Source organism: Canis lupus, chromosome 22 (genome assembly GCF_003254725.2).
Source record: "Canis lupus dingo isolate Sandy chromosome 22, ASM325472v2, whole genome shotgun sequence".
NCBI lineage: Eukaryota > Metazoa > Chordata > Mammalia > Carnivora > Canidae > Canis > Canis lupus.
In genome coordinates, this window is record NC_064264.1 from 21278340 (window position 1) to 22431772 (window position 1153433).

A 1153433-nucleotide genomic window follows, 5' to 3' on the forward strand; every position below is an offset into this window, starting at 1 on the left:
CTGAGTGAGTGAGTGAGTGAGTGAGTGAGTGTGCACGCGCATGCGCGTGTTGTGGGAAGAGGTCCAAGGTAGACTTAAGATATCTGAGACTTCAGGCAGAAAGATCAGTATCAGGCTGCATATAGTTGCAGGGAACAGATCTGCACATCTGCAGCTGTTCTATAAACCTTTACAGTATCTAGACTTCACTTGGCTTCAGCTAATATAACATTATGGTTGATCTTTAGGAGTAAAGTTATTTCTTAAGAAATGAGAAGAAAAGTGGCGAGAGATAAGAGTTTAATCCCATACTTTAATATATGTAACAAGTGGTGCATTCATAGGCAAGTCTGTGGCATGTATATTTTCAAAAAACTAAAATTTTCTTCCTCTGCAAAAACTTTTTGTACTCAACAAACAGCTTGACACGCTTTAATAACTGCCTGGAAGCAGTCATGTGTTTCAGCAAAGAATACTTGAATCAGTTTATTGTTTTAAATTTTCAAAAGGTATTCATTTTAAGCGCATATGAAAAGTGTTTGGAAAGGGCAAAGTCAACTGGTATCCATCAAAATCAGGTCGTGGGACAATTTATATATTTAACTGCACAGAAACGGTAAGTGTTTCATAAAATAGATCATCTGAGAATTCAACTGTTGAATGACCCAAGATTGTAGTTATGTCTTTCTCAAAGCTAGAAAGATGGTTGCCAATGACATAGGGTGGGAATAAAGGAGAACGGGAAGGTCCACTTCCTCTTCAAGATTTCAAAAATTTCAGTAGTGGATCAGGAAGTTCAATTAATGGTAATGGCCAGTATTTTGCTTTAAATAAAATGAAACATCGTAAAATATAACAAAAAAATAGCAAATAGAGTACATCACATGTAGTACATCATGAAACTTTTATTTCAGTTGTGTATTTGGATATATGTACCAAATCACAATGTAATATGTATTTCTTATTGTGGGTTGGAGTAAAAAAAAAAAGTTCAATATTACCTGGTCTAGAAATGGAAATAGGGAAGAAATGGTCCTAACCTTTTCTTTATATTCTCCTTCAGGCTGTATCTTAAGATATTTTCCTTTATTCAGGTGTTTTATGAATGTTGCTTTTTATCTGATTTCACCTGCATAAAAAGTTGGGAGAGAAATATGAGAAACAATAATTTTTTTTTAAATATGTGCACCCCCCTGGGGATGATTCTGCCAAATAAAATATCATTCCAAGGACATCTTCTAACATTCCAACTTTTCGCATTATTCAAAAAGTTAAAACCTAATGAAAATGTTGATATTACCAACCAGCATTCATGTTTTTGGTTTTCAGTTAATCATGCCACTAAGCCTTAAAACTCCTGACACATACAAACACCTCATCATTACAATTTTAAAACAGCTTTAAAAGAACGCAAATGAGTCAGACTTTTTTTTTTTCTTTATCTGCTTGAGGCAATGAAAGAATTTGCTGTGTCTCAATACGACATTTGAAATTTCCCTCATTTAAATTGTCCCAACTTCAAAGCATTTAAAATACAAATCCATCTTCTTTTGGCAGTCTCAATGTCAAAAAGTTATCAAGGGAACAAAGCCCACCTTCAGCTTAACAAAATGATACTTTTTATGAAAGACATTTCCATTATCTACAGCTAAACTAAATTCTATAAACAATCACCACAATACTGAATTCAAATTACCCTATTTATTTTTTTTAAATGTCAGAAAATAAGGAATGTTAAAAACTCCAAAGAGACATAAAATCAGAAGAATCAACTCGTACTTAATAATGCAGCCCACAGCACTGCCATACGAAACCACAGAAGCAGTTGGAAAAATAGAAGAGAAATTGACAATTCTGGCTTCTGTTCTCCCTTCCATGGAATGAAAGTATCATTGCACTTATGTTACTCATTTTGGATCTTGGTTTCCTGCTTAGAAAAAGTAACTTTGAAAATTCACATCATGTCTACTTGCAATCTGGATAAAGCAATCCCCTGAATAAAAACAAATATATTTAATTCTAGATTAAATTTAATCATTGACTTAAATTTAGTAAATAATTTTATTTTCCTGAACCAGGCTGTTGGATTCACAATCTGATGGTTGTGTGATTGTTGGACAAATAATTTCAATTCTCTCAGCCTCTCCTTTCTTATCTATAAAATGGGATAATAGCTCTGCTTCACAACATTGCCATGACAATTCAATAAATTAGTAGACATAAACCATGTAACAATGTCTGAAAGATAGGGAATGCTCAGTAATTACTTGATATTATTACTTGCTTAAATTTTCCATCTTTACTTCCTGACTCCCCATTGAAATTGTGAGGATAAAAGGAGATAACACATTTGAATATCAGGTAGAAGGTGTCATGTAAACACTGGAATCCATGAGGGCATGGATCACACTTTTGCTACATTTATAAATACTCTTATAGACAAACAATAAAATAATATTTATGATAATAACATTTATCATCATAATCATAATAAATAAAATCTAATAACATTAAATAACTCATAATTCTAAAAATTAAACTCATTTGTGGATGTTCTGATTTGTAGGAACTTTGAGGGCACATATACCCCATAAAAGTTTCCCCTGTATTGCTTTCTTTCTATGCCTTTTGAATTTTACTTTAAAACCACAAACACAATGACACAAAGGCGTTCCTAAGAACAACCACTTGTTTCCCTGACAGACTGGACACAAGTGAAACATACAATAGCTGGCTGCTTGCTATATTGAGAAGAGGGAGCTCTTCAACCTTCACCATGTCAACCAAACCCTCAACCAGACACACTTGTCTCTTTTGTCCACCTCATCCTATTCTATTCTTCCTCTCTGGCAGAAACTATGAAGTTCCTGTGGAAAACAGGCAACATAGAATGTCCAGGTACTGTAATCACAAACAGTCAAAAGAATCCCAAGAAGAGTGTGGTCTAGTGAAAAGAACACACTGTAGGTGACAGGAATCTTAAAATCTTACCAGTTTTGAGCCTGAGTAAGGACCTTGTCTAGAATGTTTAAAGAGTTCCTCCAAATCTGAAATTTTGTGAAATGCTTATAGATGAAATATTTATAGATCCATGATTGCATAAAATTTACAACACCTTTAAATGTTTTTGTTCCCATTTAATACATCAGAAACCCCATAAGATGGACTTTCTTTACGGCAGAGGTACATAAATATAAACAGAGGTTCTGGAAGGCTGAATAACCTCATGAATGGTAGCATGTTGGAGCTCAGATGCATTTCTCCCAAAATCAGAGCCTGTGCTTTCCTCATCTATCACACTACTTTATATATGATCATTCACTGAATGTTAAATGTATTATATTTCTCCACTGATAACCAGTACACTTTTGCTGATGGCATTTCTCTTTAGTAATTAGGAGAGCTAAGTAAACTTTATGAATTTAACAAATGTTAACTGAGTGACAATATGGCAGGCATTGCATAATATGTCAGGGTACAAAAGTAAATATGATGAATCTGCTATCCAGCTTTCTGGAATTTCTGGTCAAAGAAGCAACACAAAATTTATAAGACATATAAATAGGTGTCCAATTGTTTCTTTGTCCATTTTTTTGTAAGCTACCAGTGTCACTGTGTACCAAATATTGTTACTGGATGCTCCTTTTTATTATTTCATTTAATCTCTATCTGTGATTTAAGTATTTGTTTCCTTATTCTACATAACTAGTATAAGCTTGTGACAATTTACTCCCCTTCCAGCAATGGATAAAATGGCTGCTTTCATTATATCTCTCCAAAACTGGGCAGTGTCCTTTAAAAAATGCTAATTTGATAGACTAAAGAATTGTATCTCATTTTTATTTCTAATGAGGCTGGGAATTTGTTGGTATATCAGGAAAGATGTGTTAAGCATCTACCAATCAAGTACTACATGTGGTACGGTAGCTAGAAAGACAAAATATTGCTTTTAAAAGATTAGGGAGATTAAAAGAAAAAAAAAAAGGTTTGTGCGTATCAGAGCTGTAAAGAAACAGACACATTTTCTTCAAGGTCTAGTACTACCCACTTGGTCATAGGGGCATGGCTGATCAATCTCAACCAAGAGGGTAAAGGACAATTCTGAATCATTGCTTATTGTTGTTATTTTTGCAAAGATTCTGGCTTAATAAAGTTACCTATGATTTTACTATTTTTACATGGGTTTTCTGCTCAGTTTTTACTATTCCTATATGGGTTTTTGCTCTACTATACTAAGATTATCTAAAATTTAATTAGGCCCCAACTGAAAGGCAAAGAATGGCTTTCGCAGTGTTGATCCTATCTGTAGATTTAATGGCTATAATTCATCTGAATAAGGAATTGCTAATTTTAATATAATGTTTGTTTGTTTGTGTGTGTGTGTGTGTTTATTTTAAGTAAGCTCCACACTGTGTGGAGCCAGCACACAGCTTGAACTTACAACTCTGAGATCAAGACTTGACTGACATCAAGAGTCCATTGCTTAGCTGACTTGAGTCACCCAGGTGCCTCAGATATCAAGTTTTTTTTTTAATGTACTTTCAGAATATGTCTTTTGTGTTTGCTAATAGAGGTTAATTGTCTTGTATTTGTAATGCTGCTTAAAACCCATTAGTTACTCTTAAAAAATCAGATTAGAACCAGTACCTTGTTTCTGGGTGTCTTAGCTTTTATTTCATCTTCTTTCAGCCAGATCATACTGACTTCCTAACCTCTCACTGGACAGCCAATGAAATTGTCCTAGGCTAGAATTATCACAGTATGAGAATCAGATATAATGATAAAGGCACCTAACATTGATTGCATCCTTATGACATATTCATTTTTTCACAGAGCTCCCTCTTTGGTTTGGAAAAGTGCCTATTTTATTCTCTCCCATTTGTTTTGCTTATTTCTTTTTAAATTGTACAAGCTGTCAGAGTTGAAGCTACATCCATTTGTAGATGAGATCAAGCTACATCGAAGTTACATCTGTGAAGTGATTTGTCTGTGTGAGTTGCTTTCTTAAAAAAATATGTATGTATGTATGTATGTATGTATGTATTTAAAAGATAGAGGGAGAGAGAGTGAGCACGCCTGAGTTGGGGGAGGGGCAGAGGAAGGAAGAGAGAGAATCCCAATCAGGCACCCGGCTGAGTGCAAAACCTGAGGTAGGGCTTGATCCCAGGATGCTGAGATCCTGACCTGAGCCAAAATCAAATCGACTGCATACCTAACTGAACCACTTAGGCACCTGAGAGATGCTTTTTGTAATTAATCACGAGCTTATGTGACAGTGGCTTAAACCATTGAGTGTTGATTGTTCACTTGTTAGGAAGTCTCAAGGTTGGGGATTGCTGGGTTAGTACACATTCACTCCCGTCCTCATCATAACGAGACAGCTACATCAATCAAGACATCTTTTTTATTAAAGAAAAAAAACAAAAACAAAATAACTGTCCCAAAGGTTTCCCAGAAGAATGTCCTTTCTGTGTCATTGGCTAGAAATTTGTTATATATTCACTCCTATACCAGAGACCAATCTTACCTTCAGTGAGATTTTTAAAAAAACCTTTCTATTGCTGAACAAAATTAGGTTTGTGGCAATAAAGAAGTTAGGAAATAACTTTCATATAAAAATCCTAAAGCATCTAAGAAAAAATATATTAAAAGCACAGTGATTGATCAAATCTTATCAGTTCTTAAATCACTTTAAAAACAGAAGAGGAAAACATAAACTCATTATAATTGAATTTGGTTCAGAGCCAAAAATTATAAAATTTTACTATGTAAGCCTATTGCAAATAACACACATTGGGTACATATCCTATGTACAAATATGTACAAGGTACAAATCCAAAGAAGACTTTCTTATTGAACCATATTTTATATAAATTTCAATTTAATTTTATTAATATAATATAGAATTATATCTTGATCCCGTTGTGCAGCAAAGAATTCAAAATTTATTGACCTTGTTCAGCCTCAGTAATAAAAAAACATCTATGCAGTCAATTTAACACAAATATCGTAACATTTCTCTAACAAAAGAGAAGTTTTTATATCTGGAATTGTCAGAAAGATATTTTGAACTTAGACCAGTAAGATTTAACTTTGTTGAAGGTATAAAAAAAGTCAACCTTTAGAAAATTGGACATAAGGTACCTATAAACATGTCATGCACTGAAAAAAATACAAGCAAGGTGGCATCTTTTGAAAATTTATAATCACCTGCTATGTTTAGCAACATCTTCTGGATAGAAATAATATAATAATTTAGAACAAAAGAGAACAAATAGACTGAAAACTCTGATTTTTTTTGGTTTCCATTTTTAAGGAAACATTAAAAAAAGTCAACATTTAAAATCAGTAAGTCAAAGAATATTTTACTCATGTAGGGTAATTTCCTTAAATTTAATTCAAGTGACTATGATATATGAAATCTGAGAGAACTGCTATAATGTGGAATTATACTCAGCTGCTTGTATAGGTAATATGATTAAATAGGCAACTCTACTCTTTGTATTACTGAACATTTTGTTTAAGTAAATTCACCTTAAGTTTATCGCCTCCTATTCTTTTATATTCTGGATAATTGAATTCATGAGGTTGCCAGTAACTATAGAGGATCTTTCCAATATTTCATACATAGCTACACATAAAAGATAAGATTATATTTAAAAGGAATGGGTGTGGTATAGGTTTCTAGAAACATCAATTTCAATGAACTTTAAAATAATCAATATGACAGAGATAAGACATAGTATTAATTTTCTCAAGAAAATAAATTGCACAAGCCAAAGTCAATGACTGTATATTTGGTTGGTGTACCAAAAGCAAAATAAGTTTTCTAATAAAAAAAGTGGAAATTACAGTTGAAGAAAAGTGTGATTAATCAATTAAAATTGTTGGGAAAAGATTTTTCACCTCAGCAAGTGTAAAGCAAGCATTAAGAACAGTGTTCTGATAAATATTACTTGCTGAAAGGGAAAAGCTAAGTCTGTTGTGTAAGTGGGAACTGTATCAAGTCATCCTCCCAAGAATAGTTTCTTAGACTTTTCTAGCATCTGAACTAATGCTTGGAACTTGCTTTCTTTACTACCTTTTCATTCATTCCCTTCCGATGGCTGCAGCCTAACATTGCCCCACTACCCACCCCATCTCTACCTTTCATTGTGACCCAGGGTGAGTGGCTTTTCTGCTTTTCCTCATGAGGGTACTGGCTTGACAGGTTAGCCCCAGCCTGACAGCCCTAAATCCCTGGTCTTTTGAATTGTCAAGGAAGACCTGGATCATCTGAAGATTCTGCTCTCAGGGTACAAAATTCCACCAGTGGTTACTCACTGTAATTTTATACTTTTCTACAATGATGAGGTTAAAAAAAAAAAAAAAAAAAAAAAAGGAGGGGGAGGGAAGACCTGTATCATGATGGAAGTGAGTTAAAAGAAAGGTTCTTTTTTTTTTTTTTTTTTTTTTTTTTTTTAAAGAAAGGTTCTTATTCTGTCAATAGCATTAATTTCAAAATTGGTTTACAATTTAGACTGTATTCAGACCCCAGTTGGTTCAATAGGCTTTGTATGGAAGCAGGAGACTATGTCCATAGTAATGTGTTACCCAAGGATTGTGGATTATAGCAAAAAAAAATTAATAAGGCAAAGAGGCTTTTGAGGAACCTAGCTGTCCTATAAAATTATCACTCCCTCCTTGAGAAAAATGATCCAGATTTCTAACATTCAATAATAGCCAAGCAAATTTTTGGAGTGTAACCTATTTAGGGGTGCAAGAATGCTTATTTATATAAATTGTTAACTGAAGCAGTTTCAATGAACAAAGCGATTTCTCTTCCCATAATACCAACTAATAGATTCCAAGCCCCCATTCCTATTTGATTAGAGAGAATATGTGTCTTTGCATAGATTCACCTTCCCTTGTTATTTCCGAGGATTCCCAAGAAGTGTTTCTCTAGTACCACAAACTGATACTGGTTTCCTTTTGCCATGTCTTCATACAGTGTCATTTCAGGATTCTTTTTTTCCCCCTCTAGTCTTTCAATTGCTTCTCCAAATGCTGCCACTTCGGAGACAAGCAAGTGGTTCTACACCATTCCTGCACAGTGCAGTTCACACCAGTTTGTAGGATTTCATACAACCTTGCCGAAGTTTGATTATAACCGTAAGAACTATGGTGCTGGAAGGGACACCTTAAAAATGGGTATCAGATAACATAGACTTAGCATGTAGCCATCGTCACTTCTAGGACCTTCTATTTGGTTGAATCATTTTGCTGAGGGTCAGCTTCTGTCTTCATACTTGAAGTCAAATTCTTGCCGCCTCTCTTTGTGTATGTGTTGGGGGTGGGGGGTGGGGAGAAGATGAATAGACATTAATCTCCTTCAGCTCTAAGTGAGCCCTTAATGACATCGCAACAACTCCATCTAATCGTCTTCATTTAGAGTTCATCACTGTTAAAGATTGTAGCTCGCATTGGCATGAGTCACTGTTGCTCTCAAGGTGACCTGACCAGAATACAGGGAAAGTGGTTTCCAAGCACAGTACCAATGTCCAATCTAAAATTCAGAATCTACTTATAAATACCATATTTGCCATTTCATCAGCTTCAATAATTTAAAAACCCAGATTCCACTTGGAGCAATAGAAGAAACTCTTGGTAAATTTAAAACAGCAGTTTATCTCCACTGCATAAGCATTACTGCTTCTATATACTGGAGCATTGAGTAAGTGCAAATTACTGTCTCTTATGGAATATCTTTTAGTATTTCAAATAAAATGCACCTTTTAAGAATGACTGATAACTCATAATTCAGTATTTAATGCATAAAACTTTGAACAACTGTATTTGAGTGTAGCTTTTTCCACATCCACAGCCCAACCATTTTATTTTATAGTGCCATTTAGCAATTGCAGCATAATTCCTGAGTAGTTCATATTTGAATTTGAAAATTTGAAATGTTTTTGAATTATTTATACTATAATACAAAGTTGAAGAAGGAGAAATCAAAAAAGAACTTTGAACAGAAGATTTTTTTAACTTCAGAACTAGTCTATTGTCTGCTTATTAGCATGTTAAAAAAATTCCAATAAAATAATTACAAGAAACAGACTTAACTTCGGGTCTCAATTTTCTGCTTTGGTTTATGGATCCCTATTTCCCAATCTTATATTTTCCTAATACTGCTCCATAAATATATCCTATTTATCATGCTACAAAGTGTTATAGAACATTAAGTTGGAAGAAAGGATACTTAAAAGCCATTTAATCAAACCCATATCTGATGTATACCTTTTAAAAATTCTGACAACTTGTTGTCATATTTATAGCAAGTTTAGTTTGCTACTTCTCCAGGCAGAGGAGTTTTATTACATATTTCATACAATGCATTCATTAAATGCCTACATATTATAAATTCTGGATGAGATACGTAGTCCACAGGAGTAACCAGTCTTCAAATAGTTCCCAGCTAGGAGGAGCTGCAGCAAATAAACTGACAATTACAACCTAATGGGATCATATTAAATAAAAGGGAAAACCTGAAACACTAACATATCAAAGGAGACGAAAGCAGAACAGTTCTAAATTGGTTTACTAATACCGTTAATACCTTTATAATACCTGTAATACCTCTATCACAATCACTCGGATTGTCTTCGAGGTTCTCTGAGTAATTCCATTGTGCACTTGCAAGAACTCAAAACACTTCACCAGGTGTAGAACCCTACAATTATATTACGGTTGTGAATCGATTCTGCAAATATTACTGAACTCTCACTGTGTCAAAGACTCAGTGAACACAATGATGAATAATAGAGATGGAATATTTATTCTCTAGGAGTTTAGAGTCAAATGAGGGATACTGGCAAGTAAATGAACAATTAGAATAGAGTGCAATGCTATGAGGGGGCAATAGCACCTGGTTCCCTGGGAACAGTCAGAAAAGCCTTTCTAAAAGAAGTCCTCTTTTAAGCTCTGATCTAAAGAGTAAGGAATTAGCTACTCTAGAGAAGAGAACAAAGGGAAGGAATGTACCAGCAGAGTGAAGAACATTCACAAAGGCCCAGAAGCACAAAAGAGCATGTGTGGTCTTTTCAAGGAACTTAAAAGGGTTCGATTTATGCTGGATCACCAAGTAATCCATGTTTTGGGGTAGACAGTGAAGAGGTTGGTCAAGTAATCAGAGGTCTGAGTTGCCAGAGTCTGTGGGCTATTTTAAGACATATGGACTTTTGGACTGAGAGTAATAGAGGAACACCAAACAGTTTTAACCCAGAATGATATGATCAGATTTCATTTTAGACCAAATACACCAGCTACCTGTGGAGGATAGGTTTAGAAGCAGATAAGTATATGTTAGAGCTTACTACCCCCACTGACGTGCCTGTATCAGATCCAATTTAAACAATGCCCCAAATTTGCTCAGCACCAAATTTGAACTTTGAGGCCCTTGGTGGCTTAAGTAGTTTAGTGGCTTTATGGCTTCCAGTGATTTAATGGAAAGGGCTGTTTCACTACCCCTTATGTCTTAGCATAGTCTCCTATCTTGGCCTTCCCCTGAGAGGCTTGTTCTCATATACCACCATCCTAGTGGCTCACAGGAGCTGGCTCTTGTTCTTTCTTTACTTCTATATTCATATATAGTCTGGAAACATGTGATCTGACTTCTCTAGAAGCTGCATGGAGACACTGAATGGAATTGAGTTGAAGGCATTTCTGGGATATTTTATTGGTCAGTTGTTCTCATGGATCTGGTGTGAAGGAGAAAAAGCTGGACTATATATAAATGTACATTTGGGGCACTTGTAATTGAAACATCGGAGTGAGGGAGATGCTCTTAGAATATACAGTGTGGGAGAAGGCAAAACCTTGGGGAAAGCTAACAGTTAAAACTTGGAAAATGAAGTAGTTTTGTACAGGATATTAAGAAGACATTTGATATTGCTTATACAATTCCAGAAGTCTAGGCAAAGAAGTTCATCTAGTACATCTAGTAATTGAGGATACAAAAGGAAATCCATCAGAAGTCCTTGTTTTAAAACCTAAGGGAGTAGAATACTCTAAGAAGATGAGATATGCTACTAAAAGACTGGGTGAGATAAAGTCTGAGAGGTGGCCTTTTGGTTTAGGAATAAATTTGGGCAAGATCTTTTGGAGAATTTAGCAAGAGACATCTTGTCGGGAGTGGTTAGAGGCAGAAATAGATGGTGGTGTGTTGATAGACCTTTTTCAAGAAGATTATGAAACACAAAGACAGGTCTGACAATAGATGAAGTGAGTGAAGGAAGGCTTTCTACTTGTTTGTTATTCTGTGTTTGTTTTAAATTAGAGAGGCTCAAGCATTTAAAAATGCTCATGAAAAAGTATAAGCTTATGAGCAAGTAAAATAAAAAAAAATGGTTGAGTTTACAGAAAATGGAAGAGAGAACTACTGACCTGGGCCAGAATTGTTTTAAGCCCATAATATATTCTAGAGAGATATTTCCCATGACACTATGGATTTAGGCTTCCCTTGAAAGTTTGTAAGATTTTTTTTTCTTAAAGATTTTATTTATTTATGCATGAGACACACACACACACACACACACACAGAGAGAGACAGAGAGAGAGAGGCAGAGACACAGGCAGAGGGAGAAGCGGACTCCATGCAGGGAGCGTGATGTGGGACTCAATCCCTGGACTCCAGGATCACTCCCTGGGCCAAAGGCAGGCGCTAAACCGCTGAGCCACCCAGGGATTCCCCAAAAGTTTGTAATATTTGACAAGTAGGACCCACTGTGTAAGAAGTGTCTATGGAGGCTAAACAGACTCCATTATCTTTCTCAAAGGCTTCTGGAAGTGTTTGAATTTGTGCAGGCTGAACTATAGAATAACAATAGGATAATTATAGAATAAACCTGAAAGAACCAAAAGATGTGGAATCAGAAAAGCTGAAGAATTTAAACAATAGTGAAGAGAGAAAAAAAGAAAGGGGATACAGCCAAGTTTCTACCTATTTTTGGTAAAAAGTGGGGAGAATTCTTGACTAACAGCATAGCTCTCTGGAGTGAATAGCAGGTAAAATCTTCTCTGAGAATAGAGGAACTTAGTGGGAATCCTGGTTTAACTCTTAGTATGTAGGAGCAGCATTAGAGGAAAATGTGTTTGTAATATTCTGAAGAATTAATATATTTTAAATGTTTTGTGATTAGAAAAGGCTTTGAATAAGCTATTACCATTACTCACAAAAATAATTAAATAAAATGCATGTATGAAGCACTTATGGTATTCCGGGCACCATTCTAAGCTCTGTAAATGAATCAACCCATTCAATCTTCACAATAAGCCTATGGAAGTGGGTATTACTCTCCCAATTTTCCTTCATTAAAAAGTGATTGTGTCAATTATATAAAATGCCAGATTTTATACTGCAAAATGGAAATTTCTCAAGTTGATGAGATTCAGGATCATTATCTCCTTTAAATTTTTCTATCTAAGTAGGATTTATAAGCTAAATCTCTTTATCCTCATTCCATTATTAATTTTAATAAATATTGAAATATTATAAAGAACTTTACTACCACTAAATATTGCTAAAGGCATCAACCATGAACTAAATAGTTAAGTATTTCATTTTATACAATGTAAGTTTAAATTAATTCATGAGCCCCTAGAATGCATAACCAAAGCTCTTCTCTGGTGATTTTTTCACCTGCCCTAGGTATTTTAAATGTTATCCCACTGGGAAATTGGTATTTGTACTAGATGAACTTCTTTGCCTAGACTTCTGGAATTGTATAAGCAATATCAAAATAACACAAAAAATAACCATATAAGTCATTGGTAATAAATGCTAAAAATAACATATAACAGTCTATATAAATATATATCTATATAACTATATATTTTATATCTCTAACTACAAATGATAAAACATGCAAAAGTTCCATGTTCACATTTTTAAAAGAAACACCGATATGCGTTTTCTTTCTCAAGAAGTTTAATATTGTTGGTTTTCTCATACTGATTACTATTTGTGGATAGAAAGACAGATATTTAGTATGCACCTGATGTTGAATTATTTACATCAGCAAGCATGCCATGGCAAATAAAGATCAGAGTATAAAAGAAGAATGAAGTTATCCTATACAAATGGCTTCATGGAGTAATGGCTTATTGAATGATACTGTGATATTACTAAACTCCTATTAATTGAATATTTATATTTAATACTTCCTGTTTTTTGTTATCATTCCCTGTTACAGAAAAGTGCCCTGTAAGATTGTGAACTATAGGGAACTGTCATTTAAAATCTAGGGGTGCCTGGGTGATGTAGTCAGACTCTTAGTTTCAGCTCAGGTCATGATCTCCTCATCGTGGGATAGAGCCCTGTGTCAGGCTCTATGCTCAGCACAGGGTCTGCTTGAGATTCTCTCTCCCTCTCCCTCTGTTCCTCCTACTCATGCCTTCTCTCTCAAATTAATAAATATTTTTAAAAAATAAAATAAAATACATGGTCAGCCTTTCCTGGGGGGAAGACTGATGAAGTACTGCTATATGGCATGACCTTTGCATTGTAATTAATTTCATATCTGTAATCTGGGAGTCTTGTTTGTCAGATTAAGAGGTACATCTCCATTTGGAAAATAACTGTGAATGTAAGAAGAGTTGATTAAAATTGGTGATGCAGTAAGAAAGGGCACTTATGCTTTGAAGCTTAACATACGCATAGCTTTCTCCATGATGCTCGGGGAGTCCATTTTCTTCTCCATGTGAGCACGAAGCTCCCCTTGATGTCTCTGGGAGCTGCACTTCCGTGACCAGAAGAAAATAGGCTGGTTAAAGTTAATTATCAGGCTGATTTGGGTCTCATTTTAATGCCCTGTTTATTGGCAATGGAAGCCTGGTCTGTAGCTCACTTCATTCCTCACCTGATTTTTCAGGGAACAGAAGGCAAGTGTTACATTTAAAAAGGTATGAACTGTGAACAGATAGACATAGGGCATGTAAAAGGAATTGGGCACTTTTATTCAGCAGCAAGGACTTTAGCTACATTTCCTAGTAACACGGCTATATTCACTCTGAACTTGTGTGCCATTTTTCTAGGATTTTGTCCAAAGGCTAAATAGCACAAATTATTACACATTAAATAAATAAGACATTTACACCAACATATGACTATGTCATCCATGGGGTAAACCCGCCTCTAAGTGGAAGGGGGATAGTTATTGTGGAATAAATTAATAAATCATTTTATTGCTCTTATTTATTTTGTAATTTTTTTATTTAAATTCAATTAGCCAACATATAGTACATTATTACTTTCAGATATAGAGATCAGCAATTCATCAGTTGCATATATTGCTGTTATTTAAAAAAAAAAATAAGAAGAAGAAGAAGAAAAGGCAATTTATCAGTCAGTCCCAGAACCAAAGAGTGCTTGAATCTTTCAAAAGGAGGGAATATTGCATAGTGGTTAAGCCCCAGGGCTCTACAATCAGACATGCAGAATGACACCCCTGCTTGCTTGCTTGGTCTACGATCTAGACTCGATTCATTTAAACTCTCTGTATCTCAGTTGCGTCATCTATAGACTGTGAGACAAACAGCACACATCTTTCAAAAAAAAGTACTTGAGAAAATTAAATGTTAACACATGTAAATCCTTAGAATTGTGCTGAGCACAGAGTAAGTCCTCTACAAACGCCTTTGTAATCAAGGACAAATTCATCAGACAAAGCATCCTGGAAGGATGTTTACATGCTTCAGAAAAACAAAGGATAGCAAATAAGTTTCCCACATATTTGAGTTTTAGTCTGACAATTGTGCAGATAGGTTTCCCAGGAAATTATACTCTGTCTTGTGATGTGTGTCAGGCCTCTCTTGACAGTTACTCTGAAGATCTCTGAGCCCTGATTCAAGCCCCCACTGCTGTGCAGGATAATTCCAACCAAAGGTAAATAAGACCCTGATTAAAAAAAAAAAAAAAAAAAAAGACTACATCGGTTGTCATATTATGAAACAACTAAAGGCCTTCTGACGCATAAGCACCAAGCAGTAAGGATTTTAAGTCTCCTGTAACCTTTGTCATATCCAAGGACGGTGGACCTTTAGTTAGATCCCAAACACAATTTTATTAGGGATGCTTTAACCAAAGGTAGGGGGAATGAGAACGCTTGACCATATGTCTTGTTTTACAAGGATTACAGTCCTCCTGGCTATCACAGCCAAGGAAATTATTTCCTCCTTTTGAAACTCTAGGCTTTCCTAAGGGAAGCTCCCCTTCCCGTAATGCAGGGAAGAGAATTAGATAGTGACAGGAAGCTCGGTGACATGAGTGGTCTGGACCAGCTCGGTGACATGAGTGGTCTGGACCAGCAGAGTTGCCATTATTATATCTTCCAAAGGGTGGAACTTGCAAGCAAGATTACTTAGGTGATGTACAACTGAACATTTAAAAAATATTATAAGTGAAGTAAAAAAATATTTATATAGAATCTTACGTAGTTATATTGTGATGTTCACAATTTATACAAAGTATTACTTAAAACGTGCTCCACTTTGGAAAAAAATGTGTCTATTTAAAAATATTGTTTCTAATGGTCATTTGTTATCAGATTTTGAAGAAAATCACAAAGATAGAATATGGTCTGCTGAAATTTAAAAGCCCATTTTACTTATTTTACTGATAAATGGTGTGCTTTTGTTCATTTGTTTTGCTTTGGCTCCCAATAACTTCAGAGACAAATATATGGCCAATTCCTGGAAGGTATGCAGAATTGGTAACATGAATTTATTAATACACACACACACATATAGTAGACAGACACACACATTCTCTTTGACTCAATTTCCTGTATTTCCTGGGGGGGTAATTTTTCTGTTATTTTTATTTTCCTCTGATATATGGGGTTTTTTTGGGGGGGAAGCAATCTAAAACTTGTTTTTGGTAGAAATATAATGTGGTTTATTTTTTTTATTATTTTTTTTAATTATTTTTATTTATTTATGATAGTCACACAGAGAGAGAGAGAGAGAGGCAGAGACACAGACAGAGGGAGAAGCAGGCTCCATGCACTGGGAGCCTGATGTGGGATTCGATCCCGGGTCTCCAGGATCGCGCCCTGGGCCAAAGGCAGGCGCCAAACTGCTGCGCCACCCAGGGATCCCTATAATGTGGTTTAAAAATGATAGCTGTGACCATCTTAGTTTTGTCCATAAGGCTGATGGCAACAGATAGCATCTCCTTAGTGGGGGTGGACAGCACTGTGGGGAGGATGTACAGAGAATGCCCTAGAGGGTAAGGGAGGCTGGTATTAGAACCTCAAGTCATGAAGCATCAGGGAGGACAAATAACCTATAAAAACATTGATCACGCTCACCAGCCATTGGAGTGTGCAGACTTCAAGGAGTACAGAAGGGAAAATAGATTCCATGAAGAAAAATTGTTGGGTAAAAGGGAAATTACTTGCTCTATATGTAGTTTCTTCCATACCATCAAATTCCTAGAAATATAATAATTTTTTACTTGAAAGTTACTGAAACAAAGTCTAGAGTCCCCGTAAGAAAAAAAAATAGACAAATTCAATGAGTAGATAGAAAGATATAGGAAAAATGTGGAGAATGGAGTGTTTCAATTTTTTACAAATAATGCATTTTGTTATAATTTCCTAATCACATAACCCCAAAGTCTCCTAGTTTAAATTTCTTATGGACCTTGTTATCCTTGTGAAAACTGGGATGTTGATCAAGTAAGATCAGTTTCTCCCTATCATATGTATAAAACCTGTAGAAATGGAAAGGCTGAGAGATGGGGTGGTAGTTCATTCATTCGTTTGTTCACTCATCAATTATAAACGGAGCATATGCATGGTTCCTAGAACTATTCTCAGAGTGGTAGATACATCAATGAACAAGAGTTCAAAATATTTGCCCCTGTGGAGTTTATCTTCTAGTGAGGGGAGACAGAAAATGAACAATAAGCATTGAAAATAAGTAAATTGTAGCTTAGAGATGGAAGGTGCTCAGTGCCATGGATGTGGGAAAGTAGAGCAGGTTGTAAGTAGGATTGAGAATGCTGAGGGAGGTATTTCAATTTTAAAATGGGAATAGTCAGATATGTTAAGCCACAAAACAAGTCTCAATAAATTTTAGAAGTTTGAAATTATAAAATGATCTTTTCTTTTCTTTTTTAAAAAGATATTGAGAAAGATAAAGAGAGCAGGCATGAACTGAGGAGAGGGGTAGAGGGAGAGGGAGAAGCAGACTCTCCACTGAGCAGGGAGCCCAATGTGGAGCTCTATCCCAGGATCCTGGGATCATGACCTGAGCCAAAGGCAGATACTTAACTGGCACCCAGATGCCCTAAAACAATCTTTTTCTGACTACACTGGGATGAAGCTGAAAATCAATAATAGAAGAACATCTGGAAAACTCATAAATATGTGGGCATTAAACAATACACTCTTAAACAACCAATGCTTCAAAGAAGAAATCATCAGGATAACTAGAAAATACTTATGTTTGAATAAAAATGAAAATACCACATACCAAACTGATGTGATGAAGTAAAGGCAGTGCTGAAAGGGAAACTTATAGTTGTAAACAAGCATGTCTAAAAAGAATAAAGATCTGAGAAAGTATGGCCAGTGAGGTAAGAAGAAATCAAGAGGTTGTAGTATCTAGGAAACTGGGAGAAGAAAATGTTTCCAGAAGGTGGAAGTGTTCCATTATGTGTCTATCAGTAAGAGGTTTGGTGCCCTGTCGCTGAGACCAAACTGTTATATTGATATTGAAATATTTTGGGGAATGTATGGATTTAATGGCGAATGAATATATGGGACCTTAAATCTTTTCATGACATTTTTCTTCAACAAAGCAAAAACACTTCATCTAAAAAATAATATGGACCACAAATGCTTATGTGAATAGTTCCTTAAAAGAATATACAGGCGATGTCGTGAAATATAAAAACACTGTAGTTTAACTAAGAATCACCTAATAATGTATCACAGTACACCTTAATTGTATTAGAGTTCAAGGTGAAGGTTTTTTTTTTATTATAATCGAGTATCATTATTCAGGATGATGTCAATGATTCCATAACTAATGATGAATTTGAAAGTAAAATAAACTCTAGTTAGAAGAGAAGAACCACAAAGATAATGTACAGCATGGTGACTAAAGTTAACAATACTGTATTGCATAATTAAAAGTTGCTAAGAGAGAAAATCTTAAAAGTTCCTGTCTCAAGAAAAACATTAGAATTATGGACAGTGCGGAATGTTAACTAAATTTTTTATGGTGATCATTTTGCAATATATACAAATAGCGAATCATGTTGTTTACCTGAAACTAATGTAATATTATATGTCAGTTATACTTCAATAAAAAAATTTTAAGAACAACAAAAATCCAGAAAAGACAGAGTTTGATTTTTTTTTCAGAGTTTGAATTTAAGTGCTACTGTAATGTTATCTGAAAAATCACTGTGGTTGGACATATTTGCAAATATATGAGTTCTATAATAACTGGCATTGAATAAGTCCAATAATAATTGTGTTGTATATATGCTAAAATTATACAATGATAGGACTTTAAAAAGGAAATCTAAGGATAAAAAATGCAAGACTAGTTCAAAAGAGATTTTTACTATAAACCTTCAAGAAAACTGTCATACATTAAGATAACAAAAACATGGACAGAACTCACTTCCGTGTGTGGGACACTAAGACTTTCAAGACATAACAAAATAAAATGCCTTGATAGAAGTTGAAAATATAGTCCTTATTTCATGTTTTAAAACAGACAATGGTAGCATCAACACAACAAAAAATTGATATTTTTGGATACTCAATTTATACTTTGAGTGACCTAAAGGTGAATGAAATATTATCATGATAGTCATGTTTTAACAGTATTTATCTTACAAAGATATTTCAAAACTAAGAGGATAAATTTACATTTTCTCAACAGTGCAGAGCCTGGTTGATATTTATTAAAATTTAGAGCAGTAGTTGTGAACAGGAAGGAGGAGTACATAGAGAATTCATTATGTGATCTGTGCCTTTAAGAACATAGGGGGAATCTAAAAGCAATCTCTCCCAAAAGAACCAATGAAGGAGCTTCCTTCAGGGAGAGAAAATCAGCTCTGTTTAAAACAAAGCAGAACAATGAAGCATTTTTAAACTGGCAGCACCACTCCTCCTTCTCATAGTTTGGTTTGCCCTCTTGCAAAGCAACACCCTGGCATCCACATTAGAATTGAAACCGACAAGGCATCCCTTTCATCCCTGGCTGCCAAAACTCCTCACTAATAATAATTAGCCATCCCTGGCTTCCAGCCAAGAGAGTTTAATAAATACTAGAAGGGCTTTGGGGCCTCAGCTGCATTTCTAGTGTTTAGCTAAGGAATGATAGGGGGGAGGAAACACGGCTTTGTGCTGAATGAAATCTGCTGAATAGCATCAGTGCAGCAAAAGGACCACTCAGTTGTCTGTTAATGAATGGCCATTGTTTAAATATATATTTTATGTTGGAGTCCATGTAGAAATGCTCATTCAAATAGGTCATATTCAGCTTTATAAAGTTTGTTTCTATGCCTGCCCTAAAAATGTTAATATATAGCATCATAACATTTGATAATCACTCTAAAAGTCATTATCTTTATACCTTTCACATAGGTGTGCTTTTCTAGGAAATATAAATGGCTTGAATTTCCACATAAATAATGATTCAAATATTCAGTGTTTACACAATTTAATAATGTGGGTAATACTGAAGGAAGAGTCCTTATGAATGTACTATTTTAAGTACTGGATAAATTCTTCATTTTGGTTTGTGAGATCATCAACCCGAAAATTTCACAGAGCATATAACTGAAAGCCTCAAAAAGAATAGATACTGTAAAAAAGAAAAAAAAAAAAAAAAAGAAGAAAGGAAGGAAGGAAGAAAGAAAGAACAGATACTGTTATAGTGTATTTATTCAAAGAAATATGGTATGGAATGGATGGGGAGCTTCTTCCCCATAATTCTAGTTAGTAATCTTTTTTATTTTCTTAATTTTTTTTATTTGAGTATAGTTCTACTCCATGTGTGGAGGAAAAATATAAGAGAAATTATTTTAATTTCTCTCACCTTTCACTCTGAAAGGCAGTGAGGAATGACTTATCTGATTGGCAAAACCTGAAGAAAGACACCGCTTGCATGAATTTTCTTTTACCTTTTCCAGAATGGCCTGTCTTTAAGACTCATTCATTCTCTGTGTTGTGGGGCTGCACCCCTGCAAAGAAAGGCCAGGGTGCTGTGGGTGTGCCTCAGATAAATGGGTAAGTATGGTTTACTCAGAGGTGAAGGGTTATGGTGCAAGCAAGTATCTTTATCTCCACGTCTCTAACTCCAGAGTCTTCCCATCACTTCAGAAAGCTCTGGAGGAAGTCAGGCCTGCTGCCCTACTCTAAGACCCTAACATGAGTGAAAATTGATCCAGGTGTTTTCTGGAGAATACAAACACATAGCATATGTGTGAGCATGTCTTATTATCCTTGATAGCTTTCTGTACCTATTTTCCTAATCTGAAATGAATATAGATGGAGTTTTAGCCCTTGTTTCAAGGCCTTAGAATAGTCCTCTTCTGCCTTGGCCAACAATAAAATATATGAGAGCTTGTTTCATGCAATTTTACTAAGGAGACTGAAGTCAAGCAGGTAACCTCACTCTAATGCTACCTGCCAGCCTTCTGACTCGGGATTTCACTTTGATGAAACTTGCATGCATCAGGACTAGAAAGTGCACCGGCTTTCTCCATGCATTTCCCTAGAAAATGATTTCATAGGCCATTAGGGGGTTTAACTCTAACTTGAAACCATATTTTCAGGACACAGGTATTAAACTCCTAATAAGTCTGCCTTGATTTCTAATTGGGAGCTGTTTTATCAACATATATTTATCCAACAATTAGAGTAGAAATCATCACTTTGGATGTTGACCAAGAATTAAGACACTACAATCAGGAATTCAGAACATTTATTGCAAGAGCTGAATAATTGTAAATAACGTAGAACTGGCAAAGCGGTAACAAGGATAATTGTTTAGATATTTATTCTGTCAAAGTCATCAAACACCCCTCACAAACCGACAAAAATGTACTGCAATAAGCAATGCACCCCTACCCATTATTTTCCATTATACTGTGGAAAAATGTGAATCGCTATTTACAAAGTAATTTTATTTTTGGTAAGAACAAATTAACTATCAGATTAGCAAACCTTTTTTTTTATTTTTTATTTTATTTTTTTTCTTTTAAACTGATGTTGAACCGTGGCATTAAGATAACTTTCACTTCTTTCAATAAAGACATTTTGTTGCATGCTATTTATTTGTTTAAATCATCTGTCATGCCTTAACAAAAACCTCCTAAGAATGTTCGAATTTGGATTTGTTTGCACGTGCAACTGAGATCTTATTAACATTAGTTGTCACTCTGTTGGTTTGACCTAAGTGACAAGATGCTGGTACCTGCCAGGCATTGACCGACTATGATAACAAACAGTTAAACAGCAATAATTAGAGATTTATCCCTTTATTTCCCCCAACTAGCCTACCTGGAGAATGTTCTGTTACATCATGAAGGCACAACACATTAAATATTTTGTGGCTATGGTCTAACACTTGTGTTACGACAACATTATCGTATATGAGGATCAACACAAACTCTGCCATTTCAACAAAGTTGTAGACACACATTTGCCCAGTTGAAACTATTTTTGAATAGTAATTTTTCTTCAATATATGCTAATTTTGATACATTAGTTTTGTATGAGTGACAAGTACAGGATATTATATTACTTTCTGAAGGATAACACTTTCCCATTACTCTCGCACTTAATGCTACTAATTAAGTGATTTTACTTTCGCCTACTTTGAAAACAAGGATGTCAAGAAAATCGGTTCTGAATTTCCAAGCTTCTGCAGAAGTACTGTTTTTATATAAAGTTTTTGTTTTAGCTTTATTTTTTACAGAATCCTAGCGCCATAAGATGTCACAAAAGAAGCAAGATTCCAGAACCTTTTTTTAAACACAAGTGTTTGAGATCCTTTGAACAACGTGTGTCAAGACAGACTACTAACGCAGAAACACCTCACTAAAAGAAACAACAAAAATAACGACAAAGAGGCAAAGGGGCAAATTAAGAAAAAGGGAAGAAGCAACCAGAAAACACAGAATTATGCTACAACATTTTTTAGGTGAACGTTGTAAGTACACAAAAGTTGTTAATAATAACTTGCTTCTATTTACAAATACTTTAACACTGATTGACTTACAAGTATCCACTAACGTTGTTAACAGCACGATAGGTTTAATGCTTATCTTTTTTAAGTTTCGCTTGAAGTATAATGTCAAGTATAGCAGTCCCAGCACAAATCAAAGACAAAAAGAGCACAAGTTTCTAACTGGATATGTTTGTCAGTCACTCTAATCCATGGAACTTTCTTACTCTCCAAATGCATATTCTATTGTTCATAGCAGCAGTCCAGGGTCAAAAGAAAAATTCAATTAAAAAAAAAAAAAAGGATATTTGCACAATGGAGTGATCTCTGGAGAGTTTAATCAATTCTAGTAAACAAGATCACATGGCTAGTAGAACTATTTTCTCTTTTATGTCATAAAATATTGTATCCTCCATGGTGCTAACACAAAGTTATGGATATCCCTGCTATAAAGGGGCATAGTTATAGAGATCTATTGAATACATAAAGCTTTGACACACACGGTATTAGCATGTCTATTTAGATTAAAGTTATTAGGTCCCAGATAGCCTTTTTTTTTTCTTTGTTTTTTTTTTTAGAGTTGGTGCTCCTTCGGACTCTCAATGGTACCTCCTGCTTGCTTATAAGACTTCAGATTTGCCAGAGGAATGTCTGTCATGTGGCTGCCATTGTTGAAATGGCCTTCATTGGAGCCATACTGCTTACGGTCATTGAACTGGTTCCTGTTGCTATCTTCTTTCCAGGCTCTGGTAAGGGTGTGCCCATTCACAAGCTTGTCCTTCTTGACCCATTCTTTCTGGGGTGCAAAGGTTGAGAGAGGAGATTTAGGGTGTTGATATGGACCCAAGCCAGGAGGCATCCAGCAATTATCAGAGTGACCCAAAACCAAGCACTCTTGAGTGCACATCTCTGTAGCTTCAGCTAATCCTCGGGGACCCAAAGGCCCATCTACAGAGGGCAAGAGACAGAGAGAATAAGAGAAGAAAGTGGTTAGAATTTTAATGTAAAATTGTCTCCTTAGAGAAAATGTGCATTGGTGAAAAGTATAAGTTAAGCAACTCAAAGAATTCAAATTCTTTTAAGAATAACAGAAGGAATCAAATTCTTCATTGAAGAATTCTCTCTTTCCTTATGCCTTCGTATACACCTAGAAACAGACACGAGTAAACAGATATACCATACCCACTTTGTATCATTTCTGATCACTCTTTGTATGGCATATGTATAGTTCCAATTTATCTTCTAATCTTCGATAAAAAGCTCTTATTTATGAGAAATTATGAAAAATAGAAAGAATTTATTCTTTATGTGATGTTGAAAAAGGTGTAAATGTACAACTCCATAAAAAACAAAATGCAAAAGTATTACTTGAAATATAATATTAAAAATAAGTACTCTAAATGGTCATATAAAATATCATTTTCCACATAAACATTAATTTTATATGAAATTACCTGGAAATAATTGGGCAATATTTTTAAAAATCAAAAATAATTTAAGGAATATTTTAATTAGCTTGTATGTCACTAAAAGAACACCTGGTCTGCTGTAAGCATTCTGAAATCCAAGTAAATAGACAGTCATTTGCATCCAAAGACAGCATTTGGTTCCTTCCAAGCTTAGACCATTTTCTATATGTCTAAGTGTATTAAATAACCCAGATTTCACTAGAGTGAAAGTCTAGGTAAGTTGTAAATTGGATCTCATGGAATCTAATATTCAGGGGGAAAAAAGTCATCATAGACATATATCTATTAACTGGAGTTTTTTTTTTTTAGTTTGTTTATACTAGCAGGCCATCTAGAACATATATTTTAACCAGGAGTTCAAAAGTTAACCCTTTTCTGATTATATAAAAAAGGAAATTAGCCTTTTACTGAAAAACAACAGCCAGATGATTTGGGAAAAAATTGTTTTGTTTAGTTCTTTTCTCCTTGATTCAACAATCAAGCCATAAGTGATAGGCTGGAAATTAGGAATTGATTTTACAAATGAGGTTAAGTGGATAGGCAAGAATGGCTGAGGTGTAGAACATTTTAAAAATAGAGAGTGATCAGGGTAAAATGTAGAAGAAAATAAGAAAACATATCTGTAGGTTTGCCTCATCAAGGCTAAAATACCAAACAACTGGAATGTGTGTCTTTGCTAAAACCCAAGTTAGCACTACTCACATTTTTAAGGGCCCAATAATCATGGTATTTTAACATGAACATCTATTCATCTTACTAATTGTCCAGTTATTCTTTGCATATGGAAAAACACGTATCAAAATAGGTAAAAGTTGAAGGTAAATGCCTGAGACTCCAAAACACAAGCAACATCTCAATGGACACCAGATGTAAAAGCAATGTGGCTAAAATGTACTGTTTCCCACAAACTCAAATTTTCGTCATTTTAAAAATCTAAACTCTTCTTGTTAGAATAACCTCAAAATTCCTTCTCATGTGACCTGTATTCACATCCTCTCAAAAGCAAATAGTTTTATTTTGTTTAAACACACGTTCATTATTCAATACTATTTCTCTCACAAATCTCCAATGATTACTACCTTCCTAGTATATTTAATTTGTATTTCTCTATAAGCCTTTCTTTGCCCTTCGAATTCTGCCCATGTTTCAAAAGTTCAAACTAATTTCTCCCTTTTAGGTTCACCTTGGTGTACTCCCTGACTCCGTGGCCACTAACACATTTCGCTTAAACCAATCCATGCTCTACATTGAGATCACAGGTAGATGTTTTTTGCCTCTCCTGTTTTCATTTAATTTATTCTTTCAAAGTCAGCTTGCTTCCCAAGTACCACAGCTAACTTCCATAACTATACCAGTTCATAGCTCATATGTACCTTAAAGATTTCTACAGATCTCCTTTCATTGATGAATGACAAATTTCCTAACAGAGCTCCTTCAAATCTTGCCTTAACGATACTTTTGTCCTTTGAGTAAGGTTTTGTACATTCATGAGGATCATCTTATTTTTGTTTTATCCCAACTATATTTAAAATCCATTAATGGAAAAAAATGATTTCTCAAGTCTTCTGATTCCTCATAGTGCTAAGCAATAGTGATGATCTATGAACAATGTTAATTGTTAATTAAAAATTTATGAGGTTGAAAATGTTCTGAGGAATAATTAAAAATATCCTCTGCTTAAAGGCAGACCCTAAGTAATTATAATAGAAGATGCTGATTTCACAAACATCACACCAAAAGCTTCAATAACACATCTTTTTGTCTAGCAATACTTTGTGACAGATAATAAATGAATTATTTAACTTCTCTGTTAAGTATATTCACTCCTTTCAAGACATCAATGGAGATAAAGTAATTGCCAATCTGATGTGTAATCTAGCTGAGGCTTTTTCACCCTTTTATTTATACTTTTCTAGAACCATTAAGTTTTTTTGTTGTTGTTGTTGATACCTCCAAAGGAAAACAAATAATCGGCTACCTTAAAAATATCAATAGAAGCAAGTTTTTATTGAATACATAAAGAAGGGGCGGCCCCGGTGGTACAGTGGTGTATCAAGTCCTACGTCAGGCTCCTGCATGGAGCCTGCTTCTCCCTCTGCCTGTGTCTCTGCCTCTCTCTCTCTCTCTGTCTCTCATGAATAAATAAATAAAAATCTTTAAAAAGAAAAAAAGAATACATAAAGAAGGGATAATATGCTAGATTATTTTTTTATTTTGTTTTAGATTTTGTTTATTCATGAGAGACACAGAGAGAGAGAGGCAGAGACATAGGCAGAGGGAGAAGCAGGCTCCTCTCGGGGAGCTTGATGGGGTACTCAATACCAGACCCCAGGATCATGCCCTGAACGGAAGGTAGAGGCTCAACCACTGAGCCACCCAGGCTTCCCTGCAAGATTATTTTAAAAATAACTTTATTCAACATTCATTGCCCTCTCATCAAATTAAGAATATTATCCAGAGATTAAGAAAGTGTGTGTGTGTGTGTGTGTGTGTGTGTTGTGTGTGAGTATACATGAACCCTAAGTCTTCATCAATGAGTGACACATTTTAACAAATAGTGTATGTAGTTTTTTCAGAACTGGTAACATTTATTTATTCCATAAATATTTACTGAACATGTACTATATGCTGACACTGTACCAGCAGTGAACAAAATTCATGTCAACATGTTCTCATATAGTTTTCAGCTTATGTTGGGAAACAATTATTTTAAAAGCAGTGAACAAAGAAGAAAGAAAAAAGTGGCCTTAGGAATGAATAGGTGTCATTACCAGTTAACTGATTTAGGAAGGCTTGTCTCTTTACAAGGTGAGATGGACTTTGTTCCCTGTTTTATCATTTTTACCTTTTTCTGAAAGTTCCTCTTACAGATAATTGACAATTGAAGACATTTACAGTCAAAATTTATGTGTACTCTATAAAATCTTTGACTAGTAAAAAAAAAAGTTTCTTTCCATTGAATATTTATCGCTCTTCGAGAATTGTACTTATGATTTATTCTTATAAATAAATTTGAAGGCTTTAGATAAAATGTATAAATAGATTCATAGACATTTTGTTGATTCTTAGGTAAGTCTTTCAGTACCTGATTGTTGTTTAAGATTTAAAGATCCACCACTGAGTGAAACACAATACAACATTCAGATGAAAGACTAAAGTTTTTGTTATTTATAGCTCTAAACGGGTTTATGTGTGGCAAATAGGGTGGGATGTATTAGTTTCCTGGTTCTCCATGGACTGACTAATTTGAGTAATTTCTCAAATTCTAATGCATCAAGGCTGTCCCAGGTAATCTGGTACCTGACCCCAGGGGCAATTAGAGAGAGTGCATGATGACCTAGGAGTGTGAGAACTCTAGAGGGGAAGTAGTGTGTGGTTTCGGTTTATTCAAGAAGTGGAGCTGATCAAGTTCTGGCCACTGCCTCAGAACTGAGTGAAGACAGCATTAAAGAAAAAACAAACAAAACAAAACTATATTGTATCAGTTTCCTTGTGTGCTTGAACTGCACTGTTGGAAAATATAATTTGCTTTATGCTTTGTTAAGTTTTTATTTTAGGGCATGACATCAAATGGGAAATTTTTTTCTTTTCTTTCTTTTTTCTTTTTTTTTTCTTTTCTTTTTTTTTTTTTTTTTTTTTTTAATTTGGGCCCTTATATAATCACCAGCAGTTGCCCTGATAGGAAAAAACAAAAACCAAAAACAACAACAAAAAAAACATGAGTTTTATTTGGAGAAATAGCAATGCTTCCAAGTTGTCATGAAATGATAAGAAAGAAAAAAAGCAAACACTTTATTTTAAAAAGTCCTGACAGTCCCTGTTCTTTAGAAGTTTATAATAGGAAGCATGCTAAACACGGAAGAGTTTCTAATTCATTTCCTTCATTTTTAGAAACAATGACTGAAATGTTTTATACTTTTTGAAAGGAGAAAAATCTTCTTTATTAAGCACTGATATTGAATATTATCATTTTCTTTCTTTTTTTAAGATTTTTTTTTTAGATTTTATTTATTTATTCATAGACACACACACACAGAGAGAGAGAGAGAGAGAGAGAGAGATGCAGAGACACAGGCAGAGGGAGAAGCAGGCTCCATGCAGGAGCCTAACGTGGGACTCGACCCCGAGTCTCCGGGATCATGCCCTGGACTGAAGGCAGCGCTAAACCGCTGAGCCACCCAAGTTGCCCCTGAATATTATCATTTTCTATAATACAATTAAAAATAATTTATAATTCTCCATCAAATATATAGCATTTAAAATATTAGGAAATTTTTGCTAATATAGCAAAAAGTATATTCACTAAAATATCGCTCTTTATCTTTGACCATGATTATTTTTAATATTATCACTATAAGTAATTATCTTAATTGCTGACATTAATTATATTTATTTTTCATTCATAAGTTCCCTAAAATAATGTTTACTGACTATCATATAGCACATGTTTTAGACACTGTGCTGGATTCCTAATAAATGCCTTAAGATTTTTACATGTGTGTGTCTGTGCACGAACATGTTTTCTCTGTTTCTCCATATTTTTATTTATTTTCTTGTTTTACTTGTGCTACATTATATAATATCTATTTTGGACTCAAGTCAGGATTCCAAACTGCTTATTACTACTTTGTACAATTTTGGCATTACGCAATGTGCTTCCTTTCTCTTCAAAATAATTAAAATCTACCATCATGGTTTTTCTAATACTGAAACATTTATTGACTTTAAAAAAAGAACCTAAATTATTTGTTCCCTTTCAAAATCTTCAATCCACGAGTTTGGTTATCATTCCAGGTTTTTAAATGTATAAAGACACAAAGGCTGATAAAACCGTACAAGCCATCTGTCTCTACATTTAAATGTTGAAAGCAAATACAAAAGCACATAGCCAAAAGCTTGAAGGTTGTCTCAGTTAATATTTATATCAGGTGTCAATGTATTTCCCTCTCCACCTTTGTACAGCTCACCTTCTCACTCAAAATCCAACAAAATACTTTTTCTATGGTTAGGCGTCAACAGCTGTCAGAGAGCTGTTTGAATTGCTGACTTTTAAAGACGTGAGTTTAAAATGTGAAACTATCCAAGTTAATGGATCTCCAGCTATACTTAAATGGTAGGATAGTTGAATGGGTCTTGATCTCATTTTATTATAGCCAGAAGCAGAACTGTTACTTCATTGATTAACTCACTGCTGTAATTAGCAAGTACCTTATGGCCTGTCTTCCCTGTACTTTTCAACCTGATGACTTGAAACTTTTTAATTCCAAAGCTTGAAACTGATATTTAAAAAAAAAAAATCACGAGACCTTTCATATTTCTGGTTAGGTTTCATGCTATATGAAGATTTGGCCTTTTATGTGAAAGAATTTTCTTTAGAATTTTTACTGTTGGGTAAAATAGGATTAAACAGACTGCCAGAATTGAATTGCAAAAGAGATAAGTCATTTTTATATCATTTGGGATCAAACTCATCCCATCTCACTCAATTTTTCATTTTGTTCAATTTTTATTATAGAAAAATACCTCTTCCATGCAGAACACATTTGATTTTCATGTTATAATGGCCTTTTTTTGTGGTAAGAACATATATCACTATTTTTATGCAAAACATTTGTTCTTAAGTTCCAATTTTGCTGATTTCCCCAAGATTTTACAAAAGCAGGAATGTAGTATTCAGAGTCCTGCATCACTAAACACCTTATTGTGAAGGACGCATCCACAGATTTGGATTTGCTGAAGCAGTTATCCAGATCTCTAGGCACAGTGATGATATTTCTTTACTTGTTTTAAAGGAATTTCCATTTTATGTAAGCTCCTATAATTTTGCTTTGCACTTGCTGTTATTAATATACTGAGAAAAATCTTACTTTTCATACCTGCTCCTTGCCTTAATTTTCCCGTAATAAAATTTCAGGGCAACAAATATTCTCATCCAACCACATTTGAAGTTAATTTTAGCATCTCTAAGAGAAGACCAATACAAAAATATTAGTATTTTTTACAAGCTCATTTTCACCATATTTCTATTCTTTTTTTTTTTTTTTTTTTTTTTTTTGAGGCAAAGTGTAACAGCCTAACAATTTCCTATCATTCTTGTGGCTTACTTTGAGTGGAAAGCTAAAGCTAAATGCTTATGTAAATATGGAGGGACCTGAAGAAATGTCAGATAAATTAATTTGCTAGGCACCTCTCCTATCTATTATTCCATCATCACTTACTATATTCATTGAAGAGCTGCTGTTAAAAAATCAATTAATTTGGTTCCAATCTAAATATGGTAATAGTTAATTTCAAATGTGAAAGCTGGCATGACAAAACAGAGGAAATTGTTCAGCATTGCCCACATTCCCTTTTGATACTTCTACTTCAGATCACATTACACAATGCCAAATCAAATTTTTAACTCAATGTCATGTGGGAATAAATATCAGTTATTACTCTGCTCTTATACAGAAAAACAATCAAACGGTATAATAAATTCCATTACCATGAACTGAGGTTGGTATATGACATAGTACTGGCATAGTTATGTGGGCAATCTAAAGCCAAAAACAGATCTGGCAAATTTGAGTATACTTATGGGAAAAATATTTTTCATTCATCCACTCAACAGGTTTTGTTTGCTCTCATGTTGGTTTCAAAAGACGGAATATCTAAAATCAGAACCAGTTTGGAAATCTCAGGTCACATGCTCATCATCAATAGCTAAGTTAAACAGAAACAGATTTGAAACCACAGTAAAACAGTGAATTAATATGGATGTTGTGAAAGTAATTTTAGATTCTTAAGAGATTTTAGCTCCTAGTTTCTCATCTATAAATTGAAAGTAGGAGACTAGATTTTGATGAATGATCTCTACCATTTTCATATTCCCTTATCAAAAACCACTGTGGTTTGCCATAGATAATCGAACTTTTCAGTGTTATTTTCATTTTAATATGAAGCCCCAGATTAGAGCAAAGGAATTGTAAATCAATTTTTTCTATAGATTATTGTATTATTTAGGTCATATTTAGGTTTTTGAACATAAAATTGTATTTAGAACAAATATTTAGATTTCTAAAACTAAGTAAAAACCTAATGATTTAGGCAGAGCTTTAACTTATAGTTCAGATTTAAACCCTACATTATGAATGCACCTACAGTCACCTTGACAAGCAAATGCAAAAAACCCACACCAGCAGGATTTGACAAAACCTTTGGTTAACAAGTAAACAAGGATTAAATGTTTTACACATTCCTCATACAGATTTTTTTCCTTGGTCACAGATGAAAAGTCAACATTTGCAGATGGAGACAGTCCAAATACAATAACACATGGCCAGCCCAAGCAGCAGATTCTCTGCGGGAGAGGATATTGCTATTTGGACAGACTTTATAGCTCACAAAGAATGGAAAGCACTCTCTATAAATCTTTAGCTTTCTTCTGCATGAAATAAATATCAGCTGCCTTTTTCTCACCTGCAAAAGCTAACTGCTGAAAAGAAAATTATCTTTGATAATTTTACTTATTAGCCATTATTAGTATTTGATGTTGCAATCAGTTGAATCAGTAAACGTCTAAGGTTATTGATTATTTAAATTAACTACCAAATTTTGACCAAGCTGCATGATATGAAACACCTTATTTACATTACTACAGATCATACTTTCTTTATAGTTTACCATTTCTTTTGATTATATTTAATATCTTTTATTAAGTACTCATTCACATATCGAAATTTCCTGATTTATTCTCCATTACTTGTGATTTGCATTGTGTCTCAAAAGAACGTAGTAAATCTTATTTGATGTGCAACACATTTTAAGGAGCCAATCTAAAGTGTTAAGAAATGAAGTATTTACAGATTAATTTCAGGCTGAGATCCAATTTAAAAATGAAGAAGCAATCTATGTAATCTTCTGTCCTCTTCAAAGAGTTCTCAGTTGCTTATGTAAAACTAGGCCGGTAGTACAAAATATTGTGTGGTAATTTGCCTTTACACAATCTCCACTGGTTTTCATATTTCAGAATGAGGATGGGGAAAAAGAACTTTAATTTGCACAGTGGACTCTGTGATGACCTTCATCTTGGACACTGATAACTGCAGGCTTGTTCCTCCCCTAGTCTGAGCTAGAGATTTTTCTCCTGGTCTTCAAAGGGCATAGACTGGTCCCATTTAAGCATTCAGAAATTTGGACGAAATCTATGTTAAGTTATTAAGAATTTAAAGACTTTATATATTGTAAAACATGTCTGAGATATTATTTTACTACTTTTATTTTTCTTTTTAAAAGTTTATTATTATTTATTTATTTATTTATTTATTTATTCATTTGAGAGAGAGAGAGTGAGTGCGTGCGATCGCACAACAGTGGGGAGCAGCAGAGGGAGAGGGAGAAGCAGACTCCACAACGAGCAAGAAGCCCAATGTGGGGCTCCATCCCAGGACCCTGAGCTGACAACCTGAGCCCAAAGGCAAACACTTAACCAACTGAACCACCCAGGCACACCTGAAAGATTATTTTTAAATGAAATAAAACATCCATTATATGGTGTATGTGATCTGTAGGTGTGTGGTGTGTGTGTGTGTGTGTGAGTGTGTGTGTGTCTGTTTGCACCTGATTGTCTTTTTATAACTTTGAAATCATGTAGCACTGATCAGTGCTTCTCAAATGTTACTGTGCATATGAACCACCTGTAGAAATCATTAAAATGAGAACTCTTAAAAAAATTTAAAAAATGAGAACTCTTGCTCAGTAAATCTGGGGTCTTCTGTCCCCTAATTTCTAGCAACCTCACAAAGAATGCTGCTGTAGTCAAGGACCTCACTTCGAGATGCAAGGACACTGAGGACTTACCTATCTCCATTCTGTCCTGGTCCAGAGATCTAAACAACTAAAGCTCTCAAACTCTTACATGTATCAGAGTGAGCTGGAGGGCTTTTTAATGCATATATTGCTTGACCCCATCCAGGAATTCTGATTTGGTAGGTTTGGGGAGAAGCTCCCAAATTTTCAATTTTAACAAATTCCCTGGTGCTGTCACTTTTTCCTGATTTCTCTAGTCCATCACTAGTCTCTCTGTTTCAGTTCCCTTGGATGGCATCTCATCCTTTTCCAGATCTCTAAATGTTGGCATTGCTCAGTACTCTTCATCTTGACTCTCTCCAGGTGATCTCCCATAATTATGTACTGGTGGTTCTCCAATTTATATTCCCAGCCCCATATTGTTCTCCTGGGGCCATGTCAGTATATCTGACTGCTCCTCAGCATCATTTGAATTTCTAATTGGCAGTTCCAAGTAATGTCATTCTTCCTATTTTTCCTTTTTCCAAACCTGTTATTCTCCTTACATTTACCATTCTTGTATATGGCACATTTCTTGATCAATTCAGACAAAAAAGAAAATAAAAAGGAGTAAGTCTTGGCACCTGTTAGATATCTAAAATGTCTCTCTCCTCAGTGTGCTCTAACCTAGTTCCTGGGATCACGAATATGCTAAGATATCACACAAGTGATTGTGTTAAATTATATGGCTACTATGTACTAAAGGTTTCTGTCCTCCCCCAGTTCATATACTGAACCCCTGACACTTGGTGTGGTAGTATTTAGGAGTGAGAACTTTAGGATTAGATGAGGCATACTGGTGGAAAACTCAATGATGGGATTAGTCTCCTTATAAAGAAGAGACAAGAAAGCTAGCTCCCTCAATCACAATTGCCCTCCTTCTTTCCTCCCCTCTTCTCAGCCATGTGAGGATATAGCAATAAGGGTGTTGTCTAAACCAGGAAGAGGGATTTCAAGCAGACATCAATATTGCTGGCACCTTGGGCTTGGACCTCCCAGCCTCCAGAACTGTGAGAAATAAATGTTTATAGGTTAAGCCACTCAGACTACAGTATTCTCTCATAGCAGCCCAAATTGACTAAGACAATGACAAAATATTCCAGACATAATAAAGTCATCATCAACTAATAAAGTTGATTTTTAGTTAAATAAAAGAGAAACTATTGGATAGGCCTAATATCATCCGTGAAATCCCTTGAAAAATAGGGAGATTTCTCTAGCAGAAGGCAGAAGGAAGTTCATATTCAAAGCACAAGAACAATGTACCATTGGTGGCTTTTAAAATAAAAAAGAACACACACAAGGGATCTGAGAGCATTGCCTCGAATGGTGGAGAGAAACTCCAACTGGGCAGCCAGCACGGACCACAAGGATCTCCGTCCCACAACCATAAAGGACAGGATTCTGCTAATAATCAAAATTAGCTAAAAAATGGATTCTTCCTCAAAGCCTCCAGAAAAGAGTTCAGGCCAGCTGATACCTTGATTTCAGCCTTGTGAGACCCTAGGCATGTTAAACCTACTTGGACTCATGATATAATACATGCAAGGAAGCTGCGACAATATATTTGTATTGCTATAATCAGCTAAACCGTGGTAATTTGTTACTCAGTAATAGAAAACTTATATAACATCTATCATTTATTCAAGACACATAGTCAATCAGTAAGTTATTTAGTCTACCTACTTCTCTGAAAACCTACCAGCTCAAGCCACTATTGCTTCCTAACAGGACACCCTTCTACTTTTTTCTAAAGCTCAATCCTCAACATGGTGCTTCAACTCATAAATCCAAGATCAAGAATCTCATGCTCTACTGACTGAACCGTCTTCCACTCTTTCAACATTCCAGTCTCTAACTAGAGGCATCTATTATCTATCTATCTATCTATCTATCTATCTATCTATTATCTATCTATCCATCTATTTCAATCAATTGATTTAGATAGATATATAGTTGACCCTTGAACAACATGGAGGTTAGGAGCACTGATTCCCATTCAGTTGAAAATCTGCACATAACTTCTGATTCGTCCCAAACTTAACTACTAATATCCTGCTGTTGACCACAAGTCTTACTGATAACATAAATAGTTGATGAATGCGTATTTTGTATGTTGTAGGTATTATATGCTGTGTTCTTGCAATAACGTGAACTAGAGAAAAAATATTATTAAGAAAATCATAAAGAAAAAAAAGAAAATCATAAAGAAGAGAAAATAATTTGTAGTACTCTACTGTATCTACAAAAAAAATATCATATCTAAGTGGACCCATGCAGTTCAAACCCGTGTTGTTCAAGGGTCAACTGGAATTATAAGTATATGACTAGTATTCTTATATTAGTTTCCTATTGCTGCGGTAACAAATTACCACAGGTTCAGTGGCTTAAAACAACATAAGTTTATTCTCTTAGAGTCCTAGAGGTCAAAAGTCTGAAATCAATTTCATTAAACTAAAGTCAGCATGTCAATGGCACTGTTTCCTTCTGGAAACTCTGTGCAAGAATCCATCCTCTTTCCTTCTTTCAGTTTCTAGAGGCCATCCATGTTCCTTGACTTCAAAATACATCTCTCCAATCTCCACTTCTTTTATCACATCATCTCTTCAAACTCCTCCTGAATTCCTCTTATGAAAACTGCTGTGATTACATAATGCCAGGTGGATAATCCAGGATAATCTCATCTCAAAATCCTAAATTTAATCACATCTGCAAAGACTCTTTTGCCATGGAAGATAACATTGTCACATGTTCTGGGGACTAGGACATAGATACATTTGGGGGCTACAAAACCTAACACAATAGTTAAAGCAGAATGCCTTTGCCTCCTTTGCCTCGCATCAGATCAGAGTAAAAGACATGCTCCTTTCCATGTCCCAAAATTCTCACATGATCTGGCTCCTGCCCAACTCTCTGAACTCATCTCCCCCACTGTCCCACCTGCTCTCCTGCACCCAACCTTTCTCAGCTCCATTTAACTTCTGTTCCTCAAATACACCAAGATTCTTGAGGTCTCAGGGCCTTCAGATTTGCTTATTTCTGTCTGTATGGTCTTCTCATTTGCCCTAGAGAAATGCATTCACTCATTGCATTTTCAATCATAGAGACATTTCCTGAACACTTTATAAAAACAAAATATCCTCTACCCAGTCACTCTATTTCTTACCCAGCTTAATTTTTCCTGATAGCACTCATTGCTACCTGTCACAATATATTTATTTGTTAATGACCTAGCTCTCACAGTAGAATGTAAGCACCACAAAGTCAGGTAATTTGCTTTTTGATAACTGCATGAGTTACCATGGCCTGGAACATTGTAGATAATTACCGGATATATTTCTAAACAATTGAATAAATAAAGTTTGTTCTGAGCCCTCAAATCAGTGAGCGAGCATAAAAACTGTACATAAAACATTATGTGACAAGTAATTTACATTTAGAAAATAGTAATCAAACAGTTTTTATCCACACATAAGAAATATTGCTAAGAGTTCATGGCATAAAATTTCAAGAAGATAATATTTGTAATGTCTAAATGGTATTAATAAATGTAAAACAGCTGCATTCAAAAGCACTTATGCACTATCCTACTTTGGAGTTGAAGCAAGTGGAATGCCCCAAAGTAAAACATAATTAGGTTGCTTCCTATGTCCTATCAAACTATTTGATCATGTCAGAAAGTTCATAAATCCTTTAACCATCAGAACTCTTTAGATATCTTCAGAAGTCCAGACTCACAGGATACATAACAAAATAATTCTTTAAAGCCTGAAGACACCAAAGTAATTAGCAATTATTCTAAAGCAGAGCCCTAATGAGATGCAATAGTTGTATAGGATTTAGCTCTTTGGTACAGGTATGTTCAAGTGAATGGGAAGATATTTAGAAAAAATTAAGTGGATTAGGGACTATATTAAAAACTTAAATGTGGTTTAGACCCTGTAAATATACTGGTTTAGAACTTTAAAGGATGAAATTATTTTTCACAAATTTTAGGGAAAAAGGTGATTTTAAAAGAAGCTAATATGTCACATTAGATTACACATGGAATATCATGGTAAAATTCATTGCTTAAATTCAGTTGCACATAAAGAAAACTACTCTAAAAAATGAGAAGTTTAATGTTGTATTTTGAAAGAATCTCCTGAGGGAACTGTTGAAAATGGCATTACTTCATTATTGAAAATGGCCTGTATAATAGACTATTGTGGAGAAAAATCTTGCCCTCTCAGGGTGATGCACAGAATTACCCATTCCAATCTAAAATGTATGTTTATCTCTGAATGCACCTTGCAAATCCAGAGAAATTACTTCATTAATATTGGTCTTTGAAAGATAAATTTCTCTCTTAAAATAATAAGTATTACATGGGAATTTTATAACATCTATACAAATTCAGCTGAGATTCCCTGCATTATATTCTGCTCAGCCTATTGCCAATCAGAGACCATAGTTTTCTGACATGAGAAAACATCTCTTTAATATTTTGATGTTACTGGTAGTTGACCCTAAGTCCCAACTATTCAACAGATATATTTTGCCATATTTATCACCAAAAACTCATCATTATGATTTTATGAAACGTAAGTCATTATCATTTTTCTGAGATAGGAAAAATTTGTTGCAACATCGATGTACTTTACTATCTAAATAAAAATATTTACAAATTTCTCAAGATTAAGATAATGTTTACATGCAAAATTTTAGGGAAACTAGCATTACTCTCAGAATGAAGTTTCATAGTTAATGTAATAAAACAAAATAAGGGGGAAGGACTGCCAGGAGAAGAAATCTTCATAAGCAAAATTTGACCTTATATCCTGAGAGGTCCTTTATTTTTTCTTCCTCTGAGTTATTTCAACAATTTCTTTGGAAGAGTTATAACTAATCACATATGCTTCCTATCTAGGTCTGCTGTCCCTTTGCAATTAAATACGTTTTTATTATCTTCCAATATGTCTCATCAAAATGACCTGTCTCCTGGGCATAATTGGTGGTTGGCTACTCTGACAAACTCATTAATCTTATAATGTTATTGACTAAAATGCTAAGTGTTATCCTTTGGAAAAATATCTACACCTCAGTAAGAGCCATATAAAGCCGTTTCAATTCACACACATGAAAGCTTGAGGCATGATGGCAGATGAATGGGATTTTGAGATAGAGAAGGCTTTGAGGCATCCATCAAATCTCAATGTGAAAATATGCCTCTCCATGAGCTGGCATTGTTAGGGTATCTTTCAATGTCCTGGCATGGAAGAGATAGACTTCAAAAGTACTAATAAAAATAGCTTAATGAAGGAACTCTTTGTGGAGTGTGGGCTGGGGCAAGTGAACTAATAAAAAGTAGAGAGGGAGGCAAGGACCTGGAAAAGTATGAAATTATAACCTCTCCTATACCTAAAAGGGTAAGGACTAGGGAGGGTGAGACAAGGTTGAAATCTAGAAAGAACTTTGGAAGATTTGGAAGAATGTATTCAGGAAACCAGAGAATGAAGAGACGAGAAAAATTATTGTATGAAAAACAAGAGCAAATGTGGGAAAGTCTTTGTTTTTGTTTTGTTTTGTTTTGTTGGTAAATCACTAGATCCAAAGCCAATGAACATCCTTCCAACTGAAATCCAAACTGCAAAGGCTGACTGGTCTAAATGCAATTTCAAAATCCTTTATGATCATCCACCACAAATCCAAGTGTGATCAGTTTGGAAATAATGCTTTCTATTAAGTATGTATATAATTTATAAGCCAATAATAAGGATAATAACTCAGAATAAATATTTTTAAAAATTCAGAGTAGTCATGTGAGTTGATACAAAGAGATGTAGTAAGAATGAGTGAAATATTCCCTGATATTTTTAATATTTAGTAAAAATCCTTGGAATGTTGCACATCATATACTCACCAAAAATCACATTCATTGTACAGATGGATCATAACAAAAATAACTATAACCTAGCATATCTTCATTGAAAGTAAAAATTATCAGTAAATTCTTAAGTCATAGTTTCTTTTTAGACTCTGAGTCATAGATTCTTTTTAACTTTATGGAGTAAAGTATAGTTAGAGCACTTGAATCTTGTTTTGACTTCTTGAGTTGGCTTATGTGCCTCAGTCTACCACATCAATAAAATCACAAGACAGTTGGCTCTTGCCAAACATTATCAATACTGCTAAGGATGTCAGTTAGTTTCTCTCTAATAGAAGTGACCTGCACAGTGAACCTTGACTTTTTAATCTAGATGACAGTCAAAAGTTCTTAGATCTGTGAACCTTCGGCAAGATTTATAAAGTCAAGTTGTCGTCTAGAACAATTGGTATGGCTTTGGTTCAAAATCAATCACTAAGAGTGGCTGAAATGCCCCAGAATTTTCTTTCTGTCAGCATGGAATGTAAATAGAACAAAAAAAAAACATATATTGCAACCATGGTAAAAACTAATAAATTACTCAGAGATACTATATATATATATATATATATATTCTACATATGCATATGCGTGTGTGTGTATATATATATCCATCTATTCATCCATAACTTGCTATCTTCGAATTACCAAGTTGATAGTAGCATTAATTTTGCTTACATAACTATATTATATATATTATTATATATAACTTAATTATATTCTCCAAGCCTATTTTGCTAAAAGATGACACAGATGAGAGAAGACAAAACAATATTACTGGATTAAATAGACTATTTAAGATTCCATATAGCTTGAGCATCCTCCCTTTAAGCAATACAACTGAACAAAATTTCTTTCTCTTTTGGAGTTTCTCACGGAATCAAAAGCATTGCTTCTTGGTAATTATTCTCACGGCCACCAAAATGTATCTCCTCTCAGGTGAATACCCTACAAAAACCTTATGCAGAGCTAAAGAAGTATACTTTGTGTTTCTTTTTTTTTATTTATTTATTTATTTACTTATGATAGTCACACAGAGAGAGAGAGAGGCAGAGACACAGGCAGAGGGAGAAGCAGGCTCCATGCACCGGGAGCCTGATATGGGATTCGATCCCGGGTCTCCAGGATCGCGCCCTGGGCCAAAGGCAGGCGCCAAACGGCTGCGCCACCCAGGGATCCCCCATACTTTGTGTTTCTAAAGGATCATGCCTGACTGGGCTCCTGAAGTAGACTATGAATATATGCCGATGGTTACAAATTGTCCTTTAATTCTTTGGCATAAAGTTGAAGAAAGCCAAAGTCATGAACCAAGAGACACTAAAGATCTTCCTCATATGCATGGTGTTAATTTGCCATTAGATGTTTTTTTCCTTCTGATAAAATAAAGATTCAATGACTTTTTAAAGATATGTTTGTTTGCAGGAGATGAGGAGCTGATACCTAATTTTACAAAGAGAATTAGAAATGACAACTATAAACCATATTTTCCCTATGCAGAGAGTCATCTTGAAAGTTGGTGTCCAGGTGAATGAGTAGTGGTGAAGGTCAAGGTAACACTGAGGACTTATTTATATTTATATTAATTATTTCTGGTTAATGGTCATCACTAATATTTTAGGAGTTAATGCTGTTTGAAGTGTGTTAATTTGGTTGTCTGCCCATCCCAAAGCCCTTTGAATCCCTAAGATGGTCAGGTCTATAATGAAATTTTCAAAACCGTTTTCATTTGTTTAATTAAAATGCTCATTACAAATGAGCAGATTGTGTTTGTAAACATATACAATTTAAAAAAAATATGACAAGATAAGCAATCTCTAAGAGTGTCTTCTGAACTCCTTTATAAGACCTGAAGTTACTATTTAGTGTTTTCTCCTTCTGGGCTGCTCAAAGTTTCTTCACGGTCTTTCATTGTAGTTCACTTTTCTTTCTCGTGATTCTTTGTTTCTTCACTACCTCAAGACCTATATCTTTAGTACCTAGCTACAGTGCCAGTGTATTAGAGCAATCCAGGCCTGTGATGTTACTGCCTCACCAGCTATTACTAAATATAAATTATTAGTGAGACTGACAAAATGTCCAAATTACATTAACAGGCCAATTATGTGATTATTATTGTTATTTGGAATTGATGTTAAATTATTGTCATGTTATTTTTGCTGTGATGTGCTGGATTTGATTTTTTTTTTTCTTTCCATAAGAACATATTCCTGGATCACAGTATTTGAGTACCTTACAAAATGTACCAAATGAATGGAGAGAAGCCAAGCCATTCCATTCTCTCTAGTTATCTCAATGACAGATGTATATTAACCTATGATCATTTTTGGCTGAGACGATCAGTATCGATTGTGAAAATGGCCACAACTCAGTTTGTGACATATAGATACTGCCTAAGTGTCTAAAGGCATGAATCAAAATTCTGACACGGTTAAGTTCAACTTGAGTGACAGCACTTAGTGAACTGTAGGGACTGGAAAAAAAGGCTGCATCTGAGGTGAGCTAGAAATCTATTCCTGTTTATGATATACCACCGTGTACTGACACATCTTTTCTCAAGCCATCTGCTTCCTTCATATCATTAGAGAACAAGGCACAGGCCACATTTCCTGTTTATTTAACAGCATACTTGTTAGTGAATGCATGTGTATCATCCTTATTAATTCAAGAACTAGTATTTTGAGATAGGAAAGTGTGCTGTGTGGATGTTGGAAATTATAGACTCTAGGAACCAGTAAGATTAAGTTTTCTGAAGTAGATCCAATGATTTCATAATTAGCATTTAGTGGACATTTTAGTTTCATTTGCATATGCACATATGCTCATTCTTAAGCTTTGCTAAGAAAACTCGATGTATGAAAAATCCCTGTATACTTCACATCCAAATGGATTACAAAAATGATGGGCTGGTAAAGCTCTCTAGCTATTTTTCTTTCTTCTTTTTTGAAATCATCCAATCAAACTTAACAAGAGAATTTCTTCACTATGAATTGTGATATGAGTTTCTCTTTTTTTAAAGCAAACTATAGTTTTAACAGAACTTCTAAGTGAGAACAGGAGTAAAAGAATTACTGCATTCCCAAGCATTAACATATTCAGTGTTTCCCTTTCTTGACAAGAGTAGTAGTGTAGATGTTAATTATGCTCTAGAGGAATGGCCCTCAACACACCTAAAATCCTTGGTCCTTGTGCCCTCTGCTCCTCTGTTGGGCTTGATGACTGGTTTCTGTAGGAAAATAAGGAAATGGACCCTTAACACTTCATGTTAAATGAGATTTTCTTCTCCCCTCCAAATACATCTCTAGAACATCTGGCTTAACCTCAAAAGTTGGAATGATTATAAAATTTTCTCGGGACATCTGGGTAGCTCAGTGGTTGAGTGATCCTGGGTCTGGGGATGGAGTCCCACATCAGGATCCCTGCAGGAAGCCTGCTTTTCCCTCTGTATCTCTGCCTCTCTCTGCGAGTCTCTCATGAGTAAATAAATAAAATCTTTTTTTTTTTTTCCTCTGAGGGAGTCTGCAGTTGCACTTTACCCATCTACTTACCCTTCCACCTGGTGGATTCAATTATCAAGAAACAATTCTAGCACAGGAAGTTGTTTAGAGGCAATAGCTGTTAAGAGTGTGTGTGTGTACGTGTGTGTTTATGTGTGTGTGTTATGAGAAATCCCAAATAATAAAAATTAAAAAATAATAAGTATAATAAAATTTTTAAAAATCAAAGAGATGGTTGATTTCATTTTTAAGGAGTTAAAGAATTTATTTTTGTTGCTTTTCTCTTATAATTTGACTCACTGCTTCTAAAGCACAGATCTTTATGGGCAGTATGGAGATTCTTTTATGATAAGCTGATTTGTATTTTAAATTTTGTTTTTATTGGTTTTGTTTTGCTTTGGCACTTAATATATTTGGAACCTACGCCAGCATCACATGATAAGTAGGTTTTAAAGTGAGCACTCAAGGCAAAATTCAGGGGGAGTCAGGAATACCCTTGAAGCCCACTCAGCATGTCGAGTTGCTTGAATTATAAGGAACATGAGGTCATGGAGGACCAAGAATTCATGTCACCCACAGCAGTTGACTCTCCTGGGAAGAATGACTAGTGGAAATACCAGGACTATTTTAACTATGTCTCTCTCCTTGCTGCTTCTCCATCTTGGTCCACCAAGTGTAGCTGAGATTGTATCGCTGAAATGCACCTGCATACACAGGACGGGATACTACTCTCTCAAACAGTGGTGACCTTTTGGTTGCAGTTCTTTCCTAGCTCCTCCCTCCTTTCTTTTTGTTTTTCCTACAGAAGGTCCATAAAGGAGGAAGAAAGTGAGGCTAGCTAGTATTCCCTTTATGCATCTTAGAGAATACCTCTGGGGCGATGACACACACCATCTCGCTCCACTCTCCTGCCATGTTCTTGCCTTCACAAGATGGAAAAAGGCAGAAACATTGGTGAATATTGTAAGTAAGATTAGATGTTTTAGAATTGTTGGAGAGAGACAGTAGAGGGCATTTCCCTCAGCCCCATCATCTTCATTATGTAAGATGGGTTCAGAGAGGTACAGTGACTTTCCAGAAGTCACATAGTTCTTTAGAATGAGGTGGTGATTTAGAGCTTCTAATTCCAAGAAATGGTACTCATGCTGCTGCTTCTCTGTTGTTGACAGAGGACATCAATTTTAAATTAGTAATGGTATTTAAAATGAACATAATAAAATAAAACTGTATATGTCAATTCGAATAGTCTAAAGTGCAGATGCAGCCATAAGACATTCTATGGAATGGAAGCACTTGAGCAAGTAGAATAATAGCCAATGCAAAGATGACACAGAAAAATTAACTGCAAGGTGAAGTATTACAAAAAGTCAAATTTCCTAAGCAAATAGAACATGGTAACTTCCTAAGCACAGAAATATGCTGCCTATAGACTGGAATTATTCAGAACACTCAGATTAATATAATTCACCAAGCAACGGGAAGTGACAGGTTCACCACCTGTCACTTATGTTTCTGGATTGGTCCTCAGAAACTGGAAAATTTCCTTGTGCTGCAAATAAGTAAATTTGAACACATACACAAATTTAGAGCATCTCTTATATTTCACTCCCATTCTGGGAAACTAGATGTCAAGACCTCCACTTGGATGAAGTCTCAATATTGTGACTTAGTACAGCTCATAAAAAAATCATCCATTGACATGATAGAAACAATACCTTTCACTGGAAATCTACGTTACTCAAATTCTGGAAGAGAAAATGGATAGGAAAACCATAGTGCAAACTTCATGGTTATTTTCATAACGTGCCTAGTTACTTTTATTTCTGTAGAAGAAACATTGCCATTCCATTCCAGAGTTGGAATTTGTGGCCTTTGCTAAGAGAGAATCATTATTCAGAAAAGTAACCTATAAAGATTAGAAGGGTAAGTGTTGATCCTCAGATTTGTGACAGAGTGCTTCTGTCTTCTAAGGGTTAAGGTTTAAATGCACTTATGATGTCTCTGGGACTTGTGACGAGTTGTTTTTACCGAGGAAATTGAAAAAAAAGTTTCCAGAAGGCCAGAAAAATGTTAAGGACAGAGATAACATTCGTGTCAAGTTAAACTATGTCAGTTTATCGGGCAATTAGAGCTGACAAGTTTAAATTTCTGATTTTCTTTTACTGAATAGGCCGGCATTCAGAGAAATACAAGACTGTTTCCCTTTTTTTCCCATTCCAGAATTTACTTAGAGAAGTGGTACTTAAGAATAATCCTTGTGCACCTGTATTTACATACTGTATGCATTTTCTGTAGGGTCACTGTTCCTGTTACATATATTTAATTCAAGAATACATCTGTGGGAAGTCACCCTTATTTTATTCACCACTGTTAAATCTAATGCTTTTGGTTCCTAGTAATGAATACATGTCTTTTTGGAAGATACTGAGGAAAAAAGTCACGGAATTAGATTAAGCATGTGATCTTGTGTCCATGGAGTTGGACTGAATTAGAATGAAACAGCTCTGAAACAGAGGTTCATTACAATCATCATGAAGCAAAATTGGCAGATCATTCCCACCTCTTCTTTAGAAATCTGACAGGAACTGTGGCTTACATTTCCCTTGTAATACATCTCAGCTGCATTACTCCTCTCATTACTCTATCAAACTTCTGTCCAGTGGCTGCTTGTCTCACATTCCTAAAACCCTAATAAGCCTTGTTTTCACCAGTCTCCTGCTTCTGGCATTGTTGGCTAGTCTTTTCTAAATACCATGACAACAAAATTATATTCCTCCTGTATGACCTTCATTACATCTTCTTATGGTTTTAACCAGGGCATAGATGGATTAGGAACTAAAACACATAATTATTGAACCTTTCCTACTTACATGTATGTAACACTCTTGGCTATCTATCCTGTCTTTCATATTTCCAAATTAGAAGTATTTTGGCCTTAAGAGCCATGTCTTTAACTTTATTTTATAATGTTATATAGATACCAGAGCAATTCCATATCTACCCATAGATACCAGAGCAATTCCATAGCCACATAATGCATTTTAACTCATGATCATTATATTCCTGTGGGTGAAATTACTGACAATGACATCACGAAATTTTATTCAATTTTAAACTTTATAGATAAAAATACATGTATTGAGGGGCATGTGGGTGGCTCAGTGGGCTAAACCTCTGACTTAAGCTCAGGTCAAGCTTTGAGAATTAAAAGAAATATTTTGTCCTAAAATATTCTTCACAAGTCTTCCATTTTTCCTAAAGGTATGATGTTAGTCATTTTAAAAATATTAACCCAGGAGTAACAAAAAAATGCAGCAAGTAAATATGTAAAACATACTCTCCTGATAGATAGAATAGTGTAGGCGAAAGAGCTCTGGGCTCCATTTTGAGCACCAAGGTTCAAATACCTGTGTCATCATAGGTAGTGGACACTGGGGCCTTATCTAATGTCTCTGTACCTTAAATTCACCTCTAAAATTATAGCCTATAACACCTGATCCATTAGGAGGTTACTGTGAGCACCAAAATCAATTGGATAAATATATTTGGTGACATTGGTGCACAATCACAATAAAAATAAGATGAAAGACAAATAGGCAATGAATCCAAAGTCTTGTACTCTATCTTTCTGAAGTATGAAGCCTAGAATTAATTTTGTTTATTCCTGCTGGTGTCTTTAATCTCTCTGAAACTATATCTGTACTTTTCCACAATCCTTGGAGCTGATTTGGCATCATGTAACATCTAATTAATAAGCCTTTAGTTACTCATTAAAGATCAATGTTGAAAACATAAATAAAATATCACTGACCCTTCAAAGATCCCATTAGGTATCAAAAATGAATCTAGGATACTTGACAATTACCTCTTGCACGAAATTCATCAGCCAGTTTTTAATCTTCCCAGGTTGACTTTTATCAAGACCAGAGATATTTTCTCTCTCCAAAATATTTTTGAGTCACCGAACAAAATGCTTTACCAAATTACTATCATTTATTACCTTTATCCTCTGGTTTTGTAATTACAGAAACCTTATTAAGTATATTTTTCAGACCTAAATAATATTGGCCCAGGTCTGTTTGTGATTCAGTGGGCACACGCCATTTAAACTCACGAGCTCCCTGGCAGGATCCAAAGAAAAACACTATGAAAGTGGGAAGTACCTTAGAAGTATGCTGCTGTTGTCATTTACAGTAATGAGGCTATAGTTAAGGTAGACCATTAATATATTATTTCCAATTACTTTTTCTTTTCATACAAATTTCATGCAAATTTACACCATGGCATTACAATCGAATCTCCATGTGTGTCAGGAGCCCTTCTAGGCCGCTCGCCATTCCTACCGAGCCTCAAATAACCTGTGTGAGAGTTGACGTCTATATGTCTTAAGGGCAGTGGAGTGGTTTATATTCTTTCCAATTGATCCATGTTAACTGAGAATGGGTTTTCTGCCTGGATTGAGGACAGTCACCGAGTGTGACGAGTATGATTGACAGCAGCACAAGTAAGCACTTTAGTGTTTCAATATGATTTCTACAGTCAAGATGTGATTTTTTTCCCCCTTAGACAAAGATATTGAATTGAACTTCAAAGAAATATCAAAGCATATTTTCTTGGAGACTGGCCCTAAAAGTTTGAATGTTCTTTTCTAAAGCAGAACATAACTTAAGGAATTCTTAAACCTCGCTTTAAAAGATGAGTTATGATTCTAATTTGTGAGCTTTCAATTAATCATTCAAAGATGTCATTTTCTAGCCACACTTCCTCTTACTATTTTCTTTCTTCATTTTTGAGAAAGCAAGCTTACAAATAGTTCCCTTTTGGAGATCATTCTGTATTTCTGCTTTATTTTACATTAACGGTAGGAATTCAGGAAATGTGTAAAGTGATAGCAGAAGAAGATCGAGAAGAGTGAGTAAGCCACGCTGGGAGGCATATATCATTTAATCAAGATAGGTTTTCTATAGACTGAATCTCTATAATTTCAGTACTTTTATACCTGTAACTTGGAGTCAGAGCCCTCTGGCATATCTGCCCTGTGTGACTGTGTGACTGGTGGATTCTGAGTGCTTCACAATTATTCTGATTGGTACTGCAGTGTACAGAAGCTGGATTAAACAGTTTGGAAAAAAGAAAAGTTACACCTCTACTGATTCTGGGAGCTGCTCAGTCACTGAATGTGAAGATTCAATTCAAGTATGTAATTTCAACTTCTTTTTTTAAAAATATTATATTTATTCATGAGAGACACACACAGGCAGAGACACAGGCAGAGGGAGAAGCAGGTTCTCCACAGAGAGCCCCATTCAGGACTCGATCCCAGGACCCCAGGATCACGCGCTGAGCCAAAGGCAGGTGCTCAACTGCTGAGCCACCCGGGTGTCCCATAATTTCAACCACTTATCCCACTTCCCCTCATCACTCGCCATCTCTTAGCAGTGCTGCCCAAAGGAATCTATGTTCAATGTTTTCCTGGCAACTTTTTTGCTTGAGAGGAAGTCACACTCTAAGTAGGATGTCTCCAGTTGATGAAGGACACCATGATTCATGATGCTCTCCAACGTCTTTCCCTGAGGCTGATACATCATATGGGCTTTTAATAAAATGTCCAGGGATCCCTTGTTAACCCTCGTCAACCAAAGGAAGCTTTGCTCTTGCTCAGATCTTAATTGAGGAGTGCACTCGTGTGTGTGGGGTGTGTGTGTGTGTGTGTGTGTGTGGAATGTGTGTAAATGTAGGGATACACAGTCTGAAATGAAGAGTATAAAAATAAGGATCTTTCTGGAATGACAAAGGCAACACCAAACATGTGAATTTTCTTTTTTCAGTCACCATTTATTGAAGAAAAACAGGTATTTCTTATTTTAGGAAAGTACCGAATTTCTAGAAGAAAACCATGCATAACTTCACATCTACAATGAAAAACATCTGTTAGCTGTTCTGAATGTAAAACGTTTTATTAAACACTTAAATTGCATCTTTTCAGTGCTAATTAAATGAATTTAACCCAATTAGAGGATTAAAAACACTTTGTAAGTGCTTGATAGCAGGACTGCCTGAGAAACATTACACTCCATCACTTCTTCCCCTTACACGCCACTTGCACATGGCATGAATCATATGGAAGTCTGTTCAATGCTTATTCTGATGGTTTCTTCCTGTTTTTCTTTGCTCTTTAAAATCCTCTTGTCCAACCTCTTGGCACTGGTTGCTTATTCAGGATGCTTGCTAATTCACCACGTAATTACTCATAGGGACCCATTTTCAGAATTGAAAAATAGAAGTGGGGAGATCTTCTGTTTCCTGCTGATATAGTGACATATTTAGAAGCAGTTGTCTATACAAGTGTCTGCCTCAGCATGTCCTGCGGCAAAATTCAGCACCAGAAGCACTTGCCCATGCTGCATATTTACCATGTTTCAGATGCTCATCCACTCTGCCAACACCTACTGTGCTTCAACTATTGTCCACTGGACAGATTTGTTGCCAGTGTTCGGTTTCTTTTTCCACACTTTTTTCTTGTAAGGCAAGAGGAGGGAAATGTGATAAACAAAACTATTACTTAGAAGAATAGATCGGGAACAAAATAAATAACTTCTGGAAAAAGTTCTTTAGGATTCTTCTGGTATAATATAGGTAGAGTATGAATCTTGAAGGCTTTTTAGCCTTATTTTTCATCTGGCAGGGGTTGGGGGTGGGAAAACCCTGCACATAAGCATATAATTCTATATAAAACAAATGCCTTCAGTATCTTATACGTTCAAGTACAAATGGCCTATATTCATCACATGCAGTCTTAGCATAGACAGTTCCTGAACTGACTATTGCATTTTGAGCAAAGAGGATACTGTTTAGAAAAACCTAGGCTCTGTAACTTTTTGAGAATAAACGTGTGTTGTGGGATATTTTCTTTATGTGTGAGATAATGACTCCCAAAAGCACTTCTCCATTTATTTTTAAATGTATAACTGGAAAGATCCTGATTAGAAATTGGTTGAATCAGGGGATCCTTGGGTGGCTCAGAAGTTTAGCGCCTCCTTTGGCCCAGGGTGCGATCCTGGAGTCCCGGGATCGAGTCCCGCGTCGGGCTCCAGGCGTGGAGCCTGCTTCTCCCTCTGCCTGTGTCTCTGCCTCTCTCTCTATGTCTATCATAAATAAATAAATAAATAAATAAATAAATAAATAATTAATTAATTAATTAAATAAATAATTAAATAAATAAATCTTAAAGGTTTATTTAAAAAAAAGAAAAAAGAAATTGGTTGAATCAGTGCCAGAAAATCATAGACAAAAACTTTAAACTCTGCTCAGAAGAGGCAGTTTGCGTGTCTGCGCGTGTCTGCATGGGTGTATGTTTCTTGGAACATACTCAGTTATTCAAACAAGCATATAGACTGCATGCTAAATATAAGGTAAACAAGTCCTCATGATTTCCAGACAACTCGGGAGATCTTCTGAATTAAAGTCAAGTCATACCCGACTGTCACTGGGAAGAGTTGAATCTCGGCAAATCCATTTACGAGAGAGACGAAGTTTAACCAACGCATATTGAAATACTATTATGAGAGCACTCTGGCTCCGAACTACATGAGTGCCAGAGCTATCATAAATCTGTTTATTTGGTTTGATGTTTGGTGGCATTTATCACTAGGCATCTCTTAGTGAACAAAGGGACAATCATGTAAGTGGCCCCAAATTCCCTGCAGATTTGATGAAGTAAATTTTAAAAGTAGCAAAAAATGGTATAAAACATTTCATGACTTAGTGAGCAACTTATTTAAACTGGTGACCAAGGCAAATGAGTTGGCAGCAAGCCTAGTGGTTTCAGACTCTGCTAGGTAGAGAGGACACAGCTACAGCAAGAAGGCTTATCCCTATCCAGACAGCCATTTAGTAGCACTAAAGGGGTAAACAAGCCAGACTTTCACTGGATGAGAACTCAGGAGCAGCAAGATGCTTGGCAAGCAAGCCCGGTGTTTCTCACCTGAGGAACAGTGTATTTATTTCGCTTCTGTGTTTTACTTGGGGGGTAAGCTTTAGAGTGGTGAAGCAAAAACGGAGAGGAGATGCAGAAGATGGATTCTGTATTGCCTTTTTGGCACTGCAGTGAAATAACCAAACACTTAGAAATAATTACAGATGGTGATAAATGCTGAAGGGTGGGCAGTGAGAGAGAATAATAGAGAATCAAAGTTGCCAGCAGGTGTTTTCTAAAAAGCAAAGAGAAGGCTGCTCTCTGTGGTCCCACTAAGAAGAGGATTCAAAGAACTCTCTACGCCTCCTTGGCTCACCTAGGAGAGAAGTGCCTTCCAAATTGCTGAGGCATTCAGGAGTGCTAAGTAACTCTCCATTATGAGGTGATACCGCTGTGCCCGTTCAGGGGAGCTGGAGGGGATTTGAAGCAAAGAGAACAAAGTTGTATGAGAGGCAGAGTGCACCATGTTAGAAAGAGGCCCTTTAATCAACTCTTGATAAGCCATGGCTTATTCATGACTATCTCTGTTTCATCAAAAGAATGTGGCCAAGACCTTTTAAAAATTTATTTATTTATTTATTTATTTATTTATTTATTTATTTATTTATGAGAGGGCATGGTGGGGGGGTGCAGAGAGAGAGAGGAAGTAACAGATCCCTTGTTGAACAGGAAGCCCTACATGGGGCTCCATCCCAGGACCCTGAGATCATGACCTGAGCTGAAAGCAGCTGCTTGGCCAACTGAGCCACCCAGGCACACACACATCCCCCCCATCCAGACCCTTTTATTAACACAATCTTCACAGCTCTATCATAATTCTTGAAACAACAGAACTCACCAGTTGTGTACTGATGTATTACTTTATGTTAATTCATCCACTCAACAAATACTAATTGTGCAGACCTCAGTGCTAGGAAAACAAAGAAGTTCAAGGACATCATATTCTTGTGTGTAAGACACACAAGTAAACAGGTAAGGTGGCAAATACAATGACAAATGCATGCTACAGAGCACTGAGGTCTGGCCTTTCACCTTTTCAGAGGTGGTCAGGGAAAGCTTCCAGGGAGAGCTGGGTCCTGCAGTCAGTTCCTTGGAAAGGGTATTTTGGGGAAGGGGTGCCAGAGTAGAAGGGGACCAAGCAACATGACCCGTAAAGTCACATGTGCTTCTTGGCACAACTCTAAGGAAAGGTATATATAATATATGCCACTATCTGAGAAAATATATGTACTTATTAACTCTGCTCTTTTACAGAACTAAACAGGGATTTGTTTGTCAGTGCTCATTGAGATGACAAGCTCATTTCAATGCAGTTAGAGTTTTACTCTCCTAGCATTTATGGCATTATTTGCTCTCTTACATTGATGCTGACAGATGCTTGGTTTATATTTAACCTAAAGGTGGCATTTACAACTGCAAAGACTCTTAATTATGATAGAATTGAAAACATACAGGATTCCCATTACAGGGAAGACTTTCTTACCAGAACACGTTTCCATTTAAAACACCAACTACAAGGTAAACTAAAGATGAAAAGAATCGGGAACCATTTTCTTCGGTAAGAGAAATAAGCATACAGTGTGTATAGATTTTTCAGGAACCAAATAGTGTAATGGTCTCAGAATATTTGTCAAAGAATAAGATGGAGATTTTATTTTTAACCTGGTCCCAGACATTAACTGCAGGAGACATCAGAAACCTGCAATGCTCTTTGTACACAAATATAGCACTAAGGTAAAAATGATGGACTAGACACCCCCCATGAAGGCCAGACCAGCAGGGGTGCCGTGTTCTTCACAACACAGCCATGAGCAGTTTGTCCCCTTGCAATGCTCTTTCTCCTCTGTCTTGAAGTAAACAGTGGGGTCCCTGAGGACCTGATAGCTCTGTGAAGGAAAAAAATTATGCTGGATGGAAATTTTTAAATGGGATGACCTCAGAACAAAAATCTTTACTTCTGATTCTATTTCTTTTGTTGTTGTTGTTGTTTTATAAATTACAGATTTTAAAGTCAGAAGCAAAAACAAAAAAAAATTCAGAAATAGATTTTGAGGGGTACCTAGGTGGCTCAGTGGTTGGGCACCTGTCTTTGGCTCAGGTCGTGACCCCAGGGTCCTAGGATCAAGTCTTGCATCAGGCTCCCTTCAGGGAGCCTGCTTCTCCCTCTGCCTCTGTCTCTGCCTCTCTCTCCGTATCTCTCATGAATAAATAAATAAAATCTTTAAAAAAAAGAAATAGATTTTGAAGGATTATTTTGTTGTATGATTGCTGCTGGTGTTTGGAGTATTAATAATAACATAAAATCAGTCAATAACAAAATAATTTAAATTCAATTCTGAGAGATGCCTGGGTGGCTCAATCAGTTAAGCATCTGCCTTTGGCTCAGGCAGTGATCCCGAGTTCTTGGGATCGAGCCCACATGGGGCTTCCTGCTCAGCAGGGAGTCCACTTCTCCCTCTACCTCTGCCTTTCCCTCACCTCAACCCCACTCATGCTATATCTCTCTTTTTTTCCCTCTCAAATAAATTTAATAAATAAATAAATAAATAAATAAATAAATAAATAAATAAATAAACTCTTTATAAAAATTCAGTTCTGAAAGAGAAATGGATACAACCCTGTGGTAGTTAATTTTATTTATCAGTTTGGTTCGGTCACAATACCCAGATATTTGGACAAACACTAGTCTAGATGTCACTGTGAAACTATTTTTTTTTAATTTTTATTTATTTATGATAGTCACAGAGAAAGAGAGAGAGAGAGAGAGAAAGAGAGGCAGAGACATAGGCAGAGGGAGAAGCAGGCTCCATGCACTGAGAGCCTGATGTGGGATTCGATCCCGGATCTCCAAGATCATGCCCTGGGCCAAAGGCAGGCGCCAAACCGCTGCACCACCCAGGGATCCCTATTTTTTAAGGTAACAATAACACTTAAACCAGTGAAAGGGGCACAAACTCATACCCTGTTGAGTCATACTTTATAAAGATAGTGGCATCACCCTTCCTATTTTAACCTGAAGTTAAATACTCAAAGGATGTCCCTATAATCCTAGCAACTCCCCCAAATAAAAGTGTAATTTTTACAGCACATTTATATTCACTGATTTCATAATATTGAGTTTCTCTCCCTCTCTCTTTCCCACACATACATTCTAAAATGTAGATATTTTTACATTTATCTAATATATGATAAATGAAGATGAGTGTTGCCCAAATCTTTACCATATAAGTGAAAAAAGAAAAGGAGAAAAGTCATTTTCTGAGCATGTGTCCTATACCAGACACAAGAATTGGAGCCAAGAGTCATACTCAGGGAGCACATCCCAGCATCCTAAACTTACAACACGCGGCAGAGTTAGGAATGAAATTCACCTTTGTTTGCCATCACAGCACAATTGCCTAAATCAAAAGCAGGCCCTATGGCAATCCTAACTATCTGCTTCACGCTGCTTTTACGTTAGTCCAGTAGGAACACATAAAAGAAAGCATTAGGTGGACATGTCACCTCTGCTTACTTCAGAGCATTAGATTCCTGGATCTCAATTGCTTCCTCCTCATTTTATATTTGAGAATTTTTGCATCTCTTACTTACCTCTTTTTAACACAGAGCCCGCTCTGACCTTTTTGTATGAGCTTGATCCATTTAATATTCATGTATTTCCTAGCTTGTTAGCTTGTTAAATAATAACATTAACAATAATAACCAACACCAACATAAACAAAATTAAATAAAGAAAAAAAAGTTAACATTGTTGGGTATTTATATACCAGGCACCAGGTCAAGTATCTGATTTGCATTTTTTTTTAAAATTCCTAATAACTTTGTGATGCAGGCCTTTTTATTTTTATTTTGACAAAGAAGAAACACAAAGGCAGAGACATTAACTAGCACAAAAGAGCTGAGCTCATAAGTGGCCAAACCAGAATTTAAACCAAGGGCTGTCTGATTATAAAACATACTTTTGGCCACAGTGGTAGATAGGATGAAATGTTCTTTTATTGTGAAATGTGGTTTAACCTTACAACCTTTCTTCTTGACAGTTTTTAATGGTTTTTAACAATAAATAAGAAAGGATGACTTCTCTCCTTGTAAGCCAGTAAAACATTAGTAAGAACTACAAGGGGGCTTCTACTGAATTTGAAAGCACAGCTTCTTGATGCCTACTTTTTCACTGTTAGATAAGGTTTGCTGCATAAAAGCCATGCAGCAATGACCGGCCTTTGGCCGAGCACACACTGGAAAATCCTATGAGAATAGATTGTTCAACTATATCCCCCAACATTCTCTGCACTGCAGCCTGTTCTAAAGACGAGCGATCATGAATGGTAATGCACATGAGGAATACACCACCACAGATTGCGCCTCTTTGGCATGTGGATTATTTCGACCTGAAGACCATGGGGGCCCTGCAGACAGGAAAAACCTCTTACCTCCCGCAGAACAACCTAAAAGAATTTAGATGGGGGCCTGTACCAGGAAGAAAGCCATTCCCAGAAACAACTTTTTATATCACAAAGACTTATCTGCATGTCCTGGCAAACATTAGTTTACCCAATCTCCCTCCCCTCCTTCCCCTTTGCAGCCCCATACCCCACTCCCTTCCCCCTAGCTCAGGTTAGTACATAGGCTTCAGTTACCTGACACCCAAGGAGTCTCATATGTTTATGAAGCTCCATACATGAAATCTGTTTTTGTCCTGTGAATCTGTCTTATGCCAAAGTAACTATTAGACTGGCCAAGGAACCTAGAAGGGAAGAAGGGAAAAGTTGTCCACCCGTCCAGGCACAGAAGACAAAGAGAATTCTCCCAAACACAAGCAGAAATGAAAGGCCCCAGCTAAAGGTGGGGATAGGAATCTACTCCCTACTAACAGGAGTAGGAGCACTACTTGAGACCTTGTTGACATTATCATTTAGAAGTGTCATTTAGGGGCAGGCGCGCCTGGGTGGCTCAGTTGGTTGAGGGTCTGCCTTCGGCTCAGGTCATGATCTCAGGATCCTGGGATCAAACCCAGTGTTGGGCTCCCTGCTCAGCGGGGAGTCTGCTTCTCCCTCTCCCTGCTTGTCCTCTCTATCAAAAAAAATTACAAAAATTTTAAAAAACATAGTTTTATGTGTATATATGAAACAATTCATTGATCCTATACTCTAGCACACCACCCAAAGGCTTCAAGTTGCAGGGTGTTTGATTAAAAAATCCACAGTACTGTTCCAACTGAGAACACATGTTTGGACTGTCACCAGTGGGATGAGATTTGGTGTGCAAGTGCAAAATCACAGTCTAGACCTGATATGGTCTACGTTACTCACTTCAGATCTTGTCAGGGATGTTAGGGGATGATGTAACACTCTGGAAAATGCAAAGCTATCTCAATTATTTTAACAATAGACATCACTGAATAAAAATAGTTTAATATAAATTAATAAAATACGAGAAATATGCTAACATAAAATAGCCTATAGGTGCTTTTAAAAATGCAGAATAACCTTTGATGGGAACTAAAAGGAGAAAAATAGTTTAATGTTCTTCTAGCCTTATGTAAAAGGAAAATTATTATTTGCACACAAGTTGGCTGAAGTGAAATTTTAAAATGTATACATTTTCTAAGTTGCAAATATAAAATGCATGTTGGCAGTTTGTGCCTCTTCGACGTCATTTTTTTTTATTTTTGTCCTAATGGAGTAAGTCAGTATAAATTCTATTTTTAAATTGTTGTGTCAACCTTAGCCCAGGATACTGTTGTTTGCATCTCATCAGAATCAGTTTCTTCCTAATTCCAAATGCTCCAGGTCTCTTAGCAACTAAATATAGGCAGTTTTGATTAAATAAATTATATTATATGCAAATGATCTAAAATTAAAAAATAAAATTAACAAATTATAAATAATAAAATTCTCCTCTGCAACAATAGGAGATACTGTGCAATGATTTGACAATTTTATTCTTATAGGGTTTTTTTCCTTAGGCAATAAGAAAAAATTAAGCTTGAAGACCATTTGAATATAAATCAACATAAAATACTTAACAGGGGGTAATGACACATATACAAAATCACAGAATGTAATAACAATAAGGTAACATTTGGTGTCTCTCAATATCCAATTTAAAAGTACTTTATAAAAATACTGAATATGATATGAGGTCAAAATAAGGTGCAATAATTACACTTTTCTTTCAATATGCATAGGTTTTGAAACTTAAGATTGTTCTGAAAATTATTTCCTGATATTTGATTTGGCCTCTGGAAAGAAATGCAACTACAAAAAAAGATGAACTAATCTGGGAAAAACAAGGGGATTTCATTAAAGGGACCAGTATTGATTTGCCTAAAGTTCCTGAAGTTAAGAATTTTCCATTCCAGAAGGCCCTTGGCGACTGAGGTATGAGGCTGGCATATGTGGCTTTATAACGGTTGCATCTCTCTTAAAATCTGGTGTATCCCACACTAAGATTGCAGTTTGGTATTTCCAACTGTCCCTATTGGATATAAATTCACTTGGGGGGTACTTGTGAAAAAACAAAAAAAAACAAAAAGTCAGACTAATGATAATGACTTGAATTTCTGATCTAAGCCAAGGACTGCTCAAGTCACTTAGGGACATTTTAAATTTTGAGGTCACCCACCTCAAAAGCTTTCTTAATCTTTCATAAGTTTAATAAACCCCATAACTGTTGGCTAATAAACTGAAGTCATATATCCAACCACAACATATAATAGCACACATTACACTATGTATAACTGTACAAAGTTAATAAAAGGGCACTGGATCTCTATTTGAGCAACATTTATTTAAAATGAAAAGCAATTTAATTAAAAAAAACCCATGGAATAACCTTGGGAGGGTAATCTTGTGCTCCTGGTTTTAGAATCAACATGCTGTTACAAACATGGCATGAGAATTTTGCATGTAGGGGCACCTGGGTGGCTCGTCAGTTAAGTGACTGACTTTTGATTTCAGCTCCGGTTGTGATCACAGGGTGGTGAGACAGAGTCCTGCCTTGGGGCTCTGGGCTGGGCGTGGAGACTGCTTGGGATTCTCCCTCTCACCAACTCCCCCCACCACACACACCCCACCCTGGCTCATGGGCATGTGCTCTCTCACTCTCAAAAAAATATATGTATAATATATTTATATTATATATATAATTACATATATATATATATATATATATAATCCATGATGAAGGTGAATAGAGAAATATGAATAGAGAAAATGCCTACAATCAGTGAACAATTTTTCTCTTTTGCATTGGATTCAGAGACACCTGTCTTCAGACAAGCTACATATTCTGTGTGAGCATCGTGACTTTGGGTAAACTAATTAGGCAGCCAGAACTCAGTTTTCAATTTTGTAAAGTCTGAGATGGTAATGCCTACCTCTGAATATCATTGTGAAGTTTGTTAAAACACATAAATAAAATCATATAGTATAATATGCAGAACACAATAGGTGCCCAATTAATACGCTTCTGCTCTTTCGCCTTCTTTTCTGCCTCTATGACGTTTATCCTCTTGTGTCATGGAGTTGAAGGACAAAAATATCCTCTCTGAATTGTAAAAATGTGAACATACACTTGACATATTAAAAATGTTATTTAGCATAAATGTTATCTAGTATCACTAGTGAATATTAACATTTTTTTAAAAACTAATATTCAGAATGAGGGGTTTTACTAACTTTAACATGGTAAGAAAGGGATGCCTGAGCATCAAAGTTGTATTCTGGATATGACATTCAATCAATCTATCTGGACACTCTTTCTAATACTTGGTTTCATCCTGAGCTTATTTAGAATATTTCGTGAACTTAATAGCAGTTGTTCTTAAATAGGAGAATGCCTTTTTAAAGACATTATATTCACTGGTAGGTGAGTGCTTTCTCTTCTCAGCATAATTTGCTGTGAAAGATGTGGGGGGATTCTCTGTAGAAATTCTATCTGCCCTCTAGCTAAGTTTGCTTCAGTGGAAATGAGATCCTGACCACTGGGCTGATGGATGTACACATAACTGACTTGTTCAATTCTAATTTAATTCTGGAAATCTATCTCCTTTATGACTTTAATTTTTCTGACGTGAAAACATTCTATCTTTTTAGGCTTCCATTGTTTCTGCAGAACACAAGTATTCTCTTGGTGGAAGGAGAAAAAAAAGTAGTAAAGAAGCAGCAATAAACAATCCCGCAAAACCAATTTTCACATTGGCAGAAAAACACAAGAACTCCAAATAGCCATAACTTGAAACAGTGGCAGATCCTTGGCAGCGTATGATTTGAAATTATTAATGAAAACTTTCACCGCAAACATGCACATCTCTTAGTTTCAGGGGACTTGAGCTTTTCACATAAGCAAGAGTCTAAAAGTGAACTAGACCAGAAGACAGAAAAGACAACTTCAACTCAGCCCAGCTGCCGTTCCAGCCTTTATGACCACAGCTGAAACAGACCCGGGAAGGTGTTCATTTCAATTTTCTAGACATACAGTAACGAGAAAAACAATAACAAAAACCACAAGGATGATTCTTAGAGAACTCTTCCTGCATGTCTTCACTTATTCTAAGTCTTTGAGATGACCTCAGTCTCCAGCTTTCCGACTGCATTAGTCATTAGGTTTTTTTTAAGAGAGATTTTTATTTGCCTCTTACACCACAGATATTTTATTTAAAATTATTGAGATAATACCTAAGGTACTGTGAGATATTCATAATAAGGGTGCTCAGCAAATGCACCATTTCATGATTATATATATATTTTTTGCTGTGAAGTGTATGCATTGCTTCATTTCCAAACATTAGGGAGTAAGCCAAACACATGTATTAATTTTCCTCTATTTCTATTTTTTTGACCATTCAGTTGTGTTTGACTTAAATAGCAGAATGAGAAAAGAGAGCTCTAGCCACACTTTGGAGGTACTTTTTCCAAAGGGCAATATTACAGCAACTTGTAACTTCTTCTGGTTCACTTTTCTGCTTTTCTTCAACCCTTCCACCATATCAAAAATGCTCTTTATTCATTTTTTTGTTTCTCTTGGCACATAATTTTCATTCTCTTTGAAGCAGACTCTCTCACTACCTCTTAAAAATCTATTGTTCCTTAGGCTCAGTAACCTATTGACGTAAGCTTCCTCCTTTACAGTTTCTGTGCAACTCTCCTTGAGGGAAAAGATGAAGAGAGAGAAACTCATTTAGACCAAAGCTTACTCAGTGTGATTTCCTCAATTAAAAACTCCAGGGTCTAGGATCCCTGGGTGGCGCAGCGGTTTGGCGCCTGCCTTTGGCCCAGGGCGCGATCCTGGAGACCCGGAATCGAATCCCACATCGGGCTCCCGGTGCATGGAGCCTGCTTCTCCCTCTGCCTGTGTCTCTGCCTCTCTCTCTGTGTGTGACTATCATAAAAAATAAATAAATAAAAAATAAAATAAAGTTTTAATGACAAACCAAGTGGTTCCTTCCACATTTTAGCTATGCCCATAGAATAGTAATTCCACAGTGAGAGCTAAACTTTCCCTTAAGGATGGATAGTCCTCAATTAGGATCTGCAAATACATACCTTTTCATATGTGCTGAATGTCTTGAAAAAGGTTTATTCCTTTAATTTGGGAATTTTTCCTAAGTTATTTACATAGTTAATTCATTTTATTCCTGCATTAAAACCCTAGCCACAGGTCCAACTATATCCCTCCGTTACCCAAAGATTGTGTGGCCTGCTCAAGACCACTTGCCATAAGTAGTGCAAAGGTAATCCGACATTTCCTCTTTCCCAAAATCTGAATTACCAGAAATTGTTTATGCTAGGTTTTTTGCATGTCTTAATGCTAAAGTCCAAATACCAAATTCCTGCGGGATTTATACTTTTACTTCAAGGGAAATTATTTAAGTTTACACATAGAAGCCTTTCTCGTGATTACAGTTGTCCTTACTAAGAGCAGATACCAAATCTATGTTCTTATAGAAAAATGTAAGTACTTTGCAGTGATTAAGAATCAGAGTTCATATTCAAAGATATTGGCACTTATTCATAAAGGTGACAATGATGTGCTTCAAAAGAACATAATTACTAAGTTTAAATGGTGCTCGAAATTCTTGCTACGTGAAGTGCGTTCCCAGGAGCAATAGCAGAGTCATCCCCCTGAAGGCTGTCAGAAAGGGTGACTCAAGTCCCACTTCAGATCACCTGAATCTGAATCTGCATTTTAGCAAACCCACCAGAGATTCCGATGCGCTCTGGAGCTTGAGAAACACTGATTTAATTAATGACTCTGTTGATTTTGGGTTGTACAAGTGACCCAAAGAGAAAACAAACATCTTATATCCATGTGCATCCTGGGGTACAAGGTGTACGCTTGCACTGAACTGGTTTGCTAGAATGACTCCTGCACTAACAGGCACAGGGCTTTTGTGTAGCGATGGTCGTAAATCTCCAGAATGAGGGCATGGTCAGGGCAGAACAGAGGCAGAATGGAGGAGAACTGGTGGCCCCACTGCACTCAGGGGAGACATAAATCTGCACACTGGAAGTGTGTGTTTACATATGCTTTGCTAGCAGCTGCACAGGCTGCAAGTGCCCACCTCAGTGAGATCGGAGTCTCAATGAAACTGAAAAAATAATAATAATAAAAAGGACTCTTGCTGCTCCTGGGCTGGGCTGGGCTGGGTGGGGACGGTGGGCTCATTACTGATGTCTTCTTCCTAAGTTCAAAGGAAGAAACTTGACATCATTATTTCTGAAAAGGAAAGAACTTTTCTTAAAATGGTTAACCTGTAACTCCCTGGGATTAATATTAATCTGAACACACAGAGTTTTAAATATCCATCTTATAGAGTAAGTCTCGCATCAAGGTTGACTCAATACCATTTAAGAGCATGTTTCAATTTCAGAAGAAATATAATTCCGTTTCAAAATGTTAAGCTCAAGGACTGCTACTACTATATTTGAAACATGCTAGAAAATTAATAAAACATGATGATTCCTATTTTAAATTAAAAGCTCCTACTGAAATAGCTAAATGCACTTTTTTACAACTACAAAGATGGACAATTGTAATAATCATTAAATCATCTCTGCATAACAGGACTGGCATTATTATTATTCTCTATAGATTAAAAAAAAAAAACATGGAGGCACAGAGAGGTTAAGTAACTTGCTTGAGGTCACAAAGCTAGCAAGTGATTGAGTAAGAATTCAAGCCCTTTCAGTCCATCTCCAGAGTCCATTTAATCAAATATCACACTCTCTTATCTTTCACTTTGGCATGTTTTTGGTGATCAGAAGGCACTCTTCATTCTCCCCAGATAAGCAAGGAAGCAAGCAATAAACAACAACACCACTAGTATCTGTAATTGGTATAGCTGGTACCTAGTACTTAATTCCACAAGGAAAACCAATGGTTAAACTGTGTATATTCCTGGGAAGGGTAAAATTCTGAAAGAACACCAGAGGACAAGTGTGTTAATATTATATTGCTCATGTAACAAACTACCCCACATAATGGCTTAACAAAATCCATTTGTCATCCTGCAGTTCTATAGGTCAGAAGTCTGGGTACAGATGACTGGGGTAGGCCCTCTGCAAAATACAAGTATGGGCAGCATCTCAGTTCCCTCTGGGGCTTCTGGGGATGAATCCGCTTCCCGGCTTGTTTGTCTTGTTGGCCAGCTCCAGTTTCCTGTGGTTGTTGTGTGGAGGACACTGCTTCCTTGATGGCTGTGGGCTGGGAGCCATCCTAAGGTCCCCTTCATCTCTTACTCCATCTCTCCCTCTCATCTTTAAATCAGCAGCAGCATCTAAATCCTTCTTCTACTTTCAATCCCTCTATGTTCTCCTTTGACCTTATGTCTTTGGGCTCTGGCCAGAGAGTTACATGCTTTTCAGGCTTCATGTGGTTAGATTGGGTTTACCTAGGTAACCAGGGAAAATCTCCATATATTAAGGTCCTTAGTTGAAGTAACATGCACAGAGTCCCTTTTGCAATATAGAGAAACATATTTCCAGGGCCTAGGGGTTAGGATGTGAACATTTTAGGGGAGGAGACATTCTGCTATGACAGGAGGTTTGGAAAAAGTGAAAGGGAGCCCAGGTCGCCTAACTAGGGACCAAAAATAAACTTTGCAATCACCTACTTTCGTCTAATACAATGCTCACTTTTCACACGTAATCTGTGATTATTTGCTTTATAAGACAATGTCTTCATACCAAATATTCACTGAAAAGGGAATCGTAAAAAATTAAGTTGTCCATGTAATTTAAGTAAAAAATATGACACAAAGTGTCAGTTTCCTCATTAACTTTTGTCCAAAAAATTAAGAACTGGATGGGAAAATAAAATCTTCTAAGTTTTAACCTCATGGTGGTTCAAGAAAATATCTACATTTTATTAACACAACCAAGTGGATGCAAATATAAGTAATGCTAGTAAAGTCTGGTGAGGAAATACAAATCTTATCACATCAAAATAAAAAGAGCGTGCTACTCAAGTCTCAAGCTAACTAGTGTGGTATGTTTCACTTTGGCATAAATGTAAAATCCATTACAGGGGGCAAAATGAATTTTGGAGTCTTGCCCTTAAGCTCTATGATAGCTTTATTTTTATGATGTCTTTATTCTTTGAGATACTAAATATTGTCATTACTGATTCTCTAAACACAGCGGGCTTGTTACTGTGGTTATTAATGTTTTTAACGGTCCCATCTGTAAATAGCGTGCAGCCTAAACCAAAACACACATGCACGTCTCCAGAGCAGAAGACTGACACAGGACTGCTGACACATGAATGGGATGCTTTGTCTAACTAACACAAAATGCAAATGAATTGCAGAGAAAGAAAACTAAAGAATTCAAAGGCTTTCTTGATTGCCTTCTTTAAAATGCCAAGAACTTAAGCTGGCCTTTCTTATCTTCCACTACATGCATGTGACACTTTAGGAGGTCTTTCTTATTGTACTATAATTCAGGGATTGTTCCAGCTCCGTGCTCCATGCCTTTTTCCAAAGGGCAGCCTGAGATGTATAATTCGGGTAATGAACAGCTGCATAATTTAAGGGTCGAGCTAGTAGGGCACTGTTCCTTATTTGTGTTGCTTTAGCAGTTGCCAAGATGTTCCAGGCCTATTTAGGAATACAATTTTTTGACTGCTTTATTTCTCTCCGATGATATATGCTGGGATTTGGTTGTGTTCCAGAAAGTGAATTTTATCAGCAGAAGTACCAGAGCAAGCTTTTCTCTCATTTTACTCCAAAGGGCAACAGCACTGAGCTATAATGAGGTAATTTTTTTTCCAGCCATGCACACTCTGTGTTCTATCAGGCAGGGTTGTTTAAACCTAGTCCTGTCCCTTTCCAAAGCATGATAGACTCAATCACTGAGCTATCAAAGGCATTTCCACACTACATCCCTCTCACGCGAGCCCAATCTCCTGAACGTTGAAAAGGGCCTGGCAGCGAGGCCCTTCAAGATGAAGGCTGCATGCTGATTAATCAGTTGCTTTTTTATTCCATCTTGGCAAGTGGTCCCTGTTTGTAAATAAAAGGTTTACCCTGAATTTCCTGTAAACTCAGAAACATAAGGCTGGTTAGGGCCTCAGTCACAGAGCAAGAACGATGCCTGCTGTCCAATCCACAGACATGTGCTATGTCCACTGCTGTAAATACTCCTTAAGGTCTCAAAGCGTATCCCAAGTATGAGCTAAGCTAAAAACAATCATCATTTCAGATGATAAAGCAGAACGGCAGATTCAATTTTTTTTTCCATCTCTTTAACACTCCCTGTTTGGGGGAGAGACCCCACTGAGCATTTGCAAAGGTAACGGAGTTTACACCACACAATAAGCTTGTCCGGGGCAGGAGTGGGGGAGTGGTGGGGGGTGGGGAGTTGGGTGGGAGGGGACATCAGTAAAACAGAATATCTCTTTTTCAAGAAATAAATTAGTGTGCTCTTTCACTCGTCAGATGGTAAATAGCTAATGGAAAAGAAATGTGACAGACCACAAGGACTAGGAATTGTCTGCAAACTGGCAGGCGCTGTGATTTGCAGATGACCCAAATTATTTTCAGGCAGTTTGGCACATCTCTATTTGTCACACTTACACTATCGAGCCAAGTGCATTCAATTAATATGGAGTATTTTCCTGTTCTTGAAGTAGGAACAAAGCAGCATGCCTTTCTTGATGGCTCTCAAACACCCCCAAACAGCAAGAATTATAAGCCCCTTGTCATCATTCACCTTAGGTGATCTTCCATGATGAGCACGTGACCACTCAGAAATTCATTCTGGACAAGGGATTGTTGTGCCTGCAGACGCACGTCTACTGTATGCACTGAGTGTGAGAACTCCAAGAGCTTAAAAAATGTGATTCTTGAAATACCCTTTTGCGATTAAAAACAAAAAAAATTGGCATTTTCCTCCTCAGTTTTGAAAGCAAGGTGAAGAAGTTTATTTTGTGAGAGGTGAAACCTTCTGAATCAATACCGGGGGTTGACACTGCTATATAAACCCATCCATCATGAGGCGGCGGTTATAGCAATGTCTCACAACATGGTTTGTGCGGTCGGTGGGGCAGCCAGGGTACTTAGGGAAATGCTGGCATGAGAGTTTTATTTCTAAAATCCTTTCCTCAATAAGACAGAATGCATGAGCTATATAGTTCAGAAAACACTGGCTAGGGGCCCCCGCTTCCAGTCCTGGCTCTTTCCCCATCTGGCTACCTGTCAGGTAACCCATGTTGGGAGAGCTTAACACACCCTCAAAATGAGGAATTAATGCAGACAGATGCAAATGGCACCTCCCAGCTCTAGATCTCCATGAATCACAAACACCCATAGAAGTGTTTTTTATTAATTCTAAATGAATGCGGAGAAGTCAGAAAGGCTCATAACAAAAGCAAGCGACAATAGGCAAAATGCTTTATTTCCCCCAAACAGAGTCATTTCATTATATTAAATCTAGGATTATGGGGGCACATTAACTCTTTCAGGCCTTGAGGGGGTTTGTGTCAAAACAACACATCTTTACCACTAAAAATGCACTATGTATTACAATTATAAGTTACAGCTAGCTATATAAATTTTATACACTCATATAAAATGTACCTGGCACAGGAAATTTAAGAATGTCTCTAAAGAAAAATATATTAAAGTTTCCGTTCAATTGCATACCAAGTGTATTTTAATGTATTCATGTTTCTGAACATATGTAATACACAAATAGAATGCAATAGTATTTTGCATTTACATCTTGAATTTTAATAGTTTTAGTGAGTCGCTCTGTTTAGAGGGGGGGAAAGAAAGATCCTTAACAGTTACAATTCCCTTATCATTCAGTGTATGTAAAATGTGTAAGTGTTCCAGGCCTTAGGCTATGGTTGAGACGGCAAATTAGAAACCAAAACAAATGGCAAAAGAGGTAAAAATGATTGTGCCACTCATTAGTGCACCACTCCCCCAAACCTTGACTGCAGAAATGATCTGCACACAAAATCCATCTCGTCTTCTTTCTTGTGCCTACTAAATGTATTTTTCATCCTGATTGAGACCTATGGTACTCGGTGCACTTTCTGCTCCATGTTCATTAACTCCTTTTGGGCCTCACCTGCCCTCCTGCTCAGCCTTTTCCTGCCAAGGACAGAGATTGCAGATGCTCCTGCAAGGACCTTATGAAACCTCGCTCTACTGACCCTCAGTTCCGCCTTCCTTGCTGACTCTTCACCCTGCCAAAGCCCCCTCGACTGCTTTCTTTGCTTCTCTCCTGAATGGCCGGCTATTGCAAGAGCAGCCCCCAGACTGGTGTTGACAGGCTCTTCTACAAATCTGTGCTGTTCAACCTGTGCTTTGACCCTCCCTGGTGTTCAACGATTCCCGTAATGATCCCTTATTGACTCACGGGAGAATTCAGCATGGGAGCTTTTCAGTTCAGGCCTAAACACTTCACTCTTGGCAAATGACACCATCTGTTATTTCACTGAGACTACTGAAGCCCTCATTTTCTTTATCTCTCCACCTTAACACTCATTCCTTTTCTTCATTAGTCTCTCAGAGAAAGAACCTCTCCCCTGCTTTACCCCTAATCTTTCACCTGTTTTCTTTTATCTTTCGCTGTCACATTCCAGGGGGCTTGTTGGTTGGCAAGCACACCACTGGATCTTGATCTGTAAATCTTCACCCTCTACCCTGACTATATAAGACACGGTTCTATTCAATTTCCCCCGTCTGCAGACTCCTTCCATTGTAGAAATAACAGCCCCACTGCCAAACAACAAGAAACAAAATTCAACAACAAAAACCACTTTCCCCTAACCTTGCTGCTCTATCTCAAGTGCTTCTGGGGTTGCAATTTACCTTTCTTTTTGCTACCAGGTTCTCTAATGATTAATAGCCTAAGGCCTAATAGATCTCACTTCCACATCACCTTTCAAGTCCTTGCAATCAGTACCCTCCCCCAACTAAAATTATGTTTTTCAAGGTCACATTTGACTTCCACGTCAACCAATTATATTTTATTTCCTGACACCCATCTCCTTTTCCCTATCCCTAGCACTCAAACAGCTCATCACACCTGTAAGCTTCCTCCTTCCTTGTGCATTAGGAGTTTCAGCCTAGGATTCAAAGACTGTGTACATGTATGATTCAGATATAAATGGAATGCCAAAACAGTGATGACCAAACATATGTACACATCAAACCAAAGTAGAAAATAGAATCCTGGGCTCACACCAGACCTCCTGAATCAGAAGCTGCAGTGAGGTGACTGCGAAGTACTGAGAGTTTGTCAAGCATAGATTCAGAGATCTACCTGGATGAGGTAGTGACATGAGGAAAACACCTTCTCATTTGATAACCAGCAGGCAGCGTTTGCTGGAAGAAGGATGCTGGTGCATCCTGGGCTCTCAGTAAAGGTTTGCTGAAGAAAGAAATTTATGAATGACTGCCTTGGCTGTCAAAGAGAAGCAATGATTTAAAGTACAATCCTGTGTTTTTCACTCTTTTTGTTTTCTGCTCAGTTCCCATTGTCTCATGGATGACAAGTTATTGCTATTTGATATTTAGGACCCAAAGCAGAAATTATTGTGATCAACGCAGAAAATGTGAGAAAAGATTTCCTCCTTCTTTGCATCACAGTGTGGCACTATGCTTTGGAGGAGACAGAAAATGTGTCATAGCTTTGGCACATCTAGAACTCTTTGCACAGCAGCAGGGCCTACAGCCCTGGCAGGTCTCCTAGTATCTGACGTGCCAGGGTCACCAAGTGCCAACATCTTCAACAGCAGCTGATGAGAGTACCAGGGGCTTTGGAGCAATAGGAGACAGCATTACCAATCATCATCCCCACAGCAGTGCTGCTATGTTTACCTGGCCTACTGGGTGCTGGACGCTTTGCCAACTGGATAAACAGAAGAGGGCTAAAGAAGGAAAATGTTGAATGCCAGTTACAAGCTGAAAGAATGGAGCCCATGGAAGCTGCATGTCTTACAAGGTCAGAAGGATTAATGCTAAGGAAGCATGAATTCTACTACCAACCCAATTATTTTTTTAGCTATAGATGTGTATGTGTCCAAAGAAATCCTTGACTTGAAAAATATCACACAGGCCTAGTCTTGTTGATTTTGCTCTTACTGACCTACTCCTCTTTTAAATCTTTTTTTTTTTTCATCACATCCTTAAATGTTAGGCATTCCCAGGATACTTCCTTTGGTCACTTCACACTCTACATGCTCACTGATATCTAATCCCATAGCTTCAACATAATCTCTACTCATATGATACATGACCTATAACTTTAACTTCCAGACCTGACTCAGCTCTCACCTGACCTTCAGATTCATATTTTAGTTAAACATATCTGACTTGATATCTCACCCATACTATGCATCAACTCATCCTGAAGTAAATTCATTGGTGTACATCCCCAAACTTCTTCTTTCTAACCCCCAATGCATATTAAAAGCAACATAATCTTCCCAATTATAGAGGTATGAAATCTCCAAGTAATTCCATCCCTCTTCACCATGGCACTGAGTGCAGGTAATCAGTTCCTCTTTCCCCAAATACTGTATTTGCTTCATTTGGCTTCCAACAAACACTTGCTTGGGAGTTCTCTTGACATCACTGCCCACGACTCCTCCAATGTTGTGTGACAACTCCGAAGTGCTGGTGTATTACAGGGTGCAGTCCTTAGTCCTCAGACCTCTTCTCTTCTCTAATGGCAGTCATGGCAGATGGAAACTCATCTCGTCTCAGTTTTCTTTTATCTATCTCTCAATGAAAACTCAATTCCCCTAGTGTCTCAAGACCAATATCTTAGAGTTACTTCATACAACTATCTTTCCTTCACCCCATGTTTGATGCACAGTCATATTCTGTGGATCTTCATAAGCAATCCAGAATCTGCCACTTCTTGCCACATCTAGCACCCTTGTCCAAATCGCCATCATTTCCTGTCTCAATGTTACAGTAACCACCTAGCAAGTCTTCCTACTTCTTATTTCTCATGTATTTTTCAAACAGAATTAGAGTGAATCTCTTGATATTGATATCAGATTGTGTCATTTTTCTCTTCACAACTCTTCTGTAGCTTCCATCTCACTTTAAGCACTGGATCATTGGCCAGGGTCTATGCTACTTAATAGCTTTTGAATAATATTGTAGACCAAAATGCTACTTGCCTTCTTACCCAACATCATGGCGAATCTTTTCTCATTTACACTATTCCAAAGTATACATGACCAATTGTACATAACCAAGAAGATGGACTATGTAGCTAATAGGAAAACATTATAATGTTAATAATCATAGACATTAAAAAGAATTGGGATGCTGAATGGCTCAGTCGGTTAGGCCTCTGATGCTTGATTTCAGCTCAGGTCATGATCTCAGGGTCCTGGAATCGAGCCCCAAGTCAGGCTCCCTTTCCAGTGGAGAGTCTGCTTAAAGATTCTTATTCTCTTTGCCCCTCTGCATCTTGGGCTGTGCTCTCTCTTTCCCTCTAAAATAAATAAGTCTTTAAAAAATAATTATATCAGCAATAATCATTTGCAAAGAACCTACTCAAGACCAGACATAATACTAAACACTTCACATGTATTCTCTCATTTAATCCTCTCTACAATTCCATAACTTAGTTATTAAAATTACCCTTCTCTGGCAGAGTAGCCAAGTTTTGATGGATGAGCCGAGCTTGGCCAGCCAAATCTTAAGCTAGTTCATTTAAAGTGTACTAGAAGATAATGGGCTTATGATAGTAACTAATAATGAAAGCCTAATTTGAACCACATTATATCTTCATGCCAGGAGTCTCCTACTGCTAACAATACCAAAAGCTACCAGTAATGACACTACTTCTGTTCTAAGAAGTTGGTTGTATTTTGTGTATTTAAAGTAGGGAGGTGGTGGAGCACCAGGGTGGCTCAGTAGGTTGACTTTTGATTTCAGCTCAGGCCATGATCTCTGGGTCCTGGGATCGAGCCCCACGTCAGGCTGGCTGTTCAGGGGGGAGTTTGCTTCAAGATTCTCCCTCTCCCTCTACCCCTCTCTCATCACTGGCTTGCTCTCTCACTCTCTTAAATAAATAATTGCTTCTTTAAAAAAATTAAGTAGGAAAGTGGTAAAAGAAAAAAAAAATGTATGTTTGATTTATAGCTATCTTAAAGGAAAAACAAAATTACAGTTGACCCCTGAATAATGCAGGGGTTGGGACACTGGCTCCTGTAAAATTGAAAAGCCATGTATAACTTTTGACTCCCTAAAATTTCACTAAGAGCCTACTGTTGACCAGGGAGGCTTACTGATAGCACAAACAGTTGATTACCACATATTTTGTATATGTGTTATATGTTGTATTCTTATAGCAATGAAAGCTAGAGAAGAGGAAATGTTATTTTTAAAAATCATAAGGAAGAGAAAATAGATTTATACTCCTGTACTGTTTCTACTGGAAAAAATCCATGTGTAAGTATAACTGCTCATGTAATTCAAAATCATGTTGTTCAAGGGCCAGCTGTATTTTCTTTAATTAAGATCAATGCTAATGAAATAATGGAAAATGGGAACAGCATTTCAAATCCTCAAACATATTTGAGTGCTATTAGGTACCACACATTGAGCTCAGTTATTTCATATTACCTCATTTAATCTTCACACTAACCACGCAGGCTATTAACTAGATATTACACTTGAAGGAACCACATTTGAAAGAGATTAGCTGACATGCCCAGGACTGTAAAGCACAAGGTGGACTGAATCTATATATTCCAAGGTATATCATCTTAATTTTGATCCAGTTTATTTTCTCACTGACAGGAAGTAAAAAACAAACTGGCTTCACCCTATACATTCATTTCTTATGCTGCCTTCTTTCCCTCAGTTATAGTTGGTGATATAGTTGGAAACATTCTCAAGAGAGTTTTTAAACTTTAATCATAAATAAAGAGATAGCAACCAAAGATACTTACTTTGGGCCTTTATTTGTTAAGTCACCTAATTCAGGGGTTTCTTTGAAATTATCCATGCTTATCATGCATGTTCTTATTCTTTTTTATGTCCTATTTTACAGTATTAGTCTGCTTGGGCTGCCATAACAAAACACCACAGGCTGGGGCACTGAAACCCACAATTTATTTCTCAGTTGTGGAGATGGCAAAGTCCAAAATGAAGGCACCAGCAAGGTAAGTTTCATTCTGAGGACTCTTCTCAGGGCTAATGGGTGCCAATCATCTCTCTGTGCACTCACAATACCTCTTCTTTGTGTTCTCATGGAAAGAGAGAGCAAAAGCATGAGCTCTCCAGTGTCTCATCTTCTAAGGACACTAATCCTATCAATCAGTGCCTCATGCTTATGTTCTCAGTTAACAGGAATTACTTCTTTAGACACCCCTTTCCAAGTACAGCCACACCAGGGTCTGGGCTTCACATATGATTTTGGAGGGGCACAAATATGCAGTGTATAACAATAATCCATCTTGTCACTGGTCATGTACACATGTTTTATAAACAATAGCTGAAAGTGTTTCCAGAAGGTCACTATTCCAAAATAAAACTGCTCATTGACACAGAGTGTCATAAACACCCGGCAACTTGCAGATGGATCACAAGGCTGTGGAACACTTAAACAGATTCTTCCATTCTGATCTATCCATTAAATGATAACCATGACCTAATGCACAGTCATGATCGATACATATATACGCCGTGGCTGTAAAACAGCCTCTCTAACCAGGGAGGGTAATCCTCCATTTTACAGATTTGAAGAGCCAATCAATTAAACACTGGATAAGGTCAAATACTATTGATTCAAGATTCAATGAAATCCCTTCCTTTACCTTCCCCTCTTTTGATTTTTCTTGTGATCTAAGTATGGTTTCTTTAAAATACATTTTTATAGCAGCTGCACTTCCATAACGGTAGAACGTGAATGGTCCTCAAAAAACATAATGATTCACTGGCACCAAAATCAATAGTGTTATCAAACCTTGAAGGCATGAAAAGGTGGAAAAATAAAAATATTAATGCCTAAACTTCAAGAGCATACTTAAGAAGTGGAATTTAAGAGATGCCCATTGCTAGGGGGAGGTAGATAGTTCATAAATCAATTTAGATGAACAATTCCCTCCAGTGTATCTGTGAGCACAACATAAGGATACTGTTAATAATGTGTTTAAGTATCACTCTTCATTCAACTCTGATTTTTTACACAATTTCAGATTATTTCTTGAAAGTCCTCTGGGTACTGACCCGGCAAATTTGGTATACATAGTACTCTTTGCTCTGTACAACTTTTGGTTTTTACTGACACCTCTTTATGCTGCAGATAACCTTTGCAGGTTGTAGGTGTCATATCTAAAGGCACGGCTTCTATGATTACTTAATATAATGATGTTTTCATCTTCATAAACAAGTAATAAAATGGTTTTTTGTAAGTGGAACAAATGCATTTCAGAGCTCCGTCTGCATTTGAGTCTCAGATACTTAAGTATATCCCTCTATCTGGAGTTAGAACTATTTGCTGCTATATTTTTATCTAACTGTCTCCAGGAACTAGTAAACAGAGAATTGTAAATATTGCATGCTTGGAAAAATTCCACCTGGCACAAATCAGTCACTAGGTGGCTGAATATTGTGAATGGAAACAACTGGCAAGAAGGAAAATCCTCTTGTTAGAAGACAGCAGGGCACAGTGTTCTGCGTTTTGGAAACAAAAATTTGCTTTGAGGAGCTTCGATGATGTTTTAATGGAAACAACACTCCTTTCCCTATTTACTCCTCTCTTTTGCTTTCTTGGTAACCTCATAAATTCTGAACTTGGTTTGAGTGGGTTTTCCTTTTTTTTTTTTTTTTTTTTTTTAATGCTACCCAAAGAGAAGCTGGAAGGGATATATATATATATATATATATATATATATCATTAAATATCAGATTCCCTCTTGCCTCTGATTTTCCAGATTTATTCTGTACTTGGAAGTCTCTTTGACATATTATTTTTAAGAGGAAGGATATCTTTTGGGGGGCACCTGGGTGGCTCAGTCGGTTAAATGTCTGCCTTTGGCTTGCATCATGAACTCAGAATTCTGGGATGGAGTCCACTCTGCCCCCAGCAAGGAGCTCCTTGCTCAGTGGAGAGCCTACAAGCCTTCTTTTCCCTCTCCCTCTGCCTGCCACTCCCCCTGCTTGTGCTCTCTCTCTCTTTCTGTCAAAAAAATAAATAAATAATATTTTTAAAAAGATATCCTTTTAATCAATTCAAAAAAGCAGAAATAAAATAAGACAGTATTTAACAGTACGGCAATCCATTAAACTCTCATGTGGCTCTCTCTTGTTTTTTTTTTTAATTAATTTATTTATTTACTTTTTCACTCTTGCTTTTAAGATGAAAGCACGTTATTTCTATTTGGTTGTTTTCATTTGTTTTTAATGAGAAAAAATATATAGGCAAAGAGCTCGAGAATGGCATTTTAAAAATCAAATTTCCTGTCTGTTGCAAAACTTCTGCTTAGAAAAAATTGACACACTTTTTTTTTAATGTAATTAAAGTGAAAGTAGAAAGTGACACTTTAGAAGAGAAATAAAAGTAAGAAGAAAGTGGAAAGAGCTGTTAGCTGCTTAAAAAATGGAGTTTAAGAACATCATACTTATTAAACAAGACCAAAAGTGGAAAGGCTTTCATTTTGACAAAAGTGATTTAGCTAAGAAAAAAAAAAAAAAAAAAAAAAAAGCCCCTCTTTCTTTCTACAAACACTGGGGCCCTCTGCTTCCACTTCTATTTCCTACAGCAAGTACCAGCTACCTAGACTTTTTATGGAAACTAGCCTCATTCCATTCTATGACTCATACTTTTCAAACTTCAAAATGCATATAAATTGCTATGATACATGTTCTTCTTCAGTAAATCTGGAGTGAGGCCTGAAAGTCTGCATTTTCAACAAGTTCTTAGGTGATGTCTCTGCTGCTTGGTCATGGCAACACTGGAGTAACAAGGCCAAGGTACAAGCTGAAGATAGTCTAACAGCACATCTACAGATGAGTCATCGCTTGATTGTGCATGGTGGTTTCTCACTCTAGTAACAACGTAAACCAAGTGAATACTGTTTTTTCTTTTCTCCACCTGATTAAGAAGCAAGAACAATCTTCCTTATTCATTCACATTCTCTATTTACAAATTTTCTTACTTGCTAACAATGTATTTGTAATCACAGAAACCAATGACCATGCTTTTGTAGTCAGTAATAGACATGGACAGAGCAGTGGGAAATTTGAGTTGCCTGATGTCCACATTCATAGCTGAAAGCCAACAAGATGAGTTTCTGCTTTCTTGTTTCGATTCTTACATTGTAGTGAAATGTCCTTTTTGAGGTCTACTTACTGCCACACTTTGTTGGATTTTTGTGGTTTTTTTTTTTTTCTTTTTTCGGTTATTTCACTGCTTAAAATGACCTCAAGCATAAGGCAGCAGTGCTGTCTACAGTTCTTAAGCTCAAGAAAGCTGTGATGTGCCTTTTGGAAAAAGTGCACGTGTTAGATAAGCTTTGTTCAGGCATGAGTTATGGTGCTGTTGGCCATGAGTTCAATGTTAATGAATCAACAATATATAGTAAATAAAGTGTCTTTAAATAGAAACATGAATAAAACAAGTTTATATATTGATTTTTTGATGAAAATATTGTGACCAGATGCTCAGAGGAACCTAACCCTGTACTTCCCCAAAGAGCAATGATTCTGCGTTGGCTAATTTAGTGTTCATGGTGATTTTATAGAACAAAACTACTGCAAATAACAAGAATTGACTATGCCTTCTGTACTATTCTCAGGAGAAAACTTCAATGGGAACATAGACTCCAAATTGTTGTCCCCTTTGACGATAATATTCCTTTTTGGGTGTCCACTCTGACTCTCAAGCCAGATATTTCTGTACTATTTTAAGCAGTAAAAAATAGTTTATTAAGTGAAAGATTAAGCTTTTACAGAATCGCTGAAGCTTTACAGAAGCTTTGCATTTTAAAGGTTAGCTTGAAAACCACTCTTTTGAAAGAATCTTCCGGTTTAGGCATTTGACAAGGTCATCAAGTTTTACAATATACTTCCTCTTCCAACTCCTGTCTTTGCTAAGCCAAAATCTGTTTTCTTCAAATCTCTTCTACAAACCTCTGAACAGGTTCGTAGCTCTTGTTCTACAATTATAATGGTCTATATTTATCTTTCTCACCAATATTTTCTTTTTTGGTCAGCCCATTTTGCTCCAAAAGAAAAAAAAAGAGGCTTAAAATTCATTACTGTATGAAAAACAATAATGTAACTTCTTTAATAAAGGCAACTGAGACAAAGCACAAAAGCGAAGATGATATGTCAGAAGCCTAACACTGACTGTATCCAGTTCAGATAGTTAACTAAAGATTATTACTTAGGAACAAAGGGAAATCCTAGAGTGTGAACCAGATCACTTAACCACTGAGCAAATATATTTCAGCACCTACTAAGTGAGACAAAATTTCACGCATAAATTAAGTTATCTTATTTAATTCTTACAACACTCCTTTGGTGACAGGGTTATCATATGAAGAGATGATACATAATGTATAGGTAATTTGCCCAGTCAGAATTAGTATGGCAGGAGTGGAAAGCAAACCTGGCAATGAACTCCAAAGCCCCACCTTTCCACTTTGGCCTCATGAGCAGGAAAAAAAAAATCAGAAAGATAAGAGAAGTATATTCCCTTCACTATGGAACTTGTAGTTTCTTAGAAAAGAGAAAAGGAGTAAAGAGTATCACAAGTCAAATATGATCAAGGTTTGAGATGAATCATACTGGACAAATGAATTCAGAGAACCCACTCAAACCATCATAAAGAAGTTTGCATCAAGATGAGCTTTGGTGAGCAGGCAAGATTTGGATGAGTAAAGAGAAACGTAGAGAACATTTCTATCAAGAGGAGTGGAGACGATTACAACATACAAATAGAAAAGTAGAATGTTTGAACGAGGCCATTGGTGAAATCAGATTTTCTGAATCAGAGGATTTTTCTTCAGGGCAATGTTTGGGAGACAAACCTTGAAGGGCAAGTTATTAGGGAAATGGAATGTTTTCCAGATGGAAGGTAGGGGGTATATTGTATACTCTAACAAAGATGAGCCACAGATGCCCAAATGAATGACACTGTTTATCAATTAATTCTTTGAGTAATTTAAACCAGCAGGCTCCCAAATTCTTTCAGCCAACTTCAGACTCTTCAGGGAGCAAGGTAGATAGATCATCAACATAGGTGTGGATTTGACAACACATGTTAAAACTCCTGGTTGCTAAATTGCATGCAAAGATTCAACTTCACATGATTGCTTTCCCTCAGATATCTATTCCTTACTCTGTAAGACCACATATGATAGGAATAATCTCATGACCAAAGCTTATTAGATCACTGAGGTATACTTGAATTAAAACTCATCTGTGTGCTCTCACAACAATCTCCCCACATACAAGAAAACAAAATGTAGTTAACTATACACAATACCCACATTGGACACACACTTTTTGTTATGAGCACAAATGCCCTTCAAATATAATCTATATCGTACACTTTTCGATTCTTTCCTGAGATTATTCAGTAAATTTATCAATGCAGATGGCTCACAAGGTTTTTTATTTTATTGTCACAGTAACTAGAATAAATGTATTGCTTCCATAACTAGCATAGAAATATTCATCAGTGATATACTCTGAGCAATGCAATATGACTTGTCATTCTAATTAAAATTAAATTTGATACAATGTAAGGAATATAATTAAGTTGCTTACCAAAATAAGTTTAAATTGATTATGTAATGATGATACTTTGATAGAATTTTACAATCTCCCTCATATAACAAACAGTAAATTATTAATCATTTTAACTTAAGCAAAACTACTAATTAAAGGAAAATACCAATTTTTATAAAATGTTAATAACATGGTCATTTCTAGATCAGTAGGATACCTTTGGCAGGAGTTTAATTATTTTCAGCATTTTTATTAGCCTTTGTCCAGAATTAAAGTATTTAAAATGTTAGAATGAATTTATCAGATTACATATAGTTATTATTACATTAAAAAGACAAAATTCTTATTATGTTAATATATATTATTTATACAAGGTCCTAAAATTTAAAAATGATTTTCAAAGTAGTTAAACTCATTTTTCTAGAATGAACAATTACAAAATCTCATTTAATAAAGTAATCAATATATATGGAATTTTTCTTTAGGATGCCCATCGTTTTGTTTTGTTTTTTTCTTTAATGTTTACTTGGATCGAATTTGTGTTTTTATAGACTATTACAAAACAGTTAGTTGGCAATTGGCTTTCAACATTAGTATAAAACTTGATTATGCAAGAGCTTAAGACAGAATATCTCTCTCTTCTAGAACAAAATAAGTATATGGTACATTATGGTCTACCTCTAGCTCTTTAGTTTCAGCATATTTCTTTGTTTGCCTGTGCCTTTTTTCATGGGGACAACTGACCTCTTGCAAGGTGATTTACAAATAGAGGTCTGTAAAATGTTAATATACAAAATACCACATTTATTTTTAGTTTCATTTTAAGTGTTGCGAATTTTGTTTTTGTTTTCTCTCCCCATGACTGGTAAATAATTTTTCTCTGAAGTCATGTAAATTAATTTTAATTTCAGGCAAAAGACAATCGCCAATGGTGATTTCATACTACATTGGCTTCTTGGGCCTCTTTTGGGATACTTTCAACTATAATCAAGCCTGATGGATATTACACAAATAAAATAAAACATTTAAAGTAACACAGTTGACATTGAATGATATAATTTCACAGTTTCTTCATAAGGCTGACTACATTTCAGATGCCGTAAGTTTTAATTCAGTACCTAAAAGCACAAGTATCACCTCCCTTATTGTATCATTTTTCGTCTGAAAGACATTTGAGCCATCCTGAAGGTTTTTTTTTTTTTTTTTAGTTTGAAGGAATGTCAGCATTCCACAAAGACTGTTGATATTCTTCATTAGCTATAACATAGTTAAAATCTAGCACCTGCAATAAATCAAAGTATTGGAAGATTGCATTAAAACTTATGACAGTTACAGAGTTTGGTGGGTGTTGGTTGTTTTTTTCCTCCCCAGTATTCCAGGGTCATCACTCATAATAGTGAAAAGTATAGCATAAAGGGGAAAAAAATTCAGAATGTTCCTAAAAATAAAATAGAAAGCCCTCAGGAGCCCTTTCAGAACAACAATAAAAAGTATTGCTAGCTGTAAAATTTGTAAGCAGGTTCCATCCTGTCGGCACAGAAACAATGAAGATGAATTACATTCTAGGAGAAACACTGAGACTGGTAACATAGTGGCAAATCTACTACCGTGAGGACAAAGCACAACTATTTCTTCTGTGTCTTAAGTTGAAGGTTGTTGGAACAAGGGGTAGGAATTAAACGGTAACAAAGGACCGTCTTTAGAAATTCTCTCTTTAACCATTCAATTCATTCATCTGGCCATTATTTGGGCTACTGGGTCTTCAGGATTTCTGTGCTACCTCTGAGCTCATAAAGACCACGTGTATAATTACACGTGTTAACAGCATTAAGTATGCGTGCTTTTAAAATCTAAGAGCTGAATATTAGGTAGGGTGATGATAGCTATTTATATCTCTTTCAAATATCGTTAGGTGTGATGAGAAAACAAGTTTGAGGTTTGTTTGGCTAGCTCTAAAAAAAAGGTGCTTTTGTCTCTGGTAAAAGGACATTTGAGCTACGTGGGAGATGTTGGCAGTTGGTAGGAAATGTTGGGGAGGATCCCACAGAGTTCTGCCGAGCAAACCTACTACAGAGAGACTCATCTGTACAGGAACTAAGAATCTTGTTTTGCATATGTCCTTGTTTGATGCCCTGGATATTCCTGTGGCAGCTGCAAAGACATGTTGCTAAATAGGGAAAAAGTGGATAGGGGTTGCTTTGCAAAATCTGATGCCCACCTTGATGGCAGGTTGTAAGTTTAATAGCAAACTTTCTGTATCCTGAACCAAGGTCAGCATATGCAAAATGAAACTCACACCACAGCAGAAATGGGGAGAGTGTTTATTAAACCTTTACTGTGATTCTCAAAGGATGTTTTGGTGTGCAATATGCCTACCCTCTACTAAAACAGCTTGACTTTTAATGTAAATTTAAAATTCAGAGGTTTTCTTTCTTCTGTGTTTATGAATGTTAATTAAAAGAGACATTGGCTAGTTGGAGCAACTATTTAAAGTCTTCATGTGACAATATTTGAAAGTTGCTTTCCTTTTATGTTGTTATTCAAATTTGCTACCTGTATGTAATGAATGTGGCTTGAGTCAATTGTACATTAAAAATTGAAAGTAATATTAGGTTCTCTGAAAATCACTGAAAATTGCCATAATTCATGTTCCAGAGTCTTGATGATTGATTGCATTAAAGCAGTGATAAAATTCAAGGTGAACTGAAATAAATGTTAAATGAAGGTTCTTTTTAACCTCATCAATACCTTTCTAATACATCAAGATTTCTGAGTTTGGGGTATAATAGTAACCACATCTCCAGCAATTGCCTAGCATTAGATACGGTATTTGCATGAGTACCTAATAATCTCCTAAACCTATCCTTCTCCCAGTGGAGCTAATTTTTGATGGAACACCATTGAGAACAATAGGTCACTCAGAGCAAATGAAGTGGGGCTGCCACTGTGTGTCCTCAAGTGCTCTTGTATAGCCCAGGGTTGGATGGCTGATGAGGTAATCTGCATAATAACATGGCCCTGGTGTGCTTCTATTAAGTCAATGAAGCACTGACTATATACTAAAGTGCCACTGGTATCTATTAAGTGGACTGGATCCACAGGCCCACAATGCCTTTACTCATCTGACAGGAAGAACTATGTGCTAAGCTCATAATTACACCTCTTTACTCCTCCACTCAGTTCAAATTTTGCCTGTCGGCAGTGAAATAAGTATAATTCCAAGTACAATTCTAATTAAATGAGTTAAAATACATTGCTCTAATTATTTGTGTATGTGTGCTCTGTGGACTAAATGTGTGTAAATAATTACTAATTCAAATTAATGAATTTTTTAATGCAAATATATAAAAAATAAAACAGTAGTACTCATGGAGTTAGAAAGAGGTGAAAATGTGATTTGTTTAGAAAGCAATAAATACATCAGTCTTTCATGTCACTAATTTTTCTTGTCGAAATAGCATTCTCCTTTTTAAGATGTCATTCATTTGGTATTTCCAGTGTCAGCAAAATCATAGTAAAAATGATATTTCAAAATTGAGATCTGAGAATGATTTTAAAGCATAAATTTAAAGCATATGCATAAAGATGTTTGTTCTGCACAAAAAAATAAGTGGAAAACAAATGCATACCACATAAATTCAATTTGTTTTATCTATTGATCATCAGAATATATATTTTAAGGTAAGAAAAAGTTTGATCTATAAATGGCTCAAAGTACTGGATTTTTTTTTTAATTTGAGAGAGAAAAAGAGAGCACAAGTGGGGGGATGGTGGTAGGGAGAGGCAGAGGGAGAGGAACAAGCGGATTCCCACATTCCCCCCAATGTTGGGCTCAATCCCAAGACTCTGAAATCAAGACATGAGCCCATGTCAGATGCTTAACCAACTGAGCCACTCAGTTGCCCCAAATACTGGATTTTTTTAAAAGTTATATGCTGTAGGACAAGCTTATTAAGAAATGTGAAGGCTTATGTGTAGTGTTAACCACTGGCTCCATTAGTGTTTGAGCAGATACTCAAAATCTGTCTTTAGCTGCATAATGTGATATCATTTATTGGCTTATGTTTAAGTTAAGACTTTTAAATTTATAAGAAAAAATCTCTTAATTTTGTAATGTCAGATTCTTAAATTGATAACATTTTGATTAAATTAGGCAGAGTTCTATTTTTTTTAAGGTTTTATTTTTATTTTTTTATTTTTTTCATTTATTTATGATAGTCACACAGAGAGAGAGAGAGAGAGAGAGAGGCAGAGACATAGGCAGAGGGAGAAGCAGGCTCCATGCACCGGGAGCCTGACGTGGGATTTGATCCCAGGTCTCCAGGATCGCGCCCTGGGCCAAAGGCAGGCGCTAAACCGCTGCGCCACCCAGGGATCCCCAAGGCAGAGTTCTATTTTAAATTCCTGGTCAAGATATTGGACTTACCTTCTTAGTCTGACATCATTCTGGAGATTTAAACTGACCTCCATTAGACTTGCTATGAAGTACTGGCTGTCCTTAGAATGCACTCTAAATATGATCTGCATTTCCCCTGTTATTTTTCAATAAAATCCATCAATAACATTTTAAAATGGATAGAGTACCTACTTGTTTAAATAATAATTTAAAATCTTTCATGAGAAGTTAAAACTCAGTCTATCAACTTAAAAGAAAGTAATTTCCCAATGTTATGTAAACATAATGGAAATCTTTTAGTCAAATTTCTGTTTCATACAGTACTCCTGCATGAGAGCTACTACATTTAGAGAATATCTAAGTTAAGCATTAGCAAAATTTTGGTCCCTTGCATTAGGGAGTTATTATCAAAGTCATTACCACAGGATGATCTCAACATTGAATGGATCCAACTGGGATTCCAAGAGTGAAACCTTGTATCCATTGTGAGAAGACTCTATCCATAAACATGTCCTTCCTACATTTTTTTTGTATTAAATAAAGTTATTACAATACTATAAGTCCCTAGAGATGGTGGATGTACATATGCATGTTTCTCGGCCTCTCTATCTCTCTGTTTCTCTATCTCTATCTCTCTTTTTGTGGATTTGGTCATGAATGTGGCTGAGGGGTAAGTACATGTGTGTGTACACGTGTGTGCATATGCATGAATGTGTGGAATCTTGTAACATGTCAAGACCGACCAATAGAGGCATATCACATTCTAAGAAAAGGACAACCATATCACATTCTAATTGTAGCTCTTGTGCTCTGAGCAATGTCTTAAACAACTTATATATTTTATATAGCTTATCTCTCCCTTTGTCTATAAAAAGAGATGATTATGTAAAGATCCTTATTTTTTTTGTAATTCTTAGTGTGACTAAACAAACCGAATGTCCTTTAGATTGATTTTACTTATCAAATCTTATCAGATCTTTTGATTTTTCTCCCTTGGTTAAATTAAAAATACAATATATTTTCATGTTTCCTTTAAATCCTTTTGCAAAAAAGAAGAGGATCAAGATTAAGACTGTCTACTAGAATATCCAGCTTAAGTATTAGCCAGAAATCAGTTGAGAACTATACATATCATTTTTGATGGAAATAAAAAGATAAAGCATGAAATTAGAATAATGAAAATTATAAAATAGAAGTCTGGTATTGGAATAATACCTTTGGGAGTTCATTCCAAAAGATAGACCCTTAAAATTTGAGAGAGAATTATGAACATCATTCCAACACCTCCTTGCTTATTTTATATATTCAAGACAGACTCCATAGTAAATTCTATAACCAAAATATGTAAAATCCAGATGGCAGAGTTCAATTTTTACTGACTTTCATGAGAAAATGTACTTAAATATGAGCAACTATATTGGTACATGTGAACATATTCTCTTCATGCATTATGCATTTTTTTCCGCATGTCAGTGTGTACATATTTCCATGAACACACGTTGAGGCTTGGAATAATGATGTTGGGCCTACTACTTTTGCAGTTTCTGAAGAAACAAAGTTTATTTTCTCACTTCTTTTTTACTTTGTGTTTATTTTATTTAAACACATATTCATACAGTGGAGCAGGTTTGGTAAACTATCCTTGACTTGATTGTCTACAAAATACACAGATACCTCTAGTCATGTAGCTAGAGGGAGGTGGAGGCCCTAATTCTTCCATCATGGGTGACAATTTGATTAGTCTAAATCTTCTGCAAGTCCTCCATTATTGGAAGTGTAATATTGATTTTAAATGGTAAACATTTAAGATGTCTATACTGAAAAGAAAATGATTTCATTCCAACAGCTGTCTAAAGCGTGATCTTACGCAGCAGTAAGTTTATTTTTTTAAAGTCTTCTTGCAGAACTAATATACTTAGGATATACAGGGAAATTATTAGGAATATCTTCTTTCTACCCACTGCATTAAATTGCCTAATTTTCTGACAGCTAGAAATACATTACCAGAGTACACAGAAAATGGAATGAAATAGAGAGTGAAACCCCATGCAGATTAAGGAAAGAAAAAATTATCTCTATATAAGAAAGAAAACCTTGGAGAGAGGAAATAGCTAGATACTGCTACATCCCTCAAATATGTGAGTCAAAGATTGATTTTCTTGCATTCTGCAAAGTAGATGCAAAGATTATGCTGAAAACAGGAGAGAACATAATTGTACAACTGCCAATGTGAATTGAGGATTCAAGGAGAATAGAAACTCTGATGCTAACAAATTCAAAACTAGGGAAAGGCTCAGGAGGTATTTCTCACCAACTCTTCCAACCCTTTAATTCTGTAGCTCTGCATTTCAGAAAGGACAAGTGCAACCTCAGACACAGTTTTTATCATGACTGCCCTTTCTGAAAGATTGGCCCTTCCTTTATCATAAAAGGGAGGGACACAGATGAACTTATTAGTTTCTTTCATTTTAGAGTACATGGAGTTGGAGTAAAAATACACCTCCCTCCTACAGTTGTTCCATACCTTCCTCTACTCTGTTTTCTGGCTCATCACATTGCAAGAGTGAAGCCCGTATAGCAGGCAGGGAGCAGAACGACAAGGTTCCCTCCTGGAGAAATGTCATCTAATGGCTCTTGTAGTCCAAGTGATGTGCCACCTCTGGAGAACACGGCTGTCTGACAGTTATTTCTGAGTCATCTTGGTGTATTTGAAACACTTGATTCTCTTCCTTAGACACTTGTCAACATGTGCAGATGATGTTTTAACTGGCACATTGTCACCAGCTACATGAAATCAGGAAAATCTGAGTAGCTGTGAAAACTGTGACTTCCAACTCAAGTAAGAATTAGAGTGCTAGAAACAGAAAGAGACCTCTTCAGAGGAGGCATTATTTTTATTCCTTTGACTATGTGACTTTGCGTTAACAAATAATCAGTTAGGTTTAAGTCTTCATTTCCTTTTTCTTGCACTCCAGCAGAGATGAAGGAGAACATGGGACTTATTAAATTACAAAATAGAGAAAAATGATGAAGTCCTAGTTTTTGGTTATTGTTTGGTATGTGGATGTCCCATACAAATTGCTTAGATTCCATCTCAACTGGCCTGTGATTTTTCTCTTCACAGTAACAAATTTTGTTCATCTGAATAGCCAGTGCCTAGTAAAACTTTTGATATATTACAAGGGCCTAATAACTGTTTATTGAATAGAGTGATAGAATTAATTATTTAAAACAAATCATATAGTTCATATATATTACTCACATAATCACATAGGAGTAATCCAAGGTTAGTATAAAACTATTTTTGCAAATTTTAAAAGTATCACTTTGCATTTGCACTCTCAAAATAACTTACAAGGTATGTGTAGTAAAATTTTCTATTAAGGTATATTCATATTAGGATTCACTAAATCAAAATAAGGAAAGAAGGAAATAAAACAACAGCAAAGAGAATCCATTATTTCTTCCTTGGACTTCAGATTCAATGTGAGTGATTTACAATGTTCTTTTAAATTCCCTAAGTTCATGTTAAAAATATATTTCTCCTACCCAGCTACTGTTTTTGTTATCACAAAATGGACCTCTACAGATTCAGAAAGTTTATTTACTGATTATAATCATTCTTTAACTCTTTATGTATCACCTAATGCCAACAGATTATATCCATGAAATAAGCATGTTTACTTAAATTTATTGATTGAAATAATCTTTTCTCAACAACCATTAGTATGTTTCTCTTCCATTACAGTATCTTTCAATTCATTCTAACCCAGACCCAGATCTTTTTGTGAAATGATACCAATATTGGTGTCTCTGTCTTTTAAAACCTCCTTTTAATCGCATTTACTGTTTTTAAAATTAATCATGAGTTATAAGATTTCTATTAACATCTTGAGTATTTTTTAAACTTTAATGTGTAAGTATATTATTTATCTAATTAAATTGCATGTTCATAGAGGGAAGTGAAGGTGTCATACTTTTATACTTTCTCATATAAGATTGCATAGTCCCTAGATTAATGTGTACAAAACTCCTAGATACATACTAAGTATCTAAAGAAATATTAGCTGATAAAAATACCAGAATCCCAGTAAATAACTGATTTCATTACGATCTAACATCCCTGGATAGAGTAGATAATAATAATTAAGTTGGCCTAGTTCATCCTAAGTTCTTTTAAAAGTATATGATAAAAGCAATATGATTCTTAACTGTCCATCAGTATAACTGACCTCAACTATTACAAGCACATTTAAAATCTCATAAACTGGGCAGCCCCGGTGGCCCAGCGGTTTAGCGCCACCTTCAGCCCAGGGCCTGATCCTGGAGACCCAGGATTGAGTCCCACACCAGGCTCCCTGCATGGAGCCTGCTTCTCCTTCTGCCTGTGTCTCTGCCTCTCTCTCTGTGTCTCTCATGAATAAATACATTTTAAAAAATCTTAGAAAAATAAATAAAATCTCATAAACTGTGGTTATGTTCAACAGGATTCAACGTTAATCATGATATTATTTTTGTATTCGTGATATCACACATAATGTATATGTGTTATTTTGTATTTTTGATATCACAGATAATGTACAACAGAACTTACTGTCATTTCTTTTGTGCTTTATAAGCAACGTTTATTTTTTCAGTATCATACATATGTCTACCCAAACCAACATTAAACAAATATGATGTAGCTCAAACATCCATTTTATTCTGCTTCCACCAATTATGTTTTTCTATTGTGTATTCATTCATTTCAAAAAAAAATCACAAATAACTAATAGATTTATTTTAAGAAAAATTATATGTAAGGAAAAAACCAAACATGTTTACAGTGGTGAATGAAATAGAGCCTATGTACAGGATAGAGGGTACACTATACAAACAGATGAATGCATGTTAGAAAATAGTGATAACTAAGTGAGATTTGCAGTCTGGTTAAATGGTAATGTGTCAGTGTCAGTTTCCTGGTTCCATATTTTACTGCAGTTATATTACATGTCACCATTGGGGGGAAGTTCAAGGAAAGGTACAGAGGATATTCTGTACTATTCTTGCAACTTCTTCTGAGTCTATAATTGTTTCAAAATAAGAAGTTTGTGAAGGCAAAATATAAGACATTTAGTATTTTTCAAAGAAGAAAGCATAATTTAAAATAAATACATATTTAACTACCTTTCCTTGTCAACCAAAACAGGGCTTCAATTCTCAATATTGTGTTGGCATTGTCCTTATAGGCTAAATCTTAAAATTCAAATGTTACATTCCAAGGAAGCCCTTTTACTTATTTATTTTCAAGACTTATTTATTTATTTTAGAGAGAGAGATAGAGTGGGGGGAAGGGCAGAGGGAAAGAGAATCCTGGAGCAGACTCCCTGGTGAGCCAGGAAACCAACACAGCGTCACACAGGGCTTGATCCCAGGATTCTGGGATCATGACCTAAGCAGAAATCAAGAGTTGGCAGCTTAACCATGTGAGCCACCCATGCATCTCTCAAGGAAGAGCTTTTGAAAAAGTATTCTTTAACAGGTTAATTGCAATTTAACATCAAGATTGGAAAATGATGGGTTCAAAGGTGACCAGTGAAAAGAAGTTTCATGTACCCTGTAGAAAGAAAATGGCAAGCATGAGGAACTGCAGAGCAGAGTCCCAGATGTCGGAGGGTGACAGAGAGGATATAGAGAATGGGGCAAGTGAAACAAAGGGTTATCCATGAAGTATTTTATACCTTGCTCAGGCATTTGAACTTTATTGTGATGCTGAGAAGTAACCATTAAAATATTTTTGAAAACATAATGAAATTTGTTTTAGAAGGGTAACTCCAGGAACACTGTAATACCTATAACCCAAGAAACAAACTTCTGTACAACTTAGATGCAATCCTTACAAGTTATATTAAATCTCTACATCTCTTAAAGTGTAATCAAGATGCCAGGATGTAAATATATTTTTGAAATACAGACAGAATATTTAAATTAAGAAATTTAAGTGACAAATATCTGAAGTAAAAATGAATGAAGTAAAAACAAAATTTTGTTTAAAAAAAGAAAGAAAAAACAACGGACTCCACTGTAAGGAGAACAATTAAATTTGACATTATCAGAACAGATAATGAATCCTTTTGGATGTCTTTGTTAACATGACTAAAGAGTTAAAATGTTACTGCAAAAATGAATTTGAAAGCATCCTTTCACTGAAGGATGGATATACTCAGTATTATTTTCTAGTATTTTCAAGATTAAATAAAACACATGCCTAAATTACTGAATATATTCAAAATTTTGAGGTAATCTTTCTTTACTTCCATAGGCATTTGTTAGTTCCTTATAGTGTTCAAATATTGATTTATACTGGATTTACTGAAATCAGTGATACCTCTAATTTTATATTACTCATGACATATGACATAAATCTTCCTGTTAAGTTTCAGAAACTGTGTCTGGGATAAAAAAAAAATTAAATATTATGAATTTAAGTTCAACACATCCTGTAAAATATACATGGCTGGAGAGCAAATGTTACATTATTAAACGGCCACATTTGTATGAATAGGATTCTTGTTTTGATTTTCTTGTTAAAATAAAACCAAGAAAGTTCAAAAAGATTTTCCTTTGGTTTGGGTGTGTTTACAAGAGTACTTGGTAGTCTTTAGAAACGGCTGCATCTGCAGAGCATAAATGTGTCTTAATTACAGGTTTTTTTAGGGTGAACATCTGTGCCCTTTTCTGCAACTATGTAGATACTTTGATAGTTATCTGAGAAGAATATGTGGTTAAATTTGTACACTGCACTTACTTGCTAATTCACTTTATTTAGTATAAATCAGGAATATTTAAAGGTTTATGTGTACAACTTTGACATGCCACTTTACACTTAACACTATCCTGTTTTCTTTTTTTTTTTTTTTTTAACAATTTTTTTTTAATTTTTTTTTTTATTTTTTATGATAGTCACAGAGAAAGAGAGAGAGGCAGAGACATAGGCAGAGGGAGAAGCAGGCTCCAAGCACCGGGAGCCCGACATGGGATTCGATCCCGGGTCTCCAGGATCACGCCCTGGGCCAAAGGCAGGCGCCAAACCGCTGCGCCACCCAGGGATCCCAACACTATCCTGTTTTCTATAATTAGTTTACAAGATAAAATTAGTATCAGATAATTTTTCTAATTGGGATTTTGAGTTGGTGAGAAGAAAACTTAAGATCTGCTCCATTTCTCTTTTCTTTCATAAAATGCTAATTTTTTGAGGTAGAGAACAGAGTTCCCTTCTTTCTTGCACTATTGATAATCACTTTGGCTTTAAAAGAACATGTTGTGCAGGAAAGCACAATGCCATTTATTTTTGAAAAAGAAAGTTAATTTTATTTTACTTTTCTTAGTATTTAAATAATTCTAACATGGATGAAAAAATATAGGGAAACTCTTTACTTACAGAATATGAATTTAGGCACTTAGAAATAACAGTAGTTCTTCCTGAATTAACAAATCAGGAAGTGTGGTATACGGTGAGGGTGGATTGAGGATGACCCAGTAAGAAATAATTTTGATAGAAAGACTATCAAACAATACCAGAAAGACTGATAATTGGAAACTGTTGACAGAAAGCCTAAAAATTACCTATTTCTACTCCTTTAGGTATGACATCTCATTTGTCGAAAGTACTGGAAATTAACTTCCCCCAGAGAGCAGTGTACTACCTCCTTTGGGAAGAATTCTTGTCACATATTGGGTCAGAATCACTCCAGTGAGAAGTGTAACAAAGAACAAATTCAAAAATGTTGCTAAGGGGACACCTGGGTGGCTCAGCAGTTGAGCATCTGCCTTCAGCTCAGGGCATGATCCTGGAATTCCTCGATGGAGTCCTACATCAGGCTCCCTGCTTGGGGCCTACTTCTCCCTCAGCCTGGATCTCTGCCTCTCTCTGTGTCTCTCATGAATAAGTAAATAAAACCTTAATTTTTTTTTTTTTTTTTTTTTTTTGCTACGTAGTTAAAAACTCCTAAAAAGGAAATACCTACTGTAAACAATAAAGGTCAGAACATTTCCTCAGTTTTTGTTTTGTTTTGTTTTTTTATTCATGAGAGACACAGAGAGAAAGAGAGAGGCAGAAACACAGGCAGAGAGAGAAGCAGGCCCCAGGCAGGGAGCCCAATGTGGAACTTGATCCCAGGTCTCCAGGACCACACCCTGAGCTGATGGTAGTGTTAAACCACTGAGCCACCTGGGCTGCCCTATTTCCTCAGTTTAATTCAGCTTTAGAAAGATTTCTTCCTGACTTTAGTTCCCTGATCTTTTTTCTTAAAGCATTTACTCTAGAAAAGTTGCAATGGCAAACTCTTTCTCTACCCCTTTGAGATAGAAATCTTCTACAATCCAGGAATGTCTTTCTCCAAGACCTAGAAGCCATCCCTTTGAAATCTTATCATCAAGAAAAATATCAGATCCCTACTTCCCAATTCCTGTAGGACCCCTGGATAAGGGGACAATAAGAAACACAACGACTTAATCATTTAGACCAACCTCTTCCTTAAAGTACTTTTCCATTAGCTCACCTCTCTTTTGTTTCAGCAAAATGAGCTCAACTTTCTCCCCTTATTGCAGTAGTCTTGAATAAAATCTCCCTTGCTATTTTTCACAAGTATCTGGTAATTTTTTTTTTTTAAACCACTGTCACTATTTCTTTGGATTTGTGAATTAGAGCCATATCATTCAGTTATATCTTTGAAACTTCTGGTCATGGGTAAATCCATAAAATAATATTTTGCTGCATTTATAAGAAATACATGGAAGTGATAATGACACAGACTTAGTTAATTATAGCTTAATGAGGTTTGGGAAAATTATAAATGTTCTCTTTTAATTAAAAGACCATCATTGCTGATGATACAAGATGATTTTTAAAGTAATATTATGAGTTCAAAAATGTTACAAAGGTGGAAAAATTGTTCTCTACATTTGAGAAAGATGAATCATATTTATCCATTTTTTCTAAATTAATTATAAAGAAGCATTTCCCACGAAGTCAGTCAACATGAGGAACATGAGGAAATTAGTTCAGTGACTTTTCAGTTAACTTGTCATTATGTCCCAATATTGAGATTTTATTGGATATTTGAGGATCACATATTCTTTTTTTAAAAAAGATTTTTGGGATCCCTGGGTGGCGCAGCAGTTTGGCGCCTGCCTTTGGCCCAGGGCGCGATCCTGGAGATCCGGGATCAAATCCCACGTCAGGCTCCCGGTGTATGGAGCCTGCTTCTCCCTCTGCCTGTGTCTCTGCCTCTCTCTCTCTCACTGTGTGCCTATCATGAATAAATAAAAATTAAAAAAAAAATAAAAATAAAAAAGATTTTTATTTATTTGAGAGAGAATGAAAGAGAGTGTGCATGCGAGCAGGAGTTGGGGGAGGGGCAGAGGGAGAGAATCTTCAAGTAGAATCCCTGATAAGCAGCAAGCCTGATGCAGGACCCAATCCCAGGACTCTGGGATCATGACCAAAGGCAGCCACTTAACCAGGTGAACCACTCAGGCACCCGGGAATCACACATTGTTATTATTCAATCATCCCTACAATTTAACAGAATAGTACTTGACTTTCCATATATTCTGCCTATGTGGAAAAAAAAGTTCGTCTATATATCAAAATAAATATTTTTGTTTCTTAGTTAAAGTTGCATTTCATAGGAGGGATGGGTACTAAGATGTATTTTATGATTTTCTCAGGCAAAATTTAAATGTGTTCAAAATGATATCTTTTGTGCATGTTTAGCTACAATAAAACTCTTTAAAATATTTTTTGCTTTAATATTTGAGTATTCTTGAAATTAAATGGAGCTAGAACTTGAAGCATCTAACACATTAAAGTGACTGTTCAATTAATCTTAAATTGAGCTAGTTTTTAGCATCTAGCCTAATATACCCCCCAAAATAATAAATAATTTAAGAAAACAGGAAGTTAACTATTAAATAAAATACTCCTTCTCATTGACTAGCAAAATCCTACTGGCACTGCTTACACTTTTTCCTCAAACACATATTTCAGAAACCAAACTTTTTGGTTTTTGTTTGTTTCCTCAAATACCTCCTCAATGCTCAGAAAAGTTATAAGTAGTTTGCTTTAAAAGATCTGTGGTTGTAGGCTCATATGCCAGGGATGTTTGAATACATTTCTCCTTGCTTCCTCCCAGTAAATATGAAGTTTTCACCAACTTTAAAAGTCTGAGAAAACTGTGTCTGTCCCATTTCACAATACTTAATTTATTTGTTAATTTTTCTTCCCTCAAAACATATGTATTGATTGTTAATTATGTGCAAAGTACTCCTTTTGTACTGGAGAAGATAAAAAGATGAAAACACACATACACACACACACACACACACGATATCTGCCCTCAAGCTGCTTGGAAGCTAAAACTTGTATGAAATTTAAGGTACATAAATAACTACTGTACAAGAAAGAAAGTGATACATGCCAAAGAATAACAACCGATAAGGTGTTATCAGGGTCCTGGATTTGGGGAGGCTATATAAAACCGTGAAATCTGGGATGGTTTCAGAATTTTAGCTGAGTTTAAAGGACACGAAGCATTTGGATAAGAAGCAGAGTAAGTATGTTTAAAACATTCCAGGTGGTGAACAGCATATAAACAGGCAAAATCGGAAAGTAGAAAGTGTAGAAAATATGTCTGTAAGTAATTCAACCTGGCTAGAACATAGGCTTGGGAGAGGGAAATAGTGGAAGCTGGATTGGAAAAGAAGTTGAAATTATAGCAAATCTTGATCCCCAGACTAAGCAGTTTTGATTTTATATAGTAGTCAATGAATAGAGACACATTTAAATATCAACCAAAGGAAGGGCAGTATTAGAGCTCTAATATAAAAATGCTTATTTGGCAGGAGTTTAAAGATATACTGCAGGGAGAAAATGGCCATTGGCAAGACAAGTCCCTAAGGACATAATTATAATTATCTGGGTATGAGGTAATTTGGTCTGTAAACATGGAAGCATCAGGATATGCTGAAGAAGTATAATCTGTAAAACATGACCATTGATTGGATGTGAAGAATAAAGCACAGAGCAGACAAAAAGTCCTAGATTATTCTAATTTAGCCTGGTTCCTAGGAGGTCTTCTACTATTGACGTCTAGGACAACTGCTATGGAAAACAGTATGGTGGTTCTCCCAAAAATAAAAATTAGAATTGCCATGTAATCTAGCAATATTACTTCCAAATATATATCCCAAAGAATTGAAAGAATGATCTCACAGAGAGTTGTGCACTCATATTCATAGCAATATTATTTCAATAGCCAAAAGGTGAAAATGACCTGAATATCCATTGATGGGTGAGTGGAAACAAAATGTAGCATATATATACAATAGAAAATTATTCAGTCATAAAAATGAAGAAAATTCTGACACATGGTACAATGTGGACAAACCTTAAGGGCACGATGCTAAGTGAAACAAACCAGTTACAAAAAGGCACATACTATATAATTTCACTTATATAAGGTATTGAGAGTGGTCAACCTTGTTACGTTTGAAAGTAGAAGAGTAGCCGCCAGGTGCTTGGGGGAAAGAGAGATGGGGAGTTGTTTAATAGATACAGAGTTCCAGTCTTGCAAGATGAGAAAGTTCTGAAGATGGGTTGTACCACAGTGTGAATATGCTTAACATTACTGAACTGTACAGATACAGATCTTTATTATGATGGTAATTTTTTTACATCTGCATTTTATCTTAATCAAAATTTTAAAAATTAAAAAAAAAAAACTACGAGAAAGAAAAAGAAAAGAAAAAAAAGAATAGGAAAAAGGACCAAAAAAGGGAAAAGAAACAGACAGCCATATATGTACACATATAGTTAATCCGAATTACTTCTTCAATACAGTGCATAGTGAAAAGAGGATGTCAAACAGAAACAGCCTTTAAACTTCACCTTTAAATAGCCTTTAAATAGTTACCTATTTAAGAGCAATGTGAACAAGGCAGATACACTTGGTCTATGTAAGGGTAGCTGGTACTACTATTGTAACAGGTGGATGAAATTAATTATTGGAACCTGTCAAAGAAGGGTTTTCAGGGGATCCCTGGGTGGCGCAGCGGTTTGGCGCCTGCCTTTGGCCCAGGGCGCCATCCTGGAGACCCGGGATCGAATCTCACATCGGGCTCCCGGTGCATGGAGCCTGCCTGTGTCTCTGCCTCTCTCTCTCTCTCTCTCTCTCTCTCTCTCTGTGACTATCATAAATAAATAAAAATAAAAATAAAATTAAAAAAAAAAAGAAAGGTTTTCAAAGAGTCCCCACTGTGTAAGTATGAGGATAATATAACAGGAGGCCTAACTTCCAGTCCTAGCTTCTGACACTTTCTATTTATAAGACCTTGGAAAAGTTACTTCTTAATGACTCAATTAAAACAAACAATTCATAAATAATAATATCTGCTTATCTCATGGGATTATTGTGAGATTCAAATAATACATTTATTAGTGCTTGGTATACAAGAAAGGCAAATGTTATTATTATCTGTTGACCTCCTTGATGGGCTTTGTATAAACAATGATAGCAATTTCTAGGTTAATTGCTGTAAAGAGTATTGCCAGACTGTCAAGGGCAGGCCGAGACCATTATTAGCTAGGAACATCACAGGGCATTGAGGTCAGTGCTGAGAACAAACTAGATCATTTAGACTCAAAAGTTTGGACTCATTTACCAGGTCTTTACATTTACATTAATATGATTTACTTAAATCAATTCACTCCTTCCCTCCTTGCTTTATTCTGTTAGTAAGTGTAGGTCTTTCAGGTAAATTCCCTACGTTGCAGTAGAGAGGAATGGATGGAAAGGGAACAGGGAGCCTCTGTGAATTTGACAGAATATGAGAAGGCAAGAGGAAAAACGAGCATCATGGAGGGACTAAAAGTGATGGAATAATACTACTTTTAGAAATTTGATTAGGGAATTCTCATTCATTTAGATTGCAACAGACAGGAAGCTAGGGAGAGAGGGAACAGCAGTTTCCACCACTGAGCTCAGCACTTTACACATTTTATTATATTCAATTTTCACAACAATTCTAGAAGATAGACTTTTATCCTCATTTTTTAGATGGGGACACTGTAAGTACTTTGCCCCAAAGCACACAAGTAGTAAATGGCTGGTGAGTTTCTAGTCAATTCTCTCTAGCACCTGTGCACAGGCATTTTTCTATACCACCATTTGACCGAACTTCCACTTCTCAAAATGCACTCACGTGGGTTTGCCAGAAAGATCACAGCCTCTATGGCATTTCATCTTCTAAATCTGAACCGTCTCTAACTGGAGGGCATATGTCTATAAAACAGAGTACATTCCTTTGGTGAACAACAAAATATATTTCTTCCATGATAACAGACAGGTCAGAGTAGTTTAGAGCTGAAAGAATGCTCAGAGATCACCACAGCTAATAATCTCATCGAGGACAATTAGACCCGGAGAAAGGAAGGAATGTTCAAGTGCACTCAACCAGTTGATGATATTCTTCCCATATATTATGCCACTGCTTCACAAAACACTGCCAATTTCAGGCAAACAGATTTAAGTTGCTAAGTATTACTTATCAATATTCTAAAGCCATTCAGGGATTAATAGAGTACTGTCTGATATGTGATTAACTCCATTAAAAACACTGAACTTGTTACTAAAAGATAACAGAAATTTCATTGCCAATGGCATAGTTACTTTATCAAAAGTTGTCAGTATTTGCCAGATGGAGTTAGGCTACTTTTTCGGTAATTGCATGTTATGACTCAGGTGCCTACTAATAAGCAATATCCTTTCTGAACTCGATCACCAAAATTCTTGGAAGTAACTCTATACTATTCCCTGTAATCACTAAAAGCTGGATTTGCCTAGCAACACCGGCACTTGTGCGTTCCCACCCTTGCAATGAAACAGCTGTTTTCCTATTATCATTGCTCCCTATTAGTTTTATCCTCTTTGTATTAGTACCTAATACTAAGCTGTGGCTTTGTTTTAGTCTATATGACAGGAAAAAATAGGCAGTATATTTGCCCTTTCATTCTCTTTCATTACAGGGAACACCTATTTTCATACAATTATAATATGAAACATCAGGACAAGTAATAGAACTGGGCTTCTTCAACACTTCGTGTGACTTACAGGACTTTAAATGTTCATCTTGCATTGTTCCTTACAGACTTGTAAGTGAATATAGCCATGCTAGAGAACACTTATTAGCCTGCAATGTAATATTAAGAAAATGCAGGTAATAAATTGAGAATAGCTGGTAAGAGTGGAGCTATTACTTACTATGATATATGATTTGATTAACTGTAGTATGTTAGCACTTAAAATCATTATTTCTAGACCCAGAAATACACCTCACCACCACTACCACTAAATACTATTTGAATATCCCATGGAATAAATTGAGTCTTCTTTAGCGTCAAAGTCCTGCATGAGATATTTGAAAAAAAACAACAAAAAAACCCCCCACAAAAGCAACCGTGATCACTTCTATTTTGTGAGTGCCGGGCATCTAATGAGAAACAAATGTTCAATTTACACACTACCAAAAAACAAAGTGAGTACATCCTCATAACTGACTTCCCATGGAGTTAGACTGCTTAAAATTTCCTAAAGATTAGAATCACACATGCACAAATGCAGGAAAAAAAGAGAAAATCAATACCTTTAAATTTACCATCGCCTAAAATAGAAAAAAATAAAATATGGTTGAATCAGAGAACCTAGCACATTAGCCTATATTCTAATACAGTAGAGGACTTTAGCCAACTCACCTGTTAAAGGACCTCTGTTGTCTCAAAACTAATGATGGGAGATCCCTCATGCACTGGCTACTCTGGTTCACAGGCTTCTGTATTTTACCTCGCACCCACTGGGCTGCCTGCTTTCCAAAAGTTACTGTGGATTGTTCTCAGATTTTATCTTAATATTTTATTTTTTAATAATCTTTTTTTAAAGATTTATTTATGATAGACATAGAGAGAGAGAGAGAGAGAGAGAGAGAGGCAGAGACACAGGAGTAGGGAGAAGCAGACTCCATGCCAGGAGCCCGACGTGGGACTCAATCCCGGGACTCCAGGTTGGTGCCCTGGGCCAAAGGCAGGTGCTAAACCGCTGAGCCACCCAGGGATCCCTGTTTTTAATAATCTAATTTAATTAACATGGTCTTTTTAACTGCACTCTTTTTTTATCAATATGTAAGCTTAATTAAATATTTTATGTATCATTACAATTTAAGTGTCAAATGGTATTTTTTGGTCATGAAAACTATGGTGATCTCTCTTGAAAGGCAAAATGAAAAAGTTATCCAAACAAAATCAAAACAAAGTTCTGAATTATATATGGGTAAAATGTGTGAAAGGTGGGAGGGAAATGTCATAAACATCTAGAAATGTTCTATATCAAAAGTCTTTCTTTTCTTTCTTTTTTTTTAAGATTTATTTATTTATTTCAGAGAGAGCATATGTGAGTGGGGGTGGGGAGATGGAGAGAGAATCTCCAGCATACTCCACACCAAGCGCTAATCTTGACGTGGGCTCAATCCCAGGACCTGGAGATCATGACCTGAACTGAAACCAAGAGTTGGTTGCTTAACTGACTGAGCCACCCAGGTGCCCCTCTTTACTTGTATTTTAAATTTTAGAGAATTTTGTACTTAAATATTATAAAAATGGATGAATTATACTATGAGTTAAAAAAAAACACAGTGACAAGCTCCTGAAGGAGACTAACCAAAATATAGCCCTGGCCATAAAAATGGTTATACAATTATAGGTTTTAAATCAAAATGTTTTTGTTATTCCTACTTTCATTAACTCATTTAAATAATCAACAAACTACCTAGGCCAATAGCATAAGTATCATATATATATATGATATATATATATATATATATATATAATTATGAAAAGTAGAAAAATAATTTTAAAAAATAGTTGTGCTGAAAACAATACTAGCAAACAGTTTAATCAGCAAGGCATATACATAGTTTAATATATAAGTTAACCAATTGGTTGTCCACTGATGCATCCCAGAGTTGGCTATATCATGCATCCCAAGATATAAATTATTTTAAAGGAATAAGCAAGAAAATATCTTTCCCAAGAGTAAAGTAGGATAATGAGCACTTGTAGGAACAAATAAATGTGCTAAGAAATATTTTGAGGGGCAGCCCGGGTGGCTCAGCGGTTTAGCGCCTCCTTTGGCCCAGGGTGTGGTCCTGGAGACCCGGGACCAAGTCCCATGTCAGGCTCCCTGCATGGAGCCTGCTTCTCCCTCTGCCTGTGTCTTTGCCGTTCTCACTCTCTCTCTCTCTTTCTCTCTGTGTCTCTAATGAATAAATAAATAAAATCTTTTTTTTTTTTAAAGAAATACTTTGAAAGGCTGATAAAATTATATGTCCCTTTTTCTTAAAATCTGACTGCAATTTAGAGAGAACTGAGAAGATACTTACTATCTCTCTTTTCATATCTATATCCCTATCTTTCCTTCATCTTACCTTTTCTGCCCAATATTCTTCCTTTCTCTTCCCAATGTTCCTTTCTGTCACTAGGTCTACAGTTAGGTGTAATTACTATCACAAATGAGGTTTTTAAAGTCAATATTTCAGCAATAGCTCCAAGTGTGTCACAAGCTGATCTTAAGGATACAATTCTGTTCGTCAGTATAATAGATTAAAATCTATTTAGAAAACATTTTTCGAAGAAATTTAAATTGTGGAGAAAAAAGAAACATTCATTCAAAGAGAGACTCTAGGTTACATTTTCTTTTCCTCTTTAAAGGATTGATTATACAAATAACTTTGCTAAAAAACCCCAAGGATGAAGAGAAGTACAAACTGTGTGGCTAAATGAAAATAGATCTAATCACATAAACTGTGCCGGAATTATTTTCGTTCAACATTTCAAAGACGTAAGATTTTTTTTTTTTATATCACTTTGCCTGAGCTCTGGTTTTTGTGAGAAGTAATCCATCCTGAGTTCATTTTACAGTTACTAAAACCATACATTTTCACACTGACTCCATCAAAAAGTGTCATTAAGCCAGGGGTTTGGGGGGCACATTTTTTCAAAGCTAAATGAGAAACCTGAAAATAATAGGAGGCTCTGTTCTTAAGGGCCACACTAAAGAATCTGAATCGAACTACCTTTTGCTATACAAGGGATGTGTGCTTTTTATATAGAACTGCTTTTATATGCTCCAGGAACAAAATGGGCATATGAACATTACTTCTATGTATATACAGAAAGTAAGTGAGAATGGTCACAGCTTTAGGCTTCTAAACAGACACAGTAAAAAACCTAAATTTCGGTATTACATTTATTAAATAAAAAATAGTATAAAATAAAACTGGATTTTCAATAGAATATTAAGTAAATGCCGTGTATTTCTAATGTGATCACTGAATGCAATTACAGTATGACATTAAAACCTAATTCATTTTGAATTCCATGCTATCCAAAAGACAAAAATATCAAAATGCACAGGATTCCCCTAAAGCACCATATTTGACAAGTGTAATATTATAGTTCTGTCTTTCACAGATAAGTCAAAACATATCCGCTACCACCTATCCTACCCCCAAGCACAGTATCCACTTCAAAGCTGTGGGTTTTCATTTCTTCAACTAGACTTGAGACCTCTTGAGGTTAAGAAACGTATTTTATATCCTTCTTTTCGTCATTGTTCCAAAATATGTATTCATTCACTATTAATGAAAAAAATCTAAGGAGACTACTGTTTTGGTAGCTCTTAGAACTTGCTATAACTTCTTATTTCCTAGGGGTGGTAGAAGGGGAGGAGGGCGGGGGGTGGGAGTGAATGGGTGACGGGCACTGGGGGTTATTCTGTATGTTAGTAAATTGAACACCAATAAAAAATAAATTAAAAAAAAAGAAAAAAAAAACTTATTTCCTAACCAGTTGAATGTTTACACATAAGAGGACGGGACTTAGGCTTTATGCTCTCATAAAGGCTACTATGTACCATTAGGCATTTTAGTGGCCTTAAGATAAAAAGATTTTTAGGTCATTCAGTTCTGTGAACCCGCAGTTTGCTGCTGAATTAGGAAGATGACAAAAGTTCACCAAGCAAGTCACCTTCAAGCTGTCAATAGATGGCCTTTGCCTCTCACGGGAAACCATGCAGAAACAGACACTTGGAATTTTTTCACTGTATAGGCAATCCCTACCTAATTGTTTTGCAGCAAGGATCCCAACAATCTGTACAGCAGATGTGACTACCTCACTTAACACTATCATAGGAAGAAATTAAGGGCAGAAGAGTCATATGCTAATAGTAAAGATGCACAGAGAAACTGCTGCACGAGCACAGATAACACACCTCTCTCTGGCCATCTGTCCTGCCATGTGTGCTGCACATCACAAGAGGGTGTGAGGAGAGTGGACAGCTGAGCACAACTTACAGAGAAGTTTCTCAGGGTGGCGAAGGATGGCTTCCTAAAGCACGGTGACACTAGAGCATAAGAGTTTTTATTAACATGGCAAGGAATGTGCTACTGGTGTTACTTCAAGGACTCAGACCCAAGGCTTTAAGCATTACATATTTTTAAAAAATTATTTGAGAGAGAGAGAGAATGAGCACGAGCAGGGGAAGTGGCAGGAAGAGTGAGAGGGAGAAGCAGACTCCCTCCTGAGCAGGGAGCCCCATACGGGGCTTGATCCCAGGACCCTGATCATGACCTGAGCTGAAGGCAGATACCTAACTGACTGAGCCATCCAGGCACCCCGAACATTACGTATTTTTAAAAAATTAATTAGTGTCATGTTATCCTTTTCTCTTCATCACTGCATTCTGATCTTCTTTTCTTGAGTGGCAGGGAAAGATGCACAGCCAGAGCTGTGATGCAGGAATTGCACATGGCAATTTTCTCCTGTATGACACCCCTATGGATGATATAAAGGTTCAGAGGGACTGCTGCAGGGTATCATGGACCAAATTAATGTCAATGAAGTTCCAAACCCAAGAAGTATGGTATCTATACCTCTGGATTACCCTGGTATTAGTGTTGACATCAGGTCAGAACTCAGCATAATATTTTAGCACAGTGCAGCTATTAGATAAACTAATCTTCACTTTCAAAACCTAAGTGTAGAAGAGAAATTGTGCTCCTGGAACACATAGCTGGATGAATAAATCTTTGTTGAATGATTACAATAATATCTTCTCATTCGTGTACATTTGGTGGCACGCATAGGCAGGCTTAGGGTGGGTGACAGGCGTGACTGGGGTGCACTGCCATAGTTCTTGGTGAACTGAGATTCTTGCCTGGGGCTGAAGGGGCTGTGTATTAGTATAGGGAACAAACTTTGCTGTGTGCCCTGGTAACCTTGCTGAAGAAGAGGAGGAAGAGAAGGAGGAGGAATAAGAAAAAGAAGAGGACAAGGGAAAGGAGAAAGGAGGAGAAGAAGAAAAAAAGGGGGAAGAAAAGGAAAAGCAGGAGAGGAAAACCTACAAGGAAAAATGGAACTCAAATTGTGCATTATATTTGTGCATGCATGTATAGAGCTGCTGAAGGCAATGCGCTTTCTTTCCTTTCTTTCTTTCCTTTTAAAGAAATAACTGGCTATTTGATAAGGGGCTCAGAATGGCCTGTGCCTTAAAAACTGAACAAAACACAAAGATTAGGTTATTGTTTCCCAGGTAGAGAAAAAAAAGATCAGTGGAGAGGGATTACACTTAGAATATATATGGTCCTAGTGAAGTTAAAAGTCATCCAAACACACAGTTGAGATCAAGGATTTATTTATATGGAGCATAGAGGAAAAAGTACTAAATTCTTTAGAAATTGGCTCTTTAGTCACAAACAATTTAAATGAAGCTATAAAGATTTTAATCCTGAGGAATACATTGGAGTTCATGAATTAATGGTCCTATATGATACAGCTTCCTAATACTGAAATCATAAGAGTCACACTCGATAAAATGATAGCTCTATCTTTGGAAGTTCAAGACAAAACCTTCAAAACTCTTCTCCATTCCAATATCCTCTGAAGATATTTCATATTACTTTCCTATTTCAGGGATTTCATTAAACCATGCACTGAAACAACTGTAAGCAAGCTCAGAAACTTGGGAAGTGATAAGACATAAGCAATACAAACCTCCATAGCGAATTGACATTGTAATAAGTACAGTAGATGACACATATTACTGGGGAGAAAAAGATAGTGAAGGGATTGTGGTTATTTTAAGGGAGAAAATCACATTTTCCTCCATGGTCTATAAAACATGATATTATCTGTTTTCTTTTTTTGGGACCCAGAAGTGTAACTCTGATTCAAGTTGAAGAAAAAATATTCATGGCAACCATCGGTATGAGAAACACAATGAAGGGTTTCTAACAGTGTACACAGTGCTTACAACACTATATACATGTAAAAAAAAAGCCATTTTATTTCTTTGAAGAATGAAATTTGAAACTATATTTTTAAAATAGCAGTTAAAATATTTCTCCTTCCAAAGACCATTACCTTGGCAATAGCCTCTCTCTTAGGGATAGTGTTTTCATTCCTTAACTCAGGTCTTTCACTTTCTATTTTTCAGGAGACAAACTTACATCTCATAATTTATAAAGGATTAGAATTCATTATGGGAATTTATAAAGGATTAGAATTCATTTGGGAAATTCATTATGGGAAGAGCTTTGGCATGCGACAGTAAAGAAAACATACAGGAAAAGTGTTTGGAGCACCTATTTCTTTGTTTTACAGTGACAAAATATTTGATTAAAGTATTATAAGAGAAACAATAAGAGGAAACTTGGGCATATAAAAATTATATATATATGAGGTAATTTTTAAGTGAGTTAAAAATAACTGAAGATGATTTTCCTCTTGCCAGAATTTGTAAGTCTTAGTACCAAATTAAAGTTTTTATGATTTGGGATGCCTGGGTGGCTCAGTGGTTGACCATTTGCCTTCGGCTCAGGTCGTGATCCTGGGGTCCTGGGATCGAGTCCCGCATCGGGCTACCCTCATGGAGCCGGCTTCTCCCTATGCCTATGTCTCTGCCTCTCTCTGTGTCTCTCATAAATAAATAAATAAATAAATAAATAAATAAATAAATAAATAATAAAATCTTTAAAAAAAATAAGTTTTTATGATCTAAAGCAGTTTTCTCTGAAAAAAAAAAAAACAAACATCAAGAAAGTCCTAAATCAGAAATATTGGCTAAAAGTTCTTCAAAGACCACCTTAGGGAAGATTAACAGAAACAATCAATGAAGCTACTACATTCTAAGGCAGAAGTAAAGGAGTTAAAATTTTAACCTAGATCTGGTCATGTGACTTTAATATGAAAAAATCTCTTGTATTCTTTCATTTCTCCTTGAAAAATAATTTGAACTATACAAACCTCCCTGTAAGCATGTTATCTATTAGTAGTTTTAAAACTTTCAAACTCTTATCCAGACTCTACTTTAGAACTGCAGTAAATTAGACAGGAGTTTTTAAGTTGTCTCTAAATGGCTATAATTAAACCCTCACTTAGAGCTTTGCCATCTACACCAAGGGCAAATTCAATGTGATAAGGGGTGCATAAGAGCTGAATTATTAAAAGGAAAAAAGGGAAAAAGAAAGAAAATCTGTGACTTGGCATCGATGGCTGTGTAAAGAGTGCAGGTTAGGCGCTCCAATAATTTATTCTAAAAAGAAGCTATATGAAGATCAGAAAGGGTAGGTGAATAGAGGAAAAATATTACAACCTTTCTTTTAAAGCTATGCTTAAAAATGAACTCTTACCCGGGAAATCTACTAATTGTTAAACTTTTCATCTTCTAAATACACTGTGAAAACAAATGTATTTCTTTAAAATGACCCTAATTCAAATTCAAGGGTATTGACAGGCCAAATTCTTTGAAGTGAATCTAATTAGCAAGAATAGGCTACCTAGCCCATGGGCAAGGAAAGCTATCTGATGAGATCCAGAAATGGGTTTGATATTAATGTCAAGAATGTCAGAATTGGTGGCTACAGACACAATACAATTGCTAAGTTGAGTGAAAAACACAAAACAACCCCCCTCCAAAAAAAACTCAGAAAGCTGTACCCTTTGAGACGACTGCTCTTTCTCTAGCTCCTAAAATGCTTAAAATACAAGCAAACACCTGACGTTTCTGCTGTTTCAATTATGACAGTGTTACAATAATTTCTTGTGAATTTACTTGGTCATTTAATCAACTGCTTTTTGTTTGTTTGTTTGTTTTAGGAAGATAGCTGTCTAGAGAAAACCTGAACACTTATGAAAAGCTGCTGTCCAAGGATGGGAGTTGTGATTTTGCTAACCCTAAGAGACAGTCTGCAACTATGATACAAGGGTAATAAAATATCTTTAATTATTTCCTATATGAAGGAAAATGCACCTTATCTTTACAAAGCATAATATTGTTCACATTAAATGCTATCAGGCAAAAAAATAAAACAAATGTTATCAGGCATTAATTTCTGCTGATCAACGAGGCTGTCACAAAAGAAAGGTTACAATATGAGCCTTTATCTGATGAGGCCAAGTAGACTCAAAGAACACAAAAGAGGGGTCTGTTTCTGTATCAGTACTTCATCACAATATACACATAAGGATCTTTTGACTCTTCGTTCATTGCTTTGCATCCACACTCACAAGGGTGGTTAAAAACACTGTATCCCACTGCCTCCCTTCTAAAAAAATGTGAGTTCTTGGTGTTCATGTTTCATTTGAAATGCTCAGGAATACCGTATCTCTTCAGGGGAAAATGCACTGCTATTGTCAAGGATGGTGCACATCAAAGTCAATTTGCTAATCGGTTTTAGTTGTTTTCCAAGAACAATGAATATTACCTAGTTATTCCAGCAGCAATTCTAAGGCAAGCAAGACTGATCAATTGGCATCCAGATTTCAGCAAAAATAACAAAAATACAGTGTCATCATGATCTCCCATATGAAGAGGCCCTTGCTTGTGCCACTCTTCCATTTATGACCTAATATTGATTGGTCTTTCACTTTCTGGGAATTTCCAACAACCACTCTTATTTTCCAAACTTTCATTTCCCCCATATGCAACCCTATGTGAAAATCAATACAAATAATGTAAAAAGTTTCTAACTAAAAATAATTGAAACAAAATTTCCTTAGCAAGATGATCTTCTAACAAAGGAGTAATAACAATTCAAAGATATAATATTTCTACTGAAATTTATTTATTTATTATTTATATTATTGTTTATGGGTGATTAGTAACCATTATTAAAATATATTGCTCTCTTTTCTTTAACTATCCTTATGTCTTTCAGGACTTAGATTTCAAACACAGAATCTAAACCAAATCACTTTTTCAGTAAAAAATACCTCTGATCAGAGTATCCATGATAATTTTGACAACACGAAACTTACAGGAATAATTAACATATAAATGAACACTTTTCTACACGTGCACTACAGCTGTACATATTATGAATATTTGATCTTTAGTTTTAACGAATTCATATCTTTACTTTGATTACTAGTTAAGCATCCTGACAAAGTTTGTAAAATCTAATGTTATCTGTGTATATCTGTTGATGCTGCAAAGAGAGTTGAGACATTTTTAAGTAAGAAAACATGAAGAATATTTACACCAGTTTTCAGGAAAGGTAAAAAGTAAATAAAATATAATGTTTTCTCATGCCTAACTCCACCCTGGCCCATCACCTCCTCTCCTGCCCTCAATAACTGTGCTTCAAAACCACTAATCCAACTGTTGACTTGGCATAGGAATGTTCCTTTATCTTATTCCAATCCTACAAATTAACCAGAAGGATCTCAGGTCATCTAAATAAGGTATTAATGATGTCATGGAGGTGATTAATCAGACATAAGATGATATGATCAACAGATTCTCAGAGCTTCTGTCTTCTTTCTCATTATCTTTATTTATAACTTAAATGTATAGCTTATAGTAAATGGTTTTGGATTTTTGGAGGATTTGAACAGGAAGATTATAAGAGGGCAGTCAGCTATCATTGTAATAAGAGTTAAGTGGGTTCAGTTACATTTTAATTCAAACAGTGGTTTCAGATATTACCCATCTGGTAGGGTTTAATAGAAAAAAATTCACTTCAGAACTCTGGGGAATAATATGTCAATCTTGAGAGAAAGCATGAGATGTGAAAGTCTTTGGTGGACAGGCACTTAAATGTGTTTAATGTAGCAAATGAAAGACTGTTACAACTGTATTTTCTATTTTGTTCTAAGAAACATGTCTGACAAGGAAAGAGAAGAAAAGGTATCTTTAACTAGAGTCAAAAATGTTGGTAATAAATCAGTTTAATGGCCCATAAGATTCTTCTCTTATATGTATACAAATTATATATATTTTGCAACAATGCTGCACATTACTCCAAAACAGAGGTGTATCTGCCCTGTTCAAGGAATAATACTACACCATTATACATGTTTCTCATAATATTATTAACTTACTACTATTTTATGAAAATGACATTAAATCTTCCTTCTCAATAGAAAAATTTTTGAAATGTATTCCCTTCTCCACTACCAAAGTTTGGTTTTTTGTCTTCGTTTTTTGAAAGTCAGATACTGTATCTTTAACCTCTTTGTATTCCTGATACACTCCATCCCCTGAAGCCCCTGAAGCCCCTGATGTACATACCATGATTATCCCTCAGCTTTGGGGGTGAAATGATGTATTTTTAGTTGGATAAATGGTTTATCTACCAAAGAATAAAGGAAGTACTTACCAAATGTAACTTGAAGCATTATGATTTATTTCATTGTACTCACATAGCAAGCCTTACTAATAGCAGTAAGATTATTTTTAATTATTTATTGGTCAGTTTAATCTGTTATAAATTAATTAGACTATAGCCTCTACCTTGCAAATGAGTTCCAGAAATCATGGTGTCATAGAAATATGCTAGTAGTGATTGACAGAAATGGAAATCTACTTAATTCTGAATTAATGACAAATTTGAATAGTTTCCGACACTAGCATGCACGTGTTACATGGCAACATGATCTATTAATATTAACATTAATTTATTGAGACCAAAACACCAGACAGAGAGATCTGTCAAATAGGTCAAGTTATTAAACTATATCACTGAACATCAGCTTTGCTACACAATGTCACAGTTTCTCTGTTCTTTAACTGATACAGTAATGGTAAGAAAGTTATATTTGCATTTTTAATAATTTCTGAATGTTTTACTTTCTACAAGAAAATCATAACTTGTCAATTTAATGGTCCCCTGAGACACAAAAATCAACTCTGTAATTAATATACAGTATTGAAATTACCATTTATCATTCTGCACCCCAAAGATAACACATTATTTTGGAGAAATGGTCTCATGGATAGACTCCTTTTAAAAAACAGACAAATAAACAAGCAGAAACTCCTCAGAAACAAAGCATTATTTTACCTTTTTTTTTTTTTTCTTTTCCTCCTGGCTGTACACTATTACCAATTATAAGACTTTCTTCTCCAGCCAACCAATTAAGCAATGAAAGTCCCCACCTTTTGATTGATTTCTACTCATCCTTCAAATGTATCTCAAAAGTTATTTCTAGTGTGAAATTTCCCATAAAATTACAAAGAGCTTGCTGCTTCCTCCTCTGAGCTCCCTGGATAGGTTTACTGACAAAACCTCCTTTTCTGCAATTATTACTCTCTGCAATTTTCACTGGAAGTTTCTCAAATGCAGCCTTCAGCTCCATTTATGTCTGTCTCCAGAGCCTACTATGTGTGTGGTGCATGGCTGTACCAATCTTTTGATGAATACATAATTAAATGAATTAAAAAGAGAAAAATAGGGTTCTTTCCCCTAAGCTAGTATTGGTCAGTTTTTAAAAGTCAGTTTGCTATTATCTAGATACCAGTCAAATCCCCTGGAATAGGTATCTAAGGAGAAGGTGATGATTGTAAACATATTTTCAAAGAGCCTTCTATCAGAGAATATCATTAATTTATAGTGTCTCAATTTTTATCCATGACCACTCAATGTAAAGATATATTCCCTTTAAATGATTGTGCATGCCAACAGAATGAACTCTTCTAGACTAAAAGGAATGGTAGATATATCATTTATATTTATGAAACTATAAGATGTATGACTATATTTACACTCATAAGAATTATACTCCCTACTCACTGGAAATGGAATTAGTCTATGCTGAATAATGATTTCACCTTCAGCAAACTGATTTTAGCTTTTTCATTAATGGATTGATATAGATTTCACAGGGGCTGTTACCAAGGTTCAAAGATAGTCAATGTGTTATTTATGATCTTATCAAGTTTTTTTCCTTCTATTCTCCACTACAATCACTTTATAGGATTCTCGGTCATGTTTAATTGGTCATATGTGAAGGTTTTGAAGATTTGAAGGCTTTATTGTTTACTGGGAAATTTACATCGCTGTGAGCCATTTTTTTTAGGAATTAAAAGAAAAACGTTCATGCCTTTTATCCAAGTCCTGCGATTTACTATTTACAAAAATAAATTTAAAATAATTTTAATGTTCACTGTCATCTGTGGGCAGAAAATTGCATTTTATATGATACTGTTATTGATACTATTGAATATCACAAACACTTGTTTCAAAATCCTGCTAACCAATAGATATTTTCACAAGCATGTGATCATGCAAGTGTCTTGGAAAAAAACAGCCAATCTTCATAAAAATGTAATGAGGCAGCTTCTCAGAGAGTAAAGCCTACATGTACATTCAGGTCCTATTTCTAAGAAACAAAATTAGTAACAACCGATATAACTATGTGAATTAGACTTATTTTATTATGTTTTATGCTATTCTGAAGTAGATTGCAATGCTCAATATTCCTTTAAATTGTGTGTTCAGTCTCATTTTGTCTGTCCCTGTGTTTTCATCATGTTTCTTCAGACTCTTACAACATGAATTTGTAAAGTAATTATAGTAACAGAAAATCATGCAAGAAGGAAACTCTCAGCCCAGGTGGATCAGCGGTTTAGCACTCCCTTCGGCCCAGGGCGTGATCCTTGAGACCCGGGATCGAGTCCCACGTCGGGCTCCCTGCATGGAGCCTGCTTCTCCCTCTGTCTGTGTCTCTGCCTCTCTCTCTCTCTCTCTGTCTCTCATGAATAAATAAATAAATAAATAAATAAATAAATAAATAAATAAATCTTTAAAAAAAATAAGGAAACTCTCCTTAGTTCATGAATAAAATCATTGGGTTAAGAAGTTAACCACTTCAAATTTTAGCATCTAACCTTTATCTGTATAATGTGTTTTCGGGTACCACATCCCCAGGCTCATTTACCATCTTCTCTCCCCAACATTTAGCTTCCTCCCATCTCAAACTCTGTCTCAAAATGGTTTAATCCAATGTGAAAGATCGTTAAAGGAATGCGACCTTTTTCTTTATATTGGATGCACACACGAATTGGTTCATGACAAATGATTTCTAAAAACACAAGAACCAATATGTTCCGCCATTACACATAAATCAAGCTCTGAGTCAAAGATTAAGGATGACCATTCGAACTTACAACAGTTCTCAAAAAATTGTTTAATTTTCTAGGACCTTCAAAGATAGGATTTGTACCAAATGGCTTTGAGATTTAAACATAAATTCTAATGGTAGTTAGAGTGGTAATTTAAGCATAAATTCATTTCAAGATCATCTCTCCCTATCTATGCAAACAGTGTCCAAAAGAGTAAAAGCTTGATGTTTGTCTGGGCTCTCAGGTGGCTCAAAGTTAGCTGGTAAAGAGATTTCAAATCCCTTGAATGGTTAAAGGGGGCTAAGTGTAGTATCAGATAAGCAGAGCCATATTGATTTGCTTTTGCCTCTTAGAAGCTAATCTTCCAGTTTCATGCAGATTCAAAAATGTAGTCAATGACTTTAGTCATGATTGTTCTTGCCAGATAGTGATCTTTACCTCAACTAAACAAAGTTATATTAAAAGGCTTGCATAGCATTTTATACAGACATATATGTCTATTTTAATTAAAATGCTACATCTTAATGTTGTATTTGCTGGAAGAAAATGCTGACATACACACACACAAATATTTTCTTTTCATAGTCATGTATTTTTCATAATCAGAGAGAGAGACACGGAGAGATATAAACAGGGACAAAGAGATAGATAACATCCAGGCATATGGCCACAACTAATAAGATTGTTTAGATAATTTTTCCGTTGAAAAAAGCTTGGTTGATAAACATTGTCTAAAATGCACTTATCTAGGTTTCAAAATGCTGATTCAAAAGAGAATGCATTTCCCCAGTGATACGAGTTAATGCTCTCTCCTCTTAAACTGTGGATAAGTGGCAAACATAGTAGACTAAATCTATGTTTTTGCTGACATGAGAAATCAATTGTGGCCATGGATCTTACAACCCTCCATCTTTTTTTCACTCTGACCCAAAAACATAAGTCACCCCGTGACCTTATGATTAAATCACATCCTCTAGCAGATCTCCCGAGTGAATAATAATTCCTCAGAGAGAACAGCCGGAAACCAAATGGGAGACCTGGTCATTGTCTAAAAATCTGAGCAAGACCATTCCACCCACAACATTGCTTTCTATGCTATGACTTTTATCTTTTATTTTTTTTAATTTTTATTTTTTTTAATTTTTATTTACTTATGATAGGCACACAGTGAGAGAGAGAGGCAGAGACACAGGCAGAGAGAGAAGCAGGCTCCATGCACCGGGAGCCCGACGTGGGATTCGATCCCGAATCTTCAGGATCGCGCCCTGGGCCAAAGGCATGCGTCAAACCGCTGCGCCACCCAGGGATCCCTGACTTTTATCTTTTAGATCCCACTGTCACATGCTAGGAAGTGGATGGAATGTATGTGATGAGAAACTGTTATCATGGAGAAATGGGACTAGTGTCCAAGATTATCAAACTTTCACAGCTCCATTTATATTATACCTTGAGCTGCCTTTTCTTTGTTTTTCCTCTCAAAGCTTCTCATACTATGACTTAAAACTAGTATTCATCTCTATTAAGTGGAGAGTAAAGAACACCAGGGTATTTTTCCTAACTCTCTGTCCTTTATCCCAATCCAGCATACTATTATGGGGATAATATCAAATGAGAAAACAACCACAGTTTTTGGTTTGGAGTTCTTTGAGAAAATTAACTCAAATGACATCTTTGTTTTACTTACACAGTCATTGTAAGACAGTGTATAATATGTAAAATTACCAGTATCATCCATTATTTTAACAGTGATCCATAAGTCATTAATTATTTTTTGTCTTATTTAAGTAGAATGCTATAATATAAAATAAACTGTCATCAGTAAAATGTCAAAAAAAAAAATAACATCCAATAACAACCAACAATTTTATGGGCAAGAATTGCTCTACAGTAAGTGATCAGAACCTATTTAAGATTTTAGGTCCTGCATATGTACATTCTGCTGACAAGCCATGCAATTATAAAGATATTCTTCATGTCAATGTCTTGAAAGTTCCTAATGAAAGTTGTACAATGTAAGTAGGAGGCTCTGAATACTGTTAAACTCTACAAATGCTCTGTCTGTTTTATCATTTTCTTCAGTGAACAGGTACATTTTTAAGGCACCCAAGTGTCAACAAGTGTATCTAATAGAGCCTTGAGCTTCAGTGATTTCATAAAAGAGGAACTTGCCAATGAATTTAGGAAACTCACATTATATATTCAGGTTAGATTCACAAATTCAATGTTGCATGGCAAGAAGTCTATGCTCATTTCTTGGTATCATGAATTGCAATTTTTCCCCCAATTCAGAGAACCAAACCTAAACCTTCATAAATGAATGAACAACTTAAAAGTAGCTCATACTGTAGGAGTCTTAGAGAAGGAATTTATCATGTATTCAGTTTAAAGCGTTCAGTTTATGACAGCAATGAAAACGATCTACATCCAATCTATCCTGATATGGAATCAAGTTGCTCAAAATAAATCTGATGTACAATTCACAGTAAAAATACACCTAAACTCTTTATATATACATACATATATACACACACATACACTCACACACATATAAACATATTTTTTTCTTTTTACTTTACATGATAATTTCTGTTAGAAGAAAACAATATATTAAGTGACACACTTGCAACCTTCTCAAAACCTACTGCTATATAAAACTAGGAATTAGAGACAAATTTTGAATCATTGAGAACAGGGAATTTTGCCTTGCTAGTTTGCATAAACTCAGAACTACACGACATATGGTATCAAATATAAATTTGTCAAATGCAAAAACAAATAAATTTGTCACATGGAAAAATTAAGTAAATAAATAAATTTGTCAAATGAAACTGAATTGAGATATTAAGATTAGGAAGTCACTGGAGAAAACATTTATGGTTTTCCAAGGCTAACAAAATTATTTCAGCTAATGATTTGCAGAAATAATTTACTAAGCCAATTAAGACATATATCTATGATAGGAGTACTAAATATATATGTTTTAGCAACAGATGAGAAAGTTACAACACCAAAGAATTATAATTCATGGTAGTTTCAAAAATTACTCAGGTATCCCATCATCTTAAGAATATTTATTAAATTAACTTTGGAAATTTTTATATGGTTGGACATGCAATTCAGGTCAGATATTTTTAATAAGTCCCAAACACATTCTAGCACTAACTAAATGAAAAAGCAAGACATCACGCATTATTAGTAAGAATATCATGCATTGTCTACTCTCACAACAAATCCTTTATTCCGTAAACTGTTCCTCTCAGTCTGCTTGGCAGTGCGATTCTCTGTTATTCTTTACATGTAAAACAGAGTTGTTTGCCTTTGGAATTGTAAACTTCAAAGTCTGCAGAACACAAAGTGAAGGGGAGATGGGTCAGTGGGTTAAACATATTTTACTTGGCCATCTACACTTGTGGGTTTGAGCTGCATACTTTCATATCTTATGGAGATAAAATTAGCCAACAGTACTTCAGGTTAAGCTGTGTAAAAAAATGCAATGAAAGTCACATTTCTACTTTAGAATTGCCCCACTATGACAGAGCTAGAAGAAACTTTCCTATCTCTACAGGCAACATATTACTCTTCTTTTCAAAAGAGCAGAGTAGGGGAAAAATATGGGCATTGCTTTTTTCCTAAAGTAGGACTTTAAAAACCCACTGGACAAGGAGTAATTGATTTATTTCTTCTGTATAACATTGATACCTTATTTAAATCTTGGGCATTTTTAGATGCAAATGAAAGCACTGCTCTATACTTTCACTTTTATTGTTTTCTGTATATTTCATCTGACTTGTTGCATGACCTTGAGCTTGAGCTTTTCGGTTTGATTGTTCCAAGTATAAATGTCCTTCCAGTCTTAAAATCATATAATTCTCATTTGTTGATATTTAAGGTCCTAGATCTAAAATTTTCTCCTTCTAAAAAATATCTGCACACTGACAATAGAAAAGTCAAAATGTAGATGACACTTCATGTTTGCAAATAGCCACAAGGCAACTCTGACAAGACAAGTAATGATTTATGTTATAAGAATGGGGGAGGGATCCCTGGGTGGTACAGCGGTTTAGCGCCTGCCTTTGGCCCAGGGCTTGATCCCGGAGACCCGGGATCGAGTCCCACGTTGGGCTCCCGGTGCATGGAGCCTGCCTCTGCCTATGTCTCTGCCTCTCTCTCTCTCTCTCTCTGTGTGACTATCATAAATAAATTTAAATAAATTAAAAAAAAAAGAATGGGGGAAAAGAAGACTTGTGAATACAAACATGGACACAGCACCACTGCTAACTCCTTTTATGCAAAGAGCTGAGTTGGCACAGTGTCTTCAGAACTCTGTAGGGAGAGGAGCTGTCACTGTGGAAGGGGAAGCTGATGTCTGTCTGGGGAACAGAAATTCAGTAACATCAAAAATAGTGCAAAAAAAAAAAAAAAGAAAATAGTGTAGCAAAATATGGACACGTTGATAGGCATGAGAGATTCGTGCCATTGGGAAAGGACAGCAGGAATCCAAAGTAGCTTTTGGCAATGACCAGTCACTTACACATAATTAATGTTGAATAAATATGTATTAAATGAGTGAATAGCTTTAAAGGTATGTCATGCATAAGTCACACGAATAAGTAAAACAAGTATGCATAAATTATTATAGAACTAGAAAACTGTGGGTAGTTGTTACGGAGAAGCGTCCAGGTTAACTGAAGATAAGATGTGTTTTCAGAGGTGACTCTTGAGTTTACCTCTTAACTTTATTTTTTTTTTTTTAAGATTTTATTTATTTATTCATGATAGTCACAGAGAGAGAGAGAGAGAGAGGCAGAGACACAGGCAGAGGGAGAAGCAGGCTCCATGCACCGGGAGCCCGATGTGGGATTCGATCCCGGGTCTCCGGGATCGGCCCTGGGCCAAAGGCAGGCGCCAAACCACTGCGCCACCCAGGGATCCCTTGAGTTTACCTCTTAAATGAGGAGTACACTGAGTTACTGAAGGCAGGACTGAGGTTCATTTATCCATTTGTCTACTGGATAGTAAGGAAATATTAGCCGAATAAGAGAAAAGTGAGAGGGTGAGGCAAGAGACAAATCTATGAAGTTTGTTAGGGGATAACGGGTACAATGCTAAGGCATTTGATATTATACTGTGGCTGATAGGAGAACTAAATGGATATGAAGCTGAGAAATAAAACATTTTCACTTTTCATCTGGTAGAAAGGTGGAAGGTGACTCAGTGGGCTGGGAGTCTAGTAAGAAAACTACTGTGATAATCCAGACAGGAGGATGGCGATCTGATAACTGATTGCAGTGGAAAATTCTCCTAGATTTTTATGGGTCATTGGCCTCAATGATAAACTGTGAAGTTTACCTTCTATAGCACTGCAGTGAAACAAATCTTTTTTGGTGATATATATAGGAAGTTACCTTACTTTAAGAAATATCAGCACCCAGATTTCCTTCCATTAGAATTTACACCTCCTATTGCTTCCAGAAAGGAGTTAGTGTGTATTTGTATGAATCTTACTTATATAGGTCTACCTATTTACTTGGCGATGGGGAGGAAAAGAAAACCTGACTTGAAGATTGGGATTAATAAATATTTCCATGTTTTATGGTCTTTTCCTGAATGGCCAGCCATAATCAATTACGTAAAAACCTACAACAACATAACTATTTGCCCATAGCAGAATTAAATATGCTTATTTATTGGTGGCCTGGGCATATTTGCATTCACATTTTCTTTACAAACTATATAAAAGGACTGAGAATTTTTAAACTTCCATCTCATTTAAAATACATTAAGGGCCATCATCTTTGCAATGTCAACTGCCCTCTTTCTAATTTGATGTTTGATTTAAATACAAAATGTTCTAATTAATATACGAGTTTGAGAAATGGAGCAGAAAAAGGAGTGGAATAGATGATGATGTTTCTTTAATGAACACATACTATTTTTTGAATGAATAAAAAGGACAATTACATATAATAGAGGACATAGCACAGTTACTTTTAAATAAATGTAGCTGACAACTAGAACATAAAAGGAGCCTGAATATTCTACTGAATAAAATACACTGAATAAAGTTAAATTACCACAATGTATGTCAGTGACCAGAGCATGGGCATTAAGTAACTCTGCTGATCTCTTAGTAAGAGGGGAATTCCAAAAGTGGCAGGGTTCAAGACAATTGCATCAACATGCAAAAACAATGTTGGTAAACTCTATTAAAAAATAAATTTATAGAAAGTTTGAACTTATACAGCGTCCAGAGAACGTATTTATATAATGAGAAAACTATTCTGTATTAGCAAAATACTCTCCTTCAAAAAATCATTAGGCACTTGATAATTATGGGGTTAAATATGAGGTAAAAATGTGTACACTAAAAAAAATGCTCTTATGTTATCTTGTCTATGATATACCTATATTAACTCTAAAGTCTCATTCTCATGACACTATCAGCTATTTATATATCAAACATTTTTAAATTTTTCTACCAAGTCAATTGCATTCCTGTCATAGAGTTTGACTCAAGTATACATTGTAGACAGAGGACAGAAAATAAATAGAATATATTTTCTCAAAGATTTAAATATATTGAGAAAGCAATATATAAGTAAAAATATTTGAAGGAAGTATGGATAGAAGGGCTGGGTTGTGTATAGTACGCATCTAACATGTTTAAGGGTTTAAAACTAGTATAATGGAGAGGAGAGGTTAAGGACAGGGATATTAAGAATCAGAATCACCCTGAGAACTTGAGCAAAGACACACACCAAGCACTTTCAGTCTCTCATGGAATATCACAATATTAGAGGAGCCATCCAGGGGAGATGGGCAATAATTCTGATTGTCATAGACTTTCTCTCAACTCTTCTTTCACAGATAACCATATTAGCAAAATGTATGCTCACACTTCTTGAATCATAAACATAATTTGAATTTAGGAGATGCCTTGACTCCAAGAAGATATCAGGGGTTGATACCATGTAATCACTGATTGAAGTGTACTAAAGGAGTATTCAATTCTGTTTCTAAACACAGGAATAGCAAAGCATAAACAGATTTTATTAATTTTTTAAAAATATCTTTGTGAAACTGTGCTTTATATGCTTCCTTGTTATTCTTGATTGGCTAAACAATTCTGTGCTAATTACTGAACTAATCTTCCTTTTCTAAGCATCTTCTTTTATTCTCCATGCAAGAGGAAGGTAGTGACTCCAAGCTTCTCCCTCTGAATGCCTCCAACCAAAATTTATTGTTGTGAAATGACTGCTATTGCTTACAGCAAGCTTTCTATAGTTAATAAATTTGTGAAATAATCAGGTTTTTTTAGAAAGGAAAAATGAGATAAACTCAAGTTATAGAATTAATAATAGCAACATATATTTCATATTGTACAATCCCAGTTATTCAAAACTGGAAAATACTCTGAGATTCATTTTATAAAACAGAACACTGAGATTTCAAAAGGTCATATGATTTGCCCAACGTTATATAATACATGATATGCAGAATTAAGATTGAAAAAAAGGGGGCTACCACATACTATAGCCTGTTTTAAATCAAAATCTGGAGTGAGGAGTATAGTAGTAAAAAAGTAACTTTGTAAGATTAGATGAAATGTATAAATTAAAGGTAAATTCTCAGTAGAAAGAATGTTTTTGGTTGATATTTCTTGAATTATTGTAACTTCATTCAATAAATATACTTGCAAATTCTACTGCTGGAATGATTATGACTTCTTTTATAAATAATGGATTCTTCTTGGGTTTAGGTTTATACAAGTGAAGAGCACAAAAGACTTAAAGGTATTCTAATTTATTTAGGACTTGATTTGTCTATTATAAAAATCTATATCTGTATTAGATTTTCCTTTCTCTCTTGCTGATTCTCACAAATATTTTTTTAAAGATTTTATTTATTTATTCATGAGAGACACAGAGAGGGAGAGAGGCAGAGACACAGGCAGAGGGAGAAGCAGGCTCCATGCAGGGAGCCCGATGTGGGACTCGTTCCTGGGGCTCCAGGATCATGCCCTGGGCTGAAGGTGGCACTAAACCACCACTGAGCTACCCAGGCTGCCTTCTCACAAATATTTAAAGTTGATATATCCTCACTGAATGTGAAAGAAGAAAACAGAAAGTTTATATATCACATTTAATTCAATCTTAGATTGACTTCTGGTTACATAAATATTTAAATATATAAGAAAATAACATTTTAGGGTCTACTAAGAAAGTTGAAAAACTAAGACCAACGCATTATCTATGTCAATCACTAAACCATAGTTAATATTTATTAAAATCTTTGAGAATAATTTTTATCACAAATTAAAGTGTGATTTTTATCCACTAAACACAACAAACTTACAAAAAAAGAAGACAAATAACAAAAGTGACATGTAGTTCCTAGATACCATGCACCTGGACAAAATAATTTTTAATTGCATGCTGTGAGATTTGTTGATTATGCTGCCAAGGGATAAGACAGTACTCATCTCACCATTCATTAAGATAGCAGTTTTTTACTGAGCTATGCAGTGGGAAAAACTTGGAATTAGGCACACCTGTAACTGAATTCTGGTACTACCACATGCAAATGAGGGACCCCGGACAAGTTATTAGGCTACTCAGAGCCTCACTTTCTTTTTCCATTTATAAATAGTGAAGATCATAACCCCTATCCAGTAGAGCTATAGTGGAGTATAAGTGAACATGCACTTGAAGGCTCCTAGAATAGAGCCTGACACCATGTGTGTTCAACTATTTTTCTCTCCTGAATAATCATCCTGGGTTTCTGCCTATGGTCTTCCACTGCTCTGAGCTGGGCAGAACCATAAACTCATCCAAGGTGAGATTATTCCATTTTCGGTGCTAGAAAGAAACTTCTGAAAGGTGTGTATTACACTAGAGTAGGTCTGCATCTTTCTCTCGCCAGCAGCTTATTTTTGATGTTCAAATGGTTTAGACAGGAGCAAAGATTTTCCCCCCTTTTCTTTTGGTAAAATAGGAAGCTGCAAAAAGAGATTTGGTGCTATTACTGATATTTCTTTGGAATCAGGATGGGGGGATCAATGTACATAAATATGAAAACACATTTGATTATCATATACACAGATTTCTTTAATTTGTTTAAATGAAAAAAGTGAGGATCAGACTCTAGGTTATAGTTTACTGTCTTCTATTTTTTTATTTTTTTAATTTTCTGACTAGCCATTCGATTTCAGAGAAAAAAAGCTGGGGTTCATTAAGCAAAGTTATTCGCAGTGCAGTCCAACATCACCATTAATCCTCTAACAGCTCAAGGGCCTTCATACTCACTCACACCCTGTAACCACTTCAGGCCAATGCAGCCTGTTCCTATCCTATCACTGGAAGAAATACCCACTGCCATAGGTCCTCTAAACAAACACTGGATTTAGAAAAAGTATTATCCTATCTTCCTGTGTTGCCATGCAGTCTATTCACTTTATTTTTAATAATCAGCTAAAAATACATGTCTCTCAAGGTATAGCTTTGTTTGCCAATGCAGGGGTGCATCCTCTTGATACATGCAATAAGCATCAGTCCTAGGCAAGGAATCACTATTAATCAAAAGGTAAACAAATATATATATTTTGAAATCTTTACAAGTAAATCATAAAGGCAATGCATAAATAATAGATCACTTCTATATAATACGTTTCCTCAGGGCAAAAATATATAGCCATCACTTGTTCATAGTTAGTCGTTGTTATCCAATTATAGCTGTCCTTATTGAGAAGAGTCATCCTATATCCAGATAACTTATAAATTTGTATTTGCAATAATGACTGGCAAGAGCAATAGAAACAGCCCAGGCACAATTATTGGGTTCCCACATGCCCTGTAAGCAAACACATGGAATATCTATTCTCCAGGCAAAACCATAATCAAATGGGACTATAAAGTTGCTGAAGAACTTGGCAAATAACTAACTGAACAATTTGTGTGGAAAAAGCAGAGTCTTAACAGTCATTATATAGCAAATACCTTAAAAAGTAGGTGTCTGATTTCAACTTCTCAACTTGAGAGTATAATATTAGAAGAAAAACAAAACGAAAACCCCAAGCCAATGGGTCCCAAGTCTCTTTGTTCAGTGATTTCAATTCTTTTGTGCTTTAGCCCTTAAGAAGACCTCACAAGGGACTGCTAATGTAATCCTACAGAATGCAATAAGGAATTCCAGTGGAGGACTAACAGGAAAAAAAAAAAAAAAAGACATGGCACTTCATGGATCTAGTGCAGTGCTATGACGATGTGGACACCCCCCATACTGGTTTAATCCTAGCAAGGCTGGTGTCTTGAAACACACCCATGCAAGGGTGAGCTAAAATGTATAGTAACTGCCTTCTAACAAATACATTTTGTACAATGAAAAGCTGGTCTTCCTTATTGAAATCATTTCAGATTTTTCATACCACTTAAGGCCTTGGATATCTTTCCATTTGCCTTTCCACATGACTTTACCTGGCCAACTCTTACTGTGCCTTCTAGATTTGGATCACTGAGTCCACCCTTCCAGTGTGCCTCCCCCCCCTACGACATAGGGCTTCCTGACCCTCTGGGTTTCTGAGCATCTTGTGAATATCCTTGTTTTTATCACTTATCAATTGTGGCAAAAGCTGTTAGTTTCTTATTCAAAGGAATCACCCCCTCCATTTCTAATAAAACTAGTATGTTTCTCAGAATGTTAATGTGCCCAGCCTAGAAAGTGACTGAGAGATATATATCAATTATTCAAATCTTAGTTTCCACCTGATATTTATTTTCCAACCTTTGCTTGCCCTAGGGGATGGCCATATGCCACTATCCTAGAGAGGAACACATTAGGAAAAGTCTCTGGGAGGGCTTCTGAGAAAATCTAGTCTTCATATTTTAAAAATTAATTAATAAGTCATCTCTTTCACACATACTACTTTCTGCCTTAAAAGACAGAGTCTACTGTGTGAAATTTGAATCTAGTACAGCCATATTGAAAGCAACAAAAGGAATAAAAGGTGACACAGTAGAAGAATAGGAAAGACTCAGCCTTTGATGACATCATTAAACTGCCGTTAAACCAATTCTAAAACGGAGTATAACCAGAGGTTTTATTAAGTAAACAAGAAATGTCTTCATGGTTCAGAGAAATCTGATTTATTTATTTGCATATATTTCTTTAATAAGAGAAACACTGAATTTAAAAACTTACGTAAAAACTTGTTCATTAACATGCCCAATATCTATGTTATTATTATTATATTATTACTGGCTACATAAAGTAAATGCCAATATAGTTTAGATTAAAGATTTATATCCATCCTCCTAATTTAAAACTTTGAAACCATAATGATCACAATCTGATTGTTGATTGACCTGGATCCTTGATTTATTAAATCATCTTAATGGATGCAGCAGAGATGTCACTATTAATTTTGTTATAAATTCAAATTCTTATTAATGCTGACATGCCATTTAAATGTGTATTATTTAAAGTTACCTCTGCTGAAAATCTCTGTTTCTCAGCATTTTAAACTGAAATAATGTCGACTCTTAACTTAGTCATGCAAAATGTACTCAATAGTAAACAAGGAAAAACAAAAGTTATTTATCACATGGATATGATAATGACAGATAATAAGCAAAAGTTAATTGACATTATGCCCTTATGTGTTTTAAATCATCTTTCCAAGTGCCAGTTATTTATTTTTATCAAAAGGTGATGACAGCCGACTAAAATCACTACTAATGAAATAAATATGAATGTCTCTTTTTCTAAATAAATAAATAACAAATAAAGCACGCTGCCCTCAGGCGAAAAGCCTTTTTAGAGAATGAGGAAAAATGCTGGAGAAAAACGGGAAACTCTTAAGAGAAACTAGAAAGGGCTGCCAAAACCACTTCAGCTTAAGGTGTCTGGTCAGACTTCAGCCAAGTATGAGAAATAAGCAAAATGTATTTGCACCTTTACACAAATTACATATATTTTACTGTTTTCATTCTGACTTGGTAAATCACTACCCCTGACTGAACAGAGCAGCAGTTCTCCAATCAGGTCTCAGGAGCTCTGTATACTTTTAAAGGGTACTGAGGATTCTAACGAGCTTCAGTTTGTGTGAGATATAACGATCAGTGTTTGCCATATGAGGAATTAAACAGAAACATTCGAAACGCACGGATACCAAGAGCACACCCCATTCATGATCAGAGTGATAAAGCCATCACACTTGATATACAGTCTTTGGCAAACTCCTTGTCATGTGAGAGGATGATAGTAGAAAAAGCAGACTTAGTATTACTGACAAAACGGTGTGATCTTTCAGAAACCTGGGAGTCCCCAGCCCTTACTCTGATAACCACTGGCCTACAGTAATGGGAAGAAAAGTTGAAGCAAAATGAATAGACCAAAGTTGCTGGGAGGTACATTGTTCTTCGGGCAAGTATTCAAAAAGAACAATTGATTGAAGGAAAAAAAGATAAAGGTAGATACTCACTGAAAAGCCTGCAACATGGAAAATGCTTTTTCTAATTCAGTTTGTAGCTGGCAGTGCTTATGGGTACATTAACTATCATGAAAACTGCTAGACGGTTCCACTATCTAAAAGTAGAATATCTGATAAAATTTAAGACTTGCCTTGAAGTCAATTTTATCTCACGGAAAGTAGAAATAAATAGAGGCACTGCTTCCTCCTGGCTTAATTCGGATAAATAAGGAAAAACTGGTGCTTGTTTATGTGTAAGTGGTAGGAATCCTCAGAAGACATGAACTGCTCATATTTTAAATAATAAAGAAAAGAAACTATAGTGAGGCAGGAATTTTAGATGAGCAGAGTCCAATACTTCTACGAAAAGACACTTAGGATTTTATTGCCAGAGTTTCTGAAAAGTAGGACTAATAAGAAGGGGGGAACGGGATCCTAAAAATGGAAATGTAGCAGTATAACTATATAGAAAACTAGTAAAGAAGAAGTGGGAGTGAAAGTCTTCTAAGGAAATCAGGTTCAAAAAGAAATGGATTATCTCAGAACTGTGAATAAATAAAAGGAAATGAATGAATGAAGCAGGCAAAAAAAAGAATAGAGGATAGAAAAAGAGAGTATATGGAATTACAAGTCAGGACAAGAATCATTCAAGTTAAATAGGTCACTGAAATTCACGGCTTTATAATTGGCCTCTGCTGTTTTAATAAGGATTTTTTTCGGCGGGGGGGGGGCATCAAAGAATTTTTAAATATTTTTACTTGTATGTCCCTCTTCAGTGACCTTTCCCTGACTTTCTACTTTGAGTTTCTATCAGATTAAGATATATTATGTCAATTATGAGTTTTATGTAAATTTTAAGGTAAATTGTTGCAATGTTCCTGCTTATAGCTACAGTAACTGTAAAACCAGATTTATAGTCAATTCTCTTTCCTTTTATTTATAGCTTGCTTGCTATCTAAATGTGAATAATAAAAATATTATTTTAAAAGACATCACCTATCCCCAATATCACAGATACCTGGTAAAGATGGACAACCAATTTTGGCAAATTCACTGATTATAAACAGATCCTAAAACTCAGTAAAATCTGAGGGAAATCATAATAACTATATTATGTCTCATTTCTATTTGCTCCATTTTCTTTCCTTTCTTTCTCCCCCACCCGTGGGTTCAATCACCTACGGAACACTCTGCTTATCTCCACATTTCTCTTCATTATTTCTTTATAAAAGATTTAACCTAGCAGTCAATTTCCAAGATGTCAGTTGCAATAAGAAACCGCCTCAAATAACTAGTGTTTGCTGTGATAGCAAAATTTGCATTAGACTTTATAAATACCTCTTCCTTTGCAGAGATACTTAGCTTTGATTCAACAAACCATTTTACACAGCACATTTCCTCCCAAATACATTGGGTGTGTATTTGGGCACTGACCAAAAGACTTGCAGGGAAAAGAAAAAAAAGAAGTGTTTTTATCCAAAGATCCCTTGAACAGAAAAGAGATTATTTAAATGTTGTAAGAGGGTGCCAGTTACTCATCTCCCCTCGGTCTAAAGAAGCAAGAAAGGTGGAAATTACTATCACCCAGCTATAGCAGGTGGCTGAGCACCGGCTGAGCTGCGGTAATAGTGTAGTGACTTTACTCTGGCCTTGCAGGGGAAATGCTTATGTGTCCACTTAGCAGGGCAAAGAATATTTCTCCTTTTTTATGCGCAGTATTTTTCTAATCTGACAGAAAATCTAAACCTTGGACTCTTGTAAACAGAATGACCGTACACTTGGTTTCTTCAGGATGGAGCTGGTTTACAACTGCTAACCCAGAATAATTACCATTACTGCCCCTTTTTACTTCCCCAAATGTCCAAGTTTGGGAGATAAGTTGTATGGAGACCCTATATATGAGGGCACAGATCTGGAACGGAATAAGTTAGGAAAGAAGTGATTCTAGAGAAAGATTATTTTCATGGTGGATGGCTAAAATCTGCTCTAAGGTTATGTAGTCAGAGTGCAGTTTGTATGAGGAGATTTGCTGACTCTTTTGCTGCTTTCAGAATATAGGCTTGGGGATAGGGAAAGGTATTTGTTTCTCTCCCAAACAGGAAGAAAGAGAAGAATGGCTGCTCCAACCAGTGGGAACTTCGGATTAAGGAGCAGATCAATGCAAAAGAAAATACATGGGCTTTGGCATTAGATGAACGTGGTTCAAGTCTTTGTTCAAAGTAGCAGCAATGAGACTTGGACGACTCTTCCTTGACTCTTGCCTTAAGCCCCAGATTCTTCAGCTATAAAACAGAATATATGCCTTGTAAGATGGCTGCAAAGTTTGCAGACAATATCTGTGACCCACACAGCCAATGGACAAACTGCTATTATTATTAGAACCTTAGCACATATCAAACACTACTGGTAACTAATATTTATTATATATTTCTGGGAAGTTGGGGCATAGCTTAGGCTCCTCACTATAATTATGTACATAAACCCCCCAAAAGGGGATTATTATTTGTTATTTACCCATAAGCACATTGTGACTCACAGAATTTCAAACACATTTCCATCTTCACAGGGTTAATAATCAGCAAAGTTAGGATCACAGTTTAAGTCTGTTCAAATCCAACGTTATATCCTTAATCTTTGAATTACTTAGAATTTACGTCCTATAAGGACAATGTGGTTTTATTCACCACTGTATCATCAGTGTCTGGCATAGCGCAAAAACAAAACCAAAACCGAACCAACAAATAAAAAACAACCACATAAGCATTAATGATAGAAAAATACATGGATGTGATATCTATAAATGCCACAACGTTGTAGATTCTTACATTTTTCATCTAAGATTACCAATTTTCAGTTTAAAACATACATGGGATTGTTAGCTACAGAGAAATTTCTATTTTCCATGATTCAGCAAAACCATATACAGTGGTTTAGTAAGAAGCACCCAAGAGGTGACTGAAGAAAAGCCATGCCTTTCCAAAACAGAGTTTATATGCTTCTCTCAGAAACAAGGCACAGATCTCACTTAGAGCCCAGAAGACCCACTTAAAAAGCATTCGATGGTAAACCTTTCCCCTGGAGCAATGTCCTCCCTATTAAATGACTGACATCATTTCTCCTCAGAGATGGGGAACTTCTCAAGGTTTAAAGCGCTTGTAATACTAACAAAGCAATGGAAAAAGTAGTAATAAATATGCTTCAGCGTAAATATATCTGAGAGGGAAAGTCAACAAAGGAAACAGCTTAGGATTTCTGCCCGACAAAATCTCTTTCTTCTAATCTATATTCTTTCTCGCATGCTAAACACTGTGTTCAGTAAAGAACACGGGTTTGGACTCACTAATGGACAGACATGCTTTATCACTCCAAATGTATTCTGACTTGGTACAGAGGGGTGCCGTGGCCTGCCCTCGGGCAGCATTTATCTAACTGAAACCATGGGGAGATTTTTTTTTTAATGTTTCTGCTTTAAGTGGGCTTTCTGTGTAGCAAAACATAATTTAGAACATTTTAACAAGTCACATCTTAAATATCTCACTGTAGCACCTACAACATTCATGGGAAAATTGTTTTCATTTGATCTTACTCTGAAATATTAGAAATACAACTCATGGTCAACACGAATTTTTAACATTAAAGCTTAATATGTCCCAAGCATTTAACATAAAGAACTGTGGGGCACCTGGGTGGCTCAGTGGTTGAGTGTCTTGTCTGCCTTTGGCTCAGGTCATGATCCTGGGATCCCTGGATCAAGTCGTGCATCGGGCTCCCTGCAGGGAGCCTGCTTCTCCCTCTGCCTATATCTCTACCTCTCTTTCTGTGTCTCTCATAAATAAAGAAATAAAATCTTAAAAAAAAATTACATGAAGAACTGTAATCCATCAGTTTAAGCATTCTGGAGATTCTTGACTGTTTAAAATGAAACATCAACAATTTGTAGTCACTGAAACAAAAGTCATTTAGATGGCCCTTTAAGGCTCTTTAATTTGATGTTCCTTTTTTTTTTATAGATTTTATTTATTTATTCATGAAAGACACAGAGAGAGAGAGAGACAGAGATACAGGCAGAGGGAGAAGCAGGCTCCCCGCAGGAAGCCCGATGTGGGACTGGATCCCAAGACCCTGGGATCACACCCGGAGCTGAAGGCAGATGCTCAACCACTGAGCCACCCAGGCGTCCCAAATTTGATGTACTTATTGAATGAAATTATATCTAAGTCGTCTATCCTATTTCAGTACTTTAAACATTATTAAATAAAATAGTCAGGTTCACTACACCACAGCAGATTATATAATTGAAAGAAAGACAATTCAGACTTGAAACAAGGTTCAAGAGAAAATGTCCAGAACTGAAATGGATCCTCTATTGGCAAGGTCACTTTTGAAGGGCAGAGAACCAGCAAGAACCAGGAAACAGCTAATTGTGAATCGTCTGCATTTACCATTTTCTTGACAGGGACTACAGAATTTTAAACGTTGGTAAGTATAACAAAAAGAACCTTTTTTTTTTTTTTTTTGTTCTGGATATATGTTACCAGATATGGGGTAAGTAAGAAAATAACAGGAAAACACATGGATAGAGTTTTAGCTTTGTTCTTTAAAACTCTGGAAAGAGAAAAGCATAATAGTGAACTCTGGTTTTAATTTTTTACTTTCGCTAAATAGTAGAACCTACTTCAAATATTTGGCTATGTCCTTGTGAATGTCTACTTGCTCCGAGTCCTGAATAGCCACATACAAATGCATACATTTTTCTTCTGCTTTCCCTCCTCCCTTCCCACCTCATTCTTTTTCCCTCCTCCTTTTCTTCTTACTTTTCTCTGGTTTTCAAATAGCAATTACGGAGGTCATGCACACTAAATCATTGAATAGGTTTAGGTTAAATGGCATTAAGTAGCAAACATTTTCCTGCTTCAACATGACTATTTCTGTTTCAGTTGATAAATTTTAGCCTTTGAGGTTTTCTGGGGGGAAAATATGTACTGACACGTAAGGAAGAAAATCTCCCTACTTCGAAATTTATAGAAACATATTTAAGATATTCTGTGAAGTAAAGCAGACAGTATAGAAATTCTTTATATGTAAGGATTAGGTAATATAATGGAAGAAAGACAGGAATAGGATGGGAGGCGAGGAAGAGAGGGGAAGAGATTAAAATGAGGATGAGCACATGTGGGACCAGAGAGATTTAATGCTTGAATACCACACAGACTTTGATAAATGAAGGAAAGAAGCCAGGAGGCCAAGAAAATACCATAAATATGAGAAAATAAATACAGAGGTTATAATCATTTTTTATATATTTTGGCAGAAAACATCTTTAACGTTATGTTGCCTTCCTATGAATTCCATGGGCTTTTAAAATATGATTCAGTATTTGCTGCATTTCAAAATCTAGCTTCATATATCAGATTTAAGAATTTAGTTAGGTATTGCATTAATTATTTCCACCTCTTCTTTTCTATTAAAGTATATTTTGAATGACAAACTCTGTAATGCCAGGAATTCTATTCCACAGTTGGGCATACTCTGAACACTAAAGTTTCCAATATTTTCCACATTTGAACATCATGACAAATTCTTTGGCTCCAGAATTTCTGTTTTTTCATCGATGTTCCTTTAATTTGTAGCCAGCACCAAAGCTAGTTTTCTTTAACCTAAGCATCCTGAAAATTGCCATCCAATAGATTAAGCAATCCAGGTATTATAATAACATTGAAGTCTAGACCTGGGTTCCCAGGTGATCTATATATTCAAGATGATTCTATTTTTATTGCTGAATCATGAATGTGAGATGGGAAGCAGGACATGGTTGTGACATCTGTGCTCCCATCTATGGCATTCAGCAGCGTCAGTTTCTAGTAAGTGAGTTAGTCCCACTGGTCTAAGTACAACCTACCCTGCCCCAAGTCCCTGGTAGACACATATGCCTACTCCATATTCTGAAAAGTTAAACCTGGCAATCCTATTTTAAGGTTCCCAGTAGTCATCTAACAGCAGTGAGAAGCAGCAGCAGGAAAGAATGAGCTTTGTCTGCCTTTCCCCTCTCCTAAGCAGATGGTTGGCTAAAACTCACTTCACATGGGAAATCAATTTTAGATTTTTAACTTGGATATCAAGTAATAAACTACAACTGCCAAGTATGAGAAAAGTAGCCTCTGCATTTATTTGTATCTATAATGATAATAATGGAAATATGAAAAATAAAATTGTGTTTCTGAAATCATTTATTCTTTAAAAACAAAGAAAATAGCTCAGTAGCATTAAGAGAATGACATTTTCAGGAAGGCTACAATGTAGAAATGTATTCTCCACACGAGGTTTAGCATTTAACATAGTTTTACAATGCTCAAACCATAGCATGGTCATACCTTTGCGAACAGTGTAGAATAGGAAATTAGAAATAATCTCATAAGTAATGCTGAATATTCCTGAGTGGCCACTGGAAACTACTTGTGCCAATGTCACTTTCTGATTCTTCTGCTTAGTTATGGCCACTTTCAGGGCCAGATGTTACTGTTCAAAATGAATGACTTCTGGTGTTCCAGGAAAGTGGAAGACTAGAAATTTGGAAACTTGCCAGACATTGCAGTTGTATCTACACCTCTTGGTAAGAAGTTTTGCTCCTTAGGACAGAATGTTGCTGAGCATGGGGAGGTAAGGATGTGTGTGAGAAGCTGAGCATCACTCATTGAATGGTACCTTCTGACTAGATTATGACTTTTTTTTAAGATTTTATTTATTTATTCATGAGAGACACAGAGAGAGAGAGAGGCAAAGACACAGGCAGAGGGAGAAGCAGGCTCCATGCAGGGAGCCCAAATTGGGACTTGATCCCAGGTCTCCAGGATCATGCCCTGGGCAGTGCTAAACCGCTGAGCCACCTGGGCTGCCCTAGATTATGACTTTGAATCATACAATTCTTTCTGGCCCACAAATTTAGAATCAATTGCCTTAAATGGAAGACAAGATATTAATTTTTCTTCCTAAGCAAGACAAAAAAATTTAGTAATTTATTTTTTTCCTGCTTCTCTGTTGCCAAAGATCTATACAAACTTTTGACTAATAACAGGCTATATGAATACTAAGATAGTCTAAAAACCACAAGTTTCCCCCCAAAATAATGAGAAACCTGACTTCTGACAGAGTTCTTCAAATAAATTCAAGGCTTGCATCTGTTAGTCCCTGGACTGGTAATAAATAAACTTAAAAGAAATAATATTCATCAGTAGTTTAACTCCCTTTTGGTTTGTTTTTTTTTTTTAAATGCCCCCAAATTACATTATTACTTATATGATTGGTATTCTTTAGTCATGTAACTGGGAAGAAATATTTTGACCTTCTTAATGACAAAAGAGTACTTTTACACAAAGGCTGACATCCATATCAGTTGAAATCTTTCCTTAAACTGGATGAATTGGATAATCATTTCCTGGTGCAGTGATTTAAAGAAATATCACTTATCTTTCCCTAAAATGTAACAGAAAAATTCCTGAAATGCTATTACAACTTTGAAAATCTGGCTAGCTACATGCTTGACTTTGATCAGTGAAGATAGTAGATAGGTAGGTAGGTAGACCAATAGATGATAGAGAGATAGATACACAGGTAGATATCCTAAAATAAACACTCTGGAGACAGTGAGGAAGAGAAATTCACTCTGTGCACATATACGAGATGGATTCTCTTCTGAAATATGTACTTTTACTCATGTAAAGTCAATCTTTTCCAAATGGTTTTATTTCAATATCCATCTAGACAGATAACGATGTAGCAGTGGACACCGAAATACAGTATCATTCACTAAAATAGTGGGCTGCTCCCAGATAAACAGAAGTATCATCCTGAAGATATTTGCAAATAATGCTCCTCATTTAAAAACAACAAATAAATCCCACAAACTACATAGGGACCACAATAACATATATCAAAGAATTCTCTGCTGTTGGCTTTTCCCGGGAGAACTTACCTACAGAACTCTCAAGACCCATCTGATGGCAGATATGAATGGTTGGGACCCTGTTCAAATTATATACCAACTCAGAGTTATAGTCTGATCAGAGGAATGTCATTAACAGGCCCTTTGCTTATTAGCATAAATGTAGGCCAGGCAAGGTAGAAGGATTCTTCTATAATGCACCATTCTTTGGAGAGAAGATTTCATTGGTTTTGTTACTACATTTGTTATACAACTCTTATAGCTATTCTTTATTTGTGTATAAATTAAATAATCTCTTCTGCAATCTTAAGCATTATCTTTTGTTCCTTCAGTAGAGATAGATAATCTGGTATCCTGAAAATAATCTGGTATCTGACAGTTACTGTCAGATAACTGAACAACACTATTAACTTACTTTTTTTTCCCTTCAGGCTAACAGCCGGTCCATACCAGTTCTGGTGTCCGAACTTGTACTTGCTTTTTTGTATTTTAGTTGCTTCCCTTTGGCCCCTGCCCAATTTTTGTCCTTCTGTCAATTGAGTAAAAATAATCTGGCATGATGTTGAGCAAATTGAAGGCGGAATGTGGTAAACTGCCCTAGATACCTTAAATGTTTTATAGGGAAAGATGAAGGCACCGCTTGAGCTAAACAAAGGCATGCAGGGAATGTGTTCATTATTAGCTACACCTATGCACGAAAGGATACTTTCAGTAGAGTCTGCGAGATTTAGATTAAGAAGCCTTGTTACTGTTAACAAGCATCATGTACCTAATTCCAAATACATCGTTCTCTAAGTGGACATCTACATGTTTGAATAAAGCTGTCACAAGACAAGGAATCTTACTGGGAAAACATGTAAGTGCTTATAACTCATTCCCTATCTCTTCATATCTCACCATCTTTCTGGATGCCCATTTACTTATGGTATCCAGGATATGATTCCTGACTTTTAAATATTTAAATTGTACTTAAAGGAACTCTAAAATCATTGGCACTTTAATAGGTTCATAATTATTTAGTGATATATATTCTACGAACACCCAAGTACCTATATGCCACAAATTTTACATATAAGTAACTGAAAGAATACAGATATTCCTTTGCAATTGAATGATCTTTCCAAGAGTTCTCAGACTTCTGACTATTTTTATTTAAAAGAATCTTTGTTCAGATTGAGCTGTGATAAACTGAGGGGGAAAAACTGCAATTTGTATTTGCTAACTGATTACTGATCTGTGATCTGGGGCACACTAATGAAAGACAGATGTCCCTCTAAATATTACCAAAGTATCTCCTAATGTAGCTTCATATACTGAGTTTCAGGTTTTGAAATTGTCCCTTGGGCATCTAATGTTAAAATGTGCTTTTTTTTCCCCTTTTGTATATAAAATTCTCATTTCAATTAATAGAAAAGGGTCCTTTCTTCAAACACTCAAAAATTGAAAGAAAAAATTACATTTTTATCTTGAAAGATTAAAAAGAAGACCACATTTTAAAAATCCAAAGACTAAACATGTATTTTATGCAGTTCATTTATTTTCATCTCTTTCCTAACACTTTAAATTTCACTCTGCAATTTGGAACAGATTTGATCAACTTGCTTTCGTGTGTCAGTGTTTTTCAACTGCAATGAAAATAAACAAATGGGCTTGGTTTTCGACAAACTTGCGGAGATGCTGACTTAGCTACAACAGTTATGACTTTGGCATATGTTACATTGGACAGCTCTTACAAAATAAAGCAGGGCTTTGGTTATGCAAAGTTTGCTCGAAACTCTTGAGCTAGCCTCAGGTTCCTTACATCATTAAAGCCCCTTTTGGATAGAAAGGAGAGTTCTCCACAACTGTTCCCTTCCTGAATAGAGAACACCTGGCATGCCAAAAGCTCCCAGGGGGTATGGATTATATCCTTATCCTGAGGAAGATCTTCTTGTTTCAACTTCATGGAAACATAAATGTATTTGCTTGGTGTACTTGAGCTCTGAATGGTCTTTGACAGGGGTTAATAAAGTACAGGAGTTAAAGAAGTTTAAAAGCTTGGAGTTTTTGCAGGATGCCACTAAATATTGCTGAAAATGTAGAACATATGTTATTTCTGAGAGATCAGACTTGCCCATGTGATCAAATTACTAGTACAATCCTCTCACTATAATTTGTCGCCAGCTTTGGAAGTGTACTATTTCAACATGAAAACTATTATGTCATACTTTTTTAGTTTTCCCCCCAGAGAATAAACAGATTTGAATTTCAAAATGGTAAAAATGTTATGGATGCACAAACAAAACCAAATGCATATCCGCTTTCCTCTGTGAAAGGATAGATGTATGAAAATGGGCCAAATATGATTTCTGAAAGCATAAAAATACTACACTGCTAAAAGAACTCGCATCACTCAGAGAACGATGCTCAGAACTTCTTAGCCACCCCTATGGTATTAATAGATGAAAATTCTGATGCTAAAAATGTGAATGAGAGAAATTGATGAGATTGGGTAGAGCCAAATGCAGTATCTGGGATTAAGTTTTTAAAATAAATAAGCTGAATTAATTTTGTCAGTTGATTTTTTTAAAAAAGAATGTGATTAAAGACATCCTTAATATCAAGCAAAACTTATCTCTCCCTCCAACGTTATTATTACCTTCCACCTCTCACCCCTTATCCCATTATTATGCCTTTCTTATTCAAATGGAAATAGCTGTGCTATGAAGTAGAAGTTCAGGAGAGTGTTTATAATGCAAACAGTATCCACCAGAATGCCTCACCCAAACCCATCTGTTCCAGAAAACATTTCAGATTCATTGACCACTTACTCTACATTGCAAATCCACTGCGTATCATTTTCCACCACCCACAAATAAGGTCTACTATAACTGGCTAGGTGGTATCCAATGTATAACAACTGTCAGATTGTTTTGCTACAGAAGGCTCTACCATTTGCTGACTACTGCTATCTTGCATTCCCTTATCCTGCTCTGTCTTCTGGAAGCCACTTCCCAGTTCCCTTCCACCCTCATTCAACTTCAAAGAATGAAAGACATTATCATCTCAAAGGGAGGTAGATAAGAATGCTAAGGAAAAAAAAATAGACACATGAAAAATAAAAGAGATACAAGATAATAGGGAAAACTAAGAGAAGTGACAGAAGCATCAGTCTTACACCTTACTTTTTGATTCCAAATAAATAATGTAAAAGTAGTATAAATGCAATTGTTGTCTTAATGTACAAGCAGGCTGTAAAGTGATTCATGTGGAATCACGTAGGACTTCACTTTAAAAAATCGTAAATATTACAACAGTGGACTTTTAAAGTGTAATTGTTTCAGGATATTTCCTGATTACTGTCAGGAATTTTTATTAGTTTCCCTTCAAAATTTAGTCTATAGCAAAAAATGTTAACAGATGTGAAGCCAGAGGAATGCCTCATTACTAAATTCTAAGTGTTGTTGCTTCAGTGAATTCCAAGCTGTTTTAATAGATATTGCTATTTTGTTGGGGTGGAGGGAAGCAATTTTTTTTTTAAATGAATGACAATGGCATATGGAATACAACCTTTTGTATATTTTGTTTATCTGTTTTTCTGGGCACTCTGAAAGCAATATGACCTGAGAATTTTGAAACCATCTTCTTTTTCAATGGCATAAGTCAAAGTTTAAAGGAGATAGCATTTAGTTACTGTTGGCAGTTTATGGGCCCCTGGCAGACAGTGCACATTACCAGCCCAAAGAAAACAGTTTGAAAAAAAGAAATCATAAGAATTTCTAAAAACTCCTTCAGATCGTATCCAAGACTCCAACAGTCTACCAGTTGGGTAATAGATTCTCAAGCTGTGATTTTATCCCTACCTTCCTCCAAATATCTAATTAAATATTTTTCTAAAGTTAGAGTAGTAACCAATGCCCTAAGATAGGATGGCATTTTCAGAAGTTACAGTTACACTGCTCATTGCCCTGAATCTGTAATAGCTTATCATATTTGGCAAGCAGAACTTTGCAGCAGGGAGTTCTCATGAGTGTGCCCTCAGTATAGATCCAGGCATTCAGGAAGTCTTAATAGGAATATGGCCTGGGTGGCAGAGGCAACAAGCCTTAACAAAGTTGTAAGGCTTCACTCTTAGAATTTTATCTATAGCAATGAAGTTGATAGTCTTCTCCTCTGCACTGGTCAGGGACACTAGGATTACTGTGCTCAGCTCTGAGTGAGAAGGGAAAAACAGAGAAAACAATCTGTATGGCAAAGGAACTTAGACCAATGTCAAAGATGTGCATCGTAAGAAAGGAAACGTCATCAAATATTTCAAGTGTTATAATGTGGATGAAATAGATCTTTTGTATGATGTGAGTAGGATAAGTATGTGATGATGATAAGATGAATTTTTATTTCATTTTTGAGAAAACAAAACTTTTAATCTGAGCAAACCTAAAAAGATTGAGTTTCTTTAGAGGAAAGATGAGTTCCTTTTCCCAGAGATATACAAACACATTGTATGGAAGACCATTTGGAAGTCGTATGGGAAGAATCTAAGCTTCAGGAAACCTGTATAGATAGTTTCTTCCGATTCTGAGACTCTGTCATTTATAATGTCCACAGACCAGGAAACTTAAATCTGAAATGAATTTAGTACCACTGGATGGCCATGCTGTTTATTTCCCAGTCTGCATACAAGTGTTCACAACCATTCTGAAGAAATCCTATTATACATTCCTTGTACACTGCCCAAAAGTTTATACTACCAAAACAAACATATATCTATATTTTAAAAATTAAGAAGAAAAAAAAGGGAAAGAAAAAGATAATCAGATTATTAGATTCATCAATTTATTTAATTTTCCTTTGATTAAAGATGTCTGGAGTTTGTAGGTTAAGAGGCACTAGGCTAAATCTCCTTATACTCTTCCACAAGATTTTAGCAATACCTGGAATTATATTTGTCAATCTTGATTACTTTTAATTACTATATTAAAAAGTAAAGAAATAGTTACCTGGAAACTTCATCAATGATACTTGCAATTATATCTAAAAGCAATACATACAATCTCAGTCTATTTGCTAAAAAAAAATGTTTTTGCACCAGGATGGTCAAACCATAACAAATGTAATGCTGATATTTTAGTGCATAACAACTGTTTTTGCATAATTTGAATGAAAAATCCAAAATCTAAAGTTCTATTACATTCATCATTTTATGGTATTTGCTGTTAGACACAAAAGAATAATGACTATTGTACTACATATCTTGTTTGAATATTTTCCACCATTAAACCAATAGCACTTCATCTCTCTTCCTGCCTAAAGAGCTTTGTGAAAAACATTACAGATAAAGACCATTAAAGTTTGACAATTTTGGTCACAGAGAATTTTTTATTTCCGATGCCTTCTGAAGTTATAAAATTTAATGGTGCAATAGACATAAAATTTAGGCAATCTCAGTGACTTCCTATCTCACTAAGTGTATAACTCAGTTTCCCATGGTTTGTCAATAATAAAAGCAAGAATCCAACAGAAACACAGCTAATACATTTCAGGTTTATTTTTTAAATTTTCCTGTCTCATCAAAGGCTTTTTTGTCCATTTATTTGGGAAGACGATCCATCCCAATGGCTGCAGAGTTTATGCTGTTTTCAGAAAATAGGAAAAAAAAAAAAAAAAGATGCATCTTTGCTTTTACAAGAGTGCTCTTAAAAAATTCCCCAAAAGCATAAATTATGTCTTAGGAATGGAGGAAGGAGCTGTGTATGTTTGTTCAGGTCACCAAGATTATCTAACATAGCACTTCACTTGCATATGTACAGGCCAAACCTGTGGGGAAGTAGTTTTATACAAAATCCTTCTAGGGATGCCTGGGTGGCTCAGTGGTTTAGTGTCTGCCTTTAGTTTAGATTGTGATTCTGGGGTCCTGGGTTCAAGTCCTGCATTAGTCTCCCACAGGGAGCCTGCTTCTCCCTCTGCCTATGTCTCTGCCTCTCTCTCTCTCTGTTTCTCTCATGAATAAATAAATAAAATCTTTAAAAAAAAGCCTTCTGGTTAGAATAATTAGTGTTTATCATAAATTAGATGAATTTGGGCATCTGTGGATGGTTACCAATGAAAAAAAGTATCATAATAAAAGTTTGGTGAAGACACTCTTGGTTGAACAGATAAGGGTGACATCTGAAGTTCATTAATAATTCTAATCCCCATCAAATCTCATAAGCAGCAAGAAATGAAGACATCCATCCAAAATGTAATTAATGAAAGCTAAGTTATAGTCTAATTAATTATAAACATATCCATCATAACATAATGGTGTAATGATAGAAGCTGATCAGAACTGATAGCCATGATAGAAAACAGAGAGGTGGGAATAAAATATTTTTTGGTTTGTACTAAATACTGGTAATAGAAGAAAGTGATCAAATCGGCCATATGGACATGCTAGTGTATTTGGTAAGTAGCAGGGTAATGATTCTTTCTTTCTATTCAACTCATTGTATTAATGAAACAAGAAAAAATATTCCTTGCTAGAACCAGAAATTGAGATTCTGTACATTAATGAAATTTAATGAGAAGAGTAGATACCATAGTTCTATATATCTTTTCTTAACCACAGAATATCCAATAGAATATATGAACCATTAATACATTCTCTGAACTTAAAGCAGATCTATAGTGAAAACCTCCATTTAATTGGTTAATATTTTAAATAGTCCTGCAATTTATTGGAGCATCTATTTTTCTACATTATATTTTCCAGACTACCACCTAGCCTTTGAACAATACAAACTTAGGTTTCCTTTGATACTATTGGTAAACATGGGTAAAAGTACACTATGTAATGTTAAAAGCTTATTCACAGAAGTCAGTATTGATTGTTATTATGATGATGATTATGAAAAAACAGGTGGAAAATAAACATAATGAGTTTCTAATTCCATGGAAATTCATGATCCCAACTTAAAAAAAAGACTAATTAGTTGAGTGGAAGTTATCTGGAAATCATTAAAAGCCAATACCCTATCGAGTAACATTCTATTTTTTTTTTTAATTTTTATTTATTTATGATAGTCACACACAGAGAGAGAGAGAGAGGCGCAGAGACATAGGCAGAGGGAGAAGCAGGCTCCATGCACCAGGAGCCCGATATGGGATTCGATCCTGGGTCTCCAGGATCGCGCCCTGGGCCAAAGGCAGGCGCTAAACCGCTGCGCCACCCAGGGATCCCTCGAGTAACATTCTAATTTTTTTTCCATCTTCTTAATAAAATTTTACCACATTTAAAGAAACTATGTATATTTTACTATAATCCACCCCTTCAAAAGTTATGTAGATGGATATCCTTCTTTCTCATAATAAACATACTAGTGGAGTTCCAAATTAAAAACCATTCTTTTTTTTTTTTTTTTAAAACCATTCTTGAACATGACTTATAATTAGAGCATTTTTGTCACAGAATCTTATACAGAATAGTTACTGTGTAATTTTATTTTGAAGTTCTGATTTTATGTATTGAAAATGAAATCAGTGAGCTAGGTGCTGTCATTTTTATGGCATGCAAACATATGGAAAAAGGAAAAAGGAAATAGGTTTTAGTAACAGTGCCAACATCAGAAAATTTGACACTGCTCTTTTGAAAAGGTTAACAAAATGTTTTTTTTTTTTTTTTGTGAATAAAATAAAACTCAAAATCTCTAAAGGTACTAATTTTCTAAATTACTAATGTATGTTGTGAATCTGTGGGAAATGATTGTTTAATATATATGGTAAATACTTCTGATTACAAAGCTGCATTACTACCATAACAGTTAAATCCTAATTATATGATCCTTGATTAGCTGTAGTACATCTTACCTGCACATTCACTGGCAAAATGAAGCCTGTTTAGTTACTTGACTTACTTGATGTCCTATCTCTCCATTTTTTCCCATTGTTTGCATTTATTCTTCTATGAATGAACGTCTTTTCTAATCCATTTAATCTCATGTGTGGGAAACTAGCAGCTCACTGGTTTGCTTAGATTCATGTTTTGCATCAATTCCAGATACGAAAGTTTGTTCTTGTCAGAATTGTAAACTGGAAGTCAGGAGCCCAGGAATAAAATCTGGGCAACTGCCCCATTTCCATTTGAATTGCAACCTCACAGAATGGCTTCCTTAATCTACTGAAAATTTTCAGCACATAAAATACAACTTTTCCAGCCACTAGTCTTATGAAGAAGCCCGTCAATCAAGTTTGGGAGTCTTTAGCATCAAGTATTCTAACTCACATAGGTTTTTCATAGTAAGCTCAGTCATCACCAAGGGTAGCTATTCTCAGTAAATGTTTCATGTTGATTATGATGAAGAAAATTAACCAAGCTCAATAAAAATGTCAATAGATATAAAAAACATAACTGAAGAACCAGCATTCTATATTTTGAGGTAATTAAATATTATTAAGTAAGTTTGTTTTTTATTTTTATTTTTTTATTTTTTTTTTTTAATTTTTATTTATTTATGATAGTCACAGAGAGAGAGAGAGAGAGAGGCAGAGACATAGGCAGAGGGAGAAGCAGTCTCCATGCACCGGGAGCCCGACGTGGGATTCGATCCCGGGTCTCCAGGATCGCGCCCTGGGCCAAAGGCAGGTGCCAAACCGCTGCGCCACCCAGGGATCCCTATTAAGTAAGTTTGAAAGCTAAAGCTTTGATACTTGTCTCTCTTCTTTATTATAAAAACATTTTATTTAAAAAATATATATTTGGCTCTAAGCAGTAACATTTTGCCTATCTTGTTTCTGCTATTTTAAAAAGTTCAATGGAAGTTATGCACAACATCTCCATACTAGATGGTGGATCAAGTTTCTCTACAATCTTTTTTAAACATCCTGATTTCATTCTGTATAACCCAATGCATAAAGGATAGGGGGAAAAAATCACAACTAATGAATCCATAAGTGTCAGAAAAACTTACCTTAGATTAATAAAGACCTTATTGTATATATTAACAAAGGTCTTAAAAACAGTATGTGTTCTTGCACAAACTTTATGCAAAGAATGCTGAATTTTTTACTGTAAGCTTGACTTCTAGCCCAATGAAACTAGATAAAGGTTCTGGCAAGGGATTGTACAGAATGCTTGTAAAACTGTAGCACTCTGAACTCCCTCAGGACAGGCCTTGGAACTGTGTCATCTTTTTATTGACAAATATTGGTCGGCAAATGTAGTGAAATGTAAAAGACAAAAGAGTGCTAATACACACTTCAGGCAAGTCGATCTTTCTGTCCATAACTGCCTCAGCAGCAAAACAGAGAAAAATATATCTATTACTATAGAGTTATTATAAAGATTGAATTTTAAATTTATATATCTCAACTGGATAGATACTGAGTGACTGAATGATTGTATGAGATATCTAGGGTTAATGGGCTTGAATCATTCCCAGATATTCGTTCTTCCTTTTTTATAAATTGGATTATTAAATTCAGCTCTTGGTTTGTCAGTCATTTCAATCAACAAAAAATGGAGTATTAGCTCAGACCTGACAGTAATTAACATATCAATCTTTTTAGGATATGCCTCAACATTAAAAAACATAAATTTGCTAAAAATAATATAAATTTATGCATAACCAAACAACTAAATATTTGGTGGATTAATAGCCATATTTTCATAGTATACAATAGGATCTTAGTCTAAAATAAAGAGCTGAAGAGAGGGAAAATATTTTTATTTTTATTGTAGCATGCATGGGATTAAATTACTTTAAAACTGCACATGCAGTTTTACAATACTGACCTGAAATAAGAAAGAATGCACACTGTGTCCTATTTGCTTTGTGGCAAAATATGTTTATACAGTAAAATTTACTCTTATATGACTGCAATTTACCAAAATATACGATTACACTCAGATTACAGATAAATAAAGCATTTAAGGAATGACATGTCTGAAAAAAGCAAAAGGGATTAATAAGAATGTACACAGAAGAATTCAGAAAACCAAGCCGATGTCATTTCCTGAAGAAGAAGCAATATAAATAGGAGTAGAAATGGGAGAAATTATATAATATGCATTGATGAGTATGTGAACCACACAAATCTCCTGGTGCGACTGGATTTTTTTTTTCCTTTTTCATTTCCTTTTTACTTTTTGTTTTGTTTTGTTTTGCACTCAGAGTAGGTAAGAAAAACGTATACCAAAAAAAACTTTCCTAATACAGAACACTTTTGCCAGAATAAATATGTTACAAAGGAGGTTTGGAGGATACAAAACATTGAGCCTGAAGAGTGCAAACTGAAGAGCTCCCTCAGAGGGATCTGAGCTTGGTCTATAAATATCTTCAAGGTAACCTGTGACTAAGGGAAGGACATCATTCATATGTCAAAAGATAGACACAGAACAATGGCCTATAGCTAAAGAGAAGGAAAAAAAAAAAACTTTTTCTGGTTATTTTAAAAGTTCTTAAGGCTGAGGTCAACTGGTTTGATCACTAGCAGACAAGCACACAGCAATGATTGCTGTTGATAGTCAAGGACGTTTGGTCAAAGGTATTAGCACCAATGGTGAAGTTAGCATGTTAGAATCCACATCATCCTTGACATTACAGGACTTATTAAGGGCAATGAAATTGCTAGTGAGAAAAAGCAAATATACTTTCATCAACTCATCCCTTTCACCATGAGGTAAGTGTCTAAGGGGGCAAATAAAGTTCCTAGAAACCATACTTTAAGTAGCCAAACGGCCCTTTTGTTTATAGATGGGCACGCATGCAGACCCTTTGACCATTTTACATCCTGTTTCTAGTCCAAGTTACTTCTTTGTTTTTAAAATAACTTACTTTTTTCTTATTTATAAAAGTAATACATGCTTACTTACAAACATTGAGAGAAATAAAGATTCCTCTGAATTCAACCACACAATGACAGCCAAACTCACACATTTTAAAAAAATGGGATCATGCTACACATCTCATTTTTAACCTAATTCTTTTACTTAATATATCAAGGGCATATTTCCACATCAATAAATACAACAAATGTGGGTCAGAATAAGAATAGGCTAAGCTAAAAGTAGAGGAGGAATGAGAAACTAGTCCTCTATTTTTCTTGCAGCTGCAAAATCTTGGCTCCACATAGTCTTCTGTTCAAGGGAGAGTGGAGGATTGTTGAATCCTTCCAGGGAGGCAATAACATAGTGTATTCATTTATTCACTCGGCAAACGTACCCGAGTGGAAACCAGACACTGGCCATGTGTTAGTAGCTAGGCAACACCAACATGGTGACAGGGTCCTGCCATCAAGGGTTTCTCCCTTACCCTGCAACTGCCTCTGGGAGAGCAGCAAACATCTTTGACTCATTTTATCACTAGCACATAGCAGAGTCTTGGAACATTGCTAAGTGAACTGAAGGGAGCTATACATGTAAACAGTTTTTTAAAAGCGGTATGGTAAGTACTGCAATGAGGGCCAACTTCAAAGTGCAGCATAGGCATAAAAGGTCTGGGAATGTAGGCATAAAAAAAAAAACCTTCACTCAAAGTTGGAGAGCAATTTGAACTGTTAATTCCCAAATCATAGGAGACTGGATGCACCAATTCATAAATTCACAAATAATCTCGCAAATCTACAATTTAGCTATAAGGCATACCTTGGATAACATCAGCTGGAACACTGTGTTTAAATAAAACTGCAATATATGTGCATCATACCAATGACTCTTTCTCAAGAAATTTGGTGATACTGTATGTATATAGGTCTAAGGAAATGGGAAGAATAATTTTCCATTCAGCTTAAATCTGTGTCTATAATAGTTCATCAAGTCCTATTACCACACATTCTTATTCAAGGGAGCAAATTTGGAGTTTATTCTTGATTCATTAACAAGACAAATTAAAATGTATTTAGTGCCTTTGATATGTAAGGAACCATACAAAATACTCTCTCCATATTAACTTTATTAGTACATCAATGCTATAAGTATTAATATCTAAATTTTATAAAATGGGAAACTAATACACAAACAGGCTAAACAAGTTGATCAAGTCATAAGTTTAGCAAATGGTAGAAGTGAGACCAAAACTCAAAGAATCTGTTTTTATTCCACAATGCATGATTTATCAACAATACAATTTGTTAGAATTGTTAAGTCCATAAAGGATGTACATCATATTGAATATTAATAGATCTTCTTAAGAATCTTACTATATTGCTAATCAAAGATTAGTTTTCTCCTGTATAACATGAACATACAAAGGTTTAGCAATACATGCTGACTAAATCTTCATCAAAATCAAAGTGTATTTCAGTTCAATATCATATTTTGAAACCAAGATACTTAATAAGCACACTGATTATTTAAAAACCACTGGTGATATGGAAAAAGGCTTTAAAAAGAAAAGCTTACAAAAACATGGGCGATTGCATTTTAATGACTTCTGAGATTTATTAGGGTTTGTGTCTCATCATTCTCTCTGGTATGATTTTCATAGACTATGGAAACAAGACAAGTGAATAATAAGCCAATTCAGTCAATGGGCAGATTTCTAACATTGTTCGTTTTAATTATTAATAACACTACTTGTATTATTCAATTAGTATTTCCAAAGAGTTCCCGGGAATATACTTCCAATGGCAAGATTGTTTTCGCTTTGTGTGTTTGTAACGATATTGGTGGTACAAATTTTTCTTCTGTGTAAAATTTCTTTTATACATAAGTAAAAATGACTTATTTAAGCAAGTTCTTTTTACTTACTTGTTACAGCATAAGAAAACATTAGGAAATAAAGTAGATTATATTTATTATCCAAATGTTTATATTTAGGTAAACCTCAGTTACAGAGAAGTCTTGAGTCAAATGGAATATTATGGCATTGCCCAGGCTAAAAGGCCCAATGCGCATAACAACCTAACAGGCCCAAAAGAATAAGAGATGAGAAGGCTGCTTAAAGCTGCCTCCAGGAATTGATGACAGCATGATACCTGAGGCTTGAGATAACTGACTTGAGGCAAGTGGAGCCTGGGAATTTTCAAAGCAATAGTAGTCAATTCTCCACAATTTTTTACTATAATAACATTCTTGATATCCCTAAGTAATATCCACCTTTCATGAAACCTATTGTTTAGAATTTTAAAATATGTAATATTTAGTGAAATTTTAGAGGACTTAATGTCTTCCACAAAAGGTAAGCTGGACAGAGACCTCTTTAAAGTACCAGGGTGCACCAGGAAGAAAGATGCAGGCCACATAGGAAAAAAAGAGAACCTAATGGATGTGATAGGAAAACTAATTTTTCATCAGTCTTTACAGAAAACCAGAGAGGAGGGAAAGATGTCATACAGAGGAATGTAAAGTTGGAGGAGATGAAAAGATACAGGAGAAATTCTTAGACTGGATCTTGCCCTTCCCACCTGGCAGGATCCCCACCACGAGCACTCTCTGGCCCACTACCTGTTCTGATCACGGGTTACCACCAAACTGAAGACATGAGAGAAAGCAAGGAGGCAGGATTGTAGACAGTGATTAGAAAATAAAAATGATAGGTTTAGAATGAGGAAGAAATGGTGAATACCATCTAGTCTCACTAGTTATTTACTAAATAGCACCCCACTGGCCTGTACGAGTTCACACAGCTCCCAATGTGCTTCAATTACTCCCAGGGCATAGATTGTGCACACCAGGAAAATATGGCTCAATGCCCTTAGGAAGTTGCCTAATTTACTACAAGGTAGTAAATTCTGTACTGGGAAAATCCTTTGTAGTATAAATCATATAAATAACAGTCTTGGGGCCAGAGGAATATTAAAATTCCATTGTTCTTATTAATCTGTGAAATGAAAGGGATGCTTAAGCAGGTAATTGTCATTTGAAATGGAAGACAAAACAACATATATTTTAATCAACACACTTATTAAATGTCAATTATAATTTTAATCAACTAAATTATAGCACACTAACTTGCAATAGCAAGTTTGCCAAATGTTAATTAAAAGAATAAATGTTAACTATTAGTTTAATTTTAGTGCCTTTGGAGTTTTCACATTTTTATATTTATGATTACTAAGCAATTAATCTTCTGTCACTTTCATCGTTTTTTTAAAACCTAACTTAACATACAAAAATGCTCTCATAAAAATTATCTTAATTAACATGTAATTGAAAATTAATGAAAACCTTATTTTTCAAGCTATTTATCTATTTCATAAACAAATCTAGATATCAGAGAATAATGCATGCGTGCTAATAGGAACAATTCATATGCTACAGAAGTGAATTCTTGACATGCATTTAAACACATGTATGTATTCATAATAACGTGTATTTCTTAATTGGCTTATAGGAGTTAGGACCTGAGCTACAATAGCTTGTAATGTTTTATCATAATACTTATCACCTCAAAGTATCACACTTTATGTATTAATATGCCAACTATTTAAAATATTATTTATTTATTTATTTTTATTTTTATTTTTATTTTTTTAATTTTTATTTATTTATGATAGTCACACAGAGAGAGAGAGAGGCAGAGACATAGGCAGAGGGAGAAGCAGGCTCCATGCACCGGGAGCCCGATGTGGGATTCGATCCCAGGTCTCCAGGATCGAGCCCTGGGCCAAAGACAGGCGCTAAACCACTGCGCCACCCAGGGATCCCTAAAATATTATTTAAATAGTGGTTCCATTCGAGTGTCTTCATATTTAAGTTAGGTAAAGTGTATTTTGTTGTTTTTATGTACTCAAAAATTAGAAGTCTCTTTTTGTAAATGCAATATTAAACAACAGAGCAAATCAGGTAAGCATTTTTCTGGGTAAAAATTGAAGAAAGAGTGTTAATTAGATTTTCACAATTGTATCTTTATTTCAATGATGTTAACTGATTTTTTTGTTTGGATAATCTTGCTTGAAACCAACAGCATGGTCAGATAGGTATTATCTTTGGTCAAGAGGCAATAATTATTTTTTTTAGACCCAAGGGTTAAATACAGTAATGTTGATAGAGTTGGATTCAGTGCCACTTTAATTTAATGTATAAACGAAAAGCACAAATACATAAAATACAAAATTTTCAAGATAGTCTGTGAAAATGGCTGGAAATTTAGAGAAATGTATCAAAATCTGTAATGAGGTCATTCTGATCCTACATGACACCAATTCATTTTTATGATGTGGTCTTCACATGAATCCTTCCAATTTCTTTAAACTGACAAACAAATACCTGGGTCATTCTAACATCTATAAGCATTCTGGATTTTACATAAAAAACACAACATAACTGATCATTCTTGTTCTTATTCTCAGTCGAATTTCAGTATTTAGAAGGTAAGTTCAAATGAACTGTCCTTTAAACTTAATCAAAGGAGCTGTGCATTTCTTGGGTTGATATTATATGTCACATATTCATTTGTTTGTGTTCTGCTTTCCCTGACTCTAAAGCAAGGTACATTAAAGTGGAAAATTTCTGTTTTGTTCACTGTTGCATCATTAGTAGAATTCAGTGTGTAGCATAAGATGGATGATCAATGCTTGTCAACTAGATAAAAAGATGAATAAGGCCAAGAACATTGGAATACAGTAGTAAAAATTGTTAGCATTTTTTTAAAAGTCTGATAAATTTAGAATACACGTAGGTTTTAAAATAGCATAGATATAAACTGAAGATAATGTTCAAACATTTTAACTTCTTTTGTAAGCTATTTTCTAAAGCTAAACTAATAACGTTCATTCATTCATTCATTCATTCATCCATTCATAAAAACATCATTTCTGAATTTTCTATGGTATGCCAGCCATTATACTAGGAGTCTATCAATCATATTCTGAGTCTATTAAAAGGATAATGATATATAAAAATAATTCAATAATAATGTAAAACATGCTATAACAGAGTATGAAAAAAACTGTGCTAGGAGAGCTCCAAAAAGGAAATGTCTGACTTCCTAGACGCCAGTATAGGGTTGCATTAAAAGTGCAAGTTTGACTAAGACTGAAAGGAGAAATCAGAGTGTGGAAATCACAAGTCAAGAAGGTCATTCTGGGAAGATGACAAAAGTGCAAAGGGATTCATTATATGGGCTGGGAAACTGCTCTTTTTTTTTTTTTTTTTTTCAATAAGTTGTAGTACAGGATATGTTGGAGGGAAATGACAGCAAGTAAGTCTAGAAAAGTAGCTGGTAAAATTAATCATTTGTGATTGAAAAATTAAGTAAAATGGTAAATTACTGTGCCTTTGGCAAGTAATTCTTTCTATATCCAGTTCCTTTTAAGTGGAAATGCATTTGTAAAAAGGAAAACAGGATCTATAATTCCCTAAATATCATGTCTACAGTGGGTGTTAGTACATTATCTAGAGTGTATAAATCAATTATTAAATGGAAACTACCAGGGTTTTATCAAAGCCGGTAATTCAACATAAAACTCTTATCATAATATTTGTATTGGTAGTATGATAATTGCTTTCTTATCATATGAGCCAATTTGGAGTATGGAAGTCACTAATATGTTAAAGCAATGATAATACTTTAAGATGTATTAATAACTTTACTAAGCTTAACTCATTTCATGTTCACTCACAGGCTAAGGCTTTAATATTATATATAGCAAAGTACTTTCACATAATATTCATTAAAATTGAATTCATTAAGACAAAGCAGAGACTAGAGATGTTACATATTGCTTGAGAATAACGGATGAAATACAAGATGTTTCTGTTTTAATCTACCACAGATATTCACAAAAAGCTGAACAGCTAAGAAAGGAAATCCTGTATTAGGAACCCATGGTTGAAGGCACTGCAGGCTGGAAGATTCTAATGGAACCAGGTCCCAGGATAGGAAATGGTTTTTGCCAGTGCTCTAACTTTTAGTATTAACCTAGGACCCTAGATATCAGATATCCGTGATTCACTCTTCATTCAAATGGTTCATCTATTTGGCAATATTAGGATTGTCAGAAAACCAATGGCCTTATTTTTCAAAATCAATTGGTACACACAAAATCAATGGTACCACAATAATAAGCCTAATTTTGCTAAATTGTCTTTTATTTGTTCTATGGCTTAGTATTATTTTAACTTAAATATGAGGAGAGTCACCATAATCTCAGTAGTGTTAGGAAACTGCTAGAGGTTCTCATCCATCTTTGGATGAGATTTATTTCCAAAATAAACTTTAGCTTTGCTTCTGGATTGCTCAATTCTACTTCTACATCCTGAACTCTCTTTTGAAACGCAGCATGGTATACTTTACCTCTGAGGTCATTCCTTCATATTGAGTTGAATATGGAAACCTAAACTGTGCCTTAATTTCAATTAAATTGTCATAATTCTTTTTTAAGAAAAGATTTACTTATTTATTTAAGAAAGAGAGGGTGTGTGCACATGCACGTGTGTGAGCAGGGGAGGGGCAGAAGGAGAGGGAGAGGAGAAGCAGATATCATGCTGAGCACAGAGCCCAATGCAGGGCTCCATCTCAGGACCCCAAGATCATTACCTGAGCTGAAACCAGGAGTCTGATGCTTAACTGACTGAACCCCCTAGGTGTCGCTAAATTGTTATAACTCTTGACATAAAGATACTACAGGCTTAAGCTCTATATCTTTAAATTGCTTAAATTAATATATAACATATGATTGTAATACTTTTGGAAGTAAAAAAGAAATTAGAAGAGAGAAAGTTTATGAGCAATTTCCATTCCAGAGTGTGCTAGATTTTTCTTACTGATTTCTTCAAAATGAACATTGTTTTCAGAAACTAAAAATTTTATGATGGCAAAACAGTCATAATAAAGCATTTTCCTGCCAAGTTCAAGTGAGAATAGACAATAGGTGACTCTCTTTGTTGTACAGTAAAGGAATTCTGCTCAAATGTACTACATATCTGTTTTCACTTTACTCCATGATGAGAAAACGACAATGCGGATTTCACCCTATGGATAATTCCTTCACGCTTGTTTTGTTGATAACAAGGGGGGAAAAACAAAGGCGACTTCTAAATTTTCAAGTTATAATTTGAAATGAAACAGAAAAAAAAACATATAGGAGTGGGATTCTCATCACATAAATCAGAAATCTGTGACTGAAAAGATGCTTAATAACATTAACCATTGAGGACATATGAATAAAATGGCAATGAAATAGTTGATATGCCAACAGAATGGCTAAAATGAAAGAGACATAAAATACCAACTAGGAGAGAATGCAGCACACTCAAAAGTCTCATGCATGTGGGTGGGAATGTAAATTGGCATAACAACTTTGGAATACTGCTTGGCTTGGCAGTATGTGCTAACACTGAAAAAAAAAAAAAACATGTCTTATGCCCCATAATTCCATTCCTATGTCTATACCTAAAATAATTCCACACATATGTTCACCACAAGACATGTACTAAAAGGGAATTGGAAGAGACCCCCTAAAAGGAATTCTGGATTTAGGTTATGTTCTGTTTCTTGATCTGGGCACTTCTTACACGGTTGTTTTTGGTTTGGGCAAGTACCCTTATATGTAGTTTTATTTAACTATATTGTGTTTTAACAAAAAAGTTTATTTATTAAAAACAAAAGCATCCTGGCCACTCCTTGACATCAGAAGAAAATTATTTTATCTGAAAAAATAGTCCATCCCTACCATGTATCCTATACATTCAGGTGCTTGTAAGGGAAGGCATGCTAAATAATTGTTGCTAGCTCTTTTCAATCAGTAAACAGTTCTAGGGCAAAATGACAGGCTGGTTAATTATTTACAAAACTATTCCTCTTTTTCACCTGTGCATTCATCAAGAAAATATTTCCTATTCCTTCTGTTGGTGGATGGCAGATATGTGACAGATGACCAATACAATGTGCGCATGGACGTTATTCATCACCTGCAGGCCCAACCCGTAAAACCCCACACAATTCTCTTCCATATAGCTGTACTTGTCTAAAAGATTTCAAGGCTTGAGAGAGGAGTCTAAGACATAGCCGATTGTGTAACAACACAAAACCTTATCTCAGACACACTCTGGTCAGTGATATAATAATAAATAAAAGGTATTGTGTTTAATCATTAAGATTTGGGGTTATTGGGATGCCTGGGTGGTTCAGCGATTGAGCGTCTGCCTTCAGCCCAGGGCATGATCCTGGAGTTCCGGGATCGAGTCCCACATTGGGCTTCCCGCAAGGAGCTTGTTTTTCCCTCTGCCTATGTCTCTGCTGCTCTCTCTCTGTGTCTCTCATGAATAAATAAATAAAATCTTTAAAAAATTGGGGTTATTAAAACAGTAAGTGTACCTTAATACTAGAACTGAAACCAACTCAGTAGAGAGAGGTAGCTAGGAATAGTCAAGTAGACTGAGAAATGATAGTTTTCAATACTGAAACATTTGGTCCAATATACCCCATTATGCTTGTAATCTGGACAGTCTGATCCTAAACAAAAGTGAGTCTGGTTGAAATCCAAGATCAAGAAGAAATACTTATACAGAAAATTCTGTACAAACGTGTGACTCAGCATAGGATGAGACACCCTTTCCTTCTTCAATTTTGAGTATGTAGTTGCTGCTTTCCTTAGGAACATTCCTATTGCTCATTCCTGGCCCAACCTTGTATCTTCAAACCAGGACTTGCTTTAATTCATTTTCCATAGTTCACCTGAGTTTTATATGAACTTGGGATGAAATTTAATGTATATAAATATCACTTATCTCATATTGAAATGTGGTTAATAACATAATAGTTTCTTTGTTTAGTTAATTAAATAATAAATACATGTAAGATATGCTGTTTCTCATGCAGTGGGCAGACAATAAATGTGGCTGCTATAGCCATTACTGTTGCTTGTTTGTTTTTAATTGAGAGATCCTAGTTAGTGTTTATCCTACAAAATAGAGTTTGTTGGGAAGCCTGAGAGTGGCTCAGTCGGTTAAGTGTCCAACTCTTGGTTACTGCTTAAGTCATGATCTCCTGAGTCATAGGATCAAGCCTGGTGCCAAGCCAGTGTCTGGCTCCTCACTCAATGGGGAGTCTGCTTTAAGATTCTCTCCTTCTGCTTCAAAATAGCTACCACAGCTCTATTGTGTTAAAGGAATTAATAAAGGGTTAGAAAAAAATTTATTTCTGAATTCAACTCTACAACCCATTATAGTCCGTAAGTAAGTTTATACTTTATCCTTAATTTCTCAAGTATACATTTGTTGAGTAAATTAAAGTTTACCCTGAGGTAAACAAACATCTACACAAGGTAATAACGCCTCATCATATTGACAAAAAAAAAAAAAAAAAAAAAAACACAGTAAGAATTCTTAAATATATGGCATAAATGATAAATAGTTCTTTACAATGAATGAATTTCTCTTCACATAATGTGAGTTATTCCATCAAACAGTTGGCATATGCGTATACTTACATGAGCTGTAAGCAGGCCAACTTAAGCCAATGCAGTGACAACTGTACCAGTAAATTTTGCAGTTTGCCCATAAAAGAATATCTCAGAATTTCCCTCATGCATTTATTTATTTTTTGATCCATGAGGCAGGTATGCCAATGCTGATGTCACTTGCCACTTTGATTTACAGGAGAAACTGCCTAAACCATTGCTAAAAGAAATTAGGCCATTGCTTCATTTACTATCAACTTGTGTTTGATGTCTAGAAATAATTTTTAAATTTTGGCAGAAATTCAAGAGTTAAATCAGTTTCTGTAATGAATATTACATTTACAAATACAGTCTAATAAAGATATATTGAAATACGCTAATTTTACAATGTATACAATGCTTTTATATTCTTTGCAATATGATACATGTAGAACAGATATCATTAGCTCCAATTTATAGATGAGAAAATAAATTCAGAAAGGTGTGAAGTTAAGTCTAAAGTCACACAGGTAACAAATGGAATGAGTAGAGAGGGACCTAGACAAGGTCTTCTACGTCCTGGGTAATAAACTCTGTTGCATTTCTTTCTTTCACTAATGTAAATGTGGGACAAATGTATCTAACAGAACATTATTTTCAAACTTCCTTTTTCGTAAAGAAACTCTCATATTCTTATTCTTATTTTCTGTGCCCTTTTTTATTTTCCTCCATGCCATCATGTTCCTCCATGCATCCAACATAGAGATACGATATGGTTTCATGGAAACCTACAGATTTTACATCACATATATCAGCCACACAGCCACAAGATCAACTGCAAGCATAATTAACTTTAAAATGATTCAACTTTCTTCAGCCATGATCACTCTGTCTTTATTGAATTTTAATGTCTTTTATTTTAATCAAACAATATCCCTTCACAGGATATACACTAAGAAATGAGTTTTCCTAAATGAAATTGCTTTTTTATTGCCATTCCACCGTACACTCCATTTACATCTCTAGAACATTAAAACCACTCTTTGGATGTGACTTCACCAGCAAGTGAAGTGTGTTATTTGTATGCACTCTGGCGGATGGAGAGCTTCCTGTACGGGTATGGGCAGACAAGCTACATTAACAAGTCTGAATATCGCCAATGTTTTCACAAGTATTTATCGCAAAGCTAGAGATAAATTTTGTATTCTCAAACCAATGAAAACGTAAGATATTGGGATGGGGTTTTTGCTTTCGATTTTTTTGTGTCTTGAAGAAAGGGAGATAAATTATCAGGACAACCACCTAAAAATAAATCGAGGCAAAATTTATTTTAAATTTTAGAATGTACTTCACAAAGCAAGATAAGTATTAAATAAATTCTTTCACTTTAACAAAATTATTTCTCTTAAATAATTGTTAAAAAGTTTTTTAAAAAAAATATAAGCATAGGTTGTTTAAACCTCAGGGGTTTTGAAATTCCTAAATGTAGGGACAGAGTTTCCAAAGCCAATAAACTATTTTTACAATAATGATCTTCAGAATAAAAACTGCCATTAGGCTGGCTCTTTCATATTTTATTACTTTATATTTTTATTAAATTCATTAGGGTTTTTATTTCAATGAATTAAAGAAGAAAAAGAGTAATCACTGGTGAATAATGAAAAACACAAAAAGTATCTTTAAAAAAAGGGAAGAAACAGTACATATTTTAAAAATGACTTCTCAGTCCTACATTTCTTTTCTACTATACAGTTTCAAGGTTCCTATATTATAAATCTTAAAACCAATTATTTATGTACCCTTAATTATCCCTGCCCTAGTGGTCAGGTTATGTATGCAAATAGCAAATTTGAAAGAGGGGCAGCCTGGGAGGCTCAGCGGTTTAGCATCGCCTTCAGTCCAGGGCATGATCTCGGAGACCTGGTATCAAGTCCCACGTCAGGCTCCCTGCGTGGAGCCTGCTTCTCCCTCTGCCTATGTCTCTGCCTCTCTCTCTCTCTCTCTGTCAGTCTCTGTCTCTATGAATAGATAAATAAAATATTAAAAAAAATGAAAAAAAGAAAAAAGTATAAAGAAATAATTATATTAATTAATATACAAATTAATCGGCCAGGGGATAATCTCTTCTGAAGGATGGAAAACACTGTTAAATGTATAAAATACCTAATTATTCAAGTAAGTAAATTCTAGATTTCCGACTAGTAAGAACTACTCTAATTGCCTAAAAGAATACATTCACCTTTAGTTCATTGTTTCTTAGTCTTATCTGATCTGAATCATTTTGTCATGAGCTTTGAAGGTATTATTAGCATAAAATATTAGTTTAGTAATAAATGATTCAGTTTTGAAATTGTTTGGACTCCCATATCACATAGTAGCATCTTTGCTCACCATAATATCATTTCTCTTTAGGTTTTTGCAATTTAACCACTGACAAAAAAATAAATAAATAAATATACGTAATTTACCTTCATGATTAACTTTATTAAGTTAGCCAAATGTGTAAATGGTAGCTCCTAATTCCAGGCACAGCTACATGATATTTCCTTTTTCAGTTTACACAGCTGCAGAAATTAACACATTTCACAGGGCACGCCAAAAATACATGGCACAAGTGCCAATTCAACCTTCTGACTCTTTCTGAATGCCAAAACAAGAGCAAAGCAAGGGCCTAACTACACACACCAGAAAACTAAAACAAGAAATGTATAAAGTAACATGGAAGGTCAGAGTAGCCAAGAACTAATTTAGAAAATACTGGCTTGGCTTTATCTTATCTTCCATAAAACAAATGGATTTAAGACAAAGCCACATACTTAATGAGCATTTCAAAACAAACTTATCCATCCCTTGGCCAACAGGCTGAAAAATTTTTCAGTTGGCATTGATAATGGATTTTAATTGGTCGAAGAATGTACAGCTTTCTAATTCGGACACAATCATAAAAACTGTGACATTATTCAAGGCTATCAGTTTCCACTGGTCTGAATGAATTAGTTCCCATGTTGCTATCAATCTTGAGCTTCTATATACTCATTAGAATACCAACAAACCAGCAAGACAAGTAGTTTTAGAATGCTCATGATTAATAGTGACAAAATGCTAATATAATTAATAGTCCTCATTTTCTTTTTTTTTTTTTTTTTTTTTTAGTCTTGGAATATAAACTGAAAGTTGGGGAAACACTTATGATTTTGTCACAACTTTACATGACATGAGTTTGCATGATGATTCTTTTAATTAAGAGCTTGTTTTCAGTTCTTGGCAGTATTTATTATGTCAAGTCTGATTACATAATTTTTGAATTTTATTTTATTTTGGGTTTGCATTTTTAATGAGTTAAGCCTACTTACATAACATGAGACCTACTACTTTAACCATTTTTTTAAGTGTGCAATATAATATGGTAAATATCTAGATAAAGATATGTAAAAAAGGTCCCTAAGAACATTGTGCCTCTCGGTACATTTAGTCATCATCCTCCATATCATCTCATATCTATACTTATGCAAAGAAAGAGAACAATTGTTCAGTGTTATCATCTGATTTCTTGGAAATTACCATAAATATTATTTTAAAAATTTCTAATTTTTTGCTCATTCTGTTTTTCTTGTTCAAATTCAATTTGACAAGGCAATGACTTGGTTAAGTCAGCTTTAGAAATTATTTTCCTCCTCTACAAATTCACCTGTTTATCTCTAATCCCTGGGTAGTGCAAGGCTGATCCTATAATCTGTTAATATCTGATTTACCAAGAGCCAGTTGTGCCCCATAGAGACTAAGCCATTCTTGCTCTCCAGCACATTAAGAATTAATATTTACCCTTACTGGACCTTTCAGCCTCCACAAGAAACTTTAACAAAAGCTGTGCAAATCCCTATCCAACATATACTAGGAGGATTAATAATAATTCCTTTTGATCAGAATTACTTGGTTGGCCAGCAGTGGTTTCCATGGTAATCAGGTGGTAGACAGGGCTGAAACTGATTTCATCAGTTGTAAGACATCATTAGAATTATCCTACATGTCTAATTATAACTTACCAGGAGTGACTTCTACATAGTGTAGCTTAGAGGCAGAGGAAATGAAGTTATGAGTTTTAACAGAAAGCTTCCACAAGGAAAGATATTATTTTGCTTTCTCCTAATAAGACTTTTTTTTTTCTCCAGCCGGGAATATTATGCATTAGAGAGATGATATTTTGAAAAGAATTTTCATAAGAAATGGAGCCAAGAGTCGTATACCTATAATAAGAATTTCACTGAAAGTTTGTTGTGCTAATAGAAAAATAATTTGTAATCTTAGAGAGCTTATATTTTAGAAAATGTTAGCATATTAGATACCATACTCCAAACTAATAGATATTTAAAAAGCTCAGAGTTTGTGTGTGTGTTGTCTATTATGGAAATATGTTTCTCTGTGTTTGTTGCAGGTTAAAACATCTGCATCCTTTTATATTTGAAACAGGAAGCCCATTAGCAGGGTTTTATCCCAGTGTCCAGCTGGTAACCCTAGAAAAAGAGTAGCAAACATTTGATAAGCTTGCTAGCTCAGCACTTAATTCTTATACTGAAGTCAAAAACAAGAGGACAGTTTAAAATGGCAATGTAGCAAGACCCTGAATTCACCTCTTCCAGAGATACAAGAGATCTACAACTACATATAAAATAATTCTTTCTGAAAAAGAGTTGAATACTAGCTGAACAACCCTACCACAACAAAGGATAAAAAAGCCACATCAAGATGCATAGGAGAGGCAGAGACAGAGTCTAGTCAAATCACACTCCCCCCACCATGTGGTGACCCACAAGCAGGAGAGATCTCATAACTATGGAGCAAAGCCCTGAGAAACAAGGGGTTTGAGCCCACATGAGGCATCTTTAGTCCCTGGGATCTGCACTGGAGACATGAGCACTCAAAACATCTGGTTTTGAAAACCAAAGGGACTAGTGTTTAGGAGACCACAAGGGCAGTAGGACACTAAGACTCTCTTCTTAAAAGGCTCACACAGAGCCTCATTCTCCTAGGGACCCAGCACAAAAGCTGCAGGTTAAAGAGTGCTTAGACCCTATGTGAGGGAGATCATTGGCTAGCCTTAGTCTCTGCTTGAGGAGTAAAGGTCTATTGGGATTCTTTCTGGGGATGGAGGTGCTGGCAGACACTACTTTTGCATTCTCATTTTATCTTGAGAGCACTGATTGCTCTGCCTCTGTGCTCTCCTGCAGCTTTGCCCCACTAATCCAGGCAGGTGGACTTGCCTGGACTAATACTCTCCTTCAGCCTCACTATGCTAAAAGCAGCACTCTCATGTTGCTCTGTCCAACTAAACCTGTCAGGTTTATTTACCTCAGCCTGGTGCTCCTACATAGTCCCACTAAAGAAAGAGAGTGCACACACTTCTCACAGGAGACACTCCTTGAAGCCTGCCTCTAATGGCCAAGAGGACTTATTTTTCTGGGTTCTACGAGATTGAAACAATCAAATAGACAATTCTTGGCAGGCTACCACCTCCAGGGCACTTCACAGACAGCAGACTGAAACATCCCTGGTCTTCCTGTGAAGATTGGGAGAGATAGCTGTTTCAACTAACTCAGAGAAACAAACACAGAGAGTCAAGCAAAATGAGGAAACAGAGGAATATGCACCAAATGAACTAATAAGATAAAATACCAGAAGAGAAGCCATAATGAAACAGAGATAAATAATTTACCTGAGGAAATTTTCAAAGTATGGTCATAAAGATATTCACCAGCCTCAGGAAAAGAATGGATAAACTCAGAAAGAACTTCAATAGAGAGATAGAAAACATAAGCAAATACCAAACAGAAGTCACAGAGCTGAAGAATACAATAACTGAACTGAAAAATACACTAGAGCAGTTCAAAATCAAAGTAGATGAAGCAGAAGAAAGGATTGGTGACCTGGAAGACAGGGTAGTGGAACTCACTCAAACAGAACAGCAAAAAGAAAAAAAAATAATAACTTAAAAAAAGTAAGATAGCTTAAGGGATTATGATAAAACATCTAACAAAACAACATTCATATAATAGGAGTCCCAGGAAGAGAAGAGAGAGAAAGGAAGGAACAGAAAATTTATTTGAAGAAATGATGACTGAAAATTTCCCTAACCTAGAAAAGGAAACAGACATCGAGATCCAAAGAGCCCAAAAAGTTCCAAAAAAAGATAAATCCAATGAAATTCACAACAAGACACATTATAATTAAATGTCAAAAGTTAAAGATGGAATCTTAAAAGCAGCAAGAGGAAAAAAAAAATGTTCCATACAAGGTAACTCCCATAAGACTGAGCAAACTTTTCAGCAGAAATTTGGAGGCTGAAAAAAAATGGCATGACTTACTCAAAGTGCTGACAGCATAAAACTTCCAACTAAGAATATTCTGTTTACCAAGGTTATCATTCAGAATTGAAGGAGAGAGAGAATTTTCCAATTAAGCAAAGACTAAAAAAGTTCACCACTATGAAACTGGCCTTATAGAAAATATTAAAGGAACTTCTTTAAGCTGAAAAGAAAGGGCACTGATTAGTAACCAGAAAGCATATGAAAGTAAAAAATCTCACTGGTAAAGGTAGTGAACTAATCACTAATAAAGTTAGCATGAAGGTTAAATGACAATGGTAATAAAAATAATGATAACTATAATAATTAGGTAAGGATGCAAAAAATAAAAAGATGTAAAATGTGACATCAAAGACATAAAATGTTAGGAGGGGATGGAGAGTTTTAGAATGCATTCAAGCTTAATTTGCTATCAACTTAAAATAGAATGGCATATATATAGGCTAACATATGTAAGTCTCAAGTTAACTTCAACTCAAAACCTAAAGTATATACACAAAAGATAATAGAATGGAATCTAAAATGAAACAATAAATAAAGTCTTCAAATCACAAAAGAAGAGATCAAGAGAAGAAGTTTGAAAAAGAACTACAAAAGATCCAGAATACAACAAAATGGCAATAACTGCATACATATCTATAATTACTTTAAATGTAAATGGACTAAATTCCCCAATCAAAAGACAGAGTGGCTAGGTGAATGTATTAAAACAAAGCAAAATAAAACAATACCCATCTATATACTGCCTATAAGATCTTCACCTCAGATACAAGAACATACATAGATTGAAGGTGAAGTGATGGAAAAAGATGTTTTATGAAAATGGAAACCAAAAGAAATCCTAGGTAGCTTTCCTTATATCAGACAAAATAAACCTTAAAATGAAGACTGTAATAAAAGACAAAGACAAGCATTTAGTGAAAAAGGTGTCAATCCAGCAAGGAGATATAACATTTGTAAATATTTATGCATCCAACATAGAAGTACCTAACATATACAAAGCCCATATTAACAGAACTAAAGGGTGATAATAATATAATATAATAGTAAAAAACTGATGTTTTATGAAAATGGAAACCAAAAGAAATCCTAGGTAGCTTTCCTTATATCAGACAAAATAAACCTTAAAATGAAGACTGTAATAAAAGACAAAGACAAGCATTTAGTGAAAAAGGTGTCAATCCAGCAAGGAGATATAACATTTGTAAATATTTATGCATCCAACATAGAAGTACCTAACATATACAAAGCCCATATTAACAGAACTAAAGGGTGATAATAATATAATATAATAGTAAAAAACTTTAATATCCCTATTACATCAATGAATAAATCATCCAGACATAAAATCAGTAAGGAAACAGTAGGCTTAAATGACATTATACCAGATGGACTTAATAGATTTATACAGAATCTTCTATATAGAAGTAGTAGAATACTCACTTTTCTCAAATGTGTATAGAATATTCTTTTTTAAAGATTTTATTTATTTATTTGAGAGAGAGAGAGCAGAGAGAGAGAGCACAAGCGAGGGTAGCAGCAGAAGGAGATGGAGAAGCAGACTCCGTGATGAGTAGCCCAGGAGGGGGCTCGATCCCAGGACTCTGGGATCATGACCTGAGTCAAAGGCAGACACTTTACCACCTGAGCCACCCAGACACCTGTGCATGGAAAATTCTCCAGCAAGATCATATGTTAGGTCACAGGACAAGTCTCAATATATTTAAGAAGACTGAAAGTTTATTAAGCACCGTTTCATACCCCAATGGTATGAAACTGGAAACCAATCATAAAAAGAAAACTGGAAAAAAAATCACAAATATGTGGAAACATGCCACTAAAACATACTACTAAACAACAAATGGATCAATGAATAGATTAAAGAAGAAATTTTTTAAAAACCTTGAAACAAATTAAAATGAAAATACAGCTACCAAAATCTACAGGATGCAGCAAAAACATCAAAAAAATCTCAAATAAACAAATCTAACTGTACACATAAAGCAACAAAAAAGAGGAATAAACCAATCCTTAAATTAGAAGGAAGGAAATAATATGGATCAGAGCAGAAATAAATGAAATCATTGACTATATGCCAACAAATTGGAAAATCTAGATGACATGGATAAATTCTTACAGACATACAGTCTTCCAGGACCTCATCAACAAGAAATAGAAAATATGAATAGACTGATTACTAGCAAGGAGATTGAATCAGTAATCAAAAACCTCCCGACAATCTAAAGTATAGGGTAAGATGTCTTTACTGGTAAATTCTAGCAAACACTCAAAGAAAATTTAATACCTATCCTCTTAAACTTTTCCAAAAAGTTGAAGAGAAGGGAATGCTTCCAAACTCATTTTATGAGTCGAGTGTTATCCTAATACCAGAATTAGACAAAAAACACCTCAATAAAAGGTAATCCCTGATGAGCATAGATGCAAGATTCTTCAACAAAATGTTTGCAACCTGAATTAACACTTTGAAAGGATCATACACCATGATCAAGGAGGATTTATTCCAGGGATGAAAGGATGGTTCAATATCTCCAAATTTCAATCAATATGATACTTCAAACTGAAGGATAAAAATCATATGACCATCTCAATAGATACAGAGAAAACACTTGACAAAATTCAACATCTATTTATAATAAAAACACTCAACAAAGTGGATAGACAGAATGTTTCTCAACCTAGTAAAAGCCATATATGACAAGCCTAACAGCTAGTATCATTCTGAATGGTGAAAACCTGAAAGCTTTTCTTCTAAGATCAGGTATGATAAGACAAGGATGCCCACTGTTAGCACATTTATTCAACATAGTATTGAAAGTCCAAGGCAAAACAACTAGGCAAGAAAGAGAAATGTAATACATCCAAATTGGAAAGGAAAAAGTAAAACTGCCATTTTTTGTAAAAATAACATAATTTTGTATATAGAACACCCTAAGGACTACATTAAAAACTGTTGTATTGGGATCCCTGGGTGGCGCAGCGGTTTGGCGCCTGCCTTTGGCCCAGGGCGCGATCCTGGAGACCCAGGATCGAATCCCACGTCAGGCTCCCGGTGCATGGAGCCTGCTTCTCCCTCTGCCTGTGTCTCTGCCTCTCTCTCTCTCTCTCTCTGTGTGTGACTATCATAAATAAAAAAAAAAAAAAAAAAAAAAAAACTCTTGTATCTAATTTAAAATTTTAATAAAATTGCAGGATACAAAATCAACATATAAAAATCTGTTGTGTTTTTGTAGACTAATAAATCTACCAGAAAGAGAAATTAAGAAAATAATCCCATTTCTAATGTCTTTGAAAGCAGTAAAATATCTAGGAATAAATTTAAACAAGGAAGTGAAACACCTGTACACTGAAAACTACAGAAGGCTGATAAGAGAAACTGAAGAAGATACAAAAAGAGGAAAGATATTCTCTGCTTATGTATTGGAATAATATTGTTAAAAATATCCATATTAGAAAAAACAGCCTATGGATTTGATGCAATCCTCATCAAAATGCCAATGGCATTTTCCACAGAATAGTAGAATCAATCAACCTTCAGATTTTATGGAACCGCAAATGACTTCAAGTAGTGAAAGCACTCTTGAGAAAGGAAAACAATGTTAGCAACATCACATTTCCTGATTTCAAGCTATACTACCCACATGTGGTAATGAAAACTATATGGTCTTGTCATAAAAGCACTCACATAGAACAATGTACTAGAATAGAGATCCCAGAAATGGACCCATGCAATATACAGCCAGTTCACGACAAAGGATCCAAGCCCATACAATGGGGAAAGGATAATCTCTTCAATAAAGAATGTGGGAAAATGGAACAGCCACATGTGAAAGAATGAAACTGGACTACTATCCTATATCATATACAAATTAACTCAAAATGGATTAAAGATGAATGTAAAGACCAGAAACCATAAGCCTCCAAGTAGAAAACATATGTGGTAAACTTGACATTGCACTTACAGATAGTTTTTTTTGGATTCAACCCCAAAGGTAATGGCCACAAAAACAAAAATAAACAAATGGGACTATATCAAACTACAAAATTTCTGTACAGTGAAAGAAATCATCAGCAAGATAAAAAGGCAACATACTGAATGAAAGAGGATATTTGCAAATCATGTATCCAACAAGAGATTAATACACAAAATACATAAAGAACTTACAACTCAATACAACAAAAATCCAATTTAAAATGGGCAGAAGACTTGAATAGATATTTTTCCAAAGACATACAGATGGTCAATAAGCACATAAAAAAATGCTCAACATCACTAATTATAAAGGAAATGCAAATCAAAATCACAATGGGGTATCACCTCACATTTATCATACTGGCTATTATCAAAAAGATAAGTAGTAAGTTTTGGCAATGATGTTGAGGTAAGGGAACCCTCCTGCACTGTTGGTGGGAATGTAAATGGGTGCAGCCACTATGGAAAACAGTATGGATATTCCTCAAAAAAAACTAAAAATAGGTGAACCGTATAATCTAGCAATTCTACTTCCTTCTAAGTAGTATCTGAAGAAAGTAAAAAAACTAATTTGAAAAGATATTTGCACCCCTATATTCACCTGTAGCATTATTCATTTAGTCAGGGTATGGAAACAACCAAAGTGGCTATCAATGAATGAATAGAAAAAGAAGACGTGAATCGAATACTATTCAGCCATAAAAAATAATAAGATCTTGCCATTTGCAACAACATGGCTGGGCATAGAGAGTATAATGCTAGGTGAAATCATTCAGACAGAGAAAGAAAGAACCACTTAATTTCTCTTATATGCTCACTCTAAAAAACAAAACGAAATGAAACTCACAGATAGAGGAAACAAACTGGTGGTTGTCACAGTTGGTGGTGGGCTTGGGGGAAATGTGAGAAGGGAGTTAAGAGGCACAAACTTCTAATAATAAAATAAAGAAGTCAATGGGATGTAATGTACAGCTCGGTGACTATAGTCAATAATATTATATTGCATATTATATAACTTCATATGGTGATGACAGAAACTAGACTTCTTATAATGAATGATTAATTCACAGTGTATACAAATATCCAATCACTATGTTGTACACCTGAAACTGGCATAATGTTATACCACAATAAAAAAAAATTGCTAAAGACATTACTGATGACTACTTATACTGTTACAAGGGAATGTTTCAAACTTTCCATATCACTAACCCATTTTGTTGCTAAGAATTAAGCATATGAACATGAACTTATAGATAAGAGGCATTTATAAAAATGCTAAGAAATAGTAAAATCAGCACCTGTAAATAAAAATAACAAAAGAAGACAGCTGGAGATTACAATATCAAATAAGCACCACGGATTAGCTACTCAGTTAAAAATAGTTTTATTGGAATTTCTGAAGAGTGGGTAGGAAAAAGTGGACCCCAAATGCGATTTACCTGAAAGAAACTAGAATTATCAAAAGTTTTTATAAAGACTTATACAGAATATTAAAATAGCCATGCTACATACGTAAAGAATGTTGCTAGTTTTCTGTTCTGTAGAGTAATGTACATTTTATCCTTAAGATGAAGCAGGTGAATGCAAATTTCATTTTGGTTTCCTTGAGCAATGACTAACGATCAAGAAATAGTATGTTCATATTAAATGAACGGATGTTTATGTTGTCTATCGTAGTCAGAAATCTTAAAATTGTTAAACCTGTTAAATGTAGGATCTAGTGAAAATGAAGTTATGGAATCTAAAAAAGAAATCTGTCTTTCTCACATATAATTATTTTTTAAATAAATAAATACATAAAAATGCATTTATGGATAAATAGCATATTTTATTAATAAATAGGTGGGGATAAACAAAACAAAAGATTCCCTAAAATATAACTAGGGATTTGGGCTCTAAATTACAAGGTTAACATTTTCCTTCTAAACATTTAGCTTGTTTGTAAGTTTAGGGGCATAGAAATGATCATGAAATTTTCTTTTCTGATCATGCAATTTTTAAAGCATTTTTTTCTTTACTCTGATAGCAAGATTTTTCAACAAATACAGGAATGCAAACTTTATACTCATCATCTATTTACAATCATATTTTTAATGAAATCTCTGAGGTGTTACTTTTCTGGGCTCTATAAAAGTTGTTGAAAAGGCTACAATATAGTTTTTAGGTTGCAAAATAGATTTCATTTATCAATTAAACCTTCATTAAGTAATATTTCCAACACAATTCAGCTTGAGCATGTGTATTCAGAGTTAACATAACTAATAGCCTGGGAGATTTGAGTCTAATATTAGGCTTATAAATTGCACTGTGTTCATAATAAACTGCTAATGCTTAAGGAATATAACTGGGAATAATTACCACATATTATGAGTCTATGTCAGAGGAATCTGCCCATACTAATGCAGCTTTTCCCAAGAAATTTACTTGTGACTTTTTTTCTTCCTGCAAAAAAAATCATTTCACATTCCTTTCTACTTAATGTTTTAATATTTCTGTACCAAATTAAATCTCTATGAGGTAATCAGAACCCAGTTCCTTCATCTCTGTTTGTCACTAATTGCCATTCTTTAAAAATGCGCGGTACTTAAGGGTTACAAAACTTAATAAAATAAAAACAGATAACATGATTATCTGGGATAGAGCTAATCTGTTATTAGAATCACTTGAAAAAAACATGATTGAGTAAAAGGTGTCTTATAATTTTTAAAAGCTGAGTATTTAACAAATTCTGTTTGATGTTGCACGGACAACATAGAACATGATTAGATCCTGATCTTGCATCTTTACCAAATTGCTAATTCAACTCAACACTCGAGTACTGAAAAAGTACTGTGATGACATTGTATCTGATTATTTTCCATTAGGTTAGAGAACTACAAAAATTCTACCTCTTTCTCATTATATGAACTTTACTGTAGTCATTTATGTCTTAATCATTTAGTTATCACACTGTAATTAGGTCCTAATATTTGGCTGACTTGGTTCCTTTCTTTTCTCTTGTTAGCCAGTAAAAAAAGACAAAAAGTTAGTGGAAAAATTTAGTTATTGGCTCTTTAGAAAGGGATTTCTCAGACCAAAGTAGGCACAAATTCAAGTCCAAGAAAATGGTGGATTTGAGATGTGAAAATCTATGTCATGTAGTATTTATGGATGACCTAATGCCAGAAATTCACATAGTTTTGTGAGAAGCGGCTACAGAAGTATATTTTTGATGGCTCAGACCCACAGAACTCCAATTACATCCCCAGAGACATCGCTGTACATTGTGTGCAGTGAATGTGTATGCACAGTCCACGTGTATGTGTGAGATAAACTGAGTGAAGGCTGCATTTCACATTGTAAGGGTCAGGCCCTAATTGGAGTCCTGTGTTAGTTCTTTTCACTATATAGCAAAAAGACATTGCAACACTTTAAAGAAAAGATTCCCAGAATTGTAGCTAGGTTAATCCTAGGATTAAAGAGACTGAGTTATGAGGACAGGTTAAAAATCTTAGTGTGAAAAGAAAATGTTTGAAATTCCCTGTACTGACCTATCTTGGTGGTATGTATAAGACCACATGCAGTTTTGATAATACTACATCAAAGAAACTGGGACAGAAATTTAATTGTAGGCTAACAAAGGTAAATTAGACCATATGTTAAAAAGCACCATATTAACGAAAGGAAAATACTTGGAAAAACAGCTGAGAGGACCATCTATTGGTTTATAATGGAAAGAACGGAGACATTGGCTACCCACTATTTTTGATTTTCAAATAATTTTTCCAGCCATATAATCAAGTTTGTAGATTTGTTTCAAGGAAATTAAGTTATGCTGCGATCTTCTTTGAAACATGAAATAATTCCAGCTGAAAATCTTTTCTATCACGGAAACTTATCAGCCACATTTTGATGCTTTTGGCCCTTTTAGCTGTCTAATTCTTCTTAGTTTCAATCAACCTTTCAGCCCCCAGCAGAGGTGATACGCCTTTGATATAAAGAAATTTAATAGTGCAGACAGTCCTCTTAATGCAGCTCAGCAAGAGACAAAAGGATAAAATCATCTGCTCCTCCTAGTGAGCTTATACAATCTTCTATGAAACACTGACTGGAGTGAAAAAAAGAAGAAAAAAAAACCCTATATCTTAAGGTACTTTAATATTAAACACCCAATTAGCCACTAGTATTTAAACATATAACCAGGAAAAGGCCTTCAGAATGCTTCAGACAAATAGGAAAATTAACAAGAATAAAATTTAATATCATTTCATGCTTAAGTATGCCATGCAATGACAAGATAAAACTTCGAAGTGATTATTTCATCTTCTTTTTATTTCTCATTATTATGTCTTCCTGTCTGCCCTCTTCCCTTCTGTTTCTTCTACTGTATTTAGTTTAGACTGCAGGATTTTGTTTTTGTTTTTGTTTTCAGAGAAAGCAGTGATCTGGACTTGATATTTTGTTCCTCCACTCTTAGCTTTGGCACTACAGGCTTGTCACCTGCTCTTTATCATCTTCCACTGTGTTATGGGTATAATGGAGACATTAATATTGCCATGAACACCTCACATGAGTGTTAAGAAAATCATATATTACAAATAAAATGACTAAATAAATACCAAGATCTTTTTTGCAGGGTTTTCAAAAGGAGTGAAATCATCAAAATATGTATTTAAATCTATGCATAATACTTTTCTAGAATTTTATCAAACATCTATACCCCAATTTTACTTTGTTGTACACAGATAACTTACAATGTTGCTTTAGCAAAAATGATTACCATGCATCCATACAGGATTCTTTTTAAGGGTTAGAAAAAGTTTTCCTACATGTACTGTTACATTAATTGTACATAAGCAACATTTGCACCTTCAAAAACATAAACCAGTTGAAAATTCCATCACCTTCATGAGACTAACCTTCTCTACATAATAGGCAAGAATACTGCTTTGAAAACTGCCATCGTAAAATACAAAGAAGGAAGTAGAAGTTTAGGCTTTAATATTTCCAATTATTCACTTCGAAGTTTATTTTTTTCAAAGAATGAAAAATAGTGATGACCAAATTTGATCCAAGAAAATTTCAGGAGCCATCTGTTGATTTTATTCATACTATTTCAAAGTTGTACAAAATCTGGATTGTGTGCAACTAGCTAATAACACCACACCATAAGCAAGTTGTCATTTTGCAACAATTTAACAAAACATAGTTAATAAATCCCTATTATATATAACACATAGGCCATTACACAATATAGGATTCAGAGATCATCAACAAAGAGTCTCTGCCTTTCATTCCTACAAATACGAGAACAGAAGAGACTAAATAATGATAATGAATGATAGAATAGAGTATTTCCCAGGGAATTCTGACTAACGGGCAAAGATGAGTCAGAGGCGGGAAAGTACTTTCCTGTTGGCTGGAAGACTGCAGAGGCTTTGAAAGAAGATTGAGCATTTAGAAAGACGTAAAAAGATTTGTCATATTTCCATTGGAGATACTGGGAAGTGGTAGAGAGGAAGAATAAGCAAGATTTTGGACATAGAAGAGCACGTCTGAATAATACTAATGACCAATAATGTTTTCAGAGTTGTGACATTGCTAATGTTATCAAATTGTAATCTATTTTTTATGTATTTTTTTATGCCAAAATTATTGATAGCTTAGCAAAGTAATGGGAATTAAAATTCACTAAAAAACTATACTTCTAAAGTCAGGGCTATTCTGCACAAAATGAATGAAGGAAAATACTTTTGCAGAATAAAATTTAGAAAATCTATAAAACTAATTCATACAACTATCTATTCCTGATATTCCACAGACTTTACTCTATTTTGCAGACTGTGTTTTGATATAGTTTACCTAGCCTGGCTTTGCAAAATAATAAGTAGGCTCCATTCTTTCAAATTATAATGTCCTAAGCATGTGCTACAGTGACATTTTAATGTGAACCTGAGCATAAGAAAAACTTTGATGAATTTCAGCATAGCTTTATCTACAAAATTATTATTTTTTAATTTTTGCAAAGCTATTATTAGTTTAATGAAATAAACTTTTAAATAATATTTACAGAAAATAATGCTAGCAATTGTTTGTACTCTGCATTTTACGTTCAATATTTATGTACATTCACAAAACTGTTTACAAGTAAGAAATCTAAGATTTAGAAAGACCACATCAATTCTTAGAAGTCATAAAATTAACACGTGAGATTTCCACAGCTAAAAATCAAGCATTTTGGGATCTAGCTGTCTAGTAAATGTTCTATTAAAAATGAATACATAAAAATCCAAAGTACACTATTAGTATGTAGAAAATCATCTAGAGTCATAAATTGGAGATCCTGTGATGTTCTCTTTTCATTAGAATATTTAAGAACTTAGAATAAATTTACATACTATTAGAGTTCAAAGATAATAATGGCAATTACTATCTTTTGCAAAAATTTTGATAATGTTGGCAAGATTTCCTTCAGTGTCTCTGTTTGGTTGTTTTTAAGCTTAAGCAAAGGCCTTGCCTGTCATGGGGCCCCTAAATTCTCAAATATTCTTTTGAGGCTTGAAGACTCTTATGTCTTCAATAATCCTCTGAAGGATGATGAACATATCACTATAATGGCTGACAACTTTATCAGCTAATATCCAAAAGAAAATCTCTTGATATTGTATCTGACAGGAGTGCAAAATTGCTACATATAGGTTTCACTGGGAGAAAGTCATGCTTACTGGGGAGGAGGAAAGGGCATCTTAATTATTCTAATACTGTGGCTATAACTGTTTTTTGTAATTACTCTTAGGTTTTATTAGTTAAAACGAATTGTATTATGCTTGACAGGTTCAAAGCATAGCTTATTAGCCATCTACCTCAAGTAAACTATCTTTTGCCAAGTTTTCAATTCTGTCAATATTTTATCATTTTCCCAATAGCCAAATTCAAAATTTTGGATGGATTTCTTACTGCTCCCTCTTCATCATCCTCATTTATAACATATATGCGTTTCTTGGGAATCCTATCTTTGGACTGTTCTAGGACTTGGCTGAACTGCTATATTCTCACCACTACTCTTCTGGTCCATGACTCCATCGCTCCATGCCTAGATTACTGCAATATACTCCTGGTCTCATCTTTCAGTCCACTCAAATTGCTACTTTCATGATGCCACTCTCTTAAGAGTTCTCAGCAACTTTCTCAAAATTGGCCAGGTGCAGAATCACATTAGTGGCCTCTCAGAAGTGCCATATATAGGTTTCACCTTGTCTACACAACCAAATATATTACCTTACCTAAACATACAGTGTTTCAGATGGATATTTCCCTCACTATTATCACTCCCTAGGTATCCTTTCTTATGTGATTTTGACCAAGTCAATCCTTTCAGTTTAAATATATCCGTCCATTCATCTATCCATCCATCCATCCATCCATCCATCCATCCATCCACCCATCTATCTTACCCCGGTCATCTGTCTGTCCAGCCAGCCAGCAGTCAAATAGCCCACATTTTAGAGGTCCCCACTAATATCTAGAGGTGCTAGATATAAGAAATACAGACTAAAACACTGGCCTGTCCTCAGGATGTCCCTACTCAAGTTGAGAGACTAATATTTCCTATTACATAGCAGTATATACTACAAATAAGACATATATTATGGAAGAATTTGAAAGGGCCTTTAACTCAGCTTGCAACAATGGGGAAAAGAAGGTGAAGCCTAAAGAAAATCTTAGAATTTTCTAAGAATTTAGAATCTAAGAATTTTCTACCCATATAAAATCCTGCCTTAAAAAAAATATGACTTCACTTCTTTCAATGAAAATCTCAAGTCTAACTTCCTACATAAAGCTGTCCTCAACAAAGTGAGCTGACCTAGAAAGCTACTCTTCCCACTAGCTGTCAAACGCACTTTCAACATAGTGAGATTCTATATCATATTGTTCTCTAATATTTCCTTTTTGCAAGTCCCAGAACTATAATCTATCCACAGGAAATCACTAGCTTCATCAAAGGCAGACTGGTTCTCCTTTTTTGTTCCTCCAGTGCCTATTATAATGATGAATTACTTTTAACTGTGCTAACATAAACACTCTTGAAGTTAATTAAATCAGTTCTTCTTCCCAGTAATCCTCTAGCCACTGTGGACACCCATGGGGACATCTGTGGAAATGTCATTTTGGAGGCAACCAGTAGCCGTATTTCCGTGGTGGTAGAGAGCTAAATCAGATTTCTTCTGAGAATTTGAAATTAGGACATCAGTGGCTTCTACATTGGTCAAAGCTGTTTTTCTTTTTTTAATTCCTGAATTATTAAGAATATTCCTGAATTATTTATTTTTGAATTATTACTAATATATGCTCATACCACATTAGTGGTATGTACATAATGTGGTATGTGCATATATTAGTAATAATTCAGGAATAAAAATAAACAAAATAAATCTTTCCATCCTAACTCACTTCATTGTCAACAATCAATCCAGGAAGCACCCATAACACTTTTTAATTAGAGGGAAATAAGATATTTGCCTTTGGAATAATAACTGAATTTTTTAATAGCACAATGGCTTTTTTTTACATATAAATGTATAGTTCTAGAACTAAAAACTTTACAAGTTTTTTGCAACTTTTTTTTTGTCATTTCTAATAAGCATATATTGTAATTGCAGTCCAAACTAAAATAGTCTGGGGGAAAAAGTCTCCAAACAAAGACTTATTTCATTAAAGGAATGCATTTTCTTTCTAAAAATAGTATGCAGTTTATAGGGTAGTTTAAAAAAAAACATTATTCTTACAGCCACATAAAAGTTCATATCCGAGCAAATAAAACATGAGCTACAATGTAGAGGAAAAAAATAGCAAACTTGAATTTCCTATTAGATTTTTAATTATCACCTATAATATTTAAGAACGTTCATAGATGTACTAAATTTACAAATCATAGAACAAGAATGAAAAAGGTCATAGGGATCTCTTCCTTGTCCATCTATCCTACACAGGTGAAATTTGATCTCCCCAATGACATATAATGGGCAAAAGGAAGCAGTGCTGAGATAGGAACCATTCCCTCCTTCCTGTTCAATGGGAATGTGTATTAAAGACACATATGGAAAGCTGTGCTCTTTATCCCTTAATGATGAATTACCTAAAGTCACAGTGGACTTGAAGAAAAGAGACCCAGACTATCTCTTCTCCTGTAGAAGGAGTGGAAAAAAAAAAAAAAAAGATTAGGGGATTACTGGTAAAGTTTTCTTTCTTCCTGAAAAACACAATCTTTGCATATCATTTCTTGGCAAAATGTAGGGAAAGTGAATTTTGAGATATAAGTTTGCCCCAAGAGTTTATTACTTGATCCTCTTGAATGTATGATTACCAAGTTTGTATCTTAATATGAGGAAATCCTTTTGAGGAACAATGAGAATTCTTTTTTCTAATTAGGTAAGTATTTTAGAATAGCTATTATTTGTGTTAATTTTCTCTGATATGGTTAAGTCTTTTAGAAATGCTTGACAATTTTCTTTTCACATATTTCTATAGTTTTACAAAAAGATCAAGGTAAGATCATCACCTACCTAATTCAATTATGGGTTTAATGATTTAATTATAAAATGAACTATTATAATTTTTTCGGTTTATATTTATTCATTTTAATTCTGTTAATAACCCCAGCCTATGGGGATATCAGTGTCTTGTGTTGACACTGATCAACATTGACCATATATTCCTTGCCATTTTATTCATATATTTCCATATTTTAAAACCTAAAATGTTACATAATTTAGAATTGTTTTCTGCACAAATTTTCCCCTCACATAAAAGTATTCATTTTTTCCCACTCATAACATTTTCACAATAGTTTCTAATATTTTTGGAATAAAAACACAAAATTCTATTAAAATATTCTTTGATGTTCCCATAATATACCAGATTCCAAAAGCAAACTATAATGCTTTTGTCATGGCCCAAAATGAGGCGTTAATTAGATTCCAAATAAATGTTTTAAGATGAGAGTATTAAAAAAATAAATGAATAAATTCTGGTTAATTTTAATTGGACAATTCTTTCAATTTAGACTTCTATTTTAAATTGCTCAGTGTGACCATTCATATTTACCATATTTGTATTCTTAGAGCAGAAGTATGCATGCGATGCTAAAGGATAGTCTCTCTTCATCTATAATATTCAATTTCTTATCCTGTTTCACTATAAAAAAAGAATATCACGGGGCAGCCCAGGTGGCTCAGCGGTTTAGCTCTGCCTTCAGCCCAGGGTGTGATCCTGGAGACCCAGGATCGAGTCCCACATCGGGCTCCCTGCGTGGAGCCTGCTTCTCCCTCTGCCTGTGTCTCTGCATCTCTGTGTGTGTGTGTGTGTCTCTCATGAATAAATAAAATCTTTTTAAAAAAAAGAATATCATAAGCTTGAAAAGTATGCTCTTTTAAATGTATTTGTTTTTGACAAAAAAGTATATATATTTAAGGTATACACTGTGATGTTTTGATTTATGTATACATTGCGAAAAAAATTGCCACAAACTCATTAACATATCCACTACTTCCCATAGAGATCCTTTGTGCATATGTGGTGAGAATAGTTCAGATAGTTCAATAGTTCAATCTTATCAAATTGCAACTATACAATACATTATTACTATTAATTATAGTCACCATGCTTTACATTAGGTCTCCATAACGGGTTAAAATGGAAGGTCTTTAACCTTTGATCATATTTTCCCTTTTCTCCATCTTCAAACTATAGTAACCATAATTCTACTGCCTGTTACTAAGAATTTGAAATATTTCTTCTTAATTACATATGTAAGTGAAATAATGTGATATTTGTGTTTGTGTATCTGACTTGTTTCACTTACCATAATGTACTCTAAGTTCATCATGTTGTCATTAATGGCAGGATTTCCCTCCTTTCAAAGGTTCAATAGTATTCTACTATGTGTGTGTATGAATGAATAAAGAAAACATGATCTATATCATTCATCTATGGATAGATACTTAGGCTGTTTCCATTTCTTGGCCATTGTGAAAAATGCTGCAAATAAACATGGGAGTACAGACATCTCTTTGAGATAGTGGGTATATGCCCAGAAATGGAATTTCTGGATGGTTGGTAGTTCTATTTTTAATTTCTCAAGGAACCTCCATACTGTTTTCCATAGTAGCTGTACTAGTTTACATTACCACCAACAGTGTACAAGGGTTTCCTTTTCTTCATATTCATACCAAAAACCGGTATCTTCTGATTTTTTTATAATACCTATTCCTACAGGTGTGAAGTGATATCTCATTGTGGTCTTGATTTGCATTTCCTTGATGATGAGTAATGTTGAGCACATTTTCCTATCCTTATTGTCTATCTGTATATCTTCTTCAGTAAAATGTCTGTTTAGGTCCTTTGCCCATTTTTTAATTGAACTATTTGGAGGTTTTTGCTTTTGACTTTTATGAGATCCTTATATATTTTGGATATTAACCCTTTATCAGATAGATGCTCTGTAAATATCTTCTAACATTCCATGGGTTGCCTCTTCCTTTTGCCAATTGCTTCCTTTGCCATCCAGAAGTATTGTAGATTGATGCAGCTGCTTATTTACCATTGTTTTTGTTGCCTATGCTTTCAGCAACAATTCCAAAAACTCCTTGCCAAAGCCAATGTCAAGGAGATAGTCTCCTCTTTCTTCTCGGAGTTTCACTGCTTTCAGGTCTTATGTTTAAGTCTTTAATCGTTTTTGAGTTGAGTTTTGTATACAATGAAAGATAAGGTTCAATTTCATTCTTTTGCATGCATCTGTCCAGTTTTCCCAGCACCATCTATTAAACTTATGGAAACGTGCATTACCATTAATTTTGCCTAATCTTATAATTTTGCTGTATTTGATTGGGATATTACTTAAAAATTAAAGATAATAAACGTTTACCCCTTCATCATTCTAATTCTTCCCACATTTCCTAGAAGTAATCACTATCTTAAATTTAGTGAATGTTATGCCTATTCATGTATTTTATGCTTATTACATGCTCATAAACAAAAGCAATTATTTTACATCTTTTTATACTTTATATGAATGTTATGGTACTATGTGAATGCTTTTGGAGTTTCCCCTCTCCAAAAACATTTATTATTTTGATATTTATCCTCGTTAATATGTAAGGTTTCAATATGTTCATTTTTAACCCTATATAGAATTTCACTAAATGCATCTGTCAGCTGTTCACAACCCAAGTAACAAGAATTGCTTTTTGAATCCAAGTAGTTCAAGAGCCTGTCTTATTTTAAAATAAAGATATATTAACATTTAAATACAACAAAGAAAAGCTATAAATACAAAAAGTTATTGCCTATTAAAGAAAGTAAAAAGCTTCTCCGGTATATTTTATATTTTAGAGGGTATCACATTCATGCCAGTGATTCTCAAACATAGCTGTACATTAAAATAGGAAGTTTTTGAAAATCCCAATGCCTAGCACATACCCCATACTAATCAAATCAGAGTGTCTGAAAGTGAAAGCCAAGCATTAATATTTTTAAAAGATTCCCAGGTAATTGCAAAATACAGCAAAGTTGGCAAACACTAAGTTATGTTGAGCTATTTTTTATTTAAAGTATTGAGGTTTCAATACTTTCCTATAGCCCCAAGCACACTGACTAACTCCCACCACCTTTCTTTACTCTAGGAAATCTTCCATGAGAAAGGGTCAATTTTTTTTTTTTTGGCTCAATTTCTGTATACATGTTACCCCTAAAACTACCTGCTGTAGTCCCTGAACAATATACCTTAAATTAACATAGTTCATCTTGCTCTCAGATTCACTCTCTGCTGTTTTTAAGTCTTTTACATACATTTATATTATTATCAATTGCACATCTTGAAGTCCTAAGGATTTGGAAACAAGTGAGTGAATTAGCTCTGTATAGTACCTAACAAACTGGTACATGCTGAGAAATAAATTGCGCTTTTTCTGATAATGATTTTCTTATACGAAATAAAAATTATAACTCTAAAATCATGTACCAAGTCTCTTAAATCATACATAATCCCTGAGCTCTTGTACTGTAGACTTTGTTTTTATTCAACTTTACCCATTATATGCAGTCACAAATAGTTTAAATCGTTTCAGTAGTTTTTTACTTAGCTTCCTTCAGATCATAATTTTATTCATATTTACTTAAATATAAGCACATCTGAATTAAATAGAAACTATATAGTACATTTAGAACCAACAATGTATGCTCCAAAAATATTCTATTTATTTTTAACAGAGAGAATTATCTTCAGTACAAAGGAATTTATGTATTGAATTCAACCTAAACTTAGGAAGGCGTACACGCCCAGCTGAAGCAGGGACAAAGAGAATCTTTTTTCTGTTGTCCTACACTTTGCTGATTACTATTGCTTTCCTCACTTTCCCAATCTCTCTCCATATTTCCCCATCACTTCCAATGGTAATATATGCTTTTTCACTTATCTATACTCAACATAGTTGGAAGTGGTGGAATGTAATCAAGTTAACATGCATAACCAGGAAAATCAGAAAACTGCCTTGATCTTACACAAAATCTTATTTAAGATAGTTTGAATTATCTACTGAGAGGACACATGGTCACATGCAAAGACTATAAACCTGCTGTGCATTATAATCACTACTGCCCAAATTTTCCCATGAGAAAAGACTACTATAACACGTCAGGTGTAGCCATTTACTTTAAATATTAACTAACTCTAATTCAAATTATTGTCAGTTGTTGGTTACTCTCCACTAAGATGACATTCTGCAGGAAGTAGTAATGCTTAGGTGGTAGGAAAATCCAAAACTAATGCCAGATATATCATGGCTATTAAATGATATTGAAGCAGTGTGTTTTTTTGGAGGGTAGAGGTAGGGGTATTTAACTCTGAAATGGACCCACATATGCTGTTTCTGGCTCTTGAAAATAATAACTTGTGATTCAGTGTTGTCTATTTTCAGTTGAAACTATAGGAAATATTACTTTCAGGGGCCTGATGTTCCAGGTGGAAAATATTAAGCCTGCGGTAAGTTGTTGCCTGTGGAGAGGGTGACCCAGAGGAAAAGAATATAACCAGCTGAGTCACAGAAGCATGTGTATTTATGGTGTTCAGGGTTGTTTACGGTGTTAGAGGGGCCAGTTCCTAACCATGGCTGTCACCTATTGCAATAATATAGAGAAATAGAGATTTGATAGCATTTATGACACTGGTATCATGTCGCATTGAAAAATAGGAAGATATTTATATCTGCCTTCCATGTGGATGATATTGATTGACATGACATGAGGTTTTACTTCCGAAATAAAAAAAATCCCCTTTTGGATTTTAACAGCTTTTGAGTTTGAGTTAATATATCGAAGGTATATTCATTGATGTAAATTTCTGGAGGGCCTAAAAATATAAAACCATAAAATAGATGAAAACTACAAAAACTAGTAATAGAAAAAGATAGTTTGTTCTTAAAGGAGTAGAAGAAAGGCAGTTAGATAGCCGCTTCAGCATCCAACTGCTTTGGTGCCAGTTTACCTCGTATTCCTAATGAACTTGAAGACAAAACGCATTATCATGCTTAAAGCTATGAATTAATGTTTAATGTTATAGCATCTAATAAATATCTGCATATCAAATTGGATTTTAGATTCAAAGTTAGCTCTGGGCTTGCTTTTGAATCCTTTAACATTTATACAAATTATGTAAATCATACACAGCACACGAAAATATGGTGAGGAGGTGTGCAACTGTTTTGCTCATGCAGAATAACATTATCTAAACCCCACCTCCAGTTTATAGCTACAGCTTGTTTAGTTAAAGAGCATCTGTATTCTAGATAAAAGAAGTGAGGAACAACACCAACAAAACTGACATAATGTTTGACCTGTTCCATTTGTCAAATCAATTGTGCTATTTTAGTATCTTTATATTGTATACTATTTCATTTTTTCAGACTTTGTGACAGGTACTGACTTACATCCAGAGTTATAAAATATAAATATTGTTTATATTGTTTAAAGCATACAATTCAAATGAGCATGACAGAAAATCAATGACACTATCAAGTAAAATATACTGAATTACAGACTTAAATAATAGGAGAGATAAGAAAAACAGGAAAGCAATTATAATTTAGAAATGTAATATAAATATTTAAATGTAGAACTGCTACGTCTCCTAATTTGAAGAGCTTTATCAGCTCGAAGCTACTTTAACAAATAGGAAACCATGGGAGGAATGAACTCTACGGTGGCCCAGTATGGCTTACTTACCAAGAATTTTCTATATCTAAGGTGACAGTAGGGTGTCAATAATTGTGGTGAGAAATGGTGGATATTCAGAAACTCTGCCAAGCAAGGGGAAATTCCAATTTCAAAAGTAAGAACATAACTAACAGAAAACAAAAAATTATAAAAAGCCTTGGCTTTTTCTCACAAGGACTGCAAAGCATTGAATAGATGTTGTACCAATACTACTATGAGATGGTTAAATTTAAACCAACTCACTGTTTTAGAGACATCAGAATAAAGATACCCGGGGTTTTAAGCGACTTTCTCCAAGGTCACATAGATGAGTTAGTGGGAGACAGGCATAGCTCCTGAGTGACAGAGACAGCAGGAGCTGTAGACTCTTCCCTCACTCAACACCTGTGAAATTGCCTAAACTACTCCAGCATGTAAGCCCTTCACTGGTGACACAGTCCTAATCATTATAGAATCTCAGCAGATATGACAACACTAGAAGCTTCTACCTACACTCTGGTCGTTTCTTCATTTTTAAAAATACTGTTTAGATGACTAACACTTATGCGATGAATACCATAAGAGAAATTGGCCAAAGATTTTTCATATCTGCTCAGACAAATTATTGGATGCTAAACAAGGAAGGCTCATGTTGGTCAACAATTAAAACTGCACATCCTCTGCCTGCCCACCATTAAGGAATGCCTCCAGAGACTGTCTTCAAAATGCTAAAATAAATTAATCGGGAGTCAGTTCCTAAGATATCACAACCACATTAAACCTTCTTAAAAGATTATGCCTGACTCACAAACTCCTTTGATTACTCACTCATGTGGAATTTAAGACTACAAATCACATTTGTTACATCTTAAAAGATTCCTGTTGCACAGTTTCAGTTATATCAAAACTAAATAAATCATCTTTAGCCAAAAATACCTTTTTAATCTTTCAAGTTCCTCTGGGATACTGTACATTTCTATTCTCAGACTTTACTGAATTAAAATTAGCGTTTTGTGTTGAATGGAAAAGAAAATGTTTAGAAGTATTATTGATTTTGAAAAAATGGGTCAGCAAAATAATGGTTTTAGTTTAAATGACTTACATTTCAAAAGCATACACCTTCAAATACATTAAAAAAAAACCTGAGTGTCCATAAAATCAGCTATGCAAAACAATTAACATTATGCTTAGCATGGATTTTGATTTTGTTTTACTTGCAGGACACATGATGACATTAAAGCAATATGCACAAAATATAAGGCCTACAATTTTAGCTTATTGTTTTATGTGTATGCATAGTTATTTTTGTTTCAAAGGAATGTCATATAGTGCCTTGAGAATTAATAAGTACTTTATTTTTAATTTAATTTCAATTTTTAAAGATTTTATTTATTTATTCATGAGTGACACAGAGAGAGGTAGAGACACAGGCAGAGGGAGAAGCAGGCTCCCTGCAGGGAGCCCAATGTGGGATTCAATCCCAGGACCTGGATCACAACCTGAGTTGAAGCCAGATGCTCAACCACTGAGCCACCCAGGTGCCCCAATAAATAATTACTTTAGGTATATCAATTGCATTAAAAAATACGCAGTTTTGAGATAAACTGTGAATAAAAATATGAGTACCAAATGTTAATTTTTCTTTATTTATTAAATAAATGAATATATTAGAACAGAAAGTTAAACAACTTAACATACAAGTGAACAGATATTAATGTCAAAATTCATGTGTAATCAGAGCCCTTGTCCTTTTAGTCCTACTCCTTACTCAGTGATCCTATTCAACACCTGTATTTTTTAAAGTACTTTTTTAAAGTACTTGATGCAGTGTGTTCTGGAGCCAGCTTATGCCAGCTTGCAAGAACTGATTGTTAAATATCATGACTCTTGCAAGCCATCATTGCCATGGGGTTATAATCTACACCACAGAAATTGGCAAATAGTATAAATTATGCCTCTCAGTAGCCTCCTTACTGATACACGACTATAAACTATTTAGGAAAAAATATATGTGCGGGAGTGCAATAGGGGCAAAAATAATACCTAAACCTCAGATCCAGTTCTTAACATGCTTATCTGAAGAGAGCAAATGGGAGAGATGAAGCTTAAAACCAAAAAAGAGAAAAAAGCTAATTGTAGCAGTTTAAACCTTTATGGTTTGGAGAATGAAAGTGCCATTAATAGAAATACAGAATTCAGGAAGGATATTCACTTGGGAAGTTTGCTTGGGACCTGAGCTGTTTGCCTAAGGATGAAATTCAGTGGAAACATGAGAGGAGCTAAATATGAGAGTTCAAATCATCCATGATCACATCTTTGTGTATGACAATAGTTGCCCAAATTATCTGAACATCAAAATTAGCTGAGAATCTCAAAAATACTGATATGTGTATACCACTCCCATAGATTGTGGTTTAATTGGTTTGGAATATGGTCTGAGCCTTGGAATGCATTAAAGATGCCAAGTGATTCTAAGGTGCAGACATGTTCGGGTAACAATAGTCTAATGATTTGAACATGGAAAAGTATTTTAATGCCTTAAATTCCTGAAATACAGAGAGAAGTGGAGACATCACAAGCTTCAGGGCTTTTAAGGTCCATCCCTAAAGCATGCTAGTTACTGCCATTACTCAGAGCTAAGGTAAACAGCACTCCTATTTTCAACTGCAGAAGAGGAATTCAGTTAAATGAATTCAGAGGCTTTCCACTACCCCCACACTTTAACAGTTGGTAGTCAGGGAATCGTGAGAAAAAAGTTAGTTGTTCTTGGTATAAACTGAAATGTGATGTCACCACTTGCACAAGCTATCCAAGATAAAATGTCTCATACCTTGCATAATGCACGTCTAACTCACCAAACATAATACCATAAATATTTTTTGTAATTGTGGTGGAAGAAGTAGCTCATTCAACCTCTTAAATGACACTTTGTATGGAAGAGAATTACCTCCTTAGGCATGTGCTCTCCTGACAGAGAGACTTCATTAAGATTATAAACAGTCGGGGTGATTCTACTCTTTGAATTCGAGAGAGTACAACAGACAACAGCCAGGGAGAGGGCAGAGACAGGTCTGCAAAGCAAGAATTTCCAGCACTTAGTGTGCATTTAAAACACAGATTCTAAAAAAATAAAAAAAAAATAAAACACAGATTCTGATTCAATAGTTCTGGACCTAAGATTCTCCATTTTCACCAAGTTCCCAGGGGAAGCTGATGGTGTTAAAGTCCATTAGCACATGCACCTCACTTTGAATAGCAAGATGGTAAAGACCCAGAATAAAAAGTTTGTTGGATCCATTAGATTCATTCCCTTTTCACCCTATAGGGTCAATGGCAATACTGTGTTCTCAGAATATCATAATACACAGCAGGAAGGACTGTCTTTCCCCAACTTCCTGCCAAAATCACCATGTTTTCCTCAAAGGTACCATTAGTCATTGTTAGCAAAGCATGTTTCATCGAGTACTGGCTTAAGCTAGCCATGAATCTACACATGATTCTATATTATTTATTCATATATAAGTAGATGTCTAAGGGGGGAAAAGGCAAAATAATCTATCAGCATTAAGAATTTAAATTTAAGTGATGCCAGGATTCCAGTGCATGTCTGTTTCACACTATATGCACCAAAGTGATCAATGGCATCCTTTCTCCTCAAACATTTACTTTGCAAATATGAAACCAAAGTATTGAAGTCTCCTCTCCTTATAAGTATTTGCTCAGACCAGTAAGCAGATTCAAGCGTTTAAGCCAGGGAGGACCCCAGCATACCATGCAAATCAGCCCATTAAGACAAGTGCAGTCACTGACTTATGAAGCAAAGCGAATGATTAAAAAAAAGGGGGAAAAAAAGTGCTCCCATGGCAGCTTCATAGTGTGATCAATGGTATTCACCTCCCTCTCTCAGTGTAACCAGAATGTCTATCAAAACCAGCAAACGGAAGGCTTCAGAAGCATTATGTAGCTAAAAAGGGAGACTATTTTACCCATTAGTAATAAATGTACCTGCTGAGCAGAACACAGTTACACCTGAAAAGGTTCCACAATTCTCTTTTGCTTGGCTCTGCCTGCTTTGAGGGAGCCAGTGTGCTAAAGAGCATTTTGTAAAAGCAAAAGATTTTATATAATTGACTTTACTGGAATTAGAAGGCAGAGTACAGTATGCTCAAACTGAAGCAGCCCGACTCTATGATGATGGAAAATTGCACAATTTAATAGCCAGATATAGGGACTGTGCAGTAATAGAAGTAATCAAAGGTTGGACATGCTTAACGGAACAAATCTGTGACTCTTCCGTTTAGTCCGGATAAGGGATGGATAGTGGCCTATTTGCAGAAAAGTGGTTGGGCACAGCTTCCCAGACTTGGGTGGCACTCTTAGAAAAAAGAGGATTTGGAAAGGGACAAGTGTAAGTATATTCACATTGGTGTGTCTCCCGGAAATCTGATTTTTGTGTTCAAAGGTTCCAACTTCTTTTTCATATGAAACAGTTACAAAGGCTCCATTTAATTTCTTGCAGTTACTTTCCCATCCTCTCTATGTGGCCACACCACATTTCACCTTCATTAAGGATACCATCCTACTCTTTCTAACACATACTTTTCTATAGAAAGGCAACGACTGAGCCGTATTTAGGGTGAAAGCATATTAGCCTTTCTTGAACATCTGGTGGAAAGTGAAGTTTCAGCAGTAGCAATTTATACATCTGTACCATCTTGGGGGAAATGTGACTTGAGTGATTTAATAGCAAGAAGGAGCCCTGATTTACGCTGCAGCATCAATACAACAAAAGCCTGTGAAAACTGACTGTATCAGGACTGTAACCTTGGATGATCCTAACACAATCTTGATGTTACCAGAAATCAAATGATAAAAGACCTTTCATAGGGGACCAAATTATGTTTCAACAAATCCAGAAATATAAACACAAAAATTCTGATGACCTGAAAAATGCATTCAAAATCATTTAAATCTTGTCATAACCTGAATCTAACAGTATTTATAATGACTCAGACTAAGTAGTTTAGCTTTGGATTGTAACTAAATTGCCAGTTAAACACATATAAAATTAATTTTAGTAAAATGTAAGTATATGTGACAGCTCAATTAGTATGATTTATATACTTCAAAATAATTATACTATTAAGGTAGGCAGTACACCGTCTAGTTTTATTCACATCAAAAATCTTTCTCATGCTTTGGTGAGCTTAAACTAACCACAGCATTATAGAAGAATGAACACTGAAGTGGCTCTTCCACTTACTCTAATCCTCGAAATGCTGTTTAGTATCATTGTGCCTGTTTGTTCATTTGTTAAATTATTACAAGCATAGAATTTGCTTTTAGTCCAAATAATCCCACAGAAATTAAATGCTGACTTTTATTTTAATAAATTAAATATGTAAGTTTTTAAGCGAAAGCTCCTCTGTGTTACCCAATACAACGTTTTATTAAAATGTATTAATATGGTAAATTCAGCCTAAGCTAAAGAAAAAAAGAAATAGTACTAGTCTCTTCTGCAAAATCCTTACAATTTGGTAAGTAAAGAAAGGCTGCTTTAATCAAATGTTAACACCCTAAAAATGTTCCCTTGAAAGTTCCAAGTACACTGAGAGAAATAAAGAACTCTCACAATAAAAAATATAGAGCCTGGATTCTGGAATTACTTTTTTCAAATACTGGTGAATTGTTTTGCTCACAGAAATGAGACTATATCTCTGTACAGAATTTTTAATTCTGTACAAACCTGAAAAATTCACTTTCCTCCCTCCTTCCTTCCCACCCTTCTTCCTCCTCTCAACCCCTTCCCCAACCATGGACAAAAGAAGTCTTCATATTAGAAATATTTATCTTATTCTGTCCACTGATGTACTACTTCTAGTGTAACAAATCCATTCCTGAGTTTTTTTTGCCTTCCACACCTCTCACTTTCACCTCTTCACCAACAACTATGCTTTTTATCCTGAACCCTGATCTTCATCTATGGGATCAGCATTCCTTTGAAGCCAGTAACTGAGATTCTTTCAAGTCTTCCATTCCATCACTCATGAAACATCTGCGGATCCCCAAGTTCTACAGAGTCTAAACCCTCTTAAGCATGTCTCAGATCCTATGTGTGCTTTCTAGTCCCCTTGCCTCGGTTCAAGACCCCCTACTAAGACAGGCAGTGTAGCTTCTGAAAATCCACTTCCATGGAGTGAGTTTATTCTCCATATTACTTCAAGGGCAATCTTTCTAAAATGATATCTGATCACCATTACTTGTCCTTTAATGACTTCCTATGGAGCATAAATGTGACTTTCAAACGTTTGTGTTCAAAGAGATAATGAGTTAAGACACCTGGAGTGATAGTAAACTGTGTTTTAACATGTATCTCAGATGATTCTAATACAGGTGTTTGGGAAACACACTTTAAAAAAATGCTTTAGACTGGGAGGTACAATATATCAATAAGTGCTTAAAATTAATCACAGTTTAAATTTGAATGTCCTTGGGGCACCTGGGTGGCTCAGTGATTGAACGTTTGCCTTCGGCTCGGGTTGTGATCCTGGGGTCCTGCCTATGTCTCTGCCTCTCTCATGAATGAATGAATGAATGAATAAATAAATAAATTTGAATGCCCTTGAGATGACCTAAAGAGGCACTAAGTTCCACAAAGGCTCACCTTCATTCACTCCATCACCATTTGTTACTAAATCTGTTTCCCCTCAACCCCAATCTTCAGTCTCATCAAATCTCTTCCACAAAGACAACCACAGTTCCTGGCTTCTTGTGGACTGTTGTAGAGATCCTCCATGGATTACCCAAGTCTACTCACTAATCTTCTCAAACCTCCAATGCCTTCCCCCTCAACTTCATTCTTAGATGATGACTTTGTTATCTATTTCACTGAGAAAGCAGAAGCACCCCACATCTACCAGTCACCTTACATCTGCATCTGTACCCTCCGTCTTTTCTGCATGGCTCACTGTCCTCTCTTTATTTGTTTGTTCAACTATGTCTTCCATGCCTGCAATTGAATGTCTAGTAGTTTTTTTTTTTAATTTACCATATCCAGAACCAGTCTATCATCTTCTTCCCCAAGTATCAATTTGTCTACCCTGCACTCTTTCTCATCCTAGGAAATGGCACCACCATGTTTTTCAGAAACAAAGTCCAGAAGCCTTTAGATCATTCTTAGCTTTTCTCACACATTACCTCTAATCTGTCAGCCAATGCTTTATTTCAAAAACAACTTGATAATCAATCTATTTCCTTATACCTCCATTACCATCATGCTGATCCAAACTACCATCATCTCAGAGTCTTCTCTAATGACATATTATATTATTAATACAGAATTCAGAATGAGCATTTTGAAAATGTAAAGTAGGTAACTGTCATTTCTCTTAATTACCTAGTATTGAATCTCTTAGTGTTGTCCACTTTTTATATGTGGACTTTTTATAGGTTAACCATTTTGGTAACCTAATTTCTTGAAAACAAGATTCATCATCCTTTACAGTTCATCACAATACATACTCTGCTTGCAATACAGTGATAATGGTAATACTCTCTATTAAACATCTCTCAAATACAAGACATATTACCAGTTACATATATTTTTACTAGTGTCCCAGTTTATTCATTGATAAAATATGGATGATAAAATGATCCTTTGCTCAATGTCTTGTGCACCCAAATTTGTTTTGTATTAACAATTAGGTTACATACCTTATTTCCATATCTACAAGTACCTCACATTGATAATGAGTTGAATAAAGTTGTGAGTATACTCCTAGAGAGAAAGTTTCCAAGCATTCTTCCTTGTGCTTCCCAAAGAGGTTAAATACCTAAAGTTATAAGAATACCCACTTGATATGGTTATTCTGCATCCAAGGAGACAGGGTGAAGGAACAAAATTGGACAAAATTTATGCAAAAGCATTATTCTGAAAACATAATGTAAGTAAGGATACTTATTTAACGGCTCATTTCTGCATGTTCATGAGTGTGTTGCTGTGTGTATGTGTGCTGTGCAGTATATATGCCTGTGTATGTTTATAGGGCCTAAAAAGAAATTGGGTCAAAAACATCCCTATTGCCTAATTAATGACTAATCAGTGTCTTCCTTATGCCCCATATCAATTTGAGGCTGTATTGCTACTTTTTAAAAATTCTGGTTATTATTTCTTTTCCTATTGCTCCAAAGCTGCTTATAAATGTAATAATTAAACATGTAGTTACAGTTGACAGTTTAATTTGTTTTAATGAGGATAGTAACATACTTGTTGACATAAAAAAGCATTTTGCTATGACAAAACCACATTACGTTGTCTTCTCAGATACCTATTTAAATATATATAGCATATTAATATTAACTTACAAAAAGGCATCAATTATAGAAAGCTAGGAAGAAAGGAAGGAAGGAGAGAGGAAAGAAGGAAGAGAGGGAGAGAAGAGGGAAGGAGGATGAAGGGGTGGAAGAAAGGAAAGAACAAAAGGATAGAACTGCTCAGATTGTAACCAAACACTTCAAGCACTCCCATTTCCTCTCTTATTTTACAAGATCTCTGTAACTAAGTAGATATTGATATAATTCCTTCTGTGCCACTGAGCATCTTTATTATACTATACTCTTCATATTATCAAATATTCCTTCAGGGTGTGGTGATAGTACACAGGAAATATGAAAAATGTAGTATCTCAGATGGCCCCTTGTTTGTACATGGAGCCGTGCCACTTTTCTCATTATGACTTTCTGCAGGATTCTCATTCCCTAATGGTTCACTTTCTTTCTCTCTCTCTCTTTATCTGTACCCCCTTCTCTCTTTTTTCCTTCTATCATGGACATTTTATCTGTCATATCTATAACTGATAAAGCCAGAGCATTTCATGGAGAAGGGTATTTTAATTGTCCTTTAAAGCTGATGGTAAAGGGTCATCCTGTGAATTCCGCTGTCTGCCTGTCATCTGGACTTTGTCCACTTTCTGTCGTGGTCTCCAGTGAAGCCCTGAGATACACAAATTCTGTTTTTGCATTTCATAAGAATGTTTCCATTCTAAGTGATTGGGCAAGTACCGATTAATGGCTCTTCTATATTAGTATAATTGCTTCCATATTAAATATAAATATAACAGACCCTTCCTTGCTAGTTTGAGTTGCAACATCTGTAGGTATGTATATATACATATAGATGAGAATGAGAAGATAACAAGAAAATAAAACCCAAAAAGAAACAGTATAACTTAAGGCACTTTTATACTTAGAATATATATATATATATATATATATATATATATATATATATATCCTTCTGTTGAATTTTAGTACATGTGCACACCCAACACATGGCTTGCCATATTTATCCAGTGCCTACTCCCTAAAATTCAGGCACTTATATAAGATGCATTAACTCAATTCCCTGAGTACATTACCACTAGTCACTAAAATATCTGGAAATCTGAAAGTGTTAATGCATCTTTGAAAAGTGCAATATTCCTAAAGAGTATTTGGTGAGTTACTAGAATCTGGGTCAGTTTAACTGTGAAGAAAAAGCTCACCTCAGCAGGGCCACACTCAATAACATATACAAACATATCTCTATTTTCTATTATGAGGTACCAAATACTAAAAATATGAAATCTTATAAATATCTAGAGGAAAAAGCCAAGGGGGATGGATTGTGTGGCTTTGTACAGACACAAGCCTTGAAACTCAAAAATACTTTTGGAAGCTCATATAGGAATTAACATGAAAGACTATGTAAGACACATGACTGGGTTCAAATCCTACCAGTTCTACTTCTTTCTGTACAAACTTGAAGAAGTGTTTTGTCTCTCTGAATCTAAACTTTCACAGCTATAAAATGGTGATATAATATCTGACTGTGAGGTGATTTAGAAAGATTTTTTTAAAATAAATATAGGTGAAGTGCCCAGAGCACACTGGGTGGTAAACAGTAAATATTCAATAAAAGGCAGCCTTCATTAATGTTGTTCAACTGCTAATATCTGGTATGAGGAAATTACCTCTGTTGAGAACCTAGAGAAAATGATTCCTTATTCAGTAAACCAGACCACCATAGAACCCTTGGGAAAAAAAAAATTACTACTTGCTCATAAAATCTATGTGTTTTTTACTTCATATTTTTAGCTAGTTTCAAAAGGACTGATCCCTTAGTACATGCCTTTTTTTTTTTTTTTTCAGGGAGGGGGGAAGCAGTGAGAAAAGGTGATTGTTAAATTGTTACCTTGACAACAATGAGAACCAATTGTGAAATAAGCAAAAAGACATTCTTAGCAGTTACTCAGCTCCTACAAGTTTAGCTAAAAGCAGTCAATTCCATTTAATTGATCTTATAGAGGCACTGTTAAAAAAAATATTAATACTGTAGATCTACTAAAGGTTCTTGCAGAAATATAAGTTGGCAATAATTTTAATTCCATCATAATGGATCTAAACTTGGTCAGCTTCTGGATGTGTAGTTACTTGATATGACAGAAAGACAGACACATTTTTAGTTTAACATTGTAGTAGCTAACCACATATCCCATACTCTATTTGCCAGAAACAATGTAAAACAATTTACTTATGATGAACACATTTAATCTTTATAACAACCCTATAAAGAAAGTTCTATTATTGCTGCTTCACAGGTGAGAAGACTGAGGCAACAGAGTATAAGTAACTTTGCCAAACTTACATAGCAGCTAAGTGACACAGTTGGAATTTGAACCCTGGTATTTAGTTCCATCCTGTATCCTCATAACCATCCTGGTATTATGAGGAGAATATGTAAAAGAATAAAAAAGAATGTGCATTGGGTCAAGATCTGGGTTATTTTGTGGTTCTCCCAAATTATATTTCCTAATATAACATATTTACTGATTTAAAATAGAAATATAGTTCATTTTGGCAGAAAAAAAATGAATCTATACTACAATTTTGCTTTGTTGATTTTCCTATTGACTATGGACATCTGTGGCCAAGTTTCAACATTGAAAATGATTCTAGAACTTTCATCTTTAAAAATCTTTCTCCTAGTTAAGAACCTTCTGAGTTTTAGGGTTTAAGCATCCAAGCCTGTCTTATTATTAGAATCAAGTGAAACTCAAAAGCACTAGATGGGAGGAAAGAATTTGAGAGCCAAGTATTTATGCATTCTATGTTTTAAAAAAAAATTATCATGAGGGATGATAATACTGAACAGTTTCTGAAAGTATAAAACAGTGCATTATTGTTAGTTATTATATTTGGTACTTTATGATTTCTGGTTGTATTTATTCCATTTAAATACTAATATGTGATCATGAACTTAAAAATGTTCTTAGGAAAAAAATAAATAAAAATGTTCTTAGTATATTTTGTACATTTGAGGAACTTCCAATTGACAATTGTAGTTTTATATCTAGTCTAAATATTAAGCCACAGCAGATTACTTAAGTTTCCTTTGGATTTCACAGAGATGCTAAGTATTACAGAAGAAATGATATATTTTATGATTATTATCTGCAGGGTAATTTTTGAAGGTTATAGTGGTAGAGATTTTAACAAAAAGATAAAGCAGATGCATAGCATAAATTGAAAAAAATTAGCAGGCAAAAAGACCTGAACTATTAATATTTGCCAGTCTTACTTTTAATAACCTAATATAAATATGAATGACAAATTAATAATAATGAAGGTATTATTTTTTTTTAATTTTTATTGGCATATATAGGGAGACATAGTCCATTTAGAAACCTAAATTAGAATTATTACGATGAATACTATTGATAAATGCATGCTGAAACTAAGCTGGTATATCTCTATTAAAATTTTATCAATAAGTCCTGAATAATACATTTATTAGAATTCATGTTACAATGTAACTAGTAATTTACTGCATACAATGTGATAAATGACAAAAGATGAGCCCTTCAAAAATCATTCTGTATGTGTCATTAGCAATTCTCTTCACATTCTTACTTATACAAAATATCTCAAGCCACTTAGCTTTCTAAAGAGAACCCAGTTCAAGTTATTAATATCTTTATTTAAATGCAGATTTTGACTTTTCCCTGGGGACTAGTAAAGCTTCTCTTATAATGCTGCAAAGAGAAAGGGGAATTTTCATTCATATAGTATCCATAAAAGAACAGACTGGCTCTTTATCTCCTATGGATATGTAGATTGTATATGTTTGCATAAATTTTCCATTAACAAGCAATGCCATGAATAACTGTCTTAATAAAAGGTATAAAAATCCTTAATTCTTTAATCTCGCTGTGCATATACCAATCACAACTTTTAATGTCCATCAAATCTTAAAAGGTCAAGATAAAATTACCATGTATTTAACTTTATTTAACATCACCATTTAAGGAAATTGAGTATGACGATCAATATACTCAATATATTAATATAAACTGAGGCACAGATAACCTATGGATATTTTTATGATCATGGTCAAATTCAGTAAAACCACAAGTATGCATCCATTTCTCACCTCGGCTTACCCATCTACACGGGCAAACCATACTAGACTCAGGGAACACAGCTCCATGGCACATAAAACTTAAAGACAGACCCCAGTGAAAAAGATGGCTCTTATTTCTGAGTTCATACAGATGTCAGCTGTTTGGAGGACATGATTTCAATAGTTAAATTGAGAAAATCACAGAAAAACTGAGAGATTCACTTCTACCATCTGATGTACTAATCTGAAACTGTATACAATAGACTGAGCCATAACTACTAGTATATTAAATATTCAATAAATACTTGCTGAATTGAAATTTTGAAAGGTATATATAGTCAATATTTGGTTATAAGAGCCTTTACTATTCATAGAAGAAAATATTAAGTAAATTAAAAATCATTAAAATTATGGTATAAAATACACTGAATCACAAACATATCAACAATGGTCACTGAGTAGGATTAAAATGTAAAATGAATTTAGGTTTAATATGAAGAAATTTTACATTAATAAAATTATTTAGATGACTGAAGTGGAAAGGGAGATGGAATTACTATTTCTTGGATAACACTGTGCATCACTGAATCAGCATGGGATTCTTAAACTGGTAGTTACCAGAGTGAAAAAAACCTCTACCTTTTGGGTTGATATTCCAGAGTTCTTAATAGTTTGTCCCTATGGTTCTTAGTACTAATGAATTCTGAGGCAGAACAGAGGAAGTTACCTAGAGTCTCCTTGAATGAGTTCCATTGCCATCCCAAAGAATAATTGAAACTGTGTCTACATCTACAATTTTTCCTGTGGATAAATATCATCCTGAAACAACACTGTCACAACAGAGAGGTGGAAAATATAACCTATCAAGTTAGGTGATGTGTGAAGACTCCCAGACTGGTAGAAAAGATGAATTTTCTAAAATTTCTAAGGAAAAGAGACTGCTGAGTATAACAAGATGCTTTTTTCATTATACAAGTGTTATATGCTTATAGCATAAAGAAACGCATTTGTTGTTGGTTGTGGAGACTATCTAGATACAAGATTAGCAAATATCTGCCAGTTTTGCTAAAAGAGACCATATGTATAAAGCACACTTGTTGGCACATAGTAGATGCGCAGAATATGTTAATCACCTTCTTACACCCCTGCTGTCACTGTGACTTGAAAATAGGTTTGCAGAAAATATGTTTCCTTATAAGGGCTTTTTATCATGATATTTTACTACATACTACTCAATTCCTAAACAATAAGTTTTAAAACTTCTCTATTCTTAAAGATGCTTAAATTCATCCATTTTGAGATGAACCATTGGGAACTAGCAGACTAGTTTTTGCAGCTTTCCAATTTTTTCCTGCATGAGTATTTTCCTTTTCTCCCCTTGTCTTCTCCCCTCCTCCCTCTCATGTATATGTTCTTATCTGTATTCTTCCTATGTCCACACAAGGTAGATGAAAGACAATGTAATAAATATACATTAATATGAGCTCTACTCATATATTTGATATGAGCTCTACTTAGTAGCATGCCATCAAAATGGTCTCCCATCAGGAGAGAAAAATTCTCATGTCACCACTGAAATCCTGACAGCCCAAGCCCAGAAAGAGAGGTTTGAGGTTATTTAGTCACAATGAACTGTAAACATTGGTTCAACCTGAATATTACAACAAAACAATAGTACCAGATGGTCTTTCTCTGTCTCTTTTCTCTCTCTCTCTGAATTCAAGTGCCTCAGTTTCCCTCCAGTCTCTTCCCTAACTAAACCCTGTCTCTTGACTCTCCCCTTGTCCTTTACCTTTTACTCTTTGCCTTAACTCTTCAAGCGTTCTGCCCTTTAAGCTTTAATGTCATTTTTTCTCCCTCTCAGTGTACAGCCTTCTTCACTGAGCTTCTCACTTGCTGAGAGTTGGGTTGTCTTTCTTTCTTTAAAAATCTTCTCAAATTTTTTTCCCTAAGACAAATGCCCCAGCCCTTTACTGTGACTTCACTTATAACACACATACCTTCATAAAGCCAGTAAACCAGTTCATTGCTCAAGTATTCTTGACACAGCCTGGGGATTTGTATGTGTCCACTCTCAGATACACACTCAAAGTATTATCACTACTTAGCTGAAATCTCCTTCCCCAACAGGAGACTTGTATTTTTTAAAATCGCTAAAATATTACCTAACATTAATATCACACAAATTATTAGGCTTTGTCACATAAAGAGATAAAACACTATTTTGTTATAGAGAATTGTCAAAAAATCACTGTTAAATGCATTCAGTGAGATGTTCCAATTTTTCTATATTTGAGGATCTGCAATCCTAATTAATTATACTGTATTAAACTACTATCAGATTAAAAGAAAACATTATCATAAATATTTTAAAAATGAAATAAGTATATCTTTTTAATAGTGGACATGGGTTATATTTCCAATATTTTTAAAAGAGTACAATAACATCTCTGTTGCAAAGTGGATTCAATGTATAATATTTCTGATATGTCAATGCTATGAAACCAAGTAAACAGAGTGCTTGCCTCTTTACCATATCATGTAAGAAAATAAATATTTCTTAGGAATTGATGACATTAAAAATGTAAAACATAATTTTATTAATCAACTTCAGTGTCCTTCCTAACTAAATCTGTCAGCAAATTCAAAAGGATTGATTTGACGCAGTACTGATGACATTGTTTTATTATCACAGCTAGGAAACTAAGAGTGTCTTTAGGATACTAATAGTGGAAAATATTGTCAGTAAGGAGGGAACAATGTTAATTTGATGATAATGATGTTATTTCAACCCTCAGTTTGTCAAACAAATATCTCTGCTTAAAACATTTCTTAGGATGTAAAGGTTCTTAAACCATATCCATTTAAATAAGCAGATGAAATATAATGGATAATTCAATTTTGTTACCTTTCTTAAAATGTATTATTCATTGGTATGAAGTATAGAGTGAATAATCTAATAACCATTTTACTTAAACAACTAACTCATTTCATGTATTTCAGTCATTAAGAAGAATGCAAAGTATGAATGCTGACATGAACAGGGAGGGGCTTCAATGTCTGTGAGTGTGTGTGTGTGTGTGTGTGTGTGACGAGAGAGAGAGAGAGAGAGACAGAGACAGAGAGAGAGAGAGAGAGAGAGAGAAATAAAACAATATTATAATGCCATACATCTTATTAGGAAAGATTTAGTTAGAAGTATGTACTCTACTCAGACACACCTATAACCTCTGGACATTATCTACGTATAAGCTATATGGCTTGGCCAACTGGTTCTGAACCTGTTTTCACATACAAAACTAAATAATAACAATACCTAATTAGTGTGAGTATTAAATGGGATCATAACACTCAAGCACGGGATGCCTGGGTGGCTCAGTGGTTGGGCAGTTGTCTTTGGATCAGGTCATGATCCCGGGATCTAGGATCAAGTCTCACATTGGGCACCTGTGGGAAGCCTGCTTCTGCCTCTACCTGTCTCTCTCTCTCTCTCTTTCAATCTTCTCCCTCTACCTCTCTCTCTCTCTCTCTCTCTGCATCTCTAATGAATAAATAAATACATCTTAAAAAAAAAAAACACCCAAGCACTTCACAGAGTGTATTTCATAACTATCAATACCTGACTACTTATGGTTATGATCTGATTTATGGGAATTTATGCTTATCTAAACTAAATGAGATTTGGTGCTTAAATCATATGAAATTTGAGATGGACTGTGGGCAAGTTACAGATATCAAGAAAGAGCCATCCAATAGACATCCCAGGTTTGGATTGTCTCTACTGGTACTGGCTGTAAGGTGTTTCACATACTGCTTTATCTCTCTGTGACTTGGTTCCCTCATTTGAAAAGCAAGGATAATAATAAAACCTATTTGAGGCTGTTTGTGAAGATTAAAAGAATTATCATGTAAAACATTTATTACAGCACCTAGCATATAAGTTTTCCAGAGAAGTTGATTTGATTGTTCTTAATACAAACCTAATACAAACCATACATGAATCACTTTTCTCTAGACAAATATATGTAGGTGTGTGTGTGTGTGTGTGTAATTAACATCAAAAAAGATAAAATGATTTAAAAAATCACGCTCTATCCATCCTCTTACATCATAAAAATGTGAATTATTTTACATAAACTCATAATTATTTTTAGCATAATCTTACATGTCCATGAAACTATAAAGGGGTTATTATGAGAAACTATTTGTCAGTTAAAACATCTATTTTGTGAAATCAGCTTAAATAGCACAACACAATGTTGAGTTATTCAATGTTAAATATAGATCCAGTTTAAAAAGTCTGTCTTTGAAACAGCAATCAACAACTGTAAACTATCTCCTCCTACTCCATGCCTTAAATTAAGCAAAATCCAAAATCTCCACTCCTTTGGAGATTTGAAAGATATCCAGAGCAAAAGTCACTAACAAAGATGCTTCAGGAAATATTGAAAAAAATCACAAGTTATTCAGAGAAACACACACATAAATGCAAAATAAAACACAAATACAAAGTTCATAAATGAATCACCTCAGTGTATAAACCAAAATCTATAAACTCTATTGATGTAAACTTTTCATCTACTTGCAGATAGTAAGGGAAGATTATTAGTTTGGAATGTTCTCAGCTTCAAGCAACAGTAACAATGCTTCTAACTGTGGCCTGAGCAATGAAGGCATCAATATCCCACAGAACAAGATGGCTGGTGGTAAGAAGACAAATGACGGAGCAACAGCTCAACAATGTCTGCAAGGGCCAGTCCCTTTCTACTTATCTCTCTGCCATTTTTGGCAGTTGGTCTTTTGACCCAATGTTTGTCATTTCAGTCTCCCAATATAGCTACTTCAGCTCCAGGAATAACATCTGAAAGCGGCCTCAGCCACTGCTGTCCGTTCTTCCTAGTCTTCTCCTCATTCCTTACTGAGCAGAAGTAGGTCACCCTACCATCCCTAGCTACAGCAAAGCTGAGAGTTAGTATCTGATTAAATGAAATCAAATTTTCGTGATAGGCTTATACAAATCATGATTTAGCATTTAATTCTGGGTGTGTTGCTACCCTAAATAGAGTCATATTCTGAAAGCAAGGAAGAAAAGTACCTGGTAAAATGGATATCATTTGGGCAACTCCAAGCATCTACAACAAGCAGGTATTCTGAAAACAGCTGCAGGAGAATCTGTATGACTATGACATGATTTACTTTTCCTCTTATTTTTCTCTACTTTTATTTCTCCAACTATTCAGTTAATTCTGAGAATTCTCCAATACTCTTGGGCAAAAAATTATTCTTAATTATGATGAAGACAATCTCAATATCCAAGCTGCATTGCAGAAGTGAACATTATAAAATAATCTTAAAATATAATTTTATGATGTTAACAAAATAAATGGTTATGTGATAATATTGTGAGGACCTTCTGGCTCTCTCACTTCCCCTGGATATTGACACCCTCCCAAACATACTAAGCCCGTTGTGTTTCACTCTGAAACTCATGGACACTGCAGAGTTTTTGCTCTGAATAAGAATGTCGACCAGGTGATTGAAGATAAAAAAACTATTCTTTTTGACTCATGTTCTGAAGAATCTACAATCTATTTAGAAATTGTTAAATCATCTGAAATGCACAGAAGAAATATGTGTAGTTACATCTGAATGTTTGACCTTAAACATTTTTAATGTTTACTTGAAAGCTATTATGAGTATCTGATTAGATAACATGTCAAAAAGTATGCCAAATTGTCACTTTCTCACTCATTTATACCTTTGTCTTATTTTTTTTAAGATTTATTTATTTATTCATTCAGAGAGAGCGAGAGAGAGGCAGAGACACAGGCAGAGGGAGAAGCAGGCTCCATGCAGGGAGCCCGACGTGGGACTCGATCCCCGGTCTCCAGGATCACATCCCGGGCTGCAGGCGGCGTTAAACCGCTGCGCCACCAGGGCTGCCCCCTTTGTCTTACATGAAACAAGAATATACCCCAAAGGAATTACAGCCTCAACATACTATAGCCAGAGAAGGAGACTGCTGTGTCAGTGTCTTTATTTAAAGGGACAACCTCAGGTAGGCAAGTCAAAAGTCAAGTTTATCATTACTGTAATATTGTCACAATAACAATGTGAAAAGTGAAGAAAGTGAAGGGAGCTCCTTTTATGTCACCTCTAACATAAGAAAACTATCATCACTAATAACATATGTATTTTCATGCATACATGCAGAAGCAAGGAAAAATTCATTTTATTTTTAAAAATCCATTTAAAAATTGAACAAGCATATGATTCAGCAATTCCACTTCTCAGTATGTATCTGAAGGAGATGATATCACTATCTAGAAGAAATATCTGTACTCTCAGGTTCACTTCAGCATTATTCACAATAGCCAAGACATAGAAACAACCTAAGTGTTTATTGACAATGAATAGATAAGGAAAATATGATAAATATTCATCTGTCAATAGAGAAGTTGTTTCCAATGCCTTGAATATATATATACATAAAACATTATGTGGCACATACAATAAGGAAACCCTGCTATTTTTGACAAAACATATGAATGTTGAGGGCATTATGCTAAGTGAAAACTGTCAGAGAAAGACAAATTATATATGATCTCACTCATATGTGGAATCTAAAAAAAGTCAAGCTTAAGAAAAAGAAGTTTTCAGGGGTTGAGGGGGTGGAAGAAATGAGCAAGAGTTGGTCAAGGGGTACAAACTTCCAGCTGTAAGATGAGTAAGTTCTAGGGATCTGATGTACAGTATGGTACTTATAATTAACAATACTGAATGGTAAACTTGAGTGTTCCTAAGACGGTAGATCTTAAATGTTCTCACCACATAGACACACACACACACACACACACACACACATACACAATGGCAACCTTACTGTGGTAATCATTTTATATATATAACATTTATAACATACATGAAATCGCTAGGTTATATACATCTTAGACTTATACATCTTAGGCTAGGTCGTATGCCAATTATATCTCAATAGAGATGGAAAAAATTTCCTCTTCTAAAAGTACTTTGGTATCTACATTTCTAACAGGAAATGGCAATACAGTGTGTTATTCTTTACCAGTATTCTCCCTACAAAGTACCCTAAATTAAAAAGAAAGAGAAAATTCTAGAAGACTGTATTTCTGGGCAGTCTTTGGTGACATACACGTAATTTAAATAGGTATGATTAAATTACAATTATTCCCCAGCTTTCTTTCCAATGATGTTGAGAAACTCTCATGTAGACACCTATATAGGACAGTTATTCATTGCCAAGAAAATTTTATACCACATTAATATGCATGTACAGTGACAGGAAAAGTGCGATAGGAATTCAGACATGGTTTTGGATTCAAATTCTACTCATGGGAATATCACTTAATTCCTCTGAGACTTTTTCCCCTTAACTGTAAAACAACAATAATTATTTGAATATTTCATTCACTTGTTGTAAAAATCAAGTAGAATAAAACATGTGCTCATGTTTTGTAAGATGAGAGGAGCTCTAAAAATGTTTGTTATGTATTGAGTAAAGGATGTAGAGACATACACATGTATCCTTTAAAGTTCTGCTCTAGTATTAAAAAATAAAATGTACCTGCAATTTGGATTATTTATGTGTTCACAAAATCAATTTTAAAACACTGATATCTGTCACTTTTTTATTCCATTCTGCAAGAAAGTGAAGTAGAAAGGAGGATGATAAATTCTAAGGTGTTCAGCTCTGACAGTTAAATAGTATTCTTGAAAACTTGAAGTATAGCTTGGGGAAAATTTGAAACTACTTTTGTTTTCTGTTTCTTTAAAAAAGTAAAATGTTATGCCATGGAAACATGTCTAACATTGATGGAATAACCTTGCCAAGGCTAATTCTCTGCATAATTTCTTTATGTACTAGTCACTCTACAGTTCACTTGTAAAGGCTTATTCTTGATGTTTATAATTATTCTTATGCAATAATGACTTATTTTGAGATTATGAACCATTAGACTTACCAAATAATATGCTAGATGGTTTAAAGTAAATTTCTTCATTTGGAAACATTTCTGGTGTATCTACCATATGGATATATTAGCCAATGAGTTCTGAATTCAGATTTAACAATACTAAATAAGACATGGTGGGATCCCCGAGTGGCGCAGCGGTTTGGCGCCTGCCTTTGGCCTGGGGCGCGATCCTGGAGACCCGGGATCGAATCCTACGTTGGGCTCCTGGTGCATTGAGCCTGCTTCTCCCTCTGCCTGTGTCTCTGCCTCTCTCTCTCTCTCACTGTGTGCCTATCATAAATAAATAAAATTTAAAAAATCAAAAAAAAAATAAGACATGGTATTTGCACTCTGGAGTTTCTATATTCAAGGGATAAATAGGGAAGGGAACAACATGTGAATATATGTGTATAATATTATATATGCATATGAGTATATGTATTTGTCATATATGCTTGTGTGGAGATTATATATATATCTCAATATTATATGTATATTATATATTATACATATATATCTCAATTTGACAACATTGCTACAGGTTTACTTCTATCAAATAAGATTAGCACTGGCAACATGTGTGTGTGGACAGATAAACGTCATAATAAACCACTGGATTGTTAGCTAGTAGTGAAATTTCAGAAGTGATCTAGAAAGTGAATACATGCCATTAACTTCACATTATTAAAAAAATTCTGTGGAACTATTTATAGTGTGCATGTACATAAAATTTTTTCACAAGATGTATTGATCTAAAATTTGATTGAAGTTAATTTGTCTGATATATATATATTTTAAAAGATTTTATTTTTTAAAATAATCTCTACACCCAACATGGGGCTCGAATTTACAACCCCAAGATCAAGAGTCTCATGCTTTACTGACTAAGCCAGACAGGTGCCTGTGATATATGTATTTTTAAAAGGAACATTAGACATGTTATCGTATTTTAATTATAATATATCATACTAACATTATCATATTTTAATTGTAGTATATCATGTTAACACTAAATATACATATTTGTGAAGATTTTGGCAATTTTTCCTCTGTCTTGCCAGGATACAGTGCTAGAGATTTCTTTTGTGAATCAACTTGGACTATGAATTTTAAAGAATAATTTTAGGCTTTCAATATATGAGCTAAGTATCTGATCAATATAACTGTATAAACTACAGCATATAAAGATATATGTGTAACATGCAATCATTCCTCAAAGCATTGCCTAATTCTGTACACATTTGTTTATATTATCTAGAAAAAAAGGATAATTTCCATGTATGCAGAAAGACTTAGTTTATAGGTATTGAGTTAATAAAAATACCTATGTGTCTTTCACTAAATTTCTCCTTAGCGATGTTTTCATTTTTAAAGAAACTGTACCTGTAAAGTCAATATAGCTTGAGTATTTATAGTATGTATTGATATGGTTACATGTTCTTCCATCCTTTGTCAAACTTACTCTGTCAGTATTCATAACATAAACTGTTAAGGAATGTATATAAAGAGTGAAATAGATTGTTATATGAATAATCTAAAATATTGTATCTCTATGAGAAATGAGATATTTCAAATCTGTCTCAAAGACAGTTTTATTGCATGAATTCTAAGACCATACATGAAAAAGTCTCATTTCCCCTCTCTGCCAACTCCAGTTTTGCCTCTCCTGAGTCAAACTGACAGACCAGCCAGGTGCAATGAGGACTAAAGATCTATGGAGAGAAATTGACTAGACAAGCTTGTAGGCCAGGATCAGGAGAACCATGGCAGGAAGTCCGTGTCAGAGCTATGGGCTCAAGTGGTGGAGGCATGTGAAGTAGAGCCATGGCTGCCCTCCAGCACGACCATAGCATCCAACAGGATTCATGACTGACAACTGACATTTGTTTTAAACCACTGAGTTTGCTGTATCCGGCTACCAAAATGTTGATACTAGGGAACTCCAACCACCATCTCTGAAATAGAAGCCAACATTAAGCAGTAAAAATGAAACTAATGTAGTAATGTAGTTATCTGGAGGGAGATCATCAGCCCAGAGAAACACAAGCAGACACAGTGGGACAGGGTTGCACAGAGGGACAGGTGGCCTATAGGGATTCAAATATAGTACCTAGGAGAACTCTGGCACTAACAAACCTGAATTCCCAATTAGCAATTGAGCGTGTGCTCTGATAAAGGGATGGTCACTGGTGAGGACCAAATGAGTGCCCGAGAGAACAAATGCAAGAGCTATCATAAAGCAGAGATTAAAAAATTACTTTTAAAAAGTGATAAATCATAATGAATGGATAAGAGACTTTTAGGAGTAGCTGTAGAGCACAGATATAAAAACCTAGCTCTTTATATGGAAAACTAAACATCCAAAATAGCCAAGAGTAGGAACAGAAAATAATGAGGTTACTTTCAATGATACCATAAAATTATACAGACTCACTGTAATAAGATTAATGTTGTATTGGCTGATGAATAATTTATAGAAATAAAGTACAATATATACATATACATACATACATTTATATATATATGAGAATTTATACATTTGTGAGAGTTTAATGTGTGAAACTGGTGATAGTTCAATTCTGTGTGAGTAGGATCAATTATTTAATAAAAGTTGGTGGCATAAAAACTGCTGGTAATCCATCTTGAGGAAAATAAAATTGAATCCCTATATTGCATTACATAAAAATGTATTTCAGATGAATTAGACACTTAAATAAAACTAACTAATAAAAACAGTTTATTAATTGGTTTAGTAATTAGTTCCCACAGGTGAGTGTACTAGAATACACAAAATGCAAAATTTATAAAAATAGAGTGTGTATGTGTGTATACACCAACACAGTTGCATTTTAGTTGCATTGCAAATTCTTTGTATTTGGAAGTGATTTTATAATCTTACATCCTGTAAAGTTTTCAAACTACAGAGTCATCATAAAGGTAGTAGATACTTTTCAAACAAAATATAGATGGTTTTAATTTTATATTTTGTTCTTTTGAATTAGTCATGATGCTCCTTCCTAAGTGTGGCATGATTGACAGCTGATGCTGTATATCACATATTACTGTGTGATTGCATTGAAAAACCATTTTAATGTCTACTCCCAAGGGAGTCCATCCCAGACTAGGGTTTCTGCTCCTTTTTCTTATTCCAGAATTCCCTCAGTATATTTTTTTTTATTAATACACAATTATATATACACTGTGTATATATCCACATACTGGAAATCCTTTCAGGAAAATTCCATCTTTGTATGCCCAGTGCTTTTTGTAACTTTGTTGATCCCACTGAACATATACATAGAGAGAAAATCAGTGAAGGTTACACATCTTTACACACATTATTGCTAGCTTACAGTATAACCAGTTTCTGTTATGCTCAGAACTCAGAGAGCTAGAGTTAAAAACTTTTCAGTTTTTATTGTCCTCAAACAAGAAAACCATTTCAATTGTGAACTCTCAGCAACTGAGTAAGCTAGTGATTTCCTGATCCCTGTCTAAACACAAAAACTCAAGCACTGGTTGAAATATTTCTAAAGCTTGTATCTGCTTTCCTGACTTCTTCAGGAGACTATGCTGACAATAATGCTTACCCCAGTGTTATGATTAGCAATAGAAATTCTTGTCCTCTGCTGAAGGACATCAGTGCCATCAAGGCCTCATGCGTTTTTCAGTGTTTGCCTTTTTGTCATAAGTCCTAAGTGGTATTTTTAGGCTCGTGAGTGTTTTCTCTGTAGATGAGCTGGGGGTCCTGCAACACTGTCATGCTGGGGGCCTTACTGGTGCTGTTCTCACTGCATCAGCTGCAGCTAACCATTTCTCCTTCTAATTTGTTTCTTTAATCACTGTGCACTTTAAAACTAGAACATGGTGCTGGCAATTATATGGACTGATTCTTCGTGGGTTTAGTTCATGAGATTTAGCACAGGTTTTATGTGTGCATGTTTGTTTTATACCCGTTACATCTATTTCCGGGGTTTATGTTTCTGTTTTTGTTTGGGGGGACTTTTTTGGGTCAGCTTGTGATGCTAAACTGTTTTAATGGATGAGGTGTGGACCTAAAAGAGTGTTTCAAGCAAGAAAACCGTCAACTGTGTCAATCTATAGCCTGCTTAACTTTTTTGTAATAGACTAATTAGATACATAAGACACAAAACAATTTCCTGACACAAAGAACTCTGAGGAAAGCTAGGGCAGTTATCTTCCTGACACCTGATCCAAATAAGCTTTTTTCTTATAGATAAAAGTTAAATATGTATAAAATGTATTTTCTTGGTCAGAACTTTCCATGGCTTTTCTCTGCCAAACAAGCCTGTCCCTGCTCAGGCTACCCTATAGAGAATCACAGCAGGTCTGGAAGTAAGCCTACCTTTTCTTTCAGCTAATTAAGCCCTCAGTTTATAGAAATGAGATATCCCTTCACTTTGGGGTATTAGCTTTACAGCCGCCTTCTCAGCTTCTCTTTAACATCTAATTTAAACTGAAACTAAACCTCACTAAACACTTTTACTGTTAACAAAGCAGATACTTCTTTGCCTTTTTGTTTTATTGTATAATAAGAACACACCTGGATAGGACCCAGCTATTCCGATTGAGTCTAATTAGTCTATGGTTCTTCTTTTTAGACATTAGTTAAGGATCATTTGGTTTAAAACTCAAATAGGGAAATTTAATGAGAAGCTAGCTTTTATTAAAATCTTCAGGTAAATCTTGCCTAGAACTAAACAGATCTTGGACAAACATATAGTGTGTGTAGGTGTGGGTGTTCAGTGAGAAAATATTTAGTAAGGACCTACTATGATCCAATAGAGAATTCAAAACATTTTTTGATCTAGTACCAACTAAGGATTCCCAAATGTACCACATTAATGAGAAAATAGCATGTCAGTTTCCAAATTCTATTCTTAGAAAGTTGTTTGTTTCCACTTTAGTTGCTACCCTTTCAATAAAGTAAGACACCAAAAAGAATCTGGTTCCTCTTACAGGCAGCAACCTCTTTGACCTTAGCCACAGAAACTTCTTGTTAGACTCATCTCCAAAGGCAAGGGAAACAAAGGGCAAAAATGAACCACTGGGATTGCATCAAGATAAAAAGCTTTTACACAACAAAGGAAACTGTTAACAAAACCAAAAGAAAACTAATAGAATGGGAGAAGATATTTGCAAATGACATATCAGATAAAGGGCTAGCACCCAAAATCTATAAAGAACTTACCAAACTGAAACACTCAAAGAACAAATAATCTGATCAAGAAATGGGCAGAAGCCAGGAACAGACATTTCTCCAAAGAAGACATAGAGATGGCCAATAGACATATGAAAAAATGCTCAACATCACTCCGCACCAGGGAAATACAAATCAAAACCACAATGAGATATTAGCTCACGCCAGTCAGAATGGCTGAAATGAACAAGTCAGGAAGCAACAGGTGTTGGCGAGGGTGCGGAGAAAGGGGAAGCTGCTTACACTGTTGGTGGGAATGCAAACTGGCACAGCCATTCTGGAAAACCAGATGAAAGCTCCTCAAAAAGTTGAAAATAGAGTTACCCTATGACCCAACAATTGCACTACTAGGTATTTACCCCAAGGATATGAACGTAATGATCCAAAGGAGCACCTCCACCCCAATGTTCATAGCAGCAATGTCCACAATAGTCAAACTATGGAAAGAGCCCAAATGTCCATTGACAGATGAACAGATAAAGAAGATGTGGTATATAAATACAATGGAATACTACTCAGCCATCAAAAATTAAAATCTTGCCATCTGTAATGATGTGGATGGAACTAGAGGATATTATGCTAAGTGAAATAAGTCAATCAGAGAAAGACAAATATATGATCTTACTCATATGTGGAATTTAAGAGACAGAATAGAGGATCATAGGTAAAGAGAGGAAAAAATAAAATGACAAATCAGAGAGGGAGACAAATCATAAGAGACTCATCATCAAGGGAAAGAAACTGAGGGTTGCTGGAGGGGAGATGGTGGGGGGTGGGGTAACTGGGTGATGGGCATTAAGGAGGGCATGTGATGTAATGAGCACTTGGTGTTATATGCAACTGGTGAATCACTGACCTCTACCTCTGAAACCAATAATACATTATATGCTAATTAACTGAATTTAAATGAAAAAAAATTTTAAAAGCATCTGATTCCTCTTGAACTGGCATTGTTTTGAATTATTCCGTTTAATGTGTAGATATTTTAGGCTTTAACTCATATATCATATAATTACTTTTGTCATAATATCATCTGCTCAGATAATTGTAACATAACCAACATATGTTGGTTTTATAATGGTATCTTTTTCTCATAACTCAAGGTAAATTTTTATTATAGTAATTTTTTAACGATTGTTGATTAGATTCCCTCTCCTTCTTAAAGACATGGTTTATTATCCATGCTTACCCTCTGCACCTCCTGTACTTTGATTTAGGCTGATTTCACATCATGGGAATGTATAATGATAAGTCCCACCCCCTAGTCTATATAACTTGTGTTAAAGGATTGATCCAGGTAACCCAGATGAAAGCCACACATGCATGGCACTCTCCAGCCATAAGTCTGGTTCTCAAATGGACATACGTGACCCAACTTGGGTCAACAAAATGAGAGAGAAGACTTCTTTCAGGGTTTTTAAAAAAGAAGCTGCTTTAAAAGAAATATCCTGGGGATCCCTGGGTGGTGCAGCGGTTTAGCGCCTGTCTTTGGCCCAGGGCGCGATCCTGGAGACCCGGGATCGAATCCCACGTCGGGCTCCCGGTGCATGGAGCCTGCTTCTCCCTCTGCCTATGTCTCTGCCTCTCTCTCTCTCTCTCTCTCTCTAAGTAAAAAAAAAAAAAAAAAAGAAATATCCTGGAGGGAGATATATAAGAAACACTTTCTGTCTTCTCTCTTGTATTATCACTTTCTCATGCTATTTATTTTTAGCTTTCCTGATTTACAGTTATTTGCTTTCATGGTTATATTCCCTTATAAGACAGTAAGTTCTTTGGGTCTTGGAGCCTTGTCCTGTATTTACATATATCTGTATGCCATCACATTTTCTCTAATCAGTAAAGAGAAAATGAAAGCTTCCTGAAGGTAGGGAGGTAGCTTGGTGATCATTCTATCCTTGGCATTAAATCTTCAATACATATTTGTTTAAAATTGGGTTGAATAAATGAATGATGAATAGATGGGTGGATGTTTTGGAAGTAGTATTAGAGGAAAACATGATGCTGGGTTAGTAACACTGCAAGCTGTCAGAAAAGATAGATGGCTTTGCTGGTCATGCTATAAATAACCACCAGGTGCCACTCAGAGCTGATGGAAGCCTCATTCTGCATGACAGCCATTGATCTGCGGCAAGACTAAGATGCAACCTTTTGTGACACCACTTGAGGAGAAAAGGTTATGTTTCCCATTTAAGCTTTGAATAATAAGGTCATGATCAAATTAAATGAATTTCTTTGACGAATACATGAAATATATACAAATTAATACAACAAATTAGAGACATTATTGCAAAGAAAAGGTGAGCAGGCTAGAGCTAAGTGTGATCCTGGAACTTTGTCCTACTGAATGTTTTATTAATGAAGTGAAAGTCTTGCCTCATTAAAAATATCCTAAGAGTGATTTCTCACTACTTACGGGATAACCCTAAACTTCAATCTAGACTAGAATGCTATACAATAAATAAATTAAATAATAGGTTCCCTAAGTGATTATAAACTTGTTAGAGTATATTCTGCGCACAAACAAAAAATATTCAGAGGAAGATCATATATAGAAATTCTTACATTTATATCTTTTGGCAGATTTTTGGTAAATCTCCTTTATGGTATTTAGAGGAAAAGTTCAATTGTACTTTCTCTCAGTTTGGTAAATATATTCCTGTGAAATTTGAATACTAGCTAGAAAGTCTTCCTTTGTGAGACAAAGCTGCAAATTATATCCCTAACTTCAATTTCTGAAGCTACACAGATTGTTCTCTTTGTCAACCTTCCAATAATTAAGTTTTGTTACAACAACAGTTGTATTAAATTCAAATCCAGCACACATTTATATATTATTTGACATACTTGAGCAAATAACAACAATCTAAATAGTTTCATTTTTAAACAAGCAAAATTGTGCTCATGTTTCATACAACCTTGGTAATTTAATTGATTAGCATAAAAAGTATTTTAAACCTTTAAATGTGAGTGGTCTAAAAAAAAAAAGCAACTTAATTCTAGGTTTCTCAGATACAAATAACTTTCATATCTTGGTATCCACACTTACCAAGGAATTGCCATATCAAGGACAATACCATACTTTATATTTAAAACATTGGTTTATAAAAAAAAAAAAAAAAAAACGAAACAAACAAAAAAACCCACTAGTTTATTATCAAAAATATGCACTCACTCACTTAACAAATATTTATTAATTTCCTACTCTACTAGCCACTGATGAAGGAATTTGACAGACTGGCTGATTTATAAAAGAGCTCATTTTGTCAATACACTTGCCTTTCATATTCACATTATGGTATACCACATGATGAAACTTATAATTACTAATGATAATTGCAATGCTTAAAAAGGCTTCATAACATTTTTCAGTATAACAGTGCATATTTATGATGATATAATGTGTCACTAATAAGTAACAATGCCAATCATAACCACGATCACTGAGTAATTGGTTGAATTTCATTTGTAAGACCTAGGAATTAAAAATAATTTTGTTAATTTATAGATGAGGAAAGAAATTGTAACAAGTGAAAGGAAATGGAATGTAAACTTTCTGTCGATGAGAATGCAGAGGTGTGAAACATTATTAGAAAATGAATCTGGTTGGCTAAAGAACAAGCTCAACAGAGCTACTTACCCAGGGAATTTTCTATTCACTTATATGCTTTTAGGATGGCAGACATTCAGTAAACAGCAAGCTCTCAGCTTTCAAGGCATGAAATTGTACTAAGTGATAATAGTCAAGATACTGAGACATTCCATCATAGCATGAAATATTAGGACTGGGTGATGCTGACATGGACAACAATCCACCAAGCCTGACAAACAATGAAATGCAAATCCAGTGGAAGAGGTGGTTTTTGATTTTGTAAATAAACCATTAGATGATTGAAACAGCTGTCTCAAATTTGCCATGAGTTAGAGAAGATAAATATATCCTGACCATACATAAGAATTACCTAAGTATATTAAATATGTATATGTGTATCTGCCCATCCATCCATCCATCCATCCATCCATCCATCCATCCTGTATCTATAGACCATTTCTCTCCATCATTCTCTACTTCTGCCAACAGTTAAACCAGAAAACAAAAACTCTGTGTTAGCAGGCTTGAAGGGATATATACATTCAGAATATTTATATGATTTTTTAGAATTAAGAGCATGGAGCCACATCCAGATTGTCAGAGATTTCATAGGAGAATTGACTTGCTTTCTTCAATATATTCATTATATTAAAAAAATGATTTAAAATGGGTGGGGGATTGGGACGTCCAGGTGGCTCAGAGGTTGAATGTCTGCCTTTGGCTCAAGCCATGAATCTGGGATCTAGGATCCAGCTCCATATCGGGCTCCCCTCGAGGAGCCTCCTTCTCCCTCTGCCTATGTCTCTGCCTCTTTCTGTGTGTCTTTCATGAATAAATAAATTAATTTTTTTTTTTAAAAAAATGAGTGAGGGATGGCTTTAAATCTAAGGAGATTTATTATACTTATTATACATAACAACCAAAGGCAATGTCTGAATTTTGTTTGTCCTTGGTTAGAAAAAAACATGCACACAAATACTCTTCTTCAGACAATTGTGAACATTTCAATAAGAATGATAGTAACAGGGGACACCTGGGTGGCTCAGCAGTTGAGCATCTGCCTTTGGCTCACAGGATCCCGGAGTGCCCGGATAGAGTCCCACATCCGGTTTCCTGCATGGAGCCTACTTCTCCCTCTGCCTATGTCTCTGCCTCTCTCTATCTGTGTCTCTCATGAATAAATAAATAAAATCTTTAAAAAAAGAATGATACTAAAGAGATATTGTAAATGTCATTAGGTATGATAATGTCAGTGGGTTATATAAGCAAATACCTACATCTTTCACTATGCATAGAGTATGTAAGATGAAATGATGTCTAGATACTTCAATGAAAATTAGTTCAATTAAAGAAAAAGAAAAGTAATTCAATGCAAGAAAACAAGGAAGAAAGGGAGGAAGGGAGGACTGGGAAAATATGGCAAAATTTCATATTTTATAATTGTTGAGTTTAGTAGATGGGTAGACAGAGGTTGATTAAACCTATGGCTAAAATTTTTCATAATTAAAAGAAGCAAAGAAAAAGTTTCTGGCAAACCACTGGAGATTCTTATGTATTCCCTGTCAGGATCTGATTTCTAATTCGTGCCTGGGCCCAGAAACCTCTATTTTAAAAACACACCAGGTATTTTTAATGCAGGTGGTCAGCAGATGATACTTTGAGAAACACTAAAGAAAATGAGATTGGCTCTCTCTGGAATAAATCATTTGAAATAAAACAACTGGCAAGCACTTCCAGCTGTTACTCTGTGGAAAGGCACCCCTTCATGACCATTGGGGACTGGCAGGGAGTTATTCCTGGTCAGTCAGGATCCAGTTCTTCCCCACGGAGCATTAAGGTGATACTTCTGATTTAACATAGTGCTTTGGAAACAGCTGGCATTCAGGGAATGACTGCTTGCTGAGAAAGACTCTGGGTCCAGAGGTGATCAGCCCGAAACCTTCCTTCTTGAAATAGCACATTATAAAAGAAGAGGGTTGTTGAATTTAGCACTAGCTAGCGACCATGATAATGACTCTTTTCCCTCCTTTATTGGCTGCATTTCTACCTTCTAAACCCAGAATATGTATGCCACTCGAGGTTCAGCCCTTGATCTCTGCAGGATCCACTAGCACCAATCATTGCTAGCAATTGAGAGCATACACTCTTCAATCAGACTACCCGGATTCAAATCCTGACTACCACTTATTTAGTGCTCTTGAACAGATTGCTTTACTCCTCTTGTCTGGGACTCAGTTTCCTCTCTGTAAAGTAGATGTAATAGTGATACCCACACACTATTGCTTTACTAAGGGGATTATATGGTTTATATGTTTAAAAGTGCCTAAGATCGAGTCTGACCCACAATAATAAAAGTTCGATATTTACTATTGTTCTTATTATTCCTCATGGTGTGAACACTTAAATATCTATCTTCAATACTGTCTTCACTCATTCTTTCTTGACTAAGAAAAATGTTAACTTGGTTGGCCTCTGTTAGATGGCTCATATTCAAAATAGTACTCTTCTTCTGCTACTCAAACTAGATCACATTTTTGAAAATGTTACATCCCTCTGGTAAACTAAGTGAATCCATTCACTCTTCTGACCAATTTTAATCCTTGTCCACTACAGCCAGACTATCTTCATGCCTTCTATACTATGTATCCCAGGTCTTATTTTTTTTTTTCATTTTCTGTTCTCCAAATCCCAAAGTTCATTATCTTCTAGATAATAATTATCCTAGTGTTCCATTCTTCCATTCTTTAAGTATCTCTCGCACTGGTACATCCATTTCCTTCCTTCATTGCTAACATTGAGCCTCAGTACAAACTATTACATATGATGTACAAACTAATATATATATATATATATATATATATGATATTGAATAAATAAATGTTCTCTATGTCAATTAGATATTGTGAATGTCTGTCTTAAGATGACCTATACTGGTTTATAGAAGTTGGTAATTTGGAACATGGAACATAATGTCAATAATTCCTTAGTGAGATACAATTACATACTTATATCAACAATTAACTACTTGTCCCTTATTTAATAGTGAACATGGCCTCATATCACAAGCAATTAAGTTCTTAATAGTGCAATTAGTGGAAGACCAAATGCAAGCAAAAAAAAAAAAGGGATTATTTATCTATATTCTATTAAGGCTCTTACATCTTACATCCATTGCATTACTGGCTATGATTAGTTATCTGCTTTCAGAAGGACACATAATTCATGTATTATCTGTGATTTTTCACCTTTTAACACTGGGCAACCACAAACCTTTTTTCAACACTTTTATATTTGCAAAGAATTCTTTAAAGTTTCTGCTTATTTTTAATAATATTAGAAGCATATTAAGAAGAGTGGTACTCAGGGGATATAGCTCAGTGGTAGAGTACTGAGCTCATATATGCTTGACATGTATGAGGTTTGATACCTGTCATTCCCACTGGGGCACCAGGGTTGCTCAGTTAGTTAAGCGTCAGACTCTTGGTTTTGGCTCAGATTTTAATCTCAGGGTTATGAGATCGAGCCCAGTGTCAAGCTATGTGGTGGGCGTAGAGCCTGCTTAAAATTCTTTTTCTCCTTCCCTCTGCCCCCCCACTCACTTGCATGTGCTCTCTCTCTAGAAAAAAAAAATAAAAAAGAAGAATGGTACACATAAATCATCTATATTTAGAAAGCTAGGCTTTGTTTTACTTACTTACCGTGCTTAGTTTGTTATAATTTTAACCGAATTCCTCACTTGTCCTAAAGTCCAATAGTCAATATAAGTCTGAGTTTATGCTCAAAAGCTAGCCATCTCTCTTCCCTTCTTTCTCAACCTGTCATGTTTATAACTGAGAGATCCCTCAGTTATAGAGTTAGAGATGATGTTTCATATGCCACATAGTAACAGTTAGAAATTTTAGACCAAAAGAGGTTAGGGGACATTTTTAAGATTGCCAGGTGGTAGAAAGAACAGTTGATAATTCAGGTTCTCAGACTTGTAAGCAGGTGTTCTTTACACAGCACCAATTCCCTCCCCATGAGGGAACAAAAGCTAAGAAACTGTGCAAAGAAAAACTGCTATAGGCAATCTCTTTGTTTTGTTTCTTTTTTTTTTAAATTTTATTTATTTATTTTAGAGAGAGAAAAGAAAGAGAGCCTGTGCATGCGAGCAGGGGTAGGGGGAGAGGTAGAGAATCCTCACACAAACTCCTTGCTGATTGTGAAGCCGACAGGGGGCTTGATCCTAGGGCCCTGAGATCATGACATGAGCTGAAAGCAAGAGTCAGATGCTTAACTGACTAAGCCACCCAAGGACCCCTATACTTTGCTTTTTTTGTTTTGTTTTGTTTTAAAGATTCTATTTATTTATTCATGAGAGACACAGAGAGAGAGGCAGAGATATAGGCAGAGGGAGAAGCAGGCTCCATGCAGGGAGCCCAATGTGGGAATCAATCCCGGGACTCCAGGATCACACCCTGGGGCTGAAGGCAGGCGCTAAACCTCTGAGCCACTCATGCATCCCCTCTCTTTGTTTTTGACACTCTCCTCTCCTTAATTGCAACCTAGTCTAATGTCTCCTCTCTCAAGTTGGAAAAATATAGTCAAGAAGTATCTTTATGAAATACTCTTTGTGTTAACTACTAACCTACACACTTCCTAAACATTCCAATAGTCTTAAAAGAAACATATCTTTTGGAACTTGTTCCCTATATATAATAATATAATGTCATATTTCATTTTCAACCCCTATAAATATTCTGATTTTCAAGTAGAATACACTATAGTTTAAATCAAAGAAATATCAGCTTAATATTAGATGGACATTTTAAAAATAAGATCCTGCAAACATTTAAGAAAAGAATAGATTGGGATGCCTGGGTGGCTCAGTTGGTTAAAGCCTCTGCCTTCGGCTCAACTCGTGATCCCAGGATCTTGAGATGAGCTCCGCATCACATCTGAGGCTCCCTGCTCAGCAAGAAGCCTGCTTCTCCCTCTCCTTCTGCCCCTACCCTCCACTTGTGCTCTCTGGTTCTATCACTCTGTCATGTAAATAAATAAAATCTTTAAAAAAAAGAATAAATCAAAATGCAGATATTGTATCTTGTATGATGTGGGGAAAGAGAAGAGCTAAAAGTATAGAGAAGTAGTTTTCATCTTGCCTTTGGATAGATTTGTTCTTACAGTTGAGCCTTAAGTTTGTTTTCAGGTCTGTTTGGCAGCTATACCAAAAGTTGATTTCCATCAAAGGAATCAAAATACAAGACCAGAGGAATTTTTAGATTAAAATAAAGGATATCGGGATCCCTGGGTGGCGCAGCGGTTTGGCGCCTGCCTTTGGCCCAGGGCGCGATCCTGGAGACCCGGGATCGAATCCCACGTCGGGCTCCCGGTGCATGGAGCCTGCTTCTCCCTCTGCCTGTGTCTCTGCCTCTCTCTCTCTCTGTGACTATCATAAATAAATAAAAATTAAAAAATAAATAAATAAAAATAAAAAAAAATAAAATAAAATAAAGGATATCATTCTCAGATGTCATATATCCATAATTCACTTAAAGGAGAGTAAACAGGACTACGTAGTAAAGAAATATTTTACTTTGCATCATTGTTTACTTATATTCTGATAGATATGTTAGACCTGAACACCAAAAGACAAACGTGGAAGAGAGAAACAAAATAAAAGCTTACAGATTTGGGGCTAGAAGAATATTTATATCATATATATTTTATCCTAGTATTATGTTTAAAAATATAAAACTTCTACAACTTGAAATGAAAAGAAAGGCAATATCTGAGTGAAAAAAAAGAAAGAGTAATGTGTGATTTATCTTATTTAATCTTTCCTTCACACTAAATCTTTGAAACAGATATTTTTATTTAAAAAATGCCCATGTTTGAAAAACACAATTTCTATGATGTATATATTTGAATAATGATGAAAGTAATTCATTTTTTAAAAATGTGTCCAAAACAGTATGGCAGGGTGTAAGGAACAGTGTAGTTCTAGTTAACAAGCTATATGATCTGAACATCTCTGTGACTAGAAGTCATAATTCTCAAGTTGGTGGTGATGGAGGCAGTGTTGTTGGTGTACATCAAAATCCAGTTTAAACCACATAGCCCATGGGGGCAGGTGCTGAGACAGAAGAATTATTAATCATTTCCTCTGAAACTTATTAAGTGCAGTAGCACTGATAGAAATATGTAACTATGTGAATACCATACTGACACATAAAAAGTGGGTAACATACTAGAATAATCTGATTCTATTGTGTAGAATTAATAAATTATTAAGTGTATGACATAAAAGAGAGTAATTATATTGTTACAGTAATTGTAATTCCAGTGTGTATGCTCAGTGTATGTCTCAGAGTTTCTTATTCCTTCCTTTTTTTAAAAAATATATAAGACAGGAAAAATAAAATTTCCTACCAGGGTAAGTTTGTAATGAGAGAGTGCATATAAAAAATTTATCAGCATAACTGACTCTTAGGAAGAGCTGGTAATTGTTATTTTTATTAGTACTACCCAAAGTCTGAAATGTCAAGATTTTTTACATCATGAATATTACAACTTTAACATATTTTATTGTTGATAAAACTGGTAAGTTTCCCCCAAAAATGTTAATCCATTTCAAAGACTACATTACATTCTTGGTGTCCAGGTTTTCCTATATGTTTCCTACTTTTATTTTCTACTTTTTTTCAGTAGACTACATTTCATTTATTCCTAAACTAATATTCTAATATCACCATTTTCATTATAAATGATATATATATTCCTTATATGATATGAAAATTACTTGCTCTTTTTTCTTCTTTCCACATAGCATTTTCCATTTGGTTGAGATAAACAATAACAAAAATACTTGAAAGAGCTAATACCTAAAATACAATAATTCACATTACAAGAATTTTGTTAGGTTTAATTATATTTCTAAAAGCTGAGTTAACTGATTAGTTGTTATTTTCATAGGAAATATTTCTGAGGGAAAAGAATCACCAGAAACTTTCAAATTTAATGCAAAACATAAGAAATCTCTTGCACATAGCTGGTAAGAATATAAATTGGTACAGCTACTATGGAAAACAGTATGGAGATTCCCTTAAAAAAAGAAAAATAGAACTACCATATGATCTAACAATCCCAGTATTGGGTATATATCTGAAGAGAATTTTACACACACAAACCACAGATCTCTCATGAACTCTTGCCTTTCCATCCCTATGTCAGCAAAGAATTTGCTCTTGAGAGAAACCTGAAAGACCTGACTTAGAGGCCCTCTGTTTCTTGTCAGTACATGTCCAGAAGGGGACTGGTTCCTGACATTCTGAATCAAGAAGGTAGTCCATAGTCCAACAGGCAGTGGGATCCCAGGGCTCTCCAAGCCTGTGGGGACATGACTTTTTCAATTCCCAGAATACTGTCCTGGGTAAAGGGGTAACCCCCCCCACACACACAATACAATCTGAAACTAGGACTTCAGAAGTGGTCATAATCAGTCCCCATTTAGTCCTGCTGTTGATGGGATTCTTGGCCTCATAAGTGTTTCCCATTCCACCTCACTCCTGTCTTTCCAATCAAGGCTACAAGTTCTGACAATATTTGGCTTCTTTGCATAAGACCAAATGTACAGAACTGCTAAAAATAAAATCTCACTTAATTTAAACTTAATATGCACATTCTTAACAGTATTCCATGCCAAGAAGTCTGAAATTAATACATGTATTACTTGTAAGGTTTGTGTCCAACTTCCATATCAGAAAGCCATCTTCTTTTTTGACTGGGAGACTCAAGAACTTGAGCGTTTTTAATTTTTTTAAGATTTATTTATTTAAGGGCAGAAGGTGAAGGAGAGAGAATCTGAAGCTGACTCCATACTGAGTGCCAAGCCCAACATGGGGCTCCATCCCACCACCACGAGATCATAACCTGAGCTGAAATCAAAAGTCAGGTGCATAACTGACTGTGCCACTCAAGTGCCCCAAGAACTTGAGTGTTTTACATCTCATTCCTCCTTCAGGGATAAATCAGTCCTAGGACTGACTCTAGGATATTTCATGACGTGGTGAATCATGATTAAGCATCTGCCAACTCTGAATGTCAAATATATTTTGTGTCTTAGAAAATTTCATTAAACAACACAGAAAAAGATGAACCAAGTGATTTCAGGAATTTTCCTCCTCTGTAGTCTTTCATTGTGAGGGTTATTTTTCCTCTTCCATTCTATTTTCTTCCACCAACTATATATCATCTCTTCCTCATCCAAATGCTTCTACCCCAACTGTCCATTTATAAATTTTAAAAAATGTACCTAGAATCAAAAAGTCACTTTCTCAATAGTCAGCAACAATAATCATACTAGCAAAATTAAAAAAAAATGTACCTAGAATCAAAAAGTCACTTTCTCAATAGTCAGCAACAATAATCATACTAGTAAATTCTAATGGGTCAAATATGCAGGCCTATTAAACAATTAAGATAAATGAGAATCCCAAAAAAGTATTCATCATTGTAGTAACACAGCATCCTGAAGAAGTGAAAAATCAAACTGACTCAAAAAATCTCCCCTCCATTAGCCAGTAGCACACTCATGCAAGGACCTTTATATAAGGTAGTGCATTTTACTTAAAGGCATGAAGCTCTCCAGAAAGCATAAAGCAGTAGAGTCCAAGTGACTTCTAACAAAGCACTGTCATCTAACAGAAGGCAGAGTTATAAAACAATTCATAAAGTCTGAGAACTTTCAGTGCCTTCTGGTCTGCAGTTGTGTGTTAGGCATCCAGAAAGTGATATAAAGGCTTAATTAATATATAGGTGAGAAACAGCAGTTTCTGCAATTTTGCCAATGGCTAGCTTTGATACTCTTTCTGTGCATTATCCAATACGGTGGCTACTACTCACATGCAGCTATTGAGCATTGGAAATGTGCCTATGGGCTAAATTTAATTAATTAAATTTTAACCTTACAAACTGAAGTAAAATATTTTTCTGTTAAACTGACTATAGCTCTAGTAAAACTTCATTTCATGTTAGCTGTCACATTGTATGAGGTATTATTGTAGTACACGTATTTTTTTACCTTTATTTTTAACACAGCTACTAGAACATTTAGAATTTCATATTAAGCTTATACTTCTATTGCACAGGGCTGCTCTATTAATAGACCACTTAGAAAAATTATGGTCTTTTATATGATGAAGATATTTTTTCATAAAGTTTATTAAATTTTTTAATGCAAACATGATTTATTCTTTTATAAAAATTAAAACTATATAAAAAACATATTAAGAAAAATAATGATCTCCCAAGGTTAGCAATTTTATCCACCAAAACTTTTAAACAATTTTCCCCTTGTATTGCAAAGGGATAAGAAGAATAAAAAAGAATAAAAAAAGTAGGAGGAATGCCCAGATATCTAAATAGAAGCTACCTTAATAAAGAATAAACTTTTAATAAAATAGAAGTAAACACTCAAGGCAGTTTGTTAAAATATTGGTAAAGTATAAATCCCACTATAAAATGTTCCTTTAAGAGTCAGTCAATTCCTTCCACAAAAATGCTTATTATGTACAATTTGGTATTGTACTAAATCTAACTGTTAATTTATCTTCATAAATGTGTGTTTAATCTCCAAAAGCATATAATTCTTTTTTTTGTAATTCTTTTTTTATCACATAATTAATTTTTCTTTAAGATTTTATTTACTGATTTGAGACAGAGCACAAGCAAGGGGAGTGGCAAAGAGAGAGGGAGAAGCAGATTCTCCACTGAGCAGGGAGCCAAACACAGGGCTGGATCCCTGGACCCAGGGATCATGACCTGAGCTGAAGACAGACACTTAACCAACGGAGCCACCCAGACACCCCTTTATCATGTAATTCTTAAGCAATGGAATAATTTATTTGACAAAAGTTTTTAGAATAAATGTCTTTACCCTGTGAAGAAACATGAAAACACTGTTTTCCAAAATACAGTGTAGATACATCAGTGTTTCAGGAGAGAGATTAAAAATACGTATTTCCAGAGTCTCCTTGGGGATTGTTTGATTTAGTTAGAATCTACATTTAGCCAAACACAAAAGATGATTCTCTTTTATGGTAAACCTAAATGATATTTTAGAATTATTGTAAGAAAATATTAGTGTGTATTTTTTTTTCCTTTACTGATACATTCCCTTTTTTATTCTTTTATGAAAAAGAAAACATGAAAGGAGATATAGGGTATTGGGTAAGGGTAATCAGATCCACTGATAATTTCTGAGGGAATATGAGTAAGCAGTTTGACTTATTCAAGCTTCATTTTTCTTATCTTACAAAAGGGATAATAATCATATCAATCCCATCTTATTTTAATATCCAAAGATGATGTCCCTCTTTAAGGTATGTAAATCTTTCAATGATGGATTTCAATCTTAATATTTCCAAATTATTGTTGTTATCTATTCCCTTACCACTTCCACTCAGATCACATTTATTGATCACCCTTTATGTGCAAAAATGAGGGAGGTCCTTGCTAAATGAAAGGACATAAGATATCATCACATTCCTATAAACCTGTAAAGTCAACAAAAGAGACAGACGATGTGTGAAATTTGCCAAAAGAAAAGTTTATATCTTCTTACCATCGTCCACAAAATTCATTAAGCAGAATGATCCTAACTACAAATCCAACTTCATTTCAAGACCCTTGGCCCTTAAAGCTTCTCATTCCTCAGATCCACTTGACCTCTTCTCAGCTCCTCAAATATCCTTTCATGCCTCTTCAAGATAAGCCATTGTACTTATTGACTCCTTTTGTTTTTCAGGTTGCAGATTAATGCAACCTTCTTAGGAAGGCCTTGGCTGATCCTTTTTTTTTCTAAAACAATCTGCTGGACTCCTGCCTGTCTCACTAAGCCTATTTTCTTCAAAGTATTTTTTTGGTATTTGTAATTTTCTTATTTATTTATTTAATTATAACTCCCCTTATGGTCATATCCCCAAACTTCTTTTCAGCTTCTCCATTCAAAGGATGGAGTCTATTTATCAATTCTTTAACCTGGGCTGGTCACATGAGTAAGACCATTATAGACCACCAAGTCCAGCTAACTTCTGCTGAATACAGCCCCAAGAGTAAACCTAGATTAGACTAATAGAATATTGCCCAGTTAACCCACAGAATTTTGAGAAATAAAAGGATTATGGTTTGGGTGATTTGTTTATAGGTAATGAATTCATATACCCTCAAGAAACTGAACTTCTTTGAGCATAGAGACTGTCAGCATTTGTTATTGCTGTGTCCACAGGTCCAAGAACTATGGATAGAACAATGAGTGTTTAGTAAATGCACATGGAAAGAGATGGCCAGATAAGAGTGCACTGATAAGTTTTTGTCTGCCAGGAAAGGTATCAGGGACACTTCACATGTGATCTGAGACAGGATAAGTAATGCTTATGAGGTAAAACCCTCTTTGAGTAAATATTTATTCCCTTGGTTATCTTCCCTTATATTGTCTTAACAAATCACTCCCCTTCAGCAGCTGCTAATTTTATTAGGACAAATGCAAACTCCTTAGTAGAGCAAACATGATCCTCAAAAGCTGGCACTTGTATTCTGTTCCACACTTACCTTCAGAAATCCCATCATTACATATCCTACATTCTTTCCATATCAGTTTATGTACCATTTCCAGACATTCTTTGAGTTCCGAGGTTGATGAACACCTCAGTGCTATTCCATCTCTCTAGAGTGCCCTTTTTACCTTTCTGAGCCTGAGCTAGCTCTACTCAGCATTCAAAGACTATTTCTAGTTCCATCTCTCATGAGATGCATTTATTAAGGCAGGAGAGTAATCTGTACACCTGAATAGTTCTTGCACCTATGTAGAGTATATTTCCTTCAGTGCATTTTAAAAACTTCGGACTTTTCTCTTTTCCAAGATTACATGGTCCTTGAGGGTAGACATCATATCTCACTGCCTTCTCTATCTTCGGCAGATAGCTACTCAGTATAAACTGTTGTGAAGTGAATAAATCATGCTTAGAAATATTTGGTGGGGGAGAGTGATTCAATATCACATTGACTTTTGTGGGCCTGTAAGCCTACACATATTTTGTTTATAGATAGAGTTGAATAACCCCACAAAACAAGGCTAGAAAATTTCTATGATCATATTTCCCTAACTCAAAACTTAAAAAGCTGCAAACTTTAGCTGTTTCTCATTCTTTCCTCCCACCCTGGAAGATGGACATAATAACAGTCTATTTCAAGGTTCCTTGGAAACAGAAAAACATGTCAGAAATGAGAAAATGCTTGTGGATCATAATAAGAAAGAAGATCAATTTATAAACATCATTACTAGAAAAGACCAGACTGTTACAGTCATTATTCTTTAACTCAGTAAGTAAAGACAGTGAGTGGGCTGAAGTCCATCTGTGGTTATAGTAGGTTATAGGCCGCTCTGTTCTAATGGACAGAGACCATGTCTGTTTTAAATCCTGATTATGGCGCCACGCAACAAGGAAGCTTAATAAATGCTTAATGAGGATAAGATACCATCTATTGCATTCAAAGCTATTTGAATTTAAAATAAAAATGCAAATGAGTTTTAGAAGCTAACTTTAAAAAGTATTCTGTAAAACCACCTATGCTTTAGTAAATAATAGCCAAAAGGAAGAAATACTTTTTCAATATCTTTAAATGTCTATGCCTTGCTTTATAACACCAGATTAAATACAAGGAAAATTCTTTGTTGTGTAGGAAAAGCTGGAAGGCTGTAACAAATGATGGACAAGTTCTCATTCTTAGGCATTGCCTATAGCTAGGGACTTGCATATTTTTATTGTTATGATGGTATTGATTGTTAAGTCAACAGAAAGCTATCACAAGGGATTGCAAATTTCTCTACCAATACTCTGTTCTGTAACATTAAAATGTCATTACTGAATCACCAACTTTTTACCCTGCTGTAATATTATTCTCTGTTGATTGCCTGCCTGAGCTGAAATTTGAAACTGTCACCCTCAGACTTGCAAAAGTGATTCAACTTCACTTATAAGGAAAGTGAAATTAAATATTCATTCACAGGCTGCATTTCAAGTTCAAACTGTCTGAAGCTCCTTAAGGCAAAATGTATTTAAGTTGAAACACATTTTTTCTTCATTTTTATGCAGCAAAAATTCAGAATGGGTATCTTGGGTGGACAAATTGCAAAATAATAATTTATTTTGAACTTTACATGGGGAGAGCTTTGGGCTTTCCTTCTTCCTTACGCAACCCTCTTTACTGTTTCTGGCCTAACTCATTTATCTCCTTTGTCAGAAAAACTGCACGTGTGTATTTGTGGGTGTTGTTTACTGTTTGATTTTTTTTCGTGTCTGTGTCAAGTTTAGCATTAATCAAGTTGTAAAGCATCCAAGGATTCAATGAAAGCATAGTTGTGTCTATGTCTGCCACAGGGACACAGGATTACCTGGTCCTCGGTGTGCAGACTAAATGTGTACAAAGCTAGCTCTATTTCATGTTATTTGTGATAGCTGTTTAACCACCATGCCTTGATTTGTCTATAAGGTTGCTGTACAGATCAAAAAAAATTATTTGGTGTAAAGCATTTAAAATAGTCCTTGGGACATAGTACCTTCTAAATAAATGTTGCTCTTAAGGAGTATGACGTATCATTTGGACCCTTCCTGACGATAATAACGTGCATTTGAAAAAGACCTCATATTGTGGGGACTTCTCACACATTATCTCATTTCTTGATCAGAACAAGCATATAATATAATCAGAAACAGTGAAACTTGCATATAAATTTGTGGCAGATGTTGTACATTGGCTGTTCAAGATCCATTTTACCTCCTTCTTATATACCTCCCTATACTGCAGAAGGTAGGAGGGGTAAAACTACATTTCCCAAATGGCTTTGCAACCCTGGTCTTGATTAAATTTAGATTTTCACCAATCAGATGAACTTATCTTACATTCATATTCAGAACTGAGTTAAGTGAAGGACAGGCAAAGTGCCATGAACCAATTTTGCTGGTGCGGATTCTAACCGGCATCTCTCTTTGTTAGCTGCTTTGTAAGTCAATGGCTCCTTACAAAGTCAACAAGAGCTTTCCCAATCCAGGACAAGGGGAGTGTCTCTAGGGGCTGGTAATCATTATTGGAAGCTAAGCCTAGAGCCTGCCCCTCCCATTTCATTCACTGAATTTGTAAGCCACCTTTCTGTTTAAATAAGTTAAAGGAGTTTTGTTTGCAAATGAACCTTAACCTTTTCAACATTAAAGCCAAAGAGATTTGTCTGGAAGTCTTATCTCTGATCCTTAAAGGTTTGAGGGGGGGCAAATTGTCTAGATTTTTTATTGTAATTTAGTCATCTATAAAATGCGGTTAATAATACTTAATTTGAACTGTTGCAAGCTAGAGACTAGATGTCTAAAACATTAGTAAGAGCTAGAAGGGAAGAACATATTTAGGGGAAGAAACTGAGGCTCAGTGTGTTAATTGGCTGATACAAGATCTCAAACCTTATTTTGGGGTAGATTTGGGATAAGAATACTCCTCTTTAAACACCTAGTCCAATGCTCTTTCCATTATTCCATGCAGCTTTCTAGAAGGAGTAAACATTACATGAATTATGCTCTGCATCTGGGAAGAATGTGATATTGAAGAGATGGCTTGCTTTTTTTTTAAAGATTTATTTATTAATTCATGATAGACAGAGAGAGAGAGAGAGAGAGAGAGAGAGGCAGAGACACAGGCGGAGGGAGAAGCAGGTTCCATGCAGGAAGCCCAACATGGGACTCGATCCCGGGTCTCCAGGATCAGGCCCTGGGCCAAAGGCAGCGCTAAACCGCTGAGCCACCTGGGCTGCCCTCAATTAATCAATTTTTAACAAGCATTGTCTTTCACCAGACAGGGAATCTTGGCACCCCCAGAGATATTCACGAAAAGACCACCTCAAATACGGTTACCCTGTACTATCCATCACATTAGCCAATCATCTTAGTCATTTTCACTATCTTGCACCATATGGGAAGGCTGAGTAACAGATGTAGATGTAGTGATATCAAGCCTAGTTTATGAAAACATGGAGAAATTAGGAGCCACTTTCTTTTGAAAAACTCTAGGGGAGGTATTACTGTTATTTGAAGTCAGAAAGGCCTTGATTCAAATCCCAGTCCCTTCACTTATTGGTAAATTTTGACAATGGAAACAAACAAACAAATAAACAACACTTCTTGGGATGTTGCGAGGACTGAAGGAGATTGTGAACATATGGGTTTGAATTTTGCTTGGCATATAATAAATACTTATAAATGTGCCTCTTGTGATTATTATATAACATTAGGTGTAAAAAAGGTGGAGGCATGTTGTAGTAGATAAAAAGAAACCAGTAGATTCTCAAATCGGACTATATACATACACTGTGACTGAGCTCTTAGCAAATTCCCCTCAGCTTGGCTAAAATATAGACATATTTCTTCCTGACTCCAAGCCTCTGGACTCCCTGTTCTTAGAGCACTTAGTTTTGAAAACTTGAAATCATGAATTCTTTTTCTGCTTCTATGGAATGTTTGCAAATCTTCTCCCAGACTCTTGTCAGTTTTACAACCCAGGAAATGTCTTTCTCAGGGACCTGGGAACCAACTCTTTAAAATGTAACCTTGAAAGAGTGAACACTCCTATCTCCCAGTATCTGTGGGAGCTTAGGACCCTAATTTCTTAGATGGGTGGCAGTTAGCAAACACAGGTGGCCTAGTCAGAAACAAAAACATCTGAAAACTCAGGACTAACTACACTAGCTTGACATAGCCAATGTCCTCCAGAACTTTTCCATGGCTCACCTCAATGCTTAAAATTCCTCTCACTGGGATGCTTGAGTGGCTCAGTGGTTGAGCATCTTCCTTCGGCTCAGGGAGTGATCCTGGGATCCGGGATTGAGTCCCACATCAGGCTCCTTGCAGGGAGCCTGCTTCTCCCTCTGCCTGTGTATCTGCCTCTCTCTCCCTCTCTCTCTGTGTGTCTCTTATGAATGAATAAATAAAATCTTAAAAAAAAAAAAAAACCCTCTCACCTTTTGTTTGGGCAGTCCAGTCTCTCCCTTCTGTTGCAATAGTCTTGAAAAAAGTCTTCCTTGCCTGCTTAATTTTAGCTAGTGCAATGTTTGCTTTGACAGTTCCCACAGAGCCTGCTGACATCTTCTTGGTGCTCACAATTTACATGAAGATTTCAAAGAAAAAATGCAACTTACCTGGACACTTAAAACATTTTCTATGAAAACCAACATGTGTATGTTATGGAGAATTCAATATTCATATGCACTTATGAGATGTATTTCCAAATAAAGACTGATAAATTTGGACTGAACTTGCAAGTTCTGCTTGTTTTCTGACGTTCACTCTTCCCCTGAGAAAATTACAGTAGATTGTGAAAAGCTTTGTCTCAAGGTATCTCTCAGGTTTATAAAGTGGAGTCAGGACCCAATGGCTACACCTGAACTATGAGTCATTAATATACATCATTATTTCTGTATCTTCAAGTATTTTTGTTTAATCAAACTATTGACTGTTTCGCATTTTAACGTGCCTCATTTTAAAAATACATGCACTGCCTTCCTGTTCAGGGTGTAATAATCTTTGCTTTTGTTTTCCACTTTTAAAGCAGCCAAGTCTTGAATTTTGTATTTTGATTTGAAAAACATATTTTTAACATTTTTACATTAATTCTCTTACAAAGTTGCTGTATTTGAATTTTTAAGAGGATAAAATGTTTGCAAAAATAGACATTTTACATGATCCCTGAAATTTCTCATCAAAGTGCTGTTAAATTTTTGTTAGCTATAAACAACTAGGTCAAATTTAGAAACCAAGAAATTTGTTGTGATGCTTCCTTCGCTTACTAAAGAAAACCATTCTTTCCAGTAAACATGCAAGATAAATGGTGTCAATGAGGCCTGAAATTGTGATGAGCTTTGAACGTTCCAGTGCTCCTCCCAGGATTAATATCCAGAAAGATTCTGGTATTAAATCTGTCCCATTAAAATTCCTGAAGTATTTATGAAACATAACAATCACTGTGAATTTGAGTCCTGTTTTTGAAGAAAGACAAAAATGTCCACATCCGTTTTGCATTGTAGTTGTTGTTTTTCATTGTATATATACAAAAGAGTATCCTATTTAATTTCAATGACTTGAAATCCCTATACACTTGAATTGGAATTTTTATTCCTGCAAATACTAACTGCATGCCCTGGGGCATATTATTTGACCTCGTTCAGTATTAACTGCCTCATCTCTAAACTGCAGATAAGAAGATCACACATGCCTCATAGCCTTCTTATGGGACTTAAAGGGGATAATTACTGCAAAGTCTTTGCACAGTGCTTGCCATGTTGTAACCGCTAAATAAGTGGTGATGGTGGTGGTGGCCATAATGATATAGACTGGTCAAGTCATCATAACTGACGTGTTTTACCTATATTGGATGACTTTTTAAATCCAATCCATTTTGAAAAGAATTGCAGAAGATAGGTTTACCATGAAGTTAATGAAGCTTCGCTTTCAAGGATTCTCACTTGTACAGATATCTTCCTATTCATATATTTACTTCCATATGCAATCTCCACATTTATAATTTTATATTTTTTCTTAAAGAGGGTCCCAAAACTTTTATAATATTTAGGGCTAGATCCACGCCTGCCTACTTTTTTGCTGAACTTTCACGGAAACACAGAAAACAATTTAATTTATCCAACAAAAAGTGAGAATAATCTCTGAGAATAACTAGAAAGTATTTCAAAGGAGGGGAATGAAGATGCTTCTCACTGTCTGTGGTCCTAGCTGGCCCTTCACAATATCCACAGATGCTATGTGCCAAGGCTTAGCTGTGGAAATCTACCCCCATCAATGTGTAGACATGTCTGTATTATTTTGAGAAGTTTTAAAGAACACATACACATATGCGCACTCACACACTCACACATGGTCTTTACATTCACAAAAAATAAGAAAAAATTATTTCATATTGGATATTGTTTATGTGATTAAAAAAATCCCCTGAAATTTAATAAGCTGTAGGAATATTAACTCTAGCAAAACAAAAACAAAACAAAACCTCCATATGTTCCTATATATACTATATACACAGACACATCTATTTTCTGTTTGTCTATAAAACAATAGGTATTCTTCTCTGCTAGAACATTTTAAATGTCAGGGTGAATGAAATGTCCCTTTTCTTGCATTTTAAAATTATTTTCATCAACAGCAAATGAAAACATTTACAAATTATCTGCCATGTTTATGTATATCCTTTAAAAAACAATAAAACATAAAATAAAGCCTCATGTTTTATTATGTGCCTAAAGTATTAGAAGGCTTTCCTCTGTGTTTCCTTAAAACGACCCATCTCTAAATAGTGCTACCTTTCAGAATTTCATCCATCTGCTAGCAGTGTTCTTATGCCCTTGTTCTCTGCTGAAGACAAAAGAAGACGAAAACTCCAGGCCCATCAATCAAAAACAACACAGTCAGCACCAAGTCCAATAATGAAAACCATGATTTCATAAATCATCTTCCACAGGTTGGGGTCATCTTTAAAGAAAAAAATCTTATCAGGTACAGCTGAATATTCTCATGGTCTTTCATTCTTCAGTCTTTAATGAAAACAATAGAATGGCTGACAGAGTACAAATGTGTAACCTTTCTTAACTTAAAAAAAAAAAAAAAAAAAAAAAAAAGCCCTGACTATGCCCTTGAAATAAGTTGAAGTCGGGATATTTTTCCCTCAAAAGGTCTAGCCATTCTTTTCTTTAACAGTTTGGCAATGAGATAACTCTTTTTCTCTTTTCTTTTTTCTCCTCTTACTCTCTTTGCAGATAGATATGTGTGTTTAATTCAATCAAGTGGAGATTAAATTTAAGAACTCCTTTTCAGAAAGCTATTTCCTGGCAGTAACTAGCACTAACTGCAGAAGGAGGTTTGACATGGCATTTTTGTTTTAGCTGAATCAACAACTCTTGGGTAAATTCCGTTCTGTGACCCCCCAAGCCCACATCCACATATTAGGAAGTAAAATAAGCGCCTGGTAATCACTAGGTGGATTCGGACGGAGTAGAGATTTATCTCTTTAAAAATATGGACTCTATATTTGCAAACCTGGTTAAATAGGTCTGAGTAAAATAAAGTTTGATTAGGCATACACAGTACTGTATACTTAATCAAAGTTCGCAAATTGATTTTGCTGAGACATGGCTGCCTGGCATATCCCAGGTCCCTAAATGTGATTCAATAAAATCTATTTTTTGGTCTTGAATTAGCCACACTTATTGGGACATTCACCTTGTTCGAAGACCTAGACCTAGTTCGTATAATACAAAATTCATTCAGTAGTGGGGCCGAGAGATGGTGCAGGGGTATTTCTTTATATGTAGACAGAGAATGGCAGTGTGCTGAAAAAATTGTTTGAGTGTAAAAATAATGAATGGGAAAATGAAGCAGAAACGGAAAGAAGAGAGACATGCAAAACGGGTTGCTGAGTGTAGGAAGGAGAAGCCTTAGGCAACAGTTTACATTAAGGCTTTCTTAAGTACATTATATAGAATTCAGAAATTCAATGTTGAAAATTTATTCTTCAGGTGCGCCTTTGCAGCTGACATAAGAAAACCAGTTGATTTAGCAAGCTTCCATTGTCTTATTTAGTAAGCACTCTGAAAATCTCTATTCAGAAGAGGTTGCTATTTACAGGCATTTTGAATTCTTACCAATTTTCTGCCTGCTACATAATGTAAAAGCAATGAATGGCTACACTGCATTGTTCACACTTTCAACTATATGTGATTATCTGGTCCACTGGTCTACTGTAGTGTATTTCTGAAATGAATTGAAGATAAACCTGTAATAGTCCATTTCACATAGAGACATTTGTCTCAGTTTAAATTCAGGGCCCAAATATCTACTTATTTCCATTCTGTTTTATAAGTACAGTGTTTTCATCATCATAAAACTATATTAGCTTCCTGATTATACCTGGATTTCTGCAAGTTCTGTGAGAGAGCTACCAATCTCATTCCTGGTCCTTTAGTAACACAGCTCTAAAATGACTAACAGTCACTGAAAAAAGAGCAGAAGAGTCAGAAAGGGTTTATGGAGAATTTTTTTCTGGATAATGCGTGATGTCCATCTTGTATAAATAGATGTATTTATTTGTATTACCGAGGTACTCATATCAACATTGCTTTGCTCACAGGTACACAATATATAATTTGGGTTTGTTTTTTTTTTTGGCTTTGTTCTTTTTTTTAAGATTTTATTTATTTATTCATGAGAGACACAGAAAGAGAGGTAGAGATATAGGCAGAGGGAGAAGCAGGCTGCAAGCAGAGAGCCCGATGTGGGAATCGATCCCAGAACTCCAGGATCACACCCTGAGCCGACAGCAGATGCTCAACCACTGAGCCACCCAGGCATCCCAATATATTATTTTGGAATAAGAAATCAAAATATGAAAAAATTGAAGTTTGAAGTTGAAGTTGAAAAAATTCAAGTTTATTATTATTCAACCAATTAGAGAGAGTTACTAACATGTTTAGTAACAGTATTTTAATAATTTCAGCTAATCAAATTTCTTGTCATTAAAATGCTCTTAAGACAATCTGATTTTTAAGATAAAGCTGCAAAAGGATAAATACCTGATATCATCTTGGTAAAATTTAAAATAAGAAAATAATTAGGGACACCTGGGTGGCTCAGTGGGTGAGCATCTGCCTTTGGCTCAGGGTATGATCCCGGGATCTGGGAACGAGTCCCACATCGGGCTCCTTGGAAGAAGCCTGCTTCTCCCTCTGCCTGTGTCTCTGCCTCCCTCTCTCTCTCTCTTTCCATGTCTCTCATAAATAAATAAAATCTTTAAAAAAAAGAAAATAATTATATATTTCTGGGGGAATACATAACTATTTAGAAAAATCATAAAATCATACATACATGGAAAGATACGCCTGAGTAGAGAGATAATGCTGTTTCTGTAATGTCTTATTTCTTTCATAAAAAATTAAGCAAGCAGAAGGAAAGAAAGTATACAAGCATTTCATTTTTTCTCTATATTAGAAATCTTTCAAAATCAAAAACAGGAAAAATTAAAAATATTATTTAGCAAAACCACAAATGTGTAGTAAAATTGATAGAAGATTATGGATTATATAGAGCTATTCTATACAAGTTTTGCAGAAAAGCAAGTTTGTTGCTTTTTATTTTCTCTAATTTTTCATAAAACAAATTTAGAATTCCTTCTATAGTGAATTTCAAATTTGTAAACATAAAAATTTCTTTGAAAATACAAAGTTAGGATACAAAAAGAGATTGCCTTTCTGTGTGTATATAGGAATGAATTCATATAAATTAAACTTACAGAGTGTGTCTCACTATTACAGATTTAGCCTTAAAATCAGTTAGACTTTTCAAGGATCTGCATTGTTGTTGTTGTTTTTTTTTTTTTTTTTTTTTTTATGTTTTCAAACAAAAGAGGATGACTATTACATTTCTAAGTTTACAATGTTACATCTTCCTCCCATAATCACTGGTTTTGGTTTTGCTCCTTCTGAAAATGAATTTTTTAAAAGAATTTTTCTGGATATTATTTGAAATAACTTTAGTTTTAGAAGAAAAAATTGGCCCATATAACATTAGTTTCTTTGTTAACTTTCATCAACTTGAAAATAGTCTAATAGCCCAATATAATTAATTTTCCTAAGTACAATTCAATAGATGAAACATGCATTAACTTTATAAAACAAGAGTCCACAAAAAAATACAGTATTCAATAGATACAATGGGCAAAAATATTCAAAGATATGTTTACAGTAGTTCAAGATGGTTTCATGGCTTCAAGTCCTTCAAGCAAAGGAAAGAGAACTACTGAATACATCTAATATTATCAATCATGATACCTTACATCTAATATTATCAATCATGATCCTGGAAGGTATGCTTCCCTTTTTGTTATTCTATGATGCTCTATAATGGCAAAAACGCCAACATGATATTCTAAGCCTCTGACATTTTCTTTCCAATATTTATTAATTACATTTTAAAAATATACGCTAACATATGTTCCAAATTAGAAAAGCTCTGGAAAGAAAATATTTATGAAGGTAGAGTAGAAAGACATTCCAGCATGGCTTATCATTTTTCCACATATATTTTGTGAGCAATTCAGTATTTTTAAAAAATATTTTATTTATTCATTTTAGAGACATAGAGAGAGAGAGTACACAAGTTGGGGAAAGAGCACAGGGAAAGGGACAAGCAGACTCCCTGCTGAGCAGGGAGCCTGCACCAGGTTCCATCTGATGACCCTGAGATCATGACCTGAGTGGAAACCAAGAGTCGGTCCTTCAACCAACTAAGCCACCCAGGTGCCCCTGAACAATTTGGTATTTTGATTAATGCATCCAGTTATTATTCAGAGACTATCTGACTCCTTGTCTTTAGCCGTTTGGCTACATATCTAAAGACCTTCCTGAAACTATGGAACCCCAACACACACATACATATACTTTGTGTGTTATGTGCCAGTCATTTTATCTACTCAGATCATACTCCAATTCATTCTCTTCATCATCAGCAACTATCTCCTTACTTAAGGGTCTCTCTTCCTTTAAATTCATAATGCATCTGTAGTCAGTGTCCCATAGTTTAGAAGTAAGTTAAAAGCTATTTTCTATAACAAGTTTGCAAACCACTGCCAGCAGACCAGATCCAGCCATGCCATTTGTTTAGTACTTTCCTGCTACAATGGCAGGATTGAGTAGTTGCCAATGAAGCCTTTTATAATCAGGAAAACCTAAATTATTTGCCATCAAGACCTTTATAGAAAGTTCACTAACCCCTGGTAAGCTGTTTGATACAGAATAGAACATAAAAAAATATAATTTAACTGTATATTTCCAGTATGCTTACGTAAGTTTATTTTTTTTTTAAATGTAAGATACTTGAGATTAAGAATACTTTTTTAAAACTTATATTTTGAGTATGACCTCAAAGCACCTCATACAGCTAAGGGGACATATTGGACACTTGATACCTAATTGATTTATTAAATCATTGTAGAGCAAAAAATCCAATTATGGTATAAACCACATTTCCTCTAAACTTGATCCCTTTATCTATCGAGATCACCAGAGAACTACATAACTGGCTGCATAACTGTAGGATTAAAGATAGATTTGAGGACCTTTGACAATAATTATGCTTTTAGCTTTTCCTATGAAACAGGCATTCTTAGAAGTCCCTGTAATTTAAAATAATAATAATGATAATAGTAATAATAATAATAATAAATTGCCATCAAGGACTACATCCACTGTGTTCTTCAAAGCTTCTCTTAAAAGCTCATGTTGAAATTCCACCCAGAGTTCAACATTAAAGAAAAGTGTGTTTCCTAATGAACTGCTATGTTTCCTTTTATTATACAATGACAGCTACCCAATCCACTGTCCTTTCTTTTTAAAACTGGCCTTCTGGAAACTCAGAGCTAATATTAAAGCTCCATTTCAGTAGCTGATCTTACATTTCCCTTCCTGTCATGCTCTCCACACTTTTGCATTCCATTCTTTTAATACATGATTCTTGTTTTTCTTTTTAATGATTATATATATATATATATATATATATATATATATATTTTAAAATTATGTACAATAAAATCATTCTGGAAGTAGGCATGACAAAAAATGATGAATGAATGCATGCATAAATAAATAAAGGAGGGAACAAATAAATACATCCCAGATTACGGCATCTGTTATTCCCAAAAAAACCAAATTGGCATGTTCTATCCAATCCTATTTCCTATCTCATCAAAACAAGTAATAATAGAGCAATACTGAAAAAGTTTCAATAGTGAAATTTAGAAACAATAGCTGATTCCTGACCCTTGTTAGGAAAACTCCTCTCCCAAATGAAAACTAGATTTAAATATTAATCTATTTTAACCTAATCTATCTAAAATGTCATCTAATCTAATATTAAATATTAACTAAATATTATGGAAATAGACCTCTGTATGTGCAAGATTGGGGCTGTTAAGCAGGGATTAAAGGGTGCACTTTGAGGAAGTCAAAACTTATGTTAGTCTATTTATGTTAAGGGTGACAAGTTAGTCATGTTTAAGCAGACATTTGCTTTATGAGGAAACACCTGAACGTTGTATATTCAGGAGGAATATTTTGGGTATATATGGGTTAGCAGGGAAGGGGGATAAAACTTTTGACTTGTCATATTCAGAAATCCTTGCTCTATGGTGTTGTTGGGTTGTTGGGAAGGGGGAAAGAGCCAAGAAAATTCAAGGGGAGTTCCATCCATTTTTATAAAGAATTTAAAAACTTTTACAATAGGAAGGCCCAGAACCCTAACTGATTGTTTGAAATCAGGGCGAGTTTCTTTACTAGAACCCAGTGGTCCCAACAGAGGCCTAAGGACAAATATGGCAACACAATCCCTGAAGTAAAACTGCTTTAAATAGAAGAAATTTTGTCTGGTGACCCCGACGTAACAAAAACTTTTCTCAGAGTTCATGGAGAAATGCCTGTTTCTGGGCATAGTCTGTTTGAGGCTGGGAAGACCTCTGTGGACCTGGCCACTTGGCACTAACATTGTGCTTTGGAAAGTTGAATGAGCACCTGAACTCTGTGAATTTAGATGGGTTTTTCAGCTGTCAGTGCTCTGATATCCTGAAAGAAGGTGGTGATAACAGTGTATTCCTCTTAGGGTTCTGTAAGGATTAAACAAGTTCATAAATGTAAAGCCTCTAAAAACATCAGGTACCTAATAAATCCTACATGAGAGATTGCTTAGTATTATAGCCGATCAGTACAACTGGCCATATATGCCAAGTGGATTCACCACTAATTGGGTTATATATGTAACTGGTGACAGAAAAATGGGCAAAAGCTTTGTGATGACCAAATTGACCATCAATGGAGGAGTCAGAGGAACACTTTTTATAATCTCAGGCTTGTTTCTAATTAGCGGTATGTCCTTGAGTAAACCACTTACAGCTCTGAGTCTCAATTTCCATAGCTGAGAGATAAAAAAAGGAGTTAGTCTAGAGAATCCCTAAGGTCCTTTTGGCCCTAAGATTTTTATTAGTCTATGAATCCTCTTAATGTGTGAGTATCATGTTTTTCAGACCTTTGCTAAGCATTATGAAAGAAAGAGACAAAACACAAGCCAGTTCTCTTCCTTACCAGAGGTTCCGATCCTGCTATGACTGAAGAGCCTTTTAATCTGTATTTGCACAACACCATAACATTTTCAATTACATAGACTTTGTTAAGTATTTTTCTGATTTTGCAGACCAAAGCAGCTTGAGGCCATTGGAAAGCTTCTGCAAAGCCAAGATGACCAGGGCTCACAGTTTCCACGAGCTTCTGTTTTGGAGTGAACAGTGGCAGTCCTATTAAAACAGATTCTACACTTTCACATTTTACTGACAAGGGATTACACTAAGTAAAACTTTTTTGACTGACACATATTTCCTATTACTCAGATCGTCCTCTGCTGCCAAAGCAGCAAGCCAAATAGGTTCACGACAAAAAAGTGAGGAGGCCTTGTCCTCTTCTGACTATTAGCGATGACGAGAGGGAGCAACGTGCCTCCCAGCGGGCAGGGGCTACAGGGGTGTTTGGGGCTACAGTCCTCTTTATGTCCTTTCAGTACCCTCATACTTTTCTCTGTGTTAGCATCTTTTCCCTTTAACTTCTTAAACTCACAAATACTATGTAATAAGATGTTAGTGATAGATTTCCTTGAATTTGTATTAAATGTGTACATAATGACTTTTTCCCCCTCTCTCTCTCATTTAATTTGGAATTTATTATTGTCCTGAAATTCCTTAGGCCTTCTCTTCTGTTAATAAAAGAAATCAGTAATCTGAACATGAACTAAATACATCTATTTTTTTTTTTTTTTTTTTTTTTGTCATTACTCTGTGTGGGAGATAATATCAGTTCAGAAACGGCCGGGTATTGTGTACTACTGCACTATTCCCGTGGTTGTCCTGCAGGTCACCTTGCAGGTCTGAAGCCACATGAAAACCTATGAGGCAAAGCAGTCTCCCTGGGACCAGACAAGCTTATTTTAATGCTCATTGCCTTAAGAATTGATCTATCAGGTATCTGATTATCTAGGTGATCTTTTCCAATGGCAGAATCATCAAGTCCTGCGCATTAGCAGGATGAATTCTTAACTCTGGACTTTTACTCTTTAAAGCTAATAAAATCCACAGCAGAAGCACTTATGAACCATAAACGAGGTATTTGGCCTCACAGTAATTGAACCATATGATGTCTTGTATTTAGGTAGCCTATGTCTTAATTCAAAACCAGTTTTAAAAGGGCCTGTTTCCATGACATCAGGAAACCCTTGTCTTCCAGGATAGAGGAGAATGAAATGCTTCATGATTAATGACACTATCTAAATACTGGCACAAGCTGGCGAGCTCTTGCAAAGGAGGCGTGTTTCGCTGCATTCTGCCCAACACAACAGCTCATTAAGCAATATTTTCCCCATTAATGTTTAGTATTAAACACTGAATGAAAGACTAAATATCATATGGAAAAACAAATTGAAAACAGCACAGTAGGGTTTAGGGTACTCAGCCAACAGCCTCCCCCTTCATTTGGAAGACAGCTTGCATACCTATTCCAAAGATTAATGAGCAATCAGTTCTAAATTAAACCAAGACCTGCATTTAAATCTTTTTTTTTTTCCTCTATTGAAAGCATGACTATGAGTTACACTAACTGAGATAAAATACAGTATTAGCCTTTCCATGTGTTGTGTAATGTGGTTAGAAACATGAAAGATTGTTTCTGAAACATTTCCTTCACATTTTCTCATCATTTATTTTCCTGCACAATTTGAAAGGAAATGGGCCATGATGAGGTCAGTAGTTTCTGCCATATGATGTAGAATCTTGCTCTCTGTCAGTCACTCAAAACACAGTCACCGCTTTGAAGATAGAATAAGAAAACTGCTTTTATGAACATCACAGATCCTATCATAGGTGGCTAACATAGAATTTCAATTTTATAAAAACTGTCAAAAGAAACTACCTTTCAGTAGGAGCACTGATATTGATATCATGAGTGAAAATAGGGACGTGCCCACTATATTGCTCAGGCCTCAGGATGCCCATGCTATGCTATTGTGAGTCATTTTTATAAACAGAGAGGCTCAGTTTAAGGCACAATGTGACTGAATCTTCACAATGCAAACTAGCCCAAAAAGATTTAACTTACCTTGTGGGATTTGCTTCAGAAAAATTTGGTATAGGAAACAATTCACAAAATTCACTCATTATTTAGAGATTTTTAATCTCTTTAACTTTCTTACCTCTATGAAAGGACTTACATGGACATGTGTACACACATATCTTTTTAATATAGTATTTTGTTTGTTTGTACACAAATATTCATATCCTAATCTCTGGAATTGTGAATGTGATCTCATTTGGAAAAAGGGTCTCTGTAAACATAATTAAAAATCTAGACATGAGATCATCCTGAATTTTCCAGGTGGGACCTATGTCCAATGATAAGTGTCCTTAGAATGGAAACACAGAGAACAGACACACAGGAAAAAGAGGATGGAGCAATGTGACCGTGGAGGCAAAGGTTAGCATAATGTATCCACAAACCAAGGAATGTGTGACTTCCACAGAAACTGAAGAGCTAAGGAATAAAAATTCCCCTAAAACCTCTAGAGAGATTGCAGTCCTGCCAGCACCTTGATTTCTGACTTCTAGCCTCCAGAAATAGGAGAGAAGAAATTTGTGGTTTTCAGTTGACCAAGTCTGTGGTAACTTGTTATAGCAGCTACAGGAAGCTACTAGAACCTCTTATTTTATTTGAACTATCAGTAGATAGAATAAGAGTAGATGGCACAGTCACCTCGATCTCCTTCACTGGATTGAAATTATAATCTCAGAAGAGAGTGTGCAGTGTTCCTCTTACTTGCAGGGTGTTTCTTCAAAAAGACCCTAAAGCAAGGGTGACTTCAGGTGAAGTCATAGCAATGTGTTCAGGGAAGAATCATCACCATTCTTGAAAGTTAACTCACTCTCTCATTTGCCTTCCCTGTACCACTGCCTATTTGTGAAATGCCCCATCATCATCCTCCCCACTGCTATCACTATTATTACTTACAACTATATAGCACTTGCTATACACAAGATACTACAGATGAGGAACTGAAAAATAAGGCTTGAGCAATTGCCCAAAAGTGAAGTAAAGAAAAAGAGTAGACATGAGAAAAGGAAACTGCCAAGTGGTAACACTATTACTGGGAACGACTACCATTCATTTGTTCAAGTAATAGATGATGTGTGCCTTCTAAGAGCATGGCTCATTCCCCAAACTACGGTTCAGATGAACTTATATGTAAGAATAATAGGATATGCATGCACAGTGACTCAGGAGAAGCATGCTCATACATAGTGCTCCACGGGAGTATGGGGGTTAGATTCAGGAGAGAGGTAAACTGAGGGTTGAGAAGAGATTAAGTTAAAGATGCTTTTTGTTGTTGTTGTATTATCATTATTACTAAGAAGATGACTGGATCGAGTGATATTATCACAGACTCATTCTCATCACCTGGATTTCTCTGCTAGCACAAAAGAAAAAAGTCATATATCAGAGGGAAAGAAAACTGCAAACTTCCTATGGTTTTTAAAAATTTAAACTTTCGAAAGACATTTAAACAGACCATGATTTACCTAAAAGAACAAGTCAGAAAGTTTTGAATTGGGTTACATATTGTAGATTTAGTGTATGTACACCAATGAAACCTCCACTGATATGTAGATATCCCATTATGAAGTGATGCTAAATAATGATTAATGTGCTTAATCACCTGCAACTCAGGTGGAAAAGTGAGAGGGAAAAACTAAGTAAGTAGTGGAAAGGGGCTTTAATGAGTTCGTGGCTTTGCCAAAATAAGCTACAGAAATCTTTATCACAATCTAATTATAAGAATAATTCTGTTAAAATCAAGCAAATTGAAAGTAATAAAAATAGTTTTAAAGTATCTTATTATGTATGATACATCCTCATAGTTTTAGAATTAAATAAATGATTATCAATTTCCTTTGGGGTATGAATTCCATTTGTACAGAAGTATCAAAAAAAAATAAAAGAAGTATCAGATTTTTTTCTTATAGTTCTTCCTTTAGAAGAATTCTAATTCGAATTCGAATTCTAATTCTAATTCTACTTCTTCCTTCCTTTCCTATCTTTATTCTGCCATTGAAGACTGGCACTTTAGTTTTGTGAATCTTGTGTGGTTTGAACTTTTATATATAATTTCAGAACAAATAATCAGCACCCTTTCTGTTCAAGAATTTCTAAAGAGGTCACAGGCAAATTTGACAAATGTTAAGATCTGTTGAGAACTCTCTTCAACAAAAGGGGAGTGTCTTTGGTAACAAATTTGGATTTGCAAAGTGACATGCAGAAATCTGGAAATGCAGAGCTATCAAAAGGGCATCCCAGAGGGAGAGGAACAGAAGTGAGAATGTTGGACTATCCCACCCCATCCCTGCAAATGTTAACTCAGCCTTTGCTGAGGAATGCAAAAGGGCTAAAGTGGTCATACGAGCTTTCCAGCAAAGCCAAAAGAAGCCAATATGTGGCAGTTTGTAATGATATAAGTTGGGAAATAAAAAAGTAGAGAATATTCATTCTTAAAATAGAGAATATTATTCTTAAACCAAAATATGCAGATACCCCAGGTAACTTGAAAAAATTGCCAACTTTTGCTCTTATTTTAATATAGCTGGTAACATTCAGGGGAAATCTCTATTAAAAAATCTGAAATGTGTGTGTGTGTGTGTGTGTGTGTGTGTGTGTGTGCCCATGTGTGCACATATGCCTCAGGAGAAAAATCTCAGAATCTCACAGGTTAATGTCATTATTCATTTGTGGTTCTAACCTCAGCCATGTACTCCTAGTACTGCCAGGCACTGTTTCTAGTTCTCTCTTTCCCTCTCATTCCTCTCCTTTACAACAGCATTTTAAATCTCCCCTGCTCTCTGTAACCCCTCATCTCCACCAATCTTCCTTCACCTCAAAAAAGGCCATATCAATTCTTGGAAACGGACATTATCGGTAGGACAGTCCCCCAATTTGCCACCTGTTTACAATCCTCTTATTCCTCACTTCTCTTTTCTGTTTTCCTATGTTTCAAGTTAACATTGGCCTGTCTGCTCTCACACCTCAGCTCCTCCATATGCACTCTGCATTCATTTTCCTTCCTGTCCGTGGAACTAAATATTATCAATTATGACTCCTTATTTAGCCTTCTATGCTTCCTTCTTTTCTGGCACTTAGCACCTCAGCATTTACAGAGGTCCAATTTTTTTCCTTCTTAAAACAAAACGAAAAAAAAAAAAGGTTCTCTTTAGTCCATCAACTCATTCTTTTTTCTTTTTTAATTTTTTTATTTATTTATGATAGTCACATACACAGAGAGAGAGAGGCAGAGACACAGGCAGAGGGAGAAGCAGGCTCCATGCACCGGGAGCCCGATGTGGGACTCGATCCCGGGTCTCCAGGATCGCGCCCTGGGCCGAAGGCAGGCGCTAAACCGCTGCGCCACCCAGAGATCCCCCATCGATTCATTCTTGCTGCATTAAGTCAAGTATCTTTAGGTACATTTCTCTACACTGAATGTCCCTCTTTACCACCCATTTGTGCTTCAAGCTGCTGTCATCTGGCCTCTGCCCACAACATACACTCAACTGCATCTCAGACTTTTCTGTTCCTCTTCTCCAAAGATACTCCAAAATCAGTATGTCCAGCATGAGGCTTCTCATCTTCCCTTTCAAACTCCACAGCTTTCACCTTTAGCCAAGGCTAGGGCTACAAAGTTATTCTTGACGGAGCCCTCTCCTCAATCAACCCGATTTAACCTTTTGATATTAGCTCCTACAATGCATTTAAATCCTTCCATTTATTTACATCTCCACTGCACAGCTCTTCCCTTTCAAAGCACTTAGGTATACTACTTAATTGGATATTGGTCTGATTCCCCCAGTAGAAAAGGCTATGACAGTATTATTCCTTATATGTTCTTAGGACTGAGCACCAGGCTGGGAGATAATTGGTGCTCAACAAAAATAAATAATAGCTATAAGTGTAAATCCACCTATCAAGAAAAGCAGAAACCTTCCACTAACTGGAGTTTCTCCATTGTAGGTGCTTTAGAGAAGAAATAATGCTATTTATTTTAATTATGAACTGAACAAGCATAAAGAAGGAACACCTGAGGTTTGAGTTACAAATGTTATGTAAAGTGACTGTGATCCTGTGGTGCTAATAAAAGATAAAAATAAGAATACTGTGTCTTGTATAAATATTTTGATTAATAATTTTGTCAGAATGAAGATTCCCCCAGAAGAGGAAAGTGTACAGCTCAAAGTTCAGAAATTTTGCCAAGCTAAAATGCCTAAAAATCATGATAGTCTTCAATTCCATGTTTTGTAACTTATACAATGCTTTGAAATGTCTCTCTCTCCTTCACTCCTCCTCTCCCGAGGTCACTAATATTTGTTAATTTGGCATAATTTGTCCTTTTATCTTATGAATACTTAGAGATTAATTCTCATTGCATTGGGAGTTAACATCCAAGATGTTTTTGATATGGTTTTTCTCTATCTGAAACTAATATCTGGAACAAATACCTGAAATGAATATCTGAAATATAATAACGTCAAATTTCACATAAATGGAAGCTCTAAACAGACTTAACATATCCCCAGCAAAAGCATCTCAAAGCCACATACCTTTGAAATGTTAGGATTACTTTTGTTTTTAACAAAATCTCTGTGAATAAGAGATCTGTCTTTTGGATTACTTATAAATGATAAACCTACACGATTACTTTGGGTACAAGCAAAAATATATGAAAGTACTGTGAGCCTATCCGTGAATTCACTCAACTGCTATAGTGGTAGGAAAAAAAAAAAAAAAAAAAAAAAAAAGCCTTTCGGTGGTTGCCAGAGCTAAATTTGAAGAGGTAGGCCTTGCAGTGGTTGTGGGATTTGAATATGGATGTTCCTGGGATTTCCTCACTCCTTGGCCAATTTTGTTTTGGGACAGGGAAAACTAGTAGCACCAATCCTCTACACAAGTCTTTCAGAAAACGTCATCACTCTTACAAGGCATCCTTTGGGGAAAATATCTGACTATGTAAAACTTATGTTGTTAGTTTTGTCCATTTTTCTATGTTGTGATCATTCCCAAATTACTGAAGTGTCAGGGTGAAATAGCTGGCCACCTTGTCTTATCCAAGCTGCTAAAAAAAATTCCAGACTAGCAAATATTGTCATGTCATTTTTTTTAAATTAAAAGACAGAATTCTCTCTCTGAATTCATCACTTAGTATGTTAGATATAAATCTTCCCTACTACTTTGACCTACAGATGATTGGTTTCTCTTTTTCTGCATTCATCTCTGCCTCTCTCTCTTTTAATTTCTGTAAAATAGGGAATGGTATTAAGAAGCTTCCGTGGACACGGTGCTGAAAGTCCACAGTAGAAGGTTTAGCATTCTGGACTTTTTATTTCATAGACTCTGTACGCTTTGGGCTGATGAGGTTCCTATGTTAAAACTACATAAGGAAACCAGCTTGCCTTTTTCCATTTTTAAACGTACATGATGCAATAGCCCAAAATGGGTAAGAAAGTTGAAGATAAAATAATACGGAAAAGAATGCCTCATTTATTAGAAGTTAATCATCAAACACCCTAATTATGCATACACTGGCCAAACATCTGAAGACACCCAAATGCGTCCCTAAATAAATTACTAAAAAGAATCAAATTACAGTACAATAACTCACATTGGTGAGTTGTTATGCCATAGTCTCCAGAGTAAAAGGAGTGGAAGATGTTATCACAGGAAAACACCCTAAATGGCGCAAACAAGAAATAACTAATATATTGTTAAAGCAAATGGTGATGACCCCAAAGGAACAGCTTTTTCTTTTTTTTTTTCTCCTTCCAGCAATTTCACTGTCTCTCAATGACTAGAATTAGAAATACAAAAACAGAAATGGCAGAGGAAGAGACAGCCTAGTGCCTTTGGAGCTAGCTCTCTAATTTTTGAAAGATCCACCCCTGCTTTGTTATCCTGTGCAATGAAAACTCTCAGCAGCTCCCTTCACAGGGGAGTCTTCCATTTCCGACTTGGCATCCCTCCTCAGCGAGACAAGGTCACTCAATTATCCTCTCTTCAGACGCCAGCCCCACAGAAGGAAACTACTCTACTGAGAGGAAGCTCCCCGTGATAGTGCAATTGTACAAACAGAAACAAAGTGCTGGCATCGTGCTAAAATGTGTTTTCCTAAGCAAGTGAAGTGTAATTTTCAGCTGTACGGTATCACCTACTAAACTACGCATAAAATGTGAGTACCTGGTCAAAAGGAAGCGAGCTTTCTTCCTTCTAAGCCAGTCATACCTTTTGTATCAGCCTGCAAAGTATCATTTATTTAAGTCAGAGTAACCTAGCCACAGACAGGGGAAATCCATTTAGAAAAGTATTACATTAGGCCAGCAATTGCTAGCAAAATTCTCCTTAAAGGATGGCAGGGAAGTACAACAATGGCCTCCTTTTTTCCCTTGTAAACAGTACAACCGCAGTGATTCACACAGTTTATAAGGGATGTAAAACTCTCGCTGGGAATTAAAAACATTTTTTTTCTTGAATTTGCCCTAAGTGGTGAGCCATTCTACTGCTCACTTTGATGAGTTTGCAAGGTAGGATTTTTAAAGATGCCCTCCCATTTCTCAGCGAATTTTCAAAGCAGTGGCAAACCCATCCAGAAAGCCACTGTTAAACTCTGAGTGGCACCCTTCCTACTCTTCGCTAGCAGACTTATGGGGATTGATTGCTTCCACAGTTAAATAGAATATCTACTTTAATCTCCTCTAACTGCTGTTGACCTATCTCTGCCATTGCTTCCCAAGTATATAATAAATCAAGAGCATTTTACATGAAAAATGAAGTAATTACTCAGTGACTCCAATGGCTAATTGCACACAGAGGCCTCTGGGAAATATGGGACAAATCAGTGTCAGATTTCAAAAGGCAGAAAGGAAGTTGAAGTTAATAACTCTCAAATACTGGCAGGTTGAAAAGGACTCGAAATGCACCATTTCTTCAGACACGGAATCCCCACTTAAGGAAATTGGAAAATTCTAGGTATACACCCAGTCTTTATGCCAATAATAGTACTGACAGCTGAGAAAATAGAACCTATTGCACTAAAGTGAATGATTTCGGGAAAAAGTAACTACCTTTTATTACCATTTGTATGAAGTTTTCCGAGCAACAAAAAGGTTTGTGTCTTTTTCTTTTTGTTTGCACATCAGTAGAATCAAATTTGTTCCAAAAACTAATAACTACACTGTTTGTTGAGATGTAATGAAATCTGATTGTGTCTCAAATACCCAGTAAAACTGTATTGGAACTGAATATTATGCAATCTCTTTTTATTATAAGAAGTCTGTTTTAAACTTGTTTTTGTTTTTGCTTTTTTCCTATTTGCAAAAGTATCTGATAGATCAAGCTGATGTGTTTAGTCTTTTTCTTCTTGTATCTGTCTTACAGGGTAGGTAGTATATATCTGTGACATAAAAACATGATATTTACCACCGTTACAGAACAAAAATATAGAGCAAAAGGCTCTCATACAGATCAATACCACATAAACACAAGATAGTACTGCATACTACAAAGAAATTATATCACCACACTGGGGGTGGGGGGGAGGCGAAAGGACTTGTTTCAATAAAAAAATTCCTCCTTTTGCAGGAATTTAATGATCTACCACTTTTATAAGAGTCATAAATATACACACAATATACCATGAACACATACACACACACACTCATGTCTCCTTTCATATGCAATGAAGTTATACTGATATTTTGTATTGTCAATCATTACTAGAATTTAATAAACAATAACTTCTCTGCTTGCAATTTCAAATTTAAGTGTAGGTTTTAATTTTAACTTATTTTTAAACCTCCTATTTCCTTCTGATATGGCCTATGGTTTTGAAGGTCTTTTGTCTATGGAAAGAAATTATTAATACTGTCAGAGCATGAGAAGATATGTGTTTGTGACAAGGATTCCCAGTGGCCAACCTTTCAGACTTCATTATTTTTAGACAGTGTGTGGCTTATCTCCTGGAACCATCTCAAATGAGATGAAAACTTAATGCTGACTTCGTAACATTTTACTTCTCTCTTACTGCAGGGCTTCGAGTATTAGATATCTATTAATCGAGGTAGATTGGTTCCCTAGTCATATCTCTATTTGGAGGATTCTTATCTCTGTGCCATCTATTAAGTGTCTTTGTGGTATTTTATTTTTAAGTAAACTATGACGTTAACAAGAACAAGAAAAAAAAAGTCTCCATCATTCATCAATCTAGTATCACATATGTGCTAAAAGAAATGCTATTTAGAAATTAGCAGAATCCTCTGAGTACAATTTGGAATGTCGATTTTCATGTGCCTGCTGATCCAATGAAAATATAAAAAATATGGTTAACATCACCAACACAGTTTTCCCCCACTTTTCACCAAAGAAGTTGACGGATAAAATAAGAGATTTTATCCAATTATAGCACAACTAAATCTTTTGCTGATGTTGGTTGCATTATCATTCTGTGAATTTACTCTGGGGAGAATACTGGCTTCTGACATATTTTACTAAACTCTTTCTCTTTTGAAATGTTTATCTACCTTTCCATGCAACTCCCTTACTACCACTATTTTCTCCCATTTCCCCAGGCCAGGCTATGATGCTGGATGTTAAAAAGTCTCTGTTTTTTTTTTTTTTTTTTAATCTTCTATTGTTTTCCCCATGCTTATTATCATGATAGTACTGGAATGCCTTAACAAAAAGGACTTTAAAAATAACTTTAAATGATTAAGAAGTGTTGGAGGTAAAAACAAAACAAAAAAAATCCCTGTTTTGTTTTTGAAACCTTTTTTTTTTTTGCTTCCTTTGTCCCCTGTCTTTGATCCCTTTTGTCCCCTGCTTTCTTGGTAATATTGGTTCTATCAGACTCAGGTGGTGATAAGAACTCTGGTCTAAAGAACAAAAGACAAATGAGAACTTGCTGATAATAGATAGCTCCACTTTTGCATTTATTTTCAGACTGGGAGGATGCTGTACTTTATACCTATCAAGTACAAGAAAACAACAATCTTTATCCCCATTTAATCTCAATGGATTGCTGTGATGTACTCATTAAAAGTTATATATGGAGAGCTGATTAAAAATCATGGTTTTCAACCTGGCAGTGGCAAGCACTGTTACCAACAAGACATAAGGTTAACATAAAAGGATCATATATTATGAGCATCTCAAGAAGCAATACTCTTGTTATGGTATGAATCTTTTTCATTCACTTGAGATTCTTTACAATCTGGAATCTGTACTAAAGGAAGAGAAGCCTCATCCAAATTTTAGCAGTTCTTCTAAGATATATTGATCATGTTTTGATATTCATTTTGGGTGGTGGTCTGCTCCCTACACCTGTAAAATACAAGAAAGCTTCTGGACAAACAAGAACAGATTTTCATTTGAGGCTTTAAATAGTGCTTATTTAAAAATACGTTTTATGCATTCAAATTAATGAAGCATGAAAACAAACATGTTTATGAAATTTTAAGTTAGATTCCTATCACGTGCTTATTAATCAATAACAAAAGAGAAACTTAGAGACTTAGGTTACAGACTCCCATTAACTTAAATTCTCTGAGTTACCATTTCCTTCTCTGCAAAATGAGGAAAATGTCTATACATCTCTAATTGCTCTATTTATTTCATCCTAAGGTATTCTATGTGTGTTTACTTCTTAAGTTGGAGATCTTTATGCTTAAACATGTCCTATAAGTTAGCATCCAGTTGTCCCAATAAGGGTAGAAAAGATTTATTTATTATTATTATTTAAAGATTTATTTATTTATTTATTATTTATTTATTTATTTATTTATTCATAATAGACATAGAGAGAGAGAGAGAGGCAGAGACACAGGCAGAGGGAGAAGCAGGGGAGCCGGATGTGAGACTCAATCTCAGGACCCTGAGATCATGACCTGAGCCAAAGGCAGACGCTCAACCACTGAGCCACCCAGGTGCCCCAAGGGTAGAAAAGATTTATAATTTGACCTGTGAGTTTTAATATTTTAGATACTGAAGATGAGTTATAAATGAAGAAAAATTTTTAGATTTTTTTAACACTCTTAGAAATTGTGATTTTATTATCTGTTCCAAATATATAAATATTTGATTGATTTTATCTTTTATTGCTCACTCCCATATCATAATAGCCATCCTCCTTGGCTTTCACTTTTCTTTTTACCTGTTATGAGGGTTTGGCTATTACAGCAATTTTGCAGAGTGCAATATGCTATTTCAAACTAAGTGACAGTATGAGAATTAATTATAGTTTTTAGAAAATGGTTGAGCTACAGATAAGATGTACTAGCTTAAAGATATGCATAACTCAAAGCATCTATGAAAAAGTTAAACGGTTATCCCATGGTTTAGCAACACATCTTCATGCAGGCTGAGGAAGCCACTTGTGTACTCATGTACCCTAGCACTCTGGCAGTTTCCTGCTGCTGGGATTCAGGGCTTCTGGACTGATGTTATTTCTGGCAGAGAGGCATAAAACCAGAGCCTGTACTTGAAGCAATGGTGAAAGGGCACCAGCTGTTTCCAGATAATTGTGGATATGTTCCAGACTATTAATCTATTCTTTTTAAAAATTTTAGTTCACTTTCTATTTTCTCATAATGACCACTGTACCCCTTTCTACATCTCATGGCTGATACTTTTCTTAAGGTCAAATATTGAGAATATGTAAAAATAAACAGAAAGCACAAAACTATTAAGATACTCATAAATTAATCATCAAATTCCCTTTGCTTCTGAGTATAATAATCACCTTGAGGAAAGTTTTTTTTTTTTTTTTTTTTTTTTTTTTAATAAGTCATTGTTCTCTAGATCCTCAGATCCTTTTTTAAGCTAGATCCTGAACTGTTAGTCACTTAATTTTGGTAGTAGATAACTTATTGGGAGAAGTCAGTAGAATAGATAGGATGTGAAGGTTTTCTGAAATATATTGTTAAAAAAAAAAGGCTTACCAACAACATGATGAACTTGATTTCTTTTATAATTATACCTACATCTATTTACAGATCTTGAAAACATCCACAAGACTAAAGTGGGAGACAGGAGCTAATGGAAAGTTTTACTATTTTTTTTACATATGTTATATTTTTTTCTTTTTTAAAAAACTATGATTTTTATAATAAAAATACTTTTATTTTTAAAGATTTTATTTATTTATTCATGAGTGACAGAGAGAGAGAGAGAGAGAGAGAGAGAGAGGCAGACATAGGAAAACGGAAAAGTAGGCTCCTTGCAGGGAACCTGATGTGGGACTCGATCCTGGACCCTGGGATCATGCCCAGAGCTGAAGGCAGACTCTCAACTGCTGAGTCACCCAGGCGTCTCAATAAAAATACTTCTAAAGAGTATATGAAAACAATGAGAATAAAAGAAATATCTTCAGTGGTTTTATTATTTAGTTTAACATGAAATATAGTTTAGCCACTGAGTTGAATTAAGTTATAAACTCTTTTCTTAGCTGTGATAAAATATATTATGCTTTTAAAATTGCTTTATATACAGGTCTGTAAGTTCCATATAGACCTCTAAGTTTTAAGTTCTATATAAAGATTCCAGTAGTTAAATAACTAAAAAAGAAATGAAAAATGCAGATATAAAAGAGAAAGTAAAGTACATGAGGTTACATAGTGGGAGAAATAGTATTGCACAATAACAGTAAAAGTACTGAATATATAGATTAAGTTTATAAAATACATAATCATTTACTAATTCTGGATTTCATTTGTCAATAGGAAAAAATTTATCTCCTAGAAAGGCATGTAAGTATGTATCTTTCACTTTTGATGAGTAAACACTATTTTTGATCAATATTCTAGAAAATGGTTAAAAAAGTGAAAAGAATCCTTATATTGAAAGGATCTGTGTGCTTTTAAAAAATTATTTTTAGGGACTCCTGGGTGGCTTAGCATTTGAGCATTTGCCTTTGGCTCAGTGTATGATCCCGGGATCTGGGATGGAGTACCACATCAGGTTCCTTGTGGAAATTCTGTTTCTCCCTCTGCCAGGGTCTCTGCCTCTGTGTGTGTGTCTCTCGTGAATAAATAAATAAAATATTTAAAAAATAAAAATAATAAAATTAAGAAAAAATAGTTTAAATGTCCCTATTGATCATAACAGTTTGTTTTGCAGTATTTAACTTTTAATGATGCAGGTCCCATGTGCTTCCATTAGAAGCAAAACTAAAGTAGAAAATTATATTTTAAAAACATGAAGTTGTAAGAAAACAGATATCGTCATAAAGCCAAGATATACCGTATCGAAGTTAAAATACACCAAAAGATTTTTCCTGAAAATTCTTCTAAATTTTATTATGTATTTTCTCACGTAAGGCAAGTATCAACATATGATAATTAAGAAAGAGCAGTAAATTATTGAAAGTTTAAGCATTTATCTTTCAATCTTCTGCAAATTTAACAATAAAAATACTTCTAAAATCAACATCAAAGTATTATATCCCAGTCTTACACTCACTGATGAAAACATCTGCTTCTAAGCATTTTTTCTCATGTCACTAAATTTAATTGACTAAATGTCATTACATATTCATTCCAAGATACCCTTATTTAACCACAATATTATTTTAATTTGTTTATGCTGTTAGTTTTAAGAGACATAAACTTAGAGAGAAGTCAACAAGTATTTTTCACGGCTACCCAACTACTTTATTAATTTGACTATATAATCTAAGAACATGTTTTGAATAAAATGCAACCAAATATGAAGTTGCAAAAAGAAAAACTGAAAACACAAACACAAAACAAAAAACCCCCACCAAAAAAAAACCCAAAACAAAAAAACAAAACAAAACAAAACTCCACCAAAACTCATTTCATTTAATCAAACCCAATTTTAGTGTCATTGGTTGACTTCCAGGGCTGTGTACAGGCCACCCGTTTATGGAAGATGGGAATCCATCCAACCAGACAATTTGAAAGTATGACTGAAAATAACATTATGAAATAGTTATCATGGCAGCATACACAGATTCAATTGTTTTTCTTACTCTTGGTTTTAGGAATGCTATTTTCATTAATGTATGTTGATATTTCAACTTCAAAGAATGAGCCAGATGAATTGAAGATTGAAAATTCAGCTGGTCCCAGCTCTATGATGTCATTTTGATACCAATATATAATTCAGAAGAGTCAGGGCAATTTTTGGAGAAAAGTCGAAGAGAATCTGAAACTCTAGCTTTATAAAGATTAATAGATATTTTTAAAGGATGCCTTAATTAAAATATTATTACAGTTTCCTTTCCATTCCTTCTCATATGCACTTTCTCTTTATATTGGCCTTAATTGCATGCATTCCTACAAGAGTTATACTAACTTGTGACTCTTCACTCAGTGTAAATGTCTAATGAATGCAGCATACATCAAGGCTGACAGTCTTTTTAGTACCCTTATGAATATTGGCAGCATAATCTGTTGTTAGAGATTCTGAAATTTGTAACAAATTCAAAAATAGCTCTTGTCAAGTGTGACAAAAGCTACAGTTATTAATACCTGGCAGGCATATTTTATTTTATAACAGTGGCTCACCTTTTGGTTTTCCTCAGTTTATTATATAAAAATACACCTGGCCCTCAAAGTGTAAATGGCTCTGTAATAAAGAAGTGCTTTTGAGTCTTGTGATCCAAAGCTCTTTCTTTATGTATATGCAGTGTAAATGGTACCAAATCAGTGGCATTAATTTTTTTGGCATTCTGATTAGTGAAAGATGATAACAGAACAATATTTAAATGATATTTTTCAGAACATGCAATGTTGTAAAACCAGAATATAGCCACTTCAATATTAGTAACAGTAGAAATAGTAAACTGTGGGCACATTAAAAATTGTTAGCAAGATGGAAAACATTTTCTTAATACGCCTGGTTTCCCCTGCAGCAACACACTACTACGTCCTGAGTTACATATACATAAGATGCTACCTTTAAACACACACATGCACGCACACACACACACACACACAGTGAACATTTTTGCAACCCCTTTAAGTACAAAATACTATACTATTATCACAAATATTCTTGTTGAAACTCTAAGAACAACAAGATCTAAAGGTTTGCTATGCATACTAGTTTTTTTTCTGCCCAGCCCTCGATGAAATAACCTAGATGTGAGAACAACAGCAGCTGGAATAATCTCAAAAAACAACAATTTGTGCCACTTTCTTTATGAATTATCATTTTAATTTAAGTTACAATATGCCAGACTTTCATACCAAACTTGATTAATTCAGAACAAAGTGGTAAAAAGCTACCCTTGGCTATTTAGAAAGCAGATATTATCATTGCCAGTGTATTCTAGAAAAGTCTCTTTTTTTTCTAACTAAAATAATGCTCAGGAAGGGCTCTGACTGACACTACTTGGGTACCTTCCCTCCAATTTCCTAAGAGTCAATTGACAACATCATTGGCAGCCCCATCATAATCCACAGCATTGGAATAGTGGTATGAGGAAATGGTTCCTCTCAGGAAGTTAATGCTACTAACTAGAAGAAAGTTTCAAAGTGTTTTTGTAAAGGATCCTAGCTATATTTGTAATAATATCAATGAGATGAGGTAATTGGTTATCAAATGGTATCTTAAAAACCATGTGTGTATCTTATGGCCCTTTAAATTTAGAAAGCAATTTTTCAAGTATTGTTTCACTTGAATATCCTCACTCTCCCATACAGTTTTTAGGAAAAATATTATTGGTATTTTATAGATCATAAGCAATTTTATTTTATTAGGTGACTCCAAGGGTCACACATCTTAGGGAGTAAGATAGCTGAGGCTCCAACACAGGTCTTCTGACTCCTCACCTGGTGCCCCTTTCCCTGTGTCTTGCTTTGCCTGCCCATCACTAGTGCCTGCTTTCCCTTTGTACAAGGAAGGATGCAACTGAACCCAAATATTATTTAATATCAGGAATAAGTTTAACCATTTAGCATAATTTCTTTCAATATAAAAAAAAACTTATTTATTTGGCTTTTAGGAAAATTTTCTTGTGCTCTTAAGAGTTTTATGGTCTTCTAAATTCTTCTCATATATTGCCAGATTCAAGCCTCATCTCTCTGTGATGGAAAGATAAGACTCAAAAGGAGGCCTCATCTTCCTATTATTAAAGTGGGTTCTGCTGCTGAATTTTAGTGGTTAAAAACTCTCACACATCTCTTTGAAGTGTTTTGAGAGTACAACATAATATTTTTAAAATCGCAGGTCTAAACGTATTACCTTCTTTAGCTCTCAACACTATTGTTCTGAAGAATACACCTGAACTTCAGACAGTAGGGGGATAAAGGAGAGAGATAATGTATAGCTATCTAGCATGTGTTTTGTGGGAGTGCTGGGAGCGTGCTCAGGTATTTCTAATTATCTGCCTAGATGAGAACCACTAGTTGCATTGCACACAGTGATCATGAGCACCCTGGTTATGAGCACCCTTGAGTTTTCATGGCTCATTAGTCAGCTAATGATGCATTATGTTCAGCGAGTGCTGAGCACTGGCATCACTCTTGGTAGATACAGAGTCTGGATTGGAGTGAACCCAAAACCTATCTATATTGGCCACATTAACTATTTAATTAACAAATTATATAATTAGCAGGTAGTTTTTGATATACATAACAAATAGATAAGACCTATAGGATTGGTTGACATTTTATATAACGTCAAAGGCCTACTGAGAATGTGACATTTAAACAGAAAACCTCAAAGAAGTGAAGGAGTTTGAAGATACCTAGGTGAAGAGCATTCGGGCAGAATTAGCTTTGCATGTCTGCAGAATAAACGGAGGCCTGCAGTGCTGACACTGAGAGAAATAAGGGAGATGTGTGGAGAGATGAGGTCAAGGAGAGAGCCAGCGGCCAGATTATGTAGAGCCTTGCAGACTATTGAAAAGTCTTTAGTGTTTACTCTGTAAAGATTAACACAGAAGTCATTCAAACAGTTATTCTAATTAAAATAAATCTTTTATCCAGGGCACATTTGGTCACTGAATAACTTAAGTCACTGAACAGGAAGTCCTCTAGGCTTGGGTATTCAGTGACTGAAGTGAGGTAAACATTTTTTTCACAAGTTCCTGTTAAAAGCTACCCAGTAAAATTTTCATTAAACACTACAAGGACCCTCCAAGTTAATCATTGTGAATTCTCCCTGTGGAAAAATGAATGTGCTTTTCTGTTAGACAAGACCACTAGAAAACCAAAAATGCAACACAGGAATACAAGAAAGTAAAATATTTATTTTCTATACTTCTCATTAGAGTTACCTTGGTTGTCTAAATAAGTGACAAGAATACTCTTGAAAAGCCTTTCATACTGGTCAGCCCAGGTGGCTCAGCGGTTTAGCACCACCTTTGGCCCAGGGTGTGATCCTGGAGACCTGGGATCAAGTCCCATGTTGGGCTCCCTGCATGCATGGAGCCTGCTTCTCCCTCTGCTTGTGTCTCTGCCACTCTCTCTCTGTGTCTCTCATGAATAAATAAATAAAATATTTTTTTAAAAAGTCTTTCATGTTAATGATGTTCGGACAGTACAAATGTTTCACTTATATTTTCATTAACTAGTGCTTTGTGCTCTTAGTTTCTGCATATTATTCACAGAGACAGAATGAAAGGTAAAGGGGTAACAATTAAAATATGAATACGGAAAGCAATTATGAGTGGAGGAAACATCAACAAAAAAACATGTATCGCTAGTAGGTAATGATTTAATACTTTCATATATAGAAATGTTCAGCAAACACAATCCACAATTAAAAAGTTCAGAGAAATAATTTTTGCCACAATGGCAAAATGTGTGTGTGTGTGTGTGTGTGTAGACAGAGAAAGAGAAAATGAGATTTAGTTTAAGGAACTGGCTTACACAATTGCAGAATCTGTCAAGGACAGAATCTACAAAATGTGTTGTTATGGACTGGAGACCCAGGAAAAAATTGCAGTTTGAGTCCAAAGGAAACCTACTGGTAGAAGTCTCTCTTCACTGGGAAAACCCCTTTTTCTTCTCTTAATGCCTTCAAAGGATTGGACAAAGGCCCACCATAATTACAGAGGATAATCTCCTTTACTCAAAGTCTGCTGATTTAAATGTTAATCTCATGTAAAAATATATTTACAATAACATGTGGCATAATGTTTGATCAAATATTTGAGTATTGTGATATAAATAAGTTGATACATAAAATTACCCATCTCATATGGAATGAAGTCCACTACAGGTTTGGGGTGGAGTAAGATTCTCTCTAGGGAGTGTTAAAGGTTCACCTCAGCAAAATTTTTGCCAGAAGATTACTCTTCAGTGAGAAGTGCAATTTTCAACATAGCGTTTCATGACTCTAAAGCCATTAAATAAAAAGGGGATAAAACTTTAAAATTATCTATGTATTGTTTATATATATATAAACATTTAAATATTTTTGTGTCTGTTCATAGAAAGATTTTAAAGTCTTTCTTCCTTTGCTTCCAGCTGCTCAGAAAGATGATTTAGATCCAATGCCTCCAAGTCTCAACAGAGCCACTTTCACTGAAGCTGCCATTGACCTCCTGATGGCTACTGGGTACTTCTCAGTCTTATTGATTGTATAGCCTCTTTCTTCTTGACCCTCAACATTACCTTCTGAAAGTCTATGCTCTTCTTCACCTCCTTCATGTGCTCTCTATTTTCTGATCATCTTAGGATTTTATAGATTCTCTTCTCCCTCTACACAAACTCCAAAGTCAAAATCATTCACCTGGACTGATTTGAAATGCCTATAATTCGGGAAAATTTACTTTCCATCTCCTGAAAAATCCCAGATAACTTTTGGGTTAAACCCAAGCTCTTTACATGGTGTCCCCGGCCCTGTGACACAAAGTCAGCTTCACCTCTCTTCTACTTTGTAACATATATTGAACACCACATGGTATCTTTGTACAAACTGGGATATTTCCCTCTTTCTGCCTTACTACATGCTTCACACTCCCTAACCATTGGTCTGACATCTCATCCTCATCAGTGAGATTTAGTTCAAATAGAACCTCCCTATAAGAGCCGCTCACTCAGGTAATTTATGTCTTTGCTCCATGCTGAATGAAGCAAAGACGTAAAAATTCTGACATATCTAAACCACAAACTTGTACTCTTTTTTGTATTGTAAGACACTCCATATGAAGTATATGACATGGAAATAAGCACTATTTCAAAACATGGAAGCATGCATACAGAAAGATGTACCCTAAATTTAAAAAACTTCATAACCCAAACAACCTAAGAGCCTTATTATAAAAAGACCTGTTATTTTGAAACATGACAAAGACATCAGTTTTTTTTTTAATTGATCCATTAATTTATAAGTATAAAATATATGGACTGGACTTAATAAGATATTTAAAAATAATAAATATAAATTGCTTTATGTAAATAAGGATATTCTTTTATACACCTAAGGGTAATACAATATTTAATAATATTGTACTAAATGTGAAATGCTTTCCTAGAGAACTGAAATTAGATGGCAAGACTTGCAGACTTGAGTGGGAAGTTAGACTTATCAACTTTACCTTGTTATTTCATTGGAGAAATTAATACTTAACAAAATTACAACTCACCCCACCCCAACTTTATGAGAACCATAGGTACACTTTGTCACTAATGGGCTGTTTCTGCTCTGTAAATATTACTCAAGTGGTTTCTAGACCAACTAAATTAGAATCTTTGTATGGATCCATTCATATTTGACAAGCATCTTGTGGTAGGTTGCAAAAGGGATTACAATTCCCCATTTTACCCTACGATCACATTATTTTTCCACTGTGACTTGGCAGCTTCTCCCATTGATACGTTGAGCCTATTTATGGATGCCTTGTATCTTGATGGGTTTCATGACTTGCTTTGTGCAACACAGTATGGGATAAATGGAACTGTGCCAATTCTGCGCTTACAACACAGGAGGCCTTTCCCAGTGCCACCTTCACCACCAAGACAGTGCAAAGCTGCCCATGAGAACAAGCCTACTATGCTAGCCTGTGGGATGATAAGAAACGTGGCCTAATTGCTCTTTCACCTAGGCCAACAGGGAATTAATGACCTGAGATGTGAGTAAGGCCATCTTAGACCATCCCCTGCCCAATCCACCATATGAGCAGCATCTGAATACAGTCACAGGACCCAGCCATAGACTAAAGACTGCTCCCAGCTGAGCTCAGCCCTCATTGCTGACCCACAGAATTCAAGCTAAACAAATGTTCATTACATTAAATCATGCAGTTTTAGGGGTTGGTTGGTTTGCCTTGCTTTGGTTTTACATAGTAATAGATAACTAATAGAAATCCTTAAGTTATTTCTTATAAACACTAAAAGTTTAACATTTACTACCTTTTTTTTTTGCCTTGCTACCTCTCCAAAATTCATTTCTAAGAGATTCCCAAAAGGGGACCCACAATTTATAATATGAAGAACTGATTGCTGAAGAGCCTTCTAACTAAAAGTGAGCAGTAATACATTGAATTTTGGGGGGAAAAGTTATTTATACATATATATTTATAAAGAAACTACTGAAAAACAAATTGTAGGTTCATATAAACACAGTACATTGTAGTGCTGGTTTTGTAAATTTAGTAATTTTAGTAGGAAATTAAATTTGATTTGAACCACATATCAAACTGTCAGTTCTATTCATGTAAACTAAATGTAACTTATGCTGCCTGAACATAATCAGAAAATTAGTTATTAAGCTTTCTTACCTGGGAACTAAAGTTTTAAGTTTTTCTAAAAGCTCTCAAGGATAGTTTTATATTAAAAGCCACCCAGGATACAATTAAAATTTTATGACAGTTGTCAGAAAATGTCTTGAGAATGTAATGTACATTTATTTCTGTGTATGAGTAATTAATACTCATTCCCAAATGGGTACCTCCTGTATAAAAGGAACAGAGGACTCCCTTTGGGTAGATTATAACTGCTGTGTCATACCTAAGATATATACAAACCATTAATGGTAATTAAAATTCATTTTGCAACAGTGATAAGCTAAGGAATCATTAAAGGTCATGACTTTGTCCTTAATTATTTGGGTTATTTTTTTTTTTAATTAGGTGAGCTTAATGAGTCTTTGGTTGCAACATGGCTCTAAACTGAGCAATGCACCTCAAAAGACCATGTCTTTGATAACTTTCGTTGTTCTTTCTTTTTTTTTTTAATAATTTTTTTTATTTATTTATGATAGTCACACAGAGAGAGAGAGAGAGAGAGAGAGGCAGAGACACAGGCAGAGACAGAAGCAGGCTCCATGCAGGGAGCCCGACGTTGGAGTTGATCCAGGGTCTCCAGGATCACACCCCAGGCCAAAGGCAGGCGCCAAACCGCTGCGCCACCCGGGGATCCCTCGTTGTTCTTTCTTATGCTCATGGAAGTAACTAATTGTACTCTACACATCACAGATTGGGTCAGTTAATTCTCTGGGCAAGAAAAAGTTGGATGGGGAAAGGAATTTTGACTAAATTCAATTCAATTCAATTCAATTCAATTCAATTCAATTCAATGAATATGGTATTTTAAACATATTTATCAAACACAAAACCCTTCCTCCTTGTCAGTGTAAATGGCAGTCTAACCTATACCACTCCATGCAACGCTCTAAAGAGAAGTGCCAAAACGGGGATTCCCTCTAGACACGAAGTCTCAAAATTTTAGATTTAACACAAGTCAGGTAAGATTTAAGGTTCATTATTCTTTTCAAAAGTAATGTGAGGAAGGTGGAGAAAGATCCAATGGTTAATTGTAATGAGAGTGTATTCCTGTTTAGGGCTGTCATGCTAAATTACCACAGATTGGGTGGCTTATAACAATAGAAATTTTTTCTCTCACAGTCAAAGCTAGAGTCCAAAATCAAGGTGTCAATAAGGCTATACTCTCTCTGAAGGCACTGGGGAAATTTTTCCTTGCCCCGTTCAATTTCTGGTGGTTTCTGGTGTTCCTTGGCTTCGGGGAATCTAACTCCAATCTCTGCCTCCATCTTTATAGGGCCATCTTCTCTTATTGTTTATCGTCACATGATTTTCCTATTTGTTTCTTAAAAAATAGATTCCTTTATGTATGCATGTATTTTACAGTTACTTTTACAATTTTATATATTCATCTTATTGGTTCTGTTTCTCAGAAGAACTCCTAATAAAAAGAGTGAGTTACATAATCATCATTATAGAGACATTTACAACACTTGCAATTTTCAGATTAATATATATGCATAGAAAATTATATAGTCATAAAATATATGTTCTTCAACTTGGAAGAAACACATACAAAAATTATTATAATCTTTGTGCATTGACTAGAACATCTTTACTTTCCAATGATTTATTCTTTTCCTTTCTTTTTTTTCTACATACTCATTAACATAATGGTGTTCTTGAGGAAGAGAATAAAATAATTTTAAATCAGGTGCACACTAGACTGTGAAAATAACTGACAGATTATTCTTTCCTATCATTAGAAAGTAGAATAAAATAATCATCAGTATATGTAATTTGCACCTGAAACATGTATATGTAATCTGGTCAGGTGGCATAATTCTTCTCAGTCTGAGAAATGAATATTTGTCCCACAAACTCATTAAATGCACTGTAAAGTGGTTAAAAAGGAAAAAGAGAAAAGTCAGTAGAATTAAACATCTAAGAAAAGACACTTCTATTTTTTTTCTTTCAAACAATCTGTATTATAATCTGTATTATAAACAAATAATATAAATAACATATAGAAATGACACATAGTGGCATCCTGCTGTAGGGATTTTGTCTGTAATCAAAAATCATTTAGAAAAAAAAAATCATTTAGAACCAAACTACCCTCTATGTGCTATTCAGGGAGTGAGATTGGAATTGGGACACATTATTTGTTATCCTAAGATTATAAGAACACATCGAATATGAAAAACCTAAAGTATATTTAATTTCCTTTACTTGATTTGTAGGCTCAGTCTAATTATGTTTGTTTTATTGTCAGTTAAAACCATGACAAAGAGAACAATAGTCATTTTCATTGAGAAATCTTCAACTTTGTTTTTCCTTGGTGAACCAGAACAGAGCCTTCTGATATTGATTACGCTACCCCTAGATTTTCACTATCTGGGGTAAATAGATGTAAGATAAAAACTTGTCAAATTAGTTAATAAAAGATTTCAAGAAAGGCAATAAAAATCAAGCTTGTTTTAAGTTGATGATGACATACTTCTGTATTTGATAAAACTGGGCTTTGACAACTTGGAAAATGGGGTCATTATCCTATAATTACTTCAGCTTTCATCCCAGTTATTCATCATACCAACTTTATAGAAATGAAATTCCATTGATAACTTTTAATCAGTTATCATTTGCCACGTATGTAGCAATTGCTAAAAAGCATTTTATTTTAACCACTATTTAAATAAATCTATAACTTGTATACTCTTTGTGGGACTTTGCAGAGCCAAGGGTACCTTAGGGGCATTTATTCTTAACTTGGGGCCATTATATGCCTTAGTCGAAAAAGAAAAATAAAGCAACGGTATTTTTACATATGTCATTTGATAACTGAATGTTCAAATCAACAAAGTACACAGGCTATTGTTGGAAGAGTAGGTTAATTAAATTGACTTTCTAGTAACCATTGCCATTCTCTTCCACTGAACCATATAGTACATTTTCTTATGGGCACAAAGGTGACTGCATTCTGCATTACTTCCAGTATTGGCAAACACCTTCCCATATCCCTCTGGTATTTGCCTGGGTGTGATCTTTTTCCTTAATTCTAATAATCATGAAGATGTTCCTGCACATTTTTCCCCTAATTTTATAGAGGGATAACAAATAACTACTATATTACTGTCTATCTTTGGTAACCTGTGGAAGGAAATTGTCTTACAGGTATCATTTTAAAAAGTGATATTCCTATTTTCCTCTCCAAATAGAGCAAGATTCTTAAGCCTGTAACAGAATGCACATTTCTGAATAATCTAAAGAGTCAAAGGGATATGTCAATGTATAAATTAACTCATGTAACAGTTTAAATAATATTTCATTATAAAATAATGACCTTAAAGACACTGTAACTTGTAGGAAGCTTTATGGCACATGCAAGTGTGTGTGTGTGTTTCAGTGCCTATTTTTCCACTATCTTCATGTTGAGAAGAACAATGATACCTTCTTTATTGTGCAACAAGATATTGTACCACTAAAACATAACAGCAATGCTTTTAAATAGACATTTTAGCTCTGCAATATTAAAGCCTTATAATTCAAAACATTATTGTATTTTTTAAATACAGTAATATATTCTTGTGAAAGTTATAAATGCTAGTTTTATTGTTTTTTAAATTTTATTTTAGTAATTTTCTATAATTTATGAAACTCCTGACTTGGATTTATTTTGTTGTGATCACAATAACTATAATAATATCTACTTTATTTTTCATAATGTATTTTTATTTCAGTATAGTTGACACACAATATTACATTAGTCTCAAGTGTAAAGCACAGTGATTCAATTTCTCTATAGGTTCTGCTATGCTCACCACAACTATACCTATCACCATAACATCATTATTATAATATCATTAACTATATTCTTTATGCTGTGCCCTTTATTCCCAAGCCTTATTCCTTCCATAACTGGAAGTCCATATCTCCCACTCCCCTTCACCCATTGTCCAGAATCTATAAGTCTGTTCTCTGTATTTATAGGTCAGATTCTACCTCTCATTGTTTATGCATTTGTTTTGTTCTTTACATTCCACATAAGTGTGGAATCATATGGTATTTGTCTTTCTCAGTCTGACTTATTTCAGACTATTTCAGACCTAACATAATACCCTCTAGGTCCATCTATTATAAATGCTAGTTTATCTTACCATTCTCATAAATGGTAAGATATCACCCTTTTTAATGGCTGGGTAATTTTAGTAATATTCACTTTAAATGATCTATATTTGAATGGTATAGAATTTACTAGAGCTTTTCAAAGGTAATTACACATAGTATTCATGACACAGACAGATCCCCCTTTTATATTTCAGAAACAATTTTCCAAAGTAACCAAAAACTGAAAAGGATCTTTAATTTTTATCAACAATGCCATTGATAACTTGTTTCTATTAAAATATTACATGATTCAAAATCAGAAATCATACTGAATGAGGAAAAACTGAGACCTTCCCCCTAATGTCAGGACCAAGATAGAGATGTCCATTTTTTTTTTAAGATTTTATTTATTTATTCATGAGAGACACAGAGAGAGAGAGGGGCAGAGACGCAGGCAGAGGGAGAAGCAGGCTCCATACAGGGATCCTGACGTGGCACTTGATCCTGGGTCTCCAGGATCACGCCCTGGGCTGCAGGTGGCGGTAAACTGCTGGGCCATTGGGGTTACCCAGGGATGTCTATTTTCACCATTTTTATTCAACATAGTACTGGAAGTCCTAGCCACAGCAATCAGACAACAAAAGAAATAAAAGGCATTTAAATTGGTAAGGAAGAAGTAAAACTTTCACTATTTGCAGATGAAATACTATATAAAAAACCTGAAAGATTCTACCAAAAAAACTAGTAGATCTTATAAATGAATTCAGTAAAGTCACAGGACCAAAAAAAGAAAAAAAAAATCAATGTGCAGAAATCTGTTGAATTTCTATACACTAATAAGCAGCAAAAAGATAAATTAGGAAATCAAACCCTTGTACAATTGCATCAAAAATGATAAGGGATAAACCTTATCAAAGAAATGAAAGATCTGTACTCTGAAAACTATAGAACACTAATGAAAGAAATTGAAGATAACCAAAAGAAATGGAAATAATTCCATGCTCATGGATTGGAAGAATAAATATTGTTAAAATGTCTATACTACCCAAAGCAACCTAGAGATTTAATGCAATCTTTATCAAAATACCATTTTTCACAGCTAGAACAAACAATCCTAGAATGTATATGGAACCACCAAATACCCCAAATAGCCAAAGCAATTTTGAAAAAGTAGAGCAAAGCAGGATATACCATAATTGCAGACTTTAAGTCATATTACAAAACTACAGTAATCAAAATAGTATGGTACTGGCACTAAAATAGATACATAGATCAATAGAATACAAAATCCAGAAATAAACCCACACTTAAATAGTCACTTAATCTTCAGCAAGCAAGAAAGAACATCTATTGGAAAAAGACAGTCTCTTCAACAAATGGTGTTGGAAAAACTGGTCAGCTACATGCAAAAGAATGAAATTGGACTGCTTTGTTATACCATACACAAAAATAAACTCAAAACAGAATAAAGACCTGAATGTGAGACCTGAAACCATAAAAATCCTAGAATAGAGCACAGGTAGTAATGTCTCTGACATTGGCCAGAACCTCTTTTTTCTAGATATGTCTCTTAAGACCAGAGAAATAAAAGTAAAAATGAACTATTAGAACTACACCCAAATAAAAAGCTTTTAAAGAGCAAAGGAAACAATTGATGAAACTAAAAGGCAATCTACTGAATGGGAGAAGGAATTTGCAAATGACATATCCAATAAAGGGATAGTGTCCAAAATCTATAAAGAACTTCTAAAAACTCAACACTTCTAAATAAAATAATCCACGTAAAAATAGGTAGAAGACATGAATAAACATATCTCCAAAGAAGATATACAGATTGCCAACAGACAGATGAGAAGATGCTCAACATCACTCATCATCAGGAAAGTGAAAATGAAAACCACAATGAAAGAAAACACACACAATGAAATATCATCTCACACCCGTCAGAGGGGCTAAAATAAAAAACACAAGAAACAAGTGTTGGTGAGGGTGTGTGGAAAAAGGAACCCTCTTACACTATTGGTGTGAATACAAACCAGAGCAGTCACTGTAGAAAGCAGTATGGAAGTTCATCAAAAAATTAAAAATAGAACTGTCCTACAATCCAGTAATGACACTACTAGGTATTTACTCCCAAAATACCAAGACACTAATTCAAAGGCATACATGTGTCCCGATGTTTAATAGCAGCATTATTTACAATAGCCAAATTATGGAAGCAGCCCAAGTGTCCATCAATAGATGAATAGATAAAGATGATATGATGTGTATATATCTATATGTAATAGATATATAGATATCTATATATACAGAATATTATTCAGCCATAAAAAGAATGAAATCTTGCCATTTGCAATGACATGGATGGATGCTAAGTGAAATAAGTCAGTCAGAGAAAGATAAATATGTGGAATTTAAGAAGCAAAACTAACAAACAGAAGGGAAAAAGAGAAAGAGACACACCAAAAAAAAGAGTCTTAACTATAAAAAAAAAAAAAAAAAAAAAAACAGTTACCAAAAGGAAGGTTGGTAGAGAATGGGTAAAATAGGTGATGGGGATTAAGGAATGCACTGGTTATTATGAGCATTGCGTGTTGCACAAAATTCTTGAGTTCCTATATTGTGTACCTAGAGCTAATATAACACTGTATGTTAACTATGCTAGAATTATAGTTGAAAAAATAAACAAAAATCAGGAATAAATTTTAAAATGTTGGGACACCTGGGTGGCTCAGTGGTTCAGCATCTGCCTTTGGCTCAGGGCATGATCCTGGAATCCCCGGATCAAGTCCCACCTTGGGCTCTCTGTATGGAGTCTGCTTCTCCCTCTGCCTGTGCCTCTGCCTCTGTCTTTATCTTTCCTGAATAAATAAATAAAATCTTAAAAAGAAATAAATGTCCTTGGTTTAGGTGGATAATTCAAAGAAAAATATGCCAACACAGGTAAGAAAAGAGTTCGATTTTCCTCAACTCATTGCAATTCATCTTATCCTATTTGCAAGACAGTCTTTTATCCCAACATACATTTCTTAGTTTTTGAAATGTGTATATGTGTGTGTGTGTGTGTGTGTGTGTGTGTGTGTGTGTGAGAGAAAGAGCTAGTTGGGGAAGAATGAGTCATGTGAATTTGCATGGGAATATTTTCCCACTTACATATGAGGCTTTTTATTTTGTCCTACATGAAAATAAAACACTTTCAGAATGCTTTTTATATTTGTAGATGCATTTTTAAAAAGTTTTTGATTACCGATATACACCTTCTCATTGTGTCAGACAATTGTTTGTAGCTTATAATGAAGGTAAAATTAAGTGACAAATAGAATGCAAAATACAAGTAGAATGAAAAAAAAAGGGCAATATGTTCACTTTTTGTTTTAAGCAGAGGTGATTTATATAATGGAGATTAAAATAGAAAAGAGGTGCAGTTTTAGATTTAGCAAACAATCGTTATAGTGCTTAAATTATACTAGGTGCTTTATATATACTCTTATTTAATGTTTTTTTTTTAAGATTTTCTTTACTTATTCATGAGAAAGAGAGAGACGAGAGAGCGAGAGAGAGCGAGAGCAAGCGCGAGAGAAAGAGAGAGAAGTAGAGACAGAGGGAGAAGCAGGCTCCCCGAGGAGCAGGGAGCCTGACACAGGATTCCAACCCAAGATCCTGGGATCATGACCTGAGCTGAAGGCCGAGGCTTAACCTACTAAGCCACCTAGGCACCCTAATTCTTAAAACAATATTATTTAGTAGGTTCTATTATCCCCATTTTAGAAGAGAGAAATAATGCAGTTAGGAGTTCCCATATTTGCCCAAGTTCATACAACAGGTAATTAGCAGAGCCAAGTTTTGGAACCAGATACTCTGATTAGAGAGGCTGTGATCACAACTATGGATAACCTCTCAGATAACGTCAAGCTTGTTTTAGTTTTTTGAGAATTTAAAGATTACGTTAATTAACAGGCAAAAAATAAATCTTTAAATCATACTAGCTTAAAATTTTTTCCCATTAATTTGCTTAGATCCTATTTCTTACCCTTACTCCTTTATGATTTTTCCCTTTCTTACTGATTAAACTTTCCAGCTGTTTATACATTTACCTATACTTTTTTTGTTTTCTATATCATATAGCCTTTAATTAATTATTTAGTCTTCCTCAATTATTTAGATTTGATTACTCTTCCTAGTTGAATAAACAGTTATATATTTTCTTTTTTACTTATTAGTTTAATAATATAAGGATCTAGGCCTGTGACTTTTAAATATGTTACATTAGTTTGTTTTTCTGATTTTCAAAACAGCCTACTCTTTTTATTTTAAGTGTATCTTCCATGCAGGGGTTATTCAATCTTGTTACTCATATCTAATTATTCTGCACTGTAGTCAGAAAACACAGGACTCACAATTCCTGCTTTCTGGAATGTATATATATTTATTGTCACTCAAGATTAATTAATTCAAAATTATTTGGTTTCTATGGAAGTATCCTTCTGAATTTTGTAACAAGTAATAAACATGCTATTAGTACTCAAATGTGATTAGATACTTGATAATATGAATATTTTTCTTTGTCCTAGACAATTTTTCTAGTCAATTCCAAAGAGTTTTACATAATTTTAAGTAATGTTCTGGATAGGCATCAAATTTTGCATCTCTTCCATATTTAAATGTAAACTTATTATAGTCCACAATTATCTTAATTTTGTATTTCCAGTGCTAAGTATCATTCCTGCTGCATGGTAGGCTTTCAATAATAAATGTTTTCCTTTATTTTTGTTTTTATTCTATTACCAGTGAGATGGAGTAAAGGTGGCAAATAAATGATGTTCATGAAGGACAGCAGTGAACAAAGTCATTCAAAATAATTTCTTGTTACAGATACAGCCTAGATAAATGAGATAAAACAATGAATACATTATTATACTCTATAGGATTGTTATTCAGAATACAGTTGGATTTAAAAAATTATTAGCAAAATTAGATGATTTCTATAATAATGAATTTTCCATGTTAGATATTCCCAGTGCTCCTAAAATGACCAGCATGGGTACTTACCCTCTTCCTATGAAGACTTTTTTCTCCAGGGTTATGGTAAAGTAGGTTGTATGCTCAATTTGTAACTAGATTTTAATAAATATACAAACTATTTATACCTCAGTCAATGATTTTCATCATTTCCTAAAATGTTTTCCACAGAATACTGGTTCTATGAGAATAATTAATTGATTTTAGAATAAAAGATATGTGTCCAAATATGTTTACATATTATATTCATCTCTGGAAGAGGTTCAGTGAAGAGTAACATATTAGAAGGTCTTCAAAATGCTCCATTATAGAATTGTGCTGAATTTTGTTAAACCCAGTATTTCCAAACTTACTCAAATACATGATTACATAATTAAATACATTATTATAAACGACTGAAATAAATCAGATAGCTCTGTGTGGGTGAGTGTACAAATGTGTATACTAAACTAGTTTTATCAGGAAACTATTACATTAGAAACATTGGTCCAAAGGCTACTTTATTATGAAAGGTTTTAAAGATAGTTGACAAGACAGATTAATTTTATAAAAGTTTGATGATCAAAGATATGTTCTAAATTTTAACTATATCTTGGGGTACCTGTAAGGCTAATTTTCTTGGTTATATGGTGCTAATTAAACAAGAGGAAAGAGGAATCTATGAGAAATGCAACTTCAGACTCATGGATATAATAATACTACTTTTTTCTTGAAATTATTGAGTAGAAAACAAATTGTAATAACATTAGTTGAAAGAAAAAAACAATTGTCATTTAAAAACTTGCCTTTTATATTTAGCAAAAAGCAGCCATAACTGAAAAAAATCCATAGTTCCAAAACATTTTTACATGTAAGGCAAAGAGATGAATTTTGAGTTATTGATAGTTACAATCCATATTTTCATCTGTTTGCTATTGTTTTGCCTTCAAATTTTGTAATTGTTGAATAACTGAAGCTTAATGGCTAAATTCAAGTAAGAGAATGTCATGCAAAGTTTACAAAATTCTTTGTAAGTCACAGAATCTAAAATCCCATTAGTATTTCTACAAAAAAAAAATTACAGTACAAGAATATCAATATTTTATAAGACTTCCCTGAAACAAATGAGGTCCAGAGACTTCTGGTTTTCCTTTAACATCTACTCCTTCCTTGCTCCACAGAAATGTCCATTTTGGTTGGGCATGTGGCCACCATGACATATTTTCCAGCCTGTCTTGATATAAAGTACTGGGCAATCAGTGATAAATAGAAGTACTAGAGGATATTTTTGGCCTTTTCTTCATCTCCTCCACCATCCCCCTGCCTGGGTTTTAGAGCTGCTATCTTAAGTTAGAGGCAAGGTATGGGAAAGCAACAAGTACAAAGAAGCTATGGCCCTGACAACAGAAAGCCCCATACCAGCCCTAAATTTGTATATAAGCAAAAAAGGAAATTACTATTTGGTTAATGTCACATGCTAGTTTGGGTTTTGTGTCACCTGCAGCTAAACTTCAGCTTCACTAATACAGAATTGTTGGAGGGAAGAAGGATGATGCTGGCAAAACAAGTTGGCATTTTTATCAAAGAACAGTCATTCTTTACCTTTTAAGTGATTCACGAACGCACAAGAGAGGCATTATGTACAACATTACAAACGATACTCTAGACTAATATCCCTGATTTCTCCACTACAACTTGTTTGATTAGCCCCTTGACACTATTCTCAATTGAGGGAAAGCAAAAGTAATTCATGACATTTTCAGAAATTTGGCTAATCTACTTTCACAAGCTTGTCAGCTAGAGTTTTAAGCTCAGGGTGACTCGGCAGTTAATTTTTTTTTTTTAATTTCTCATTTTCTAAGAGAAGCAGAGCTTTTCTAGTAACAAATCCTTTCATTTATGTTGGCCAATAGGGTCTTTTCCTAGACTTCATGTGAAATCTCCCTAAAATGACCTTGGAACTAAGATCCCAAAGGACCGTATTCAATTTAAACCCTCTCTGCCTAAAGGAGACTAACTGGTTATTTTTTACAGTGACAGACTTGAAGCACAATGCATCTTGCTGCAGAAAAGATAGAGAATATGATTCATAGCATCATAGAGCCATATGATTCACAGCATTCATAGCTCACCAACTTTGGGAAAAGCACCTGGAATCACATGCCCTTCTGCTATTCCTTGGCTCTTTCTGTATTGAGAAGAATTAAATTAGAAAGAATTACAAAGAAGGTAGCAACATAGAAGAAAACTAGGAGGGAAGAGATAACAGGAAATGAATGAGTTCTAGAACTCATGTCAAATTTAAGGCAAACTGAGAGTGACAGCTAACCAATTTTTAAAAATTCTCCATGTACTCTGGTACCTACATATAGAGTATAACATAAACACTGACACCCTAATGATAAAGAAGAATGAAGTTCTAAGCTTAGTGTTAAGTAGACACAAAGTTCGGTTAATTTAAATTCCAAGGCTATGATTAACTACAGATGTGCATTTTTAGATTGTCAATTTTTCTTTCTTTTTTTTTCTTTTCTTTTTTTTTTTTTTTTTTTGCACTGCAAATAGTGTGGAACAATTCTCTAAAAAGTGGAGCAAAAACATGTATCATATAATATGGAATGCAATTCCAGGAGCCAAATAACCTACATTTGCTTTATTCAGTTTCACGGAAAAAAAAAAATTTGTGTGGGGATTTTATCCTAATGAAGGAAGTGCTGGTTTTTCCTATTACCTATTGCTAAATTTTAAATGTAAAATGAACCCATTTATTAACAGGCCAAACATAGAAAACACTAATGCAGATTGTCTTATAGTTGACAGTCCCCAAAAAGGTTCTTTCTCCAGTCCCCTAAAGATGAAAAAGATAAGCCCACAGGTACCTTGTTTCCTATGAAAGTTAGCGCCACCTACTTTCCATCCCAATCTGGTTCAAGGCAGATTATTACCCATATCACCTGGAACATCTGATCTTAGTTGAAATTTCCTGATATTGATTTCTAGATTCTAGGTTATTCCCCCATCTCAGCCTATACTACCGTGGTGTCTAGTTTTGTAAAGAGTTTCATGCCCAGAGCATCTATGAGCTATTTTCCTGTGTCGCCTAGGCTCGATATTTGCCTGTCTGAATGTTTACTTACTTCCTCCATTCTCTAATGCTAGGCCATATCTTTCTTTGAGCATCACCAAGTTCCACCTTAGAATTTTAGTACAGATGTGTGAAAGACCAAAATTTGGATGGTGTCATTCCCTCTCAGGTATCAGCTGGGCATAATCCCAATAACTTCTGACATATTTACTGAGTCCAGTGCCAGAGCTTGATGCTTATCTCAACTCCCTTTGCATTATGATGTAGTAAGTCTTATGGTTAATTCAGTTCTACAAACAATGTTGATAAACTACAGAATTCCAGGCACTGGATTAAAATGAATCAGATATGGATTCTATCTTTGGGGAAAATCATATACATATAAAAATCAACATAATATGTTCACTATATTGATGATTGTCCCAGTGATTTAATGATATGAAATACCTAAAAGAAGAAATCTGGGCATCTCTGTACTGGTCAAAAGGAAGTCTAGTTCTAAGACAAAATCACTCAACTAATTTGGAAGAAGATTAAAGAAAGGACCAACAAAACAGCAGAATGTTCCTTGTGTATCCTTCTATCCCCAATGCCTAAAATACAGCCGAGTACATTGTAAAACTGCACTAAATACTTGTTGAATGATTACTGATGGGATGAATTTATTCTTACTGCAAATTAAACTTGATTAAGTTAAATAAATCAATGTGAAATTCTCCCTCATGTCAGTATGTAACTCAAATATATGTGCCATATGTACTAAATTGTAACACATAAAACGTATTTGTAAGGTGGTTTTATACATTACTTCAACCAGGACAAAAACTGCTCAAAAAGAGAGACAACATTTCTGTGGAAGATTGAAGAGTTAAATTTGTTACTTAAATTGAGAAGCTATGCAAGGGAAAAAAGACCTGACCCTCAAAAGAAATGTGATTTGGGTGAATGCCAGGTGCCTACACAGACAATTCTGTGTTCAATCATTTGAAAATTAACAAACGTTTCAAGAGGTATCTCAATACTGTAAAGTTTCTCCTATATATAAAAAATACATGTGTAATGGAGACATTTTATTGCCTCTGCCATTTGATAATATCCCCATTTTTACACATTTTGGAGCCATTTCTATTTCCATTATAATCATATAAATCCAGAAGAATTATTTAATCTTATTTCACAAAGTAATTTCATATACAGCGATTCATTATTGATAGGTGCTATAATTATTCCATTCCATTCACTCAAAGTTTATACTGCTTCTATGGGGGTTTCCGAGCATTCTCCCTTTTAAATGCTGAAATAGTCTTTACTTCTAAAGTGCTCCTTATATCAAAGCTCCTGAGATGCATAAGCTATGTCAAAAGGACATTTCAGACAAAGAAATGGTTAGTCCAAGACAGACTGGGAGAACACAGTATTGTTTATAACACTCTGTTCTGTATTTTAAGACCTTAATAACCCTTCTACAGAATCTGAGCCAATTGCTAATCAATAGTAATTACTTTTTTTCTAAGCACCTAAAAAGTACTCTTTAACCCTTAGAAGTAAGTTTTTAGAATGCCACATATTTATTTTCTAGACATTAACTATGAAGCCATAACTTGAGTTTTGATATTTATAATGTATTCTGTTGCAATTTTATAGTAGGGCCGTTTTCAGCAACTGAAAGTGAAATAAGACCTTTTCCAAGAAGGTAGTTGTAAAAGTTATAATTTTTTGAAAGATTAAGGCAGTAAAACATTTCCAATCAACCACAAATTTTATTGAGTAAGGGTATATAGATATTAAATGGATAGCCAGATATATAAACATACTATGAAATATTTCTTCTGAACTCAAATAAACTAATAGCTTAAATCCGTGTAGTTTATATCCAAAAAGTAAAGCCTGAATATGCTAAATATGGACACTTTTTGTTGGCTTGCAGAAAAACTGCTAGGTGTCAGATTTTATTTAATAGGTGCAGGACATCATCATTAGCAAAGCTAATACAAAATTAGGGAGGCACCTGGGTGGCTCAGTCAGTTAAGCATCTGCTTTTGGCTCAAGTCATGATCACAGGATCCTGTAGTCGAATGGGGCTCCCTGCTCAGCAGGGAGTCTGCTTCCGTCTCTTTTCCTACTTGTGCTCTCTCTTGCTATCTCTGTCTCTCTCTCTCTCAAATAAATAAATATTTGTTAATCCTAAAAATTAGGAAAATCTAGAGCAATTACTAAAGATAAACAAGAAATCTGGAGGAAAAACAAACAACATGCTAGTACAGTAATGGTTAAAATTATGATGGCCTAGGAGAACATCTACTGAAGAATAGAGATACAACATAAAGTAGCTCTGTGTGTCCATTTTAAAAAGTACTTCTTTGATGTTACCTCTAGGCTGGGCCACATGCTTACATTGGAGATACAAAAGTTATTTCACAGAAAAAAAAGTACTTTCTCTCAAATGTTTTTTATTTGTTTTTAAGGATTCTCTAATATAATTAATGGAATTACTGGGTCACTTATTCTAGAAACTTAGGTATCAATTTTTAATTTCTTTTTTTCCTTTTATCATCCAAATGTGGCTAAATAAAGAAAAAAATTATCTGCAAAACATACCTTTCATTTTTTCCTACCATTGTTACTGTCTAGTTCACATTTGCATTATTTCTTTTAATTTTCTCTCCTGAAACTATCTGAAGTTCCTTTTGCATATTAAAGTACTCAATTAGTCATACTATTGTAACAGTTATAATAATCAACTTGTATTTGAAGTTTTTCATTTACACATCGATGTTCTCCATTACACTGGTAAATCTAGAGGGTAAAGGTCCATGACATACTCATTTCTCTAGCGTCTATCATATAAAACAGTATATGAGCAGAATAAAATTAGTTTCAGACTCTTATTCTGAGCCTAGACTACTAATGCTATTCTTTGAATGCAACATAAAAACCATTCTAAATTTGTTTAGAGTCCTATAATAGTAGTTTAATTAACAAGAGATAGAGTCTTAAAATACTTCTTTAAACTTCAAAAAATTTTAGGTAATGGAGACTTCAACTTTGTATATGCATGTAATATGATATGTATATCATGATATCATGTATATAATACACTATATGAAAATATGTATTTTGTTTGTTTCTTCTAGAGCCTGAATACAAAATGTAGGTACTGGGAAAAACTGGCTACTATAATATAAATAGTACACTACTTGAGTATTAAGGTGTAAACTTTATTTCTCCGTAAAAAAAAAAAAAAAAAAAAAAAGGTGATTTATGTTTGAGTGGATTTTCTTCAAAGAAACAAACAGGTAATTTCTGTTTCCATATTTATAATGTCACAGCATTCGAAAAATGGAAGGAACTCAATATTTTTCTTCTTTGGTAGTTAGACATTTCTGGACTTTAAAAGCAGAGTTAGATTCTTAGATAAATCAAGGTGATAAGACCAAAAGCTTTATCATGTTGTATATGAATTTCCATGAAAACACAATAAAATATAAATAGTTCTTAGTAGATTGCAAGGTGGTTTTTAATATAAATTTTGAGCTTGAGATAATTAGATGCAAATTACATATAATTCAGTGAAAGCAAATCACATTTTCAACATCTTTTGAAGATATTTAAGAACTAAACCTGAGAAAGTAACATAAAAATAATCTAGTAGGACTTTTAAGTAAGTTAAAAACTGTCTTCTTCAAGAAATCGGCCTATAATGTCTTCAAAAACTCTAGAGACATTCTGCCCTTAAATCTTCTCTGGTAAGATGAGTTATAGAAAGCACAATTCTTCTGTTAAAGAACAATTTCACTTTTTTTCTGGCTTTTCACTCACTCTTATCCTTGACAATAAGAGGCTGAATGGAAATAAGAAACTTCCCAATTTAACATAGAGAATAATATTCTTATATTAATTATAATAATATTATAATATTATAATAATATTTTTTCTGAAAGTTTTGCAGTGGATTTTCATGGGACACATCATTGTAGGTGATGATGACATGATAATTTCTACTCATGAATTAATCTAAAATTTATTACCCAGGTTAGCCTACATTATGATATAATAAGTGATTGAATGTCTGCTATCATAAAACAAAACTTTATTTCTTGATAATTTTACATCATCTTTGCAGGTGAGTGTTTCTTTACAAAGCCACTTGGAGATCAGACTAACTGATACTCCATTCTCACCTAGAACATGTAGCCTTCTAGGTCATCTCAGCTGGAAGAGAGAGATTGAAGGACTGTGCACTTATTAGCCTGGATATACTTCATCCCATCAGCCAACACAAAGGAGATGAATCTGCCTAGCTGCTAAGGATTTGGGAAGTACAGGGAGCAGAAGGAATATTTTTGGAGAGGGTTACTCTTTCCACCACAATAATCAACAGTCTATATGTTGTAAATATGCTGATCAAATTGTACTAGTAAATTATTTTTATAATGTTTGAAGTACATAATTTAATTATTAATATTTTGTAGTAGAACTGTGGAAAACATCCTGAATTATAGTCTTACAGTGTTTTACTTAGGTCTCTATCGTGGCAAACAAACTACAGTTGTTTGTTAGGAAGGAAACAAGTCTACAGTACTCCTCTGAAACAGAAGAGGATATTATTTCATAACAAAAAGGGCAACTATTAAGTAGAAAGAACAAAACCCGTGAACCTACGTGTGTCACAGGCCAAACTAGATCAGCAGCTATGTTTTGTTATTTAAAATCAATACTTAAGAGCCTTTCCTTCTTCACAAAGATAAAGGAGTTATCAGAGCTAATGGTTGATGTGAATGCTTAGCACTGTTTTAACAGATTACAGGTCGATTTTAATTTTGCTTTACAAATTACAAAGGAGCCCATCAATAAGATTATGGACGAGAGACACCCAAATACTGCTGAGGAAGTAGTCCATCCTTTCAAGTTCAAATGGATTAGAGAAAAACATAAAGGGAAAAAATTGCCAGCAGGCACGAGAAAGGAATTTATTTTTTGTGCGTAAACCATGCAAAAATCTTATGGATATAATTACGTTATAAAAGAAGCTGATAATTATTTATCATAAAGACTTGGTTAGAAGTTTAGAAAAATTTCCTTGGTTAATCCAAAAACGTGACTACAGATTCTTTAAATATACAAAATTAACACTAAAAACACAATATATTCATTGAGACTTTGAATATGTAATACTGAGTAAGTGCAGTCTATTTTATAAATGTAGATTTTAGGACTATTTTAATATTAAAGAGATTCCTTTCAGAGAAAATCATACAACTTCAGAGAAACCTATGTGTCTCACCTACTAATAAATATAGATACCACCATGTACATGATTATATAATGAGATATTGCTTTCCCTTTACTGTATAGGAACCATCATTTCCCTCTACATTAATTATAATAGAAATCCCCGATAAATTTGATAAGCATTTTTTAAAAGAGGGAAAAGATGAAGTAAAAAAATCTAGTCTATAATATGACAAATGTTCATAAATTTATAACATCTTGTTATATTCTAAGTTAAATGTATGATTAGTATATGATAGAGAAGATATTTAAAGAAAAGCATCGTGTGTGTGTGTGTGTGTGTGTGTGTGTGTGTGTGTGTTTGTATAACGAATCTACAGAGATAGATGATGAGTACATCCGGACTAAGATATGTAGAATTTTATACAAAGGTCCATATCAGAAGTAGGATCAAATTATTGAGAAAGAACAGAAGTGAATGATTATTAGCCAGCCATGCCACTATTTCTTTTATTACTAAGCAGGGCCATTATTACACCTAAATCCATTTCCAGTAAAAAGACTGCTTTGGGGAATCGCTTTACATAGTATCACACAAATTTAGACTTTAAAAAGAATCTTTTGTGATATGACGATTTTAGCATAGTCAAAAGAGAGGTCGAAAGTCCTGTCCTGCAGCTGCCCAAGTGGGGGTCAGGGGGACTTAACACTGACTGCGTTAGACTCCCGGCTACGCTTTGCTGCAGTCATTTCAGAGGGCCTCTGGTGAGATTCCATTCTCTGCAAAGTACACAGAAAGATGTTTCACAAGGGGAGAGTTAAAGAGTTGCTGAGGAAGAAAATACCCCAAAGCCCTCTTTGGCACTGACAGAAAAAAAAAAAAAAAAAAAAAAAAAAAAACACCTTTCTTCCCTCCCTGAAACTTTAAGAAAGTGCCCTAGTACAGTGAGTTCCTCTGGAGCAATTGCCCGAGTCAGCGCCTCAAGCAGAGAGGGCAGGCGCTAACAGTAGAAGAACGCAGTGATGCAAAGTATGGGCTTAGTCTGGAAAATGCTGGATTCCCCTCAGACCACTCTGGATGCAGTCAGCCAGAAGCTGAAATTTGGTTCTCAAGACTCCTTAGGGCAAAGGTTCAAATGGCTTATTCTATAAGTTGTTCCTAGGATTGTTTTTAGTTGTAATTAAGGGAACTGAAATTCTGTAAGCCAAATGGAAGACTTTGTCAATGAAGTGAGACATAATTACCTGGTGGTAGTGGAAAAGTTCTTAATTTGTGCTTCAATGACAAAGCTGACAAGTACAGGGTTTTGAAGACTTGAGAAGTGGGGTCAGAAGGAATCGTTAAAAGGCTACAAGCAGAAACTGCACTTAAGTTTCTTCTGTGCGGTGAATTTGAAACCTGTTGTTTCTGTCAGTAAGAGTTACTTTTGATCACAATCAGAAGGGAATTGTCAGGAGAGTAAAGTGCATGAAACATCTCACCCTTTGACTACTTACATCCTGCTCAAACTATTAATATGCTCACTTTCCTAGGACCTGAACTCTTGGTGATTGTGAACAGATTTGTGTAAATAAGCTACTAAGAACACATATTTCTTAAAGCCCTTTTCCATCCCCGCAAAATAGGAATGTTTGCCTTCTGACATTTTTTTTTTTTAGAAGACACTCTGGGCTTGCTATCTGAACAATATTTTATTATACATTGCTTCATTTAACCTTACAAATCTCTTGAGGCAGACAGTAACTCTAATATTATGAAAGTAGACTTCCTAGAAGTTAAATACTTATTTGATATCAACTTAACCGAAAGGGTAGATCAGGATTTAAATGGAGGTCAACCCAGGCAAAGTCCATTCTTTCTCACATCACTAAGCTTGCAGCTTCAGCTACTTCAACATGCACAGCTAAGAGCGTATTTTTACACATTGGAGAGCAACAGAAATTTTTTAAAAAATCAGAAATACCGAGCTTATTGAGTCCCAAAATTGTTGATTCTCAGTGCTGGGAGAGGTAGTCTCATGCATAGTCTTTCAACCCTCACTGGACCACACGAGATCAGGCCTAGAGTCTAAAAGGCCCTCAATCTACCGGGGCCTCACTTGGGGAATACCTTTCTCTGTTCCAGGCTTGATGTGTACTCCTTAATTCTGTTTCAGCACAGGAGTCAGTGGCCCTCAGGTACACCTCAGCCTTCTGCATTCAGACCCTGTGGCACAGGGGGTAGGGTCCGTCCACTGCAGCATAACGTTGGGGTGTGCAGCTACATTGCCTGCCCAGGCTGCAGGGTGGATCTGCTGGCCATGAGGGACCCGTGCATTGCAAGGCACTGGGTCTTGTGCACTCTCCCCTTTCTTGCTGTAAGCAAAGGCCGTACTGCTGGAGCCTGGCCTGTATGTTTCCTATTCTTAGCAACACGGAATCATAATCTGGTCTCTTCCCTGGGTGGCACTTAACTGCCTTTTAATCTTGACTGCACAGCCTGGCCTCCCAGTGAATGGTGAAAACACTCAGCTCTGGATGTCATAGTAGGTAATTATGTGAATTCAAATAAATGGTCAATTAATAAAATTGGCTGCAAGCTACTCTTGAATTGCAGAGTTGAAAGGGAAGATTTAACCCAAGACATCTTTGTCTCCGGGCCATAACTTAAAATATCTTTTTGATTTAAAGCTACCTTATCTAACTTCCACTTTGTCTGAACCCTCCCAGGGCCTCTGCCACAGACCTGCCACTGCCCAGTCTACACTTACCTATAGTAGTATGATCCACTGTCAGTCCAGAAGCTAGGCACTGTGTAGTTTTAGAATTTCTTGACCCATAGGGAGCACTACTTCCACATAAAAATGTATTTACAAGGAAAAAATATCCAAACACAACAAACTATAAATCTATGATCACCGATGACATCATCACCCTGATGTATTTTTTTCTGCGCCCAGCATGTAGGCTGCTGTGTTTTACACATCATTAAACCTTTAAAAAGCTCCTGGTTTTGGACACAAATAGATCTCAGTGAAGCAGACATACTAAATGCATGAGAGATCAGAGCAAAGCCATCTCCCCTGAGTAAGTCAATGGAGAGTTGTGAAACCGAGTCACAGGAACTCCCAGAGCCACCCAGGTGGGGCAAAATAAAGCATCACCAGCAGACCACGGTCATGCTCCTCATTTATATTAAAACCACGGGTATATGGGTCTGCAGATTGGTGTGTCTGGAGTATAAATATGCTGCCTGCATGTATGCTTGTATATATATGGTGATTAGTAATACTCTAAACAATATTCAGTTTCATATGTCCTCTAACAGCTTTCTTCTCTGGTTGAATTCATGGACTTTAGTGGGGTTTATTTCACATTCTTGGCTTTGGCTGGACATTGTTCAGGCTTGGGGAGTTCGATAATGAGGACTGATGTCTCAACTCTTCTGTTTTCTATGTTCCTCTACCTTTACTTATTCTAAATAGAATTCTTATTGATTCTTCCCCTCTACTTCCTGTGTAAACCTCTTCCTGCCCCATTTCCACATCCCAGCTTTCATAGCAGCATCACACTACCTACCCAGTCATGATGTGGAAAATCCAGGAGCCATTCTTCCTTCTCCCTTCCACAGGTAAATCCAATCTATTTGCAAGTCCTCTTGGCTGCACCTTCAGAATAGATCCTGCATGTGCACTTGGCTTCTATCTCTTGACTCCTACTTTAGCCAAAACCACCACTTCTCATCTGGGTGCCTGCTGCATACTCCATACTATTCTTCCGGCCTCTTTAGCATGCTCCTGAACATTCATCTTTAAGCTCAAGCCAGAGCAATCCATCGAAACAATAAATGAGAGCTCATTATTCCCCTGCTTTAATCATCACACTGTCTTCTCCTTGTGCTGTAAATAAAATCTGAACTCGTTTTCAGAATAAGGAATTTGTGATCTGACTGTTGCCCTGTTGCTGTCATCACCCACCACACTCAACCTTACTTAATAGGCTCTACCTTCACTTCAAACAGGAAAAAAAGTGATCTTTTTTCTGTTTTTCAAGAGAAAAGTCCATTCAGTCCTAAACAGATTTACACGGCCCTCTTTGCCAAAACCATTGTTCCATCCTTGACATCTTTTTGTTTTCAAGTTTGGATTTAAATGTTACCTGTTAGATGGTGAGTCCTTATCCAGTCATTCTAGATTAGCAGCCTAATTGCCTATCCACCCCCCTTTTTGAATCAGATTATCCATTTTTATTTTCATCAAGCGCTTTTTGCAACTGAAATATTATACAATTTTTTTGTTTTTAATTTATTAATTCTACCCTCCCTCAATGCAGTCCTTTGTAAAAGCCATTGACTGTCATCCCCCATTATATTCCCAGGGGCTAAAATGCGTCTGCCATGCAGTCCATGCTTGAGAAACAATTGTGGGACAGGAATGAAAAGGGCTTTGTTGCTGACAATAGACCAGAAGGATGTAATCTTAAAAGCTGGCAGACCCAAAAGGAACACTGACATTGACATCCTGTTTCAATATTTTTTATGAGAAATTTTGATATTCTTTTACCAGCAGCTTGGCAAAGATTTTAAAAATGGTTTTAAATATGGCAAAAAAGACTGATGAAGGAGAAGTGGAGGGATCACTACATGTGATGTCACTAAAATGACAATATCTTCTGAAAATGCAAGACTCTTAAAACAGAGAGAACTATGTGAACTTTTTTCTTCCTCCTCCTTTCTTTCTTTTTCTTTCTTTCTTTCTTTCTTTCTTTCTTTCTTTCTTTCTTTCTTTCTTTCTTTCTTCTTTCTTTCTTTCTTTCTTTTTTCTTTCTTCTTTCTTTCTCTTTCTTCCAAGTTCTCCTTCCTTCCTTCTAGTTATTTGAATTCTCCTCTCAGAAGTTAGTATATTAATCATAAAAATATTCCATCGAGTTGCTGATATACCAACACATTTTACTTTTTTCCTGATTCATAGTCAATAGGGAGTTCTCTCTCACAAGTGATTTTTTTCTATATCTTTCATCCATCTCAGGAATGCAAATAAAAATTAAACTCACTCAGATACATCATGCACATAATGTAGGGTTGTTGGCTTTTTTAAATTTTGGTACCCTGAGGATTTTCTTGTTGTTCATAAATCAATGGAAGGTTTATATTCATCCACACAGATGTAGCCTCTTTTCTCTCTGATAGACATCATGTGGAGAATATTCTTCCCTTAGGAAGCTATACAAATATAATACAATATCATAAAGTTTGTACATGTTCTTTTAACTGTTTCAGATCAATAAATGTACATTTTGAATACCATATACTCATTCATGTTTGATCGATGCTAAAACGCTATGTAAATCATTTTTGTTGGTACATTGCTATGTCTTGAAATTGTAACCTCAAATTGATCCTAATGCTGATATACAGTTTTCACTCTTGTATCGAGAACATAACAGCATGCAAAATAAATAGTGATAGCAACTTAAGTGCAGAAGAATAATTATCTAGTTTTGTGATAAAGATTGTCTTTCCATTTTCATGAATGGATATGCCCTCGAGATTCACAGGGTATGATGAAGACAAGCTGTATGGGAAACCCAGAAAGTATAGTGAAACAAATTCCTGAAATGAACTTCCTCAGTCCTAGGTTCATAGAAACTGGAGAGAATGGCAGATTTTGACAGAACAGCTACTAATGCTAGTATAGAGAAAGCTTCAAATTTATCTCCATCTTAGATTTCACGCTCTGCTTTACTCCTCTCATGTGGTTGGTGATCTCTTTAGGCTTTTCTATCATTGAACGTCTTCATACTCAAATATAAGATTTCTTTTTGTACTAAAAATGTTATTTTATGAAAGCAAGAAAATATATAGACATTCACATGCAGTTCTGGATATTTTAAATGCATTCCTTCTAGAACACTGGTCTACCAGAACATAAATAGAATGGTAATCTATTCATTGTTTTAACATCTGGTGCTCATATTTCCTCTGCTTGGAAGGGACCCTAAGACTTCAAAAAATGGTGGCAAGAGCCTAAGCAAACATGGAGAATCCCTCTCCTGCTTCCTCAGAAAAAGAAATTATTAGTTTTTATTTTAGTTGTTTTCTTTGCTCCAGGAGGGAGGAGAGAATGAGAACAGCAGAGAAGGAGGGGATTTGGAGAAGAGACAAGGAACGTATGAGAATCTGGCTTAAGAGTGGAGCTGGGAGGGATCCCTGGGTGGCGCAGCGGTTTGGCGCCTGCCTTTGGCCCAGGGCGCGATCCTGGAGACCCGGGATCGAATCCCACATCAGGCTCCCGGTGCATGGAGCCTGCTTCTCCCTCTGCCTGTGTCTCTGCCTCTCTCTCTCTCTCTGTGACTATCATAAAAAAAAAAAAAAAAAAAAAAAGATTAAGAGTGGAGCTGGGTGTGGAAGAAATTCAAGGTGGCAGAGTCCCTCAAAGTTTTTAAAAACATAAAAGCTTAGTGTTAAATTTGAAGTTACTTGACCTTTGATATAACTTATCAGATTTCCCCTTATCCTAGAATATTAAGAAAAAAAAATACTACACTACATTGAAAAATACTTTCCAGGAGTGTACATTTTTGTAAATAATAATAATAATGGTAATAATAATACTGCTACATCTTTGGGGCAGTAGAAGGCAGATAAAGAAGAAAACTTCTGGATAGGAATGCAAGCCCACTGTAGATATTCATAAAACACAGAGAGAGCTTTGGATTTCCTGGTTAAGGCTCACGATGATCCATTTTTTAAAAAAAAAAAACTTTTTTATTTTTAAGATTTTATTTATTTATTCATGAGAGACACACAGAGAGAGAGAGAGAGGCAGAGACACAGGCAGAGGGAGAAGCAGGCTCCACGCAGGGAGCCTGATGTGAGACTCGATCCCAGGTCTCCAGGATCACGCCCTAGGCCAAAGGCAGGCGCCAAACCGCTGAGCCACCCAGGGATCCCTTGATGATCCATTTTTATCTCCATATCAAAAATCAGGGTGCCTTTAGATGATTTCTCTTTCCTATATATATGTGCCTTATATAATAAAGAAGTCACAACAAGGTCTGAATAGATTGCCTATTCCTTTCTTCAGACCAAACAACTAGTCAGTGAAAAGGTGTGAAAGTATGTAACATAAAACTCAAGGAAAGTAGAATGGCTATACCAAAGTGCTCTCTATCACATGCCTTTATTTGATTAATATGATTGCTTGTCAGGGATATAACAGTTGATGTATCAAAGAAATTTGGCCTATTATTAGTTGTTCTGAAGTGGAGTTGTCTTTCATGTCTTAGAAACCAAATTAATGGCTAGTCTTGATGGTCAATTAGGTCATAATTTTAACATCTAGTTATAATTTTGTTTGCATCTTATAAAAAATCATGCTCAAATTTTTGGTGCATTCATTTAATTATATACCAAGAGTAAAGCACAGTGTCTTAGATGTTAATGGAGATTATTTTGACAACTCACAGTTACACAGCAGACTGCAATTAGTAAACTGTGGAAGGGAATGATAGGATCACAGCAAATCCACTGCGATTATGTGGAAAATGTAGGTAAAATAAAAATGGTACATGACTGGAAGAAAGTGTGTGTGTGTGTGTGGAGGGGGTTGTTTCTATCCTTACATTAAAAAAAAAAAAAAAAAAAAAGCACCTTTAAGATTCAATTGTTTCTTGGACCTTCATCCAGTCCTAAGGGAAAAGTCTAATCAATTCAGTGTTGTTCAGTCTAAGTCAATTCCATTCAGAAAGTGCATTAAGTGTTTCTCTGGGAAGAGCACTTGCTGGTGACACCCAGGATATGATGGAATCTACATCTCTGTTTCTTTCTCAAGGAGTTCACTTTCTAATTATGGAAGAAATGTTTACATAGATGACACTACCAGACTAGATTTGAATAAAAATGCATGGCATGGGTTTTGCAGTTTTAAGGTTTGTTTTACATTGGTTTTTTAATCTGCTCCCTTCTCCCTTGACACTTGTCTTCTGTCTCCCTTTCCTATCCATTACACCAAAATGCCAATCACTGACTGACCTTCAATTACTATTTCGATTTCTTTCATTTTACAACACTGAATAAATCCATCTTTCAGCTAATGAATCGATAGTCTTGACCTCAACAAATGATATTACAATGCAAATGCATGATTCCAACAAAGAAATGCATAAACCTCTTAAGCCCTTACTGTTCTTTCTTTCTCATTATAGGTCAAGAGGACATGTTTGGAGCAATATTTAGTGAATCACAACTTACCACCCATATCAACAACTTAACACAAAGTTTTCTTTAAAACTATTGAAAGTACCATCTTAAAAAACAAAAAGCAAATATAATTGGCATTACGGTAAGTGACTTTTCACTATAAAATTATGTAATCAGTAAGAAATAATCCTTATAAACTCAGAAAAAAAATTGTAGTGTTTTTAGAGTTTCTGATGTGAAATTTTAATTCTTATTGTATAAATCACATATGATCACATCCATGCTAACCTAATTTAGAACTACATTTTAGTTGAAAAATATGTTTTTCTGTTATTTTGCAGCCAAAGCCTAAAGGATTGCTTAATAAGCAAGCCTATTGTGTGTTCTTCTGTGTGCTATGAATTGAATGTGCTTCCCTTCTCCCCAAAAATTCATATAATGAAGCTCTAATCCCCAATGTGACTGTATTTCAGAGTTAAGGCCTATGGGGAAGTGATAAAGAGTTGATGTGGTCATAAGGGTGGGGTCCTAAAATGAAAGGGCTGGTGCCCTTATAAGAAGCAGCAAAGAGGGATCCCTGGGTGGCGCAGCGGTTTAGCGCCTGCCTTTGGCCCAGGGCGCGATCCTGGAGACCCGGGATCGAATCCCACGTCGGGCTCCTGGTGCATTGAGCCTGCTTCTCCCTCTGCCTCTCTCTCTCTCTCTCTCTCTCTCTCTCTCTCTGTGACTATCATAAATAAACAAAATTAAAAAAAAAAAAAGAAGCAGCAAAGACACAGGAACTTTGTATCTCTTCCACCATGTGAGGACATGTGGTCAGGAACCAAATTGTCTGACAGCATGATCTTGGACTTCTCAGCCTCCAGAACTACGAGAAAATGAATTTCTGTTGCTTAAGCTACTCAGTCTGTGTTAATTTGTGATGGCAGCCCAAGCAGACTAAGGCACTGTGCAATTAAAACCTGGGGATGTTTATACACATGCTCACACACATGCACACACAGTGTTTTATAAAGATCATGTAAAGTACATTAGGAGAAGTGACAGGAGAAATCCAAATGTCCCTTTTATGGAAATCAAAGAGGGCAAGAGCAAAATATATTCACCCATCACAACATTCTAAAGGGAAAGAAGGATGTAAATTTGTAAATGGAAGGTGAAAATTAATGGAAGTTCTAGAAAAGAAAGGGTTTCTTTATACCACTTGGATATAAGAGAGATGGGTCTTGATGGGCAAATACTAAGTAATATGTATCATGAAATGTTGGTATGTTTGGAACTTTTATTAATTATTTATTTTCTTTATAAATTGTCATTTAAAAGATAGAAGTTGCAGATAAATAAAAATAAATTATAAAGTCACCTATAATGCTACTACTCAAGGTTAAACATAAGAAACATTTTTATTTTCTCCATATATATAATGTACAATACATACAATAATGTAAGTTTTCGCTTAATATTATGTATGTTTTTCAATGTTATTGTACACCATTGTTACTCTTTTGATACATAATTTTTCTAAAGATTTTATTTTTTAAGTAATCTCTATACCCAACGTGGGACTGAAATTCACAACCTCCAGATCAAGAGTTACACACTCCACCAACTGTGCCAGCCAGGCACCCATATAAATACAGTATTTTTGAGGTTACCAAAAAAATCTACTCCATACTAAAAAATTTGTGCAGCCAAATCACCATCTATGGGATTTTTGTTTGTTCGTTGGTTGAGGGATGCTTGTGTTTATGAAGAACATTCAGAGAATTTTAAGGCTAATTTGGCAGAAGATCTAGTTATCAAAACTTAATGAAAGGCGCCATCAAATGGTGAGGATGTGGAGATGTTGGATCACATTGGATTCACAACTGGATACATCGTTGTAGGAATGTAAAATGGTACAGCGTTTCTGGAGACTAAGACTTATTAAGTCTTATGAAATCAAATTTGCAACTATACCACATACTTTTTGGTCACATCACATAGAAATTCATGTTTTACACAAAAACATGTACCTTCAGTTGCAGCTATATGCTTAGTAGGCAAATATAGAAACCTATACAAATCTTGATATCCCAAATATCCTTCAATTAATGAATGATTAATCAAACTGATTTTACCATGGAATACTACTAAGCAATGAAATGGATCTAACTATTGACACATGCAACCATTTGGACAAATCTCCAGGAAATTATGCTGAAAAAAACCCACTGACACAAAAAGGTTACATACTGTATGATTTCATTAATATAACAATTGTGAAGTGATAAACTTAAGAAATGGAGGACAGGGCGCCTGGATGGCTCAGTCAGTTAAGTGTCTGCCTTAATTGTTCTGGGATTGAGCCCTGGGCTGGGCTCCCTGCTCAGCAAGGAGTCTGTTTCTCCCTCTCCCTCTGCCCTTCCTCAACCCTGCTTGTTCTCTTTCTCTTAAATAAATTTTAAAAAAAAAAATCTTTAAAAAAAAAAAAGAAAAGAAATGGAGCACAGATTAGTGGTTACCAGAGTTTAGGGATGGGTTGGGGTGATGAGAAAGAGGTATGCAGGGTGATAAAAGAGTAATCAATAGGAGAGATATTTGTAGTGTGGGAACTATTTAGTATCTTGACTGTTATGGTGGATATATGAACCTACCCAGGAGATAAAATTGTATAGAAGTAGCTACAGCACACACACACACACACACACACACACACACACACACACAAATGAGTACCAGTAAAACTGGTAAATTTCGATAAGATAGATAGATTGTACAAATGTCAATACCCTGATTGTGATTTTGTACTACAGCTTTGCAAAATGTTACCATTTGATAACTTGGGCAAAAGAGGATCTCTTTTATTTCTTAAAGTTGCAAGTGAATCAATTACCTCAACATTTTAATGAAAAATTAATTGGAAGAGAAGATTGATAGTGGAAAAAAGGACAATTAAAATTTTAGAAAAGGAAATATAAGTGGTTAGCTTCATGAAGTGGTTATATTTGAGCAATGTATTTTTTTTAAGATTTTATTTATTTATTCATGAGAGACACAGAGAGAGTGAGAGGCAGAGACACAGGCAGAGGGAGAAGCAGGCTCCATGCAGGGAGCCTGATGCAGGACTCTATCCTGGGATTCCAGAATCACGTCCTGGGCCGAAGGCAGGTGCTAAACCACTGAGCCTCCCAGGGATCCCGCAATGTATTTTTTTTTTAATATTTAATTTATTTACTCGTAAGAGACACACTGAGAGAGAGAGAGAGAGAGAGAGAGAGAGAGAATCAGAGATATAGGCAGAGGGAGAATCAGGCTCCATGCAGGGAGCCCGATGCAGGACTCGATCCCGGAACTCCAGGACAACAACCTGAGCTGAAGGCAGACACTCAACCGCTGAGCCACCCAGGAGTCCCAAGGGCAATGTATTTTGAAGACAGAATTGTAAAGCTTGAAGGCACAGAATCCATATTTGACAGTTATAGGCATAAAATAAGAAGATATTTAATTCATTTGTGAATTGAAGGACACATTTAAATAAGCGGCATTCAAAAATAAAGGAAAATTAGTAAGTCTAAAATTATTATTTTATAATAATGTCAATACTTAATATGATTGAACATTGAGTATCAAAAAAAGAAAGTGAAACAGACCAATATGTATTAATATCTATATTCATAAATTCCTCAATAATGGAAACATATCATGTTTTATATTATAAATAATATTTTTAATATTATTAGGCACAGAATAGTCAAAATTTTACCACAGGCTCAAGGTAACTTTTCAAGAACTTTTGCTTCATCAAAATATATTAGATAAAGCCTAATAAAATTTGAAGTATGTTTCCTATGAGAATATGTTCACTGTGATATGGTAAGTTATCCTACCTACATAGCACACTCACATATCTCAGATACTCTTTCTAATCCTGGTCCTCCCAGGCATTTATTGTGAATTGTGAAGGCTTAATTCAAACAATATTCCAATACATTTGGAAGTCTCTTCATAAGCAATAAATACATGTAATTTAAAAACTCTGACCTTTGCCTGCTATTTGTAGATCTATCAGAATGATTTGCTCACCTAACTGTATGTGAAAAATTATAATAGCCAGAGATTGAATATTATGGATAAATAGAAGGGCGTTATCAAAGTCTTAGCAAGCTCCACGTAGGCTAAAAATAGCAATTAAATGGCATTGATGTTCTTTTTTACCTTGTTGCCATGAGAAATAATTGTCCTCTTCTGCCCTACATACCAGTTGTACTCCCAGCTAACATCCTCATTATCACTTGACAGTTCAACTGCTAAAAGATTGCTGTTTTTATATAATTATTCTTATTAGCCATTTTTCATAAAAAAAAAAAGCTTGTGGGATAGTCTGGTAAGTCTATTGCATATGCAGTTACAAATGAGAAAGCTTAACAGTGAATGGGCAAATAATTCTGCTGAGGTCATAGAATAGTCAAATGTTCCAGTATAAAAATAATTTCCCCCCCTTTTTCTAGTCTCTTAATCTAACACTATGTTCCTGGATATCTTGGGTGGGTCTTGGAAACAAATATGTCATTGTATATGCCTGAATTAATATGAATGTCTGATTACATGTTAAAAATCTACAATTCACTCTAGTTGTTCTTGATGCTAATTGGTGGTGACAGTAACTTTTAAATACATGTGATTTTGCCGACAGTATGTCCAAATGCGGAAAACAAAGTAATAGGATTTAGATTCATAGGAGTTGGATTCTACTTCAACTTCTGACTTTTTGATAATATAAATTTGGGTAAATCTCTTAAACCTTCTGAATTTCCCTGTTCTCAATTAGGATCCAATTCAATTTCTTTCTGTAATTTTGTATGACTCTCTTAAATAAAATTCCCCATTGCCTTATGTGAGTTTCTTGAAGGCAAGGATCACATCTTGTTCATCTTGTACCACTGGATTTTAGCACAGTAGCTGACTAGATATTACCTTGAGGTAGCAGGTTGAAATAATGTACATTCCATGCTTTATAAACTGAAAAGTGATTCGTAGACTTACGTCTTTATAATTAGTGCTATTAAGTGGTAGTCACACAATTAAGGGTATTTAGTTGAGCGATGATTTTTTTTTGTGGGGTGGTACAAAACCAACAGAGATACAGTGTAACTGTCATTCCACACCATCTGCATAAGGACACAGACATCCTGAACAGTTCCCACCAGAGTTCCTTTTACCTTATGGTTACTCTCCAATTAATTTTCTCCTTCACTTTCTTCTCTCAATTAGTCTACTCTAGATTTAATTTTCTCCCCTGCTTTTCATTTTAAAATTCTATCATCTGTTCATAAAATCCCTCTACTCAGTAACCTACCTACCCTGTTGCTGTGGGCAAAACCACAGAGGAAAAAAACACTGCTTCTCAATAAATTCTGCTTTCCTCCATCCCTACACCTGAGTTGTTAACTATGGCTGGAGAAAAATCACATCACATAACCAGGATAGTTCAGGGACATATTTGTGATCACTAGCCTTTGGTGAAAACTGAACATTGCTTGGCACAACTACACTGGTTCTCTGGGCAATCCATGGTACTCTTCACAACCACTTTTGAAGTGTTCCACCTTTCTCCTTCCATAGTCTCCTTTCTTTTTTTCCTTTCCTGAACCAGCCTTAACCCCCAGGCAAGATCCACCTACTTATAGAGAGAAAATAAAAGTCTTCATATGAGACTAACCTTAAATTGATGATGTAGAAGCTACCAACAGATCCTCTTTTCTTTCTTTTTTTTCTTAAGATTTTATTTATTTATTCATGAGAGACACAGAGAAAGAAAGAGAGAGAGAGAAAGAAAGAGAGAGGCAGAGATACAGGCAGAGGGAGAAGCAGGCTCCATGCAGGGAGCCCGATGTGGGACTCGATTCCAGGGCTCCAGGACCACTCCCTGGGCCAGAGGCAGGTGCTAAACCACTGAGCCATCCAAGGATCCCCTCTTTTGTATCTTTAAACTCCCTACTATCTTACAAGTCTTTCAAATAGATTAAGTCATATTCATCTTCAGAAATAACTTCCTTAAGCCAATGTGTCTAGCTACCATTTGACATTTCTTACTTTCCACCAAAGATTCCTAAGAAAGTCACATATTTTGGTTTCCAACCAGTGATTCTTCACTCTTCAACAAACTCCAGTGATGGCTTCTGCCCTTGACTGTTTCATAGAAGCTGGCCTTGCTACATTCACCAATGATTCCATTTTAACTAAATGCCTTAGAAGGAGAAAAAAGGAGTGGCCTAGTAACAACACAGATATTTAGGTTTGAGAATATCTAGGTTTACATATTCAGCCCTAGCTCTTCCCTGGTTCCTAACAGAAACATCTGGTTGTATTTCTTACAAGCATTTATCATTCCTCCAGTGGTTGGTTGCTACCTCAGGACATAGTACCATAATAATCCAGCTGGTTGCTCAAGTCAGAAATCTAAGTGTCTTTACTGATACCTTCTTTGACTCCTCCTCACATCCAGTTCCAGCAGCATTAATTTAGAATCTGACAATGGTTCTCTGCTGCTTTAGGAATAATGTTGAAAAGCTTTACACAGTTCACGAGCCTGTGTATGATCTCCCTTTGTCTACCACTCTCTTTTTCAGTGATGAGTATGCTCCAAATCAGTGCCTTCATTTCATTCCTTAAAGATATATGACTTGTTCTTAATTTCCTCTGGGTCTTAAGCATTCCTCACTATGTGGTATCCTCCTTATCCAACCATACCTTTCCATTCTTTACATCTTAGCTGAGATGTCATTCCTTGACCATTCTTATCCAATTATACCATTTCTCTTTAATTAACTCACAAAAAACCCTGTAATTTCTCTTAATTTATTATTATTTTTACAAATTAATTAGTTTTATGGTTTTCGGTATTTTTAAAGGTTTATTTATCTATTTGAGAGAGGGGGACGGAGAGAGATTGAGAGAGAGAGGAGGGAGGGGCAGAGGGAAAGGAAGAATCCTCAAGCTGACTCCCTACTGAGCATGGAACCTGACTCAGGGATCTGAGATCATGACCTGAGCCAAAATCAAGAGTCAGCCGCTTAGACTGAGCCACCCAGGTGTCCCCAGTTAATTATATGCTATTTCTGTACTAGACAAGGCTAACGAGAGAAGAAGTCATATACACAGAAATAGATCAGAGATGATAATATAAATATAAGATATATAATATATAGTATATAATAATATAATATAGGTATAATATACATTAATAAGGATAATATGTACATGACATATATGATACAATGTTATAAAATATAATACAGGTTTTATAAATAAATAAATAAATATATATATATATATATATATACACACACACACACACATATACACAGCATGGTCTTCTAAATAGTGGCTGCTCAATCAATACATTAATTATATCTTTTTACTTAAAATTAACACATAGGTATAGTATAAACTATAATCAGATTAGAGTATGTAAGCTAGACTCCTTGTAATATTTTTAATCCAAATTAAAAAATCAGTTAGCATATAACATCACAATGGAGAAAAAAAAAGAAAGAAAATTCAATAGTCCAAAAAAGGTAGCCCTTACTTCTGTAATCAACATGAGATTAAAACCAATCAACTATTTAAATACAAACATTTTATTGCTTTGATAGTTTCATTTTTTTAGAATTTCAAAGTTGATTATAAATGAAGGATGTAGTTCTATGTGATTAGGCATTACATGTTAACACATAAGTTTCTTTATACACATGATTCACAGATACATGCATACTGCTATGTGTACACATATTTCTTTTTATAATGCCCATAATCATAGCATTCAAATTTAAGGTTATAGACTCAAACCTTTACAGCTATTACAAAGCCTCTGGAGGAATCCTGCTTAAGACTGTCAAAGATAGCATTCACAGTTAGAGTCCTAACCTTAGTAGATCATTAAATAAGAAACTACTAATGAGACATTCCCTTCTTCTAGCCAATGCTTTTTTCTTATTCAGCATGACAGCATCCACACCATAACTGCAAAGTAATCTGTTTTGTTTTGGAATCATAATTACATATTGACAAGTTAAACTGTGAGACCTAAATCAGGGGAATTTAAGCTATTATGGGAGCATTCTCATGGGGAAAACCTAAAGGGACATCAATTATTTTGCCACAATCTCACTCCTTTTCAATTTTCCATTCTTGCGTGGAATGAAATCTTATGAGAAAAGAAGCTATAGAAAAACTGGATAGAGTAGTATGCCATGGGATTGAGAAATAGGTTCTGTGGGTAATTAAAACAAGAGAAACTCATTAGTGACTTCATTCAGAGGCAAACATTTCTATCAGTACAGTGTATTTTTTTCATGTAAATTTACATTAAAGAGAAATAATATGCATTATATAATTATATTATATATAAGACTTACAGCTGCCTGAATAAAAAATAACACACAATTTCATGGAACAAGAAACTGAGAAGCTACCTCACTGAGAAATAATCTTATATAATTTAAATTGATTTCAAAAGTCTTTGCAACTGTTATAAAAGATCAGAATTATTGGTATTGATTTCTTGTATGAACCAGTCTACTAACAAATAAATATATAGTCAATTAAAATCAGAAATATTATCATGTATACTCTTTGATAGTAGTATACAAATTAAGATGGATCTTTAAAAAAAATAGTCTTCATACTCAGGATTGAATTATTATTCTTAGTAACCAAACTATCTGGATTTTAGGAACAGGAATTACCAAGTAAAAAATAGAAACAAAAATGGATGGTGGAAGCATTTTTTAATTTAAATTTTGTTTCACTAATGACATTTTAGAATCATATGTATATTATCAATAATATATAAATTCCATATATTATTGATAATATTTGTATTTGTATTTCAAATACAATTATTTGGAATGCAAAATACTTATACTGCTAGAAAACTTGGTATGCTCTGACTTCTATTTCAGAATTTTGTCCTTTTCCTTGGTTGGTAGTCCTGAAATACACTACATAGGATGTATTGTTCATATCTATATTTTTACTACTTTTGTATCCTCAAAGAAATTGAAATAGAAGGAGCCTGGTTCACTGATAGGGGATTGCTTTCAGATTTTCTTAAGTTTTGCAGTTCCACTTGAGTTGAAGAGCATTCGTTATTGGTTAAAAGAGAGTTTTCAGAGCTATGGATTTTAGCACTTTGTTGACTGAGGATTCTGATGCTCAGCAAACCTGGCTAAAACCTAGAATATGACAGATGCATGAAAAGTTGAAAAATAGGACACACAACTGTAAGCTCAGCTGATAAACTTCCGCTGCCAATTTACTATTTCTTAAAGTGCTGATACCAAGGTAAAGGTAGGAAAGCTATGATCACAAACTCATTTCTGGCACTTTCCTCTTATCACAACTGGCAATTAGATTGAAATCAAAGTTAATATTTGTCTCTTTGCAAAAGGTGTACTGTGAATCTACCTAAAAGATTAATAAAAATGAAGGTTTGATATTTTAAATATTTCCCTAATGTATTAATACATTCCATGAAGATACTGGAAGCAAATACAGAAACAAATATTACTAAAATCCATACAGACATGTACTCTTTGAGGTGATTTGTTAAAATATTTTTCAGCTTCAAGGAAAACATCGTACTACCTAGGCTCATATTTTCTTATCTAAATGTGGTGCTTCTTTATTCAGGGAAAAGTATCTGTATTGAGGCTTTCATCCTGACTTTGAATTGAATGGTTTTAGTTGTCTGACTTTGAACAAATTCCATAGTTTAATGAGCTACAGATTTTTTTTCTTTAAAGTGAAGATAAGAACTATTCACTCTGCAGGGTGAAGAGGGAAAAAATGCTTGTAGTTAGTCAGGTATAGGGCCTGGAGAAGGGCTCAGTCTGTCTACTGAGTGCTTACAGGTTTGCCTCATGGGGACAGAACAACTATAAAGCTCCTCACAGTAGCAACTTCTGAAACCCTGATCTCAAATGTTTCAATCTTAGACAAACACATTTCACAAGAAAGAAATGAATGCCCAGAACTAGAAACTACATTGAAATTTCCAACAGTCCACGATTTAAGTAGAAGAATGGGAAAGTTGTGCTTGAATGATCCATTGAAAAACCATTTCCTGCATTTCTTCTGTAAAAATAATACTGAAAACAATAATGATAATACCATAATGGCACATAATATGAGGTAATGCAATAAATTTAGTAAGCCTAGAGAAAAACCAGTGGAGTTTATATTGTTCTCTGCCAACTAGCCACAACCACTCTTCCCATGACTTTCCAGTCAGTCTTTAAGCTTCTTTAATCTTTGCAGATCTGAGTGCTATTTAACTATCTCTGCAAGGTAAGGCAACTTACAATTCTATCATTGATCCCCACTGGAGACACTCAATATGGGCCTTTCCCCTCCTGCCTGTGTAGGTTGACTCTTAGTGATCAACCAGTAGGGGCTCCAGCCTCTAGAATAAACTTCCTCCCATTTTTTTACAACCACAGGAATTGCATATTTAATAGAAGCCCCTCCATGATACAGGTACATGGTCTCTTAATTGCTTTGTCTGTAGTTTTGGCATGCATAATAAATAGGGAACTCTTTCTTCTGAAATTGATGCTCCTATTAGTTTCATTCTGCAGTAGCCATTAACCACAACTAAAATATAAATATATAAATCATAATAAGTGTTCCATAATGGAGATCATAAAATCTACTACATAAAATGGCTTCATATAAATATACTGAAGTATATCAGCAGCCAAAATGCTAAACTTCGAACCAGAAAAATATTGCAACAGGGACAAGCAATGTTAAATCATGACCAAACAAAATATTGCCACGTTCATTTACTGAAGGTCAAAAACATGAATGAGAAAATGACTGTTACGAGATACACAGACCAAGGGTGGAGAAACAGATTCTTTTTGCAGAAAATTTTGCCATGAACCTGGACATTTGATGTCTTGGTGTGTTGGGGAGATAAAAGGTAAGAGAAAGTTATCAAGCAACAATGTTTTTACGATAAAAAATACGGTGAGGGATGCCTGGGTGGCTCAATCAGTTAAGCAGCTAACTTGCTTTTGGCTCTGGTCCTAATCTCCCCATCCTGGGATAGAGCCCTGCGTCAGGCTCCATGCTTAGTGTGGTCTGCTTGAGGACTCTCTCTCTCTCTCTCTCTCTCTTACCCGGCACCTCCCCCTCCTCACTCTTTCTCTAAAATAAAGAAGTACATCTTTAAAAAATAACAATTAAAATGCAGTGAAAAATAGGCATGTCAATCAGTTAGAGTCTGACAAAACGGGTGAGATCTACACTATAAATTTAGAAAAAAAATCTTCAAAAAGCTCCTATTGGAGCACGTTAAGTGAGTTAACTGTGGACATAATTAAACACCCAAGTACTATCTCCAGAGTCAAAACTAGATCTACACAATTATAAAAAATTAAAGGTGTTCAAACATGTTTCTTTAAAATATATCTTTGAACACTCAACTTTCCAGTATCAACAGGATCTATATCTCTTGAAAGACTATAGATTCAGGCTTGTCATAAACTATGAAATGAAATGAATGCTTTAATTAAAAAGCATTACATGAAATGTATTATATGAAATGAATGTTTTAATAAAAAAGCAATAAATCATTTCCTATAGTATATGTGTATAAACTTTATATTTTCCCCATCCCAGATAAATTATAACCAAATCTTCTTCTGAGATTACATATCAATTTAAAACATCTTTGTTGAAATGTTTCTCTCATTTTTCTAGAAATACTGGCATACATGATTTTATTTCTTACTAGATTACTTTCTTACTAGGCCTAGATCCAGTGTCATATTCATTCTTCCATCCTACTTATCATGCTGTCTGACACCTGGGAGATACTCAATAAAGTGCTTGTTAAACAAGTATATCTCTGATATCACCATAATGCATGTGTGGAAAAGGTCATTAAGCCTCGCATGAAGTGCTAAATATTGTCAAATACTGATAAGGCATGCAGGGTAGTGGTGGCAGGAAGTGACTGCTAATGGATACAGGTTTCTTTTTGGGGTGATGAAAATATTCTATAATTGAGACTATTGATAACATGACTCTATGAATATACTGAAAATCACAGAAATGTACACTTTACATGAGTGCATTTTATAGTATGCAAATGGTATCTCAGTATAGCTGTTAAAATACAATAAGCTCAATAATTGTTATGTCAACTTTGACAACTTTTCTTCTATAATCTCAAGTTGATGTTGAAAATAATTGAGAGGAGTAAGAACAGGATGAGAGGACATAAGGGAAATGGGAGAGGATCACAGAAAGTGAGAGTTTGCTTCATTAGTACTGCACATGGCCAGAGTTACAACCACACAGAGGTGGTCAGTGAGAGTGACTTCTTGGCTGCAGCCTTGCCAATCTTCAGTTCCACAGATATTCCTATGTTTATGGAGCCCTAATTCTTAGATTAAATCTCTTTATTGCCATTTTTTAAAATGCCATGAGAGCTACTAAACTTTAGCATAAAATATGTAATGCCTCACATTTGCTGCAAATAGAAACCATGAAGTCGTAATTTTTGAATTCCAGACAGTGAAAATTTGTAAATAGATTATGTCTGGAAAATGGTTTTGCTTTCTAGAACAAATTTCAAAACGCAAATCAAAGTCTTAAGACTTTATTGCCACTGGCAAGTCAGTATCATTCCATGGATGGGATAAAATAAGCATCGAGATAGCATGTTTATTAAGCCAGGCTATATTTTGCTATGTGAAGGTTTCCTGCAATACTGGGTGGTGAATAATAAGGAGATTAACATTAAATACACCATCTGTTGTGGGTTTTCTATCTCAAAGAAGACGCAGAGCAAAAGTGAATTCCCTGAAGTACAATGTTATCAGAGATGCTTTTAATTGTAGCATATATTCCTACTCCTCATGACAACAAACTTACATTGGAAGGAAACATGCAAATAAGATTACTAAAAGGAAATGCGTGACTCCAAACTGAAAAACAAAAAGTTCTCATCACGAAGCAGAATCATTTAACTACTCTAACGTTTCTTCAGAAGAAATTTAGTTTTCATCCACAGACATTAAATTATGGTCCATGTGTGCCCAGGAAGAGGGTGCCAGGTGCTGCTATGAAAACCAGCAACTCAAGGGCCGCCTTACATTTTGCTCTTTGGTCTCTTTGTGGTTTCAAATGCCTACTGCTTGAAGCTCTGGCTCAGAGATCCACTTAATAATACAAAACTTCCACTGTCCACCAGTCATGATACTTGGATCTCGAAAAATGTACCTCATCTGGTCAGCATAATAACTATTCACATGGATATGCGACACATGATCAACTCATCCATTTCTCTTCACACCCTCTAATGAGTCAGTCTCAAACTTAAATCTTCCTCCTGAAAGCCAGTGAGAATCTTATGCTCCATCGAGTGATTCTGGGTAATGTGTTGAGACCAAAGACTATATTGTTACACACCTAACCTGAGAGACAGAAAATGACTCTTATTTTTTAAAAGAAATGTAAAATATTGGGTTCTATTCTCTTAAAAAAAATGGACTTACCTTTGCAATTTCACACTATTATATTCCATATTAGAAGATAAGATTTCTTTATCTAGATAGCACCTATTCTAAGAACAATCTGTGTAAATTAAAATGCTGTTAAGTCATTTCAATAATCATCCTGATATAGATCACTCATCTCAGGAAACTATCTCCTATGAAGGATAAAATATTAAGTTGATTGATAATTGTTACTTCTAGAGAGCCTTGTTCTTTCAACATTTCTTAATGTACTAACAGATATCTCTTGTATAATTTCTGACATTTAGTGCAATTACCTAGAAGTAGATATCAAAAAAATTTTGAATGCTGACAATATATTAAGTCCAATAATCTGCAAAACTACTACTCTGTGGTCAAAACTACTTAAGTAGTACAGAGACATATATAGACAACCAGATTTGGAATTATTAATTGTCTTCTCTAAGCCCTGGTTTACCACTAGTGGGACCTACTATAAAATCTATTTCTCAGTAAGCACAAGAAATTTACAAAGGCTGAAGCAAGATTTTGGTTCCATCTTAATACTCTTCTGAGGACAAGGATCTACCATCAATTCTTGTTAATATTTCTTTATGTCTCAAGCTCTCTTTGTGCTCCAAACACAAATTCTCTATCCACTCTGTACCAAAACACTTGTGATAAATCACTCTAGTGATTATCATCTAGTTTTCATCATTCCTTTTATCTGGACACCAATACCAAGTTTTAGTGTTTTATAAGCCCTTAATTTCATTATGTTAGACTTTTTTTTTTTAATTTGTCCTTCTCTTTTATTTGCCTTTCTCTTTCATAAACTCTTATTTTCATTAAGTTATATTTCTATTTTTTATTTGTTTTTTTTTCTTATTAGTCTCATTTTTATCCTCCCCTAAACAAGATCCATACATGGGGTTAAGACTGGTCCTGAAATTATATACAAAATCAAGTATATGTGCGTATGTATTTTTCTTTTAGTTGTTCATTTTGGTGTCACAAATCACTCTGACAACCTAGTTAAAGAAATGGATATCCTCTCTAGAAAAAAATAAGTGCATATATGTACTTGCCTATGACATCTTGATTATTTTTATTTGCTTGAGAGTACTTTCCTACCACCTGAATACCTACTCACTATTTAGAATGAAAACTTTAAAAAATATTGTCCTATGCTCTATTTAATCACTTTATACGTAGAGAAAGAAATGATGCCATTTCATAGAAAAGCCTAAGAAAGCTGCTTCTCAAATTCTAATAAAATATACACTTGCTACTTGAACAACATTGGTTTTAATTGTGCAGATTTACTTACAGGTAGATTTTTTACAGTGTAGTATTATAATTTTTTTTCTTTTCCTTATGATTTTCTTAGTAACATCTTTTTTCTAGCTTACTTTATGATAAGAATACAGTGTATAATACATATAGCATACAAAATAGGTGTTGATTGTTTATGTTATTGGTAAGGCTTCAGGTCATCAGTAGACTGTTAATAGTTACATTTTTGAGGAGTCAAAAGTTAACACACAGGGATTAGTGCCCCTAACCCCCACATTATTTAAGGGTCAACTGTATACTCAACAAGGTTTTTTTTTTGTTTTTTGTTTTTTGTTTTTTTTTTTGACAAGGTTATTTTGAGTAGAGAATTAATGATGACTTTCAGGCTCAAATGAAAGCCCACAAATTCTAGATTACAACCAAATATTACTGCTCCAAACAACCTAGGCATTTCCATTTGATCACCACAAGATTCAAGTTACCAAATCACTGACCAAATTGGAGAACCACTGACTCCTATGGTTATGAAATTCTTAAATGAGTGATAAAAGTTTCATTTATTTCAGGTTCATATGATTCAAAAGATGCCAATACACTATTCATTTTAACCCTTATATTTCATTCATCTCTATACCATCTCTATCTCCACAAAAACTATCCTGAACTTTTTTCATAACTGCCTTCATTATTTCAAATGTTGCCAAGAAAGTATTATTAAGCTGAGTTCAAATGACATTCATTTAATTCCAAATATGTACAAAGCATGATAATTGATAAAAGAAGGAATGAAATATTGTCCTTGGCTTCTAGAGGCACATAATTGAAGTAGGAGGCAGTTTATAACTGCTAAACATTTTAACACCTCTCTTAAGAAAATGAGGGAAATTGTTTAATTCCAAAAAGAAATACACTAAAAGCATTTCAGAGAGAAGGTAGTATTTTAAATTAAAGATAAGTAAACTCTGTTAGGTAATGAAAATGGTAAGGTTATTTCAGTTAGGGAAATAGTTTACATGAAGCCATATAATTAGGAACACATGAATTAGTAGTTTGGGGAGACTGGACTATGGGGGTGCATGTTGGGAGAATATCTAATATAAAACACACAAATAAATTGCCTTTGTACTGTATAAAGATTTGATTATAAGTGAAAAGTTGAAACCAATTGGGTAGTTTTCTAGTATAACCAGTACTTTTACTCACCATTACATAAATATCAAGTGCAACCAATTAAAATTAATTTAAATGTGTATCTCCTTTCCTTATATTTAACAAATTCTGATCTCTGCATTTCTAACAGAACTTCCTAAGTGAGACTGTGCAAGGCTGCTTCTTCTCTTATCAATTTTTTTTTTAAATAAAATAAGTCACTTAAAGCGTATTTTATCCAGGGATGCCTGGGTGGCTCAGTGTTTGAGCGTCTGTGCAGCACAGGGCATGATCCTGGAGTCCTGGGATCAAGTCCCACATTAGGCTCTCTGCATGGAGCCTGCGTCTCCCTCTGCCTGTGTCTCTGCCTCTCTCTCTCTCTCTCTCATGAACACGTAAATAAAAAATCTTTTTAAAAAAGAGTATTTTATCCATTCACTTAAGAACTTAAACAATATTTCAGAAATCAAATCCTTTAAAATACCCCTTATGATTCATTATTTTGTCTTAAAAATTAATTTCTTGTGTCATGAAAATAAAGCACTAGTGAGTGGCACTAGGCAGGGGGCTTGAAGATCTCACACATTCTATCAGAGGACCTCCAAAGTGGCCTGCCATGCCACTGGCCCTTTTTTTTCTTTTAAAGGACTGACAATTACTTTGAACTGTATTGCAGTGTGTAGAGGTGAACCAATGATCGTGTAACATGAATATATGACCAACAAATTCAGTTTCCATTTTGACCTAAGACAAAGAAACTAAAAGAGGTCTTCTGTTTCTTTTGTGGCCAATACTCTGTGTTTCAAGCTGAGACTATTAAATGAGTGATGTATATTGAGTCAACTCTATTGGGTTAGCATCCTCTACCTTTGTGATACAAGCTTGCTCCATTTCATACCACATCAAACATAGACCTCTTATTATAAAAGTCAATCTATGGGATAGGATGGAGTCAGAGAAAGCATTCACATCTGAGTATCAGCTCATACACTTGTTAAACATACTGGAGATACTGCACTGATTGTTTAGATTCTTCAATACACGCAGGGAGAAATAAACATAAGTGAACTAAAAAGCAGTTAATATAGTAGCAGAATAACAGATTAAATTTTAGGCAGATCAATGCCAGCACATTTTAAAAAATGAAAACTATCAGAGAGTCAATATAATAGTATGCTAAAGTGACAAAAAATAGGTAAAATTACGAGACTAAGTTTCGGATGTTCTTTAACTGACTCTAATTTTCAATTCAAGGAATGCCTTTTAGAAGAAAGTAATCATCATGACATTGTATGCATTTCTGAGGAAAGCAGACCTAAATGTGTAACTGTTCGCCTTTGCCGCAAGTCCCCTGCAGACCAGCTGGGGTCTGGGCTCAGCTGGGAGGTTGGCCCAAGTATGTTTATTTGGAAATCTCAGGGTTCCCAGCAGCAAAACACAGCAAACTCCAACAAGCCTACATGTTCCCACCTCTCTACGGGAAGAATCACAAAATAGCATGGCTTTTTAAAGAGAATCTACCATAAAATTAATACACAATATGCTCAAGGCTAGAACTTTTAAGTGGCAAATCTCAAAATAAAACCAAAATTTTTGGCTAGCATAATTTGTTATTTCCAAAAATGGGTTGGAAAAAAAAAAAAAAACTCTCAACTCCTCATGGCAATAACATTTTTTTCTCTTTTAAAGTAAATTGATCATATTGATTGAACTATATGATTATTAATTCCCTGACCAGACAAATATAACTTATTTAAAGAAAAACTGAAAATAGAATTAAAGTATTATTGCTTAGAATACAGTATAAGTCAAGATGAGTTACAAACATATGAACAGAAAATACAAGCATGCAAACAAAATGAGCATCATATTAAATCTAAAAAATAATTGCAATTATCATCTGTCTTGACTACCAATTTTTGGGCTATTTAAGGAAAATCTAAGAGTAATGTTGAGTTAGCACTCTAAAGGTAAACCGACCTCAGTACTGGTAAAATTTATGTAACTGCTGTCATCACTACACACTTCCAGCTGGGAGTTTATCTATGTCTTCTTCCAGAACTGTGAATCTGAGGGTATTTCTCAGAGTTGGCAAGTGGATGGCCTAGTGCTCTATGAACGTAGCTGTCTCAAAATACAGTCTTCTGTGTGTATATGTGGTGCTTAGGTTTCTAATAGGGTCGGAGATAAAATTCCTGAATTATTCCTTACACAATGCCTTCTCAAGTGAAAAAGCATGTTGCAGCAACACAGCAGAAGCTAATTTGCAATATAATAAAAAGAAACAGTCTTGAAGATTTTTTTAACCACCCATAAAACCAACTTTCAAACCAAATAAGCCACTGCCTAAACAATCAAGGATGCTAAACAGCTAGAGTATAATAATTCTGGAATTTTACATCTTTACTTGCCCTCACTTATTTGGTTGAACACCACTGAGTGACCCACTCACCTCCAAAATCTCTCTTTCTGTTTCCCTCTCTTACAACTATCTTGTTCTCCCATATTCTGGGAGAATGGACAGAAAATGGGAAGAAATGGTCACAACCCTTCACTTTTTCTTTACAATAACTTTGTAAAAAAAAATCATTTCTTGCTTGACAGAATTTCCCTATGGCATTGGGCCACCTTCACATAGCCATCTATAATTTTTCTCCTGCTTGAAACAATTTCCCACATGCCACTCTTGTTAATGACTGAGATACCCCCTGATGGTGCTTAACATTTAATAGTGCTAGAGCTCCACATTTGCCCAAACAACCTTTTCCATTTACCTTACCTCAAAGGCCTTCTAATTTTTCTTCAGAGACAGAAATCCTTTAAGCCCATTGTATCCTTAGGCTACAAATTTACTGAGATTTAGGTTTCCAATAAGAGCGTTGAGATGAATGCCACCATCTCATTTATGAATCAATTTTTGCCCATCGGCTTTTTACTGTTATTACTTTTTATTTTATTTTTCACTCAAAGGAGAGAACCTTTATTACATGTGTATGTGTTTATATGTGTGTTTGTGTGTGTATATACACAAACATATGCACACATATATATATTCATGTGTTACATGTTTATTAAACTGTTGAAAATTTAGGGAAAAGTAAAGTCTATGCACCTGAAAAGTTTAAAATAAATTTCTTGACCTAAAATCTGTCATATGTTGTCCTTCATTTTTATGTCTACAGGAGAAAGATACACAGGATAAAATTCCTGAGGATTATACTTAAAGCTGATTAAACAAGTTATTTTCTCAAATATAACTAATGGAAACTCAGTAAGCTGACAGCATAATACTTTTTATATAATTATATAGTTTGGGGTTCTAATGCAGACAGTATCTTGAAATGGAGAATTAATAGAAAAAACCCACTAGTTTTATAGGGAAATTACAAATCTATTATTATAAAAACTTTTTTTTAAACTTTCCACTGTTTCACAAATAAATAGAAACAAAGTTTGACTTTTAAATTGCTTAATAATCAATACTTCTAAAAGGTTTCCCATACTTATTTTTGCTTTTGTTTTATTTTAATATGGATGTTACATTAAATGTCTGCTTTTACCTAAGCCCCCCAAAAAATGCTGTATTTGTGGTTGGCTATTGCTTATCCAGTTCCAAAAAAGGTTGGAATATGTTCTATTCTTTAAATTCAATTAATTGAATAATTATTGCATGGTTTTATAGGCTGTGTCTAGCTGTCTTCAATCTTTCTGTTATGAACAAATTACATAGAGCCAGTCTACTTGAAATAAATTCTGATACATTCTGTCAGTAAACTAGAGTGAAGTCAGGAACATATTAAAAGGTCAATCTTAGGGATACATGGGTGGCTCAGTGGTTTAGTGTCTGCCTTTGGCTCAGGTCATGATCCCGGGATTCTGGAATGGAGTCCTGCATTGGGCTCCCCACAGGGAGCCTGCTTTTCCCTCTGCCTATGTCTCTGCCTCTCTCTCTGTCTTTTTCATGAAAAAATACATAAAAATCTTTAAAATCAATCAATTAAAGGTAATTTTAAAGTAACTGCGTGGGATAGTCATGTAGAATGATGTGATTTGAGAGTAGTGCTCCATGGACCCCTACAAGCTCAAAGGTCCCTGAGGGTCCCTTGGGGAGGTAGTCAGCATTGTGGACATTGGGGTAGTTCCTGGGAAGGCAACAGGTTGGGCTCTGTGCTGTTTATCTTGTCTTCAATTACAGCAGCCATTTGATATTACAAATAATACTGCATGTGATTGAAAAGTTATATAATTGAAGAAAAAAAGTTTGAGAATATCTTTTATAGTCGATTTTTTTAAATTTTTATTTATTTATGGTAGTCACACAGAGAGAGAGAGAGAGAGAGAGAGGCAGAGACATAGGCAGAGGGAGAAGCAGGCTCCATGCACCAGGAGCCTGACGAGGGACTCGATCCCAGGTCTCCAGGATCGCGCCCTGGGCCAAAGTCAGGCACTAAACCACTGCGCCACCCAGGGATCTCCCTATAGTCAAATTTAATAATCTTACATCTGGGGAGATTATGTGACTGCAGTAATTTCACAGATCTTTAACAAATCAGAAGCAAACATATTTTGTCATGTCAATAAATGATTGGCATGTTTTCCAGGTCGGTTAAAGCAGGGTTTCATTGATTTTTTCACATGTAGACATGTTTAATCAAATGGGGAAATATTGGAAGAACTCTAAAAGAAAAATAAATGATAATTTTTGTTGATGTCATGTAGGTTTGTTTTGTGTTGCTTACGGTTTCCTGTTTTTTACACATTTATATAAGCTTATATTCTCAAACCAAACAACAAAATTGATTACATTTGTATTCCACAGTGATTATTTAACTAACATGGTGATTTTCAAATCTGAGGCTTAGATAAGAAGTTCTTGCATTTTTAAAAAGTTATTAATATGATTATTATCTCCGACTAATATTCTAAAGATATATTTAAGAAAACATTAATGAAAAAGCATTTAGAACTCTTGACCCCCAAAACTCCTAAGCACAAATTTTTTAAACTCTAAAACTGCCTTATTTATCAAATTTTATTTATTTATTTATTTGAAATTTAAGTTACTTAACATATAGTGTAGTATTGGTTTCAAGATTCAAATTTAGTGATTTATATATAACATTTACATATAACACCCCATGCTCATCCCAACAGTGTCCTTATTTTTTACATGTAAATATTTTATTTATTTATTTATTAGAGAGAGAGAAAATACTAACAAAGGGGACAGCAGACAGAGGGAAAGGGAGAAGTAGGCTCCCTGCTGAGCAGAGAGCAGACATGGGGCTCAATCCCAGGACTTTGGGATCATGACCTGAGGCAAAGACAGACGAGCCACCCAGGCACCCCAACAAGTGTCCTCCTTAATGCCCATCACCGTTCCTCTATATTCACCTGTTTTGTTTCTTAAATATGAGTGAAACCATACAATATTTTTATCTTTCTCTGACTTATTTTGTTTAGCATAATTTACTCTAGTTCCATCCAGATTGTTGCAAATGGCAAGATTTCATTGTTTTTAATCCTAGGTAATACCAGTGATCTTTATCCATTCATCAGTTGATGCATATTTGGGCTCTTTCCATAATTTGGCTATTGTTGATAATGCTGCTGTTAACATCAGGGTGCATATGCCCCTTTGAATCAGCATTTTTGTATCCTCTGGACAAATATCTAGTAGTGCAATTTCTGAATCATAGGATAGTTCCATTTTTAACTTTTTAAGAAACCTCCATACTGTTTTCCAGATGGCTGTACGAGTTTGCATTCCAACCAAAAGTGTAAGAGGTTTCCTCTTTCTCCACATCCTTACCAACATCTGTTGTTTCCTGTGGTGTTAATCTTAGCCATTCTGACAGGTGTGAGGTGGTATTTTGTTGTGTAAACCCTAAAACTTCTAAATGTACAAAAATTAACAAGAATTCCATAGATATTTTAGGTCTTTAACTTATTCTGGATATCAAAGAGTCTTGATGAACACCAGTAATTCAGTCTTTAAGAACAGCTAAAAAATCTACGTAGCCAGGAAGAGAAACCAAAAATATCCTTGAACTTACTTTTTTTAAAAAGTTAATACAATAAATATGAGGCAGTCTTTCAAAATTACCTAAATTTATGTTTGTTTTTAAATATTTTATTTATTCATTTGAGAGAGAGAGCATAAGCAGGGGAAGTAGCAGACAGAGGAAGAGGGAAAAGCAGACTTCTTGCTGAGCAGGGAGCCTAACATGGGGTTCTTAATCCCAGGACCCCAAAATCATGACCTAAGCTGAAGGCAGATGCTTAACTAACTAGGCTACCCAGGCACCCCTATAGTTCTATAATCTGAATTCTTTCCTTATATTGCTGTATTGTCTCTTTCCACTTAATATATAACCTAAATACAATAACATATACAATTTAATATAAGGGTTTTATTTTTTTAATTTAGGTATTAACCCCCCAAAAAACAATTTATTTAACCTCCTGTATTGGGTTCTATCAAATCAAGATTTTTTTTAAAAATGCAAAATTATATTAACTACTACAGGTAATCTGTCTTTGATGTTAAAAAGAATAAGTATCTTAGTTGCTCTTTATTATTTAATATTACAAGTTAATCTATGATAAACAAAAATTTATTTTTTCCCTTAGATTTTATTTATTTACTCATGAGAACACAGAAAGAGAGAGAGAGAGAGAGAGAGAGAGGCAGAGACACAGGTAGAGGGAGAAGCAGGATGTGGGACTCGAACCTGGGACTCCAGGATCATGCCCTGGGCTGAAGGTGGCACTAAACTGCTGAGCCACCCAGGGATTCCCCAGGAATTCTATGTTAATGTCCCACAAAAGGCATCGACTGATATCAACCCATCATTCATTTCTCTGTTTCCCATTTATCTTGATATTAGATTTAGTTTGTTGTTTTGCATCTAAAATAAAGCAACTGTGATGTGTTGGTTTTCCCAGAACATCATATGCTTTCTGCAGCTCTTTTATATCAATATTTTGTAAATAATGTATTTGGCCTAATATATATTTCTCACTTAAATGTAGATTTTGCTAATAGTGCATTTTACCTTAAGATGAATCACATTAAGAGAAACAGTAGTATAAAAATTAAGCCAATATGAGCCAAACTTTTACCCACAGATGGTAACTATCTTAAAAGAAAAACTAAAGCAAAATCCTACTTTTGGAATCTTGTCAAGTAGTTTGATCTACTGCAATAAAGAAAGAAGCCAAATTAAACAGAAATCAATTATCATGTAACAAGTAATGATCAGCTATGATTTAAACTTCAAGGGAAGAAGAGTTGACTCCGACAGAATTACAAGAGTCTTAGAACATATTTTAATTTGTAATTATCTAACAACAATGAAATTTGAGTAAGCCAGAAGAAAAGATCTGCAATAGTTATAGGCTTGATAATATTGAAATAGTATAAAATTTTGATGATTTAGTTATGGTTATGCAAAGCAATGAGGGGAGAGATACACTGGAAGGAAAATAAAATGATAAAATAATTTTAAGTATTGAAGAAAATATCTGTACTATTTGAAGCATTAAACAGTTTCATTACAAATGAAGTGTGTTTTCATGACAATCTTGATTGAAAAGAACCTACTGAAAATACAATAAAAGAGAAAATTGAAACATCCACAGCTTGTGAGAAAGTCAACTATTTAATGAACTGTACATTATCCAGGAAACTTTCAGAGAGTATCATTTTGGTGTGAGCCTCTTTGCAGTAGTGACTCTCAATACAGCACAGATAAACACAATAAGCGAGAGGCTTTATTTATATCCTGAGTGTGAGTGTGATTGGACTATACTCACCTTTAAGAAAAGGCAAGATTCAATCAACCAAACAGTGCTGTATGTTCAACAAGACACAAAAAAAGTAGAACACATTCACAGTTAACTAGGATGATGGGCACGAATCATTATGATACATCTAATCTACTTGTTAATTCAGAGATCAGTGTTAAGGTTTTAATAAGAAAGAAAGGTGAGAGAGATAAGGATTGGGGAGAAAGGAAGGATAGATGGAAGGATGGAAGGAAGGAAGAATTTAAAACAGTCTACGTAATGCTTTTCTGCCTCAATACTTAATAGTTAATTGATAGTTCAGAACTTTTCAGAAAGCAGTGCTATTGAAATATGATATATCAGTGGCTCAAGATATTAAAAGCAAAAGCAATTAACTGAATCTACATTGATACAAGGAACATACAGTACTTTTCAAAAACATTCTATTTTCTCCTTGTTCTCTGTGATTTTCCTTTCTGCTAAACTCTAATGTAGAAAAAAATGTCAGTGAATTGTAGATTTTATATTGCTTTATTCCAGTTTATACATATTTTTACTGTAACTGGTTTGTTTAAATGTTTTCTCATTTTATTTATTTTGTCTGTTTGAGACAAATATAGCTTAATTTTCTGTAATGTTATTTTAGAGAAATGACTAAGAAATATTTCAAAAGATATGAAACAGAATAGAAAACCCAGAAACGGACCCTCAACTCTATGGTCAACTAATTTTTGATAAAGCAGGAAAGAATGTCTAATAGAAATAGGACAGTCTCTTTAACAAATGGTGTTGTGAAAATTGGACAGCCACATGCAGAAGAATGAAGCTAGACAATTTCCTTACACCATACACAAAAATAGACTCAAAATGGAGGAAGGCATAAATGTGAGACAGGAATCCATCAAAACCCTAGAGGAGAATACAGGCAGCAACCTCTTTGAAATTGGCCACAGCAACCTCTTGCTGGAAATGTCTCCAAAGACGAGGGAAACAAAGGCAAAAATGAGCTATTGGGACTTCATCAAGATAAAACACTTTTGTGCAGCAAAGGAAATAGCTGACAAAAAACAAAAGACAACTAACAGAATGGGAAAAGATATTTGCAAATGTCTTATCAGATAAAGGGCTAGTATCCAAAATCTATAAAGAACTTATCAAACTCAATACCCACAGAACAAAGAACCCAATCAAAAAATGGGCAGGAGACAGGAACAGGTATTTCTCTAAAGACATACAAATGGCCAACAGATACATGAAAAAATATTCAACATCACTTGGTATCAGGGAAATACTAATCAAAACTATAATGATACATTGTGTATATCTATATATTGGTGAGATATCACCTCATGCCAATCAGAATGACTAAAATTAACAAGTCAGTAAATGACAGATGGTGAGGATGTGGACAAAGGAAGCCTCTTACTCTGTTGGTGGGAATGCAAGCTGATGCAGTCACTATGGAAAACAGTATGTAGGGTCCTCAAAAAGTTGAAAATAGAGTTACCCTACAACCCAGCAATTGCACTACTGGGTATTTACCACAAAGATAGATGTGTAGTGATCCGAAGGGGTACCTCCACCCCAATGTTCATAGCAGCAATGTCCACAATAATCAAATTATGGAAAGAGCCCAGATGTCCATTGACAGATGATTGGATAAAGAAGATGTGGTATATAAATACAGTGGAATACTACTCAATCATCAAAAAAATGAAATTGATATTTGCAATGATGTGGATGGAACTAGAGGAAATTGTGCCAAGTGAAATAAGTCAATCAGAGAAAAATAATTATCCTATGATCTCGCTCATATATGGAATTTAAGAAACAAAACAGAGGTTCATAGGGGAAAGGAGAGGAAAGATAAAAAAAGATGAAATCAGAGAGGGAGATGAATCAAAAGACTCTTAATCATAGGAAACAAACTGAGGGTCACTGGAGGAAAGGGGGGAGGGGCATGGGTAACTGGGTGATGGACATTAAGGAAAGTACATGATGTGATGAGCACTGGGTATTATATAAGACTGATGAATCACTGAACTCTACCTCTGAAAATAATAATATACTATATGTTAATTAATTGAATTTAAATTTTAAAACTTAAGGCCAAAAAAGAAAAATTTCAAAAGAAATAGAACAAGGAAATAATGACAGGAATAAAATAAGCTATAATAATAGTTTATTATTAAAGGGTTAAGACTAGTTTATATGAACACATGGATAAATACAATAAATGGAAAAGAGAGGAAAAGTAAAAATAAGTACAGAAGAAAACAGTATTTCAATGTGATCAGTTTCCTATTATTTTACTTAAAAATAAGTATTATTTTGGACATTTATTTTCCACTGTATCTTAAAGGTTATAGCAACATTAGAAAAGGTCCAAGGAAAGATAATATTTCAAGAATACAATGGACCATGAAATCTTCAAAACTGGTTCTGTGATCTTTTCTAAATTTGGAAGTATTTATCAAGAACTGTGAAAATTACATGGGACATTTTTGGTGTCCTATTAGATACAGTGCTTGTATGTCCTCAATGTGTACATGTAGACTTGGCACTAAAGATCATCTTCTTAGAGCATTTCTTCTTGTCATTATAAAAGTTAACTTTAATGATGTTGTATTAACCAGAGCTAGATTTTCACGTGAGGTGCTAGAAAGGAATTCTAATGATACCCCTGGAAGCTACGGAATGCAGTGAGGTAATTTATGAAGTTGCAAAACATAAATTCACAAAAAGAGGATATGGGATAGAATTATTAAGAAATACATCCCTACATTCCTCCCCTAGAAACTGTTTGTGATTTGGATCCAGTGGTCTACAACAATAAACAAGGATGGTACTATTATCTATAAAGGATACTGCTTTATGATCAAATTTATTTTATTCTGTGCATATAAAAATCATTTGTAACACAGAAAACATTAAAATGCATGCTGGTTTTCTTACTTAACAATGGTTATAGAGCCAGAAAAATTATTTTTCTAATACCCTAAAAGCATTAGTCAATAATATAATTATAAATAACCATGGCTAGAATTCTTTTTAGGGCAGGAAAGGGATGTTTTTTAACTCTTACGTTTTGGTTTAAAAACAAAAGGAAAAGAATAGTCTTTCCAATGATGAAATAGATTTGGAATTTTTTCTACTCTCAATGATAGCACCTTGGGAAGTTATTCAATTTTCCCTGGGTATCTCATGTGTATATGTCAGATACAAAATGCTAATAAATCTCTGTTGTGAGTTTCTTTCTTTTTTTTTTTTTTTTACATGATAATCTGTCTTTCATTGCCAGAGTCTCAGCCAAGAACTCAGAAGGGTAGACGGAAAATTATTTTGTTTCCCCTTTACCCTTTTAAGGCAATTTTATTTTAAATGACATCAAATTCTTCTATACATTAGTATACTGCTCATCAGGGCTTGAAACATGGTGGAATTAATATTATTATATACAGAGCTTTTTAATAGAGTTTTTAAGCGTGAAATTTTTTCAAGGATATTGGTGTTTGGGGCAACAGATGGTATGACATAACTGAAGCAATTATGGTTTATTAATGTAACATACTGTGGGACTACACAAAACATCCACTTGGAAACGGCTTTGCTAAATTTAAGTTGATTTAGAAGTAATGAATCAAGGCAAAATATTTTCTGAAGTCAGAATAATATGACTGAGATGTGTGATATGAGGGGAAGAGAGAAAAACAATATGCCTAATATATTTTCATGAACAATATTCTACTTAGTATGCTACATCTGAGTGTAATATTCTGAATCAAAGACTAGGAACAAAAAACTTCTAACCCTGGTTCTCTGAGAAACACATTCTTGTGAAAATTTATATGAAAGCAACGTGCAGCTGCCACCTCAATTCCTTATTTTAAGGAAAATAAAATTAGTGGTGGGAACAATATTGTTAAACACAGACCACATAACTAGTTAAGATAGCCAAAATTAAGGTAGCATCAGGTAGTTTAGATTGAACAAATACAGTATTAATGGTTAGGTATAAAGGAAAGTTAAAAAAATAAAAGGTTTAATTTTCTCAGTTGATAGTAGAGGAAGAGATTACCATCCCTTCTCCTTTCATAAAGTATATACTTTATAAAACTTAAAATTGTAAGTACTTTCTCATCTGTCTGAAATATACATAAATCTTTTTGAAAACTAGAGGCCTTTTGTCATCTTTAGAATCCAGAAATATTTCTCAAGAACCTGGGAGTCATCTCTTTGAATCTTACACATCCAGGTAGATAGGACACCTAATCTCCCAGTTTCTGTGGATGGGCAGGAGCCCAAATTCAGTGGGTACCCTTGCTACAGGTTGCAAAATGAGACACCAATGAGCAAACACAGGTGGTGAGTCCTATAACCAGATAAAGCTAGTTGCACTATATGTGACAACTAGTGCTATGAAGTTCTGTTACTTAAGGAATGATTATTGTTTATCTTGAAAACATTCTGTAATGGGTTTTATCTGCTTATCCATACAAGGGGATAAGATTTCATTCTGTCTTTGCAACCTCTCAGGATTGCCTATGATGCTTCTCATATTTTGGCTCAATGTTTATTCAATAAGGAAAGTGATTTCTTTCCCTCCTATATTTGTAGAAAGAATTTCTGGGTTGACAGAAAATTTTGTTTTGATAATTTCTCAATAATGGCAAAAATTAGAAACAAAGAATTCAGGATATTTGCACCAGAGAGAAAAACATACGTCAACATTTAGTAATTTAGTATTAGTGACATAACTTAAAAAAGATTTATGCACATTATTGATAAGTGCATTTTATAAATACAATGTACTAACATATAGGAATCACTCCTTTTCTCAGTAATGATGCAAAAATTCTTAGAAGAGTATGAGACTCTTCTCTTAGCACACGAACACCATTGTTAATTAAGTGCACAAGAAAAACCGACCTTACAAGGTAAAAGTAAAAATTTGGCATAATCCTCTAGCAGAATAGGATTTTAAAAATGCTTTAGATTGCATAGCATATTAAAAGCACAAGGCTGTGCTGCCAAACATTAAAAAATAATTATTTTTAATCAATAAGATCATGTAACAGTGATATACAATAATGTATTACAAACAAAACAAATGTTTATTGTATTCCCATAATTCAAATGAAGGTCACACTGTTTGATCCAATATTGAAGGTATCTAAGAAATGCAAATTTTAACTCTACATTGCACAGAGATTAGTTTTATTTCACACACATACAAAAATGACTAGTACAACATACCCTCTATCCAGGTAGGAGAAAAATTGTTATAATACCAAGCACTCTTTAAATTTATCTACACTTTGTCCCATTTCTTTTTTTTTTTTAAGCATTTTATTTATTTATTTATTTATTTATTTATTTATTTATTTAGATTTACTTATTCAATCAGAGAGAGCAAAGAGAGAGGCAGAGACGCAGGCAGAGGGAGAAGCAGACTCCATGCACCGGGAGCCCGATGTGGGACTCGATCCCGGATCTCCAGGATCACATCCTGGGCTGCAGGCGGCACTAAACCACTGCGCCACCAGGGCTGCCCAACTTTGTCCCATTTCTTAGCAAATGATTCTTCAATGCATACATTAACAAGTTGGACATTGTCCATTTTTTCTAGAAAAATTCTTTTTTTTTTTAGAAAAATTCTTTAATTGAAAAAATAAAATGGAAAGAGTAAGAGTAAGATGGTCTATATGTATCTATGTATATAGATTTACACATGCATACTCACATAAATATATAGGTTTATAGATATGCGCATATATATACATCCACATATATGTAAATGTGAGGTAGATACATTGTACTTTCATTTCATCTATATGTAATACATATACATATTCATATTTGCTATTTGCAATTTTCCTTTTAGGAATTTTACACATGACACGTTAAATAAGTGGATGGGTCAAAGACTTTACAAGAATGTGAAATAACGTTCTCCACTCCTGGCCCATTGTTTTGCTTTAACTATAATAAGTCAAACGGTTAAAAACTCAACAGAAATATTTGAAATCTGTTTGGCAGAACTCACATATATACTATGTAATGGTTCGTTACTCTATGAAAAAAAAATTTTGCTTTAATTCATTTTTTTGCCAAGTAACCAATTCTATAAAATAAGACAAAAAAAAAAAACAAAAAAGGCAGAGGGAGTATTTCAAATATAGGGGTAGAGTTTTTACTGGAGCAAAACATGGCTATTAAAAAGAAACTATGTTTTTTGTTGTTTTTTATTCCACTAGTTTTCTTTATATTAAATGAAAATTTAAATATGTAGGATATATAGAAAAAATATATGAGTTGAAACAAAATTTTTCAAATACTGTAGTGTTTTGTATCCAAAATTATGCTCAAGAAATTAATACATATTTATCTTTTTTAAACTAATGAAGTATTTGAGCCAGAAAGGTTAAAAATGGCTCAGGGAACAACCATGCTAAGTAAATGTTTCAGGGCCTTGATTTATGCAACAAGTTCAGTTTAATAATGAGCAAAACTGCTAATCAGTGCCCACAGATATTAGATAATAAATTCAACAGGGCCAAATGGATATTTGCAGCATAGCAACTACTGGCTTAATGATTTAATTAATCTAAACATGCAAAATTTTGTGCTTGCTTAAATTTGTTTAGCACATGACACATTAATGGAGATTAAAAACTAAGGGTGTATTCATAAATTCTAAAAGTGTTTTAGGGGAAAAAGGACAATTACCAGATCTTACATAAATGCCTCATAAGAACCGTATCAGGAACTTGAGGGAATGAGTTCATATATTTGGCCTTGTAATTATTTACCTTATTTTGCTAAACTGAAACAGCTTTGATTAGTACAGTGTATCTATAAAACTGCTCTAAAGGAAAGACAGTGATAATCAAAGTGGAATATAATTAGAATACTAGCTTTCTTTAAAGTATCTCTGTTGTAACAATTACTTTAAGTGAACAATTAAAATCATGTAATTTATTTTTCTTGTTACCTCTGGAACCTTGAAATGGTTCCTTTTGCAAAACCATATTTTTGATCATTTAGAAACATTTTAATTTCAAGTGGTTTTGATATGTAGTGATATATGGGTACTTTTGTTGGTGGTGGGTTTTTTTTTTTTTTTCTTTTTGCTGTAAGTGGTAGAATAAATTTTCTAAGAAGTATATGGTAAGTATAAGATAGAAGATGAAATGACAATTAGGATGGTCTTAGAATCTTTTTTTTTTCTTTGCTCATTTGGGTTTTTTAATCTGTTTTTTAAATTTTTTTAATTTAAATTTCAGTTAGTGGGATCCCTGGGTGGCGCAGCGGTTTGGCGCCTGCCTTTGGCCCAGGGCGCGATCCTGGAGACCCGGGATCGAATCCCACATCGGGCTCCTGGCGCATGGAGCCTGCTTCTCCCTCTGCCTGTGTCTCTGCCTCTCTCTCTCTCTCTCTGTAACTATCATAAATAAATAAAAATTAAAAAAAATAATAAAAAATAAATAAATAAATAAATTTCAGTTAGTTACTACACAGTGAAATACTAGTTTCAGGTATACAATATAGCCATTCACTTCTTCCATACAGCACCTGGTACTCATCACAAGTGCCCTTCTTAATCCCCATCATCTAATTAACTCATGCTCCCACCACCTCCCCTCTGGTAACCATCAGTTTATCTCTATAAGAATCTCTTTCTTGGTTTACCTCTTTCTCTCTTTTTTACCCTTTTGCTCATTTGTTTTGGGTCTTAGATTCTACACATAAGTGAAATCATATGATATTTGTCTTTCAATTGACTGATTTCACTTAGCATAATACTCTCTCACTCCATCCACATTATTACAAATGGCAAGATTTCATTCCTTTTTATGGCTGAGTAATATTCCACCTATATTCCATATACATACATATATATACTCTTCTTTATCCATTCATAAGTTGATAGACATTTGGGCTGCTTCCATAACCTCGCTATTGTAGATAGCGCTGCTATAAACATCAAGGTGTATATATTACTTTGAATTAGGATTTTTGTATTTTTGGGTAAATATCTAGCAATATAATTGCTGGATCTATTCTTAACTTTTTCATAGTGATATTTCCATTAACTGTCCATAATACAAATTGGGCTCTATATATTCCTACTTGATAGATTTATGAAATACTTTAAAAACAAAATCTTTTTAATTCTTCTGGGAATTCAATATGTATTTGTTTTGATTGAGGAGGTTTTCTAATTTTAAAAAGCCATAAATATTTTAAAAACCTATTCAGAAATATTTAAAACACCTATCACTCAGTGGGTTACTTCTCTAGTGTTTTCCAACTACAAGAAATTATTAAATTAAATGCTAATATTTTGTTTATGTTTGCAACTGCTTTTACTTCTTGAAAAATATTTATTATGCTCTACACCATTAATTTTCAGACCATGAATTATCATTTTAATTATTTTAATGTTATCAATTTGATTATGCAAATGCTCTCTATATATAGCAAAGAGAAAAAAATGCCAGAAACAAATTTTAGTACTTCTATTCTTTCTCTGATAAATTTTGTTCCTAATATAATTTTCTCAAAATTTTATTAAAGAAGGATTTCAGAGTTGGGTTTCAATATCAATATTTAACAATGATAAGCTTCCTTACTGATATGATGTGATACTTACAAATGCCCCATTACCTCAATTATAGCAGTTTTCAAATTGAGACCATATCTCATTTATATTTCCTTTCCCAGTTATATATAAACCCCAGTAAATTTTAAATCAATAAAAGCACAAATAAATGAGTGGAATATGCATTCCAGAAAAGCAATTAAACTAGATCCCTTCCATCTAAGTACTTTCAATGAGTTTATTAGACCAATAGACCAAGAAAGAACTATTAAATATACTGTGCAAGTTTCCAAAGTGATTTGAATTCCAGAATGTGTGCATCAAGTGTAAAAGTGCATGATCAGAACCATGGCTTTAGAGTTCATTTGAGTCCATTCAAGATGAAATATTTTAGTACCACAGTGTCTACTAAGGAACTGTCTAGCAGCTATTATTGAGTGCCAATTACGTTTTTTTGTAGAAAAAAAAAATTATATTTTGTTCTGCTAATACTATTTCTTGTGACTGGCTTTCTTAAGTTTCTAATAAGCCAACAAAAGGCAAATACAAACTAAAAGCACTTCAAGCAATTCTGTAATTACACATTTTTCTTCTAACATTTAATGTAAGTGCATGATAAAATACTTAATTGCCATACACTAGCAATTAGCAGTTGGTCCTGTTACATATTCTGCAGAAGTAGAGTATTATACTGTCATATCTGTTTTGTACTTTACATTTTATGAACACTAATTATGGATATTGGTATAGACATTAGCATTGGAGTTTGAACTCCTTATTTATTCAAGAAAACACTTGTAAAATATTTTAGACAAACACATTAAAAGTATATGTTTTTTAAAGGAGCTAACTTTATACCATGTTATTTTTTTTCTCTATTTATGCAGTAAGACTGAAATTACACACATGTCTCAGGGAGCACTCTAATCTAGTTGAAAGCACTCAAGATTTTTTTTTTCATATTTCTTTTCTTAATGACTATAAAATTCCAAGGAGAGAGAGAAAGAGAGAGAGAATGAATATAATCCATTTCCAGTGATTTTCATAAATAAATTAAACAAATCTTTCCCAGGGACTTATTTGGGATTCATTTGTACACTTCTATGTACTTACATTGTAAGAAAACACTGCTTTATATTTGAAGTGTCTTTTTAACTCTATTAGTGAGCAAGTGTAAAGGTTTAAAAAATACATTATTTTGTTCATAAAACATATATGTCACATAAAGAATCGTACTCTTTAGTTGATAACTCTGGGCCAAGTCTTACAAATTCTGGATTTTATTTCCATCTGATAGAGTTTCAAGAAGTATCCCTTGAAAAGGCCTTTGGCCTGTCCTTAAAAAATAGGTAACTTTTCAATGCTTTGTACAGATCTTAAAATGGATTTTGGTCTATTACTTAAAACATGGATACCCTCATACATACACATGCACATAAACACACAGCACTCAGGAGAATTTTGGCTAGGGCATGATATTGATCACTTACATGTAGTACAAGTGCAATTAATTTGTTAGTTAATTTGACTAAGGTCGATATTAAAAACAGGTATTAGTTTCACTGGGAAACTGTGAAATTGGCTTCATTTTATTTGGTGAGGGTGAGTGAAGAGTTAAATAATCGGGCCACCAACCTATTAGAACTGTAATTGACTTAATTGTGATAGTACATCCTCTCATGATTGTCACCATCAGTATCACAATTAAGTCAAATAGCTTAATATATAGAACATATTTTTTTGTATTGACATTTTATCAAAAGCTTGGATTACCAGATAAAAATATTCTAGGAGCAATTCAAAAAATAAAGTAAAATAAATAAATAGATAAATAGATAAATAAATAAATAAATAAATAACATAAAATGAAAACAAAAAATAAAGTATATCAGTTCAAAAGTAAGTAGAGTTAGAAAGTTTTCTTAAGACCAATACTTACAAAAAAAACAAAAAACAAAAAACAAAAAAACAAACAAACAAAAAAAAAAGACCAATACTTAGACACTCTCAACAACTATGCAGAGATTAACAATTAAACATGCAGAAATCCAAGACAGCATAGATCATTTAGCGAGAGATTAGTTGCCTTTTAACTTGGAAAATGTGGCTGTGATAAACACAAAGACTTTTTTCACTGAAAATTGATTTGAATTTAAGAAAGTATACTTTCTTGCATGTATTCACCATAATTTTTCCAAAATTCTAAATATGCTTGTATATAATATCAAAAAGTTTCTTCCATGTAGAGTAGTGATACGTTAGTCATTGAGAAATTGTTCAGCGTATTTAATTTACATCCTGGAAATGTCATAGACATATATGACTGAACATGCATTTACAAACTATACACTGAAATTCATACATAGAGCATTAAGAACTAGTTGAGCTTTAATCAATGTGTTTTCTTTATTATAAGTGGCTCTTTTTTTACCTTTTTTTAAAAATTTTTATTTATTTATGATAGTCACACAGAGAGAGAGGCAGAGACATAGGCAGAGGGAGAAGCAGACTCCATGCACCAGGAGCCCGATGTGAGATTTGATCCCGGGTCTCCAGGATCACGCCCTGGGCCAAAGGCAGGCGCTAAACCACTGCGCCACCCAGGGATCCCTTTTTTTACCATTTTTATATTGCATGTTTAGGTGTGACACCTATTCATGCAAGTGTAAAGGTTTAAAAATATATGACATATTTCTGGTGTCCCAACTATCTTTCGAAAAGTTTTACATTTTAGTCGCCTATGGAATACCTCCCATAATTTTAAACGTTGTTATCTAATTATGCAGTTCAAAACCAATTGAAAAATATGTGATATTAACAAACAAATCACAAATACAACATAAAACCATAGTAAACACCTATTCAATGAACTTTGGTGTAATTTCTCATTTATTGATTTTCTCTAGTAAAATTCTCTTTAATTAAACATGGCTGTAACAATGCATCTCCTTTTCATTTGTGATAAATATTTTGACTTCTCTTTATAAATATAAATACTACTTTTTATAGTTTATATTTGAGGTTGTGAGATTTATATTCCAAAATACTTTGAGTCCTCAAAGTGAGCACTCAACTTTGGCCCCATTCTTCCCCACTCTTTGACTTCCCAGTCTTTGGTACTTTGTTATCTCATGCTTTCTTTGACTCTGTCAGCAGCTCGGCAGCTCAGAGTTCTGCTTGCTTCAAAGAAATAGATTCTTTTTCAGGTTGAAATCAATGTTTTTCCAATGCACCTGACTCAACAGATGATTTTTCATACTGAATCTTCCTTTGCAGAATAGAATATTCTAAAAATAATTTAAATGTGTATATAGACAGATAAAATTTTTGTATGTACACATTTATTTTCATCATTTCATTGTGATAATGGAACAAGTAATTGTTTTTATTCAACCTAACTACTTTTTTCTGCTGACCTAAATGTAAAAAAGGATTCTCTATTATTTCAGGTAAATTATCATATATTACTAATTATACATTTATTTTGTCCAAAATTAGCATATTTCTCTTAATTAATATTACTCTAAAGAAGTGTTAATGACTAGATGGGTAATTGATTTATTCTAACATGATTACCAAAAAGAATTTTTAAAAATTATTAACAGGAGCTATTTTCCTTAATGGGAAGTGAACATAGGCCTGAAATATATAATTAAAATACAGAGAAAAACAGAATGATAAATTCCTTCTCAATCCTATCACTCAATGGACACTATCCATTATCAATATGTTTTTCAAGTATTTTCCATTCACAGTTTTCCCCAAAGATTTCTCTGCTGGTGGAAGAACTACTGCATCACTTTTCATAGTATTTCCTTCTAATTTAACACTTGCTTTTAAGTAAGGCTGCAAAGTTCCAACTAGATGAGATAGTCATGTCCTGATCAAATGTGACATTTACTAAGTTTCCTGGTGTTGGACAGAAGGGAGGTATTAAGAATCCTTCAGACTTATCTTTTAGGATACTATTATATCTTAAATTTCCTATATTAGTGCAATAATATTAAATGCTGGGATATTTATGACATATTAAATATATTTTCCATCCAAATTTACCACAACTGACATACACACGTATCTATAAAACTGGAGTTGTAGATTCATCTGTATTTGCTACATATTGGACCAAATACTTGACCAGAATAATATTTGTACTAGAACTGACCCAAATTATGCTTGGGACAAAATCACTGGATTTATACAGAAACTACATCTTGGTAGGAACAAAAATCAACAAGTAATATATGTATAACTTTGTGGTATACAGGACTCCTTGTATGTGCTTTCTATGATATTTTACATTGTTGAATACAAAAGTTAAAAATTAAATTTCTGAAAGAAAAGACACAAAAGAACAAAGGAGAAAATACCAAAGGACAATATGTGACTTTTACCAGGAGCTCTTACAAATATTGAACCGTAGGCTTAATAATAAACCCTCATCTATATTTAAAAGTTATTGTCTACTTGGCTCCTGGTCTGTCCTGTTCAGCCTTCAGCTAAACAGTAAATGAAGTGTCCACATGACAGACTATTCAGCAGAACTGGCACTCTGATTACTTATTTAACAGTTTTATTTATTTATCAGTTTTGCCAGATGAATAAACATGTTTTCCATACATTATCTTAATAGACTTGATGATGCAAAGATAATATTAGACGATGTCATGTGTGTCTCAAATGACTGCATTTTTTTTTCTTCTAATTCTCAGTGTTGGGGAGAAATTCATTTATCATGTGCTAGAACCATTTTTTTTTCCAATAGCAACATTGGCTGGGTTCACTTTTCAAGTACAATTCATTATTCTGGATAACAGGGGCATCCACCTTCCTTGAGGGTCTGCCAAGATTTGCAGAATCTAAAATGCAGTTTGGTGGAGTGAAATGGAAATCAAAAGGCTGCCTTCAGCATTCATGCAGCTCTTTAAGCTGCAGGCAGCCCTTTCATCTATCAACGGTCCTTGGGATTAGAGTTTACAGAGGAACAAGGCTCACCCACTCACTTATTTTTCCCACACATAATCAGAATTAGGAGGACAGGCAGTGAGAACAAATGGCTGGTTCACTGCCTCTGGCACAGAGGGTCACTGCAACAGTTTTTGTGCTTCTATCAGTGGTAAGAAAGATGTACACATTTACCTCCTAACTATATGTTGAATACCTAACACAACTGCAAGGAGTGCTTTCCATAGTCTTTCATGACCTTTTTTTTTTTTTTTTTTAAGATTTTATTTATTCATTTGACAGAGAGAGAGAGCACAAGCAGGGGAAGCAGCAGGCAGAGGGGAAGGGGAGAAGCTGACTCCCCACCAAGCAGGGAGTCCAATGCAGGGCTGGATGCAGGGCTCAATCCCAGGACCCCAGGATCCTGACCTGAGCCAAAGGCAGATGCTTAACCGACTGAGCCATCCCAGCATCCCTGATTGCTTTTTCAGTATATCGATGAAGTGCCCCCTGTGTTGTAGGCATTATTCTAAGCACTGGGGATACAGCACTGAACAAAACTCATGGAACTTCCATTCTCATACAAGCTTATAAATATAAGTTAGATGGCAACAAGTGGTCAGCAAAATATCCTGAAGTGAAGAGCACTGGAATTCTAGAGTAAAAATCTGCTTGCTCCCACACAGAGGAGGATGAAGTAATAGTAATGGTGATCCAAATCTGTGTGCAACTACTATCAATAAAATTACTAAGAGTAAAACATAACCAATATTTATCAATAGGTGCAAGTGTGCCAGATAAAATATCAGATACCCAGTTAAATTTGATTTTTAGATAAACATAAATGTTGTTTCAGTATAAGCATATCCCTGAAAAATTGTGGTACATTAAAGAAAATTATCATTCATCTGAAAATCAAATTGTACAAGGTGTCCTGTATTTTTACTTTTAAAAATAGCAACCTAACCAAGTGGCACTTTGTTTTTTTTACATAGGCCATTATAGCATAAGTAGCAGCTTGTCTCTTTTATCTGAAGCTTAAAAATTAGTATCAAAATCATCTAAGCATTTTTTAAACAAAAGCTAAGAGGAGGTTAGAGCTATTGTATCAACATTTCTTAAAGCCCACATATTTACATTAAAGTCGTGTTACACTATGATCCCGGTTGTCCTTTTGTGTTTTGTGATGTGAAAGACAAAGTCTAGTTAATGGCTAATCTGAGACTACAGATCCTACTCATACTCAGGAGTCCAAAATTAATTGGCTTTCAGTGGGTGTGTTAAAATGCTAAATATCTCCATTGAAAAACTGTTTGCTAAATATAAAAATATGAAGATTAAAAATAGAACATTAGTTAAGGAGTGTTTTGAGGAGGCAATTACTTTAGCAGTTGAAAGCTGAATTCAAGACCCTATCCTCTGCTCATCAGCACTGGACCTTGAAGAATTTATTAGTGATTTTAAGCCTCAGGGGGTTTTGTATGGGAAAATAAAACTTAATTCCTAAGGTTGTAACAAGGACAAAATGATTTTAGCCAGGAAAATAACGTATCACAGCGCCCTGTACATTGTAAGTGCTCAATAAATAGTAAGTATTATTATTAAGGTCCAACTGTATAAGAAATTATGTAGTGTCTTCTACTTTTCTTTCATTAAACCTGGCTATAATCACAGTTCTTGGAGCTAGAAAAATGATGGGGCTGCCTACAAACTGAACTACTTGTATTAAAGGCAAAATAAAGCCTCCACAGGCATAAAATAATGCATTCTACTGAAGCTAGTCCTAATTTCTGTGCAGTTCTAATTAATTATGTCACATAGAGACATCAGCCCACATCTCATATAAAGTACGTGTGTGTGTGTGTGTGTATGTGTGTGTGTTTATAGTTCCAATGAACCAATCTTAGAATTCACTTGCTTGGATTGGCTATGGGAAAATAAGTCCAAATTCTTAATGTCTGCTAAATGGAATACTATGCAATTTTTGGCCTTTGTAAAGTAAGGACTTAAGTATTCACCTAAGTCATAATTAAAATAACTGAGGAAATCTTTCGGTTAAGGAGCTGATCACTTTTGAGACTGTTTCATAATTTATTTAATTATTAATATGTGACTACATATTTTATATATAATCCTTTTTCATAGGAAGTGTGAATAAAATGAGCTTTACTTAAGTAGACAAAAGCAAATGAACAATAGCTCATTTTAAAAATGTGCTTCTTCGAACATCCTGCAATATAAATAGGTAGTCTGTAAAAGTTTGCCAATGTGTAAATAAATAAAAAATGAAACTATTGAATTAAATAATTTTTGAAATAAATGAAAAATGTTTGAATGAAAGATGAACCAACGAATAAGGTGTATATGGAAGAAATTTGCTTCTTTGGGGACAATCAGGATCAGAGGGTATTTTATAACTGTGTATTTTGTAGCATATTTGTCCTTCAAAACGTAAACAGATAGATAAAAGCTAATAAAAAATTTCAGCAAAACTACAAATTAGATGTCTATGATAATTGATTACAGAGTTTACAGAGTATCATTAAGTTAAGATTAAACTTTTAATTTATAGTGTAATTTCCATAAACTGCTCTTATTGCTTGGGGAAAACATACCAAAGTCTAAAACTTCAAGGACACCACAGTGATTTTTTTAATAATTACAAAGTCTCACATATTTACGATCTCACACATTTCTTCTGAATAAAGATTGGAGGGGGAAAAACAATTTAAATATTTAAAAAGGCCCTTCATTTTGCTTTACTAGTACAAAGAGGCAGCATGATAGTTAACGTTTTGTTCTTGTTGCTTGCAATAAGAGGACAAGTCACATTGTTCACTCAAACCTCCAATTCCCCAAACTAATAGTGCTAGGAAAGAGACGAAGAGAATAGAGAGAGTTTGAACCTCACCCTAAAGGCTAATAGAAGAAAGTTCTGTCAAACTCCTCCAAGCAGGAGATAAACTAAGCTACACTCAGACCTAGAATCAAACCAAGGGACCCTTTAGGTGCACTGCTCCACTTGACCTCCACATCACCATAGGACAAGAAAGAAACGGTTCCTAAAATAGTGGGGAAATAGATTAAAATGTTGTAGGTCAAAATTAGCATTTTGAATTGTGAGAGGAAGAAAAATATAACTGTCAATAAGAAAAACAGAAAGAAGATGGATGATCTCTATAGAATATAACCTTGAATAGTAGCAAAGGAATTTACTAATGGACCACTCAAGGTCTCCCTTACTTTTGCCTTTTCACTCCATGGAGACCTCCAACCTGGTGTGTACTAAGTGAGGTCTTTGGGTGTGAGTCAGTAATGTTGCAAGTGTGTGACCCCATTGTAGCGAATGTCAAAGAGGAAGGGGATGCTTAGGAGAAAGGAAACACTATTCCAGGTGCTCATACAATTCAGTGAAAATGAAAGTCCATGCCATGTATCAGGCTTTCTAACAATGAATCAGAATGTTTTCCTCCACCTCGTTTGGGGCCCTAATAAATAAGCAATTTGAAGATATAAGGAAAACAGAAACACCCTCTAAATGAAATAGAAAATTTGATTTCTGTATCAATAGCATTCAGAGTTTAACTATATATTATTACAAATGTATCATTTTTGTTAACATAAAAACATATATAATAAAAGTAGATGTTAAAAAAAATAAAAGCAGATGTTTTATTTTGTCCTTATCTCTTCCACAACATTTTATTTCACTATGGGTTATTATTACTAATTCAAATATCTGTTAAGTATAACCTAAATCAATAATTTATGTTTTTTTGTTTTTAAGATTTCATTTATTTATTCATGAGAGACACACACACAGAGAGAGAGAGGCAGAGACACAGGCAGAGGGAGAAGCAGGCTCCATGCAGGAAGCCCGACACGGGACTCGATCCCAGGTCTCTAGGATCAGGCTCTGGGCTGAAGGCGGTGCTAAACTGCTGAGCCACTCGGGCTGCCCAATTTATATATTTTTATTGTGTGAGGATAAGCATAACAAGATACAGTGGGTTTTTAGTTTTAAAAACTCTTTAAAAAGTTTATATTTTCCATATACATTTGGAAGGTTATTTTGAGTAGTTGACCATTTGAGAACTTTAAAACTATTCAGTAACCACCTAAACTATCAAAATTATGCATATTGCCTTTCATCTGATTTTATATGTGAAAAAACTAATTAAAATAATTATTTTTGAAAACTATGAAGCAGATAAAAATGTTGTCTGAATAGTCAAAATACAGCTTCTTATGTTCATAAACAAATTCTGGCACATGGCACATAATTCATGGAAATATCCCACAGGTCTTGCCTCATTTATTCACTCAAATTATCTCTTCAGTTTATTAACTCAAATTTGATTAGAAACATCGTATTGTTAGGACTAGGTGTGAGGAGAGAGAACATTTCTCACTTAATAACAATATTACTGACATTTTTGAGCTCTGATTATCTGCCAGATCTTATTCAGGACACTTTGCTTATATTATTTCTAATACTTTAATTGTTGTATTATTATCTTAAAGAGACAGAGAGCAAGATTGAAAGAACAAGAGAGATAAAGGGAGAGAGAACAAGATTGAGAAATAGAGCAAGGGGGGTGAGAGAGAGAGACATCAAGACTTCAGAGCATCACTAGAAAGTACAAAGTGAGTGTCAATCTCAATTTTCCTTTTCTGAAGCACATGATCCTAGGGCCCTGCAGATCATAAAATACTTTCCTACTCCATACCTTTTTTTTTTTTTTTTTCTGAGATTTTATTTATTTATTTGCGAGAGAGCATGAGTAGAGAGAGAAGAGAAGAGAGAAGAGGGAGAAGCAGGTTCCCTGTGCGCAAGGAACCCAATGTGGGGTTTGATCCCCGGACCCCAAGATCATGACCTGAGCAAAAGGCAGATGTTTAACCGACTGAGTCATCCAGGCAACCCATTCATACTTTTTCTGAACAACAAACAAACTAAAGCACTAAAAAGCCTTCTGACTGTGCTAGCATCATGTAAAATTGATAGACTATAGACCAATTTCTCTTTTCTCTTTTGTTGCTTGTCACTTATGTCAAGACTTTACTGTATATGAAATATTGGTATTTCTCGCTCAAAATACCTGCACTTCTTATTTTAAAACATAATCTACTGCATAATAGATCTGACTTAGGACAGATTACTAAAGAGTTACTGTTAGATATTCTATAACTATTTCTTAAGGAACTTAAATCAGAACTCAATATCCTCTTCCAAATGAAGAACCCTCTTTTACTTATTTTAAAAAATATATTTCCCTAATAAAAAGAAGCCTTGAGAAAATATTCCAATGGGGCACCACTCTTCCTACAATAGGATGATGCCTTCCCTAAGACTCAGTGTGTTGTTTTGTGGGGTCCTTGCATCTATTTCTGGCCCCTAGATACAATTTCACAATTGCCCTACTGTGCTTAGCATCTTAAAAAAATACAATATAATGTATACCCCTCCTTAACTAAAGAGATTTTTTTTTCTGGAATATTTTAAAAATCAGTTCAAGTTTTCTTATTTTAAATGTGAAAGGGTTTTTGATCGGAATACTGAGGAATGATAAAATAGCTATTCATATCAGAACACAAAAACACACACAAAAAATCAATGAAACCAGTGCCTGCACTTTAGGAAGTTTATGGTTTAATTCTTTTCTTCCAAGGAGCATTTAAATTGAAATTGTTATTATGTTATTTTTAACTACACTGTTGATTTGCAGAAATTAAATGGCAAATTTGCTCAACGTACAGTATATTGCCTGTTTGCAGATCTGACTAGGAGTTAGGCTATTACTAATTGCAAAGAAATAAAGAGTTTTTGCCCAATTAGGAATAAATCTGTAAAGGTCCAAAATTCAAGCGAAGATAAGAATTCTGGAATATCTACAAGATTTTCATTAATATTCCTCATATATAACTAAGTGCTTACCAGTTAAATCTATTTGTAGATGCTTGGGTTGATCTTATAGAAATGCCAAGTTCCCTCCATGTTATTATTCAAAAGCTCTCTCTCTCTATTTTATTAAATCTGTGTAACATTTCAAGCTGGCATTAAATCACACAATTTTCAAACACAGAATTTTCTATATATGCAAGTAAAGTGAAATATGCAGAGCTAAGACATTATATTGATGATTCAAGATACACTAAAAAAACAAGATCTTCTTCCACTGGTCAACAAGAAATTGGAATTTAGGAAAGATGGGTCTGATGTTTCTTTCCTTATATATTATTCCTGAGGACAGGGCGGAAGCCAAGGGGTTTGCTTATAGAACTGGTGAAGTTTGACTTTAACTCTTTCACTGATAGCTAACACAATTGAAAACTTACTATGAACCCAGAACTATTCCACATGAGTTACAAGTGTTACAACCTATACAGTAAGTCTATAGCTAAGCATTGTGGTGCTCGTCCCATGTGACAGATGTCATTGGGCCAGGGTCACTAACCTGCCAAGCTCTTCTGGCTGGCAATGGAAGAGGCCTGCCTTGTGCTCAGTCTGTCTAGCTCCAAAGCAATTAACCAGTACACACATTTCTTCTCAGTGTCAAAACATTTTGTGTTTTCTAAATGGATATATTTTCTAAGATATGTAAGCAAAGCCTTAAAATTCCAGAAACAAATTTTAACAGTATCTCTCCTCTTCTCCTTCTCCTGCTCTCTCCAACCTCACCATTCTCCCATGTTGACAAAGGCTCTCTTGGAAGTGGTTAAGATCCTAAAATCTACAGATTAGATACTGAAAGCAAAAAAAAGCATGCCATAGTCAATGAAAACATAAAGAATCCTAAAATATGATGTATCAAAAGAATTATCAAACCAAAAATTTAAAAATCATGAATTAAAAACTTTAACCACAATTTCTGTCTGCAACAACAGTAAAAGACCAACACAGGAATCATTATTCAAAGATTGAACAATGTGGGACACCTGAGTGGCTCAGAAGTTGATCACCTTCCTTTGGCCCAGGGCGTGATCCTGGAGTCCCAGGATCGAGTCCCATATTGGGCTCCCTGCATGGAGCCTGCTTCTCTCTCTGCCTATGTCTCTGCCTCTCTCTCTGTGTTTCTCATGAATATATACATAAAATCTTAAAAAGAAAAAAAAAGAACACTGCATTTATAGTGTTGAATGTTGATATATGATTATTTTCTGGACACAGAAAGAACTATTCCAGAAACTGATGTGTTTTAAGTAAAGAAATAATGTTTTTATATGGGGCAGTGTTACATGACTAATTCTAATATGAGGTCAACTAATCACTGCTCTGAAATTTATTTACAATTAAATATGTGCCAGGGATAGATTTCCTCATAATATTTGAGTTACATAATTTAATTCATTTAATGCCATTTTACTAAAACAGTGCATCATTAAAGTAACCAGATTTAGAAAAAATAAAAGACAGTTAAATTTCAAATTTCAGATACTTGATTTTTTTTTGTCTATGTAAGTCCTAAATATTACAAAGTACACAGCAATATTGCTATATTTGAGACATATATAGATACCTCCCAATGTCATTATCTATATTAAATTCAAATTTAGCTGATCATCCCATCTAATATTTGGCAAACTTACTTCAGGTTTATTAAAATGTGGGCATGTATATATTTGTTAGTTACACTAATCGGAATAATTCCCCTAGCAGAAATATGTGTCGAAATAATGTTAAAGTAAATTGGGGATATTTTAAATAAACATCAATAGTTTCATCAAAAATTTCAAATTGTTTTAAAACTTTATGAAAAAAAACTTTATGGACAATTTATTTATTTTATTTATTTATTTCTACATATTAAGGTAAGATAGGATAATAGTTTGATTTTATGAGTCTATGTACTTTAGAGTTAGTAATTACTTTCATGTTTTCCTATAAAATGGCTTCATTTTCAGCTTAAAAAAACAACTTAATTTTATGCTTCTAAAAGGTAATGATATCAGTAAGCTTCTTATTTTTAGATATGACTGATTTGCTTATCTATTTACCTCTTCACTTCTACCACTCTCAAATTATTATAAACACAGACATAAAAGTAATTGTTATTTCACCTCTAGGGCATACTACATGTTCAAGGTTAAATACTGCCATTTCTCCTTATGGGTCCTTCAAGAAAGAATCACATGACAGCACACAGTTCTGGAAATGCGATTCCATACCCATACAATATAAGTTGACATTACCCTTACTTTACACTAGGAGGCATGTTGTTACTATACATTTTTCTACTTACTAAACACTAATACTAAACACTTTGTGACCTGGTTTAATAAGCTCAAATGCAAGAGAATATTATAAAACCTTTTAAGTATTTATAATAAATGAGTACTCAAAGCTAATTATTTTGGGAATTAAAGTCATACTTTAAATTGATGAGATCTAAAACTTTCCAGCAGAGAAAGCTTGAGTCCCAGCCTGTTTTATAGGTTCTTTTAGCTACAATAGGTAATATTTCATAAAGTCATTTCACTGTACCTTTTTAAATAAAAAAATAAATGGCAACCAAATGGACAATGTATTGCAAGTAATGAATAGTAAATAATTTAAAATAATAAATGAATATAAGTATTTTAAAGTAAAACAGTGCAGATACTGGAGCATAAATTCACTCTACTATATAAGTTTCATCAATCTTTAGCAAATAACAATGTTTTGAAATCAGCCATCAGATATGCTAAACATGAAAAAGTCACATGAAAAGTTTTCAAAGCATAAAGTTTTAAGAATTTGAAACTAATGTTTTTTTTTTTTTTTTTTTTTTTAGAATTTTATTTCTTCAAATGTGTAGCAATTTTACATTTGAAAATTCACTATGGTAATTTTTAAAACCTGATTGGAAATTTTGCTAAATAATCAGATACCTATTTTGTTTGTTCTACACTTTTTCAATATCTATTGATAATAATAATAACAATAAAATATAATGATACCTGTAAACTGAGCCTGTATTAAGTGCCAATAGCCCTGTGGCCCCAAGGTCTGTGAGTTAGGTCATAGGTTATTTTGATTTCACAGCCTTTGTTCTTAATAACACTTACAAATAGTTGGTTCCAAAAAAAAGTCATTGACTATATGTACAGGATTCAAATATCTTCAGAGCTTTCAAATATCTTTATTCCACTCCACTTTCATCTTTGCCTGCCTTAAATGTTAAGGTTTGTGATGATTTTTTATTGGGTTCCTTGTCTCTCCTCATAATTATTGTATTTACTCAAAGAATATGACCAGGGTCATATTCCTACTTCCTAGATTTTCTTGTCTGGCAGCTCAAACTTTAAAATTAAGGTAAAATTAGTAATTCCTAATCTGAGTTTTTCTTTTATATTTTCTAATTTATTTAATTGCACAATTCTCCAATGTTTCACAAACCAAAATCTTGAAAAGACTCTCAAGTCTTTCTTTTCCCTTATCTGCTACATCCTATCCTTCCCATCATTCAAAATCTGGTCCCCATCTATTTCGCAGTTCATTTTCATTTATTGTCACATACTCAAATAATTTAATAGCAACCATTTATTGAGTATCTATGTTTCAGGTTCTGTGTTAGGTGATTAGCTATGTCAAATATCTGTAATCTTTATAACAATATTTTTATAGATTATTAATAGCTCTATTTTGGAGGTTCGGAATCTAAGACCAAGTAGTGGAGCTAATCATATTTGCATGTGCTCCAAAGACAATGAACTATTCATTGCTTCCCCAAGTATGAACCTTTCACAGTACCAAGAGGCCCCCACTGGTGAGAATGTTCACACACATGCCCAGGCATAAACATTTTATATGCTTGACAGTTTTTATCATCTAGTGTCACTTCTTCAAAGTATTACTTTAAAAAGAAAAGAAAAAGAAAAAAAACAAAGTATCACTTTATCTGGGCGCTGGATGGTGCAGTTGGTTGAGCATCCCACTCTTGTTTTGGCTCAGGTCGTGATCTCAGGGTCCTGGGATCCAGCCCAGGTTGGGCTCCATACTCAGCATGGAGTCTGCTTAAGATTCTCTCTCTTTCCCTCTGCCCTTCCTTCCTGCTCCTACATGCACATGTGTTATCTCTCTACAATAAATATATTATATATAGTGCTTAAAAAGAAATTTTAAAACTAAAGTATCATTTTTATCAAAACACTTTATTGTTTACTTATTCAAGACTTATTCTATGCTAAAACCCACTTTTTTATACATTTGGCATTAGCATTTATTATAATTCACTGTTACAGGTATCCAGTATCTTCTAAAAAATCAGTGTTTCTTTTCCTTTTTCCTCTTTTTTAGGGGGGTGGGGTCTTCTTCTTATAGTCTATAAAATGCTCATAGCCTACCTTCATAGAAAAAAAAAATTGCAAAACAATTTCAGGAACTTTATAGATTCTCAAAAACCTACTCATAGGCTTCTCCAACTAAAGAAATCTAGATTAAGGGGATCCCTGGGTGGCGCAGCAGTTTGGCGCCTGCCTTTGGCCCAGGGCGCGATCCTGGAGACCTAGGATCGAATCCCACATCGGGCTCCCAGTGCATGGAGCCTGCTTCTCCCTCTGCCTATGTCTCTGCCTCTCTCTCTCTCTCTATGTGACTATCATAAATAAATAAAAATTAAAAAAAAAAAAAAAGAAATCTAGATTAAGAACTCTTGCTCTCCCAGTTTAGTAACAGAGAGTTTTTGTAAGTTTAGGAAGTCTTGGTTTTAATGTCTATTTCTAGAAGCTAGCATAGTACTTGGCACCACAGTAGACTCTACATGAGTATTAACAGAATAAATAGATAAATTAATAAATAAGTAAATCATGGAATAGTCAAGTGAATAAAGGATCTTAAACAAAAACTTTTGAATACTAAGATATATCAGGATGACTAAGTCTTATACAGATTGTGGCAGACATATTTTAGGGTGGACCCTTACGGTCCCCACCTCCTGGTATTCATAACTGTGTGTATCCACTTCCCTTGAGTGTGGGCAGGACCTAAGACTTGTTTCTAACCAATAGAATATGACTGGTGACAAAATGCAACTCCCATGATTAAGTTCTCTAAAATATTATGCTGTTACAAACCCACTCTAGAGACTCTATCTCTCTAATTGGCTTTAAAGAAGTAAGTAGACATGTTGGGAGGCATGTGTAGCTAGCATCTGAGGGTGGTCTCTAGAAGCTGAGAGCAGACTCCAGCTGAAGACCAGAAAGATGCTGGGGTGCTCAATCCTACAAATGCAAGAAAATAAATTCTGCTAACAGTCTGAAAAATCTTAGCAAATTCTTCCACGGTTTGCCTGTAGATGAGAATGTAACTTGGCTGACACCCTGATTGCTGGCTTTTGAGACCCTATACAGAGAATTCAGACAAATCATGGTCAGACTCTTGACTTTTTTTTTTTCAGACTCTTGACTTAAAGATACTGTGAGATTATGAATGTGTGCTGCTATAAGGCACTAAGTGTTGTAATTAGCCAAAGAACACAGACGGTAGGTACATAGAGAGGAGATGGGGAGATATATATATGTATTTGGTTTACAATCTAGATCATTCTGCTCCAGAAAGCGTTCTGCCCCAATTTTGAGATGAAAATAGATAACAATAGATAAGTTTTGAAGTCAGAATTAGAAAAATATATTTAATAAAGCAAAAAATTAAAGTCTCATAGGATAAAATAAGGTAATCAAATTATTATTATTTCCTCCTTTATTTTTTAAATTAGTTTTTCTTCTTTTTTTTAAAGATTTTATTTAATTATTCAGAGACACAAAGAGAGAGAGAGGCAGAGACACAGGCAGAGGGAGAAGCAGGCTCCACGCAAGAAGCCACCCCAATGTGGGACTCCATCCCAGGTCTCTAGGTTCACGCCCTGGGCTGAAGGCGGCACTAAACTGCTAAGCCACCAGGGCTGCCCTATCTTTTCCCCTTTAAACTGAAATCACAATAGGATTAATTTCTTTTTCTCTATATTATTATCTAAGGAACTCTGCATTTATTAATTCAGGGTCCATTATTGTATAGTCACCATGAGCTGACTATGAAAATCCCATAGGGAAATGAACACAGCATGTGACAATATAAAACTTCTGAACAATATTCTTTGAGTTTGTATAATTAGCTCAACCCAGGCTACTTAGAAAAATTATAAACACAGTTCATTAAGTTATTTAATACAATACTGTGCCAAAAAATAAAATTCATGTTTAATTCCCAAAGCATATTATGGCTAATGATTGTTTTTTCCTGCAGGTCAGTATTAGCACAAATTCTTAGGATTGAAATTTGGATTTATTTTTTCTGAATTTTTAAAAATCTTTTTAATTTAATTAACCTGTTTATTTTCTTCCTACAATGACAGTCTATCTCTCATACCTACATATTTCAAATTCTCGACATTTCTTAGCATGTACAATGTACAGGAAGAATATTTTAATGTAAATATACAAAAAATATACATATTAAGAATAAATTTTTCCTCAGCTCTACATCAGGTGCTTTCCATTTATGTCACCTCATCACCAAATGAAAGCATAATTTTAAATACGTTATTAAAATTGTTAAAGATACAGTCAATTAATTAAAAAGAAGAAATCAATGTTCCAAACTAAAGATAGCTACAGTTAACCTGGTGTACTTTTGTTTGTTTATATATTTATTTTTATTTTGATAGAACAATTTTAATTTGTTTGATTGTATTTCATGTGTTGTTGAAATACTGATTTATTCATTCAGTCACAAATACACATTACTGGCCTACTCTATGCCAGGTGCTGTCATCCACAGAGAATAGAAAGGTGAGCAAACCAGTCCTCACTGATTAATGGAAGAGACAATTGTTAATCAAATAATCATACAGGTTTTCTCTGAGGAAAATGTGTAAGAAAAAAAAAAGGACAAAAGGTATAAAGGTCATGAAAAGGAAAAATTATTCACTGAAAAGAGCACTAAACAAGAGTTGACATATATGAATTTTATTCTTAATTCAAAAACTATGTAACTATAGGCAAAGCCTCCCCTTTTAATGCCTCTGTATAGATATATATGTTATATTGTATGATCTGCAGGGTTCTACTAAGGACTAACCCATGCCTCTCCCCCAAAAAGCAAAACAAAACAAAACTGCAGGAGCAGATCTTTCATAACTTGTTCATCTTGCTAACAGATCATTCAACCAAGTCATCTTAAGATCCAATTTCTCAAATTTTCTCTTAAAAAATAAGATTGCCACCACTCATGAGGTCATGACCTGAGAGGGAATCAAGAGTCAGACACTTAACCAACTGAGCCACCCAGGCACCCCAGAAGGAGCTGCTTGGGGCAGCTAGAAAGAAAAAAAAATATGTGTATATATCTCTACATCTAGATATAGGGATATATACATTAGTGCCCTAGAATTTAAAATTCAATGCCAGTGATGACACTGCTGTAAGCCATGTGTACATGAAGGTGGTTTCTCTGCACAGAGAGAGCATAGGCTGTGGAGTCAGGCACTCCTAAGTTCATATTGTGCCTCAGCTATCTCTTAAGTAGTTTTAGACAAATAACTGAAATTTTCTGAAATCCAATCTACTTAAAACACTATCTAATTTGTAATATTGGTATGGAATCATGGACAATATATTGAAGCATTTACTAGCATTCCTGACTTATAAGTAGACCTGAACAAATATTACCCATACATATCCTCCAGTACCGAAATTATCCTTAGTGAGAAAGAAATCCACCAACTGACTCAAATATAGTCCAGAAAGAGTCAGGAGCATACGAACAGATAGGGCTTTAATAAAGTAAATATAATCTGCAATTTTGCACATGATTAAATAGCAGAACATCTTTTAAAATGGCATTTAAAAGAAATGCCAGATATAAAAATAACTCTATTTATGATTCTCAGTGGGACAAGATTAAGCCTTAATTCTGAATTAGTGGTAATAAGCTGTTCCTGATCTGATCACATAATTGTTTTTGTTTGCCTTTAAGTTAGTGAAATTCTTTCATCAGTCTAGTTACAGTTGTTAAAAATAGCAAACTTCCGCTGAAAATCCCCTTAGTATTTTCTTAGAAGTAATGATTTAATTGAATTATATGTGGAGTATATGATCATATTCATGAGCTACCTTCTTAAAGAAATACGATTTACTCTGCTATTGGAAATAGTTCAAGTCTCTATATGCAGAAAAGGTGGCAAAACTCTGTTCAAGACATTCTGCATGTGAGAGTGTTATTTGTGGGGAAGCTGACTATATGCTCTAAGACTCAGATGTGCCTAGAACACGGAGACACCATCTCTTTGCCAAAGGATACTTGTCATCACGCCCTGTCCTTAAACTCCCCCTGGGTGTTACACAAACAGAGCTGGGCTGAGGTTCTTGCTTAATGGTTTTATTGCTAAATTCAAAAGAGAACTTTTCAAAGACTTTATTTTACTCAAAAGGTCTTTAATGGAAGCAAATGCCAATTTACATTCTAGTCTTCCAAATACAAATGTAATTACTGAAAATCTCCGTTTAATTGCAATTTCACCATTTGAAATATACTTCAATGTATAAAATATGCTTGCTATATACAAAACCATCTGGCTATACTTTTGCATAATAAACCATATCTTTAGTTCAAAACAACTAATAGAAAAAGGAAGAACTTGGATATTTCATATATTGATTCTGGGTTTTATATCAGTCTCCTACTATACGTTTAAAATAAACTTCACAGTTTGGTATTTGTAAAAGATTAAGAAGAACAATATAATAAGACTTTATACATCCATTATCCAACCTCAACAAGCACTAACATTTCATTGTTTAATTTAGTCCCATTATTACTATCACCATTATCATCATTATTAGTATTTTGCTGAAGTATCTTTAAAACAAATTCCCAGACATTATATTGTTTCTGCTATAAATTCTTCACAATCCATCACTGCCAATAGGGATTTCTCTTAATAAAATTACTATACCATTATCACATCTAACAAAATAAGAAATTCTTAATATTATTTAAAACCCAACACATACTCATATAGTGACAATTGTCTTAAAAAATTTTTATGATACTGAAAAAAAGAAACAAACTTACTGGTCACCACTGCAGGCTTCTGGGGCACCAGTTCATTTTATAAATTAATATACCAACCAAGCATATACCTTGAATTTCCTGTGAGAACTGGATCTCATGTGGTAATCAATGACTAATGGGTTGAAGTTATTCATCGCATGTTTTTTAAAACTATGTCATTAAAAAGGAATAATTTCTTTTACCTATCACTTTTATATCCACTCACTATACAATTTAATAGCATGCTCTGTAATTATTTTGGCAATAAATACAACTATCATTTTACACGATTATTTATGAAAATAATTTCAAGTGTTAGTATACTTATTTTTTCTGTTTATATATATCCCTTTACCTGCTCCAGTCTTTTCAAACAGCCATTGGTTTTAGATTCACAGCATAGATAAAGATGAGACAGGGTAGAGAACAGTAAAAAGGCATTCTGTTATTTTTCGAAGTTCTAAACTTACCATGGAGATTATTTTTTTTCAATTGCTACTAGGAGAAAAAAAGGTTGGAGGAATTTTGTCTTTGTGGAAAACTATCAAGAAATACAGTGGGGACGTCCAGCTGCAGACATTAAAAACATTTACTCAGCCTGGCTGGGATGGAAGGGATGAAAGAAATAGGAATAGAGGGGAGAGATTCTACATGGTGTTTGGGCAGAAATCAGAGAAACCTAGCGGGTTAAGATCACAGAGTCTTGAGCCTAGATTCCATGGCTGAATCCAGGCAAGCAGGAAGGTCCTAGGGTAATAAACTCACCATGCATCTAGGTACTATGGTCCAGACACAGCCATGAACAAACTCCTTTGCCTACCAGTGGCATGAAGACAATGACAGTAGTCATGAAGGGGCCAGGCGGGTTGAGATATAGGCAAGTATTATTTGCGATACATGTGGACCTAGTGAAACAAGAGGAATCACAGTAGACAGATGATCAAGGAACCAGAACATTCTAATTCATTTCAGCATGATGTAGATCATGTGAAATTGAGGGGAGGGGGGAGTGATTTTCAAGTTTGTTTTTTTTTTTAATAAAACAAAGAAAAGAAAGTTGTATGTCCAGCACATCTGAACTACTGGCATCAGCCACATCTGATACAATAAAGACTACTGTAGATTTTGCATAGTATCATTTACAAAAACCATCAATTATAGGTAGTATAATTTGTGAACTTTATTTTTGGATTCATGTAAAAGCCTTCATATTTTATTTTTTTTTTCAAAATTCATGTATTTGGCTTAATACAAAATTTATGATGCCAACAACTCAGAAGTATAAATTTGAAAGCAAAGAAGAATACTGTAGAGCAATACCACCGTGTGTGTATAGAAGCAAGACCCTATATAAAAGCCTAATGTTTCCAAAAACTCTCATTAGATACACTGTTTATTAATCCTTTTTAAAAAGTATAATTAAAAAAGTATAATGAAAGAAAATACTATGGAATCACTACTAATCTTCAAAGATGTATTTTTGAGAAGCATAACATTTAAAAAAATAGGAATCCATACAGGTTTAATACTTAATAACCATACAAATAATACTGACATTCATGATGACATGGATAGAGCAGTTAATATAAAATCTTGATTCTTCAAGAATTATCACACCACTGACAGAAAACCCAACTGAAGACAAAGAACACAGTCTAGGTCTGAATAGCAAGATTATTACTATCGAAGATTACTGCTTCAATTATACTATACCTCACTTCACAAATTCCTCAAAGTTAATTACAAAAATGCAACTGTGGAATTTTAAGATGATATATCATAATACTGTCCTAATGTGAATTACTATTTAGTTATGAATCTCTTAATATTTCTAGGCTATTCTGATTAATTCTGCTCTAGACATTTACAGAGGAGGTTAAAATTTTAAGTTCCATTAAATGTCAAAAGAATAGCTGGCTTCCAGGGGCCCTCAGGGCTCCTCCTTTCCTTCTCTGCCTATTCTCCTTCTTTCTTAATGATGAATAAGGAAGTTATCTCCACCAAGGAGTAGTTTAACACATTTTATTGACCATGATTCTCCTGGGTGAAGTCACTGTTTTGGGTTGAATGTTGGAGTGTGCAAGAGTATGTCATCCTTTGGGTCTCTTTTTCCATGTGACTAGATTGGTAAAAACTCTGGGGACCTCTTGAAGCTATTTTGAAAGAAGGGCCTTTTTTGGGGGGCGGGGGGGGGCTTTAGAATCTTCTTTAACTGCTACCATTTGGCAGCTCACTTAGTGCTACTACCCTGGTCTAAAAGGCATTAGGTGAGTAGTTATACATTTTGGATAAAGTTCTGGTCTAAGGTAACTTAGATTAGCCATACTTAAAATCTACTTTTTTCCCCTTTTACTTCTGTAAAAAACAATAGACAAACAAACAAACAAAACCCAACTTTGGTGAACTGTACAGATAATACCTAAAACTATTTTCTTAAAACAAGAGTCTTCCTGTCTTGGTTTTAGCTGAAGCCCAAAGACGTTAGAATTCAACCATTCCCACATGCAGAAGAGGAGGCCAAGAACCAGTTTGGTACTCTCAGCTTAATGACAATATGAGATGTTTTAAAGTTGGAGATTGGGAAGTTGAAAACCAGGAAATCGGTTAAGAAAAAGCTATCTTACCTATCTGACCTCTCACAATTGTCTGGGAAAGGATGATTCAGTGGAAACACTTAGATTCAATGGTACTTAGACTAATCAAAACCAAGACACCTAAGAAAGGCAATTGGTCAGCTCTTCCAAATGCCATGGAATGAGAAGTCGCCTCTTTGCATATGGCCTGCCCTTTTGGATATATGAAGTAAAAAGATACACTTATGTTTTCCTTATGAATTGAATATACAGAATGTGAAAGATCAAGAAGCAGAGCTGGTGTACAATTTACTTAGGTCTTTGTAAAAGAGTGGTTGGAGTAGAGAGAAACTTCAGTAGAAAGAAGCGGCAAATGTAAACTATGCATGCCAATGGGAAGAAAGATACTGATTGGAGAAACATGCGAAATGGGTGCATAGCTTTAGGAGATGGGGGGTAATATGTACAAAAGATCTCCAATCACCCTGGAAACAAAGAGGCAGTTTATAAATCCTAGAAGTCAGAGAACACCAATTCTGGATTCTCACAATAGATGAGTTAAGAAAGCCTTTGTGCTTTTTAGCTCCTCTTGGTATTATACTTCAACCACAGAATTGCCAGAGGCAAATCAATGTCTACAGCAGAAGAGAAGTAGCTAGAAGATTAGGGAAAGCTCACCCTATCCCCATTTCTCACTGTAGTCCAGCGGCCTGATGCAGGTCAAGATGAGTCAGAAAACAGTTTTAATTTAAATCAAGTAGAAATCACGGTGATTACTCTGGACTGGACATAATTATTGCATTAGACTTTTAACTTTTTAATGAAAGTGAACTAGTCAGTGATTTCTTTTTAAATACAATCACAAAAAAAAAGTATAGTACATGCCCCAAATTACCTGCAAAGGCAAAGAAAGAAGTACCCTCACTGGGCTTACTTTGAATGGGCAATGATTTCTGAGGTATAGTGTGGGTCTGCTCAGTATAAAGACTTTTGCGAATTCCACCTCACTCATTCTGCTTGTTCTATGCAATCGGTTAAAAACATATCCAAAATTGAAATAGACAAAAAAAAAGTAGGACCCCCAAATCATTATCACCCCTCTTTGCACTTGTTTTAAAGTCTTCTCTAGAGAATAGCATTCCATAGAACAACAACAGGCGCAGCAGACTTGATATATTTTGAATACAGCAACAAGAAAGCCAGCAAACCCCCAAAGTCCATTGCCTGGCTCCCCCCAGATCCCATTCAAAGGCGAGTGCACGCAACAGAAAAGCAGAACCCCAAGCGGTCACAGAGTTTAAGGGGACTCACCGGAGTTGGGGTCGGAGTTGCCATCTGCTTCGGTCCTCTTGTCCGGAGAGGCCTGGTCGTAGAATTCGTCCTGTGGCTGAACCAGAGGAAGAGGGTGTGAGATCAGGGTTCCACTACCCACCGGCTCGTGGTCTCCTAGACCACTGTCACTGCAGCTTTCCTGGGAGCCATCGGGGAGGTGAAACGTAACGCGGCGCTGCGACTACAAAGAAGACCACAGGACACTCGGATTAACACTCTTCCCAGGTCAAAGGGGCGCGGCCCTACACACAGTCAAACAACTCTTAACACATGATACAACGTAAAAGCAAAACAGATGAAACTTGGAACAAATCTAGCATTGAAATTTACCATTTTCTATTTACCATAGGATGTCTAACTTGCAAAATACAAGAAAGAATTTCAGTCTCAAACGAACAAAAAACCCCCCAATGGTAAACCGTTGAAAATTATAGCAAAAAAAAAGGCAACAAAAGAATATACTAGTTGTCAGTTATTTAAAAAAAAAAAACACCTGAAATAAGCAGAAATATGCAAATATTTGTTCCATAGATCAGAATAAATACATATATAATGTAACATTCCAATTCTTTTGAATGAACAGGCATTTTGTTTACTTAATGGTTTTAAGGTAGTTGCAAAGAAGTCATGATTGCCCACTGCCTCAGACATTACTACCAGACTTTGGTTATAGAACATCCCAGTAGAAAGGTATTAGGTATATTATTCTGGCATCTATTTTTACAATGTCACTATCAGAAGTGACCTAAAATATGTATATCGGTACTTCAATAAATTTTAGTGTTTTAATAAAATAGAAGTGTGCATTTCAGCACAGATTGCTGCTTAGTACTCTTGGTAAATGTTCTTTAGCTGATGTAATCCATGAGATATGAGAATATTTGCAGCTGTGTGGGGTGGAGATTTATGACTTATGGAATTATATGAGAGTAGTAAATTTGTGCTGTATGTCTGACTGCACCTAATTTTCATTCTGCTTTAACAGCCAAAAGACCTTTCAATATCATGTCACATGTGACCACTTTTACTCATATTTAACAAAATTATGAATATATAATAATAAAGTATATAAAATATAAGTATGTAATGTATAATCACTTTATAATACATAAAACTTGTGTTTTTCCCAGAGGCAATTTATAGACTGTATCCATTTCCAAGAAAAAAGAATGCAGTTAGACACAAATGCTATAGATAGATATATTGCCACTCTATAAATGCATTTTTATAGACAACAATAGAACATAGGCTATTTCCTATGAGTCACTGGTTCAAATCCAGCTCAGAGTCATAATGGAGAAGAGCTGATACCACTTTATTGCTGTTCAATGACCTGTGTGAAATGATTTGATAGTTCAGTACATTTTTAATGAACTGATGCCGACATCACATAAACTATAATCATAAATGGTACTAATTGAGTCTATTGTAGCACATTTCACCTTCATGCACAACTATCTCATTCCCTCCTCAATAGATTTGAAACGTGCCTAGGTGAGTGCTCCACAATATGCAAGCCCAACTTTATTAATATCTGAAATGTATTTTTCCTTGTATACGAAGATGCTACCATTTTAATTTATTATAGCTTTCCTCTCTCATGTAAATTTAACCCTTTAGAGAAAACCAATAATGCAAGTTTTTCTGTTTCTGTTTCAATATGCCCTCAATTCATCTGTATCCTTTTGTGAGAAGCACAGAATTAAGGTCAATGACCAGGTTACCCATTATACACGACTGTCAAACAGCTTTTAAAGTGATGGCCTACTAAAAAGTCTGTAGTTTCAGTGATTATAGTATCTTTGATTTTATCCTTGGAGAATACCTCTTAGTTATAACTCAGGTGAGCCAAAAAGAAGTCAAATACAGGAGAAAGACAATGGGACAGGATATTCTTCAGTCTTTATAAAGTATTTTCAGAGGCCGCATAAGCCATTATAAAGTATACTTTCCATAGACAGAAGGAAAAAAAATCTGCATCTATGATATTCTTCTAAGCATAATTAATATTGCTTTAACTACTATATTTTTTTTTCCTAAAACGTGTGAATCTGTAGCCCCAGTAATACCTGAACCCAGTGTTTCTCACAGAACAGCCATGAGAACTAGTATTAATTGAACACCTACTGGTACATAGCCTGGTGCTATGATTTCACTGAGAATAAGAAAAACATTTTTTTTCAAAACTGTTTCAAATACAATTAGATTCCATCTCACACACATTATATACTATGATATTCCTTTACCACTTTATAAGTGAGAATAAGCAAAGACAGAAATCTAATGTAATTTATTTGCAAGAAGACAGTGTAAATTAGAGTGGTACAATGCTTAAACCGTGGTAGTTTATGAAAATATTTCCTAATTAATTTGACTCAAAGATATTTAAGTCTTAATTGGCAAAATTGTGCACAGTTTATCCTTTTAATGGGAGGTTGGGATGGTGGGGCATATGGACGAAGAATCAGAACATGGATATTATGGAAAGAAGCAAATTGATCAAGCAAATCAATCTTTAATTTATCATCATAATGACTGATGCAAGTACAACAGTGTCTGAAGTATCAAGTAGAGATAAGGAAAGGATATGAAAAAAAAATTGAAATGCAGAAAAACAAGGATCCATGAAATGTTAAGAAACAGGAGTTATAAGGTGTTCAAGGACTTAACAGTATTTGTTCAGATGTTGCAGTAGAGAGCGGGTGAGGAAGCCAGAACCCGACCTCTCGGCTAGAAGCCCTTGCTCTGCAGAGACTGGCCCAGGGCAAGTTGCTTTTTCTCTTTGAATGAGTTCCTGGCTTTGCAAGATGAAGAATATAGTGCCTTCACCAGAGAAGTGTTGTAAGGCCCAAGCAGATAAAATAAGAAGCACTGGTCGTGTATGATATTTGATACATAGTAGGTACTCGATACAAAGTTAGTACCATTCTTGAAATTTACAGTTGCATGTTCTCTTTTAAGCTCCTGGGCTATCAACATGTAGCTAGTTTTAAGATGTGATTCCTTCCATCAGAAAAAAAAAATGTTCTTCTCTTGTAAGGGAACTGCCTGGACCCCATTACCTTGGCACATCTCCCAAAGTGCTTGTAGATAATGTCAGCTCAGAGCCTTTCGGAGGGAAAGCTGTTTTTGGTGGGAGCAGTGGATGAAGATGGACAGTTTAGAACACGTTGTTTCTCCTCTGAGAAAGTGAAGGTTTTCCTATTATCCTTTCAAGAAACCTATAATTGTTTGCATATTCGAAGAGAGAAAGAGGGATTAGCTTTCTTACTGCCTGCCTCTGGGAATGTTGCCTCTGGGTTATCCCCATGGAAATATACCCAATTTGTGTTATAAATACAGTCAAGCCCTGCCTGACTGAATTGGGACAACATATGTTATCATGAGACTACTTGAGACTTTCTAAAGCCTTCGCACTTTTGTTTTCCTAAAATGTCTCTCTTACCCATTCCATTTTCTCCCTTGGTGAGCATTATTATTATTATTGGCTATGTCTTGTTAACGGTTTGAATGTCACATTTGTTTATCTGATTTATCGCTAACAAGTTAGCTCTAGGTCCCTGGCTGCCCTGAGAAGGAATAAGATGGGAACCAGTAACTACTAAGGCTGCTTCATGTTATTTTATCTCAGGGCTGCTGCTATGAATTCTAACCATGCGAAACTTTCATCAGAAATTCTGTACTCTACACAAGCATAAAAGGCCATGCATACAAATATAGGTTCAGGATGCTGCAAGTCGGAAGATGCCACACTGGTTTAATTTAAGAAACATCACGAAACACTTTTACAATATTTTTTCTTGCAGGTTAGTAGAAAGGAAAGAGAGGGAAAATTTAAGAAGCTCAGGGAAGATACACACGTTCCTGTATTGGGCACCGTTCTCTAAGAGTCACTAAAAAAAACTCTGAGCTACCTAAGAAATCTCAATCTTTGCCTGAATACTCCTTTCATCTGTTTCTAACTGATACAGAATATTATTCACCAATGAATGATTCACATTCAAGTCTACAATCCCAGTCCCACTAACCTCCAAGGATTCCTATGGCAAAGATTAAGTGGTCAAGTTCATTCTGTCTTTTTTAGTATAACCAAAAGGTAGAAATGAGTGACATGCCTAACACTGATAGGCATTTATTTAATAAGCTACATATCATAGAACTGAACGAATCACAATCCTTAAAATTTTATTGATGTTTACTGACATTGAAAATATTCGTACTCTATTGTTATGTGTAAAAATCAGGTTAGGAAAGATTTTACTTAGCTGAATTACATTTTGTTAATGTGTTTTTTTTTGTATAAATATGCATAAGCTAAGATCTGACTATGGGTAGATTAGTGTTTATTTTTTATTATTAAAGATTTTATTTATTTATTCATGAGAAACACAGAGAGAGAGGCAGAGACATAGGCAAAGGGAGAAGCAGGCTCCATGCAGGGACCCTGATGTGGGACCTGATCCCGGGTCTCCAGGATCATGCCCTGGGCCGAAGGCAGGCACTAAACTGCTGAGCCACCCAGGGATCCCAGATTAAGTGTTTAAAGTGGTATTGTCTGGTTATGCAATACAGTATTTTAAAATTTCATTATTTTGACCTCACTAAAACTTGCATGGATTATCCTGGCAACAGTAAAACACATTCTAATATTTATGTATTCCTCTTCATCACTCAGAGCAATTAGGAAAAAAATAGAAAACATATAGTCACAGGAGATGGGGTCTCTCTTGAGCTAAGGAATGCCAAACAATTTTACTATCCCTGCTCTGCTATTCTAACTTCTATTCTTTACTTTCTCTACTAAGATTTTGAATCATTGTGGTAAACAATTCCTGTCTTTTTCTCCAATCACAAAATAACAACCTGAATTTGGCACACTATGCCAATTATTACAAGACAAACAAATTTACTAGTCAATAACTGACACCTAAAATAATCGTTCTCTCTAAAATTACACATTGATATTGTAGAAGTAGGAAAAAAAGTGCAGTATTGTTTAAATATGATTTCAAGTGCAGAATTCCTTAAATATCTTTTCAAGGAAATATTCCTAACTCTGATTTAGTTCTTTTAAGCATATTTAAGAAATATTAATGTATCATTCATCTATCTAATCCTAATACACATATACACACACATAAGTTGCCTGAAATTACTTATGATGAAGTAAAAAACAAAAAATTATATTAAAGTTCCATCTGTGAACTGGTTTTTGCTTTACCTGAGCATTAAATCCAATGAATATATGCTCTTTATCTACTTGAATTAATGTTTTCCTATATATCTCCTCTCAAAGTAGCAAAGGAAATCACTCCAAAAAAAGGAAAAAAAGAAAACTGCAGACTGGAAACTGCAGTTTAGTACAAACATCTCTACTAATATTAATTGGAAACATTTGACCTTTCTTATTTTTAAGAGAACACATTTTAATTGAGATTAAAAAAATAACAGTCATGAGTGTATTCCAAGCCTGAAGCTTTGAGAAGTTGTTTTAAATAACTGTATGGTACATGCTGGATGGCTGGTTTGTATAAGCATCCTCCGAGTGTACCCATTAATCACTATCTTCAGAATATAAGATCTTGTCTTCCCTCTATATTGCCATCAGAGAGAATATGTAGAGAAACGTGTTTAGTCTTTAAGGTCAGGGGCCCTAGGGGTCACCAACCTGGAGCTTCTCCTTGGTAACAAAAAATGTCCAGATGGCAGCCCTCAAGGTCCTTGGAATGTTCTGGCCATGCAAGAAAAGAGTGTCCACAGACAGTTGCTAGGCTAGTTCCTACATTATAAAAGCCTGCTGCATGGAGATTTTAGCAGAGGATGCTAAATTTGTCCAGTCTGCTGCTCCTGGACTCTGTGTAAGTTCCAATAAACCTACATCTTACGGTTTCTGGGTCTTTTCTTCAGCCTTGCCAGACCATCACCCACCCTTCGCTTAGGGTCTGCTGATGTGTGCTACACAATGACAAAATGACATTTTTTTTTTAAAGATTTTATTTATTTGTTCATGAGAGACACACAGAGAGGGGCAGAGACAGAGGCAGAGGGAGAAGCAGGCTCCATGCAGGGAGCCTGATGTGGGACTTGATCCCAGAACTCCAGATCATGCCTTGAGCCAAAAGCAGATGCTCAACCGCTGAGCCACCCAGGTGTCTCAACAAAAGAACATATTTCCAACTAAAGCTACTAACTCAATTCAAAGGAAGTTCTGGGCAGTCCGGGTAGTTCAGTGGTTTAGCGCCGCCTTCAGCCCAGGGTGTGATCCTGGAGACCCAGGCTGGAGTCCCATGTTTGGGCTCCCTGCGTGGAGCCTGCTTCTCCCTCTGCCTCTGTCTCTGCCTCTCTCTCTTACTCTGTTTCTTTCATGAATAAATAAATAAAATCTTTTAAAAAAATAATTGTTTAAAAAAATAGGAAGTTCCTCGACAGCTCCTTGCCATCTACAATCAATACACCTTCATCCTCTTAGTAAAATACAGAATTGAGTGAAATTCATGGTAAATTAGAATGTAAGGTAAGTGGGACCCAAAAGCAATCTGTGATTATAAGTCTAATTTGCTACTGCTCAATACTTGCAGGCTCAACTAAGGGAATCTAATATTAATACACACATGTTCTTTTTTATTCATGTTTGAGAGATGAGGTCCAAAATGGTAAATCAAGAAGAGATTTCTGGATTTATGACTTAGGAAAATTACTAGTAATTATGAGTAAAATGAGCTCATTATCAAAAAAAGGAATAGTTTTGAAGGACAAAATCATAAGGAAATTTTTGACTAGTGATAAATGAAATGTTTTGAGCACCGAATTATTTTATAATGAGTCATTTTACTATTTGTAAGTGGAAAAATGAGTCATTCTCCTCTCCTGTTTATTGGGAGTATATTTGATTAAATGGTTCTGCTAATGTAGCCTTTATTTATTTATTTTAGCTGCAAATTACTTAGAGATTTTCTATTTTATTTTATTTTTTTAATTTTTTTAAGAGATTTTCTATTTTAATGTTACATTTCTTTTTCAGATAAGGAAATAAGGTAAAGTGACTTGTCTATGGAAGTTGCAGTGGAAACTAGAACGCTTATTTTCTGGTTTTCAACACGAAGCACTACTCATCATTCATCCTTCTACTTAATAAATTAATTGTTGAGCACCTACTATATGCTAGACATCATTCTAGCTCCTAAGAATAAAGTGGCGAATAAGACAAACAGTATATCCCACAACTTCCTAAGAAGTCAAATTTCATTAGGCTAGTTTCTACCAGTTCTGATGATGTTTTTGGCCAGCAGGTTTTAAAACGTGATTTCCTTCTAATTCTTGCAAACTCTGCAGACTTAGGGAAGGTCAGCGCATGAATGGGAAACCTTCACTAATTAACAATAGCCTAGGGAGAAAAAAAAGAAAGAAGGGGAGTGTTTCTGAGTTTATGCCAAAATAATACCTAGATCTGTTGCCTTCCCTGGATTGGAATTCATTGCCAATTTGTGAAGATGAAAAATAAAAAGGCTAAAAGAGTAAGTGAGACTTGTAGAGCAGGCTGTTGACTCAAATACAGAATTCTTGTTAACTTTGCATATCCTTGAAAAATTATTTTTCATCTCCAGGTAGAGAAATGTAACAGCCCCAAATAAGAATTGATGAAATCAAACCCATCAAGTTTTTCTGAGAACATATACATTTGACATTTTATAAGCTTATAATGAATATTTATTTACTGGATGAAGATGATTGACCCAGAATTGAACCAGGAAATCTAAAAAGGATGTAGTACAAATGAAGTATCATTGTCCATCTTCCAAAGGTGATTTCCATGGGAAAAGATCTCTGTCTCCCCAGCAAGTTTACTGTCTTATTTTAAGAGTAGCAAAATGAAACGTGATAACAATCCACCAAATGGTCTGTCTTTTCTTTCTTTCCTCTTTCAAGTTTACATCCTAGAATATTTGGAGACAAATAGGAAGGGTTGGCTTGTGTTTGAGAAAGATAGATAACAACTTCCCTTACCATAGGTGTTGGATGTAAAAGTATCAACAACTTTAAAATGATTTTTTTTTATTCTGAGAGATATCAATGTTATTTAGAGATATAACTAGGGTCTGGATGATTACTGGCCATATAAAATTGAGTAGCATTTTCAGGGGAAACGGCGAGTGTTCATCTATACTCTACTTATTATCACTCATTAAACAGTTGGCTACTTGAAGACCGGCAACTGCTTAATTTCAGCACACGTGCCAATTTTTGTCAACCTTCACTACTCAACTGTATATTTAGTTGAGGAAACTTGTTTCAGTGTATGTGGGGAACCCACATGAACTTAAACTTAGCCTGTTTAGTTTGCAGTCTTATTATGAAATGACCCTCAAATTAAGGACCTGTCTTTTGTGCTTTATAAATAAAGTACATTGAATAGAAGCACCTGTGGCTCTTAGAAGCACCTATGGCTGAAGAGACTCATATTAATAATTTGAGGTTAAAATTTTTAAATATTTTTATTTCCTTTTGATCTCAGTATGATTTGTGAGAAAAGTAGGATGCATTTCTCTTCATGTGCAAAAAACAATTGATAGCTTTAAGAATAAAAGTAAATTCCTTGTACTCTTTCTGGGTGTAAACTTGGTGCTTGAATTTAAATATTAGGAAAAAGCATACAATAGGAATCTCCTCCCTACATCAAAAGTGTCTGAGTCAACTTTCCTCTTTGGTTTGGTGACATCACCCCACCCTTAAATTTCCTCTGGGGTCCCAGGCAAGTAGAGAGGATTAAGAATTGTCAGAGTTGTTGGTTATTTTGCTTCTTATATTCTTATTTAGTTCCTGCTATCAGAAACAACCTCAACCTATTTCTCACAGTTAAATGTTGCCCAGTAGGAATGCAGCACTTTATCTGAGCATACAAAATATAAAATGATTACATTAAACAGGAGCAGCTGCTCCTGAATCTGCAAGCAGAATTTTTGCATCTATAAATTATATGTACAGAAATAGGGAAGAAACGACTCAGCAAGAGTCCTTTCCAATTTAGTTTTCTAGTATAAACAAATCCATGTGACAAAGTAAGTTACCCTTATCATATTTACAAAATCAGCACACATAATAGTTACAGCAATTTAATTAGAAATTACACAAAGTTATCATTGTTATTAAGTAAAAATATAGAATCCATTGACATAGCATTGGTCTTTTACAAAAAGTAAGTCTTTTTTTTGAGTAATAAAAAATCACTGAAAAATAATAGGTCAAATCTGTAAGTATTGATAAATGAAATAGAGTCTGATTTAGTGTCTAGAATTCAAGAATTTATCTCAAGTAATTCTAGCAGAATTAACAAAGAGACAAGAGGCATCTCCCTAGCATTTCTGTTAATAATTCTCAATACAAATAAGACTTGTAAAACCAAAGTAGGCCATATTTACTTTAAGTAATTAATATCTTTTTAGGAGGTAGCCCCAATTTTATAATTAAGCTCAGACCATGGGCATTTGACTCAGAAAAGAGTTTAAGCATGCACTCATACCCATATTCCCACCCCCCCACACACACATAAACATACACATCCACATTAAACTTCCCCTGTGTATCATAATTACCTACTAAGAATAAAAACTAGTAATTCAAGGCTTTACAGGACAGATTATGTTATTCTACATTAGACAAATGGAAGAAACCATCTGTATGAATCATCCAAATAATAATTCTGTATGAATTATCCAAAATAATATTGTATACTACAATACAATAAGGTTGTTTAGAAGTCCTCATGAAGGATTGTTAATTTACACCTAAAATGTGATATAATTTGTTTCATTTGATCTCGTGCCCCACATAGCAGTTTGATTTTATTTATTCATTTTCTAATTTTGCCTTCTTTTGGTTCTCTCAAAAGATGTCAATGAAAATACTGTTTATAGTTGAGAAATTTTGATTAGGAATGTGTGATATTCAAGTCATTTTTTAAGATTAAGTTAGGAAGAAAATGAGGGTACTTTTAAGAATATAATACAACATAGATATAAATTTGTGTCTGTGTATTTATATATGCATATATTATACAAAATTTATGCACAAACTCCCTCCACTACAGACAAATGTCTTAGAACATGAAATTTCTCCATTCTTAGACAAGGAAATTATATCTGAGATCTGTCAATTATACCTGAGATTTGTACGTTATTAATTTTGAAAATTAAATCCAAACTTTAATAATTGAATCTAAGAAAACCTGAATTAATATGGATAAATTCTGATGCCATAAACCACATTCTAGAAACAGTCTTTTTGTAGTTATATTTAGTGACATATAATATCCAACCTTGCCTGGTGACAAAAAATTACTTGTTTAGCAATGATACTTCATTTAGGGTAGAATTCATCATATAAAATTATGATTATAAGATGAGGAAAAACATTCATTAAATAAACAAAATTGTATAAAACATCTTTTAAATTCTTTCAAGGAGGAGCTACTTAATAAACTAAATACTGCAGTGATAGCACAATATTTTTAAATATTTTGGAGTTCTGGTTTTGAATTGTTATGAGAGCATGACATTATATTGTACAGTCTCAAGGTGCCAGCTCTCTCTTTTACAATCTGATTTTACTTCCTGAAATGTCTAAAAGCCGTCTGTAGTGGTGAACAATAGTAGTTTAAGAAGGAGACACTGCAAAATGATATGGCACATTTTCTTCAATGGCTTCAAAACTTTGAAGGCCATTATGAAAGAGGAATTCCAAATATTTTGAGAAATTATAATATTAATTATAGTAGGTACAAAGGGGGAAGTTTGAAGGACAACAGTCACCTAAATGTATAATTTCTGTTCCTTGGGATAAAGATCAGTCTTGACTTTATTCTCAGCTTAATGTATGGGAATGTACATTTTGGATCATAAATTTAGAAAACATAGTGAGGTGGTATAGTATGAGAGAATGAGATGAATGTGATGGACTTCCATAGGGGCTTTGAATTACACAAATCTGAGAATATGTTTTCCAAACAAGTTTGCTACATACATACAGAGCAGTACCATTTGGATATGGGAATCATATCAAAATATTTTTAAAAGAATTAATAAGCATTATTCTGTAGACTTTAAAACACTGATATCCTAATAAGCTGGAAAAATGTTTTAAGCCTTGAAAAATGTAATATGTAACTGCCTCCTCTACGCTGTAAGAATCAGAGCCTTTTAGTGATCTTAAGAAAACACAGAAACTAACCCAGTTGGAATAAACACAAGCAAGATTTTATATTACTTTTCTCCTCGGTAGAGAGGCCTTTGTTCTGAAGTCAAATTGGGTGGATTGTATTAAAAAAAATATATATATCCACCTATTATTGCAGATAGTCACTGTGACTTTGGGCCTGATATCTGAAATAAAAACCCCTCCCACAGCTCATTGATAATCACATTTGCCCTGTGGCTCTTAGTCTTTCTTTTGAAAACATTACTGAGTCACCAATCTAACTTATTTGTAAACTGGGGATTATTTGTTTTCCCTGAATACAAATATAAAATTCAAACATATGTCAGGAACTTCTGCATGTCAAAAGCTTCTGTAGATTTAGGTAGGTAGCATCTATAAAATAATGTGCTATACTCAGAAAAATATGGTTACTTTTGAAGAGACAAAACTCTCAAATATGCTCCAAATGTGAATACATCACATTCAGAAGGTAAAGATTCAAATACCTGAGCAATGTTTTGGAACAGAAGAAAGTAAACACGTGTTAAGTCCACTTGACTCTAAGATCCAATATGTGTGCACAGAAATGCCTTCTAAGTTTTGTCTGGGGCAGAGAGGGAAAGACAGTTTCAGAATGAGACTATAAGATTTCCCCTTGAGAGGTAACTTACTATGTAGTACAAGTTAGCCTGCACACTTAAAATTTGAGAACTGTAAGACAGCTTCCAATATGAAAAAAAAATATTAAATTTCCTAAATTTTACATTTAGGACCTTGAAATCCAGGAATATATTATCCTATTTACAGAATGTTGAGAATTATTAACAAATTGCTAGTCTAGGATATACTTTTTTCAAAGAAATATTGTAATCAACAATTATTTATATGTGTGCTCAGAATGCGGGCAAAGTACAGTTAAATATTTGAAAGAAAACTTTAGGATATATTTTAAAAGATTTGAACAGAAAGAGCTAATATATAAACTATGGGCTTTGGCTATAACACATTAATATTGTTCATCCATTGCAACAGGTGTACAAAACTAATGTAGAACATTAATAGGAAAGATTGCTCAGGAAGAGAGTATCTATGGGAAGTCTGTGTTCATTGTATTTTTTTTTTGTTGTTCATTGTATTTTGATAAACCTAAAACTGCTTTACAAATGGCCTATTAGACAGGGAGAGGATGTGGGCAAGGACTTCTGTAGTGAGAGTGGAGGGGATGTAAGGCCATTTTCAAGGAACTTAAATGATAGCACTATTCTGTATCATGTTGAATGTTAATTTTTTGAGTGTGTGTGTGTGTGTGTGTGTGTGTTGGAGATACAAACACTCATGTATCATTATATTTAGCTCTTAGTGGGTATTTTTAAGTCTTAAATAAAGATTCTAATTTATATAATTATATGCATTTAAAAAGTATTTCTACATTCACGTGATTTTATTATTGTCTAAAACTATCCCTTGTTCCTTTAAAAATATTTGAAACCTATACACTCTAAAAGGTACTCCATTAAATAGACATTTTAATTCATATTTTATAATGATATAAACCTATCTTGACACTTCTAGGAGCATATTTCAGAGTTAACTTCATGAAGATGAAATGAAATATTCCTCATATCAGAAAATAATTCTGATCTACTCCATGGACTAGCCTGACAGATGAAAGAAGATAGATGATGGTATTTTGGGAATTAGGAATTACCTATCCTGGAATAGATCATAGAGTTTAGTGTCTATAGAAGGAATTTTATCTTAGATTTCACAGACTGACAAGCTGCATACAGAATTCAGCTCAGATATCTCATTTGATCCCTAACTTTTCCTAGATATGAAAATCTAGCAGATTTTCATCAGACATACAGTTTGGGTGATAACTGGTCAAACATGGCAGCTAACCAATTTCAGTTTCTGGAAAACTCTGTTGGAAAAAAGTTCTTTCAGTGCAAGGGCATGATCATTGGACTTCCATACATACGTAATCTCTTCCAAGGTACATAGCATAATATCGTTTGACTAAAAAACACAATCATCATGTTTCTGGTGAAAGAAGGAATTAAGAATTAACAATCTGATATTTAAATTTATTTTAGCAATATATGTTAAATAGATGCTAAGTATATTTATAAACAATAAATATAATCATATATAAATATTTGTTAAAATTTTTCTAATTCAATTTATTCACTAATTTCATTACTAGGCTTCAAATTTTTTTTTAAGACTCTATTTACTTATTCATGAGAGACACAGAGAGAGAGAGAGAGAGGCAGAGACACAGGCAGAGGGAGAAGCAGGCTCCATGCAGGGAGCCCGATGTGGGCCTCGATCCCAGGTCTCCAGGACCATGCCCTGGCTGAAGGCAGTGCTAAACCACTGAACCACCCAGGCTGCCCTAGGCTTCAAATTTCAAGCAAGAGATATATGTACCAGAAAAATAGAGTAAAAGAAAAACTATCTAAATTATGAGTCCTCAAAAAATGAACATCTCTGAAACTGTATCATTTGAAGAATTTGTACATGTGGAGAATACATGGTAAAATACAATGGTTTAAACTTTAAGAAATTCCTAAAAGAATTGTACTTAGCTATTCAACAAACATTGTTAATCATCTACTTTCTATCAAGTACTCTTATATACTGAGGGAACTTTGGCAATCAAAATGTCACAATTTCTCCACTCCTAAGGCTTACTTACAGTCTAGTAAGTAAAATTGGCTGGAATAAGTAATTACAAATGTGTTAGGTATTATAAAGGAGAAATTTAAGGTCCAATAGATGTGTATAAGAGAAGGTTCCAGCTCACCCAGGGAAACCTTCCAATAAGAGATATTCCAGTTCGTGCATGGCCTTGTCAGACATTAGGAGGCTATAACTCATATTCCCACTAGTTTATAAATCCATGCAAAATACCCCCCCCAGGATTAAACTCTTTTCTCTTTTTTTCTTTTTCTTTCTTTCTTTCTTTCTTTCTTTCTTTCTTTCTTTCTTTCTTTCTTTCTTTCTTTTCTTTCTTTCTTTCTTTCTTTCTTTCTTTCTTTCTTTCTTTCTTTCTTTCTTTCTTTCTTTTCTTTCTTTCGTAGAATACAAACTCTGTAACTCCTAAGTAAAAAAAAATCATAAATTCTAGTTGCTTTTGAAGCACATTTCCCAACATGTATGAGGATCTCTCTTTTTTCTTTTTACTGATTTCACCTAAATACATTGATATATATATGAATATATATCATATATATGAATGTAGTAACACTTATCTTTTTGAGATTAAATTATTAGGTCCCAATAATGCTGAGTACTTAATAATGGTGCTCTGTTACAGCCTCCATTGTTTCTTTCAACATCTGATTTCTTTCAACTTCTGAAATTAATTTTCAGCTTATTATCTGAAAGTATGATCAAGATCATATGTGAAGAAATTATGACTAATCAAAACTAGAAGTAGGAATTCTTGAAAGGGAGGAACCCTGTATTCTTTGACTTGATATATCTAGCGCTTAGTACAGCCCTTAACATCTGATAGGTACTCCAAATATGTATTGAATCAAAATACATAACAATCTACATAATCACAAAGATTTCTTTTCCTTAACATTGTCAATATAAAAGAACTAGTTTGACTGAGTTTTCCTTTAAACACGAAAGGAAAGTACTTATCTGTTAAAACAAACAAACAAACAAACAAACAAAAACATTACTACAAATTTACCTGAGTTGACAGAAGGAAAAAAGAGGAAATAAGCTCTGCATTTCTTTTAATAATTTTTAAAAAGCATATATAAATAAATGCAAGTGAATGGACTCTATAGGAGTGTTGATTATCTCAATAGATTTTTCCACCGTTTTAATTCTGAAGACCATTTAACAGTTGTAACCCTGCCTACAGTGTCTTCTTCTCTGGGAACTGCAAGGGACTCTGCCAAGGATGAACCCTTGGATCATGCAAGAAAACACAAAATCATAGCCTGATCTCATCAAAACCAGCACTTAAATCCAATGGGTCCTATCTGACATATGATGTTCAGTTTCTTGAAGGCAGGTAAAAAAAAAAAAAAGAAGAAGAAGAAGAAAAGAAAAGAGTACAAAACAGCTATGCAGAGTAGAAAATAGAAAAAAAGAAGCTTTCAAGCATTTCCTTATTTTCACATGGAGAAAATATTTAAAATGTTAGGTGTGTTAAATAACAAAAGTCTAAATCTTTTTTAAAAAACCTTTTACTTATTCATTTGACAGAAAGAGAGAGAGAAAGAACAAACAAGGAGCAGGCAGAGGGAGAGGGAGAAGCACTCTCTGATGAGCAGGGAGCCTGATATGGGACTCAATCCTAGGACACTGGGATCATGACCTGAGACAAAGCCAGATGCTTACCCAATTGAGCCACCCAGGTGTCCTAAAATTCTAAGTCTTACAGAATATTTTAATGCTATGGAATGCTGGGATAAGAAATGTTGGCTAGAAAAAAATTAAAAAAGAAAATGTTGGCTAGAAATTTTTTCATGCAATCTTCTTATGGAAGATTATTATGGAATCTATCCTTATAGAAAATCAATTCTTTAAAAAATATTTAGTTTAAATGTTTTAAAAGTTACAGTATAAAAAAACATAAGCCACAATGAGCATAAAATGATTTATCAAGGAAATATGTATTTATGATAAACACCATTAAAGTAAATAATGCTCAGAAACAAAATAAAATCTTCAAATAATTACATTAAAATTTATTTATTACATAAATCTTTTACTTAGGTGAATAATTTGTTGCAATGACAATTGGTAGATATATCTTGCTATAGAAAGAATAATGACCTTTTCTAGAGTCAAAAAATACCTTAGAATGTATTTACTCCCAATAGAGTTTAATTTCATATTGTGATGATTAATCAGAGTGAATGACTTTATTTTCTGCTGTTTTAACTACAAGAAATGATCTCTTCTGTTTTTATCCTATTATAAGGATCGTTACAAAAATGGGAAACAATTAACACTGGGTTTAATGCCTGAGTGCTATAGAGCTGAAGTAATTGCACTCAAGGTCTGCTAACTTTTTAATCAGGCATTTGGTTGCAAGCTGCTCGCAATTGATTCTGAGAGAACTAACACCATCTAAGGAGGAAAGCAGGTGTGCCAGAAAAGCAGGCATGTTGGCAAAACAAATGAAAGATTTTAAAAGGAAAAGGAAAAAAAAAAAAGTAAAACCAAAGCAAAATGCTTGTCAGCAGGCCATTTACTTGGCTCAGACTGTTACTGAACAAAGCAGGTTGTGCAAGCAAGCATGGTGGTGGAAGCCCCACTGACCTACTGCTTTCAAAGGGTAATACTAAAGCTTAGCAGCAAGGAGCTCTGTCCATCTCAATATTAGTGAATTGAGTTAATTAACAGAGAAGGCCTGAAATTTCCATATTCAGTAGAGTTGAGACACCATCAGAGGTTTCTGGAATTACATTCTAATTAGAAAAGCTCCCACTTCTTTGCATCCAGGCTACTCTTTGAAAAACAAATTTGGTTAGGTACTTTGTTCTCTCTTAAAAGACAAAAAAAAATCTACAGTCTTCCTCCAAAGCTAATGACATTTTTCCTTTTCTTTCTTTAATAAGTGTCATTCTCCTACTGTGAAAGTGACTCCTTTTTAGGTATGTTGCACACATTTAAAGGTGCATGCATTGCTTAGGAGCACCTCAGGGTGGGGGCTGTTTAAAAAAAATCCCCTCCTCCATTGTTTCTTGAAATGGGAGCTGCTAAGAATTCACATTCCTGTGCTTTCCACACAGTAGATACATAATTATAAAATTCCAAGTTTGAAATTTCTTATAATAGTTAGGTACACTGTAGATCTCCCTTTACACAGAGAGAGGAAAACAAATGACAGATTTGGCCATTTACCTGGTGAATTCCTAGACAGTTGTGATTGCTTTCTTGAATCCCCCAAAAGAATATGTGAAGAAGAGTATAAAGCAGAATTATCTTTTGGCCCAAAAGAGCAAGTCAGAGTAGGGGCGAGGGTGGGGTTATGATAAGAAAAAGCAAACAGCAGAAACAAGATTCCGAAAGTCCTGTGTGCATTTTTATTACATGTGCATGTCTGGGCCACCAGGGAATCTACAAATTAGGTTATCTCAGCATGGAGAGATCAACGGATCTAAAATATCAGATAGCTATTTACATGAGTTTCCACTCTAGCTCCATACAGTTATGGAAGACTCAGCTCATTTGTGCGGATCACTTAACTTCCCATGAGCTCTCCCTTATCCTCTTCCGTAAACAGCTCTCACTGAGTCATTGCAGCATCTGCTGTTACTAGGTGAATGGCTAATACAAATGAAAGAGCACACCAAGTTCCTTAATCATATGAGGTTCTCACACAGGTATGAATCTGAGCAGTTCAGGAGGTGGGAGAACAAAGAGACCCGTGGGCAAGGAGCCCCTTCATGGCTCAGATTACGTCGCAAGAATGGCTTTAGTGAGATTAACAACTGCACTTTCTAACTGCAAATGTGACATTAAACAAAATTTTGATTCTGTATGCTGTATTTCATAGCAATTTGATATCCAATATTGAAGTGATCCTTTGGAATCCAGTAGATTTGAATGGTGTGTGTGTGTGTGTGTGTGTGTGTGTGTGTGTGTGTATTTCATTTCAAGAATTCATGGAAAGACAATTCCATAATATCTTCTCCTACCATTAGTGCAAGGAAAAGCATCCCCAAACCCTGGGCTCATTTCTGAGCACAAAAGTGCCATCACTTACATGGATTAGCTGTCATGATGTCTATTCTAAGTCTAATGTTAGTCTTCTAGTGTCTCCACATCAAAGAAATCTATCAGGAAAACCTTGTCTCTGTTGGACTTTTTATGATTCCTGTTGAGTGGTTTGAGTTTTCTCAAGTTATTTATAACAATCAAATTTGTGTTGGGAAAAAACATTATTGGATAAGTTGGCTGAATGATGCCAATGTTATTAATTATATTTAGAAATAAAACTTCTTCCACTTAAAGATAATGAATACAATAAGAAATACTATTATGTTAAATTGAATTAGTTTTTGAGTATTTCTAATTTCCCGTAGAAATAAAACAATTTCTATTTTAACTTAAGAGGTATTTATAATTTTTTGGTACCTATAATTTTTAAAGATTTTTTATGCATTTGTTCCAGTCCATCGCTTAAAATACAGAGTAAGCGGTTCTTAAGGGTAATGTTCAGTCATGATCCTTTACTGGTTAATTTACTTTTTACTTCCATGTCCTTCCTCAATACACACATGAATGTGTATATATACAGTTATCAATTTTATCTTTTTTCTATATCCAGTAACATGAGTTATCTTGAAATTTAAAACACCACCACCGCTATGTCTCAGGAGCACAATTTAAACACCCATTTCCTAAAATGCATACATGCATTCTAGCTTCAGAATGTGTCATATAATCAATGTGCTAAGATGGTATCATATTGTAATTTGTCAGCATTATTTTCTCAACAGTACATAAAATAATGATACTCTGTGCTTTGCAATCTATGGCTTTTCAGAACTGATGAAATACGATGTTAATAGCCAGGAGAGGAAAAAAAATGCAACTAACATTTTTTAGCATCTATTATTTTCTAGTCATTAAACTAGGTGCTTTATACTAATGATCATATTCAACAAACTCTGACTTATGAACTAGTATCCTCTTTTTTTTTGCAAAGGAGAAAATAGATTTAAAGAGGTCCAGTAACTAATTTGCCCCAGGTCATATTTTTAAGTGCAACTGTCAGGGTCAAGTCCCTTGCGTGTTATTTGCATGTTCTCTTTCCATTTGTGCAAACAAAATAAGCACAACAAAAGCAAAAGGAAAATCTAAATTATCTCCAATGATGGGAAAAGTAACTAAAATATTTAAAATGATAAAAAATATAGAAAGTAACCAAGACAATGATAAATTGGCTTATTTTCCCACTAGTTTATAAGGACCATGAAGATAGGGTCATATTTGTTTTACTGTTAAATGTAGCCTTTGCCTTACAGCGGGGTCCAGTAAGTATTGACAGAATTAAAGAATTTCAGTCTTGAATGAAGACTGATTTTGTGCATTCTCTATTTTAACCAAAAAAGAGACTAATTTAACCATCAGAATCATAGACTCAATTATTAGTGTCTCTAAGTTTCACATCCTTGGGGAGGACCACTCTTCCAATAATTTCAGAATGATTTATGGAAAAATAACTATGCTAAAACAGACCTTGGAACATTTGAAACCAGATGCAGTTTAATATGGCTTATCTCTCCATTTAGGGTATAGTTCTGTAGGTTTGACAGAAGCACAGGAAAGAGTGTTTCCTTATTCTTTAGCAGGTTTTAATTTTCTTCTCCAATTTTAAAGTACATGCATCCTGCTGCATTTTCCCTGAGAAACTTTTTAAACACTTCGTTCCCATTGTTGCTTCTTTCCACCACCTCCCACCTCTCCCTCCCTTCCTTGCCTTGGTCTCTTTCCTGTTTCTTCTCTTGTTCTCATCTTAACTCCACCCATGGATTTATTGGAAAAAAAGGGGGGGGGTCTCACTGCCTGAGAAGGGTTAAATATTTAAATCTTTCGAACATTCAGAACCATATAAATGCCTGAAATTTCATTCTTTCCTTCTCTCCCTCTCTCTCTGTCTCGTGTGTGTGTGTGTGTGTGCATGAATTGAAAATATTAACATACTGCCATACAGTTGAGCAAATCATAACTTATGGGGCCTTAGAACATGGAAGAGTACTGGAGGAAGAGAAACTGCAGCCTGGTAAGTGTTCCTTGGAAAAGTGGGATTAGCACAGGAACACTGATGCCTTTAGCACCAGCTTCATTCACCTGGAGAAGCAAGAACTATCCTGGGTACTTGCACTACAGACTTGTCTTGATTTCCTTAGCCTTTTCTACATTGAGTTTCCTTTTTTGTCTTCCTTGGTCTTATCATCTTGTCATTCCATTATCTGTGCAATAGATTGTGTTTAGACAAGGTGGCCTGAGATTATGAAAGAAGAGGTGTGTCCCAACATTGATTACTGACTTTTCCAACTTATAATAATGATCTGTGTACTCATATATTTGACTTTGATGCCAAAAAAATTGCACATAAAGACTTTTGGAAGCAAAAATAAAATCTGGGTTTTTAAAAAGTTTTCTCTATAATATTTATTTTCAAACTGCAGAAATGGTTTTAAGTTTACATAGTACAAATATCTTAGTGATGCTTTCTAGAAATACATCTAGCAATTTATCAATCACAATATATTATTAGACATTTAGTACAAATAACTGAAATCTAAAACAATTCATAGAGAGGCTTAAGAGAAAATAATTCTTGAAAATACAAGTGAGGATATTAGAAAAAAAGGCAAAATTTAATAATTTGGCATTTAAACAAAATAGTGAAAAACCGGTCCACGTATGAATCTTTATCCCGGATCCCCTTTTTTGAGGTGAGAATTTTGATTTGGTGACATGTTGGTTTAGCGATAGCCATAATTATGCTATCATTTTCTATTTCTTTAATAAGGCAATAAAAACTAAGAACTAAGAATTTTAAGATGAACTTTATCTCTATTTTATTTATTTATTTATTTTTATTTTAAAGATTTTATTTATTTATTCATGAGACACACAGAGAGAGAATGGCAGAGACACAGGCAGAGGGAGAAGCAGGCTCCATGCAGGGAGCCCGACATGGGACTAGATCCCGGGTCTCCAGGATCAGGCCCTAGGCTGAAGATGGTGCTAAACCACTGAGCCACCTGGGCTGTCCAAGAACCTTATTTCTTATAGAAAGTTAACTGTGTATTTCCCCTTTCTGGCTGTAACTGCAGAATTGAGATAACTCTGAAGTCTGACACTTTGATATGAATTCTAGTGCCAGGAGGATGAGTGTCCTTCACTTTGATCTTTACTTCCAGGAAGTAACTTTAAGTGACACTTCTCATTACCCCTCACCAGCTCTTCCCCAAAGCTCTCTGCCTTCCACAAGCCACGAATGAGAACTCTGATGCACCAATATTGTCTGCTCAACAAGACTGGCTGTTTGCATGTGCAGTTCCAGGATCTTTTACTAATTCAAATTGCTTTACCACTGAGAGATCCCCTGAGGTTTACCCTTATTTATCTAGGTTAGACCATGAAATCAAGTTGAATCAACCCTGGGACCATGATTTGTTGCATAACTCCAATGAAAATGTTGAAAATAAATTGATAAAATTGGCTCACAATTTTATCCAGACACAAATACAACTAGGTTCTTCATAAACCAAATAAATGTATATGCAGGTATACAAACTGAGGCCAGAAGCCAAATCTTGTCTGTGGACCTGTGGAGCTACTGCCTAACCTCCAAATATGCAAGGAGGAACGGTGGACTTTGAATAAGCTACATTTTCTGGTTGATTTATACTTCTAACCATATAGTTCTGGAGTTCTAACAGCACAGTACTGGCAGAAATTAACACACGTACTTCTTAGGATATAATCACTCAAAGTCAATCAATCAAATAGTTCAGGCTTACTTTCCTACAGGTCAGTGATATGACATGCTAGAAAATTATCGTGTGTGTGTGCATGTGTGTGTGTGTTGGGAGTAAGGATAGGAAGGCTTCCAGAAATTTTAATCCTTTCAGTACAGCTAAGAACTTTGAGGGGAAAGATAACAAACACAAAACAAAACATTTCAGTTATATAAAAGATAAGACCCAAAAGAACTAGTATAATAAATGATTCGAAGACATTGTGGGGGCACCTGGGTGGCTCAGTTGGTTAAGTGTCTGACTTCAGCTCAGCTAACAATCTCAGGGTCCTGGGATCGAGGCCCATGTTGGGCTCCACACTCAGTGGGAAGTCTGCTTGTCCTTCTGTTCTTCCCCACCCCTGCTTGTACTCTTTCTCTCTCTCAAATAAATAAAATCTTTAAAAAAGAAAAAGACAATGTGGAAAACAGAACTTAAATGCCAAAAAACTAGGCAATTCCTCTAAGTTAGATGGATTGTCTAAGATACTGCATATTCAGTATCCAGCAAGGGACTGGCATGCAGCAAACTCTCAGATATGTGAAGAGATAAGTGGGAAAGGATGAATGGGAGATGTAGCATCAATGAGAGAAGGAAGTCAAAGGCAAATAAGAGAAGACAAAGAAAGGAAGACCTAAATAATTCTCTTTCATAGCAGAATATATGTAAAAATTAGTAAGGAACACTATAAGGGAGAAAATTAGTAGCTTAGACTTATAACTAATTTTGAGTTGAAATACTTCTAGTTTAGATTTCAGCTGTCATTGTCTTCTGAGACCATGGAATATCAAGAGTTCTCTTATGGTTTTAAAAATAAGTAACAATGTTATATATTTAATGCTAAGTGGCACTATTCAGTATCTTCTTTTTTCCTGCATCTTTTTTAATAAACTGGTCTCAATAGGAGAATCTTAACAACCATAGCTTAAATGATGTGAAGGGAGGTAACCAGATACATGGTAAATGTGTCCTATTCCTGGTTAAGTTATGGTACCTAATGGTATTTTGGCTTATGATATTTCATAAATATTTTGACAGATTTCTCACTTACATAACCTAGGAATTTACTGTTCTGGGATATTTAAGGTGTATATTCATTCAAGCAAAACAAAACAAAACAAAACAAAACTGGAATACTCTGTGACCATTACTATTATTTTATAGCCCTGAAGGCAGTAGGATCCTTACAAATGTCAAGGAAAAAAAAATCTGGGCAGAACCTGACAGTGTGAGAGAAAAATGCTGCTGAATTAGAACTGTCTGGGGGAACAGAGCATATATTATCATCTTTGGTAGCTGGTGACAAAAAGAGATTTGAGAAATAAAGATGAAAATTTTCATAACTATGTATCTTCACTAACATAGAAAAGTGGCCTATATCCCCAAATATATTTTTTCACAGAATAAAAGGACATACATATGTGTCTACCTACATATACGTTATTTGTACCACTGACCTATAAATTGCTACTATATCTCCTGACAAATAAACTAGATGCATAAAAAGAGTCAGATATGAAAATTCTTTTATTTCTAACTTTTTTATCCTAATATCCTAAATCTCTTTTAAATATACAGTTTAATCTAGTTTATTGTGTAATTCATAATTTCCTATTGTGAATTACAGATGTGTACATGCCTTGGAGTTTCCATAAAGTCCTCGTTAGGTGGAGTCTGATCTAAAACGAGGCATATGTTAAAGCTTCTTACACAAGGCCAGACTCTCCTCTTGCTCTGCACCCCACAGTGCTTATTCGAGTGAAGAACCATCTTTGAAGGCAATAGGAGCTTCTTGCTTGGCTGAGCACCATGGAGCTTGGAGCAAGATAAAAAAAGAACCACAGAATTTCAACTGTAATTCTGCTAGCAGGGCACACTGAATCCATCCAACCAGACCAGTGAGGGAGAAGTTCACTAGCCCCTTAGCTACATAAAAAATACAATCTTGTCTAATTGGCCAATAGTCATTCCCATTAAAAATGAGAAAAGTGTTTCTAAACAGCTTCAAGATTTATTTTATTGAAATTCTCTTCTGAATAATTTGTCTGCATGCATACATAATTATGCCATTTACAGTCTGTATAATTTTATCTATGTTGGATAAGGACAAATAAGAAATTCATTTTATTGAGCTGCCATTAAAATAACTTATAACGATGCCATCGGGTCAAAAGAGCATTAGTGGCAGTTTGTAATGACTTCAGGGAAAGCTGAGGGTTGAGCCTAGATACTCGTGTCCTGCCGTCAGCAATTTTCAGATCCCTTCCCAAATAGCTATTTGTTTTTTCCAAAATAAAGATTTAAATATATTACCTAATACCTATGACATTTTAAAAAAATTAACAAGTTATTCAAATGATTCTGATACACACCAAGTTTAGGGACCACTGTACTAGATGCTATCTATTGTGGCTTCTGAAAACTTCTATGAAGTTCAAGAAAGAATCCATTTTTAAAGTTTTCTTTCTAAAAAGATAAATGTGATTCGTTTCTCCTTTAAAAATTTCATTAATCCCCATGGAAAATAATATGCTTGGAAGTGCAGATATGGTTATAAACATTGCAGCCTTCTCATGTCTACTCTACGCCATATACCTCCCATCCACTCTTTCTTGTATATTCTCTTTTACTGTCTTTGTTTCAGCACTTATACCCTTTTGCCTGGAATATTTCTGAGGCTTCTCCCTATCCCTGCCATCCCATTCCCAGTATTTCCCCCATACAACATAAAAAATGATCTTTCCAAGGTATAAGTAACATATGCCATGTCTTAACAGTAATTTTATAAGAAAATGTAGGCTCCTCACAGAAGCTTTGAAGCTCTCTGTGGAAAATTCTAGCCAACTGGTCAATTTTGTTCTTGGGAGTATTTTCTTATACCAACAGTATCCTCTTGCCAAAATAGAAACTAACTACTTCCCTGATGATGTTCCATATCTTACAATTCCACATTTTCTCCCTCATTGTTTTCTCATTCTGCTAGTTCCACATACATTGCCCAGCTTCTGCCTAAATTCTGCTCGCTCATTAAGAGCCATATCAAATTTTGCCTCCACAAGGAAGACTTCTGTGGTGTCCCCGACATACATCATTTCTGCCACCTATGAATGTACTCCCTTTGCTCTGTTTTTCATGTTGTTGTTATTATTTTTTTAATGTACCTATGAGGTACTTGGCATAGTCTGATTATTATTTATGTGGTGATTCTCTGCCCAGTATTGTCCTCTATACATGCTTTCCCCTTGTCTATGCTCACTATAATTTTAAATTGAATTATTGATATAAATTCATGTAAGCTAACACTTGAACCATTCATAGAAGAGTAAATGCATGCTGGCAGGATTGATTTACTTATGGCTTCAAGAGAGATTAGATTAGGTAGGGAAGTATTCGCCACTAAAGGTGAGTAATGAAGTGCTGTTTCAGAGCCATCCACTAAAGAAGGACATGGACAGGACCCAAATAACATCAAATAATCAAACTGAAGTTTTCCCCTCCAGGCCCATTTTTGGGACCCTGGGTCTGGACCTCAATCAATGAGTGAAACCAAGGAGGTTATTGTTGAATTAGAGGCCTGAAGCAAGTGTACAGATAAGGTTGCAAATTAATCCAAAGCTAGGAACTGAGCAGCCGGTTGTGCATGAGTGCAGAAGCTGTGACCAGAAGCCAGGCTGAGTCAAAACCAAGGACTGGTAGTCATGGCAACAGGGGCACATCCAGAAGTCAGAGCTAAAAAACAGAGCAGGTCAAATGTGGAAGGGGCTGTGGTCAGAGCAGACCAGGTCAAAGCCAGGGAATGCTCCATGCCTCGCAGGCTGCAAGGGTAGTTTCTGCTTGAGTCCAGATGGAATTCTGCTGGATGTCTGTTCTCGGCTCCAGCTGGCTCCAGGTCCCATTCGCTCCTCATGCACAGATTCTTCCAACTGGCTTCTGATGTTCTATAGTTTTCTATCTTTTGGTTGCTCTCGAAGAAACCTCATAAAGCTATTTTGCCAGAAGCTCCATAAGGTGACCCCATTTGTAGAAAATGCCAGAAGTAAATTAAAAAATAGGTTTTTCTTTTTAACTACCTAGGAAGACAGACACAGTGTATCTTTCTGTACTCCAATGAAACAGTTCAAGAATTTTCACCATGTTAGCCAGGCAGATTCCAGAATGCGCTTCCCAAAAATTGTTCTACAATGTGCCAGATTGTCTACAGGAAAACACTTATTCCTTTATTGTTATTAATGATCATGATAAAAATTTCCTATTCACAACAGACTATATTGTGAGAGTCAATAGATTTTCATGTGGCATTAGTTACTTCCTAGTAATGGCTGGCATTTATTGATACTTGCTTTGACCTGTTATATTTCAGGTATGAGCAAAATATTTGAATATATGAAATTTATACTCAGTATTATTTTTCATACAAACTTACGAGGTGGGCTATTATTACTCTCTTCATCTTTTATAGTTAAGGAAAGTGAAGCTTTCCTTACATACTTGTGAACCGAATAAAAAGAGGAACTATGATATATAGAAGGAAGCTATAATGCCAGCCTTAGGTTCAAAATATAAATCATCTATTTAGGACATCAAGCTTTAGAACTAGTAGGGTGGCTGTCAGCACATTTTATCTAAAAAAGTGAGCAGAGAAAGCTGAGAAAAGAAAGGGAGGGGAAAAATCTGTTAAAATGGATCTAACAGTGGACACAAGATGCCCGTTCTTAACATAGTGCCTGGCTTGATGACAAAGTAAGGAAGAAGGGAAGGAGGAAGAAGGAAGGACAGGGAGGGATGGAAAAACTTGGGAGGGTGTCACCCATGTGAAAGGTCTTTGCAAACTCTAAAGCCCTCACAAATGTCCTGGTTTATTACTTACAACTCTTGTTATTCCCAGACACTTGGATGTTTCATAAAACATCCACAGCAATGGAAACATAAATATACTGGACAAGAATTTTACAAAATAATTGTTCACTCTCATTTTCAATTTTGTTTCTTTGTTGTTGTTGTTATTGTTGTTGTTTTCTCAGTGTCTTTTGAAAATCTAATGAAATCTCTCCAGCATAATGCAAATACTGTATATATTGGGGTTTTACAGAAAACTTGAAGTGTTGAACCTAGGTCCATGGATCTAGTGGAGTTATGAATCACAAGTTAAGAACTCCAAATTTATAATATTTTATTGGTTAATAGCTTTAATAAGTCTTAACAAATTATGAAAATCTAGGGTCTGTCAATACCTACAAATGGGCATGTTTGAATTCATTCTTGTTGCCATAGAGAGTCGCCATTATATTCCCCTAACTACATAATTTATTCCTGACAAATAGTGTACTTACCTAGTACTAAGCGCAGTGTTGTATTATATATTATTATGCCTCACCAACATAATTTGAGAGTAAGCTATATTTAGCTTCACAACTAAATGAATCTTAATAAGTATCTGTCTATGTAGTATTAACTAAATATTGGAAAAACCCTGCAAATGTGGTCATGATACATAGTTTTAAATAACTGTAGCCTAAGCTTATTCTAAAGATTTATAACCAATAGCAAATAAAAGAATTATGTATTTCTTTGTACATCTAATTTTACAGTGGAATAAGCACAATGAATAAAATCCACTGAATGATTTGAAAAGATATGAGCTTCAGGAGGTTGGGAATTAAATTACTTATTTGTTTCCCTGTCTCTGTAGATTCTATAGTTATAATTCCTAGCAGCCTATATTCAGTAAGGCAGATTAGGGTGATTATTTTCCTTTGCCTCTTCTTTTAGAACAGTTTGAAGAGGTGAGTGATAAAAATATAAACAAAACACTAGCAACCATTTTTTTATAACTAATATACAACATTTTTTGGTGGCATACATAGCTATGGTTGACCTTCAAGACAACTGGTACATAGTAATTTGTTTTTCTAAGAGTTGTCTAACTTCCCTCTCTGCTCATCTCTCTTGTCCTATAGGATCTTATATCCTATATGTTTCTTTGCACACATCAATCTCACATATGTGGTGGCGTCCTACCCACAACTGCTTCATTACTAAAAGGGACCTGAAATGAGAAATACTAGTATTTCTTTGATTATTGTCATCAAAACTTTATTTATTCCCTTAAAAACATATAATTTAAGTAGTCCATTAGTTCGATTTAAGCAATTCATAGTAAGATATGAATTTCTTGGAGAAATGTAGATGGTAATATGGAGTGGTTATGGAGAGAACCCTCTAAGAATTTCCAGAACAACTGGCTTTCATAGACCAAATTTTAAAAGTAACTTAATGTAAAGTACTCTTTTTCTAAAGAATCTTTCTTGCTCCTTTTCTTCCAAGAATATTTGTTGAGCAGCCACCGTGTAAGTTAGCTCACTGTTAATACAGAGACAATATTTTATTGTTTGCTCAGATTTTTTAAATCTAGTGTATTCAATAGATTTTACTCTTTCATTGTAGCATTATTATTTCACATTTGTTTTCAATAATTTCTGCCCTACTGCTTTCAGATCACTGATTTGATATACAATGCATTTTCATACTACTTAAGGAAATATTTCACCTACATTTTTGGTAATAATTCAATGGTTTTGCATTTGGTTTTGAATTTGATTTTGCCTCATTGAATCCACTGCATTTGTTTTTGTCCAATAATAAGCTAAGGAAATACCTACATGTATGCTTATGCATCTAAGCCTACCTACATCATGGAATTTTTTCTAGTATTTAACTATAGGGGTGAAATTTAGCTAGTAATTGGTCTAAAACAAAGAATAAAATGTAAAGATAGTACTGTCTATCTCTCTAGATCTATTTGCTCTTTAAGAAAACGTATCTTACCTCTGCAAACAAGAATGGAAACTCGGGTTGTTTTCACACTGAAAACAAAACAGTTTCCCAGCCATTGTGTTTTATGTCTGAATTGTCTAACTTAAATTGCATGTCCTTGGGGCAGAGAGCGGCCTTCCATCTTTTTTTTTTTTTTTTTTCCCAGCCAAGTATCCTGTCACTGTTCTACAAAACAATAAATAATGAAGCGAATTGAAGATGTGTGAATTGTGCCAAGTTGACAGAAATGGAGCCAATGTTCTCAGAGGTGTTACAGCAGTATTTCCTAACAAGCAACCCGAGCCTCTCTCTAACAACTCAGAAAACCAAATACAAATGGAGGATAAGAAAGTGGAAGTAAGGAGAAAAGCAAGAAGACAACACGGGTATAAGACATTCACTTGGAATTAACTAGTAGCTATTTGACCTGAGACAACTACATGAAATGAACAAAGATAGCAAAAGGTCTTTCTGCCATCACACGTGTGTTACAAGGATCACTCTTAACTACGCAGAAAACAAAAACAAAAACAAAAAACAAGCTCAGAAAATTTTTACTTTATACATGTAATGTGTAAATGAGTCCACTAAACATAGGTAATCATATCTGTTCAAGAGTTTTTACTTGGTTTCTCTTATAAATAGCTGAAGTGCACCTCCTCCAAGAAGACTTCCTTGACTGCATGTAAAAATGTCTCCCTAACATGACTCCCTCACTATCCTGTTATTTTCCTTCTATTAACACTCCTATCGGAAATGATTCATCTAGCATTTTTAAATTATCTGTCATATTACTAGAATTTAAGTTCCATGAGGAGAGTGGCCTTATTTGTCTTGTTTTACCAGCACCTAATAGAATACTAGAATATGGTAGGTATCAATAAATATTTGTTGAAAGATAAAATAAATTGAGCTTCAAAATAAAATATGTAATTTAAGTAATCTGTTCATTTGACTGAAATAATTCATGGTGAGATATCCCTAACAAAAAGTGCAGCACATGGTAGGTATTTAGTAAATGCATGTGGAAAGAAGAAAAGAATGGAGATTTGATATAAAAGGCTACTAAACCTTATTATCTTAGTTCTAGTTTAGGATTCAAACATTTAGAGCAGCATCTTTAAAAATACTGAACCTTTACCAACTTGATGACACGAATGTATTTTGATGTATCTCCCAGAAGACAGTATGTATTTGGTCAAGTGGGAAGAGTGAAGAGTATATAAGGACAGATAGAAGTTGTGTGACACTAAGTGAAACAAATATATTTCCTTATATTCATATGCAACAACCACTATTTCTGGAAAATATTGGTCATATAATGAATTTATACAAAGTCCATATGTTATGTATTGTACTATGTCCCTGAAAAGTCAAAATCCTAATTCATAACACTTGTGACGCTGACCTTATTTGGAAATATTTGTAGATGATTAAGTTAAAATAAGGTCATTAGGGTGGGCCCTAATTGAATAGGACCATGCCCTTATCAAAATGAGACATTTGAACAGTGACAGACACAGGAGGCAGGCACAGAGGAAGGATGGTGAAGGCACATGGAGAATGCCTTCAAGCCAAGGAAATACTGAGGTTTCCAGAAGCTGGGAGAGAGGCTTGAAACAGAGCCTCACTCACAGCTCTTAGGAGAAACCAAACCTGCAAACATCTTGATTTCAGATTTCTACCTTCCAGGACTGTGAAAAAATAAATTTCTTTTGTTCAAGACACCCAGTTTTGGTACTTTATTATAATGGTCCTAGCAAACTAACACACAATCCATTTTCAACTTCAGTGGTTATTGTCACTACATAGGCCCAATATCTAGATATCTAGATATGGACTCAACTAGCCTATTATGTTCCACGGCATTCATTTAAATAATTTAGATTATTTCCTAACATTTAGTTTAATAATTCTTTAAAATAATTACAGAGTTTCAATTAATTTGTCTTCTTTGTGTTATTAACTTGCTATGAAATTAGTTTATGGTATCATTCTGTTTCCATCAACACATTTAGAGAATTATGACAAGGTCTAAAATTAGAAGATATTATTTTGAATTTTATTTATAGAGTGTATAAAATTAAATATTAATACGAATTTTCACTTACACATATGGGGAGTTAATTTATAATTTTTGTATCCTCTCCAAATTATCAGAAGAGATTTTTTCCCACCATCAAGCAAGACATTTAATGTTAGGCATACAATTAATATAACATTTAAAAATCTATGGTGTTAATTTTATGAGAGTGATTTAAAAACCTTTATTTATATCCATAGTAAATGAATATTCTTTTTAAAAATGCTTTATTTATTTATTTGAGAGAGAGAGAGAGCATCAGAGAGCATAACCAGGGGGAATGGCAGAGGGAGAGGAAGAAGCAGACTCTCTGCTGAGCAGGGAGCCCACTATGGGGCTCGATTACAGGACCTGGGATCACAATATGAGCTGAAGGCAGATGCTTAACTGACTGAGCCACCCAGGCACCTGGTAAATGAATATTCTAAAATAAACCTTGTCTGATACAGTTATCAAAGGAATTGTCACAGTTTTTTTTTTTAATTTTTATTTATTTATGATAGTCACAGAGAGAGAGAGAGAGGCAGAGACACAGGCAGAGGGAGAAGCAGGCTCCATGCACCAGGAGCCCGATTGGGGACTCGATCCTGGGTCTCCAGGATCGCGCCCTGGGCCAAAGACAGGCGCTAAACCGCTGCGCCACCCAGGGATCCTTTTTTTTTTCTTTTTAAAGATTTTATTTATTTATTCATGAGAGATACACAGAGAGGCAGAAACACAGGCAGAGGGAGAAAGCAGGCTCCATGCAGGGACCCCGATGTGGGACTCAAACCCAGGTCCCCAGGATCACGTCCTGGGCCGAAGGCAGTGCTAAACCACTGCGCCACCCGGGCTGTCCAGTTATTTTGTTTTAATCCTAAAAATTCACATTCTGCTTGACTCTATAACATAAACTAAAAAGAACTGTCAACAATGTATTGGCAACCCTTGTATGTAAAAAGGGATCCCATTTTATATGTTACTGATGAAAAATTATTGAATACAAATGGATAATCAGTAGTATAGTTTAATGTTAATATAAATGGGCTCTGTGGGCAAGCCATTATGTTAATTTGTATTATACTTCGGAATTGTATAACCTATAAACTGCCATTTTTAGTTTTCTTTCTACAAACTGTAAAATGAATATAGGAGTTTTTCATTAAATATTAGGGTTATCAAAGGAATATAATTAACAGTAAGGATTAGAAAAAAGTAATAACTACTTTTCTTTTGCATTTATTAAAAAAACACACTACAACTGTGGATATGTGAATTTGAATCAATCATCTGTAAAATAAAATAAGTGTTTGCCTTTAATGTAATTCACTTTAACTTAACTAATATTTATTTCACTTCTATAAGATGCTCTAAACCTTACAGAAAAACAAACTCAACAAAAATTTTCCTATTATATACATGAAAACCTATATTGAATTCGGATGTAAGAGTGTAGTTAACTGATACTTCCAATGGAGTATATTAAATTACCATCTAATGACTCTAAAAACAAATCACAGTATATTTCATCTTTAAAAATTTATTTATTTATTTATTTGAGAGAGAAAGAGAGTGACTGGGGGAAGGGCAGAGAGAGAGAGGGGAAGAGAGAATCCTGAAGCAGACTCCTCTTTGTGTGTGGAGCCCCACGCAGGGCTCCAAATCAGGACCCCAAATTCATGACCTGAGAGCAAAAAACGTTGCTTAGCCAACTGAGCCATGGAGACACCCCATAGTGTATTTAATTCTAAATCTCTCCTGATAAATCTTTGAATTTAACTCTTGTCATGATTTGTATTTCCATTTACAACTCCAATCTTAAATTTTTGTGAGGTCTATTTAATGTCACGAGAAAACTAGACAGGATTCTTGTGGAAATAAGAAATTTAAACTCCTGATTGCATGCCTCACATTCCTTATATGTAAAAATAGACTGAGAATTTTCTGATAAAATCCTTCATTTGCGTTTTGTAAATTTTTTAAGTTTCAGTTCTGAAACTAAAGAGTAAAATTCAATAAACACAAATGAGAAAGATCAGTGTGCTATTTTCAGAAGCCTATTGCTTGTGTCTTTACCTATGGTTTGATTTTTCTCCAAGTGCTCTTCTTTGAAATCATAAATATCACTTTCTTGCAATTTTGAATAATATTTTAAATGGGCAAAAGAAATGCAAATATATCTGGCTTTCAAAGTTTTGATTGATTTTGCAGAGAATGGTACTAGTAATTGTTTTGTGAATGTTTCTGACTATAATGTTACTATCTCCTACAAAGTAGTCAAGAATGTTGACTTCCAATCAGGATCTACAGTCAGTACTCAGGCTGAGAGAGAGAATTAAACGTTTCATCCATTATTGGGAGTGACTCGCTTGTGAAAGGAACAAGTAACTTAAGGAAATTGAGTTTCAGGTGTCCTCCCTAAAGTGATCATAATGATGTCTACCCTTGGGATGATTAAATACATAGTGTTCAAGTGCATAGTACAGAATCTCTAACTGGCACTGAGCAAATACTACCTCCTTTTCTGACCCTTCTTCATCCTTCCTCAGAATATAAGAGCAGTATAGATTACTATATAATAGTATCATTGGCTTTCATAGCCCTGTCACCAAGAAGCTCTTGCTCTTGAGCCATCAGTTTAGTACCTTGTGTCAGTTTTCTTATTTGCAGAAAGAGGAGTTTAACTTCTTAGATCTTTTCCCTTTCCTTTTTAGATTTTTTCATTCCTATTTTTATTAATCTGGTATATCTTCAAGCATTACACAAAGTAATTTGAAAGAGGCAGATTGCTCAATTCTCCTCTCCCTCTCCCCTAAACTCGTATAACGATATAGTACTGCATCCAGACAATTTTAACATTCACAAATAGGTCCTTTTCTTTTTTAAAGGTCCAGATTTTGGTAAGGGCATCTACCAATTATCCGTTTCTGTGCTATTTTTTTTTTTTCAGGTGTTTATCTCTATCCTTACAACACGAAGAACCACAATTTCAGAAACTTTATTTCATGCAAGTTAGCTCTGGCATCCCAAGTAAACTCTGACCTCAGCATTGTTACTTTTAAAAAATAGAAACTATTTGCTTCATATTTTAATATGAATCACTGAATTACTCATCATCTACAAAAGCGATCATTATAATCATTGCAGTCTAATGGAAACATGTCACATAATATTAGTAATCAAATCCTATTCCATCAGACCTAGCTTCAACATTAGTTATTTTTAATCAGTACAAAAAATTGTCTGAAACATTGCAAAGGTATAAGAGGAAAAATTAAATACACCTGCCCATCTCCTCAGGTGACTTAACATATATGCTTAAAACATGGAAATCTGTGGATAGGTTATAAACTTCTTGAAGTTCCCATGACAAGTTATTGGTGAAGCTAAGATCGTTATCTAGATCTGTTACCTCAGGGATGCCTGGGTGCCTCAGTGGTTTGGTGCCTGCCTTCAGCCCAGTGCGTGATCCTGGAGACCTGTGATTGAGTCCGGCATCAGGCTCTCTGCATGGAGCCTGCTTCTCTCTCTCTGCCTGTGTCTCTGCCTCTCTCTCTGTATCTCTCATTAATAAATAAATAAGATCTTTAAAAAAACTCATTTAGATCTGTTACTCCAAATATTAAGGCTCTTTTCATTGATTACATCATTCTCTTCAGAACTAACATATTGCTATTGAAATTAAGTCTTTATGATGTGTAACTATCATCTATTTCTTGGTGAATCTAAAGTCTAGCTAAAAAAAAGAAAGTGATTCTGTATTTAAATGTGCATAAGTGGATCTCATTCTATAACTTATTGGCATGCATGTTTTGGAATACAGATCATACATATCCTGCTAAAATCATAAAACATCCATTTTCTATAAAGTGTTCACTACATTTAGCAATCCTAACATAATTTATATATTTGTTTTCCCTTATACTATTAAAACATGAACATCTATTTATATGTCAATATTGATTCATTTTCAACTATTCAAAGTAGGTATGTGGATTAAAACTTCTTTTAGCCTCAAACCCAGAAGATACAGATAGTGATACATGAATGTCTTAAAGGTTAATGGATTGACCGTAGTTAGAAAATCATTAAAGGGTGTCCAGCCATCAGGGTACCTGTCCTCTTAACTTCTTTATAAAGCAATTTAGAAAACCATAAACACAATGCCCAGACAGCAGTTTTAAGATAATAGAATTTTTAAAAATGCTATCTAATCAATGTGAAATTTCATTTTAAGTGCCTTGAACTTATAAAAAGGCACTTGTCAACAATGCTTTTACTATTTTTTAAAGTTTTATAAATATGAATTCTATTCTTTTAAGCTCTACAATAGTAAGTAAGCTGGTTTGAAATACAAACATGTTTAAAAGTTTTTTAAAGTAAACAGCACATATGGTATTGAAGAAATTTCTTAAAAATATGTATTAGGTAACTTTCTGCCTCAGTGACAGTTTGGTGTCCTTTTAAAGTATGTGTTTTGTATTTGAATATTTTCATAAAAAAGAATTTCTCTTTTACTTAAAAATTAGAAATAATTTCTTTTTAAACTGTAATTAAAAAATCATGAACAGAATATTCTAAAGAAACATTTATCATATTATTGTAAGTTATTTTGTAAATTATGAAAACTTATGATTGTTTTGTAAAGTTCCTATGTTATGGTTTCTCATTTTCCCTTCCACCTACTTTTGATGTTCCTGTACAAACATTGGCCTTAGCTTGCTGGCTTAGTTCCTCTTATCCTTACTTTATTTTTCACTAGAGATTTATTTCTGAAGTTCATTAATAATTGTAACAAATATTACAGTCAAGTGTTGTCATGGTATGTTGCATGCTTTTAAATGCGTATATAAAACATCATAAATAAAGCAATGAATATATAGAAGTATAGCATTTAGATCTTTTCTCTAAACCCAGAAAATTCCTCAAAACTTAGGAGCTGATTTAAAATGAATGAACCAAAAAAAAAAAAAAATAAAATAAAAAAAATAAAAAAAATAAAAAAAAAAAAATAAAAAAAATAAAATGAATGAACCAAAAAAAATTTAAAAAAATAAAATAAAATGAATGAACCACAATTGAACACAAACACTTGCATGTCATACAGAAATGTGTCACTTAGGTTCTTAACAGTCATTATTTTATGAAATATCCATTTTAATGGTTTAGAAACCAAGTGTCAGAGTGACTAAGATCAAGTAACTTAGTAATAGTTAATACAGGTGACACTTACCGAGGGCCAGGCACTATTCTAAGCTTATCACATCTACCTAATAATTTATTCATGCACAAAGCCAAATAGTTATTACAAAGCCAAGATTGGAAACAGAGTTTGTCAATACAGAGCATATGTTCTACATATTATCAACCATGGTGATTATTCCTATATATGGGAGGAACATTTTTTTTAAGATTTTATTTATTTACTCTTGAGAGACACATAAAGAGAGAGAGAGGCAGAGACATAGGCAGAGGGAGAAGCCGGCTCCCTGCAAGGAATCTGATGTGGGACTTGATCTCGGACCCTGGGATCATGCCCTCAGCCAAAGGCAGATACTCAACTGCTGAGCCACCCAGGCATCCCTACGGAAGGAACATTTAATAAGAGAAAGAGAATTTTCTTAGAAAAAAGCAGGAAAAATAACTGGATTAGGGAATGGAAAATGTGAGCTTTTTAACTATATTTACCACTAAGGTGCAGAGGGTTTTGGACTAGTCAGGAATCTGATATTTAAACATGTAAATAGTAAAAATAATTATACATATATAAATATGTGACAGGAATGGGGGGCAGGAAAGAGAGAGAGAAGAAGAGAGCAAGAGGGAGAGAGAAATTTCTCTAGGAGCTGCATGTTTTGGGAGTCTTTGTGGATTTTGCAAAGAGGTCAGAATATCAATAAAAAAATTTCCAGGTCACATTTTGAGTATAGTAGAGTAATCTCTCCAAACTGCCTTCTGATTAATGGATTACTGTTTGGTATTCCTTGAATAGTTGATAACTCCTACTGGACTGCGCTTGATACCCACACTGACAATGCCTACAACAGTCTGGAGACTCAGCTAACAGGACATCTGCAGTCCACGTGTGTATGCACACAAACACCCACGGGTGGGAGGGAGGAGGTGTTCACAGCATTAAGTTGTTTTTGTTCCCAATCTGTTGACTTCACTAATAATTTTACTGGTACTATATAAACTGATTAGATGTTATGAAGTAATATGAACTTGCAGTGAAATATGAGTGGAAGAAAAGAAATATTGTTTCTATGGAAATTGAGTTGATTACTTAGGTAAACTTTGATGAGGTTGTTAACAAGTTCTGTTTAGATTGATAAGAGCAATTGCAGAAAAAGTAGAGAGTCAAGAAATCTCTAATGAATCTCACACTGACTCTTGAAAACAAACCTAGGATTCATAGTTAATGCAGTTTTTTGGTTTGTTTTTGCAAGAAAGAAGGGGCAGAGTTCCAGCAAATATTCAAAGAAGGGTCGTGGCCTGTACATTACATGTTCTGAGGCAAGATAAGTATTTCTTTTCTTCTTCTTCTTTTTTTTTTTTTTTAAGATTTTATTTGAGAGACAGAGAGAGAGGCAGAGACATAGGCAGAGAGAGGAGCAAGCTCCTTGCGGGGACCCCAACGTGGGACTCAATCCCAGGACCCGGGATCACAATCTGTGCCAAAGGCAAATGCTCAACCACTGAGCCACCCAGATGCCCTGAAGATAAGCATTTCAAGGTACATATTCATTATATTTAACCTATCCATCATGATCACTTCAGGTGCACGATTACATTGCATAAATAAATGAGAATCATAATCATAATCATACATAGATTATGTATGTGTTCAATTGAAACTTTAATTAAACTAATTGTCCTTTTCCAGTATTTTTTCTCAAAAAATTAAATGCATTGAGTGTCGAGTTCTTGAACATTTTGTACACACAATTGGTATTCTGAAAAAGCAATTGCATCTTAGAAAAATTGAGGGGTATAGTCTCTTATTAATTTCTTATTAATTATAAAAATGCATCATATAATGCTCACTGTGCCATAATACACATATCAACATAATTATAATGACATCTTGGTGGAATTGAAAACTTGACAAGATTGAACTCAATTGCATTTTACACATTGTAATAGAACATGCATTCACCAGTACATACTCAAACAGGCAAAAGCAATACATCCAATAATGGGCCTTTTGGAGCTTTTAGACTAAAGATCCCAACTCAACATAATCTTCTCATGTGTGTTTAATTTTTTTTTTTGTTCCGAATTATTATTGCAGTGCTCTGAAAGACGAGGAGAATAAAAGGTTTAAATTGGAACTAATGTATCTGAAACCTTCATTTTTGTAAGAATGTAGCAATGTTAATGTTACAGTAATTTAATTTGAAAAGCAAATCCCCAATAGATTATTTAAATATGTTATCTAAGAATATAGAGACATAATTGCTTTCAGTGATATAATATGCATAGATTTCCAATGCTAAAAAGAACAATTTATATAATTTTTATATGCAGATGCTTTTGAAAATTAGCTCACCTGATACATGGCAAGGTCCTGAATGCATCTTTAATTAGATGATCTTTTGAAAATTCTATTTTAAAAAGAGGTAGATGATTCATGGGAGAAACCACCAAATTAAATTGCTTTTTAAAAATCTTTAATGCTACTAAAGGATTCTGATAATCTAGCTAGGGTTCACATAGTTTTTTTCATTATTATTTCTTCTAGTAAGAATCAGCGTGTGTTTAAGAGTTTAGATTCACAATTTTAACTCCTAGATTACTTTGGCAAATACTTATGGAAGATAAACTATGTCCGAGGCACTTTAGAATCTGACAACAGCATGGATGATGTATGTATACTGTCACTAAGTAGCGTTTCAGTTTTATGCTGCACTACCTTGGACTTTTGTACAACTGATCTATGTCAGACAGCAAAAGAAATAATACACATATATTTAGACACTGATTCCAATGCTTCCTTACTTTCTAACAATGACCATCTTATTTATAGGTAATTTAGAAAGTTTCTTTTCATTGATAAGAGATAGAGATTAGTGGGATTTTGCCAATTTAGACAGCCAATCAAATAATTTAGTAGTGCATTATGCTTAATACACAGTTTATTCTCTAGATAATCTGAGAAGTTTTATTTGGGTTAGTCTTTTTATATACATTTTTTAGCATTTTGAATTTAAAGACAATAGTCATATCCACTAACTGTGATAGTCTGCTTTCTAGGAGTCACTATTTCACTAAGTGTTTTCAGACCAGCTTATGTTTTTTTCCTCAGGGCTTACTTTCATCCACAGGTTCTTGTAATAAAATAAAACTGCATTTTCATTTATAATTTCCCATTTTGATTAATGGCATTTCAAAAGCCCTGTAGCTCTCTATGTGAACTCAGGAGCTACTACCAAAGAGAACTTGGACACAATACACAGTACCAAAATAAACTCCCCTCAACAGAAACGCAAAACAAAACAACAAAAGTCACACATTTCAAGAAATATGAATTTAAATGTAATGTTTTGTAAATACTCTTGCAGCCAAATATAATTCAAGAAAGGATAAAACAGCAACAAAATGAACACCAAAAATAAATAGTATACATATGTACATAATAACCATGCACTGATATAAAACATAAGAGACAATAGATTTTCTTTATTTTTATGCCTTCACTGCAGTGTATTTTTATGTTCATATGTAAACTCTTTACATCCTACAAAAGCTTTGATTATTAAATTCTCACAGTTTGTCACCTGCTTTTATAGAAAATACTTTGAGTTAAAGTTTTGTTTTATATTCACTCCTCTTGTGAACATAAAAAATCAGCGATAGGGTGGTGGAATAATTTAACGGATCATGTATCCTTATTAATAAAATGGCTTAAAATCATCTACTCCTTCTATACTTTTATTTTAGGATAAAACAACCAGTGTTCCAAAAGATGTATTGACTACAGCTCACAGAGAGTCTTTGGCTTTCCATTACCACAGATATGGTGGTAATGGCCCCAACCAATCCACATGGCATCATATATGATTTCCATGTTGCAAGTAGAAATCACAAAAGTCAGGAAAACCAGCTCAATCACACTCCTACCTTTATTCAAATTCTATCTTGGGTCATTCCATCAACTTGGACTACTCCGTTAACTGCACAGGCATCTTATTTGTCCACAAGCATCTTATTCCAAACTGGCCTGAATGCCCTGTAAAAACTTGTCACAATAGCTTTACCCCCTATGAGTATACTATCTGTATACAGTCATCCCCCCTTATTCACGGGGAATACATTCCAAGGCCCCAGTACAAAACCACGGATAGTACCAAACTCTATTTATACTATGTTTATTTTCTGTAAATACATACCTATGATAAAAGTTAATTTATACATCAGGCAACAGGAAAAGATGAACAATGATAATAATAAAAGAGAACAATTATAACAATACACAGTAATGAAACTTATGTGAATGTACTCTCTCCCTCAATCTATCATATTGTGCTGCACTCCTCTTTCTTCTTGTGATGATGTGCGAAGATCAAGTAAGGGGAACGATGTGGGCATTGTGTCCTAGCATTAGGCTGTTGTTTGCCTTCTGACTTAGGTCAGAAGGAAGATCATTGGCTTCCAGACCAGGGTTGACCACAGGGAATTGAAAATACACAAAAGGAAACGGTGAGTACTGTATTTGGCTAAATAAGCCATTGCATTCTTTTTTTTTCCAATTTCCAGATGGTATATGCCAAGGAAGGATTCCAACCTTCAGAATTTTTACTTTAAACAAGAACCTGAAATGGTTGCAAGAGTATTTACCAGTACTTGAAGGAAATCTGTTATTAGATATTTATTGACATTGGAAATTTAACTTGATGTAATCCAGTGTTTTAGCTACACAATCCTGATGGATCACTCTCCTTCTTAAAATTATACAGCAGTTTCCCTTTCCTTTGGGGATATATTCCAAAATGCTTTACATGACATGTGTGGCCTCCATTCACCTCTGAGCTCCTTCAGAACTGTCTTCAACTGGCCTCTTCCTTTCCTCCAAGTCTCAGCCTTTCGGATCCCACTTCTTTATTTGAACACATCACACTGCTTCTGACCTCTGGCCTTTGGCCATGCTAGTATCTTTACTTGGAACACTTTTCTTCTGTGAACTCTGTCTGGCTGCCTTCTATTCGCCACCCAAGTCCCATTAAAAGTCACCTTCCACGGGCTCCTCTGCTATATGCTCTCAAAGCACTGTACTTCTTCCTTCCTTCCTACATCCTCTCTGCTAGTGCTAGTTGATTTTTCATCTTGCTCATATTCCCCTTACGAGCACATTCACTGCTCTATTCCAGAGGATGTACAATGCCTAGCATACAGTAGGCATAAATATCTGTGAAGCTCAGCTGAAGTTAAATATATATGTTTATCTGATATTGTACATATCAGCATAAATATATGCACATAACAGTTGGGGGTTTTGTTTCGGTTTTAAATTCCATGATACTGCTGTCCTCTGAGCCTTCTCCATAGAATTAGGGGTCTGACTGAAGGTATCTATCATCCAAAGTCCATATATATCTACAGCAGTGTTTCCCAGTATTTTTATATTATCCCACTGCTATTATTAGACACTTTTGTCCAATCACCCATGCCCTGTGAAGTTTTAATACCACACACACACACACACACACACACACACACACACACAATAACTCTTTATGTACTGTGGCCCTTTCTTTGGAGGGTCTATAATCATTATAACATGTAAGAATTTTTGCTCCTCAAAATCAATTTTCACCCATTGGGGCAATATTGCCCTTGTTGACAATGTACTATCTATCTATATTTCCATGTCTATCTGTCTGTCTCTGTTTATATCTATCATGTTTCTTAATCTAGGGAGAAAAGGAGTGCGGGAGGGAAGGAAGGAGGAAGAGAGAAAGAAGGAGAGACAAAATGTCCAATTGATCACTCTTGATGTATTGCTTCGGCTGCTCTTTCACAATCTCTTCCTGCTTCCCAGCTCAGTCTCAGAGTTTGGGTCTGCCCAGAGGCTTTGCACACACAAAAAGCGTCCTCTCTGATTGTTGTGTTGGTCTCCTGGCTACTATGTACTTTATTGAGTGTTAACAAAACATTAATTTGTATGGAAATATTAAAGTCAGAATGTATTGTAATTTTAGATTTTCATATTTTATATTTACCATAGTTATAATTTTATTCATGTCAGTTTCCAAATGAAATGTTTTATGTGTTCCCAACTGGAATTAATTTTCTTTATCTAATTACTTTCAAAGCTGTATCAGAGTTGAAGCTTTAAAAGCTATTGGTGGCATTAGGATCTGTTCAGTTTCCACTGGCAGCTTGAAAAATAACTCTCTACAGGCAAACATCTCAGGTGCAGGGAAAACCGTGGTCTTACATGAGCAGCTGCAGAGAGAATGGGATTGCAGCCCTATTTCTTGCTTTTTCTGGCTTTTATTAGTCCATGGAGTGGTTAGAGACAAATGGCAGGAGTTTGCTGGGAACATTTTACAATGCCTCTGGGGACCACCACCTTGTTAAATCTACTTACAGTGGCGGTTGTCATTTAAATACAATGTTACAACTTGTTATGACCCAGAAGGTGGGTGGCAGGTAAAAGCCCACAATCAAGGAAGGTTTTGTGATAATACCAAATCTAAAAGACACTCTCAGTTTGTGGTTTTTTCCCCCCTTTTGCCCAGCAGGCACTCACAAACTATCTGTCTAACACCAGGTTGGTCCAGACACGCTGTCAATTTACATGGTTTAACTGACAAGTCATGCTTGTCCCAAGTCATTAGTTGCTGGCCTCAATGGAGTCATCCAATACCACATTGGCTTCAAAAACAAACAGGCATTAGTTACAGCAAAATTTAGAGAAGTTTCCAAATGTTCCCCCAATTCCCCTGCCCCACACTAGCCACAGGCATTTACAATATCTCATTTTGCTTGTGTCGCAAACCCTCTACTCCGGTTGAGTGCATGCATTCACAGACCGTACCTTGATAACAACAGCTGGCGCTCACTCTGTCAACAGGCAGTGTGTGTAAATGTTCCAATGCATTTATCCTCACACCAGCCATAAGAGATAGCTGTTATTATCATTCTGTTCTTACAGATGAGGAAACAGCCAGGGAAGAATAGATCATAGGTTTAAAATCTGAGGGTATGCATGATACAGAACCCACGGGCTTAATCTTTATGCTGAACTGCATCTCCTTAATCAGTATTACAAAACAAAGACAATTGTGTTTCCCCACCATCACAAGGACCCAAATCATAGCCCTCTTTCAAATCCAATCCAAGCTCTCTTCCTACCCTACATCTCTCTAAAGGAATGTAGTTCATAGTGATATTTTAAGTGTAGGAACACAAATAACCCATGTATAAAATAATTTCGTGTGAATATCATTTTGCATATTACTGTTTATGTTTTCATTTTTTAAAAAGATTTTGATTATTTTTATTCACAAGAGACACACACAGAAAGAGGCAGAGACACAGGCAGAGGGAGAAGCAGGCTTCATGCAGGGAGACTGATGTGAGACTAGATCCCAGGACTCCAGGATCACGCCCTGGGCCTAAGGCAGGTGCTCAACCACTGAGCCACCCAGGTGTCCCACTGCTTAACTTTTCAAGATGATGCCTTAAATAGATCACTTCTAAACAGATCAAAAGGTTTTTTGGGGAAGGAACTATTTCTGATACTTCTAGTATTTTTTATAATGCGTAGCACAATGTCTTGTACATAGTACGAAATGGTTAAAAAAAAAAAAAAGAAAGAAAGAAAGGAAAAATTCCTTTGATTTAGCAATAGCTGGGAAATGTCTGGAGTTACCAAATAGTCCAAGAAAACAAACAACAGCTTCTCTTGTCTTTTACTTGACTCCTACAAAATAGTCAATTAAGAGTCTCGTATTTTAATTACAATTGTGCCCTTTGGTTATTCTGCATAATTGGTCATTTCTCTGATTTACCCTACCTATTGCTAAAGTCTAACTTACCGATACATAAAAAATCACTTGAAATTCTTTGTACAAATTATAGAATTTCTTGGAAAGCTCCTAATTATTGCAGGTCAAATCTGAAGGGCAGATATACAAGGATGAAAAGCAGCAGACCAGTCTCCAGCAGCAACCAAACAGTTATTGACCTAGTATATTAAGTGGTCTTTACCTCCTGGGTATACAAAATTATTACCATGTTTGTCCCTCAGAAGTTTGCTTATTGGTTTCTTTCTTGTTTTCCAAATGGGAATGTGTGTACATATACACACATACATGATGATTATGTATAATATACACATTATATATAATATATATGTACATAGGAGATGATTATATGTATTATATATAGATAGACACAGAGAGAGATCAGACCAAGATACCAGTGACATCTTGATCAAAACCAGTGATATAAAAATAATGACCCTCTAGGAAGAAATAATAGTAGCTATCAAATAGTAATGAAACCAGACTTTAAAAACTTTTATGGTTGGAGTCCCTGGGTGGCTCAGTTGGTTAAGTGACTGACTCCTGATTTTGGCTCAAGGCTCCGTGTGGAGTCAGCTTGAGATTCTCTCTCTCCCTCTCCCCCTATCCTGCTCTCTCTCTTTCACTCTCTCAAATAAGCAAATAAATTAAAACAGTTTAAAAAAATAAAAAAAAAAAACTTTTTTTTAGCAACCTAGGATCCAAAATAGGAAACAACATCAGTTGAAGCTGGGAGATATGTTGCATCTTAAGTGCTTATATCCCTTGATAAATAATTTAATTTCTTCAACTTTTAATTTCTTATTTGTAATTCAGTTAAAATATATCCTACATATACATCACCTAAGTGCTTATTCCCTGATCATTACTATAGGCAATATTACTGCAATTCAATAAACATTTTTTCATTATCTACTCTTGTCATTGATTGGTATTTTGAGGAAAAATTATAATTAAATTATTACAAATGGAAATTCTTGAAGTTGGAAATTTACAACCTATTTATACAAATTTATTTCTTTGTTTCCTGAGGGAGAGCATGAGTGCATGCAAGCAGGGGGAGAGGCAGAGGAAGAGGGAGAGAGAGAATCTTTAGCAGGTTCCACACTCAGCATAGAGCCGGAAGAGGGGCTTAATCTCAAGACCCTGAAATCATGTCCCTTGACCAAAACAAGAGTCAGACAATAACTAACTGAGCCATTCAGGTGCTCCTGTATACAAATTTAAAACAGGAATTGAGTTATTAGCTTGTCTATAAACTCCTGCTTTGTTTATAAAATGGGTATTATATTTTGTGATTGAGCATAAAATCTAGGCTTGAATAAACATGATCCTTACTAAAAAGCAATATCAAAAGAAAAGGATTTTTCTCATGCTCTGTTACATATAGTTTATACTCAATGTGAATATAGTCCCTTTAAAATCATATAATTGATATTGCATATATGAAGGAATTGTTTTACATTTCATATCTAAGAAATAAATTATTAGTTGTGATAGTGCTCATTATTAGAGCTTGAAGTATACTTTGCTTATTAATGGAAATTTGTTTTGTTTCTGTACATTTACTTCTGGGAAATTTGTTTGAATCTTCTAAATTAATAGCCAAAATTATTTCAAACTTTAAGTGCACACCATCAATGTTGGACCATTTCAAATCTCTTGGAGAGGTCAACCAACATAGTCAACCCAGAGGCTCAATAGAATGTTTTCAACTAAAAGAACAAGTTAGGGGCACCTGAGGGGCTCAGTCAGTTAAGCCTCTGACTCTTGGTTTGGCTCAGGTTATGATCTCATGGGTCGTGGGATCAAGCACTACATCGGGCTCCACACTTAGTGAGGAATTTGCTTGATATTGTGTCCTCCCCCTCTGCTCTTCTCTCCAAAGTAAATAAATAAATAGATAGATAAATAAATTAAAAATAAAAGAACAAATTAATCCCAACTTTTCCATATCCTGAAAAAAAAAACGTAGGAAAAATAAATAACATTTATTCTCTAGAAAATACACATTTATTTCACATTCTATGTCTGTGGATATAGTTGCAGATGGTAGTGAAACCATTTCTTACTTGCTACCACTGTATAACATGTTCTAATAAGTGAGTAATTTACTAGTAAGGGTTTGAACAAAGGCCTCATCCTTTCCTTCAGAGGTGACATTCTGAGACAGAATACAGGACTAGCAAAAAAAGAGCACTATTAGGTTCAGAAAATAGAAGTACAGATTTTCAAAATTTTAATTATAGTTTCTAAATTTAAATTTGAAAGACTGAGTATAAAGAAGTGGGACTTTAAAAAAAAAGACTATTCAGAACAAAAGGCTGGGTCCTAATTATGCCCAAAGAAGGACAGATTTCCTACAGAAAGCAGGATCAGACACATTCTGGGCAGCTGCAAGGTAAGCTGCAGATGACTCATGAAACAAAAGTGAGTATGGGAGACCTAGAAGTTTTTCTTGTGAGGCGATCACAAACTCCAATAAGCTGAGAATTTTTTCTAGGACCAAACTGAAGAATATGCTTGATTCAAACATAGAAATACAGGAAAGGAACAGATAGTAAATCCATGAGTTACTCTCTTAAAAAAAAAAAATAAGATTTTATTTATTTATTTGAGAGAGAGAGTTGGAGGGAGAGGGAGAGAGACTCTGAAGCAGACTCTGTGTCTAGTACAGAGGCCAATGCAGGACTTGATTTCACAACCAGGAGTCATCACCTGAGCCGAAACCAAGAATCAGCAGCTCAAGTGACTGAGTCACCCAGATGCCTGGAGTTACCCCCTTTTTTGAGATATGGATTTCCATTCTCCAGAATTTGAAAATGCTACATAGCCATTCTTTAAAATTCTGCCTTATTGATGTTTTTTTCTTCATATTTTTTCTACTTTGTTTCACTTACGCCTTTGTTTTACTTGGTGTCATACTAATTTTTCCTTCCAGATCTTCAACAATGCATTTCCTGGAGCTTTCTTCATTTTGTCATTACTGCTCTCGGGCTTTACATCGACTCTAGTTCAATCATCACTCTATGTAGATTTCTCCCAATTCCACAAACTGAGACTTCTTTTTTCAAGTTCTATACTTGAATTTCTTATTACTTACTGGATACTTACAACTATATAGAACTTCAATGTCCAGCACTTATTTTGAATGAATTAATAGATATAAAAAGTCATGCAAATTTTTGCCTCCATTCTTTATTTTTGCTCACTTTTTCCCCACCCATATCTATTGGCCTTGTCTATTTCAAAACTTAATGGTGACATGAGGTTGCAAAGTGCCTTCAAGTATTCCCTTTTCATAGCTTTCATTTTGTGCAGTAAGACTGCTCTCTTCAAGAGATCTTGACATTTTCCTGTTCCCATGGCCTATGCTCTAGGTCCTAGAGGATAAAGTTTAAAATTCTTTGGTTTGAATTACAGTTTATGTTGTAGAATTAGGTCTTGCCTTTTCTGCCTGGGAAATTTTGTTCATGCTTTTCTTTCTCCTTAATAATCTTTTCTTAATTTGTACTTCTCAATATGTTACCAAATCCAAAGCCTCTCTTCCAAATGCTGCCTTGTTTATGACAGATTTTCTACACTTCTATCTACATTTACTATTTTCTTCTCTTAATGTTTTCCTCTTTTTAAACATTTATCATAGTCTGCCTTTTGTCCATGACTATTTATGTACCTAGTTTATACACTTGACTCAATACACTTGCCTTATTTTTTCTGTCACAAACTCCTGAGACCCACCGCCTTTATCCCTCTACTTTTGTTATATTTCACACATCCATTATGTTATCTCAGCTTTGTAATAAATAAACTATTTAGATCATGCACTCCATCTATTATTTGTTTATATAGATTGATCTGTCTCTCCACTTTTTCTCAGTTTTCACCTGATGAGTAGAGACCATGTGTCCAAGTATCTTATGTAAAAGTGCTTTTCTACTCTTCAAAGAGTATGTAAGAACAGAAGTGCACAGTGTTGATATCTATTCAGTGTGGAAGCAGATGTGGAAGGATCATATTAGCTTGAAACTAAAAGTTGATGTGTATAAGCATTGAAGCCAAAATCAACCAAAAAAAAGTATGAGAGAATTATCTTTCTTTGTGATGTGGTTTTGAATAAATTGCTTCACCAACAATGCAATTTTCCCTAATCTAATTCAGTCTGTTATGTTCCAGAAACCACTGTCTGAAAACCATTACACCATGGAAACTTACTGATTAAAAACAATAAGTATAGCCACCTTATATTTTTACAGCACTTGCCTACTTTCAAGGCATTTTCTCAGCTATTACCCCATCTCAGCCGCATGACCACCCTGCTGTTATGAATATGGTATACATAGTAGCAAATTCATTGTACTCCTTGCATTTGTTTCGCATCCTACGTTAATGTGCTCCATTATAAGCATATTAATTATGCAAGAAAATATATTGCCTCTGATGCCTGTATGGGAAAAATCTATGGTCATTTAAAAATTAAGGTATGGTTGTATTGAGGACCGATACATTCAATAAGCAGGTGTTCTCAATTCTAGTAATTATGCTTCGACATACACGGTATAAAAAGAGGCACGCATACATGTATATAGCCACTAGTATACACTATCCTTTTGACTTCTGCTGATATTTTTGCATTTTCAAAGACTGAGATTTGATTCTAACATATAAGGTGAACCCCATCTTCTCAGGGATTCCAGTGCCATTACAGGTTACTAAAAAAAAGACTTATACAGCCCTCTAGTGTTCCAAAGCTAGAGACCCCCAGCAGAAAATACATTCAAGCATGGCAAAACTCATCCCCTCACCCACATCCTTTAATGCAGAATCACTGCTGACAATACCACTGCTAGGAGCACATATTATTTAAACTACTGAAATTATAGCGTTGGCAGTGGGAACTGAACTGTTCTCACATCACTAGGGAAAGAGCGCTGAGTACATGACAGCTTAGAAACTGCCTTCATGGGGGAAAATGTTCAGATAAATCAATTTTCTGCAGAAAAAAAAGGAAAAAAATTAATTTGCTGTGTATTTATTTAAACAGCTGACTGAAGAGTTTATTATGCTTGATTGCAGGCCTTCAGCAATGGGTATTGCTTCCTTTTCCTTCTTTCCCTCTCTCCCAGTGAATTCCCATCGACAGAGCCTACAGCTATCCTCTCAGAGATCATATAAAACCTGACACTGCTAAAAAATTAACCTCAAAAAGGTGTCTTCGGGTGTTGCCTTTCAAATCAAATTTTAATAGACAACTGTGAGCTGAGAGCTCATTCTTTATAACCCGTTCACTAAGCAAGATTCACAAGCTGTCCCTGGTCTGCAGATGGAGCTATTGACAAAACAGTACTATCCACTTGAGAAAAAGCAGGGCACAGAGAAGTTTTATTGAATGTTTCTTTCCTTTTTTTTGTTTTTGTTTTTGTTTTAAGGATTATGCCTCAAGATGTATTCTAAGTATTATATTTTCAATTAAAATAAAGCTATCCTTTCAAAATTAAAAACAGCTTAAAAATTTGATGAGCATTATCTTAGTTATAGAATCGGAACACATAAAGCCTACATAAATAAAAATAGAGATATATGCCAGTAAAAAGCAATTCAAGCACATGGAGAGATGATGTAATATAAGACATGATAGTGCAGAAATAGATTCTGTATATCATTCCCTTCTTAATGGGAATTTAGAACATAGCACATTAAATTATTTAACATTTAGTATTTAAACAATACTTCCTGTGATGGAATACATTCTTTTTTAATCAAACACTCCATCATCACATTATAACAGGCAGGTGACATAGTTACTTAGGAAAATCTAAGTATGGAATAGATTAATATAGAACTGTCTAATTTTAAAGTTGAAAGGAACTTTGATGATAATCCAGACAAAATCTGATGGATTTTTAGAGTTAGATGTTAGGAATCACTCATCTATTCTTTCAACAAATACAAACATAACTCACGTGAATGGTTACATTTGGTTGCTATTATAACTAAAAATCATCTAAACCATCTCCTGCTTTCAAGAATTTTATAGTTACAGTATATATAACAGACACATCAAAAGCTTTAGGACAGTGTAAAGGGCTGTGGAAATGGAAGGAAAACTCTAACCATAAGTACTGTTGTATATCAGAAAGGCAATTTAAAAAGTCAGTTAAGCTGAAGTTTTAAGGTCACCTAGGAAAATTTCATTATTTTCCAGAAGTGGAAACTGACTTGGAAAAACATCACGGCTGATAGGTGTCAAAATCAGGGTCAGAAACGAGCTTTCCCTGTTTTCCTTCCTAAATTCTTTCAGCAACAAAACACATTTCTAGGTGAAGTATGTATTAGTATCTGCTCAGAATGGAATTAAAGAGGCTTAGTGAATAAGAGTCGAAATGCAAGCAAATAATATAGAATGCAAGCAAAACATCTGCTCTCAAATATGAACCTCATGAAATATATCAGGAAACTCACGGGTTTAGTACTGAGACATATTGCACCAAAGTTTTTATTTTTATTTAAAAAAAAATTAAAAATATTTTGTTTATTTATTCATGAAAGACGCAGAGACACAGGCAGAGGGAGAAGCAGGCTCCATGCAGGAAGCCCAATGCAGGACTTGATCCTGGGACTCTGGGCTCACACCCTGAGCCAAAGGCAGACGCTCAACTGCAGAGCCACCCCAGGTGTCCCTTCACTGAGATTTTTAAAAATTATTAACACTTCTCTAAAGTTTTAAACAAATTCTCTTACTCAAATTTAAATACCTTTCAACTGCTGTGTAATTATTGTCTTAACTAGAATAACAGAATACTGAACTCCCATTATTATGGAATGCTTAAAGCATGCTAAGAATTAACACCTGGTCCAGTAAATTGTCAAAACACCTGTCCTCTTGTGTTTTGTTGCTGTAGGATTAAAAACAAAACAAAGCTATATCTGATGTTTTCTGATTATTTTAACTTTTTATGTGATAAGCAATACAAACTTACTTAAACATAGATGCTTTTGCATCTGAAAATTACTATAATATCTGTCTTGATATCTCAAAGGAAAAATAAACTTAATCACTATAATCACCATTGGGAAAATAAACCCACATATTCTATACTCATTGAAATTAGAGTTCTTTAGAAAAGAACAAGAATAAGAAAAAGATAACATGCATTATATTTGTAAAAATGTGTTCTGTGCTGTAAAATGCTAAAAATATGATAATGATATGTTTTCAAATTTCATATTAAAGTCATAATATTTGAAATAATGGTCAATATCTTTATATCTTATCTCCAAATAGATGTTTGTTATCTTTAGTTTCATTGTAAATGTAGCATATTTTAAAATAAGAGTAAGCGTTTTCATTAGTGAAGGCAGGGAAAGAAGGATGCAGTACCACCTGCTTAAAATTGGGCAATGTTTGAGGCACATGGAAGATGAAATTTTAAAAATCTAGATTCCGTCATTCATCCAAAGCTCTAGCTAGTCCATCTTGACTCATGGAGCACTGGGCTTCTGAATTTCTATGTAAAACCTTACTATCAATGTGTAAGTCAATGACAAATAGATTAGATGATACCCATACTACAGCAAAGTTTCACTGATAGAAGCCTTCTTATGGCATGGAGTAATTTTTCTTTTTAAGATTTTTAAAAAATTTATTTTTTCATGAGAGAGAGAGAGAGAGGCAGAGACACAGGCAGAGGGAGAAGCAAGCTCCATGTAGGGAGCCTGAAGTGGGACTCGATCCAAGGTCTCCACGATCAGGCCCTGGGTTGAAGGCAGCGCTAAACCACTGAGCCATCTGGGCTGCCCAAGCATGGAGCAATTTTGTCAATCTTCAATTCATCTTCTAAATTATAATTATGAATGATAAATCAGTCTTAAAAGAAACTTAAAACTATAGCTTTCTCATCAATGTATAACATGTTAGAATCTCAGAGAGAAAACATTTCCTTGATCATAGTATATAAATTGTTAAAAATAAAGGAAAACTTAATTTTGGAAGACCAAAAGAATCATATTTAGCTTTGAAGACCTTTACATAATTCTGTGTTCTTAATCTCCAATAAGACATTCAACAAGAAGTGCTGAGATGTGATAATATAATTATGTTCACTCTTGGGGATCCCTGGGTAGCTCAGTGGTTTAGCGCCTGCCTTTGCCCTGGGGTGTGATCCTGGAGTCCGGGGATGGAGTCCCACATCGGGCACCCTGCGTGTAGCCTGCTTCTCCCTTTGCCTGTGTCTCTGCCTCTCTCTCTCTTTCACCCATTCTCTCTCTCTCTGTGTGTCTCTCATGAATAAATAAATAAATATTTAAAAAAAATAATGTTCACTCTACAAGTATTGATTAAAGTTCTTACGCTAGGCATTGATAAAGAAAAAATAATATTCTTAGATTTTATTTTTATTTTCTAAGGTATTTAGTTCCACTCCTAATGCAACTAAGGTATTTGAAGTATCCACAGAAGCCCATACTAATCCATAACCATCCATTTATACATTATGCTTTGATTCAATGTAAGATATCATATACTGTTTTACACAAATACTTTTAGTCATAGTATAACAATATAACTTAGATATTACGACATTTCAATTACATTTAGAAGTATCTTTAATTATTGTAAATTATTCAATCGTATTATTTTGAAATATACTAGTGAAATATTATATATGATTTCTAATCAACAAGAGTAGCATTTTGATTTAAAGTTTAGACAATATTTAGGATAGTGCATCATCACGTACATTCTTCTAGATAGGAGACATAAATTCTAATCCACGTTCTACCATTAACCATGTCATCCTGTCAAAAAGTTTCAGTCTTTGTGAACATTAATTTTGTCATGTAATTGAAATAACATTCTTGCTTGTATCACAGAGTTGTGGCATTATATCATTTTCATAAACTTTGAATAGTTTGAAATTTGTCCGGTCTCAAATACTTATTGATTATAAATCATTTCTTAGATTCTGCTACCTTTTTCAGGAAGCTTTTTAAATTATTATACTAGGCAAAAAACAGTTTGGCCTAAGATTCTTACAGAATCCCCAGATAAGAATAGAAAGTAAAAGGGATTTATAAGGAGCCATATATCATTGCAACTTGAGCATAGCAACCACCAATAAATACTTGGTGACAAAATTATCTATCATTTATTTATAATTCATAATTTATATTTATTAAATCCATTACTTTAAAAATTAGAAACATCAGTATGTTTCCTGAGATTACTTTTTATGGACAATTTGCCAATTGTTTCCATATCCAAATGCCCTAGAATTTGTCAGCTGTTTTCCCAATAACAAATTTGGCAGGCTTTGTATTTTTCTAAACTGTATATAGATTGGTCAAACTGTTTCCTCCTAAACAGAAATATGTTATATATCCACATAAAAAATGACAAATATGTCATTTTATATTCAGATTAATATCAGTAGCACGAAGTGGAGTGATAGGTAAGATATTCAATTTCCATCTGTGAGATTTTTTGGTATGGCAAATGGCAGTGTTCCAGTTCACAATTTTGTTAGAGAGAGTAAAACACAATGAAATGTCTCTAGCCACACAATACCTCACAAACATTGTGAAATACACAAAAAACAAAAAGTAAATGAAGGTGGAATTTGCAGGTGACTTTTAGTAGTCTTGCTGGTTTAAAGTATAGGACACTTCCATAGAGACACCCCAGCTAAGAAACCCAGTTAATGTCCTATTGTTTTAAAAATGTTTTTATATCACCTTGTGAAAATACTATATAAATGCAAAAAGTCATCTATGGGTGACATTGTAACTCAAAACTGAAAGGATTTTATCTGAATTTCTATAATGGATGTCTGTAATAAAAGGTGGTATATAATGTGATTCAAGAAATGCATTACCAAAGCATAAACACCTTGGTAATAGTGGCTGTGCACAGCATTGGCCTAAGGGGCTGTCAGATGATCAACATAAACCAAAATATCAGAAAACAACTGTGTAGGTTTCAGGCAAGTTAATTTATAAGGTCAGTTAAGGGAAAGACATTATCACAAACTAAAGTTGCATTTACTTCTCAGGAGAGTATTTTGGTTTATATTGATTGCATCAGGGACCCCCTCAGGTGATATCAGGCATTAATTTGTGGTTACTCACACACAAATGCACCAGGAAGTTAAAAAATATGGCCTGTATAGGGAAAAACATTATTGTAAAAATTTGTGATCATTGTATGTTAACTGGTTATTTTAAACACATTTTATAGAAGATATTAGAATGAAAGCAAATAGCCAAATATAATATATGTTATATCATAGATTTTAGAAACTTCTTTATTTTAAAGGTCTTTTTTCATTCATTCTAGCATTTCTAGCAATTTAGACAACATCAGGCACCGTGCAGGTGGGGAATAGATATTTGCTTAAGTAAATAGATGAGCATTTCTTAAAAATATACATTCATCATTTATGAAAATATTTTAAGCACTAATTGGGTTATATTAACGCCAGTTTAAAACTGAGGATTAAAATATTGGATTCTGGCTCCTATCGCTAAATCTGAGACTTAACTCCTGTAATATAACCTATTTTTAATCTAGATTCTTCCAGCAATTGATTCAATGAAATCTGAGTCTAATGTCGAACTACCATATCCAGGCAGGATATTTAAAAACAAATTTCAATAATGATGATTCACATGATATGGTTATCTTGAGCACATATAACATATCATGCTTTCTCCTTCAGTAATTATTTTAGGTACACTAGTAAATACTAGTAGGTTGATGGTAATTTGCTAGAAATAAATGTAACATATGTAATAGTATAAGACAGGTTTTGAAGCCAGGTTTGGGCACTGTGCTGGTTATTAAGCAATTATCTTTCAATCCAAATCCATTCCACTAGTCTCTATGAGACAGAAGATGAACTCTGCAAACTGCATTACTTTTTTGCCAGCTGGCCCCTTAGTAGGTTCTTCCAGAATGGGACACTTAGCTGAGTGGAAGGGAGGAGGAGCACCTGCTGCCAGGCTGGTGTATGCAGGAGGACCCCATCGAATATGTAACTCATACATTTTAGGAGAGAAGGTTCCTGTCAGTTCCTGACAGCACAACCCAAGCATTGGTACATTACCCAGGTTGTGGCATTGGTTCAAAATTGCAATTCATTTCAGATTCTAGCTCCTTTTCACACCTCCAGACCCATAATGACTCAGAAGATATACCACCAGTGCCACCTTTTTAGAATTCAAATTCCATAGGCCCATCACCTGAGCTACTGGGGTTTGGATTCTCTCTCTAGGGAACTTGACCTAGAAGCTCTTGAGAGATCAGCACTAGCCAGGTAGGCCCATCTCCTCAAAGATCTGGTCCCAGTAAGATAGAGGACCTGTTTCAAGTTCCTAGTTTCCAAACATCCCCTTCCCTTTACTCCTACTGTCCTCAGGACAGTAACGATTTCCAGCAGTTACTACTTCAATGTCCCTCCAGTGTGCCCACTTTCATGAAACTCTATTGAAATAAACAGCAGAATTTCTATTTTCCCAACTTCATCCCAGCTCACAAAAGGTGTTTTTTTTTTTTTTTTTAGATTTATTTATTTGAGAGAGAGAGAGAGAGAAAGAGAGAACAGGGGTTGGGGCAGATAAAGAGGAGAGAGAGAATCCTAAGCAGGCTCCCTCTGAGCTGAGCTGAGCTGAGCTCAGAGCCAGATGGAGATGAGGCTCCACCATATGCCCCAGGAGATTATGACCTGAGCCAAAACCAAGAGTCAGACACTTAACTGACTGAGCCACCTAGGTGCTGCACAAGTGCTTTTTTTTTTTTTTTTTAAGTTTTAGTCCCATAAAAATCTTTTATTAATGAATTGATTGCATTGTAAACACAAAAATACGCATGTCAGTTTTAGTGTCTCTGAGCTTGAACGTAAGATTAAATGTAGCTTACATATCAGTTTAATTGTGAGGCCATTATATTTATTATATTGTATGGCCATATCAATATTTTCAATAAGTGGTTAAATAATATTAAAATTTATGTTTGTGAATATATATTAAAAAGCAATTAAAACATGATTTGGTTTGCATTATCATGCATTATCTTTGCATTTACTCAGAAAATATAGACATGATGAGCAAACAATAAATTTAGCTAGTTATCCATCTTAGATTTTAAAAATCTTTATTATATTAAAAATTATGTAAACTCATGAATTATATTTGTATGGTAATTAAAAAGCAGAAAATCATGCACTAATTAGAACTCACTGGTAATTAGAATTATGCTACAGGTGATATGTGAATCTAGTGGATTTTTAAAATCATTTTTCTGTGACTGTATAACACTAAAAAAAGGAGAAATAATTTTATTTTCTTTTTATTGTTTAAAGATTTTTATTTATTCATGAGAGACACAGAGAGAGAGGCAGAGACATAGGCAGAGGGAGAAGCAGGCTCCCTGCAGAGAGCCTGATATGGGACATGATCCCAGTGCCCTGGGATCATACCCTGAGTGGAAGGCAGATACTCAACTGCTGAGCCACCCAGGCATCCCAAAATAATTTTCAATTGTACTAAATTAATGACTGCTGAATCTTTGCTTATGTTACAACAATTTGACATTTCAAAAATCATTGATGTGGTTTTCTGATAATTTTTAATCTTTTTTATAGAAAAGATAACTGAAATGTTAATCTGTCCTTTTACTTTGTGTAATCACCTATTTTAAAAAGACATAAGGTAACTCATTTTACAATAATTTCCATATTCATAGCCGTGCCAGGCAAAATAACTCTTCCCTAACTTTTCTGTAAAGAAATATTCCTCAATCATTCATTGGATGTTCTACAATATGTACCTTAGTTTATGTTGATGCAAACCATCACTTTTATTGAGCAATGCAACAAACTTATGAACAGCAAAATTGGATCATTCTGGGAAGAAGTTTTGACTAATAGGATGCTACATAACTTTACTTTTGTGCAGTCAAATGTTTGTAGTTACTTTTCCCCCCTCTAATATGTGGACCAAATAATCTATTGGAATCCTCCATTTTTTACTTTGAAGGAGACACTTTTCTAGTCCATACAAATAGGACCTTGGGCGAAGAGCTGCCAGTTACTTAGGATCTAGATGTCCATGGAAGAGGCTTAAGATTCATAGACTAAATAAAAACTGTAATAACACAACACACAAGTTTGAAAGCTAGGTTTGGTCTTTCTTTGTTTGGCACCTTTGGCCAACTCAATCTCTATGGGTCTTGGGTTCTTCATTTGTGAAAGAAAGATTGACTCAAGGGATTTGGAGTGGCAGCATTAGAGCCAACAGAGAAGATATTTACTCTTGGATCTACCACTCATTAGCTGATTGGTTTTGAAGAACTTATTTAATCTCCTTGAGTGTCAGTTTCTTTATCAATGAAATAGGCATTGTAGATTCACTGTGGTAACAGTTACACATTTCCATTTACATACAGGCCCTTTACAATCTGAAATTTCTTCTAGCTCTAAAATTCTATAACCACTAGAAGTTTTAAATTATTTCTTTTCTATAAAATCATTTCTCTTGTAATCATTGTTAAAATTGTCCTGCAAGGTTTTAAAGTACTCTGGTATATTTACCTATTAAAAATATGTTTATAAGTTTTTAAGCTATGTTCTTTAATTACATTATCACAAATAATGTAATAAAATTTGAAGGTACTCGTATTAGTAGTCCTCATGCATGATTTTATAAATTGTTTTCTAAAAGTTACACCCCTAAAAAAAAGTCCCAAACTGAAGGAAAGTAACACAGTTAAACAGCAATCCTCTTCACTGTCCACCATGTAAACCAATATTAGAGAGCAGAGCAGTAGCAGAAGAGAGAGGTGATAGGCTCACACATAGGTAAAGAGAAATTGTATTATACACATTTTCATGGTTGGAGCATTATTTATAGAACTGTATAACACAATATTCCATATCTCTTTGACAATATTTGGAATAATTAAAGTAATAGAATGAGGATCATTCTTAATTTATGATTTTTTTAAAAACAAAGTTTCTCAACAGGGACATTATTGACATTCTGGACCAGTTAATGCTTTGCTTATGGGGAAGGGTGCTGTCTTGTATATAGTAGGCTATCTCTCAGCATCCCTGGCTTCTATCCACTAGATGCCAGTAGCACTACCACCGCTGGTCATGAAACATTTCTATAGGATGATGATTTCTCAACAAAAAAAAAACTGAACATATAATTAACATATGATCCTACAATTCCACTTCTGGATATATACTCAAAATAATGGAAAGCAGAGATTCAAGTAGATATTCATATATCAATGTACATGGCAACATTATTTACAATAGCCAAAAGGTGGAAGCAACGAAAATGCCCAGATGTGGTATATAACTGCAACAGAATATCATTCAGTCTCAAAAGGGAATGAAATTCTGATGCATACTGCAGTATGGATGAGCCTTGAAAACATTATGCTAAGCAAAACAGTATAGATGCTGAAGGGCAAATGCTGGATTTCACTGACATAAGGTACCTAGAATAGTCAAATTCACAGAAACAGAAAATAGAATGGTGGTTGCTGGGGCTTGTGAGAGGGAGGAATAAGTGGTTATTGTTAAATGGCTATAGACTTGCAGCTCAGGAAGATGAAAAAGTGCTAGAGATAGGTGTTGTTGATGGTGGTGAAATGCAGATACCTAGTGTCGTAAAGTTCATCTAATGCATATTTTGCCACATTGAAAATAAATGTCTCTAGAGATTATCAAACATTCCGTAGAGGGTGGGCAGAAGGAACAAAATCACTGATGTTTGTGTACTATTGCACTACAACATAAAAGGAAAACATTTTCTCCTGTTTTAACTGATTTTAACTATTAATTTCTATTTTAACTATTTTAACTATTTTTTTCAGAAGCCCATTTTTGCTTAGAAACAATACCCATTTTTAAGTGAGTCCTTCATTAGTACAACAAAAAATAATTGTCTAAAGACCAGCACATCTATGACAAATCACTGAACGCCCTGGCCAAACAGCATGTAAGATATATAGTGGATTGAATGGTGGTCCCCCAAAACATCTATCAATGTCCTAATGCCTGGAAACTGTGAACGTAAATTTATTTAGCAAAAGGGGTCTTTGCCCATAAAACCCAAGGTAAAGACCTTTACATGAGAGCATTTTGGAATATCCAGGGGCCCTAAATACAGTCCTTATAAGAGACACATTGAGGAGACATACAGAGGGGGATGTCAATGTGATGACAGAGGCTGAGATTGAAATGGATGCCACCACTATCCAAGGAATGCCAAGTGTTGCCATGGCCACCGGCAACTAGGAGAAAGGCATGGAAGGGATGCCTGTCCAGAGCCTCCTGAGAGCATGTGGTCTTGCCAACACCTCAACTTTAGACTTCTGACCTCAGAATTGTGAGAGAATAAATTTCTGTTATTTAAAACCACCCAACTTTGAGTAATTTGTTATAGCAGTCATAGAAAACTAATACAAAAGGCAGTTACAATTTGCACTTAGAAACACTATACTCACTCTTCTCTAAAACAAGATTTCAAATATTTAACCATATTTCAAACCTAATGTTATAGGAGAGATTATGTTAGGCTCTTCTTTTCTTTTAAGGGATGCTGCAATAGAGTGTGCCTATTTTTACCCAACAATAAAAACGTCATACTGCATTGTTTATAATAGTCCTAAGCATGTTCATTTAGAGACCTCAAAAAATATGTATAAGAAGATGCCTGCCCCTGTTCTGTACTGTTAGGGCCATTTGACTGTGATACAGGAAGCTAGTTAACATGCACGTACTGTAGCAGACCCGGGCACCTGTATCGCAAGCACTAATCAAAGTGCTCCTTCATGGGGTGAAAGAATCGCTATTTGTAATGCAATAATTAGGCTGGGTGGAAAGGCCTGTAAAGTAAATCAATCTAGTCTGCTCTTGAGATCTGACTCCATTCTCTTGGCAGATTGTTAACATAATGAGACAGAAGCCTACAAGAGGTCCTGCAGAAAAAAAAAAACCCCAGTGTCACTCCTCTCCCTTCTTTCTTTAATTTTACAAAGCTTTCTTAGGACATAACTGAGATTAAAACTAATATAAGCCACCGATAAAACAAGGGATTCTAAGCTTTCCAAAAGGTTATGAAAGGATGAGCTGGAATCCGGTAGCAGTCTGAACCCATTATTCACCACTTCTGAGTTGTGTCACTGCACGCTCTCAAAAGAACACAAGAATTCCCAGTAAGTAATTACAGTTGAGGGAAAAACAGGAAGAACATCCAAAGGCCAGACTGAAAATAGTGGGTGGATTAATCTGAGGTTCAACAAAAGGAAACAAATTAAGTGCTCTTTATAAATCAGGACGGGACTTTCAAAAGCAAACTTATTTGTTCTGTCAAACATGTGCTGAATTGGCAAAATGTGCTGACCTACTCCAACAATAAGCTGTTTTCTTATATACAGTAAGAGTCACATACCGTCATTTAAATATGTGTGTCAGTGGGAATAATTTTCACACTTTGACAAATTATTTTCTATCCTCTCCATGCTTTGAAATCCTTTTTCTATAAATTCTGCTATATACATATTTCTCTTCTTTTCATAGTCATAAGGAATTCAGTTCGACTCCCTTTTTTCCTCTACTTAGATATTTTAAACTTTTCAGTGAATTCTAATTTTTGTTAGCTGTTGTCTGGAATAAACAAACAGACACTGTAATTAGAAGTGGAAATTAGAGATATTTGCATTCCACAACTTTCATCGGACTTCAGTTATCATGAAATGAGGAATAGCTGTGAGACTTTTTCGAATATAATGTACCTCATGCTTTCTCTCTGATCATACTTCCGTGACATGGCTGTTGTGAACAAAAATACTATATGTCACTCTCTTTCCCTCTCTCTCTGTCTCTCTCTATATGTATGTCTATATCTCTGTGTATGCATGTATATATGCATATATATATACATACATATGTTAATACATGTGTGTTTCTACATTTTGTTGAGGTTCAGCCTACCCAATTCTTGAGATTAATTCAACAGAAGTTAAGAAACTATAAAATTGGGGCACCTGTGTGGCTCTGCTGGTTAAGCAACTGCTTTGGGCTCAGGTCGTGATCCCAGCGTCTTGGGATAGAGCCCCACATATGAGGCTCCCTGCTCAGCAGAAATCTGTTTCCCCCTCTCCCTCTGTCACTCCCCCTACCTGTGCTCTTTCTCTCTCTCTCTCTTCCTCTTTCTCTCTGTCAAATAAATAAATAAAATCTTAAAAAAAGGAAACTATGAAATTCCTGATTATCATGACTCCTGTTTGCTTGACCTGATATTTGTGTGCAGAAAAAAAACTGCATTTTTTTAAAGGCAGGTTCAAAAGCCTTCATCAATAATTGACTTTCTTCTGTTGTTACTACTACTGTTTGGTTGGTTTTGTTTATCCCTTTATTTTACCAGCAACAAAATAATTTATTAGGCTATTGTAAGCTGAATTTATATGGTATTCTGTATTCTGTGTTAAGGTATAATAATAATAATTAAAAATATAGTAAAGAAAATAGCAAAAGTTCTCATTTACCACTGGTTAACTCTATGCCCAATACCATGCACATTTTCTAATATAATCTTCATAATGTGCACTCATGTAATACAGACGTTGTTATTTGCTTGTGTGTGTATGTGTGTGTATGTGTGAGAGTGAAGAAATTGAAGTCTAATGAAATGAGTAACTTCCCCAAAGTCAGGAGTCTAGGAAAAGCAAAGACATGGAGGTCTGATTCTTTTTTTTTTTTTTTAGATTTTATTTATTTATTCATGAGAGAGAAAGAGAGAGAGAGAGAGAGAGAGAGAGAGAGAGAGAGAGAGAGAGGGATCCCTGGGTGGTGCAGCGGTTTGGCGCCTGCCTTTGGCCCAGGGCGCGATCCTGGAGACCCGGGATCAAATCCCACGTCGGGCTCCCAGGTGCATGGAGGCTGCTTCTCCCTCTGCCTGTGTCTCTGTGCCTCTCTCTCTCTGTGACTATCATAAATAAATAAAAATTAAAAAAAAAAAAAAGAGAGAGAGAGAGAGAGGCAGAGGGAGAAGCAGGCTCCATGCAGGGAGCCCGATGTGGGACTCGATCCCAGGACTCCAGGATCACACCCTGGGCTGAAGACTGCGCTAAACCGCTGAGCCACTGGGGCTACCTCATGGAGGTCTGATTCTGATACACATGCTTTGAACTGGAAAGATTTGCTGTCCAGAGAGCTTATTCATTTCTACTTTTTTTTTTACTTATATTTACTTATATTACTTATAACAGAAACATAAGCAACACTGACTTATACAGAGTTTGATGATATGAAGTTTAATTTACCTGATTTGCTTGAATATGTACTTCCTTTAAGAAATGAACTCATATTTAAAAAAAAAACACCTTGTAAGAGAGAATATCTGAAAATTATGAAGCACTAAGGATACTTAACTTCTATTTTAGCGTTAACATTTCTATCTCTAAAAGTATTTAAAAGGAAACTAAAAAGCCATTCAGAGCACAGATTTTCAGTTTTAGAAAATAGATATACTAATATACTGTTAAAAAGGAAATAATCAGAACATCTAAACTGATAACGATAAGGCTTCAGTGTTCTAAGGAAAGAGATAATATTAAAATATATGTCTTGTGAGTTTTATTTGAATGTTTCAACTTCTAATATCAGCACTATCATAGCTGAATGAGACTCCTAGTTATAGAAAAACAAATCAAATTTGAAAAAGAAAATGCCAAGGGCCGCCTGGGTGGGCTCAGTCGGTTATGTGTCTGCCTTCAGCTGGGATCAGGATCCTGGGGTCTCCGGATCAAGGAGGGCTCTTTGCTCAGTGGGGAGCCTGCTTCTCCCTCTCCCTCTGCCTGCTGCTCTGCTTGCTTGTGGACTTTCTTTCTCCATATAATAAAATTTTTTAAAAAATCTTAAAAAAAAGAAAATGCCAAAATATAATATCTATGTGTAGGTGTATATGTATACATATATATGCATGTATGTATATGTGTACATACATACGTGAGTGTGTTTTTCCAGGATAAATTTGGAATAAACAATGAAATTATACATTGAATACAAATTAATACAATGAAGTTATTATTGCTAGGAAAAATGTTGTAAAATAAAAAACAGTATAGATTTCCCAGAATTTTAATATTTCAGTAACTACTATCATGCAATACATTATATTATTATTATATTTTTGTTAAGTGTATATAATTCTATTCAGTGTTTACACTTGACCCAATTACTTCCTTCTAGGAATTGCCCTTCCCTCCTGCTCATACAAACAATACCACAAATAACTCTCTGGCTTTGACTCTGCATTAATATAATGGATTACATTGCCTTGTTTATATAATTAATTGAGCAGAGTGCTAGGATTTGAATAATTGGCCTAATGAACAACAGTTATATGATAAGACAGATCAAGCTTCATGTTAAAATACCTTAAACAATCATGTTCAACTCTCTTGGTGTTGCTCACCTTTGGATCCAGAAGAGTAGATGGAATTAAAACATCATTTGTTTTCTCAAGATATCCTATATCTACATTTGACAGATAGATACATTAATTGAAATTAAAGATTTTTCCATTTAGTAAAATATTTATAGCCATACATTTTCATTCCTTGATGTTGATTCAGTCTATAAAGAATAGAAAGTGATGAAACATATCTGCCCTATTTTTTTCTTTTAACAACACTAAAAATGCTTCATTACACTTCATTACGCTCATGGTGCACAGTTTAAAAATCATTTTTTCAGAGTATCTTTGTATACTCAGATATGTAAGATATACAGAAATAACTTTGACTAGATGCTTAGTTCTTACTAAAACACCAAACATGTTTATGAAATGAGATTTGATATGTGTTCATTTATGAATGAAATAAAATTACTATACATTTAGGAAAAAATGATAGTTTCAATTTTGTAACATGCCTTCACTATAGTTAAAACATAAACCAATGTCTTACGCGTGACAGGCAGTTTAGTTGCCTGAGGCTAAGCTGATATAAGCCAAAGACTAGACATTTCTTAGAGCTGTTTTCTTTCTGTAACATTTCTGCCTTACATAGATAATTCTTGTTTTATTAAGGGTCTAAATAAAAGCAAATTTAGTTGGATTTATGCTTTCCTTAATGTAAAATGTAAAAATTACAATAAGGTAAGCTTCTGGCACTTGAGAAAACTGAAGTAAATGAAAAAGGCAGTTGGGAAGAAGGGAGAAGATTTCCAATTCATTTATAAATTATAATAAATTATTATAATAGAACAGGACAGAATGATGACAATGGGAATAAGGCTATGGATGAAAGAGACTGGTAAGTGTAACTTTTAGCAAAGGAAAATAAAGTTACATTTACATTATAATAGATACTATATGAAAACATGTTTTAGAGAAATAATTCACTATATGCTAATTTAGAAAATGCAAGTGGCTCCACACTGTACAGTAGATCTCTAGTACCTATTCATTTTATATGATTGACACTTTATACACTTTGACTAATATCTCCTCATTTCTCTTTTCTCCCATACCCTGGAAACCACTATTTTACTCTCTGCTTCTATGACTATTTTAGGTTCCTCCTACAAGTGGTATCATGCAGCATTTGCTGGTGATTGCTATGTTTGTGGTATAGATTATGGTGATGGTTTCACAGGTACATACTTACTCTAAAGCTCATCAAGTTGCATACATAAAATATGTGAAGCTTCTTGCATGTCAATCATACCTCAACAGAGTGGTTTAAAACAAACAAAAGACAGAAAGAAAGAAAATGCAAGTGATATAAAGTGGCTGGCTGGCTCAATTGGTTGGACACCTGACTCTTGGTTTTGGCTTAGGTCATGATCTCACAATCAGTGATCCAGCCCCACACCAGTGTGGGGAGTCTGCTTGAGATTCTGTCTCTCACTCTCCCTTCCCCCAACGTGTGCTGTCTCTCTCAAATAAGTAAGTAAGTACGTAAGTAAGTAAGTAAATAAATAAATAAATATTCCAGGGGAGAAGCAGAGGGAGAGGGACAAACAGACTCTGTGCTAAGCACAGAGCCCAATGTAGGAATGGATCCCACAACCCTAAGATCCTGACCTGAACCAAAATACCCAAATCAAGAGTTGGACACTTAACTGACTCAACTACTCAGGTGCCCAAATAAATAAATGTCTTTAAAAAAAAGATAAAGCATCTAATCTGCTCATTTTGTTCAATTTAGAGTTTCTTAAAATATAGTTTCCTTCATTTGGGTAAATATTATGTTGGTATTGAAACATTAGTGCACTGAAGCCTACTCTCAATGCTAAACACTCAACTATTATTTTATAGTTTTAAGTAATTTGTGTTCATGAATGCTAACAAATAAAAATTTAGTTAAATTTGTAAGTTTTATTTTATAACTTTTAATATCCAATTAAACCTGAAACTATAAAATATATACCCTTCTCTAATTAAAAAAAAAACAGTTATTCTAGAAATGCTTACAAAGGGTTAAATTTATAGTGATGGTTTTTACAATAAAGATTTTATAGAATAGATAACTCAGTTGCTTCTATTCATGAAAATATATAAGGTTTCTTGGGACATTTGTACATTATAGGAATATTATACATAACACATGTACATACCAGGACATCATTTTCTAAAATGAAAAACAAAGGCAAAATATGTAGCATATAAACTGCTGCTATTGTGATAATGTTTATAGGAGACATGGGAAAGATTGTTCTCCATACTGGCATTAATCAAATTTGGATGCTAGCACATTTCTCCAAGCTTAACTACATGTTGATTCAACATGTTTGTTGCTTATGTTGACTTCCTCTTAAATTATACAGTTAGCTAGAGGAAAACAACAAATCGCCCAATCCCCCATCACACCTAAATAAAGTTCACCTCGTCTATCTTAGAAGGAGAAGCTTGGAAGTGCCTGTGAATTGGTGTAACGTATGGCATTTTTCATCAATAAATTCATACCCCATATATATTAAAACTTTGCAAACAAATCTCTTTTGTATGTGAAAATATATTATACAAAGAAATAAAAGCTAACATGCAGTTTTCATTCTTCTCTACCCACATAAAGAAATATAGAATTACATGAGAAGTACATATGCTAATGACAGAGAAAATAATACATCATAAGACAGGATGATAAGTTAAAACTTAGACTGAGAATTTAATTCAAGAAAGCATATAAATAATCATAAACATAAGAGGACTACAAAAAACTTGCTTCTACAAGTAATAAATATATTTGATTGTTCATTATTTAAAAGTCCTTCATCTCGTGGCTACTTTTCCTTGCCCTGTAGGCATCTGATTTTAGACAATTTCCTTTGAAGTTATTCATCAGCTATTGATCACAACCCAAGTGTCTGTAATGAAATACTTTGATTAGGGAAGAATAAAAAGCACACTTGGGGCCAAAAGACAGCTAACATTATGTAAATGAAGAGTTATTAATTATAGCTGAGCCAAAACATGAAGAGTAGAGTATGTATTTGAACAGGAGAAATATATTCTTTGGGAGAAATAATCTAACTTAGAAATGCTTAGAAACCTGTGAGTTAAACATGATCATGAATCTCTGGCATCATCATTGTCAACTTCAAGAATACCTTCAGGTGTAACGGATTATGTTGGGTGACAGAGATACAAAGATATTGGGTTAGATTCAGAGACCCTTTCATCAAAGTTCTTTAACAGTCTCACACTGGTTGAAATTCATACTCTATAGCTTACTAGATGAACATATTTAGAAAAGTTCCATAACTTCTTAGAAACTATTTCTTTAATAATACAGAGTAAAGAAACATTTAGATCCCATTTTTCTGGAGGTGTTTTTTTTTCTTTGGTTAGAATTGCATCAGTTGAGATGTGTAAAGTGATTAGTGAAAAATGCCATAAATATTACATGCTTGACAAACATTAAACCACTAGTAGCCCCCGTAGTGGTAGTGTCAGTAAAATTTTTAGTTATTAACAAAAAAATACTTCTATATAACCAAAGCATAAATCAAATGCCATGTGCCAAACTACATTTTACCACAGTAAAAATATGTGAAGTGACTGATAAGTTAAGGCTGGAAGACTGTGAAAGATAAGCCTATCTACTTTTATTCTTTACCATATGAAAACTTTGAACGCCAGAACTAAATGAAAGAGTTAAAAAGCAAGGAATTTAGTTTTCAGGGTCAGGACTAAAAAATAGCTATCTCATGGCTCATAGGCACTGCCCATGAAACTAAGACAATGGGTTATTAGGGGACAACTAGCTCATAGAGCATCTTCTATTTTGGTGTCAGATAGACATCAGTCCCCAGATGTCGTGCTAGGCATTCTAAGCCTGTAAGACAACATGCAAAATCACAGGGCTAGGGTCAAGCTTTGAGCCAAAGGTGAGCAGAAATCTGAATAAGTAATCTTTCAAACTAGTATGTGCTGAGGTTCCTTTAAAGTTTTTCCCCCAACAAATATTTTAATTTTAGTAACCTTCTCCACTACCTCAAATATGAAACAAACCATTGATGTGAAAGAGATGATCTTAGCATGATAATACTTGGTCCTCAATCAAAACATGTAGCTGGAACATGGTCGAGGAAGTTAAGCAGTTGCCATTTAAGACAGGCCTGGGTTGATAATTCCAACTTCTTTATGCCATTTCAAACACTACAAAATATCTTTGACTGTGTTTCTTAATCTACATATTTGTGCTGTTGACTTATTTCACAGCACTGAATGAGGAGAAACAATGATGATGAAGCATTTAGAAAAAATAAGTGATAAATCCAAAAAGCAGCCTGTAAATTCATTTAGTAAGCTAAAGTAACCTTCATGTACTGGTAATTTAAAATGAACTTGCCTTAGCTTAGGCAGCACTTAATTCACTCTACACTTAGAGGAAAATGCTTATCACATTTATTTGTTAATACCAATCAGCATAGGGATAAATGAGATTACATAGGCTCTCTTACTAAACTCAGATAATAAACATTAATTAATTAACTCATCAATGAAATTAACCCATAGAGATTATCAAGATTTTAAAGATGACAAATAGCAGCAATGGAAAAGAAACATGCTCCTCCCTTCACTCAGGTCATTCATTTGATTGTATGCAAGGGGGTGTTCAGCAGGATTTTATCTAATCACCATCAATTAACATTTATTGAATGCTTTATGAATATCTCACTCTGTACTGAATTGTCAAGCAATGTAATAACAATTTACTAGTTAAAATATTTATAAGATTTAATATGCTTTCCTTGATATGCCATGATAAGCACCTCTTATTCTTCCTAGAAAATTATTCTGCTTATTTACTAATTTCTTGTTAGACCAATTTCTTGACACCAATCTTCACACCAGTTTACAGTAGAATTTTCTTATCTTTTTGCTTCTATTTTTATTTTCAAGGAAATATTCAAATTAAACACAGGGGAAACCCCTTTATTTTTAATTTCTCTCTCTCTCTCTCTCTCTCTCTTTTTTAAGTAGGCTCCACAGCCAGCATGGAGTTCAACACAGGCCTTGAACTCATGACCCTGAGATCAAGACCAGAGCTGAGATCAAGAGTCAGACACTTAACCAACTGAGCCACCCAGGTGCCCCTCATTCTTCTTTTAAACTTAGAAGTGTACGTGGTGATTTAGTTCAAGATCTTTTTTTCTTTTTGTCAGGTCTAGTTTGAAACAGCCCAGCAACAACTGCAGTTCCAGGAGGTGTTCCATAGAACACTATTTCCTCAGGCATAATATCATTTTTAGAAAAAGTAATAGCTGTAGAAAACTACAGCTTGATACGGAGATGTCTCTTAATGACAGTAAGCGGAATCAATATTCCAGTTTGCAATATAAGATAGGATTGTGAATGTACACTATCACAGAACCATTTTTCACATCAAAAACATACAGATATATTGAAAATACCTGTCTTCCTTAGTTATAAGTATGTGACCCAAATAATGGACACTGCTTTCAGTGACAGGAGAATCAAATTTGCAATTAAACCCAAGACCCTGTAGCTCAAAAGGAGAGTGTTGATAAAACAATCCCTGGCTTCAAAAATAACACCCAATAGCAAAATCCATGACATTCAGCCGCAGTTTTGATAGAGATCACTCATTCTGCCCCCAACCAAATTTTCAGAGGTTTGGTTTTAGGGAGATGATTATACCACCCAAAAGTGTCATAGTAGATATGGTGTGCTCTGATATATCTTTGGGAAACATACCATTTCTAAGTAAGCTCTTGGTTCAGGGACAAGATCAGAATTGAGATTGAAAGCTTTAGCCATAAGATAGTCTCCAGGCTTTTTCATTTGAAGGATATAGTGAGATGTGCTGGTAGAAAATACGACTTGACAATTGATTTACTGCACAACTTCCTGGAAGGAGGTTTTTCCAATCCACTGGAAAATAACATAATATTGTCTATACTGCTGTTATTAACATTTACAGACTTAGGGAATCGTGGCACTGTGAAGGACAGCAAGAGACTACACATTAGACTGATTATTTTACTTCAAAAAAAATACATCCATGAATATAATTTACACTATTTTTAAATGTTACCTAGTCCCAACAATAACTAAGTATAACTATATCAAAGAAAATAATTTATCATTCAGAAATACTTATTTGCTCGTTCCCAGTTTCAGTTTACCCAAAACAGGTTACATGGTACACTCTATGGTCCTTTGCACTCATCCTGTGATCCTTTTTCTAAAGCCAAATTTCAAGTACCCTACTCTAAGTAAGCACACGAGTCAACAGAGAGCAAAGAACAGAGCCTGATTAGTGAGCTACCCACAGGTTGCTTTACTAACAAAACAAACAAGCAAACAAACATCAATCCCCTCTCTGGTGCCTGAAAATTTCACTGTCAAATACATTGTTTTGAGTCATCACACTGGCCTTTGAATACTGATGTCAACATGAAAATGTTTGCAACATAGGAATATGTGTTAAAAATAACTGCCAATGGCTAATTCAGTTTGTATTCCAGCAAAGAGCCCCAGTGCTGTGATACAGAACATGCATGTTTTGATGATAGAAGATGTAGAAGAGGGATTATATTATTGACAGAGTCAGGAAAGATGCAAATTTGAGATCTCCCTTCATCTAAGGAGACAAATGCATTTTATTTTATTTTATTTTATTTTATTTTATTTTATTTTATTTTATTATTTTATTTTATTTTATTATTTTATTTTATTTATTTTATTTTATTTTAAATTTTATTTATTTATTTATGAGAGACACAGAGAGAGAGAGAGAGAGGAGAGAGAGAGAGAGGCAGAGACACAGGCAGAGGGAGAAGCAGGCTCCATGCAGGGAGCCCGATGTGGGACTCGATCCCGGGACTCCAGGATCATGTCCTGGACCCAAGGCAGCGCTAAAGTGCTGAGCCACCCGGGCTGCCCGACAAATGCATTTTAGAAGAAGAATGCAGTAGACAAGTTAACAGAATGTCAAAGAAAAATATTATTATTTGTCATACTTTCTAAGGCTAATTCTGACCAAAGATTTGGGTTGAGACAATCAATTATTCAATAAATGCATGCATACCGGCATATATAAATAAGTAAAATATTTAAATACTGTCAGAAAATAAAATATCAAATAATTTAAATACTGTCAAAAGAAAATATCTTCTCATTTAAAATAAGTAAAATTTATCAAATGATTTAAAAATAGTGACTCTATGTTTTTATAATCTTTTATAATCTTTGGGTTCAGAGAGCCTGAGTGGCTCAGTTGGTTAAGTGTCCAACTCTTGATTTCAGCTCAGGTCATGGTATCAGGGTTGTGTAATTGAGTCCCACTTCTTGTGATTCTTTCTCTCTCTCTCCCTCTGCCCCTCTTCCCATTTTGTATGTCTCTCTATCTCTCTCTAAAATAGATAAATAAAATCTTTAAAATATGTGGGTTAAAAATTACTCAATGGTCAGCCATTAAAGACAAGTTGAACAAATGTGATCACCAATGGATTTAGCATTATATGCATTTAGTGCACATTGTCTGGGATGAGACTTGAGGAATGAAATCTGTCCTATTCAACATAGCTAGAGTAGCTATGAGTACTCTTTTTTCTGTAGCTAGAGTACTCTTTTTCTTACTGAAAATTAATATGTAACTTTCTTTGCACATTTTACTAGAATGTTTTATGTCTTCTATTATTTATTGTTATGGTATAGCAATTGACTCAATTTGATTTCACTTCAGGCTCCAAGAGAACATAGAATGCATTGTATTATCCTGGTACATAAACAATGATACCTAACCATTCACCCTTTAAAAGATAAAAGCATATATGATGACAAGACAGCAATGCCCTTTGCTAGGGATAAGATCTGCTTTTACTGTAAAAGATATGGGTTTTTTTTTTTTTATTATTTCGGAGCCTTTATACCTTTCTTGAAACACTCAAAGCATGTTGTTTTCTGTATTTTAGTAATTCTATTTCAAGAAATGGCTACCTACAGAAATGTTAATATAAGCATACTGTATTAGTTTTCTCTTGCTGCTGTAACAAATTACCACAAATCTAGTGACTTAATCCAGTTTATAATTTTATTTTTCTGTAGGTAAGGAAGACTGATTCAGTTCTTACCTGACTAATATCAAGACAATGATGGTGCTACATTCCTCTTCAGGCTACATTTCTGTGCTTTTTCCATTTTCCAAAGCCTGCTTACATTTCTTGGCTCATGACTCTCTCCATCTTCAAAGCCAGCAGTGTTGCATTCCTCTGACCATTCTTCCATGGTCACATGTCTCTCTTACTCTCCTATTCTCCTTCTCTTTTCCACTTTTAAAGACTTTGCAATTACATTGGGACTGCTCTATTAATCTAAAATAATCTCCTTGTCTCAAATTCCTTAATTTGTTCACATGTCAAAGTTCATTTTCTGTTTTAAGGTGACACAGTTACAGATTCTGGAGATCAGGATATGGAGTTTGGGGGGAAAGGGGTATTGTTGGTCTACTGTACAAATAAAATATATTATTTAAATTCACATTAAATTGGAAACTACCAAAAAAATAAAAAAAATAAATTGGCAGCTACCCATTAACAGAGAATTGACTAAAAAAAAATGTGATATATACATGTAATGCAATGTTACACATCTGTTACAAAGAACAAGGCAGCCACACATATAGTGGCATATAAATATGATAACAGTATATATTAAATACAAAAAGCAAGATGTTCTCAAGTATGTTTGTTAAGACAACTGGATCCATCATTCAGATCCACTATGTTCAGATCCAACTCTATTGACTTTTTATAGAAAGGAATTTATATGCATTGAGGAATAAGAAAATTGTAAAACAAATTAACTAGAATTGCAGCAACCCATGTATTATATAGACGATTTTACTAAAAGTCACATGGAGATTGTGATGTTCAGAGTTTATATTTTTTAGCCTATTCTTGAGCATTATCAAGTGCCAAAAATAAAGAAGAAATTCAGTAGTATTTTACTTAAAAATAACTGTTACTTAATATTCACATTTTACACATGAAAGATTATAAATCCAAGAATGGTGGACACTGGGTTATGTCAGTAATTTTGGAAATAATGAAAACTGGAGTTAAAATTACATTTGAAATATGCTCATTCTTCACCACAAATTACTTATCCCTCTTATAATAGACGGTCATATTATCTGAATCATTTGTGCTCTTAGGCTTGAGCTCTTTGGAGCCTACTGTATGCTCAATGTTTCAAGGAACATCTGCTGCAATAGTTTCACTTGATTTTTTAGCCCTTGTTGGCTTCTACTCCGGACAGCAATTTACTGTGGAGATTTTATTCAAACTCACAAACAGCAACTTCACTTTTATTTTATGTCTCTGTTTCCCAGTTTCCAGCTTTATGACATTGCATGATCCCTTTCCAGCTCATGAAGTTTAGTTGTTTCCCCCACCCCCACTCTTTCATTATGTTCCTCCTTCATGGGTTATAGAGCAAGAGTATGACTTACTTGTGAATCTGAATTTTTAATAGTTACATAGATAGATATTTGGAAAATTAAAAGAGGGAATATTTCATTTGCATTTGTTGAAATTCAGAACTAATTTTAAAATAAATCATAATATTTTTTCATATTTTAGTATTTCTAGGAATATTTTTCTTTTGATTTTATCAGACGTATTGTGCATGTAGTTAAAATTATATGATATAATGAATTTGTTAGATTACAGTGAATGATAAAAGAGTTATTATTCCACAAAACTGATAGTCAAGAGAAACATAATGAAACAAAACATAACAAAACAAAAACCGCACTTATTCATTTGCTACTCAGCTTACATATGATAGGGTCATGTTAATAATGCTTGCTAAAATGCAAATCTGAATTTAGAGTTCTAATTTTCTGTAAAATAGCCTTCACACAAATATGATGATTTTCGTTCATTTAAATACAAGAATAAATATTGTAATGGGCACCAGGAAATGAAAAGCTAATACATTTGAATGTAGAAAAATTTCCTATTAATTTTTTAATATTTTATTTTTTTATTCATGAGAGACGCACAGAGAGAGAGAGAGAGAGAGAGAGAGGCAGAGGCACAGACAGGGGGAGAAGCAGGCTCCATGCAGGGAGCCTGACATGGGACTCGATCCCAGGTCTCCAGGATCACGCCCTGGGCTGAAGGCAGGCACTAAACCACTGAGCCACCTGGGCTGCCCCTATTAAAATTTTAAAACAAGATTTCCTTTTAAGAGGAAAGTGGAGACTGCTAAGCTTTGAAGGCAGAAGTCATTTGGATAACCTTGTTGTTTATTCTATACCAGCAATATTACCTTTAAATGACTATCTATTTTTTTTTCCTACTGTTGTTAATTTTGAAGGTAGCATTGTGGAGCTATTGATACTGCACAGACATCATATATTTTCTAATACATTGTAACAAAACTGAAGCCTTTGAATTGGCTTTTTCTACATAAGCTAGAAAGGCATATATTAAACATATGCATAGAGCAAAAAGTCAAATTCAGCCCACAATGGCAAATTCTAAATAATCAAAGTTCAGTTTAGTTGAGAAACAACTTGAAAAATTAAGTGGGCAATTAAAATATCATCTTAGATTCCCAAGTTTTGAGTTCAGATTTTTTTTTGCCAATAAATCTTCTAACCCTTTATTTCAGTGAACATATTAACAATCCAACATCAGTATGTTTCCAAATGGCACAGCAATTTTTTATTTTATTTTATTTTTTAAAAGATTTTATTTATTTATTCATGGGAGATACAGAGAGGCAGAGACACAGGCAGAGGGAGAAGCAGGCTCCATGCAGGGAGCCTAACGTGGGACTCGATTCTGGGTCTCCAGGGTCACGCCCTGGGCTGAAGGCAGATGCTCAACCGCTAAGCCACCCGGGCTGTCCCACAGCAATTTCTTAGACAGTATTAGCTAGTATTTTTTTTTTTTTTTTTGGAGGTGCGGGGAGGATGAACTGGTCACTTTTAAAAACCTGACCATAGAGTTTTTTGGGGTTCAGAAAGGAAGGTATAGTATAGTCCTGAAATACGGTAACCTTACAAGATGTTCTCAAAAAAAAAGAAAAAATAGAAGTAAACACATAACAAAAACAAAAAGACACTAAATAAAAGTTCCTGCTTAGTTTTAAATTACATATCTTATAATAATGTTTGTGTTTTGTGCCTCATGTCACTATCATATTGTTCTGAATAAAACAGTGTCTCTCTTAGAAAAAAAAAGAAATAAAAGCCAAACTATAAGTCATCATATTCTGTCCAAATTTCTTTGGAAATTTTCTAGCTATTTTAATACTATAACCATCTCTGCTCTTTCCTATTTTTTCCCCTGATAGTGTTTACTGAATCTGATTATCATTTTCCTGAGATAGTCTTCTTGTATAAAGTCATTCTTTAAAATAAAGGAACTGGATTTAAATAAGTCAAATACACAGGAAGTAAGACACATCAAAAACTTGAGACATATTTATTTTTGATGTAGAAAAATTCTGAGAAAATTATTCAAGTTAAAATTAATTGAAAGATCTAAAACATGAAGTGTATCCAATTATGTGTGTTTCTATGTGTGTGTATATGCATGTATGTATGTCAATGAAAACCTGATACTGTTACTTGGTTTACATTGTTTTGAGCTCACTCATAATAATGTACAAAATAACAGAGTCCAGCTTTCATTTATTTATTTTATTTTTTAAAGAGTTCATTTATTTGTTTGAAAGAGAGAAAGCATGAGCTGGGGGGAGGGGGGCATAGGAGGAGAGGGATAGGGACAAGCAGACTCCACACTGAGCAAGGAGTCTGATTCAGGACTCCATACCACGACCCCCAAGATCATGACTTGAGCCGAACTCAGAAGCTTGACTGATTGAGCCGCCTCGGCGCCCCTAGTCCAGCTTTTAAAAGAAAACATAAACTATTCACAAATAGTGGATATCAATTTAGCTGCTTAACCAAGTCTTATTACACAATCTTGAGGGGGATGTCTGAATATAATACTTTTTTTTTCTTTTCAATGAGCAGGGACTTCCACTGATATTTCCACTTGATTCTTTTATCTTTGAAGGCAGGTGCCATTCCCAAGTGAAAAAGAAAACCCAAATGCCACTTATTCAAGAAGTTATTTTGACAATACATTCATCCAAAATATACTTTCTGAAGATATTTCCCTCGATAAATTATTCCCACTGCAAATATAAAGGTGTTCTATAAACCCATGTAAAGTAGAAGATACCTCATTAAGCAAACAATAAAATCATATTAAGTATTGTGGGCAAATATGAGTTCCCTTCTAAATTTTTGAAGGCTGTATTACAGTCTCCTCTTTTGAAGGCTGTATTACAGTTTCCTCTAATCAGATAGAACAAAAACTATGTGCTGTATGAAAATTTAATTAAATAAATATAAATTAAATAATATATTAAAATTATATATCTTAGCCTTTTTTGGAATAAGGTTTCTAGTGGGTGAGAGAAAAGTGGGGCAAGATGATAGTTAATACAATTATCACCAAGAAGAGTCAAATATAAATCCTTACTTATGCATGGTTAGGTAAATTACAATGTAGACTACCATTTTGTGTCATAAGAAATGTTCATATTCAGGAGCAGTAAAAATTAACTTTTAAAAAATTGGAATTAATTTCAGCGGATTAATGCTAGAAGAAAAATGCTCAGATAATTTATTTTTATGTTGCCCTAAACATTATATACTTCTTTACCATGAATAATCTAGACAAAGTTGGATCATTTAACCTCCTAGGGACATGATAAAGGTCAAGAATAAATTAATGACATTTGTGTTTGCAATAGGATACTATTGACATCATATGGTTATGTTTTTTAATCATATGATACTAACACTGTAATAACTCATGTATTTTCATGTAAAAAGATTCAATACATCCAAAATAGAAATATGTATTATTAATAATAGGACCAATCATAGTATTTCTTATATTCATATTAGATCTCAGGTAAAGGGGATTCTATTGCTACTTGATATAGAATTGTACTGGAGAGATTAAAAAAATCTGTATGTTGCATTTCATAAAATTAAAAAAGGAACATTAAATCAATGGAATCAAACTTCACTGTCTAATAAGGTTGCAAACTGGAACGATCAACAGATTAAGATCACAAACATTAACTTCCAATTGTAAACTGTTTTCAAATAAGCTTGATTTCTCTACTCTCCTTACTTCAGAAATACATACACACACACACATCTATATATCTACATATATCTATCTCTATCAATTATATATAATATATATATTTTTATAGCAGTACAAATTAACTTTATATATATATATATATATATATATATATAGAGAGAGAGAGAGAGAGAGAGAGAGAGAAGTGAGAGAGAAGTAGATGTAGACTAGTGACCAAAGACAGAACTCTACTAGCTATCCCTCTTGGGATTTCCTTCCCTTTGTCCTTTCCATTCTCTGCTTCCTTAAACCTTCTCTTTCTCTCTCCTAATAATCTAGATTATCTTGCTACAGTACAGGATTAGCACTACCAGGGAAGAGTAACAGCAGAAATAAAGGAGAATTAAAAGAAAAGTTTCTGTTTTATTTCATGAATAAAAATGTGAAATCTGGAAGGGTTAAAAAAAAAAAAAAAAGGTAATCCAATTGTCACTCTCCTTGTAGCTGTGTGACTACAAGTTCTTTACCTAAAATCTCTGACCTCAGTTTTGCTTATCATTAGTCAGAGCTATATGGAGAGTGAGAGATAACATGTATTAGTTGCCTATTCAAAGTGCCCATTTTAATGATGGTAGTTATGTCCCTATGCTCTAACCAATAGATTTCTGCCTCAGGATAAAAGATGAAATGCTCAGAAATGTGGTTAAGTCTGGGAGTTCTACTGTACAGTTGTATTTCATTTCATTTCTTTAAGAACACAAATAATCACCGTTATAAATTTTTTTGATCATCAATTATATGCCTTATTCTGGTCATAGAAAAAGAGTAGTTAAAAAGATGGGAGGCACCTTGGTGGCTCAGTGGTTGAGTGTCTGCCTTCAGCTCAGGTCATGATCCCGGGATCCTGGGATAGAGTTCTGCATGGGGCTCCCAGCAGGGAGCCTGCTTCTCCCTCTGCTTATGTCTTTGCCTCTTTCTGTGTCTCTCATGAATAAATAAATAAGATATTTTTAAAAAGCTGGCATAAGTGAATTTTATATTCTACCGGAGAAGAGAGATAATAGACATAATAAAAAGGAAAATAGGTTACACAGAGTTAAATGGAAGGGAAAATAAAGCAAAGAAAAAAAAGAAATATGAAATATTTAGTGAGAGTTTAAAATTTTAGATTGAGTGCCAAGGGAAGATCTCACTGAGATAACATGTAATAAAAACTCAAATGAATAAAAGAGTAAATGAATGAGTGAGTTTCACAATCAAGCCTGGGAAGCTACAGACCTTTCATCACATTTACTGTACAAGAACATTTTGGGGGTGTTCTAAACAATCAATTTACAAAGGGACACAAAATGAAATATACTAGAGTCGAACTATGCTTTCTACTTAAACTCTAAGTTTCACCAAATCATTTGCTGGCTATCCCAACTTCCAGTTGATCTTAAAATATTCAAAACAGTAACAGTAAATTAGCCAAATGAGATTGATTTGTAACTGCCAAATATGATTCAGTGTATCACCCTATGGAAGCTATAGCAAGAATGTAATGATACCTAAAAATGTTTTAAATAATGCTAAGATAAACCAGTGCATTTTCTATTAGTTATTTTATTTATCTTTTATAACTCCTGAAAATCTAAGGAAATATATAAAGAAAAAAAATAAAATATTCCAAAAGAAACAAAACTGATGTTTTCTAAAAAATAAGAGTTGACAATGATCTATTGCCTTTTATCCCCTTATTGGTTGTGTGACCAAAGATAATATCCAGACTTTATAGAATTGATGCTTAATACCTTCAGAATATATAATATTATTTTTGTGTTATTACCAAGAAAAGGTTCACATTGAATTTAGTTTTATTTTGTTGGGTTTACTACTCCTGAATGTATCTCCTTCTTTTTGTCAATCTTTTTTATAGTTCCTTTCTTGATGTTGTCATTGTTTAATATCTTTGCAAGAAATTTAAAATCATTGTCCAAAATGTAATGATAAGGGTACCATTATAAGCCACATGTAAATTCCAATATTGGAATATTTGGATTAATTATTTTTCTTTCAGATTATCTTTGCAATTACTTTTAAATATATCTGACATGTACATGTATATATTATGTTTCATAATATTTCTAGCATATACATATATCACGATATAGCTAAATCATTCCTGTAAGTGAGTAGATCCATCTACCCCCATTTTCTAAGACTCTAAGGCCTGCTCCTCTTCAGTAGTAAGGAACACAGGGAGAAGGATATAGACCTCTTTCTTTTACCCAATTAACAACTTCTCAGTCCCCAAAGTTATGTTCAAATGTCCTTTTCTAACAGGAATTCTCTCGGTCTCCTGACGTTTTGCTCTGGTTCCTACATTACCATGTTCTCAAAAATTACCTTATCTTACTCTTAATTATTACCTAGGAAAAAAGACAGAGATTAAATATATTGTCAGTAAATATACAAATATAAAATTTTTATAAATAAGAAGAAGAAAGGAAAGAGTGCATGCTCTCTTGGTATCTCCACTGCTTAATACATTTTTGAGATCTGGTGAACAAACGGATGGTACCACTGTGAGCTTTTACGAATGGGTAGATATAAAATTACCTGAATGATCCTGTGTGAATTCAAAACAAAACTGGATTTTACTTTTAATCCTTAACTCTTTTACTTTCATTTGTGGGCACAGTTGTGTTCTGATACCCACAACCAATTAATAGTGTCAATCAAACTGCGAAGGAATAAATTAAATCTCTAAGAAGTAAGAGGTTCATGGAACTTGCTGAAGCCCTTATAGCCTTCAACATCTCCTGTAATGCAAGGTCACAGAGAATGAATCCTGTTAAGTATTATTTTAGTTCCTATAATTTGATCTCTACTTATTGCATGTGAATGATTGATCCATTTGTTTAATTATTGTTTCCTCATTGTATAATTTATTCTAAAGCTGATAAAATTCATATATATATATTTTTTTTAAATTCATATATTTTTGAAGGTTACTTCAGATTCCTAGGTAAGTGGATAACTATGTATATGTTAATGCTATATAACATAAATAAATACATAACTATACTAGGGTATAGATGTCTCATGTAAAGAAACGGGCATTGCTTATCAATGGCATTTTAAAGAAAATATTACATTTTATTTTCTAAGTGCAAGGAACAATTTCAGAATCCAAAAATGTAATGAGTAATGGAAATGAAAATACTAATAAAATCAATAAATATATGGTATATGACTACATTTCTATCTATCAAATCTGGTTTACTTAGGTATTCATGCAAATTGTTTCAATTTCTATCACACCACCACTTAAACTGAGGTTATACTAATGGCTATATACTGAACGTACATAAGTATGCATGTAAGTACATAAGTATGATTTTACCATTTTTTGTGGCTTGAATTAGTTAATTCAGATAAAAGACTTCCATTTTCCTTTTAAGTATGTTTTCCTTAAACTTAAAATAGTTTAAATAAGTTATTTAAACTTAAAATAGTTTAAAATAGTATTACCTTTTCTTGAGGACCAAGTAAACATCAGAAAATCAAATATTTTAAATTATTTAAATTTAATTGACTCATGTTATTACCTCTCTCCAACCCCAGCACAATAATTTATGGCTAAGCATAACTAAGTCAGATACCAGCAACTGATTATGAATTTGTTCAAAAGCAGTGGTCATTTTGCCCCTGCTGGAGAAAGCAAGAAAAATAAGATGTAGTCTTATAGAATTACCTGGATATAAGAACAGAAAAGTTAGTATCTTTGGAGCAAAGAACGACAAATACACAACTGTCATAGCAAGCCACTTCTAACTTCAGCCCTAAATCATCAGTCCTTTGGCATGTTTTTGTTTCTGTAAACTAACAGAGATCCCTAGTACTCCAACTTTTATAAAATGTAGATGGTCAAAGTTCCAAATAATTTCCTATCAAACTGCATCTGCTATTTATATTTTGTTTCTTAAACGTATCTTTTTTTTCAAATCTGAGGTATTAAACTACCTCACCAAAGTGATCAATAGCTACCTTCTCAAAGTTACAGGTTTTGTTGGTGTTTCACTAATGCTAATCATGGGTTTACTTGACTTCCAGAGATTTGACTTAAAAATGAGGTGATTAATAAGAAGAACATGTAATAATGAGACATTTGTTTACCCGAAAATAAGAGGATCCATAATATAGCAGTCAAAATGTTGTTTTTATAGTATGCTTGAGCCATATATAACTTATAATTGGGTATCAACTCAATAAATTAACTCAATTATTTACCTGGCACTGTAGGATGTTATAGTACAGATGATATGCATATCTAATTTATCATTGTGCACATCCTTGTGTGTAATGTGCTATATTTCTACAACATTCTACTTCCCCATAATAAAAAGTCTAGTCTTTATCTAATTCCTCTGAGTATAAAGTTGTCAATAAATAATGTAGACACAAATAAATGCAATAATAAACAGATGCTAAGAACCAATAGATCAATATGAATGTGCATTAGTGTCTGCATTTCAGAGGTGGTTTAAGTTAAAGAAAAGCTCCATTTCACAGGCATGCCTTGCTTTCTTCCTTCTTTTGACATCTTCTGCTTTCCTAGATATACAAGTATAAAGGAGTACTTGGAACCTTCAAAACAATTTGTAAAGAAAAACAGAAATAATGGATTATTCCTATCTGCCACTGTTACAGAAACTGCTCTACTAATAGAGCCACTGTTTTTGTATAAAATAGGACTAATAAATTTCATGCATGATCCTATCAGAGGGAACCAAGAGGTGTCTGCAAAGCCTTGAGAATAGGTTTATACCTCTGATTTCTAATTGCTGTTTTTCAAATTCCAAGTGATGAGCTCTTAGTTTATTTTGAGAACTTGCTTTTGTCTAGAATATTGGTAAAACCTCTGCTAATATAAAGAGTGCTAGAGAAAAATAGTTATGTTTACTTCATGATAACAGAATCTGAGTTACCGAGTCAACATGTGGATATCTTTTGAGAGATAAGTAGTGTTTAGGCTTGAATAAATTTATATGTATAATCAGTAGGCCTATTCATTAATTTACAATAAGAAGTGCAGAAGAGAGCAGAGAAGTGCAATCATTTTGCCTTATCATCTCTTCTTATATGGGGATACTGGAGGGGACAGGGAAAAGCAATGCTAAGACTTAGGTCAGGATTAATCCAACCTTTATGATTAAGGAATCAGATGTGGTAAGCCAGATGGACCCATCCCACAATATAAGCAATTTTGCTGACAAAACTCAAATTCTCAAATCTATTATCTTTGATTTTTCTCCTTGTCATTACTTGGATGGACAATGTGAATATTTATCTCAGGGATTCTCCTGATTTGACTTTTTTTTCTTATTGACATGTTTTTCTTTCACATATACTCATCTATTAAACAGCTCTACTCAGTGGTAGAGCAGCCCTGAAGTGAAAGAAAGTTAAGCTCTTCACTTGAGAAGGTCTCTTCCAAGGCTGGAGAGAGGCCAGAACAAAGTGTTCACATGGTAATATATTTTTATAACATCTGCGAAAGTAAGATTTTTGTCTGAAAATTCTTCCAACATAAATTTCAATCCCCACAAAACCTGAATTCATTCTGGTTATGGTTCAATACTGTAGTCCTAGTCTGGGAGCCATTTTGTCATATCATGGTGATTTTTCATGTGCATATTCTGATCTTAAAGTGTAAGTTTCATATAATTATCTTTTCTTTTTTTTTTAACTTCTTAGGGAATCTTCAAGGTGTTTTCCACTTACTTATACCACATGGGAACCTTAAAAATAAAATGAAGCTAAAATTTAAGCAGTATACAATAGGTCTGACAGATGAGGGCAAATTTTCTTAAGAGTTGTATTAGTCTCAATTTATTTACTGTCTACTGTTTAAATAGCCCTAATATTCCCAGGTTATCTTAAACACAGCCCTCAAAATTTGATACTCAGCCTGTACTGGGTCTTTGTGTCATTCTTCTACCTCCAACCACTTAAATATTCTTTAGTAGCAAGTACTAATATCTAGTCTTAGTAGCAAGTTAATATCTAGTCTTCCTAGATCTGATTCTCAGAGCAAAAATTCTTAAATGTCTCCCATGGTCCTTATTGAGATGTCTTATATAATTTACAAGTAGGTAATCTATTTATTTATATAGTCTCATGCTTTTCATTACAGCAAGGAAGAGATCATGTTGGTATTCCCAATAATAATCAAAATAACCAAGATCATTATAACACAAAACATTGTCTTTTCATATTATAACAACTTCAGGAATTGTTTTCTTTCACATTGAAAAAGAAAACCACCAACTGAAGGACACATCAAATAGATTTGGATTATGGTACAGTGATGAGATGAAAGAAAAATAATTGTCTTTTAACCATTGTCCTTATTTAAATATGCTCATGGTCAAAATACTCTGGAAACTTATTTTTAATTGCACTTTGTAGATGAGCAAATTGGGGCTCATAAACTTAATAAAATTAAAAGGTAATTATGAGGGTTAGAATTCATATTTAGCTTATTGACTTTAAGATCTATTTAAACTAAGAGGGAAGGTATTATAGGTGTAACACTTTGTAAAGTGTTTTCATATACATTATGTTATTTATACTTCACAACAATGCTGTTATGTCAAAATTTTTGTAGGTGTATAAACTGAGGTTCAGAGGAAGTAAGTGACATTTAAAAATAGTCCTACTATAGTCTATTCAGGAAGGACTTCAATCGAGGACTCCAGGTAAATTTGAATCTGATTCAATAATCCACTATACCATAATGTTAGAAAAATGACTCCTATTTATATCTTCAAGCTATGAATAACAGAATTAGAAAGTTATAAAATATTCTATTGTCATTTGTCTTAAAATTGCTATGTGCTAAGAGGCAAAAAAAAGTATAAAAGTTATCAGATAGTAATTTCTAGAAAGCTTATGATTAAGTTGTCATGAGAATTATAAGCAATTGGGGAGGGAACAACAACAAATGGTTTTGACAATTCAAACTACAATGAGACAAAAGCACATAAAAAGGTACTGGCTCCCCAAATAAACACCAGATTTAAGTATGTCTCATGGCAGTTCTGAGTATAAGCATGGGCTGTAAGAGACAAATTCTAATATTTTCTTGAGAAGATTTATTTTCATCTTCCCATGCATTGGTAGTGCCTGCCTGAAATAATGGGGCAGCTGCCTTAGAGCTATGGGTGCAGAACTGTTTTAGGGGCCAGCCTAAATATTAGTTAAGATAAACTCCAAGCCTATGAGATGGTGGAAAATAAGCTTGTTAAAGTATTTCTTGCCTACAGATTTAGTTTTTAATCTAAATTTACAAAGCTTAGTTACTAAGTTTCCCTGAGCATGGAACCTGACATGGGGCTCCATCCCAAGAGATCATGATCTGAGCTGAGGTTTCCATCCCAGGAGCCTGGGATCATGACCTGAGCCAAAGGTTGATGTTTAACTGACTGAGCCACCCAGGTGCTCGAATATAGCTTAATTTTTATGTCTTATCTTCAAACAGGAGTCCATTATACTTAGTGTAGATCTCAATAATACATCTTTTAGATGTTATAGAAGGATGGGTGGTTTAATAGACTGAATTTAGTCTTTGGAAATAACTATACCTGGGCTTCCATCCCAGCTACTCTGTAGCTAAATGGTCTTGAAGAAGTCTTTAAGATCTCATTTTCTTAAAAATAATCCTTCTCATTTCCATGAATGTGCTAAGATTATGGATTAAATATGAACATGAAACATGATTACTGCTTAGAATAAAGTGATGATAGTAATAACGAAGATAGCTTAACATTTGTGTTACTTTTGTTTAAATGAATAATGTGAAGAAGATTCTAGACCTTTTACTAAGCAACCATAGTGAAGTCCTTTGGCATCAGAATACAAACAACATAATAATTTGAAAATGATTTCAGATCTTTTTCTAAGAAACTGTGATGAAGTTATTCAGCCAGGACATAATTAATGACAAGGGGACAGACTGATGAAAGCACCAATGGTGTATGTAAAAATAAGATGTCAGTTCAAAAGAAGGAAGCACCTGTGGACTTCAAGTTGTAACTGAATCCTCCTCCTCCTCGGTTGGCCTAAAGTTTCAAGTGAATTTCTGATGGCCCAGTGACCATGTCTAAGCATTTGGGTAGCCTAAGGCAGGAATGGGCACAATGGGTATTAAATGTTGTTAAATATCTTTAATTTAGGACCAATTCCTAGATTTCATTAAAAAGTATTTACATTAGATGATATACACATGGGGGGGGCATTTATATAGAGATATAGCACCAATAATTGTTTTAAAAAATTGAGAATATTCCAACAATTGTTTTCTTCTAAGAACCACTATAATTCTTTTTTTTTTTTTTAAGAACCACTATAATTCTAAGTGCCATATATACCACACACACTTCTGCTACAAAATGCAAAATTAAGAGAGTTTAGGAATCATATCTGGCAGGAAACTAAAATATTGAATACATCCTATTGAATGATTTTTAATTTTTAGACACCAATCAGACAAAAGAACAGCAATAAGAAAACCTTCAACACATTAGGTAAAATTAGGATAGCAATACTGACATATAATAAACTATACAAGAAAAAATTATAATAAGGAGAATAATTAGAGAATACAATGCTAACTTGATGATTGTATATTCTGGGCCCTAAAATCCAGGTGGAATTGTTGGTGTGCATAGTAAAAAATTTTGTATGGTAGAGTAAAGATAAATAGCATTAAGTGAGTCCATAATATCTGTGAACTTACGCTGAATACAACTCTATCACAATGTAAAAGTCACTGTCATTCACATTAAAAAAATCCATTAATGTAAAAGTTTCTAAATGTTATGGGTTTGTAAACACTATTATTAATTTAATTCAATGTTTTGTAAACAGGAAATTCAAGTGCTTTTAATAAAGTATGTATAAAACAATCTTGCTGTTATATAGGTTGTGCTGATTGTATTTTACTAATTTTGGAATAATATAGTGCAATGTGGAGAAACAATGTAACAAAGTTGTTTTCTCAAGCCAGGTCTTCAGAACTGCAAAAGTGTATTGATATCAAATATATCTTGGAAATTCAGCATATTGCATATTCCTTTCTTGGATGAAAATGCACATTTGGCATGGTAAAGTTTCTGTGAAGTCCTGCAGTAAAGATATCTATTTATCTTTGCTTAATACAGTGTGTTTTGTCATCACCTATTAACATTTAAGAAATGAACAAATGCTTTATGAAGTGCTGATCTAAATTATAAAAGTTTCTGAATATATTTATATTAGATCTTCTATATTTTGGTGACTTTTCTTATGAAGGCAGAACTGTGACAGACAGAACTCATGTTGCCCTATAACCATAACCTGATTCAGATTAAAAAAAAACACTGGAATTTATAGAGGGATTTATATTTTTAAAATAGTCACCGAGCATTTCATCTGGCAATATTCTTTTGAAGCATTCACAGCTACCCAGATGTGAAATCAGGAAACCTTAAGGCAAAGCTAGATCTCTGATAGCCAATATCACTCACATCTAGTCAGTCTGTAAATTCTCCAAATTTTTTCTAAAAACACTGAAGTCCTTATCTTTCCTTTTGGCCTGCCACGGTCTACTATAGTGCTGCTCCCATTCTACCTCAAGTACTAGAAATTCCTCTTATCTCCCCAAATTTCCAACAATATGAACCTCCAGTTTATAACCTTATTATGGTTTCTAATCATTTTCTAAGGGGATAAATATATGAACACAGACCCACAAGGGCTTTCTTTGGGTGTCATTTATCTTTAACCATTGTCTAAATATACTTGCTCAAAGGAAGACTTAATACCTCCTTACTTTCTACAGTACTTAGGGTGACCTAGATAATCATGGACATTTGCCAGAACTGTCATCCATGTGCAAATGGCCTCATAATATTAAGAGGTAAGTGCTGCCTGCATTTTCTTAAATCTAAGGCTATATGTCAGGGGCGTGAATATACCAAATTAGAATATGCTCCACAATAATTATACATAGCTAGAATATAATGCCCTTAATGTCTTGTTTTTGGCAATAATAACAGCTAGCATTTACAGGTATTCTTATTTAATGTGGTAGGTACTACTATCCCCATTTTACAAATAAGAACACTAAATCTCAAAGAGATTGAGCACATTTTTTTCAAGTTAAACAATTAGGGATTGTGGGAGACAGACTTCCTGGAAGCCATGATTAATTGTACTGTGTCACCCTCTTCCACTCCAACAATTATTAATTGGACTTGGTTGGTTTAGATATGCCAGGCAGAGTACCTTCCCTCTGAAATTCTTCTGTGCGAGACATTCCTGTCTCAGTGTCAGCTAATTTTTTAGATGTGATTTGTGGGGCAGCCGTTTTCTTCCTCATGGAGAAAGACACATGGAAGAGAGAAGAATAAAACAAATGCGATGAGAAACAATGAAAGAGTCCTATTTCTTACTCTTGCAAATTTCTAATTTCTGCTCTTATGTTACAAGGCATAATAAATCACCACACAATTATGTTTCTGACTTAAGTAATTTGGCATTGCTTTCTATTATATGCAACCAAATAGTTTCTCACTAATATTCTAAATCTGCCTGATTCTTTGCCCTAGTATTGGCCTTTTCTTTAGGTCACCCTCTCCTGTCTCTCTCATGGAGAGAAGGAAGGAAGGAAGGGAAGGAAAGAAAAGAAAAAAGAAAAGAAAAAAGAAAAGAAAAGAAAAGAAAAGAAAAGAAAAGAAAAAAAGAAAAGAAAAGAAAGAAGAAGAAGAAAGAAAGAAAGAAGAAAGAAAGAAAGAAAGAAAGAAAGAAAGAAAGAAAGAAAGAAAGAAAGAAAGAAAGAAAGAAAGAAGAAAGAAAGAGAAGGGGAGGGAGGGAGGGAGGAGGGAGGGAAAGGAAGATGAAGTTAAATAGGCCCTTCCTTTCTGGACCTCCATAAAAGAGAAGGATCTACATGTAACATCTTGTAGAAAAGGAATCATCCCTGATAAAATGCACAATCATTTCTAATTGAAATTTTTAGAATAAAGTGTTGAAAAAGGGAATAGCACTAGGTTTTACAAACTCAGGGAAATGGTGTAAGAAAATTTGTGTGTTTTTAAAATAACTGTAAATGAAAGTTATCTCAGTTTTGGTTGTTTAAAAATTCAGTTGCAAATAGTCAAATAGTTATACAAAGTATTGACTGTGGTTTAAGGTAGGGAGTTCGCTTGGAAGCAGATGGCCTGAAGAAGGAAGGAGCAGGGCATAATCATAAATCATAACGGAAGAAGACAAAGGACAAGGAAGCAAGGCAAGGAGGGTAAAGGAGCCGGATAACAAAAGATCCAAGCAGAAGCAAAAGAGAAAGGGGTAAAAGGAAGGGCATAGTAATAAAGGGAAGGATAGGGATGCCAACATGATGTAACATGCCCAGAATTCTAATGAAAAGCTGCAGCACTGGAGAGCACAGAGCTGAAGAGCAACAGTAAAAGGCCACACAACAGTTGGACAGTTTTTAAATGTAGCATTGTGCCAGAGGGCTTGTAGTGAGACTCACCCCACAGAGAGTCCTTTAAAATTTAAAGTACATGGCTTTGCTTAATTGGAAGTCATTCTTTGAAAGAAGGCCACAGGTTTAGGGGGGAAAAACTTGACAACAGACGCAATGAAAGAAGAAAAGAGGTGAAAGACAAAAGTGGGTAAAATTACAATAATAGCAATGCTAATCAATTATGATGTTGATGGTGCCCAGAATTTTTTTTTCCCTTTAGAAAACCTCCTGATTCTTTCCAAATGACCTTGACTCATAGCTAAGGTATCTCCACACATCAGTCTAATACTTAGGATTTCCACATAACTCATTTGATTATTTTTTATTACAGGTGTTCTTTAAATAAGGTAACAACGATATTTCAGTCAGCTGTGTCCTTGCAGAGATGAGCTGAACTTGGATCAGAAGCACTATTGGAAATATATGAAAGCATAGGGCTTAAAATTGCCACTTAAAGTCATGCCTCATGCAGTGTAGCAACAAAATTCTAGACACATTTATATGAATGTAAATCTTCCTGTTTCCACCTTTATCTTTTTTTTTTTTTTACCTAATTTATTTCCATGGTCATCTTTTCTAGTATAAGAGAGACTGAATATACCAACAATGACCAGACTAATATGACAATAGAATTCTGATCCACATAAGGTGTCCATTAAGCCAAACCACAGTCTCTACAGCAACTATTCCAGAATAGTTAGTACTTTGTCAACAAATGCTTGCTATTTTGCTGCCACTCCTTTCCCTTTACAACTCAACTTTAAGAGCAAATACAAAGCCAAATCACCTTCTAGAACCAATTATATCTAAAGCCCCACTTTTAATTAGCCCACCTCCACCTTTCTCATGCTAGTAACCTCCAACCAGAGCATATCTGAAATCTTCTTTATTTTTTTCTCAACTGAAAAGCTTTCCTACTCCCCTGCCTGCCCTGAAAGATGCCAAATACTAGTGATGGCTGAAACTTTTACATAAGAAGCTCTGAATTAATAGTCTTTCTTTGATCTCATTTGGGTGATATTTGTATATTACCACAAATGCTTGGGGTTAAAATATCATATGGGTGTTAGGGATTCCCAATATTATATTTCTAGTCCAGACATCTGAAAGCCTGGCTCCTTCCACAACATCTATATACGGAAGTTTAATGAGTTTGTTAAACTGAACAAGTATAAAAATACCACACCGTGCATATTTCCTAAATGCTCCACCATTCCAATTTCCTAAGTCCAATATCTTGACATAGCTCATGATATTCTCTCATTCTCATTTGCCTTGCATCTAATTCAATGGCAAATTCTGTTCACTCAAAAGATATCCATAATATGATTCAATTGTGCTATTTTACCATTGCCTACTTAGTTGTTTGTCCAAGCTATCATCACCCTTCATCCAGATAAGTGTAACAGCCTTTTAATTGATTTCCTTGCTTCTACCCTTGACCTCCTGTTTCGTGTCAAAACCACATCCACAGTAGTCCTTTTAAAGTGTCAATCAATTTGGCACTTCTCTGCACCCTTTCTCACTCAGAATAATTGTCAAAGTTGTAAAATTTTCTATAAGGCCTTACATAATCTAATCATATATATATATATATATATATATTTTTTTTTTTTTTTTTCTCTCCCCAGTTATCTCCCAGCTACAGCTGTTTGGACTGTGACAGTTACCTCTCCAAAGGCTGGTCAATGACCTTTTATAGAATCTGGTTTAAAAAACAAACAAATAGTGTTAAAGGATACACTTTAAAAAGAAAAGGACACATTTTTTTTTTTTTTTTTTTTTTTTTTTTTTTTTTTTAAGGACACATTTTTATAGGAGCTTCTGGGTGGCTCAGTTGGTTAAACAGCTGACTTTTGCTTTAGGCTTGGGTCATGATTTCAGGGTTGTGAGATTGAGCCCCTGCTTCAGGCTCTGCACTGAGTGGCCAGGGGTTGGAGTTTGCTGGAGATTCTCTCTCCCTCTTCTCTGCCCCTCCCCCTCCACTCACATGCTCAGACTCTCTCTTTCTCAAATAAATAAGTCTTTAAAAAAATAAAAGGAGAATGTGATAATAAACCTCACATGAGTATAACATGAACATGTATCAAATAATTTATTTACCTTCTTAATTAATGAGGGAACCAGTAAGATGTTACAATTTATTTAAAGGAGACTCAAAAAAGCAGAGACATATATACAGAGAACAGTGATTCTGAAATGAATTTACAAATAAGTAAGGACCAGAATTATCCAAAGGAGCAATTAGTTTTCTATGTATAAGGATCATTTCCACTATTATCACTTTTCTACAACTTCTAGAGTTTTATGTTTTTTTTTCTCTAGAGTTTTAAAATAGTCCAACAAGAAATAATTTACATGAGTAAATTTACTTATGTAAATATTTCCTGGTCTTTTCTTGTTTTCTTTCTTTTTTTTCTTTTTTTGAAATTTAAAAGCATTTACAAACTTTTCTTGGCAGAAGAAAGAAGTTGAGAGGGACTGGGAGGGGAAGAAGGGGGAGTGGAGGGAGGAGAGGAGATTGGAGGGGAGGGAGAGAAGGAGGAGGAAGGGAGGAGGATATAAGAGAAGGAATGTGTTTGTGTACATCACAGGAGGTGGATTGAATTTTCTTCCTTTAATATTTGAAAGAGGCAACATGGAAAGATCACACAAGTTGAAAGCCAACCTGAAGGTGGTAAGATGTATTGTGAGAACTCAGGAAATAGATTCTGAGCTCTAACAGGGAAAAAGCAGAGCTGGGCCAAAGGAGGCTTGATAAAAAAATTTAAGATACTGAAAACTCGTGTGATAGAAAGTGAAAGATAAAGAAATTATATGGTAAAAGAAGCATACATATACAGAAAGTAAGAAAAATGGAGAAGGAAATGAACCTCTTTAAAGTACATTAGGGTGAAGATCCATGGATGCTTGCCACTCTACTGGAATAGTGTCTCACATTGTCATGAGAATATACTCCCATCTCTATGAAGTCCAGCTGTTCCAAGGCTTTGGTGGGATTCCTGTCCCACTTTTAACCGAAATTACCTCAAAATAATCTTGCAAAAATTGAAGTAGCTTGCATTAGCCCTTTTCCCCCTCCCACATACCAAAGACCCCAAACATAGCACTATTCATGTTATATTTGATTTCTACCACACTGCCTGAGATGTAGTATGTGTTACATAAATGCTTAGAGATCTAAAGTGACTTAAACAAATGTAGTCAAATTTCTCTAAGTTAGCCAAGCTGGCTTTTAGAGACTGCTTGTGAATCTCAAGTATATTCACTAAGAGCAAAAAGCTTCTACTCACACATCAGCCCATTGCTCACCTCATTTATCGCATATCTTTAGGTATACTGATTTTATAAAAAAGATTTTATTTATTTATTTATTTATTTGATAGAGAGAGAGAGATCACAAGCAGGGGAGCAGCGGAGAGAGAGGGAGAAGCAGGCTCTCCACCAGGCAGGGAGCTAGATGCTGGTTTGAGCCCAAGACCCTGGGATCACAACCTGAGCTGAAGGCAGACACCCAACTGACTGAACCACCCAGGTTACCCATACTGATTTTTTTAATCCAAAATATTCAACAACATAATTATTGACACGTTAAATTTACAATATCTTTCAAATATGGTAAAAGAGGATGATATTTTAGTGTTTTTCTTTAGTCATCAGCCTAATAATATTTAAGTCTCTGTTGTTCATTATCTATCTTTCCTCTATGCTCTATTTCTCAAAAAAATGAAAAATAAAAAATAAAACCATGAAGAGATTTGCTGAAAATATTACACTAACAGAGGAAAAGAATCCCAGTAGAATGTACTGCAAGATTTTGAGCTTTAACCGAGAATAAAGGGAAGTCAAATAAAAACAGATTACACTTTTGCAGGTAATATTCCACTGTGTGTGTGAAGGATATAGATACAGAAATACAAATAGGTATAGACATGGCAGGTAGAGCCAAATTATTCTCTTCCTCTTTCTCCTCTTTCATCTTATTCTTTTTTTCCTTTTCTTCCACAAATGTCATTGACATAGAAAATTAATGTAAACTGGGTAAAAAGAAAAAGCGTTCCTATGGTTCATTTTTCCAATGGGGTATCAATCTTGGGAACATCACTTTATAATTTAATTTTAAGGTCTATATAACCTAGGAGGCCATAAAACAACTAGTAGTTGGTTTTTAAAATACTTCTAGAATAGTCACAGTGTCAAAGTACTCATTAATTTGATAGGCAAGTATTTTGTATATTAACAACTATGAGTAAATTTATTTCTGTACACTAATTCAAAAATATACCTTCCTAAAATTCCTATTTGGTCATTCAGAATAATAAAAACATCATTTTCTTTTCACATGATAAATCTTTAAGTTTAAAAGAACTGTTATACCCTTCCTACTTAGTTCAGTTAACTATCCTTCATAATATATGATGTACATACAATTCACTATTTTAATTGAACTGGTCGATAACCCCACTTTTTCAGGAACAATTTAGGGCAACAATGTTATTCTGCTCAATTTTTTTGTACACTGAAGTTTCCAAATAACTGTTCTTAAATCATATTCTTATTTCTACAGGGCCTGTAAAATGTGTAGCTATGCCAATAAAAACCTAGAAGCTTGGGATGCCCTGGTGGCTCAGTGGTTGAGCATCTGCCTTCAGCTCAGGATGTGATCCCCAGTTCTGGGGATTGAGTCCCACATTAGGCTCCCTGAGAGGAGCCTGCTTCTCCCTATGCCTATGTCTCTGTCTCCTCTTTTTCACTGTGTCTCTCATGAATAAATAAATAAATAAATAAATAAATAAATAAATAAATAAATAAATAAAATCTTAAAAAAAAAACTAGAAGCTTCATTAGGAATTTTTTCTTTGCTTTTAATTTTGATATTTTCTCCTTCTGTTTCTGTCATCATGTTATATTGTTATTCCTTAGGAAATAATAGTAAACTTTAATTTTCCAGGTTTAATACTCTTCAAACTATCTTGCCCACTCTTAATTTGTGCAATTGATTCTTTGATTTAAATTTGGTACTTTTACATTTATCTTGCTAAGATTTCTTTTAAGTTTCATTTTTTTATCCAATATATAAATCATCAATATTTAGACTAAGTATCATTTGAAGGGAACTGCTTCAACATGACAAAGACTATGTATGAAAAACCTACAGCTAATGTCATAATGGTAGAAACTCAAAAGCTTTATCACTATGACCCCAGGTACAAGGTAAGACAGTCCCCTCACCACTCCTTTGCAATGTCATATTGGAAGTCCTTGCTAATCCAATATGACAAGACAAGGTAATAAAGGTATACACACTGGTAAGGAAGAAATAAAACTTTCTTTACAGGTGACATCATCAATTACCATTGATTTGTTGAAAATTTATGCTATATCATCAGTCTAGTTATTTCTTCTGAGCTTTCAACCTATACATTTGAGTTTTCATGGCATTGAGTGTTTATGTAATATTTACTTGAATATTCTAGAAATCTCTAATAATCAACATATCTAAAAGTAGACTCAACATCTTATTCCCAAAACTGTTGTTCTTCTTGTGTTCCTTTGATGAGTGGAATAAATAAGATAGTGTCACACCCTTCCCAGTCATGTGATTCCCAAGTGGGAGCCCTGCTGGATATCTTTAATCCTCCCTTTCTCTTTGGCTCAAAATTCATCACAAATTCCCCTTGGATCAGGCTCTTATCATTTCACTCCAGTGTTAGTACAATAGACAATCAAGTGAACTCTTTGCTTTTATTCAAGTGTGTATGTGTGCTACTAAGCATGCATTTTAAAAATTTCACTATTCTTCTGCTTCCAGAAACATTTCCATAAAATGCAAATCAATTGTGTTACTCCCCTGTTTAACAATCTTCAAACCTTCCCCTTAACTTCATTAGAAAGTCCAAACTTTTCAGAATATTATGCCATGATTCTGATGATTGTTGCAGTCTTTATTTTCAGCTGCCTTTATTTCCAACCTCTGCACACTTTTCTTCCTGCCACTGAACAAATTGCTATTTATTCTAGTTACCAACTTACATTGCTATTGTTGCTCCTTCTGCTCAAGAAAACTCTTTCAACCATCTACTAGGCCAATTTTGCTTGTCTAATTCCTATTCTTTTTTCAATGTTGAACTCCTCCATGAAGACTTCCTTGAGATTTCTTGACTTTTAATGCACTGATTGTCCTTTGTGCTAACCAAGATTTTAGAACTTATCACAATGTGCTAAAAAGTAAGTTAGACCTTCTGCTTGTCTAACTTGCCAAATAGACTATGGATTATTTAAGAGTCTAAAACATAGCATTTTATTCCATCTTAGTCTCTATAACTTCAAAACTTTAAAATACATATGTTTAGAGAAAGTTTTCTGAATTATTGTCAAGTCATTGCTCTATGTTTGTTTTGTTTTTAAAAACATTTAACCAACTACAGTTGATCTATTATTCCATTGTGCATTTTCTGTAGATTTATGGTTTTCAGTATATTCTACAAATTCAAATCATTTTAACCATTTAATTCTACTGACTATATCTTATATATTCATATATATATATACACATATTGTGTATATCTAAATATATATACACAAAGAATGAATAACTATAACTCCCAAGAGGAATAGTCAAATGTGATTCAATAAAAAAATCTGAGGCTTAGAGAAGGAGCTTTCCAAGAGAATAGCCAGGTATTTCTCAATTCTATGCAGGAGAAAATGCTAGTAATCAAAGGAATAAACTTTCATTAGAGGCTTTAATTTATTTCCAATGAAAAGCTTTAGATATTGAAATAACCTGCTAGGGAAGTTTATGGAATTTCTTCTGTACAAGCATCATAGTTATATATAGGATTGCTGTTGAAGTCAGACAGTTTCTATCTAATTTGTGTCTGAATGTGGCTCTAGTAAAAACAGAGAAGATAGCTTTTTAGGGTTATTTTTAGCCTTTAGATTTTGAATCCACTTTATTTTACTTATGATTATGAAATTCTTGAATCGGATATGCTCAGATAATACTTAGTATTGTCTCATTAGCCTAATAAAATAAAACTCTGTGTTTCCTATGCAATAGAAATGTAAATTATCTGTACAATATTAAGTTTATAAGTGTGTTTTCCAAGACACAACATGATGGATTATAGTCCCACTGAACATTCAATATGAGTTCTTGCATGGAAAGGAAAAGGAAATTCACTTTGAACTGAATTGAGATAAACATATCTCATAAGTGAATCAAGTTTCAATAATTCACAAGCAGTAAAACCCAAAGTAAGTCAAAGGATATATATTATAAATGTCATAGCCAAATCCAAACTAGTATTATCATAATATTAAATTATATTCCCTATTTATCAATAGATTTCTCTTCCACACCTTTCTTGAAAACACAATTTAAAATGTTTTATATCAATATTCAAGAAAAGTATATTTTATATCATTAGAAATAGATTGCCATATTTCTTAAAACATTTGATGTTGCTTAATTATCTGTTGTGGACCATTAGAATGTCACCATATGTGGAAGAATAAGCACTAGTATATATCCCTTGAAAAGTCAGAAAATATTTGGAAAAAATTTTCTCATTTATTTTCTTTCTTACATTTAAGATATTCTTTTGATCTGAAAATAAAATGCAATTTTTAACTTTATAGGCAATAATATTTTTATTTATTTTTTTAAAAGATTTTATTTATTTATTCATGAGAGACAGAGAGAGGCAGAGACATAGGCAGAGGAAGAAGCAGGTTCCCTGAGGGAAGCCTGATGCAGGACTCAATCCCAGGACCCCGGGATCATGACCTGAGCCAAAGGCAGATACTCAACCACTGAGCCACCCAGGTGCCTAGCACTAATATTCTTAAAAGTCAACCTGCTACTATCATCTGTGATGTCATATAAAATTTAATGTTTACATTGACCTGGCTTAAATAATATCTAGATGTGTTCATACAGGCCAACTTTGGGAAATAATTTCAAATTATTCAATTATTAGCTTCTATTTGAGATAAGACAAAATTTCACTACCTCACTGCAAAACTAATTTAACATTTAAAAAATCATTTTTCAGGGCACCTGGCTGGCTCAGTCGGAGAATCATGTGAATCTTGATCTCGGGGCCATCTTTTCGAGCCCATGTTGGGTGTAGAGATTATTTAAATAAAAACTTTTAAAATATTATTTTCCGGGGGATCCCTGGGTGGCACAGCGGTTTGGTGCCTGCCTTTGGCCCAGGGCCCGATCCTGGAGACCGGGGATCGAATCCCACGTCAGGCTCCGGGTGCATGGAGCCTGCTTCTCCCTCTGCCTATGGCTCTGCCTCTCTCTCTCTCTCTGTATGACTATCATAAATAAATAAAATATATATATATATATTATTTTCCAAAGTCATTAAAGCCAAATTTCTAAATACTAAATAACTACCAAATACTTTCATTGTTTTGCTTCCATTTTAGACCCAAAGACTGATACTTTTGTTTTGTTTTTCCTGATACTTTATTTTTTGCTAAATTGCTTATATTCCCAAATTGTGTAATATAAGACTAATTGAGTTCTTGAATTTGGACAGGCTCATTTAAAAACTGGTATTTTTACTTGTATAAGATAAATATATGAAAATTATCCTAAGATTTAGTTGACCTACAACTTTAAAGTCTTCCAAGAAATGTAATCTATGAGAGAAACTTTATGATAAGTAGTAATTGTTGATATTGATATTTTACCTACTTAGTTCCTGTAGCTCACATCGCCTCACTTCACCTTACCTTACTTCAACTCGTTTCAAGTCACTTCACCTCAACATGGACATGTGTAATATTTGCTATCTCTGATACTAAAATGGGAACTTAAAATTTAAGCATATATGCATATGCTTTATGAAAAGAAATATTTTAACAGAAATAGGAGTTGGTTGCATTATCAGTAATAGAAATAAAGCTTTATATGTCATGATGTAGCCATGACCACTATACAGATTTGAGACTTGGCTCTATGGCTTTGAATCTAACCTTGAAAATCCCCTTCATATAATTTTATAAACTTAGTTATCAGGGAGTGTTTTCATTTACATAATTATCCTATTGAGGATATTTCCATCTCTCACAATGTCCTGGTTAACTATGACATCAATAGGACAGAAACTCAGAACTCCTCCTTACAGTACTATCAGGTGTAGCCACAAATTATTCCATTCACATTTTTAAATTTAAAAAGTGCTACTCAATCACCTTTAGTTAATTGTTTAGACCACCTTCCTCCACACTAATCAATTTTGATGGATATATTTATTCATCTTGTAACTAAAAACATACAAACTACAAAACTGGTGCCAAGAATTCATTCCCCAAATAAGCAGGTATAAGTTATTGAATATGTGCTTATATACTACAAATTAACAATCAAGGCGGGTAGTCCAATTCTCTATTCAGACCTCAACAAATTTCTGTGTAAAAGATTTATAAGGTCAGCCCAGGTGGCTCAGTGGTTTAGCGCTGCCTTCAGCCCAGGGTGTGATCCCAAGAGTCCCGGGATCGAGTCCCATGTCAGGCTCCCTGCATGGAGCCTGCTTCTCCCTCTGCCTGTGTCTCTGCCTCTCTTTCTCTGTGTGTCTCATGAATAAATAAATAAAATCTTTTAAAAAAAGATTTATAGGTATATTTTGTTGTATTCTTTATATATATATTAAGATTAATGATATTTTTATATATAGAAAAAGGTTTCAAAGTGGACTTGATTTATAGCATTAAAACCATGAAGGCCTTACAACTGTCAGTCCAGCTTGCAGGTATGTTTATAAGATTAAAAATATCATTATAATATTGCCTGTTGCAGATTATACTTTGAAAATGTTCATAAAATAGCAACATTTTGTATTTATGTTCATATTCAATATTATTTCACAGTCACCTTACTGGGCGTTTATAAAATAACAGTGCAACAAAGACATATCAAATCAACTTACCTGTGTAATTCTAGCAACATAACTGTGTAGTCAACAATTTGGCCTTGCCCAATGAGAGGCCTGCCCTTTCCCCCCAGCTTCTGGAAGGTAATCTATGTCATATCTGACATGAGTGACTTCATTTAGGGCAGACACTTGCCACATCAGATATTATAGGCATGCTAGCTACACCCCAACTATCTTATGGAGCATGTTGGCCATGCTGGAAAAGACCAACCATGCGATTTAGGGTGAGTCGCATTCTATCAGTTAACATCGTGATGGAGTTCAACCATGTGAGCAATCAGTCAATCAATCAATCAGGACTAGGTTATGAGCCCTCAATAGATATTCTGGACATCAGAGCTTTCAAGTGAGCTTCCTAGGTTAATAGTACTCTCTGAATATTGTCATACATCAATGACAGGACGATAACACATCCTGAGGACATTGGAAGCTTTTGGAACATACCCAGGTTTGGCCCTATGAGTCTCATTCTTTCACTGATTTTATTTTATTTATTTATTTTTTTTAAAGATTTTATTTATTTATTCATGATAGTCACAGAGAGAGAGAGAGAGGCAGAGACACAGGCAGAGGGAGAAGCAGGCTCCATGCACCGGGAGCCGACGTGGGATTCGATCCCGGGTCTCCAGGATCGTGCCCTGGGCCAAAGGCAGGCGCCAAACCGCTGCGCCACCCAGGGATCCCCTCTTTCACTGATTTTAATATTCATCCTATAATAAACTGTAACCATGACTATAACTGCTTTCATTGAGTTCTGTAAGCTCTCCAGCCAATTATTATACCTGAGAGTGGTTTTGTGAACCCCCAAATTTCAAGTGGTGTCAGAAGTGAAGGCAGTCTTGGGGACTGTGTCTTTAACCTTTGCAGTTTGGCACTTTTTCAGTCCTCTAGCATACGACTAGTCTATGCCAGACATCAATATTAATTGATACCTACCTCTGCTTAGTTGAAAGCTTTTGAAAAATAATTAAAATATATATCTGATAAAATAAATAGTAGCTTTATGTATTGAGTACTGACTATATTATAGGTTCTGCACACATATTAAATGCTTGGTTTATTTTATCAGTCTGTGAAATAGATATTATTATGTCTGTTTCCAGGGAGGAAGAGAAATAAATAACTTGCCTAAGATTCAACACCTAATGTGTGGCACAGTCAGAATTCAAAACCAACTCTGTTTCAAATCCCACACTCAGAGTGACTATCAAATGCAGCCTCTCCTTGTTAACACAGCTCCCAAACCTATTTTGAGGCTGAGTTGATTAAGTCTGAAATATTTCAAAGCTAAAAGCATATGCAATTTTGATTAACATGATTAGCTAAAATACAAGGAATAGTTGGTTTAGACACATAAATATAGTGCTGGACACTTTTGGTGAACCCAAAATATATAGTTGTTCATTGCAAAATTATATCTACAACAGATTGTGCTACTGACTTCTCAAAGTTTCAAGAGTATCAGCTAATTAGGGCAGCTGTGAAATCTCAGACTGATTTTACTACTTTCATTTGACACAACATACTGCCAAGATGCTCCCAAATATAATGTAAAGCTTAACTATCAAACACTTGCAAAGTCTTATGTAACTAAAGTTCATTCTATTAAAACTGGGGAGGTTTCTAACTATTAAAATAGGGAGATATTTAGGAGATACAGAAAATGTCTCATAAATTAAAGATTGGACATACTTTGTGCACAAATTCAAGGCTATGTGGTACCACATATATTTACAGACATTTAGATATGCACAGAACTGTATATGCATAGAAATCTGTGGGACGTAAGGAAACTAAACCAAAGAGAATCACAAATCTTCCTGTCCAGGCACATATAGGAAATGTATAGGCTTGACAGAAACTGGTAGAAAAAGCAGTAAGTTCGGAGTCAGAATTTCATGAACGCTTGGGTGGCTCAGTGGTTGAGCGTCTGCCTTCAGGTCAGGGAGTGATCCTGGGATCCAGGATCCGGGCTCGAGTCTCACAGCAGGCTCCCTCTGCTTGTGTCTCTGCCTCTCTCTGTCTCTCATGAATAAATAAATAAAATATTTAAAAAGAAAAAAAGAATTTCATGAACCTTTATCTTAGGTTTGTCACTGTATAATTTTGCTCATCTTCTCATGAAGTAATTGTAAAAAATGAAACATAATGTATTTGAAAATGTTCCTTATATATGTTGAAACATTATGGTTATTCAAAAAATTTTAGTTGAGGATATTAAAATTTTAATTCACATATTATTAATTAAATATATTGTTGTGCTGTAATATATTTATAATGTTTATTTTCTTACAGCCAGAACATTGGAGTTTGTTATGGAATGAATTATATTCCCCCCAAATTCATACTTTGGAGCCCTATTACACAGTACTTCAGAATGTGACTATATTTGAAAGTAGGGTCTTTAAGAGGTAATTGTGTTCACATGATGCTGACAGGTGGGCTCTAACCCAGTTTGACTAGAGCCCTTATAAGAAAAGGAAATTTGGATGTAGAGAGAGATAGGGATACGTACCCACAGAGAAAAGACCACGTGAAGACACCATTAACAGGCAATGATCTGCAAGCCAAGAAGAGAGGCTTCGGAAAAACCAAACCAGCTGACACCTTGAGCTTGTACTTCCAACATCCAGAACATGAGAAAATAAGTTTCTCTTGTTTAAGCTATCTACTCTTGTTTAGTATTTTGTTATGGCAGCCCTAGCAAACTAATACAGCCTTCCAATAAAAAAATGGTTTTCAGGATAATATTTAATTGGCAGTACAAATGCTTGTTCAGACACTGAAAACTGGTCACTACTACAATAATTTTCAATGCACTCAAGCATGAATCAGATAATACGAGTAGGCAACTTTACCCTCCTTACCTTGAAGATGCTTATGAGAGTCTCACTTTTTTTTTTAATTTTTATTTATTTATGATAGTCACACAGAGAGAGAGAGAAGGAGAGAGGCAGAGTCACAGGCAGAGGGAGAAGCAGGCTCCACGCACCAGGAGCCCGACATGGGATTCGATTCCGGGTCTCCAGGATCGCGCCCTGGGCCAAAGGCAGGCGCTAAACCGCTGCGCCACCCAGGGATCCCGAGAGTCTCACTTTTTATGTATGCTCATGGAGCTCCCATTTCTGAAACATACATGCCTTTACATCTATCTGAATCTAATCTGTCAGGCAGAAACTAGCTCTTTCCCTAAAGACATAACTAATGATTCAGTCCCTCAGAGATCTTACCCCTGAATTGACCCTTAACAAGTATCTTTTTTTTATCTGGTAACCTTTCAGGATCATTTGCCTTACTTCTAACGCAACATAAAATGTAATTTTCTGAGAGGAAAAAGCATAGGAGACTATATTTTTGGTATTTTACACAAGATCCAGGATAGTACATTCCATAAACTAAGCATGAAAAAGATACTAAATTAACGAATAATTTTAATAAAACATTAACAAGTGAAAAGTTATTGCAAAATACTTTTATTTTGTATTCTTTCATCAAATAACAGCTATTTTATGCAGGTTGCACTAACAAATTTAAAAATATTCTTGCTCAATCTCTCCTTATTTCTTTTTACCATATAAAAACACAATCGTTCACATTTTGGTTTTGTCTGGTTTCCTGTTATGTCATTAGCATAGTGATTCAAGATGAATAAATTTAGCCTACACAGAATTGTCCACTCCTTACCCTTAAATTAGTGGTTCCTGAAGCTTTATTTGCCAGATATCTCTTTCAGAATCTTATCAAAACCATAGGTTTTCTTACCTCAAATGGAGACACAAACACACACACACACAGACACACACTATTGCAATAGTGTCAGAACGTCACAGATTGCCCAAAATTCATGTCCATAAACACCATCTTAAACACCCTTAAACACATCTTGTAGTGATTAAGTTGGTTATTGTCATGGAGTTCACTAGTTTCATGTATTAAAGAGATATGTGAGAAAGGTCAAGTTTCCATTTAGTGAAAATATACATAGTAATTGCTTGGGGAGGACCCATGCACTAGGCATATGGAGTCTTCATAGCGGTGCAGAAATAACTTGAAAGAGCACGCAGAAACTTGCAAAAGCCACAACAGGACATATCTTGCAAATAAGTAATCTAACAGATATCATTTCATCATATTCCATTTCACTGTTTTAACCAGACAGGTTATTTTATTTTACCTTTATTAAGTTATTTAAAAAAAATGTCTTCTGTAAGGAAATAAACAAGTGAGGTTACAACTAAAACACAACTTTAAAAGTGACTGCTTTTAAAGTAGCTTAAAGTCTACTTGGCAAAATAGACATGGCCACAAACCTCCCCCCAAAGATGCAAAAGAGAAAGGAAATATGAGGTGCTAAGTTCATAAATAGCCACCCCAAAGGTATCGAATAGGATTAGTGCTTTACTCCTGTTCATTTGAAATCCTGTCTCAGCACCATGACTGGAAGCAGAGAGTCCTACAACTCTCGATAAGGCATTCTGATGCTTGTACCAGAAATTCCTAAACTGTGAAACATTTTTTAAACAGTTATCAATTCTTAGGACGTAGTATCATAATTTTCATAGTAACCCTCTTATATTTCCTGAAAGAAGGATACTTTATGAGTCTATGAACACTAAATAGGCCTTACAGAACAAAAATTCTTATTCAATTTATGAAATAGCTAAGCAATTTATCTACTTAGATCAAATGCCCAAAACTATAAAGATGGAATCTAAAGCATGACTTTCAAGTAAAGGTTAATCAGGAATATCGGTGAATTACTGTTTTGAGAGAAACCCAAAACTAAATGAAAGGCATATAATTATTCTCCTAACTAAACATTGTGATTGTGTTAGTCTTTCAACATCCATCACACCCAATACATGTTCATAAAGAAAATATACTTCCCATACTTGGTTAATTACACATAAAGTCAAATGTGCCATTATTTTACTTTGTGTAGTAAACAACTGTTATATAATAAATCAAGCCCTGATTATATTGTCTCCTTTATACCCTGTGTTATACCCAACACAAACACATGAAAGAAGAAATCCGGATATAAAGAATCATGATCTATTCAGTGTTATTCTTCCAAGCTAGAAATAGACAGTTATAGATGAAAGGAAAATATGGCTTCTAGTCCCAGTTGGACCACTGACATACTGACTTTCATAAATCTGATATTTCAAATTTATATTAGTTCTGGCATTTACTAGCTATTTCCTCACCTATAGAAATAAAGAGATTGACTATAAATACCTTAGAGGGACAAGTTTCTCATTTCTTTTCACTTTCTCTTTTGTTTAATTTTATTTCTACATTCAACTGTAAACAATGAACATATAGTCCAGGGTCAGACTGTCTGGATTCAAATTCACTCTCCATGATACATAGCTACAGAAGTGTAAATGATTTACATTTTCTCTCTGTATCTCAGTTTCCTCATCTGAAGAATGCGAATAACAGACTCATAAAGATGTTATGAGGATCAAAAGGGTTAACATATCTTCAGTACTTAGAATGACGCCCCACATTAAACGAAGATTAAATAAATGTTAACTGTTTCTGTTGCTGATGACTGTGATGATGATGATGATGATGATGATGATTTGTCTTATTCATTTAAATATTTTATGGATTTTTTTCTAAGTATTATATTGACGAGATTCATAAGAGACAGAAAAGCCCTTCCTCTCAAATTCCTAATAGTCAATTTCCTTCTTGAGTTAAATTTATCATTGCTTATAAGACAAGCAAAAGGAGCACCATCTTAAAATGTGACCAGAATAATAGGCTTTATTCAACAAAAAGTAAATTGCTCCTGAGCAGGAGGTTTCCTAATTTGACTTGAGAGATCAACCAAGCAGGAATGAGCTGGTTCCAACACCTCAGTACAATGCTAATGATTTTTTCATGTTGAATTAATAGGATTGAAATGTTTGTGATTTCAGCAGCTGTTGGGAACAGTGGGAGAGCTTCCACCAATACACTGACAGCCTTGTGCCCCTCACATGGCTGTGTTTAGATAAAACGGGAATACTAACAGTCTGTCTAGAGTATGCTAATCTTAAATTAATAATAATTATTTCCACCAAAGGCAGATATCGAACATCTCCTCCATCCCATGGAGAATTTGTATATTTTTTATGTGTGCATGAAAGGGTAATTTGTTGTGCACATAAAGTAAAATTTATGTTTTGAAGCAGGTGAGTGGCTAGTGCTTAGCTGTCTGATTAATTATCACAGCAAGAAATGATTAAGATTTGCCAACATGGAGAACATTTTTACTTTGCTCAAACACATTATTACCCCCTTAGATCCTTTCACTGGCTCCCAGTCGCCTCCTGTTTAAAATTTAAATGTTTCTTCTACATCTGTATTGAGCTTTTCTCCTCTCAGAAATGCTGCTAACTGATTCATTTCTGCTCATTTTACTCAACACATTGATGTATTCATTTAAATCATTTTTTCTTATTTCATTTTCCTTCCATCCATTTAGCTTTATCTGTATGTTGTCACATACCTTTAATGTGTATATTAACTTAAGACTGCAAATGATACAATAGGAATGTTTCCCTGCCATGTACTTTGCTTACAGCACCTAAAAATGTAGCAATGCTGACAAGGTGAATAAATAGAATTCTCACATATGAAAGCATGCCTTAACTAAGCTAAATTTAAGGAATAGTGATAAATAGAATAAGTAATACTAAATAGAATAAAGAAAGGAATAATGATACTGGAATCAAAAGGGGACTGAAAAATCTCTAAAACAAATATGCACAAAAATTCAGTTGAAATTCTTCTAGAAACTAAGAAAAAACAATATATGTACTTACTATTTAATTTGTGTAAAAGATATTTAGAGGTCTTTTTTTCTAAAATGTTAACATATTGTCTATTGCTCTTTTGATAGGTAACTTGGCATCAGACTTCTTTCAAATTAAATAGTGATATTTTCACTCTGGAGAGGCAAATCAAACCAAAATGTGTATAGCCAAAACCAGATTAAATTTTTCTCACCACCTTTGAAAAAAAAATCAATGCTTTGAAGAACCAATACTAGAAGTGTAAGTATAATAGTTTGGCACTTTTTGTATAAACAGGTGTTTTGGATTCCTAATATGGCTTTTCCTCCCCAATTTTCATAATTTGTTGATTTCTTGCCTTATTTCTCCTTAAATATCAAAGTGTAACAACAATTTATAAAGATTTTATGCAGAGGCATGCATTTGTAATGAAAACAAGATGTCTAAATCTGTTAAATATATGGCATGATACTAATGCTTTTCATTAGAGTATTTTAATTGTGACCAATCTGAATACTTTGTTCAAACTCCAGACCAGAGAAAGAGAGAGAGAGAAAGAGAGAGAGAGAGAGAGATGTTTTATAAGTACTAGATACATTTATGAAAGAATATATCAAACTGGAAATAAAGCTTTTGGTAAATAAATTGAAAATTTTATTATTATGTAGTTTTTTTTCTCCAATGAATGTGCACATGTTTACATAGACATGCATATGTATATTCAAGCACATAAATATAACCTAAAAATAAAATATCCTAAATATATATTTTGCCAAACATTTATCTAAAATAGACACACATATACATATTCACTGTAGCACATGTGTACATATACAATTCCCACATTATAATGGAAGGCTTAGATTTCTACTTCATAAAAATATGAAGATAATCACTAAGTGTGGTGTCTAACCTCTAAAACTGCACTGTCAGACCTTGTTCATTATGCAGTAATTAGAAAGAGACCATTAGCATCAATGCTATGAACTTTTCAGTGTAGTTCAGGATATAGTGTAGTATAACCAATTAAAACAAAAACATTTAAGGAGGCAAGGAAACCAAACATTAAAGCCAATTCATTAGACCTTCATATTTTGGGTTCAATGCTACTGAACACGCACATTCAAGCAGAAAAACTTGAATTGCTGATATATCCCAAAGCATATTGTAAAACGGAAAAGGAGGATAGCTTTAGAGTACTGATTTTACATTGACAAGGCTATCATAATGATTTAAATAGTTGTTAGGAATACAGAGACCTAAACCAATAGCAATGGATAAATATAAAGTGGATTCTTTTAGAATTATGTAGTATATTGTTTGGACAACTTTAATGAGATACGTTTTATTTTACACATATCTCGACTGGTGCATACATCTGCCAAAAGTCAAATTCATTCCTAAAGTGGATGAATGCATGAGAGTTAAACCATAATCAATCACAAAAGGAGTTTCAGGACTTCTTCCCATTCTGAAACACTCCAGCCCATTCAAGTATCACAAGGATAATTCTCTAGAAGGTGCCATGTGTTTTTAAGAGCTGATGTGATTTGCTCTGATCTTGATTATTCTCCATAGCTGCACTTTAAAAATTTTGCCACCGTCTCTTCTTGATCACATAGGTATGGTGTGCCAGCAGAGCACACTCCATATGCAACTCATTTGAACACTGCTGATGGTGACTTAGGAAGAAACCAACATGTAATGATTGTACAATTATTTGTGAGATTCTCTCATCTACAGTCCCCATTATCAAAACATAATATTAGTGAATAATACACGTGCAAGTACAGAATTAAGAATCATTCATCTAGATTATTGACTCTTAAGCAGCACAAAGAAATTTATCTCTTTAAATATCATTTCCACCAATAATATGATGTGGGTAAGGTGAGCATTCCAGTAATATCTGTAATATGTAACAGTGACTGTACCCATTTTAAACTTTGCCACTATCAAGAGCTATGATAATAGAATGATCAAAATCCATCTGCACCCTCTTGCATCCACCCCAGGAACAATAACAACAATATTACATGAAATCAACAATCACCTATGATTGTTGACAGGCAATTATCTCTTTTTATCCTCAGAACAATGCTATAACATAAGCATTACAATTTGATTTTTCACATGAGAAAACTTGTTTAGGAACTGAAGATATAATCATATTAAGAAGGGTTGGTATGATTGGAATTCAATTTAATTCCAAAATCAGTTATCTTAATCACCACAGAATGTTGGCATTCTCTTTCTTACCAGTACCTTAACACCAGATTTTAGAAAGAGTTAAAATATTTCAAAATGAAAATGCACAATTCTTAAAATTAGGGTAAATGTATATACTCGAAGTTGGACACCTACCTCTTACTAGCTATGTATCTCTAGGTTTCAACACAACCCTCTGGTTTAAGCTTGCTTTAGGAATAGACTTAACTAGAAGACAAAATCTGCTTCATAATCAGATACCTGACATTGATCATCTCTTTATACTACCTCTAGTTTCTCTAACAGAAAAACCCTGCAAGAAGGATAAATGGAGAATAGGCACAAAAACACTGTAGGTCCAAGGAGAAAGTTTTCATCTTCCTTTTTCTCTCTCATTTTGTCACTCACTCATACGCGCACACACACAACACACACACACACACACACACACACACACACACACACCAGAGGTAAGATATGAACAACTCTTAAAAAATGGATATCATCATGAGGTGCCTGGGTAGCTCAGTCAGTTAAGCAGTTGATTCTTGATTTCTGCTCAGGTCATGGTCTCAGGGTCCTGAGAATGAGCCCTGGGTCAGATGACTTCATGCTCAGCTGGGAGTCTGGTCAAAGATTCTCTCCCCTTCTGCACCAACACCCCTAGCCCACCCCATCTGTTCTCTCTCTCTCTAAAACAAATGAACACATCTTTTTAAAAATGGGTATCATGTAATCTTAGATACAGAAGAAAAATACCGTTACTATTAAAGAAGAAGAGAGCAATGAAAATTCTTTAATAGAAGAAAATGTCAATTTAGTATATCACTAAATTACCACTAAATACAAAAATACACTCAAGAAAAATACATAGAATAAAAAATAATTTTAGAAAAAGCAGTTTGTCATGGCTTATTTAAGTGGCAATCTAGATGATATCTTTGCCTTAAGATGAAAACTCTTGTAGATATATGAAGGCTGAATTATAAAGACAAAACAAAAAGATCCTGAGACTACCACAATGGCCCAGTTAAGAGACTACCTTATCCTGAAATAAGAAAGTGGCAGCAGGAATGGAGAAACGAGGATTTATGAGATAAAGAAAAAAAGAAAAAAAAAAGATGGAAATAGATAATACTTGATGATTGATGAAATGTGGAAGTTGAAAGAGATGTAAGAAATGTCTCTATAACTAATCTGGTAAATATTGTTACAGGTAAGATTAATCAGAATTGGCTTCATCATCTGTGGAGTCCAGTGCAGAATGTGAGGCCTCTTATTCAAAAGTATTAAGAATTCCAAGATGGCAAACAGCAGAACATTAACACAAGTGTAGGACACTTCTGTGGGCCAAAGTCCACAGAGCCAGTCCTGAAACTAATTCATCAGTTTTCTAGAGCATTTGTCAAAGAAGTGAAAGAAAATAAGTCAGAAATATTACTCAACCAATATTTCAAATAAATTCCATATTAGGAAAATAGGATGAACAAGAGTGAATCTCTTACATGGCCTCCTCTTCTGTCCTCATTTGGAGTTCTTCCTTTTGTGGCTGTTCTACCTTTCTAAGCAAACCTGGCCTCTTACCCCATGGTGGGGATAGATACACCCCCTCAGGTCTTGGCACTCTGGGAGAGCAGCAGAGCTCCATGAAATCATTGAGGTCACTTAGTACCTTGGCAACAGAAAACCTGTGTGTGTGTATGCGTGTGTGTGTATGCGTGTGTGTGTGTGTGTGTCCGTCCAGAAGGGAAAGGATGTCTCTGTCCTCACCTGCCGTATTTTTCAGCCCTGCATTTCCCAATACCTTCTGTGTTCTGGTAGGGCTGAGGTGTTATTCCTCACAACAATGCCAAAAGCATGGCACTACGTGTGCGTAGGACCCAACTCCTAGCCTCTTGCAGCCAGGGTGAAAGTAATCATGAAAGAGGACTTCAGCTACCTCTGTTTTAACCTCAGTCTGTACTTTCTACTGTTTAAGTTCTCCTTTCCAGCTTCTCTTTTAACTCAGGCAAAAGACCCAGAGTGCAAAGCATCCTGTGATGGGAACGGAAACTACCATCTCACGCAATAAAGACCACGCATGTGTGACCGCAAGACAATGATCCACCTGACCTTTACTGCCCCCCTGCACGGACCCACTGACCTCTGTCCCACATTTTCCTTGTATGAACCTGGAAGTATTTTCAGCACTTTGGAGACAGCCTTTGGAACACTAGTCCACTGTTTTCCAAATGTGGACCTCACTGAAATAGATTCCTTTCTTGTTTCACCACCTCCTCTCTCTGCCTTTGGATTTTGTCAGCTGTGAGTAGCTGAGCCTGGTCTGTTTGGGAGCCCCAGAACCAGGTGCTATTGTTCCCCTATGCCCTAGTTACAATCATCCTCACTTGGATCTCTTCTGTGTCCTGTCATTGGCACTGACGTCTGCCTAACAGAGGTTATAGAAGAGAAGGGGGGAGGCTTGCTTGCCTTGCAATTAACTGTGTCATTTACCAGCCAGGCATTGAGATCCAACAGTGCATAGTTCCTTTTCTCAGTCCAAAGCACATTCCCTTTGCAATCAAGTGAGGTCCCACTATCCCCTGAGAGAGAGAGAGAGAAAGAGAGTGAGAGAGAGAGAAGAAAAAGAGAGAAATACAGCTTTTTGAATACAGGGCACACTTCCATATTTATGTGGGTATGCACATGTGGAGCAGAGGGGACAGGGACATAGGTCCTGTGTTCCTACAGTTATTGTGAGAACTTCTGACATGGGATGCAATTTCCAAGGTAGGATTAGGGGAAGAGAGGGTTACTGCCCTGTTACTGCTAATTCAAAGTGTGGCAGGGTAGAGAAGGCATCTCCTTGCGTGAAAGAGGCCTAAACTACAAAGCACAATTTGTTTCTCTCTATGCCCTCATATCACTGAAGCTACTTTTGTTTTTGTGACAATACAAAGGCATGCCCCTATCCACTTTTGTGCCAAAAAACCAAAAAGGTAAATCATAAAATCAAAAATCAGAATGCCAAATGAAAATGTACCTACTGTAACAAAATATGACAAATATAATCAACTAAATTAATCCATTAAAAGAAAACATATATCTTGGGTTGACTTTTTTAATCTACATTTTGCCTAAAATAGACATAACGAGGCTTAAAAATAAAATTTTGGAATAAATATAAAAATGAAATAAGCATACTGAGAGTCATAAAATATCCGAAAAGGAAAATAGGTATAGCTAGCTTCATATCAAGCTAATATTTAAACATTCTGAGGCCAAATGATGTGTTTTACTCATAAATATACACATAGCATTTGTTTAAGACTTAGTGAGGCAGTCATGAAAGTGGATTCCTAAGTCATGAAATATCAGAAACACAGAGGGCACTTTCAGGTTATAGGAAACATTAGCTCACAACAAATAGCTAACAATAGACCCAGACACTTTAATTTTTCTACTTTGTATTTGTTACAAAGTTCCTCACCATGCCTTCTAACATTTCACTCCCTCTTCAGACACTCCAGTTGTCCTTGGCATCTATATTTCATAATAACATCGGTACCTTGCAAGTTTTGATGCAGAGCAAATAGACTGGCAATTCATCAAACATATTTTATTTCATTTTATAGATACATGAAAAGGAATAGCATTTTGCCCCCTGGCACAATTCTTCTATCTCCTACTCCTGTTTGGATCTCCCAATGACTTCAAAGAAAAATTTTCTGTGAAAGAAGTGAGCAAGGTTTGTAATGTATAACCTGAAGTTTTTTTCATGTCAAGACATAAAATAACAATGATTCACTTTAGTCAAAAACTAATAAAAAAGAGGCCAACAAAAAAACAAAAACAAGTTTAAAAACCTCCCACTATTAAAATCTCTTTGCCTTATTATAAGAGATAAAATTTCACTAAGTCCATGTACCAATAATGTATGATTTTACAATTCTGTGTTATATTAACAACTGTCTCAGTAGAAGGATATAGTAATCTCTCAAAAGCAAGCAACTAAACTGTTACTCATTCTAAAGCAGCACTATTCTTTTTTCAGTGCAGTCACGGACATATTCCCTATGCTGTCTAATACAGTAGCCACTAGCCTCATGTGCCTACTTAACAATTGAAATGTGGCAGGTACAACTGAGAGACTAAACTTTTAATTTTATTTAATTTTTAATTAATTAAACTTTCAATGTTAAAAGCTACATGTGTCTCTTGGCTACCATATTGGACACCACAGTTCCAATTGTACTCTTGCAGTTAAGAATCTGGTGGGCGGCTGTGCAGTAAAAAGTGAAACCAGTCCTAGAATTTATGGGATAGTATCAGTGACACTGAACAAAGAAAGGAATAAATGAAGATTCAAATGGGAACTGATACGAAGAAAAGTATGACGCACATTCAAACCTGTATTCCCAAAAACTTTTTAGTAGGTTGTTAATGCAATTTTTATTAAAGGAATTTTCCACTTCAAATAAAAATGAGTGGAGAAATGTCATCCAACTAAGATAACTTGCTCAGTGGATTCTGACTGGGGGCATAAGGTGAACAGAGTGGGATGTCTATTCTGCTATCTCTACTTCCCTTATTGTGACTACACTCTTGCTCTCATATAGGCTTTACCTATAAAAAGTTTCAGTGCATTGACCTGAAGCTCGACACTGCTTAATCACTTTAGATAAATGATACCATATCCCACTCCAAGCAGTATGGCAAAAAGGTACAAAATATGCCATCATTTGTTTAAAGATGGTATCCAGACAACCAAAACTGTCAAAACATGCACGGGGACAGGTAAATATTATGAACATAAACTTTCTTGTAATAATGTTAATATTGAATCTTCATATATTTTTCAGTAATTCATTGATTACCAATAAGTAAACTTAATCATTATTTTTTTTCTTCTAATTTCTGGCAGTGTTGTCACCCATTTCTTCCTGAATCTTTCTTAACTAAATGGCTTCTTAACCTTTTTTCATTCTCTTTGTTGAAAGAGCTTTGTGTGTGTGTGTGTGTGTGTGTGTGTGTGTGTGTGTGAGATGCGGGAGTAGAGGATAGGGTAAACTGACTTCTGAAGCATATCTTGTAGTCCAGAGTTATCAAGAAACATTGCATGAAAGATTTTTTAAAAATGTATCATGCTATCCTTAATCTACATACGTTAGGAATTCTGATTCCTTGAGAATTCCATAAAGAAGCACAACTGCTGATTGTCTATTCTCATAATTATGTAAAAAGTATATTAACCAGATGAAAATGATATTAGTGGAAATATATCAAGCATTTACATTAGAAACTAAAAAGGAAAGTCTGGTCCTTCTTATACCAAAATTATAAATCATATTGGTAATTCATTGACCCCTCTTATTTGTGAGAAGTATTAACCAAGGAAAAAATACATATATGTATTTATAAATATATGTATATATAATATTAGTATTCTATTTTATTTATTTTTTAAAAAATATTTTATTTATTTATTCATAGAGACACACAGAGAGAGAGAGAGGCAGAGACACAGGCAGAGGAGCCCGACACAGGACTCGATCCCGGATCTTCAGGATCATGCCCTGGATGAAGGCGGCGCTAAACCGCTGAGCCACCTGGGTGGCCCTAATACTAATATTCTAAGGCAGGTTAAAGTACAAATGAAATGAATACATCTCTAAGATTTATTTTTATGTGAAGAAATTATCAGTGAAAAATGAATTATATCAATTATAAAAACATGGAAAGAATTTGTGATAAATTGTTTATCACCAGCTTGTAAGGTATTTTAGGGATATTTCTTTTTTTGCTTCCTCTATGTAAAGTCGATATTTAGGACACCTGGGTGGCTCAGGGGTTGAGTGTCTGCCTTTGGCTTGAGGCATGGAGTCCTGGGATCAAGTCCCATATCGGGATCCAGCATGGCATCTGCTTCTCCCTCTGCCTGTGTTTCTGCCTCTCTGTCTCTCTGTCTCTCATGAATAAATAAATAAAATCTTTAAAAAATAAAGTCAATATTCAAAGAATCTCCAAAAGTGTAGTTAAAATTTTGAAATTATTCCATAGAAGAAAAAATTTGCTGAGTAGAAACATATAAGTTCATATTCATTATAATTATGGGAATTGAATAAAATCATTTAATTTCTCATAATATTCTTATGAGACAGATCTTATTCCCTTTCCATAGAGAAGGAAACTGATACCTACAAATATGAACTATATTGTCCATATCACAGAGTTAGCAGACTTTTGAGTGCCATGACTCTTATTCTTTTCTGAACCTACAGGGTATATAGTTAGGAGAGTGACTGACATATCATAGGAATGCAGTATGTCTGTTCAACTGAAATAAAATATTGGAGCTGGGAATAAAAGTGAGTATTTTTTTAGCCTTAAAACTCATCATCTTTCCATTGTGTTATATAACACTCTGCAGAATAAAAAGAGAATTTTTTTTGCCACAAAATATAGGCGTCCACTACATTGCAAATCCTTTTTGTTTAACCTTCTTTAATGTGAAAAAGCAGTTTTGGTTTTCTGAAATATGTAGTAATAATATCCCCCCCCAAAAAAAAAACCCGCCAAAAGAACCATAAAACTAAATGAAATTGGGAGGCTAAGGTGTTGGGGGATGGAGATAGAGGAATCCCATAAAATTGAGGAAATAAGAAATATATGTCCTGGATTTTGAAACATTGTCCAGGAAAACAAGGATGAACAAAACAGTAGAAGAGCACAAGAAGAAAATTCCAATGGATAAGACGTCAACAAATACAGAGAGTTTCTCCAGAGTTTGCTTTTGAATTCCAGATTATGTGTTCTTATGGCTATGGACCAGGAGGCCTCTATACTTAAGTGGTTCCATGTGCATGTCAAAATCTTTTGCATCCCTTAGACCTCTCAATAAGGTGCCTTATTAATAACACGTGCTGGGAAGTATGGTCATATCTTGGTACCATGGACCTGTAGAAGGCCCAGAGTAAACAGTACATTACTCACGGGAAGGAGGAAATGCATGTTCTTTAAAATAGCCTAAGTTTAGAGTTAGAGCTACAAATTCAAAATTAAGTGGCTAGGGTAGGTAAAACAGTATATTTTAGTGTTTAAGGGAAAAAAAACAGTTGTACATTCAGAATAAACTATTTAAAAAATTATGAGGAATATAAGATGAATATATTTATTATAAATCCTAGCATTTCAAAACAATGAAAATCAAAGAATCTTGAATAAGATAAGATGAACATAAATGGATGTTTTGTAAACCACAAGTTAACTCATTAAATTGGTTATCATATGAGGTTATAAAGTGAATATGTAAATTGTTTTAGGACTTTTATTAAGTGATATACCATTGTATATTATTAAAGATAATGAGATACTTGCAAAAAGATCAGTCACCTCTGATGTTGATATCAGTGAGGTCAACAACATTTTTCATAGAATAATCTTTGATGCAATACTGGTATGAATCTAAGGTGGCATATCATGGAGATAGCAATTCGAATTCCCATATTTTTGCCATGTATTTCTAAACCTTGTACTCTTTTTAAAAATATTTTATGTGTCAAGGGAATTATGGTGGATATCGGTAATTATATACCAAATTCTGCTTATTTTATAATAATTGATTTGTAGATGGGAGTTACTATCTAGGGACTGTATTTTCCAGCACTCCCTGTAGCTAGGTATAGTTATGTGGTTGGTTTCTGGACCATCTTGCATGTTAGATCTTCAGTGCTTTTTTTCTTCACCTTTCTTAGAATGACTTTGGAGAGCACAAGTTAAAAATGACACAGTTGCCCTTAGCTTAGGTTTCTGAATGACTTTTTGGAGTACAACCATTCATTGACTTGGAATAGCTAATTTGGACCATTAAAATAAACTAATTTGTTTTACTTTATTCTTATTTTTTTGTTCTTTAAGTCACTGAATTATTTTAGATCCTTTGCTAAAGGCTTATTAGTCAAATTAACTACTGTAATTTAGTTCTGAATGTTCTACCCTAGGTTTACTTAAATCTAGTTGTTTTATTCATTTAGTCATTCAATTAATTTCTGTGTCCTTCTTAAAAAAATGAAAAATTCTTAGAATTTAGACATGATGAAAAATAAACTAGAGTTTACCTTTCAGGATATAGGAGTAGAACTCAAGCATAACATGTAAACTATTAGAGTCTAACTTATATATCACATATGAGGAAAGATATTACCTTACCTTACCCAAAAAGGGGAAAATATCTAACTACTATGGAAAGAAAATATCCAATAGTAATTATTCAACAGCCTCATATGCACCAGCTAATGTCAAGTATCTCAATATCAATTTAGCTAAAATGTTTTTGTGTAGATGAAAGAGTAAAGAAGTACAGAAGATACGATTTTACCAAACTCTAATCACATGAATAATAAAGAAAGATCTTCCAATTTTCTATTATTAATGAAATGAAATAGTTCAAAGGCCTAGTCAAAATTCTTAAATGTATTCTTAAATGCATTTGAAATTTAAAATGTCAATAATTATCTTTTAAGTACATCCAACATTATTACATGTTATTGCATGATATAAAGATAAGGAATATGTGAAGTAAACAAATTGCTTCTAAGGTACATAATTTAAAATCTATTTATTTGGTGTCATGAAACATAAATTATGTTAAACCATTGGGTCAGTCCATACCATATGAATATCCAAATTTATTAACATAGTAGTCTTGAGAACTGACCAAGAAATTTAATAAATAAACCATGAATTAGCTCACATTCAAATTCAGAGCTCAGCATTTAAAACAAAAGTATAGTAAAAAGAATAGTAAATCATCTTCTAAAATTAGTAGAGTACTTAGTTTTTGTGTATATGTTTTATGTGTGTATATATAAATTTTATAAAATGGCACATATATTTTCTCTATAAACTATATACATGAGTAAAGAAGAACATAATAAATACATATAAAAGTAGAAAGTAAACAGAATTCAGACAGGGCAACAAGCGAACAAAAACAAGCTATATTTAGCTAAGTAGCAGTTGTATTGAAAGATAGAATCAGAACCAAATAAAAGGCAATATTTAGTGGCAAGTATATGAAGTATGTAAACACAAGGGAAAGGACAGTCGGACTAAGGTTGGACTAAGATAAAGATGATTCTACTAAGGCTAACAGAACTTTAATTCCAGATTTACTATATAACTAAAGCCAAATACTTCATACTTGTGACTCTCTCCTACTCCATTTTCCTAGAGATGCCCAAAGGGACTTCCAAAAGAAAGGAAGAAATTATTTTTTCACACTGAGAGGGATGAAAATTCATTCTTATTAAAAGTGTAGCATTTAGTAGAAGAGGTGAGATGGCATCAAGGCTGACTACAGGGATGCCAGGCACAAGACAACCAGTACACTCAAGTCTAATTTTCCAAGGAGTCCCATGCCAAGTTTGTCGAGCCTAGGTTTCATTTATTTTATGGTAGGTTAGAGGAATGTATTATCTTTGACAGTTTTAACTATGTAGGACCTTCTGTATTATATTTCTATACTGTCTTTCTATATTATATTTCTCAAGAGGTGGAGTATGGAGAAGGTCTATATGGTAAAACAAAACAAAACAAAAACAAACCAAACAACAACAACAACAACAACAACAACAAAAAACACTGTATTCAATCGCACACACAAACAAACATGCGCAGGTGCTTCCAAACAAACAAAACCCCTTGAATATCATTGTCTTTATTTTAGAGACAAGGTCAATTAAAAGAGATGATCCAGGCAACAAGAAGCTTGTGACTTAGAAAGGACTTAACTTATTTAAATTTCTTTGGTTTACAGCCCTTAACATTTGCATGTAGAACTTTCTATACAGATTATATGAGATGTTCCAATTTCAGACCTTGGAATAGCCATAGATCATTAAGTCACACATCTATTAAGCTAAAGGTTAAATAGTTTGAAGAAAGTGAGAAGAATTCTTGTAACATAATAGCATTTTATAATTTAGCTTTAAAATGCTTGGTTTCCAAAATGAAAAAGAGGGGGAGAAATGAAGGGAAGAAGCAGCACAATTATTCTACATCTTCTAAAGCAGATCTAGGGAATGAAGTTCAAAGTCATGTGCAGTGCAAGTTCAATAGCTAAGAAGGCTACAGTTGATCACTTCAGTTTTCCTGGTATAACAAATTCAGTGATTTCTGAGCAAGCAAAGAAATGATCGACAGTGCCAAAAATGCTATTACAGGTTTTTTGTGTGTCACTGTTAGTGTATGTGTACATTGATTAAGAAAATGCTGATTTCTTGATATTTTCCATTTATATACACATTAAATATATAAAATCTTACTAGAACCCTGAAATAGCATAAAAGTGCAAGATGAAATAGAAATATATTTTTCCTAGTAGCTATACTAAATCTATCAGTTCATTGAGTAATTGATACACAGAGAAAAAGATTCATTCAAAATAATTATCTCCTTATAATTTAAGAAAAATTGAGATTTTTTTTCCATATAATTTTTCCAAGTGGACCCCAGGTTGATATTTACTATGTTCTTGTCCTTGGGGTATTCTTCGTATAGGAGATCTGATATACGCCTGTTAATATTCTTGGAATGGACTGCAAAATGGAACTACTTCATGACAAAAGTTGCTTGTTGTGAACAGAGGCACCTGGTATTAGCTAAATGGTTGAGGTTTTTAATGTATATGTAATGTTCTTCATGGGTATCCACTGCAATCAGATTGAAGCCAATATTTTACAGAGTCTGGGATACAAAATGACATTAATAATTGCAAAGTGTGTGAAAATAAAATTTTTACAAATAATAAAGGTTGAGAATGATTTATTTTAAAAGTATATTGGAGTAGATTCATGGGTACTCCACCCCAAAACCATTTTTAACTTTCACTCAGATTTGTTTTCCTAAAAGGGAAATAAGTAGATTTAGAGCTGTCTCACAAAAATTTCATGCACAGGTTGAGTGCATCCACTTGGATGTATAACATTGGGAAAAATGGACCAAGGCTAGGGATCAATGCTATGACTATATAACCAAAGAAAGAAGAGCATTTCTTGTATCAAAGCACTATATTTGTTAGCTTCTCAATAACTCTGTTAATTTAGAAGCACTATATTGTTATTTAATTTTTGAAATAAAGTAATACTGGGGCACTTGGTTCTATTCTTTAGTCTATTAATAAAGGCAAATTTTATTCTTTAAAATGATCTTAAATTATCCTAAAGAAATGCTTAAATGAATAATGCACTTATATTATAAAAAAAACAGAGTTGGGGAGTGAAAGTAGAGGGGGAAGAGGAGAGGAGACAGGGAAGAAGGAGACGGGGAATATGAAAAATAGTTTTAGTCGGTCTTGACAGCATTAAATATTCTAACATTCTCAATCTTATGTATTTGGGAAAGTTAATTATTGGGATGAGTCAGTGATCAATGGTGCTAGATAACTGAAGATTACTATGTAAAACAGCAAGCCCAAATATAAATTGAGATTTTAGCTTCCTCAATAAATATGTCTCACCACTGATATCGGCTGTTGTAACATGGCATTAGAGTACCACATAGTAGTTTCATTCAATAAGATTTTTGAATATCTAATGTAGTTGTCACTTGAAGCTACGGTAGGGTTCTATACACAAAAGAAGTGAAGTAACACTGATTTCAAACAAGTTAAACCATATAATCAACACCTAATGGTTTGAGTGGATATGGTTAGAATTTCTTCACATTAACTGAGTCCCAGGTCTGATCTAGAGTCTAAAAACATAATTGAAGTAAAATCATATGTAAAGAAAAATTGTGCCCATCTGAAGGGATATGGTTGACAAAGCAGGCAAAGAAAAGGAGTCAATGAAATTCACATTAGCAGAAACTTCCAGGTGCTGTGCTGGGGAAAAGATCCCCCATAAGATCAAAGGGGAAGTTTTATCTAAAAAGTGCAGATGCATTCACTTTAAGGCAATCTTAGCCTAATTCCTTTAAACAGATCCCAAAGTTGGAATTCCTAGATCACCAAACAACATTCTGGCAGTTTACTTCTCTCTCATTTATTCATCTGAGAAAAACCGAGTCAAGATAATCAGAATTGTTCCTGATTTAATGTTTGTTCAACTATTCTTTATTTTCATTTAATAACTGGAGACTCTGGTTTACTTAAATTTTTGTTAGTTCATGCCAGATGGAGACTAAAATTGACACTCACCCTAATAGCAATATATCCATTGATCCTTTTGAACTTCTACTAACAATACATAGCAGGTACCTTTCAGGAAAAGAGCTAATTATGGTGAGCAGCCTGACAGGAAGGGATGGGATTCAGGATAAAGGGATTCTGTTGAACTATGTTCAATATATATGTTTATTCCTTAAGTACTAAAAGAATGTCTGTAGTAGTCAATCTTATCTATAGAACAAGCCACCATATAGATATTAAAAGTGATCCTTCTTTCTCTTCTCCCTTCTTTCCATAAACATTTATTGAAAACCTTGTAAATACTCCAGGCAATACAAAAATCTCTGCAACTGCAGCTATTCCTACAGTTAAGTCCTACATTTACTTAGTCTAATAGAGTAGAAAGACTCAAAAAGTAATAATAGCAACAAAGTGTGATAGTTGCCATGAAGAAGAAATATATGGGTTGAAAAAATCAACTCATCAGTGAAAAAGACTAGAATTGAGAAAATTCTAGAGTCAAGGTCTTAGTTTATCATTCTAAAAGTTCCCAGTCAATAAAGATATTTTACTACAAAAATTATATCTATAGGTGTTTTTGTATATTTATGACTTTTATTGTTCATTGACATTCTAGATAAATATGGGCTCCCCAATAAATGTGTAAATCTTTCCCTGATGGCCACAGTAGACACAGTCTAAGGCACTAAATTTATATCTCACTATATATATCTGGTCAGCCAGATTTTCCAAACAAAAGTTTAAGTTTATACTTACTTATATATTATGCTGAGTATATATAACAAAGTTTATGAGGTAATTCAGTCCTTATGAAGGCTAACTTCCTAAATTCCTTAATGTCAGTAAATGTATTTATTTATTTTTTTAAAGATTTTATGTATTCATGAGAGACACAGGGAGAAAGAAAGGCAGAGACACAGGCGAGGAAGAAGCAGGCTCCATGCAGGGAGCCCGATGTGGGACTCGATCCGAGGACTCCGGGATCAGGCTCTGGGCCAAAGGCAGGCACTAAACCGCTGAGCCACCCAGGGATCCCCAATGTCAGTAAATTTAAAGATGAAATGGTTTACTTTCCTTCCTGTCAGGGAAATGCACTCTATGCCAGTGAATAGGGTATGTAGGATGTGACAAAGGGAATTGTACTCCTATAAAGTTGTATCAGTTCTGGATTTACTGAGAAGGTTTTACTCATACATAAAACAATATTTTTAACAGCTTAGAAAGTGGGACAAGAGTGACACATTTTTAGATTTTAATCTATAATTTCAAAGAGTTTTCTTGATGAACTCTAAAAAGAAAGCAAGAGTTTACGAGCTACCAGAAAGCAAATATAAAAGAAACCCCTTGCTGACAAAGCAACCTTTTATCCTTCGTACTTTATCTATGGCCTAGAGGAGATTTAACAGGCAAAATGTCACTGTGGATCAAATGTCTTCCTTCCAGAGCTCACTTTATTATATCTTAATTTAAAACATAAATTAATGTCCTTAAAGGTAATAAAGTTAACAGGTAGATCAGATAGTATAAAAAAAGAAGCAGTTAATTCTATGCCAATTTTCACATTCAGGGAGATAATGCAAAAGATCAATGAGATTTAATAAGAAAAATGTTAAAATATACAAGAAATGCCTCCTCTCACTTTGTACATATTTGCATTTAATTTTCATAGAGAAGGACTTGCATTTATATCTCTACTCAGAAAGACTCTGGTTAAAACTATCATCTTTATTAAATCTCAACTAGCTATCAAACAAACAACTACATTTCAAAGTAGTATCCCTACCCTGCAGGGTTCCAGAAAAGGAAATAATAATGTGAAATATGAAAAAAAAAAAAAAAAAGATTGTTCTTTGAGAGGAAGAGATCTAATTAAAAGGAGTCCCTAACAACTGCATGGATTAATTGGAAGCCAACTGAGATAATTGGACCTATGGGAATATGATTACACCCATCATAAACTGCTTTTTTCACAAGTATAGGTTAAGTGCTTGATGCTTTAATTGGGTGTAACACTATAATAAAAGTAGGAATAATATAGAAAAATTAATATTTGGGAAGGCAATCTCCTGAAGTTCTCTGGCATCATTAATAGCTATTTTTTTCAAAGATGCAATTCTCTAGGTTTCTTGGAGCCACTTTGATAACAGTGTGGTTACAATTCTATCAACCAAAATATACTTGTGCTATTAAAAGTTGACCTGCAGACCACATGTAGTTGCTTTGCAATTAGAAATTCAACAAGATCACATCACTCTGTGATTGAAGTTAAAATGGGCCTCTTTTTTGAAGATGATATCCTTAAATGTTCACTGCAACAAACACTGGCTTTCAATTAGATGATCTTCCAGGAAACAGAACCACAAAATTGTAGAGCCTCAGGGAACCTCATTGATCATTTATCTGGTCAAATGCCCTAATTTTACAGTTGAAGGAACAGCATGAAAACAAATGACTGAAAGTTCTAGAACAAATCTAGGCCTTTATTGGGGGACATGTGGAGGCTCATTTGATCAGGAGAAAAGGTATTTCATTTAGAAAATAAATCACTGAGAAAAAAGTAGTTATTTGCATACATCTCAATACCTTGTGATTCTATAATACTTATTTAAAAATAATTATTTATTAAGGGAAGTATAGAGGTGGCAAACAGAATCACTCTATTTGCATTGGGAAATGGAGTTACATGTACAATTTAATAATGAAAAGTTATTCAGTATCTTTAGGTCAAAAGGCAGAAACAATACTTAATTCTTACTCAACAGAAGAGTAGAGTACCTACATAAACAAATAAGTCAAGCTTAAAGAATAAGTTTAGGGATCCCTGGGTGGGCAGCGGTTTGGCGCCTGCCTTTGGCCCAGGGCGCGATCCTGGAGACCCAGGATCGAATCCCACGTCGGGCTCCCGGTGCCTGGAGCCTGCTTCTCCCTCTGCCTATGTCTCTGCCTCTCTCTCTCTCTCTCTCTCTCTCTCTGTGACTATCATAAATTAAAAAAATTAAATAAATAAATTTAAAAACAAAAGAATAAGTTTAGTAGCATCTAGCATCTGTAGGTTTTATGGTAGTATTGTCGCCAGCTAGACCCCAAAACCCAACCTTCACTGCTCACCCGCTTGTACCCACTTTGTCCCATATTTTTAAGCTCTTCCTTCCAGCCTCTTAGCTCAGGCAAAAGACTAGAAGGACAGAATATCCTGTGATGGAAACCAAACTAGCCCTCAAGCAATAATGATAAAGAGTTCCCAAAGAATTGCAGCTGGCTCAGACCACCCAGAACTGTTTCAGCTTAACTCTGGATTCACTCTGGTGCAAATGGACCATGAAGTGACCCACAGAATAACTAACAATTAATTATCTTTACTTCATTATACTACTAAAATACCTGCCCGAGGAGGAGCACAAGCCTCACTTACATAACATATATGTATAGACATGTTTCCTTAAAGTGTACATGAGAACTTATGCCTGCCTCTGCATAGGATGACAAGGCTTCCCTATCTAAATATTCATCCTAATCCTAAAACAAAAACAAAAACAAAAACAAAAAACCAAAAAACAACAACAACAAAAAACAAAAAATCCACCCTTGCTCAGGGAGTCATGGCTTTGGAAGTTATTTCTATGATCTCTTTATTTGCTGCAAATAAAATTTACTTTGTGCAATAACTCCATCTGGTATAGTTTCTATTTGTGACTCACCAAGGAGTGAACTCACATTAGTTCAGTTACAGTATGCCCAAAATCTCGATCAATTCCCTCAAGAAGACTAATCTCTTTTAGGATGACTAATTTATAACTGTGCTGAATATTTTGCCTTTTCTACCTCCTTTGGGCCCAGAAGGCTGATACTCAACAGGACCCTCCTGCCTTCTGTCTTCTTGTTAGGTTCAGGCAAGGTGACATCAGTAGGGGACTGGATGGTGGGCAGAGATACAAGTCTGAGTAAATATTCTCAGGGATCTCTTATGAAAGGCCTGCTTCTGTGTGTCTCCAAGATAAGTCACAGCTTCTGCCAAAGAGCTTCTTCTACTATTACAACAGTTCTCTCCCTTATCCTGGCAAATTCTTCCCTTTTTGGCCCTTTAAGCAAAAGAAAAACAAACAAACAAACAAACAAACAAACAAACCACACTTAGCTCCCTTAAGTCTGTTTTAAACCTTGAAGCCAAAGAAACTTTTCAGAAATATATATACGGTCATTGATAAATCTTAAAGTATTAACCTGAGTTACAAAATACAGTAGGTCCTAGTTTCACCTGAATTACCTCCTACTCATCCTTCAGGACCCAACCTAAATCCAGGTTCATATCCCTACTGTGTTCCTGTACTTCCTCATAGCAATCATCTGAATGTGAATAATTTATTAGCTTTTGGCTTACAGGAGAATATGGACTGTTTTTTCTTCTTCCCTCCTTCCACCTCTCTCTCCCTGGTTCCCTCTCTCCCTCTCTTCCTCACTCCCTGTCTCCCTTCTTTCCTTCATTCATGTCTTTAGTCATTATTATTCAGTCTTTCTTTCAGTTTGTTCTTTTCATAAATATTTAGCAAGAGCTCACTATGGTGAGCTCTCCTGGACATTACATTTTGATGGGGAAGGAAGACATTAAACCATTAATTGAAATACTAATCATTTAATTATAAGCACGATAAGTGTTAGGAGGACAACATTCAAGGTCATATACTATCTTTATTGCATTAACATCAGAACCAACAGAATCTGGCAGATAAAAGACCTGCCATAAGGCAAGAACTCAGTATAGAGTTCTGATAAAAAACAATTGGTGGTGCTGTCAGTTCTAATTGGATTCAAATTTTGGACTTTGACTTTTCTCACCTGTGGACAGTAGGCAAATTGATTAACCTCCCTAATTCTTAATTATAAAGAGGACTTACAAAATCATCCCTATGGAATTAGTGTAAACATCAAATAAGAAAAAATTACATAAATCACTGAGAAGAGAATCCGATAGACATATAGAGGTAGCACTAAGGTAGTATTTCTAGAAGAGCAAGATATCTTGGTCTATGTATATAAATTCGTAAGAAAAGGAACAACACAATCAACACTTCTATTTTTAGAAGGCTATCGCAATTTAAATTAACCATAATTAAAACTTCACAAAAACATGGAACAATTGAATTTTAAGCACAAAGCATAAGGTAGCCAACATTGTGGCATAAGGAATCTGAAAAAAAAAAAAAACACACATTATATGAGCTTCAGAAATATAGCTTTACGTGCAAGAAGCCACCTGGCAAATGCAATAAAACAGCTTTATTAATACAGTATGTTTCATGCATAAATCTGATCAGATTTGCTCTAGCAATCATCCTGTATGCCTCAAGACACCTGCAGTAGGAGAAAAAAATCATGTTTCTATACATTCTTAAAACTCCCATCCTTTGTGGTTTCAGCTGAGTATTCATTTGCAAACCAAAGTTAAATCATACCTCTTTATTAGTGGCGGGCCTTGCTTACATGCAAGTGTTCAATTTCTAGACCCTTTTATTCTCTCCCCTTTTTGTTTTTTTAAAGGTTTTATTTATTTATTCATGAGAGACAGAGAGAGAGAGAGAGAGAGAGAGAGAGAGAGGCAGAGACACAGGCAGAGGGAGAAGCAGGCTCCATGCAGGGAGCCCGATATGGGACTCGGTCCCAGGACTCCAGGATCACACCCTGGGCCCAAAGCAGGCGTTAAACTGCTGAGCCACCCAGGGATCCCCCAATTCTTGCCCCTTTTATAAATTTATTTTTGGAGATCATTTTTATATTTGGTAAACTGTACACAAACAAAAGCTGTGTATTATATTATAGACTATTGTTGAATTCTTTGAATTATCCCTGAGAAAATTATGCCAATCGGAAACATTGCAAAGAAGAAGTCAAACTCTCCCTCTTCGCCGTGACATGATACTCTACATAGAAAACCCAAAAGTCTCCACCCCAAGATTGCTAGAACTCATACAGCAATTCGGTAGCGTGGCAGGATACAAAATCAATGCCCAGAAGTCAGTGGCATTTCTATACACTAACAATGAGACTGAAGAAAGAGAAATTAAGGAGTCAATCCCTTTTACAATTGCACCCAAAAGCATAAGATACCTAGGAATAAACCTCACCAAAGATGTAAAGGATCTATACCCTCAAAACTATAGAACACTTCTGAAAGAAATTGAGGAAGACACAAAGAGATGGAAAAATATTCCATGCTCATGGATTGGCAGAATTAATATTGTGAAAATGTCAATGTTACCCAGGGCAATATACACGTTTAATGCAATCCCTATCAAAATACCATGGACTTTCTTCAGAGAGTCATTACTGTCTGTTAATTTTCTTTATTTCATGCCATGTAAACTTAGATATTAATAACTTCATACCATGCTGTTCTTCTTGGTTTACGTAATATCTGTAAATGCTACAGAGTAGGGGTCAACATAGTATAAAAGAACTAAAGTAAGAATAACCAAAAATAAAACCATGAAAACTTGGTTTGCCTTATAAGTTAAAAATACTATTTTTTGATTGCTCACTTTCAAATATCAAATTATATAGTGGTTTAGCATAGTATTACTAGTATTACAAAGCATGCCAATGTCATAGGACTATCAATATTTATGCCTAGCATATTAGTCATTATTATTTCTCTACCCTCTGTGCATAGATTCACATTTCGTGGAAAGTAAGCCAGGAAAAAAAAAAAAAAAAAAACAGCTCTTACAAAAATAGTTTTAGTCATTTAAATTTAGATGATTACAAAGGATGCCAGCAACCCTCTTAAGTTTAGTTGATTAGACATGAACTGCATAAATTAAACTAAATGTATAAGTTGTGGAATTTCACTTCTTATGATAATATGAAGTATCCATTCAACCACATGACTGATTCTAAGTGAGCCAGCTGGTGTGTGATCCATTTATGATTGTTCCCATGACATCAAATACAAAAGAAAGAGAAACTTACATGCTTAGTCAGTGCTTTCCAACAGAACTTTCTTCAGTGATGGAAACGTTCTATATTTGAGCTGTCCAATATGGTAGCCTCAAGCCACATGTGGCTATTGATCCCTTGAAATGTGCCTACTGTGACTAAAGGTCTGAATTTTTTATTTTATTGTATTTTAACTAATTTAAATCTAAACAACAACATGTAGCTGGTGGCTACCATACTGGTCAGCAGAGGATGGTCTGAATAAGTATGCCTGCATCTATTTCTGCAATTTTTAAAATTAACACTGGTATCCAGAAACAAGCCAAATACATCAAAACATTTTAATAATAATCTGTTTCAAGTTGCAGAATATGACTCTTGGTGAGTCTCCTTAGTTATATTCATAAGGGACTGAAGATCACAAGAGACAGACTTGCTATTATGAGAGGCAATGTCTGACTCACCCCATCTTTACCTAGGGGAATAAAAAGCCACCTTGCAAACCTAACGTGCTTGCACTGTCCCTGCGTGAATCACCGTCTGCTTCTGTGATGAGAGGAAGAAGGCAGGTCCCAAACAGATGGTTTTTGCTGTGCAGAAAGACAGGCAAAGTGATGGAGTCATTTTTTTTTTTTCTGTTCACCCACTAGATTTTCACTCTGGGGGGACCTTATCAGAAAACTTTAAAAGATATTTAGCATATTTCTGAAGCATATAAAACAGACAGATTGTGGATGTCATGCCAAACATAACACACTTGGCTTATATTTTAGTCCTACTTGTTCTATAAAAGAAGCCGATGTATTTATTGTTCTTCATCAAGGTACCAGCACTTGGGCATTGTTCAACCCTAGAGTTTTCATATTGATCCCTTGAGGTGATTTACAATACTCTAAATGACGTATTGTTATTATCACCTAAGCATTAAAGTGGCCTACATTCAAGCAAAATCAGCACTCAGTGGGTAGCTATTCTATTGTGTATAATTACAGTAACCCATGTCCTTCTAACTTTTAGCCAATGTTCACATTCACTCATCTTCAAACAGACAGTTTTGTTTTACCTACTCAAGTTTGGGTACTTGGATGCCTTGGAAAATTTTCCAGCTTACCATCAACTATCTTGTTACTTTTCCTCACTTGATTTAATTTCGGTATCATTTTCTAAGTATATGACATTGAAATCCTTTATAATTATCAGATTCTATATACATGATTAAGTTACTATTTTTTATGCTGATTACTGCTAATGCTTTATAAAAGGAAGAGCCTTTTACCTGAGAAGCTTTGATTTATGGATTATGAACTAATGCAGTGTTTCTTTCAAAAATGACCTAACATTTGTTTGCTTTTTTTTTTTTTTTTTTTTTTTTAAAGATTTATTTATTTATTTATGATAGACATAGAGAGAGAGAGACAGAGAGGTGCAGAGACACAGGAGGAGGGAGAAGCAGGCTCCATGCCGGGAGCCCGATGTGGGACTCGATCCCAGGACTCCAGGATCGCGCCCTGGGCCAAAGGCAGGCGCCAAACTGCTGAGCCACCCAGGGATCCCTTTGTTTGCTTTTTAAAAAGGATCACTTTGGGGACTTAGAAGTGGAATAAAGAGATTTATCAGTGTCTCAGGAAGCAGGGCATGTAGATGGTAAAATTAAATCACTTTACCTTTTCAATATGCCTAATGTTGCTTTCAAACTTGGGTATGGTATCCATATAATTTATCATTCCAGAATGGGACACTTTTGAGAGTGAAATCAAGCTATGTAAATAATTAAGCTAATAGCTGTAAATGGGATAAACCAGGACATAGTGATCCTGGATTTAAGTATGCTTGGATATTTCACAGGAATTCTCTTCAGTAGAGATGAATCCTTGAGAATATAGTAAACCAACCTTCCCTGAAGTCAGGCCTGAGTTCCCCTTTGTTACAAGAGGGTTCATTAGTCTACCCTATCGAGGGCCCCTGTTAATGATTCTATTTTTTATCTCAAGTCTTGTTGCACACTCACAGTGTTCAAGATCTTGGTGTTTATCTTATTGTCTGAAATATCATTACCAAATTCCATTTCAAAATTCTTCCTGTGAGTCTTTGGTTATATACTGAATGTTTCTGCCTCCCCAAAATTCATGTGTTGAAACCTACCTCAATGTGAAGGTATTTTGAGGTGGTGCCCTCATGAATGTTATTCGTGCCCTTATAAAAGAGACCCCAGGGCAGCCCGGGTGGCTCAGAGGTTTAGCGCCGCCTTCAGCCCAGGGTGTGATCCTGGAGACCCACGATCGAGTCCCACGTCGGGCTCCCTGCATGGAGCCTGCTTCTGCCTCTGCCTGTGTCTCTGCCTCTCTCTGTGTGTGTCTCTCATGAATAAATATATAAAATCTTAAAAAAAAAAAAAAAAAAAAAAAGAGACCCCAGAGAGCTCGCTATCCCTTCTGCTATGTGAGGACACAGTGAAAAGACTGCAGTCTATGAGCCAGGAGATGGGCTCTCCTCAGACACTGAATTGGCTGGCACCTTATTCTTGGACTTCCCAGACTCCAGAACTCTGAGAAATATGTTTGTTATTTATAATACAGCAAGTCTACAGTTGTTTTGGTATAGTAGCCCGGGCTGAGGCATTTTCTTTTCTCTCAAATATCATTTCCAGTAACAGCTGTGAAAGTATTTACTCTGGCTTCCAGGTTTAGACTGCATATTTTACCTCTAATTTTCAAGTCTTTTTCTTTATATTGTAGATCATTATTTACATACCATTCCTCCAAGATGGTGGGAATGATGCCTCTTCCATGTTTGACTTGCCATGATGCCTGTCACAGTACACTTCTACATAGTGTTTATTGAATTGATTAAATAGATTACTGAAGAGGTAATTGCACAGAAATTGCCCTACAGTTATACAAATAACTCTAGTTATTGTCTATGTGCCCAGAACTGTGATTAATACTCTGAAATATTATTTCATATAACTCTAAATCACATATAATCAGCAATGAAACTGAGTGAAATTTAAAAACTTAAATATGTCTTGAGTCATAGAGCTACTAACTGACCACGCTGGGATTCAAATTCAGGCCTGTCAGTGTTTTGTGGGGAATTTTTTTTAATGCAGTAATGTAACCAGCAACATTCTATGGTTCCCTGTCTACTCTCTTAGACACTAGATAGTAAACATTATCTAATATTAATATTAATATTAATATTAACACTAGATAGTAAACACTAGATAGTAAACCTCACCTTGTCTATCTTATTTACAACATAGGTTAAATAAATCACTTTTAAATTCCTTGACGTTTCCACACATTGTAGTGCATTTAGGATTTGAACTTTAAGAACATCATTTTTAGGAATTATGCTACTCTTTTGAATTTACCTTTGGTTCATTTCCAGTTTATTCTATCAATATTCCATAGTATCGAAGTATTAGTTTGTTAGAGAGCTCCCTATGCACTCACCTTGATTTTGACAGCTATTCTACTGACCACTTCCTCACTGGGTTTATTCATAATTGTACAGTATAATTATGCCAGTTTTTACATTTCCCTTCTCCTTGAGTGATATTACAATTTAGAAAGGTTGTGCATAAAAGCAAATCTCTCCGTTGTTTTAAATTTTATTTTTAAAATAGTATTTCCTAAAGGTAACAGTTTTATATTTCAGTGGGAAAAGAATCTGTGTCTTTCTACTTGAAACATAACCATCTGAGGCCATGCAGAGTATGGAAGAGAGTACACTCTGGTTGCCAACCCCCAGGCTCAAATCCTGACTGCATGCCTTCTGCTATTCCTCAAGCACACCAGGTGCTCTCCTGACTTAGGAACTGGGATGTTTCCTCTGACTAGATATCCACATGGCCAGCTTGCTCTCTTTCTTGAAATCCTCACTGAAGAGAGATTTTTTTCAGTGATATTTAAGACCATTCTATTTAAAACTGATTTCCCACACCCTCTATATACAATGTATATAACATTACATATATATATATAAAACTTATTTATTTCTTAGGTCTCCTCACCATATAATATAAGTCCTGGGAAAACAAAAGATTTTTGGTTAGCTCAGGACTTTATTTTCAGTGCCTAATACAGTACCAACCATATAGTAAATACTCAAATATTTTTTAACTGACCAAATACATTAACATTTTCTTTACCATAACACATGCAATTTAAAAGGCCAATAAAACATTACTGAGGTAATGGCATGAAGCTATAATTGCGGAATTTCCAGCCATGTTAAAGAATGACAGACAGCTAGGCATTTCAAGAGAATTTATTATTAAGATATTATATAATGACAATATAATATTAATAATATATTATAATTTGTAATTACAATTTCCCCACAAATAACTCACATGATGTGGCCAATATTAAGTAGCATAAAATTGGGTGGGTCTTGCTATATGTTTCTGACTACAAAGGAACAATGACAGGAAATCTTTTATTTCTAATTGGGTCAAATTATCTCACTTACTCTTAGAATTATTTGATTTTATTTAAATTTGGATTATATTAAAATTAACTAACAAACAAACAGAAAATGACTTTTGGTTCCATTACCTCCATACACGTCAGTCATCCCACATTTTGCCTTTAACAGCAACAACTGCACTAGGATTCACCTCTTCCAGGGCAAAGTCAAAACGTGGATTTAATCCAACTTTTAATCAGCTGTACAGATGGGTTTATTTCATGAATACACTATACGGCACAGATGGAAGTTCCTGAATGCCTGACAAGGTGTTAAAACTGTTACTGATATTACAAAGAAATTAAAAATCAGCATAGGAAATTATAATTAGTAGGGGCTTGATCTCTGAAGATTGTATTAGCTCAGCACTTCTATTTTGTCCTTGGCAGGAAAAGAAAACATATTCGGGAAGAAAAATGTAAAAGTATACATTAGTCTTACATATCCTCAGGTTTCATATGAAATATTTTTTGGCCAAGTAAGGACTAAGCAATTTCAGTCACATGCCAAACTGGTAGAACATATGAATTCATGTATTTTAAAGAGTGTTTCAGGGGTTTGGATTTTTAAAATTCCATCCTGTCTGAAATGTAATTATGAAAGCAATACTTCAATCATGAAACAAGTACATAAGTTATGAACTTATTTTAGTGATATATTAAGCTATTTCAATAAAATAAGTCATATAATAATGAGTTTTGGATAAAATGGCTGCATCTAGGGCTCAATCAACAGCATCTGCATGCAATCTAATAATTTGTCCCAAACACCTGCACCTCTTTATTATTATGAGGTTCTTTTCTTCATGGAAAATAACTTGTAAGGAGGAGATAAGCTATTTTCATTCTTCCGTTCAAGCAACTCTCAATATATTAAAATTCCTGTATTCAGAATTTGGTATTTTAATGTTTTGCCATTTTCTAAGTATTAACATCTTGCATTACATTGTATCTCACAGTCTCATCATTACATCTCACATTCTTAACCTTACAACATCTTGCTCTGGGTGTTCTTCCTCTCTTCCATTCCTGCTCTTCCTCCCTCCCCACTATCTACTGCAAATGTTCTTATGCCTATATATTCCTTCTATTTATGCAATGGAAAATTCCTATCTCCTATGAATTAGTAACTAGAAAGAATTGTATCAGTATAAGCACACAACATAAATTATTTTCTAGTCTAATAAAGAACTAAAAAAAGCAAGAAGAGTTTAGGAGAGATGGCTGTAAGCTAGCTGATTTATTTATTTTAAGGAGGACTGGAGGCCAGTGACATCAGTTATGGTAATCTCTAGAACCAGGCTGTTCAATATAGTAGCCAGCCACCACATGTAGCTATTGAGTAGTTGAAGTATAATTAGTTCAAACTGAGATGTGCTTGAGATATAAAATATACATTATATTTCAAGAGAAATATAATATATTGCATTGATATTTTCACATTGATTTCATGTTGAAGTGATAATGTTTTAGATATATGGGATTAAATGAAACATATTATTAATATTAATTATTTAGTTAATGGATTAAAATTCATTCCCCCCTATTTCTTTTTATGTTTGCTAATACAGCTACTAGAAAATTTGAAATTGCATGTATGGCTTGTATTTGTGGCTCACATTATATTTCTATTAGACAACAGTACTCTAGAATTTATTTAAAGAGAATATCTTAAATAGGGGAGTGTGTCCTGCAAGAGGTAATTACACATAACTTCAGTCAGATAAATAAGCTTTCTTCTCTGTCAAATCATAATGGATATTATTAATATTTCTAAATTAATGACCCACCATACAGCTATGGCTCATTTAACATAAATTAATCTAAACAATTTCACATTTATGTGTTTTAGCTTTGTTCTTCCCATTGCAAGAACAGAAACTTTTTCTAAAGCAGCAGGGCAGGTCTGGACGAGAATCAAAGCAGCTCCAAAGGCCATTAACACTCTGAAAAGACACATACGTCGTCTTAATCATTCCATGCGTTTCTACTTCTCTCTGCATGCTGACCCCGGCTTTTCTCTCTAGCCCATGTTTTCTTGACTTCCCACCCACTTTATTCCTTGTCCCCTTCAGCTTTGGCCCTTATGTGATTCCAGAAGCCTGTCCCCCAGTCTCTCTCTGATTGTGATTTTTTTTTTTTTAAGTTTGTTCTCAGTCAATTCTCTTTATTTTATAATTCACATTCCCTGTGAAGGGAATCTTCACGGGGTTGTCCTTGCTCATCTTGTCATGCTCTGCCATAGCTCAAAGGTGACTGGCTAACTTCTAGATGCTGCAACTATCAGGGACAAGGTCGCTTGGCAAAAACAAAACAAAGACACCATACTTTAGTCCAGAAACTGCAGGGCAGTTTCTTTCAAAAGTGTCATACTAAGGCAGGTATGTCATGAACAATGTCATACACAGTGAAAGAAATGGGATAAATCTAATTGAAACTAATGAACAATGCCCAGTACAAAAACAGAAACTTGTATGTGTACCAAAAACATGGCTAGTTTTTAATAGTTACTATTTTAATTCATTCTAATATATTTAAAAAATAAACAGAAAACAAATACACAAAAAATTCCACACACATTACTGAATGGAGATACAAAATGAAGGAGATAATCATATTGCTATATTTCTTAGTTATGTGTACTTTTCATCAGACATCCTATATTATTTCCCCTAAAAATTATCACTCCTTTTATCCCTCTATATTTTCTGACTTACTTTAGGTAAATACAGCAGAATTGAAATATCTTGAGTATTATCAAACTGTATGCAAGATTGCATAGCTATTCCTTTTAAATTCATTTTAAATGATTGCTGTATCATTGAATATGATTTAATTTTATCTAAGGGCTGACATATAATAAAATAAATCTTTGATTTCAAAATAAATCTTTGCTAAAATGGGATTGTATCATTGAGAAGACTTTCATAAACAGTTTAGGTTAAACAGAAATTTTATTAAGGGAAGGATAGTGGTATCGAAAGTATTGATAGTAGAAATTTAATCATGTAGAAAAAGCTGCTGATTGCCTACTCCAACAGCTATTTTTCTCTTCCACCTTAGTTGTAGTATTGTGATGTTTAGCTAACACATTGCCACCACACACTTAAAAAAAGACTTGCAAGTGCCCCTTGCATGTAGGAACTACTGGGTATGTAATTTGAGCCAATGGGATACCAGCAGAAATGTGTGAGACAGGTGGGAAGTCTTCTGTAAAAGAGATTAGATTCACCCATTTTCCTTCCTTTGTCCTTCCAGTTACCTGGAATGAAGGAATGCAGTCTAAAGTTCTAATAACCTTCTAGGATCCGTGATGAATGTGAAAATGGAAGCCATATGCCAGGATGTTGTGTCAGGTCTCTGTGCACACCAGGAAGCAACCCAGAAACCTAGGGTCACCCATCTCCAAACCTAATTTATTTATTTATTTTTTAAAGATTTTATTTATTTATTCATGAGAGACACAGAGTGAGAGAGAGAGAGGCAGAGACACAGGCAGAGGGAGAAGCAGGCTCCATGCAGGGAGCCTGATGTGGGACTCGATCCCGGGACTCCAGGATCATGCCCTAGGCCGAAGGCAGGCGCTAAACTGCTGAGCCATCCAGGGATCCCCTCCAATTTATCTGCAGATAAATAACCCTTGATATATTTTAAGTGATTCTAATTTGTGTTTTTCTATTAAATGCAACTGAATCTAATCCTTATTGACAGAGTATTACTAATGCTAAAGCCATGTTCATTTTTTTAACCCACGCGGGCATTTTTCCCAAAACTTGTAAGTTTAAAACTCTTCGATTGGTATCTCTACAAATGTTGTATTAAAAAAAGAGTCAAGTTTTATAATACAAAACATTTAGATTGCCAATAGCATCTTTATATAAAAAGGACAGTTAAAACATATTTCTGATATCAATACATCTTAATACTATTTCCAAAAGGAAAGTCATAATTACGATGCCTATTCTTCCATAAACTACACATAACCTCTAAGTGATAAACATCTATCTTAATAATATTTCTAACTTTAGAAAGATCTGCTGAAAACAATATTTTCCTTTTCTCTCATTGTTGAAACTCTACTTTAGTAATTCCACTACTATTGAAACTTGTAATTCTAAAATACATTAAAAATACTAATAATTGTTTTATTATGTAAATGTAATTTCTCCTTTAAAGAGATGACACATGGGATGACACCAACTGCATTTTTTATATTTTTTTACTCACTTAACAGGATAACTGCTTTATAAGTCATTATATTAAATATCTATCATTGGATATTGTTAGGTATTTTTAATGCTTTACCAAAATACAGCATGGCAACAAGTTAATAAATTCATGTCTGTATCAATTATGCCTTTGGAAAATTGGTGAATATAATTTTGAGTTCAAAAGCATGTGTATCTTTAATACTATTAATAAATATTTTCAAATTGATCTCTTTGAAGAGTATATCATTTTAGTCTCTTTGCCCAAACAGATCACTTATTTTTTGTTACTGACAATAATTTTGATTTAATTTGCATTTACTTGATTAATGTATTTCTCTTGGTTTTTAAAATGGGAAAGGTAGAGTTTTCCTAAAACCATTTACCTCAGGAAACATATATCTGCCAAGGCAGGAATGGTGCCATTGGTTTTAGTCTGCTTTGGAAAATTACATTCTATTGATAAGTGACAGGACATCAGCAGCACCAAGGTGACATGTCTGCATGTCTATCATTCTGATCTACATCCTCTTATTCTATCATACAATAAAAGGCCCTTGGCAAAATGTGACTATTCATTATTTCACCATTTTCCTCAATTGAGGGGCATCATTGAACAGTGCATGTGTGGGTCATTCTGTATCATGACTTTTGCTCACTAATTACTGTTGAGATGTCACAGTTCCTACCAAGAAAAAAAAAATGCTTGAGAATGTCATTTATCTAGTTCATAGAGACTGGGGAGAGACAGCAATGTTCAATTTTCACATTTTAGAAATAATAGTGACATGAACATGATACTGTTATAACCATGTAATAATTTTGACAATAATTGCCAAGTATTATATTATACTTCATGCCACGTTATCTCATTTAATTTCTTAGTTCTTTAGGAAGCAGTTTTAATCTCTATACTCATATTCCTCTGAGAGCTTAATCAATGTTTTCCTGATCACACAGCTAATTAGCTCTAGTGTTAAGTTGGTTGAATGGTCAACATCCATTTCTTCCTCTCCACTTAATTATAGAACCTTGGTATCATTTGAAGTGTCTATCTCTGCTACATACAGCCACATGCATCAAGAACAGCTGGGTACATGCCAAGCTCCAGAAAGCAAATTCTCATGAGAACCAGCCATATGGTACTGCCCTGGTATTGCTCTTGATCAAGGATTAGAACCATTATATAATCTGGTCCAACAGGATCAAAGGAGAAGGTTCCATCCACATTTGGGGAAGAATTTTGTTTTTATGGACTCCTGCATGTGAAGGAAACTGTCCAAATTGTCACTTGCATTATCTTGTAAACATGAGAACTAAAATGAATCTGACACCAGGCAGTAGAATATAGAAGAAAGTTCTGGATTTCTCTCTGACATTATTGAATCACTGATCTGACTGCATCAAGATAGTTAAGGGAAGTATACATTTTCTTATTTTTTAAAAAGTCAGTTTGAATCAGAGTTTCGATTACTTGCAGCCAGACTCTCCCAATTTACTCCTGTGGCCTCCCAGAGACAACAATCAACCTCCTTCAACTGCCCTATCCTTCCAGACAGTAGGGCTAGCTGTATTTAGGGAAAAATCTCATTTGGGTAAATATATGATTTAAAGATAGCAAATAGTTTAATGATTCAAATTGGAAACCCTGACAATTAAGACAGTAAACAAACAAGAAAGTTCTTCTTGTGGAGAAAATTTAACCTTGATTAATTCTTTTTAAAAATGAAACAAGAAGGGATCCCTGGGTGGCGCAGCGGTTTGGCGCCTGCCTTTGGCCCAGGGCGTGATCCTGGAGACCCGGGATCGAATCCCACGTCGGGCTCCCAGCATGGAGCCTGCTTCTCCCTCTGCCTGTGTCTCTGCCTCTCTCTCTCTCTCTGTGTGACTATCATAAATAAATAAAAAAAAAATTAAAAAAAAATGAAACAAGAAAAAGACTTTGGCATGTATATTAAGGAGAGAGAAGAAAATCAACCAATGGTGTGTTACATGACCTGCCTAGGTAATATATTAAAAAGGATAAAGAAGACAACACAGATGATAGTAACAGGTTCTCAAAAGCAAATCTATTTTTATTTTGACTGTTATTTATCTGACTTCCTAACCCAAGCTTCTCCAAACCTTGAAGACTTAGTTAAAAACTAATCCTGAGTGAAAAAAATGCAGGTGGGAAGTAAAATAAATAACGGTCTTCTAATCTATGCTATTCGCCATCAATGTGATCAGCTTTGTCACTTTCGTGTGTATGTTTGTATGCGTGTGTGTAGACATTTGCATGACTCAACTACATTCAGTGTTGTTTGGTGTAATTCTTGTCCTTAAGAGACATACAGAGACTAGTATCTCTGACATACAAGGTTGGAGCAGCAGACACTTAGTAAAGAACACAGAATAATTTATATGTAGTATTGCATTATTAATATTTTTCCCAAGTGAATGAAGTCTGTTAAAAGGTAAATGTTGAGAAAACGTTAAATTTGTAAATTCTGCTTTATTTTAGTTATTTTAAATAATGCTTTTGAACTTTAACCCAGTGTTTTTCAAACCTGGCTAGCCTTTGGAATCACCTGAGGAGAACTTTTCCCCCAATCATTCAGGGACGCAGTACTAAAATCCTCACTGTCAAGGGGAACATACACATTTTATATTACCAATGCGCCATATTAAAGTCTTTGATAAGAACGTATGTTGGAGAAATCAACACACTTTTTAGAGAAAAGGATTCTTCAAAATTTAAAGACACAGGGCTGGAAATATGTAATCTTGGTTTTTTGTATCTTTTTTGGTTTTGTTTTTTGTTTGTTTTTCATTTCAACTCACTTTTGAGGTAGTCAGGGAGATGGCATGGGCACCAGACAACTAGTCCTGGTTTAAATCCCTGTTTACCATGTTACTGTTTGGCAACCTTGGGTGAATTATATGACTTACTTGACTGTTGCCTTCCTCATCTGTAATATGGTAATAGAAATAATATATATGTTATAGAATGTGACTGTTAAGTTGAATAGCATTTGTAAAGGCATTTAATAATGCCTGGCACATTTAGCATCTCCCTGTTGTTCTAATATTAAGTTTTGGAATTGCTTGATGGCTCACAGACTTCCCACTCTGAATTTCAGGCTAAAATTTCAGTCTATTATCTCCCAAGGTACAAAAAGAAACGGTACAAAAAATTTCTTTTTCTCTAGGCTTCAAGTCAATATCTTAAAGGCTCTAAGGAAAACTCAAAACAAAATAAAGCAAAACAATCCCAGCAAACTAAACTTATCCTACTACTGTCCTCCCTGTTTGGTCTTCTCTCTTTCCTAGCAACATAGAATACAGGCAGAGGTTTCTAGAAATAAGACTTCCACTCTGACTAGCGCTAGCGCATCCAGAATTTCCTTGATTCTTTACAAATCCACTGGGCTTTAAAAAATTGTTCTGCTCTTCTTCCTCTCCTGGCCTTCACCAGGAGGATTCAACAATCCTAAACACCCAAGCAACCATTACAACAAAGACATTTCCCATTTATGAGTGTTTTCCTTGTGTCGAGGGTCTGCAGTGAAACATTTATAGATGTTCAATTTAATCCATTATAAAGTCCCTATGGATTATGGGTAATCCAGACCCTGAGGAACTTGCTCATGTTCAGCTGGGTGACATCTAGCAAAGCTGAGAAGTGCATAAATGTCTATCTGACTTAGTAGTCCAGATTTTTAATCAGCAGTCTTCCATCTCAAGGCAATCTCCTAGGTGGCTTACAGTTCCTATTAGCCAGGCCATTAACATTACAAAAATTTCTATTTCAACCAGTGCCTGCTGTTCCCACACATACTGAAATGATTCTTCCTTGGCAATTTGGCAAACTTAAATTTTTACTTTCAGCTTATCAAAACAGGCTCCACATAGTAAGGCATTAATTTATCTACAGTGTTTTTTTTGTTTTGTTTTGTTTTTTGTTTTTGTTTTTGTTTTTTTTTTTTTTTTACAGTTAGGAAGGTTTTTGCTCTCAACCTTGCTTCTACTAACAGAGCAACTAAACCTACTTCTGGACAGCACAATGGATTACAAATGTTTTCCTTGCTCTATATTCTCTACTAGTAAAGCAAAATTTAAGATTGCAACTTCCTGCCAACACCCTCTATCCTTCTTTCCTTCTTTATTGGTCTTGCTAACAGTTACTATCTTCCAATATTTGCTTCTTTTATTATCTGGCCCTTCTTCATAAAACACAAGCTCTATAAAGACAGAATCTTTGTTAGTGTTGTTTGCTGCTATATCTTCCACATCTAGAACATCTAGCGTATAAGAGGTGTTTAATAAATATTTGCTAAATTAATAAGTTAAAAAATGAACAGTGGATAGATGTATGTATTCTTTGGTAAAGAATTATGTTACTTTTGGATAATGCTGAAGTCTATAATACTTTATCAACAAAAATTATTTCCAGGGAAACTATTTTGTAGTAGAATAGCTGTATTGCAGGATGTTTACTAGGTGATACTGATCTGTCATTAAAGTGGCTCTTTCAATTCTTGTTTCCACAATGAACAGGAATTTCACTGAAGCCACATGCAGACTACTTGGTATTTTGAGACTTTTAAAATTTTCTTCAACCAGAGAGGTGTGAAATGATATTTCACTATAGTTTTATTAGCACTTCTTTGTTAGTTAATAAGGTGAAATATCATTTCATACAACTGTAATTCTTTCTCTTCTGTAAAATTATTTTGCCAATTGTTCCCCCATAGATTATTGTTTTTATTCATATTGATGCATCAAAGTTCATTATATATTTTGCATAGTAATCATTCATAGATTTCATAGACTAAGTAAGTGGAAAATATGTACCAGTTAATGGTCTGAATTTTCATTCAGTTTTTTGGTAACTTCACATAGAGTTTCTTATTAATTGTACTTGAATTTATTAGCCTTTGTCTGCATATGATATAATTTTTTTTGTCTATTTTAAAAGAGATCTTGTATTGCAGAAATATATTTCTATATTGGCTTCTAAAAGTTCACTAATTTTTCCTTACATATTTGGTTCTTTAATGCATCTGGGATTGATTTTTGTGTATGGTGTGAGGCAGGGGCCTACTTAATGTTTTTATTTAAATGAATAACAAACTCTCTCATCAATATCTATTGAAAATTCGATCCTTATCCCAATGATATTCAATGTCACCTCTCTCATATATCAAATTTTACTATTTCCTTTTCTAGTGCCCAATCTCATATATAGTTTCAAACAATATTCCTCTATATGGCCAGAAACCCTCAGCCATGTTTTTAATCTGTGGAACTTTATACAGGATTAGAGAAGAAATCTCATGTCATTCAGGAATCTAATCACCTAGCTGTTTTTAAAATTGTATTTTATCTTAGCCAGTCAATGTAAGTTCTCTGTGGGAGTTACATTTCAATAAATAATCAATCAAACATAATGTAGGAAAGTTAATACTCAAATGTGAGACAATTTCTAAACAGGCAATTTACTATCACTATGCAAATTCTCAGCTCTGAGCCTGTAGCAAGGCAGATCTTATTGTGTAAGGTTAGCTATCATCTTTCACCACGCAGTGGATTTATTGCCAGAGTAGGTGGAGTGACTTCACTTTCTATTGTAGCTCTGTTAATCTGCAATAATGTGAGAGCAAGGCTTTGCACATAAACACATCGGGAAATTAATACATTTTAAATACGTACAGCAAAATCAAGGTTGGTGAGTCATAACACACAGAGAATTTAATGTTTGACAATTATTATATGTTTTGAATTTGTGAAGCACTCAATATATTATAACTTGGGCAATGTTCTATAAAAATAATTAAGTATATGTTTAAAAGAGAGCTCATTACAATGCTATGCTAGTATACCCTTCAGTGAAATAAATTTAGGTTCTTGGCAATGTTAAAATGACTAACTCTGCAGGACTGTAAAGATTTTGAGATTTACATGCACTACATACAATAGCATTTTGCTGTAATAACTTTCTAAACATATATAAACCACACTGTCTTTACTCTTCCCCTAACATGTGACTTTCCTATAATATAAATATTATAGTGTATCAATTACCACCCAAATATATCGATTATGTCCCCCAAAATCTTAGTTGACCCAAAGTCAATAAATACTTATTCTAAGACTCTTAAAGACCAGGTTATGAATTTTGCAATGGAAATCAATAATTTCCTCTTTAGAATGCTTACTTTGCTACACAGAGCACTTTGCAAATTTCGCTTCACAAAACTCCAAGGGTCTATAAAAGGCATATTTGTGTGGTTTTATGTAATGCAATCATTGAAAATATTTTTCTTCTTGGTTAGTCTATCACCTTCAGCATTTATTCCAGGGTCATGAAGAATTCCTCAGTCGTAGGAAACTGACTATATTAATATATACAGCTGTGGACAAATTATTACAATAACATACAAGTTAAAATTATGTGAACATAAGCTTTTATTAAATATATAACACATGTATACAAACTAATTCTATACAGTTAAGAGAAAACAGGCCATGTATGTAGGACATACTATAAAACAAAGCTTATGATATTTTGTCACGTTACTATAAGTTACCTTTGAAAATTTCCAATCACTAAATTGAGTCCATGCATATATACACACACACACATGTCTTGCATATACATGCATATATATGTCTCTGTGTGTATATATATATACATGCATATATATGTCACATATTTGTGTTGTAACATGTCATATATGTGCTACATATGTTGTACAGACATATTTGCTAAATATAACATTCATAAACATGTATAGACTTAACTTTGTGATCGTAATTTTTTTCAATAACATATTTGTGGATTTTGCACTTAAGGGCAGAATAACAAAGCAAAACAAACACTAAATTAGTATAGTTAGGATAGTTACATAGAGTAAACTGGTATCTAAAATGTTAAATAGAGGGCAGTCTGGGTGGCTCAGCAGTTTAGCGCCACCTTCAGTCCAGGGCATGATCCTGGAGACCTGGGATCAAGTCCCATGTGGGGCTCCCTGCATGGAGCCTGCATCTCCCTCTGCCCCCCTCTCTCTCTCTCTCTCTCTCTCTGTGCCTCTCATGAATAAATAAATAAAATCTTTTTTAAAAATGTTAAATTTAAATAGAATCACTGAAATAATTTAAAAATAATTTCGATGGTGAATCAAAGAATGAATAATATTTTCCCCTTGGTTGAATTTTATTATTATGGTGGGATCCTTTGTGAAAGAAAACAAATAAGCAAAAAAGATTAAAATTGGCTTTTGCTAGCAATTTAACAATTTCACAACACTGTACATGTAATATATAAAAGATAGACTACATGGTACCTTAAAATGCATTGTCATATGACAGAAGACCTGGAACCTGGCCCTACATTTAGTCTGTGAACATCTCTCCTCTACCAGGCACCCATCTTCAGAGAACTTGGACTCTACTGATTTACTGCTAATTAACCATGATTATATGCACTTACCTATACTCTTTCAACAAATATTAGATTTAATGCAAAAGTGGGTGTAGTGAATTAATTTTACTAGGGATAGATGAAAAGAAAATGTCTTTTCAAAAGACACAGTCTAGAATAATAGAGCTAGAAAAAAATTAATTTGATGAGACATTGATTTTGCAGGTGAGGAAAAGTAGGGCCCAAGATGTAATTAATTATAAATACCATTACCACATTGAATCTAGTGATACTGTTCACTCTTATTACCACCTCACTGAAGTATATGTAAACAATCCTCATGTTGTCTTTCAACATTTGTAATGTCTTTATTTATTTATTACTAGTGCCAGAACTTAATTTGAGTCTTATGAAATGATTTATTGTTCCATCAAATTTATCTCTTTGTAGACAAATATATGACTCTATCATTTAAAATCCAAGAGAGGAAATAGAGGGCAAGGAGTTTGCTATTAGAACCTAATTTCTCTCAGAAAGAATTGTGTTGAAAACTTTAACATCTGTTGTACTTGATTATTGACGCTTTATTTTCATTGGCTTCCCCAAAAAATGCTGCTACACTCAAGCAAGTAGATTAAATGTTATTAGCTTTAATACCTTTTAAAACAAGTAATCTGTTGAAGTGATAATGGAATTTAAAGTAAGTACATTCATTATATTGGTTTTTACACTATTGTGGTTTCCCTGTTGGCCACATGAATCTCTTAACCTGACATTGCTAATTACAATTATAATAAATAGCATATATACATGTGATTAACTTCACACTACACTTAAACAGACATAAAGGTAACTGAAGAACTCCACTGTCACATATAACTCTAAAATTCTAAGAAATACTGTGTTTGCTATTTTGTCTTACAAATAAGAAATGGAGATTATTCACATAAACGCATGAACCCATTAAAATCAGAAATTTAGACTGCAATTATTACTTGCTAACTTACTATTAGATGAAAGGCAATGAGTCTCATTGAGAAGGAAGGAAGGAAGGAAACAAGGGAGGGAAGGGCAGACAGGAGGGAAGAAGGAAAGAAAGGGAGAAACATTAATGGGCAAGATCCAAGAGCAATCTTCCCATACTAATACACCCCAATTTAGATTTTCAGTTACTTAGGCTTGAAGAATTGGCTCCACTGTTATACATGGCTAGAGGCATAGTTTCAATACTTCTTTTTGTGTCAAGACACCTGTCTTTTTACTTCAGTGCCAGAAGGGTTTAGCATCTTGTCACTGAAGCAACACAGCCTGCACATTTATAGGTGTCACTCACTCTACCATCTGTTCCTTAGGATAACAGCCACCATTATCACCCAGCCTCCACCTGAGGCTTTAACAATCTCTGTGGATTAAAGTTCAGATCTGCAAGGAAGAATGGCTAGCAGTAATGTTGCCATTCAACTTTGCTTGACCTTAACTCTCCTGCTGTCAATACTGTATCGCAGCCTGTTAACTTGCTTTTTCATCCTGTGTGTATATTGCACTGTAAAGTTCTTGATTAAGCAATGAAACTATATAAAAGCCTTTGCAGTTATTAGCATTTGGGCCCTTTTTCTGCTTCCACTTTACTAAAACACTCAAGGCTACATCTATAGTATTTTAATAAATACATTTAAAATGAATGAATCCTAATTAGATTTTAGTTCTAGGGTCACTAATCAGATAGTTTCAAAAGTGGAATTAACTCAAATACACACACATATACAAACTGAAATAAGAAAAAAAGGACAATATTGTTAAAAGCTAACCAACATATGATAAAGTTTCTGAATGGCTTATTTAACATATCAATTATTTTTCCTTTGTAGTCTAAAATAAAGAGCATTATGTGGAAATATATAACATGCTTAACAAATACTTACAGTCTACACTTTCATGAAAGGTACCTCCTGACAAATAATTTATAAATACCTTTAATCAAACAATTCTAGTCAATATATGACTGGAGGGAAAAAATGTGGTGATGTGGTGATTTCCCACTCTTAATTTACTCTTTCTTTACTGGTGATATGCAATGCTTCCACACCAGAAGTGGTATTTTTATGCCCCCTGTATTTTTATGGCTGTCATCATTTCTATGTAAGACATTCTTCCACATTCAAATGACAGGGCAAAGGAAGTGGGCTCTGTTTATTCATTACCAATCAAGCTAATAAAAATGTTTTGCAAAGATGGTAAAACATGATAATGCTGTCAGTTTAAGGCAGTTCATTACAAGGAGGAATGTTTGTGCTCATTTTGTTCTACAACTGAACTTTTACTGTGGCTATAAAACAGCATCCCTTTGTTACTACAAACAGTGAATTCTGCTGTATCCTCTTGCTTTCCCCACTGATTTGTTTGTGTGCTTGCTCATTGCTTTTGGAAAGATTCAGCTCTTCTCTCCTCTGGGAAGCAGTAACTGTTGCCCAGTAATGTTCCAGGATGGCTGTCTGCAAACTCTCTCCTTCATTTTATAGGCAATATTAGCAGGTTAATCAGTGATTTATTCAACAAAACAAATAATTTAGGCTTTCACTGCAGCATGATATTTCTATAACAATTAGCATGATCCTTTGGGGTCATTTTCTACCAGTTATCACTAGCCATTGGCTTATGGGAACTTCTGGCTTTCATCTGCAGTTGGCGAGCACTTACATGTCATGACTACTCCTGATCCATTTGAATATGTGTAAAGGAAGCTTATTTCTCAGCCAGCTTCACATTTACTATAGCATTGTGGCATTTTTGTAATGTGCACAGAAGCTAGAGAAGAATAATGTTGCAGCCCCTGTATGCAAAACATGTGAGCCTACCAAGGAACGACATGATAATGTCAATGTAATGTTCTCATTATTGCAGTGGTGTTGCTTGTAACCATTAGTCTCCTTTCTTCAATTAGTGACAATCATTTAAGCAGTATCCCAGTCTACTGCAGATAGTGACAGCTTTCTCAAACAGCTCTCCTTCTCTAGTTGAAAAAAGAAAGTAAGACCATTTTTTAGTTCTATATGGTATTGATCTAAGGCAGATATAACTTGGGGATCCCTATAGGAAGTATACATAAATAATAAACTGAACAGATGAAAAAATAGCATTATTGAGAAGATAATTTCATTCTAGGGAATTAATTCATTCAACAAATATTTATTGAGCTTCTACCACACACATTATAAAAATGATGATTAAAATAGTTCTTGCCTTCAAGAAGCACAGAGTCTAGGGAGACAGACATAGATACATAATCATACCATATTTGTACTGATACAATAAAAGCCAATCAAAGTATATCAACATTCAAGATGAGAATAGAGGTGCCTGGGTGGCTCAGTCAGTTGGGCATCCAACTCTGTTTTGGCTTAGGTCATGATCTCATGGGTACTGGGATGGAGCCCACATTAGGCTCCATGCTCAGCAGGGAGTCTGCTTGAAGATTCTCTCCCTCTGCCCCTCCCCCCAATCATGCATACACTCTCCCTTTCTCTCTCTCTCTAATAAATTAACGAATCTTTAAAAACAGTTAAAAAAGAGAATAATTCGCCGGGACACCTGCACCCCGATGTTTATAGCAGCAATGGCCACGATAGCCAAACTGTGGAAGGAGCCTCGGTGTCCAACGAAAGATGAATGGATAAAGAAGATGTGGTTTATGTATACAATGGAATATTACTCAGCTATTAGAAATGACAAATACCCACCATTTGCTTCAACGTGGATGGAACTGGAGGGTATTATGCTGAGTGAAGTAAGTCAGTCGGAGAAGGACAAACATTATATGTTCTCATTCATTTGGGGAATATAAATAATAGTGAAAGGGAAAATAAGGGAAGGGAGAAGAAATGTGTGGGAAATATCAGAAAGGGAGACAGAACGTAAAGACTGCTAACTCTGGGAAACGAACTAGGGGTGGTAGAAGGGAAGGAGGGCGGGGGGTGGGAGTGAATGGGTGACGGGCACTGGGTGTTATTCTGTATGTTAGTAAATTGAACACCAATAAAAAAATAAATTAAAAAAAAAAAAAAAGAATAATTGACACAGGAAAAGAAGGAAAATGTTAGGCAAAGCTACAAAGAAAAGGAAGTTTCATTTTTGTGCTAGAGCAAGACTTTAAAAGTGGGTAGTAGAGAAGAAAATTCTATGCAAAGAATATAAGTGCAAAGACATAAAGCAATGAAATGATATGGTTCAGTAAAGGAATTTCAAGAAATTCTGTCTCACTAATTCATATGTTGAGATAGAGAAAAAGAGCCAGGAGAGCCAGGGATGTAAACAAAGAAACAATTGAGGAAATAGTTCTATGCCATGTAAAGTAATTAAGACTCTATCCCATAGGTTACAGGGATCTGTTGATTGGGATTTTACTCTCAAAATAAGTACTGTTTTAATCTTTCTAGTGCCCTAGGCATTACTTATAGTGGTTTAAAGACATTCAACCCACCCATATTCAGATTTCTTGCGGAAAGTGGGATAAGGAGTCATTAAAGATACAAGATGATAATCACATATATTTATTTAAAATTATTTTTTAACCCGTAATCCAAATGTGTGTAGGTTTTGAATTAGAATTTAGCACTTTGTCATAGTGACATGGATCTCTGAATTGTAAAAGTTTGGCTGTTTCAGGTTTATTAAAGAATAAAGTTACTGCGAAAAAATAAAAAGAATAAGGTTACTGCAGAATACAAAATATTAGTCCTCTAGTAATGAATATTCTAAGTAAACCATGTAAATCATATTTCCAAAAACAATTTTGCACAAATGGTAAAGGAGGGTATCACCAAGTTGGTACATATGTTATGATGAATAAAACATATATGATTATTTTTTACAAAATAACATTGAACCCTCTCCATATGATATGGCTTCCTTTTGTTCATAATTCCCTCACATAAATATGATTGTATTTAAAGAATACACACATTAAAATAAACACAAATGATATTTTTAAAAATAAGGAGCAGCATTGTATATAGACAAGAACAGGAGATTGTAAATCTCAGATGGATTATTAATGCCTTTTCGCAGTTTAGCTGGAATCTTCCTCTTTGGCCTTTTCTACCAATCATATCTGGTTACAACATGGTGTTCTCAGCCCATATGCACAGAAATCACTAAACACTTTGTTTTGTTTTGTTTATGGGATAAAAGGAAGGAGGAGAATAGAAAGGAGGAGAGAGAGAACAAGGAAGAGGAAGAGGATAATGAAGAAGAAGAGGAAGAAGGAAGTAACTCTTAGGAATCAGTCTTTTTTCTTATTTTTCCATATGCTAGTATCAAATTAGATATTCACTAAATTCTTTACTAACGTGAATGCAGTTCTGTGAAACATATGACCATCTTTTCAAAGTGTGATCTAAATATGACTTAACCACAATATTCCATATTTTTTTAATATTAAATATCCTAAAGGATTTGATTTAGTAATTAAAATGATCACTTTTTCCTGGTCAGTGAATCTCTAGAACCAAATGCTCCTTTAGGAGAGTCTCTACCCTCTTCTCTTCCTTTCATCTTCCTTCCTCCTTTGGAGTAATAAACATTTCTAATGGCAGGCATAAGTGTTCACAGACATTAAATCTAGACAAAAGACTAATGTTACAGAGAAAAGACTACAGTTACCCCATCAAGATTAGAAAAGGAAAGGTTGATTCCCTCTGCATTTGTATAAATGTGGACATATTTGAAATGATCTCTTGGCAATAGAGGCAGTTATTCTGAAGGAGAGTTTTGCCTAATGGAAACCTGTCCTAGGCAGCAGCTTAGGGCTGCTGGAATCTCAGGGCTGTTTCATTCATTCATTCATTCATTCAATCAAGTTTTTAAGAGCAAACACAATCTTTGACCCATAACATTTTCTTCCAAAGAAGGTGCTTTCAATTAGAAATTACTGGTATGCAAAAGATGCTCCAAATTATTTGAATTATTTTACTCTGTGATCTTTATTCCTATTCCTTTTTATTTATTTTTGTTTAGATTTCATTTATTTTTGTAAGAAAGAGAAAGAGAGAGGGAAAGCACAAGGAGGGGGAGGGACAAGGGGAGAAGGAAAAGCAGACTCCCCACTGAGCAGGGAGCCATGCAGGCTCAATCCCAGAACCCCAGGAAATTGACCTGAGCTAAAGGCAGATGCTCAACTGACTGAGTCACTGAAGTGCCCTCTTTTTTATTTTTCAAGAGAATATTTCACCATGCTTTCTCTTGTATATTTCACAACCACACTTTTCTCTGTACTTTAAACTCCTTTCTTATCTTAAATCCTTGGATTTACATCCACATATTGCTTTTTTCTAGGTGGAAAGTACAAGAGATAGTTAATACGATCCAATGGTCAAAAAGGTAAGCACAGTGACTGAATAAAGAGAGTCCATTAGTCTACTGTGAAGAGCCTGTCATCCCACATATCATGCCAAGGACATATGGTTGGCAAAGTGGAGACTGTGCACTATGAAAATCACCTAAGAAAATTTACTGCTTTTCAAATCAAAACTACAGTGAGATATCACCTCATATCTGTTAGGATAGCTATTATCAAAAAGATAGGTGATAACAAATGCTGGTGAGGATGTGAAAAAAGGGAACCCTTATACACTGTTGGTAGGAATGTAAATAGGTGTAGCCACTATGCAAACAGCCTAGGGACACCTGGGTGGCTCAGTGGTTGAGCATGTGCCTTCAGCTAAGGGCGTGATCCTGGGGCCCTGGGATCAAATCCCACATTGGGCTCTCCTTGGGGAGCCTGCCTCTCCCTCTGCCTCTACCGCTCTGTGTCTCTCATGAATGTACAAATAAAATATTAAAAAAGAAAGAAAGAAAACAGTCTAGAAGTTCCAAAAAAATTTAAAAACTGAGCTACTATATTATCCAGCAATCCCTTCAGGGTATACCCAAAGAAATTGAAATTATATTTTTCAAGAGATACCTGCACCACTATGTTCATTGCAACATTATTTACAATAGCCAATACATGGAAATAATTTAAGTGTATGTCAGTAAAGGAGTGAATAAAGAAAATGTGACTATTTATATGGAGAAAGAGAGATAGAATAATATCATTTATATATGCATAAATGTGTGTGTGTGTATGTGTGTGTATAGTTCAGTCATAAAATGAAGAAAGTCTTGGCCATTTGCAACAACATGAATGAACCTGGAGGGCATTAGGTTAAATGCAATAAGTCAAACAGAAAAAGCCAAATACGGTATGGTCTTACTTACATGTGGAATCTAAAACAGTCCAAATCATAGAAACAGAGTGGATTGGTGGTTGCCAAGCGCTAGGAGATGGGGGAAATGAGAAGTTGGTAAAAGGGTAAAAATTTTCAATTATAAGATGAATAAGTTTTTAGGATCTAATATATAGCAAGCATGGTGACTATAATTGATAGTACTGTATTGTATAATTGAAATTTGCTTAGAGAGTGGGTCTTAAGAGTTCTCACTAAAAAGAAAAAAGGTAATATTTGAGGTGATGGATGTGTTAACTTGATTGTGGGAATACTTTCACAATGTGTATGTATATTACAATGTACACTTTAAGTATATTACAATTTTATTTGTCTATTATACCTCAATATAGCTGGCTGTGGATTGGAATCTTGCTACATTAGTGTATTATCACATTAATTTCTAATCTTGATGAGTCACTGATGAACAGATGATTGACTTTACTAGCAAGATGTCCAATATGTAATAAAATTATTTTCCTTTAATAGCAATATTCAGTAATTATCAGCTAAGAAATATAACGTCAGTACTTACTTCATTTACAATTTATTCTCAGGTAATAAGGAATGACTGTATGTTATCTCCTCCTATTTTCCCTTTAATACAACCACTGATTTATGATAATGAATAATCAGTAATTTTAAATTATCTTTCCTCATAACTTTCATTAAAACCCTACCTTCTTTTATTTTTTAAATTTTTAAAAAGATTTATTTATTTTATTTTTGAGAGGGAGCACTAGTGGGAGGGGCAGAAGGGGAGGAAGAGATAATCTCAAGCAGACTCCTTACTCAGTGTGGAGCCCCACTTGGGGCTTGATCTCACGAGCCTGAGATCAAACCTGAGCTGAAACCAAGAGCTGGCTCCTAACCAACTGCACCACACAGATACTCACAAACCCTACCTTCTTTTAAATGTCAATTCACAATATCAGAAACCAGGGTCAAAAAATGGAATATTTTTGAGTCTGTCTGAACTTTGGACACTTAGCAATCTGGGTAAGAGTTTTAAAATTCCTGTCCACCAGAAAGTTTTGTTGACTCAGTCATTTAAATCTTCCCTGAATTTGGGATCCCTGGGTGGCGCAGCGGTTTAGCGCCTGCCTTTGGCCCAGGGCGTGATCCTGGAGACCCGGGATCGAATCCCATGTCGGGCTCCCGGTGCATGGAGCCTGCTTCTCCCTCTGCCTGTGTCTCTGCCTCTCTCTCTCTCTCTCTCTCTGACTATCATAAATAAATAAAAATTAAAAAAAAAATTTTAAATCTTCCCTGAATCTGACCACGTCTCACCACTTCTGTATCATCCTGGCCGTAGTCACCTGGACTGGAGCAGGAACTTCTAACTTACATGGTTGCTTCCCTCCTAGTTGCCTGTATAATCTTACAGAAACCAGAGGCCTCTTTTAAAATTCGTAATCTATAGTACTTGATTTATTTCCTCAAAACATCCACTGGTTTCTTATCATATTTAGAATAAAATCCAAACTATTTTCTGGTGTCACTGTGTTATAATGCTGTCCAGCAGTTGCAATCTCTGACTTTATAATATACTCAGGTCAACCTTTTGATCTTTTCCTGCATAAAACCAATCTCTTTTGGTTTCCCTAGGGTCTATTCCTTCTTCCTGACATACCTTCCTCCATATTGTTGAATTTAGCCTCCTTTATCCATCATTCAAGTCTTTGTTCAACTAAGTAATTCCTCACTACTCAGCTACAGATTAACCTTATCCAACTCCCACTGTCAATCATCGTGTACTGCTTTGTTTTTCATTATTTTTCTTTTTTTAAGATTTATTTATTTATTTTAGAGACACACACACACACAGAGAGAGAGAGAGAGAGAGGACTGGTGGAGGGGGTGAGAGAGAGAGAAACTCCAGCAGACTCTTTGCTAAGCTCTGAGCCTGATGAAGGCGGTAGGGGTAGAGAACTGCATCTCAAGACTACAGATTGTGACCTGAGCTGAAACCTAGAGTTTGCACACCTAAAGGATGGTGTCACCCAGAGGCCCCTGCTTTGTTTTCTTACCACTTCTGAGAGTATATTATGAATATATTTACTTATTTACTTGTTTATCATTTGTCTCCAACTTCCTTATATAAGCATCTAAACTACAAGGTTTGTTTGTTTTACTAATAAATCTTCAGTGCCTATCTAGGACAGGTTGGATATCTACTTCAAATAAATACATGAAAGGTACTTTGGTTATCTAAAAATTTTGAGAACAAGGTTTCAGTCAGTAAGATGCATAACCTGCATATTAATTTTGATTAAGTTACTTGGTACATTTAAATCTAACCAGAAAATCCAGGGAGAAATTAAACTTTGATTTTAAATCACAATGTAGGTCAAATTGCTCTTTGTATAAACATATTTAACAACCTCACTATTCCCCATTTTCCTTACTTAAAATGGGGATAATAATGATATGCACTTCCCAGGGTTGTTTTGAAAATTAAACAAGTTAATACATGTTAACCACTAAGAATAGTGCCTGGTACTTATAAGCACTCAATAAATGGTGACTCTTATTATTACTATTGTAATTTAGGTCAAACCAAAATGCATTTACAGCATCTCCATTCCTATGTCACAGTAAATGCATCCTTCTTAATTCAAAATGTGTAGTCTGAAAATTCTTGGAGGCTAAACCAAGTCTAAATGTATCCCCAGCATCTCATAAGTTCCCTGGAAAATAACAGATATTCAACAAATGCTACTTGACTACATTAATGAACGTGATTGAAAATAAGCCTGATTCTTTTGTGGTGGGGAGAAGATTAAGCAATAACATTAGCTTTCTTTTCAATAATGAGGTTTTCTTGCACCATGGTGTGTTTATCTAGAACTATGTAAACTAAGTAGCAACCAGAAGAAAATACAGTGACCTTTTTTTCCATTTTTCTGTGTGTTCTAGGACAAAAGTATAGACATTGTCAAGGTCACAGAATCAAATGCTCATTGGGGCTGATTAATAAAATTATACTTACTGATATTTGCACTGTAACAAATTTCCATCTTAAAGCAAAATGAAGTTTACATATTGCTGCAGGCATTGTGCAAATTAGAACTTCATTGAATATTAATGAATTACTCTTTGTGGCCAATTGTTATGCAAATTACCAGAGTGTCAGAATTTATCATTTTATTTGGTTGAGGATTAAGGAGAAAAATGCTTTTAAACATCAAGCAGCTATCTATAAACTACTATATAAATTCAAGGAAGAAAATGTTATATAATTTCTGAATGTTCAAAATTGCCATGCAGTTTTTCGGTTATTTTATTATTTATTTATTTAGTTAGTTAGTTAGTTATTTTAAAAAATATTTATTAATTCAATGTATATGTAATTCAAATTTCAGAAAGGTTAAGGTATATTATTAAGGAAATGGAGAGTAGTCCTGTGGATTTTGAAATTCTTTTGAACATTTTTTTTGAACAAAAATCCATACACAGTCTATTTCTCTATAAATTATTTAAGCTAACTATATTAACTTCAGAAAATAATTTATGCAGTTTATTTCCAAAGAATTCATCAGACCCCAAATCAGTATTTAATATATATATATAAAATATATTATATACTTATATATACATTTAATTCTTAATTTTTATAATGTGTGGACTATGGGATTTTTTAGAATAATTTTCTGAGAGGAAATATAACAAAATGGTGAAAACACTTCTAAACCAGCCATACAGAATTCCCCAATCAAATCTCTTTTTTCCTTAGAGCTATTTATTATTTGCTTTAGTCAGCTCTTAAAAATTAATTCTAGTCAGTATTTATCAAAGCTTCCAAAATACAGTTCTAACAACTGATTTAGTCCTAAGTGATCACAGATACTATTAACGAGAAAAATACTCAGTGACACTTGTTAAAGACACTAAGGCAGACTTTATTCAGGACTACTGCAATAGGCACAGGGCCTATTACAATGGGATTTTACAGTGTGGAAGCATTTGGGCTCAATTCCATATACAGCTTGTGCAAGTGGGAAATTTTAGCCAAGGAGTCAGGTAGGGGTCTATGGATGTAATCACTAAGAGGAAACACCAGGAGTAAAGGGAATTCTGGCTAAACCAATCTAATAAGATAGGCCAGGGTAATGAGACACCACCTAGGAAATGGTGGAGGATGAGGAACCCTGACAGATAGCGAGGATGATGAGATATCAAGGGTGGGGGTTCTGGTTACACTAATTTAGCACAATTCTTGCTAAATTGATTTTTAAGGAAGTCCAAAGATGAGGCTTAGAAAAGGATCAGGAGCCTGACTAAAGATCGATCAACTAAAGAGTCTTTGTCAAGGCAAAACTTCTCAGAGGGGTGATTTCTTTTGTAAAATACTGTCTCTGCAATATAAAATACCATGAACAGAGTCTGGCACACACAAGGCCATTTATTAATATAGGATATTTAAAAAATGAAAATGTTAATAAATATTAGGCATAATTTTTCTCAATTAAAAATTGAGATTATTCACATATTTCACTTTAGGAATATTTTGAAATCAGAGATGTAATAATTATCATTATAATAACATGTTTTGTATGGCCTACTTCTTAAAGACAATGAAGAATCTCATTCAAATGAGAAATATGGTAGGCACTATCCATTTCATCGTTATTTAACCTGTTATAAAGAAGGTCCACTACTGTGGATTATTTTTTTAAAGATTTATTTATTTATTTATTTATTTATTTATTTATTTATTTATTTATTTATGAAAGACACACACACACACAGAGAGAGATAGAGGTAGTGACTTAGGCAGAGGGAGAAGCAGGCTCCCCACAGGGACCCCGATGTGGGACTAGATCCTGGATTCCAGGATCACATCTGGAGTCTAAGGCAGACACTCAACCACTAAGCCACCCAGATGTCCCTATCATGGATTGTAGTGAAAGTTCAAAAGTACTTAATTTTTCTGTCACAAGAGTCATTAAACTTTTAAAAATCCACCCAAATAATTAAAAAAAACTATTAACATATGGTTTATAGGGTAATTTGTTTATTTCTATAGTATTGCAAAACAACTGGGATGAACAAAAAAATCTTAAAGTATATCAATTTCTTACTATTTCCTTTCACTTCACTATTTTTCAATGTTTTCAAAGTAAGAGGTGATTTGCTAATTAAACAGAGAGACAGTGGAGTCACTAGTACTCTAGCAGTACTAACAGATTAGCCTAAGGGGTCTTTTTACTTCCAAATTCAACCAGGTATTGAGTAGCAGTCCAGTCATGAAGTATGGAAGACGTTACTAATTTAATGATATATTTCTAGAGTTCAAGTTATTAAAGTATGTTATACAGGTTTATGAATGGGATCAACTCTGTACACAGTGGAGTCCAAGACTGAATTCCTATGAAACAAACAGGTGTAATTAATTATGATGTCAGCCTCTCCAGAGGGGGCATGTCCCTTGAGGTAGACAACGAATATGAGTTGTTCTCAGCCCTATACAATAAAACAAGCACACTTTTTCTCTTCTTTGCCTTCTATAAACATGCAATTCCTGATGCAATAAATGGTTGAAATAAAAAGCTATCAAATGCAGGAATGAAGAATGCATTGCTATTGAGGAAACCTATGGAGTAGTAATTAGGTCAAAAGGTAACATTTAAGAGTTAAATGAAACAAATGCTGACTTTCAACCACCTCTAATTTCAAACATTACCATTTTATAATATTTCAGACAGCAAAGCCTCAGTGATCCTCACTAGACATTTAATATCTACTATTGAGTATCCAGTAGGGACCACCTGCCCCCTACCACCGGCTGCATCAGAACTCCTGCAGCAACTCTGAAATCACTAACCACATGCTCAGTGAAGCAATTCCCTGTCTTTGGCAGTCTTCAATACCAGGGCAGCAGGTTTTTATTTTATTTTCCCTTTCCTCTCCATTACTCTAGGGTGTTTGGAATTTCATTACAATAATGATTCATTTCATATGCATATGGCAAACAGGTTTAGAGACTGCTCTTTGTAAAAAATGCTTGAATAATGTTACAGTTAACTTGACCCATGAGAAGGAACTGTCAGCTAGATTATTTTGCTTAGTAAAGTATTTTAAGCATTATCTGAAAACATGTGTGGCATAACTGTATTGGCTTGCAGAAAAATCCACAAAATATGAAGGTGCTTTCCAACTGACTGAGACAGACATGCTGTTAAGTGATCTGTGTGATTAGCCTGGTGTAATAACCAGTTGTCTCTGGCTCACTGGGTGCCAGGGGTGACTTGAACAGCTCAGCCTTGAGCCTGACAGACTGCTTAGTGACCAAAACATGATTTGATACAGGCAGCCATTATCCTGGTTAATATCAATGAAATTCTGTAATAGCAGCATTTGGGCATACGATCCACTGTTAATCAATCAGGAGCCTTCCTATCTAATTTATTTGCATGTAATTCTCCATCTCCCCATCCCCTCACACCCCGTAAGATGTCTCGTTTTTCTACATTTCATTTTGGACCAATCACTCAAACAAGTCATTGGTAAAAATGATCTCTGGGTTAAGAGCCTTGTCAGTATTTCATTTTCCTAAATATTAGTAAATATTTAGATTATAAGAATGTATACTACATATATAAAGAACAGAGGAGACTGGTACTTGGCATAACCAAAATGCATATTTTATGACATTTTGCATGATTCCTAAATTGCTTAACTTTTGGTAAAATATAAATTACTTTATTACAGTGTCCTGAGTGGGGTAAAAATGAAGACAATAAAGGGTACACGTCTTCACAAGCAGGGCAGGACAATTGCCAGCTGTCTTTTACCTCTTCCCATTAAAGTTACAAATGAAACAGTATTAACAAAAAATTAATACATAAAAATAAATACATAGAAAGCCCCTGTTGTCCTATTACTGCTCAAAAGATTTGTTAACTAATTGGAATTATTCTTGTAAGAGTCAAATTAGTTCTTAGCCACAGTTCATGTATTTTTCCTAAATTAAAATTATTATTTCTTTTTCTAGAAAGTTGGGAATATAATTCATACATCCTAAGTTTCTCCAGGAGTATTAGGAGGAAGAGCTATGAAGATCTGAAGTTCAACTCTATAAAGTTGGTGGGAACTTCTTATACTTCCTAAGTAGAATGATAAATTATTTAATTACCTGATTTCAAACACTTTAGAGAGTAAAAGAGATTGTTGTTAATAACTACATAAAGACAACCAACATGACCCTGGACAAAGTGGGATATATGGTCAACCTACCTGTAAGCAATGTTTTTGGATGTTCTAAGAACATTGACAAAGGTTACTGACCATAGGGGTTCCATGGAAAAGATACCAATGGCAGAATATATCCTATTCTACTATCCTCCTTGTTTCACAGACACCTAATAAATATTTTGTTAGCCATTGTTTACTTATGTTTCTGTGGGTGTTTAAATACTTGATTTGATGGTATCATACAGCACCATTTGTATTCATTTTACAATAAGGAAATAGTTGTAAGTTTTAAAAATTTAATTTTGCAGTGTTTCCTAAAGTACACATACTGCAGAAATCCTACAGGATATATAGCAGATCTCTGGAGGATATTTTTATGTTCTAATTGCCAAACAAGGGAATTAATTCTACAGTAAACTTATTCAGTACACTCAATAGCAGTGGTCCAAAGACAGTAATTTTTTTTAATTTAAATTCAATTTGCCAATATATAGCATAACACCCAGTGCTCATCCCACAAAGACAATAATTTAAGACTTGAGGACATTTTAGGAAAACCCAAGGGTGACAAGTCTCTATCCACAGAGAATATCAAGAAAGATGCAACTTTTAAACTAAAATAAGTAAAAATAAAATCTATAAAATTAGAAACATGGATTTCTACTGCTGGAAGGAGATGAATGGTGATGTTTTTTAATACTTTTATGTTAGTTACACAGGCAGACATCAAGACCATTGAAGTTAAATAACAGGCACAGAGTCACCCAAACACACACTTGCCCAGTGTGACTGTAAGCTAACCTTCCCTCCATTGTACCTTTAATGAAAGGAAAAAAAAAACAGGTTTGTTAATATAAAAAGTAGTCAATATTCCAATTCTCTTATATTTTCTTCAGATTAAGATGATACCATGGCTTTTTCCTTATTTATTTTGTTACAGTATTTTTATCTACTCTGGATACAATACAATATTTGGCAGACTGCCCTTTTGGCTTAGCAGAGTTGATAAAAGGTTGCCAAATACCACAGTAGTTCATATTTATTTTCTGTTTTATGACATTTTTTTTCCCAAAGCCCAATGTTCTTTTCCTCAGTAAACCATCAATCAATTCTAGAAATAAACATGACTTCTTCAATGGGTTGCCAATGAAGCTCTAGCTGCTGACAGCATGTTTTTATGAATGCAAAATATATTTTTTAATAGTTCAAATCCAAGGGAAAATGTCAAATTTTAGACTCTTATGTATGTAGGTGTGAACAGATGTATATCTATCTATCTATACATACACACACACGGATGTGTGTTCATCTATGTATAAACATTCCTGCTAAAAATATTTGTTAAATTTTATTTTAAATCCCAAATACAATTCAATTTAATTTTTACTTTTTGAGGCTTGGTATCATGGGTACTTCAGTGTTATCCGACTCGCAGCTGTTTGGAGTTCTGGTAATTCAGAGTGGCCCCAGGTGTTATGATCTAATGTTAACTAACTCATAGCTTAGAAGATGTTGGAAGAATATATAACCACCTCTTGCTGGAAACTTGTTTCCAAGCCAGTATCCAACATGAATCAGACTATTAGTTACTATATTAGAACAGGCCCATCTGCTGAACGCTTTTGCCCAGTGTAATCTTGGCTATGTATGATTACCTTTGTCATTGTTGTTATGGAAGCAAAGAGCTAGTTACCTATTCTACAAATAGTTCCACAACCCACATATACTCATTAGCATACTTAAATAACTACTATAAAGACGAGGACTGCTTCTGGATTTGTAGTCTGACTCTGCTGTTTATAATTTCTTGCTATACAACCTAAAGTAAAGCACTCCATCTAAGTTTTGTATATAAAGTTGGGATAATAATAATATAAACTTGGGATAATATTGTGTTGGATTCAGTGAGACAAATTAGTATAGTGCTTAGCACCCTGTCTACACGTATTCATCCACCAATCCATTTAATTTTCAAATATTGGCAACTAGCATGCGCATAATAGTAGCAATTATTATGCATTCTGCAAAAGGAAAACATTGTTATTTGTACCTATTTGAAACAAACAAAATCTAATCTGCAATCTATGATAGTCACACAGAGAGAGAGAGAGAGAGAGGCAGAGACACAGGCAGAGGGAGAAGCAGGCTCCATGCACCGGGAGCCTGACGTGGGATTCGATCCTGGGTCTCCAGGATCATGCCCTGGGCCAAAGGCAGGCGCTAAACCGCTGCTCCACCCAGGGATCCCCTAATCTGCAATCTACCTTTCATCATACCTTCCTTTCTATCCAAGGTACCTACAGATTAAGTTATAAAAGTATCATAGCCAGCCAGACTGGCAGGAAAAAAACTAGACATTACTATCAAATAATAAAAAATATATTAAATATGCAGACTACACAGTTTCGTCCTAATGAACAAAGCAAATCTTGGCAAATGTAAGGACATGGATTGTATTTGGGAACGTGGATTCCCATATTGAAGTAAAACAGGGCAGATTAAATTTGATTTTATCAAGTTCCCATAGTGCTATGATCTATCATCAACATGCCATGAACAACATAGACCAGATAGAAGTCAAGATAGGCAAGATGTGTTTACTATTTATAGCAAATATATATGATTTTCATATTTATAAAAGCATCCTTTAAATAATTATATAGTAATAGAGTGATTTCATCTATTATTTTGGGGCTAAAGTAAAAAAAGATTTAACTAAGTGTTAACAGTCTTGAGAGCAGGTTATGTGACCCAATTCCTGATACTTGCCTGATAGGTCTTTCAAAACCAATCTGATTAAACTTAGGTTCATTGAAAATATTCCCATTCCTGCTTCACCATAAAGCATTACTAGGCTAATTGACCACAGAGGTGAGATAGGCTATCAGCCTTACAGAATGCAGATTAGTCATGACTACTCTTCCTCCTGTTTCTTCACATGCAGATCCTAAACCAGTTGCATCAACAAAACCTAAAAGCTTATTAGAAATACAGGATCTCAGGCCTTACCCCAGGATTACTGAATGCATATCTATATTTAACAAGAAATCCAAGGGAATTGTACACACATTACATTTTGAGAAACTACACTAAAGCTACTCCTATGAGTTAAAAATGAAAAATAATCTTTTTTTTAAAAAAAGGGTTTGGGCAGCCCGGGTGGCTCAGTGGTTTAGCACTGCCTTCAGCCCGGGGCGTGATCCTGGAGACCTGGGATGGAGTCCCACGTCGGGCTCCCTGCATGGAGCCTGGTTCTCCCTCTGCCTGTGTCTCTGCCTCTCTCTCTCTCTCTCTCTCTCTCTCTCTGCTGCTCATGAATAAATAAATTAAATTAAAAATAAATAAAATTAAAAAAATTAAAAAGGGGTGGAGAATACCTGGAGACTGGGTACTAAGTATACAATGTATTGAATACATTTTAAGATTTATAGAGATTTTGTCTAGCTTTGCTATAACAGAAAACAGGCAAAATGATAAAGATCACAAGATCTTTCTAGAATCTAGTTTTTTTGTTAACTATTCTGCAATAACAAGAATGATTAAATTATTACCAAATGTGTGGCCAAAGTAGAAAAAAGAAATCAGTAAATTCTATGAAGGCACTAAATATGGTAGCAAATCTCTCTGTCTCTAAGGGTCAGTATCATTATTGAAGTGACACTTTTTTGTGTGTTTCCTGCAAAGGTTCATTATTATAACAATTTAGCTCCAATCTGTATATACCTCCAGGTCAGTGCCTTCTAATTTCAGTGTATTTCTTTGTTCATACTTATGTCTTCTGTACTTACAGACTTATGAAAGTAGGGATCTTGTTTTACTAGCTTTTGTAATTCTAATTATCCACCTTGGTCCTTGGCAAAAAAAAAAAATATATATATATATATATATATATATATATATATATGCTTAATGAATATTTATTGAATATCAATGGAAATATGTTCAATAAAGTCAATATGATCAGAAGTTTTCATAAATTTTATAAGAATATTCCATATGTTGGCCTTGACTGTTGTGACTAGAGAAAGCTATGTTATTAAAATAGTAATCATAAATAAAAATAAATCTATTATTAAGAATACACAAGATATAACAGTAAAGAAAAGAGTCATGAAGTACCAAAGGAAAGACAATTAGGGATGAAGAAGAATATGTATTGAAAATGCTAGCCAAAAAGGACTATATGATACAGAGTTATGTTTTATAACTGTTATTTACGATCATAAAACCATGCAGATACAATTCCTTGAACATTCTGTTAACTTTACAAAATGGTTTTGCAAATAGGTTTGGAATAATAAGTCCAAGTAATAAATGGACTTAAAATTATCTTTTGGAAGCAAAGGATTAGTACAGTTTTTTTTTTTTTCTTTAAGTGACCTTCCATTACATTACATTTTACATAACTTATAAATCAAAACTAATCAGTATGGAAAATTTAGGAACTTCACAGCCCAAGAAATCCACTCAAATTTAAGTTTAGTCTTGTCATCTGTTAGTTATATGACAATGGATAACTTATTTAACTTCTCAGAATCCCAAGTTCCTCATCTGTTAAGAAGTAGGTAAAAACGTATAGTTTATAAAATTACTGGGAATATAATGAATGTAAGGTACCAGAGCAGGTAGTTGCTCAATCAGTAGTAGTTGTGTTGCTTATGCTATTTTATATAAACCAGACTGAGTACTTAAGTACATGATGACACAAGCTGAAATTAAACCTCTAACATTAACACACTTTGTTTCTATTAAAAGAGCTGTATTAAGCTCTAAATCTGTATCTAGGGGCACCTGGGTGGCTCATGGGTTGAGTGTCTGCCTTTGGATCAGATCGTGATCCTGGGGTCCTGGGACCAAGTTCCTCATCGGGGGCCCCCAACCCTGGAGGGAGCCTACTTCTCCCTCTGCCTATGTCTTTGCCTCCCTCTGTGTGCCTCTCATGAATAAATAAATGAAATCTTAAAAAAAAAAAAAACAACTCTATCTAAAATAAACCAAAGTAAATTTGAAGAATCTTATAACTAAGTGCCAGAGAACAAAATATTTTCAGGTAGCAAATATTATTTTGGTGATTATCGCAAGCTTGTGAAAATAAACATTATTATGGAAGCTGGTTAGGACTTTTTCTATGGTAGTGCCAATAACACTACAAGATAGGGAAAAAAAAAAAAACACTACAAGATAGGTATTGCTATCTTTTTGTATAGATGAGTGAACAACATATATATATATATATATATATATATATAAAATTCCATTTTCACTAATATAAATATGCTTTTAATATTATTATTGGTGATCATCTTAACTAATACTGATAATGAAATGGAACTTCTAAATAGCACTTTTGAGACTTGATTGCAATATCATTGAATGTTATTTTAGCATAGGCGTTTTTGTGTCAAAAAAAAGTCATGCTACTACACATTTTGTCTCAAATGTGTTTACAAATAAAATTGTATTTTAGTTTGGTAAAGAAACAAAAACTTATTAAAGCAATGAATATCTAGATACCGTGAATGGCAATTTCAATTATTAGTTTATAGCCTGATGTGTCTTTTGTCCACCAGGGGAAAACAAGTGGAAAGAAGTATTCTTGCTATTTTACAAAGAAATTCTAATTGACAAAGGGGGCAAAACAGTTGTATTAAAGAATCTGCTAATGAGGCCCCTATGGTCCTGCATTAAGCATCTTTCAGTGTACCAGGTGTGTGATTGTCAAAGATTTTGTAATCATGAGGGGAATAACTAATAAAGATATTTTAAGGAATGCTCTCACTCAGCTTCCATATTAATGCTATTTTCCCCATGCTTAAAATAATGCATCAAATTAATAGCTCATACTTAAAATATTTTTGCTCACTGGTAGTCAACTCCAATATTTTTCAGACCCATCCCCCTCCCTCTCTATTTTTTTCTCTCTCTCATTCTTTCTTTCACTTGATTACAAAGTTTGCAGTCCAAAATATCTTCACAAGCCTGTAGAAAATCACAAAACATAAAGTTTCCATAAAATTGCTTCTGAATTAAGCCTTATCTTTCAATAGTGTCTTATGGGTAGAACTTTCAGGATACTCAGTAATACCCATAAGGATTAAAAAAAAAAAGCTGGGTGAAAGGATATATAAAATACATAAGGTGATGAAATATAAAATCCCCAATATCCTCTATGTAATAAATCTTATAAGAATTAGGTAATTCTAAACTAAACATCTAAGGAAAAGCAGAATGAAGGAAAAGAAAAACTTAGAAAGTTTAGTTACCACTCCAATCAATTCCTGTTGGGTCAGAACTCTAATACTTAAAAGACATATTATAGACAATGAAAAATCACTGTGTCAAACACCAAATTATTGTACTCTGATGATTCTGAGGAAGAAATGATTTGCATATAAAATGTATCTGATTTGTCTAGGAGCAACTCATTTTCTATTCCGATTTCACAGCCTAAGGCACTGATGGAGCCTGGGGGGATTTAAAGTAGTATGTGGAAGAAAGAGAGCATCTGAGTGCCATAAAATAGAATAGTGCAGAGCATGACATCTGACTGTGGAATGTTATTTCCATAAGCAGTAACACATTTAAAAAGTACTAATATTATGACTAGGTGACCAAAGTTTAGTTGTTACTGGATTAAAAATAATATTTGAGGAAATGATTAAGTACAGGTTTATCAGTTCTGTTATTTTTGTTTGGCTTAAATATTGTTTTCTGTAAAGGTCAAGTGGTAATACCACTCACTGGTAATTATAGTTCCAACAGCAATCATCGCAAACATCGGTTTGTCCTAACATTATCCCAATCCTGTGGTCATACGTGTTCAGGCTTGCTAGTCACTCGGGAGCAGCCTAAATGAGGATAAGCAATCAATAAACAATCAGTGTAATTCCTCACATGCATAAATGCAAATTGTTCACATGGAACTGTTCACTTTCCCCTTTTTTGGCAGGAGCATGATGAATGGAGTCAGTGATGGTTGTGGAAATTGATTTTTCATAAGCACCAACTCTTTCACTTGTCAAAAAATGGGAAGATCGCTACCATGGGCTGGTGTACGTGGAATTAATAGAATAGAGATGACCGCCTCAAGGCATTCTGACTCTCAGAATTCCTTAAGCAATTCTTAAAGCAATAAAAATAGTATCTAATTTGATTGTAAGAAGGCATGCATTAAAGTAGATTTATTCTATTCTTTTCTTTAAGAGTAGATTTACTCTATTCTTTTCTTTAAGCCAGAGATTGTGACCAAATAACTCCTGGTACATAGTTAATACTCAATAAATATTTGCTGAAATGTGCAAATGAATGGAAACCGGAATGACAGAAAGAAGGAAGAGTGGAAGGAAATACAGAAAGAAAGAAAAAGAAAGAAAGAGAGAAAGAAAGAAAGAAAGAAAGAAAGAAAGAAAGAAAGAAAGAAAGATAAAGAAAAATCAAAATAAAGAGTACTATTTACCTAACATATAAATAAATAAAAATCTTTTTAAAAATTATTTATTTATTCATGAGACAGACAGAGAGAGAGAGAGGCAGAGACACAGGCAGAGGGAGAAGTAGGCTCCATGCAGGGAGCCCGACGTGGGACTCGATTCAGGATCCCCAGGATCAGGCCGTGGGCTGGAGTCGGTGCTAAACCGCTGAGCCACCTGGGCTGCCCAATAAATAAAACTCTTAAAGACAAAAACAAAATACCTTTGGAAATTATATTGATTTCATGGTGGTTTTTCAGTAGCATTGAGTATAAATTGCCTATTATTCTGTTCTTTATCAAGTATAGCAGATTTTTTCTGTTAATCATGCTATCCCACCTGACAAATTATCCTTCAATTGTTCTTAAAAAGAGAACAAGGACAAGTGCTTTATTATACACAATATAGTGAAATTCAGGTTCAAAAATAGCTTACCCTCTTTAAAGAAATGGTCTTTAAAAAAAAAAAAAAGAGGCAAAGCTGAAAAACAGTGAATATTACTACAAAAACCCAGATATTTAAAATACTGTCAGGAAGAACTGTGGCCAGTTACAAACAAGCTACCAGCAGTTTATTACTAATTACTAAAACACAGTCAAATTAATGTGTAAATGCACTACTGAACTAAAACATGCAAATGCCACAAATGTTTAGTTTACCTACTGATCATAGGGGAAAATGGGTAACAGGCCTTCACCTTTTAAAAAGTCAACATATAGTATTTAATAGAAGAATTTATGATTCCTTTTAGTTACAAAGATAAAAGATGTAACATTAAGAAAGTAGGGGTGCCTGAGTGGTACAGTAGGTTGAATAATTGACCCTTGGTTTTGGCTCAGGTCTTGATCCTCAGAGTTATGAACTCAGGGCTGTGAGATGGAGCCCCAAGTCAGACTCAGCAGTCTATTTAAGACTCTCTCCCCTTCTCCCTATGTCTCTCCCCACCACACTATCTCTCTCAAGTAAATAAATAAATCTTTTTTAAAAAATTAAGAAAGTAGTGCCCTCCAACTAAACAGTCTTGTTCAGAATGTATTTAATAACTTATCACAGAGTAATTGTAAATAATCGCCATGGAAATTTAAGCCTAAACTAGTGTAACTTCTTTGTAGCTTAATTATTTCTTCTTTTTCACTAACAATTTTCTCTAGCATAAATTTATTAAGCTTTTATTAATCAATGATGGCTATGAGACAAGATGTAAAATTTCTAACTAATTCCAAGTCTGCTTAGATACTCATATAAATACAATTTATTGAATGCTTATGCTATTAAAGTGTTACATTTGCATAGAAATAAATACTTATCAAATTAGGTAATATAAGCCTACTAATCTCCAAAGTCTGGAGCAAGCCTGGTTTGATGCACAGAAAAAAATACATTTATCTATCTGGGTACAAGTATCCAAATATCCATTATTGGGCTTCCAATGAACTAACCATCCTCAAATGCATCATTTCTATTAAATGAACTTCTAAATTGAAAGCAAATATTATATTTGTCTGGTCTTCCTCTTTAAATAACATTATTCTACAAATACAAATTATTTTCCATGATATTTCAAAGCTTAGGGAAAAGTTTATTGAGTACTGCTGTTTATTGTGGCAGATGCTTTACATAGATCATCTATGTTTCCCAGAACAAATCTATTTATTGGAGATTGTAATTCCTTCTCTCAAACCGGAAAACTAAGATGTGAAGAAATTAAGTAAATATCTCAATTTTCCATAAATGTTAGGTTGCAGAATGCAGCATGTGTACTTGATGACCAACTGCACACTCTTTCCAGTACACCTTGGTCTGGCCCTAGATAAGATGGTAACAGTATCTAAGAAACCAACTAAAACTAAACCAGTTCTAGATCAGTAGGATTATGATCAAATGCCAATATGGCCAGAGTTAGAACCTAAGTGTAGGGGGCATGTGCACAATCAATCCCCCCAACACACACACACACACACACACACACACACACACACACACAGTCATAATCACAATATTTTTAAACTGAATTTCCTAGACCTTACCTAAGTTAGCATTAATGTTCCTTTCCAGGTTTGGGGACAGCCTGGAGAGAGAGGGAGAAAATTTCTGCAAGAATTTCCAAAGCTTAGATGTACTTTTGTAAATATTTTTTATCTCAAGGGGTTGTTAAAGAAACCTAACTTTTACGAAACAAAATTCATAGTTCATAGTTTTGTGAATCTTGGTGTGGTGATGATACCATATGATTGGAGAATGAACTCAATAGACTATATAATAATTACCATTTACATTACTAACATGTTGGGATCACAAAGTTGCAGAGGTTTATTAATTCTTTTAATGATGAATGTTGCATATACCTTCTCCCTCTTCCTAAATTTGGACTAGAAAAAAGAGTCTGCAGAAGACTAATATTTTAAAGGATACCATTTTGCTTAGGAATTTTAATTTGTTTAAAATGTGTTTCTCATATACACATACACATCTACACATCTCTCTCACATCTATGTGATTGGTACCTACTGTTGACTATACTGAATAATTACTGAACCATTTGTAAAACTGTATGTTGTGTTTTTTTTAAATTACCTAATGAATAGAAGCTAAATGAGTATATTAACAACTTAGCATTCTTTAGTTCTCATTTTAACAAAATATCATTATAATATTGTAGTACTATCGATACATTCGAGTAAAATCATTTAAGAAATTTCAGGCCAATGAAATTATGCATTTAATTAGATTTGTCATTTTATAGAGATAAATAATTAATCCCTAGGTTTTTTTAACACTCTAGAGAACTATTTCACTAGGGACCAAAACAAATATATCCAAATAAATCACTGCTGCTGAATATAAAATATACAGAGTTTTTTCCTTCTTAAAGGACAGAGTCTCATCCAGTTTCTTATTTGATAACATTTTGAGAATATATATCTATTATCAAGATTTGAAATCTTGACTGGTTTCAGAACACTGCTGTGGAAAGGAGCATTTTTATAAATTCAGGTGTATGATTTTGCCCTTTTCTCCTAGCCATGAGCAGATTCACTTGCTGAGCAAATAACAAAACATACATTTTAATTAAAATGTGTCCAAAAAAAAGCAAGTTTTAAATTATCTTTTATAGTTATATTGCTGCCCATTTTAAATTATCTTTTATAGTTATATTGCTGCCCGTTTTAAATTATCTTTTATAGTTATATTGCTGCCCTTAATTGGTGTTTAAGTACTGTTGTTGCTTACTGTTATAATTTTTAAAAATATTTGATAATGATTCTCAGGAGAGGAGGATTTACTTTAACTCCAATTTCAATCAGTATCTAATTTTTTAAATAAAAATTCACTTATCTTAAATAAGCACAGAAAATAATTATATCTAAACTCCTATGCTGTGGTACAGTATCAGCAAGATAAAAATGAAAAAAAAAAAACTACACTTAGAATATATCAAACAATAGACTAATTAATAACACATAATACTTTCCCCTTCCATGTTACAAATGCTGACATTTGCCAGAAACAAGTAGAAGGAAAAAGAATCAGTGTTCTCTGTCAAAAAGGTGTGATAATTTATTTCAAATGAAAAGCCAAAGTATTTAAAGTAAAGCTTAAAATGGGTGTCAATATGCATGAATACAACAAAGTACCCTACAAAGAAGGGGTTCGTTAGGGCAGCCAAAACCAACAGATGTGTTCCAGCTCATCACTTCCTTCAATTGAGCATAAGAAAGATAAAGTGCTTGGCTGTGTAGTCCATATTTTAAACAAATAAAAGAGAAAGCTACCTGAACCGCTGGTTTGCCAAATTTTCAAACCTTAACAGAGCTGCCTCCTCAAGCATTGATTTATATATTTATTTTTTTCATCATAAAACTTTGAATTTGCTTTCTCCCAAAGTAGTTGTTGAGAAGGAAAAACAAACCTTTCAAAAGGTATTTTTGCTTGGTTCTTTATTACAATGAACAATCTTAAAAGGACTGTAGATAAAGACTTTGGAATCTGTTATTTACCCATTCTGTAGTCTACATAGGTCGAAGTTAGTATTTACTATGACAAGAAATATGTAGATTCCTTTATTGTTGGAACCTCTTTGACTGAAAGTCAACACCTCTGATTAGGCTTTCATGGAATCCCTAAAAATCAGTACACTGGAGAGAGTACCCGTTGTATCTTTTTAAAATATGCTTTGCAATTTCTACTCATTTTAATTCATTCTAAAGGACTAACATAAGTTTCAAGAGAAAAGAGAATTCTGTGTACTTTAAAGTAAACAAAAATACATTGTTACTCTTTATTCAAAATAGTTCAAAGTAAGTAATTTTTAGGGTAAGTAGGAATATTATATTACAAATAATCAGCAAATTTTAACGTTTATTGGATTCCAATAAGGTATTTTGTAAACATTTAGATTAAAATGCTTATTTGCTTTTCAGTGGAAATAAATTTAGTCATTCAAATACAAACAAAAAACGTAATCTATCTTCTGTGCCATTCACGGTATTAGATACTATTTTTTTTTGTTTTTCAAAATATTTATTTCAAGTATAAACTTATATAATGTACTATAGAGAAGAAGACAATCACATGTAAGATAGTTAAGTAATAAACTTGTGGAACACAATCATTTGATCATCAAAATATAAAAAAAAGTGAAAATAATTTTATATTAGATCATTTGATTAAAAACATGTGATTTTATTCAAGTAATAAGCCCAACCCAGTCCCCAACTAAGAGTTAAAGCTCTTTTCTATCTTCCTACATCCAGTCCTTAGACGAAAAGAAGATTTATGTTTGGTGAAATAAATGTCTAGACCCAAGATGGAGCCACTCCTACCCAGGTACCACATCAATGAACTAAAACTTTAATAACCTTTGTGTCCCTGTAAATATTCCACATGACCAGAAACAACATTATTTTCAGGCAGCCAACCCCCAAGTGACAATCCAACTCTCCGCCTTCTCACTCCAAACAAGAAGGATTATGTGGCCCCAGCAAGTGAGGTATTTTTATTTTTCTCTCCCTTGTTCCCTTTCTGGGATGATAAGATCCACAGTGAGTTCACTGTTTCTGTTGTAGTGAATGAGGGCTGTGAGTAAGTCACTCTTGGATTTGAGCTCTGCTCTTTTGGAGGCAGCTTCCACAGAGAGACAGAGAAATAGATTGATAGATCAACTGACTGATCTCAGAAAGGTTCTGGGGTCCTGAAAATATTCTGGGATTTACTAAAAATGCCAGAAAGATTCTGGTTTCCAGAAAGTTTCCAGGAGAGCTACCCTGGGAGTTCACAATGGGTGGTAGGTAGCTCTTAGAGATTCACAAAGCCTCAAGATAAATCCACATTATAAACCGATAGGGGACATGGGCAAATAAATTTAGACAAGAAATTCATCAAAACCAAAATCTAAGCAGGCACAAATGGGACTATTAAAAGACATTAGAGTGTACACCACTGTAAAAAAAATCTTCTCATGAAAGGAAGAATAGATCAATTGCTAATGGCCAGCTCAGAAGCCAAAGCCACAAAATTGGTGGAAGTGGCATAGAGTGCTGTGAAGCTGTTAGAGAGCTCACCACCTGACTCTAAGACTCCCATGCCAGGATAAATTGGTCACAGAATGGGCTAGATTGACATTAAATCATCCTATGAACCTCAAGAAAATTTCTGTGCAGGGAGGAACAATGTAAAATACCACAAAATCCCCAACCCAGCAGCACACCCTTCTTTAGGTATTAAAGTGGCTCTGAGAGACCCAAATCTTAGCTAAAGAAATGGGATCCTCAAGTTTCAAAGAATTGAGCATGCCATCCTTTTGGCACATCTGCTTATTTTCTGTCTAGGAGCTGTGGTCCTGGAAGCTGTAGATAGCGACAAAAATGGCAAAATCATACTAGGACAGCCTGGAATTACAATGACCATTATGAGGAATGTTCCAATTAGATAAGATCATTTACATCAATAGCAGTGCTTGAAAGAAAGTGTTCCCAAGTCAAAAAGAATAAAATACCTATTTCAACTGGCATGCAGAAACCTTGAAAAGGCTTCAAAATTCCAAAATAGCTTCACTGGATGATTCTTTGCAAAGGCTAATGAAAAATTAAAGATGGGTATTTTAAACAAAAAACTGTAAGACTGACATGACTTCTACTACTCTCCTCTATCCTCCTTTATCTGAGTACTCACAGTCTATTTGTCCGCTATCTGAGTTGTCTTTCTACTCTGAAGTGACCACAAGCCTATAAACCAAAGTCCACCAAGTTTACAATTGCAACAGCTCAAAGATCAGAGATTTAGAAACATTTGACCTCCCCCATGAACCTTCCTAGGGATTCGTAGTCAAAACATTGACCCTGATTTTCAATATCTCAGTTTCTCTCAAACAGCCTTGCTGAGTAAGCATTTCTGAGGAAGTAGAGACACAGTTATAAGAAATACATAAAGAGGCCAACTGGCTTATAGAAGTATCCCTCTCTTTGGGATCATTTATTGGCTTATTTGATTCTAGCTGGTTTGGGTCATGGGGACTCTGGCTCAGGAGCACTCTCCAAACCACTGACATTGTTTTGTGCTAATAATTATTATTGTCTCTCTAATATGCCATGTTCTCTCAAAAGTCTTACTTTGTAATTTTTTTTTTTCTTAAAAGTTTTAAATGCACACGGGCAACCCTTGGCCAGTTGACATATGATCCCTCTGACACTGGAATGACAGAACAAAAGAGTGTAATCATGTGTAAGAACACACTCGTGATATGGCCTCTTGTATATCCTACGCTGACCCCTGAAGAGGCAATGGTAACTAAGAATCACACTAAGAGTGATATATATCACTATATATATCAATTAATAAATACAATATATATATTGTATTTATTTATTTGAGAGAAAAGAGAGAGCACAAGGGGGAGGAGCAGAGGGAAAGGGAGAAGCAGACTCCCTGCTAAACAGGGAACCAGATGTGGTGCTTGATACCAGGACCCTGAGATCATGACCTGAGCCAAAAGGAGATGCTTAACCAACTGAGCCACCCAGGTGCCCCAAGATTGATATTTTTAATACAAACTCTTAAATGATCAAAAGGATGATCAAAGGGGGAGACTGCTGAAGTTTTTAGACCCTAGACAAAGCCACTTCTGCCTGGGGTAACATGTCAGCAAACCAAAACTTAGATCTTTCTCTAATAAAAGTACCCTATCCATAAACTGTGGTTATCAGATTCTGATTATAATGTAAATTCAAATTGAAGTTTCAAATGTAAGCTCAAATTGAACTCTGTCTTTAGTTATTTATATTTTTAAACCTTTTATATCTCTTATGACCTTGAATTCTACATTGTACAATTTTAACTTAAAGGTGGAAATGTTTGTCTCCATTTTTATGTTCAGCTGAAAGCGGTATTTTACACTAGATAAATAAGTACAATCATGTTTTCCTACTCAGATCTCTCTTAGACTTCTGGATTAGGAAAAAAATGAAGATACTTCAGAGGATCAAAAAGAAATAGGCAACAAGAGGAAAATTGAATCACAGAAATATAGTAGCTATTCCTTTTTGAACCTTACAGAGTAATAGGGTTTATATAAACATAAGCTAAACGGACCATTTTATATCCCTCTGAGACTTTCTGGAAGCCAAACTCATAAGAGTCATACTTCACTAGCAATGGCACAACATATCTTCTACCAAGTACTTAGTCAGTTTTCATAGAAAAAGGCAGTATTTTAAATGGCATCCTTAAGAGAGTAAGCCAGACCATTTATTTTCTGGAAGAAATAAATTTGGAGTGGTAAATGATGCAGGAACTTTTTTTATTAAGTCATCCTAATTTCATAGCAGTTTTACAAACTCTGTGACCAGAATCCCCAACTTAAAAATAAAAACATCTGTTAATTGTCCCTGTATGAAATTGTTATCCTTATGTGAGGATTTTTGTGGTGCATTCAATTCCCAATGTGCCTTAATATCATAACTGGAAATAATTAGCAACATGTCTAGAAGATTTAGCTAAGAAACATATTAATTTGGCCTGGAGATAGTTCTTTTATCCTGCACATTTATTTTTGCAGATTTCTTACTGAGTTTGTCTATATGATTTTATGTCAACTGACTACTCATAAAATTGCAGACTATATGAACACTGCTTTTAGAAAATGTTGAGAGTTGTTTTCTTTATTATTGAATTTTATGCCTCAACCTATATCAATATTTTGAACATGTCGGTACAAAGCAGCATGAATCAGCTCACTAGTCCCTTGGCTTTTCATTCTTTTTTTTTACACTTTGTTGAGGCATCATTGACAGATATAATTGTTTATGTTCAAAGTGTACAATGTGATAATTTGATATACATATATATTGTCAAATGATTGCCAAGATCAAGATAATGAACACATTCATCACTTCATATAGTTTGCATAAGTAAGTTTTGTGTGTGTGTGCTGAGAATGCTTAAGATCTACTCTCAGCAACTTTCAAGTATACAATACCATATTACTAATTATGGTCCATGCTTTTCATTAGATCCTTAAAACTTATACTTCTTATAAATGAAAATGTGTACCCTTTGATCTACATCACTGTTTTCCCTTTCTCTTCAGTCCCTGGTAACCATTCTTCTATTTTCTGCTTATGTGAAGCTGGCCTTTTTGTTATTTGATTCCACATGTAAATGATACAATACAGTATTTGTCTTTCTCTTTCTTTTTTATTTCACTTGGCATAAGCCCTCCAAACACTAACTCTGCACAGTAATCCTTAAACAACATAGGAGCGGAGCATGGTGAGGGACACCAAACCACACCCTCTCATGCAGTGGAAAATCTGTGTATGACTTTTGATTCCCCCAAAACTTAACTACTAATAGCCTATTGTTGACAGGAAGCATTACTGATAGCATAAACAGCCGATTTAACACATCGTTTGTATGTTATATGTAATATATACTATATTCTTATAATAAAGTAAGCTAGAGAAAAGAAAATATTGATAAGAAAATTATACCAGAGAGAAAATATATTTACATTACTACATTGTATTTATTTAAAAAAAAAATGTGTAAGTGTACCCACTCAGTTCAAATCTGTGTTGTTCAAGGGTCAAATGTAATGAGTTCCATTTAATACATAAACACACAGATATACTGTGCACATAGTATTAGAATTTTTTTACTGATACACACAAACATATGTATAGGATTTATTTACTTCATGTATTTTCTTTTGTCTTGGCATACAGATCTTGAATGTTTTGCATGCTCAGTAATTTCAAATTTATCCATATCTGCTAAGGAATGGACATCTCTGATGAAATTAGTTGAAAGTTAAAATGTGTATGGTTAATGGATGACCAATATTCAAAGACTTAGAACCTGCCCCATATCAAACAAATCCTACTTTCAATGTTTCAGTCATAATTATAAATAGAAGTTCTTATTATGCAGTGCTACATCTATATTGAACAATTAGTTTGAATTTATGATACTTTAGATTTTTAAAATAATTAATCTATTATTGGTTTTCATTATTACTTTAAAAAGATACGTATTAAATAAAGACAACTGGCTTCCCTGAATCTGGATGGATATAAGCTAGTACATATACACCATATGGATATTATTAATACATTTATATAGAGAGCTGTATGGTGAAATTGTAACATGTATTTTGAATAGTTAATGAGTTTTTAGAGATTGTAATATGTAATTATCTATACATTTAATAAGGCAATGTAAAATGTTAAAAAAGCGTCAAATTATTGAGAAACAAACATGTTCTATCTCATATTCTCCATTAGATTATAAATTTAACAACACTAAGAATTGTATATATATTTAGAATTTGAGATTATTTTTATATGCTAAACAGAAAAAATGGTTCTACTTTCAATATATATTTACATGTTTTTAGTTTTCCATAAAGTTTAAAAATGAAGTCATTTTTATATTATAGTGTTTTCAGACAATGTATCTAATAAAGGCAGAATATTGAGACATACCTCATTTAAAAATGGAACATTAAATACACATGTGCCCTACTTTATGGAAAAAGTATAAAGAATAATTTATAAAGACAGTTCCTTCAAAATATTTCAGTAGGGGGGCACCTGGGTGGCCCAGTGAGTTAAGCTTCCAACTCTCAGTTTTAGCTGAGGTCGTGATCTCAGTGTCATGATCGGACTCTGAGTAGGGCTCCACAATTCACACTTGAGTTTCTCTCTCTCTATGTCCCTCCCTCTAATGCTCACGCTCTTTCTCTCTCAAATAAACTAATAAATATTGAAGAAAACACAAAACTATTTCATCAGGTATAAGCAGACTTTAATAATAAGCCATAAATATATAGGCAAAAAACCTAAACTAAATAATTAAAAGTAGAGATTTTATAGCATAGAAAGTAATAATTCTGCAAGTTGTTCCTTTTTTTTAAAAGATTTTTATTTATTCATGAGAGACAGAGAAAGAGAGAGAGGCAGACATAGCCAGAGGGAGAAGTAGGCTCTCCGCAGGAGCCTGACATGGGACTCCATCCCGGACCCCAGGATCATGCCCTGAGTCAAAGGCAGACACTCAACCACTGAGCCACCCGGGCATCCCAAGTTGCTTAATTATATCAAAGAGTTAGCCAAAAATTTCCTTTAATAAAGAAGTTTCATATGACATCTTAATATAATTTTAATTGCAAATGATAAAGTATTGATCTTTATTAGAACACAGACTAGTTACTGAGGTATGCGTAAAATCTCACCCTATTCTCAAAGCATATTTTGGTTCACCTCAGCGACTGTGCTCTAATATTAAATAGTAATTTTATTTTATTTATTTTTAAAAGATTTTATTTATTTGTTCGTGAGAGACACAGAGAGAGAGAGAGGCAGAGACACAGGCAGAGGGAGAAGCAGGCTCCATGCAGGGAGCCTAATGTGGGACTTGATCCTGTGTTTCTAGGATCACACCCTGGGCCAAAGGCAGGTGCCAAACTGCTGAGCCACCCAGGTGTCCCTTAAATAGTAATTTTAGACAGGACTTGCAAAATGGTCCAAGGTATTTGTGGCATATTTTATTTCAGACCATAAAAATGTTGTTTTAGTGAACAAAACTGATTCTTTCACACTATTATTATATCAGTTATCAAAAATGTCAGGTTTTCTGATTTCCTTTTTCTATAGTGTTATGTCATCTAATGTGTTCACCCAGTCAACCTAAATTTATAAAGCACACAATATTTATAAAGCATTCTCCTAGGTCTTCCATGTCTCCATGTCCATATCCATGTCTTCACTGCATGGACTCCAAAGATGAATACCTGGAAAACTTTTTTTACAGAGTCTTAGTTGTTTTATATTCAAAATTACTTTCATGATTTATTAAATAGTCAAAATTAATCAATTCAATTCAGGTCATTAAAAATGTTTTACCAAAACAAAATTTGAATCTATTAAATCTATTTCACTATTTAAAATCTATTTTTTAAAAACTTGTCTTAACATACTGAGATATTTTCAACAAAATTTTTCTTTGACTTGTCAAAGGTAGTTTGGACTAAATTTTTAATTCCACTTTCATTTACTTGAAATAATATGTATATAGCAAAATGTTAAAATATAATCTTAAATCCAATCAGATACAGGATTATTATATTTGATTTTCCAATTTAAAAAATGATCAAGATTTAGAGCATATTCCAGAAATATCCCAAGTGAAAGTCCGAAATCTATCCAAAAGATTATACCCATATAAAAGGATAGGTTTTTGTTGCTGTCTTTATATATTCTATTACTAAATAGCTCAAGCTATAAGATGCTTCTATTATCAGCATAGTTAATGTCTTAAGAATAGAGGCTAAACTCTTCAGGAATAAAATAATTCCCTCCATAAGTTTAAGGTGCTCATGTTCATATTGTTAAAATCAACAACATGACATTCTTTAAGTTTAATTTACTAGCATTTTCTAATGATCTGGAAGGGAATGGTGGTTCTAGAATGTTTTCATTCCATTTAGTTTGTCACTAAATGACACATAGAACAAATGCAAATGTACTTCCTTCTTTTGGACATACTGTATTTTTTTCATACCATATTTCAGGAGCATTTAGGACCGGTACTAAACTTTATTCTGTTATCTCTAAGTAACATTAAGCAGAGTGTTTCAAAAGCTTTAAAAAGCTTAATGCAAGTTTGTTAAGTTATCTGATTAGCTAAATCAAAATTGCCAAAGTAGTGATAAAAGTCGACGGGTTTCAAAACAAAATCAACGTGATGAAATTCCTGTTTTCTCACACATCCAAGCAACTACTCCACATGAATACAGTGATTCAAGAATTTGGCTGATAGACAACCAGCCTGATAAAATAAATGGTGCCAAAAGAAATCACAAACTACATGGCACTATAGAAGGAAATATTCTCATTTATTAAAATAATATAATGTTTTTGCATATTGACTATAATCATTGACTTGGTAAGGCATTAATATTTATCTTTAAAGAAATAGTAAGTAAAAAAAGGCATTACATATATAAAATTGCATTTCTAGTATTGAATTAAAACCTAGAGACTCCTTAAGGATTTCAATAAAACTACCCAAAGAATGAGTGCATTTTACATTCCAGAATCATTTTTAGGATGATAGAAAGATAACTTGCATGTTAAAGACCATATTGTATAACATATTCAAGGACTTACATAAATCATTCCCTGAGCTTGAATTCGCCACATGGTCATGGAATGGATTCCAAAATGGCACAATGTCAGCAAAGCACTGACAATAGCACTTATTAGCATATTACTCTCCAGGATTCCCTGAAAAAATGCAAATGATGTCTGTTCTGGGTTTGGTTCTTCTTGTTGTGGCTAATGTAGATGCATACTAATAAAGGTCATGATTATTAAAGTTAAATTTCATTAAAGAGAAAAAGGGTAATATAAAGAATGTGAACTTTGAAGTTAAACAAATCTGAGTTGAAATTTTAGTTCTGCCCCTACTAGATCTGTGATCCTAAAGAATTAACACCTGTGAGTCTCAGTTTTTGCTCCTTTATAATTGGAATAATACATTGTTTACTCAATATGTATTTAAGTGATTACTATGTTCTTACCAATACAATTAATCTAGCGAATGCATCAAAGAATAAGACAAAAATCTGACTTTAGTGGTGGAGTCAATTAGATAATGAACAAATAAAATGATATCAGAGTTATATGGACTGTGAAGAAAATAATGCAGAACTAAAAAGTGGGAAGGAAGGAAGATTTTTAAAATATGCAGTCAGAGAAGATCTCTTTGAGGAAACGGCTTTTGAGCAGGGATTAAATGATGAGAAGAGGCCATATTCTCAACAGAAAGGACAAAAAGCAGAAAAGCTCAGAGTCTATAAAAACTTAAAAGAAATCAGCTTTGGGATCCCTGGGTGGCGCAGCGGTTTGGCGCCTGCCTTTGGCCCGGGGCGCGATCCTGGAGGCCTGGGATCGAATCCCACGTCGGGCTCCCGGTGCATGGAGCCTGCTTCTCCCTCTGCCTGTGTCTCTGCCTCTCTGTCTCTCTCTGTGTAACTATCATGAATAAATAAATAAAATCTTTAAAAAAAAAAAAAAGAAATCAGCTTTGTTTTTAGCAAAGCAATTCAGGGGTGTGGTAAATTTAGTAATTACCCCGAAGATATGCAAGTCCTCATCCCTGAAAACTGTGAATGCTACCTTATATAATGAAAGGGACTTTGAAGATGTGATAAATATTTTTGAGGTGGGATGATTATCCTGGATTACTAGTAATTACATGTGTTTTTTATAAATTGAAGGCAAAAGAAGAATTGACTACAGAAGAGTGGTAGGAGATGTGAAGCAAGAGGCTGTAGTGATGGAAAGAATAGGTCACTGGTTAAGGATGCAGGAAGCAAGAAAAGCCAAGCAAATGGATTCTCTTCCAGAGTTTCCAAAAGGAACAAGCCCACAGACATCTTGATCGCAGGCCAGTGAAACTGATTTTGAGTTTCTGTAGGTAACTTTCTGTTGCTTTAAGCCACTAAGCTTATGGTCATTCGTACAGCAGTAATAGAAAAGGATACTCTAGCATCAGATGATGCTAAATTGGACCTGGGTAGTGGTGGTGTTTGAGATTGAGAAATGGCTCAGGTATGGGTTATATTTTGAAGGTGGTGTTAACAGTACTTACTGATGGTTAGGGTAAGTGGAATGAAGGCATCCAAAAATCCGGAGCAACGAGTTGAGTGTGCATCATTTACAAGAGACAGCTAAGCCTACACAAACATGGTAGGAAATGGTAGAAAAGGAAATGAGAGTTCATATCTTGTCCATATTCTATTTGAAGCTGTGGAATTGTTTTAAATGATAACTAATGGAAAACAAAGTGATTCAGTTAAAAAGAATGACCAGGAACAGTGAAGATGATAGTGCCCTATGCTCTCACCCCAACAGGATAGTTAGGGGACATTATTAAAAGACACATGCACTCATACACACACAAGACTTCCCCAGAGATCACATGTTATCAATAACTATTATTTTTTTCAAAATTTTATTTATTTATTCATGAGAGACACTCACAGAGAGAGAGAGAGAGAGGCAGAGACTCAGGCAGAGGGAGAAGCAGGCTCCATGCAGGGAGCCCGATGTGGGACTCGATCCCAGGACTCCAGGTTCATGCCCTGAGCCGAAGGCAGATGCTTAACCGCTGAGCCACTCAGGTGTCCCTCAATAACTATTAAACAACAAAAGTAACTATTACTTTTAAAATTTTATTACTGAATATAAAAATAGATCTCATATCTTCCATCCAGTTTCTTACAGGTAAAATCGCAAACATATCCACTTACTAATTAAATTCAAGCCAGTGTTGAACAACATCTGAGGAAAATACTGGCAAACAGAATAAAAGAAAAAAAAACATAGAATACTAAGTTTAAAACATGAAAGTACTAATAATTTGTAGGGCTGATGTAAAGATAAATGAAAACATAAATGAAAATCAGTAACCTTGTAGTATATAGAGGTAAATCAAGGCATAGTTTGATACTTCAAAGTCCTATGTGATAGTCAATTTTATCTTAAACACAAAATAATTCCTAAATTACTCTGCCATAACCCTTTCAGAAGAGAAATATAAATATAGTGCACCAAAATTAAACGTGAAAAAATATTGATAACATAACATAAAATAGAACTAAATACTAAGTTTGTCCCTAGTTATTAAAAGTATATACTTTTCCTCCAACATGTATAATCTTTTAATTATGTTATTTAATTGACTTTTTTGAGGTAAAACCAGGAACATTGATAAACAATACTACGTATCATTAATCATCTAAGAAAATCATTGTTTTTTTAACAGTCTATCAGATAGTACAGAAAGTTTTAGAACAGTAGGAAAAAGCTAAAATAATTTAAATGTTCTTAAATCACTCACTTATTTTAGTAAATACTAATACAGTATATTAAGAAAAAGTGATGGGCACCTGGGTGGCTCAGTCAGTTAAATGTCTGCCTTTGGCTCAGGTCATGATCCCAGGGTTCTGTGATCTAATCCCAAATCTGGCTCCCTGCTCCGTGAGGAATCTGCTTCTCCATCTGTCCTTCCCCTCTGCTTGCTGCTGGAGTTCTCTCTCTCTCTTTTTCTCTCATGTGCGCACTCTCCCTCAAATAAATAAATAAGATCTTAAAAAAAAAAAAGTAACAAAGAATACAGGGAATCAGGGAGAAGGTATAGAGTAAAAGAATTTTTTAAAGAAGTTTGAGTAACTTATTAAACGTCTGCATATCCGCAGTGATTGCTCTTCAAGTTTTAGGGTGAGTTATACATCAAAATTATGATAATAATTTGAAGAGAACAAACATTTTTCTTTATCACCTATGCAGGTTGAGTTAAAAAGTTTACCTCCCACCACACCCACATTTGATAAGGATGTTTGTCTCTGTTAGATGTTATAAACAGCCATACAAGGGAATTAGTAATGACATTATTAAAAATGAAAGACAAGTAAAAAGCCAGACTCAAAACGTTACATAACATATGATTCTATTTACATGACATTTTGGAAAAGGCAAAAATCTGGGGACAGAAAACAGATTAGAGGTTATCAAAGGGCTGGGATTGGGGGAAATGTCAACAATAAAGGGACAAAGGGAATTACTGAGGATGATAGAATGTTCCATATCTTGATTGTATTTGTGATTATAGAACAGTGTCCATTTTTCAAATAAACAGCAACTGTACACTGAAAGGGGAGATTTTACTACATGAAATTTGCCTCAGTCAACCTTACTTTAAAAATTTAAAGAAAAATATCCCTTTGAAATGTTTAAAAAAAAAAAAAACAACGACATAGGTTTTGAAGATGCCTGGGTGTCTCAGTCAGTTGAGCATCTGACTCTTGATTTTGGCTCAGGTCATGACCTTGGGGTCCTGGGATTGAGCCCCATGCTAGGCTCTGCACTCAGTGAGGAGTTGGCTTGTCTCTCTCCCTCCCTCTTTTCTCTTTCCCATTTCCTCCTACCCCAGCTTGCTGGGTTGCTCACTTGCATGCTCCAGTGCTCACACTCGCTTGCTTTCTCTCTCTCTCAAATAAATCAATATATAAAACCTTTAGAAAAAGCTACATATTTGGTTGTAGAAATTCTAGGTTATATAATTTATTTCAAAATCTTAAGTTTGCAGCCCATTTTTAACTTATCAAATCTTTATTCAAAAATCTAAAGTTTATATTAAAAAAATAACTCATTTACATACAACCCTAAGGCTAAAACATATAAAAACTATATAAAAGAAAGAGAAAAAGTTCCAACTTTTTATTACTTTGGTTTTGAGTTTGTTGAGAGGAAAATAAAACAAAACAGCAACAAATTGGCCAAGCTGAGTTATAAATATTACAAAAACATCATTGAAACCTTAATGTGAATAAAGCCAGAGCACATCTTTGGAACTAGAGACAAAATATGCAACATGTACTTTCCTTCTTAATGACTAGCAGCGTCCACTTGGGATATAATTTTTTAAGTAGAGACAGGAATACAGATATGAAAGGAACTGAACACTGGTTAAACAAGTGATTTTACGATTGCTTAAATTCCAACTTGATTTTTTAAAAGACTAATAGCTACTTCATCTGAAGCAATTTGGCTGGTTTGTCAGTGGTCATTAACACACCTTCATTATCAACTTCTCCAAAAAACAGCAGATCACGTTAAACATATTTCCATAAATGGACATCATCTCCAGGTTCTTAAAGTTAGGTCATAAATATATTCTAATCAAATATAATATAATCTAAAGACATTACTATTAATATATGTTCATGCATAAATATATACATAATATACATAATCAAAGATATTGTTTATAATTATATTATGAAAAAAGTTCAAGCGATTAAAGATTGAGTTGTGAGACATTGGTATTTATGGGTTTTTTAAAATATTTTATTTATTTATTCATGAGAAACACAGAGAGAGGCAGAGATATAGGCAGAGGGAGAAGCAGGCTCCCCAGAGGAAGCCTAATGTGGGCCTGGATCCCAGGATCACACCCTGAGCCAAAGGCAGATGCTCAACCACTGAGCCACCCGGGTGCTCTAGAGACACTGGTATTTACCTTAAGGTCCTCTACCCTAGTTGTAGGTGTCAATATAGTAATTATTAGAATATAGTGATTATTAGACCACTTTTATGAAATTCAAAATGTATCTATTTTTGATATGTTAATTTACCCCTGGCCAATAAATGTGTGAACCTATCTAGAGTATCTTAAATAAAGAGTTGATAGGTTTTCACAATTGCAAAACCAACTTTTAAAATGCTTGTTTTCTGGGAAGAAGAGAATGAATTCAAGATGATTAGCACATGGATACATTAGAGCTAGATAATATTTTTTTATTAAGTTTCAACTTTTCAAATTGTACCTTTCACAAACTCTGTGCCTGTGGCACAAACATTAAAGCAAAAACATTAATAGAAACACATTAAATGGAGCAGCTGCAGCTATTACAAAAGCAAGGTCCCTTGGATGGGTCAATACACAGAGATGTGAGTTCATACCATGGCCTGTTACAGACTCTGGGAGACTGAGGAGTAATGTGAGTTTTGTGGGGCCAGGCTCTCTGTGGACAGAGACACACTGCAGATGAGGGAGTTCTCCTCAGCAGTGGTATCTCCTTCTGTCATACAGACCTTTGGTGTATATGAGTTGTTGATCCAAAATGTGTATTGTTATTTGTATTGGCTGTTGTGCAGCATTTTATATTAACAAACAAACAAACAAAGAAAAAAACACCTTCGACCTCTTTTTTGTTTCCAGCTGAAAGGCTTTTTAAAATTGGCAGTGTAAAGTACGAGGTGTGGCTTCCGGACACCAGTCTTCCTAGAGATTAAGCTGCACTAAGCAGGCGATGTTTTCCTTGCCTTTTATATTCTGAGTTGTTACAAGGGAATTCCAAAATGATAGCAGCTGTGACAAGCATACTAATTCTTGTGCACCACTTCTGTTTGTTAACTGGCAGGAGGAAATGATCTCTGAGACAGAGAGGTAGAACCAATAGGGATACGGAAATAAAACCTAGATGTCACACTGGTGTCACATCAAAGCTGAGGACGTTTACATAGCAGGAAAGCCTAATCTTCAGTTAACCTCTATTTGATTTTCACAAATAAGATTTCATCTGAAGCACCAAATTAAATCTGAGACTGAGAAATGGGCCTGTATATTAAGATGTGTCCGAATTAATTGTTATCATGGTGAGTGGCTGGCTTTCAGCTGCAGATTTGTAGGTCACTGTTGGCATACTGGGGTTACTATCTATGGGGGAAATTTAAGAATAGATTTTACCCTGGTATGCACATGACTCTCAGCTTCTGGGATAACACTGCTAATAGAGTTAGATGCCTATCAATTAAGTAGTATAATGAAAACTTCAGTGGAAAAAAAAAAGAGCTCACATAATTCCTTGGATGTTACCTTTTTTTTTGGATATAAAATTCTGGGAAAATATTTCAAATACATTTGTTTTCTCTTCACATAGTTGCTTAAATATGCTATTGGATTCAGAGCAAACCAGAGGAGGCTACTCAATTTTCACAGAGTTAAAGAATGACAGCAACTGATCAACAACCTAAAAAAAAAAAATCTTTTTGATACAGTCACAGTACACAAAGGGTATAGGAGCATAGGTGTCTGAAAAGAACATAATCTAACCCAAGACACAAATCATTTTTTAAAGATTATAAATAAAAATTGTGTTGTCTGATCATATTCAAGAAAACCAAACTTATAATAAACTTACAGCATATAAAATTTTATATTGGATTTAGTGTATTTAAAGATGACTAATAACTAGAACAGAATTAGAATATTCTTGGATTGAAGAAAGTATTTAAAACATCTTGCAGAAATTTAAATACTCTAACTCACTATAATACCATATGTTTTTCCCCTAAGCTTTACCTCTAATGATGTTATAATTATGAATGTATTTCATAGATATTTATGCAAAATCAAACCTATAAAAATATTTTTCACATATACTGATATACGTGTATACTGAGTATATACCATATATGAGTGAGTATATATAGATATGAGTAATGGTTATCCATTTCTCAATCTCTACTTTTCCACATGTAGGGTGATCCCATTTGGTTAAATTTAGGTTATAATGCTTAAACGCCTTTCCCAAATGTTTAATCAAATAAAATTAAAAATGCATTTTCCCTATGATTGCTATCTTATAAAATAGCTGTTAATATCAATTCAGAGACATTAGCTCAAATCAAATGATTATCCCATGTTTCTCTGCTCTTGGAGCCTTTCCCAAGGTCTTTAAGCCACTGGATGATACATCAGTGCTATACTAATCATGCACAGCACCAAGTTTCTTTCTTTTTTTTTTTTTTAAGATTTTATTATTTATTCATGAGAGACACACACAGAGAGAGAGGCAGAGACACAGGCAGAGGGAGAAGCAGGCTCCATGCAGGGACCCCGATGTGGGACTCGATCCTTGGGCTCCAGGATCAGACCCTGGGACTCCAGGATCATGCCCTGAGCCAAAGGCAGACACTAAACTGCTGAGCCCCCCAGGGATCCCCAACTGAGTTTATTTCTAAGGCCATCAATATCCTTCCTCTGCTCCTTGTGCTTGTTGATAGAGCCAACAGGCTGAGTCACTTTGGCTCAAGATCTTAAGCTCTGCCTCTTGATACTGGAAAAGAATCAGTCATTAAGTCTTTTTTGCATCTCAAAGTGTTCCTTTCTTTTCATTTTCATTGCCCCTATTTTAGAACCAACACTTGACCATGTAGTCTCCCAGCCAAACAATCTTTCCCTTCTCAACATTCCTGCACATTAGCATCTGGTAAACATACCTTCCTGTGCTACCATCTTTACTGATTCCTCACGGTAACATTCAGGGGATGTACTCCATCTTTTTTCTTTCTTCTTTCTAACAAAACTAAACTGAAACTCCTCCCTGGAGCCCAGGTCTTGCCTTGGTCAAACCAATCCTGTTGTCTTTTGTCCTTCCTTTATTCATATTTCTACAGGTGTGAATTCAGCTTATCGGCCTTGTCTGAAATGCCAACTCCTCTGTAGCATCCTAGCTGATCCTCTCTCTATCCCAAGGCCAGGGGAATCATACTCTCATCTTCCTTATACACTCTGTTTGTCTTTCTGTTTTTCATTGTCTTGCTTTTTTTCCTTACCTACTGTATACCTGTCCTTCTTATGTAAGGGATATAACCACACTGAGGGTAGGCACTGTTTCTTATCTTTGTATTCTCAAAAAAGCCAGAAGATGAAGATGATGATGATGATGATGATGATGATTTATCTTTTTGGGGGGTAAGTGGAGGGGCAGAGAGAGAGACTGAGCCAAAATCAAGAGTTGAACACTTAACCCACTGAGCCACCCAGACACACTGCCAGGAAGATTATTTTAACTGCGGTAATATGATTAGTGGTTTTTAATAGGTGAATGAATAAATGATTTAAACATTTCTACATAAGTTTTTAGTTTAAGTTAGCAATTTCATATAGACAAGACGTTATAATTGTGTAAGGAAATCAATACCAGATAATGTTTGTAGACTAGATATTTACAAAAAAACCCGTGGGGCACATGGGTTTTTTGGGTTTAGTTGGTTAAGCGTCTGCCTTTGGCTCCAGTAATGGTCCCAAAGTCCTGGGATCCAGCCCCACGTCTGGGTTCCTGCTCAACGAGGGGTCTGCTTCTCCCCTCCCGTTTATCCTGTTTGTGCTATTCTCTCTCTCTGTCAAATTAATTAATTAATTAATTAATTAATAGGAAAAATGTTTCTCGTAAACTTGAAATTGAACAAATTCTTCTTTAGATGTATAGGAAGATATGGATAGCAGGTGACTAGTAACAGAAATGGCCTGACCATGACTAGTTTCACCTGGTACTGTTTAAATAGTTAATACTAGCTGACACATACTCAGAGAAACCACTCAGTGAAAACTACCAAATATCTGTTTCTATGGAAGTAAAGAACATATCTATTCTACCTTCTGGCAGAGTGAAAAAAAAAAAAAAAGAAAAACAAACTTCAACTTGTATGAATCTATTCCTTTGCACTAATATGACATCCTTTATATTCACATAGTCTTTCTATTCCGGTGTCCCCTCAACACACATTTACCAATTTACTACCCTGAATATAATTTCTATATGCCTCATGATCTAAATGTTTATGCACTTTTGGATGCATATATATTATAAAACCATACCCCATATTACAATTTACAGATACTTCTAAATCTTGTAGAAGCCCAGAAGAACACTAGAATCATCACAAACTCTAGGTGTTTCCTTTATGGGTTGTACAAAAAGTCATTATGTTGTGGGGCTTATAGATGTAGCTATGATGTAGCTATTGTACACCAACTGATTACTGTTTAAGAAGCCAAGTTCAGGGACGTCTGCATGGCTCAGCGGTTAAACGTCTGCCTTCAGCCCAGGGCATGATCCTGGAGTCCCAGAATCGAGTCCCACATCAGGCTCCCTGCATGGAGCCTGCTTCTCCCTCTGCCTGTATCTCTGCCTCTCTCTCTCTCTGTCTCTCTGTCTCTCTGTCTCTCTCTGTCTCTCTGTCTCTCTCTCGTAAATAAATAAAATCTTTAAAAAAAAAAGAAGCCAAGTTCATAGTACATTGGGGAAGCTAAGAGTTAACCTCCCTGGTGGTCTTTCAACTGGAAGACTCTTTGGAAAGAACAGAACAAAGAGTCAAAATGCATAAGGCCTATTTAAATGCCACTAATATTTAAATATACCTGTATGTGAAGCTTCCTACTGTTCCATTTAACACTTTAGCAAAAGGCTAATGAACTGAGGAGTGCTTTGTGCCTAGTTTAATCTAGATACTATGTTTAATAGAGTGACCTCTTTAAAGTTAAAGGAGCAAGCCTCTTTGAGATCAGAAAATACCTGTTTAGCTAGCTAACTTTTAAACTTAAAAACAGTAACTTAAATAATTGCGCGCTGAACAACAACTCCATAATTCTTATTAAGTGTTCCGACATGTACAGTGTTAATTAGGCTTTGGTTCTGTCTTGAAACTGATGTCCACGTGCTAAGCATGGTATGTCCTGAGGACTGGCTACCAAAGTGACACAGTTGTTAAAGACAATCGCTAGCTAGGACTGGTTCCAATGGGAAACAATTTCCTCTGGCAGCTTTTGAAGTTTGTTTTTATAGGAAATTGCCTCTTGGAGCATATAAAGCTAATTCATGGCAGTTCCCAGAGCTCCTGCATACCCGTCTGGAGCTCCCCTGTGGACGAAGCCGTCTTGTTGACATAATCGGGCTTGGCTCTTGGCAAAGCTCCAGGTGTTTGTGTGGAGCCAGTCAGATTAGGTTGAAAGCCTTTAAATCTTCCAAAGTGTCCCTAGGAAGGGAATATAAAATGGTGATGGTGATGTGGCAAGACCCAGGGAACATAGCAAAGTCGTGACATTTGTATTTGGGTCTGTCATCGTGATTCAGTAACACAGACTTTGCTAGTAGATTCAGCAGAGGTCATGACACAAAATGATGGATGATCTGCAGTTCTATTCTTGCCATCAAATCAGTGTTAGGTGCTGGGTTCACTTTTCTTTGAGAGTTTGTTATGATGCTACAAAACTTGTTTTCCTCCTAACTACCCAGCCATCTCAACAAATATTTTTTGCATTAGAATTCTAGCCTATACACATTTAAATAATGAATTAAAAATCAGTGGACTTCATTTCTTTTGAACAGAAAATATTAGAAGATAATCATTTTTGAAAGGGATTTTAATTTTGAAAGGGATTATGCCTCCCAATTTATTTAATATATACTTACTAACAGATTTTTAAGGACAAATAATGTATTTACTCAAATTATAAAAAGGAGGAAAAAAGCTTAAATATGACCCTAGACATCTAATTGGAGATAAAAGTTGAAAATCAAAAGCACTATGAATTTGAAATATAAAAGAACCAGCATTTCTTTTTCCAGGTCTAAGAAATACTGAAGTTTGAGCATAAATGTAATGTTGAGTGAGTTGAAACATCAGAAACAAAGAAAACAGCAGCTGTGTACAGAATAGAGAAGAATAAAAGTGACAGTACGTTTAGTCACATGGGGAAACAGTTGAAAGGAACTGTATTTGTTTGAATTTGATATTGTCCACACTAGTGAACCCTGAAGTTCAAAATGAAAGCCATTTCTCTTATACCTTTGTCCCCTATTTCTTAGGAATTGGCTCTACATTTCTTAGGAATAAAAAAGAATGAAAATCTGATGTGAGATCTTCTTCCCAATAGTCTACTTCAATTTGATGACTGAAGTATCAATAATTTTTATGTTATGCAAATTTTAGAAATTGTCCTTCTTTTATCACATTCCTTTCATACTTAAATATCATTTTCACATGATTTTTTTTAAAGATGTTCTTTTGTTTGGAAAGGCATCCTAGTACCTATTAAACGTCTTGATCTTGTTAGTGATTCCATTCACAGTTCCATTCTCTACTATGGAATCCCACAAATAAAGGCAAGAAGTTAATTCTATTTTCTGTGAACCTTCAGCACTAATTTCACTAGATGGTAATTCTTGTTTATATGCCTGTTTTACTCAAGAAAAGCTGAACTTTTTGAGATCGGGAATAACATCCTCTCCAATCCCGGACCTTTGCTTCAGTGGCAAATCTAGAACAGTTTCTGGCCCTTTGTGGATATTGAGGAAATGCTTGTGAATGAATCTATCAGCGGCTTTCCCTGTGTCTGACTTTCCATTTGCTATGACTGATAGCTAAAAGCAAGATTTCAGGTCAGTTTGTCTTGGCTTGAATTTCGGATCCCTGATGGACCAGGTGTGTGATCTTCGGCAAGTCATTTTTCTGGGCCTCAATACTCCACCTATAAAATAGTCTACTCATGTAGTTTGCCTGAGGGGTAAATGTGTTGATGTACAAAAACTGCTTACAAATAAGTTCAGTACATACTAAGTACACAAGTAAGCTCTAACAATCAGTATCCTCATTAATGCATGGAGCCACCTATACAGAACTATGAGGGTCTCCTTGGCACATGTACCCATGGATGAGATTGCTAGGTCACAAGACACACCTGAATTATGGAAGTCAACTTTTGAGGTGCTGTTAAGTAACATGTTTTAATTTTTTGTCTGCCTTAATTCCAAAATCTCTTAAAAACAAGTACTCCTTTGAGTTTCCCTTTATTTTGTATTGAATAAATGTTCACCCAGCATTTTTGATATGTCAGGTCCTTTTCCAAATACTTTATATGTATTAATTCACCTAGTTCTCATGAACTAACATACTATATTGTTAGTGGCTTCATTTTGCAGAGGAAGGAAGTGAGGAATAGAGAACTTTACTGATCTGAACAAAATGAGGCAAAAGTAAGTGGCTCCAAAGATCATGCTCAGAGGAACCGCCGCATCCCTCTGTCCCTTAACCCTCACCAAGCCGGACCCCCTTTGGACATCCTGCCATTCTTAAGCCTGTTCTGACTCCTTTCTTTTGTTCCTTGTCCCAATTCCTGTTCTGCTTCCTTTTCCCAAATCAAGTAGTAGGGAAGGGAAAAAGGAGAACTATGTAGTGGGCAGAAACCTTTCTTTTTTTCTCTCCCTTGCTTCAAATTTTGCCCTGCTCTAAAGCCTACAAAAAATGTGTTGAAAGTATTGCACATCTCAAATTTTTATGCTGAAATGACTTTGTCTATAAGTAGTAATCTTCCAAGCCATCTTTGTGTAGCTATGAGGTTTGGTGATATCTTCATCAAATAAGCTTCAAGAAGATAAAGGCAATCCCCAGGCAATAGATAGAGTTACACTACAAGACTGCCAAACATACACCCATGGGAGTTAATACCAAGAGCTTCCTCCTCTCTCATTTTAATCAGTGCCAGAAAGTGCAATAGCAATAGAAAGATGGTGTGAATGAAATTGAAATCTGGATTTTCACGGAAGTATAAAAGAAAAAAATGAAACATCAAAAATTAAAATTAAAACATAAAAAATTAAAAATGAGATTAATCCACTATGCCAAATTTTCCAGTTTTGTACTCATTACCATTACTTCCAGGTTTCTAAATATATATTCATGCTACAGAACATATATTTCATTCCACATTATCTTTTCTCATCTTTCTGTCTTCTGTGAGTCTCAACAACTCACTAAAGTCTAGCCAGAAAGCCATTTACTTTTTCTCCATTAAAGACCTTCTTTCTCTAGGTACACTTCAGCCATCTGACATATATGTATTCTAATAAAATCAATTCAACAGTACCATAGATTTTAAACTTTATGTTTATTAAAGTATTTAATTTAATTTAATCTTCAAAAATATTCATTTTTTTAAAAAGCATAAAGTCGATGTGTTGATGATTTGGAAAAATATGAATTTATTATAAATAAAATAAAGTTTTACATATTCATATATACTTTAAGAATCCTGTTAAATTTAGCCAGGCTTTCAACAGAGAAAACTTGTTTTGATATAAATAGCTGAAATGTATTTGATATATTTTATAACCTTTTGTTCTACTTCATTAAAATTGAACCAATATTAATACAATTTGTCTTGCTAGTATGAAAAACTATAGTACATAAAAACCCATGTGAATGTTTGCATTTTAATATTACAATTGAAATAAAACGTATGAGTTTATAGCCATGTCTTATTACAAACATAGCTAAATATAAGTGCCATGTTTCTATTCTTTTTTCACTTAAAAGGAAAACATGATATACTAGAATTATTTAAAGCAGCTCATTTCTCTGTTCTGTTTATAATGTATGAGGCACTAATCTCTAGTAACAGACTTTTATTCAAAAGGGAGAAGTGATCACTTTAAAAATAACGTCAGCTATTTGAATAATTTAGAACAAAAAAAAGTCACTGCAAATAAATTGTGAACTGGTGCAAGAAAACTAACTCCTCTAATGATAATCCAATCTGTGTTTTTGTAAACTGCAAAATATAATAATAAAATTTTAACCATTTTCCTATCAAATACATTTTGTATAGATATAAGTTATTTCAAAGGAAGAATGGTATTACATTTTTAAAAATAATATTATATTAACTTCCCAGAAGATTTATGTTAAAAATGACCTTCCATAGAAGATTCTGAAACATACTTAAAATATTATGTAACTGGTTAATATGCAACCATTGCTTTTTAAAGTATATCTAATCTGACTTCTCTCCAGATTCCTGCTTCTGAATAATTTTACACTGTGTCTAGATGTATCAACAGAATTTCCAAGATATTAGGTACCTGATTTCCTCATTTTATCTCCCATATCTGTTTTTCTTCTAGTAGCCCCCGACCTCACCTTCTACCAATATTAAAACAGTTTCCAGCCAGTCAGGCTACAGATATCTGGGTGACCTGCCACATTTTCCTTGCTTCACATTTCATGAAGTGCCATGCCACTTACACATCTGAAATGTCTTCCTATGTCATGGGCATTCCCCAAGTCCTCTGTTCAATTCTGGTATCTTATTTGGATATTTTAGCAGCCCTTTAACTCATTTCCCTGCCTCCATTTCTCTATCCTTAAACCCACTGGCTGCAATGTCATCAATCTTTTTTTTTTTTCAAAAATACTTCTCTGATACTATCAGTCATTCAGCCTTCTGTCTCGGTTAGCTAATGAGCCCTGGCAGTCTCCACTGGGGCCAGAGCTCTCACTTGGATTCTAAGACCCTTGACTGGTACCCTAGCATGATCCTAAACACTGGTCAATTATTTTTTCCTCCCACCCTGGTCCTCACATTCTCAGAGATTGGCTGAGGTTTTGCTAAAAATTAAAAAGAATACTTGCAGTATGAATTTGCTATTCATTTTATTTCCTGATTCACCACCACCCAAATACTTCCATATTTTTTCTTCTGGATCTAATTTTGTTTGATACTTACATGAAAAAGTCTTAGTGCAATGGACATTGTAATTGGGTATCCCATTTCGCTAGGGTTTTCCATCTTAAGAAATGGCCAATTACCTAGACTCTGTCCCTCTCAGTACAGGCCCCGTCTCTTCTTTCCACACTAGTTAAGCCACTCAGGGCCTAACATATCCTCAGAAAAACTTATCAAACAATCTATTAAGCATCCAACAATACTTTTTGAAAATATACCCTATAATATGGAATCAGTTACTCAAAGATCCCTTATGTTATATTGGAAAGATAATATTTCTTTTTAAGCAAATGTTCTTGAATTATTTGAATTACTCTTGAATTGAAGATGTAATTATAATTGGAATTAATTGATTTGGAGGTTCATTTTGCATTTGCAAGTAATTTTTTTAATTTAAGAAATATATTAACTAATTCACACATCACTCGATTTATTCGTGAGCAAGACATATTCATGTAAGCTTAATTATTTTACTTAACAGAAGTGGCCAGACTTGACAAAAGTGTAGAGAGAGCCCTATTATATTTGTTAAATCATATACATTATTCTGTGAAGCCCTTATTATATAGAATCATGTAATAAGGCTAAAGAAAGATCACCGTATAGCCAATGAATATTATGATTTTCGGCTGACTTTGCAACAACAAAGTATTTGCAAAGAGGAGAAAAATCACAGAATGTTGAGAGAATGGAATAGTGATATAGGAGTGGATCTGATTTCACTTGAGTAGGGCAGTTTTTCCATATGCCACTTTAAGTGTTTCTGTTGTACATCTGTTGAATGACAAACATAAAATGGTTGGGTTCACTATCAGTTACAGGCTGGAACAAGTACGATTTCAATTACAACAGGAGAGCAAAACAGCTGGGAAATCCCCAAGGGGAGGTGCAAGAACCAAGGGGGTGAAGCAGGCATCACAATGGTACATTGCACACTACTAATTAGAGAGAAATGAAGTCAAGTTAAAAGAAAATATACCCCTCGATGCTCTGTTTCATGGAGACCATTTGGGTACTGAAAACAGCACCTCAGTGGCTTGTCTCAGTCTGAATTCTCATGTAATTGTTGCCTCATGAGCAGCTTAAAAGAAAACTCTAACATAAAAATATCTTACTTTTTAAAAGATTACTTATTTTTAAAAATTCAATGTGATTAAATCTGGGCATTTAGATCAGATCCAAATATGTTTAAAAGACAGGGTATCTATCTTTAAGAGGTAGCAAAGTGAAAAAAAATGAAGAAAATTATGATAATGAGTTTTACAATAGCCTGCAGCTCCCTAAATAAGGAATGCATAAATATAGGCATATATAAAAGTCTTCTTGACAAGCATCTTAGTCTTCGGGAAAAAAATCAGGAATCCTTCTACTATGTACACTGCATGACAATTATGTGATTTTCCCCCCATACGCCTGTTTTTCCTATGTTTAATTACATGAGCTATAAGCAGTGTAAATTAAAACAGCATAATATGCTATTGAAAATAAATTAAGTATTTTTTAAACGTAGTTAAAATCTAGCAATACAGTTAACAATTAACCACAGGTTATAAAATGTTAGAGCTCTATAGAAAGCACATTTTCTCTGCAGTTTTCATAATCAGCATATTTCATGACAATAATGAAAAAAAAAAATAAAAATAACTTTAGAATCATGCCATACTTGAATTGCCCAAGCTATAACCTGCCCCTCCACTTTCTTTGGAAATTCACATATCTGGGTTTAGGAAACTAATAACAATTATTATCCTTTTTTTTCTTTTTTAGTAAATATTAGTGGAGACACTCCAAGATTTGTTCTGTAGCTCATGCATCCCTGCTATCAAAGCTGGAGGACCAAACACAGATCTGAAGTTTTATCTGGAATCCCCTCAAAGTAAATCTCTTTATTTCTTGATTTTCTCACTAGAAACTTACATGGAAAGACGTAAAATATTATATTAATTCATATAAAAGATAATTAGGGGCTCAGGACAGTGTAGGAAAAATATGACATTCTAAAGGTAGGAATTAGGTATCAGAGAACGATCTAAGGTAAGGATGAGGGAAAGGGGAGAGTAGAATAACTCTGATTCCCAGTTTAGTGAACTAGGAGTGGAGAAGATTGGAGGAAAATCAGATGGAAATAATACCATGGATTCCTCGAGGCATATAATACCATACTTTACTAACATCAAAGGTAGCTTCATTTAAGTTCATAGTTTAATATTATCTTTTATCTTAGTTTTTTTCTATATGGAATTATATGTAAGGTTTTTCAAAAACCAATAAATCCTCATATAGCTACGATTATGTATGAGAGTAGTGTCAGCTGTAAAATAATTTATCAATGACCTGAGTCTTATTTTAAACATTATCTTGGAAAAAAGAATTTATTTCCCTCACTCCTTTCCCAGGTATGCATAGCGAATTAATTCAAAGTGATTCAAATCCCAGTTCTTTAAAGCCACATGCACTGGTGAGGGAAGGGCAATTCATGGTCCCTTCTCCCCTCCATATTCTTTTCCCCATTTCCTTTTTCAGGCTTTGAATGATGCCTCCAAAAGGAACAGTAAGTATCCCAATGAAGTTTTGACCTGCTGTAGTCCCCAAGACCATATATTATTTTCCTCAAATTATAAAAATAAGGAAATTTCATCTCTTTTCTAAACTGAGGATGGCACACAATTACTTCCAATCTGAGCACAAAACATCATAGGACCAATTTTGTATATACATGATTTGGTATTATCCATTTATTAATCCTGATGCTTGGGGCATAAGAATAAAATATCACCTCCCAATGTTTGGATAATGGGGATGAAATATTATAAAACTATTGCAAGTACTTAATAAAAAGGGAAAGGTACAAATTTAATGATGTCAAAGGAGATGATTTTCTTTTCAAATCTGGTGGTGCCAGATGTCTCCCTAACTAGGATGCATAGGGAGGAATCAGTGCTTTAAAATTAAATTCAGTAACATGCCCAGCCTGTATTTTAACCATAAAAGAAGGACTCTGACAGGCAACAGCAAAATTGCAGCTGCTGAGATTGTGTATGTAGCCAAGTGCCACTTCACTCTTGATCTATGTTAAGTTGACTGAAGGAAGGAAATCAATTATTATCGGCAGTGAACTTCAGGTAGACCCAGGTTTAAGATGCCAGCTACATGCAGGTGTGTGCCCTCAGCAAAGATAATTCTGACTAAGCCTTCATTAAGTAGAAGTGCTACTGCATTCACTGCTTTGAAATTTTAAGTGGTTGTGTTTTAAATGTAGACAGAGACAGATGGAAAAACCTAAACATTATAAACCACCTAACCTCATCAACAAAAATATCTGTCTGACCTAGCTGAACTTCTAGAAGACCAAGTCTATTAAAGAAGCATACACAAATACACACAGACACACACAAACACACACACACACACACACACCAATATTCTCTGGTGAACACACTAGAATCCAGAGTTGGTAAAATTTTAGAGTCCCGTGTACTGGATATTTATCATTGTTTTCAGACTGGAAGGCACTTCCTTTTCTTTTGGTAATCACATCCCAAATTTGTTCTACACAAAACTTGTTCTTTACTTTCAATCCCTGAGTCTGAGGGCAGGGGCAAGGATTATTCCAAACAGAACTTCTATCTTCCCAGACAGAGACAATGGTTCAGAAACAGAAGCACAGGCTAGTATCCTACATGAGATAGGGAGAACACCAAATCTAATGTAGGAACACCTGGACAAGACTGAAACACATGAGCTGGGCCTGCTGCTGGGGTCACAGAGAGGAGCTGTCAGCGGAATAGCTAAGAGGAATGGGATACTGACATGGAAGCTAATGCTATTGCTTGGATTTTATCTTTCCATTTTATTTAAACTCAATTAATTAACATAATGTATTACTGGTTTCGGAGTTAGAGGTCAGTGATTCATCAGTCTTACATAACACCAGGTGCTCACTATATCACATGCCCTCCTTAATGTCCATTGCTTGGATTTTAAATGAAGGTACAACCAAGGCACAGGTCAATAAATACCCTGATAAAAGCTATTTTGTGAAAGTATCTTGTATATGTGCATTTGTGGCTTAAATCTCCAAGTGTACTTCAGTTGTGCCCAAAGCATTGTGCAATTAGTAAACTCAATTCAAACACACCATGGAAGGAGATTTTCCAGTGCTTGTTTTCAAGAACATATTTCAGAGACACAATTGACAATGAGAGTAAGGGGAGGAATGAAGATCTGTGTCTGCCTTATGAGACATTTCAATCTAGTTAATTTAGGGGGAAAACCCACATAAATATACATATTACTATTTAATTCTGAATTTAAGTATGTTTTCTGAATTTCTCATATCCAATGTTATATACACAAGTATAGTTTCTAGTTTGAATTAGTAGATACAGTTTTAAACAAATACGACTAAAGAAAGCATTCCAAACACTCTAAGTAGAATAAAAGCCCCTAAAAGATCACATAACCTAAGTAACATGCAGATCAAGAGTATTCATTCTGTAGGAGTTCTTTGGGTAATGGAGCATATCTAAATATCATATTATATATCAAGGAATGTTTCTATTTTTTGGAAATAGATACTTTGTCCTGCCACATGTATTCCTGCCCCTGCCCTTTTGAAAAATAAGTTCAATCCAAAAACAAAGAAAAAAAGAAAATACCCTAAGAATTTCTTATATTTTATTGGCTTTTAGGTAATTGGTTCAAAATTTGATTCTAGGACATTTATAAACCAAAAGAATCCAAAAGCCATTTACCAAAAGAAAATACTTAAGTTGTGGAACTAAATGTATGCTTTAAATGTACCTCATAGCTTTGTGTTTTACTTTAAAAATTAAAAACCAGTTATAACAGTGCATAAAAGGTCAGTTTGCATTGTGTCAGTATATTTTATCATATAAATACACACTTAGGGACCTTTCAAGATACAGATTAAGCTGGTAAATATGTATTTAGATACTTCTTAAAATGGACATCAGTACAATGATAGCTGATAATGCCATCCATGTATTTAGAGAATTTAAAATATGGATTATCGACGAGATGGACCATAATACTTCCTCTGGGGCCATTACAGTGAAATGTGTAAACACATATAGATAATGCAGGGGCCGAGGGAGGGAAGCAAAAATCAGCTCGTATATGAGCAGTGCATAAAAGCTTCCTGGGAACAAAATACAGGACATTGGGTATATATTTAGAAAATGATTTGCAAAGAACTTGGGAAAAGTATCACTAACTATGTAAATACCTTTTCAATAGAAAAAGATTTTGTGTTCTCTAAATATAAAAGGAAATCTCAAATGTGGGTTATTGTTGATTAACATATTTTCCTAAATAATTAAGCAGATTCCAATCTTGCTGAATGAGAGATTATATGCATGCCTTGTTTTCACTAATGTATTAAACCTGCTGTTTTATTATCTACCAAAAATACTAGAAACAGAAGATAATTCTATCACCTAAAATTATGTGGATTTTTTTTACACTTTCTTTTTAGAAACATGATTCATATTGATAGTCTTGTGAGAGCTGTTAAATTCCTTTTCTTTCTTTTCTTTTCTATTTTCTTTTCTATTTTTTGACCTTTGCTTTTTTTCTCTTTCTTTTCATGACTCAAATTATTGGGCACTATACTCAGCTAGAGTCCCTTTACATCAAATTAATTTCCATCTGTGAAAAATATATGAATATTACTGGCAATAAAGCAGAATTTTTAAGCAGTGAGTAAATTACCAAAAATGTTTAAAGTATATTTTCCTTCTTTTTGGCTTTCTGTATAAATACTCTAATACTCGGGACACCTGGGTGGCTAAGCGGTTTAGTGCCTGCCTTCCACCCAGGGCATGATCCTGGGGTCCTGGAATCAAGCCCCACATCAGGCTCCCTGCATGGAGCCTGCTTCTCCCTCTGCCTGTGTCTCTGCCTCTCTCTCTCCCTGTGTCTCTCATGAAGAAATAAATAAAATCTTTATGATAAAGATTTATCTAATGATAAATTTTTCTAAATTTGATCCATTAAAGCTATTAAGTGGTTCTTGCCTTTAGAAAAGATTTGCATTGATGTTGTCTCCAAAACAAGATTTATGTAAAATGATTTTCATACATCTAAATATTCCTTTAAAGCATTTAGGGTTTTTTTTTTTCTATAATAGAACTGATTTCAGAATACATCGTTTTCTCTTTCAGCAATAATTATATACCTTTTTAAAGTAATTTCATGCCTACGTATTTGTATAAAGTATATTTCTACTTGTAAGTATTTAACTTGATTATTCTGTGTTTATGTGTTTGTGACCACACTTGTGTTTTTCGTTTGATTTTCATTTGATATCTCTGATATCTTACCATCCATGGTTTTCCAGGTACTTACACTTCCTGTCAGTATTTTGGCAAATCAACAAAATTTAGGGCCTAAAAAGTAAGTCATATTTGAATAAAAAGATGTATCACTACAAAGAATCTGTTATCAAAAAAAATTTTTCCCCTTTATTTGCTATATTTTAAACTGATATTAAAATTACTAAACTTACTAAAAATAAACTATATTTACAATAATGGAACACTTATGATTTTAAAATAACTAGCATACTTTTTAAATCCCATAATTTAATTTTTCAGCTTTGCTTATGCTGAAAACTGGCAAGAGATCTTCAAGTGGACAATCACATTTTATTGCTGTCTTACATGACCAAAGAACAAAATAATATCATTTTAATTTACTTGCTAGGACACCATTAATCAAACATTTACCCTTAAAAGCAATAAAAGCAGATCTCAGGATGTATAATTTAAATTAGTTTAATGTGGGAGTATTAATAAATGTTCATGCTCTGTCACTACCTGCTAAATATAAACAGTACTCTATAGCTCAATCCTTTCATAATATGCACTTCAGATAACTCCACATACTTTGGGGATGTAATTTCTAGGATATATAAGGGAAGAGAAAATTAATTTTCTTTCATTTGTCATAACGAGCTTACAGTAACTTCATTACCAAACATCCTTCTACTCGTGATCCCTTTAAGTTGGAAGTTCTAATGCATAAGCATTTTTGGTAAATTATATATTTGTAACCACTTTCATCAACTATTCAAGTAATAATAATTGGATATATAAGGATCTAATATTATTCATTTTTTTCTCCCATGGTAATATTTGGTTAATCTATTATGATTTGGCTAATAATACTACCACCACTGCCACTAAATAATATACAAAATACAGTGGCATTCATTTGTTCAATTCAGTTTGACCATATACATAATATTGGTAATGTGGGCCAGTGATAGTGGTTCTGTTAAAAAATAGCTTGCAAGACAGTCTTTTTTAGGTACACTGTATTTAATAATTGGTTTTGCACTTGGTTAGTATATATGCAATTTTTCAAGGGGACCTATGTGATATTTAGGGATTATACCATATATAGACAGATAGATGATAGAGAGAGATGATAGATAGAGATTGCAAGTCTTACCTGACAATACCCTTTAGGCATGAGTGGAATGAGGGAGCTGTGCTACTTTAAGGTTATGGATTCTGAGAGAGTCACTGAATCTATATCTAGCCTTAGGGTAAAGCATGTGATTGAACCCTTTGGAGGAAGCAAAGAGCTATGTAATTATGTCTAGGACTTACTGCCAACAAGAAATGAGTTAAGAAGAAATCTGGTAACATAAGGAGCCACCAGGTGATGCTGCTTTTAGCATCTGCAAGTCTTCAAGAAAAGCGACCAGAGACAAGGGGAACAGAAACAGCTGATAACTGCTGCTGACCATGGTGCTGCCACATATTAGGATAAACGGAATGCCAGACCAGGCTGTGTAATGCCTGGGAGCATCTGTTCTCCTTCAGTATTGAGTCACTCTTCAAGAAAGAGAGGGTCAGTTCCCTCATGGCCACTTAATATCTCAGGGTTCCTCCTTCCTAAAGAGGGCTGTTCTTTCCATCTTACCACCTATCAAGGAAAAAACAATAATTTAGTGCCGCTAAACATGATAATAGAACCAGAGGTGCAGAAATTGTGACTGATTGCTCAGTATGTTAGAGTGACACCACTACAGAAACTTAGATGTTTTGTTTCTACTTTTTGGTACTATTGGAATGTAAGTTAAAATAGCAAGGTGAAGGAAGAAGACAAACAGCAAGAGAGAGTTACGTACTTTTTCTTTAAAAATTTATTTATTTTAAAGAGAGAATGAGATTAAAAGAGTGTGCACGCACGAGCTGGGGAGAGAGAGGAAGGGGTAGAGAGACAAAGAAAGAAGGAATCTCAAGCAGATTCCACCCTGAGCATGGAGCCTGACACGGAGCTCAATCCCAGGACCCAGAGATCACCACCTGAGCTGAAATCAAGTGTCAGACATTCAACTGACTGAGCCACCCAGGTGCCTCTATTTCCTTTGTTAAGGAAGTTATTTAAAATAAATTAAAATGAATTACCTTAAAATCTATTGAAGCTTAACTTAAAATAATACTTATGAGTCCTTCTCCTTAAGTGAAATTATATCCCAATGGTTACCTATTTGTTGGTTTTTCCATTTACAATGATTGTAAATTCTTTTATCATTATACATTAACATGAAACATTAGAAACTTTTAATTCAAACAAGGGAGTCAACCTTAATAGAAAACTCTTCTGTTTGAAAATACACCTAGCTGATCTCTCAGATATCTTACTGAGGCCCCATGTCCTTCTCAAGTTACATCACAGTGTTAAATGCTTTGAAACAGTGTGTCTACGGACAACCAGTCTTTTCTGAACTGAAATTCTGGACCTCCTTGAGGAACTTCTGTCTCTGCCAACTTGCATGTTTTCAAAGAAATGTCGAATTAAACCAACAGAAATCTAGTTTAGGTTCTTCTAACATCTTTTGAATATGAGGCACTATACCTACTTTCAAAGAACTTAAAATACAAAGTGTAACAAAGAACAGGAAAGCATTTGAGAAACTCTTCTAAAATACATGCTGCCCTTAGACAACTTTCCTTTGAAGTCTGCCACAAAAGCTTTAGTGTCTAGAAATATTCCACCTATTAGCAGGGGAAAAAAAAAACCCTCCTCTGAATAGATTACAAAATTTCTGACTGTATCATACAGAATCCGAAATCCTTTTAAAAAGGAATAACAAATTTATTGACAAAGAATCTATTCAATATATAACAGTAAGTTTATTCAATGATAAGTTGTTATGTTTCTTACCAAATAAATTAAGATGAAAAGTGATTTTAAAAGAAAAACATAATATTCAAATTAAAAACCCGTAATAAAAAAATAAAGTCAAATTACATCTAACTATGAGAAATAGGCATGGTTTTATCTATCACTAGGATTTTAAGTTCTGGTGTTAGACTGAGTTACACCTAACACGCACAATTTTTACTAGCTATGTGACCTTGAACAAGTTACTTTACTTCTCTAGACTTGGGCTCTTTGACTATAATGGATACTAATTCTTTTCAAATTCCTAGGACAGCAAGATAAGAATGTATTAAAGTTTTTGTCTTTAACAAGAACAAACAAGTTTGCTTGAACTGCCATAAGAAAATACAATGGAAAAAAAAAAAAAAAGAAAAGAAAATACAATGGAGCAGCTTAACCAAAGATATGTATTTCTCATAGTTCTGCAGGCTGGGAAGTCCAAGATCAAGGTGCTGGCTGATGCAGTTTATGGTGAGAACAGGCCTCCTGGCTTGTAGATGCCCACTATCTCTCTGTGTCTGTTACATGGTCTTTCCAAGGTCCATGGGAAGGGACACAGAAAGAGAGATAGATCACTATGGTCTCTCTATAAAGATACTAATCTTATTGGATCAGGGCCCTACCCTTATACCCTGACTTAACCTTAATTACTTCTCTATAGGCCCTATCTCCAAATGCAATCATATTAGAGGTTTACGGTAAACATATGAATTTGGGAGGACAAAATTCAGTCCATAGCATTGTCCTTAATTATGGATAAATGTAACAATGTTTGATGATGGATATTATAATGATAATGATGATGATAATGTTGCTCATCCAGTAATGGACATTTTTCCAGAATGTGCCACCGAACTATATAACTTGGTAGTTAAAAGGTAATTAATCTTCCTTTCCTTCTCAATCTTTTGACATAAATACTGCCAATCACTGCCCTCTAATCTTAATTTCTCCCTTCAGGGGATCCCTGGGTGGCTAGGCAGTTTAAGGCCTGCCTTTGGCCCAGGGTATGATCCTGGAGTCCCAGAATCGAGTCCCACATCAGGCTCCCTGCATGGAGTGTGCTTCTGTCTCTGCCTCTCTCTATCTATCACGAATAAACACATAAAATCTTAAAAAAAAAAAAAAAGAAAAGAAAAATCATCTCTTCATTTTCTGCTTCAATCCAATCAAAGTAAAACATTTGATGGCCAAATTACCAGTAGTGAAAGACAAGGAAAAGGTATGAACAGGAAAGGTTTCTATGGATTATCTTTCATTTTCTTCTCTTGATCATCGTGGGTGAGAAGAAGAGTAAGTTCTCCCAGGCCAAATTCCCAACACTTCTTTCCAAATGATGGCACCATCATTGCCAACCTCTTGATCCTAATTGTGTACTCAAATGTTGTGTAGAGCTTTTTTCTGGGCCTCTGAAATGCCCATTCCATTTACTTTACCACATCAGAATGTAGAGATCCTTTGTAACCTCATATACAAACTTCATTTCTTTTTAAGCACTAAATCATAGAATTCAAGATGGTTCCATAACACTTCCATCAGAATCACCTGGGGCACATTTTATTTTTTATTTATTTATTTTTCAAAGATTTTATTTATTTATTTGTTTGTTTATTTATTTATTTATTTATTTATTATTTATTTATTTATTTATGAGAGACAGAGAGAGAGAGGCAGAGGCACAGGCAGAGGGAGAAGCAATCTCCATGTAGGGAGCCCGATGTGGGACTTGATCCCAGGACTCCAGGATCACGCCGAGCTGAAGGCAGATGCCATACCGCTGAGCCACCCAGAGATCCCTGGGGCGTATTTTAGAAATGCAGATCGCTGAACTGCATTGCAGACCTATTTGATCAGACTATCTGAAGGGGAAATCCATGGATCTATATGTTTTTAAAATACAAAGTCCTTAGAATTTTTATTTATACTAAAAATTGAAAGATAAAATAATTACAGAGGGAGAGAGAAGGGGGAATGGAGGGAGGTAGGGAGAAAGAGAGAGAGAGAGGAAAAGAATTAACTCTAAATATTCTAAGAATGCTTCAATTATTTGTGAATTTTGAACTTCAGGGACAAAAATATAAATGAAAATCTGTAGAATTATCTTCTTCAGGATAGTAGGAAGATGAAAAAAACAGATCAAAGCAACAAATATAGATATGCAAAAGTCAGTTTACATATCAAAAACTGAGGGAGCAGCAGTAAAAAGAGATACTTTTTAGGTAGGAAGATGTCCTGCCTCTAAGATGGTCCCCTCTTAAAAGACTAGGAGTCCCTCTGGTTCCCTCATTCCATATGCTCAACTTCCCCAACTTCTGATCTCCATCTGTTTTCTTCTCAGTTTCTTCAGATCCAAACTTTCCAAAGTTCCTTCCAGTTCCTTTCTCAGGCTGCCAGCAATGCCTTTGAGGTGGGGGAGTTTCCAAATCTTCCATATATCATGTGACTATAAGTACCTGACTGTACTGGAGATATATATTTTTGTTATTCTACCAAGAAACTCTGTTGTCCCAAGGAAATATTGTTATAAAAGGTGATTCCAAAAGTACTATGGCATTCTTTTACTATTAAGTTTCACTATGAGATAAATGGGCTTAGAGAGGCTGATCCAGGGCATTACCCACTATGTCTAAATAATGAAACTTCTGAATGGCTCACGAATGAATGTTGGGAACATGACACCAATGAATCATTTTTAGTGGAAATACAAGTAGAGAAAAACATAAACTTATTTAGTCAAAAACATGAATAAAAATATGGCTTTGGAACATATACAAAGGAGGAAATATTATTTTATATTTGAATAGTATGTTCAAAGGTAAGAAGTAAAGCCTTGAACGTGAGATTCAAAAATCAAAGAAGCACTAAAATGGAATGCAATATTCTTTAAGTCACTAATCTTGCTCTATTGTGAACAACTGAAAGCTGCATTCATTCCTTATAATAAGTACAACATGGTCGTTAAGAGCTTGTAGCTTCTAGACTCAAGCAGAATGTTTCGAATCCTGGCTAGTCCACTTCTAGCTGTGAGATTGTGGCATTATTTCCTGAAGCCTTTATTTTCCTGTCTGTAACAAAAAGTAGTATAGTCAAGGTGGTTAAATGAATATGAAGTACTTACTTCAGAGCCTGACCTGACATTTACTCATTATCATTATAAATCATCTCTGTACCATTGTTATCCAGGTGTAATGAAAAAAGACTTTTTTAAAATATAGATTATTTAGGTATAGTCAATCTTTATTATTCCTATGTTTCATATTTATGAATTTTCCTACTTGTTGAAACTTATTTGCTATCCCAAAGTCAGTAATCACAGTGCTTTTGTGGCCACTCTGGACATACCCAGAGATCAAAAAAATTGGAGTTGCCCAGCACACATATGCCCAGCTAAATTTAAACAGTGTGACACTCTGCCTTCCTGTTTCAGCTATTATTTTGTAAATAAGCATTTTTTTCTGAATCTATTTAGAGCAATCTTTTTGCATCTCTGTGCTTTTTGTTGTTGATTTTGCTCTTTAAAATGGACTCCAATTTTATAGTGATAGTGATAGTGATAAAGTGCTGTCTAGTGTTCCTAAACACAAAAAGACCATGATGTGTCTTACAGAGAAAATATGTGTTAGATAAGCTTTGTTCAAGCATGAGTTACAGTGTTGTTGCCCACAAGTTCAATACTAATGAATCAAAAATATGTATTAAATAAGATGTTTTTAAATAGGAGCACATATAAGGCAAAGTTATGTACTGACAATACATTAAAATGCTATGACCAGAGGCTCACTAACCCTGTGTTTGCCCCAGGAGCAATGGTTCAATATTCACAAATTTAGTATCTGAGGCATCATTATAGACTATAAGTACTATGAATAATGAGAACCTGAATATATTTCTTTTTAAAAGGAAATATATAAACATGGAGTTTGAAAATTCAATAAAGACTATATTCCTCTTTCTTCTACCTCACAGGTGACAAACATGAGGTATTTATAAAAGAAGTAAGAGTGGGTTTGGTGTCATGCTACTAATGCTCATGTATCGGGACTGCCAAGTTGTAACAATATCTTGATTGATTGTTTCCTTAATATGTGCTAAGTGCTGACAAGGTACAAATCTCCCAATCTGTTTGGAATCAGACCATTGTTATTGAATACAATTATGCTTTTGTAGCATTTATTCATTTCCTGATTTTGCTAGACTTTTCATTTAAAAAATATAAACAACTTTTCAATTGACACAGGACTAAACTAACAGCCAACATTAACTGAGCTATTATTCCAGAAACGATGTTAAACTGGACACACACACACACACACACATATATCTCCATAGCAACTCTATGAATTAGATGTTATTATTACTGTTATTGTGCCAGCTTACTGACAAAAACCAAACCAAACCAAATCAAAAAACAAAAATTGGAAAAAAATTAAGTAATTTGTGTAAGGCCAGTGAATAAGTGGTTAAGAATTCAACTGGGAATTCAAACCCTTGGTTAATGTATTTGTTCACTGTTCCTTCTGTTTTCTTCATTGGGAATGCAATTTTATGTATACTTATATATGTATAAACACAAACACATATTTACTTATCTACTAGAGAAAAAGGGAGACATTTATTATTCTGGGTAAGATCTATTGAAAGGGTGAAACATTAGGAATTCTGTTCAGTTTCTTTCTACAAAGAGATAAATGGGAAAAGGTGGATCATTTGCATGCAGGATAGATATAGATTTTTGGCTTCATAAATATAGTTTTGATTTCAAATACAAAAAATGAAGGATTTTCTTATTTTAGTGCTTTCCACAATAATAAAGAAATAATGTACTAACTTCAGTAACATGTAAAAATGGGAATATAAAATGTGATAGTATTTTGCTACTTTCTAGCACACTGTAGCAGTTTTGACAGATGATAGGTTAGTTTAAACTAAATATTTATCACCATTTTAGAGATTGTAAAAGAATAGTAAAATACACTGCATATCAAGAAAAATGGGAGAAAATTGGAAGTAATCTCTTTTTAACTTATGAAAGCTCAAATGCATTCAAGGCATCTAGTGCTAGAGCACAAATGTGAAACAGAGTAGTAATTAGTTTCTCTGATCACCTGAAAATAGGTTATCAACCACAATAAAAAAGCTTCTTTTAAAAATAATAGTTTTATGGCCTGGGAAATATTTTCTGGAACCTGTAACAACAACAGAAAGATAATTTTTCCCCTATGTTTTTTGTTGTTGTTGTTTTGTTTTTTGGCTTTTTTTTTTTTTTTTTTTGAGACAGGATAATATGTACACAATCTCATTGTGCTTCCTCTGGAACGTCATGAATCTCCCTTAAAATTTTCATTACAGGCCTATCAGTCCCATCCCTTTGATTCAAGACCACTGTCAAAGGCACCCAAATTAGTAAGTAGAGATGAGATTATGGGAATAGAATGTCCACTGTAAATATGGATATTCAGTGAATATCTTAACATGCGTATCAGCAATGTCTATGCCAGAAATATGATACTCATCACCTGCTCTCCTCTATACCTCCATGTTCCCACAAAAAAAGCTATTTCTACAATCATAATTTTCCCTAAAAACCAGGTGCATGCACTCTTATCTTGGTGGGGAAGGGATTTACCTTGGAGTAGAAGGGCATATACCTTTGAAGCTTTATTTCTGTTTCACCAAAAAACCTGATAAGGCTTTTCCTTTAAAAAACTTCACGTAATTGAATATAAAGAATTTAGGAGTCCCTAAATAACATTCAGTCTCTTAAACTTTCAATCTTTTCCCTTTAGCATAATTCCATAGAATTAGTCTTTAATTTTTTTAAGTTTAAGCCATTATTGTTCAAGAATTTAATCATACCAATTAAGTTCATCTAGCCTACATGCTAAATTCTCCACGTCTGTCTTACATTCTGCGATCTCAGAGTGTTAACAATATCTTATAACAAAGTCTTTGAAGAGGTCAGAGGGTATTAAGAGTTTTGTGCTTTACCATGAATTCAATCTATGTTTGACTTTTGAAGTTCAAATGACTTTTTTGCTTGAGGGCAAATGAGCATTATTCCACTGGCACATTTGGTTTACTGAAATCCTTTAGAAAATAAATGAGCAGTCAAGATTTTGTTGGTTTGTTTGTTTTATTGATTAGCAAAAGATATGTATGTAGGTGGAGGTAGAAAAGATGAGGGGGAAAGGATGTTAAGTAACCAGAAAGTCTGTAAAAGAGCAGCTGCTCTACTTGTACATTGCAGAAAACTACACCGTTAAAAGCAGCAACTCTGGAGGTAATGAGGGCACGAATACAGACCTTTCTTTATATTGCTTCATTTATACCCTAATACAAAGTACAGGTTATGCATCAGAAGTTTAAACACATTTCTTCTTCATTTTGGTCCATATGTTCATTTCTCCTTCTCCTTCTTTTTTTCTCCTCCTCCTTCATTTACTTATTCCCATCCATTTCCAACTATATAAATGATTTCAGATTATATATTATTGTTATTTGATAGGGAAAATGTAGCAAATATTAAAGCTTGATAGATCATTTTCTCCTGCGGTTATATCTCTGGGAATGTAATCCACACACTGATCCTACAGCTACTCCTCCTCCAAACTCATAGACAGATAGGTAATATCTGCTTTGTCCACAGCAATAGTCCTAGAACTTTGAACTGCATGGCAAAGAACAGGAAAGAAAACAACAACAGCAACAACAACAACAACAATAACAAAAAACAGGCCCTCAGCAAAAAAAATGTGCTTATCCTTTATTTTGTACAGAATAACCCAAGAAGCATCATTCTGGGGTTGACAAAAATGTTTGGAATCTTTATTCCAATTCAATTAATTAATTCCTTAAGATAATATCCTTACTAGGATGAATAGCACAATTAATTTTTCTAAAAGATTTTATTTATTTGAGAGATACATACATACATACAAATACGAAATATCTTGCCCTCCCACAAGCAGGGGGAGTGGCAGAGGAAGAGAGAGAAGCAGGATACTGGGGAGCAGGGAGCCCAATTTAGGACTAGATCCTGGGACCTGGAGATCATGATCTGAGCGGAAGGCAGAGGCTTAACTGACTGAGCTATCTAGGTGCTCCAAACAATTAAATTATTAAAGTCAACTCTGACTCACTGTAAAGCCTAAACATGGTAAATTTATTCATTTTTCATTTGATTTATTTTCTCTTTTGGTTCCTAAAGGAGATTCTATTTGGGAGGGCATGCCGTTAATTAATCAGCTCCATTAACCTGAACAAATGATATGATAGTTAATTTCAAACACTTGCTAGAGTGATTTTTTCCCTAGAAATCAAATTTGATGCTAATAAAATGTGCTTAAAATATTTCATTGCATTCCTTTGTTACAGGTGAAAGGTGTACCTGTTTTAGTAGGACATGAAAGTTGCATGCGGCTTATATTCCTGTCCTTACAAACCCATCTTTTGCCATGTCCACACACAACACCATTAGGTCCTGCTAAATGGATTTACTTATATTTATATTAAGCCCACAGCTGCATACTTTTCCCTTTGTCTGGAATTCTCTTCCTTTTTACCTGACTCCACATTTTAAGAATCAGCTCAAATTTCAACACACGTTTGAAGTAGTCTCTCCCTGGCCACCTTCATATTACCAATCTCCACAGGACAGAGTTTCCCATGTTTTTCTGAATATTCTCAGAGCTCTCTGTTGTCTTCTATTTTAATAGTTCTCAATGCAGTAACTGTTTGCTTATGAGTCTGCCTCCTTGACTAGGTAACAGCTCCTCACACCTCCACTGATTCTGGCTTCAACAGTGTTTAGGAGACTGTCTGGCATAGAGTAGACCATGCTTCATAAGGCCCTTCCCATTCTCTCTCCTAGGTCCTCTGATACCAATTTTATTATGTCTATATAATCACTACACAGTTTTATTTAAAATTTTATAGCAATTACTGGTGAAAATGATCTGTGGGGAGTCTACTATCAGTACTCTGAATATCAGATATTTGGAAACATCTTTCAAAACAAAAGCATTTAGGATTTAGGTATGGTTCTATCAGTATCTCCTTCCTGAATATGCGATTCTATTAAATCATGATGGTTAGTAAGAACAACAAAGGGCTGTTTGGCTAGTTTATACACATAAGGCTTTTCTTTACCCAAATTACTAAATAGTTATCCATACTTTAATTACATTTCATTTTTCAGAAACCTTCCTATTTGTAGGGGACTCAGAGCTCGATTCCATCATCATTAACATTTTCTTTTTGGTGTAAATAGGGACTCTCATTCATTGTTTCTTTGGTTGGCATTTGTTCATATTAATTTCTGTTAATATCTGCATATGAACAAAAAGAGCCTTTCTAGAGCCAACATTTAACCAACATGTCAGCTTAGAATGCAGTTAAAGGATAAAGTTTAGATGAAGTAGATTAGTTAGTTTTATGCAATATCTCATAAAAACTATCTTTAAGTTTTATAGTCAGTCTTTAAATGCTCTCAGGAACAGAAAGTCCGCATGCTTTCAGGCACAAAAATCACTTGAGTGCAAGTTTAGAGAAGAAATTGGGTAATTAAATTGGCATGTAATACTGTTTCTGGTGAAATAATATAAAGCAATCAAATAAAGTAATTTCTTGTGTTAATTACTAGTCTGATTGTGAAGCTATCTCTAAAATAGAAATTTCAAAATTATTTTAAGAAAATACAGTACAGTCTTAGAATAACTATATAGTCAAAAGAAAGTACATAGAGCAATACACTGTAGTGTTATTGTCAAATAATTGCTGATTGCTTTGTAACCCTTTGGCTTTACGGAAACACAATTTTACTAATAAAACATGTGCCTTTGTTCTAATTTAAAGATGTGCAAGGTCATATGAATTGAATGAATCTTCAGATTTTAAAAATTTACAAACATCTACAGGGTAGTTTTACTACAGCTGGATGTATTTGAGGTCTTCAGTGTATTGCAGTAAAAGATAGGTTGGATTACAAAGAAGGATATATAAAAATCAAGAGTTGGCCGATCAGTTAACGTTATGCAAATGACAAGAGAGTGATAATGTCAAGGTTTTAAAATAAAGAATTTCCATTTCCTAACAATGTCAATGTCTAAACCATTCTAACAATATATATCCTAAGTGACATCCATTTTCGGCAAAGGATCGAAAAGGAGAACATTTTCACTCCTGACTTACACCAATGAACCCACTCTTTGTAAGCCTGTAAGTACTCTAGTAAAAATTATGTGGGCATCAGCAGCAGACATGCCACTTGAGCCCTTGCTGGGCTAGGGAAGGCTCACTGCCTTTGGCCTCGGGTCCAGCTAGCTGGAGAGCAGAGTTGACACCAGTCTCTACCCAAGTTTTGCAAAAAACGAATGTGAGGCAGTGTAGGAAGATCCTGTCAGTGCTACCTGAAAAGACACAGAAAAATTCACATTCCAAAGCTGTCAGCCTGCAAACTTTGAGTAAAATGAAAGCCTCACTTTAAGAATGTAAACAAGGACAGTGAAGGTCTTGCTATCTAAAGATATCAGCATGCAAGAAGCACTCTGGCAGCTTGAACACGGCGAGGCAATGGCAAATCCCAAGCCCCGTCGTGAGAGGAAGCCTACCTTGGAGACTCCTGGCACTGTCTTCTTCCTGCTAACTACTTTACCTGTGATTGCAATGGCAGATTCTTCAAAAGAGCAAAACAGAGGCCTGTCGCTTTAGAAGCAACAGCAGTCTCTCTGAAAGAATCAGTTTGGCATTTCCAGGGGAAAGGTCATTTCTTTATACCTCTGAAGAGGAAATAGATAACAATAATAGAAAGAATATCAGGCGTGAAAAGCTACATTTTCCTAGACCCCTAAAGGAAATCATGACACAGCTGCGAAGCTGGTACTAGGAGCCAATGCACTAATTTATCCCACTTCAGTGCATCGACTTTCCTCTTCTGTGAACTGGCATCCCAGCTGGGAAAAGAAATATTTACTGAGACTTGCTGAATTTTATTTACAGGTCTAGTGGACTCCTTCTCAGTTTCAAAGAAGAGATACCTCTAGTGTTGGTGAGATATGGGGCGGTGTGAAAATCACCCAAATGTACTTGAAAGATAGCACTCTTGTGACCTAAAGAAGGATAATATCGAGTTAAGTGCGGCACTTTGAGTTCATCCAGCATAAATATCAGTGCCAAGGCAATCACATGGAGGGCCCTTGGGATACTGGGGTGATAAATCAGAACTTGGAAGGAAGCCTCCAAAATTACCCTGATTGCAGGGCCTTAGGAAAAACTGATTGAGTCCTCTATTAGAAACTTTTCCCTATTAGAAAATAGGGAAATATTTTGTCACACATTATCTAAAAGAGCTGCATTGTTACAGACATTCCTATTCAATTATTTATATATCCTCTTTCTGGTAAATCTCATCTGATTCTCTCTCCTTTCTAAATGTCACGAGTTTTACTCTCCCACTGGCACTGATGTTAACATTTGAAGGGGGGAAAGGTTGTACTTAAGTTTAATAGATTTCATATTTAATAACGTAGTCAATAAAGTCTGCCCACTTAATCAGTCAAAGGCTATTCCATTCTGGACACTAAATGCCTCCAGTGAGCCATGTTGTTTCCATTACATACAATTTGCCCATTATTTTCAGCTCTTAGACAAATATTTTAATATTTTCAGAGGTTTACTTATCTATAAATAAATAAAATGGCACTGCTTTTATATAAATGAAATAGTGCTGACATTATACTTTATACACTATCATTAATGAAATCACAGAATAAGGGAAGAAATTGAAATCTATATAGAATTTGGAGGATCTAAAGCACTTGTGGGGAAACAATCCTTGTAAACTTTTTATATCCTTTCCTTTCTCTCCTACGAAAAAGATTCTCTGACCAAACTTTTTAGTCAGGCTACTGAACCTCCTTCCAGGTTCATCTGTGCACTATCTTGCAAATTCCTAGTTATCTGATCTTCCTGGATATCTGATCAGGTTCCTCATCCTCTGCCACTGTAGCTGGTATCTGATCATCTGAGACTGTCTTCAACAATAATCCTGTTAGGTTGCTTTAGCCAGAACCTCACTTAACCACTGATGTTTTCTCTGAGTAATTTCCCATCCACTCACCCCCACCCTACTCTTTGGCTATAAATTCCACTTGCCCATGCTGTATTCAGAGTTGAGTCCAATCAATCTCTCTCGTCCACTATAAAATGCCACTGCAGTGGTCCCTATGCCTATTGCGATGGTCCTGAATAAAGTCTGCCTTAGCATCATTAACAAGTGTCACTGATTTTTTTTTTAACAACTGAGCTTCTCATTTTATAAAAGGAGGACTGTAAAACTGAAACAAACAAATTCTATAACCAATCATAGACTCTATTTTCACCGATTGTTGAGCATTCAACAATACAGCAACATACCATCATCAGTCATACTAATATTACTTAAACAGTATTAACAGTATTGCTCTATTGCCTTTACACTAGTTTTGAAGCCACTTAAATAATATGTTCTCAAACCTCAGTTACTAATACCTAACAATCTTTAGAGAAAGGGATAGTGCATGTCTAAGCTTTTTTTTTTTTTTTTTTTTTTGGTCATATCTTGTAGGTGTTCTATTAGCTCAGAAGGGAGTGCATGCAAAAAGAATCACTTAGAAAAAAACTTTGATTTTAAGCCAGGAAAAAAAAAATCTATTCAGTAATATGTGTTTCTGGGGAGTAGGTGTAGGGTTGTAAAGCATATTAAGTCTAATGATTCTGAGAAGAAAAACCTTTGCTGTTAAGTCTTCCTGTTATAGAGAAACATTACTGCCTATTTTGCAACTCCCATATTCCTCTGTTGTATGAAGATCCTGCATCCAAATGGCTGCTAAATATAGATCTTTTACTCGAAGTTAATATTGAGAGGTGTCTTTAGCTTTTGCTAGTATTTATTATTGTACTGGGAGGAAAATTAGTTGTTTATTCTTTTCATGATCTGTTTGAAACTATCTGAAATAAAACTGTTAAGGAAATGAAGTTCACTTTTGTTTCCTTAGTTCACGAAGTTTCAGTTGAGGCTTTCCTTCTCAAAATACCTCTTTAAATTATCCTCCACACTGGGTTGAGTCATTTGTATGCCGGATAGCCTCCCTGCCTATAGCTTTCATTGCATTCATCACTCTGTATTATAATGATCTACCCATACTTTCCCTTCCAAACCACTTGGTAAATCCCTTAAAGCCAGTAATTTTTAATATAAAAGATGGGATAATTTGCCAACAAAAATTATTATTATATTATATGACATGAGCAATCTAGATTCATGAAATGAACATATTTTCCTCAAGAAAGAATCCTCTATGATTTGCATCATTGCTGTGTCCAAGGTTTTTAACTAATATGTATTTGCTACTCACTATTTTGTCATCCTCCAGCACACCCTAGTAGAAAAATGGTGGCAAGCAAGAACATTTTGAGAAATAATTTGAAATAAAAGCTAAACATTGAGAAAATTAATTGTATATTTTTAGACATTGGGAAGATATCACTTCCCCAAAACCGTTTTTAGCAGCTCACCACAAGTAAAAAAAAAAAAAAAAAAAAAAAAAAAAAAAAAATTCTTATCTCTACAATAGTGTATCTGTGTTAACAAGTGGAATGTTGTAAGTCACATTTTCTTTTTTTTTTTTTAGTCACATTTTCAAAGTCACAATATCCTATTTCTTTTAAAGTAGTTGGTATCATTTAAATATGTAAATGCTCCTACTCAGAAATTAATTTAGTTGTCTCATAGGGCTGGAATAAAGTTTAAAACAAACAAACAAACAAAAAATAAAACAAACAAACAAAAAATAAAGTCTGAAAACAGTCTGCTTAGATTCCAATTCTGCCTCTGTCCTCTCTGGTCTAGTAACCCTTAGAAAAGTTACATAACCTTTCTAGGCTTCAGTTTGCTCAACTATAAAATAGTGGTAAAATCAAAACCACCTCAGAATTTGGTTTTGAGGATTAACTGAGATAATGCAGAGGGAAACCATTCAGGATACTGACTAGCAAATAATAAGTGATTATTGGGACAAATCCTGGGAAATCAATTTATGGTGTTTTGGTTTTCCAAAACAAAATATGTGATTGAACACTTCTGAAACTGACTTTTTGGGATAATATCTAATAATAACAACAATAAATCACTGTATGAGCTATGTGACATATAAAATTTCCTGGGAACTTTATCACTATAGGACATTATAGAAAATTATAGTACAAAGTGCTTTATAGTATTATGGGAAATTATGGTACAGACATTTTGTATTTTTATTCCTCATTTTCATGGTAACAATGGGAACATTTCCAACATTCTTTGGTCATTGATCCATCAATTTCTGAGGCTCATTCAGTGCACCTCCCTCCCCCAAAAAAGCTGGATTGGAAAGACAGAAAAGCAGATATTAGGTGCTTTGAAACCAGATCGACTTTATTCTAAATTCTATGTAATTTTCTTTTGTTGTTGTCATAGTTGAAGCCACTTAATAAAAAAACTGATTATAGATGATTTATTTCAATATCCAATCATATCACTACCAAAGCACATTTAAAATATTTCTTTCATTTATATTTAACTGTATCCAAAACTGATGAGCAAACTCATTTTCTCTAGAGCCAACCCTGCATACTTTCTCCTGCCTGCACAATTTCTCATGCAATGCTCTCTCTCTCCCAATAATCATGAGGCCCCTTTAGTATTTTGCAGGTGGCTGACCTGTACTGTTTGTTTGTTGTGTTTCAGAAGTTAAACTGTGAGCATTAATTAGATCCGAGAGTGTTTTATTTTGCCTGTTACCTTAAAAATGCAAATAAACTTGAGAGTGGACCAATTGCCTGGAAAGTCCCCCAAAAAAACACTTGCTGAACAAAAGTGATAAAGGAAGAAAACCCAACACATGTTCTCAATCACTTTGTCATGGTGGAAAGTTGGAGAAAGGACAAGAACAAGAACAAATAGAAAGGAAAGGAATGAGCCACGATCTTAAAAGCAAATCCTTCCTTCTGATCAAGTTTTACAAATATATTAAAAGTTGAAAAGTATATATCACTAAAGCAGAATCATCATACATTGTTTATTCCTTTACTTTCATTCTTTTCCTAAAATAATACCGTCTGAATAGTTTCAGAACATGGTAAAGGACTTTAAGGTTAATTTTTAAATATAATTAAATAATTTACACATAAGAATGTTACAGGCACATTATAATCCTCTGAGTTTATTATGCTCACTAATGAACATTTCAGATAAATGGGTGCATTTGCCTCACAAAAGAATACTAAGAATATATTAATAGAGCACTCAATTCCAGAAAGATGTATTCTCTGTTTTTGTATGTAGCCAAATTTTTTTCTTTATAATTTTAAACATTTCTTTACGTGCTATTACAAACAGCTATGATATCTATTACTAAAATGACTCAATGGTTTTGAGGGATTATAACTTATTAAAAATATGATGTCTTTTGATCCTTATTAGCTTTTATTTTACAGGGGCAGTCTTAATTTAGCTTTTTCATAGGTTAGAAGCACCAGTCAATACAGATTAGATCATTTTCAGTGCGTCTATGCTAAGACACACCACAAACTATCTTCTCTACCATTTAGGGATGTCTGATGAACATTACAGAGAAGAACACAGAATGGGTTAGGAGTGCCCATTTCTTTCTCAAAATGCTTTTATTATAAGTGCTCTACAGTGTGGCAGATATTATTTTTACCTTATGCTTCTTTCAAGTTATTTCTAAAGTAAACTCTTGAATTATGATAGCTAGATTGGGAGAGATATGTAACAATATTAACTGGTTGAGTATTTTTAAAATATGCTTTTAAATGTGCACCCCTGTTTTCAAAAAAATCATTTGAGCCAGAAATATATATTAACTAATGAAGAATTAAAAACTATCCTTAAATCGTATTCTTTCAAATTTGTTCATTTACTACAAATTTTCACTTAAAAGTGGGCCTTTAGGGACACCTGGGTGGCTCAGTGGTTGAGTGCCTTCGGCTCAGGGTGTGATCCAAGGGTCCTGTGATCAAGTCCCACATCAAGCTCCCTACATGGAGTCTGCTTCTCCCTCTGCCTATGTCTCTGCCTATGTCTTCTCCCTCTGCCTATGCCTCTGCTTCTCTCTCTCTCTCTCTCTCTCTCTCTCTGTGTGTCTCTCATGAGTAAATAAATAAATTTTAAAAATAGGCTTTTATTCCTTTCTATCCATAAGTAAAAAAAAAAAAATATTGAGCATAGAAGGTATGGAGTACACTGCTTTGTTATGATGGGAGGAAGAGAAATAAGACTATAGAAAGAAGAAAAGGCAAGAATGTTACATGAGATATATTTGGAATATTTGTTTTATGAGAATCCGTTTCTATTTTATCATTTCTATAGGTATCACTTTGTGAAAGAAATAATAATCTTGGGGAAAAAAACTTGCCCACATGTATATGAATACCATCACTTCACAGTAGGGAGATACACTAAATTTCTGACATTCTTGAAATCTAGCAAGCCTAAGGCAAAACACAGTTATTCTAAGACTATGGATATTAATATTAGAAATCCAGAAACTAGATCTGTATGGTTCTCAAACTGTTTATGGTAATGATCAAATCAATTTCTTGTGCTGCATTTTTATATTCAGCATTTAATAGGACTGAATTGTTATTCCAGTTTTACTTTTTAAGCCTTTTATTCTGGAATTTACGCAGGAAGAAAGAGCAAACCAAAAGATATGTGATCATTTTCTTGTTAGTGGTTATTTCTCAGACCCTGAGGATCCATCATAAAGTAAGTGTTACTCATGGTTGGTCTTCATTTAAGTTAAAATCCCATTAAACTCTTTCCCAATTTCTATTGAGGCACATACCTAATGATTATTAATGTTCTTTCTGGTGATGTTTATGAATGCAGAACCAGGGAACAATTTGTCTCAATAAGAGAGACTAAGACTGTAGAATGATATTTAGGTATCTAAATATTTAAAATACCTAATTGCTATCTTTAAGTAATATTTCCTCCCTTTAGGGGGCCTGCAGAGTACAATGCTGAGTTACTGAATAGTATATGATTTAATCTTTTTATATGAATCATAAAGTGTAAAAGACAAAACAGAGGCATGACTGTGTGATAATAGCTACAATTTTTTAAAAAATTAGAAATATGAGGGAAAAATAATTTGTTAAGCCATGCTATTCAAAAAACAACCATAATGTATCATTATAAATGTATATCAAGCTATCATTTTTCTTTGATGACTTGGATCCTTCTATTATCAAAAAGTAAGCCTTTCAAAACCATTGATAATGTAAATCTGTAGGGGTCAAATAAAGATCATTGAGATGAATATTTTCTGACTCTACCAAATATAATCAACTTTTTGAAAAAAATCCTAATACTACTTTTTGCGCTTTCATTTTTCCTTTTAAAATCAGGTATGAAAAGTCTGCAGTTATTTTTGTGAATTTATTAATAAATAAATGGGCTTTCAATTAATTTGAGTCTGATCAATTAAAAGTTTACTTTATAGTATATAGTCACATAAATATAATTGATAGATAGTTAAATGTGTATTATTTAAATAATAAATTAGCTAAAGTTAAAATCACCGTCTAAATAGGTTTCCTAGGCTGAATTACTGTCATAATATAAATGCCAAAACGTAATGAGTGATTCAAATTTCACTGATATAATATGACATCTGACAGTTAATAATGGGTTCCTGAAACTGCTGCTGGAATGTAATATGCAGTACAAATTTAGCATGGCTAAATTCAATATTAGTCTATGAAGATAACAGTACAACTGGGCAAATTAGGTAATTTTACCATGACAAAATACTATAATTAGTTTTATAATTACATTTATTTACACGGCGGATTTCAACAATACTAACTCGTTTTCAATCCATCGTCAAAATTTTTATAGAAGATAATATACAATTACACGAAATACTACAATCATTTAAAATGATTGGTTGAGGTTTTCGTATTCTCTTATAGAAGAATACCCCCAAATATACCAATGTACCTTCCTTTTACATCTTTTTAACAAATATTTGAGAAATACCAACACGACCGAGAAAAAAAAAAGTAATTAAGAACTGTAAGAACAAAAATGTGTTGAGTGTTCTATAGATGGTATCTGTACTAGCTTTCTGCCAAGATACAAGGAAGAAACATCAGACATGAGTCCAGTGAACGAGGACCCAAGATGGATACTGGACATTTGCTGTCTGTTCATGAAATAAATTTGCTGCTACACACAAGGATTACAAGACAAATGGCATAAGAGTATGGCAGATGTTGATTGACTCCAGGTGATGACTTCTGTTCACTTCAAGGAAAAGTTGGAAAAATAAAGCTTCCATATGATATAGTGAACAAGTATTTATTACATGCCTACTATGTGCCAGGCACCATGCTAAGAAGCACGGAGTTTAAAAACATCAGAAAAAAAATGGTTCTTTTAAATAATTTTTTAAAAGATTTTATTTATTCACGAGAGACAGAGAGAGAGAGAGAGAGAGAGAAGCAGAGACACAGGCAGAGGGAGAAGCAGGCTCCATGCAGGGAGCCCGATGTGGGACTTGATCCTGGGTCTCCAGGATCACGCCCTGGGCTGAAGGCGGCGCTACACTGCTGAGCCAACCAGGCTGCCCTCTTTTAAAGAATTTACAGGCTATGTGTTTAAATAGGTCTAAAATAACTGATTACATACTAAATTTTAGATTAAGTCAACCCATACAAGACTTTCATTTAGCAAAGCTGCCCACCATAAGATGTCCTTCATCACGATTTCTGTTTTCTTAAGCATGTAAGAGATGGAGCATTTAAGAAGTGATTTTAAGATGACAAAATTAATACTGAGTTTAACAATTAGAGCAGTAACAATAAAAACAGGTTTTAACAGCATCCTCTTCCTAACAGAGTCTTAATCATCATTGTCAATAAACCAACATTTATTGAAGGCCTCCCATGAGCCAGATGCTGAGTACATTATTTGTTTTGTTTTTGCCACCTTTCCAGTGGAAAGAAAACTGAAGCTCAGAGAGGTCAAATAAACTACTTAAAGTTTTACTGCTGGAAAGCAATAGAGATAAGATTTGAACACAGATTTCTTAGACTGTAAAGGCTGAAATTTTCCATTTCCATCCTATCTACTTTCTCATCCATCTTGTTCAGATTCCATGATCTAATACAAATATTTTGAACAATGATAATACTGTTGTGGAAAATGAGGATTTATTTTGCATACCTCCAAGTTTTGTTTTTACAGAAGATCTGTTATATATTTGACATTTTGCTGTTGGTCAAATATTTGCTCATTCCACTTGAACTTGCAAAACCTTGTTAGCACCCCCTCCAAACACACACACACACGTGCACGTGCATGCATGCTTATAAACATGCATGCACACAAACTTAGACACATTCCTGTCACTTTTTCCTTACTTTTCACTATTGTTTCTCTAGTAACTAGGAGACTGAAGATAGACTGAATTCAAAAACAGTTTTGGATGGAAAGGAGGAAAAGAAGGGAAGGGAGGGTTAGGTCCACAGAGGGGAAGTTTTAACTCCAGTTAAAACACGACTCTCTTTAATTCTTCCGTGAGCATAGAGGATAAGAAAAATAAACTGACCATCATGGTCTACTGCTGATTGTCACTCTGTTTCTCTTTGCTTCAGAACTGGATTTTAGTGATAGTGGTTTTTTTTGTTTTTTTTTGGTTTTTAAGATTTTATTTATTTATTCATGAGAGAGTCAGAGACATAGGCAGAGGGAGAAGCAGGCTCCCTGCAGGAAGCCTGATGCAGAAATGATCCCAGAACCCTGGGATCACTCCCTGAGCCAGAGGCAGATGCTCAACCACTGAGCCACCCAGACACCCCATAATCATCTTTTTTTTTTAAAAAAGATGTTATTTATTTATTAGAGAGAGAGAATGAACAGGTGGGGTGGGGGACAGGGGGATGGCAGGAGGAGAAGTAGGCTCTCCGTTGAGCAGGGAACCTGATACAGGGCTCAATCCCAGGACCTGGGATCATGACCTGAGCCAAAGGCAGACGCTTAACCAATTGAGGCACCCAGGCACCCCTTGTGATAGTCTCCTAATTCATCTTTCTGAATCAGGATGAGATATACTCTAATTCGTCTGCCCATACTGTGTCTAGAATGGTCTTTTGCCATACCCGTATGCCCAAGCCACTATCAGTTTAAATTTCTTATTATTTACATTTATCATGTTATATTGATTGTAGATATTGGTCATTTCTTGATCTGCCTTAGTATAACTTTTAAGATTTAATTCCTGACACTCATACAAAACCAGTTTTTTATGTCGGTGCTATTTTATCTCTTTTTTTCCCCTACATTTCTTATTCTCTTTGTCTGAAGTTGTCTGATCTACCTTTACTATGTGGCAAATGTCTCATCCTTCCAGACACAAGTCAAACTTTATCTCCCTAAATGACTTCTTCAAGCCTCCTAATCAGAATGAGTGACAATTCTTTCTACACATATGTCTAGCATATTTGTAAAACAGTATTTTGATTATTTTAACATGTCTATCTACTACCACACTTCAAATTCTTATAAAATTATCTTAAAAGTGCCAGATACTGAAGATTCTCAATAAAGGGCAAATGATAAAAGTATGAACCAAATCTGAGGAAATCATCAAAATTAATGATGTTGATCTATTGTAAATCTTTGATTTCAAGAGGGTAAAATGCATCTCTCGTTTTTTTGCCACAACTATTTTATTATCACATATGGACAAGGAAATACAATTAATTATATTCATCTCTTTAATGAATCAATTCATACAGAACTGTAAGATTCTGTTTTTTTTCTCTAGAATGTTGACCTGCCCTTTTCAGTTGTAGTTGTGATAAATAAAGCTGAAATAATTTTATCATATCTGGCTGTACCCATGTCCCCAGCATACATCTAGCTTGGCTATACTGTTTGGAAGAACTTTAAGTATCTTGAAATTCTTCATAAAATCACATTCTACTAGAGAAAAGATGGGTGTGGCAAATTAAAAAAACCACAAACCATATGCAGAGGAGTTTAATGAAACCAAGTAAGTTTTTTAATCAAATCTTTATCTATATTAATACTTTAAAAAATACTATTTCTTATGTTCTTATATCACATTCTTCAGTGAGGCCAGTGAAAATGTATTTATGTGTATATAGATACATTTTTAGTTATTAAATACAGATAATATAAAGCATTACATTTTTTCTATTTACTCTGAAAAAACATCACCTTGATAAGAAAAAAAAGTCAAATCAACTTAACTTGTGTCTGAATAGGATTTTTTTTGTAAAAACTTTCATGACTCAGTTTACTTATGTTATATAATGTCATTATGGCCTGCTATGAAATGTCACCATAATATCTATAAAAACGTGTTTTAAAAGTAGGAGGAATGCCTTTTTTTATATATTGAAAATATGCATGTTATTTTCTCTCATTACTTCATTCAACATTTTAAGTATAAAGTCTTATGCGCTTAAAATGGAAGGAATAGTGAACGACAAACGATCCAATTTACTTTTTAACATGAGAAACGTAGTTCCAAAGTAAAGAAGCTCATTATAAACCATTCTATCATGGGACATTTTTTACTTGCTCTAACTTTCCTTTTAGTAAGGCAGGCTTTTCTCCTAATCTCCATACATTCACTGGTCCATTGAATGCTATAGATTCACTTCATTCCACTTTCCAAGATAATCTTTTGAACATTTCAAGACACAGAGAGAGGCATCTGGATGGGTCAGCCGGTTAAGCATCTGATCTCTTGGTTTGGGCTCAGGTCATGATTTCAGGGTGTTGAGATCAGTGGCACTATGGGCTCAGCTCAGTGTAGAGCTGGAGTTGGCCTTTCCCTCTCCCTCCTTCTATGCCTCTCCCTTCCCTTGCTCTCTTGCACACTCTCTCTCATAAATAAATAAATAAATAAATAAATAAATAAATAAATAAATAAATATCTTTTTTAACAATGAGGATACATAGATACACAATTTCCACTCCCACTCCGTCCCAGCTCCTCAAGTCTTCCGGTTTTCCAGATGTATCATCCCCAGCTGAAACAGGAAATGGAGTCCAGATCACAACCATCCAAGTTTACCCCCTTTGTATACTTTCCAATCTAGCAATGCATCTTTGAAAATTGGCACCCAGAGTTGAATGTAAAACTCTAGCTAGGATTTGACTACCCCAACATAAATTCAAATCATTATATTCATTACACAGACCCAGAATATTTTCTTAACCTGGTCCAAGATACTCTAGCAAAGTCACATTTTTTTTTCCAGAAACAATGTAATTCTGCTAGATTACAATGAATTATGATGAATTTAACATTCCAAATCTTATCACTTGATTCATTGCAAAGCTGGGTCAAATGCATTTTCTAATTATATGCCTCCTCAGCTCTAATGCATATGTAGACTATCACACTTAAAGCAGTTAATTTTTGTCTTTGTTATTCTAGTCACTTATAAATTTTATTCATCCTGATTCTGTCACCTACCTTGTAGACTTTACTTCATACAACATGCAGATATGATGAACATATGTTCTGGATCTTTATCAAAGTCAGTAATAAAGAAGGCTAGACAAAAATAGCATCTGAAGCAGTACTGTGTTGCATAACAATATATGGAACTCCTTCAGCTTTACATAGCTCTCACATGGAAATAATTATAACATTATAAAGCTGTCACAAGTAAGAAAGATAAATGAGAATGCCTAGGGAGATATTCAGCTTAGAATAGGTATTCAGTAAAATATACTTGGTATGATTCTTTTGAGGCCAAACACTAAATAAGATTCATTTCACTGGTAAGACTCACTTAACTGGCTATCTGGAGGTTTGAAGACTCCCTAAGCATCCAAGCCTCTATAAAATTTTTGAAATTTTTCAAACTTTTAAAAGTCCATTGAGTTATCTTTTTAGCAGTGTTTTATAGATGAGGAAGGTAATGGATTCTGGATTCCATGTGCAAAAGTGGACATATATGTTTGTGTGTGTGCATAAGAAAGAAAGAGAGAGAGAGAGAGAGAGAGGGAGGGAGGAAAAGGAAGGGTCTATCCCAACTATGGTATCTTTTGGAAAAACAATGTTTCATAAACAGATGAAATAGAAAAATTAGCTTCAAGCCACTAACTAACATCTATTGTACCACCTACAGGGGCAGTATCAACATCTCCCCTAAAGGAGCTAGACTTGATTATAAAATTTTTTTCAAATATGATGCCAACGGCATTCAAACAGCAAGATGACTTTGATAATTCAAGTAGTGTAATTCAAACACATAGCTCATGAATGAGGGATTACAATATCACAACCCACTGTGTAAAAATCTGGTTACAGAGCTCCATGTGTGTGTGAAAAATTAATTTCATATTAGATATAGATCCACATGCATCTTCTAACAAGTTATTTGGAATATTCAAGCATATGTTCTGCTTTTCTTCCTATGCACTGTGGTGGGAAATTGTGCACCATGCTGTTTAGTAAACATCAACACATTTGGATTCTCACTGAGTGCACATGATGCCAGATACACAGAGCATACAAAGCAAGGGGTGAGAGGCTGCTGGAAACATTTTCCTGCTTTTCTACGAGAGAGTGTGGGCAGTTTCCATTCCAGCGTCTATTTTGGTGAAAAGAACTGTGCTATGTATTTTTAAATGTCAACCAGGGAAAAGTTTCTACTTACCATAAAAATCACATTTTATCTTGTCTTTTCTATATAATCCTGTATGTTTAATATCCACATTCCAAAAAGTTATCTGTCCCCAATTTATTGGTGGTTTACTGCTAAAGTTTACTAAGCATTAATCAATTCATTATCATTCATTAAATGAGAAGACAGAAAAACAGAATTTACAATGACAGTATTTAATGCTTTGATGAATTGTCTTGGTGGTCAAGAGGATCTATATTTAAAATTCAAAGTCAGCCTTTATAATAAGTAAACATATTAGAATTGGTTGTCTTTCAAGGGAAAGGTATGACTTCAGGATCTGGCGTGCTGCCTAAAGCATAACATGTGTTTACAGTATTTAGGGAGAATGAAAGTATGTATTCCAAGCCTCCGCACATTAAATCGCTAACTCTAATAATCTATAAGTTCCAGTATAAAAAATATGAAAGGGCTCACTGGCCCTGTAGAATTTGTAAACGTAGCTATAAATTCATAATATGAATCCTCATAGTGTTTAGCAGTTGATACAGTTATTCACTAAGATATTGCCAGAACTTACTTAAACCAATGACCAGAACGGATTAGACTTTGTACTGTGAATTAAAGTGAATACTATGCATCAAGAATCAGGGTAAGGAAATAAGAAAATATATTAACTCAATTATTGTGCATCTATCTTCCTCAGTGAAAAATGAGAGCATGACAACAGATCAGATATTCAGTTGCTGCTGATTAAGAAAGAAGCTCACCTTAGAAGTAGCGAAGTAAAAAAAAAAGAAAAGAAAATTATAAAACATCAAGTTTTGTATTGTTCATTCAAATCTGGTTGCTTCTCTCTAAATTCAAATGCATTTCTCTGGTCTTCAGCATAACAAAGAAACTAATGAACTTATTTTTTAAAGGTGTGAATTAGGAAAAATTCAGTTTCTCTAGAGTTTGATATTACTTGATTTTTTGTCTTATAGACATGGGCATCAATGATGATGATCTCAAGTCACGGGTGTATGTAGCCTAATTAGCAGTGAAACAAAAATAAATAGTAAAAAGAGGTATTACAAACTATGTTAGAGAAATTATTTTTGAAATAAGTAGAGAAAAGAGACTTCTGAAGATCAAAATGTTTTAAATGTCACCAGGCAAAACATGACTTTAAAGAAAAAGAAAAATTTGATAGTTTTGCATATTCTATTTTTATTTAATATAATGATGTTTTCTGATTTCTTAAAGATATGTATCTTTAGAACACTGTCCTGCAATTCAGATTGCTTTTACCACTTGGTGTTGGGTTCCTCTTCGATATTGAAATAGTTTTAAAATCAAAACATTAAAATAATAATATATACCTTACAGATTTAATTGAGAAGATTAAATAAGACAATGTATATAAAGGCTCCTAATAATGCTTGATATTTAATTAATCTTAGCCAAACTGAAAACTGAAAATAAATAGGCTAAATGGGTGATGGGTATGAAGGACAGTATTTGTTGTGAAGAGCACTGGCTGTTGCATGTAAGTGATGAATCAGTCAATTCCATTCTAGAAACCAATATTACACTATATTAACTAACTAGAATTTAAATAAAAACTGGAAACAAAAAAAAAAAAGAAATGCACTGGTTGAAAGGCAAGAAAATCAGATATATGTCCTTTTGACCATTAAAAATAGATATCTGGGGATCCCTGGGTGGCGCAGCGGTTTAGCGCCTGCCTTTGGCCCAGGGCACGATCCTGGAGACCCGGAATCGAATCCCACGTCGGGCTCCCGGTGCATGGAGCCTGCTTCTCCCTCTGCCTATGTCTCTGCCTCTCTCTCTCTCTGTGTGACTATCATAAATAAATAAAAATTAAAAAAAAATAGATATCTGTTTAAAACAACACTGTAATCTATAAATACATAATAGTACTAGAATTAACAGGAAGCAAGATTCAAAGAAATGTAAATCTCAGTACCATTGGATTAGTTTCTCTCCTGGCAGTTTTTGCTTTGCACCTAAGCTTCTGCAATCTTCACAAAGTGGTTTCAAATTCAAGGAGAATCCCAAATCAGAAGTGGTCAACGATCTAGAGAATGTGAACTTACAAGCCATCAATTTCAGTTAACAGGTTTTCAGGAGTTTTCTCTGAGAAAATCTACCTGCATTTTGCCCATTCCAGGCTTCAGATATTTGTGAAAGCACTTAGATCACTTTCACTCCAGTTTTTCCCTCCAGGCATCATATGGTCAGTTTTATGTTTAAACCGACACCTTAGTCAGGAAACAACATCTTCATTGGATGGCCCCTTTCAAGTGCACAACGTTTGATGTTCATAGAGGAAAAAATATTATTTTTCAACTCCTGAGAAACTTTTTTTTTTTTTTCTGACGGTTGGCTCCTGTGAATTCAAATACACCTTATCTGGAACTGTATGTCTCTAAACTTGGTAGGAATAGGGAACACTTCTCTATTTCAGGGATTCCCACAAGCCCTTTCATCTAAATGGATACTTATGTTCAGCCTGCTGATCACAGACAAACTTTTAATCCAATATTCCGTTTTCCTTCATTTGCATTTCGCACCCAAAAGATTTTTAAATTAGTTCAGAAATAGCTTCACAGATAATGGCAGGTACAAAAATAAGGATTGCATCATAAAGGGGAAAGTGGGGGGGGGTGAAAAAAGGGAGATGAGTAAGGACAATCAAACTTGCAAATAAGCTAAATGAAAAGAAACACTTTTTCATTTTTTTAAAAAGATCTATCTATTCATGAGAGACACACAGAGAAAGGGACAGAGACACAGGCAGAGAGAGAAGTAGGCTCCATGCATGGAGCCCGATGTGGGACTCGATCCCGGGGATCACACCCCGAGCTGAAGGCAGATGCCTAACCGCTGAGCCACCCAGGCGTCCCCTTTTTTCATTTTTGGACCCTGAAAGCCTATCTTCATCTCTGTGGAGTGTGATGTTGGATATCATGGTGGAGAGGCAAAACAAACAACCAGGTTTTAGTGTCTGTGATCCTAAAAGTGGAATGAGGAATAGCTGGCAAGTTATACACTTTACAACTGAAAACAAAACAAAATACAAAAAGGAAATCTATTTGTAAACAAAGATATTTACAAAGGTGGAGAATTAGTGGGGATTTGAGATTAAGACAAAATTTCTGTGGTTTTAAAAGTATAATACACCAGAGAACAGAAGGTGAAGAACAGGGTAGAGCACAAGCAAGAACAGCAGGATGGCTTCAATGTTTTTCTTTTTTCTTTTCTAAAGAATGTCCGCTTCCAAATTGGACAGGGCATCATGTGCACAGAAGACAAGTAAACCAAGGAATCTATGTGTGAGTGTGAATAACCTAAGACTATGGCACACTGTCATTCAGTGTAGTGAGGAGGAGGCATCACTATAGAAACAGTAAAGCTGTTGTTTGTGAAAAGCTATGCCTCTCCCATGGAGAAGACAGTCACTTTGGAAAACAGACACTTAGCAGATTTGCTGTGAGCTAATTTTAAAAGAGTAGAGAACAGTGACTTCTCAAGTCAAATGAAAAAATACCTAATGCACAATTAATAATTATGTTTCTCTTACTTTGAATTTTATCATGTGAATAGTGGGAATTTCCACTATCAAAATCACTAGTGGAGGCATTCTCTAGGGTGGTGGAAAAACAAACAAGTACAAATCTTAAGCTAATTTTATACCTGGCTACATTATTGCTTTGGCAGCAGCCACAGACCACCCTTCATTTTAAAACATATTCTTACACTGAAAAGAGAGGCTAAACATCAATATGTCTAAGATTGAGGGAGCCCAACAGAATGAACACAGTTGGTCCCAGTGGTTGGCTACCAATGATCACTTTTTTTTTTCCTCTGAGAGATATACATATACACGTTACCCTACAGATGGCATGATAGCTTTGTAAATAAGCTAATGCACTTGCCAATATCAAATGACAATTTGGGATTAATTATGTGTAAATAACATGAATATGTAAGAAGTCCATTTTTCCACCTCGCTCATTTAAAAAATAACCTCAACTAAAAAGGTATTTTTGACAAAAGATAGCTCTCCTCATTTTGCCCAGACCTAGAAATAGGAAAGGAACATAAAAGGAAATCTCAGAAATGCATTTGTGAGACAACACATCAAGCATCTAATTGAATAAAAAATTATTCAAATTAGATTTACAATAGGTTGCACAATTACCAATACTGTAAAAAAAAAAAAAAAAACAGAATAGGAAATAAGACATCCTTTAGAACTTACTGACACATTTAGATAATTTAAGTGGCTTGGCTTGAAGACAAATTTTTTTTTTTAATGTAGTTTAGTACAAATGAATGCAAACAAATCCTGGAGCCAAAGGACAAATCCAAAAAAATGCTTCAGGATACAAGATGAAAAAGGAGAAGTTATTATTTAAGGAAAAATAGCTACAAAGCACTCAGCTCAATGCATAGTGGCAGTGAATAGAACAAACAAGAGATTGGTTATATTGTGCTATTGAAGTAGTAAAGAATAAATCAAAGTAAGTAGAATAATGACAAAACACTGGTTGGATTCATAGTACTTACTATATGACTACTACTTTGTTAGGAAGCTATGGCGAGGTCATTCCTTTTAATGGCCATGAGACACCAAACACAGCTGCCTAAAAAGCCTCTGGGTACAATCATCCTATGAAGTTCAAACATCAGACATCATCACTTGTGACAGCAACAACTCCAAAATAAAGGAAAATTGATGAGGGATGAGACATGTGCCTTTCAAATGGGATAGTCCACTCTCAGTAATAAAAGCTGGCAATCACGAACAGAAAGATTTTGAAACCTCATTGGACTCAAAGAAAAAAAAAAGTAGAAAAGCAAATAATTATATTATTGGGCAGGGAAACAATATAATTTTTTTTAATTTTTATTTATTTATGATAGTCACACACACAGAGAGAGAGAGAGAGAGAGAGAGAGAGGCAGAGACATAGTCAGAGGGAGAAGCAGGCTCCATGCACCCGGAGCCCGACGTGGGATTTGATCCCAGGTCTCCAGGATCGGGCCCTGGGCCAAAGGCAGGCGCCAAACCGCTGCGCCACCCAGGGATCCCGGAAACAATATAAAATTGAATGCAAAAAAATCTAAGTTCATTCAGGTATCTTTCTGTAATTCTATGGTATTTAATATCTCATAGTCCTGGTATGAGTAATCTTAATTGTCTGAAAACTATCTCAAGGTCTCCTTTTTCTGTACAACAAAAAAGATTCCCATCTACAACACAAGAAGAATTAACTAATGGGGTATTTATTTGGCATAATATATATTATATATATATTATACTCTCTATTTATATATATAAATATATATAAAAGCAATAACAGGCAGTGGTGTCATATAATATATTTGGTTATTTTTCTTAACTTTTGATAATAATTATATTAATTCAATGCATTGCTTATTGCTTATAAATTCCTGATGATACTGAGTTTCATATGGTGGCAAAAATTGTAGATTCTGGAGCCACAATTCAAATTTCAACACTAACCATGGATGTGTGAACTTGGACAAATTGCTAAACCTTTTTGCAACACAGTAGTCTCCTCTAAAAAATGGGAGATGGTAATTATTTTGAGTTTTAAATAAAATAATTCATGTAAAGTACTTCAGTCATGTTAGACAGGAATCCTCATAAACTAGTAGTTAGAAGGTCATCTATGAATATGTATTTGCAACTAACTGAACCACTAGATGAATATCATAATTTGCAGTTTTGATTTGCGATTAGGAAAACATTTTATATTAGTAAGAATAAGAATATGTAATTCCAGAGTTACATTGTTTGAAAATATTTTATACGGGATCCCTGGGTGGCGCAGCGGTTTGGCGCCTGCCTTTGGCCCAGGGCGTGATCCTGGAGACCCGGGGATCGAATCCCACGTCAGACTCCCGGTGCATGGAGCCTGCTTCTCCCTCTGCCTGTGTCTCTGCCTCTCTCTCTCTCTCTCTGTATGACTCTCATAAATAATAAATTAAAAAAAAAAAAGAAAATATTTTACAAAAGAAAGTAACGATAGACATCTAAAAATGAATTCTTTTTCAGATGTAAAAAAAAAAAAATCAGTTTTTAAGCATCATGGTCCTAAAACTCCAGGATTACTTCCAATGCCTTCTACAAATATTCAAATTGTAAATATTCTTGAATTCATAACCACAAAAATAATGCAAAAGTAGAGAAATCATTGCATATGTGAAATATGGAAGAGGAAAGTTCACCAATGTTAGAATTAGGTAAAGCAGGATAGCTTTATAGGTTTATCTAAGGTAACCTTAAACAATGCTTTGAAAATAAATGGGCTGTTCTTAATTCAGTTGTTGTAGTATTTTATGCATAACTTACTAAATCTGTCTGCCATATAATCCACTTTTTTTTAGTACAATCCACTTTTAAAAGCAAATTTGCACTTCTCTAACACATAACTTCCTGCTATATTGCCTATTCATCTTGAATGCCAAATCACCAAATTCAAGATCAAGTAGTTTTCTGTCTCCATGGAACACTGGTTCCTAAGAAATTATCTTGGTGGCAATATAATTATTTCTGAAACTAATATTTATCTCATGTGCCACAAAGTCTGGTTAACATTTTTAGAAACCTGGAAGTAAAATCTTGGTTGTCATAATTCGCGTTATATTTCCTCAGTGTCCTTCCACTCCACAAACAATATTTACTTGTCATGTTAGAATCCTGCCTATTCCTCTTCAATACCAGGCAAATGCAGCAACAAGACTTGATAGTGCAGTTTTGCTCATGCTTTCTCCTACTGCATTAAGCTCATGCTTGCTCCCTACCTTTCCAGATTTTCCTCATTCATCAAGGCCCGGTCCTGTTTTCAATTCTTTTACTGAAGAGGCGCAACCCGCATTCCTCTTTCTGTGTTATTGTATTTACATTTCAATTCCATATTACCTAGAATATAATTGCTCTCAAAAAAATGTCATATACGTAGATAAGGCTTCCCTCAATCAGAACAACACTTGATAAATACTTGTTCAATTTTGTATGCCTTCAAAACATATCCAAAAAGCAGTTACTCAATGGTAATTTGTTCACTGCTTTAAATGTAAGGTAATGGCAACTACTCTTTAACCATGACACTAACTATTGGAAAAGCTGTCCAGGTACAGGACATAACTTAAAAAAATATAAATCCCATGAAACAAAACTGTCTTCAAAAATATATGAGTACATAAGTGCTATCTGTCCGCACTATCTTAATTAAAGATCAATAATGTTGATCTCATGAAGTTCTTTGTTTCTTCTTTCTTATGATGATGTCACAGTTCACAAATTTACAACTTCACACTAGCTAGAGATTGACTTTCAAACTCCGTATCATGACATTCAGTATCCTTTATTATCTAGATAAGATTAAACTCTTTTTCTCATTTTTCTCATCTTTTTTTTTTTTTTTTTTCAAAACATGCTGCACAGATCTAATTGAGCCAGGTCACCCCATTCTCCCCGGAGCTCAAGACAGAACTTTGGTTCCTGCCATTCCCTCTGCCTACAGAATGCCCTTCATATAGATCTGCATCTGCTATAAGACACTGCTGGACTGTCACCTGCTTCAAGAGGATTCACCTGTGTCAACAGTGGAAATAATCTTCACTTCTTTGTAAAACTCAAACACACTGTCAGCTACTTAGAGATTTACACTGTTTTACTCATCTTTTTCTCATGCTTATGAAGCCACAGACATACTGCCAGATGTATAATCAGTACTAATGTGTGTGTGTGTGTGTATTTGTTTGTTTGAAAGAATTTGTCCCAGTTTCAAGCATCCAGTGAATCTTAAATACCTTCATTTTCCTTCTTCTAACAAAATAGGCACATTTTACTTACTGAGTCAGCCTTTCCCAAGTTGTAGACCATAAAATACTAGTCACATAAGATGCCTCCTGAAATAATGGAAGTGTCTTATGGAAGAGTAATGAAACATATTAACATATTAAAGAGGTAAAAATAAGTCCTCTAGGAAGGAAATCTGGAGGTCTAAATATTTGCTGTTTTCAGACCATGCTTCTTTGTTTTTCCCCATCTTATGAGACATAGTTTGGAAAGTACTGGTCCAGCCTCTGCAGATGACTAGCTCCTCTAGTAACGTAACTACATACGTACACCTTCATCGTCTCCCTTTTCCCATCTGCTGCCCCCTCTACCTGGACGGCTTTTGCTCCTAATTGATCACCTACTGAACCCCTAACCAGCACTCAAGGTGGGTCTTTTTTTTTCTCAGTAGTTTACCAAAAGTTTATTTCCCATAAAGTCCACCACAGGACTGTGGGAGTCTCCAGGACAGCTGCTCCTCCATGTAGGGTGCTTGACATTCCAAACCACTTTTGAGTTTCTGGTCCCTTTTTCTGTATGGGCTTCCATGACCTAGGCAGGAAAAGCACTAGAGTCTTGCACCAACAAATACAGGCTTCAGCCTAGAAGATAGATCTTAAATATCACACTCTACTGGTTCTTTCATGTGGCTTCTATCAGAATCTAATGGTTTCTTCTCTGTATTCTCACAGCACCTGCAATAATACAGTAGGTATCATATCATTGTTATTTATTTTATGCTTGTCCCTCAGTGTACGCTTGTCTCTCATTCTTAATTTACGTGTCCTGCACTCAACAGACAATCTAAAATGTCTGCAATACTGAAAGGATCTCAGGAATTAGGCTGATTTTCTATGGGTGTGTGCTGGGAGAGTGGGTCAGTGGTGGTTATGCTCACTTGAGGGGAAAAAGTAAAAGAATTAGCATAAGAAAAGAATCCCAAAGCTAACCTGGCTTTTGCCTCATTATAATATTTTTATTAGGTAATATTATGTTGATAGTTGACCAGACCATTTATAAAATAAGTGCTCTTATAGACTGATCAAGTTTATACTATTGTAGGTCATCAAATAGAAGGCATGCTTTTGAAGAAAAAGTGAAAATAAAGGGCATATGCCACATCAATGTTATTAATAAAAATGTTTTTTCCTCTCTGTTTCCCCTTCTTTTCCACCTCCCAAAACATTACTACCTGAATGGAAAAAAATTCCTTTACTGGAAGCTTTGTAAATCACAGAGAGAGAGAGAGAGAGGGAGAGAGAGAGAGAGAGAGAGAAAGACTAAGTATTGTTTCTCTCAAAAACATTTTTAAAAGACATTTATAATCTTGAATTCTATTGCTGTGTATCTCACTAAATCTTTAGTGCCATGATATTATTTCTGGTTTACAAATTCACATCAGCAATATATTTGATCAAACTGTAACTCTCTACCATTCTTGGCCTCTTTGCCAACAGTAAAAATGTATTCCTCTTGATAGTAGGATCAAGGGTAAAAATGTACCCTTCCTGATAGTACACTCTCTATACCATGATGTACCATAAAATTTCCCATCCTCTACCCCTTATTTTGCTACCTCATTCATCTAAACTCCACTGCTCTTATTTTCTTTCCTGATTAGTACTCTAATCTCCTAATAGCTCTTCTACTGTTCTCAAATGCTCTTCTGGAACCCACCTCTTTCAAGAGTCATTCTTTGGTATGTCAGCCTGAATCTTTCTCACTGCCCAACCTTCTTCCAGCTGGTGTGCCCAACACACAGACAGTAACAAGGGTTGCACTATTAATGTGTACGTAGGATCTGTACACTCTAGAAACCTTGGATGTAGAACTCAAGAACTGCTTATCCCTGAAGTGCCTAGGAAAATATTGCATATTATAGATAAGCAATATATTAATATTTGTATGTTAAACTGAATATCAAAAGAATGTACTTAGTTACCTAGGCTATTCTGAATTAAACGGACTTATTCACTTTTGAGCCATAATATTATATAACAATAGTGTATGATATCTTGAAGAATTTGCTTTGATTAAGGTCCAAGATGTTTCTTTTACTGGATATCTTTTAAAAATATGAAGTTCCTGGACTCAACATTGAATGGAGAGAAAACTGGTAAGAAAGAGAAAGAGGGTTGCAGTGAAAATCAGGATTTTGCTTTTATATTGCCAAACCAGCTAATATTCCAGTTCACCAGTTGATGTTACTGAACTCTAAGATGTTTTTAGTTTTATCAAGGTCTTTTAGTCCCTGTAAGAATACTTAATTTCTCTTTTGTTACTTTGAAGAGTATGGGAATAAAAAAAATGAAACAAATTGGAGGAATTGGAATAACATAATTTTTTATATCCTATAATAGTAAATGGAGATTTCTGCTGGGTTATAAACACCTGGGACCCAGAAAGAGCTGGTATTTCTTTCTCATGAAAGTCTTTTCTTTATCTAAAAACTCATTTCTATTTAAGGATATCTTGCTGGACTTTTTCCATTTCTTCCATATGTTCCATGTCCTTCCCCTATAGGAGGGATCCTCTTGGCATTGTAAAATATACCATTTGCTCTCAGTGAAGTCTCCAGCAGGACGAGTTTTAACCATGGGTGGATTCCCCTACCACGTTTAAATGTTCAGGATGAACTCAGGTACAATTATCAAACCTGGTCTTCTTAATATCTCTGTTCTGTGACTCATTTGCCTTTGTTGGAACATTAAAGAAGGGACTTCTATGATTAGTTCTGTGTTTTTTGAAGAGCAAAGATGTCACTGAGCCCAATCTCTGATCTGTGTTTTTCAGAGCATACCTGAGCAATCTCCAAAAGATTTATCTCTCCTTGAGGGTTTATCAAATAGGAAGGGGAAAGTGGGTGAATGTCCCTTCTTTATCTGCCATCCGACCATCTTTACAAAAACATAAGCAGAACTGATATCAGAAAGGGACCTATGAGCATGTGCTGAGGGCCACATAGGTGATTCCCCAGGGTCCACAGCTGCAGCTTCCACTTGGAGCCTACTGGGACTTGATTCTAAGTGGCTGTGAAAAGCCACTGAGGGGTTTGTGTTAGCCAGAGGCCACGAAAGCTGCCATCCCCAGCTGAGTGATTCTCTGTTCGAACTGGGCATAAGCCCAATTCGAACAGAGAATCTGTTTTCTTCCCTCATTTCAAAGGGCACATTCTGAATACTTCCTCATGTGCAGGGGTGAACTGGGAACAATAATATTCATTTATAAAAGAAATCATAGTGTTAATTATTATAACTGAGTGTTAGTAAATACTGTGATATGGAAGTGTATGGGTATCTGAAGAGCCATGTATTTCCAGTCTCTTCTTAAGAAAATGCGCATTTATCAGAAATTATTTAACATTCTGAAGCTACATTCTTTAACTCAAAAAGTGACACCAAGCTATCTGGATATTCTCCAATTCATGCATCCTGAGATACATACATCCCTGTGATTCAACCGTTATCCTTATTTCAATACAATCTTGAGGTAAATGGATATTTCCCACTTCCATTTTGTTCTATCATGTTGTGCATATGCCCTCTCTCTCATTCTCTCTAATTCATCCACCAACAAATATAGTAATACACACACACACACACACACACACACACACCATAATTCTGGACAATTCCTTAAATTGTTCCAGACATTCTTCTAGGTAATGCTTTTTTTATTTTTTTCTAGATTTGTGGTTTTGGCACTCCAACACCAAGTTCACATCCTGGACCATGCCTTCTATTAGTGGATGTCTGGGCAGTCTCCCAATAAAGCTGAGCAGTTTCAGTATCATTAGTGGGATGATGGTATTTCAGTTCCTCTTCCTTTCATTCCTCTTTAGTTTACTATCGGTGCCACTGAGCTTAATGAACCAAACCGCCTGCTCATGCATTAAAAACGGAGATGTGCATTCTGTCATGGGGGAAAAAAAAAAAAAGCTACGTTCTATTTTCTAGAGCAGATACTTTTTAGCAAAGATAAAGTAGAAACGGAAGCATGAGAATATTTATATAAAAGGGAGATGTTAATAAAAGCATTTGAAACTTGCAAATAAGGAATGTACTGATTGGTAGCTGTAGAGTACCCTCATAAATAGCAAGCACTCATAATAATATAAAATCATTAAGAGCACTCTTATTACTGGATATCACTATACTTTAGCACTAGTAACAGTAATACTAATATGCTAGTTACTAACAAACCATCAGAAGTGACCATTAAGTAACAGCTGTTATAAAATATTACCTAGATCTTGCATTCATATCATTATTTCACATCAAGTCTGGTATTTGAAGTGTACTAGACACTGGCTTAGAAATCAAAGCTTACCCATATAGCTAAAATTACTAAAATCCCAAATTGTAAAATCTAAATGTCATTTTTCTACATAACAAGAATATCAAAAATTATGTTGTTGCAGACATAAAAGCCATAACACTGCTTTTAGTAAAGGACTGATTGCATACATAACGTGGATAATAACCATACATTACGTTGCAGAGATGGCGATCCAAAATTCTGGCCCCATATTTTGTGGTATTGAAGTCACTCTGACGTATCAAATCACTATGACACGGTCTTACTGAATTCAGCTTTTGCAAACACCTCTGGCTTTCTATTAAACGAATTCATTTTACTCACCTGCATCTGAGTGAGAGGGAGGTGGTAGTTACTCAAAATTGTCATTCTCATCAACTACAGTTCACGCAACTTAGTTATGCTGCACACGCAGGAAATGGACCCTTGAATTTAAGAGAGGTGATTTTTGAGGAAAGGGAAGCCTTAGAAGAGTGGATTTTTGATAGCCGCTCCGGCAAAGGAAATACAAGGCAGGGTTCAGAAAGAGAGGATCGAGAATGGGAAAGATAAACTGAAACTGTCTAGCAATCTTGCTTCATTCTTTTAGTAAACACATTTTTATCTGCATTTCCCCACCAAGAAATGCACTACACAGGTTTTATGAGTTTTCCCAACATGTAGAACCTCTTAAAAGCAGTCAGGGCTCCTCCTTATGGAAGCTGTGATTTTCCTACAATACTTCTCTATAATCGTGCCAAAGAGCTAAAAATAAAAATGACATAAGAAGTTTCGCCACAGTGAGAATCACAAGCTCAATTGTAGAACTGAGTCATCATCTTCGCGTTTCAGGAAGATAGATCCAGGTTAGGAAATTCACTGTGCTGATTGCCTTCCTCCTGCCTGTGCTGGTTGAGATATAAAGTCTACGGTATGGTTATCAATAACTGCTAGGAACTCTGGCCATAATCGAGTAGATAGCTGTAAAGTACTATCATATTGAGAAAGTAAATGTGGTAAGAACCGTAACAGGCTGAGGTTTATTGAGAAAGTCCTGATTACTGTGCAGGCTGAGTACCTCTGATCTGGAGCCAAGGCCGCACAAAGCATTATAGAATTTATCGAGCCTTATTTAAACTAAACATATATCTAGCTCTCTCCCTTTTATTTCTCTTCATCATGCAGCAGAGCATAATTTTTTGGTTTATCACGAAACCTACTGTCTGTTCCATCCTCTAAGTCCTTGGCCACACTTCTCAAGGTCACGAGGGAGCCTCAGAGAGGAAATATTTGTGTTGACTGGTTCTGTGATGCATATGCCTAAGGGTGCTGCTAAATGAGCCTTTTGTATTTTCAATGAATCGACTAAAGGGTGGAGGGAGAGGGACTGGTGAATCCTGTTAACAAGCTGTCCTCTGGAGATCCTGGTCCCTTGTGCCCCCGGCCCTTTGTCACCTATGTGAAAACAAGATCTTTGCCCTCCAATTGCCACTGTGGGGAGAGTAGACACTCTGGTTCTGGAATTAAAATAAAGCATTCAGAAGGATAGGAGTCAACATACAGAAACTCTCTTTTCTTTGCTGCCACTAGACTACTGCATTCTGAGAAAGAGGCACAGGACAAAAAGCGAAGCTCACTCCTGCTGAGATGCTTTTCACCATTAGTGTGTACATCAGTTGTTGTGGAAAGAATAGTATGGTTGCTTCAATTCTATGAAGTTGGAATAGTGAGTGCGGCATAGCATGTGGATATATAAGTGTATTGATTTTAATCAAACATGCTCTCTGGATAACAACTTCTTGTTTTTCTTAACAATCCAGTAAACAGAAAGATAAGCAAGCAACCGTAATTTATCTATAGCAGCTAGGGTCTCTATTTTGTATTTCTCCACAGAGACCTGCCGTCTGGTGTATATATTACGTTCTATGAATTATCATGTCACTAATGAAAGATGTCAGATGTTCCATATATGGAAGAGAAAGGGACTTATTCCCTGTGGGGTTATAATCTCATTTTTCCCCTTTGTCTATGGCATCATGATTCTACTGCTTTCAATCTACACCAAGGAGGATATTTTTCCCAGCTGTATTCGATTTTGGTCAGGTTTTTTTTTGTTGTTGTTGTTGTTGCTTTTTTTTTTTTTTTTTTAAACATACCATGGAATAATTTGCAGACAGTGAAAGTCACCCATTTAGGAGTAAAGTTCTGACACACACAATATGGGAACCTAAAATGCTCTTAATGCTCCCTCAGCTTGACTCCATTTGAGACAGGCTTCTTCCTCACTCTAGGTCACTGGGCCTCTCTCTTCTTAGAGCATTTACTTAAAAACAGAAACCAAAACTGGCAACTGTAAATACTGCCTATGCCCTTTTGAGATATAACTCTTCCCAGCTCTTGTCAGTGTCACATCTCTGGAATGTCTTTCTTGTAGTAGTTATCCCTTTGAAATGCATACATCAAAAAAAAAAAAAAATCACTTCTGCATCTGCTAGTCTCTGTGAGAGGGGAGAAGCCCAGCTTGGCTAATTGCCAATCAGAAAGTCAGCCCTAATCACATTGACCAACCTCCCTCTTAATGTCCTCCAATCTTTTCCCACTAGCTCACTCCAGCGCTAAAAAACTCTCCTACATTTATTTCAAAGGAGTTGAGTTCATTTCTCTCCTAACTACAGTCCTAAAAAAACTCTCCTTTGCTGATTTAACTCCAGCCACTGAAATTTTTTCATGTCTTACAACTACAGTCAAATTATAGATAGAACATCTTCAACCCTCTAAGAACTTCCTCTGAGCCCCTAAAGCCCCAACTCCTGGCAACCACAGACCTAAGTTCTGTCTCTATAGTTTTACCTTTTCCAAAATGTCACAGAAATTAAATCATACAATATGTAACCTTTTATATGTTTTTTCTCTTTCACTTAGCATGATACTCATCCACCAAGTTATTGCATGTATCCATGGTTTCTTCTTTTCATTGCTGCATAGTGTTACACTTTATAGTGCCATGATTGATCTGTTTTCAATCCTTTTTGATTTTAAATTTGGCTTTCCTTATTATATCCATATTTGTCTTAATAGAGTACGTGTCCTGTTTTCCAGTTATATTCTGAATCAAGATTAGATTCACCCTAAAGGTCCTTCCTTTTCCTTTCCAGGTTGAATAGAGGTTTTTCCATGGTTTTGGCCAGAAAACTTCTCATATAATTACTATGCCAATAAGTGAATAAACAATCCAGCCATTTCTTTAAAAACAATACCAAATCTCGTATAAAATTTTGGTAATATGCATATCTACAAATTGCTTAAAGTTAAGTATCAGTATGAAATTTGTTGATATTTTATACTGTTCATTTGTTCTAAACAGATATCACGTCCTAAATATCCATTTAAGTCAAAATTGAGATAATTCAGCCAGAAAGTATATTTTAAAGCAGGTTAACCTCCTCACAAAAACATGGGAATAACTATGTAGCAAAAGAATAGGAATATTATATAGAAGGCTATAAGATCCAATTTGAAAAAAGTATAAAACTCCTCCCTAAAAGTGTATTTTTAAAGAAAATTCCTGTTCTTAGATGTGGGCTAAACTCATATTTTAAATATACAAATTTCATTATTTTAGAATTAATTGTCAAATCTATATGTGTTATGGGTTTTGTTGGTTAGTTAGTTAATTAGTTTTGGCTTCCTTTTTCATCTTTAACTGACAGTGAGTAGAATTATTTGGGAGATTCTGACTCCTGGGCATCAAGGAATTTCTATATTCCATAGCTAGAGAACAGATTTCTAAAAAATATTTGAATGTCATGGCAGTCTCCTCACCTTCATTCCAATTTTAAGATGCAAACATGTGGGTGACATATTGAAAAATTAAAGTATATTAGGAAAGTATTAAGTATATAATGACTTTTCCCTATTCCTGACCTGCTTAATTAATGTGGATATCCTGGTGGTTATGGCTCCAGAATCTCTCTCACATATACTATGCTGTAGATACCAAACAATCGAGGTTTCCAATAATTCCAAAATTGAAGAAATAAATGGCATTTAAAGAGAAGGTATTTACTTAATCTATTTTTTTTTAAGATTTCATCTATATTTAGTACTTGTAACAGATACACATAAATTCTAACACTTCTGTTCCCTGGAACTAACTAAAGGAAATAAATTAATCTAGGTAACCATTCCTCAATAATTAGAGTGATTCTATGACACTTTAGAAATCTTAGCATTTTTAAACTCAAAAGTATATAATGTTAAAATAAAAACTAAAATCAAGTTAAAATAGGGATTATGTAGTTTATATTATCTGTATCATTTTTCTACTTAATTGACTAGACAAGTGTGTCTCAAGACTTTTTTTTAAAGATTTTATTTATTTGAGGGAAGCCTGGGTGGCTCAGCTGTTTGGCGCCTGCCTTCGGCCCAGGGAGTGATCCTGGAGTCCAGGGATTGAGTCCCACATCAGGCTCCTTGCATGGAGCCTGCTTCTCCCTCTGCCTGTGTCTCTGCCTCTCTCTCTGTGTCTTTCATGAATAAATAAATAAAGTCTTTAAAAAAATTGTATTTATTTGAGAGAGAGAGAGCAAGAGTGCAAGAGTTGTGGGGGCGGGAGGGGAAGGAAGCAAATTCCCTGCTGAGCAGGGAGCTTGACTGGGAGCTCTATCCCAGGCCACTGGAATCATGACCTGAGCCAAAGGCAGACACTTAGCTTAGCCTAGTGAGCAATCCAGGTGCCCCTCAAGCCCTTTAAATAGGTAAAACATTCTTATATTTATATCTACAGCTTTATATACTATAGAACAGATAAGAAGACTAGCTGTAATTCTACCTCCATTCTTTCCAGAATTTGGTGATACACAAATAACATCTCTTATGCCCTCTGAAATAATTATTATATATGTCTATAGAGTATAATAATTATAATATTTATGTTATATAAATATATAAAACCAACACAAATATCCAAAAACCCATTTCAAATTTGAAGTTTCTTATTATCAGAATTTCTGCAGCTTAAATAATAATTTAGAACATACTTATAAACCCTATAATGTATAAGCACAATTAAAACTGTTTTATAAAATATTAAATATCATCTGTAAACACATTGGTTCTTGGATATTTAAAAATCAGAATGAGTATATTATAATATGAATGCTTTTGTGAAAGGTATTTATTTAATTTGCCAATGTGCACTTCTAACAATGGATCTTTTGACTTTCCATTAGATTTCCGAATCCTTTCAATGGTAGTTAGGAAGAAATCTCATAGTTCATAATCATCACAGAGAAGAAGAAAATTTCATTCATTATCATTTCAATATTTTAATTTTCTAAAAAAATGTTAACACTTTCTCTTTTTTTTTATCTTTTCCATTTCTATACTCTTCTCACATATATTTGTATTATCGTTACTCCTCCCGATGTGTCTTCAATATCTTGAGATACTTAGCATCCCAAAAATTATTTATGATCAAATACTCTATAGGACTTTAAATACTAGGCTTTCTGGCAGGCCTCCTTATGAGTTTCCACAGATATACGCAGAACCTTCTGAAAACTCCACACATCTATGTTAATTCTATAAACAAATGCCTGACCTGTGTTAATCATGACATGTAACTTCAGTTGATTTATAAAGTACTGTGAGAGGTATATTTTTCTCTCATTCTCATAGTCTGATGTTATTTATTGTCATTTTATGTGTGGTTTCCATGCTGATATAACAGATATTGATTTGTATCTTTTTGTATTCTACCTTTTGGCTGTTTTGTTATATTTTCAGGATCCCTCAGTGAAAGGTACTGTGGTTGTCACTTGTTTGAAAGGCTCTTCTCCTCTCTCTTTGTACACTCCATTCTCTCCACAAACAGCTGCATCACACCTGTCATTCTGAAAGGCAAAGATGTCTTTGGCTGATAAGCCTGTGTCTGTGGCACACAGAGTGGCTTCAAACAACTAATTAGCAGGAGTTGGGCCACAGCAAGGTTTGGTGCTGTCCATCAGGCATGCAACCACCACTGACACCATCAGCAAATCTGTCAAATGTGGCTCTTCCCATGAATAAACCCAAGGCCACTTGTCCTATGGTAAAGAAGAAATTCGCAGAACATACATAACAAAAAGTAAAAGAGGGTGATAGCCATCCTTTAAACAGAGTTAAGTAATTGAAAAAAATCTTAGCTAGTGGAAAATCCAGTATCTTATTTATAGTTGTTGCTGGAATACAGGGAATCAAACTGAAAAGTTCCCCATGAATCTCTAATGGAACAATTCCATTGATCACGTATATTTACTTAGTTTCTAGAAAACACTAATGTGCGCTCTCTTTAATAATAGGGGGCTATGAATTCTCATAAATAAAATCAGATTTGCACATTCACATATAGATGCAACCTTAAATCACATCGATTACATATATTCATATATAGGATGTATTATATATAAAATTCATTTAAAAATCTTAATCTTTGGCAAAACATTAATAAATATTCATATTCGAGTTCACGATTGTTAGAAGTATTTATTTATTTATTTATTTATTTATTTATTTATTTATTTATGATTTTATTTATTTATTCATGAGAGACACAGAGAGAGAGGCAGAAACATAGGCAGAGAGAGAAGCAGGGTCCATGCAGGCAGCCTGATGTGGATCTTGATCCCGGGACTCCAGGATCACGCCCTTGGCCAAAGACAGGTGCTCAACCACTGAGCCACCCAGGGATCCCTGTTTAGAAGTTTTTAAACCAACAATATTGAACACGAATTGAGAAACATTTTATAAAAAAAAAAAAAAAGAGAAACATTTTATAGTCATTGTTCTTCATAATTAAGTGTATGTAGATAGCATCTCTTGATAATAGAGCCAGGAAAGAGCTCTGAATTGAGAAGAGAAATAATCAGTGGAACTTTTCTCAAACCTGTGATGACTTCCTCTAACACCCAGCTTCACACATGCAGTCTTCTTGAGAAACATTCTCATTTACCTACAACCACAGTGATCACATCACTCCTGATTATTCACCTGGTAGATTTCTTCAAGTCTTATATTAACATTATTATATTTTTCCTCTACTAGGTTAAATTGGTTCCTGTTGTGTGTTCCTGAATCTTGAACCTATTTGTAGCACTGCTTGCTCTTTATGGTAACTTATTGACTATAAGAGTATATCCCCTATAAAATCTGAGACACAGAGAAGCATGTGTACCTTCTCAGCATGATGTACTCAGCATATCACATAACAGCATCTCTGATATATATTTGCTAGATGAATATTTGTAGAAGGCAGGCAGGAAGGGATTGTTAATTTAGGATTCATAGATTGGTTTCAGCATAATTATGGAAAAGGCCAACAAAGGGAAAATGGGTAATTTGTTTCCCCTCCAAAGAACAGTCTCAATATCATGTCTATGGACAAGTAACAAAGGAGGGAATATCTAGCACCCAATCTCTGTTTATCTGGGGGATGTTTAGGGGATTTATTTATGGTTCCATTTTAAATCTCTGTTTAGGGGATGTACTTACGGTTCCATTTAAAAAATCAAATCAAACTACCTCAAAAGGCAGAGATTTGTACAGAGTTGGTCAAATAGGCATATTTTTATATTTTACCACATTGTTGATACCTCCTACAATTTTTAAACAAGTTCAATAATGTGAAATAAAATATCCATATGTTTCTAGAAAATATACATAGGCATTAGACATGAATGTACATAGTATCTATATCCTTTTGTACTATAAATTCTTTGAATTCTTAGTAATTTGTTTCAAATTCATATATACTTGGTGGCTAATAAGTGGTCAAAAATGTAAAGACTTAGGGAAAATTCATCCTTATATAAGTCACATATAATAAATACATATCAAGAAGAGTTTTCAACCAGTCATTAAATACTGTCTATAATGGTAGTGAGCGATTGTCCCGGGATTTGTTAGAAACTGTTTGCAAGGACAATCTTACATAAAATGGCATGTAAGATGTTTGACTTTTCCCAGCTGGACATATGAGAACTTAACTCTAACAAGTCTGCTACCCATGATTTGTATTTTTTGTTATTTTGCTGAAGTGCAGATTTGGGTCCTTTATGATAAAGATGGAAGAGGAATAAATTCTTTTTTTTTTTAAGATTTTACTTATTATTCATGAGAAACACACAGAGAGAAAGGCACAGACACAGGCAGAGGGAGAAGCAGGCTCCACGGAGGGAGCCCGACGTGGGACTCGATCCGGGGTCTCCAGGATCACGCCCTGGGCTGAAGGGGGCGCTAAACCGCTGAGCCACCGGGGCTGCCCGAGGAATAAATTCTTATCCAGCTGAGTGAGTGAGTGAGTCTGTCATCTAGCATACTTTCTCTACTGATTATAATACATGCAATGTTTCACAGTAAGTGACTGAGGTGTAATAGAGCTTTTATCATTTTTGTTAATTTATTTCATTTTGGAGGATAATTCTATATGTTACTGAGAATTTAAATATTTTGATATATTAGGAATTATTCCCAAAATATATATGGTATTATGTATGTGTGTGTATGTGTGTGTGTGTGTGTCTGTGTGTGTGTGTATTTTAAATATTTTTACCTTTGGGTTTTTGAAAAGGTTTTTCTTATGAAGAAAGAAAATGAAAATAAACAGGCTTGTGAACTAATTTATTATTATTAGTGACAATCTATTAATTTAAATTACCTATGTTACTCCCAAATATTGTAACACATAAAGAACTATTGCCAAATGATTTGCCTATTAATTATTTTAACTTAAAGGCTGATATCAACTGTAATATCTATTCTAAGGGCTGAATATGTTTATTTATTGAAAGTTTTTTTTTTTAATTTATTTATTTATGATAGTCACAGAGAGAGGGAGAGAGAGAGAGAGACAGGCAGAGGGAGAAGCAGGCTCCATGCACCGGGAGCCCGATGTGGGATTCGATCCGGGGTCTCCCGGATCGCGCCCTGGGCCAAAGGCAGGCGCCAAACCGCTGCGCCACCCAGGGATCCCTATTTATTGAAAGTTAAATGTGCTTGGGTCGCACAACTAAATAAAACACCAAGAACAGGAAAATATAAATATGTGGCATAATATTCACATATTAAATTCTATTTATTTAGATCCAGACTGTTAGGTAAGGTTACTATGTGATAGGTGAAAAAGAGAAGAGAGATAAGAAAAAAAAAGAAAAAAAGAAAGAAAAAAAGACCAAGATCAAGTAAGACAAAAGCAAAAGGGTTTTGGCTTTACATGTTTCCCTTTTTATTAGAAAGTCACAGAGAACGTTACCATTTTGCTGTTACTCCATTTGTTATTATTAATTTAAGTAGGAGAGAGAGTTCTAAGTTGTAGTTACAAGCACAGAGAACCCTTGTTCTCCTAACTCTCAGTGTTTTAAGTCAGGGAACTCAAGCTCAAGGTAAACCTGTACCTTCATCTTTAATGGTGAGAAAATTAAAAAGGACAACTATTGCCCTAAATGAGATTATAAGTGTGAAACGCAAGACACATAATAATCTTAATAGTCTAATACATTTTAGTTCTATTCTCTTCCCACATGCTCCTTTAACTCTTCATTTGACACATTTTTATTCTATTAAATATCTCCATCAAATGACACAATTGGAATGTTCACGAAATTCCAATGATAATTTAACTTCTGTGTATCAGTGAATCCAGCAAAACCTGTGTTATAAATTTACATAAAAGGTCAGAAATATTTCCCTTATCAAAATTGTTTTCTTGGTTTTGGTCGGGAGATTTATAGTAGTAGTCCACCCTGGGATATCTTGATCAACCATCTGCACCCATGAATTTCACACTTGCGATAACTGCCACATTTCCAAAGTCTAGCGGCTGAAATTCATACTTATTTTAAAACTCTTCCACCAATCTCCCTAACTCTTAGAGCTAAGATTTCCATCTGACATTGATTTTCGGATTTCATTGCTACAAGGGAAAAGTCTTATCTCAAAAATTCATACACTGAACACTAGACCATTTTGTAAAAATACTTTAGCTCAAGCATCAAAAACAGTGACAGGGAACAGCTACTCATACTGAGATGCAGTCTTGTGTGAATTCCAATAACTATGAGACATTTTCCTACAGATTGCAGAATATAGACACTGAAAGCTCTATCTGCTTGCATCCCATACTATTTCATGGGTAAAGGGAACTGAACATAATAGACGGGAAATGACAATAAAATTTATAGATCAAAGATGCTTAGTAAAGGTAATATGCATTTATGGCATGAAAACAATGTGCACTTATTCATTTCTTTGCTTCTATTTTAACCATTAAGGCACTTTGTGTATCCAATGACAGAAGGCCTGCCAGGATGAAAAAAAAAAAGCTTAAATGTGACAGTTCCTTTAAATTCCATACCTTATTTAAAATCCAATTTAAGAAAAATTTCAAATATGAACTATTTTCTCTAACATTTGGTTGGAAAATTTTTATGCAGTTTGGGAGTAGTCATTAGATCACTCCAAGATCAGAAAACCTAGATCTCATTCTAGTGTTATCACTAGCCAGCTCTGTGGCCTAGGGCAAGCTACTCCATCTTTCTTGTCATCAAGCTATGCTTCAGTAGTATGAATATATAATCTCTATGGTCCCTCACAAATAGCCCGTGAATTTTTTTTTACTTAAATACTATCTTTAAGTAGTTAATATTGTAGTTTCTGAAACTATGGTTGCTGTGGTTATATTCCAGTTCCATTCATTGCTACTTGTGTGAATTCAAGCAAATATGTAATTTCTGTATGTCTCAGTTTCCCTATGTGTAGAACTAGAATAATAATAATGGACCTGTTGTCAGAATTAAATGCTTCTAATATGTAAGCTTTCTTCTATTTTAACATATCTCAAAGCAGAATACATACTAAAGAAATAAAAAATAAGCTTTCCCAGAGTTTAATCAACAGCATTTTTTCTCAATAGTAGATGAAATTATAGCATGTTTTATACTAAGATGTTATACAATAATATCTTAACATTTTAAGTTAGACAAAATTTGGTAATACACATGAAATGCTTGGGATAATGTCTGATTCAAAAAAATTACGCAATAGCTAACATTTCTCTGTAAGTAAGCAATAATTGTTATATCTAGGTTAAGCATGATGGGTAAAGTCTGATAATTTAAAAATGAGTAAAAGCTTGCTAGTCACACAGCCTTCATTCCATTTTGTATCTAAAGTCATAACATAATAACTTGATTCATATTAATCAACATCAGCTAACAAAAAATACGACTTTCTCCTTGACAGTATAGTTTTATTTAATTAATTTTTTTATGATTAAAAGACCTAACATTTTTTTTTGCTTTAGTAAGGTAAATAAAGAGGGAAAATATAAATTGTGAAAAAAAAAGTAATATATTTACCAGGCTTACCACATTATTTGATATAAAGGAAAAAAACAGCATAGCACAGGAAGCAATTTTGTAGGTTATAATCACCTTTCATCAATTCTCAAGAATGGTTAATACTAGATTAATAACTTTTAAGGAACTGGTTATGGAAACTATCCCCGTTGATATTGGTCTACAGATATTAAGCATTTATACAGAAACCCTATCTCACAGAATGCTTTATAGCACTTCGATCCATTATTGTGTTGTACTGGATGAAATAAGGGTGACTCATGAGAGAAATTTCCAGTTCTATACACTTGAAATTACACAGTAATGATGAAAAATCAAAGGGTTAAATTATAGTTCTTCTCTCAACTGTCAAGTGACTGAGATTTTGCAGAACAAGAGAAAATAAAAGTGGAACATAAGGAAGAATATATGCTATAGGGTTAGAAGGATGTTTGAATACTTAGATCTGCATAAAGAAAAAGAAAAAATGCAAAGGAAGCATTAGGCATAAAACGGTCTAAAATATCACGTTATCCTTTTTCCATCTCAATTAATAATTTGTTAGAAAAGAGTTTGCCTACTCAATCAAATTTCTATTAAAGTAGTTTCTCTGACCTACATTACTACTAGGAGTTTTGAAAATGGTAGATTCCTTTACTTGGCAAAAACAAATGCAAAAACTCTGTACTACTACTGCAAATTAAAATATTTTCAATACCTTTAAGGAAATGGGGGGGGGGGGACCTAGCTTCAATGAGAAAATAGAGTACATAATAACACACTCATACTTGCATATATACATATACATATTATATGTCTAGCTACAATCTACATGTTAGGACTGAAACATGTGTACATGAAACACATATCTGTGTATTAATAGTAGAGTTAACTATTGAAACACAATTCCTTAAGAATATTGACCTTAAAAAATTGATCTTCTATTTTACAGTGTGAACACACTTGACATTACTGAACTGTAACTTTAAAATGATTAAATGGTAAATGTTACGTTATGTGTTTTATACCACAATTTTAATAAATTAAAAGAAAGATAACAGATTCTTATATTCAGTCATGTTAGAATAATTGGTGCTGGAATAGCCCTCCCAATATAAAAAAAGAAGAAAAAAGAATAAAATATGGATCTTCTACATTTTATAATGGATAGACTCATTTAAAAAAAAAAGGAAAGTAATTTTTATTTTAAAACCAAATATACAAGGAAATAAAGGATCAAGCTGAGAAAAGACAGAAAAAAGGGACAAGATTAATGGAAGTTCCAGTTAACCTGTTCATATTAAGCAACATTGTCTTTTTTATCTTCCTTAAGTATAAGGAATGAAACAAATCAGTCTTTCAACAAATAGATGTTTGTATCTTTCAGCTCAATTACTAAAAATGACTCAATTAAGAATCTTTAACTCCAAAAGAACGTTACTCATTATTTTCTCCAAAGCTAGGTAATAATCAACACCTTGCATTCAATGACAGGAACATCATATTAAGTTAGATTATTACCAAAGAGGAAAAATATTATTTGCTTTTTGTTCTAAAATTATTTCAGTTGTTTAAAGAAGTACTAGTATAAAATATAAACATAAAGGAGGATGGCAAGAAAATATTTATAATAGTTAAGTCAGGCTATATAAAATCACTAGGAAAATGCAAATTGCTCAATTCTAACATGGTCTCTATAGAGATACGGCATACCTCGTAATGGCTTTCTTCATTCTCCTGAATGTGGAAACCCGCAGAGCTGGGACATTTCTGAGGAGTGACAGGAATATTGTCACTTTTGCTGTGTGAGTTACACTGAAAGAGATTACCAAATAATTGTGACAAACTACTCCACATGTAGAGTGTCTATTGAGAGACATGGTTGCTTGCTAAGAATCTAATTAAAGGAGTACCATTTGAACTAGGGTCTACACTCACTGGAACATGCATTAACATGGAGCCTTTTCCAAAAGAGATTAAAAATGTCCCCAGGATAAACAAATTGTCAAGATGTTTTAAGTAAAACTAAAGAAATCTCAAATGTAGTTCTTTTATTTCTACACTGTCTTTTTTAAAGCAATATGATTATGCTTATGATGTTAGTAGCTAAATCTTCCATGTGCTACTATTTGTGTGAGTTATTATTCAAGTGCTTGATATATATCATACACATCTCTACATAGATATTATTATTATCTCCACTTACAGTTGAGGAAAATTAGGCATATAAAATACCCTTCCCCAAGGTTGGGCTGCCTGCCCGGGTTTCTGGGACCACACTCCGTATATTATAAATTACATGCACAGCTTTTATAAATGATACATTTGAAGCAAACAAAGGTGAAAAACTAAATGTTTAAAGTCTTAAAATATTACTTCACTTTTCTTCTGTGCCAAATATCAAGTATTTTTTGAAACAGGTTAACTAAAATAATTCACTTAGAAAAGGATGTGAATTGTGGTATATAAGACATTAAATTATGGCTTGATCTTTCTCCATGAAAATATTAAAATGGTTGTTTTCCATATTCTTCACAATATTTTTTTATGTGAAAATAAGATATTATTTGCTTCCTTTTATCCTTGCTACCTTCTTTCCTAAATCTCTTATTAGATTCAAGGCAAGGAATATTTATACATATTGCTGTCTGGCCCTATATTAACCATAACATTGGAGTTTTAAAGGCTTCTACATTAATGAAAGATGTTGTAGAGCCTTCAAAAAAAAGTTCACCATTAGTATATAACCTTTCCTCTTTCATAAGACTATAACATATGAACAGATTTGGATGACATAAGTAGGGAAGATGATATTTTTTCAAACTGGTATGGCACATTTTCAATTAACTAATGAAATTTTCCTTTGCCCATGCCAAGGAATAATCTGTTAGAAAATGAGTATCAAAGACATTTTAAAAAGCAAATTAATTTTAGAGTTTAGTGCAAGTTCAGTGTATTTTCACCTCAAGACCCTATCTTATATTTAAATATATTTTTAAACACATTACATTCTTTTAGGCTTTTTACTTTGAAATAATTTTAAACACAGAAGAGCAGCAAAAAAGAATTCTAGGATCCTCTGTATTACTATTTCAAGTATATCAATTAGTTATCTCATTGTTAGTTTAAGGGAAATAGCAATATGACAGACTAGGAAGGCATGACACTTAAGCCCAAACCATTTTAGAAATTTTTTCTCATGAAAAAAATATTTTGTTCCTGTCCTCTGTACAAACAGTATCATTTCAGCCATGTTCAAAACTTACCTCCTCTAGGAACTTTTCATGTGTAAGTAAATAAATAGCAATAGTCATTTTAACCTCTGCTTGCAAACTAAGTACTTTCTAGGTGTACTTTGTAAAATGCTGCTCTGACAGCTTAATTCTTGGAATGTGCCTGGTTTGTCTGAACAACTTCACTGTTAATTATGAAGGATCTTTCGTATATCTCTCCAAATAATGGAGAGGCTTCCCTTGCTAGAAATCTCTAAATATAAAAGCTTAGACCTTAAAACTGTTATTTTCATCTGTGATGCTCCTAGACATTTTAATCATTCAACTCCTATCCCTTGTCTCTCTTCATACCTATTCATGTTGATCAATCTTTTTAAAACATCTCATGTCTTATGCAGTTTTTCACCCTAGAAACATTTCAAGTCCTATGGCCTGGTAGTGGCTCACAGCCTGGCAATATACTAGGATCACCTGGGGAGCTTTAAAAAAATATCAGTAACTGAGCCCTACCTCACACCAGATGGATTAGAGCTCAGGCAAAAACATGGTTTAAATACCCAGGTAATTCTGATGTGTAGCCAGTTTAGAATCACTGAGTTAACATTTCCTTGTCTGGTGCTCAGGACAATAAAGCAAATTTTGGCTTCACTCCTCTTTTAATCTGATCTCATGCTCTTTAGCATTTGTTCTTCCTTTTCCTTATTAATCTGTCACATATTAGGAGGGTTTTTTATTTTTTAAGGATTGTATCATAATGCTTCTGAATGTGAAAAAAAATCCTATGTTTGTATAATACTTTACACCTTTACATATAAGATTTTATGTATCATCTACCAGAAACCTCTGCAGAGAGAAGAAACATAAACCTTCCTTAACAGATGGGGAAGACAGAGGTTCAGATATATTCAGTGTCCTTTGTGCAATGATTTGCCGAGCAAAAGCATTCCTAAGTGACAAAACTCAGGCTATTTCTCCTCTGCCACATTTCCCTTAAGGATTTTGTTTATTTGCTCATTCATTCAGATATTCTGTTCTGCTTGTTTGTTCATTTGATCATCAGATATTTACTGAGTGCATGCTATGTGTCAGGATTTTATTGGTTAAGATACGGCATTTAAGATCTATAATACTACAGCAGTGAAACTACATACATAGAAATAACCACCACGATATGTGAAAATGCCACATGAAAATGTATCCACAGTTTCCTTAGGGACAAAGAAGACAGAATGACTACACTCCTGAGTTTGATGAATGGGAAGAATCTAGAAAGATGAGCCAGTAAGGGAATCGTGGTTAGCACACATTCACAACAGAACAGATAGCATATGCAAAGGCTCGAAGACATGAATTCTTGTGACTATGTGAGCTACAAGGATTTCGCCAGTGATTTAATTGTGGACCCTTTGAGGATTAATTTGAGGATAGGGAGAAGTTATTAGAGCAATAAATTTAACAGCAGATCCAATGATGAGAAGTTACAGAATAGGGCTTCGCATAAGACAGGATTATCAAATAATGTGATACGTAAGCGCTCCACTCTGGTGGTATCAAAGTGTTAAGTCACCTTCCTCTCTCTCATATTCAGTAAAGAAATATAAGCAAACTGAGTGTGTTTGCAATATTACTGTGACCCCTGAGTCAGTCCCTTCATCCCAACAAGATCTCAACCCTAAGTCTCTCCTATGTCTAATTCTAGAGCAGCCTCTGTTTGTAAAGCAGGAAATGGCATCAAAGGAAAAGTTTAATCCACTTTTCCTTCCTCACTTTTTAAATATTTTTAGTGTTATGATGTAAATAGCCTCTGGAGATTATAAATCTATGAGCTTGGGGTAAAAATAGAAAAGAAATTTAAAAATAACTATAAACAATATTTTGAGATCAGATATTATAAATAGCCAAAACCTTAAGGAAACAAGTTCTTAAGTGCAAAACAATTTAATCACTATGAATCCTTTCTAACAAGTTTCTATTTCAGGGAGAGCTGTAGCCTGAAATGGAAAGAAGATTTATTATAAATGTCTCAAGATTTCACCCACTAAATTTTTTTGTTTGCCAAATTTGATGTGAATAACTATATAATGAATTATGGTTAAGATGATTTTGCTAAATCAGATTTCTCATTACAGACAAATCACTTGAGAGGTCCAGAGCTCATAACAACAATCATATTAAATGGAAATCACTGTAAATACATTAGTTTTATACTTTAAAATCCATTTGATGTTTTCCACTACCTATGATTAATAGTCTCGCTTTTAATATGTGGATAAGTCTTGCTTCTCCAAAACACCCATTATAGTTCTTGGGAAATTGTCATTCACTACCTACAGAAATAACAAGAAGAAGGAGAAGGAGAAGGAGAAGGAGAAGGAGAAGGAGAAGAAGAAGAAGAAGAAGAAGAAGAAGAAGAAGAAGAAGAAAAGAAGAAGAAGAAGAAAAGAAGAAGAAGAAGAAGGAGAAGAAGTCGTCAAAGGGAAGGGGGAGGGAGAGAGGGAGGTGGAGGAAAGAAAAAGAGATATCATACCTACTCAAACTTGCCTCATGGTCATGAATATTAGCTTTTTCATTTTTGGCAAATTTCTAAAAAGGGACTTCATAGCCATGATAGTAAGAGAAAAGTATCAACAGTAGCAAAAGCAACAAAAGTTTTATGAAAAATCACATAAACATAGCTAAGACATAGCTGTTTTCTTTGCTAAAAAGAGGGTTCTTTACATTTTCTATCAAACCCTATAGTAGCAACAATATGCCTTTTTATTCTACTCCTCCTACTACCTTCTTATAAAATCAAGGTTGTTTGCTAAAAATCAATGGCACTGTTATAAGTTCTGTGCAATCATTATAGAGGCAGTAGCCTTGTATTTTTATGTTATAGGTTTCATTAAACAATTCCACTTGTTAAAAAAAAAAAACTCCCATTGAAAATGTTATTCCTACCCATTTTAAGAAAGTATTTTTGTGAAGAATTCTTTTTACAAATTATGAAACATTCTTAAAACTTCTGATTAAAAAGAGCTCTAAGGTTAATAAGAAATTCACATGTACAGAAATGAATTTAAAGAACTGTCTGTTTTTGGTGTCTTGAACTTCTCTTCATTCATTCCTTTGGAGGACCCATATGTGTCAGGTTTTCACCATCTCCATTCCACTGAAACTGCTGTCATAACTACCAATGATTTCCACATTAGTAGCTCACAGAGCAATTCTCAGTTCTCATCTCACTTGACACAACTGATGACTCCTTTATTCTGGACATATTTATGTCACTAGGCTTCTAGACACACACACTCATGGTTTTCTTTTCACCTCCATGTTCTCTTTCTGGAATCATTTAACTATTCATGTTGTTGTTGTAAAAATAACTTTTTAATTACAAAACATATGGAAAATGAAATCTAAGTACTTTCTCAGAAAGTATGTTTTCTGATGGTGTTTTCTACTAGCTCCTGACTCTAAAATACTTCCTCAGATAGACACATGAAATTCTTTATTTATAAGCAGACAAGGGAAGAACTCTTAGAACATACCTAAACATGCTTACCTCAAAGAGTATTTCTAGAAACTGATGAAAATTTATAGCTTAGGAGATATATAGTATAGATTCTTACCATTTCTGAAAATGTATTCCAATCACTTACTGTCATGAAACCTACTGTGTTTGAAATCAGGAAGCCTTGAGCCTGTATCAACAGCCTTCTAATATCTTCTATATACCCTTCTCCATTGGCATATTTTCTGCCACCATTAAATATAATTTGAAAACAAAACTAAAATGCCCATCAAACTGTGGTGAATGAACACAAAGGTATTCAGCTTGAGTAATAGGTATTTTGATTTAAAATAAAAAGGCAGTATAATAATTTTTTAAACCAAATGCCATATGAGTACCTATCCAAATCATAAAATACACATGACCAGAATAATCATATCAATTTCAAGGTAGAGATTACTTAAGTAAAATGAGAAACAAAGGTGGACCATCAAAGAATTCAAAAGGAATGTCAACGATATCTTCAATATACAGGAAATCTGTTCATTTAAAAAAAATTGCTTGTTTTGCTCCTCCCTCTAAAAAGACAAAGAGTATTTTTCTTTAAAAATCGGAGACAAATATCACAAAATATTAGCATATTTTAATTCTGGGTATTGGGGAGATATTTTCCTTATTTTTCTTTACTTTCTCTAAATTTTTCAAATACTTGAATATGAATAAGCACATAGGGGAAAAAAGATTAGCATGGCCTTGTTAAAACTCAAAATATTTTTGATGATGGTTGTAAAACAATTTTATAAGCCATAAAATCTTGAAATTTTGCTTCTTCAGAAATTAAGATATCATGTGGGTGTTAGGTGCCTTCTGATTTGGCTCAGGGTCAATTCTCCCCTTCTCAGTGAAAATGTTTTTCTAGGGCACCTGGGTGGCTCAGTGGGTTGAGTCCCTGACTTCAGCTCAGGTCCTGATCTCCAGATCCCGGGATTGAGCCTGCGTATGAGGGCATCAAGCTCCTCACCCAGCAGGGAGTCTGCTAGTCCTCACCTTCTGCCCCTCTCCCACCTCCATTCCTGCTTTCTTTCTCTCTCTCTCTCTCTCAAATGAATAAATAAAACCTCTTTTAAAAAGAAATAGAAGTTTCTCTAAAGCAGGTGAGGAACATGCTAATTTTTCCTTCTATGGTACTACAGCATAAATGTCTTTCTCTACTTCCTTTAAATATGGTTTCACTTTTTTTCACTTCACGAGGGAACATGATCCTCTTCTTGACAGTTTATCACAAGTATATAATACAATGCCTTCAACATTACTAGGTATTTTAAGTGAAAATTTTAAGTGAAATAAAAGAATAAATGAATAAATGCAAGACTTTACAATGATTTGTAGTCACCTAGATTGTTTTGGCTTCTAACTCTCTAATTGATAATTCCTTTGTAGCTGTTTTCTTTTTGCTTGCTTGTTTGTTTTTGTCGTTGTTGTTATTATTCCATGACAGACAAATTCATTGCAAAATTAGTATCCCCTAGAATCCCCAAATTAGCATTTTTGTCTCACAGATGCTATCACAAAAATAAGGTACACTAGCTGCATGGATTGAGACTACTTGCAGTAGAAAGATTAAACAACGCCGTGGTTTTAAGTCTTCATGCTTTGCTTCTCTAAGTGGACCTTAACAATTCATGGCAAGAAATAAGTTTCTTACAGTAATATATTACCTAAATGGATAAATTTGAAGTTACCTACTATATATATGAACAAATAATTCCAGTTCAACTCCTGGGTCCTGCAGCATCTCCCTACCCAGGAGACTGCTAAGTTCACCTTTGGTTCTTCTAGAGCAGCAAACCACCTGGTAAGCAAGATGATGAGGATCTACTTCAGAACCCCCTGAAATGAAAAAACCCTTGCCATTTTTTCTTTTTAGTTTTCCTTCACTCTTCTTACAGTCCCCATTCCAGACCTCCTTTCAGTCTAGAGACAGACATCATTTCTCCTTCTTCCTTCTTGATGTCTCAAAGGTACTTCCTCTCCTCTCCTTCTTAATAGCAGTTTTTTGTTCCTATTCCAACAAGCCTTTTCATTTTTAATCCAGGTTTGCACAGTGACTAGCCAGATAGAGGTAGTCATACTATTCAACAAACAGCAAAAAGTTGACTGTTCCATGTGGGATATATGAGAAAATAAATTATGATTTTTTAGTCCTTTGGCACAGGCCATTCAGTAGACCAGTTTGGTTTCTTCAATTATAGTTCCTGTGATTAAGTGAAATCAAAATTTAAAAAAAAATTTATTGTATATTTTGTTGTCGCAAGTAGGTCATATTCAAACATTAGTAGAAACTTTACCTCAATTTACTACATTATGATATACTAAATGAAATCCACTTGTTCCAAAACAGTCAAGTTACAAGAAATAAATTATAATCGTAAAAAAATCCGAACTAAAAAAAATGGAAAAAAATATTAAAAATGTGAAATTAAAGTCTGAGGAAATTCATTAAGAGGTACAAACCCAAGCACCAGATGAGACATTTTATTTTTTTCTTTGCTTAGGAATTTATATCTTTTTTTAAATTTTTTTTTAATTTTTATTTATTTGTGATACAGAGAGAGAGAGAGAGAATGAGGCAGAGAGACAGGCAGAGGGAGAAGCAGGCTCCATGCACCGGGAGCCCGACGTGGGATTCGATCCCGGGTCTCCAGGATCGCACCCTGGGCCAAAGGCAGGCGCCAAACCGCTGCACCACCCAGGGATCCCTAGGAATTTATATCTTATATGCCATTCCAAAATTCCTATCATTGGCTGGCTGACATTTTTCAGATAATTCTAACAATTTAATAAAATGTATAGGTGACAAGTACCATAACCAAGAAATAGGGTTTTTTTTCAATGTGTTATTGCTTATGTGATATTTGAAAGCAATCTATTGCCATAAATAAATTTGGTTACTATAAAGTTTTAGCAATTCTGTACATTGTCCATTTCTTGAGAATGCTTTTTCAGTTGATTTTCCTTTTACGCAATGACTTGGAAGGTTTTTCTTAAGGGACTATTCACAAATGCAGAAATAAAGACAGAGATACATTCCAAAAGTAATCATTAGGTTTTTGAAAAGGCTACAGTGGGCTGGATTTTGCCTTCTTTTCTCAATAAAGTATGAGAGAGAGAAGAAAAGGAAAAAAATTGTGAAGTCTTGTAGAATTTTTGACAATGCAATTAAGAGTCAAACAATAACTCCCTAAGTCAATGTTCCTTAGCAAGTTCCCTCTAAATATGCAAAAGCAGAGCCTACATGCTCTTTGAACTGAATATTCAGTGTGCCAAAGATTTCTCACAGTACTAGAGCGCTGGGTACCCAGGATGAATAAAATTTTGCTAAGTAAATAAATATATAAATAAGCCCTATATATTTTCCCACATTTGGCTGTTAATTCTTTCATGAGCAATTACCACCAAGCCTTCTAACTAAGGTTCTGAACTTTAAAATTTCTTCATTGGCCCCTCTTCTTGTATTATTACCTTTCTGTAAAGCCATTTCATAAGAACAATAATATATTGAAAGGTTTCAAATTACAAAACGATTACATGTTATATTGCTTGAGCAAAGACCTATTAATGCCAGTCGACACTGCACATTGTAACTTAATTACGCATTTAAATAAATGATGCAGGCAATGTAGGCCTTTGCAGCTCCGCATACACTTAAGAAAGATGTTAACTTCTGTCCAAATATATTTCAAGTAATACAATAAAGACCTTTTCAGTACTGGGGTTGATCAGGATTATTCATCCTCTATTTTTATTCAAGGCAATTGTTTTGGGGGTTTTGGTAGTTTATTTTAAGTTTACTCCCTTATTCGGTATAATAAAATCCCTGAAACAGGAGTTCTGAAAGAGTACCAAATAGAGTGCTAAACCCAACATATTAGAAAACAATGATATTAGCTATCAAAATGCACAGAAAAGTTCTATGAGCCTATGATAAGATTTTACTTATTTATTCGTGAGAGACACCCAGAGAGAGAGAGAGAGAGAGGCAGAGACAGGAAGAGGGAGAGGCAGGCTCCCTGCAGGGAGCCCGATGTGGTACTTGATCCTGGGTCTCCAGGATCAGGCCCTGAGCCAAAGGCAGGCGCTAAACCACTGAGCCACGCAGGGATCCCTCATATATTTTTTCATAGAAATGATTGCATATATTTGTATATGAAAGAATATGTACATAATAGTACAAGTATTACATTTTTCTAAAAGATTTCACTTTTAACCACATAAAGTATGTGAAAACATATATTAATAAAAATTTTTAAAAGATTTTATTTATCCACTTGACAGAGAGAGAGAGCACAAGGAGGGGAAGCAGCAAACAGAGGGAAAAGGGCAAAGCAGGAAGCCCAGCACAGGGTTCAAACCCAGGACCCTGGATCATGACATGAGCCAAAGGCAGATGCTTACCGCCTGAGCCACCAAGACACCCTTATTTATAAAGTTTTAAATGTGCTATAAATAAACCACAGATACAACACTAAGTTAATGTGTATAATGTCTAACACAAATGCATCCTGGAGTTTAGCGTGAAATATTTCTGAAAAATAATTCTATCAAGAATTATATTTTGAGGGATCCCTGGGTGGCTCAATGGTTTAGCGCCTGCCTTTGGCCCAGGGCGGGATCTTGGAGTCCCAGGATCGAGTCCCATGTCGGGCTTCCTGCGTGGGGCCTGCTTCTCCCTCTGCCTGTGTCTCTGCCTCTCTCTCTCAGTCTGTGTCTCTATGACTAAATAAATAAATAAATAAAATCTTTAAAAATTTTAATTAATTTAAAAATCTTAAAAAATAAAAATAAAAAAATAAAAATCTTAAAAAAAAGAATTATATTTTGAGGGACGACTGGGTGGCTCAGTGGTTGACATCTGCCTTCGGCTCAGGGTATGATCCCAGGGTTTCAGGATCAAGTCTCTCTTGGGACTCCCCAATGGGAGCCTGCTTCTCCCTCTGCCTGTTTCTCTGCCTCTGTGTGTGTGTGTGTGTGTATTTTTCATGAAGAAATAAATAAATTTTTTTTTTTTAAAAACAAGAACTATATTTTGAAATTTCTGTAGTAAAGAGATAATTTTTAAAAAATCTGGGCTGGATATAATTTCCATTAATAGGACTATGTCCTTATATCATGAAAAAATCTTTCCAAAAATAAATATTTAATATAATATTAGCCTTCACTATCTGCATGGTAGTCTTTAACAACAACCTTCAAGTCAGCCTTTAGCCAAAGAAATCCGATAATAAATCTAGAGATCCACATCTAGAGTGCTTTAAAGTGTATTCAAAATTCAAGGCTGTTCCAGTTATTTGAACATTATCTTTCTAGACAAATTCTTGAATAAGTTCAGGGTTTATTACACTTGTCTTCCTGGCAAGCTTTCTAAAACAGACCCTGAATTGGAACCATAGTATTAATAGCCTATACAAAGCAAGAGAACAAGATTTTTTTTGTAGTATACTAAGAACAAACACTACCCATTAAATTCATAATTTTAAGATGTGCTTTTGTAAGTTGAATGTTTCATGTTTTTATTTTAACTCACTTATGGAAATTGTACACTATCAAAAATTGAGTGAAAATTTGCAACTCTTTAATTAATGATTTATTAGAGTTAAGATATTCTAGAATATGGGGAAAGTTCCAACTGGCTCTTTGGGGGGCTTGGAATTGACCGTTAGCCCACTACCATCTGACCATGAGCTTTTGCCTCAGTATTTTTGTCTGTAAAATGGGAAGCTTAGAGTTTAGATCTCCTCCATCTCAGCAAGAGAAGAATGCAGCAGTATTTGTGCTAGATATTACTAGATATGTTAACCAAAACTTAAAAATAGTTTTTTTCCCAAATATAAATCTCTAAATTTAGATCCTTATAAAGTAGCATAAATAATTTAGTTGATAAAGGAAACTGCAGGAAAGTGGAAACTTTACCACTGATTCTGCTATAATCATTTGCTCTCATCCTGCTGATAGTTTAGGAAATGTATGTGGCTGTATTAAAACTAAGGTAAAACTATAACTCTCATGCTCTATATACATATTTTTATTCATGAAGAGAAAAAAACACTATCAAAGGCCTGATGTTTATTGACTATACTTTTATTTTCATTCTAGAGAACCAATTGGTGCACTGGACAACTTTTGAAATAGTTTAGAGTATATAGGGCCAAATTAAAGAAACTAACCACAGTACTGTTGGAGGGCAAATCTTTAGCAAGTCTGGAATCTATCAAGCTGTGAATGTATGAAAGGCTAGAGCATTTTAAAATTTATTTTCAAAATTAATGTTCTATGTTTTTAAGGAACAAAATCAAGTCACATGAGAAACATGCTCACTTTCAAAGCCTTAAAAATGGTTCTATTACAGGTTTGGGCTGCGAATCCCTGAAGAGATGTATTTTAACAAATAAGAAAATATCTGTAGATATAGTCACTACTAATAGAGTCTATCTTTTGAATTACTTTTTCTCCAAGCTCCAAACTAATATAACTTCAGCAAAACCACTTTACTGTTTATCTTTAATCCTCAGGTCATAGAACTGTAACACTTAGATGACTCTCTAAAACACTACTATTTCTTTGATTTCTCCTTATGAAGTTGTTACCTTGAAGAAGGGAGGTATGAAAATGAACAGAAACAGATTACAGAAACAAAAAAAAATCTATTTTGAAAATTTATAGTAATAAATATGAAGCATAACTTGGAAAACTTTTGTTTTCTGAGGAAGAAAATGGTAAAATACATGATTCAGTATTCTCTTCAAGAAGCATGTAAAATGCTATAAATTTTATGATTTTAAAAATAAACACATCCATTCATTCAACAAATATTTCATAATAACCTCTATGTACCAAATAATTTTTAGTGTTTGTTAAATAGATTTTGTTAAAAGAATACAATTAAATATTTCTGTCCTCAAAGAGTTGACAGTATTTTCAAGGTGGTCATTTTAATGAACTCTCCATTTTCCCAAATGCATTTAGCTATATATCAAAATAGAAGAGAAAAGAGAATAAAACCTGAGAATAGGAATAAATTTTACATTTTTGCAGGTTTTTTTTCCTTACGTTGTATTTTTTAGAAGAATACATAAAGACAGTCTTTTGTTAGACAGTAACATACTTTTGTCCTACAATGATATTATATAAATATTATATTCTAAATAAGGATTAATGTTGAAGTTTATGATAGCATTTATGAGTTGAAGGAAGGTCAATATTTAAATAATAAATAGAGATTAAACAAAAAATAATATTTTATAAAACTTTTCATATTAATAATACCAATAACAGAGGGTCACCTGGGTGGCTCAGTTGGGTAAGTGTTTGACTCTTGATTTTGGCTCAAGTCTTGGTCTCAGGGTCCTGGGATGGAGCCCCAAGGCAGGTTCTATGCTCAACAAGGAGTCTGTTTGTCCCTCTGCCCCTCCGCCTTCTCATGCTCTCTTTTTTTCTCTCTCAAATAAATAAAATCTTAATCAAACAAATCTTAATCAAACAAATAATACTGATAACAGGAATACACTTCCAAACCAAGATAATGCATGATTTAAAAAAATAATTTTAGGAAAAGAAAACACACACACACATATAGGAGATATAAATATATATCTCCTAATTATTGCCTCTTAACTTAAATTCAGCAGCACTGCAGCATGGCACTTTGTGATCTTGAATTAGCACTCTATTACAAATTCAAGCTCTTTCACAAAGATTTTTTTTATTCAACTTCAGATGATAAGGATCTGACAAGAATGAGTAGACTTTTTCATCTTCCCTTCAGTGAAACAACAGAGAAGCTTCTGCTAGACTACCCAATATCTTTTTCTTACCATTTGGATTACCAAGAGACCTAAAATAGAGAATGAAACCAACAATATTAATTTGTGTTCATTTTCTTACCTCACTGTCACAAGATGTTGTTTAAATTAATCTTGTAATCCATAATATGCAATTACCCAAACAGCTATGGGACACTTTAAAAAACAAAATATAACTTTTTTCCAGCTTCTAAGAGGTAGGGGTCTGCAGGATGTGTGTGTGTATGTGTGTGTATGTGTGTGTGTGTGTGTGTTTGTGTGTGTGTGTGAGAGAGAGAGAGAGAGAGAGAGAGAGAGTCAGTCTGCATGTCTGTGTGTCTGTAGAGAAGCAGAAGGAAGCAACCAGATAAGGTAGCTGGCTTCTTTTGAGACTCAACATGAAAAGAAGCAGGAAATCAGAGTAAATATGATTCATACTCCTGACACTGACTGAGCTCAGTAGTTCTGAATCCGTCTTTGCCTTTCTTTTAGCCTTTGCTCTTTTGAAGTTCTATTAGGTCTCTTTTTTATTCCCCTCAGTGGCACTGAAACTCTTTTAAGAGTTGGAATCTGGGCTTGAAAATTGTGCTTGCAAGTAAGGATTTGTAGCAATTCCCTTCCTTTGGGTAACTTCAGTATCTGATAGGCTCACTGAATGGTAGAGATGAAAAAGATGTTAAAGATTCTTTTTGTAAACTCTATTATCAATGAGGAAATTAAGGCATAGAGACTGACTGACCCAAGATCAAATATTCAGAGGCCAATGGGTGACATATTCTGTTTGGGATGACGTATGACATAGGGTAGAAATTATCTTAATTCCTTTTAATATAATTGAAGCAAAAAGAAATTCAGCCATATTTTCAATCCCATATTTTAAATTACAGGCTTACAGAGTTTAAAGGAACCTTTGAACCTAGTTCATTAATATTCTTACAAATTGCCCAGATCACTCTCATGAAAAGGACTAATAACAAAGACCCATCAATAGACTGAATTTAGAGTCTCTAGTTCATTCAATCCAGATGGCCATTCAATTTAATAGGGAAAAAAAATTCTCCCTGGAAGGGACTTATAACCAAATCTCAAGAAACCATCTGCTTAACTCAATATTCAAATGTATTCATAAAACACATCTTTCTCAGTTCAACTTGAAATACCCCATGCTCAGAATTGGGGAGTTAAAAGGGCCAATCAGATATTCTGAAACATCAGCTAAAAACGAGAGTCTCATGAATTTAAAACCAAATACTATGAAAAATATGTGTTTGAATATGGCCAGAATTGTAGGTCTAAGTATTATAACCGTATATGTAATTTATCCATATAGCTTAGACCCTTTTGTGTTAATGACTGATTGTGAGCAAGGCTTGACTGAACTTTACCAACTTGTATTTTGTGCTTTTAAGCTAATTGACATTGTACATATCTTCTACAAATACAGAATATTCCTTCCAATCTTATTCCCTAGTGAGCTTTCTAAAGCATGAAGTATAGAAATTTGTCCACAGTCTTATTAAAATAAATAGCTAAACACAAGGAAAGTTTGCCTAAGGAAGGAAAACTCATTCACACACAAACACTCAATAAAGGACACATTCAGCAAATATTCAAGAACTTTTAAATAAGCTATAGAAAGTACACATGAAAGAAAACAAAACCTTATTTTCTGCTGCTCATTAAACTGAAACTACTTGCAAATGAAGTTTTCTTTGAAAAATAAAGTAACAACCTACTTTCCCTTACTTTAGTTGCTTACCACATATATTTAGCATCAAGTAATAAAGCATACACCTCACTTGTTGAAAACTTAATTGCATCATTGGATGCCTTATGTTGACATCAAGTTGGACAGCATCTTTTGCTCAATTTATTCTTCATAAGCAAATAATACACTTTCACAAACAAAAGTACATTTTAAGATGAATTGCCATGAAACCAGGCCTTTGGAGAGGTGTTACATGTAAAAGTGGGGCACTCGCCTGATATTAAGGGCCAAAAATGTTTTTTAGCTTTCCTCATCTTCCAATAGCCTGAGTCAAATAACTCGCCATATTCTAGACATATTTTATAATCTAAATCCTTTTTGAAACATAACTACTAATGAATTATTTGATTATCATAATCAGAAACACTCATCACTACAGTCTTGGTAAAAATTCAGACATTATCTCAAGAGGCCTTGGTCCAATATATGTGTTGACATGCTATTTGTTTTTATGATAGTTATTCATTGTGATTCAGTGTAAAATAAGTTTATTGAAAAGAAATGACAAATACTTTGTGTGAAAGTCCAATACAAAGTATGTAAGAGAGAATCTACCCGAAGATCTCTTTTAATTTCATTACAATATCAAATAAATACATAAACATCCGCTTACCAAAATGTTCCCAGAGTAATAATTTTCTTTATTTATATAAACAATTCTGTAAATATAAAATGCTATGATTTCACTTTAAATTATGTATATTACAAACTACTTAAGACATCTCCCTCTGCTATACCCAAATCCCCTGAAGAGACAGCCCAACATACAGGATAAAATCACTTCCCATTGCTTCTCCCCTACAACCTAGCACATTAGCTGCAAAGTGGTGTGCCTCAGACAAGCAAAATCTAAGATGACTATGGCTTATGCTGAAATTGCTGTATATGTTATGTTCAAAAAATGATGAGTTCTTCTTCCCCAATGCTTTTGTGGAAATGGATATTGGGATGGAGGAAAGAGTCTCAGTTGGTGATTGAAGTTGAAATTGAAGGGTTGGAGTATACAACGTCCCAGGAGCAGCCGTGTATAAAGGTGACAAAATGTTACAGAGAAAGTAAACAGACGTTTCCAGAAATATTTAGACACCAAGAGTAAAAGAAGAGAGACACAGACAGACAATGAGAGAATAGAGATACACAGACAAAGTGCTTCATTGATCATTCTCTTTTCCACTTAGGTAAGAACTCAAGTGTTCTTCATTTTCTCCCTTTGGATACCAAGAGATCTTTTAATGTAGCTGGTATAAATTAATTCTCTTTCTTATAACCATTAGCATCTATATAAACTTTTATAATTATACTTTATTAAGACTTTTTTAAAAGCTTGCTTTGTATCAGGTTCTCATTCCTTTTTTGCTGAAAAGGGTTAAGACAAGTAAAGGGAAACATTTTCAAACTCAGTTCTACTAAGGCAAAAAGAAAAAAAGAATGTCTTAATTTACCATTTTAAAAGTTTTATATAGTCACTACGGTAATAATTTTCACTAAGTTTCCTCTCAAAAAAATAGCAGAAAAGATATGTATCCAATTATCAGATGGATGCCCCACTATTCCTATATTATCATGATAAGACCACTGAGTACTCCTGACATACCAAATGGAGGTAAGTCTGAATAATGATATCAACTTTGTCACATAATTTACTTGTAATTAATCTAACTCTCACTGGCATTTTCAATCCTCTGTTTTCCACACATTTCTCTTGAGCGTTTTGGAAAGAGTATACTGTACCTTCTATTTTCAACTTCCTTATGCCTCAGCTTCCTTAACATTTGACAAAAGTTGGAAAGTCATCACTCTCCTTTCTTTCCCTTTTCTTCCATAATGCTAATCTCTCTGTTCCTCAATAATTCTCTTCATTTCAGTATCCTTGACTGTTCCTTTCTCACCAGAAGCATCTTCGATATTGGTGTTGTTCAAGTCTACATTCTTGGTTAGCTTATCTTCTTATTAGTTCTTATTTCTCTGGGAAACTTCATGCAATTCCACACCTTTAATTTTCTTCCACACACCTTTAAGGGACAACACCCAAATACACTGCTTCAGAACCAACTATTTTCCTTTGCCTCATTGTGCATTTTTAAATGTCTGCTAAGTTCTCCACCTAAGATTCCTTCATTCATCTTGAAACCAACTCACCCAAAGTCAAAGTTATTGGCTTATACTCCTTTTACTCTTTTCCTTTTGTATTCATAGCAAAAATAACTTTTTGAACATTCAATTCTCTGTATAATAATCATGTGGTTTTGTGCCTATTTTCCCTGTGATGTTCCAGTGCTGTGCACAGTATCTGGCAGGTAGTATATTCTTAAAACTGTTTTTGAATTCAGATATTCAGTATTTTCAATTTCAAATTCTACTTTGGAACCACAAAATACATTGGCATTCATAGAACCCCATAGATTTGCTACAGCTAATTGGAAGTATTGAATATTTGGGATTGTTTCATTCAGACAGGTTGGTTGCATGCAGGCAAAATCTTCAGTGTTCTAGTGGAAAAAGGTTTGTATTTACTTTAACACCATGAGCAAATGGTTATGTCCCTGTGGGGATAATGACCCCTTTCCTGCCTGTCAAGGAAGGTGGCTAAGAGGCTTAAATGAGATAATTAGATGTGAGAGAATTTGAAAAGTATGAGGGGCTATACAAATCAAATTCTGTTAATTAACATTAACATTTAAAATTATATACAACATGTTCCTACTATTCCTTATTAAGTTTTAAAGCTAGCATGATGTTCATTTCTCAAAATAACAGATTAGGGCAATGTTTTTAACATTCTTTCCCTTCTTAAGTATACTCATATAACTGATAATATGTCCCTTTCCTAGAAAAACCTGAATAATATGCTGTTTGTGACCCTTACAACACTATTCCAAGAATAAACATCGGCATGCTATTGTTCAGAAGGACATATGCTTGATATCTAAACATTGTTTACACTGTTTGTGTTCACTTATATACTCTTTGCCTTGAAAAATACTTGACTTAATGAACCCACATATTTTAAAATGTGTGTTTTTAACTTTTTCTCAAGGATGATAGGAATAAACAGTTATCCCCATGTATTTTCAAGCAAGATATGCAGAACAAGAATTTAGGGAAGTATCCCAAAACAGATTTGGTTTCCAGATAAAGTAAGGAAAAATTAACTGTATGCTGATTGTCACTAATCCTTAGGACTCTTATCACAACTTCCTGAAAATTCCTGAGCAGCAGCATTAATCTCCTTGAAAGGGAGACACTCAATTTACAGTGTATTTTGCATGTCCCTAAACAAGTCTTGAATGATGAATTTCACTGTCTGACTGAGGTGGTTTACCTCAGCACATAATTTCTTATATTAATAACCTTCCCCTCAGGAGCTGAATGACCTTCTATAAACACAATCCCTTCATTCAATCAAAAAATTAAAGCCTGTAACCACCTTGCAATTCATCATCTTTTTTACAGGCAATTGTTGAAGCAGAAACAAAACACATATCCCCAATCCTCAACCCATGTAATGTAAAATTATGCAGCCTTCTGCACTTATGTAACATGGATATATTGAAAATTATGTAGCATTTTGTGTTCCAAATCAATTCTATTGAGTGAATTCTTGTTTCTAGTGAGCCATAATTTTCAGAGCAAAAAATAATCCCTTTCCAAAATCAAAGGCATCCTAAAACAATAACCTCCTGAATGTTTGCATATTTTCAATCAGTATTTAAAAAATGCCTCTTCATATGAATGCCTCAACAATTATGGTGAAGCCAGATTATAGGGTTATTCTTGGAATCTGCAAGACTACCATTTACATAAAACTATCTAAAAGTGAATCTCGGAGTTCAGTAATGGAGGCTTACTCTTTGAGTAAGACTGATGAATGTTTGTACTGAATTTCATTATGCATAAAGACCATAAAGTATATACTCAACAAACTGACATAAGTTCTTGGTTCAGCTTGCAAAGATCTCTACCTGAAAAACATATTCTAAAACAGATAGTAGAGTTATGTCAGAGAATTCTCTGGTAAACCAGGAAACGTTAGTTAAAAGGTTTTGGGTGACTGGTGTATTTCCAAAGTGACGAAGTTAGGAATATTGGATAAGCATTTTAAAATTCAATATCCTTAACTACATTTAATTATTGTAACTATGGAAGCAGAAATTGTATTTATTTAAGAAATAGGATTTCTTTAAAGACTAAAACCCAGAATTAGATTCATACTAATCCCATTTATAAGGCAGACAACGAAATCACCTCCAATAGGTTCTACTGGCCAATCCAGTTGGTAAAACTAAGGTGAAGGGCCATATTTATTGCATCTGTTCCTCTCATAGTAGTAAATAATCTTCATTTTACCAAAATCATATACAGACAAAGCCAATTTTAGTGGGAGACCTGGCAGAGCTAAAATTTGCCACATGAACACACACATATTACATGGACATATGCTTTGCATAAAGCAGAAGAAAAGCACATATTCAAACCCTAGTGGAAAAATTGAAAATACTAAAGCATAGCATCTCTCTTGCAGAATCTTAGACTCAGGGAAAGACCACATGTACAGAAAGTGATTTAAAAGGAGGTGGATTGTTATTCGAATGCTTCCTAAATGAATACAGTGGAGTTGAGTTGGGTGATTAGCAAAACTTCCAGGGAAATTCTCAAAACTATCATAACAGTAATAATTCTAACAGTTATATAAACTGATAAGAAAGAAAGAAAGAAAGAAAGAAAGAAAGAAAGAAAGAAAGAAAGAAAGAAAAAGGAAGGAAGGAAGGAAGGAAGGAAGGAAGGAAGGAAGGAAGGAAGGAAGAAAGAAAGAAAGAAAGAAAGAAAGAAAGAAAGAAAGAAAGAAAGAGAGAAAGAAAGAAAGAAATTTGAATTGCTTCTGAATGGCCAGGAGAGCAGACTCAATGAGCAGTAATAGGCATTTTCTATCTTTAATTTTCATGATTCTATTAGAGACGTGTAGGAGGAAGATAATAGGAGAAATTAATTCCAGCAAGTCACCCAGAAGTAACTTCCTTATGTTCACATCTGCACTGAGCTTTTGGCTTGAATAACTTTGTTGGTGGACAAACAGAGCCACTGCCTCATGCTTGGAAAGTTCTGAATGTAATTGTCTGTCAATGATATGATGATTTATAATGCAATCTGTTCCTATTGCTAGTGCTGCAGATAACTCTAATTTTCCACTCCTGTATTAGGTATTAGGAACTGGACAGTCCTGCTCAGTTTCACAGTTGAGTCCTTCTTTAGGTGATACAGCCAAGTAAAATACATCTCCCTTCCTTTCTCCTTGGGGAAAGGATAATGCTACCATGACTAACTATGATTGCAATGGTCATATTTTTCTAACTCATTTATTTTTTTCATCTTATTAAAAAAAATCTCATTATTTTCCTAAATGTTTAGAAATAAATAGAACCAGAAGTCTATGTTTATCAGTTTTCAGCTTTATCTTATCTAATATTCTCCTGGCACCACTGGAGATGAAAGAGAAGTGAATATTTATGTTCGATTCAGAAACTGAGAATATAACATATTAATGTATCATGATTCAGATAGCTAAAAAAATACACACAAATCTGAAAAGATTAAACCACCAGTGAATAGATGTATTATTGTATGCCCATTATCTGAAGAACCAAAAATGGCATCATTTATATAAATTCTCCAGATTCACAGAATTAATATTTAAGGTATGCTACACCTGCCTAATACACATAAGCAGTTGTATAATTGGCACATTTGATAACTAATTATATGTACCAAATCTTGACAACGAAGACTAAGTGAAATGAGAAAAACACAGCACATCTTTTAGTTGTGTACATAATTATATATAAACCCTGTTTCATAACAGAATTATTTCTGAAAATTTTGTATTCAAATATTTTAACTTTATAAATTGAATAAAGATTCCATTTTAATCAAGATAATCAACATATCTAGTTCTATATAATTGGGGTTATTTTGATATCTGAGTTAAAATCAAAAGCTTATAAAAAATCAAAAGCTTATAATTACAGGTAACATTACTATGTGCCATATATGGCTCCAAGTAATTCAAATGTATTCTCCTTTTCTTTAATCTTCATAATCACCAAAGAGAATGTATACAATCTATATCCTCATTTTATTAGATAAGGAAACCTAAGCACAGGGTAAGTAGTTTACTCAATGTCACAAAGCTAACTGGTTAAAAAACCCACTTGTGAGTCCACTGCCATGGCAAGAGGGCCCTAATGTTGGTAACTGCACTCTTCTATTACAGCTTTATTAATAAGGGTGAAGTAGGTGCTAAGAATTAACAAAAAGTTTCTTAATCACCTCCACAATTCTTTCCATTTTTCTAGATATTGTCTATTTCATGAAACTGTTGTCTGTTTCATGTTTAAATACAGCAGTTTATGTATCAGTGGAATAATTTTATGTTCAAAACAGGTTTAAAGATGTAAGATCTTCCTGCTTCATCTAGTCCCTGCAATAAGCTTTCAACTTGAGGTCAGGTTCTAAAAGCATGCAGTGACATTGGCACAGAATTAAAGCAAGAAATAGGAGGGCCAAGAAAAAAAAAATTATGTTAAGAGAAATAGAGACCACCTACTCTCAAATCCTGGAACCTGAAAGACAGCTATTCTTAAATTTTATTTTATCCTTAACATATTTGACCACTGTTAGCTTACTCTCTTATTCAATACTGTTTTTCAACTTGTATAATTTAAAAACCTTTGGAAAATTCCTTTGGGTAAGAACTCAATTGTGCCGCCAATCCATGAACAAGTAGCCACCTGCTGCTCACAGAAAGTGTATCATTTAAAAACTCATGTAATTTATAAACTACTCTTTTTAGCTCTCACCAAATCAAATTGTTAGTGTTACATTTAAAATATATTTATATCTTATCTCGGGCAGTCCTCAAATACAGACAGAGCAGGATGGATTAAAAAAAATTTGCCCTTTCAGATAGCACCACTTTGAATATAGTAAGATTCCCATTGCAATGTATTCTCCCCACCATGCTATTTTTATTTTTTATTTATTTTTATTTTTGTATTGGAGTTCAATTTGCCAACATATAGCATAACACCCAGTGCTCATCCCACCAAGTGCCCCCCTCAGTGCCTGTCACCCAGTCACCCCAACCTCCTGCCCACCTCCCCATCCACTACCCCTGTTCATTTCCCAGAGTTAGGAGTCTCTCATGTTTTGATGTTATTATTTTTAAATGTATTACACAGATAAGCACACGCTTTGTGTGAAAAGAAAAATGTAAAAAATATAGTGTCTGTACTCCGTACTCTGTACATAATCTCAATCAACTACTGTTCATAATTAGGTCTGAACACAAGGTTAGAGTTTTGATGATCTTTAGTAATGCTACTTAAAATGAAATTCTACCAGTATTCAAATGTACTAGGGAAGCTCTTCATTTAAAGAAAATCCATAAGTAATTTTATCAGGTACTAATTAAAACAACAAATAAAAATGTAAACTGGAAATATGTGAAATCAGTCTCATAAATATTTTGAAAATCATGTTATTAATACATATATGAATAGAAAAATGTGCATACATGAACATAAAGTATGCGCATATAAAAATTAAAATATCTACAGGTTTGATAAATATTAGAGAATTTCACTGCACAGAGTTAGAGTGTTTAGAATTTCAAGTTGGCTAGTGTAGTTAAATCATTATTGAAATCTATAGGGATTGGGATTAGTAGAATGCACTATCCCACAGGGAAAATTGGCAGGCTGTGATACAGCACATAAACCTCTGATGCTTTTTAAAACTCACAAAGTAGGATGAATATATAAGTGAATGGCACAAATATAAACATAAATTTTTGTAAGAGACATTAAAGATCTCAGCAAATGATCTGTCAAATAGAAAATAAGAAGTATACAAATCATAAAACTAAAGTGGATAAATGGCCTACAAATAAACTTTAAATCTATTCCTTGTCAATTTGATTCAACTATCAACTTATATTCTCAAATAATTTAAAATGGATTAAGAAATATGTTATGATAGATGACTATTCATTGAGAAATTTTAAAACATGATTTCTAAATATTCTTTTTCAAGCCATTTTATTTGTTTATTTTTTTAAGTAGGTTCCACGTCCACCATGGAGCCCACCACAGGGCTTGAACTTGTGACCCCGGGATCAAGATCTGGTGCTTAACTGACAGAGCCACCCAGGTGACCCTGCATAAGCTGTTTTATTTTAAAAATTGAAAATTTCTTCCAATGGTAAAAATAACTCACTTTCCATGTTCAGGGTCCTAAAGCCTTTAATTTACATTTGTGTCTGAGTCAAATCTCTAAAAATGCACCTCATAAAATATTTTCTCTAATATATCATGATTCAATATGTTGAGAACTCTGTATGTGTTCCTTTTGGAGTCTTATGTGGAGCGGCCACAATACACATATTTGATTTAACTAAGTCACACCGAATATAAAGTTGGTTCTTCCCTGAACAACAGTCTTTAACTCAATTCCCTATTCATTTCTGAGTTTGACACAATTATATAGTCATCAGTTGTTGTCTGTTGATCTATTAAACATGTTAAGTCGATTTGTACATTCTCTCCTTATTCTTACGTCTTCAATGCCTCTTTCATTAATGGCATACTTGAATGCTTTTACAATTATTTATATTCCGTTTATCTAACACTTCATAGCATACAAATGTATTATAATATAATAATACATAGTAAAATAAATAGATAATAGCATAAAAATATTTTTCCTAACAAATTTCTGTGATAATTCTTAAAATAAATCTTTGCCTCTGGATATGTTAATTTAATTATAATTAATTCTTTGCTGGGCTTCATTTATTTATTATCTACATATAATCATCTGAATAAAACTATCATGGTAATAGCAATACCTGAATTACAGTATTATATTTCCAAATACTATTTTACTTTCCAAATCTTATATTCCTAGAGAAATACCATTAATCAACATACTGAATTCCTCTAAAAAAACCCAGTAGCCTTATATGGTTTTATCACTGCATGTGGCTCCCGTCTTATCTTAGCAGTGGGGAAGTAGGTGCTCCCTCACTGATTTTCCCTGAATACAATTTTCCTGTTCCCTTTCTTGCCTACTCTATAGTATCTGTGGGGGTTGGGGAAACCCAAATCACCATGTTTTTAAGTTATATCTTTCTCTTCTCAGATGAATTAAGACATTTGAAACACCCTTAAAATAACAGTCACAGTTTCTCGAGTAACTGAAGCTGTAATGCCCTGTGTTGATAGCTCCCCCTCCATTCTCTCCCTTTATACATGCTCCTATTGGTAACTCAAACTGTGTCATCATGCTCTCAATCCAAACTCCTTGTTTTCTTCTAATTAGTATCACATCACTCTAATTGTTTTTTCCACTTGTAAACTGCATGGATTAAGATTTTTATTGTTATGTTAATTAGCTTTAGGTACCAAGGATCATCTCTACAACCAAGAACCAGAATTACTATTCTGGAATTTTGCTATAATAACACTGGGATGAGTTAGTCTTTCCTGGAGACCATCCAAGCAAATTTAATTATTGAGGTGTTTAAAAGATCATGTTATAAGACTATTTCACCACCAAGGCAAAGAGTTACATAGCATAGGTACTCAGATCAGCATTATGAAGAGGTTTCAGTATAATTCTGTGAGCATTTATCAAGTACCTACATGTGCCACACACTACAATTTTCTGTGCTAAGTGCTTGGGGATAGAGTCTTCATTTTGTGTGAATTAACAAACATTCTTTCAGGAGTGAAAGACACACAAGGAATCAGTAAAACATAGTATGAAGAGTTTCTTAGTTCACACCATCTACTAAAGTAGGTTTACAGGCTTGGACTAGGAGAGTGTGTTCAAAGTAACATTACGATGGCTTTCTAATGAGAGATTTCTGAGTACCACTCTTCTCCTTTGACCCTTAGATGGTCATGTTTTCAAGGAAAAGAATAAAGTCTCCATTTGGGTAAATGATCTTAACATTTTCATGTCAGTTGAAATAACTAGTCTTGAATTTCATGTCTGAATGACATGATGCAAATCAAGTTTTCAGAAGAGTGTCTAGTACCTACTGTATTAATTTGCTAAGCCGACTATAACAAAGTACCACACGCTGAGTGGCTTAAACAGAAATTTGTTTTCTCACAATTCTGGAAGATAGAAGTTCAAAATTAAAGTGCCAAAAAATTGGTTTCTTTTGAGGCCTCTCTCCCTATCTTATAGATGGCCATCATATTCCTATCTTCAGATTGTCTTCTCTCTGTGTGTACCAGTGTCCTAATTTCCTCTTCTTATAAGGACACCAACAATATTAGATTAAAGCACACCCTCATGGCCTCATTTTAACTTAATTATCCCTCTAAAGACCCTATTTCCGATACAATCATATTCTAAGGTATTATAGCTTAGCACTTCAACATAAGTATTCCGGAGGGGATGCAATTCAGTGCATAACACCTAGTAAATGCACATTTATTGGGTAGAAAATTAAATAAATAGCCAAATAATCTCCATCAATCAAATTATTTTATTTTCAAATCCTATTTCAATTCATATCTCTCTAACCTGCATACATGCCACACGGGAGTAAGGGTGGAAAAATGTTAGAAAAGAAAAGCATATCATATTTATTCCTTTCATTTATAATCATATGGAAAGAATACTAGTTTAGAAGTCATGAGCCATGGGCTTCTCAGTTTGCCATATACATCTGCTGTGTGGCCTTGGAGGGTCAGCTATTAGGTTCTCAATTATGTCATGTTTTTTTTTAAGTATAAACTCGGAGAAGTATTCTGAAATTTCTCCAAGATAAAGGAGACTTTAATAATGTCTATTTCAACAAGGTGGTGGGATCATGATGATGAAGGTGGTAATAACTGGTACCATGTATCTAATACAAGTTTCAGATATTCTACTCTGGCAATTTGTATACAAAATTTCATGTTCTCACAATACATAAGGTGAACATTATTTCTCCACTTTTCTGATATGGAAATAAAGAATACTAAAGAAATCTAAAGTCTCATAACCAAGAAAGAAATGTGTTCCACAACTCATCACCTTTCCCTGTCAAGCTGACGTAGGCCTACAGTTTTGAAAATGTATACAGTTTTAAAAAAATCTCGACTCCATCTTATATGCTTAAAAATATATTTTGGACTGAGAATTACTTCCATATTGAATATATAAATTATAAGACATAATTCTGATATTTTAAGTATATTTACCTTTAAGCACATCCAAAAGAACAGTGATTTTTTTTAACCAAAGAACAGTGCTGTTTGTCATTTTCCTCTTAAATATCGTACACAAAAAATTTGAAAACTCATGCTATCAAAATATTTTGGTCAAACCTCAAAGTTAAAAATAAAGATTAAATTAATTTGAATGATTCAATTTAATAGTAAAAATAAGATTTAATAAATCAGAACTTATAAGGCGACTAGACATGAAAAATGTCAATATAACATAAGGTATTGAGTAAACATAACTTCTGATTTATTAAATCTTATTTATACTATTAGGTTGAATCCCTCATATTAATTTAATCTTTTATTTTTACTTTTTATGTGAAAATCAAAAATTTTAGAAACTGTATGTTTTTGATCATTTAAACCTTATTCTATACCATAACAATGTGTACACATCCATGTAATAAAATATTGTGGTGTGCCTTTTGGAATATGCCAGTTAGTATACTGTATACTTTCTATATTATTTAGTCTTCACAATAAGACAAATATTTAGATATACTAAGGGGTATAATGGAGCATGGAATTTTCACTTAATAATATCACGGGAAAATCTTTATAATTCCTGGTAATGAAATAAATAGAAACCTGAAAGAGGTATTGTGTTCTACTATGCTCCTAAGTGATATATAATCTAGTCCTATAATAAAGTATAGTTTATACTCACACTATTAATTGGCAGTTACCTGGTTAAATTGAGAATTTTTTTGCTGCTTTCTGATGATCTATATTAATAAGAAACAGATATTCACTCTATGAAATGTAGACACGGTCTTTTTATCTAAATTGTTTTCCTATGGTATTCTCTGGCCTTGTACAGACGTTGAAAGCACTACATCAAACCAACAGAATGTGCTCTTTTATTTTACCTAAAAGTACTGCTATTTAGCATTCTGCTCTCATTCCAAGGATACAGTCTTTCAAATCTGTAACACCATTTTGTGACCTTAAAAATCATCTTGAGTAGTTTTCACAAAATGACCAAAATTTATTTCTTCCATTGTTCCTGATATAAAATCTCTCTCATGAAGAGTAATTTTGATTTAGTACTTTCCTACGCCCTGTCAGTGACAGCAGCAGCAAAAACTTCAACTAAAGAATATTTACTGGGGGAAAATGAGACCTGGAGAGGACAACGCCTGGTTTCTCATTTCAGGGCTCTGTTTTCATTCCTTATAACCTTTGATCTGTAAATTTAGGTTATCTGGTGTAAAAGCCATCGAAGAAGTATGAGCATGACAATCTTTTGAAACCCTCATATGACTACACATATATCATAGGGATTATGAGCAATTGTCCTGCTGTCATTCATCTATTAATGTTCACGGTCATTAATTCCTTTGGAGGGCTGGGGAGGAGATGGAGCCAAGTCTAGAGATATACAAATATGTGTTTTGCAGATATTAATGATAGCTCATTTGACAAATCAAGCAATGGCATGCATTTGTAAATGTTACCTGCTTTCGGGTATTTATCCAGGTTCCACATCCCTCTCTGACCTCCCCTCCCCCCCCAAAAAAAAATGAAAATGAAAAGGTACACCAAGAAACCAAACAAGTTTCCTTTTTATGACAATGACCTCCATATAAGAAGCACACATACAAGTGGTGAGAGGAAATGTGATTAAACTGTCTACTAGAAACCTTTTAAGGTTCTCATAAAAATTGGATGTGCAGGAAATACTTGGACAATGCATTAAGTGGCAGCACACACTGAATGTGCTCAGGGTTTTAAAATTTTCAAAAGGGAAACCTATCTTTTCTGCCCACATCAACTAATGTTTTCCAGCTCTGTTTTGTTGACTACAGCTCACTGAACTCCCATCCCATCTTACTTATTTCAAAACAAGGGATCAGCTTAGAGCTTTGTAAAAATTGTTTTTAGTCATGAATAGAATGTTCTGTATTTAAATTTTCTTTGTAAGTTTAATTCCAATAATAAATGTTATTTTGTCCTTTTCTTCTTGTTCATTTAATCCTGAAAAATGAGCTAACCCTATTGTAAAAATAGGAGATATAAAAATAGTCTCAGAATATATGGGGTCTGTATAACAAACAAAATATTAAGAACAAGAAATAATGAGCATCCAACCTCCACACATCTTACTCACTTGGTGGTTTATAAATATATTGCTGAGGAATCTTGAGGAAAAAAAAAAAAACTCCCATGGTCAACCAGAGGGATTCTGCTGTATCCTCGGGAAAGCATAAAAGGATGTTTGATATAGAAGAAAAATGTAATATATTTAATTTTAGTTTTGAAGCTAATGATGTTTTGGAAGAATGAGTTCAAGCACACCAACACACACACACAGAAATCAAAGAGAAAAATGCTTTTACTCATTGGATTTCTGATGCACTGTATTCCCAGTGCTCTCAAAAGTAAGAAGCATTGAACAGCTGACATGAATTTTTTGTTTCATATGTATATTCCTAGAAGAGAGAAATTTCCTCTGTCAAGTCCTTAACACCTGATTTTATCAGCTGCTGATTCCACTCTGGGTTTAATCCACTGAATGATTCCACTCAGAGTTTAATCTGATTAAACTCTCATTTAATGCTACTAATAATGCCAATTCTTTAAATTTTCAAATCTTACAAAGATTTCCCAGAAGTGACAGAGTTTGCTTATCGTCATCCCCCTCATCACAAATTACATAGCAAAGTTCTATGAAGTTGCTGAAAGAATCTGTATTTGCAGTGATGGACAGTATGAGTGAGAGTACATGTATACATACCCATGCATGTGTGTGGGTGGATGGATGGATGTGGGTTTACACATCTGACTTCCTCTTTTTTTTTTTTTTGTATATTTTTTTTTATTGGAGTTTGGTTTACCGACATATAGTATAACACCCAGTGCTCATCCCGTCAAGTGCCCCCTCAGTGCCCGTCACCCAGTCACCCCATCCCCCCCACCCACCTCCCTTTCCACCACCCCTTGTTCGTTTCCCAGAGTTAGGAGTCTTTATGTTCTGTCTCCCTCTCTGATATTTCCCACTCATTTTCTCTCCTTTCCCCTTTATTCCCTTTCACTATTTCTTATATTCCCCAAATGAATGAGACCATATAATGGTTGTCCTTCTCCGATTGACTTACTCCACTCAGCCTAATACCCTCCAGTTCCATCCACGTTGAAGCAAATGTTGGAGAGGATATCGAGAAAGGGGAACCCTTTTGCATTGTTGGTGGGAATGTGAACTGGTACAGCCACTCTGGAAAACTGTGTGGAGGTGCTTCCTCTTTTTTAAATGAAATGGTTAACATTACTAGGAATGAAGTATTTGGGAAATTTGTGAGGTGGAAGTCAGTAGTCAACTGGACACAAATATTAGCATCCACTCTCATAACAGGAAGGAAATTGTCGAGTCTCTTTTGGGAGACCTCAAAGAATAATTCATGATCTCTCTTTCTTGAAAGAGTTTCAGAGCACTTTTGATTCACAGGATGTAGAAGCCTTGAGTAAAAATCTTGGCTCTGCCACTTGTGAGGTGTTTAATATTAAAGTAAATTCACTTAGCTTTCCAGCGTCTCAGTTTCTTCCTCCATATAATATCAAAGCTAGCTAAGAACATCCCTTCAACTGTCTTGTAATACAAAAATCATTTTAAAGAAATTAACTTTTGAAACCTTTCATTTTTCTTTGATTCCAAAGTGATTTCTAAAATATTTCTCCTGTAACTGTAAACTCAGATGAATACTCAAGAGACACATCAGCAAAACAAAACAACCCTCCCCACCAAAAAGAAAGAAAGAAATGACTTCCCTAGATAGAGTAGTATATTCTAATTAAATACTCGATTTACTCCCTTCAAAAGAAGAAAAGTCACATCATTCACTTTGGAAAGTTAGAAGGAAAAAAAAAAAAAACTTCCATTTTTTTGACCAGGCTTAAATGTGTAAATACCCTTTGTGGTTGTTTGTTTTAGGATAGACTTAAAGACTTTTAAATTATATTAAAATTCAGAATATAGTATATTTTATAGTTGTGTGACTGAGGCGGAAATGTCCCTAAAACCATTTCTAGGATATTTAATATGAAAAGTTTAGAAAATAGCCAGTTATTTACAAGTAGTGTGTTTTTTGCATTTATATAAGATGTATTATATATTGCATGATATAATACTTTGATGTAGAAAGAGTTAAAATAATGAAATTCATTGAGTTAATTGAAACATCGTTCTCTAAACTATATAAGAGGTATATTTAAATAGAGCAAATTTTTCAGAAATATTGCATATTCTTTATATTTTATCACCCAGAGAACCACAATAGTATTCATTTTCACAGTATATTTTTGCCTTCCTAGGTTCTCCCTCCTCTATCCTGAGATATGCGTAAACAAGTCTCTCTTTGACGGAAAACAAATGCCCTCTTTCTATAAAGAACTTTTTTTTTCTTAATAATCTGTGATCTAAAAGCCTTTAGTCTATGACATCAGTCTATTTTAATCATGGTTAATAAAGAGAATATGAAAGAATCAGTTTAGAGTTAAACAAGTTTCTCAGTTTCTCAGCCAAATAAGGTAACTGTCTTGTAAAACTCAACAGGAAAGATTAAGATGACTTGTCAACAGCATATATAGCATGTGTTAGTTGGTTTTCTTTCATAATCCAAATAATCCAGCCAAATTTGGCACCCACTGAGAAAAACACTTTCAAGATTTTGTATTGCTAAAAGAGTTAAAGTAGACTTATTAGACCCCAGTATCTAAACTGGGGATAAGAATGCCCTCAGTGGTTCATAGATTTATACAAATGCTTTACTCAACCCAAGGTAAGAGATATTTGCAGTGTTGTTTTACTGCCAAGATAAAATGTTTAGTTCTCGTTTCAATTTCAGCAATTTGAACGTCAGGCAAACAAGGCAAAAAAAAAAAAAAAAAGTCATCAATCAAATCTTGGAATCTTGTAAAGTGTTTTGAATTCTGTAAATATCAATTAGAAAATCTGTATTAATTTGCCTCAGCTCTAACTAAACATCTCAAAACATGACACTTGTTTTTATATGAAATATTTAGGATCCAGTAATTCTATAAAAAATACAAACAAGGGATGCCTGAGTGGCTCAGTGACATGATCCCGGAGTTCCAGGATCAAGTCCCACATCAGGCTTTCTACATGGAACCTGCTTCTCCCTCTGCCTCTCTCTCCCTCTGTGTCTGTCACAAATAAATAAATAAAATCTTTAAAAAAATACAAATGAGGTTAGAAAATATTAGGGCAGAAGAGACTGGGTTTCAGTTGAACTAAGAAAAAAAGATAAACATCCACTTGCAATGTAATGATCCCAACCAAAAGTAATCAATATTAAAATGTCAAAAATTATATAAATGCAAATCATGGTTGATAAACAAATACACTCCAAATACCTAAAGCCAGCATGCCCACTGCCCTTGTCACTGTTTTCCAAGATTCACCTTGACATTGATTCAGCAGAATGACTTGATAGTACTGCTTGCAGCTACTTCACTAAGTTGACTGTTACACAATCGTCTTCCCTAACATACACTCTCTGGGGCAAATGTAAAAGCTAGGTAAGACATAAGAGAAAAAAAGCAGATACAACAGAAAGCAGAACTGTTATGGGTTGAGGAATTTGCAGTGAATATTTTATGATAACATTTCCTTTGGATACTTATACTCAATTTTAGTATATTTGCATTTTTACATTTTACCAATTCATTCAGTTATTTTTTTTCTACTTTAGAACTTAAGGTTTATCAAGTTAAGGTGTTACTGAGTTGAATCAGTGGTGTCTCCTTCACTAGGTACAGTGCAATAAACTAGGTGTATATTGTACAAATAGAAATATAGTGACAGATGGTACAAATAAAATGAAGAAATAAGCTCTGTCAAGGTGAATAGTTACAATGAACTCCAGTGAAATAATGAAAAGTAAAATCCTTATTGTAGATAATTACTAAGTAACAGTTGTTCACCTAGAGGTGCATTGTTTTGATTACAAAGTAGACCTTAACAGAGAAACAGCAGAAAAATAAGAGTATTTAACTAGAAGTAAAACAAAAATAAATGTTACAATTTTTAAAATCCTAATGTTTTCAATGTTAGTTATGGAACATCCTTTCAAGTATCACAAAATCTTCTAGTTTGTAAAAGTAGTAAAGGATAAGCATTTCTTTGAGTTGAAAATGATACCTGGTTTTTCCTAAATGTATTATACAGGGGTTTTTTTGTTTTGTTTTGTTTTGTTTTGTTTTGTTTTGTTTTGTTTTTGAAGTATTATCAGGCTTAACGTCATTTGGAATATTTTTATTTAGAAAGCATGAATATCACAGTTTTGTATCAGGGACCTATACACTCTATTCTTAACAATTCTACAATTTGACAGCATAACTTATAGTACTTTTCTGAGCTTCAGTTTTTGTGTCATTTTGTTATCCGATTAATAATGTGAGCCCCCCCCAAAATAAAAAAAAATAATGTGAGCCCCAAAACCAGGTGTATGTAGAGAATGTTTAAGGATTATTTTTAAAGGGTTTTCGTATTTTGAATGGCATTTTTAACCAGATTTTTGGAAAAGGAAATTAAAGACAGTTATGCCATCATGTTGAGTGACAAAATTAAAATTCTGAAGAAATCTAGGCAAGTAGAAATCATTGGTTGAAACTAATGTAAATTAGTGCTTGAAGAAGGAGTCTCTGCACATAGATGGTAATGGAACCCCTGAATTACACCTGGCTCTTTCATTGTCTGTCCATTAAATAAATGAGAAAGATATATCAATAATAACAGAAGGTGAGTTTGAATTACAATATTTTACCAGTTAGTAACAGTGAGCTCTCAGTCAAGTTCCTAAATCTTCATAAACTATAATGATATCTAAGGCATTTAAAAATAATTCTCTGACATATTTTTTATCTCACTACTATATATTCTATTAAAGATTGAAAATCCTATAGATCAAATTGTATAAGCCATTTTACAAAACTGGAAAGTACACAATCTGGAAAGACAGAACAATAATTTCTGTTCAGATCATGCAATCTTTTCTTCTCAAGCAATGAGATATAAAATATAAATATTTGTGGCAATCATTATGTTTCTGAATATAATTTTTCTAGTTCTACCATCTGCCTTTATTTGTCAGAAACATGTAATAACAATTAGTACTGCTATAATCATTTTAGAATGTGGGTAATGTACTAGATATTTGGCTATGCTTTTTATATACATTATCCTATTCGGTAATCATAGGTAATCTATAAGGTTCATTTTATTATTCTATTGTGTAAATAAGGAATTTCAACTTCAGTAAAATTACTTAACTTGCAGAAATTTGCATTCACATCCAGGAATGCCTGATGCTAAACAGCATGCTCTTCACTCTTATCTGAAATTGTTACATATAGAAAAGAAAATTGGTATTAACCTCCTCTTTCTGCTTAGTATGTACAATTGATCCTTGCACAAACAGCCTCCCCACACAATCAAAAATCCACATATAACTTTTGATTCCCACAAACTCAATTACTAATTAATAGCCTACTGTTGACTTCAAGCCTTGCCAGCAACATAAACAGTTGATAAACACATATTTTGTATATTTATGTATTATAATCTGCATATTTAAAGTAGAGAAAGAAAATGTTGAAAAAAATTACAGTACTGTATTTATCAAAACAAATAAACAACCCACCCACATATAAGTGGACCAGGTAGTTCAAACCCGTAATGTTCAAGGGGCAACTGTATTACTATATGAAACTAAATACTTACTTCTTTATTTTTGTTGCTGCCTGACTCCTAAACTTGTTCCTAAGCTACATGGGGGCAGGAAAATATATTGCTTGTTCATTACTTTATATCTATTCACATTTGGTATAAACTTCATACATAAAGGAAAGCAATATTTATTAAACAAATACATAAATAAATCATCTTTCAGATGGAATAAAACTGTGTGGTTCATACCTCAATGCTCTAAAAGTATGGCTCATTCCTATGATTCAAAAAATTTTGTCAATCTCTCTATAAGTAATAGACATTTCAGTCTTCTAAACTAGAGTAGTCCAAGCTTTAATTCTGAGAGATAGTGGTTTGACAAGAAGCCCTGAAAATACTAGATATATAATTAATTACCATGAAGGAAAAATAAAAAAGAAAAGTATCAGTAGGGCTTATTTAAGATGATCATGGTTACAAAGTCAAGATTTAAATGAAATAATTTCCTTTACATGATAGGCTGGAATAAATAAAGCACTGGTGTTTAAATATTGATTAAAAATTGATGCCACAGAATTAGACTATGGGGAAGCTTGCAAGGTGCAATAATCAATTAATTTACTTGTAGTAATTTGGATGTAGACCTCTATGAAATTTGGAGTCATGGCTCTTTTTGAATGGAGGATCTTGACTGAGTTTAGAAACACAAAATAAACTCTAGAAAACTCTGTAAAAATTGCAGCAGCCACAAATCAAAATGCAATTTTTCCATGTGATGGTGGTTTGTTCCAATGTTCTCTTCAACAATTCCTAACTTCATGCAGAAACTATTCTTATTGATATAATCTTTTCCCTTTTTATTCTTTTATATCTTTCTCTTTCATTTTAAACTCATCACCATAACAACCGTGGAAGAGTGGGAAAATCCAGAAAATTATTTTCGTTGGATTAATATAATCACTTATACTTTATTTTTGAATAAAATGTATTGAGTCTGTTTATGTATCTGTCTACACAAATTTCACATGTCCAATCACTTCAATTTGAATGTATGTGCAAAATATGATAAGCAAAATTCTAATAGAATTATTTTAAAATACATGTATTCATGTTATTTAATTGAGGAAATATCTATCATTTTTTTTCTTCATATTGAGATATAACATCAGAAAACATATAAAAGGGGCAGACTTATATTTTCAACTAAAATGTAATGAGTTAGTTACTGTGAGATAATAGATTTTGTTTTCATTTGGGCACCATGATTTTTATTCAAGCAGTTCCATATTTAACTGAGTCACTCAAATGGCTAATGATATACTTACAGCATATAAAGTCATATTTAATATGTAAACGTGTTTAAAGTACTTAAAATATTGACTGACATGGGCATTCAATAAATACTACACTACCAATACCATTTCAGTTAATTTCTTCTTTTTGAGTTTAAAATAGAGGCAAACATTGTCATTTGTATATCATATATGGTACTTCATCCATGGAGTCATTCAGAATGATTTTAACACATTTTTTTTTCTTCTTGTTAGTAACATATGTCCCTGAATCAAATCTGGAGTTATTTAAGGTAATATTATGCTCAATTTTTTTTTAAACCAATAGATTAGAGAAGCAGTTACCATGATGACTGCATTTCATCCAATTAACAACTCACTGGTATTCCACTTAGTAGCAAAAGAGGAGAAAACATTCAGATATTTAAAAAGGGTCCCACCTTTTCAGAAATTTGCAAAACCAATGGACTGGTTTTGCAATAAAGATCTCAAGAGATTCTTTGGAGGAAAAAAAAAAACATGTAAATGTTTGGTTATTTTTCATTATGCAAAACAAATACATTTAAAATACCTGAATCATAAAGAAGAATTTTAGTTATCAATAAATCAGTTAGAATACCAAGAATTCTAATTTAATTAGAATTGAATTTAATTAATGTAATTGTGTAGATTAAGGAATCTTGGTTATCAGAATCTTCATAAAATCATGCTATATTATAATAAAACAAATCAAAGACTCCAGAAGTTACTAGTTAATGAAGTTATGCTTGAAAATACAACTAAGGTCTCTTACTTTTTGTATGGATTTTGCTTACTAAAAAAGTAACAATCTAAGAAAAAGACAATAAGATAAATACATAGATAACTCAAATATAAACCAGTAGATATATAATAAGAGACTTACCAATAAAGAATGAGAATTGGAAGGAAGGAGATTAGTCCATAAAAATAAAATAAAAATAAGGTAGTGTTCATTAACAAAAATTTAATCTGCATTTCAACTAATTTTACAATTGAGATTGGCAGCAGAAATTGGGTCTAAAAGTTAAGAAGGGACACATGGGTGGCTCAGTGGTTGAGCATCTGCCTTTAGCCCAGGGTGTGATCCTAGGGTCCCGAGATCGAGTCACACACTAGGCTCCCTGAATGGAGCCTGCTTCTGCATGTGTCTCTGTCTCTCTTTCTCTGTGTTTCTCATGAATAAATAAATAAATAAATAAATAAATAAATAAATAAATAAATAAAATCTTTAAAAAAATTAGAAAAAGAAATTTAAAGAAAAAAGAAAAGAAAAGGCAGGTAGGTACAAATGGTATTATCTGCAAAGCAAAACCATGTTACAGAAATTACAAATATATTATTATGCTGGAATATAAAGTATTTAGATTATAAACTTTAGAAATTCTCAATCTCTTATCACATTAGTCTTCAGTCCATTCATATAATAATATGGACGTAGGGGGAAGACATATTTAGGCATCTTTTAACCATGCTAATGCCTTGGAACATAATTTTTCTACTCCAGATTTTAATAAAGTTTATAAATATTATATCTATCCCTTATGATACATTATTTGTCATTATCTGATGTATTTCATTCTGACTTTTTGGTCAAGAACACAATCTCTATGACATTTCTCTTTTAGGAAATATATCTTTATGAGCTTGCCCTTAAAAGTGGTTTTGGGGCACCTAGGTGGTTCAGCTGGTTAAGCCATTGACTTGGTTTCTGTTAAGGTCATGATCTCATGGGGGGTGGAATGGAGCCCCATGTCAGACTCTGCACTCAACTGGGCATCCGCTTGAGGATTCTCTCCCTCTGCCCCTCCCCCAACTAGTAGGTGTGTGTGTGTGTGTGTGTGTGTGTGTGTGTTTGTGTGCATGTGTGTGCACTGCCTTGCTCTCTCAAATAAATAAATAAATCTTTTTTTTAAAAGTGGTTTTCAAGATATTTCTGATACATGGGATTTTCTGTTTGATGGAGAAATCTTGTAAAGAAATTTTGGCATTTCAATACACAAAACAGTAATTGGAAATATGTGTGAATATGTACAATTCATGGATTATTAGTATTATGTTACAACACATGATATATTCAATGGCATTACAACATAATGTGTTGTCCTTATCAGCAATGCATAATTCAATGAATTGGGCAAAATTACAATAAATGTGGAGCGTTAGTACATTTCTGTCAATCCCTGCACATGCATCTGCGATGTGTTGTGCTTCAAAAGAATACTGTCTCTGATTTTTTTAAAAGATTTATTTATTCATTTGAGAGAGAGAGTGAGCAAGAGTGATCTCCCCCTCAGTGTGGAGCCTGATGTGGGGGCTGCATCCCACAACCCACAAGATTATGACCTGAACTGAAATCAAGAGTCAGTTGCTCAACCAACTGAGCCACCTAGGCACCCTCTATCTCTGATTTTATTCAATACACCTACACCTTTCAATCCCCTCTACCAAACAGAACACAAAGGCTAAGATAGGGTGAGCCTGCAATTCACTGCATATAGTAATATTATCTAATTCAGTTTTGGAAATTTTCATCTGACCATTCCTTCATTTTTCTGGAATAATAAAGTATTGCACCATTCTTTCTAAAACCGTTCTGAGTCACCTTACTGGCCAAGCCATATTTTACATCCAAACTATATGCTCTATCTGGGTTGTGCAATCAAATGCACATTTCAAGGCTATATGAGGAAGATGAAGAAATGGAATAAGGCCTGTGCCTATACCAACAAACCCCTCAGATCAAGAACTTGTTCTGGTGCCTTAGCTGCCGCCTTCTCTTCCTTAGCAAATAAAACATATCCTGCTCAATGAAGCTTCTTTAAAACCATTCTTATTATTTCAAAAGGAATGTTTAATCATTCAGAATTTCACAGTTTCTGAGCTGAAAGAAAGCTAGTGAAGACCTAATATGGAATCTGAATTTCTTAATTTAAATGATGGAACTGATTTTTCTGCTTTAATTCTCAAGTAGCTTGAGCCAATTATCTGAATATCCCTAGAAAACTGACCACTAAGGTAATGGATTAACAATGGCTGGAGAGCAAGTCTTGAAGAACAGACTGACTTGTAACCTCACAGCATTCTCTGAATGACATTTGATATATTCCTCCACTTATTATATCAAATTTACAAGTAGAAGAAACAAAACATAAGAGATTGTAATTAACCCTACTCGATAGTTTGAGAAGCATTATCATGACTCTCTTAAATTAAGCATTATTTAGACATCAATATCTAATTAATACCTCTAATACCTCTAATTCATATTAAAGGTAGTTATCATATCTTTTTATTGTATTTGCAAGCCTAATAAATCATGATAAGTTATTATCTTTACATGACAACTTATGTATAATTTCACAATAATTGTTTTTGCTCTTTTTCTAGTCATGAACTCCATCCTTCACCTGCCCCGACCCCATTCACCACTGTGCCTTCATGGAATAGATTACAGAGCCTATTTTTGTCATGGCCATAGTTATCTATTTGAAATGGGACAACAGAAGAAGATTAACAAAGATTATTTTAATGTTCCACCTTAAATTGCTTAGATAGATAATCAATGATTGGGGAAATCATAGAGAACTGACATTTTTCCACTCCACTACTGCCAATAATTTCCCTGGTGACAATTCTCGTTCCTTGAAATTTTCAGTTTACTTAACTTGTAAATTTTGAAATTACATGAAAATTACCTCCATTAGATTCAGACACAATTACTCTAAGGTTTTGGAAACTTTTTTTGAAATTAACTATAGACTTGTCACGTTATAGCTTTCTCTGGAGACTCCTAGAGATTAATATAGATCTCTATACTCAAAGGACCTTGTACTTATCTATATCTATCGTTACGCTTTGTATTCAAAGAAGAGTGACTCTTGATGTAATTTTTCTATCAATAAAAAAATATGAGAAGACCTCAAGCAATTACTATATTCAGGGAGAGGGAAGTGAGAAGACAGACTGCAAAGAACTTGCTTTGAAATGGCACCAATGTGGGCCAGAAAACCTGTTTGCGACAATGTAAAAATGTGAGTTGTACAGACGAGTGAATAAGCTTTGAGTCTTTGCCTTCCTAAATATAAACTGCAGGACCCTGGGCCTGTGTCTTGAAAACTCAGCAATTCATTCTTCTCAGTGGCATATTTCAATAATTATAATGATTCTATGTCTGTATCTTAGGGCTTTTGTGAGCATCTAATGAAACAATGACTATTAAATCACTTTGAAAACTATTAGCAATATTCAAATTGCAGTTATTATAATTAATTCAAGAACTGCTCAAAACCATGATACTTTTCAACCACCAAGCCATTGATATTTGTTACACAAGATCCCTATCAATAAATGTTCTGTAATCTTCTCATAAATCTTTCTTCCTTCAATGGAACTACTTCTTTAATTATAAAACATATGAAAAATTTAGAGACCACATTTTAGCATAAAGGCTAAACAAAGGGATTTTGATTAGAGTGATGAAATGCTGAGTACAAAACAGATACTCATTAAACATTGGTACAATTAAATCACATTGACGGCAGATGAAAATACAAAAAATATTATATTATTACATTTATGGACACATATTATATTTCATTTGCTGCCTTAAAAATATTTTCCAAAAGGTCATATAAAACACCTGTGAAAAGAAACCTGACTGTGGTACTGAGATTAATAGCAACAATGGTAAAAAGAATAAAAAATAAAATCATAGCAAAGGCCATAAATATGTAATCCTAAATTATAACATCTTGTGAAAACTGGAGAATCCAGGAGTCATTGGCCATCTCAAAACTGTAAAGTCTTCATGGATTTTATGGCAAAAATATCTCTTTTTCTATATCTGTCTGACCCTACCACAAATATTATATATTTTGGAAATAATTCCTCATGGAATTTTAGTAGCCAGAAGGGGGCTAATATGTAGTAAATATGAATTTTTCAAGAATAGCTCCAAAAATGACACTTTTCTGTAAAATGAAGCTACCATATGCCTTGTACAAAATATATGTTCAATAAATGTGCTGTGTTTTTGCCATGAATTTTTCATTCTTAATGCAAACAGTCTCCTCAACTTCTAAAGAAGAAAAAATAACTTCAAACTCACATTTTAGCATAAGGACATAAAATGTTAATCAAGTAGTGTTGACTAGGTTGATCTTTGGGTATATAATTCAACTGTGCTCAATTGAGAGCTTTTCCTACCATGAAACATATCTTTTATGAGGAACTGGCTGGCAGGACAGCAGGGTAGTGTACAATAGCCAGATTATTTAAGGTCAGACAATTCATCCGAAATTTTCATAATGTACATATCAATCCCTGATATCCTATAATGAGAGCTAAAGTAAATACAACTATGCTAGAGTATTTTTACATAGCATTACCTTATTCATCTGTCAAAACAGCCCCATCAATAACAAATTATTATCTCCATATTACAGATGAGGAAACCAAGAGTCAGAAACAGTAGCTGTTAGAATAGTACATTAGCAAAGTACATTAGAATAAAAAATGAACTTTACTGTAAAAACAAACTGGTAAAATATGTTCTCTCTCCAAAAAATACTCCCCGGTATGAAAATTAGGACAAGTACACAGATTAGCACAAAGATTAGTACAGATTAGTACAAAGCAGAATTCAACTCCCACAATAAAAATGAAGATGAAGAACTAAAACGTTTTAAAACAACATATCGATACATTTTATCTTTTTTCTTTTTGTTAATGATAGAGATGTTGGTGAGAAAAGACTTCATGGAGACAGATTTAAATGAAAATTAAAGAATTGGAACAGAAGGATAGAATCAGCATGAGTACACATCTTTCCAGAAGTGGAAATGTATGGAATCTTTTTTTTTAGAGAAGAATATATCTTTCATTTTAGCTTGAAATTAGGTTATGTTTAGGAAAAACATTTTGGACAAGTTTTAGGGCTGAAATTATAAAGGAGCATGCATATTCAGGTAAACATGATCATATTTTTTAGGGGAAATATCTGGGTTATAGGGCTAGCATAATTAAAGGTACTCTTTGACTAGGTAAATCTGTCCTCAGGGAGTTGTCGGGATTGAACAGGAAGTACTGGATTAAGAGGAAAATCAAATAGTTACTGCAACTACCTAACCTAGAGGGAAATAGAATATAGTAGGGATTTTTTTTTTTAATGGGGAAAATTGTTGAGATCGTACAGATGTAGAAGTGACAAGAATTATTAACAAATATGGGACTGTGAAGACTAATGGACATTTTAAAGATACTTTCATAAATTGAAGTTGTATGATTCAGAGGATAGTGGTTCTACCGATATAAATTGGGAACTCTGCAGAAATGGTTGGTTTACCATATACATTTGCCGGATATACTAATAGGTTATCTGGAGACATCAAACTGCATAAATGTTAAGATTTATTTGGAGAGAAGTAGATGCCATTCATACTGCTATGGGTCCTAGCATATCCTATGGTGATTAATAACTGACCAGTAAACCAAAATAACAGGGACTTCCTGAAAAAAATATGTTGCTGCATGAGATATTATAGTGATGTCTTGCCCTTTTACTTTTCAAACTTATTCATTCTGCTCTTGGAAGGAAGTTAGAATGCTGGATTTATATTCAAGGTTCAGATGTATATGTCTCTTTCTTTTTGCTTTCTTCTTAAGTATGTACAGTGATACAGAAAAAAGGTACGGCACTAAACAGCTTATCTTTAATTATAAGCTCTATAATACATAAGCATCCTCAGAGTGTTTGGGAAAATAAATACTATAAAGCAGGTAATAGAGATTTCTAGAGATTTTTATACAAATATTAAAAAGAGTGGCAAATGTTAATATTTTGTCAGGAAAAACTTTACTGTACTCCGCAGTTAAAAAGTAGGATATTAATTAATTGACCAAATGGAAGCCAAGTTTTTCAGGATGTTTCCCCAACTTTCTTCACTTCAAGAATGTGTTGAAAGCCTCCTTTAATTATTTTCCATTTTTAATGCATTATCATCATACTTAATTACTAAGGCTTTTTGAAAATTATTCAGCATTTTAGGTTTGAAACTACCCAGTAGGGTGTCTATTTTTGCATAGAAAATTATTATGTGAGAGCACCCAATTTAATCTAGCATATATGTTAAATCAATGCTTAAAAGAAAAAAAAACTTTCTCTTAATCTTTTCAGTTCTTTCAGTTAATAAAACAAGTAGGCGTACTGGTTTGGCTAAATATGCTTTAAAGAGAGATTTCTGCAGGTGAAGTGACAAAAGCTTGCTGGGTGCTTTATTATGCATTCTTTTCTTTATATCTAAGAGAACTCTAACGTTTATACAAAATGGTATTTCCCTTTTAGGTGTGCATCATAACACAGCGAAGGAAAGATGGCATTTCCAGACAAGTCTTTCATCCTGTGACAGCTGAATTATTCCCTTCCAAATATGCTAAAACAACAGATTTTCATTTTGTTCAAGGCCTTACATCATCGTTAAAAAGCCTTTTAGAATGTGTTCCAGTCATCAAAAATGCCGAACAAGGAGAGAGAATAAACACTGAAGTACCAATATCACACCATCTCTGAGACAGGATTCAAACCTTTGAAAAAGCATGTGCAATTACAGAGAACCTTCTCCGCGTAAACAGCAAAGCCAAGGTCTTACAAATAAATGGAGTAGGCAGCTTATGGGATGTGATTAGAGGGGCAAGCCAGATGCTCCTATCTAAAAATATCTCTCCCTCCTGTTACCTTTAGAATTTATTCCTCTGCATCTTGGAGGCTTTTTTTGATCGGCAAGAGACCCCCATTAAAATGTAAATACTCCTGGGAGATGCAGAGCCTTAATCTTTTATCAACCATCATCTTAGTGGACTAGTAGGAATGAAACAAGAAATAAAATAGAGCTTTGGAAAAATGAGTAGAGAAACAAGATAAAGGAAAAAGGGATACAGGCAGAAGTGAGAAGACACTGAAATAGAAACTTCCATAGTTTACAATTTTGCTTGGCACAAGTTCTGAGTAAACTGGGTACCTGTATATGAAAGAAAGAAAAAAAGACACAGAAAGGCTTTTAGACTCAGACTTAAATGCTATTCAAAAAAACTTTGAAATATATATATATAATTATTGAACTATATATAATCATTAAATATATATGTATATATACATATACATATATATTAGAGTGGGAGAGGGAGAGAGAGAATCTTAAGCAGGTTCCACACCCAGCTCAGAGCCCAATATGGGGCTTGATCTCACAACCCTGAGATCATGACATGAGCTGAAATCAAGAATCAGATGCTCAAACGACAGCCAACCAGATGCCCCTGAATAATTTATATTTAACAGAAGAATCTAGTGGTTAGAAGAAATGTCTTTGGACCTTGCTTTCTAGGTCTAGGTTCTATTTACTTTCAAATGACTATGAAAACTTAATTAATCTTGGCAAACAAGTATATGATATGAAATGGAAAAAAACAATACCTACCACAGGATCTCTGTAAATATTACATTAGATGATGTATATATAGAGTGACACAAAATTTTAATGACAATCAGACTTGTCTGTAACTCAAATAGTTGTGTATGTTCCAATTTTATTTTTAAAGATTTTATTTATTTATTCATGAGAAACAGAGAGAGAGGCAGAGACACAGGCAGAGGGAAAAACAGGCTCCATGCAGGGAGACTGATGTGGGACTTGATCCGGGGACCCCAGGATCATGCCCTGGGCCAAAAGCAGGTGCTAAACCACTGAGCCACCCAGGGATCCCCAATGTTCCAATTTAATACACAGAATTCCCTCAGAAGTTGTTATCTCTCCTTCATCTGTGACATCCTACAGCAGTGAAGTATAATCAGAAAGATTTGAATCCAGATTTTGTCACTTAATAGCTATGAGATTTTTTAGCACTTTATTCCACGTTTATAAATGTTAATTTCCTCATCTATATAATCACTCTCATTATGCTATGTCATGTAGGATTTTTAAAAATAACTTTGAGACACTTGATGTATAGTGTCTCTAGTTGGGGAACATAGTATTTTCACAATAAAGGATATTTGTGAAATTCTTCACTCAGGATTATTACTTAAATGAAAATTTCAGATTCTGTTCTGGGAAAATATTGTTTTCTCCTTGTATATTAGGTTATTGCATATATTTGGTTAAAAGATATTGTTATCTTAATGTTTTGTAATACTAAGTGGCCGAATTTAAAAATGTAAAACAGATGACCACAGACAATACACACAGAAAAAACTTCACTAGAAAGTATCTACTCAGCTCTGCCAGGACATTGACAGGGAAAATAAACATTCAAGACAGGTGATCATGTGGACTTTTTTAAATGATTAAAACCAGGTGAAGAGCTTAAAATTGTCTACTTAACAACAAACAGCTCCTCTTCTACAAGCTATCTATCCATCTATCTGTCATATGGTATGGGACAGGTTTTCCCATTGTGTATTTATTTTTTCTCATTACTAAGGACAGCTGGTTAAATGTGAATTTTCTATCAGATATACTTAACCCTTGGCTTGTAAGCAAGAAAAATATTGAATTTTATCATTTAATTCATTTTTCTCAGTGTTTACTGGGTTAAATGTCTTCCATTATGCCCTATTTCTTGGTTATTGGTAAAGCCCTAGAGTATAGTGCAATGAGCACTTAACTTTGCAAAGACTCTAGCCCAGCACCACATACAAATAGATTATTAATAAATGCTTCATAATGATGAAGGATTTGGGTTTAAGTACTAATTTATTCCTTTCTCCTCTCTCTCTCTCTCTCTCTCTCTCTCTCTCTCTTATTTTTCAATGCAGCAGATATATATACCATTTGCTTATGGTGATAGCAAATGCTATTACAAATAAAGTGAAGATATATACAGACACATCCAAGTGAAAGTCTTCCAAAGAAGCCTGGAATGAAAGGTGTCTCGGGGGATGAGGAAAATGGAATACATTTTGCTCAGCCACAGGGAGTTTTCTTTCACATCAGAAAGAGTGAATGCTGACATAATTGGACTCATAACTTTAAATGAGAAATAAGCAGCAGTCACAAGTGAAATTGTCATCAAAGACCCTGTTTTCACATAAGCAACCTGGGTGATCATTTTAAATGCTAGGGGAGTGAACTAGAAAAATGAAAGCAAAGATGAGTGTGTCTGAGCAAAATGGTCTTCCAGTGCCCCCACTTCCTAACAGAGTCAGTATCCATAATGCCATGGACGTCAAAGCACCAATGTAGGCCTCCCAACAAAAACAGACATGGTCTTGATGGTGGTATGTAGCTTTTCCTCACTGAATTTCCCATAGCATTTGTTTAAAAAGAGGGGGATTTGGGGGTTCCACTTTCCTGATAACAATTTAATTTCCTCATTCCCCTTTTAAATGTAGATACAGTTTCCATCTTCTAAGTGCCTGCAGGGATCTATCTGTTTAAAAGCAACGTTCAAAGGAGAAGGTGAATTTGTATGTTAATCCTCTCCCTATAAAATAAACATGGGGTGTGTTGTAATTATTTCTTTCATCTGTTACTAGAGATGATTTTAACTAAAGTAGGGGGAAGCATCTGTGCTAAGGTAAGCAAACTGGCTTTACTGGCCTGGTAATGCTGCAAGTCATTTCTCCCAATTTTGTTGTATCTCCTAAACGTACATTCCTATAGATGAACATCGCACATAGTTATGCACAGGCTAGTTTCTCCTTCATGAAATAGCAGGGTGCTGACAGCACACTCTAGGGTACAAATGCTTCTCCAGCAAACGCACAATGGATTGTGGAAGGCACCTTGGGCAGTAATTGATACAAATCCTGCTCCCCTGTATTTACTGAGTGATGTTCAACCTCCTGCATCTACAACATTGTCCTAATTATTCAAGCTGACATTTCACACTACTGTGTGGTTTTACAGCCTCATAGAAATAGTGTAAGTTCATAGTTTGTTCCAAGAACAAGAAAGGACCTAGTATATCAAAGGTGCTCTGAAAATGTGTCTCTTGTTCTTATAATCTTATAATCCTTTTCATAACAGAGTAATATAATTTTCCAAGAGGTTAAACAGTCACGTGAAGCCAAAGAAATGTAAAGCATTAAATGCAAGGCCACAGATTTAAGGGATGCTAATTATATGCTGTAACCTATATTCTATCTTGGCTACTCATGCCATTCCCCAGTGCAAAAGCAGGAAACACCAAAACAGATCATCAGATTTATGATTTTTGAGAAAAGAAAAAGTTAAAACCAGAATGGGTATGCATGAATATATGCAAATAAACATGTGCTATAGGCATAAGAGCTTACAAAATTCTGCTCAGAAAAAATAATTACCAATATGTTATAATACGATTTTAAAAAATTTACGCAAAAATGCTAACATTGAATCCACATGCCATAATATTGTAATTATTTACCCTATGCTCTTTCATGTCATAGGCCTGATAGGATTTGTTTATCCTTGCGTCCCCATTGTTTATAATGCCCAGAACATAGTACATGCTCAAATATAATTGCTGAATCAGGAATTGAACATTTCACTACATCTCTTTAAGATTTTATTTATTTATTTTAGAGGGAGAGTGTGCACAAGTAGGGGGAGAAGCAGAGGGAGAGAGAATCTGAAGTAGACTCTGCACTGAGCATGGAGCCCAGCATGGGGTTCAATATCATGACTGGCGAAATCACAACCTGAGTTGAAACCAAGATTCAGAGCTTAAGCAACTGAGCCACCCAGGTGCCCCTTCCACTGCATCTCTTAACCACAAGGTTAGCCATTTTCAAATTTAATATATATGTTGTATACATACACTCATACACTTATCCCCAAAATTTCTTGGCAAGTCTAGAGTACAGACTTACAGTTGAAAAATATTACTCAAAATATTTCTAACTGCATTAGTGCCTATGTCCTTCCTTTTTATCTGCTCTTTTCTTGTCATATGTCAGCCCTCTACCCTGTACCCACTAATAAAAATGGGGGGTACTAGTGTTATGTCCTCTGGATTCCTCATTTACCACTTCCACTCCTCTTACCAACAAACCTATTGTGCAGTACATGTTTGAAATATACATATTTCATATACATATATATATTTCTTCACAGTAATTTTACCTTGTATATCTAGTATATGTATTTTATCCTTAGGTTCAGAATTCTACTGGGGGAGCTACACTAAATAGATGATAAGGGAACTGAATCATAGAAAATCAAGAAAAACACACTCTTTCCTGAAGAGATACTGGAAGGCATAACAGTGATCTTCACTTTACCTTTACCTTTTGCTTCCAACTATAATATGATAGCTCTGCAGTTCAGCAAACCAATTGAAATTTCAAGGACACATGATATCATGATAATCACACTCCATATCATAATGTCATAATGTGGTCAGGGTACAGAGTCAGGGTACAACATCAAGTGAAGAAACCTCTAGGCCAACAGTCTAGAAGAGTGGGCAGTAGCATCTGCCAAGTATCAGGAGCTGCTGCAACCTTGAAATAACACAATTCTCTACTTTTAAAAAATGTTTCCAACTGCTGCTAGCTCATGCCTTATGACACTATGACACTTGTGAGTCTCCTTCTATATGGATTTATGCTATATTTATATGTATATAATTATATGTGTACACAACTATGTATGTGCATAGTCTAAATATATAATCTTACAACAGCCTTGCTAGATAAAAACTATTTTCTCCACTTTATTCATAAAACTGGTATTTGGAGAGATTAAGTCCTTTGTACAAAGCCATCCTGCAAGCAATAGGAGAAAATGTGATTCAGTTTAGGCCCTCAACTCTGCCCCCACTACTCTGTGATTGTTGTGTTGCCTCATACAGTTTTAACCTAAATACTGAATGGGCTAAAGCTGATGGGAAGAGCAGTTTCTAGGTTGTTGCAAGAGTGACATTAACTTATACAAGGGTGCTGGAGTGTATTCCCAAAGGGAACTTGGGCTCCTCCCCATTGCCTCCTTGTAGAAACCTCTGGTGTATATCACTGCAGGTGTCCGCTCCCTGACCAACCTGTGCTCTAGCACAAAAGGTAACATCCCAACAGCACACACACACACCCGCCCCATCTCTCAAAGGACATAATTATATCAGATACAGCCCCCGCTAAACTCTCCCTCCTTCAGATCAAAATCTTAGATCACAACAACCTGTTACCCATCCTTCCTTGCTCAAGAGCATATCATCAACTAACAATGATATGATTATTCCAAAGCTCTGTAAAGGTTAAAATTATATAACAAAGTAGAATTCAGAGGGAATTGAGGATTCACTAGTAGAACTTTGAGAAAGAGAGAGAGAGAGAAGAAGGAATGAAGGGAGATAGGGAGGGATGGTGGAGACTGGTCATCCAGCTCTATGTTAGGATTGCCAGAGATAGTAAACTTGCTCTCCTAATGAGTTATTTCCATTTTTAGAAAATTTAAGAGTAATTATTAGAATATTATTCAAATAAATATAATCAGCTGAAATCTGCCCCTCCAACATTGGTCCTTTGGAGCCAGAAAGATTTCAACATACCTCCTTTTTAAGATTCATCAAATATCATACATGCTTGAATACAAGGTGATCTTTTTTTTTCCCAAAACTATACCTTAGAACAAAGGAAGAAGCTGCACTATGTTGAGCATCTTTAGGATTCTTTCATGTTATGAGTCCTGTTGGAGGAAGGCACATCAACTTTGAGAATATGAATCATTTTGGTTGCTTATAGAGGTCTAGGAAACAAACTGAGGGTTGCTGGGGGGCAAGTGGGTGGGAAGAATGGATCATTGGGTGATGGGCATTAAGGAGGGGACTTGTTATAATGAGGACTGGGTGTTATATGTAACTGATGAATCACCAAGTTCTACCTCCGAAACCAATTAAAAAAAAAAAAAAATTCAAGGAACAAAATGTAGCTGTTGTGGCAATGAGGTAAAGATACCAAAGTGATAAATGAAAACTGATTGTTCTCTTGTTATGCAAATCTAAGAACACAAGGGCTAGGCTTTGTTACTCTTGCTCACTGAGTCATCCCATCCCTATTACCTACAACAGTGCCTGAAAACAAGGATGTGCTCAGAATGCATTTGCTGACTAAAGGAATGAATGGATATATGGCTAACTATGGTTTGAAAGAAAAATTTCTTGTGAGAACATCACCCTTAGAAAGTACCATCTCTCTAATAACTTGACAACAGATGATGTAATTTAAATGTTACAAGTAAAATTTTGACTATTTCCTATATCCCTACTTGTCTATATATTCAGATAGGTCATTGTTTGTTTGTTTTCCAGGGACAAAAGGATTATTTTTTAATTGAGGTAGCATTATAAATGTTTCGATTTATGAGGAATTTGAAGCCTTGGCTTCCAAGTTGGTGTCTTTTTAGAATGAATCTTCTATTTTCACAGGGGATACTCATAAGGCATGATTTTGATTCACCCTAATAAATCACTGAGTATGTGGCACCCAGGATTTAATGTAACAGTGTTTTGTAGTTAGAGCATAGAGTGAGGTTTTTATCTCCCTTATTTTGGGAGCTGTATGCTGACTAAAGTAGCTTAAAATTGCATTTGCACTTTGGCAGTCATATCACACTATTGACTAATATTCAGACTTCCAGCAACTAAAATCCCAACATCTTTCTGACATGTGCTGATAAGCCTCATAATCCTCCAACCATACTTGTGCCACAGCTACACTGAACTCTATTTTCACCCTTACTTTTGTCCATCTTACAAGATAGCCTTCTAATAGAGTACTACACCTCCAAGTTTCGCATAATCTGCAAATGTGATGCCTATTAGGTATCTGTGACCTAACTGAGGTTTGTATAGAGAAAGTAAATGAAGATGCCTTGGTGGAATGTCATGAAGTTAAAAACAGATCCTTCCCTAAAAAGATCAGAGAGGTTAAATACTTCAGAAAAGTTGCTATGGAGTGAACTGTGTCTCCCCAAAACTTGTATGTTGAAACTCAACCCCCAGTGTGATGGTATTTGGAGATGGGGCCTTTGGGAGATAATTAGGTTTAGATGAGGTCATAAAGGTGAGGCCCTCATGATAGGATTAGTGTCTTATGTAAAGGAAGAGACACCAAAGAACTTGTGTCTTTTCTTCCTGCCCTGTGAGGACATGATGACAAGGAAGCAGTCTGAAAGATAAGAAGAGACTTCTTATCAGAACTATACTCTACTGGTACCCTGATCTTGGACTTTCATCCTTTGGAAATAAGAGAAAATTAATTTCTGTATGGAGAACACCTAGTCTATGGTATTACTTGTGGCAAGCTGAGCTAATACAAAGTAAAATGAAAGAGAGTTGCTTGTAAGCTTGAGAGAAGTTATTACACATTTGATGATGGATTAATATAAGGTTTGTAAAAATAAGATATAGTAGCATTTATTAAATATCATCCACAGAGAATTTCATTTCCAAAAACAAAAAGATTGATGATTAGAAGAGGAAGGATTATACATGAAGGTGCATTCCTGTTTAAGAGATCTCCCCTTGTCTGAAGGCAGAAGAAATGAAATCCATGAGAACACTACAACTGAACATAATGAAGAGGGATGGTATAGTTGTAAGAGCAACTGGCTAAAATGAAAGCTAATGATGCAAATAAAATCCTGGAGGTGGGGTATTAAAACTGGAGTATTTAGAATGATGGATTTATGAGGTAGTTTGGATAAAGACAAGAAATTCTTATGACTAATCTCACTTACTGAAAATAAGATGAAAGGAAGTAGGAAGTGCCATCAGGGAATGGCACTGATACAGTAGGAGGGTTAATTTTCCATGTTCTTCATGGCATGCCCTAAATTGTATAAGACTGAAGATAGAGAAAGATGATGAGGCAGTAACATGGATTTACATGACTTTAATTTTATAAATATGCACTACATAGCATTTAATATTTAAGGACCCATATTTGTTTTCTCATATATTACATTACCAAAAAATAAAAAATAAACAAACAAAAATCTCTTCACTTTCCCCCTTACAAATGCAACTAGGACATGCTATTCATTGATGTATTTTTTTAAGTTTTTGTTCTTTTATTTTTTCATGAAATGAACTAGATCTTCTGAGAGCATTTCTATATTAGGCACACAGCTTTACTGCTGTTTTTAAGCTAAGTTAAACATAAATAGGAGCTCTCCCCATTTCCATTGAAGTGTCACTTAGAGGAGTACTCACGATAGCGAGTAGGTGGTTCTCTCTACAGAGATTCATCATGCTGTGTTTTATACTTAGACATTTTTCTCAGGAATGAAAACATTTAAATTTCCCATCCTATTTTCTGACTAGTTGTTCTTTGAAAACTTGCTGTTCTTTCTATCCTAAACTCAACCTCTGTCTTTTCTTCCTCTTTTAGGAGCTGAGCTAAATGATCACTTACAAATATTCTAATTTGTGGCAAGTTACTACCTACTTTAAAGTAAGAGTGTATGTGGGTTTATGTAGTTTCAAATGAGTCACCTCAAATAAAAAATTCAGGAAATATTCAAACGATATTTTTTAAAGGACACAATAAAAAATATCTGTTTGAATGTAGTATTCTTCATATAACATGGGGCAGGCAAAAGAGCTGGCACGTAGAGTTTCTGAAAATCTTAAGTGAATACTAGAGAAGGTGCCTTGAAATACATATGATTTTAAAATAAAAAAATAATCCTATACTACTTTCTTCTATAAGGGTATTTAACAATTGCAAACTATAACAAAGGCATTCTCTTAATAAGAAAGAAATTCTCGGGACCCCTGGGTGGCTCAGCGATTGAGCGTCTGTCTGCCTTTGGCTCAGGGCGTGATCCCAGGGTCCTGGAATCAAGTCCCACATTGGGCTTCTTGCATGGAGCCTGCTTCTTCTCCCTCTGCGTATATTTCTACCTTTCTCTCTCTGTCTCTCATGAATAAATAAGTAAAATCTTAAAAAAAAAAAAAAAGAAAAAGAAAGAAATTCTCATAATTTTGGCAAATTGTAAGCCATTCATACAAAAGTATCAATTACAAAATTACTCAAATAAGAAAAGATATTCTCCTGGCCTAAGATCTTTGTGTCTCAATCAAAGAAATAGAAATCAACAGACTTTCCGAAGTGCTTGAGACTTTATGTCAAGTTTTCCATAGTTTCTGAACCCATTTAACTTACTGAGGACTTTTATATCATTTCCTGAGTGCTCTGAAACATCATCTAACATACTAGAATACTTATTAGAAAATGATTTTGACACTAAATAGTACAAACCAAAAAGTCCCAGAAAATTATCTGAAAGTTTTGTTTGTGAATTGACTTAACAGCCAATAAAGATCAGTCCTTATGCTTTTGTAACAGAACTGAAGTCAAAACACTTCTGATGACCTAGTGTTCACTTAAAAAATATATTTAATTGCAAACAGAGCTTTTGGTCATCAGCCAAAATTAGGTGTCAGCTTTCTATGAACATCTTACAGAAGCAATTTATAAGAAAATAATAACAAATGAATGGTTTTAATTTTTAAAAGTAACATATAATTAAATATTTCCAACCAATCCCACATCCTAAGACCTCATGTGTATCAGAGTGCTTTGTTGACGATCATCAAAGTTATACATCTAGATTTATTTTCTCTACTTACTTTCCTCCAGTAATTTTGAAATTCCTGTAAAGAATTTATAACAGAACATGAGAGACTCCTAACTCTGGGAAACAAACAAGGGGTAATAGAAGGGGAGGTGGGCGGGGGGATGGGGTGACTGGCAGACAGGCACTGAGGGGGGCACTTGACGGGATGAGCACTGAGTGTTTACTATATGTTAGCAAATCAAACTCCAATAAAAAAATTAAAAAATGAAGAATTTATGATAGGAATTCAATCACTCCAAGAAATTTCAAAAGGCAACAGTGGGCTCATGGAAGAAGATGATCTCTTGTTAATTAAATTTTGCCCAAGAGATAATGAAGGTCACTCTCACATTATTATTTACCTCCTTGGATTTTACATGAATTTTTACATGATTAGATTAAAAGCTCTATATTCTAGCTATAGATGTATAATTATTACTTTAACAGAATTTATAATTGGGCAGTTAAGAAAACAGAAAATAACATTCATTACAATTTTAATGCACCAGAGAATGAAAAAAATATTTTCCAAAGAAAATAAGATCAGTAATGTAACTCTTAATAATAATGCTCAATTAACTTGTAAAATTCTAAAAGTAATGCTGGTTATTTTTTCAAATTATTAAAAAACTATACATGTTTATCCATGCATGGCTTGTTTCTATGAAAGGTTAAAATATATTCACTATCAGGATCCCTGGGTGGCGCAGCGGTTTGGCGCCTGCCTTTGGCCCAGGGCGCGATCCTGGAGACGCGGGATCGAATCCCACATCGGGCTCCCGGTGCATGGAGCCTGCTTCTCCCTCTGCCTGTGTCTCTGCCTCTCTCTCTCTGTGACTATCATAAATAAATAAAAATTAAAAAAATATATATTGACTATCAATTGGTAAAATAAGCAGAACATTATGTAATTACTTATTAGTCAGGTCTGAAGACTGCAGATGTGGAAATTCATTCATACACATACACACACACACATATATATATCATATGTATGTATATGTGTTTAACATATCTATGTATCTTCTAGTTATTATTTCTTTTTTATTTTATTTAATTACTTAATTTATTTGAAAGAGGGAGAACACAGAGGGAGAATGAGAGGGAGAAGTAGACTCCTGCTGAGCAGAGAGCCCAGCATGGGGCTTGATCCCGGGACCCTGAGATCATGACGTGGGCCAAAGGCAGACACTTAACCAGCTGAGCCACCCCAGGCACTCCATAGTTATGATATCTTCAACATTAGTATGAATGTAGTACAAAAAAACTTTACCGTTTCTATTTTTGTTTAAACAATGGTACAAATTTAAAATAGAACTGAAAAAGAAATATTGCGTTATATTTTAAAGTGTGGGTTCAAATATGCCCTTGGTCAACATGGATGGAGCTAGAGTATATTATGCTAAGAGAAATAAGTCAGTCAGAGAAAGACAAATACCATATGATTTCACTCAGATATGGAATTTAAGAAACAAAACAAATGCACGTAGGGAAAAGAAAAAAAAAGAGGGAAGGAGGCAAACCATAAAAGAGACTCAAGTACAGAGAACAAATTGAGGGTTGCTGCAGCGGGGGCTGGGGGGGTGAGGGGTAGGAATGGGTGGGGATTAGGCCAAAGGGGTGATGGGTATTGTGATGAGCACTGGGTGTTATCTGTAAGTGATGACTCACTAAATTCTACTCCTGAAACCAAACCGAACCAAAAAAGAACAAAACATATACTCCATTGGTATATATCATTTAAAAGATATTATAAAAGCAAGCAAATTTCATTGTTTATGTAACATGGAGATTATATCCCTGAAATTAAGTCCACTAGACTTTGAGCACAGTGATGACAAGAAACAAGTTACTCTAGCCTCAACATAGTTCCCAGTAGACACATTGCCTGGTGCTAAATAGTTATTACAAAAACTAACAGAATAAATGCAATTGTTAAGAGAGTTCCCAAAGGGGGTAATAGATGCCTATGTTCTTTTTGAATATAAAAAATATTTAAATTATATTGACTATAATTCAAATGCTTATCCAGTGTAAGTCTGCACAGCCTAAAATATCAAGTATTTTTGTTTGGATAGAAATGAATCAATTGAAAAAAAAGGTAGCATTAGATTGTTTATGTTGATCAAAAACTTTGATTATAAATTGTAGATGTCTTTCATTAATAAAAATTATAAGGCAAGCAATTACTTAATAATGCATTAGAAAAAAACTGATTTGGAGAAAGGGATAATGAGAAAGATCTTTCATGAATATGGTTTGGTGATGGACTTACCTAGACTTCTAATAATCTGAAGACATGTATCACTCTCCTAGATTCACATTCTCTAGAGAGGGATCATAAGTAATTGCTTTTAAATATTCAAGGAAATCTGCAAAACTGGGTATGAGTGAGAACAATTTCTCAAGTGCTACAGATACTACCAAGAAAATCTCATCAATTATAAGCAGGTATTTTTTTCTTTTATACATATCAATGAAAACATATAACAAAAATCAAACCTTGGATTTTTGTGCTATGAAGAAGAGACTCAATTTCCAGAAGAGTAAAATGCCATATGAATTCCCATATTACACCTTGGTTGGGTTTTTTTATGTTTTTATTTAGATTTCACTTGGTTAGCATACAGTGTACTTTATTATGTTTATTATGTTTCAGGTACACAGTACACTTCCATTCAACTCCTAGTGTTCATTACAACAAGTGTACACCTTAATCCTCATCACTAATTTAACCCATCCCTCCACCCACCTCCCTTCTAGTGATTATCAGTTTGTTCTCTACAGCTGGTTTGCCTCTCTCTTTTTATTCTCCTTTACTCCTTTGTTTTGTTTCTTAAATTTCACATATGAGTGAAATGATATAGTATTTGCCTTTATCTAACTGAGTTATTTTGCTTAGCATAATACTCTCTAGCTCCATCCATGTCATTGTAAATGGCAAGATTTTATTCTTTCATTCTTTTTTATGGCTAAATAATATTTCATTACACACACACATACACACATACACACACACACACACACACCGCATCTTCTATCCATGTATCAGTCAATGGACACTTGGGCTTTTTCCATATTCTGGCTATTATAGGTAATGCTGCTATAAACATCAGGGTGCATGTATTCCTTCAAATTAATATTTTTGTATTCTTCAGATAAATACCTAGCTATGCAATTACAATCATAAGGTGGTTCTATTTTTAATTTTTTGAGGAACCTCCCTACTTTTTTCCAGAGTGGCTGCACCAGTTTGTATTCCTGTGAATAGTGCAAAAGGATTCCCCTTCCTCCACATCCCCACCAACACTTGTTTCTGTTGTTTTGATTTTAGCCATTCTGACAGGTGTGAGGTGATATCACATTGTAGTTTTGATTTAGATTTCCTTGATGATCAGTGATGTTGAACATCTTTTCATATGTCTGTTTTGGCCACCTGGTTGCCTTCTTTGGAAAAATGTCTATACATGTCTTCTGCCCATTTTTTAATTGGATTATTTGTTCTTTGGGTGTTGAGTTTATAAATTCTTTATATACTTGGATATTAACCCTTTATCGCATATGTCATTTGCAAATATCTTCTCCAATTCCATAGGTTGCCATTTAGTTTTGTTGACTGTTTCCTTTGCTGTACAAAAGCTATTTATTTTGATGAAGTCCCAAAGTTTATTTGCTTCTGTTTCTTTGCCTCAGGAGACATATCTAGAAAGAAGTTGCTATGGCCAATGTCAAAGAGGTTACTGTCTATGTTCTCTCCTAGGATTTTTATGGTTTCAGGTCTCACATTTAGGTCTTCAATCCATTTTTAATTTATTTTTATGTATGGTGTAATAGGTGGTCCAGTTTCATTCTTTTGCACATTGCTGTCCAGTTTTCCCAACACCATTTGTTCAAGAGACATTCTTTTTCCTAATCCCATTCTTTTTCTTGCTTTGTCGAAGACTGACCATATAGCAGTGGGTTTTCACATTGTTTTTTAAATACAATCTTTTGTCTCTAGCATTTTATGTCTGGTTTACTGTCTTTTCATAATTGAATATTTAGTAGATGGGTTTAAATCCAGGAGGAATACAAGTAAGTTTTAAAAATTCACTACTTACTCTTACCGATTCCCATGCTAAGTGAATTAAATTGATAAAACTTTGTTTTTATGACTACTATCTGCACGTTTTTGTAATTGCCTCCCTCCTTTTTTTTCTCTTAATAATGTAGAGATGATGGGATAAAAATATTCAAATAATCTTACAAACATAGTTGTTGGTCAAAGGTGACACAGAGATAGGCAGCAGCTCCATGTAAGAACTCCAAATGTTCATTATTCTTCTTTTATGGAAGCAATAAAAAACACAATGTAATGAGTCAATATATAATGGATTAATAGATTCATTTTATCAAAGTAAAAACAAGAGAATCTTGTATGTTTCTGAACTTGTAGTAATTTTGAATGTGGCAACATTTTTTTGGTCACAGGTATTACATGTAGAGAAAATTTGTGTTCATACTATCTATTAAGTAACACATTAAAATTGTAGTGATATAAATGTTGAAACTATTAGTAATACTAGAATAGTTTACAGATTTAATAATGAGAATAATACATTATCTCCTAGGTTGATACTTTGTGAGTTCTGCAACTGCATGAAATGAATAAATAGCATAAACTCAGTTGCTGTTTATATTCAGAAAACTAATAGTAGGTAAGATGGATGCCTATTGGCAATAGGGTAAATTCTAAACAGACATGTAGCAAAATCTAATTTTGTATCACTTTCTGTGGAACACAATACTATCCAGTACATTTAAGAGTCAAGTCTAAATGGAATACTTCTCACCATGGTTATATATTTGGCTTCTTCTGAGACAAGATTAGGCATACCAGATAAAGATAGAAAAAAGAATCTAATTATATTAGCAAACACCAAAACTACAAAGGAAATAGACTGTGGTGATTGCATACTTTAACAGTGAGTGGCAAATGAATTATATTCATCTGAACTGGAGCAAGTGCAATTCCTAAACCTTTGGCCTAGGAGGAGGTCACTGTCAAATTCTCTATGACAACTTTTTGACTTAAAATGATTGCTTTATGGCAACATTGACCTACTGTGTGCTTTTTATGGCTCAATCTATTCGAATGGGATGAATTCCTGGGAAAAATACAAAAAAAGAAAAGTTTGTTCAGCATTCTAACAGCCCTTCAATTAAGGACTTTTTCCTCTTCTAATCTCAAGTCCTTTCTTGGCAAAATTTCTTTCTGGTTTCAGAATGACAGACAAAATTTATGTTCTAAACATATCCCTTCAATTATCTGGAATAAATATCTATATATAAATATCCGTTTGAAGTAAAAGTTTATGTCCAAGGTTAATTAACATCATATTTTTTTTTTGAGTGAGAGATCTGGGGCATATGTAAAATCAAGGCCATTATAGAACTATACACCATGAATCTGCCCAAATATCATAAAATAAAAACCAAAACTACTAAGTATGTAGTTTTTCATCTATTAGAGATAATATATTTGGACACAAATGTTAATGTTTCTTTTTAGAAATAAAAAAAATAAAGCACTTAAAATTCTTCATACATTGTAAATGCCCTTATAGTCAGAAGGGAAATAATGCACATACTATAAAATAAAGTCAGTATGATGCTATGCAAAGCATAAACTTAAAAAATGCAGCTCACCAATTACTAGATATTCTTAACTTTAAATTCTCTTTTAGTCAATATGCTGAAACTGGAAACTGCTATTATGTAGAACCTCCTTTAACCATTCAAACCAGTTTAGCCTCTTACTGAAATATTATAGTAGCTTATTCTTTTAAAGAGCATATTCAAAATAATCTTATGATGTCAGAAAATAAACTGACCATCTCTACGTCTGCTCTCATTTTCCCTCAGACATTTCCCTTCCCCCAGTCTTTTCCCTTGATTTATCCAATTTTCATCTTTCGTCACTAGCATTTCTGTGCCACTTTTTCTCACCACTCCATATGCTTAGGAAGCCTTCCAGATTATACGCATCAAGCTATAGCAGCCTCCTCCATATATCTCCAAAAAGCAACCTGCTCAAACATTCCAATCGTGACCTTTTACAAATCTCAATTTCTCTATTTATATTAAATTGTTCTACTTCTTTTTTTTCACTTAGGGCCATCACACCTTACATCAGAAATTTATTATTAATCGATTGCAAAAGGTTTCATAATTTATTTATTGTAATGCTTATGAATGAGTGATTATTTTTAATCACAGCAACTCATTATGCCCTAATAACATGGTGAAGGTGATGACACTATTACCATATTAATAGAATAATCTCTGATTATTTTTAATGTCAGCTGTTGTTGCTCTAGTTAAAGAGAAGATAAAATATATAAAAGCAGATACATAAATTCTTCCATAAAAAATTAAGATATATTTCTTCAAGACATACTAGTCAATGTCCAATTATAAATTAAGGAGAGGAAGCTAGAAATCCAAGGTCAAAGAGGACTTTAGACTTTTAAGAATTAAGTCAGGTCATCTAAATCCTTTTGAAAATATTCTAATGACTAATTTATGCCACGAACAAGGAAATAACTAAACTGTATGCCATATTTTAAAAATATTTATTATATATGCTCATGGTACTTCTTATTTCTTGACATTAGGGGCATTAAGCAAGAAAAGGTCTGATTCTTCTCCTATCTCTGTAACTCAACACACACAAGCCCCTGGGCCAGTCCCTTATGTCAGAGTTTTGGTTATCTGATTCAGCAAACAAGAATAGTAATGATTGCCCTGCCAACCTCACTTGCTATTTAAGTTGTTTATCAAATGAGAGAACATAAAAACATTTTTATAAAAATAAAATTAAGTTAAAACAAAATACTACAAAATATTAGAATGGCCAAAAGTTGGGACACTGACAACACCAAAATGCTAGTGAGGATATCGAGCAAGAGGAACTCTCATTCATTGCTGGTGAGAATGAAAGACGGTGCAGCCATTTTGGAATACAGTTGGCAGTTTTTTTTACAAAGTCAAACATTTTAATGCAACCTAGCATTTGTGCTCTTTGGTATTTGCCCAAGGGAGTTGAAAACTTATGTCCACACAAAAACTTTCACACAGATGTTTATGGTAGCTTTACTTTAAATTGCCATAACTTGGAAGCGACCAAGATGTCCTTCAGCCGGGGAATAGATAAATAAACTATGGTACTTCCAGAACCCAAAATATTATTCAGTGCTAAAAAGAAATGAGCTATCAAGCTTCCTGAAAAGACATGAAGGGAACATAAATACATATTACTAAGTGAAGAAACCCATCAAAAAGGCTACATACTGAATGATTCCAACTACATGATATTCTGGAAAAGGCAAAACTATGGACACAGTAAAAAGAGCAGTACTTGTTAGGGGTTAGGGGTTGGGAGGGAGGAAAATATAAACCACAGAGCATTTTTAGGGCAATAAAATATTCTGTATGATACAATAATAGTACCTGTCATTATACATTTGTCCAATCCCATAGAATATACAACACCAAAAGTGAACTCTAATGTAAAAGATGGACTTTGGGTGATCATGATATGTCAATGTATATTTATCAATTGTAACAGATGTACCATTTTGGTGAGGGATATTGATAATGGGGGAGGAAACACATGTGTGGGGGCAGAGGATACATGGGAAATGTCTTTATCTTCCCCTCAATGTGAACCTAAAACTGCTATATATTTTTTTAATTTAAATTATATAGTTCATGTCCTGATATATTTATATATATATATTTATATGTATATAAATTTATATATATATTTATATATATATAACTTTATAACTATATAACTATACACAAATGTATATATAGTTCAGTATGTTAATCTCTATGATGTTTATAATTATATACTCAGTGAGGAATGTTAATAATAATGGTTTTATTAGGAAAATAGACTCACTCCTTAGGAAATACTAAGGATATCTTTCCTGTAAGTGAGAATAAAAGCAATTTCCTCTCAGAGCAGTAGAGAGATTCAAATATTTCTTAAATTCATGTTTGCTCTAAAGTTTCCATGATTCTATGATTTTTAGACGATAGTTTTTTTTAAGCTGACTTCATAGTGAGGTAAAAACTATTTACAATAATTTTAGTGCCCTACACCTTTTGCTATAGGGTTGTGAGGGCATGCCAGTGTTCAAAGATACAGTGGTGCATTCAATGGAATATTCACAAATGAACTCTATGGTGAAGAGGTAAGAAAATGAAGATCAGAGTGTGAAAAAGAAAAGAAAATTAGAAACATATTCTGTATAGAGTTGTTAGTAACTTAGAATCAGGAAACATTAGCAAACAAAATGCAATGGCATGGAGTCAAATGGATAAACTAAAAGTGGCCCATAGCCTCACCTCCTAAATATATGAATAAATAAACATATGAAATGCAAGCTTCAATGCCTGACAGAACAGTGTGAAAGAAAAGGAACAAAGCTGGAGGACTATCCCAATATAGCTTTCAACCTGACATTAGAAAAGTAGTTTAATGGGCAACCCTGGTGGCCCAGCGGTTTAGCGCTGCCTTCAGCCCAGGGCGGGATCCTGGAGATCCAGGATCGAGTCCCACATCAGGCTCCCTGCGTGGAGCGTGTTTCTCCCTCTGCCTGTGTCTCTGCTTCTCTCTCTCTGTGTCTCTCATGAGTGAATAAATAAAATCTTAAAAATAAATAAATAAATGATACTGCTTTAATGTAATGCAGTTTTTTTTACATATTCATATGAATATTTCATAAGGAACAGGGCTGTCTAAAATCACAGATAAGCCCAACTTATAACTATAATAATACTACTTGTAACAGAAAAGCAAATAATACAAATACAAAGAAAATTCAACAGTTTTTCTCAGAATAAATGCTAGCTAAAATCAAAAGTTAAATCAAACTAAATATTTTGACCTCAAGGGTTTAATTTCTTCATTTTATTTTTATCTATTAAACTTTATTATAGGATTTCACATTTACAGAATAATTAGAAGTCTTAAGCGGATGAGTTAGTTTCTCCTTCAATGCATCCTGGCACATATTGCTATTTTAAAACTTGTACCATTCACTAGTCTCTCTTTATCATCTCTGTAACCCTAGTACCTAGTATGCACTCAGTACTTGTTTGTGGAATGAGGGAGACTCTCATCCAGTTCTAACAGGAAATCATTCAGCATCTGCTTCAACACTTACATTGGCAAGGGATTTACCACCTCATAAGGAAAAGCATTCCATTTTTAACAGTTCAGTTAGAAAGAAGTTTCTTAATTACAGAAAATCCAAATTTACCTGCTTATATAACTTCCATTAATCCTACATTTTAGCAGATAAAGTTTAAAAGAAGAAGTTTATATCTTTTTCTGTGTAAGAGCTTTTGAAACACTTGTATATAACTATAACACTTAACCTACTAACTTGCCTCCTAAGACATTTCCAGATACTTCTTTTTCTCTCTTCTAATTTTACATCTATTGAAGTGCAATGTCCAGAACATTACATTATCTACCAGTTACTTTTATCAGTGCAGAGAACAGTGGGAATTACCTCCATGGCTCTGTACAGTATACTTCTATTAACGATGCCCAAGATTCCATTAGCTTTTCTTGGCATTCTCATCACAGGATGACTCATAGTCCACTTACAATCAACTGAGTTCCTAACTCTTTAAGATGAAATGTTGTCAAATCATGACTCCTTCGTCCTTGGTTCTTTAAGTTGATTTCTGGTATTTGAGGGGAGGGCTTTATTTCATGCTGATGGCTTGGGCAACATTGTTTCCATCAGTCAAGATTTTCTAAACCTTGATTGTGTCAATCCTCTAAAACACTAGCTATCGCTTCAGCTTTGTGTTGAGTGCAAATTTGATAAACATAATCTACATGTCTACATTGAAGAAACTGATAAAAATAGACCAAGGGCAAATAAATACCTACATCACAATACCAGAAATTTCTTTCTAGGATAGTATTCACACATTACCATTTTGTAACACTTACAATATTTTAGGAACTACACATACATGATCTTTAACTCTTACAACAACCCTTTAAAATACTATCCCTGTTTTATAGAGAAAGATTGGAAAATGTGAATGATTTCACCAAGAGCTCTTAATTAGACATTACCAGCTGGAATTCCAAATGAAATCTTCTCATTCCAGATCCTGCCTGTTACCGCATTACATAATGACTCCCTTTAAGTATAGTTGGATCCTCTTAGATCGAACACCTAGAACCTATTTATCTATTCTATTCCTTGAAATATAACAAAAACTGTCAAGAGCCATACTGACATTGCTAATTTAGTTCTGTAGCATTCCAGTAAGCTGCCAATCTATTTCTTCAAAAATAAAAATGAACTTTGTTTGCCATTCTTGCTACTGTAAATACTTCTTAGTGATTCTATTTCTTTTCCTAAGTGTTTGTAACATACATAATTTTCTGTCCTATACTTTGCTATATAGGAGTTAAGTCCATTCATCTTTACTTTTTAAAATCTTACATTGAATCCTTTTTGAATTCAGACACCCCAAAAGCAAATTATATGTGTAGACACTTTCTATTTCAACACATTTTTGCTCATTGTTATGTCTAGAAGCATATAAAGTAATAGTAAATTGAAATCACTACAGTTTACTGCTTGTAATTATGTTCATAACATAATCCTTGTCAGGTGAAAAAACATTGTACTCTTTAACTTCAATAGTATGACTAAGAAATCGAAATCAAAATTTGACTCTTGCCCACCACTTCCTGTGTGAAATAGGATCATGCTCATCAATTAAATACCTTCTGTTTCAAACCATTTTTCAATAACAAGCATTGATTGATTCACTTTCTAACAATTATTATCAAAAATCTCAGAGATATTTGTATTTTACCTAAAACATCTAAAATGTATTTTCATCATATTCCATTTTCACACATATACACAGAATCAACTATAGAAGTTAAATCTATTCTTCAGAGTATCAGCTATTAGATTTTTCTCCTTATATAATTCTGAAATGGAGCATATACATACTCTTGAGGCATAACTAGCTACCTTTTACATTTTTGAGAGTAAAAGTTAATTGCAAAAGTGCTTCCTGGAAAAAGTCACAGGTCTTAAAATAATCATATTAATAACAATGATATTTTAGCTCCTGGTTATGTGTCCAAAATATTTGCATATATGTGTGCTATTAAGATATCATTCTAGATCCAATTCTCCTTTTACTCTTTCTGCAATTATTAATACATACTCTTTGAAAGAAGAGAAAATAGAAAAGTGAATCTGCTTTAGGTATTCTTGCAAAAAAGACTAGATTATCTCACACCTATGAAAGTTGTTCCAGGTCGATGCTTCTTGAAACTGATTAGAATTTCCAAAAATCTAGATGCATAACAAATAGAGATACTGTGATTATTACTCTCACATAATTTTCACTGTAGAAGAACCTAAAAAATAATTTGTTGAAATGTGTAGTATTAGGTGAAATTACATGCATACTGAGAATAACAAGCAATGAGGCATGTCTTTGGAAGCCCTTATGAAAAAAGTAAGGGGTTAACAAAAGGCTTAGTAGCCTCATTTCTCACACTTGCCCACCTTACTAGTTGAGTTCTCACTCTGGGTCCCTTCTGGCTAATGAGACCTATCCTAACATTTCCAGAGTTACACAAGACTATTCCAAGCAGTGAGGTTTACATTATTCCCCACACTATCCCCTCCTCCATTATGGTTACAAGTCTCCGAAGGCATTTAAAAAAAAGAGAGAGAGGAGAAGAAGTTGGCTTATATCGAATTCTTCTGTCTAGCCTATAATGATCGGTGTCAGAATTGCCAGCTACTCAGTCTAATTGTTTGGCCGTCTTATCTATGCAGATCACTGCGCAAACGTGTCAGTCATAGATATTGATCAAAGGGGGCCAAGTTGTCCAGATCTTGGACCATGTATGAGATCAGCTTTCTAATCAAAGCACTGCAGATCTAAAGTGTGTTTGGATGAATTCTATGTGTTTTTAGAATCTTCCTCCTTTTAAATGGTAGTACAATACTGTGGAATTGTCATCTAACACTGTAGCATGACTCACAGGCCTTCAGTGCAGAGAATTGTCAGGATACTTTTATAGATTACAATAATGTATATCACAAAGGATACACGATTGTGTTATTCATATGTGTAATCATCCATGGACGGACTAGAAATAACAGTAGTCTTATTATGCAAACAGCAGTCCATAATATGCAAATGAACATAAACAAAACCAAACACAAACCTCCAGAATAATGTTTACTGATGTGTCCTTAAAAAATCCCTTTCTTAAAACCACATTTTTCCCATCTCTCAAAAACATTAAATAAGATCAAGGATGAATGCATGGAAAAGTTTATGCTTCCTCTCTTGCATTTTTGAAAAGGAACTACAATATAATCTTATTCTGATTATTTGATTTATATTCTCCCAAGGCCATTACTGCCTCCTGGCATCATTATATGCTTGTGTAAGGTTTATATGGTGTCTCTTTTAATTGCTTAAACTAATCTATTCAATGACTGCAAATCTAATGCACACTGGAACAGACAGCCCATAAATTCCATCCTTCAGATGTGTCCTTGAACATGTGTTTGTCCTGATGAAGAGCAGAAACAAAACAAGAATAATAAAATGGGAGAAAGCCCTTTTAAACAATGCATCCAAGAGATCTTAAAAGCCCAAAAGATATTTTAGTTGAAAAGAATAAAACTAAATAGCTCCTTGTTCTTTTATATTTTATAAGGACTGCATTTACATTACAGTTTACACTTCAGGCTACCCTTAACCAATAGTGTGCTATACTAAAAGATAACATTAGGTCATAAATGTGAGCTTAATACAATTGATGTAGCAAAAATTGTGTTTTAGGCATATGTTCTCTACTGAGGGCAAATGTTCTTAATACCAAGGAAGAAAACTAAGGTTATTATGACCATATATTTCCTAACCCTATGCTATTCCCCACTAATTATAAGGAACTCCACCTGACTGTATTGCTAACACACACACACACACACACACACACACACACACACACCCCATAACACAAGAAATAAAACTACTTATAAAATTTCTATAGAACTATAATTTCTATAGAACTAGAATGTTCTAGTTCTTAGAAATAGAACTGCTGAAAGATATCCAAACCTAGATTCTCTTTTGATCAGTCTTGTTAAACAAACAGACTGATCATGTCTTCCTACCTACTACAGACACATAGTGGTAGAAGGAGAATGAGAGACAATTGCTATTAAACCCAGGAAAAAATAATTTGTTTTCAAAAGTATATTTTCCAGACACCATGCTTTTTCTTTTTGTAGGTCTTTCCTTATCTTGTAATTTAACCTAATGTTGAATCCTGAAAGGGATATGACGTAAGTTGTGCAAACTATATACTTGCAATCATTTCAGTTTAAGAAATGGCTTGTGCTACTCTTCTCACCAAGCATATATGCAATACCACAGTATTTCTCAAAAATACTAGAGCATATTTTACAATAAGTTCTGGAGTCACTAATTTGTGGCCTTGTTGTTGAGTTCAATAGCTGTTTGCAAAAACACCCATCTGAAATCCTGGTTCACTGTCTCATTTATGTTTCAAAAGAATGATTTGACACAGTTCTAATCTCTGTTACTCTTACATAGAAATTCCAAACCTAGTTTTGGTGAACAAAAAATTTCAAGATCAACTTGAATCACTTGCAGCTCTAACAGAAACTTAAGATTTATGACTTACACGTGTTCTATCATCCTTCCTTAATAGTAAAATAAGACTAGGAAATAAAGCTAAGTTAGAAGACTGGTCCCTGTCTTTTCTTCGTCCATGCTTCATATATAAAAATTCATCTGCATCATCTGGGTGGCTTAGTTGGTTAAACATCTGTCTTCAGCTCAGGTCATGATCCCAGGGTCGTGGGATGGAGCCCTGCATTGGGCTCCCTGCTCAGTGGGGGTGCCTGCTTCTCCTTCTCCCTCTGCTCCTCCTCCCTGCTGTTGCTCACTATCTCACTAGCTCTCTCTCTCTCTCTCTAAAGTAAATAAATGAAATATTTGTTAAAATTTCATCTGGTATTAGTAAATGTAAGTAGCCTCAGATAATTTCTTCCTTGACCTATGTACTATGTTCAGTCCCTCTCTAATCAAAACTCTAATATTACCGGCTGTAACTATACCCTAAAACCACTACTTTCCTTCTTTTGTATTCAATCAATTGAGTATCATTAGGAGAATTAGCCCTCTGAGTAGCTCTGTGTTTTATTTTTCATTGTGGCCTCCTCAGGGTAGATTCCTGGTATCCAACTCCTCAATACTCACCTCTTTTCCTAATCCATCACTTTTGAAACATTGCAATAGTCCTCTTAGAAATCCCAAGGTTAACCTTTATTCTTTTTTTTTACCTTCTCAAGATGTAAGCAAACTCCCAAATAACAAGACACCACACCATGGCTATTTTATTAAAAGACACGCATATAAGATTGTGTTGGGTGGCATTGTAAGCTACAAAAGGAGAGACAAAACTGTATTTATGAGCCACAAGGTGTAGAATTGAAAGAGGAATAGGACAGACTGACACTGGAAATCCTCAAAGGAAAATGAAAAAGCAACAGGATGCTGTTCTAGACCAGTGGTTTCAATCTATTTTGATTGTGTACTTCAACCAATTTGAAAAATAAGATATGAACATGGACCTACTATACGTAACTATCCAATTTCAATTATAGCCATGTGTTTATATTGCTAGCTAATTTCTCAAGGCACGATAGAAAGCTAGGGTAAAATTCATCATTAATAATAGACAATGTAAGACATGATTTCAAATATCTTGTCCATTTTCCATTTTTATGACTTCTTATCAGATAAATCATCAGTTTCAAAATACATTGTATCTGATGTAAAGCTTATTCTAGGAATAGACAAGTGATTTTCTTGATGTTTGTTTACACTTATTTGCATTATGTTCAATTATCAGTTATGTGCTTTGTCCATCTGAACACAGACAGATGCCCACTTGCTGAGGATCGGTCATAATGGAATAATATAATTGTTATTTCACCTAACAGGAGTAAACATGGAACATTATATATTACACTGACAGCAAATGTGTGACGAAGGATGCCACTCTTCATCTTTCCATGTTATGGTTCTCCTACTCTTCCCTCAGAATACCTATCAAAGGTGTATATGACCACAATGACCCTGGTGATGGAGTTGAATCTCAATTCGTATAGTAATTAATAGAGGGTTAAGCATTATTTTCTTTAAAAAAATAAATTGAACTTCTAATGTTTTTCTGTACACTACAGTGCATCATCAATTATCCTCTGGGAAATGTTCTCCCCACTTTAGAAGCTACTGGTAGCTGTAAATGACTATAGAAAAGAAAATCTCATTTCTGTTTTCCCTAAGCCAACCCCATTCTCTTCCTCTCTAGTTACAATCCTTTACTCAGAGTCATTTGAGGCCTACCTTGTTCAACTTTCTGCTGTAAGCTATGGGCTTGAGATGAAGGAGATTTGATTCCATTTGTGTAGAAATTGTATTAGATAAAAAGCAGGGAAATTAAAGTCCAGAGTTGAGGGAAAGACAATCTTGACATCCTATTTTGAACTTCTGAAAGCACTCTTCCACGTAACAGTCATGTATTAGTAAACATTCTACAGCACTTGTTCTTGAGGTAATTTCTGGGCAAATTATTTGTGAGCTTGTGTATGTTTACCTAATCTCTTCTTAAAACACATTGTTTCTCTAATAAAGCATCTTCCTAATTTCAAACAATTGACCTTAACCATATATTTTAGAAACAAAACCCATTCATAAATGACAAATTGCCCATGTAGAAATTTCTAGGTCTTATGTCAACTGAAAGTCTAAAGCAGTTCTGAAATGAAATTTTATATTGTGAAATTTAATTATGAGCGACTGAACGTGCAGTACAGTATGAACTATTCACCTTATCTGCAACAGTGTTGTGACATAACCTGGTTTAAATACGACAGTTTTAACCACATGGTAGTTAAATGACTTTTGATATGACACTAATAAAAGCCTGTCTGATGTTAGAGATGCTGAGGCTTTTACTCCTTTGTTTATTTTGAGAATATTAATCATTGTACTAAACTAATAAAAGAAAATTGTAGGTTTAAAATTTCCATTTAAGAAGTCCGTAACTTCCCCATGAACTAGCATGATAAATGCCTACAAAGTACCTCTTTATAATGAACTAGAAAAGACACAGACAGGCCATGTTACAGAATGTAAATATATAAATTACCTCAAATTATTGAATTACAACAATCAGAATTAGTTCTAATACCACAAGATTTTCTCAGTTAAAAAGACATGAATAAAATACAAATTATTTGGGAGAAGAACACAGAATCAGCTCTAATGTCAAATTATCTGAATGGATGTTTTTAGTTGGGTAAGAGTTGATAATTGCAACATTGACCAACATGTGTTACACACTCTCCTACATGCTTTACATTCATGGACTACTTAATCCAAAAACCATCTCATAAGGTAGATAGGTATTATTTTTTCCATTTAATATATAAAGTACATAAACAAAAGCAAAGATCCAAGTATCTTGCCCAAAGGCATCAGCTAATAGGGTATGCTTTTAACCACTTTGCTGATACTAATTAACTACTATTTAGGAAGTTAAAGGCTATTTCTGAGAAGTTCAAAAAACTCCAGGCAATGTTGAAAATTTTATTTAAGAGCAGTGATACAGAAAGGTAGGGAAGAGGGGACAAAGAAATTAAAGAATCACTCAATAGGCATTTCTATATTCATTAATATTCTCATTCAGCAAACCTTTATCAAGTGCACCCTATGTGCCAGGAACTAGGTAACTAGGTGCCAGGAATAAAAAAATAATGTACTTGACCTTGGGGAGATCTCAGTATACTAGAGGAAATAGAAGTAACTGCAGTAGGAGATGGTAAGAGGCAATATATTTACATACTAAGTGCTATGATATCATCCCCCTCCAAAAGCAACTTTACAATGAGTAAAAAAGAATATATTTCTAAGTAAAACTGTGTGGAAGAGCAATCCAGTAATCAGTGTGATTTAGTTAATCACATGAAACAGTCCATAAGAGGTGAGGTTTTACCTAATTTTTTTGAAAAGAATGAGGATCTGAGATTGGGAGAGAGAAAGGAGGCATTGAAAAAATATTTCTTTTGAAAGACAGGACATGAACAAAGTGAGACAGGAGATATTCCCTTTGCCCTTTGAGGAAAAATATGCAAAGTAACTATTGCCTACTGTCTACTTCAATCAATCTAATGAATATCCTTCAATCCTAAAATCCTCTCACTAGGAAATTGCATTTCAGTTACAAGCAATTATTTTGTATCCACTTTTTTTTTCAGTTTTCAATATTGGAGGAAGAAAAGATTAATCATCTTAAAATATTAACAGAAAAAAAATATACTGAAGACACAGTACTTATTTATAAAACAGTCAATCTAAGGAACACATAAACTGGAGATACATTTAAAGTTCCACTAGGTAGCTCTTATATGGGCATAATTTGAGGAAGACTCTACAGGCCCTTTGGCTAAAACTCATTTCCTCCATGGCATCTCTCAATGCCTGAAATTTTACCAGTAAAATAATTCCTCGAGTTTCAAATATTTTTTGGCTTATGAATAAACTGTAGATCCCCTTAGGCAAGAAACACACATTATTCCCATGCATACTATCTTTTACTGGGAGTAGGAACTGAGTAAATCTAACAAAGCTGAGAACCAATATGGACAACAGGAGTCAATATTTAGGCAACAGAGGCAGTGCTAGGGTTGAGGGCATGTCCTTTAAGCTGAAGGCAGGGAACGTGGGAAAAACGAATACAAACTGTCATTTGTCATTTATATGACCTATATCCAGCCCAGGATATTACATTTTGTCTGTAATCAAATAACAGAAAAAGGATGAACACCATGTCTAGGAAAGTGAAGAGAGTTTACATCACCTTTGATTCCATCTATAGATCCATCTACACTACGATTTTTTAAATTTTATAGTTCTTGAGAATAAAGACAAAAGTGTAATAAGACATCTCTTTTGGAAATTTGACCTAATTTTTCATTTTTGCTTTCCATTTAAACCCTTTCCAAATTCTCAAAAGTAGACCAGGCTCCCTTCCCCCAAACCAGGGATCCAAACTCTTAATCTGTTATGTTTAAATTATTTCTTGGGAGTATCTTGTTCCTCTATTCACTGGAAACCTATAATAGGTTTGGGCTATGTCATTTTGTTCTCATTTTGTTAATAAATTTTTTAGTTCTTTATACTTCCCCCTAAGTAACAATTAATAAATAATATTTCACTCTTCTTGAATAGTATACCTCTCTTTCTATCTTTAGAATATATACACCTATATGTTTGACACTCAGGGGATCTTGTCTAATTTTCATAGGAAGAAGACAAATCTTGCTTGCAGGGTATTTAGAGTACAATGATGACAGCCTATATGCCAACTTCACAAACACTGTAGCCGGAATCATAGACTGTGCTCTAAGCGGCAGCATATGGCTAGAGAGTCATAGCAGCAGGAAAGTGTGGCAGTGCCCAGATCACAGCTGTAGGCACACAAAGGAAGTTTTGATGCTAGTATCCATATTCCTCCTTCTCATCAACAACAAAAAGGATGACTACTTAAGATTCTGTTGTCTTAAAGGCTTTATTAAGTTATTGCCCAAGGTAGGAAAGGGATATTATTGTCTACATATGTTTGCCAGAATCATGCAGCTTCTCTATTCTGGCTTTCCTAGCAGGTGTCTCTTTAAGTACTTATTCTAAATGGAACACAACTGGGAGACATCAGAAAGGGCACTGTTGACAACTGTCATAGCAGGCTCCAGCTTGAATGGTAACTGAGCAGAAGGTCTCTCTCCAGCGTACTTCAGATCATCCTAATAGCAGCATCATTTCCACTAGGAACCCAGCTTCTACCAGAAAGGAGTGCTGGGAAATAGTGCTTCTGGTGAAATCTGATCTCCTCAGTGGAAATAGTCCATGCCACCAATTTCCTACAGAAAATTGCGAAGGTACAAGGAAAAGAACCCTGATTTTAAAGACAAAATTGCAATATTTGAGTGAAGCACACAACCCATATAGATGTCAAAATGTTAAGTGAAAATATGCTAAGTTAATCTTTAACCATATGTGTTAACCCCTCAAAATACTTTAAAACCTTTCCATAACATAAATGGAAAAAAAAATACAAGCTTTCCAACTTTCTCATTAAGATGATATATTAATTTACCAAAGATATGAACAATTTAGATATATACTTTGACAGGTATTTGACATTTTTATTTCATCTTGACATTTTTATTTCATCTTGTATTATTATCTTTAATAGTTTTTATGCTATTGTTACTATTATCATTGCTGTTATTAACCATAAGAGAAAAGAGACTTATTTTCAGGTGCTGAAATTTAAGAATACATTTAAATGATAATTTTCAGTGAGAGCTCCTTGAGATGTTTAAGGTAAAGTTGCTCTGTAAACCAAATATGGGGGGAAAGAAAACAACAACATAGACTTTCTTCTTACTCAAGATTTTCCATCTGCAAAATTAAAGCTACTATAATTTCCACATGCTTACAAAAAAAGAGGATAATATTAGCTAGCAGGCTTTATTATAAATTTCTGAAGGGTACCTTTTATACATATGTATTTGTTCATAAAATGAAATTTATTACAGACATTAACATATTTCCTATTTTAATTCTTCCATATTATCTGCAGAACATATTTATCCAGTATTCCTATATAGAAGTGAATTATAGATCAGAGACCCATACATATATTGCTTTCTTCTTATTTTGAGCTATTAACTTCTAGGAGAAAAAATATATATACACAACTATTTAAATTATCAAAGCCAAAAAAAAATTATCAAAGCCAAAATACTGTACCTGTTCAGAATTAAAGAATAAACATATTTATGTTTATGAATTACTACAGAAAACTATCCTTAACTTTTATGGTCAATATTCATATTTGCTTAGCAGAGAATGACTTGATTTTCTAAACTACATGTTGTTAGTGTTCAGTTGATATTAAACATCCTTATCAGAGCAGGGAGATTAAAGCCCACACAAAAAATAAACAACAAACTTGGAATTCTCACTAGCTCTGAATGGTTTGACTTGCAATCCATGCAGAAATGGACCCTAAGCAAGCTTTCTTATAATTATGTCCTTTCTTTACTTCTGTAACAGAATGCCGAAGTGTGGATCCCAATGAAAAACCAACACCCTGTATCACATCTTATTGAGAAAATAAAAGTCATTTGGCAGAAACTTCATATTTTATCCAAAATGTCTACACAACCAGATGATCTTAAATCTATCTTTTCCATCATCTTGCTCATTAATAATGATGGAAATCTCTTTCTTGCTATTACAAGTCAATATAACCATCTATCCTGGAGTCAACCTCCACACACCATACCTTCTCAAAGATTTCCTTCCCCTGAATCTCCAGCAGTCCTCTCTAATGGCTCACTCTAACAACATACAAATATTCTGACTCTCATTTTAAAACAAACACAACCAATTGTATTTTACTTCATATTTCCCTTAAAATATCATCTATTTTCTCTTCTCTCAATCATGTTCAAAGTTCTTAAAAATAGTTGTCTATTCTAATTAGGTTCTTTCCCTTATAACTGAAAAAAAAAAAAACATTCCTAAGACCACCAATAATCTTCATATCTATCAAATCAAATCATATGGATACTTTTCAGTGCTCCTTTCACACAAATGAACACACTATACTTGAATCTCTCCCTCTCCCCTCCCTTCTTCTCTTCTCCTTCCCACCTCTTCCATCCCTCTCCTCTCCCTCTCTCTGTTTGGCTTTTCTCACTCACCACCTACTAGTTATTCTTTCCCATCCCTCTCCCTATCTTTCTGATTTTCTTTCCTATCTCATTCTCTTCTATTTAACTGCTGCCTACTGAAACTCTTAAGAGCTCAACTTGGAGTTATTTTTTCTCCTACATGGTAATATCTATTCCCACTTGTTTTGATTATCATTTATTTAGCAATGACGTTCACATTAATATACAAACTATATGCCTACATGCATATACATGTGTATACACACACACACACACAAACATTTGCCTGTATTTATCATCCATCTTAACTTTTGATCCTTCCAACAACTTGTATTTTTTTAAGTATCTCATCCTTTAAAGATTTTGTTTATTTTATTTATTTGAGAGAGACACTGAGCACACACATGCTGGCAATCAAGAACAGGCTGAACAAGGCGGGGAGGGGAGTAGAGGCAGAGGGACAAGCAGACTCTGCCCTGAGCATGACTCTTAAAGGGAGGCTCCAAAGCAGGGCTCAAGCTCATGACCCTGAGATCATGATCTGAGCCAAAATCAAGAGTCAGATGTTTAACTGACTGAGCCACCCAGGTACCTCTCCAACAACTTGTTTTTATCCCATTTCTCCATTTCAAGAAATGGCAATGTTGATTATTCATTTACTTCTGTTCCCAACCTGAGGGGCATTCTTAAAACCTCCATCCCCCTCAGCAGCCTCATCAAGATGTGATCTTGATCACACCACATATTCTCTCTCTCTCTGTCTCTCTCTGTTTCTTTCTCTCTCTGTCTCTATCACACACACACACACACTCACACCCTCTCCATCTCCACCATCCAAGTTCAAGCCAAGTGCAAGTCTACTTCATACAGGATGGCCAGAATAACCTTATAAAAGTATAATGGGATCATATATTTTTCTATCTAAAAAGACTGTTAATTTAAAGATAAAGACTTATTATCTTGACCAACATTTCCTTTTGGTTTCTAACTACTTCAACCACTTTCCAGTGCTCTAGAATCTTCTATCCATCCTTCAGATCTCAACTTGAATATTCTGCCTATAAGACAATTCTCCTTATTTGATCTAAAGAAAGTCCCATTTTCCTTTCTTATACCCTCTATTTTTCCACTAGAAGCCTTATCACAATTTGTAATCATATATTCCTTTGCATGCTTATTTATTTAAACTAATCACTAATTTTAAAGAACCAAAATTGTGTTTATGTATGCTTTCTTTACTACTTTATACCCAGCCCCTTGCTTTATACTTGGCATTCAGTAGGTACGTAATTAAATATTTGCCAAATAAACAAATATTTTAGCAAAATTCTTTCAGTAGTAAAGAGTATTAGGGTGAAATTCAGTATAAATCTAAAACAAAATAAACAAAAAATGCATAAAAACACACATGCTGGTTCCAAGCTGTTTTATAAGCTATATTTGTTCCATCATAGTCAGCCTTTGCACAATGCTTATTAAAGTAAGCTCCATGTGTTTTGCTATTAACAGTCTATTTTAAACATGTGCTATATGCTAGGTGTTGTATCTATTAACAGAATATATAAAGTACTGACCTTAAAGAAATTTCCAGAATAGAGAAAAATAAGGCTAAGACATAAAAAAATAAAAAGCAGTAAATTATATTCAAAAAATACACTCGAAAAAGATTTAATTTTTCTTTATTGCTAATATAATTAGTTATATAAAACTTGATTCAATTTAAACGTACTTAATTCTTACATCTTATTAAAGATCCTGTTAATTATACAAGTTCTACCGGAAAAAAAAAAAAAAAAAAAAAAAAAACCTTCCCCAGTTGATTAACTTATTAATGAAATTCTTGCTATCCTATAAATTAAAGCTCTTTACTTACTAAATGCATAAATATATATACATCCACTTTCTTGATTTGTCAAATGCTAATTGCAAACATTAATAAATGTTTAAAAATAAACTGCAATGGCAGAAGTTGAAAATTAACTGGGAAAATTACCCTAAAATGTATGACACAGGTAAGATTTATAACAAAATGAGTCCAACGGTAATTTATTTGTCAGTAACCATAAAGTAACAAATCCCTTATATCAATTCCTATAGTATACACATTTTCCTATAGAATGTGCTTCCAAAATATACCAAAAAGCCAAAATAACAGGATGGATATAAAAGTAGACATGAAAAAAAAAAGTAGACATGAGTTAAATATTAGGATGTAAAAAATGCAATATAATTCAATAGTTAAAAAGGCAGGATGGGAAGTAGCCTTTTCCGCTTTGACTGAATTTGTTAAATATAGGAACACTGTCTTCCAGCCCTACCTACATCTGGGCTTTCCAGAAAGAAGAAAAGTATCATCTGCTTACCCCATCTATGCCCTCCTCAAAAGGATCTTAGATCATTTCTACCACCTGCATCAACACTGGCCTGCACTGAGCACCTCCTCCAGATGCTGTCTTGCAAAGAAATGGTGAGAATGTATGTTTCAATCAGAAAATCTAGGAAAAGAGAAAACACTGGGATTCTTCTATCTCCCAAGCAACATTTTTTTTTTTATTAGCAGCAGTGTGAACTCCTGGTTTTGACATATACTTAAGTTTATTGTATATTCCATTTCTACAAGAGTAAAATTTTCATTGAAACTCTAAAGTTGAAAAAGTTATCAGTTAACAAAAGATAGCTTACTGGAAAAACAGACAAATTCATACTTACGAGTTAAAATTTCTATAAAAGTTCTGAGAAAGGAGCAGTCCAGTGATAGAGGAGTCTCACTCAAGTAGAAGCTTGTAACTGGGAAATAATTTTATTCTTTTCTCTCATTCCTTCTCAGCATCTCTAAGTCCATTACTGTTTTCCTTGCATATGACAAATGAAATAGGATAAATACAATCCTCTTTCTTTCTTGTATTTAACAAACCAAGCAGGAGCTTGATACCCTTCTTTAGTTTTCCTAAAAGATTTACTTCCCCTTTTCACATAACTGCTTTCAAATTAGGTGCTATAGGGATCCCTGGGTGGCGCAGCGGTTTAGCACCTGCCTTTGGCCCAGGGCGCGATCCTGGAGACCAAGGATTAAATCCCACGTCGGGCTCCCGGTGCATGGAGCCTGCTTCTCCCTCTGCCTGTGTCTCTGCCTCTCTCTCTCTCTGTGACTATCATAAGTAAATAAATAAAAATTAAAAAAAAAAACAAATTAGGTGCTATGAAGATCTTAAGTGTGTGGTCAAATAGGTTTGAGTTTAAAGTCCTTTGGGCAAGTTAACCAGTTTTCTCATTTTGAAAATGGCAATAAATACCTACCTCAGAGGATGCTGAGAGGTTTGCATGAGATCTTAGAAGCACTAAAAAATTATGAGCTCATTTTTTGTGTTTACTATGCAGTAGTTATTATGCTATTTTTCTCCCTTCATTTCAGCTTCTTATGTGGATAAATTGCCCAAATGCTTAAGTAGAAGAATGTACATCAAAAAAAAAAAAAAAAAAAAAAAAAGAACGTACATCTATTCACAACATCCATTACATTTCAGTTTCTTTATCAGTGTTTTCAGACATATCTTCATCCAGTGGGTACTTGCAACTTTGTACTAAGTGACCAATTACACTATATAGACACTCAAAGATTATTGTGCTTGTGTGTGTATATAATAAATAATATATATATAGTATATAAATAAATGTTAGTATTATTTTCAACATTTACATTTTATCTAAAAAAAAAAACCAATCATAACTTCTGCTAGTGACAGTCAATAGAAGTGAAGACAATGATGACCCAACAAAGTCACTAAGGGAGACCAAATGCTTTAATTATTACTAGCATTTTAATTACCTAATAGGTTATCTGGGCATATACATCCAGTATTAAAGACTTTAAATAGAGTTTTCCAAAGTAAGAACATATCTACTTCAACTTTAGTTTAAATATTCACATCAAAAATGTCTCTTATTTAAAAAATAACTTTATAGGGACGCCTGGATGGCTCGGCAGTTGAGTGTCTGCCTTCTGCTCAGAGCGTGATCCCGGAGTCCTGGGATTGAGTCTCGCATCAGGCTCCCTGCATGGAGCCTGCTTCTCCCTCTGCCTATGTCTCTGTCTTTCTTTCTGTGTCTCTCATGAATAAATAAATAAAATCTTAGAAAAGAACATTATATTCAGTAAGAGATTTGGGAGAAGAGAGGAATCATCATTTAACCTGTTATTATACTACACAGACATTATGTATATATATGTATATAATAATTCACACAAAAATACATGTGTGTATATTTACAAAATGGTAGGAGATATTATCTATCTAACAGCATCTGTAATCACAACCCTGAAGTGAGACAAAAAGTACTTATGGTATATTGATTAAAGCAGGGGTTGGGCAGGCATGAACATCATGGTGTTTTCCTCCTCTTGCCTCTGATGAAAGGATTATATTTTCTGAGATGAATTAGACCACAGACTGTAATAGTTGGTTTAAATAACATAGTCCAGTAATTTTATTAGAGTATATGTTTAGAACAATGCAGATGGAAAATATTTTATTAATTTTCTCTGAATAATTATGTCTTATTTACTAGTTTTATTTTTTTAAGATTTTATTTATTTATTTAAGAGAGAGAGTGAGCATGAGCAGCGGTGGGCGGAGGCAGAGGGAGAAGCAACAAGAGGCAAATCCCAGGACCTCAATATCATGGTCTGAACCAAAACCAGATGCTCAACCAAATGAGCCACCCAGGCACCCCCTTATTTCCTAGTTTCAAGTATGATCTAGATGCCATATGTCATATATTGTTTTATGTTGTTTAAAATTACATAGTTATATGTTTATGTTTAACTCTATGGTATTTAACTAAAGGAAACATAGTTTATTTCATAATTAGGAAGTTCACAGTTTTCCAAATTTTACTATATTGTAGGAAAGAAAACAATTATAAATTAACAAGAACAATCAGAAATGATAAGAAGTTTGCCGAGTATAGAAAATCTTCTGATTTTCATTTAAAAAAATATTTTTCCAAAAAAAATGTTTACTGTTGAGAAATAAGAAAGTTAAATATAACTGTCATTATTTCATGATAAAATTATTATAACATAGCATCAATAGTAAGTGAAGCACTTTTAAAAATGTAATGTATATGTGCGTAAAGTAAATATATATTTTAATCAAAACAACCAAAAAAAAAATCCCCTCCATTCTCATTATAAAAGTACTTCTGCTTATTTATCATTCCTTCCATGAGATAAATTACAGAACTTTTTTTTTTTTTTTTTTTTTTACATTACACGTTATCAGAGTTTAGGAAGGATGACTCCACTCTTGGCTTTAAGGGTGGCCTCTGACTGCTTTGCCAATCCAAATAATCAAACTGGTAGTTGGTTTGAGAACAAGTACAAAACTTGAGTTAGCCAACCCCCATATGGCATCCATAGACACAAATGACTGTTTCAAAGTGACTCAATGAATTAAATTGCTCTAATCAGAGGGAAGCCTAGAACTTGGCTTTGATGTTCCAGGTAGCATGTGCTATGTGAGGTTAAAAACTGTTATAATGTTTTATAGTATTTTACAGTATTTCTAGTATGAGAGAAACCAGCAAGAATCTACGTCTTATGACAAAGCAAAGATGATACAAGAAAATGGCAGACTTATAGAGCAAAATTCCTTTACAAATCATAGCTGAAGCCTGTATATCCTGGCCTTTCAGATCAAAGAGCCAACATATTTTTTGTTTGTTTATTTGTTTGTTTAAGACAGTTTGAGGGTTTGTTCGTTTTTTTTTTTTTTTTTTTTTTTTCCTTTTTTTTCTGTAGGCCGACAAGATCTACCATAATATCTACCATATTACTATGACCTCTGGGTGTTTTTTCAAAATATGTATATTAAGAAGAAGCTGCAGAACTACAGGTTAACTTCAATGGGATTTCTGCAGGAGTTAATAATGCTATTCTATAATAAAACAGAGATATATCTAAAGTAGCACATATATATTTCTTTATACATACAAACTTATATTAAAATCATGTGTTAAGTAAATGATACCCTATTGTTTTAATGGAATGTTTTCTGATTCCTATGAATTATTCTTAGGTGTTAAAGATTCTTCTCAGAGTTCTCACTACCTTTAAGGGGGAAAAAAAAACTATGACATTTTAAAATGTCACTTTGTAGAATAAAATGTGCAGATGATTCACTATGATGGAATACTTTTCTTCCCTTTGCTATCCAGGAGAGTTGTGACTTAAAAAATAATAAAATAAACAAAGAAATACATGTTTATTTCCAATTTGTGAAAAAGTGAATGTGTGAGAGGTCAGGCATATGTGTGAGAAAATTTGTGAGGGAAAAAAATAAAAAGAGAAGATAGGTAATTAGTCAAATATAAATAGTTTTTGGATTATTCACTGCTTTACTTTATCCTTCTTTTGAGAAGGTAATTGGGAACTGATTGCGTTCTCAGAATTACTAGAGATGCAGCAGATGGCTTTAAAAATATTCTCAAATTAAAACATGAGTTTAGCGTGTGATCTGACAACAGAAATCATAAACTTTTACTTTATACATTCACTCTTATTTTCACTGATGTAATCTAATGTAAATAAGAATTGCATTCTATTGAAAAGCTACTTTTTGCAAAACTTCTCAATCTGAACATTTTCTAATACCAACTAAATGAATTATACAAATGCTCATAAAATAAGTAACTTATTACAATCTATATGCCCTTTTTATACATTTCTACTATGCAAATAAATAAACTAAATTTTACAAAATTCAAAATTTCAAGAAGACAGATGTAAATAAATAGTAACTTTATCAAATGTTAACTTAGGATTGAGAGTAAATCTTTACTAGTGCAAGATTCCATTTACTGTAAAACTGAGAACAAGGAAATCATTCACAATTTTTTAATAGCTAGAATAATATTTGTTATCATCTAAGATTGCTTTAAGAATTACTTAAATAAGACATGTAAGTGTTCATGAAAATTGTCACTTTTTTATTATTAATTTTTTTTTAGATTTTATTTATTCATGAGAGACACAGAGAGAGAGAAAGGCAAGAGACAGGCAAAGGGAGAAGCAGGCTCCGTGCTGGGAGCCCAACGTGGAACTGGATCCCAGGTCTCCAAGATCATGCCCTGGGCTGAAGGCGGCACTAAACCCCTGAGCCACTGGGGCTGCCTGTCACATGTTTTTAAGGTATCTATAATCTACACTTTCAAACCGACATCATTTTTCCCCACCCCTTCAGTATTTCCATAAGGATTCACATGTGGTGCAGCAGGAAAACACACACTGCTCTAAGTGCTCAGGTTAAGTTACTTCTAGATGCTTTCCTAGCACCACTTAATTGACCTAGCAAAAATCACTGAAACCATTTGGCCCCGGGTTTCCTCATTTGTAAAAGGGAAGCAAGGATATATTTGGATCTGATAAAGGCCAAGATATTTTTCCAACACTCTAATTCCAAATCGGAGCCACATAATAGACTCAAGAAAGTAAATGACAGAAATAAAATCCATCTACGTATAATAAATTATGAAGGGACTAATTTAACTATAATTGAAATTTATTACCAAAATAATTTCTAACAAAATTTTTATTATATTTTTCCTTTTAACAAAACAATAATTGACATGCTATTTTATAAAATATCATACTTGTATATTTCCTCACCATTTTTAAGGGTAAGCAGATTTTTAGTAATTTCCTATACTGTTGCCAAAGGTTGATTTGAAAAGATCTCTCATATCAGTAGACCCTATATGTCACTCTTCCTGTTCCAGCACTATTGGCCATCTCTCTGTTCTTCCAACCTGCCAAGAGAGTCAGCCTCAGGTTATTTGCACTTATTTCTGCCTGAAGCACCTTTCAAAATCTCTGCTTATCTAGACCATTCAGATCTCAGTTTGACTCTTATATCCTCAGAAAAGTGTCTCTGATTTGTCCAGCTATTACTGCCTATTATACCATAGTGTCTACTGTTATTTCTCAGGTTTATCTTTTTCAGGGTGCTTATTACAAGGTAAAATCATTTTGCTTGTGTTTTTGCTTGTTTCCTTCTTTGCCTTGACAAGAGTATGTATTCTTTCTGTCTTCTCTACCACAGTTCCAAGATCAGTTCCTAGCAACCAAAACTACTGATGTTGACAGAATATAAGTGCATTTAAGCATTGATAATACTAAAAAAGCTAAATTATTATTAAAAAATATAAAGCTAATTCATTGGCAGTTAATAAATTATGATTATGTTACATGTATAATTGGGCCTATGAACAAGGAGCTATGCCTAATAAAATGCATTGTATATACAGTTCAATCTGATACTATGTTTTTCAAATCTTAAAGCTTATTTAAAATTTCAGGTCTTAACAAGACCAGAGTTGTTTTCTTCTTTAACCATGAACTGTATCAAAGTTCACAGGCTATATACTTCTCTTTGGATTCCACCCAGGCATCAACATAGCTTATTTGCATGACTGATTATAAAATTTAGTTATTCACTGAATGATGTTCAGCTGCTGTACTGTTCAAGTCCTGTAATAATAACTGCATGGTGGCTGACTGATAATGGCTTATCGTCTTTCTACTACAAAAGCATGTAAATTAGTAAAATAGATGTTTAGTTGTATGTGTGTATGTTTGTATGTTGGAGTTGGGTGTATTTCACTCTTGCATTTCAATATAGTGCTGCACACTTTTTTATACAATCTGGGAGGGGAAAAATATATAGAAAAAATGATAGTCAATCCTACTCTAGGGGCACCGGTGTGGCTCAGTGTTGAGCATCTGCCTTTGGCTCTGGTCATGATCCTGGGGTCCTGGGATCGAGTCCCACATCAGGCTTCCCCCGCAGGGAGCCTGCTTCTCCCTCTGCCTATGTCTCTACCTTTCTCTGTGTGTCTCTCATGAATAAATAAACAAAATCTTTAAAAAAAATCCTCCCTAAACCCTCATATAGTTAATAGCCACTATATCCATTCCCCTAGCCATGAATATTATCTAAAAGTTCATAAATTCATAGACTATTTTTCATTGGTAAGGTCTCTTCGTCACATCCACAAAAACAGGAACATAAACACTTCCTGTATTTTCCTGGACACCTTATGAATAAATGATCGTAACAAAACAAATGCAACCAAATAATCTGGTTTATATTTAGGGCAAAAAATCCGGACAACCTGATACTACCTTTTAGATGTTAACTGGAAATAAAGTCCAAATACTAGATAGTCCATCAATACAACTGGTGAGGAAAGAATGACCTTTAGTTGCTTGTTTTATTCTTTGAATTTAAGTTAATTGATATCTTATTACAATTTCTATAGTGAATTTTCATAATGATTTTTCAATACATTTTTAGGGATACTAAGGCCATGATGGCTTGAGATACCTAAAAACATAGCAAGGTATTATCAATTGCACAGATTATTACTGCTCCATAAGAAGATTTGCTTCATTCTCAATAATGTTTCAAGTATTCCAAATAAACATAAAACAATTACATAGTAGAGTGAAATAGAGAAAAAATAAATATGCAAAACAATCAAGTCAAGCATGATTCCATTATTTTACTATCAATGCTTATATAGTGGATAGATAGACATATACATATGGTAATATCTATATGTGTATCTACATCAATACATAGATACATATAACAAACAGGAAAATTGAATTCAAACTAAACTATGCACAAAGCCTACCTCCAGAAATGGCATTGAAAAGGGCAGAGATTTTTATTTTTAGTTTCTACACTTTAGTTTTACTTAAATTTATTACAATGAATGCATGTTGCTTCACAATAAAAAGAAAGTTACACTAAAAGGGGGACTATAATTTATATTTGTTATGATTCTATTTTATTTCTTCTAACTATGCTTGGTAATATGTATATTTCTGAGCTTCTTGCAAACATTTGAAATCAAGTTCTTTTTAATAATTCCAAGGCTACATGTTGGTATTTTTCTGCAGCATGCATGTGAAATATCTATAGAGCCCAGCTTCCTCGCCTGTTTATAAACACTCAGAGGACCCTGGTGTGATCACTGGCATCATTACATTGCTGCTTAATAGCACATGCTGTTGATACATTAATTGCTTTATTGACTATTTTAAAAGTTTATAACCTCATCTGCATTCCAATTTGACCTTGTTTTGCACTTTTCTAGTGAATTGCCACATTCAACAACCTACATAATGTGTATTATACCAATAAATTTACAAAATGAAAAAAGAGTCATATGATATGCACCTCATTATTTTTTTAATCAACTAAATCATTGGTAGGCAGAATTTATATTGCAAAGAACTGCATAATCGCAAAACCGTGATGCTACAGCCTCATGATTAGAAAAGATGCTCCATATTTTTTAAAATGTAATTTTCTTTTAAATAATAATTACCATATGAGTGGGCCAGGCAATACACTCATGCTTTGAAGCAAGGGAAATGGCTCTAAAACTTAAAACTTTAAATAGATATTCTAATTAAAACGTCAAATAAATTAAGAATGTGCTTTATGACACCATAAATATCTATTCAAAAGTATTTTTTAACAGAACTGTTGTTTGTAAAACCTGAGTAAAGTTCTTTGCTACCCAAGAAATGAAAGTTTATTGGAAAATGCACACAAGTTAATTGAGGCCATAGAAATTTGGTTATGATGCAAGATGAAAATAGAATTCTCTATCTTAAAGGCAACATGTGATCTGATGTTTATACAATAAAATTTCATAAAAGCACTTTTGCCAGTTTCTCCATTTCCAGTCCACCCTCAAAATGCCAAGAAAAGGTTTTTTAAAAAGAGTCCTCACACAATTTCTCCCTCACTAGCCACCAAATGGCAAGTTTGTGAGTTTTGTATTCTACAAAAAGCATAAGACAAGGTAGTACATTTCATGACAGAAAGGATGACACAGACTTTGGGGATGTTTATTGAATTTTCATTGTTGGAGAGTATTGTTCTATATAGTGCTCTGAGTACTTAGAAAATGGTTTAGAAAGTAGAACACATACAATATTTCCCATATGGAATGTAAATGAAGGATCTAGTCAAGAATACAAATGAAACAATAAGGAAAGAGTTAGTGGGCATTAGAATATCAGAGCTAGAGGCAATTACATATATACTAAGCAATGGGGACTACTAGGAAGGTAGGTGAGTTTTGGAGAAAGGATTTTTGAGAGGCGCAAATTAAAAGATTTCCACTTGTTTCCCAATCACATGAATAAGTACTGGTATAAATATATCATATGTTACAAATCATAAACTGATTGTGATTCCAACTGAAATAATACGGAGCAACTAGAATGTGTATTATTGAAAAGATTATATTCTAATTTGTTTATGAATAATCTAATTAATTTATGAATTAGCAAGTAATGTTAAGTTAGCTAGAAATATTTTCCTTATCTGACCCACTAATATCCCAAATGACCTAATGAAATAAGACAGTCACATCACTATCAGGAACAGGCAAGTTCCTTAATGTAGAGATTGTAGCCATTAGATAGACTACAGTCTAGTTTCATCTTTCCAATGGTTTGCTTGCTATGATCTTACAAATACAATTATTTGAGAAACAGATAAAAATTTATTCCTCCACTAATTTTATAAAGTAATAAATGCCACTTGGTGATTGTAGAAATAGCACTTTATGAAATTACTCTTTGCTCCTAAGTCTTTTTTTTTTTACTCAACCTCTTTACCAAAAAGACTTTCATCTCAGCTTCAGCTCTAAATCACTTTATTCATGAATAATGAACTAACAATCCTGTGTACTTGTGAATTATTTTAGATATCTAAATTATTGTTAAAATTTACATTCTCACTTCATGTGACAGAGTGTCTAATTGACTATGCACTTGATATAGCAGCCACTTCCTAAGACTCTCACAGAATATTAAAGAACAGGGTGAGCCATTAGCACAATGGGGAAATAAAAAATTGAACAAAGAGAAATACGTCTTCAGATTGGCAGCATTTTTACCTGCATTGTAGAACAATTCAAAATTACCATCTTGCTAGAAGCTTAGGGTGTTTCCTTAGAAGAAACAAGGCACTCTATAATAGCACATTTCAAAGACTGATGAAAAATAATAAGTTTTCAAGCCATAGCAGTATCATAAATGTATCAGCAACTTTTTTATCTAAAAAAAAGATAGCAATTCTTTTCAATGGAAGAAATTCAGTGGTTTTGTTTGTTTGTTTGTTTATATATATATATTTTTTTTTCTGTAATTGTTTGCAGTTTTCTAACTCCTTTACAAATTTAGTAACAGTCCAGTGAATGGGGCCATTAATTTAAAGGCTAAATTAGACGAGATTTAAAATAAGAATCAAGTATAGCCTTATATCTTGAGGAGTAAAATAGGATAAAGTTTTAAAACCCAGAATATTTTAAACATTTATAAGTAGTAAACTCCAAACACTAGCTATGCCTAGACTGGTGAAAACTCAAGTGGCAGTCCATCATCTCCCTATCTTCTTCCTTTTCTTCAGAAGAACACAGCATTTGTAACAGTTACTCAAATGTCAGAATCAAATCAATATCAAAAACAAACTCAATAGCAAACAAAATTGATAGCAACTTCTAATTTACATTCAAAGGGAATTCATATTTCTGTAGAACACAGATATCTCCACACTTGATTTCTAATAAAATACTAAGATTTATGCTATTTATATTTGATATTTTCATCATCAATTGGATAACTTATATAATTTCTATCTCCCAACCCCTACTTATCCTAATTTTGATTAAAATTTTCCATATCTTTTTCTTAAAAGAGACGTACTTTCATTAATCAAGAATAAGTTCATTCATATCAAACTCTAGAAATATTTGCTTTGGTCCCACAATTCCACTTTAGGGAAGCCATCCTATAGAAAAAAAAAAAAAAACAGATATGCACACAATTTTTATAGAGAGATATTCATAGAAACAATACAATGGCAAAAATTAGAAAGGAACTAAAGTCGAAGTTAGGGAAATTATTAAAGAAGTTACGATATACAAATCTTAAAAAGATATGAAAATGGCCAACAAGCAAATGAAAAGATGCTCAACATCATCATTCTCACAAGAGAAATGCAAATCAAAACCACAATGAGATACCACTTTAGACACACTAGAATTGGCTAACACAAAATGAAAAAGAAGTGATGGTGGGGATGTAAAAAATTGGAAAAGTGCTGATGGGGATATAAAATGGTACAGTGACTATGGAAAACAGGGTGGTAGTTCCTCAATTAATTAAACATAGTATTACCATGTGACTAGAAATTCCACACCTAGGTATATACTCAAGAGAATTAAAAATGGATGTTCAAACAAAACTTTGTACACCAACATTTATAGCAGCACTAGCACTATTCCAATAGTCAAAATGTGGACACCACTCAAATGTCTATCAACTGATGAATAAACAAAATGTGGTATAGCCACACAGAACATTACTCAACCATAAAAAGGAATGTTATATGGCCAAAGAATTATGCTGAGTGAAAGAAGCCACAAAAGTCACAAAAAGGCCACATGTATGATTTCATTTATATGAAATATTCAGATTAAATAAATTCATAAAGACAGTAAAAAGATTAGTGATTGCCAGGGATTGGGAGAAGGAGAGAAAGGGAAGTGACTGCTTCATGGGCAGGGAGTTTCCTTTTGGAGTGATAAGGATCTGGAACTACATTTTGATGATTGCTGCACAACACCATAAATGCACTAAATGCCACTGAATTGTACAATTTAAAATAGTTAAAAAGGGTAATTTCATGTTACAAGTATTTTATCACACCAGAAACCTACAATCATATAATAGGGGGAAAAAGAAGAAGTTCACTACAGAAAACATAAAGAAAAAATTGGTCTAGCATTTCTCTCTTCATAAATTTTGGCTTTCTTGTTCTTGTTTAATGATAATTTTCCTTTCCAGAAGACCAATCTGAAAAGATCTTCAATATTAATATTCTTTTTCTTAGTATGTTTTCGATTCTACTTTGCCAAGACTAGAGTTCATAAAATATTTTCTTATTCTCTTTTCTGTGAGTCAGTATTTTTAACCTGTCTATGGTCCATAACTTATCTATATATATAACAGGATTAAGATGGAGCTCCAAAGCATCAGCTGGTGTAAACTTAATTTTGCAAGACCAGTTCATTCATATCTAAAAACTATTAATAGAAAAGAAGAAATGGAACACATTTTTTCCCATTGCAGTGCACAAGTATGATTCATGCTGTTTCACCAAAATTAACTGTCTCCTGTATATGTTACCCAAAGAGTACTCCCTAGGAAGAAAAAAAAATATTTTTTTTTTCTGAGAATCATGGGCAATATCACAATAAAATTACTTTCTCCAGATACACACTTTTTTAATAGCATAATTTTGATTTACTTTTCTTTTTCTTTTTTTTTTTTTTTTCTCACCGGGCTCGGGGTCCCTTCATTTACTTTTCCTTCATAAACATAGCTGTTATTTCAGTTTATCTCAAATTTAATTTATTCATTATAATTTCACTTGACTAACTGCTTTACAATTCCATTAACATTTTTACCTATACTCAAACCTGGAAATAATTTTGAGGTTGATTTGAAAACAATCAAAAAGAACAAAAATAAAAACAAAGCCAAAATGAAGTCTTTATTTCAGAAGTAAAGTAAAGCATATTTTCATGAAAGAAATAAAGTATTTTCCTTAGGGGAAAAATAATAGTGTTTTCATGAAGGATAGTAATAAGTTTCACTAGCATAAATATAAATGGAAATGAGAGAGGCAATGTAGGAAATCATTGGGGCATACTTCTTGATTATTAGGAGAAGTCTCATACCTTAATATTTCAGAATGTAGGAAATGATAGATGATCATGTTAAAGTATATTTTTTATTTAATATTACTTCCTTCCAATTTGATGGAACTTTTAAGACTCCACTGATAGAATAAGATTTGTTTTTGCCTAAAGTTACAATGAAAACAATTCCACAAACTTTAGATTTTTGGAGAAATATATTAAGATGGTGACCAGTGACTTCTAATAAATATTTTATGTCTCCTGATCTATCAATAAGCAGATTATAAGCTGAGATTCAGGAGAAGAAAGGAAACTAATCCCCACAGGAAAACAAATGCTTCAGTCATCTACTGATGCATTCACTCATTAAATTCATTCTGAACACCTACTATGTTTTGGTAGATGGGGTACAACAGAGGAAAGACACTGTTGCTGCCTCAAGCACAGTGGAGTGAGGCAAAATGAAATGCACACCACGAGAGAAGAACACAGGCAACACCCTTTTTGAACTCGGCCATAGTAACTTCTTGCAAGATACATCCACGAAGGCAAAAGAAACAAAAGCAAAAATGAACTATTGGGACTTCATCAAGATAAGAAGCTTTTGCACAGCAAAGGATACAGTCAACAAAACTCAAAGACAACCTACAGAATGGGAGAAGATATTTGCAAATGACATATCAGATAAAGGGCTAGTTTCCAAGATCTATAAAGAACTTATTAAACTCAACACCAAAGAAACAAACAATCCAATCATGAAATGGGCAAAAGACATGAACAGAAATCTCACAGAGGAAGACATAGACATGGCCAACATGCATATGAGAAAATGCTCTGCATCACTTGCCATCAGGGAAATACAAATCAAAACCACAATGAGATACCACCTCACACCAGTGAGAGTAGGGAAAATTAACAAGGCAGGAAACAACAAATGTTGGAGAGGATGCGGAGAAAAGGGAACCCTCTTACACTGCTGGTGGGAATGTGAACTGGTGCAGCCACTCTGGAAAACTGTGTGGAGGTTCCTCAAAGAGTTAAAAATAGACCTGCCCTACGACCCAGCAATTGCACTGTTGGGGATTTACCCCAAAGATACAGATGCAGTGAAACGCCGGGACACCTGCACCCCGATGTTTCTAGCAGCAATGGCCACGATAGCCAAACTGTGGAAGGAGCCTCGGTGTCCAACGAAAGATGAATGGATAAAGAAGATGTGGTTTATGTATACAATGGAGTATTACTCAGCTATTAGAAATGACAAATACCCACCATTTGCTTCAACGTGGATGGAACTGGAGGGTATTATGCTGAGTGAAGTAAGTCAGTCGGAGAAGGACAAACATTATATGTTCTCATTCATTTGGGGAATATAAATAATAGTGAAAGGGAATATAAGGGAAGGGGGAAGAAATGTGTGGGAAATCTCAGAAAGGGAGACAGAACGTAAAGACTCCTAACTCTGGGAAACGAACTAGGGGTGGTGGAAGGGGAGGAGGGCGGGGGGTGGGAGTGAATGGGTGACGGCACTGGGGGTTATTCTGTATGTTAGTAAATTGAACACCAATAAAAAATAAATTAAAAAAAAAAAAAAAGAAATGCACACCACGTCATCAAAGGTGCTGCTTGTTCTCCTTGCCCATGCACCAGATTAACTACATCTAAGTAATGTTCTTTTCTTTGACTATTGTATCTCTTCTGTAATATTAATTCATTTATTCTTTCCTATCTCATCACACTTCTGTTAGAAAATGAACTCTTGGGATCCCTGGGTGGCGCAGCGGTTTGGCGCCTGCCTTTGGCCCAGGGCGCGACCCTGGAGACCCGGGATCGAATCCCACATCGGGCTCCCGGTGCATGGAGCCTGCTTCTCCCTCTGCCTGTGTCTCTGCCTCTCTCTCTCTCTCTCTCTCTCTGTGACTATCATAAATAAATAAAAATTATAAAAAAAAAAGAATCTTAGAAAATGAGCTCTTTTAATTTGAGTCAGTATCTGTTCTCCCTTCACAGCCCCTTGTCACTCTAAGTTGAATAGAGTGGGTAGTAAACACATTGACTAATTAATGGCTTAATCCAGACAGAAAACCATGGACAACTTTGGACTAGACAAAACAACAAACTGAACAGATAAAAATACAAGCTCTAAAAGACAAAAGACAGAATAGCAGAGAAAACAGGCCAAGAATTTTATCATCAAAGATCTCCTACGACCAAGGAATATCATTATTTTTGCCTGTTCATTGTCTTTATGAAGATGTAAATCAGAACGATAGAGTAAAATTCTCTGATCGCTTAGTCTGGACTCAAAAAAAAAAAAGTACAGAAATAACTACAGCTAAAAAGTAAAACAAAACAAAACAAAAGTAAAGTAGCAGCAAAGGAGAAAACATGTCTGCCATTATCAGATGAAGAAAATGTTTTACATCAAAGTTTAGATACTTAAATTTATATTTCCTATAAAATGAACTCTAGTAGAGACAACAAATAATTTTCAGTCATCATGAAACAATTTTCTCTGAATTGCTCACACTAGTTATTATTTTGTAAGGAGTGATTCCACAAGGAATTTGTCATTAAAAATGTTCAGGTTTTAGTATTTTGTAAATATGTAGTAACCATTTGTAAAATATCATTAGAAAAAAATGAATGAACAAATATAGACTAAATGGAAAAATTTACTTGTTTCCTTAAACAAGGAAATGGTTTTATTCTCCTGATTTGCCAGATATTTACATATGTACTAAATATGGAAAAATAAGACAATGTCAGTAATTCTAACTTCCTATAAATAAAAACTTCAGTTCAATTTTATTTGGGGCAATATCTTAGTTAGACTAAGTCCTGACATAGCATTTCTTCAGTATAATCTGAGGGATGACTATGAAGCAAGAGTAGCCATTTCAGAAAGCAAAAGTGTTAGTATCCTGTCTCTGAAAGACATTAATGAAAGGAGGGTAGCTTCTGTTTTTTATCTGAAGCTTCTCATTTACTCTGAAGGAGCAAGGAAACTGAATAGTAGACTTCCTCACTAGTACAATAGTTAATAAGGAAGAGATTTTAGAGTCATAGCCATGTCATAGTACTGGCCTTCTTCTTCACACATTCGCTTGAAATACAAAAGACATACCAAAAAGCAGGGAAGGGTGGGAGGGAAAAGAAATCAATGGGTAAATAAGTTGTGAGGTAATCTGCTAAGAACTCTGATTTTATTTTATGTATATATTATTGTATATATTATATATATATAAACATATAAAACATTTTCAATTAAGAACCGCTGAATTCTCTAATTACCAAACTGCATGGAATCCCTTAGAAGGCTAGAGAGAAATTGGTTCTTTCATTTTGTTTTTAAAGTTCTGTGACATTTGTACCACCCAAGGACTGGCTGGGAAAATATAAAGCTTATTAGTTGTTTTAACACAAAGAATTGTTAATCAAATGTTGGACAATTAAAAGTTCAAATAAAACAGGGAGAAAAGGAAGGAAGGAAGGAAGGAAGGAAGGAAGGAAGGAAGGAAGGAAGGAAGGAAGGAAGGAAATGAAAAAAGACACTGAGATAACATAGTTATGAATACCTGTGGAAAGGATCAAACACTTATACAGCTTAGGACACAAAGGGATCAGCCTGGGGTTATTAGACTCTGGATGCCTATCAGAGGACGTCACAGAATGGGAACTTGGACTTCTGAAGAGGAGCACTGCCTGGCCCTGCCTGGTAAGGCCTTGCCTGAAGGGGGTACAATGAGACAGATTCTAGGAATGAAGAAAAAGAAGAAAAGTACTGCAAAAAGCAAAGGACTGCTGCCAGGTGAGGTGCCACGGCTAGAGGGCAATGAAAGGCACGACTAGCAAAGAAGGAAGCCATGCTCCCCTCTCCCTGAGTAGTGGACCTTCCTAAGGTGCTCCCTTTCAGCAGATCCTAAGGGAAAGACAGATGGCCAAGGGGAAATGCAGTTCAAAGAACTCCTGACCTGAAATCACAGAGCTGGTGGGTCTGGAGCTGGAAGCTCCAGCCTAATAACTGGCATAAAATTTAATCAAGGAAATTAAGATGTGATAACTGATAAGATTCCTTTCATTTTAAATCATAATATCATTCTGTGGAAGAACTCAAGCTAAGGTAGTGACTCCAGAAATAGCACGAAGCATGTCCATAGGCTAGGTGGTTTAAGGACTTCCGAGGGCAAGAGAAAAGATGAAAATGCTCAGTCTGATTTTGTCATCTCATCTCCCTTTCTGAGTCTCCTTTGAAAATAATCATTCCCTCAATGATTCAGTGGCATTGTCTACAAAACTGTACCGACTTTATATCTTATTCTATACTGTATATAAATATAGGCTGAGACCTCAGAGGATCTGGCTATATTTGGTATGCCCCATCTATCATGGGATGGTTAATTTGTGCATTCATCTTTTAAAACTAATAATGAATTTCTAAAACCTTTTAAATGGGCTTAAGTTTTGTAATCCATTTATTGAACATGCCTGCAATGAAAAATTAATTATTAAACAAGAACCTTGGGAAGACATCAGCAGCCTTGTCACCCACGCACTAGATTGATAACATGTCAGTTTCCAGACCAGGGAGGGTGCTGACAACTCTCAAATTTAAACCTAGAAAGATAATGCTAAGCGTGTCATGGCGTAAGTCACATTTTTAATTTATTTTTTATTAAATGTTAGATAGAATAAATTCATCCATGCCTCTCGAACTCCACCTGATTAAATGAGCTGGCGCTCTTTCAAACGTAAAGCATGGTTACGGCTTCTCAAGGGCATCAGAAACGCTGAAGCATAAGACAACGGTAAATACAAAAGGCAAAAGAGGTGGACAGTGATATATTCACAAGCTCCACAGGCGAAGTGAGGTTTTGGAAAATGCTGAGGCTAACAAAACAAGGGCAGCACACTCCCCAAATGGTAAATGCACCTGCAGTCAGAGGCTCTTTTTTAGTGCTGGTGCATAAACGTGTCCATTACTAAGGTTGAAAAAAAAAAAAAAGAAAGAAAGAAAGAAAAAAAAGCTGAAAGGAACAGCTGTAACCAATTTTAGATAAACTCTAAGTTTTGGGGTTGGGGTAAGAAGTCAAGAGAACTGTTCAATATTTGTGTCAGATTTACCCTTTAATGTTGCAAAGTGAAGATGGTTTTCTGTGACTATAAAGAAGAAAAGAACATCTGTTAAATTGTGTGTTCTTGCAGCAAACACTGCAGCATCTAGAACTCTTCTCTTTCCAGGCAGGGCTCAATCTCATTGTATAAAATGATTAGAAAATAGCTTATATCAAACATATTTGACCAGGTAAGAGAGAAGAGATTATCCACATTACTATCTAAAATGCTCTGATATATACTAAATTCAAATTAAAAGAGCCTGAATGAACAAATCTAGAGATCTGAGACCTCTCATATGATTAGTGGACTACTATATTTGAAAAGGTAGAAGATGTTCACAGTATATTACTTCACATTTTATAATCCTCATTCTTCTTTTTTTTTTTTTTTCCAGTAAACAGTTCTTTGCCATTTACTCGGCTAATGGGCTAAATGCTATGGAAGATAACAGTATGTAAACAACCCTGTCTAGCCTCACAGAACTCTTTAATAAGAAGATACTGCAAGGGAAAACATGAAGTCTCATCTGAGAGGCACAAGAAAAGTATTAAATAAACTGTAGCTTTGGTCCTCAGAAGAAATTTCATTAAGAAAGTGTCTTTTGAGCTGGACATTTTATTGACTGTTACTACGTTCCAGGCGGTTAGGATACATTGCTTAAAGGTTACAGATCCCTGCCCTTGGAAAGCTAACATTCTAGTGAGTAGAGGCAAATTATTTACTATAGTCATATAATAAGTTATATGACAAGTTAGAACATTAATGCTAAGAAAAAAAGAAAAGCAGAGGTTAGTTGGGGATTCGGATTGCCCACGCTGGAAATGAGTGATTACAATTTTAAATAGGGTGGATGAGATAGGCTTCATTGAGAAAATGACATTTGAACAAGAACTTGAAGAATTTTAATAAGCATTGGCTTGTGGAAAAGACTATTTTAAGGAAGGAGATTGCATCAAAATCATAATTCATTTTTATGTTCATCCTAGGAGCCTAGTACTAAACTGACGCAAAACAGGCACACAAAAATATACTGAATAACTAAATGTATAAGCAAATTAATGGTATCACCTAGTGCACTTGTCCAAGTGTGAATAGCCCCATTTAGTTGGAAAGTGGTGTGTTTGTAGCAGAATCACCGTAACAAAAGCTAAAAAGTTAGGTCAAAGCCTTATTTCAAGTTCAAAGACACAGAATTTTGTAGGAAATTCGGCATAGCATTGAAAATTACTGGAGTTTTTAACTAGAGTCGAGGTGTTGTGGAAAAGAGGAAAAGACTGGTTAACAGAGTTTTGCCTTAAAGGGATGTCTGAATTAGATTATATGTGAGGTATCAGACTGGAGATAGGAGAGGTGATTAATAGGCTCTTAAATATTCTTTAAAAGAGATAACACAGACTTCATCTCAGATTATGATATTGGAACTTGAACGCCAGGCCTTACACAAAAGAAAAGATTCATTCATTTAGAGATTTTTTTTTAAAAGTCATATAATTAAAACTCAAAAAGAAAAACAAAATAAAAAGCAAAGACTTCAATCATTCATTATTGACAAACCAAGAGAAGCCATCAATACCTGAGAAAGAGCCATAGTCCTTTGCCAACTATACTAGCCTCCTTTTCATCCTTCATAACCACTTCCCTTTAGCACACTGTGCTCTACAGACAAACTGGGTTCTTTCCCACCTCTCTTCCTGTGCTCAGGCTATAGCATTTATTCTTTTGTACTCAGTCTGACAAACTCCTACTTATCCTCCGAGACCCACTTCATATGTCATTTAATCTCCAAGTTAACTAATTTGGCCTGAAATGTCAAGCAAGTTTGAGATACAGGTTTCAGGCTCAGTAACAAGTAGTAGAAATGCTGATAATTGATGAGAGTAGCAAAGGAAAAAAACATTACAGAAAAAAAGATGTGAAGGGAAATGAGCAAACCCATTTATATTTCTAAAGTATATGCTACCTTTGCATATTTCTTCTGCATTATTTAATTTTTAAGCTAAATAAATTTACTGTTAAAGGAAACTGTACTTGGGACGCCTGCATGGCTCAGCGGTTGAGTGTCTGCCTTTGGCTCAGGATGTAGTCCCGGAGTCCTGCAATTGAGTTCCACATTGGGCTCCTTGAGGGGAGCCTGCTTCTCCCTCTGCCTGTGTCTCTGCCTCTCTCTGTGCATCTCTCATGAATAAATAAATAAAATCTTTAAAAAAAAAAAAAGGAAATATAACTTAACATCATTTCCATTCTTCAATCATATTTCTGAGAAAACAAAATTTGCAAGGAACAGAATCAAATTATTTTTGTACATAAGGAAATAATAACATCTTAATTTTTATCCATGCTAAAAAGGAGGTTTTTAAACTTAATTCATGACCAATGCATGTTATTCATAGTATTTTTAAATAGTCTTAAGATAGAAAACAAATACCTAAATTTTCCTAACACTGAAAATATTCCTCTCTGCTGATACTTTTAAAAGGGTAAAAAATATTTAGGGGTACCCGGGCGGCTCAGTCAGTTAAGTATCTGCCTTTGGCTCAGGTTATAATCTCATGGTCCTGGGATCGAGCCCCGTGTCAGGCTCTCTGCTCAGTGGGTAGAGCGCTTCTCCCTCTCACTGTCCCTTTGTGCTCTCTCCCTTTCTCTCAAATGAATAAATAAAATCTTTAAAAAACATTTGTATAAAATAATATCTTTATTGATATTACTGATGTACGTTTATTGAGTATTTATATGACCCTGCCATTTTCTAAGTACTTAACATCCTTTACCCATTTATAAAATGATAGATGAAGACTAGCTTGTATTATAATTATTCACACTTTACGAAAATTCACTAAGACCTAGAAAGGCAAAATATCTTCCTGAAGTCACATAGCTAATAAATTCAATGCACAACTAAGTTCGTCTTAATCAGAAGCTTATTTTCCAACTACAGAGCTAAGCTAGCTTTTGAAATCACCATACTCTAATAGAAGTGGGAGGGATCCCTGGGTGGCGCAGCGGTTTAGCGCCTGCCTTTGGCCCAGGGCGCGATCCTGAAGGCCCGGGATGAAATCCCACGTCAGGCTCCCAGTGCATGGAGCCTGCTTCTCCCTCTGCCTGTGTCTCTGCTTCTCTCTCTCTCTCTCTCTCTCTCTCTCTCTCACTCTCACTGTGTGCCTATCATAAATTAAAAAAAAAAAAAAAAGTGGGAGATTTGATATTTAAACTAAGATTCAAATACACAGTTACCATGCTTCTATGAACCACATCAGTTAGAATAAAAGAGAAAAATAATCTCAAAACTATGTAAAACATTGAAAAGTTGTGCCATGAAACTTTAAGAGTTATGTCCCTGAAAATTATTTCACCAGACACAAAGGAACAAGAGTAGGAGCTATGCTGTGCTGCCGGGAATCCAAGTTTTAGTTTGTTTCTTACTGCTAACAAAACAAGGATAGAGAAATCCCAAAATGGGAAAAGCCATGGCTTGTTCCCTGCCTGGCATGGTCTGAGAATGCTCTTGGTACAGCATTCTAAGTACCTAGGAGAGAATGTCAATCCCCTTGGTTTAATTAAAACTGGAGTTGTTTGGCTGTGACTGAAAGACAGAGAGAGAGCAACATGGGATCTGAGAAGTAGGAGGAACAGACGGAGTCGTGTACTCCTAGTGGGACAGAGGGACAGGAGAGTCCCCCATGGTAATTATGAATCCCAGAAACCCTGCTTAAGAAGATAACCTTCCAGAAACAACTAGTAGCCATACCAAAAACATGAATGCACTTGCTATATTAAGCATTTTCAGCTTTTACTTCTTATTCCCCTAGCTTTAATTTCTACCAGTACAGGTGAGTGTTCTGTGGAAAGCTTGTAAGAAATCAGTTATTGTCAGGAAGATTTTTCAGCTTAATTACTATGCCTCAAAGTTTCCACACAAAATAAATATAGGTTTCTCCTGTATTATGTCATTTGTAAAATAAATATTTATTATTATTTTTTAATACTTATTATTTGAAATAATACTATGACATTGTTCCCAACGTCTCCACAAATGGTTACAACCAAACTACCTTAATATAAGTAAGTGAGTTAAATTTTCCATAGAATGTCTTTAAGATTCCTTGGGGTAAATATTTGTAAAAGATTCAAAACATTTATTTTTATGTAAAACCATCAATCTATCAATATTGAAATATGGACAACATAGCAATCATTAAGAGAAATGCTTATTATTAAAAATCTAATTTACTACATCCATAAACTCACACTAAGAGATTTTACTGAGATTTTAAAGTTGCCTAGAATAATTCATAAGCTCTTCAAAATCCTAATTTAACTCAATAAACAAAGATACAATAAATTTCTCAAAATTTATATCAAAATGTGTATCATCTAGGTGTGTACTTGAAACCGTACTTCATACCTAGTTAGAATGGTAATAAAATATGTTCAAGACTGATTTTTTTGTTTTAATTCATGAAGCTAGTCCCAACAGTCACTATTCTGTTTTTGAAATGAATTTAACAACCAGGACTCTAAGAGATCCAATTTTTGCACTCCTTATTTTTCCCCCATTTAAAAAGACAACTACCAAGTATTAGAGATCAGTGATTATTCCTGTTTGGTTTCCAAATAGACTTAATGATGTGCTAAATCTAATTAGTCATATAAGTTAACTTTCACTGAAACAAAGTTAGCCTTCCTAAGAGAGAGTTTAATCTTCTATGAATTTCCTTCTTTCTGTTCATTTGCCATCTGACGATACTTTTATTATCAGGTTTATTATGCTGTTTGTGTCTCTAATGGAAAGTATTATGAATGGTATTAGAAAGGGACATATTGACTAGTCTGTTAATTATCAGTGTGTCTAGTGCTTTCATTTTCAGACATCTACCCCTGGGTCTTTCTTTAATGTGGACATGGAGCCTGTTTAGGGTTGTTTTTTGTTTTGTTTTCTTTTTTGGTTGTTGTTTTAATGTTAAACATAACAGTATTGAGACAGAGGGGTTTTAATTTCTTTTAAAGATTTTATTTGAGAGAGAGAGCACAAGCGGGGGCAGTGGCAGAGGAAGAGGGAGAAGCAGGTACCGCATTGAGCAAGAAGACTGATGTGGGGCTGGATCCCACAACCCTGAGATCATGACCTGAGCTGAAGGTCAATGCTTAACAGACTGAGCTATCCAGGTGCCTTGAGACAGAGATGATTTTAAAAGAGTCCACATCAGTTTATAAAAATTCTTGTTACATCATATTGGTCTTTACCAGATTTATTTTCTACAATCTCCCAATCAAACTGATTGACCTGGTTCATTTATGGAGCTTTTTCTCAATTATAAGTGTACACACATCACATATACAGAAAAGCACATGATTTAGAAATCCATTATATATAGCAAATATACTGGAAGTACTGTTATATTTTATTTTATTAAGATTTTACTTATTTGACAAAGAGACTGAGAGAGAGGGCACAATCAGGGGGAGCAGGAGAGGGAGAAGCAGGCTTCCTGCTGAGCAGGGATCCGGATGTGGGCCTGGATCCCAAGACCCTGTGGTCATGACCTGAGCCAAAGGCAGATACTTAACCAACTGTGCCACCCAGGTGCCCCAGGAAGTACCATTAGATTTTAAAGCAGCTTTACAGGGCTGTTTGGGTGTCTCTGTTGGTTAAGTGTCCAACTTTAGATTTTGGCTCAGGTCATGATCTCAAGGTCATGAGATCCAGCCCCAAGTCACACTCCAAGCTTAAAGCGGAGTCCGCTTGAGATTCTCTCTCTCTCCCTCTGCTTCTCCCCCTGCTCACCCCGGCTTACCTCCACTCACTCTCTCACGGTTTCTTAAATAAATAAATAAATAAATAAATAAATAAATAAATAAACAAATAAATAAATATCTTTAAAAAATAAAAGCAGCTTTACAAATAACATTTTTTGCAACAAAGATATTATATATATGAATGTGCATATGTATATATACGTGTGTATATATAATCTATTATAGTCTCTATATAGATTATATATGTATATATACATATACATATACATATATATATATATATAAAATATCTGACTTCTAGAAAGTTACTTATTCCAAAAACTTTCACATTTTGTCCCCTTACACTGGGCTTTGAACAACAGTTTACATTTCAAAAATAGAGGGAAAATAGATTCAATCAATTTACCTCCTCATTCTATAGTATGTTTATTATTAACATATCATCACCATATTATTTTAAGAATCTACAATGATGGAAGTTTACTTTCACATTTTAATCTTTATTCTATCTGAGGGTATCTTCACTAGATGTTTTTTTTTTCTTCAGCAGAAGTAGCCCACAACAGATGCACATATTATTAGATAGATCTAATATTACTGGACTTGGAATATACTTAAAAACACCCTACCAATTAGTTAAATGAAGATTCAAAAGAAACCATTATCGTATGAAGCAGGAATTCTCATTACTTCATATACTGCCAAAGAGTCTGTCCCACTTGTAAAATCAGTCATGATATATTCTTAAGATTTTTACTCTCCAGTCTATCCATAATAACTACAAAATTAAATAACATTTTACAGAAACTATTTTAATGATTGCTACCTATTATTAGAGAATAGCATAGGAAAAAAGAGCCTTTATTTTAAAAAAAATGTCTCTTTAGAAGGAATAGTATCTGTCATGAGTTCTCTATCCCACTAGTCTCTAGGGAAGGCAGATGGATGTGCCCATTCCCACGTGCAGGGGAGATCTAAAAGACCTGACTGAGTTTCTGATAAATCTTCTCTATAGTCCCATTAGTTTTGATGAAGTTCTTTGAAAAACTGAGAAGAGAAAAATGCCTTTGAAAAATGCTCCTATTCTGCAGTGTGGTGTTACCAGGATTCTGATTTATTCCATAGAAAGGATTAGGTCTCAGAGGAAAAAATTAACTCTTATTTTCCTTAGATATATTAATTTGTTTAGTGCGGACATATAGTTAAAAACCATCTTATAGATTTAGAAACTTCTTACAGTGCTGTACATTAATCAGATTCTTTTAAAATATTCACACAAAATATCAGTTTCTTATATTAGAAAAGGAATTTATACCTTATACTTCGTTATGAGCATTTCATTACATAGACCATATCTTAAAACAAATATGTTTTTAAAGTTTTTGGCAGCAAGCAGTAAACTGTAGGCTTCTAAGGAGTCCAGGTTGGAATCCAGTTTTTCTTATTTGGCAAATGTGAGATTTTGGAGACGTTTCTTGAATTATCTGTGCTTTAATTTTCTATAAAGTAGGAAGGGAAATATTAGATTCATGGGATTTGGGAAATGAGTAAATGAGCTATTTAATTTAAGGCTCTTGTTATTCCTTATAATAACAGATAATTAAATGCATTAGCCATTGTTGTTATTGCTGTTGTTTGTTGTTGATGATGATGATGATGATGATTAGTATTAGAGCTGTCCAACCAATCTTCAAGGCAGGTAACTCTAACCGTGTATGTCAACAATCCAGCAAAAAATAAAAGGTGTACTTTGAAGTAGTCCATGTAACAAATACTTTTTTCCAAATTATTTGTGTCATCATTTTTCTCCTCTCTGTCTCTTTAGCAGACATTAAACAAGGGCTCCTTTAGGAAAGAGGTGGATGCAGGAGGAAGAGGTTGTGCAGCAAGTGTTTCCTGTTTTAAAATGTCACACAGGAGATGAAGGAAATTTGAAGAAAAAAAAAAAACTAAGGCAAGCAGAATCATAGATTTCTCAGCTACATCTTTATGAAAAACATGGTAGAAAGAGGAGTTTGGGTGAGGGAGGAGTGGGGAATTTGGTTTAGTGAAGTAAGGGGACTTTCTTTTATTATTTGCATTCACTTTAAATCATTGTGGGTTTTGGGCAGCCTGGGTGGCTCAGCAGTTTAGTGCCGCCTTCAGTCCAGGGTGTGATCCTGGAGACCCCCGGGATGGAGTCCCATGTCAAGCTCCCTTCATGGAGCCTGCTTCTCCCTCTGCCTGTGTCTCTGCTTCTCCTCTCTCTCTCTCTCTCTCTCTCTCTTTCATAAATAAATAAATAAATAAAATATATTTTTCTTAATTTTTAAAAAAATAAATAGAAATTGTGGGTTTTTTATTTTGGTTTGTTTAGGGTTCGGGTAAGTGTGCTTGGCTAGCAGTAAAACTAGGCAAAAACAGAGCTAGACGAGCTTTTCTGTGTAGCTATGTCTGTACTATTAATCACTTTGTCCTCAGAATTCCTCCTCCACACCTTCTTCCACACTCCTGCTTTAAAACTTTTAAATGTGCCTTACATTTTCCTCAAACATTCCATGTGAGCTCCCCGCGGGTGGCACCCTATATCTGATGGGTCACTCAGTTTTCCTGCGATCAAACACCTCTTCAGGTCTTTGTGCTTCCTGTAGTGGTGATCACATTAATTTATACCATGATAATGTCAATATGTACATTTCAAAAATGTCTTTCAGGGGCACCTAGATGGCTCAGTGGTTGAGTGTCTGCCTTTGGCTCAGGGTGTGATCCTGGAGTCCTGAGATCCAGTCCTGCATCAGGCTCCCCACAAGGAGTCTGCTTCTCCCTCTGCCTATGTCTCTGCCTCTCTCTGTGTGTCTCTCAGGAATGAATAAATAAATAAAATCTTTAAAAAAAAAAGTCTTCCAGAGATAATATACACATTCTAATTTTCAAACATTAGGAATGAATTTAGCTAGGATAGCAGGTGATGATTACATCCTGTCAGTGAAAGTGAAGAATGAATACGGTATTTCAATATCTTTTAAATAATATATTTCTACTTATTTCACAGGTATTTTCTCCTGCCCTATATCCAGAATGGCTTTATATAAGGTTTAGATGATAAATCTAAAAAAGAAGTAGCTGGCATCATTAAATAATGGGATTAAAATTGGATCTCACAGGGAAAATATAATACTTAAGTCCAAGCCCTTAGAGAATGGGATCTATTTAAAACATGAAGAATGGACTGGAAAAAATATAAAACAGGAATAGAAATGGAGTGGACACCTCTCGTAATCTAGGTCATTGGTTCTGAATCCTATCTGAAATTATCGGAACTACCTGGGGAACTTATTAAAAATACAGACTCCCACGTCTCAACCCCTAAAGATTTGGTTGATGAGATCTGGAAATAAGTATTTTTAGTTATATCCCGGGTGATTTTATACAATCCCTTCCACACGGGTCCTTGGGCCATCATTTAGAACTCAATAACCTAAAGAAGAGGGAAGATCAGTGAAGGGAAATATTAAAAAACAGATTTTTTTTGGCTTTATATGTTTCATTAAGATCATTTATTCTAAAAGTATCTCTTTGGGACCATTAATTTGAATGTAATTTTCATTTATTTAGCTCCTATTATGTGATATATATTACTATATATATTTATTATTATATATAACAACTATGCATTATATATTTTAATAAGATATAAATAGTTATATTTATAACTTTAAAGGGAAATAATTTCACGGATTTTTCAAGTTTTTAAATCTAATTCAATTTCAAATAGAAATGTTAAAATTTCCTAGGAAGAAATACTTTTTTTTTTTGTAAGAAATATTTTTTAATTTTTTTTAATTATTATTTATTTATGATAGGCACACAGTGAGAGAGAGAGGCAGAGACACAGGCAGAGGGAGAAGCAGGCTCCATGCACCGGGAGCCCGACGTGGGATTCGATCCTGGGTCTCCAGGATCGCGCCCTGGGCCAAAGGCAGGTGCTAAACCACTGCGCCACCCAGGGATCCCAAGAAATACTTTTTAAAGGATGTAATCCATCTAAGCCCAATTTGGTCTCCTGTATCAAGATTTTATATATATATATATATATATATATATATAATGCTAAAGCTCGAATACATATTATTTATAATATTTATAATTATAATATATATTTTCATAATTATAATATATATTCAAGCTTTAGCAATACTGCAAATGTATGAATATATTATAATGAAATATCCTAAAGAGTATGAAAATGTATTCTGAAATTTTTTTTTTCTGGAAATTCTTCCTATTATAAAAGTAAAAAGAACTATTCTCCAAAACCTTTTATAGCAGCAATATCTATGACAAGAGTGGAAATGACTAAATATATTTTAGACTATCAATCCAATGATATTACAATGAATATTGTGCTGCCATCAAAATGATAATAGTGAAAATGTGAAAATGTTTGAAAATATTTAAGATATAATTTTGAGTAAAAAAGCAAAGATAATAAATTTGTAGATATATTTGTATCATAGTGCAAAGAACAAAAGGGAAAGAGCTACAACATAAATCAGGATAAAATAGAGGGATTATGAGGCATTTGGAAATATTTATTTAAATTTTAAAGTATTACTTATATTTATCAACTTAGAAAATGTGTAAATAAAGTATTTTTTTAAATTAAAATTCTCTGTATGGTGAGAAATACTACATTAATTTGGCTTAGAAATCTTTTCAGTATATTGTCATTTGTGGAATTGAAAGCACTATTCTCTCCTAACTTTCTTGAGTAGTTGGAGTATTGGGTAAACAGAAGGAAGAAGACATAACTTCCATTCACTCATTCAGCAAGAAGTTATTAACCCTATACTATGTTCAGGCCATGCAGTGGAATTTAAATAAGAATCCTCATGTGTATATGCAGGTGATGTCCTGCTCATTTTGGCTGGTGCTGATCAATAATTTGTGTGGCCAAACCTCAGTACCTGTAAACCTTTGAGTCCTTGTGACTGAGACTAATATTTTTATTCAGGTATCTTTCATAACATGTAAGACAGCCAATTTGAGAGTGGTGAGGACAGCCATGAGTAAAACAACTTCACACAATTAAAGACATAGAATGTAGTTTATATACTGCTTTAGAAATAACTGGTATATGGAAAATGCTTTTGGTCTTGTGTGACTATACACAAAAAGAAGGCTTCTAATCAGAGCTTACTTCACTATTCATATTAGCATAAAATGCAAATACATTTATTATGTATACAGTGCAAAACTACAAATGAAACAGGCAGATTTTATTAAAGTTTGGATAATTCCCAATCAGCATCGGATATAATATGTACATTTTGGAATAAAAGAATGAAACAAAACCATAATAATATGGAACAAAATAATGAAAAGCTCTCAACAAATCCTTTGTTTCTGTTTACAGTCTTTCTAGCAGTTAAAATTGCTAGAGCCTATTCAAAGTTACTGGAAAGTAAAAAGCACTAAAACCAATAGTGGAATTTTTTTTTTTAGGTACAGCTACCCACTGGGAAAAGAACTATATCACATTTCTTTTCTATGTAAACAATTCAAGCAAGAAGAAATCAACTAGTGCACAATCTATAAAATTGTTAGTTTATTCTTTTGCAAGGTGAGGGGGGTATGTTATTATATACATTGTTTTGTATTATGTTGCTATCCAGGAGGTATGCTAACTCTATACTTCCAGTCCTGCAACCAACTCCAGTCCCTTTCACCCCATTGGGTACCAGATACTTTTTAGTTGGAAATGTCATGGATATCCCAGAGTTCCCATGTTCAAAGCAGACTTTTTTTTTTTTTTTAACAACTTAATGGAGGTCAATTCCTCTCTCTGGTCCTCCCTACACTCATCTCAAAGATAAGGATAATAGTACTGGCCCTATTTGTATGATAGGAATGATGAAACAATAAATTTTTAAAAATTATTTTATTAAATAAAATAAAAGTTGGGGAAATACAGAAGATGCTATACAACTCTAGGTAGTGTAACTGTTATTTCCCTTCTTTTATTCTACATGTTACTTATAAATGATGAAAGAGAACGAGAAAAAATAAATCTGTGCTGTTGCTATTGTAGAATCTCAAACTTCCATTTTCTGATGCCTCTGAGTGGTTCTGTTGTTTGTTCATGTTCAGCTTTGTATCTCTCTCCCTAGTTTATACAGATAGCCAATTATGGTTTGAGGAAGAGAAGATGCTAGAAATCTGGAGATACCAAACCCCTACATCCATAAAGTCTCACATCTTCATGTCACCTGCTGCAGTCTTGAGGCCTTTAAGGTTTCCCCACTCCCCTCCCTGGGATACTGGTTTGGGAGGATGTCAGCCCTGAATGAGTCCCATTGTCAACCTGAGACTGTAGGAGACACCTCCAGTACAGAAATGAAAAGAATTTACAACGTGCACTGAATATGTCTTAGTCTGGGTCTCTAACTACATTTAAAACAATCTTCTATCCCTTCCATCATCCATCAATCCCATCTTCTATTTCCAGCAAACTACCTCTAAGTCCTCAACTTTCACTCTTTGGTGTCCAAAGTAACCTGGACACCCAGACTCAACCTGAATCTATCCTCCTTCATACTTGACAGGAAGCAATCAAATCTAGTCAGTTTCCCCTTCTTATACCTTCCTCTAAGCATTATATACTACCAACTCAACACCACTATCACTTGCCTGTCTGCCTCTAATCTAGCCAATGCTCAGTACTAGGAATGTGCCTAAACCCCCCTCATTCAGAGGATGCTATTCCCTAACTCATGTTCATTATAGGGAGCCCAGAGCCCATCATCTAATGCAGTGACTTTCAAACTTGAATGTGTATCATAATCACCAGGAAGGCTTGTTAAAACAAAGTCTGCTAGCCTTAGAATTTCTGGATCAGAAGGTTGGAGATTAGGCCCTAAAATATTAGTCTTTCTGACAAGTTACTAGATGAGGCTGATACTGCTGGTCCTGGAACTATACTTTGAGAACCACTGTTCTAATACGTTCTAAACTCCTTCTGAGGTTTCAGAGCTCTCCATAATTTGAGGCCACCCTACTCATTTCATTTCACTTGGTAAATACTTCTTAGATAGATGTGGATTCATAGTGAAGTTAACACATCAGTCCCTTCATTTGCACAGGCCTCCTCAAAGGCCTTATGTGTATTCTCTTCCTAAAGAGAGCTCTAAAAATATATGCTTTAAGTCACACAGACTGGATCCTCCTCTGCTGCTAGGGATCTAGAGTTTTGCACTGATTTATGAGCATGTTAAACTTCTTTACATTTATGTACCCCATCCAATCTGTTCCCTTTGCCTTGTAAATCCTTCAGCCCTCACTCTGCACTTGCTTTTCTCCCACAGCAAATTCCACCCATTTTTTTTACTACCAAAACCATTTTTTTATTTACTAGACTGACTAGCCCTTTTTTTTTTTTTTATCAACTGTCAACTGCTTTGTGTTGCTATTAGATCTTTATGTGTTTTTCTTTAAAGAGAATACGTGTAAAAATCCTTTTGGATATTACTTGCCAAGCGACATATCCATCAGTTAACAAATCAACGTTAGAGAAATGTGAAGAATAAGTTAATCATGTTAGTTAAAATAACTATAACAAGAGCAGCTGGTATTTACTGAAGACTTTCTAACCAGCAAGCACCATGCTATGGCTTTACACATAGAGTTTCATTCTAACCTTACATTTTCCCTAAAATAAGCTACCATTATCGTTGCAATGATTGCTTTGCTTTAAGATAAAACTGAGGCACAGAAAGGTTAAATAACTTCCTCCAAGTCCCTCAGCTAATATAGAGTATCTATTCCAACTCCAAACTATAGGACTCCAAAACCTTAACTTTTAATCAGCTAAACTAGAAACTGTAATCCCTTCTGTTTAGGAGCAGTGGATGTGGGGAGGTTCTTTCAATCATCTTTTCTTCTATTACCTACAAAGCCTGCGAGGCAAGATGCTAATAACAGTTGAAGCACAACAGCACCATGGATAACAGCACTCCACCAACTCCACAAACAGAACACATACACTTGGAAGCCAGAAGAATAATACTGAAGAATATCAGAAATGATATAGCTTCCAGACTGATAAAATACTAGTTAATAGATTGTGATAGTTGCTATCATTTTGATGGATGTTCTATTAGATTCAGAATTCTATATTAATAGATTATCCTGATCTCTTTGCAATATTCTTTTCCTTGCTTGTGTATATATTGCTCAATTTGTAACAACTTTTAACTCATGCAGAGATTCCTTGTCCCAATGACAGAGATACTACACCTCAGGGCATATTAACATTTCCACTGAACTTTACTAATTTAAAGGAAAGTAATTCAAACACAGATCAGTCACCTTTGGCAGTAGATAGAAAACAGCTGGTAAACTCAAATGTGGAAGTATTTGACTTCCATTTTTCTGTTAAATACTTAGTTCTCACTCTCTGCCGGTTACCCTTCTATGGATTCAAAAAATTTCACAAACATTATAATATTAATCATAATATTCATGTGACTTAGAAAGAAGGTGACTAATACAATTCTTTATATCAACATAAAACTAAAGAAAAAGTTAAGACATATATGTAACATCTGAGCAAAAACTTCTGACTTTACTTAATATATTGTCACATTTTCTCTTCATGTATCATTTTTAATCATTCCTTTCTGTTGTTGTAGCATCAACTCCATGATAAAATGATATCAAATGTGTACTTACAGAATAGATATTCATAACTTACTAGGCACATGTTATGAACAATGTAACCATAAGGAAACAGAAAAGTCTATATTCATATCCTACATTTACAGTCTAAAGTCTAATAAAAAAGAATATTACTAAAAGATTTAATCTAGTTTATCATTAATTAAATGATTTTTATTTATTTATTTAATATTTTTGGTGTGCAAATAATTAAATGTTTTGTGTACAGCACCAACCCATCACAGTTATGCAAGAGACAGCATATGAAACATCACTAGGCCATTATAATGGGATCTGAGGCATTTTCAATCAGAGAAACCTCTAAAAAACTCATCAAATTAAATGTACATAGATAAATAATAGTATCAACAAATGATAGCCGGAGAGCTTACTGTTGTGGCCGTCTTCATGAAATTATCCTGCAAAAATCTTTTGCTTTTACGATAGATGTTCATGTTTCAATATCCTATTCCTTAAAGAAATGTCTATGTAGCCACTAATATTAGCAACCTGCACTCCAAAGTAACAATGTGCTGATTTTCAAATTCATCTCTGTTTTACTCAGCAAAAACAGCATGGCAACTCTTCTTTTTTTTTTTTTTTTTTGCATGGCAACTTTTCTTTATAGTTGTATCCGGAGTACACACTTCAGCTAGCTCAACTACCAATTAAACCATGAAGCTAAGAAAAAATACAGGATCTCGCTTTGGGTAGAATATTCTGTGCAGAGTAGTAAGTCCATTTCTTTCTTTTCTTTTCTCTTGTCTTTTTCCTTTCTTTCTGTTTCTCCTTCCCTTCTTCTTTCCTTCTTCTCTTCCTCTACTCTGTTTCCCTTTCTTTTTGAAATTCCAAAATCACTCTGTTACTTCTATAGGTTTTATTTTTAAAAGTACTGGATGGAACTAGAGAGTATAATGTTAAGTGAAATAGAGGAAGAAAAATACCATATAATTTCACTCATAAGTGGAATTTAAGAAACAAAACAAATGAGCAAAGGAAAAAAAAAAAAAGGAGAGAGAGTGACAAATCAAGAAACAAACTCTTAACCATAGAGAGCAAACTGATGATTACCAGAGGGGAGGTAAGTAGGGGGACGGGTAAAATGGGTGATGGAGATTAAGGAGTGCACTTGTGATGAGCACCAGGTGTTGTATGGAAGCATTGAATCAGTATATTGTATACCCGAAACTAATGTAACACTGTATGTTAACTATACTGGAATTAAAATAAAAATCTTAATTTTTAAAAAAAGCACTGGATCTCAAAACAACAAAATTTTTGAACAGTGATTCTATTAATTGTTAAACTATGAGAAATTAAATAAATTTAACCTTTAATAAAGTTATAGAGTGGGGAATCTGGGTGGCTCAGTGGTTGAGCATCTGCCTTTGGTGATCCTGGGGTCCTGGGATTGAGTCCCATATCAGGCTCCCAGCGGGGAGCCTGCTTCTCCCTCTGCCTATGTCTCTGCCTCCCCTTCTGTGTCTCTCAGTAAATAAATAAATAAAATATAAATAAATAAATAAAGTTATAGAGTAAATTAATATTTAATTTAAATACCAGTAAATGAATAGGAAAGTCATCAACAAGGAATGAGTTATGCATAGCATGTATACAGCACCTAGGCCATATTCAGAACTCAACGACTCTTCTCTAATAGTATTTTTAATAATGGCTGCATTATTGATAACTATTAGATTTAGTGGGATTTAGGCTGTAGTCACAACAGCAAAACAGTGTTTAAATAATCTGGTAGCCTGTTTGTGTGTATGTGTATGCCGGAGAGAAAGACAGAAAGAATCAGAATAAACCTGGCCAGTGGGTCTTCTATAATGAGTTATAGTCTTTTTCAAGGTACAACAAGCAAATTATTACCAACGGTATTTAATTACTTTATTCTAATTTATCACTGATGCAAGAAGGAAAGAAAAAAAGCAAAACAAACCGTGGGACCTCAAGATTTCTCCTGCTGAATGAACACTGATAAGAAAATTCTGAATCATTGTTTCACCCAGTTTATACTATTCACGGACTAATGAACAGGAAGAGTACAAATGAATTTAATGGTTAGAGAATCACATTGTTTTCTACCTCATGAACAGCAGGCACAGCCTCTGATTCATCCAGCTTCTACCCCCATAATTGGGATGGTTTCTACACCTTCCTCCTCCAACTAACTCATCAAATAGTTAACACTGAAAACACTCAATTATAGACAAATATTTCCTTTTTTATGTAAAAAGATTAACCAGTCATGCTGTTGAGAAAATTCTAAAGTGTTATTATATCATGAAAAGCGCAGAAGATCAATTGTAGAGGACCTAAGTGTAAATTGGCTGGCATTAGTTATCATGGCAAAAAGAACACACGTCCCAGACCTGCAGGAGATAATTAGGGCCAATTACTAGATGAAGTCACTGTATTCATTTAAGACCCAGACAATGTGTCAAAGTGTGTGTGTGTGTGTGTGTGTGTGCATGCGCACTTGTGTATACCATAAAAATCATGGCATAACAAAATTATAGCTGTGATCACATAAGTATTATTCTTTATTAGTAAAATTTCTATGATTAGAAAAGGGATACGTGGTCACGATGAAAAATTCAGCTTATCTAGGTGAGTGTATTGGAAAAGCATAAGTCATCTATGAAACCACCACTCAGGAATAATCAGTGCAAGAATCATATTATATTGTTTCTAGAGTTTTTTTCTAAATATATGCTTGTGATACACACACATACACACGCATACACACACATACACACTTCTCCTTCCTAAAATATGGATGATTCTTTTGTATCTTACTTTTTTTACTTAAATTTATAACAAGGCTTTTTTCCAATAGCATTACATATTAAGTAAAAAATTATAATTGCATGCTATGGACACACCATATACATTTAACCAAGTATCTATTTCTGATAAACTCTATGCATTATTCTTTCTCCATATGTCTGATTTTTTTCATTGACACAAACCCCAGGAAATAGATAAAGGTTTTGATTTTCATATGCTGAGATTATGACAAAGTGTTTTTAAAAAATATATCATTCAAATCCATGTGTTGACCATATAACCTATGATTTGTGCATAGACTGGGCCTCCTCACTTGCCATTCTTCAGATGATAAACTCACCTTAACTATAAAAAAAGACAAAGTAGCCAAGAGAGGAAAGGCCCTGAGGGTGGCAGACACCACAAGGGAAAAGGTTGCCATCATGAGGCAAGCATTCTCTGGATTCCATGTTCTTGTTCCCGTTCTCAGGGTGTATAACCCAAAGCTCAGGCCATTGGCCCATTTTGAACTCTGTTTACTTGCTCTTCACAACTGTTTCTATACCCTTAATACTTAGGGACTTAAAAGTCAGATCAAAATATGTTCTCCTGTTCAAACTTGAAGCCAGTCAGAACTACACACTTCTTTTGCCTTTCTTAAATCTAGGCAATTTAATCATCCCCACTCAAAGAAGATCACTTTCTATAACTTCTGACATACACATCTTGCTGGAATATTATCCAAAGACAGCTGTTCTGGGCCTGGCTAAAAAGTAAGATTGTCTTCTCTAGATGTCCTTTGTGTAAACAAAGAACTGGCTCTTTGAAGAAGTAGGGCTGCCACAGGCAGCATATGCACAGGCTCCTGCTGGACTCTCTCATGTCTCTTGCCTTGCAAAATGGTCCTTTCTAGGTTGACTGTGTCCTCTAGAATTTTCATTCACTTGCTGAGAGAAAATACATGTCCTCAATCTTTTCCCCCACAACATTCTATTGCTCCACTTACCTGAAGTCTATAATATCATTGCTTTTATCTCAGTGCTACCAGGCACACTTAATCACATCTACCTGGCTTCCCTTTCTACTTCTTTTAACAAAGTTCTGAGTTATAACTACCCTACTCAAAATACCCATCCCTCCCTCCACTGAACACATACATAATTATCCTGAACACATAATCCTTCAGCAAGTGACCTATTTCTAGACCACCACTAGCTGACTTGTTTACAGTCCTTGGGAATAAGTGGCTCAATTAATTTTGGACTGTGTTTTTGATCTTATTCTTCTTCCACTTCTTACAGCTTTACTCTAAGAAAGCTATATTCTCCCTCCTGGACTTTCACTGCTTCTACCTACCTTTTTTTCTTTCTTTTTCCTCTGCTTGTAGATATGTTAAAATATCCTCCATAGTCAAAGATTTCTTTTGAGCCTAGTTCCTCTTCAAGAGGATGTCTTGTCTTTCCTTTCCTTAGTTACCAAACTTTTTGAATTATCTAGCTTTATCTTCTGTTTACTATAATATAAGCATCACATTCCATCCCACAGTAAATTTGTAATTGTTCTTCCAGAGATCAATTCTTGGTCTTACAAAATGAGTTTGGGGCTTAATGAAGTCTCCTTGACATCACTAAAGCTTTTAGTAATATGATACTCATTTTTTGAGATTTTCTTCTAGAGCTTTCATTGCATTATTCACTTCTGTCTCTTCCCTTACAACTTTTATTCCTGCTATCTGCATGGACATGTTGTTTGCAAGTAACATCGTAAATGTTATTAGGTTTGGTCCTCCCTCTCTTGTATTCTTTCTCCCTCTATTCTCTTTGGAGAGGCACATTGACCTCTATTGCTCTGTTACCTCAACACAGGTAAATATCAAAGCTGCATATATTTGGGTGGATATTAAAAAATATATATAGCCTGATTTTTAAGTCAAGATTGGAATGTAAGGTACAGGGGACTATCAAACTGAAATTTATAAAGATCACACTTTGTTATCCTTTCCTTCCATTTAGTTTTGCTACCCCTCCTTACTTCTGATATTTGGTTAATGGTATCACCATCCACCCAGTCAACTCAATTTAGAAGTCTTCAAATCCTGTTTGATTTATCCTTCTTGGTTGTTGTTCCTCTCCGCAACCCATTTTTTTTTAAAGATTTTATTTATTTATTTATTTATTCATGACACACACACACACACACACACACACAGAGGCAGAGACACAGGCAGAGGGGGAAGCAGGCTCCACGCAGGGAGTCCAACGTGGGACTGGATCCTGGGTCTCCAGGTTCAGGTCCTGAGCTGAAGGCGGCGCTAAACCACTGAGCCACCTCGGCTGCCCTCCACACCCATTTTTAATCTATTTTTCTCACTACCATCACAATCACCTTTCAAATACATAGAATAGATCATATATACAGATCAGATTCAAGAGGCTTAAAAACTGATGTTTCTGTTAATAGGATTCAAAATACAGCTACAATTCAACTCCTTTACATTTGGTCCCAATATCATTTTCTAATCTCTGTTCCTGCATAATTCTTTTTATTCCCTCCAAGCAGAATGAATCTCTATTTCATCTATGCTCCCATGGCTCAGTGTTCATGGGGACAATTATAGCTCTCAACTCCTTCTGTTTTATTAAATTCTTAGCATGTTTGTCCTTCCAGTTAGATCAAAAGTTCCTGAAAGGTAGCAACCACATTATTCATCTTTGTAACCTATACCAGCATAATTTCAGATAAATATTCTGGGCTCTATAAATGCTTTAAAAATTAATTTCAGTAGAGGTACCTGAGTGGCTCAGTTGGCTAAATTCCTGCCTCTTGATTTTGGCTTAGGTCATGATTTCAGTGTCTTGGGATGGAGCCCCGCCTAGGGTTCCACACTCAGTAGGGAGTCTGCTTGAGGATTTCTCTCCTTCTCCCTCTGCCCTTATCCCCACTAATGCATGTGCTCACTCACTCTCTAATAAGTCAATTTTCAAAAAACAAAGAAATAAAAATTCATGTGAGTAATGAAAATCACTCTGAAAACTATGAGAATGAACTGCCTTGAGATGAGGTTAATTCAATAACAAAACACACTTTATTTAGCATAGCTTAAAGTTTATTAAAATTTAGTGCATGTCTTATCGTAAGAAGGATTCCAGGAATATTCTTGAGCATAGGCATGACTTCCTACAATACTCCTCATGATATTAACTGAAAAGTATGAATATTTCTCCATGGTATAGATAAAGAAAATAAGACTAATAGAGGTTAAGTTACTTATCATTGTCATAAAGCCAGTGGGTGATACAGTAGGGATTAAAAACACTTACTTTAAATTTCCATTCATTAACATATTCACTCCATGAAGCATTCATTCAATAGTAACTCCCCATCTCTTTATGAGGACAAATGAGATAATGTCTGTAAGACAATTTGAGCTACTCAGGAAAAGCAGGCTATATAATTTAAGAGATGAATTTGATAAATTGGATTCACAAATAAGTGGATTGGCTCAAAGCCTCTACAGAGAGGAAGTTACTGTGTCATTTTTCCAATCATCATGCCAATTTACCTCAAGCTTTACAATCATACAAGTCTTCTATAAAACTCAGTAAATGAACTTCTTGAAAATGATTTTTGGTCTCAATTCAGTAAATTTTATTTGTACTTTTCCCATATTCTTTAGAATAGTTCACTGACCTATTACATCACCAAAGCTACTACTCATCAAAATCAGAGTACAAGCATATTTGACTTGTTTCATGGCTAATATTTTAACAATAGTCTCAAATAACAATATTGATTTTATATAAAAGCATTTTCTCTTTCATATTATTACATTTATGGGTAGGTACTACATAAGAATTCACATAAGCCTTCAAAAGTGTACTTCTTGCACTGCAGTCTTTTTCAATAATAGCACCTACTACATAGGACCCAAGGGCACCCAGTAAGTGCTCAACGATATTTTCTACAAGACATTTTTCTTTTTGTCCTCTGAGAGGATATCTAGAACTCTCAGAAGGGCAATACAATCAATGCAACCTCCAATAGTTCTGAATTTAACAATGTGAATGCCATTGAAATAGCCACATAATATGAAGAAGAAGCTCCGATACACAGGCAAATATGAATCATATGCAGGCCAGACAAAGCTAGCCATGTCCTGTTTTCCACTGTTTAGAAAACAGAATGATTTCATTTAGGGCATAATCGTGATCTGTTAAACAGAAATAGAGTAGAATTCAATTTGATTTCATAAGTAAACCCTGCTCCAAGAAAAGTGCCTCTATATAAACCAAAAATGCAATTTAAACAACACAATACATTTAGATATCTGAACATTCATTCGGTTTTACTATAAATGAAGTTTCACTTTAAGTGAATTATACTGTCACTTTTGGGAATCTAAATAAATCTTGCTCTCTAAGCAATTTACAGATACTGATATTCCCTTACAGTTTTAAAATATCCCTGTTTACAAAGATAAGGCAGATGGGTACCAGCAGATGGGCACCATGAGGGGAAAAGGAGAGATGCCCACCTGTTACTGTGTATGTGCCCATGATCCCAGGTTTACTGAAGAAATAGTTCTATTTTTATATTTTTGTTTCAGCTATGAAGGAAGAATAGGATAAATCACAGCTAAAACATTTTTACTATTTTTGCATTTTTAGAACTTAAATATATTCCAAGTGTAAAATAATGACTGTTTTTAACAACGATTACAAAACAAGAATTACAAAACCTTCAGGAATTCCAGAAAATTATTTCTGTGAAAGTCTGTGAGTAATTAAAAACTATAGTGCAAATGAATTTATGTAGGGAAAAATATTTAAAGTTTTTGTTGTCCACAGATAAAAATTACAAATCCAATAACCTCAGATTGATATTCCAGAAGGTACATATCAATTTAGAAGTAATGGTATAGGTGAAGGAAAATAACTACTTTGAATACCCACAGAAAAACAACTCAGATGAACTCAAGTAGAAGTATTTGGACATAGACACACTTATACACCCTTTTTTCTTTAGTAGTAATCCAACTCTTTGTTGTTACTGTTTATTTATTTTTTGTTTTACAAATTCACCTATCACTAACATGCAAGGTGTTCCTATCTGTTACCATTCTTTGGACATTGCCTTGTGATAGCCTATATGGCTCACAAGTTCACTTAGCAAATATGGACTAATTGCTAATTATGTCCAAATTATGTTTGGAATAAGAAAAGTTGTGTTAGGTAAATAATATCATCAGGATTCTAAATGAACTTGCAATTTAATTGGAAGAAGAGTCATAAATGGGTAAAACTAATGAAAAATGAAAGATTAATTTTGCATTTCATAAGAAACATAAGTAGGTAAAATATATGACATGTCATAACAAATGGGATGGCCAAATAATGAGTTACAACATAAAATTTATTTTTCCATAAGATTCCCCCAAAAAACAATAAACTACGAGTCATCTTATCTCAGTAATCGCAAATATGGGTCCCCTAGGTTGGCCTCTTCGATTGATTGGGGTAGATTTCAGAAATGCTGTGTTCTTGAGCCATACTCTTGTTTAGCTACAATGAGTATCCTGATTGGTTAGTTCTGCGCCTGTGAGTGCAAGAGTGGGAGAGCTGGCACTCACAGCTGTATTTGCCATCCTTCTCCTAGACATTTCCTTTTTTCTCATTCTCTGTTCCATCTACTAGTCTCTCCTTAACACTTTAGTTCTCTCATACCCGTCACTTAGGCATTGCAATGCTCATATTCTAGTATCTCTGCCTCTAAACTCAATAATGAATCTTGATAATTAAATTCTCTTTCTGACATTTAAATACGACTATGTCACCCACTCCCCTAACTCAAAACCATTATAAAGTTCAAACTTAATTTATTTGGCCAAATAAGAACATTCATGATCTCATGACTTCATAAATACGTAGTCTCATAACAACCATCATCACCTGCCTGTTTCTCAGTTTTCCCTTAAGTAGTGCTAAACTAATTACAGCTTTTTGAACAGACCCATTATTCACATCATTGTTTTCTCACACCTTTTTTTTCTCTTCTTGAAATGCCTTCCCTCACAAAATTGGCATGAGAATCTTCTCCTTCTTTTGAAAAATGTCCGTTCAATAGTTGCCTGTGAGACCTTCTCAAGATCTTCAGGCAGTAACTCCTTTATTCCCATTGTGATGTTTGCTTTTTATGGATCTCCCACAAGACTATAAGGGGAGGCACTATTCCCAGGACCTGAAAATTACCTTGGCTATAATAAGTCTTCAGTAAATGCTTAAGGAGAAGAAGGATAACCTTAAGCTAGAGTAGATAGGGAAAATGGGGAAACATCAGAGAAGAGATTTATTTTTTTAAAGATTTTATTTTTTTATTCGCAAGAGACAGAGAGAGGCAGAGACATAGGTAGAGGGAGAAGCAGGCTCCTCGCAGAGGGTCTGATGCAGGACTAAATCCCCGAACCCAGGATCAGGCCCGTAGCCAAAGGCAGACGCTATTGCTGAGCCACCCAGACGTCCCCAGAGAAGAGATTTAAAAGGATTATCCGGAAGGCAGGGAGGAAGCTGAAAGCGACTCCACTCTGGTTGGGGATAGAGCAAAATTTCAGAGGCAGAAGAGGGGAATTCCAGACACACTCCAGGGACAATGGGCAAACTGTTTTGCCCATATGACAGTCAATAGGGAGATAAAGTGCCTGGAGAGGGATGGTAGATGGATACGGTGGCTTTTAACTAATAATTTGCTTTATTGGACATACTCTGTCAATCATTTACAAACTAAGAATTATTTAGTTATAAACAAATCTATGGTTGAAAAGCTTAATGCTTTTTATAAATTTTCTGCAAATAAGCCCTTAATTTCATATTATATTGTGTATTTCAAAATGCACATGTATCAAGTTAAATTTTTCTTTTTAGTCTGTGTGTGTAGTATATGTTCCTTTTCCTCTAAAAGTCAAGTACTGCTTATAGGTACCATCCATCTGTGGGGGAAAAAAACATACAGAAAAACAACAAAAAAGCTTTTATTTGGTTGTGTGATAGTCACTTATCCCAGTTTGACAATGCTATATCATGTGTGACTAATGCCAATGCATCCAACCACCTGCCTTCTCCCCACCAGCCATTGACAAGCTGCAGTTAAATAGAAGCTGAAGTACATTGACAGACAAAATTATTTCTGGATTCACTGCTCACGTAAAGCTTTGTTGAATCCATAGTAACCCAAGCAGTAACCATATCTGTCTGGATTATTAAGAAGACAAAGACAAAGATTATTAAGAAGACAGGTCAGGAGGTCTGAACCCCTGAAAAACTACCCCCACATCATAAAATGAAATGCAAACATCCTTTTTTCCCCCAATTGTTTGCAAAGTAAAACGAAAAATCAGGAACAGACTGTCCATCAAGAAAGCAGCTGGAAAAATCAAAACAGTAAAATACATAGTTGGCATGTTGCTCTTATATACAGCCAAATCCCCACAGAGAAAAATTCCATGTAGATTTCAGTCAATAAGCAAATATCTGAGGAGGGGTCAAAGAAACCAATCCAACCTGTTATATCATATGCAGAATTATGGGAATAGAATCATCATAATAACATCACTAACAATGTGTTTAGTTTTGACTGGATTATGTATCTGTCATCTGTTAACCTAAATCATATGAGACAATGGAAATTTTTTATTTGGTGTATGAAACGTTTTGAGCCCACAAAATCTGAATATATGAGATTTCTATCAATAGTTAAAACACTGGTGAAAACTAGTATGAGAAAACTCTGTTGAAACAAAGTACACAATTAAATATGAATATCTTCATTACACAAATATCTACATATTATAACTTGGCATTTCTGTCCTTATCTTCTTTGTCTATGTGAAATGAAAGAAACAGGGTGCCTGGGTGGTTCAGTCAGTTAAGCATCTGCCTTCTGCTCAGGTCATGATCCCAGCCTGGGTTAGGCTTAGCATCAGGCTCCCTGCTCCTGGGTTAAGATTAGCATCAGGGGTCAGGGGGTGCCTCTTTCTCCCTCTCCCTCTCTTTCTGTGGAATAAATAAAATCTTTTTCAAAAATAAAGTTAAATAAAATCTTTTTTTAAAAAGTTAAAAAAAATAAAAGAAGCATATTCCGTTTTCAAAATTCCAGTCTCCCTTACATTTCTTGTCATTCGGGGTACGACTCATTCCTATGTTACCCAATACAGACCTAGTCAAGCTTCAAACTCAAGAAGCAAATTGACAACTGCTTATGTTATACTGTTATGCTGTACAACTACTAACAAAGGAAGAATATTTTGCTATATACTTATAGGCTCTTTTTCAAAAATTAAGTGGAATTCTGCAAAAACCATTCACAGTTGTATATCTCTCATTAGTATAGTGCCTGAATACCAGGCACTCAATAAATATTTAATAAATGAATGTAACAGGAAAAACAGAATCATTAAATACTTGAATGCATACTTACACATGACAAGTAGTATAGCTTTATTTTATTCAAGCACCCACAAAAGTTTTTGATAATAGAAAAGTAAAGTATCACTGAAATAAATTACATATTTTTCCCCTTATACCTCTGGGTTTAAAAGTTTATATGTTACTATGAATATACCATGTGGCATTTTTTATACTGATTATGATGTCATTTTCAAATGTAAGCTTTTGTGTTTTGTTCTCTCTCTCTCTCTCTCTCTCTCTCTATATATATATATATATATATATATATATATGCATTTTTGTTGATATTAACCAAATGAAAAGTTAGAAAAAACTATTTTTGAATTGGGGCACCTAGGTGGCTCAGTCAGTTAAGCATCTGCCTTTAGCTCAGGTCATGATCCTGCCATCCTGGGATCGAGCCTGGCATTGAGCTCCCTATTTAGTGGGGAGTCTGCTTCTCCTATTCTCTCTACCCCCTCCCCGAACTCGAGTTTTCTTGCTCTCTTTCAAATAAATAAAATCTTTTAATTTTTTAATTTTTTAATATTTATGAATTAATTACTCTGTATGCATTATGGCCTCAAAATGGAAGATTGCTTCATTTCGTAAAAATGCTCCAGCTTGGGATTCCTGGGTGGTGCAGCGGTTTGGCGCCTGCCTTTGGCCCAGGGCGTGATCCTAGAGACCCAGGATCGAATCCCACGTCGGGCTCCCGGTGCATGAAGCCTGCTTCTCCCTCTACCTATGTCTGCCTCTCTCTCTCTCTCTCTCTCTCTCTCTCTCTGTGACTATCATAAATAAATAAAAATTAAAAAAAAAGATTAAAAAAAATGCTCCAGCTTCTGAGTGCTAACATTGACAAGGAGATGGTCTTAAATTATGGAACTGAATCAGAGATTAGGAAGACTGAGGTATTTCACCTGAATCCCTACTCCTCCATAGTGAGAAGTGTGTGAAATTACTTTGCTGCTTTTCTTCTTAGACAGGAATTATGCACAACTTCCATGAATACCTGTTTAATTCAAGCTGCTATACTGAGCATTGTAAATAACCAAAACGTGATTTCTTTACTTTCTTTCAGGAAACAGTATCTTACACTTCCAGTATTCAGTCACATTTAATAAAGATGAATCTTTCTAGCAGTTCAACACCCTCAGCTTTTTTAACAACGAGAAGGCAGAATTTTCTGAGATATTCTCTAAATTTTACACCTTGGTGTTCCTTCCATTAGAAATAGAAGAGTATTGCTTGCCGATCAGACATCAAAGGCTCCTCTCTTAGGCTTCCAGAATGGGGGTGCAATTATTGTCGAAAGGGAAGCAGACTGTTGAAACCTGACTGTTTCAGTGCCCTGATCCTGACTGTGATAGGGCCTGCAGGTACAGAGTTTTACCTATTGATATAAATTGAATCTGAAAATAGCAATTTATTCACCAAATCAAAACAATCACTGCAATGCAGTTTTCTCTTTCAGCTTGTATTTCCAACCAACTACTCTTCACCACTTTGAGATTTCTATTTTACAGTAACATTTCTGTTTCAGGAAGAGGCTTGGGGACGATCTCCTGGAAAGCCTTTCTTTCAGCCTTTTTAACTTTGAGCCTTCATTTTAGAAAACAATTTGTTTATAGTTACACTATTTAATCTAGGCAAAAATGATCAACACCTGTTTCAAATTAGTACTTGAGGCCTGCACTCTTTTTTTCTCTTCCCCACCAACTGTCATTTGCCTTCCTTTACCCATAAAAAAGCAATCACATTAGCATCCTTTGTAACACAATTTCAAAACTTCAAAGACATACCAAAAATTCTATACTAAAACTGCATCTTCTATATGCCAACATAATCAACTTCCAGGAAATAGGAAAGCAAATAAAATAAAGATATATTTGAAGTGAATCTTTTCATTTTAACAGTTACTTGAAGTGACACCTAATAGCTAAGTCAAGAATTTGAAACAAGTAAATGAAAGATAGTTTGCCTAAGGGGAAGCAAACAGAGCGAAGAACTCACAATTTGGATCAAAGACTGGACAACTAAATGGACCCTTTCAAAGTTCTGAATCAACACATATCCCTGGCATTTGGCCAGCCTGTGCAAAGCTCCTGGATGGAGAGGCTCACAATGGCGAACCACAGGTTGTTGCCATGGCTACAAACAGCCAACAAGGGGGGGAAATACTAGCTTAAGAATAAGCAGTTGGGAAACACTTAAAAAGAAAAACAAGTTAGACTAGAAAGAATGCATATTCAAATGCAATTTTTAGGCAAAGACAGTCTATCAGAAAGAATATAAACAAAGAAAATACATTAAATTATATCAACAAGAAGCCAGATTGTATTTTAAGGAATGTCTCATGTTATAAGACATTGTATCTGGAGGTGAAAAAAGAAGAAAAAGCAAGAAAAAGATGAAGAGAAAGAGAATGGTAGTAATAGAAGTAGCTCTGATTGCCATAACTGTTTTCTGTGCCCAGGCACCTCAGAAAAGTGAAGCCTGCGTGCAACTGTTAGCCCATGTATTATTCTCAATTGTTTTATCGAAGGCCAATAGAAACCAATTTTTGTATTTTACCTTTAAATCAGTGTATTTTAATGTAAAGGAATGACAGGAAACCATTGAGTTAATTAGATCAAGAGATATAGAACTTTACAATCTGGTACAAACTTAGGTGGACTTTAGCAAATTGACCAGTGATTGAGCAGTGATTAATTACTAAAAAGCAAAAATTTGTATCAGAATAACCATAGTTTCTATATTTAGCAGTACAGCAATCTATGGGCAATGGTGTACTGAGCTGTTAAAACATGTTACCTTTTTCAGGGATTTTTTTTTGAGCTGGCTATTAAACACAATCAATATTAAAATTAATGCATGTGAACTTATAATTTAATAAATTATATTAAAATAATTGTTTTACTTTCACTATTATCTATGGTCTTGAGGTTTTTCCATCTATTTGTAATTGTATGGTGAAAACAGTATATAATGGTGTTCTATACGCAATCCTTCTCAACTCGATGTTCCGTAATATCATGTTGGTACCTTGAAATTGGTTGTGGTGGAAAGACTTACACCATAGAAATTGGCAAACATTGCATATTATGGCTTGATTTATTGCTTTGTTAATTATCTAGACTAAGGAGAGTGATGGAAAAATATTAATAATACAGAATAAACTATAGCTATTATCATTGCATACAGGAGAAAAAAAGTGATGAAATATTCTTCCAGTATAGGAGAACTATTATCTGATTAAACAGATAAGTGCTTGCATTTTTGATGAATAGTTGAAGTTCTGAAATACTTCTTGCTTCTGTTTTACTTCTGCTTTATTTATTAACATAAATAAAAAATAACCAATAGGCATGTCGAAATTATACTCATTTGTCCTTTACCACCAATTAATTAAAATATTCTGTAAGAATCAGTTGGTTATATGGAATTTATCATGGGTATATGTTATTATTTATAAATTGTGAGACATACATTATTTAGATTAGCATAATGTATGATAACTGTGTGTTAGTATGAAGATACATATGTGTACACGTGCTAGGGAAGAAGAACCTATTGCTTGCTTGTGGTGCTGTATTCTAATTTTTTCTTCTAAATGGACAGGAGAAAATGGTTTAGTATGTTTTATCTTAATTCTTCCACACAAAGCCAGACCATCTGTTATTGGTTCTTATCCGATATTAGACAAACATAATAAAAGAGCAAAACCAAGTCATTCCAAATATAATTCATGGAGTGTCCAAAAAAATTAATATGAATGTTTCCTGACTCTTCCTTAAGTATTTAAAAATCTTGATTGCTATTGAAGGAAGCCCCTTTATTTTACCTTTTACTCTCCAGACAATAGAGGCACATTGTATATAATGATGAAGTATATAATGATGATCTTGCCATTGGCATCAAAAATTAACTAAATTATTCTGTCTGAAAAGAATTGCTTTGGAGCATGAACTTAATATTGACTTACTTAATTTCCATTTGTTGAACGTCCACTATATCCTAAAGCAGTTTCATTTCTGAAACAGTAGATTAAAAGTTACTAAGGAGGGGATGGTTACAAAGGCTTGAAGGATCTTTTGTGGGTGTTGGAGATGTCTGCTATTTTAATTGTGGTGATGCTTTTGCAAGTATATCCACATGTCAAAACCTATCAATTGAATTTTAACTATGTGCATTTTATTCCCTGTCAGTTTACCTCAATAAACCCATTCGAAAGTTTATAGAATGAAGAAAGAATGCTCTAACTATATATAGCATATCTAATACTACATAACCTATATCATATATTATATAATACTATATAAAACTGTAAATACATAGTAGAATGCTATATGCCATATTTGTAGCTTATTTTGTGCCTACTGTATCTCTTTTACAGTATGTTCTTCTCAAAAAATAACAAACAAGTAAATTATATTTCTAAGCAAGTGTAACACTATATAAAGGAATAAACTCATTTTTAAAGTGTGAAATTTAGAGAAAAAGATAAAGATGTTTAACTATTAAAAGTTAACCCGAGGCTTACGAGACTGCAAGCTTTAAAACTTCCTCTCTTGTACTTGCATTCCAAATATGTTTTCTTCTAAATATTTTACTAACATGTGTTACTTCCCTACACTGAAAACATGTCATTTAAATATCTGCTTCAGGGCACACACAGTGACTCCTTAGAATAAATGACACCTTAATTTTAATGGATTAGTTACAAATTTAAATGAAGGCTACAGATATCTTGGCATCTTCAAAGAACTTTATTCTTTCTGAATTATGTCAGAAAGATAATTCTGGCAAAATCATGTTGGCCTAAAATCAAATTAGCTTCTAAAAATAGCCCATATGAACTCTATAATTTTAAAAAAATCTTAATATATTCCTATCAATGTCTTAATTTATTCAATAAATATTTTGACTTAAATACTGATTATGCAAAAATGATCAAAAAAAGATTATCTGCTGTCATGGAACTCGTAATATCAAGGCAAGACAGATGGAATAATAATTTTGATAAAATACTTAAAAAGCTGTTGGAATCTTTTTTTTTTTTTTTTATCAGAAAGGAAGAGCACAAAGAAAGGAGGATGCTATCTTCCTCAAATTTGCCCTTAGATGAGATTTATACATGAAAAGCTATGCAGGGAAGCATGATAAAAATATAATGGTTTCTTAAAAAGAATATAATGTAGTCTTTTGCCAGTTTTCAGTCTAATTATCTAGTTCTTAAAAATATCCTTCGTAGACTTGCATGGAAGTCTGTTCCTAGTAATGGAGAATCATCTATCTTTTTTCCAATATTTGCTGTTTTTCTATCACTTCTAAAATAGCCCTTTAGTGGTTAACCTCTTCATTCAAAAGCTAATACATCCCTATGTTCCCTAGAAAGCAGCTTCCTTTACTGGCATAATTCCCTGCATTTTTAAGAGCTTTGACTGAGTTGTTTGCCTTTTAGTTTTCAATGTGCTTTTGAATGATCAATATGCATTATGGAACTATTGCTTATTCATCATTTTTTCCAACCAGGAAAACACATCAAAATTCTGCCAAGAACATTTAAACATAAATAATAATACTAACCTCATGCAACCTCCCATTGCTCTCCATTTTTCAACTCCCAAACTCTAAGTATTTTAGTTTTTCTATTAGTTTTTCATTCTTTCCAAATAAATATCTCATTTTGATAAACAGTATTTGGAAAAAAGTCAGAACCCTTTATCCTCCTGTCAAAACAACTATAAAAATTAGCAAAGGCTTTAGGACACCCAAAACTTTGCAATTTCTGAACCAGTTACTCTTCTTGGTCGCTTAGTGATCCCCTATCAGAAAGAGACTACGCTTTATCATGCATGAGTAAAAGAAATGTCCCAGGCATATGATGCTCTGTAACTATAGCTTTAGACTAATAGGAAAACATTCTCCATTGGTGCAAATGGGCAAAATGAAACGATAATTGTTCTAGGATTCAAAATGCTCACAACAGTCTCTAGAGCCAGGACTTTCCTTCAACTGAGATTAAGGATACTTTGGCCACAACTCGGGTTCTTTCTGCCCAATTCATTGAAGTTTGTCTTCACTCTTCTTTCACTGTTGATTAAAGGTATTACCCTATGACTTAGAAAGCAAAATTTAAAATTTTGGACAATAAAATAAAAACTATCAGGTATAAGAAGACCTAAAAATCCTCAACTCCTAGAGTAAATTTGTTTTATTAGTATTTTAAACTAGTCATTCACATAACCCATTTGAAGCCCTAGGAGCTCTGAATCAGGAAATTTAGAATCACTACCCCTATAACTGTATGCTATGGTTTCACAGTGACATTTTATGAGTAAAATAAAGAAAAAAAATACTGCTTCAAACTAACTTTGTATTCAAAGCATAAATGAGTGAAAAAAATTAAACCATTTATGGAAATCTTTAAGAGAGCTATAATGTTGTCTCTTTTTTCCAGCCATAAATACTTTGCAAGCATGTGTTAAGAAAAGAACCAATAATGAAACCAGAGTAATCTAAAGTTGAAACCATCCATAATTTTTGTAACGAGCAAGTATACAAAAAAACAAGTTATTTCAGAAAATGAAAAAAATATATATATACATATACACGCACAATGAAGTTAAGGATTATCTATATTTTCTGCAATCCATAGTAATAATTTCACACAGAATTCTTAACTCTTTTTTCCCACCCCTAAAATCCAATTCAAATAACACTTGCATCCCTCCAAAATATCCATCAGTTTATGTTTAAGATACAATTCTATAAAACATTAGGTTTTTCATTGTTTGGATATTTTGATTTTTTTTTTCCATTATTTGTGCCTGAAACACTTGCTTTGCCAGTCCACTTTTTGAATTTAAAATGTTTTATATTGTTTCTGACCTATTATTACAGAATTAAGAGAAACCAACTTTGGAAACAATGCTTGTAAAGGAGATATAGCCCTTCTGGTCTTTCACTTAGGCTTCATATGATTTTTACAGAAACTTGCATTGGTAAATATAGGGAACAAACAATCTCAAAACAAAAGTTTAAAAAGCTTTAGTAAGAGGGCAATTCTATAGAGAATATAGGTGTGCCTGCACCAATAGGAATTTTGTAATTAGCCACTGTGCTGCCAGTGAAGGTTGTTAAAAAAGTCAGTAGTCATGGATTGTAGGTGTGAAGGCAATCACTAAGTGACTTTTGGAATTAAAAATTCAGTTTTAATAAGCAAATATCTCCAACTTGGAAAAGTGAATAATTGCTTGTATTTATGTAAAAATTCTCTCGACTAGTAAAACAAATCTCTTGTCCTAAGATTTAAATGTAAAACCAAGAAGTTTTTACATGTCATTAGCACAAGTTGAATGAGACTTATTATAAGACTATTGAGATAAATGGCCAGGCTATTTTTTTAGTTTGAGTTAAAACTGTGAAATATTAAGTATCATTACCTATATTATATCAAGGGCATCAAACTTAAGAAGATAGCTCTTAACATAAAACAGGACTGATGCTGTTCCATGGAAGTTACTGAGTAATAATTTGAAGAGCTTGCTCCTAAGCAGGACAAGTGTTTTGTTCAAATCAGCTTTTATTTGTCTATCTACCAGGATGATTTTCATAGTTCGTAAAATCTGAGTCACCGCGTTCTAATACTGGTCCATGTTTTTAGTCTGTTAAGTTTTCTTCTAAATGCTGACTCTTGACTGCTGTGATGAGTGGTAAAAAGTAAAAATTAGAAGGTCTGAGGAAATCCTTAGAATATAAGCTGGACTCACTTCCCTGATTTTCTGTCCACTTTTACTGCCATTCCTCCTGCACAGATTTACAAGCAAAGGGGCTATAATAGTTACCCTCATGCCAGTGAAAATGAGGAATTCTCTTTCTTTGTTGCAGTGCTGTTGTCAAATAGTGCATTTATATTTTTACTAAATGTTGGGGCAGGATAATAAAATATTTTCCATAGAGCTATGGGTGACTGCAAGGTAAAGTTAACGCTCATATAAATGTTAGCACCAAACAAACAAGGAAAAGGTTATAGTCCAGAGGGTAGGGGGAAAGGGACTAACCCACTGGTCAGGAAGTATTTCTCAAAAGTTAGAGAGGGCAGACTGGGTGGCTCAGCGGTTTAGCGTCGCCTTCAGCCCAGGGCCTGATCCTGGAGACCCGGGATCGAATCCCATGTTGGGCTCCCTGCATGGAGCCTGCTTCTCCCTCTGCCTGTGTCTCTGCCTCTCTCTCTCTCTCTCTCTTTCTCATGAATAGGTAAATAAATTTAAAAAAAAATAGAGAGAGAGAGGCTGAGTTCCTGTGTTATAGATGTGATACTGAAAGACTGAAGAGGAAAAAAAATGGGACATGGACAGAAGAAAATTTTGTTATTCAATCTGTGAGAATATAGGTGCTGGAATTGTACATAAAGGTTTTGTTAACAAGGATATGTTGCTTTAGAGTATCCACCTGCCTGAAACAATAGCATGAGGGCATCATAATCAGTGCTGTGGCAGGCATCGCATGGCCCTGAGGGGAAGCCAAGAGAATTTTCAAAATTCTACCGGTCACAAAAGCTACCCTTAAATCACTGAGCCACTGGACCCCAGAACCGCCTATCTCTCCCCTTTCTGTAATATAAGATCATTAAATTATTAAATGTCTTTGTTGCTTAAGGAATAGTTGGCTGGGTATTCTCATACTGGAAATCATTGAGACACTTCCATGAAGCAAGATATTCAATATCCTTTGAAAACTTAATGTCCATTTCATTTCAGTAATGATAAACAAATAAAACATCTATTCACTGAAGACAGCAAAGATTAGGAAGAAATTCAGACTATGGAATTATTTTATAGGAAATAAACTTACAAATTTCAAAAGGATGGTGTTTTACTTCAAATTTGGGAGAGGGAGGGGCAGAAGTAGAATCTTAAGCAGGCTCCATGCCCCCAGTGTGGAGCCTGACAGGGAGCTCAGTCTCATAACCCCGAGATCATGAACTGAGCCAAAATCAAGAGTCAAGTGCTTAACCAACGGAGCTACCCAGGTGCCCCTTATTTTAATTTCTATAAATAACATGGACAGTAACATAATCCTAAACATGTTATATGCTATTTGAAGTATAAACAAAAGAACATGAACGTAATAAGCTAAGGCCAATCCTTAACATTCTCAATATACTGATCCTGCCTATGACATTCATACTAAAGTCTTCGTTATGAGTGAAGCAGGATTTTACTGACAATCTTTTAGCATGTTTAGTTAAAGAGAAAGGAGCAAAAACATAAACCCAATGTACACTGTAAAATACAGACCTATGGTCCAGCCATGGCACCCTGGGCAAAGGGAACTATATGACAGAACCAGCTCTGAAGGAATAAATATGGTAAAAAATTGTGTTTTTTTGCAAATACACCATGGAATTATTTAGGCTTATATTTTTTAGGTCTATATTTTTATGCCAGGATGTTCTTCCATTTCTTAAAATTTGTTCAAAATTTTAAACTATTTGAAGCATTTGACCTATTTAAACTATTTGAGGTATAATTTAATAAACATAAGTTCAGGAATATCACATTGCTATAAGTTTAGTCAATTTGTTCAACTTTCCTAGCCAACCCTAGGATAATATTACATTCCCACTGAAAAGAACTGTGTGGTGACATCATGAACATAGTGGTTCTGAAACACTATGTTCTGTTGGTTCTGTGTGCCTATACATACACATGCATATATGTGTATGTGTATATATGTATATTATATGCTATATAATGCTTAAAGACAAAAAGAAGACTCAATTATTATCAAGTAATTGTTCATTTCTTCTTGGCAGTATGAAATCTGAGCTGACAAATGTTCTCTGTTGTTGTATAAATAGATTTCAGACCAAGAGTACACCACAGAATACAGTGGCAGGCAGGCATATACTATCCAACCTGTGCAAGTCATGTAGAAGACACACAGCCCTTACCAAAATATCTAATTAAGCTTTATTCTTATATGAATGTGCTAAATATAACACTTATTTGCATATACATTATCTACAATAGATATAATCCCCACTTCAATTTTTCCACTGTATTTACTCAGAATTTTCATAATGGCAGAATTATGTTCATAGGATCAATACAGAGTGTTCAATTTCTTAAGCAGACACTTGCAATTATTCATCATAACCCTATCTTCTCTTGCTTTTAGAACATTTTAAAACTAACTCAGAAACTTGGCTTCAATAAAAACAAAAACTGTTTCAAATAAATAAGTATATAATTATTTATTAACTTAAACTATGTATTTAAATTATATATTAAATTTTGATTTTTTAGAGAAAAAAATGAATGTAAGTATGATAGGCACCTAACCAAGGTAGATTTTGACATAGATTAATTAACTTTGCTTGGGATGAAAATTCTTCGCACTAAACTCCACAACAATCTCAAAAGGCTGAAGAGAAAATGATAAATCAGAGCAAATCTTAATAATAGATTAGAACACTATCCAGACATTGCTTACCAATGATAAGAACTCTTATCTATACACAAAATAATATAAATATTTAACAGTTTAACACATAATCCAACATTTGTCCTTGGTTGATTTTCTCATCTGCCTAAAAAGTTATCTAAATACACTGAGTTTAACCTTGAAAACTTACAGACATTAATCATTAAAACTATTACAAATGGGCACCTACGTGGCTCAGTTGGTTAAGCGTCTACCTTCCATTTAGGGCATGATCTCAGGGTCCTGGAATAGAGTCCCGCATCAGGCTCCCTGGTCAATGGAGAGTTTGATTCTTCCCCTCCCTCTGCCCCTCTCCACTGCTCTTGTGTACTCTCTCTCTCAAATAAATAAATAAAATCTTGAAAAAAAAACTATTAAAAACAAAATATTAAAATATGACAAGAAAGAACTCCTATATATTTTCAAAGCTCTGATAGATTTTCTCTTTTTAAAATGATTACTCATACCATTGATGAAAATTGGAACAGCACATGAGCATTTTAGTAGAGTTACAGTCTGTTCTAAATCTAAAAGTGAGTAACATAAAATGCCACATCTCACAATAAACAAAATGTATTCAGACACAACTGTAAGGAGGGATATGGATGGATGAGGGGGATGGGGAATGCACAGGCATTTAACAAGAATGTTGTGGATACCATGAGATTGGTTTTGTCTCCACTGTTACATATTTTATCTGCATTCATAAGCTAAAGTACATTCCCCAAATCAGGTTTCCAGCCATTGAAATCTCTTTTTCTTACATAAAGCGCTAAACCCACTAATCTCTCAGCCCTTTGATAAGTCAACACTGCAATCAATAGCATGCTGTCTTTGGGTCTCAGTGGCATCTTTTGATTAATATCAGCTTTCCAAGAGAAACATGAAAATCATATCATGTGCAACTGGATCTAACTGTCATGCAACTTCGAGAAACCGAAACATTCAAGGAAAATGTGAAAATGAACTGTAGTAGATAAATGTCAATTTCAGGGCTTTTGACATTTTGTTATATTTAAATTAAAGGCAATGTTATTTTGGTTCCTTCCTGCTCTAAACATGTTGGTTTTCCCTTTTAGGAGATTCTGATAAAATATGTGGTCATCTCTTGCCAGCATTTTCAATTCCTCTTCTGTGCAGACAGCAGGGTTTATATGATAAAATTTTAATGACCATGGACCGGCATAACAATATGAGGCACCAGCACATTTTCAATAAGGCTATGCATTTGTTAAGACTGGTATGGGTGGTATTCTCTAAGCAGAAGCCTTCGTGGCCTGAGACACAGGCTTAGTGGAGATAGAAGCTGCTCCAGAGAAAGCACCATTATCATGCAGCAGTTGTTGGCTGAGATGTGGATTTATGAATCACTGCCAAGGAAACTATAGTGTGGGCTGTAAATTAAAACTGGGGTTTAGCATATACCCGACATTAGGCTAGAGGATCTAGTTTTCAGATTACCCCACAGACTTAGTTAAAAGCAGCTTTAGAGTACCCCTCAATCCCTGATTACATCCCCTTCAACTTTCCACCAAATCCTACACTTTTTTCTGAGTTCTGTTCCATAGGGAGAAAAACTCTAAATCATTTCAAGAGAAGTTGTGGATTTTTGTTTAACTTCTTTCAAATTTCAGATTAAGTAGTGTTGAAACTGGGGGAAAAATGCTCACTTTAGCGACATTTAATCATGACAGTACGTTACTTGCTTGGCTTGCACAGAAGCAGTTTTTGGACTTAGCTTCTTCACTCTTGTATATACTCTCACCCTGAGTCTGGGGATACTCATGCTTTCTGCAGTTTTACTGTAGGTATTCTATGAACAGCTATAATATTCCACTATAAATTTTCAATGCTAAATAAATAAAAATACTTTTCAATGCTAAAAGTGTTATTTTATTTTAAGGTTTTATTTATTTGTTCATGATAGACATAGAGAGAGAGAGAGGGGCAGAGACACAGGCAGAGAGAGAAGCAGGCTCCATGCCAGGAGCCTAACGTGGGAGTCGATCTCGGGACTCCAGGATCGCACCCTGGACCAAAGGCAGGTGCTAAACCGCTGAGCCATCAGGGATCCCCTAAAAGTGTTAAAGGGTTATTTTCTTCTTGTTGTTCTTGTTGTTGTTAACTAAGACTATACCCAATTTTGTGACTTCTTATGATCCCAAGTATAAACATATAATTATGAGGTCTTCATTCTGGATTTACATGTGTCATCTTAAAGAAATTTTCAAATTTTCATGTTGAGTACACAATGCTATTCTTGTTACGTTCTATTAAGTCTAATACTATGAGAGCTCTTCCTGTGAAAACTATATTGTAGCTTTCAGATGACAGATTATTCTGTAAGTTCCTCTCTGGTGCAAAGTTTACTGTCACAGATCACAGAAATGAGACATGGAAACTCTCAGATGGGTTGTGGTTTAGGAATGTTCCATTTCAGAAATGAAAGTATATTACTGCTATATACTTCAGTATCTCAGCAAGATGAAAGTAATGGGAACTTCTGATAAAGAAGAACAACTTGAGAATGTGGAGTAGTTAATTTAATCCCATAAGCCTTAATTCTTGGCCAATGGAAAAATGTCACTCTGAGCAATAAGAATATTCGGATTCTAGAATAGAGACCAATTTTTTTGGTAATAAAAATAGTGAAAAGATCACTGCAGTAGAAATGGAAAGACGGTGGTAATGAGAGAGCTGGGGAAAGATAGCAAATTTTAGATTATGTCGTGAGACGGTCCAGTGAAAAGAAATTCCTCGAAGCTTAACATGAGGATATAAATAACAGCTCATATGGAAATGATGAAAACAGCTGTTTTACACCAGAAATGGAAATCACAAAAACTTTAAAGTAAGTTGCACGAAATTCCACTTGAAATCAAGAACTCACCTAGAATCCAAGGAAATAGCTTGGATATTGCCTGCTAGCATTAAGAAATTACTTGGGGGTTTATATTATAAAACAAATTAAATTTTAACTTAAGAGGACTGTCTTTAAAATAAAAATACTATAACATTGATCACATTATGAAAAGTCACATACTTCAAACATTTTTCAGAGATATTTTAAGATCACCATAGACCTGAGAGAATAGGAATACAGTTATTGTGTTTATGATCATTATAAATATATTTATAATATATATTATAATGTGATTTTTCATAATTTGATCAACGTTATGTTAGGACTTTAGGAAAATGCAATACTCTATGGTATTTAAAGTAATAATTTTTTAATGTAACTGCTGCTAAAGATATAACAGAGCAAGTTGCCTTAACAAATGTAAACATGCCCCAAATCTAAATTAATTAGATTTGAACCAAACGGTGTCCAATTTCCAGATGACATTCCAAATCTAACTCTTAAAGCCCCTAGTCAAATAATCTACTCTTCTTTTTTTTTAAGATTTTATTTATTTATTTATTTATGAGAGACACACAGAGAAAGGCAGAGACATAGGCAGAGGGAGAAGCAGGCTCCCTGAGGGGAGCCTGATGCGGGACTGGATCCCAGGACTCCAGGATCACAACCTGAGCCAAAGGCAAATGCTCAACAACTGAGCTGCCCCAGTGCCCCTCTACTCTTCCAGAGAGGGAAGCACTTAAGTAATAATAATCACACTATTATGCCTTATTTATGAAAATAAACATTAAGATTACATTGAAAACTTAGAAATATGTTTTTCAATAACCAATTGCTCATCAAATTTTTAAATCAGGATAAAAATTGTAGTACACAACAGGGGCATGGAGGAGTGCTGGAGATAAGAAATATTGAATAAATTTTCCTGGCAAAAGCTTAATATTTTGAAGAAACAATAAAAATTCATCACACAAATAAAACAGGTTACAGTTTTATTAAATAATTAACTTATAAGATAATTATTTCAGAAGGAAAATTCCTACTTCTTTAAGACTTAAAATTTTATGTATCCTATATTGTTCTGAAATATTTCCCTCCATTATAATTGATAATTTTGAATAATGTATAAAAACATTGATGGAAAATGAGACTTTATCAGTACACCCCATATATGCATATGGACAATTCCAAATGAACACACTAGTGTGTATTTAGGTAATAAGCACTGTAGGCATTTTGTTTGTTTGTTTTGTCTCCCCAGAATTCTTTTCTTATCCAAGGAATCCTCCTCCCCAAATTCTTGAACAAATTCAAGAATGTCAGATGCACACAACCCATACATTTCTCCCAGCTCCAAGATTGGGCAAATGATGTACCAGCCATTCACAATATTTGATCTACTAATCACACTAATTAGTTAAGACTTGAGCATTTCATATGAGCCAAGGCAATGAAATCCTCTTTCGGGACTTTCTTGGAATAGTGGGCAAAAATAAAACAACTAACATGCATGCAAGTTTACCAAGTACCAGCCCCTCTTCTAGACACAACCTATAGTAACTAATGTTATCCTCTTAATGTTAATCCCACATTGACTGAGCAAGTAGGGTGTGGAGATGTCTAGGGAACACTAAGTGACAAGAGCCCACCTAGAAATAAAGCGCAAATGATCTAAATACAGAAAATGAAAAGAACCCATGTCTGTACTTTATTAGAGCAACAGGACACAGCTGAGCCTGAATTAAGTCTAGGCTATGTCTGAACTCCCAATGCTATCAGCCAACATGTTCCCCTAAAAATAGAGTTGGGAGGTGCCTGGGTGGCTTAGTGGATTACTCTTGGTTTCTGCTCTGGTCATGATCTCAGGGAAATAAGATCCTGAGGTGCCTGGGTGGCTTAGTGGATTACTCTTGGTTTCTGCTCTGGTCATGATCTCAGGGAAATAAGATCCTGAGGTGCCTGGGTGGCTTAGTGGATTACTCTTGGTTTCTGCTCTGGTCATGATCTCAGGGTCCTAAGATCCAGACCTTGCTTGGGGCTTATGCTCAGCACTGAGTCTGTTTGTCTGTCTCCTTCCTTCTCTGGTCCTCCTCATGTCCTCCCCCAGCTCATACAAGGCATTCTCTCTCTCTTTCTCTCTTTCTCTCTTTCTCTCTTCTCTCACACACACATAAATAAATAATTAAAGGAATGAATGAATAAAATATTTTTTAAATAAAAATAAATAAAATAAAAACACAGTTGGGTACTGCACCTTAGAATAAGTCTTGATAAAAACAGGATAATGTATTACTGTTAAAATGTCATTTATATTTCATTTAATGCTCTATGTTTAATTCAATGTAAATATAAATAAAATAGATAATAAAGAGCATGAAGGCTGAGAAAGGGAACTTGATTCTAAAATTAAAAGTAGGGCAGCTGGGGTGGCTCAGTGGTTTAGCGCCGCCTTCGGCCCAGGGCATGATCCTGGAGACTAGGGATCGAGTCCCACGTCGGGCTCCCTGCATGGAGCCTGCTTCTCCCTCTACCTTTGTCTCTGCCTCTTTCTCCTCTGTGTGTGTGTGTGTGTGTCTCTCATGAATAAATAAATAAAATCTTAAATACATAAATAAATAAAATGAAAAGTAGTATTGCTTACAGGAAAGAAAGAAAAGGTTTTTCTTTCTTCTCTTTGCCTTCTCACAAATTTCACTAACTTTTCCACAACTGTATTACTAAAGTCCCATCTATGAAAGAGGTATCACAAAATTGTGGTAGAATGAATTGCTCGCTAACAGTCATAGTTGCTTTTTGCTCCTTCATGTTTTTAGTCCTCGGGCATTAGACAAAGCCATCTGACTAGTTCTTGCCACAGAATTGCCATCAAAATGAAGTGTATCACTTCCAAGTTTGGGCAGGTGGGGGAAAAAAAATCCTGCCCAATCCTTGTCTTTTTTGTTCCCAAAATGAGCTTTGGTGTCCCAGTTGCTCCTGGACTTCTTCGTCAGGAAGGACCAATGTTCCTAAGGGTGCGTCTCCAAGATGGGCAAATTTTGTCAGCCTGGGTCCCTGAGTGAGTGCATATAATGGAGGTATTCGGTCATGCATGAGGTTTGCAGCACAAGTGAGAAGTGAGATTTTGTAGCATTGAGCCTCTGAGATCTTGGAGTTTGGGGAGGGGGGTGTGAGGATGCTTTGTTTAATTTTACTATAACATGACCTAGCCCATCCTGATAACTACAATAGCCTCTCCCATAAAAGCTAGAGAAGATCGCTTCCTGAGATCACTCAAAGTACTACAGTCTACTCTTAAGTTGGACAGAATATACATTCATTTAATATTATTGTAATTAATAAATAATTTTGGTTAAAAATGTGATTTCCATTTTGTGATTAGTGGCTTAAATTCTCATGTAAGACAAATCCGCCTTATCTCCTGTTACTGAATACATTCCAGAGCAGAAACACAAAACTACAAAGCAATTTCAAGTATCTAAGCGAAAAACAAAATGAAATGACCAAAACAAATATAAAACTGGTCATGTGTTACTACAAAGATAGCTGAAAAAAAGAACAGTTAACTCTCTGAAATTTTCCTTTTTAACAAGCCGGGCTGACATCATGTACAGATAGTCTTTAGTCTTTACATTAGCAATTGTCTTTCTCACTATTCATTAGAAAACAAACATTCCTTGTCTACTATGTGCCAAGCACAATGACAATATCAGAAATACAATGACAAATGGTACCTAGCTCCAAGAGTTCAGGATTTGGTAAAGAAACAGAAAAGAAAATGAACAATTAGAATTTGCCTTGTTGTGCTCTAATAGAGGTATGCAATGACACTGCAGGAGCCCTGAAGAGAAAGACCTAATGCTTCCTTTTTTTTTTTTAATAATAAATTTATTTTTTATTGGTGTTCAATTTGCCAACATACAGAATAACACCCAGCGCTCATCCCGTCAAGTGCCCCCCTAAGTGCCCACCACCCAGTCACCCCCACCCCCCTCCTTCTTCCCCTTCCACCACCCCTAGTTTGTTTCCCAGAGTTAGGAGTCTCTCATGTTCTGTCTCCCTTTCTGATATTTCCTACCCATTTCTTCTCCCTTCCCCTCTATTCCCTTTCACTATTATTTATATTCCCCAAATGAATGAGACCATATAATGTTTGTCCTTCTCCGATTGACTTACTTCACTCAGCATAATACCCTCCAGTTCCATCCACGTTGAAGCAAATGGCGGGTATTTGTCATTTCTAATAGCTGAGTAATATTCCATTGTATACATAGACCACATCTTCTTTATCCATTCATCTTTTAATGGACACTGAGGCTCCTTCCACAGTTTGGCGATTGTGGCCATTGCTGCTATAAACATCGGGGTGCAGGTGTCCCGGCGTTTCATTGCATCTGTATCTTTGGGGTAAATCCCCAGCAGTGCAATTGCTGGGTCGTAGGGCAGGTCTATTTTTAACTCTTTGAGGAACCTCCACACAGTTTTCCAGAGTGGCTGCACCAGTTCACATTCCCACCAACAGTGTAAGAGGGTTCCCTTTTCTCCGCATCCTCTCCAACACTTGTTGTTTCCTGCCTTGTTAATTTTCCCCATTCTCACTGGTGCGAGGTGGTATCTCATTGTGGTTTTGATTTGTATTTCCCTGATGGCAAGTGATGCAGAGCATTTTCTCATATGCATGTTGGCCATGTCTATGTCTTCCTCTGTGAGATTTCGGTTCATGTCTTTTGCCCATTTCATGATTGGATTGCTTGTTTCTTTGCTGTTGAGTTTAAGAAGTTCTTTATAGATCTTGAAAAACTAGCCCTTTATCTGATACGTCATTTGCAAATATCTTCTCCCATTCTGTAGGTTGTCTTTGAGTTTTGTTGACTGTATCCTTTGCTGTGCAAAAGCTTCTTATCTTGATGAAGTCCCAAGAGTTCATTTTTGCTTTTCTTTTGCCTTCGTGGATGTATCTTGCAAGAAGTTACTGTGGCCGAGTTCAAAAAGGGTGTTGCCTGTGTTCTCCTCTGGGATTTTGATGGAATCTTGTCTCACATTTAGATCTTTCATCCATTTTGAGTTTATCTTTGTGTATGGTGAAAGAGAGTGGTCTAGTTTCATTCTTCTGCATGTGGATGTCCAATTTTCCCAGCACCAACTATTGAAGAGACTGTCTTTCTTCCAGTGGATAGTCTTTCCTCCTTTATCGAATATTAGTTGACCATAAAGTTCAGGGTCCACTTCTGGGTTCTCTATTCTGTTCCATTGATCTATGTGTCTGTTTTTGTGCCAGTACCACACTGTCTTGATGACCACAGCTTTGTAGTACAACCTGAAATCTGGCATTGTGATGCCCCCAGCTATGGTTTTCTTTTTTAAAATTCCCCTGGCGGGATTCCTGGGTGGCTCAGTGGTTAAGTGCCTGCCTTCAGCCCAGGGCATGATCCTGGAGACCCAGGATCAAATCCCACGTCAGGCTCACTGCATGGAACCTGCTTATCCCTCTGCCTATGTCTCTGCCTCTATCTCTCTCTCTCATGAATAAATAAATAAAATCTTAAAAAAAATAAAATAAAATAAAATAAAATAAATAAAATAAAATAAAATAAAATAAAATAAAATAAAATAAAATAAAATAAAATAAAATAAAATAAAATAAAATAATTCCCCTGGCTATTTGGGGTCTTTTCTGATTCCACACAAATCTTCAAATAATTTGTTCTAACTCTCTGAAGAAAGTCCATGGTATTTTGATAGGGATTGCATTAAACATGTAAATTGCCCTGGGTAGTAACATTGACATTTTCACAATATTAATTCTGCCAATCCATGATCATGGAATATTTTTCCATCTCTTTGTGTCTTCCTCAATTTCTTTCAGAAGTGATCTATAGTTTTTAGGGTATAGATCCTTTACCTCTTTGATTAGGTTTATTCCTAGGTATCTTATGCTTTTGGGTGCAATTGTAAATGGGATTGTCTCCTTAATTTCTCTTTCTTCAGTCTCATCGTTAGTGTATAGAAATGCCACTGATTTCTGGACATTGATTTTGTATCCTGCTACGCTGCCAAATTGCTGTATGAGTTCTAGCAATCTTGGGGTGGAGTCTTTTGGGTTTTCTATGTAGAGTATCATGTCATTGGCGAAGAGGGAGAGTTTGACCTAATGCTTCCTAAGGAGTAGTAGAGTAGCGATGATGTAAAAGATAATCCCTGACAATCTTTTAAGATAAAAAGGGTTTGCCATACACAAGTATTATAAATTAGAGGGAGTACATGAAAGGAGGTGAATTTGAAAAACCTTCAAGTTGTGAGAAAGAAAGTCATATTTAGGAATTTTGGAAAATTCAGTTGAGTTGGAACATGGGATTCATACAGCAATAAGCTAAGAAGTGTACAAAAAGGAAAAGAAAAAAATAGCATGTCTTAAATATCATGAAAAAAGACTGGGGACTTTATTCTCGAGGGATAGGAAATTGCTTACAAATTTTATGCAAGAAAATGACATGCCAAATTTGTATTTTAGAGAGCTCTTCCTGGAAGTAATTTTGGAGATTGGATCGCTGGGGAAAGAAATGGAAGGCCAAGAAAGTGATTGGCATCTATTGCAGGAATCCACATAAAGAATGATTTAAGGATTGAAGCAAGCCAGTTGAAGTAGACATTAGAGGATTGTATGAATTTAAGAGATACACTGAAGTTTGAATCAATAAGACTTAATGATCAGTTTGATGTGAGAAAAGTGAGGGGGAAGAGGAAGGAAAAATGTCAGATTTCTTTTCTGTGACAAACGGAATGGTGGTACCAAATTCAAGGATAAAACATATAGGAAATAGTATAATGGAAATAATGTAATATAACTTTAGGGCCTATAGGACACTGAGATAAAAAGATGTAGTCACTGGAAACATAGACTCAAGTAATAGGAAAATGTCTGGGCTGGTTTAGTAAAAAGGAAAAATGGCTTAGAGTACACAGAAAAGTATTGGTTCTTCTAATAAGAATCCAAAGTTAGAGAATGTGTCAACATTAGTTGATCTAGCAGTTTAATACCACCATCAATTTCCAATTCCTTTACACATCTGTGGTCTGTAGTTTCAAGTTTGCTATCTCCGATGGTCATGGGATGGCCTCCCAGTATAACAATCATGATCATGTATGTGTGACTTTGTTGATGTCCTGTAGGAGAGTTGTGTGAGCTTTCTATTCTCTGCTTTAAATGCATAGAAACAAAAAACAAACAAACAAAAAACACCAAAAAAACACACACACAAAAAAAACAAAACAAAAACAAAATAAATGCATAGAAACTTTAAGCAAGCCACTGCAAATCTCTCTTGCATGCACACAAGCATTCTTTTTTTTTCCCTTAATTAAGTGTTCAGTGGTTTATCAGTTGTATATAACACCCAGTGTTCATCACAACATGTGCCCTTCTTAATAAGCCCATCACCATCCCTCCACCTACCTCCACTCCTTCAACACTCATTTTGTTTCCTATAGTTAAGAGTCTCTTATGATGAGATGAGCACTAAGTGTTATACTATATGTTGGCAAATTAAAAATTTTTTTAAAAAGGGTCTCTCATGGTTTTTCTCCCTCTTTGATATCTTCCCATTCAATTTTCACTCCCCTACCCTATGATCCTCTGCACTTTTTCTTATATTCCACATGAGTGAAACCATGTGATAATTGTCTTTCTCTGAATGACGTATTTCACTCAGTATAAGACCTTCCAGTTCCATCCATGTCGATGTACATAGTAAGTATCTATCCTTTTTGATGGCTGAATACATATATACACACACACAGTGGAGTATTACACTGCAAATCTCTTATCAAATTAGTTTAAGCCGGTTTGAACTTATCCATCCCCAACCTAGGAAAAGAAGAATGGTATTAATAGAATTAGCTCATTTGAACAAAATCCCAGCCCTGGAGCAAGGGTTGGAACCAAGGAAGAAACCCAAACACAATCAGGGCTCTACTGGGAATAAGGAGTGGAGTCACAGATATTAGGCAGGCAACCAAAAATGCCCACAAAGCTCAATCTGAAGAAATTTGCCTGATTTCTGAAATTCGTTTATCTCGAAGCTGCATTCAAAGGGAGAAAAATGGAAGAAAGCAATATCATTTTGAAAAGAAAAGTTTAAAATACCCCGTGCATCAGAAAATAGTAAGAAATATAATCTTATAACAAAATTCCATTACTAGAGCCACTAGAAATTAAAATTCATGTCACATTTTGTGTGGCTATCAAAATGATACCCAAAATGCCAATTCTACATGGAATTTTTAGTGCTTTTCAAAAATATTCAGTGTTATTTTCATGTATTAAAGTGTGTGTTTATGCACGATATATGCACACACACATATAAAGGGCAATAACTCACTCATTTCTTTAGCCCCAAGAGAATTATGCCCTAAGCTTGCCCCAGGCCATCCCTTTTAAAACAAATTTAATGCTTTCAATGGAGTATCATAAGTGGAATGGCAGATGTTAAAGTATATCCTGAGATCTTCCAAAGGCTGCTGACTTTACACTACAGTCTCAGAGATAGGAAAAGGCTGTGACTAAATCTTATTGAACATTAATAATTCAAGAAAATGAGCAAATTCATGGAGGTGGTGGGGGAGCCCCTTAAGGGCATGGATGTCAGTTTGTATCAGGGCTCCAGAGAAGGGGGAGGAATTATTCCCAGTGAAATGGGAGGGAGAGGATAAAGAAACAGCTTCAGGGTATGGCCACTCAAATCTTCAACACTTAAAATGTTAAATGCTTGTTGTAAATGGATTTTTTATGGAAAAAAATGAGTATGCTGGATCTTATATCCTATCTGATATCTGGACATATTAGATGAAGTAGAGATTGTCTGTGCACAGAGGGCACAAATGGAACAGACAATGGAAATTCCAGCCTTTGGGAATTCACGATTTGAGAGAAAGATTGAGACATTTATAGGATACAAGGAATTTGGGAGAAAGAGCAAGTTTACTCAGATCTCTAAGAGGCAGGGGAGCCTCAGCAAAGATCTAGGTAAAATAACATTTACAAACAGAGCCCTTTGTCTAGCATCTTTATCATTTTAGTGACTAATAACCAACTTTAGCACCTGATGTGGTTCTCAGTTGAATTTGAGTTTTTCTACAACATGATTCAAGCTTCCCTTTTCTATTTTACTTTTTACCACCCCCTCCTTACATAAATCCTATAAATGTTTTTAATGTCCTATCATGCCTACTAAAATTTAATTGACAATGATGAGAAACTTTAGTGGTCCTTTCCAAAAGGAATAAACACGTGGCCTCACTTTGTCCATAACAGTGTGGAAAGGAACTTTTCATCAAACTCTGGTGACTGTTGTCCCTGATTACTTTTAGTATGTGTTTTGGTTTTGTTTTCATTTTTTTTTCTCTTTCCTCCTTCTGAGGAAATGTCAGATGGACATGTTTTAATGGACAAAAAGAAATAGAAAAAGGAAGAGTTTTTAACTAAATGTAACTCATTCATCCACCTCAAGTATAAACTCAAACCACAAACATAGTTTATGTTAGTAGGAGATCTTCATCTCAACAGATTAGAATTCCATCCTTGGCCAGAGACCCATGCTATTATTCACACTATTATAATATGTTAAGAACAAAATCCCCCAAGAATATAATTATTATAAGATAATGTACCCTCTTAGCTATGTGGGCTTCACTAGCTGTTATAAAATGTTGCCAAGATTACACTCCAGCAATTAGCCCTCAGTGTGGGCTGCTAATGGATTTTATACTCCGCTTTAAAATATAGACCCTAAGACTATTTTAGAAAATAACTCTTGAACGATGTTTTTAGATTAACAGGGACAGACTAACAAACCTTAGTCAACCAAACTTTTTTCTGTTTGATAAAACTGATAAAGCTTAGTAAATATATCAAGTAGTTGTATCACAAAAAAAAAAAAAAAATTCCAGAAACATAAAAAGGCATAGCTATTTTTAAAAGAGCTAAGGTCAAGTTCACAATGATCAACATAAAGATCAAATGTAAAGATCAAAGATTTTGGCAAACCCTGTGGCTTTGCTATACATTTTTATTGTATCATAGAACTGAGAATCTATGATGTTTTTGCCCATTTTATCACTCAGAACAATCTATTGAGGGAATGTTGTCTGAGTGAGTCATCTGAGCTATAAACATAAAATTAAAATAGCAATGATCTATGATAACACAGGAAATGTATACCAAGAAAAGGCTAACCCAAAACATAACAACAATACAGAAAACACTAAGAAAACCCTCCTCACCCTGATGGGAAGAAAATATGATCTTGTTTTTATCTGACAAAATAAAAATCCAAACAATTGAGAAATGAGAGACATAAAAGATCAGTTCCTCTTAACACCTTATCACCTTACTAAGCACCCAATATGTCAATAAACTATAGTCTCCATCACACAGGAAAGTTAACTCATGCAAAGATAATCTCAATATAATATAGTAAATATTCTGAAAAGATATTTCAAATAAGCCAACACACATAAAAGACTTATCACCATGTCTGCATAGTACGCACATAATACATAATATATATATAATATATATTATATATATATTTAGATAATATGCGTTTAACATAGAAAGTACTAATGGGGACTGCAGGTAAGGCAATGAGATAAGACTAGTGAGGTTTTCTTGGTTACATAACTAGTGGCAATACCAGCTAGAACTCAAGTTTCTTAGCAGTCACTCTAATGCCTTTTCCAAAAGGCCATGGTGCTCACAGGCTCCACTGGGATGAACTCTTCAGTTGACTAGTAAGCAGCACCTGCTGAAGTACACTTGCCATTCTCATTCCTCCTCAACACCCCACCCAAGTGAAAACAAAACACTTTCTAAATATTCAAGTTATGCATTTCTAATTATAGCTCTAACCAAAATGACATCTGCAATAGAAAAGAATGGCATTTTCCTTTTGATTTCATATATATAAATAAATCTCACAGCACTTCAAAGGTTAAGTTATGCAAAATATACAGTTACATACAAAGGACTCTCCCTCCTTCTGTTCATTGGAAATTGACATCCAGAAGGTCTTCTCATGAGTGTTCTATTTCTTTCCTACCCTTGCTGCCTATCAGTTTGGGACTACATTTCACCACGAGAAATTCTTGATACAACTTCACAAGTAGATACAGGATGGAATAAATGTAATGCCATTAAGTAAAATAAAACATATTAGTGAAAACGTACAATGCCATTCCAAGTAAAACAGGATCCTAACGGCATGCCCCTAAGATCTTGTGTTCTACCTACACAGAAAGTCAACTCTTCTGATGTTAAAAATATTATATGTAGTGAAATGAGAATACTAATGTTAAATTGGAAGATGGATTTAAGGACCTATATGGATTAATACTTTAAGATTATTCACTCCAAAGCACTATAGAACATATTACCACTTTCTCTATCAAAAAAAGCATAGTATACTCTATGAGCCAGATTTCTTTGAAAAATCTATTCAGAAGGATTAATTGCATGAAAACTAGCTGTTTCTGATACTATTGCACTTCTTTTCAGTAATAGAAAAATAACTTTTATACTACTTCTGTCATTACATGTGTTGCCCATCCCTAATCCTTGATAATGACCTCAAAAACCTATGATTCCAAATATACAGTGAAATTGATCCCTAGAAGAAATCTTGACGGGAGTTTCATTCAAAAAGGATCCAAACACTTGCTCATCTTACAGCCTAACATGAGAGCTCCTCGATCATATCTTAGTGACCGAAAATGGCTTGGAAACCAGTGTTTAATAGCTTGACATGGGGGTGGGGGGAGGGTATTTTTTTCCCTTGCATAAATCCATCCCTCTCCCGAGTGGTTCACAAACACTGCATTTTTCCAGAAAGGTAAGGTAAATTTTACATATGTGCCATGAGTGGCTCTGAAGACAAGCCGTTGCCCATATGCTCAGGGCCTGAAGTGACACTATCAGGAGTGAAGGGGAATAAGGCCGTGCTTTCAAAAGCATAACATGCTGCCTGCCCCTCCTGTTTGTTTTCATGTGCTTGTGCAGTGACTCAGGGCATTTACTCCCAGACAGATGTATGTTCTCAGCCTCAGAGGAAGGAGGTCAAAAGAAAAAAATCAGACTGCATGGGAAAACAAAGATTAACAGTAACTGGGTGGGAGGGGGATAGAACAAAAGTGTGCTGAATGGAGTTTTCCTGGGCCTGCTAACTCTGAAGCTATTTGGCTTTAATTAAAAGCTCAATAAAGCTTATGCCTCTCCCCTTAGATAGTGGGCAGTTTATAGGCAGGGCCTCTGCCTTATTCACAGGTATGTCCTGATCAGTGGTTAGCATAGTTTTTATACACAGTGGGTGTTCATATCATGTCTGTAGAATTGAATCTGCTGCTGGGTTAGTTCTTTTATACTGACAGGCAAACATGGGGGCCTGTTACAGTTTTAATTAAAAACAAAAGCACTGGCAAACATTATAATACTGAAATACCTGCAGAGTTTGCAGTGGTGACATGTGCTTAAAGCTTTAGGAGACCAAAAATTCTGGTCACCCTTGAAAGATAAATTACTTTTTAGATGTGAGCGCTTGTAATCAGATATTTCTAATAGACTAAAATTTAAAATGATCTACTTTCTTTAACTTTGAGCTCTTTTTAATTGATTTTTTTTTTATTTTAACAGAAAGTAGCTTTCTTGAACACTAGACTATGTCTATTAAAACACCTGAATAAATGTAAAAATGATAATATTTGAACAATACAGAACTAATTATTCCATGGGCCTAGCATATTTCTTTAAAAAGAATCTTGAGTATATTATTTATACTGTCCTGATGAACTATTTTACAGGCACACATTAAGGGATGATGTTGCTAACAGTAGAAATCTATAAATTGTGGAAAATCATTTACCATATCATTTTATATTTGGACATCTGTAACAATAGGAATGAAACATATTCCAAGCATTATGAAAAAAGCAACCAGGTTCTACTTCCCTGCAATGAACAGAGTTTTCTCAAGAGACAGATTATTATGGTTCTTGCCCGCTGTTGGTGGAGAAAAAGCCCTAGAGGCATATGTATATATATTAAGAACTTATCAACACCTATTGTAGGAATCTTTGCCTGCAGATGACTATAAAGAAGCCATGTACTTTTAAACAAGGCACCAAGCACTTATTGGTAGGTAGCTGGCTGAGTAACCTCATCTTTACTTCAGGATTAACTTTCCAAACAAAGAAAGTATTTACCTTGCCAGTCTATGAAATAACTGCCAAATTGGGAAACTTGTACATTAGTAGTTTAAGAAGTGTAATGCATCTGTAAGAAAATGATATGTTCAAGAAAAACACAAAATGTATAAACATAAATACTATTTTCTATCATACTCTGAAGAACTGCATGTAGCCAAAAATTCTGCAGATAGACAGCAAGACAAGATATCCAACAGTTACTGTTTGTTCTGTTTCTTGCCTTTGGAGAACAATGAATTCAGATTGAACAATAGCAAATTCAGAGGGAATCACAGAGAATGAAAATGTTATCTAGTTGACCTTAAATGTTTGTCACAAGATTTCCCGCAGGTTCTCTGAATCCCAGGCTGATGCTATGTGGGGTGCACAGTATGGCACACAATAATGAAATACTTTGGTTTTAAAAATGAAAACATTATTTTGCTCTTTGCAGGTGGATAGCCCACCCAAATTTTGGTCAAAAGAGATACCTCATGATCTGATAGCACTTATTCTGAAGAGTTCCTTACATATGTTTAATCAATTCACTGTTCTTTGGATCTAATCTGTTTGAACTCTCCATACACTCCTGAGTAGGTAGGGGGGAAAAGCCACAACTTTACCATAATGAAAATCAATCAGTGATTCCGCCCACTGGGTTCCTACCATATGGGTACTTAAGTTTCTATTTGTAAATTTTCCACTCTTCTAAGAATGACTCTCTTTCAGTGTGATCTTTACTGGGTATTTATAAGAAGCACTAATAATGATGTTCTTGGCAAGCTCATGAAAATCAAACTGAAGCAAGAATGAAAGAGAGAGCAGAATCCAGTTTACAGTGAAGTTATCACAAGTTTACTCATCGATAAGCAGTATTCAGCTACATATTGTTATCGTAGGAAGCACTTCTAAAATATGTTATCATTTGGCTCCAACTTAATGGAAGCTTAGGACTGGTACTTTAATGATTGGAACAGTTACTCTGTCTAGAGTAAGATACAGAACTAATGAAACCGGCAAGTTGTCGTCGTTAAGCCCACAAATTCTCTGCTCTAAAAATCATGTCTATCTGACAAGCAGGAGGGTATGTCTCATAGCAGATCCTAGAGTAGTTACATTCTCTCAGATTTCCATATTTCATATTGCTTCTTTTTCCCTAGATACAAAACAACAAGTATTGATTCAATATCACCCTGCTGTCTATTTTAATTGAAATCTTCAGCATACACAAACATGTCAAAACTTAGTAATAAAAAATACAACTAAAAGCTCAACAAGCAATATATATAGATCCTTGGGGGATTAGAAATCTTATTCCTTCACTTGGTTTTTTGAATTGTATTAATGGCTGCAAATGAAGATGTGGTGGAAGTAGGAATCAGGCTCTACTCAGAGCACAGATAGAGAATGTTTCAAGATTCCTTAAATAGAATCTGCTCCAAAATAATTACCTACCAGACTGACCTTGGCAATGAAAATACCTACTCTTGCAGCCTTTAGGTTAAACCATATTATCTCTGAGAGCTCTTATAAAAATGCAAACACATTAATAAAGGGAAAGGAAACATTAGCTGGCTTGAAATTGGCACTAACTTGCTAACTATCCTCCTGTCTCCATCTTTTTGGGAGATGGGTTGCATGATCTGAAGTAAGGATTAGTGGTTCTTAATTAAGGTTAAAAAGCCAGAAGCACAATGAAAAGGTGAAACAACACAAAAATCCATTATCAAATAGTGAAGGACCAGTAAGAAAAGACCTAAGGGAAACTGGTCATTTTTTACAACTTTGGCAGGCAAAAGCCATCTGCCTCTCAACTTTTCTCTCTACTAATATATGTTAGGCTATCTTACTTGTATTTGTTAGGTCATATCTTGGTAGGCAGGATTAATAGATAATACAACTGAACTCATTGGAAGGTTGAATAATTTATATTGGAAAATACCAGATAATAGCTGCCATTCACACTGTGTTTTAAGTGTTCCAGGTACCATGTTAGCTACCATATGATGTTATTAAAACTTAATGCAGTCACACAAGATTGAAATTATAGTCCATATTTTATAAATGGAGGAAATAAAACCCAGAGAAGTTAAATGGCATCCACATTTAATTTATAGTCACTCAGCTATAAGGGATGTGATTGCAACTAGGTTCTCGTGTTTCTGAATCCAAATTCAGTTTCCCAAATAATTATTTGGTGCTCATATAGGCTGGGAGATATCAATGAGCAGCAGCAGTACAGGTGTAAACAAACAGAGTGCACAGCATATACAGAAGTGTGGCCAGTAGAAGGCCAAGGGGACACCCTGAGGAATGTAACTGCAGTGAGAACAGAAGTTACCCCATTAAGGAGTGGAGGAAGGGAGAAAGGGAAGATGCTTTGTGTGGGTAGAGGAAACACACCCTCAGGGTAAGAAGGAAAGGAGGCTGAAGGGCTCTAGGAACTAAAAGAAGTGAGGCTAAATGGTCAGTATTCAGATCACCTTGAAAAACCTGTTAAAGGGATCCCTGGGTGGTGCAGCGGTTTAGCGCCTGCCTTTGGCCCAGGGCGTGATCCTGGAGACCCGGGATCAAATCCCACATCGGGCTCCCGGTGCATGGAGCCTGCTTCTCCCTCTGCCTTTGTCTCTGCCTCTCTCTCTCTCTCTCTCTCTGTGACTATCATACATAAATAAAAATTAAAAAAAAAAAAAGAAAACCTGTTAAAGACTTGGGAGGTTATCTGAAGGATGACTAAAAAATCCATGGGAATTTCTACTCAGCAGAATCATATTTGTAATCACGCTAGCAATATCTCTGGAAAAAAAAATCTTCCAGTATAGATAGCTTAAGAGTGGATCCAAGAAGACCAGGTAGGAGGGAGGTGCAGACACTCAGATGAAAGGTTGGTAGAAGTGGTGGATGAATGTGCAATAGGAGGAAGTGAGCTATATAAGTTATATATAAATATATAAACTCATGAGATATGTATTAGGCAGAAAGAACTGAGTTTTGTGACTTATTTGCAGAGGTAGAGGGTAGAGAATGAAGGAGTATTCAAGGTTTCTGGTTTGAGGAAGTGGTATGCTTTTACTAGGACAAGCTACAAAGGCAGAGCATAGATAGTACTGTTTTGGACAAGGATGAGTTTGATGCACTGCAGATATCCATATGGTGTTGCCCATATGGACAAGACAAATAAGCAGTTCTATCAGTGTGAAAGGGAGCAGTCATCTAGAGACCAGCTCATAGTCTGAGGAAGGGTGGGAGAGGTCAAGTGCAATAGAGTGCCTTGTTTCAGTGAAGCCAGTGGGAGCAGCAGAGATCCCAAGGTAGAGGAAATACAGATCATTTGAATAAGACGTACATTAGGGCACAATTTACAAATAAAATAAAATAGGAATTTCAATTTCAACTCAACTGTCCAACCCATATTATTAAAAATAGGGAAGGGGGGATTTATGTCAGAGCTTTGTCTATAATCTCACTTTTGCTCTATCCTCCAGGAACCTCAGAATGGAAGGGAGGAGCAGAAGGATATGGAAGCCACAAATAGCACAGAAGAAACACGACACACGACAAGAAACAGCAAAGTGTTTCAGAATGAAGGAACAAAGTGTGGTGCTCTGGGGTAAGAAATCTCAGTTAACAGCATAAAACATGATACAAGATATTGAAAGGGGGGCAGAGACTAAAACACACATAAAAGCCATTAGGTCTTGGTCTCTCTTGCGCTCACTCTTTCCTGCCAAATATGGTCTCTAGTCCATAAGCTATCTCAAAACAGTGATTTACACACCAAAACAAACTAAATAATGCAAAACATCTTTGCGATCCACCTATATACACACACAGAGAGACATATATATGACTTGCCTTTCAGACAAAGTTGTCATTTAAATTAGGTATGTTAATGATATAAATGACACATTGAAGTTTATTATTACAATATTTATCAAGACTCATGTTTGAAACAAGTTCTCTGATTACTGAACACTTTTAATGAGCACTTATTATACGCCAGATATTGTTCTAAACAATTTATAGCTATTAATTCATTGAATCCTCACAAAAACCCAATGAGCTAGAGATCATTACACTCTTTTCAGTGGAGGAAAACACTCTATTCTAAGATGCTCTAAAATTATGGAATATCTGAATCATCATCAGTGGAAGATACAAACTGTTGATTCCCCCCACTCACCCACCTACCCACTTTGGAAGAAATAGCAAACCTAGTTGTAATAGATAGAGTAGGAAAATAAAGAAGAAAAAAGGGAAGGGGTAAAACATTAATGTTTTCTTTTTATTCTTTATGACCATATATTTAGAATCACTTCTAAAATCTCTTCAAAATATCAATAATAGTTCACTTTAATTGAAAGTACATAACTTAGTTCACAGAGTAATACACTGGGGGAAAAATTCTGCTATTTTAAGATTGAATCATTTATATTTCCATATATTTTAATCTGCAAATGAAAGCATAAGTACATTCAACTGTATACATATATATACCCACAGACAAATCAGGCAAAGACCTTTGTTTATTTTGTCTGGAAATATGTGAGCTTTTGCATATACTGGTTCAAAGATGTTGGATTAATTACTGTCGATTCTGTTGTATGTTCCATATTTGTCTGAAAAAAAAATTCATATAAGAGTCCTAAAACTTGGGATGCCTGGGTGGCTCAGTGGTTGAGCATCTGCCTTCGGCCCAGGGTGTGATCCTGGGATCCCAGGATTGAGTCCCACACCGGGTTCCCTGCATGAAGCCTGCTTCTCTCTCTGCCTATATCTCTCTGCCTGTTTCTCTCTGTCTCTCATAAATAAATAAATAAAATATTTTTAAAAAGAGCCCTAAAACAACTACACTGGCAGCCCTGGAGGTTAGATAAATCAATTAGTAAAATTTCAGAGTTTTTCTATCTTTTTCTAATGCACATCTGGTTGGTATATGTAAGTTTTGGACAGTTACTATGTTAACATTCAACACTTCAGAATAAAAAATAAAACTCTGCAATGCTTTAATGTTAAGAAACTTGTTATAATCAAAACAGCTTGAAGGGTTAAAAGTGGAAATAACAGGACTAAATTCACCCTGAGAAAAATCACAATCCTTAATGTCAGGAACATTTACTTCCCAGCATCTGTCATATTATCTGGCACTGGGACATGTATTCAATGGATATTCAAAAAAATATGTATTTTTTCTATGGATAGATGAGTAAATGTGCTTGCTGGGGCAGCAAAAGGATAAGCATATCCTATTTGTTGAGACCATCAAGGAACTATATGATGCTAAAAGTCTTTAGCTCTATATGGTGCTAAATTCTTGCTTAAAATTTTCACCATTGTGTTGATCCTACTATGAAATTCAACTTTCCTCTAGTGGAATACTTTGTTATTTCTGCTTAAAACTCATTAAACTATTTTGATCCTGTTTTTCTTTCCTTTGAGGAAAATATCGCACTTACTAAAAATTATTATTTGCTTTGGCACTTTTTATATTATTACAGTATGCTTGTTGAAACAGTAAATATAAGGGTAATAGATAGTTGCTAAAGCATTGGTCAAAATAAACTCTGAGAAGTTCCATACGGTTTACAAGTGTCAAATCATTTTTCTGAAAATTCTAATATATTTGTTGATGTTTTAAGATAAATATGCGTGTAACTCAACAGGTTGTGTCAACAGAATCAGCTGTCATCCAATTCACATTCATTACTTTTAAAGGCTCAGTACTACCTCTAGGATTTTTGGCCATATCCAAATGGAATTACATATTCTAGACATGGGGGGTGGTGAGGGGTAGGGGGGTCATATTCTAAGGAATAACGTCTACATAGAAACAGTGCCAGGAGTTATAGAACAAACAAATAGCATATTTCAGGAAAGGCGATATTCAAGGACTTACTAAAGTGGAATCTATGAAACTGAGTGCTATTATTTTAAAAGGAGATCACAGATATTAGGATATTTAAAGAGGTCTTATCAATTCTCATAAAGTGGCTAATCTACTAATTGAGACCAGTACTGCAATTCACTTATCAAGAGACAAGAACTTATTTGTTAAGAGAATGGATAGCATTTAAAAAAGAACACTGAAGGCCTAATTAACAAAAATGTGATTATTTCTGGATCTGATTGCTAAATCTATTCTAGTTAGATAGGTGACCAGATACAATCTATGTATTTCTATGTCTATTTTTGTATCTCTGTTTGATTTCCCAATAAGATGCACAGTCAATTATTAATTATATTCACTAAAGGAGAGGATGAAGGTCTAATATCATAGATAATAAAGAAGCTTTCTTGGTTAGAAGTGTGTTTTGGGGGGATTATTTATGGGAGACCCCCTAGCCTCAGAACAATTTGTTCTTCACGGGGCACAACAAAATATAAAATTAGAAACCCATGGTCTGGGTTCACATCATGGTTCTGTAACAGTGTGTAAACCTTGACTAATTAGCCTTCCCACCCATTCTTTTCATCCTCTGTTAAATGCAGATGAAATGGCACCTTAGGAATGGGGATATTGTGAGGATTATATGGAATACTACATGTAAAGCACTTAACATAGGGCCAGGTACTCCATGAGTATGAGTGGATGCTTTATCTTTATCATCATCATCCACACTATCACAAACACAGAAAGAATGGATGCAACCTAAGCTTTTAAGCCAGCACTGATGATGTAGGCACCATTTTATATACACTGTGAAAGGAATTTAAGATACAAAGATGCATGACTCTCTAGTCTATAACTATATTACTGCACTATTCAACGTATATTCTCAGATTCATGACAATATAGATATTTAATTAAAAAGATATAAATCATCACCATGAAATAGTATTCTTATCTTTTTAACATTTCCAGTTGAATACAGGCTTCTGGAAAACTAATGGTTCTCGATTCAGGCTGCAGCTACTTGATATGCTTCCGTGGGGTTAGGAAAACCTGTAACTAGACAAAGATACCTCAGGAATTCCGAATATGTTTTCCAGGTTGAAATCTGTGATTCAATGCCTATTTTCTTTAAAAGAGGCTACATCATTGCTGAGTGAAATTAACTGAACAGTTTGAATCTGATTGACTGGAGGAACTTGGGAGAGAGATGCTAAAGTTGATTCTGTATCCACAGAGAAGCATGGGTCTAGTCTTGGTGGCCTTTGGGCCTACTAGCATAGCAACTTAAAAATAACCAAATATGTGGAAAGATAACAAGCCACTGTCTCTGCTTTCCTAAAATTCAATACCATTGATATACTGTTTGGAAATCTTTGCCCTTTGAGGTATAGCAAGCAGAACACAGGTTTTAAGTATAAAACAATAACTATAATGTTATCTATCAGTCATTAAAAACCAACTAGATGTCACACACTCTTCAAAGAATATCATGTATCTTATCTCAAAGAAATATCACAGAAGCTCTATAAGGTTTTTATTCTGTTCCCTGCATATATCAGAAAATTGATGATTGGTGAGTTTAAATATCTTACACAATGCTATAAGAATATAGCTTGAAAGCACCAGAATTTGAAGTCAGATATAGTTGACTCAAGATTCCAGTTATTTTAAACATGCATTAAAAACAAACAAACAAAAAAAACACATACATGCATTTATTGCAGGATGAAACCCCATTATGCTGTGTTCTTCATTTATAAAACAGAAAATTCTAATGATAACATTGATATGGATCACTAAATGGTATTACCAATTCAAGATACCTATGATATATTAGGTACCCATAAATATCTTCTTCCCATTTTTATCAGAGGCTTATTTCCCACTTACTAAGAGTCACCAACTGCTTCCTAAGCTTGTATTTCTCTACCTTATTTGGTAATTATTAACCTATATTGCCTCCTAAACTCTCCAAATGGAAAGATAATCCCACTCCTCTAGGAACTCATTATCTATTGGTAGAAAACATTTTAAACAACATAATCTCTATAAATGAGGCATTTCAAAGTGTTGAGCTATAAGCCTAATGTTCTGCACATAGTTAAACAACAAAAACTGTCAATATTTTAACATGAATTATTTCATTTTAACATGTGGCAAGTGTCTTTTGGGTTATTACAGATGGACCCCATAGACCTACTCCTCTTCTTTATATTACCTGTCTAAAAATTTGTGTTCTCAACTCTAGTAGAAACCCTCAGGCTCCATAAAGATCAGGACAAGGTCTGGCACAGTATCTACACAAGTGATAATTCATCATGTATCTGCTGAATGAATAAATAAATGACAGAAATCCAAAGGTAAGCACAGTAGTTTTTAAATTAACCACTCCTTCTTAGATTCAAACTAATTTTTTATCCATTGACAACTGATCTAGGGAAATAACTGAGAGGATATGAAATTCTCAGCATGACAACACTAGGAAATAACCAAAATGTGCATCTTACAACAAGGTAATAGATCATCAGCACAATAGCTGGCCATCAAAAGCAGAGCTATACCTAATCTAAACCACTTAACCATGTATTTGCTGTGTTTGAGAGATTTTCAGGCATTCCCAGTATTTAATTAGGCTTACTCTGTGATGCCCTTTCCTAAATAATATGTTAAGAAAAACATAATAAACCAACAAACCCAAATTAACATTATTTTTGTGGAAAGAGGGGAAAAACTAGATAAGCCCAGAAATAATATATGCTTCAAATTCAGAAAGATCTAAGTATAAATTACGGCTCTGTCAATGACAACCAATATAAAAATGGACAAATTGTTGAATGTCTTAATTTTGTATCCTTTCCTCAAAAAACACAGATGATACTTAAGCTTTTATACTATCTGTGACTATATATAGTATTGCAACCCCCCTCCCCCAAAATGGCCAACCGATACATCTGGCACATAATAAGCCCACAAATAAAATGCTCTCTCACTTACAATTTTTGTTATTTATTTTTTTCCAATTCAGTCTTATTCTCTGAAACTCTGTAATTATAAATATACAAATAAAAATTTAAAAATTGAATGTATATCTTTTTTAAATAGTAACATTCCTTAACAATAGCTGTTAAAATCATAAGGAAACATTTCTAAAGTCTCATATTTTATATCTTCTTTTTTATCAACATCATAAAAATAATATTGAAAGGATAATAAATTGTGAATTTTTCAAATTTATAATTTTTCTCTTTCAATCTGCAAATAAAGCTTATTCAAAATACACACATCTGTGTGTTTGTGTCTAAAAATATATATACATGTAGCCTTATATACAAACGTATACATCATCCAAGAGAAAGTTCTAGGCATTTAAACAACAGCCATAAAACGAGTATCTTAGCTTCCCTGAAGGCTATGATTGAATGCTCCTTATCTTACTATAGCGACCCCATGTTCTTCTGTGCCAAGTGTGCAAGTCCCAGCAGTGAATTTAAACCCAATCTCATTTTAAGTTTCCATTGTACTCGGCACGATCCTCATTTTTCACTGCATTGCCTTCGTCAGGGCCACGGTCCAGTCTAGGACACTGCTACTGATAAACCAGGAGCTGTAATTGAACTTATAACTATACATACTTTTCTTCCTACCACAGAAGTATTACTGTAAATGAGAGCAAACAGACTTCCATGTGTTGAAGTGTGTGGGGAATCTTAAATAGCAATAACAGCATGCTTATGATCCATGCTAAATGGCAACACTCTAAGTGGCTCACCTCTGACCCTCAAAGAGTAATAAATAATTGTATTAATAGTTTTCTATACATTAGCACACCTTTGGAAAGGGCTTTTAGCTAGAGATGAAGGCATTATATGACACAGGGAAGCCCACATCCTGAAACTAACTGGATAGAGGTAACCTGCAAATTTAAGACAGCTTTCTAATTACTGTAAACACACATATACCACTTGTTCTTAGGTGTAATTTTTTTTTAAAGATTTTTATTTATTTATTTGAGAGAGAGCCCAAGAGAGAGCACAAGCAGGGGGAGCAGCAGAGGGAGAAGCAGCAGCAAATTTCACGCTTTGCGGGGAGCTCCCTACTCTGGGCTTGATTGCAGCACTCTGGGATCCAGAACGGAACCAAAGGCAGGCTTAACAGACTGGACCACCCATGTGCCCCAGGTATAAGTTTTTTTAAAAAGACTTCTTTCAACATATATTGAATGAAAAATGTCTTAAGGAAATTTTAGTAAATAAGTTCAACATTAGTAAGGCTATTCCAATTGCACCCCACTGCACACTGCTCTCTTCTTCCTCTTACACAGCCACTCCCCAAGAGTCTGAGCTCTCACAGGTCACTCAAGCACTCTGAACCAAAAGTTCCAGAACAACTGTCCTCTTCTTCCTGCTCTATCCTCCTCTGTCATTTGAAAACAGCAAGCACAACTTTACTGTTGTCCACCTGCAATTGCTACCTAGAAACTCTTCCATTCATGTGCACAGTACATATTTACTGCCTACCTTTTGACACAATTGTTCTAGGTGCTGAGGCAAACAAGCAAGACAAAGTCCAGACCTCATGATCTTACATTCCAGTGGGGAAATAGGAAAACAAAAATTTAATATAACTGTGATACACTGTCAAATATTTATAGAGTGTTATAAAGAAAACTACAGCAGGGTGTGGAATGTGACATGTTGTGGGGTGATTGTAAATAAGGCGGTTGGTCAAAGAGGGCCCCTGACATTTGAGCAGAGACCTGAATGAGAGGAAGGAGTGTAGTCTTGAGGAGTCTTGGGAGGAGAATCCAGGCATCTGTGGGTCTAAATGTCCTTTTCAGGCAACAGTGAAACTACTCAATGTTTGCCTTCTCAGAGTAACACAGGAAGCTTTAACAGAAGAAACTGTTTTGAGGAGGAAATGTATTTCTAGTGTTGTGCTTATTTTCTAATTAACATATTTTCAAATTTATAAAAATTAAATTTGAAACTATCAGCTTCTCAGAGGTTTTGTGGTTTTTTAAAATATTTTATTTATTTATTTATTTATTTACTTATTTATTCATGAGAGACAAAGAGAAAGAGGCAGAGACATAGGCAGAGGGAGAAAAGCAGGCTCCCTGCAGGGAGCCTGATGCGGGGACTCAGTCCTGGACCCGGGGATCATCACCTGAGCTGAAGGCAGAAACTCAACCGCTAAGGCACCCAGACATCCCTTCTCAGAGGTGTGTTCTCTTTTTTTCCCCTCTGGAGTGAAAGCCCACCACTTTTGCTGTATGTTCAAAAAGTGTAACAAACACTTTGCAAAGAGGAAAAATGTCACTACTGAGTGCCTGCTGTGTAATAGGGAATGTGGTTCTTTTTTTTGGGGGGGGGGGTTCTAAATTTAGAGAGATCTAGATAGAAATACTAATTGTGCCACTCATTATCCATGTGACTCTATCCATAGCCGGAATGTTTGTAACCCTCCCCAAATTCATATGTTGAAATCCTAATCCCCAAAGACAATGGGATTAGGAGGTGGGGCTTTTTGGAGAAGATTACCAGAAGGTGGAATCTTCAGGAAAGTGCTCTGATAAAAGACACCCCACAGAGCCCCTTAGCCTCCTTTTCCCCATTTAAGGATACAAGGAGAACTATGATCAGAAGAGGGCACTCACCAGACCATGCTGGTACCCTGATTTTGGACTTCCAGCCTCCAAGACTGTGAGCAATAAATTTCTTGCGTTTGTAAACTACCCAGTCTGTGATATTTTGCCATAGCAGCCTGAATGAACTAAGACAGGGCAGGTTGCTCACATCACTTGATCCTCACTCTTACAAATCATGAGAAGAAAACTTCCTCAGCATTTTTGCTGGAAGGATTTCAAGAGGTCAGGTGCACAAAATGCCAGAGCATTGCTTGGCACTCCAGTGGAGCAAAGGAGACCACGGGTGGTGGATATTTACCATGCTTTATTCCATGTAACTTTTACAACAGCCCAATTTACCCAAGCCTAAAAAGTTAGGTAATTTCTCCAAGCTCCCACAGTGGAAGTGAAGAGCTAAATTTCAAATCTAGGATCTTTACAATCACAAATACCTGTTTTGATTTTTTAGTTTCCATTTATTTGTTGTTTTCCTTTTTGTTTTTTGTCTGCTATGTCACTTCGCAAATAATAAGTACTTTAGATTCTTTTTTTCTCACCTGTCATATCTAATCACTCTCTAAGACCTGGATATTTATTTTTGTTTTGTTTTGAAATGGCTCTTTTATAAATTTCTTCATTTCCATTCTCACCACCAGCACCACAATTCTAACAATTATCACCATATAATGGAAATATGATGATATTCAAATCAGCCTTTTTGTTTCCGTTTCCTCCTCTATCTCCAAATTACTTTCTCTAAATTACTCTGAGAACAACATTCATGGACTCAAATCCAAGCAGAACATCAAAAATAATATAGACCAATTCTATCCACTCTTGAATCATTTCCCAGATGATGTGGATTGGATTTTTTCTTCCACAATTCCCTTCTCTGGTGTCTATTCTATAAAGGCTCCCTTTAAGATCATTTGTACTAGAATGTTCATGCATAAAATCTTTGGGGAGGAAGGAAGAGCAACCTGTTTGGCAAATAAGATCTGGTTTGTACTATTTTACTATTATTATCACTCTCATCATTATCATCATTATAGAACCAAATGAAGCTACATCTTGCATAGCTGATGAGTCAAACGATTTTTTTCAATTACTGTTTGTGTACTCATGTTAAGTTAATTATGTCACGTGAAATATGAAAAAAATATTGTCTAGTAGCAGTAAAAACAGAAACAAAAGGTAAAACCTTTTCTCCCCTTTTAAAAAATTATTTATTTATTCATAAGAGACATAGAGAGAGAGAAGAGAAGCAGAGGCACAGGAAGAGGGAGAAGCAGGCTCCATGCAGGGAGCCTGATGTGGGACTCGATCCCAGGACTCCAGGATCACGCCCCAGGCTAAAGGCAGGAGCTAAACCGCTGAGCCACCCAGGGATCCCCCCAAAACTTCCCCTTTTTAAAATTATTTTATTTACATTTAATTAATTAACGTAGAATGTATTAGTTTCAGAGGTAGAGGTCAGTGATTCATCAGTCTTCTATAACACCCAGTGCTCATTACATCATGTGCCCTCCTTAATGCCCATCACCCAGTTACCCCATCCCGCCCTCCCCTCCAACAATTCTCAGTTTCTTTCTCTTCAAATGGGGACTTCTCCTGGCCCCTCATTTCTCCATAGTTTCCATTCCCCTAGGTTAAGCAGTCTAGTTAAGGAGGTGTTTCCTTCAATCACAGCGGTTATCAACAAAAACCAGTTTTTCTATTCATTTGACTGCCTTCACAGAGACCTTGCAGATCAGTTATGAAGACAGTCAAATGAGAAGAAAACCTAATACCGGTTGAACTGCAAGGTCTTTGAGAGCAAGAACAATGCATTAATCATATATTTGTATATACACCTAGCATAGGTATAAAATAATTGCTATATTCGTATGCAAAGGAGATGTGGTTTGAAACTGGTAGGAAATGTATTTGAAATGACATGATGACTGATGAATAAAAGATTGATTTAAAAATACGTGCTATTTTTTTTTTCAGTTTACTTTTTCATTGTTATTTCAGAACCTTTGGTCTTTTAGAAACTTTCTAATGAAACAATTTGAAAGGGAAATCAATTAATTTTCTCATTTCCCTTCCTATCTCTTGCCTCTCAACAAACTCCCAAGAAGAAAAGTGCATTATAGACACGTTCTTAGTGGGCTTACAGATAAAGAAAAACAACTTGCCTACTGGCTTACATTTTCTAACATTTTCAGGTAATTATCTGAAACAGACCTTGCGACGGGAGAATTCACTTCCATGAATCTGTCTTTTGGGCAGAATCCAAAAGCAAAGGGACTAAAATAAGGAAATCAGTTCCTGCCAACGAGTGCCTGAAAAGCTCCAGCTAAATGAACTGATGTAATCTCAGTGCAGGGCTTGTAGGCAGGAATGAGGGGAATTCTCATTACTCCTGAATCTAGAGGAGGGAGGAGGAGGCTGAGTGAAGCACTCTAGCAACTGCAGCTGGTGGAAGTCAAAGATTACTGATAAAGACGGGCAGAAGGAGTGCTCCCTTGCTTCAGCGTGGGTGATGTGTCTTACACTACTTCACCAGGCCCCAATTGACAGGAATCCAAGGTAGCACTATCAATCTTACTTGCCCCAAAGAGATAGTGAAACACGGACAAGAAATTGGAGAGATTAGATAGATTTAAAAAAAAACAAAACAGAAAAACACAACACATTTACGCTTGTGACCTGTGCCCCAAATTCCTCAACATATTGCAGAAAAAATTCCAGTGTTGATCAGAATGGGTGCAAGCATGCTACAGCCATCTGACAAAAGAAAAGCCTTCTTTGCAGTTCCCAAGAGTGATAAGGGAGAAATTTGCAGAGGATGCAAGACTTCTTTCACAATGTTAACCATCTTAGATAATATAAAAGCAAGCACATCTCCTGCCATTTCTCTGTATGACTGCATATTGCACATTGTATACTGTTAGCTCGCATTCGCAGAGGCAGATACATGTTGAAAAGGAAGAAAAAGATAATCATCAGGAACTATGAACAATTGTGTGTTCCTTACAACATCTGGAGTGCTGGTCTTAAACTGTTCCATTTTTTTTAAAACTTTCAAAATTGTATACAGATAGATTTCATTCAGCAAAGTAGTGAATTGCAAAATTATTCTGAAATCAGAAGTATTGGGAGTGAATTTGTGTCCTAAAACAATTTTGGAGAAACTAGCTAAATATGCGTCAGCTTAATTAAATTGATGTAAATTAGGTCTTTTCTAATGTGTTTGAGAACAATAGAATATATTCATCTCTTGTCTCTTAAAAGTGAAGAGAAGCAATCTAAAACATGTGCATTAAAGTTTCCTAATCCAGGTCAGAATCTGCTAAGTGGTAAGTAGCTTCAAAGAACCAGAATAATGTTAGTATTAAACTCTATATGGTATGTATCTAAAGGTTATGTAAATCAGGATGGGGTAGATATCACAGTAAATAGCCCCCAAATGGGCTCAGTAATTTAAAGCAAATATAAAGGATTTATTCTTCACACATATTACACGTCCATCACAGATCAGCTAGAGGCTCTGTTCTGTGTCTTACTCACTTTGGGGTCTTAGTTGATGGAGCAGCTACTACCTGTAACATTGCTGGTTGCCATGGTAGAGAGAAATAAAGAGTTCTGGACAATCTTACAGGAGCAATTACATGCTCCAGCCCAGCAGGAATAAACCTCACTCCTGCCCACAATTCATTGTGTGCTATTCGCAAGAGACCATCTAGCCACAAGGGAGTCAGGAAGCATAAATATCAGAAGAAGCAGCAACCATTTATTAAGGACTAACTAAGTGCTCAGTTTGGGGAGGTGCTTTAACTAATTTGCATAGTTTTAATACATACAGTACCTCTTGCAGGTAGATATTATTAAGGTTCCATTTAGTTTACTAAATGAAGCCGAGGCTCACAGAATTTAAGAAGCTTTCCAACGCAATAAAGCTATTACTATCAGACAATGGTCACCCTCCTTTCTCTATACTGTACTGCAGATTCTCCCATTAGGTCTCAAATACTATTTAATTCTTCAGCTTAAAAGCAATAACAAAGTGCATGCCACATGCCTAGAGCCATTTGGATGTGACTTTGTAATTTAATAGAACAAAATGTTTGTAAAGGAATTAATGATATAGAGCTAAAAGATGGTTTTAATCATTTATTTACAGAAAAGGAAAGCACAACCTTAACTTTAAAAAAAAAAATGTGGATACTCTGAATTCATTACAACTCAAAAATATGTCGCAGCTTCTCTTTATCTGCAGCAAATATGTTCCAAGGCCCTAAGTGGATGCCTGAAACTGGGGATAGTATTGAATCCTACACATACTATGACTTTTCCTATATATACTTATGTACAATAAAGTTTAATTCATAAATCATGCACACTAGATATTAATGACAATAATAGGACAATAGGACAATTATATCAATATACTATAATAAAAGTTCTATGAATATGGTCTCTCTCTCTCTCAAAATATCTTATTGTACTGCACTCACCCTGCGTGTGATGATGTGAGATGATAAAATGTCCACCTGATGAGATGAAGTGAGGGGAATGATGGAGGCACTGTGATGTAGCATTAGGCTACTACTGACTTTCTGACAATAGGTCAGAAGGAGGATCCTCTACTTCTAGGTTATGGTTGACCATAGACAGTGAAACCTCGGATATGGAGGAATCACTGTAGTACAAATAAGTTGTGGAGCTTCAGGAAATGTGATGAATTGACACAATATTTATATAGCATCAAGAGCCTATAGGAAAAATGAAGAGAGAGCAAGAATGTTTTAGCATAAATTCAATAAAAAAAGAAATATGATATGCCACCCTCTGAATTTCCCTTTTTGTCTCTTTTCCTTTGCTTGGATAGTTCTCTTGGCCTTGGTTTTAACCTCAGAAAATAGTCCCATCTGGTCCCAACTGTTAAAGTGCTAGAGACCTCTGTTGAGCAGCATCTTCAAAATTGCCAAGTGTTCTAACTCCTTGATATTGGAAAACAGTAGACTGGAAAATTACAAGAGATTGGTTTCCATAGACTCTTGTTTACAACTGTAGCTGGTAAGTAGACAGCTCCAACTCATTCTATGGCAAGTGGTTTCTCTGAAAATCTCCAGATCAAACAAAACAAAACAAAACAACTGTGCAGCAAATTTTAAATCCTATTTATTCCTTCATAAGGAAGTGCTGCCTTTTACTGAGACAATCAGCCTGAGTACCTGTACAAGAACCTAAAATATTTTCTACATTTAATATAAATATTATGAGAAGTTATTTGGATGGTAATAAAATAATAAGGAATAACTATTTTTAAAAACCTAATAATCAGTTAGTGCTTTTATCGCATCAAATGCATTAAACTTCTTTGAACTGAAGCCTTTTCATCATAATGTACTAAATTAAATATCTGTTCCTTGTAGAATATGATTCTGCGAAACTAGATTAAAATCAAATCATGGACAAAATCAATTTTACTTACAATAATCCTAGCCTACTGAGATTCCAGTCTAGTAATCATAATAAACGTCTTTCCCCTCATGTTTTTTTTCCAGGTTTAGGCTTTCCCAAAAGATATAATTTGTCAACCATGCACACTTTTTAAAATGTATTTCATTAGAGTACTATAAAGAGAAACAAATGGCAAGCGTTCAACAATCCTTCAGGGTATTCCAAGGGAAAAAATATATGTATGTGTGTATATGCCTGTGTAAAGAGATAGATGTTTGATAGATGGATATTGATATGTATATCTACAGAAATAGAATCCAAACAAACCTAAGGGATTACTTGATTTAAGAAAGAATGATATTTAAACTGTCTTGGGGGAATTATGCTGACATTGGATCTTGGGATTACTTCTCACATAAAACTCAGAGGATTTGGTATCTTGTCAGGAACCTGGAATGAAGCATGCTTACATGATGTTAATCAAGTATTTAATCATTCTTTTGTTGCAAGTCCACTGAATAGTGATAAAGTGAAAAAAAAAAAAAAACATGCAAGTGTTCTACCCACCACACCCTCCACATCCCAGCTTTTTTAAAGAACAGGAGTTTGGATATGTTCCTTTAAGGGGAAAAAAAAAAAAAGAAAGGTTTTATTCATCTAATTTTAAATTGCTACCTGAAAACAAGTAAACTTTCACTTAAATATATAATTATTCTTTCACAGATTCTATCCAGTTCTTTAAAATTTTATTTTTATTTCAGATATTAACTGAACTTCAATTCCAACATAACAGAGTGAGATAGAATTGAGTTTGGAAGCTTCTTAGTCATGTTACAGAGATGCTAGGAATCTGTGAGGGTTAAAAATCCCACTAAATACCCCATCATGGTATGGTTTAAATGATACAACTTTAAAACAAAATTTTAGTTTTGAACTTCAAAACTGGCAAGTATTACCCACCACCACTGCTGTTTTGGAAATGAGGAACTGTGACTCAGATAATTGATATGAAAATCATAAAGCCATATGGTTGTTGGGGGCAGAACAGGTTTCATCACACAAGTCCAATATTCTTTCATTTGATATGAAAAGAATTTTGCTCTTGTCACTCCTTTACTGGTACTTTAATTTTATAATTAAAAAAAATTAAGGGGCACCTGGCTGGCTCAGTCAGAAGAGCACACGATTCTTGATCTCAGGGTTGTGAGTTCAGGCTTCATGTTGGGGATAGAAATTACTTTAAAAAAATTAAGACTATGATATAAAGCATATATTAATTTGAACACTTAGGCATCGAGGTAGGAAATAAAAATCAATATATGTTTTGAATTAAAATTTTGGTTAAAATTTAGAGAAATCAGGGTTAGAAAAAAGAGTCAGTCTCCTATATCGCATATAAAAGTACAAAGTGACACAAACTATGGCTCTGAAAATCATGCTAAAATAAGTGTTTCCTTTCACTTTGCACCTCTCTTTAAGAAATTAAAATAATAAAATAAAAAAGATGTGTGTTCTATGATGTGAGGGTTAAGGTTTGTTCCTTACAACATTTTTGTAAATAGAAATTATATATTTGTGCATCTTTAGCCTATCGATTCAGTGGTATATTTGGGTGTCATTAAAAAAGCAACCACTATAAATTCCAGTTGGTTTGAAAACTCAAAGAAAAAGTATGCTTTACCTTAAACTACACATACAGGAGACCTCTTTCTTTTCTTATTGTTTAAGTTGACTTTTAAAATGGAATAAATACTTAAGAATCTTAAGTGAAGCTTTTCATACAGAAAAATGTTTTTTATATTTTATTTTGAAATTGTATGGATTTTGTCAGTGTATTTTTTGCTAAAGGAATAATGGATATGGTTACCATAAAATAAAAGCTACTTCTTAATTTTCCACATTAATATATACCTAGTAATTTTTACCTATATGACCAATTTCAATATGCCCTATTTTGTCACAATTTGTTTGAGGTCATACAACATTTCCTTAATCAGATAATAAGGCTATGCACCTGTAATGTCCCTTGATGGGGGTCCAGCACATGCTACCCCCAAAATATGTCACCTTGGCATATTGAATATTTTAAGTTGAGGCTTGAGAAAACAGCAGAAGCAGGATGTTCAATCTGACCTTACCCCAACCCTCTCCTCTGAAATCGGTCATAAAACTCTCATATGAGAAGTTTCCCCTCTATACATGGAAGAATGGAGCATTCTTATCTCTAGGAACAAAGGAATGCTGCAAAGAATCAGAACAAATAAGCCTTGCTAAGTTTCCCCAAGTTTACTATACTTACCTCAAACCATCATCTCTCTCCACAACTGTCTACTTTTCATGAAATCTAGCATAAAAATACTCAGGTCTGTTTCTTTGGGTCTTCATTTTCATATGAAGGCTCCCATGTCAGGTAAAACTTATATTAAATAAATACATACTCTTTCATCCTGTTAATCTGTCTTTGCCAGTTTAATTTTCAGATCTATCCAGGGACTTTAGGAGGGTGGGTGGAGGAAAACTTGTTCCTCTCCTACACCTACCACCATTATACTCAGAGTAGACACAGCATATCCATAGTAAGTAAATGAATCTATATCCTCAATGGCATTGTTGCCTATTAGTAGCGTTGAACTCTGCTTCTCAGTGATAAATGGCTAAGACTTGGAAATTACTTAGGGCTGTCATGCCTGCCAGGGTTATTTGCTGCCTTTCTTCTCTTTTTTCTTTTTTCAGCCAAGAATTTCAGACAAAATCTTTTCATTCATATTTCTAACCATTCTTATTTATATTGTCCCTCAATTTAATTGTGGGAGAAGATTCTGTTAATGAGCACAGATACAAAATTGGCAAGTTCTAAGCCAGAACTGTCCTATAGAAGATGTGAGCCACATATGTAATTTTAAGTATCTAAAATATTCATATCTTAAAAGCAAAAAGAAATAGGTGAAATTACTTTTAAAAATGTACTTTATTTTACACAGTATATCCAAAATACCATCTCTTCAACATGATATCAATATAAAATGTTAACGAGATCTTTATAATTTACATGTGTATGTGTGCTGTCTTTGGAATTACTGTGTATTTTCACACTTGGAGCACATCTCAATTTAAACTAGCCACATTCAAGGGCTCAATTGCCACATGGGGTTCATAAGTACCCTATTGGATAGCAGAGTCTTTACTAATGTAAAAGGTTATTTCTCCTTCCGTAGTAGTTACTCCATAGCCATGTGATTTTGTTTCTTTTAGCCTTTTTCTTTGGGGGAGGGGAGGTCAAAGAAAGGGAAAGAGGAATTTTAAAAAATAAAACAAATTCACCATAGTTAAAAAACAAAACAAGAATAAGACAAAAATCCGAATGTATTAACTTCCCAGGCAAGGGAATCTCTGGCACTGAAGTATGCTGTGTAGATAGGTCACTGACTTAGAGAAAGAAGTCCATGGTTTGAATGCTGGGCCCATATGGAAGAGGAGATGGCGTTTCATGCAATTTATGATAATGATAACTAAGGATGAAAAGCTAGCTCCATGGACTGGATTGCGTGTGTTAAGTAAGTTTTATCCAGGTTTAATGGCAATAATCCCCAGTGAGAAAAGTTTTCAGTTACTTCCAATAAAAGTTTGTCATCCTTAGGTCACTCAAAGTTCATAGTTCCTTACTACTCTCTTTTGGTAGAACTAGTTGTGGTGACACAGCATTCAGTGTCATTCATTTTGAAAGCTCTTAACTCCTAGGCAAATTCCTCCATAAGTAGCCATACTTATTTTACAACAGAATAACCCAAGAAAACAGTGTAAAACAAGCATATGAAGTACAAAATAATGCTAGTTATTTTCCAAGTTTACATAGCATCAAGCACAAACAATAGTATTGATAAAATCAATATACACTTAATAAATGTTACCTCGTTTAAATTTTCTTTAAAAACATATTTCAAGTATTAGATAAGAGGATATTCTAGAATATGATTTTTTATGTAAAGCATATTCATTAAAAGTTTATTTTTTCAAGAGGCAGGTATCAACAGAAATTAGCTCTGCATGCACATGGTATATGCATTATACAAAAACCTGGATATACAAAGATGCCTGATATGTGATCTCTATGGAGCTATAGTAAAGAGAATATTTATTGTGGTTAGAAAATTAGGAGCTACATATTTATTACACTTAATCACAGTGCCTTTAAAGGTTGGGTATTACCATTGCCATTTTATACATGAGGAAACTGAAATACAGGAATATTAAATAGCCGAGGCTCCTGGGTGGCGCAGTTGCCTAAGTGACAGACTCTTCATTTCCATTCAGGTGATCTCAGAGTCATGAGATGGAGCTGCTTAGGGCTCCATGCTCAGTGCAGAGCCTGCTCAAAACTCTCTTTCCCTCTGCCTTCCTCCTTGTACACACACTCTCTAAAATAAATAAATCTTTGAAAAAAAAAAAAAAAAAGAAAGAAATATAGACTGTTCCTGTTTTTAGACGTAAGTGGCAAAATCTGCATTAGATAGGTGTGTTTGATCCCAAACCTTGAACTCTCTCTAAACAGCATGTTGCTTACAGTTTAGAATCATCTAGCAAAAATTGAAAGCGGAAAAATAATCTTTCAAATACTTGCCAAAGTGGTACATTTAATTTATCAACAACTGTACATGTAAGAACATTAAATATAACTTTAAGTCATCTCAACATGTGAAAATATGAAGGACTAATCCTATCAGAACGTCCATCTTTCTTGTCATTTCTTTGAATTTAAAACTTCTGTTTAGAAAGGTCTCTAAACTATATTTAGTTGCACATATTAAAAGCAAGGCAACAAGCCCCAAATGGATGGCCTACACAAAGTCCCCCAGCACCAAACCAAGACTTAATTACAGGTTCAGCTCTCCCAGAAAAGGAATCTCAACCCTGTCAATCAGAAATCACCTGATCAACACTAGCGAGGTCATTTGCCTGACAGACCCCTGCCATCCCCTACAGGAAAGCAACTTTGCAATAACCATCCTGCCCTTTTTCCTAGTATAACTTCCTCCTTTCTGCCCCCCTCAGCCTATGCAAGTCTTATTTTGTATGACTCCCTTGAGCTCCTTTCTATCCGCTAGACTGGATGCTGCCCGATTTGAATCAATTCTTGCTCAGATAAACTCTTAAAATTTTTAATATGCCTCAGTTTGTCTTCTAACAGCTCTGTTGTCAGAAGGGAGAACCAAAGGAGTCCCCCAGAGCCCTGGCCTCAGTGAGCACACCTACACAGGAGCTGTACCTGTTGCGCCCCATGAGCCTGGTGGCTTTCTTGCTGCCTCTGGAGGTGGAGGTGGTAGGAAAGTCCTTGGATCCTAGCTCAGCAACTTTTGCCTTATGAGTTTTCAGAGTTTATTTGAGAATTTCTTTTTCTCAGTGGGTCTGACTTATTATTTTAAGTTGTTTTTTTTAAGATTTCATTTATTTATTCATTCATCACAAACACACACACACACACACACACACAGAGGCAGAGACACAGGTAGAGGGAGAAGCAGGCTCCATGCAGGAAGCCCGATGCGGGACTCGATCTCGGGTCTCCAGGATCCCTGGGCTGACGGCAGCATTAAACTGCTGAGCCACCCGGGCTGCCCCAGGGGTCTGACTTAAATATAGGACAATTGCAGGATCAACCTGGCTCCAGCTGAGAAATAGGGCTGGGTCCGACTCAGAAACCCGGCAGAGTCCAGGATCAGAATGGCTCCAGTGTCAAACTGGTTCTGACTAGGGCCCCTGTGAGGCCTCAGGTGAGTAGAATTTTGTTTTAACCTTACCAAAGATAATCAGGTTAACCTTTCCAAAGATAATCCAAGATTGCAGTGGCCACAGGAGAGAACTTTTAACCTTTTAGATAAACATCCACTGAGGTGCCCTAGAGATAAAGGGGTCACAGCGAAACACTCATCATTGAGGAGAGAAGGAAAATTAGTTTTTCCTCCTTGATAGTTTATAGGGACCAGGATGAAGCCCACAGGGACAGCCCACTCACTCTGGAGCCTGCAGACAGGATCCTGGGAAAACTGGCAGAAACCAGCAAAGTGTGCGAATTCTTAACAAGGTTGGCTGCCCCAGATCTCTGCTATGCTGCCTGGCCAAGAGAAGAAGGTAAAATTTCATGTTGCCCCTTTCCAAATTCGGATTGGCAGGCAAAAAAAACATGCGTATGAATTAGATCCTTGAACTGTGGCTTGTGAATTTGCTTTCAGGTACCCATTAGTTGTGAATTTTTTCTTTCCCAGGAGCAGCTATTGCCTTGTTGTTTTTCTCCTTTTTGTATCCTGAGAACTTGACTTGGCAATGTCATGTTGGGGACCTCCAAATTATGGCCAAACAGCAATGTGGGCTGCACCCTATGTGTGGCTATGCCTGGCTGCACAGAATTGTGGATCTCACTCCATGTGCGGCTAGGGTCCTGCTGATCCTGCCCACTCTCGGGCTTGACCTAAGCCTCACTTTCTTCTGGTTATCTTTGGGAGTGGCTCTGATTCTTGAGAGAATAATGTCCTTCGCACCCTTTTTGGAGAAGCGTCCTGCTTCTAAGGGGTTGTTCAATATTGCCAGGAATAGAATATATACTGTTTGTCCCAGCCGATACCTGACAAGATATTTGAAGGGATTTTTTTCAGTAGCCAGAAGTTGGCCAACTGGGCAGCTGACAGTGTCTAACAGGACCTCAGCCTCTCCCACGAAGCTCAAATGAAAACGGTGTACCCAGTTTATCTTCTAATAACGCAAAACTCCCTTCCTTAAATTTTTGAACTTAACATTTTGAAGTTGAGGATGTTGCTACAGTAATGTTTTTGTAAAATGGATGCTAAATAAAACCACTTGACTCGCATGTAATGCTCACTTTTTAAAGCATATAAGAAAGTGCATTTAATTTACAATTTCATAAAACTAATATTATTCATTATAATTATTGTATCAGTTATATTAGTACTTATATTCTAATGAATTTCTTGAATAACTGCCAATATCCTTTCTTTCAAAAAAGATTTTAATGAAGAGAACATAGTATGTGATAGTAGTATCTTTCACCATTTCCCCAATTCTTCCAAAACCCCAAATAAACAAGTGAACTGAAGTAAGGGCAACTCTTATGTTCTGTGTTGGTGTGCAGGGCTGGAGAAAATAGCAACCTAAATGAAAAAAAAAAAAAAAATTCAAGTACTATTCAGTTTGCAATTGTTTGTAAATTATGTTCCGGGGGTGCCTGAGTGACTCATTTGGCTAAGCATCCGACTCTTGATTTCGGCTCAGGGTTGTGAGATGGAGCCCACTGGGCTCCATACTCAGTGCAGAGTCTGCTTATCTCCCTCTATCTCTGCCCCTCCCCCCACTCATGTACACTTGTGTTCTATCAAATAAATAAGCTTTTTTAAAAAATGAAATAAAGGAAAATAAAGTTGAGATTTTTGTAAGTAATGATATATGAATTACAAAAAATTCAACCAAGGTTGTAGGCCAATAAATTTACAACCTGCTGAAGAAGGATCAGTTTCAAACTTGCTTAACTTCCCTTTCTTCCCAGTCCACACTGAGAATGAGCAGCTTGATCTCTCACTAGTGCTTTTCACACCCTATAATAGACCAGCTCCTTTCTTTCCGAATTTGCTTTTTGCAGACCACAAAACTTCTTTATGGTAAAGAAATCATTACATGTATTTACTGTGAGGAAATTTCCTCTAATTAAATTCTTGCTTTTTTTTTTACCCTTATGGAGGCTAAGAATAAACAGTACTAATGGGAACAGATTTAGGCAGATTAATTGATTAAAAAAAATCTGTGGTGCTAATTGCTCTGCTTCTCTGAAAAATCCTGGGATTGTCAAAAGCAGGGTATATTCGTAGGAACATGTTAGGCATGTGAGTATCATCCATCGTTCATGTTATATCAAGTAAAAGACTAAGAACCTCTTTTGACAGAGACCATTAAGCTTTCCTCTGTCTCTTGACATTCTGTGATCCAAAATGCTTCAAGAGCATTCTGAGTAACTGACAGATTCTTGACTTTTATCAGCCCTGCCACCTACTATATGAAGATTAAACAAGATAGAGTGCATTATAAATATAAAAATATATGTTTTAAATAAAATGTGATTGTTTTCCATGCAGAGGTTTTTAATAGCTATGTATTAGTACTTTGTTTCATTATGGGCTAAATTAAAAAGTATTCACCCCTTGAATCCATCATGTAAAAAGAAATGTTTAAAGGCACCAATCACAAGGGGTGCCTAGGTAGCTCAGTTGGTTGATTGTCTGACTCTTGATTTCAGCTTGGGTCATGATCTCAGGGTTCTGAGACTGAGCCCTGTGTCAGGCTCTACACTCAGCACAGAGACTGCTTGAGATTCTCTCTCCTCTCACTCTGGCCCTATCCTCTCTCTCTCTCTCTCTCTCATAAATAAAAAATAAAAATTAAAATAAAAATTAAAAAAATAAATAAATAAATAAAATCTCTAAAATAAAATAAAGTCATCAATCACAATACTTAACCTGATGTTAAGTGTTGCTAAGCAAAAGTGCTATGAAGAAAAGAGAGGTTCATTTTACCTTCACAGTTTCCAAAAAAGGTTCTTTTTTTAAAGAATTTATTTATTTATTCATGAGAGACACAGAGAGAGAGAGAGAGGCAGAGACAGGCAGAGGGAGAAGCAGACTCCATACAGGAAGACCGATGAGGGATTGATCCCTGGACCCAGGATCCTACCCTGAGGCAAAGGCAGATAGATGCTCAACCACTGAGCCACCCAGCTGCCCCTCCAAAACAGGTTATTTTAATTTTGCCAAAAGATATTATGGAGGTTTGTGAAATCAGTACTACTTACTGAATGTAGTAAAGAAATGGACAGCTTTTCACTGTTAACTGTGAGAAGTATTAACACTTTGCAGTTTGCATGAAAGTTGCCTTTCCTATTTTTAAACTTATCCTCTTTAGGCTCACAATTGTTTCAGGAATCTACCTGCTGTGCTTGTTTTTAGTGATTGCATTGAACAAGCAAGACAACTGTTTTATGTTAAGCCTGTCCTACTTCACCTAAGCACTGCGACTGCCAATGATTAAATTATGCAGAGGACATGGAAAATCATATTAAGCCTTAAGGTATATTTTCTCTTTAAATTATGCATCTTAATAGCCCCCTTAAAAAAAAAAAAAAACATTGTGGTCTGTAGTAGGGATTTCTAATTATTTGTTCAATTCAGCTCTTGAATGCAAAAATCTAATAATTACATATAAATTGGTCACTTTCTTCCTCCCTCTAGCATTGGCATTTAAATTTTAGTTTGCATATGGCCAATGCTAAAATGCAGATTCCTTACCCTCACTTTCCAGAAATTCTAATTCAAAAGATCTGGAGCAGTAATCTGCATTTTTATCAAGCTCCTAAACTCTAGATAGTCTGGCATATATTTGACAAAATGTCATTCCAGCAAATTGAAGCAATAATCTGAACATTCAGATTTACATATTCATTCCTGCTAATTTCCCAAGCAAAAGGCATTTTCTCTTCAGGAATTTTCTCTTTAAGGAAAATCAGCTTTCCCTGCCCAGCCCTCTATATCTGGACATAATAAAGAAAACAGGAAGAAACACATTATTAGATGACAATATAATGATCAGTTTTAATAGATTAGTAATCCTATGTCCCTATTTCATGTTAACCACTGAAGTGATTTTTTTAAAACAAAATGAACAACACCCATCCTTCAATCACAAAAGATGAAATATAAAAAGCATAACTCACCAGATACAATAAAAAGTCAATAGATATTACATATGATACAAACTAACTCTTAAGAGTGGCAATATTTTAAATATTCAAAACTTATTGCTAGCATTGGCAAAATCAATGGTGAGAGTAATATGATAGTATCTATCAAAGCTAAGACTATCATAATCTTTTATCCAGCAATGTTACTTTTAATTTTTGCCTAGAATAATAAAACACACTTATTAAAAGTATAACAAGGGGGATCCCTGGGTGGCGCAGCGGTTTGGCGCCTGCCTTTGGCCCAGGGCGCGATCCTGGGGACCTGTGATCGAGTCCCACGTTGGGCTCCCATGGAGCCTGCTTCTCCCTCTGCCTGTGTCTCTGCCTCTCTCTCTCTCTCTCTCTCTGTGTGACTATCACAAATAAATAAAAATTAAAAAAAAAAAAGTATAACAAGGAAAGATTTAAGACAATGAATAAATAAATAAGACAAACTATTCAATAGGAAGACAATGCTTAGGAAACCTATAGTTCAGTGACCTGTTACCCCATAAATCTTAGTAAAGTTACCAAAATGGCAATATGGTAATATGATTGAGTTCCTAGTGGAAGCTAAAGAGTTTTGCATAAGGCTTATTTCAGACAATTGAGAGATGTCCGTTTGAGCAAACTAGGAATGATTGCTGACCTCATGAAGATATCAATCCCAAATTGTGGGCACTGGAGGATAGGGTTCTTCTACATGCTGAAATCCAAAAGTGGGGAAGGGAATTTCTTACATAATATACTTTCAGGATTTGTTAGGTAAATACTTCAAAATTTCTACAAAGAAGCATCTGTTTGGCTATGTAACAGTAAATAATAGAAAAATCTATTAGTAATCTATCTCCCTATAATAGTGAATATTATGGAGTAAAATTCAATGTAAGTTATATATAGAAAGTCATCTAACATGATATTTATATCCTAAAATACCTACAGGTAGTTTCATTTATAAGGTTATCCAGGGGAAGAAAACTCAAGACAAGTACTATAGAATGGTTCTACTCAACTGTAAATATATAAAAGTCAACCAAAATTGAGAAAAACTTGGAGGATTTATTGCACCTTAATGTGTCTTTAGTGTTATTTATAATCTCTGAATAAAAAGGAATTAAGAGCATAGAATTTTAGTATTAATATGTAAAAGATTGTTTTGAACTAAAAAAATGCTTTTATGGAAACTGTGGTTCTCAATATATATTCGTTTATTCTAACACTTGAGAATTGGAGAATCCCCTGGAACCTGATCAGACACTGTAAACCTGAGCTGGAGACAGAATTTGTTTATCCTAAGTATAGACATTTTTTAGGCGCCTTGTGTTGTTCTAATGGGAAATGGATCAGTTGTCACGCATATTTCTATTTGCAATCCCTTAGTGTATTAGTGAGATAGACAAGGAAAAAAAAAAACTAAAAACAATGCAACTTTTTGTTTAAAATCAAATGCTCAGGAAAACACACGCACACGCGCGCGCACACACACACACACAAATGCTTAGAAGCAGATAGCCAAATGATGAAGGTGTCTCAGGACACCCAACAGTATAATTCACCTACATGTATCATTTTCAATATTTAGTTCTCTCTTTTGAAGTAGTTTGTTTTGCTCAAAACTTCTCAATCAGTACGTTTGTTTTTCTTTGGGGAATAAAATTACTGTTCTTCTTGTGGATACACAAAGAGGAAGGTTATTGAAGTCAGTTATGAAAGAGAGAAAGAAGAGGAAAGGGACTGGGAATGTTTTGGTTTTTCAGGAAATATAAAGTAAAAACAAAAAACAAAAAACAACCCCCAACCTAACAGATGTAGTTTTTTTTTTTTTTTTTTTTTTAAGATTTTATCTATTTATTCATGAGAGACACAGAGAGGCAGAGACACAGGAGGAGGGAGAAGCAGGCTCCCTGGAAGGAGCCCAATGTGGGACTGGATCCCAGACCCCGAGATCATATCCTGAGCCAAAGGCAGGCACTCAGCTGATGAGCCACCCAGGCATTCCCACAGATGTAGCTTTTATTAATGCTCCCTGGATAAAATACAAGAGGATTCTAGGGCATTCTCTTCTATACTCTCATTCCCTTCTATACTTTCTATACTCTTTTCCTTTTAAATTCCTACTTTCTTATATAGTATAATATTTGAGTTAATTCAATTCAATTAATTGCTTAAAGGAAAAATATGGTTTTTAAAATGTGGTTTTCATAAGGGGGGTAGAGATCCTAGGAAGCTTTTTCAAACTTGCTTTGCCACCCCCAGTTCTCACTTCTCTATTATAATGGTCCATTCTTCCTGGAGGGACTAAGAAATCACTAATGTTTTCTCTTGTAGTTACAATAGGCACATTTCAGAACATTTCTCAAAATCTCCCCATCTATTTTCCCATCTAGTTGAAATTCCATCACACCTTTCTGTGCTATGACTCATCACATATATATTTCTGTGCTCTTTCTTCTATATTTCACACACAACATGATACTCTGATTTAAATTTTAAAATCTTTTTGACAATACTCATTGTTTTCCTTACGAGCAAATAAAACACTCCATCTGAATACTTTAGTTAGGATTTTTCAAATGTGTTTTTTAATTCAAGAAAATAATGATTGGGACACCTGGGTGGTTCAGTGGTTGCACATTTGCCTTTGCCTCCCTCCCCCGCAGGGAGCCTGCTTTTCCCTCTGCCTATGTCTCTGCCTCTCTCTCTCTGTGTGTCTTTCATGAATAAATAAATAAAATCTTTAAAAGTAAAACAATAATGAATCACGATACTGTGACCACTACTAATAACAAATAAAAATGTTAATATATCATGATATGTCAAAACTGTAAGAAAATCTTGATCTACTTTGTGGAATACTATGTAGCCCATTATGCAATTCTATAAATTTCAAGATCGGAAAACTTTGGAAAGAATTGACAAATATATTGATAAGGCAGTTATAGGAATATATTATTATAATTTTCACATGCAAAAAGCTTTAACCTGTGTTAAAAGTTTAAAGAAAAAATAAAATAAGCAAAGATGTGAATTGCCCAAAGCACTCCACTTATAACCTCTATTTTTCCAACCATTGCAAAAAAGAAAATGAGTATAGTCATGCTAGTTAGGGGAAAAAAAACATGTTGCGCACATTCCATGTGCCAAGTACTTCTCAAAGTACTTTACCTACATTATTTTAGTTATAGATCTTTTATAGATACGAATAAAAGCAAATTTCTTACTTGGGAGAAAGTCTGTATATAGAGATTTAGCATAGTGGGGAATTTGATTTGTGGAAATAGATTACGTTCAGTACATTTGTGAGAAGCTATGCCTTTTCGGTATGTGAAGAACTGGAAACATGCTTTGGTAAGTCAAATAGCTGTGTAATGAAGCAGAAGAAAGAATTTCATTCAATGAGAAGGACTAGTCAGCTAAGAGGAAGATAGAAGTTTAAAACGGCAAGCACTGCAAAGCATTGGTGCCATAACAAGCAAAACAGAGAGGCTGTGGGCATACAGACTGGTTAAAGGTATGGTGTGGGCCTTTAGTCAGGGAGATTTCTCAGCTGAAGTGCTTTTCAAACCAACAACGAGGGACACCTGGGTGCCTCAGGGTTGAGCAGCTGCCTTTGGTTCAAGGTGTGATCCTGGTCCAGGCATCGAGACCCACATTGGGCTCCATGCATGGAGCCTGCTTCTCTCTCTGTGTGTGTCTCTGCCTCTTTCTCTTGTGTCTCTCATGAATAAATAAATAAAATGTTTAAAAATAAAAAAAATAAATAACCCAATAGAAAAACTATGAGGAAAGGAAATAGTATTTGTGACAAATGAATCTAAATAGTATTTGTGACAAATGAATCTGCATCTACACAGTCATCTTTAGTTTCTATGAAAACTATTAATAGAACTGATCATAGAATTTCATGAAACGAAGCTCCTTTTCAAAGACTGAAGGAAGAGAAATGATAGTACGTCTTATTCAAGACTGATCACCAGCTACACTTAATGTGTGCACAATATAGAGTTTAATTATCCCATTCAAAGTAAATTAAGACATGTTTATTGCCATCACTTCATCCTCTGAGTAGTGAATATGCAAAAAAATGACAGGGAAGCAGTGTTTAATGTCTGATCATGTCCGATTAATTTATCCAAAATCTGAAGTCTTCCCACTACATTCGTTGCTAAACATCTCCTGCCTGGTAATGAAAGAGCCTCGAATGAGGTTGTCCTGTTTCTGAAATTGCTCTCCTGTGATCTGTTCTCAAGAGAATATGCAGAATGAAGACCAAAGTGAGATCATCTCACCGCTCTGTTCAAAAATAACAACTTTTAATTTTATGTCATGTCATAAAAGATACCTGCTCCCATGCCATAATCATCATCACTCCCCAGTCTCTGGCATGGTCTCCCGCAATTTTCCGGCACTTGCTTTTCTACAATCTCCCTGGCTCCTTTGCTGTTTACTGAATGTAATAGAAATGGTCTCACCTCAGGGCCTTTGCCTTTGCTGCTTTTCTTCTCTGTCTCACTTTCCCTCAGATACCCATTTGCCTGCATCTTCAGCTATTTCTGTGTTTGTTTCTCAAATGTCATTTTGGTGAGGTGTCCCTGGTCACTATTTTTAAAGAGCAACTAATCTCCTCACTTCCCTGCTACTTCTTACTCTTCTGCACTCTCTGCTTGATTTTTCTCCTGACACTTATCACCACTTGATAAAAATCGTACCTTTATCTTCAGTCTTATCCCTCTCAAGCGTAAACTCCGTTGAAAAAAGAATTTTGTCCCTTTTCTCTGCCAGCTCCTGGGGGCTAAAATAATATTTGGCACATAGTAGATGCTCAATAAATATTTTTGAATGAGTAAATGGATGACATTAACATTCTTTGAGAAATGTAGATTTAAATTCAGAGTTACTTCTCTTCTCTCACATTCTTTAATCCTACTTGTTACCTCTCCCTGAATCTTTGATTCTTTTGTCAGCATGTTTACCTGACATTGCATTTCACTCATAGCTATTAACTTTTAATATTAATATTTAGGGTATCATGTTTTTTAGTGCAGTAGGTAGAACAGACACCGATTCTGTTTGTGTAGCCAACCTGCTCCCTTTTAAATATTCATTATGTATATATTAATTTAGATATAGTTCCAAATGCTAATAATTTCTAAATGATAGTTCTATAGAAATGTCTAAAACTTCTCAATGTCTTTCCATTAGATAAAGCACACATTGCAAAGCATGACATCAGGCCCTTCATGAGGTAGCTCCTTGCCTGTGTTATAGTCTATATGTTCCAGTTAACAAAACTAACTGGCTCAGGGTTGAGCGGCTGCCTTCGGCTCAATCAAGGATTTTGGAGGAGTGCAAAAGGCAAGGCAATTAGGATACATTTATCATGTAGGAAAGAAAAGTTAAATTAAGAAATTATAATATTCAGGGCAGCCCGGGTGGCTCAGCCGTTTAGCGCCGCCTTCAGCCCAGGGCGTGATCCTGGAGTCCCGGGATCAAGTCCCACGTCAGGCTCCTTGCATGGAGCCTGCTTCTCCCTCTGCCTGTGTCTCTGTCTCTCTCTCTGGGTCTCTCATGAATAAATAAATAAAATCTTTAAAAAAATAAATTATAATATTTATAGCTCTATTCCTATTTTACACTTAAAAAATATGATGAGATGAGAGGGACCTGCTGATTCAGTCTTAATCTTGGGATTATGAGTTCAAGCCCCACGTTGAGTATAGGGATTACTTAAAAATAAATTTAAAAAAGAAGACTTTTTAAAAATATGATTAAGTGTATGAAATATAAAATAGTTTTTAAATGTGTTATCTTAAATGGAAAAAGAAACTCTATCTTGGTAAATTAATAAAATTTTCACTAATTTAAAACATGATTTTATCATTCCTATATCATTATCAAAGCACTCAAAATTTTAACCAAGTACCCAATAAACTGTAATAAATATTTTATTCCAGGCACCTAGATGGCTTAGTGTTGAGCATCTGCCTTCAGCTCAGGTCATGATCCTGGTGTTCTGGGAGCAAGTCCCACATCAGGCTCCTTCTGGGGAACCTGCTTCTCCCTCTGCCTATGTCTCTTCCTCTCTATGTCTGTCATGAATAAATAAATAAAATAAATAAATAAATAAATAAATAAATAAATAAATAAATAAATATTTTGTTTCTATACATATATTTCACACAGTCTTCAGAATACAACTTTGGGATTTTACTGGAAAATGTATGAAAAGTCTATTTGAATTGAAATTTTCAAAATCAAATGCTAATGAACACATTGCTACATTAGCAACATTTTTTTGCCTAGTAGTCAGTGTTCAAAGGTCCCTCTTTATGTACCACTCTGGCCATTTAAACTATATTTCTATGAAGTATTGTTAGTTTTCAGCCTAAAGCTGTTGTCATGTAACTGTGACCACTTTCTGCATTAAGGGGAATTGGCAAATCAAAATCAATAAAACAATTTGGGATTTCAGAAGGAATTAGAAAATAAAAACAAATTACTAATATTTAGGCAAACTGCCTTGAAATAAACTGCCCAATGTTTTCTTTTTTTTAAGATTTTATTTATTTATTCATGAGAGACACAGAGAGAGAGAGAGAGAGAGAGAGGCAGAGCCATGGGGAGAGGGAGAAGCAGGCTCCATGCAGGGAGGCCGATGTGGGACTTGGTCCCAGGTTTCCATGATCAGGCCCTAGGCCAAAGACAGGTGCTAAACCACTGAGCCACCGGGGATCCCCTCAATTGCCCAATGTTAACAGCCTATTAGGATGGTAGTCAACAAATATAGTCAGGGCTGAGTGGATAACAGAAGTGTCAACAGAAGTACAACCTGTGAATTAACCCATTTGTGAGGAATATTTATGTACATTAGGTATGTACACCATATAAATATGGTGCATAATAAACACATGGAATTATGTGATTTTGTTATAAAACCTAATTGAAAAAAATATCGTTGTTTTGCAAAAAGTACAATCACTTTTTGATTAGCAAACCATTAAAACATTGTTAACTTACCTAACTTAACGTGAGGTGTACTTACAATAAGGTAGTAGTGATGATAATAGAAATCTCTGGTTTAATTTTGAAAAAAAGAAATACCTATACCTAATTATCCTAGAGTTTAAACATTGTTCAATTTATTATATTAGGAATAACAAGACTTGACTCAAAGAAATGAATGAACAAAAATATAGAGAACATTGGTAATTTAAGAATAAAACGTATAATACACAGTTACTTGTGGTAATAATACTTTAAGGAATGTAATGATTTTTGTTTGTGTTGTTTTGTTGTGCATTTAAGCAAGTACCATCTGTGGTTAATCACAATCTCCTAGAACAGGATGTTACTTTTACATGATTAATGTTGGTATATGTTGAAACCCTACAAATGTAATCTGTATTCACTTCCCTGTACTCCAAATCTTCTGTTTGTAAAATGGTAAGATCCTGTCCTCACTTTAGTATTAAATTTACTATTAATATGAAATGTAACATTTCTGCTCTACTGAATAGTTTCCTGGAGACTGACTGGAACTTTTCCTAACTTTCTTTTCTTTCTTTCTTTTCTTTCTTTCTCTTTCTTTCTTTCTTTTCTTTCTTTCTTTCTTTCTTTCTTTCTTTCTTTCTTTCTTTCTTTCTTTCTTTCTTTCTTTCTTTCTTTCTTTCTTTCTTTCTTTCTTTCTTTCTCTTTCTTTTTCTTTCTTTTCCTTCCTTCCTTCCTTCCTTCCTTCCTTCCTTCCTTCCTTCCTTCCTTCCTTCCTTCCTTTTTCTTTCTTTCTTTCTTTCTTCATTCATTCATTTATTTTTAAAGATTTTATTTATTTATTCATGAAAGACACAGAGAAAGAGAGGCAGAGACACAGGCAGAGGGAGAAGCAGGCTCCATGCAGGGAGCCCAATGCAGGACTCAATCCCAGAACGCTGGGATTACACCCTGAGCCAAAGGCAGATGCTCCACCGCTGAGCTATCAGGCGTCCCTCTTAACTTTCTTTTAATCAGTGATCCCGTTTGGCCTCTGACAAGATATAATTTAGGTCTTGCACACTCACAAATTTTGCTTAATTTTGCTTAGTATTTCTGAGTTGCGATTTAGATTTTAAATCAAAACTTCACCAATTATTTAGTCTTTTTAATGTTCTACTATCCCTTATTCTAGATTTCAAAGCTTTTCTCAGAATTTGGAGACAAATTACCTAAAGAGCCATAGGTACAAATGATACTTTTTATCACTCTCATGTCTGTGCTGCTTCTTCAAAAAAAAAAAAAAAAAATCACAAACGTATGTTCTCAGAGCTATACCCATTTTCAAATTCTTAAATATACAGACCAAATAACTTTACAGTTATTTTTAAATAAAAATTACCAACAAACTTCCAAAACTCTATCTTTTCAAACATCGATTTCTACTTGTTCTTTTGTGAAATGAAAACCCAAGTCTAAAACATACTAGAATGTCTCTGGAGCTTTCCAGTGTACCAAGTAATTATTCAAATTAGATTATAAAGCTAAAATAAAATTAATGACAATGATCTTGAATCCTCGTTAACCAGGAAAGGGTTTTCTTTTTTTAGCTGGATAAGATTAAAGATAATAACTGTATAAAAAAGTAGTTAATCTGTATGAATTGAAAATATATTCTGCATCTCATTCAACAGAATATACAGATTAAGAATTTATGTTTTATTAAAATGCATTTATTACCTCTGTTGAATTCCATTTTATAAAGTTTTGCATAATTAATGTGGTATTTTAATCGTGTTACAGTAACAGAAGTCAGTCTGGAAACATAACTGGGTTATGTACATTTAGTGATGTCTAGTGGGAAGCATTCCTATATCAGCCTTAAATAACTAATTAGAGACAGCAACAAAAAAATGTGTCACTAGTACTATTAAGAAAAGAGGGTCTATATATTAATTTAAAAATCAGTCTACACCTGGGAAAAAGAAATTATGACTGTTTAAAATAAAGTACGCACTTTATTTTACAGAAATTATGGGAAAAAATCAGTTCTGTGGCTCTTCATTACCAAGTATTCTTACAAGATATCATGAGTCCAATATGTTTTGTTTTGTTTTGTTTTAATCAAGAGTGTTCTTCATGTAGGATTAAGAAAAAAAGTTGACAAGGAAGTAGTCAGCAGAAAAATGAGGACAAAGGACTCCTTAAATGGAACATGTCAGAGTATGCATCATGTTAGTACAAGACACTCTTGAGAGCTGCATCCATGTAACACCAGAGAAGGCTGTTTTGAAAAATGCCCTTAGAAGTTTCCAAATATGAATATGTAACTCAATTTATTACCATGTCTTGGGAACACTCATTTTGAACAGGTTGACAATTTGGTTTGAAAGAGAATTTTAGTCTATTTTAATTTTCTAGCCCATACAAATTCCATCTAAATGTAGGGCCTGTATTTAAAGTGTATGTCCTACTAGTTCCTGGTATATGTTGTCATTTAATCTTATAATTGGGAGCATATATACCGAATAGAAATTATATGTCTCATTAACCATTACCCTCCCTGGGAGGGGCCAAAAGTTACAAAATTTTACTCTCTGTGTTTTCCTTTTGGAGGAAAAATTCATTCTATGAATGAAGACTTACACCAATAATTTAAAATAGCTTCCTGATGGAAATATTCCCAGTACAAAAATAATCAAGGTAGTAGTCTGTAAATATTGTCCTTGAGAAACCTAAGGAGCTTTTTATTCTCTACAAGGAGCAATACTATATGTCCTTAAAGAAAGATTATCATCAACAAAAATAACTAAAGGAAGCAAAAGAAAAGATAAAGAAATAATACACATATACAGTGTACTGGCACTGTTCAAATATATGTAGAATATTACCATATGAAATGTAAAGTCCAAGTATTTACAAGGGAAGATTTAAAAATGAACCAATTTTGGTACATAATAAGTGTTGTTGACAAACAAGCATTGGAAACTTAGTTTGTCAGTACTCGTTTCACACCAAGGTTATAAAGTGCTTATTCTATTAAGTGGTCTCATGATCTAAAGAGAAATGTTTCTCAGGGAGAGAAAAATGTTTTTACCGTGTTCATTTTGATACTTTGAGATTTAACTCTTAATATATTCTATTTCTGTAGCTAATAGGCAATATTCCAATAAATGATTTCACTTCTAGACTGAATGAGTTTGTCCAAAGGAACTGCCAAATGCAAACGACCAGTTGGGGTAGACACATTTCCCCATGTAAATTAGTATCTTCTTATTAGCCTAGTTAATGAGAATGAATGCTCCAGAACTGCATCACTTATACAGGCCATTTGTTAAAGTGAAGTTTCACAATCCGTAAGGTGAAAAACAAGACAAAACAAAACAAAATGCTCCTTGACCCCCAAAGAACCCTACTAACTGACCCTGTGAGACCAAATTGGTTAAACTATAATTTTTTTTCTAATCATCTTTAGAATTATGGGAAATATTGACACTCAGGCGAATTCTATGTAGGCATAGCTATGGCTGAGAACAAACCATATATACCCTACAGACCTCAGTGTTTTTATTTTTGATAAATAACCTAAAAGAATTTATTCTGTAGGTATAAAGCATCTTAAATCATGTAACTTATTAACAGATGATCTATACAGGCAGGGTCATTTATACATTTCCTACATGTATGAAATTTCAGGTACCATGATTTAAACACCAGTGTCCCGATAACATGGCTCAAACTTCAGATACCACAGTAGCTGGCAAACAGTTTGTAAAGTTACGCAGTACAAACTTTGCTGCTAGCTGTTCAGTCCACAAATCACTATGTGTTTATCAGTGACCAATTGTGGTACTTCTTTCAAAATGCACAGACAGCAGAGCATACAGTTCTATCGCCTTCTGTCTCCCAGTGATAAACCCACGTGACATTTTACAGAAATGGGTAACTGGAAGAGGCTATTGGCCAACAAAGAGGAAAGTACAGCAAAGAAACAAAAAGTGATAGCATCACAAGTAAAATTTGGATAGAATATAAGTGAGTTATAGAAGAAATAACTGAGTAGAGAGTGTTGATCCTGCTACTGTTCAAGACACTTTAGATTTAGAGGAACTTAGACAAGGCAAAATTATTGATGTAGTAGAGCAAAGTAGCTGTGACAGAAAGGATGATGATGTCCCAGAAGAAGTGACTGGCAAAAACGTCACAATAATGGCACTCTCAGAGATTCTTCAAAACATTGAAACTGCAACAGATAAAATGTTGCTAGCTGATCCAAATTTAAAAGGAGCATGACAATTCAAGACATAGAAAAGATGCTACTTCTGTACTCCAAGTTCTATGATGAGATAAAAAAGGCAAGTACTATTTAAATTTTTTTTGGTAAGTTTTGTGTGTGTGTGTGTGTGTGTGTGTGTGTGTGTTTGCAAAGAAACAAAATACTTTAATCCCCAAAGTTTCTGAGGCTTTAAACTACAGTGTACTAAATAAATAGTAGTTTTACCATTTGTTCATTTCCCCATACTTGTAGCCATCAGGAAGAGAGTTTCCAGCATTTGGCGAAAAAAGAGACAGAACAACTGTATTTTTCCCATCAATTATTAAGACCTGTTTGCAAAACCTCAGCTCATAGTCATTTTTAAGGCCCTTCCCTAGTGTGTAACACCAGGACTGCCTGTATTTCAAAAAAGGGGCTTTACTAGCCCCTGTGCTAAAACCCTCCACTAGGATTCTTAGTTGTAGGCCTTAAAAAAGTATTTGATATGCTCCGTGAGAGCAAAGATTAAAGGATATAGGAATAAACCTTCTTAGTACCAATTTTACAAATATGTCGAAAACCCCATTTTATTCTAATCTACAGAGAGAAAGGTTTATACTTTCTAATCTTCCTTAAGAAATAAATTTTAATATAGTAAGTAATTCAACCATTACTAGAATATAAATGGTAAATGCAAGTTCTGAGTGTTAAAAATATTTTCAGTGCTCATCTCCTAGTCTCCGTGAACTGCAGCACACTGCGGCACTGTAACACATTCTCCCTCCAAGCTTTGTTCTCAATTGGCAAACATTGGCTGTCCATGCTCCGTCCTCCTGTTACACACACTTTACTTATACTACACAAGCCAACACGGTTTTTCTTCTGATGTCTTTTGGATCATCATAAGCATCATAGACATTTTCATCAGTGATGCCAAGAGAACTGGGAATATGTTAGTTTACTTTTGCTTCCTCTGTTGCTTAGTTGGCTGCCTCTGCAGCAACAGAACAAAAAGAGGATCATGCATGAAATACAGCTATTATTTATGAGAGAATGGCTGGTTTTAAAACAAGATAGATGGTTAGTATTCCGTGGATATTCCCCCACCAGATTGTAACAGTTCTGAATGAGGTTAAATTGCGAGCCAAGACTGTCAAAATTTTCTCTTGATATAGCACCAAAATAGCCTGATCAGCCCAAAAGCTGCTGAGCCTCACTATTAGGAACTGCAGCTACTCTGCAATGTGAAAGATAGGGGATTTGGTCTATTTCATCATTTTGGTTTTTTTTTCCCCCTCCTAGAGTTACTGACTAAAGAACAAGAATCTCTGCTTGAATGGCTTGATGTGACATTTATCTCTAGTTTTGTGGATGAGGTCATAGTGTTGTTTAATATACCATATTAACCTGTCTCTTGGATCTCAAATCATTTTAGACTGCAGTTCAGTTTTATCCAGCTTCTAGAAATGGGTATGCTAACAAATTCAGATGATACTCAACATCAAGATCAGTCTGCAGGCCATCCGTTCATTCACCAAATTTTATCAAGCATCTACTACGTACCAGAGATTCAACTTGCATGGACAATTCAGTAGTGGCAAAACAGGGTTGTTTTTGTTTTTTTCTTTTACACCTTCTTCCTGATTTTTCCATATAAGGCTGACATAAAATAACTTAGAATTTTGGCAAAAGTCATAAGAAAACTCTAATGAGCTAAGCATCTCGATTAATAATGTCTATTCATTCATTCATTTATTTATCATTCGTTCATTTATTTATCTGACAGACGGGCCACTTGTTCTCCCCTATAAAGGAAAAGGACTTGCCATGTCCTAGGAAGTCTTGAGAAGACTTGGCAGAGAGTGTAATTGTCACTTCATCCAGCAGAAACAAAGTGTTAATAATTTGAAATATACACAAGATTAGGGTTCAGAGTGCTTGAGTTGAGAACTGGGCATTCTGAACTCTGTGAGACTGGTTGCATTATCAAATATATGTTTAAAAAATATTACCGAGCAGCTTAAAAATACAATTCTAGCTGTATTCTAATGAAAAGAATGCTATAAGAAAGTCAATGGTTGTCATGGAAGTCTTTGACATTTGAATTAATATTTCAAGTATTTCTAATATTAATAATAGAATCATATTTACTTTTTTAAAAGATTCTATGTTTAATCTCTACACCCAACGTGGGGCTTGAATTTACAACCCCAGGGTCAAGAGTCACATGCTCTAACGACTGAGCCAGCCAGGTGCCCCAGAATCATATTTAATTTGTGGCACGGAAGAAGAAGAACAGTAGCTATAAAATTAGATAATGTAACTAAAGAGATGACATAATTTACTTTATATAAAGGAGACACATTCTATCTTCTTTTGTATATTCATTGCCTTCATTCAAAATTTTTTTAACCTGGGAAAGTTGTTTTAGACTATATATGCCAAAAGAAGGAAGAGTAAAAATCATTAATACATGTGCATTATTTTCTAATATCAAATTCCACATTCAGAGGCAGACTATTACAACAATAAGAAGGAACAGTGTGTGTGGAGGATATGTAATTCAAGATTCAAATATCACTTGTCTTCTTTCTCACTTTAATGACATACAAGTACAGAAATATAATTGTTTGTTTATATAAGTTGTATTCTTATTTGGCTTTTTCTAAGATTGCTTTCTATTTACAAAGCCCAAGATGTATAACCTCAGTAGTCCTTTCCTCAATGATGAGATAGCAGTAATTTATCCGAAGAACTTTGTCTCCTATGAATGAATCCAAAGGCTTCAGTCAAGTTCCATTCAATAAACGTTTACTGAATGATTTTTTTTCTGAACATACACCATATCCATGAATCAGGTCATGAATATATGAAGGATAAGCAAATTCGCATTCTGCCTTCAATCAATATAGAATTTTGTGAAAATTTTGTAATTTCCTTTTATAAAAAGCTATACTGTGACAAATAACTCCTGAAATAGAGCTACTTAGTCACATGTTATAAATAAAATTGTTCTAAATACACAAGGGAAACTATAGAGAATCTCTGGTCAAATAGTGAGTCCTCTAGAATATTCTCCATCACACTTAGCTGCATTTTAACATTATTTTTTTGGTCCCTTTGCAAGTGTTCATGGAGGTCTCTGGGCAAAAGCTCCCAAGTCCATATTTGGTGTCGCTTCTTTACCCAATTTGTTCTGGAGCTTTTAGTCTACCTGTAAGTACCATCAGTTACACCTGTCATGGATCAATTTACTAGCATTCCCAATTCACAGGATTGTCCTGATTTTTCTTAATCGCTTCTGTGACCTCTCCCCTAGCTCAAACTAAGATGCTAATTAGTTTGGGAGGGTCTTAGCATGGTCATTCCAAATCAACCTTTGCCCCCTTTGCATTGACTGTAACCTTTCAAATGACTGGAATGGAAAAATTTCAAGAAACCAAAATAGGCACCTGCTAAGTATCTATTAAAATGGTGGATTCAATGATTACTAATGTTGTATAAAAATGTTTTAGGACAGTCTTTCTCACATTTTAATATTTATGTGAATTATCTGGGGGAACTTGTAAAAATATATCTGATTCCTTACTTCTGGGGTGGGACCTGAGAGTCTGCATTTCTTTTTTTTTCTTTTTCTTTTCTTTTTTTTTTTTTTTGAGTCTGCATTTCTAACATGCTTTCAAGTAATGCTAATGTTGCTGGTCCTCATCAACACTTTGAATAGGAAAAATTTGGGTTACTATAAAATTTCATTATTGAATCTATGTTTCTTGACTATAAGCACTTGGATTAAACATCCATTAGAAGGCATAATCTTTCATTGAACTTAAAAATAATGATGCTATTTGTTTCTTACTTGGTACTTACTATGTGCTTACCCCATGGCAGGCATTTTAAAGGTTAGGAATTTATAAATTCACTGGAGGGTGAATAAACAATGTTGTGCAACTAAAAGAGAAAAAAATGTATTAACTATACTAACCATTACCAGCTATAAAAGCAAAGGTTGTATAAATTTACAATGAAGTACTGAAATGCTGAAGAAGAAAAATGAAGGAAAATTGCTAAGCTTGATAGAAATATGAGAAAAAGAACACATGCTATTTCAACGAGGGTATATTCCAATCACAAAAGGCTTGAGTCAATCACATTTTAGATGCTTGCATTTGTTAACTTTTAGAAATAACCTGAGACGAGTACTATTGTATAGATGAAAAAATGGAAATATAGATAAGTTAAATCTCTTGGTCTAGGTCACACAGCTTGGAACTGGTAGAACCAGTATTCACATAAAGTAATTCTATAATCTTCTCTGAAATTATTTTTCTTGAACATTAGAGAAACCGTAGATCTAAAAGTGTGTTATCATTTTTAGTACTTCATTGTACTTTTCCTCAATCCTTGATGTTATATGTGGCAGTGGAAAATGACTCAGTTTCAACTTCTTTCTCCTTTGAATGCTTCCTAAAATGTTTCACTTTGTTCCTTCTCCAGTGAATTTGTAAATTCATAGCATGTTTGAACTCAAGTATTAATTTAAATAAATTCTATATCCCTTTGGTGCAATGAAATTTAAAATCACATATGTTCTTTATTTAAATGACTTAAATATTATAAAAGTACATAAAGCTGAAATTCAAAACAAAATCTATGTTTTATCTACACAAAAACCCTCATGAAAAATGCAAGAGATGAAGCTAATATGGTATAGATTTTGCCAACTTAAATCTACACTGTTCAAAATTACAAAGGCTAAAGTTCATAAAACTCTGACTACAGATATTGCCATGTTTTGTTGAATATGCGGATTGCCATGACTTGTAGGACTTGCTGCCAGTATTGTTCTCTTACTGTTATATGCAGATTTTAGCTTACAGGCCCAAAAATCTGTGATGGCAGCCACAACCTTTGAATTTGTTCATGCTCACTTTAGTTTGTCATATTTTCCATCTTCCAACAGTAATCAGATTATTAGAGACAAATGTTCTACATTTCAATCATCCTAAGAAACATTTTCATAAATAAAATGATTATAGGCTTGAGTACAGACAGCAGGGTTGGAGCGCTTTTTTGCTCCTGACTTCTGCTTCGCTACAGTAATTAATAGTTATGATAATAAAAAAAATCAACATCTGTATGTGATCTGTAATTGACAAAACACATACAACATTTCATATGACTATCATGTATCAACCAGAAGGTGATATGAAAACTTCTTTTTACAGATGAGAAAACTGAGGCTCACAGGGAAATATTCTGAATTCAGGGTTTGTGAATCAAAATCCCACTGCTGTTCCCTACACCACTACTGCTTATTATGCCAAGACTATTAGAAATCTTACTTATATCAGATACAAATGGGCACTCAAACATCCTTTCTTTACTTTTATAACCAATACAATCGTGCCTTCAGTATCTCCTACAAGGACACACTATATTGTTGCTGTGAGATCAGTGCCTCTGATGTCACACACAGCTGATCCTGCTCTATCCTTTAAGCCTTATTTGCATAATGAAGATACTAACACTCCTATAAACATTAAACTTACCAAATATATGTAAAAATCAGTAGACTAGCTCTCTGGCATGGTTCAAATTGTGGTAGACATTTACTGTTAATACTGCCTCAGGTATGTCAGACACCTTATCTTTTTTTTCCCCTGATTTCATTTAGAGTATCAATTAACTAGTGACTCCTGAGAAATAAAAATAATCATGTGCTTTCATTCCCAAAATGGCTTTAAGTATTACTTATTGTTTATTGAGTTTCATGCTTTTTCAAGTTGTTCTATAATTATTTTCTGAGGCATAATGTAATCCTTTAAAGGGAATACATTTTACTTAAATCTAAAACACGGAAACAAGATTTAAGATTTTGGACATATATCAAAAACAATTTGAGATATTCTAGCTGAAATTATCAGTTTTAATTAAACTTATTTTCATTCTGATCATATTTTTAAGCTAACAAAAAGCCCTTTGTCCACTTACATGGGTGCTTCTTATTTTCTATTAACATTCACATAAAAGATCTATTCTGTATCTAACTTATGAAACATACATGGAAAATGATTCCAGTCTTTACTGGTAGATTTTTATTTTAGGTATTTTGCTTTTGACTCTATGGGATTAATAGTTCTCAATTTGTAGCAAAGTCAAAACTTCAATAATGTGGCTTATTATTAATTTCTTCATTAAACCTGTACCAAATTGTAAAGAAAATGACTCAATATACCTGGATATATGTATAGCTATTAGAATCCAGGCAAAAACCTAAAGGAGAAAAGCAAAAATCTCATATTTAAGGGCCCATAGAGATTTGAACTACTGCCACTGCTGTAACTCTTTGGACATAGTTTATTCCCCCAACTGAGGAGACAGTTATAATGCCTAACGCCTCTCCAGCCTTCCTTGATAGTAGCATACCTTGTTTGCTAAAGTTGTCATCTCAACAGCACTAAACCACATGATTTCTCCCCTATGTTATTTCATTTTACTTCCCATAAAAAGCACAATGAGAAATATCCTAGGAGCCAGAGCTTTTACTCTCCAACTGTAATGTTCAGTTTTATAACATCATTAAGTTTCTTACAGAAAAATAATAATGTGGGCAATGTGAATGAGTTTCTCACATTGGCTTTGGCATTTCTGAGGCCCAACCAGCTATTAGATTCACTTACTGACTAGAATTTCAGTTATTTAGTGACGTAGATTACTAAGCCGCTAGGTAAAGGGGGGGAAAATCTATAGTAACTTCAAAATTTAGTAATTATACAATTCAGTAAGACACTGAAGATCTGAGCTAGGCATGTTTTGACCCCAAAAAGAGAAATTGTTACCATTTGTAACCCAAAGAAGTAGTTATTAGGAAAGTTTATTAGTGAAAAATAAGATTTGAGTAATTTGTCTTTTTAAGATTTTATTTATTAATTTATGAGAGATACAGAGAAGCAGAGATAATAGGCAGAGGAAAAAGCAGACTCCTTGAAGGGAGCCCAATGTGGGACTTGATCCCAGACCCCAGGATCATGGCCTGAGCCCAAGGCAGACATGATACTCAACTGCTGAGCCACCCAGGTGTCCCTGATTAATGTCTTTAAAGTAGAAACAGTATCAACAAAAATCTTAGGACTCTGAACCGAAACAAAAATTGGAATAACACTTCCAATACAAGTATGCTAATCATTTTTTGAAAATCATATCTTGCTTCTCTTTTCTCATTAGGAGACTAGTATATCTATTTCAATATAGGAGATTTGCAAGGATTCCAGCCCTGGAAGTCAATTCTGGCCTGTAGGTGGCTACAGTTAACAGACAATGGGACTTATGAATGGGGCTGTCGGCCATTAGGTGGCATTATGATCTAGTTCCAATATTGTTAACGCAATTTATCTTGGTTAATTTACTTTCTGGTTTCAGGGAATTTGGAAGGTGAGCTGGTAGAAAAAGTACCAGATATGGAATGAATACATTTGGTAGGAAAGAGAAAATGGAAAAATAATTTTTTAACTCTTCCACTCCAAGGACTCCTGTTGACTACATTTGTTTATAAAATTGAAAATCTTTATACTCCACTAATCTTTGGCTGTGATGTTAAGTCATAGGACATATACTCATAAATAAGCAATTAGAACTTCTGGATACTTAGGAGCAGAACAGGATATTCCTAAGTAATATCTATAGCAGTGATAGGCATGAATTCAAATCATGGACTAGTGAGAACTGATGGTGAAAAACTATTTCAATCATTCTACTCTCTTCTCCTCAGTTTTCAATTTCCCAATCCTGTAACTTAGCAAATTTTACAAACCTTTTTTGTTGGTGTCATCATTTCCACCCCTAGGCTAATGGTCAAGGTTTAATATGGGGAGGAAAGAATGAAACTGAGATTTCTGAAAGGCATTCAATGTGTTTTATGCTCTAGATATTTTGTAGCATTTAAAAAAATATTTTTTTCAGTATTTGAAATCAATTAGTCAACATATAGTACATAATTAATTTCAGATGTAGTTTTCAATAATTTATCAGTTGTGTACAATCCCCAGTGCTCATCAAATCATGTGCTCTCCTTAATACCCATCACCCAGTTACCTCATCCCCCACGCTAATTTGTAGCATTTAACACTGATTCTTATTCTGTGTTTCTTTATAGATGATGGAAATAAGATTAAGTAAACTTGGCAAAAGTGATAAGGTGACATAAGAATACCAAGATATAACCCATGTCTTGTATTACTGCATAGCCTATGAAAAAAGACCTTAGACATTCTAGTTTGGTTTTTTGCCTGCATAAATACACTTAAAAAAAAAACAGGCACAAATTGTCTCTCTCCTACTCTCTGTGTTTTTAAAATAATGACAAGTCAGTACTTCGATTCATGTATCTTTCTATACAATTTCCAAATCTTACCAATTTTCTGAATCTTATTTTTGGGGAAAATATAACCATGTATCATTATTGTCTTCCAATTAAAAGTGATCCATTCTTTTCAGGTGTCTTTTTTTCCCCTAATATTTTATTTATTTATTTATTTTTAAAAGATTTTATTTATTATTATTTATTCATGAGAGATACAGATATAGAGACAGGCAGAGAGAGAAGTAGGCTCCATGCAGGGAGCCTGATGTGGGACTCGATCCCAGGACTTTAGGATTATGCTGTGGGCTGAAGGCAGGCGCTAAAACTGCTGAGCCTCCCAGGGATCCCCTTATTTATTTATTTATTTATTTATTTATTTATTTATTTATTTATTTGAGAAGGAGAGTGTGTGTGTGTGTCTCTCTCTCATAGCAGGGGTGTGGGTAGGCACAAAGGGAGAAGCAGACTTTTGCTGAGTGGAGACAATGTGGGACTCAACCCCAGGACCCTGAAATCATGACCTGAGCCAAAATCTGACGCTCAACCAACTGAGTTACCCAGACACCCTTCTCTTCAGATGTTTTATCAATTTGTCTCAGCCCAGAATTTGGCCAAAATCTCGGGCTAAAATCAGTAATTTTAAGAACTGAAAAGCAAACCTTAGTTGAAAATCAAGTTGTCTCCCTCAGCTGATGGGAAAACTATGAAACATTTGGGTCTCTTATGACATATATTTTTATTTAAAGTCTTGAGAGTTTTTTTTTTCCAAAAGACAAATATTGTTTCAAATTGTTTTGTTCATTTTTACCACCTTCACTGAAGCATGAATAGCACAGAAGTAGGCATTAGTCTTTGGCTTGTATGTGATTCAATCAAGTGTTACTTGCATTCCAATTACTCAGACAGCATGGAATACAGCTGTGTCCAAGAAGTATTTCAGAGTTTCTTTAAAAAACTCTGTATACTGTGGTATAGAATTCACTTGGATTGCATGTGAATGATTATAGTTTGGACTTGTACCCAAGGTATTTCTTGGTTATTACTTCAAAGTCATGGATTATTTAAAATTATTACCAAATTCAGAAAAGGTTTTAAATGTTCTATTTTTAAAAAGGTAATATATTTAAGATCCTCAAGGTTAGTCCATAGGCATATGTGTGGTAAATTGGACTAAAGAAAAACATTTGAGAAACCACAGCTCAGGATGGCAGCCTCTCTGTTAATGCAGAAGAGAGGACGCATATTTGACTAGAATGAAACATTATTATATTAGTCATCAGGGCAATATATTTTACTAAACTCTAAATTTGTGATTCAGAGCTATGTGACTTTAGAAGCATTATTAGCTTTCTGCTCTTCAGTTCACTTTAATGGACTCCTTGTTGTGAAGATTAAATTAGATAATGTATTTAAAGTACCTATCATAGTACTTGTCACCTACTGAGTCTTTGTTACTAAAGAAATGATTAGTTCCTTTCCCTGGCTAAATGAATCTAAAACAAGGTCTCAACAATACCCTATTTATCATGAACTGTTGGGTTTGTTATATAACAACACCTGGTCCAAATAACTGCAGTTGGAATCTTTATACTCACAAAAAAGCCACAATTAAATAGAAACTAAATACCTTTAACTAAAAGGCAAATCTGATTCTTGTATGCCAAAGCTGTAGTTGTACTCAAACTAGTACAGAAAAGAAAGCTAACTTTTGGAATTATGCACACTATCTTGGTAAAGCTAAGCAAGCACCTAACAGTCAATGTTTTCTCTTTGCTGAAACATGGTTAATATTTGACAGATAATAATTTTTTCTTAAGAAACTACAAGTTTGGGGATTCCTGGGTGGCTCAGTGGTTTAGCGCCTGCCTTCGGCCCAGGGCATGATCCTGGAGTCCTGGGATTGAGTCCCACATCGGGCTCCCTATATGGAGCCTGCTTCTCCCTCTGCCTCTCTCTCTCTCTCTCTCATGAATAAATAAATAAAATCTTTAAAAAAAAAAGAAACTACAAATTTTACTTATTTTGGGAAAAACATTTACTTAACATTTACATAGAGGAGCCATCAATAAAGAGGCATCACACAATAAATTGTATATATGTGTATGTGTGTTAGGGAGAATGTTTCCTATATTCTATTTTTTTTAGCAATTTACAGTATTGCTGTCACTGTTTTAACTGGATTATCACATGGTACCACAACAAAGCCATAGCCCATAAAATTCAACCAACTCATTTGAAAAACATTCTATTTCCTAGACTCAGAAGAATTTTTTTAAAAAATATTCATTTTATTAAAATCTTGTCTCTCGGGGATCCCTGGGTGGCGCAGCGGTTTGGCGCCTGCCTTTGGCCCAGGGCGCAATCCTGGAGACCCGGGATCGAGTCCCACATCGGGCTCCCTGCGTGGAGCCTGCTTCTCCCTCTGCCTCTGTCTCTGCCTCTCTCTCTCTCTGTGTGACTATCATGAATAAATAAATAAAATCTTTAAAAAATAAAAAAAATAAAAAAAAATAATCTTGTCTCTCCAGAATATATTTTCATTGTACCAACTAAGAAATATAAAAACTAAACTGTTTTTTCTTCTGTAGATAGTCTTCCCCTGGATGGATATAGTTTTCAGCAATAGCACAAGAATCTTCAGCAGCTCAAGGAACAGGATCCTAATTACATCATGTTGGCTAAAAGACCACTTGTAGATGCTTTTCACATCTCTTTAACTGCTCTTATCAGAGGTTCTGTTTTACACCACTGGCTAAGGATAACCACAGTATGTAGTGCCGACAACCATATTTGACATGGTAGTTCTGTGGGTTTTGTGTTGCTGCATTATTCATCCATCTCTGTTTTCTTTCTCTTTTAATAGTAAAAGTAAAACGTATGTAAAACTGCTGTGGGTAGCATTAAGGAGGCTCTGCACGTGTGGAAATGGGGGTTATATAGGAATTCTGTACTTTCTTCTCAATTTTGCTTTGGGCCTAAAAAACTGCCCCCAAAAATAAAAATAAAGTCTAAGTTTAAAAACCATGTAAAATTAAACAATAATTTTCCTTACCTTGCTTTCATTTTCAAATACGTGACTGGCACAGTTTTAAAAATGTTTTAAGAAGTTTGTAATTGAAATATTTTCAAAATATAACTGCAGGTTTAACTACAAGTTATCCCATTAATTTCTCTCTTCTTTTAAGAATTTTCCCTGCATTACAAAATAAACTATCTCTATTTTTAGGAACCAATCAATTTGAGAGTAAATCTATCAAATATAATGCAAAGTAAAGCAATAGGATATTTTTTGATAAAAAATACTTTCATTGCTAAGCTGTGATTAGATAAAAAGAGGGAGGGGGACTCATTATAGCTCAAATAGTAATTGGGCTTTTTAGGACTGGAGTTTTGGAAAAGAGTTGTTACAAACTACCATTAAGTGAACTTTCTGCTCTCATGATCATTTGATCTATAATTACTCTTTACAATAAAGGAAAAAATATTTTTTTATTTTATTTTAGCATCCTGGAACCGTCACTAAGGCAAATTTGTGGGGTAAAAAGCATTTATACATTCTTGATAGAAAGAAAAACCACATACTTAGAACTGATAAAAACAAGGAACACAACTAATTGAGAGCTAAACAGTTCACTGTTGTGGGAAAACATTATCAGATAAGGACTTCAGATTACTTATTATAAATGTGCTAAGTAGTTTTTAATTAGCTACTCCAGACAACATCCTTGTGAAATTAAGTGTTATCCACATTTATGAATAAAAAATATTTGTAAAAAACATTGCAGAAGGTGAAGCATTTCAAAAACCACTCTTGCAGATTTGATTAAAGACACACACACAATCATATACACACAAAACACTCACATGACAATTTCTGATCGTGAAGAATATCACTGAAAAAACAAAATTACAGCAGCCCGGGTGGCTCAGAAGTTTAGCGCTGCTTCACCCCAGAGTGTGATCCTGGAGACCTAGGATCGAGTCCCAGGTCGAGCTCCCTGCATGGAGCCTGCTTCTCCCTCTGCCTGTGTCTCTGCCTCTCTCTCTCTCTCTCTCTCTCTCTCTCTCTCTCTGTGTGTGTCTCATGAATAAATAAATAAGATCTTTTTAAAAAACCCACCAAAATTAGTATTATTGGCAAGATGAAAAATAATGTGTATAGTAGCAGCAGCAAGAACAACAAAAGACACAGGAGGAGTAAATGACTAAAATAAATAAATAAATAAAATAAAATAAAATAAAATAAAATAAAATAAAATAAAATAAAATAAAATAAAATAAAATAAAATAAAATAAAATAATAAAATAAAAACCCAAACAAACAGATCTATAGAATAGTATGCAATACAGAAATATTACCTTGCAGAATGTCAAAACATTTATATCATCTCTAAATCATTCACATCTGGTAAGGAATGGGACTGATCTCTGAAGAATTGCCCAGATCTATAATTCTAGGCATCTAGGAATAATATAATTTTAAAGAATGTTTAAATGCTTAGGGGAAATGCCTGTTAAAATTAAGTGAAATAAAAAAAAATGTAGGTATTATTTTCAAAGTCTCCTAAATGTAATGTTTTTCCTTATATCTTCTGATGATAAACAATGCATTTTACTGTGCACAATTATTTTTAAATTCTTTGTCTAAATCTTGTTTCTATTTAAATTTATTTTTTTTAAGATTTTATTTATTTATCATGAGAGACACAAAGGAAGAGGCAGAGACAAAGGCAGAGCGAGAGGCAGGCTCCCCGCAGGGCAGGGAGCCCAATGTGGGACTCCATCCCAGGACCCAGGAACCATGATCTGAGCTAAAGGCAGACACGCAACCACTAAGCCACTGAGGTGCCCCTATTTAAATTTATTTAACTTTTCTTTAAGTTTTATAGTTTTGCATGGCTACCTTATGCCAAAAGTATTAGGAAAAAATGAATTTAAAAAGAGTAATACAAACAAGAGTGGCAATTTGTATTCTCACAACCTGCTCTTACTCAATGAAGTAGTTTTATTATTGCTGGGTGACAGGAAAGGATGGTTAAAATATCCATAAACCCATATAAGTGATAAAATGGCAAAAACAAAATGACAATGAAACAGCAACAAGAGAACTGATTCTAATTAGAAAGTTGGTGATGGTGAGTAGACTAATTGTTCCAGTTTTTTTCTAGAAGTAGGGTAGATATTGAATAAATCACGAAGCATTTGCTCTAAGTGTCATGCAAACAACAATCTCAAGTTGGGCCCTCTGAATCTAAAATTTTACACTAAAATCTGTGGATTCATGTCATTCTCTCAGTCTAATCCTGCAGGTCAACTAACAACAAAAAAGTTGTCAAAGGTTAGAATCAATTTACATAAATTTAGAAATTCTGTGAATACAGTAGTTGCCATTACGCAGACTTTAGAACTTTAGCTTGATGCTCTAGTTTTCCTTTTTTTGCTCATAAAAAAAGATGATCTGAGAACTCACTGAATAGGTCTGGCTTCACATACCTAAATGACCATATTCTCTACATCCTTTTATGTATACAGCATGTCAGATAAACTGATGGGGCCCACCTGAAACCATCCATTTAAGTCAAAAGTCAATGGGCTTTTATGAATCTGTTGTTAATTTTGTAAATGTTAAAATAAATGAGGCAAATATCAATGACTTCCAATATTAGCTTTTAAATTATCTACATATTATACATAATGTAATAATAATTACATTACTATATTATCTATAATAATTATCTCAATTATATCTATATATGTGTGTGCATATATATATATATATATATATATACATAGAGAGAGAGAGAGAGAGAGAGAGAGAGAGAGAAAGATGTATATATGTAGAGAGATCTAACTTAAGGGGATGTATTACTGTCAGTAAATTTGACATTTGATCTAGAATGTCCTAAATGAAATGATGTAAAAAGTAATTTTTTCTACATATTCAGAAAGGGAGTTTATTGTGTTGTTAAGCACAATTCATCCAACTAGACTGCACAGTGGGAAAAGCTAACTCATCTACAATGCATTAGATGAAGCAGAGGCACTCGTGTGAATGGCCCCGTGGAGAACACAACAGGACTAAGTAGAACTTGCTATGAGGGGCTGACATACAGACTGGATAACATTCATGCTCAGTAGCTGCAAAGGGACAGCGAGTGAGGTGTCTCTAAGGATAATAACTTAGAAATACCTTTCAACCCTTCATCTAACTTCTTCCTCTAGCAAAGGTTAAAAGTAAGTTTGACACCTTGTTCTATTGCCTGCACTTACCCTCAGGTAATAAAAGAGACAATGAAATATAATAATGGGTCCCTGTGCTCCATGGCACTGTATAACATCTATTACACATCTCTAGAAGTTCAAACATACTCTTCCTAGTGATTTTAAATCATTGAACTACATTTAAAAGAAAATAAAAGAAAACATTAGAGTAGATATGTCACTAAGTCCGTGGCTTTTTGCCCTTGCCTCTGAAGTGGTTGACATCTTCATTAATGCTCCCTCTTCACAGTCCCTAAAGAGCTTGACATTGCTTCAATCATTAATGCACTTTACGTCTGCTAACCTGTAACTGTTTAATTAATTAAATTATAACTTTATTGGCTTCTCTTGATCCTCGTTATGCTATCAAGAAATACTATACACTTAGTAATTATGAAAATAATAATGAGCTAATTTACTGAGTGTTCAGGATGTGCCAGGGACTCTTTTATATGTATTTTTTAGTTTAAATGAAATGCAAAAATACTTGGAGAGCACAAAATAACTTTCCCTTAAATGTATACATCAAGCAGAACTCATAGAAATATTTGTCTTGATTCATACCATCTTTCTTAAAGTAAAGCCTGCTGGGACACAAGAAATCTTTGTATCTTGAATCACAAGTATGCATTTAAGGAATACTATTAATTCCATGTAAGAATTAATACTAGGAAACTACAGACATAAGTACCAAGAAGTAATCACTGCAGTTTCTATCTTAGCTTAGCTTTATCAAAAATTCTTTCAGAAAGACCTTTAGTTGCCCCTTTCTTCCTCAGAGGTATCTGTCACAGTCTTTTCTCACTCATTTCCTTATTGTCTTCTAATATTAGCAGATACTTTGAGAATTTCCTTCTTTGCCTGGTTGCTTACAAATTGCTCTAAACAATTTATTCCTTCTCAACTTATTTAGCTGATGTTGAACATCTGTATTTTAGGCTGATTATGGGATATCTATAGAAGAAGTCTTCTAAAGAAGGAGCACAATAAAAAGTACGGAGAGCTAAGAGACAAAACTTTGAAAAAGAAATGTAATCACTCAGAAAATGGGTACATATTTCTAGAGTGCAAAGTGCTTCGTGAACAGAATCTCTGATTTACTCCTGAAGGGTGTCAGCAAGTGCCTAACCATCCCCATCAGACTGGAAAAGCACTGCCTATCTATAGAAGGCAGAACCACTGATATCAAGTGTCTTGTCAGCTCCCCAGAGCAACACTATTCCTTACCCTTATCCCATGCCACTGCCACCCAGCAATGGACATTTTTCACAGTAAAACAATATCAAACAGTAACTCCTACCTTTTCATTCATGCCTTCAGAAAGAAAGTGCTTTAAATGCAATCTGGTTAGAAGCAAAAACAAAAACTGTAATTGTGATGTATACTGCCACTTAATCATCACTCACTGAATCAGCTTCTGTACAGCTGGGAGAAAAGAAGTAAAGGGAGTATATTTTATGTGTGAATAGAAAACACTCTGGGATTTCATATTTCAGCTTTTCTTCTAAAGTTCAATGTAAAAGCAATTTCTTAAAAACAGGATTCCTTTAAGAATTTTTTTTAAAAAAGCAGAGGTGCCTGGGTGGCCCAGTCAATTAAGCACCTGACTTTGACACAGGTCGTCATCTCAGGGTCCTGGGATCAAGCCCCCATTGGGCTACATGATCAGTGGGGTCTGCTTCTCCCTCTCTCCTCCTCTCCCCCTGCTCATTCTCTCTCTCTCTCTCTCTGTCTCTTTCTCTCAAATAAATAAATAAAATTTCAGAACAAGAATTTAAAAAGTAGGCTGTTAATGAATTAGGATATAAATTTGCCTCACCCATTTAGCATCCTCTCAGTACATATATGTATATACACTCATATATGTATGTAACATATATATTATATATATAAGTATACACACATAAGTGTATCCACAAAATTGAAAACGTCGACCAATGTATAATAATGTAACTCCAAAATATAGTAAGGAATTTTTATTTGTTTTTTATATTGATGTACACATTCCAAATAATATTTTTGTGTGTATCACTCAATGAACATTTTAATTCCAAAGAGAATAATCTATTGATTTTTAACTCTAGGTTTACATTACCCTATTTTCAGCTATGATACACGTCTTCTTTTAGGTAAACATCATGAGTGACAGTGAAGAAAAAAAAGCAATAAAAAGAATAAAAGCAAACAATGGATAACCTAGACTGTTAAAAGTAACACCAATGCTTGTTATGGAATGGATTGGAATGCCTCAATGTAATACCAACACCATCTTATAATTAAAAATTTCTAAGTCTCCACAATACCTCAGAACCAATACTGAGTTTATGTGAGAATGTTTCTTTCTGTAGCAGCTATAATATTTATGTCCCTTTTAATAAGAGGTCTCTATCATAAAAGAGCAGAGAGGTCCTTTTTCAAAAGTTATCCTCCTAAATTAAAAGATCAAACAATTGTGAGTCTTCCAGAGCTTCAATTAAAATGCATCAGATGTGAAGGACATAAGGAACTCTGCATAGTGCTAGAGTGAAACTACTAGAATTGGACTTTGGACTTTGGGTTCCATGATCCTTAGCTGTTTGAGTATAACAGACTTTGTACACAGGCAAAAACAAAGGCTCCTTTATGAGTTTCTTCAGATTTTGCAATCCCGAGATCATTCTGAGCCTCGGTGATCTCATCTGTAAAGTAGTCAGACCATATCTACAACTGAACATATTCTGAACATAGAATGATACACAGATATAAAACGCTGACATTCAAAAATATTGTGTTGCCAACAGTGTGCCCTAACATCTGTGTTTTCACATATAAAACAACAAAAGTCAAAGGTCTAAAAAATGAAAACACTATTAAAAAAAGAAAACCTAAAACTACTTGATGACCAAATTACCATCTTTATTTATCTTTCATACCTCTCAAAGTAAACAAAAAAACACATTCAAGCTTTTCTTTACTCTCCATAAAAGGAAGGTGCAAAGAAATGATGATTAGACTTGAACTATTGGATATAAAACATATTATAAACCCACTGTACTACTAAGAGAACACGTGCCAGATGAAAGTGAAAAACAAAAATAAGAGAAATGGATTAGTATATACATTAATTTAGTTCATAATTAAATTGGCAATGAAAACCATTAGTTTATTAAATCCATAGTAACTGGGGAATTGATAAATTTGTTTCAAAGACAATGTTATATTTCTACTTCTCATCACATACCAAAACAAGGTCCCTATAGAGCAGGGCAATAACATCTTTATACTTAAATACTTATGCAAAAATATAGGTAACGATTTGCCTAAAATATCTTATAACTATTATGGCAAAGGAAACAACCATAAAAAAAAGAAAAAAAGCTCCACTAAGCACTTTAAAATGTTAATAAAATGTAGCAGAATTTAAGTAAATTAGGGAAAATGTCACGATATATGACAAAGTGTTATACATATATTAGGATCTTTAAAATCAATAAAAATACAATAATAGTACTGGGAAAATAATTACATCAATGAAAAAAATACTCATAAATTTAAAACATTAAATACCAACGCATATGTGAGGAGAGTTGGAGAAATGAACACCTTACCCTCACCTTTTGGAAGGCTACTCATTGTGACTGCTTTGCAGATAAAGATGTTGACAAAAACTGAAAAGCTTTCAAATCTTTCTACCTTATAATTCAGTAATCCCACTTTCAAGAATTTTTACAAGTATACTAGAAATGCTCACAAAATGTATATACTATAAAATTTTAGAAAAAGGAAACTAAAAAAAAGAAATAAAAAAAAGAAAAAGGAAACTACTTAAGAGAAATATTGCAAACTCTAAATTCAATATAATTTCAAACTTGCTAGCAAGGTTAGCAATTAATATTGATTTTCTTCAAGCAGCAGAACAAGAGTTTTTCTTTCTTCCTTTTCTATGTTTTCCTAATCTATAATAAATGTGTATCACACAGTCAGGAAAAGTATTTTAAATTATGTTGAAACAGAAGGGATGCATGATGGACAAGAAACAGGATAATATAGTTTGTACTAATAGAAGATAATTTAGCTCGCACTCATAGAAAACGCAGGAGACTGGTGGATTGCACAGGGACTTGAATGCCTGACTAAGGAATTTCTGTCATTGAATAGGCAGTGGGGAGGCATTGAAGTTCTCTGAGCAGGGAATTCACACAGTCAATTTGATGGTAATGTGCAGGGCTAAGTGAAATACTTTGAATCTAGTTGCAAAGAGGCCAATTGAGATCAAATTACAGTAGTGATGGTGTGGTTAGAGTTTAGTGATCTTAAGACTATTACGTGAGACATTTCAAGATAATCAAATACACTTGAATAATACATAGTTTTTATATGAGATAGTCAAAATTAGGCTTTGCTTTCAAGCATCACGAAATGCAAAAACATCTTAAACTTTGTGTTTCCTTCTAGATTATCTCTTGAAAAGAATGGCATGACGTTCACATGAAGAAGCAACTGACAGTTCCTAATCTAAAATCTGGGTCCTAGAGTTTAAAACCTATCATGTTGATTTTAGGCTAGGTTTTACTGTGAGGATTACAGAAATGCGTATCTTTATTACTTCTAACTGGCTTGTTCATGCATTGTACTGATGGAAACTCAAATGTTTCATAATTCTATGGCAAAAATAATAAACTCACATGGAATTTAGAGCATTGTCAGACTGGTTATACAATGATAGGGGTTGTTTTGATATTCCCCCACCTCCCTTTGGGCCATCTTCCTTCCCAGTTACAACGTAGATTTTAAACTGCATATGTACTTAGCATGACACTTTACAAACGATCCCTTTTGATTATATCTGCTTATGTAATGAAATTGTTTTCACCTTCATGATCTCCCCCTTTTTATAAGAGAATTTTTAAACTCACTTAAATCAGTTCAGCTTCACTGAAATAAAAACCATTACCCTTCCCCAGAATGTTCTTCTGAAACTTTTTCTTCACAAGCTTACCTGACTCTTGAACTCAAATCCTCTCTCATCACACACTGCTACATCTGCAATCACATGTCTTGCCACTAGCGCTCTTTGAAAATTGAAATCTGGCCCTTGAGTTGCTGTTCCATTCATTCAGTATTTTATGTCTCTTTTCTATAGTTGAATCACCAACTGATTTGGAAAGATCATGTGAAATTGCTTACACTTTTTGGCAAAGACTAAAAATATGGAGGATTGTACTATTTTTTAAGAAAATAGTTCCAAGAAAATAATCAGGTAAAAGGAAAGTCTTCCTTCACCTGTCAGTAATTTAGTAAATTAAAATAATACTATCGGGTAAAGGAACTCTAAATTTTGGAAATGAAACACAAGAAGCAAAACACTTTCTTTTAGACCATAAAACCCCTATACTTCGGCTATAGGTTTTGTGAATTGCATTTTAGATTATGGGAAAAGAATGTGCTAAAATAAATAATTCTAGCTGCAAATTCTCTGTGTACCCAGAAATGAAGTGAGCACACGAATTAGAATTATTATAAAATGTGCCTATTGGTTAAATAAATGTGTACTTTTAAATAAAAACTTGAGGGCAGCCCTGGTGGCGAGCGGTTTAGCGGTGCCTGCAGCCCCGGGTGTGATCCTGGGGACCCTGGATCAAGTCCCACATCAGGCTCTCTGTATGATGCCTGCTTCTCCTTCTGCCTGTGTCTCTGCCTCTCTCGCGCTCTCTCTGAATAAATAAATCTTTAAAAAAAAATAAAAAATAAATAAATAAATAAATAAATAAATAAATAATAAATAAATAAAAACTTGAAAGCCCTTATAATTTTTATGATGTTCAGAAATGATCTAATTTTACAGAATAAAAGCAGCTTCCTCAGAAAAGGAGTGACTGGGTGCCTCAGTCTGTTACGTGTCCAATTCTTGATTTCAGCTCAGGTCATGATCTCAGGGTCATGAGAAAGTGCCCTAGCTACAGGCTGAGTGTGAGCCTACTTGAGATTCTTTCTTTCTCCCTCTGCTCCTCCCCCCACACTCTCCACACTCTTTCTATAAGTAAGTAAGTAAGTAACTAAATAAATAAATAAATAGAAAATGAGTGACAAGAACACTGATAAAGTAACTTAAAACCAAGGGGCATGGGCAGCCCAGGTGGCTCAGTGGTTTAGCACCACCTTCAGTCCAGGGCGTGATCCCAGAGACCCGGTATCGAGTCCCACGTCTGACTCCCTGCATTGGGCCTGTTTCTCCCTCTGCCTGTCTCTCTCTCTCTGTGTCTCTATGAATAAACAAAATCTTTTCTAAAAAAACTAAGGGACACAGTCCTTTTTTATTTTTTATTTTTTTGGTTTTCTCTTTTTTAATGAGCAGTTTTTCATTTTCTTTTCTGTCATTAAATTTATATATAACTGAATAATATTTATTAAGCTCTAAAGCTTGAATTTTCATAATTGCTCAAATGTAAAATAAACTAATAGCCCCAAGATAAATATATTTAATATATCAGATACATAACATGTAATTGTATCTATTACTAAAATTAACAATCTCAAAATATATATTTAGTATATATAGTAGTAGTTTGTGGTATAAGGGAAGAAATTTTGATGGACTTCTGAGTCAGCTAGAACTTGCATCAATACTCACTCGACCACTAAGATAATGATGTCATTGACCAAATCACCCAATTTTTCAAATCTCTTTCTTTATGAGTAAATTGAAGATAATGCTGTTAGAATTAAGGAAGATTAAATATATAAAGTGCCTCACCTGTGGAAGACAGTCAATAAAAGTACCCTTGTTTATGTCAGAGTCATTATGAGGATTCAATTGGGTAATTTAATGGAACCTTTTGATGCCCTACTGTACATGCAATTGCTTTTTATCCATTTATTCATTCATCCAACATATACATGTAAAGTACTTACTGTGTGCTAGATATTTTAAGTGCTTTACTTTAAGAGAGTGTTTTAGGGACTCAGTTAAGGATCTGCCTCAGATCATGATCTCAGGACCCTGGGTCCAGCCCCACAGCATGCATCAGGCTTCCTGCTCAGTGGGGAGCCTTCTCCACCCTCCAGCTTGTGCTCTTGCTCTTTCTTACTATCTCTCTGTCAAATAATTAAATAAATAAAATCTTCAAAAGCAAAAAAATAAAGGAATATTTTATATAAAATATGAGATAAATGTAAGGTCACCAAGGTTATCTTAAACATTGACTATTTTCAAAAAAAAAAAACCCCAAAAAACAAAAAAAAACATTTACTATTTTCTAGTCTTGCTCTGTACTTATTGTAACAAAGGTTTATATCATCTTTAAGTGAAAAATAGCAGGTTAATCATCGGTTGTGATTATTTCATATTTTATGATGAAAGTTAATTTGGCCATATTACAGTTCTAATTTTAATATGATAAATTAAGGGTAATGCAGTTCTGACTTAGGATACTGTGTTTCAAAATAATTAAGTGATACACACAAATTACTTACTGGTAAGCTGATAGCATAATTATGTGAAAGTGAAGATTATTCATAATAAGCAATATATAATGTTTTAAATTATGACAGTGGGAATGAGGCAGATGTGCCAAAAAGGACACCCATGCCAAAGTGATAAACAACTTATTTTGTCAATTTCAGAGTAGAAAAATCTCACTTTAGTACAATAAAAAATTCCTATTTTAGAGGAAGAACTCATCTTCATTTGTACTACTTCTAGTGTATAGCATATACCACTTATTAGATAGACTGAGATAACATTCATTAGAAAAAATATACAAGGATCCAGCAGGGACTGATTAAATTCGTACATACAAACATGATAATCACTATTTCTTTATCAAATAAATACACAATATTAATTAAACTAACTAGGCATTATATTAAATAGCTGGGTGGAGACAAGGTGAACATTTTAATAAACTTGAATGAACACATACATTTTATACTAGTGAATGTGTATTTGGGGAAATATACACTATTTTCCAATTTGATAAATCATAAAGGATAACACTGTAGTATGGACACACAAAACTATTTATCAGGCTACCAAAATTTTTTTGCATAATTTTAGCAGTTTGGTTCGCTAGCATTGTCATATATTTTCAGTCAATTTTAGTCAAAATCTGTGTGAACTATTTGAAATAAGTGGTCCCCATTCTGTGTCCAGAAAGCATATGAAATTGAAAAATATGTACATTTTGTAAAATTTTCCTGCAATAATACCTAATCCACTGCAAACTCACACATCTGTCATTTTAAAGAGGTAATGATGATAAATCATATTTCAAGAGAAAAAACAGTGATCTCTGATTTCCTGAAAAAGGATTCTCTGATTTTGCCACTTTTTCTTTTTCCTCTCCACTTATTCACCCTCTTCCTACTTCAGATCCATACCTAACATTTTACCAGCTATGATCTTGATTTATTTTGAAGATCTATTTTGCCAATGGGATTTAGGTAATTGTGTGTTATGAAAATGATCAAATTCATTTTCCTAAGTAAGCCAATAATGTATCACATGGTTTGGCGTATTTCATTTTTCAAATGCATCTGTCTTTAATTGGTATGCTTATAGTCTGGACATCTTCCCTATTCATAAGTACACATAAACCTTCATTACTGATTTTTTAAAAAGGTTTCTCTAAAATTTGTGCTTAATACTTTCTAACCCACAAGCAATATTTATACTACTTATTTGAATAAAAGTCTCTAGAAAATACTGATATTTAGTATCATAATGACATAAGAATTGTTTCAAAACTCATCCTCTAGGAAGGCTAACTTGATTTTCAGCTTTTCTAGAAATAGTGAAATCTTTTGTTTTAGATCAAAATAGTTCTTTGGGATAATGAAAAAAGCTGTTTCAAACTTCTTTATTCAGTTTTAGGACAGGCTATTTTGCATCTTGAATCTTTGATTTCTTATTTATAAAATGAAAAATCAAAGCTATTGTGATGAATCCTTAGTGAAATGACAACATGCCTCTTGAAGTTCATCATATAATATAATTACACTTAGCCATAACAAGTGACCCTTACGATGTACACAACACTAACTTTCTGTACCACATTTCCAAATTATTTTAAAGAAGTAGATGAGTCCTTGATCTCAAAGACTTGACAATTTAGTGGAGGAGGCTTTACATACATATGAAAGAATTTAATAATAAATAGACTAACAAAGCAACATCTAAGCAAGTGCACATTTTAAGAGTCTTTGCAATCTAGGTTTAAGCTCTTCGTATGGAAAACTACTATGCAAAAAATGCTCATTTACAGAAAATTAAAGTATGGAAATGATTCTTTTAATGTCACACAGACTGTTGTTGTGCAGATGATAAGCCAGGTGGCCCCTGAAATCCAAGCTGGTAGTGATGCATTTGAGCCAGGTTCACTGAGATCAATAATTTCCCAAAATACCCAATGAGCATGTCACTACCATCTCTTCACCCTTTTAGAGGAGTAAAAACTCCTGACCAAGGAATAATTAGCCATTTATAGTGAGAATTAAAAGTTAAATATAATACCTATTTAAGTAGTTTATGAGGCCTTTGAAAAAGCAATTCTAAAAGAAAGGGACATTATAGACAAGTGCAACACATGAGAGATCTTTGTGGATTCATGATATGGTGTTTAATGATTAGAATTTTTCAAGGCCTTCAATAGACTGGGCATTGTACACATAATATTTATAATCTCATGACAGTTTTGCAAGGCTGGTGTGATCCTTCCTATATTGATAAGGAAACAGAAGTTCACTGAGCCTGACTAACATATATACTCAGAAAATGGCTAAGCCTTGACCAATATGTATCTGTTTACCTCTCTGGTTCTAGGCTTGGGCTTGTTTTATATTATTCCTCAATAAAGCACACCCAGCCAATGTATTTTAATCTGTTACCCTACTTCACTTTGTTTCCTCCATAAAGTCAATACTTTCTGTATTCCTAGCATTTAGAACACAGTGACTACTCAATGCTTATTGACTGACTGACTATCTAGATAAACAAACAATTGAATGAATTGAATCTCATCCCCCCTTTCATTATCTAGCTTGCCATTCTTTCAGGTGGCTTCTTAGAACATTTCTTTTTTTCTTTAACCAAAGGGAGTTAAAATTCTAATTCTGCCTCTATATATCATATTTTCAAGTCCCTTTTTGTAAAGCAAACCTATAGGTAAATACATAAACCCGGGATAGCAAGTAAGAGAAGTAATGAATCTAGTATCATGTGGAATGTAGATATGGTTATTATCATCTGAGATATAATTTAACAATATTTCCATATTATTCTTTTAGGTAAAGGATCCCAGAAACTAGAGCTTTACATAAAACAAACATATTTGTCTTCAGGAGAAGTGAGCACTAGGCCAAAAGGGCAACTCTTAGATTGTATGTATGGCCTATTGCAAGGGATAAGTCATATATACCAGCCAAGGAGTGAAACATCATGAACATTCCAAATTCCTTGTCATACTACCAAATTAGGAGTTTTTTTCCTCTTAAGGAGGATGTCACATTACTGATCTTTAATTATTCATTGTATATATTTTGCCACTCATTCTTCTAAAGGAGTATTAGTTATTTTGAAGGAGTTAGGAACAGTCACTGGAAATTAGTATGTCAAATCCTATTTGTGAGTAGCATTGAAATGATCAACGGAACAGACATTATAGCTATGATAGCTATTAATATATAATATTTTAATATATTTACATATTATGTATAAATATTTAATACATAACTTATACATAATATATAAATATATATTGAATTTATAAGTATATAATTAATATATAAATATATTGTAGCTATAGACATATAACTATAATAGCTATAAAAATGTGGATTATATGTACCTTTTACTTCTTTGTGCTAATAAGCCTCCCATGCTGCTGCTGTCACTCATTTATAAGAAAGTTATTAATTTTATATAATTAATGGTGTTACTGTCTTAACCTGCAACTAAATTTTAGGAAATTCACACATAATTTTACATGCATGTAGTTTATTCAATCATTAGATATGCCATGCCATATTCCTCTTGCCATATAAGCAAGCATCTTAGTTTTATACATTTTTTTTTAATTTTTATTTATTTATGATAGTCACACAGAGAGAAAGAGAGGCAGAGACACAGGCAGAGGGAGAAGCAGGCTCCATGCACCAGGAGCCCGATGTGGGATTCGATCCCGGGTCTCCAGGATCGCGCCCTGGGCCAAAGGCAGGCGCCAAACCGCTGCGCCACCCAGGGATCCCGTTATACATTTTTAATAGTGCAAATTTGATGTCAGGATAATGCCCGTTAGATTATTTCTGAGTCATTTTCTACATTTAGGACATAACCAACATAGAGTAAGTAGCGTTCGGCCCCAACTTCCACGCATAATCCTGCTTGGTGCACCTTACAAGGCTGTGTACACAATTTCTTAGTATCATTCCCCTCATCATCATTTTTTAAAGATTTTTATTGATTTATTTTTGAGAAAGAATGAGAGCATGAGCAGGGGGAAGAGCAGGAGAAGCAGACACCCCACTGAGCAGGGAGCCCAAAGTCAGCTCCATCCAAGAAACTTGGGATCATGACCTGAGCTGAAAGCAGAAGCTTAACCAACTGAGCCACACAGATGCCTCAACATCATCTTCTTGATCCCTAATATTAGATCTTCTTTGAACACTTACTGTATGATAGTCAGGGTGTTTGTCACATTATATGTATTTGCCTGAATACATATAAAAGTAGTTTTATGCTACAATCATCATGATTGTCATTCAATAGGTGAGTTAACACAACTCTTCAAGAACATACAGGCAATGTGTGGAAGATCCACATTTAGACCCTACTTGTTGCTGCATTCTGAGGCAGAACACACACACACACACACACACACCAGACACATTCTGTTGTAACTCTCTGTGTACACTGTTCTTTTTGCCCTTAGCAACACAACTCTTGCAGGGTAGGAATTCTCATTTGCCCTGATTTGCTGTTCCTAGTAGAATATATATACTAGTTATCTATCAAAGAATTAAAAGAACAAGTGAAGCTACAAATTTTCCAATTTTTTAAAAAAACTAAGTAATATTTTCTTTGTCATTTGACTAAAATGCAAAAAATGTGTAAGGATCTACATGATGATGTTGTATATCTATTTGGATATCCTTTGCCTTGTGATGTTAGCCCAATTTCACTAGAATATTTAATTTTCCAATTAGAATCATATCACTGACCTCAGTGTGATCTTATTTCCTAGTCCTAGTTCCTTATTAATATTTTGCCTTGGGCAGCCTGGGTGGCTAAGCAGTTTAGCACCACCTTCAGCCCAGGGCCTGATCCTGGAGACCTGGGATCGAGTCCCAGGTCAGGCTCCCTGCATGGAGCCTGCTTCTCCCTCTGCCTGTATTTCTGCCTCTCTCTCTCTCTCTTAAAAAAAAAAAAAGTGCCTTTAGGTTGAAACTTAGTTAGAATTAATGTTGAATCCACAATGTGATACTAAATAAAAAGTATAGTACCTATCAGATGTATTGAAGTAGACCAAATCAGTCTATAATCTTACTTAGATAAATATAACTTTATCCAAACAAAAACCACATAAAATATAAGTGATGATATTTCCTCTGCTTTTGTCTCTAGAAAAAGGCAAGGGAAAATATTGTTTACATTCCTAATGCAGTTGACTTCCAATGTTCCATGTCTACTTCTAAGTTCAGCATCAACACTGTCATCTATGAAGAATATTTCTCAACAAACTGCAAGTGATAAAATTGCTCTAGGTTCCATCATTAATAATTACTTTTGTTCCATATGGTAACAGAAAGAACACTTCACATTAGTCTATGCATTGCCAAGTCATGTTTTCTTCTGATACAGTAACTGCCAAAACTTTGCCCATCAAACACCTGGATCACACTGAGAAATGCAATCACTGAGGTAGGCAATAAAATGTTCCTGTTTTGCTGGATAGAGCTAATTAAAAGTCAAGGTGTTCAATTTGGTACATCACAGAGAGTAATGCTTTATACAGTGTAACCCAAGTTTTATTTATTTACATTTTTGAATCAAATTAGAGAACATAACATAGCATAATTATAATTTACCAGCAAAATCTGAGTTCAATCTGCTTAAAGTCAAAACAATTGATCAGTTCAATGTTAAAAAGATAAACAAAAATAATCCATGGACTATATTGTAATTCACTATTCAGTGAACTTCACGGAGGTTGTGTTTATCAACCTTTTTTCCATTTCTCCCCTATGTAATCTTTTACAGCTTTTTTTCTTAACTCTTAACCCCATGAAATTTTAATGCCACAGATAAAGGGTATAAATATTTCTGTAATGTATGTATATCTGTGTTTTATACACACAAAGAGTAGGGCTTTTCTTCACCACCACCCTCCAGGAACCAATTTTAGCACCTTTGGGAGCTGTATCTCCCATTGCGAATGTACAAGTAGACAAAGCTCAAAGTTTCAAATTATTGAAAAAAATTATTTAATTTCAAGGAGACGTTTATTTGCCTCTTCATATAGTTTGACCTGCCCTCAGTTTTTTTTTTTTTTTTGGTAGAAAAAATTTTAAATGAAAGAAATCAGATAAATGAAGAGAGTCAAAGAAATTTTTTTCTAACCATCTTTAAAGCGATATACAACACAGTTATTTCATGAGAGGAGATAGAAAGTAAAATTTCAACTATATTTACAAATAAAGAGTTTTGCTTTATTTCATTTTTTTAAGATTTTATTTATTTATTTATTTATTCATGAGAGACACAGAGAGAGAGGCAGAGACACAGGCTGGGGGAGAAGCAGACTCCATGCAGGAGCCCGATGTGGGACTCGATCCCGGAACCCCCAGATCATGTCCTGAGCTGAAGGCAGATGATCAACCACTGAGCCACCCAGGCATCCCAAAATAAAGAGTTTTAAATTAACTCAAGAACTATGCAACAGCCCCTTTCTGTGAATTCTAATTTTGTACACTACAGTCTCTATGGGGAGGGGGAGGATGTGCAGGGAAAGGAGAACCAAAGAGAAAGTCAACAATAAATATATTCATGTACCAGAAACTTGGGTTCTAGATAGAAAAGCACGAAGATTGCCTGGATTTTTAAAAAATATTTTATCAGGTTAGACTGGTATTATATAGCAATTGTCTAACTTTTGAGTACACGTTCTATGAAAAAATTGTGAAAGACTGAAATTTGTCCTGTCACCCATCTGTGTTATATCTCTACTTCATTGTTATCTAATTATCTTTGTTCAGGGTTGTTTGTTATTGTTTTTGTTTTTGTTTCAATGGCTCTATACGGATAGAATTTAAACTGTAGAAAAATGCATGAGTTCCTTTCAGTTTGGTTTGCATGGACACACATTAATCCCCATGGCTACTGACCCAAAGCTATAGAATCTCTCAACTAACGATAAATGCTAGTCTATAACCATGAGTCTACCTGTTGTTTCGGAGTAGGATGTATCAAGCTGTTAGCATTGTTAAATAGTAATTGGATTTATGATTTGCTTCTAGTTCTGGTGGGTGGGGATTTAAAGGTTAATGCTGGTCATATAACTAGGAAGTGCCTGTGTGAACAGCATACCTCCCACTATGAGCAGACTTTGGGGTACCTGGCACAGAGGTGCTTTTGCATATTCCATGGTGATGATTTAAGTCCTGTGCAACTCACTCAGGAGTGGGAGGACAAAAAAAGCCTCTACCTACTTTCTCTGGACCCTTTTTCATGCAAATGATACTGCTGCTGCTGTTTTGTAACTCTGCCGGTAATAAAGGTGTCCCATAAGAATAAAGTGACTCTTGTGGGTATTTCAGTAGTGGGGAAAGCTAAGGGGGTGAATGTGTAATTAATAGAGATATTAATACAAATAATTATCATCTATAAAAATATAAATTGTGCTGGTGGACTGCAATTCCTTAGGCCTCTCTGGTGACTGGCTTGTTTGGCCATTTTGCATCCATTTGTAGATTTATTCTGGCACTCCTTATCTGACTTTAATGTGTAGAATTTGGGGTACTCCTTTAAGCCATATGCAATAACTTACATGCTCTCTCATTAATGAATGGATTCTCAAAATCTTTGGCATGTTTTAATTTTATGTCTGGATGAGAGTAATAGCTTTATCCTGTTTTACATTTTATCCCTTATCAACTCAAGTAAGGAGTGGCAGCACAGCACAGTTTTTAGAACCAAAGACACTAGTCAGACCACCATCTGGGTTAGAATCCAGATATTGCCAGCTTTGTGATTTGGACAAAGTTACTTAACTCCTCCAAGTATCCATTTCAGCAATAGACAAAAGGTTTGCATAATATAACTTCCTTATAAATTAAAAAAAAAAATCAATATGCCTTTGTTTCCTATCAGTGAAATGGGAACACTACAGCTCCTATCTCATGGGATTTGGGATAAGTAAATGTGAAAATAAATGCAATGAACTCAGACTGCCAAAATGACTGGAGCTACATATTAGAGACTATTTGGAGTAGCAATGAGAGTAGTAGGAATATTTAAGTTTCTATCATTTCTTTGTTTCTTTTTTCTTTATTTGTGACTAACATAATGTTGGTTTTCTTCTTTCCTCCCTTATTCCAACATACTTTAAATTGGTGACCTCCTGGGATGAATGATACAATCTGTTCAACACATAAATTCTTTTGTTCAGCCTCTTTCTCTTAGATTTATTCAGAAATAGTTTCATTTCTTTTGGTATATGAAAACTCCCCAAACCTCGACGGAAATACCCAAACTTAAATATTGTCATACCAATCACATATCAACCAGAGAATGCTGAAAACATAGCCACATAGAATCAGAGGAAATTAAAGAAAAAGATTATGTTATCTTCAACCTTATAAGTTACTTTTAATTGCATCTCTCCATTAAAAAAAAAATGTTATTTACATGAAAAACAGATCCTGACAAGGTTTGATAACTTTCAAAAATCAACTAGTGGTTTTCCCAGATTCTTAAAAAGTTTATCCAGTTGGAGATGGGAGTTAGAGAAAAGATTAGGTAGGCCAATTGGAAAATGAAGTACTAATCATTCCCACTCTTAGGATCTGATTAGAGTAAATTACTGTTGAATTCAACTTGATAAAAAATATCCTCTTGGGAATGAGGCTTAGTCAAGTGACCTACAAAACAGATGGATGAGCAGTCACTGATACTTTCTCACTCTAAGTTGAACTGACGGAAAGTAGGCTAGAGATACTGATAAAAGCAAACACAGGGATCCCTGGGTGGCGCAGCGGTTTGGCGCCTGCCTTTGGCCCAGGGCGCGATCCTGGAGACCCGGGATCGAGTCCCACATCGGGCTTCCGGTGCGTGGAGCCTGCTTCTCCCTCTGCCTATGTCTCTGCCTCTCTCTCTCTCTGTGACTATCATAAATAAATAAAAATTTAAAAAAAATAAAATAAAATAAAATAAAATAAAATAAAAAAAAATAAAAGCAAACACATTTCTCCTTTGTTCTACCTGCCTTAACTAGGAAAGAAGATACTATTAAAATCATATGTTCCAAAGGAGGAAAATGACAGGTTAACTTAAAATTCTGTGCTCTCTTGAACCCAAAATATATACACTTTCCCCAAGCAATAACACCTCAGAAATATACAATCAAGGTGTCAGACTCATTCTAGCCAACTTATTGCACCAACCCCTTGTTTATGTTGCCTTTCAGGAAATTTCCATGAATGGGGCCAAATACCATTCATAATTAAATCATATTTTATGTTATCCATTAAAAAAGAGAAGAAACCTATATAATGGAGATGGATGAAGTTTAAGGATATGCTCTGATAACCAATCTTAAAAAAACAGAAAAAGAAAAAAAGTATCTTGACAAATTTGTAAAGAATTTATGTTACTGACACTAATTGGTGGCAAATGTGACAGGTTATAGATAAGTGAGTTGTCTTCGTTGAGGAGCAATTCTATAGATCCACTTTTCTGTATTCCTTTCCATGCCAATCACTGAAAATGCCGGTGAACGGGCCCAGCTGAATTGAGCCATTGAAGGCAAGAGTAGGGAATTAATTGTGTTCTCTTGCTTCTTTTCCTACTGCCAAAGAAAAGCACTATTGTCCTCCTTGAAGGATTCCCTTTCAGCCTTAAGGATCACTGCCAACTTCATTGAGAAAGTCAAACTGCATATCCAAGTGGAAGTAAGGGGGGTTCGCATCCAGCTTTGTTCTTGAGAGAGGGGGTTGTGATGGGTTCTAAACATAAGCATCACATTTTAAGCTTATTTTTAAAGTGACTTAATGAAAAATGAGAAACACAGAGAAGTTAAAAAAGAAAACAAAATAATTTATAGCCAGAATAAAAGTTACACTGAATACTACTTATAATGTTGTCTATGTATGCATGCTATGAAATTACACTTGTTAAATGCATCAGAGCCTCTGAACCACAGAGAGCAATCTTATCTGAAGTAATAATATAAATGTCCACTTTCACAGATGAATGGATACATTGGATTTTTTAAAAAAGCACTTTTCTTAATGTGACCTAATTAAGGGTGTAAATTAAAAAAGATTTTGAGCCATAAAAATGTCAGATCTCAAATATGACTTATTTGAGGATTTGAAGATAACCCACATAAAATAGCAAGAACTATTCAGTTACTCCCCAAGGGAAGGACTTGCTAGTATTCCTTATGGGATTCAGGTAAGTTGACTGGATGATCAGGACTAAAATATATGATATATTAAGAAAAGTGTAACATTACTACATAAATAAAAAATGACATTAAATTTTCAACACCGGTTTATCTGAACTCAATACAATTTAGCAGCCTAATTGGCAGTTAAGTTTTCATAAGGGCAATGTTAAATAATTTTAAGGTAAGAAAAATCTACTTTCTCTTTAGGAGCAAAAGATTATATGCTACAGAAACTTTTGCTGTGGACACTGCATACAAGCATACACCTCTCCATAACTAAACAAAATGCTATATTCATTAGGTTAAATGTCTTTATAGATCTTGGCATTTGTAATAGGACTGGGTGGGAACTAGTCTGTAATTTTTTTCACTGTTCTAGTTAGATTTCATTTTCTTATACTTCCTGCAACAAAGATACATTGTTTTGTTGTTGTTGAATTCTGGGCAAATAAGCCTACAGAAAACCTCTAAACAACACTGGATATGTAGAGTAAAAACTGTGAAATGCATAAGCCAACAGTTTTATTTGGTAATAAATTCAATCATATGGCATAATTGCCATATGGCACAATGGATTTTGTTTGTTTATCTGTGCTTCATTAAAGTGAGCTCACAGCATTTCTTCTTTGTTTGAGAAAGATCTATTATAAATATGATTCCCTGTAAGCCAAGCAAGGTGAAATGTACATGTACACCTTAAATTAACTTTCCAAGTGGCCACAGCTTTCTGAAAAATATGAAGCCATAGAACATGATAGTATTCAACCGAAGATTGGCCTGAACTAAAGATCAAAATTTAATCAAGCTCCTAAATATTTATATCTCTGGCATTGCAGCACCTTCACACTACAACCTATTTATCCTAAATACCTTTTCCTAACAAGTAATTTTCTGGATGTCACCACAATTTACCAGGGTCAGCATCCAAATGTAGAACAAGTAACTTATTTAAATTAGTTTATTTGGTCAGAAAAAAAGCTAGGTGACCTGGCATGCATCATATGATTATTAATTTAGTTGTGCTTGGGATTTAAAACATCTTCTTTGTAGTAGCAGGTGGTTTATAACAGTGACTGAAAGCACAAACGGTTAAGATCATGTTTAGAATATATCAAGTAAGAAACAGAATGTCCTTTCAGCAAGGATGTAGTGGATGGAAAAATAAAAGGCTACATCTTAAATTAAAATCCATTGTGGGGCAGCCCTGCTGGCTCAGCGGTTTAGCGCGGACATCAGCCCAGGGCGTGATCCTGGAGACCTGGGATCGAGTCCCACATTTGGCTCCCTGCATGGAGCCTGCTTCTCCCTCTGCCTGTGTCTTTGCCTCTCTCTCTCTGTGTCTCTATGAATAAATAAATAAAGTCTTTAACAACAACAACAACAACAAAAAGTGTCTACCATAGGATTTTTTTTTTTTTTAAATCCATTGTGGGCCTAAAAACTTAAGAGGTTCACAAGTTTTTTTTTTTTTGTTTTGTTTTTTTTTCCTTTTTGGATTTGGTTGTTGTTGATTTTGCTGTTGTTGCTGTTGTTGTTGTTGTTGTTGTTGTTATGATCTGTATTTAATTAACTGGGTTTAGATCTTTTGGACCTAAACCTGGAATAAAATACATAATGTACATAATGTACCTTTACATTGTCTGTAAGCAATCATCTATGAGAGCTTACAATTGTTAGCTTACAACACTTAATACTTCCTTCCAAACACTATCATTGCATCAGTAAATAAGGAAAGATTATTCATTCCCATATCTTTCTTCTTTTTAAAAATTAAATGTTACTATTAAAGTGTCTTTCAAACAGATTTTTAGTCTGTATTTCTAATGTAAGATAGGTAAATGCAGAATGCTCCACTCAGCAATAAACTAGCAGAGGAAAGAGTCATGGAACAAAATTTAGTCAAGTATACAAAAAAATAAAATTATGCAATCTGGAATTGTGGTGACTTACATAGAGAAATGACACAAATTCATTTGCTTCCTCAAGATGCAGGAGTAGAAGTTATCTCAGGCACTGATTGCCCAAATGATGTAATCTATCCTGAGATACAGAAACCTACACATTTAAAAAATAAATAAATAAATAAAAAGAAAAAAAAAAAAAAGAAACCTACACATTTTAGAAATGCTTAAGCACTAAGATAGGGTATACGGGAGTGAGCCAGGTAAATAACCTCAGGACCTCAAAGAATGATGTAAGTTAGTTTGGAAGATACTGAGCTAGGTAGTATTAAAGTTGGGTTTAAAAGGGTTTAAAATATTGTGTTTTAATATTTAATGGCCTTTGTTTTACAGCACCAGATCTTTCATTGTCTGTTTTTATTTTTTTAGAAAATACGTAACTACATAAAGAAAATAGCAATGATTATGTATTCATCTTACTCTAACTTTATAACTTCATATGCCACTTATTTAATAATCTCATGCTGTCCCCAAGAACAGACAATATATTTCAATATATGAGGAATCTAAGAAGACCATTTTTTTCTAAACTTATATATGTATGTAGTGTGTGAATTAAATTCAAGTCTTCTAAACCTACTACACATCATGCCTATCCATGAAGAGATAAGTATCTTCATAAAGGCCTCAAAGAAGGCTGATGGTGCTTCTGGAAGAGACATTAATACTTATGTCATTGTTCTTGCTCTGGGTTTATATGCAATTACATGATTAAATGTGCAATATAGATTTTTCTTTGTACACAGGCCACCCTTGTGGATGCTGATGGCATCCACTATGAATGTGAATCATTATTAGCCCTCACTCGTGGCTAACACTTAGAATGAAGGGTTAGAAATGAGTGTTGAATTCCTCTCTCTGCCACTCAACATCTTGGCTTTCACTACCCAAACCCTCTCCTTTGGCTTCTCCCTTTTTCTCCTTTAATCTTTGTACCACTCAATCTTAGAGATTCAGTTTAAAGTATGACTTTCTCTAATTATCTCTTACTCTTCCCTGGTACAACAAACCAAATTGCTTTTTCATTATTGCTTACGTAGTACTTTACACTTAGTTCATTTACATCATATCAGTGTTTAGTCACGGGTATGCTTGGTCTAATATGATGAATATTACGTCTAATTAACCTTGAGATCCTCAGGATCATATAATAAGCCCTCTTTAAAACCTTGCTGAAATAAATTGATATTTTTTCTATTTATGTAACATTACAGTTCTCTAGTTATTTTCTCATGTATTAAGACACAGAAAAATATAGAGTTTGTAATAAGGAGTCAGCATATGTTTAAGTAGCTTAAAAACATCTTGTTTTAAGGAAATTACTTGGACTACTACAGAGGAAATTGGCCTAGAGGCACTATTCCATTGAGAAGGAATCCTCCATTGTCAACAAAATCTATTTACTTATTAATCTATTTAACAACTACTGACTTCCTAACATATACTCTGCAAGATTCTGAAGACACCAGTTAATGGCAAAGTCCCTCAAAACAACTCAGAATTGAGCAGCGAGACAAATACACAAAGCTATCATAAAATAATCTCCATCTCTTTCAAGGTACTACTGCATATAAATATTTATTTTTTTAATGTAGGAATTGTTATGAAATATCAGAATCAACGGACATAAGATTTACAAATATATTTTGGCTTGCTGTGTAGTCGGAGACATATAGATTCTTACTCTTGCTTCTAGAAGCTCCAACTATTTGTCCCACAAGCAAACAATGAGCATGAGTTATTATTTTAAAATGTGTTGAACCTGCAGGCCCCATGAGCTATTGTATTGGGACTGGGGAAATCTGCTCTGTGTTCTGCCAAAGAATTACAACATATTGCTGCCTAGAGCAATGTTAACTTTTAATGTCTTTGTTGTGGTATCTTAAACTTTTTTTTTTCATCATACAGAATAATTATTTTTCTCTGCCTTTTTCCACATTACTTTATATTGTTCTTTAATCTTTTTTAGATACTATCAGCGACCTCAAGGGAATGCCTCTTAAATGTATACCCCTTTCAGGACTTCTAGTTAGAAAAAGTCCTTGTATGATAGCAAATAGAATCCTCATGATGCAAGATCATATAAATATTGCTCTTTGTAAGAAAAAATCTTTTGTTATATAGTGGAAAGTTGGCTGGATATGGGAATGCAAGAGACTTGCCATGACTTGGGATCTGCTATTAAATAAAGGTATGTAATCTTATAGAATTCAGGTAGTTGGGGATCCCTGGGTGGCGCAGCGGGTTAGCGCCTGCCTTTGGCCCAGGGCGTGATCCTGGGGACCCGGGATCGAGTCCCACGTCGGGCTCTCGGTGCATGGAGCCTGCTTCTCCCTCTGCCTGTGTCTCTGCCTCTCTCTCTCTCTCTCTCTCTGTGACTATCATAAATAGATAAAAATTAAAAAAATGTTAAAAAAAAAAAAGAATTCATGTAGTTGCCCTGGGCTTCAATTTTCTCACCTGGATCTAAGTTATTTGTTTTGTTCTTTTTTTTAATGGCATAATTGATCATAATGAATATATTCTAAACACATTTAATCTATCTTATGATGACCAAGTTGAATTTATTGACAAGGTCTCTCCCAACATTCATTAATTGCTCTAGATTTCTGACTGGGTATTTATGTTTTTTTTTCTTTCTTATGAATAACTGAATTATAGACATTACAATTCCAACTGCAATAAAGGAAATTAATATCTACATAAATAATATATGACATTTCACTGTAACTACCAAGCAGTTTTCTTACATGGTAGAGATACCTGCAAAAAGGGATCAATATCTCTGAAATGTCTTACCTCTTTAACACATTATATATACTTTCTAGATTATTGCTAAGAATAACCTCATGAAGAATATTTTAGCACCATTTTATAGATGAGAAAGTTGAGGCTTATTGTGAAATTAACAATTAGGAAGCATGGCTCCTACTCAGCAGAATGTAACTTTCTTATACCAAAAATCTTCCAAGGAGATGAAGCAAATAATGTTGCTTTTAATGTAAAGATTAGTTCATCCATGAAATTGTCATTCTGTCCAAGAAATAATTCTGTTGCTATTTTATTAGTGGTACAAACATTGAAAACACAATTAAGAGGGTTCATCAAATTTAGTATGCAAATTCCCTAATTTTGTTGTAGGCTTTCTCATTCATTCATTCAGGTATTAATATAATTGCTTTTAAATTAAAACGTGGAAAGACAAAATCTCTTCACCTTTATGGACATGTTGCAGTAAAGGACTTCTTTCTACCCATCTTTTTATTCCTACCTGACTCACAAAAGATAAGTTCCCAAAATCAGAAAGCAAATAAATCAAAACTGTCATGGTTTGCTACTTTTAGATGAACACATGGCAGCATATTTCCTGCAAGAAATTCTGAGAGATGTAACCACCCAGAACTGTCTCCTTTCCTCTCCTAGCCTGTCCCCAGTTAGAACAAATCAAGACATGGCTATGCTCCAACATAGCACCTCCATTCACATGTTTAGGTGAAGAACAATGCTCTACATCCTTTATAAACATACATTTGGTTGAAGAGAAAAACTTTCATTACCTCTGTTTCTATCTTTTTTGTTTTTAGCACTAGTGATTTTCTAGTGCTACTTTGATTGTCCTTTATTGAGATGTTTCTTTCTAAGGCAGTTTATGACACCCATCGTCAGTTAGTATGATTATTAAGTTATAAAAACGTGGTTAGAAGAGAGTCTGTGCTTTCAATTAAACTTAATACCTGTCATCTCCATTCCTGATTAATCTAAAGAAAATGTAAGGTATTAGAGAACCAACTTATCATGACTATTAAGAAGAAATTAAAAGTTTCCAAGAAGTTATTAAAAAATACACAAGTTTCTGTACTTCTCCTTCATAAAACATCTAGTCACAGTAGATTATAAAATATCCATTATTTATATGCATGTTATAAACTATTGCTCAAAGTTAGTTTAGGATTATTAGTTAACTAATCAGTACCTGAAGATCACTCCAAACAGTATCTTAATTCTCAAAATATGCTTCATCTAAAGAGTTAAGCAAAAAAAAAAAAAAAAAATTCTTGTTTTTATGCCTAGCCATGACTGCATATGTCTTTACTTTATTATAATTTATACAATTATTCTGAATCATAACTGTTTTGTTTTCAAATACTAAACAATAATGAATCCACAGTCTCAAAAGAGTAAAATGCATGCATTCCGTAACTACTAAATATTGTCAAAGTAATGGCATTTGTAGTATGCCATACTGCTATCCACTGGAGACAAAGAAGATCAAACTGAGTTTTAAGTATGCTCAGGTCTTTGTTATTCATGACAAATAAACACAGCAAATGAAAACTCTAAACTCAACTAGATAAATGACTAGTGAGGGTCTCAGATATAGTAGGCATATATATTCATTTGAAGACTTTAATATATACTTATTAAATATCCAACATGTATATAGGAATATTATAGGTATAATGAAAAATAAGGGCATATAAACAACCTGTTCTCTTCCCTCAAGCATTTTTCAATCTTGTGAAGTAGAAAAGGATGTTAAAAATTAATTCTGTAACAAGGTAGAAGGTCCTATGAGGCTTCTTAATCAGTTCTTAGCTGTAAAACAATAAACATATTGTTGGCTGCCCAGTATTAATTTATGACAAACCCAAAGCACTTTTCAAGCTACATTATTCTTTATTAAATTTAATAACCTAACATCTACTAGAGTATCACCCCTACCTTTCTTGTGGTATTATTTGTTGATGTAGATCATTGACCTCACCTGCAGTTATTCTCTCTTGTTTTGATTAATTTTTTGGAGGAGGAAGTGGAGGAGGAGGAAACAAAAGAAATCTTTTGAAATACACAGCGAATTAGAAGAAGTGGGAATAGAAGACAGATTTTGGATTCTCTTTGATTTTTCATCTTTCCCCCCCTATGGTCATTGCTGTCTACATTAGATTTCTGCTGACCTGGCAGAGAAATACATTGTTCATGAAGCATTATCCTTGTGGGGCTAAAACGTTTCACTGGTGTTGAGAAAGAGATTTCTGTGTACCTTCTATGTGATGCATTCCTGTCAATGGCATTAATGTATTTAGTTTCACCCCATTGGGTTTTACTAATTTAGATATTCCCAAGATCCAGATGGGTCCTGGTACACCTGCCTAAAGTAACACATTAGGAAAGTGACTTGTTTATGTCAACATAGCTAATGGCAAGCCTGGAACTAGAAATCAGGTCATGTGGAAGGAGAAGGATTCTGGGTTTAGAATCAGTGCCAAGTACAAATTCTAGTTCTGCACCTCATGAAACTTCTGATCCTGGGTGAGTCTTTGAGCCTCAGTTTTCTTGTCTGCAAAATTGGAAATGTGCAGAAATGTGTGAAAATTTAGTGAGATAATGGAAATAAAGTGTCTGTGTCTGACACAGAGCAGACACTAATAAAATATTCACCTCTCTTCCTTCCTAGCTCCTAGATCAGTACTCTCCTTGGTATGCCACTGGGCCTCATACAGAAATGGATTTGGACCTATGGTGTCATATTATACACACACCTCGGTGACTCTGCAGCCTGAACATACATAGTGCACGTGCAAGAGTGTTGTTGGCGAAAGAATAAGCCTTGTTAGAGAACAATTAGTTCTTACCCTTTAATCTTAATCCTTACTCTGCTTACCCACACACCTTGTGTTGGTGTGGTGTAGAGGGCATAAGCTTAAAATCAAAGCTCTTTGGCTTTACCTGGCCAGAGGTGGGAGAGAACAAAAACATGAGAGGAAAAGAAGAATCTCTCCTCTCCCCTGTGTTACAGAAATATTAAGCTCCAGAAAAATTACAACATAATTGTGAGCATGGGAATACAAAAAGAAAGAGAAGTAAGTAAATTCTGGAAGTTTTTGAAACTATGTCCACTTATCTCTTTCATTATCAGTATCGCCACCATCCAGTCCATGATGCACTTGAAATTTATTTATTCTTAGTTCTAAACTCAATAGCATGCAGAATGAGTGATCTATAACAACCTCTCATATATTCCAATGGGCTAGTCTCTTACATTCTCACTTAGCTTTGCTTAATTTGTCTTAGGTTGACCAGACATTTTCATATTTTCTACCTTTTAGTTTGGCCATTTATAGTGTCCTTTTAAAAAGAGTCTTCTAATGCTATAAATGACAATCATTACAATATTAAATGTATCAAATCAACAGTGTTGTATACCTTAAACTTACACAATGTTATATGTGGAATATACTTCAAGTAAAGAAAGTTTCTTCTTAAAGTTTATGTCTGTATGTATAATTTTATATAATAATGAGTTGAGAACAGTGGAAACATGGTTTAAGAGGTTAAGTATCCTAATCTCCTATTACAGCAACATTCTTTGTATCTTAAGCTTTTCCAAATAAATTTTTTTTAAATTTTTTATTTATTTGTGATAGTCACAGAGAGAGAGAGGAGGAGATGAGGCAGAGACACTAGGCAGAGGAGAAGCAGGCTCCATGCACGGGAGCCCGACGTGGGATTCGATCCCGGGTCTCCCAGGATCGTGCCCTGGGCCAAAGGCAGGCGCCAAACCGCTGCGCCACCCAGGGATCCCTGTATCTTAAGCTTTTCCAAGCATCTCTTTTTACAGATTCCTTCATGTATTAATATACAAAAGGTTGAGTTTTAAGAAATGTAATAATTAAACATTTACATAATAGGCATTGTATTTAAAATGAACAGCCTAATTTTTAAACTGAAATCTATCTAGTCTCCATTAATTACTAACTTAGTATTATTAACATATTAGTATGTATTTACTTTTCTTTTTTATTTTTTTTATGATAGTCAGAGAGAGAGAGAGAGAGAGAGAGAGAGAGAGAGAGAGAGGCAGACACATGCAGAGGTAGAAGCAGGCTCCATGCACCGGGAGCCTGACGTGGGATTCGATCCCAGGTCTCCAGGATCGCGCCCTGGGCCAAAGGCAGGCGCTAAACCACTGCGCCACCCAGGGATCCCTGTATTTACTTTTCTATTGAAATTCTTCAAAATAATGTAAATTCTCTGCTAATATTTAATATTCAATATAGCTGATATTTATTGAGCACTTACCATGTGCACTTATCACTGTTTTCAGTGTGTTACTTATACTACTTTAATATTCCTAGTGGTCTATTAATATCCTTATTTTCCAGGTCAGAAATCTGAAGTATAAAAAGATTTAAAAATTATATGTGTAATACGTGTATAGTAAGTAGTGTTCAGGATTCAAATTTAGATTATGTGGTTCCTGAGCCTGGGCTTTTAGCTGATATACTGTTGTAAGTTAATTAACATACTGAAGCTATTTTACTTTTCATTTAACCATCTTAATCAACCAATAAAATTGTTCTGTAGTAAACACTAGTATACTCATAGAGTGAAATTTTGCTTCTGTTAAATAGTACTCGTTAGATCAATGTAGCTAAGATACTAGTTTATAAATGGTTTGATTTTTTTAAAGAATTAATTTGTAGATCAGTTATATATATGGGAAAAATATTATAAATAGTGGTTAAATGTCAAGGATAGTTATAAAGGCCTGTTTAACCCATTATTAATTGATTAATCATTAATCATTAAATAGGAGCATTGGTGCTCCTATTTCCTGGCAGCAAGGAGAGAGGTATGATAAAGAAAAAGTATAGAGAAGTTTCTTCCCTTTCCTAAAAAGGAGTAGGGCTGACTGCAGGCAAAAATTTAAAACAGTTGAAATCTGACTTTGGTACTTCCCAAATATCCCTAGTGTCCTCAAGCTATTTTACCCCATCATATTTCATTGCCATGGCAATCGAGATTTTTATTTCATTAAACCAATTGATCTTTGCTATGTGTTAGGTGGGAGTACAGACTTTAAATGAATAATAATATATAAATGACAACTGTCCCATAACGGACCCAGACATATTCATATTATAAAAAGGTACTCCTTACCAACATTAATAGTAAATTAATCGAATTTGGTCTCTAACTGAGCGGAGACAACCCAGATGGTCCTAGAGGCTGATTTTCCCTTGCTTTTGGTAGTGTCAGAAAAAAATTTGCTCAACAGACCCAATGATCCCAAACAGAAGAGCAGACATACATGGTATTCTCTGAAGGCATCACCTTCCAAGACCACTTTTTTGACCAGAAATTCTAGAATTCTAGCTGTACACGGTTGTCCAGCCATGGTCTCTAATATGTAAAGCATTATTGGGGTGGAAAACCCCTCCTACAGCATTTTACCTGTTGTGATTGTTCTATCTATGCCAAGCCTAAGCTCTCTTCTCTGTGGGATGATGAGAATTTGGGGGGGGACATTGATAATGACTCTTCCCCTGTAATCCAATACACTGCCATGTGCTAGCATGTGTGTGTGTGTCTGAATGTGTGTGTGTTCATGTGCATGTGTGCCCTTTTGGCACTACAACAGAACAAAGGCTCATCTGTGGGGAAGGGCATTTTGAGCATATCCTTGCTTTAGCCCTCTAAACATAGTTCTCCTATGCATTTCAAGGATTTTTGCTTTTGTTATATGTATGTATACATAATATATCAAGCCAGTCTCTCTAATTGCTCAAGTCTGGATACCAACAGCTCATGTCATCTGTTGCAAGGGAGTCAGTACTGGGGACAAGAGCACTTCTTTGTCCATAAGGATCATTTGCAAATCAGTTGTTTATATGTCTGGCATTTTGTTAATGAAGGGAATGCTTTTATTATTTTTTTCTAGATGAAGTAGATGCTTTGGGATCTTTTTAGCACCACTTGTTTTTGCCAAGTAGAAGGATATTACACAGGTATTCTCATCAAAGTAATTAGGTTGTTAGATAGGCTCTGCATGTGGCAGTTAATGTGATACATTAGTTAAATTGTAGCCCCAAAGGCTTGTAGGATCAGAATTGCAAACGCAATCTGAGTTCCCAAGTCCTATAAACCTACCCCTTTAGGATATACCTCCTCTATAGTAAGAGGGAACACTGCAATAACAGATTATCATCATAAGGGTATGAGCTGATTCTCCTGGAGAAAACACTTGTGTAAAGATATTCAGTGTTTAGAGAAGCACATTTGGATATGCTGGAATTTTTTCCACAACTCCCAGACATGCCAATCAAAGATAACACAATGCAAGTATCTCTGAGTGACACTTCAAGCTGCATTCATAAGCAACCTGCCTCATTCAAAGTCAATGAAGAGACAGGACTTACAAGCCCATGCTGAAAAGTTATTGAAATGTGACTGACATCTCAAAGAAACTGTGTCAAAGGCTTGCATGACCCAGTGCTGAAACACAGTGAGGTTAATCAAAGTTATGGCAGTTGGGTACCACACAGAGGTCTTCCTTAAGTTTATTTATTTATTTAATTTAATTCAGACACTCAATGGGTTTATTATCACCCTCTGCACTCCCTCTAGCATTTAACCCCCAGTTTGTATTACTGGTTGTTAAACTTTTGCTTCAGTTGCTGTTTAGAAAAGGGGACGTAGAGTGTCATTACTAGTGAGGTTTCTATGGATAAACACTGGTGTTACATCTCTTTCCATTTCTTGAATTCCCCTAGGAAATACTGAGCCTCCACAACTATATTCCAATCTAAGGTGCCACATAGGAATGATGTTGGAACAGCTACTATACAATCCTGTTCAAAAAATTCTCATTAGCACATGAGTTTGATGATTTAATGAAACTCTGTCTACTCTCAGAAAGAGTCAAAAAGCAGACAAAAGAGGTAAATTTGATCTTGGTCTATCTATCCATTTTGTCTCTTCTCAATGGCAGACATATTCTCCTGCCTAGTGTAACACCTGATCACTGGCATTTTTTTTTTTAACTCATTGCCACCTCAGGACAGAAGGCAATCCTCTGAGAACAATTATAACATAATCATGAATAATAGTTAGCAGTTCTTTTATATTTATATTTTATGCAGAATGTTTCCATGGATTTTCTTCAATATCATTGTAAAATACAGAAAGTATATCATCATCTGACAGTGAAAATAGCTAATAACCTTGTCTAAGAAAAGAAGGGGAGACAGGAAAGGTAACCTCTCTATGATGAACAGAATCTGGCAAATGCTATAATTATGTTCATGGTGATTATGCCCATGGTTTAAAAAGTGCAAGCAATTATGAGTTATGTTTATAGATGTAGAAGGTAACAATGCATGATAGAAATTATGTGCATGAGAAATGTATGCATGTGCATGTGTGTGTGTGTGTGTGTTTCCATCCAATATTCTAGCCTCATTTCAACTGTACATTTGGGTCTAATATTTCTTGGCATTTTTGTTTTTTACCTTTTGAATCTATTAGGAATGAGTCACTGGTTAAAAGAGTATAATCACAAATGTCAACATAATTGGCTGCTAAATGTTCACATATCTGCTCTTAATTTCAATCAAATATATATATATATACGTATAAATAAATGTATAATAAAGAATAAATATACATTATATATTTACATATATATGTAATATGTAATGAACATATACTATGTAAATATATGGTATATATTTATTTTCTATAGCTAAGAGATCTAGAAAAGAAATTTGTTTTTCTATCCTTCCAGACAGTTCTACTACAAGATAAGTGCTAAGTTGGATAATATCAAATAAATTCTCTATTCTGGAATCAATCCACAATTCATGTGAAAGTCTGTCACAATAATATAAGAGAAAAATAAAAGAGAAAAATGACAGTAAAATGACTACATTCCTTGTTATTATTTTAAAAATTTTAAGAAGGGATGAGAGTTAAGACTTGGGAAAGATCACCTTGGAAAGAAAGTATATCAAACATGACTGGCAATGGACTTTTCTTTTATGAAGAATAATGGTTTAATGTTTAATTAATCTTATCCATTTCTGCATTTATGGGAAGGCAGAGAAGAGTCTGCTTTATAATGTGGAAAATTAAATATTAAAACCTTGGTGCCTACCAGACTTACATTTTCTTATTATGAATGGGCATTTTCACTTTCTGCACACACAAAGAAAGAAACAGGAGACAGATGTAGTCACTTAGCTCTGCAAGAAAGGATTATTTCAGGGTATCTCTGATACCATCTTGCTATTAGAAACAAAACACATCAAAGATGAATAAACATTTAAAACCAAAACAACAATAAAAAGCAGAACTATAAGATGACCATCATACACAATATAAGGCCTTAATTCTAAATGTTGTAAAGTAATTCAACTGCTTTTTTAAAATGTATGAATTATCTAAAATTCATAGATCTAATACTCTAAAATGGTTATGTTGCTTACAGGATATTACATAGGCTTTCATGTTCTATGATGTCTTTTGCAGTGAGGAAACTGAAATAATTTATTTATTAAAAATAAAACGCTACCAAGTTAAATGTAGAAATAACAATTGAGAACAATGAAAAGAAAGAGCAGATGTTTAGATGTTTAATTCAAACTGGTGCTTACTTACATTATAGTTTGGGCTTGATGATATATTTTGTAATTAAATATGAAATTTCAACTTATGTTTTAAACTATCATTTGGATCTGTGATCTCCAATGTATTATTTATCCCAAAGCAGAGATTGTAGAAGGGTCCAGGAAGTCTCCGTATCACAGGAATCCTACCTCTTTGGAGATGGATGTTATATAAATCCATCTCCACTGATCATCAGAGATACTTTGCCTCTCTGTGACTGGTTTACTGCTTCTGGAAAATAGAATGGATTTGAAAGGAGAAGAAGGCACACTTTACAGACATTCTCCTAACCTTAAAGGTTATGATGTGTGATTTAACATGGCAAATTCTTCCAATTATGTTGTGTGCATTACTGAACTTGTTGACATCTTGGTTGCTAACCCTATGATTTGTTGCTTCTGAGGTTAAGCCAGGATAGAAAGTATTACATTCACAAAATCTCAGTGACATGATTTTTTTTTTTTTTTTTTTGGAAATTGCTTCTGAAAAAGCATTAATGATTATGGGGAAATGTTGCAGAAAAATTGGGGGAAGTTCAGAAAAAGTTTGGAAGATAAATAAAATACAAAGAAACTAAGGACAAACTACTTTGTCTTATTTTCACACAACTTTTGGTTTCTACTCAGGGGTCATCTTCAACAACACAGTACAGCGCTGCTTGGACCATGTGCCTCTGCAACTGGAAGCACAGGTGTCAGAAACATGGGATCACACCTACAACAGACCCTATGATGGCCTACAGAACCGCACCCTTGTTCTGATAACAGAAGATCACTTTTTCCATGAGAGCTCAGCTGCTGCCCACTCACCTAACCACAGGTTTGACTCTATGATCTCACACCAAATCAGTCAAATGCCTACCTGGAATTTCTGCTGCAATTATCAGGAAAGAGGTGTTCTCTTCTCACAGGGATTACAAATGCAAATGTCAGCTCAGTTTAATTATCTACCGAATTGCCTTCTGTACCTATAGATATGACTTAAATTTCAATGGGTAAGTTATATGAAAGTATAAGAAATCAGAGTTAGAAAATTAAAGTTGATTTTCTGATCAGGGGAAACGGGGAAAGAATGGATATTACTTCAGCCCCAATTTTCATTTCGTCCCTCTCAGCAACCAATGCTGTCATTTCACCACGTGACTGTAACTTCTCACCTCAGGAATATATCTGAATTACTTAAAATACACTCCTCATTCTCCTTTCCTCTCATCTTCTGATCCACAATTAAAAGGTTATGGCTTTCAAGAAATGGTCCTCATTTCTCCAGTTAGAAATTTCTGAGGGGTTCACAATTGAATTTACCTTCTTGTACTACATAAACTGAAACTGCAGTTCAAAGACCTTCCATTTTCACCATGTTTAAATCAATAAGTTAAATTAAGATACAGAAGTCATGTGTGTCAAATAGAAAATATCACATAGATGATAGCAATAATGGCAGATAACAGCAAAAATTTGAAATAATTTTAACAGGCTATAATAGTGGGTCAAAAATCAACAACAGAGAGGTTAGTAATGATTCGTGTCAAGGGCAGAACATAGCATTAAAAAACTAAGTGATTTTAAATATATGGCTACAGATATGGTTGACAAAGTGTATGTCGAAAAGATTGAGGTCTTTACTGTATCAAATGGGTCAGTAAAATTCAGGAATTCAATACAAAGTGTTTTTGTCAGACAGAAGGAAAACACTCCTGATCTCTTTTCCTATTTAAAACTTTGTGCATTCCTTAAAGCCGTACTCAGATGCAATTATACCCAGGAAATCTATCCTGAGTACTTTATGTGTTTTGTGAATTTCCACAATAAACAGTTTTGTATACCAGTACTCAAGATGATATATTCCTGTAAGATATTTCAGTAATGCTTCTCAAAAAATACATTCATAGATTGGGTACCAATGAGAAACAACACTTCAAAAGTACTCTGCCACAGTCAGACCATATGTAGGCAATCCTGTGCCCATATAAAATCTGCATATCAGATTTTCCAACGAGAAATGCAAGATCTCAAAAAATAAAAAATAAATTGAATTTGGAATGTGACATCTTGATCTATATGCATAGAAAAGGGCCATAATAAGCTGCTCCAAAATTCTGATGGGCCTTAAGTTGGAGAAAAATTGATCTATCCATTTTTTTTTTCCCAGAGAGTAGAAAGAGGACCAACAGATAAAGGTAAGAGAGAAGTGGATTTTAGCTTGACTTGTAAGTGAAGCCCCATAGTGACATAGGCTACCTGTAAAAATGATGAGTTTTAGATATTTGGATCCACTTGCATAGAAGAATTGCATGCAAAGAATTCTAAATCAGAATTCTTACATTGCTTGAGAAGTTAGATTACATGACTATAAGGTCTTCTTCAATTCCACAGTTCTATAATATCAAATCAAAATTCCATGTCATAACATTAAAGAAAAAGACAACCCCTTTTCATTAGTTTAGTGCTCTATAGAACCTGGTCTGTATCAAAGGGGGATAAAAGATCTGCCTAAGAGGAGAATTGGAACAATCCCAGGTTCCCTGGCAGGCATTTTGTGTTTCATCTAAATGAGTACATTACTTCTTGTGTTGTTCATCCACAAATGAAAGGTTATAATAAGACATCACTAAGAAAGTATCTTAATAGTGAAGGTTAGACGATTCATGCAATAAATTAATCAAAAGCAATGCTAGAAACAGTGCCTGTTTCATGGACTAATTTAGTTTAGAAATACATGGGGTTCTCATGTGCTCTTTTAAAAAGTCCACGGTGAGAGCAGTATGAGAAAGACTTTTACCTAAAGATACTAGCGAATCTTCACAGTCAGAGATGTCCCTTAAAAGAGATTGCAGGGCAGCCCCAGTGGCGCAGCGGTTTAGCGCCGCCTGCAGCCCGGGGTGTGATCCTGGAGATGCGGGATCGAGTCCCACGTCGGGCTCCCTGCATGGAGCCTGCTCTCTCTGCCTGTGACTCTGCCTCTCTTTCGCTCTCTCTGAATAAATAAATAAATAAATCTTAAAAAAAAAAAAAAAAAAGAAATTGCGTGATGAAAATTTATTAAAGGAGGTCAGGAAAAGTCCTCACTTGAAAGTCTGTATCAATATCATTTTGATAATTTTACAATATTTATGTCCAATAATTCTATTTTCATGTTGAGCGATTTAACATCTAATAAAAGTGATTTTTTTCCTCACAAAATCTCCTAAGACAGCTTCCAAGTATTTTCAAAGTAACTATGGAATCCAATGTTGACAAAAATGTATGATTGAAGAAACAAAAGCCTTAGTAGTTGTATCCTCTTCTTTTCCCATTTTCAAATAGCAAAGATCAGGATTCAGGAGAATTTAAAATTCAAAACACTCCCTGAGGTTCTTAGATATAGGTCATTTCATTTAGATAAAAACACAAACTTGTAATAAGTGATATAAATCACCCTTTATCACAGAATTAGCTGTTTTAATAATCCAGAATAAGCCATTCTTTTTGGCACTCTAATTCACCATGGTTCATATACGTGGCCACCCCAAGGGGACCTGGAATCACTAGCCTTGCTGCTCATGCAGCAGTAAGATGACCCTGGAGAATCAGAGTCACTGAAATCTTGGTCCCGTAGCCAATTCTCTCTTGCTGCATTTGCCTCTAACATATGTGTGCTTCTTTATTTAAAGCTTGGGGTTATTTTCCCCCTTCCTTTTTTGTTTTGTTTTTGTTTTTGTTTTTGTTTTGTTTTGTTTTTCAAAAGCACATTCTTCAGGAATACAGGCTAAATTGCAGGGTTTGCTACTACAATTCATCTGAAAATACTTCCAGACAGCAGCATATATAAACTTAGCAACATGCAAGAGAACAAACAAGCCATCTATAAATACACTCCAGGAACTTCTAAAACAATGTGACAGTGGCATCTGGCATGGGTGAGATGACAATTTAAACTTCTCAACTCTTCACCCAAATTTATGTCTAAAACTCCTTCAAACAACTGATCATTTAGGAGGAAAAACATCACGTTGTGCTTGTTGGTTATTATGCCATAAAAATTGGAGAGAGGCTGTAGTTAGGAGGTAGCAATGCCATGTGAGGAATAAGAAATTTCCAGGCCCCTATATAATATGCATAGATTTATAAAAAATCATTCCTGGGTAGGAAAGATTACTGTTAACTATTATTGCTAATAATAATGCATTTCACTGACTCTACAATGCTGTCAAATACACAAGATACTACTACAATTCCATGTGCCCTTAAAAAGGTTATCAACTAGTTTTAAGATCCATGATTCAAGAAGCAGCACAATTTCAGAAATATCAAAACATTTGTTGTGAATTGTTAAAATATATTAATATTTTCTAGTTTGTATTGTGTTTGTTGTTTATGATGCCATTAGGGTAGGGCAGAGGCATGTGGGGTATCATAGGCGGCTCAAACTGGATATTTGGCTTCAGAACCCAGCTTGGGGAAAAATAATCTAATATCTAGCTGCATGCATCCAATTTATATTTTCTATGTCTCTCTTCATTTTCTTCCCACAGACATCATTTTGATAAGGAACATTTCCCGTCTTTCCCTCTACATTTTTCAATCTGTCTCACTTATATTCACATAAAGCTTAAGGTTTTCTAAACTTATGAGGTAGAAGATCTAACCAAATACCAGTACTTCAGTAGCCAAGGCAATTTCACATTAAGAACACTGATGGGCAGTGTTTAGGAGATACGAATAATTGGTGGTTTATAAAGAAGTGTTCTGAGGAGAGGATGTACAATGAGAATAGTCAAGGGGAATTTGAAAATGCATGCAATAAACTTGTGATGAATCAATAAAAAAAAAACATTTGCAGAAAAATATAAGTGGAAGACATTGTAGCACATTGGAGTGGAGGGAGGTATGGAATGTTTTCCCGCCATATTTTTTTCTCTTCTTGGACAGTGGGACAATAGGAGATCTGATAATGTTGACTGTAGTGAAGCTATGCTCGTTATGTTATCCTCATTTACGATGACATTTTCTGTTCCTAAAATGCAAGAAAGGTCTTCTCTGCTGTGTCTGCTATGGTGATTCCTCAATTGCTATTAATTTCTCTCCACCCATACTGAATATTCTTAAACTGTAACTACAGGTGATGAGATAGATCATGCATCTTTCCTTCAGTGCAGCACTTGGGCCTCTTTAAGAGTACCTGTATTCTAGATGGCATCATAGCCTAGACCTGCGGTTGGTCCTTTGAGTTTGCTCCATCATATAGTGCCTAAGCAAAGCAGATTGGGAGGTGGTACTAAATATATACTTCGAGAATTTGATGTGCTATATTTAACTGCACCCACTAGAAATGAAGGGTAACTAAACTGTCTACGTAATGCTGTAGTTCCAGATGAATAGCACCATGTAATCCCTTGAAATGGAGACTAAAGTTGCAATCTGAATCAATCACTTGGACTTTAACATTTTACAAAGTAGATAATAATAACAGGAAAAACAGGAAAATATCTGTGGCTCCATTTTCTCTTTCCACAAATTTTACACAATGTGTTTATGAATAGAAGGCTCTGTAAAATGACTCAGGGAAATTATTTATATTTATGTGCCCTGGAATGTTACTGTGTAGCAACATGAGAGGCAATGTGAAAAGCAAGAACTTCTCATTCACTCATTTTACTCAGCAAATATTTTATCATTGCCTATGAAGAGCAGAAACTGATACATGTAAGCCAAGTCAGATTCAGGTAATAATGTAAAGATAAAGACTAGTTGATAATCTATTTAAATCAAATCTTGTCTATTGAAATCTACAACCATAAGCTCAATGAAAGCATGAGAGTTTCTATCACTATTTCCTCAGTCTGCTTTATCAAGTGCAATTTTGTAGGTCAAAACTTTGAGGTGATCCTCTTGCCTCCATCATGAAGATGAAAATATAGCATGAATTATCTTTAGTGATAAAGAACAGTTACCAAAATAGAGATGACTCAACTTCTGCACAGTGAAGCTATGTTGTAATGGAAATTGGCTTTCAGCTGCTGTGACATGTAATTTTATAATACATTTTAGAACATTTAACCTATCCACATTTGTTCAGCTATGTCTGCAGTAGTGAGAGGTAGTGCTATTGTTACAGATTCTGTGAAAGCTACTTATGTGCTATTAATATATGGAAGCAAAAGGGAGTTCTTTTTTCACTGGTGGTCTCTTCCAGCTATTTAAAGAGCTGCTCGGCCTAATAATGTCATCAACCACAAGGATTATTTGTTTTTCTTTGTCCATAATCAATACTTGGCTTTTACTAAAAAAAACATAACTTTGAAAATGTCCAAAATGGAGAGAAAATTTGTTCAATTCCATGTCAAAAATTTCTTTAAAATTTGAAGCTGGAAGGAATGCCCACAAGTAATCTGATTCCAGTCTAATTATCATCAGTAGGCTTGCATAGATCATATAGTAAGGAATAAGGAAATTTTCTGTTTAAGAGAGAGACAGAGAAAGCCTGGGAAGATGTCCATTTTAGCCATTTAGCAATGGACTGTTGTTGGGAATGTAAATTGGTGTGGCAACTATGGAAAACAATATGGAAGTTCCATCAAAAAACTGAAAATTAAAATACCATACAATCCAGCAATTTCACTTCTAGGTGTTTAGACAAAGAAAATAAAAACACCAATTCCAAAAGATATACACACCCTATGTTCATGATAGCATTATTTACATTTTAACTCAATGGAAAAATACATGAATTTATCATATGAAGTAGCTTTAAAGCCCATCTTGACTATTTATTTGAGAGATTCTGAGCAAAGTACTCTGTATCATTGAGCCTTAATATCCTCCTCTATAAAAAGGTTAAGAATAACACGTTCCCTTTTCATTGAGTTGTTGTGAGGACCAAATGATCTGGGCTATTGAGACTGTTTAGTGTCTTGTCTGGCACATTATAGGTACTCAATACGTAGTGTCCACTATTTATTTAAGTTACGTAAATTGCAAGATATGTTTAAGATATGGTTATAATGGTTTTTGTGTGTTCAAGCTTTGTTTACATACAGTCTGTGTCTTTTATTGATCTAAAGTACTAAATTCACGGTAATCTTTTAGTATATGATGGAAAAATTGTACAAATCAGATCACACAAAATTCTCTTTGGAAACAAAGTGGAATGATTATGATTTAAAGAAAAATAATATGAAACAATCTCAACGTGTGCCATTGTGTGATTCAGGATCTCCCATTTGAGAACCCAAAGCATTAAGATGTTACCTATATTTGGGAAGGAAATGACACTCCCCCCCCCCCCCCAATTCTCAAGGGCAAAACTCCAGTTAGCATTATCACATGTGTATCTTCTGCTGTCCCAACATCTGTCATGTCCTATTTTGCATAAGCCATGGTAGATTCTTGTCAAATCACCCAAGTAATAACATAACCAACTTAAACATTAACAGAAGACTTTTTTCTGGCATCAACAGCCACACTATGTGCCAATCAGATTTGCTTATTAAAGTAATGTTTTTGTTCTGACGGTTCAACATTGCCATTCAAACCTATGAGCAGTCTTATTGACTCTTCCCTGCTATTAACAAGTCTTAATCACCCAGAGATTCAGCACAGTAGGATATTGCAATCAGAGCAAATTCCCCCATTTGATTCCAGCACAGAAGTTACCAATGAAACTAACAGAGTGATAATACAAAATTCTCTAACTTTATCTCCTTTTCTCCCACTTCTCTGTGAATAAAAATGAAACCATCTTACAGACTTATTTGTAAGCAGCTATCTCTTGAATTTGCAGTGGCTATTAATATCCAGTATCACCAAGGATTTGAACATAACCAAAATATGTTTACTATTGCTTTAAAAATTAAAAGCATCCCAACAATCAGCAGTTTTGCCTTTCAAAGTATATAACTTGTACATCTGGTGACCCAATCCAGTTGAGAGAACTGTTGTAATAGGGTTCAGGTTGCACCATAGCATGACATCTGCTCTACAGTATGCAATCTGACTGTGGATATGAACCCTTAGAAATAAAGTAATTATGCTTTCATTAACCTCAAAACAATTCCCATCCACTGATATTTGGTCACAAATGAGAAACAGTTAATAATTAAGTCATCTGGATTATTTGCAAGTGGTCTGGTGTTTGGGGTTAGTTTTACAACAGGATTGGGTATTTCTCTTTATCTGAAATACTCTTCATAATGTCATTCCATCAATTGATTTCTCTTTTGCTACTGGAAAGTGCTATTTTCTACTCATTCCCCATTGCCTTATTTTTCAGAACAGCAATATTCTTGGGGTTTAAGAAAGGGTTAAATCATAAAAGAACATGCTCGCTAGCGTCAATGGCCACTGATTTATGATGAGCACTTTTAGTCAATTATTGTCTGGAAGACTAAATGTACCTCCTGGGTCCAGAACTTAGTCATACAAAGTGTCTGGCTCACGTTGCCAGAATTGACCATTAATTATAATGACCGCAGGTGGCCATCCATGTATATCTTAGCTTTTTCTGGAAAATGTGCAACATGAGAACTATTAGAGGTAAAACTCCACTGGTGAAAGAATAAGGAGAAAAATATTGCAAACTTGAAAGATGCTTTAAAGTATCTAATTCAAACTCTTTGATTTAGAAATAAGAAAACTCAGTGTAATAATACTGTCAAGCACATACAGTACAATTGGTATGTAGTCACTTCAAGCCAAGGGACCAGTCCTCTGTACTCAACTTAGGTGTTCTCAACTCTGAGGGCACATTTTATTACCAATTACAATTACCATCAGTGTTTTTAAAAAAAAAACAAGAATTGTTGGTCCCCCTCCCCACAAAGATTCTGATTTAACTGATCTAGGGTGAGGCCTATAATTGGCGTTTTTTTTTTTTTTTTAAGATTTTATTTATTTATTCATGAGAGACAGAGACACAGGCAGAGGGAGAAGCAGCCTCCATTGCAGGGAGCCCGACATGGGACTGGATCCCAGGTCTCCAGGATCAGGCCGTGGACTGAAGGTGATGCTAAACCTTCAGAGCTGAGCCACCCGGGCTGCCCTATGACTAGTGTTTCTTAAAAGCCCCCAGTTAATTCCAATATGCCTTCTCCAGAGATCTCTAGTTGTACCATTAGGATAAATGTTTCTCTTCTCTTAGGATCAGAAAGAGTAGGGATCCCTGGGTGGCAGCGGTTGAGCGCCTGCCTTTGGCCCAGGGCGCGATCCTGGAGACCCGGGATCGAATCCCACGTCCGGCTCCCGGTGCATGGAGCCTGCTTCTCCCTCTGCCTATGTTTCTGCCTCTCTCTCTCTCTCTGTGTGTGACTATCATAAATAAATAAAAATTAAAAATAAAAAAAAGAAAGAGTTCATTCTTATTTTGAAAAATGCATGCCCTGGACACTGAGGATCATCATAATACATTTCTCTTATTGTCTTAGCTATTGGAATGCTTAAGCTGAAGTCTACAGTGAACATTCCATGTCTGCATGGTTTTCCAGGACATACATTCTTTTCTGGCTCAGTTTTAGGGCACTACATTTTCTTTCTTTTGTATTTTCCCCACATTTGTTTGTAATATTTATTTTGCTGTTGTGTATCTTATTGAAAGCTAACTTTGAAGAATAACTTGGTACATCACAAAAGGTAAGGAACTAGATCCCTAACAATAGAGAAAATATAAGACAAATATATGATTATATGATTAAAAGCAATGGGAGTCCTAAAGAAACTTTAGAATGACTCTATCTCTATTGTTTGGAATATTCTGCAAATCATTTAATATGGACAAAAATAAAAAGAGAGACAAAAGACATATGCAATAGGAACACCAGGTTAAATGTTATGGGAGAAACAAGATTTGGAAAGTAGAAGGCATGGAAGTTCAGTAGTGGGAAGAAGAGAGTAAGGGAAGCAACATAGAGTGCCAGTTTTAGATTACACAGAATAACTACAATCCTGAGTCTCAACAAAGTGATTGCACCAACTCTAGAATTCCTTGGTTTCTGGCAACATCATCACATGGAATCCATTCTGCATCAACAATTCTTTATTTATAGTGTGCCAGTATTTTCAGTGGCTTTAAGACTTGCCTCTTACCACTTATAAACATAGGGTTTACATTTTTATGTAAAACAACTTTTTCACATAAAAGATTTTATTTATTTATTTGAGAGAGAGAGAGAGAGAGAGAGAGAGCACTAGTGAAAGGTGAGGGAGAAGCAGAGGAAGAGGAAGAAGCAAACTCCTGACAGCAGAGAGCCCAAGGCAGGCCAGATCCCAGGACCCTGAGATCATGACCTGAACCAAAGGCAGATATTTAACCAACTGAACCACCCAGGCACCCCTTTATAAAATAATTTTATGTGACTACCTAAATTCACTTTAGGTAAGAAAATATTGTGGTAGTACTGGTGACTACTATTTTACTTTACTGTCAATAAAACAAATTCTGATATGAAAGTCTGGGAAGATACAAGTAAATATCAGAATATGTTCATTTGACTCCAGAATGTGGATAATTAATCCCATTTCATACCCATTGTTTTGGTACTATATGTTTTAAGAAAATCAAACAATTAAGCTTTTATATGGTCTAGTAAGTTTGCAAGCATGCTTTATTTTATCGTGCTTTGCAGAAATTCGGTTCTTTTTACAAATTGAAGATTTGTGGCAACCCTGTGTTGTGCAAGTCTATTGGCATCATTTTTCCAACAGCACTTTCTCACTTTGTGTCTCTCACATTTTGGTAATCTTAGCAATATTTCAAACTTTTTAACTATTATTACATATTCATTATCTGTGATCAGTGATCTTTGATGTTAATATTATAATTGTTTTAGGGCATCATGAACTGTGCCCATACAAAACAGTTAATCAGAAATGCTATGTGTTCTGAGTACTCCACAACCAGCTATCCTCTTTTCTCTCTCCCTCTTCTCTCCTATTCTCTGAGACACAATATTGAAATTTAGTCAGTTAATAACCCTATATTGGCCTCCAAGTGTTCAACAGGAAGTAAGAGTCACATGTCTCCACTTTAAATCAAAAGCTGAAATTATTAAGCTTAGTGAGGAAGGTATGTTGAAAGCTGAGATAGATTGAAAGCTATGCCTCTTACACCAGTTAGCCAAGCTGTTAATGCAAAGGAAAAGTTCTCGAAGGAAATGTAAAAGTGCCACTCCAGTGAACACATGAATGATAAGAAAGCAAAACACCATGAGATTGCTGACATGGAGAAAGTTTTAGTGGTCTGGGCAGAAGATCAAACCAGCTATAACATTCCTTTACGCCAAAGCCTGATCAGAGCAAAGTCCTAACTCCCTTCAATTTTGTGAAGGCTGAGAGAGGCGAGGAAGCTGCAGAAGAGAGTTTGAAGCTAGCAAAGGTTGGTTCATGAGGTTTAAGGAAAGAAGGCATCTCCATAACACAATATTGCTAGGTGAAGCAGCAAGTACTGATTCAGCAAGTTATTCAGATCTGGCTAAAATAATTAATGAAGATAGCTACATTAAACAACAGATTTTCAGTGTAGATGAAATAGCTTTCTATTGGGAAAAGATGGTATCTAGTACTTTCATTGCTAGTGAGGAGAAGTCAGTGCCTGGTTTCAAAGGTTCAAAGGACAGGCTGTTTCATCAGGGGCTAATGCACCTGGTAATTTGATGCTGAAGCCAATGCTCACTGGCCATTTCAAAAGTCCTAGGGCCCTTAAGAATTATGCTAAATCTGCTCTTCTGGTGCTCTGTAAATGGAACAACAAAGCCTAGATGACATTCAATCTGTTTTCAGCATGGCTTACTAAATAATTTAAGTCCACTGTTGAAACCTACTCTTCAAAAACCCATATTCCTTTCAAAATATTTCTGCTCATTGATAATGCACCTGATCCCATAAGAGCTCTGATGGAGATATACAATGAGATTAATGCTTTCATGCCTGGTAACACAGTGATGCATTCTGCAGCCCATGGATCAAGTAGTAATTTCAACTTTCAAGTCTTATTACTTAAGAAATACAACTTATAAGGTTATTGCTGCCATAAATAGTGATTCCAGAGATGAATCTCAGCAAAGTAAATTGAAAACTTTTTGGACAGGATCCACCATTCCAGATGGCATTAGGAACATCTGTGATTCATGGGAAGAGGTCAACATATCAACATTAACAGGAATTTGGAAGAAGTTGACATCAACCATCACAGATGACTTTCAGAGGATTAAGACTTCAGTAGAGGAAGTTACGGCCCATGTAGTAGAACTAGCAAGAGAACTGAAGATGTCACTGAATTGCTGCAATCTCATGATAAATGATAAAATTGTAATGGATGAGCAATTGCTTTCTATGGATGAGCAAAGAAAGTGGCTTCTCAAGATGGAATCTACTTCTAGTGGAGAGGCTGTGAAGATTGTTGAAAAGACAAGAAAGGGTTTAGAATATTACAAAAACTTAATTGATAAATCAGTGGCAGCATTTGGGAGGACTGACTCCAATTTTGAAAGAAGTTCTATGTAAGTTAAATGCTTTCAAATAATATTGCATGCTACAGAGAAATCGTTCACGAGAGAGGTAATTTGTGGCAAACTTTGTTGTTGTCTTACTTTAAGAAATTGCCAAAAAATAAAAAATAAAAAAATAAATAAAAAAAAATAAAAAAAAGAAAAGAAATTGCCACAGCCACCCCAACCTTCAGCAACCACCACCCTGATCAGTTAGAAGCAATCAACACTGAGGTAAGATTTGCTAAAGCACAAAAAGATTATTATTTGCTAAAAGCTCAGATGATGGTTAGCATTTTTTTTTAGTGATAATATATTTTTTAATTAAGGAATGTACATTTTTTCAGATATAATGCTAGATTTAATAGGCTACAGGATAATGTAAGCGTAACTTTTATATGCACTGGGAAACCAAAAAATTTATTTGACTCACTTTATTGCAATATTTGTTTTACTGTAATGATCTAGAACCAAACCCGCAATACCTCCAAGGTACGCCTGTGTAAGTTTTAATAAACTTTTATATAGTTCCATTTATCAACATTAATTGCCTCAGCTAAGATCGTACATTGATTCAATATGGATATAAAATTGCTCTGCATCAAAGACCTAGAAAAATGGCTCAAACTGATTCTAATAAAAAGCTGATATTTTAACAATTATGGGTTATAATTCATTTTGATTTTGTGACTTTTAAATCAGCAACAGTTTCAATGGTCCCATTCATTTCCAATGTTTGAATTTTAAATGAAAATAAAGATGGCAGCCTAGTTCAGTACCTTCTAGCTAGCAATTAAGAGTGTTTGGCACATAACACATGCTCAAGAAAATGTTACAGAATGAACAAAGGTAAGCTCTGAGAGTGCAAGGTGATACTAAGGGAAAGTAAAATTAAAATATTAAGAATAAATAAATACAAATAGATACTAGCATATTTGAATTTGGTTTCTGAAATTGAAATCCTTGGAAAATTTAGAAATAACTGATAGATTTTATGAGAGTAAATAAAATGAGAACACAAGCAATGAAAAATTAGACTTTCCTTAAATATATATTAAATACATCAAAACATTATTTCATCAAATACATCATTAGACTTAACTTTCCTTAAATATATATTAAATACATCAAAACAAATTATTTCATCAAATATATCTGGACAGCAACAGGACCAGACTTTATGAATTCAATTTTACTCTTTATATTTTCAAAAATATCCTCAATTGAACTTCACAACAATTCTATGAGGTAGACATAGAGTTTAACATTAAGGAATCTAAGGTTTAGAATTAGTACACCTTGTGGTTAAAGTTTGATCTGCTCCAGGTTTGGGGTTTTGTATAGTGCCCCTTTCTGCTAGTTATTGGAAAAATGTTTCTTGTCACACTGACTTACTTCATAATGTCAATTCTTATAAAATATAAATACATCTAATACAGATACATCCAGCACAAAATATAAATGTATCTAACATAAATGCTCTACCACAAAGTAAAAGACATCTGTAGTATCTGAAGTGGAAGAAGTCGGAGAGCTCTCCGAGAAGGTGTTCCTCCTCTTTTGGGCTTACAGGTTTAGAAAAGTCACAAAAGATCTAGGAAGGAAGGAAGCAAGGGAGGGAGGGAGGGAGGGAAATAGGGAAGGTGGGAGGGAGGTGACATTCTGTTGGCCAGATAGACTAGCAGGCTGAACTCTGGGGGAATGATGCAAAGGGAGAGATATATCATCATATACATGTAGCTTCCCCAGTGATAGAGGCTTCCAACCCAAGTCCTATTCTATTCATTTAAAGATACCATGGCTGTGACACACTCAGGCAGACTGTGAAAGGGAAACTGAAGAAGAAATGCATCCTTATACTTCGGTGTATCATAAGCATTAAGCACCTGTGTATTTTGGGAGACTGAACGGTGCCAGAGAACACACTTCCCATTTCTTCTCATGTGGAAACAGGCCCTATATCCCCCTGAAGGGCAATAGTAATTATCACAGAGGAACTCCCGTAGTCTAAGAAAGGCAAAACGGGTGGCTTTTAGGAGCCTTCTGACAGAAAAATGTGTAAAGAGGAAATGCAAATAGAACTCTTTAGAGCAACAATTCTCAATCTTTGCCTTGCCACACAATTTCCAAAAGAGGTTAAATTTGCTTTAAAAATAGTGGGTTTATTTTGTCAGGAAACAAAAAGAAAATGTTTTAAAATGAAGGACAAAGAGGGTGCTACAACTTTGTAAAGTTTCTAACAGTTTCTTAGGAATAATGGTCCTTGTTTTTCATCCTCATGAACACTGTTCATGTGAGAAGGGCCTTGCTGTATATATCTTACTGTTGGTGTTGTCATTACTAAAGAAAATATAGTCCAGGTAATCTTATCTATTAATTTTGAACCACCTCAGTTAATTAGTGAAATATTCATACCATTTATAAAATATTCATACTAGGAAATATCTATAGTTCTGGGAACAAATACACATATTAAATGTGTAATACATTAGGCACTTGCTATATACCAAACTGACATTGAAGGAGTAAAAATGTCAAGGATCCTAAATCCCTGTGTGAACGACTTTTATCATTCACTGTAAAAGAATGCTAATAGAGTGTCCAGAGAATACATTGTATATCAGATCCAATGTTCCTTGTGAGTCATTCCACTTACATTTTAAAGCTGTTGATAGAAGGTGAGTATGGTATGCATCAGGGAGAAAAACATGCAAAAAGGACATGCAAATGTTCTGCAATTCACTAGATATTTTCCTTACACAATAAATGAGATGAAGTAGGGAACGCTATGTCAACAGTCATATTCTTTCAAATTAAAACCTCTCATGTTTGCCAATTATTTAAAGCCCACCTGTCACTTTGACCCCATAATTCCAAAAATAAGTTCTTCTAGACACTAAATCCCTGCTTTACAAGCATATCCATAGATTTAATGTGGAGTGGTGGTGTTCACAGATTTTCAGATTTCCGATCTTCAGTGTTTGACATAAAAACAACCAGAAAATGAAAGTTCTCTTAAATCAGACATTCATCAGTCTCCCTAAACGATTTTAAAGGAAAAATCTATTATACACTATAGTACAATGTAATGATGACAGTAAAAAATATATATATATATATATCTGCTCCAAAGTATATTGATGATTGCTCAAAGCATTCTTTGGAGGGCTGTCTAAATATTAGTAGCAAACACCAAAGAAATAGAGTTCTTCAAGAACTCATGATTTGGTCTGAACAAGATACTTATAAATGAATTATCTCTCTATTAGGATTCTTCCAAGCGTTCTGAATTAATTATTTTTACCTTGTCAAATTTTTTTGTTCTTCCTTTTTCATACATGATAGGAATGTTGAGGGATTTTAGGCACCTCATTTAGTACCAGAGAAGCTCAACAGTCTTAATTAAGACAAAATAGGATTTCTCATTAAAAGTAGAGACCCTTCATGCCTAATAGGAAAGTATATTTCACCCTATTAGATTATCATCAACACTACAGTTTATACTATAGGTTTTATGGTATAAAATAGTAGACACAAAGAAAAGTTTTGAAGTTTCAGTTGTATATTCAGATATGCATGTCATAACTTTTCAAATCCAGAAACAAGTAACAAGAATCTTTTATGGATAATGACTAAGAGAAGCATTAATGCAAAGTAGTCCAGTTTAAAGTCAAATTACTACACGATGGTAACTGTATTACTTTTTATAGCATATAAAACATACTAGTATAATGAATGAAAAGTCTCCCTAAAGTGTTTAGAAAGTCATTTCAATGACATTTCTCAAACTTCAGAAGAGATGATATATCTGTCAATAAAATGACACCAAAATCATATTTTATAAGGATTTTAGATTAACACGTGCTTTTGAAGGATGACATTATAGGATCTTAATATCTATAATCAGAAAGTCTTTTGCTCTTAACTTGCAAGGCAATAAGTTTAAGAATTAATTTTGTCTGCTATAAAGCTGGCTTGCCTTTAATCTTCAGATTTAATAGGTCTCTTTTTGCTGAATGTTTTAGGCAGGTAATTGAGGAAATAGCCCACGTTCCATTTCAGTCAACATAAAATGACATTGAAATGTCTTCAAATGTTTCCAGGAAACTCATGCTCAACAGTCTCTGTTATATTTGATATTGAATAACAGCAGAAATAAGTGTATCTAATAAAGCTTTTCCTAAGATATTATGTAATGAAGCTATATGCACTCACGATAATTTACTTGACGTGTTAAGATGTCACAAAACTAAGCATATATAAAATGCATATAAATTAATATGTGGCTATATGATGATTTGCCCATTGGAGGATATCACACATGCCATATGTTCTTTCCTCCAAATGAAATTTCTAGTGTAATTTTGAAGCCAAATTCCTAAAACACAAACCAAGACAAAACAAACAAACCAGAATGATTGTCCTTGGTTTGCTCTGATGGACATCTTGATTCAGGCTTTCTGCCATTATTTATGTCAATGGAAATCTTGAAAAATCATCTGCTCAGTAAATTTTGTAAAGTGCACAAAAAATATGCAGGGAACATCGGAAACCAGCAAATGACCCTTTCCAAAATAGATCCTTCCAGGAATCTTTGAGACTGTTCACATTTAGAAGCGGCAGTGGTTACATTAAGGACTTATGAAAGGGGTCCAATTCTGAAATGCTTTCAATGCTTGTGGATAACTGGCAACTCCTTTCTTTTTTATTAAACGTACTCTGCCAGAAAAGCCTTCTTCAGTCAAAACAAACTTCCACTTAAGAGCAGGGTTTTTTCTAAACATTTTCATAAAGTAAATAGTGAAGCAGGTTTTTTTCTCCGATCTCCTTTTTCTGATAGGAAGTGAGATTCTGGTTTGGCAAGGAACAACTGTGATTTTTGGCTTTCTTGTTTAAGTTTAGTTATTCTTTCAAGGTTCTGAATTGTGTTATATAGGTGCCCAGAGGCAAGCACAAGCATTTTTATACATACAAAGTAGATAAACAATGTAAGAAAGATGCTCTAATGGACCGTTTCCCTACTCCCCTCCTCTAGCCTACAGCATTTGATTTGTTCTGCAAGTATTACTGTTCATCTGAAAAGACTTCTTAGACCATTGTTTTTAGCCTTAGCCTTCTTTTTTGTTCAATTTCTTATTTTCAACAGCTGAAAATTGGATGCTTCAACTTTCTATCAGAACTTCATTTTTTGAATGAGAAATGATCATTTTTGGAAAGACAAAATGGCTTTTTCTTTGCAGTTATTTAAATCTATTTATGGTGTTTTTTTTTGTTTTTTTTTTTTTTTTTTCCAATGGTACAGGTGGGAGTGGGACAAGAGGAAAGAGTGAGAGGAAGTCTACATCACACATACAAGACCATGATGAGTATTTACTAGGATAGCAATAACATGCTGTTTGGTCACATCTAACCACCCACTCTGCACTGTTGCTGGAGGGTACGCTTGCCTTACTTTAAAGCGACCATTTCGGCCCATGTTCACAGCTTTGGTAATGAACTTGAGGAGCGTACCATATTCAGTTTTGTTGTTGTTGTTGTTGTTGTTGCTGCTGTTTTTAACCGAAAGGACTAACAACTGAGATGGAGGGATTTTGAAAGAAAACAAGGACATTTGGGGGCTGATCCATGACAGTCACCTTTGCAATAGCCAAAATCATCTCCTTATATTTCAGGGATCCATTTGTAAGCAGAGGCTGCCGTTCATTTTTTTGCCCTCATTAGGAATTAGGAAAATGCCTTCACAGATGAATTGCTAAAAAATAGCTGGGGTCTGGGCCAGTTCTCTTGCATTTCTGGTCTGTAAACTCACTGTCACAGTATTCCATCCCACCCCTCCAGCCTGCTCCACCCTCCCCAGTAAATGAGTAGGCATTACATGCAGGATAAAACTATCATATCTTTAAACAAATGTCCTTTTCAAAAATAAAATATAAAGCAGACCTAGAAAGTCTGCTGCTATAATGATTTCATGTTTTGCTGATCCTGGTCTTTTCTTCTGAAAGGCTTTTTAGTGGTCCCCAGTGAAAAGTTGAGATCAGCATTTAAATGCGGGTCTATCTTTTTAACATACTTCAAGTCCTCAGAAGTCACTAAGTCTCAGTGGCTTTGAGAATTCATAAGCATATCTAGGATGTTAAGAATACCTTCCATGTCTTTTTTTTTTCTGCAAAATTACATTAATTGGAATTTGTATTTTTTCTTTCCCTTTGTGATTTGAAGGAAACATACTACAGAATAAGATTTGTTCAAGACCATTTCTGTGTGTGAAGCAGCTCTCCCCAGACAGTTAGGGACCAATTATAGGAATTTCCTCTATTCTTTGGATTTTTACAGCTGATGTACACTGCTTCCTCTCCTAGGTAACAGCAGCATGCACATGTGCAATGAGACACAGAAAAGAAAAAAAAAAAAAAAGAAAAGAAAAAAGTAATTATGTTGTTCCTTGTTATATGCAATAACCAGCATTTGGTTAGAATGCTTGTACGAGTTTTAATTTTAAATGAAAAGATTAAGGCAAAGGAAACCAACATTCTCTTTAAAATTACCACTTTTCTGAATCAATCAACATATTCATTTGCATTTAAAACTTGGCATTTCTTACTTCAGTCATATTTTTCTTCCAGGTCCTTTGAAGTCCTTCTCTACATTCTTTACACTTGTCATAAAGACATTTTTACTTACCATTAAAGCCTAAGAAAAATTGATCAAGGCCTGCAGGTTTCATGTTCTTCAAGTTTTGAGTTTACATGTTAAATTGCAAAAATACAGCAACTGAAAACTATCCAGCGATGAATACAATAAATAGACAAGTTCCTTTGATCTTCAAAAATATATTATATGAAGTTTTTGATTCCTATGATGTAAAACTATCCCATGATCTAATCATTTCTAATCAAGAACTGGGATCATCCAAAGAAGCAAACTTTCCTTGAGCAGGGCTGCAACTAGGATGGCACAAATGAGGCCATGGTTTCCCCCTCCCCCAAACTGGTATTCAAACCTCAGCACCCAAGTCTCGGCCCTAGTCTACTATATGATACCAATAACCTTGTGGAGAGTATTTATGGAGCAACTATGTTCCAACAGTGCTGCTAAATCTGTTGAGGGAATATTAACATGAGTAATTATGTGGAAAAAGTACAAAGATAGAGATCTGTCCTCCTTGAATTTGTGATCCTTCAAAAGCTACCTTCATACTATCGGTGTGAACACAGCAAGCATAACATAGCAAGGATATGGGCTCCTACTGCTGACTGCCTCAGCTGAATTCTGTTTCACTGCTCAGTTCAATCATATCAAACATATCATTTTTAATATTTCTAAATCTCACTTTACTTATGAAAGGTATGTAATACTGCCTACTTTATAGGTGTGATGATAATTCAATGAGCTATCTTATTTTAATCACAGTACCTGTGTTATTATGGTCATCATTCTCATTTTCACAAGAAAGTAAAGATATAAACCTAAACAAACATCTATTTTCATAAAAAACAAAGTAACACTAAAGGCAAAATCAAACTATGAATATTAATAGCCATGAGGCTTTGATATTTTATGATTACTTATTACCCTAAAATCACAAAGAAATCGCAATTTCTACTTCCATACAGAAAAACTACTTTAAAAGCTTTTACTTCCTGTAAAAACCTAAGATTATTAACTTTAAAACTAGGGAATGGCAGTAGTAATAAAATTGCATTGATATAGTTTTAAAAACTCTGCTTTTACCTAGACAGTTTCACACAAATTAATGTATTTAACCCTTCTGAATACCCTGGATTGTATTTTTATCCACATTTTACAAATGAAGAAACTAAAACTCAAATTTACAGAACTTCTTAGCAGCAGGAATATTCTTTAATACTAAGATTCTGAAAATAAATGGTTATCAGGGAGACCCTGATAACCACCGGGGTGGCCCAGTGGTTGAGCAACTGACTTTAGCTCAAGGCACGATCCCAGGCTCCTGGGATGGAGTCCGCATTGGGCTTCCCGCAGGGAGCCTGCTTCTCCCTCTGCCTATGTCTCTGCCTATCTCTCTGTGTCTCTCACGAATAAATAAATAAAATCTTTAAAAAAATAAATGCTTATAAGGGATATATGTAGGCAGGAATATTTTCAGTCCATATTTTAGTGGCAAAACAAAATTCTAGTTTTAATCAAAACAAAAAGTCTGAGGCATTAACTTTCCATAACAAGTCCAAAAAATCATAACTAATAAAGATTGTTACTTTTATTAAGCCATAGTTTGACTGCCATGGCAAGTAAAGTGAACTCATAATTAAGACATCTTGAATGAATGTTAACAAGAAATATAATCATTGGTTTCTTATTCATCTCAATGGCCCCATGTTGCTCCCCCACCCTTGGTTTTGCTAAATCAATATGTGTAATTTAAGTCATGTGATTCTTAACCACAAAACACCAAAATAAGTGCCTGTAATTATATCAAAGAGTGAGAATAACGATTGGTAAATAAGTGGAGAGCCATTTACAGCTAATGCACACTTGTTTTTAACCTACCAAAAAGAAAATATATATATATATATATATATATATATATATATATATATATATATATATATATATACTGGAAAATAGGGTAAGTAGAACTTGCCTTTTGTAATCACAGGCACTCAGTGCTCTTCACTCATCTAACAAGAACTTCAAGAAGGCCATATCTTTTCACTGCACAACTATTTGCAAGCAGAGTTAGTAACTAATCCTTTTAAATCCAACCTACCTGCTACACTAGATTAACTTTATCTCAACAATTTTGATTGTGAGTCTCACTTTCCTAAGACCTTCCAATTACTCTCCACTGTCCACTCCATAAAAAGCTTAATCTATAGAAAAACTGAATTCAACATTCACCATATATGACTTCTGCTGTACAGTACCTTGTCCTCTGCCTTTACCTATTTTAACCCCCAAAAGTCCTCCATTTTTTTCAAAGTCCGGGGAAATGCTCATCCTCTTCTTAAGGGTCTCTTTGGCCTTTCTATTTAAAATTATTCCTTTCATGAATATCTAGGGTTCCTGTTTTTTTTTTTTTAATCACATTTGTGGGTTTTACCTCTATACTATCTTGAAATAGGGCCATTTATTGTGTCTTCTGCTACTAGAGACCAACTTTTAGTAAGAAAGACAATCTTTTTTTACTTTTATATTCTCCCATTGCAGCTTAATACAACACTTTGCATATAGCAAGTGATCAAAAAAAAATACTTGAAGAAAAAATAACATCTCTCCCTCTTTACTGTTATTAATATTTAATGTAGTGAAGGACCATGACTGTATTTCCTAACTGCCTTGCTATTTCTCCTTATGAGTTGCTGGATGTGGGTGTATGTGTCTGAGCAACACAAGGGGAACAGGTTAGTTTCTCCTGGTAAATCAATAGCTACAACTTCTTTCATGACTGTTTTGAAAGAAATGGGCATGATTCTGACTTGGGTAGGAAATCTACGAGGAAACACTGCATTCTAAAATCCTATAATGTTAGAACTGAAGACCTCATCTGAACCAAGGACCTCATCTCACACAGCAACTAACAATGGGGAATACTGTCCTTTTAGAAGCTGGGAAAGCTTTTTGCTCAATACTTAGAGGAAGAAAAAAAAATATCTTTTCAATCGATCAAAACTGAGGCAAATAATAATCAAGAGAAAAATGTCATTAAGCTCAGGGACTTTAGGCTTTTAAGGCTTTGTAACGACCTCAGGAAGCAGCAACCAGAGTAGAGATGAAGGGAACATCTTCACTCAATTCTGGACCACTCTCACCTTTAAGTCACCATGGCTCAGGTGCACTCAGAGTTCCCGTATCATTATTGTGTCTAAATATGTAATTCTTGGGACGCCTGGGTGGCTCAGTGGTTGAGCATCTGCCGTCGGCTCAGGGCCTGATCCCAGGGTCCTGGGATTGAGTCCCACATCAGGCTCCCAGCAGGAAGCCTGCTTCCCCCTCTGCCTATGTCTCTGCCCCTTTCTCTCTCTGTGTCTCTTATGAATAAATAAATACATAATCTTTTTTAAAAAGGAGGTAATTCTTTTGTTGCAAGATGATACAAGTGAATTAAAAGATTCTTAATATTTTTTCACTTCTTAAAACATCTCAAATAACATAAGAGAAACTGTAATATTTCACAAATTCCCCCAAACTTCATCTTCTCATAAGTAGAGGACTTATGAGACTTTTTTGTGTTGTACTTGTTTTAAGAATCATGTTTTACATTAAATAAAAGTAAAAGCTGCCTTTTGGAAGTGAGAACATTCCATACCCCCACAAGAAACCTGTATGCTTCATTGTTGATAGGAAGCGGAACTCTGCCAAACAGTGAACTAATGAATTAGAATTTGGCAGCTCTCCATGCCTGATACAATTTAGCTCAAATTTATGAAATCTACTGCTTCCAGAAATTCACTTGTGCCTAAGGCCTCTTTGTACCTTTCAGAGTAAAAAAGCATGACATTGCTAGATTTCTGATTTTACCTCACTGATGAAGAAAGAATTATGAACAACATATGTTTTCTAACCTAAATCTCTGAGCATTTCTTCAGTTTTGCAACAGCAACAGTAAATCAGTTGAAATCAGCATCTCTTTGGGTAGATAAGAGAATATTTCTAAATCTCTGATTAAATCCCCTTAGACCTGACAGGCTTAAGAAAATGTCTGCTGCCTCAAAATGATTGATGCCCTTTTGGAAAGGAAGGAATATTAGCTTTGTTCAACGGCATGTTTTTTTGTCTTTATACTCTTAAAAAAAAAAAAAAAAAACAGAACCTTCTTTTTCCCCAGTAAGATGAAAAACATAAAGCCTATCAATACAGAAAAAAAAAAAAATCATCATTAATGCGACTTTTAAACCCACTTTACTTGGGGAAAACTCCTTCAAAATTATGCTCAAGAAATAAGAATGAGGAGGATGAGAGTTTTACATTTTATTTTTTTATTACATTTTTAAATTTAAATTACATTTTAAATACCTAGGAAGAATACATCTAAGATGCTAATAAGATGCTAATTAGAGGAACTGAGGCTTAGATCTCAATGCAGCAGGGCCTTCTAGCAAAGAGACCATTCTGTCTTCCTGTTGAAGTGGATGAGGTTAGCTACTACCTGGGCCCCAAACTTCGTGCAGCATTCCAGATACTTCCCCACCTAACCCTAATCAGTGCAACCAAGACCTGCCCTGTGCCTCTTTCTGACCTCAGGGCTTGATGGCCATGCTGCCCTCTCCCCTTTTCCTGTGTACCCAAGGGTACCTGTGTGGCCCTATGACTCAGGCCAAGCTCTTCTTTCTAACCTTCTTCTCTAACAGAGCTAGTTGTCGTTTCCACAATATATTTTTAAAAAATTTTTACAGCACTTCTCTCAACATACTTAGCTTGTTTAAACATACTTTCTGTTTGTAAAACTATGAGCTATTTGAGCTTCTTTCACCTATTGAAGTTGTGTCATTTTCATCCTTGTGTACTTTGAAATGCCTTACACATTTAGGGTATTCCATAGATGGTGATGAAGGTCTACAACTAAAAAAAAAAAAAAAAAAAAAAAACACCTTTAATATCTATCCCTTTGCTTAGAAGAGGTTTCTTCTTCTATGACACTTTTATCTACAGTTACTGGAGATTTACCATTTGCTGAAAAAATACATTTACAGTATAATAGGCACTGATGAAAAATTTAGTTCACCCTGAAATAACTAAGTCGCCAAAGGAAATCATTTTGTATGAATGACAAAAGCAATAGCAGTCTCATTTGGCCTTGTTGTGACCTTAGAATTAAAGACACACAATGAACACACACATATACTTTGGCGTCTTGCTCAAGGCATATATTGTTTCATACAACTAATTTCAAAAGAATTGGTGCATTGAATTGAAACAAATGTAGAGAATAAAAATAAACAGAAACTAAAATGACAAAAAGTTCTCTTCATATAAGATGTAAAAAGTAAGTGTATAAAATAATCCACCGCCAGTTTAGAATATGTGAGAGATACTATCTTGTTTTGGACACTTCTGCTATATTAAGAAATGTTATCCTATAATGATTTCTTTATACCTAATTTTCACTGCATTCTCTTAATGTATATCTTTTGTCAAAGGGGTTTTGCTTTCTATACATATGATTTTCAATTTTGTATTTTGGCATCCCTTCCCAGCTTATCAGATATTTCACAGTTTCTCTTTAACTCGCCTTTTAAAACTCATCTCAGTTATTTTTCAGAAGCAAACTAAAACTGTCTGGACCTGAATGCAATAGGCTGGCAGGCCCAAGTAATTCCAGCATCATTTCTAAATCTTTCAAAAGTTTTTCAGAGACAGTTCAATGCTTCAGGCTTTTGTAATATTTTAAAATCTGTTATAAGGCTTTGGTTAAGTGATTATTTGATATTACCGTATCAGAGGCTAGAGTGTGACAGAGCATGGGAAGATTCCCAAATGAAAGAAGGAGGTGTAAAACCATAATTTATTTATGTTGAAATTGGATTATCTTAGTAGTAATTATCAAATATATGGAAAGCAAATATGCTTGTATTTTTTATAACAATGGAACATATGCTAGATGCATGATGTGTTCCATTAGGTGATTTTATTTTTAAGCCATCTTCCCTTTACTTCCCAGGGGCAGTCCCCTTTTTCCTTCTGTATTTGCTGAGAAATTACTCACTGTTGACAGAAGCTATATACCCTAAAGGAAAGATCCAGAATACTAAAAACTGTACAAAGAGGAGTAAAACATTGGACTCACTCTGAAATAACCAACAAAAGGAAACTATTTTGTGGGAATAAAAAAAAAAAAAAAAAAAAGAGGCAGTATCAAACTCATCTACCTTTAGGTGTCTGAATTTTATCAATAACTAAGATTCCAACTCAAATCCTAATATGACTGGCAAACATGACTGTTTCAGATCTCTTGAGCTTGCTCTTCTTACTGCCTGGACATCCACTTCCCTGATTTTCATGTGGCTGGCCAATTTAATCCTTCAAGCCTCAACTCCAATACCACATCATTAAGGAGATCAGACTATATCATATATCCTTCCTCTCAATCTCTACACATTTCTTCGGAATATTTAACATTATCTGATGTTATTTTTTATTTCCTTCTTTGCTTTATAAAATAAATTGCTTATCTTTTATGTTATCCCCTGTATCCTTAGAGCCTACATTCATGCCTGACATATATAGAATATTAATTGATTGAGGAAATGCACTCCTCTTTGGATATTAATAGATCTTAATTGCATCATACCTCTTTATATTTATCCTTGCCCTGAAACTGTGTGTGTAAATCACCTGAGCCATTTACCACTCTCTGAAGTTATGTAATTTAAAAATCTCCTCTATTAAATCTTTTTCTAAAGATTTCATGTATTTTTTTTAAGATTTTATTTATTTATTAGAGACAGAGAGAGAGAGAGGCAGAGACACAGGCAGAGGGAGAAGCAGGCTCCATGCAGGGAGCCCAACGTGGGACTCCATCCTGGGTCTCCAGGATCATGCCCTGGGCTGAAGGTGGCGCTAAACCGCTAAGCCACCAGGGCTGCCCCTCATGTATTTATTTGAAAGAGAGAGAGACAGAGAAAGCAGGAGAGAGAAAGCATGAACTGGGGGGAGTGGCAGAGGGAGAAGAAGCAGGCTCCCGAATGACTGAGCAGGGAGCCCAACATGGGGCTTGATCCTAACATCCTGGGATCATGACTGAGCCAAAGACAGATGTTTAGCCAATTGAGCCACCCAGGTGCGCCTAAGCTATACATTTCTTTTTAGCTGGATTTTCTTGTATATGTTTCTGAAATATTCATTTCCAAAGACATAGATATAATAAGTGCTCAAATAATATAATTTAAATGAATGAATGTAAATTACATTAATAGCGAGTCTAAGAATGATTATTTCTACTTCACCCATCATCTTTAAAGAATGTTCAGTTTGCTAAAAGTCTCTGATATGGCACCTATATGATGACAGCACCTCGCCTACATTGTACGTAAACTCTACTGACTCTCAAACCCATGTAAGATCATGTAAAAGGTGCTTATAATTCCAAATAATTTCTTTTATTGAATAGGAATTCGATAAGAAATAAAAATATGCCATGTGAGATAATGAAGTAGTACTATAATTATGAATGTGGTCTGTTTTTCAGCGATAATATTTATTAAAGGTATTTCTCTGGTGATCACAGAAGGGCCCTTAGCAGAAGACAACCTTAAGAGTAGCATATAAACAGACCAGATTTTTCCTAAAGTTTCAAACTTGAGTTTGAAACCTTAATGGGCATCATCATTTCTTCATTGCCAGCATAATTCTCTCAGTCTGGGCTCTGGCAGGGAAATCAGACAACTCTCACTGCAACCTGGGGGTTGACATTAATTAAAAACATAAAATCATAAAGCATCTGTGGTGGGTTTAGATGCCAAATGAGATGAAGTGATTTTAAAAGTAAACTTCTTACAAAGGTAACTGAATGTCAGAATCTTATGCTTTTCTCTAAAATGATGATAATTACCATGTCTTTCTGTAGTATATCATATACACACTCTTATAATTGGCATAATTGGTATCACTAGACCTTTTAATGTTCCTAAGAGACAAGTTACAAGGATAAGGGTATCAACATTTATTTTAGGCCCAAAGAAAGTAAATACGTCTGCTTCTTCATTTTGTTTCACATGGTTCAGCATTGCTCCCTTATCTGCAGTCTCACTTTGTGAGGTCTCAGTTATCTGCCATCCACTCAGTCCAGAAGCAGATGATCCTCTTTCTGATGTATCCACAGAAGGTCAGTGGCAGCCTAACACTACATCACAAAGTCTGTGTTGTTCACCTCTCTTCATCTCATCTCACATCATCACAAGTAATGTGAGTCTAGTACAATAAGATATTTTGAAAGAGAGACCACATTCACACAGCTTTTATTACAGTAGATTGTTACAATTGTTCTATTGTATTATTATTGTTTTAATCTCTTACTGTGCTTAATTTATAAATTAAACTTTATCATAGGTAGGTACATAGAGGAAAAAATATATTTAGAGAGTTGGGTACTATCGGTGGTTTCAGGCATCCACTGGGGGTCTTGGAACATACCTCCATGGATAAGAGGAGACTACTATATCAGCCAATAGAACAAAATGTCAATTCATTTCCATATATCCTGGGCTCAACTGTTTATGTAGCAAATAGAGAACAGGAATGAGAAGCACTGAATTTCTTTTTTGGTGTTTTTTTTTTTTAATCCCAAAGGATGAAAGGCCCCAAAGCATGGATACAAAAGAGTAGTCTTTGTTACAGCTTGTACTGTTTATGAGACATGGTAAGTGGGACTTGCCTTCTTCGGTGTTTTTACTATGTCTATCTAGCCATAGGAACTATGAAATTACACAAACTACCATGTTGAAATTATACTAGTTTAGTTCCTATCAGCAAGAGAAAATAACCGTCTCCCTGTAGTCCAAAATAATATCACACTAAAAAGAGAAAAAGTAACTCCATTCATGGATAATAGGATAGATACCAACCCAGTGACACTATCTTTAATCTTAAAAAAAAAAAAAAAAAAAAACTGTGAAAGGAACTATTATTACTCCTCTCTTGCAAATGAAGAGATTGAAGATCAGCAAAATAAGATGATTTCTTTAAGATCATACACCTGGAAATTGTTGAAAGGAAGGATGGAAGGGATTGGAATAGGAGGATGTTAGAGAAGAAGGTTGCCGTGTAGACTGATCACCTGCCTTGACTCATCGAGACACAGGACTTTCAGGTTAACGTCATGGACAAAGGATGGACAGTCATGTACAAAGGATGAGAGTAGGCAACCTATGTAGAGATATATAAACCATTATAAACCATATAAACCATTCCAAAAGACAAGGTTTACCACTGAATTGTTCAAACACAAGGATAACACGACTTGAGGCCATTGTGGTCTGTCACATTTGGCACACTCTTGGCACACTGGCCCTTCATAGCACTTGTTTAAAGCAAATGGAATTTACAAAAAGAAAATCAACAGGATGAGTTCTTGAACCTCAAGAATGGAGGTCAGAGAGACAAGACTGCATCCCAGAAGGATGCAGTGAAGGTAAAAATTTTTTGAAAAATAAAATATTCTTTTAGATTTGCAATTTATTTGAACATTCCCATTTAAAACCTTTAAGATAACTGGAAAGATGACTGAAGGGACAGGTGGTGAATAACTTTTGGCCTAATAGCTGGCAATGTACCTTCTTAAGGAATTAATTCATTTAGGAATTGACTCTTGTAAGCAAGTTTATTCAGGAAAAAAATAAACCTCACACTGGAAAAAAAATAATGTATCACTTAGTGCAAAGAAAACCAATAACACTGTAATAAATAAGTAAAGTATGCAACCAAAATATTTTCATTCTGTAAGAAAGAAGCCCTTGCCTGCTTACTTTTTTCTATTATTTTTAGCATGGTTCCTAGAACTTTGAGTTTCTTTGTAATTCATTTGCACATGAATCAAATACTGATATGAATTTCCTTATTCTTTCTTCCACTGTCAAAGTACTACAGCTCAGAGACATTCTGAAGAGCTTCTTCAGATGAACATCACGGCCACCTGAGAAATCCTGACCCCTCTTAGTTTTTGTGATTCATTTCTTTTCACACTTACGGGTTTCAAACAAATAAATCATCATCCACAACAGCAACAAAATGCAGCAGAAACAAATACTCCAAGAGTTTCATGAGTTTCCTTTTCTGCAATAAAAAAAATTGTCTTCATATATCTATTTTGATTCGATTGCACGAAGTCTCAAAGTTCACGTTTAAATATCATGATTCAAGGCAATCATGTGGGCTATGGCAACCCTTATACCATCGTGCTCTTATAGGATATAAATTAGCATTATACTTTAACCAGCTACTATACTATTATATGCCACAAGCATCATTCAGGATTCCTCTTAAGAAAGGCCACTTCTCCTTATAGGCACCTACCAGAACAATTCATCCTACTGAGTCAGATTCTGGATTCCCTCTGAACATTCATGCAGTGCTGAGTACAATTGAACTCTCACACCCTTTGAATTAATGTGGTTAGGAGCTAGTTTGTGGAGCATTCAAGCAATTTTTCTAGTCACTTAGATATCTTAAGCATCTCTGAAATCCAAGCACCATGGGAAAATTTATTTGAAATTTCAGATAATCTATCTGGAACAACAGTAGTAAATGATGTCAGTAGAGAGACTGTTGGGAAGAGGAATTTTGGGGGGGTGTTTTTCATCACACGTTCAGATCACAGTACAATTAATGGAATAAAGTGATTTAAGACTCTGGGTATCTAGAGGAAACCATTTCCAATCCCCTTCCTGACTGCAGAACGAGCCAGAATTGTTAGACAATTCTCTTTAATTTTGCTTCAGCTATAAATTTCTGTTCAAATACAAGGAAACTCTCAAGGAAACAAAGCATATGCAAACAGACAAACCTCCTAGTTAATGAAATGCCTCTGTGAGGACTGCAATCAATAACAGTATAATCTATGTTCATAAATAAGAGTACAGCCTCAAAAGAGCATAGAGCAGGGATGAATTATTCAGGAGGTCTTGCTATGTTGCCTTGCTGCCACTTCCATGCTTACAGCTGTTCAATGACAGAAACACCTGGCTTAGGACTCACTGACTCCATCCAGCCTCCTCTGAATAGCTACATCTCTTTCTTCCTTCTTGTTCCATATATTTATCCATAGAGCCCAAGGCTTTTGCAGCTTGTCTGAGGGTAAGCTCCAAAGAGAGCCACGGAACTCCAAGAGAAGTAAGTCACTTTCTGCAGGTCACAGTCCCACATGCAGAGCTGTTATTTACGGTGGGGAACTGTTGACTGTAGAAAGTACTACTGACAGTGTAGAGAGGACTGGAACCTAATAAACACTTTAATTTCTAGGGACTGTCCGGCAGGGTTAATGTGAGTAGGGAGAGGGAATTGGTAGCTAATAGAGGAGAATAATAGAAAATGAAACTATTCCCCTTTCCAAATGTCTGTAATTTGTGCCTCTTCCATTAGTTTCACAACTAGAGAAGACGTTGTAATAATAGCAACACCACAATTCCTCCAAGGATTATAGAGAGTTTTGCCCTTCTCTGGACTTCCTAAAGTGATAACTGTGATATTCTATGTACAGTCAACAGTGTTTGGGAATTGGAGAGAGCCAAAACCTATTAGCTGGCCTAGCCCACAGTGTAAGCATTTTGTTCAAGTCAGCCTTCTTAAATGACCCTAGGAGTAGAGATTTTAACACATCTTCTGGGAAGCAATTATAAAGCCAATAATTTTTAGTGGTATTAATTTTTCATATTCAGGTGAGATTTTTCCCTGGCTCTATTCTTTCCATTTATTAATACTTACTGGCCACCCTAAAAATATACATTTGCAAACCCTAACATTTGTAAATTATAACTTTTGATAAAATAGGAAGATATCCCAGTCTCTTTCTTAAACTGAATTACAGGTTGGATTTCTCCTAAAATACAAAGAGTCCAAAATACTTGTTAACTTTGAAAGCATCTGACTGTCTGAAAGCTTCTCTCTAGAACCTTAGTTTCAAAATTTCAGTTGATTAAAGTGGACTACACAGATTCTCTCGGGAATTTCTGTGTGAAATATTTTTATTAAAGTGCACATGCCAAAGACCACAAGCAGCGTTGGCTTCCACTTGCTGGACTCCTAACTCACAGAACAAGCATCAAAAGCCTTTCCTATCTGATCACCAGAAGAAATTGTTCACAGAAGGTCAGCAGTTTTTGACCTAGTTCCTGGCCTGCAGGACTCTGCAACAGAAAATAAAATCAGCCTTACTTCAATGCCCTCTTCCCAAACTCCCAAGTGAGGGGAGAAGATAAGGTGCTTCAGAGCCTTTCACATCTTTTTTTGCATGTCGGGGAGAAAGGAAAACTGATCAAGTACCCCCTAGACATTACTGTTTAAGTCATAATGTATCCGTAAAAAAAAAAAAAAAAAAAAAAAGCTAACTGTCCAGTATACAACTACCTGCACTGTTCTAACCCGAGAAAACAGCACTTTGGTGTGAGGCCACAAAAAAAAAGAAAAATCTCTCTTAAGCATGTCATTAAATTTAGTAGGGAAATGTAGAAGTTAACGAGAAAATATGAGCAAGATCCTGTGTGTGTGTATTTTCGCAGTCTTTCATTGCTATCCATGTCTTCTACTTTCAGATCATGATGCAGAGTAGCCAGGACAATTAATTAGTTACCATATATAAATAGTAACACTTTTAAGTTCCTGCATATAAAATCAGAGAAGTAACCAACTCTGAGCTTTCAAATGTTTCGTTACTGTAGCAACTCCATGCGCATGAATGAGAATCAAAAGGAATCAAATATAGAGAGGCGCACACAGATCTGAGCCCTGATAAATAAAAATGTGGAAGACCACAGCTCTCAATTAAAATTGCACTAATTACTCATAATTTCTTTTTGGAATCAATCTATTTTCTTATTTTAAGATCATAGTATTATAAAAACCTATGTATATTATTTTATTATTTTTAAAAATTGTATCGTGGTAGGGACTCCTAACGTATCTACTCTCTTGACAGATTTTTAAGGGTACAATACACTATGGCTATCCATAGGCACAAAGTTACAGAAATATGCTATACAATTGTTCATAAATTTAGCAATCCTCCGGACCCCTGGGTGGCTCAGCGGTTGAGCGTGCCTGCCTTCTGCTCAGGGCTTCATTACCCCATATCCGGGGTCCCAGGATCGAGTCCCACATCGTGCTCCCTGCATGGAACCTGCATCTCCCTCTGCCTGTGTCTCTGCTTCTATCTGTGTGTCTCTCATGAATAAATAAATAAAATATAAAAAAAATATTCAGCAGACAGGAATCAAACTACTCTCAAGTATAACATGTATTAAAAATATCTAAAACTCATATTTTAAAAATATGTAATATAGCGGATATGGAATAGTACTTTCAGAAGATAGATCTGATACTTTAATTTCATTTGTTAGACATAGTTATTAAAATTATTCTCTATGTGTGCTCTCACTTTTCTATCTCAGAGTTGCTTCTCTGTCACTATATTCCAACCATTTAGAATTCCAGTGCAGGTTTTCTGTAACAAGGTCAGATCAAAAACATTAAACTCTCTAACTTCAAATCATGTAACATTTCATTTTATCTTGTAGGAAGATATTCAGGCAGTAATTATAGTTTCTGGTTTTAGTTATTAATATATCAATGAAGAACAAAAAAAAAGTTTATTTTTTATCCCCAAACTTTGCTGTGTTGAGCAACTGAATTTAAACAGAATATAATATTGTGCAAAGATATATCATCACTTATATTGAGGTGGCCAAACTGTACGTTCTTTAGGTAATACTTGGTGGCTTACATTGTTATTTTTTTCTTATACATGGTCAGGAAAACTATCAATAAATATGTCCAGTTTTGTTATTGGTAATCTGAAACCAGGCCATTACAATAAAGTATGAAAGCCTACAGGAATTTTGAAGTAAAAGATAAAAGGGGTTCCTGAAGTTTGTGAAGGGAATAAATAACATGATTTTTCTCTTACCTTACTGTAAAAAATTAATTAGCTGAAAGCTTAAAGGATTTAGTTTTTTAAAAGTTATTAATCCACTCAAGCATAATTATGTGCTTTGATATCTTCTAGTCATTGCCCAAATGCATGTGCATTTGCACGTCATGCAATTATAATACATCTCCAAGTTAATTTTTTGCTGTTCTCATTTTGTCTATAAACATTTTTAGATGTGTTATTTCTTCCCCTTATAACAGCACAGGTTTATAATTACGATCAGTTGAAATATCTGGAAATATGTAACATGTCTCTATAGAAAAATACTGAAGTCAACAGGAGTATTAAGAAGCACAAATATTTGACTCCGGCTGTCAAATTTCCACTGCCCTCCAGAATGGGCCCTCTGCTCTGGTGGCTCTTTTTCTATTGTCACCTGGGTGGAGCTTATTTTTCGTCTCCAGTGTTAGACCAGACTGCTCTTCACCTGTGTCTTCCTCTCCTCAACCTGGTCTCAGTTTATTTCTTAACTCCTCAGATCTCTGATCACGCTTTATACACAGGACCTTCTTCCTCCCTCTTCTACCCAGGCAGTTTCTACCTCCTTACTCTGTTTCATGTCCCAGTGACACTAACCCTGTGAAAATTATCTTACAAATATACCGTACCTGTCAACTATACCCCTCAGTGAAAACCCCAGGCAGAGACCTTGACCATGTGATTGGCCACAGCAATACAGCATCTGAAATAGGCTCTAGCAAAGCATAAGTACTTGATATTGTGAATTGAAAAACAATATGTGAAGGAATAAATGAAAAAAAAATTAAATGACATGTAATCCTATCACTCAGAAATAAACTCCATTATTCTTTATTTCTTCCATTCCATATGTTTCATTAGGGAACTGTAATAATAAAGAAAGGAGTTTGAACTAGTTAAATAGTGAAGCATAAATGTGGTTATATATGATAAAATAAATATGATTATTTTTACCAAGTAAAAGCATACCATACACATTGTTTTATAACCTGTAATTTTTATTAATCCATAATATATTATTAAAAAATTCAGCATGCCATTAAATTCATAGCTGAATTTTATGGCTACTGAATATACCATTATGTATTTTACATAATGGTATTTTACAATTGTATTTTACAATAGTAATAGTTAATATTTTGTGGGTACTTATTGCATTATGTTCTGGGTTAAAAAGCTTACCTTAATTACTTCATCTATGTTCTCAGTAAGTCTGATACTGTTCTGTTTTATGAATTGTCAAGACTACCTTAGAATTAAGTGGCAGAATGGAGATTGAACCCTGTTCAAAGAGAACATTTTATTCTGAATGATCCATCCTTCCATCTATCCACCCCGTCCAGGAAAAAGAAAGTTATTCTAATTTATATGGCCATCAGCCCTTTCATAAATTCAGAGAATGTCTGTTTTGGGGAATCAATCTTGGATACTTCATTTTTTAAATTTTTGACAGGTGGATAGGCATTAATTATTATCTTTAATATAATTTTTATTTGTTAGTAAATTTGAATAACTTTCCAAGATGTTTTGGCATTTGCATTTTTTTGTTAGTGTGGTATATCTTATTTGAAGGCCTGATTTGTTCATTTACAATTACTTCTTAATAGCTTATCATGTTCTGTTAATTAGAAGCTCCATAATTCCACCCATTTTGCAGACTTTCATATATATGTATATATATGAATTACAAGTAATGACTTAACCATATTTAAGCCAATATGATTCATTGGGCTTTATGAATGTGTTTCTTCTTGAGTGGAAAATGCTGTAGGGTGGGGTCAGTTTGTCTGAATGGTTAAGACAAGGGTTTTGAAATGGGTCCCTCTAGATTTTCTTATCACTATGGCCTCTGCTGACCACTCCATATACAATAATTTTCATATTTGCCATAACTCCCCAGCCCTTTATACTTCTTTAATTCACCTTTAACCTTTATGAGCACATGACATACAATAATTTGTTTTACTCCTCTGCTAGATACAGATAAGTACCATGGATGCAGAGTCTTGGTTTGCTAGTTCTATACCCCCCACCTGTGATACATATGAATCAGGCATCCAAAAGATGACTGCCTAGGGCAGGAGTCTAAGAGAATAGACTGATTCACAGCATTTATGGCATTCTTTTGAACTGAAAGCCTACTTTATACTACATACCTCGAACAAGTCACTTAACCGCTTTGAAAACTTAATGTCATATAATACAAAATGTAGTTATTTAGGTGTGTACCTAAACCATGAGTGTGATGAATTTATATAAATTATTTGGTTAGTACATTGTTAAAGTTTGGTAACACAACATAACATATTTTTTTTTTGTCAAATGTGTCTGCTTATTTTATTAGAATCATACATAAAGTATGCCCAATAAGAATTTTTAAGGATTTTGAGTTTGTTTTGTTTTGATTGCTTTGTTGTGCCTTTATCCTGTGCTATTTTATTATAATCGCAATAGGAGAAATAAGGTTTCTTGTCTGTATCAGGATAAAAAAAATGCATAATGTTGGAATAAGATGCTTACAATGAGTGGTCCAAGTCCATATTTATCTCTAACTGCATTTCTGCCCAATAGACCACTGCTTTACGCTTATTTCTATTATCTGGGGAGTATTGTTTCTTTGTAAACTAACTAGAAAAGGTCTTTGTGTAACATTAATAATCACATATTTTATAAAAAGATCACTGAAAAATAAAGGTTCCTAACACTATGTCATTAGTGATTAATTAATTCAAGTTTCTTGCCTTAGAACAATATCCCTCCTTGTCCTACTTTAAAGTAATAAATCCATAAGAATTCATTATGATTTTTTAAGCCTTTGTCCTATCCAACTATAAAATATTTTTAGGTTACATTATTTGACTTTAAAAGGGACTATGTGTATCATTAGAGAGCATAATGAAATGGTTAAGAGCAAAGAGAATCTGTGGCCAGAATATTTAAGGTCTAATCTGCTTCTACTACTTAATAACTGCATAGCTCTCAGCAAATTACTTAAACCCTTTGGGGCTTTATTTCCCATCTTATAAGATGATAAGGATAATAACTATATTTACTTCATAGTGTGGTTATGAGAATTTAAGATGCTAATATAGAAAGAGTAAGGATAGTACCTGACTCTGATAATGTTTGTATCATACAATTCTCTAGTATGTAAAGTCAAATTTACTGTTTCATAAGGAGAAAAGCCACTCTTCATCAAGCTTTCATTTAACCATGGAAAGGCTTTTGATGTGGCCTTCTAACTCATTTGATTTAAGTCAATATCTTTTTCTTTACAAGTGTTGACATTCCCCTGTGGCAGGAAAATCAACATTTTGAGTCACTTGCTTTAAATAACGGACTCAGGCCCAGCTTTGGCATCTATCCATTTCCAATTCATTTTCAAAAGCCTTTTGTATATTTTTGAGCCCCATTCCATCTAAATACTGGAACCTTTCATGGCACTTGGTTAGCTCAGTTGGAAGAATCTGTGACTCTTGATGTTGGGGTCATGAGTTCAAGCCCCCCATTGTGTGTAGAGATTACTAAAAAAAATAAATATAATAAAATTAAAATTAAAGTGAGAGAAAAATACATAAATCAATATTGGAACATGTATTTTTTTTCCTTTCCTTCATGGCTATTCCATAATAACAATTATTGCACTATGACCAAACTTAGATAGCTATCTGGAGTTATATTCATAATCCAATTTATTAGCAAATGTATCAAAATTAATTATAGAGGAATTTAAGTTTACATGAAATAGTCAGAAACAAAGCTTCTGACACACCCAAGGAAAAATAAAAGGAGGCAGAGCAGTCTTCGGGAACTTGAGGTCACATCCTTACTATTTCACGCAGAAACAAATTGTTTGCTTTACAGCAATAGATAACAAAAGCCCATATTAAAAATGACAAATACAATGCCGGGAGAGAAGAAAACATACTGATAAAGGCAACCATGTTGTAGACAACTTCTCTAGAATATCACTTGTTATCCAAAGCAGGTGGCAATCCGTATTCACATTTATGACAAGTTGTGACAAAACCTTTATTCTTGCAGCCTTCTTCTGATGTAAAATATCTGATTTGAAAATGATTTCAATATATAATCTCTCAGCTAAGCCTTGGCATCATATCCCCATCTTATATTGCTATAGTTCAAGAACATTGATTCTAAAGGCTGATACAGAATGTTCATAACCATGGGGAAATAAACAGGGAAGAGGAGGAAATATGAGGACAGAAACAGATCTATACCAAGAATACTAAAAAGGTTTTCAGTGACTTTAAAAATGAATATTAGTATTACAGAAGAAAAAATTTTAAAAGACTACCGAATGTCAACCATTATTCAAAATTCATATAAAATGCTATTCCAATCTTTAAATCTTTGTTATCTCTAACTAAATGAGCTCAGCTTCCTCTGAATCTATATAATATTTTTTAAAATGACTTTTAGGGCACCTTTCATCAGTAAGTCTGGATCATTTTAGTATTTCTAAGGATGGGCACTAGCTCCAGTTTAATAAATGTTTAATAAATGTTCATTAAGGGGCACAGTCAGTTGAGCATCTGAATCTTGGTTTTGGCTCAGGTCATGATCTCAGTGTCTTGAGATGGAGCCCCACGTTGGACTCTGCACTCACCACGGAGCCCACTTAAGATCCTCTCTCCCTCTCCCTTTGCCCCTCCCACTGGTGCTCTCTTTCTCTCTCTCAAATAAATAAATAAATCTTTAAAACAAATAAACAAACAAATGTTCATTGAACAAGTAGTTATTATATGTTTTATGCATCCTTCCCTACTCCTCATACATTCATAAGACATTACAAACTTGAGTGTAGAGATATTATTCTATTCATATTGTTGACACTGGCAGTCAACAGAGTCATTGTAGAAAATCAATGGTTATTTATAAATGAACACCACAGTTATATTTTTCACACAGATTATTGCATTTGACATAAAAACCAAGAATGCAAGTATGAGGCAAGAACTATGCAACTATTGAAAATTCACATTTTAAGGAAGTAAAAGCTGTAACATTCTAAAACCATCAGTTCAAACTAGTTATATATATTTTACAATGCTCATTGTGGTATTGATATAGGAACAAATTAGAGGCTAGACAGGGAAAGATAAGGAAAGGCCCAGAGTCGGGCTCCCAGGAATCTATGGGCTCCCATGAACCCCAAAGACACTGAAAGGCCCCAGAGTCAGGCTCCTACCCATCCCAATAAAACAAAGATAAGACAGCAAAAACAGAGAAAAAAGTAAACCTGGCTCCCTAACTCCCAAAGGTTAGAGAGTATCCCCCTTCAATGGCTACTAAGTAATCACAGAAACTCACCAGACCACAAAGAAATATGTCAATTAAGGTGTTATCAATAGTCCCTGCTTAAAACAAGACGGCCACAGAATCTCAAGGCCATCGGCTCCCTGGCTAGGTTCTTAATGAAAGGCCAGCCAAAAAGTCCTCAGTGCAACCCTGTCAGGACCCCTCTCACTTCTGAGAGCTGTCTGTGTATCTCTGCTTAATAAACTTTTATCACTTTGCTCACTCTCTGTTGTCCATGAGATTCATTCTTCGACTCCGTGAGACAAGAACCAAGCTCTCCCGCATCGGTATTTGTATTTAAATTTTTGCTTCATTAAGAAAATTAAAAACTTACACAGGGATGTGTTCCAATGCTTTACTATAGAAAAGTCCTTCCATTTTGTTGTTTTTGTTGTTAAGGAAAGCTCTGACAGATTTTACTCATAACAGTATTGCTGTTTACAGTTCTTTTGCTTCTTTAAAATAGAATCTTATAGCAGATTGTGAAGTGTTCATTTTTTAATTATTGTCACCAAAAAGCTCTAAATGGACTAAGAGATTGTTTTGTAAGTTAAACAATACTTTAAACTTAATCCTGTAGCTGTTAAAACTGTCATGTCCCTGCCAATTCACAGAATCTTAGCAACCCTGTGCTAGGAAGAAATAACAACAAAATATCTATGTATTTTCCTAACAAGATATATAAAATGACACTTTTATGATTAATAAAAACTTCTATTAACCATGTAAGGGCTCTTGAACAAGTAAATCAACCTCTTTAGCACTTATTTTCCTCTCTATATCTTTTTTGTCCAATTAGCTCATTGCTCAAAGTCTCACATGGGTCCCTTCTTCTTTTTCTGCTGTATCGCACTGTGTCGAATTATAATGCTGGCAACACACCCAATTCCCCAAATTAGAATTAGATTAGGTGCACCACTGTATGCTTATAGAGCATCCTGTTACAATCCTATTCCTCTTTCATATCATTTATTACATAATAAGAATCAGCTTATTTATGGGCTGGTCTCTCATTCTAGTTGCTACATTCTTTAAGGGCAAGAATTGTTTCATGTTATTCAGAAGTAACAGTGCTATGGAATTGTAAAAATATCAGGGTACTTTTATTTACGTTCTTTTGCAAAGTTCTTTTTGGTATTCATATTTGAATTTAATGCCTCATTAAGAAAGTTTAAAACTTACACAGTCATGTATCCCAGTGTCCACTAAAAAGAAATGGCAACACATATAACGCTGCTGAACATAATAACTATTTGCTTGTAGGGGGAGATCATGATTATTTGCCTAACACAGAAGACTGCATTTTAATTAAGGTTTCAAAAATCATTTGTTAAAAGTTACTTTAAAACTGAGTAAAATCTCTGGTAAAAGGATTATTTCTATACCAGATATGGAGAGTGGCTGTCTAGAAAGGACAAGAAGTCTAAAGTGAAAAATACCATTTGGCTTGAGATAGTTAAGGAAACTCTGTAAGAGGTCTTTCCTTTAGAATCAAACTTTTGCAATAGAACATTAGAATGTTATAATATAATAACAATGGGGATGCATATTGGAATAAACTTACCATGTAAGAAATGAGAACCAGGGAGATAATTTAAAAATCATATGTAATCAGGAGTAAGGGAGAAATATGGCCACCATATCCCTGGAGCTATCAAGGAGTGATGTCATAAAGTGTGACAACTTCCAACCCAAGCAACTTATCTCTCTTACCCTAAATACAGCATGCCCAAATCCATTACCATGACCTGGTTCCATATTCTTAATGAGTGATTTTTGTCATTTTTAATTTTTCTACAGGGAATGATTTTTTAAATTAACTGTATGCACTTCAGCCTAAATAATATTTATTTTTAAAAAATATTTTATTTATTTATTCATGAGAGGTACAGAGACAGAGAGAGAGAGAGAGGCAGAGACACAGGCAGAGGGAGAAGCAGGCTCCATGTAGGGAGCCAGATGCGGGACTCGATCCTGGGACTCCAGGATCACACCCTGGGCTGAAGGCAAGCTCTAAACCACTCAGCCACCCAGGGATCCCCCAAATAATATTTAAAAGATAAAAATGAAGATAGGGCAACTACTTTAAAGGCATAAATACTTACAAACTGGGGTAAAACTTTAAAAAGAGGGTAACAGTTGGCTTTTCTAGCTCAGGGTATGTCCTGGGGTGCTATTCCCATTCATAACAGAAGACTTTGTGGGTACAAGATTATCACCAATCATTAAAACTCAACTTTATTCATGCAATACTGTGTCAAATTGACATACTTCCTCCCTATGCCTCAGAAGCCAAACTGAAAGCCTTGAACCAAGATACTGAGCTACTTATGATCTCATCCAGAATCTCAAGAACTAGATATAGGCAAAATTGTGATGGCAGTGATTTATCTTTGGTAATATAGTTATATCCTCATTTTATTATACATTTCAACAAAGACCTTTAATGGTATAGTGCCTAGAAACTAGGCATTGAAGAAATTATCCCTCAGGATATAAATCCTGCCTCAGTGACTTATTAGTTTTGTGATCTTAGATATATTGCCTAAAGCCACAGAACCTACGTTTCCTCTTCTATAAAGTCATGATTATACTTTCCTACAAACTGAGAAATTGTAGAGGTAAATGAGATAACCTTTATGAAGTACCTAGCAGCATGATGGATGCATCACAAGCCCTCAATAAATGAGAGCAGTGGATCTGATTCTCTAAAAAGCCCTACTTTTAGCATCTAATTCTCTGCTTACAGGTATATGGATTTCATTGGCTGCTGTACAGAAAAAAAAATGTTAATATTTTCAAAACACTAAGGGAATACAATGTAATAAACAGAGATGTACCTTCAAAACTTAAGACTCCCACTTTCTAATTTTATTACATTAGATGAGACCTTGGACTTCAGCTTCTTACCTGTAAAATGGGTCTAACAAGATTATTATGCAGCCAAGATCTGTGACTGTGTGTTAATCTGTCCGAAATAAAATGTACAGTAAGCACCAGCCTCTCTTCCAATTGCTATAATGGAACTATTTCAGGCAACCTTGCTGTTCTTCATCTTAAGTGTATGTCAAGCATGATTGCTCTCATGGCTTCCCCTAGTAGGTAGTGTAATTCTGGAGGCACACTTTGCTGCTTAGGCCAGACCCCCAGCATTATTCTTCATACAACGCTCCAGGCAACACATACTAATTCATAACAGTTGGTAGAAAATTTGTAACATCTCTGCCCTTTCTGTAGAATGGGAAGAAAACTCAAACGACTTCAATGAACAGGTGGTTAAAGTAAATAAGTGAAGCTCAGATGGGGAGAAAGAGAAAAATGGCAATAGGGATATGGCCTCACGTGGAGGGAATAGTGGGCAGTTCAGGACCAATGAGTCTGAGGGAGCCTGTGCTTTCTAAAGTGGTAGCTGGGGATCAATTCTTGAGGGGTTTTGTGGCCATTCAAGAGTAGAGCGGTGTTGCTGGTTCATGCAGGCATTCAAGGAAAGCTAACATATTGGCAGCCAATTCAAATTTAAAACACTTGCAAGACCAAATAAAATAAATCTATAGGCTGTATTTAGACCTCAAGCAGAAACTCATACCTTTGTAGCCATAGCAGCTAAAATCTAAATAGCAAAGAATTACTCAACTCTCTCAAACTCTGTTCCTTCAGCCCAGAATACTCGAAATCAGAATAATAACCAAAAAAAAATCTTTAAGGAAGAATCAAAGAGGGGGAATTTTAGGCCCCTATGGTTACCTTATACAGACAGACCAAAAAAATTGGAGCAGGGGTTGGCAACACTGAAAGTTATCCACATGAAGGGATTTTTCTATTCCCCTCTCCCCCGTAGCACTCTTCTTAAATAAATAGAATTTGCAATTTGCTTTATAAAAACAACTGGGAGGAGTGGAGGGTGGAGAACTATGTCACCTGAGAAGTACGGGCACTGAATCAACCTTCCAGTGAAAAATATTAAAGCAGAAAATGTAAGGGTGAATAGCTTAGCCCCTTGAAAGATATATCCTCTAAGATCAGCAAATTATATATATTTTTTCCAACTACAACCCTGATTCACAATCTGGGGCCTCGTGGCACATCTGTCAGTACTTAGCTCCATTTCCCCCTCCGTGGCCTCACTGCAGGAGTCTCGCAAGATGGAAAATTCACTTAGCCTACCTGCTCTAGATAAAAGTCTGGAATGGTGAACTCAAATCCCAAGAGCCTCTGGTACATACTTCAGTTCGACAGAGAAAAAATTTAACTGCACTTGAAAGAAAATGACCCTGGAAAATAGGTTAGCAAGGCAGCAGGAAGTGTGTGCCTCGATATGTTTTGAATTTCGAATTCTAAGTACTCTTTACAGGCAGAAAATGCTGTTTTATGCCTCCAGCGATAAGACAAAAATAAAACAGAACCCCACCACCCTCTTCTCAAACCATAAACTTCCTCCAAAAGAGGCTTGATCTGTAGAATTGTATGCATGAATTATTTGTGTTTTTTTTTCTTTTTTAAATAACTTTGTACAGAACCAAAAGCTAACATTTTTCCGACAACTCAGATGACAGGTTGTCCTTGTCAAATGACACTATCCATTAAAGAGGACAAAGGTTAATAATCCATATAATTTATAGACATTAAATTTTATAATCATTTTATTCATATTATTTTATATTTTAAAGTGGAAGAAAAAATTAAAGGCATCTTTAATATCCAATAGACCATATGGTCTACACGACAAAACATTGAGTAACAAGAATACTTAAGTGTGGAAAATTAAATATCTTTCACATACACCCATGCACACACTGCAGATATATATGCAACTTGTTCTTGTGTACTTATATGTAAAATATTAATTTTGAGATGAACCATTGATTGCGGATAGTAGATAATATAAACATGCATGCATACATGCATACATGGAAGATATGGAAGGAGGAAAGAAATTTATTGTTTATTATGGCAGTCCTATCTATAAAGTCCAGCTATGAATGGCCCTTTTTTATGGATCACAACATTGTTAAAAATAAATTTATCTGTTTATTGAACTAACAGCTAAAGCTACATTCCTTCAAGTTAAGCAGAAGATAAGGTGGGCTGGATCTGTGTGGGGGAGATCCCACAGCACTAAATACAAGCCTTATGTGTCACATCCTAGATTTTTTTTTTAAGATTTTATTTATTTATTCATGAGAGACGCGGAGAGAGGCAGAGACACTGGCAGAGGGAGAGGTAGGCTCCATGCAGGGAGCCCAAAGTAGGTCTCGATCTTAGGTCTCCAGGATCACTCCCTGGGCCAAAAGCGGCGCTAAACCACTAAGCCACCTGGGCTGCCCCATCCTAGATTTCTTATTTCCATCTTAAGAGGCTCTTTCATTTATTTACCTTGTGTTAATGTCAGATTTATGTGTAATAAGTTACTCTACATTTGAAGACAAATTAAGCCTCTCATATCAGAAAAATACTCCGTATTCATTGACTTTGATCTAAGTAAAGCTAAATGCTCTTTTATAAAGAGACATTTCCATTGAGTGAAAGGTTGAGTGGAAATCTGCTTTTAGACACTTTTGCATGGTATATCCATATATGGGCAGAAGCAAACACCCTTTGTAATTTGACTCAATATATCTTTAGTGATCCTCTAAGCTTGGACAGTGTATGGTGCTTATGCCTCAGACATTTATGATATTCTTCAGAGAAACTAGCTTTTTAATGATGAAAAGTACTATTACTATTATTGAAAAGTAATTTTCACAACCCCAGAAATAAAGGGGTCTTGGTTGGTTTCTGCCTGCAACAACCTGAGATTTGTTATATGTAAATCACCTTGATGTGGTAAACTATCTGATCTGAACTCTCACATATAAACCACCCTAACTATCCATGAGACTACCATATTCAGGGCCTGGAGCAAATAGGCTATAAAATGGGGAAAAAATACATATATATTATATAATATGTGTATTATATAATACATATGTATTATATATAATGTATTATGTATAATGTATTATGTATTATATATACATTATATATATATATATATATATATATATATATATACATACATACATACACATATATATATGGTCTGTGGAATATTACATAGGAGCTCCAAGATAAAACACTGATTAAAATAACAAGAATATAAAAAAATAAAAATAAAAAAATAATAAAAAATAAAATAACAAGAATATGTATTTGTGAGAAAATTAAATATCTCTTTTACACACACACACACACACACACACACACACACACACATTGATGATTGTGGTGAAACCCAGCTTCCTGCTTCTACAATTGTCTCCCCTAAGCCCTCCCTTGCTACCACCCACACCAATGATCCTCCCATTCAAAGCTCAGGGAGTGTCCAAGATAAGTGAAAAAGATCTCATAAATATATTTTCCCTTATTATAAGAGAGAATAGAAACTTAATTGTTGCTGCAAAGGGGTTATTTGTTCACATTCGTTATGGATAGAATAAAGTACTTATTTCTCTAACTCTCAAAACTCACCTAAAAGTTATACTTCCAGTCCTACACCTTAACTAATTATAAAGCAAATTATGATAGTACTTACTTTAAAATATCAGCAAAGATTTTAGAAATGCACAAATACGTAGACATAGAAACCACGTCTAATATTTAAACAACAGATCCGTACTGTTCTAACAAAATCCGGGGGAACCCTTTTTTAAATTTTTTAAACTGATCTGTTCATTCACAGCGAGAAGACATTTCCAGCTGATGTGTTTGATTGAGCTAGCTGATAAGTTTTATTGCTCTCGTGTAAGACAATGAAACAAATGCCTAATGGGGGAAATTGCATGGAGTCTTACTTGGAAGCAAAGTTGGCCTCTGGCTAGTGAGTGAGTCCAGCTGAGAAAACTACTTACAATCCCCTATAAGGTCTAAAATGTAAAGCAGGAAAGAAAGACAGAAGATGGATATTTCATTAAGATGGATGAACTCAAAAAGAGCGGTGATGCAGAGAAAGTGAATAAGGGAAGTGGGGAATAAGCAGCACTGCAATTATTACCAGCCTAAAGCAAATTGCTCAGGGTCCCGTAAATCTTTTCAGGTTCAGCCCCCCATGCTTAACCAGATGATCTGCCTAGATCTTTGCACATACATCTTGCCCCACTCTCTTCATTTATTCTCTCTTCAACTAAAAGGTACTTTCTGTCCAACATTAAAGTTTTTGGCTAACATCACTCTACTATCAAAGCACTATTGTTCAAAGGTCTCTTGAATGGTTTCCAGAATTAAAAACAAAAAGCAAAAATAAAAGTCACTATTAGGACTGAAAACATATTCAGAAATGTTTCAACTGACAGTGCTACTTGCCTTCACTTATTCCCACACTACTAAGCATTTTAGACTAAGGAAAAATGAGTATATATCTCTATAATAAAACATTAAGAAAGAATAGATTATTTTTATCCTTTATTTAGCTTTGTGTCTTCCACTACAAATCTGGTTTGTTCATAGGACTTCTCTTTTTTTTTGTACCAACATAGGCATTCCCTTTTTTAAGAGGATGTGAGGATACTTTTTTCTACCCTCATAAGATCTTACTCCAATGATCCTATTACAAAAAAAAAAAAAAAAAAAAAAAAAAATTAAGGAAAAACATGTTACACCAATTTGCTATTAGAAAGACAGTGCAATTATTGAGCTACTAACTGTAATTTCTCGTAGCTATAATGTTTCTATTTCTAAAAAATGGGAGTAAGAGTCACACATTCTTAATAGTTGGTAAAAGAATTAAAATATCTTTTGTTAATATGGAATATTGTGCCCATTACATAGTAAGCATTCAATTAAGTGCCTTTATTATTGCTGTATTATTTTATCATTGCTTTTGCCTGACTGCTGTCTGAAATTTACCACTATGCCAAAATTTCTCACAGGAGGACCTATACCAAATCCAGTTGATTTCCCAGGCCTTACCATATTTAGTATCATGTCATCATTTGACACTTAGACCTTTCAAATTTGTTGGCCTCTGGCCCTCCGCCCTCCCACTCCATACCTCTGTTCATGTCTGAAAACACAACTCCACAATCTTGTCTCTGTGTATAACCTTTAAGTATTGATGCTTATCCCCTGTGTCAGTGTTTCCTCCCTTTGTCCTCTTCTCCCTTACAACCTCTTGTAGAGCAAGATTTCAATTACTATTTTTTACCATTTACCACTGATGGTCCCCAAATCTCAGCCTTTACACAGAAAGACATACTGCACTCCACTGGACCTCTCAACTTGGATATGTCCCAGAAGTCTCCACCTCAACATGTCCAAAATTGAACTGATAATGTTTAACTTTACACCTAAATTCTTCATGTTTTCCTTAGTTCACTCAATGGAAGCAATATCCACCCAATGCCAAAGCCAGGCCTGGAGTTCATCTTTGAATCCTCTTTCTCATCCAAACACAATATACACTCAGGTAGCAAATTCTGTCAACTCTGTCTCTCAAGCCTGCCATCTGCTCTTTATTTCGCTGCTACTCTCTTAGTCCACGTGACATTATTTCCTCAATTCTTACTCCTGCCAACTTATAACTTACCTCTCTGTCCGCTGAAAGAGATCTTGTTAAGATGACTAAGATGGGGGGAAAAAGGAACACAGAAGTTAAAGGCAGCACAAAAATAGGCTAAAATTCCATTTTCACCAGCATAGTTGTATGATCTTAGACAAATGACTCATTTCTGTCTGTCTCAATCTCTTCAGTTGTAAAATAAGGGCCATGAATCTTACATTGGGAGGATTCAATGACATATTTGGCATGCAATAACCATTCTTTCTAATATTCAGGAACTATTTCTTACCATTGTTTGGTCTATATTTGATTATGGCAACTCTTCATATTAAGACTTTTGATGAGTTTCCACTACAATTTAACGTCTACATTTTCTAACTTAGTTTATAATTGGCCTTTTCATGACCCTAGCCTTGAATACTCCATCCCTTTTAGTCCAAACTCATACTGTGTGCAGTAGCCTTTTTTTTTTCTCCCAACTCCTCTAAGCGCCAGTCTCATTCACTCCAGGTCTCTGTACATGTTGTTGCATTTTCCTGAAATATCCACCCCACTATCTTTGCCAGTTAGGTCCATCTTAAACTTGTTAATGACAGGTAATATTTGCTGCATGCTTATTTTATGCTGGACACCGAATAAAGATTTATACAAATAATTTCATTTTTAAATGCCTCAAAATAGTCCCATGACAGAGAAAGACTTTTCTGACCTCCAATACAGTGACAAACAGATCCCCTGGCTATAAAACCCCTTGGAACCCTATACTACTACAAAGAGTGTACATTGCAAGGGCTTGCTTAATTTTCTCCCCAGTTCTACTCTGAAGCCCATAAGGACAGAGACTAAATATGAACTTGTGCACTTATGCCCATATCCCTAGTCCATATATAGTTGCATAATAAACACTGTTGAGTCCTAAAGATGGAAGGGAAAGTATTACGACATCCCAGGGACCATACTGAGTTGGCATTCTTTAACTGCTATGAGTAAGGTAGTAAAATCACTTTGTACAGAAAACAGAGGTTCAAAGAACACCTACTTATTGCCCAACGTCCATAGCAACTGTCACAGCCAGTTCTCACTCAAAACTGTCAGACACAAAAGTCCATATAGATATTATATTTTCTTTATTTAAACATCTGCATGAGTGGCCCTTGTAAGAGGATCATTGAGGCTTAAGGCAGTAGCTGTGACAGACCCTTGGCAATCTATCCACAGGCTGCCCACCGAAGTCTGTTCAATGTTCATCTGCTGACAATGAAGTGGGTTGTTAAAGTAACTAAGTTATAGGTCAAATCAAAACTGTAGGGCTACATCCCAATAAACCAGGTTAAGCAAAAACAGATTTCCAGTGTTAACTGCTATTTATTTAATTTATAATAATTATAATAATTACTGGTATTAAATCTAGTTTTTATGCCTGTCATACTCTATTAGAATTAAGGATAAAAACACCAGAAGTGGTTTTGGGGTCATCATTTTATGAGGCAAATATGTCATAGATCTTCTCTAACTAAGAGCTCTTATTTCGGAGAAAAGTGATAAAAAATTAAGCTAAGCTACAGCATTTCTTCCCAGTTTCTTAGATGTGCTCTCATTACTTCTCTTGGGAATCTGTTCCTATCATCTTTTTAAAACCTATTTCAAACTCAAGGTTAGGGGAATGGAAAAGAGAAATAGAATAGGAAAGTAAATATTGATTGCAATACAGACTTGAAACTATGGTTTGCTAAGAAATCCACAGTCCATATTTCCAGCATCCAAGAAAAGTCCAAACTAAAATATATCTATCAGTCCATGTGTTTATGGTCCATTAGACACCTAGGACAGAATTTTTTTTCTAAATTTACGAATGACTCATTGATATGATTTCTTTGAAATTCTTCCTACAAAACCTGATTGTTGGAGGGTTAGATGAAATAGCTAATGAATATTTAAGTATGACATACTGAGATGCTTTTTAAATCTATAAGATTTCCTAGATCAGTTTCATCTCTTAATTACAGATGCTTTCTGCTTTATTATTATTATTATTATTATTATTATTATTATTATTTTAAAGATTTTATTTGTTTATTCATGAAAGACACAGAGAGGCAGAGACATAGGCAGAGGAAAAAGCAGGCTCTCCTGATGCAGGACTCAATCGTAGGACCCCGAGATCATGGCCTGAGGTGAAGGCAGATGCTCAACCACTGAGCCACCCGGGTGTTCCTCTGCTTTATTATTTGTAAAGGAAAATTAAAGAATGGACAGAGTCTAAAGCCTACAAACTTTAACTCACAACCACACTCTGCATGCTATGTAACTGGCACTACTTTGCAGAAACTTTTTTTTCTTAGTTATGTCATTTAGAAGTCTTATGATTCAAACCTTTTATTATCTACAGATCTGCTAGTGAAGCTCACTATTGAGCTGCATGGCTGGCTCACTGCTATTATTACAGGATGCTTCAACTCCAAGAGTCACTTGTATTAAATCAACCCCATCACATTATTTATGTCTTCAAGTTTCCTAATTCACTTTTTGTTATTGATTTTTGGATTTTGCTTTTGACCTATAAGACTCAGAATGGCCTATGCACATTTAAAATAACTATTCAAAATTCCCTGGTTGGTCTTCAGGAGTGGGGCTGACTCCTGAGCTACTCCTAGGTCTTGTGTCATTATGATTACCCCCTAGGCTTTTCTATCTATTGCTCCTTCTACCTTCAGAATTAATAGATTGAGAAGATTAGGTCAATTGGCATTTCTAAGGCAAGTCTGAATTAATTTTCTTTGGCTTGTCTTGTTGAATTTCACACTCCCTGAACATTTCTCACTGATAAGCAGATTATGATGCTGGCTCATGTTCAAGGATAGCAACTCCAAATGTGTTTACAGAGTTGTATTGTTACCTTTTAGTACCATCAACTGCAATAAGCATTATCGTTTATAAAGTTAAAGCTCTTCATTTTAAATTTGTGTCAAGAGGCTAATATAACTGTGATTTTAATTACTAAAAATCAATTTCAAATTAATGTGAAATTTAACCATGGGAGATGTGTAGGAACCCAGAGACAATCAACTTGGCCTTTACCTTAGGTGTAGTCCTCTGTAAAAGACATTAGCATAATGCTTGTTTTCTAGATCAGTGGCTTTCAAACTGGGGTCTATGAAAAGCTTAAGTCAAAAAGGAGTTCCTGGGGATTTATTATTGAAATTTAAGTCATGGTAAATCAAACTTGCAAATAGTACAATTTTTTTCAACTTCCTACTTAAAGTAGCTGCATAGAGAGAATAATCTTAAAAAACCACTGGTTTCAGTGTTTAAGAAATCACTGGTGTCATTAAGCAGAGCGATTTCAGGGGAGTTGTAGAGGAAATTTGTATCGCAAGAGGTTTGAGAGAGAATAGAGAGGGAAATGTAGAAAAAGGATACAGAGCATTCTCAAAACAGGCTTACAAAATGAATATGAAAACAACTTGGAGGTTAAGATAATATTTTTAACTCGTTAAGATAGGACAGGATTTGAATTTTCGTAGGTAATAGTGTAACAGAGCCAGTATAATAAGCATTCCACATGAATATCCTAAAAATGGTGAGAATAACTGTGTGCCAGCTCTATAAGTGGGTGTAGAATCAGAATAATGTGGGCTAATCTTGGAGAAGTGAAGGGACACAGTAACTGAGCTATTTCTTTTAAAGTCATCGAAGGGAAGTGACCGAAAATGCAAGACATGAAAAAATTGCCATGAAACATATTCTACAACCATTCGTCTCGAGGTCACCACCTCTTTTCCAATGGTCCATTCTGTCTTCTAATGCACTCATGCACTCTTAGCAAAATTTTACTAGTTAATCACTCTCTTTTCCAGACACACTTTCTTTACTTGGTTTCTAGGACACCACTGTCCTCAATTTGCCCCTCGCCTTATTCTCTGTATACCTTGGTGGCTCCCTCCCTCCTCCCACTTCTGAATGTAGGCATGTCTCAAGGTATTGTCCTTGAGTCTCTTCTCCCCCATGCCACCTAGATTTCAGGGCATTTAGCTATACAATGACAGATTCCCAATCTCTACCTCCAGATACAACCTCCCTCCCTCTCAGGACTCATTAATTAAACTATCTCCCTGGCATTGATATTTAGATGTCAAATAGGCAACTTAAACTTCTAACTAAAGCAGGACTCTTAGTTTCCATCCTAAATCTATGCCAGTGCCAGGATTCCCAATTCCCTTTTTCATTCAGGCCCAAAACCAAGGAATCAAGAAGTTAGATACAAATCATCTCCTTCCTCCAACTTCTATACTTAATCTGTGAACATGTCATATCAGCTTTACCATCTATGTAGTATATATCCTAAATCTTCCCATTCTTTACATCCTTGGCTATGTACCCAGGTCCAAGCTACCATTATTTCTTTGTTTTCATTCTTTACCCACTGAAGTCATTCTTGCATAGTAATTGGAATGATTTTTTTTAAATCATAGGTCAGATCAAGCTATTCCTCTGTTGAAAATGTCCAATCACTCTTCTTCCTACAATCTCAATCTTTGCTGATTAGACCTTAGATGAACTGATCTCTGCTTACTCCTCGATTCATCAACATCCCTTAATGCATGGAGAGTAAATTTTCACCATCCAGACCATTGGTTGAAGGAGGTCAAATAAAGTGTCTATTAGTCCTTTCTGGGGAAGTTGGGAAATAGATAAAATTTATTTTGAAGCACCCTCCTACTTTAGTCAGCCTTGTCCTTAAGTGCTCTCCTACCTTAAGCTCCTCATGACTACTCTCAACTTCTATAAAATGCTTGGTAGGTGCCATGGCAGGAAGGATCTATGTTCTAAAATGACTCTCCTTTCAATCTCTTGAAAAAGGAAAATAAATGAAAACAGTGTCTCTATTTCCTCACTGCAGCTTTCTTGGCTAGATGTTGAGAGGAATTAATTGGATTTAATTAATTTATCTGTAGATGTGAATTATGGCTATAGCTACTGTTACTACCACTGTAGCCAATATCAAAGGTAATAAAAATAATTACTATGTATTGAATGCCTAGTTCAAAGTACATTTGAATCTTACTGCAATGTATTTCAGAAAGTATCAGGGAGGCTAAAATTTTGCCTAAAACCAGAGAGCAAGCAATTGGCAGGAATGAAATCCAGTTCCACTGAATCTAAGCCTGGGTTAAAAAAAAAAAAAAAAAAAAAATTAGTGTGTCAGGTGGAATTTGGGGCAATATAGGTAAATATATTTTTGAAAAACCTTGTTATGAACTAGATCCTTTACAAGCCTCTGCTGCTGCTGCTGCTTCTTCTTCTTCTTCTTCTTCTTCTTCTTCTTCTTGAGAATCCAAATATCACTTCAAATATCTTAGCTGCTATTCTTATTATGTTTATCTTAAGTCCTTGGGATATTATTAAAGCAGGGTGCTTCAGAGGATAAAGGCCACCACTTTTAACTACAAAATTTCCCATAATTATTTATTTTAATTTTCAAAAGCCAAAAAGGAAAAAAAAAATTAGCCTGATGTTTGAGGGAAAAGAGAAATTGTCTAAGCAGTTTGACTAATGTTAATGTTTATAATGAAGGTTATTATTTTATTTTCAAATAATAATTTGGGTAAACATGCAAAATAACAAGACTGTTTCAGTGGTTAAAAATTAAGATATAAGATATATTTGCAGTACCTTTCCATGTATATTTGCAAATTATTCTATGATGCATTGATAATTTTCCTACTTAAATGCCTGGCATTAGTAAGAAAACTAGTGCCCTGGTGCTGTAGTTGGCTTTTTCTAAAACATGTATAATTTGCATGTGTAGCTAAATTTTCTGTTTTGTGCTCAAGTGAAAAAAAAAGAACAATGCCTCTTTCTTTAGTTGGTATTTCAGAACAACCCGATCAGTGGAAATGCATGATAAAGTTTCTTTCAGGTGCTTGGTGTCTGAACATTCTATTATAGGACACAGGGAACAAACTGGAAATAAAACTCACACAGCCTCTTTAGCAGTAAAAAAATATGAAGATGAGAGTTATAATGGAAAAAGAGGTCAAGGTCCTTTTCATGCAATGGCTTCTATGCTAATTCTGAACAAATTATGCCTTTTGTCCATGTGATAATCTAACTTGATCTCCATTTAGATCTCTGAATTTGTGGAGGTACAGGATTTTAAAACTAAGGCATGCACAGGGTGAGGGGTGTTCATAAATTGTAAATGACAACTCTACCCTATAAATTCATGTCTGTGTTATCAGGGAAAGTAACTTTATTACCTCGGCAAATAAAACCATGAATTGTAGAAATGGAATAGTTTTTCACTATTTTCCATTCATTTAGGGGTGACCTTTCTTGATCTGTCAAAAGGTGATTCATCTTTCAAACCTACATCCTAATGCATTTCTTTCTGGTCTTCTCAGCTGACTGCAACAACTCCTTCCACAGATTATGTCGTTGACATAATCAAGACTTCCCTTATGGCATTGTCATATACTACCTTCTACAGTAATGCCTTGTCCACTAATTTTCTCGATCTCTTATATCTATCAACGTCCTTGAGGGCAGTGAGTCTATGTTATACTAATTTCTTGAACCATTAGGGAGACTGTCAACTAAAATAAAAGTATTGTTTGTAAATTGTTTTTTTTTAAAAGAATACAACACAAAGTATTTAGCCCTTAAAAATGCACAATAAAAGAGTAGTTCTTATGTTGTATTCTTACCATAATTACACATACATACACACATGCACGTGGTAAGGAAACACCACCAACACCATGAAGGACAATTTATGTGACATTTTCTTTAACAATATTTCTACTATATAGATTTCTACTCTCATTGTCTAATTTTGTGTACTTTATTTGTTTAGTAGGGAAGAGTGAAAACCCATCACCAACTCTATGTGAAAAATATAAAATGACAACTTAAAAATTAAGTCATCTACTTTACATATAATTAAATAAAATACATTAATATTTAAAAGTGTTATAAGTGGCTACTTATAATTAAGCTTCTTGAAATACAGAACTATATAATAGAATAGATATTTTTAAGAGTTTATTTATTTATTATTTGACAGAGAGAGCACAAACAGGGAGAGCAGCAGAGAGAGAGGGAGAAGCAGACTTCCTACTGAGGAGAGAGCCCAATGTGGGGCTCAATCCCAGGACCCAGGGATCATGACCTGAACCAAAGGCAAGATGCTTAACTGACTGGGCCACCCAGAAGCCCCTAGAATAAATTTTTAAGAAGAATTTTATGACATTCTGAAAATGTCTATGCAGTTTTATATTGTATACTGAGAGTCCAATATATCTCAGATTTCTAGTTGAAGACATATGGCCAAAAAAGAAGTAAATGATGGTTAAACCAAAAAGAAATGTTTATTAATTGTTATGCTTTATAAATAATGATGAAGTCTCTGATAAACAATTTAAAACAATATTCCTTTCCTAATTATTTTCAGATTTGAAAGTAGTTGAATGTGTAGGTGATTTTGAGCTAAAAAAAATTAGCTAAAAAGGACAAGGGGAAGTATTATTCAACTAAATTATAGAAGATGGATAAATTTAGAACAAAGAAAAAGAATGAATACTGTTTTAAAGTTAGTATCAGGGGTGTGAGAGGACAGATGTGATGTCATGAATCAGGACTACAGCTGATTTTATTTTATATACATATAAAAATATGTAACATGGTATAAGTGATTACAATATATGAAATAAGTAGACATTAAAACAATGTACTTCATCAATAGGCCAAGAAATCTTTATACATGAGACTAAGAGGCTGTAATTAATAAAACAAAATTGATTGTTTGGAATATTTAATTTGGTCACATATATAATCTACTATTTTTAAGTCTTTTCAAAGACATGACACTGAGACCACAGATCTCAAATCTTCTGAAAAAAACTCATAGTATCATGGGGACACTCTATCATTGATATTCTTCAACTAGTTGTAAATATTTTTAATAAGTACTTCAAAAGCTAAAACTTGTTCTGGTGTAAAACAACATAATTTAGGTATTGATAGATATGAAATGATTTGCTGTTGGAATGAATTATCCTTCACATTGTCTCTTGAATCCTAAAAGCATAGACTCAAGTAAACAATCTGGATACTGACAGATAAGTATAAAATTAAAATAATTTATGTTGACTTAACCTTTGAGTATGTTGAGTGACAACGAAGTTAAAAATTCAGGTCTTGGGCAGCCCGGGTGGCTCAGTGGTTTAGCACCACCTTCAGCACAGGGCGTGATCCTGGAGATCCGGGATCAAGTCCCATGTCGGGCTCCCTGCATGGAGCCTGCTTCTCCCTCTGCCTGTGTCTCTGCCTCTGTGTGTGTGTGTGTGTGTGTGTGTGTGTGTGTCCATGAATAAATAAATGGAATCTTAAAAAAAAAAATCAGGTCTTGACAGTTTTATGTAAGAGAAAAGCATAATTTCATTTCAGGAATCAAAACTTTATATGGGATTAGGAAATGTCCACTGCAGTATAATGTATACATTAAAATATTGTTTCTCAAACTTCCATATAAATTCCAGATCACCTGGAAATCCTGCTTCAGGAGGAATGAGGATCCTGCATTTCAAACAAATTCCCAGGTAAGGTAGATATTTCTGGTCCATGAGTGGACTGCATTTTTAGTAGCAAGAACTTAAATAGAATTAGTTAAGTTTTAATGATCAACAGAAAGGGAAAAGATTAGGATAAAGAGATGAAAGGGAAAGATCTGGTCAAAGACCAGCTGGATAATAACTTTAACTAATGTGTAACAATAGTTAGATATACTAATGTTTATTTCTTACCATATGGGTTTGGTACAGTCCCAGAATGAACACACACATTAAGCTTCAGACATGTTAAATTCATGAGCTGATCTTAAGCCTGAACAATAAATGGTTTTGCAGGAGATGCCTGGGTGGCTCAGTGGTTTAGCGCCTGCCTTCTGCCCAGGGCCTGATCCCAGAGTTCCAAGGATCCAGTCCCACATCAGGTTCCCTGCATGGAGCCTGCTTCTCCCTCTGCCTGTGTCTCTGCCTCTCTCTCTGTGTCTCTCATGAATAAATAAATAAAATATTAAAAAAAAGAAAAGAAAAATGGTTTTGCAAAGCAAAATCTGAAGTATTAAGGCCATTTTCTATAGTGTATGTTATCATTAAAGAGAGGAACCACTGATAGTCTGACCAGCAATTTGTTAAGTATTTTTGTTTGTTTGTTTGTTTGTTTGTTTGAATTTAAGTGGACCCAAATGCTTTTAACATTTTTCCTCTAAACTTTTCAATACAAATGCAGCAAGCATCTGTCTTCCTCTGTACCGTGTTTTATATCTAACCTATCCCTCCCACAGGCATCAAAGCTGAACATGATGGTCATGCTGTTCCATGCAGCTCTGAAAGACAAACAAAAGAACAAACACACCCTAACAACTTAAAACCTGGAGCCAAGGGAGCTCTCCAGGTTGTACGATGCCTCTCTGATCCTCCCTATAAATATAAAAGCTGCTTTCTTCAGTAACTGAAAACAATCATAACTGTCTTTCCCCGAGTCTTGTTGAACCTCTGGGGATAGAGGAAAGGCAGCGTATAGAAATGTGCACCAAAGTGTCCACGGATGGATTTGATTTACACAGTATGGTCTGCTATAACCTGTGAAGATTAGAAAATGAGTTTTCTTAGATAAAGTTTCTGTTTCCAGCAGAAGACCTGCTAACATCTTTAAATGGTCTATCTATAAAATTCTATTTTTCTAATGGATGACTGATTAAAAAAAAAAAATGTTCCTGAACTGCATCATAGATTTTCTACAACCTCATATATACATATAATCATAATGTTATCACATGTATATGCCTATAAGTTGGAAATCACATCTATTTTATTTTATTGATATAGGGTAAAGGAAAATGCAGCTGTGTCCACAATACATCAATTTCAAAGCCCATGTTCTTCAGATGAGCAAGTCAATTTCAAGAGTAAAATCGATTTGAAAAAATCTTATAAGAAATTGTTGGTATTAAAACTAACAAGCCAGCTTATATGTGATGATTTACTCATGAAGTTGAATTTTAAACAGAATTGGAAGAAAAATCTGTGCACTATATTCATTATACCAATTTCTATGCATTTATGTGAGATTACTAATTTAGTGATAATAATTTTGGTTGGCAATAACTTACTGACTTAAGTCATTTCTTTGTTATATCATCAAACCTATATTAGTATTAGTATAAAAAGGTTATTTACTGTTGTAAATAATCAGCCCTCCCATTGCTATCTTCTTAATTTTGTCTAAATCTTTATTAAACCTACTAATGTGGAGCAAATGTAGTTTTTTTAAAGTTAAAGGTATGGGGATTTTTATTTTGATAGCTTTGTTATTTATAAAATAAACAATTTTATTAAAAGTATTCTTTAGGGATGCCTGGGTGGCTCAGCGGTTAAGCACATCTGCCTTTGGCTCAGTGCGTGATCGTGGGGTACTGGGATCGAGTCCCATATCGGGTTCCCTGCAAGGGAGCCTGCTTCTCCCTCTGCCTGTGTCTCTTATGAATAAATAAATACAATCCTTTTTTTAAGTATTTTTTAATTGGCAAGGAAGGTATAATTCCTCATGTGATGTCTATTAACATTAATTCTGTCTTCCTAACAAATTAATTTTCTGCTAATTTCAATAAGTTATCTATAAAGAAATATTTTTCTTTTAATAAGATACTTGGAACCACACTTGAAAAGAAGAAAAAACTAGTGATTTGCCCTGGAAATCTTTGACTTTACTGGTAAATAAGGGTCTGGGATATGGGTTTCACCTTTCACTTTTATAATATCTTTCACTGACTAGGAAGTCTTTTATCTAAAGAAAGCAAAAAATAATAGATTTTAATTCAAAACATTAAATTTTCAGATTTGTGTTTTGACCACTCATTTCTTGTGCATCTTTTATATGTCAATCACTGTGGTGCTGAGCATAACAATTCCTGGGGTGATGGAAATGTTCTATGATCACACCCTCCAAAATAGTAACCACTAGCCACATCTGACTATTGAGTAGCAGGTATGTGACTACTGTGACTGAGAAAATATTTCTCTCATATAATTTACTTTCAAATAAAGTGTCACATGTTGCTAGGATCTAGTTTACTAGGCAGCAAAGCAAATCCAGGCAATAGGGATATGGCTTTGCCATAAAGAAGGAACCAGGGAGGCCTGGGTGGCTCAGTGGTTGAGCATCTGCCTTTGACTCAGGTTGTGATCCCTGGGTCCTGGGATCAGTCCTGCATTGGGCTCCCGCAGGGAGCCTGCTTCTCCTTCCGCCTATGTCTCTGCCTCTCTCACGGAGTCTCTCATGAATAAAATAAATAAATAAAATCTTAATAAAAGAAAAAACAAAGAAGGAACCAGCCTCATAAAGCTTATTTCTCATTAGTCACAAGAATACACAGAATTAAACAAAAAATAAATGTGCAATGTTAGAAAGAATGATTTTAAAGACTAGATAGCATTGGAGGAGTAATGAACAGAGATGTGAATCTAGTGAAGGAGAAAGCCACCCGACAAGCTAGGGAGGGAAAGAAGTTCCAGGTGGATATAAAGGACTTAGGGGGGAAAGAGGTTAGTTACTACACTAATACTTCAAGGAAAAATAACTTCACTTGAAAAAAGAAAAGCATGATATTTTAATTTATCTCTTTAAATGAAATCGGTGGATGTAAACTAATCCAGTGAAACTAATATTTCTAAAATAAGATGAAATGAAACAAATATTCTTAAAATAAATTGATCAAAACTGATACAACTTTAGATACTACCACCAAGGCACATCAAACATTTATGCTACTCTTCACTTTTACATTTATCAAGTAAAAGCTTCTTTGCCAATCTCGTTTTGTAAGGCTTACGCTATTTGAAAATTTTGGAGAGGTCTTCGTTGAATATTAATAACCAAAGAATCTTGGAAATTCTACTCAAAATTTCTTTTTTCTAAAAGATTTTATTTATTTATTCATGAGAGACACACAGAGAGAGGCAGAGACACAGGCAGAGGGAAAAGCTGGCTCCCCGAGCGGAGCCCGATATAGGACTGAATCCCTGGACCCGGGATCATGATCTGAGCTGGAGGCAGACGCTTAACTGACTGAGCCACCCAGGTGACCCTCTACTTAAAATTTCTGATTGTACAGATAAAGACGCTGAGGTGTAAAGATATTACATAATTCCTGTCACTAGGCCCTTTGACCTCCATGCCTGCTGCTAATTACATGATGGTGCTAAACCTAGAATCTTTAATACATCTAACATTAGATAAGCAAATAATAAGACAGGCAAAGACACTACTCATGAACAAAATATCAATGCTTGTTTAAGAATTAATGGATGAATGGTAGGAGGGGTAATTTTGACTTTACTAGATTTCTTTAAAGGTCACTAAGACTTTAAAACCTTAAATTAGGTAGAAATGTTTTGTTTTCTTGTATGTCTAATGAATTCAGTATCTAGAAATTGAGGAATTAATATATCGTTTTGAGAAAGATGAACTTGCAAATTGAGTAATGCAGTTTCCAAGACAGAACTTTGGATTTCTACTTTGAAAATGCTGAATCCAGCATACTGGGTGGTCAGAATCAAGTAAAAAGCTGTTCATGTAAATTTAGTAATTACAGATAGGAGAAGTGTTCAAATGCATTAACTAATCTAGATTTGTCAACAAAGTTTTTAAAATATGAACAGTTCTATTTATAATTCAAACATTTCTGTAATTTTAAATGGTGTATTTTGAAACAGCAGAAAACTTAATTTTTCTCTTTTACTTGGAGCACACAGTGCATTTTTATTTGTTCTGTATGCCTTAAGTTCTTGATTCTTCTCAGTAATATTTAAAAATGTCAAATGAAAGCTAATTTTTCATTTGGCCTCCTTATATATCAGTAGAAAATGGGGGTGAGGGGAAATGTCACGCTGATAATTTGTATTTTCTATCCCACTGAAAAATACTGCAAAATGATTGCACAAGAAGTTCTCAAGGCTTTCGCCTCTATTCCACTCACACATGATCTCTGAAGGTTGAACTCTCAAAACAATGAAATCTGTTTTTTACATTTTATAACCACTAATAGTGGTTTAATAACCACTAAACTAAGGTTTCAATCTTTACTGTGAGCTAAGTCCTAATTCCATAAGTAAAACAAATATTTATACCTATGTATACTTAATATGTACATTATATAACCACTATATTTCTCTGTCTAGAATGTAAATTCCTGGGAAAATGTATGTGCCTCGAAAAATAGAAATTCCTTGGGTCACCTGGGTGGCTCAGTCAGTTAAGCGTCTGCCTTCACCTCAGGACATGATCCCAAGATCCTGGGATTGAGCCCCACATGGGCTCCTTGCTCAGTGGGGCATCTGCTTCTCCCTATCCCTCTATCTGCTGCCCCCCCCCCCGCTTGCTTGCTCTCTCTCTCTGTCAAATAAATAAATAATCTAAAAAAAAAATTCCTTGAACACAGGAAGGGTATCTTGCTCATTTTATTGTCTCAGATTGGAGCATGTAACAGGCTATCAATAAATACTTGATAAGTATTTGAATGAATTTGAAGAGTTCATCTCCACAGTCTACTACGCTGTCCATGTCCTCCCCTTCTCACAATCCTGAATTGCTTTCTACTGACCAAACTATTCCCAATGTTTTTGTAAAAAATAATATATAATTTTACATGTTAGGAACACATGCCCACACTTCAGTTTGAAAACACTGGAAACAATGAAAACATCTAGAGAGTTTCTGCTGCTCACTGTAATTTAACACCCCTGCTACTTCGGGCACACCTCTAGCCAGCACAAATCACTGCTTGGCCAAACCAGCAGCACCCTCAGCTAGACTGTTAATATACTTCAGCACTCTATTATCTCTCCTCTACTGGCCCTGCCTCAGGCATCTTCCAAGATGTCTTTCTCTTATTTTCTCTGCTAATTCTCCTTCTAGAAACTATATGAAAGAAAAAAAATCTGAATCAAATCAGAAACAAAGAGTTCTTACTAGAATTGGACTATTTGCTTTCCATGTGACCCTAGGCAAGTCACTTCCTTGATTGCTTACTTGTAAAAATTAGGTCAAATCAAACTATGATTACAAGGATTGCTGGAAGACTTAGATTAATATAGTTCTTAGTACATATTAAGAGTATAAAATATTTTCTTCTTCCACCATGCATTCCATCAACGACCTTAATTTTGTCAATGATAAGGTGTGGGGGAAAAGAAAAAGCTTGACTTTCCAAACCCATGTGGTAGGTATAACTGAGAGAATAAATATTAAAGTGACATGAAAAAGCTAAAAAACAAACATTTATGTTACTACCGACCTAGACACTGAGGCACTTCTCAAGTTTCCATCTCTACTGTGAAGGTTTCCTGACCATTCCAGTCATAAAGCACAGAACCTGTTGGCTGTAGAACATTCTGGCCGTGTATATATTGCCTAATCTTATAAATATAAAATCCATAGATTGATAAGTGTAAAATATTTTTAGGATACTTGGATTCCAAATGACAATAACATACCCAGGCTGACTTAACAAAAATGAATTCAAAGGTAGACGGGTTGAGTTAGAAAGGTATCCGAAGTTCCCTGGGCTTTCTCATGAAATGGAAGGAAAGCCGAATAACTTAGCATTAATGGCTAAACTCAGAAAAGTAGAAATCATTGTGAGGAAAGCAGGTTTCCTCAGGAGAGGCCATTGAAAATAATGCAGGTGTTCTACAAGAGGGACAGTCCTTGCCTTGCTTTTGTGGACAAAATGGCAACTCCTTTTTTAAAGTTGCACTTTTACAACCACTCAATTTAAATAAATTGATCATTGAATTATTCATTACCAGAAGCTTATATGACTTCCATGTGTTCGTAAGGAAGTTTATGTAAAATTCTAATATCTTCCATCAAATAGCCAGAAGGGAAGACTGTTTAGCAGGAAACATCTTCTCTGCTCAGTTCTGTTGTGGGCTCCTTCCTCCTATTGATCTTTTCTCAATTTGTTAGCACCCAATTTAATTTTGTAAAAACTAGAGAGATAAACTGAAAATATGCACATGAAACCCAATTACAGCATGAGACATTATTACTGCACTCATATATGCCTGATTAAATTCACATTTGGTTATAATCAAGCATACATCCAGTGACGAGCCAGAGTCAGACTATATCTAGAATAAATTCTTCAGCCTGGTGAAAAAAGATATGTAATAAGTTAATCCCATACCAGAGTGGTGAGTATCATAAGATCTTCCCTTTCCTTGAAGCTTTAGTTGTTGGTCAACTGTATATAAGGAATCGTGCTGTGTGCTGCAGGTTATTGAAAACACCTGAGCACATGCATGTGCACACATGCACAGACACAATCACACACACACAGAAGAAGAAAAAAAAAAAAACCTCTGTCACACTCTCAAGATTTTACCCCTTCCATTCATGCAAATCCTTTTGCGTAGTCATTTATCTATTTTTCCTCTATTTACATTTCATTATATTTGATAAAAGTGAATGCAGAAAAGCACAATATCTCAAATCTGATCTGATGTTGAGTGAAATTAAGAAATGATCCTGAATCTGTTAAAGTCCAAAACAGGAGTTTTTCCAAAAGAAATCAATCATAAAAATATGGAACCTCTCATGCAAGGCCTATATTACTGTAGATCATCTTGGATATATATTCTTAGTTTACTTCTTTATAAGTGAGAAAAGAAAAAATTTAATTACAAGTAATGATGAAAGAAAAAGCCTACACTTATGAGTTTATGGAAGTTTCAAAAAAGAGCTCTTTTCAATTTTTCAATTTGATGGTCTCTTGTAATCCCCATGGCAACAACCTTCTACTCATTCTGTCCATATTTCTGCAGAAGTGAAGCTAGTTTTAACTATTTCTGTTAAATCATATTTTATTATACAAACAGGGGTAGCATTTACCTTCAGTGTCACTGATATTTAAGTTATACACACACACACAGGAACAAGAAACAATGTAACTTCCAGATTTTACACACTTAGATGATTTTGTTCTTTTCCCCCACAGGAGTCAAAAAAATCTTAAAAAAAAAAAACTGATGGGACAAAATACTGTGAAAACAAAAATAGTTGTTAAAGTTAAATTGAGAGGAAAATTTTGTTTAGTGATATTATTTATCAAATGCTTTATGATGTTCTTTGCATCCTGAGCCCTTCCAAATATTAATTTATTGATTATTGCACTCATATAAACATTATAGAAATGTTAACACATTTAATATTTCTCTGTTTCACAAATATTGAGACACTCACAGAATCACTGGCTCCAAATTTAAAAAAGAGACAAAGAAAAAATTCAATAGTGAGCACAGAAGATGAAAATAAACTTTGTAACTTCACTTTCCTCTCCGTTATTTTTATGTGCTTCATTCTTCATATATATGATGAATCTTCAGTGAGCTATTTATCTGTTAGTGACCATGTCTGGCATCTCCTCATATTACCACCTGTTTAATATTTGCTGAGAATACAATCATTGGAATATTTGCTCAAAAATTACAATTGAAGAATTCAACTTGCTACCAAAACCCAGGAATGCCATCTTAAGATAAAAACACATATAGCTGGATTATTTGCTGTTTTGTAATATATATTATCATTGCTTCTCAAATATATGGATACTCCTATTTATTATTTTGTTAGATTGATTGTCCTTTAAATTTGAAATTTTCTGTTCTTATGATCTCTATCAATAATTTATGCAAGGACATAGTAAGTAATTTGTTTCTGCTCATGTAACTTCCTGAGGGAGGACTGATAGGTTTTATGGTTCTATAACTAAGAGTGGCACAGTTGGAACCACTCTGCAGGTTAAATGCATGCACAAATATGGTAAATACCAACAGGTCTCAAAAACATAATGAAGAGACACCCACCACTCATATAAAGGAGGGAATGTCTACCAGGAGCCAGTTGTAATTACAATGGTGGAATATTTACATCGGTGGAATATTTTTCAAGGAAGAATTACCAGTTTAAATGATCTTTGGTGTCAACTGAGGAATCTCCATAACAAGAGGCCATCAGAGACACATCCAAATCACTACCAAAAAAATGCTTATAAAAATGCAGTAAGGTCAGCCTCACTTTGTAAATTCATAGTGTCTTGAATATTTTAATTCCATACATTTGAGATCCTTTAATTAATCTTTTAATAGTCTATTATTTATTTAGTGGATAATAAAAGATGCAAATATCAATTTTGGGTGCATAATGACAATTTGTTATTGGTTTTTATCAGTTCTTTTGAGAAATATAAGAATTGAGGCCAATTGGGGGGAATGACTCATCTTCATGAGAATACGTTACTATATTTTCACAGTATTAATAACTGTAATAGTTTAAGTTGTATTTATTTTATGTCTCAAAAATAATCATTAAAAAACAAAATACAAGAGAAAAAATCATACACGTTGTATAATTCCATGTATACTAAATGTCCAAAAAAGTCAAATCTATAAAGACAGGTAGTAAATTAGTGGTTGGTGGGGGTGGGGCAGAGATCAACAATAGGACCTCAGTGGACTGATAAAAATGTTCTAAAAGTGACTTATAATGATGGTTGCACAAGTTGCTAAATTCACTAAAAACAGTGGAATTGTACAACATAAATGGAGAATAATAGGTATAATATGCCTCAATAAAGTCATAATATATAAAGGGATCACTAACTTTTAAAGGAAAAGTTGAAGTGATTTACTACTTAATCTTGTGAGTTTGTTATGAAGTTGAAACAAATTTTTTGGATACATAATGCCAATGAAACTCAAGGTTCCTCATCAATTAAATGAGGATAAGAGTAGCATTTACTTCATAGGGCTGTTTTGAGCATTTATAAAAACCCTGAATAAAATAATGTGTGGAATATATTTAATACATAATAATTACTACAGATAGCAGTTCCGGTACCACTATCAGTTTGCCAAAACTAAAGAGGAATCATAACAGGAGGGGTATAAAGAAAGAAATCCATCCTTTAAAAATGGACTGGTAAAGAATCATACTCAGGACATGGAAATAAGTTTGTCTTGGTTAGAATCCTCACTTAGGACATATTACCCCTGAGAGATGAGAAACTACATTTATCTCTTAATTCTGGCAAAGAGACACTCAAAGGAAGGAAAGAAGGAAGAAGGGGAGGGAGGGAAGGACAGAGGGACAGAGACAGACACACAGAGAGGAAGACAGAAATCCTTATGACCTTGCTACGTTTGAAATGTCTCTGATCAGGAGTTAGAGAAAACTACAGATATTGAAAATGTACTGTGAAAAGTCTCTCTGCATATGTGACAAATACTATTAACATACTATAATAAATTCCTTAAAGTTTTGAATGTATTTTCAAAGATGAATTCTGGGCAAATACAATTTGATGTATATTTATGCAATGTTTCACATCACTGTCATTAACATATTTTTGTCTCTTTTTCAAATCAATCCTGATTCTTGGCATGAGTGTTGAATGATTAAAAAAAAAAATCCTAGCTGAGCCACATAGGCGCTGTGTGGCCTTGAAAAAGGCTCAGACACTGAGCTTTAATTTTCTCAGAAATGGGAATAAAAACCAAATTCACACATTTTTGGTGGGATTCAAACACACTATTTTATGTGAAATTACTTTACAAATTTATATGGCTCTCGGCAAAAAAAGTATCATTTTTATTATTCTCTTTGTTAGAAGAAAGAAAATGTCAGGCAAAATCTAGGTTAGAAATGTGAGGGTGAGCAGGAAATTACACCTGTGTGATGTCACTCTGTAGGGATTGTCTGTGCACCTTACAGCAGCAATAGAACAATGGGCAAAATATAAAAAAGAAATCAGATTTAACAAATAGCGAAAACTTCATGTATCAAAGGGAGCTTAAACTTATAGCTGCCCTATTCCATTTGGCTAGCTGTCTAGCTGCTTATTTGCATGTCTGCTAACAGCATCAATTATACATGGGATAAAAAGCATCTTATTAATGTGATCAATGTATTCATTCCTATGGCAAAACGTATGTTTTTAATGTATTATCATATTTTTTTTGTACAAGGAAGGGAAAATATTCCTAGGCTCTATGCATTATTAGAGGAGTAACTGTTCTCAAAATAGTTCATTTTCTAAAAAATAGTGCTGAGAAAAGAATATTAAAATTCTTTTATTGGAAGTACTTCAAACTATTTTCAAAGAATATTTAGTAGGAGTTGCATAGGGAGTCCAATAATTTACATGTGTTTGGTTATTACCCAGGGCCATAGGTCCCTGGCAGATTTCATCGATGGGCTTCACAGGGTCTGTGGAAGCTCTGAATGATTTCAGTTAAAAAAAATATATGTGGGTATATGCCTTTTTCTGGAGAGTGAGCCTACAGCTTTTAAATGATACTCGATGAAGTCAAAACAGAAAATTTAAGCACTGCCAGTTATAAAACAAAATATTTAAAGTAACAAACATTTATTATATTAATAACTATGTGCTTGAGGCTACTGCACATTTCTGAAAGGACTAAAACAAGTAATTGCTAAAAGGCACAATATCACATGTATATGTTTAATCCATGTATTTAAGAATAATCTGTTAACTGTACCAATAGTTCTGAATCATAAATGGATTAATTTGAACACCCTTAACCTTCTAAATAAGACATGAAGTAATAATGCAAATAACACATGCTTGTCAAAAGTGTGCCAGTATTTGCTTTCAATATTTTAAAAATAGAATACCATTTTATTAAACACAGACTTCCACTAAAATGGCAAATAGTTGGATGATGACTTTTCTGGACTATAAGGACGATACTTATTTTAAATATCAAGTGCGCACTGTGTCTAACAAAACAAAAAATAGTTATTTTTCCCATTGTATAAGGAATATACTTTTTCTATCTTCCAGGTATATTGAGGAAAAAGAAATTAAATGAAATTAATCTTAGCATGCATCCTGTTATCTAACAAGATTAACTGAAATTTTATTTGAAAAGGGTAGACATTATAATTGCTAATATACATTAATAAAAACAACTCCATCATCAGGAGTCTTCTGTTTGAGTTCCTACTATGAACCAGGAACTCTGCCAGATTTCTTTTGAATTCAGCATATCATTAAATCCCACTTGGTATACAAAACTCCATTTTATCCTCGTCACCCTCCCCCCAAACCTAGTCACCTTACAAATAAAGAATGTAAGCGCAGCATGCAAAACACATCGAATTATGTGTAAAGACTCACTTGGCAAAAACATGCACCATAATATAGGTGATCAGTAGATATTTATAAAGTATGGAATCAACCTTTTTCTTATGACACATTTTAAAGTCACTAAAAAGCTAAAGTAAGGATTCATTTACACTAACTAGAGAATTCTGAATTTATTTATATATTCATGAGTAAATGCTTACTTGCACATTTTCAAAAACCAAGTGGGTATTGTGCTTTACTAAAGGAAATATGTTTAAATATCAATAACAGCTATATAAAAGTAATGCCCTCAGCCTATGATACTTAGGTTAATAAAAATATTAATAAAAATTCCAAAGGCTCTAGTTAAAAATTTAAAACAGAAAGCTGATAGGTTTAATTCAAATAATATCAAAAGTAAGTACTGGCATTAAAATATGTATTAAAATCTCATTGTAAAATAAATAAGTAGCCAATAGCACTTAACAACAAAAATTAGGTTTTACAATATAGAAGAATTAACATTCCAATCATTCTCAATCTAAATAAAAATAATAAATAACATACATATATTCTTCCATATATAAGCATAAATTATTTATATATAAATATATGAACATATACCCACACATATCTCTAAATTTAAGCATTTTATTTCTAGTCACCAAATACTTAAAAGTATAGACTACATTAGCTGGTATTGTTGATCAGAATACATTGGTGCCAGGAATAATATTCATTCCTTTTCCCCCAACTGATTCTTGTTAAAAATCACTTGCATAAAAAAAAAAAAAAAAAAAAACTTGCATCTTCTAAATTATGACCAATAATTCTTATTTAACCTTTCAAGTTAATATCAGAATGGATGTTTGAGGCGAAATTAAGTGGTCAAAATGGTTTGGGATAATGTACTGTATTAATGTGTTTTAATATTACTAACAAAATATGCACTATTTATGAATTTAAAAGTGAGTAAAATCCTCGTAAGGAATGTATCTCATGAAAAAATATAAAAGAAGAAATGGATATAACTGTTGGATAGCATTAGAATAGGAAACAGCTGCAAAGAACTAATCCAATGGGGAAAATGCATATTTTGAATCACTTCACTTCTATGGAAAAAGCACCCTGTTAATCCTCGGGTGTTTAATATTTAAGATGCCAACAAGCCACCTGCCCTGCTCCTATTGGTCCTCACGTTTGACTACTTCAGTATTCAAAAGATTTTTCAGTACCTGAATGGAGAGTAAAAAGGTTTTCTGTTTTATGGGTTGCATCAGAATGTCAGTGTAAGCAAAAATATTTTCATATTTTTTATTTCATATTCATCAACTGCATTTGATGAATGGACCTGACCAACTTACTCTTTTTAAGAAAAAAAAAAACACCTGCACAAACAAAACCAGCAAATAGGGCAGATGGGTTCAATCTCTCCGGGTTAAAATATAAATTTAAGAGCAACAGTAATTTTGTAATATGCATTCCATATTTATGATTACATTTTCATCTCTGATATTTCAAATCAGTATCATTACAAAAAGAAATCCTTTCACATGAAAAATGTCAGGACCTTTTAAGGACATCTATGATTTTTTTGCTTGTCTTTAACAAGTATGCATAAAATAATCAAAGTGCAACTGGGAACGTGGTTATAAAAATTCAGCTCCACTCCCCACTTCTGATCGTAGGAAATCTGAACATGAAACAGATACTTATCCCATCCAGCAATGTAGAGGTTCATGGGTTTCATGTGGAAATAGCCAGTAGGTTGTGTCCCAACAGGCTTCAAGGGTGACCTAAAGTACTGTGGCGAACTCACAACCAAACAGGGCTTTTCCTCACTTGAGAAACCTGAATTTTCTTAGCAAAAGTAAGTGAGTCTGTCCCTCAGTAAACTAACTTGAACCAAATATGGATATTTACATTTACTGTATTTAGGAGTCTAGCCTTATCTTTTTAATAGGTTGTCAAAGGTAACACGCCAAACTTGAACTCTTAAATATCTACCTAATTTCTGTAAAGAAAGCATAAACAAGTTTGATTAACAGACCTGCATATATTTTCTTCACTGTTACCTCCATGTTAACTGCTTCTCTGCATTCTAGGACACTCAGTAAAATTCCTTGACTTCCCAATGCTGAAAACTGGACATAGTAAGTTACTAGAAATTTGAGGGGGAAGCCCATCTCGTGTCTTTTTGCCAAGGTTCCACAGGTGTTAGCACTCCACCACTTAGAACAGCCTCCCAATTAAACAGAGGCTAGCTAGTCACCACACCACATGTTGCAACTCATCATTTTATCAATAAGATCAAGTTCAGGGAACCCTTATTAGAAAACCAGAGAACAACTTCAAAAAATGCTCACAAACAAATTCAACACAAAATCTCCACATTGTACAAAACAATTTCTGAAACTTTATTGTGAATTTTAAGATACATTTAGTAAAGGATGTTTTCCTTAATATAATTAAAATAAATTGGAAAGAAATGCACACACTACTTTTTTAAAGCAAGGATAAGTACAGACTTTTGAAGCCACAATATATACAATTATATGAGTGCAATAAGCTTCCAAATACATTAGGTATATATCTGTTTAAATAAATAGTAAAATACTTGATTTGACATATGTGAGAGTCATACTGATTACACCAAAAATGTTTTACAAAATATAGCCAAAAATGGAATGTTATACATTTTGATATACAACTTTTTAAATACTTCATATATTTATTACTTAATTCAAATTATAGTGTACAAAAGTCCATTTTAATGAGGACAATTTTATGTTTTTAACACTGTTCAGTAAATATAGATATTAAGATGCATCCCTATACATGTTACTAAATCCCCATCAACTTAAATCACTAGCACAGGGAGGAAAAAAATTCTACCAATTATTAACAGTAATAATTTTTATTGATAAATTACTAATGTAACACACTGCAACAATATTTTGGTTATTTTAAATCTTCTAAAATATATCACCTAATTCTTGAGGCAAATCGTTTTCGTGTATATAAAAACTTAATTTGAAACCAAAATAGAAAGATATTGCTACATTGAACTTATCTACTCTGCAATATACTTATTTTACATAATACCTTCAGTTATCAGTTTTCAATTGGGAACGTTTTCCCTATAATTCTTTAATAATAATGCTTTGTGTAGTGCCTTAATATGAATCTCAAGAACTCATTCCACAAAGTAGCAATAGAATATACTGTATTGTGAATGGTACCTATAGAATAATGGTATTACAGGAAAATGTGACATTAAGTGTTTACATCTATAATTATTCATACATCGTAGTACAATAAGGGAAATTATTTTTAGCCACATTCCATCATTTTTTAGCATATAGTTACATGTGACAATTTATTTGGAGTATGTAAAAATGTGGCTACTTTGCAGAAGTAAAACAATATAATTACCAGAGTGGATTTTCTTTTTAATTGAAAACAAATGTTTTATTTTCCCAAGGGTTCTTTTAATAATAAAAGAATGGAAAAGGAATCAAACACATCCACCTATCTTAAAGTGGTGAAGTGGGAAGAAGGACCACTCAATGATCATTCTCTAGAAATTACGTAGGCAATAATGATTGAAAAGATGCATTTTGCATTTAAATAATGAACAATGTGCTTATTTGACTATGTCTACAGAAACTGCCTGGTAATATCAGAACACAATTATAGAATGACTAGGAGCACATTATTTTCTTTTTTTACATATGAACTACAAAGCAATGTAAGGAAACCTATTATATGTGAACTAAACTTGCATTTTTATATTTTTAGAATATTTGGATATCAACATATCTAAAAACAAGCAAGCAAGTTAAATTCTCCTAAACCTCCCCAGTATTTTAATGGAGCAGCACCACATGTCAAGCACCCAGTCAATCTCTATAACTCACCAAGTTGCCTTTTATTGGTCAGAATGAAAAGCATATACATTTTCTGTGAGAAGTCGGTTGATATCATTTGGGGGCTATATAGAGGAAACACAAAAATGCAGATTTTATCTACTTTTAGTCAGGCCATAAACTGTAAGGCACGAGCTTTGCCTTACTAAGGCCCCTTATTTTTTTTCATCAGACCTACTAATATTTGTTTTATGTTAGAAAGAAATACATAAATCATTATGGGGGGAGGGATTCGTTCTGTCCATATTTGCATTAGGGGTTGTGTGTGGGAGTGTGCTGGTATGTTTTCAGGTTAATAAAAATTAAATATAATTCAAGTAACATGTGATTGCCAAAGAGTAATCTTATTTCTTGTCCTGTAAAATCAACAGGGGTTAATTAAGCAAATTTCTATGTCTTCTCAATTCTTTGCACTTTAAGACCAGGACAGTAGCATAGCAATGACTCCTTTAACTACATTCACACTAAGTTAGACATTGCCAGTCTCTTAGCCACTCTCTTAGAATACTAGAAACTAAATAACTTCAAATACTCTTTCTTAATTTTTTAAGTTAAATAAACATAAATAAGGGTTCATAAGCTACAAATATCCTAGGTATCAAATTTATTGAAAGTTTATAAACAATCATCTTATTTGTCTATATCTAGAGCTCCATCATTTCGGTTGACGGTATACTTCTATCTTAATGCCACTCTGTATGTCAAAACCTCATCTATAATCATTTCAAATGCCTTATGATTATTTGGCATACTCTTGATCTTTCATCTTTATAATTACTATTATAAGGGGTAATTTTTAAAAGCTTTAAAAAACATCGTGAGTTGCTAGAATCCATTGCTTGACCCATAAAAGTGATGCCAAGTAAATTATTTTCGTGTTGCTGTAGTTCACTTATGTCAAACTGTGCACAGCTTTCACACAATTTTGTGGTTTAAAAAAATCAAATGCATGCAATCAAGGAAAATAAATGATCTATTGAATAGATATCTCTAATTAGAAATGGGTGTCCATTTGCCTTTTTGATCACATCACTGTTGAAAACCCACAACAGAATTTTTACTCTACTATGGTAATGTTGTGCAGCTGCATTAATCCTCTCAAAAAAAGTCATACTGTCAAAACTCTAAATATTAGCACACCCATCAGAAATCTATGTAAAAATATGTTCCAGAGCTTGCCAAATTAAAACAGTAATTTTAAAACAGTAATTTTATCAATTTGCAATAAAGATGGTTAAAAAGTTCTCAGATAACTTGAGAAAATACACAGCCTTAGTAGTAGAAGGCAGTTAATGCTTGAACAACTCAGGAGTTAGGGGCATAGTCAAATATCTGTGTATAACTTTTGACTCCCCGCAAAATTTAATACCCTACTGTTGACTGGAAGCCTTACCCACAACATAAACAGTTGATTAACACATATGCTATATGTTATATGTATTATATACTGTGTTCTTACAATAAAGCTAAAAAAAATATTAAGAAAATCATGAGAAAATAAGTTGACAGTATTGTACTGATAAAAAAAAATTCACATTAAGTGGACCTGAGCAGTTCAATCCCATGTCATTCAAGGGTCAACCGTATATTGCCATAATTCTATTGCTATCGTAGATAAGTTTTATAGCCAAAAAGGGAGCTGAAATCAAGGAAGGCTTCAATATGCTGTAGTTGAAATATTATTAAAACTTTTGGTAAGGTATGGAAAAATCTTTTCACTTCAGATATTTCTTACAGCAATATGTATATGATTGAATAGATTCGTTGTGTATATTCATCATATCTAACTTTCTTATTGTGGTCAGGCAAAGCATACCTTTCCTGTGAATGTTTTTAAGAGATAAAAGTGGTTGTAATTAAATGGACAAAATCATATACTACATACAATATTGGGTCTCCTTGTTGAATCAATTCTTGATACTTGTGAAAAGTATTTATAATGAGAAGAAACATACCAGCTTAAGTTACATAGCTGTTTTTCACTTCCCATTTTATTTTCTTGAAAGCTAATTCATTTTCCTGAATGTTCAAAGGCTGGGAATTGGTGTCCATGTGCCTTTTCTACCACATCCATGCAGAAAAACCACCACAGAACTTTCACTCCACTACTGTAATATTGTCCATTTCCATTCATCCTCTCGTGCCCTTCCACGACTTCTGTGAACTGATGTATATTAATACATAACTGTGGAGGTAGAAAGCAAAGTACCTGCTGGAGAGCCTCTGCTCTCCTCAAGGCAGAAATGTCCACTACTAAGACTATTAAATTTGGCTCCTGTAATGTCCATTTGGATGAAGCTTGCCTATCACAATCATAACCAACTAGCATAATGTCACTACAAATTATCACCGAGAATGTCGATGCAAAATTGTTTCTCACAAGGCCTTGTAAATTTCTAAATAAGAAGAACTCCAGCCATATTTTAAGTTATCTAGAAAGTGGGAGCAACACATCATGTTAAACAACCATGTCTGTATGCCAGGGTTTTAGTTTCCAAACCCCAACTGGGAACTCCATCATAAGACCGTAACCTATCGCAAAACCAAACAGGTTGGCAGTGTTCTACTTGAACCCGATAAAAAGAGATTACTAAAAGTGTTTACTTTTATGTTTGGTCTCATTAAACATGAGTAACATCAAAACAGTATAATTTTAAAAAAGATTACTTCTTTAAAAGACTCTTTAAAGAAATATACAAAAATCATTCCTCACATCGGTACCGCAAATTGATTTCCATTCTTACATATTTTATTGAGTTCAAAGTAAACTTGCCTGTATGTCTTTGAAGTCCTATCTGAGAATTATGTTTTTCCAATATCTTACCTTAATAATTTAAACTAATGAAATCTTGCCATACTCTAGTTCACTGACAAATTACCAGGTAAACTTAGGTTTCTTTCACAAATGGGTGATCTGAAAGTATGCCCTTACTAAATACTTGTTGCCTAATTAGAAACACGAAATCTACTTTGGTCAACATGTTCAATTCTGCTCTTTAATTACAATAATTGAAATTTTTCTGCCAATTAAAGCTTATTAGTAAGGGTCATCAAGAAAAAGCTACTGCCCCCAAATCAAACTAAGCTTTAAATAATAATTGAGTCCACACAATCAAAATGTAACTTTAGCTTTAAAACTACAGGTTTTGGAAGTGTAAGTCAATCTGCTTGTGTCATATCAAAAAAATTGTTCAAAGAGATAAATTTTTTATTGTTTAGGAATGTGACAGAATTTATGTTCTAAATAAGAATAGCATTCATGAAAGTTATTTAATGACCCCCGTGCACTAGACACAATGGACAGAAAGGTTAGCATGTTGTTGTTCCAAGATCACTCTCCTTTGCCAGATGGAATAAGGAAAGTTGTGTATGCGTAACTCTTAGCTATTCATTTTAACCTTCAAATGTACCTCAAAACTGCAACTTTCTCACCTAGAAGTTTTATTGTAATGCATCCATTATAAGATTCAACAAAAAAGAAATTTTATTTGACTATAGGGCTGAAATCATTCTCTCCAGTTCTCAGGCTTAAGGAGGAGGTTGAAAGTCCAACACATGGTTGGCAAGTGTTTACCACTTACTGTGAGAGTTTTAAGCAAGGAGGCATTAAACCAGTAATAAAATATGATATGTTTATAGAACTGTATAAAACTAATGGATAATTTTTGTGGTTGCAGGTGATAAAACTGAAAAACCTTATGAAAGGGCTAAAATTTAATAAACAATACTTATATGCATGTTTCTAAAGAGACGTGAGGTTGTGTTCTCACAGTGCACTACAAATAGGAGAAGGTCCATGCTGATCTTAGCTGGCAAGTTTGTGCAGAGGTGGATGGTGGTGGGTACTTCTGACCCATTCAGAAACACGGGCTGGAATATAGTTTTTTAAAAAAAGCCAGAAAGCATCATTCTAGCCTAGAGCAGAAGAGAGAGATCTTTTTGTTATCACTATAGTTTTACAGTTTGACCTCCCCCTCTTCTACATCCCTTCTTATCGGATACGAGTAGTCTAAAAAAGGATAATCAAAAAACTCTTGGTTCTATTTTGAGATTAGCAGAATGTTTTAAATTCACTGCTAAAATCCACTGTTGGTGAAAAGTATTCAGAATCCTACTGCCTAAAAGATATAAACGCTTTTCCTACTCTTCCACTCTTCCTCTGTACTGTCTGTGAAGGTTCACGGGAAACCAGAAAAACCCACACATGCCTCAGGTACGGCCGCATCATCATGCCATGTGCTCAGTGGCAAAATGTATACACAAAGGGATTAAAAACAAAACACATTACACTTTGTCCTTTTTTACCTTCACACAAAGAATGTATTTTTGGCACAACTGACTCTCAGTGATGCATCACAATTTTATTTTTTCAACTTAAAGTTCAATTGAGAGGCAGTATTGCCTAGCAACTATGAGCAAAGCTTCTGGTAGAACACTGGGAGAGTTCAAGTCCTGAACTACTCTCCACCTACAAGAACTGTGACCTTAAGCAAATCATTTAACTTATTCTCAGATATAAAAGAGGGATATTAATAATAGTACCTGACTCACAAGGTCACTGTTCTCATTTAAGGAGTTAATACACGGAAAGGGTTGAGAAGAATGCCAGGCATACAGTGAACACTCAAGTCAGTGTTGGTTATTATCATTACTGGTGTTGGAAATATAGTTTCAACATATTTCAGAAATAAAGAGATAATGGTGCCAAAATGAATATTGTGATCTTCTCCTTTAGAGCTCCAAATGTCCCCCATTCCTCCTGTGAAACGGTTTGCTATTTAGCTGAAATTAGTATGGTTTATTTTGGCCAGTTACTTTTATATATGCTTAGAGCATGTTCACATCTTTTAGTAATAAAGTAATGACTAATCATGTTAAAGTACTCAATAATTAGTTTCAACCTCAGTAACATACTATTAGGACTAATGAGTTTACTCTTCTTAACGTTAGCTTTTCCTCTGTATAGGCTACTCTAACTCTATTGTGGCTATCTAATGTTGCTTTTGTCCAGATTCCTAATGAATTTCTTTTCCAGGCAAAACATTGGAACGCACAGTCTACACAAATTCATTAATATACAAGTATCCAATTCCAAATCAGATGCTAACGGGCATCACTCTCTTTGTACTTTTACAATAGAGGACTGATTTGATTAATCATATAGCTGTGATTCACTGTATTGTCCCCAGAATGGCTCATACTGACAATGCTCCATAAACTCACAGGATTTTAAGACTTGGCCTGTCCAGCTTCTCACCTTGCCAGTGACTGCTTACATCTCATTCCATCAATTACTGCTCAAAATAGCTAAGATGCCTCTTAGGGAAGAATCACAGGATATTCATTTGACACTTAATCTATGTGGCTTATTGTTTTCCTTTATATTACTTTTAGAGTCTTTATAATTTGCTGTTGCCTGGGTTAGTAAAATTAAATAGTTTGGAGATTTTATTTTGAATTACCTCCAAATGACCTTATATTCGTGGAAGAAAAAAATTTAAGTATCAGGTCCACATAGCCATATGGCTAAGAAAGGCATCTCTGTTACACATTCAAGATGTGAGCGTTGAATGAGGCTGCTTAATATGAAAAACAAACAAAAAAGAAGTGTCTTGTGACCAACATGTGGCATTTCTGGAACTACATCTCCATCTTTGTCAACTCCTAAACACATCCACCTACAGTGTAAAAATAGCCTTTTTGTAATACCTCCAGCAGAAACACTGATATAACTGTTCTTTCCTAAAGTTTTTATAAGATGACAGAGCACAGTGCAGTAAGTCAGGATAAATGGAAGCAAATTTGAGGTTCAGAAATCATTGAGGTATTAGATATTAGAATGAGCATTCCTATGCTACTGTTCAGGTTTCAGAACCATCCTGAAAGGTCCCCTTTCTGTACTGTTCTGGAGAGAATGTGGTAGGCTGCTCTGTTGTGGCAAAACATAGTTCCAGTATATGTTCCTGTAAGCAAATAGCACTTGTTGTCTGACATTTAGGCGGTATATTTGGGGGCCACTTCAGTTAATTTGCAAATCAATCTTTTTAATCCCAAACTTGATTTTCCTTCAGCAATAGATTGACAGTTCTGATTATTTACATTATTTCTTCTATTTAACCCTATTTTGTGTTTGAATAAACATGCTGCCAATAAAATCAACAAGCATTAGGTTTATTAACTTTTCCAGGATGTATCCTGAAAATAAACACCACTGTCAATCTAAATGGCCACTGTTTGACTTTTCAAAAATTATATTTACACATTACCCCAAAACTATGTATCTCTAATATTCACAAAAGTTAAAATACTAAAATTCATCTTCATGCTTTACTACAGAAAAAAATTCAGAGTAGTATTATTGATCAAAGTAGGGTAACTACATCCTGTTTTAACTGGATAATTTTCTAATCAAATTATAAACACCAATAATCTGTTTGAAATTTTTAGAGTTCTTCTGTTTTGTGCTTTCTGATTCAGGAGGAAAAAAAGTTAATTTTCTAGCTCAGAAGGGAAAATGAATCAGGCAGAGACCTCAAAGAAGATAAAGGCAATGCTCTGTTATCAACATTAAGGCAAGAGAATGATAACAGAGATCAAACAAACAACGGGGATATTGCAAATTGTTCATTGTCAGGAGAGATTGAACCATAGGGTTTATTTTGTAATTGTTTTTCATGAGTCAATGTCAACATTGATTTGCACTGTTTGAACATATATCAAATGATAGAAAGAAGTAGGCCAGACAGATATTGGGTGATATGAGGAAATCTGCCAAAGAGGATGTCTAAGTATTAATTAAAGTCATAGTTCAATTTTTAATAGAAATGAAAACAAATGGCTGAATTTGATGATATAATTTTCAGATGAGAAAATGTAATTCTCAAAATGCTAAGTGAAACTTCAGCAAAGTATAAGTGTTTTTGAATAGATAGGATTGTTGCCAAAAATTAGAAAGCAGGAAGTACCAAAGTTTTAAAAATAGGAAAATCCATTTATTTTAATAACCCCTACTGGTTCATTTTCTTTGGTACAGCAATGCACAGTCACAAAAATCATAGTAAACAATAAATTAAAACTATGTAAAGACACCAAGTTAACAATTACCGTAATGATGAGATTGACACATTTCTGATCGATCATATGTAGAAACTAGCTACTGCAAACAGAGTAACATTCATGTGATTTCCATACCAATCCTTATTTATATGTATCTATTTTACTAAGTTTAATGTATACTGTTTCTTGGTACTAAATTAGCTTAACAAACTGTCCATATTTTCACATTGAAAAATGGATTACATTAGTTATGTGCCTGGTCATATCAACAAATTTATCATTTCCCAAATTATTTTATTAAGTATATTTAAGTGCCATTAACACATTTTATTCCTAAGGTGTACACATTCCTAAGGTTTCAATTTTGTAGCTCATTTAGGTTGGAGTAATTACTTAGAGATAGTTGCCTAAGTATCCACAGAACAGTTGGAAAGATCTTTTTGGAGGTAGGCACCATCTTGATGGTTATCACTGAAGCCTAACTGCATTTAAAATAGTACATTTTCTGGCAGTAAAAATTTATCTTAAAAAAAGGTCTGCACAAGAAAGTGCAGGTGAGGCATTAAATGCACCATTTTTCTAAAAAAAATTCTGTTTGAATACTATGTCAGAATTTTGAAATGACCTGCTCATATAAACATCATCCATATGTAAATTAGTGTTTTAGAAATGATTAAAGTTAAAAATATTATAGTCTGTCTTGCCTGAAATATAAAGCTCACTTATGACATTCTCTTCTGTGATTAAAGGAAACCAAATCTTCAGGATATCACTGTTTCTCAATTTAAGAACAAAATATACAATGAAGGTCTCAATTTTTCAACATCATTTCATTGCATTAATTCCTTGAAATATTGTGATAACTATTCATAAGAAAATAGACTTGCCCAACTCATAACCATCTGGAGGTAAAAGCCAATTAAACCAAACATTTATTCTAGCAAGAGTTTAACATCTATGTTTCATTTAAGCTTAAATCTTTTCAAAGGGTGAAGGCTGTTTTGCAGAATATCATGATTCAAAATGACCCTTTAAAAAGGGATCTCTAAAAAAAAAGGGGGGGGGATCCCTGTGTAAGTGGAACTCCATTTGTAGAGGACACTGTCTTCTTCAACTTAGGTTATTATTCAATATTATCAATGTGTGCCATGTTTTTAAAGTGATTTTTAATATAGCAAATATGCTAATCTCATAGTTACAAAAATGAAGTTTTCTCACAACTATATTTTATTAACACCTTTGCCTGTAGAAGACGTGTGATTTTAAGGATGAAAAAGTGTATTTCCCTCTAAATTAACCAAAGGATAAATTTAAATGTGGCATTCTTATAATTAGAGTAATAGATCTTAGAATTTTATTACCCTACTGAAAGATCAAGTCTCTGGCACTAGTTAAGAAAAAGACTTCAAAAAATATATTTCAGAGAAATGATGACATCAATTTAAAACAGAGAGAACTCATATTTTAAATAAGGGAATTCCAAGAAAAAAAAAAGTATTGTGTTTAAAACCCACTGGAATCTTTTAAAGCAAAAGCAATGTCTTATTTTCTTAAAAATCTTTCTCTCTCATATGGTTTCTGGATCACAGCAGTGACTCAATAGATGTCTGTTGAATAACAGAATTAATGAAAAATAAATATTAACATACATATATCAGTAGATCCTATTACAGGTCTTTGGCAGAAAAAATTCATAGTTATGTATTTTTTAAAAAGATTTAAAAAATTCTCAAAAAAATACACATTTAAAACTGTAGGATATAATTCTGGAACAAGTTTTAGTATCCATTAAGGAAAATATAACATGGTGTAGTAGTCTAGTGATAAAGGTTAGAAATTGTCTACTTGCAAAGCTTATGCCCAAATAGGAATTCAACCTGGAAAGGTCCCTCACATAGCTACAGGAAAAAGATCAAGTGGACTCTGTTCACAGAAGGAGAGATGTGAGAACTGCAGCACAAAAAATATAATTCTCTTCATAAAATAAGTGTTTGGTCATTATCTGAACTGTAATTTACATATACTTCCTGGGATGCACAATCACTTCTCTATTCTAAGAGTTAACAGAGGTTTATCATTGAAATGGACAACATAAAATGGCGGTCATCTTGACTTCTATTTATGTATATATAGTATACATTTATATGTACTTGATGCCATGAGAAGACTAAATATTTTTTTTATAAAAAACAATAAATCTAAAAAAACCCCAATAAATCTAAATCTTTAGAGTCTGATTCTTGCCACTTAAAATGCATTTAACACCTTCATTTTGTCTGATTATCTCCATGTTTGCCCTGGTGGTGGGATTAAGTAAAATTTATTGAACATCTAGTATATGCCATGCTATAATCTTTACAACTCCTTGAAGTCTGATAACTCAAGGTAACATCCATACTATGTCCCTGCTCTGCTCACCATCCCACTGCTGTAAGATAGAACATCTTAGCATAAAACAATCAGTACTCTAAAGGAAATCCTGCCAATGTGCTATGTTTTATGTTTGATTCAAATTTTCCAAGCACAAGGAGTAAGTTTGCATATTGTTTTTGTTCTAAAGTCCTTTTTTTCTTACTTAGCCACTGTCTGTATATAAAATTAGAACTAAACCAAAAAGCCAATACAATTTTATCACACTGAGAAGATAGTAAAGGTCAGTAAGACGTTAAAATTTTAATTTCTACAACCAAGTCACAATGAAGCAACTAAAAATTGGCCAAATCTACTTATTTAGTTGATAAAGTTAATTGAATTAGTAACAAATCCCCACTACATTCTGCTCCAAATCCAAATCAATAACTTCATCTTGATGATTTCAGCTAGTCTAACACAAGGCAATGATTCTGACTCCAGGATATTTAAAAAAGGTATTTTTCAGATGCTATCATATCGTGTTATATTTTCATTTGTTGGATCCCATTTATGTTATTACGTCACCTACAGTTTCAAACAATATAGGGCTGCATATTTAGACATTAAAAACTTGCTTATAAGTGAATATATATTACTTTAAAATAAGAAAGGAAAAAATCTATTGATTTTTATGCTTCTGGCTTACATATGATGAATCCCAGAAATATGATCCATATACTCCAAGGCATTTTAACTAGTTTGATTACACCATGGATGTCATTACTTCAACAGAGATGCTTTCTAGTCTATGGAATAATTGGAAGCAAAAACCAGCAGGTTTCAAATGGCTCCAGCTGTGTTAAGTACTGACTGTGAAACAGATTCACTCTCTTATATGTTGTTTTGTAATAGGAGTGATGTATAAGGTGAAAATCCCCAGACGGGTGGAGCTCCAATGGGTAATCAACAGGGAAGTAAATTAATAACAAATGCTAAAAGCAGAATAATTTTAAATACAACATGCGAAAGAAAATGGTGAAACACTCAAAATGAAAGACAAAGCAATTATATAAATGGGAAACAATAGGGACTAAGATTCAAAAGAAAGGCAGAAGATCCTGTCGGCACTATTCTGATGCTGTTGTTACAAGATCAACTTTTCAGAAATCCTACATAACCGCCCCCCGCCCGCCTTCCAAAAAGTGTTCTAAACCAAAGGTAGATTAACAAAGATAACTTACTTATTAAAAAGATATAAAACTCAGATTCCAAAAAACCACCAAGAACAAAACTACGAGAAGAGGCATTAAGTGAAATCAGCACCTCTGTCAGTGGCAAGCTGATATCCTTGGACAGAAAAAAAGAAAAGAGCAGATAGGTTTTGTTTTGTGTGAGGTTTTTTTGTTGTTGTTGTTGTTTTTGTTTTTTTTTTTAATGTCTGCCTACCGGAGGCCAAACATTTAGAGGGGTCCACGTACCCATTCACTTAATCTCAAGATAACCTATGGCTTAGGCATGATCACATTCATTTTACAGACAAGGAAAGCTAGGACTGGTATATTTAAATGAAATGCCCAATGTCACAGTTTTTAGTAGCAGTTCATGGAGTCATTTTTCCTACTCCAAATATCAAATTACTTCTTGGGTCTCGGTTTTTTTTAGCTGGAAAAAGAATTAAATAGGCCAAACAGTCTCAAAGGCCCATTTGAGTCTTGAGAAACTATTCTGTGCGTTCTTTTAGACACCAAATTTATCTTTCTAAAATTAATATAGTAGCTAGACACTGCTCTAATCACTATTCAATTATTATTTTGCTTCTTTTTATAGAATTCATACGTGATTCTAAGGTGATGTCTGGCTGACTCAAAAGATTATTAAGGGAACTTTAATGTAACAACTTTTTTTCTTACTTCTAAATCACCTGTCCCTATCAAGCAGGTAACAAAGTAAATCTATTGATCACTAAGTTTAGAGGTAATTATTCAATAATCTAGGTATTTAAAGATTCAAGTCAAAATTTCTGATGAGAAAGCTTAGAAGAAAAGGAATCTGGGACGTTCTGGGTGGCTCAGTCAGTTAAACATCCACTCTTGGTTTTGGCTCAGGTCACGATCTTGTGGTGGGTGAGATGGAGCCCAGCATTGGGCTCTCCACTCAGTACAGAGTCTGCTTCAGATTCTTTATCCCTTTATCCCTTCCCCCGCTCATGCTCTCTCTCTCTCAAATAAATAAAATCTTAAAAAAGGAATCTGATTCTGTTTTTTTAGTTCATCCTTTTGTTTTCCATTATATCTCAATATATATTTTTTAAAAAGGTATTATGATGGGCAGACATAGTGGTGTGGAAGAAATGAGGGAGAAGATGGAAATTGGAGATATCTGATTATGTGACAGGAAACTATTTCCATTAGAATCAGTAGTTTGGCAGTTTTCTAATTTTCTGCTTCCCTCTGATGTACATGCAGAAATCATTAAGTCAAGACAGTGATAAAAGATACAAAGGTGTACTATATATGTTAAAAAATCAAAATGGTAAAATACAGAGTCTAAGACAAGCTATACAAGCTCATCCATAGGACTGAATTAAGTTAGACCTCCAGAAATATGAATAGAGGGGTGCCAGAGAGACCATAATTCCTTAGATTACAGAGCATGGCGATTCCTCGGCCACAAAATATTCTTTAAACTAATTAGAGCTTTTGTCATCAGGACACAGATGTTATAGAGGAAAATATGTACGGCAGCTAAAGTCAAACATTCACTCTCTCCACATATATTTTATTCATTTTGGCCTCTGTCACAGCAGCAATGGATACAGATGAACTTCTCTGTGTCATACACTTACCACATTTTAATGTAATCTAGAGTTAGTTTACTAGGAGGTAATTTGTAAAGAATAATTTTGAGTGCACTGAGTTGCCCTATAATATGGTTTTAAAATATATATATAAATGGTTTGCAAACCTTTGCAACAAAAATATGTCCCTAATGAAGAAAATGTTTCAAACATATATAGCCTAAAAATAGTGTTTTACAAGTAAAAGTAGGCCACCACATATAAGGAAGAAATACTAGAGTAAAGGTAGGGTTGTAGCCTGGAAATAAAAGCCATTGGCTTTAGCCATGTGACTTGGAAAAAGAAAAAAAAAAAAAAGCCCAACATATTTTCTGAATCTCAGTTTCTACATTAGCTGAGAGAGAAGGGAATATCTTCCTTATACGGTTATGGGGATTAAATCAGTGCAACTGCTATACACACAGAAAGTACAACGCCAATATCAGCTCCTCTCTCTCGGTTAGGCCAACACTTACTGAATGCCTACTAAGTTCACTCTTAGGCATCGTTGTAGATTTGGTCTTGGAAATAGAAAGGTAAATAAGATACATCTCTTACTTTAAGGAACTTGCCTACAGCACTGTAATTATTAAGCTTTAAATTATGATATAGCAGTATTTGACTTAACTGAGTTACCACTTGAGACTGAAGGATCATGAGGAACGAGGACCGTGTTTTGAACAATCCTGAATATACGCCTGGGGTTGCTACTGCATTGGCTAGAGTGGATGCACAGCCTTGCCAATAACAGATGGTCCTACAGGAATAGTTTAAACCCTGAGGAGCGTTGCTTCCAGTATCATCCAGAAGTCAATAACCTTAGCGAAAGCAGAATTTAATTGTCTAAAACAGAGACTTGAGGTGTCAAAATGATTTTGCTTAATTATTACCATGTTTAAAAATCAATCAATGAATTCAACATATTTTGCCGTCACTGCTTGGCAGAAGATTTTGCTGTCAAGACCAAGAATGAGCTCATGTCAAACTAAAATATCCTAAAGACTGTGTCTGTTTTTACTACAATTTAATGTAATTTTGATACTCATTTCAATTCTGCAGCAAAAAAGAGAATTTATTTTTATAAAAATTCTAACATCTTTTTTATGTTGGAAATTTGAAGATTAGGAATGCATTGGAACATTAATCCACACAGTTAAATTTAACATTACTTCTTCACCTTGAAAATGGTTATCAGTAAGAAAAACTCAATTTTAAAAATTGCAAAGGAAAAAAAGATCGAGATTTTCTATTTCTAGGAAGAAAGGACACATTGTGGGTGTTTTGATACTTTACGGATGTTCTTGAGCAAAACACACAGACATGCAGAATAGATGTGCAGAAAAAATTCTGCGTCATTTAAAAATCTCTCAAGAAACTTAAGAAAGCAGGTGTATATTAAGTAACATAAATGAATATAATCCACCTAGTGAATGACATGAAGTGGAGCAAAGAAAAGTCGCCAGTGCAGGTGTGTTCACAGCTGACAAACAGAAGGAAGGCTATTGTGATTCTAGGCTTCCAATGTGAAAATTGGTTCAATGACATGAATATATGACACAGGAGGGCATCAACTCACAACTCAGAACTCACTCCATTTTGTCTCCATTTGTCACTTGCACCTTCTACAAAAAGTTTCCTGCAGAATCCTATGTAGCTGTGTATTTGAAAGTCCTCAGCATGCAACTCCTATCACACAGAGGCACAGACTGGTTATATCCTCCGAATCCAAAAGACACCAGTATTTTTTTTTTTTCCCAAAGAAAACATCTACTACAGAACTCCTGTCAGCAGAAGACATTTTCTTCCTATAAAAGATATGGTTTCATTTTCTATATCCTTCTGTGTTTCCATTCTTTTCCATATTGAGGTTTGTTTAATGAGGAAAAAAACCTCATTCACTGAATTGCGGTTGCTATTGTCTTGCACAAAAAACGTTTTTGTTTTAAAAATCAATCATCTATGATGATTCTCAGCAAGTCCACTGTACCTACTGTGGACTGCACATGGATTATATGCTCTTTCTGGTAGGCAAAAATATAGGATTTGTAAAATCATTTCAAAATATGCATGGCTATTTCCACTGATTTATATCTAACGGGGCCAAAGACATTAAGTATTAAAGAACTGCAAGGCATTCTACTGAGCACTGTCATGAAGGTAAATGTATTGAAATGCACATATGTCTGGAACTAGATGCTGTGCTATGGATACACAGTATTTACAAATGGAGCAAAGATGAATTCTAAAAATACAGCCTGAGAAATGTTTCCATATCAATTCCTAGGAGGATCAAAGCACTCACTTAGTAGCCAGCCCTCTTCATTATGGTAATGCTATAGTTTTAAGGATACCTAGGGTTTTAATCTGATTTACATGTAGAGGAGAATCTATGCACACACAATTGAGGGTTTCTTCTCAGGAAGAGTTGAAAGCCAGACCACAGGCATCCAAAGTGCTGAAGGTAAGTGTGGGCAGGGCTGCACCGTCCACTTGGCATCATTAGATCCATCAGAAGGCAAATCTGTCTATTCTAAGGCATGTGTTTGGCATTTTTATTCTTTCAGACACTTCCAATGTTTCTGCATTTGGAAAAAATAGGCAAGACTAATTCCCCAGGCTATAAATCACTCTAATGCGGAGGGGAAATGTGTTAGCTAGTTGTATTACAAAGCCTTTACTTCATATTTAATAGGCACCTGCGATACCGGCATTATACAAAGCTCTCTACTTTGCAAATCTTTAAAACCCCACTTAATTTTCAGCACTGATTTCCTGCAATCTAAGAGCTTATGAAGGGTTCACTGTGTTCATACAGATCTATGCAAAATGTGCCAGAACTTCCCTGTCTGTGATGGCATTCATTTGGAGGTGAATCCCAAATTTCTATCACTGGCATGCTTATTTCCGACCAAAATAAATATTCTTAGAATGAAAGCTGAAGATTAGGAGGACAAAAAAAGGAGGCAGAGTAACTAGCACTGGGAGAGATATATGCAAATATCAGCTCAATGACAATTCTTCATAGCATTTACAATTGAAGCTTAAAGACCCAAATACTCTGCAACCCATTAGTTTCTCAATATCCTGGAAGGGATTAGAGTATTTCTTAATCAACTGCTAACAGACTGAAAAAGGCCAGAGACTGGATATTCGCAGGCAGTGCAACACTAAAAGGCAGAGATGGTCAGATAGAAAGACAAGCGGTGGAGGAATGTTAAAATACACGATATTATACAAACATGGCAAATAGACCAAATTTCCATCTCCCTGCAGCCCATATAATTAAAAAATCTATATAAATTAATGAGTGGTGAGGTTGTGGTAGACTCCTTTTAAGAAAAGATAAGTTAATTTCACTTGTTTTCTCAAGGAATTCCGGAATAATGAGCGTAAAACGACTAGAAAGAATTAATCAAATATGCCTCAAAGACCATGCTTATATCTTCGCCACCCCCAGCAGTACAGGTGGCTCCAAGTCCATCATTTTAAAGTGTTATGTGCTGATGGCGCTGTAATCAATCAGACTGTTAAAGATCAGGGGAAATATTTTCACATGCCATTTAAATAATGGATATGTATGTAAAAACACATCCCTAATGAATGACTTCAAGTTTTGAATGCCTTAAAGTCATATTACGGCTTGGAACAGTCTACTAGTTCTGCTACCGTTCTTGTCTATAGGATACAAACTGTCTAGAGGACAAAAATATGAGTGAGAGATTAAATATGGGTTGTTTTCCCAGCTTGTTCCTGCCATCATTCTTCACTGTTAAGGAAGGGTAGTTGTTTTACTTAGGAATTTCCATTTTAATCAATCTTGGCTTAGGGAAAAAAGAATATAAATCAAAACCAAAATGTCAATCATAGTAATATGTCTTTCTTGTTCTATGTTTCTGATGACTGACAGCCCAATAGGTTTGTATCAAACAAAGGTAAAAAGCATGTGTTCCTTTCCAAATGAAATGTTTGACAGATTGAACAGCTATCTGAAATAACTGATGAAATCTTAAATAGCAGAGTCTTTACATGAGAGATCTCCTTTCTACATTCAGATTTTCCTCTGTGATCTGATGCAGATTTGAGGGATCCTAACTTACAAAGAATTTATCACTTTAGCATCATTAGTTATTGAACTACTCTGCCTCCAGATACTGAAGACTTCAGAGTAAGCCCCTTGCTGATTTGCATTCTCAAATTCTCACTAACATCTGTCCTGTGATTAGAGTCATAGTTAAAAAACAAAACAAAACAACAACAACAACAACAACAACAAAAAAAAAAAAAACACGCAAACTTTAGGGCCCTGGTATATAAAATTCTGGAAAAGATATTAAACATCAAATCAGCTTTCAAAAAAGCCAAACTTTAAAAATCCATGTTAACTAATTCTTAGTTTCCAACTACCTCGACTATATAAGATATTAACTGGTTTGTTAATATTAGCAGGAGAAAAAAAAATATTAGCAGGAGACTAGTTTGAATAGAGGATATCCATCAAGAAAACACCTCTGTGTTTAGAATTTAGAATTCTCTAAATTCAGAGAACGCTTACCACAGGGATTTTAAGTGAAAGTGGTAAATAATCCATCAAACTCAGTTTTGTTTTGGTCTGTAACAGTATGCAAGCTAAGAGTTCGACTCTGCCACAGCCAAACTGAGAAAGTACTGAAAAAGAGAAGGATAGTTGACATGGCCCTCGATCCTATGAACACTTGATCTGCTACCTCTGGACCAATATGACCACTGTAGTTTTTAGCATTTGGGGGATTTCTGCATTCCTACCTAACCAAAACACAATCAGAAATAAAAAAAAAATCTGAATAACAAAATAAAACTGTGGAAACAGAGCTTCTGAGAAAATAATTTACAGGTCTCATTTTCATACCTCAGTACTGTCATGTAATCTAATAGGAAAAATAATTCTGAGGCCAATTTTGGGGGGCATAGTTTACACACATCTCATGTATGTCAACATGAAAAATGAAAGTTCAAGAGTCAAACTAATTCACAATTAGTTATAAGGAAATGTGATTTTAGGTTTGAGGTTTTTCATTAAATCCAAATTCTATTTTATTATTTCACATATATTTCAATTTGTGCTATTACGAGAAGATGCATTATAGCTTGAAATATTTAATAAGACTATGTATATACCATAAGAATATAACACATTATTACAAGTACAATACTTGCAAAGTAATTTTAATGATGCTAACGCCTGTTCTGTGACACCATAAGGATGACTCATTTGAAATTAAAGGAACATCAGTTTAGTGTTCCTATATATAGAAATAATTGCAAAATTTAGTAGGTAATATTTTAACTACAGAAATTATTTTCTCTATGTTAACACATATTCAGTAATCAGAAGACACATCTATGCTTAATATGATGGCAACTTTTATTTTTACTCTCTTTAAGGTTATTAGCAATGAATACTAAAATTACACCTTGAATTTTATAACTTAGCTGTATCAATTTGAAAAAAAAAAATCAAGTATTTGTCCCACAAACCCAAGAAGAAAGGTGGCCAGTTTGAATAGATGGGCCATCCTCATTTCAAATTCCTGAATCAGTCCAAGGGATCTGGGTATCCTTTGCCTCATACTGACTTCATGATCACAGGGCACTTAGCCAAAGGGAAGGAGTAGAAATAAAAATCACAACTGACAGCACTTTAAATATAACTTGCTTTGGGGGGGAGCAATTTTTCTCCACATGCCACTGTGTTCAACTGTCATGATACACTGCAAAATTTAGTAAAGTAACTCCCAAGTTTTTTACTAGCCTCACATTAGTTAAGATTTGCTCCCTTCACTTTCAATTGCATTTTTTCACTCTTCTAAATAGCAATTCTATGACTGTCTTGAGCCTTTTACATGACATAGCATTTTAGTGGCTGTAGTGGGATTACTCAAAAATGAAAAGTAATCATAAATATAGCATAGTATCTCTAAATGATTGGGAATAGGAGCAACTCCCTTTACACAGCACAAGTATATGTATATACTTGAGTATAGCATGCATACACGTTTTCAATGTACAATTTCTTCAATATATACACAGATGTATATAGGAGCCAATACTCTCAGTTGAGAACAGTGAAAGTCAGGATGTTTAAACTCTAAAATAAGCATTTCATTTAGAAAATTAAACATGACTGTTTACCCAGAACCAAACTCTAGTACAACACTCACAGATTGTGTTATTACTGGAAGAAGTTGTCAAATGTAAATAGGTCACTTAAAAAACAACAACAACAACAACAACAACAACAAACATTTTCATTCATACCCCCACAAAAAACCACACTGGGGCCAAGAAAATTAATTCCCCAAATGCTGTCAACCAGATTGGGAAATAGCAATAAACAGCTTACTGTAAAGCCCCTCCAGCTACAATAAAACAGCTGTCAATAAGTGAGCCGAGAGCTGGACTGTACACAAACAGGTACTCTGGAAATGATCATCTGATAGGGAAGGGAGCTGAGGTTTCTGATTCCAATATGCTGAGGCAGTGGTTCTCAAAGTATGGTCCCTGGGCTAGTAGCATCCACATGGCCTAGGATCTTGTCAGCAGTGTAGATTTTCAGTGCCACTGGGGGTTTAACCCAATGGCGCTGACTCAGAACCTCTGGGAGTGGGGTCCAACAACCCGTGTTTTAAGAAACCCTCCACGTGATTCTGAGACACTTTAACATGTGAAAACTTAATGTCATACATTACAAAAATCATATCCATTAAGAATATATTTCCCTTTTAGTAAAATACACCAATGAGCTTTATCACTGAAAGCCTTACCAGAATTAATTATGTTGTCATCCTCTTAATCCTGTAAGAGTGAACTTTGCTTATTTGTGAATAAATATCAAAATATGATCTTGCTTTTTTTTTTTTTTTTTAAAGGGACATTTCACTCAATCTGTGAATGCTAAGGGTACTTCCAAAAATTCATGTGAAACAACTGGTAGAAAATCCAGTGACATATTTGCTATATTCGAGGAAAATGAAAGCTTAGTGAAACAAAGTGGGTGAGGAGTGTGGTTTACAACGTTCTTTGCGGGGTCACACAAGGCAAAACAGCAGGTGAATAGAATACAAAATAAGAACCAATGCACTATAAGCAAACTCATGGTTCAAGAGTCAGACTTCATGTTTTCATTGTACAGACAATACAAATTAATGATATTTAAATTTGGTAAAGCTTTACTCAAGAGTCTTATATTTTATTCACACATCACCTAGCACCATTAAGTGAAAAAGTATTCCTCTTAACAGCACTGTGCCCACTCAACTAAAAATCTTCACAGATTATATGTTTATAAATTCCTTTGAAAGCTTTTTTGTTGTAATAAACCCTACTTTTTCAAAATTGTGTAGCTTCGGGAGCACATTTTTGTATAAAAGCCACGAGTGGAAGTGAAGGAGCTAAAAAAAGAATTTTTATTTTAGCTTAACTAGAACATCTTCAGATAACGCTCATGTGGTTCAGTTAAAAAAAGAAAACTAAAAGGATAGTATATAATTTGTGTTCCTCATTCATAGAAAATATGCCTCTTTTATACTAAAATTGTACATATTGCTATCACCATCACTTCTCCTTACTTCCAAAATTCCTTTTCTCTAACATGGCACTTTTTCTTTCTCAGCATGAAAACTTCTAAAAGGTATAAGCAAAGCCATTTTAATAGCTCTTTATCATAATAGTGAATTATAGCTATGTCTGAACATCAAAGTGCCTACAATGAGAACTGCACAGTGACACATGGTCTCAAGGAATGTCTAAAACGCACTTTAGTTCCAGTTAGAGAATTAGTCAGCATCCTATTTTAAAGATTACATCATACAAATACTCTTATGACTAAGCCTCAACAAAATATCTTTTCCATAATTTGCTGAAATGCACTTAACATTTATGTCACTGTACTGCATATAGTTTCAACTTTTGCGAAGTCAGAAAAAGTGGGCCTGTACGTCAATGCTAACACACACCACATTTACATGAAAAGAAAGATGATGTCGGAAGAATGTCAGTATATCCTTTCGGAAGACAAATTTCAGATTTTATGTGAAAAGTTTAAATCATGTTCGCTTTTCTTAAGATTCTATGCAAATCAAATCATAAAATATCAGTGTATTGTGAGTGACCTTCACATTACAGGTAAATTTAAAAAGCCATTTTCTTTCTTTTCATTAACAGCAAATTCATATTTAAATCCACTTAGCTTCATATTACTCAACATGATTATCTATTTACCAACTTTTATAAACCTTTACTAAGCTCGGAAATTTCCTAAATTTTAAAACACCATCCTTTCTTGAAAAGCTGAGGAATTTAACATAAAAATACATCTTTCCAACTACAACTTCTATCGAATAATCTCACATTCTCCTCTAGAGTTTCTATTCAGACTTATTTAAATTCCTTTCATTCTGCGCACTCTAGCCCTAAGTATATGTACTTTTAAAATGCTCTAGGTATCTAATAATCTTTTACTTTAAAAATAGAAATTTTAGTCGAGTAATCACAGGCATTATGCTTAGTGTTCTGGGAATATCTATGTGATCCACTGTCAAAATTATTTTTATAAGTATCTATTGCCACAAAACCTTAAAGTCACTCCAGAGCAATAAACATTAAGATGGTAGGTAGGAGGGAAATAGAGTTTCAATAAAACATTCTACCTCCCGCCACCCCCCCAACATAAGAAAGGAAAAACTCTCAAGTTTTCAAATACCAATCAACAACTGTCAAAACTACTCTGCAAATTTATTTTGCTTGACTTGGTTTTCTGAAATCTACATGTTCCTTATTTCTAACAAATTCAGATGGGCCATCACCATAGGTGGACTCAATACCAACAACAAGGATAGAACTTGGGTTATGAAATCCTAGAAAGTTGGTGTGATGAGAGCTAATCGCAAAAGAGCAAGCAAATGAATTTAAATGCTAGTTGCTCCAGAGCAACTATCATTAAATAAAAGGTATCTTTGGTTGTAGTACCAGCTTGATCCTTCCCTCCCCGCCCCCCCCTTCCTTGCTACTGCGGGATTGGCACCTGGCCAGCACAAGCGACATGATACCCTAGTGCCATCTACAGGCTATTACTGACACTCAAATTTCATGGCAATAGACAAGCACCAGTGAAATAAATTAGACAGCGCTGCATTTAAATCTTTATTAACAAGGAATTATTAGACCTAAGAAAAACTAATTCTGGATTTGGTTGAAATATGAGTTTCTCAGCCTCTTAATCCCTCTTCATATGGCATATTTCACAGTTTAAAATGAGTTATGACAGATCACTTATGCATTACTAAGATGGGAGAATATTTACAATGGATTCATTCTTTTCTATATAAATTGGTTATATCAGGGAGAAAGCATTCCTTCTATTTTTTTTTTCTTGAAAGAGTAATTTGGCCATTATGGACAATTTGCCAACCTTTCTAGTCAATACCCGATTTGCTGTATTACAATGAAATCATCTGAAATCAAAGAGAAGGCTTCCTATATGGCTTCGTTGCAATCTATCGACAATCATGTGCTTCACAGCTGATGTACATTTAATAATCTACTATCTTGTTTAGAGACTAAAAAAAAATTAACCCCTTTAGCAACCACAGCTCCAAAATAATTACAGTCAGACCTTCAAACGTCATTTAAAACTTGGGATTTGAAGGTGACTCTTTAGATCAAAAGGTAACGTGAAAATCTTGAAGCAGTCAATTTGGAAACCCCCGGAGCAGAATTTGGCATATCAGGACAGGTTTTCTTCTTCAGCAAACATTATCTTGGGACATTTTTGGAATTACTTCCTCTTTTCATCTTTTGCCATTTGAAGGAAACTGGGAGGTTAAATAATTCTCAGAACTCAGAAATTTCAAAGCTGTTCTAAAAATTCTTGACTGAGCCCCAGAGGAACAGAAAAGGGGTCAAGTTTTTTTTCCCTCTTTATAACTAAGCTAAAGTTAGACCAAAACAACAGACACACTGGCATGTTAATACTGGTTGACTGGGCACTTGTATGCAGTACTTATAGACCAGTAAAAGTGCTCGTTTACCTGTCTGGTGTGTAAGGGGCCCTTTGTCTTGAAGCCTCCTTGGGAACTGCACTCTGAGGCACTGAAGTGATCTGAACTAGTGGAAGAGCGTTTGGAAAGGGTGTCACAACCCCCGACAAAGGTGTTGTCCAACGGGAGCTCCTGAATCACATGATGCTTTTTCACAGAAACTGGAGTGTCTGGTTTAAGATGAAAAGCAGGCTGTGGAGAAGCAGATTTGTAGTGCTTGGCCAGGTCAGGGCTGTTAGGCTTGAAGGTTGTTGGAGGGGCCGGGCCCCAGTCAAATCTTCCTATACTTTGCTCCTCCAGCTCAGCCGGCAGGCTTATTGTCCCATTGATAGGTTCGTGAACTGCATCATCAGGTTTGGACTCTTCGATTGTAACAAAGTTCAAAAGAGAGCTCTTGGGAGACTTTCTTTTCTTCCTTTTCTTTTTCTTGTTTTGTTTGTTCTCCTGGTTTGGGGACATCCATTCAGCACCTTGCTTGCTCCTCTGAGCTGCTTTGAACCTTGACGCATGGCGACAGCGCACCAGGACGGTCACGAAGATCACGACTATGACCACCATGGCGCCTGCGACGATGGCGATCATGATGGTGAGATAGTCCTCATTTTGATAGGGTTGGCTACTGTCCCCTATGTTCCTGTCCAGTGGGGTCTCCATAGTCCTGCGAATCAAGTCATAGATATAGGAGGCATTCCCAGCAGTGTCATTAACGTAAAGAAAAACAAGCACGAGTGTGTGCAAAGACTTAGGGTATCCCAGGTCACTTATGTTGACCACCAAACGGTGCAAGCCCACATCAGTGGGTGCCGGTTTTTCTTCCAGGGTGATGTTACCTGTTACTGGATCGATCCGAAACAAGCCTTTGTTGTTCCCACTCACAATCGTGTACTTAAGTTCGGCGTTCATCCCAGTGTCGATGTCCACCGCAAAAACTTCTGCTACCACAGAGCCAGGAATGGCTGAGAGGGGCACCAACTTAAAAGAAGTGTTGGAAGGTGGAGAAATGACAACTGGGCTATTGTCATTGACATCCATGACATTGATGGTTACTTTTGCAGTAGAAGAGCGGGGCGGTTGTCCTCCATCAGTGGCTTTGACATCAAAAGTGTAGGAACTCTGCTGCTCTCTATCAAAAGAGACATTTGACTTTATGACTCCAGAATAGGGATCCAACACAAAATTATCATTGTCATTCAGAATGGAAAGAGTCACAGCTTTATTCTCTCCAGCATCTGCATCTGTCACTGTGATTACCCCCACAGTACTATACTTTGGCAGATTCTCAGACACAAAAAATTGAAAATGATTATGAGTAAACTTGGGGCTATTGTCATTCTCATCCAGAACAGTAACTATCACAGCCGCTTGGCTTTGGAGGGGAGGGGTCCCATTGTCCCTGGCAGTTACTGTAAAAATGAACCGTTCTTGTTCTTCTCTGTCAAAGACTCTGGAGGCTGTCAAAACTCCTGTCTTTCGGTCCAGATCAAAGAAGGAGGCATTCGGTCCAAGCTGATAAACAATGTCCGCATTTTTCCCACTGTCTTCATCTGTGGCACTAATAGTTGTTAAGTATAACCCACGTCGGTTGTTTTCAGAAACTGACAGCTCAATTACAGGCTGGTTGAAAATTGGTGGGTTGTCATTTTCGTCCTCAAGCTTAACCCTTACCAGGGCAGTCTGATTTAAACTGGGCTTCCCAGAATCAGAGGCAACAATTTTAAAGCTGAATTCTTTGGTGCCCTCATAGTCCAACAAAGAGGAGGTCTCTAACAAATACTGGTTGTCGTAAACTGCCTTCAAATGAAATGGGACCTCTCTTTCAATAAAACAGATCACTTTGCCATTCACATCTGTGTCCTTATCTGAAACTGTAATGAGGGCAATCTTTGTATTGACAGGATCTTTCTCAGATAAATACACCGTGCCATTGATGGGACTTATAATGTACCTGAGGTCTATGTTAGGAGGGTTATCATTTACATCAGTGACATTGATGGTAACCGTTGCTCGAGCGGGTGTGGAGCTGCCATCACTAGCCAGCACTGTCACTTTGTGAATGGCCTGTCTCCTCTCGATCTAAGGACCTCTGAACTGTAATCAGCCCAGTAGTATTATTTAAAGCAAAGAGTCTTTTGGTTGCAGGGGCGACCTGGGCACCAAAAATGTATCGGATTTCAGCATTACTGCCTATATCTGCATCAGTGGCGTGGAGCTGAATCACAGAGGTGCCTACAGGAGCATTCTCTGGGATATGCACCTCCACTTGACCCTCTTTAAACACTGGCCTGTTGTCATTTACATCACTTACTGTGACCTGCAGTATGGCCGTGCTGGATTTCTGTGGAGTGCCTCCATCCTCTACTTTGATTTTCATCACATAGGTATCTTTCTGTTCTCTGTCCAAGTTTTGCTGAACAATCAATTGTGGCCACTTCTCTCCCTCCGGAGTTTCCACGATATCCAGTCCAAAAACACTCTGCCCATTTAACAATTCATAATGCTGTACACCATTGAAGCCTGTGTCAGGATCTGTTGCTGATGGAATTGGAAAGCGGCTGTTGATCAAAGTGTTTTCTGGAATGGAAATATTGATGACAGGAGATGGAAACATGGGGGCATTATCATTGGTATCCTTGACAATTATTTTTATTTTGATCAGCCTGAAGAAATCATTGGGGAGGATCACTACCTCAAGTTCAAAGAAACACTCATTCTCCTCAGCATAAGAGGCTCCAGCACAGAGTTTTTCTCTGTCTATTCTGTTGGAGGTTGTGAAAATTTCCCCAGTGCTACTGGACACTTTCACCAGAGGGGCATCCCCAGCTTTAGAAACCAGTCTGTAGACAAGGCTGGCACTGGTCCCTGTGGCAGCGTTGATGTGAGAAATGTTCAGATCCTTTGGTATGTTTCCTATGGGCACATTTTCAGGCAATTCCTCTCTAATAGTGTAAATAAGTTCTTGAGCTATTGCGGAATCCAGCCTTAAACAGGCAATCAGAGCAGCCAACAGGTAAAAATCCCTCAGGTCCATGATAATGTATTTATTTTCTTTTCCTGGATTTTAGGGTTTAAAGGTTTCCACTGAGGAATGATGCACGGACTGCAAGAGGAAGCGTGCATGGACTGGAGGATGCATTACATCTCATCGCTTATTTGGAGACAGCCACTGTCAACACAATCGTATAGACAATATTATTCTTCAGTAAACAAAAACACACAGTCATGAAATATCACAACACATTTTCCACTGCACATTAGTAAACATGGCAGTTTGCTCTGCCACTGTTTGCAAGTTAACTCTGTGGATGAAAACACTAAATATCCACTGCTTGTTGCATTTGCCCAGAGAAGATGAGATTAATCTACTTCTGAATTAAGGACAGCTGCTATTTTTACCTGTATTCACCCACACTGTTTTTCAGGACACTGTTTAATTCAAAACATGCATTCTTGTTCTCTTCTTCCCCTCCCCCTGTCTTACCCGCCTCCTGGCTCCTAATCCACCTCCCTTAGTTTTTTTAGGTACAAGTGAAAAACACTAAGTATTTAGCTATGGTTCCTGCTAATTGCTTTGTCACATGTCAAATGTGATGTTTTCTTCTCTGTTACACTGAGTCATCTCTTCCTTCTAAAAAGACTATCTTTTTTCTCTGCCCCCAGTTCCTCAACTGCCTTCTAATCCCATCTTACTGGGAAACAAGCATCCGGACATGCTGCTGCAGCATCAGAAGCAATAGTCACCGGCCACTACATATCCTCATTGCCTAAAAGCACAATTACCAAGACTTCAAATCTCCTGCCCAGACCTTGCTCTCATTTCTCCATATTGCCAAATTCTCCCCATTTGGATTAAGAAACACACGAAACTTTTAAAAATGTATAATACAGGATTCCTTATCCTAGATGTGGAAGAGAGTGTTGAGATGTAAGTGAAACGCAGCTAACATTTCCATGTAACAGCACAATATTTTCTACTGAGCGTAAAAGACAGGGGGAAAAAAAAATGCAGTTTCTTAACCCTGATCCCCGGTTATAATATTAGTAACATCTGCCACACGTAAATACTGCAACCCACTAAACGCAGGTAAAAAGGCTTCTGCTTAGATGCTCCCCTAACTGCAATCTAGATGGGTGCAAGCCTCCAGGCAGCTACCTACTTGAGTAGAACCGGTCAGTTCCCAGGCTCTAATCTTATCTGCATTAGGCTGCACGGTAGCTGATGCCCGCGATTAGTTCCAGCAGAGTGATGCAGGTAGGGATGCAGATACAGCCTAGTAGGTGAGCTGTGCCCCAACCGCCTGCCCAATTACAAACACCCCTCGTCCACACCGAGGACATGTCTAAACACAAAATTTACAATTGTGCATGCGAAACTTTACACTTACGTTAGTTGCCTCAACCTTTCCCCTTTCCCGGTATGCTGCAGTTAGGGATGATTTGTTCCAACACATAGAAAGCCATGCATCTGGTAGCACCAGTTTGGGGAGAAATCAGAAGCAGCAAGACGTCTCCTCCTCGTAAAATGTGTTGCTTCGGGCTGGCAAATTAGCAACTCCGGAGAACAAATTCACAGATTTGTCGTTAGTCATTCTCTCCACATTTCGTCTCTAGTACCCACGGGGTCCGGGCTCTTGTGGTATTTAACACGCACAGACACGCGCACACACACCATCCAGTGGCACTTCTTCAGCTCTGGGGGATGTTCCACGGCGTCAAGCATACCATTCCCCTCCGGTGTCAGGACTGCTCAAGTCTCCTAACTTCTTGCAGGAAACGTCAGAGTTGGGGTGGCGGCGATTCTCTGGCTGCTCTCCGGGATGACAGTCGCCTGAAAAATTCCTGCTGGGTGATGTGTTCCGTGCTTCGGGGACCGAGGCGCTCCCTGCCGCCGCGCACGCTCTCCGCCTCCCTTCCCCTCTGCCCCTCTCCTCTCCTCTCCTCTCCTCTCTCCTCTCCTCTCTGAACTGAATTTCTTGGTGGAACTCTCAATAAGCCCGGAGGGAGGGCGTGACTCCCGGGCCCCGCCCCCGGGCCCTGATTGGCCCGCATCTTGCGGTGCGGGCGGCCGCAGCCGGCGGCGGGGAGGGGGCGAGGAACAAGGCTCCGACTGTCTCCAGCCTCCCCCCTCCTCCGCGCCCCTCGGCAGCCGCGAAAACCCGGAGAACCGATCCCGGCCGCGGGAGAGCCGGGCTCCCGGAGGCGCACTGAGCATGCCCAGCAGGGGCCGGCCCGGGAGGGGAGCGCCGGGGCTCCTCCGCGAGCCGGGCTGCAGGGGCGCGGACGGGGGGGCTGCCGCTGTGCGCCGCGCGAGGGCCGAGCCCCGCGGAGCCCGGGTGGCGGGGGCGAGCCGGGGCGGCGCGGGAGGCTGGCGGGGGAGCGCAGGCGAGGACCCGGGGAGCCTCCCGCAGCGCGGTGGGCGGCCCGGGGGAGGAGGATGGGGAGGGGTGGGGGTGGGGGTGGGGGTGCGTCGACGCGGGCGCACGTTTCGCACTCGCCTTTGCTCCACGGAGGGACCAAAATGCAAAGAAGGGAGCGAGCCAACCGCAGTGCACAGCGTGCTGGCAGGCTCGCGGTTTGCACCGTCACCCCGCCCCCCCCCGCACCCCGGGCGGGAGAGCGTGGATCAGACCAGGTGCCCAGCACCGCACCCGGAGGCTCTGCCGGCGGGAGCCCTGGCGAGAAGGGCAGAGAGGGCGCACGGCGAAAGGTCGGCTCGCGGGGTTCGCATCTGCATCAGGACCGGAGAGGAAATGGGTCTGAGCACTGCCCGGGAGCCAGCGGGGGGCGGACGCTGCCCGCGGGGAGGGAGGGAGGGAGCGGGGAGCGGGGAGGGCACGCAGCAGCCTCTAGGACTCCCGGGACCAGCCCGCGGCCTGGCGCGCGGGGCGAGGGGGCGGCGGGTCCCTGCGGGCCTCGCCCCGGGGCTCCCGCCACCCCGAGCCCCGCGGCCGCGCGGCTGCAGCCGAGCCCGCCCGCAGCTCACCTCGCTGCAAACTTGGCCCGCGGAAGGCTGGGCGCCGTCCCGCGCAGCTGCTCCCCGGGCTGTTAGGACTTTTTCCTTCCCCTTTGCACTTTTGATTCCAACTTCAGTAGGTGTAGTACTTGTCTTTCCCTGTGCATTTCTGACCGGTTCTGTAGCAGTCCTCGCACGGTTCTCCTTTTCATAAGAGAGCTGAACGGAACGACTCCCGAAAGGATTCGCCTTATTATTCCCTAAATAGTTGTCCCCCAAAGCACTGGTTTGGGTTGAGCTTTAAAAATTAGTAAACCAGAATAAATAAATAAAAATAAATAAGTAAAAATAAAAATAAATTAGTAAACCATGAAAATTTGTGTAAGGGGCTGTATACCTACAATGCCAGATCCCTAAGTTGGAGGCATTAGTAACAGTTCACTTGGAACACACAAAAATGTATTTTTGAATGACCTTCCAAAGGTTGTCTGAGAAGGTCTTAATGCATGATGGAGTAACTTGTTCTAACTTCCATGGAGGATAAAGAGCATTTATTTTAAACCTCCGTGTTCCATATTCTGTACTGGGCTGTAGATGCATTAAGACTCTTCACGTAGTTAGGCACTATGATGGCATATTTAGGGAGTACATTGTGGTTTTTAGTACAATGGGTGTTTTTTTTTCCCCCCAATAGGAACAACTTATTTTTAGATATTTAAAAGTTAAAAAAAAAACAAAACACTAAGCCTATCAAACTTAGGTATTGTATATAATTGCATTTTTTAACCAACTCATTTGGTATTGCAATTTCCCCTCATCTATGAAAACGTAAGCTCCCTTTTTATTCAAATATTCACAGTAAAAGTGCAGTGCCTAAAAGCCCACTGTAAAAGACATCGATCCCTTACACGAAAAATATAAAACCGGTTTCTTGCAAGCAATAATAGGTTGGTATTGTTTTTAAATAGCCTACCAACTCTTATAATAGTTTGTAAGATTAGAATACACATATTTAATTTTAAAAAGGGCTGCTTAAGTATCTAAAAGTAAAAAAAAAAAAAATTTACCTGATACAATGTGAAATAAAGGAATTCTTTTCTCTTACCATTGATGATTATTTTGCCATTCACAAAGTCTACAGTTCAAACCAGTGCATTGTTCCAATTGTCACCTACTTTATGCTTTGGACTAGTTTAAAATAAATGAACCATCATCCTGATACATTTATAATAAACACAGCAGCACAGCCACTTTCCAGTTCATTTCATAAGGATCATGCTATCTCACATTCTTATTCTAATCATACTGTAGCCATTTCAAAGTTCTGTTGTAATCTCCAACACATAGCTTAGCAATAATTATTTAACCTTATTATCAAGCGTAATTGTTTCTGTTTGCTAAGGGATAGCTTGACTTGTAGTCAGAATCCATTATTATCCTAGGCTCATAGATGAAATCTTAGAACACAGACGAAGGTTAGGAAAGAGAAGAAAATCATCACATGATTAAATCTATGACCATGAGACTCCAATTAATGGAACCCACAGGTCAGAGCCCCCAAAAAGAAGTACCTCTAGGTTCTTTGCAAAGGAAATTGAATACAGAAATAGAGCTGACTTCAGTGCATCCTATTTTGTGTTTATTTAGCATTTCTAAATTATTGAAATTCTTTAACCATACCAGTTTTAGCTCTTAGTGTCAGAACAACCGAAGCTTATTGTTTGCCCTATTATATTCCAACTTATAAACTATAGAATAAGAACTACGATTAGAGATCTCATTAATATTCCAGGGAAAAAATAACTTGAGGCTTCTGCCCAAAACACTATGTAAAACATGTGCATAATGAGAGCTGCTCACAATCCACCTCTATTTCAAAAGTTATGCCTGCAGAATTATGAATTTGGGAAATAGTAATTTTAGTTTTTGTGAGGGAGTATATTGTTTTACTACATTTTAGTCATTTTTCCCTAGTGCATTTAATAAAATATTAGATTTCCAATTATGACTTCTCTTACGGATCTTTCAATATGTATTCTAGACTTCCAATTAGATCTCTTCAACCCTTATTCATCTTTGTCAATGAATGTGTTCTACATCCAGGAATTATGATGTTCTCACCTGTGTTGTACCCTGATTAGAACTTTAGGAATTATGTCATCTGGACTGTAGTAAAATTGCCTGTAGTGTTCTCTGTGTGTTATGTAAGTCATGGGACACTTGTAAAGCTAAGTCACCTTCAGCCAGCTAACTGAAAACTAAAATGCTATTAAAGATTTATACAGAAACAGATGTCAAGTTACAATTTTTTATATTTTAAACATTTAATGCTGCTCCGTTTATATATGTTAAACAACAGTTTCCAGGTAATGACATTTAATAATCTAAATTATGACCTTGTTTAATTGGATTTTCATCTGATTTTCTAGTTGTCACCCAGCATTTTAAAATCACATTTCAAAAAAAAAAAATAAAATAAAATGAAATAAAATAAAATAAAATAAAATAAAATCACATTTCACACGGATTGTAAAAGCTTTTTAAAGAAACGTTTTATATAAGTCAGACTGTAGTAATCGGAATGATCAAATGACCTCAAAGATTTCAAGACTATATTTCATCTCCAGTATCCTAGTTGTATATTGTAATCAAAGTTAAAAATTAAATTTAAAAAATACTTCTATGCCCTATACTTCTAAAGTTCCTTTAATCCAGATATCTTATTCTGTCTAAGGGACATTAATCAATCAATCAATCAATCAGTCACAAGGGCTCTGACGTCACAGCAGGTATTATTGTCCCCATTTCACAAAAGAGGCTAGACTAGTAGTATACTTCCAGAGGAAAACGTGTGAAGAATACTAAAGGTTATTCGTATTATCACTGTTTAGAAAATGACAATGCAGAATTTTAACACCACAAAAAAGAAAATTAACACCTTTTACGGCTGTGCAAACTGGCAATGTGTCGTGAGCTTCTTGAATAATTCTTCTGCTTTACTATTAGCTCTTACCTTTGAATACTTTTTTTTTTCCTTTTTCTTTAAGGAAAACCCAGTCCATGGTAATCAAATCACAAAGGAAAGCAGGTGACAAGAAGCTTCATTCCGTTTGAATGACTGAACTAAATTTAATCCCAATTTGCTATATTTTTATGACTGACAACGATTATAGATGTCAGGTTTGTAGCTCTAACGTTATTACAATATTAACTGACATTTTCCAGTGCTGTTTTTATCACAATTACTATATAAAGGAAATATTGAATTTTCAAATTTTGTTATTGGTTATTTAAGACTTAAAGGTTATGTACAGGCATTGCTTTCATAATGAAGGTTTTCCCTGTCATAGGTGGTACACATGTAATCACTCAGGAAAACATGAAAAGGGGATTTTAAGGTTGTAATAGAAGAATATATGTTCCACTTTAATTTGATCACTTTAAAGTCATTTAAGTTCAAGTGAAATAGAACACACAAAACTTTCTATTTCCTGTGTATGAGATTTTGGTGGGTAAAAAACTGTTAGATTAGAATATCAAGTATGATCTATTCCATTCATACTTATATAAATGTCCGAAGACACAAAATAACAACACACATTTGGAAGCACCTCTATTTACACTTAAAAATAGAGACAGAAAAATGTTCGAGACAAAAACATGTTTCCAGCACAACAGCATCTGCCCAAGGATAACCGGGAAAATGGTTTTCTTAGATATTAGAACTTTGTCAAGTTAAAATACAGTACATTTTTTTCTTCTTTCAGGACTTTCTCATTAACAGGTTGTTGAAAATAGAAGTTCCTATTACTTGAAACAACATTCTAGAAACTCATTCTATAACCCCCCAACTTCTTCAAGCCTATAATTTTTTTTCCTTTTTAAGGACAAATTCATATGGTATTCTAAGAGCCCGATTTGTTATATAATGTGCACATAAATAGACTTAATATAGGGCAGACTGGATAAGCCTCATTTTTCTCTTATAATCTCCTCTCAGGAACCAAATTCAACCCACAGTCCCCTCTAATTGAATTAGGATGAGTCAGGGAGACTATGCATATTCCATTGACTCCTGCCTCCCTGGCTTAACTCTGTATCATTGATAAGACCCAAGTAATGGATATAAGGATTGCTCAGCCTTTAAAAGATACTGGTATGCTTTGACTGGGATTTAAGTCAATACCACTCTGTCTACAAAAATCGTGTATATACACATAATTCTTTAATTTTTTCTTAAATGAAAAACTGACTCTGTAGCATATACTAATACACTCCTTTAAAAGATTCTAAAATGCACATCATCTTTTCAATCCTATGCCTATGAATTTACTTTGCTCAAGCCATGAAAGATTGGTGCATTTTTAGAAAGGATTAACAGAGCCTCACGGAAACTTCCTGACTGTATAGAATGGAGTTGATCTGCTTTGAAGTAAGCCAGGACACATCATAAGTGACTTATTTTTAAAAATAGTATGTTACAAGACACATTACATGGAATTTTATAAGAAAGCTTAACTAGGGAAATTTCTTTGGAAAAATATCCTTGTAAAATATAACAAAAAACAATAAATGCCTTACAATATAATTTCAAAAAGATCATAAACATTTATATCACAAAAATATTCATGCAATGTATTGATTTTGGAGAGTAAATAGCGCCATGTTTGAGAGCAATGTCAGTGTATCTATGACCTAACTGCAAACTTATTTGTTAATTTCTGGGAATAACAACTATACCAATAAAAGTGTCTTTAACAGCTATGGTGAAGAAGTGTAATGGGATTATTTTTGAGTAATATTTGTTTCTCACCATGGAACCAGACCGACTTTTTGATATATTACAACTATTAAGTAGATCCTAATGACCAAGGGACACTTCACGTAAATAGCACAATTAAGAAAGTATAAAATGAGAGTTACATGACATTATTAAACTCATATGGGACAAATTTAGTGTCATTAATCTATTCACTAGCTCATTCAAAAATCTATTTAAAAACCACAACCATACTATGTAAAAAAAATACCTACTACATTTTTTTTCCTACTATACTTTTTAAAGCCTCCTGTATGCTCAGCACAGAAATATTCAATATCTGTATCTCAAGCATAATCCAGCTGAGGCATCCTAGCCTGTGAGTCCTTTCTACTTTCCTAACTCTTCACACCATCTCTCCTTTGTATTTTAGATTTTTAAAAATTTGCAAAAAATAAAAAAAATAAAAATATATAAATAAATTTGCTTGTGACATTAATCTTAACAGTTCAAATGCTTAGTAGCAAGTTCTTGATAATATTCATAAATATGCCAGCAATCTAATTGTTTTCAATCTTCAAGTTAGTCCAGAAGGTCTACTGAGTTTATTGTTTTAAGCTTAATATTATGCTAAAATCAATTTCATGATTTAAAGAAGAATTAACCTGATTCTGTGTTTCTCAAACTTTAGTATGGATACTAATTACCCATATATCTTGTTAAATTAAAATGCAGGTAATGTATCAGACATTAGTTTTAGGGTGGGACCTGAAGCTGTGCATTTCTGCCAAATTCCCAGGGGATCGTGATGTTGGTGGAAGACCATATCTTAAGGAGCAAGGACCTAAGAGGAGTTTTAAGAAGTGTCATGACCACCAGGAAAAAAAAAAAGGGGGGGCGAAAACATTGGAGAAAGGATTATACTAATCATTTTACCACACAGTAATTAATTCTGTTACCAAGCATTCTTTTGATGGAAATACTGCTCAGAGACTCGAGGAATTTACACATTACACATGTTAACTTTAGGATTTTTTTCCTCAGAGACAGTATCTTAAGCTAAGTTTTAGTTTTACTTTGGACTGACAGTGAGAAAGAAGCCTATTTGGAGAGCCTAGTACTCTTCAGGGGCAGAACGGGAGGGCTCAGACACTTTCTGAGCAATGTGATAATACCAAGCCATTAATGCATATCGAAGGTATTAAGGAGGTGATAAATGTGTGGACACCTACAGGTCATCTCCAAAGCTCACAGACCTCCTTTTTCAGGAATGTTTTCCCCATGTTCCATCCACATGGTCAGCAAAACAGCCATCTTCACATGGTGCGGATTCCTTCCACCCTGCCAGAAGTCGACAGATCCAACCAATCTGACAACTCTTGAGTTATGAAGATACTAAATTCAAGACTGACCAGCAAACCTCTTCACTAAAGAAGCTGAGAACAGTGATATTCCACAATGTAATCGCTCTGGACTATGTACTCAGGAGGAATTGGAAGCAGTTTTTCATTACATAGGCCAGAAAACCAAAGAAAGGTTGAGAGAGAGAAGAAAAAAATGATGCACAGAAAGAATCAGAGATGAGGATCCCCTGTGCTAGAGAATTACCTGGTTCCAGTTCATTGTAGGTATCGTCATCCTTACCACTGTGTGAGAGCTACACTTTAGAGTAGCCTTTACGATAGCTATTACTTGCAACCCATAGTCCTCATGTAAGAATTCACCACAGCAATTTAGCAATTTTGCTTGACTCCATTCCTAACTTAGCCATTGAAGGACTAATGAACTGTAGTAACATGACTGGCATTTTATAATTGTAAGAGAGAATACATGAAAAGAAAACGCAAGTTATGTCTGAAGACATTTAGATTATCACAACTAGAGCACAGAAAGAGGAGTTTATGGGAAAGGAAAGAGTTTGTGGGAAGGGTTGCTGCTGTTTGCTACTGATCTCCAGTGGGTGGAGGTCAGGAATGATGTTACATATTCTATAATGTACAGACCAGTTTCCCCCGCCTTCCCTAACCACCCACAACACCACCCCCAAAGAATTACCTGGCCCAATCTTGCAGTGGTGCCAAAGTTGAGGAAGCCTGTTTTAGAGGAAGAGCATTTGTGTTTTTCATACATTGTGATTTAATTTATATTTAAAGTTTCTAACTCACCAGAGCAAAAGTTAAAATACCACTGGAGTTCATTCAATAACCTACAGAAAAAATGGGCAAAAAAAGGTTACAAATTATATCTCTGAAATACTAGTTGAAATCTGAAGAAATCTCTTCCAACTCAGTAGGGCCTGAACTTGGCCATTTCTGTCCATTCTTGTTTTCAGAAAATTTAAGATTCATGTGTATGTGAGGCATTTTTCCTAGTTTTATGCTAGTAATATATCTAGTATAAGTTGATTTTATATGCCCTTATCATGATTTCATAGTTCTAAAAAATCTACTCCATACCAAGTTCTCTGACAAAACATGATTATCCTAGACTTTGTTATATATCTGATTCATTTGGGTTTTTATCAGGGCAAAAAATTAAACTACGATTATTTCAAATGGAAGAGTAAAACCTCTTTCGGTTAAAAGATTATAGTTTCCAGTAAAGTGTTTAGAACTCTATTCAAATCTATGATTATATACAATATACAAGCCTGCCCCCCCCCCCAAAAAAAAAATCCAGTTAGTTGCTAAAATTTATTTCATCCTGGTTATCATACTCTCAAGAACTTATTTTAATTTATTCAAAGGATACAGGTCACATATATGTTTATTCTAAAGTTTTTGGTTCAACTTAACAGTTCCTGGAAATTTGCAAATTAAACTGCAATAATAACCTAATAAATGAGCAAACTCCTGCTGAATTAGGTTAAACATTCACTCCAAGTGAAATAAAATTCTGAAGAACTACTGAATACTAAAAGACTGAAGTTTTTACTATACACAATTTGGCTCATTTGAGAATAATTTTAAAAGTTAAAATAGTGCTAAAATATTTTCTAACTGTGGTAAACACTGCCATCTAGAGGACTTTTTTGGTAATGCAGATCAAAACTAAAATGCCCAAATGTATTAAATGTATGGATTTATGCTGTAATTTTTATAAATTTCACATACCCAACAAAATTCCCATCTTATAAAATTAACAGCAACATTAAACCATTAGATAATTTCTGCTGTGATTTCAAGTATCAATACTAATTGTTAAAGAAGTTTTTTGAAATTTTTATTAACCATGTTTTTAAGTTGTTTATTCACATTTGTAACACATTTGTAAATTTAATTTTGATATTTAATAAACTAATTATAGTCAGATTCTTGCAAAACATATATTAGAATCAAGAGCTAGAAAAACCAGCAATACAATGATGTCAACATGTGAATGTATGTACTTTAATACAAATGTTTCCTTCAGAAAAAAACAACAAAATTGCCTGTGCTATTCTTGTTAGTTTTCTTTCCTCTTTTGTGTTAGTTTTAACTTTAACATTCTTCACTCCTGTTTCATTAATTCACAATGTGCTGATTTCTAGGTCTGCTATTTGAGGACTTATTAAATCAATGGTGGCTGAGACTGCAGGGTACTCAGGATCTAAAAAGGTGTAAAAAGAGAGATACCTTGCTGTGTTGCCTATTTAAATAGAAATGCTAACACCTTAACACCTGCGAAGTTTCCAACATCAAAAATCAGTGAATAGTTAAAAAAAAAAAAAGAATTTCTATGATTTTTTTTTCTGAATTACCAATAGCATCCATTTTAAAGTTAAATGGCTATCAAATATATGTATTTAAAAATTATTACAAGTGTTAGTGAAATTTTTTGTATGCTCCTTGAATTCCAGATTATTAATGAGATTTATGCAGTCTACTTTGTATCACATATAGCTAGCATTAGGTGTTTTTGCAATTTTTTAGATGGCTGAGATGCTATTTTAGTATCTTCATATTAGATCTGCACTTAAACTGCTAGAGATTATTCTGTTATTAGGAAGACAAAGGAGAAAAAAAGGAAGACAAAGGAGAGTATAAATTTCAAATCAAGTCAAATAAGACAGACACATAACATTAAAATGCAGTTCAGCAAAGTTGCTATAAAGCTGTTCAGATGTCTAGTTGGAGGAGAAATCTATGGCAAGTTATTAAAGAAGTAATTTTTCTTTTCATAATCTGATGTTTTAATTACAATGAATATCCATGGTAGAGTCCAATTTCATTCAATTATTATTTTACATTTACATGAGTAAAAATTACAGGGTTAATGATAGTGGTGGAAAGCAGACTGGTATAATCATTACCATTTTGCATCTGGTGTTCCAATTGTAAATGATCACTGATGAGAAAGGAAGGAACTGAATCATTATCAATGTATAAAGAAAATTAATTTTATATTGGAAACTGCTAATATTTTCATATTACTTGATATTATACAGTTATGTATTTTTGTTAAGATTTATTTGAGAGAGAGAGAGTGAGCATTAGTGGGAGAGGCAGAAGGGGAGAGTATCTCAAGCCAACTCTGATGGTGAGCTTCAAGTTGAGCCCAATGTAGGGCTTGACCCCATGACCCTAAGATCACAACCTGAGCCCAAATTAAGAGTCAGACACTTAACCGACTGTGCCACCCAGACACCCCTGTGTGTTTTAACATTAAGAAATACACATGGAGGGATGCCTGGGTGGCTCAGCAGTTAAGCGTCTGCCTTTGGCTCAGGGCCTGATCCTGGAGTCCCGGGATTGAGTCCCAATCAGGCTTCCTGCAGGGAGCCTGCTTCTCCCTCTGCCTGTGTCTCTGCCTCTCTCTCTGTGTCTCTCATGAATAAATAAATAAAATCTTAAGAAAAGAAAAGAAAAAAGAAAAGAAAAGAAAGAAAAGAAAAGAAAAGAAAAGAAAAGAAAAGAAAAGAAAAGAAAAGAAAAGAAAAGAAAAGAAAAGAAAAGACACATGGAAAAAAACTACATACCACAGAGAAGATGTAAAATTTTTGGCCATCTTTTCCCACTTAATAAGAAAACTTACATGTAGGAAAATATAATTCTTTATCTAGATTCAGCAATTTTAAATATTTTATCCAGGGCAGCCTGGGTGGCTCAGCAGTTTAGCACTGCCTTCGGCCCAGGGTGTAATCCTAAAGGCCCAGGATCCAGTCTCACATCGAGTCCCACGTCGGGCTCCCTGCATGGAGCCTGCTTCTCCCTCTGCCTGTGTCTCTGCCTCTCTCCCTCAGTGTCTCTCATGAATACATAAAAAAAAATCTTCTAAAAAATGAAATAAATACATAAATATTTTATCCAATGCCCCTGATCTCTTCATCACATACTTGCTCAGTCATTCCAAAGATATTCCTGTCACTACAAAATCACTCAAACGCAGCTAAGAACAATTTCCCACATAATCACAATATCATGCTATAGTAGTGATAATTCCAAAACATCTAGTGTCTAGTTGAAATTCAAAACTTTCTTCTCATTCCCAGAAAGTTTATAGCCATTTACATGTCCCCCTTCTGGACCCAATCCAATCTGTTTACAATGCCTTTGTGATAGCCCTTTAGTCTTAATTACTTTCTTTTCTTTTTTTTTTCTTTTTTTTTTTTTTTTTTTCTTTTTGAGAGTTTAGGACAGTTGTAGGATAGACTATTCCACAATCTGGATTTACTTAATTGCTTCCTCTTGGGTCATTAACCTGATTCTTTTTGACCTGAATTTTTTGTAAACTGGGAGTTAGATCTAAAGCAGCGCTGTCCAATAAAAATATAATTTGGGCCACATATATAATTTTAACTATTCTAATAGTGATTCTTAAGGAAAAAAATTAGGTAAAATTATTTTAATAAGATATTCTGTTTAACTCATTATATCTAAAATGCATTTCATAGAGTATCATATCTATGAAATCCAGGGTATACTCTAACCTCAGAGCACAGTTCATGCTTCCAATAGCCACAGAAGTCTAGTGGCTCCCGTACTGAATAGCACAGGACTAGAACCAGAGTCTTAAAGCTGAGCATTCTGAGCAATAACATTTCAGAGGTGAGGCTGTGTTCGTCATATTCACTTACACTAGGAGACTATTTCAGACTATTTCACTAATCATGATGTCAAGTATGGGCATTTTATATAAGAAGTAACTATAATCCTTTCTATTGTAGAGGACTTTTTTCCTCCCTTCAATTAATAAATGATTGGTGGGATGACACACTGCCAAATAACAAAATATTCAAAGACAGCCAAACTGCCACCAGATGACGCTGGCATGCACTGATGTGAATCAGTAATTCCATGTAACCAAACAGATTTTCCAACGCTATTATCCTTTCTGCTTTTATTAGATGCCATTTTTTCAGTAAAGAGCTTTCCTTCCTATTTTCTTTTACTACTATTTAAAAAGAAAATCTCCAACTATACTTTTAAATTCCAATGCTACTTCATATTCTGTGAGAGATCCTTTTTCATAGCATCCAGTTCTTGGCTCCTGAATGCAGGTTTTTCCTCAAATTGCTCTGTGTAATTGATAGTGCTGAGTTTGGCTTAATTTTGAATCCACATTGTGAAGATGGATGAGGCCCAAGATAAAAGTAGTGAAGACCCAGGACTTAGACCTTAGAGACCCAACCCCTGATTAGTATAGCACCCAGAAAGAAATGAACCTGAAATAGGTTATGAACGAGAAATGGGTTAAGACTGTAATTTCGGGGTTCTCTCACAAATCACCTAGGAAAAAGTAAAGTTACATAGGCAATCTTTCTTATTCCTAAATTTCTTGTGAGCCAGGTATTTTTCTAGGTTCAGCTCTAAATTTCCTGTGTCCTAAACTACAGGTTTCTTCACTTTGAACATGTGCTTCCTTTGTTTTTTGACCTTCCATAAATTTATTGAAACTTCACTTCTGCTTACATCCTTCTGTGCTCTTCACCCTTATGGCTCTTGCCTCATCTTATTTCTTTACTGTCACTGTGAGGAGTTTTTCGAGAGAGTTAAACAAGCAATCATTCCCTTATCTCAAAAAAAACCCACGATATATTTACATATTAATTATGTATTTAGATGTACTTATGGATATATGTATAAATATATATATACTATATATTAGATTTGGAAATCTATCCCAGAAATGAGTTAGTCCACATTAATGTGAATAAAGTGTCAACTATGCTGGTTGCACTTAGAATAGCCTCCAGTCATTTCATAATTTCCGTCTTAAGAGGATAAATTCAACATCCATCTAATTTTGTCATTTTACACGTAGAATGCATAATCCTGAGAAAATACTTTTAAAATGTCACCTCTTGTGGCTTTGTCATGGCTCACTCTTGCTAGCTATCACTGATACCATTTCCCCAGGATGAAGAATATCCAGTTTGTTGCTTGGTAGAAAAAAATTCAGTTCACTGTCACAGAATCTGAGTATAAAAATGGTTTGCCTTGCTTTATCATTCAGCAGATATTAAACATTAAAAGAACGTCAGTGGTAATTGAACAAATGAATTCACGGTCAAGTAGTTTTCTACATATGCAAAACCATTTGAGGAAGAGTCTTAAGAAAATTCTCCATTCTGCGATTTTAGTTGCTAGGGCTTTGGTAGAGTCTTGGAAAGGCTATATATAAACACTGTTCTTAAGGCATTACCTGGAGTAGACTGAGAGCCCACTCCACCAACATGTGGGACTTCCCACTGGAGAATTCACCAGGAGTCCTCAATGACAATGTAGAGCCTGAGCATGAACTTGCTAGAGCCCCAGCCTCTCCTGAGATTCCATCTCTGCCTGACTTGTGCTCCTCATTCTCCCATAGTTCCCCACAGGGTCTCAGCCTATACAGAGTCCTAGCTTGCAGGCATCCTGAACTCCCTCCTCTTAATGTGCTGGGGTCTCTCTTTGCTGCTATGCCTCCTTGTTTGGAGTAAGCCGTAATTCACAGAGCAACAGAGGAGCCAGATACTGTCACTGGCAGGATTCTGAACCTCATTGTGGTACAGACTATGGTCACCAACTATGGACTTGCTAGATTATGTGTCCTCTGTGTTTTGATTTGGACTCATTCATCAATTTGTCTTGGAAGTTAACACGTGTAATGCTTACTTTCTTCATTCCCACCCCACATCTGCATCCTGGGGAGCATTCCAACAACTAAATTAAACCTGAAGAACTAAAACGATCACCTTCTTTCCACTGTCTGCTGGCCTAGTTGCTTGCCTAAACACCCAGTGCCTCTCTCCATTCTTTCTATGTTCCTCTCTCTCCCTCACAAATACTGAAAAATTTTCTATTGGGGTTTTGGTGGTTTTCAAATTGATTTGAGGGCATTCCTATCTGTCTTCTAAACTTATTGCACAAATACTTTTTAGAATGTTTGCTCTTTAAGTCCATTTTTTTTTCCTGTAACTTCATTACTTAAAAAAAGAACAATCATCTGTACTTTAAACAAATATAAAGGACCACGGTGCATTATAGACCACTTACTCACAATGTGAAGAACCGGTATCTGCCTACTGTAATGTCTCCTGATTATTTTTCTGAGGTTTCAGGGTTGAACTCCAACTCAAGACATATGTGACATTGCCATAAAGTAGCCAGCAGGTCTACAAGCCATCAGTGTATCTCTTTCAACAGAATTACATACTTAGTAAAACTCAGCTACCAACAGTAAAACAAATATATGCACTAATCAGGTTTCCAGCATTCTGTTAATTTTTTATGAGGTCTAAATCATGCAACATGCAAATGATTTATTTTTCTCTGAACAACTTTTTAAAGGCTTGAAAAGGAATCCAGAAAATTACATATAACTGAAAAACTATATAATATCTTTTAAAAATATGCTTTATTACTAAGACTTTATGAGATTCATAGACATTTTATCAAGTTTCTCATTTACTCTTAAAAGACACATACATTGAATAATTAAATGGATTTTGCTGTTTTCCAGTTTAACTATTTTTATTGTTTTTATTTCAATAGTATTTTATATTTTACACAGCAGTATGAATTATACTTGCTGTTTGTAATTCTGATCATCTGTAAACTGCACTGTCTTTATCACTTTGTATCTTAAATTTATACAATTAACCTATTTAAATTCAAACCTCTCCTACAAGGCTTTCAACAGCTGAGATACAGTGTTTTCTCCATATAACTTAAGCAAGGGTTGCAAACATTTTAACAAATTCAGGTTAGTAACAGGATTACTTAATTTAGTATGACACAAAAAGAATAGTTACTTATTCACATTAGTGATTAGATTCCACGTTTAATTTAATCTTACTTTTAATATTCTCTTTCCACCAAATGTGGCAATCAGATATAAAAACATTTCAGCTGAAATAGCTCCTTAAATTACAAAGCTATATAAACTTCTTAGGGAAAAGGAAATTTTTAAAGAACAGTGTAATATAGAGTGTGAATATCTTCTCTCACAGTGTCTTTTTTGTATTCCCCCACTTTAGCTACCAACAGATTAGTGCACAATAACTTTAGACTCTCAGGCCTCTACTCTCACCCCCACCATACTTATGCACACAAATAAGAATTCAATATTTATTTTTTGTATAGAAATACAGAGATCAATTTTATCAGTATGGGTGAGAAGGTTTTTGAAATGTAACCATTCTTAGATACTTTTTCTCTAAAACTCATTGCTATGTTGGCCATCACAATACGTATATCCTTGTTTCTTTTGTCTTCCTATAAATATCCAGAACTGAGATTGTTGGGGCAGAGGAGGTGCATATGTTAAATATTTCCAAATTTCCTTTCAGATCAGTATCAACTTAAAAATGTATCTATAGTATATATTGAATTATTTCTGACATTGATAAAAATGAACAAGATTGATCATAATCCCACAGGCAAAAATAAGTTAACTTCTCATTTATTGGATCATTAATTTGGGATTTTTAAATGATGCATGTTTTTCTTTCTTTTAGTGGTTCCTTGTTCATGTCATGTTGTTTCCTAACAAATTATATATTTCTTACTGAAATATAGAAACTAATGCATTTTGAAAAGATTCTCAGATTATTTTTACCTGTTTGCATTTCAACATTAATTATGATTTTTAATAGAGAATTTAAGGCTAAATGTAATCAAATCTGTTATGTGTTCCTTTCCAATTCTAAGTTTTACATCATAGCTATAAGAGTCTTACCCATCCCACGATCATAAAAAATATTTACTAATTAAGTGGTTACAGACTTTTAAAACATGTTTTACTTAATTATCCTTCATCTTTCTTGAAAGCTATACTAACATGGCAATAACAATAAAAGCCAAATTTCAAACTTGTACTTTAGCAAGGAATGAATGTTGATACATTTACCAGGAAAAAAAAAATGTATGAGGAAAATTTGAACAAAACAGGTTTGAGTCCAACTGTAATTTGTATAACATGTTAGATATTGAGAATATAGGATAAATAAGAGTGTTTCTATCCTCTCTGAGCTTAGGTTGAGGTAGAAAACGAGAAAAAGAAGAAAAAGGTCAATTGAAAATCTAATTTCTATGTCATCCAGCAACATTTCCTATAAGGTGTTCATCAGCACTCACGAGAAAATAAAACAGATCTAGAAGGAAATTCGTTCCATGATCAAGTTTGGAATGTTCTACTTAAATATATTTTAGGGCTCCACATAAAATATATTACCTTATGAAATGTTATCACTTAGCAAAAGAAACAATGTGTTTCTAAATTGAACACTTTTACTTACAAAGGAGCAATTAGAAATGGCGTTTCACAAGGCACTTCAGTGGCTTAGTCCACTGAGTGTCAGACTCCTGGTTTTGGCTCAGGTCGTGATCTCATGGGTCATGTACTCATGAGTCATGATCTCATGGGTTGTGTGATTGGAATCCCTCATTGGGCTTCACACTCAGCAGGGATGTGCTGGAAGCTTCTCTCCCTCTGCTTCTCCCCTACTCACAGAAACGTGCTCTCAAGTAAATCTTTAAAAAGTTTTAAAAAGGGTGTTTCAGAAAACAGTAGATATAGCACGTTCATGATATATAAAATAAACATTTGGTATTTGTGTATCTAGATACATAAATAAAATGTTTGTTTATATACATATATACATTAAACCTGATAATCTTCTAGTCTGGGAAATTCTGGTTTCCACCTTGCCTCTGGGAAAGGAAAAATAGAAAGACAATGCCTATCTACTGAATTTCAAAACATGCTTAATATTCATCTCAAAGGCATTAATTTGAGAGAAACAAAAACTGAGTTCCAAAAGCTTGGATTTGAGAGCTAAACCCTCCAAGGCTGTGGCATCTGAGATAGGAATTCCAGGGCAATCATTTAAAAGTCAATGCCAGCTTCAGGAGATCAAGCACACCTCTCACCAGTGCCAGGCAGCTGCATGGAAGCCCAGTGAGTAACCACTCCTTCACTATGTGAATGAACTCTACGACAAGGCCAAGGACTACTTATACTTCCCATTTCTGTCCTGCAAGGACTTTTCTTTGATATTAGCATATATTCCCCTGAAAGTTCAGTGGAGTTGATGCCTTTTGAGTCTGAATCTTTGCTCAGCTCATCTGAACTATGCCAGGTGGACAACCTTCTCTTTTTAACAATGCAAAACAGTCAGAACCACTCTCTACCTAGAGGGACATAGAGGTTGTAAAAAGTACAGGAGTCCAACATCTGCATTTGATGTGTCTCTGGCACAAATTCACTCAGTACTTTTAGTTGAATAAATTATGTTTGCTCCAAACTCAGTCTCCTAACACCCACTATTCTATACTGAATAGTGATGGGTAGTTTGCTAACTGAACAGCTGTCTTTTCTTATTTACGAATGTACATTTTAAATATTTAAAGTTCAACCCTCTATCAGAGCTATCACTCTTCCACTGTAAGCTTGCATTTTTTTTTCTCTTTATTTCCTTAACTCATCCCTAGCAAGGAACTCTCAACTAAGATAGCTCTTCTTCCAGAAAGACCCCTTTCTCTCTTGTACAACCAGCCCCTACCAGTATCTTTAGTCATGTGTTCTTCTCATTCAATTTCACTGAATGCCCTCTATTCCTATTTATCAATACAGAATATACATTTCCTTTGACCCGATAAACTAATTTACTAAATGTGAGGAGAACATACCGCATTCTTCTGGATGTTCTGTATCTCTTGGCTTAGTCATGGGTATCCACTAGACACTTGATAATTACATACTTGACAAATGACTGTGTAAATAACATAAACATAACCAAGTACTCCCACGGCAAACTTACATTAGAAAATGGAATTAAAGGTCAGGAACTAGTCATTTTTTATGATACTCTTTTGATCTAGTCCTTCAGTTTCATTATTTCCAACCTCTCCTCAAAAACAGCAATGATAACCACAGTCCTTTATTCCAACTGTTTCTCTCTATGCCTCTAGGAAAAGGGTAAAACAAGGTCCCAAGATGAAAGACTGTTGATAGAACTGGAGGTATTCAAAGTGGCAGGCCTGAAGTCACTTAATTGCCTTATTTCCAATCTGGAAATTAACTCTATTTTCCTATTTTCAACCTCCGTAATTTCTTCCTGGCAACTTATTGGTTTATCAAGGGACACTTTCAGGAAAGCTGTGAAAACATAGTTGAAGATGTCCTGACCCCTAGAAATTTCTCAAATCAGTATTGGTTTATTTGAAAGCATGTGTGATTCAAGGTTGATAGGACTTAGATATGTTAAAAGTAGGTAAATCAGTGTCACTCTGCATTTTGAATAAGCTTTTCTTGGTTACCCTATTTTGATGTCCATTACCTAACTAAAATTTTTAAATGAACATAATGCACAGTTTTATTTTGTTTACGCTGTACCTTGTTTTATAAAAGTCATAGGGCCAGGGACAAATACAACTTTAGAGTAAATTAATGTTATCAATAGCAGACAGCATATAAAATCCACTTATTGAATTCCTACTATGTGCCAGGTACTCCACTAAGTACTTCACAAGTGTCGTCTCCTGTGTAAGCCTTTTTTACCCCCTAGGAACTTACATCTCATTTTACAGATAAACCTCTCAAAACACTAAGTGCCATGACAAGTTCATACCATGTGTTGGTGGCAGAACAGGGATTCAAAATTATTTCATTCTCACTGCAAAACTCTGGCTATTTCCTTTAAGACAGACTTCCTTCCAAATCTGTACCAATCTACCAATCAACTCAATATATCATATTTGTTAATTTATAGGTCATTTCCTCTCTATATTTTAATTTCCTAGAGTAGTTATCCCATTAAAAAAAAGTCAATACCATACCTAAGATATATATACATTTATGAATTGAAAAGTTGGTCAAATAAAAACAGCTCCATAAATCAAAATTCTATGTAAAAATAGAAGCTCCTAGTTCTGAATAACAGATATTTCATTTTTGTAGCCTATTTCCCATTTTTACATGTATTTTAATGACCCCTTTGTTCTTTCTCAATGTTTTCATTATATCTGTTATTCAAATATGGTATCCTGTGATGAAACAGCATAAGTAAGTAGATTGAAGTCTTTACTATATTTTGCTTAATGACAGAATTCAAATATTTAATATTTAGACAGTGACATTTCCACCTTACTTCTGTGACTCTCATCCCTACAAATTAATTTTATCAGTCTCATCTTCTGTGCTAGTCAACTTAATTTTATGAGTCGTGATTTTAGCTGTCAAAGTAAATACAATATTCCTAGAAGGTGAGAGAGAACCTCTGTATGAGAAAGTAAGAATCTTTTACTAATATTTACATTTTTAACATTATATATATATACATATATATATATGTATATATATATATATCAGTTGATGATATGTTAGCATATGAAACTTGGTAATTTCAAATATCTAAACTTCACTTGCCTTTAGGCTTTTTTTCAAGTATGATACATTTCACTTCAAATGCATGTATTTTTGGAAACGATTCATCATCATCCTAGAAAATAGAGCAGATACTTTGTATATTTAAAAGAGAAAAATTCTAAACTATTCTTGCCTTGAATAACCTTTGTAAAAACAAATAAATTCAGTGCCTTTGGCAAATAGGCACAGGCAAACAGCCTTACTTTTCTTCTTTAAAATATGCAAAGTTTACCAACCTGAGAATTCTTAACTTTCCAGGACTCTATCATTATATAATGAGGGTCTCACGTACATCTCTTGTAGAAGACTACAAAAGCTCAAATCACAACCAGTTTCTATTCAATTATAGAGCCTGATCTCTAGTCTCTAGAGAAAATGGTGAATTTTAGAATCTGTATGAAACAATAGAAGGCAGCAAAGAAACAGTAAGAATTGCATTTGCAATGGGTATTAACTGTTCCAAGACACTAGAAATGGAAAAATTGTAACATTTCTCTACTTTTGCCAAGCAAATCAAATCCTGGATGCCCATCAAGTTCTGGATGCCCAAATGCAAAGGTCAGCAAAAAGCTCAATGACATACACACATGCTATACACGCTGGGTTCCACCTCAATGTGGGGCTACTGTCATCCAAGAAAATTGAAGGGAAGTATGTAGGCTGGGCTAAGAAGATGCCTGGGGTCATCAGCCATTGTGCTGGATATTCCTTGGTCACCATGTAACAGATAGTGATCTTATTCACAGCTGTAGTGAACACTTAAAAGCCAGCATTTTAGGGAAAGAGAAATGAATTACTAAAGAAGCAATTACCAAGAATTTGGAAAAAAAAAAAATGGCAGGGTAAAATTATTAAAGTATGGTACCATATAATTAAATAGTTCCTTCAAGAATACCAGTTGACTTTTATTCCTGAGAGGGGCTCCTGGGATCTATGAATTATAGCCCAGCTAGTCTCATTTATATACTTATTTCCACTTAGGATGTGATAAAAGCTAAGATTAGGGGACAGTTACAGAATTGCAAATATTAAGAAAGAGTTACAAAACTTCTGTAAGTGAAGATCATTTTGGTTAATTGAAGAGTATTTAGATTTATTGTTATAATTGGAAAAGGTATCAATAATATTCAAAATTTTTTTTGAAAAGTTAAATATAATGTCGAAAAATTAAAAGATTAGGGGAAAGGAGGAAATAGATTTTTTTTTCAATTATTTGTTCATAAAGCCAATGACCATAGATTAAAAACAGATGCAAAGCTGTGAATGGAAGGGTTTCTAAAAATTGTCTGGGGTCATAATAACTTAATAGGATTTCTAAAGTAATTAGTCAATCTGCTAGATTTGTAGATATCACTAAGATTGTAGAGAAAAAATTACTTCATTTTTAATTTGATTCTCTAGTAATTCACCATATTCCAGGATTAATTACTGTGAGCTTTACCTTGAAGATATCACAACATGCTGGGAAGTTGAGAATCCTTGAGCAATGGTAAATACAAAATAGAATAATACTGTACCCTTCTCTAAAATGATACATCCAGACATGAAATACTATATGCATTTCTGGAAATCACTTCAGGCAAGAAATTAACACAGTGAGGAAAGTCCATACCATGTAATAAAATTAGGGCAGTGATACACAATTGGTCAATGAATGATGCTATACATAGTCATAATTCTTGGCCACACAGACATACCTTCTGGAGTTGAATTATATCTCAAATTTACCTGTGATCCTTTCTGAACACTCAGATAGTATTCCACACTAGAAACTCAATCAATCATATTATTCTGGAGTATGGCCTAGATGTATTTTGTTAAGTTACCCCCAGAAATTATCATAGGATATAAACTACTCATCAATTGCTTACTAGTTCTTGTTAAAGCTTAAAAAGATGGAATTGGCAATTATCATTGTACCTGGTCCTGTGGGGTAGCTTCTAAAATTTCAGTTTTCCTACCAGTGGGGAGCAAGAACATCATTTAACATCTTTGTCTTCCTTTCCCTCATCCTCATATGAGCATAAAACTTACTAGAGAACAATGAGAACAAGGGCCAGCCTTGTGTGTGTGTGTGTGTGTGTGTGTGTGTGTGTTTTCTACTCCTACTCAGCATTACCATACACTAGTTTCCAACATGTTATTTCTTAAACGAATGAATCTGTTTACTAGGTATTTCTATGAGCTAAGTACCAAGTAACAATATTAGACCCTTGCATAAATTACACTTTTTTTTTTTTAAATAATCCTAGAGATATATATTCCCAGATTAGTAAAAGGACAGTAAGGACTGCCAAATTTAAGTAGTCTCAAGTCACACAACTAGCTACTATCTACTTTGGCAGTGTCAGCCCATACCCCTTCTCTCCATACTACTGATAGTAACAAGGTTTTTTTTAAAAAAAGCAACCTATCTTCTCACCTCTCCTCACAAAAGGTTAAGGATTCATGAATTATGGAGCAAAAAAATAGTACTATATAAGTTGAGATTTTAAAAAATTTGAATTCTTCAACCTGGAGAAATAAAAGTCAAGAAGGAATATTATAAAATCCATAAATTCAAAAATATTATGAGAGAATGGACATGAAAGTTTTTAGCAATCTGAGAACATTTTAAGAGGCTGTCCCCAGAAACTCACAAAAGATACTTTTTAGAAGTAATAAAAGATACTTCCATTTTACAGAGTTAGTTGTAAAACTGTGAAACTTAAAACCATGAAAATGCTCCATGTTGAAGATATAAATAAATCTGAGGAGGGTAGAGAAATTTCCAAAGATGACAAATTCATATCAGATTGAAGGGAAACTAGAACTTGAAAGCCAATACGTTCTAAGGTATGACTTTTATAATGAGTTCTCTCAATATTAAGTTCCCACTACTCTGCCTTCTATCTGCCTAAGCTTTTAAAACTGGTTTATCATAGTTGTTAGCTAGCAAAGCTAAATAAATGTTATGGTTCCATATGAATAAAAAGCTTATTATACAAATGTTGGCTAGGAAATGCCTTAAAAATAAGCACCAATAAATTCTATTAACAAAATCTATATTTTACTGGACTTAAAAAAATAAGAGTATGCATAGTTTTGCACTAAGTTCCATAATAGGGTTTTGGCTAGTGTCCTTTGGCCAGTTACCAGCATAACCAAGGACAATTTTGCTGGTCTGGAGGTATTTTTGATTGAGACAAATGTGGTAGAGGGTATAACTGTTACCTAGTGGGTAGAGGCCACATATCCTGATAAATATTCCACGATGCATAGATGAGCACCTGCAACAAAGAGTTATCCCACGCTGTGGTAGGCAGGATCCTAAGATGTCCCTTATGATTTATTACCCCATTGGAGGATATGTACCCTGAACTGTGAATATGAGGAGATTTCATACCTGTGATGTTATACAGCATAACTGACTTCAAGATATAGGCGAATCAAATACACTAATCATAAGAACCCTTTAAAAGCAGAGAGTTTTCTCCTGATGGTCACACAGGGGAAAGCAGATATGACTGAGATTCTTCATTTTGCTGAGATTCAAGGGCCTGTGGTCAAGGATCTGCAAGCATCTTCTCAGAACTGAGAACAGTTTCTGGCTGATATCCAGCAAGAAAACAGGGTGTTCAATCCCACAACCACAGCAAACTGAATTCTTTCCATAACAGGAATGAGTTTGGAAAAGGACATGGAGCCCCCAGATGAGAACTCAGCCCAAGCCAGAGTAGAGAAGCCCTCCACACTGTACTGGGCTTTTGACCTACAGAACTGTATGTTAATAAATGGGTGTTGTTTTTAAGTTGCCTAATTTGTCATTTGTTACGTAGCAAGAGAAAATAAATGTAGGCCCAACATTTCAGTAGCACCAAGGTTGAGAAGTCATATTTTAAGCATTCTAATCTAGCACTAAAGAGGTGTTGCTAGGTTTGTTTTCACAGAAACAAACAAAAAACTAGTGTGGCAATAGGCTTCTTTAACTCAAAGTTAAAATATGTTTCTTTACTTTGGGACATCTTGGGAACTCTGACATCTTAATTATGAAGCTACAAGAGAAAAGGTAATTCTAAAGAGCATGTGAACAAAGATCTCTTCTTAGAAAATTAATATCTTCTGAGCCTAAGGTTTCTTAAGATTGAGTTTTCAAAATCTACAAATTAGTACACTTTTTAAAAATCAGCTTTACAATTTGTCTTCCTAATTCCTAGCAGAATCAAATGTCTATATCAAAATATGCATCTTTTATAATTTAGATTGTTTCAACAATGAACTTCTTTATTTCAGAGGTCTTGGAATAATCTATAGCATATCTAGAACTTCAAATCTGCAGGGATTATATATCTCATTGAAAGGGGAGGAGCTAGAGCCAAGGAAAATGCATGTTTGACATTGTATCAGGTTCTACTTTTACTAGTTCTGCTATTGTCTTCTTTCCCCAAGGTCTTCTAGTCACTTACATAGTATTTCCATGGACCGACATGGAACTTTATTTTCTGTTTTTTAATAACTGATTAGTTTTGTCTACAATCCCAGAATATGGAGACTTAGGGCAGGGATGGCTACCTTTTATTCCTGAATGTGCCCTATTGCCCTACATGAGTTTCAAAATGCCCTCATCCCTATTTGCTATTGTTGTTTGAACATTTGCTTATCTGTCCAGATCTTTGCTACACTCCATGGAGCACCATCTTTGTTTTTACTTCCAAGCTCCACATCTTCCATTTTTATTTGCAATACTGTGAGTTTCTCCTAGCCCAGGATCTATACCATGTGTCACTTCAGTTTATATCTGTTACATTACAGATGGTAACCAGCCACTATTGATTGGACCGAAACTATGGGAAATCCCTCTCTTTTCCCCCTATATTAACGATCCTAATAATGATTTATGGGAAACAACCATATCTTTACCAAAACAGCTTCTGGAATTTTTTCAAATTACCTGTTAGTTGAATAGGTATGTCTTTGTATATTTATATTCCTCATATTATCACCATTAGTTGTCTGATACAGCAAACATGCTTACTTTAAATAATGTTATTCCAAAAGTGACTATTTTCAGTTTATCACATTGTGTAGCTTTTATAAAAACCATTTTAGAGAAGGATTGTTTATATCCACTTAATATAGATAATAGATTCAAAATCTAGCATAATAGATTTATTAGTTTATAAAGCACTTTTATTCTATGCATTGCATGTTGACGCAATCTTCATAGGATATATGAAGCCTGCTGCCTAAGTACTGAATTACACCTACTGAATTGAGGATAGATGCTTTCCTTCCAGCATTAAAGGACACCCAAATCATAGACCTAACTGGCCTTTATAATCTCATCCCACATTATTACCTTACACAAGTGACATACTTCAGTCAAACTAAATTTGTTGCTATTTTACACTCCTGATGTACTCTTTAAAACATTTATACTTAACTGTTTCCACTATCCAGAATGCCTCTGATTGAGGGTATATTACAGGTGACACTGTAGTAACAGCCTCAAATCTAAGTTATAAAACCTAACAAAAGTTTATTTCTTGCTAACTATGAAAATAGTTCTGTGTATGACAGGGTGGGGAAGGTAGGCAGAGGGAGTACTTTGTTCTATAAAGTCTCTAAGAGATAAAGATTGATGTAGACCCTACAAGTTATTGTCTCTTTATATTTTCTCATCAATAAAAGGGAATTTCTACCTTTGAGAATAATACATAAAGCACTTTTCTGAAGTCCCAAAGAGAATGTTCATTCCCTCTTTCTCCTTTTGTCTTCTCTCCTGAACACTTGTAACATTCCACCTTTCATTTTGCTTTGTATTAGTATTACGTTTTAGCCTGCTAGATTTTAAGTGTTGGAGGGTCACACCATGTGTTTCGTTTATTCTTGTATCTGCGTTAGCCTTAAGCACCTGGCATAGTTTCCAGTGAACATTTTTTTTTCTCCAATGAACACTTTTAAATTCTTCGAGAGGACTCATGATTCTCCAATACAGAAAGGACTTGGGAAGAGTTCTCTGTAACTCTAGATCTATTTAATCTGAACTGGACATAGAAATAAAGCATTATGCATTTTATTTTTCAAAACTCATATGAAGCGGGAGACCTGGGTGGCTCAGTCAGTTAAGGGTCGGCCTTTGACTCAAGTCATGATCCCAGGGTCCTGGGATTGCACCCAGCATCAGGCTCTCAGCTCAGCAGGGCATCTGCTTTTCCTTCTCCCTTTCTCCACTGTGCTCTCTCTTGGGTACTCTCTCTTTCAAATAAATAAAATCTTTTAAAAAAAAGTCATATGAAGTATAAATGTATTACTAAGCTTAGCTTTAACTTTTCACCCCTGCAAACCTGGATTTTTTTTTTTCTTTAACTGAAATTTATAAATCAACAAACTTTTTTCCAAAGCATGGTGAGTTAGGAAAAAATAGGGCTAGGCAGGACTGGGTAGGGGGTCATGAAAGCAGATTCACAAAAATCCCTAAAATGCTGAGGTATAAGGAAACCAGAGATAAAGGAACAAGCCAGACCATCCTGCCCTAGGAGTGGGTGGGGAGGGTGTCTTTTTATGACAATCATCTGTGACCAACAGAGAATAACCAGACCCCAAAGAAGTAAGCCATTAAAGATGTTATCACTAGTCCTTAGTCAAAGGTGATATCAGTAGAAAATGTTAAAAGGATTTAGGTTCCCTGATTAGGCTCTCAATAAAAGACCAACCCTACAAGCCCTCAGCGGCAACCCTGTCAGGACCCCTCTCACTCCTGAGCGCTTTCTATCTTTACTTAATAAACTTCTACCCCTTTATTCCCTCTCCTGTGTCTACAAGATTCATTCTTTGACTTGGTGAGACAAGAACCAAGCTCTCTCGTACCAATGGGCTGTGAGATGAAATAGTAGCTTAATACATATTAATGAATAAGTCTGATCCATCTGAAGAAAATCTGCAAGAGTTCAGAGATATTATACATCTATAAGAAATAAATGAGTATTGACTCTTATAAAGAGTTTTCCTAAGAATATCTGAAGAATTTCAACTCAAAGGTTCTGAAATATTTTTAAATAACCTCCTCATCAAATGTGGGACTTGAACTCACAACTCTGAGATCAAGAGTCAGATGCTCTACCGGCTGAGCCAGCCAGGTGCCCCTTAAGTTGAAATTCTTAAGCCATATATATTTTCAAAAAGTTTAGTAATTTTTAAATTTTTATACTTTTTTCTTGGAATTTAATAGGTACTTATATACTGGGCTGGTAACAATGCTAGGAAGTCCTATTTCTACAAATGTTACTTTCAGTATCTGCCTGGCTTTTAAGTGTCTGTTTTACACAAAGCCCCTGGGTTCCATATTCCTGACTCCACTTATAACTCATATTCAAATGTGAAAATATGAAAAGTGCTTACCCGTTCTGATAAAGTTGCCTCACCTGTAACATGTGAGAAAATGATCATATGCAATATGAATCAAAATGCAAAATGTAAATTATTGTTGCTTTACTATGGTTTCAACAGGACTGGTTTCCTTTAGCAATTGTCACGTATAGATTTGGATTAATACTAGTAAATTTTTAAGGAAAAAATATACCAATGAGATTTTATTTCAGAAAAACAATAAAAAATTCTCAACTACATGGCTAACTACATCCATGTACAAATGTGTTTACATACACCTCAACTACTGAACTACAACTTTCTGATTGGGAGAAAAACCTTACTAAACACATTCAGGAACACTTTAGGAAGAGCTAGGTTTTGAGAAAACATTCATATCGGAAATATGCATTTAACTTATAAATTCCTTGCTTCTTGATATTCGAGGTGTCAACCAATTTTTCACCGGATTTTCAACCCATAAAAAGGAGTTGTAAATTTAAGAAAAATGAGAGTGTGATTCCAAGACAAATACATCACAAAAGTGTGAATAAGAAAGAAATGCGTTGTTCCAGCATAGGCAGGTATTCCTCTTAATTTATGGAACCGTTTGTCCTGCTTGTAAAATTCCATTTTTTATGGAAAGGAGAATTATTGCTGCTGTAAGATGTAACAAAATGGCTAAACGCCTGAGGAAAATATAATAAGGACATTTGGGTTAAGAATATAATAACCAAAAGCTTTCCCTGGGAAGTTAGACAAAGTGATACTAGTTTTTTTTTTTTTTAATAAATTGGGAACGATTGCCAATATTAACTATAATTATCTTAATGCTACCACATACGTTAATGTAATCTCTAAAAGACTGGACAAATGGTCAATTTGTACTAATAGTTAAAATCATCATTGAAATTCTACAACTTTTTTCCTAACTTGAAAAATATCCGTTTGCCTAATTTGGGCTAAAGATTAAATATCCCCATGACTTTGGTTGGCTACATAGAATCAAACAAGATCAGAATGTTGAAGAGAAAGAGGATGTAACTAGACAGTACTGGCTGTCCCCTCAATCCACCTCCCCCCCCCACCCCCCGCCTTTTTTTAAAGGAACAGAAACCCAATTCTACTTAATAATGTTTCCGGCTAAACACAAGATTTTCCAGGCTGCTGCCCACCTAGGTGTGGTCTAAGTGATATGCTTTTGGCCAATAAAATGTAAATGGAATAATACCGGGAAGAACCCCAAGGAGAGTGCTTTATTCTTGGATTAAATGAAACAGATTTAGCTGTCATTCCCCTTTTACTTTTAGTTTCCGCCTCTCCTTTTATCTTCTGGAATGTCTTTGTGATGCATGGGAGTGCAGAGCCCTGTTGCAATTGAGGATGAAAGTCACTTTTCAAAAACCACAGGCCCCATAGGTAGATGGTGCCTGAAGCATTGATGACAACGTAGGGCCACTGCCCTAGTTATGGGTTCCTGTTATAGGAAGAACATAAATCACTTCTGCAATGTTTCTTATATACTTTTAAACACAGAGAGCAAGGAGAAGGGGAGTGGGGGAAAGACAATAAATCCATGTCGTTTAAAAAGAGGACATAAAAGATTTTTAACGCAGAGAGTAATTGTGAACCTTATCTTCATGCTCAAGAAATGACTTCAAGAGTCATGACATAGGCGGTCCAAGCAGGAGACAAAAAAAAAGAATAAAAGGGCATGTTGAGTCAGGCCTCTTTAAAAAGGCCTTCTCAGAATCCTGATTCAGTAACCTGTACTTGGACCAAAAGAGTCACATGTCCACCCCTCTTCTAACAAGGAGCCCGGGACTAAATCGCTTGGCCTTGGTACAGACCGCTCCAACAAGTCTGGCTTTCTGCTGGTAACCGAAAAAATCAGATTGGCTTCAGGAATGCTTCAGTGAAGCTCCATTTTAAAGTAACCTTTTTCTCTCTTCTGCAAACCTCCCGACCTCCCTTCTTAGCTTTTTGTTTCAGGAATCTGGTACCACCCTAAACACATTACAAAGGAAGCCGGCTGCAAGTATATGATTCCACCAAAATCAGTTAGATCTTGTATTTCCCTCTTAACCCCCCCAGCCCCTTCAAAAGCTGCTTTATCGTTGCAATATCAAGCTCATAAAGTGAGTATATTTTCTTTCTACTACTCACTTGAAAATTTGGGGCAATTCTTGCTTTCAAGATATTTCAGTTATTTATTTTTTTTAAATATTTTATTTATTTGGGAGAGACACAGAGACAGAGGCAGAGACATGGGCAGAGGGAGAAGCAGGCTCCCTCGGGGGAGCCTGATGGGGAACTCAATCCCAGCACCCTGGGATCATGACCTGAGCCAAAGGCAGACACTCAACCACTGAGCCACCCAGGTGCCATATTTCAGTTATTTTTCAATATATGCTGGCAATGTTGCACTATGACCTTAGGCTCAGCAAGAACCAAACTGAAGTAATGGCTGGATCAGTAATTACAAATCTTTAAGTGGGGGAATGGGACTTTCTCTCTCCAGAATCCTGGCTAAGACAGGCATGTTTTTGTTCTCCTAGTGGGCTCATCCTTCCTACCACTGTTTCATTCAGGGTGAAAATTTTATGCTCTGAGTCCCTTTGGACCATTGTTTTTTGAGACAGTCTCAGTTCTAAGTGTGCATCTTACTTCTTTCCACCTCCATCTTTTAAAAACACTGCTTCTTGGTTACTGGGTTGGTTTTAAAACAGGTCTGCAAATTCTTTGACATTTCTCCCAACTAGTAGATTCATGTGCCAAATTGTGGTCGTTTAAAGAGATGTCACTAAGTTCTGGACTAGTTTTTTTGGCAGTCACAGTAACTGGCACACTTAGGGTGAGGACATCCCCTTGACCATGGAAAGCTCATCTTTCTAGCTTTCAGTTTCGTTGTTTGTGAACCATGGGGATTTTACCTTTCCAGAAACATTTTTCACTGAAAAAATAAAACTGTATTCAGGGGGAAATATATAGCCTTAAAATTTTATTTCAGAAAAATCTTGTTTAAAAGTTTGAAAATCAGGGCAGCCCGGGTGGCTCAGCGGTTTAGTGTTGGCTTCAGCCCAGGGCATGATCCTGGAGACCTGGGATCGAGTCCCACGTCGGGCTCCCAGCATGGAGCCTGCTTCTCCCTCTGCCTGTGTCTCTGCCTCTCTCTCTCTCTCTGTCTCTCATGAATAAATTAAAAAAAAAAAAAAGTTTGAAAATCAGCAATAGGATAAAGAACCTAAGTATCTGGGCTTAGTATATTTGTGTCCATAACATAAATTCAGCTATAAATTCAATTTCCTTAATTATAGGCTTTTCAAGTTTTGATTTCCTGAGTCCATTTCTATAAGCTATTCAGAAAATTGTTCATTTATCTAAGACTTTGATTTACTGGTATTTAGGACATTCTATTTTTTTAAAAAAATTAACGTAGGATTTTATCTCCTTTTAATTGTGCCTTCTGTGTTTTCCTTAAACTCAATATTTCTATTTTATTCAACTTTACAAATAACTTTTGACATTTTTTCTCTATTGAATCTTTAAAATTTTTTAAATTGTTTTTGTTCTCTACAACTTTAATAAATTCCCTCTGACATTTAAGTCCTCCTCAAAGTTTAAGATGTTTCTCATCTCCCCCCTCACCGCAAAATAAAATATTTTAAGTGATCTACATATCATGTATTCTATTTTTAAGAAGTGATGTTATGAAAGGAATAGAAAGTTGTAGCAAAAAATTAGAGTAAGAACTAAGTTTTTAGAAGTTTGAGGTGTGCTCTTGGGAGTTACCTGCAGAAATTGAGGGGCAACAGAGGTCACTGAATGAAGAAAAGAAAGAGACTTGGTTGTCTGATGTATAACCAAATTGTTATATGAGTATTTCTCACCCTTGCGGCAAGAGTTGAGATGACTAAAGAGCCTTTAGTTCAGTGTAACTCCTGAATGATGTGAATGAGTGACTCTTCAAAATAGATTAATGAAAAGGAGGGCAAGAGGGTAGGAATTTGAAGGAGAGGATTCTCTAGGAGGGTAAAATAATAATTAAGCTTCAAAAGGCACGGTTAGAAGAATGAGGACTCTGCCTCCTGGCTTCATGATCAGTAATATAAGAGTAAAGGACAGATTTCCATGCATGGAGGCCACAGAAAAAACAGAAGTTTCTAGTGGAAATCCAGGTTTCAGTTTAAGAAGGAAAGTAAATGTAAGGTTCTTATAGACTATAATTACAGAGAACTTTTGAAGTGCAATGAAGTTAAGATTTTGCAACAAGAGTGGAAAGCTGAGCAGGAGAGGAATGTAATGGGGAAGTGGAAGCGTAATATAGCCTCGGGAATTGCAGCTGTGAGAGGTATGGATGGAATATTCCCATGAACACGGACTATTCAGGGAGACATCAGAGGGTACTGGTGGGCTGATGTGGGGGTGGCTTGGATTGGCATGTGGAACAATCTCAATAGGTGCTATATAAACCTGAGTCTAAGTGGAAGACAGCACTGAGTGCCTTGCCCTTCTTCCTATCATCAGGGCTGGTCAGTGTTTTTTCATTACTGCCTGAGCCTGGACTTGCTGAGTCCCATCTGCTGTTAAGCCCAGGTCTCACAGTTAATACAAAGTGAGAGTACCCTTGGGTACTTGGTTATTGCTGGTAAGTAAAGGCAGCATCTGGTAAGTAGGCTTCATGCATATGAATGCTTAGTCCAGATTAAAAGTTCTATTATCAGATCTTTTAAGATGGAGAATTCAAGCATGAATTAGGGTTTTAGTGAATAATTCTGGCAGTGAAAGAAAGCTGGTACTTCAAGTATAGGGAGCTAAAAGCACCAGCTTGGTGTTAGGTTGTATTGGCTGGCATTCTTTCTCTTTGTTTTGGAAAGCAAGGAGGAGTTTTTTGGGTAATGGGAATGAAATAATAGAGACCCTATGTGAAGCATCAGACAAGGATACTTCTTTCTGGTAATCCTTGTTATTCTCTTCAACAGGCTTTTTAGCTATTACACTGTACATTTTCAACATTAATATTCCCATTTTCTCCCTTAAATTACCCAATAAGAATGATATAAAAGTTATTTCCAGTACATTTTCATTTAAGGATAATGATCACTAATGACTACAAAGCTGAGATTTCCTTAAGAAAGTGAATATAGCTAAAAATGAGCAAGGCTGGTGTTAGTGATAAATACTAAAGATTAGCCTTCTTATTGGGGTAGAAAAAAGATATTTAGATGGCTAATTTGTAATGAAAATTAAAATTAAACCTATAGTTGCTAAATAGTTCTAGGCCAGCTACTGCTTACAAACAACTCTTGTTTTTCTTTCTTTTTTTTTTTTAACTCTTGTTTTTCTTTTTCAAGATTTTATTCATTTATGAGAGAGAGAGAGAGAGAGAGAGAGGCAGAGACACAGGCAGAGGGAGAAGCAGGCTCCATGCAAGGAGCCCCATGTGGGACTCGATCCCAGGATCGCAGGATCATGCCCTGGGCCAAAGACAGGCACCAAACCGCTGAGCCACCGGGGATCCCCAACACTTGTTTTTCTATATTAAATCTTCATCAGTCTTTTTTTCTAACTGCAATTTAAACGTTGGAGACAGCCCTAAATTTGCCTACATTGCCAGGTCACAGGATCTCCTCTTGTGCATCACAAGTTCCTCCTGCCACGTCGCAATTAGCATATTCTCTCCAAGTCTGTAATAATAACAAAGTACATCGTGATTTTTGGCTATTCCATTTTAAATTTATTCTTGGTTTAAATACATGTCAAGTTTCATAGAACTGATTTGAAAGTTGTTTAAAAATAGTTGTTCCACATTTTTCCTTTAACATTTCTATTAAATCTGGGAACTACTGCCATTTCTCTTGTTTTCAGCTCTTTATGTTGGCCCTTAGCCCATGCAAAAGCAAATGATGAATACTGGTCACCCCCCCACTTTTCAGATTTTTAGGCTTACTTTCTCTCGCCATACCTTTCTAAAACTTCCTCATATGGGACTACCATTTGCTCCACCTCTGTGGTCTTGACTGACGGCATTCCTCATGGATCCTTTAGTCTTCCTGGTTCACCACAAACTAGATTAGAACCCCACACCCATAGATGAACATGTAGGAGTCAGTGTGCTCTCAAGTCAGTTTTCTACTTCCTTTGCGGTGGTGGCTCTGTAAGTATAACTGGATTTTGTCCTAGAATTCTAGTTTCATTTCAAGATATAATCAATCCTAAAGTATGTTGCCTGGTTGAAGCTTCTCTCTACCCCTCAAACCTATAGCACTGGGGCTCTACCTGAACTGTGGAAACTGACTCGCCTACCTATCATAGAAAACATTACTTACCATTGTCTGAGGTCACATGGATCTAGCCAAATTATATGGCCTGTTTCTAGTCTGCTTTGATATACTTCTGGAATGAGTCTTTACAAATATCAGTTCTCAGTGTACTTTATGACTAGATAAATTTTTTAAAGGTTTTATTTATTTATTCATCAGAGACACACAGAGAGAGAGACAGAGACAAAGAGAGAGAGGCAGAGAGAGGCAGAGACATAGGTAGAGGGAGAAGCAGGCTCCTGGAGGGAGCCGGATGTGGGACTCTGTCCTGGAACTCTGGGCTCATACCCTGAGCCAAAGGTAGACACTCAATCACTGAGCCACCCAAGCATCCCACCAGATAAATTATTTTTTAAAGATTCCAATTATTTATTCATGAAAAACACAGAAAGAGAGAGAGGCAAAGACACAGGCAAAGGGAGAAGCAGGCTCCACACAGGGAGCCCGATGTGGGACTCGATCCCGGGACTCCAGGATCACGCCCTGGGCTGAAGACAGGCACTGAACTGCTGAGCCACCCAGGGATCCCCCCATTGGATAAATTTTATATAAGGTTTTGACACTACTAAAACTGAGCCACAAGCTTGAATTTCTAATGACATACCAATGATGATACCACGTATTTTCTATTGAACAATCACACTGCTTGCATCATCCCTAGCACTCTAATTCTAAAGTTCACCTAATCTTGAGCCCAAAGAGGTCAAGTCTTCTCTAAGGAGAATTTAAAATGTACCCACACACTATAGTATATTTCAGGGACTCTGGAAACTCACCTATAGGTATGGTAGGGGGTATTGAAAATTAGTGAAAGTGCAACACTACATATATAGCCTGCTTTTTGATGTATAGAGTATGTTTGTGTATATATACACATTCATACATAATAACTTTGTGAGGCTTAATAGTGATAAGTTTACTATCACTATTACTCCTTTATAGTAGCCAAGACCTTAGGGACCAAGGATGGCATCTCAGTTATCCTTTCTCAAGTGGCACTTAACTATGCTAGTAATATAGATATCTAGCACACATGAAGGAGAATTACATTTATGTGAAGAGAAAACAGAAATTCGTTAGTTTAGAATAAGAGGATAAAGTGGTTTGAGTAAAACTCATTTTCCTGATAGCACTTTCCACAGGAATTATTTAACATTCTCTGTCCTATTTCATAAAGTTGACTATAACCCTACTGAATAATTAATTCAGTTAGGTGCAAGGACAAGTTTGCTTGTTTGTTTTTTAACCTTCCTGACACCTTTCCTGGTATATCCACCACTAAAGGACAAGTACACCCCTCTTTATTTTATTTTATATTTTTTTAACCTAGCATCTTTAGTTTTCTGGAGAAAAAGCAGTCCCAAGAAAGTCATGACAGCATTAATAAAATATTTCTTTTGATTAATCTGTTACTTTGGATATGTTTGGTTTGGTAAAGTAGATCACACAACTCAGTTGATCCTTGAGTCTTAGAGTTAATTAAACCATACCCGTCACAAATAATGTGTATCAAGTAGTAACACTGGTCTAGCTTTTGGTATTAAGATATATTTTCACTAGCATTTGGTTTGTTCTTTCATGAAAGCATGGGAGTTGAATTATTTAGTGAAAATATTTATCTACAAGGGCAATTATTCAACTATTTTATGCATCACTGATGGAAGTTAATAAAATGTGCTATTTGTTTTCCTGTCTATTTTGACTATAATTTACATGTTTAGTCATGTTTATGTATTTGAATACTGTTGAATTGATCTGTAATAAAGGCTGAGACTTTATTTTTTTTTTAAAGATTTATTTATTTATTCATGAGACAGAGAGAGAGGCAGAAACAGGGAGGCTCCCTGCAGGAGCCTGATGGTGGGACTCGATCAGAACTCCAGGATCACACCCTGAGCTGAAGGCAGATGCTCAACCGCTGAGCCACCCAGCGTCCCAGAACTGCGACTTTAAATTGAGTGTCCTTTTTCACTTTCAATTGATTCCCATGGTAGTCTAGCCTGTTCTTATGTACCAAATATTTATATTTCATAAAATTTAGCATAAATTATTCACCCATGTTCCTTTCTCCTTCCTTTTTACCTGAACTCAATTTCTCATCCCTCTTTATTTTCTTTAATTCTTGATCCCCTATACTTATATCACCATGTACATTTGAGGCTCAAGAATAATACATGATCTCTGCCCACAAGAAGCTTTTAATCCAGTAAGAGAAAAGATACATGAATTTTAAAAGTAAATTGACAATCTTCTGACAATAATCTGTATAAGTTCTTTTCATAATTTCCACCACAGCTAGAATACTATAAATATATATATATATATATATTTTTTTTTCCTTAAAGTTATAGGGTGAGAGATTTCACACGCCTCAAAAACTAAACAGTATCCTGAGTGAGCACAATAGAATGAATCAAATAAAGCTGACACAGAAAAGATGGTGGAATAAATAGTGTTGTAACATTCCCACTCTTCACACCTAATAAGGCAAACAAGCAAAGGAAAAAAAAGTAAAAGTAGCAAAACAACAACAACAATAAAAAAAAAAAAAAAAAAAAACACCAGCATTAATCAAACTAAGGGTAGAAACTCATGAGATGGTTGGAAACTTATTGGCCAGAGACAGAAAAACCATGAATATGTGAATGTCACTCTACCTGCCAGTAACATGCTGGTGTACAAGAAGCTGAAGGCAAGGGGAATAAAAATTACTGGCAATCTCCACTCTCCAGTGTGCCTTTCTTTTTAAAAATCTGTTCAAAGTGTTTATATTATACCAGAAAGGATACATCAATTTAATAACTTAAATTCCACTAAAATTATTATTGACACATCATTGCCAATTAAGGAGTTTTTTCAAAGAATATCCTGTTAATCTATTTGGGGGTTAACTCTGTTCTATTGGTTACCTATCACTACATGACAAATTATCGCTGAATTTAGCAGCTTAAAAAAACATCTGTTAGATCATAGTTCCTTGATAGTTCCACAGGTTCAGAAATTTCCATGCATTTTAGCTGGGTCCTTGGGTTCACTGTGTCTCTTAAGTCCAAAATCAAGGTACAAGCTGAGGCTACCATCCTCTAAAATCTGAACTCTGGAAGGAGCCCCTTCAAAGCTCTCTCATGTGACTATAGTCTTAGGTCCTTCCTGCATATTGGTAGGAGGCATCAGTTTTTTTCCCCCCCTACGGGGACCACCCCCCTGAGCAGTTCAAACACTGCAGCTGGTTTGTCTCAGAGTGAGAGAGCTGAGACAGAGATTACAGAGATTAGGGAAGGGCACGCCAAGACAAAAGCCGCAACTCTTCACAAATTCATTCTGGGAGAGATAATCCATCACTTTTGCCTTCTGTTCATTTTAAGAGTGTTACTGGGTCAGCCCACACTCAAAGGAAGGGATTATAGCAGCCTGTGAATACTACTAATACCAGAATTATTACAGCCACCCTAAGGTTACTTACCACTTGCATATCAGATGCTTTTGATTACAGTAAAAAAATACACGATCCCAAAGGTCTGACCTCCCCTTTTCTAGATTTTAAGGAAAAAGTTGAGAAAAAAAATTAACTCCAACTGGCTTTGTCAAAAAAGAAAGAAAGGTAATTTGTTTAACAAAAAAAGTCTCAGCCTCGAGGTTGTCCTGACTGTAGGTCCAGCAGGATTCTGTTGTGCCCTGACATGTAACTTCTCTCTAAATAGTTCTGTATGGATTCTATTGATCTGTCATGTCCTTTCTGCCCATCCCTCCAGCTAGGGGGAATCAACCTCCTCCCCACTTGACCAGTTCTGGGTCATCTGTCCACTGCTGGAATCTAGGGGAAATGGACAGGAGCAGAAGTCTAAATCCTATGGAGAGATTAGGGGAAGGAAAATTTGAGGGGCTGTTACTACAATAAAAGGTACTGGCTCATAGGCAAGCAAGTCACTCATGCCCACTGCACCCATCTGTTCTCCTTTATGTCTCTACCTGCTTTAATTCATGTGGGTTACTTTTGTCGTAGACCTAAAGATGCACATGATGGTATTTTAGTTTACTGGTAGGAGTAAGAGAACTATTCTCCTGAGAAAAAGTTCATGCTAAATGCTTGTCTAAAAACACAGTAATCCATTGTTTTGCAAGTATGTTCTATAGAAGCAAAATGGTTCTTGGAGTGCCTGGGTGGCTCAGTTGTTTAAGCGTTTGACTCTTGATTTCAGCTCAGGTCATGGTCTCAGTGTGGTGAGATCAAGCTCCACGTCGGGCTCTCTGCCCAGCACTGAGTCAGCTTGAGAGTCTTTCTCTTCCTCTTCCTCCGCCACCTTCCACCTGCCCTTGTGTGTACAGGCTCTCTCTCTAAATAAATAATTTTTTTTTTCTGTTTTAAGTTTTTATTTACTTATTCATGAGAGACACAGAGAGGCAGAGGGAGAAGAAGCAGGCTCCATGCAGGGAGCCCGGATGCAGGACTCGATCCCAGAACTCCAGGATCACGTCCTGAGCCGAAGGCAGATGGTCAACCTCTGAGCCACCTAGGTGTTCCAATAAATAAAACCTTTTTTAAAAAGTTTCCTAAGCTTTTCTCTGGCTTTATCGAGATGGAATTGACCTAGAGCATGGTGTACGTTTAAGGGCATACAACTGTTGATTTGATTTGTATATTGTAAAATGATCACCACCATAGCATTAGCTGACATCCACATCACATTACTACCATTTTTTGGGTGTGAAAACATTTAAAATCTATTTTTTAAGCAACTTACAAGTATATAAAATATAGTATTAACTATAATTATCATTCTATATACTAGATTCCCAGAACTTATCTCCTACTAGAAGTTTGTATTCTTTGCTCAACATTGTCCCCTTTACCCTACCTGATAACCACCATTCTAGTCTGTTTCTTGGAGTCTGGTTTTCTAGAAGTTCCAAAGTATAAAGGTCTACTTTCCTTCCCTCTCCATCCAGTGTCCAAGCCAGACAGTGGATTATACTAACATTTCTGCTTTACCAATTCATTTGTCAAGAGGGCTGTGTCAGGACTGTACATCAGGTGGTTTAGGTTCCCCGTGAACAGCTTTCTCTAGCACTTCTGTTCATGACAGCTTGTTCACTTTGAACACCCCAGTTTCAGGTCTCTCCATTACCGTAGAAGTAGGAAGGAAAGGGAATAATTTATTAAGTCTTAACTACCAATAGATATATAAATGGGGAAAATATCTTCACCTCAGAATCTAGAGGGAATTACTCAGCCATCAAAAAGAATGAAAGCTTGCCATTTGCAACGTGGATGGAACTAGAGTGTTATTATGCTAAGTGGTATAAGTCAGAGAAACACAAATATCATAGGATTTCACTCATAAGTGGAATTTAAAAAACAAAACAGATTAACATAAGGGAAGGAAAAATAAAATAAGATAAAAACAGAGAGGAAGGCAAACCAGAAGAGACTCTTAAGAGAACAAACTGAGGGCTGCTGAAGGGGAGCTGTGGGGGGATGGGCTAAGTGGGTGATAAACATTAAGGAAGGCACTTGATGGGATGAGCACTGGGTGTTAATACACAACTGATGAATTGCTAAATTCTATTCCTGCAACCAATACTATACTATGTATTAACTAACTTGAATTTAAACAAGAACTTGGAAGAAAAAATAAAATAAAATAAAAATCTACAAGGGAATTTTGGAGTCCAGACAGCAAGTAGCTCAGAGACAAAGATATGGCACATAACTCTGGTGTAGGAGCCCCTCTGCACCATCCTATATCAGTAGGAAACATAAGACCTGCTACTACCATTCAGTTTTTCCTCTGCTGAAAAAAGGCATAAGAAACCCAGAGAATAAGATCATGAATACTTACTGTTACAATTTCTAGATTTAAAACAAAACAAAACAAAACAAAAACATAGGAGAAGAATTCAAAGGAAAGAAACAAGAGATGCTGGAAGTTATGGGTATATTGGAGAAAAACACAAAGACAGCCTGGAAAATTTAGCCTGAGTGTAAGCCTTTTCATCTATTTGAGATTCTTATCTTCCTGTTTGGTGACTATAGGGATCAAATGAGAAAGCCTGAATAATGCACAGCTTCCTAAGATGCTATTCATATTACCGTATTTTCATTATGCCCTTCACCCTTCCATCATTTATTATTTTGGTTTGGAGAATTTCTTTTTTTGGAACAGTTCTTACCCATTTGGTTATCTATAAAATGTGTATATTCTTCACATTCTTCCCATGAATGCTTTCCGGTTTTTAATCCTAGACTCACTGAAGTAGAGTAGTTATTTAGACTATTCTATAACCAAGAAGGTGATCTTGTAGGGGCCACAGTATTTACTCCACAAGCAGATCCTAACCCTCAAGCCACAGTCATTGCCTTGTTTGTATCTGATTGCTTTTTTTCAGTACCAAAATTTCTAATTACTAGAATCAACTTGTCATCAGAATGGTTTTCTGTCTGGAAAGACTTATTCACTCCATTTTCCATTATCTCTCCTACATCTTCCTTGAGCTTATTTTTTCATTAACAGATTACTATCTCTATATCCCATCAGTTTTATTTCCTTCCAACCAGGTTTATTACTTGCACCTCGCTGCATTCAGACAGCTATTGTAATCTTTTCAGGTCATTTCCACGTTTCCTTTGTTTTCCACAGATGTACTTCTTGTAATGTTGATATCTTCGGGAAAAAACGTCAACTTGAGTTTGATTTACCACAAGAGGCGGGAAGAAACGAGGCAAGAATAGTTGACACATACGGTGTGTTACAGACACATACAGTGTGTTACAGACTCATAGTTTAAGTAAAAATGATATAAATCAGACCTGATTTTCCTATAGAAATAATGGTAAAATATTTTTACAGAAGCATAACCCTGAAGTTTTTTAAAGAAATGCCCATATATTTTATATTCAATCCAGTATGAAATGATTTTTAAAGATCTGACAATCTTTTCAAATGTGTTAGTCAAATAAGCTTACCAATCATATATAATTTTACTTAGTATTGATTTACATTTTTGCCAAAGTTAAATCTTATCTTGGTAATTCCAGACATATTTTGGAAAAATAAAGAGGAAATAAATATTTCCTAGGTCAAAATGTTCTGAAATATTTTTTTTTTCTTTTGGTAAATAATAATGGACATGTTTGAGGAGACTTAGTTTTTTGTGGAGCCCTCCATAAAGTGACCTGTGGAGAACAAAAATAATGCTTAGGCTTTAAAATGTGGTGGATCCTTTGATAAACAAATCAGACTAGATTAGGATGAAATCATCTGCATGGCTCTATGTGCTGATGAATGGGTGATTTACATGTAACTGGCTGAGGTTCATAAATGCAAAAATCTGGAACTCTTACTCACCTCCTTCCCCTGGGGACAGACTTGCAAAGAGAATTTGAAATAGGTTTTAAATGGAAGTGGGTCCATCCTGAGTTTTGTCCTCTGATAACAGTGTTATTCTTTTAAGTCAGGACAGTATTGAACTCTGTAAATTTTCACTAAAAGCCCCGGTATAAGAATCAAATAAATTAATTTCACATATTCGTTGGTACATGATAGGCACTTACAGTAGTTATTTATTGAATAAAGAAATGAACTAATGGTTTCTGGATCGGAAAACAACCAACTGAAAGTTAAAGTAAATAACTTTGCTTTTAGAGAGCCCCAAACAAGAACCTGAAAGGTCCATTTGACTGCAGTCAACCATTTTCTCACCTCAATTTATTCCAGCCCATTTTTGTGTATTGAGCCATCACAGCCAGAGCAGGAGCACTAATCAAATACACCCAACCACAGATTTACTCACAGTTTACACCTGTGAAGTTGAACACACCATAAATATTCTGCTACGCTTTCTCTTAAATCTGCCTGCAAGTACCTTACAGGATTATGGTAATATAAAATTTTTCTACCTTCATCATATTTATAGTAATGAGTCGTTTAATTGACTTCCCTACAGCAGAACTCTCTTCCTCTTGAATTAAAATAAGAGTAAAGATGGGGATATTAAACTCTATTAATAGTTTAAGATGTAATAAATGGCTCCACCAGAAATAGCTGACTCAGACAGACGAAGATATTTTAATTTCTCAACAATTCATAAGCAAGGACTGACTTCCCAGGTACAGAACTGGGGAACTGTGGGTTCTGCAGGAATTACTCCAAGACCCAAATCAGAAACTCTGAGAGAGGGAATTGTGTTCTTTACCAAATCTTCCTGGTGGTTTCTGTACATTCTAAGTTTTGTCAACCATCCCTCACAGTTTCTCCTGTGAATTAAAGAACGATTTCCCTAATGATGGTTATGTACTATCTTAAGCATTTCATCCTATAAAATTTAGCCGCATTGACAACTGACTGAAGAGTTGTAAACTAGTAGTAAAAACAGTAGTTGTAGCAGTTCTACTGATAATCACATCCTCAAATATTTTCAGGAGAAAGACAACATGATTAATATTCATAAAATCACGAAAATGACTCAAATATTTGTCATTAGCAGCTGCAAATTTACTAGCTTTCACGGGTCTCTTTTAGTGAATTCCCAGTATGCACGGTGCACCATGCCAGGTATTCCTTATATTACCATTTTAGTAAATATTAATGGTAGTGTGTGTAATAGGAGTTAGCATCTCCATTCCAAATAAGACTGAGGCTTAGAAAAACAGGGCAAGCACTCCACCATCATACCAATCAGTTCTTTCCTTTCAGAGAGTGTGCATTCCAATTTAGAGAAATACTATAAAACAAGGCAAAAGAAGTAAGGCAGAAAGAGAGGAGCCTACTAACCTCACCGAGGAAGCACTGATGCCTGAAGCTCCCCTAGTCCTCAGGGATTCGAGCTTTCCAGGAACTGAGCTTTCCCTTTCTGGAGCCAAGATGTCATTTCCCAGCGCCTGCAAACCCACCCATCCACTTCCACTTCCTTTCCTTTTCTCAGTTCCTGGTTGGAAGCTAGTTGTTACAAGAGCCCCACCCCTGGAGATTCTGGTTCAGTGCATCCTTCTTGGAGGCCTGGAGGAGGTATTCAGGAAATACTATCCAGGTTTGAGGAAACTTACCAGGAGCACCTACCCATTGGCCTAACAACTAATCGTTCACAGCTGGGCCACAAGCAGCTTGGTGTAGGCAGATTTCTTCAACATCCGGTATCTTTTTTTGGTTCATTTCTCAGGATTTTGCCCAGTCCATGCCTTCTAGTATCCAGCTTCTCTCATCTAAAATTTTGATATTTTTTAAATTGCATATTATTTGCATTTTAAAAATTTTCTCTCATTTCTCAGTGATAATGGCATTTTAAGCCTGAATTTTCGGCAAGATTCTCCTGCCAAACAATTTTCAGATGTGAGAGCACGGGGAGAAAGTGCCTGACATACTTACACACAGCCGATACTCCATAAGTAATTGCTGAATGGATTAAATAATAAATCTCATGTTTTTCACACAAAATCTATATTCTCGTAATGGTTTTTGTTTGTTCTCTGATCTTTCCTTTTTTCCCCCCTTGGTATTCTATTTTTGTGTTGAACATGTAAATTTTTGCCCCTAATCCTCTGGATATACTAATGAGATAGCATAAAATATCTTTTTTGATTTATATGATGTTCCGAGAATACCCTTTTGTCTTTCATGCTACCGGTGTTCATTATATATCTGTCTGGTAATTTCTGTTTGTCCATTTTATTTGATAATTAAGCCCTGGGAGGGTGGTATGGGTTTCTTCTTCTGTAATATATACAGGATGATTTCTCACCTTCCCTGACTAGGAAGTCTGCAGGGACCCTGATGTATGGGGAAATGTTGGGATTGACTGGCAGTCTTCACCTTTCAGGTGGTAGCTTACAGAGAAGTAGCTAGCTGTCAGGCAAGGACTCTAAATCCCCAGAACAGAGAAGGTTTTAGTGTGAGGCTTTAACACTCCATTAAAAACCTTTGCTCTCAGGGTGCCTGGATGGCTCAGTCAGTTAAGCTTCCAGCTCCTGATTTTGGCTCAGGTCATGATTTCAGGGTCGTGAAATGGAGCCCTGAGCCAGGCTCTGTGCTCAGCACTGAGCCTGCCTGTCCCTCTCCCTGTGCTCGCCCCACCCCCACCCAGATCATGCTCTCTTTCTCTTTCTAAAATAAATAAAATCTTAAAAAAAAGAAAAAACAACTTTGCTCTCACCTTTGTCACCTTATTACTATTTCAATTTCTTAGAGAAGAACCACTTGTCCTTTTGCCAGAAGTTACACTATGTGTATTGGTGAGAAGGTGACAGGTGTTGGGAACAGTTGTTCCTTTTTATAGACCTTCAACTAGTCCTCGGATTTGCTTCTTACTCCAGCCCAATGCCCCTCTAGGATTTAGAAGGGTAGATTAGCTCTCATTTCTACTGTAGTCCCCTTGTAGAGTACTTCTGTAGTTTAACTTTGAATTGGCTTTTGATCCCAGATTTATTAAGAAGTGTTAAATTTCTGAGCACTAAGCTGTTTTGTTTGATTTGCATTTTGTTGGTAATTTCTAGTTTTATTATGATGGGTTCTGAGAATGTGCCATTTATGAGTTTGGACTGTGGCACTAGATTACTCTTGTTTTGTTGGCTTTTGGTTTTGGTATCAAGAAAACAAGCAACATCATGAATTCTTCGGCTGCTCATCACTTGAATTCTCTTCCTATGCTCGAAGACTTCTCAGATTGAGTTTTAGGGTGCCCCAGAAACTTCAGCTAATGGAAGCTGGTGGGCAAAACTCACTTCTGCACATTCCCTGGGGCTGCGTGCAGTACCTGCTTGCTCTTGAGGAAGGATGCTAAAGGGGTTCCTTACATCTTTGATCAAACCCCTGTCTACTGTTCAACCCCTAGTCTTTCATCTTTTGCCTGTGAGGTATGGAGAATGCCTTTCAATCTAAGCACAATTATGAGCAGGACATAGGGAAGGAGGTGATGAGGAAACTTGTCTCATTTAGAGATTTCACTACTTCATTGAAAGTTTTTCTTCCTTTGGTATTTATGGTGGTAGTCACAATATCATGCTCACTTGGAGAATCGCTTTCCTACCTTTCCATTCTGGATTCTCCATCTTGGACTATCTACTTGACTTGCCCCAAGTGACCCCTACAACTCTAAGACACAATCAGCTTTGGTCCTAATGAAGTTTTCACACTCCTTCAATTCCTACCAACCACTAAGCACACACAGCCGTGCACATACATAAGGATAGGTGCAAGAGCGCATGCTCACATGGAACACTGACTTCATAATCCAAATCGGTGATTTTTTTGAAGTGGGAAACAAGTCCACCTGTTTTGTTTGTCTCTCCTTTGATATGTTTAATCAAAGCCTCTTTGAAACTAATTGGCTTTTTTCTTAGTCCAATCCCATTTGATTTGTCTATTATAAAATTAATCCAAATTTTGTTCTGTTGATAGCATCGTTCTTTCTGAGCCCAGTTTTAAAATTTATTGTGTTTACTTGATAATTTCTATTATACCTAAAGGAAAGAAAGATAAATATGTGAGCACAATTTGACATCTTGAAATCAATAGTTTATTGTCTTTGTTTCTTTATAAAAATAAAGCATTCATAATGCCTTCGCTAGCATGTTTCTTTTTGGTTTTGTGTCTTATGATCTCCTTTACAGTTTTAGGTCCATCTAAAGTAATTTACCTCATTGGACAAGGCATGATTTCGTATTAGCACTCTGACACAGTAGCATTAGGAAATCTGATTAAGCAAAAATACAATAAATGCAAACATCTGGCATTGAGGGATAAATTTCTTAGGCACACTTAGAATTTCTTAGTAAACTCACTGATACCAATTTACCCATCCCCAAACCATTGACATGTGTATGTTCATTAGGTTAACAGAAAATTTGGTAGTGTGCTATATTTCCATTCAGAGCTCTAAATGTTCTAGCTTTTCCTGACCTGAGTTTGACCCCATCCACAACATTCCTTGGAAACATGTTCACTGTAATGTGTAATTTTTACTGCTTTCACATGGCTAGCCCTAATATACAAGTTCTACTCTATTCAATCATAATATCAAATAGGAAGTCATTTTAACTCCAAATTTATCAAACTAAAAAAAAAAAAAACACAAATTTATCAAACTATTAATCTCTTTGTCTAGAGCTGTGGATCCTATTCTTTTACTTGTTGCTCAGGAGACATGTATTAGATCACAAGAGACTTCCAAGCTCTTGGAATATTAATGAAAGTCCAAACTCCTCAACATAAATAACTAACTGGCACTTAGAACAAAAACGCTCTTCTTATTCTGTTTGCATTTTTTTTCCTTAGTACACTTTATAAAAGATAGGATACAAATAGTCAAAGTCAGGCAGAAAAAGTAGAAAAACAGAATATCTAGTTTGCTTTAATGGAGGGAGTGGGACTTATGCCCCTGTCTGAATAGAAGAGTTAGCCAACAGACAGAGGCCTTCTCCTGTTAACATTATGGATATCAGCCAAGTTTGCAAAGAGGTAGACAGTATGCCAGTCTAATTTTGACCAGAAGCCAAAGGGATGAACCTGGGGCCAAAAAGCAAAGAATTCCTCACTTCCCTAGAGATCCAAAGAGAGACACAAGACAATAACTTGAGCCAGAAGTTGGAAATAAGAAGACTAACTAGATCCACTACAACCTCTGAGGTTGAGAGGTCTACGGACTAAAAGAAAATAATGACAGGTGTGCTGTGAAACCCAGATTTTGAAAACTCCACTATTGAATATTGTGAAGAGTAATACACCAAACATAAAACTATATGTAGTAAAGAAAAGGTTGGATAGCAGTGCTTTTTTGTTTTATTTCGCTGAGATATTAGAGGTGATTTTGTAAGAGATTCCTGCCTTCACAATACAAATACAACCACTTCACCTCCTTTTTTGCAATTTGAGAGACTTAGGTGCACTGGGTAGGATTCAGGGGCAATATCTACCTTTGTGCTCTGAGTCTCATCTCCTCCTACTTTTTCAGAGAATTTGTTAGATTATTTTTTACTCCTTTCCTGTTAATTTCAGCCAATTTCTCCTGAATATTTCTTTAACATCTAAACACATTTAAGTAAACATATACTCTATTTTAAAAATAGTTCTCAATTTTATATTCTTTCTCTAGCTAATGTCCTCTACCTTTCCTTCCCTTTAATAGCCAAGCTTTTTGAATATTATATTTTTTAAATTAAAGTATAATTGATTCACAATATTACATTAATTTCAGGTGTGCCACATAGTGATTGGACAACTTTATACATTATGCTACACTTACAAGTGTAGCTGACATCTATGAGTGTAGCTACCATCTGAAAAGTAATTATTTTTTGTTTTAATTTTTTTTGTGATTTAATGGATTTAATGTAATTCAGTTCACACTTCAGACCACTGCAACCTGACCTAGCTCTTAATACTGTAAGATTACTTCCCTTTTAAAAGTAATCAAGAGTTCCTCATGATTACATCCAATGAGTGTTTCTAGTTCTCATTTTTTATTTGATCCGCTAAAGCATTTGACTTCTTCTATCAACATTCATACATGTCACTCTCTGGAAAGAAGCTCACCAGGCTTTTTGTTTTCTTTCAAAGGACTTTACATAGTCAATTTGTGTGTATTTTAACTCAGGGACAGCAGTGAAAGAGAGAGTGCAGTCTAAGGAAATGCAAAAAAAAAAAAAAAGAAAAAAAGAAAAGAAAATTAAATTTCAGGAATGTGGTATTGGATGGTATTCTTTGGTTGTTGGGTTCAGACTGCAGATCGAAGACCAAAAATCACACAATGTATAAGATACTGTTGTGTCTCATTTCTAACTAGGAAGTAGTTTGACAATTCCAAAGGAAGCAACTCATAAGAGATTTGTTCATTTCATTATATAGAAGTGACCTACACTTGTAGAACAAATTTTCCCTGTTACCCATTTTGCAAGAACAATGGCAATTTCTAGTTGTTCTCCCAATATTTCCCATTGATTAAAACTGTTCACTTAAGAATGGATAGCTAGTTACATTCTCAAATACATATGTCACTAAAAGTGTCATGATAATGAAGAATTATAAATATGCATTTTAAAATTTAAAAGTGAGTTTCAAAAAGAGAAAATAATTCAGATAATACTGGGAATATTGGAAATACTCATTATTTATGGAATAGACTATGAAAAAATGAAAGATAATTTGAGACTGGAGAAATAGGACCCATAGAAAGTGTTAAAATTTTGAATATCACATTTTGGATGTTTTATTTTCTTATTTTAGAATTTCTTAAAAATCTAAATGCATACTTCTAAGAGGATAGTTTTGAAAAGAATATTTTAAAATGGTATTCGTCTTCATCTCTACTTCTTATTACTTCTCCTTCCTTTTGAATATATATAAACATCCACAAGCCAAAAAACTCTAAAATGGGCATGGATAATTACACTGGTTTCACATATTTGGTGGAAAAGAGAGAATAGGGGCCTTCTCTCATATGAGATGCAAATCAGAAAATATATGTGATTTAATGGCAGATTAGCATCATTTATTTTTATATTCACTGCATTTTGTTATTTTTAATAGAATTCCATTTGCCAGGATTTGGTTCCAAAATGTAAGTTATTTAACAGATATCATTAGGTTGCTAAGCATTAACACTTAATTATCATATTAATAAACAGTTATTACTCTCTCCTACACTGAGCCTTGCCTCTGCCGCATTAGTATGCATGCACTGCTCTTAGGCAACTTAATTGTCCTTAAAGGAAATCATTACAATTTAAATGAAATTGGGAGCTACTGGTTAGGGAAGGCTGTAGGGCATGCAAAATACATACTAAACAAGGAACTGTAATTTCCCCAAATCGCATTTTTTTTCAGTAATTTCACATCACAGCACTATATCTATTTGGTTAAGGGGAAAACAGTTTATTTTTTGCCTCGCAATTTTACAAGGGCACCATTTAACCAAGGACATGCAAGACTCTGGAATGGTAGCAAAAGAACTTGAGTAAATCAAATAATTTCTTTGCGGCTGGTAAACTGTTGTCAGCATTTGCAACACAGTCAACGAAGCAATAAAATATAGCATGGTGGGCAGCCGTCAACCACCTCGTCTGCCTCTAGGACGGAGGGCAGCAGGAGGCCAAAGACTTTATGGAGACAGCTGTTGCCTCTTCCCATATGTGATTTTGTTTGTTCACTTCACAGCAACACGCTTCACATGCTGTCACAAAAATGGGGAATAGGGTCATTCTCTTGTGTCGTGTTACCCCTCTCTCCCAGTTGAGAGCTCATTTTTCACATCCTCAATCCTAAAATGACTTAGTTTGGTGATGAAAGTTAAACACTGTCATCTGCTATTGAAATGCAAAGAATTTAAGTATCCCTGAACTCTTATTTCTGATAATTAATCAGTGTTTTACACAACCTTAAATAGCTCTTCATTTTTAGTGAGTGACTCATGATGAAAACAAGGATTTAAATCCTGTGGGTATTTAGCATTTTCAGATTAATTAGTTAGCAACTGAGAGTTAACTTCATTAGTGTCCAACTTTGTGGGAATATGTAAGAGGGATAGATGGTAAAATGAACAAACACCCTACCTTTTCTGAAGTATACAAACAATAAAATAAGAACTTAAAACAGTGAAACTAAACCACAGGACTGACAGATATTAAGGAATCCAGAAGTAGGCATCTACTAAGCTCATTGCAATTCATACCTTTTACATGCCAATTAGAAATCTCCATTTTGCAAATTAGAAAACTGATGTGGGAAAGACCCATTAGCTTCACCTGGGTCTCATAGTTACTAAACGACTGTACGAAGTTTTAGATCCCAGGTCTATCTGCTTCTGCACCACATATTCATACTTGAGAACCTCACTATGAACCCGAAAAGCACCTATATTTTTGGCACAGACCATCCTATTACTTCTTGAATGGTCTATCAATGCAGAAAAAGAAAACAGATTAATTATTGCAAAAGATTTGTAGAAATTCTCTCTTCTCATACATTACGAGTTACTGTGTTTTTCTGCGCTTTTTCATCAGGAGACATGCTTTCTGAGTGAAGCTCTATATCATGGCTGTTCTTCATAGTTTTATCTTCCTTTTCCGAAGGGGAAAAATAACCAAATTAGCAGGCAAAAGTGCGGCGTCATAGACATTGATAGATGTGGCCTGTAATGTAAAGTTGAGCCCCATTTTAAAAATGTTTCCTTGTTTCCTGGAGTCCTTGTGGTGGCTTATTGAATTTTCAGACTAGTGATAGAAGAATTTCCATAACCTTGTGCTCTCTGGGAATGTGAGCTTAGGTACGATGTCTACCTTCTTGGAGTTTTGGGCTTCTTGATTGTAGGAGAAGAATAATAATTTATACTATATTTATTTTACAAGTCTTAAATGGGACAAAATAGATATTCATGATTTTTCTTTTTTTATAAAGCAATGGAAAAACAGCAATTTTTAATTTTAAAAAATTATTATTATTATTATTATTATTATTTTTTTTTTTTACTGAGTTGCCACAGTATAGGAAAAATCAAATGTGGGATTTAGACTCAGAACTAGGTTGGAAGCACAAATACTATCTGATAATTGGACATTATTTCATCTCAGTTTCAGTTATGGCATCTCTGAATTAGAGATTTGTATGATACTTATAGTAAGGATAAAAGGAAAATGTTTCAAATGTCTGGTACCTTCAGAATACCTGAAGAAAACAATACTAATTACTAACAATCCACATGAATAATCTAAAAAACAAAATAAAATTCCAAAAGCAATGTTCAGAATTTATGCTTCGACTTTACAATTTATGTTATCGGGACCAATTTACACACCTACCTCCATTCACTAATTCCCACTTTCCTTCTCTGTTGTTTAACCAGTGAAGGATGTGGCCACAGCAACCTCCATTGTCTCATCACTCTACCTCTAACCACTGCTGGCTGTCCCATCTCTCTCCTGGGTTAAGGACTAGTCAGTCTCCATTATTTCCACTACAGTGGGAGTTGGAGTAGCTCCAAAGTCCAAGTCCACCCACGGAGGACACCTTGGGAGGCTGGACCAGGTGAGTAACGAATGTTGCATTTGCTTTCTCTCCATGCTTGTTCCATATTCATTTTGACCTCCCTCTCGCTATCTGGGGTTTTACCCACCAACAAAACATTAGTACACAAGCCTTAGTTAAAGCCACAGTTTCAAAGTAATTTGGGTTGAAACAATTGAGTGGCATTCACCCTAAAATGTCACTGCAGGAGGGGACTTTAGGCTATAGGCTTAACACTTGAGTAAAATAGGACCAGGCTTTCTTGTGATAAGTGGGGCACTGATAACCCTTTGCACTCAGTGACATCATAGTCATGTTTTCACATAAGGTATACAAGTGCAGTTGATCAGTACAAGCCAATAATGAACATTAAATAATGTGGTATGACCTTTTTAATGGCTTGCAGACTTTATAAAAAGTAAATTGTCAACTTAAGGTAGGCTGTCAAAGCCAAAGAGCTTCAGTGGTAGATTTTAAAAAGACTTATCTTCTGCAGTCATTAGATAGACTCTGTTGAAAATCAGACCAAAGATCTGATTATGGGATTGGTAGAACTGCAAGAAAGTTTTTGGTTTTGTTTTTATTTTTTTATTTTTGTTCTTTTTAAACCTTTTTTTCTTTAAAGATTTTATTTCTTTATTCATGAGAGACATGGAGAGAGAGAGACAGAGACACAGGCAGAGGGAGAAGCCCCTCCCCAGGCAGGGAGCCCTATGTGGGACTCGATCCTGGGACTCCAGGATCACGCCCTGAGTGGAAGGCAGATGCTCAAGCCACCGCTGAGCCACTCAGGCATCCCTGGTTTTGTTTTTAAAGCTTCAGTAGGTGTACTATAACCAAGTGAGAGTCATTATCGTAAAATAATGCCAGGAGGTAGAAATAAATCCATATAAGCCAGAGACATGTTAGATTAGGGACATTTTTAGGGGTTCAGAGATCTGGGGAATTCAGGATATCCTGCATTAAGTAAAAGACAAGTTGTTGCTGCTCATAGAGCTATATATGTTAAGAAAGAGCCATTGCACTTGATAAATCTATTTACATTATTGATGCAACATGCACAGCCTTTGAGAATATAACTCCAAACCATTCATCAGGAGATTCTGAATGCTATCAGTATTGAATGAGGTTCAGAAATCCAGTCTTCAGTGCAGACTGTCCTGCTACTGTAGCCATGTCATCCATTGACCAATATGTGCTAGATATGGAATAATCACAAAGGGTCCCAGAGGAAAGCCATGTACACCATGGCAGAGGATTACCCTCTTTGAAAAGCATAGTTTGTCTGCACATGCCAGAGACTTTTATCTAAGTAACCGCTTTTGTCTGTGGACATGACCAAAGAACACCAAGAGATTATGTAACTAGAACTTTCCACTATGCGGTAACTTGTTTTGAATTCAGCTAGTCCTAAGGTTAGGCAGGTGCTATAGCAATCAAATATTTAATAGAAGTGACACATTTAAGAGTAGGCTGAAGCAGATTCAGAAAGCACAAGTAAATTAAATGAACAGATGGCCCAGACTCCCTTGTCACTTACTTCTGTTTATCTGATGTTTATCCTTCTACTCACAACTATGTCCTTATGGAGGATAACTTTTGACCAATTGACAGAGTAAGAAAAGATTTAGGCCTGGCTCACTGATGAGCAACCACACTATGTTGGAACTATCAGGAAAAAAAGCTGCTGCTATGTTCTAACCCCATTTATAGGTGAGCCTGAAAGATACCAGTAAAATTAAATCATGCCAGGAGACAAACCTGTGAACAAAATACTCAGGCATCCATTTTGTATGGAGACATCACTTAATACATGGATATACCTAAAACGCTGTGTAGTGGATAATGACTGGAAAGAAATAAGAATGGAAGCCTGGGGATAAGGATGTCTGAAGAAGAATTAAATGGATGGACTCAATGGGAGAAAGCACAAAGTATGAGGATTTGGTCTCTCATATTCATGCCCACCAGTGTGCTTTTACTGAAGAACAGGCTTTCAAAAACTAGGTAACATATGACCTATGTTGTGCATGTTAGCAGGATCCCCCAGACATTTCAATACCTGCAGAATGGCCCTATGAATGGAATAGCAATGGCGGCATAGCTGGAAGCTATGCTGAAATAGAGGTTATGTTTACTATGGAAGTAACTTCCACCAGAGGAAACTTCACTGAAGTGAAAGTTGCAGATTATCACTAAGCTATTTTAGGCTCCTTATTCCAGGATTAGTAGGCAAGGAAAGAATTATTGGATTGCCTGGTAGAGTTAACCCTGAGTATCAAGAGAAGCTGGGGGTACTTCTGCACAATGGGCACAGAAAGGAGATGTATGGAATAAATGAATTTTGACTTGACATCACTTGTTGTATAGATGCAGCAAATTCAGCCAGATACAAGCAAGAATGTTATATTCAGAACCTTCAAGACATGATCTCAGTCACTTCATTACTTCACTACACAAGGTAAAATACTGGTCAAAGCAGAAGGGGGTGGTGAATCTAGACTTTGGAAAAGAAATATCAGTTAAATCTCAGGAGTAGCTGCAGCGATGGGGACTCAAATATGGTTTGCTAACCTTCTGAAATACTTCTGAGAATTCTGCAACAAGCAATAAGTTACTGGATGATTGGATTTGTACCTCCATTCTTGATGAAGTCGTGTGGCAATCTTACTTTCGTATTGTTAATGGAGAATGTGAGCAAATCTGAGTGGTACAGTGGAGGGACTGTATGAAACCCAACTTATGTGCTCTCCCAACACATTTGCTAAGTCCCATTTGCCTCTCAAATTTCGATGCTTACAAAATGGAGAGCCTTAGCTGCCACTATTGTCCTCTAATCTCCTAACACAACTAGCTGTCTTGGGAGTCCTTGAAATGATAACCTGACCTTCAGTGCACCGGCTATGGAGACAGCAGAGCATCTGCAGTGCCAAGTCTTGTCTTAGGGAACACCTAGATATTCTCACAGCTCACGGCTTCCAGGGTCAAATAAAGAACCTCTCTTGTGGGGGGCAGTGCTGGTGGTGGGTAATCTGACTTCCCCAGTAGCTACTGTCCATTGGCATCAATAAGAACCTAGAATGGTAGCAAAATTCATACTTCATGAGGTGAACTTCAAGCCCTGAAAGATAGGATATGAGAAGGAGTTAGCAGATAAATACTGGCTCTTACTTTTCCTAATATTGAACACCATGGGATATTTTCATATACTGATGTGGTAGTTTCATACCCTCTTTCAGAATGTCTTACATAAACAAGCAACTGAATGCTATTAATTGAAAATCAGTGGCCAGCTTGGAAATGGATCTTTCCCCCACTCCTTCCTTCCTTAATCTTCCTGCTCCCAAATTCTACTGATTAAAGCAAATTCCAGAGCCAGCCTGGATTGAAAATGAGTGGAAATGGACTCCCTAATACGACAGGAGGAGTTTCATGAATATACAGCGATGGAAGGAATTCTTGCTAGGAAGCTTTCTAGAAAATTTGTCACAATATTTATGTCTTTCAAATTTACCAATTCTTTGTCTTTTAGTTCTAACATCTGGACATTTAAAAAAAATAATTTCTGGAATTTATTTTAAAGTTTCCATTGGATCCTTAATATTTGACATCAAAATTTAAATTTCTAAGTATTTATTTATTTGTTTTTTAAGATTTTATTTATTTATTCATGAGACACAGAGAGAGGCAGAGACATAGGCAGAGAGAGAGAAGCAGGCTCCCTGCAGGGAGCGCGGTACAGGACTTGATCCCAGGACCCCAGAATCATGACCTGAGCCGCAGGCAGATACTCAACCACTGAGGAACCCAGGTGTCCCTAAATTTCTAAGGATTTGTTTTTAGTTTTAGAAAAATTCCTTTTTGGAGTATGCTGTTCTTTTTCCTCCAACTTAATATTTACTTTTTTCCTTACAGATGATGGAGTAGACATTCTCCAAAATGAGCTTTGATGATTCTTGTCTTCTGGTATCCATACCCTTGTGTAGACTCCTCCCATGATGGATAGTGATTACCCAGTATGATGAGAAAATGACTTTATGACTTTTGAGGCTACTCTATAAGAGATATCATAGTTTCTGTGTTGCCTTCCCTTGGACCACTTGTTCTGGGGGTCACTAGCCATCCGAGTCCTAAGGACATTTGAGTAGCCCCAGGAGAGAGCACATGGGGAGAAACTGAGGCTTCTTGTCAAAAATTGATATGAACCTGCTAACCTTATGAAGGAATCTTCCAGCCTCATTCAAGCCTCTGGATGACTAAAGTTTCAGACATCTTAACTGTTACACCATGAGAAATACTGAGCCAGAACCACATTGCTAAACTGCTCCCAAACTCCTAACCCAAAGAAACTGTGGAAGATAACCAATGTGTTTTTTTTTTTTTCCCCACTAGATTCTGTTTTATTATAGAATTCCCTCCTATTCTTAACGTTTTTTGACTTTTTAATGTTACTTCATTAGTATTTAGGGAGAAAAGGAAGAGACAGGTGTGTGATCTCTCTACTGTTTTTTTTTTTTTTTTTAAGATTTTATTTATTTATTCATGAGAGACACAGAGAGAGAGGCAGAGAGAAGGCTCCTTGCAGGGAGACTAATGTGGGACTGGATCCCTGAACCCAGGATCATGCCCTGAGCTGAAAGTAGAAGCTCAACCACTGAGCCACTCAGGCATCCCCCCCCCCCTTTTTTTTTCCTCTACTGGTTTGAACTAGAAATCAGCTGGAAGTTTTATTTTTTTAATTGAGATATAGTTGACATATACCATTATATTAGTTTCAGGTGTGCAACATAATAATTCCATATTTGCATATGTTGGGAAATGGTCATCACAAAAAGTTTAGTTAACATTGTCACCATACAAATTTTTTTTGTTATGAAAACTGTATTTACTCTCTTACCAATTTTGAAATGTGCAATACAGTATTATTAACTATAGTCACCATGATGTACATCATATCCCTATGACTTATTTATTTTATAGCTGGAAGTTTGTACATTCATACCTCTTGATTCCCTCACTCATTTATTGTTATTTAAGCCACTAAATTTTAAGATACTCTATTAATCATCGCTAGATAACTAATATGGATTTTATTAATTTCAGATTAAAAAGTTGCTTTTCTGTGTTTTTTCATATTTTGAGTTCTGCTTTCTATTTTGTTTGATTTGTTATCTCCTGTTTATGTTTTTTTTTTTTTCTTGACTGACAGTTTATATTTAGGAGTAAAATATTAAAAAAGGTGAACTAAAAGCTTAGTGTTCACTGAGTTCCTATAAAATTATAGACTTTATCACATTTTTAAAAGATACTTACCTATCAATCGTTGTCAATTTTATTCTCTGGCTTATCATTTCCTCAGAGAGGAGTCTTTCCAGTTTCTTAGATGGGAAGCCTGATGTAGAGCTAGGGAAAGACTAGGATTTTACAATTTTAACTTTAAAATGTTTAGTTAGTATCTGCTATTTTGGCGTGGTGCTTTACCCCTGCCCTCATCTAAGCCGTGTTTTCTCTTATTCAGAGTAATTCTGGTTCAGTCTCTCAAAAGAATCAACTTTCTGTTTCCTGCTGGAATGGAGAAAGGGACCTAGAGATACTATTGGTTTCAGACAGCTCTTCATCTGTCTTTCATAGACAGCCAACAAACTGGAAGACTGTCCAAAATGAATAGCAATTTTACTCCTAAAGACTGTCAGGCACTCAGGTTCCCTCTATCTTGTTGATAGAACAGAAGGGATCTATTACTGACAGGAAGAAGACCATTTGCCTTTACTGCTCCTGATACTTTCAGCTTTTTCTTCTCTAAACCTTGAATTACATACATTCAATCTCCAAATAGTTGTTCACATATCTTGTCCACTCCCTCCTCCTTTTGCTTCTGTATATCTACATTATATCCCCTAAATGTTATTTTAGTGGATTTGGAGAACAAGTAAAAACTCATGCGTTCAACCATCCATTTAAATTGGAAGGTACTTGCTACAGATAACACACCTTTACAATCTATATAATTGTTCATAAAATACTGTATATGTAAATCTTTTCTCCTTTCATATAGCTTTGCAATGAGACACATTGTACAGTTAATTCTTATTATGCACAGTAGTTATGTTCTATAAAGTTGCCAAATACTGAATTCACAAATACTGAACCACTGCCCCAGGGGAAATAGATACATATAAATATATGTGATTCACATAGATTATAATCTTAAACCCTTTTAAAAACAACTCTCCTTACTTTTTTTTTATTATTGTGTAAAAGACAAAATGGGGTTCAGGAGTGTTAAGTGACTTGCCTAAGACCTCCCCACTAACAGGTTCCAAAATTAGGATTCAGTCCTCATCCCAGAGCTGGAGCTTCTTGCAGTTGAATTCACTGCCTGCTACTATTTCCATTTCCCAGTCATCTCTGCATGACAGCTGAAACAAGAAGGTAGAGCAGCTACTCCTATCATCTTAGCTGAGAATGTAGATGCCAGGTGACTCAAGTGTTTTGCTGCTGTAAGCATGTTCTCAAAAAAAAAAAAAAAAAAAAATGAAAGCACCACAAGTATTAATTTTGAGGTTACAAATAAATTTTAGGAAGTAGATGAATTCACAAATATGGAACCTGGGAATAATGAGAATTGTCTGTAAATTGTTGAACACTTCTACTTAATAATCATATATGCCAAGACATGCTGATTCATGTCCTACACATCAGTGGTCTAATTAAAATGTAAAATGCTACGTCTGCTACCATTTATATATATATTTTTAAAGATTTTATTTATTTATTCATGAGAGACACAGAAAGAGGCAGAGACATAGGCCTAGGGAGAAGCAGGCTCCACGCAGGAAGACCAATGTGGGACTCGATCCCAGTTCATGCCTTAAGCTGAAGGCAGACGCTCAACCACTGAGCCACCCAGGGATCCCACCATTTATATTTTCAATGATAAAGGAATTTTGCTAACTCCCCAATCTGCACTACCTTCAAGTATAATGTTTATTATTCATTATCTGAAATAATGTCTTCTAAAATGATTGTTTATGACTTCCTAAAGTTATTTTATTCCTGAAGGGATAACATTTTTATATATCCATAACTTTCATACCTAAATCATGATAAATTTGTCAAAATACAGTAGAATATTGAGTACTTGTTCTAGAAAAAAATGTGGTTAGTCTACCAAACAGAAAATTGCTTTGAAAATGACAATTTTCCATAAATTATAACATACTGAAAACTTGAGTTTATGAATTTCTAGTACAATATAATCTACTTTCCAATCCTATGGCTTCTAAGTCATTTTGCGCTATTTGTGTAAAATGATCATACTGTTTTATTTTCTCCAGTTCATACAGATTCATAATCTACATCAATATTGGCATCCATCTCACTACTTATTTATGACAAATCTTGATTGTAATATTTATATGACTGTTTTTATCACTAACTTTTATCTTTTCTCAAGTTGCTTTTGGGTCCATGCTGTTTATGTGCTTTTCCATAATTCAATAAAAATACAAATTCTAAAAACATAATTTATAACTGACTACAGTAAACTGACCCCCAACCATTACCTGAGATGGAACTAGTCACTAACCTGATAATGAAAGTTAAATAAGACACACACACGCACACACAAATTTAGAGTATAATAAAAAACTTAAAAATATAAAGATTATTGTGACAACAACAATATTTCTGAGAGAATATCAATGAAGCTGCAAATTTAAATTTGTGAAATGCATGTAACCAAAATAATTTCATAGTTTTTTTGAATGAACTACTTATGGTTTCCCTGAGAGACCATCAGACACTTTGAGACTTTTTTTTTTAGGTTATTATTTGATATGCAAACTTTGGAGTTTTGGTTGAAAACCCCAATTTACAAAATATGTATACAAACTACTTTCCGGGGGGGGGGGGAGAGATAGATTTTCTTTTAAAGGGATAACAAGCTCCAGACACCAATTCTAACTATGAAGAGTGTTTTAAGTTTGAAAGTAATTACTCCATATTACAGATGTAAGACTTCTTTAGATAAACAATGAAACCATTCTTACTCAAATAAGTGGCTCCCCAAAACAGATCTACAAAGATCACCATAGGAACAAGTTAAAAGTATAAATTCATAAAACACACTACCAGAAATTTTAACTCATAAAATTGGGGTGGCTAAGGAATCTACATTTTACAAAACTTCTTCAACAGTTCAAATACCAGTGATATAAATTATAAGGAATGAATTGTTGAATGCTTGCTATGGTGAAAAAGTATTCAAGTCATTTTTAAAATCTGCATTCCATATGTATTTGTTTTCTAGAGTGACCATAACTAACACAAACTAGTTGGTTTGATTTTCTCAGAGTTCTGAAAACTAGAAGCTCTGGAGGCTAGAAGTCCAAAATCATTATGTCAGCTGGGTTCTGTTCTGTCTGAAATCTGTAGTGGAATTCTTCCTGGCCTCTTCCTAGCTGTTGGTTTGCTGAGAATCCTCATGTTCTGTGGCTTGCAACTACCTAATTTTCCAATCTCTGCCTCTCTCATCACTTGACATTCTCCCTGTGGGCCTCTGGGTACACAACTGTCTTGTTGTAAGAATACTAGGCATATTGGAACAGAAGCCCATCCTACTCCAATGTTACCTTGTCTTGACCAAGCTAATTGCATCTGCAATGACCCTATATGTGTCCTTATTTGGACCTATATAACCAAATAAGGTCATATTCTGAGGTATTGGGGGCTAGGACTTCAATATATCTTTTATGGGGGAACACATTTCAATATATCTTTTATGGGGGAATACATTTCAAACCATAAACGATGCCTCTAGAGCATAAATATTCCCATATCATGCCACTCCACCTCGACAAAAGGAACATACACAATAATTTCCCTGAACTTCTAAATAGCAATATTTATTTTTTGGTTGAACAATCTTTGAAAAGAGAGTGCCTTTAAAACTGAGAATAACTTACGGGTCATTTAGCTTATCCTTTTTATTTTGCAGATGGGGAAAATTGAAGTCAAGAGACAAAAGAGATTACATAATTTGCCCAAGGTCATATAGCTAATTAGTGGAACAGCATAGGCCAGAACACCAGCCTTTTGACCATTAAATAGGCCAGTTCCTTCTCATAATACAATTTTGTCTGTTGCTATAAATTTTATTATTTTTTTGTTTTCCTAAAGCAATGTTCTCCTAGGAATATTTGTCTTGGTTTATTCAATTGCATTATTTGCAAATGAAATGTGTTTTATTCTCAATTTATTCATATAATCCATCCTCATGGAGGGTTAGAAAGTAAGATAATACACTATCAAAAATTGTTTCTATAGCAAATGTCTAACTAAATATCAATTAGTATTTTAGTATTATTGTTATTGTGTTGATGTTATTATTTTAATAATTGACTGACACAATAGCATCATAAACCTTAAAGTATTAGGAAAAATTTAACAAAAAATGTGCAGAACCATCTTAATGAAAACTAAAAAACAAAACCAACTAAACAAAATGCTGAAAAATTAAGACTATTTAAGTAAGTGGAGATATATACAATATTCATGGATTAGAAGACACTAAATTGTTAAGATGAAAATTCAATCCAAAATGATTTTTAAATGAACATATTTTCAATCAGACCCCAACAAGACTGGAGAAATTGACAAGTGATATTTATGAAAATGGAAAAGGCCTAGAGACATAAACAATGTTGAATTTTTAAAAAGCTGGAAGATTCAGGCAGCCTGGGTGGCTTAGGGGTTCTGCCCCTGCCTTCCACCCAGGGCATGATCCTGGAGTCCCGGGATTGAGTCCCACATCAGGTTCCCTGCATGGAACCTGTTTCTCCCTCTGCCTGTGTCTCTGCCTCTCTCTCTCTCTCTCTCTCTCTCTGTGTGTGTCTTTCATGAAAAAAATAAATAAAATCTTAAAAAAAAAGCTGAAAGATTCATGCTATCTTATTTCAATATTTTCTGTAAAAATTAATTATTTAAAAAATTAAGTGTTATTATAGGAAAGAAAATAGATATAAGAAACAGAATAGAAAGTTGATGAATAGATTTAATTGGGGCACCTGGGTGACTCAGTGGTTGAGCATATCTGTCCTTGGCTCAGGTCATGATCCCAGGGTCCTGGGATTGAGTCCTACATTGGGCTCCCTGCAGAGAGCCTGTTTCTCCCTTTGCCTCTCTGTGTGTGTCTCTCATGAATAAATAAATAAAATCTTAAAAAAAAAACAAAAATAGATAGATAGATAGATAGATAGATAGATAGATAGATAGATAGATGATAGATAGTTTTAACTGTTTTTGAACAAAGAAGCCAAGCAATTCAATGGAGAAAAGGAAAGAGTTTTTAACAGATGTTGCTGGAAGAATTTGAAAAAGCTATTAAAAGTGAATCTAGATCTCTGCTTCACACTATACATAACATCTAATTCAAACATGATTATAGACCTAAACAGAAAAGCTGAAACTACAAAGCTTGTGAAGAAAACAGGAGAATATCTCTGTTATCTTGGATTAGGCAATGGTTTCTTACAAGGACCCAAAAGGAAAAAAAAAAAAAAAAAAACATAAAATAGTAAAAAGATAAGTTGAGTTTCATAAAAATTAAATATTTCTGCTTGTTCAGACATACAATATAGAAAACAGAAAGGCAAGATATAAACTTATTAGTTACTAATATAAATTAAAGAATAAATTAAAGAATATAGAAATATAAAGTCATGAGAAAAATTTCACAACAAGAATGGCTAAAATTAAAGAGATTGACATATACTACTACATGGAAAAGAATGTGAAATAATTAGAACTCTCATATTGCTGATGGGATTGTAATGAGTGTATCTCTATAGTATCTCAAATAGGTACAGAGTCTATCACAGTATATTCATGTTGACATTATATTAGCTAGAGTGAAATGTAGAAACCTATCATTCTGCTCTTTTGCCTCACTTGTTCACAATGTGATTGAATTAAATCTTTCTTACATATATTTAAAACCAAAACAGTGTTAAATTTTTGCTTCAACATCAAACAAAATTTGTAACACTCAAGAGAAAAGGGCAAAAGTATTGCATTTGCCCCAATTTTGTTTTTTCTGCTATTTATTTTTTCCAGAATTCTAAGAGTTCTTGTATCATTTCTTTCCTGTTAAGGGAACATCCTTTAGCCAAACCTTTAGGGTAAATCTGGTGATAAGTTCTCTTAGATTACCTTCATCTGGGAATATCTTAATACCTCTTTCCTTCTTAAAGAATATTTTCTCTGAATATGTAACTTGGAGTTGACATTTCTATCAGCACTTAAAAAATATAGTCCCACCTCCTCCTGACCTACAGGATTTCTGATGAAAAACGAATATCATGTAATTGTTTTACATTTCTAAGTGAGTTGTTATCTCATGTTTGCTGTTTTCAAGGTTTTTCTTTATCCTTATTTTTCAAAGTTGAATTGCCATATGTCTTGGTGTAGATGTGCATGTGTGTGTGTTTCACTCAGTTTCTTGAATTTGTAGGTCTAGGTCTTTTGTCAAATTTGAAAGTTGTCAGCCATTATTTCTTTAAGTGTCTTTTCAACCCTGTAAGTTTCTTTTTTAGCTTCCTTCTCCTTGCCTTTGGAATTCTGATGACATAAATATTAAATAGTTTGTTATAGTTACACAGGTCACTGATATTCTTTTATTTTTTTCTCCTCATTTTCTCTCTCTTTTTCAGTTGGGTAATTTCTCCATCTTCAGATTCACTGATTTTTCCTCTATACTCTCCATTCTGCTGTTGAGACCATCCATTGAATTTTTTTATCTTGCATATTGTATTTATTAGCTCTATAATTCCCATTTGACTTTCCCTAGCAGTGAAAGAGGAATAGGACCTTAACAATGCCAAGTGGGGGTGGGAGTGGGGTGGGGCAGGAGGGCAGGGTTGTGAATGTTAGAATAAGAAGAGACTAAATTCTAGCTCACTACTTAGCTTTCTCTGACATCACCCTAGCAAGAAGTTAGTGCCTTATTAGTTCCTGGTAAAAGTGAAATTCTAGGCTCCTGACTAAGCCTTTGCTTTTAAGGATGGAACCACAGTTTTATTTATTTATTTTTTTTTTGTGGTATTGGCTGGTATAGAGCAGTCAACATTTAACAATATTGTCTTGCTATGTTGCACTTTTCTTGCTCTTTTAGCTAGAAAGAGCTGGCTTTTTTTTTTTTTTTTTTTTTTTTTTTATCAGCACCCATTGGCATTCTGGGTTGTTGCTTCTTCACCTCCAAATCTTGGATATATGAGGCAAAAAGAAACCCTAGGGAACTTACTGCCTTGTTCTTCCTTGGGCCCCCGGTCTCTAGTTATTTTGTCTTTTTCTCTCTACATTTAAAGATTATTCTTATGTTTGCTTTATTGTATTTTTAAATTTTATTTTAGAGAAAGAGAGAGCATGGGAGCAGGAGGAGGGGCAGAGAGAGAGGCAGAGACTTTCAAGCAAACTGTGCACTAAGTGTGGAGCTCAATCTCACCACCTTGAGACCATAAAGCCAAAATCAAGAGTCAGATGGTTAACCAACTTAAGCCACCCAGGTGCCCCATCCTTACGTTTGCTTTATATGCAACATCCAGGAATTTAGATATAATTAGAGGGAGGAATAGCGGAAAGTATATCTACTATCTTCTCAGAGATGAAATCTCAATTCCCCTCTTTTGAAAATAGGACTTGCTGGGGACACCTGGGTGGCTCAGTAGTTGCGCATCTGCCTTTGGCTTAGGGCATGATCCCAGAATCCGGATTGAGTCCCACATTGGGTTCCCTGTGGGGAGCCTACTTCTCCCTCGGCTTATGTCTCTGCCTCTCTCTCTCTCTCTCTCTCTCTTTCATGAATAAATAAATATATCTTTAAAAAAATGAAAATAGGACTTGTAGAGATTGCCTTTACCTCTTGAAAGCCTGATAGAATATGATAAGTTTTAATTATGAATTTTGTTTTTGTGTGTATGTATGTATATATGTATTTAGTTATTTATTTTGTAGAAAGCCTTTCCAGAGTATTTGCACTACTAGCATGCAATAATATGAAATAGTAGAATATATTTTGTATTATTTTTAGAAGTTTAGAAAACTGAAATTTATGGCAGGCAAATCTAAAGAATATTAATGATTTAATTCATATCTTTTTTTAATTTATTCATAGAAACAGAGAGAGAGAGAGAGACAGAGACATAGGCAGAGGGAGAAGCAGGCTCCAGAGAGAGAGCCTGACATGGGACTCGATCCCAGGTCTCCAGGATCACACCCTCAGCTACAGGCTGTGCTAAACCTCTGCACCACTGGGGCTGCCCTCATATCTTATTTTCAAAGAATGTACCTACGTTGATTTATATGAGAATCATAAATCAATGATTTAGAAATACCATCAACTAAGGAAATCTAAAGTCATTCAACCATATACCACTTTTGTATCTAGACTCGGGCTACAAAGTAATACTAATTCCAATGAATGGGGATTGCTATATTTGGGGGAACTAATTTTATAATCATTTTTATACTTTTAGAGTCATTTCACAATGGCAGGCATTGCACATCTAGTGGATTATAACAAATTAAAAAAATAAATTGACTAAATAAAATATAGAATATAATTAGGGCATTGGGATGGGTTAAAGACAATTTTCTTATTAGTTTGTTTAAATTGTCTTTCAAAAATTAAGATTTACATACTCTGATGTAGTTAACTTTCTCAGAATTCTTTCTCTGTTATACTCACAAAGGTAAAGTCAGCTACTACTACCATGCCTCACATCCCTGTCTTTCTTGCTCAACATCAGAATTGTGGGCACTGTTTTCTTGGCATTTCTATTACACTTATTTCCAAACTGATCTCTGCTTCCTCCTTTACAACACTGTATATTCTCCTTACTGTCAACTGTGTCTTTCTTTCCCTACTTCACATACTATATCCCATTCATCATACTCTTAGAACTCCCTAAAATCACCATCTTACAGACAACCTCAACTTCCTTGTTCCTTAATCTTTCTGTTACATGGACTGGCAAAGTTCAACCCTCAATCAATCTGACTGTCCATTGCCACTAGTTCTTCATTCAGGTTGCTGAATGCTCTTGAGGAAAATCACTCAGTTGTATGGATTTGTGTCAGTTCACATTCATTGTCTGAAATTTCAGGTGGAGATCGTATGCTGTTTGAACTATGTATTATGGGATTCCTGGGTGGCTCAGGTGGTTGAACGTCTGCCTTCAGCTCAGGTCATGATGCTGGGGTCCTGGGATCGAGCCCCTCATCAGGGTCCCTGTATGGAGAAGAGCCTACTTATCTCTCTCCCTCTTCCCTTCCCCCTGCTTGTGGTCTTTGTCTCTCTGTCAAATAAATAAATAAAATCTTAAAACAAAAAAGAAATACGTATTATATTTGTACTCAGTTCCTAACACAATGTGTCATACATTCTAGGCCCTCAAGAAATGTTACCTGATGGATTAGATTTCTTCTGCCAAATCTTACTTATCTAAAGCTATTCTATCATAAGCTCAGTACGTTTCACATTCTTCAACTGTGAGTTTATTTTTAAAACATTTTTATTATTGCATCTAATATATTAGAGAAAATTTTAACATAAATGACCTTTGAATAAGACCAATAATTGGTTTTGGTTGTCCTCACTTTACTGATCACTTTCACTCCCCTTGTTGCCTCTGTCAATCAAGAAATTCACAAGGCAGTTCCAGACTTGCTGGCATTTTGGTCCTCTGACTTGCAGCACATTATACCTCTAATTAAGTCTCTGTGTTATTTTAGTATTTTCCTTGTTTGGCTCAATATCTCTCTTCCTTTCAGGTTAAATGTTGTAAACAGAAAGCAAGTATAATAGCTGCCCAATCAAATTATGGAAGGAATGCTGAAAAGGTCAAAACAGCAAAACACACTATGGTAATTTATGTAATGTAGAATGCATTAAAATTTTGGACTTCATTTGCCTCAAAAAAATGTAATGGCAGGATAGATATGGCATAGGCTATTCAGAATGAAGTCTTATCTTCCAACTAGCAGGAATTTACTCACCTTTGTTGTTCCCCTGCTCTGGGAACATCTTTCCCCTGGTCAGAGGGAATGTCACTTCCCTGCCTGCTGGCAACCTCTCTAGTTCTCCCCTCATCATTTGTCCTAAGAAGAGGAAAGAGCAAGCTAAATCCTCCTTGTCTTGTGAACCCTCATAGACCTCATGTTCTTTCCTCTGTGTGCATTTCTTTCTTTTACAAGCATCGTTTATGAGGCTGACAAAGCTTTCCTTATTTAGTCTCTAGTGATATATGATGTATTGGCTTTGGCATGAACCATTTAAACAAAAACTAGTACTTACAAATAGAAGCAGAGAGGGTCAGAGTATTACCATTGCCTACTAAACTGACATGAATTTGGAATGAAGTGACAAAAGGCTGTCTGGTTACTCCTACCAGGTATTAGCTTTTGAATACAGATTTAGTAAATATGTTGTTAAGGAGCCATGGTGATATACTCTAAAATAATTAAAGCCACATATTTTCCTCATTCTCCTTATTCATTTGATACTATAGTCATCAGGACAAAGATAGAGAATAATTTCGCTATTTGAGAAAAATTCCTTTATTGATGGAAAGTTTGAATCAGGTGTAAGATATGCATGGGGACATCTATTATATTTGCCTTGGTGTGGCTAGCTAAATTATAGAAAGATAAATTTATATATACATTAACCAAATGAAATACTTTGCCATTGTTGATTATTGGGTTCATCAGGAAACTGGCTCTGAGATGGAGTTTAGTGCACAGGATGTTTGTTGAGGTGGGTCCCCGGGATCAATACCTGTGGAAACAAGGAAGGAAAAATGGTGGTCAGAAAGAGAAGACATGCTTCAGTCCAGCTTTACCTGAGCCCATGGACAGCTTTGAAAATTGAATAGGCTTTCCAAGTTGACCTCAATTTTGGTGAGGGAGCCCGACTCTGTATCCCCACATGGACTAGTCTGCATACAGGTTGTCATGGATGGGGCTATCCTTAGACAAAATCACTCTTTGCAACAGGGGCAACATTTGAAAAACCTAACAGCTGAAATACATCTGCTGACCACACTCCAAAAAGTCCCCTTTACAAGTCCCTCACTGACAAACTGTCTGGAGGGTTCTCTGCAGGTAAGTGTAGCCAAGAGAACATGTTCTCTCTCAGGGGCTATGGATAGTGGATGTAATCTGTGTAACATTTGATTGATTGCTCAAAAGGAAGTAGCTGCACCCAAGGAGATGGTCCAGGGGATGAGAAACGGCTTGAAAACAGCTTCGTTCAGACATGTAGATGGGCTCGATTCTGCAGGGGAAGAAAGGGAAACAAATGGAAAGAACCTGGGTTTCCTCAAAAAAGGACTTCACAGAGGCATGATGCTTTTCAGTCTGAACCCCTCTCGAACTGCATATCTGAGAACAATAACTCTTGTTTGAACTAATGTATTCTGTGGTTTATTTATAATCAACTTTGTCCTTCAAAGTACAATAAGAATATCTGGAAGTGAGGTGCTACTAGACAAAAACTAAATCACATGGCAAGGCATCACTGTAAGAAGGTGAAAAGGGATGACATGAGTTTTCTGGCTGCAAAGATGACAACTTCTATTGGGACACAGCGAAATACTTGTAAAGCTATCACCTGTGATAATTTCAATGGCAGACCATATGCTTATAAATCTGTAGCTTTACTGGAATTTGTTTTAAAAACTCAGACAAATGATGTGTTTGGCTGCTCTGTTGTTTTAGCAAAATTACTGTTAAAGAGAGCTGAGATCAGACAAGAAATGATAAGTTTTGCAATTCTATATAGAAGAAAATATAGCACTGCTAAGAGGCAATCTCTGCCTACAATCAGCAATCATATTGACTGAGCAAGCGTTATTTTGGGCCCTAAAAGTATTAAAATACCAACTGCTTTTTTATCCTAAATAGCAGAAGATGAGATTGTCACTTGCAACCTATATCTCCAGACTCCAAACTAATCTCTTTAGGCAGAATAAGGAGTCTGTGATAAAGCTCAGACGGAGGTGTTGTCTTATCATCCAACTGCATCCTTTCAAGGTATCTTCCATTTAGATGCCTTCACATCATTGGCGAGTGGATAAGTCAAGCCCAGAACCAGTAAAGAGAAGAATTGGTAGGCTTGAGGTATATGTTTAGAAGAAATCTTTGGGAATGGTCACTTGAAAAAAACAAAAACAAAAACAAAAACAACCAAAAAAAATGACTGAAACAAAGATGACAATCTCAAGTTTTTTGAGAGAATTTTATTGCTAACGAAACCAAACCAAATGTCTGGGTTACCAAAGCCAGTTATTTGCATATAGTAGACTGATAGATCATACTACTACATTTTCTATTAGTACAGATACAAGTTTGTACAAGTACAAATTAGTACTACATACAAATTTTCTATTAGTTTATAGATTATCAGGTTGCAAAGTGTCATATTTAGGCTTAATGGAGATGACTAGGCTTCACTAAGACATTCTAAACTGAGCCAGATGTGATAAATTGTGGAATGAACTGCATATGGGAATAAGGAAGGACCCATGCATTTGGGTCCACTTATTCACCACTGCTCCAAATCCATTCTTCTATTACAGTAGATTTTTGCTGAGCACATGACTGTTGAGACATTTTCCAATCTCTCTTGCAGTTAGTTATAACATTTTTTTCTTCAGTAGAATGTGAGAATGAGTGAACATCCAACTCACTTGTTAAATGAAATTTATTTGAATGGCCTTTTCTCTCTCCACAGGCCACAGTATAGAAGAGCGTTGACTTTCACTCAACAATACAGAAGAGAATAACACGTTGGCAATGGCAAAGCAGAAATGTGAAATGAAACTGGAACTTGGTTTACTTCCTGGAGCAGAATCATCTGAACCTGCCACTAATCTCCAGACTATGATGAGAGAGAAAATATATATACTCTTTCCATGTATAACACTGTGTTTTTAATTTTGTTTTTTATAATAGCTGACCTTATACAGCAATTAATATGTTAGCAGTTTAATTTTTATACAAATGTAGTTATTTATCTTTTCATATATAAAGAGGCTTCATACTAGGGCACCTTTTTTCATGATTTTTATTGGGACAAAATAACAACAGAGAGCTTTGTCCAAAGATTTGTTTTCTCTCAGTGAGGCAAAAAAAAAAAAATAAATAAAATAAAATAAAAAATAAAAAAAATAAAAATAATATGCTAATTTTCAATGAAATGTATTAGGCCTAAGTAACATATACAAACACTATTAGAAGAAGAAAAGATAGCAGTTATGTAGAAGTTTTGAAATTCAGAACAACTTTCCTGCCACTGCTACATTCTGTTCTGAGTGATTTGGGATTTGGAGATATCCATAAATACAAATCAATCAATTCCTCTATCTCACTTACTGGATACATCTGTGAGTCCTTAAATATTAAGGCTGTAGCTATGGCCATGTGACTACTTCACTTTTTTTTTTTTTTTTTAAGTGGAAGAAAAAAACTCTTAAATGACATTATCAACTTTAAGAAATTCAAAATATCTTCATTGAAATAGAAGAATTGAACTCCATTAAAGCAGTTGGTTAGATTTGTTCTGTTCTTTGTTGTGCTTTCATTTTATAAACTCCCCACCAGTTTATCTATTTTCTGAAGCACACTGACAGGTGATACATGCCTCAAAACATACCCCACGTGTTCTTTGGAAGTGGAATTGGTGAATAAGTAAATATATTACTCACTCTTCAGCAGCCAGTGATTAAACTTCCATACCACCATCTATTTCTCTACATGTGGTAATTTACTGAAAGGTCTGGGATGCTATTCAGGTAGTTCCTTCTTCCCCATTTTGGTCCTATATTTCCCAAGGACATTGCACCTATATGTCATACTGACCAAAATTTAGAAAGTGCAGGCAGTGAATGGATTATTATGTGAGACTAGGCCAATTATTAACATAATCCAAACAGCGTTCAATTTTGCCTTACAAACTGACAGGTAAAATGACACTTCCAAAATTTTCATTATTAAAGCTGTGACTTCAAAAACGTTAAAAACTGATGGGGCACCTGGGTGGCTTAGTGGTTGAGCTTCTGCCTTTGGCTTAGGTTGTGATCCCAGGGTCCTGGGATTGAGTCCCACATCGGGCTAACCGCAGGGAGCCTGCTTCTCCCTCTGCCTGTGTCTCTGCCTCTCTCTCTGTGTCTCTCATGAATAAATAAATAAAATATTTAAAAAATTTAAAAATGAATAACAGAGGTTTTTATTTTTACCTACTTCACACTAAACTCAGGATGCTAAGGACCAATGAGTTCTATTTGTTTCTGGGGAACAAATTTCAATTTTTAACCTATTCTCATTAACAGAATTTTGAAATTTGTTTTTAAGCTAATTACTTTTGGAAAAATACAGATCTTTAATTCTATCAAGTGTATGTTGACTCCATTCAACCCTTTTTCTCAATTCAGGATGATATTCATCAATATTACTTTTTCATAGGTGCTTTAAAATGATCATTATTAAAAGTATAAATAGAAGTCAGTTCTCATATAAGAAATGTTATCTGAAGTTGAAAATATAGAGACTAAAGTTGCATGAGTTCAATTTCCTATTGGCTTTCTTTCTCCAGCCTGTCAGAATTTAACCTACAATTTGCACAAAAGACACCAACAATAGCTGGTGAAATATTCGTGCATACCTTACCCTGCCCCTTTAGTTATTTCAACTTGCTTTATTTATTCACTTCAACTTACTGAAAAATATTAGAATCATTTCATATAATCGTGTGAAGTCATCAATTCAAACAGTACCACAAAAATCAGGTATTGTTAGCAAATGGCATTTTAGCAATTCCAATTTCTTAGCTCTTACCTGAAAATGTTTATTTTTTAACACACACACACATTTCTTCTGACTCCCAGAATTGAGATGATTTTTTCATTTGAAATAAATAGCTAATTTATCAAAATGTACATTTGAACAATTTGAAGATAATGAAAAAATACTTTAAAAGATTTCTACATAATTCTCCCACTTGTATGGTATCAGTATTTGATAAATGCAGATAGGCTGTATTATGCATATTTAAATATCAGCTTATGGGGGCACCTGGCTGGCTAAGTCAGTAGAACATGTGACTCCTGATCTCAGGGTTGTGAGTTCGAGCCCCACATTGGGTGTAAAGATTATTTAAAAATCAAATCTTAAAAAAAAAAAAATCTCAACTTACTTCATTAAGTACTCATTTGCTTTGAGAAGCTGGTGTTTTCTTAAATTTTCATCTCTTACCCTCTTTACCCACTAGCTCAACCTCTTAGAGGTTCTTTTTATCCATTGTCAGAATAGTTATCTTATTAACTGCATTTAATGTGCTGTTAAAGCTAACCTCTCATGCAGTAAGATTACATGCAGTAATCTCACAAGGATCCACACTCATGCAAGTACCTCACTAGATTTTTTTTTTTTCATGAGAAACCTGCTTCTCCTTGACATGGAGACAGCAGGGCTGTATTAGAACATCTTTACTTGTCACTTACTTCATTGCATGCCAAACAGATAGAGCTTTAGGAATTTTTGAGTTGTGGCATCATTTGGTACATCAAAGTAATAAGCTTGGGTTTCATACGGCAAACATCCTGTGATGTACTTCTGTTACGCAAGTCTCTCCACACAGAGTTACCTTAAAGTGGCTCATTATTTAGAGACTGTGTAAGAAAAGTATTTCCTCTGCACAAGGAAAAAAGTCCCTTTCAGAGGAAAAATTGTATAATGCCTCCCAGGTGTGTAAGAAAGGTGAAAAAGTACAGCTCATCTGATGTACTGCTCGTGACTTTGTAGGCTTATTAGTTCCCCGAACGAAGACTCATCTGCCCTGCATTTCCGTGGTTTAATTTAATGGACAGATTCTCCAATAAAAGTAGATGGAAATAAATGCATTAGACAGCTCATGCAAGGAGCAAAAGGAAAAGGATTTAACCATCAGAGTTTTTATATCTTTGAAATGATCTGTTGTTTCAACCAATCTCGATTTCTCTAGCTTATGCTTATTATTCTTTCATCTGATTCGTATTGCCATCTGGTTCATGTGCAAGTGCAAATCATAAGCAAGAAAAAGCAGAGCTAATTTTCTGTGTCAGCTTAACAAACAAAAGCTGTGCGATATGGATTGCTATCATTAAAAGTATCTATCGTGAAATATTGATCTGAAATAGGTTACTTTTCCAATGTTTAGATATGAGATGGTAATTAGGATTACTTGAAAAGGGGCGAGTGTCAATCTAATGTGGGAGGCTGTATTGATTTTGGAAAATGACTTTGTAAAGCAACTAATATTTTCTACATATTTCTTATGAATTAATATTTAGAATTCTTTCATAGCATAGATTTTATTAACTGAAATATAAGAATTAATAAATGACCTGAAGTTTCTCTTGCATGTGGATGGCTTTATATTAATCCCTTTGAATGGCATAAAATGTAAATTCTAGTTTCAGTGGAAATTTGAAAACTAATAGAGAAAATATGATCAAAGGGAGGAAAAGAGGGGTATCTTTCTGATCGTCAGCTCGTTGTTGATATTTTATGTATCAGAAGTAGGTTAAAATCTCCTATTTTATCATTGTTCCTTGTTCAACAACAACAAAAAATGTCTTTTTCTTCCATAAATAAAATTAGGTATAATAAGATAATACTGATGTAAATCATTAAATTGTTAGGAACAATACATTCAATAATGAAATATAAAACATCTGTTCAAAAAAGGCTTTAGTCTCTCACACTGTTAGAATAATTAAGTTTATTTTGCTTCTGTGCATTAAAAGTAATGGACAATTACAAAGGCACTTTATCAAATAGAATTTCTATAACTTACCATAAAGATTTATGTCCATATATAATGTTCGCATACATAAATATTTCCCTTTGGAGTCAAGTAAATCTCACAGATGGAACAATCTACTCTTCCCGGTGTAGAATTATGTGAAGACAATTCTCTATTAGCATTACAGTTATGTTTGCTTACAAGAAGAATGGAAAATTATCTCAAGAGACTTTTGGTTTTTTAGACTTCCTTGGGTATTAATTCCTGTTCTTGGGACGCCTAGGTGGCTCAGCAGTTGAGCGTCTGCCTTTGGCTCAGGGTGTGATCCTGGGATCTGGAATCAAGTCCCACGTCAGACTTCCTCCATGGAGCCTTCTTCTCCCTTTGCCTGTGTCTCTGCCTCTCTCTCTGTGTCTCTCATGAATAAATAGATAAAATCTTAAAAAAAAAAATTCCTGTTCTTAAGACCTGTATTCCTCAATTACATCCAATCAGGATCTTATGTATTTTTTTAAAGATGCGTTATTTATTTATTTATTTATTTATTTATTTATGAGCGATAGAGATAGAGAGAGAGACAGAGACATAAGCAGAGGAAGAAACAGGCTCCCCACAGGGAACCCAATGTGGGACTCCATCCTGGGAATCCAGGATCATGCCCTGAGCCAAAGGCAGACGCTAAACCACTGAGCCACCCATGAGTTCCAGAGGATCTTATGTATTAAAAACACTTCAAGTCATTCAAAATAGTATTTATTTCAGTCATTTAAGATCCAAAACATATTATGGTTTTGGATAGGAACCAACACAAGAGCAATGACCCATGCTCTTATGTAATCCATTCTTTCTGAGTGCAATCAGGATTTAAGACTCTTTTTTAAGGAACAGAATATGGCAGAAATGATGAGATTCCAAGATTAGGTCATAAAAAGCTTCTGGCTTTTCTATTGGTTACAGTTTCTTAGTCTCTCTTGGATCACTAACCCTGGGAGAAGGCAGCTGCCTTGTCTGGAGGCAACTCTACAGAGAGAAGCCATGTTCAGACAATAACTACAAGAGCCTTAAGAGGAAGCTTCAGCCACTCCCAACACTTTTGACTTCAACCTCGTAAGACTCTAAGCCAAAAGCTCACACTGGACCATGGCCAGAATCCTGACCAGCAAAGACAAAAACTGTGAAATAATAAAACGTTCATTGCTTAGCAGCTATACTTGGAGGAAATTGCTATATGATGATATATAACTAATACAGATGTTCTAGTAAGTTTGTACATTTTTCTCTTGCTTCTGTGTAGACTCAGAGCTAACTTTTCATGGCTTATTTATCTGGAAATAAGCCACTTTGCATGTGGATGATATTATATACCTGAATCATGATATTTACAAAGGTAAATTCTTAAGCCGAATTAGCTACTTTCTTTTATCTGAACCCTACTGGATTTATGAAAACTAGAACAATACAACTGGGCATAACGCAATATAAATCATTTAGAAAAGCAATTACTATGAGACAACTAGAGAATATTCTTTCTGTGAAGCAAGGAGGGAAGAAGAAACCTACACTAATGCCACAGACTTTGTTTCAGAATAACTCAAATAGATTCTAAAATATGTTCTTATGTGTTTTATGTATGATGTAATGATCTCACTTATTCAGTGTTTCCTTCAGTTAGGAGTTTTTGTGCTTTACTTAAAGTTCTCTATTGCTTTAGGTCTACAACTTAAGACACCTAAATTATGTAATTTAAATGCCCTTGTATATGATCATTCTTGAATGATCATTTTAAAATGAAAAATCATGGGATCCCTGGGTGGCACAGCAGTTTGGCTCCTGCCTTTGGCCCGGAGCGCGATCCTGGAGACCCGGGATCGAATCCCACGTTGGGCTCCCTGCATGGAGCCTACTTCTCCCTCTGCCTGTGTCTCTGCCTCTCTGTCTCTCTCTGTGTGACTATCATGAAGAAATAAATAAAATCTTTTTAAAAAATAAAATAAAATAAAATGAAAAATCATCTGAGAAAAAGTTAATAATAACTCATTTTATTTGAAAATATGCAAAAATAAAAGTAAGACATACCAAAAAAATCCACCTTGCTTTGCAGAGTAGATAAAATGCTCATGTGGATTAGCTAAGAGAGAAGGTCATTTGTCTATTAGTATACTAGATGTGGCAATTTTTTATTTGTAAGACAGAAATGACAACTCTTTACAAAATCTGCACTAAGATAACACACTAATGAAGGAAATGTATTGAGTTTAATGATGAAGCATGACCTTTATGAGCTTAACGGACAAAGCTGAACCCTGACATTAAGCTCCAAACCACTTGAATGTGTAAAACATGGTGTTCATATCTAATTTTGAATGAAATTTGGACTGCCCACAAATGCCTTACACTACTTCCTGAGCCTTTTCATCAACAGCTTGCTAGATTGCATCCAGTTCACCATCTGGAAGTGTCACTTGCTACAAAATAAACCTGCTCCCTGGATGACAGCAGGATACCTAAGCATCTGCTGTTTAATAAGCTACAGCAGAACATCCACCACCAGCACAGGAAGGGGCAATATTTCAAGGAAATGATGGAATCATCTAATATTAGCCCTTGAATGTGCCTTAGGGAATTATCTCATTTATCATTTTTAAGGTGTGTTCCATAAGGTACTAGAACTGTGGGATGATGAGAGGGATCCCATGTTTAAAAAAATAATAAAAAATCCTTGAACCCCAATTAAGTTTAGAAAATTGTGTGCTAATGACGAGAAGTCAGAAATGATAATAATTGATAATGTTTTAACTTAATAGTCTTAATGAGGAAATAAGACATGCAAATAAATAGATAAAGAAATAAGGCATGACATAGAAAACAAAATAACAAAAAAGTAGACCGTCAAGTAGAGGATGAAGCAAATGCAACAGAGTCTGGAAAACTGCCTGTGTAGAGTAACATGCACCAAGAAAGGAACATTATATTTTTTGTTAGTTCTTTAATATCTATTTCATCTTTGATAATTCTGCTGTTTTTTGTTTTATGATAGAAGATGACTGCTACTTCTTTTCTACCTTCCTATATTCTTTTCCTCCTTAATTTGCCTCTCAGATAAAAGGTCAACTTTAGACAGATGTTGGATTGAGTCCTAGATCTAGGTCTCATGATCTGGGAAAATTCTGATCAGGCTGACATTTTTAAATTTTCAACCATAAGCCTGATTCCCTAAGTTGTAAAATGGATCTGATTTTCCAATTCAGAGGTACTAGTCATATTTTTTGTTGCCTTTTCTTAAATTATGAGGTATTTCAAGCATACATAAAAGCAAAGGAGGACACATCATGAATACTTTCATGCCTACTACATGATCTAATATTCTACCATTTTGCCATGTTTAATTCAGATTTCTCCTTAAGAAATAAAACACTAACGTAATTTAAGTCCCATTTGTGCTTTTTCCTGATTCCATTTTTCTTTCCTTTCCAAAGAACACAGGGATAGAGTTTATGACCTTGTTTATGTTCAAATTAATACAAAATAACCACAGTCTTGTTGACTCCTTTCCCAAATTTCCCATCTCCTAGGATTCCATTTCCTTGGTTAGTCAGGTGCAAAAGAAATTCCTCTCTGACTCATGCAGAGCAGTTTAGTTTATACTGTTGCTTTTTCCTCACAATCTGAGCTTGAAATCTCTACTTTCCCTATATAGTTTCAGCAGTGTGATTTGTTCAGCAATGATTATTATATTTCAAGGAGGGATTCTGATGCCATGTTTTCAGCTAATACATTTGTGCAGCTCACTATAGTACTATGAGTATCTTCCTATTCCTAAAAAGTGTCAGCTCAGGATTCTCAAAGAGAAAAAGAAAGGTGCAAATTTGTGCCTATTGAAAGAAAGCAAGTGCCAACAGAGACTCAACAGAGAATGGGTTAGGGAAGCAAGAGTTCCATAAAAAATAGTCTATGGAGGGACTCAACTTTAAGCTATTGCAGACTCACAGAAAGAATTGTTTTCAATGGACGTATATATAAGGATGATTTCTGCCTTTGCCTAAAGTTCCCGTTTGGATGGCTGGAGGCAGAAACGTTGCTAATCTCAGACTACCTAACAGTCAGCCAGGTGACTGGTCTTGAAGACGATGAAACTGCATAGAAGTACTGCACATCTCCTAGGAGATGAAACCTCCACGGCTTTATAATAAGAAAGAAATGAAGAGCATTGCAATGTACCGAGGACAACAGTTAGAGGGAAATTTTCACTAATGAGAAATTGATTTAAAAAAGCAGCAGAGAGCCAGTTAAACAGGTGGGCTGAGCACATGCTTTTATTTCCATGTTCCCTGGAAACTCTGGCAATATAACAATGAAAGATTTTTAAAAATCATAAACACATACGCCCCAAGAAAAGAGAGTTAAGAAGATAATAGGACATATTTGTCAATAGAGGTTTTGAACCTAAAATGTGGGTAAAGCTCAGCAGAAATGAGAAAACTAATACCAAAGCTTTCAGGAAGATAGTCAAGATGTGGCTTAGTTAGGGAAAATCTCTGGAATGGGAGTGGGTTATAACAAAGAGGTGCTGCTGTGGTTGAAAGTCAGACTACTGTTTGAAAGGCTATCTTAAAAGATCTTATCCAAGATCCTCTCATGCATCCTGCAGAGTCAGACAACACTGATGAGAACTCTCTACATTTCCTCTCTGGAGATACTGAGACAGAGCAGTACACCCAGAAACAGCAGGGCTTAGTGGAAGTCTACTTACCTAACAGGGTACTTTGCACCACTTTCTTGACCTTGCTTCCGTACTGGAAGCAGTCATTTTGAGACTGGATAATTTCTCTGTGAAAAATGAAAAGCTGGAAAGAGGAAAGATCTACACACAGTCAAATAGGCTGATGGACCTTTGCCTGATCATTAGAGGGTAATGATCATCCATTAATGAACTCCAATGCATGGGATTATTTGTGCTTCAGTCTTAAATAGGAACTGAGAGCCAAGGAATGTGAAACATTTGTGAAGAACTGTTGATTTGAGAAATGGAGACCGGCACCAATGAAATGCCCAAAATGAGAGTCATGCAGCAGGTACATAATGGAAATGACTCATTGGAGCAGGCAGATTCCAGTGAAACTTTCTCTAAGAAAAAAAAAAAAAAAGAATAGAAATTTTGATGTGTTTGGCTGTATTAAAGGAGATATTTATTTGTATGGGAGAGTTTGGGGATGAATTAAGGAAAAGTATAAAAAATCCTCACCAATAAAAAATAACTATACTATTAATTATGAAGAGAAAAATTATACAAGAAAGGAAATATAATACTAATTAATAACATAATACTAATAAATAGTAGTCAACAATTAAAGGATAATGCTAATGGCCATCATGGAAAATAATATAACCAAAATTTTTGTTATAGTTAGATTGAGAAGATGAGGTTTCTGGTGGCTGTTTGAATTTAAAAGAGATAAACTCCCTAACATCTGTAGATAGAATTTAATAGATAATAATATATAAAAATTATCTTAAAGTATTAGGTAAATAGTATCTAAGACTTAAAAAATAAGAAATATGGATAAAATCATAGAACAAACAGTAAATATGAAATTTGCTACCTCTGGGGAATAGCCATGACAGATTAGTGTGAACCACAAATTTATTTTTTAGAACAGTTTTCATAGATCTCTGTTATTAAGCCTATGGATATTTACTACTTTGATAAAAAGAAAACATTTTTATAAAAAAGGAAAAAGAAAATACAAGGGCGGGATCCCTGGGTGGCGCAGCGGTTTGGCGCCTGCCTTTGGCCCGGGGCGTGATCCTGGAGACCCAGAATAGAGTCCCACATCAGGCTCCCTCCATGGAGCCTGCTTCTCCCTCTGCCTATGTCTCTGCCTCTCTCTCTCTCTCTCTCTCTCTCCCTCTGTGACTATCATAAATAAATAAAAAAATTTAATAAAAAAAAAAAAAAAGAAAATACAAGGGCTGTGCAGAGTGCTCTTTGGTAGAAGAATCATACACCAGGAAAAGTAAGATGTTTCTGCAGCTTCGCAGTGTATAAAATGAGGATTATAAGACTACTACTGAAGATTGTAGGTATTTTTCAAGCTACTCAGGAAAATACAGATTTTTGAAATTATTATTATAGAAAGGATGGAGAGGAGGGGCCAAGAGAGATGATAAGGTTCTCATGGACAAGAAATACCAACCTAAACTGTAACACTAGACATTTGATCAGTGTTGTTGTGGCATAGCAGAGAACTGCTGGCATTGCTGTCCATACACTTTGCTTCAGTTGAACTTTGGGATTGGAGATTGGGATATGGATTGTGAATGCTGATGCTTATCTGACTTGCCTCATGCCTGGGCACTTGTTTTTGGTGATAAAGGGAAATTGAGCAACAGTAAGTAGTAGGTACTCAGCTTCAAAGAAACCATATTGCCAAAGTAAAACAGCATGAGACACTAAGTAGCCAAACAAAGTGTTACTGTTCTTTGATATGAAAAACCAAGTGAATCATTTGTTCTTAGTCACACTAGCATGGATGCTCTAACAATTCTTTTTTTAAGAGTTCATGGTAACTAATATGAAACCTCTATTGCAGATTATTTGAAACAGTCTTGCAAGGGCCCAAATAGCTGTCATTCCAAAGTGTGGCTTCTTTCTTTCACAACTCAATATTTTACATGTTTATAAAGTGCAAAGATTAAAAGTATTCCTTTTCAGATACGTAAATAGCCAGATGGAATGGATACAGTCTACGGACAATGTTTAATTTTCAAATATTGAGGGGGGGGAACCACCTTAGTGTACCTTTTTCTGAAAAGGTACATATTTTAGTAAATGTGCTCAACTTTCCAAGAGTATCTTCAAATATGGTATTATTTGAAGAGTTAAGCTAAGACCTCTCAAATTCAGTATCCTACAGGGTGCAAGAGTAGCATTCAGAATCATAATGCCACTTATCAATTGATAACTCTAATGGAAATTCATTATTCTTTAATAAATTAAAACTTAATTCCTAAAGGTTGTCAGTATGAAGAGCAGTGGTTGAATGTCATACTCCTGACTCTTTCCACCTGTATTCTTTTGACAAGCTTTCACTAATTTTTCTAACAACACTAGAATGACCCCACTGAGTTATGGGTCCTAAATCCTTGAAACACTGGTGAGATCTAACTAGAGCTTTTAATCATGATTTTACGGTCATGTTTTTGTGAAGCCAATACATCATCTAGTTATACACAATCCTTTTTTGAATAATGTACTCTGTTTAAGACAGAACTTTTTAATGAATCAAAAATAAATAATGTTATCTTTTCAAATTCCTATTGTCCCTCTTAAATGTCACAATTGCAATTTGAGCTTATACCTAGTTCAATTTCAGGGTAAAAGAGATTTTTGTGAATCACCTCAGACAATTGACAATCATCAGAGCAATGTGACCACTTTTCTACTATGTGTATATGTGTAAACCTCATTATATAAGTATCCTTAATCCTCAATATATGATTTCCAATAGTATGAAACAGTAGCATGATTCTGTCTGCACTTCTTATTTGGCTAAATTCTTGTTTTGTTTTGTTTTTTAATTATAATTGATTTAAATATTGTTGAAAATTAAATAGCCTTCTCTCAATTCTGCCAAATCCTTTTTTTTTGAGATAGCTGTTGGCATCTGTGTCATAGTTCTTCATCATGTATGAATCCATTCCCTGTGAAGTCCAGATTTTGAAAAGATTTATTCTATACTGAGAAATTTGGCAATTTCTACCAACTTTGATTACATTGCCTGGTGTGTGACAGGCAATTTTCTGTGTATGATTTTTTCCCCCAATGCTGGATTATAGTGCTATCATTTTAAAGACATTTTAAGGGATGTTTAGGGATCTGAATTTAGTTTAAAATTCAAGCCTCTGTTGTGTTGTACAGGCAAATAAACAACTAAGTTGACCCCCCACCCCCCCCCCCCAAAAAAAGAGATGAAATCTATTGCTAGGTTTGCACCTGGATAGATAGTTAAACTGCTAGTAAATCCCAACCTCTGAATCTGTATCTGGCATATTTCTCGATTACAAGTTACATACAAATGCCAGAAATTACAGTTTAGAATGTGAGGGTGGGGGTGGTGAAATGGTTTTAACAGCAATGCTTAGATGTAAGAAGGGGCAATTAACACAAATAGTCTTGCGCTACTAGGTATTATAACTTCACTGGCAATTCAAGAAAAACTATGTAGGAATTGTTTAAAGGGCTAGTCTATTTTGGAGTGAATACCGATCTTGAAGATCCATTTGCATATCAAGGATAAGAAACTTTTTGTGTTGTGCTGGTGTTTTTGAGGGGTGTTATTGTGATAAAATTTGAGCAGCAGGAAGGCCTCTAAAAATCCAGGATACCCCTTAGAACTTATGTTCTACCCTTTAGAACATAAATACCACACAAGTTTTTTTTTTTTACTGTAACTAAATGCATTTATATTTTATTACCTATGTCAGATCTTAAAAAGTGAGTTCTTTTAAATTATACGGCTTTTATATTTTTGTTTCGTTTCTCTTTTTTTTGTATTTTTTTTTAATTGGAGTTCGATACCACACAAGTTTTAAGTTAATTCATCTTTCTCTTAAAACCCACTACTTCTCTTCATAGCTTGACTTCATTAGACTGGGATCATCTTTATCTTTCCACCTTAAAGTATACACAAACCTGTTTAGAATCTCTATTTTTTTTCCAGCTTTATTGAGATATGATTGACATAAACATTGTGAGAGTTTCAGGTGCACAATGTAATGATTTGATACAGTTATATATTGTGAGCTAATTACCACAGCAATAGAGTTAGTTCATAGGTCCATCACCTCACTTAATTAACATGTTTTTTTTTTTTTTTTTGGTAAGTACATTTAAGATCTACTCCTTTAGCAACTTTGAAGTATACAATGTACTATTGTTAAGTATAATCATCATGCTGAACGTTAGATCCCCAGAATTTAATCATCTTTCAACTAGAAGTTGACCCACTTTGACCCACACCTCCCAATTTCCCCAATACCCCAGCTCCTGGCAACCACCATACTACTCTGTTTCTGTGAGTTCAGTTCTTTAGATCCCCCATATAAGTGAGTATCATATAGTATCTGACTTTCTCTGTCAGGCTGATTTCACCTAAGACAATACCCTTAAGGTCCCTCCATGTCTTCACAAATGTCAGGATTTCCCTCTTTCCCCTTGCTAAACAATATTCCATGTTACATATACTTCATATCTTCTTATGCATTCATCCATTGACGGCCGCTCCTGTTGTTTTCATAGCTTGGCCCTTGTGAATAATGCTGCAGATGAACATGACAGTGCAGGTATCTATGAAAGATCCTGGTTTCCTTTCCTTTAGATATATACCCAGAAGTGAGGCTGCTGGATCATATGGTAGATCTTGTTTTATTTTTTTCACGGATTTTCATACTATTTTCTATAATGGCTGCCCATTCTCACCAACAGCGCACTAGGATTCCCTACTTTCCACATCTTCACCAACACTTGTTGTCTTCTGTCTTTTTGGTCAGAAGTCCAAAGCTGTTTCACTGGGTAAGAATCTAGGTACCAGCAGGGCTGTGTACCCTCTAGAGGGTTTAAGGGAGAAAATGTTTCCTTGCCTTTTCCAGCTTCTAGGGTAGTACTCCTTGACTCATGCCTCTTTCGCCATCTTTCAATTCAGCAGCATAACATCTTCCAGTATCTATTTTGTCTTCACATCCCATTTTCTCATTCTTCTCTCCCTCTGCCTCTTTTTTATGTAGATGCAAGTGATTACACTTAGATCTCATCCAAATAAGCCAGGATAGTCTCCCCATTTCAAGATCCTGTCAAGATGTTTTTTCCAAATAAGGTAATATTTACAGGTTCTGAGGATTATGACAATATATTTGGGGACCATTATTCAGCCTACTACAGTAGGTGTCAAATGAAACTTTTACTGATTCTGATTTATTTATTTGTAGTTACTAGTATTGATTCTGTTTCCCTGGAATTGTGCAAAGCAGATGGATCAGTCTATCTATCTATCTATCTATCTATCTATCTATCTATCTATCTATCATCTATCTATCGTTTATCTATATCTATCTCATATATCTCTAATATACTTTAAAAATATATGATACAAGTTAAGATGATATAATTGATTATACAAAATTCTATCTTATGTGTCCTATGAGAACTTCCCCCAAGTGTCTTGATAGTGAAAGATCTGACGATGAAACTCACTCTACGTACTTTGTAATTCTTCTTTTCCCAGGAAACTCTTTAAAGGCAGAAACTATGCTCATGATATTTTTCTAAACCTCCTATGTAATACCGAGCAAATATAATTATAGATTATCAATATTTTAAAATTGATTAGACCAAGTGAATTTAATTCGATGAATTCCAGTTTCAGAACTTTATAGAATAAAGTTGTTCCATGGCTTGATGGAAAAAAATTCCTTTTCCCTAGAATAGATTCATGAGGATGCCATAAATATTTTATTGTTGCTGTTTATCTGTTAATCTGCTTTTTCTCCACTGGAAGGAGGCCAGGAAGGCTGTATTTTGAAAAGCATTAATAGAAGAGAGACTGAGTGTCCCAGTGAAGAGATTGCTTTAACAGGGTACAATTCCTACGCACATTGTCTTGTGAGAAAAGTCATTGTCTACACTGAAGGTGATATCTGCACCTTAGCTCATTCAGGACCACCAAGATGCACAGCTCAGAGGGTATGATTTCCAGTTGTATTCCTTTTTCCATGTCAGTGGTGCTCCCCTAGAGTTGTGTGGTACATCTGTATACAATGAGTTCACAAAATAGACTCGGCTGGAAATTCATTTAATCTCTCTCTTTGTTCTGAAGAAACATTTGATACTACTTTATATGAAGCAAAGAGGGATAATCTGTATTATGGGAAAGTATTGTAAGGAAAGCCAGGATGATCTAACAATTCTTCCTATTGAAGGCTATTAATAATGTTCCACAAATATCAAATAGCAGGCCTTAAAGGAATAAGGAATAAGAAGGAATAAACAGGAACTTTTCTGCTTGTAGAAAATTGGTCCTGATATTATTGTATGCTATTCATTATTAGGCATCCTCAGCATTTCTCTAAGACCTATATCATATGCCAGACACAATGGTGAAATCGATACATTAATATTTGCAGAAAGGTATATAAAACCTGGTTTTCGGGGATCCCTGGGTGGCGCAGCGGTTTGGCGCCTGCCTTTGGCCCAGGGCGCGATCCTGGAGACCCGGGATCGAATCCCACGTCAGGCTCCCGGTGCATGGAGCCTGCTTCTCCCTCTGCCTGTGTCTCTGCCTCTCTCTCTCTCTCTCTCTCTCTCTCTCTCTCTCTGTGACTATCATAAATAAATAAAAATTAAAACAAAACAAAACAAAACAAAAAAAACCTGGTTTTCAGGTAAGTTATTGAAAGACCACTTCATATAGACTATGCCACTTATAATATAGTCTAATCAAGAAAACACTTTGGCATTTTAATTTTTTTCCATCTCTTGAATCTAAATAAGATTGTTATATGCACTATTCAACAAATATTTACTGAGTACTTAGCAAGTTCCCATGTCACTTTTCCCCAAATAAAACACTAGTTCATTCTTTAATTCAAGTAACATTATGAAGTGGATTCTTTTATATTTTAATAACATTAGTAGCTTGTGTTTGTCATTAGTGTAGTTGTCTGATGTCTTTGAATGTTAAAATGGCACTGGCTTTAGACAGTTCCTCAGGGCAGGGACTGTGTCTGCTTAAATTGCTTTGTGCAGAACACAGGTGGCTGAGTAATAAACACTTTTTGCTGATGCAATGTCTTGTGTTGAAGACAAAGCCTCTGATTACTTAGTGTTTTGAAATTAGTTTTTAAAGATGCATCAGGAATCCAATTAGTGTATAATGTGTGCCTGACACTGAAATGGCTTTGGAACAGATTAACAAGACCACACCACCCTCATCACAAAAGTTTATATTTTAAAACCAATACTACGGGAGGAAACAAATGTGGACATTGAATAAGTAGATATTATTTTTAAAAACCTTAATAGAATGCCTAACTTTGTACAAAACAAACATGTGTATTTGTGTGTACATGTGTGTGCATTTTTCTTCATCTCTCCATTATGAGTGTTAGAAGTAGATCAATGACACTGTTACAAGAATGATCAGAAATGAAGTGGCATTAGTTTGGCAAAGAATTCTTGTTTGATTCTGATGTGTTCAATACAATTTTTTTTTCTCTCATTTGGTGTAATGTTCTGTTTAGAAGGATAAAAGTATTCTTTTGGGGACATCTGCAACTCCAGGCCCCCTTTCTCATCTCTTGAGAGGTCTTTGGGGTCCAGATAAGATATGATGGGCACAGTTCATCCTTGACCTTTAACTGCTACGGGTACTCTGGCCTAATCTTTTCTTACTTCTGGTCTAGCCTTTTCCCGTAGCTTCCATATGGATCATAGGCTCCTGTTCTTCTTGCGGTTAATATTGTTTTTCCAATCCACTCTCCCTCAATGGTGCCAAAGTAATCATTCTACAGATTAAGTGATCATATTGCACAACTGTCTAAAATCATTTAGACAGACAAACAATGGTTTGTCTTTTTCTAACTGGCAACTCTGTAAAGGCACATACATTTCTCACATTTCCAACCCAAGTCTGAAGTATAGTAACACTCAATACTTGTTCATTCATCCCCTGACTGATTGACCTGATAACCATCTTGGTCTTTCACTTTGACTCGGTCTTATCCCAGATTTTCATTTAATTTTTCTGCTTATTTAAATGCTTGTTTTACCCTTACCATAGTGATTCTCATTTTCATTCTTTTTTCCCTCTTGCTCAGCATCACCAAATTTACTCAAGCTCATCAATTTATAGGTTTTTGGCCATGCAAGTTACCTGGTTACCCTAACCGTGTACCAGATTTGACTCAGTACATTTTTTCCCTTGCGTTCATTTTCTTGTCACTTCTATGACAAATTACACATACTTAGTGGCTTAAAATAGTACAAATATATTGTATCAGTTCTGGAGGCTAGAAGTTCAAAATAAGCCCTACAGGGGCATCAAGGTATTGGCAGTGCTTATTCCTGCTGGAGCCTCCATGAGAGAACCTGTCCTTAGTTCTTCCTGATTTTAGAGGTTGCTGACATTCTTTGGCTCATGGCTGCTTCACTAATGTCTGCTTCTGTCTTCACATTGCCTTCTTTCTATAGTCAAATCTTCCTCTGCCTCCTTCTTGTGCAGACCCTTGTGATTACACAGGGCCCATTAGGATAATCAAGAATAACCTCTCTCCCCATCTCGATATCCTAAAATTAATCACATTTACCTGTCCCTTTTACTATGTAAGGTAATCTATGCACAGATTCCAGGGATTTAGACGTTGCCATCATTGGGGGAGTCATTTCAGCATTCTTTATTGCCTTTCTCAAAACAGATTTGGAAGCCGCCAGAGGTGCCAAAAATGATTCCTTTATGTCCTCCTATATGACATATTTCCATTTGGTTCCTTTGCTGATTTATTCATATTTTTAAAGATAGTATGGTCATCATACGAATTTCAAGAAACACAGAAGATCATAATATATAAAATGTTTTTCTGGCTCCTGTTTCTCGGCAATAACCAATATTAAAAGTTTGGTGTGGATTATTCCATTCCTGAGTAAATGTACACACAGAGAAAGGAAGAAAAATGAATGCACATCCTATGTAGTCTACATATTTACAACTTCAGATGACTGATAAAAGATCAGATATTATTCTACATCTTGCTTTTTTTCAACTAATAATATACATAGAATGGACTTTCATGTCAGTACATGTATATTTACTCCTTGCTTCTGTTTAGAAGGAGATTACATTGAAAGAACATGTTTATTTCAGGATAACTAACATATTTGTATTATTGGTTCTCCCTTTCCAGTAATATAGTACATTTTATTAGGCCATTTAAATTAATACTTCTTTACTATTTGTTATTTTGTTCATTTACATGTTTCTCTAATTTCTGAAATTCATTCCCAAGTATCCAATCGTTTTTTTTTCTTTTAAATTGTGTGTGTGTGTGTGTGTGTGTGTGTGTGTGTGTGTGAGTGAGTGAATGAGTTCCTAACTGATTATTGCTGGCATTTGAGAAAGCTATTACTTTGGTATGTTTTCTTGTATCTGGCTATTTCACTGAATACTCATTAGTTTTATTAGTTTTTAAGTGGTCCTTTTGCATTTACCAAGAATAGAAATATATTATGTGCAACTAATGACAATTTAGTTTTTTCCTTCTTGGTTCACCAATTTAAAAGTTTGCCAGCTTTCTCTCTCTAATTACCCTCTAGATGCTCCAGCTTCAGGCACTTGTGTATGCAGGTAAAGATGGCCAAGTAGCCACAGATCAGCTTCTTATAATAATCAGCTATTTTGACATCTATTATGAGGAGAAGACAGGGAATAGTAAATACTTGAGGCCAATATGAGAATAAACCAAATATATTGTATTTTAGTAGGAGGCTACAAGTTTCCGAGTTTTAATTTCAGGACATCATGAAGATAGTGAAAGGTTCAAAAAGAACAGAGTGGAAATCGCATTGGGATTGTTTCAAACTCGGCATGTTCTTTCTATTGTGTGTCCTCACGGTATGTCACTTAAATGTTGCTCCTGTTATTTTACTTATCTTATGGCTAATAAACATGAAAGTAGAATACATGGTAGAAACTAGGTGAACGATGCTTTTGTTAATAAGGCTTATTTCTATCTAGGAGTATTATATGCAAAGCAATTGTTTTCTGCCGTGTAAAACAATATGCTGTTTCTAGTGCTGATGTTAAGGACTAAAAACACAGAGAAAGGTGTGTACTAAAAATGAAGCAAACCTAACGACAAGAACTGGGATGCAAAATTTTCAAGCGAATCTATTGTTTTGAACGGGAGCAAGCATATAATAAACATCACTGTCCAAGCCAAAGCACTTGGTGAAGAGTAAACTACAAGACACTGGGAGAATGGCATATAGGTTCCAAGAGTATTCAGATTCCTTTCAAAAACAGGCATAATATTCAGCTTCGCTACATTTTTTCTATTCATCTTTAGTAGTTTTGAAGCATGCTTGTTATAAATATGTGTGCATGTATTTAGATATATTCTTGAGTTCCCTAACTGTGCTATTACCAGGAGAGAGCTGCAAATTCATTGAAATATTCTGGACTCACTATCATAAAAATCAGTTACAAATGTTGCTCTAATGTTGACTTACTTAATCTTCATAAATAATGTATCCATTTTACCCAGCTATTGCTAAATCATTTAAGAACAAATTGCCAGTGTGAAAAGAGTTACACCATTACTATCCTTTCAAAAAATTATCTGCATTCATTTTATCTTTAAAAATATTTTATGAAATATTTTAAACATATAAAAAAGTTTAAAGAATAATTCTGCAGACATCAGTGTAAACATACACATACATTTCTTAACATTTTGCCATAGTTGCTTGTTTTTTTTTTAAGAAACGAAATACAACAGATGCAATTGAAACCGCTTTGTACTTTTTTCAATCACCTTTTCTTCCATCTTCATCTCAAGTTAATCAAGATCATGAAGTTGCTAAACAAACTACATCCACACATTTTAAAATATTTTAATAAGTCTGTATGTATCCATATAAAATGTACTGTTTTGTACTTTAAAAAATGGGGCACCTGGGTGGCTCAATCAGTTGAGTGTCTGACTCTTGATTCCGGCTTACATCATGATCTCAGGGGCCTGAGGCTGAGTCCTGCATTTGGGCTCTGTGGCCAGTGGGGAGTCTGTATGGGATTTTCTCCCTTGCAACCCCCCTCAAATGAATAAATAAATCCTTAATATATACATATATATATACAAATTATGCCATGCTATTGATTTAGTTTTGCAACGTATCTTTTAAAATCAATGTTATGCTTCTGATATTTGTCCAAATTAATACCAATCTAGTCACTCATTTCAACTGCCCTGTAAATCATTCTATTAAATAAATACATTTATATTCAATATTTATTTCAATATTCTGAATTCTTAATATATTCAATATTCTGTTATTAATGGGCATTTAGTTTATTTCCATGTTTCCCTGTAAGATGCAATGCACATTGTTACACGTGCAGTGGTTTCTCTAGAGTGGTGCTTCTCAAATGTTAATTTGCATGTGGATCCACCTGGGATTCCTGTTAAAATTCACATACTGATTCAGTAGATATGGGATGGAGCCTGAGATTATAAATTTCTAACAAATTCCAAAGTGATGCCTCTGCTGCTTGTTCATGGAAAACAGAACAGAATACACTGAGTAGCAAAGCACTAGGATATAGAGTTATATATATATATAGGATGTATAGTTATATATATATATAACATATATATGTGTGTGTGTGTACACATATTCTCTCTCTATATTACATATATTATATATATTATATCCTATATATATCCTGTGTGTGTGTGTGTACATGCATGCCCGTGCACCTATGAAGTACATATTGCAAACTGGCTCATTCAACGTTACTTAAACCACTTTTACATTTGGCTACCTCAACTTTAGAGTTTGTAAAGCAAACTGGATCCTGTATTCTGGATCCCCATCTCTTTTTCAGCTAGAGGTAGCCAATACGTTGTCAGTGCTGACTCAGTCATCTCTAACCTTTTCTTTGCCTGGGACTGTGGTGATTCTGGAGGTGCAGCAGCCACACATTAAGGAAAACAGAGTGATAAAATAGGTCTGGTTCCTTCAGGGCATGGTTAGCCATTGTTTCAGCGCTGGGATACCTGTCTGGATAATTTTTATTTTAATGCATGAGACAAACCTCTTCCTTGATTAAACCACTGTAATCTAGTTTACAGTTACTTATATGTGAACATCATTCTAAATGATACAATGTCTCTTAAACTTTTCTGGATATTGCCAAATTACTTTCCCAAGCGCTGCTGGCTGCTGTTATTTTACACTTCATCAGAAGTACGAGACAATTCCTAATTGTATTTTTTCCCCATCTTTGACAGTTCTTGACATTATCAAGTATCTAGAATTTCTTTCCATTATAATAATTATGAAAATGGTAAGTCAGTCGGAGAAGGACAAACATTATATGTTCTCATTCATTTGGGGAATATAAATAATAGTGAAAGGGAATATAAGGGAAGGGAGAAGAAATGTGTGGGAAATATCAGAAAGGGAGACAGAACGTAAAGACTGCTAACTCTGGGAAACGAACTAGGGGTGGTGGAAGGGGAGGAGGGCGGGGGGTGGGAGTGAATGGGTGACGGGCACTGGGGGTTATTCTGTATGTTAGTAAATTGAACACCAATAAAAAATAAATTAAAAAAAAGAAAATGGCATCTAATTGTGTTTTAACTTTCATTTCTGTGGACACTAGTGGCATAATATTTTTTTGTGTGTGTTCACTCTTTGTTTAGATTTCCTTCTGTGTGAATTGTTTTTTTTTTTTTTTTGAATTGTTTTTATTGTTGTCAATTTTCCTATTGGGTTATATGTCATCTTATTATTGATTTATTATTATTGGAGAAGTTCTTAATAAGTAATTCAAACTTTTGTTTTGTTATCTAGGCCTTGTAAGTGTTTTCTTTCAGATTGTAGCTTTTCTTTTCGCCTTGTTTTTGGTATCTTTATTTAGACAAAATGTAAGTCAATTATAGTCAAATTTATAAATATTTCCTTGTACATTTTGTGCTCTTTGTTTCTTCTTTAATATCCCTGAGGTCATATGTTCTTTTTAAAAAACTTATGAATGAATAAATTAATTTCTAAGTGAAATAAGTCAGAGAAAAACAAATACTACATGATACCACTTATATACAGAATGTAAAAAGGGTCACGTTTTCTTATACTTTCTTTTAAAATTTGAACATTTTGTTTTTCTCATTTAAATCGCAATCTACCTGGAATGGATTTTTTGTCACACAGTAGGAGGAAAGAATCCAAGTTTATATGCATGTGAACAATGAGTTATCTTAAGTCTACTAAACAGAAAGTTCATTCTTTACTGCTTTTGTAAAGTCAAATCTGTCATTTCACATGTTGCCATTCTATTTTGTCGATCTATATTAATGATACACTGTCTTAATATGTGCTAGAGTGAGTCTTCCCAAATTTGTTCTTCAAAATCTACTTCACTATTCTTGCCCTTTTGTTTCCCAAGTAGATCTCCTGCAGTAATGTTTAAAGGGGCCAATCCTACTCCCACCCATGATTCCTAGATCCAAGCATTCCAGTTTCTCAGGACCTATCATCATATGTAAGTTTGTCATTCAAAGCAAATGAGAAAATTGCAACTCAACTCAGAAGAGATGTTAATCTGAGCTATTTCTTAGTGGTGACTTTTATTTCCAATCCATGATTCTATTAGGTTATGTTTTTGTAATGTAACATACTGTAGAAGCAGTGATTTCTGTGATTAAGAGCTCATTGTTCAAGCTCTTTTGCCATAAAATTGGTCCCTTGGTATGAGGCAATGCTGTATAGGATCCCATGCCAATAAGTCAGAGTTTCTCTTTGTCTCAAGATGATAATGTTCTCAGGGGCCCTGCAGCAGACAAGGAAGACAAACTTCTATCTGAGGTAGATGTCAATTCCAGTAAGAATGAATTGCTGCACATTCCAGGGTAGAAAGGGTCCATTATATTCAATCTGGCACCAGAGGTCTCTTTGAGGAATGGTGCTGAGATAAAGGACTCAGACTTGTTTTCTTCTGCTGGCAGGTTTATAGGTGGTGATAGTGAACATATGTCCTTGAGCCCGCATATGGTTTACAACCCTGCTACCATGTGCACTCTCTTCCTGGGCCCACTGTACAAGCATAAGAGATTATAAGGAAAGAGGCTGGTAGACATAGACTAGAAATATTCTGTCCAGCTCATTGTCACTCTCTTTTGACTCTAATTTTCCCAAATTTGTCCTTCAAATATCTGGACCAAACTGGTAAACCATCCATGCTTGCCTAGGCGTCATTGTATATTGGTACATAGGGCCATTTCCCCCCAAAATGACCAGTGTGCATGGCATATCATTCTTCCCATTGGGAAGACTATTTCTTCCATCTCACAGTCTTCAGGGCTAGCCCTGAAAATGGATTGTGGTTTGAAAGTAGTCTGTTTTCCTCTAGTAACAACTTACCTGTAAAATAGAGCTAAATTAGTATCCACCTTTGTCAGTGAGACTTAGAGAACCCTCTAGGAGACTATAGGTGAAAAGCTGAAGGAGAGGTAGCAGTCAAACAGAGGTGGGTAACATGAGAGTCTGGGCTTCTTGTTTATATATCTTACTTATGACTTCTGGAACTTCAAGGACTCCCATCCCAAGTATATCATTTCTATTGTGTGATGAATTGCTGCTATATGCACCCAAAATTATGAGTCTCTGACTATAATTATACTTATTAATTGATGTCACATGGTCAGGCACCTGACCTTGGCTGGTGCCCAATACTACAAGGATTTGCTTCTTGCTTCATGCTACAGATGACAAGACTTTGCATAACTAGAGAACTTACTAGAAATATATATTCTTGAGCTCTAAGTCAGACCTACTAACCAGAAATACGAATGCACAATAAAGTTTAAGAACTGACTTATAAGAATATCCTTGCAGACCAATGATTACTGAAACCCTAAATGTTTCACTGATGTGGCAACCTCCAAGTTTTTGAAGACTTTATCTCTCATCTCCAAAGCATCCAGAAATCTTGTTCATCATCAGGTCCAATTAGCTTGGTGGACCTCAACTCTAAACATTCTGGAGTTTATCCTGAGTTTTTGTTTTCAATATTCATATTTTTTTCAAATATTTTCAATGGACTTTTTTAGTGTTGTCTGATATTGTCTCACTTCTGCAGTGTTTTTGCAGAAATGAATTTTTGAGTCTTATTCCCTCACCTCTTTAACAATATTAAATAGAAGTATGTAAAAGTTTTTACATGTTATCACATTATTCCTATTTAATTTAGTGTAAATTCATTTAGAGGAATTTGCTAGCTTTTCATTCTTCGCGTTTGTTAGAATTTTGATTTCCCAGGTTCATTTCGTGTGGTATGTGGCAGTAATTAGAGCAGTAATTTTTTCTCTATAGTTCTCTCTTTCTCATAACCCATCTTGTATACTGGATTTATTTATTTATTTTAAAAGATTTTATTTATTTTATTCATGAGAGACACAGGGAGAGAGAGAGAGGCAGAGACACAGGCAGAGGGAGAAGCAGGCTCCACGCAGGGAGCGGGATGTGGGACTCCATCCTAGGTCTCCAGGATCTCACCCTGGGCTGAAGCCAGCGCTAAATCGCTGAGGCACTCGAGCTGCCCTGTATACTGGATTTAAGTGCCTCCAAAGAATCCACAAGATCCATAATGTAGAGCCCATTCTGAAAGTGTCAGCTTGGAGCTCCTATCCTACAATGACACTGAGGATATGGTAAATTCAAATGCCATGCCAGAAGTAGACTGTTTTCCCAGTCTTGGTTGGGTTTTTGTCCACCTACTTCCCAGATTCATCATTTCTAATAAACCATAATTTTAGGCTTATTTTAGCTCCTTTCACTATCAGTGGAAATCCTCTTCAGCTGTGTTTTAAGAGGTGAGCCTATCTGTTGACCTCCACCCCATCTTATATAGTGCAGTTTCCATTTTTATTACTTTGACAGATTGAACTTCAGGTTTTTCTAGCTTACACTGATGCTCTAAACCCAGGAAGTACGTGACTTTACCTTCTATTAATTGCTTTACATTTACATTCTATATTTGGTAGTTGGAAATGCTTATTTTGCTGAACATTTAAAATCTCTTTACATGTATTTATATATCATTGCTACACATTTTGATGTAAGAGGTATGTATCAGAGAAATCAACATTTAAAGGTGTCAGTGTAAGAGTGATCTTAACCATGTTTTATTTTTTTCCTTTTTGATGCCTAAAAATAAACTTTTAAGCAAGGCAGAAAACATGTTCAAGATGAAGAAACCACACACCAATACTAGATGATACACCTAGAATACCTAACTAAAAGATAATATCAATAATAGCTAGGCTATCCTAGATGATAGAACTCCTAGTGTCTTCCCCTTCCTTTGAAACTATAAAGCAGGGGAAATTATTTTAGCTAGATAACATCCTGCACAATGGCCAAGCAGTAGCTGGGAATTACATTAATATGTATTAGTTTTGAGTGAAATTGTGTTTTCTACAGTATTTCCTTATTATCCAGCAGATCAGGTCCAAAAATCTGTTCTTCTTCAATATTTTCCATGAACTATCTGCTCCTTCCTAACCAAACATGTATCAAATTATTCTGTGACATTTCATCAAGCAGTACTACTCCTTTCTCCTGAAGACAAAACATACTTCTTGCTACTGTAATGGCATTGCTTTTTTTGGCTTGTCTTTCCATGGCATTCTGTAACATCTTTTCTTATCTATCTGTATCGTTCACATCCTCCACAAACCAGCCAACTCCAATCTTCTGTACTAAGTCTTCCAACTTTTTACGAGTCCCATGGTCGTTTGGTCTATTCCGCTTACGTTGCATTCATTTTTCTGTCCTGAGTTTTTATTTTTAACATTTTACCTCTGCATGTATTGGCACCCTATTTGAAATTTAAACACCTTGAGAAGAAAAAATAGTGTCTTAACTTCCTTGAATATTCCACAGTGCCTGGTCAAATGCAAAACACTTTTTTGATGGTCTGATTTGATGAGAGGTCTAGGGACATAACAATCATAGGCACATTATTATTTTCTCCCTTGGTAGCTTCACCATACCCTACCCTTTCATTTGTTTGTTCATAGATAACCATGTGGTTTCTATCAGGAATAATTGGAAGGAAGGATTGAAATTGTTTCATCTTTATTTTTTTAAAGATCTATTTATTTATTTGAGGGGAGGGAGTATAAATAGGGGTGGGGGAGTAGGCAGACAGAGAAGGAGAGAATCTAAAGCTGACTCGGTGTTAAGTGTGTAGCCCTACACTGGGCTCAATCTAATGACTCTGGGATCATAACCTGAGCTGAAATCAAGAGTCAGCCATTTAGCTAAGTGACCCACATAAGTGCCCCTGTTTCCTCTTTAGTTGAGGTAGTAGCCCATTTTTCCACCATACATCATCATTTTGATATTCAGAAATAATATTTGGTTATACAACTTTTAAGTTTCAAGCATTCCACATATCAATTATCAGTCAATAGTTAAGTATTGTCTCTGACTTCTTGCTTTAAAGCAAACTATGCTAGACATTTTATATCTTTACTATACAGAAAACATAGTCATAACGTTAACATTGATGTTAAAACTATACAATTAAATTATATTTATAAGAATAATTCACAAAATTAAAATAAGATCCTATGTATCATTTCCAATATTTTCTATGCATTCTTATATTTTATGAAAAAGATATATAGGGAATATATATATATCAATGGTAATTGCATAGCATATAACTTGGAAGACTCCAGAGAAAATGGAAAGAATAATATTTGGGACAAAGTTTAAAGTACGTTATACTCTTAAGTGAATCAACTGGTATATTTTCTACATGATTCGTGTCTTCTAAATGTCTAAGAATTGCGAGAAAAAAGAAATTCAGTGAATTTCAGGCAATTTATATAATGGTGTTCCAGTTTTTGCAGTGTAAGCAAGCAATGGTAAAATGTGTTATCTTCCTCATTATGCCGACTTAATGTATTAGTTTGTAGCATATGGCATGTGAGCCTCATGATAGGAGAATAAGCTTAGGTTTTTATTCCGTCTACCAATAGGTGCCAGCATTCATTCAGTTCCCTCCAGGCATGGTAATTGTTCACATAACAGCAGGAAGCACATCTACACTCATGGCAATGGCTGAGAAATTGAGTTCATCTCACATTTTTCTTTCAAGCTTTTATTACACCGTGTATTTCAGAGTAGTGACTTGATTTTTATGCAATTTAATCCTCTTGCTGTGAGCATCATCTTTGAGAACTTATGATCTTTCAGTTCATTCTTCATTCAATAATGTGTTTATGTGCTCTGTATACAGCATTATTTTGATACCAACCATTCTGTCAAATGTTCCAAAATGAATCAATTCATACAAACTGGGCCAAATAAATCAGTCCTCAGAAATATGCTATCAATTCCATTACACAAGTGAAAGGTAGAAACACTGTATTTCAGTAAAAAGTAGAATTGTAGACACTAAAATATGCATTACTAACATAGCAACCCTCTTATTTTGGTATTTACTGCTTCTAACTGATTCTTTTTTGGATAGTAATTACCATAATATAATTTAAGTTCTGATTGGGATATGGAATGTCTCCATAAGTTTGGCCATTTCAGGTAAAACATCATAGAAGAGGTTTCAGACTACCAAAATATAGTATCATCATATTAGGATATCTAAAAGATTAGAGAGATAGAAAGAAATAAGTATTTTCTATACGTGAAATTTAAGGAACAAAACAAACAGAGGGGAGAAGAGAGAGGAAGGCAAACCAAGAACAGACTCTAAACTACAGAGAACAAACTGATGGTTACCAGAGGGCAGATAGGTGGGGCATGGGTGAAATAGGCCATGGGGATTAAGGAGGGCACCTGTGATGAGCACCAAGTATTGTATGGAAAGTGTTGAATCACTACATTGCTTGAAACTAATATTACACTGTATCTTAACTAACTGGAATTTAAATAAAAACTTCAAAAAAAAATAAAGTATTTTTTTAGAAATGAAGAGAAACTCCCAAAATCAATAATCATGTTTTAAACCTTACAAGAGTACCAATTATATTACTATAGCCATGCTATGTATCAAAACACACTCTTGGCAAAATCATTATATGACAATCAGGTTTTTGATCGCAAGCAGCAAAACCCAACTCTGACTCTCTTATGCAGGAAATAACACATTTTGGAAGACTGGTAGGTCTTGGAAACCACCAGAAGATTGGAGAATTTGACCAGAAGGTAAGCCAAAGCCAGGGGACATAAGGTTGTGGGAACCAGCCTCCTTTAAGAAGGACATACTCTTCAATTAGAACTAAGATAACTGCAAATTTATGAACTTCAAGCAAACCAACCTTTTCAGTATCTGTTCATTCATTAGTCACTTAGTTACGTGCTTTCCTATGGTTTCCAACAGCTTCATTTTTACAATCACTTTTTAACATACATTAACATTGTGAGGTACATAAGGTACATATGATTTTCTATATTTTATAGACAAAGATAATAATATCTAAAATGTTTAACTTGCTTGTGTGGTTAAAACTCAGTATTTGACCAAGATTGAGTGTTCTTTCTACTACATTTATATAGGTATATTTCTATATTTTCCTTTCTGACTTGCTTTCCTTAAGTAATGTCGGACAAAATGTATAATTAACTAATACAGTTCTTGTATTTCAATTTTTTATATGTTAACAAATGCTACTCGTGAAAAGAATGAAAAATACATAATGTGACTTGGGGACATATGTTTACTCAGTGTGAATTATTTCCTAAAATACCTATTGCGGTCAGGATTCAAAATTGCTAATGAAAACTGTCTTGTTTGAGGTTAAATTTAGCTGATTCCCAACAGTTGTTTTCATATTTTTACCCACTTTAGAATGAATTCTAGAGCAAAATAAATTAGCTTATTTCAGTCTTCATTTTCTAAAATAATTTCTGAAGATAATTTTGAATATTACATATACAAAGACTTGAACCGATTGCAGATTGATCATCTTTACTTTTATAAGCTTGGATTTCCAGAGTTCTCTACTTTATAATCTGTGACCCAAGCCCATGACTTATGTGGAGTTAGTTTAGAAGTAAAGAAAACTGGGATCCCTGGGTGGCGCAGCGGTTTGGAGCCTGCCTTTGGCCCAGGGCGCGATCCTGGAGACCCGGGATCGAATCCCACGTCAGGCTCCCGGTGCATGGAGCCTGCTTCTCCCTCTGCCTGTGTCTCTGCCTCTCTCTCTCTCTCTCTCTCTCTCTCTCTCTGTGACTATCATTAATAAAAAAAATCTTTAAAAAAAAAAAAAAAGAAGTAAAGAAAACTACTTAAGAGCTCTCTGGAGTAGCTGTGTGCCATGTAGGGTGTACCATTTTCATCTACAAAACTGATTATGCTTTAAGTGCTGGGTAGTGGGGTAGAGGCACAGAACTTTCCAACTGCTTCTGCTACATGAGAATTTTTTTCACTGTTTTGTTCCCAAAATCCTCGGGTTTGAACTGCTTGGAATTCTTTTGCAGCCATTTTCACACCTTTGTACTGTAACAAAATAGTTACCAGTGCTAGCCAGGACATCTGTCCTCAGCAAAGACATTATAGGTCAGCTAAACTGTCATGTAAAACATCTGCTGAAGTAGAGAAAACCAGCATAATAAGGAATATGCAACATTTAAGTATGGTTGAAATGTTTCACATTCAAAATGATTTTTATTATCCAGATATTTGGAAAAAAAAAAAAGACTGTCTTTTGTAATTATATGAAAGTTAGTGAAAGGATTGCTTTATGTTGGTCACTTTTAAGGATACCTCAAGGCTAACATGATTTTGTGGATATAACATCCATCTCTTGGGAAAGTATTAAACTATTTGTGTCAAGAACAGTCTTAGATTTATTTTGAAACAAAGTAATACCTTGAACATTGCTAGGATTGTAAACAATGGCCAATTAGCTTGGTTTGTTTAGTAGGTGAGAATCAGCTTTTCTTTCAACATCTATGGAGGAGTTATCAAATTATGTAATTGAAACTTGCTTAAATGAGAAAATTTGTATGATGTATTAAGAATCCTATCTGGCATCTATTAAGCTCCCATATTATTCAAAAGGAAATAAATATATCACGAGCTGCTCGTGATTTTATATCCTACATTGTTCTTAAAGCTACTTGAGAAGCAAATAGGACACATTTGTTAAATTCTCATCCCAAATTGTCCTCCCATCACAGTGGGAATAAAAGAATAAATTGTGTTTATAGTACAATACAGGTGAAGTAAGAAAATAGAGGTATAATAATTTTGGTACTTAAGACATCAGAAAGAGTATAATCATAGACTTTTTTTTTCAACATAGTAAATGAGATAAATAGTAAATAAAATAATGTTTTGGTGAAGTTTCAAATAATAGCTCCTTCTCCAAATTCCTCATGGTCCTTCACATTAGATATATCATTTTCCATCTTTCTGGAAAAGGCAAACTATTGTATTGCTATACTCCAGGACAAAGTATATATAGTTGGAGCAACATTTCACAGCCTATATATTCTTTTTGATATGAAGTGGCCATCATGCATTATCTGCTTGCTGAGGGAGATGAGGCAGGCTGGTGAATATCACCCAGATAAGTCAAAGTATATTGAAAATAATAAAAGACAGTATCTCTAGCTTCTGTTTCTGTACATGCCATACAATAGCCGGAAAGAAACAAATTTTTGAATTGCAAGCAGTTTTCCACCAAACATAAGTGCAACCCCATCTTTATTTCAGGTTACCTAAACACTGTCACCAGTCTTCTGCTTGAACATGTAGATCAATAGGAAAATTACTACCTCATAAGATACCCCATTCAGTTTCTTTTCTATGAAGTTACTTTTAAATGAGTCTCATTGCTCTGGGTGCTAGGTCTTTTATACATTCAAAAGAGATGTGATGTATTCCTTCTAACCTCATCTACTTCATACAAAGTCTTCGCTTTTCCAGGTAAGTATACTCTCACTTTTACAGGTTATATTCCCTATAATGCTTTCTAGACCCTCTCTAATATCTAGCAAAGTATTTGGCATTTATCAGCATGCTGGTATATGATAAGTTGAAATTAAACTAATTGCTCTCTTCAACATGTAATTGCCAATGTTCTTTGTAAAAAAAGTATCCAGAATTGAACACTAGGTATGTAGAACATAGTGGAGTATTGCTTCACTTGATCTAAAAGTAATAATTCTCTTATTTTTTAAATATTATTTATTTATTTATTTATTTATTTATTTATTTATTTGAGAGAGACAGAGAGAGCGTAAGTGAGGGCGGGGGAGGCAGAGAGAGAAGGACAAGCAGACTCTGCACTAAGCAGGGAGCCCTCCGTGGGGCTCCATCCCAGGACCCTGAGATCATAACCTGAGCCGAAGGCAGACACTTAACCCACTAAGCCACCAAGATGCCCCGAAAAGCCATAATTCTTTTAATTGATTATTTATTGCATTAGAATTTGAGGCATCAAATGATATCATTCTCATATAGACAGAATTATTTCCACAGATATTTTTGTTAGATTTTGCCTTCCACATTCTCTACTTACCTTCCTGAATTTGTTTTAATTATAATTGAAATCTGCATTATTCATTTTGTCTCAATATTTATACCCATTATTTCAGTATGTCAGAGTGTACTTAAAAATTTTCGACCTACCTATGTACTCTTAAGTTTGGCTTTATGCAAAGGACCATTATTTGAAGGAAGAACAATTATAGAAAATTACCTAGCAGTTTTAATTGAAATCTCCCAGTACAGAGCCATGAACTCAGAAATTCTTGCTAGCATTCATATTGAGAATCTCAATTATTAATTCAGGCAAGTTGAAGATAAATTTCTGTGCCTCAGCTACTTTTCTGTTCCTCAGCTACTATAGTACAGGATGTGCTATAAATCCTCATACTACATTCCCATTCTGAAACATCTCACTGCTACTTAACACAGAAACATTCATGTTGCCCAATCCATCGGTGTCCCAAACTATTATCTGATGGCAACTGCTACTGAAGTGACACCTATGTGGTACCACCCTCTCTCCTAATATCTGTAACTTGAACTTTCCCTTAAAATCCTCTTCTGTGTGGCTGTCTAACTCCTGTATGGGTCTGTATGGCCCAGACAGCACCATACCCCACCAAACACCAGTTCTGATTTTTAAAAGTCATCATAATAAAGAAAATATTTCAAGATGCTTCTTTTTAGGGTATTTTTATGGTAAGATTTCTGTACTCAGAAGAATCTTTGAATGAGAAATTTATTTCATGCTATTTAGGACTCTAGTTTGTTTTAAGTCTGGGTTAGAACTGTTTTGGTTTTGGGGTTTTGAATTGATTTGGGTCGTGCAGTACAGAATACCCAATTTCTAGGGAATCATATGCAGGAAGAGATACAATTCTGCCTTTATTCATTCTTCAGTGTTTTTCATGGCCCTGGAAATGCTGTGTCGATTTTTATATGATTATTATAGCAAACATCTGGAATACCAGATGTGAGCAGACACATTCAGGGGCATTTAATCTATACATTTAAGAATGAGTCAAGTTAATCAGAAAACTCATTTCATTTCTGAAAATGAGTTAGATAAGCCAAATCAATAGTAAAAGTCTATACAATCTGGAAGACAAAAGATTTAAAAAGAGACCATATGGCACTTAAGACAAGAAATTGTACGTGACTCTGTGTGTGTGTGTGTGTGTGTGTGTCCATACAGAAATACAAACTTTTTTGCAAGTCATATATATCCCTGAGAAAAGAAGGTTACTAAATATTCCAAAAAAATAATACTTGCTTATATTATCTTAACTCCATTAATTATATACTAATTGCATTTAGGAACATGGATCAGACACAAATATTTTAGTAAATATGTCTGAAGAATTATACTGTATATTTAATACACTATATTTTAAGTTTCAGAGAGATTTTTACCTTCATCACTTATCTTCTGATTACTGAAACTTATATTAATAAAGTATATGAATATATATGATCAATAAATGCATATATTATGTAAACTTTGACCGTCTTTCAGAAATTCTACTAATAGAGATTTAATTTAAGGAGGCATTTCATTTGAGCATATTTAGTGCTTAAGTTATCAAACAACGATGACTGCTAAAAGTATTAAGCAACTCTGGTTTTAGAAGAAAAAAAGATTATATATGCCATCTTGAGATATTTGGAGACAGCTAAATTCACATATGAGGAAACTTGTCCATGATCAAGACTCGGGGATTTAGAATTTCATAATTCAACTCTGCTCATTATGGAAACAAAGATGAGACTTTTCTTCATGTCAACCAGTCCATTAAAATATTACCCCATTTTTTCTTGCAATATTTTATAAGGATTTATTTTCATACTTGAGTATGTAAAAGAACCTCCTTGAGAGTTAGCCAAATACAGATTTCTGTGTCCCACAGACCTAAGAAATAAAAATTTCTAGTTCTTGAGACTCCAAAATCTGTATTTTCATAAGCACTTCAGAAAATTTTGATGTTACTATACTGTCTCTGGTGTTCATATAAATGTAGAATATGTAAATTATCATAAATGCACAAAGTCATTTGCATAATCCATATATTTTATTCATCTCATGTGGCTTATATTCTGGTGTAGATGCTTCATTTTGTTTTTTCAGTAGATACCAGTTGAGAGTCTACTATGTTTCAACCCTGTACTAAGTCTGGTAATACAAAGATGAAGACCTTTTCCTAAAGGGATTTCGAATCTAATAAAAAAGACACCTAATTTAACAAATACTGATATTGAAGCTTGGTAAACAGAAAAATAAACACAGCATAGTGGTGGCAGAATGGATATTTTAAATTTGAGGTTTTAGAGAAAAGCAGAAAGGAGGATGTCTCTTCCACCTCTCAGACGGGTCAGAGAGTTATTTTGTAGAAGTAATGCCTGAGCTAGAGCCTGAAAGAAATAGGAACAAATTGGGTTAGGTGTTCTATTCAGAGGGAACAGCATGAACAAATGTAGAGAGGTGTAATGTACTTCAGAAGTAGAGAGTGTAATTGGGAAATAATTGGAAAGGAAGGTGCGGGGAGGTTTGTACTGATCAATGAAGTGCCTTTAAATCATGGTGAAATATGTGGATATTAGCTTGTAGGCAATGGAACCATTGCAGGATTTTAAGAAGACTAATATGATCAGACTCGTGTTTTAGAAAAAAAATCAATTAAGTGACAGTATGATGAAATTGGAGGCAGAGACCATTTAATACTTCAGAAAACAAAAAGCAGGGGCTTGAAGGATTGCAGTAATCATGGGGGTGAAAAGAGAAATCTTTTCATGATTTTACAATTCTATAATACAATGAACTTAGTTAATGTATAAAAGCAGCCCCAATCCAATTGGAAAAAACACAGAGGTCTTCAGAATGAAAATAAGTGATCATGCACAAAATATATAGGTAATATAAGACCTGGATAGAAAACACAATAATTAAATTGACTGTACCAGAGGCCTGTAGAAATTTAAAGCTACAGTAAAGCCTAGAATCATCTTGTCCAAACCAAAGAGAGCTAGTTGTACTTGTGGATTGCAGGATGCGTGATGAGGGACCGAGGTGGGTTCACCGAAAAACTCTGAGCCTGACGCTGAAGGTTTCTGCCCTGTTGCAGGGACCCAAAGAGCCATTTGTCTACTTTAAAAAGGAATTGCTGTAATGAAAAAGAGTGAGGAGTTTGAGTTGGTTATAGTGTTCGACCTTACAAAGAAACATAATAGTAAAGTCAACATTTTTACTTTTTATTTCCTGTATTTGTCTCTTTAAAGGGATTATGGAGATTATTTTCATACTGATAGCAGTCTTTACAGACTTCTTGCAAGGATTAAAAAATAAGTGATTGAGTTTAATTATAAGAATGTTCATGTTTCATGTAACAACAATTTTTTCATGAATCTCTGTTTTAGATTATATTAATCATATGCAAACCCTGACATACATGTTACTGTCTATTCACATACATGAACATATATACACACATATACATGTGCATACATGTATTTATATATGTCTGTACATAAAAAACATACAGATATTTATGCACATATTGAATGTAAAATACATAGTTTATATTTTCTTTGTACCACAAGTACTGTCTAGTGTGCTGGACAAAAACAGCATATATATATGTGTGTGTGTCATACATACATATCATTCAGTGAAATATATATATCTTTCAATAATAACAAAGAAAAATGTCAGTATGTTTTTTTATATTCAAATTTACCTCTTGTTGTTTTCCTAATTCTGGAAAAAAGCAAAAGAGAATAAAAACAGTTTTACTACTTAATGAATAGTTAACAAACACACATATATGTATTTAATCTGGCAGCGACAAATGTTACACATTTTATTATCATAAAAAAATTATATTTTCATTATGAGGCTCTTTAAATATACTTTTGGCAAACACACGTGTATTTATTCTGTAAAATGGCTTTTATTTATTTATTATTATTTTTTTGTAAAATGGCTTTTAAAGTATAGTTTTAACCTAAAGTTTAGGGCATAGTCACAATTTACTGGTATAAAATAATGTTAAATGTGAAATCTATTCTCATCAAAACCAATCCAGTTTTTCACTCTATTTTAAAATCTTGAGATAAAAGAGTAAATCAGAATGAAAATTCCATGTATTTTATATTATTTATGATGATGTTGAGAATGTCATTTTCACAAACATTAAGATTTACATATTCTCTTGGTTTTAAGAAAGTCTGTAATAATGGTGCATTGAATTTCATAATTTAGAATATTGCCAGTAACAGGAAGACTTGAGCCCCAAATTATCTAATGTAGTGGTATCCAATATTAACATACGTACAACATTAGCTTTTGGAGGTTTTTTTAAACAGTCATCGATAGAACCCACACAAAGTCTAACACATGTATTTAGATACCACAAAATTCAGCAGTTTTATGAAATATTAATGTAGTTTTGCAAGTCATTTTAAAATTCAGTGGTTAATAATTGATTAGTCTATAAAACAGATGTATTGCACAACAGCATCAACACTATATCAAATTTACTTGAAAAATTAAATTTGACCTAACCTCCTACTCTTTTTTTTTTTTAAAGGGGAGAACAATTAAAGTAGTTCTTCTTCTTTTTTTTTTAATCCATGGCATTCTGAAACCTAAGTTCTCTCCGCTCATTCTCTTGTTCCTTATTAAAACCTAATGTAGCATGGAGACATCTTAGAGAAAAATAAAGGAAAGACATGATAATGATAAACCCAAAATGATAAATCATCGTTAATGAATAAATATACAATGAGGCGAGGTAAACACTTGGGAGAGGGAATCATAGCAAACTTTCTAGCCTGCCAGTTGCTCTAAAGGTAGTTGGTCACTAGAGTCAATATCTATAAAATTATCTTCAAATCCACAAAGCCAATCTTAATTTTGTGTTTTTTTTTCTCCCTAGAATTCAGACAAAACTAAAGTGTTCATAGTATTAATTTTTAATTTCATAAGGATGGGGAGGATAATGTATCTTGACAGAATTAAGGCTCAGAAGTCAAGGAGGATTAGTCTAAAAAAGCCCACCAGTTTTTGCCACAAGATTAGGTAAATATGGAAGATTTGCCTAAACATTCTATGACATCAGCAGATGGAATGCACCTGCCCTTATAACCCAAACCAAAGCAAACCAAAATCTCTCTCCCTTCCTCTCTCTGTCTCTCTCTGTATCTTTCTACCTCATCTGTCTCTGGTGCTCTGTCTCTATCTCTGTCCCTTTCTCTTTTCTCTCTCTCTCTCTCTCTCTCTCTCTCTCTCTCTCTCTCCCATTCTTGTGCGTGTGTGTGAGGGGTTAGATATCTTTCAATCCTTTGCCTCAACATTACATGCTGAGGCTGACTTTATTCTTTTTTTATTATGAAATAGTTGTTAAATAAAAAGTGTTAGATACGTGTGTAAATTATGAAGCATAATAGTAAATCTGTAAAGATCTGTGAACTCGTTCTCCATTTAAAGAAAGGGAACATTTCCAATTTAAAAAAAAAGATTTTATTAATGAGAGACACACAGAGAGAGGCAGAGACATAGGCAGAGGGAGAAGCAGGTTCCCTGCAAAGACCTGGATGCGGAACTCAATCCCAGACCAGGGATCATGCCCTGAGCCAAAGGCAGATGCTCAACCACTGAGCCACCCAGGCGTCCCAACATTTCCAATTCTTTTGTGGGTTTTTATCAGTCTATCTTTCTGCTTTTATTTCAGAAAAAGAAACTACACATGCACACATACACACACATTTTTAAATTAGTTTGTTTTATCAAGTTCTTTATTTTTGTAATGTATTTATTATTTAGATATGTACCACATTTTTTAAATGTTCAGTTTTTGCTTTATCATATAAAATGTTTTCATAATGTATATATACTTTTATCTTTACAATTTTGATTCCCATTGCTATAATGCAATTTTTCCAGTTGTATAATATTAAACACAACACTTCTCTGGCATTCTTTTTCATGTTTCCTGAGACAAAAGCACAAAGCTTACTTGTTTACAAGATGTCACTGAGTTATTTTCCAGAGCGATTATAATGGTTTTGACCCATAAGCAGTATTTGAGAGTTTCTGAGCAGAAGTGTGCTAGCATTTCTTATTCTTACAAATTTGAGCTCTTGCCAGGTTAATGGTTCAGAATATTATTTCATTGTAGTTTTGATTATAAATTTTGTGTTACTTAAGGTTGAGCCTATTTTCACATATTTATTCACTATTTGTACTATGATATACTTGTTTTTGACTTTTGACCATTTCTCTATTAGATTGTATTTTCACATTAGTTTTTGCTACCTTTTTTTTTTCTATCAACTCATCCTTTGTTGATTAGATGTAAAGCAAATATTTTCTCCCAACTTGTGGGTTATTGTTTTTCCTTCCTGATGCTGCCCACACTTACTTTTAAAATAAGTCCTCAAAGGGGTTGCCTGGATGGCTCAGTTGGTAAAGCATGCAACTCTTGATCTTGGGGTCATGAGTTCAAGCCCCACATGGGACATTAGAGCTTACTTAAGAAAATAAATAAAATAAAATGTAAAAAATATATAATAAGTCCTGATGACATAAACTTCAAATAACTAAATGAAAGTGTTTTTCCTTAAAATTCCTGAAAGTCTTTGACAGTTCAAAGCAGCACAAGTCAGTAGATTACTGAACAGTAACTTGCGTGAATAAGAAAGACATTGTCTTCACTTTGTGGTGATGACTTGAGCAACATACAATATGGGGATGAACACAAAGATCTAACTTCAGATTACAGTAGCTATTCCTGAGATGTAGCAGAAGGAGAAAAACCCTTTAGATGTATTCGAATTATTTATATTAATATTATGAATTATTACAAAGAGTATGAGGAAGAGAAAAAGACAAGAGGTATTTGGAGACTAAAACTATGAATTTTTAAAACTGTTAGAACATATTTATCTAACAGTTATGCTGATCCTATTATTGTCCCAAGAGTATTAGTCCCAGAAAAATGATTGTAAATTATAGTTAAAAAATTTCAGATAAATTCAATGGAAGGCTTTCACAACCGTTGGTGACAAATATATATGAAATATTTAGGTTTCTTTAGATTATGGTAACAGCTTTGTCAATTTAAGTTTTGAAATCCCACAATTGAAATGAAGTGATATAAAGGTGTTTAGAAGAGCTCACATATCAATGTTGGAAGACAATTAATCATGACATTTTTGCACATGTATCAACTCCTGAATTTAACTGGAAGCATGTTGGTATAGCAAACAGCCATGGAAAATAGAAATAGTGTTCCCCTTCAGGGTTGTAGACAGGTTTGTTGGAATTTTTAAAAAGATAATGTTTCTCTCCTGGGAAAGTGTGGACCAGTTTGCTAGTGGCCCCTCTGAAAAGACTGGGGTTTCCTAAGCTCAGGGTTCTTTAACTGTGACACTATCACTGTGTGCAATCTCCAGCTCAGTGCAGCTCTGCTTCAACTTTATGGAACCTGGTTGGAGATTGAGGGAGCTGGAAGGGGCCTGGGGAACTGATACACTGTCTCCTGCTGGTGTGAAATAAAGTGATAGTGTCCTTTGTCTCTGACCCACGAGTCTCAAGTCTTCTGTCAGCATCTATGAAAATGTGGCAGGCTAACATATTAGTTTGCAAAAGAGTAATACCTCAGATCTTGCATGGTTCTTGGAATATAAAATGATGCTTTTTTCACTATCATTTCTTGGTAAATGCACACTTAAATGTCTATCACTGCTCCTCATTCTTATGGAACCTCCTAATGGTTCCTACAACAATAAAATGGCTTAGGAATTCTTGTGGAACTAGAGAAAAAATTATCCTGAGTGTGAATGTTTCTCGGTTATCCTATACCAGTTTCTTTCAAAATTGTTATTGTAGTAAATCTTCAAACCCAAAGAGTAGAATTTTCTAAGATGACTGGTGTGGTGAGGAGAAATGTAACATGGTTCTGACCACTTAGAACTACCTTAAGTCAGAAAAGTTATCATTTACATCTTCTTTGTACAAAGGATGTTGAATCTAGCATCAAAATTTGTAATGGACCAAGATAAATACTAAAATATATTGAGTTTAATTGTGGGAAATGTGAGACTTCTAGTTTATATACATGTGTACCCTAAACAAGAGATAAGGAGATTTCAGGGAAATCTCTCTTACTTTTGCTTTAGTAAGAAACACATAAAAAGTTCTTAAATAAGTAATCCATACTTTATAATATATAATAAAAGAGGTTTAATTATGGATATGAATTATATTTTCTATTTAGTCTTTCAATGTGACTGGATGCTTATGCAGGATGTTGTAAGAAGGATTTCCTACAGATGGCATATAATGATTCATAAGATCACTTCCAACTCTAAGACTCAATGATTTTACAACTTTTTATAGAAATTTTAAAAAATCTACACAAGTATTTCTAATTATATGTTTTTCTAACAATCTAATTGCAAGTTTATATTTTATGCATCACTAGAATAATTCTACTAATGGAATCCTCTTGTACTTAATGTGTCACAAGATTCTTCAGTTTCATCCCTTACATATGCTAAAAATAAAGCAAGTTTTAAGGTATTTCAGGTATTCTATACATTTGGTTTTACATAAATGCCTAAAAACTTGTGCATTCAGAAAACTTAACTCATTCGAATAAAGCCTATAAACTCAGAGATTGTATATACATTTACTTGATCTTTGTGACTTTTCATGGTAAAAACAAAGTTGGATATCTCTTCAAGAAACAAGGTTTTTCAGAGCCCCATGGATTTATTTATAAGGACATTCCTTAAAGAAACATCCAGTTTCATTTTTTAAAAAAGATTTATTTATTTATTTTAGAGAGAGACTGAGAGAGAGTGAAGTAGGGCCAGTGGGAGAGGGAGAGAGAAAATCTTAAGCAGACTCCATGCTGAGGCCAGAGCCCCAGGCTGGGCTCAATCTTACGATCCTGAGATCAGGACCTGAACCAAAACCAAAAGTCAGAGGCTTAACCGACTGAGCCACCCAGGCACTTCTCAACCTCATTTTTAAAAATTAAGATTAAAAAATTTTAATGTATAATTTCAAACTTAAAAATGCCAAGGGTAACAAATATATACTAAAGTTTCAAAGACAACAAATATTGGTCTGAAAATATATCTCTGTGTCTTAGTAACACAGAAAACCTGGGCAATTATTTGTGGGAGAAAGTAAATAAATGCATAATGCAAAGTATAAAAGCTACGGCCTTTCCCTATCCATAAAACAACTGAAATATTTGATTCATGCTATGATTGTAGCTCAGTCAGTGGCAACAAAAGAAAATCTCTGACTTAAACTTAGTAAATTAAATTGCTTTCATCTATCATTTCTTGTGGATGTTTATTATAATGTTGGACTCAGGGCAAAACATATCTATTTTATTCTAGAAAGAGGGTTAGTGATAGAGACAGAGGCAGAGAGAAAGAGAAAAAGACAGAAAAGGGGAGAGAAAAAAAGAGAGAAGGAAAAAAGTTAAAAAGTAGTGGCTTATAGCAATGATGAAAAACATGTTGTAGGTGGCAAAATGAGATGCATGCAAATGACAAGTAGGCTCCCTGTACCCTGAAAACATTCAATTCCAAGTGACCTGTGGCCATAAATTACCAGCACGAAGCTTCAGATCCTAGTCCTGTAATTTCATCAAGATCAACAAGATGCAATCTTGAAAACTGTTTGCATGGTGTGAGGACGAATTGATGCCCTTGTTCTTTCAGACAGCTGAGTTTGATGCACAAGAGTCTGACTACTTTTCTGTCTCTGTGTAGCCGTATATGGCCATTGTAAATAATTAAGTAGAAATTTGTTACCCTTTTGTCAAATGTATTTCTGATGTTGCTCTTCCTAGCTTCCATTAAGAAATCCCTTGATTAAATTTTAAAGTCTTAAACAATTTGAGAGTCTGAGAGCATTGGATACAAACTACAATTTGAATGTTTTGCAGGGGAAAGTCATACTCTCTTTGGGAGTAGGAAAAATCATGTCAGGTATTTAGTATGCAGCCCCATGATTCCTTTTCAAGGCACGATATTACGGATTTGATTACCAACCCTGTAGCTGGCTCTTGTAGGTCATTTATTTTCCCAACTCCTTTTTTGTAGATATTCAGAAGATATTGCTTAAAAATATTTGAAAATATTTTAATTTAAGCAAAATATGCTTGTAACTAGAAATTTTAAACTTTTAATCATTCCAACTCTTACATAATATGATCAAAAGATTAAGAAGTATTTTGTAAATAATATTTACAAAAATAAACTTAAAACTCATAATTCTTCTTTATAACCTTGTTTATAATATTCTCAAATAATTTTTAGGAAAGGAAACAAAACAAGAAGTAAAGGAGCTAAATAGTGAAATATAATTTTCCTGATTTATGCTTTAGAAAATATGAATAACTTTAATTTTTAATCATATTCTTCTTAAAATGCATGAATTCCAAACAGATTGGTATGAATATGCGGGACTTGTGGGGGTATACCATAATTATTATATATAGTCTGTAAAAAATAAAGCAACCTTTAAATCTAGAACACATATAATTTAAAAAACAAAATATGGCATTAATTTTCTATTATAATTAAAAGAGACAGAACGCATTACCTTTTGTGAGGTGTCATAATGAAATGCTTTCTGCAGATTTTTACTTTCTTCATGCAGGTGAATGTTACAAGTCTTTATTTCTCCTCTCTGTATACCATTTTCTCTTTTGCTTCAGTAAAATGGATGAAAATGAAACGTATGCGTATGGTATTTAGAACTACTCTTACCAGGGACTTTATTTCTGTGGCGATGCTATTTCCTTAACAACTCATCTTTTTGACCACTGCACTCATTACATTTACATCTTATAAGTGTCTCTTTCCTTTTGGGATGAGAGAATTAGAAATCTCATGATTATTTATTTTGGAATTCTTTCTGGGTTTGCGTTATGTTTTGCATATTATAAACCCTGCATCTAAACAAAAAGTGCTAAAAATTAAAATTGCACCACTTTGATCATATTACCTTTCTCCCTACTGCTACCTCCAACTTTTGCCTTTCATGAATTCTATAGAGTTCAGGTTCACGATCTGTTGTTTTTATGTTTCACCTGCTGTGAGGCCTTTCCTGAAACTTGACTATGCAAACCAAGTTCAATTATAGGAGTTGTTGATCCAAAGACAGAAGCTAGCATAGCCAGTCACCCCCTCTTCTCCTCCTGTTTCTCTTTAGGGACCCAGGCTCCCCTGGTTCTGGCTGTGGCCCCTGCTAGGGTCTAGCCCATGGAACTGCTCTCTCCTGGTTTGCTTCATGTTCTGAACAGAAAGAGATGGATTGATCACCTCAGGTTTGTAACTGGAATCTTTTACTCACTTGATATTCCATGAAGTCAATAATCACAACTTGTTTCCTCTTTAAAAAAAAAATAAAACAAAACAGAATGGTTATTTGTGCTTTGCAGATTGGTTTGGAAGATTGATACACACACACACACACACACATATATGTGTATATATATACATATATACATATATATGTTTTACATAAGTTAGCAAATTTCTGATACATAGTAGTCTATCAATAAATGGTTAATGTCTTTTGTTCCAGACTTATGGGTGGGAGGGGTGCTACAGTTTTGACTTGGTTATTAAACTGACTAATAAGTTTTAAAGTTTTGGCAGGGGGTTACTGCAATGGTTTAAAACATTAAAATCACTAGCCTGGGGAAGGGGAAGTTTAAAAAATATTGATGTACAGGGTCTCTCCTCCAAAGACTCTTGATATAATTAAGTTGTAACGTTACCTTGGCTTTGAGAATTTAAAAAAAAAAATTCTGAATGCTTCTACCGTGCAGCCAAGGTTGAGAATCATTGGTGTAGTGTGACATGTCTCTCTGGTATATTTTTACTTTAACAGGAGCTTTATGAGTTCCAAAGTCCTGTAGTGGTGGGGTACCTAGGTGGCTTAGTTGGTTGAGCATCCAACTCTTGATTTCAGTTCAGGTCATGATCTCAGAGTCTAGAGAGCAAGCCCTATGTAGGGCTCCACATTGAGAATGAAGCTGCTTAAAATTCTCTGCTCCTCTCTTTCCCCCATGCAAGGGTGTACTCTCCCTCTCTCATAAATAAAAAAAATAAATTAATTAATTAATTAAAAATAAATAAATAAATAAATAAAAGATAGATAGATAGATAGATAGATAGATAGATAAATAAATAATCAATCATTAAGTCCTGGTTCCCAAGCCAGGAGGTATAATCCACCTGGGTATATTTGGAAATGTTTACATACAATTCTGTTTTTCATAGTGACTCAGGGAACCAGGAACATAAACAATCTCTCCACAAGGTAGAGTCATTGCCCTTTACTCACAGCCAGTAGGGGACGTCTCCCCAAGAGACACTGAGGTTGCAGAGGATATTTCTATCATTTTTTTCCCTTTCTCCATTTCCTTCCTCTCTTCCTTCCTTTCCACCATCTTTTCCTTTCTTTTCAGGTTTTTTTTTTGTTTTTGTTTTATTTATCCTGTATAACATTAGAGAAAATAAAATAAGTGTTTGAATTTGCCTGTGTCCTGTGCAGACTGATCAAGATTATTTCTGACAAAGCTGAGCAGGGAAGGATTGCAATATCTAGAGTTTATGGTGGACCTTTTGTCCAGACTGTCCTGAAAGTACCCCTTAATGATGCTGGGTCAGTAGGTATCTGCTCTATTTACTCCTTGCCATCCTTGCCCTCGGATAATAATTTTAAAACCCACTAATGTAATTTGTACTCTTTTTCTATTGATTATACAATGTTCTGAGGCTGCCTTAGAGTACTGAAATAGCAGCAATAATTAGTATTTATTGAACACCCATTGGGTAGCCTATCACCACATAGGAGACCACTGTGTGAATCTTTTAACAATTCTGCTACTACAGACTTCAATGGAAAATAGATAGCCAAATAGCACTTTAACATTAGGTGGAAATCCATCTTTTCAGGCATGTGGTCAAAATTTAATTCTGATTTATAATTTTTCTGTGCTGATTGGATTCACAATGATTTATTCTTACTTCTCTATCTCTTTATCACTTGGTTCTAAAAAATCCTAGGTAACTGTAATTGCCAAATGAAAAACAGTTGTGATTTCTTTTGGCGTAATTATTTAACTAGGATGAAATAACACCAGTGTGAATGTACGACACTTGTGTTTTGACTGTGGTACTGTTCTAATCTGAACCTCCTCTTTGCAGAGTAACCCGGGAGGATTCATAGAGCTTGTATTATACTAAACTCTTGTTTTACAGAGTCACCTCTGACATATCAGGCAGACATATTAAATGCTAAAAAAGCACAAGAACCACATTATTTAACTATTTTCTGCCATTGGATTTTTGGTAGCGGTATTCCTTTCTACTCTTGCTGTTCTAAAATCAATTATTAAAGCACAAAATTTAGTTTGAAAAGTGTGAAAAAGGGGTAGTGAGATGATAAGTCAGTGACATAAGTAATACACACTGTGATTTTATAACTAAGACTCTAATATTTCTGGATGTGACCAATGGTAATCCATATTTTCCTAAAAAAGAAATCAGGATATGAATAATTAAGTTAATTTGGCAATGATTTGTATTAATTTGAGTATTTGAGTGTTAGAAATGAATAAATAAATAACAATGAAATCACCAGGAACTTGCAGATGAGAATTCTATAAGAATTAAAATGACTCAATGCTTTTATTTGTCCTTTAATTTCTTTTAAGTAATTAATATCACAATGTATTGTTGCAAGTTCAAAAACCACGCATTTCTGGATTTCTGGTATCGGAGAGATCTTTGTGATCTTGTTCATTCATTTTTCCTGAATAGCATTGAGTTGATTTGCTGATTTTACCATGAAATATCCCACAAAGTACCCTAGCACATAAAGGTATATTGCAATAATCTTGGCGCATTCTCCTGTTGATTTTACAATTGTTAATTTAAGTGCTACCTTAGATAAAATACAAAGGTCTTCTGGCAGGGGAGTAATTTAACCAATTCTATATAAAGATATTGATTAACTTTTTATGTAAGGCAGAAGGCATTATAACATGTTTGAGTATCTCTTTTAGAAATACATAGCCAATTAAGTAGAAATTATTTTTATACCTCTATGGGCTTTAATAACGGTATAAATATTTAAATATGCAAACCTATTCACCTGCCCAGCATGTACACTACCCTTTCTGCCATAAGCATCTTCCTTTTCCAAACAGTTTACACGTTTTTTTTTCTGCTTAAGCAGTATATCTTATCCATGATGCAAACAGATGAAAATCTCACTTGAGCTTCTTTGAAAGAAAAAGAAAAAATGGCATATCTAAATGATGTGTGTGAAGATACTCTTAAATAATTACATCTTGTGGTATATTGTTTATATTTTTAGTATTTTGATAAAAATATTTCTGACTATAGATAGGATGTTTTAAAGATCTACCAACCCACTAACATTATTCAATTGAAATAAATAAATCAAATATGAAATTATATTAAACTATGGTATACTATTCCATCTACCTATTATAATATTGAAAATAAGACTAATCATAATTTAATTGCATATCCCTATTGTAGACACGTTTGTAGCTATAATGTATATAAATCTCTTCAAGGAAGCATTTTATAATAGTGTTTCGATCTATATGGGGAAGAGAGATATTATATTAATCTAGAAACATTTATATTTTTTATTAATTCCAATAAGCTGTTCGCTTAAATAAAAACATATTTTTTGGGTTTGCTAATACTATACATTTTTAGAAACACTACATATTTGAGAGTGCCCAAGACATAGAGATACTTAATGAGTATGTAGTATATCCTATCCTGATATAAATAAGTACTGTTATGGTACTTTTATTTAGTAAGTACTACTAACCTGCACAGCAGGTATCAAAATTTTAACGCTTTTCATGGAGGTTCATCAGGATTTAATAGTTATAAATGATAATAGCCTTAGAGGTATTCAATAATCGGCATTTCTAAAAATTAAAAATTTTAGAAAGGTTTTAAAATTGTTATTTCTGGAAGAACAACAAAAATCTTGGAGAGATAGTGAATATATAATAAACCACAGAGAAAAAAGTGAAATAGAATAAGTTATTTAGAAATTCTGTATGGTTGCCAATTGGATTATTACTGAGAAGTGTTCTCAGGGGCCTCAGATACAAGTTAGGTGTTATATAGAACAACCAGAAGCAAAGAAAAAGATGTTGGTCTTGAACCACATCTTTTGGAGCACTTAGGGTCAAAAGCTTTAAAACAATATTTTCATTTGTAACCCAAATACATGGGTTTTCATTGGGCATCATTCTTTCTCCCATTATATAATATTAACATTTGATTATGTCTAATAGAAAACACATATGACCCCAAAAGTATTGAAGATATTCAGCTAAAGTTATGGATAGAAGGAAATTTGGATCACATTATATATAACCCAGTAAGCTCTTTAAAATCTTGCACTTTCATCAAATTCCCCACCTTAATAGCTGATAAGCATATATTTTACTATCAACATCTTCCTCCCAACATCTCCATTTACATGGATTCCATTTGCCTCTCCTAGCCTTCCTTTCTAAATATCTGTCTAGAGTCCTATGCCAGTTAGCAAGACAAAGTTATTTGGGCATCACTAAGAAAAAGAAAACCTTGTTATTAACCAAAGCCCAACCAACAATTGCTTCTTCATAATAACCCTGAAGACTTTCACTTTACTGCAGTACAGAGTTCAGATCAAATAATATGTAAGCCATGTGGGCATGAGTAGAATAATTGTTCCCCAGGGATGTCAAAATCATAATCCCCAGAACCTGTCAATTTGTTACTTTACATGGCAAAAAGGAGTTAAGGTTGCTAAACAGCAATATTAACCCAGTAATCCTGGTTTCCCAAGTAGGCTGGATATAATCACAAAGGTCTTTAAATGATGAAGAGGTAAGCAGGAGAGTCAGAAACAGAAATGTTACCATAAGAAAGACTAGACAGATGATTGTTGGCTTCGATGATGGAAGGAAGCCCTGAGTTAATACCACATTAGGAAGCGTCTAGAAGCTGAAAAAGGCAAGGAAACTGGTTCTCCCTTAAAACTTCCAGAAGAAATGCTGCCCTGCCAACATCTTTATTTTAGCTCAGTGAGAGCCATTTTGATCTCCAGAATTATAAGATAATAAATATGTGTTGTTTCAAACCAGTAAGTTTATGGTAAATTGTTACAACATCAGTAAGAAAATAATACAGTATATTTCTTAGGTAGTTGTAGAAACTTTAATTTTTAAAATGTTTCTTATGGTCTTTTCTGGGAATCAGCAGAACATGTCTCATACATGCTATGGTCAAGTCTTTGGGACTAAGTGGCATCTGCCATCTTCCCTTCTTGCCCTACAAACTACTCTTTTTCTGGTGTTAACTAATGATTTCTCCCCTGTTAAATATCTTAAGTTATTAAATACCATCTTGTAGGTCCTCAAAGCCATACTCACACATGGGGAGAATTTATTTGCTCTCAAGCAAAATACTTAATTAGATTTTTCCCAGATTATTTAGAGTAACAGCTTTAATTTAAGACACACTTGTGACTTGATGGAATTCAAAAAGTTGAATGACCAATATCATTCCAGAGGCAGAACTCAGAAAACCCTTTACAAAAACAAACAAAAAAAATTTTTCAGTATCCAATATTTTCTTTGTTTCAGAATGAGAATATTTCCCAGCAGGTTTCCCAGGATACCTTAAAGTATCCTCCAAATTCCCAAATAAATTTTCATTCCATCAAGAAAGTCAGCTCAATTGGGATTTCTTGATGCAAACAATACCCCCACACACACCAAAAACAAACCCATACCCATTTAAAAATATGCTCTACATTTCCCCTCCTTTTTCAGTGAGGTGCCAATCAAAATTTATTAACACAATCATCAAAAGTCAGACATAAACAATTTTGATGTTTACAAAGCTTCTTTTATATGAATGTATCACAATTTATGTTGGACATTTGGTTCATTTAACTTACATTTCATATTATTTATAATTTTTATTTTGATTATCAAATCAGAAGTGGTTGTATTTATTCCTAAATATTTATTACCATTTGGGAGTATGTGACCCTACAAGTTGATTTAAGTAAGATGATATGGATATTTTTAATGCTCTTCACAGATTTTGCCAGATGGATTTTTAAAAAATGTTTGAATCAATTTCCTCTCAATTATTGATGTTTGAGATTTCTTATCTTACCACACACTAGCCAGTAATGAAGTAGTTTGATAAATTTGGTAGGCAAAATGCTACTTTATTCCTGCTTCAATTTGAATGTATTTGGTTATTGGTAATTCAAAGCATTTTAACATACTTTTCATTTTAGTATTTAACCTTCTATAAAATTTCTCTTCATGCTTTTTGCCTATTTTCCTATAGGAATGATTCCCCCTCCCCACGCTTCACGTATATTGAATTCTTATACAGTAACAGTTATAACCCCATACTATATTTATTCCTAATGTTTTTCCTGATTTTATGATTACTTTTCATGTATTTGTTCTTTTGAGGTACATGTTTCCTCTAACTTTTGTAGTTACATTTATATTTCTCTTTGAAATATACATACTTTCTTTTGTGTTTAGAAAACATCTTTCTGGGATCCCTGGGTGGCGCAGCGGTTTGGCGCCTGCCTTTGGCCCAGGGCGCGATCCTGGAGACCCGGGATCGAATCCCACGTCGGGCTCCCGGTGCATGGAGCCTGCTTCTCCCTCTGCCTGTGTCTCTGCCTCTCTCTCTCTCTGTGACTATCATAAATAAATAAAAATTAAAAAAAAAAAGAAAAAAAAAGAAAACATCTTTCTAAGTAGAGATCATATGGATATTCAGTGTCATTTGTTCTCTGTTTTTTTAATGAAGTCATCTTCTACACAGCCTTCTTGAAATCTCATTCTTGCCTTCTGTGGTATAATCAGTTTTGGATTTTATTCTTATTCTCAAGCCCTTTGCTAAGATGCTTCAAGATTTCTCCTCCTCATTCTGTTCCTAACGTTCTGCTGTTATTCCTCGGGGTTCTATCTTTGAACTATCCTTATTTCACCTCTTTCAGACAAGTGATCTCATTTACAACCATGCTTGCATTTATTACTTACATAAAGACTTTCTCAGATACATTTTTTCTACCCAAATATCTATCCTACATTTTAAAACTGCATATTTTATTACAGAAGGCACACCTACTTTGGAAGTTTATAATCAAACTCCTTGTACCCAAGGCCCAATCCTTCCCCTTTCCTTGATCAAGAATGCTGACACTTTACTCCTTTCCTTCAATTAATATGGACAAATCCTTCTATAAATGATCTTTTTCCTACCTGCACAGCCTCACCTCTTACACCAGGTTGAAGGTATTTATACTTCCCTAAACTCACTAGATTATTACCTGGTTGCAGTAATCTTTCTACCTGGAACCTTTTTATTCTCATGCGTTCCCCATGTCCACTCCAGGCTGGTTAAAGTGTCCTGCATCTGTGCTCCTATCAGAACATTCACAGGTTCTTTTTTTCCTTGCTTAGGATTTGTCTCATATTATTGATTTCTATCTTAGCTCATGTCTCTAACACCTAGCACAAAGAATGTTTCTCAAAAAAGAGGAATTATCTCATTTTCCCTTTATTTCCCAGTGCCCAACCATGTGATAGGCACTGATTGATATAAGCAATGAATAAGTATTTGTTGAATTAAATGAAATTGAAAATGTACAGAGACCGATTAATACAATTACCATACTTTCTCTAGCAAGGCTAGAATTAAATAAAGGAGATAATGGGTTTACTCGGTCTGGCCATTAGTAAATGTGCATAAAAGATGCTCAGAGAGACATATCTGTTAGTTTGAATACGTTATGGATTTGGACTGTGTAAAACATAAAATTACTTTAGATTTATGTTGGAAATTTGTGATAGTGGCTGGGGAGAGGGAAAGAACTAGTATCAGAATAGGAACAAAGAACAAAAAATATTAGGAGTTAACATGGTGAGTTCTACTGAGAGAGAAAAATCTGAATTTTACATCCAATCAGAAAACGAAATCTTGGAAATTTCAAGTGATAATTGTGTATTTGTAACTGCTTTTCTAAATAAGATATAATTACCAAAATTAAAGTAAATAATAAATGCTCCTTAAGCACCAGTTATTAAGATTTATATGTTTAATTAGCTGTTTTATAGCAAATTGAGCTTTAAACATTTTGCCTTTGCAACAAAATTTAAATCGCAAGACATCTTTCTTTTTTTCTAGTTCCTGTATTCTCAGTAACAGATTTTCCTAGGCATTCTTTCTTGGCAGCTCCTTGGAAATGCCAGAAATGGATTTTCTGTAGTACCTGTTGACCTCTTAATGATGAAAAAATCCTAGACTAGAAGTTACTTGCAAAAGTGGAGATAGTGATCTTGATAAGTTCTTTTTTTTTTTTTTTTAGATTTTATTTATTCAGGAGAGACACACAGAGAGAGGCAGAGACACAGGTAGAGGGAGAAGCAGGCTCACTGCAAAGGAGCCCAATGTGGGACTGGATCCCAGGATTCCAGGATCACGGCCTGAGCCCAAGGCAGGGTCTCAATCGCTGAGCCCCCCAGGTGTACCTTGATAAGTTCTTTGTAGCTCCCTCTTTGATATAGCATTTTAATTCCTTTGTGGGATCATAGAATACTTTTACTATTGAACAAAGAGGCAGAGAGAGACTGTTTGCTAGAACAGAAAAGAAGAAGGTCTGAGGTCAAGGGCTACCTAGGGCCTAAGAGTAATATATAAAGATAGAGATAAGTATGTGTTGTTAGGTTTTGGGTTTGTCTAGAGAAAGGACACTGTGAAAATGTCCAATGATGGACAATGATGTCCAATCATTTTAGTCTTACCAGAGAATGAATAGGAAAGTCATCTGCTGAGATGGAATAAAATTGAAAATAGGAGAATTCTGGAAATATGAGAAGAGCCACTATAAACAAGCCCCAAAGGAGCCCCAAAATAATGAAAATGATTAGTGAGGAAAAATAAAGGACCAATTATAGTTTGATAGCAAAGACTAAAGGTGACCCATTCAGTAAAGTCTTACAATTTCACCAACAGCAGTTCCAAACCCAGAAACAAATTAGAGGGAATGAGATTAAAAAGTCGACCAAAAGTTATAAATAGTTGGGCAAGTAGTGAAAAAAGACAGGAGAGAGGCGATTCAGGGTGAGTTGGATAATAATGAGCTTGGGAATACGTACGTATCGAAGACGCAGGGTAGTATTTATGAATTACTACAGATCAAGAGAAATAATGGGTCAATTGTAGTTGTTGTTCTGCTGGGATTTACTCTAGCAAAAGTCTATGTGAATCAGAATATGTATTGTTTCCTAGGTTTTTAGCTTGTCAACTATAGCTAATGCCTATTAATTCTTAACTGTATTCTTGCCCAAACAATTTATGCTTTGCAGAACTAGAAAAAGGCATTGTATGGGTAAGTATTATGAATTGGTTCTTAGATATGATTTAAGCAAGTATCAGTAGGAATAGTAAACTTGGAGTCATGTTAGGAAATAATTAAAAATGGGACTGAATTGATTCATGTAAGGTGATGGATGAGTGTCTAGAAGCCTTGGATTTAGAAGTGGAACCTATAGAGAGCAAACTTTCAAATCATTGATTTTTTTTTCAGTTTTGCTTGATGTTAAGAAAAGAATCAGAAGCACATAGGCATTGCATACAATGGGACGGGTGTCAATAGAAAGAGGCTAACTCTGCATAAAGTTGATCCAGTTGCACCAGGAATGTGTGGATCCCTCTGATTAGGTCTGTTGCATAGGTAGTCTTCCTAAAGGTGTAAATTAGAATAGCATATGAACTTACCCATTATTAATAGGAAATAATGGAATAATACGCCAAACCTATTAACTGACAGCATTTGGGAATGTTTACATACCTTTTGGTGTGGTCTTGTTTCCCACAGAAAATAGGCAACAAAGAAAAATTCTGTTCAGTGACCTCTTGGGTGAACTAAGGAAGAAGTAGAAATTACATTGTTTAGCAGCAGAGCATATGCATGTTTCAAGTCCTCTGTTCATAAACTCACTAACTGTATATTTGGCCACATTATAACTATGTATCTAATTTGCAACTTTTCTGCACAATATGGACTTTAAGCCTTAGAATGAAAAGCTTTTCATTTACAGTTTTTGCAATGAGAATGCAAGTCTTCAGAACATCTTTTAAGGGCTATTGTGGACTCTTTTTTAGAGTTACTATCTTTTGAAATGCTTATGGATCTATAACTATTTAATCCCATATATTTGTCCTCAAACTTCTTGTGTGAACACAGTTGAACACAGCTTAATAAAATGGACTTACTTCTTGAAAAGTAGATTCAAAATATATTAAATAATGTAATATTAAATAATTATGATAAATCCTGTCAGACATCTGTATAACACAGTACTCAATAACATTTGTATGCCTGACAATCAGAAGATTTTTGCTTTACCAAGATATGTAATCCGTGGGGCAAAATATTTAAAATAACATTGTCCCATCTTGCTAAATCACACCAATTTAAAATAAAAGAATAAGACATTTTTGTAATCTAATGACGAACAGCAATTCTTGCATTTTGCTGGTGTTTTGGTGGTGTTTCTCCCTTTCTTTTGAGTCAAGAACATTTACTTTTTAAAAAAATATGACTACACTGAGTGTCTCAGGGCATAATTTAGGCAGGAGAAAGGCTTCAATTTTATGTCTTCTTTCTTCCCCTCCCCTTCCCTTCCTCCTCCCCCACCTCCTCCTCCTTCTTCTTATTATTTCAGAAATAGTGAGCACCATGCAGATATCTAGAAGTGTTAATGATGGTAGTTTCATCTTTAAAGTGAACAATTCTTGCCATGTTATTGGAGATAGTTTAAAGTTGATTGTATTGTCCTTTTTATTCTCTCATTAAGTTTGAAGAGAAGCTCTTAGTGCGAGCAGCCCTTTATGATGCTCTATGCATTTCTGGTCACCAGGGTGACATGTTATGGTCATCTCCCACTGCTATAAAAACAAGGTTACAACAAATGTAAACTGCTTATACATTGACCCTTGAACAACATGAGTTTGAACTGTGTGAGTCCACTTATATGTGGATTTTTTTTTTGATAAATACAGTATAGTATTATAAATGTACTTTCTCTTATGATTTTCTTAATAACATTTTCTTTTCTCTAGTTTATTTTAAGAATACAGTGCATAATACATATAAAATGTGTTATCAACTATTTGCGTTATGATTAAGGCTTCTAGTCAACAGTAGTCTAATAGTAGTTAAGATTTCTGGGAGCCTAAAGTTATCCACAGATTTCAACTGCATAGAGAATCATTGTCCCTAACCCTCACACTGTTGAACAGTCAAGTATAATTTTCTTATTCTTATAATTTGCATTCACACTTACATGAACAGAGATACATAAATGGAGGCGTGGCTCATACTGCTTTATAGGGATATGAAGTCTTAAATCACTATGATTTTAAATGTAAACTCACTTTACAATGGAGAGAGAGTTGTCTTAAAGATTATTTTGAGTTATTTTGGAATATTTGTGTATTAAAGAAAACTGAATCTGATATATAACATTTAAACAAATTTTAAAATTACTAACATGAAACAAAGTTCTGCATCCTGCATTACACTTGCTATTTTCTTCATATTTTTGATCTCTTCCCAAAAAATGAAATGCCACTTTATATGCAATACTTTAAACTTTCTCTAGTACCATGCCAGCTCCCAGAGAACTGTTAAGTCCACCATATTTTATTTTATATTGTTCCAATAATTCAAAATTCTTAGCAAAAATGTGAAGTTTTCATTTAGATTACTAATTCATTATTCATTCATTCAAAAATTGTATGCCATTCACCCAGCTAAGTACTTTTGCATTTGAAAAAAAAATGGAACATGTGAAACAAATAGTGTAACAAGTGAATAATTTGAAGCTTCAAAAATGGATTTTGAGTTTAATATTTAATAGATTACAGACTTGAAAAAGTTATTTTACCACTTTGAGTCTCAATTATACATTCCTAAAAGTGGGGATAGCAATACTAATATGCTATGAATACAACTGCTTCATTAATCTCATTTGTTCTGAAAGTCAAATGAGTTACTGCAAGTGAAATTATCTTGCATTTGATAAAGTTTTACGAATATTAATATTACAATTTTCAAGAAGTTCATAATGCATTAGGTGAGGTTAGACAAGTATATACATTATCACAATAAACGTTAATTGATAGGGCATTGACTTTGTAATATTGTGATTTACAATAAAAAATATGTATTTGGTCTTCATCCCCATTTGTAGCACAGCGCTTTTAAAACCCTTGGTATTTCCTAAACTATGAGAGAGATAAAGCTGTCTGCTGTTATGTTAATGATCCAACTTTCAGACCATACCTAAGATTGCCCCTGGTTGCCAGAACCAACTATGTGATGACACAGGTGGAACCTACAGTCCTAACTCTTGATCTCAGGAGAAGGGAGAGGCGCTGGAAGTTGAATCAATTTCCAGTGGCCAATGATTTAATCAATTATGCCTATGTAATGAAGCCTCCATAAAAACACAAAAGTATAGGTTTTGGAGAAACTCCAGGTTGCTGAACAGGAGAGTGGCACATTCAGAGAGGGTGTGGAGCTCCGACTCCTTCCCCATACCTTGCCCTATGTAACATTTCCCTTTGGCTGTTCCTTTTTTAAATTTTTTTAAATTTTATTTATTTATTTATGATATTTATGATAGTCACACAGAGAGAGCGAGAGAGAGGCAGAGACACAGGCAGAGGGAGAAGCAGGCTCCATGCACCAGGAGCCCCACATGGGATTCGATCCCGGGTCTCCAGGATCGCGCCCTGGGCCAAAGGCAGGCGCCAAACCGCTGCGCCACCCAGGGATCCCTAGCTGTTCCTTTTATAATAAATTGGTGATCTAGTAAGCAAAAGGTTTCACTGATTTCTGTGAGTCACTCTAGCAAATTAATCAGTTTGAGGAAACCTCCAATCTGTAGCCAGTCATTCAGAGGAAACCTCCAATCTGTAGCCAGTCATTCAGAGGAAACCTCCAATCTGTAGCCAGTCATTCAGAAGCACAATGTAGACTTGCAATTGGAATCTGAAGCAGAGAACAGTCTTGTAGGACTGAACCTTTCACTCGTGGGATCAAATGCTATCCCTGAGTAAGTGTCAGAATGGAGTTTAACTGAAGGTCACCCAGGTGGTATCTGCAAATTGCTTTGTGGTTTGGGGAAATGGACCCCTAAATGTTGGAATTGGGTGTTCAGACCCTTTAGATATATTATCTTAAAATCATAATTTAAAAAAGTCATTATCTTAAAAACACCTAGTTATAAATAATTATCTAAGAAATCCATAATATATGCCCTGGGGAAACAAAAGTGAATAAAGTATACCCCACCCTCTAGGAGTTTACTGCCCTATAGGATGAAGGAAAATTATATAACTTATTTTTTTAAAGTAGACATACAAATGTATACATACATGTCCATGTACATATTTTTATGTGTTTAGATAGATGATTGATAGATACATAGATACAAAGATACATAGATAGATGTGCTATAAAAGATCCAGGTATTATAAGGAATCAGACTAGAAGCAAACAAGCTCAGCTACTGTGAGAAATCAGGCTAAAAACAGCCACACTACTCCTATGCTATTAATGAGGACATGCCCCCACAGAGAGGCCTAAATGATAAGCAGGTAAGACAACAGAATGAATGGAATCAGAGGCAGGGGAGCAGGGAAGCACATTTGATATCAAGGGGTAGGTGGGGAACACAAAGAAAAAAAGGACTTCTCCCACACTGGATTTTGTAAACCAAATTAAACAATTTACGCTTCATTTCTGAGAACACAGGCTCTTTGAACTGATTTCATTAGGAGAGGAACAAGATCAGATTTACATTTCTGAAAGGTGATTTTCGATTAAGGACTAGAGATTAGATTAAATGATCCACGACTGGAACCAGGGTAACTGTTTCCTAACCTCTAGAGGTAATCCAGGTAACACTTCATAGTAGGCAGGAAAAGAATTGGCAAGATCTGAGGACAATTCAGGAGCAGAAGAGGCAGGGATAGCTTGTTGGATATTTAATTTCTTGATTGAGCAAATGCATAAGTGATTCCATAACATTAAATCATGGTTATAAACTACAATGATGCAATGAAGGAAAGATACATGGTGCTAAAACAATGTAAGTAAAGGAATCTAGCTTGGTCAGAAGTTGGGTAGGAGAGTTGCCCTGAAGAAGTGATGAGTCAGCAAAATTTGAATGAACCATAAGCGTCAAGTAGGTCAAAGGGGAGAAAAACACACAGCTAGAAGTAGAACAGTAAATGCCAAATCTTGCAGTGACTGAAACAAAGTAGGGCACAGTAAAGGAACTGTAAGCAGACTAGTACCTAGAATCCAGAGAGCAGCCAGGGAACTTGTGTGATGTGAGAAAGCAGCAAAAAGCAAAGAAAACCATACAGCAGTTTGCTGGCCAGGTTAATAATGGTGGACTTTATCCTTAGAAAAAGAGTTTGAAGTGCTGGTGTGTGTGTAAGGCATGTTTTGGTTTTATTTTGCCAATATTACCCTGGGTTCTGTGTATAAAATAGATTATAGGTCTCCACAGAGGATCCAGCGAAAACATGAAGTTCTTAATATTCCTAGTAAGATAGATGACAGTTTGGGCTAAAAATTCTGGTGATGATGGAGATGGAGAAATTTGGAAAGACATATAAAACAAATGACAGAATGTCAGAATTCAACATTTTTGGGAGCTTTGCATTGGTTATAAGCACGATTACTAATTAGAAGAAAAATGTGTCGCAAATATTTTTGCATTTCATCTCTTTTCTTTTGCTTGAAAAAAGCCAATGTTTATGAAATAAAAGAAATGGAAAGAAACTGAAAGGAACAATCAGACATGGGGGAAAAAAGAAACAAGATTATTGTTGCAGGAACAAAAGAAGAGAGCGTCAAATACAGAATCATTGTAAAAGGTTCTAGGAAGGCAGGTGCTGAGGGATAGTCCATGACTTAGTAACAAATAAAAGGATCTTCGATGTCCTGGGGTTTGGAGAGAAACTGAAGAGACATTGAGCAAGGTCTCTGAATGATGTGACCTAGCAGGTCCATTGGGAGACTTTAAAAAGAAAAGCTCAGAGTTGATGAGAGTTCTCTTTGATATCTTCTCTTTATTTTGTCTATGAAATGGAAGGTCTGTGGATGTTTTCAAGAGACTGCTCATGTTTGAAAAAGCAGCAGTAGATAATGGAATTGAAACTTGACTAGGGAACTAAAGGCTTAGTTAGTTCCCAAGGCTCTCAACATCTCTTGGAAACAGCCCCACTTCTGGTGATAGCGGAGTTGCAGACTCTCTAGAAAGTTTCAACTTCCACCAGGCACAAAGATAGGTTCAGATCTAAAAAAAAAATTCAAAAGAAAAGAAGAGTCTTTGGATTGTGGTGGGAAAAAAAAGGTATCTTTATGGTATTTTTATCCAAATGTGACACTGAAGCATAAGAGAAGTGCATCCAGATGGGTTTCCAGTTGGATTGGGATTGGAGGAGACAGATATTTCAGGCAATGACATAAAAGACTTGGCATACATTAAGTTGATAATTATTAACTAGATACCATGTGTAAGAAAGATGCTGTAAGTATTTAAAATAAAATATGAGATATATTTGCCTCTTTGGGTGATATATGCTTTAGTTAGAAAAAAGACACAAGAATATGAAAACAATATTATGTTAGTATATGAGTACCAACAAATGACAGACAAAAGCTGAAAAATGGCACTAAAGAATTTTATGTTCTAATAGTCTCATTGAACTAAGCAAACACACTTGGATGAAAAGCCTTTCTCAGTTCTCTTTTTTCTTTTTTCCTTTTTTTTTTTTCTGTCTTACCACAGCAAAAAATGTCAATTGCATTTGCTATGCTTCTTAATATGCAAAAGTGTACTTATTTTGCACTAGAGTACACTTCTAAAATAAGATTTCAATGAATTGAAAAAAAATGTCATTACCACACACACAAAAAAGACTAAAGATCAGAAGTAAGCTCCTTCTAAGAGTGAAAGATGGTACTACACTTTCTGATGCAAAATTTTAAGAGACACATTTAGAAACTGTTAGCTTATGGGGTGCCGGAGTGGCTCAGTTGGTTAAACATCTGACTCTTGATTTCAGCTCAGGTCATGATCTGGGGGTCCTGGGATCAACCTCCATGTTGGGCTCTGGGCTCAGTGGAGAGTCTGCTTGAGGATTCTTCATCTCACCCTCTGCCCTCCCCCCACCCTGCTGGTTCTCTCTCTCTCAAATAAATAAATCTTAAAAAAAAAAAAAGAAACTGTTAGCTTACATTATAGTTTATAAACACTTCATTTAGGAAACTATTGTGGGAGTGTAATGTTAATTTCCCTGGTGATATTTAAGTATCCCATATATACTTGTTACAGTTTTCTTCCTGTATCTCTGGTAGGGAAAATCTGTTAAGAATTGACCTTTCCCTTTTGTTATTGTATTAGTGATGACAGATTGTGTTCCAGGCATGGTGCAAGAGACTGACAGATAGAAAAACATGCACCTTTTTCTGATTGAGCCAACAGAATAAGGAGCAATATGAATAAGGAGATTTCTAACCTTGAAAGGTAAGTTCATTTATTTCCTTTGATGATAAATTACTATATTTTATCTCTCAGATCAAGAGCATGGATACTTAGTTTTGATTTTCTCTCTCAGTTATTGGAATGACAATGATTATATCCAGAAGTTAAATACCTCAGAAAGGAGATACTGTTTTACTACATTTCGAAAATTCCTAATTCTACTTGTGGATACTGCATAGACCGTTAACTCAAAAATTGCTTCATCCACGGACTGGTGAGCCACACTGATATCTTAAGCAAAAAATAAATGCTAGCTTCTGAATAAACAATTCTCCATGCGGAAGATATATTATTTAGATCTAAGTAAGCTGTTGAGTCTGAACACCTGTTATCATAGTTGTGATTGGTCTCACCTAAGCCAGTGGCCTCAGGATGATAATAGATCAAGGGACAAAAACATCAAAAAAAATATCCCCAGGGATTTGTGAGCTACCACCAGCTCTTCTACTCAGGAGCTATATTGCTGGAACTGGCACATGTTTTACATGTTTTTGGCTTGCTCAGTTGAATAAATCTTGGGAGGTCTCACAAGTCCATCTTTTTCCTATTTTTACATGGCTTCCTGGCTTGTGTATTGCCAATATATCTGCTTCTGACTGATGTCTTCAGGTAGATTAGAAGCTGACAGCACCTGACCAATGCTGCACCCAGGTGAATGATTCCACCAAAAAATACTGCAGAGTGCATTTGTCTTGTCACTTCTCAGATATTTCCCCTTTATTAAGCTCTTATTGTTGTTCTAAAGTCACAAGGTAGAACTGCCTCTTGTCTACAGAAAGCACAGTGATGCAGCTTTGATTTGCCTTGTTCTTTATAATAACCTCCCTTTCCCTCAAACCCTGGCATCTGATTGAGTGGAGTTAGGTCAAGAGATAATCTGAGAGGCTATCAAATCAAAATGCACACAGTGGTCCTTTCTCTCTCTGCATCAAAGACTGAGGTGTTCTATGTCAATGAGCTGGCTGTGAAACCGCACATGCCATCTAAATTTTCCTTTCTTTCTAACTCTGGTGTGCTTTATGCCAATCAACAAGAAATGGCAAACTGGTATTCTGCTGGCCAAATCCTTTTATTGTTGGCTGGCCTGATGCAGGGCAATAATCTATGACTGAATTTGACAGTCTTATTTTTTCGGATGACTCTATTTTCAGGAAACAAGCTAAGTATTCTCTGATGGGAATACGTGGCATTGGCCTAACTGATTTCTCTGATAAACACAATTGCAGATTGAATTATTTCTGTTTCTATACATCTCCTTACTAATTTTCAAAGGAAAATGTTAAAATGTTGATGTTTTATAAAACAAAAAGAATTAGCAGGGAGACACTAAGCACACTGCAGAGAAAAAAGAATCCCATCTCATAATAGTAAATTTTGGCAGGAGTTTATATCATATAAGATTAAATGGGGCAACCCCGGGTGGCTCAGCAGTTTAGCACTGCCTTCAGCCCAGGGCATGATCCTGGAGACCTGGGATCGAGTCCCACGGGGAGCTCCCTGCACGGAGCCTGCTTCTCCCTCTGCCTGTGTCTCTGCCTCTCTCTCTGTGTCTCTCATGAATAAATAAATAAAATCTTTAAAAAATTAAATGTATTAAGTTTAGTATTAATTACCATTCCCCTCCCTACCTTTAGTAATGATTAAACCTCTATTCAAGAATTAGTATTTCTATCCTGAATTTGTTTGAGAATTCTAGAATCATTTTTTTTTTTTTTAATTCCTATGGGGTGTATAGGTAACTTAGTCGGTTAAACAAATGACTTGATTTCAACTCAGGCCATGATCTTAGAGTTGTGAGATCAAGCCCTGCATGGGCTCCACACTTAGCGAGGAATCTGCTTGAGATTCTTTCTCTCTTTCTCCCTTTGTTCCTCCCCTCACTCTCACTCTCTCTCTAAAATAAATAAATAAATCTTTAAAAAATATTCTTGGACTTCTTGTTTTTAATAAGGTTGAGAGGTTTTGATATCAGAATGAAACATAAATTGATAATAACTGGTTAGCAGTGGTTATTAAATATAGTACTTCTTTCCTACAGAATTCATTAGCTGTATTTCCGTTTATTTTTTCAAAGTCTATTCGAAATTATAATTACAAAAATCTACACAACATGGGAACTGCTAGAAAACCAGTATTTAAGAAAAATGTATGATGCCATACTAATATATAAACAAACACAGTTTTATACAACTGATATGGGAAGAGTTTTTCCAAAACTCCATGTATTTAAAAGGTTAAATAACATTTTAAGTGAATGATCCCTATCTCTGCCATTACTCAAAAAAATCCTTCTCAGGGAGCTCTTTCCTATCTCCCACTACAAAAATATCTACTGAAAGTGAACAGCTTGTCCCTAAGGCATGGAACTTAGCATAGTCAGATGAGTGAGTACATTTTATGTTCACACAGTTAGAGGTTAATAAAAATAAGATGTGATGAAATTGTGTTGGAATTCCAACCTTTTGAATTTTCATTCTAGCACTGCTTCAGTTTTATAAGGAAGATATTTGGAAGGAATTTATAGTTTAGTTCTATAGAGACTCAGGCACAATCTCCTACACATAGTCACTAATGGTGAAAAGCCACAATAGACTGATGTGGCCATAAGTTTGCATTTGTAGGCCTGATTTGGAGTCAAAACATGGTCCTTATACTGTAGGCCAGGCTATTCATATAGCTGAAAGGGAAAAAAAGATACATCTTTTTCCCCCCACTAACCACCAACTGAAATTATGAATATACAGAAGAAAAAGAAGCCACACACACAGTAGAATCAGCTAATCTGTTGATATACCAATGAAATTTTTTTTTCTTGTTGCCTAGTTGTTGTGGGTATCTTGAAATATCACTTATCACCACATTGAGGTCATGATTGCTAATGGACCAGCCACTATGTTTTATTGTTTAATGTGTTAAAAAGTCAAACGTATTGGTATATAACAATTTTTAAAACATTTTGGTAACTGTATTTTTAAATAATTGGCTTCAGTTAGTGGGTATCTAATTACTCCTTCTTAGGTCTCAACAACCTATACCTGAGAATCTCTGAAAATTTACATTCCTTCAAGGTAAGGGGCATTTCCCCTGTATCTTGGAACATGAGTCACATGAGAGAATAAATCCCCAAAGGGAGAAGGATTAAGAAAAATCTCTAGATATAATTTGAAAGAGGTTTCAGCTAGAGGTTGTCAAGAAAGAATTGAACAAAAGACTACAGGATCATCCCACATCACACCACAACAAGAAACATTGTTTCCCAACACGCTACTTCGGCTTTGTCAAAGCAAACATTGAACTGATGGAAGTTAAACAAATAAGGAAGATTTTATTCGGACTTATTGTAATCGGGCAGACAGAAGACTCCATGGAAACGAAGGGTGGGAAAATGTTTAAGCGAATCCTGGGCCACCTGTATTTGTTAATTGGCCTTAGCAAAACAAAAAGCAAACTTTCTCTTACCTTCATGGCAACAGGTAGTTTTAGAACTTGGAGCAAGGCTGCCTCCTGAAGTTACGTGCCTCTGCTCCTACAGAAACTGGGCGATAGGGGACCCATCTTCCTTGATGAATATATTTCAAAGGTTTGGCTCCAGGTCCTTGGAGAAAAGGATTCCTGGGTTGTAAAATTTGTAAGAGGCCTTAAAACAGATTTACATCTCAAAAAAGAAGATAAAGAATTTATAATTGCAAGTTTTCTGAGGTAAATGCTCTAAAAAAAAAAAAAAAAAAAAAAAAAAAAAAAGAGCTGAGGGCCTAAAGGCCATCTTTCCAGCTTCATTAGCTCATAAGGGTATTACTCTTTCAAAATAGAATGAGGAAGTGAGGATCAAGTTTATCTTCCTACAAAATAGATGATTTCTGAGTATAAGGGCATGAGAGAGAGAGAGAGAAAGAGTGTTATTTTGGGATAATGGATACTACTTCCAAATAAATACAAATCAGAATGTTAATAAGCAACAGCAAACTGAAACAAAGTGCCTTTGAAATGATGAGTTCTTAAGATCCAAAGAGACTCCAGGAAGTATTGTTTTATATTTACTAGATCTGATTAAACAAAGAAATAAAATATTGTGACATTGTCAATAGGTATGGTTTTTTCCAACAATCTTTAAAAAAAAACCTACCATTTCTTTTTTAGTTTGTCTCCAAAAGAAATGGGATGTCATCCAATCTCAACATAGGTGCTGAGTCTACCACAAAGAAGCAAGTAAATGCAATGTCATTCTTGATTAAATAATCACCTTTCTAGTACAAAAGCAAGAAGTGCTAGTTGTGGTTTTTTTTCTCCTTACAACAGGAACTGCAACCTAATTCTCATTCTTAATCACAGAATCAAAGGTTAGCTCTTGACCAACCTGACACTTTAAATCATTCTATTTTTGTCCCTAAACTTCAGCTCTTTTTACTTCCTTGATTATTCGCATTCATGATTGAATCAGCTATTTTTGTGCTTGGGTATTTCTTGTTCTTCACATCCTATACTGTATTTTTCATGAAACAGTATTCCTCAACACAGTATCAGAATCAAACAATAAATTAACAACTGATATAAACAGTATTTTTCCTCTTTCTTTTAGGCAGCAGTAATTTGTGATTCCTGTAAGAGTTATGGAGTACATAAAATTAGTTTTTAAGTGAATACATATTTTAAGTTTGACATTTAACTTTTTGTCTTATGAAACCTATGTTTCCCCCTATTATTGTTATTATAATTATCCGAATCCAGGAAAAAGTATTAAGTATATGATGCCTGTAGACATGCAGATTTAAACTTGAACTTCTTTGAACACAAGTGGTTTTTCCTCTTTCATCCAGAAACTAAAACTAAAACCATGTGCTCCTTCCAAGCTCCTACTTCTGCATAACGACAAAATATAGAGTCTGCCTGGAACTCGAATTCTGCATCGTGATAATTAGTTTTTCCTTTAATCTGAGAACTGCTCACTCTATTATTTAAGACAGAAGCAGGTAAGGGGAAGGGAGCATGTTCTGGTTTGTGTTTTCTTAATGTAAATTAAATTGCTGGTTTTTGGCCAAAAGGGGGCAGGCATTTCCATGATAAATGGAGAGATGTTCTTCTATCCAGGAATATTAATGGTTAAAAACAAGGACAGCTATTACCTACTGGAGGACTTTACTTGTGCAGTGAAAGCTCCTGGGTACTTCCAATAAGAAAGATATAGCAGAGCTTGCTGACAGGAACAGAGTGAGCCTTTGTTACTCCTGGACTTTTGTGTCACTCACCCTTAGATAATATCAAGCACTGTGACAGGGACAAGGTGTATGAGACTGCTGTTCAGGCAAAGGGGACTTGAAGGCACCTAATTGAATTTCTCCCAGAGATAAAGAGATTTTTAAAAAGTAACAATTTGTCAGTAAAAATGATCTGCTAATTATCGTAAGAGACTACTCAGTTTTTCTAATAAGATCTTGGCTTTATGTATGTCTCTTTTTTTTCCTGATGCTTCACCTTCTCAACAATATCTATTGTAGCTTCTTTATGATATGCTTACCTGTGCTAGAATAAAAACGTATCCTTTTTAGTTTCTAGAACTTTATTTATAGGAAAGCTTCAACTGTGTGTTGCAGTTATTGCAACATTTAAAAAGCCTCCTAATAAAATACTAAAGGCGTTGTGTAATTGCTGTCTGCCTAATTACTGATGTATGTGTATGTCTGTAAACACAATTGATCACTTATACTTGCTAATGTAATTTATAACAATGTTGTAAATCTAGGCTGTCTGTCAAGATATACAGTCAACACACAATTTTCAAAGCACCATGAGTAAAGGTAGCTTTTCTTTTGCCTGGAGGCACAGAAGACATGTAGCTTTTTCTTCATCATTTCCAGTCTCCTTCCAAATCTTTTCTGAAAATTAAAGCTTTCCTATTTTACATATATGCCTTTATTTCCCTGCCTCTGATTATTAATAGAATTAATTTTATGTCTGTGTTACTAAATACAAAAATATAGGCGATAAAAATCACAATTTCTTTGTTATTTGGTAAGGGTGGGTGGAGTTGGGGGTTTTCTTGTGTTTGAAGATCCCATCATTATAGGAAGAATAATGACTATGGCTTTGTGTGAAAACTTATGTAAAGTTATCTCGTGTGAGTTTAATATCTGTGATGGTAGATACATCATTTTGTTACATTCATGTATAAGATAAGCACTGCTAGAATTTAGGATAGCATAAATCATAAAACTATAGTAACTGAACATGGATTTGGCTTTTTAAATACTCTTCAAATATTTTATATTTTGAACTTACAGAAAAGAGACAACCCAAATGCTTTAAAAAATGAAAAACTTTCATAAATACTCCTGCTACATGGTGACAAAAAAAATAAGCATGCATCAGTACTTAAAGTTTAATTTTATTTTTCTCCTCTGAATAGAATGCAGTGTTAGTGGTCATTTATGAATCAATATTTATCAATTTATTAATTTTATGAGATTATAAAGAAAATAGCTAAACTTCATAAATAGATATTTTAAACTCATTTTTTTTTTGTAGCTCCAGAAGATGACATCTACTTTGTGTAGCTCTAGCATATATGTAAGAATCTGTCAATCATGTTGTAAGATGTTTCATATCTAAGTGTATCTGTCAGGAAGTCCTATTCAAGATCCAATGGAGTTATTCTGGGCAAATAACTGAAGTGACTTATTTTGGAATTATCAAAAGTAACTACTAGGCTTTAAGAATGTATGGGCAATTTGGAAAACAAAGTAAATTTTGGAAATATAATGTCAATTATCAAACTATTTAAAAGTAGAAAAAACTTTTTGTGAAGGTATTTGAATATTTTTCTATAAGTGGTATAAATATGTTGATGTTGTCTCTTTTATTCTTAAGGAGAAACTTATTTCAATGAAAGTGCCTCAAGAAGCCCTTTGTTAAATGGCTTTCTTTCCAACGTTTAATGAAAAGATACATCCTGACCTCCTTTCAAAAAATTAAAGATTTTTTGAAAAATCATCTAATCCTTTGCTTAATATTTTACAGTGATTTTGATTGATTTTGAAATTCTAAAAATGATAGTAAAATTAGAACTGTGCTCTGCTTTTATTGACATTCTAAATGAACCTCACTTTTTATGCTCTTTTTGGGAGGGTAGATAGAAAAATTTGGAGCTTATAAACACTTTTATAAGCAACACACTTTTATAAGTTACCTATTGTGTAACATTTGATTGAAATATTTAAAAAAAAAAAACAAAATACATTTAACCCATGGCCTCTAACATCGTTTTAAGTGCGTAAAATTTATTTTAAAAATTTAACTTACAAGAGATTTAATTTCCTTTATTATTTTTGATATATATGAAGATATCTATAAAGACAACATATTTCAAGGTTATAAAAGCTGTAAATGTGAAAACCCCACATTTTTCATTTTCCTTTTATCAGTCTGCAAGAGACATGCTTATGTGAATGCTCTGCCCTCTATGAGTTTGGTACTGTTTTAATTCCATTTTATAGATGAAGGAATTGAAACTCAAAGATGTTAGATAAAATTCCCCCATAATGATTTTTTTTTAATTTTTTAAAAAGATTTTATTTATTCATGAGACACACACACACCACAGAGACAGAGGCAGAGACACAGGCAGAGGGAGAAGTAGGCTCCATGTGGGGAGCCTGATGTGGGACTCCATCCAGGGTCTCCAGGATCACGCCCTGGGCTGAAGGTGGTGCTAAACCGCTGAGCCACCTGGGCTGCCCCAATAATGATTTTCTTAATGCTATTTTTACTTGCTTTCATGAATTAATCCGAATCCTGTTTATTTTCTTTTTATTTTATTTATTTATTTTTTTTTTTAAATTTTTTTTCCTGTTTATTTTCAATCATGTTTCCATCTACTTATTTTCTCAATATTTCTATTCAATAGAGATAGAGAGATTATGGTAGACAATTTTGTCACTTACCAATGTTGTATTTCAGTCAAGCCACTCACCTCTCAGTGAGCTACTTTTCTCACTTCTAAAGTGTGTGTTTTAATAGTAACAGTACTATCAATATTTTATCATTTAAAAAGTCAATATATCTCAAAGTGCTTTAGAATCTGCAGTGTAAAATTTTCATTATAAGTTTAATTATTTAGTAGACATACACAGCTTTTATTAAGCATGTATTATGTGTTTAATACTGGGGTAGGACTTTATATTAACCTCACCCTGCATTCAAAGTCTTTTAGAGCCCTTAGAATAGTATCAGCCAACCTCAATTTATATTATGATGCTCATAATTTAGAAGCCATGTTTGCTATTGCTGCATAACAAATGAAGACTTAGTTTAAAACAACACCCATTTATTAATCCATACTTTCTGTAGGTCAGAAGTCTGGGCATGGCTCCACTGGGTCCTTTGCTCAGAGTTTAATTAGGCTGAATGAAGATGTCAGGCAGGCTGTGTTCTCATCCAAAAGCTTGATTAGGGAAGAATCATTTCCATGTTCATTTAGGTTGTTGGCAGACTTTTTTTTTTTTTTTTTTTGTGGTTGTTTTCCTGAGTTCCCTGTTTACTTGCTGGTTGTCAGCTGAGGCTCCCTCTCTGTAACTAGAGGCCACCTCAACCTTAACCATGCTCTCTACTCACAACATGGCAGGTTACTTCTTCAAAGCCATAAAGAAAATCCTTGAGATCAGGAGAAGTGTAGACAATATTTAAAGAGCTCTTTCGTTAGGACAGGCCTACATAGACCAAGTCCCTTTATTTCTATCATGAAATATCACATAATTATGGCAGTGGTAGTTCATCATTGTCATGGGTTCCACCCACACTCAAGGAGAAGGAATTATACAGGGCTAGGCAGCTGGGGACAGGAATCCCGGGGCCATCTTAGAATTCTTCCTACTTATCATAACATGTGAAGATGATTTCATTTGAACAGTAGAGGATACCCTCAGAAGGGTATATAAAGGTAGTAGGCTTGAAAGGTGGAATGAAGAATCAAGAGATAGGCCCCTGGTAGAAGTGGACTCTAAGCCTGCTATCACCGAAATGTTCTACTTTGATTCTGTGAAATTAGTCAGTCTTGACAAGCAGAATATGAAAGGCATTCCAAATTATCAAATTATGTTTAATGTCTCCTATATTGGTCTTAGTCTCTGATATCACAAGACAAGACAAATTGCAATCCAGAGATCTGATTAATAAATGTATCAAAGTGGTTATTAAGACATTGGAAATGAAATAGGATCTCAATATTTTGAGATATTGAGCTAGAGACACATACATAGACAACGGCACAAAACTGTCTGCATTCAGGACCCAGTCCTTGAAAGTTCATATTAACAAACGTCAAATACAATAAATCAGCTATTCTTGGTCACTTTATATTTGATTCTTCCGTCACAATAGCTTTCCTCCTTGCTTCTCCAGATTAAATTGGGAAGTGATTGTCTGCAGTCATAATGTAAAATATAGTCCATACTTTGATGGGTTCTTATTACTTATTAAATGTTTAATAGGCTGCAAGACTCACTCTAAGCTTTGTTTCATTTCCCTTGGTGAATATAGTATTACTTGTTAGGGGAAGAATACTTGCAGTTCTTGGAGAGTTTTATAAATAGTAGTGGGAAAAACTTCAAGATACTTATTATTTTCTCCTATTTGGCTTACACTGAATTGAATATACAAGCATAATAACCTCAATGGGGAAAATTACTAAAGTTAAATAGAAAACAGAAGAGAGAAAAATCCTTATCTGCATACCAAAAACCAAAGAAATTAAAGAAATCTTTGCATGCGTGAATGTGTATGTGTGTGTGTGATCTACACAATCTTCAGTGTATTAAGAATAGAAAAAGGTCACTGGGCTCAACAAGCAGCCCCCTGCTGTTTTCCTCATCGCTGGTTTCCTGTTCACTCTCTATACACCCGTTTCTTCTCTTTGTCTAATACATATTGACTTTCTTATTTCGCAGACTCTGTGATATTTTGCAGCAAGGGTGGTAACCCAGAAGATTTTCTTTCACTGCAAAACAAAGGGTCATTCCTCTGAAGATATTTCACATATCCTGATTTTAAATGTTGTTTAGAAGAGGAAAAGATTCTGCAGCTTAAGGTAGTACACTTTTATATGAAATTTTCTTTCTTTAAAAACCCTAACACAAGGTATCTACAATTTGGGCATATACAGTGTATATATAGATATAGTTCATAATTTCATATAGAATAAATATTCACCTCATCTGAAATAGGCAAGTGTTTAGATACAATGTGTGCCCCCCCCACACACACACTTATATGTACATACACAAAACCCTAAACCTGTTTGGAGTGAAAGACTAGTTTAATAGGGTTTCATTTCTCAGACTGAACCCCACAAACTCAATAAAAATGGATTGGCTATTTTTCAACAAGATATTGGCTCCTCCTGTTCCCAAGAAATATCGTGTGGGTTAATGTTCTTGTTTTTACTTTTCTGGAAAACAAATATTTTCTTACTCGTTGTGTCCAACATCACTGATTTCTACTCTTCCCTATGTTCCTTATTTGATCAAATATATATCAACCTTTCCCTTTATATTGAGGACCCTGAAAAAAATGTGTAGGACATAGGGAGTATTTTCTTTTGGGTATATTATATATTCTAATCCAGAAAACTTCTACCTGGGAAGAACCTTTTTTTTTTTTTTTTAAAGATTCTATTTATTTATTCATGAGACACACACACACACAGAGAGAGAGAGAGAGAGAGAGAGAGATAGGTAGAGGGAGAAAGGAAGAAGCAGTGTCCTTGCAGGGAGCTCCACATGGGACTCTATCCCGGAACTCTGGGATCACACCCTGTGCTACCCAGGCATTCCACTTAGGAAGAACTTACTCTTCTTTTCTCAACCAGCCATTGCTGAACTAAAAGACTAAATATCAGTGGATCATTTAATTTTCTCCATTCCTCTTCACCCAAGTCCCATCTTCAACTTTTCCTAAAGTTCAAGCATTTAAAAACTTCTTGGAGCCGATCCACCACGGAAATGAACATTCACCACTACTTAGTCCATTCCCTCTAATTTTATACTACTTAAAAATGTTGGCTGTCAATGCCAATTGGCATTGAACACAATGGTACTCTTTTTTTCTCTAGATGTCTCTTTCAAATGTATGTGTGTATGTGTTTGTGTTTAATCTTAGGATGGTCTTAAGAGTTGCCAGATTTAGTAAACACAGCAACAAACAGAGCATCCAGTTTAATTTCAATTTCAGATAAATGATGGATATTTGGTCAGATAATTGTCATTCTTCTTGACCATTCTTCATAATTACATGCAAGCAAGTAAGTGGGGAGGAAAGGGCAGAAGTAGCATATGAGCTGGATCTTTTTATTTGTATTTTCAGAGAACAACAGTTTTGTTTGTTTGTTTTAGTTTTTGTTTTTTTAGATATGTCCCTTTGCTAACCAGGTTTCACTTAGGTCCACCAAATGTAGCTGTGTTTCTTGACCATCCGTTGCTGCCAGGAAGCTGAGAATGGAGTACTGATTTTCATTCTCTTAGGCCTTATATTAGGAGCCAACAAGGGATCCTGGAACTGGAAAAGGATGTTAAGCAAGGCAATTATACTCTCTGGGAACAACAAACAAATTAAGGACAAAAAATTAAAAATGTTTAGACACACAAAAACTCATAAAATCTACCTTTCACAGGCTCTTCTAGAAAAAAAAATTACTTGATGATAAATACATACACTAAAAAAATTTATATACACACATAAGTTTGGATATATATATATATATCTATATATATATATATATCCATATATTTTTTTCTTTTTCTTTTTCTTTTTCTTTCTTTCTTTTTTTTTTTTTTTTCAATGACCGTCCCACCGCCTCCCTCACCCACAGGCTGGGGCAGGGATCCTTCTATCAGGAGATGAGGTATAAGAGCTCTGTGGCTTTCCAGGCTTTCCTTCAATCGAGCCAGGGATGCAGAAGAATACAGGTGCCAAAAGCTCTAGACCAGAGTGGACACTACTGTGAAACAAACCGGGGAGGCAGGAAGGTTGGTAAACTAGAGTCCATGTTCCAGGACTGTCTGAACTTCAAATATTCTTGTGTGTCAGGCCAAGTATCCCCATTTTTGGCAAAAATGTGGTCATTAGGAGAAAAGCCCAAGAGGCTGAGAAAGGGCCAGTGGCTTTGGTATGAGGGACACACATCCAGACAGCATCTCTTATGCAAAATCACCAAGAAACTGCCCCAGTCAAGAGCTCTCCTGTTTCTTCAAGCTATTTGGTTCTCGAGGGGGTAGGAATTGGTAGGAATTCTCACAAGAGGGTGAGAAATAGAGAAACTCCCCATTTATTCCCTAAAGCTGTCTCCATGATGAGGCTACTGCCAGGATGGAACCCCCACTCCTCTGGCCAGAAACCTTTAACACTTCACTCCAACACTAAGGCTGCAGCTGCGGGGTTAGATGGGAGTGTTAGGCACAGGTGCTAGAGCGTCCGTCATCTGCACAGAGACCCCTGCCCTCCAGATCTCCCCCCAACCTCTCTTGTCTGGCAGACTCATCCCTCGGCCTTTGAAGACTGGAGCCACTACACTGCTGGGCAGGGGTTTGATTTCCTGGATCTCTGTTGATCTCAAGATGTATGTGTATGTGTTTTGTTTAGATTTCACGTAGACTTGAAGTCATATGGTATTCGTCTTCCTCTGACTTACTTCACTTGGCACAATACCCTCCAGAATGTTCTTTCTTAAGTAATTTGAGGTCATGGAAGTTGTAAAATAATTAGTTTCTGGGTGCCACCCTGTTACATTTTACTATAAAGGTACTTTTAAATAAGATTTTGCTCTCCTAAAATTAACTCAGCTTAATAGAAATCTAAGTTTTATTTTCCTAATCTAATATTTATGTCTGATTGCAAAAGTGAATTCAGTTCCCTGCCCTTAAGAAATTGAAAATTTAAACTTATAAAAGGATACATTTAAGATGCACATTCATATTGAAGAAGGATTCAAGGAGTAGTAGTTCTCCTGAAACATCCTAGGTGCTTATGAACCAACTGTATACTTTGGTGTGAGTCGGGGAGCGGAATGGTTTAAAGAATTTGACATTATTACTAAAAATAAAAGTGGAAAACAATGTGTCTATTATAGAAAAATTAAAATATGCAAAACTTTAGTAAATATATATATTAAATATAAATATTTTTATTTTTTATATAATATATATATATATATATATATATATATATATATATATATCTCCAAAGCAGGAAGCATGTAATTAAAGAAACAGTGCACTAAACTCAGGAGTAAAGTTTTTCAAGTGCTGAATTTTAAAGAGTGAGCAAGACATAAGAGCAATCTATAAAAAAAAAAATATCTCCAGAAAGGTGTTGCACTGCAATTCAAGGAAAGTTAAAATTTCATGAGGACATTTTTTACCCTATAAACAGGATGAAAAATTAATCTATAATTCTAACAAAAGAAAAAACTATCTTAAAAAAGCCTTCTCCATCTATGCTGAGAAGAAAAAATAGTATGATTTTTAAGCAATCAACAGACAGAAATTTTACTGATATAATTTTGTGTTTTTTTTTTAATGGGTTCAGTCATCATATTTGATTGTGAAGAAGAAAGCAGTTACCAAAACATGATATTATGACTTTATATATTGCTTTCTAGTTTGTTCAATCAACATATAGAAAAAGGCAGTAGACTGAATTGTAGTTTAGAAATGTACATTATAAATACGGATAATGTAAAAGAAAAGCATAATGAACAGAAATGAAGAGGAGACAGTAGGAGGGGCACCTGGGTACTCAGTTGGTTGTCAGGGCTCTGGGCTCTGAGCTCTGAGCTCCCGGCTGGCTCAGCACAGTCAGCGCACCCTGCTTAAGATTCTCTCCTTCTCCCTCTGCCTTTCCCTACTCCTGAATGTGCTCTCTCTCTCTCTCTCAAAAAAAAAAAAAAAGAGATAAGAGGAGACATGAATTATTTGTTGAGTTTCAATAGATAGATGAGCCATTTATTGAGTTTCAATCAATATTGCCTATAATTAATAGGTTAAGAATTGGTTCTACGAATGTGTACTCAGGTAAACAGCTAAAACTAATGAACACTAACAAAGACTGGGAGTCTAATAGCAAAGATAATCTCTAAAAGATAAAAAAATTCTCTAATATTTTCCTTCCTTATGTTGGGGAATCAATAAATACTATCTGAAGACAATCAAATAACATTATATTTTGGTGTTTTCTTGAGAACTGCAAAATAACCTAAAAGCCTACATAGTGAAAGTTGGTGACCTTGAAGGGACTCCAAATATTTTATCACTGAGAAAGGCCTCCTTTCAATCTTGCAATTTAGGCATCCCCCTTCATTAGAGTTCTGATGGTACCAGTGAAAAGTCTCATTATTTTTTAGAACCTTAAGAAAAAAGTTATAAATTAAACTGTAACTTAGTAGTGTAATTTTATACTTTTTGAAAGAGGTCTGTCAGACTTACATAGAGATTTTTATCCCATCTCACCTTGGTGAATAGGTGAATGGGAAATAAACATGAAATAAATTGGTTAAAGTATTTTCAAAGTTCTCTACATGAAGAGTCTGAATCATGTTCCCCTCAGTTTTATTAATGTCCCTTTTTCTTTTTTTTTTTTTTTTTTTTTTTTTAAATTTTTTTATTATTTATTTATGATAGGCACACAGTGAGAGAGAGAGGCAGAGACACAGGCAGAGGGAGAAGCAGGCTCCATGCACCGGGAGCCCGACGTGGGATTCGATCCTGGGTCTCCAGGATCGCGCCCTGGGCCAAAGGCAGGCGCCAAACCGCTGCGCCACCCAGGGATCCCAATGTCCCTTTTTCTTTATCTAAAAATATTTGTCCCCTGGACCATCAAGATGGTTGATGATAGATAGGTTTTTTCAGACTGCTCTACATTGTTCCTAGAATTTTCTTCTATAAGCTATGGATACCAACTCTACAAGACCTGTGGCTGTTGCTTCATTTATCTTATTAGAATGTGTTTGTAGAAGGTTTTCAAAATATAAACAGAACTCGTATTCCTTCCTCAGATGGTTCTTAAATAGTTTGAAATGAAAATGTCGACATTTCAGTTGTATCATCATGCCACAAGTAACAATGATGCGCGTGCATGCACAAGTGGTGATGAGTTTGTTGTGAACGCTGCCTGCCTGACAAAAATTATAGGATGCCATCAATCATAAGATGCATCTTGATTTCAAAGACGTTAAAATGTGAAAAAAGTAAGTTATAATGGATGAAATGTAATACTTTATCTACTGTAGGACTTTCCTGCCACTGACTGACATGGCCATCAAGTACTGACTTCCCAGATATTTAATGTTGACGAGGATGCATTAGTTTCTATGCCTCATTTCAATACATGTCAACCACCTAGATTTTTCAATGAATATTTTAAATATTTCTTTACTCTGACTCTCAGAGTATATATAGCATAAATTATAACTTTCCGGGGTGCCCAGTTGGCTCAGCGATAGAGCGCCTGTCTTTTCAGGACATGATCCTAGAGTCCTGGGATTGAGTCCCACATTGGGCTCCCCACCGGGAGCCTGCTTCTCCCTCTGCCTGTGTCTCTGCCTCTCTCTATGTGTCTCAGGAATAAATACATAAAAATCTTTTAAAAAATTATAATTTTCCTTCTGCCTGTTATGTTATTTATTATTAATAAGGAAGAATCTATAAAATGTGACTAGAAGAGTGTAAGGAATAATGAATGGTTTAACTGGATTAACAAGATTGGGCTGCACATATCTTAAGTACGTAGATAAAGGGGAGACACAGGTGCTGTGTTTGGCCAGGGCAACCATGTGTCATTGCACTTGGGACTATGTGTTAGCCTATGCACTTATAAAGCTTTGAAGCCTACTTAGAACAAAGCCCCCCCCCCAACCTTCTTTTTTAGTTTATAGAAAGGCAAATGATTTTGTCTTATGGTGAGTAAAGTTCTAGATCAATGCAATACAAAAGAAATCATTTTAGCTACATATGTAATTTAACATTTCTAGTATCCACACTTAAAATAAGAGGAAACAAATGAATTGAATTTTATTAATATGTTTTAATCTCAATATTAACAAAATATATTAACATGTAATCATTATAAAATATTAGTGAAGTGTTTTACCTTTTTTGATACTAAGTCTTCAAAATCCAGTACGTGTTTTGTACTTAACAACACATCTCAATTTGAACCAGGGCTTAATAGACCAATATGACTGGAGACTGACATACTGGAATGCATAGTTCTAGATTATAAATGCCAGTGTAGTTCTAGACCACAGATGCCAATGTTTTTGAAGCACTTCTATCCTTGGCTTTGATTGAGATCTACTTGCCATGGACACACATAAGTGTACAAAGTGTTATGATTTGACGTTCACAGACTTCTCAAGCAGCAATGACCATCCAGATACTGATGTGTGCATGAAGAATGAGGCAAGAGGTCAAGGCTGAGGGCTGGTATAGGCCTCCCATTGTGAGAGACAGATGAGAAGGAACTTGTCATTCTAGACTATTCGCTGCTACAATGGCAGTCGAGGCCTGAGCCAGAGAGAGTGAGTGAGAGCTGCCTCCATTTTAGCTTCTATTTGAGACATGAGTTTTGAGAGGGAGGTCTCCTATTTTGCTGTTTCTTGTTAACTTCATCTTCTTGTTTCTCTGTCTCACTCTGTGTCTGTCCTCTTTTCCATTTCTCTCTCTCTCTCTCTCATTTTCTATCTCTACTCCTGTTTTCCCCTTTCACATCCAAAATTTTTAAATCAAATGTGATTCATTGCCTCTATCACTTTACTCTTTCCCTTTCTTTTCCTTCTCTTTGCTCTCCCAATGTACATCTTTTCTCTGATTCTTCTGTCCTGGGACATAAAATCCATTCACTGTTGATCCATTGTGGAGCCATAATACTTTTTCCCTTTGATATTAGGACATATCCACATGCTCAAGCACGAACTGCACACTCCATTACCACAGCCTAACCCTATGCTTATGCAGAACATCAGCTACTTGCCACGGGTTTGTTGTGTTTAATGCTTGCTTATAATTTATACTCCACATAATTTCTTAAATTTTATCTGACTCTCTTTCAGCAGGATGGCTTCAGCATTCTGAGCTGTATTCCTCAAGCTGTGTTGTGCTCTGGTAAATACTCACAAATCTTTATTATTGCCATATGTTTGGAAAGAAAGATTAAAGAGTTATTAGTTTCTCATTCTCTAAAACAGTCTGTTTGTTTTTTAAACATAATCAGAGTTTTGTAAAGTTAACATTGTTTTTAGGCATTTAAAAATAAAAATACGCTAATTTTGGCAAACCTATTTAGCCAATTAATAAATACATCATTTATAGACTTGGATGTAGAAATATTTTTAATACACCTTTGTTAGTAATTATTAGTAAAAACCTCAACACAAGACAAAAAAACCTACTGATGATTCTAAGGTCTTGATTTGGCTTTATAGCTGGCATTATTGAACAACATGCTTTTTAAGAAAATAAAAGAGAAGTCTATAATTAGGGATTAAAAGTGAAAAATTAAAAAAAAAACTGATAAGGATTTTTCTCCCAAAAATCCTCTGGAAAAAAGCAGACACATAATTCTACATGCTAAATTTATTGATTTCTTGTATGTCTGGTATTAAGTGTGAACATCCCAAAACATTCTTAATATAGTAACCTATTAAAATATATTTCTATTTTTTCACAGATGAAGGAACTAAGGTACAAAGAAATAATTCAGCAGGAAAATAGCAGAACCAGGATTTAATTGATAGGCATATGCTTTCAGGGGTGATTTTCTAAAAAAAAGTTGTATCACACCACTTCTCATAAGATATATAAGTCTTAGTAGAATGAGGACAATAGAAAACTATGACATAAGAATTTTTTATTAGAATAGTAGGATTGATTACTTTGAGTCTTAGTATTCAGTTTACCTACAGTCAAAAAACACTCAGTTTTTAGCCAGGCACAAGGTTACCTGGAATGAAGACTACATTTCCCAGAATCCTTGTACCTGGATTCATCCTCTTACTAATTTCTGGCCAATGTGATGTAAATGTAAGTTTTTTTTTTTTTTTTTTTTTTGTCTTCAGGGTTTGCCCTTAAAAAAAGTTTGAGCATATCATACACAACCCATCTCCTTTCCCCATTGCATTATGTAGATTGCACACATGATGTTGAGTCATCTTAGACTATAAAGTTAGGTCATTCAGAGAGGGATGTTATACAAGGAAAGAGAAAGTGCCTCCCTCAACCATAGATAAATTTATGTGTCACAGTCTCTGTATCAACCTGAGTCTATATTAAAAAAGAAACAAACTCCAGTTTTCTTAAACCATTGTTTTGTTTTGTATTAAACCATTGTTATTCTATGTCTCTGTTAGAACAGCACAACCAGTATCCTACCCAATATAAGGGAGTTGCATTTATTGTGTAGCTTTTGTATTAGTTACCGCCAATTTCCCTCCTGCCTGTCCCTCTCCTTTTCTTTAGATGTTGGCTAAAATATCTGCTGGACAAAAACAAGCAGAGCAGGTAGTATTATATGTTTACTTTGAATTTATTCAAGAACTTTATATCCAGCATCTGCTACTTGCTTATAAACCACACTGTACACCTATGACATGCACACACACATGCACACACAAACACAGTTTTATTATTATAAGTCTTCAGAGATACAGAAACAGTTCTTTCCAAAAATATGTGTCTCTGATATGAGATTTGTAGATGACAACATTTTCAGGAATATGGTAGCCTAGTGAAAACTTCTTGTTGGAAAATATGACCTAGCTTGATTTATCCCAATTGAGACAGTAACTAAAGAACATCTTAGTTTGCAGAAATCTCTGAATGAAATAATCTAGTAGGTTCTCTTAGAATTTGAAGGATATGGGGTTTTCATGCCTCTAAGTGGTATTAGAAATACCGGTTAAGTTGGTGTTCCAGCTCTAAGATTTTTCTCACTATTCCCCAAAAAATTATGGGAGTGGGAAAAGAATGGCATTATGCTTTGTTTTAACGGTTTCAAATTTTTACCTTAGACAAACTATGTACATAGAGTCAAACTGTACTTCAGTTTGAAATAACTTGACACTGCATATATTAAGCTAAATGGAAGGCAACATGAGTACACTGAAGCTGATTTAGTATGCAATATTTATCTGTGGGAAAGAGAAACACAATTCAATTCAGGCTGATTCATCCTCCAATTTCTGTGCACAGAATCCCACAGGAGGTCATCTACCATCATTTTATACCTATTTGGTATGCTCGAATATATCAAGCAATAATAGAGTAAAACCTGCCATCATGGGTGACAGGGTAACCTGCTCTTCCCTGTGTAGCTCACGTGCAGAGCTTAAGTTTTTGGTTTTTTTTTTCCCTCATCCACTTTGTGAGCATGAAATTACTATAATTGCTTTTGAACAACTTCTATGTTTTCACTGTAACAGTCAACCTAGGAGGTCTTTCCCTGCTGTGTACTGTTTCTATCTCATGATGAATGTTATTTTAGAATTTGAAGATGATGTTACTTTTATTTATGTAACTACTCTGGTTAGCCCTCTTTTCACAATCCATTGGTAGGGCATGCCTTTCTTTTAGCTGTCTCTTCTTCTAGATTACATTGTTTGCTCTCCAAATGCAAATGAGCAATGCTTTCTTCATACATTTTCTCAAATGTAATTTTTTTACACCCAGATTTATAAGAGATTTGTATACTAGTAGGAGTAGTGTCTGACTAGAGAAATTTGAGCACTGGATATATTTAATTAGATATATTTCTTTATCTATTACTCCCCCTCACTGAGTTACTACAAATTATTTCTTGTATTATACTGCTATTATTTTTTAGTGATATCTGCTATCATAAAAAATAACCTTTGAAGTTTGAGAATGCTCTTAAAAATATCATTTTTTTTGAGACAGAAGAAAGAGAACAGTATGAGTAGGCATGGGTGGGGAAGAGGGAGAGAATCTTAAGCAGATGCCACACCAAGCGTGGAGCCCAACAGGAGGCTTAAACTCATGACTCTGAGATCATGACCTGAGCTGAAATCAAGTCAGGTGCTTAGCCGACTGACTCACCCAGCATCCCCTAAAATTATCCATTTTTTAAAATATACAAACATATATAGTATAAGAAGACCAGCAAAAAAATCAAAGAATTTATTTTTCTAAATGTATGCATTAGAACTTCTGCAACCAAATGATAATTCTTCAAAAAGTAATTTTGGAAGGCTGTCACTTACTTCAGTGACATTGTCAATGTTTAAAACTTTTATGGAACATTTCTTACCAATCTTCTAACTATTGCAGATATTTTCCAAAAAGACGGGTTTCACTAATAGACACTTGAAAAGATTTTTATCATCACTCACCATCAGGAAAATACAAATCAAAACTACAATGAGATATCATTTCACACCTATCACAATGGCTAAAATAAAAAACACAAGAAACAGCAGATGCTGGTGAGGATGTGGAGAAAAAGGAATACTCGTGCACTGTTGTTGGAAATACAAATTGGTGCATCCACTCTGGAAAACATTATGGAGGCTCCACAGAAAGCCTAAAAATAGAACTTCTAAAAATAGAACTACCTTACTACTGGCTATTTACCCAAAGATATAAAAACACTAATTCAAAGGGATACATGTGCCCTTATGTTTATAGCAAAATTATTTACAATAGCCAAGTTATGGAAGCAGCCCAAGTGTCCATCAATAAAGGAATGGATAAAGAAGGGGTGGAAGGCATATATAGTATTATTAAGCTATTAAAAAGAAGGAAATCTTGCCATTTTGTAATGATGTGGATGGAGCTAGAGAGCACTGTGCTATGGGAAATAAGTCAGTGAGAGTAAGACGAATGCCATATGGTTTCACTCTTACGTGGAATTTAAGAAACAAAGCGAATGAACAAAGCAGGAAAAATATATATAGAGAAAGACAAATCAAGAAACAGACTCTTAGTTATAGAGAACTAACTGATGGTTACCAGAAGAGAAGGGAGTTGGGATGGGTTAAATAGATGATGGAGATTAAGGAGTGCCTTTGTCATGATGAGCACTGGATGATGTATTGAATTGCTGAATCACTCTATGTACATCTGAAACTACTATAACACTGTATGCTAACCAACTGGAATTAAAATAAGAACTTTAAAAAAAGAAAAAAAAAGAACTTTAAAAAAAGAGAGACTATTATTATTGGATAGCCACACATTATTTTGTGACCAAAACGGGCTTCATGCCAGTTTCATTGCTTCCCATATTCTCATTCAATCTGAGGGAATTTTGACCTTTTTAAGATACTAAGTCCATACGTGCTAGAGTTTTGCCAACAGTAAGATTGTTCATATCCAATTTTAGCTCATGATTTCTTCCTACTACTAATTTTTCTTTCTCATGCTCCAGTTCCCTTCTTCCTAAAACTTTAGTCTTGAAATATGGATAATATCTTGCATTTTTCTCTCCACTCTTCTTAGATCAAGTTTTGAAATATCCAAATTCATTCTATGGGATCCAACTCTTCCCTTATCTCCATGGCAAGAGCCACCGCCAATTACATTCAAGACTTTGTTACCTCTTGCTTTGTAACTGGCATCTTTCAAACTCTAGTCTCAGCCTCCTTCCAATTATAGTTCTTTCACATTGTACCTTGAAGGCTGAGTACTGTGCACATTATATAGTGTGCTTCTATAGTTTGGCCTTGACTCTTCATTTGGTAGCGTAACTTTAAGTCTAGTAGATAAGTAATTCTTCCTGGCCAGCGTGATTGGATGACTCTTAGAGAATTACAGATTTAAGTGACAGTGCAAACGAATGTAACTGGCAAACTTCCTGCCTATGATTATATTTACTTAGGAAATATTATAGATTTTGTCACTTTTTAAAAAAATTTATGTTGGAATCTAATGCAACAATGTGACCTTATTCCAGGCTAGAATCTGAAAGCTCAGTTAGAACAACTGTCAGCCAAGAGTGTTGACCCTCTGGCTTATTTTCTCTGAGGCAATGTCAAACACTTGTTTGCACCTATAAAATGCCTTTATTGATAAGTGGAGGATGCAAGCCAAAATGAAGAGACCTTCTAATTCTTTTAATAGGCTTTTGAAAAATATATGTTCTAAACAATAATCTAACATAGGTTTCTTGTAAAGATACGATAATGAAATCTTCAGTGCTGAAAATTCCATTACTACTTCTCAATTCATCATTAATCTTGACAATAATTACACAAGTTACTCATAAATGCTGTTACCATTTCTCTCAGTATTTTCCAATTCTGTATCTTTTTTTCTGAGAGTGGGGATATTTGATTCTAATGCTATTATTATCAAGAACTTACACTGGGTGAAGGAAAATCCATGCTCCAGTTCCCTTCTTCTTAGAACTTTAGTCTTGAAATATGGATAATATCTTGCATTTTTCTCTCCACTCTTCTCCACTCTTCTTAGATCAAGTTTTGAAATATCCAAATTCATTCTTTGGGATCCAACTCTTCCCTTATCTCCATGGCAAGAGCCACCGCCAATTACATTCAAGACTTTGTTACCTCTTGCTTTGTAACTGGCATCTTTCAAACTCTAGTCTCAGCCTCCTTCCAATTATAGTTCTTTCACATTGTACCTTGAAGGCTGGGTACTATTTCAGCTTTCTCTATTCCTTCCCAGGCACATACTATCTCATAAAAACCGAACCGAAACAAAAACAACACAAAACTGTGAAGGACATGAGTTCAAAGTTATGTCTGTTCAGAAAGTTCATGACCTGTGTTCTTCTGCTTTGAAGCCAGTGGTGTGGGGTGTACATAATGCCTGTTGACCAAGATCCCATATTTAGTGCCTCTCAGTTGTGGAACACTTACTTGTCTTTTTGGAATTCTTATTTCCAGTTTTCAAGTATCTTCTTTTATTCTCCATAGCTGAATTAAATTAAACATGGAGTGTTGGGTGTAATTTCCCCAGAAAATATTTTGAGTATAGTTAGAGAGGTCCTTAGCTGATATAAATGGAAGAGTGAAAAGCTAACTTCAGTCACTGGAACTCTGTCCCAAGGAGGGAGAGTGAAAAACACTTGGGTAGATGGAATTGAAGAACATTCTGAAATACTTTTCTTTATTTTTACTTTGCTTTGTTGTTCTTATAATTATCATTGTTTTTCATTTGTTAACTTTCATTTGACTTGGAAAGACAAAAAAAGAGATTTATGCAGACAATTGTTCAGGGCCATTGCTATTACCTTATTACTTCACTTATCTGGTGGATATGTAACATTGGTGTTGGCTAGCTTTTATTGAGCACTTACTATGTACAAAGAGCTGTCTGTCTTAAGGATTTGAAATGAAGCGACTCATTTCACCTTTAAGGCAATTCAGTGAGTAAAGCATATTATCCTTATTTAACAGGTAGTAAAATTGACACAGTGAGAGATTAAAAAACTTGCCATGTTCTTAACTTCCTGGCACTTAGTAAATGTTCAGAAAATATAATTTTAATAATGAATACATAAGTGGGTAAGTGAAAACTGGTCGCCAAAGTTAACATAAGGAACAATCTCTAAAATTTTCCCAGTTTCTGGTGAATTTCTTAAAGTTAGGAAAATTTTATACCAGATTTTTAGAATTTCTGAATGTTCTCTTCTTTGGTTAAGTTTGGTTTCTCCTCCTCTCGACTCTTCCAAATACTATTGATTTTCTTTTACCTTTGTGTTATTTTGCTCCAGGTCATGTTATGCCGTTTTGTTCAGGACTGATATTTTCAAATTCTGCTGCTGTACTTATCCAAAGATCATCTTAACTATGAGATTTTTATCAAAAATAAAAAAAAATTGCTGAGTGACTTTTATGTCATTTACCAAAACATTCTGTTGTTATTATAATAGTTATTATAAGATTTCACCTTGCTTGCTATTTGTCTGATTTTATGCCTTCAGCTTCTATTTGAATGATTGAGTTCCCTGGTTACCAGCCTTGCTTCTCTGCCTTGTTTCACAATGCCTAGGGGGCTATAGGGAACATAAACAAGGGCATTTTGGAGGGAATGTATCATAAATTTTGGGCCAACAATGCACACAGTCATACTTCATGAGTCGTACCACTAGAAAACAGAAGGGAATCCAACAGTTAGAGTCTAATGTTGAAAGATCAACTGCATTATAAAATTCTTATTAAGTCACTCATTCAAATAGCAACTGTTGAAATAGCAGCGTTTGAAAATGCTATGTGTTAGGCAAAGTCTAGTCATAGGGAATACAAAGAGTAAAAAGGAACACGTAGTTTTTTTATGTAGTTCTTTTTATCACAAGAATTACCAGATATTATATTATAAGCAAATTTGTACTGAAAAAATGACATTGCTGCCTGCTTACTGAATAGATTTAGGCAATAGTCTTTGATCTCCTACTATGTGTGTTAGTAGGAGATGTGAAAATACAGGATATGTATAACAATTGATATTTAACAAAAAATATTGTGGTTTAACTTTATGAATTTGATAGAGATTGCTAATTTATAAAGTTGCCCTATATATTTGCTATTATTATTCTTTCAATTTTTGCACCTAATATCTAACTTCTCAGATTATTTTCCTAAATCCTGAATTAAAATCATAGAATTCTTTTGATGAGAGTCTCTTGATGGTAAATTTTCATAGCTTTGGGTTGATATTCAGACTTAAGAGTTTTGCCACGTCTTTTCATTCTACGCTGATAATTTTACCATTTTGTGCTTTGGAAATGTTACTTCATTATTGCTGGCGAATCTGCTGCTACACTAATTTTCATTCTTTTATAAGTTATTAGACAGTAATATTTGATAAAACTTATTATTTTAAGGCAGAACATTGAGAGATAGCATAATTAACCAGTAAAATATTTTATAATTTCATGCAGCCAATAATATAGCTTTGAAGTAAGTGAAATGAAAATAAAAAAATTATAGGGAGAAATAGAAATTCATAGGGAAATATAGTGAAAAATAGAAATGTATAGATAGAAATTTTAACATGCCACTATGGGTACTACTATCATGACTGATAAATTGATAAAACAAGCAAAAATACCAGAAAAGTTAGACATATTTTAAACATTAAAATTCACAAAAATTGGGGCACCTGGAGCCTCAATTGGTTAAATGTTTGACTTCTGCTCAGGTAATGATCCCAGGGTCCAGGATAGACCCCAGTTGGGCTTTCTGTTCAATGGGGAGTCTGCTTCTCCTGCTCCCTCTGCCCCTCTCCTGCTCATGCTCTCACTCTTTCTTTTTCTCGTAAATAAATAAAATCTTTAAAAATAAAATAAAACTCACAAAAATTTACCAATAAAAATCTGTCTACCTCTTCATCTATATCATCTCTGTAGAAAAATATGAAATAAATGTTTACTTAGGCACACTTTGAATGTTTATGAAATTTGATCACTTGCCCATGCAAAATACCTGCTCCCCCAAAACTGTCTCAACACATTTCAAAGAACTAAATATTTTTGACCAAATGTAGTTGAGCTAGAAAATAATACCCAAAAGGAAAAAATGCTAGAAATTAAACTCACCTTTAAATACCCCAGGAATTAAAGAACTGAAAATTGAAAATAAAACTTGTTTTGAACTTAATGATAATGAAAATATTCCTCATAAAACTTGTGATTAGAAACCTAACTACTGAAATAGAGAAGAAAGATGAAAAATTAATGTTAGTATCCATTTCAAGATAATAGAGAAATATCACAACTAAAACAAAATTTAAACTGGAAGGCATAGTAAAACAAAAGCAGAAATTAATTAAAAATAAACGAGCATTTAAAAGAAAAGATTAAAAAAGGCACAGTTGGTTATGCAAAAGCTAATGAAAATTAAAAACTTATATTTAAATTCACATAAAAATACAGAGGGCAAAAATACATTTGCACATTACAGACATTTCATGTACAATTATTGAATGATATTATGAAAATTTTTATGCTTATAAATTTGAAGATATATATTAAGTTGATAAATTCCTAAAAGAATATAACATTAAAACTTAAAAAAAAGAAACCATAACCAGTTCTATAGTCATTAAAAAAATAGCAAACATTTCTCAAAACAAACAAACAAAACCAAGCAGACAAATCTCAAGGCTTAATATATTTGCAGAGAAGTTCTACTGAAATGGAAAGGTTAAACATAAATGCTTTTAGAATATAATGATCTCAGGAAAGGGAAGGATTTTTAAACTAGATTTATTAGAAGGGTAAAGAATAATAAACTCACATAAATTCTGTTTAAGAATTTTTTTTCATCAAAAAACACCACAAAAAGAATGAAAAACAAATAAAATGGGGAAAAATGTTTTCAAAGCTTGAATTCAACAAGGACTGGTGTCCAGAATATATTTTTAAACTCCTACAAATCATTAGTGGATTAAAACAGCAAATCTTAATTTTTCACACTGCAAGTCAATTGCAGATGAGCTTTGATCCACCTCTATGGTCTTACTTAGGGACCTCTGCTATCAGAGCAAACCCATCTGGAATATTATTGGCCTCAGGACAGACGATAGTTAGAATTATGAAAATCACTTGTGGGATTTAAAACATTGTGCAGAGAAGTAACATATAGTTTCCACCCACACTGTGTTCACTCCTAATTCAATAGGACAAGCTATATAAACCTGCTACAGGAAGGAGCACTGAGGGAAGCATACCTCAAGTAACAACAGAGATTTAAATGTTCCTACAATCTCTCATGGGGCAAGTCATACATGAGAAATATATTTAATGACACTCAGAAATTCTAATCAATTATGAAGATAATTTGTGGGGCTGGCAAAAATTTTTTTTTAAAAAAAATCTGATGGTAACAAATTTTGGAACAATTAATAATGAGTGAGGTGGGACTACGTAGGGAGAGACAGGGTGCTATGTGATCAGGTTCACGGAAGTCCCCAAAATGCCAAGGTGTAAGGAAATCAGAGGGAAGGAAGCCAGACCACCCTGCCCTAGGTGTGGGTGGGGAGGGTGTCTTTTTATGACAGTCATCTGCGACCAACAAAGAATAACCAAACCCCAAAGAAGAAGTAACCATTAAAGATGTTATCACCAGTCCTTACTCAAACTGAGATAGCACAAGAATCTCAAGGCCACAAGTTTCCCAGTCAGTTCCCAATAAAAGACTGCCACTACAAGCCCTCAGTGCCAGCCCTGTCAGGACTTCTGAGAGCTTTCTCTGTATTTTTGTTTGATCAACTTATATCGCTTTGCTCACTCTCTTTTGTCTGCGAGATTCATTCTTCGACTCTGTGAGACAAGAACCTAGCTCTCCCATATCTATAGATGCTCAAATATTGTGGTGGGAGTATATATCTGTAGAACCACTTTGGAAAGGGAGTTGTCATTGTCTAAGCAAAGTTAAAGTCTCGTAAAATTAAAGTTGTAGCATCCCAATGACCTAGTCTTCTACCCTATAAAATAAACCCAAAGGACACTTTCACAGGTATATGAGAAGACATATATAAGAATCATAGCAGAATTGGCTTTAATATCACCAAGCTGGAAACACTTTAAATTTGCATTAACGGTTGATAGACTATTAATATATTTATCCATTTTATTTATTAAGTTGACCCAAATAATTATACCAGTTACATTTATGTAATGAAGTCACATAGTAATAAAATTAGTAGATTGCAGTCCATCCAAAACTGCAAAATTTTTCACCAAAAATTATTAATTCATAAAAGAATATATGATTCTATTAATATAAATCTCAAAATAAGTAATTATAAACTAGAAGGACATATACATAGTTAATGAAAGCTTACATTCAAACAAGGAAGTAATTGTTTTTTTAAAACTCATAATAGGGATAAAAAGATAAAAATATTTTGTTATTTCGTGGGTTTTTTAAAATAAAAACTAGCCACCCCTTTAATTTGAGTTATTACTATCAGGAACCTGTGAGGAATAGAAATTTTCTGTGCTTAAACCTATAAAGAAGAGTACAGAGTTTCCATCTAAGATTGGTCTGGGTTAATTTTGATGGCATAATATATTGCCTTAAAAAGAATTATTTTCAAGGGCACCTGGCTGGCTGGCTTGGTCAGTAGAATACACAACTCTTGATTTCACGGTTGTGAGTTCAAGCCTCGTGGTGTAGAGATTACTTAAAAATAAAAATAAAAAAGTCTTAAAAAAAGGAATTAGTTTCAGACCGTCCAGTGATACAGGAAGAAAAATACACAAAATATGAAATTTCTACAGTATTTGAAAAAAATATATTCTTACTTTGGAATAAAACTTAGTCTATCCTTTAAAGAAAAATTCTCACGGTAGTAATAGTATTTTCTAAAGCAATTTCTGTTGTTTTGGCCTTTGCCAACCTGACAAGATTTCAAGCATACAAATTGCAGGCTGCTTAGTTTAGCCAAATCAACTTGAAAAGTTCTGCCCATAAAAATCTCTCACTTTTCTAGCTCTCACACAGATTTAAATGAGGAGAATCTGGTACTTAATGTTCTTCTGGTTAGGTTGCTTAGCGACCACTCCACCCTGCAGCTCACACTGTGGGTTAGGTGTAAAGTTAACTATTGCAACACTTACAGGAATACAAGCAAATATACAAATACATGTAATAAAATAACAAAACTGCAAAAATCATGTGACACTTCTTTGGTCTGGCTAAACCCTTTTAAAATATCAGCTCTATCTTCTTTCTTATAAATTTGATTTCTAATGTAGCTAAGTATGCATAATTCTAGAACCAATCACTTGTTTACTTAACTGTTTTTTTTAAAGATGCATCTTCACTGTTTTAAAGTAGTTCAGCTTAAGAAACCTGACACATGTAAGATGATTTTTAAAAACATCGATGAACGTGTTAAATGAGTAAATATTTTAATTCAGATTTTTTTTGAAGAGAGGTGATTTGGAAATGAATAAAGGATATATGTTTCATTTATATTAAGACTACCAACTTAACAAAACATTTGCAAAGAAAATGTAAAACATTTTATAAGCTGTAATCTCCTAAAATGTATTTTCTTTTATAGTGTGAATGCTTTATTTTGTCAGAACTTGAGTTCCTTGTGTATTACTAACAAGTGTTGTGATCACTAAAACCATAATAGAGATTATTTCTTGTCAAATGCTCTACTTCAATTTTTAACCAAATCCCTTTGATTGGTGTTCTTTTTTTTAAATTTTTTTTAATTTTTATTTATTTATGATAGTCACAGAGAGAGAGAGAGAGAGAGAAAGAGAGGCAGAGACATAGGCAGAGGGAGAAGCAGGCTCCATGCACCGGGAGCCCGACGTGGGATTCGATCCCGGGTCTCCAGGATCGCGCCCTGGGCCCAAGGCAGGCGCCAAACCGCTGCGCCACCCAGGGATCCCTGATTGGTGTTCTATTCTGGAACATTTATGCTAGCAATTTTCAACTTGTGCCTGTCACAAAAAAAAAAAAAAATACATATATATATATATATATATATATATATATATATAATCATCAAAGGCTTTTTCAAAAACAAGTGAAGCATATTCTTTGCTGTTTTCAACATATGTGTAAAATAATGGTCTAGGTATGATACAAAAACATCTAAGCCTGGGGTAGCATTTTTTAAGCCTATAAATATTCTTCCTTGTGAAGTGTTCTTCTTTAGTTACTTATTTGTAAGGTGTATTATATGAGGACACATGTAACCGCTATTTTTTTTATCCCTTGTATAAGTAAAACCAAATCAAATTTTGGGACCAGTTGTGGGTTTAAATTTTGGTGTTACCGTCTAGTTTTCATCTGCCCTAAGACATAAAAAGAATTTTGATTAAGTCTAGATGGTAATATAGTTAATGATTATTGACGTGTTATTGAAACACATTAATGATGTGAGTAGTTGTATTACTCATGAGAATCTTTCACTTCTATTTGATATTTTCCTGTGAATTGCAATACCTTAGTTTTTTCTAAAGAAAAAATATTATGTTGGAGATGAATGATTTTCAAAGAATATGGCTGCTTTGGTTTCTTACAAATTTTCTCAGTTGAACATTACCTTTTTCACAGGAAAAGAAAATGATTTTACATAGTTTCCCAAGCTGATTATAATGGGTGCATCATCACTGAAGAATATTTAAAGCCCTAATTACTGTTGATTAGTTCTTTTGCTACCTTCTAATGAAACTGAAAGTAAACATTTTCATTTTCATTTGTGAAGTGCCAAAAATTTTACAGTTAGTAGGTAGTAAGTACCTAAATAAAGAATGAGGCTGAATAACTTGATGGGCTGATCCCAGTGTAGGAAATAGAAACTTCAAGTACTGATCTTGGGTACAAAAATAGTAATATTTTAAACATTCATGACAGTATTTTTGTTCCTGAAACCCTGGAACTTCTTGTGCACTTGTGGTGTGAGGAATAAATTTTCCAAGTTGTAAATAAATAGAGTAATTTTTCATAATCATTATACATTTCTCATAGATTGAGTACTTCAATAAAGGAGACTCAAAATGGATCCCAGAATTTTCTGAGTAGAAATTCTGTACCTAGAAGTTGTCTTTAAATACTCTTATTGTTGACCTCAAGGTCCCTTGTTCTGCTGAGTGTGGGCCCGAGGCAGTTCTTCCTGTCGTGGCCTGAAAAAAAGCATTGATTCTTTCCTAACTATTCAGTACAGCATGAGCAGCAGATTCAGAGGTGCTGTGACAAGATCGGGAGTAGAGAACAAAATTTTCAGAGGCACGGGGAGGCATATAGGATTTAGAAAGCGAGTTATTGCCGGCATTAAAGAACACACACACACACACACACACACACACACACACACACAGATATAGAGAGGAATTTATTGAAGAGTATAAAAATGGATATAAAAAGCAGAGCTGCCAATGACAAAAAGATAAAAGAAAGAAAACGAGGTGTTCCTTGAATAAACAAGTAACATTTGGGTAAGGAGGGAGGTGGAGGGGACAAAAGTAAAATGACAGATGGAGCTGGCTTACAAAAGTGCAAGATTATACGAAAGAACTTCAGCTTAACATTCAACAGAGGGTTAGGAGGTTTTCCTGCACAGACTGGAATACCTTTTCCTGTACTAGAAAATGAAATATTAAAAGCCTTTATTATTGCACTGGAGCAGATAATTAGGCAATTAAAACTATTAAAATTTGATAGAATATCAGAACTTATAAAGCATGCTTGCCAAACTTTAACTCCTCAAACTAAGACTTGGCTTTTGAAACATTACCCTTGCTTCTGAAAATTGTTAGTGCTTTGTTGCTGACAGTCTGCTTTCCATTATTGGGAATCAGAAGTACTGAAGGCAGAAGTAAGGTATCGTGTTAGAGAAAAATAATAAATGTGTAAGAAATTCATATGTAGAAGGTAAGCAAGACTAGGAAATGGGAAAAACGATTTGTGAATTAAGGACAATCATATTATCCAAGAACAGTTCTTTTTGAGAGAAAGGCTAATTAGTATCAGAAATCTTTTGTAGGGAGTGTATATAAAACACAAGCATTTGTATTACAGATTAAACTGTTCCACATTTTTTTAGAAACTCAAATGTCTAAACCATCTAGAATTATTTAGCAATAATAAGATGGGAATTAAATTAGTTATTGATAGCAAGATTTCCAACAGATAAGGATTTTTGCAATCTTTAGGTAATATGTAATTTAGAATCATTAAGGATATTCTAATATTTCACTAAAACAGAATAAGGTAGTTAGGATTTTACTGCTAGCCAAGACAATGGGGAAAATATAATCATTGTGAACAAATTAAGTCTTTTTTGTTATCCTGCCTCAAAAATATCATTATCTATAGTTGTTTGACATTACTACAGCAACCTCAGGATCTGCTTTGTAATATAAAAATAAACTAAAAATTTAAACATATAAGAGTACTGAGAGCTTAATAAATTCTTGATTGCTTTATTAAACCACTAAAAAGTTGCACGTAAAATGTGAATGGTATCTGACTTTACATTTTAGATTAAAATTAGATCACATCAGGAAAATATTGTAGTGTTTTAAAATTTACAGCAATATATTAACATATATTTCTGAGGGGCACCTGGGTGGTTCAGTGGTTGAACGTCTGTCTGCCTTTTGGCTCAGATCCTGATCCTGGTATAGGGATTAATCCTGCATTGGGCTCCCTGCAAGGCACCTGCTTCTCCCTCTGCCTATGTCTCTGCCTCTCTCTGTGTGTCTCTCATGGTATCCAGAATATGAATAGGAGTTAAAATCACATGGCCCGAAGACTGACAAGGAGTAAATATGGCTATTAGGCAAAAGATTTAAAACCCACAGAGACCTATTGTTAAAACTGGTCTGAATAAAGCCAGAAGCCAGAATGATGCTGTACTGCCTATAAATAGGGACTGGGACATGTCTATCTGCTATCTTGGAATCTCACCTCAAGACTGTTCTCTATCTAGGCTGAAATATAGGAGAATTGACCACTAAAGGAGTGAAAAAATAAACCTCTACTTGCTGTCAGTTTTTGAAATAACAAAATGGAAATAAAATTTAAAATTGATAGCAACTGAACTCTTAAAGACATTTAAACTTTTAGCAAATCAACAATTGTAAGTAGTGTTATAGTATTAACTGGGAAAAGTGTACCAGTAGTATGTTTTTCTACAAAGATACAGTGAAAGATGATGACTGCTGAAAATTAGCTCACAAACAAAAACTATAGAATATATGGAGAGTATTACTATATGAAAAATTGCTCACAAACCCAGGAAAATTCACAACAGAATTTAAAGACAGAAGAATAGGACTAAAAGGCCTGAAAAGTCTATATTAGGATTTGTGATTTTCAACCCTAATCTTTGTCAGAATGTTTGACATACCATACCTAGGGGTTTTGGTTGAATCTAGGCTTTTAAGTTGATGATACTAGCAGTGATCTGTAATATTTAGAGAGTTTTGGGATGAGATAGCTCCCATGAATCGTGAATAAACCATTGTAAAAATCTGGAAATAAAAAAGAGAGTTATTTTTTTAAATAGAGTTATTTTAGTTTAGAAACAAATCAATATATAGTTAAAGAATAAACAAGCCCAGAGTTTCCCACCACTGTTGTTGTTTGAGTAAATTATAGTTTACTATAAGATATAAATGATCATAAATTTTAATTTTAAAATACTTCTACAACCACCGAAATTATGTTAGAACGTGTTTGTGCTTTCCTCTATAAAATTCCTGAATCCATAATTTATATTTTTTTCCATGTGACTCTGTGCCTAGTCCTTGCCACTAGAGAGTGTTCTGTATTGGCCACGCTGCTTAGTCTTATTCACTATCTTCCTATTAAATATATTACTTAGTTTGATAATTATTTATTTCAATTTTTATTGTCACTGGCATTTCTTCTTTTGTACTATGTTTTATACAATATATTCTTCAATCTTGCACTTTTTAATATAATCTAGAATTTTTGTTGAATTGTTCTAGTGATTATTATTCTCATCATCTGACCTTAACTACTCCGAAATAGAACATCCTTGATTACATTCATGTCATGGTTTTCTATTTTATTCTTCTCTCTTATCATTATTAATTTTTGAAGCTAAAAATTAGCCACAGTTGGATATTTAGTAGAATTTCAAAGTAAGCTATTTTTTTTAGAATGAAAAGAATCTTTGGTTCTAAAACTAGCTATGTTGGTAAATAAAATGATCTTCTTAAAATTGATTTTTTCTCAATACTTTGTATATAAATATACCATTACTTTTTTGTCATTTTATAAAATTGTACTTTTTGAATTAAACAAAATTACTATTTCAATATTTTTAAATTTGTTTAAACCATGCTAGATATTTCAACATGTTCTTTAGAGTTTTTTTAAAAACAGTATCTTTAAAAAATGGATTTCTGAGGCTAAAATTCTTCTATTTAAATATTTTATATTTAAATAATTTAATTTTTACATGTCTTTACAGTTCAAGCTTATGAGCATTTGGTTTCAATTATCAAAGTCACAAGTAAGAGCAGTAATCAAAGAAAAAACACAAAGAAATGAGAAAGAAAAAGGGAGAGAGGGAGAAATTGGGGGAGAGATGGAGTTTGAAGGGAAGAAAACAGAAGGAGGGAAAAAGGGAAGAAAGGAAGGGGAGGGGAGGAGGAATAAAAAGAGGGAAGAAAGACAGAGGAGGTAAGAAGTAACAAAAATGAAAATACACAAATGTATCAGTGTGACTCAATATTTTTTTCATTTTCAAACTAAATGGTTTTTTCATTTTTAAACTAAATAATTTCAGTTGGAAATTGATCAAATGAAGCAATGATGCCATGCATTATGCAGTTATACCAGCAATAGTGCCAAGCCTTATATAATTATGCTAGCAAATTACTACAAAAAATTCATCATGAGGAAGAAATTTGAACTTTTTTTATGAGGACATCACAATAGTATTCATTTGAGCACTAGTTGTAATATCTTGCAGTTAATAACTGAAATCAAAATAGCACACACATTGCAGAACAATTCACTTAATGAGCCTGCAAGACAATTGTCAACGCTTGGTTTTAATAAAACAAGAGAAATAGAAATGTCTGGTTTCCGAAGAATGTGAATAAAATACATAATGATGACATGTTAGTTAGTATAAACCCCAAACCCTGATTATAAAGTCAAAAATATTTTTACTACAAGTTGACTATGTAAAGATATTAGTGACGGTGCCTGGTTAATAACAACAGTTATAAGTCTTGGAGACTGAAAGATCCTCAATTGTTATGTTAAATATTTAAAGCAAATTACTAGAATGAACAGACTTGTGTTTTACTCGAGTGTACCCTACAACTATTAGTATTTTCTAGAAGTTCCATGATGAGATGGAAGCTGGGAAACACTGAGATTGAAATCTTTGTGCAGGTACTTAATGAATTTGAAGGCAGAGCAAAAGAATGGCCCAAAAAGCAGTATGAAGGGACAAAATGATGGCAGACAGGAACTAGGAATAAAGAGACAAAGAGATTATCATGAGATTCTGTAACATACTTCTAAAAAAAAAAAAGAATAAGCAGGAAAAATAAAATGAATGGTAGAGAAGAAATATTTGAAACAATAAAATCTGAGATTATTCCAGAATGAAGAAATGTATGAACCATTAGGTTGAGAAGCCCCCCGAGTGTGGAATAGACACATGGTAGTGAAATCGCAGAACATCAGGACAAAGTAAATCCCGGAGTCCATCAGAGAAAGGACAAATGCCAATTACCTACAGAATGGTATTGGGACAGCAAACTGTTCTTCAGCTATGATATCCGAGAAAAGAAAATTATATGATTACTCAGAAAGGTTATTCCCAGAGATTTGATAAAAGAGCTCTGAAAGATGCATTTCTGCAAATAAAGAAGTGAATGATGAAGAGAAAAGAAAAAGAACAAAGAGTGAATGAGAACACATGTTGGTAAAACATAGTAATTCACTTACTAAGTGCTAACATTAAAAAATAAGAATTAAATGCAAAGAAAATAGAATACAGTTAATAGAGTTGTATGGTTAATAATAAATTTAAATTAAATGTGCAAAAGAGACATGAGAGTCTGGGGAGGACAAGTTCATAAGAAACTGAAATATGCCATTCGACTTGCCTTGTTCTGGATAAAGAGCAAGGCACTGATTAATATTAGCATTTATTTGGGGAAAAATGTAGATTTAGATATAAATGCTAACAACTAAAGCAAAAACTAGGAAGGAAATTACAATATGCAACTCTGAAGATGGAAACTGAGGGAAGTATGAAACTAATTAATCTAACAAAAGGGGGATCCCTGGGTGGCTCAGGGGTTTAGCACCTGCCTTCAGCCCAGGGCATGATCCTGGAATCCTGAGATGAAGTCCCACATCCCTGCATGGAGCCTGCTTCTCCCTCTGCCTATGTCTCTGCTTCCTTCCTTCTCTCTCTTCCCCCCCCCCTCCCCGTGTGTGTGTGTCTCACATGAATAAATAAATAAAATCTTAAAAAAAAAAAACTAACAAAAGCCAGAAGATGGTAAAAGCAAGGCAAATCACGTCAAAAGAAAATGGTACAAAACAGTTCAAATTGTCAGTAATTGCCACCAATGTAAAAAGCCTTAACTCTAATATTATATAATAAAAAAGTCTTTCATCAAGTAAAAGTTGAAATTCAGAAAGACTCCTTTTAGAAAAATCCTAAATCAGAGGGCACTGAAAAGTTGACTATAAAGGGACAAAAAAATATACACAATTAAGTGCTATTCCATAAATCCTGGTACAGCTAAGTTAACCTCAGATAAATGAGAATGCAAGGTAAATAGTGTTAAAAGGGGTGGAGAAAGTCCTAAGTCTTTTCTCAAGAAGAGTAAATTGTCCAAAAATAAAAGCCAAAGAAAAATACCAGTTGAAAACTATTCTATAGCTCTTAGAGCCACTGTCAACAGATAGAAGCAAACAAGTGACAACTAATATTTGTGTCACTTTCCAATTTCTCAGAGCTGTCAATAAATGTATTTAATGAACTTAATAATTACTTTCTACAGTTTGGTTTGAAATAGAGTTAAAGTTACATTATTTCACATAATAAATATTTTGGTTTATTAGTGTTATTGGATTAATGCTATTGGACTTTTCATTTTGTTTCAAAACACTATTTTAAGTATTGCTAATGCAATTCATAATCCTCGTAAGGACCTAGAAAAGATAATATTTAAAAATATATAAAATAAGTTTTAATTCCAACATATAAAAATAAACCTGGTGAATATTTTGGTTTGTATTCTTTCAAAAAGTGGTGATGATGATGATGATGAAAACTGACTTATTGAGTTCTTACTATGTCAAAGATTGACTACTTTATACATATTATGTTATTTGATATATGTAATATTATCCCTATTATATAGGCATGGAGAAGTTAATTAGTAGAACCAAGAACAGAAACAATTCAATCAGTTAGAGTAGGGCTCCCAATTAGAACCTGCACTGGAATATAGAAATAACTACTGTTTTTTTTGCAATTACAGCCACCTTATCAGGAGTAAATTATCATATGCATACATACATATGCACATACATAATATATATGCATATACATTTATACATACACACACCTGTAAATGTATAGAAACTTGTGTGTGTGTGTAGGGGGCGTGATTTTATGAAATATTAACATGTATTTCATTTTTTTTCCTAGGTCCTGGCCAGACCCACTAAAGCCCTAGTAGTTTCCTAAGTAATAAGAGCCATAGGAGCTTCTTTTGTTATAATATTTGGGTTTTGTTCTTAGCTCTCAGAACTGCTCTGGAGTGATAAAGGTAAAAGGATGATCTTTGGTCATTTATAAAAAGCCTCTTTCATGACCACAAGCTGAGTTTATGTTAATGATAAGACTTTTGGAAAGCCTCTACGGATGCGGTGGGTGGGGGTGGGTGGGTGGGCTGATTGCCAGGGCAATTGATCATGTGATTAAAGTATTAGAAGGTTCAGTCCCACCCCAACCACAAGGGAAGGAGGGGGTAGGGGGCTTGAAGTTGAATTAGTCTCCAATAGCTACTGAAGTAATCATGCTGGGACGCCTGGGTGGCTCGGAGGTTAAGCATCTGCCTTTGGCTCAGGGTGTGATTTTTGGAGCCCCAGGATGGAGTCCCACGTTGGGCTCCCTGCATGGAGCCTGCTTCTCCCTCTCCCTGTCTCTGCCTCTCTCTCTGTCTCTCATGAATAAATAATAAAATCTTAAAAACAAAGCAAAACAAAATAAAACAACAACAAAAATATGCCTACTTATTGAAGCATCCATGCAACACCCTAACCTAAGACTTTGTTTTTGTATGAAAGCAGTAATTTTAAAAACAACATGGATTCTACACTCAGCTACTTCTCTAAACTCTGATGGGATCCCAGGGACAATTGGGATGTGATAGTAGGGGAGCTAGGCCAGGCTATGAATGAAAAAGACAAAACAAGAGAACTGTTTCACAAAAACATTGTCACTTTTTAACCTGATTGGTTTTAAATAGTGCTATTTACTTCACTAAATACCATGTAACTAGTTGTTTTTGGACTTCTAAATAAAATAGGTGTTAGCAAATGGCAAATATACACACACACACACACACACACACACAAGTTTATAAACAGGATCAAATGCTTCATGTTGCTTGTATTTGAAATTGCCATTAAAAGATTAATCACTTTACCAGTATAAAAGGAAAGAGCACAGTCTAAATATGTACTGGCAAATATTTTCCATTTGTGTATGTCTTTAAGAAAAGAATAGGACTACATATATAGCTGAGTTCTATACCATTCCTTCCATGTTAGTCATAGAATTGCAACTTTGAAAGTTATAGCTTTAAAATACATATATAATTGAAATTTTATCAGGAAAAACTTTCTATTAATTTGAAAGACATTGAGTAAGATGCTAGTAATATTTTGAAATTCTTAATAATATTTTGTGTTTTCTCCTGTAAAGAATTAGTATATTAAGAGAAAGTTGCAGGAAAAATTGTTTTGGATAGTTTTTTGGGGGTACCCCATAAATAAATTAGCTTATAGATTTTGTTTAGAATAGGCCAATTGAATGTGTTTCTTATAGTCCATCTATCTATCTATCATCTACTTATGAACTATAAATATACTGATGTATTTTCTAATATGCTACTAGTATAGATACATATTTTGTGAGATATCAATATTTATATATCATTGTAATAGTATAGATGACATTATCTAATGTAACATATAATGGTATAGATAGTGTTGTATTCATAATAATATATTTATATTATGAGTTATGGGTTGAATTGTGTCCCCCTAAAATTCAAATGTTGAAATTCTAAATCTTCTATGTGACCTTATAAGGAAATAGGGTCATTGCAGATGTAATTAGTGAACATGAGGTATACTGGAGTAAGATAGGCCCCTAATCGAATCTGATTGGTGCCTTTATAAAAAGGGGACATTCACACCCAAATATGCACACAAGGAAAATGCCACATGTAGATGAAAACAGAGATTGGTGTGATGCTTCCACAAGCCAAGTAATGCCAAAGATTTCTAAGGAAGCACAAGAATCATGGAACAGATTTCTCTTTACAGCCCTAGGGAGAAATCAAATATCTCTGTTGTTTAAACCACACAGTTTGAGGTACTTATTTACCATGGCCTTAGCAAACTAATATACTATGTTACATAATTTAGAAAACATATCCATCTAATATACTAGTATATATATACAGTAATACATATCTACCTATCTACCGATCTGACATAAGATATGCCACCATTCTGAAAGACACAAAAAGTTCTAAGATAAAAATGCAGTGAAATGAGACATAGTTTTATTTTATTCAGGTAGCCTAAATGCAAAAACTTCAGTTGTATTTGGACTTGTTGATTGATGTGGCTAATGTTTATGCAAACATAATAGCTTGTAGACAAGTGATAAAAAGTTGGAAATGACCTCTGTGGTTATTTAATCGAGCATCTGTCTCAGTACTGGAATAAGCTCCATAATATCTTTGGCTGGCAGCCAATTACCTTCTTTCAAGGGAGCAGAAAGAGAGGTTGACTGACCACCAAACGGCACAAGGGAAGAGTTGAAAAGAGGAAGTGATAATTAGACCGAGTTGAAACATGGACAAGAATGGCAAAGTTCCCTCAGGCTAGAGTATAGCATGAGGCAAAGAGATCAATGAGAGGTTAGTGGGAGAAGTTGACCTAACCAGTTTGTGGTGTCTTAGGACTATCCAGAGGGGCCTTAACTAGTCTCTTAGGTGATAGGGAGTTTTGGGAATGGTTTACATCTAACAGTGCTAAGATACAAAGTAAATGTGCCTATTATTAACACATCTATATTTTAGGAAGTTCAACATGAGAAAGGATAGAGGTGCTTTGGAGAAAGATCAGAATACTTGATCAATGAGGGAATGTTACTTCCTTGTTTGGTCTTAAATAATTTGCAGTTCCTCATCTGATGTCATTTGATTGGACCTGACTTACATCAGATTCCATTCCAATTGTATCTCATGTCGCTCACTATCACACTTCCTATGCATTGGTCATACTGGAATTATTTAGCATTCTGTAAATACACATTTTCTTCATGGTATTGTGCCTTTAAAAATGTTCTAGGGTCTTAAGAAAAGCCTGATTCTCCTATACTAGTATTTAACAGAAGAGATTGGTCATGAATAAATTTTATTTTATTAAGAGGTTATTTATTTACTCGAGAGAGAGAGAGCACAGCAGGGGAGCAGCAGAAGAAGAGAAGGAAGCAGACCCCCTGCTGAGCAGAAAGTCCAATGAAGGGCTCCATGTGGGACTGGATATTAGGACCCAGGGATCCTGACCCGAGGCAAAGACAGACGCTTAACCAAATGAGCCACTCAAACATCCTATGAATACATTTTAGATTGACCTTTTTTTCAGCCTCTTTTTATGAACAAATATTCCTAAAGACACCCCTCAAGAGTTATACATGCAATATGGATCTCCAGTTATTAATTGTCTTTGGAATCATGTTCCCCTTTGCTGCCATGAGGAAAAGATTCTATAGGGTTCTTTCTGGATGAGTTTTTTCAAAATACTTCTGAGTCTGATGATCCTTTTTAAGTGTATTTCTTGGTGATTTGAAATAACAGACTACCTGAGAACCATATCTATGTCGGCTGCCCTGAAAACCAATATAGTGTTTGTGTGTCCATATACCTGTGATAAATATTGTGACCCCTTTAATTATAGGAGTTGGATTAAGTGACTATTCCTATTAATATCATATGTAAAATGTAATTAATCTATAGTAGAGCCAAAGATGCTTTTTGAAGAAACTATTGTCCCAAGCTTTAATAGGTTTGTAGTTAGTAATTACTAAGCAATTTTTCTCCTTCATTTATCTTGATTAAAATTGGTCTTAAGAAATTTAGAGTAAATCATAACAACATGGTCAGGAGCAAGAAGATTGCTCTGGATTCAAACTACATGAATTTTTTTGTAAAATGGAAATAATAATAGTATCTCCACAGGATTGTTGTTAGGACTAAATGAAATGACATTTCTCAAAGATTATCCATCGCAAAAGTATTAACCAATATCATCTGGTTGGGGGAGAAATCTGAGCCTTCAATTTTAGTTTATATATGTAAGTAGAAATTAACTCTGCTAGTATGTACTTCTTTGGCTCTTTTCCCAACAGACATGTGGCAACCTTCTATTCAGTCAACTGTTCTAGTATGGATCTATAATTTTTATTAAAAAGTTAGTGGTTTTACTGTGAAAGCACACTGCTCTATGCTTGAGCTGTTACATAGAATAGTTTCTCTTAGAGGATTTGTCAGGGAAGTAATCTTGAGCCCAATATTGTCCAATAGCTATTAAGTGTTAGTTGAAAAGAAAAAATAAATTGACAGAGGCTCGCCATAAGGTTATGTACATTGCGCCCATTAGTACAGATTATTGGTTTTTAAACATTGTTGCATTGTTGTCATTTCAATAGACAAAACCATTATTCTCCAAGGAATTCTTACACAACTCAAGAAATGAAACAGATTTTGAAGAATCTGCTCAGTTTGAAGGCTGTGAGGACCACTACAACCATGTGGGCATTCATCGACTCCTTTTTTGGCCTCTCTGCAGAACCCTCTGATTTTGAGGATCAAAAACTACTCCTTTGGATAATTTAATTTCTGCTCTTACATTATCAAGAAAGTCAGAGAGCTGTGTACTCATCTTATATTGTGTCAATTTCCCATTCTTTGAATCATTCAAATATTATTATAAAATGCCTGCTCTGAGCCAGACATTGTTCTTGGTTCTGGAGGACAGCAGTGACACAACAGCTTCTTGGGCCATGCTATATTATATTTGGGAGGAAAGGAGATAAATAACAAATGGGTAAAAAAACAGTACACTAGTCATAATCGCATATACTTTTAAGTTCTGTGAAGATGATAAAAACAAGGTATTTTAATAGAGTATGGGTTTCAGAGGGGATCACTTAGGAAAGGGTCAGTGAAGAGGTTCTCTCAGGGGAGGTAAGGTTTGGGGAGAGGCCTGAATGAACTGAGTTAGTCAGGCATCTGAAGATCTGGAGGGAAAGCCTTCTGTGAAGAGGGGAATGCAAGGGCAACCACACTAAACTCTGTTGAATTGGGCTTATTTGATAATCAGAAAGACGGGCAGCATTTAAGACAATGAGTGAGTGAAACAGAGCAGATGTCAGCTCTAGGATGGGATGTAAGACTCAGGCAAGGATGGGTTCATACAGGGCCTTGTAGAAGCTATTTAAGAGGTCAGACTTTCTTCCACATATGGTAATATACCATCAGAGGATTTGGGGAAGAAAGGATTTGATTTACATCCTAAAAGGATCTCTCTGATCCACAGGAAGAGAGACATGATCCAGGAGCAAGAGAGCAAACAAATAGACCCTTTTTAACATACTTTCACAGACTAGCAGTTTGACCTCTCTTGGGAATCGCAAAGTTCTTTTTAAAATGTCTTCAGAAAACAATTAATATATCTAGCTTAAATACTAAGAAGAGTCAATGTTTGCCAAGCAATTAATTTGTATTTACTTGATGGATGATTATGGATCACATTACTGATAACTGTGTTGCTTCCTGGACTGCAAGTGAAAATGTAAAGAATCCCACGCAGCCCCTTATGTGCACAATCCATATCACTGATGATTCTTAATTTCAGTTCCTTTATTTCCCTTGTCTTATCTTTCTCACTTATATTCAAACATGTTACAATGTATAATGCATAGCTATATAGTATGCAGTGTATAGCTTTGGAATCAGCCTGTAATCCTTTGTTTGATTGGGTTTTTTAACTTTGAATAAGTGGGAGTAGAAAAAGTCATGGTTGGATGATTAATAATTTAATTAATCATTAAAAATTAGATGTACAAATTCCTAGGCATTATATCAATGTCCCACGTGTCACTTAAATTTCAACAAACTGGTAGATTTTTGTGTTGTATAATCATATTCACTACCAAAATAAATAAGCACTGTGGCTCTAAACAGGAGACAATGAGATTGCAATATACATTATAAAATACTGTTATAGAATCAAATCCTAAATTCTTAGTTTATAAAAAGTTACTTAACGCCAGAAATTACAGCTCACTATTTTTATCACAATTATAGAAAATACTGCATTTATTTTTATAAATATTTTCATAATTTACGTATGTATGTGATTTATTTCAAATATCCTTCCCATATTATAACTACATATATTATCATCACTGATTTATGGAGCATTCAATGTGACTTTCTGAACCCACTGAAATTTTATGACATTTGTGGATTTCATTATATATGCATGTAGAATTATACATACACAGATGTGCTTATCATATTCAATGTCATGATTGAATATTAGTGTTTTTATGCTAAATGTTTTTTGCAAATATATATAATGACTGAGATTTTTTTTTTTTTGAGATTTTTTTATTAAACTTTTAGAATGGTTAGCACCCCATGGAAGACAACAGAAAATCTGCTTAACCAGAAATGCTAGATCAGACTTTAAAAGATAGAAAATAGTGTCAAGAAAATCTACTGTGATTGTTCATAAATCAGTGTGTGTAGAATTAAAAATGTGACAGTGTTTTAAGTTAGACTTCATGAAAAGCCTATATAGTCTTGAGAGCATGTCTTGACATTTAAAGTATATGCAGCAAGTCATTGTATAAAAATGGCCTAGTTCCCAAGATAGCAGCTCAGATATGTTCTATACCTGAGAAACATCTGCAAAGCTGCTTGCGTGTTACAAAATTCTGTTTGCCAATGGAAATCAGATCAAATTATTCAAAATAGAATTTAGCCCTAAAAGGCAGAAGGAAAATTAAGATAATTAAGATAATATGTCTTCATGATTGTGTGCTATGTTCAAAGGTCATACTTTATGTCAAAAATTTTAAAGATTTATTTAATTATTTGGGGGTGGGGGAAGCAACAGAGGGAGAGGGAGACAGAGAATCTTCAAGCAGACTCCCTGCTAAGCATGGAGCCTGATGCTCAGTTCCATCCCAGGACCCTGAGATCATGACTGAGCTGAAAACAAGAGTTGACCACTTAACCGACTGAGGCACCCAGGTGCCCCTATATCAAAAGCTTTAAATAGAAATTTGCTTTAGCAATTAATGTTTACTTTTTGCAAGTGTTTACTGTATATAACATGGAATCTAATGATATTTATTATCTATTTGTATCTATTAATATCAGGAGATGCTATAATTTTTATATTTATACAAGTGCATGACATCTCATATAGTGTTTAATTGCTGATTAATTATTATTGAATAATTAATGTGTTTAATGCTTTATAGTTTTTATATGAATTGTCACTACACTTTCATAACTATTCCATGAATCAGATATCCTTGTTACTTTACTTACAAATAAGAAAATTATATATTCATCTACTAAGTAGGAGATCGAGGACTAAACCTCACCTATCTTGGTCAGTGTATATTGAGCAAGTCATATAACATTAAAGAAAGTCCTTTCTAAGTTGAAGCATTGAGGTTCTCTTTACTTTTTGTCCTTGTAGTAGATATCGTTCTGTTAAGTAAAATTAATAAGCAAATGAACTTTCTTCTAAGTACAGTCATCTTCCAGATGTCAAGTTATTTTTTTCCTCACTATATTCTCCAAGGCTTTCCTCCACTATCCTTCATCTGGATAACAATTGAATCTTTTAAAACAAAAGTAATCATGTGTTCTCAGAGCTAATAACTCTTAAGTTTCTTTCTTTTTTTAAAAAATTATTTTATTTTATTTATTTATGATAGGCACACAGTGAGAGAGAGAGGCAGAGACATAGGCAGAGGGAGAAGCAGGCTCCATGCACCGGGAGCCTGACGTGGGATTCGATCCCGGGTCTCCAGGATCACACCCTGGGCCAAAGGCAGGCGCTAAACCGCTGAGCCACCCAGGGATCCCAACTCTTAAGTTTCTGCTGTATTATCTATTAGCCTTGTATAATTACCTTGACACTCTCCTTTTTCTTTTGTCTCATATTGCTGCTAGATTAGTATGTATGTAGTTTTTATTTTGATGCATTAAATTTAGAGAAAGTTTATGAAAATAGTATAAGGATTCATGGTCTTTTATACAATTCAGAAATTATCCACTTTTTAAAAAATTATTCTCTCTTATATACACATTTTTCCTGACCATTTAAATAAGGTGGAGATGTTATAAATTTTTCTCTTAAATATTTCAATGTACATTTCTTCAGAAATTCTCTGACATAACCACAGTATATTATCAAATCTGGAGAGCTATCATTATTACTTTATCCCAATCCATACTCAAAATTTTTCAATTGCTCTAATAATGTTTTATAGCTATTTACTCTGTTCCAAAAAATCCATCCAAGATGATGCTTTCATTGTATTTAGTTGCCCTGTGTTTTTAGGCTCTTGAAATCTGGAACATATGCTGTTTTTTTATCTTTCTTGATATTGACATTTTTGAGCTATGGGACTATGATTTTGTAAAGTTTGCTTCAGCTGGGGTAATAGATATTTTCTGATGATTAAATACAGGCTATGAATAGAATGTTAGATTTTATATCCAGGTCAAGATAAAGAACAAGTCCCTCATTCCAAAATCTTTTCATGCTTGTTCCCTGTGAATCACCTAAATCCACCCTTAAGAGGCAATAATCATTATTTTTTTCACAATATATTTGTTTTGCCTGTTCTCAAATTTCCTATACATAATTTTCTAGCAAATTGCTAAGACTCTTTCCATTTTTTCCATGTTTCTCAGTCTGTGTTTTGCCTATTTTCATGTTTCTCAGTCTGTGGTTTGCCTATTTGTTTTTAGTGAACAGAAGTATTTAATTTCAGTGAAGTCTAATTATTTTTTTTTTCTTTTCCTGTTTTTTTTTTCTATGTCTAATTTAAGAATACTTCGTTTAACCCAAGGTTGCAATGTTATTAAATTAATTTTTTTGTGTGGAATGAGATAAGAGTCTGAATTTTTTCCCCATATGTACATTCAATTTTTCAGCACCTTTTGTTAAAAAATATTTGCCTTTATTTACTGAATTGCTTGGATGCCATAGTAGAAAAACAATGTCAAGTCTATTTCTGGGGTCTGTGTTCTGTTTCATTTATTTATTGCCTTGTTCTTCTTTGGTTTTATTTTAGCTTCATATGAATCTTGATTTCAAGTCCTCCAAATTTGCTCTTCAAGATTTGTCTATGTATACTAGGTTCTCAATATTTCCATATGAATTTTAGGAGCTGTTTGTTATTTGCTATTAAATCAGACAAAAACCTCATTGATATTAGGATTAAAACATCAATTTGGAGAAAGTGACATTTTAAACATTTTGAGCCCTTTCATCCATGAATCTGATCACTCCATCTTTTGGGGTCTCTTTAAATTCCTCTTAACCATATTTTCTAGATTTTAATACAGAAAATTTGTTCATCCACAGCTTAAGTTTTCTAATATGTTTTTTCAGCACTATTTAAAAATTATTATTATTATTTTTAAAGATTTTATTTATTTATTCATGAGAGAGAGAGAGAGAGGCAGAGGGAGAAGCAGGCTCCCTGCAAGAAACTTGATGCTGGATTTGATCCCAGACCTGGGGATCATGACCCGAGCCAAAGGCAGGCACTCAATCACTGAGCCACCCAGTGCTCTTTAAAATTATTTTTAAGGTATATTTTTCTATTTTGCTCTAAATTGTAGGAATTAAGTTGATTCTTATATACTGACTTTGTATCCCATGAACTTTCAGAATTTGCTTATAGTTTAGTTGTTTTGTAGATCCCTTAGGATTTTATGTGTTAGGATTCTGTATAAATAATTCTGCTTGTGAATAGGGACAGTTATATTTCTTTTACTTTAATCTTTATTCTCTTTATTTTTTAAATTTATTTTCTCTCCTTTTATTGTGCTCACTTGTAAAATTTTAAACAGAAATGTTGAGAAAGTATTTCTTTGCCTTGTTTATGATATTTGGGAGAAGAGCACTAAATCCTTTAGGATTAACTATGTTAGGCACAGATTTTTGAAAGATGCTTTTTATTCATTTCTAATTTACTGAATTTTTTTAAAACATAAAAGTGCTTATTTTTGTCATGTAATTTTTTTTAATCTATTGAGATGACCATATAATCGTGTTCATTTTTTCTGTTAATGTGATGATTGATTAATTTTTATGAGTTAACCATTTCTGCTTTCTCAGGTTAAACAAACTTGGACTATTTATTATATTTTATTATAAATGGATGAATTTTATTTTCTTATATTTTTGAGGATTTTTCATCTTTATGATGGATATTTGTACTCTTTCAACAATTTTTCATTATATCTTGGTATTAAGGTTATGGTATTAAAGTTGTAAGGCATCAGAAAATAAGCTGAGATGAATACTCACTTTCTCTATATTCTAAAAGGATTTGGGTAAATTTGATTGTATTTCTTTTTTATTTCTTCGTATATTTCATCAGTAAATTATTGGTGCTTAAAGTTTTTGTTGTGAGAAGATTCTAATTCATTTGAAAATGAATGAAAGTAAATGTCTCTGCCATCAGATTCTTTTTTTTTTTTTTTTTTTTTTTTTAGTTTATTTATGATAGTCACACAGAGAGAGAGAGAGAGAGGCAGAGACACAGGCAGAGGGAGAAGCAGGCTCCATGCACCAGGAGCCCAATGTGGGACTTGATCCCGGGTCTCCAGGATCACGCCCTGGGCCAAAGGCAGGCGCCAAACCGCTGCGCCACCCAGGGATCCCTGCCATCAGATTATCATTAGTTTGGTCTATCTCCTTGTTTATTTTATTTTAGGCTTATTATAATTACTTACCTTGAATGTTGTATAGATCTGAACTCACCTTGAACCTGTGAAACACTCTTTCACTTGACTCCAAATCTTCATTAACAACATTTTTTTTATATATATATATTTTTCTTTATTTATTTATGATAGAGAGAGAGAGAGAGAGAGAGAGAGAGAGAGAGAGAGAGGCTGAGACATAGGCAGAGGGAGAAGCAGGCTCCATGCACCGGGAGCCCGATGTGGGATTCGATCCCGGGTCTCCAGGATCGCGCCCTGGGCCAAAGGCAGGCGCCAAACCACTGCGCCACCCAGGGATCCCGATTAACAACATTTTAATTATCCTTAGCCTTTGTGTTCTGGAACTAATTCCTAATAAAGCATAACATTGTCATGTGTAAATGGGGGAAAGATTTGATGTTCTTTTGTGGTGGTTATAACGTTATTCTTTTTTATGAAATTTCATTCATTAAATTCATTAAATGAATTTATGTTTCTCTTATCTAATATAATAGTGTTGTTAAAAGTGAGAAGATATAGAATGTTTCTGTAAGACTGACTGAAAATGTGTAGTTTTAAGAAAGAGCTAAAGCCGAAATACTCTTACTTCTGACCTCATCTTATTGTATGATTTTAATAAGGGAAGAATAAGTGCACTGATTGGCTTATTTTTTGAGTCTGGTGTTTTATAATTTGCTAATAACATAGTTTCTACCAAGCTGATATAAAAATATTGAACAAGTGTGAACACACTACTAATACTTCTTATAGACTTCTGTGTTCAGATGAAGGGAACAATTTCGTTGGAAATAAGATGGATCGTTTTGAAGGTTTCTGCAATAAAATAAAAATGATACACTTGTTTCACTTGTCAATTATTAAGAAATAGTCTGCCAGCACTAGAAGAATAGAAAAAAATATGTAAGAGTAGACAGTATGTGAAAATGTGACATATAACACTTTATATACTATATAGACTGAAATGTTTGCTATTAATATGGCGTTTGTAAGAGTGTCAAATCAGAAATAGTTCACCTTTCAATAATTGCTATTTATTGTAACCTAGAAGTCAATATAGAGTATGCTTTCTTTGAGACTGCATGTTGTTCAAAGAAAAATGTTTTCATTTCAGCAAGTATCAAAATCTTTGATATTATATAAATCTTATCTTCTCCCTTGGGTTTTTCACTACTTTGGAGATAGTATTGTGCATCATTAAGTTTTGGACTTTGGCTATCTCTGAAGTAGTGCTCATTAAATATGTTATTTAGAAATATTTAAATTTGATAGATTGAAATATTTTGGCAATATGAGTATCTGTTCATCTGTTAACAGACCCAAATTTCTCAAAAGATCCAACATAATCCATGTTAGAAAATTTATATTTCCTTCAAATCTGAGTAAATTATGGTTCCTCCATCAGAAAGGCCTTATGCCATGATTGACTAATTAAGGTCGTATAAATTATAACAAAGACTGTTTACTCACTTGTGAGAACAGAAGATCTGAGTTGAGTTTTATGCTTTGTCTGATCTCTTTCTGAAGACAAATGAGAATAGCAGCCCATTTAAAATGTCTAAAATGTGACATTACAGGCTTTACAATATTTTTTTTCAAATTGATTACTGCATCTTTAATTAGAGGTATTGAAATTATTTTCTTGATCCTCTCATAAGAATTTTTTATTTATCAATCTTTCACTTGAAATGATCTTGATATAATTTGAAATGTGATTTCTGCTTTTATTAGCATTATATCATATTTGAACCAGATTGAATGACATTCCAGAAGCAGAATATATCAGATTCTATTGTTTTGTTTTGTTTTTTTCTTTCCCAGATATTGAGTAGAAAGGTCACTCTACTGTTTCCAATAGTGAATCTTTCATTTAGAGGTATGGGCAAAGTAAAATTTATGAGGCTCTTGGCATCTAGGTTAGTATTGCTATAATTGTATTTTAGCATTTGGCTTCAGTTGATTTTTCCAGGAGGATGCCACAGATTGCAAAGATACTATTCACTTAAAAATGATATCAGATTCTCAAGATGTTTGTTCACAAAATTATTCCCCCAGACCAGTTTTGATATAAATTTCAGAGTACACTCTTACCAGATAGCCAAATATGATTAGCAGTTTTTTCCTTTGTTTATAAGCAAAGAACAAAACTTTATCATTATACAGTGATATGAGACTGAGTTTTGGGCATAAATAATACAATGAGATATTTTATAGTTGATGAATTACACTATGTTACCTGCAATACTGCTGACACATTTTTGGGGAAAAATTGTATTTAATTTTAAGGGAAATGTAGAAAAATGACAGCTCTAATTTAATTTGTCTTGATACATAATCATGTAAAGGTAACTAACATATTGAACTAGCATTTTGTCACTTCTGGTGAAGTATAACCATGAAACTGTGCCATGATAATTACTTTTAATAAATTACTGACATTATTAAAGTGCATGAATGCACAACTTTCAGCTTGCCCCAGTTTGTCTACCTTTATGTTACAGACGCCATAATTTTCTCTTTTACTTTGGGATGGCTTTCTGTACAGAGGAACTCTAAATCTTTCCCATCCCATAAATACGTGAACATAAACTCATGATTTATTGCAATTTAGCTTCTGTTTCTGTGGAGGAGGTTTACTGTGCTGAGAAAACTCATTAATCTCATTCATGGTTCGTAGTATAAACATAACCTTTACAATATATAACAGAACAAATTATGTGTTTGTGTGATTTACCGTTTCTGTTTTGGAAAGAGAACAAATTGTAGTGTTTTTTCCACTTTTAGTTTCAATATCCATTGATAAATTTGCACTATTAACCCAAACCAGGTATAAAATACAGTATTATTCATTTTGACATGTGTTTTTGCATTTACTCACTATAAAAAGAAATACCAAGATGTGATTTGACAAGAAACAAACTTCAGAGTAAAATTGTCTGTAGCTGTGTTTGTGTGTGATGAAATTGGCTCATAATACTGAGTGATTGTGGACACGATTTTGTATCTGTGTTGATACTTGTAAACTCAGTATTAACTTACTACAGAATTTCTTTAAAAGGAATAGACTTAAAACATACCTTTTTAATTTGTGCAGAATAAAATTTTTATTTTGTGCTCTAAACCGTTTTTGCTAAGTTATTATAGATTCCCCAGAGAACTGCCAGTTGAATTTTAAAGGTGTAACTGTGGTAATAAGAAAAAAGTTCTGCTACTACCTTATGAGCTTTGTTCTAAATCCTTTCTCATCTGTTCCTTTGTCTTTGCAGTTTCCTGGAAGTTGTATTTTGTATAATTTCTTCTCTTTCCAAACACTTGGACTTAAAAAACATAATTCTTAATTTCTTACATCAAATTGGACTTTCTCAGTAAAGACATTCTAGTATCATTTATTGGTTTGTAAGGTGATAATTCCAACAATTAGTGGAAAGAAATATTGCTTTTGGGGGCTCATAATCTACAGTATAAACATTTTATTTTTATGTAGCTAAGATTTTAAAGCAACAGTTTGTTAACCTATCGATTGTTAACTCATCTTCAATTAAAAGGCTATTTTAACTTGTTAAAAAGCACTTTTGTTAATAAATGGATAATCATCCAATGAAAGTATAATATTTTTTTTGAAAATTTACTTGGATAGAATATTCTGAGAGGTATTCATGAGGGATCTTTGCTCTGGGACTGATGGAGAAATACTGCTCACAAGTACCAGGATGGCTTTAAAATGTATTCTAGTAATCAAGAACATGTAAAAAGAAAATCTATTCATTATTCTTGCTTCTTCTTATTGGTCTGTCATACCTGAAAGCAATCTTTAACTGTCAACCAACCTGTTGTCCCCAAGCCTGCCAGAAAGGCAGTAGAGGGCACTGTGAGAATGTGACAATACAGCAAAGATATTGACTACTTCCAGCAGGATACTGTGAAATGTAGCAGACAAAGAAGGGGAGTCGTTTTTCAACTTTAAATTATCCTTGATTTACTGATTCTTGACTGGAGAGTCATCTGTCAAAATATGCTGTTTACCACATGAATGTTTTGTGTTCACTTGGCTCAAATCTCAGCTCTTGAAGCCTTTTCTCTGAACCAGACTTGGACACTAGGTCAATGTGTATCAGCATATGGCTTAATCTCTATTTGAGAACTTTATCTGTAGTACTCTGATAAACTGTGATTCTTTCCATCTGTCCATTTTCTTGTTCCTTTGATCTTGGTGTACATAAGCAAGGTTCTCATTCTGACTGCCAACAACAAATTACTTTTGAAAAAGAAAATTCTCAAATTCAATGTACCTCTATCATTTCCCTACTACCAAACATCCTGGCAAGTTGTATATGACATTGGCAATTTTGGAATGGGATTTGAGCTAACAAGAGCACTATGGTTGCCTCAAAGAATGGTCGGATGTCCTAATTTCTTAGTTGATTTTTACTTAATGCTCTTAACCAGAGAACAAATGAAGGGGAGGGACAAAATCTCCTCTGACTAACCTACCCTGATTTTGTTATTTAATCCAGTTCTACAGGCCTATGTTTTGTGAAAATTTGTCCCAAAACATGACAACCAGTCAACTGTCAGCTCTAGTTCTACACTCAAACTATCTCTTATTTTTGGCTTTCCAAGAGTTTTTAGTAGAAAATTCAAAATATTGCACCAATAACTGCTAGCCAGACTCTATTATCAAAGTATATAGAAGCACTTGCTCACTAGTCTTCTCTTACAAGATTAATATAAACACAAAAATCACAATTTATACTTTTTAGTTCTATTATTATCTTGATTTCTCTCTGATTCATTGTAACTAGAAAAATAATTCCAAAGAACTGAGAATACACTTCTCTCTGAACATTATGCAACATATAGTTAAATGTTCATAATAGATAAGAGAATGATAAAAAGTGGCAACATTGCACGTAAATGCACTTACATCTACTAGCTTACGTATTTTCCAAATTAGTGCTAACAAAGCATGTTGAAAGATAGTTTAAGAATTCCATACTACCTTATCCTTAATGTCTTTATATTTGTAAATAAAGCCTGAAGAGTAGTGAAACCAACTTGCAAAATCTGTTGTCAGGTATTCTAGATTATAGTAGATACACAGATACAGTTAAACTGTAATTCTTGGGACAGAAGAAATTGAGTTATTCAGAGCTAAATATATGTGACTCAAGATCATTGAGAATGTACACAGAAGATATTTTTTGATAGAACGTGGTTGTTTTCTTGTACCTTTATTTCATATAATTAATATGTAATTTCATAAGTGTATGAAATTCTTGATTTCTAAAATTAATGACCCAATGGTAAAATATCACAAGGAAAGAAAAAAAGGCAAAAGCTGAATTCATAATATACTCTTTGTTCTCAGGCTGAAAGATCAGCACATAATTTGATCTGAAACTAAGAGTGTGCTTTACAGTAAAGTAGGTAATGTACTGTGATTATATTTTATATGTGTGTTCTTTTCTTATCACTTCCCTGTTGCATCAGTTCTACTTCCTTCCCCCCACCCCAACAACCTGATAATGGCCAAATTTTCCCTTAGTGATAAGAACACCTGGTGACTGTTCCTGTCCAAGAGTGACTTTTCAGAAATTGGTGGGATGATCAGTGTGTATGTATATACTATGATAAGCTACCATAAAAAATACCTCCCTAGTCCATGGTATCTTACTGTAAAAACAAAATATGCTGCCACTTGACAATTTCATCAGATCAGCAATTTTACTAGCATTATTTTTGCAAGCATTAAGTTTTTGGAGACAACATTAAATAAGCTTTATTTTCTGTTTAAGTAAAGAAAAATAGTCATGATGAGTTAACTGCTTATCATGCATCAGACACTCTAATGATTGTGTGTACATGTCATCTCTAATCCTCACGACACTATGGTCAACTAGTCTTATCAGCATTTTATAACCAGGTGAGTGAAACTCAGAGAGCTTAAAACATCGCTGAATGTAGAGCCAGTGTGCAAAGCCAGGCCCTCTGAGAGCACATTCTTGCTGTCTCTAATGTGTCCAGCTGCCATTCACTACTATATTCTTCCTTCCTGAGTTCAGGTCCAGGGTTGGACTAAGTTTTTCCCTTACAGATTAGTAGTTACATTCTTCAGCACTATGTGGAGGACTCTGTTAGGAATAAGGATTCTGTTCATACTTTTTCTGACCTTTCCTCAGTATTAGACCATTCTCTTGAATTTATAATTGTCTACGCAGAGCCCAGACTTAAGTCTGTGCTGAGATTTAGAGACCATTTATTTGAAACAGCAGTGAGGACAAGCCCAAAATTAATTCTGGAGAAGAAATAATAAGCCTGGCCATAGTACATCGACATAAGTACTATGAGTTGTGGCAGTCATTTTTCTCTAGACATAGGATTTTTATTTAAGAATTTCCTATGGAAAGATTTCACACTGAATATCAGTAGCAGGAATTCTTTTTTTTTCCTTTTCTTTTTCTTTTTATTTATTATTTATGATAGTCACCGAGAGAGAGAGAGAGAGAGGCAGAGACACAGGCAGAGGGAGAAGCAGGCTCCATGCACCGGGAGCCTGATGTGGGATTCGATCCCGGTCTCCAGGATCGCGCCCTGGGGCAAAGGCAGGCGCCAAACCGCTGCGCCACCCAGGGATCCCCGTAGCAGGAATTCTATATCGTAAAATTATTTTGATTTTTTTAGGATTTTTCAAAATATTTATATTTTGTAAACAGACATATGTTTCCATACTTTTATTGGTTCCTAGAAATTTTGTAAGCAAATTGTGCCCCCTTCTAGTTAATATACAGGATAGCACAGCTTACAACTTAATGAATTTTCCTCATTTTTGGTATTTATCTTTTGTCTTTTTGCTCAGTGTTCACTTCACCATGATTTGCCACACATTTATTTTTAATTAAGAGTATTTTAATGAAACTACACATTCAAACCTTAGACAACAAGGTAAGGCAATAAAAACTCGTAAGTACATAAATAAATACAGTCTTGTATCACTAATAGGATAATTTTTCTTGTGTCTTGTCAAATGTTAGAGACTCATGCATATAGTTTCCAAAGACCTAATGTCTAATGCTCAATCTAAGCCAGCATCACTCACCTAAATCATTGCTGTAGCTTTTGAATTGATCTCATAGTCCACTTTCCACAGAGCATCCAAAGTTATATTTCAAAAGATTAACATTAATTTGTCATCACCTTCCATGTACTTAAATATTTTCTTGACCTTGCAACATAGTTAAAATAAAATCCCCAATTCCTCAACCTGCCCTAGGAGATTCTTGGTCAACTAAACTCACCCATATCTCCAACTTTATCCTAGACTATGCACAATCTACCTTGATCTGCTGCTCAGTGTTTCTGGGTACATATTCTCAGCCTGGAAGTAACTCCCTCTCATTTACTTCACCCCAAACTATCCTTTGGGCAACTGTTTCAGCTACACTGGCTCCTTGCAAAAACTCTCATTCTAGATTATCTGTTCTTAATCGATCCCTGAGGCTATTTTCTTACACAATCATACTTTTATTGTAATCACAGCAGTTGGTCACAATTTATCATTATATATTTGTTTATTGGATGCCTTTTTCTAGATTATAAATTCCTCAAAGGAAGGATGAATGTCTGATATCCAGCAGCTATTAGAGCATTCACTTAGCTTGGATCATTAAAGCATAATTGTGGGTACTTACAAATACATTTTCCTAAAACATAGACTACAGATATCTTCTGGTTATTTATCACTGTGTTTCACCACCAATTTAAAACTCAATGATATTTACTCAATTATTTACTTAAAATTAAAATCAAGCATGTGGAGGTGATAGCATCATTTAGTGAATTCCGTCTAAAACTGTAGGTTTCACTGTGAGATCACAGTGAGATCACATTATACAGAATTGTTGAGTGATTAAAAATCTGAAATATATGTTTTGTATTTGGAGAAGCGGGTTGAGTATTTGAATGTTTCTTCAGTATTTGGTATGTAAATCTATATTGCAGCTATATTTGTGACAGGATATAGATGTTATAATAGAGACAAATATGGTATGATTGAAAAATGGGTATTATGGTAATCATTGGAATGGCTACTTAGAGTCTCTGCTGTTATGAAGCCTTCAAGAATAGAGTTTGATGGGATGAGCTGTTTATGAAGAGCTTGTTTACACTTGACATATAATTCTACATATTAATTTAATGGCAACAAGCTGTGCTAATCAGGAGACACATTTTTACTACTTCTTACTTCCATGTGTTTATATACTGTCATTAAGCCTCCTGATTTTCATTTTGCAACCTTGCTTTCTCTTGAAGAACAACTTAGATCTCCCAATCGCTCTAATTTCTACCTCTCAGTTGCACACTTGTTGCTTATGCCATAACTACTTTTTCTTCCTCACTTAATTATGCTGGCTTTTTAAGCAGAACACCTGCTGAGGGGTTAGCTACTTTTGAAAAGATCCAATTGTCTTTGGAGCAAAATGAAATATAGGCACAGAGGCCCAATTATTATTAAGTGTTAGCATAATTGTAATTATAAGTAGAGTGTTTCATTATATTACATCTGTTGAAGTTTTAAATGAATCTCTGTAATGTGCTATATTAATAAGCAGCGAGGAACTGCTGACTTGGCATCCTTTTGGATCACATTTGTGACAACAAAAGAGGTTATGAAAATGAATTCACCATAGGAGCCCTACTGAGTTAGTTACTATGATTCACAAGCTTATTATGGTAATAAAGCAACATGAGACAATAATGGTAGGAACTGGGATAGACAAGAGATGCTCAATATTGCTCCAGAAACATTATGAAGAATGAGTAAGAAGTGTAGGGAATTGTACTTAATCTAGTGTAGCAGCTGTCGCATGGCTGAAGAAAATCAGAAGTCCCTCTTCACCTTGCCCTTCTGCTTGATTCTTCCACCTGCAGTTTTCCTGACTCAGAATATATGGATTGTCTCAGTTACACAGAGGAATTATTGTCATCATGGTCTAGAGGTTGCAGATTCACCTCTTCTATAGAAGGACACAGAAAAATGGCACAGATATGATCTTCAAACACAGTGGGGGTTGTAATTGTTCTCTCTCCTTTGTGATTTCCACAGAAAGTGTCAGGGTTCAAACAAGTACATGAAACAGAAGTGACAAAGGTCAACGGATGTTGAAGGAAACAAACTTTTGAGAACTGTAAATCCAGAATATTTCTCTGGCATATACAAACAAGTCAGCATATGTTTTGTACCAAAGCATAAATAGCAAAATTCTTGCCAAATATTCAATGTTTATTTTAAAAATATTGTTTAAAAACCTTCTTCATTTTCATTAACATTGTCATGTTGACTAGAGCTAATTCATAGGATGTTTGTAACAAAGTAATTCAATAAACCGCTTCTTTCATCCTTTTGAAGACCCAACCATAACTGTTTAATTTTATTAAAATAAATTTATTTTGTTAACTTATTAAAATATATTTTATTATTACACAGTTAAAATTAGGTGTTTTAAAATTTTATTTTTGAACAGTTCAAATTAAGTCTTAGAAAGCTATGGCCAGACAAATCTAATTCATCTGAGCCCCGTGCAACTTTTCTTTGCAATTACACCAAATCTATTTGTTTCTATAAATGATGGAGTCTTTTTCTATTGCTGCATAATAAAGTACTAGTGGCTTAAGGGATGCCTGGGTGGCTCAGCAGTTCAGCATCTGCCTTTGGCCCAGGGCATGATCCCGCAATCTGGGATTGAGTCCTACCTCAGGCTTCTAGTGCGGAGTCTGCTTCTCCCTAGACCTATGTGTCTGCCTCTCTCTCTCTCTGTGTTTCTCATGAATAAATAAATAAAATCTTTTAAAAAATAGTAGCTTAAGAGAGCACCCATTTATTCACTCCCTAGTCTGTGGGTCAGAAGTGTGGAGACAATGTAGTTGGTTGGGTTTTCTTCTTAGGGTCTCAAAATTCAAGATGTTGGCTAATCTATGTTCTTGAGGATCTGGCAAAGAATTTGTTGTCCCTGCTCATTCAAGTTGTTGGCAAAGTACAGTTCCTTACAGCTGAGAGACCGAGGTCCCTGTTTCCTTGATGGCTGTCAGATGAGGATCACTCTTAACTCCTAGAGGACACCTGTATTCCTTTCCACTTGCTTCTTACCCTCTTCAAGGCCAGCAACACAGAATCTCTCCTGCATGGAATTCCTCTCACACTTCAAATATCTCTGACCACCCCATCTCCCAGTCTCTAACTTTGAGACCTAGATTTGAAGGGTCACAAAGCCCTCCAATAGAAAGCTTTCCTGTTGTAAAGTCAGCTGATCTGGAATCTTAATTACATCTGCCAAATAGCTTTATAGCAGCACCCAGATTAGCGCTTTTTATTGGATTATTGGAAGAACATATATGTACGCTAGAGGCCAGGTTCCTGGGGACTGTCACAAAAATCAGCCTCTCACTTGGTCCTTATTACAAACATAAGGATGTTACTCAAAACATCAAGTAAATGCCAGAGAACTTGACTAGAATTATATTACTGGACAGTGAAATACAGCAATGTTTGTAAAGGGAGGCACCACACATTTAATTGTAACTTTTCAGAAACTATTTGATTTATCAAAAATAACAATTTATCGTTTTTATGATATGGTAAGTTCTTTACTCATGCATGCAACAAATATTTATTGCATCCCTTAAAATGCTCAATGGCTACAGATAAAAAGAATATGCCAGACCCCTTCTCTCAGGGAACTAATATATACATTTCATCCGACGCTGATAGAAACAGGAGACGTAGTTGCAAACAAGAATGATTCCTATATCTAAGCATCTTATAATTTTGTTGTGAGAAAGACATAAAAAGAATAACTACAGGAACAATTACTTAATTACAGTTGTGATAAGTATGAAAAGGTGAGAATGTATGATTCATTATACATGCATCACAGACTTCGACTTCTCTGAGAAAGTCACATTTAAGATGCCATTTGAGGACCAGGAAATTGTGATATAATGAGTAGTCAGGGGAAGAAGGAATATAAAGTGCTGATGGAGAATTTTAGCTCTTTGGTAATGCATGAAAAATATTAGTAACATTTTTCCCTTTGTGATAATAATAGATTAAGAAATTTTTCTGGGGGATTTTCTGGGTGGCTCAGCAGTTTAGCGCCTGCCTTCGGCCCAGGGTGTGATCCTGGAGACCCGGGATCGAGTCCCGCATCAGGCTCCCTGCAAGGAGCCTGCTTCTACCTCTGCCTGTCTCTGCCGCCCACCCCCCCCGCCCCGTCTCTCATGAATTAAAAAAAAAAAAAATTCTGTAGAATAAAATTTGTGTTCTTTCTATAATTAAATGTGTAACTTCTTGGACTAACCTTAGAAATAATTCTTGGGACAACTGTTATACTTTTCCTTTAAGGCATATGAATAATATGCCTTCTTCCCAAAGTGGAATGCAATTAAAATTGTATTTAACACACACACACACACACACACACACACACACACACACAGAGTTCAGTGTGCATCGGGCACTCTTCTAAATCACTTACAAATAATGACTCATTTAATCCTCATAATAACCCTATTAGGTTGCTACAGTAATTATCTCCATTTTACATATGAAGAAACCTGAAACACAAAAATCAAGAGTGATCACAGAGGGAAAGACCCAGAGTGTGAATCTAAGTGATTTGACTCCAGGGTTCATGATAACTCTGATGCTAAGACACTGGCAACACTAGGAGCTGGACCCTAAATATACTCTGCTGTACAAACAGTCACTCTTTCATTGTTTTTTATCTTGGCCCATTTGTGTCACTGTATTCTGTCTTTCTCTGCGTGATGATGATTACTGATCACCTTTGAAAAGAAATCACACCTAAAAAAAAAATGTTGTTTTCTTCCGTGCCTTTTATCGAACTGATATATTATTTTTAGAAAGTTCCCAGAAGTTAAAAGAGCACACATTCTTTTTGAATGCTTGTCTATATTTGGTAAATATTTTATTTCCAATACAGATAAAAATACATCTGTAGAGACATGTAAAGATATATCAAGTAGCTCGAAATTATTGCAGAAATATTGTATCGAATTTGTCTATTTTATTGTAGGTATGCAAAGATACATGAAAAGGTCTGAGTTGGTTTGTAGAATCAAATATGGCTATAAGTTTTTCTTTACTACTGTTCTCTCCCTTCTCAGTATCAATCCTATATTCATTTCTATGAGTCATTTCTCTTAGCACAATAAAGAAATGATAATTTTTTAAAATATTTTATTTATTCATTTGAGATAGAGAATGAGAGAGCACATGTGAAAGAGAGAACATGAGCAGGGGTAGGGGCAGAGGGAGAAGCAGGCTCTCCACTGATCAGGGAGCTCTAGGCAGGGGGCTCGATCCCAGGACTCCTGGATCATGACCGGAGCCAAAAGCAGACTTAACTGACTGAGCCACCAGGCTCCCCTGATACTTTTTCCTAAGGTTTGTTTTCCTTTTCGGATTTAGACAAGTAAAAGCAATAAAAGGTATATGGATTAGGAAAAAGTAATTTGTTGATGAACAAAATGAAGAGATGGAGAATTTAAAGAGACTTGGAATCCATATAAAAAAACTACCAGACCTTCTAAAACAGGTAGCATTTTCTTTTTTTTTCTTTTTTTTTTCTTTTCTTTTCTTTTTTTTTTTTTTTTTGTAAAGCACCAATGAGTAAATAGTGTGATTATGTAGTTTCTGTCATAGGTACTGAAGTCCATCACTGTGGTATCAAAGCAGGCATAGACAATATATAAACAAGTGGATGTGGCAGTATCTCAATGAAACTCATTAAAGATAAATTGTAAGAAGGAGAAATACGTGGCAGAGAAATAAAGGCACAAGTTAAGTTTTTTAAAAAGTAATTTGTTTTCTTTTGTAGAAAAAATATTCATACACAGAAATAATCCTGGGGCATATACTAAAATGGACTAGACAAGTGAATTTAGAAAAGTTGCATAATGCAAACTGAAAATAATACAAATTAGTTGAATTTTTTATACTAGCAACAAACAACCAAAATTAAAAATATCATTTATAGTAGCATCAAAACATATAATGCTTTGGATGCCTTGGGATAAATTTTAAACGCAATACGCAATATTTTTACAGTGAAAAAATGTTTAAAATTTCTAAAAGAAATTAAATCCTAAAAAGGGGGAGGAAAAAATAATTTATCAGGCAGGGTCCTCCAGCAAACAGAACCAATAGGATGTATGTAAATAAAGAGAGAAATTTACTTTGAAGAATTGGCTCACTCATTTGTGGGGGCTAGTAAATTCAAAATTTGCAGGACAGGCCAGTATGTTGGAAATTCTGGCAGGAGTTAATGTTGCAGTATTAAGTCTGAGGGCAGTCTTGAATACTTCTTCTTTGGGGGACCTAAGTTTTTTTTTTTTTTTTTTTTTTTTTTTTTTCCTTAAGGCTTTCAATTGATTGAATAAAGTACACTCATATCATGGAGAATAATATGCTTTACTGATTACAAGTTATTAACATCTTGAAAATACCTTCACAACATCCAGATTGAAGTTTAACTAAACAACTGGGTACTGTAGCCTAGCTAAGTTAACTCATATGTCACAATAAGACATATACCCTGTTCACAAATTGGGAAACTCAATATTGTAAACATGATCATCACTCCCAAATTGATCTAAAGAATAGTACAATCCCAAGAGAAATCCCTGCGGCTCTTTTTGTAGAAATTTACAAGCTTTTTCTAAAATCATTAAGTATTTGGAAATGAAATAGTACAGCAAACAGAATTTTAAATGCAAAGGGCAGAATTGGAAAATTTAAATATCTCAGTTTAAAATCTTACCATAAAGTCAAAATAAACAAGAAATTATGGCGTTTGCAATAAGATAGGCATAAAGATAGAGATTAGAGAAATACAGCCACACATATGATGTGTTGGTTTTCTAAAAGGTGCCAAGATGATCAAATAGGGAAATAATAGTCATTTCAAGAAATAATTTTGAAACAATGTGATATGGTTTTAGTACTATGTTTCTCAATCTCTACAGTTATGCAACACACACCATTTAATTAAAAATGAATTATAAACCCAGATATCAAAACAACAATGATAAAACTTCTAGAATAAAACATAGAAGAAAATATTTGGGGTAGGCAGAAAATGGCTTAAAACGTACACTTAAAAGCACCAAATTTGAAAGAAATAATTGGTAAGTAAACTGTCAAAATTAAAAAAGTATTTTGCTCTTCAAAATTCACCGTTTCACTAACAAAATGAAAATACAAAACACAGATTGGCAGAAAATATATGCAACTTATGCATCTGAAAAAAGACTTACATCTGGAATATACAAAAAATCTTACAAACCAATAAGAAAACAAAAAAAATATGTGCAAAGGACATTAAAGAGACAAAATGAAGGAAACTCTTTAAAAGCTGTTCGACACTATTAGGCTTCAGGGAAATGTGAACCAATACTATAGTGAGATACCACCACACAATTACTGCAGTAGTTACAATTTTTAAAAAACTGAGAATAAACGTTAGCGAGGTTGTGATATAAGTGGACTTCTGTCTCATACATGGCTGATGCATATTGTGGCACACTTTGGAAATGATTAGACAATTCCTTACAAATTGAATATAGCCATCTTGTGGCCCAACAATCCCACTTTGGATATTTACCCAAGTAAAGTAAAACATACCTTCTCACAAAAACTTGAGGATAATGCTTCAGAATTGGTTTATTCATAACATCTCAGAATTGGAAACGTCCAAAATGTCTATAAAAAAAGTGAATTCTAGGAGCACCTGGGTGGCTCAGTCAGTAAAGAGCCCAACTCTTGGTTTTGGCTCAGGTCATGATCTCAGGTCATGAGATCAGCCATGCATGGGGTTCTGCACTCCGCTCAGAATCTGTCTTCTCTCCTAATGTCCCTCCTCCCATTAATAAATAAATAAATAAATCTTTTAAAAGTTAATTTTTTAAAAAGCATTTATCTATGTACTTTAGAGAAAGAGAGACAGAGAGAGTGCGCTGGTGAGTGAGGGGAGGAGCAGAGGAAGAGAAACCATCTCAAGCAGACTCCTTGCTGAGTATGGAGCCCCACATGGGGCTCTATCCCATGACCCTAAGATCATGATCTGAACCAAAATCAAGAGTCAGGGGCTTGACTGACAGATCCACCCAGGTGGATTATTACCAAAAAGTAAATTATTGGGCAGCCCCGGTGGCCCAGCGATTTGGCACCACCTTTGGTGCCGCCTTCAGCCTGGGGTGTGATCCTGGAGACCCTGGATCGAGTCCCCTGTCAGGCTCCCTGCATGGAGCCTGCTTCTCCCTCTGCTTGTGTCTCTGCCTCTCTCTCTCTCTCTCTCTCTCTCTCTCTGTCATGAATAAATAAATAAAGTCTTAAAAAAAGGTAAATTCTTAAATTGTGCTGCTTATAAAAAGGAATACTAAGTATCTTTTTTTTTTTTTTTTTTTTAATGGGGCATCTGGGTGGATTTTTTTTTTTTTTTTTTTTTTTAAAGAATGAGGTATCTGGGTGGGTCAGTTGGTTAAGCATCTGCCCTTTAGCTCAGGTCATGGTTCCAGGCTCCTGGGCTGGAGGCTTCCTTGGGCTCCCTGCTCAGCAGGGAGCCTGCTTCTCCCTCTCCCTCTACCCCTCCACTCCACTCATGTTTCTCTCTCACTCTCTCTTTCTCTCAAATAAATCAGTAAAATCTTAAAAAAAAAAAAAAAAAGAACAACTGTTATAAAAGCACTGCAGATGAATCCCAAAGACATTATGCTGAAAATAAGTAGACATAAAAATGCGTGTACTAGGGGCAGCCCCTGTGGCTCAGTAGTTTAGCACCACCTTCAGAAGCAGGCTCCATGCAGGGAGCCCGACATGGGACTCGATCTGGGGTCTCTAGGATCACACCCTGGGCTGAAGCCGGCACTAAACCGCTGAGCCACCCGGGCTGCCCAAAAAAAGACTTTTATATATTACTCTGTAAGAATTTATGGAGCACATTTCTCCCATGTTCTGTCTGAGGAAAAGACAATATTTATGTTTAGCACATGAAGATTGATTTTGATACAATGAATTCATTTTTTTTTTACTCAGAAATTTCTGCTTATTTCACTGAAATTCATCCATATGCATACTGTTCTAGTTCTATATAAATCTGACAAGAACTTTCCAAATCAAGCACTAAGGTGGATCATTTCATGTGGATTAACAATTATCAATTACTGGTAATCAATTACTGCCAAGGATAGTTTGATACAGTCATACTTCTAAGAACAGTATTTAAAGGTTTTGTTCTGATGACTCATTGCTATTGTGTTTCCAGCTGTGTTGAGCCTCTTTCACTGACCTGTTCACATTCATTTTAATTTGCTATTTTAATCAATAATATTGAAGTCACAGACAGGAAAAAGAGTTGGCTTAGTAATGACTGTCAACCCTGTTGATTTGAGCTAATTATGCCTATTTTACAGAAACACACATAACCAGGTTAAATGGAAGCTTAATCCTTTGCCTGTATACAGTAAGTATTTTGACAGTGACATCTCATGATAGAAACTCTTTTCTAACTCTAACTGATTTTGATTTTGTTTTGTTATTCTCCCTTCATGTCCTTTTTCTTCCTTTCCTGGTTTCTGTAACTCTGGGAACTAAATTTGGATGTGTTCCCAGAAGACATACATGCTTTCCTGTTTTTATGCCTTTTCTCATGCCATTTCTCTGGATGTTTTAAGAAGTGGCCAAATGGGAAAGAGAGTTTTAAGAAGAGGAAAGGTTGAGAGAACATTGAGTTTGAAGATGAAGAGGTAATGGATAACTTTTGAAAGAGCTTCCTTAGAAGTCAAAATATTTTAAATGTTTCTAAAGAAGTTGAGAGTTAGTGATTAAACAAATGCAGTCAATACATACCACTTGTTTAAAAAATTCAAAAGAGAAAATGAAATAAAGGAGCAGGAAATCAAAGTATCATATAAACATACTTCAAAGCTTTAGACATGGGAGGGTAAAAGGTTAGAGGCCAGTTGAGAGGACAGGTTACATATTTTATATAAAGTTCAGGGATAATTGAAGAAGCAGGTCCCCAGAGGATGAAGAAGAAAATGGAATTGAAGAGACCTTACCTTAACAGACAAGTATATCAATGCTTCTGAGAACATAAAGAAGGAAAAAAGAATATTATAAAGACTGAAGTGATTTGGATGGTGCAGATGTATACGGGGGAAGTCATGTCAGTTAAACTCGAACTTTTAGCAAAGTAAAAAAAAAATGTTATGTATATATATGGAATCTTTGTACCTCTCAGTTTTGCTGTGAGCCTAAAACTGCTCTAAACATAGTCTTTTAAAAATGGCATGAATGCAAGCATGAAGTAAACAAATCTTTTAAGCAGCTATCATCATTAACATTATAAGGAATCAGTCTCAGGGTTTAATAAAAGGAAACTAAAAAAAATAAAGTTCCAGTTTTGCAGTGGGTTCCATATCTTTTTTCACTTTTATAATTCCCAAAATAAAACTCAAAAAGGAAGTGTTTTGCTTTGTTTCTTTGTTTTGTGTGTGTGTGTGTGTGTGTGTGTACAGATGCTATATTAACTGATGAACAAAATAATTAGAGGCAAGACAGGCTAGAGGGCTAATAATGGTGGCTAATTATTGAGCACATACCAAGCACTATGATGGCTGTTTCATAGAACTTATCAACAACCTGGAGAACCTCTAAGATAAATGTTAGATAAGATAAATGTTATTGTGCCCTTAAGACAGATTATTACTATCATTGTTGTTATTAATTATAGAATTTGTTGAGTACTGTGTGGCAACACTGGCTAAATACTTCATAAGAATTATCTCACTTAGTCCTCGGGACTTAAATTGAACACATGTACTGGGCTTTCTAAAGCGCTTGATACTCATTGTCTCCATTCACCTTTTCCACAAGTCTATGCAGTAGCTCTCTCTACTTTATCTCTCTGGGATTAGAGAATTCAAAAACAGAATTGCTACATAATTTTGAATTCAAGTATAGATCATTTAACTTTAGAGGTTACTTTCCTAAATACTGTGTGATATTTGTTGGATTCAAAGATACATTTGCCTTCCTCCAGAATTTTTAGCTCAAAAAGAAGGCCAAGAGTAAATTAGTTGACAATAGACATCAGGCTAGTAAGAGTCAATTATTACTAGACTAGAAATGAAATGGGAAAGTAGGAATTGTCAAACCATTCATTTTTTTTTAAAGATTTATTTATTTATTCATCCAGAGAGAGCGAGAGAGAGGCAGAGACACAGGCAGAGGGCAAACCATTCACGTTTAAATATTAGATAAAATCAGATTTGGAAGATGTGGTTTATTAAGAGTCAAATGAATTTATATTTAGGGAGGGTGTTGGAAGTGAAACATGACAGTGAATGTGTCCAAATTATTGGCATTTATCCTCACACCAATAGCTGAGTTAGAATAAGATGACTATTAGAGGCTGGATAAAATGGGTTTTGAATTTTTGAAGGATAAAAATGTGCAGTGGGATATATAGTAGCAGGGAAATCCAGACTACTAGTGCTAGCTAATAATATAGCAATGATTAAGGCCATTCGAGAAATAATATTGATGGGGCTTTTGAGAGGACAGTACTGATGTGTCATATAGGATTTATAAGAGGGGAAGCCAAAGGGAGAAAAAAAAAAAAGAAACAAGCATTGTTATCGTAGACCTGTTGCACTATGTGTTTTCATCTCAATTTTCTTTTGTGTAAAAAATTAAAAAGATCTAATCACTGTCATTCATGGTGATGTAACAGTTAAAAGTGAATGGGTCAAAACAAAGTGAATGAATCATTTCTGAAAACCACTGGGTACATGGTTTTCAAAGTGTTATTTTATGAGTTTGATAAATTAAGAAATTTAAAAGAAGATAAGCATTTCCTTCTCATTTGTCATTAGGGAAATCTTGTTCTTCTTACATTGGGAGAAAAGATTATGTAATGCTAGGACACAAAGATTGTGGAGACAAAAGAAGTAAAAGAGATCTGTGAATACGATAAATAAAATAGGCAGATAAAATCCAGATTCGCATTGTTTTAGAAGACCTTTTCCTTATCCTTGATTTTTTTTTTTTTTCCCTGTTTAAATGACTGGGAATGAATACATTAAATACTAACTGCAGATTTTTCCCTTGAGTGCAGAGTCTATAGTCACTGAAGTTGACAGTCCCAGAGGCCATCAGGATGTAGGCACAGCAACCATTTGCTACGACACCTCATCCTGGTCCTGATGAACCAAGGGTGAGGTGCTACCGCTCCATAGCTCTATGTGCGTGCTTAAGTGCTCTACTCCATGAGGCTCGTGGCCTCCCTCAAAGAAGCAATTTGGATTAAACCCTTCACTCCTATTTTTATTCTTATTAATCTATTCATTTCCAAAGTATATGTCTCCAGGTTCCTAATTCACTTCCACACCACCATCCTGATTATGGTCTACACTTCCAGTTCTTCACTTCTTATCCTCCCCAACATTCTACTAGGCCCTCTTCATTATCACCAGACTTCTCTATTGTTACAATACCTTCTCAGAGACTCTACTCAGAACACATTTCCTCACCTACAGGCCTTCAATGTGGGGGCTGTTGATTTTCTCACATATCATATACACCTCATTGTGGGAAAATGGGTTAGTGCTCTCCTTACTCACCTTTGCTATTTCAAGAGTCTCATTTCCCTAATCTCTTGTAAAAATCATCACTTCCATGAAGCTAATAAATTTGTTTATACCATCCTCTCCTCCACTCAGTAACCATCATAACTTACATGTATGTAGGGCTTATTAGGTGCTAGATGCTGTTCTAAACATTTTGTGTATGTTAAATTGCTTAATCATTATAAAAGCATCCTTGCTTCACAACTCCTCTGGTTTCTACCACACTCATATAGATGCATTCCTCAGAGGATGTGAGATAGCACCAAATAATCTACTACAGTGAATGTAGCTAAGACCAACCTGCTTCTTAATATGAATTTGTCCCATCAAGAAGCATATTCTTCAGGAGTCTTATTGGTCTTATATCATTCTAAACCTTACAAGGAAAGGAGTTGATATGGAATTGATCTCAAGGATACAGCTATACTCTCCTTTATCACCACTGTATATTCCTCTCACCAGTGATAAGCACATTTGCTGGTCCATATGACTTGTCTGGTGATATAATCCAGATGCTCAATACTAAGACATCTGAGCCTGTATTTATCATATCTTGTTGCCAAACTCTGCTTGCCACTTTTGTCTGTTTACTAGTGAAGTTGGGCACAGGAGGGTAACAGCCAGGTGGAAATCTAAGTTACAAACATATTCTTCTGGTCAGTCTGGCTCTTGGCCTGCTGCCTGAGGATGATGTTCTTGATCGTACATAGACTATCATTGTCTTGATATTTACTATACTCTTTTCAACTCGGTGGATATCCAGATGAATCATCCTTGATGTTGAGCTTCATTAAAAGAAGAAATTTTGAATTAAAAGTGAGAGAAATGCCTGTTAGGCATGGACAGGTCAAATGGTTCTAGCCTTAAAATCAAGTAGTGAATTTTAAGAAGTACTTAAAATTAAGTAAGCTTTTCAACTGCTTCCAGAGCTGCAAAACTCAGCTGGATTTGTTGGTTTTTCCAAACAACATTGTCATAATAATTAATATTACCTGTTTTCATTGTGTAGGGTTTTTTGGGGGAGTGGGAGGGATGTGCTGCTGTTATGTTAGAAGGTGACATCTCTATGTATCAGTAAGAATTAGAAATTGGTGAGGAATGAGGGATGAATCCCCATGTCCCAATCAAAAGAATGGATTTCAGAGGGCCATCACCCAACATGCTCTGGGCCTGATGACAGAGAATGAAATAGAAATAGAATAATGCAACTGTACCATAGTAAGTGCTTCTCTTAGAGATGGTATTATGTAGACCATTAAGCATTAATATAATCCTTTCCTTAGTCTAGTGATATAAAATAGGTGTCAGCAAACTTTTTATTTAAAGTGCTAAATAAGAAATAGTTTAGGCTTTGTGGACCATATGGTCTCTACTGCAACTACTAAGCTGTGCTGTTGTAAAGTGAAAGCAAGCATAGACAATATGTAAGTGAATAGACATGGCTCTGTTCCAATAAAGCTTTATTTACAAAAACAGGTTGTGCATCAGATTTCACCTGTGGACTGTAGTTTGCTGACATCTAGTTTGAAAGGAAGAAAATCCATAGTTTCTTGGCAACTGTGTTCTATGGATACCTCACTCTTCATGAGATTTATTGAAGAAGGATGTGTTGGCAGGCTTCCATCAGGAATAAAGGAGGCATAAATGGATAGTGGCCACTCTTTTTTGCATGCTTATTCATGAATGTTTTGCACTACAAACTGCTTGTCATTATTGCCAATCTTTAAATCCATGCTACTTCATTACAGTAGTGCTTAATTCATTTTTTGATAAATATTTCACAAATTAATGAAAAAATAAAAATATTAGTCTCTCATATCTTTATAAATATTTTCAAAGTTATTAAAATGATAATATTAGTTTTTTTGATGCTTAAAATGTGATATTAACATATAACTAGTTATATTTTAATTTTAAGTAAGCTAGGAGTAATTCAGTGATACATACCATTAGATTACAAATGGCTTATGGTGTGGGTACCATTAAGCATTAACTGGTGGTTATCACAAGTTATCTATCTTACCTACAACTTGTTTTAGAGGACCAGCAATAAGAATTTGTGAAGTTATATGTGTGCAATTCCTGTAGCACAAGCTAAAATATAGGTTTCTGCAATAAACAAGACAGGAGCAGCATTTAAAGTTGAAAAAGTGCACTCTATATTTTATAATTGGAATTTAAGGATAGATTTAGAGACTTTGTATTTCCAAAGCATAGTCTCTCTCACATTCAGTACAATATGAAAATTAAAATGTTATAGTAGAGCAAAAAAAAAATCCTGACTTGGTATAGGCATACATTAAATATTATTTTTATTTTTGGAATGCATAAAGATGCACTAATAATCTATTCAGGGTTTTAAAAATACCTCTAGAGATGTGTACATTACACAGTTTATCTTTGGCCAAGATGTGACATATGAAGCCAAAAATGTTACCTTTATCTCACTCCCATTAGAATGTATTACTGTGTGGTGATATAATCATTTTGATCATTAAAATTTTTTTTCTAGCTTGATTACTTAGCTGTGAAGAAAGGAGTAAAAATGATTTCTTAAAAGTAAACCTTATGTGTATTGGTAATCATCTATGAAGGTAGTTTTCAAATTCCTAATTTCTGGCCTCAATCTAGATTGGAAAAGTACAAATGAAAGACTATTAGCTGAAATTTAGTATTGAAAATGTCAATTGAATTTTTTCTATGCCTGTGATAAAGCTGCCCATAATAATTAAAATTCCAAGTGTCTTTGCTTTTTATCAAATTCAAATGTACTCACTAACATGTAGTTATTATGATGATTGGAAGCTCAGATTTATGGCCATAACTGTCTTTTATTTTTTCATAGGAAATGTGGTTATTTGTTAATAAAACAATGTATTTTGTAGGTTATGACAGTCTGCTGAAACAACTCTTGTTTATAGGATTGGCATACGTACTGTACTGTCTTCAGATTAGTCTTGCCATCATTTTTTTAACGATTTTCTGATTTTCCTCTTTGTATAGATGTTAAAATAAAAAGCAATGGTAACACTGCCAGCGCTAATACCATAGCAAGTTGTCCCCTCTCCATATTCTCTTCAATTTATTGGACTTTGCTGTCATATCTGACTTAGATTTCATACTATGTCAGATAAAAAGTATGGTTTCAAGAGATAAAGGAGGTTAGCAATTTTCAGACACATTTTTCTCTCCTCACCTTGCTAGAGATCTAAGCATACTATTCACCCAAAGACAGTTTATATAAAGTGCTTATGTTTATACAGTTGAAAATATTTCAGTTGTCAAAGTCAATCTATTCCATAGAGGAGAATGTTTAAAAAAAGAAGAAAGAAAAATAAACTTAGGAGTCGCTGCCATGAGATTTAAAAAATCATGAAGATTATTATTCAGGTCAAGTGTCATTTAAAATTGCTAAAGCCTTTTCACTTTGCAACAATACAACTGATTCTGTATTCTCCTCCAAAACACAGTTTAGTTGGTAGGGGAGCGCATGGCTCCACTTTCTCTTTTCCTCTTGAGTCCCAGGCTATTCAAGGCCAGAGGTTCTGAGATTATCTCACGTTCCTTTTATAGGTCCTTCTGGAGTTACAAGTGCAAACGTTTCCAGAATTATTACATTTATTGTTACATTTATAGCCCACCACCAAAGAGCCATCTGTTAATTAAATCTACCTGTTTCCTGTCTCTTAAATGTGGTGTATATATTAGGCACCCATTCACCTCTCACATACACATAGTCTTTATGTTCAAAGATGCAATAAAAAGTGACTATATTAAAAAGTAATATTAAAGTATATGCCTCCCATACTGAAATAAATTAACTTCACAATGGAATATTGTGGATTTACAAATAATCAGATAGTCTTACTACAAATAAGCACTTATTACTTTATTATATCAAGTAAGGTAAGTAAACAAAAAACATTCTCGAAATTTTAAATGGGAACATCTGTGTTCTCATGCCATAACTGAAAAATTTAGCTTCCACTTTTATGTACACTGTTAAATTCCTGATAGTAAGTATGGATATTGATTCAAACAGAATTCTGGCAACCAATCTCACAAACATAGATCATTGAGCACTAACCTCAGATTAATGATATAAAATATAGCTTTATTTAATAACCAATGCAACAAATATGATAAAAATAACAAAACGATAAAACCACTTTTATCATTAGGCCTAGGGTCTCATGGATGTGTATCCTTACAAAGATAAATACTACAAGAAAATATTGAAGAATGTATTGCAATTTCATTTAAAAATGTGCAACAATTAAATTTATTTCAGGATAAATAACAGCAAGTTATAATACAAGGAAATCATGGAATTCTTTAACAAAGGCAGAAACTACTACCCAGAAAAGAATGAGAAGTACTTTGTGGAGATGCTCAAGGTATAATTTTAGTAAAAGGCTGTATGTACAGGTTTTACCCTTTTTATTTTAGCACCCAAACCAAACACAAAACTAGGCTATCACTTGCTCTAATGGATAAACAAATAATTATCCAATATCTTCTTCAGAGTTGCTCTCTAAGGATAGAAAAAACATAGAGTACATACATATGAACAACATTATTAAAGTCTAGAAACATGCAAAATATACATCAATCAGCTGATTAGGAAACTCTGAGCACATAATGAGCAAGTGAAAAAAAGGCAAGTGCTTTGGTGAAGGATCCCACTGATGGTTGTTGGGGGTGGGCTGTAATTTGGGGTTACAGTGACAGGTCTGTTGGAGAGACTGGAATAACGGGTCAGCTTTTGTTGGCTTAGACCTGAGTCCCAGGGAGAAGGAGGTACAATCAGAACTGAAGACATCTGTTCACACACAGTCCCAAAGAGTTTTTAAACTGAAACAAGGCTCTCCTTTCGAGTACATAGGGACAGTGTGTCACACAAACTAAGGAGCCTCAGGGTCCAGAGAGGATGCCTTCCCCTCTTAGAAGATCATATCACCACATGACTTGAATGATTAATGTTTGAGAAAATTTGTTACTCCAGGAAGGCATATCATCCTTTTAATAAAAGTCATAGTAACATGATTTTGCATGCACAGAGCCATCTAATGTTGGTGGGTGGTTTGAGAGAGCCTGAACAAAGTGCCGAAGGAGTTAATGCCTTATGTGTCTACACAAACCAACTCTCAGCTTTAGACAAATTCTTTATGTTAGCTCTTTGGGAACTTGAATTTCACATTTTTATTTTATAACAAACTGAATTAACTTTATCCTTTGACTTAGGATCTTTGTATTTAAAACAACAACTAATACATTGATATGTGTATTATTGAAGATAAAAGTGGGGTATCCCTGGGTGGCTCAGCGATTTAGCACCTGCCTTTGGACTAGGGCGTGATCCTGGAGTCACAGGATCGAGTCCCACATCAGGCTCCCTGCATGGAGTCTGCTTCTCCCTCTGCCTGTGTCTCTGCCTCTTTCTGTGTGTGTGTCTCTCATGAGTAAATAAATGAAATAAAAAAAAAAAGATAAAAATTTTCAAACTCAAGGGAACTTTGGTCCAACATTTTTTGAAGTAACCACTTTAATTTGTAAAATGGTACATATAATTTAAACCTGACTAAGCAAACATCATGGGTTATTAAATCAGAAGGATTTTTTTCTATTTCATGAACATATGTATATATCACTTGTCTTTACACACTACAGAAGTACCAAGATAACAAGTTTTAGCTTAATAATATTTTTTGAATTTTTTTTTCAAAAATTTTACTATAGTACCAACTCCTACTTAGGATTCTATTTACTGCTTCTCAAATATTTTCTTCCATAAACTTAGGGCTATTAGATAGTAATTGCAATGTAACCTTTGAAGAATTCTCAATAAGTTATAGTACTTTGAGATTTTTAGTAAATAATTTTCATATTCAGATCATGGTCTATTGTAAAGAGACTGTGGCATATCAGTCAATAACCGTACTTTCAAGGATTGTGTGGAAGTAGATTTTAGATTTTATTTAGTCAAAGGACTCTGATATGAATATTAATATAAGGGTTGGTTGGAATTTAAGTACTCACTGTCTATTTTTTAAAGCTGAGTTCATATGGAACACACATATTCTTAGATTTATTCAACGGTATATTTATGGCCAGACTGTCACTATTGTGTCATTTTATAGGAGTGAGCAAAAATTCAATGAGGCAAGCACTCTCCAATTTAGAGCTACTTTACAAATGTATTAAACTGACAGGAAAAAAAGTATGGCATAATCTGTCAGTTAAATCAAACAAACAAACGAAGTCAGTCAAACAAGTTTTGGCATTTTATATACAAAATAATTGTTGATGACTTCCAGACTTTATTCTTTAGCATAAAGTCTAAGTAGTAGGTAGAGATTATCAGAGAACTATTTTTCTTGATAACCCCCTCCCATCAATTTTCTAAATTCTCTTTAATTGTTCAATTATCTTGTGTGATTTTCCCCCCTTCACCATTTAAGAAGCATGATGATTCCACAATATCAGTTGGATGAACTATAATTTGTTACTGTGTAAACTGTACTTGTGAGAGGAAGGAAATTTTATATCATGATGATAATGACTATGAGGATGATGGTGTTGAGTAATATCTTTTTTTCAATTTGTATTCCTCATGATTTTGCAGTATTTCCCTGGCAATCAAGAAATAACCTACATTGTTCCAACCATTCTCCATGGGTCATTTTGATACATTACACATTTCTATAGTAGCAATTTATATATCATTCTCCCACATTAAATGAGTGAGGAATTTGAACTTGAATAGTCTGTCCTTCCCATTTGACTGAACTTACGATCACATATTTCCAGCAAGGAACAGTAATAGAGGATATAATTAGGAATAAACAGCGTTTGTGCAGAGAGAAAATGTCACCTACTCACATTAAACACTGTGTTTATATCCGTCGCTTGTTTTCTTTTTGCTTTCTATCCTCCCCTATAAATTAAATGTTAAAAGCAAAATAAACAAAAGCCAAAATCAATGAAAAGGTTGCAAAATAATTAAAGAAGAGATTAACTATGGACTTGCATGGCCAACTGGAAGGGCAACTAGCCATGATCAAGAGGTTACCTGTGACTAAATCAATATCTACTATAAAAAAAAAATCTATCTTCTTCATGTCAATATCGAAAAGAGAAAGGAACGGAGTGTTGTGTATATTCCTTACTATTCCATATGAGTTTAATAATTGAAACCCAAAATGAAAAAAAAAAGTGAAGGAAGTGCAGCCAAATTTTCACTATTAATGTGTTTTTCCCCTTACAGAGTTTGGTCTCTCAATCATACATCAAAAGATCAGACTACTTCAGCAGCAGTACCTAGATGGAATAAAATTTTCACTTTCTAAAACTTGTCTCCCAAATAAGATAAATTTGTTGAACAGACATTAGTTAATCTCCTGTTCTGTTGTTAGTAAGATGAAGGGAGGAAAAAAGCCAATTCATATAGGAACTTGATTTCTGGTCCTTGAAGAAGAGAAGTGGATATTAATATTGTTATGCTCCTACAGAAAAAAATCAAGAAGGGACTTAAATGTTCTGAATCCTATAAACAGATGGGAGCTACTGTAGTTGATGAAATCCATACTATCATAATGAAGTCCTGAGATGCAGGACTACTCTTCTATACTTCTCCACAGCTTAGGAAAAATGGGGAAGAATGGACACCCTTAGGATGAGCCAAGATACCAAAAGAACCATTACTATTGTGTCTTAAAGGTGAAATACATCCAAAGTAAGCATACTAAGAACAAAGAGCCTTTTATTCTGAATCTTGGGATGGAGAACAGGAGAGCTGGGCAATTATGGCTATTTCTGCCTTTGTATTAAATATTAAACTCCCATTACATTAATTACGGCCAATTTTAACAGGTTTAATTAAGGTGAACCACTGTGATGGCTGGAAAAAATTTAAACTGGTCAATAATGATTTAATTTTATCTATAACAGAAAAGAAACAGAAAAGTTAGGAATAGGTTTTGTTAGCACATGAAACTTGGTGTGCCATGCCATCCCCTCATCACTCTCCAGAAGAAAGCAGCCAACATCTCTGAATACATATTTTTATGCTTTGTGTCACATGATTCATTTCTAGTTGTCCCAACAGCAATTGAGGCCCTCCCACAAGCTATCATATATATTCTGAAAATTGACAGCTATGGTTTATTCAGTAGTCTGATATGAGCTGATAGGAGAACTCTACTTGCCAGTCAACTCTATATCGAATAGATCAAAATGATTAGCTAAACCATATCCTTTTTTTTTGGTTGTTTGTTTGTTTACTGTAACAAATACAAAGAGTTGATAAGGAATAGAAAACAGGAAGAAAATCGAGATGAATAAATTCATTAGTATGGGGAATTTGAGAAGGAAGCAAAGATGCCTACTTCTGAAGGTGTGGTAAACTGCCATAAGTTCTTAAAATCATCCTTGAGATCTAACTAATGGAGAAAATGTAGAGATGATTTTCTATTCTCCTACAATTTTTGGTTAACCTTGCAATAAACACCTATCGTATGAGACCATTTGCTAATGCTTCTTTCTACGTCCTGAAAGAACCTAATCAATCAGGAAGTAAATGTTCCCACAAATTACAAATTATTAGTTTAGGCTGTGGCCCATTTTAGTAGTCACAGATTACAATCCGATTGTTGTTTTACTTACTTCTGAATAAGAAAGAATAAATTCTAGTTTTTCTTATACAGAAAGCACAGAAATTCTGGGAACCTTGGAGAAAATGACTATGGAAGCACAATAGATGATAGGATTAATTCTTATCATGGAGTGGGGAAGGAGTCATGGAGTGAAGACTACATATTTGAACCTACTGGAATTTGAAGGATGAGTTAAAGGACCTTATCATGTGAATTAGGGGCTCAAGGGAATCCCAGAGACAGAGGAAAATGTGCTGAGTGTGAAGATACATGAGTGAACCATATGTTGAAACAGCTAAAAACAAAAACAAAAAACAAAAAACAAAAAACAAAAACAAAACAAAACTCTTCTAGAAAGATTAGAGAACTAAGGTTTGAGTATTATAAAGAAATGCTATTTGTTCAATAGGTAAAAATCACTCTCAAATAGTTTTAACATTTGGAAAGTCATTATCTACTCTTGGAAATACTTCTACCTGATAACTTGGATTTCCCAAATAGAAGGTAGGTCTTCCTTAGGAATATTATGCTATTATATCATATCATATTATATCATGTCACGTTATACATTATAATAATATCTTGCTTACATTGGAAATAGTACTAAATGATCTATATGATCTTCCCCAAATCTAATATTCTATTGCTCTATTCTGATTTATGACTGAGTAATCAATTAAATGTAGCATTTTAATGTAATATGGTCTCTAGAAATATACCAGACCAAAACCAAACATCAAACCCTTTTTCAGATCACACTCTGACATGTCCTGGTACTGCAAGAGGCATTATTGAATGATAATGGAATTCTATCTTGTATAAATTCTATTTAAGACTATTATTTTTCTTTTTTTAATTAATTAATTTATTTATTTATGATAGTCACAGAGAGAGAGAGAGAGAGAGAGAGAGGCAGAGACATAGGCAGAGGGAGAAGCAGGCTCCATGCACCAGGAGCCCGACGTGGGACTCGATCCCGGGTCTCCAGGATCGCGCCCTGGACCAAAGGCAGGCGCCAAACCAATGCGCCACCCAGGGATCCCCCAAGACTATATTTTTCTAATAAAATTCATCCTCAGACATCCTATAAGGTCCTAACGTGTGAAATACTTTAACAATTTGATAAATATTCTTACTCAGTATTCTATTCCTTGTATGTGAAAAAAAAAGGGGGGGAAGGTTCAAATTAGTTCAATCTTTGTAAAAAGAGGTAATGGTGAATTTGTCAGCTTATGTAATTGAGAAGTCCAAGGCAGTATCTACAGGTTTGGCAGTAAGAAGGAATGTATAAAGTTTCTTCAGCCTCAACAGTAAAAGAAGAATGAATTTGGAATGTTTGCTTCAGCAAAAGGATATCAAGTTATGAATTCAAGAAATAAAGGTGGTAAATAATGTGTTCCAAATATTGCCAATAAAGAGAAAGTTAGGAATTGTTTAGGAATAGGAAGACTGTATCTTATTTCACTTAGCTTTAATAAAAGAAACACACTATTTTGTTTAAAAAGTGATTGCATGTGGGGATTTTATTTTGAAATGTATGCATCTTGATGTTATGCTAACTAATTACTTTACCTCCTTTGTGTTATAATTATTTAAGCTGCAAAACAAGTACTTGGTGCTCTTTAAGTCATTTTTTAAATTTCATTTTATTTTAGTTTTTTAATAGGCTGATATGGGAAGCAGCTTCACTATATAGCTATGAATTTGAATCCATGCTTTTTTTGCAAACATACTGAATCCATTAAATGATAACTGTTACACTGAAAAAACAAATACCCTAGGAAAAGTAAACGTTCCACTTCTATAAAGTAATATTAATTCATTGCTTACTCTTTGAAAAAATAGGTGGTCATAAGGTAAAAATGAATGAATTTAGAAATTATGTTTTTCAGAATGTTACCTGTAAAAATATGTAAATATTTTTTCAAGAGGACTTGAGGAACATTATTATATGAATGAAGAAAATATACAGTTAATGCTAAGATTGAATAATTGTATTTTTAAAAATGAGCAGAGTAGGTTGTAGTGTGATGTGGGATCCCAGAGACTGAATTTAGGAGCAGTCCAACAAATTACATTAGAGTTCCTGGGCTAGTCAGGCTGATATAAGGGAAGCTGGGCTGATTACATACAACTCAGAAGTTCAAGGAGGGACAAGTCCAAGAATAAAAGGTGATCACATTCACTGATCAGACACTAGGCTATTACTTCTCTGAGAAGAAGGAGAAGGCTGAAGTTTGAAGACAGAGGTCAATGGCAGGAAGACCCAAGATGTGTCAGATAAAGATTTGATATTTACAGCTGTGCTGGGGTGCAAAGAATGCTGGAGCATTTATCTCATAGTGTCTTTTATTTTCTTTTAAGTTTTTCCTTACTAGATTCCAGGAGTTGTATCAAAATCTTAGTAAAAATTATGATCCTTAGAAAAAAAATGTATATGACGACAATAGGATAAATTATTTTTCTCTATAATGAATTATAAAAAGCAATTAAAATTGTAATTTGACAGAGAAAACAAGAAATAGAAGGCTTTAGTTGATTAGCAGTTAATCTTAAAATTATTTCCTGAAGAAGAAAGTGTATGCAAGTTTAACTAGCATGATGGAATCCGTGTACTCATAAATCTAAGGACCACTTCCCCTACTATTGCTCTGTGTTCAGCGACCGCTAGCATCCCTGAGGCTTCCTGTACAATTTCATGTGACCTTTAGTTAGATCTCATATCTGCTAGGGAACCACTTTTTAAAATTTTTCTCTGGGGTTGCATCTGAATAAAGACTTAGCTATAATTAAACAGGAGTTACAGGGGAAAGAGGATATAGGCATGCTAATGAGATTTTTAAAGAAATGCTTTGGGATTTATCAATTTAGTAGTTAAATTATTGATGAGAAAGATTTCACTAATCAAAATCAGATTTAAGTGTGTTTTCAAAGTTCAATTATGTTCAGTCAATTTGCTTTTTAATTAAAAATAAATAAATGATCTTAGACTTCTTTGGTCTATTTATACGGAAACCAATTATTAATAAAATGTAATCACTATGGCTTTCTAAAGGTGGAGATCTTTGGTATGTTGCCTTTCTTTGTATAAAAAAATAATAAACATGGCACTAAAAGAGGGCAGGCCATTTTCACTGTAAAGTGAGTCTCACTAACGCATGTATAGAGATGTTATTAGCAGATATTTCAGAAAAATCTTTCAAAAAATCCTTATCATTACACAAAAATGATCAAAATAGATTATTTAATATTTAACATGTCTTTTATAATTTATCTTTTCATTTTATTATTTATATTTAATCCCATTTAGTAAGCATTTATTTTTGTATTTTAACACTTCCAATTACACTGAGTGCTCACTGGGTGATGCATTTTGTATAGTTCTATTTATTTAAAATGGTTGAAGTTTAAACTTTCTATAGTTAGTTGACTATTTTTCTGAGTGAAAATGTCCATGTATAGGGCATCCATTTACTAATAAAGAGGTTTTTTTTTTTTTTTTTTTCTGGTGGCTTTATATAATTTACCTGTGCTCTCCAGACACTTCTATTTCTTTAAACATAAAATAGAGATAATGTTATTAGGCTACATGGCTACTGAATCATTAGAATTAAATGAAATAATGTTTAGGTAACACTGTTGTCCTATTTTTGTGAAACTTTCTTCTATTCAGTTTCTAATTTCAACCTGTGTTTCATTTATTTTAAATTACCAAACTTTAGGACTCTGCTTTTGTTTCCACTCCACTAAAATCGGTCTTTCTGTTAACTTACCATCCTACTTGCTCTTTATCTTAAAAATCTTGTTTAATAATCTCAGTATTATAAAGATTAGCCTGTCTTTCAATGATTGGAAACTTTTTTTTTTAAGATTTTAATTTTTTTATCTGACAGAAAGAGAAAGAACACAAGCAGGGGGAGTGGCAGAGGGAGAGGGAGAGAGAAAAGCAGGCCCTCTATTGAACAGAGAGGCCACTGTGGGACTCAATCCCAGAACCCAGCGATCATGACCTGAGCCAAAGGCAGACACTTAACCAACTCAGCCACCCAGGTGCCCCAATGATTGAGAATTTTTAAAATAGAGCATGCCTCCTTAATACACGTGTGTGGTTGTTTGTTTATTTATTAAACAAAAAGGTGAATCACTCTAAATAATAGGCTTCATTATTTTATTTTATTTTCAAGATTTATTTATTTATTGTGGAAAGAGAAAGACTACAAGCAGGGAGTGGGGACAGAGGTAGTGGGAGAGAGAATCTCAAGGAGACTCCCCACTGATCATGGAACCAGTCATCAGGCTTGATCCCTCAATCAAGAGTTGGACACTTTACTGATTGAGCCCACCTAGGCATCCCTAAGCTTCATTATTTTTCTTTAAAACTTTACTTTGTTAAATTAAAATCGGATTCTCATTCCAGTTTCTTTAAATACTTATTTGAATATTTCTCAGTGCTAAAAAGATAAAATATAAATATTAAATGGAAAAATCATGTCAGTGATTGTTCATATTTTATCTTGAGTCACTCTCAAATTACATTCACTAAGATTTATTTTGGTTGAAATTTCACAAGAATTCATTTTTTTCTTTTAGTTTTGTTGAAAACTTCATATATATTTCTTGTTATAAATCAGCTGTTCTTTCAAACTAATCACAACGTCTTGCATTTTTATATTTTTTACAGATGGTTTTAGTAAACTACTGATAGTTTTTCAAAGATTTTTTAAACTAGTTAGGAACTTCTACTTCAAAGCTTTTATCTGATTTTTAAGTGTGCATATATAATTTTTTAAATGGGGTGATGCACACATGTCATTACCAACAATCAAGTAGCACAACAAAGGAAACATTTCCAAATACCTGTTTTTTAAACGCCACGTGGCACAAATTTCTTTCCAAGAGCATTTACCTTCTTTCTGTTTGTTAAAATGTTCCATTCTTCTTGGATATACAGATTAAATTGTACTTTTTTCAAGAACTGGTGGACAGTATATACTGTTGATAATGACTACCTTGTTAGTATCTATCACAATAATAATGATACGCCAATACATTTGGATATCCTTTGTTTTTTTTTAATAAAGAAGAAACATAATCTATCTTTAAGTTCTATAACCCATCTACTTTCTCTACTGGATAATTGTAGTTGTCTATGTGGGGAAAAAGTAGTTTCTTAGTTAATCCTTATCTTTCAACAAATTACTATAAAGATTTAACTATATTTTAAAGGTGTTGACTTTATATAATTAGCACACCAATGACATTTTGCAACTCTTGCAGTGAATTCTTTGTGAAATAACTGATCTATGAATAATACAATAAATGAATTTCAAATATAGTATCCTTACTAGATATAGTGGACATAAATCGTATTTCAAATAGTGTTCTAGATAATAGTTTTCTAAATTTTTTGAACAACTTCATTTTATATCTGATTAAGTTGTAATCATTTTCACCTGAACATTCAAATGACTGTCAATGCTGTCATTTTCCTGTTAGGAATGCTTGTATAATTGGTCTTATCAGTCTGTATTCTAGGAGGAGGAATAGGAAGCTTTTAAGATGGTTTTCAATTTTGTGACTGTTAATTTGGTTAAAGTTAAATAGAATAATTTGCAAACTTCTTAAGTGGGAACACATAAACTGCTATAAATTGCCATGCATGCAATGAAAGTGAATGGTGAGGTTTTAAGTGCTTGTCTGCTGTAAGACTAAAATTTTTTTCAGCATATATAACTTATTTTATAATGTGTAGCCATTTGATACATGGAATAAAAAAAGAGACGACAGTTATGGTCCATATATCTAATATTAGCACGGCTTAATTTCTTTCCTTTGGTAAAGATGATTATAAATAGCAGTTCCAATTATTTTCCCTGCTTCCCACTGAATCATATGTAACTATTCCCTTATGCATTCCCTTCTCTTTGAAGGCCACAAAGATAGAAGAGAGATTTGGGCGAATTTTGAGATTAAGGGTCATTTTCTCAAAATACAATAAAATAGCCTTTGCTAGGGACCACTGAAGTACTTAAAAAAAAAAAAAGACAAACCATAGTTTGAAAAGTATTATTGATTGCACTTTGGTTTTTTACTTGCCTATATAAATACACACAGAGCACTTGTTGTCAACACAAAGAAAATCCCATGAGGTAGTGGTTGTGTATTTATGTAGCACACAGCATAATGTGGGTGCTTGATGAATGTTGGATAATGGTCACAATAACTATTAATTTAATTATACATTCTCTGAAATAATACCATCTTAACCCACCTTCTTTTCAAATACTGTTGTCAATCTCTTGGGAGAGGAAAGAAAATAATCTGCAGAAGTTTTTCTTTTATTTAAGTTTGAAGGGAAATGACAACTGGATGTTCAAGGTTTTTGATAATGATCTATATTTATTATAGTTGTAATACCATTTTAATAATGTTGAGGAAAGGGACACCTGGATGGTACAGTTGGTTAAGCTTCTGGTTTCTGCTCAGGTCCTGATCTCATGGTCGTGAGATCCAGCCCTCTGTCAGGCTCCTCACTTGGCAGGGAGTCTACCCAAGATTCTCTCTCCCTCTCTCTCTGCCCTTCCTGCCTGTGTTCTCTCTAAAATAAATAAATAATTTAAAAAAATAATGTTGAGGAAAGAATAAAACTAAAGGTTGTCTTTTATAGTGGGCATACACTTCTAGGAATCTTTGAAGACCCCAAGATTTGTATTATGAGAAAAGGGAATCAAATTTTCTAAAAGAACACTCTAATATAAATAATACTGCATATTTATGGTTTTTAAGTTTACATGTAAAAATTGCTCTTGGTGTAAGGGCAGCTTACTGATTTCATCATTTCTTTATAACTCACTGCAGTGTCCAGCTCATGGGCGCCTGGACACAATAAGAGTTATACTACATTCCCATGAACACACATTGTTTTTACTTGATATTACGATCTTTTATTACTTTTTGTTTGGGTATCCTGGTATGGAACTGATAAAGGGAGCTAACATTTTGTTATATTCATTGTGTATTTATGCCTTCATTATCTTAGCTTGAGTATATTATTTCCTTTGTGTATACAGTATAATCCCATTAGGAGTTCTTGTTCATCTCCATACAACTAGAGTACACGCCTACTCTCTGTAGGCATAGTTACTGTCTACAGAATCTGGTTATAATTTTTATCTACTGATGGGGCCATCTTTAAAAGAAATTTTGAGTAGCCTTTATCATATTATTTCCAATGAAGAAACAAAGGCATTTTTAAAACTTTTCTGGACAATAGAATATGGTTGACATAATCTTTTAATGGCAAAGATTCGATTATCATCAATTATAAATGTAGGGTATATATTTATTCAGCCAGTTTATATATATATATATAATTAATATATTATAATTATTAGTTATATATATAATATATAATATAATATATAATTATAATATAATTAGTTATATATAATATATAATTATAATATAATAATATTATATATATAATGATGATAATAATAAAGTTCAGCGTACTTTATAAGACAATACAAAAAAAGGAAAGTAGAACAGTTTCTGGGACATGATAATACACAAAAATTGTTATTATTTTAATGGCCTATTTATATTCACATCTTTTAAAATTCTAAACAATTATATACAGCACGTTGGAGAGATAATTGTATCAGTTTTAACTAATGAAATTTAGTTTTATTAATTTTTTTTATTGGGGGGCCACAGAGGGAGAGAGAGAATCTTAAGAACAGGGCTCCATCTCACAACCCTGAGATCATGACCCGAATTGAAATCAAGAGTCAGATGCTTAACCAACTGAGCCACCTAGGTACCCCTAAAATTGAGTCTTAGACACTAAATTACTTAAATTAGTTCTGAACATATTGCATGAGTGTCAGAGTATTTTCATTTTAAAGTAATATTCCAAAATGTGAAACTATACTTCTTTTAATTTGCTTTTTTGCAAACACAATTTCTTTCTAAATTTAAAAGAAGGATGGATATTATGACAAATTGTGGTTTAAGAAAGTGTGCTAACTACTGAATATTAATATGCTAATTTTTTTACTATTCTTTGAGCTAGTTGTATCATTTCTTTGTTACTTTCATTTAGTGCAAATTTGTGTTGAATTTATATAATTCCATGATTATACTTTATGATACTTCTTTCAGTATTTTTGGCATAGAATTGAAAGATAATATTTTGGTTCATACATTAGACTTTTTTATTTTTATCCTCATTATCTTTACTATTATTTTTATGATGGGGAATATGGGCTTTGAACAAATGAATGTAAGAGAGAATGAATTCAATTGAATAACACTCTGAAGAATTTGGTTTGGACATTTAGAAAAGCAGTACCAGTTAATTAAAGAAGATACATAGGTATTTAAGAAAATTTAAGGGGAAATATATCATTGTAAGATAACTGCAAACATAATGATATAGAGGAGAGAAAATTGTCATGAGTCTTAGTTGGAGTTCAGATGAAGGATAAGTTGGTATGATTACACACCAAGAAGTGACATCTGAGGATAGTTTACAAGGCGAGATGGAAGGAAGGTTGATTACATGAGAAACAGTGAGATAAACTTTTTTAAAATAAAGATTTTATTTACTTATTCATGAGGGATATACAGAGAGAGGCAGAGACATAGGCAGAGGGAGAAACAGGCTCCCTGGAGGGAGGTCCATGTGGTATTCGATCCCAGGACCCAGGGATCACTACCTAAGTCAAAGGCAGATGCTCAACCACTGAGCCACCCAAGCACCCTGAGATGATAGACCTTTAGAACTGTACATGCCAAAATAATAAAAGGTCAAAGTTGTATAGTGCTTCACATTCCCACGTACTTTAAAAATTGAATCCAATATTTGGAGTTAGTTAGGGAAACATTAGGAATTATTCTCCCCATTTTATAACTGAGAAAAGTGAGGTTCATAGAGGGTGAGATTTTTCAAGATCACACTGCTTATATTGTCATAGCTGAAATGAAAATCTAGACTTTCAGGACTAAAGCAGTGTTCTTTTCAGCATGCCCCACTGCCTCCTTAAAAAACAAAATCTCTTGTCTTTGTGTCCAAATTGGGGTGTCAGTGGGAGTCTGGACTCCTGGTCATTTTATAATCTCTGGGGTGTGGAATAAGGCAGGGGCTGATATGAAGAAAATCAAGGAAATTAATGGCCAATTTTCTCAGGATGGCATACTGCAAACAACTTCTTAAAGTAGATTAATGTATATAATTTATACTTATACTGAAAACTTTGAGAAAGAAGGAAAATAACAAGCTTTTATAGCCTTAGCAATTTTTATTCCTTTCTACTTCTCTTCCTCATATGTCATCTTACCTCAGAAATCAATAAAAAGGATTCTCTTTTAAATCCATTTATGTTCAGATTCAACTCTGAATTCAACAAGTGCTTCAAAAAGACAAACTAACCTAGTTTTCTAGACCCCATGAATTTTCTCTGCTGGATATAGATGCCATTTTAGATTCTTGTATGTCCCAAAGCTTATTTCAGAACATAGTTTCTCTTTTTAATACAATCTCCATCTTTCTTCTCTTATCCTTGCTGACATTTCATTTCAATCAGGGTTGAGACCTCATCTTCAATCTTTTTGAACCAACTTTTGATGGATATAGGTGGTTTGTTAACAGCAGCAGCACCTATTAGGAACAGTGGTGTCTGTCAGTCTTTGATTTTCCCCCTACAGGTCATTGTTTATCTTATTTCTGTCTACTTTAGAGACTTCAGTGCATTTTAGAAATATATTTAAAAGCCAATTTACCATTTTGAAAAGTGATAGTTTTCTTTCTTTGTTGTTGTTTTTGTAATATTCAAGGACATAGTGTTATATTTTGATGGAAGTTGTTCTGCTTTATTATCTGCTAAAATCATCAGAGAAATGAAAAAGAATGTTCCCAGTGTGTAAGCTATACCCTGGAAGTGTGTTAATATTTTTGGAAGTTGCATTATTCTTTAAATCCAATAATGAGACTTCTGATAAGTAAATGCTTTAAAAAAGTATTTTTAAGGAAAGAATTATATTAAAATGACACCATTCAATATGTCCTACTGTTTCTGACATTATGACTAAATAAATTAATGAATTGTAACCTTTTCTTAATTATGAAATTTATTAGCTGAAGCCCTCATTTAATGACAGATGTTAATTTCTTATTTCTAGAGGATATAAGGAAATCACAAATCTCAAGAATTTAAGAACAAATTTCAGAGTCATTTGCTATGGAAATTAGAGTGCACAGACAAGATATAATCTCATAATAAAGGTTGGACTAGTTAAAGCGTGAAGAATAAATCCTAGATTGAAAGACCATAAACTATGGACACGGTCTGGGGCTTATATGTCTTTGCTTGAAAATTACAATTTAAACAGGATAAGAAGACCAAAAAGGCAAAAGCTTAGAGATTTTTTTTGTTGATGGCAGTGGAGGTGTATATTTTTGTGGGTGGTAAAATGATGAGATTGACTGGATTAGAGCAGATGGTATCTCCTGAGTCATAGTTTAAAAGATTGCTCAGAGGTTGGTGGAATCTCATTAATGTGAAAGATAAGCATTATAGTTTGCTCATCAGCCAATGTGAAACCTGAGTTTTTATTATTATTTTTCATATACTCACTAAATGTCGAAATCCAGTTGAATACTGTAGCATCCAGAATAGGGAACTAAAGGAGTATGAAATGAAAGAAAGTAAAATAACTAGAAATAAAAGTTTTTTTGTTTCAGAAATTTTCTTTTCTTTATTTTTTTTAAGATTTTATTTATTTATTCATGAAAAACAAACAGAGAGAGAGACAGAGACATACGCAGAGGGAGAAGCAGGCTCCCTGCAAGGAGCCCAATGCAGGACTCTATCCCAGACCCTGGGATTATGCTCTGAGTCAAGGGCAGACCCTCAACTACTGAGCTACCCAGCCATCCCTAGAATTTTTATTTTAGAATTGTTTCCTACCTATCCTCTGAATCATATAATATTTGCTAAGAAATATTTATAGTTCTGAAATAATATACCACGACAATTTCAAAATATTAACTTAAAAATAAGGAAATAATGAAATTACAGGTTAAATGAAGAAAACTATATATTTTCATAAAAAGATGATTTCAAAAACCTTAAGTAAAGCCCGCCTTGAGAAAAGTGATATATGTTAAGAAAAGATCTATTAGCACTGAATTATGCTGAACCAAATAAATGAAATAAAAAATATGTAAGAAATACTACTTAAAATACCAAAGAGGAACTTGGAACACATGAAGGCAAAAATATATGTAAACTTATCAAAAGATTGTGTTGTACGTGTATAAAAATAGATCAGTAAAATGAAAGAAGTGCAGACTCCAGACTGTGAATCTATATATCAGTTTTATAAATATAATGATAAGAATGCTATTACAGGTTAGTGGCTAAAGGTGAATTACTGAACAGTAATTCCAAATAAAATGTATCTACATGAAATATAATCAAATAATATCATTATTTCACAATAGCAAGTAGAATTAAATTTAGATGAATTAAAGAGAAACACGTAACATAGGGATTCATACAAAAACTAGAAAACCTATGTTAATCAGATAAACACTAAGGAGAAAAAAACACAAAAGAGGACACGAGGAAGTTTGACTTTATAAATCATGTAGTTCATGTACCGGCAAATACCACAATTGAAATTATATAAATATTTTAAATGCACAGTATTTATGAGGGGTTATTATCACAACATATAACAATATATAAATACAAAAAGAAAATGATCACGGTAATATGAATTTTTAGAAATTAGAAATAGTTGCATTAAAGAAGTCAGGAATACTAGTAATATGCAAAATTTTAACACTAACATAGGAAGACTTTTGTATATTAGTAGGCATAGGAAATATAAATTAAATTAGTGGCAAATGTCAATTTTCTGTCTGTCAAGATGACAAAGAATAAAATCAGTTCTATCTTTTGTTGATGTTAGCTCCTTAAAACTCACTCTTTCAGTGGTAGCAGGTGATGGTATAGATTGGTCCACACTCCTAGTGATGAATTTGACAGCATGTAACAAAACTTCTAAAATACTCATATGTTTTGAGCCCTGGTTCCATTTATAATTTTTATTTTTTTTTAATTTTTTAAAATTTTATTATTATTTTTTAAGATTTTATTTATTAATTCATGAGAGACACATACAGAGAGAGAGGCAGAGACACAGGCAGAGGGGGGAAGCAGACTCCATGCAGGGACTCCAGGATCACGCCCTGGGCCGAAGGCAGGCACCAAACCACTGAACCATCCAGGGATCCCCTCATTTATAATTTTTAAGGAAATAATGTTAGGTTTGTAAATATTCTTTATGAATAGGATGTTCACCACAACATTATTTATTATAATGAAAAATTGGAAATAAGCCATCTGCTCAATAATAGAAGACTACTTAAACTATTATGAACTCCTAATTTTAGATATGCTTCCATTATGTAAAATGATGTAGATAATTATTTACATACTTGGAGAATGTTTACAGGACATTTGTCTTAGTCTGTTTGGACTTTTATAATGAAATACCATAAATGGGGTGGTTGATCAATAATAGAAATGTATTTCTCACAGTTCTGGAGGCTAAAAGTCCAAGTTCAGGGTACCAGCATTGTCTGGTGAGGATCCTCCTCCAAGTCATAGGCTGTTCGCGTCCTAACATGGTAGAAGGAAGCTTTTTATAAGAGCACTAAACCCATTCATGGGGGCTCCACTCTCAGACCTAGAGGTAAGCAGAAAGAGTTAGATGTAACCAGAAAAAGAGAGAGAAGTCATTTAGACCCCCAGCTACTTTCTGTGATCCAATACCTTACCAGCTCTACTTGCCCTAGCACACTTCTTATGGAACTTCCTAGGAGGTATCAGAGTATATAAATGCAAAAGAATTTTAAGGGATAAAGGGAATGCAAACACTAACTGTCAATACCAGGCCAGGAACTAGCCTAACCCTAATACAGGTGATGAATCAATAGTAAAACTCCCAGTGCAGTTTCAAAAACAAGCAAGGCCCTGCATTCCTTTTTTAAGATAAGCAGCCCAAGATCTCATCCAGTTGATACTGGCTCTAGGAGCCTGCTACTAGTCTCTTCATGTCCCACAGCTACCTCTAGTTCATTGTAAGGTTAAAAGTCTCCACCCTAGAAGGAGCATAAGCTTCATTAACGTAACATAGGATGTCTGTACAGGCATTTTTCTAAGTTGGCCCTGGGGCAATCTTATGCCCTCCCCACCTCCTTTACTTGTATGGGATGACAAAATTCCCTGTTCTGAATATTCATCCTAATCCTAAATAAAAGAAACCCACTCCTTGCTACTTGGAAAGTCATAGTTTTGGAAATTGTTCCCTGTGAGTTTATTTGCTGCAAATAGTTTCTTTTGTGTGGCAACTCCACCTGATGCAGACTCTATCTGTAACTTGCCAAGAGCGAACTCAGAGTAGTTCTGTTACATAGGCACCTTCCAAAAGCTCTACCTCCTGATAACATCGTATTGTGCTTTAAGATTCAAACACATGAATTTGGGAGGCACACAAACATTCACACCATTGCAACATTGTTAAGCTAAAGATAGTTTATAAATTATAATGTACATGATTATATCCAAGTTTAAGTTTTAAGGAAAAAAACTAGAAGGGATATCCCAAAATATTAACAGTTGTTACTTCTGAGAAATAATTAGAATACTCCATGTGATGCCCTACTTAAAACTAGGAGATGTTAATAAGCATCATTTTAAAATTTTGGTTGAACTGTTTGATCAAATACAGCTAAATATATTTTTATATAGTTTTTCATAAATTCTAATTTTATCATTTTGAAGATAAATTTTGAATCACTCGTTCTGTAATTTAGTAATTTATCCTTTCATTCAATCTGCCATATTTACTATTTCTTAAATGGCAGGCAATATCGTAGATACTGGAGATGCATAGCGAAGAGGAAAACAGGAAATGTTTTGTTCAGTGATTTTACAAATAATTAGGATACCACGGTGAGTAAGACAATGTAACTACTCTCAAGAAGATGGTCATCAAATATTTTTTTCAGGTAGCTACTCAGGTATTAGTAGAGCTTTAACTTTTGCTTGAGTTTTGGAAAACATTTCCAAAGTAGATTTGGCACAATTCTAGTTTAAAATATTTTAATACGTATCATGAAAAGAAAGAAAGGAAAAGAAAGAAAGAAAGCACTGAAAAGAAAAGGAAAGAAGAAATATTGGTGCTTACATAGGTTCCATAAGCGAGGAAACAATTGTTTTCTTGCAAGAAATTAGCACTTTAATATGCTAATTTATGTCATCAGACTTAAGAGGGATATATTTTGTAGAATTTCCCAACCTTCCAGAACCTTGGAACTCCATTTTGATAAAAAATCTTCCATATCTAGTGTTCTGTGTCCTACACTGTAGAAAATACTTATTTAGAAATTATTTGTTTGAATGGAAAGTCTGCCATTTACTATGAAAGAGTTTCAATACCTCTAATTAAACAAATACAGGAATATCAATCAAAAAGACATTATTGCTCAAATCCTTTTCTAATATTGCCGTTGGAGAAAAAAGAAACCTCTCTAAGGCAGAAACTGATGAATACCAAAAATATTTCCATTTACAAAACTGAAAATACATTATTATTTTTAAATACTTTGTTGCTTATAATTCAATTCTAAAGACAGTGAAAAAAAGGTTTTTAAGGGAATTTGAATGCTGAATATGAAATGTTATTTGGCTTCTTGTATTTTTGCAATAAACTAATAAAAAATTAAAATTTTAAGACAACTAATAACCTATTCATAATAGGAATCTATAGGAAGAACAATGAAGGGGAATTGACTTCCATTTATCAATATACACATTCAGAAACGATGGTATGTGAAGTGGAAGTAGCGGAATTAATTACTGGAGGAGAGAGAGTCCAGATACTGTTGTGTGAATTAATAGAAAATTTTATGTACCAAATTGTGGTATTTTAAATCAGAGGAAAAGAATTGAGTATTTTACTATTATATTGGTATGATTGACTACCTATTGGCATTTTATACTAAAAATATCAACCTTTCTCATAGTATAAGAATACACAAATTCCAGATAATTTAAAATTTGAAAATTTAAGCTTAATACAACTAAAAATACCAAATAAAATACTTATACATTATTGGAGTGCAGAAGACATTTTTTACCAAACTAGTTCTGGGAGAAATATACTAATATTATTTAGATTTTTTGTATGTTTTTGTAGGTTTGAAACTTTTAACATGAACAACGTTAAAAATAGTAGGCATTAGATTTACAATAAATACAGTCCTTAATGTGTATAAACAAAACAATAAATATAGTACTTATAACATGTGTACAAAGGTGAGTATATAGAATGCATAAACTACTTCCACAAGCTAATAAAATAATAATTACAGTAAACATGGATAAAAGATATGAGCAGGCAATTCAAAGAGGAAATAAAAATAGTCCAAATAATTATGATAATACATCTAACCTTAAAACTATCTGTGAAAAGGTAAATTAATCACAACAGTAAAATATTAAAACATTTCAATACATATGGAAATGGTTAGCAAAGGACATATTCAAAGAGTGCAGGTAGATGTATAAATTATTATAGATTTCCAAAGGGCAAGTTATTAATATGTGTTAATATTTAAATTACATATTTTGATTTCTACTTCCATTTTTAATATTATATTATACAAAACCATCAGCATATGATCAAAGATATATGCACATATATTAATTGTATGCATAGTTCGAAATATTATTTATACTATTGGATATTTGGCAAGGAACCAAATATTCACCACTATGGAAATAAATAAATAATGAACATGTTAATGTGAAGAATTATATATGTGCACTTTTTAATTGGGAAACCACCGTAATATTTTATTAAATATCAAAGCAAGTCACAAAACAAGTTTGCCATATGATTCCTTATTTATACGTAGGTTTTTAATTAATGACACAAATATAAAGTATGGAAACATACATGCATAGCTATACTATCTGCCTTTGCATCTGATGACAGGAGTTCATATATATATGTGTATATATACACACATATACAGTCATATATATATAAATTAAATATATATATACACTCACATATGTATATTAGAATAGCACTTGAAAACCAGTGTGTGTATATATACATACATATAGGCATATGTATATATGCTTAAGCATATATATATATATGTATATATATATATATACATGTTGCAACAAGATTTCAAATGCTCTTCTGTATACTTAAGTACTACATGAAGTTTACATAGTGAGTTTTCATTATTTGGGTACTTTTAAATTAAAATTACAAAGGTAGGGGCTCCTGGGTGGCTCGCTGGTTAAGCATCTGACTTCGACTCAGGTTGTGATCTCTGGGTCCTCGGATAGAGCCCTGTGTTCAGCTCCCTGTTCAGTAGGATGTCTGCTTCTCTGCCTCTCTCTCTCTCCCTGACACTCCCCTTACTTGTACTCTTTGGCTCTCAGATAAATAGATAAATAAAATCTAAAAAAAATTAAATTGTAAAGGCATTTTTTGTAATTTAAAATGACCAAACATTTGTTCATATATTCCAGACTGTTGACATTAGCATATTTTTGATAACTTCAATCATATAGAACACAGACATTTTTCAACCAAATTCCCAATCTCAGCATTATATCTTTCATAAGAACTTATTTTTGTTTTACTTCCCCAAATCTCTAAATTTAATTTCAAATTGTTAATAGATGTTTCCAGGACGAACTGTAATATAGAATTAAATATTGTTTAAACACTGCCAAAGAGGAACAAAGAAACAAAATATCATTTTACTACATCACTCCAATCTATCAGGTAATTTCAGGAAGTGGGTATCAAGTTCATCAAACTGAACACTCTTATTCCGGTCAGTCACAGACTGTCCAAACACATTCTTCATATAGATAGATATAGATATAGATATAGATAGATATAGATATAGATATAGATATAGATATAGATATAGATATAGATATAGATAGATATATAGATATGGAGAATATCCATATATATATAGTTTTTTATTGTTAGGACTGTGGCAAATCAAAAAAAGAGCATAGTGCTTCATCAGGGAAGGACTTTATGCTTTCTTTCTCCCACTCTCAACACAAAATGATGGTTTATTAAAAGGCTTACTGAGGAGAGAGGAAAGGTAGAAAGCTTCCAGAAAAAAAAAAAAAAAAGTCATTTGTGTCCCAATCACATTTTGTCCTGGAGCAAAATTATGTCTTTACTTGTTTTTGGCAGATAATCAACATTACCCACTAACTTGTGTTGCTATCAGTACAGCAGGTGAGCAGATGGATAGCAGGAACAATTTGATAGATGCAGAGTTCAGGAAGAACAGGCAGCTGCTCTGAGCCATACTCACACCAGGTGAGGACTTGAGGGGAGATAACAATGACTGCACAGGGCTTGCTTTCTTGGCAAAAACTGTTATTTGGCATGGAAGAAGCAATTTCAATATGTTGGTTGATGACTCTACAATGGAGACTCACACTTATTACAGGGATGAGCTTTATCCAATAGATTTTCCAGGAGCCTTGATATATAGATTTCTCAGTAGACACATTTGCTCAGGAAATTTTCACTTCTTATGTTTGCACTAGAACTCCTCTGTTATTTTCCTTAGAGTCACTGTGACAATGTGAGGATGTAGATGATTTAAAAGGATTTTTTTTTAGTTGATAAGATTTTGGTCACCCTTAATTCTCTATCTGTGGTGCTGAGTTTCAACACCTGAGAATCAAGTTAAGTTTTATCATTGCTTTCCTGTAATCAAGTCTCAATTAGGACTGCTTTTCAGTATTATTTTCTTATATACTCTAAACAACTGTAGGAAAGCTCTAAATAAAAAATAAAATAAATAAATAAATAAATAAACTGTCCCTATTTTGTGGAGCATTTAAAAACGTAAAGGTTCATGAAAAAATATATACAAAAAGCTTTTTTCATATATAAGGCTTTCCAAAGTCAGTGTCTTGATCACAGGGACTCAGAATCTCAAAGGACTGCCCAACAATAAAAGTAAGAAATTGTTGAATAATCATAAAATTTAGAGTGTTTAAGAAAAATAAAAATAAATATATGAAATGATATGGCAGTATTCAAATTATTGTAATTTTAAAAAAGATATTTATTTATATAGAGAGAAAGAGACAGAGAGAGGGTGCATGTGAGCAGGGGGTAGGGGCAGAGGGACAGAGACAATCTCAAGCAGACTCCCTGCTGAGTATGTAACCCCCCTCAAACAGGACTCTATCTCATGACCCTGAGATCATGACCTGAACCAAAATCAAGAATCCGATGCTTAACCGCTGAGCCACCTAGGCCTTCCATCAAATTATTGTAATTTAAAAAATATTATTATATAATATATATATAGTTATTATAGTATAAAAAATTAAGCTGACTCAATATATTTATTATATTATATAAAAAATTAAACTGACTCAATCTTCTATCTACATCACTCCAATAAAATCATTCTTGTCAAGATCGCCAAACCTTCAGCTTCCCAATTCTATTGATCTATTACTCAGTCCTCTTCTTAACTTCTTACTCAAGCAATTGAGAGACTGAATCCCTCCTCTCTGAAAAGTTAACAAAAGCAGGTGGACTGCACAGGTGGAGAGAATGTTAAAACCTGTAGAAACATATGCAAGGTGATCCTTTTTCATTGTTTTTTACTCCCTCTGTTCCTTTTACAGCCTTGGCCTAAGGGTCTGATCTTGGGACTGCATGGGAGAACAATGGTGTGAGTAGCTGAAATTCTAAAAGAATCTGAACTTCTTTGCCGGAGGTACGCGTAAATATTGGCCTGCGGACAAGAGAGTATGGGGAAAATCTCAAAGAAAAGTGATCTGAAGAAGGAGATTTTCTGGTTTTAGTACATGTTCCCCCCAAAACCTTAAGACTCACCCATCTGAGCTGTGTATGTGAAGGATAGACCCTAGAGTCATAGAAAAAGGCTTCAGAACTGAACTAAGATTTAAACCATGATCCAAGTCCTTGACAAATTCCTGAGTGGAGAATGTGTTGAACAGAACCAAAGTAGCATAATAAAGCCTTGACAGCAGCCACTTCTCACAAAAGGCAAGACGGAATTTGCAATCTGAAGGTAATTGTCTGCTAAAACTGGTGAAGAAACAGAAACAAAACAAAATCAACATTTTTTACAAGATTGCAACAGGACCCAGATTCCAAGCAACTTAATATTCGAAATGTCAGGATACAGTTCAAAACTTCTTGACATACAAAGAACCAGGAAAATGTGACCAATTCTGAAATGAAAAAACAATCAACAGATGTCAATCTTCAGATGACTCAAAACCTGGAATTGCCACAAAAAGATTTAAAATAGCTATTGTAACTATGCTACATGAATTAAAGGTAAATACAAATGAAATGAATGAAAAGATATATGTTCTCAGCAAAGATATAAAAATCATAAGGAAGACAGTACAGAGGTTCCTTAAGAAATTAAAAATGGAATTACCATATCATTCAGCAACCTTCTGGGTATATAGCCAAAAGCATTGACATCAGAGACCTCAAATAAATGTTGCTCTCTGTATATTATAGCATCATTCATAATAATCAAGATGGGAAACAAACCAAATGTCCATCAACAAATGAGTGGATAAAGATAATACGGCATATACATACAAAGGAATGTTATTTAATCTTTTAAAAAAGTATATTTTGCAGTGTGAAACAACATGGATATATCTGGAGGAAATTATGCTACGTGAAATAAGCCAGTCACAGAAGAACAAATATAACATGATTCTACTCACATGAGATATCTAAATTAGTCAACCCATAGAAAGAGAAAATAAAATGATAGTTGCCAGGGGCTGAGAAAATAGAAAACGGGACCTTGCTGTTCAAGAGATAAGAAGTTTCAGTTACACAAGATGAATAAATTCTAGAAATCTGCTGTATAGTGTCGGGCCAATAGTTAACAATACTGTATATGTATTTTATTTGTTAAAAGGTAGATTTCATGTTAAATATTCTTGCCATAATTTTTTTAAAAAGAACCAACTGGAAGTAGTAGATGAAAATTACAATAGCCAAAATACAATTTACTAGATGATGAATGGAGATAATAAGGAAAGAAGCAGTGATCTTCAGTAAGTTAACAGAAATTATCCAATCAAATGAAAAAACAAAAAAAGATAAAAAAAAAAAACTGTACAGAGCCGCAAGAACATACAGGATAATTTTTAAATGTTTAAAATTTATTCATTGGCATTCTAGGAAAAGAGATAGTGGGGCAGAAAGATATGTTTGTAGAAATAATGATGGAAAACTTCACAAATGTGGTGAAAGACATCAGCTTAAAGACTAAAGAAGTCTAATTCAAGAAGCAAATTTCAAAAAAAGGATAAATTCAAAGAAAATGATTCTTAGGCACACATTATAATCAAGCCTTGAAAACCAAAAATAAAGAAAAATATTCAAAAGCAGCTAGAGAAAAATAGACTGCATAGAGGGGAATAATGATTTGAATAACTATGGATTTCTCATCAGAAATCAAGAGACCAGGAAACAGTTGAATAGATATATTTAAGTTGATGAAAGAAAATATCTGTGAAGCTAGAATTCTGTATCCCTGTGTATATATGTGTATCTATCTATATCTGTATGTATAACATCTATGTTTTTATCTCTCTCTCTCTCTATATATATATATCATATACTTCTCTTTCAGTCCCTCAGGAATTAAGTGAAATAAATCCACTAATAAAAAATGAAGTAATTTGTTAGAAAACTTGCTCTAAAAGAAATGCTAAAGGAAGTTCTTCATGCAAGTTCTTCAAATAAGTCTGAAAAGCACAAGGCCAACATAAAGCAATAAATTGTATTTTTGGTTACTTGGGTATGTGGAGGTTGTCTATTTGGATTTTGTGGTGTGTAATTATAATAGCAATAAAATACATTAAAAACTTAGGCATAAATCTAATAAAATATATGTAAGACTTATATGCTATAAAAACAAATCACTAATGAAAAATTAAAGAAGACTTAAGTAATTGAAATATATATCATGTTTGTGGATCGGAAGATTATATATTGTTAGAATATCAATTTCACCACTTGGGTCTTTACATTCAATGTAAAACCAATCAAAATCCTATTAAGACTTTTTGTGGAGTTTTATAAGCTATTTTTAAGGTTTATATGAATACTCAATGGAAGTAGAATAGCCAAAACAATTAAAAAATAAGGCAGGAAACTTATACTACCAAATTTCAGGATGTATTTTAAAGTTATGTCTATCACAACGGTGTGTATTAATGAAGGAATATGAGATAAAAGCTACAGAATACAATTCTAGGACTAGACCTGAAGATATATAGCTAGTTGATTTTCAACAAAGGTGTTTATACAATTCAATGAATATAGGATAATCTTTTCAACAAATGATGTTGTAATAATTGGATATCCATAAACAACAACAGAAATAACAAAATCTTTCACAAAAATTAACTCAAAATGATTATAGACCTAAATCTATAAAACTACTAGAAGAAAACATATGAGGAAATTCTTATGACATTTGATGAAGTAAATATTTCTGAGATCTATTAGTAAAGTGCAATCTATTATAAAAATCTATAAATTCATTATTTATGGGAAACAATAAAGATAAAAGATTCTTAGAGAAAATAACAGAAATTGTACTTAATAAAAATTAAGATTTTTATGAGAGAATAAAAAGGTGAAAATGTTCGGGGAAACTATTTGCAAAACACATATCGGATAAAGTACTTGTATCAAGAATATGTAAAGACTTCTTCAAATCTCAGTAGTAAGAAAATCAGCAACCCTTTAAAATTAATTGGCCAAAGATGAACAGTTACCACTACAGAAAAGATATATAGATGATAAATAAACCCCACTACTGAATTAGTAGTGGATAAGATAAGCAGAATAAAACAAAACTGGATTAACTATCTCTGTGGAATACCAAAGGGTTCATTAGTTTGGGACATGTCAAGATATTTCCTGTGCATAATGCTTTTGGTTTACTATTAGACTTTGGTAGAGATTTAATGTTTAACATCAAGTTGGGATGCTACATTAGCATACGAACTGGGCTGCCCATAATGAATGTAGTGTTATCGTACCCTTCAAGCCATGGCGCTGGAAATGCACCTAAACTCTCCATCATCAAGTATAAGAGCTGTATCTAAGATTGTTATTGAAAGCACATGGGAATTTCAGGAACAACTGACTTTGACTCCCATGCCTCCTAGTTCTGCTACTTTGTTCATTCTCTATGGCTAAAATTTCTCAAAGAGATCTCTATAAAACCACTGATGGAGTGAGGAAAAATGAAACAAAAATGAGTCCCAGAAAACAGATCATTCTGCACAATATACTAGCACTATCTGAAAGTGGCACAACAGCACTACAGCATCACTCATGGAAGGACCCGAAGAATAGTGGCTAAGGATTTAAGAGAAATGAGATTGAAATTGCTAAGAAGATCTGAGGAAAAAATATGTGAATAGGCCTCAGAATTGGAACAAGGTGTCAAAATATTTCTTTTCAATGTGAATATTCACCAAACAGCAACTACTATAGAGAGAGATTCTCAGTAATTTGTTAGACAAGATGACCTATTTTTTGGACGTCTGCCAGACTGCTTTCCCACACATTCCTTAAGTGTGAGCTCCTTAGCATGGGGTTTTGCCTACTAATTTTGATCTGGCTAGCCAGTGAAGAAATGATACTTCTGGAGAATATGCCAGCCACCACAAGAGAGGATGTTTACTATAGCCTGAAACTTTCATGGCAGGAGCAATGATTTCTCCTTCTAAGGACATTCAGTTTGGATATGGATTTCGCATCACAATCTGGAATGCTTATCCCAATGCACCATAGGTGCACTTATAGGTAACATCCAGTATCACAGAACATACATAGCATATCCTCTGATCAGGGAATTCACCAAAAGTGAGTGAACTTTGGCAATGTGCTTTTATCCATCAAATTTATTATTGTTATAATATCTATTATCTGACTACTGACCTAATATAACAATGAGATGGCTATCAGAGACTCAGTTAAGATGCTGGCTGTGTGACAGCATCTATCAAGTGGAGTATTTTCTTTCAAGTTGTAAAATGTTCTGAATTCATGATCAGCATATCATATTTCTCTCATAGCAGCATACTTAAGTCCAGGAGTCAAGGCGTGGAAATGGAAGGGACTTTGTCACTGTAAATGTAATAATTCACCGCAAAATGTTTGCTTCCCATCCCTGCAAATTCAGGCTTTTCTGGTTCCCAAAGGAGGATTGTTCTAACTAGGGAACTCAACACAAATTCCACTGAATTGGAAGATTACTTATGTCTTGGTCACTTTAGAACCAACAGGCACATATGGGATTTGATATACTGGCTGGTCTGATAGATCTTGATTATCCAAGGGAGATGGGAATGCTAATATAAAATGAGGTCAAGAATGACTATACTTGGAACCAGCGATGTTTCCTAGTACTTCCAAATCCATTGATAAAGATAGATAAGAAACTATAGCAATTGCATACAGGCAAGACTATTAATGCCAAAAAGTCTTCAGAAATGATAATATGGGTCATCTCCTCTCTCTCTGCCAGATAAATAACCATGACCATTTGAGGTGCTGAGGGCAAAGAGAATATTGAAAGGTAAGGAAAAGGAAGTTATAAATATCAACTGTGGTCACTGTGGTCACAGGACCAAAAGAAATGAAGACGGTTGCAATTATGCACTTTTTCTTTGCTTTGATTTATATATTTAATATATATTATTTAATATTTATATATTTAATATTTATATATTAAATAATCATATCCCTTTATTCCGTTTCCCTACAATTTAGCAAAAGGTGTGTTAATGGTTAACCATATTTCAGCATTTAAATTAGAAGCTATCAAAAGAAGGCTGTGATTTTGCTATGACAGGTATGAAAAGTCTCAAGGGGATTGATAACAATGACACAAAGGTTTTGTATCTTCCCATTTGAATTACCTGTTGGCAACTTGCTATCACCACTACCTCCTTCTAAGGTTGCAGGGACAAGATGGTAAGTACATTTCCCAAAATCCATTTTTCTGTAAAGTTCCAGGATAGATTTTGCCAAAAAAAGGTACTTGAGTTACATAGTGAAGGTAGAAAAGAAGTTATTTTCTTCTGAAGTCATCTAGACAGATGTGAGATTCCTTATGGCTTCCCCAAAAGCTCCTGAGAACCATCTACCTCACCATTTAGAATAAACCAGATGATGAGAAATCAAGAGATTTCTCCTTCCTCTGCCCCTCCACAAGCCTCTGAGGTGAACCTACCTTAATGCTATATGCTACATTCTTTTACTGTATTCTTTGACCTCTATGGCAGTTTCTCTGATCTTCAGTAATGATTTAATGGCTTCCTGACTTGACTTTAGCATACCCAACTCTTCCTCTTAGCTGCTAATTTCTATACTAAACTACATTCCCATATTACATAAACTGGTCTATGGGTTGTCATTTTCTTTGTTCTTTTTTTTTTTTTTTCTCCTGACCAAATGCTGCTTCAAAATTCTGTGGTAGAGTTTGTCAGAGTATGTCAGTTAACACAGAGCCAATTTGTCCTAAGGTGGTGAGCATGTGCAGATCGCTACCAGTTTAACCAATACATTTGAAAGAAGTCAAGTTGATTGCTGAAAATAATTAAAAACAAACAAAACCCTGATTTTTTTGATTCCAGTTTTTACAATATCTGTATATTTTGGGGGATTCTGCTTCCCAAAATACTACTTGGAAATATCTTGTTAAAAAACAAAATTCAGTCAGGTAAATTCGAAGATCTAACTGGATTTATTATATGACTCATGAAATGGACAGCAATTCATCCAGCAAGTAGAAGGGAACTCTGAGTTCTACAAAATGGAGGGGCTTTTTTTTTTTTTTTAATTTGTATTTATTTATGATAGTCACAGAGAGAGAGAGAGAGGCAGAGACACAAGCAGGCTCCATGCACTGGGAGCCCGATGTGGGATTCGATCCCGGGTCTCCAGGATCGCGCCCTGGGCCAAAGGCAGGCGCTAAACCGCTGTGCCACCCAGTGATCCCCTGGAGGGGCTTTTGAGAAAGGAAGGTAGGGCAAGAAATTTCTTAGCAGAAGAAGAGGATCATTCCAGGTGAGGTTATTTTCCCTTAGCAGGAAAAGTAGAGGATTTTATCTTCCTTTGGGTGGGGGATGGAGAGGGCTCAAGCGGCAGATTATCTCATTGGTGCTCTTCAGAAAATTCCTGAATGACTGGTTAAGATTTACATTTTTAAGGAAGATTGAACCTGCAATTAGATTAGGTCTTAAGCCAGTTTGATGACTTGACTAAGTGATGCCATTTTGGGCCTGTGGTTTTCTTTTTAACAATATGAGCATTTGTTGTTGGGTCAAGGCAAGTCATTTGTTTAGACAAAGTGGAATGGGGTATTGGTTTATCTGGGTGTCTTGTTTGACTAGGGAAGCTGTGGTTGAAATTGATAATTATAGGGCCTACCAGCTAAGAACCTTTCCACATATCTTGTTTAGAAGAAATAATTTTAAATATAAAAATAAATGGTGACAAAGGCAAACTATAATTCCTTGCCACTTATTTGATACATTTATAAAATCAGGGTAAAAATAGCAGCTGATGTTGTGAAAATGTAAAGATGAAGTACTTAAAGATAGATTACACAGCACCTGTTGTAAATATGTAATACATTCTAATTTACTAGGAAGCAGCAAGATTATAGGGACTGAGTTCATGCTTGCTAGCATTTTATGAGAAATTCAACAGTGACATCCTTTTTTGAATTTGTTAAGCAATCCAGAAAAATCTTGTATTTGTATTGACTTCATTTATTTCACCTATCTTGGTTATCATTAGATTGTTGAAATAAGACTCCTTCTGAGCCTTCTAATGCTAGTTTTTGCCTCATAGTCCTCTCAGCCAGGGCCAAAGTTCCTGGAATGCTTCAATTGTGTATGATCATCTCATAACATAATTGGTGTCTATCTCAATTTGAATTAAGTGTTTGCATTGGCTGGCAGAAATTCAAAGAACAAGAACTAAATGGTTTGTTTTGTGGGGAAAAAGCAGATGTGAAATAATCCTTAAAATAAGCAACATGATGCTTTCTTGTTAATGTAGTATAAAGATAATTATGAAAAATATTTTTAAAAATCTACTTGTTTCTTGGAATCTTATAAGAAAAAATGACTTCTACTTTATTTAGAAGTAAAAATTTGCTAAATTAACTAAAATTACATTTCAGCATATGCTAATACCAACACTAACTCCACACAAGTAGAGGAAACTCAAAAATACATTTTGATGACCATAATACAGACTACATTAAGAATTCATTGCTGAGCTCTATTTAATGTCTAGTTTGCTTATATCAAAAAGCTCACCCAGCCTTGCACAGTTTTTAAATAAAATGTATAGGATGTATTTTTTCACTAAAGTGTAAGAATTATAATGAGGTCAAATAAGACTGTGCAAAAGAATGAAATATAATAGAAAATAGACAATATTGATATTAATTAAAAGTAGTCTAAGCAATATTTCTGATCTGGAAAATATATTGTCTCCAAATAGTAATTTTATTTTTTCTTTCTTTCTTTCTTTCTTTCTTTCTTTCTTTCTTTCTTTCTTTCTTCTTTCTTTCTTCTTTCTTCTTTCTTTCTTTCTTTCTTTCTTTCTTTCTTCTTTCTTTCTTCTTTCTTTCTTTCTTTCTTTCTTTCTTTCTTTCTTCTTTCTTTCTTTCTTCTTTCTTTCTTTCTTTCTTTTCTTTCCTTTTTCCTTTCTTTCTTTCTTTCTTTCTTTCTTTCTTTCTTTCTTTCTTTCTTTTCTTTCCTTTTTTCTTTCTTTCTTTCTTTCTTTCTTTCTTTCTTTCTTTCTTTCTTTCTTTCTTTCTTTCTTCTTTCTTTCTTTCATTTACTTATTTGAGAGAGAGTGCAAGCTCCAGCAGGGGTGGAACAGAGGGGAAAGGAAAGGAACAAGCAGGTTCCATGCTGAGTACCATGTCAGGCTCCAACACAAGATCCTGAGATCATGAGCTCAGTTGAAATCAAGAGTGGAACGCTTAACCAACTGAGCCACCAAGTTGCCCCTCAAATAGTAGTTTTCAAATATTAATCATTGTCTTTTTCTTATCTTTTGTTCTCACATCCAATCAGCCATCTATTCTGTTATTTCCCTGTTTGTCTCTTTAGTACCTTAATTCTGATTTTCATCATCACAGTTGAAACCCTACAGTAATATTCCAGTTGCTTTTCTTTCCTCCAATTATCAAATCCATTTGACCGGCTCTAAGATTAATTTTTCTAAAATAATAATTTTATTATCATAATTATCTGGTGATGGCCTTTAAATAGTTCCATTGTTTTTGCTCTTTATTTCTCTTTAGCTGTTTTGACCTCTCTCAGACTTCACCTGTGCCCTACTCTTTGTGGATCAAGCTGCTAGTCTTTGGTGGACTTTGGAGTAAGACAGACCTGATTTGACAGCTTGGTTTACCTTTTGGAAAAAAAAAAAAAAAAAAAGGTTTTACTTATTTGAGAGAGAGAGAGAGAAAGAGAGAGAGCATGTTTATGCACCTGCAAGCATGAGCTGAGGGAGGGGGCAGAGGGAGAAGGAGACTCCCGGATGAGCAGGAAGCCCTAAGCCCTACTTGGGGGTGACCCGGCCCTTGATTCCAGGACCCTGGGATCATGACCTGAGCCAAAAGTAGACAATTAATAGACTGAGCTACCCAAGTGCCCTTTGGTTTACCTTTAAACTGTTATTTCGTTGAGTTCTTCAGGCTAAGTATTATATGATTTTTCTGCTAACTGGGAGAAAAATAATATGGATGCCTTAAAAGACTGCTGTGAGAATTAAAATGAAATAAGCATATGCTGGCTCAGTGCCTGGCAAGTAAATAAACATTAACTATTTAAAGTATAATTTGCTCTAAATTTTTTTTAAAAGCTTAATGTAACTCAATGTTTCAGAAGATAGCCCTTGTCCTTGATTGGTCATATATAACCAACCGGAGAGTTTGCTCCAATCTTTACCTCTGGCTTTTCTGGTCAAATTACTCTCTCTTGGGCAGCCCCGGTGGCTCAGCGGTTTAGCCCCGCCTTCCGCCCAGAGCGTGATCCTGGAGACCCGAGATCTAGGCCCGCATCAGGCTCCCTGCTTCTCCTTCTGCCTGTGTCTCTGCCTCTCTCTCAATCTCTTTGTCTCTGAATAAATAAATAAAATATTTAAAAAAATAAATTACTCTCTGTTATGCTTTCTCTTCCAGGAACAACCACTAAACCTATTAGAAAATCCCAAAACTCTGTACTCTCCCATATAGGAAGCAGGTAGCTAACTCAGATCTTGCGAACCACATGGAATTTTCAGTTTGGTTTTACCACCCCTCCAAAATCTTCCTTACCCTGATTGCATCTTGTTTTCACTACTTCCCAATGTTCAGATCTTGTCATTCCAATCACGTTGACCCATGTCATCTATTACGTACTGAATATTTGTGCCTCCCTATAATTTAAAATATTGGGTGCTACAAATATAAACTGAAGGAGTAAACTTATTAAACCATTTGAGCCTGTGATTGGTTGGTGTTTTCCTGTCATTTTCAAGAGACCAAGTATGTCTGGGGGTGGGGTGGGGGGGCAGATATCAAAACACTTGTCCAATTTTAAAATGTCACAAACTTGAGCTGGTTTCAAAAAAAAAAAAAAGTATGTCGAAATCTTAATCTTAATTGATTGTTTTATAAAATGTGGATAATAAAGTACATTTCTGTGAAGAAAATTTCTTAAATTATTGATTTTTTTTCCCTGATTTTAATCTTAAATGCAGAATTACCAGGCATTTTGGAGCATGACGTTTATTATATATTACTAGATCTGTATTTAGAAAATCTCTACCAATTTGTACTCAAAAAACATTGAAATTGCCACTTAAAAAAATCTTTGCTAGTTTGGTATTTGTAACAATTATTTCACTACTTTTTAAATTTCAGTTTTCTATAATTACATGTGATAAATGCTAATAAACATTTATTTTTCAGTACATTTTCTAAACATACTTCAGACCAGTCTTTCCATCTCTTTTCACAAAAAGCTTTCATTAAATTTAGTTGTAATTACGTGAAACTTATGAATGGTTTAGAAATAACTGACAAATTTATTATAATATCTATTTAAGTTTTTATTCAGCACTTTACATTTGTATGCCTTAAAGAGTCTATACATTTATTTGTTTGCTCATAGTGTGTATATTGTATTTTTTTATTCATGCATATCATTCCACCCCAGTTTTAGAAATCATTTAAGATATCTTACATTAATATTTTCAACAAAGATGAAATAAAATATTTTAAAGGAGAAATTATAGAAGTCACAAGTTTCAGTCTAAAGAACCACATGGACAATGCATCACATGTCTTTATGATACACGACATTTCTTAATATGATGTAGTTGTTAAAAAGAAAACCACAGGCCTAAAATGGCATCACTTCGGCTAAGGTCCCAAGTCAATAAACCAAGATTTAAGACCTGCAGTTTCAACTCCCCTGAAATGTAACTTTGAACCAGTCAACATTTTTCTAGAAGAAAATTTCCTGTAGGAAGGAGATCTTGCCTAAAACAATAGATTCTTTGCTAATAATTTCCTTTGTTGCATGCCCTTTTTACCTTTGAAAATCTTCTCTGTAGCCATTTAGAGCTCCCATCTACTTGCTAGAAGGGATACTGCCTAATTCATGAATTGCGTAATAAAGCCAACTGGATCTTTAAAATTTACTCTTGTTTGTTGTTGTTGTTGTTCTTGAACACAGTATAGTAGACTCAGTGAAGATTCAAGTCCTAGATTATTCAGGAGACTTTTAAACCCACTCTTACTGTGCTCTCTTCTGTAATTTTTAGCAAAATATTTAAATTCTCTAAGATTTTTCCTCATTTATAACATGGGAATAATAAAAGCCATAAACTGTTATTAAGGCATTATAAATCTTTTATGAGGATTAAGTGAAATCAATAATGTAAAATGTTAGAGAAGGAACAATCAATAGAATTTAGCTATTAATAATTGTTATTAGTCTATTTCTCTAAATGTTTTCCTTTGCATTTATTTTTAGAATATGAGCCTCCACCTCTCCCCTTCACATGCTGCCACTTAATCCTACTTAATAATTATAAAGCTCTTACTGCTTGGAGTGAAGTGAAGCTAACTTGCAAACAGGTTTTTATTTCCTGACTCAGTCAAGGGTCTATGCTTTAGCTATAACAAATGCAGTGAATCTTGGACATTTGCTGTAGAGGGATTATAATCTATACTTTTTACCTGAAAATGCATGGAGAAAGTTAAAAGTAACACAGTTTATAATGTTCAGAAGATTAGACTATATCAATCTTCAGAGAAAACTTAAGTATTGCTATGGTGGAGGTCAGAGATTTCTTTTTTTGAGGGGTGGGTGTCATAATGTGAAGACAGCATGTATTTCAACAAGCAATATCCTCAACAACATCCATTCATTCTACAGCACAGCAACAGGTCCCTTAAAACTGCTTCCTAGAAATTCCATCTCTGTAGACTGATATGATGGCAATGGAAAAATCAATAAAAGTAATTCTAAAAGAACCACATAAGACATGTGGTTCATGTATTTTCTTAGTTCCTTGCTGATATAACTTAATTCAGAGCCGTTCTGTCTTCTTTTCCATGTAGTTTCCAACGTTTTATTTTTGTTGAAGTTATATCTAAGTATTATATGTGTATTTTTTAAGTGCCAGTAAAAGTAGAGTGCATAAAGGGATGTCCTTGCCCTTGAGAAACTCACAGTCTAGTAGGGAAGTCAGAACTGTGAAGAGATGATCCCAACACAATGCCTTAAAAGCTATTGGTTATTAACACTATACTTGGCTCACAAAGAGGGAGCAGCTTCTGCCCTCTGGTGCAAATGGATAAGATTTCACAGAGGAGGTGACAGCTGAGCTTCAGTCTTCAAAGATGAGTAAGAGTTTTGTGGGCAGAGGAAAAAGTAGGTCTCCTGGCAAATAGCGGCACTTTACTTACTCTTCTGGAAAAAATACGCTTAGGTTTTTCTTAGAACCTATAAGAATTATATGAAGTTAGCAACATGACATAGATAGGAGCTCTAGAATTTGGTGTGCACCTAGAAAATACAGAAACAAAATTAAGGTGATGTATAGCTTATTTACATGTAATAGAAACAAATCAATGGAAAGATTTCATTGGAATACAGTCTTTAGATGCTTAACAATAATTAATATTTTTAAAAACTTTTTATTGAAATATAATATCCATATAGAAGCCTTCATATATCCTCATAGTACAACTTGATAAATTTTCATTAACTGACCACACTTGTGTAATCAGCACTCAGATCAAGAAACTGAATGTTATCAGTATTTCTGAAATACATTCAGAGTCCTTCTTATTCCACCTTAAAGTCATTATGCATTTCTTCAAGGCTACCATTATCCAGCCTTCTAGCATAGGTTGTTTTCACATTTAGTTTTTTTTTCACTTGACATAAAGGAAATCAAGCAAGACATATATATTCTTGTGTGTGGCTTCTTTTGCTCGACATTTGGGTTTTGAAATGGATTTGGATTATTAAGTATAGCAATGGATGGTTTGTTCTCATCATTGTATAGTATTTTTGTTCTATAATTTATTCACCATTTCCACTCTCAATAGGAATTTCTGTAGTTTTAAATTTGGGGCTATTCGGGGTAGTGCTGTCATGAACATTTAGTACTTATTTTCTGGCTAACATATGTATGTGTTCCTGATAGAAATATAGTTAGGAGTGAACTGCTACATCATGCGGTATACATATAATCATATTCATTTGACTTTTGCTGCAGGTTCAAGCTCAATTTGTGGAAAGGGAAGTAATAAGAGTTTGGACAGAAATAGCCAGGAGATCAGTATTGACTGACACTTCACTCTCCACCTCTAATTCTCTTACTAAATGAAGTAACTATTTCCGTATATTGGATTATCTTCCAAGGGACTACTTAGCCTACAGAAAATCAGTCTGACTGGATCCTTTTACAAATGTGGTTTACAGTATCAGATGGACCCAACATGATAAGCCCAATCTCTCCCCATCCAGTCCACCACTAAGCCAAAAACCATTCTGCTTTGTGTGTGTGTGTGTGTGTGTGTGTGTATATATATACCCATATATATATACATATATAAAAATATATATATATACATATATAAAATATGAATCCAGATGTTAAATTATATTCCGATGTGAATTTGGAAATAAACTGTGCACAAAAACAAAAGTAACATGAAATATTTTGAATTTAAACTGAGAAAATGAAGCGTTATATTGCTTTCTTTTAAAATATAATGAAGCATTCTTTTAAAAATGAGGTGATTCATTTGTATGTAGATCATAGACATATTTGTACACAGGATATATTTCTGTAACTGAGCCCTGGAAAAGATTCAGTTTGTGCTTGTTTAAAAAAAGAGAGAAGTAAATGTTTAAACTAACTTTGATAGTCTACAATGTGGTATGTAGCCACATTGGTAAATAACTAGCAAGGTGGTATAAAAGAATAGAAGGGATGTGAGGGAAGGCTAGGGTGTAGTAAAGCAGAAGGCAAGAAGATGGAGTAGATGGAAAAGTGACACAGAGTCTTAGAAAAACAATGTGTCTTTCGAATAAATAATTATTGCTCACCCACCACATTCAAAATTGTGTATTGGTAGATTTTATTAACAAATAAAAACAACATCTGTTCACAAAAACTGCAAAATCAATTGGGGAAAAAGCCATTGCAGTAAATGGCTTGGACACAAAACAGCATGTGATGTGCTTTATGAGAGGGAGAGGGGCATGTGGGAGGTTCAGTTGGTTAAGCGTCTGCCTTCCACTTAGGTCATGATCCTGGAGTCCTAGGATTGAGTCCCATGGAGGGCTCCCTGCTCAGCATGGAGTCTGCTTGTCCCTTTCCCTCCCCCTCTGTGATCTGTTTCAAATAAGTGGATAATATCTTTAAAAAAGGGGGGAGGGCAAAGTACAATGAGTGCAGAAGGGTAGGAGGTAATAAGAGAATGTTGAGAGCACCTCACTAGCCAGTTTGTAAATATGTTTACAGCAGCTTTGTGGGAAAATGTAAAATTCTGATGGAAGCTATGTCATGAACAGCTGAGACTTAAAATCGAACAGGAGAGGATTTTGCCATTAATTCACAAGACAAGAAATCTTGGTTTAGACTGAGGAGAACATTGTGAAATTTAAAAATATTCCAAAGTATAAATCTGGAATTCAGTCTTAAAACTTTGCCCTACCTCCCAGGTTAAGTATGCTGAAAACCTGAATCCAGCAGAGGAGAAACTGAGGCAAGTGTCATGTTGGCCATAAAATAATCAGAAAAAATGGAATTGATTAATTATCTGTGGCTTTGTGTTGTTGTTTTTTTAAGTATATGAAGTCAATATTTCTAGGACAGTTGTTTTCAAGGTAAATTGATTAAAGGCTGAACAGGAAGATGATGATGATATGAAAGCAGCAGGAATTATATGTCATGGTAATGAAGTAAGAAAATGATTTTTTATGATCACCAATTATTACATTAATGAGGAAATTAATCAAATATGGGAAACATAATTGGAAAACTGATGAGTGAATATGATTGACTATATTACATGGGTAATAAGTTATGACACAGAATAGGAGGTTTTTATATGTTTAGTGTTAGAATCTTATCCTGAATATCTGCCTTTAGGAAGGGAAAATTGGAAAATGATAATTGCTGAGAACTGAATGTTGATTTTCTGAATAATTTCAAAGTTTATTACCGATGGCCTGAAATATACTGATAAATGCCATTTTCTTTTTGGCACATAAAACGTTGACTTTTTAAAAGATTTTATTTATTTATGAGAGAGAGAGAGAGAGAGAGAGAGAGAGAGAAAGGCAGAGAGAGAAGCAGGCTCCATGCAGGGAGCCCAACGTGGGACTCGATCCTGGGACTCAGGGATCACACCCTGAGCCAAAAGCAGGTGCTCAACTTTTGAGCCACCCAGGCATCCCAAAATGTTGACTTTTTTATTACATTTTAATCAACTTCATCAGAATATAAGTTCTTTTAAAAGAAGGGATGTCAAATTATTATGTCTAGGATCTGGCACAATAGGATGAAAGTGTGATCATCTTGCAAGAAAGATCGCTCCACTGAAGACAACTTAATTGAAAATTTGTCATAAGGCCTTGAGGGCATCTTAAAGAATCAAAGGGAAAGAACAAATATTTAGTAGTATTTTGTATTTAGTAATATACTAGAACCAGGGTCAGGTAAAATTTTAATGTTCTTTTTGTATGTTAACACTGTGTATCTAAATTTATACTGAATTCTTTTCTCATTCTTTGGAAAACAGCTTTCTTTATCTATTTTGTCCTCCTGGTGAAACATTCTGCTCCAAGTGTTGCAGGACCATCCAGTCTAGGAGAGTTAACGTACAGTCTTTGTAGCACCAATTTGAGTTTGCCCAGGAAGGGGCAACTATATGAATAAATTTAATACAGGTGCCCAATCCTGGGCCAATCAACTGTAGCCCAGAGGGAAGGGGGGGTGGGTAGCAACAGGTGGTTCCAACTTGGTGCCTGCCCAAAGAACAAACATTTATAAAGGAAGGAACAATACCTTATTGTGAGTGTGTTAAATGAATAAAAAGAAAGTTGCATTCAGTTTTCCTCTGGTAATTCATTTATTCTACTTGGGCAGACATTTTTAGTATCCAAGCTGTTTTATGAGCAACATAATTAATAAAAGAGCCAAAGTTATTTAGGATTAAAGGAGACCACTAGATTTTTCTTTTATCCTCAAGCTATTTGACTAGAAGAACTAGATGCTTAGATGTTCAAATCACACCCCTTCCACTTGCTAGTTTTACATACTTTGGATATGCTTTTTCCCTCCATAAGACACATTTCTGCATCTGTAAAATGGGATTAATAATTGACATTAAGTATCTCTTAGTGTTATTGTATAGATGAAACAAGATATTTCCTGAAAAGTGCTTCACATGATGACTAGAATGCTTTAGTACTGTGTTATTCTTATGACTTTTATTCTTCTCATTAGACAATTGCTTTAGTTTTCTATAGTGCTATGCCAAATTACCACAAACTTAGTGGCTTAAAAACAATGTAAATTATCTTAGAGGAGGTCAGAACTCTGAAACAGGCTTCACTGAGTACAAATGGAACTGTCAGCAGGGCTGTAGTACTGGGGCAACTGGGAGAACATTTCATTGAATTTCTAAGCTTCTAGAAGCCAGCTACCTGCATCCCTCAACTCATGACCCTTTCCTTCATCATCAAACCTAACAATGTTACATCTCCAATTTCTCTCTCACACCCATACACTCCTACCCTCCTTACATAAGGACCTTTGTGATTAAATTGAGTCCACCTAGATAACCCCAGGATAATCTCCCATCTAAAATTCTTAATCACTTTTGCTGTGTAAGTTAGCATATTCACAAGGATTAAGATGTGGATTCATTTTAGGAGGCAATATTTTGCCTACCACAACAATAATGTTCCTTCGACAGTAAGTCTCTATTTTATAAAACTTCCTCTATGAGGATGTCAGTTGGTTCTAAATCAATTTTTGGTCTACAAATTTATTTCCTAACTAAAGAGAATATAGTAATGGAAGAGAAAATACTAACAAAGTCAGATCTACGGAATAAAAAGAATAAAATTATTGATGCTGGCATTAAACTATTATGAAAATATTTCTCATGCATATATTCATGAGTATCTTTTGATATTATGTTAATACATACAAAACAAGTTATAGGCAGGTACACCATGTTGCAGAAAATATTATTCCAAACAAGGTACTTCTCACTTACAAATTGTTCTTTATCATATACCGATGTATGGAATTATATTACCAATGACCTATATATTGCTTTAAGAAGATCAAATTAGTTGATAATATATAAACAACAAAAAAACTATTCTAAGCATATTGTGAACACATATTTTTAATTTTATTTAATTCTGTTAAAATAAATTTAGGTTAAAAGAAAGACTATTTAGAAACCCTTGCTTTTTAGTTCCAGAATTGTTTAGAATATGAGAACAAATCTGCAGCCTCCAGAATGTTTTTCCTTTATATCATTTTATATCACATGTAAAACAATTTTGCTCTTGAGTGAAGAAAACAGAAACTGTCTGGCTCTTTACAACTGAGGCAATGCTTTCTGATTTACTGTTAGATGCAAAGTAAAATTCAAAAGCAAGTTTTTTATTTAAACTGATTAATAAAAAGAAAGTACATAGGTCTAAGATGAGTTGTTAGTTTGGTCTTTTTTCCACTGTTTTATGAGCTGATTCTAAATGCTCATTCAGACTTGGATAAATCATTAATTATTACCCAGAGGATGCCTCCTATTGCAACACAAGTGTCCAGAATTTAGTCTTTCCTGGGCCTCTCAGGTGAGTCAAATTCTGACTGGCTTTAAAGTTTAAGCTTAAAGCTAGTTTGATTTGATTTAATCTTGGATTATGTGAAAGATCATTGATTTTTCTGACTGTGTGACTTTTGTTTTGTTTCCAATTTTGACAGTGCTTTGAGATGGCTTTTCCTCCAAAAGCACTCCATAAAATGAAGTTGTGGTAAAAAAGCCTTGCTTTAAGGTTACCTGGTGATATCCCCACATGACATTTGCTTTAAAAGAATTCTGTGAGAAATAAACAGCCTTGCCAAAAGGAAAATCGCTCTTGAAAAAAGGAAAAAAAAAATCCTGCTACTGAAGATAAGCAAAAAGGATAATGAATGTTATAATCTCCAAAAATTACTGCTCTATTTATCAAAGTTTGTATGTCAGATGAAGGGATAGTAGATTAAAAGAACTCACTTGTTTTTATGCACAAAGATGCCAAATTAAGTCCCCATTTTCTTGTGCTAAAACTTGATTAAGCTGTTCTGGACATACTCCTTTCTGAAGGTTAGAAAGGTAAATAAATAGTAGGTGAAAGGTTATGTTTGATGACCTGACAATTGAAATGAATTAATATACAAACACATCATTTTTTAAATCAACTGATATAAAACATGAGAGCCCATTTCGATTAAGAGGCTAAAGTAAAAAGAAAAAAGAGGCTAAAGGAGAGTATTTAACTGAGGGTTTAATTTCTGAGTAGGCAATTTGATCATGGAGTTAACAAAATATTATAAATCACCCTTTATTAATAATTCCATTCAATTAACAATTTTTGGCAGATACAGTTCTAGGCCCTGGGAATAAACATGTAAAGGAGATTGAGGAGGTCCTCTTCCACATGAACCATAAAATTCATTGGAGAAAATGAATAATAAACAATTAATTTCAAATATAATGATTATGAAAACAGTAGAAAGAAATGCTATGGGGCCACATGGCAAAACAGTCTAATCAATTGTTTCTACTTCATGGCCATTCAGATTTTTTAGTGTGATCTCCCACCATCTCTGAGGGTAGTAAGTAGGATGGTAAATGCTTCCTTTATTCTTTCCTTTTTTTTCCCCCTCCATTTCTTTTATCTATCCAGTCTCCCTTACATAAATATCTATGTAAAGTATGTACTCATCTTTCTCTGTTTGGAATAGGCACATCACAGGGAACACACAGACACAACTCTAAACCTTCACAGGGTTTAAAATAAACAAGGTTATGCAAATATTGAAGAAACAAATATTTGAATGATCAATTAATTAATTGCTGACAACTTATTTGAATGAGAAATACAAGTTGCTATGAGAGAGAAAATTAATTAGTCTGAAGTGATACCTGAAAAATTGTTTTGAGGAGGTGACACTTAAATTGAAATTTTTTCAAGAATAGAAAAGTAAAAGCTTTCCAGGCAGACAGAATAACAGCATATGTGAAGACCTCACCATAGGAAAGAGTTGGAAGAATTGAGAAGGCTGTTATGAAGAGTTCAAATCAGGAAGAGAGTAGGGAGGTGCTTCAAAGACACATGAACCTTTAATAGATGAGAATGCTAAGTACTGAAGAGGCAATTTAATACAGCATTTCATCATATGGTAATAAATGATAAGACTAGAGAGTATAGAAGCTGGAGATGAAGGGAATAAAATGATACTTCAGAAGGCTGATCTGGTGACAGGAAGTAAGAAAGTATTAAGGTTTTTTTGTGCCTATGTACATAGGTTTTTACAGGTTTTCTGATCTGTAAAACAATGTGGAAATGGCATATATGTTTATAGACTTCCATATTATTAGTGTTTTTAGTCTTCACATATTTTTATAGAATTCAGTTTGTCTAGGCAATACCTCAGTATAAACTTGGTGGAAATATCAAGGACCAATACCTGTTGATCCCTGATTGAAAGGTACAGATATTCAATTGTGTTAGTTTATATAGGCTGATAGCTAAATTACAATCATATCACTAAAAAAAAAAAAATGTGTGTGTCTGTGTGTTTGATTCCCTCTAGAGCACCTCAAGAGAAGGAACTATGCCTCATTTATTTTTGTGACTTCTTAAATATAACTGATATATAGGCCAATAGAACAGAACAGAATGCCCAGAAATCAACTCAAGCACACATAGTCAACCAATGTTTGACAAGGGTGCTAAGAATTCATAATGGGAAAGAGTAGTTTCTTCAATAAATGGTGTTGGAAAACTGGATATCAACATACCAAAGAATGAAACTGGACCCTGTTCTCATGCCATCAATTCAAAACAGATTAAAGACTTAAATATAAGACCCAAAGCCACAAAAATCCTAGAAGAAAGCATAGGGAAAATTTTTATTGACACTGATCTTCGCAATGATCTATTGGATATGACACCAAAAGCACAGGCAACAAAAGCAAAAACAAGTGGGATCACATCAAACTAAAAAGCTTCTTCACAGCAAAGAAAACATTCAACAAAATGAAAAGGCAACCTATCAGAGAAAAATTGCAAGCCATATATCTGATAATGGGCTAATATCCAAAATAGTCACAGAACTCCTACAAGCTAAAAACAGCAAAACCAAAGATGAAAATGAAAACAGTTTTTTTTTTGTTTTGACATTTTTAAATGTCAGAGAACAATAATAATTTTCATCATTGATGATTAAAATTACTTTGTGCAGTTTCAACTTGCATGACAATTTTTAGGGTCCTGGACTACTATCCAAAGCAAAAAAAAAAAAAAAAAAGCTTTTTTACAGTGGGTTTGCTGCCAGAACACAGGTATTGTGAAAACTGTCGCTAAACCTAAACCAAAATGGGAAAGGAAAAGACTTACATCAACATCGTCATCATTGGCCATGTAGACTCGGCCAAGTCTACCACTACTGGCCATCTGACCTACAAATGTGGTGGAATCGACAAAAGAACTATCAAAAAATTTGAGAAGGAGGCTGCTGAGATGGGAAAAGGCTCCTTCAAGTATGCCTGGGTCTTGGATAAACTGAAAGCTGAACGTGAATGTGGTATCACCATTGATATTTCCCTGTGGAAATTCGAGACCAGCAAGTATTATGTGACAATCATTGATGCCCCAGGACACAGAGACTCTATCAAAAACATGATTACATCTCAGGCTGTGCTGTCCTGATTGTTGCTGCTGGTGTTGGTGAATTTGAACCAGGTATCTCCAAGAATGGGCAGATCCGTGAGCATGCCCTTCTGACTTACACGCTGGGTGTAAAACAACTAATTGTTGGTGTTAACAAAATGGATTCCACTGAGCAACCCTGCAGCCAGAAGAGATAGAAGGAAATAGTTAAGGAAGTCAGCACCTACATTAAGAAATTTGGCTACAACCCCAATAACAGTAGCATTTGTGCCAATTTCTAGTTGGAATGGTGACAACATGTGGAGCCAAGTGCTAACATGCCTTGGTTCAAGGGATGGAAAGTCACCCATAAAGATGGAAACGCCAGTGGAATCACACTGCTTGAAGCTCTGGATTGCATCCTGCAACCAACTCGTCCAACTGATAAGCCCTTGTGTCTGCCCCTCCAGAATGTCTACAAAATTGGTGGTATTGGTACTGTCCCAATGGGTCGAGTGGAGACTGGTGTTCTTAAACCTGGCATGGTGGTCATCTTTGCTCCGGTCATTGTTACAACTGAAGTGAAGTCTGTTGAAATGCACCATGAAGTTTTGAGTGAGGCTCTTCCTGGGGACAATGTGGGCTTCAATGTCAAGAATGTATCTGTCAAAGATGTTCATTGTGGCAATGTGACTGGTGACAGCAAAAATGACCCACCAATGGAAGCAGCTGGTTTCACGGCTCAGGCGATTATCCTGAACCATCCAGGCCAAATCAGTGCTGGATATGCACCTGTGCTGGATTGTCACACAGCTCACATTGCTTGCAAGCTTGCTGAGCTGAAGAAGAAGATAGATCATCGTTCTAGAAAAAAGCTAGAAGATGGTCCCAAGTTCTTGAAATCTGGGGATGCTGCCATTGTTGATATGGTTCCTGGCAAACCTATGTGTGTTGAGAGCTTCTCTGATTATCCTTCTCTGGGCCATTTTGCTGTTCGTGTCATCAAAGCAGTGGACAAGAAGGCAGCTGGAGCTGGCAAAGTCACCAGGTCTGCCCCGAAAGCTAAGAAAGCTAAAGCTAAATGAATATTATCCCCAATACCATCCACCCCAGTCTTAATCAGTGGCAGAAGAATGGTCTCAGAACAGTTTGTGTCAATTGGACATTTAAGTTTAATAGTAAAAGACTGGTTAATGGTAACAATGCATCATAAAACCTTCAGAAGGAAAGGAGAATGTTTTGTGGACCATTTGTGTTTTTGTCGTGTGTGGCAGTTTTAAATTAATTGTTTTTAAAATCAGTACTTTTAATGTTTTTAATGGAAACAACTTGACAAAAATCTGTCCCAGAATTTTGAGAACCATTAAAACAAAAGTTTCATGAGAAAAAAAAAAAAAGAAAAAAAATGCCGATAGATATAATTAATCTATTATTTTGAATTTTCATTTTAGCACCCTAATCTGAGCCATCATCATCTCTCATTTGGACAAATATAGTGATTTCTCCACATTTTCTTTTCCTTTCTAGGCTCCGACCCATCCTCCACAGGGTAGCCAGATTGATATTTGACAAAAAAATAAAAAGCTCATACTACATTTATAACACTGGGACTAAAACCATCCCTCTCCCCTTAAAAATTCCCTTCATTAAAAAAAAAAAAATTCCCTTCATTTACAAGGATAATAGGATGCTCTCCAGGCTTGGCATAACACAGAATTCGTCCCACATTCCTCATCTCCACCAACAGTGGTCAAAGGGTGCATACACACTAGGACAAGACCACTCCTCCTCACATGTGCATCCAGAGAGAATCTCCCAGACTAAAACCATGAGTCCTCAGGATTCCTCCTCCATTGACATAAGTCAGGGTCAGGAGAGATTCCCAGACTTTTAGCTGCTCTAACACTTAATGGCCTTGCTATGTTTTTCTGCCTTGATTTTACCAGCACTTAGTTTTTAATCAGTCCAACAACCAAAACTGCTGGCTTCAGTGTTATCCCGCAGCTCCTACACACTCTAACCCCTTTCCATTGCTACTTCACTATCACTCTTGAAAACCTTCCATTATACTCTCTCGAGAAAAATCTCCTAGACTCTCAGTCGTTGTTTTGAAGTATCTTCTTGTTATTACAGAAGACACTATTTTACCTGCAGTCTTCTCAACTGATGAAGGGTTTTTTTTTTTTTTAAGCTTCTCACAGCCTCAATCTAC

The 1153433-nt window shown here is 34.7% G+C and overlaps 1 protein-coding gene, 4 long non-coding RNA genes and 1 pseudogene across 5 annotated transcripts; 5 read left to right on the plus strand and 1 right to left on the minus strand.

Annotated features, from left to right (window-relative positions):
- Positions 1-20953: 20953 nt before the first annotated feature.
- Positions 20954-908291, minus strand: PCDH9 (protocadherin 9). The gene is given in 6 exon segments (XM_025478098.3): positions 20954-23163; positions 332233-332434; positions 580766-580867; positions 903311-905377; positions 905379-906482; positions 907702-908291. Coding segments are annotated over 5 exon segments (3714 nt in total). The 5' UTR covers positions 906348-906482; positions 907702-908291; the 3' UTR covers positions 20954-22789.
- Positions 22013-32224, plus strand: LOC112678773 (uncharacterized). Its single transcript, XR_003147829.3, has 4 exons — positions 22013-22200; positions 22794-22964; positions 24862-24943; positions 32006-32224. It is a non-coding gene; the product is annotated as an uncharacterized LOC112678773 (long non-coding RNA).
- Positions 46991-102943, plus strand: LOC125753302 (uncharacterized). Its single transcript, XR_007404808.1, has 3 exons — positions 46991-47108; positions 70422-70533; positions 102748-102943. It is a non-coding gene; the product is annotated as an uncharacterized LOC125753302 (long non-coding RNA).
- A 110597-nt stretch (positions 908292-1018888) lies between the features above and the next one.
- Positions 1018889-1035788, plus strand: LOC112678771 (uncharacterized). The gene is made up of 3 exons (XR_003147828.3): positions 1018889-1019004; positions 1035265-1035387; positions 1035479-1035788. It is a non-coding gene; the product is annotated as an uncharacterized LOC112678771 (long non-coding RNA).
- A 93149-nt stretch (positions 1035789-1128937) lies between these two features.
- Positions 1128938-1135317, plus strand: LOC118351954 (uncharacterized). Its single transcript, XR_004808238.1, has 3 exons — positions 1128938-1129007; positions 1130342-1130433; positions 1135267-1135317. It is a non-coding gene; the product is annotated as an uncharacterized LOC118351954 (long non-coding RNA).
- A 14835-nt stretch (positions 1135318-1150152) lies between these two features.
- Positions 1150153-1152516, plus strand: LOC125753341 (elongation factor 1-alpha 1-like; annotated as a pseudogene).
- Positions 1152517-1153433: the final 917 nt, after the last annotated feature.